The sequence below is a fragment of the Typopeltis vanoorti genome, chromosome 1, assembly GCF_054136105.1.
Source record: "Typopeltis vanoorti isolate ZY-2024b chromosome 1, IOZ_Tvanoo_1.0, whole genome shotgun sequence".
In the NCBI taxonomy this organism is placed as follows: domain Eukaryota; kingdom Metazoa; phylum Arthropoda; class Arachnida; order Uropygi; family Thelyphonidae; genus Typopeltis; species Typopeltis vanoorti.
Window position 1 is genome coordinate 157,768,528 of NC_143549.1, and position 1,132,027 is coordinate 158,900,554.

A 1,132,027-nucleotide genomic window follows, 5' to 3' on the forward strand; every position below is an offset into this window, starting at 1 on the left:
CCTATATCCCTCCCTCCCCCATCCCTGTACATATCACAAAATGATGATGAAATTTAATGATGACTTCTGATTTGAAAGAAATGAGGACGTGAGCAATTGATATGTTTTGATAAGCATTGAAGATTGGAAGTTATTTATATAATGCTTATTCTGACTGAGATCAGTCATATAAATTTCACACACATTTGTTTTTAATTTTTGCTGAAATGTAGAGTTTTCAACATTACATCAATGATCTTGGAGTTTATTCTTTTAGAATGATTTTAACATTATTTGGCCTACAAAATAAAAAGTATTATTACATTATTTGATATTTTTAACATGAAAGCATGGATTAAGTCTATCTGTTACCAACAGCTGGTCTTATTCCTTGTTTTGCATGTGGAAAGTTCACTCATTCTGGGGAAGGGGAGGTTATATTTTTATTCTTGTAACTCAAGGTGGTCTCTTGCCAGACAGTGGAAATCATCTGCTACTTATATTCACAAGCATTTGTGCCATAATGGGATTTGAACCCACAACCTATAGACTCGAAGTTCCGAGAGAGAGAGATGCTGTTCATTTGACTAACTAGGAAAGATAGGTTTTTAACAAAAATGTTGCTGTATTTTTGGTGAAATAACTGATTTTTAAATTTAGTAACCCACTATATTACATACGAAAACATGTAACATGCAATCATGTACATAATCCCAGAAGTATAATCAATGTGTTTTTTATAATTAAACTTATGTTTTTTATAATTAAACTTATAATTAAATTTTTATGTTTGAATTCTGTGTCAAAAACACAGAATTCAAATATAAAAACTAGTTAAGCAGAAATCAGAACTAGAATGCAAGCCCCAAAGACCAATAAACAGAAAAATCCTGTTGTGAAGGCATATTAAGTGATATCTGAAAGATGGGTTGTTGTTTTTTCTTTGAGAAGTCTTCGATAATTCAAAATATAATAGAATATTTTAATATTTATTGCCAGTGAGTATTTTAACTAAAATTGAATAGTAGCACTTTCTTTGTTATTGTTTGATTATATCTTGGTTGGATCATGGATAATAACATTTTTCTGTTATATGAGATTATAGAGATTTTCGTTCAGATTTAAATTACATTAGATATGATCTTCACTCAAGAAGGTATGGAAAAGGAACTTAATGTATTTATCACTGCTTGCTGTAATTATGGGTTTTCTACCATAACGATTAAATTTTTCTTGATCAAGGACATATGCATACTAATTTCTTTTAAAATACATCTGATCTTATGTAATTTGAATGAAAGGAAATTTAACTTGTTGACAGTGCGTGCTTTTCATTTCTCCATGTGAGACTACTATCCTGTTCATGGTATCTAGAAAGGTCACTGAAAACAATTTATCGTGAACAACAATTTACCAAAAGGCAGTTTATCTAAAAAACAATTACTGTATTTGCCGGCGTATAAGACGCACCCCCTTTTTTTGTACACATTTTTAGGAAAAAAAGATTTTTTGGATCCTCTTCCTGATTCTGCCAAGTTCTTAACATTTTCCCAGTTGGGGTGGCATGAAATGCCTCTCTGCAGCCCTGTTTCCATGTTCTTTGGCATGCAATCACGTGTAGCTTGTATGCAATATTGTAGCAACGCCAACGTTTTTCAGCCATAATTTGTTAAGAAATTTAGAGAAAATTTAACGGCAGAAATTTATCACCATTCACAACAACCACAACAACAATTGAAAAGTTTAAACAAACAGGAACACAGCTGTGATCATCGATGACAGCGCATGCACATCTACTGAACTCTGCATAACTGGAATGCTCTCACACATCACAAGGAAGCAAGAAAGAAATTGCGTAACTCAGAACAGAGAAAATTTCCAGAAATGAAAGTAATAAAAAAATTGAGTATCGGCGTATAAGACGCACCCTGTTTTTCAGACCTGTTTTCAAAGGAAAAAAGTGCATCTTATATGCTGGCAAATGGAAGCTTATCATGATTCCATTTCGTGCATTTTATGCATTTTGCACAATCTGGAAAAAATTACGTAAGAAATCTTTATATCGATATGGATACTTTATCGCATGCAATCCTTACATTCCTAATTAAAAGCACCTATTGCTACTCTTACTACTACTAATTATTATTATTAATAGTAGGTGCTTTATGATTATTGTTAGTAATAGTAATAATAATGGTTATTATTTTTCTCCCTTCATCATCCTCTCTCATCAACTTAATGGTTGGTGGGATAGCAGTGCTATATTACTAGGGAATAATTATAGAACGTGGTTTCCTATTTTCTTTCTCGTCTGATAAGCGTTTTCTGTCTATAAATATGTTAGTTAATAGGAGAAGTTTGGCTACATCCCGGAGAAAAAACAGCTATCTCTGTATGAGGTCTGCCAACTCACTTTCAGTTGGAGATGACTGATAATTATTTGTGTCATACGAAGGATTTGAACCCAAGCCTTTCAACTAAAGGGCTTCATTTGTACTGACTGAACTATGGAGGCTCTATTATTATTACTGTTATTATTAAGAGTATTAGTTTGTGACTTCTGCACACACCAGTTATATGGGATGAATTTTACTCAGACTTGGTATTTGAAATTTTTACAAAAAATTATCAAACCATTCTATTTTTCAGTTCAACTATGTTTTGAGGCTACAAAGGGACAACATGTCGAAATTATACATTACAATAACTCTCTGACAGTGGAATTCGAAGACATTATCTGTACATGAAGTTATCTGCGTGGTTCAGTATTATTATTATTACATGACACCTCTAGGAGTCCAAAGACTCATCGAGAGAGGGCACCTACTCTACAACTCTTTTTCTTCACTCATTTCACCAGCTACAATGAACCGCAACTACACCAACAGCATCTGCCACCCACCACCACTAGTATTTTCACAGACAGTCGCAAACATCCATGCTCACAGTGGAATTCGAACCCGCAGTCTTATGGCTGGAGAGCAGATGTGCTAACCATTCAGCCAACCAGGCCAGCAAAAAAAGGCTTAGGTTTAGGTTCCTGTAGTCGGCAACAAGAACTGAAGTTTGGTCATCACCATTGTTCTAGTAACCTAGCATTGTGAACATACATGCCATTTCCACTGAGCTACACAGAATCAGTGCCAGCTGGATCACTTTTATTATAACATTTTCATAAAGAAGTTTCGAAATAATATTAGTAATTCCGTTCTGACTGGATGAAATTTAATGAATTATAGTTAAGATCTTATTAAAATTTGTCAGTTTTGATTTCAATCTGATCATTGTTTTTGTGAAAAAATTAGGTAATATGAAATTTGTTGTCTACAGATAAATCACTATGAACACAATGAAGCAGTATGTATACTTACAGAAAATTTGTTCTGAAATACAAAAAAAATAATTATTACATGTCAGTGACTACTTTAACATGTCTGTATCTTGACTAACATTTGGTTAGTCACACTTTTAAACAATGGTTTGCAAAAAAATTACTTTTTGATGAATTCTTTCATAATTCATCAAAAATGCTTCATTCTCGCCAACTCTTCTCATATCTTGCAGCACTCTGCAAGGTCAGACTTGTTGGTGTTGCTTCTCATGCTATTAACACTAGACACAGAATTCTTTGGAAACTGGCAAAGATTCTTCATCTCGGCAAATTCAGACTTTATTGTCTTTTCCTTGAAATGCGAAGCAGTATGAAATTGAAAATTTATTTATCACTAGGTTAGACTATAATAGATTTAGTTTAATCCTTTATCCCAGTGAGAGCAAACAAAGTTTGCGCCTGAAAATATCTTCAGGACTAAATATAGTGTTGTACTATCTTATCCAGTAAGTAGTGCAACACCAAGGCAACTCGTGGCAAAGGTGGAGCAAGCTACCAGGCACTTCTAACCCAGTATCTCCCATAATGCAAAACACATTTCCTATGTGGATATGTATACTGTTATGCATTAAAGGGATTGGCCATCTACCCAGACTAGTTTCGACCTTTATTGAGGTCTCTTCAGTGGGAGCCAGGCCCAGAGCTGGAGATACCAGGCAGAAGCAGTAGCAAGTCATCTGTGCCTATGGGAGTTGCCAAAAGGTTTATCACCTTTTTTAAAAATTACTCTGGATTTAGAGAAAGATGTTGAAAATTTATTTATCACTAGGTTAGACTATAATAGATTTAGTTTAATCCTTTATCCCAGTGAGAGCAAACAAAGTTTGCGCCTGAAAATATCTTCAGGACTAAATATAGTGTTGTACTATCTTATCCAGTAAGTAGTGCAACACCAAGGCAACTCGTGGCAAAGGTGGAGCAAGCTACCAGGCACTTCTAACCCAGTATCTCCCATAATGCAAAACACATTTCCTATGTGGATATGTATACTGTTATGCATTAAAGGGATTGGCCATCTACCCAGACTAGTTTCGACCTTTATTGAGGTCTCTTCAGTGGGAGCCAGGCCCAGAGCTGGAGATACCAGGCAGAAGCAGTAGCAAGTCATCTGTGCCTATGGGAGTTGCCAAAAGGTTTATCACCTTTTTTAAAAATTACTCTGGATTTAGAGAAAGATGTTGAAAATTTATTTATCACTAGGTTAGACTATAATAGATTTAGTTTAAATCTATTATAGCCTGGTATCTCCAGGCTATCCTGGTATCTCTTCTGCCTGGTATCTCCAGCTCTGGGCCTGGCTCCCACTGAAGAGACCTCAATAAAGGTCGAAACTAGTCTGGGTAGATGGCCAATCCCTTTAATGCATAACAGTATACATATCCACATAGGAAATGTGTTTTGCATTATGGGAGATACTGGGTTAGAAGTGCCTGGTAGCTTGCTCCACCTTTGCCACGAGTTGCCTTGGTGTTGCACTACTTACTGGATAAGATAGTACAACACTATATTTAGTCCTGAAGATATTTTCAGGCGCAAACTTTGTTTGCTCTCACTGGGATAAAGGATTAAACTAAATCTATTATAGTCTAACCTAGTGATAAATAAATTTTCAACATCTTTCTCTAAATCCAGAGTAATTTTTAAAAAAGGTGATAAACCTTTTGGCAACTCCCATAGGCACAGATGACTTGCTACTGCTTCTGCCTGGTATCTCCAGCTCTGGGCCTGGCTCCCACTGAAGAGACCTCAATAAAGGTCGAAACTAGTCTGGGTAGATGGCCAATCCCTTTAATGCATAACAGTATACATATCCACATAGGAAATGTGTTTTGCATTATGGGAGATACTGGGTTAGAAGTGCCTGGTAGCTTGCTCCACCTTTGCCACGAGTTGCCTTGGTGTTGCACTACTTACTGGATAAGATAGTACAACACTATATTTAGTCCTGAAGATATTTTCAGGCGCAAACTTTGTTTGCTCTCACTGGGATAAAGGATTAAACTAAATCTATTATAGTCTAACCTAGTGATAAATAAATTTTCAACATCTTTCTCTAAATCCAGAGTAATTTTTAAAAAAGGTGATAAACCTTTTGGCAACTCCCATAGGCACAGATGACTTGCTACTGCTTCTGCCTGGTATCTCCAGCTCTGGGCCTGGCTCCCACTGAAGAGACCTCAATAAAGGTCGAAACTAGTCTGGGTAGATGGCCAATCCCTTTAATGCATAACAGTATACATATCCACATAGGAAATGTGTTTTGCATTATGGGAGATACTGGGTTAGAAGTGCCTGGTAGCTTGCTCCACCTTTGCCACGAGTTGCCTTGGTGTTGCACTACTTACTGGATAAGATAGTACAACACTATATTTAGTCCTGAAGATATATTTAGTCCTGAAGATATTTTCAGGCGCAAACTTTGTTTGCTCTCACTGGGATAAAGGATTAAACTAAATCTATTATAGTCTAACCTAGTGATAAATAAATTTTCAACATCTTTCTCTAAATCCAGAGTAATTTCTCTAAATCCAGAGTAATTTTTAAAAAAGGTGATAAACCTTTTGGCAACTCCCATAGGCACAGATGACTTGCTACTGCTTCTGCCTGGTATCTCCAGCTCTGGGCCTGGCTCCCACTGAAGAGACCTCAATAAAGGTCGAAACTAGTCTGGGTAGATGGCCAATCCCTTTAATGCATAACAGTATACATATCCACATAGGAAATGTGTTTTGCATTATGGGAGATACTGGGTTAGAAGTGCCTGGTAGCTTGCTCCACCTTTGCCACGAGTTGCCTTGGTGTTGCACTACTTACTGGATAAGATAGTACAACACTATATTTAGTCCTGAAGATATTTTCAGGCGCAAACTTTGTTTGCTCTCACTGGGATAAAGGATTAAACTAAATCTATTATAGTATGAAATTGTCTGAAGCTTAACCACTCAGACTCATGCCAATCTCTGAGTTTTGGGAAATGTTGCTATTAATTGTTCATAACAGGTTTATTATGTATGTATAATTATTTTTTATCTCTGCAACTTTTACAATTGTTCCTTTGAAATTTAATAATCATATACTTCAGCTGCAACTGAGACACAAGCTAGTATGCACATGCTTGCACTCATTCTTATGATTCATATTGTGAATGTGGTTACTAGTCTGTTAATATCCACTTAATGTTTGATGAAATATACTGGAGTGTTTGAATAAAATTCTGTGTGTATTTTTACACGTGTAATCCATGAAGGTTTTTTAAAACATCATTCTTACAACTGCCCTCTACCAAAAAAATCTTGCACAATTGACAGAATTTGAATCTGTGTGGGGAAATCTCAACTGATATTGAGTTCATCGCTCTATCAGATGGCCACAACTGCTTATTTGTGAGAATGAATTTGCCCTTCTGTTTTGAAGATCTGAGTTTGAATCTTATCTAGGTTATAAGAAAGAGCAAGCTTTTAATCTTTTCCATGTAGTAGAACAGCTGTGGTAGCAGCTGGTTTTTCACACTAAACAGGAAAATTTGATGGAGAGCCCATGCTAATTAATACAATAGACCTCACTCCTTACTTTCTTCTACCATGATAGGAACAAAAGTAAATATTATTACTTCCTGATTGAAAAACTAAAAGGCATGACTAAAAATTTTGCATTAAACAAAAAATCGGAGGCATAAAGCTTATTTTGATCACCTATATTTTGCGGTAATTACTGTTATTAGTAATGACCATGAAACACACATGATACACCTAATAAACAATGCAAAACTCAACCAATTAGAGCATAGCAGTCTCAACTATCATAAAATAAGATTCACTTAAATCTTCAGAATGGTGACACACATTAAACAAAAATTAAACTTAACTTAAATTGCTGTACTTATCATTATTCACTATTCTTATTTTTGTCACATTATTTAATGACCTTTTATAAATGTTAAGAACTGTACATTACAGATAATTATAAAAAAATCCATAATGACAGATTCCTTTATTGATGCAACTAGTACAAAGTTCAAACTTTGTACTAGTTGCACGAACTTTAATTACACATATACACAATTTCAGAGATTGTGTTCCATGGAACTTTAGAATTCTCTGATGTCTTATTATTATTTATTTTATTATTACATGACACCTCAAGGGAATCCAAGAACTCATTGTGGGAGGGCACACTACTCTTCGCTAACAATCTCATCCTCTCCACTACTAATTAATTCTCCAACTACTACCATCAACGCCAACAACAGTATTTTTTGTCTGTAAATTGCATGTATACTGAAGGCTGATTTGTCTGTACGTGGGATGAAAAACCAGAGTTTCTGGGAGAAAAAACCCTGTTACCCCTGTATGAGATCAGCTAACTCACCTTCAACTGAAAAAGCTCCTATAAGGATTCCTCTCATCACGACGAGAATCAAACCCAGGTCTTTTCCAATAGAAGGGTGCAATATACTGCTATTCTTCGAATTGCGTTACGGCAGCTTAATAATCAAAATAGTCAAAAAAAATTTCATCATCAGTTACCAATATAAATCTTCAATATGTGTACAGTTTACTACATAGTTAAGATTGTTATTAGTAACTTATCAGCAGTTCTCTTCCAAATTAATCTGTTATTTGTCATATCTTTAATATTGTTAAATCTTTAAAACAACAAACATTACACAGCTATAGTAATAGACTTTAATGAAAATACAAATATTTCACACTGAAAATAACAGTACATCATCAGTGTGTGAAAATGACAAGCAAATCAAAGAACAGAAATACAAGGTACATACAACAATAAGTTTACCACTTAAAAATGATTGCTGTGGGCTAGAAATTAATATTAAAAATAAATAATATTAAAACTATTTTTGATATTTACATAAGATGAGAATCTCCCAAACTTTTTTTTTTGGGGGGGGGGGATCACTTCGATTTAGGTTAGGCTGGTGTAAAAGAGCTTCGCATCTTTGAAAAGGCGTTCATATTGAAGGCTTCATCCCACAGGATACCGCGTTTAATGTCAATACTATGCTGTGCCAGACTAGACTTTGACATTTTACATATTCAATTTAGTACTGATGTTCATTAATTATTTTTTGCCACAGAATGGCCTATCTTTCCAAAGTGTATTAAATTACTTTCACAAGGGATCTGGTCAACACCAGCTAAAGATAGAGGCAACAGTATGTCTTTTTTAAATGGTAACAGATAAGAAATTTTGTTAATAGGAAAATTTTGAAGTTGAGGTTCAACTTTAAAATTCTACAAGTAGGTTCAAAGATACCAGAAATATAAGGGATTGGAATCCTGCAGTCTGTCAAAGAATCCTTAGGCATTGGAACATAGGATTCAATTGTCTGTTGGATTTGACGAGGATTGTAGTCATTTAATTCCATTGAAGTTTTGATAGTGAGAAGTTCTTGTTGTAAACTTGAATGCTGGTAGTTTACCATTCTTGGACATTCTTCTTACTCCAACAGCCTCTGCTACTTTGTCAACCAGTGCTTATTGGAAAGTCTACTCATCACACTGCCCAAAAAATTGGTATTGATGTTGTCAAGTCATTGATTAATAGAGCACATAATGTGTGCTCCTCTTCTTGATTCTTTCAAGAAAATCAGTGTAATTCTTGATTTTCTTTTTTCTTGACACATTTTCTCGAAAAACTCGATATTTAAATACACAAGTCAGATATGTTAGCCAGTTTTGACATGGTGTCTTTAACGACATTCCATTATCTAACACTAAGTTTACTGTATGATGATTTCTCCTCCTGATGTGAAGATTTTTGAATTTATTATACAATCAGAATATTTTAGCTGGAAAAACAAAATCTGTGAACAGGCTGAAGGCACAGCAATGGGTAGCCCTCTGTCTCCACCTTTGGCAAACTGATTTTTGTATTATCTGGAAAAAAAACTTGTTCTCATCCATTCATCCCAACTCTCTCTCTCTTTGGTTTTGTTGCATTTATGACAGTTTACTGTTTGGCATCATTCTGAAAATGAATATGCTACCTTCTGACATTGGATCAGTTGCCTTCACTCATGCATTCAATTTACCACTGAAAAAGAAACTGCTGGTATTTTACAATTCTTGAACATCCTCCTTATTCTTAAAACCCTAATAAACACTGTTTGACAGTATTTATCAGAAACCTACTCTTACTGGCAGATACATTCATCAGAAGTCAGCTCATCGTGCCTCCCAAAAAAATTGGTATTGTCAAGTTATTAATTAATAGAGTACATAATGTGTGCTGCTTTCTCTCTCAAACTTAACAAGAACGTCTCACTGTCAAAACTTTAATAGAATTAAATGGTTAAAACTATTAAATCCAACAAATAATTGACTCCTGGGGTTCAATCCATTATATTATTGATATAATTTTGAAGAAGTTTTACCTTAATCCTACATATTTTCCTCTCAAAAATTTTTTTCATCTGTTACCATTGTGTGTTACTACTTCAGACTTCAATTGTTACAGCAGTTTCTAGTATTCAGTCCATGATTGCTGATTGTAAAAGTAACAATTTAGATATGAGACTTTAACCTTCTGTAGTTTAAATTATTAACAGCATTACTGTAAACAGAAATATAATATTGGTATATTTCTGTTTTCATCAGTTATCTTTGCTTTCTTACCTTCCTTTAATCCTGCTGATCATAATAAGCAACACATGTAAACAGGTTGCAGCAATGTTATATTATTCAATGACATTCTTGAAGTTGCATTAGTGTGATGATTTTCTTAAAGTGTATAAATACAAATTATACTTTCATATTTTCTTTGTTTTTGTACATAATAGAACAAATTATTAAACACTCTAGTTGCTGCTGAATTTGTTGTTCATGTTCAAGGCAATGAGGCTTGTTTGTTTGCTTTGCAACTTGGTTCTGAAACTGATTGCATTGATCAACCTGAAACATCCTCTGCTAATGGTTGAAGTACTCTCTCTCTCTCTAATAAAGGATTAAACAAGAATATAATTTCTTGGCATGCTTAGTTTAAATTATAACTAAGTGAGAAAAAAACCGAAGGTTAACCACTAAGATTATACTGTGGTATATACTGCAGTTCTCATGAAACAGCTAAATCCTGGAAGAGAGAGAAGATTGACACTGTTTGATAATCTACAATCGTTGTGTTATTTTGATAATCAAAACACTGTGATCTTTTAGGTCAAACTTAGTAAGAGTTTTTGGAGAGATAACAGCTAAATCCTGGAAGAGAGAGAAGATTGACATTTGATAATCTACAATCATCGTGTTGTTTTGATAATCAAAACACTGTGATCTTTTAGGTCACTTAGTAAGAGTTTTTAGAGAGTTTTTGGACTCTTCTCATAATGCATACCATTATACACATACCTGAAAGGATTTTTTTTTTTATTATGGGATACAAAGGCAATTAACGTGAAGTCATTAGCTTCTATATACAATTAGCCTAATAAAAGATACTTCGTGTGCAAGCTTTGCTTGCTTTTACACTTGGATAAAAGATTGAATGATGTGTTGCTTAGCTACAGCTATAGGATGATGATTTATTCTGTGGCTCATTTATTATTCATAACACGTCTAGTTTTTCAAATACTGGTAAAAAAAAAAAAAAAGCTAGCTTTAGTAGCATAAGTTAGGAATCACACACACAGAAATGATAAAATGCCTTTGGCATGTAGTGAAAATAACTCTCCTTAGTATAAATTAAAGATACCAAGAAATTATATACTTGGATTAAGCCTTTATCCAAATGTAAGCAAACCAAGTTTGTGCCTGAAGTATTTTCAGGACTGGGGCAACTGGTGATAAAGGTGGTATGACTTCACATCACTTACCTTAGTATCCCATAATGCAAAGCACATCTCCTTCAGACATGTATAATGCTATGCATTAACCACCTTACCGGCCATTAAAGATCAAATACACATCCTCAAAAGCTTCGTATCCATCATAGATTTCAATGTAGTATCAATGGTATTATATTACAATTTTAATATGCACTTTGCATCCATGGAAATGTGGACGTATATATACGTCCTGGCCGGTAGCGTAGTTAAGGGAAGGGTCACAACCCAGACCAGTTCCAACTTTTATTGGGGTCTCATCAGTGGGAGCCAGACCCAGAGGTGATACCAAGGTTGAAGTAATGCAGAAGTCATATTTTCATATACGAGTTGCCAGAAGGTGTCATACCTTATTATTATAATACTCTGGATTAGAGATAGATCTCACTGATGAGACCCCAATAAAGATTGAAACCGGTCTGGGTAGTGACCCTTAATGCATAGCATTATACATCTCTGCAAGGAGATGTGCTTTGCATTATGGGATACTAAGACAAGTGATGTGAAGTCATACCACCAGTTGCCCCACTCCTGAAAATACTTCAGGTGCAAACTTTGTTTGCTTACACTTGGATAAAGGATTAAACCAAGTATATAATTTCTTGGTATCTTTAATTTATAGTATAACCAAGTGGAAAAACTTTCAACAATTCTCCTTAGTCTCTCAGTTTGAAGTATACCCATAGCTAATAATTATGCAGAATATTAAACCTGATGAATAATTATCTGGCTGGCCGAGTGCTTAGCACATCCAACCAGAAGGCTGCAGGTTCGAATCCTGCTGTGGACATGAATGTTTGTGATTGTCTGTGGAAAAACTAGTGGTGGTGGTCGGCGGATTGAGTGGTGGAGACAGAGCTGTAGAGCAGGTGCCCTCCCTCGACGAGTCTTTGGACTCCCTGGAGGTATCAAATAATAATAATAATATCACTGATAACCACACAATTATACTAAATATTATCATACAATATACTTAGACTAGCATTTTTTTCCCCCAGTGGAAGTTATATATGACTAGAAACAATGTTAATCTTATATTCAGTTTGTTATGCTATGTTAGTTTCTACTAAATTATATTTTGCACTGTCATAATTTACTTATTTCTTTCTGGTTTTTGATTAACGGGACATTTACCACTCACTCAGAGTGTAAACCCTGACTTGTAAAGTTAAAAAAAAAAAAAAAAAAAAAAAAATGTATATATGCAGTGCATATCAGCATCACTTGCTGCCAAACCTTGCTGACCAGGACAAAACATGGAACCCAAACTCCATTCAGACATCATTTTTCTGAGTAACAAAAGCTGTCAACAAAATAACTTATTAACTTATAGTTCGCCCACCATTTGTAGGTCTCTGCTTTGCGTCTTTCCAAGAATAGTCTATTTATGATGAAGGGGAGAAAGAAATGAAGGACGTCCGAATTGGTCGCCAACACGAAATCACGTGCTTTATAGGTAAAATTTTCCAACTGTTATACAAGCAACATAATTAACTACAACAATCATAAAAGAGAAGTTAATTTTCCGACCAGTAATAATAAACAACTCATCCCACAATATGGACAGATTACCCTATTATTGGAACGGATTCTCCTTTTTCTGAGATGCACAGAAGTGTCGAAGGATCTCTAATAGGTGGGCGAACTATACCAGCATTAAGTATATTCTAGTGCATGATGGCATGTACATTTGTTTTATATTTTCAGAAGTATTTTTGTTTTAATTAATAATAAAAATGGCATTAGCTGCAAGCTTACAAATTTCGTGACATTCTATCTTATATTTCACTAATTCTAAATGCTTATAGTTTCTTCAAGAAACTATAAGCATTCATTGGAATGCTTATAGTTTCTTGAAGTTTTCAAGAATCTTTAACTAAAAAGACACATTAATAAATGTCTTTTATTAATGAATTTTCAGTTAGAAACTCATTTGTCTGTAAGTAATAACAATTCTTTGGGATTATTCCTATACTAAATGGTCAGGCTTTGTTTGGTTTTGGTACTTAAGCCCAATTATGAGGGATTGGATTTAACCACTTCTACAAGTTCAGTATGATTTTTTTTTTTTTTTTTTTTTTTTTTTTTTTTGCCTATACAGAAACAGCTCTTATTCGAATTTTAAGTCCTCTCTCTCTCTCTCACTCAGATAACTTCCACCACCTTAGGATACTCAATTCTGATCAACTAAAACTTTTATCTGCTATGATGCATTATAAGAATGACACATCTCTTCTTGATCACTGTTGGAATACCGAATGTGTTTTTCATCCTGGAGTCTTCTGTGAATTTTTATGTTCCTCAAAATTTGATGATGTATTCTTTCTCCTAGATTTTGGAACTGCTGATAGTTAAGCTCAAGTAATTGTGACTGTGAACATATGAGCTGTATATTAATTAAGCAGAAATAAATGTTTTCCAGTTGAATCATTTGGCTTCAGTAACTATAGGTAAGAGAAATTACATGACACTCCATATTAATTGACAGAATGCAAACTTCCAGATAAGAGCTGCTTGTATCATGTAAAATATCTATTTCATAAAGATTTTTTCTTTGGTTATGTATATCACTACTGTTTTTTCCTTGTTTTTGGTTATCAGGGACATTATGATAGTGAAATAGAGAGGCAGTTGTCTCAGGGTGCTGTTCATGAAAGCTAAAAATGGTACATCCCTATATGCTATGCTTATCCATTACCCAGATAATTGAAATTCTTCTCTCCATATATAGCTGCAGAAAATTGTCTTGTTATATAATTGTTTTGTGGGATATGACATAAGAATGATGTTCGTCATTTATCAAGACAATGATTCATCGCATAACTAATTCTGAAGATGATTTATGTCAAAATTTATTCAGGGGGGAGAAAGAAAGAAAACTTGCGATATCTATGCTTTATTTTTTTATGTGCATTTCACATTAGAATCCTCTCTCTTTCCATGTAATAAATATTAATAAAAGACATTTATTAATGTCTTTTTTCAGTTAACACATTTGTCTGTAAGTAATAATGAATGATAAGAATAGTTTTTGTAAATATTTAAGCATAATTTACAGGGAAGCCAAAAGTTCATTTTGAGTGAAGTAACAAATATCACTAACAATTCATAAATGTTTTGATCAATAGATTAATTAAATAAATGTTTCATGCATCTTAATTTAAACTTTTGGTTATTTCAAAATAAATGGAGTTATTCACCCATTCAGGTGAATAACTTCAGTAATATGTAAAATTCACAGTACTGTAATTTCTTTCCCACTATAACACAATCATATGTATACATACTTTTAAAATATAATTGCCATACAGTAAATCAGTCCTTGCATATATATATACCGTTCTTAGTTAATGTTAAGAAAGATTAATATTTTAAAATGACTTTTGTGAAGATAGTTTGAGACAATTAAGAATCTTTAATGATCACATAAAAGAGTATTTATTATACAAGAATTTTATAAAATATATAAGAAAAATGTTCTTCTCTCTTCAATGTTATGGTTGGTGGGATAGCAATATGCTACTTTACTAGGGAATAATGATTACGGAATATGGTAGTTTCTCATTGCCTTCTTTGCCCTACATTACATGTTTATGTCTGTAGATGTGTGCTCATGAGACTTGTTTGCATGTTTTGAGGGATGAAAAACCAGAGTTTCCAGGATGGAAAAACCTTCCAGCTGCATATGAGACCAGCTAACTCACCTTTAATCAAAAAGACCTCGTTAAGGTTCCTCATGCCATGGATGGGAATCAAATACAGGTCTTTCCTGACCAAAAGGCTTCATCTATACAGACTCATGAGCTATGGGGGAAATATGTTAAGCTATATTATTATCTTATTAGTATGAACCCCACTCCTACAAATTGTTGTAAACCTACATTAGTACTGTGGCCTAAATGATGCATATTTCATGTTTTGTGAAAATTTTTATCAAGCTTCAGATGAGAAGTCAGTTAAAAGTTGGTTGCTATAAAAGAAAGAATTTCAGATCAGTTCCTTTGAATATTGCTAAACTTTCTTATTTAAGTTGAAGTTTCTTTAACTTCCAGAAGACTGTCGTTCTCTGAAGAGAATTTTCAAATTAATTTAGCTTGCATATGAAATATATCATTCTTTTGTTTTCAAAATTTAAATAGCTAGTCTTTTTTTTTTTTTTTTTGTATCATGTTTCTTAGCCAAAATGTCTTCACTGTTGAGGGAGTTTTTATTATTTCAGTGAGGGCCTCTGTAGTTCAGTCAGTATAGACAAAGCCCTTTGGTCGGAAAAAAAGGTGAGTTAGCTGGTGTCAAACAGAAGTAAATGGTTTATCACCCAGAAACCCAAGTTTTTCGTCTCTCAGAACAGGCAAACTGGCCTGTGAAACATAGAGATCTACACTCATAAAATTAAAACTAACATTAAATCATGAGTGCGGAACGAGCAAGTAGTTCAAAGAGATAAAATACAAGACACACACTCACAGTTGGTTATCCTATAACAGCAAGTGCTGTATACTAGAAGAATCATATCAAATAGATAATTCATTTCTGATATTTACATAGGATGAGAATCTCACAGATTTTTTGGGATACGAGGCAGTTCAGGTAAATTAGGATGGTTTAACAGGGCCTTTTGACTCTTTAAATAGTTGTTCATATTTCCAGTTGTAGAGAATGTGAGCATTCCAACAATAATGTGTTTGGTTTCAATACTGTGTTGTTCGAGACCTTGTTTTTGAGGTTTAAGGTGTTCAGTGTCATACTGATTGATGTTCACTAATTTTTTTTTTTCCTGCCTCACAGAATGGTCTGTTTCTAAGTTATATTTACAAGTGATCTGGTTAACACCAGCTGAAGAAAAAGTTTGGGAGATTCTCATCCTGTGTAAATATCAGGAATTAATTATTTGTTTAATATTTAATATGATCCTTCTAGCATACAGCACTTGCTGTTTTAGGTTGATTGTTATGTGCCTTGTTTTCTGTCTTCTCTTGGAATTGCTTATTTATTCTTCACTGATGTACAGTTTCAGTGCAAAATATTTATTTGCTAATTTTCAGTAAAATAATATACTGTCTAATGTGTTTCACTCTTTATTACTATGTTGTAGATTCTATTAAAGCTAAGATTGTTTAGCATCCATCTTATTGCCCTCCCTTCATTTTTCTCATCAATAGAGATCATCAACAGCCAACTAATCACTTTAATTGCCAGTATGGATTTCACTAATCTCTCTTCACTGTAAGTCACCTAGCCAATCTTACCCACCTTATGGACACATGCACTAGAAAAGTTTGAAAAAACCTGTATGGCTTCTATAGCTTTTCTAGGATATTGGATTCTTCCTCCTCCTCCCAATGGGGAGAATTCTTTCATTTTGTTGTGAATATAAACCCAAGTTTCTTTCCCCGGGTAATAGTCACGATAAACTTAAATCATAGGCAAAGATGCTTTGGTTTATTCTTAAACATCCACAAAAGAAATTTTGAATTATGTTTACCTTGTACGAAATGCCATTCATGTGTACTTCACAAAATAAATGCATCCTTTAATAAAATATCAATAGTATTGTTATCATTGTCATCATCAGACTTCCATGGAATCAAGACTCGTGGTGAGTCCCACTGTCACGCACATTGTGATTCACCATCTCTACACTCTCAGGCAACATGTTCCATTCATTTACTGCTCTCCATGAAAAAAACTGCCCCTTGCTCACATCCTCCTTTATACAGCTTCCAGGGATGGCCTATTGTTATCCCCTTGTCTTCTACTATTCTATGAAAAACCTCATACACATTAATCTCGTAATAACCCCTTACTCTAGACTGCAAATTGTGTTTCCTAAATCTGTCCTCAAACTCATATTCCTGGGACCAGAAACAATGCTAGTCAATTGTTCATCACTGAACCCTTTCCAGTATTCTGTTCATTTTTTTGAAAACCAGGTGACCAAATCTGTGCACAGTAATCCATATGTAATCTGATCAAAGCCTTGTACAATGGAACCATAAAATCCTTACTTTTGTTATTTGCCATAATCCAATTTTGCCATTGTGTCCCCTAAATGTTAGGTCTCCATCCACCATCATCCTCTGAGATATCCTCCACCAAATATATACTCCGCATTTCATTTTTAATTCCCAAATTTTAAATTCTTACACAGTGATATCACATTAAGAAACCTCCATAGAGAGAGAGATCTTAATAATAATGATACAAAGTTCAGTTTTTATATTATACACCATTTTAATATACAAAATCATGAAAACTTTGCAGTTATTCTGATGATGAGGTATGTGTAAGAGTGCTGCTGCATCGCAATCTGATTAATTCCAACTTTCGAATTGTAACAGATTGTAAGTTGGATATCAGTGGTTGGATTATGAAGTATGAACTTTCAAGGCATATCAGAGTCATGAAAGGCACTTTTAAAAAGAGTGCAGTGATTTATTTATTTTATTTATTTATAATTTCTGCATTTGTTTTTCTGAAACCTTACAATCATTAGAGAATACATTCATCCACCACAGATGAATTCATTGCCTGATGGGAGACCATCACCATATTATTTATTAGAAATCTGAAGTGGCTTGAAAAATATCATGTCTAGTTCACATTTCCTTGATTATTCAGTCTATACTTATTAAAAATTTTAAATGAAAAAAAAAAAAAAAACCTCCCCTCCCCCTCTAATTTCCTCTTGAACTGCAACCTGCAAGTTTGAAAACACTGTTCTCAAAAGAGATGTTTTTGCAATTTGCATCTTCGTTTTATTCATCTACTACAGTCATCTAAAGTGTTGATGTGTAAATCCACCTTGCTCATTGAAGGCCTGAGTTGTCTTGAAAAAAAAAAAAGTTCCATACTTAATCACTATAGCAGGGTTTTTGAATTATCTAGCCTTTGGCTTGTCTCCAGTACTGTAGATTTACAACCTATTGTGAATATTGTGTTGAATCTCACACATGCACATACAAAATGCGTTTTTAATTCACACTTTTTTTTTAATTGCTTGCATGCTCATAGTTTGATGAGAAGGTTTTTGTTGAATATCGCAAAAATATTTAGTGCATTGATTCTGGCAATGTATTGAATCGAAACAAAATTTTTAAATGAATGTTAGTTTATAAGTATAGATATTGTACAAGTTGACATTAAGTGGATTGATAAACCTATAAGCAGTTTTAAGGTCATGTTATAATAGATATTAATATATCTTACTTATTGTTTTCCATTTCAGTAATGCTTTTGGTGGGTATTTTGAGGCACTTTAGATGCTTTTCCCAAGTTGTCTTCATCTATTAAAGTACAGATATTTGAATTTTCATTAAAAGTTTATTTCTTTGAGGTCATTTACACATACACACACACACACAAAAAAAAATCTCTGATATTATGAATCTTGCCTATTAACACGGCTACACAGTCTATTAATATTTGCATCTGTATTCTTTATATTTCACACTGATTAGTAGTATACTAAGAAAAATAGAAGTATATGTTGTTTTGTAATGTTTAAGTTTGAAACCTGAGAATTGGAAGTGTTTTTTTTAAAAAAAATTTTTTTTTAAAAATCTTGCTTCAAAGGCCCATTGTTTACTCGTACTAAGCAGTAAACCTTTTAATAATTCCTGTATGAATATGAATATAATGTAATAGCATTTCCATCCATGATATGCCTATCCTAATCCTAAAACCTGTAAATATATGGAGATGTGTTTTGCACCAATTTTCCTGATTCATGTTGTATGATGTGGGAAACAAAGAATTTGTGTGTTATATTGTACAATAACTTTTTATACTATAATGTAAAAATGGGTGCAAAGACAATATTTGGGAATCTTCACTTGTTACATATTTATTTGGGGTCCAATTGGCAATCTAAATATATATATATTGCTGTTTCATTAAGGTTCCTTGTAACATACCAGACTGTTGTAATTGACTGCCTAAGATGTTCATGCCATATGTGAATAGTATGCACAATTGTACCTTAAAAATTATAGTAGCAAAAAAATTTTAAAAAATATGAAGCAAAATCTATTTTCCCACCTTCTGGCCACTGTCTAATACTATTTTCATGCAATTGTCTCTACAGATAGCTTAGAATATGTTTGTCCATTTGGCAACTTTGTAAAGGTGAGAAATAGTGTGTTACCTTGAGTATACATTCATGTGTGAATATATTCTAACTGCTATGAGTTTGAATATATTCTAACTGCTGGAGTTAGACCTTCAGATGGTTGAAATGAGATGTAAAAATTAACCTTGTAATTAATTGGTAGTTTGGTACATGTAACTTGCAGCTTGTGATTTGTTAGTAACTGTACTGTACAGAATGTGATGTATAGTCTAGACTTCAGATCAGGATATGTAAAGTATATTATGTGGTAAGTAGGTAGGATAATGGAGCAAAAATAAAAATTAGAAAAAAATCCGGCTTTGAAATACACCATTAATTTTTGCATAAAAAAGCTTCTGTGCTAGATGTAATTTCATAGAAGCCATCTAGAATTCTCATATTTGTTTTAATTCAAGTTAATAAAACCATACATTTAGAACCTTGAGATATTGTGACTTACTACTAAATAAATTTCAAAAAGCTTATAAGTGAATTTATGAACTTTTCCACATATTACTTTCATCACTATAGGATATATTTTCTGGCTTGATCTAAACAAACATCCCAGCCATTTTTTACTATATTAAATATATGATTTTGAAATTCCTATATATTATTGCTTGATTTCTTATTGCTTGATATCAGGATATGATAGAGACCTACAAGTTGGTAAGGAGTTGTTATAAGATCAATGGTGGAGAAGTTCTACAGAGAATAGTGGGAGATCAGGGGAGAACCAGAGGTCATCCCTGGAAACTGTATAAAGAGGGTGTGAGTAGGGGAGTGAGAGGCAGGTTTTTTTCGTGCAGAGTTGTGAATGATTGGAATGCCTTGCCTCAGAGTGTGGTGTCTGCAAGGAGTTTGAGTGTGTTTAAGATACGGTATGATGAGATGTGTGTGTGTGTGTGTGTGTGTGTGTGTGATAAAAGGACCTCCCAGATGAGTCTTTGACTCCATGAGGTCTTGGGGTAATAATAATATTTTTTTTTTTTCCCCAATTACACTATGTAAACTATTGGGAAGGTCAGAGAAATAAAAGTGAAGAGGAAAATTTTAGAAAAACTGTTATTTTTCGAAACATTTTTCGATGGGAAAGAACTATAGCTCCGACTAGACATTGCAAAGTCTCAGTGGAAAGCAATGTCTTTGCTTTACCAGATCTTATTGCTTGATTTCAGGAGTAGATTTGTCATCACAGTCAATTTTTGAACCAAGGAAAATGAAATCCTGAACTGATTCAGTTTCTTTGTCATTGATTTTAAACTTCACTTCTCCACTAGCTACTCTTATCATGATCGTTGTTTTCTTCATGTTAAGGCACAGACCATTTTTTTTCACTTTCTTGATTTTCAAAATTAGATTTAATAGGTCTTCTTCTCTTTCCACCAATAAAGTTGTTTTATCTACATACCCCAAGTTGTTTATAGTTCTTCCTCCTATCTTCACTCTGATATTGGATGAGTCCATGTGTAATTTCCTCATGATTACTTCACCACAGAGGTTGAAAAAAAAAAAATGGGGACAAAATACATCCCTCTTGCTGATCCTGAATCAATCTATCACCATAAAGTGTTCACACTTGCTTCCTGATCAATATACAGCGATCTAATAAGCATGATCAGGTGAGATGGGAAACCAAGGTCATGCAGAGGCACCCATAGCTTATCATGCTCTGCACCAGCGGTCGGCAACCTTTTCAGACTCTCGGGCCACATTCAACTTTTATTTTTAATAATCAGGCCGCAAGCATTTTATTAAGTGAAAATAGTAAGTGAAAAAAATATTTGAGTTATAAATTTTTATTATATCAGTCTTGAAAAACACAGAAATATTTAAAGTACGAGATATGAAACAAGCATGAAAATGAAACGCAATGAAAAATTATCATGCAAAAACAAAGTAATATAGATTATGGATCACAATATGTGTGTCTCCATGCTTTTTTGGGAACATCGATAAAATTTTGGGATATTTTCTAACAAAAATGCGTTCTTTAATGTGCGCCAAAATCTCGGTTGTCGTTGGATGAAGTCGCCTTTGTTATCCCCACTCATGATGACTCACAAGGTTGACTCGCACCAAATTGCACGGCAATATCAAGAAGTATAGGTATAAGATTATTTTTAATTTATTATTCATATAAAATGTATTATTTAAATAATTTAACATATGGGCTACATGCCATGTAAGTATGGTCAACCTTTTATGGTCCGCCAGTTGACGACCCCTGCTCTACGCAATTAAAAGCTTTGCTGTAATCAATGAAACACATGTACAGGTCTTTCTGGTGTTCATGGGTCTTTCCATAATCTATCTGATGTTGACAATGTGATCTCTAGTGCCTTTCCTGAACCCAACTTGGACATCAGGTAACTCCTGAATGATGACCTGCTGTAGCCACTGTTGAATAATCTTAGACTCTTCCTTGCAAAAAATCAGTGCTATTGTAACAGGATGAATATTGATCTTCCTTAGGCCATTTGCAAGGGGACCATATCTCTTGGCAGAAAGCTGTGATAATGTTGACTGGCACTGGTTTTAGGAGTTCGAGGTATCCTATCAATACCTGAGGCTTTCTTGGTGGGCATAAGGCCATTTTTATTGTCTTCTTGGTGTTCAGTCACATTGACATATAACTCTTCTGTGTATTGTTTCTACCTGTTCTTGATTTTTTGCTGGTCGCTCAGGTCATTTCCTTTGCAGTCTCTGACTGTTCCTTGTGCAGAGAAATCGGATTGCATCATCTTCACTTCAGCAAACATTGGAAAGCTGTGTTCAGCTTTTTGACGTCATACTTGTCTCCCCTGGCTTTCGCCACTCTTTGCTGATCAGCTATTTTGATAGTGTTGTCAGATAGCCATTTGTTTTCTTTGACTTTTCATATGGCACAATTTCGATGATAGTATATCTAATCTCATGCAATTGTTCCTCTGTATCTTTTCCTTCAAGGTTGAGTAAGTCAAACCTGTTCTTCACTACCACAACATACGTTGGTGATATGTTGTTGATGTTGAACTTTTTCTGGATGATGTCTTTCTTTATCTTGCACAGTTTGAGCTTCATTCTGGCCACTAATTGGTCCATGCTGCAATCAGCACCACGAGTGTCTTTGCAGAAGTGATGGAGCTTTTCCAATGCTGTTGGCATAAAATGAAGTCAATCAGGTTCTGATGTTGTCCATTTGGTGAGGTCCATATGCACAAATGTCGTTTAGGCTGGATAAACTGTGTTCACAATGCTGAAGTGATTTTCCTGGTGGAATTGCATGACATGATTACCTGCTTCATTCCTTTTGCCTAACTCAAACCAGCCTACTTTTTGTGTTGAAATTGCCCATAACATACAGTAGGTCTTTTTGTATTTGGTTTAAATTAGTTTGAAGTTCATCATAGAATTGTTCTATTTTAACTTCACTTGCATCTGAAGTTGGTGCATAAATTGTAGTATGGTGATGTTGAGTTGTTCGCCATGAATTCGAATGGATATTATATGATCGCTATGCTCTGTGATTTTTAGCCACCTACTTGTTTGCAATGAAGGCAACTCCCATTCTTCTAACACTCATTTCCAGAAAAGTAGCCTGTAAATTCATCAGACTGAAACTGACCATTTCCTGTCCAGTGTAATTCACTAATACCCAGGATATCTACGTTTGTTCTGATCATCTCACGTTTCACAATTTCTAGTTTTCCAAGGTACAAGCCCCTGATGTCCCATGTTGCAATTTAGTAAAATTTTGTGCAGTGCAGGCTGTTTCTTTCATCATGGGCACCATCAACTGTTGGGTTTCCTGTAGGATTTAACCCAACTGCATCATACACTCTCTGACACAAGGCATAAGTCCTTGCTCTTTCCCAGTTGCTTATATGCTACCATCCAGCCTGGAGGGTTCACTCTTGGTATCCTTATTTGAAACATGTTGATTTCTTGCCAAAGTATTCTGGTGAGGTTCTTTTTACAGGGTAGATCACCATTGCTTTTCCCAACCCTCCCCATTTATCCGGACTTGGGGCTGGCATATAACTGATGAATCAGGCATATGGCTGGGGTTAAAATAAATATGCAACAGGCTAAAACAAAAGTTAAAGCATTGCTTTTTCAAAGCAAAAACTAATATGGATAATACTCTATAGATGCACTTAGTGATGTCTGCTATCCTTGAAGAGTATATTGCTTGTGACATAAAGTATCCTAAAAGTTTTTGCCCACATTGAAACGGTTGTAATGTTGATAGTTGCAAAATAGGAATGATGTAACTTGGTGGAAAGAAAGAAAGCTCATTGACAACATGAGGCATTGAATGCTAGTGTCTGGTGGGCCAGGCACCAAGAAATAATGATATTTAATAGAAAGACTATACAATGTGCATATTGTCACATTGTATAGTCTTTCTAAATAAGGTGGATCTTGTTTAGTGGTAAAATTAGTATATTCACATTTATATGTGTGAACTCCTTGTCTTTTCCAATGGATGGAAGTTAAATAAGGACAGGATTTTCTAGATGCCCTATCAGGGTATGTTATATATAGATGTAGACTGAGATGTCTGTATCTAGATAATTACTGATACGAAGTGATCACCAGGGTTTTCACTTGTTTTTATTGCTGCTTGATATTCATCTCTACCAGTGGCGCACTCAGGATTTAATTTTGTTGGGGGATGAGTTAGGTAGACGATTTGAGAATGAACACTACGCATCGCATACGACCTATGACTGAGCATCTGCAATGAATGCTAATTCATAAGTAGTACAGAAATAGAAGACACGACACAACAAAAAAAAGATGAATTTTAATTAGAAAAAGATTTTTTGAAATTTTTCTAGTGATTTTTTTTTCTTTGGGAGTGCCAGCGTTGCACCCCCCCCCTGGGTGCACCACTGATCTCCACTGGTAGCCAGTCAGAAATAGCTAGCCAAAAGCTATCACTAATTTAATCAGCACTTGTTAGCCTCAAAAGCGGCTAACAAGTGCTGCCATATCGTGGTCCCTTACACAATATACACTTCATGTTGGAGGCTTAATGGAATGTATACAGCACTCAGAAAGGATTAACATAAGTTTAATACTTCCTATATTTCGTCCTAGTCACTAGGACATCTCCGGGGATTACAAAAGCAACTAATGTAATAATATGAACACAAATATACAATACTAAGCCCAACCACGTGGGTGACACTAAAGTCCTATCTAGGTGGAGCACCCTCTAAGGGCGGTTGTAGGTGGCCTGGAATGTAAGGTGGGACCTCTGGTGATGAGTGTTTCCCAAATCTTCGGAAGCTTAATGCAACTATTTATTGAGATTTGGTTGATTTCTGAGAGCTGCTGCTTCTAAGAATAGACTCTTTCTTGAATTTGCAGTGGTGGAGCATGGTGGTTTTCTTCCAAGAGACCCTGTGGGTGGTGTCCAAGACATGGTCAGCCAAGCCTGACTGACCATAGTTGTGTTTACAGATGTAAGACTTGTGTTCCTCCAGGCGGATGGATGCTGATCTGCCTGTCTGTCCAAAGTATGCCAGCTTACAGGAACAGGGTACTTTGTAAACTCCAGGCAGAGAGAGAGAGGAGGGAGCTGATCGTTAGTAGAACGGATAAAGGCAGCAAGTTTGCGATGGGGCTTATATGTACTTTTTTAGAATCTTGGCTATTTTTTCGGATGTGCCACGGATGTAGGGTATGGTGATGGCATTTTTAAACTCTTGTTGACAAGAAGGACGGGGAATGGGGGAGGAACTGATTATTTTTTTGATACTGTGATCGCTGTAGCCATTGGAGAGGAAAGTGCTATGTGGTTAAGCTCAGTAGTGAGGGCGGTTCCACTGGAACAAAGATTGTGGGCTCTCTTGGTAAGAGTTTTAATAATGCCATATTGTTGAGAGCGGTGGTGGTGGTGGTAGAGTTTGTGAATGTATCTACCTGTGTGTGTGTGGGTTTTCTGTATACAGTGAAGGCAAGTGTACCATTAGGCAGGCGTGTAACTAAGGTATCTAGGAAGGGTTAACAGTTGTTCTTTTCCTTTTCCATAGTAAACTGGATCCTTGGATGTAGGCTGTTGAGATGACTGAGGAAGGAGTAACGTGTCTGGGCCATGAGGCCAAATAGAGAACACATCATCTACGTATCTTAGCCAGATAGAAGGTTTGAGTGGTGCTGAGTCTATGGCTCGTTTTTCGAAATCTTCCATAAAAAAATTGGTGAGGGGGGGGGAATCCATGGCGGTTCCCCTCTATCTGCTTGTAGATTTTGTTCTTCCAAGAAAAATACCCAGAGTTAATGGCAAAGGAAAAGAGATCTAAGATGTCAGACGGAAAAACGTTTTCTAAGAGAGATAAGGTGTCAGTTAAGGGAATATTGGTAAACAAAGAAGATATCAAAGCTCACCAATATGTCTGCATTATTCAAGGTTAAATTTTCTATGAGGGCTTTAAAGTTGGTAGAGTTTTTTATATAGGATGTGGACCTTCCAGTGAGGGGGGTGGTCAGAGAGTTGGCCAGCTGTTTAGACAGTCTGTAGCAAGGTGTGTTGCTGGCATCTACTATAGGTCTACATGGGGAATTGGGTTTGTGGATTTTTGGTAAACCGTATATTCGGGGGGATGGGGACGCGAACGGAAAGATTTAAGTTTTTTTCGTGATGTTAGGGGTCCAGGAAGATACTTTTTTAAGTAAGATTTTTAATTTCTTAACTTGTGTTTTTGTGGGGTCGTGTTCTAGCGGGATGTAGGTAGCGCGATCTCGGAGGATAATATTCATTTTACGATTATATTCACTGGTATTAAGAACGACTGTGGCATTACCCTTATCCGCTCTGGCGATGACGATACTTTTTTCTTTCCGTAATTTCATGAGAGCCGTGCGTTGGGCGTACGATAAATTACTTTTTGGAGGCGAGGATGTTGGCTACGTCAAGTTTGATGTTGTTGGCTATCACAGTATCAAAAAAATAATCAGTTCCTCCCCCATTCCCCGTCCTTCTTGTCAACAAGAGTTTAAAAATGCCATCACCATACCCTACATCCATCGCACATCCGAAAAAATAGCCAAGATTCTAAAAAAGTACAACCTACACAGCATATAAGCCCCATCGCAAACTTGCTACCTGTATACGTTCTACTAAAGATCAGCTCCCTCCTCTCTCTCTCTCTGCCTGGACTTTACAAAGTACCCTGTTCCTGTAAGCTGGCGTACTTTGGACAGACAGGCAGATCAGCATCCATCCGCCTGGAGAAACACAAGTCTTACATCTGTAAACACAACCACAACTATGGTCAGTCAGGCTAGGCTGACCATGTCTTGGACACCACCCACAGGGTCTCTTGGAAGAAAACCACCATGCTCCACCACAGCAAATTCAAGAAAGAAAGACTGTTCTTAGAAGCAGCAACTCTCAGAAACCAAACAAATCTCAATAAATAATTGCATTAAGCTTCCGAAGATTTGAGAAACACTCATCACCAGAGGTCCCACCTTACATTCCAGGCCACCTACAACCGCCCTTAGAGGGTGCGCCACCTAGATAGGACTTTAGTGTCACCCACGTGGTTGGGCTTAGTATTGTATAATATATAATATTTGTGTTCATGTTACATTAGTTGCTTTTGTAATCCCCGAAGATGTCCTAGTGACTAGGACAAATATAGGAAGTATTAAACCTATGTTAATCCTTTCTGAGTGCTGTATACATTCCATTAAGCCTCCAACATGATGTTCTCACAGCACTTAAGCCTCTACACACGAACAGTATACACTCATGAGCAGTTGAATTCGAGATACCTGCTGTGGTGGCCCTGCGAATGGAATAGTGGTGCATGATGGGTATGTCATCAGACCTGATACTGACCGTCTGAGTAATCGTCGAGCACAAGAATGGGGAATACTCGAGATCTCGGCGAATTCGATCGCGGCCAGATAGTCGGAGTCAGACGTATGGGGTGCACTCCATCTCCGAAGTCGTGCAGGCACTGGGCTTTTCACGGGCCACTGTGTCAAGAGTGTACCGTGAGTACGTGGAATCGTGTAAAACCACATCTGCCAGATAAAACTGCCGTGGTGTACAACGTGTCGATGACAAGGGACGCCATCGGCTAGCTCGGATGGTAACAGCGGATAGACGGGCCGCAGATCACTCGCCAATTCAATGCTGGACAACGACGTGTGAGCAGCCACACCATCCAGAACCATCTCTTTGCTATGGGGTACAGAAGCCACTGCCCGACTAGGGTACCTCTGCTCACTGAACGTCACAAGGCACAACGATTAGCAGTGGCACAGGAACACCGCCATTGACCCTCGACGCATGGAAAACAGGTCGCCTGGACTGATGAGTCAAGGTGCACGTTGGTACACGCCGATGGCAGGGTACGAATGCATCGCCAAGCACATGAAGCAATGGATCCCTCGTGCCAGCAGGGTACAGTTCATGCCGGTGGTGGTTGTATCCTCGTATGGGGACTGTTTATGTGGGATGAAATAGGTCCCCTGGTACATCTACCATCGTCACTCACCGGTGAACGATACAGGGACCTGCTGTCTGATCATGTGCACCCATTTCTGCCCCTACAAAACCCTGCAGGAGACCTGTACCTACAGCTAGACAGTGCACCGGCCCGCATTCCCGAATTGTGGCCGAGTGGGTGGATGAACACTCTGGACATGATGTTTGGCTGGACCCGAGATCCCCTGACCTCAGTTCTATTGAACACATCTGGGATGCTGTCAAGAGAGATATACGCGCCCTGGACCCTGCTTCGACCAATCTCCGTGCATTGTGGGAGGCTGTGCAGCGGTCATGGATCAGTTTGGCTCCCCAATGCTTCCGGTGCCTTGTGGAGTCCATGCTGCCACACTGCTGTCATCAAGCCGAAAGAGGGTGCTATCCACTACTAGGCAGGTATCTGTAATTCAACTCCTCATGAGTGTGTGTATATATATATATATATATATATATAATTTTTTTAATTTTTTTTAAATTTCTGAAAAAAGGGTTCAACGGTCGATTTTTTTGAGTTTACGGGAGAAAAAACTGCTTGCTCGTTCCAGAGATCGACTGATTCGGGCACTGGCCGAAAAAATAGAAAATGTATATATTTGAATTCTGCCCTGAATGGATTAATGGACTTTAAGAAGAAATTGTGAAGCGTTCAATATCTGCTATGACTGATACCCATGCTTTTTCAACCCTACTTATAACGGTGCATCTACTTAAGCTATTTAGAAGGTGGAGTTAACTTCTCCTTCAATACCGCGCGGTTAGCCTAGTGGCTTTGCGCCTCGCAACCATATGCCTGGGGAAGGAGTGTCCCAGGTTCGATTCCCGTTGTAGACGAGGAATTTGAGGATCTTCCTCAGGCATAGCCAAGTTAGCCGGTCATGGGCGCGGTCAGTAGGGTTTTTTCCGCCAGTTTATCTGGCGTTTTTCATCCCGCAAACAGGCAAACCGGCCCCATGAACATACGCCTCTACAGTCAAAAATATATCCCCCCCCCCACCGGCAGACCAGGCGACGGGTCGGTTGGGAGCAGTACTAACAAGAAGTCGCATCTAAAGTAACACGCGGACCCTGCATAGGAAGCGGGAATAACGCGTAGTAGAAGAAGAAGAAGTTAACTTCTCCTTCAATCGTCTACGATTGAAATCGCACTCATAGGAACAGGAAAGAATACCGGCATTTAATGCTGCACTCGTGACATTATTTAAAAAAAAAATAAAAATCAGCTAACGCCTATTTATTCCCGTATACGGGGAGCAGGCGAGGCCATTTAGCCCTATCTAAACTGCCCACTCAGTCTCGTGACATTATTGTATTTCCTAAAAGGATATAATGTCTTTAAACTCCGTGTTTTCGGGTTAGTTTGCATGATAAATACTAGGAAAAACCCCTGCTGGCTCTCTATAAGAGTAACTAATTCACAATCACGTGAAACGCCACATAACGGTTCACTGCGTAATCACCAACGTACCGTTCTGGCAACTGAGTGAGCTACGAAAAATTTGTTTCTAAGGATAAAATATGAATTTCCAAGAGGGAAAACTGACACTTGCACCAAAATAAAAACATTCTGGAAGTGATGGCAATAGATATTCTATGCTAGATAGATTAATCAAGACAGCCTCAAATAGCTCTTATAGTTAACTACCCACTAAAAGTATTCTGAGTTTATTAGATTTACCTAGCAGAATATAACAGCGCTGATGTTCAGGCGATTAACTTCTCAGAAGAACCCGTTTTAAGGCACTTGTGACGTACGGAATAGAGATCCTAGATCCTAGAGATATTTTGAGGGCACATGAGCAGTTAAGCACCCAGTAATTTTTGTATAACTTTTGGACTGCAGCCATTTCAGAAAGTAATTTTCCAACCAGTTCTGCTAGATATTTATAGTTGAGATATTTTTACCCATAGAAGTGCTTCATAGTAGACTAAACAAAATCCTAATTTTTTAAATTATGTGAATGCTATTTACGAAAGGCTGCTAACCTACTTCTCCTCTCATTAAAACTATGGGTAGGTTTTGCGAATAGTCCAGAAAGTTTGCTCTAGAAAACAAACATAGAGCATTTTATACTCACTCCAGTTCATCCCACATATGTTTAATAGGATTGAGATCAGGTCTCTATGGAGGCCAGTCAAGTGTAGTAACGCTTATGTCCACTAATCACGCAGTTTCAGCATTATGACGATGCATTGTCTTGCTGAAAGAGAATTGTCCGTTCCGTAGAAAGCATTGCATTGTCTAGAATGTTCGGATATCTCTCGTATATCTGAATTCAATGTTCGTGGCACCACAAAAAATTCCGGGGCCAAACCAGGAAAAACAGGACCATACTATCACACCAATAACTCCGAATTTCATAGTTGGGGTTACACATTCTGGTAAGAGACGTTCACCAGCCATCTGCCCGTAGATGGTGTAGCGTGATTCGTCGCTCCATAGCAGCTTTCCAAGCATCCACGTCCCACTGTGCATGCTTCTTGCACTGAAAGACGAGGTATGTTGGTTCGGGTAATGTGAGGCTTGAATATTGCAGTCTTACCATGGAAACCCATGTTGTGAGTCTCAGTGCAGATTCGTGTTCCACTAGATACTCGGAACTCCGCATTCAACGTGACGGCCGGAGAATGGCGGGATTTACATATCATTTCCAGCACCCTACGGGCGCGTTCGGTGAGTGTGGTGGGTTGTCTACTACTGGTAGCATTTGTAATTGACTCTCTGCTCTTCCATCTCTGGTATGAGATGGAAGAGCAGAGTCTTGCTCTTCCATGTATGGTATCACTGACTTGAGCTGGGATGGCCTAATTTGTCTAGAATTTGCCAAATAAATAGGCCTGCAACATTGCATCCTGTCGCACCTCTTTCAAACTATGTTCCCTTCTCCAAGCCGTTTCACCCGGACACAGTTGCATATTGCAGTCTTACCACTTAGAAGCATGTTATTCTTCGAATTTATATCGGCTACAAACACATGACTCATTACATGGCACAATGCAACTTGTCCATGGGATGTGTTTGCCACATTCACACTGGGAACTGGACGAGTTGTATCATACTCGTAATTGCCCATGGCAGTACGCGACACATCATTCCCTACTTTTCAGAGAAACCAAAGCTATGTAGGAAAGAAACTGTATTTTGCAAAGGCCTTTGACAGGATACCGCATGGAATTCTAATCAGTAAATTGCAGCACATTGGGGTGGATATAGGGTTAGTGCGTATACATATATATAAGGTGGACAGGAGGGTGGTTGATGGAGAGATATCATAGAGTAGTTTATTCAGGAGTAGAAGTAGAGTCCAAAAGAAGGCCTGGGATTAGTGGTGTGCCACAGGGTTCTGTTCTTGGACCACTGCTATTTAATTTGTTCATTAATGATATATAGAAAAGGATCTGAGAGGAACTGTTCAGGTATTTGCCGATGATGCAAAGTTAGATAGAGCAATAGTGAATATGCATAATGTCAAAATTTTGCAGAATCATTTTGATAGATTGGTAGACTGGGCTAAGGAGAATGGATGTCAGTTTAATCTGTGAAAACATTTTGGGTGAAAAGATTATTATTGTTGGAACTGTGCTCCAGGAAATTGATGTAGCCAGAGACTTGAGAGTGTTAGTGGATAGGGAGTTGAAGTTTGGGGGCACATAGCAAAAGTGGCTAAATCAACTAATCAGATCACTTAGTTACTGAAGAATACTTTGACGAGCAGAGACAAGCAGGTTATTGTTCCTCTTTATCAAGCCTTGATAAGACCCCATCTTGATTACTGTGAACAGATTTGAGCATCGGGGTTTCTTGGTGATAGAAAGGCAGTGGAGAGGATCCAGAGGCGAGTGATCAAGATGGTAGCTGGTCTATGGAATGAATTTTACGGGAACAGGTTGAAGATTTATGAGTTATAGAAACTAGTTGATAGTCGGAAAAGGGGTGATATGATTGAGATATTCAAATTACTGGGGAGGGGAGGGGTTACAAGATTAATTCAGAGGAAATTTTTCAGAACAAGTGTGATGGTAGGAGAACAGAACTAGGTCCATCCATGGAAATTGAGCAAGGGTGTTAGAACTAGGTTTTTTACTTGGAAAGTGGTGAATGCGTGAAATAAGCTGCGAAAGTCTGTTGTGGGTGCCATGACTGTGAATGAGTTCAAAGCAAAGTATGATAGACACTGTGAGAATGCTGAATAGTTCTTGATATGATGTTTAGAGCTTCATTATGAGTGTAAGGACTCTTTGGAGTTGCCCATAATAATAATAATAATAATAATAATAATAATAATAATAATAATAATAATAACTGATAACTGTGGAATGTTCCCTATGATGATAGATTAAAGGTTTGTGGATTTTGTGGATTGCAGAAGTTGATTGATAGGAGAAAAAGATGGGATTATAATAGAAACTTTTAAGTTGCTGAAAAGGTTTTATAGGAAGGATACAGGGAATTGTTTTGGCACTTGGCTAGAGGGATCAAAACAAGAGGATAATCCCTGGAAGTTGAATAAAGGTGTAGTTAGTAGGGGGTGTGAAGACTAGATTTTTTGCTTGGAGAGTGGTGAATCAGTTGTCAAAGTCAGTTGTGAGTGCTTTGTCCATTAATGGGTTCAAGGAGTGGTGTGATAAATTGTGTGGATAGATTAGGTCTCTCAGATGAGCCTTCGGACTCCATGGAAGTGCCCGTATATTAATAATAATAATAATAATAATAAGTGGTCACAGATATGAAGTCCCACTGCTTCTACGTTGCTAGAGTTTTTTTTTGGGTTGCTATTACTGATTGTTATGATTACTTCTCGTTGTTTTTTGTACATAACGTGGGATGATATAATCACAAAATCGAAATATCACTAAACATAAACATAATTTCTGAACATAATGAAGTATTCACTTCATTATGTTCAGAAACTAATCACTTATGAATACATACTATTTTACTATTTTTAAAAATAAATAATTTTAATGACTTAAATAAGATCACATTACTTCTGAAATTTTCGACACCATTAAAACAGTTCACAAATGTACGAAATTGAAACTAAATTCCATATATATATATATAAATATATAACTGACCATTTTGTAAAAAATATGTCAGCCTTGATCATGGCCCCCACAAGGGTAGGGCTGACAGGGAGCTAGCCTGGGGGCCCGTAATTAGGGGAGGGCGTCTTGTTGGGTCGGCCAGTTAAGTGAGACTAACAGAAGACAAAAAGAAACTTTATAAAATAAGAATGAATATGTGCTGAGAGGGACTACTAGATTTTGCAATCGTTTCCAACCCATTATCCATCTTTTCAGACTTATGGTTACGCTTGTGAACTTCCCATTTGAAAGGATTTACTTTAGTTTTCGTTTTTCGTTCCACCCGTCTCGCTTTCTATACACGCCGTCGTTTCAATGCCGACGCTGCCCCGATGTTACCAGCACACTACCCTTCCGGTGCGTATGCTACGGATGCTGAGAAAATTTTATTTTATTCATAAAAGAGAAAGCTTTATTTGATAGTTTTAGTTAGCTAAGTTGATCTCAAGAAACTGAAAATTTTCTACAAATTCTTTATTTGAGAAAATTTTGTCTTATTTGAATTAAAATTTTGCTAGTTAGTAAGTAAAAGAAAATATAAAGCTTTTTTGGTATGATTTTTTTTTGTATGAAACAAACTTTTTTTTTTTCCCCAGATCATACAAATTTGAGATATTAAAAATATTTAAATAAATTGCTCTGAAGCAAGCAAAGACGTTCTAGTTAAAATAAATAAAATCCCAATGTCTGATTCAAAGTGCAAACATAAGTCCGGAGCTCAGAAGAGGAAACTTAAATCCGAGAGAGAGAATCGAAAGCATCACAAGGTCGTCAATTCATAACCAAATTTTTAAAATCTGAAAATGAAAAGGATATAGTTCCCAGTACTGATCATAGCGAAGGTGGTGATAATGTTTGTGACATTGAAATCCAAACAGAATATCCGTGTCAAATCGAAACTCATAAAGCAGTCGAAAATCAAGCGACTGTTACATGTGAACCTCTTGCAACGGAAGAAAAGGCCGCAAAAACCTGCATGAGGAGTGACTATGGAAGAATATGATACAGTTGATGCTTCAGTTGCAGACCCTGTTGAAAAATCTGATATAAAATATGATGCCCTAGTATTTGGTTTAGAGTAATCTCAAACAACATGCGGCAAGAGACAGTACGAACTAACAGCTTTCAAGAATTCCAAAAGATTTATAAGGAATTGCCAAGAGATCTTAATGGTATGAAATTTCAAGATTTTTTGCACTATACGAAAACGAAAGATGAAAGAACAAGGGAACATTTTCCAAGAGAATGGGCTAACATTGTGTGTATCGGAAGAAAATCTTTATTGTCTATCATGTCGTATTTTTTGCGACTCTAATAACAAAAACTTAAGCAGTTTAGCCCAAAAAGGATTTTCGCCTAGAAATAAGCATTGGAAAAAGTTGTATAGTATGTTGCCTCTTCACGAAAATAGTGCCAAACACAGAAAACGATATCTGGCTTGGAAATTCTTTTGGCAGTCATTGAAAGGACATGGAATCGATAAAGACTTATAACTACAAATTCAATATGAAACCAATAAGTGGAGAGCACTTCTGCAATGAATTGTAGATGTAACATTATTTTTATCATCCAGAGGTTTAACATTTTAAGGAGAGAACACGAAGATTGGAGATGTTCATAATGGGAATTTCTTAGGTATATTAGATATAGCCAAGAACGACTTAATCCCCTAGCAATTCTGTGCATCGAAAATGATTTGGCTAAGCTTTTGTGTTATCATTTAAACTAATTGATTCTAAACCCTGTAGAGCAATGTGTTGTCCTTAACCTGAGCGACAGGTAGGGGCCTGCCAAAAATCCTGGCCTGGGGCCCGCTTCAGGATGAGGGGGGGGGGCCCTGGCACTGATGCTCAACTAGCGTGCTATTTCGAACATAATAGATACCTGTTAGGATTATATAGCGTCACTTTTCTGCAGTAATTTCTACCGTAAAGCTTTGATTCATTGATAGATTCGAGCTTATTATCGGTACTGGATGAGGGATAAAGATGGCTGCCAACCGACCTAAAGAAAGTTACTTACTCGTAGGGTTAAAGGGGGGGGGGGGTTCTGCCCTGCTTCCTTTGGGAATATATAAAAAACATTAGAGGATAATTTTATCTTATCTCAAACGAGCTTGCAAAACACTTCGTAAATTATAATTTAAGAAGTCTATGGAATTAAATAATTAAAATTATTATTTTTCTGGGATCTACTTGACATGTCCTTTACAGCTGATCAAGATGATAGAGTTTTTCTCCTGATAACTGGAAATTTTGCACTCGAAAAGCAAACGAACTACTCTAGTATTTCATAACATTTGCATTTGACAGATATGATAAAAAGTACTCAGTGTTAAACCGAAAATAACTACACTTCCGATTTTCTCGGTGTTCAATAACGTGTATGTTCATGGAAGAGTGGCTACAGAAGCTGTGGAGACTGAAAACAAAAGCACGTAACGAACCTCTTAACATTTTGTTAAGAAAACAATATTCCGAAGTATATTTTGGAAGTATACTTGAGAAATATAACTTACAGAATATAAGATGCACGAAGAGCACAAGAGAAATGTTGTGGGAAAATCTGTAGCTTACAAAAATATATCTTATTCATACAGTTTTTGTAATTGCAAAATGTTCATAGGACTGAAAACTATGTGATGGCTTTATTTCCTTATCCCAAAATATTGTAGTTTAAGAGATCAATAAAGTGTACTTTTCTGAAAACACACACACACACACACACACACACATATATATATATATATATATATATATATATATATATATATATATATATATATATATATATATATATTTGACATTTTATATATATAAAATGTCACATGCTTTGCAGCACTGCGTTTTTAAGTGAAGCATGTACAAACACGTTGAAAATAACAGATTATTCACCTGGTTTGTGAACAGGTGGTGTGCTACATATTACATTTCGAAGATCAGAAATATTGCGTGCGAATCTTTTATTTATTTATTTTTACAATCGAATTTTGTGCAGTTATTCAGAAATGTAAGTGCCGCTTTTTCGTACCAATATCTACTACAGCAGATGGGTCCCCAGATATTTAACACCGTATACTTTAGAAATGTTTACTTCAGATTTTTCTTTTAACGGTCACAATTTTTCCTTAACAATAAACACGAGGGCTAAAATATGCTGTTGCAAAATAGCGTTCAATTAATGTGACAAGCGTTTAGAAAATTTTATTTTTAAAATTTAACTGTATAAAAATTTTATTTCAAATAAATTAATTAATCAATAAACAATATTAGAAATATATGTAGCGAAGTACAGAAGAGTAGCACCCTCCGGCGATGGGTCCTTAGACTCCTTGGAAGTGTCATGTTGCAATAATAATAATAATAATAATAATAATAATAAATTATTATATTCCAATCTCTTAAATTTTCTTTATTCATTTTCGATGCATTCTATCAATAAACGGAGCCATTTTCTGTTTCTTTCTTTATGTTTAAATATAATAATCAGTTGCAAGTATTGTATTTTCTTGTTGCAATCCCTCAATATAGCAATCCCTCAATTAATGCGCCTCCGATCAGAGCGTCATTTTTTTTTTCTATTCCCGAATTCGATTAGTGCGCCTATATACATCTTAAAAATAAATGTTGCAGATTTTAAAACTGTTCTATCTATACATTTTACAGGATGAAATAATTTAGTTACCGATTTAAAACATTTTGCAAAGTTATTTTTTAATGGCATACTGCACTATTTCCATGTAAACTATGTTCCAAATTTACCGCCAAAATTTATGTCGTCTGCTAATTACATAGTATTTTGTTGATCATATCTCGTGCCTCCTTTGCAATTGTTTTCCTTACTTTTTTCTATTTTAAAATATTTTCCCAACCTTTCGTCATAAGTAAAAGAAATAGTGAGCAAAAAAGTGGAAGTGTGAAAATGATTCGAAAAGTAATCTCATTGGAAGAAAAACTTGAAATAATAAAGAAAACGAACACGTCGAGTCATAGTATTTTGTTGATCATATCTCGTGCCTCCTTTGCAATTGTTTTCCTTATTTTTTTCTATTTTAAAATATTTTCCCAACCTTTCGTTATAAGTAAAAGAAATAGTGAGCAAAAAAGTGGAAGTGTGAAAATGATTCGAAAAGTAATCTCATTGGAAAAAAAACTTGAAATAATAAAGAAAATGAACAAGTCGAGTCCGGATCAAAGATAGGAGAAGAACACAAAAATGGGTGAATCAACTATAAGAGCAATTTTAAGCAAACTTGCTGAATACAAAGAGAAAAGTTAAGGCTGCTTCGAATTCATCATGCATGCACTCGAAATCAAAGTTTTATAATGATTGAATTAGAGAGACTTCTTTTTACATGGATCGAAGATTGTAACCAAAAATGGATCTCGCTAAGCACTGACCTTATTAAATTAGAAGCATTGAGTTTCTTTGCAAGCTTGAAAGAAAGGGCTATCAATGATGGAAAAGAAGAATTCCACCCTAGTGTTGGATGGTTTGAGCATTTCAAAAAGAGAAATAGCCTACATAATGTTCTAATCACATGCGAAGGTGTAAGTGCAGATAAGGAGGTGGCCGCAAATTATTCAGAGATTTTGAAGAGAATTGTGGAAGAAGGGGGCTATTTTGACCAACAAATATTTAATGTCGATGAAATCGGTCTTGTTTGGAAGCGAATGCGTTCCAAGAGTTTTCTGGCCAAATCACAGAAATCTCAGCCTCGTTATAAAGTCGCAAAGTCCAATGAAATTACTGCTAGCTACATGTGAGCCGTTTGGAAGCACATTTTTCCACATTGTGCAAATTATTTTAGAGGCTTTTCAAATGAATCTAAGTTAATTAAATCTCATTCGGAGAAATTCAGTGATTCCGACCTGCTAAATTTAGATACACAGCGGGAAGATCCTGAAGAATATGAAGAAAATTTAATCACTGACAAGCCCAAAGAGATTTCACAGAAACAGTTTGAAAATATTTTTTGTACAATCGAAGTTTTTAAGCAGCAATGCTGACACTGATGAAAAGAGAAGTATTAAAATTTGCAGAAATAGTAGAATAGGCAATAGGGCCATACCGTCAGTTGTATGAAAAAAAATGAAAAAAAAAGAAAGAAAGAAAGAAAGAAAAAAAAGAAAACGAATGCCTGCCAAACTATTTTAGCTCAATTCCTTGTTAAGGAGTAGAATAATAAATTAATATTCTGAATATATTTTATGGTCTTTCAGCTTCATGGTTTTCCTTTAACTATGCCTGAGTTATACCCTAATTCTTTTATAAAAATATTAAAGGTCAAAAAAGAAATTTGAGGAACGGATTATACTTTTTCACATAGGTTATTAAATTCGATTAGTGCGTTTTCGATTAATGCGCCTGTTTTAAAGTGCGCATTAATCGAGGGATTGCTGTATATATTATGCTCTCTCTCTCTCTCTCTCTAACAATGTGTTCATTAGTACAGCAGCACGAATTCTGTTTTTCAACTCTTCAAATCTTTTTACTTTCGTACTTTAATAGGTCTTTTAGAAAGTCCAACAAAAATAAACCCAGTCGAACAATATCTAGTAACCGTGAAAACTAAGAATTGATGGAAGGACTTAGTCCAATCGGTCTTTCAAGAAAATGCTGTTAAGATTGGCATCCCAACTCAGCGCAGGTGATCATCGTCATATTTAGTAATGATTGATAGTTCTGCATTTGTAATATTATGATCTATTATAACATATCCTGATAGATCAGAAATAACTGTTTTTACAGTGAAAAAGAATGGCTATTTATAGTTTTGTGTAGTAAACCACAGCGAACTAGAGCTATCTCTTTTTGCTCCATGGGATACATGTGGCTAGCTACTTTGAGTCTCAAATTCTCACACTCTTTTGACGGTTGACTTCCCCTGATATGTGGAACGTTGATTTGTCAACTTCATGAGTATCACGAGTGGCAGAATTTGTTGGTCATTGTCATGACTTTCAGTCATAGTCACTGCAGTTGCATTTATTTTGGTATATCTGCTGATTTTATGTAATGTTTGATTGAATTGAACAGATAAGTTTTGTAACTGTATATGTAAAGTGTGAATCGATCTTCCTGAACTGTGCTCAAAGGACTAACGTATGCGTTTAGTTTCGGCATTCGAGATCCGTGATATTTCTTGGGCAATACACTCCCAGTCTACATCAACTTGCTGTGCTATTAAATGATAGACGTTCTCGGTGATTTGCTCTTTTGAAACGTTCTCTGAAACTTCATTGTTCAACTTGGTTTCAGGGAACTACTTTTTCTTTGTTTTCTACGTTTATTTTATCTATCATATATAAATATTGGTACAGCAATGCATTGCCAGCAAAGGTGGGTCGATTGGTAGAGTATCCGCTATTAATGACTCACCCAAGTCTGAGAGCGGTTAGTAGTTGGAAGGGGACCAATCGTCCGATGCTGTTGGCACTCTGCTGATGACTGGCCCTTCTCACAGGGTTAACTTCGGCCTGAAATCTGACCTATGCCAGACCTTTGTAACCTCGAGGTTACGTGGGATATGACGACAGCAATGCATCGCAGAGAAATCTTTATAACACACACACACACACACACACACACACACACACACACACACACACACACACACACACACACACACACACACACACACACACACACACACACACACACACACACACACACAAATGATTTTTCCATGTTTCACCGAAAGAGTTTCCCAGTAGCACTTGAAATGGAAGCCATCATCCTATTGAAAGAGACATGGTCCATAAAACTGCCACGATATAGGAAGCATTGCATTATTCAAATTGGTTTCATATCCGTCAGTCCATTCTTCTAGGTTCTGCAACCAATGATTCGAATCCATACAAGGAGAAACATTTCTGGACTCTTACATCTCAATCACTAAACTTCAGTTGAGTGCTACACTTCAGAAGAAGTAATATTCCTTTTTTAGTGAGTATAATAATAGCAAGCAAATTATTATCATTTACATTAAAAAATCGACTGGATTATAAACATTGCCATGTTTTTCTGAAATATATTTCTAAAATTATTCCGGATAGAAACGTTTCTCTCCTGGTTGACAGCATCTATTATAGATACAGTTAAGTCGACGCTGATCGAGTTTATTTGCTTTCGAGTACACGGTTATTATGAAGCAGAAAAGGCAGTGAACCGAAAATGATTGATCACTAAGATAGATAGATTACTGTAAGGGTTAAGGGTGAGAAGTTAATTAGAGAGTCATTACTGATTAGTATTAATAGTGGAATATTCATGAAAAGGCTAAGCAAGCACCCCTTTTCTTAATAAGCTTACATTGTTAATACTGTATTTGTGAAATATGCGAAAATGCAATACAGCATGTGGAAAACTTTGTTTCACTGAACAGGCGGATCATACAGTAATAATAAATTTCTCTCTCTTACCAGCCTGAGGTGTAGAGAGTTCATTTCTTTCTTTGGAAGCTGTAGCTAATTTGTCTTCGCTCCTGTTTTCTTTCCCCCCCCCCTCCGTTAGTTGCTGATTGAGCAGAACTTTGCCACAGAATATAAAACCAGACCATAAGTGACTGAAAAAAAAATGCAATGAGTTCTCTAAGTTTTGCGATAAATATTGTAACGTGATTGAATATTCCAACTAATTAATCCTTTTAACAAATCGGAATATGTAAAATTTGAATATTCTTTACAAAGTGTGAAATTATTATTTTTATATTGTAATGTATATAATTCGTGTACAAAATGAACAGAATTATGATCAATATTAAACCGAATTCTCTTTAAATATTTTAAAAACATCATGTTGAGTCAAGATAATTATAACCAGTCATTTTACAATTATCGATAAATTATATATTGTTGCTATTCATGATTAATAGATGTGCCTAGAAGGTCTCTTCTCAAACGTAAAATATTCAGCTACAAGTAAAGCAGTCTATTAAGCAGATTGTTAATTCAGACTATTTCCTAGACGATTCTTAAATTTTTAAACTTTTTAAAAGCTATTGTTAAACAAAAAAGAGAATCCGCTATTAAATTTAAAAAAAAAATAGAACTAAGTAGTTCTTAAGAAGAACCGTATTTTTAATTTAAATTTTTTTAAGATATTTAATTTATTATTATTTTTTTTTAGTCTGCCCTTTTAATCGTTGAGCTCCTCTCTAACCGAGGACAACACGATATTTAGTCTTTTCCTTCGCCTCAGTTTTATAGCTCTTTGGACTACAGTTTTATGTGGGTTTCTTAAATGATTTTTATTTAGTTTCTTAAATAATTGTGAATAAGCATTGTGTTTTGCAAAATGCGTAATCACCAATTTAATTTATATTCAATTATTCATTTTGTTTGTCCATGCACGTGCACCGAAATAATTCCTGGACGCCAGTTGGATAGATTTTATGGAAATTTGGAATTTCGAATCCTTACAATCTTCATTATTTCCCTGAGCAAGACAATTTTGCATCCAGAGACATGCTGCCAACCTAGTGTCTCGATAACCCACCCTTATTGCTTTAGCCGGAAATAGTGCTGTGGCCTTCATGCCTAGGGTCCTTCTTGTAGTATACACTACCGACACTCTTCGCCCACAGTGCGCCTTAGTAAATGAATGGATAGCAAACAGGATAAAGGAATGGCAAAGGCATGTCAACAGAATGCAAAACGAAAGAATAATAATCAGTGAAATACAAAAAAAGGAAAGCAAATGTTAAAAAAACAGCAGGAAAACCATTAAAAGGGTGAAAAGGTGGATTACAGTAAGTATTGTCGAAATAGCTCCTGAGACCGAAGGTGAAAGATGAAGAAGAAAACTTTAAAAAATTGTCGCGTCATCTGGATAAAACGTGTCGAAATTCTACATTGTCACATCGCGCTCTGGCTAAATACAATTTAATAATATTCGAGACTTAGGATTTACACACACACACACACACACACACACACACACACACACACACACACACACACACACACACACACACACACACACACACACACACACACACACACACACAAAACAAGAATTGTCCATGTGTTTAGATCATATCATTTTTGTTAGAAAAATAAATTGAAGTCACATTAATAATTATAGCCATTGCCATTGTGTAATAGACGTGCCATTGTGTCCACACTGGCTAGATAGAATTTAAGAAAATTTGGTGTATATATATAATTTAAACATTTAATTGCTACTTAAATATAAAGAGCCAACAGACTTCATTTCGGTGATATAAACATTAATTAAATTAAGGGGATATTTAGATCCCATTGTTTTAAAACCGAATAAGAAACTCAAAGATTGGAATCAGAGAATTTCATGCCGAATATAGTATAAAAAACTATAAAGGTATCGGCGAATACTAGCGTGAGCTAAATGCAAGTAGTCCTAGAACGTAGTACAAACACGGGCAACTCGTTGCAAAGGTGGGGAAAGTTCTGATCGCTATTCTTGGTATTTTTCATAATGTAAAAACATGTTTCCTAGGAAATGTATGCTGTTATTACATCATTATGGTGGGAGGTCACTACCCAGACCGGTTTCAGCCTTATGAATAAGTAAAGCCGTCTCTAAAAATTCGGACGATCCCTAGGTCACTCAATTGTGGGCGAAAGACCGTCCATCTCAGCGTTACTTAGTGATGGCCTTCCACCCACCACCGAGCAGAACCGCTCATATTCCGAAGAAAAGCATTCACCAACAAAGCCCCTCACCGGGCCGTGCCGGAAAACACTTTCCCCGGAGACTCAAATTGTTCCCTTAAGGCAAAAACCTTAAGAGAGCGAACTCATAATAGCCCCCCCCCCCCACCAGTTTCAGCCTTTTTGGAATGTAAAAGTGAAACGGGCTCTAAAAATAAGACGATCCCGAAAGATCGCCCAACTCTGCGTTGTTCTACTCAATGACAGGCTCACCCCATCACCAAGAAGAACTTCTCAGTATTGGCTCATATTCCGAAGCCATAATCTCAATGGTGGACCCACTCAGAGACAGTCAAAAACCTATCCCCAAGCAGAGCCTCATGGAGCCCCACCAGTTTCAACCTTATGAATAAGTAAAGCCGTCTCTAAAAATTCGGACGATCCCTAGGCCACTCAATTGTGGGCGAAAGACCGTCCATCTCAGCATTGGCTCCACCTCCACTCAGTGATGGCCTTCTACCCACCACCACTGAGCAGAACCGCTCATATTCCAAAGAAAGCATTCACCGACAAAGCCCCTCACCGGGCAGTGCCGGAAAACACTTCCCCGGAGACTCAAATTGCTCCCTTAAGGCAAAAACCTTAAGAGAGCGAACTCATAATAGCCCCCCCCCCACCGGTTTCAGCCTTATGAGTAAGTAAAGCCGTCTCTAAAAATTCGGACGATCCCTAGGCCACTCAATCGTGGGCGAAAGACCGTCCATCTCAGCGTTGGCTCCACTCAGTGATGGCCTTCCACCCACACGCCACCACCGAGCAGAACCGCTCAAATTCCGAAGAAAATCATTCACCGACAAAGCCCCTCAGCGGGCCGTGCCGGAGAACACTTTCCCCGGAGACTCAAATTGCTCCCTTAAGGCAAAAACCCCAAGGGAGCGAACTCAAATTGCTCCCTTAAGGCAAAAACCCCAAGGGAGCGAACTCATAATAGCCCCCACCGGTTTCAGCCTTTTTTGAGGCTTCATCAGTGAGTAGCTAGACCTAATCAATACCAAAGGGTATAGCGAAAAGAACTTATATACTCTGCTATACGAGTTGTCCAAAAAGGTGCACCCATTAAGTTACTTAAATATAAAGAGCCAACAGGCTTCATTTCGGCGATATAAACTTAATTAAATTAATTAAATTAAGGGGATATTAGATCCCACATTGTTTTAAAACCGAATAAGAAACTCGAAGATTGGAATCAGAGAGTTTCATGCCGAATATAGTAAACTATAAAAATATCGGCGATTATTAGCGTGAGCTAATGCAAGCTAAGCAGTCCTAGTACGTAGTACAATACCGGGCAACTCGCAGCAAAGGTGGTAAAGTTCTGATCGCTAATCTTGGTATTTTCCTTAATGTAAAAACACGTTTCCTAGGAAATGTATGCTGTTATTACATTATGCTGTTATTACACTACCCAGACCAGTTTCAGCCTTTTTTGAGGCTTCATCAGTGAGTAGCTAGACCAAATTAATATCAACGGGTATAGCGAAAAGAACTTATATACTCTGCTATACGAGTTGTCAAACAGGTGCACCCATCAAGTTACTTAAATATAAAGAGCCAACAGGCTTCATGGGTGCATCTTTTGGACAACTTGTATAGCAGAGTATATAAGTTCTTTTCGCTATACCGTTTGGTATTAATTTGGTCTAGCTACTCACTGATGAAGCCTCAATAAAGGCTGAAACCGGTCTGAGTAGTGACCTCCCACCATAATGTAATAATAGCATACATTTCTAGGAAATGTGTTTTTACATTATGAAAAATACCAAGAATAGCGATCCGAACTTTCCCCAACTTTGCAACGAGTTGCCCGTGTTTGTACTACTACGTTCTAGGACTACTTGCACTTAGCTCACGCTAGTATTCGCCGATACTTTTATAGTTTTTTATACTATATTCGGCATGAAACTCTCTGATTCCAATCTTTGAGTTTCTTATTCGGTTTTAAAACAATGTGGGATCTAATATCCCCTTAATTTAATTAATTTAATTGCTAATTTAAATTTAATTGCTATTTTAAAAATTAGCAAGCCATTTTGAATTTCTTTCTATTAGACCATTTGTAATAGTGAACATTGGAAAAAATTATGTCTAAAATAGATTAAAAAACCCTCTAGATTTTTGCGATACCGAATGATGTTTTTAAACAAGGATGCTACTAAGAAATGCACTTCTTATTTTTGATTTTTAACCGTTTTCTTTGACAATGTTGTCTCAATTTTGTCATTTGTCTTGCTCAAGATGTAGTCTTTCAGCTATTAATCTGTAAGATTACAGGAAAGAGAATATGATCCTCACATTTGTTACATTACTTTCTCTGATGGGCTAAAAAAACTAAAAAACGTATTAACAAAGTTTGTTTGGATTAATCACAATAAAATATGCTTAGAATTTTTTGACAACCGAGAAACGCTGCTTGCATTCCAATGGCATACAGCATCCAACAGCATGCCTTTTGAACATCAGTTGTTTTAAATTGATTGCATTAAAATTTCATCCCATTTAAGTGATTTGCAATTTTTTCTGATTCTGAAGGAATTTTTAATGATATTTTAAAATATTGCATATTAAAAATGGAAAATTCCATTATCATGTCAGTATAACAACTTTCTATATATTAGCATACAGAAAACTGTCAAATGTTGCAAGTTGATGATTGAAAAGTTGATGATTGAAAGATATTACTTTTTTTCTAGTCTTTTTGTCAATCCCTATTCCTTTTTAAAGAGATGTTCACTTTTTTTTTTACAGTTTAGTCATATGTGAACAGTGCTTCATCTCGTCTACAAAAAGTAGCATTATATCTCGCCATCGATACTGCCAAGGAATCTTTTAATTAGCTGATGTCAATACCGTGTAACTGAAATAAGATTGCATCCTACCTTCGCTTCAACGAGAATTTTCTTTCTTTTAACGAACGCATCGAAATAATTCTTTGCGTGACATTTTGTTTACTTTTTTTCTCTTGTTTAGTTCATTGAAACATGGGATGAAACAGGAGTGCTTGGAATTAGATTTACGGCAGACCAATCCCTGCCTAAATCATATACCTTTATCGATATATTTCAATGCTTCTTTTATAACTGGTCTCTTCTCCCAATGTGTGCTTACCACTTAACCAAACAGTGAATGAACTAAACTTTTCTAACTTTTAACACGCATGTGTACTTAAATTTCATGTTACCATGGTAATTGCTTCTCAAACACGAAGGAATTAATTTTACTTAGAGCACTTTTCAAAGTAAATTGTTACTACAATAGATTTGCGATTAGTTTTCTTCACAAACGTAGAAGTTTGGAATTTCTGTTACTTTGAAACTCAACTGGGGAACAATCTCTGTTCTGGAAACCGAGATTGGGGATTGATTTCTAATTAAACTGAAGCAGTGTGGGAGTGACAGGTGATAACTACTACTGACAACTGGGAACATTCTTGAAAAGGTAATAAATTCCACAGCGGTTGCTAAATATTCGTTGATGGTAAGTAACTAGTAGTATCAGATATGGTACGGCATAGAACTATTGGAAATAAATTCACCAAGAAAAATAACTTTCTCCATATAATTACATTAACCGGAGACACTTGCTGATTTTATTAAATATTTCTTACTGAGTTTATATATTAGATATTATTTGGCAGTCGTTTGATTTATTACTGAAAAATAAACTGGTGATACCACTTGTCCATTTCAGCACCCATTTCTCCTGCTTGCTTTGGCGATCTAGTAGTGACGCTTTCGCTTTACACACTGTGAAGAAAAGGTTTGGAATTTGGAGCAGGTTTCCTGGATTATTTGATCCATACTCCACTAATGAACTATATATTTCCAAACTTTCGGCTAATGAGATTGTCCTCTCCCACCCCGCAAGGTTGCTATTGTTGTGGGATAGGGAGGGGCACTTTAATATAAATATGGAAATAATAACATAGATGTTATTGTTATCATTTGGCATCATGTCGAAGCAATTAAAAATAACTTCTCAAATTATCGTGTCTGATAAATACATGCGTTATGAGTTCGATTTATCTGTTTTACAGGAGGTAAAATCCTGCCATCTCTGTATGAGATCGACTAAATTAAGTTCAGCTGAAAAACATTTCTAAATGCTGTTGTTGTTTGGATTACAGCCAAAGCAACTGAGTCTGCGAGGGCCAATGCATTATATCTGTGAACTGCGTACATTCTTTCTAGACGGCTTGCTTGTTTTGAGAGATGAAAAAACACCAGTTTCCTAGGGGAAAAATCCCTGACTCCTCCATGATCGAAGCTCATAGTAGACAGGCAAGAGGTGTAAAGCAGCCTAAGAAGAGAAACTTTACCTATCTAAATATCTGAGTATTATCACAGGTAAGAAAAGATAAAGTATAAAGAGATCTTTATTATGAGGAAAAGACAAAACTGTGTTTCAGTCATCATCATCATCATCATCAGCCATTGTCGATCCACTGCTGGATGAAGGCCTTTCCAAGATTACTCCAAAACTCTCTGTCCATGGTTCTCCTTTTCCATGTCACTCCTGCAAATCTGATGATATCATCAATCCACCGTGATTTAGGTCGGTGTCGTGGTTGGCTTTCTTCTCGTGGAATCTAATACAGTACTTCTTTTGTCCATCGCTGATCTTGTCTTCGAGCAATATGCCCAGCCCATTGCCACTTCAGATATTTCACTCTTCCTATGATGTCAGAGACTTTGGTTTGATTTCTTATCCATATATTCATTTTGTGATCCAATCTTGTGACACCAAGCATACTTCTTTCCATACTAAATTGTTTGTTCTTAATTTTTGAATTTCCTTTGCATTCGGTGTCCATGTCTCTTAGCCATATGTCAGTATAGGAAGAATACACTGGTTAAAAACTTTTCTCTTCAGTCATAATGGTAGTTGGCTTTTGAATATTGAATGTAATTTTCCAAATACTTTCCACCCAAGAATCGTGCTCCTTTTAATTTTATCCATGAATATTTTGTTCCATTGATATCTGTTGTCCTAAGTATATGTAATGATCTACTTGTTTAATTTCATCATTATTGATTTTTATTATTTCTGGTTGGACATAGCTATTGAACATAACTTGGGTCTTCTTTAGGTTTATCTTTAGGCCTGCTGTTCTGCTAGAAATTGGAGCTCATGGATACGAGTCTGTAATTCATGTGCAGTTGAAGTAAATATAATTATGTCATCTGCAAAGCGTAAATGGCTTAAATATCTTCCATTTATCTTCAGACCTTTCCCTTCCCAATCAAGAAGTTTGAATATATCTTCTAGGCATGCTGTGAATAATTTTGGACATGTTGTGTCACCCTCTCTGTATTCCCACAGTAGAGAATACAGAGAGGGAATACAGAGAGGGTGACACAACATGTCACCCTCTCTGTATTCCCACAGTAGAGATATGTTTCAGTAGCACACATTATTTCCTTGTCGTGCAACACATGCGACTAAAAAACAATTTTGTATCTTTCTCGTAAGAAAAATCTCTCTTCATTTTAATCTCTTTTCTTTAATCTCCTCTTACCCGTGATAATATGAAGATATTTAAAAATCGGTGTTTAAAGTATTGCTTATGGAATTCTTGAAGTCAGGAATGCCTGAACATCACAAATTTGTTAAATGAAGAACAATAGTGCAATGCACACTATCATCAGTAATGGATAAGGTTTGAGGTTAGTGAGAAAAGCTCATTCATGTACTGAAGGAAGAGAATAATACAGAGTCCTAGGGTACGCAGGTTCTAGTAAGAAAAACCGAAAAGTGATTCACCATAATATTCGGTGAATGATCAGAGAGAAATCCAGCCACCAATTTATTAACGATGGAAGGTAAACCATAAAACGGTAGTTTGCTAAGTAGGCCTCTACGCCAGACCTACCTGATCAAATGTTCTGAAAATTTCAGGAGCGACCATTCAAGTTTTTTCAAACTCTTCATGGCCTGACATGAGCAATCACACCTTTTACGATTATTTTCTGGGAGGAGTGAGATAGATATTTTTTTTTTTTATTTTTTTTTTTTTTATTGTAAACATAACAATCTTATATACAGGATTAACCGGTTTTTGGTTTTCTCTGCAGTCAGACAGAGAGGTTACATGCTCATACTCTTGTTGAGGTATGTTACATCGAAGTCACTTATAAGGCTAATTACATTTTTTTTTTTTTTTTTTTAAATAAATTAAAGCCATTAAGAGTTATTTTAACATGATAACATAAGATCTTGTTTTAACATAAGAACATAAATGTGGAAGAACATAGAAGTTACTATTGCACAATATTATCCATTAACATGAGAGTGCCAGCTGATTAACTTTCGCACTGTTAAGCACAACAATCCTTCTTTCTTCCCCCTTTCTTTTTTTTGGGGGGGGTAAAGGTGTCACTTCTATGCTGGAAAGTGGATTATAATGCAGTCGCCCTGCTCAGCCAGGAGTTGATTCCGTGGATTCCATTCTTGGTGGAAAAGATCTAAGGTGTTGTTTTGCCTATGGTGGTGATGTTCGTGTAGGATCCGACATCTCACCTTTTGTTGGAAGGCTGCAGTGAGTTGGTCAGTTGCCTCTCTCTGTGAAGTCGCTGTGCTGTCTGGTCTTGTATGTTTGAGGTAGAAGTTATATATTACCGCTTTTGCGGTGATGAAAAGGTAATTGCAGAATGAATGGTTATTTGGCTCCACATGGACGAGATTGAAATATTCCTCTTCTGTATGAAGATTACCACAGGTAAGAGCTGCCGTTTCCCGAGTCAAACTGATTAATTTAGTGTTGACTGGGCATTCCAAGTAGACATGCCGGACCGTTCCTAACTGGTAGCAGAAGAGGCAGTTATCTGAGACGTTTGAGTTAAATTTTCGTAATATAGTAGGAGTAGGTAATATATTATGCCACATTCTCCACTGAATATCTGCGTCAGGTTTGATGGCTCTTGTGCGATATGGTAGATCCCATTGAAATAGTGTTTGATCAGATGATGCAGGATTTTCCATCAAATTGCTTTGGTTTGACTGTTGTGTTATGGTGCTGTAGATCTTGTTGGTGTTGCTGGGTGTAAGTTTCTCCCATGAGTTATTGGTTTTTATCAGAAAGATAGGCGCCAAAACTTCTGAGTTTGGAGGAATAAGCCCAACTTCTGTTATGCTATCAGGCATAGCGGCTTGAAACGCGGCCTTTACGGTGTCTATCTGCTCAGACTCATTCCCATATTCCAGGTTTTCGAGCGAATTTGGAAAGCGCCAGGTGAGGCTTGGAGAAAGAATGTCACCCAAGATCCTCACGTTTCGCCAGCTCCATGGAGGAAAGAAAAATTCTTTCTGAGTGATCGGGCTTCTTACCATCGTGTTGTGAAAGATGGGTTCCATGAGGATTTCAGGTAGGGATGCTGTCTTCACTGTGTGCTGGAGGTTTAGCTTCTTCCATCGTCGAAGGGCGTCTTTGTAGAAGTTTGTTAAATTTACAGGCACTTGAGCTGTTGTCATTCTTAAGGTGGTGGAGAGAGAGAGACCTCTAGTGGCAGAAGTGAAAATATACTCAGTGGTGCACTTTTGTGATATTTCCTGTTGTAGGGCATTTATGAGAAATCGAGCGCGGAACGTTGTTATCCTGTTGTCAATGGAGACCAACTTTTGTCCTCCATCTTTGAGAGAAGTACATAGCTGGGAGTAGGAAAGCCAGTTTGTTTTATTCCATATGAATCGATATATGGTTGACTTTATTTGTTTGATGAATTGAACTGGTGGCGTAAGGATCTTTAGTGTATGCCAAAGGACACTGGTGGCTATTTGATTAACGATTATTGTTCTCCCTCTTGTGGAGGCAGAGGCTCGTATTGCTGCCCACTTTCCTAGAACTTGCTTGAAACGCTTGTTTAGTGTTTCCCAGTTCTTATCCACATAAGAGGGTGTGTTTCCTAGGTAAATCCCCAGGTATTTGTTTCCCTCTGTGGACCAGGTACCAGACATTGGGGAATCGGTTCGGTTTTTCCATTTGCCACACCACAGTCCTATGGTTTTATGTGTGTTTAGTTTGGCTCCTGAGGCTGCCTGATATTGTTGGTATGCCATTTGTATGTTATGAAAGTCCTCTTCTTTGCGGGCTATGATTGTAACATCATCAGCATATGCTGTCAGGGTTATGGTTTGGTAGGGAAGTTTAGGGCGGCATGCTTTGAGCAGCATGCTGAGTCTACACAGAAAGGGTTCGATGGCAATTGTGTAAAGAGGACCGGAGAGTGGACAGCCTTGTTTAATACCTCTGCTGTATGGTGCAGTTATGGTAAGCCTGTTGTTTATTTTCATGCAAAACTGTGCCTTGGCATACAACATTTTAATAGAGTGAATGATGCCTGAGCCAAAGCCAAATGCTTTCAAGCAGTTGAAGAGGTAAAGGTGTTCAACGCGGTCGAAAGCTTTTTCTTGGTCTAGTGTTACAAGACCCATTGTTTCACTGTTGTTGTTCGCTATGCTTATGAGATCCCTTATGAGATGTAAGTTTTCGTGGATAGATCTTCCAGGGATGGAATAGCTCTGATGCCTATTTATTATTTCGCTCAGAGCGGGTTTAAGTTTGTTGGCAATGGCTTTGGATATAATTTTGCAGTCGGTGTTTGTGATAGAGATGGGTCTCCAGTTTCCTAGTTTCGTCGCGTCTCCTTTCTTTGGAATGAGTTTGATAACTGATGTTGTCATATTGAGTGGAAAGCCATTGGTATTCGCTTCGACAAATACTCTGTAGATGATAGGTCCAAGCTGTTCCCAGAAGGACTGATAAAATTCAGTGGTGAGCCCGTCTATGCCAGGAGATTTATCTTTAGGTAAGGAGGTGCAGGCAGTTTTCAGATCGTGTAACGTGATAGGGAGTTCTGTGTTACTCCTTGTTGTTGGTAAGAGTCTTTTCACATCGGAGAGAATTATATTCGAATTATATAAGAGGATTTCGTCATGATTTTCTATGATGTTTCCATTATCTGTTTTAATAGCAGATATAGTGGTGCACTCTTGTTGGCGTTTTTCTAGTGAAAAGAAATACTTTGTAGGGGCATCTGCGAAGTTAATATGTTTGCGTCGTGCTCTTATTAGTGCTCCTCTTGCAGAGTGCTCTAGGTGTGAGCGTATGGTGGCTTCTAGGGACTGGTATTCCTCAGATTCTGGATGATGCAATTGCTGTTGTTGTTGCAAATTTTTAAGGGCTGAATGCTTGTTCAAATTTCTTCGGTGACTATATTTTTGGGTGAATACCTTAACTTTGGATTTAAAAAGTGACCACCACTCGGAAATTGATTGTGAAGTAGGTATATCTCTGATGAGAGTTTCGATATAGATTTTAGAGGTTCTGAGATATTCTGTATCCTTTAGTAGGCTGTTGTTAAATATCCAGTATGCTCCTCCTTTGTATCTGGTGTGTCCAGGAAAACAAATGTTGAGAAGGATGGAATCATGGTCTGATGCATGAGATGGATGGTATGTGACTCTCCTGATGTAGGGTATTGTGTGCATCGATGTGTAGTATCTGTCGAGCCGTGCCTGGTATAAGACACTGGTAGGACCACCTTTGGCTCTCCAGGAGAACATTTTCTCATGTGGGTGCAAGTGTCTGAAGGTGTCAGTCAGCTCGAAGTCATTTATTACATCCTGGAGAAGCTGAACTAGTGAGTGTCGATGTTCTTGGCATTGCTGTCTGTCCATTGCAGGATCCAGAGTGCAGTTGAAATCCCCTGCCAGTATGATGTGGTCATTGACCTTGCTGAGGTGGTTTCGCACAAACTCCAGTACCTGCACTGCAAGCTGGTCATTTTGTGGGATGTATATGTTAATGATATATATTTTCTTTCCTGTCTGAGTTGTAATGAGTGCATATATTGCACACCCAGGAAAGGTATCGATTATTTCTACTTTTAGAGCGCTGTTTTGGTGAATTCCAATGCTGACTCCCGATCCATGAAGTTGTATGGCAGGACAGTGGTGCATGGTATAAGGCCAGTTCTTCCAGTGTTGATATGAAGCTTTGCTATTGCAATGGTAAGTTTGTTTCCTGCAGCATAACTATTTCTGGCCGGTGGGCAAGGATATGCTGCAGGACCAGCCTGTTTCGCAGTGGTGTGGCACATCCTCTAGCGTTTAGTGAGAGAAGGTTTATTGAGGTGCTCATTATTTTTATGGTTTAGTTTTATTTGGTGCGGTAATCCTCACTTCCTTTATGGATAGTTACGCTGCCGCTGGGATTCAAGCCCGTTTATCAGGTAGTATATCCTTTTCCTGAGATTGGTGGTTTTTCTCCCTCTTTTTCCTGCCAGAATAGTTCTTAACTCTTCCAGCTGGGTGATAAGACCACTGATGTCAGCGGTGTAGTCATAGGCTGTCAGCAGTTTTTGTGAAGAGCCTCGAACTTTTTTAAGAAAGCTCTGAAGCTGCTCACTTGTGAGTGGGCCTTCAATGTGAGGAAGACTTGCATTTCCAGTTTCCTCTTCATCATCTGAGGACTCAAGAAGCTCGATCTCTTCATCCCCCTCTACAGGCTGCTGGGAGGGTTCCAGAGTGCTTGGAGGCAAAGGTTCCCTGCTGCAGCTGCGCTGGTTTGTCTTTGGCTTTTTTTCCGTTTTTGTTTCTTGCTCCTCTTCGTTATTTGTATCTTTATCAGAGTTAGTTAGTTGTCTGTGTTCCGTTTCCTTTTCTCTAGGATTGCTTTTAATCGATGTTGGTGGAGGCTCTTTCGAAAGTTGGGTTTCTTTAGTGCTACCACTTGATTTTGTCTCCTCGGTACTGAGCTGAGAGCTGTTTCCTTGAGATCTTTGTTGTTTGTTAGGGATGCTCTGTTTTTTGGGGTTGGCTGTTTGCTGCTTCTGATTCTCTGATTCGCTAGGGTTAGTAGTGTTGTTAACCGGTTTCTCATTTCTGGGTATATACGGGCATAACTTCCTTACATGGCCTTCTTCGTGGCAGTAAAAGCACTGAGCAGCAACAGTAATATAAAAGGTGTAGGGTACTCCGTCTATTTCTGTGTTGATTATTTTGGGTATGGAGCCTATTGTATTGTCGCCAAAGTGCATTAGAGCCTGTCTTCTAAAGCTCTTGATGTGAGCGAATTCAGGCCTAGTTGTAGAGGCGCGTAGCGTTCGGATTTTACCTGTCACTGCGCCGTAGTTTGATAGTAATCCGCGAAGCATTTGATGGCTTATTTCCGGTGGAACATTTGACACTGTTACTTTTGTGGGAGCAATTGCGATTGGTGAGATATTCACGTGGCATGCTCCGATGTCTATTCCCTTTTCAATTAATGTCTCAGACCAAGATGCGTTGTTAAAGTACATTTGTACGGTTCCGGCAACTCTTGAAATGTGAGTTATATTTTTGGGGGGAACATGTTGAGCTACTGCATCTAGATACTTTTCCAGTGGGGTATTTTCGATTGCGAAAATTACAATTCCGTTATCTCGGGAAAAGCGGTTGGCTGGGTGAACGTTTGTATGCGTTGTGGCAGTGGTATTAATTCGCGCGGAAGTATTAGCTACAATGTTAGCATAGGAGACAGAGAGTACTGACCTTTGTCCGTTGTTGTCCGGGGGGCTGAGACTGATGTCTTTTTCTTCTCTGGCGATGTGGCTGGCGTCTTTTCCTTGATCGGAATTCTGCGACCTTTGACCGATTCCTGCTGAGCTCGGGCGTGGACCCGCTGCTGCTGGTGGTGATATGCTGTGGTTTATACTGGCCATTGCTTCGGGCGAATAAGGGGAAACGCAAGCTATCACAAATTCCCGGTACTCGAAGGCATACCGTTGTAACAATAAGCACACGAACAAAGAAGATTTTAAAATTTTAAAATTAATATAACTTTTCCTAGCTTCACAAATTTAGAAAACTAATTTTTTAACGCGATAGATTAGGTGCTTACGATTATGTAGGTATAAAACTTGAAGTTGATTGACGTATTCGACCGCACAAAACACAACTTTAGGCAAGAGCGACCTTGGACACGTAGATAGATAGATAGATAGATAGAGAGAGAGAGAGAGAGAGAGAGAGAGAGAGAGAGAGAGAGAGAGAGAGAGGCGATGAGTTTATTGGATGAGTTTTATCTTTCTCCTCATTTTTCTTTTTTCTTTTTTTTGGAATGAAACTGAATATAGGATGGTTAATATAGCAAAAACTATATTTACAGATAGCAAAAACTATTAACATATGTTTTTGCTATCTGGCTTGGTAGACTAAACAAGAACCGATCCGGACACATCCAAACGTATTCAATAATCCCATTCAATCTTCGCTTCATCCTTTCTATGATTTCTATTTGTATATTAAAATCTTCTCCTTTCCCATGGCAATGACAACTTTCAAGCAACTAACACTTCTTTCTGAATTCAGTTCTTGCAAATTGGAGAATAGAGGTTCTTCTTAAGGACTTTCTTTAATTAATCAGGTGAAAGTGTTCAAAGATGGATTTCGAACTCAAATGCAGTGATTATTATTTCAATCATTACTTGTTTCATTAGCGGAAGAGGACATTAGAAGTTCCAATTAGTAAGCAGAAGACATGCTGTCGTAAACATTATTAGTGTTGCCCTCACGTCACCGCTTGCAGTTGTGTCCAAAATGTCACTCTTGAGCATAGATAAAGCATTAAACTGCATGTGTGTTTGAGCCAATTATGCTTGAAACTCAAATTAAAGTACTAGCCAATAATTTATTGAAAGCCTGATCTCTTAGAATACAAAATGCTTTTTGATGGAAACAATGTATCGAATTCCGTGAAGGGCTCAAGGGATATTTTTTAACCGAGGAGTTATTCGGTGTCACAAAAGGATAGAGAGATATTTTCTCCTAAAAAAAATCGTTAATTCCGAACAACCAATTTAAAACTACAGTAAATGGGATATCTTTCAATCTTTTCCATGCGTGTAAAGTTATTCACACTTTACTATTTTGCAGGGGGGAAATGTTCATCTGATTGAACATTACAACACTCATATTAAAAAAAAAACTTAAAAAAAAACCCCACAATGATATAAATTTTGAAACCCATAAAATCCTTACTAGCTCATCATGGTGTTTAAATTCATATCAGCAAATTTAGGTTAAAACTTTTTTCCTTTTTTTCCCTTTTACTGGAGAACAATGCATTTACATGAAAAAATTTCAAACGAAAACTTCACTCTGAGAAAACGACAGAATGCTAAAGTGCCTCTTTCGCTACCTCTGCTTAAATAGTGGAAAGCGGGAATAATGGCTTTTCCCCTGCACATGACTAAATATCGAATGCTAATTTGAATATTCAAATCTTTCCCATAAGGCTAATACGCTATCCAGCAGGATTACACGCTGGATAGCGTATTGAGCGATCTAGACAAAATCAGTATTATTATTATTATTATTATTATTATTATCGCGAACAACTCCAAGGAGTCGACAGAACTCATCGAAGGAGGCCCTAACATCAGTGAAGAGCAACTATTCGACATTCACACAGTATCTATCATACCTCGCCTTGAACTCATTCACAGTCATAGCACCCACAACAGACTCTGGCAACTTATTCCACTCATTCACCACTCTCCAACTAAAAAACCTAGTTCTAATACCCTTGCTAACCACACTCTTGCCCAGCTTCCATGTATGGCCTCTAGTCCTCCCACCACCTATTCTCAAAAATATCTCCTGGATTAATCCTATAGAAACCCTTCAGTAATTTGAATGTCTCAATCATATCACCCCTTTTCCGCCTATCAACCAATTTTTGTAACCCACAAATCTTCAGCCTGTTCTCATAAGGTTCATTCCACAGACCTGCTATCATCTTGGTCACTCCCTCTGGATCCTCTCCACCTCCTCCCCATCAAGAAGAAACCCTGGTGCCCATATCTGGGCACAGCAGTCTAGATGGGGTGGTATCAAGGCTCGATATAGAGGAACAATAACTTTTTTGTCTCTACTTGTTAAAATATTTTTCAGCAACCAAGTGATTTGATGAGCTGTTTTGGCCACTTTTGCAATGTGCCCCCTAAACTTCAATTCCCTATCCACCAACACTCCCAAATCTCTGGTCTCATCAATCTCCTAGAGTATGGTTCCACCAATGTGATATACTGCTGCTAATCTTTTCGCTCCAAAATGCATAACCTTACACTTTGCCACATTAAATTGACATCCATTTTCCCTAGTCCAGTCCTCCAAACTATCCAAATCATCCTTCAAAATTTTGACATCCTGTGCACTCACAATTGCTCTACCCAGCTTTGCATCATCAGAAAACAAGTGAACACTTCCTCTCAGATCCTTTCCTATATCGTTAATGAACAACTTGAAAAGCAGTGGTCCAAGAACAGAACCCTGTGGCACACCAATAGTCACAAGCCGTCTTTTGGACTCCACTCCTGAATAAACCACTCTCTGGTATCTCTCCATCAACCACTCTCCTATCCATCTCACCAACCCTATATCCATCCCCATCTGCTCCAGTTTACTGATTAGAGTAACATGTGGTATCCTGTCAAAGGCCTTGTCAAGGTCCAGTAGAGTCACTGTAAACCTATTACTCTTATCCAGTTCAGCCATCACTGTGTTATAAAACGTGAGCAAGTTACTGAGGCATGATCTACCCTTCACAAAACCATGTTGTCCCCCATACAGTATTCTATCCAGTCCTGTATTCTTCTCTTGACTAATTTCTCCAAGACCTTGACAACGATGCCTGATATGCTAATCGGTCGGTAATTTACAACATCAGTCTTGGAACCACCTTTATGTAGTGGAACTATTTTCCCCTCTTTCCACCCCCTCGGGACTAACCCAGAACGGAGACTCAAATTAAATAAAATCGTCAAAGGTACTGACAATTCTTTAGCCGCTTCACGTACAACACGAGCTGGTATACCATCCAATCCCACAGATGTATTGACATTGAGGTTATGCAATAGACTACTCACCTCCACTTCATTCACCACAATTCCCGTATTATCTATTGGTTCACTTATTTCTGCAATGTCACCACCTGGAATATATATTCTTGCAAAATACTCACTCAGTAATTCAACTATATCAGCTGAGTTGGTTACCTCCCTACCATCGGCATTCTTTAAAATCATTCTACCACATACATTTTTTCTTTTACTTGCAACATATCGAAAAAACTGTTTAGGATTCTTCTTAGCGTGCATGGCCAATGTTCTTTCATAATTCTTTTTTGCTATTCTTACCACACTCGATACCCTTCTGGCCTGCGCTTTACACTGTTCATGTGCCTGCAGGTCACCTTTCTCCTTAAATTCCCTCCATAGTTGTTTCTTTTTTTTTGCAGCTCAAGCTTAATGGTGTTATTCATCCATTTAACTCCTACTTAATTTATTATTCGGACTCTAGGTATACAGTCAGCCATTGCTTCATGCAAACACTTCTTTACCACCTCCCATGCACTATCAATTTCTAGCCCTTGCAGTTTTACATGCCATGGCACTGAACCAATCAATCTCCTAAGCTTGTCATATTTACCAGCCCGATAATTCCACATGTACCCCGTATTAGTTGTAAAATCTACACCTTTAGCCACCTCCCAAGTCAAGACCCTATGATCACTTTCACCTATTGGTGGCAACGTGGTCATATTCGTTACAGTCAAATTCTCAGATGCAATTACCAGGTCAAGCACTCTCTGACCCCTAGTGTTTTCCATTACATGCTGTCGCAGATAGTTATCCCTTAATAACCTCATAAAATCCAAGTCCTTCCTCCCATGTGGCCTCTCCTCCTTCCAATCAATGTTACCATAGTTGAAATCTCCCATAATAATTACCCTCCTTCCACTCATTTTTTCTATTTGCTTATGCATGCTATCTCCACCATCTATTCCATCACCTGGTCTATAGCAGCACCCAACTGTATATTTAGTTCTGCTAATTTCAATCTCACACCAAATAGCCTCAAATGTGCTCTTTTCTCTATCCTGCAGTTCCACTTCTATTCTTCTTGGCTGTAGCTCATCAGCCATCATCAATAACACTCCGCCCCCCATTTTATTCTCCCTGTCACTCCTGAACACACTAAACCCATCACATTCAATCCCACTAGCTATATCATCTTCAGTCAGCCATGTTTCACTAATGCCAATAACTTGTGGTCTGGAAGTGCCAACCAAGGCCAAAAATTCTTCCCTTTTGTTCCTAATACTTCTGGCATTTGTAATACATGAATTGAAGATACCCATTTGTCCCATCCCTATTTTGATGCCTTATACTAACTCTCCCATTCTGATTCGTGGTCATTCCTACTCTCTTGGGCATATTCCACACATTCACACACTCAACTGTCTCCCTAAAATCTGCAAATCTACTTCCCCCCCTTAATAACTCTAGTTTCCCTGGTTCTGTAACTTCACTTCCACTACATTCGACAACACCTTTTCAAGTCTCCGCACACCAAATCCATTCAAATGTAATCCATCCATTTTGTACAAATCCTTTCGCCCATCAAACTCATTCCACACATCCACAAATTCCACACCACTCATCAAACATAATTCACGCATAAAGTCATTAGCAATTATGCATTTTTGGAAATTATGGAGGCAACTACCGTGTTTGAATAAAAACTTTAGTTTACTATTACTAAAATTTTACAATTCGACGTTTCGACCTTTATGTCAAGGTCATCTTCTGGAGCGTACAAATATACACAGGAAACAAGCTATACTACAATCATACTGGTTCGTTAAAGACACTGACTAACCGCTACCACAATTGTTGGCCTGACCTCTGGTGGAAAAAAAAAAAAAAAAAAAATTATACATCAACGCTAAAGTCCTATTATTTGTGTTGTCTACTATATACATATATTAACATTATATTAACATCATTCCAGCCAGTTGGAGTGGAATGGTTTCTAATAATAGCAGATTGGCTAGAGTCCTGACTTGTGTTGAATCTTTCAAATTAGGTTGGCTGAATGTGTGCCATCCAGATCCTTGGAATTTTCATACCACCTTTATTGTTGATATTTGGGTGGTTTATCAGGATTTCGCAGGATTCTTTAAATTTTCTTTCGTACCATGTTTTTGTGCGGTGTAAGGAGCAGGTGCTTTTCCAGTTGATTTGGTGTAAGGTGTTGAGTGCGTGGTCTGAGAGGCCTGCTTCACCATAATGGTTATATTTAATGTGTCTAATGTGTTCTTTTTTACGTATAGGGATTGTCCGTCCTGTTTCACCAATGTACGGTAAGTTACAGGTGCAGCGGATGCAATAGACTCCAGGATGTGCTAATGGGAGGAGAGGATCCTTTTAAGTTTAGTGGGTGGTTTAAAGGTGGCATTAAGGTTATAGTGTTGTAGGATTCTGTTGATTTTTTCTGATAACCCTTTAATGTATGGGATGGCTATGGTTTTACTGTAGTCTAGATTCGTTTTTGTTGTGGTTTTATAGAGTATTTTATTGACAGTATTTTTGTTATAGCCATTGTTTATGAATGTGTCACTAATGATTTTTAGTTCTTGTTTCAGGGCCTGCTGGTTAGAGCAAATAGTTGTGGCTCTGTTTTTAAGGGTGTTTATGACTCCATATTTTTGTGCTGGGTGGTGATATGAATTCGCATGTATGTATTGGCCTGTGTGTGTCGGTTTTCGGTAGACCGTGAAGGATAGATTGCCTGAAGGAAGACGTGTAACTAGTGTGTCTAGGAACGCGAGCGAATTTTGGTTTTCGATTTCGATGGTAAATTGTATGCGTTCGTGTTGTTTGTTTAGGTGGCTGAGGAATGTGTTTAGCGTTTGTCGACCGTGCGGCCAGATCGCGAACACGTCGTCAACGTATCTGAGCCAGATTGTCGGTCGAAGCGTGGCGGAATCAAGAGCCCTTTGCTCAAAGGTTTCCATGTAGAAGTTCGCGATTGGGGGGGATAATGGTGAGCCCATGGCCGTACCTTCCTTTTGTAGGTAGAATTTGTTTTGCCACACGAAGTAACCGGACTTTAGTACGTGGGCAAAGAGGGCCGTAATGTCGGGCGGAAATTTGTTCTGTAGTAGGAGAATTGTGTCATTGATGGGGACATTAGCGAAAAGGGCAGAAACGTCAAAACTGACTAATAAGTCGTCTTTGTCGAGTGTTATGTTTTTGATTATGTTTATAAAATGTTGTGTATTTTTTACGTAGGAGGGGGAATGACCTACCAACTCCTTGAGTGTTGCCGCTAATTTCTTGGCTAGCTGGTAATTGGGACTGTCTATTCCTTCCACTATTGGTCGAAGGGGCACATTTTGTTTGTGTATTTTCGGAACCCCATATATTCTGGGGGGGGCGGGCGTAGTGGGGTTTGAGTTTTTTAACCGTGTCTGGTGGCCAAGAAGTGACGGACTTTAATAGTTTTTCTGTTTTGTCCTTTATCCTCTTTGTTGGGTTATAGTTTACCATTTTATATGTGTTGTTATCGGCTACTAGTTGGTTCATTTGCAGTAGGTATGTTGACCTGTCAAGGACAACAGTGGCACTGCCTTTATCAGCTTTCGTTATTATTATGTTTTGTTTGGCTTTTAACGATTTAATTGCTGCTAATTCTGTTTTAGTCATTGGTGTCAACTTACCGTACATTGGTGAAACAGGACGGACAATCCCTATACGCAAAAAAGAACACATTAGACACATTAAATATAACCATTATGGTGAAGCAGGCCTCTCAGACCACGCACTCAACACCTTACACCAAATCAACTGGAAAAGCACCTGCTCCTTACACCGCACAAAAACATGGTACGAAAGAAAATTTAAAGAATCCTGCGAAATCCTGATAAACCACCCAAATATCAACAATAAAGATGGTATGAAAATTCCAAGGATCTGGATGGCACACATTCAGCCAACCTAATTTGAAAGATTCAACACAAGTCAGGACTCTAGCCAATCTGCTATTATTAGAAACCATTCCACTCCAACTGGCTGGAATGATGTTAATATAATGTTAATATATGTATATAGTAGACAACACAAATAATAGGACTTTAGCGTTGATGTATAATTTTTTTTTTTTTTTTTTTTCCACCAGAGGTCAGGCCAACAATTGTGGTAGCGGTTAGTCAGTGTCTTTAACGAACCAGTATGATTGTAGTATAGCTTGTTTCCTGTGTATATTTGTACGCTCCAGAAGATGACCTTGACATAAAGGTCGAAACGTCGAATTGTAAAATTTTAGTAATAGTAAACTAAAGTTTTTATTCAAACACGGTAGTTGCCTCCATAATTTCCAAAAATGCATTCGGATCACCGTGCAAGCCTAAAAGAAAGGATCATTAGCAATTATGGCCCTCCTTCTATACTCTTCACTGTCATGCCGTGGCAACAGACTCACCATCCGAACTCTCTCACTCTTTTCTTTTGCCACCTCAAGCAATTCCTTCACATTCTCACTCATAGCCTTTTTATTTCCTTTCAAATCATTTGTACCCACCACCACTATCAATTCCTTCACCCGCTGTTCTTGCATCCTAATCGACTCGCTTACATTCTTTACGGTCGCACCGGGTTGGTACGATTTTGTTAAACTCTCAACTAACACACCTCTTACTAGGGAATCTCCATACAATACACGTTCTTTCATTTTATTTACACTCACTATCATACCCTTATTTTTTCTATCATACTTTTGATTATTAGTCGGTACGCTTGTTAACGATTGTTGCCAACGTTCCAGTTGCTGGTTTACACTATATATCGCTCCGCGTAATAAAGCTATTTCACTCATTGCATCTGTGTCGTCATTTTTATTTTCCGATGATTCATTCAATCGTCCTGTATGCTTAACTTCATTCACTCTATCAACGCCACTCTCACAGCTATCAAGTAGTACCTCGCAAATATCCTCGTTCATACCTCGAATATCGCTGTTATCTAGTTCCTCACTTTCGACAATGATATCACTCACACGACCCGAAACATTCTTTAACTCATCACATTCTTTACATTTTTTGCACACATTTATCCACAATCGTTGTTTAACCAGACTCCAACCGCTCTCCTCGATGCATACATTTCGCAAACGGAACACTGAATCAAGTCTTTTAAATCGAGATTTCCAGACAAATAGGGCGACCTGGACGCCATCTTAGTATTCCTCTTTATGGGAGCCATGAGCACAGATAATTGATCTATCAGTTTACTGTTGAAATATTCAAAAAACACACAAAAATCACCCAGACACGTTAAACTACAAAAGTAAACAATACTATGTAATACTTAATATATACTTAATTATCATGAATTATAATCATTAGTATAATCATGAAATAAAAATGTCTTCGATTCTCTTTGTTTCAGACTTAAAACTTTAAGTTTATCGTATTTGTCTTATCTTAAATAGCATGTCTATATTTTCTTTAATCTTTTTAATGCAATGTTATAATACCAGAACAGAATATGAGAAATTACTCAGAATTCAATACGTAAATCGTTCTTAATCCAATAGCACTTGATGGTACAAAATAAGTGAAGCTCTCTGCCTTAAGCACCTATTATGTGCAAAACACAACATTAAATATTATAAAATCTGACATTTCGTGCGCTTCAGCATAGAGAAATGTCAGGTTTTACTCCTTTCCCATCATGCTCGTTCGGACACTAATGGATGATGTATTATTAAATTACACGGTTGCTTGTATTAAACATACAGTAGTTCAAGACAAACGTGTTCTCGAACCATCCGTTAGTACGATCTGTTGCGTTAATACTCATAGACTTGCGCTAATCGCCTGTTCGACGTTGACACAATCCATTTGAAATGAAACTAGCGAGATGCAGGGAGATTTCAATATCAGTTGGAATGTTTCGGCATCTCTTTATCGATATACATTGATGATCTAGCGCATTGAAAAATATTTTTGAAATAATAAATATCACATGATCCACTAATTTTTTTCCCCTTATGCATGTATATTATGTCAGTTTAGAGACCGTAGCGTGGAAAATCAAGGAGGGAGATGTCCAAACATGAGTAGCTCGGTACAGTGCTGAAGTTATAGTATATGTGTAAATTTGCAAGTCAAGAACATTAATAAACACTAAAAATTAATATATTCGTATATAGTATAAATTATAACTTATTTGACTTATAGCTACTATAATTATTAAGTTATTCGAAATACTCGACGAATTATAAAATACATTTAATGTTAGATAACATACTCATTAAAATACAGTTAAAATTAATTCATGAAAATAAAGAGGGCACAACAAAGCTTGAAAATCATCCTTCTATTGACCTATTGTTTGAAGATTAATTATGAGTGACACAAAAAAATAAGAAAACATAAAAGTTACATTTTTCTATGTATGTAGGTGAAATTAAATCATACTGTGGAGACTCATACAAAGTTTTGTTGCAAATAATCGCACTAAAAATCATTCCAAAAGACTAGATACGCAAACAAATCTTCGGAGCATTTACTCCGCACGACAAGTGAATAAGTAACTAACGCATCTCAAGTTTTCGCTAGAAACTTTCTTCTCCCTTTTGTTTCATACGAAGACGAATAAGCGGGTCGATTCATTGATGTCTCCAATCTTAAAGACAGTCCTCTTAAGGCAAATATTGACACACACTATGTTATCGGGAATTAAGTATTAAGTAACTTTTCTCTTTTAATAAGAGGCTTTGCTAGCGTGAATAAATCAATAAATGAGTTCCTGCGCGCATGAGAAAACAATAATTTGGACAAACAACGGCAGCATTTAAAAACAGAATTTCAAGTGCGCTGGAAAGACTAGTCAACGGTTACCGCCGGTAAGGCGCGACTGTGGGCGGTAGTTGCCTTTACCTTTTGTTACCTATTGCTTATACGAAGGATTTTATTTTATTTTATTATTTTTTTTGGAACACGCTCCAAATCTGAGTAAAAATTTATCAAGCATAGAGAGAATTTAAGGACTTGCATTGTCCAGCATTATGCCGATTAGTTCCTGAAGATTTATTATTATTATTATTATTATTATTATTATTATTATTATTATTATTATTATTATTATTATTATATTTTAATAGTCGTGGTGGTAATAGTATTGGTTGAAATTATGATCAAAGAAGCTAAGGCTGCGAGGCCAGTACTTTATGTCTATTAATTTCGTGTGTGTGTGTGTTCTTCGGCCAATTTGATTATCTTGCGAGAGTCAATCCTTTCCGCATCCACGTGGCGTTGACTTATTCGCTTGTAAGCCCTTATTAAGTTCTGGCAAATGCCACCTCCTCTTTACGAGTGAGCTACAACGGAGGCACTTTAAATCCACAAAAGTTTATGTGGGATATCGCTCATTCATGGAGTTCGCAGATGGCTATATGTTGACACACACACACACGCGCGACAGAGAGAGACCAGTGTTGAAAAAGTCAAAATCCAGCATACGAAATAATAAACGGAATTTTCAACGTTACATACTTTTAAGGTGTTGATATTTAAATTATCGAAAACTGCTTCGGAAATAAACCATTTTGCAAAACAATTGAAGAAGCAGTTTACTTCAGACTGATGTTTCTGCCATAACATCAGGCATTTTCATTTCATCTGAATTAATATTTTAAAGAATTATACGATACAACATTTCCATGTAGTGAAAATATTTTTAGAAGGAGAAAATCCTGATTTTTTTTCCCGTTCTTTGACGCGTTGCTTGAATTAAAATCTCTGATTCAGAACACACACACTGAGAACAATCTTTTTCTGAAGTATTGCACAAAATTATATAAACAACACTTCGCAAATATTGAATCTATCACCTGCAAAATCTAGAAAACATGACTGAATTAGAACAGGAACATATTAAAGCGTTTATAGACAACCTACAGTTTATTCTGGTAGTCTAATAAGTTCTCTTGAGTTCTAGAGAACGCCTGCTTGATTTACGTACTCAATTTATTAAAGGGTGGACGAGTTCCTGGTTTGCGTTGATAATTCTGACATAAAATCCATTCCATTATCATCTGAAAATTCTCGCTCATCTCATTTCAAGGGCTTTTCCCAAGGCAACTTGCAAAGAAACATATTAACATGCTCACCCTGGCTGAAATGACCGAAATGCTAGAGCAGCTTCCGGATTTAGGTTTAATGCATGTGATGTTCTCCTCGAGAATTGTTCGTACTTATCATCTTACTTCAGTCTTAAATACCGAATATAATACTGCCTCATAAAAGAACGAGACGAGTGCATGATATTTTAAAGAAGAGTTGGAATCTGATGAAAAAAGATCATTAAAAAATTTGAAGAGTGCCTAATTAGTAAAATTACCGCAGCAACAAAATTAGTTCATTCAGACAACCACGTGAAGTTAAGACTTTACTCAGATCAGAATGAAATACTAAAAATGTTCAACTACTTAACGATTCCTGTCCTAAATCTCAGGTATCTCACAGTAAATAGGAAGAAAGATGAATTTGTAGGCGTTTGATTTCACTCCACGAAATTAAAAGAATAACCGAAAAACAACAATCTCCATTACTATACGTTCGACAGATAATACGAAGGGTGAATGAGGCGGGGGAGGGGGGTTCTCTTTATTACAGGTTCGAGAGCATCCCGTTTCATTATAGACGCTACATCAAGACTGTTCAAGGAAATAATCAAGAGTAACATGATTATTACATATTTAAATAGATTAAAATATGTTTGATGATATTCGAAGTGGTTCAAAGAACCAATTTATAAAAATAAATCTTCTAACGCTTTTTTTTTTCACTACTCAAAGAGTAGTGCAAAAAATGAGTGGCAATATGTCAGCTCTAATTATTTGGAAATTGGCAGGTAGCCAGTATTCATATCTCACTGTTCCTACCGGATTAAAATAGCTAAAAATAATAAATAAATAAATAAATATGATGATTGGTTAGAGGATACATTGGTAGGTGAATTTAGCGCTGGTGTGTAAAATTGGTGATTTTCGTCTGTTTTATTTTGTTTTTATCTGAAAAAATGAGTGTTTTATAGTATATTAATGTATATTTTAGTGTATTTAGCAGTTTATAACATATTTTAGTAATATATTTCAATAATAAGTTTAAAATGGCGCCAAAAACGTATAAGAAACGCAGTGCTTAAGAAGAGCCCCGCAGGCGAGAAGAAGAAGCGAGGTTATTGGAGATGTGGAAGAGGTTAATGAAAATGAATTAACATCCAAAATAGCAAAATTAAAGCAGATGATCGTCTGATGACCTGCTTTAATGATGAAACGACGCGGGAATTACAAAAAAGTCGAGAGGCGTTTAAATGAGCATAGGGAGAAAAATAAAATTAAGCAGCAAAATAAGAAAACAAAGCAGGTAAACCGGTAAGTCAACGGAAATCAGGTAAATGATGTTATTTGTAAAAAGATAGATGTTATTTGGTATAGTGACTCTATAATAAAACATTTAACAATAAACATTAAGAAATTTCTTAATTCTTCTATATTATATATAATATAGAAGAATTTAAGTAAGTATTTCATATTCTCCTTTAGGTTAGAAAACTGATCGATAAATTTTGCAATTTTGTTGTTAATGAATGTATAAGGATCGAACAAGCAGTTGTTGTTATTATTTAGGTGATCATGCTGAGCAACTGAGTCCTCTAATGCATTCATTATTATTCCCGAACAGGCTCCCGAACTAGTTGATCTCTCGCAAGCGGTTTTTTCTCCAGAAAACTTGGGTTTTTCATCCATGTACATGGCTGCACTTGTTGGTCTCCTATCTTCAGCAGACCATATATAATTAGGGATAGTCTTGGGCCAGTTATCTGTGATTGGCTATCGGTAGAGACTGAATTTTCCCCCTCGGTCTCCAAAAGTTAGATAGGGCTAAAATGGCCTCGCCTACTCCCTGCAGAATAAAAAGCGTTAGCTGATTTTGTTTTGTGGATTGGGGGAGCGACGACGGAGGTGAAAATGTCACTTCATATGACACCAGCTAATTTATCTTCAGTTGAAAAGTCTTTTTAAATGTTCTTAGAAGCGAATAATTACGGAAGTGCTCTCAGGAAATAAAGAATTTTTATAAGCACCTCCAACTGAACTCCCACACTTTGGAGAGCTCCGCTTGGCTTTCTGCCAAGAATAGTCGATTCATACTGAAGGGGAGAAAGAAATGAAGGATGTACGAATTGGTCGCTAACTTGCGAAATCACGTGCTTTCTTGTCTGTCGCTGTACTAGTTTAAAAACTACAATGTTCGTAAAAGATAAGCAAATTTTCCTACCTGTAGTAATAAACAAACTCATCCCAGAAGACGGATTGATTACCCTATTATCGGAATGGATTATCCTTTTTGTGACATGCGCAGAAGTGTCGAAGGGTTTCGAATCTGTGGGCGTACTATACTTCTGTAAAGCAGACAAGTCCCTTCCAGAATATTATAAACAAACACAATGCATTCTCCTCATAGCCTTAGCTGTTTAGCCGTAATTCTAAACAAGAAGCATTGGTATTGGATGCGTATCACAAGCGAATTATGTATTTTGCAATCTCTATGTCTTTGGGATATTGGCAGTTTATAGTAAAACATATTGCAGCAGTTAAACGAAGCTGGGTGTTGAGGTGTATTTAATTTATAAAGTCACAATAATTTCAAATAAACTGTGATTTTTTCTTACAAACTGATAAACGAAATGGAGATTATGTTCCTAAGATATATAAAAGAAGAGGAGATTAATTTTGTTTTCTTTCGTTGTATTTAAATTCTTAACAAAACCTAGTTCTTAAACTGAAATAATAAAAACTTTTTAAACTGTAAGTATTATCATCTACTTTCATTGTATGTAACATGTTTAGAATTCATTAAAAAAATAATAGAATATTACTACGTACAAACTTTACTTTCATGCATTTAAAAAAAAAGGGAGTAAAAGAGGAAAGAAAACTGCAGTCACTATAACGGCACATCAATAATTATGCAACAAAATCAAGACATCGGCGGTTAAAGAGTATAGTGAACACTATTCTGAGTTCCACTATATATTAATTATTCATTAATTTTATTCGATATCAGAAACTGCAAACATTTTAAAAGAAACTGTACGAGACCTTTCCAACATACATCAAAGGTTTTTATAAAATCAGTATCCAGAAATAAAATAAAATTTAAAATATTTATTTATAAAATAGCTAATATTATGTCTGATTATATACATTTCTTATTTAGGAGGGGGAAAGAAATCATAATAAATTTCATAGTGTTATATCCCCACTCTGACTCCAATATGCGTGCCATTTTTTTGGATTATTATAATCATAGGATTTTGATTCAACTGCTGTTCAGTTTTTTTTTATTTCTAGAGTTCTTTTTTAAGAGGAACTTAGGAAATAACAATGGGAATTTTGATCAATAAACGTTTAGAGTTTACTTAAATACGATGTTCGACATTTCCGTTTAAGCCGTTTTAGCTTAAAGAACTCAGTGTTTGAGCACCTGAAATAGCAAAAATATTTCTTGTCATTGCTACACTGAAAAGGCTTAGTTCTGGAATGCCAGGTTAATATCTAAATACAGTTGTGAAAGACACCCTCAAGTTACAACACAAATAATAACGTTCGCCTATCAGCATTCTTAAAGTAAGTAGCATAGCGTTCTCGTCACCATGGTGATGTTCATACAACGGAAATGACGTTCAATACACAAGCGACTGTGTTCTATAACCCTCCCTGAAGCTGATACTGCATGTTTCCTGTTATCTTCGAACTCGAATAGCTGTTTATAGAGAAAGACGTCGCAACTCCTTGAAGGCGGAAGATTTAGGTACAGTAGAGACAGCGAGGTGCAGGAAATGAGACACAAGAGAAATGAAATGACTTGCACATTATGAAAATACGTATCGTAGATGGAAATACGATGCGGGGAAAAAAGAAAAGAAAAAAAAAACAGCGTAGTTTCAGAGAAAGAAAAATATTCCACCTACACAATTTCTGGATGAAAATAAAATAAAAACAATTAGTTCGAAGATTGCCTATGGAAAAACATCATATCTGCGCTTTGTTTTTTTCATTGGATTTTAAATAACTGTTGTACGCATTTAATCTATCACGTCTTGAAAACATATGCCGATGAGAGAGCTTAATAACCGTGTCATTAAAAAAAAAAAAAAAAAAAAAACGAAAAATCTGAACGTCAGGATCAATTGTAATGAACACGAAGAGTAACCGAGTTGTCCAAGCAGAATTAAAAAAGCATTTTAAGTTTCATTCACAATATTTGTCGTTTATCAAACTATTATGTTTCTGGCACACCTAATCATAGGGGAATACTGCATACAGCATTTTTTTTTCTAATATCTTAAAAAATATTATTGAAACATTGGAAAAATAAAATTATATTCTTTATTTTAGAAGCGAATATAACTAATTTCAACATAATTTACAAGCTGTAATATTTTCCCTTTAATATTTTAGCATGTAATAGACCACGTAAAGCATATTAAATATTTAAGTGAATATGATATGATGGTTACACAAGCAATTACAAATAGCTCTATCCACGTATACATTAAGATCTAGGCTTGTAAGCTTTGAAAAGTCACAAAGAGCCGCTAAATTCTAGATATGCTATTGTTGTTATAAACTTGTTCATCGCACTGAGAGGCAAATGTCTCTCAGTCTTTTCCATTCGTCCATCTTACTTCTTTCTAGGCATATTCCAAGGTTTTTTTTTTTTTTTTTTTGTCGACGATAGTGATCGCGTTTGGGCTCGGTATGTCGTTAATGTGAATATAATAGAATACATCAATAATATAGAATACATGAATTTAGCAATAATTTCCATCTGCTAATAAAAAAATACGGCTGTTAATAAAAAGCACTGACAGTGATATCGTTACAGATCAGGTATTTTAAGGGGAAGGCACGCTTTCCTTTCAGTAACCAACAGCTACGGACTAAATGCGACACTAAATGGTTTCAAATGAATAAATACAAGATAATAAAAAATAGTATAATATAATATAAAAAATAAAAATACGCGATAATAAAAAAAAAAAAAAACAACAACCGCACTACTAACGAAGACGACTTTTGCACGTATTTTCAACTTTCTTATTGAGTTATAGAAGATAATTTAAATTCTCTTAATATTCCGGTGATTATATCAGGTCAAATGCATAAACAATTAGAAGCAATTTATTAATCGCATGATATTCTAATATCAGTCACTCAGATATTTCGATCAGCATTTCTTACAAATTTGCATTTTGAAGTGCTTTATATCATTAATCATTATTATTTGTGTCATTTTTCCACCTCTCACAAGTAAGAGGCGCAAAAATTCAGCTTTTGACGTGGTTATTTTGACGTTCTCACAAAGAACTATAAATGTCTACAGAAGTAGACCTAAAGGGAAGTAAGAGATTTTTTTTTTATTTTTATTGTTGGAAATCGTGTCCAGAGCCAGAAATCTAAATCAAATTTGAAATCAATTTTAACGTTCAAACAAAATTTTCATAACAATACCCAAAGGTCTCAGCAGGATGATTCAAAAATCTTAAATTTCCATGGCTGGATTTTATTGGCGCCACTAAAAGTTATTGGTCTCTCAATGGAAGAATTTCGTGCAATACAAAATTTCTTATAAATCCGAATTTACTTAGAAGTGCCGGATTTTTCTATCGGATAAATAATGTAGTCGCATGAAAAAAATTGCGTTTGGGAAGACTATTTCTGGCCACTGTCACCAGTTATTCGAATCAGCGGAAGGAATCTGTTATGTAGCGAAGAAGCGACACTGAAGGCAGAGATTACTGGTTCTGGTTTATTTAATCTGACCCTTATGTATTTTATTTTTCATTTATTCTGATATCACTTAGATAAGGAATATAGTTATTTGAATCATGTACCAGGTATCATTAAAATAAACTTATTTCTCATGAGTGCTTTCAGAAAAAAAAAAATCTGACCTTTATGTATACGTGAAAATTGACATCTCATTGTTGATATTAATATATAACTATTTTAAAATTGCAATTCAGTTTATTTCTGCAATTAATAGTTTTATAGGCTCATTTGAATCAATAAAAGAAAGTCACAGATGTTGATAAAGTATAATCTATGTACAAGAATAAAATCTGCTATTTCTTTTTTCTATCTCTAACTCATATGTGACATTTAAGTATCCTAAAGTACGGGGGGAGAATGCATCTATACTTTTGATCCTCTGTTTAGATGCATTCTTCTCTTTCTTTTGCTTCTATAGTCTTTATTTCACTCGCTCAATTTCCAACTTTTTTTTATCTTTTCCCTTCCGGGAGAAGAATACAACTTACTCTTATTGAAGGACCTAGAAACTCTTTGGCAATGGATAAAACCCTTCCCTCATATACAAGGCTAAAAAAAAAAAATAAAAAGGTTTCACCTGGGAAACAAAAGTTTCAGAATTTCTTAGCTATTTGACTTTTGTTTTTTTAATGATGATCCTAAATCTCTGGCCTGATTAGCCGAGTGGATAGTGCCTTCTCTGCCGACCAACAGGCTGTGGATTCCAGTTCCACTGTGGCATGGTTGTGAATGTCTTTAGGTGAACAGATGAATTTCATTGCCTGGTGTGAGATTCCTATTTTGCTTATTGCTAGCTGAAATAGAATAGAAAATACCATATTTGAACTCCAGAGTATTCTCGCATTATCGAACCAACCCTTATCTCTCCCATGGTACTATAATGTTATAGGTTTACAGCCTTTTCTGGTGAGATCGTCATAAAAAATACGAACGCTGTTACACTCCAGTGTATACTGTGAAGGATGGACCACAAAGGCTTAACTTCGCTACGAGTTCATTTGTTTAACAATAAAATCCTCTCTTCTGAAATGAGATTCTTCCCCACCCTATTTGTTTATAATAATAAGCTATTCACTTCTGAAAAATATGATTTTTAACATTCAACATGGAATTTTTTACTGTTGTTCAGAACAAGAAGCATCCTATAAAAGCATATTTAAAATCCAATAAGCGTTTAGTTTTATATTTTTTTACTTCATATGGAATATTCAAAATAGTTTGAGAACAAATTATATCTTCTTGTTTATATTTATTAACATCTTACACTTGTTACCATGCCAACTGCAATAGTGTACGTTGGAAATCATATTTCTAAAGTGATGATAATCCCATTTTGGAAGATACAGAATCAGTTCCACTTTAATTAGCTTCAACATAAAACTGTCCTAACAGTGATTAAATGTCATGTTCTAATCATAAAAGATGAAGAATTTGGATTGTTACTTCCAAATAAAATGGAATATATTGAATAATCATTCTGTTTTTAAATGCATTATCCTAACTTTTGTTCGGATATTATTATTATTATTATTATTATTATTATTCCTGATACCTCCAAGGAGTCCGAAGACTCATCCCGGGAGGACACCTACAACTGTCAACTCTTGAAACAACACGAACGTTTACATTAGGTGGTATGTAAATATACATGGCCTGCTCACAGCATGAGAAAATTTGAAACACGTTGAATCGGGAAAGGAAAGACTTAATCACATTTACTAGAGTTTCTGTTTGTAAATGCAATGATGAAACAACCGAAATCAACATTGAAAAATTGTATGGCAATGAAAGACAAAAGGAATGACATAGTGGTATATGCAATGTTCATAGAAACTGCTAAATACTTACTAATGACAACCAACACAGCGAAATAATTGATATTGCGACACAGAAGTCAAACTCAAAACTATTTGGAGTACAGCTGGATCTAAGACCCACTGGAAGACTCAGCTGCAAAACTGCTCACAAGTCAGGGTGAATTTTATAATCTCATGTAGCAGCGAGTATTGAGGTATAAATATGAAGTATTGCTGCAAAGAACGTATGGTTATATTGGGAGAGAAGATACGTTATGGTGCGAGACTGTTTCAAGTGATATAATTTAGAATTTCACTGATGGAATATTACTTATAAAACAACACTACAGGTACTTCTATCGTGTCTCTTGTTCTACAGTAGTGATTTGAGGCAAAATGGGAGACGGACTTTTTTTTTGCCAAACCCCTATGTCTCATTTCATCAGATGCAATGAATAAGACAAAAATCTCAAATGAGATTTTTAAAGCTATGAATCAATGAATGACCAAGAGAACCATAATTTTTGAATGCTTTAAGCCTGTTGTTGTTATCTAGAATGGTCACACCATCTTAGACAATAGGCCTTAGACTTTACAAGGTACATGGCAGCATGCAGGTATCAGAAATTCTTAGTCCCAGGGATACAAAGCAATTTCATCTTACAAAAGACCGGTTGTATATCGTCTCTCAAAGAGAGATAAGTGATATAAGATTTTGTTTCTGTATATAGAAATATGAATCAGTGTACTCAAAATCATTGCTATATAAAGGAGAAACACACCATGTTTTATATTTGCTATTTTCTTCTAGTTTGTGAATTTGTTAATTATTATGACAAGGCGATGTGTTATGGCTGTTAACTAAAGTGTTTTCTGGAGCCAGGATGGAGGATTCATTCTGTTAAAAATTCTTATAAATGTTGCTCGTCAGGAACAGGATTCAAACCCAAGCGTTTTTTTTTCCCTTTTCCTAGCAGAGGTTCTGTTTTCGTTTAAAGTTAGGAGAGAGAGCATATACTTGCAATGTATCTCTGCACTAACACTAAAGCAGGTTGCTTCTTAATTCTTCTCCGTCTTATTTCTTCAAGAAAAATTTTTACCCGAAACCTTTGGTTTATTCATATATTTGTTTGAGTTGCTCATCTTCTACATTTATTTCCCTTTCGTCTACATTATCATTAGTTTATATCTTTATAAATTTATTCTGCATAAGATCAAGTAGTTTACTCATTTTACTATTTTTAGAATTTGTATTCGAATATTCTTGAAAAGCACAAATTATTTTGTATTTATTTTGCTGTTTCGTTTTCCTGGTAGATGTTTACGTCTGACTCTGTTTTCATTCACTTCACGTTATTTCCTAAGTGAATGAAGTAATTTGAAATGCAAACGAAACAACGATGACTACAAATTGGACATTGTAATTCGTAGTATGTCTGCGTTTTCTTTTGAATTTTCAATTAGCTAAGGGAGTGTACACCTTCGGCCCGGATACTACATCACATTTACTTCTTAATTTTCTTTTCCTTCAGCTAGCGGTTTTTACATAAAGGAGATTCAGTAATAATTTACATCTAGAAACAGTAACTGATTTCGTCCTTTTAGTATTTGCATTGTTATTAGATTTGCATGTCATTTTACATTCTATTCTTTTTTCACCCATGTTTTAAAGATTCACTTCTATTTGTCTACAGGAAATGGATTCGTATTGCATCAAAACCGGATCATTTTGATCTGGATTTTGATTATATTTAATGCTTAAAACTGCATTGAAAGATTTGTCCAGCAAATTAAATTTTTGCTAAAATATGACCATCATAATCACTACTTTACATGAAATCAATTTTTCACTGAGCTAGTGATGCGCGCAGTGAAGATATTCTTATGCGCCTCAGATTTTAATCACTCCCTTGGATATTAGCTCTATTTAGTGAATGTAATTTTACACTTTAGCTTATCGTATTAATCTTTTGCTTTTCTGTTTAAAATACCAGTCGTTAAGCAATATACCATAATATGAGCAATTGTCATAATTGCTCATATTATCAAAAAAATATGGTATATATATATATATATATATATATATATATACATACCATATTTTAATTTCTTCTCTATTCGATCTAAAACAGGTTTGCTATATGTTTCGTAATCATTTCATATGTTGATCACTTGTGAATGGGATAATGAAAGTACAAACTTTATGCAAATTTACTGCATTTTAATAGAATTTTATTTTTGCATCACTTTTGTTAAATATCTTGTAAATCTTCCTCCCCTCTGGTTCCAACTGGCAACTTCACAAAGTTGTAATTTCTGTACGAAATTTTCCAACACCATTATCGTTAAATCAACTGAGATTAATGTTTTGATCTTTTAATTGATGTTATCATTTAGGTCAATTAATCTTGCAGTTTATTAACAATGACTCATTCTTTCTCTTAAATATATCTACAAAAAATATAAATAAACTCGGGATCCGTTCAAGACATTGCCTTATTGAAACCACATATGAATTATCTGAGAATTTTCTGAAGCCCGAAATTGACAGCTCTGTTTGTTACAAAACCATTTAATTGAAAATGAGCTTAGCTTCCTCGCTCATAATCTACTTTTCAGTAAAATTTCTGTGTTAGTTTAAGCAAAGGAAGAGCTTCTAATCAACTTGATATTCCTGTTTCCTTGAGTCCAAATCCCAAATTTTTCTTGAGAAAAAATCTCCGATCTACTTATACTTATCAGGCTTTGTTGCCAACATTTCTGCAATAGTGGCCTAGACGTGTCCAATAATCTTCAGGTTTACACCTCTAATTTCATTTTCTGGTTCGTTTTCATTCGCCCAAGTCGCCTACATTTTGAAATCGGGACTGAGTGTAAATGAAAACGAATTTCTCTTGGAGCAAGTACAATCGAGCAGCTGTTTCTAAATTAATATTCCATGATGAATTATCGCTGTCAAAACAGCCAAACCTTCATGATAAATTACGAAAGGGTTGCTCATCTGAAAATAAAAGGGAAAATAAAAAGTATTTTAAGTCCTTCAAAAGTTATTATAATAGGAAATGGTCGCAAGACATAGTCCATCCAGTATACAACAGGCTGAGCCTATATAATCATAAGTTTAGGACTGAACTTCAAGTAAACGAAATATAGCATTGGCGTTTTCGTAATATCTTAAAGTGGCGGATGATTTGCGTAATTAAAAAATAACCTCAAGTGGCATCTAAAAAATTGTTTGCTCTCCGAATAAAGGATTATTGGCCCACTCCCAGTACTAATGGGATATAAATTTCAAAACTTTCTGAATGAGGTTGCCATTGAATTCATGAAGCGTTATAAACTATAAAGAGAACGTCACGAATATAATATTATGTATATAAACACTCGTGAGCTAAAACATTATGATCCCTACCAACTAGAAGCGCAATGGGCCTCCTTTGGCCGAGATAACCGATTGCACCTGTCTTGGCATTTACTCTACTAGACCACGGAAGGTGTCCTGAGGTATTCTGGATCACTAATAGAATAACGTCTCGGAGGTCATCGACCGAGTGAGATACTAGCGTTGACTGGGGATGCTGCGTTTCACGTGATCCCACAAATATTCCATAGTATATTCAGATCGGGTAAATTTGGCATCCAGGGAGCACACGGGATGTTGGATATACTGCTATATTAACAATGAGTAAATGAATATATATATATATATATATATATGTGTGTGTGTGTGTGTGTGTGTGTGTGTGTGTGTTAAAGATATATATATGTTATATATATATATATATATGGAAAAGCTTTAAGCTATATATATATAAAGTAAACAATATATATATATATATATATATATGTTAAAGATACCAAGCAATTTTATATGCTAGGTTTTTAATCCTTTTGCCCGAGTATAGGCGTTAGCTGATTTTTTTTTTTTTTTTTTTTTGATTGCCCGAGTAAGCAAACAGACAAGTAAGTCAAGTTTGCAGCTGCACATAGTGCAACACTAGGCAAGTCATTGTAAAGGTGAAGTAAGCTCTGATCGCTTTCCTTAGAATTTTTCCCTAATGCAAAGAACATTTCCTTGCAGACATAACATCATACATCTCCTTTGCATTAGGGGAAAATTCTAAGGAAAGTGATCAGATCTTACTCCACCTTTATAACGAGTTGCCTAGTGTTGCACTATGTACAGCAGCAAACTTGACTTACTTGTCTGTTTGCTTACTTGGGCAAAAGGATTAAAAACCTAGCTTATAAAATTGCTTGGACATAATATATACTCAAGGTAAAACACTTTCTACATATATATATATTAAGTAAATAAAAGAAATATTCAATGGGAAATTTTGGATATGGCATGAGAGATGACAGAGGAGCAAGGTTAATAGAATTTGCAGAAAAATAAAACCTGTATATCATGAATTCCTTTTTCAAGAAAAAAAGCATATAGAAAATGGACATGGAAAAGTCCAAATGGAAAACTAGTGAAATTGACTTTATCCTCAGCAATAAGAAAAACATCTTTCAAGACTGCTCTGTAATAAACACCTTCAATGTTAGAAGTGACCATTGTATGGTACGCAGTAAAATTCAAATAAACTGCCAAAAAGAAAGAAGAAAAATGTTTCGAAGATCAAAGCAAAACATAGATTACACAAACTCAATATTAAAAAAGATATATTCCAACACGGACTATACAATAGATTTAAACATCTTATTATAGATGACAATGCTGATCTATCAGAAAGTAATGACATTATTACCCAAAACCTTTTACAATGCTCACTTGAAATAGCTGGAACCACAGAACAGAAACAAGACAAACTCTCTGAAGAAACAAAACAGCTTATGAAGAAACGAAGAGAAATGAAACAATCAATTAACATACAGAATAAAACTGAATACACTGAATTGTGCAAAACGATCAGAATAGTCTTAGCTCATAGGCTTTGTGCTACTCTAGACCTAGCACAACCAAAAGAACAGGCAGGCTTTCGAAGGGGCTTTAATACAATGGACCATATTCAAGTTGTACAGTAGATTATTGAACAGTGTAATGAATATCAATTACCACTATGTCTTGGTTTTATTGACTATGAGAAAGCCTTTGATTCACTTAAAATCAGCATACATGCATATTAAACATATCAGCATCAGTGGTGTCGCGTACCCATTTCGGTTGGGGGTGCTGTCGTGGGTTATGCAACCAGTGCTACAAATTTCATGTCAATTTGACCGTACGTATGGGCGTTTCTCCGTCCCCCCCCCCATCTGCGGACGCACATGACCGTATGATTGCATTTTTATCGATGTATGAAAGTTTGAGAGTGCATAGTGCATCAGCGCTCATTTTAATTGGTCCAATGCAATTAATTGCGGGATAACTTTGAATACTTCTGCAGTGGGGATTTGTTTTAGGATTTATTAGAAAACAACAATGAAGGAGAATGCTATATTTGGTTGGTATATTTGAAATACTCAAAGATGAAAAATATGTGTACCATCATTTATAAGACATGTGAGAATAGGAAATGAAAGGAAAGAATAAGTGTGAGTAGAAATACTTTCATTAATGCTAAACGAATTATTAATAATTAACATTTGTGATAGGTGTGTCCTATAAGTTGCTGGGTAGAGCGAATAGCACGAGCTTATAAAGTCTAGACATGAATAAGTGAATTTCTGATAGCATAATTAAAAAAAAAACTTACGAGGAGACAGAGAGTATGGCAGGAAGAGATATGGTTTGATGGAGCAGCCAATTATTTCTTAAAATTTGTTGCCCATGTTATGTGTATTTCACTGATTTGTGTATTCTAGTAGTAAGACTTATGCGTTGGTTAGACATAACTGGTAATTAATTTACGGAATTGACAACGCATATAAAGTAAATTAATTAAAGATAACTTTAATGAATCACTTCTATATTTCGGCAATGTCACATTGCCATCTTCGGGAACATAAAGATATGGTATGTGCACTAAGGAACTAACAAAGCAAATGAGATATACAGCCCTACAAGAATTAAAAAACAACAAAAAAATATTAATCACCAAAGCTGATAAGGGAAGCGCCACTGTAGTACTCAATCAAAAAGACTACAAAGGTAAGCTAAATTCTTTAATACGAGACCGTACTACTTACCTCCCCATTGAATATAATCCGACCAACTCTCAGATCAGAACTATCCGCAGACTCCTTAAGAAAGTCACTTCTTGGCCTGTGGAAGTCACCAACAAACTTAAACCTTATAACTCTAGACCCCCCCGATTATATGGACTCCCAAAAATACATAAACAAAATGTGCCATTACGTCCCATAGTGGATGGCATTGATTCCCCCACATATAAATTAGCCAGACATTTAGCCAAAACGCTCACACACTACACTGGCAACACACCATCACACATAAAAAACTCGGCCCACTTTAAAGCCAGTATAGAAAACCTCACACTCCAACACACTGACATAATGGTCAGTTTTGACGTCTCCTCCCTATTCACTAATGTCCCACTCAAAGAAACCTTTGAGCTCATCCAAGCTAAGTTTCCTCCCGATATCTCAGCCCTATTTCAGTTCACAATGAACTCAGGCTATTTCGTTTGGCAAGGAAAGTTCTACAAACAGATAGAGGGGACAGCCATGGGTTCACCACTTTCCCCACCCTTGGCCAATTTCTTTATGGAGACATTTGAAGAGAAAGCCTTAAACTCCGCCCCACAAAAACCCACTATTTGGCTTCGTTATGTGGATGATGTGTTTGCTATTTGGCCACATGGCTCAGATACACTCCACTCCTTCCTAACACACTTAAACAACCAACATCCCAGAGTCCAGTTCACCTTAGAAAAAGAGGAAAACAACACCCTCCCCTTCCTAGACACTTTAATCACCCGCCAGCTTGATGGAACTTTAGTTTTCTCTGTTTACAGAAAACCCACCCACACTGGCAGATACATTCACCAGCAATCCCCCCCCCCCTCACAACAATATGGGGTGATAAAAACACTATATAACAGGGCAAAATTAATCTGCTCAGATGACAAGGCCCTGACTATGGAACTAAACCACATCCTCGACACTTTCTTAGCCAATGGCTACAATCCCAAAAAAATCCAAAAAATACTAAAACCTATAAACCACAACCTCCCCTCCCCCCCTCCATAATAAAGACTACACCAAGTCTATCACTATCCCCTACATCCAGGGCACCTCTGAAAAAATAACTAATATCCTCAAAAAATATGACCTTACTTCCTGTTACAGACCATATAAGAAGTTGGCATCCCTTATCCGCTCTACCAAAGACCAACCACTTCCCCTAGACCTACCTGGTGTATACCAGGTCCCTTGCAGCTGCAAATTGTCCTACTTTGGCCAAACAGGCAGAACAACAAATATCAGGATTTCAGAACACCAAGACTACATCCGGTTTCACCAGTACAGCCGCTCTGGGCTGGCAGACCATGCCTTAGATACCCACCATAAAATTCGTTGGAAGAAGACAAAAATAATCCATCGCAGCAAGTTTAAATACGAAAGACTATTCAAAGAATCTTCAGCAGCTCTAAAAAACGTTCCTAACCTCAACAAATTTGGGTGTATGAGACTGCCCCAAATTTGGGAGACTTTCATTTTGAGAACTTCAGCCCAACTGCCAAGACTACCAAATTAGCCCGCAAGAGGGCACCATTAGGACTTTAGGAACAAAATTAGTTCTTATTTTCTTCCTCATTTGCTTTGTTAGTTCCTTAGTGCACATACCATATCTTTATGTTCCCGAAGATGGCAATGTGACATTGCCGAAATATAGAAGTGATTCATTAAAGTTATCTTTAATTAATTTACTTTATATGCGTTGTCAATTCCGTAAATTAATTACCAGTTATGATTTGTGTATATTTTGCTTCGTTTTCCAAGAATTTTATTTTGTTTACTGAGACTCAGTGTACATAACGTTCGATAATTATCAGAATTATCCACGCTTTCAGGAATCCTACATTCATTCGTTTATTTTATTTTATTTATTTTTTTAGTATCAGCGGTTCGTAAGACTTATCAATCTCACATATGCTGATATTTTGTTGTAGATCAACGTCTTATAATACACAGGATGTTCATTTTTATTCAGGAATAGATATTTTTTTACTGTCTGTTGTTTCCGAAGACTAGAATAAAAATGTCTCAATATACCGTTAAAAAACTTTGCACCATCAACAGATGCCATACTGCATAGCAAAAAAAAAAAAAAATCAGCTAACGCCTATTTGTTCCCGTATAGGGAGATGGCGAGGCCGTTTACCCTATCTAACTTTTGGAGACTGAGTGGACAGTTCAATCTCCACTGGTAGCCAATCAGAGATATATCTGGCCCAAGGCTATCACTGATTCATCGGTATGCAGTGAAGAAGGCGGCAAGCTGGTGCCGCCAATTCTTGGTCCCTGACCCTAACACAATATTTTTAATGTCTGAAAATAGTGTGGGTTCGACGGTCGATTTTCTTGAGTTTACGGGACGAAAAACCCGAGTTTCCGGGAGAAAAAACCCGCTAGCCCGTGCCAGAGATCGACTAACTCGGGAACCGGTCGAAAAAAGGCTTAGAAAAATTTCCACTAGTTGGGGACTAGATTTGAACTACCAAATCCTTTGTTCGTGCGGTCAAGCGCCGTAGAGTGCAAACGCCACTTCTACTGAACTATACAGGCTCTTAGCAAGAGAAACATTTAGTTTTTTTTCTCCTAACATCCATTTTCAAATTTTCAGTTCCGGAAAACATGTGTAACAGCTGTTTGTAATACAGCCATCAGATACAGAAAGCGCTCAACTCATGACAAGTGACAACGTTCAATTGGATTGCTTGACACAATAACCAATCACAGCCGCTATGTGCTGGATGAGCTCTCAATGTGAGCTCACCCAGCTTCGCCTTCTCAGCTGTTTAAAAATATTAGAATGCTAAAAATTTGACCCACTGCTCCCTCTTTACATCTTTTCAAACGGTGCAAAGGGCGCATTTTGAAAGCACATTCGCGTTATTAGCCAGGGTGTGCTTTCAAAATGCGCCCTAGTGACGCAATGTTTATGCGTCGAAAAGTGCCTCTTCAGGAAGCACTAATGCTTCATTATCCTCGTGAATGAAGCATTAGTATATTGAAGTATATTGTGTTCAATTTTATTGAACTGGAATCAAGCAAAATCTGAAAACAATTATGGGAGTCTTTAACTGGAATAAATGCAAAAATATAATATTGGTGATACTGATATTTCGTGGATGAGCACCGCACACCTAGCACACCCAGAATATTCGCCCCTGATATATATATATATATATATATATATAAGTTATGCGAATGATATGATATTGATAATGAAGGTTAGCTATTTTACAGACCCAAAGGTATGAATTGTTTACATTCGTACAAGCACTGCGAGTATGCTAAAGGTTAAGTTTGGCAGGTATAAAACTAGGAACTGCTTTCATAGCTGTATGTACGTTGATAAACTGACTGGAAGTCATGTAGATAAGAAACGTTGGTAAAGGAGGGGCAATTGCACAATTAGCATTCTATGAATTGAGTGTTCAGTTTATAATTTGTCAGAATTTTGTTCTTTTTTTGTATTATTCTTCCTGCAGGATAGAGTAATTTAAATACAAGCAAATATAGGTAATATAAGTGCCCTCATCGATACTCGCTTAAAAAAGTTGCTCTGAGAGATAATTATCAGTGGTATTAATCTCTCATAGCAACTCAATCTTTCCTGTTTTATGATACTGTTAATATGTGGATTTTATTTTATAAAAAAAAAATGACTCTCCTAATGAAGCAAGCTCTTAGAGTCTTTCATATCTCTAGGTACATCCTCACTTTCCTCTTTTATAACTTTTGTTAAAAGAGCAAAATCGCATCAGCTGTTCAGATGTTAATCGCTATTTAATTTCTCAAAAACGTTCCAGTTATTATGGGATCAGATTCCTAAGAAACTGCAGTTATCTTCTAGTGTATTCGTAGGAAGAAAATGTGTACTGTTAAGTAATAAGCGGACCAGCCATTGTCGGAGAGTCTATTGTGACTTTAACTACTTACGTTTCTTGAAGAGACCTTTAAATAGTTTAGTCAATGCACAGAAATAGCATGGATAGAGAGCATATAATGCAAGAGAAATGAAAGACAGAGAAAGTTTTGAAGAAAACGAATGAAATAAGTCTAGCATGAATGCGCGAATTTAAAAAAAAATTATAAAACACGCGCGCGCGAGAGAGAGAGAGAGAGAGAGGTAAGATGAAAAATAAAATAAAATAGAAAATCTGCTGTTGCTACACACATAATGCACGTACAAAAATAAAAATAAATATATTTTCAGATTCTATTTCTAGTTTAGTATATTAGTCATAAATAAAAATAGGCAGTTGGCACACTTTTTTAAAGCATTCCTCAAAGAACACAAAGTAAATACGTCTTTGTCGATTTTCCATCTCTCGTTCTTCTGTGACTTGCCCGCAAAGCATTTAAACTAGCTGCAGTTTTCATGCAAACATATAAAAGAGATGCCATTACGGAAATATAAAAATTATAATTAATAATCAGTTGCATTCTATTCTTCTTCCCATTGGACAGTTGATATCAGGAAATTTTCCTCACAGAAATCGTCCAGTCAGTCCTTGATCGGCACTTAGCTTTCTACTCTGTAAATGAAGCATGTGTCCAATTTTTAATATAGTCTGTGAAGTTTATTCTGTCTTCCTCTTTTTGGAATAAGTTCTTCAAGGACTTATAATGGGAGGATGTTAAATCTGCTGATATGGTCAAAACAGATGAGTTGTTTCCTTCGAATTTTTGTTATAGTGTTATCTTTTGGTTTGGCAAAAGAAATGATTCTTTCTTCAAAATTTGTAATATGATCAGTGTATGGAATCTTTAAAAGACGTCTATTGCATCTTTTAAATGTTTTAAATGTCGGCAACTTCTTTTAGGAGGGTCCAAGTTTCACTTCCATATAGGAGTACTGAATTAACTTATTCAGTACTCCTATGAACTGCGTTTTTCAATTTTTGTTCTAATATCCTCTCTTGCTCTTCTATCTTTAAAAATATTACCTGATATTGTATATGGCAATATCAGTATATTGCCATATACTAATCAACTTCTCCTATAGATGTATAGGATAAGTCGATCAGTATAAGAGAGATATTCTCGAGTAGGATTTTTTTCAATTTCTGCCATAATATTCTCTTCTTCGTCAGAAACATAGATATCTGAGATATTTGTAGATATTTTTAATTTTTCAATACTTAATATTTTTAAGAATATGAGCTTTCTTTGTGATGATTTCCTGAAGCAAACTTTAGATAGTTTTTCTTCCTACTCCTATTGTTCCGCCAACATCACAATTCTCCAGAACTTTACGTTCCAGGACTCTACATTCTATTAGCTTTATACTGTTAAGAAAAAAAAATCCATATTTATTAATCTGAGTAAATCTTCAATTTCGTCAAAGGCTAACAATTCTATGAAGTAAATTTCGTAAAGCATCACTCATTGAATAAGAAATCAGGATTCGAATTCCTGTCTCTGTGGCAGAAGAAATTTTCTGGGAAATTGTTTACTCTTTTATAATAGGTCGAGTTGTTATCTAGATTAACAAATGTTGATCAAAATATGAACAATCTATATATTATCTCAAAATTATAATATCACTGCACTCATGAGAATTGAGCCTACAATTTTATTTCCGAGCTGTCAAAAGCACATTGGTTTTGCAAAAGAAATGATTCTTACTTAAAAATTTGTAATATGATCAGTGTATGGAATCTTTAAAAGACGTCTATTGCATCTCGTTTTAAATGTCAGCAACCTCTTTTTATCTTCTTTTAGGAGAGTCCAAGTTTCACTTTCATATAGGAGTACTGAATTTACTTGTATGTCAATAAGACGTAATCTACTTGCAATCTATGCTGCCAATCCATGAAGAAAAAAAGTTGCACAAATAAATTAAACTTTTTTCTAGTGCAGCTACTTAAAGAATTCAATCAACTAAATGCACTTTTCGAATGTGAAAGTAGTAATATAGTAATGATGAACCAAGTTTAGTTGAAGTTCGCAAGTTTTCAAGTTTTGTGACAAAATTTGCTATTCTAGATTTTGGGAAAACAATTTCACCTCTTTAGGGTAATGAGCATGATCGATTGTCTCGAAGGAAAGGTGGATAATACTTTTCGACCAACTAAAAAAAAAAAGCAAAACTAATTACGGCCTAGTCCTGTGCATATCGAGAAATCACTTGAGTTATTACTATGAAATTTCAAAGTAGTTATAAGGGTAGAATTTTAAAATATTTGACAAAGTTACATCCAAATTTTCACGATAGTCATTTCTTTAATTTTAAATTTCTTACTGAGAGAATAAGTGATTTATAAATATACAGAGAAATATATTTTAATACATCATAAAAGCTGTTTAATAAGTAGATGTAACACTTTGGGCCATTCTGTTGCATTCATTACGATGTAGCTCGCTAAGCACGAGTTTGACCTGGAAAAAGGCTGGCGTACTGCTGCTACTATCTCTCACAAAAAATGTTTTCGGAAGCTGAAGGAAATTTAATCAATTGTCATTAGGTGTTGCAGATAAAAATTATGGAGCGCAAGCATCACAGAATTTCAGAGCATGAATTGAACCTTACCTCTTCCAGGAGTATTTCAAAGGCAGAAACACACACACACACACACACACACACACACACACACACACACACACACACACACACACACACACACACACACACACACACACACACACACACACACACACACGCGCGTGAAAAGAAAACGATATTTGGACCATCATTTTAATTAGTCGTGAACTTAATAAGCCAATAATGATATTGCAGACGCTGCATCACTCAACCGGTCAATTTTTTTGCCGAGCCAGTATAAATATTAATCTAATAAACCTCAAAATAAAGAAAATGAGATTTTCTTTATTTGGATATTAGTGTTTGGCACTATTCTCTTACAATGAAAACTAATTCATTGCTGCTTTCTTTCCGAAAATGAACAAAATGCCCTTGTGTGTGTGTGTGTGTGTGTGTGTGTGTGTGTGTGTGTGTGTGTGTGTGTGTGTGTGTGTGTGTGTGTGTGTGTGTGTGTGTGTGTGTGTGTGTGTGTGTGTGTGTGTGTGTGTGTGTGTGTGTGTGTGTGTGTGTACGTTAAAGATTTCGTTATGATCGAAAAGAGTGAGACCTCCATTTATACTTTGGAAGCTCACCTGATTATTAATTTAATTGGGCTATTCGTATAAACTTAAACATTTTGTTTCTCTGGAAACGGTGTTTCTCCCATGCGAGTAAGACCCAGGCAATTACGCAGAGCCACTGTTTGATAATAGCTATTACTCTTCACGACAAAAGCAGTCAGGGACAGTCATGGAAATATTGATTGTTTGCTCCACCACTCCTCTTGAAATAGCCGGACGAAGAGTAGTATTAAAGCGAATTAATTGCGTATGAACTGTAGGCCTTGTTGTGGCATTCTTGAGAAACTTACCAGTTGTTTGTTGGGATGTAATAATTAATTATCATGGGAATGTGAAGACAGTGGTGAGCGCAACTAAGATATTATGTCTTTAACATAAATAGACCGTGTTTATGACAAACGAAAACGATCTTATCAAGATTTTGAGAGGTGCAATGGGTGGAGAATTTAACTTATATGGCAATACATAAAATGTCTCGCTCACATTACGTTATTTAAAATCTTCTTAAGAATTTAAAACTTATGAACATTTTCATAGTTTACAAGCGTAATTGCCAGAAAGTTTCGACTGAAAGAATTTGCATCGCATAACGATCAAAGAATAATTATTGTGCATCTCACAGATCCATATTATTATTCCAGATAAAAACTGGACAAAACAAAAACAGATTATACAGACTGCTGTCGAGAGATCAACAGTAATTTATTTTGAAAAACTTTAACGGAATAAAATGTTACCAGCCCAAGGAAAATTATCCAGAGGAAATTCCAATTTTCAATGTTAATAGAAGATTCAAGTATGAGGAATTAAATTATTTATGGGGGTGGGTTTAATCTACCGATATGTCACTTTTATGGATAAATCTAGTTTAATGGCGGGCATCACAATGTTCAAAAAGTAGAGAGTCCTGATTAGGCATAAAAAGGGACACTCGTTATATTAGAAGAGATTTAGACAGTACTCAGGTTATATCAGATCATAAAAAGATTGATCAGAGTTCTGCGTAAAGTGACAGCTATGCTAATATTTGCACTCGCAAATATGAATCGTATTTGATCACACACACACACACACACACACACCTGTACAGATTCATAAACTATCACACATTTTGCTTAAAAATCTGTTTCTTTAGAAAATTTAATTTCTCAGGGTATGCGTTTGATTTTGCGTGTCTCTGCTTTTAGGATACAGAGAAAATAGAAAAAAGAGGAAAATCAGATTATTAGGAGTTCGCAAGTCTTTTTTGATAGAACGTTCGTTCTTGTTTATTAACAAAAATGTTTACTGTACTTTTCTACAATAATTTCACAGATCAACACGATTTTGATAACGATTGAAAACTAACTTCTTACATTCGTTCTGACGTGCTCATAGCAGATTCATCATAAAAATTTAGCATCCTGTGACAGGTTCGAAGAAAACAGCAATGACAGTTTTGTCAGAAATTAGTTTAAAAGCATTCAGTGTTCACAGAACTAGTGGGTAGAACGTGAGTGTTAGCGACACTGCAGGTTAGAAAAGGAAAGTGATATCATAACAAGCATGCGCTTGTTAGGAGTAAGACTAAGTCGGGTTGGGCTAGCTGTGTATCACAATTACACTGGTTTTGCTGTGAATCTGTGTGACGGAGATGGAATACCGCTGTGGCTGTGGGAATTCGCTGGGCAGTTTTTTTTTATTATGCACGGACAATTTGTGACAATATTGCAACGGCGATCTATAATAAAGATGAGAAAAGAGACTATTATTTGTATTTCAGTTGTCATTTGAGAGATGGAGATAAAATTTATCTACCTGTATATTTGTCATTGCCCTCATCTGGCGTGAAAATCAACTGATATTTCTATTTTACAAAAGCTGAGGGAGAGTTTTCGGGTAAAAACAATTTTGTTTTTATACGAAACTTCCTATTCCACCACCACATCACTGAGAAAGTTAATATCCCGAATTATGAAAAACAAAAAAAAAAAAAAGAGAGAGAGAGAGAGAGAGAGAGAGAGAGAGAGAGAGACGCACTGTAGAATACCCATCATCATTTGTGATCTAAGTTACGTTCGATATACACCCTCTGTCCAAAAAGAAACCGAACGTTTTGAAAATAGACGAAACTAGTGGCGCCACCTGTTGTATCTTTTTGTTGTCGAAAGCGGCAACCTTCATTAGTGTTGTTTCAACTGTTTATGACATTTGTTTCATTAGAAGCGGAGTTATAGTGCCAAGAGTGACAGTGTGTTTTGACGAACGGTCGGTCGTCACGATATTCATGCCGTACGCGACGAATTTTGCTATCAATCGATTCAAAACTTCGAGATAAAACTCACCATTGACCATTTAGCCAGGCGGAACGAATTCTTTTGGATAATGCCCTTGGAATCGTAGAAACAAATCAACATTTTCTTTACTTTTGACTTCTCCAAGCGATTTTGTTTCGGATGCTCCCCCTCCTGGTGGTCGCCACTCAGCACTCTGGCGCTTTGTTTCCGGCTCATACTCAAAAACACTGCATTTCGTCGCCAGTAACGATTGTTTCTTTACTTGGGAAGTTTGAGTGCTTACGAGCGGTAAGGACTCAAAATTCGATACATTTTTTGGTCGTCGGTCAACTTGTGGGGAACAAATCGCGAATTCAATTCACGAAGGCCCAAACTTTCGGTCACAATGTTGTGCACAGTTGATTTTGGAATCCCCAATTCATCTTCAATCAATCCTACGGACGATTTCGGGTTTTATTTGATGAAATCACGCACGTTTTGGATGTTAACTTGGCTCAGTCCAATTTTTGGACGGTCCGGCTTTTCGTCGTCCTCAAGCGTCTCACGACCACTTTGAAATCGTTAAACCGCTAGTAAACTTGAGTATGGGATAATATGCATTCATCACCGTATGCTTTTTGAAGCATTTGATGCGTTTCGATAAAACTTTTACCAAGTTTAACACAAAAGCCAATCACAGCTCTCTGTTTGAAACTCATTTTCCGACCGTTCGTCATAACACACTGTCACTCTTGGCACTATAACTCGGCTTCTAATGAAACAAATGTCATAAACAGTTGACAAAACACTAATGAAGGCTGCCGCTTTCGACAACAAAAAGATACACCAGATGGCGCCACTAGTTTCTTCTATTTTCAAAAAGTTCGATTTCTTTTTGGACAGAGGGCCAAGTAACTGAACAAAGTGAGCTTAGTGACTTAATATATAATGCAAATTTGGCATCTGGCAAAGCTACAAGTAGAACGTTTGGATGCAGGCTGGAAAAATGGATTGTTTTTAAAGATATAAGGATGTTCGTCTTTAGCAAGAGAAGTAGAAATTTTAGTATACACGATGATCCCCCTTTGCATGCATTTCCACATATAAATGGAGTAATGGAAAAATTACGATTTGAACATAAACATCGAGAAATGGATTGGTTTATAGATTCTGTTCAACTCATTTGAAGGTCGTTTTGCTCACAACAGGAACCAAAAGTCTTCAGTTTGTAAAGTTCATTCTAATGGCACGAAGGACACTAAGAAAAGGATAGTCATACCGAGTGCAATCAAATAGGAAGAACCCTTTTGACTGGTATGTGGTGATCGTCATGCTTTTGCTTGCTAGCAAGGAGGTATCACGAAGTATTGTGATCTCCTTTGCGTATGGACCAACAAATATTATAAAGGACTCATAAAAGGCCTAGACTCTGGAGAAGGAATACAATATTCAATACACACTATTAGTAAACCATGAGTTGACACTTCTTTCCCCATAATAAGACCAAAAACTGATAATTCTTGTGCAGAAAAACTGAAAGACTATCATAATTAATCTGCAAATGATGCTCTTTGGCACAAAAATCGCTTTCAAATACAAATTAAATAGTATCTGCATTAACTGTAGAAATTGAGGTTCACCACCACATACATACTGAATAATCACCACTGTGATCAAACTGATATGTCTATTGCGAAATTCACAACCTTCGTATAGGATAGCTTGTGTATATTGACTCGATTTATCTTTGAACTTCTCATTCATTCTCTCACTTTTTAAATTTAAATGTTTATTTTATTTAGTTTTTCATAGATATTTATACACAGACATATAATAATACTGATATGTTCACTAATGCCAAATTTGATAATCATTAGACTTAAATATTAATTAACCTAAACTCCAAAAAAATAACAACCATCTAATTCTGTATGAAAGTTCAATGATATGATATGATATCACATGTAAATTTATATATTTTGAATACAAATTCAAATAAAAAATATTTCAATAATACAAATACACGCTGCTTTTGTGAAATGGTAGCCAATAACAGCTTTCCGCTATCGTTTTCATAAGCAGCGTATTATCCGATTTAATAGGAGCCTCCGTAGTTCAGTCGGTTTCGAAGATGCCCTTTGGTTGAAAAGATCTGTGTTCACCCCTCGTCTAGGACACGAAGCCCTTTATCAGAGTTTTTAAACTGAAGGTGAGTTAGTCGGCCTTATAGGAAGGTGGAAGGGATTTTCCTCCCGGAAGCTTGGGTTTTTCGTCCAGCAAACCGGCCAGGAAAACAAAGGGTTTACAGACAAAAAATAATCCAACCACTAGTTTGGTTGGATTATATACACATATTGGTTTTATAAGATAGTGCTATGTGGGCCTAATGCTATTGTATCATCATGATCTAGCTAATCAGATTCAGTAAAAGAAAAACTTCTTATTTCGTCCATTATATAAAAAAAGTTATCCAATAACTACAAAATAATTGAATTGGGAAGTCTTTTTATTATAATCGAGAATTTCGTTATTATAATCGTGCTCGTGCTTCAGTCCTCTACTGCGCATTGCCAGGCCATACTTTGTAAATGTGGACTATACTAAAGAAGGCATCTGAAATATATGATACTGGTAATTAAAAAGTTGCGAACAGCAGAGATTTTAATGTTTATTATAATGAGGATATGGATAGTGTTATTCTGATTTGATATTTTTGCAAAGCTTTTTTTTTGTATTGATTTATTATCTACATTCCTTCTACAGTGCTAATGACAAAATCAAAGCTCAGCAGCATAGGTCATATTTCGTTGCTGTTGTGGCCACATATTTCACTGAAAAACAGCTTATAATGATGCAGTGTAAGAGTCAGTACTAATGGTGTGCTAAATTTATGTTATCGTATAATAATGCATATACACAAATAATAGTATATATTTTTCCTGTTTGATTTGAATGACCAACTCCAGTCTCTTGCACGTAAAATCATTCGCGTTACAATGAAGTTTACTGACATTTAGAAAACCGTCAGTTCTGACTAAAATGCGTAATTTCTAAACAAGTTAGGCTGATAACTTAATCTGTGTTTGTAGTTTGATCCAAGATATTCTACAACAAGCAGTCCAAATGAAACTAAGTTGAACATTCTCGATACATATTTCTAAGAATTTCAGAATAGAAAAAGAATAAAAAAAATTAAATTAAAATTTTAATTTAAATTCCTATTCTTTTTTATTGTATTTTTTAAGTTTTTTTTTTTAAGTTGAATGGAAAATTCTAAGATTTTATTTAAATTACAAGAGAAATTTAGTTTTGAAATGTTAATAAAATAGAATTTTGAAATTTAAATGGAAATTAATTTTTGATTCAAATAGGTGTTTAATTTTTAAATGTATTCTTAACAGCTATCGCGAAGTTTTCATATGTATACTGATGAACCGAAAAAACAAAACAAAAAAAAAAACCCTAAAAGGTGTGCTTGCGTATTTTACGAAATGCACCTAATAAGGTTCAGCAGTAAAATTTAAAATTAAATTTAAATTTACTTGTTGATAGAGAGAGAGAGAGAGAGAGAGAGAGAGAATGCCAACAAACAGCTTTCCTTTTGACATTTATAAATTTATGCAAATTTCGATGCTTTGATTTGTGAACAATGAACTCAATGACTCGTATATAACTGTTCATCAGTATAATAGTAATTATTTATTTAGTATATTATTAACGAAGAGTACATACAAAAGCGCTAATTTGCATATTCGTCACTCAGGCAGTCTGTTATGCAACATATATCTATGTTGTAACAAGATGCTCACGGAAGAGGTGTTCACTCATGAATGAAATGGAATACATAATTTAGTTAAGCTTTTAAATTAGATGTGCCAGAAACGGAAGGTTATACCAACTGGATAAAGAAGTTTGTGATTATAGCATTTAAATGTGCTAATGGCATCTTATTTATAATTTAGTAATCTGATATTCCAGGGTAGAATTTTTATTATAAAGACATCACGTTTTGAGATTACAGTAGGCTAATAAGTTATATAATTTGTAAATGCTTTGATTTAATAATTTTTAAGTTGCTATTTATGAAGGAAATTTTCCCCAATTAATGCAATTAATTGGGGAAAGTTGTGTAGTCGAGGTGTAGGAATTAGCAATGTTAAATCCACGCGATAAATTCTTATTGCATTATTATTTCGATTTCTTAGGCTCTTACAAGCAGGCGATGTCATTTTTCTGTTTTGTCTTGTCACACTGGCATTACATACTTTTAACAAACAAACTTGACTGTTTGATTTAAGTTTCTGCTGAAGCATAAGGTCACAAGGCTCTCACGTAGCATGACTATACTTGGGCGTGCTTTCCATCTTTTAGTATTGAATGGAATTGCAGTCAAAATACCTAAGGTAATGAGATCCTATGTTTCGAAGGATGAAAATATCAAGTTTCAGCAAAAAAAAATCTGCTACTTGAGTTTTGAGATCGACTGATTTGCTAGAAAAGTCGTTATAAAGGTTACTCGCCTACTAGATGGAATTCGAACTTACGTCTATATAATCAAAGAGCAAACTAATGTCCTTCTTACGAGCTATGGAAGTGCTATTCTCCGTTAGTTGTTTCCTGTTTTACAGTAATAAAAAAGCCGAATATAAACAGAATTCGAAAAACACCAGGGCTTCCAAAGGACTTCATAAGTTTCTATAGAATGTTAATATAACAGAGAACAGTATACAAGATGAATCCAGGATAGTGTTTTATTCAAGTGAAAAGAGAGTGCATAATTTTTTTTTCAGACATAGCAAAAAATAATTTTTCTAGCTGCGAAGAATAAATCAACATCCCGTAAAAAATTACAAAAGAGTAGCTTTTTTATAGGATTGTAATTAAGATAATGTAAATTCAGCAGTTTGGTAGGTTTTTAGAGGTAAAAAAAATTAAAACTCCAGTTGTAATCGTATAAAGTTTACTTATTTTAAACTTCGGAATTTTGATAAAAGAATACCGAAAAAAAATCGTGGTCGCTCACCAATAGCGTAGTGCGTCTATGATCAAAATCTTAGTATGTTTCTATAACGAAGAGAAACAACAAATCCATTATGCCTTATCTGGATTTTCAAGGGAAAAAGTTTTCAGCTCTTTTCTAACTCCTCGGATACTGTTGTCTGAAAGTGATAAAAGCATAAGTGATCAATTTTTTTCATTTCTTCAGTAACCATTACTAACAACTACTTAAAACGTCGCATTTACTATATATCACCTTAAGCTGGATAAAAATGTAGTACTGTATTGTTTTGTTCACACTGATTTCAATCTTAATATCTTCATCACATGAAAATACATGGCCCACAATGGAACAGTAAGCAAATGCTCCAGATATTCAGCTGAATGTTCACAGGAATCTATAGAATATCTACATAACTTACTCTGCTGTTATAATACAACGAAATTGTGTGTTTCTATGGAAACAATGTTCCATTTCATTGCTAGAGTGTCATTCTAGATGCCATTGAAAACTCAATGGCATTATAAATTTCTGTGTGAAAGCCAGAATGCAATTACTTTCTGGCTTTCACTTTCACAGTAAATGACAAGTAGCTGTCCGACTTACCATTTGCACGAGAAGGCCCGTTTTTTACGATATCACAATAAACTCTAAATCTGTTACTGAAGTTACATTTAGTAAATGAGAATTTAGCATTCAGATTTAGTTTTCTTTCACAGGTTACTATAATAATTTATTTTTCTGTACTTTTTAAAGCCACATATTTCAAGAAACTTACATAAGAAAAAAAAAAGATTTTTATAAAATTTAACCATTTGAAAAATTTTCACCGTTTACACAATACAACCACATAATAGAAATCTTGATTACTACATGACATAAAATTCCGCAGTTTAATATTAAAATTCCATTAACCATAACATTAAAATTCCGCAGTTTTATGTATATTTTTCAGATATCTCGCTAAACGAAGAAAACAGAAACAACATACGAAATAACACGTTATCAACATGGACCCCGATATAGGGAAAAAACATTAACTTTCGAGGAGTTTAACAGAGATAACCTGTTGAATGAAGTGAATCGCACTAAATTACAATCTCAATTTTGGTGCATTTCGCAAGAGGTATCATCTATTAAATTCGTCCCTATACGTATACTATTCTTTGTTTCTCGATATACAAATTTCATTTGCTATTTAGAACATCAAGGAAACACTGAAGAAGCATTGCAATTTTTATCTCTGTGGAAATATTTGCAGAAGCAAAACGCTTAGAAATTATGAAAAAAGATATATGAAAATAAAATATGATAAATGTTCGCTGTTATTTTATAGCAAGTTTGTCTTTTGAAAACTAAAACTTGGGAAGCTTAGCGATGCTATAACCTTTGATGTGAGTTGCTTTCTTATTGTGCCATTTAAGATTCAAATTTTGTCCAGGAGATCGTATGTTAATTAGTGATGAATGGTATATTAGTAATTATCGGTTTCACTGCGCTGGTAGCTATTTTAAAAAAAAAAACCGGCTCTTACTCACACAAGGCAGAAACCCAGAATTGGTTTGTTTTAAAGCATCATCAGTGATATAATGCAATATTGTTCATTTGCCTATCAGAATATCATATAAAACTCTTTATATTTTCTTAACCAGTTCTCTTCCTAAATATACAGAAGAGATCACCTCTCCAGTTGAGATTAAACGATACGTTTTAATCTCTCTGCATTATGAACTTAGGCACTCCCCGGTACAACGTGGGATCATCTTCGATATAGTCTATCCTAATTTTTCCATGTCGGACCACTGTTTGTATTTCAGATCAGATTGAGTAATGGAAATTATTCTTGCTAGGCCGGGGGCATTTAATCTCCCACCGTCATTTAAAATTACCGTTCATTATCCAAGACTATTTTCTAAGGCATGTACAAAGACAGTCACATCACAAGTAGGTGAAATAAAAAATAAAAAAAAACTTTACTCTCACTATACACTAAAACACGCAACAACTATCAAACAACCATCACCAAATCAAAATTTGAATACAAATGATGACATCATCATAACAAAGAAAATGACGGTAGGAAACCAGACAAAGCTGGCTGCTTGGCATTATTTCTATGCAATACATCTGTCCTACAGCGTGGAAACAAGACTATATTCAGCCCATCCTAAATATGGAGATATGTCTGTGATCATTGTGACTATTGTCCTCAATTCATTTATCTCTAAAATAGAAGGTAATTAACAGTCAGCTTCTTTACCACTTGAATAGCCATTAGTTAATCAAAGACCACCATTACAGATTCTACAGCTTCAGATCCACGGACCTCACAGTCTACATCATCTACTCATAAACATAGGCTACTGAAACAAATTTAGAATTTGTGCAACCATTCTTCGCATTTCAAAGGCATTTGATCCAGTAAACGCGCTTAAGGGGGGGTCATTCATATGACGAAGTGTGAGCTTGTGCGAATGCAGAAACATCTAGTGAGTGGTACAGTTGAGAACAGAAAGAAAGAAGAGAGATGCAATTTAAAAAAAGAAGAAATCCTCGACTAATCGAGAAGGGAAAAGGAGGGAGAGAGAGAGAGAGAGAGAGAGAGAGAGAGAGAGAGTTTTGTATGGTGATCCCCATCATAAGAGGAGCGCTTGACAAGATCATGCTTCCAGGATCCAAAGAAACGATGTTAACGAGGCTATTAGGATGCAGAAGGACAAAGTGAAAGAGTTGATTGTTTTGAAAGGACCAAAGGGTGAAAGAGTTGCTCAAACCATAAAAAGAGAAGAGAGAGCGAGTTAAGTTAGCGACTCTATTACCACGGTGTGACAAAGGTGAGTCGATGAGAACAATGATTGCGAATGAGTCAATCAATGCGCAGGTTATGCACGAAGAATGAAGCGTTTGCTGATGTAAGAAGTGAGGAATGGACGAAAGGACTTTTACAAATTTGATGGTTTGAACTTGAATGGATTTTTTGTTCGGAGTCTGAAAAAAAAGTGCTATTGAATGAAATGAGGTTGGATATGCAAAATCAGGGAAATTAGAACTATTGGGGTTGGGTGACTGTATAGATCTGAACGAGGCAAGAAGATGTGAGAATGTATAAAATGCATAAGTTGGTACTGCTGGTAACAAACTAAAATGCGATAATTAATATAAAGCGTAAAGACATCTGTGGGCCTAAGGGCTGTTTCACTTTATGTACACTAATACCAGGAGCATTCGAGACAATGTGAAAGATTTTTGGTGCATTGTTACTATTTCTTGGCTGAAGAAGATGGTATAGTTAGTGGGATAGAATGTGAAGGGTATAGAATTTTCAGGGAGGACAGACCAAAAAGAATGGGTGATTGGTATTGTCGATGACAGTTGATGAACTGCAGTCATAAAGAGTAGGAGTTCAGCTGGAGGTCAGTGTAAATAGTGCATTCAAGATGCACTATTTACATAGTGTGAGATAGAAGCTAATACGACAAAATATACAGTCGGTTGCTGTTAAAGACCAGGGGATGTGAAGGATGAAGTGGGTGGTATGCTTTTGCAAATAAGCTCAATGATTGGAGGTCAACTAATTATTATGGGGAATGAACTATGGGAGCATAGATTGGAAGGAGGAAAGAACACATGGGAAGGAAGTAAATGGAATTTATGCACTGACTAGGGAATAATTACCTGAGGCAGCACGGGATGAAGGCTACTGGAGGTTCGAGGGTACTAGATCTAGTAATTGTATTAGAGGATTTGTTTTTAATCAAGATGACACATTGTCGCTAATTGGTGAACGTGATCCGATGGTCTGATCTGGGTGATAGCTAAATGTGCGCATTTTTCAGTAAAGAGGGTTATATTTGGAATTACAGAAGTAATAAGCATGAGAAACACAGGCGACAGCTTGGAGCAATGACTGAAGACTTGTGACCCGAAGCATTAATCTTCTCTATTTATCTCTGTCATTCTAAGTGCATCCTACAATGTTAGTCCAGTAAGAGCAAGAATATGATTTAGTCATCTCCCATGAGGCCCACTATTCTAGCTCCTAGAATCTTACCCTGCATGAAGAGTTTTTTCTGTGTTCTCTCCCTTTCTTCTTGAGATGTGTCCAAAAGATCTGAGTATTCTTCTCTCCACCATGTTGCAGATACTCGTTTCAAGATTTAATTGATCTCTGATGCTCAGGTTGGCTCTTTTCTCAGTCCAAGGGACTCAAAGCATCTTTTTTTCAGGCATAACGTTTGATCTTCTTTCAATTGCTATGTTCAGTGTTCAAGACTCTGAGCTATGAAGGACCACAGAGAAGACTAAGGATCTGTCCAGTCTGATCTTTGTGTTCGATATTTTCTATTTTTTCCGTAATCCCTGTTCTTACTTCCTGCATATGACTCCCACTGGCAGAGAGCAATGAGCCCAGACAGATAAACTGATAAACTTTATCTATGTTTGTAAGCAGGATATCCTGCAGTATTTCCATGATAATTCCTATCTAGGATCATCAGCTTTATTTTACTGACACTAATTTTGACTCCATATGTCAAACTATGGCATTCTATTCTTCCAAGGAGTTCATGAATGAACTCTTTGGAAGAATAGAATATTTTTCATTTGCTTTGCTATGTCTTCAGCATATCTCAAGTTACTGATTATCGATATGCCTCTATTACAGTTATCCAGAGATCTCTTGATGATTTTCTCGCCATAGATAGAGATTGAAGAGTCCAAACGATAGTATACAACCTTACTTTAATCCTTTTTCTAAACAGAACCAATCCGATAACGTGTTATCAACTCTTACTAGTTTTGTTGTAAAATTGACTTATTAACTAAATAAGATTTTTAGGAAAGTCAGACTTAGACATTAATTCCGACATCAATTTCCAATTTACGCAGTCGTAGGCTTTGGTGCAGTCAATAAAGCATAAGCAAACAGGATCATTGATTTCTCAATAAGGTGTCTGAGTTTGAATATATGGTCTCCGGTACCTCTTCCCTTCACAAATCCAGTCTGTTCTAAAGAGATATGAGCTACCAAGTGATTATTAATTCTTTTTTTGATAGTATAACGCAGATTTTACTTGCAGTTGAGATTAACGCTTTTATTCTATAGTTTAACATTTCTTGGTGCTTCCTTTTTTATGGATTGGCAACTGGCTACTTATAACATTTTTGGCTACTGGCATCTGGCCATTGGACAATGTCCAATGGCCAGATGCCAGTAGCCAAATTCGATTGCATAATCTCAGCATTACTTCGATCTCTGCCCTGCCCATTCTCTTTATATTGGTATAAATTTCATCATTACCTACTGCTTTTCAAGTTTTCATATTTTTTGATAGTTAGTTCAACCTCCTCATTCTTACTTAAATACGCTAGACTAAATTCATCATCATCATCATCAGTATTATTAATTATTGGCCTTCCTCCAGGAGACTTATTTATAGAGTTCATGCTATTACTATCTTAAATAGCAACAGCATGGTACTCTAAACTACCCAATACTTTTTACCTTTACAGTACAAGTTATGTCTGCTAAATGTGTTAAAGGTTGATTTAGTGTTTATTGGGGAGGGAGGGAGGGAGAACAGAGCCACAGCCAAGCAGTACGAGTCCGACTAACTCAAATGCTGGGAAAAGTATTTAAAAAAAGCGAGCCCAAGTAAACTGTATACCGAGTGATCATTGTTACAAAACCGATACACTTCGCACAAAATTCTCCATCCGATGTATAGGCTGGCTCAGTTATTTTTATTTATTTATTAACTTGTTTATTAACTCTTCTCTGCTTAAATTATATGCAATAAATGTGTTTATTCTTGAAACAATCTTATGTTAAAACGAGTTTGTTTACTAATTTTCTTAACTTTTAGTTCAGAAGAGGGAGGCTGAGTTATTTCAAAAGCTTTAACAAACATTTAAAAACATTTAAACTTAAATGTTTTTAAATTTCCTATTATTTCTTCATTTGAAACACACTTGTCTTATTTGTCTTCTTTTTGGGAATGCGGAGGTGTGAAACATTCAAATTGAGTAATTGAAACAATTAAAGAAAACGTTACATTTTTTCACGTAACTGGTTGACGAGTAATTAATAATATTATCATTACAACGTTTTGTTTTTTGGATCATTCTAAAAACGAGGTAAACAGAATAATAATACCATTTGATTTTAACAAACCGTTGTTTGAAAAAAGCTACTCATTTATTCAATTCATGATTTCCCAATAGCATAAAATGCTTAATTGAATTTAAGATTTCACAAGGGTTTTTACTGATGCGCAGCAAACCCGACATCAGGTCCTAATTAACGAGAAACATTTCATTATTTTCACAAGCGTAATTGTCATGCACAATTGTGTTTTTTATTTAATCAGATTGATTTCTTTTTTTTCTCCCCTTGATAAATGTAAGTCACGACAAGTTGTAAAATATTCATTAAGTTATGAATTTCTGCAATTTTAATTGCAGTAAAGCATTTATCTAAACTGTCATTTTTTCAATGTTCGCATTGTAGCAATTATTTCTCAGTGAAGTATTCAATGTGCAGGGAACTCGACACGAAACTATTGTGTCCTGGATAACCGCACGTTGTTAAACAAAAGCATTTCTTTACTTACTTCCCATGAGAATAACAAATGTATTAAAGAACTATCTCTAATATGAAGAGAGATGGGAGGAGTGGACTGCAATATCAGCTTTATACGTCAGTTTGAGGGTAAAAAAAGAAATAAGAAATGCGATTTAAATTGATTTCCTAATTGGATATGCATTTCCCTGAAAGTGACAATTAAACAAAGTTTCCAAATCTAACAACACAGCAATTAAGAATAAAGAAAGGGATACCATTGTTCAATAATGACAAAAAAAGAACACATCTAAATTGAAAATGCATTACCGAGAAACTTGAGTTGTCTGCTATTGAATGCACAAGATTGACGCATTCGTTCAGTCACGTTCAGCTTTCAAACAAAATTAAAATTGAACGCAAAGTCTTGAAGATCGTATACCTTAATGCTAATTACATAGCCAAATTTATAAATAGAAATAAAATTCTAAACGAACTATTGAAGTTCAAAGTATATTTTTGCTTCGTTTTTATCGGAAGTGAAAGAAGTGAAAGCGTTCATACTTTATCGTATCGTATTTCTAATAATAAACTTGTAAAAGTCAATAAACTGTGTTGAAAAAGACGCACAGAAATAGTTAAAAGGTTGTTTCATTTATTTTCCTTTATCTACAAAAATGGATAAATGAAAGTAAATGTGGGCTAAAGAATAAGCTAACAGAAAATCAGCTTTCGCTTAAAAATCTGAAAATAAGATAAAATATTAAATAGAACTGTATATTTTTTATTTACAGATAGTTCCTTTACCTTTCTTAGCAGCTATGTAAAATTTGCATTTTTACTGCTTACCCAGATGTACATCGACTGGATTTGCACTTTTTTTGTGAACGACACGGCAGTTGCCATCTGTGATACTGCAGAGCAATCTCCAAGGGATACGAAAAGCTAGCCCTATTGGTGAAAGAAACTATTAGTTTACCGCAAAGGCAGTGCTTCCGATCCCGACCTCCCTTTTTAAAAGTAGCATTTCATTAAGTATTTTGTTTACGCTAATTTATTCCCTTATCTATTAGCAAAAAAAAAAAAAATTCTTATTGCACGAATTAGATTTTTGGGAAGTATTCAACATTTACTTTCTTAGATGAGAAAATGGATCAATGTTTTTTAATACTTTTTATGTTAATTAAAATGTTATTTAATTGCAAATATGATGTGAATTCATTACAATAGATGTAAAAATGTCGGGAGTTTCTAAATATTCTTCTGCAATGATTTCTTTAAATTAATTTAAGGATTTTATTTATTAAAATGGTAAGATTTTTCTGGTAATCCATCCATGACAGGTTTTTGAACCTATAATACATTAGTACCATGAATCGAAAGAATGCTGAGGAGAAATAAGAAAGAAACTTGTTAACATTGAATCTGATGACTTACAGATTTTACTTTTAAAGAAATGCATTAGAAGGAATACTGTTTCCCCCCCCCCCACACACACACAAATAAAAAAAAAAGAAAACAGCAATATAAGAAATAAAGTGATAAAGAAAAATTTATTCTGTAAGTTCGGACCTGAACTACTAAAGGAGAGTTGAACAGCTGTTGCGCACGTTTTAATAGATTTAGAAGAGAGTGGTCGGAATTACAAAAGACAATTCTGAACAGACCCTCAAAATATGTGCTGGAAAATGCAATTAGCCGAAGTTGAACTTATCTGTGAAAGAGAATGGAGTGAATTGGTGACAGATGGTTCATTAAGTGCAAGTAAGATAAAACAACAAGAAAAGAGTTATTTTTTTGCAAGAAATAAAACGTTTGAAATTCAATTTTACTAGAATTGAAATAAAATATCTTATCAAGTTCCCACTAAGAAACAATTTGGAGATCAAATTTGAGATATTTGAGATTTTTAAACGTGATATTCTGGAATTTTTGTTGATTTGTGTAGTGCAAGGCTTGTCCCAAATAAGAAAGAAGCGTTCAGTCAAGCTGTCATCATAAGCAAAACTAAATGAACTTAACCGTTTTCCTCTGTACCAACTCAAGTATTTTAGGAAACTACTAGTATCGGCATCCAAATTGAACTCTGAGAACAGTATTCCACTGTTGGACGGATTTGCGAATTGGATAAAGTTAATAGTTCAGAGGTAAATAACGACTCCAGAAAAAAGAAGCAAACAAATTTTTTGGATACGATGAGCCGATATGTGTAATATCTTTATATCAAGAGAGATGTGAAGTCAGAGTATCCCCCCCCCTAAAAAGAGAAATCTTATCTTGTCTAGAGATTTGGTTATTGCCACAAGTAAGATAAAACAATAAGAAAATAGTTCTTTTTTGCAAGAAATAAAACATTTGAAATTCAATTTTACTAGAATGGAAATAAAATATATTATCAGGCTCCCACTGAGAAACAACTTGGAGATCAAATTTAAGATTTTCAAAGGTGATATTCTGGAATTTTTGACGATTTGTGTAGTGCAAGGCTTGTCACAAATAAGAAAGAAGCATTCAGTCAAGCTGTCATAAGCAAAACTGTGTGTATCATATATAATGTGCAATCAGGTGGAAATGGTCATTGATATATCGATATATATTGATATATCGGAATATCAATGACAAATAGTCCTGTGAAATTCAACATTAGTGGCAATGTTTGACGATAAATATCTACAAGCTAATCACAAGTAATGTGCATCTACAGAGAAAGCTGAAACTCAGTCCTCCCAGTCTCAGTTGAAGATTTCTGGATATAGACCATATGATGGAAGATTACTTAATAGGTTTTTATGCAAAATCTGATCAGATGTCTTAGAGATATTAAGAGTAAACACTTGAGATTCATCAAACTTTTCAGTAGCATTTGTCTTAGGGTGGGTGACATAAAAAAGATCCCTTGTTGATCTACAGTGGCGAAATTCATACTGTCCATCGTTTATTGGTTTAAAGGATTCAAGGTAGCTCAGAAGATGAGTGCGTAATGGTTTTCTCCGTTACTTTATAAAGAACTAAAGAAAGTGAAATTGGACAGAAAGGATTTGTTGCCCTTATTACAATGGAGTTTAATATGGGATAATTTCCATGCTGCTGGATATACAGTGGACAGAAGAAAATAAGAAGACGACATACAACAAGATTCAACTCTCAAGCGCAAACCTTAGGTAGAATTGCAGTACAATGGTATCAGACAAGATTTTTATCTTTCTTTATGCAAGAACTCTTTTACAAACAGTGCTTTCTGCAAAGTACCCAGTTTGTAGAAAAGTTAGGTAATATTCCCCATATGTACGGTATTTAGCAAGGAACCCATTACTATATATTCCATGTCCTTTCCACTTTCAAATAAACTTAAAAGAACAACTATAACAAGGTTAAGCGAAAAGATATAAATTTCATAAAGGCAAAACCAAACCGCGCAGTCTCCCTGAATCACATTACATATATGTGATCTCCTCGACAAGGTTTATTTCCACTTGAGTTCTGCAAAACCGCATATACGTTTCCTAACGGAAACTCAAATTTCAGCTTCTTCAACCGCTGCTCATCTCAATTTATCCAGTTGCATCCTATTTGAATCCTTTTATTTCCAAGCAACATAGTGTATACATTTGCTCTGATATAACATGTGAGAGAATTCCTATTCAATCTCTTCTTTATGAGCTTATTTGGCTTAAAGTCTCTCCGTGCCATATTCTTTCAGATTAATTTGTTGTCTCTATTGTTCCCATAAAAATAGTTTACTTCCTTTCTTTAAATTTTCTACAATTTAACTTTCCTAATAGTAAGGCCACCTTCCTTAGAAATTTTAATGTTCACAACTTCAACTGGCTTTCCTTTCAAAATTGTACGGATCAAGCAGGTGTAGATGCCGAGATATTCCCTATCGACAAATAATCTTGCATAAATTGTTTACATGCATATCAGAATAATAAATGTAGTATTCCTAACCACTGCGCAAACACTCAAGTTCTCTTTCTGACTAGTGACTCATAATGTGGATGTCGTTTTTCCTCTTAGCAAAACAGACCATAATCTAGTGTAATATCGATTTTATTCTTTTTCCTCTTCTTCTTCTTCTTCCATGAAGCAATACTCACACAATCACTCTACTCCACGTGTTACCTGGTATTATAAGGAATAAAGAAGCTAAGTGGAATAACCTTTGTGCGATTTCTGTGCATCAGTTTCTTAGTTGGCTAATTCTTTTCTGTTTTCTGATTCAAACGTTTGCCTGGAGATTCACTCCCATTCCACTTTAAATTTTTTATCCCGAAATGCTTTCATCGAAATCTTATTCTTCCTCTTCTGTTTATAATAAACCCTCTATTATTACATCTAAAACTGACTCTGAAAAGGACTGAAACCAGAAAATTTGCATCATATCCAAGTGGCAATCACGTTTGCCAAATCGTGCTTTCATGTTTTTGATGGTTCTTTCGCATCGTTATACACAGAAAGAGCTAATCCCCTGGTTCTTACTTTTCCTATAATTCATTCAAACAATATCTTAGCAGATCTCATCCTACCAAACACATAACATTCAATGCGCCTTAGATTTTTTTTCTCAGAAAAAAAAATAGACCAATAACTTCAACCCCCCCCCCCCTCCACACACACACATATACTACACAGTCTTATCATAAATACTGTTACAACTTCTGCATCCCCCTGTACTGCCCACAGAATTGCGCGAGCTCGGTTCCATTAGTGGCGCTGTGCGCAGCCAGCATTCGCGTGTTTCAGGAGAGAGAGTTGTCTAGCTGTGTCTAACATGAAGTGAGGAGATTATGAGAACCTCGTAGCTGTAATAATAATTCACAAGACTGGAATGCAGCCACTTGTTATTTTCAACATGCTAAAAAGACTCGGCATCAGTAGGATGTTTGTGTATCAGACTATTAACCGTTATACCATACAGAAGGCGTATCTGACCACCAAAGAACAGGTCGACCATGCTGCGTTAGGACACAATGGCTTGTGAGGGCTGTGAAGGCACGCCTCCGTAATCCAGTGAGAGTGCAGAAAGTGATGTTGCGAGAGATGAACGTTTTACAGAGAACGATGTTACCTGTATTAATTACTGACCTAGTGGTGATAGCCTAATTGTCTTTCTACTAGAAACTTTCTAACACCACAACTTGCGGCATAGTATGATAAAATCCAAGCACTTCTCCCGCGGTACACGAACAATAGACAGAGAGATATTATCTTCACAGATGAGAAGATCTTCACCATTGAAGAGTCGTTTAACTGCCAAAACGATTGGGTATATGCTCAGGATGGTCGCACAGCACGTGTCATAGCACCATATTTGCAGAGGGTCACCGCTCTGCGTTAGGGAGAGAATCCAAGATGCATTTCTGCGAGAAAGGGGTCAAACCTCCGCGAAAATGTATCAGGACACTGTGCTGATTCACTTTGGCGCAGCCCTGAACAACACCTTGTTTCACGGTAGGCAGTGGATCTTCCATCAGGACTCAGCCCCCTGAACACAAGGCAAGGACTACACAACAGTTTGAAGCGAATATGCCTGACTACATATCACTATCTGATTGGCCATCTGTATGTTATACCCGATCTGAATCCATTGGACTTAAAATTTTAGTCGTAACTTGAAAGAGAGAGAGCGCATCCTGCAAGAAAGACATCCCAGCATCGCCAGTCTGAAGGTGGGTTTGGAGCGAGCAGTGGGAGCGTTTCCGTCGGATGTTGTGAGTGCTGCCATCAATATGTGGCCTCACAGACTTCTAGAATACGTGAAGGCAAAATGGTACATTTCGAACGTTAAATGTTGTTATATGTACGTTATACATGTGGTTTGTATGTGCTGAAAGCTGTACTGATTAATAATGTACTGATATATTAAAGGTTTATGCACTGCTCAAGTTTTAATAGTACTTATGGCTAGACTAGGTACTACTTTTTGTACTCTCTTGAGGCACACCTCGCAGAAAAGTGAAAGCAAGATTATTTTTTGATAGCTTACCTGGAATCCTCGTAAATTGGTACATTAGGTTCGGTACGGTATATGCAGCGATCGGTCTGTAGAATAACCGTTTTAAAGCTGTATGCTCTGCATTATTAATCATTTAATTAGTTTTAATTTCACAAATATTGTGAAATTTGTGAAAGGAAATGCAAGGCTATTCTTCCGACAGTATGAATTTTTAAAATACACAATTAAAAAAATTAATACTATCGGAAGAATGGATAATCTTGCATTTCTATAATTTTCTCTTTCCTCTTCCTCCGAGCCTTTCCTCCTCAAAAGACAAGACATATCATATTTTACTGATTTCAGTATAAAATAGGTGTAGTTTATACCTGTGTGGCACTTTATGGTGTGAAATGGGCGTACATCTGCAAGTTGCATACAAAGCAGATGAGCGTGTTACATGCATCGAAGAAGTTGGATCGCGATCTTTCTAGATGAAAATTCTCCAAAAATAGCGGTGTCACGTAAACAAAGATATGTGTATCCCATCCACCCATCCATTTTGTGCTTCCCATTCTTCCGTTAGACTGCTGAATGCAGTCAGCGAGATCGCCTATACAAGTCATATTCATACAAAAAAGCGGTATATTTTTAAAATTTATTATATAATTCAAAACATGAAAAAAATTGAAATATTTAAATAAACGCAATGGGATTTGTTTTCTTTATTGTGATTCCAAACATGAAAGATCGTCGAACCTATAGTATATAAAATATGCCGTGTATGGGCAAAGAGTTGAGAAAAAAGAAAACTGTTCTTAGATTTGAGATTGCACCTTCTGGACGATGCATAAGGAAGTTTGCTTCAAAGGATAACAACAGAGGGAATAAAGGAAGATGAAGAAGAATGTGTTCGATGAATTTGGACGTAACTATAAAAAATAGTGAACAGCCACTGCATGTGTCTTAACCGATTTTAAATCAGAGGAGTTACCAGTACTAATTCTCATTTTCAGTGATCATGGAAATATCTGCTGAAAACGTCAAATATCATTAACAGAAATTAACTTCATGGAGTGAATGGGATCATTAATTAATTCCCTTCTCCTGTAATGAAAAAAAATGCAGGAATCTCTAGACCGTAACAGAATTTTGAAAGCGAAAGGCCCACAGAAAGCTTATGAGAGAGAGAGAGAGAGAGAGAGAGAGAGAGAGAAGATCCAAAAATCAGAGTTATGCTACTTTACAGAACGAAGATCACAAATGAAAGAACTTAATGTTCGATAATGGTCGATTGGTAGAGCCTGTGCTACTAATGGCTCACACAAAAACTTAAGCAAGTTTGAGCGCGGTTAGTAGTTGGAAGGGATTTTATGGTTCGATGTTGTTGGCACACTCTCCCTCGATGAGTCTTTGGACTCCCTGGAGGTGTTACATAATAATAATAATAATTTTATTTATTTTATTTTTTTTAATTTATTTCTAAACTGGTTATACATATAATTTTGACACATGATCTCTCAAATATTTACATATATACAATTGTCATCTTGAGTAACATTCAATATATTATTTTACAAGGTTTAGCACCGAGTGCTACATATAATGAAATTTCAATAATAGTGATGATAACAGTTTTTTTTTTTGCTATCTTTTAAAATAACAATCACGTAATAATTTAGAATTATATAGTTCAGAGTTACACAAATTATATAATATTATAATATTATATAATATAATACGCAAGTATATGTATAATACTATTAAATGTAGTTTACTATTTTTTTTTCAAAGTTTGAGAAAGAGTGATTATACTACAGTATTTACACATGTGCAATTAAAATATTATAAAATATAAAAATAATATTTTTTTTACAATGGCAAAATTTATTATTCTCATCACAAATTATTTACAAATATATAACTGAAGTATTACTATCACATTTTCTGTTTACTACAAGTATTCATTACAGAATGTTAAGTAAATAATGTTAGATAACTACTACTACTACTGGGATGTAATGTCTCAACTGCATCCTCTAAGCTTTGTAATTAGCTTATCTGAGGATGACACTGGTTATATATATATATTATTGATTTGGTTGCTGTGTTGGAAGTAGACAGGTGTTTGGGAGGTCAAATGAATGATCTGAAAAAGTATGATCAAAGTGAAATTGCCCATATATCCTGTGTTATTGCATCTGTCTTGATGGTTCATATTATTTTTTATTGTGGGCTTCTATTTGAGCTAATTAGGAGGGGTTTTTTCACTGTGGAAGCCTTTCTATGTCTTCTGAGCTTTTAATTTGTATCGGCTTTGAGGTTTGTGACTTCCTTATGAATATCTTGGCATCTCTGGTACACAAAAATTTGTAATTTTTTTCTATTTTTGCTTTCCTTGCTTGGTACAACAGATTCTGGTTGAATGGTGATAAATATTCGGATAGGAAGATTGGTGTATTGTCTTGCTGTGCGTTCAAGTCCTTGGCAACTGGTTTTTTCTGCCTGCCGGCTTTTATGAGATTGTCTCTTGTGGACTTGCTCGTAAGACGAATTATGACTGGTGCAGGTCGTAGCAAGCCTTGGTTTTTGCTCTTCCTAGGGATCCAATTTACGGTCTGAATGTCGTTAAGCTGCAGGGGGATATCAATTGCATGGCCTAATTTTAAAACCATGTCTCTGAGGTTTTCTGTAGGTGCTGTTTCAGGAAGACCGTTTATGACACGATCTTCGTTATGTTGTTGCTGATTTAAACCTTCGTATTGTAGTTTTAGAGAATGAAGTTCTTGACGGAGTTCGGATGTCTCTTTCATGAAATTGTGTTGCCTGTCATTTACTGCGTTAATGCTCATTTTAATGTCTTTTACCGTTTGCAACACTTCTATCACTGCTAAATTATTGTGTTTTGCCAAATCTTCATATTCGCTAGTTTTTTGTTATTTGTTCTTTCTGTTTATTAAAGAGTTCTTGCACAAGATCTACTAAGCTGGCTTTTATGGTCTCTAGACCGTTTTCTATTAGTATATTTAAAGAGTTAAAATTATAGGACTCACCTGCATTTTTTGTCTGTTTTTGCTTGCGGTATAATTGGCTGCGTCTTAGGTGGCTGCTTTAGGTGCGTTTCTTTGTTCTTCCTACAGAGTACGCACTTCCATTCCTCCCGTGTTACATCAGATTTATATTTATGTTGTCCGGTTATTTCTGAAAAGCCTGCACATTTTAAGTGTAAAATCCTACTGCATTTCGTACAAGTTATATTATTTCCGTCGGACGATAAATCCTCCAGGCATTTGATACACTTCATGACTCACCTTTCTTTCCTTGGGCAGCTATGGCGTGATTGTAAAGATGACGACGTCCTTTGTTCTTCGCTCGTTGTTGACCATGGTCCTCTCTGTTCACTTTTCAACACTTCAAAATTTGGTTTCTTCTTAGTCGATCTCGTTGAATTTTATATCACTGTCTTCGGCATGATAAGTAGGGCTACTTGGGAAAACTTTCAACTTAAAACAGGAGTTGAAACGACTATAATAATAATAATAATGTTATGATACCCTAAAATGAATTTCACTTTAAAGATAAAGACCCACTACCATAATGCCTAATATGCAAACCAAAGAAGAAGTTGGCAATCGTACAGAAGACAGATCACATTAGAAAGCATATTTAAGAAGGTTTTGTGCCAAATCAATCAAGTAATTCTTTACACTTTTTCTACAATATATTCAAAACCTTTTGTAGTTTTCTTACATTATGCTAACAAGGTTACTTGAAAAATTAGACACCGATCGCATGTCCCGATGTTTGGTATAGAAGGCAGATCATATAAGAAAGTTTATTTAAGTAGGCTTTACACCATAATCAGTCAAGTCAATATTATTAAATTAAATATTAAAATATTTGGTTCAAGAAAGTTAAGTTTATTTAATTACGTTAATTGAGAAAATTAACGTTTCTCGTTTTCTACTATGAATTTTAATCCGGGTGGCCAATAACAATAGAAATAGTGCGAAGAACATAGCGATGGAAGCACACTACTACAAGTGTAGTATTTTGAGACTTAAAAGATGGTTAATTCTAAACAAATCCTTATTTACTATCTCATTCTTTGTTATGGCCATAAAAACAAAAAAGAAGGACCTTATTCAATGAATCTCTTTCAGAAGTAATGTTCTAACTTGTATATTATAATTAATATTGTTGCTAAATGAGGCACTATTGACAGAAATTCTCTCTTTCGTTTAAATGACTAAGGATAGTATTACTTCAATTCTCGTATTTTATAACTTTTCCTTAACGAAACATTGGCTATCATTCTTTTTTTACTGGGATACCTGAAAGCTTGGCAAACCAGTTTAAAAACCCTTAAACTATGGGTAATATAACTTTTGATTCAAATAAGTTCAAATTTACATTATTTTCCCCTCTACATTTTCCACAAATCTCACTGTAGTCTTAGTTAAAATGGAATGGAAACAGCATGCCGATTAATATTTAAACTAAGTGATTTTTCCGTTACGAGTAAAGATGAATAGATTTCTTTTTTTTTGAGGGGGGGGGACGGGGAGGACTTAATGTTCTGAATATCTAAATATATAAATTTACACTTATCCTAAGTCTAACCGAAGTTTCCGATTTCTTTGAAGGAAAGCGGCAGTGCTATGCTAGGGAAAAGCAGCCGATTTAAGATTTCCAGATAGAGTTTTTGATAAACTACTGGCATTTTATTTCAGTTATGCCCTTTCTTTGCCAGTCCCTCGCGTTCATTACGCTATTCTCCAATCGATCTTGAATTAGTCGATTAGAATCAAGTGCTTTTCTTTGCACTTTTCACTGAATGCGACACTGAATTCTCGTGGTGATTTTTTTTTATTCTTTCAAATAAGTTTTTCCTTTACAAAAGAAAAAAATCCTTGAGTGCATCTTTTCTGACTTGAAGATGTGCTTTCACAAAAGAATAAATAATTGAAACGTTTGGCACATTCGTAATTAACTCAATATGTTAAGAGTTCTTCTTCTTATTATTATTACCTTTGAATTACAATACATGATGTAAATCACTGTGGCCCGCTTTGCGTCATGAAGATAATATTAATTATATTAAATATTTATTTGACTTCAAATAAATGAGTGAGAATTAATCTACTTCTGTCATAAAACCTCATCCCGACGATGGAATAGAAATTTAGGAATTAGGTGCCTACCAAAATTCATTACTTTTATTTATTGGAACTTAATGCACAGTAAAAGCAAGAAAAGCTGCACTATATGTGATTATGCAACCAACAACATCATTACTTGGTACGCATAATTCAGTTATGTCAGTAGATTGAGTGAAGAATTTTAATTAATAATTTAAACTTTCAAATGATTATTTTTACATAAAAGTTGCTGGCAAGCGCACAGGGAAAAAATTAAATAGAAATTAAAATATTCGTATTTAATTTTTTCCCCGAATTTTACAAGAACATATGTTGCACAAGTTGGATTCAGACATAGCGTTTTTCAAAGTATTTCGAAGCAGCAGCAGGCATTATTATTAACAGCGGAACTTATTGGCATGGAAACATCACAATACGTCCGTGTGTAGTCTCAAAATATTTTTTTTATTATAACGAAAGATTAAAACGCTGATTTTTTTTTTTTGAATTAGCTACTTAATTAAAGAGAGACAGGCAATAATGAATTAATTAATGAATTAGCAGCACTCGAATGTAGAATGCAAATAGGCTGATTTCACATATTATTATTAAAACTGATGTTAGCAGCAGAATGATAAAAATGCCTACAATTTGTAAATTTATTTCTAAGAGTATAACTACAAAATTATAGTATTATTACTAAAATTGATCTGTAATGAGTAAACTTGAGTTTATTAAAATTAATAAAAATGCTGAAATATTACAGCTGGACTAGGGTGGAAGTAAAAATGCTATGCACGGGCCAAAATAACATCGTGAGCTTTTATTTTAACTTTGCTTCTAATGTATCGCAGAAAATAATGGCTCTCATATATATATATACCTCTTATATTTTCCCATTTCTATAAATCTTTCTTCTTTTTGCTATTTAGCAATTGTCGTATGTGCAATAATGGCGCTATTAAATGTTGGTGAGCTACAATTTGGGTTATTAATGTTCTGCAGGAAAATAGATAGGAAAGTTTTTTATCCTATAAGTTACAGTAGACGATTTTTTTTGTCTTGAAAAGCAAACCGCGCAGAAAATTGCAAAAACCGAATCCCCTTCAATGAATATATTCCATTTCTTTTAAACCACAGTCCGGCTTTGACATGTTAATACATCATTATTTGACATTAATAAATATATGGATGCGAAGTGTCCATTGAAATGAAAATAACACTTGGATACTATTACGATAACATACTATGAAACATAAATAATTTGATATACTGTATTTCATCTACATGGCCGATTTGGGCGGAAATTAATGCAGTTATGCATCCTCCAAAATAATATTAAATTTAGTGAAATAAATAATGGAACTAGGAACTTTCTATAATATGCTTTTCAAATGAGCTCGTGGAAGCAAAAATTGCTGGGAAGTAACACGATAAAGTGCATGCTGGAAAGATTAGCTGTTTTATTTGGAAATGCGCAGATACTTCAGTGAACTGAAGTATTTGCATTTCTTTGACCAGAAGGACACAAATATGAAATGGTGTATAAATTAACAAAGTAAAATTTATTCGATTTGCATACCCTAGCCGTGTATTCCACGCGACTGTACTGGCTGACAGGGAAGTTATATTTTTTGCAGTTAGCGACACATAAGATTCATTTATACTCTAATAATAATAATAATAATAATAATAATAATAATAATAATAATAATAATAATAATAATAAATGATGCAGCTCGAGCGCGTGTGCGTCCACCCATCCTACACACACACAATACGTATTTTTTCTATAATTTGTTTTATTTATTCATTTATTTCTTTCCTATGTTCGCATCTAATTTTGTTTACAAAGCTATCTATGAGTATACTATTATCTTTTATTGTTATAAAAGTGATCTTGTTTTCTTCGGTAATTTAAATTAGTATTAGGGTTAGTTTATTGAATGCTTAGTTAAGTTTAAGATTTGAGATGGGTGAGTTTAGAGTAGGTTACATTTTATCAGCTCAGTCGATCTCGACATTGCATTTCGCCTGGGATGACCTTAGTTCGAGTGCCGTGTAGGACTAAGAACTAAAACTTTATAAGGTTTTTTTTTTTTTCTTCATTTGAAAGATGAGTTAGACAGTATCATATGGAGTTGGAAGGATCTTTTTACGTCCAGAAAAAGATTTTACTTTCATTTCGTAAAACACGCAAACTGGCCAGGAGGATACACCAAATTTTCAGACACAGTACATTTGCCTTATAGCCTTAGATACGTCAGCCGTAAATCAAAATAGCCACAGCAACTACAATCACATAGTATCACGATCTGGTATTTCTTGAACAGCAGAAATAAAAAAAAAATTAAAGAAATTATATTCATCGTTCTTTTTATCTTTATCAGCAGACAGTGACGTTCCCAAAATAAAAAGCAATGCGAGTTACAAATATTATGCTTCTGGAATTAAAGAAAAAAAAACACATGGTTTAGCGAACTTGATATGAGATCAACAAAGTTGAATCGAAGGAACAAACAGAGTGATTTTCATATCATTAAATATAGTGATAAGTATCACCTCATGGATTCATTTCCTATATGTTATAGCAATTCAACAGTAGTGAAATTATTATTTTTCCTGATTAAATATTTTCCTGATTAATATTTTAACTACCATCCCAGTCTCTTGAACAACCATAAACCAACCACATTACGTTCAGTGAAAAAAAAATCCGCAAGATTTTCTAACGGAAAAATTCTAGTGGGAACAATCAAAAAGCATGCCAACTGAAAATTCAGATATCCGATGAAAAATTAATAATAGTCCATAACTATTAATGATGATAATAATAAATTTTTAATTCTTGAGAATAGTGTTCTAATCATTGAATAACACTGTAGAAGATTACTGAAATACTGCACTTTCGTATCAAACAGGTTATAATTAAACAACAACAACCACGATAAAAAAACTCTCTGCTTTTAAATCTCATATGAAAAAAATGTATGATCTCATATTGCGATGAGAGTGTTGGTAAAAATATCATGCAATCGAACATAATTTGCTGAACTCTGGTATTATGAGATGCATATTCTTATTATTGTTATTTTAATTAATTATTTTTTTGAATTAAACTAACTTCAAATCCTAATCCATAACTTAACAATTTTCGTTATGTATTACTAGAAACATATGGTTTCGAATCTTTCACCAACTATTTTCTATAAGAGGTTAATTTATCTTGTTTGACGCTTCATAAATATTTCTAGAATTTATTGAATAGAAAATTAATAACATAACGCTGTTGTTGATCAGTATATCGTAACGAGAAAGTTTTATACCACACTAGATCTCATTAAATTTTCCAAGCCCTTTAAGCAGGCACTCGCATTACTTTGTGTACAAATAATGTGATTAATACTCAATAAGTGATACCGCAGGGAAGGTTGTTCTTGGCAGGTATAAATGCAGTATCAATCAATATTCACTTTTATCGGCATCAATTATCGGCATCAATTTTACTGCAGTTATTTATCCAAGTTAATTGTGGCGAATATTCCGCAAGTACTAAAAATCCTGTTTTTTATAATAAAATAATAACACCACTTCAAGTATATTTTTTAATAGAAAGTATTGCTTTTGTTTAGGGAATCAACATAACGGAAATAGGAAAAAAAGGAAAATAAAAAATCGTCAAATAAAACGACATATCGAAATATCGAATTTTATTCCAAAGACGAGTGTGTTTGACGTTACTTGACAAATCGAAAGAAAAAAAAGTTGACATTTAATGGATTTTTCAACTTCTTGTAACAGTCAACTATCTATAGATCCATACTAACACATGGTATTCTGTTGTTTCGCGCGTTTTTATATAGAATGCGTAAGGATTTAAACCACAGGAAACATTTGTTCGGATATTCGTGTTAGTATTAAGAGAGGGTCATTGGCGCAAGCTGTCACGTGGTATTCGCTCCATGAAACGTCTTCTCCGAGCCGAGCGGCTGCTATTGGAAGGTGAACACGCTCAACAGACGTGAACTGTTGGTCTTCTCACTGAAATCAAACTTTGCTGCACAACTGCACTGTTTGGCGACAGAGTAGCTTGGAAAAGAAGGTAGGGAACTTTTTTTGTGTGCGCGCGCTGTGATTATTACATTATTATGAGTAATAAGAGTCGTATTTAAGTACTGTTAGTTTACTGTTATTTAAAGTTGATAAAATCATAGATTTTTTAATATAATCATAAAAAGTATTTTTAAGCGATCAACACTTAAAAGTATCTTGTAAACTTAGGAGCTTCTACTTAGAAATGAAAATTTTATGTGTGGTTTCATAACAGAAGCAATATGCTCAAATGTATGAAACGTTTGACCGATAATTAACAATATGATTGTGATTTATAACACATTAAGATATTTAACTACATTTCCTAAAATTATCTAAAGGTTGTTTTGAATATTAACGTCATACATTTTCGTAATTATCGTAATGCATTTTAACCTAAATAGGGAAAAAATAATAATCTCCTAAACAACTGGCATATCATTAAAATGGAATATAGAATATAAGTTTACTGACAGCTATTTTTTACAGTTATTAAAAGGACGTAAACATGTAGTTTGAAACTATTCATTATATCTTGCTTTTCATGGAATACAATGAAGAAAAGTGTTCGGCATTATTATTATTATTTTGGTTTATTTTTAATTAAAGTTGTTCCCCCCCCCCCCCACTTTGAAAACTTAAATATTCCGGATTAATACTGATTCATCAATTCAGCATATTTTTCTGTTGCCTAATTTTGAATATTGAATGTTAAGTTAAAATATCTCCGTAACATCAATTCATTTACAGGAAAATAGACTTCTTTCTTGTTATTTTATCTTTAAAATGTTGGATATTTTTAAAGATAACATTTTAAACATCTTGTTTTACTTCTATTTTTAAAAGCAGCTGTCTCTTAAAAGGAAGGCAATTCACAAAGTTTGGAATGTTTTATTCTCAAAACCGTTTTGAGAAATAAAGAGCATATTATCGAAAAGTAATGCAGGCAGTTAGTTATGAAGTTAGTGGAAGAATTGGTTACTTTGCATTCATTCCATCCAAACTAAGTATTAATGGTATTGTATGCAATAAAATGTTATCTGTTTGACTCTTACAAGAACTATTCTTGCTATAACTGGATATTACACATTACTGTATCCCATCGCTCCCTAAATCTCTCTTTCTCTCTTTTTGTGTTCTCGTTGCTCTGTCTTAATGAATTATTTCATCCATATCGATGTATACGTTTCTTACGTTCAAGCTACGCTCTTTATGGAAACGGATCAACATTAAACAGGAAAATTATTTGAAACAATTAGTAATAATGTGGGGTTTTCTAATCTGAACTAATTTATTGACTTTCATATATCGTTTCATCAAGGGAAAAAGCGTTAATTGCGCTCAACAACTTACTGATTAGGCTTAGTACGACGAAGCAGTTTAATTAATTTCGCAGAACGTACAACAGCTTGGGTCATAGAATACAAGGATAGCAAGAAAACTTTCTGCTATAGAATGAACCTTTTTAATCCCAAAATACCAGGAATTACCGGAGAAGGATCAGTGTCTATTCCCATGCGAGTATAGTTTGAAGACAGAAGGCGAACCCTTCACGATAAATGTTTTTACTTCTATATTTGTACGTAGAACAGCAGAATTTAACACTAAAGAGTCGCTCTTGAATTTAACCCACTTGCTAATGCAGAACGGTGAATAGTACCAGAGCAGAACAAACTCGCCTTAATACTTAAATTTTAATTTAGCAGCATTATTATTCTACTAATGAGTTAATCCTGTTTTTAAATGAATGATTTTTTCAGATACGAAACAGAAATTCGTATCTCAAATGCAATTTGCAGTAAAACGAAAGTAAATACAATTGTTATCTTTCAAACTAGTTATAGGTATGAATAATCAGTGAAGTATTAACTAAGTTTTGATAGTAATTTTTTGTGCATTTACCATCCTCAAAAGTAGTCGCTTGGTATTTTAGTAAAAAATGATAATTCCTTGTTAACTGAAGAACTGAAAAAATCTGTGTTTTTTTCTGCCTATATCGAATTTCTTCTTAACGGCCAAGTAACATTTCTTCTTATAAACCTCAGTGTGATGTGCGTGTCAAATTGTTTGTGTGTGTGTGTGTGTGGTGGGTTTATTCACTTTTCAGGAAGAAACACCCGAATTTTCCTGAGAAAACTTTTCCACCTACCGTATACGAGCTATTTAACTCACATTCGTTTGAAAAATCCTTATAAAGGTTCTCACATGCCACACAAGACCGAAATATTTTCTCCATCGAGGGGCATTATTATCGGCTGAAATATGGAGGTTCTGTAAGATTATATGATTTTTTGAAGTCCACTATTCGACTCAAAAAATCAACTTATTTTTGTGGCTTTTTTCGTACAATTTTTATGCTTACAATTTATAAGATGCCACTAGGACTAATATTTTTGATAATACGTAACCTATAAAACAGGTTTCGGAAGTGTGTTTATTATCGATCGGACAGATTTTCCATCGAGTTAAGATTCTAAGTTTCAGTTATCAGGAAAGAAGTCTTATGCTACTTTGAAATTTCACTTTCGTCCTATTTTGTAGCGTGGAACATTAGTAGTAACCAACTCTCTGAATAAAGTAAACGGGGAAAAAACTGGAACATATATGGCATCTGCCGACACACCCATTTAGACTTCCTTTTCATTCGTTGTGACGTGCCATTTCATGAATGCAGTCATCATTTCGCATAAACTGGATCGCTTCACAAATTGGTCAGCATGCCTCAACGTTGTGTTGTTGACACTAGCCGGTTATGGTAGTTTTGCGTTTTCTAGTCATTTTCTTTAATCAATATAAATCGTTTCTTTTCTGCGACATGCTTTGGGTCTTTTTTTTATAATTCGAATAAAGCAATGTTAACCTTTTTTCCCTTTTCTATTCTTCTTCTTCTACCGAAAATTTATCTTTATTACTTTTTTGCAACTATTTTCGCTATTTAATTAAATGTTCAATTGAAATACAGATGTAATAGAATATACAGTTTGAGAATAAACTAAACAATCTCTTCTGAAATGGTTGTCTAGTTTATTTTCAAATCAGTGAGTAAGATCTAAATACAATTAATATGTTGACAACTTTAACGTATCCGTTTGTAGACATGATTTGTTGGCAGGTTGAATTATAGAATTAAACTATGAAATAAAATTTAATTCTGGATTATAATGGTATCTAGAAGTACTTTCAGAATAATAATAAGTGATCTCTGACAAAAATACGTGGATTTAAATCCTGCCTAGAATTCAAGAAATCCTTACAACACAGAAGGCGAGTGATGGAAGGTTTTTTCCCTTCCAAATTATTATTATTATTATTATTATTATTATTATTATTATTATTATTATTACGAGTGACTCCAGGGAGTCCTCAGACTCATCGAGGGAGGCCCTAAACATCATGTCCACACAACTATACGACATTCTCACAGTATCTATCATACCTTGCCTTGAACTCACTCATCATAGCACCCACAATAATCATAGCAGACTCTGGCAGCTTATTCCACTCATTTACCACTCTAAAAGTAAAGAACCCAGCTCTAACACCCCTGCTAAACACACTCTTGCCCAGCTCCCATAGGTGTCCCTTAGTTGATCTCAAAAATATCCTCTGAATTAATCCTATAGAAACTTTTTAGCAATTTGAATGTCTCAATTATATCTCCCCTTTTCCGCCTATCAACTAATTTCTGCAACCCACAAATCTTCAACCTTATACAAACAGTATATGTAAAAAATTATACAAACAGCTCGATGACTACTCCATGTTAACACTCTTCTCGTGGCCTTGCTGTCGGTGTGTAATCCTAATAATCAAAATAGAATATTTCATGCCGGGAGAGCTCCACTATAACTACTTAATGTAATCAAACCGACACACACACACACACACACACACACACACACACACACACACACACACACACACACACACACACACACACACACACACACACACACACACACACACACACACACACACACACACACACACACACACACACACACACACACACACACACACACACACACACACACACACACACACAAAAGCTTCATGGCTTTAGGTATCTGGCATTAATCCTAACACAATATTCAACAACTAACGTCGTACAACACCAGCATAAATATTGGGAGAGTTCATTTTAGCTCATAAAAAATTCAATAATTTCTTGAAGGCACTTGGATGTTTAGAATTCAGTTAATTTTTGCAGCAGAAGAAGAAAGAAATTTCTTCCTTTATAAGAACAAAATAATCGAGTTTTTTGCTTAGGTACTAGCTTCAAAGGTCTAACATTCAACAAAAACATAATCTTATGCTTATTTCGTTAGAATTTTTCTCATTAAAATATAAATCCAGTCGAAAGAATAAACAAGGCCCAACTAGCAGTATTTACAACCACTTTAAGCAATCGCAGGTTTCTATATCTTAATGTAATTACAAGATACGCTTTTCCGCTGATAGCTAAATGTAATATAATCCTTTCTTACATTTTCATCTTAAAAAGTTAATTTCAAGTGACTCAGATAAATTAAAATCAATAAATCAGGGTTTATCAGGATCCCATGTCAAGGTAAACTAATATGAAGGATTTATGAGACAATAGGAAATCAGTGTTTAAAAAAAAAAAACTCGTGACGTCATTTAATTCTATAATTAACGTGCTTTCAATTTTTGTTTTTCCGAAAAGGATTCACTTTGAGATTTTTAATTAACCAGACAGATTCTTCAAGTCAGTAATCCTGTACAGTTCTTCTAACTACATTTTTTTCTTCTCTCTCTCTCTCTCTCTCTCTCTCAGTAGTAAACGACAGGCATGCTCTGTATCGTAATTCCAGTGCTCTCGTTGGCAAGTACACAGGTTTATTTATTTTTCATTTGTTGTAAGTAGAAGAGGTTTACAAACAGTCATAACTAAACCGTCAGTCAATAATAAAAGCATACAAATTCTAATTTGGTATCCCTCATCGAGGATGGGTGCAATACTTTTTTTAGGAAGAGCTGACATTTATTCGGTATCTGACGGAAATGGTTGGAATCTTTCCAACAATAACTTTGTGAAAGTCTCTCTCTCTCTGTGTTTCTCTCTATTGCTATACTTCATCCATAGTCTATGCAGACGATTCTAGCATTATAAATGAGACAGTACTAACATACTCTCTTCAGGTGTTTTGGTCTTGGTATCTCCTTAACAAGGTGCAGAACGAAGAATTAGTCCATTTTCGAATAGTATTTATCCAGGCGTACTGTTTCTCTCTATTGCTATACTTCATCCATAGTCTATGCAGACGATTCTAGCATTATAAATGAGACAGTACTAACATACTCTCTTCAGGTGTTTTGGTCTTGGTATCTCCTTAACAAGGTGCAGAACGAAGAATTAGTCCATTTTCGAATAGTATTTATCCAGGTGATTTTGAGTCGCCCGGTGTTTTTATTTATTTATTTATTTATATTTTACCACTAGTCTAGTGCTAATTTTAGGTAAACTATCTGATCTAGCCACGTGGCCATGCACCGGAACTGTTTTCGACGAATTTTAACGGTGATAGTTTCCTGTGTCCTAACGGATTTTCCTTCTAACCTCGTCATTTGTTAGTGCACCGCATATGGCGTTACTTCATCTTCAAGACCAAGAGTCTTTACTCATCTTCTTTAACATGTTCATTGCCAATCACGCGATGCGAGTTCTCACCAAACGGCCGATCACGCGTTATCGCGTTGACGTCGCTAACTAAATAAAAAAATAAAAAAAATTTGGCCACCACACGAAATTCCAATTTTCAGCTTGGCAATGAAAGTGTTAAACAATGTCTAACTCTTACATCCGTACAGAGCTAACAAGGATATCGACGACACAATCTTGTAGTTAGCTGTATTTTATTTCCTTCCAAAGTAGCCGTAACCTCTGAAGGGAACCAGTTGCTTTAGCAATGCGTGCTTTGATATCAAGTTTAGACCCGCCATCTCTGTGTTGTACGCTTTCCAAGTAGGTGAATCTCTCTCTACTTCTTCAAATTTTGCATCATTAACTGAAATTTTTATAGGCTTATTGCTTGAAGACATCTTTTTTTGATTTGTGAATGCTGATCTTTAATCCATAATCACTAAGCTAAGTGACTTAGAAACTCTCTGTTAATTAAAGTACCTGATGTTCATTCTCTGTTATTAGGTCAATGTAATCGGCAAATCTGATATTACTGATTTTTGGGCCACCAACTCTAATTCCAATACCACTGTTTTCCAAGACTAAGTTCATTATATATTTCAAATATTGGTTAAAAAGCATCGACGAAAGTACGCAGCCTTGACGCACACCTCTATCCATTTTGAAAGGTTTGCTATAGTTGCCACTGATTTATATTAATATTTCTAGGAACGGTAAAGCGTTTTAATCAGGCGTACTGTTTTATTATCTATTCTATATTAGCTAAGTTTTGTCCAAAACATCTCATGCCATAGTGAATCAGAGACCTTCTGTATATCCATAAAATTGCGATATAGTATTTTATTACGATCAATATATTTTTCTCCAATAATATATATTTTAAATAAGTGATCTGTTGTATTGTATTTACGGAATCATGGTTGGTTCTCTGAAAGTATACTTTCTATTTTCCTCTCAATCTTAAAGAATAAGAGTTTTAAGAAAAAAATTGCTTGGATGACTTATTAAACTGATAGTTCTAAAATTGCTACATTTTGTACTATCCTTTTTTATGAATAGACTTGTTATGTACTACGTAGAAAACTCTTCTTGAATAAATAAAGATAGAAAACAGTAATAATTTTCTGCCATAATCTTGATCGTAAAATCCAATCTTTTTAAATACGGCACAATCAATTTTGAGTGGAAATAACATTTCCTTATGAAAAGTTTGTTGCTATAATTAAAACATGAAAGCACAGGACTTGCGTAAATAAGTTAAGAGCTTTCTCTGAATTCCTTATCTCCCAACTAGAGATGTGTAATAGAGCAATATCAGCAAAAAAAAAAAAAAAAAAAAAAAACTCGTTAAATCGCAAACTCCATTCTTGAGCTATAAAGTACGAACATTATCTATTTTCTAATATTTCCTAAAAATCGGTTACAACACTTTTCGGTATTATATTAGACTATCGTCCGCGCGGTTAGCCGATTGGCGTATGCGCTTCGCAATAATATGCCTGGGAAAGGAGTGTCCTGGGTTCGATTCCCGTCGCCGACGTGAGGAGCTTAAGGATCTTTCTCAGACATAGCCAAGTTAGCCGGTCTTGGGCATGGACTGCAGGGTTTTTCTCCCAGTTTATCTGGGATTTTTCGTCCCTCAAGCAGGCAAACCGGCCCCGTTAACACCCGTATCTACAGACATAGGACACACCGGGAGGCATATCCTCCCGGTGTGTCCTATGTCTTATCCTCTGGACGGGTACGGTTTAGAAGAGCTAAGGACCAAAGAGCTAATAACCCCCCCCCCCCCTAACAGGCCACTAGGCCTAATACGTGAAAAGAAGAAGAAGAAGTAGACATATTAGAATATCATCACATTAGGCAGCAGTCATTTTCACGTCCTGAAGCTTTTGATTTAGCTATTGCATCAGAAAGCTCATGAAAAGGTAAGGGTGAAACAATTATCGACAGTACGGTGGAATTTGATATATTGAAGCCGGAAGGTGAAGAAGTTATTTATTGAAGCAACATGAAAAGAGTATGAATCTCAAGTTGGGTTGCTATCACGAAAAATACATTTTAATATATCCATTATTATTTTTCAAAGGCGTTAGCTGATTTTTTTATTATTATTATTTTTTTAATGACTTTTTTGGTTCTAGGATACTTAGTGGTTGGTCGGCGAATTTAGTGCTCCTGTAAAGTTGGTGATTTTTATTTGTTTTTATTTTGTTTTCCCTTAGAAAATTAGTTTTATAGTATATATACTAATGTAGATTTTAGTGTTTTATAGTGTATTAGTATTTTAGCATATATTTTTATTAAGATAATTCAATATTTAGTATACGTTTTAATCTTTAAAAAAGCATTGGAAGAATGTCCAAAGGGAATCACAATAAATGGAAAGATTGTTAACAACCTACGATATGCAGATGACACCGTGCTAATTGCAGATAACATTATGGATCTCCAAAAACTCGTTGACAGAGTATACATAGAAAGCCAAAGAATGGGAATAAATATAAACATCAACAAGACAAAATACATGATCATCAGCAAACATCCAGCCTCATCAATGAAACTGACACTCAATGGGAAAAATATTGATCAAGTGTCAAGATATAAATATCTTGGTTGCTGGCTTAATGAACGGTGGGATCCAGAAATAGATATAAAGACAAGGATTGAAGTTGCACGGCAGTCCTTCATGAAAATGAGAACACTATTCTGCAATAAAGACCTAAACATGGAAGTCAGATGCCGAATGCTAAAATGCTACGTGTGGTCTATTCTGCTCTATGGAGTTGAAACATGGACATTGAAGGCGACAACCATCAAGAAAATCGAAGCCTTTGAGATGTGGCTATACAGAAGAATGCTAAAGATATCATGGACAGAAAAAATTACCAATGAAGATGTCTTAAAATCCATTGGCAAAGCTAAACATCTTGTACAAATAATCAAGAAACGAAAAACATCATATCTTGGACACATCATGAGAAACAGCAAATACCAACTTCTACAAACTATTTTGGTAGGAAGAATTGATGGCAAAGGAACTAGAGGAAGAAAAAGAATATCATGGTTTGACAACATCAAGACGTAGACAGGAAAGAGCAGTGCACAACTGCTCAGATTAACACAAGATCGCAGTTTGTTCGCCAAGATGGTCGCTGACCTTCGATAGAAGATAGCACAATAAGAAGAAGTATACGTTTAAAATGGCGCCAAAAAAGGTAATGAAAAAAAGCACCGCAGGCGAGAACAAGAAGATTAGTCTCCTGCCAACGAGGTTATTGCGCACATGGAGGAGGTTAACGAAAATGAATTAATCGCCAAAATAGCGAAGTTGAATCAGATCCTCAGAGAAACAACGCGGGAATTGCAAAAAGTTGAGAGACGTTTAAATGAGCATAGGAAGAAAAAGAAAAATGAACAGGAAAATAAGAAACAACAAAGCAAGGAAACAGGTAAGTCAGGAAATAACGAAAATCAGGTAAGTGACGTTGTTAGTAAAAAGAAAGAAGTTATTTGGTATGTTTGACTCTATAATAAAACATGCTATAGATGAAAGCGTTATAACATCGAATTTTCCTGGAGCGAAAATTAAAAATATAACTCAAGTAATTCAAAAACAGAAAAGAAAAGTAAATGAAATCGTAGTTGTAGTAGGTACGAACGATTTAACTGGCGATAAGGTCAGTATGAGAGAGGACATGAAAGGGTCTGGAAGAGGCGAGAGTGAAGAGTGAGAAAGTGAAAATCGTTGTATTTTACCTCGCTATGATCAAAATGAATTAAAAAGAAGGGTTATGATGGCAAACGATTCGATATGTAGGCTATGTAGAAGGGATGGATGTGAGTTTTTGGATGTGTGAAGTGAATTTGAGGAAAGATTGGATTTTTATAAGAGGGATGGCCTACACCTGAATGCATTTGGTATCAGGAGTCTGGAAAAACTAATAACTGGTATGAGACCTAACACAGAGAATCAGGGAAACTAAATTATAAAGAGAGGAATGGTGTGAGTGTAAGAGCGACAATGGTATATAACTGCGTTAATGACGGGAATGGGCTTTGTCATGAATAATTGCAATGCTGAAACGAACGTTCACATGTAAAGATAAGGATATTATTTTGCCTCTTTACAAGGCCTTAATAAGACCTCACTTGGACTATTGTGCGCAGGTCTGGTTTTCGTTGTGATTCTGATATATTGGAGAGAGTACAAAGGAGAGTGTTAAAAATGATATCAGGATTGTGAAATACTGATTATGAAGACAGCTTGAGAATTTGCAGACTTCAAACACTAGCAAACAGGAGAACAAGTGGTGATATGATTGAGACTTACAAACTTCTGAACGGGTCATACAAGATTTCAATTTATGGAGGGTGGGAAAAGGATGAAAAGGCATCCTTGGAAGCTGAGAATGAAGGGTGTTAGGGATATATTTTTCTTTTAGAGGGTGGTGCGTAATTGGAATGGATTGCTATTGGATGTTGTGAGTGCAAGCAGTGTGAATGAATTCAAGAATAAGTATGATAGCTGGTGCGTGTAGTATGTGGCCTCACTCGATGAGTCGCTGACTCCCCGGAGGTCTCTCTTAATAATAATAATAATCTAACGACTTTATATTAAAAAAAAACATAGGCTACTTGGATAAGAGTTTTGGATAAAAACGAAACTCAGATAAAGGCTTGGTTCAGTAAACAGGAAAAAAAATGCAACTCATACTTTCTCATGTAACGCAACTGGTCCGCTGAAGTTCCAGGGTATCTTCACTTTTCTTGTCAAATATTCCAATCTACATTCTAGAGAATTACAGACCTTACCTCGATAAACTACAAGAAAAGTGGAGAACAGCAGGCAATGAACCCTCACTTTGCTCATTGAAGAGTTGCGTTCGTCTACAAATGAGTGCCTCTGCTTTGACACATATTTCAAGTCCTTCACTCTCTCTCTCTATCCAACTATAACAACAACAAAAAAAAGACATTTAGCCTACATCTTTAAGCCAAGGTATACATACTATTTAATTGTATCCGTAATGTAGCCTCAAGTAGAAATGATATTCATTTAGATAATTTTTCTCTTCTTCCGATCTGAATCATCTTATCAGCAGTTTAGAATGACTGCACCGGTTCCTCCAATACCAGTGTTTAGATGGATTGACATAATTGTGAAACTGTCACTTGTAATAGAAAAGACGATATTCAAGAGAAGAAATTCACTTACACGTGTCTGTTCTTAAGGCCTGAATAATCTTCATATTTTCCATTGCGATTTTTAAAAGCAGGAACAGAGCGTTAACGAGTCTCCTAAAATGTACCACCAGATCACCACGCACCTTTAGGTATTATAAAAGCAAAAATATAAAACTGCTAAACATCTAAATATGCCACCCAAAATGATGGCAGTTTTCGTTGTCCACCAACAGAAAGATTTGGATTACTATTATGTGGCTAGTAATATAAAAATATACATTTAAAATTATTAGCCACTGATCTTTGTTTTAATTTGGCATACAAAGTAAACTAAATTGATGTTATAATGCATATTATACTTTTATATCTGAATTTTGGTTAAGTACCTGCACTGCTTATTCATATTAGTTATTCAATATTATTTTGTAAACTGATTAAATCCACTTTTATTGTTACATCGTAGTGATTCATCGTGCTAGGCTATCAACTTTATCCACAGGAAAGCTATCTATAACAAGTTTTCAGAAGTATGAAACAAGATTAGATACAAGGTTCACTAAAAAAAGGAATAAGAATATACCAAGGGTAGTTACCAGATAAACAAATTTCTAGCACAAATCCTTTCTATTGTTAATACAAATGCGTATTATCATTCTTACTTTCTTTTAGGTAGGCTATATGGAGAAAATTAAAAATGCGGAGATAAGACGTAGGAAATAAAATAAAATCCGTCCTCTTGTCAAATAATATCGCCACTAGAAAAATACGATGACAATTAATTTAATATGTGTCGTGTAACCATACATCTTGTGATCGTACATTTAAATTGAATTCCGAAATCAAAGACACTGAGACTTTCTGACTGAGAATTCTAAGAATATTCTAATTTTCTCGAGAAGCAAAAAAAGTATTTCCAGCTTAAGTGAAAGATCAAGTACAGAAATCAACTATCGAATATTGAAAGCGGCTTTTATTCCCCCACCTCCCTCTCTCTCTTTCTTGCCAAGATCTAACCTTATATTGAAGAGGTATGTTTCAAGAAAAAAGTCAGCTCTTTCATTGATTTTTTTACAGCGAAACGTTTGAGTGAAGTGCGTAAATAATACGGTAAGTGATATTATGACTGCTAACTTGTTGTTGCATAAAATAAAACATCTGATTTTCATTAAAACATTTTTGTTCCATCATATGTATTAGGTAATTCCACAATTTTATATGCTCAGAAGTTCTCTTATAAATTGCTCTTAAAATGATTTCTTCCTTCTTAGTCACTGATTCGAGTAATAAATGAACGTAAGTGTTAGAATAAAATTTGAAATCTCGACTTGGATGCACTACACGGATTGCTGGCAACATTTCTCCGTATTTCAGACAGACAGGTACATCAATTCATTTTCATTCTGAGCTGATTTACAACCTTTTATTCAGTTCTTTGTTTTCTCTCGGAAACTTTTACGTGTGACATGTTATACGTTATTGATTTTTATCTCTTCGTATTCTTATATCTATTTAATGTGTTGCCTTTTGATATATTCATCTTTTGTTCTTAAGAAATGTGAACGTATTTTCTTTTGCTGTGTATATATGTGTGCAAAAAAAAAAAAAAAAAAAAAAGAGAAAGCCAGCTGTTCCTTAATATCTCGACTCTTACTGATTTCTTTACACGGTGAGCTGTTGCTACGTTGTTACACTTGTTGCATTTCTCTCGCAGATGTGAGGCTCAGTTTACTGCAATATTGCAATATGCTTGCTCCATCCTGTCCGTTGCAACCGGATTCTTATTATTTTTCTGCCTGTGACAGTGGAGTTTCATAAAAGTGTCAAGAAAAGGTTTCTAAAAGAAGCTTTTTCGGTGCAGAGTCTAGAACACCGAGCTACATAAAGACTGCAGATAAGTGATACTCTGTAGTCACTTTCACCGACGATTGCTTCATCAACTGGAATTTTGAGTTTAGTCTTTAACTAATTATATAGTAATTACTTGCAATAACTATAGATAATTAAAATGATTGCAATGTATTTGGGAATTGAAAGTGACACTGCTAAATGACGATAGAAAAAAATGGAACAAGAGTATATTGTTTCACTGCATTTTTAGTACTAACTCTATAATAAATTCCTATTAAACATAATTTTAATACTAGAAAAAAATGAAAACAGTCATCGCATTAACGTTACAGAAAGTTATATCGTGTTTGAAGGAAGAACAGCTGTGTAAATACATGAATATAACACAAAGAACCACATAGAGATAATTATTTTAATAAAATAAATGCTAGAAAGAGTGTTACGAATTAAATATAGCAATAAAAAAAAACGAAAACTGTGCTTCAGTATACAGGATTTCTAGTCGAAACTATTTAAAATTAAAATGTAGATTGCCATTTGTTCACCTTTATTATTGCATTTGTACTATATTATATTAGTACAATTATATGAATGTTATATTATAAATGAAATAAATCTAAGTTTTTTAATTTTCTGAAGAGAGGAGTAGACTACACTGATTTAACCCTAACCCTTTGGTTAGGATTAGGGAAACTGGTCTGGCTGCCTAGCTCCAACTTTCATCCATGTGGCACTTTGAGTGCACTATCTGCTGGACATGTTTGGTGAAATGTAACTAGAATACGGCTACTACCCACTTCTTTGTGTTTCTAATCCTAATCACTATTATCATATGTGTGCAATTGTGTGCATGTTCAGTCGATTTTTGTGAGCAATGGGGTTAAAACTTGCTTTTTTCTGGAAGATAAAGAATAAAGATAAAAAATACTTTCTATCATAAAAATTGACTATATATATATTTTTTTCCCTTCTTAATCCTTCCTCTTCTACCTTTACGGTATCGAGGTTTTTTTTTATTCTTGCATCCTCAACCGTAATTCGAAGACAAGGTGGTTAGCCCTATGCCTCCCCGTGTGTACTATGTCCGTAGATGCAAGTTTCACGGAGCCAGTTTGCCTGTTCTGGGGGTAAACACCTCTACCTCCGTATGAGAACAGCTAACTCACCTTTCGTCGAAAGAGACCAGATAAAGGTTCCTCACGTCACTGACCGGAATCGAACCCAGGTCTTTTCGACCAAAGGCTTCGTCTATAACGACTGAGCTACGGAGGCTGATACACACACACACACACACACACACACACACACACACACACACACACACATATATATATATATATATATGTTTTATGTTACGGTTGCAAGAATAAAAAATTAATTCTTCCTCTTCTAACTTTACGCTGTCGAGGGACAGCATAAAGGTAGAAGAGGAAGAATTAATAATAATAATATATAGTAAATTTTATATACAGATTTATGTTTAGGAAACCTTTGTTAACACTCCAGATCGTGGCTTCTTAATGCCTTTTCATTAGATAATTCGCTATAATTAAAATTCAAGCTTTCAATGATAAATAGAATATTAAGGTATATATGCACAGTTAATTTTCAGTATAAAATTAAACATAAGAGAAGCCTAAACCTAAATTACTCTGGGGAATCTTGATAAAATTCCCTAGTTAAATATAAATTTAAATATAACTTACCTGAATTAACATGGATAAATATTATTATTAATAGTATTAGTATTATTATACAGGTATCTCCATGGAGTCAGTAGACCCACCGCGGAAGACCCAAACTATCCACACAATATCTATCATACCTCTTCTGGAACTCATTGACAGATGAAGCACTTACAACTAAGTCAGGCAACGCACTCCATTCATTCACCATTCTCTCCAAGCGAAAAATCTAATCCTCAGACTATTTTTAATTAATTGCACTCTTACTTAATTTCGACAGATGACTTCTTGTTCTTTCACCACTACCCCACTGCTGAAATATTTCTCCTGAATCAATCTTATAAAAACCTTTTAGTAACATAAAAGTTTCTATCATATCCCCTCTTCTCCGCCTATCAACGAACCAACTTCTGTAAACCACAAACTCAGTCTATCAATGTAGGGAGCATTCCTTACACAACTCACCAAAACTTGGCCACTTTCTCTATTTTTCTAATAGACAAAAACTGTAAATTATTTTTACAGATTAGTAAACTGTCCCACTATATAGAATTATGTAGGGTTCTAATCATTTTAAATTATGTCTAGATGTGCGTTTATTGTTGTGCCCGTATATGGTAGCTAAGAGGCATTTCGACAAATGAAAACTAAGATTTATATTTAAGTGTTTAGGATCCAGCGACATTTGTAAAGATTCTCAGATACTGTATTTCTGTTTGTGTTGTCATAACAACGGTATAAGAGTTCAAATTCATTCGATCAAACTTGATGTATCTGTCGAGACATTTTGTAGATCAGCTGAAGGTTGTAGAAGCATAATTAGATAATCAGTCGATATCTAATTATGCTTCTACAACCGATTTTTTAATCTGTGCATAGCATGGTGTCTTGCAGTCACACCACAGTCGTTAAATCCCTGGATATTTTAGGAGATTTTGTCGAAGTTTTATGGATGGAAGTGGTGACCTCATTCTGATGAAAAGAGTAACTACTTTTCTGATTTTATATTTTCTAAGTTAGTCTGAGCTTGGATGCAAGTGGTACTGCGTACTAGACTATATTATTCTGACTAGTATAGTAATACTGAGTAATGATCTTTCCATTTTTCTCTAAACAATCCCCAACTTGGTGGTTAATTTTTTAGTCAAAGTCCACGTTTTATTCCCATCATGACCGAAAGTGCGCGCACGCACACACACACTTTTATTATTATTACATAGCACTTCCAGGCAGTTTAAGGACTCATAGAGGGAGGGCACTGCTCTCCGTCTCCACCACTCCACTAACCGCAACTACTTTCATCATCTACACCAGCGCCATCTACTGCCGACCACCACCACTATTTACACAGACAATCAAAAACATCCATGCCCACGGCAGGATTCGAACCCTCAGCATATTTGGCTGGAGAGCAGATACGCTAACCACTCGGACAACCAGGCCGGCATTATTCATCGATATATTTCTATTGATCTACTAGACCAGGGGTCGGCAACCGGCAGCTCGCGAGCCGCATACGCCCCAAACGTGTATTTTTGGCGGCCCATAAAAGGTTGACCATACTTATATGACATATGGCCCTTATGTTGAATTATTTAAATAATACATTTTATAATATGAATAATAAATTAAAAATAATTTTATGCCTATACTTCGTGATATCACCTGTGCAACTTGGAAATACAAACAAAAGGAAACTTTTGTTGGTATTATTGAAGATTTACAAACGGAAGTTTCAACAGGATTTGTTGATTTTCATAAAAATAGCATCGAAAAGCGATTATGTTTGAACCCTTTTAATGTCGACATTGATGATGTACCAAACCAACTACAGATGGAAGTTTTGGAATTACAGCACAATGAAACATTAAAGAACGCATTTTCGTTAGAAAATATTCAAACATTTTATCGATGCTTACCAAAAAAAAATTTGAAGTATTAATCAGTTCCGCAAAGAAGATGATAGTCGCATTTGGAAGCACAAATATTTTTGAATAAACATTTTCTGCCATGAGTTTTAGAAAAACTAAATTTTCTTCTCGACTCGACTGATGAACTTTGCATGCTTCGATTCGAATTTGCACCTCAGGTTGTAAAGTGGATCTAGATAATTTAGCTAAGGGAAAACAATCACAAAAGTCACATTAAGCAAGGAGCACACATATTGTGATGCATAAACTATATTACTTCGTTTTTATGTGATAATAATTTTTCATTGAGTTATTTTCATGCTTGTTATGTAGCAGATAAAGTACCGTATCTGGTACTTTAAATATTTCTGTGTTTTTTTTTAATTGATATAATAAAAATTTATAACTTAATTATTTTTTACTCACTATTTTCTCTTAATTAAACGCTTGCTGCCCGATTATTAAAAATAAAAGTTGAATGTGGCCCGCGAGTCTGAAAAGGTTGCCGATTCCTGTACTAGACTGTCAACACGTTGAGAGCTATAACAAAAGGTAACTGGCTGTTCTTAAAATAGCATCGTTTGTTATCGTCCACTGTCACTAAATCATTATTATTATGATTATTCCATTAAATGTTTCTTTTCGGCATAAACACAACGAAATATTCCTGTAACGAGATTAAAGCAGACTTAACAATAGGGAAATATTCTGGCGCTTTTACGTATTCTTGAACAGGTTTTCTTTTATTATAATGGAGTATTATAATAAAAGTAAATATAGTATTCTAAGGATTCAAAACCGTAATTCCGACTTTCAACGAACACGTTAAACGAGTATGGCAAATAAACAGACAAAACTTTGTATTTTCTCTCTTTGTATGTGCATATACAGTATATACTTACAGAGAGAGAGAGAGAGTTTCTATAATCAAAAACAGGTTTTCAATGTAATCTATAAACTTTACTCTTCAGAAATATCAAATAGAAAGATAAAAACTCTTCGGAAATATCAAACATCCGCAGTAAGCTTGGAGATTTCTGGTACTTTGTGACTAAAGGTAAACTCGCTTGTTTAATTTCTAAAACACTATTAGGTTTGTTAGTCATCCAGAAACTTTCCGCTACCGTAACATAGTTTATTTTCAAAAAGGAAGAGAACCTTGGTAACAGTCTAAGCACTTATTCTGTTGCCTAGAGACATAGCACCAATTACTTTAGAGTGGGCAGATTACAGATCTGCAGACCCACTTCAGTTTTCTATACCAACGTTGATTCTCAACACACCCTCGAATGAAAAAGCGCTAGGCTGGAGAAGGAATCGGCGTTTTTATCATATAATATTTACCCATCTATAATGGATTGTTTTCCAAAGTATTTCATACTCTTATGTTTGCAACTCATGTCAAGTGGAGCAATGGATATTTTATTAAAACGTGAAATTCAAAACAATTAGGGTATATTTTAGTTTCTCCCGTATAATTATAAATGTCTGTAAATAATTATAACTGTTGGGTACTTTATACATGAATAAATATTTCTTACTTGTGGATAGGGTGTAATTGATGAGATACTGTTTAAATAATCGATATTTATTATAAATTGCGTTACATTTGTAAATTATTTTTATAACTTTATGATTTACAAGAAAACCAAAATATCCCCTAATTGTTTTGAGCAGTATATATAAAACGGTACATGCATACAGAGAGGAGGGGGATAAACACGAAAGAAAATAAATGAAGATATTCGTTTAGTTTCTGCAGTAAAACTTATGAATAAACAAAATGAAGATTGGGTCTATTGGTGTTTTGTTATTGTTAATAATTAATAACAATCCTGTTAAAAACTTTTTTTTTCTGTAAAAAGTCCTGTTCAAACATAGGAACATAGGTTTTCAGTTTGACTGGTTTGGTTTATCTACTAGGATGTCTAATCACTTAAGTGAAACATGTCTCCTTAGGAAATTTAAAACTGTTCAAATTAGAAAGACATAATCGTAACATATTTTGAAATATATTACGATTATGCCAAAATTACTGAATACACAGAGAATCTAGTTAAAAATGTACACTAATTATTACGAAATTAGAAATAAATTTATATGAATATTTCTTTTGAAATTTATGACATGGAATAAAGGAGACACGAAGATCTGTGACACTTTGTAATGGCAGATGACACGGCTACCACAAATCCCAAAAAACAACTGTGCAGAAGTCAAGGACTCATAAACAAGCCTCGAAATTTGGATTTATATTTTCTTGCTGAAATTTGATTTCGAAGGACGAGATTCGAACTCGCTTTAAGCAGTAGATGAATTTCGTCGCTAGCTGTAAAACCAAGGACTGCCCCCCCCTCCACATACACACACACACACACATATACCACCATGCTTACTGTGAGACGGAAATAGCTCGAAAAGTTTCGTCTCTAGAGCAGGGTTTCCAGATTGTCTAGATACTAATGTGCTATACGTTTATAACCTTTCTCGAGTGATATTCACGGAAAAAATATACACATACTTTTATTGTTATACACTGGAAAAGATATGAATACTTCACCGAGCAGGGGATAAAAATGTTTCACTAAAAATAAATCGTAATAAAAAGGAAGTCAATACTTTTTTTTCTCGAAATTGCTCCAAGTAAAAACTTTGTTAAATCCTTTATGCTCATGCACTATAACTTCATCCTGCTGTTCTGACAGTCCAAATATATGAGCTGCGATATAACACTGGAGAGAGAGAGAGAGAGAGAGAGAGAGAGAGAGAGAGAGAGAGAGAGAGAGAGAGAGAGAGAGGTGGTTAGACAAAGAAAAAAGAAAACGAATTATAGGTATCATAAAAAAGGTGACCGCATTAGCCGGTTAGTAATATTCACTAGACAAAGCGGAAATAAACGCACACTGCTGCTAATCATTATATGAAATTGAGCCTCTATCATAAGAAAAGTTGTTTTTAAGGAACGTAGTTTGTGTTAAGGTTTTAGTAATATTTTACACGTTATTACATTTTATAGGCAGTAAACTCATTTTATAGTTGTATCATATTACGATCTCATTTAGCAGAACAAGGCAGATTAAAAAAGAAAAAAAATTATAGTCATATACTCTACAGTGTGTAAATTCATAAACTTCAGACACTAATAAAATTGTAATTTGGACAGGAAACTTCCAGTGCGATGGGCAGGCCATAATCATTTTAAGAATCTTTTATATTTAGTTTAAATAAATAAAGAGTTAACAAGAATTAGGTGTACTTCCAGCGGTACAATTAGTGTCATGTTGGATCTGTAAAATGTACTTTTTTTTAATAAAAAAAATTAATGATAATAAAATAACTTCAGTTCTGTGGTTATCAGAATTACAGAATTACTGAAAAAACATATTCAGAATGAGTACTCTTGCCTTGTTGTTAATAACTCCACATCAAAACAACTTGATAAAACTCTTTTCCTCTTTACCTAATGAAACTGTTAAGGTGTTTATTTCACTGCTCTAATTTCATTTAACACCATTAATTAATCACACATCAGTATATGTGCTAGGCAGAGACAGAGTTCAGCGCCCCACTTGTCTAACCCTAACAAAAATTATGCTTACATCATTTGCAATCCGCTTTTAGTCACTCTAAAAGCGGTTTGAGAATTACAGCATTTAAAAAATTAACCTAATTTTGATGATATTCGATTTCGAACATCATTTAAATGTGATTTTAATTTCGATGTGATTATTTAAAAAGAAAGAGAATTAGGTGTCTTATCATGAATCAGCCTGTTCACGAGGCTGGATGATGAAGTGAGGGACAGGAAAAAATGTCAGTGATACGGTGACTGGAAAGAAATTTCAGAAGGGAGTTTGGAGACTTGGAGGGATGAATAAATAGAAAAAATGAAGGAAATTGGGAGGAAAGAGTATATGGTGAGAAATTTAGTTAAAATAATCACCCTTTCAAAAAAATTATTCTAATCTCCAAACTACTTTTTGAAATTTCTTTCCGATCAGCTTTACCGCATGCTTTTAACTGATCTGTCATTTCGCTTTATAAATCACTGTCCAAGATAAAACGTTTTCCTCTCTATTTTTAATACTTATTTCAGATTATTTAATTTATTCTTAATCTTGGTCTTGGAGATAATATCCACTGCTAATCTTTAAATAATTATTATTTATTATATTATATTATATTATATTATATTATATTATATTATATTATATTATATTATATATTAAGAGCATTTTGTTACAATTAAATGTTTCTTTTTTCATTCAGTTACTTTTATCATGTAGTTTATTTTATATATTCATTGTAATCTGTAATATTTTACAGCATTTTTATTTGTAAAGTTTCTTCATAGTCATTCCCTCTAAATATTCCATGGTGCATTTTATGTTTTCCAATAAACCCTTCCGTTCATTTGCTGCTGGCAAACTCCAGTGTTTCACTGTATGGTGTCTTAGCACAGTGCATTATGCAGTAAGAACGTTAGTGAACCTGCCAATGATTTTAAATTATCTATTCATTTGCCATGCAGAATCGCAAATGTGCAATTTATACTAACGTAAAACTGAATAAAAGTTTGGAAAATAGGGTACGTACACATTGGACATCAATAACGGATGCTATACACTGAGTAAATAAACAAGAATCACCACAGTTTTCATCCATTATGCGATTAAAACTCATCGCAGAAAAATTTAACTGTGTGAGAGCTTAGAAAAATAGTGAAGTTTATAGCATTCAGAAAAAAGTAAAAAGGAACAAGTCAAGATTTTATTTTAAATATTGACCTAGCATTCACCTGAGATCGGTATAAGTGCTTTTGTAATACGACGAAGATGTGCTTAGTTTCTTTTCACAAGAATTCACAAAGAACAACTTTTTGGCGATTACCATTGCAATGTTTCAGGCATATTTCAGTATGACGCTTTTAAAGCTAGTGGGAATTGCATACATGCTTGTATAATCAACTTTCGATCGCCAAAATTCTTATAAGCCTCCATGGCAAGAAAGAGAGTTTACTACTGAAATATAAAGAGTTTATTTCTCTCGTAATTTGATCAGCAGACTGTATCTCGGTAAGCAATTGGCAGTTAACCTTTCCATATATTCTGCAAAAAAGGCTTATATTTCTTTCCGTTGCAATTCTGTGTATTGCATTTCCTTAGATAAACCATTTCCAAAAATTTCGTTCTACTAAGGAAAAGACAGACAGTCAGACAGAGAGAGAGAGAGAGAGAGAGAGAGAGAGAGTGAGAGAGAGAGAGAGAGACCTCCCATGTTCCTAAACTGGAGTACAGAACACAACAAACTTTGCTAATTAGTTCACATTTTAATGGAGGAAAATCCTTTCTTCTTTATTCAGAAAACGTGCAGTTATACTAACGTTTCACGCTGTTTTGTAATAGGTATTCTCAGAGGATGCTATCTGTTCTGAACGTTGCTTAAACTAGATTATACACCTCATCTCGATAGGGATAGTAAACATAAGCTTTCACGAACTGAAATATTGAATATAAATGAGCTTTGTAGTAACAGTGTATGCATTGCGCTATTTTAAGTTCACTGTTTTGGTTTATCCTCCCACAAAATTTCTTACAGTGAACTATAAATCTTTCCTCAAAGCTTATATATATATATATATATACTCAATAGAGAATCACCTCTTCATCTCTTTATTTTAACTTTATATTAATTTATTTTATGGTTAATACAACGTTTCGGACAAAATAAGAACTAAAGGTTGAGAAAGCACTTTTTATTGTTTTTTTTTCTGAAAACAAAAGTTTGCAGAAAAAACAAGTATGTATAGATGAATCCGTGGTAAAGATTTTCTCCAAATCCACTTTGAGATAATTTCTTTCAGAATTTAGATGGGCAATGTTGCTTTGTCTGAAAACAGGTTTCGTTGAGATAATGAAATTTGAAGTTTGTATTTATTTGAAGATCATGTGAATTCTGGATCAGATTCACAGTACTTCTAGTTTATTTAACTTGATTACACTACCACTTGATAAGTTTGTCATCAGGTAGATGAGAGTGAAAAATTTGTCCCTCACTTCTTGTTCTGCAAGAATAACTCATAAGAAAAAGAACTCTCTCTACCCACTACTGATGCAAGCAACAGACGTCTACGGATAATAATGAACATTAGATTTTATTTAATTATCAAGCCAACATTTTGCATTGGAATCTTCATAGATTCACAAAGAAACACACAGGAGAAAGACAAACGATGGAATGAGTATTAAATGTAGTAGTAGTTCTATAGTCCAAATTTCAGCCCGCTAAATGCGCGGTAAGGCGATCTTTATTGTTTAGTTGTTAAGCCGGGATTCCTCAACATCCCCTCCAAAAATAAATAAAAAACAAAGATGAAATAAAATACAAATGAAAAATTAAAAAATAAAAAAAATAAATAAATAAAGGATCAAAAAATTCTATTTCCATACCATTTGGAACACCACCGCAAAAAAGGTGGTTCACGTTCTTAAAATATATAACATTCAAATCTCCTCTGAATTTTACTAAAAATTAGCTCCACTTATCAAAAAGATCCTACAAATTCAAGGACGTAGATTTGCATGTTTTCAATTTCCCTCAGCATGGGAAAAAAACGGTTGCCTGATTCCAAACAAATATAGATTTTGTGATAAATCGCATCAGTAGCGCAGTATATAAAAGAAATCTTTTATATGGGATGATTTAGAGTTGTAATTCCGTTCAGGATTCAAGAAAGAAAATTTCTTAGGACTTTTTTTTTTAATTGAAATTAGTCAGTCTCACATGGAGTCAGCAAGTTTTTTTCCCGACCCTGGCATTTGTTTTCCCCTCTAAGAAGCCGTCAAACCTACAGGAGAACAGATGTAATGAGTCATAGCAGATTAGAGAGATATTAATCAGAATATTAACTGCCTGGTTGGCTGAGTGGTTAGCGTATATCTGCCCTCTAGCAAAAAGGCTGCGAGTTCGAATCCCGCCGTGGGCATGAATGTTTATGATTGTCTGTGCAAATCTAGTGGTGGCAGTGGGTGGTAGATGGCGTTGGTGTAGATGATGATGATGGTAGTTGCGGTTGGTGGAAGCAGACAGCTGTAGAATAGTGCCCTCCCTCGATGAGTGTTAGGACTCCCTGGAGGTGTCTTGTAATAATAACTAAAGTTAATCTGCCGATGGTTGGACAAGCGATTTGTGTATCTGGTCTCCAGCTAACAAGTTATAGCTTCAAATCCTAACGTGAACATGTATTTTTTGTGAATGTCTTTAGGTAAGAGATAAATCCATCGCAAGGTGTGGGACTATCATCTTGTTTAATGGAAGCCTGAAGTGGCATGAAAAAATGTTTCTATATTTGGTTTCCAGAAAAGAGTTTCCGGATTATATATATATCTACATCTACTATATATATATAAAGATAAGCCGAAATTTGAACCTTTTTATTTCACGTTTTTTGTCTCCGGCTTACCAGCTCGAAACTCGGGTAGGTTGGGCGCCGTAGGCGCTAGGGGGGGGGGGAAGAGTCCCCCTAGTGTATATATATATATATGTTAAAGATGCCAAGCTATTTTAAACCTGGTTTTACTCCATTTCCCAAGTAAGCAAACAGACAAACAAGTCAAGTTTGCGCCTCCAAGTGTTGCAAGTCTAGCTGACCCTGCACGTAGTGCAAGACTAAGGCAACTCATGGTAAAAGTAGAATAAGCTCTGATCACTAATCTTAATATTTACCCGTAATGCAAAGCACACCTTTTAGTGATCAGAGCTTATTCTACTTTTACCATGAGTTGCCCTGGTCTTGCACTACGTGCCGAGTCAGCTAGACTTGCAACACTTGCAGGGCGCAAACTTGACTTGTTTGTCTGTTTGCTTACTTGGGAAATGGAGTAAAACCAGGTTCTATATATATATATATATATATATATATATATATATAGAGCACCAAAGAAGTGGCAGACAGGCATAATAATACCAGTCTTCAAGAAGGGAGACCAGAGAGAGAGATTGCAGCAACTATCGTGCCATCTCTCAGCTCAGCCTGACTGGGAAAGTATATGCTAGGTGCAGGAGCATAGTTTAGTCAAAATTCCAAGAAGAATAATCTGGCTTTCGTCCTGGTAGAAGCACAACTGACCAAATCTTCACTTTAAGGCAAGTCTTTGAGAAATCTTGGGAATATGCCAAGAATGTCTACACATGTTTTGTGGACTTGGAGAAGGCATATGACCGGGTTCCTCGGGATAAGCTTTGGCAAGTAGTACAGGAGTATGAAGTGGATGGCCAACTATTAGCTGCCATCAAGTCTCTGTATGAATGCCCTGAGTTTTGTGTCAGGGTAAACAGCATAAAGTCTGAACCTTTCACAGTCTCCGTTGGTCTCCGCCAAGGGTGTGTTCTGTCACCCCTCCTTTTCATAATATTTATGGACTGGATTGATAGGCACAGCCGAGGCAGGTGGAAAAGTTTAAATACCTTGGGTTCATATTAATGAGTGATGGAAAGTGGACGTAGAGATAGATACTCGAATTGGATCAGCAAGCGCAATATTGCGGGAGCTTGGCCGTTTGGTAGTACTGAAGCGGGAGTTAAGCCAGAAGGAAAAGCTGGCTGTCTTCAATACAGTCTATGTCCCCCATCCTCACCTATGGTCATGAGAGCTGGGTAATGACCGAAAGAATGCGGACACTAATCCAAGTGGCTGAAATGAGGTTCCTTCGAGGGGGTGCTGGACTGACAAGACTCGATAGGGTCAGATGCTCTGCAATTCGGGAAACCCTCAATATTCAACCGCTGCTTCTCCGTGTTGAGAGATCACAGTTACGATGGTACGGACACCTGGCCAGAAGAGCTGTTAATTTTCTATTAACAAGAGAGGCTCCCCAACAGGCCATCTTTACCAAGACAGAGGGTGGGAGGTCACACAGAAGGCCAAGGACTCGCTGGATAGACTATATCCAAAACCTGGAGTCCCACCAGAACACCTGAGCTTGGTGGAGGAGGATTGTGACTATTGGAAGTCCCTCTTGCAGCTGCTGCCCCCACAACCCAATCAGGAAAGGTGGGCTTTGAAGATGGATGGATGGATGATATTATATATGTATATATATGTAGAAAGTATTTTACCTTGGGTATAATAAATGTTAAAGATGCCAAGCTATTTCTCCATTTATATCTCATCCTGAGATTTTTATTTAATAAGGTTAAAACATCTTATGGTAACTTGTTCTGGTAAAATACTTATAAGCTCTGTATTACTAAAATCTTGGTATTTCTAGAATCCAAGAAAATCCTGGCTCCCACTGATGAGACCTCAATAAAGGTCGAAACCGGTCTGGGTAGTGGCCCCTTGCATTTAATACATAGCATCATACATCTCCTCAAGGAGATGGGCTTTGCATTAAGGGTAAATATTAAGAATAGTGATCAGAGCTTATTCTACCTTTACCATGAGTTGCCTTGTCTTGCACTACTTTGAGGGTCAGCTAGACTTGCAATACGTGCAGGCGCAAAATTGACTTATTTGTCTGTTTGCTTACTTGGAATATGGAGTAAAACCAGGTTTAAAATAGCTTGGCATCTTTAACACGTGTATATATATATATATATATATATATATATATATATATATATATATATATATATATATATATATATATATATATATATATATATATATATATAAACATGAACTTATTTGGGATTTGTATATACTGACGAGTTGGTTGGGTGTAAAATATGTGCTTGAACGAAAGAGCATGCTAAGATTCTTGGGTGCTCAGGAGGTTATTGATATGACAAGAAAGACTCGAGATAAATGTTAGTCCAAGCAAACTGATCTTGTCTGGTGATTTCCGTATTTCTGAGTGTAAGGATAGGCCAACTGGGATCTCTTTTGCGCGAGAAAAGGCAAGACTGTGTTTTGGTGGCATTGAACATAACAAAGCTATCCTCGCACCATTGGAGGATAGTATGTAAAATGTTTAAGGCACTAGTTGTAGATGATCTTGTGGCCTTGGATGTCAGAGTACTGCATGGTTTGTCAAACGAGTGGTGGAGACTGCAAAGCTGTGAATGGGATTAGTGGTTATTGTCAGTAGATAATTTAGGTACAGGAGAAAATGAGTAGGTAATAAGACAGAGCATTGAAGCATTCCAGCATTGCTGGTGAATCGCTAAGTGAGGGAGCCATCTACTGCACCATGACTCGCACAGAACGATCAGAGAGAAAGCTGGCTATCCAATTACAGAAGGTGGCAGGGAGACTGAAGGATGGCAATTTGTTTAGTAGGCCTCCATGCCAAACAAAATCGAAAGGTTTATATTAGGAACAATGTATAATCATTATATTAATATTTAATAATAATAATTATAAAATAATTAAATGACATAATTATTAATTGTTACTCGTCGCTTGTATGTAAACAGGATAGTGGGCTTAATACGTAAAGGAAGATGGCATATGATCAACATTTCCACATTCTTAGAATTCAACATTTTCATTTAGATAACAAAAATCAATTAAAATATACCCTTGACGACAACAACTGCTACGAATTTATCTATTTGTGAAAAACAGGTACCTAATCTGTGTTTTAAATAATTAATCTGTGGTATTTCATGCTGAACTTCAGATATCCCGGCATTTGATTAACCTGATATTTCAAATCCTACGAAGCAGATAAACAACAGCTCAGTGTAGTAATATGTCAGTGTTTGTTACGAAGATGTGCTTACTTTTAATAGCTTCGTGTTTTTGTGTTCTTCTTCTTATTATTATTATTCTTTTGTATAAAATGTAGAAAGTAGGAGAAAGAAATTTATTGTGTGGACTCGAAATCCATTACTCACTCTAACTTATTACATGCATAAACTTAAGACCATTGAATCATGTAAATGATTCACTGAATTTACTGAGATCGCTATGATTTAAACCAAACTACTTCATTTTCCCCATTGATATCCATATTTATATTCAATCATTCCAAAAACCTACTTTGTAGTTCGATCTAATTTCAGTATTATTAATAATAAGTTATTAATAATTTGATTTTGCAATGTTTGCTTTCGTTATTTCCACTTGAACTGTTAGGTAATTTGCGCTGGAAGGCAGTTGCAGTTTATCGTAATATGGCGAAGGCAGAGTTTACATTTCTCGGTATTTGAAGCGTTGTCCGAGATTGTTTGTTTTACTAATGAACTCGAGAATATTACAAGGTTCACTCAATGTTAGAACTTTTTTTGATTTCTTCAACTATTTTTTTTTTTCGCATCAAGGAATAAAATCATTTCGACGATTCATTAATTCTTGTTTAATATTAATATTTTCTTATTATTTTAATAATATAATATTAATGAAACACGCCTACAGTCAAAAATGCAGGATGTTGCTGTTTTTTTAAAGCAAATAATAATAAATAAATTAGTTTCCATTAAACATTGAATCGATCTGTTTACTTTTCTTCCTAACTTGTTTTTTATCTACTTTACACGAAGGGTTGTAATATATCTAACTAATGGCAATATTATCTCATGTTTCGCTTAATTTGTACAGGTCCCTCAAAGTAAATAACTTATCTTCTTATAAATCTATTTTTTAGTGTGTGTGTGTGTGTGGGGGGGAGAATGAAGAGGAGGCTGATTACTTTATCTTCAGATGAAAGGTCCTTAAATGCTAGCGGATAAGCGTCCAATCTTTACCACTAAAAAACCTCCGTAGCTTAGTTCTTCTACAATGAGTTACTTCTATGAAGGCGATGTTCAGCAATCACTGGTCATTTGTGCATTATTATATATAGTTTTCTATTTTTGATCAGTGTATATTACCCTACATTTTATGTAGTGCACTTAACGGAATTTCTTTAACTTTAAATCTGCACATTCTTTAACTTTAGATCTGCAATAACTAAGAGTAGGGAATTTTTTTTTTAATGAGGCCAGCCAAAACGTTTGAACGTAATCGCAAAACCTAAAATTAATTCATTACTTAGAACTTCATTCAGAATAAAATGAACTTTACCTGTATTCTCCACCAAACTGCATAGCTGTTTTCCTATTTTTCTCCCTAGAAAAATTAAATTACTATTTGTTTGTTTGCTTTTCTTCAGTAAATAAATATTAGGACAGCATTTTGCAAAGTTTTACAACTTATATGAAATATTTAGTTATATGGTGAATTCAAACGATTTAGCAAATAACTTAAACTATAAAATAAAGCTTTCTAACACAAAATCGTTTGGTGATCGACAAACAATAAAAAAGCGCCCTCTCACATCAAGAGCTGCAAAAAATGCGAGAAACACTAAAAATTATCCTGTGTCAGAATTTGCAATGCTTAAACACATGTCGTAGTTATAAGACTGAACAACGAAAACTCAGAGATCTGTATGTTAGGTCTGTAAATTCGGTGTGTTCTTTTGATAGGATTACCTGCTTTGAGGAAAAAAAAGATAAATTTCCGAGAGTAAATCTACATCCTTGTGAAATCGGTTGATTATTAAAGCTCTTATTAAAGTTCTTCGTTTCCTAAAGGGATTCTATTCCAGGTCTTTCCAACCAAGGGAATATCATCCACACTGACTCAGCTACGAAGGATTTCTTAAAACACGTATACAATTATTCTGGAAATCTACAATCAACAAGAATAGTTTAACTCTATCGATACTAATATACACAATATTGGCATGTGTAAGAATGTTAAGAATAAGTAAGAATGTGTAAGAATAAGTTATCGTTTGAGATGATATTCAAAATGGAATGCCTTCGTGACACAGTTCTTCGCAAGTAACTTGTTTTGAAACAACAGTTCAAACCCATTGTGAAGAATAGGAAAACATTTTCTAAGTAGTTAACTTAAATTAACTACTTAAGTTAAGTAGTTAACTTAAGTAAGTTTTTTCCCGTTCAGTGACTCTGATTTCTCTCATTAAAAATCGGCAGAATGATGTGAGAACATGTTCATTCGGCATTCCTAAATGTATGCGGAATGAACATGTTAGTGACCGACTCTCAAGCATGTTGGGCAGTTCCAAATATAGGTATATGGTCGAGAAGATAGATGATTGTTTATGTTATTATAAATTATGTTACTGTTTTTTTTATGTTACTATAAACTAATCCACTGAAGAAATTTTTAAAATTTATATTTATAAGATATCGGCTCATTATATTTATAAACGCATTTCCACATTATGTTAAAATAATATTCATCATACTTATAGTTAATTACCAAATAATTATACTTGAAGTGTAGTTATGAAAATTGTAAACATCTTTAAAAATCTTTCTGTAAAAATCCTTTCAGTTTATTAATTTACTTCACTAATATTCTTATCTCTGGATCTGGAATTGGGAAGTAACGCCGCTAGTGATTGGTTTATAGGATTATAGAAACTTAAAGTTCTAGAAAAAAAATAAACTTAAAAGAAGCGTAATTAGCTATTTGAAATATGAAATAGTATAGAAGAGACTTGTACGCTTTTCGTTCTTTCTTTCTGTTTTTTTTTCTAATATAATTTCGTTTTCTTTCGTAGAATGCACACACATTTCATATCTATTCATTACTTTTTTTTTCTTTTTTAAATAAATGTGTAATATTGTAAGACGAGTTTTTTTTTTTAAATATCTCAAATGAATAGAATTTATCATGAATTTCTAATAGACTTTCAGATCCTTATTCAGTTAATGAAGTTTATGTTGAGTTATTAGAGTTATTAGTAAGTTTATCTTCTTAATACAAAACATGTTAAGAAAATGGACTTAAAGCATATAACATATAAAATAAAACAATTTTCTTAAAATACAACTAACAAAAACCTCAAAATAATGCTCAAACATATCACTGCGAGAAGAATTAAAAGAATCACGATAATATTGTTCATGAGGAAAAAAATGAAGATATAAAATGATGAGCTTGAAATATAAAAGATAAAAGAAATAAATATAAAAGAATGAACTTGAAAGTTTGGGTATTGGATTCAGTGATATCCTTCCAACGTAGTTACTACATGAGCATTTATAGTCCTCGAGACCGATGATATAAAGTATCATAAACTGCAGATATCAGAATAAAGAAGTATTATAAATTATTATGAACATAATAAAATCAAACTATAAAATTCCGTTACTAGTTTTTTTTAAAATAAAAATCCTCTGGTTCCACAACAATATAATAATGGGATGTCACACACACACACATATATTGTGGAGATCCAGAGATCCACATATCTTTGATGGTACAGCAGGAAATCAGCTGGCAGGGTAGCCACCAACTGAATCGAACCTGTTAGTAACGCGTTTAGGTAGCTTCCCAATCAGCTGGTGCTTAATCCTGCAGCACTCTACAATGCCAGATCCTGTCTGAATGGTGACCGTGTAGTGGTATTCTAGGACACTGTGGAAGCCACATTAATGCATGGAGATTATATTCCCAGTCTGTCTCCTCCCACTGCATGTTCTCCTATTTTTCTCTTCACGTCTTAAACTCTAACATGACACTAAACTCAAATAGATATAGTATCGCTGCATTTAAAAATATATAAAAAAAAAACATCCAACAAAAATGTTTAAAAAAATAAAAGAAAACTTATAAAAATCTATTCCTCATTCACTTTACTAACATTTTTGGCATAAGCATCACTTAAATGATGATGCGTAACCATTATCTACAGAGATATCCAAACCAGATCTCCCATTTTTGTCTGAGTCCTAAGTTACTGTCACAACAACCACAGTCCATCTTAACTGTACCAATTATACTCTCTATGATAACTTCTGCCACAGAGTGGTACTTATACTTTTGTGCATTCTGATATTCCTTGCTAGATGATTCCTAATCTTGATTCTTGATTCTCCTCTTTTTGACTTTTATGGCTTCAGATTTCTTTACCTTATTATGTATTGTCATCGTTGCCTTACAGCTAGACCAGTTCTAAAAATCATCCTGATCCCTTTGAAGTTTTATCCTTGAAGCTTAATTTCATACAATCTAACCATCGTGACAGGTGAAGTCAGGATAGTTAGATTGTACCAAGGATAGCACATGTAATATCTAATTTTCAATAATTTAGTGCGATATTGTACTATTACTCGAATTTATGTCACCAAGGATGAACGTAATCATCCTTGGTGACATAAAATGGAGAGAGAGAGAGAGAGAGAGAGAGAGAGAACAGGGATCTGTTCTCTCTCTATCTCAGATGACAGTTTTCCACCGTCACCTAAAGACAGTGCTGACCTCCTCTATTAATTCTTAGCATTCAATTCCTGCATTTATGACAGAGGCAAATCAACTCCACCTTTATCTGGAACACTTCATCACATTCCTCCTGGGCCTTCCGCCAAGATATCAGAAGAATGGAACAATAGAAGATAAAAATTCCTTCGTGTCCTTTTATCACCTTCCATAAAATGAAATATTCCATCTACAGAAATTCTGTATGACCCTTTCTCATCGTAAGTGACTTGAAGAAGTTTGTACGTCTCAATCATATCACCTCTCTTTCTCCTGTTTTCTAATGTCTGCAGTCTACAAATTCTCAGTCTGTCTTCATAACAAGCATTACACAATGATGGTATTCCATGTTTATGGATTAATGGTTGTCATTTACCAAACCTACATTAAATTATACTCAGCTGGAATTCATTCCCCAGTATGGAAGCAGACTTCTGCTAAAGTCTGAAAAGTAATAATAATAATAATAATAATAATAATAATAATAATAATAATAATAATAATATTCACTGTCTCACAGAAAGACGGTCAGTATCCGCACTGTGTCCTTCTACATGCATTTTCATGGACGCTGCACAGCAGAACTGGCATTAGTCATACCCCGCCACTTCTGATAAACCTACAGTAATATGAGCAATAGCATCCCAGCATCCTTTGCAATTGAATCAACTTCAGGAACCTGCTATTCCCATCCATCTATCATTCCATCTACCTCGATTCTGTGGAACAACTTCTCCCACGAATTATCCCCCAACGACCAATCTACAGCTCTTCAAAAAAGAATATCAATTGATTGCTTGTTTCTTGAGCCCTGACTGCCCGTTCTTAGTTTATTTATTACAGCCTCCTGTGTGTAGGGGTGATAAAAATATAAAATAAAATAAGAAAATCTTGCGAATGGTTATGTAAGTTTTGAAAGGCACTGATAGTCTATAAAATCTGTAACCCTTATGCATAAATCTGTTACAGGTAATCTGTCATTGACAGGATAAAAATCGCGGAAATGGGAAAAAGGAAAAGCGAATTCAAAGCCAAGAGAAACTTTTTACTAGCTAATAAATTTTACATGTTATTACAAAATGCTTCTAAAAAGTGAAAAATAGCACGTGTTATATCTAATTTTCAATAATTTGCTGCGATATTGTAGTATTACTCGAATTTGTATTTAAATACTTACAGAAATTGTAATTTAATGGTTACAAATAGCGACCATTTAATAACAATGTTTGTACTATTTAAAGACATAAAATACAAAGTCAGCAAACATCCACTAGTAGCGATGTTGTCTGCCAAAAGTACTAGAGAAGTAAGTTAACTGTTGTTGAAATGTTGTGCCTTTTGACCTTTCAAGCGGTCATGAAACATCGTAATGTAATTTATATGCAATGCAAATGAGCACAAGAGAATGTTTCTAAACTCTTCAAGAGTTACACGTAGTTGATTGCTGCAAGTATTTGACTGCAGTCTGTTGCAAATTTATGTCATTACATCGTGAAAGTGTTTATACTTATCAGTAAGTAGTATTCTGAAATGTAAAGGAGGAATTCGAATGTAGACAAAACTGTAATTAACTTCACGGATGGGCTATAAAATTTCACTGCTCATAAATTATTTGCTGGGAAACACGTATGAACTATTTAGAGTTTACTATTTTGAGAATACATTATTCATGAATAATCACCGAAACATTTAAATTGTTTGCAATTTTGAATATTTTAACATTGCATATCTTCGAGGAACCTTGTCAAACAACGCAACTAATAAAATAAAATAAAATAAAATAAAAACTGACTAAGTGTAAGACACTAGCTTACTTATGATATTGAACGAAGTTGGGGCTATGGTACGGTGGAATTAGTGCGAAGTAAATGAAAAATCTGAATTTGCGGAGCAAAAAAAAAATCTACTACCTCTGTATGAGACTGACTAACTCGACGTTCATTTGAAAAGTCTTTATAAAGATTTCTCGTTTGCTACACCCTACGTACAAAAAGAAACCGAACTTTTCGAAAATAGAAGAAACGAGTGGTGCCACCTGTTGTACATTTTTGTTGTCAAAAGAGGCAACCTTCATTAGTGTTGTGTCAACTGTTTATAACATTTGTTTCATTAGAAGCCGAGGTATAGAGCCAAGAGTGACAGTGTGTTTTGACGAACGGTCGGGAAATGAGTTTCAAACAGAGAGTCGCGATTGACATTTGTGTTAAACTTGGTAAACGTTTTACCGAAACGCATCAAATGCTTCAAAAAGCATACGGTAATGAATGCTTATCAAACCGAGTGGTTTAAGCGACTTCAGAGTGGTCGTGAGACGCTTGAGGGCAACGAAAAGCTAGGTCGTCCAACTGGACAGAGCGATGTTAACATCCAAAAAGTGCGTGATTTCATCAAAGAAAACCCGAAATCGTCCTTGAAATTGATTAAAGATGAATCGGGGATTCCAAAATCAACTGTGCACAACATTTTGACCGAGAGTTTGGGCCTTTGTAAATTGAATTCGCGATTTGTTCCCCACAAGTTGACCGACAACCAAAAAATGTATCGAATTGAACACTGCAAGGACCTCATTAAAACTGCTCGAGAACTCAGTCTTCCTTGAAACGATCGTTACTGGTGAACGAAACGTGGTGTTTTGAGTATGAGCCCGAAACAGAGTGCTGAGTGGAGACCACCAGAAGAGGGGCATTCGAAAAAACGTCGCTTGGAGAAGTCAAAAGTAAAGGAAATGCTGATTTGTTTCTACGATTCCAAGGGCATTATCCACAAAGAATTCGTTCCGCCTGGCCAAATGGTCAATGGTGAGTTTTATCTCGAAGTTTTGAAGCGAATGATAGCGAGAATTCGTCGCGTACGGCATGAATATCGTGACGACCGATCGTTCGTCAAAACACATTGTCACTCTTGGCACTATAACTCGGCTTCTAATGAAACAAATGTCATAAACAGTTGACACAACACTAATGAAGGTTGCCACTTTCGACAACAAAAAGATACAAGTGGCGCCGCTACTTTCTTCTATTTTCGTAAAGTTCGGTTTCTTTTTGGACAGAGGGTGTAGACAGGATTCGAACACAAGTCATTAAGAGCAAATGTCGAGATGTCCTTGCTATTACGTGTGAAGCCGGAATTGACTTAAAATCATACCATATATATTTTTAAATTCTCTATAAGGGGATGCCTTAGCTCGCATAAGATATAAACTCTCGGGATTACATAAAATATCATATTGCTTTATTTCTCGAAACAAAAGTTTCTCTCAAGTGGTATAACTTCGTATGAGTTGGGAATACTTGCGCACAAGAATTGTTGTATTGTATCCTGAATTCTGAGCATCATGAGGACACACACACACACACACACACACACACACACACACACACACACACACACACACACACACACACACACACACACACACACACACACACACACACACACACACACACACACAAATTATAATTATAACTAAAATCATAATTATAATTTTAAATTATAACTCACCAGAGCTCAGTCGGTTTCTACAATGGCTTTTGGTTTTTCAAAGACCTGGGTCCTAATCTCCTTTAGAAAGCGAAGAACCTTTATCAGGGCTTTTCAAATGATGGTAAGTTAGCTTACTTAGTCGTATTCACGTAATATCGTATGTAAAGGAAACTATGTGAATAAGGATTAACTATCACATTCCGTTCAGTTTGGTAAGGTGTAAGATGGTTAATCCTTATTCACATAGTTTCCTTTTCTACGCGTAAGCTTAAATCAAAACAACCGATCTTCTTTCCATTATTGGTCCTCAACAGCATGTCTATTTTTCTCTCCTATTTATACTTGCATAAGTTACTAGTCGTTAACTGCTGTAATGCATTTCAAAAACAGCTGTAGTTCTCTTTATTAACTCTTTGTTTCTCTCTTTCTATACCCATTATTATTTCAAAAATAAATTACTAGTATCATAACTTAAAGAAAATAGCGTATTTATATATTGCCATTTACTTCCGTAAAAGGCTTCTGTAGTTATATTCTAGTTTATTTTATTTATAAAATAAATGATGCTTTCTTGTAAGCCATTAGCATCATCATTGTACTAGGCATGCATTGCCACTAATTCTACAACCTTTCATGGGTGGGGAAGGGGGAAGGATGCGACATTTGTTTATTCTCTAATTTGGTTACTTAGAAGCATTACCAACAAATAATGATGACAGAGTATTAAAATCATCTTTTTTTTTCTATTTTAATACTGATCATGACCTAGTTGTCACGTGCAAGTCGAAACTGCAGGGAATCAGAAATACTCCTCTAGTGCTGCCACTGCTCTCAGATATTGATGATAGCTATATTAGTCCAACTATCACTATTTGACGCAGAGTAAACTGAAAGCGTTTCGTAAGCGGGAGAAGAATGATACATCCATCCATCTCCCGCTTACGAAACGCTTGTTCAGTAAGCGGGAGATGGATGGATGGATGGATGTCCTTCCTAATTTAAAGTAATTAAGAATGACTTTAAATTAGGAAGGACAACACTAACTATGAATCTCATTTCATTTTCTTTTTACCCCCCTTTTACCTTGCGGTGGTGAGGGTTTATTAATCATCGGACCTCAAACCGTTCACAGGATAAGGTGGTCAGTCCTACGACCCGGTGTGTCCTAAGTCCTGTAGTGTTGAGTTCTCAAGGCCGGTTTGCCTGCTTTGCGGGATGAAGAAAAATCCCAGGATAAACTGGGGAAAAAACCCTACTGTCCACGCCCAAGACCAGCTAACTTGGCTATGGCTGAGGGAAATCCTTCAGCTCCTCATGTCACCGACGGAAATCGAACCTAGGACACTCCTTCCCCAGGCATATAGTTGCGAAGCGCACAGCCACTAGGCTAACTGCGCGGACAACTGTGAATTTATTCTTTGAGAAGGCACCATTCGGATGGATGGTGGACAATGAATGTTTTCTATTTTTTTTCGTTCTTCTTACATTTTCATGGTTAAAGGAAGTGAAAAGGAAAATGATTTTATTGCCTATATGATATTTTCGAAGTTTATATGCAGAATGTCTCGATTTTTCTAAATTTCTGTCAGTGCGCTTTGGATCATAATTTCATAAATACATTTGGCAAGAAACTAGAAACTTAGTGCGATATCCAGGAAGATAGTATTTTTTTCTCAAATTATTTATATAACAAATGGCTTAGAGTATTTGAATTTCCATTGCTTCGCTGAAGTGCGAAAGAATTTTTTATAACCCAGTTCGTTTACGAGAAGAAAAGCAAGCTTATATTTTAAGTCTCCTGAACAATGTTTTCCGGGAAAATAGTTTAAATAACAAACTGCTTTTCTAAAACATAAAACATAAATCTTTATTATAAAGCCGTTGGAGACACTAATTGTCCTCTCTTTTCTCTTATTTTAATTAAAAAGGGGGAAAAACAGAAAATATGTAGCAACAGCTCTAAATAAAGAAGGCCAAAGTGGAAAAAACTTTCACATTTTTTTAATAATACTTTTCACTGGATTCCTTTGCACAATAGAAAATGCGAATATATTCAGTTAGAGCTGATGTAATACCATTTTCCATTATCTTTATATAAAAAGTAAAGAATTCAAGAGCTGATATTATATTCTGCAATCTCGCAGATTTTCAGTAGATTTACCGTTCTTCCTTCCCATAGAAATGTCGAATTCTTGTCGTTAACTTTTTTCTATCATCTATGGGCGCTCACCGGTGGACGAAATCTGCCAATGTTTTTCGTAAAGTTTGCATTTCTGTCTAGAGGGAGGGTGGAAATAACAATAAAGTGCATATTAGAAATACAATGTGTAATCCATAGCTGTGTGGTTAAAACTGGGTTGTTCACAGAATATTAAAACAGAAGAATCGTACTGTAGTCTTATAGCTCCCCACCCCCGTAGCTTTCGTGTTCACTAGTAAACTGGAGATGTTATGTTGCGATCAGAGGAATTTGTTCATTACCGTAATAAGATATTTTCACATTGGTAATGACTGCCAAGCTGTAATTTCTGAAGCATTCTCTTATCGAATCAATGAAGGATTATTCTTGCCTGGATTGAAAGCGATTGTCACAAAGCAATACGGCCGCCCTACAGTCCTGGCTAATGCACTGTACTCAATCCTCTTTCCTGGAGTCTACAATGTATGTTATGATTATTCTACTTGAATTATTATCGACTTTCATCTTTTCCTTTCCACCTTTCAAATGTTAACTTACCTAGCCTGGGAAACATACCACATGGTAGCCCATGTTAACAACTAATCCTGTCTGAAACTGAACTTTATCTTTTCTCTTTCTCATCTTGAAGGTATGAAAAGTGCAGTCCATGAATTTTCCTTCACTAAGCACCATTCGAGATAATTCGCTGCTGTATAACAACATTTTGAACACAACAAACATATTATGCATACACACGTATTTGGTACTTGTCGCAGTTTTTAATGTTATTTAAAACTTGACCGTAATCACCTAATCACTAGTACAGTTTGTTTAATTAACTATCACCGAACATTTCAAGGAGTTATGTAGTTAGAATTATTTAAGCATAAGCTGTATAATGAACTAATTTACATAATCCACAAGTAAACAGTATTATAATAACATCACTTACTTACATATGCTTAACTTCCTTAGGAAATTGGCCTCGGGTAACTGAACTATTGAAAAATATATGGTGACGAATCCAATCAGAATTAGTTCACACCTCTTGTGTTAGACTGAACAGCTTTAATCATATTAAGATCAAGCTGTGTCAACCATGAATTGATGAGGTAAATCTCGTTGTGAGCTATGGAATACGTAATTATCAAGTTCCGCTGTGACGAGAAATAATAATAAATTCTTTGAAACGTCTTTTAGATATTTTCTTTCTCTTAGAAGAAAGTTTCTCGAAAGAGTTTGTTCAAATTAAGTTTTCGCTTTACATTTTATCATTTTTCCCCTCTTTGATCATCTTCTCTTTCCTGTAAGTTTCTATAATAAGTTTTCTTGAATTAGTGCATTTTCTACATTATTTTATTTATAATTTTATACGATTATTTTGTCTTGTTACTCAACACAGTTTCCTTTGTCATTCGCAGTGTCTGTAAAAAAACAAACTAGGAAGACTGTTTGTCTGTATTTATTTAGTTTTCAAACTTCAACTGAGTTTAAGTAAGTTAATGTAACACACAAGTTGTTTTCTTTTACTACTCCAGATAGTTACTAATCATCAATTTCGCTCTGTGTTTTAAGTAAATGCGAAATATTCTATATTTATATTAAAATGCGAAGAAATTTCTTATGGTGCAATGTTAATGCAATTCTTTCCCCTCACTGTTTACGTTAACGTAAATGTCTTACCGTCCATCCCTATATTTGCATTTATATAACTCTTCTTGATTTTATGTTGCTTTCTTACTAAAATCGTATTGATATCACTTTATCATTATTCCATTTTCAAATTTTGGATAAACATTTTCGATATAATTTTATCATCACACACACACACACACACACACACGCACGCACACACACACACACACACACACACACACACACACACACACACACACACACACACACACACACACACACACACACACACACACACACACACACACACACACACGTGTGCGAAGGATAAATCTGAAACAGTATTTCTAAAATTCTTTCATAATAACCGATAGAGTAGCAAACACTTTAAAGAAGTTATATTAATTTAAAAATACAACACTAGCCATTCCTTTATTCTAGATGATAACAGTATTTGTTTATTTCTATAGCCTAGGTGAACATCAATCGTATTGATCAAATAAACAGCTAAAAACATAAAATATAGCAAGGCGAGAAACTATGCAGCAAACAGACTGTTTCTTTCATCCTGCTGCTTGTAAACATTTCAGATTTCAAAGGATTTATTTCGTTTACATTCTAGAAAAAATAAACGGTTATGTAGCTTTCTATTTGATATATAAAAGTGAACTTTAGCAGAACTTTTTTTCCAGCCATTGTTTATTACATACATTCTTCTTGAAGCTACTTGGAATTGGTATCATTTGTTCAGTTCATTAGAAATTCTAAAAAAAAAAAAAAAATGCCGGATATGCGCATTTCTCTCTTTTAAGCTAATCACTATAATACTCCATAAAATGATAAGTTAATAACTAGATAAAAAAAAATCGCTTTGACGTAAGTTTTTATTACAATAAATATACTAAGTAAATGTAAAGCAAAGCACGAAACAAAAAGTTTGAAATCAAAAACAAGAAAAAGAGAATATTAATATTATCCAATACCAACGCCAACCGATAGAATCTTTCTAGAATCTGGGGTAATATTTAATTCAGCGTCTTTTAATTTTAATTTGTGGTTTTTAAATCAGTGTTTTTTTTTTAAATAACAGTTTGTAAATTAAAGAGTTTTAAAGTATAATTACTATTATTTTATTTTTATTTATGTATTTAATATATTCTTAAATCGTTTATTTTTAATTTCCCCGCGGACCATTTCTTTGCATATTTTGAAATTTAAGAACGTCAACGTGTCAAGGCTACATTTGCTGTTTCATTTTTAGGACGATTAGCTCTATATTAATTTCGCGGGGGGGGGGAATGTAAAAATTAGAATCTAGAGGTTGTTAGCCACAGTCAGATAAACTGTCTATTTTTTTTCTACACAATGTCCTTTATATAAGTCGATTAGCCTTATGGCTTGAACCTATGAGAAGTACTTCAGATGAACTGGTCAAGAAAGTGACCATCCACTAAGAATATGTGGGAATGTAATAGACAACCACCATCCTGTTGTAAAAACGAAGTCATCAGTTAGTTATTTGCTAGGGGAAAAACTTTCTGAATCCACTGTTTTTTTTTTTGTTTTTTATTTTCCTCCCAATAGTAACCCTACCAGGAGGTAATTTATTCCTACATGCTCCATTTGTGTGTGTGTGTGTGTGTGTCACTGAACTTAAATGCCATTGAACTTTGAGACTTTTCAGAATTTTCAACGACCGTTTCTGTCAAATTTTCAGCATAAGGTCGTTGAGCTGCAAAATTTATTTGGCAGTTCGTTAGTCCGTTGAGCCATCTGTGTGAAAATTTGCCTAGACAATGAAAAATAAATGTTGATGGGTAGCAGTTGTTTGCATCAATTTGTGTCAACAAAAAATTACAAAGTTTATTCTTTCTGGTTTCATTAAACCTGATGTTCTTCAGAAGTTGTAAATTATACATACAGATACGGTAGCGAACAAATTAATCTGAACACTGACATTTTAGAGAGATATTTTAATTGCGCAAGAAAATAATTACTAAAATTAAACTCCAACTTTACCTAATTTGTCTTTATATATATATATATATATAGACAAAATAATAATATATATGCACTCCTCTGTTCCTAATACATTCATTAATTCGCTTGAGCATGGGCTCTACCATGCTTAAGCCCCAGAACATCTTTTTAGCTGAGTGTTTAGAAGCTTGTTTAAGGTGAGTGGAAAAAAATCTTCTCAGTCACTGATTTGCGAATATAGGGTGCTCGCTCTCCTTAGACAAAGAAATGGCTCTCATATGAGAATATGGCATTCTTCCATTTCTCAACAGTCCAATGTTTGTACACTTTTTCCAACTGGATCCTCTTTTTCTGCATAGCCTTCGTCAACAGTTCGTTTCTTTTTTGGTCTGTGGGCAGTCCTCCCTGCTCCAACAATTTTCGACGGACTGTCATGTCAAAAACATTAATCCCACAGCTACCAAGTCTCTATCTAAGTCTACAGCAGACAATCTTGGATTAACTATGTTCTTTCCTAGCTAGTAAACAGTCTTGAGTAAGTGTAGTTTTCCTTTTCCGCTCACATTTTCCTTTTCTGTCAGGAGAAAAGGTACCTGTCTCAATAAAACTTTTTAAAATCGCATTAACAGTACCCAAACCAACAATACTCCCATTGGCAATTTGTTTTTAAGCCATGGATGTGTGTAGAGAAATAGTACATATTTCTGAACACCTTCTTGGAGATGTATTCATTTTATAGCTGCACAAAATGAATAAAACACTACGACGAATGTCAACTTGTTTAAACTATTAAAAACGCACAAGTTTATTAATGAACATTGCAGAGACAGTTAAAACAGTTGAAACCCGCAGTACTCGATCAAAACAGTGAACTAAAACCAAAACAGAAAATAGAAAACCGAAACTCAAACCAAAATTATTGTGAATTAAAACAAAAAATCAAACCAACCAAAACCAAAATTTATGATAATTCGACTTGTTCGGATTAATTTGTTCACTACTGTACTTAATGTCGGCCGTTCCTCTGTGTGAAATGCTATGGGTATTCAAAAAAGTGAAATGTTACGTTTTTTTTTTTTTTCCAACGAAAATGGTTCGACGCTCTCGATTCAGTAATAGCCTAACTAGATGTCATTACACGTAAGCTATTGACGCTGATAAAAGGAATGAGGCTAATCCCTTTCAGAACTTGACATTGGCTAGTCCATGCTTAAGTGCTATTCGGTGGTGAAACGAGCATAGAAACACATTCAAGATTTACTCAAGATCACGGCCCAAGATCAAAATTAGACTTTCCTTTTTATATATAGAGAGAAAGAGATATAAACATTTATACGTTTTCACGGTTATATTTCTAAAAATGCTGAGTTTATATTTATTATTATTATTATTTATTTATTCACATAATTGATATACAGTCAAAACAAGATTTAAAACAACATTATTTAAACAACAATTTGATTAGTGATACAGAACAATTCAGATTCTACCCAAGAATCTAAGAACAGTCCGTCAGGTAGCGTCGTAAAATATGGACTGTTCCAAGTAGTGCTTTTTCTGTAGGTCATACGGGGTTACTTCATTGATGTTTAAAGTTGCACCAAGTGCAACTTTAAACAATTTTAAACTTGGTGCAACTTCTTTGAAGTTGCACCAAGTGCACCGATAACTATTGGGATGACTTTGGTGTGGTTAAGCCACAGTCGGACAACTTCGATTACCAGATCTCGATATTTAGTAATTTTTTCCTAATGTTGTTAATGTTGTTATCACTGGGTGCTGCGATATCAATAATCCAAACTTGTCGATGTTCGATAATTGTGATATCAGGTCTATTGTGTTCCAAATGCCGATCAGTTTGTATTCTAAAGTCCCAAAGAATTTTGGCTGTTTCGTTTTCCAATACAGTCTCAATTTTATGCTGCCACCAGTTATCAGAAGTAGGTAAGCCATATTTTTTGCATACATGCCAATGAACTATTTTAGCCACTTGATCATGACGGTATTTATAGTCAGATTATTATTATTATTATTATTATTTAATATTTTTATTTATTTTATTTTATTTTTAATCATCATCATCATGCGTATCAAGGATTTAGGCCTAGCATGGCGTGTTCCGGCCTTAGAATTCATCGTTGAATCGTTTAAGAGGATGTCCTGGTTTTCTTTTTCCTAATGGCTTGTACTTTAAGGCTTGTTTTGGTAATCTTTCTGTTTTCATTCTTTGAACGTGTTCCATCCATTTATGTTTATATTTTTTAATTTTTTTAATGCTGGTTCTTGGTTTAATTCTTTCATAATTTCTTCATTTCTTTTGTGATCAAATAGGCTATACTTTGCAGTTTTTCATTAATAATAATAATAATAATAATAATAATAATAATAATAATAATAATAATAATAATAATAATTATTATTATTATTATTATTATTATTATTATTATTATTATTATTATTATTATTATTATTATTATTATTAAGAGAGACCTCCAGGGAGTCAGACTCATCGAGGGAGGCCCCATACTACATACACCAGCTATCATACTTATTTTTGAATTCATTCACACTGCTTGCACTCACAACATCCAAAGGCAATCCATTACAATCACGCACCACCCTCTGAGAAAAAAATCTACTCCTCACACCTTTCTTTCATTCTTCATTCTCAGCTTCCAAGGATGCCTTCTCGTCCTTTCCTCACCCTCCATAAATTGAAAAATTCCGTTAGTTGAAATCTTGTATGATCCTTTCAGAAGTTTGTAAGTCTCAATCATATCACCCCTCTTTCTCCTGTTTGCTAGTGTATGCAGTTTACAAATTCTCAATCTGTCTTCATAATCACAATCCAATGATATCATTTTAACACTCTCCTTTGTACTCTCTCCAATGAATCACAACGGAAACCAGGAGACCAGACCTGCGCTCAATAGTCCAAGTGAGGCTTTGTAAAGAGGTAAAATAACATCGCTATCTTTGCGAACGTTCGTTTCAAAATTGCAATTATCGTTTGAGTTATATTTGCAATCTTTGCCACATTGGCCCTAAAATTCAATTTCCTACCTATTAACACTCCAAGATACCTAGCCTCATCAGTTTCTTCTAGCCTAATCCCATCGATATAATACGACATTTGATATCTAATCATGCCGAAGTGAATGACTTTACATTTACTCACGTTGAAATGACACCCATTTTCCCATGCCCACAATTCCAGCCTATTCAATTCATTCTGCAAGTACTGCATATCAGCAGCATTCCTGATTTCCCTACCTATCTTTCAATCATCAGCAAATAGCTGTACGTCGCTTGCCAAATCCTTCCCAATATCATTAATGTACAGATTGAATAACAGTGGACCAAGGATTGGTCCTTGTGGTACACCACTTATTAACTTAACCTTGTTACTTATAACCTTGCAGACTCAGATCTCCCCCCCCGTATACCACTTTTTGATATCTGTCAGTCAGCCATCCTCTTATGCATGCTAATATTGTATAACCTAAACCCATTTTCTCCAATTTATGCAACGGTCTACCATGCTGTATTCTGTCAAAAGCCTTAGCAAAATCCAAAAGTATCATGGTGTATCCATTCCCCTTGTCTAGTTCAGAGGTAACATTGTTATAGAATGTTAGAAAGTTGCTAAAACATGACCTTCCCTTTGTAAACCCATGTTGTTCATTGCAAAGTAAAGATTCACTATCAACCTATTTCTGAATAGGAGCCCCACCAATTTTTCCAAAATTTTCATCACCACTCCTAAGATACTAATTGGTCGATAGTTGGATACATCAGTCTTTACACCTCCCTTTTGCAATGGAATTACCATACATTCCTTCCATTCCTGTGGAATCTTCCCTGTTCTGAGACTCATATTAAACAGCCTGGTCAAAGGAGTGGCCAGTTAATCTGAATACTCGTTTAGCACACGTGTTGATATTCTATCAGTCCCTATTGCTGAATTCCTATTCAATTTGTGCAACAGCTCTAAAACCTCGGCCTCACACACCTGCGTTTATTCATCTAGTGAAGAGGTAACCGTGAGCTCAATTGCGTTCACTAAGTTGATAGCTTTTAACAAAATGGGCACTCATTAACTGAAACCTTTTCTGCATCTGTAACCTACTCCATCTGGATTTATAAGAGTTATTCTTTCATATTCATTCTTTCGTTTACTTGCAACATATCGATAGAATTCTTGTGGATTGTCTTTATCACGCAGAGCCAGTTTCTTTTCATACTCATCATACCAACTTTGCTTTACGTACAACCCTTGTGACTATCCTAGCCTGCTGCTTATAACGTTCATACCGGATGTCATCCTTATGCAAACGGTATTCCTTCCACATCATCATTTTCTTACGAATCTCTTGCTTAATAAGATTACATATCCATTTGTCTCTTACTCTATTTATTCTTCGAACTCTTGGGACACATTCTGAAATCGTATCATTTTAGTATTGTTTAAATGCTCCCCATGCACTGCCGATATTCTTTCCATCCAGCAACCGATCCCATTCCACTGAGCTCAGTATACTCCTCAGTTGGTCATAATTTCCTGCTTTGTAGTTCATCATGTAACCTTTTCTGAATGGAACATTCATAAACTTAGTCACTTCCCAAGTGAGTACTGCATGATCACTGTCACCAACCGGAGGGCAGAATAGTTACGTCTTTAACTGAAACGCCATCTGAGGCTATAATCAAATCTAACACTCTTTGCCCTCGCGTTCCTTCTGTCACGTCATATTTTAGTAAGCATTCCATGCCAAAATCCATAATTCCATCAATTATAGGAAATCCACGACACTTTTTGTTCATAACAAACAATAAAAAAATTATAATGTGCTTTTAGTGTAAATATTTTTCTCTAAAAATATTGTTTTCTGCACGGTTTACACCTAAAAATGTTAAATATGTCTTTACAAGTTTTTTCTGTTTTCTTTAGTTTTCCTCTTTTTATTTTGACAGTAAAAATCAGCAACAACGTCCTCTTATTTCGAGCTTTATTCATTGAAAGAAACAACCAAAAAACGAAACATAAAATGAAACAGAACTTATATCATACGATAATAACTGAGGTCAATAACATATGTTTCCTTTCTGGTTTTCGAATAGACAAATAATGTGCGCTTTAGCCTTTCGTAACGAAATCCGACAGAATAGGGTGGATAATCCTTATTCGAGTAGTCTCCTATATCTGTATATTACGTGTGTTTTTCTGCCCAGTTTGCCTCTTTTGCGAAATGAAACACCCAACTTTCTGGAAGGAAAAGCTCCCAGAGCTATATTGTTTACTGAAAAAAGTACAAATTCTTCGAATATATTTCTAAAGAAATAATCAAGTGTAGAAGAAATGTATTATGTAGTTTCCTCCTTCACTATAAAAATAACCTTTCAACTTTGGAAATCCTTTTCTTCAGTCACTTGTTTTCCAATGATTCTTTAAACGTCTTTGATATCTGAATACTTCTTCATATTTCCTTATGAGATCGTTAACGCTATTGTATCGAAGTTGAGTGCTCTTTATTTTTATTTAACATTTTTTTAAATATTGACATCGCGTAGGGAGACGTTTTTTTTTTTTTTTTTTGTGTGTGTGTGTGTGTGTGTGTGTGTGTGTGTGTGTGTGTGTGTGTGTGTGTGTGTGTGTGTGTGTGTGTGTGTGTGTGCTTGCTGTTTTCGTGTTCGTCAAATGTGCAAAGATATTTTCTTAAACAAGTCTGTGGTTGCTGCTTCCTACACGTGTATAATTTTTTTTTAGAATCACCATTCATGAAGAATGTTTTTTTACACACGCTCTCTCTCTCTCTCTCTCTTTGTGTGTGTGTGTGTGTGTGTGTGAGAGAGAGAGAGAGAGAGAGAGAGAGAGCTTAATGCATAAAAAATGGTGTTATTATCCTAAGGATATATTGATATATATCCTAGGATAATGATAAAATTAAAGTTTTTCCCAATTCAAATTGGAACAGGCGTTGGCGGATTCGAATCCACTTTTTGCGCTGGGTGTTTGTAATCATCGGCTGGTGTGAGATCACCTTCCATTGATTGAAGACTGGAGTTCCATATTGGGTCTCTAGAACAGGTTTCGGGATTATGTAAAATAAATAATTAAAATGTAAATTAAAATTATGTAAAATAAATAAATAAATAGTTAAAAAATAAATTTAAAAATATTTACCACCACATTCGCAGTACTAATAAACGCCATAGTTGGTGAGAGACACAAAACAATTTATAATGTAGCTTGTTGTTTAGGCGAGTAGATGTGTCTATACTTTTCAAACTAAAGGATGCCAGGTAGAATCCAAATGTGGACTCTTTATGAACTTTTTCGTATTATTATTATTATTATTATTATTATTTTATTTTTTTATTATTTTATTTATTTTTTTGACTGAAGTATCTACGACAAACGAAGAGGCATCCACCTACCAAATGTCACACTTTCAACAACAAAAACACTGCAGACAAACAAAACGAGGCGGACGTATAATAATATTTACTAAACATAAACTAGAAGTAACAGAAATAAACTATAAATTAGAGAAAACATATGCATCGAAATTAAAAACATCAAACAAGAAAACTCCTTGATATTAAACGCAATATACAGACCACCCAACTTAAGCACCACAAAATTCCTTGAAGAACTAAACAGATGGCTTTCAGCCACGGAAGTAGGCGCCTCGGAATACTTGATAATAATAGGAGACATTAATATAAACATTAGGAACATAAATAACAACACAGAAGAATACCTAGACCTATTATCGGCATATAACATAACCCCATCCATACAGTCATATACAAGAGAAGAGATAGTTGGAAACATAACAACCTCATCCTGCATTGATCATATAAATATAAGGGGTCCCTCCAAACAGCCACACAGCAGCCGTCATAACATGCAAACTGGCAGACCATTATTTCACAGCATTACAGTTACACACTGAACCAGAACCCATAAAACTCACTGAGACTACTAAACAGTATTATAGCATTCCAAACGAAACAATAGTAAACGATGAAATCAGAAAAACAGACTGGATGCAGTTAGCATCTTTAGACTCTGCTGAAGCTGTATATAATAATCGTAAACTTGCATTTAACAAAATATATAACAAAGCATTAACAAAAATAAAAATACCCCCCCCCCAAACGAAACAAAATCCATGGGTAACAGACAGCATATTAACAGACATACAAAGAAAAGATGCCTTATGGAAACAACTTAAGAAGTCGCCGAACAATATCGCTTTAAAAGCTGAATACAAAAGAAAACGGAATCTCCTAACAACATAGATTAGAACGGCAAAAATGAACTATTACAGCAACAAATTAACAACAGCTCAGAATGACATAAAGGAAACCTGGCACCTGATTAATGAAATGCTAGACAATATATACAGAACCACTGCCTCAGAAACAATAAAACACAGTTTTACCTGCGACCCCAAATCCCTCAAACAGTTGGCAAACAACTTTAATCAGCACTTCGTGAACTCTGTCCAAAAACTACAAGAAACAACCTTTCCTCACACAAACGAACATTTTTCACTAGGTCCACGAGCAAACCAGTCGATGTGGTTCCCCACAGTAACAAAAGAAGAACTATCACTGGCAATTCAACAAATTAACCCTAACAGTGGATCGGAGATAGACGGAATCAGACCAAAAGACATCAAGAAACACTCAACCAACCTACTTCCAGTTATACAAAAACTGTTAAATAAAATCTTCGAAACGGGACACATACCTGAAACACTAAAGACTGCATTAATCACAACCATAACCATACACAAACATGGAAAAAGAAACATTATAAGTAATTACAGACCCATCGCCACGTTGTCTGTAATCAACCAAATCATGGAGCGCATCGTGCATCATAAACTCTCCACATACGTTGAAAAATTTCAAATCATACCCAAAACACAATATGGCTTTCAAAAAAATAAAGGAACAGCAACACTCCTGGAAGATTTCACAGACCTAATAAACGCTTCATTAGATAAAAACAGAATAAAATTAGTGGTATTTATTGACCTAACACACAAAACCTTGTGTGTTAGGTTTTGTGTGTTAACGAAACTAACGCATATCGGAATTGGAGGTCGTCTACTCCAGTGGTTTCAAGCATACATGAAAAACAGAAAGCACACCACACGTATAGGATCAGCGTACAGCAAAGAGGTACATGTAACCTGTGGAGTACCGCAAGGAGCTGTCCTATCTCCCATTCTATTTAACATATACACACACGACATAATCCACCTTCCCCTAAAAAGTAAAATCTTCCAGTACGCAGACGACATGGCCATAGTATCCATTCACAACAACGCAAATATCGCTTACACAAATATGCAACACGACATCAATCAAATCACTAACTGGTTAACCGAAAACGGCATATATATTAACCCTGGAAAAACAAAGCTAATGATATTCAAAAAACCCCAAACCGTGCCCATAGAAACTAAATATCTCACTATCCGACATTCATCCTCCTATACACAAAGCACAGAACCTAAAACCACAATCATCACACAGGTGAAAACAACAGGCTATCTCGGACTTCACTTCGATGCTGATCAAAAGTTGGAATAGCCATACAAACTACCTACATACCAAGCTTAGGATAATAGCAAGAAAACTAAACAGATTAAAAGACATTGTCCCAACCCACATAAAAATACTAATCTATAAAGCATTATGTGAAAACATTTTAAGATATGCAATCACATCATACGCATTCTGCGCAGACTACAGACTTAACAGGTTACAATGGTTGCAAGATAAAATGGTAAAACTGATATTCTGGGAACAACCCACATTTATGCAGGAAGCATGGACAAAACACAAAATATTTAAGGTGAAACACTTATGCCACTACACAGTCATGTTAAAACACTACTACAGCCCAGCCTATAGAGTAACCAGAACAACATATCAAATAACAAGACCACAGTTAACAAACTACATAATATATAAGTACAACAATCACTACGGCAAAGCCACCCGAGACTTCTATGTACCTGACATGATAAACAAACTGCCGTTTGACAACAGAAACCTAGGAACATACAGAGATCTGAAACAGGCGCTATATAAATATTATAGCGAGAATGAAAATTAGAGCAGTTCTTGTTTCTATCCCCCCCCCCACGCGCGCACCCCCCACACACACCATGTCTAAATCCAATCCTATTTGCAAAAAAAAAAAAAAAAAAGTTAAACTGTAATAGCAGTTGAAGTCTTCCAAGCACGTACCAACAAATAGTAAAACCAACACCTGGCTTGCGACCAGTGTAGAAACATAACCATGAATCCATCGCCATCTATCATCTATTATCTTCCTCAGATAAGCTCTGCTAAGCTTCCAGAAAGAAATCAGAAATGCTTCCCAAAGAAAGAATATAATACATTATACAGAGAAAAAAAAATTATTAACTTGCAAGTATCTGTTATTCACAATTGTAATGTATTATAAATATTATATATATATATATATATATATATATACACACACGTTTATATATAATTATTACTGTATCTATGTATGTAATGTATCTGAGACATAATAAAAAAAGAGAGAGAGAGACCTCTAGGAAGTTAGGGACTCATCTAGGGAGGCCACATTTTACTCGCACCAGTAATCATACTTGTTCTTGAATTCATTCACACTGCTTGCATATACAATATCCAACAGCAATCCATTCCAATCATGCACCACTCTACGAGAAAAAAATCTAGTCCTCACCTTCTTCTTGACGTCATTCTCAACTTCCGAGGATGTCTTCTTGTCCTTTTCCCACCCCCCATAAAATGAAAAATTTCATCAACTCAAATCCTGTGTTGATGTGACCATTTCACAAGTTTGTACGTCTCAATCATATCACCCCTCTTTCTTCTGTTTGCTAGTGTCTGCACTCTACAAATTCTCAATCAGTCTGCATAATCAGAATTCCACAATCCTGATATCATTTTTAACAGTCTACTTTTCACTCTCTCCACTGTAACAGAATCACAATGAAAACCAAGAGACAAAACCTATGCACAATAGCCGAAGTGAGGTCTTATCAAGGTCTTGTAAAGAGGCAGATGACATCCATATCTTTACATGTCAAAGTTCCTTTCAGCATTGCAATTATCTTTTGAGTGGTATTTGCAATCTTTGCTACATGACCCTGAACTTCAACTTGCTATCTACTAACACTCCAAGATCCCTAGCCTGATCAGTTTCTTCTAGCATAATCCCATCAATATAATACAACATTGGGTATCTAATTATGCCACAGAGCATGACTTTACATTTACTGACATTGAATTGACATCCATTTTCACATGTCCATAATTCCAGCCTATTCGAATCATTCTGCAAGCACTGCATATCAGTCTCAATCCGGATTACCGTACCTATCTTTGGCACATCAGCAAATAGCTGCATGTTGCCTTAGATCCTTCCATTGATTAACAATGGACTAAGGACTGATATCTATGGTACACCACTGGTTACCTTAGATTTTGCAAACTCACCTCTCCGTATACCACTTTTTGATATGTCAGTCAGTCATCCTCTTAACGACGCTAATATTTTATAATCTAATCCCATATTCTCCAATTTATGCAACAGTCTTCCATGCTGTATTCTGTCAAAAGCCTTCGCAAAATCCAAAAGTATAATGATGTATTCGTACCACTTATCTCGCTCAATGGTAACATTATAGAATGTGAGTAATTTGCTAAGACATGATCTTCTCTTACTAAACTTATTGCAAAGTAGAGATTCTCTATCAATCCATTTCTGAATGAGAACCCTAACCAACTTTTCCAAAATCTTCATCACCAATCCTGAGATATTGATTGGTCGATAGTTTGATACATCGGTCTTTGCAGCACTCCTATGCTATGCAATGAGATTAGCATACATTCTTTCCACTCCTGTGGAATCTTCCCTGTTCTGAGACTCAAATTATACAGCCTGGTCAAAGAATAGTCAGTTCAGCTGAACATCTTTTAGCATCCGTGCTGATATCTCATCAGTTCCTATTGCTGGCTGAATTCTTATTTAGTTTGTGCAACAGCTCTAATACCACCACCACCACCTCCTCCTCATCATCATCCACCTGAATTTCTTCACCCAGTGAAGTGATAGCAGCTATTGCTGCATAATATATCGGGTTGATAGCTTTTAGCAAAATGGACACTGAAGTCTGACATTACGTAACGAACACTAAATTTTCGTTACGTAATGTCAGACTTGCACATTGGAGACATTGAAGGCTTGAAATGTAACATATCTGTTTTCTTCAGCAGGGTTTCGCAATTTACTTCACTTTTTGTCTGCTAACCGTGAACTAATATACAACGGGTTTTGAACCTATCTTAGGAGGGATCACCATAAATAAAGGGTAAAGGCAATTTTCAAGTTCAAACTTACCAATACAAAAATGGTAACTTTTCAAACCTGCGCATCATCGCTCTCATTAGAGGTTGAAAAAGGAGACAAAAATAATACAAACCTAAGAATGTGATATTCTTGTACAAATTAATGAGAACATATTCTCATTTTATATTTTTAATTGTACAGCTTGATAGCAGTTTCGCCACTGATTGCGGCCAATATTTGTCTTCGCTTTGATGTTGATTGTAGTTTATTTATACAAAATATTCTAAAGTGAAAATATAAATATGTACTGTCTCGATAGGATAAATAATTCTTTTCCAAGAAGTGGAACAATTCCTGGAAAAAGTTATATTTTGTTTTGCGTGACTCCGTTATTTCTCTTGCTCATACTGAAAAAGCGGAATTACTTTTAAAATAAGCTTGGGCGCAAAGTAGCTTGAAAAAAGTTTCATGTTTGGTCACTAGAGCGGAGGAATCGGATTACTGAACCCTTAGTCCATCCATGGTGCTAATGTACAATAGGTTTGCGACCTTTCACACACACACACACACACACACACACACACACACACACACACACACACACACACACACACACACACACACACACACACACACACACACACACACACACATACTTTCTTTCACTAGAAAATATGCCTAAAACAAGAAGAAGAAGAACTCTCCCAGTTGAGGAAAGTCGATTCAAGCAAGGCTAAAAGTTATTTTCCAACAGCATTTGGCTTATGTCATCATTCAAAAATAAATTGCTTGGAGAATTTTATGAATTTTCCGTATCCAAATTAAATAGACAATCTTTAGTCTACTCTAAGTTTTATAGGATTTGGTCCAACAAATGATGCATTTTTTCAAAATAAATGAATAATAAATTGATAAATTTCTGATATTAATTAAAGTTTTTTTAATTAATGAATGTTGCTGAAATGCAGTAAAAAACGATGTAATCATACATGTGCATGCATTATAACGTAATGACGTACTGTATAATTAAATGGAATATATTATAGCAGATGACTTGAAAAGAAGAAGTGATATGGCTGCTAGTAGAACTTAAGATACACACTCGAGACCTCACTGAATGAAATATGAGCTGACGAAAAATGGATCTTCGAAAATGTCCATTAATGCATTAAAAAAATAAGGCGCAGTATGTATATAATCCAGTGACGCATTGAAAAAATATATCAAAAGAAATACATATAAAGTATGTACAAAATCTCAAGGAATGGAAAAGTTTAAAAGTTAAAAATAAACCAAACGTTTGACTAGCGGCGAAGAATATTCCATTTGTTGATAAAAAGAGACTGATTATAAATTCAGTCGTATAGTTGTTTCTAATTGCGCATGCCTACATTTTTAAAATATCCAACGTGTTGGTGCAGACTTTATCGTTTCACATAAAACTTTAACATATGAAATTTTCAGATTTCAAATAAACAGGTCATACACAATGAATAAAGAAATGAATTTATCAATGAATCAATGAATAAAGAAATTTATTTTACATATAAAAATACTGCAAAAGAATGTTAAATAACAATATCGCAAGTTGTTTCAGAGTGCTCTCAAACTGAATCCATCCTTAATAATACAAGTTTGTAAGATTACAAACTTGTATTATTAACTTGTATTACTTGAAAATACAAACTTGTATTATTGTATTTTCAAGTTTGTAATCTTGCGCTACACTAACTGCTGATAGAAGAAATTAAATCATTGCATTTAAAAAATGGTAGTAAAGTGAAATTTAGCTTTTGTGTGACAGAATTAAGATATGACAACTGGAAAACGGTTGTATTATAGAAACGTTTTATATATTATGAACTAAGATTCTTAAAACAGATTACCATACAACTGCAAAGAGTGACATAACCATAATTTTTCGTTTCTGTCCCCCCCCCCTCAAGCAGCTATAAGCTTTTGGTAAGTTTCGTGAGAGCTTTACATAAGTATTCCCTGTTCAGTTTTGTTATGGCCCTGAGGCTTTCATTGGGCGCTAAGCTCTTAGGCTTTCTCGCATTGCTGAACATTACGACAGTGTAGTTACGCCATTTAATTGCTGTTAATTACATTTTGAAGCGTGAAAGTGACTACACAGCCACAATACTCGGGAGAGAGTGTAAAATCAACCTACACCCAGTCAACAGGCTTCCCACATACATAAGAAACGGAAGCCACTAACGACTAAATCCTCTTTTCTCACTAATTTGAGAAAACTGTAATCGCAGTTATTTCTCGCACCATTATCGTGCATTAACTACTAGATAATATCGTAAATGGTTCTTCTGTAAAAACGGCACACATACTTTTTTTTTTGTCTATTCGTGCTCTATCTCTTAGCTCTCTTTCTCTTGCTAGCGTGTTTATTTCAGGAAGGTTTATTGAAACTTAAACAAACGGCTTCCACAGGTCAGTTAAGTTGAAGAAATTTAGATAAATAAAATAAGCATCTCGCAAAAACGTATACAGAAGATGATGTTGTTATATAGTTTCGTCTTGTTTGCGACTTGTGATTACTAGGCAATGGAATTTTAGGATCCCATTTTAAAATGTTAATATAAGAAACATAATACAACGATCTTAGTTGTTTCGTCTTCACTTTTCCTTCTTAACTCTTAATTTATCATTATAAAGAATAGATAAAATTGAAAGATTATTTTGTCTAATAGAGTTTCATTTTTGAGCAACTAGTTATATATGACATGTATTCTAAAGAGACGTTGTTAAACTTGTTGATATTGTATCTGTTGCAATTAACGTTATAATAATAATAAAATGCGCTATTCTTATTAGGTTCTTAAGTCCTACGACCTGTCCAGATTGGACTTTCGTAATCATACTTTTAGGTTAAAGGTAGCTATTCTTATGCTTAAATTTCAGAAAGAAACTCTTCCACCACCTTATGAGACCGGTAAATTCATTTTTAACTGAAAAGTCTTGATAAAGGTTCTTCATCCTACCGGAATTCGAATCCAGTTATTTCCACCTAAAGGTGGGAATAACTGGATAATAGGTAGGCTGAGCTGCCGGAACTCTTGAAACTAATTATAGTCTTTTATTTATTGTTTGTATTATTTATCGATTGAATTTTACGTATTCGTAAAATTCTGTGATAGTGCGAAAAAATATTTTAAAATATTTAGACGTATCTAACCATTTAGAATATCTAACCATTAGGCCAAAGCCCCACTGTTACGCTTAAACTTGCGTTTGATAATTATTTTATTCTGTTTATCGTATCCATTTTGATTGTCTAGTAATACAATCAAAATGGATAAGAACATATGCTGAAAAATTTTGGTATATGAATAATTAATTAAATACTAAGATTTTACATAAGATGGCTTAATTGTTTCCACTGTATTATTTTCATTACAACAAACATCTCAGAACTCAGAAGATTCACTCTTGGAGGTCTACATGCATCACTTTATTTTTCTTCACTACTACTATTCCTCGTAGACACACGCTCATTCCTACTGCCGCAATATTCACCCTATGGTGGCTTGAATTCATTCAGAGATTTCGCATTCGCTAAATCCTCAGGCAACGAATTCTACTAGACTACCAAATTCAGGCAAGAAATCTGCTTCTAACCTACATTATATATACTTCCTTTCCGATTAAAAATAATTCCATCTGCTTCTAACATAAGGCTATTGCTCTCCCCCGTGCATTATATACTTCCTTTCTAATTACAGATAATTTCATCAGATCAATTCTGTAATTATGTAAACACCTCTCAGCAGGTTATATGCTTAAGTCATATGACTTTATCTTCCCATCTAAAAACTGAAATTCATATTTTTGCAAATCTTACAACCAACAGTCCACTGGCCTAGTGTTGATTTAATTTAGTTATTAATCCAGTCGATGGATGAGGTGTGATCAAAGCTTAAACAACGGGATAAACTTTCTTGTACTACATCTTGGTCAATGCTGCAGTTCCTTACAGTCCATGCCACTTTCTTCCACATCTTGAAATGTATCTAATCTAAGAGAAATTAGCGTTCTATCTCTGTATTCCAAAGTCTAATGTCCTGCAGTAAGCAACTACTATCGAACTACTAGTATTACTAGAATCCTCATTTATCTACTCAGACTCTAAGTGGAAGGGACGATTGAAAAATCCACTTAAAAAACACCATTAATTTCACTCTTTGTCACTTTCGTCTACTTCGCAATATCCAGATAATAATACTAATAATAATATGGCATAGAAAGTCATTTATACAACTGCATTGCATTTTCAAAGCATAATCAAAATAATTTCAATTATCAATATTTTATTATTTCCAGTGCACACGTCTGTGGTTGAGACTATCTTTACCTCAATGTGGCAGTCACTCAAGCAATCATCATTGTTCCTGAAGGAGGGGATGGCGGTGTTCTTGGTGATAACAACTGCCCTACAATTCTGTCCTGCTTCTGCGAAATCAAATGATGTAAAAAGCAAGTGGCAGGTAAGATTATTTTTATGTTGCTCCCGCCCACTAAAGGTTATTTGCAAACTTATAACATATTTTGAACCTTGAGTGTACTAAGGATATTTTTTTCTATTTTTTATCAATTATATATTTTTTGTATTTTCATTTAGGGTTAATGCTCAGTTCATGATTTTAAAATGCATTGAATAAATACTGTCGAAATGTATACCGCAAATATTTTAATAGAGTAATTCACATTGTTCAATAAGACATTAGTACTCTTTGTCACTCACGTGAGTCACATATCTTCTGAGTAAATGAGGTTTTTTTCAACTGAAGATGGAATAGCTGACCTCATATATGGAGGTGACCGAATTTTCATTCCTTAAACGTACTAAATGAGTCTGTGACCATACGGTAAAATCGAATATGAATACCAGAGCTTATAATGAGCATACACCAGAGGTATGAATATAGGATATTGTTTAGAAGTAGCCTAAGGGGAAAAAAGGAGTGGATTAGAATTAGGGACTAAGAATGTCAGAAACTTGATTCAGTGGAGAGAAATCGAAAAGTGACCATAATTAGACTACAAAATATGCCTCGATAGCCGCTTAGAGAAACTAACCAGAAGATTACTTATTAACCAACACTTTCTCCTCCTCATACAACCAATTAACAACAACAACAACCAAAGTCAAAAGACAGAAAATCAAGGAATTAATCCTTTTCATGCTTGATTTGTTACAACTGCTAAAGTAGTATTATAGATATAAGTATATATCATTGACAGTTATGATTCATCCTGTATAAAAAGTTTCTGGAAGGATAGATATATATCAAGAAGCTTTACAAGCTCAAAATATTTTAAAGCATAATCTGAAATGAGAGCCTGTGTAGCTCAGTGGATGTGGCGTTTGCATACCACCGCGCTTGGCCGCACGAAGGAAGTCTTGGTTTCGAGTCTAGTCGGCGACTAGAGGAAATTTTTCTAAGCCTTTTTTCGACCGGTTCCCGAGTTAGTCGATCTCTGGCACGGGCAAGCAGGTTTTTCCTCCCGGAAACTCGGGTTTTTCGTCCTGTAAACTCAAGAAAATCGACCGTAGAACCCACATTATTTCAGACATTAAATATATTGTGTTAGGGTTAGGGACCACGAGATGGCGGCACATTTGAGCCGTCTCTCTTCACTGCGTACCGCTTAATTAGTGATAGCCTTGGGCCATCTGTCTCTGATTGGGTACCAGTGGAGATTGAACTGCCCACTCAGTCTCCAAAAGTTAGATAGGGCTAAATGGCCTCGCCTACTCCCGTATACGGGAATAAAAAGGCGTTAGCTGATTTTTTTTTTTTTTTTTAATCTGAAATGTTTTGCAACGACTAGCAGCAAACGAACTTGAAACTTCAAGTACAACGTTTCTAAAGTCCATCCGCTTATTAGGGATGATGTGGTTAAATGTCTACTAAAATTAGAAAGTTTTTATGTCTCTAGCACTTCTGGACGCTAAATATAAGGTCATCTTTACAAGCTGAGAATAAATTTTATTCTAATCTATGTTGCCATGCAAGCTTTGGTTGACACCTACTGTACTGTCAATATAACACTTCAGTGCAATAAATAATAGATACGAACAGGTTATATTTTCGATAAAAAAAGAAAATAAGTAAATAATTTTAATATGCAGTTTGAATTTAAAATTCGAAACGCATCGTTACTAAACTAGTAGTCAACGTCTCTTATAATCTGAACATTATTAAAATAAAGCCAGGTATAATTACCATTATATGTGTAATGGTATTTACACATATAATGGTAATTATATGTGTAAATACCATATTTACCTTGTTAGGATTAGCACCAAATGTTTGATGTGCGTTCATTAATCCTTTTTTTTTCTTTTCTTCGTGTAGGTAAATGACTTCAACTATTTACTCGAAATCAAAAAAAAGTATTTTCGAATTGCTTTCGAGAAGTAGTTATATTGGATGTAAAGAAACTCCAGTAACTGCTGTTTGTTTAGCAGCAGTCGTGCATTCATGAACACCAGCTGTGATTACTGCCGGTAGGTAATCATTCTGCTTAAGAAGATGTAACCGCAGATGGTAAGAGCATCTTGTATCTAAGTTCTGATGCTATTTCTAGACTCCCATGCATGATTGCTCAACGTGAAAAAAAGGTAAAAAAAAACAAAAACACGTGCACCACATGCAGAATAAACTTGATTCTTGACGGGTGGTTCGAAAACTTGAATTTATGTGGGCGTGATGAAAATATTCACTATGATAACTGCAGGAAAAAAAAAGGGGGGGTGGTGGATCGGTGCACAGATTCACTCATCTGATTTGATTATTGTCATGCTCTCATCAAACAAACAAAAATGTATTGAAATAGAAAGTTACTAATGCGCGATGTTTGTCCTAAAGCATCGTATTTGTTTGCTAAAAAAGCCCTCAAAAGATGGGTAAATAGTCAGAATTCCCTTTTTGATTATCGTTCTTATAGACTAGATGTGTTGCACTTGGTTGACACTAATATTTATGTAGGATGTTGCAATCACACGTTAGACACTGTTATTGAGAGTCCAAGTGTGTTCTAGACATTCTCCAGACTGACAGATCTTTTTCATATACGAGTATGTCTGCAGCCTTATTATTTACGAGTATGATTACGGACATATGAGAGTTTCTTTAATATGTGTTGTTAACTTCCTACAAATATGTATCGAGAATCCTACTTAAAATATACACTGGTGTACAAAAGCTAAGGATTAACTACATTTATACCTGTATATGAAAAAACGTTTCATATACAGGTATAATATATATAAATAAATTTCTTTAATATGTGTTGTTAACTTCCTACAAATATGTATCGAGAATCCTACTTAAAATATACACTGGTGTACAAAAGCTAAGGATTAACTACATTTATACCTGTATATGAAAAAACGTTTTCACGACTACATCCAAATGTGGACATAAGTTTATTGCCAGCATACTAATAAATTATATTGCACAAAAATGTGTTATAAATTTCGTACAAATTAAATTGCAATATGTTTTTGGCAAAAGTTAAAAATTTCCTAAGGATGTAGTTAAGGAAATGATGTACAGTGCTTAAAGAAACTATGCGGAGAGACATTTCAGTATGAAATATGTCCATCCAGAATTGCGATGCAGCTCGCACAACGTCGTACCATGCTTGTCACCAAATGATTCAGGAGTTCTTGAGGCAAACTGGCCCACTCCTCCTCCTCCTTCAGAGCTAAGACAATGCCTTGTTTGTTTTCTGGAGGAGAATTTCAAAAGCGATGCGTCTTCCTATTGCGTCCCAAACATGTTCTGTGGGATTGAGATCAGGGGAGCGTGCTGGCCATTCGATTGGATTAATACCCTCGGCTTCCAGAAGTATCTCCAATGCTAGTGTACGATGTGATGTGGCATTGTCATTCATAAATATGAATTCCGCCTACAGCAGTACGGAACAATCGAACATGACGTTGAAGAACTTCGTTGCAATACCGTTCACCATAGTCCCTTTTTCCTGCACTTGTAGCTTGGTGCGACCCCATGATGCATAATGTATCTCCACAAGATGACCCTAGCACCGTCGTATCCATCTCTTTCAAGAACATTTTCGCAATGGTAAGCAGTACCATTTTCACGCCAGATACAGTGTCGTCTAGAATCAGAGGAAAGACTAAAACGACTCTCATCTGTAAAAAGTACATTAGCCAATTAGTGTCTTGTCCAATTTTTTATGCATATAACATCACTGAAAGCGACGAACATCTTGCCGCAATTTTCGATATATCCGAGTACCTGTGCTTGATTGGAGCCGACTTTCAAGCTGGCCTTCCGTGGTGCGTCGATTATGTTATAACCAAAAAATCAGTCTTCATGCGCCGTGGTAGAGCCAGGGAGACGCCTTAGCAAACGTCCGGAACAAGTTCCACTGGTTTGAAATGCTGCCCAGAGCCTGGTACAATGCTATTCGAGAACTTCTCAAATCAGTAATTCTGCGGCCTTTAAAGCTTTCCAATAATTCTTCCCTGCGTGAAATCTTCTAGATGATGTCTTTGAGACATTACAAGACATCCAAGTTTGTAACTTTATTCCTTCATGAAAAGAGCTTCCTGTTAAACACTGACCCACCTGAATGAGGTAAGAAAAGGCGCACAAAACCTTAAAAAGTCTCTGTAGTGACCGCCTCTGTATCCCAAGTTTTAATCCTGTTCTGCGGTAAAACTTCGGAGACTGTAAAACACTTGCTCCAACACACGTCCATGATTCTCATTTATGATAACAATTCGTGGTCTCCTCGATTGCCCTTTACATTGCGGCAGAACAATCCCGGTACGTCGGAATCTCTCGATTAAGACAATGATGACACTATTGCTTGGGGAACGCTTACGAAACGACGAACAACCTGCTCACAAATATGTCGTAAGTTTGGATTATTTGCTCTGCCAACTCACTCCGTACGAACGAAAATAATGCTCAACGATAAACGTCTTTTCTTTCAACGTCAACACCATTGTTACAGTTAAATGTAATGGCATAGTTACGCTACGCATGCTCTTCTGTTAATGAACGTGCATTCGAACGGTATATCTCAGCACGTGTACTTTAAGGGCGTCGAAGTTCAATACGGTTTTTTTTTTTTTTTTTGCGCCATACCGTATATATATATATATATATATATATATATATAAGCGAATAAATCCTCCGGTTTAATTTTTTTTTTTTTTTTTTTGAGAACAATAAAAATGAAAACATTTTCGGATAATGTCGTTTCAGGACAGAACGGAATTTTTTAGTTAAGGAGTTAACAATATTAATCACGACTTTTGACAAGATGGATATACAGTATATTAAAAGTATTTGTGTGTGTGTGTGTGTGTGTGTGTGTGTGTGTGTGTGTGTGTGTGTGTGTGTGTGTGTGTGTGTGTGTGTGCCGCGAGCTCACATCCACATCACGAAAGCGGTTAATTCGCTAATCGCGATAAAGTATAACTTTTCCAGAGTAACAGCAATTTTGTATACGTTGACGGAAACGTTATCGTCAGAAACATCGCGGAACCACCTCTATTGTATAATTACTGACCACTGCTGATGTACCGGAGAAACTCACAACATGGTTTAAATTCTGCTGTATGATAAGTGCTGACGACAGAAGTGCCTTCTGTAGAGCTATACTTGTAACAGTCTGTTGGCTCAGAGGAGACTCCGATGGGATCTCCTGGGAATATAATTAATATTCAAGAGACTATGTTAACAAACGCACAAAGTTAACTGTCACAAGAGCACCTTGTCATTTTCGGATAATGTCGTTTTATAACCTGGTGACTGAGATCAATGCATATAACCCCACCATTACAGTGCAAGGTTTGGAGCTCGTATTCGATGTATAAAGGCTTCGAACATTTTTTTTTTTTTTTGGTAAGAGAAAACTTCAATACGAGTCCTTAAGCAAAAATTCTGTAATGCATAGGAGCTACGTGATATGCTGCGCTTTTGTTCATCGTTAAAGTACTGCTGTTCGCAGCAATCATTTTAACAAGATAAGGGAACAGGTTTGTATTTATATTACAGTACTGTACGCTAAAATGCATTACATTGAAAATGAGCTTGTGTCTGAAGTTTGCGCTTTCGTGAAAAGGGTTTCGAGGGTATTCACACACACGCGAGCAGTTTGTGTGTGTGTGTGTGTGTGTGTGTGTGTGTGTGTGTGTGTGTAATCGACGAAATAACGGCAGTTTGCTTTTTCTTCTTTTCCGCCTTGCAATAAAGCTAATCTATCTGTTGAGAAAAATAATGTCTTGAAAGACTTCATACCTAGAGAAGAATAAAGAACGCAGTACTATTTTTAACCAAGGGAAGCGAAACAGATATTTTTCTAGAAAGAGAACTTTTTTCTACCCTTCTGATGACCAATTCCCCACAAATTACTGTGGGGCATTTGTAACTATACAACAAACACGGTATAGCGTAACTGTCTTGTAGCCCAAACCTCAACTTCATTCGAATTCCGTTTAAGACTACAGGACATTCTATAAGTTTTCGTTTTTGTTTTCTTTTATCCGCAGTTCAGTTATTGGTCTCCGACGTAGGTTGGAAATTTTCTTAAGCTCTGTATCGCACTTCCGCAAAACAACAGACAAATATCCGGTGAGCATCTCTAACAGAATAATAACGCTGACTCTCCTCATAGCCTAAGGAAATTTTAGAATAAAGATGGCCTTGAGAAAACTTGTTTATGACAGACAATATATGTTTGTCAATTAACACGACCATCACATTAAAGGAATTGCATAGTACATGAACTTCATTATTATCAGGAAACTGCGTTGCTTCGTGTTAACTTCATCCAAAAAATGCATTGAAGACTGCAGAATTTGATAAGGATTCGGACTGAATTATTATAAACTGAAATCTATTATCAATAATAAGACTAAATCTGGATCTCTGGAGCAAGTAGATGGGGATTTTTTTTCCGTACTCAGATTTTTCTACTCTAAAAAACATACGCGATTCAAATTCTGAAATAATAAAATCAAATCGACTGTGAAACATACACGATAATACTTGCAAATAAAATTACTAAATTATAGAGCTGAAAGGTTTCAATTTGGGACAATTTGCCAAAAAGTTAAATTCATCATTCACTACAGGTCCTTCTTCTAGTAATTGGTTCAAATCCTACCGAGGGTTCAACCATGATCAATTTAACTTTCTGAACCAGGATTTAATACCACATTGGTGTGGTATATTAAACAGGGAGTTTTTTGCTCTCCTTAGTTTTCTGCTTGGTCTCTGATGAGAATGAATAGTTTGAAACAGCTGCCAGACTAGTGACACCTAATTTAAGCACTGATAAAAGGCGAGTTTACACTACTTACGTAGTGTAAAGTAAAGCAACTACTATGCTAATATTCTGATACGCTCTCTGGAAAAATTCGAGAATTTTTTAACTTTATATCTTTCTCTTTGTGATTATAAGATATGAATGGATCAATAATATCCTCCATAATCCGTTAGAATTAGGAATACAAAATGTAATCGTTATCTATTAAAATGAAGAAAACGTATTGTCAAAGTGTCTTCTGTGTCAACGTGGATTAGAAAAAGCTCTTCTACGGCGATATGATTATGATCGACAGATAATCGATTATTAAAATATTGGAATAAAATAGTACTGCCTATTCTTTTTTTTTCTTGCTGGGAATAAAACTGCTTTAGACTAATTACAGATTGTTCTGGTTGTTGTTGTTGTTGTATTAATGGTACTCAGCAATTTTATTATTATTATTATTATTCTGAACTTGTTTATAGCGCATTTATTTCATATGAATTAACACAGCTTCATTTTCACACTGGAATAATTAGTCTAGTGGACGTATCTGGAGGAACTGCAAAGATCAGTGTTTATGATGTCATTCACACAAGAAAAAAAATTAACATACCGAGCTTTTCTTTCCTATAAAATTATTCATGAAACCATGAATAATTTCTTTATCATTCTTTAATTATTTGTAGCCAATTTCATGTAGCTGAAGGAATTACCAGAATTATGCCGTTTTTTATGGGGCAATCTTATTGCGATATTATCAGGCTGACATTCAGAATAACACAGTTTAATGATGTTTCAAATTTTGTACCAGAAACATTTCTTATTCCTAATTTAAATGATCTGAATGATACAATACTGAAAAGAGAGGGAGACTTGGAATTACTGACTCAATATTTGATCTCTCTCTCTCTCTCTCTCTCTCTCTCTCTCTCTCTCTCTCTCTCTCTCTCTCTCTCTCCTCCATAAAATATTCTTTTCCACTTTTAAAACAGAACAGAAATATTCTATTTAATATTTCTAATCTGCTCCAATAACAGGAAAGTTGAAATTACCCTGTTACGGTGGCTGGTTGAAATTGGAAATAATAACGATAACACAGGAATTCGCCATCTATTTGAATATTATACAAATTGTTCATCACCATAATTTCATTTTAATATCTATAGATTGTAAATTTGAGATAATAGCACAATAAGAAAGTTTACAGATGGATTACGAATAAAAATAAAGGAAATAAAAGAAAAACTTAGTGAAATTATAGTCGAAGAGGTGGGTCAAAAATGGTTCTTTTCTGAATAGTCATTATTTGGTATGCCCTTAAAACACATTTTAATGACATTTTCGCCCACAATATGTTGAAGCCGTACTAGTGCGATCGCAATTATATGCAGCAGAAGAATAAGGAAGTAAAAGAAGCAGCAGCTAACAACAATATTTTAATTTCGAAGAGGGAAAAAAAGTAACTTCTTGCATAATAATAAGTAGAAAAGAGTATTTTTTTTCATCTTGAGAGAAGTAGGACATGAACAAAATTTGTAATCACTAAATTTAACTAGATTTTCTGCCATTTTCATTATAGAATAGAATTCAGCATTCAAAGAAGATTGTCAAATGAAAAATAGAGTAATATATTCGCATTTTACAAGTATGTGGTAAATGATCTTCAACTTTTTAATCTGTTAAGAAAAAAAAAAGAAATTACCAAAATCTCTATTAGATGTAAACAACAAGTGATATTGTGTCTTTTTTTTTTCTCTTTTCTATGCGCATAACTTTCATTTGATCAATATTTATAACGGAAATCACACACCTGAAATGTATCTGATATATTTATGATGACGTAAATTTTGAAAAAGTACAAAAAATGCAAATCGCAAATGGAAAGGAATAAAAAGACAGCAAATAATATTGAATCCATATTTCTTTAAACACGTAATTTGAACAGGGTTTGTGAAGTGTAATTCTTACGATTGTTTTACACGTTTCTCAAAGGCTAAAGAAAACTAGAAAATTAGTTTTGTTTTTCTTTGTCTTTTTTTCCCTCCTCCTTCGCGTTTTTCTTTCTTTTTTTTTTTTTTTGGTTTAACATCCACAAACTTTATTCTGTGTTCAGCAAAATGGAAGTGGGTTGGACTTTTAATTACCCAATGTTTTTCTAGGGCAAACAATTAATTGAGTCAATCGATCGACACAAAAAAGGCGACAATTTGGTACCCGTAGTTTAGACAACTTGATTATAGGTAACCTTTATCTACACTACGTAAAGGAGATGGGTTTTTATAGCTGTTTTTGTTTTGTTTCTACTCTTATTGACACCGAAAGAAAATAAAATCAACACAGTAACGAATTAATCAGATCAAAATAAATAGAACAACTCTTTTCTTCCGCTATATTCTGAGAGTAGTTTCTCTTTTTCCTTTAGGTTTAATATATTTCGAAGTGAACACATAGCAGATTACTTAGAACGTTTTATTTGAGTTGAATTTTTCTGGAAGTATTCATAACAATAAAATCATTTAGATCACAGTTATCATTGTTTTTAAAGGCTGAAAAGAAAGAAAAATAAGTTGTACTGAAAAAAAGCTTGAAAAAATGTGATGGAACAAAACCGATGAGGGGAAAAAGCAGTAGAAAAAACCTTAAGAATGAATAATTATCCCTCCTAACATAAATGATTTCAATAATTTCAGTATTTCTAAGGTTATGAAAGTTTCAATGGAATTCAATCTGTTTATTATTAAAACGTATTCAACAACAACAACAACAACACACACACACACACGCACGCACGCACGCACGCACGCAAAAGCTGCTTTTGTTATTGAGTTTAAACTAAATAAAACAAAAACGAAAAAAAATGAAAAATATTTGTTACGTATTTGATTTTTATATGCTATATTAAAGATAACAAGACATGATTTGCATCCATTATGACTATTCCAGTTTTGTATCTATTCTGGAAGTGTAGATCTCGCCCTATGTCAGTGTCTGGGCTTTACATGACAATAGCGATTGAGAAATTGACATATGTTGTAATATATTGTGTCATTGTGTCAAAACGAGCTGAAAATTGAGGATGAGAGACCTGTCTAGAAAAGAATAAGGACTCCTTGACCAATTCAACAGATGGAATAGCGACAATCGACAGACTAAAGAAAAGTAAGCATCTTTCTCTATTACACCGATTTACTATACAGGGTGTCCCAGAAGGAATCTACCAAACTTCAGGAATTGATTTCGTGACTGATTTTAAGCAAAATTAAAGTCAGGGGTCCCTTTCTAATGTATATAGAGATGTGGCAATTGTAAAAAAAACTGAAACATTTTGATAAACCTTTATTTTGGAATTAGAAGGTAGAAAGTGTCTTTTAATGTCATCCTAAAAGTTGGCCAAATTTATGAAACTGGAAAATCGATAGTGCTGTTATAATTGTCATAATGCCTGCTTTCTACTTGTATTCACATTTCCATGTTGCGATAATGGCTACGTTATTCTCTATGTCGTTGGTCATTTCTAACGCAGCCTGCAGCGTCCAATATCCCTATAGTTAACTTAACCTCTTGCGCGTACTAGCGCTTTCAACTGATCCCAGATGAAACAGGCTTCAGGTTAAGGTAGGTGAAACTGTCTGACCAAGAATAAGGACTCCTCGACCAATTCGACTGTTGGGATAAAGACAATTCACATAATCGGAAACTGTTGGTGGAAAGGGACGAAATGTAATGGGATTCCATTATTATGGAAACAGTGATGTAAATAAATATATTTATAAAAAATACCGCACCAATAAAATTTGGAGCAGTTCAAATTTTTTAAAATACTAGTCGAGAGAGGTGTTATTTACAGATGTCTACTCTCACCGTATTTGTTTATCCTGTGGCTTGAAGAACTGGTAAAATAGTCCATCCCAGTAAACATGGGAATAACTGTGAATGGACGAAATTTACACTGCAAAAAATATGCAAATGATATAATATTATTTACAGATAATAATTGAAAAACTTAAAGTATATGGTTGAAAACCTACATAAAACAGTAAAGAATATGAAATTCAGTAAAAAAACAATGATAATAGGTACAAACGGAATAATTTAACTGAGAGGTGAAAGGAAGGGGTACACTGTCAATGAGATGGATGGATGGTGTGTCTAGAGTGAGAGATCTTCAGGGAGATGAAGCTTCCACAAAAAACATACAACAGGACCACTGGCGAGGACTGGTGTGGCACATCCATCTGAGTGACCATACAGCATCCGTTGATTTCCAATGAATAGATGAATAGGTGAAAAGAAGTAAACTAAAAGGCTTAAATAATTTAATTACTTAAGCACGTCAATGAAAGACAGGTTATATTATGAAGAAACTATTAAACAAAGAATAAATCTAGGGGTTCTACTATACTTAAACTTAAAAATATTTTAAAAAAATACAAATTTCTCTCTAAAGGACTTAAAATAAAAGTATATAGCTCAGTGGTACTCCCCACGGTCCTTTATGGTTTAGATATTTGAATCATCAAACAAAAGGAAGAAACAAAGATTTTCGGGCTTTGAAAACAAGTGCTTGAGGAAAACAAATAAAACAGCATTGACTGAAACGAAATCCAGTCATTAATTAGATCAGAGAAGAATGGCAATATATATTTCATTCATAACAAGAATCAAAGGAAAACTGTTACAATGGTATGGGCATGTGTAAAGAATTCCTACCGAAAGATTTCCTAATATAATATTCTCCAAAATAGAAGAGTAGAAGACAAGAAAGATAGTGATAGAAAATATTAAGAGTATAACTGGTCTAAATTTGAATAACTTAGCTGCAGATAGATTGGACTGCAAGGTGTTGTTCATAGTAACCAGCCTTAGGTGGTTGAAGATGATGAAGATGAAAGACTTTTGCTTACTTCAGCTAGACTTAACTGAAATATACTTTTTTTACGGTGTAAGCGATACAACTTTTAAGTTCTAAAAATCGTTTTGTCACATCTTTTATACTTACATAAGTCGTACATGAAGGATATATTTTTTGCTACATTTGGTTATCTGCCTTTTTCGAATATTATATTATATGATCTATATTTATGATACATTAGTATCTAACAACTGCGCTATTTTGGAAAGCAAAACAAAATGTTTTATGACTTATGAATGTATTATTTTCTGTGGCCACAATGGGGAAAAACTTTAACACACGTTACTGTTAAATAATGCTAGTTCTGAAGTCTTACCAAAGCGGAAAGCACATACATATAAATATATCTGCATTTTCTATTTTCTTAGTCTTCAGGCATCACCTTACTCGAATGATCTTAGAAATAGACTCTACCATGAATTCATGCAACTTTATGTTTTCTTTTTTCCGATTCCATCAGGGATGTGCACTGATAAAAGATTTCCCGAGGAAGGCGAGATTCACTTTGATTCTAAGAAACAAGTTTAAACCATGGCAAAAGTTCTATAGATTTCTTTAAATCCCTTCTTTTATAGGAAATGTCTGCCTTGAAATGATAGATTGTCAGGTGACCTACTCGTTTTTGTTTCTTTTTTTTTCTTTCTTTCTTTCTTTTCAAGCAAAGATTGCTCTGTCCGTTGCATGCCTTTCTTCGTTCATTGACCCCTTTGATCAAAGAGGCTGTAAAACGGATTATAAAACTCTATCTTTATGAAGATAGAGTTTTATAATCTATATAAGCTATTCTGAAGTTCGGAGTTGATCTTTTGACTAGGCAGCCTATTTTTCTATCCTGGAAATGCATAAAAGTTTGAAATTGAAATGATAAACTGAAGAAACAAATGTTAAAAAAGAGGACAGTTAACGGAGATATTAAGATATATTAGCTTTGAAATATTAGCATTAAAATGTTAAGTAGAATGATTTAAATTTACAGGTTACCGCTAACTGCTTTTTTTATTTATTCTTTATTCCTCCTCCCAAAGCGAATACATAATAATGCAAGAAAGATGTATTGAAATAATAAATATATACAGTATAATTAAACTGCAGTGACTCTATAGCATAATCTCAAGGACAATGCGATATTTCTCTTAAGGTTTGAAAAAATAAATTCGAGTTTGAATGTCATTTAAGCAAATGAGCGTTATCCTGACTTGACAGCTGAAAATAATTATGCGTCTTCTACAGAGATGGAAGAATCCCCCCCCCCCCGGGTAAACTCGATTTCTTTTTCCCACAAAATGCAAACTGATTGGAGAATACACGCAATTAACTAAAATAACATAATGGCCATAGCCTCATTCCAACGAAATTTAATTTACATTTCAAAATTTGAATTTGAAAAACTAGCTGAAGTCAGAACAAAAGTTTTTTAAATTTCTTCAAATCTTTTTTTCTGGAAGAGATGTCTGCTATGAACTCATAGATTGTTAAGTGACATATTCTTATATATATATATAGATAGATAGATTCCGTGCTTCCAATATTTTATTCTTGAAACAAGAACATTGTCAAAGAGAGAGAATGAAAGGGGAACGATAAAACAGCATTCAAAACTGCCATATATCATATAGCATGCGTTTACAGCTAGAGTCAGTCTCAGTTTTAGGGTGATTAAGAGAACATAGTAATGGAATTCAAAGGAAACAAAGAGAAGTTATGTTAATCAGGTAAACTAAACAGACTGCATATCATTCAAAGAAGTTATGGACAATTATTAAGTACACCTCCAGGGAGGGCACCTACTCTACAACTCTCTGTCTCCACTACTTGATTCACCAACTACAACGAATCACAAACATCCATGCCCACGGCGGGATTCGAACCCACGGCATTTTGGGCGGAAAGTGGATACGCTGACCACTCTGCCAACCATGCCGGCAATTAATCGTGATTACTTTCCAGAAGCTGAATACAGTCAGAGCGATTGTAATGCGATGTCTGAGGATACTACTCATATAATTAGAGGATCATTCCTAGTATCCGAATTTGAGTCCAATAACTATGTGGTTGGTGTCAACAGCAGGGAAAGAGGATCAGGTTTACCAAATTCCAAGTATTTAATGGAATCCTGATCTTCTCTACTTCTAATCGTAGCTGAATGGCCATCTGTCGAAAATAACATAACATCTGTCGAAAATAATGACAAGACCAAAGTACTTCATATACAGCAGACAAGGACAGGAGAGGTAATTTATCCATGGATGAGATAGAAAAGAAGATAGTTTCCAAAATGATTTGAAGGTAGTGCGGAGATTAAACTTGTGAAGTCGTGCTTTTCGTTCTGATAGCTCTTTAGGTAGGGTCTGAGAACGACACATACTGGCCACTGAATTAGAAACCTTTATGCAAATATACGTAAACGTCATATCTCACTTACGGAGCTTATATGCAAAAGACTTGATCACATGTGTCTCCACCTGGTCTCGGAGGCAACTATTTAAGAATAATGCAGCTGCTCAGTAATCGTCAATAATGTCGATCACAATGGAAAAACAAATGATTTTTCGGAGTTCGATAAAGGGCTTATTGTTGGCGCTCATATGACCGGAGCCACGATTTTGAAAACAGCAAAGCTGACTGGTTTCCCAAAAGGTGAGATATCCCTGGTGTTTGATCAATGGAAAAATAACGCACATTGCTTGTCTAAGAGGTGTAACTGTGGTCCTAAGACTATCAGGAACGAGATTTGCTGTCGTCTAAGATATTGATAAATATTGATTTATATTAAATATTGATACACAAATATCTCAGCAGAGTTGGAAAAATACTAAACTCCGCGAGCAAATGAATACCAAAGAATTTACTTCTCTTGATTCCACTTAGATCTAACGTCACAACTTGTTTCTCATATACTGCTCTGTACTGCTCTGTTTCTCAAATACTTCCCTATACTAGGAGGGGATTTTAAAAAATCCCCTCCTAGTATAGGGAAGTATTTTTTTAATTATTTGTTATAATATTCTATTTTTTGACATCCGTTTCAGAAAAAATTCTGCCTTCTCTAAAACATAGATGAAATAGTGCTCTATCGAATCCAAGCGGAGATTCAATAGAGCACTATTTCTATTATATGCTATTATAAAGTGGATAATGATTAATACATGTAAAAAATATAGATTTATTGCCACAATAATCAACTGTAATTAATTATTGTTTGATTTTAATTAGCAGTAGTAAGTTCAATATTATGAAAAATGACACTTACTCCAGGAGTAGGGATTTCAGGATTTCATTTCATTCATTTTGTTCCTATTAAGTGTCACACTGAGCTTCTACTTAGGGTAGGATTGCATCAGGTATAAGTTAATCTTAAAAAGATAATCAGTCCATATTCCACTGCTGAATGGAACATAATTATTCCATTGCTAAAATACTCTTTGCACAATCCACACCCTTGTACTGTGCAAGAAACCATAATAAGAAAAAAAAAGCTGTGCATTTTCACATGATCTAATAATATGTGGATTACATCAAGCATCTACCATAAGCTTTTAACCTATTGTTTTCTTTAAGTTGAATCACCTCTTAGGAATTCTCAGTCACCGTAATAAAACTGTCGGATTTGCTCGTTTAAGTTTCTTTATAATCTCTCAAGATAGGTTAAAACCTTTTATCACTTGGCTGCTCACTGTGAAACGAGAGTAAAATTTTTCTCCCTTTTCCTACTCGGTGAAGCGAACCTTCTACTGCATTAAATGTTGATATTACTTCCCTTCTATTCTCTGAAGCTCTTTCAGTTGTCCATCACTGCTCTCTCTCTCTCTCTCTCTCTCTCTCTCTCTCTCTCTCGATCGTTTCTTTATTTAAAGCCATTTTATAGCTATCCGTGAAGTTTAGAAACTCTGTTATTGACAGGTTAATGGATATACATTCTAGCATTTGCCAAGCCAGGTTATAAAAATAGTTGTAACTTGAAAACAAAAGGAAGTGTTGGAAATAGGTCTTTGATAAAGATACACTTTACAACCTGTCTATTCTGTTATTTATTTATTTTATTATTTCGTTTTATTGTAAGTGACGCATCATATATTGGAATGTACTAATAGAATTTAAAAGAAAACAGGATGTTAGAGACTACAAGAGGGGTTCATTTCTTTCCTTTAGACGTTGATTTTCCATCATTCGAGTAGTAACACGAACCGTGATTTCAATAAGAAGGAAAATTTTTCCTATGAGAACTGAAATACGTAATCAACCGAAAAAAAAATCAGTTTAGACAAATGTTCGTGTGTTCGATTCATTCGCCTGCATGAATTTAGTATTAATTATTACTCTATTAAGACCAGTGGCGCGCCGGCCATATGTGCAATGTGTGCGACGCACACAGGCGCCAAAGAGGAGGAAATACTTAAAAAAAAAACGTTTTTTTAAAGTGATTTTTTTTATTGGAGGGGAGGGGATAGGGGCACTAACTAAAGTTTTGCACACAGGCGTCGGACACTACTGGCGCGCCCCTGTTTAAGACGGTATTTCACAAACTATCACAATTTCATTACTCCACTTCAAATGAAGACGAAATCCTCACGCATTAGTGATGCCTTTGAAATATTAGTTTTTGAAAATTTGCCATTTCGAACAGTTACTCTCCAAATTATCATGTTTGCGCTTACAACTGTTAGTAATTTATTATAGTAAATAGAACAGCTTCGTCTGTTGATATTAAAGATTAACTTATCTACTTAAACTTAAGCCATTGTCTTTTTGATTAAGGGTTTAAATTAAAGATAACACAATTTTAATTTTCAAAATTTATAAGCCTATTGTGTAGCATATCATGCCTAAGATAAAACTTACCAAATGAAAAACGATGGCACAATACTGAACACAATTCGTGTTCCTCTTAACGTTAAACTTAATGGGCTGCCAAGTAACAAGGTTTCATCTAACCCTAATTCTATGTTGGGATGAAGCGGTTAATCTTGTTTATAGAGTCAGTTGTGTCTGTCAAGGCGAGGAGAATATTCTCTGAACAGTTTGCTTGTATCGCTGCATGAAATATCCGTAAGTTGCCAGAAGGAAACACTCAGTCGTCTATGAGGCCGACTAGTTCACCTTTACTTGAAAAGCCTGTATAATTATAGATTCCTTTTCTCATGTCCTACAATGAATTCGAAACCAAGTCCTCTCCAACTCTAACTACCGTCGATACTGAGTGAACAACAAGTTCGTATACATGCACATACATACACACTTTGTATGGAAGTCTCATTTTTGTTATTGCACAGCACAGTTAGTGTTGGTGAAGGACTGTGTAGGAAGAGATTGAAAGAGGTGAGTGTTTTAAATGGGAGAGTAACAGGACTTTATTTACAATTATGGTCGAAGCATCAGAGATTATGAGGCCAGTATAATACGCCTGCTAAATGCATGTGTTCTCCAATCGGTTTGCCTATTTTGCAAATGAAAAATTTACAAACCCTTTTGTGAATTTCTCTTCTCGGAGACAGGGTCCACCTCAAGAAAACGTTTCTTTTTCCATAGGTAAGCAGGGTATGGAATCACATGTAGTATATAGTATAACACCAAATTATTAACACCGTATAACAAGGACACGAAATAACAACATCTGGCAAATTCCTGTCCAATCAGAAAAAGTGAATTCAATGCATTTTAAATAAATATTTTTCTCCAAAACGAAGTGCTGAATTTTTAAAATTGAGCACTTCGCAAATTTATTTCTTAAAGATATGTAAAATTTCATCCATCCTGAAAATTCTTACCACTCTCATTGTATGAGTGGTAAGAACTCCAGACCATTCCGACAACCCTTCAGTAATGATTTCGTTCGTGTAGCGCAGCTGCGAAGAAGGCGTGACATTTTCCCTTCGGTTGGAAATATCTGGGTTATAACTAAAATAAAAAGCCAAAAGGCTTCAGTTCGCGATGCAAAAATTATAAAAATCAACTGGATATTAAATCCATCATTATTTCAAAGCCAAATGTAGAAACTATAAAAATTTCGTATAAAATTTGACCAGAGAGCTTAGGTAAATACACAATACACTCGCCGGCATTTACGAATTGCCCTAGCCGGATCTTATAGAAGCGTCTTTGCCCAAGCGTCTATATATTCTCCTCCGATTTGTCCATTTTGATAAGGTTTCACTGGCCTGACAGCTGTTTCAAACTGATTACTTTTCGTCAGAGATCAGACGTTTCAAGTACCTTAGTATTGAAAGAGAGTTTTTCTCTCTTACAAACCCTTTTGTTAAGGTTTCTGTCTGGTTTCTGACTAAAACCAACGAATTTGAAACAGCTGTCAGACCGGTGAAAATAAGAGGCGAATATATAGACGTTTAGGCGTAGCGATCATGTCTCCTATAAGGTCTGGCTAGGGTAACTCGTAAATGCCGACGAGTATATTCCCGTAAGCTCTCTGGTCAAATTTCATAAGAAACTTTTATTTCTATATTCGGCTATGAAATAATGCTCTATTTAATATCTACTTGTTTTTTTTTATAATAATCTGGATTCTAATCTTATCTAAAATGGCAAGGAACCTCTCAGAAGAGCTTGTGGTCAGACGACTTAGATGTTCTCGTGCAATAGTGGAAAGGATTTTTCATCAGTCATAATTCATTGACATTATAACTTCAGTTGCTTCGAATGAAAATGATCAAAATAGTTTTGTATTGTGGGTAATGTATTTCTCACCTCCTTTATACATTTTATAATTGTGAACCACTTGCAAAAGTGACTTTCGTCGATCTCATTGAAATAGACATGCCACCCATTTAAAATAACAGTTATTGCGCTTATTTAAACAGAATTGTAAATATTTAATACAGTTCATTTACTAGATCTAGTGCAACAAATGTTTTTCATGCATTTATTAAATGTTGCTAAAGTTTTTCATGTAGCATTATTATATTATTACATTCTCACATCTCTCTCTCTCTCTCTCTTAACATTTTGTCGACTCATTGCTTTATTATTTTTTAATTATAACATGAAACATATGAATGATATGATTATAGCCAGAAATAATTGTTCTTTCTTTCTGGTTTATTCTACAGGATCTTCCTCCCTGTGAATCGAACAGTATCTGTGGCTATGTTCAGCTGAACCCAAGAGGTGTTAGCGTACAACCCTTGTGTAGTTGTGCTGAGGGGGTTGATTGCCCACTAGAATGGGATCCTCTAGATGGCAGAACAGTTACTCACGGTAACGACCAGTACAAGGTATTGGAAAAAATAAATGTTTATCTAGCTATCTAAATTCAATTGCGATAAATTGCAATAAAATTTATTGGTGCACATTAGTTCAGGAGAGTATGTTAGGAGAATATGGTAATCGAGGTATTTTGCAAAGGATTATGTACGCTTTTTGAACTGATGGACGTCTGTATGTTTTTTCATTTTTATTTAGATTTTTTCTTAAAAACAATGCATTAATATATTAACACACAAAATGCTAATTTTTTATATTTAAATATTCTGAAATATTCATGCAACTCGGAATATTAGATAAACAGAAAATGGCAAGCCTTTTACTCGTATACGGAATACAGGGGATTTGGAATACAAGGAAGCTTCCCCTGTATTCTAAGTTATAGGCTAAAAATTAAGAGTTACTAATTTAAAATTCATTATATTAAAAAGAGTATTAATTCGACAGTAAGGATGACATTGTTTAATACAGAACTTGATGATTGAACAGAAATAGCATCGAGATTTTGATTAAAAAAAAAATGTTGAAGGTGAAGAACCTATAAGTGAACATATAAATAAATATCCAATAACAGAAATAAAGCATGAATAAAATCAATAACCAAGATGATAAATAAAAATATGAGTTTTAGAAGGTTAATAATTACAATTATAGAACTAAAAAAAAAATTAAAGAACGAAAAATCTGAAATTAACACGGCAAGCTACCAATATAATGGACACTGGATTCGTCATCAGATTTTAGACAGAGAAAACTGAGCTTGCCGCGTGGTGCCATTTAGTATTTATAAGTCAGAAATATTTTATTATATTGTATACTGTATTTATGTATAAATCGTGCTCCACTAACTTTGTTATGTACCCACATGATCAAAGATCACCCTCCCCTATAAGATCGATAAATGAAGTGTGGATTGTAGGGATTCTCACCACTTTGTGAGAACCAAAGAATTTAAAAAAGCCAAACGGCTATTTTTTCTAGCGAAATTAATTAAATTAAGGGGATAGAAATCCCTTATTATTTTATAGCCAGTATGCGAAACTCTGAGATCGAAAACTACGATATAAGCGTTTCATGCCGAAGAACTATCGGCGAATCCAAGCATAAGTGAACTCCTGATAGTACAACAACAAGGCAACTCGAAGCAAAGGTGGAGCAAGATCCCTCACTATCCTTGATATTTTCTCATAATGTAAAACACAGCTCCTAGGAGATGTAATACTGCCTTACATTATGAGGAGAGGTCACTATCCAGGTCTACCTACTCACTGATGAGACCTCAAAAAAAGGTTGAAACCGGTCTGGGTAGTGACCTCTCCTCATAATGTAAGGCAGTATTACATCTTCTAGGAGCTGTGTTTTACATTATGAGAAAATATCAAGGATAGTGAGGGATCTTGCTCCACCTTTGCTTCGAGTTGCCTTGGTGTTGTACTACCAGGTGTTCACTTATTCTTGGATTCGCCGATAGTTCTTCGGCATGAAACTCTTATATCGTAGTTTTCGATCTCAGAGTTTCGCATACTGGCTGTAAACTAATAAGGGATTTTTATCCCCCTTAGTTTAACCAAAGAATTTATTCCACTTGATGAAATCAGAATTAACAGTGTTACTTGCATTTGCTAGTATTGATTAAGAGAGAGAACTTATATTAAGAGAGAGAACTTAACCAAGTATGTAAATGATGGATTAGTAGATAGACCTTCATTCCAATAACAAATTACACATCTTTCATTGCTTACCTTTTATGCCACTAATTAGAATGACTTTAATTAGTGAAAAATTTCCGCTTCCTGAAATGAACTCAAAATTAAAAAAAAAAAAAAAAATGTATTAGCTATTTTAGACAGGATTCTCAGTCCTGCTTTACAAAGATAATGATGGAAATAATTATAACGGAAAAGAATGCATAAGTTTCCGAATTTAATTGTTTAGTTCCATATTCAATATAATTTCAGCTCCCCCCCCTTTTTTTTTTTAATGTGGATATAATGTCAGGGCCGTACAGTGTTTAATATTTTATCTTGATGTTAGATTGTATAAGACCCTGTGCGTTTGACGTGTGATTTATAGTGTGTAATCGTTATCAGCCTGTGCATATGATGTTAGGACTACTTTCCAATCCTAGCTAACATTGCCGAATACAAAACTTTCAAGTACTCTCTTGGGATGAACCGGCTTAACTTTGGTAATTGACTAACACGAAGCACGCATCTCATACGAGTAGCTTATAGAGTGTGTTCATTGAAAAGCCAAGCACGTTTATTATTATTATAACAGTATTCGAAAATAGTGAACATGTAGCCATTCTGTCTCATGCTGTGTGCATGAGAGAGAATAGCTTTTTAGGTTATGAAAATTTTCGTTAGTTTCGAATGAGTATTCGTATTCCAATGCGTATACGAAATTCGAAAAGATCTGCTGTTCCATCTTGGTTATTATAACAAGATATTCAGATTACTTACGAAAGACGTTCAGTAAGATGTTCAAGCTATAATGATAAACTGTATTATACAGTTTATCAATTTATTTTAGTGCAGAAAGAAATTTTAATTTTGTCAGAATCATTTTGAGGCTACCGTTTAATCTTTATCGTCATTTCCACTTCTTTTGTTAGTAGAGATACACTTTTATTTCCTTTAGTGTTAAAGGAAATAACAGGTGCATGATGAATGATTCAATTCACATAATTCACTATCTCAATAAAAAAAAAACTTCAGATATTGGGGGTATTGCAATCGCTTGCATTAACATTATATTTCCTTTAATTCAGAAATAACAGGAAATATCATTGAATAAGAACAGTCCGCGTGGTTAGCCTAGTGACTTTGCGCTTCGCAAATATGTCTGAGGAAGGAGTGTCCCAGGTTCGATTCCCGTCGAAGACGTGAGGAACTTGACGATTTTCCTCAGGCATAGCCAAGTTATCCGGTCTTGGGCGCGGGCAGTATGTTTTTTCCGCTAGTTTTTCATCCCAAAAGCAGGCTAACCGGCCCCGTGAACATACGCCTCTACATCCAAAAATATATCCCCACTAGGCGACAGGTCGGTTGGGAGTGGTACTAACAAGTAGTCGCATCTAAGTAACAAGCGGACTCTGCATAGGTAGCGGGAATAACGCATAGTAGAAGAAATCATTGGGAAAAAAAAAAGAGAGGAAGAAAAATGACTCTGACCATTATGGCTTTATGGCGAGCAAGGTACAATATGGCCTGCTGCGGGGTACTGTATTTTTCGAGGATTAGTTTAGGTTAGTTGCGCATTCCATAGGATAGGGGATTTTCCTGTTGAGATGATTATTTTCTACAGGGAAGCTCAAGCAAGGGGTGTAGTAACTATAGTGGGATAACATTATTGCGTCACTGCTAAGATTTAAAAAATGATAACGACAACAAAAATAAGAGATAAAATAGAGGACGATGTAGAAGAAGAACAGTTTGGTTTTAGAAAAGGAGATCAACTACTGATTTGATTTGGAAAATAAAATTTATTGGAACAAAGGGAAAAAAGTCTGGGAAAGTTTGGTAAAGACAGGCATAGGAAAAGAAGAAAGAGTTATGATTAAGAATATATATATATATATATATTTTTTTTTTTTTTCAAAATTCATTTTTACTCGGTTGGAATATTATAAATATTCCAAATATTTATAATATTATAAATATTTGGATATTATAATATTATAAATAGAGTTTAATGACTATATATTAAGACAAAATTTAGCAATTCGAAGTGGTTTACATTTAATAATGAACTGTGACAAGGAAGTGAATCGACGAGTAAGGAGAAACGGCTGTATATGAAATGATTTGGTTATTTAGGCACATTCAGCGGAAGAACTACAGAGAAACCGGACAAACGGAACAGTGTGACATAAACTAAACTCACTGGACAAAACATTAGAGATACGAGGGTGGTCTGGAAAGTTCTGATAAACACCTAGAACAAAAATGATACTAAAGCAACTGATATAACCACAAGAAAGAACATATCTTAAAACCTTTAACTTCCGTGTTTCATCGAATTGTAATAATTTATCAGTTTTCTTTCTTCAACAAAAATGATATTTTAAAAAATATCATTTTTGTTCTTGGTGTTTATCAAAACTTTCCAGATTCCCTCTTACCTACCTAATAGCGTGTCTGTCGTCCTCTAGCGCGAATAACAGCCTGTACTATCCGAGGTATTGACTTCACTACCAAATGCCAGAGGTCATTCCAGCCAGCATTGTCCATAACTGCGCCTTAGACGTCGGTCCCAGATACGTGGATATGATGTCTCACTCTACAGCATCTTAGAGAGATTTGATCGGATTGAAAATGGATGGTCTCAAACTCAGATGAGTGTTCCTCGAGGTATGCCTGGGTACTTGTGGCCTGGTGGAGCGATACATTGTCCTGCTGAAACAGACCATCGGCTGCAGGATGCGCGAAGGCCAAAGTGCGTAGGTGATCAGCAAGCACATTCTGATAGCTCATAGCGTTTAAGGATCTCTCCTTCAGACACACTAAGGGACGTAATGTTCACATGATAAGACTTCCCTCCCATCGCAGAGCCACCATCTCCATGGCCCCATTGTTCCGATCTGGCACGAGGGGGCCATGTCCTGATGGTGTCGACGCCACACCCGCATCCTCCCGTCAGCTCGGTACAACTGATAATGGAATTGATCAGAACACACGACTCTGGTCCACTCTGCAGAGGTCCAGTTTTGATGGTCCTGACAGCAGGCGAGACGCAATGCCCGATGACGCACTATCTACGACTCCCTTAGCCCATGGTATACAGGGTACGCCCTACAGTTCACTTGCTGACGCTGCTTGAACCTCCGACATAAACTTGATATGATTTGTGCCACTATTGTCCTGCGGTTGATCTGTACGAGCCTGGACCATCTACATCGACTTCAGTCATCAATGACGTGTGGTCGGCCACCACTTGCTCGCTGGTACTTCCGTTGATGGCATACTCGCGGTAGACCCTTGATACGGTGGCCCTCGAGAACCCTAGGATTCTTACAACTTGGGCGATAGAATGACCCATCTGTCTTGCGTCAACAATACGTCCAGGATCAAAGTCGCTAAGATCGCTACATTTGCCCATGTTCGTCTGCGATACATTGTTCGGAAGCCCCGATGTCAACTATTAACCGTCTGCGTTCGGTTTGGGTAAGTTTCACCCTTCGAGGGGAATGCTAGTGTCAACTTCCCATCACCCTCCCATCTCTAATATTTTGTCCATAGAGTGTACAGCATATCAATAGCAAGAAGATACGTTTTAAATACTTTTTAAATCGTAAAGAAACTGCACAAGTTAACTGTGTTAGATACGAAGGTTATGTCTTGAAAAGTAGTGGAAACGTCATATATTTCGGATGTATAGTTCCTGGTGATGTAAGTTTAGATCAATGTATATCGAGTAGGATTTCGCTGGCCCAAAGCACCCCCCCCCCCCCAGAAGAGTATGTTTTTGATGAACAGCAGCATTTTGTCCATTTTGTCTTAAGCAGAATGGTAACTAAGAAAAATGAGACATAAATAGAAACACAAGCAAGGAAAACGCAAATTTTGAGGTCCGCCTGCGTGATGTGTATGCATTCATAAGTTAATATCTCCCATTCTCTGGGAGATATTATCGACTAGATGAGGTGACTAGTCTTCTTAAGGAGCATCATCTGCTCTTAATTGTTATTTTAGTCATAAATGGTCATTGGTCTCGGTATTGCGTATGCTTTCGTTTCTTCACCACATTTCTGTTGACTTCAGAATATATAATTGGGCTGTTCATGTTGGCAAAAACAAGGAAAGATAGAATAAGGAATATTCATTAATATGAACATTAGAAATGTTTTGGACTCATAAAGGGTTGAATAAATGCTTATAACTCCCAGTTTAAGGTAGAATAAATATCAAGAAGAATATATATGAAATGAAAAATGACGGGAAAAGGCCAAGAGGAAGACTACAGAAAAGATGGCGATACCAGCGAAGAGAAGATTGAGGAAAGAATATAGGAAGACAGAGAGAAATGGACAGCTTTGATCTACCTGACCTGACGGTTTCTCTTTCAGTAATTGTTGATGATAATTATCAAGTTGCACACGTTTTCTTTTTAATTTAATTTTATTTTATTTCTTAGCTGGACAGTGGTTTTGAAGGCACAAAGTCCCAGAGAATCGCCTTCTTCTAAAATTTGGCCTGGGTTTCTTGCATGTTAGCAGGTCTCACACAGTATTTAATTACTGAAATAAGTACTAACAAGTACATTTAGGAACAGAGCAGTCTTCTCCAATATATACTGAGAGTTACCGAAAAATTAATAATTGAAAAATAATTATTGAAAACCGTTATCTTTTATTTATTAACCTAATTCATTAGACTTATTTGTATATGATAAAACTATGAAAGAATATTTGTCCCTTTCTGTGAACATATGCATTTTAATCACTTCGTTTTTACGTTGTGTTTCAGTTTTGTAAACGAGCTCCACGTCTTGAACTGTGTTCAAAGCGCGACGTCGTCTACAGCTCTTACACGGAAATGGTCAGCGATACCATGCAAACGGTAGTGAACATCGCCAGACTACATTGCTTGTGTCCACCAACTTACCTGTATCATCGGAATACCACTAAATTTCACCAGTTCGTGGAAGGGATTACGGCCTTCAGTGTGACCCATATCTGTGCTCCGGTAAGTGCTAATTTTTACAAAATTGCCAATCATAAATGCTTTTTATAATACCCAATAATCTTGTTTTGTGCAAAACTTGAAGCCATATGTAGTACAGCTATCCCTTACTTAACGCGGTTTTGTTTAACGCGGGGTTTGATTAACGCGGCAGAATCAATTGCGGCAATCCCTTGATATACTTGGAAAGAGTTTTGATTAACGCTCCTTTGACCCTGCGGAGCAGGGTCAAAGGCGCGTTAATCAAAATGCAAAATGTTTAATATAAATATTCTTACACAATTCAGTGTATAGCTTGGAGGTCATGAGTAGCTGTGCATTCATATGTTACGAGTGATATTCCGCACTGTTTTTTGCTATCAGTTTGATTTAACACATGTTATGTAAAGGTTTGTGATATTTGACAGTAAATTGTATCTGAGAGATATACCGCGACCTCTCTGATGTCAGTATATATAGTTTAGTTTTTTTTTTTTAATTCTTTGTTCAATAATTTCTAGATTGTAACTGAAAATAAATAAGTAATCATTCAAATAGAGAGCCAAAGGCTTATTTCTCATACATGTCCTCTAGGAGATGTGCTTTACATTATGGAAAATACTAAGGAAAGTGAATTGGAGTTTTCCCCACCTTTGCTACGAGTTGCCCATAAGGTTGCTTATGCTTGCATCTGCCGAAATTTTTAGTTCCTATATATTCGGCACGAAACTCTTGTAGTTTTTATATTCGGCTATGAAATAATGTTAGATTCAATATCCACTTAATTTTTACCATCATGTATGATATTTGCAGTGTTTTTTTTTTATGTTGATTACATTTTAGCACATACTAGTAATGAATGTATCTCTCAGATATACCGCGACCTACGCTGCAATTTTTACTACCGCTAGCTCCGCCGGGCAATATTTACCACGCAAAAACATGTAAGCCTCGTGGCGTGAGTATGATGACATCATTACTCCTCTTCCTACGAATTATTAATACAGTAATCGATCATGGACGAATTGTAAATTTTACCATTAATTATTAGATTTGATTAACGCGATTTTGATATACGCGGTAACATCGAGGGATTAATTAACCGTGTTAATGGAAGGATACCTGAATATAGTAAAGTAGCTCTTAATATAATGCTCGTTGTTCCTTAAAACTGATTCAAAATGGAAAGCGATTCGTAAATGATTCAAAATGGAAAGCGATACATCAGATGTATCCTCGGATACATCTGATTGTCTGATAAGTAGTGGTATATAGAGTTTGCAATGATTGCAGTGAACAGCTTAAGCGGATTTGAGGCATGGCTATTGGATGATAGTTACTTGGGTCCTCACCCTTATCCCTTATAGTTCGTGAAGAAAAGCGTAAGCCCAGATACCATCCACTTTTCAACTGAACCTGAATGCAACAAATAATTAAATTATTCTGTTATTCCACCATGTAGACTGGTTAGATGCTTTAACCAAAATTCATGTATTCGTAATTTGTGTTTGCCAGGTATGCCCCAGCTTTTAATTTTCTATCTTGAGTGCTGAGCATTTCTTCAATAATAGTGAAATTTTATATTTCTTTCTGTTTCATTTCAAAGAAGTGTTGAAGAGTATGAGGGCGACTGAGAATCACCTTGGACAATTCCATGTCTAATATTAATATCTCAGAATCATTGCCCTATCTCCTTAATCCATGAGACATTTTTTATTATTGGTTACTTTTTTTTCTGTTCAAAAGATTGTTCTAGATTGATTTTCAAAATTCGAGCATTTCTTATTTTTCTGGCGAATGATTATTTACATTTGTAATTCCCTGTGGATTACTGAAAGAAGTGAAATTGGTTCAGTCTAAATTGAATATTTTGTATATATTGATTGATTCTTGCTTCATATTTTTAATTTTCTGTTCAGTCACAATAATTCTTTGCTTTAGCTCTTCAGTAACTTCAGCAATTGTTCTGTTGTGTCAAATTATACGTAATTTATAAGTTTGTTTTTGATGCTATTATTTTTCAACTGTCAACTGTCCTTTTAGACTCCTTAAGTTTCTAAGAAAACATGATCAGTTAGAGGTTTGTTGGCTATTCTTTCCAACCTGATTTACCATGGTGCAGATTGCATTTCTGTTCATACTGTATTTCTGTCAAAGTATTTTGAGGTATGTCGTCAGCTTGATGATCAATGAGTTGGATTTCGAAGTTAGATACAACTACGTCCTATTGATTTCTTGTTACTGGAGCTTGTGATTTATTGCGTTACTCTTGCACCTCATGTTCAGTAAATATTTTGTTACTGAAAATAACATTATTTTGGTCCATAAGGCTTTGTTCTGTTATCGTAGATTCTCGAAATTTTGCTTCCAAATCATGTGCATACGCTTTCTAAAAGCCCTTTTTTTTCTTGTGTTCATCTATAAAAACATTTTATAACTTCCTTGTTTTCTTCTACAGTCCATTTTTTACGTTTGGTTTCTTCCAGTCGCTTTTCTGCTTTCTGCCCTGGTTGTTTACCAAGGAGAGTTGGGTCCTGTAGCCCATTTATCGCCTAATTCGCAGAATCCCCAATCAGACGCAGTTCTTGATTACCCTGGCGTCGACTGATCCGGTGTCGATTTCTTCTTGCTTTTCACCATTAAGATGGGGGATGGAACACTATTATCTTGCTGGTAGCTGAACTACCGTCAGCATACTTATGGAACACTACTGCAAATATAAACCAAACAACATTATTAACTGAAACTGATAACGAGTTGTCTCGCCTGCATTATATTCGAGTTCATCGCATACGTTTTTTTAGATTTATGGCTAGCTGTATGCAGTTACGAGCATAGAGGCCAGGATCGTTTCGATTTAATTCTGTTTAAACCTAATTCGTATGCAGTGAAGCAACATCACATCTAGATTTCATCGATGAGGCAACACACTCCGAAAGCAAAAGTTTCTCCAGATATTTCAAACCCATAAGCCCATTTGACTGTAAAAACATGCATCATGATTCGTCGCTCCACAAGATCGAGCGTTTCCATGGTGGTTCACTTTCTAGCTTCCATTTGCCTTTCTCGTGCCAGTCAGTGATGTGTATTCATTCATAACAAACGTTTACAGTTCAGCTCCTCCTTAAACATATGAAAAATAGAGTTTACTATGTTGTGGAAATACTTATGGGGTTATTTTGGCTACTCCCATCTCCGAACACAGATTCTCTAGGAGATATTAACCACGAGATGAGGTAACTACCCTTCTTAAGGAGAATTCATCTCCTCTTAATTGTTATTTTAGTCATAAATGGTCGTATATATATTGGTCTCGATGTTGCGTATGCTTTCGTTTCTGTTGAGTTCAGAATACATAATTGGGCTGTTCATCTTTCCTTCTGCTCATCATTCGACAATCAAGATCAAAATTTGTGAGATTTTTGAAGGTCTTTGGCCAGCTTCGTCACTATATTACTAAGGTATTAAGAGTATGGTTATTTGTGTAGTTAGTTAAGAGTACCAAAAAAATTGCGTCAACTCTCATAATTGAGTTTTTGGTTATGAGTTTCTCTTCCACTACATTTATGCTGTAATATCTCTAGTTATCAAGTGAGCACAGTACTGCAATGAGGCATATTCCATTATATTCACGTAACATATCATTGCATTATTTGACAACAGCTATATAACAAAAGCAGCTTAATTCAGGCAGTACAGAAACAAAAGCCAAAATTTTAAACAATTCGTAAGGCATATTTTTATTTCCTTTTTTATGTTTTCCATCTTTATCGGATTTGGGTAGTTAAGAAATGGAACGGCAAACTCGGAGAAATTATTTCTTAAATAAACAACATCTCAGCTGAGGAACATTACTGCTCAAGAAATAATATCAACTTTTTTCCTAAGATTATTTCTAAAGAAATCATATACCCAGCATTGTGCGTCGAGAGAAAGACGATAATGCAAACAAATGCATTCTCTTACAAATAATTTATAACGTGCACTTTACAACAAGAATCTACATCGGTACATAAGAAACGGAATCTTAAGGTCAACCAAGTGTTAGATAAAAATAAATTATCACCACCTTTCATAAGTTATTTCCAATGGCTTGTCACTATAGTCTTGCGGTCGATTATAATTACGAATCAGAAAAACCAATGTTTCATCACATTTAGTTTTCTCCACCAGTTTGGCCACTTTGTCTATTGTGTATATGGAAAACAGTCATCACTTCTATGAGACAGGCTGATTAATCTCCATTAGATTATAAAGGTCTTTCGAGTCCTGGACGAGATGATAACTCAGATTTTTACAACAGAAAGGTAAACTGATGTTTAGTCTAGTTCTTGAGATTGTCAAGTAACTTAGCTTGAAAATTAGCCTAATTTATGTTGGTAAGATAGTTAATCTTATTATCGTAATCCTTTGCCTATCAATGTCTGTATTCTTTGGTTTGTATGTTCGTTTTGCACAAGAAAAAACTCGATTTTCTAGGAGGAAAAAATTCCTTTCACCTCTGTATGAATTGGATATCTCACCTTCAGTTGAAAACTCCTTACAAAAGTTCCTTGAATACAAGAGGGATTTTGAGTTTGGGTTTTCAATTGAAGGATGTCGTTGCGGATGACAGCGTTATACAGATACACACTTCGTTAGATGTGTGTATCTGAAAAAAATAATAATACAGCATGAAACATTCAATGCAGGTGGTTGTTTCCAGGGGGGGGGAGATAAGAGAGAACGAAAAATCTCACTAAATTACGTCTATTAGCAGGTATTCATTTATCGTACTTCAAAAGTTCTTTCATTTCTAAGGTCCGTTGCTTCAAATCTCAAGTGACCCCCATCACGCCAGACATTAAATGTAAGATTTTAAAGGAATTTCTCAGATACATAAACATATTTAGTTCTTTGTTTCTTTCCGTGTATCTGAACTTAATAAACTTAACAGAGCCGTTGTGAATGACAAAAATAAACATTTAAAAAAATAAAATAAATGAAATAAAATAAACAATTAATGGGATTTGACAGTGCAGTTAGAATCTTTAAGAGAGATTTATGATTTATGACCACTGTTTTTTTTTTCCTGCTCTTCCGATCACTTTCAAACTCGTTTTGAATTAAGAATAAATAATTACTAAAATAAAGAACCAAAAGGCTTCATTTCGGCGATGTAAAACTATATATAAATCAAGTGTATATTAAATCCAGCATTATTTGAAAGCCGAATGTTTTGACCAAAGAGATTACGAAAATACACTTGCTGACATTTACGAGTTGCCTTAGTGCGATCATGTTTTCTATAAGGTCCACGCTAGGGCAACTCGTAAATGCCGGCAAGTGTTTCATAAGTTCTCTGGTCAAATTTCATACGAAACTTTCATAGTTACTGCATTCTGCTTTGAAATAACGCTGGATTTAATATCAACTTGATTTATTATAAGATTAAATATAATAAATCTAATTCATCGTAAACAAAATCAGTTTCCCCCCCCCCCACACACACACACGTGTGTGTGTGTGTGTGTGTGTGTGTGTGTGTGTGTGTGTGTGTGTGTGTGTGTGTGTGTGTGTGTGTGTGTGTGTGTGTGTGTGTGTGTGTAGGGAGACTGATTTTGTTTAATAGCACAACTAGTTTCAGCTTGTATCAGCCTTCTTCAGGTGCACATTCAAAAAGAAATAACCAGTAAAAACATAGAGGAAATAAAGGAAATAACTGTAAATACCATGAAAGGTTAGTGTATATATTTCAACGTTGAAGAGCATTCAAAACTGTTCTCTCGTTGGCTTCATTGTTGGGCGTATGCATGCGTATAGCATCTCGTGAACGCCAGTATTGGATCGTAGCACACTGACAGTCTGAAAGGTTACAACTCAAGTTGTTGTTGAGATGTAGGGGGGTTGAGAATAATTTCTTTAGATTCTATTATCTTCTTTTCGAATTCATCGTAGCAAATGGAAAATGTTATTAGACTTGTCCAATAGAACTGTATGGCTAAGGTTTTCTTCATTAGAATTGGCGCCGAGAACAGAACATGACAAGACAGAGCACTGCCTCGCGTTCTTTCGTAACTGACGTCTCTCTTTTGTTCTTCAATGCGTAACTCGATTGATTTATCTGTTTGGCCAAAGTATGGTATATCGCAGTTGCACCAAATTTAGTAAACACCGGGATATTTAAGGTTGTGATGTCTAGTTTCGGACGGCTCGCTAAGAAGAGGTTTTTCGGAAGGGGTGTAAATAAAGTTCTTTTGTTGTATTTCCTAAGACCCTTTTGGGTGAGACAAAGCTTATGTATGGTATAGAAATGTTACCTTTCGCACTATTGGTCTCTTCATTTTGGCGAGCTGGTGGATTTAATAGGAATTTGTCAATTGTTTTTTGTGAAAAACCATTCAGTTGAAAAGTAGTCCTGAGAAAATTGAGTTCTTTATTAAGTTCTATCTCATCATCAAGAAGAGAGCGAACACGATGTCCTAGTGTAGAAATGATTCCAAACTTTTAAGGAGGATAATGATGGGATTGACCGTGAAGATATCTGTTAATGTGGGTAGGTTTTCTGTAAATCGAGATTTTTAAATTCTCCGATAAACGGGTCAGTTTGATGTCCAAAAAAGGAAGAGAACCATTAGCTTCAAACTCAAACGTAAATTTTTGTGTTCGGATGTTGATTATTTAGATGTTTTAGGAAGTTCAGAAGAGATTCACGGCCATGGCTCCAAATCAGGAAAATGTCATCAATATATCTTTTCCAAATTCTTGGTTTTAAAGGATAAGAGGAGATGGCTTTAACTTCCATATCTTCTAAATAGATGTTCGCAAGTACAGGTGACAACTGATTACCCATTGCAAGACCATAATTTCGTTTATAGATGGTGTATCCTGAGTGGATGCAATGAGTAAGTAAGGCCAAGATCTTTTTAGATAATTTATCTTTGAGTAGTAAAAGAATTAATTATCAAAGATAAATTATCTAAAAAGATCTTGGCCTTACTCTCTCTCTCTCTCTCTCTCTCTCTCTCTCTCTCTCTCTCTCTCTCTCTCTCTCCAGATATGGAGAAAGAGAGAGAGAGAGAGAGAGAGAGAGAGAGAGAGAGAGAGAGATTTAATTTTTAAAAATGAAATACTACTGAAATTTATCTACTCTACTTACTGTACCTTATGAAAAATTATGACTAATTTATATACCTGTTAATTCCATGCAAGGTTTACCTCAAGGTTTCGAATTATATTCTCCTTAATGTTAAGTTAAATTATAAATAACAGAATACTGATATGATTACATGTGATAATATTCTCAAAACTATCATATAAGGTATTTCTATAAACACTGAAGTCATTTTTTTTTTCTATTTTCAGCCTCCATATTGCTTACCGAAAGATTACTGCATGGCGATCACTGAATCGTTTGACGATACTACAAGTTTCATAACACGGAAGTGCGCATGTCCATTGGGTTCATTCTGTCCAAACAATATACGCTTGGCTTCCGAACGAATAGAAATGGATAAAGGAGCTTATTACATGATGCAATGTTTGTGACTCCCAGGACTCTCAGACTGACGTAATGCTCTACTTAACTATCATCTCCAAAGCAGTTGGATAATCCCTCTTTAATGAACAAAGTTCCACATGAGAACTAGCGGCGGGCTTTTAACGTTGTCTTCTTGAAAAGAATTTATTTTGAAAGACCGGAAATTCATCTTTAAAACCTCTAGACTATTTCTGCAGTTCTTCCAAAAAATAAAAAATAAAAATAAAAATAAAAAATAGAAAAGGAAAGAACCTAATTAACGATAATGGCTGTTTACGTATCAGGGATGAACGATATATAAAAATATGAAAGATGGATTATTTCTTTTTGATTTTATTTAATCATCTAACCACAATCTTAATTATAACCAGCTTTATATAAAAAAGTGTACTTGATAATTATTTTAGTTACTGTGTAATTATAATTAGAGAATTTTATAAACTAAATTTAAAAACCAAATTAAATATATATGCATATATATAAATGCGAAATATTGAAAATATGTGATGTCGTCAATTATGTGTTGTTGCTGATATTGTCTTACACCCGAATCATTGCTATTGTATGTACATTAAACACTTTACATTGAAATCATTTCCTTTTTTTTTACCTTCGAGAAAAATATTAAGTACGATCTAGTTAATTAATTTGAGAAGACTGATCGGAAAAGTAAGAAATACAAAGCCTGTAAATTTAAAATGAATTATTATCGATATTGAAAAAAAAAAAAACATAATTACAAAAGCTACTTGTTTTTTTATTAAGTATCCCTGAAAATTAAATATTATTTTAACCATAAAAGAACCTCACACTGGACATTCTTCATGTAACTGAATATACTGATCATCTAAGTGCTAACTGAAGGAGGCCATGATAAATGATAACCTCTAGACTGGACTATAAGGTGAACAATAAAAAACTTCCAGCCAAATTTTTTTCACACGGACACCCCCCCCCACCTTTCCTGTTGGGCTTGTGTGGAAATTTTAACTGGAACTTTTGAGTGTATGTATAATATTTCATTTTTTACCATCAAGAAATTCTATATTATTTTGCAAATTTTGACTATTCATCACAATCCACAAACCTCACTCAGTTAATTATGAATTTTTGTACTGTATGGCATGTAATTTAACCATAATAAATAAAATTATAAACGCACTAATATCTAAACTAGCTGTCATCTTACAACGCTATGTTTACTTGAGTAATAGACCTCATTACATATAATCCTTAAATAATAGAGACTCAGAGACTCAGTATTTTTACTTTCCGATCAACCCTGATACATAAAAGTTGAAATTATATTTGTTGAAATTATTAATTCTAAAAGGGACTAATGGGATTATATGAAGACATATGATGCTTATAAGGCGTAAGCTTATAAACGAAGCTATCACCAACTATGGAGAAAAAAATGGAATGTTCAATGTTTCAGAAAAAGATCATTTATACTTATTTTTTCTTTCTACATAGTTACAAGGGAATGTTCAAAAAATGAACAGACTCCTGATTATCTTTAAATAATGCCTTTTATTCAACCTTTTAACTATTTTAGAATAAAAAGCCCTCATTTTTTTCACCATCTTCATTATTCCAAATGTACATATTTTTGTCATCTCACACGAGAGAAGTCACAAAAATCGATAACACAATAGTGATGGTGTGTGTGTGTGTGTGTGAAGAAAGAAAGATTTTTTTATTAGTTTGAAGAATATAAAATTGTATTTATTGAGAAAAACGATACGGGAAATGATGTTCCTAAGAACAGAGGTAGATGGAATGAAAAAAAAAAAAAAAAGGATGAGAAAAAAATTGATGCGATGAGTTTGAAGCTACCGCCATCTCAAATTTAAGAACAGTTTTCTGAAATCATGAAGATCTGGTATTTATAGAGTTAGGAGTTGTGCAGTGTGAAGAGGTGTTTGTAGGCTGAGACCAGAATGGGCTAGATGCGAAAGTTAACTCAAGAAAAGAAAACTGATCATTGACTATAGTTAGAATATTTTAAAAGTAAGGAAGGCTAAATTAAGATCTTTCTTCTGGAAAAATTTGTTGTGTTAAAGGCATTGAAATTCACTAGATTTTCTTCACCTCATTTGAGTATGGTGAGGAGAGTAGTGAAGACATTGGTTATGGAAAATCAAGAAGCTTGAACTATTTGAGAACCACCGAGTAAGGAATGACGTGTACTTTCATCACCAAACCTATGGATAGGATCTTAGGTTAGTGCAAGAGGGTCATTAATATATTGGAGGACCAGCACAGATAGAGAAATACGATGAGAGAACGATACACAATACGTTGTAAAAATCTTAATTTAGTTATCCTTACTTTTAATGATATTCAAGTTACCAAAGACAGCAGATAGACAATATGATGTTAGATTAAGGCCTGAATGTCGGACTCCATCAAATGCATTGGAAATATCGAGAGCAACCGTACTCCAGCATTGTCAAATTATGATGAGAAGAAACTATCCACCATGACGCGAAATAATTATTTGGATATATATTATCATCGATCAACTCTACAGGCATATGTTCCTGAATCTCATTCTGATATTTTCGAATTATATTTGTTGAAAAGGATCTTGAATTATATTTCCTAAAATACAGATAATTCTATATATTTTAAGGAGTATAAATAAAAAAAATTTAACTTGCTTGTCTTTGCAATACATTTTTGCTTGTATGAGTTATGAAAAAATATAAGCTTGGCTAAACATTCTTCAGCGATAAAAATTAAAACAAAAAACAAAAACAAAAGTAAGTTCAAAAAAAAAAAAAGAAGTATTTTATAAAATGAATATAAACACTCAAAATTCGAGTATTTTTCTATATTTAAAACAAGTATGAAAATGTCTTAGAATGCTGAAAATACGTACAAATATAAGGTTATGACAGGTACTTCATTTCCTCTTGTATCTTTGCATGTCTCTCTGAACATATCAAGAGTAGTTTCCCCATCATATTAACATCTTGCCCTGTTATCGTTGAACAATTACTACCATGTCCTGGTGGAACTGTTTACTATGCTTGACAGTCATCTCATCAAAGTTTTCAGGAAACAAGATATTAGAACAATAGAAATTAACCTTCAGTGACATTCTGGACCCCATTGTGTTCTAGTGGAACTTTGTTATAAGATTATCGAGAGGTATTCCTTATAATTTTCAGCTTTATTGTTGCTGAAATTCTTTCAACTATTCTCATAGATATCTCTGATCTATGATTTCTATTAATTATAGTGAGCCTGTTTTCGAAATTTTCATCTATTAATATTGACTTAATTAGAGATCCACTAAATAAATCTTACTTTGGCTTCTCAAAATGCTTAGAAATCAACAGATAAGTTTTGAAATCCAGGTCCATGTTTGTCCAATGCTATGTCAAAGTTTTTCATAGGACCTATTTTAATATGCAATAGTCGGAAACAATTTTTTTTTTTTTTGATCAATAAGCACATGCTTTATGTTTTCTCTTCCTGGCGCAAAATCTTTTTCAGAAAAAAAAAAAATTTACTCACCTTTGCAACGAGTTGCCCGGTATTGTACTACGTACTAGGACTACTTGCATTAGCTCACGCTAGTATTCGCCGATATTTTAATAGTTTACTACATTCGGCATGAAACTCTCTGATTCCAATCTCTGAGTTTCTTATTCAGTTTTAAAACAATGTGGGATTTAATATACTTAATTGAAATAGTGTTTATATCGCCGAAATGAAGCCTGTTGGCTCTTTATATTTAAGCAAAAAAAATCATATTTTCTTGACATAATAATTGGCCAAAGCCCTGCTGCCCCATTAAGCACAAAACAGCAGCAACATTTTGTACGTAATGCAAATACTTTTCGATTGCTATAAATATTCCAGTGCTAGTCCTAGAACCTTATTATCTCCATCAACTTTGACATATTTTGAAGTCCTCAACCCTACTTATTTGCGACTGTGAGAGAGGTATCGAAGGCTTTTCATTACTATTATTCAAAAAAAAAAAAAAATCTCCTTATAAGCTGGTTTTAGGAGAATCCACAAACAAGGGTAATTCTTTTTCGCTTATTATCTTCATTTATTTTTCTAAAAATATCTACATCATGGCAGTAGTAAATTTCATTCTTTGTCTCAAAATGTGAAACTTGTTTCTGCTTATGAAAACAGGAATCTTCATTCTCTTGAAACTAATAATATCTGTCGTTGAAGATGAAATCGAAGACTGTTGTGGAATCCGACATTTCAGAAAGTTGTTTATTTTTATCATCGTCGTCGTTTCCTGGTATGTATTTTGAAGAGTGCACAAGATATTTCGATAATACTACACAATTATGTATACCAGGCATGTCAAACACGAGGCCCGCGGGGCGCATGAGGTCCCCCAAACTTTGTAACCAATATGGTTATTTAACTTATGACAACACCGATTTAAATAAACATATTTAAAAAATTAACATTTCTACTTAAGATTATTTTATACGCCAAACTACTCTGCAATTTCTAAAGGAAATACAGACAGCCCTCGGTTTACAACGGTTCAATTTACGTCGATTCATAATAACGCCGCATGCCTGCTCGTGCTTTCTTACTGTAGTGTGGTCTGACTGAGAAACGACTCTAGCAGGCACTCTAGTGGTTGAGTGTTTACCGAGCTACTACGACGTATAGGTATCAAACCTAGTTTTACTGTTGAATCTACCTAATTCTTCTTTTTAATTTTTTTTTTTTTTTTACATACATACGTATTTAAATTAATAAAGTACGTAATTACATGCCATGTCTGATAAAAGAAGTGCAGAAAAGTTAGCAGAACTTGGTGTTAAGAAGGCGCGGAAATCAATCACACTTGAAAAGAAGATGGAGGTGATTCGAAGAATGAAAGATGGGCAGACACGTACTAATGTCTGTAGAAGTATGAACTTAAATCCATCGACTGTTACTACAATTATGAAAAATGCAGATAGAATAAAACAGTGCGCAACAATCTACGGCAGTACTAAATGCAAAACATGTAAGTTATAGAAAATGGAAAAATTATTATCATTATGGGTGGATGACTTGAATCAGAAAAACATTCCTCTGACGCAGGCTGTTATAACTGAGAAAGCAAAAACAATTTTTGAGGATCTTAAAAAGACAGATGAGGCGAAGAAACATTTTTAGGAAGCGAAGGTTGGTTCATGAGATTTAAGTCTCGAAGTAAGTGCCATAGTATCAAATTATGTGGTGAGGCGGCAAGTGCAGATGTTGCAGCAGCGGCTGCTTTTCCTAAAGAATTTCAAGACTGTGTAGAACAAGGAAGTTATCCTCCTGATCTCATTTTTAATGTTGATGAGACTGGGCTCTACTGGAAAAAATTGCCATCACGCACCTTCATTTCCTGTGAAGAACGTTCCGCAGGTTTTAAAGTTGCAAAAGATAGACTTACGCTTTTGTTGGGTGCAAATGCCTCCGGAACTTTGAAGCTTAAACCAATGTTGCTGTACCATTCACAGTCACCACGCGGCTTCAAGGGTTTAAAAGCTGCCAGTCTATTAAATATGGAACAAGAAACAAGATTCACTGAAGGGGAATTTATTCGCGAATGTATTATTAAAGCAGTTGAAGTGCTGTGTCCTGATCAATTAAAGAAATTTAAAAATATAAGCTTGTCTCGAAATACCATTGCTACCAGAATCGATGATATAGCCGGGAACTTAAGGAATCAACTAAAACCAATACAGCAATCCTTCGATTAGTGCGCCTAATGCGTTCGAAAACGCACTAATCGAATACAATAACCTATGGGGAAAAGTATAATTCGGTCCTCAAATTTCTTTAACCTTAATTTTTTTTATGAAAGAATTAAGGTATGTCTCAGGGCCTAGTTAAAGGAAAACCATGAAGCTGAAAGACAATAAAACATATTCAGAATACAAATTTTATTATTCTACTTCTTAACAAAGAATTGAGCTAACGTAGTTTGGCGGCATTTTGTTTCTTTTTTTCATACAACCGACGGTATGGCCCTATTGCCTCTTCTACTCTTCTGCAAATTTTACTGCTTCTCTCTTCACCAGGGTCAGTCTCTAAGCATTGCTGCTTAAAACTTCGGTTGTACGAAAAATATTTTCAAATTGTTTCCGTGAAATCTCTTTTGGCTGACTATCAGTGGTTAAATTTTGTTCATATTCTTCGGAACTTCCCGCTGTGCATCTAAATTTAGCAGGTCGGAATCGCTCAGTTCTTCAGAATGAGATTTAATTAACTCTTGTACGTTATCATTGAAGAGAAGAAAGAAATGAAGGACGTACGAATTGGTCGCCAACACGCGAAATCGCGTGCTTTATAGATAAAATTTCCCAACTGTTATACATGCAAAATAGTTACCGATTTAAAAACTACAATGATCATAAAAGAGAAGTTAATTTTCCTACGTGTAATATTAAACAACTCACCCCAGAAGACGGATTGATTACCCTATTATCGGAATGGATTCTCTTTTTGGACATGCGCAGAAGTGTCGAAGGGTCTCGAATCTGTGGGCGTGCTATAGCAGACGACATCAATTTTGGTGGTAAAAATTTGGAATATAGTGTACATGGAAGTAGTGTAGTAAAGAGGGAAAAGGAAGAAGAGATGAGATGATATATATATATATATATATATATATATATATATAGAGAGAGAGAGAGAGAGAGAGAGAGATAGATGATATATATATATATATATATATATATATATATATATATATATGTATGTATGTATATATATGGGTTGTTTCACAAACAAGTTGATTCTTCAAACTTATTTATTCATATGGGATTCACCCTGTTCCTCAACCGTTCCTTAGGACTGGTTGAGCCCTCCCTCCCAGTGAGAGATTAAGTATGTATTTTATGACTGTAGATCTGTGTGTGTTCATGAGCCGGTTAGCCTGTCTGTTCTGAGGGACGAAAAACACTCGAGTTTTCGGGTGAAAAAATCCTTTTACCTCTGTATGAGACCAGCTAAGTAGTAGGGGTGACGCTAGTGACAAGATCAAGATCAAGATAAGATAAGGAATCGTGACGTGATTGGTTGATGACGTCATTGTGTACATGGCTTCATGGGTGTGGAATGTTTGGAATTTCCCTGTGGGCAAGTGCGTCACTGGCTTCAGTTCTTGTGTTTTGGTTCGCGTATGGGATTATGGGTGATGGTAGAGATAAGGATTCGTGTTGTGATTGGTGGTGCACTAGTGACAAGATGAAGATCAAGATAAGATAAGGAATCGTGTCGTGGGTGTGTGTTGTTTTCAGAAGTAGATAAGTGACGTCATTTGTTATTTGTAAATAAATGTCGTCATTTGTTATTTGTAAATAAGTGACGTTGTTGTTTTGAATGGAAAAGGGAGATATATTAGAGATAAGGATTCGTGTTGTGATTGGTGGTGCACTAGTGACAAGATGAAGATCAAGATAAGATAAGGAATCGTGACGTGGATGTTTGTTGTTATTGATTTTGGAATGTTTGGAATTTCGCTGGGGCCATCGTCTGTCAGGGACATCACGTGGTTTGTTTGTTAGTTGTTAATAAGTGACGTTATTGTTTTGAATGGAAAGTAAGATATATTAGTGGATAAGGAATCGTGTCGTGATTGGTGGGACACTACTGACCAGATCAAGATCAAGATAAGATAAGGAATCGTGACGTGAATGTTTGTTGTTATTGATTTTGGAATTTCGCTGCGACCCTCGTTTGTCGGGGACATCACGTGGTGTGTTTGGTGATATTTATAGATAAGAATCGTGACGTTATGTGTTTGGAAATTTCTGGGGAACATATTTCTCTCTCTGTGATATCACATGGTATTTTAGTTTGGCTATGGAATTGTGGGCTATGTTTTTGAGATAAGATATCTTGAAATTTTCCCCAGGGTGACACACATCCGTCATTGTCGTCATGTTTTGTTTGATTGTCTAAGGATGGGTGTACTAGTTTCCAATACATTTGGGATATTTCTTTCCTGTTAAAGAGTGGGAATACTAAGAATAGAGTTGACTCGAGATGGGGTCAGTCTTTCGAGGTTTTCTGAATAATTTAATTATATACTGGTGTTTCTTAAACACTTTTTTTTCCCATAGTTCATCTGTATTTTTTCTATATTCATATTCTAATCAAGTTCATACTTTATTCATAATTCATCCGAATATTTTGATTTGTCTAAATTAAGATCATAAAGTTCAATAAATAACTAAATAAATAAATAAACAAATCGTATGTGAATTCACAATGATTTCAAAAGTGTTCTTACTTAAACATACATAACACATCAAAGACACTGTTTGTTCTTTTAAGTTTACATATTTATTTCACAGATATTATTTACAATGCAATATGCAGAAATAGGAATTTACATATATCACCAATGCAAATGGTGTTTTTCTTGGCGTAACATTTCTTTGATGAGGCATGTTTGATTGCCTGATTTCGATACTGCTTCCCACATGATTATGGCAATTTCAGCTGTCACTAATATTACCAGTACTGCTATAAAAGCAAGTATCTGGCACTTTTGCGATAGTTCTTGATTTTCACCTGCAAAGAAAAAAAATCATTGATAGTAATGGAAAAGTTAGCAGATTACTATAATCCTAATACAGTAGTTAGTTTTGGAAGTATCAAAGCTTTACAGAAACATACAAATTTGCCACATGAAACCGTGAAAAGTTGGTTAGCAACACAACCTACTTATGTGAGACATAAACCCATTAGAAGAAAGTTTAAACGCAATCAAATCAAAGTCCCGACACTTTTACACACTTTTCAATGTGATTTGGCAGATATGTCATCCCTTGCAAAAGAGAATGGGGGTGTGTGTTTCCTTCTTGTATGCATTGATTGTTTTTCCCGATTTGGGTGGGTTCGAACACTGAAGAAGAAATCAGCAGACGATGTTGTTAATGCTTTCGAGTCTATTTTTAAAGAGGAAGTGCCATGTTACATAAACACTGATCAAGGAAAAGAGTTTTGCAATAAGAAAGTTCGTGCATTGTTTAAGAACCATAATATTCATTTCTACACGACCAGGAGCGAAATGAAAGCACCCATTGCAGAAAGATTTATCAGAACATTGAAAACAAAGATCTACAAGTGGATGACGTATACTCAAAGTAAAAGTTATACAAATGTATTGCCGACCCTTGTACATAGTTATAACCTCACACCACACCGCACTATCGGTATGGCTCCTTCCCAAGTTAACCTTCACAACGAGGATCGTGTTTGGAAATTTTTGTACGGAACCCAAGAGGAGACTACCAAACCAAAATTTCAAGTAGGTGATAGTGTGGTTTTAAGCGATGATACCCACAAATTTAGAAAAGGGTATTGGGGTAACTGGACACGAGAATTGTTCACTATTGCTCAGGTTATTAATAGAAACCCTGTAGTATATAGAGTTCGCAGTCGGGACGGCGAGATAGTGGAGGGAACTTTCTATGAACCTCAACTGCAAAAGGCTAATATACCCAATGAACTTCCGGAAGACGTGTATCTAATCGAACAAGTACTTAAGCAGCGCAAACAGAAAGGAAAGCTTCAGTATTTTGTTAAGTGGCTCGGTTATCCCTCATCGTATAATTCTTGGGTTCGTAGCGAAGATGTTTTACTTAACCCTCCCCAGTAATGCCAGTATGAAAATGTTTCCTACAAACACGCAAACGAAATTTCAAGTGGAATTACCACACGAGATCAGACTTAAAGGTAAATGGGAAGTTGCTCTTGCCGAAATTCATCTTCCGGGAGAATTTAATAACATCGATTCCGGTTACGATGAGTTTCATATGATACGTGCAATTGGGGGAGGTGTCAACAATATCGAGAACAACAACATCGCAGGAAATAAAGTTTTCGAAAAGTCTAAAGAAGGATTTTACAAAGTGTACAAGATTCCCCATGGCAGTTACAATTCACCCTCTGAACTTCTTCAAGCAGTGTTTGATGTGAGTTCTGTGATTACTGGAAAAAAGAACCCAAACAACACTATTTCTCTGACAGTTCCAAAAGATTACAACCTGTTGTTTCCCAAGGAGGCCTCGGGTTTGGGGCTTCTACTGGGTTTTAATCAGATTGGTGTTAAACTGAAAGGTACAATCACAGGGAAATATCCAATTGATATAAAGAGGGGTGTAGCCGCATATTTTGTTTATTCTGATTTAATCCAAGAACAGATAGTTGGTGATACATGTGCACCATTGTTACGAGTTGTTCAGTGCAGCACCAAGTGTTCCTTCGTTTTTGCTCAACCTGATTATTATCCGTTACGAAAACAAACATTTCAGTCAATAAGCATTGAAATTCGTTCTGACAGCGGCGAGTTGTTCCATTTTCGTGGTGGCAAGACAATAGTTAAATTACAGTTCCGACAAGTGAAGGATGACTGATTATCTCAGATATTACACATTGCAGGCAGGTGGGGCTCAAATGTTTACGGGCCCCCCAATACAGCGTGGGTACGGATTAGGTAGCATTTTCAGAAGTGCCTTCTCCTTTCTAAGTCCACTTTTAAAACCTGCAGCTCAATTTGTCGGTCGTCAAGCCTTAAAAGCCGGTCAGCATATGATAGGAGATGTCTTGGAAGGGGTACCTGTACGTCGAGCCTTTATAAACAGAGCATCAGAAGCTGGGAAAACCATTGCTGAAAAGGCTCAGAGTCGATTACTTCAGAGAGGTCAAGGAAGCAAGAAGAAAAAAACGAATACTAAAAAACGCAAGCGAGATGACATCTTTTGCTGAGGATATGATGTCAGAGTTAGATCTTTTTTCCCACCCTCGTGTCAACATGTGTGTGGAAAGAAGTTCTTATGTTACCTACCAACCAATATCCAGTACTGACAGTGGAGGTCCTGTGGAATTTTGCATACCAGGTACATCTGAAGAATACTTGGATTTGGGAAACTCATACCTACGTGTTCGTGTGCGCATCACCGACAATGATAATAAACCTATCGAAGATTCTTCAGTTGGTGTTGTGAATAATTTTTTCCATTCCCTGTTCAGTCAAATTGACGTTTTTCTCCAAGATAAACTAGTGAATGTGGCATCAGACACGTATCCTTATAGGGCTTATATTGAAAACCTACTAAATTATGACAGAGATGCTAAAAACAGTCAACTCACAAATGAACTATTTGTTAAAGATGATGTGGCTAATGTTAGTGATATGTTTACCAAAAGTGAATGTGGGATGCGTAGACGACAAGCTCGAATTAACCAATCAAAAAGTGTCGAGATGCTTGGGCGAATACACGCTGACATCATGCATCAAGACCGGTACTTGATCAATAACGTTACTGTTCGTGTTCGTATGGTTCGCAGTTCTCCCGAATTTTGTTTACTGACTGCAAATGCTGATTCTAAGGCTAAAGTGCAAATTGAAGAGGCTACACTTTTTGTCCGCAAAGTCAAAATAAATTCAAAGATTCAACTGGCTCACCTGTCTGTGTTAGACAAGTCAAACATGATATACCCCATCAATCGTGTGCAAGTGTCTTATTTTTCAATTCCCAAGGGTATGTCAGATGCCACACGAGACAATCTGTATCTAGGTGAAATACCATCTAGATTAATTATTGGACTGGTCGCTAGTGATGGATTTAATGGCACTTTCAACAGAAATCCATTTAATTTTCATCATTTCAATCTGAATTTTCTTGTAGTGACCGCTGACGGTATTCAGTATCCCTCACAACCTTTGACTCCGAACTTCAAAGAAAGGCATTACAGCAGATGTTACATGTCACTGTTCACATCACTAGGTAAATGGAACAGAGACTGTGGTAATGACATTTCTTATGAAGAATACGTAAAGGGAAACGTTCTCTATGGATTTGACTTATCGCCAGATCAAAATGCCGTTGCCCCCCATGTCAGCCTGTTAAGAAGAGGAAGTGTGCGACTCGAAGTTAAATTTGCTCAACCTCTTCCTGAAAACATCACAGTGGTTCTTTATGCAGAATTTGAGTGTACGTTATCCGTAACAAAGGATCGTTCTGTGTTACTGGACTATGAACACTGAACAATTAGTAAGCATACTAGAGTTAGAACCCAGTACGAGAAAAGTGGGTTTAGGAGTTTGTGCTCGTGATGAATTGCCACAATATCCGATCAGAAAACAACAGTCGATGTTCGTAGTGAACACAGATCCGACCTGGTTGCCAGGACAACATTGGCAAGCTATCTATATTAAAGACAAACACGGTGATTTTTTCGATAGCTTCGGTCGTCCACCCGAAAACGATATTGTTAACTTTCTGAATATTAATACTAATAAATGGTATTATAATTCTGTAGCTGTACAAGCTAAGGAATCTGTCGCTTGTGGTTTGCATTGTGTGTATTTTTTAATATTGAGATGTCGTGGTCTTTCTATGCAAAATATTATTAGCAAATGTTATTCTAAGGATTTGTGGTTAAATGATATTGTAGTAACTAATGCTGTTACAGATCATTTACTGAAAATAAAAAAATAATTTAAAAAAAAAATAATAATAATAATTGTTTTTTTTCACTTACCATTTTTTCCAAACCAGTTTCTTATTCCCACGCAGCTTTCGGGGAGATAGAGAGATGAATTTGGTACTCCTTCTTCGAGCTCTCTTGCGGGGAGGGATTGGAGTGGAAGCATTTTCTTCAGTGGGACTGGCTGACGTTGATGGTTGATGGGAATGGTTCTGGGTATTTGATTTGTTCAGTAAAGGTTCTGGACGTGGTATTCTATGTTCCTGTTGCTCTCCTTCTGTGAGAGCCAATTGGTTTTTCAACCCTAAATACTTTTGCAGAACATTTAAATATGCTTTTACTTTTTCATCTGCATGTTTATTTCTTATTTTTAAAATAGCACTCATTTCGTCATCAAGTGTATACAATTCACGCTCCTCTGGTGATTGGAGAAGCGTAAATTTTTTAAACATATTCATTTTCTAATAAGTGAAGTCAATAAAGGAACAATGATACTGCCTAATAATGGGAACAGTGCTCCACCGTGCTGTAAAACCAATTTTCTTCTGGTTATGAAGGGAAGCGATTTGTTACTTAGTGCTCTTATAATTTTTTTTTTCCTTCGTAGGCGTGACTTTTGCTTGTTTTTTAGTGGAATATTTCCACATAATACATTTTTGCAAATTTCACAGAGTGTGGTGATTTGGCTGGAGGTGCAATGTTTTAAAGCATCATTTGCTTGTTTGGGAGAGGAATGAGATAAGTACTTGATGAGATATTCATAGCGTTTGAGTCTATCAGCCATTCAGGGATAAATACTGTATTGGGTTCTTCTCCTGGCAAAATCCGTGACCTCAGGCGTAAATTATCAGGTGTTTCCTGTCTAAAGTCTAAAACTAAATATGAGTGGGGTTCCCGTGTTGCATCTTTATAAATCTGAACTAACACGTTCGTTTGTCCTGGAAATACTTGGGAAGCTAAATGAGAAAACTGCAAAGAGTCTCGGGGATTTTTAAAAGCAATAACATAATGACTATTGAGAGAAATTGTACGAAAATGTGTACCTTTACAGAATAAATTTTGTGTCAGTAGAATGACACTAAGGTTACGGTGATGTGAACCTTTTATGAATACATCAGCTATTTCCGTGCTGTCCTTAGCCTGGTGAACCAAATCATCGATTATGAGTAAATTTCTCACATTAGAATCAAATTCAGGTAACTTCAAACCATTCACGAACTCTATATTGGTAAATTTTTTAAATTTATCTTGATTTTCACTGTAACAGTAAACGATTCGTTCCGGTGGTGGTTTGATTAGTTGATTACAATGTTCTATGAGAGACAACACGAATGTTGTTTTTCCTGACTGAGTAGCTCCCGAAATTATACATGTAAATGGATGTATGAACATATTGAAAATGATAACATAATAAGTCTGTGATTGTTTTTATATAATTAGAGATCATGTAAAAACAAATAGATACTTGTTTTAATATAAAAAAAAATCTCCTTGTCAACATTTTTTTTTTTTTTTTTTTTTTTTTTTTTAATCACAGTCACCATGTAATCATGCCAAGACGACTTTCTTTTTTAATTCTAAGAAAAAAAAAAAGCTATTGTGGAATAATAGTAACAATAACATTGATGTAAAAAATGTACAAGAGAAGGGCGACACTGCAAATCATCGTGTTGGGAAACAACCATGGATTTTTACCTACCAGGTAGAATGTTGTTTAGTTTTCTGTCCCATAGATGGCATCTTTTGCTTATGGGGTATATGAGTGTAAGGAATTATCCTTTAAAATACCCATAGGGAAAAGTGCATGTGTCTGTTGACACTATGCGCTTCGCAAAAGTGTATCCAAATCTTTTTGTTACTGAGGTCGTTTTGAGTTGACAGCTCCATTTGTCTCTGTGGACAGAAAATGGTACAGGAATTTGGATATTTTGTGGCTCACCCCTTACTGCTGCAATCATAGATTCCAGATTAATCTCAGTGGCCGCGCGAGAATTTAAAGTAATGCCTTTGCATTTGGTCACAATCTTACCCCCCCGCGTTCTGTAGGAATAAGATTTGGGGCCTGTGGTAACAAACTCAACAATAAAGTCACCGTCGAGTTCGTCACCTAGCTCCCCAAGGTAGTGACCAATGGACGGTGAGTAATCGCCCGGTTTTTCAATGAAAATGACAGAATCAGTATCTGTGTATAAAAGCCGTCTTTGCAAAGGTTCCATGACCTCGTATAACTTTATCCTACCGTAGGCAGCTACAAATGAGGAGATGACAGCATTCCCTTTCCTATTTTCAGGCTCAGTGCCTTCAATAGGAGAGTAGGCAACCATCATCTGCTCTTCTGAAACTAACCTGGCATCTTGGATAACTTTACTGTTATCTAAAAAAAGTTCTACGAGGTCTTCATAAGAGGAAATCACCTGGGTCTGAGTTCTTAACATTCTCATGCCAAGCCTTCCCCATAGAGAATTCAAACAAAGCTTAGCAAGTGAACGTTTACCAGGGTTTTTACTAATGTGTTCACTATTTAACATAACACCTTCCCTTAGCAAAAACTCGTCCAGATAAGCCTGTCGGTTTTGACCTTCAGGCCATCCAGATGCTTCCTGTTTCAGCTTCAGAAAGGTATCAATATAGTGAGCAAAGAAGTTTTCTTCCCCTTCAAATTTTTGAGAAAAATGCCACACCTCGTAAAATTCAATAACTTTATAACCGCGAGAACGTGCTAAATCTAACTCTGGACTGCACCAATAACCTGTAAATGATCGGTCCGTATGAGAGCATAATGGGGCCATTTCGGAAGCACACTTTCCACACAGGGGGAAGATTAATTTTTCGTTAACTGTGATGGGCAAAACCGGTAAAAAGAGATCAGTAGGTGCTTCCACTTTTGCATGGCAAATACCAAAGTATACCCCAGGAGAATAGTCGAAATTATCGATAATAACTTCGGGATGCCCCATAGGAAATACCTGGTATTTCATTACCCATGGATAAAGGCTATTGAAGTCCAAATAGCGAATAACTTCCCCTTCTGACTGAATTTTGTGATACATTTTGTAGCAGTCGGTTCTGCCACCATGCAGAGCACTACGAGGTAATATGGGATCTGGAATATTAAGAGCAGCAATAAAGGTTTTCAAGGCTGTGTTTTCAGAAATTTCTGCATTAAACTGACATTCCCAAATTGAGATAACGTCGAATCCTTGGCTATGAAAGTAGTTTTCGCGATCCTTCGTTTGCTCAAAAAGGGAAATCATGTCAGTGTTTCTGTATGGTTGGAATGTACTTGGTCTATAACAAAATTGACAACCATGGAAGAAGCAGCCGTAATATTCAAAAATTAAGCTTCCACATTTCCCATCGACAAAATAAGGTCCGATGCGGACTTCTCCCCCCACAGAACGTGCATGTTGTATGGTTATGTTGTTCTGTTGTTCTTGCCATTTGAGCCAAGCCAAAGCCTTTCGACTTTGCACGTTTGCCCCTATGTAACCCCGAGCAGGAAGTATGGCCAATGTGTTAGGTTTCAAAAAGTTTTGGAGAAATACTCTCAAACATACTCCTGCAATTGTAATGTCATGGAGAAAGGGATCAATCTGGGTGAGCTGTATGAAGAGAGTGCGAAAAGTGTTGCAACTATCACGCAAAACACGCACGTCATCTTTCGTATAAGCTAAAAGTTCCGCTTTCAGACAGTATTCAGTGTCTAGCCGATTTTCGTACCAAGTCTCGAACTCTGTACGAGTTTCTTTATTCATAAATTCCGGCTGGAAATATGATTTTTCGGGGATGACTCCACGATAATCCAGAGAATCGGATGTGTGAAACTTATGAGGAAAGAAACCCTTACGAACTTCTGGGAGATCGAACATGGCTGGGAGTTTCCTAAGAGCGACACTAATGTAGGAAAAACTGTCAAGAAATATGATGTTTAAAGGGTCATAATAGATAGCAAGTATCTTCGATCCGTCAAACACTACACGGGGTTGGAAATTTTTTGAAAAAAGATATTCCAAAATAAAATACCCGTCAAAACCACGAAAATTGTGTGCAATTACACGAATATTTTCGTATTTTGGTTTGACAGTCCGAAGGATTTTACCATCTCGATCTCTTTTCATAATATTCTTGACAGAAAACAGCTCGTCTAGGAATTGACCCACACAGTTTTCACCCCAAAACTCGCGTTCGTGACTACCGAAATCAGCTATACATAATACTGGTACATGACGATGATTTTTAGCTATAGTTTCTGTGTCAAAAAAAACCATAGAAACGTGTTTATTTGAGACCTCAGATTTTTGCACAAAGCATTTCTGTTTTGGGTGAACTGATTTGCAGTAGTTGCAGAAATTTTCAGGTGGACAGACGTGACTTTTATCTGTAGAGAAAGTAGTCAAACACTGTCCGCAACGATGGATTTTTGAACAAATATTATTTTGTATGTGCAAATTCAGACATTCGTTGCCGTAGAAAAACCTGTTGCATAATTTACACAAAAGAAGGTCCCGCACACTATGACTGGCGTTTGTGCGACAGCGGATGCATATATTTTTGCATCTATGCATTTGCAATTTCATAGAAGTGCTGTATGTGTGAAAGCAACTGGGGCAATAATATTTATTCCCAAACAGAGCAGGCACACTACGCACTAAATCATAATGAGAGTTGTGGTATAAAAGGCAAATCTGTTTACTTGCATTTGGCCCCCGAAACACCACAGAAAAATCAGCATCTGCCGAAAAAATTACGATTTGGTATTCCGGAGTCAAATGCTTTTGAAAGAGATCTGCTTCTGGAATACCGCAAGAAATGAGCGGAACCCCTGCAATTTTGTGGAGAGTTAAAGCCCTCTTTGTTTGTAACTTTTTACAATCTAAACGCACTTGTCTGTATGTTTGCGCATCTTCAGTTTGTGCAGAAACACCCAGAACAAGTGCTCGGGCCATGCAAAGATTGTCTTTGTTGTTAATTTCCACAACAGCTCTTTTGATTTTCATAAATTCATCCAGGCTAAGCAGCGTTCTTCTTTTAACATTGATTTTTCTACCACCACCATTGTTACTGATATTGATAAGTACGACATCGATCACAAGATCATTTGCCAAAAGAAACTCACGTTTCGATTGGGCGACAGCATAAAAAGCATCAACTATCCTTTGGATAGTTAGTTCAGAAAGCAACATGAACGGTAAGTTTATGTTGCTTTCTAAACTGGATGCACTAACACCCAACCGAACGTGAGAAAAAGTTCCAGAACCCGATAAACGCTGAATGATTTCATTAAGCATATCTCGAAATATTTCAAAAAAACACTCTGGTGAAAAGAGTTCCAGATCACGAAATCGAACTTGATACTCCAATTGTCGAGTTTGATACTTGATGGATTTACGTGATCGGGCCACCGAAACAGTATAAAAGTCCCTGTAGAGTGAGGGTTCAATAGTTGTAGAAGTAGAGAGTTTAGTTTCACATCCAGTAACTGAATGTGAATCATATAAATTTTGGGGAGGGTCGCGACTTCCTCCAGCCACACCAGCGATTGTTATTTTAGAATTAATACCACGTCCTGTGGTTTGTGCATTTTCGCAAGCATTTTCTCCAGTCAAATCTACCTCTACAATAGTGGGTTGATGAATGAATATATTCCCATTACCATCAACGAACCGAATAACAGATGATCGCTATTAAAAAAAAAAAAAAAAAAAAATTACTTTCTAGATTTCAGAAATATCGTTTAGAAATAAAACTCAAGGTGATTTTAGCAATTTCAATACTACATAAGAGTTTCACTAACACACTTTTACTAAACATAGCCCCTCAAAATTTTCCCCAAAAAATCCTAATAACCAAAAAATAAATTAATGTTACTCATCATAATTTATTAGCAATTTCGACACTATGCGATAGTTTCACTAACACAATATTACTAAATAACCACACTCAATATCTTTTCCCAATCAAAAAAAAAAAATATATATATATATATATATATAATGACTTATGGGATTTCACTTAACACAAAACAGATTGAATATCATGAACATGATTTTTATTTTCCATTGCAAAAACCACCTTATAACTTTATAGACAAAATCGCTAATGTAGTCACTAAAATTCAAATGACATTGCTATAAAATGACAAAATTAACATACCTTTTCTCCAGGAAAACTCATTTTGAAACTATAATAATCTTCTGAATGCATACAACTGTTACAAATACTACTAGAAAGTTACTACTAGAAACTCAAATTGGAACCAAAGAGTGAGCCTTTAGTCTATTTATAAAAAAATTAGAACCAATGGAAAACCAAAAATCACATCATGTGACAATGAATAACTTAGTTCTCAACGATCACACAAGGTCAAATTACGAACCTTTGCTACCCATCAGAAAGTTGACTAATACACATCCCTGAGAAAAATTTTACCTTTGAAGTAACCGATATCTATACGGGTAAGAAAAGAATGATGACCACTGATCGGAAATGAGTCACTCAGATATCTCCAAACAAGGTTAATGAAAATATCATGTGACAATGCAACTTAGTTCTCAACGATCACAGGTCAAATTACGAACCTTTACTACCCATCAGAAAGTTGACTAATACAGATCCCTGAGAAAAATTTTACCTTTGAAGTAACCGATATCTATACGGGTAAGAAAAGAACGATGACCACTGATCGGAAATGAGTCACTCAGATATCTCCAAACAAGGTTAATGAAAATTAACAGTGTGGGAAAAAAATTCGCAAATAAATTCTACTTACAGAAATAGGTTAAGAGCGCAAGGAATCGAAGGTAAAATTAATAGTTATATTGGCAATTTCCCAACGGAAACCAAGAGTTCGAAACAAAACAAACGATTTCTCACTTACGTACATACAACAAAAGGCGACCGGATAAGATAGATACCTTAAAAGTGACTTAATGAGAAATATACAGTGTTGGAAAATAAATTCTCATATACTTTATATATTTATTAATTCTGCTCAGTTATTCTGTTAGAATATGAGCTGTAAAAGTAAAATACAGAAAATAACGAATCAATTGAAAAAAAAAAAAAAATTTCACTTGTCTGAATTCCATACTCTAACAACAATCGGAATTCGAAACCGGAAATAACACTTACCCTAAACAAAACGGCGCATAGACTTTCCCACCAAGGCAACAATGGGAAAGAATTAATACAGACAACCAATCGGATAGTACTCTAAATTAAAATTAAATGTAACCATTAATTAACAACACCAAACGAATTCCGACGGTAACGAAGAATGAATAATTTTAGGATATGTGTTATTCAAACATCTTGATACTAAGTCCTTAGTCATATGTAATTATTTGAGAAATATCCAAACTTAAGGAAATGCTACCTTTTGAACAATACCCCAATTTACGGATGTGTAGTATTTACAGAAATTTCATTCTTTGTAGTTTTTGTGTTTGTGTTGTGTTGTGGATATAAAATTGAACTATTTTGGAATATTCGTATTTAGAAGAGTCATCTGGAAAGCTGTAAGTACTTTTTTAACTTATACATAACAACTGCTCGTATGTTCTTTGGTAAGCGTAATTCTAATACTGAATAGTTTTTTTTTTTCCATAAGAATAATCATAGGGTATATATTAGAGTATCAACATGGATACATTAGCGATTTCATGTCTAATGTGTATGTGTGTGTGTGTGTGTGTGTGTGTGTTTAAGGACAGGTATTTTAAGTATATAATTAATTATTCAGAAAAGCTCGAATAGATTATTACACTGCCGCCATCGCGACTTACTCTAAGAATCACACCGTTTAACAGGAAAGAAATACCTCAAAATGTATTGGAAAATTAGTACAACCATCTATAGAAAAAAAAAAAAAACTGTATGTTTGAGTGACATAGCATATAATTAAATTATTCAGAAAACCTCGAAACTGTGAATTTCCAAACACATAACGTCACGATTCTTATCTCTAAATATCACCCACAATGCAATAAACGAACCAAAAACATCACGTGATATTTCTGACAGACAAGGGCCCCAGCGAAATTCCAAAATCAATAACAACAAACTTTCACGTCACGATTCCTTATCTTATCTTGATCTTGATCTTGTCAGAAGTGTCCCACCAATCACGACACGATTACTTATACACTAATATATCTCCCTTTCCATTCAAAACAATAACGTCACTTATTTACAACTAACAAATGACGTCACTTATCTACATCTCATAACAACAAACATTCACGTCACGATTCCTTATCTTATCTTGATCTTCATCTTGTCACTAGTGTCGCACCAATCACGACACGATTCCTTATCTACAAATATCATCCTTTCCATTCAAAACAACAACGTCACTTATTTACAAATAACAAATGACGACATTTATTTACAAATAACAAATGACGTCACTTATCTACTTCTGAAAACAACACACACCCACGACACGATTCCTTATCTTATCTTGATCTTCATCTTGTCACTAGTGCACCACCAATCACAACACGAATCCTTATCTCTACCATCACCCATAATCCCATACGCGAACCAAAACACAAGAACTGAAGCCAGTGACACACTTGCCCACAGGGAAATTCCAAACATTCCACACCCATGAAGCCATGCACACAATGACGTCATCAACCAATCACGTCACGATTCCTTATCTTATCTTGATCTTGATCTTGTCACTAGCGTCACCCCTACTACTCAGCTAACTCATATTTAGTCGAAAGAGACCAAATAGAGGTTCCTGACGTCCTAGACGGGAATTGAACTAAAAACTTGATTTCATTGAAATAAGAAATCTGTAGCTTCGTTCCTATTGATATTTGCAAGTGGAATGATTGCTATTATCAGGAAAATTATGCATACAAATTACACTATTCAAGACAATAATAAATTGTATTAGCGATTGAACAACGAGATGGCAGCAGTTCTTTGCCAAACTCTCTTCATCAGATGCTATTTAATATCATTGATAGTTTGGGCCAGGTATTTTTCATATGCTAAGAATGGAGTTTGATCCTCAGTCTCCATAGATAGGACTGTAATGGCTTTTATTTCCATCTGGGGAATAAAAATGTTAGCGCAGAGTAGATATTTTTATTATTAAATCATGGATAATCGTAAAGTATTATAACGTAATATAATGTGTTTTATTCTTTATTTATTCATTTAGGTTGCTTTTAATGAATATCACCAATGATAAATATTCTTAAAATCGAAATATGAAATTCTGTGTACTGCACTCCCATTTATTATACACTGCCTAGAAAATATCTAAGCACTCTTTTAAATAATTGTTTTGATGTTCTGTACATGTTAAACAAAAATCAACAAACGTCTTTTTGTTCCCGCATAGGGAGTAGGCGAGGCCGTTTTATTCCTATCTAACCTTTGGAGACTGGGTTGGCAGTTCAATCTCCACAGGTAGCCCATCAGAGATAGCTGGCCCAAGGCTATCACTAATTAATCGATATGCAGTGAAGAAGACAGCTAACAAGTGCCGCCATCTCGTGGTCCCTAACCCTAACACAATATTTTTAATGTCTGAAAATACTGTAGGTTCGACGGTCGATTTGCTTGAGTTTACGGGATGAAAAACCCGAGTTTCCGGGAGAAAAGGAAAAGGGGGAAAAACCCGTTTGTGGCTGCCAGAGATCTGCTAAAAAGGGAACAGAGGAAAGCTTAGAAAATGTTCCTCTAGTTGGGGACTAGATTTTATCCCAAGTCTTTCATGGTGCTATCAAGCGCTATAGAGTATAGAAACGCCACTTCTATTGAGCTACACAGGTGTACGTGTTCAGGAAGTAATGGTTCAACAGACAAACTCACCAGTGCTAAATTATTTAGATCTGAAGTTGACTTTGTTTTCATTCAAAAAAGGCAAGGACTGAACAGAGTCATTTTAAGTAAAAACAGTACTGTAATTAGAGTTCAATAATTTTTTATCTTGGTTTCAAGATTGAGTCAATTTCTCCTTTCGCGATATTTTGACCTCCGTTAGCTTTATTTCTCAATATGCATTATTGGATTTTCTATGTGCTCTCCAGGCGTACATTAATTTGGAAAGATTCTGCAGCTCAGTCGATATCAGCAATGTATTCTTTGCATCCTAGATTCGAATCCTATCCAGGATGCAAAGAATTTTTATAATGGCTTTTCAACTGATGATGATTTAGCCAGCCTTACATGATTTTATTCAAGAATACCATTTCTAGTTTGTGTTCTGAGGGTTTTTCATCCCTCAGAACAGTAAACCAATAAAAATAGCACACACAGATAATATGTATGACACATTTTCCTCAAAGTGTCAATTGTTTCAGCAATAGTTTCAAACAAACAACAAAAATTTTTAAAGAAATGTAAACTGTTGCAGTTAGTCTATTTGTAGTCGTGAAGCAAAATTATACAAGATTTCAACGCTTCTAACTGATCTCGATAATTTTATATTGCTTGAGTGTAATTTGATGAAATTTGAGATCTATATTAAAGTTTGTTGAGTCATTTCAATTATAATGTGAAGTAGCATAATTAAGGAAATTTTAATTATGTCTAGAGTACATAATCCAAATGGGTCAAAGTTACTAACATGTGTTTAAACTTTTAGAGAATTATCACTATCCCATTGAGTTTCTCAAGTAATATAACTTCGTCACAGACATCATGATAGTACTTGAGTAAACAACGAAAACATCGATAGTCGAAAATTCTATTCTCAGAGGTTTCAAGTAAACAGTTATGAAGGCATTGTCCAATGTAACAGAATACACAGTTTTTAAATTTGTAGTTATAATCCCATTTTTATAATTTCAAAGCGATTTATAATATCCATTACGATCATCAATATGAAATCAAAATCAAAAATCAGCTGGAGCCTTTTATCCCCTACACGGAGTATGCGATTCCTTTAAACACTATCTAGCTTTTGGAAACTGAATGAGCAGTTCAAACTCCACAGGTAGCCAATCAGAGATAGCTGGCCCATAACTATCACCATTTATAAGTGGCACCGATGAAGAGACGGGCAAACAAATGCTACCATCTCTTGGAATCTGACCCAAATAATGTGGGTTCTACGATCGATTTTCTTGAATTTACGTGACAAAAAACCCGAGTTTCTTGAAGAAAAAACCTAGAAGATAGGCTTAGAAACAGTTCGTCCAAGCTTACATCCTCTGTGTAAGGCCTCCCAAAAGTGGGAGGCCTTACACAGAGGATGTAAGCGTGACGTCCAACGAGTTACACTGGACTTTATCATCGTCAATATTCTCATTAAATATAATTTAAATTGAAATGCTATAAATAATTAAATCGTGCAATGCCACCTCTATTCAAAAGGAATAGGCAAACTTCTAACTAACACTAACTAACCCTGACATTAACGGGGTAGAAGAAAAAAAAAACATCGCCAAAGATGCCTAATTCTGGAAAATCCTTGAAGAAACCCTTGAAAGTAACTTTTTGAAGGATTAAATCCGTCGAAAATCGAAATAGAATCCTCACTATTTGATAATAATATATATTGTGTTAGGAGCAGGAACTGCTAGATGGTGGAAGCCAGTCTTTTAGTCAGTCTCCACTTTTCAACCATCGCTGATAATGACCTCAAACTATCAATAAATCAGAGCTTTCAGTAAAGAGAGAGAGAGAGAGAGAGAGAGAGAGAGAGAGAGAGAGAGAGAGAGAGAGAGAGAGAGAGAGCTACCTCACTAAACAGACACATGTAATAACCACAGTTAATAAGTTTTAATAAGTAAATATTTCATCTTAAGTATCTTAGGACATCGTCAGTACAGTTAATTCAAACAATACTAGGAATAACATATAGTTAGGCACATCATTATAATGGAATCCCAATATGCGTGCAGTAGCGTGTTATAGAATTAAATTAAAATATATCTGGAGTAAAAACAACAACAACAACAAAAATTTTTTTTTTATATGTTCCCCACGTCAACCTAGAAGAGAACAAAAATAGTTACTGCGGAACTGCAGCATCCCCAATTTTTCTCTCTATATAAATATATTTATTAATTTATTTATATTTGCTTGTAATATTTAATTTTATCATCAATTCTCTTATTTTGTATAAAAATAATAAAAATCCATCTTGTAGCACTTAGGAGGGCGAAGGACACTAGCAGCACTGTGTTTACCACAGTGTCATATTGCTACGCATGCAAGAATATGCATGTCATAGCGAGCTATTAGCGTAATGCGACACTGTCTGTCACGCAGTTCCACTATGGTTTATATGCAGTTTGCGGCAGTAGTAGAGTGTTCGCAGTGTTTATCTGGTTTACTCCGTCCCCTTAAATATTTGGACATTACAATTAAAGGATTTAATTGTAATGTCCAAAAATTGTAAATCCATTCCTTTAATTGTAATTAAAGGAATGGATTTTAATTTTAAGTAATTTTGAATTATACTAAACTGTATAATTTTATCGATAATAAACAATATTTTTTCATGAAACAAAACAAGAATACATTTCATTTTTAAGAAATTTTGAATTATACCAAACTGTATAATTTTATCGATCATAAACAATATTTTTTCATGTTTAAATTTTTTTAAATGATACCATAATTTTGATATTTTATCCAAATACATATACATTGTACTTGCAGTGTGTATGTATATTTCGAAAGTTGCAGCACCGCCACGATTTCAATACACGAGCCGCCACTGCTACTACCTACAAACCAATCAACCAGATCTATAACTTGTTTTCTTCTCCTAAAGACAAACTCTCACCTCTGGTGCTACCTGGCGTGTACGAGGTTCCATGCTCCTGTAAATTGTCTTACTATGGACGGACAGGCAGATCTCTTCATAAACGCATTTCGGAACATCAAGACCATCTCCGTCTTATGAAACTGCAGAAATCTGGCCTCGCACAACACGGAGTTCAAACCCCAAACTCTAGGATCCATTAGAAAAAGACCAAACTTCTACATAGATCTTTATATAAACATGAACGTTTATATAAAGAAAGTGCTGAAGCCCTACTTCAGAGACCAAATCTAAACCATAATGACGTTCTTGGTATTCCTAAAGTATGGGAAATTAGCATACAAAATCGTATAAAATAATATATATATATATATATATGTGTTATCTTATAATCTTTTCCCCCCTCCAGGTATATTTTAATTTAATTCTATAACACGCTACTTCACGCATATTGGAATTCCATTGTAATCATGCATGTATGTTATTCCTAGTATTGTTCGAATTAACTGTACTGACGATCTCCTAAGATACGTAGGATGAAATATTTACTTATTATTATTATTATTATTATTATTATTATTATTATTATTATTATTATTATTATTATTATTATTCCTGACACCTCCAAGGAGTCCGAAGACTCATTACGGGAGGACACCTACAACTGTCTCAACCACTACACCGAAACTCTACCACGAATCATCTCCATCAACACCATCTACCGCCCACCTCCACCATCACCAGTATTTTTTGTCTGTAAATTGCGTGTGTTCTGATGAAGGGCCGATTTGTCTGTATGCAGGATGAAAAACCCTGCTACCTCCATATGGGATCGGCTAACTCACCTTCGATTGAAATCGTCCAGATAAAGATTCCTCTCGTCGCGACGAGAGTCGAACTTAGAACGTATTATTAAAACGTATCTGTGGTTATTACGTGGTTATTACTATTATATATATATATATATATATATATATATATAATAGTTATAATATTGTTCTCTGAGTAGCGAGACTTCTATGGTCAACTTTTTAAGCTGGTTAATTTCAGTGAGCGAAACCAACCAGTCTGAACAAACGTTCAAGTAAAAGGGTTTAAACAGGTTTCCATATCCAGAAGCTACAAGCAATGTGATAATATTTCTTTGGGTAGATGAAACACATCGAAGAAAGTGTGATTTGCAAAGGACGATTTGTATGAAATGGTTTGTGTGATAAATGATTTAATTTAATTTAATAATATAGTACTATGCCTTTGCTTCCATAGTGGTAGGAAGCCCAAGGAAAGACCATTATAGATTCTCTATTCAACAACAGGGGAAATTTTTCTAACCATATGATGTGCTGATTCCTAAGTTGTTGACTCTTTGGAATAGGAAAGTATGGTTTACATTTTTTATTCCTTTTTCTCCAGGAAACTTAGAATTAACCCAGCAACTAAAAACAAATTACCAGAGAACTCACTCTCTTTTAGATATTAATAGTTATCTGTTAGGATTTAGAGCCATGAGGAGGCAGCAGCAGTTATATCCTGTATTCACTCATTAAAACACTTCATTCATTGAGAGTCGTTTACAGAGCTATCACTCATTTGGTGTCGAGTGAGGGTGGCTGCTCATTTGTCTTTAAAAAGTTGGCTAAACAGTCTACTTCAGTTGGGAATAAAAGATGTAAATGGATAAATAAAAAAAATAATAAAGTAAATCGGCTAGCGCATTTTATTCCCCCTCCCCCCAGAGGAAGTAGGCGAAGTTTTCAATATTATTTAATTTTTAGAGAGCCAGGGGAAGGCAATCTAACCGTAACCAATCTTAGATAGTTGGACCAAACTTTCAATAATCTGAAATGGCATCCGGTGATGGGAGTATGGCAAAACTTTCCACCATCTAGCGGTTCCTACCACTAACGCGAAATAATGTTATTATCAAATATTCGGGATTCTATTTCGATTTTCGAGTTGCGGATTTAATTCTGAGCTTCCAGAAGCAATAACGCTATTTACACTTGCCAGAAATCGACTACTTCGGAACTGATCGAAGAAAGATTTAAAAACAGTTCCCCCTAGTCACGGACTATAAAAGAACTTAGAACATTCTTTATTTGGGTGGCCTACTGATGCAAATGTATTTCCACAGAGCTACAAAGCCTTGGCTATCTTGTGTTATTTAATTTTTCATAGTTTAATTTTTAAAGCTGTTGTTCACCCATTTCTAGGCTCTAAACTGCTCAATGAAAAAAACATTTATTTTTTTTTGTTTCTCCATTGTTATCAGCAAAAGAGTTTGAAATGATAATACACCACTTAAACAAGATCTGATTTGAACGCCTACTCATACCAACTCTCATTTTAATATCGCATCTCATCTTCTTTGCGGTGTAGAGGGTTTATTAATCATCGGACCTCAAACCGATCACATGATGAAGTGGTCAGCCCTCCGCCTCGGCGTATCCTATATCCTGTAATGTTTAGTTCTCAAGGCAGGTTTGCCTGCTTTGCGGGATGAAACCCCCCAGAATAAACTGAGGAAGACACTCATTCTAATATAAAAGACATTAACATAGATTTGGTATCCCTTACTATTCTGGGAAGGCTAGTGAAGAGTTGGTGAGGTCGATCACTGATATCGTATGATTAAGCCTGGCTCGTACTTGTCATTTTAATTCATTTCACAGCTCTAAGTGGGTCATTAAAATTCTTCAACATCGATCTCATCAAACTTTCCCTACACAGGCCTCTCTTTGTGGATGAGACAGTGTCACGTGGACACAAAAAGGGACATTCACTGAACCATTGCCATAAAGATGGAACTATAGATTTGTCTATAAAATAAATCAGCTAACTCCTCTTTTCCGCTATAGTGGGTAGGCGAGGCTTTTATACCATATCTAGCTTTTGGAGACCGAGTGGGTAGTTCAATCTCCATCGGTTGCCAATCAGTAGTGCCGTCGACAGGGTGTAGCATAGAGGCAGCCTGCCTCATGGCACGGCTTAATAAGGGCGCTCGTTCAGCCATATTGCGGTAGGCGCAGTCGCTAAGCTAACAATTCCTATTAGTGTATCAAGTGCGGAAAAAAGATGATTTTCCAAGCTCAAACTGATTAAAAATTATTTGCGAACAGAATCGACTCAAGAAAGATTGGTTGGTCTAGCAACTATATCGATAGAGGCGGATATACGAGAGTTGTTTGCAAAGTTTAGTAAATTTCCAATAGACGGCGACACAATTCATTCATTGATACCAGTGTCGGCAGGTATAATCTTTTTCATGATCACTGGCAAAATTTTAGCCACGTACGACGTGTAGTTCTCGTTTGGCAAACATTTAAAATGACCCTGTTCGCATTTTTCATAATAATGGAAAAAAAACGAGTTTCGTGCAATGATAAAACACTTTTATTCGAAGAAGTGGACGGCCGCGTAGATGAAAGCTGAGTTAGATGCTGTTCATGGGAACTCTGCACCAGCATTAAAGACTATTTATTTTTATATAAATGAGTTTAAACGTGGTCGTAAGTCCATCGAAGATCAAGCACGCTCTGAAAGCGGGACTGAGGTCACTACGAACGAAATGATTGACAAAATTCATGGTACCTTTATGGAAGACCACCGAGTGAAAGTGATTGAGATTGCTGAGATTGTAGGCATCTCAACTGAACGGGTGTGTAATATCCTGCACTAAAAATTGCACATGAAAAAGCTGTGTGCGCGATGGGTGCCGCGATTGTTGACTGTCGATCAAAACGCATGCGAAAAGACATTTGAATGCAGTATTTGGCGATGTTTATTAGTCGCAATTCGCAGGATTTTTTGCGTCGATTTTTGACTATAGACGAAACTTGGATCTACTACTACACACTTCCGTCCAAGCAGCAGTCAAAACAGTGGAAAATGCCCCGTGAAAGAGCACCGAAAAAAAGCGAAGCCCGTTTTGTCAGCTGGGAAGGTGATGGCCATTCTTTTTTGGGATTCCCAAGGAATGATCATGATAGATTATTTGGAAAAGGGTTAAACAATAATAGGAGTCTATTATGCTTCATTATTGGACCGTTTAAAAGAAGACTTATAGAAAAAAACGGGCCAAGATTGGCTCACAAAAAGTGCTCTTACATCAAGGCAGTGCACCATTCCATGCATCAGCCGTCGCAATGCACGAATTGAGGTTCGAGTTCGACACCAAAATTGCACGAATTGATGTTCGAATTGGTTTCTCATTCACCAAAGTCACCGGACTTGGTCCTATGTAACTTCTTTTTGTTCCCAAACTTAAAAATTTAGCTCACTGGAAAAATTTTTTTTTCGAATGAGGATGTCATCAAGGCTATCAGTGACTATTTTGTAACATTTGATAAATCGTACGTTTTAGATGGGATGAAAAAATTTGAATGTAGCTGGACCAAATGCGTAAACCTCAACGGAGACTATGTTGAGAAATAAAAGTGATTATTTTCTAAAAAAAAAAAAGTGTTTAACTTATTTTTTTACCAAACTTTTCAAACAACCCTTCGTAACTTCTATTCTATTCTATTCCCTCAGCCATACGGCTGGTGGGGGTAGCTATATGCTACCATACTAGGGAGATGATTATGAGCAAGGTGATTTCCAATTGCCTTCCTTGCTGTACTATACTATGGCTGTATCCTGGGTGTTCAAGGGGCCAGTTTGATGCTTGTGGGATACAAAATCCCACATAAACTGGCAGAAAAAAAAACCCTGCTGTCCACGGACAAGACCGGCTAACTTGGCTAAAGCAGATCCTTAAGCTCCTCACGTCGTCTACGGGAATCGAACCTAGGACACTCTCTCCCCAGGCATATGGTTGCGAAGTGCATAGCCACTAGGCTAACCGCGCGGACCCTAGTAGCTTATAATTTAAATTTATAAGAGCTCATAAACAGTTTTAATGTGCGATATCCCCTTAGAACAAACATTTTATTAATATTATTATGTAATCGTTTTGTATTAATGTTTCTCTCAAATACCATCAGAGGTGGTATTTAATTAATTGCTTCAGAACGCGATCTAATCTGGCGACGGCCCTGCCAATCAGAGATAGCTAGCCCATGACTATTTATACACGGACACTGATAAAGAGACAGGAAAATAGGTGCTGTGCTGCCATCTCTTGATACCTAACCCTAACAGGATATGTTACTGTCTGAAATCATGTGGAGTTCTACGGTCAATTTTCTTCAGTTTAGGTGACGAAATACCAGAGTTTCTTGGAGGAAAAACACGCTTGCCCGTGCTGGAGATCGACTAACTCAGGAACATGTCGAAAATAGGCTTAGAAAAAGTTCCTCCAGTCGGCGACTAGACTTGAACCTAAGTCTAACTTCGAGTGACCAAGCACAGAGGACGCAAGCGCCACTTGCAATGAGCTACAGGCCACTAGATTTGGTTACAGAGTCATTATAATCTGCACCTTTAAGATTCCCCATCACTGTTAGTAGAGGGTTCGGCCTGAACGAGCCCCATACCATGATGTATGCTTCACCACACTTCACTATTGGCACACACATTCGGGAAAGGTAGCCTTTTCCTGGCATTCATTAAACCCAGACTCTTCCATTAGACTATCAGAGCAGAGTATTCATCGTTTCAGAGAATGCATTTCTAATGGTAGCTAGCTAGCTCTACACTATTCCACTTCATGCTTGGCTTTGCCTTGCTGATATGAGATTTGGGTCCAGCTGTGTGGTGATGTTCCGCAGCTCCCGACGAAGAACTATACTGCTAGAGTTGCTTGTAGAAGCATTTCGGAATTTATTAACAAGTGTTTCGATAAGGAAAATGCGATTTTTTGACTAGTCAGTACTTGGCAGTCTAGCTGTCTGATTTTATGTAGCCTACTAGTTCGTCCCTCTGTCGTTGTTGCCTTAAGTTTTTCAACTTCATAATAACATGACTTACAGTTGATCAGGTCAGCTGCAGGAGGCCAGTAGTTACCTGAAACGAGTTTCTTGCAAAGGTGGCATCGTATAATAGTTCATGTTGGTATTTGAAGATTTCAAGGCCGTGTGCTTTCTCTTATACCTGTATTGAGCTATGGTTGTGATGTACAGGGTATCGTCATATTAGATCACACTCTGAGGCAAACAATTAAATATGTCCTCTGATGAATTATACGATAAAAATATAAGAAAATCTCCAATTGCTATTTTGTTTTTATTACAAGAGAAACATTAATGCAAAACGATTACATAATAATATTAATTAAATGTTTTGCACTATGGGGATATCGCTCAATAAAACTGTTTTTAAGTTCTTCTAAATTTAAATTATAAGCTATGTCCGCATCTATCGATATATTTGCTAGACCGACCAATCTTTCTTGGGTCATTGCTGTTCGCAAATGATTTTTAATCAGTTTAAGCTTCGAAAAACTGCTCTCCATACTTGCTTCGCTAACAGGTTAGCATAGCGATGGTGCCTACCTCAATATGGCTGAACGAGCGCCTCCATGCCGCACCCTGTCGACGATACTAGTGATGTTCAAAGCCATTATCCACTACTGCAATGGACTTTACAAATTTTTTGATCAGATAGTGTATCGAATAATACAGTCATAACCCGGGAGAAGAGAAGAAGGAGATTAATTATTTCTATTCATAAGACATTGAGAAAGCCACAACTGCGAAATCTGGAGAGATTTGGTCTTTTTGGTTTCTTGGGAGGGAATTAGTGATCGTATAGTCAGAGGTCTATGGAATACTCCGTAAGAGGATGACTAATATTTTATCGGTTACAAAAAGTGAATGACGGATGGAAAAGAGGAAAAATGAGAAAAATATATGTTACTGCATAGTTTTTATAGAAGTGATGGAGTTGTTCATTATAAGAAGGGAGAGATCCCTGGTGATCTCTAGAAGTTTACATGATTTCGATTAACAAGAGCATGAAGAATGGATTTTTTATTTTTTATTTTTTTTTTGAGAAATGAAAAATTAATTATTTGGGATGCCACAGCCAATCTTGAGTGCTTTGTTAGTGTATGGGTGTATGTATTGAGAAGTGTGATAACTATTGTGCAAAAAATAGTTACTGCATTTTTGAAGAGTCTCTGAAGTATGTGAAATAAGTACATTGCCTCTCATGAAACATGTTGAAGGAATCCACAATGCTTGGCAATAGTGGGAAACAGACCAGCTGCACACACATAGACACAAATGATGATGATGTTTACATCAATAGATGGATGCAAACAAATAGTGTACACAAATGATGTCTGTATCCATAGTATACTACACCACCTGACTAGAAGAAAGACAATCATAATTCGATTCTTGTCGCTGGTTACTTTTTCAACCAGTTCCCGAATTAGGCGATCTCTGCCACTGGAAGCGGGTTTTCTTCTCATGGAAACTCGGGTTTTTTGCACAAGGAATTTCTTCAGTTTAACAACCGGCTCTCCATGTAAGAATTACAACTCTTCTGGTCGACTTATTGGGTAAAATGACCTTATTAGATTCACAACAATTCTAGAAACGCAACAACCTTTGAAAAACATCATTATTATTATTATGTGACCCCTCCAAGGTGAGAGGGCACTCTACTCTCCAACTCTCCATCATTTACTTCACCAATTACACAGAACTGCTACTACTATCATTATCTACCCACAACGAACCACCACTAGTATTTTTTGTCTGTAAATTGCCTGTGTTCTCAAGGCCGATTTGCCCGTACGCATGTCCCAAGAGTTTTCATAGAGAAAAAATCCTGCTACCTTCGTATGAAAGTGACTAATTCACCTTTAATTGAAGAGAGAGAGAGAGAGAGAGAGAGAGAGAGAGAGAAACACATATAAAGATTCCTCTCACCACGACGCGAATCGAACCATGGGCTTTTTCAACCGAAGGGCAAAATACCGTCATTCTTCCTATCGCGCTACTGAGGCGTTATAGAGACATTGATCATGGGAAAGTTATTACCTCAAGATGAAGCAGCCTAGGTAAAATTGAACATATGCTTGTTGAAAAATAATATGCCATAAATTTGCTAGCAGAGATAATCTGTACACTGGCTTTTGCATAGGGAAGTGGGATGGTGAAAGGAAGCACAAAGGGTTCCGATATAAGCAAGCCTGGGCAGGATTTTCCGTGTTACCATATACAAGCTTCTCACCGAAATGATGTTAGCCATTGTGGATTGAAGTGTGTGCCCCTCTAGTTTATAGCTGGCTCCCGAGTTAGTCGATCTCTGGCACGGGAGAGCGTGTTTTTTCTCCTGTAAACTAGGGTTTTTCGTCCCGTAAACTCAAGAAAATTGACCGTAAACCCACACACTATTTCTGACACTAAATATATTGTGTTAGGGACCACGAGATGGCGTCACTTGTTGAGCCGCCTCTTCACTGGTTACCGCTGATTAGTGACAGCCTTGGTACCAGTGGAGATTGAACTGCCCACTCAGTCTCCAAAAGTTAGACAGGCTAAAACGGCCTCTCCTACTCCTAGACGGGAATAAAAAAAAAACGTTAACTGATGTTATTTATTATTATATATATATAAATCGTACTCTGTGAAAATTCTCTTCACTAATTTATGCCTCAATCAGATACCCCCCCCCCTCCTTATCGATGTATCCACGTGCTCTACAAATTTCTTTCAGTCTGTCAACATACCCATTTGTCGAGAATATTATTACCGAAGAACTTGATTTTTAAGGAAATCATTTAAAAAATAGCAATAAAAAAAGCAATGTAACAAATAAAAAGTAAACGTCGGCAAAGTCTCTTGTGTGTATTGATGATATTTACGAGGGTTGTCATAGCAACAAAATGTAAGTCGCTTTGAAACAGGAAGCGAAATGTAAGTCAGTACACACAATGGTGAGCTATAATTTATACCCGGTTTAGGGAATTAATCCCATACGAGTCTTTGGACTCCTTGGAGGCGTCTAATAATAATAATAATAATAGTAAATATATGTGGTAAATTCTTTCACCCTCGTCTGCACATCTCCCATGACTCTTCTTTTCTGTTTCATTTTATATTGTTATATTTTTTTTTCAAAAACTAGATTGTTGACTAAGTGCATAATCTTATTTAAATGTAACATTTAAATAATAATTTCAAATTTAACACACACACACACGGTGTGTGTGTGTGTGTGAAGTGAGAGGGAGAGATAATGAAGATGAAGTGCAATCCTTAGGAGTAATAATTTTGCATTAATTATATATTATTGTGCAAGTTCTTATTATGAATTATGTTCAGTTGCTAAGATGTCACACACACATATATACACACACACACACACACATATATGCCCATAACTGAAAACTACCTAGGTATACTTTAAGATGTGAAATAAAATGAACCATGCCTACTGTTTTGCTTATATGTAATTGAATTTAGGCTACTTTTAACCTGAAAAACAACTCAATTTTGTTGGTTTTCCTATCAAATGTTTTTTACATGTATTTATAGGTAGTTATAATGTGTGAGGATGGCATATATTCATGTGTCAGGAAAGAGAGTTTTTATCACTATAATCCTCACTTGTTATTGCTGCTAAAATTGAAAATAGTAGTACTAGAGATCACAGACATGTAAAATAGGAGGAAAAGCTTTGTAAATGGAGCATATAGATAGAGCTTTGAAATGCATTCATTCCTTATGTGTTATATGGTATCATTATAGGATTTTGATGTAAAATGTTTATTCAGATTTGTGGCAGAAGCATTTACTAAAGGCCCTGGAAAAATTACATCAGCTAAAACAAAGTCTTACTAATATAAAAAAAAAATCACTCAGATGTACTGTTTCCTCATATAATTGGCACACTACAAATAGAATTCTTCATTTGGCTATTTGCCATGCACTGTTTCCCAAAGTGACTAGTAACTAACATCATGTATGCAGAGGTTCTGTGTATTCAAAATCCTATCTATATTACCCATTGAAATTATCATAATCTTCTGTAATATTATTTTCATACTCTTGATTAATTTCCATTACGTATTTTTTTTAGCCTCATGGGAGCCTTGTTACATCTAGCCTGCTTCAGATGCTTTTAGTGTCCACTGCTCTCTGCTTTGGTGTTAATTGCTTCATATCATCCATCTCTTTTCTGCATATCATTTTCTCTAATTTAAAGTGGATGTTGTTTTATATTTCTAATCATGTATAGTGGCATAACTTTAGTTTTAGGGTACATGGCAGGTGATTAAAACCAAGGTCCTCATAAGCATTTGGAACCTTTGTTCTTTGGGACTTTTTTATTTTATTTCTTTTTTAGCCCCAAATAAAGACCACTCTCTCCCCAACGGTAATCTATACCATGTTATCGTTATGTCGTTAATCAAGTCATCCTTTTGCTTTGCAGCAGCCTCTCCCTTCCTGAGTACAGTATGTTAATCGGTAACAATAAGTCAATTAAATTACTAAAATAGACTTATATTTAAAAATTAATATATCCATTTTAAAGTTATTAGCTGCTAGATTTGCTAGCAAGCTGTGTTCTGCATGAAATGCTTGGTGTTTTGTTGATGAAAGTTCTATATTTATCACAAAAGCTGATTGAAAGATTAAAATATATCTGTTATTACAAAATCCCATTATTAAATTTTTAATAAAATGCAACAACATCTCACTGTTAATGATGATGGTTAGTACAAATGACATCTTGACAGGAATATAGATGAAAGGGTATGATATTTTTTCTGGAGACAGAAATGGTAAAAAAAAGGGATGGAGTGCTATTCATGATAGAAAGGGAGTTATGCCATGCAACATACAGATGCAAGGGAGAAGTAAAGGCAGTGGTTTTGAGAAGTATGGTGTGAGATAAAAGTGAATAGAATGAAATACTTAGTCAGATCTTGCTATAGACCTGGTAATGTGGAAGGTCGTGACGATGAAATATATATATATGCAAATTTGCCAAGCAAAAAAGGAAAAGAGTGATCATTATTATGGGTATATTAATTATGGTAATATAGATTGGGATAATGAGATAGCATCTGGAAATAAAGAAAACAAGTTTTTGAGGGACATCTACTTCAGGTTGGGCAGTATATAACAGGATATGTGAAGATTCAGGGTCTTGTATTGAATTTGATTATCTCATCTGAGAATGTCATTATAAATGAGGTGGTGTTAAATCTATCTGTTGGTGATACTCAAGGTGATTATCTGAGTGGTTGCAGCCATGTGAGGACTTCTGTGAGGAAAGGGTATATGTAGAACTACAAGGCTGGTGATTATGAGAAGCTCAGGAGACAGCTCGCAGCTGTAGCATTGAAGGAATTGGGGGTGGGTGGAGGGGGAGGCAGGAGGTCAATGCTGTTTGGGTGATATTCAAGAATTATTTAGTAGAAGCAGTGACTAAATGTATTCCAGTGGTCAGAAGGTTAAATAAGGTAGGTGTGAAATGGTTGAATGAGGAGATTGAGTATGCAAAACAGAGAAGGAAGGCATTATGGAAGCAACATACGATGAGTAGTAATACTCATTTCCATGAGGAGTACAAAGAACAGGCAAGGAGGGTGACTCAGTTGGTAAGAGTAGTAAAAGTGTAGTATGAGCAGCAGTTAGCTAATGAAGCCAAAAACAATCCTAGAGAGTTCTTTTGATATGAAGCCAGCAAAGAAAAGAAAGATTATGGAAAGATGACATTGGTTGAAGAAAATGGTAAAAGGATAGCTGTTGTGGAGGATATACTTGAGGTATAAAATGAGCAGTTCATAAAGGTATTTCATCGTTATGAATGGGACATCATGCAAAGTTTGAGAGCAATGGAAGGGGAGGAGGATAGACCGACTGTCACTGTACAAGATTTATATGGGAAATTGAGCAAATTTGCTGTTAATAAGACTGTAGGACTTCATGATATATTACCATGTATTTTGAGGGAATATGCCAGGGAGTTGACATCTGCCTTTGCATACTTGTTTAATATGGGTTTTACATTGGGTCAAGTTCCAAAGTAGTGGAAGGATGGCAAGATTGCATTGCTTCATAAGCTGACAGAATTCAAGCTTCAAAATATATGCTAAACTGTGTGTCAGGTGTTGTGGTTAAAGTTGTTGGAATGGTTAGTGAGAACCAGGATCTAGAATTAGGTTGACAAAATGGTTATTCCCTTTAATGGACAGCTTGAATTTGCTAGAGGAAGGTTATGTTTTAGCGATCTGCTTACTTTGTATACTAAGGTGACAGGTGCATTGGATAAAGGAGATGGATATGCGGTACTATACTTAGATTTTGCAAATTTATTTTTATAGATTCCCACATGATAAGTTGTTAGTTAAGATAGAACAGATGGAGTCAGATATTAGATTGGAGATTGACTCTTTTATAGGTATCAACAAGTTGTGTATGGGGGCGAGCAATATCTCAGAAGAAAAAAGTCACTAGTGATGTGCCTTAAGAGTATGTTTAGCACCATTGCTTTTTAATATATGTAATGATATTGGAGAAGATTTGAATGGAGATATTCAGTTGTTTGCAGATGATGCATAGTTGAGAAGAACTATGAGAAATAGAGCAGATGTTGTTCTACAAGAGGACTTGAATAGACTGAGTGAATGGACACGTTGAGGTTGCCAGTTCAATGTTGTGAAGTGTAAGGTTTTAAATGGGATGTAAAGTATACACTTGGTGGGATATTTTTGAGGAGGTGGAGGAAATGAGATCTGGGCGTGATAGTAGATAGGGGATCTAAAATTTAGAGGACACATTTCTAAAATTGTGATGACAATGCAATGAATTCTGGCAGTGGTGTGGAGAAAGCTGAATTGTACACTCAATGGACAAAACATTAGTCATGCCTACCTAATAGCATGTTGGTTCTCCTCTAGCGCTAGTGTGAATAACAGCCTCTGCTCTCTGAGGCATTGACTCCAGCAGATGCCAGAGGGTTGCTGGAGGTAATTCCAGCCATTCCTGTTGCAGCATTGCCACAACTGTGTCTTAGATGTTGGTCCCTGGATGCATGGATCTGATGTCTTACTCGATGGCATCCCAGAAAGATTCGATTGGATTTAAACCTGGGGACCTTGGGGAACAGTGGATGGTCTTGAACACAGATGAGTGTTCCTCAAGCCAAGCCTGGGTGGTTACAACCCAGTGAGGTGGTACATTGTCCTGCTGAAAAAGACCAGGCTGGATTGTGAGGGCCTTGAATGCAGGATGTGTGTACTAGCAGGAAGGCCAGCTAGTACATTCTGGTAGCTTGCAACATTTAAGGATCTCTCTCTCTCTAGACACACTAAGGGACCTAATGTGTCACATGAGAAGACTCCCCAAACCATCATAGAGCCACCCCACCTCCTTGAATAGAGCCAACCTGGCATAACAGGATTATGGCCTCATACTGTCAGTGCCACAACTGCACCTTCCTGTCAGCTTGGTACAACTGATAATGGGATTTATCAGACCAGATGACTCTGGTCCACTCTGCAGTGGTCCAGTTTTGATGGTCCCAACACCAGGCAAGGCACAATGTTCAATGACGAGCGTCAACAGTGATACAAGATTAGGGTGTCGGCTACTGTAGCCCATAGTATGCTGTATTGTTAACTCACGGACGTTGCTTGGACCTTCAACATTGAAACCAGATGTGATTTATGCCACCATTGCTCTGTTATTGGTCTGTATGAGCCTGGACAGTCTTGTCCGTTGATGGTATACTCATGGTAGACTCTTCATATAGTTGGTCTCTAGAACCCTAGGGTTCTTACAATTTGGTCAATAGAATGACCAATCTGTTTTGTGCCCATAATACTTCCATAGTCAAAGTTGCTAAGATTGCCACATTTACTCATGTTTGTCAATTGCGAGACACTGTCGGGAAGCCCTGATGTCTGCCTATTTAATCTGCATTTGGTTTGGGTACATTTCCCTCTACATGGGGGGTTGCCACTTCAACTTCCCATTACTCCTATCTCTAATGTTTTGTCCATTGAGTGTAGAAGTAAGGAGATTCAGGTTCTGTTATACAATGCCTTGATTAGGTCCATATGGGCTATTGTGCTCAAATTTGGTCACCTGGTTTTCAAAAGGATGAAGAGGTATTGGGAAGGATCTTGAGGCAATTGACTAAGGTGGTTTCTGGTCAGTTCTAGAATGTTGACTATGCAGAAAGGTTAAGAAAATGCAATTTTCTGTCTCTAATGGATAGGAGGAGGAAGGTGGTATGAAAGAGGCTTATAAGTTGGTAGGAGGTTGATGTTCAATTAATGTTGAAGAAATTTTTCCTAGAATGGTGGGAGATGAGGGGAGGGGGAAAGAAGAGGTCATCCTCAAAGCTGTATAAGGAAGGTCTGAGCAAAGGAATGAGAAGCAAGTTTTTTTGCATGGAGAGAGAGTGATGAATGATTGGACTGCATTGCCTGGAACTGTGCTTTCTGCAGAAAATGTGAATGTATTTAAGACAAGGCATGATGAGTTGTTTGTATGACTGGGGGACCTCGTACAATAAGTCTTTGACTCCATAGCAGTCTGGGCATAATAATAATAATAATAATAATAATTATTATTATTATTTAAAATTTTAATTATGGTAGTATAAATTGAACAGAGGAAACATTATAAGGTAAGAATTTCTGGAATTCTTGAATTATAAATGAATGCCTTTGGAAGCATGCAGTAGAGGAAACATGAGGATCAGAAGTGTTGGATATGGTCATATCATATGAAGATCTTATTGTAACTGAGATGCCATTCTTGTCACCTCTTGAGAGTGATCATGTAGTTTTCATTGGGAGATAAACAGGCATGCTGAAATATCATATGGAAAGGAATTTATGTGGCATTATTATCATTCAGGACTTCTATGAATTCATAGGACTCGTTGTAGGGGGTATAGTTAGGCAGTATACCGTTCCTTAAAAACTTGGTAATGGACTTAGCTCTCACCATCCCATCAGGCAATAAATTCCATGGTCTTGCCACTGTTCATGCAAAAAATCACTGTCTTACTCATTACTTCCATTTGAAAGTTCCAGGGATGTCTTCTTGTCCTTGTTCCTTTTCCTTCCATTCCAATATCAATATCAATCCTGTAACTATGCCTAAACAATTATCTTGCAGCTCTTTGTTTTTATCCACCAAGCTCTGCAATTTAAAAGTTCTTATTTTATTTTCATAATCAATTTTGTGTATTTCCAATACCATTATATTATTATTATTACTATTACATCTCATCCAAGATTTAAAAAAAAAAAAAAAAATAAATAAAAAAATCAAAATTGTAAATATATATATAACTCATTGTTAAATGAATAAATGCTGTATTATTATTATTAATACATTATACAGGAAAAAAAATAAAAGAAGAAAAAAACAAATCTGTATGAATTTCATTGTTACAAAAAAAAAAAAAAAAAAAAAAAAAAACAGAATTAAACCTCAAAAGATATATTTTGGTGATTACACCACATTTTTTATTATTCAGTTATATAAAACACTGAAATAATTGTTCCCGACAAGTTTTGTAAATCGTAGGATTTACATCTTCGGGGGTAAATGGTATAACTTAAATCAAGTTTTAATTCTCCATCAAGTGTGGTCAGCTCTAATAAAAAATCTACCCTCAATCTGAGCTCGGACTGTATGAACGAGAACAAGAACACGTGACATTGTCCAGTATTGTTCAACGTCAATAACGTTATATGTCTGCATTTCTGTTATTTGAGTTTTATGAATAGCCAGACGGTTATGATTTGTATTTATTAATTCTCTTGTTTAAACTTTAAGTTATACTATTTATCCCCTGAAGATGTAAATCCTACATTTTACGAAACTTGTCGAGAACTATTATTTTAGTGTTTTATATAACTGAATAATAAAAAAATGTGGTGTAATCACCGAAATATATCTTTTGAACCAATTAGCCACAGAAGTCTACGCCTGCAAGAATTAAACCTGTTGTAAATAGGTAATCTTATGTTGTAAATATATAATCACAATATTAATCATAATTTTAATTTTAAAAAAAAAATTGTGTATATGTAAATAGGCTGTATAATAATAAGCTATGATATTGATATTGAAAAAAAATATATGTACATTTATATTTAAAAACAAAAATCACTGTACTCTACATTTTGTACTGAACAGAAAATGTAACAGTATGCTTTATTGTATATGTGTAAATACCCTGTATGATGATGAATAAAATGTTATTACAGTTTAAAAAAAAAAAATATATGTGACACCTCCAGGGAGTCCAAGGCCTCATTGAAGGAGATCACCTACTCTACAACTCTGTCTCCACCACTCAATCCACCAACGCCATCTACTGTTTATCACCACTAGTATTTCCACAGACAATCACAAACATTCATACTGATGGAGGGATTTGAACCTGCAGCCTTTTGACTGGAGAGCGAATACGCTAACCACTCGGCCAACCAGGCCGACTATTTTTGTTATCTGTCTCTGTTTCCTCTCTAGGGTTAATTTTTCCTATCAAATTCCAGTGATATATCTGAGTACAGCAAGCAGATGTGGTCTAATCAGTGCTTTAAACAATGGTATTACCATCCTTTTATCTCTACTGATCAGTATCCCTCTCACTATTGCAGCAGTTCTTTGGGCTATCTTCATCACCTTGTTGATATGTCACCTAAACTTCAAATTCTTGTTGAACATCACCTCAAGATCCATTGACTAATCCACTTCTTCTGGTATAGTTCCATCAGTAGTATGCAACTTTTAATCAATGGAACCCAAATTTCAAGGCTTTACATTTCATACATTAAACTGACATTCCATTCATTTGCCCAACTGTACAGCTTGTTCAAATCCTTATGAAGGGTTACCACATCGGCACTATCAGTAATAGCTCTTTCCAACTTTACATCATCTGCAAACAACTGAGTAACCCTTCTCCCCAAAATCATAGACAATGATATTGACATAAAAGTGAAACTTGAGTCCTGTGGAACATCACTTTTGATCTTCTTCCTTGATAATACTACCTTATACTACATAACTCACTGATATTTATCTCTCCAACGCTGTTCATTAACTTGACATCTAAACCCATGTTTCCTTTTAAATATCACTTATCATGTGGTAGCCTGTTAAATGCCTTTACAAAATAAAAAATTTAAAAAAATGGCAGTATGCCTTTCCCTCATTAACTGCTCTTGTTACATTATTATAAAATGCAATTAGATTACTGAAACAGAAACTCACATTAAGAAATCCATGTTGATCCTCACTGATAACTGAGTGTAATGTAATGAGTTAATGACAGGGTCAGCATGCTAAATTATAGGATCTCTTACTAATTTCTCCAAAATCTTAACAACTGCAGAAAGAAATAAAAACTGGTCTACAGCTTGATTCCTCCATTTTACCACCAGTCGTATGCAATGGCCCTGTAATTCTTCTCCTTCCACTCCTTTCTCATAGCTGGACTTTCATCAACTAGCTAGGGGAATGAAGTTGTCAGTTAGCACATTCTTTTAATACATGGTAAAATCCCATCCAATCCACTTCTTTATTGATTTTAAGAGTACTTTGTTTCAAAACATATTCTCCTCATGCAGTTCTAAACTCTGAATCCTCTTCATTCTTCTAGTAATAAAAACAGTTTTCCAAGATGAAATACTCCAGTTAAGTGATCATCGAACAACTCCACTATGTCATCTGCATTAATTACTTGACTACCAAATAGCCTCATTCTTCCAGCATGATTTCTCTTCCTACTGGCAACATAACAAAAGAAATCCCTAGGATTTTCCTGTGGATTGCAGGAATAGTATTTTCAGTATTTTCTTTGTATTCCAATATTGTCTTCCCTACTATACTAGTGACTTTTGTAGCTTGAGATTTAAATTCCTCATGCAGTTGTTTTCCACTTCCTTCTTTATACTTTTTCAATAATCCTCTTTATCATCTGTAGTTCCTGTTTGATTTTATTATTCATCTACCTTATGCCAAAATGTGTTATCTCTTTCGGATGAGTTGGATAAATTGGATTACTGCTGACAAGTATTTCTTCACTAGCAGTCATGCGGTGATGTCTCTCCTTCCAATTTTTCCATCCATGGAACTGACCTAAGCTGATTTCTAAAATTACAAATTATAATCATAATTTTATGATTATAATCACCTTATAATTCCAGAGTCAGTCACTTCAAGCCATAAAGTTTTAACATACTAGTATAAATGAAGGAACATTAGAATATGAGAGGAGTTCTTTCATTATGTACTGGTAGAATGGGAGAAATTATTGCTGACATATGACCTTGTTAGATGGAGATGGTGGTTTGGTGATCAGTATTGGTTATATTACAGATCACATATAGCATAGCTTTATAACGATCATCATATTTCACAGTAAAATGAAAGTCTTGCAATCAGAAGAGTTCTAAGGGTTGGAAGGAGGATAAGTATGCCATTGCACAAGATTAGTGGTAGAATGGAGGCATTACTTTATATTCCTGTTTATATTTCTTCTGTAACTGCTGAGATTTTAGAGAAATTAGAGCTCATATACAGACTTTACTTGACAAATGGAAATGTAACCATAACCAGATTAATAACAACTTACTATAGTTTTATATGTAATATTTTTTATTTAGCACACAATTTTTGCCATAGTGTCAAGGGCATCTTCAGTATGGTTTTCAAATTATTATCATTATTATTGTACAGGCAACTCCATGGAGTCTGAAGACTCATCATGGGAAACCCAAACTATCCACACAATCTATCATGCCTCTCCTTGAATCCGTTAACAGACAAAGCACCCACACCTGACTCTGGCAACCCACATGTGCATCAATCATATAAAACTCTCTAAGTAACTGTAATGTTTATATCTTATGCCCTCTAAACATCAACTCTCTGTCTACCACTACCCAGCTTCATGTATTTTCTGGAGTGCAATTCCATCAATGTGGTACACAGCTTGTAATCGATTTATTCCAAAATGCGTAAATTTTTCCATTAAACTGAAACCATTTTCTGTTGCAAATACATCCAGCCTACATGCTCTCCACATCAATTTCATTAACTATTACTCTACCTAATTTTGCATTATCAGCAAACAGCTGAGTAGTTCCTTTCAGATTATTTCCTAGTCACCTGCTTTCACCTGGATTCTGCTCTTTCATATATAGCACTTTTTGATATCTGTCCAACAGCCACTCTCTTATCCACATAACCAGTTTCATAGCCATCCCTATTTTTGTAACAATGTTCCATGTAGCATTCTGTCAAATGGCTTAGCAAAATCCAACAAATCATGTAACCATTTTGTTTATCCAATTCAGCTGTCACAAATTAAACAAGTAGAAGAGAAAACCAAAAGACTCAACAGTGAAAACACAATGAGCTACATATACACAGTATAGAATAGCTTGGCCTAAAATACATGGATATTGTAACTGTATAAATTTAAATTAGAGGAAAATTATTAATTAATTAATAAAAAATTATAACTGTGGAATGTGTGGAGAAGTGCTGTTTCTCATAATAGGGCTAATTTCAGGATATAATTTCTGTTCAGATTTGGACAGTGAAGCAAGTTTTCACACTTCTCTTTTTATAATTGTTCCACAAGATAATTATTTTTATAAAAGTCCCTAATTTTTTTCCCAAAGGATTCAATGTTTGGTGGAGATGGCATGTTTGCAGTAGGCGATGTTCATCTCCCACCTCAAGTCAATCACAAACATCCATGCCCACATCGGGATTCAAGTCTGCTGCCTGTTGGTTGGAGAGAAGATATACTCACCCCTCTGCCAACCACATTGGCTGATTGTCGAATGTTATATATGAGATATTTATTACTATTGTTATTATTGTATGGGTATCTCCATAGAATCAGAAGACACAATGAGTGTCTTTATACACTATCCTTTATACACACAATATCTGTCATACCTCTCCTTAAACTCATTCACTGTCAGCTTACTTACTAATTCTGGAAATCCGTTCGACTCATTCACCACTCTCCAAGCAGAAAACTTAGTCTGCACACCCTTACTAACTACACTCTTATACATCTTTCAGGGGTGATATTGAAAATTTTTCTTCTTGTCAGTCATATAGAACCCCTTTAATAACTTATAACTAAGTATCCTGTCCTCTCTTTCTTCCTATAATCTAAGCTCATATCCTCATAAGGGACATTCCACAGACTTTTCATCTTGGTCACCCATCTTGGAATCCTCTCCCCCACCAAGAAATTCAGATGACCAGATCTGTGCACAGGTCATGATGTGGCCAAAGCATATCCTTATAAAGAGGGATAATAATTTTCCTATATGTTCTTGTTAGGGTGTTTTTCAACATCCAAGTAATCATTTGAGCTTTTTTTACCAATTTTTGAAACATGCCCTCTGAACTTTAGCTCTGTCCACCGCTGCCTCCATGTCCCTAGCTTCATCAATTTCCTGCAAATCAGTACTATTAATGTGATACACAGTATGTAACATTTCACCCAAAGTGCATAACCTTACATTTTGCAACATTAAAGAAAAAAAAAAAAAAAGAAAGTATTGTGAAGGGAATATAAAGCAAAGCTTTCTTTCTTTCTTTCTTTATTATTTTATTTTTTTGCAGCTCTTGCTTTATATAGCTGCTTATCCATTTATCCCTACTCAGTTTTTATCCTTCTGACTGTGGTTATGCATTTCAGTACTGCCTCTCTTAAACAATCACTTAAACTGGCCAGGCCACTTCTCATGCACTAAGGCCAGCCTGGTTGGCTGAGTGTTAGCATATCCACTCTCCAGCCAAAAGGCAGCAGGTTTGAATCCTGCTGTGTTTGTGATTTCTGTGAAAACACTGGTGGAGGTGGACAGTAGATGGTGTTGGTGTAGTTATGGTTTGTTGTAGTTGGTGAAGACAGAGAGTTGTAGAGTAGGTGCCCACCCTCGATGAGTCTTTGGACTCCCTGGAGGTGTCATGTAATAATGATGACATTCTTTCTTTATAGTTTCTTATGCCATGGCACTTCTCCAAGCTGCCACCTATGTTTAATTCCATTTCCATTTCCATCCTAAATTCCATTTCCATCTTGCAATGCGATTATAATTTTGAACTCTGCATACTCCACCCACATTGTTCTGGAACAACTGTAGACTTAAAGGTGCTATGAAGAAGAAGAGTGTTGTTTTACTGGTTAGAAAAGTTCAAGGCTGCATCATCATCACCCTCAAAAGTCAACTTATTGAATTGCTTGGCAATTGTGTTACTTCAAGAGAAACTGTGTGATGTCATCTTTGAGATTGGCAAGATGAGTGGAAATTGTTTAAATATTCTGTCCAAATTGATAGCAGAATCCCATCTTATGATGTCAGTCTTCAGGATAGCAATCCTTACCATCAAACCAATTGTTACCCAGGATGAAAAAAATAAGGATCTAGTTTACCAGTATGAAAGTACAAATCATGATTAATGCAAGTTAAGCAGCACTTCTGGACCCTGATATGGGATCAGTTCAACAACAAGGTCATGTTGAACATCAAATAGAATTGAAGATATAGTCTACTTAAATTTTGTATTGGGGCAAGATGCTCCATTAGTGATGAGAACCTTTCTCAAGTGCTGGCAGTAGCTGTTGTAAATGAGCACTAACCAGTGCAGAATAGTTCAAATACTCCTCCAACCAGACAATACCAAGCAGCTCAGATACGAAAAATCAAGTGTCTGGATGTTGAGTCTTTCATCTCTGAAGCCCAGTCTGGATATTGTAGAGGGAATAAACTGCATGCAGACAGAGGGAATGACAGGGGGAGAGAGAGAGAGAGAGAGAGAGAGAGAGATAGGCACTAGATAAGATCATATAACATAATTGTTTATATTTTGATGAATAATGTTCTTTAGTTGTAATTTTATCAAGTATTAAAATACATGACTCTTCTGAAACCATCAACGAAATGAGCAGGTTGGAAGTCGTTGTTTTAAGTAGCTGGGGAGCTCAAACTATAGTTTCTTAAATGTTGTTGAATGAAAAACAAAACATCTACAAAAAAATTGAGGAATAGGATTAGCTTTGTAAATATGTTTTGAAGAGGAGTTTGAATACTATTTAAATAAGGCTCCATAGAGAGAGAGAAGATTACATGGCAAAGCTTATTGAATTCAAGTCCTAATTTTATTGTTAGGAAGGACTTCTGTACTGAGCAAAATCATTTCTCTGTTATTGTGGCTTAGCTTGTTTTGGGTTATGCATTTTTATTTATGTATTTTTATTGTATTAACACCTGTGGTGAATTCATCACTAAAAACACACGTAATAACCACAGTAATGACTATTTAATTTGTAAATCTTTCATCCCAAGTATCTTGGGACATCATCAGTACAGTAGTTTAAACAATACTAGGAATAACATACAGTTTGGGCGCATGATTACAATGGAATCTCAATATGCATGCAGTAACGTGTTCTAGAAGTAAATTAAATATAACTGAAAAAATAAATAATAAAATAAATAAAATTAAATTTAAAAAAAAAAAAAATATATATATATATATATATATATATATATAAAGATTATTTTACACAATTTTGTATGACAATTTCCCATACTTTAGGAATAGTAAGAACATCGTTGCAGTTTAAATTTGGTCTGTGTAGTAGGGCTTCAGCACTTTCTTTATATAAACGTTCATATTTATATAAAGATCTGTGTAAAAGTTTCGACTTCTCCCAATGGATCCTATGGTTTGGATTTTCAACTCTGTGGTGGGAGAGTCCAGATTTCTGCGGTTTGAAAAGACGAATGTAGTCTTGATGTTCTGAGATGCGTTTCTGAACAGACCTACCTGATGATGTCCCAAGATACTTGGGATGAAATATTTATAAATTAAATAGTCATTACTGTGGTTATTACCTGTGTTTTTAATGAAGAGTTTAGAAAGTTTGTATTTTTGTTCAAAAAACCTTTTATTTCCTGATTGTGTACATGCCTATTATGTAGACGTATATAATCAGTTTAAATGAGAAATATCACAAGATGATTTTTTTCAAAAATTTAATTGCTAGCCATATTTTCAATTGAAGGTCTGCACGATTAGCCTAGTGGCTTTGCGCTTCGCAACCATATGCCTGAAGGAGTGCCCCAGGTTCGATTCCCGTCGAAGAATTGAGGAACTTGAGAATCTTCCTTAGGCATAGCCAAGTTAGCCAGTCTTGGGCACAGGCAGTAGGGTTTTTCCCGCCAGTTTATCTGTCGTTTTTCATCCCACAAGCAGGCAAACTGGCCCCGTGAACATACGCTTCTACAGACAAAAATATCCCCCCCCCCCCCAGTGGCAGACTAGGCGACAGGTCGGTTGGGAGTGGTACTAACAAGTAGTCACATCTAAGTAACACGTGGACCCTGAATAGGAAGCGGGAATAACTCATACTGGAAGAAGAAGAAGAAGAAGAATTGTCAATTGAAGACATATGCATTTGAGCTTCTCTAGCTTTTTGGATTGACATACTTTTGTGAAAAAACATTTTTTAACATGAATTTTATTAAAATAAGTTGAGAAACCAGCTGAATAATCCCAGTCTTTCCTCATGTTTGAAAATGAAAATTATGACTTACTCATTGAATATTGACAAATTCATCCAAGAAGTTCAACCACATTAAAAACACTGTTGTAGTTATTTTTTTATTAATAAGAACAAAAAGTTTATTTTGTTGTTATATTCATGATATATAACTGTTTTACTTAATTTTTTTTTGTTTGAACTTTTTAATGAAAGAAAATCAATAGTTTCATTGTCTTGTTTCTACACACGCATACATCCTTTTTTAGGTGTGTGCGTGTGTGCCTCTTGAAATATTTGATTGAATGTATTTTTATGAGATGGCTCTTTGGCCAAAAAAAGGTTGCCAACTTCTAGACTAGTGTTTGTGTTTGCACCTGTTATGGTGGATGAAGCACTGATCACAATGCTCTCTCTCTCTCTCTTTATTATTATTTTTTTAAATGACTTCAATGAAATGGTTGCTAACCTATAGCACATTAGTACTGTTGGTTCAAAAAAAAAAATCAAGTATTTAGAGATATAGCTTCTCTTTTATTCAGTGTTCTCTAGTGGAGGACTTTGGCAGAGACCTTTGTCCAAAAGTAGACAAAAAAATTTGATGATTGAAAAAGTCAGCCTTTATTACTACTAAGAGTTGGTTAATGGGTAAATAATTCAGAAACCCTGCTTTAGAGCTGAGCAAACATGGAATTTTTCAGTTGACTTAAAAATGGGCCCATACTGGACAAGGAAAATCAGGTGACCTATTTAAAATAGTCTAAGATTTTTTTGCAGTCTTATTCCATTCTTCTCCAATTAGTACACTATTATTATACTGTACATAGTCCTTTTTTTTTAAAAGAATTTGTTAATTTTTTTCTGGCATTGAATTTTTTTTCTAAACTTTCAGAAAGTCACAATTTTTTTTTTTTTTAATTTACAGTTTATACAAATAGTGAAGATTTTTAGGTAATTCTACCGGAAATAATCTGAAGAGGAAATGAAGTTTTCCCCATTTTTTTGATGAGATGGCATTTAATGGAATGATAAAGTTTAGGTAAATATTTTTATGTCAATCTACATTTTGTTTTATTTGTCTCTTTTGTGCATATCATAGTGTGAATAACATAAGCAATACAAATGTAGCTAAAGTTGGGAAAAGTGGTGAATGATACAGGAAGGAGTAGTAAGCCAGAGGATGATGCAAGATGCTTAAGACAATGGAATGGTAGAAGAATGAAGGCAGAATGGTGAAGAAGCTAGTATGAAAAATATGAACACATGAGTGAGGATATTATAAAAAAAAATTGATAAGGTTCAGGAATGAATTGAGAAAGAAGTAGTGAATAAGAAAATATTGCAAAGTGAAAAGGACTTTAGAGAAAAGATTGGTATAGCTGGAAGCATATGAAAGAAGGATGAAAGATGTGAAAATGAAGCAGTTGTAAAAAATATGTTTGAGAGGAGCAACAGTAAGAAGAGTGACTAAGGTTATGCAGAGGAGAGGAAATGTAGAGGAGTTGACTGTACTGGTAGGAACAAATGATATGCACAGAGCTCTTAGTATAGTAATGCAAGATTTGTGAGTGTTGCTAGAGACAGTGAAGTGGAAGAGGAGAATTGTGAGGGTGTTGTCAAGGTATGAGAGCTGAGGCAAAGAGTAATGATTACGAATAGCTTAATCCGTAATCATTACTTAATTACAAATACCTAGAATGTATAGCAAGAGAGGACTTGAATGTGTGTGAATGTATAGGATAAATTTGAAGGTAGAAAAAAAAAGAGAGAGAGAGAGTTGTTTGTTGTAGATGGTCTGCATTCGAGTGCAAGCAGTAATGGGTAGCTAGTTAGACTGTCATTGAGAGGAAGAGAATGCATGTAGCAGCTCAGAAAAATGAAATCCAGATCCTTCCCACAGTTTTTATATACCAGTGCAGAGTTTGTGGCCTTGATACTAATCAGTCCACAAATCACTGGTGTCAGTGAGATGTGTTTAATGGAGGATGATGTATTCATTGAAATAGAATTGGATGTTATAATATTTTTCAAAATTACAGAAAAGTTAAAAGAGGAGGTGGGTATATTCAGAAGAGTTGTATCTTCTCCAAGTGATAATGGCTTTGAACCCATTTGGTGTTAAATTGAGGTAAGCATGAATGTTATATATTTAGTGGGATATTCTACAGGCCAGGAATATAGAGGGAGATAATTTTGAAATGCTCAGACAGATGAGACTGAGTAACAGGAGGGTGATAATGATGGGTTACTTTAACTATGGAAGCATCAACTGGAAGCAGTAAATAATGAGATTGAATTCTTTGAGCTACTTATGGACCACTACCTTATGTAGCATGTTGTTGAAACAATGGGATATATGTAGTTGAAGTTGTGAGATATGAGTGTTGGATTTAATAATATCATCTCATACATTGATAATAGAATATTTCACCATGATACCATCAGCAGGAAAGAGTGATCATGTAGTTTTGATGTTGGGAGTGGCTAGAAGATATGGCTTAATCAATTGAATGGGATAGAAATCAGTAGTGCCTACTTATGGTAATGTCAGATTGTATTCTTAACGTTAGGAGTGAAATAAATGAATCATACAGAAGCTCCTTAGAAAGAGGATGTTATGGAGGAGATATAAAGAATGGGAGATCCCTCAGCTGCATGAGGAATATAAGGTTCAAGCTAGGATGGTGACAAGTATAGTGAGAAAGGAGATTGGTTGAAGCATTAAAGCAAACTAGAGAATTCTTCAGGTTATGTTGCTTGGAGTAGAAAGGGTGAATACGAATAACTTTAGTTGCTGGAGATGGAATATGGGTCACATCTGCTAAAGCTATAGTTGGAAATGTTCTATAGTTTGAAGTGTGTATTTTTTGTTAATGTATTTTTTGTGTTTATGTGTGTGTGAAATGCTATGGTGGGAGAAGAGAGCAATGATAATGTTTCAAGAAGATTTGGTCTTGGATGTAGGAATGAAAGAGGAAAGCAATTAATAGAATTTTGTACACAAAAACAGTTAGTTATAGCAAATACACTATTTCAAGTTCCAAAAAGCAGAAGATACACCTGGAAAGCACCTGGGGATTCAAATAGATATCAAATAGATTATATATTGGTCAAGAAAAGATACAGAAACCAAATAAAAAATTGCAAAAGCTATCCAGGTGCCGACATTAGTAGTGACCATAACTTAATGAAAACAGAACTGAAACATAGGAAACAAATCCAAAGATACAAACCAATAAGATGGAATCTTGAAAAATTCAAGAGTAAAGAAAGGATACCAAGAGGCAACTGATCATAACATTCCAGAAAACATAAATAGTCAGAATAATATTGAAAACCAAAGGAATATGATTAAAGAGTTAATTACAAATTCATCAAATCAGTTATTGAAAAATGCAGAAAAAGAAAAAAGAAAACATTGGATAACAGATGAAATACTTGGCCTTATGGATGAAAGAAGAAAATATAAAAATGCTGTTAAAGAAGAAGATGTGGCCAAATACAAATATCTTAAAAATCAAAATACAAGAAAATGTAGACAAGCCAAAAAAGAATACCTAGAAGAACAGTGTAATAACATAGATGAATTGTTGTAATAGGTTTCACGGTATAAAAAGAACACAGATGGTTAAGAAAATAACTATTTATTAACTTAAAAGCTAATATTTTGCTGGTATTATATCCAGCATCTTCAGAGCACACAACGCAAAGTTTGTTACAATGGCAAGACAACCACAATCCGGTGTAACAGTGGGGACAGTATAAGTGATTGCAGCGTGCAACACAAGACTAAAGTCCTAATATGGCGCCATCTAGGTTAAAAAAAAAAAAAAAAAAATTTAAAGTTTTGAAATAGTAGTCCAAATGATAAAAAATAAAAGTAATAAATATTAATTTGGTCTTAGGATGACTGTCTCCCAAATCTTTGGTAGATTTATACAGCCATACTTGTTAAAGTTTGGAGTATGTTTCAAGGCTTCTGTTGATTCCAGGACAACCTCTCTGACTTGTAGAAGCTTCTGTGCATTACTTTTGTTTCTTTCCAATTGATCCTGTGTGCAGGGGTATCCAAAGCATGGTCTGCCAGACCCGACTTACCATAGCGAAAGTGTCGGATATATTTTTTGTGTTCACTGAGGTGGATGTCCACATTTCTTCCTGTCTGTCCGTAGTAGGCTTGATGGCAAGAACAGGGCACTTCATAGACACCTGGATGTGATAAAGGCGTGCATTTGTCCTTAGGTGAACGGATGAGAGTTGCTAATTTTATATAAGGTTTAAATACTGTGCGTAATTGGTGTTTGTTAAGCACCCTAGATATCTTTTCAGATGTGCCTTTAATGTATGGGATGGTGATGGTTTTGTTGTAGTCTTCTGTGGTAGATAGAGGGGATTTATGGGTAGCATTTAGTATGTTATCTATTTTACGGGGATTATAACCATTGTTTAAGAAGGTTTGACGTAGGTGAGAAAGTTAAGCAGTGAGAGCAATGTCATTGGAACAGATTGCTCTAGCTCTATGGGTTAGTGTTTTTAAGATACCATATTGTTGAGAAGGGTGATGGTGTGATTGTTTGTGTATCTCCCTGTATGTGTGGGTTTTCTGTAAACAGAAAATGATAAGGAACCTTCTGGAAGACGTGTGATCAGTGTGTCCAAGACAGGCAGGCAGTCATTGGCTTCTAGTTCCATTGTAAAGTAGATTTTAGGATGCTGGCTATTTAGATGCACTAAAAATGTATTCAATGTGTTTGGGCCATGTGGCCAAATGGCAAACACATCGTCAACATAGCGTAGCCAGAAACTAGGTTTTTTTTTTTTTTTTTGGTTTGTGGTTGTCTTGCCTTTGTAACAAACTTTGTGTTGTGTGCTCTGAAGATGCTGGATATAATACCAGCGAAATGTTAGCTTTTAAGTTAATAAATAGTTATTTTCTTAACCATCTGTGTTCTTTTTATACCGTGAAACCTATTACAACATGTCTGACGAACACATAAGCCTATCCATGCGTATAAATATAGATGAATTGTTTATACCGTGAAACCTATTACAACATGTCTGATGAACACATAAGCCTATCCATGCGTATAAACATAGATGAATTGTTTAAAAAAGAAAACATAGAGAAAGCCTATAAAGCAATTAACAAACTGACTTTAAAATTTAATAAGAACAGCAAAAACAATGCCATTAAAAATTAAAAAGGGAAAATTACTAATAGAATCTGAAGATATATTAAGGGAATGGAAGTGTTATCTTGAATATCTCTATAATGGCGACGAACTTGATGTTGATATCAGCATAGAAAATCAAAACGAAGATAATCTAGGACCCCAATAATTCAAGAAGAATTTGATAAAGCACTCTCCGAAATGAGTAAGGGAAAAAGTTCAGGTGTAGACAGTATTCCTATAGAACTGCTACAAAATCTAGGTGATGAGACAAAAACCTTACTCTATCAATTAATGCCCAAATCTATGATAGAGGAGAAATACCAAAGGAGTTTATGAAATCAATCATAATACCAATACCAAAAAAGAATAATGCAAACAAATGCAGCCAATTTAGAACAATAGCTTTAATCCCACATGTTAGCAAAATTCTGCTAAAAATTATTCAAAATAGAATTTATTCAAAAATAGATTGTCTATTGGATGAAGACCAATTTGGATTCAGTAAGAATAAAGGAACAAGAGAGGCAATACTCTGTTTAAGAATAATAATAGAGAGAAGATTAGATCTTAGTCAAAATACTTACATTTGCTTCCTTGATTTAGAAAAAAGTGTTTGATAAAGTAAACCTTGTAGCAGAAAACAGAAGAATGTTAAAAACAACGCTAGAATTATTAAATAATAACCTTGAAAAATATAAAATAAAAATCAACACAGATAAGACTAAAATCATTGTTACAGGCAAAATCCCTATCAATATAGAGCATATAGACATCAGTGGGAAACAAATAAAACAAGTGAAAGCTTTAAATATTTAGGAAGCCTAATAGCAGAAGATGGCAGAACAAGAGAAGACATAAGATCAAGAATAAACAATGTAAAAGCCCAATTCTCGAAGATGAAAAGCATTTTAACAGGAAACCTCAACCTACAATTGAAAAAAAAATTAGTAAAGACATTGATATGGAGCATTGCACTGTATGTATGTGAAACCTGGATTCTAGGCAGAGAAGATGTAAGAAGATTGGAAGCTTTTGAAATGTGGTGCTAGCGCCGCATGAACAAAATAAAATGGACAGAAAATTATCAAACGAACAACTCCTAAGAGAGATAAACAAAACAAGAACTCTAATTAAATCAATCAAAATTAGAAGGGATAGGTGGTTTGAACATATACTTCGACATGATGGACTTTTGAAAAGAATAACTGAAGGCAAAATAGAGGGGAAAAGAAGAAGAGGCAGACCAAGGAAAAGCTTTCTTGACCAAGTCAAAGACAGCACGGGTTTGAGGAGTTACCAGGAGGTTAAGAAGAAAGCCAATGACGGAGCGGAATGGAGGAAATTACTGCTGAGCTACCAGTCCCAAGACTGATGCAACTGATGAAGATGAAGAAGATGTGTGTGTGGGGGGGGAGGGGGTGATGGTGGTTTAGGAGAGGTATTGAATAACAACTGGAAGGAGAACAGAAGACTGACAATTCAAGAATGGGAATTGTTTAGAATTTTAAAGCAATCTGGATGTCAATAAGGCTGTGGGACTGGAAGGGATATCGTTACGTATATTACAGGAACATGTGAAAAAAACTGGCAGTGCTTGTGACTTGATTGTTCAACAGAAGTCTGGCAATGGGAACAGTCCCAGAAGATTGGAAAGAAGGAAAAATAATAATAATATTATTATTATTTGACACCTCCAGGGAGTCCAAAGACTCATCCAGGGAGGGTACCTGCTCTACAAACTCTGTCTCAACCACTCAATCCACCAACGCCATCTACCATCAACCAGCACCACTAGTTTTTCCACAGACAATCACAAACATCCATATCACTGCACAAGGGAGAATCCAAGTCAGTAGTGTCCAGTAGTATATCAGGTGTAATGGCAAAGGAGTTAGAGAGGCTGGTTAGAGACAAAATACAAATATGGATTGATGAGAATAGAAATCTTTTGAGAGCACATCATGAGTTTGTTAGAGGGAGGTCAATGCTTTTGTAACTTGGTTACATTTTATAATAGGGTGACTAGTGTATTGGACAGAAGATACGCTTATACAGTGATTTATCTGGATTTTGTTAAAGCCTTTGATAGAGTATCCCATGATAAGCTATCATTGAAATTAAGTAGAATGGGGAATAGTTGTCTGATAGGAGCTGCAAGTTGTGTATAAGGATGCAGTGTCCCCCAAAGCAGAAGGTGACAAGTAGGATACCTTAATACTTTAATTTGTGTATAAATGACATTGGGAAGGACTTGAATGGTGATGTGTTGTTGCAGATGCATAGGAGGACAGAACTATGAAGACTGGGAGAAAATAAAATAGATTTATTGAAGATAGCCACCATATAATTTCCATTGATACTTCTTTTCCATAGAAGTATCAATGGAAAAGAAATGAAATCACTTGAAGAAATAGAGAAGTTTTATGTCTTCATCTTGCCAATACCAGTTATGTTGACATGTAATTTCTCTGTTTTTTTCTGGTGATATTGGTGATAGTAGCTGTTGCATTAGTCACTAAACACAACACAAAAAAGATCTTAATAGCTTAAATGGAACACACGCACTAGACATATTAAAGTAAGTCTCACAGCTTACACATGTAACAAAAATTTTATAGAATTCATTATTATTATTATTTGTCACCTCCAGGGAGTCCAAAGACTCATCGAGGTCTTTGGATCCTCTCGATTTATTCAAAAACTCCAATATATTTCATCCAATATTACATGGACATCATACCGAAATGAGCTAATATATCATGATTTATGACTCATTATTTTGATTCATCTTTTGTATGTAGTTAGCTGTCTATCTCCCTGTAGTAATGTTGGATCACATATATTGGAGTTTTTGAATAAATTCTATATAATTTTTGTTACATGTGTGAGCCATGAAACCTTTACTTTACTATAAAAAAATTTGAATGCTAGGCAGTATTAAGTTATATGGGCAGATTTCCTAATGGTGAATTGGACCATGAGATTTATTTGCAATTAAGTCATGTTCTGCTAAGGAAGAAATAAAGGAATTTTTTGAGTCAGTAAAGAAGACAGCTGACATAAAGAAAAATGGTCTTTATGGACACCTAAATAGCAGTGTATGAAATGAATATCAGCTGGTTTGAAATATTTTATGAACATTTGGAGAAAAAAGCAAAATGAATCATAATGGAAAGTTCCCCGATAGATTTCTGTTTGGGACTTGGATTAGTTATTAGCCATTCCATATTCCAACATTCACTGTGTTATTTTTGGTGTATCTTTATGAATTCAGTATATATAGGAGTATACAGAGGATTTGAAATAGAAAGCAATCACCATTTAGAGGATAAAAATGGATATCATATTGAAATGGAAATATGTATAAAAGTTCTTAAAAAATAATTAAAATCAAATAGCTTTCAGAGAAGAACTATGTATTTAATTATTATTTAAGAAAAATGAAAGAATTTGAAAACAAGGACTAAACCATGGAAAATTAACAGCAAACTTTGAATGAAACATGAAGAAAACTTTAATTAGCCAGGAAGCATGCAGTGAAGTTGTTTACAAAGAGGTTAAGAATCTGAATTTCATGATGATGCACTCAAGAAGTTAAAAAAGGTGGTCCAGGAAAACAAGAATGCATTTAAAAGTTCCTGGAAAGTAAGTCAGCTAGTGTCTGAAAATATAGAGAAAAATATATGAAAAAAACTAAGCTGTGTGTGTGTGTGTGTGTGTGTGTGTGAGTGAGTGAGTGAGTGAGTAGCTAACACAAGTCTTTAGAAGACTGTGTTGAGAATATATAGGAGATAAATATCAAGAATATAGCAAAATATTCTGCAAACTATTGAATAAAGCTTAGAAATGGAAGAGAGAGAGAGAACTGTGAAGGAATCAGGGATGATAAAGGCGACATCAAAACTGAAGATAATAATATTCTGGATATCTAGAGTAATCACTTTGAGATTATTAAATAATTAGTCAAATGGCAGTGGTGATAGAAAATATTCCAGAGGAATTCAAGAAGTAGACAATCATAAGAAAAGTGAAATGTGGAAACACAGCTGGAGTAGATGATATTACCAGAAATGCACAAGTACGGAGAGGTAAAAGTAACATGTAACTTGTAACATGTTTGCCACCTTTACCATCTTCATTCAGTTTGTATGACTTTTAGGAGATTGTTGACATAAACGAGATCTCATGTACTGCATGAATGAATGAATGAATGATTTCCTTCCAGGTGTAGGTTAAATGAAGCTTTGATTCTTGTTTTGACTGCCATGCATATAGCCTTACTTTTCTTCTTGAAGAGACAGAAAAGAAGGTGGTGCTTTTTTTGTGATATGGCATCATAGCTAATTACCAATCCATTTCTTGATGTTCTGTATAGATATGAACAATATGATCTGACTTATTGCCTATGTAAACACCTGTTTCTGCTATAATGCTTACCTGTGTAAATAAAGCTGCAGAAACAGGCACTCTTTTCTATTAACACTGATTATTTTTTTGTGAAAAAAAAAACACTGTTCTTTGAAGATTGTGATAGACTTTGAAGTGTTGGTTCTAGTTGAAAGGAGATTCCAAGGCCAATACCATGAAATATTGCCAATGGTGTGTGTGTGTGTGTGTATAACAATTCATGATGGCTGTCTTTGGATAGCATTTTTTTGAATAGCATTCTTCTTTTTATCATCATCATCCTCTCTCCTAGGATATGAGTAAATAGCTGTTATTTAATGACATGTTGATGATGCTGAATGTTTGTTTGGGGGGGGGGGGAGCAAGCTGATACAAAGCTACTGATCAGTATGAATGAGCTTTCTGTCAATATCCGTATAATTCTGTCTTTACTTACTAACTTATCTAGAAAGCAAAGCTTATCCTTCTCTGTTTTTATTATTATTATAATAAATGGGCACTGCTATGGGGGGTCCTAAGACTTACCATGGGAGACCCAAACCATCTATACTGTATCTGTCATACCTCTCCTTGAAACCATTAACAGACAAAGCATTAAAAACTGACTCAGGCATTCCATTCATATGCCACTTTCCAAGCAAAAAATCTAGTCTCTTACCTAAATACACTAACTATACAATTACCTAAATTCCAGAGATGACCTCTTGTTCTTCCCACCTCTAGCCAAGTGCTGAAACATTTCCCGTGAATTAATCCTACGAAATTCTTTAAGTAACTCTAATATTTCTATCATATCCATCCCTTTTTTACCTATCGACTGACTTTTGCAATCTGCAGACCCTCAATGTATCCTCATAGGGAGCATTCCACAGACCACTCACCACCTTGGTCACTCGTCCTTGGATCCATTTCCTCATCCTGAAGAAACCCAGGTGACCAGACCTGAGCACACTAATTCTCTGCTTGTTAGTGTGTTCTTCAATAACCATGTAATCTTATGAGCTGTGTAATCATGTGTGACACCAAGGTAACAAAGGTTACTTTTATGGATTAGAGTTCTGTTGCAGAAATTTATTTATAGTTTTCTGTGAGCCCTATGGTTATTTAGGTGAAAAGCAGAAAGGGATAGTACAGAGCTTTCAAAGTAATTTTGTAGTGAGCTTAGATCTTTGCTCAGTGTTTCTTCAAGGCCTTGAAAGGTACTGTCTTGGGTGGTGATAGTTATGTCATCAGCATAGATATACTTTTGACTAGCTGTTGGTGGAATATCACTTGTGTACAGGCTGAATAAAGCTGGGGTGAGGACAGATCCTTGTGGCAATCCATCCTGCAGGTTCTGCTTTTTTTTTTTTTAATTCAGTGAACCTTTATTTTCCTATTAGAGTTTTTTGGCAGTTGATTATTATGTCTATGAAGGCAGTACCTGTTTTTAAACCCTTTTGGTATCCAGCTTCTATATGGGTTGTGAGAGCTAGGATCTGGTCACAGCAGCTTCTGCCAGGCCTAAACCAACCTGTTTACTGGGTAAGATAGCTTTTATTTTTGGAGAAATCCTAGAGAGGATTATCTTTTAAAAAGTTTGTAAGGAGTGCAGAATAATACTATAGGGCAGTAATCATGGTCATCAGTTGACTTATTGGGCTTTGGCAAGATTATTATCTTTGATTCATTCCAAAGTTTTGGGAGCCATTCATCATTTATTATTGAGGCAAAGAAATTAGATACCCAAGATTTTGCTCTTGGGCCAAGGTGAGTAAGAAGGTCTGAAAGGATGCCATCAAAAAACATCAACCAAAGAACTTTACCTGTTTAGTTAGTTTAAATGCTGCATCGATTTAATCTAGAGTTACTGGATTGGAGTTAACTGTGGATGTAGGACATGATAAGAAAAGTTTTTTGTAAAGATGATAGATCTTTTTTTTTTTTTTTTTTTGACATCTTTGGGAATTTTGGGTGTAGCTTTTTGGGCTAATATTTTTGCAGTACTGTTAGGATTTACTTTTCATTTAGTTCTGTTTGGAGTGCTGGTGCCTCCCAGTCAACAGAGCAGTGACCAAGCCTTGTGACTTGATTTGGTAAAGTTGAGCTTGTTCATTTCTTCATGCCAGTGAGAACTTAAAGAGAGCAGACGCAGTATCTGGATGGTTCTAATGTTTATACTTTGCCAGAAGAATACTACTTTCAGTTGTCTAGCATGGTGTGTAGATTTTACTGAATCCTCTTGGGATTTGTTTCTTTCCAGATGTTATGAGAAGTTTAGTGAATCTTTCACGGTTATTAACTGGAGGTGGAATTATGTTGATGTTGTTTTCAATGAATTCAGTAAATTTTAGCCAGTTTGCTTTCCTGAGATTAAATCAGGGTGATGGGAAGCTGTTTATTCTGGGGATTAGATTTTTTTTGTTTTTTTTTTGGGGGGGGGGGGCTTTGTGTGTGTGAGATAGTGTTTACCTCTCATGATGAGTCAATGACTCCATGGAAATCAGATGTTAATCATAATAATAATAATAATTAGGCAGGAACTGAGCTGGCTGTGGGAAAAAGGAGACATACTTGATAGGTTGAGGTGAGAAGGATTCCTTCCATATCAGTGGTAGTAAAACAGAGATTGGGGGGGGGGAGGTTGTATCCGATTTTCATCTGAGATTTCATCTTCCAGATTTAAAGGTACTGGGTTGCTTGTGGTCTTAGAGGAAGTGGAGGCTGTTTGTTAACATCCAGTCTGTCAGTTGTAGGGCAACATGATGAATAAGCAGTCTCAGACCAACAGAAGCCTTGCCATCAGAAGTAGTAAAGCAGGCCTTGGCAAAGCCTCTCAAACCAAAAATCCACAGAACCTTATGACAGTGTGATATGGCACCCTATGCTACTATTAAATAAATATGCCCCCCCCCCCAGAGAGGTACTCAAATATCAACCGGTGACTGTCCACCAGTAAGATGCAGCTGCACAGGTGTCTGCTCCATGTCAGGAATGGCCTCTGTGTTGGAGATTGATGGTAGCCTGCACTGGCCTCTGGCTAGGAGCAACTTCTGACTAATACCTCACCATGGGGGATCCAAATGCAGAATATGATATCCATTTATGGAATGAAGCATACACTTGATTAAGATGTTAAGAATGTTTGATTAAAAAAATACTATGTCTGTTAGTAATTTAACCAACTTAATATGTATGTATGAGTATAACAAGGAAATTATTATTATTTTTTGGGTTTCTCCATGCAGTCAGACTCATTGTGGGAGGTTTTCACTAACCAATATTCACACGATACCTGTCATACTTCTACTTGAGCTCATTCACTGATGAAGCACTCCTGCTAACCACACTCTTATGCAATTGTTTCCACAGTTGACCCTTTGTTCTCTCCTTTCCTGACATACATTAAAAACAATTCTGTGTCAATCCTATAAAATCCCATTAATAACTTATATGTCCTATCTCCTCTTTTCTGTCTTTCAATTGGTCTTTGTAACCTACAGACATAAATCCTCAAAGACAAAGTTTATCTTCAAAGTAATCATTCTGCACTCCTGTTCCTAATCTTGGTCATTTGCCTCTGGCTTTTTCTTCACCACTTCCTCATCCTCAAGGAATCCAGGTAACTAGATCTGTTCATAGTAGTCCATATGTGGCCTACTATAAAGTGGGATAATAACCTCACTATCACTACTTTTCAGTTTATTCTTCAATATTTAGGTAATCCGATGACCTGTTTTGGCCACCATTGTGATATTCCCTCTAAACTTCAACTGCCTGTCCCCAGTCATACCCAAATCCTTGGAATTATCAGTTTTCCGCAGTTTATTTCTTTCAGTGTAATATACAGTTTATAATCACTTCATCCCAAAATGCATGCCCTATGCTTTGCTGCCTTATAATGGCAGCCATTATTATCATTCTCTACATCATCATCATCATCATGAACTGTGCTCTACCCAGTTTTCCATCAACAGCATACAACTGGAAATTTCCCCTTAAATTATTTCCTATATCATTGGTGATATACAAATTAAATACCAGTATTCCAAGCCTAGAGCCCTGCCTTTTGGATTCGTATTCACCATATATTGTTCTTTGAAGTCTGGCTCTCAACTATCCTCTTATCCATCATTTGATCCAATTTATAGCAGATTTTCATGTAGTATCCTATTGTTATATATACAAGAGTGTGCTGAAAAGTTGTGACCCAATCAATTGACAAAAACTATCATACCGCTCCTTGAAAAAGAGCACTCACAACTGACCCTGGCAACCCATTCCACTCATTCACCACTCTCCAAGCAAAAAATCTAGTCCTCACACCCCTACTGACCACACCTTTCAACTTCCAGGAATGACCCCTTGTTTTGGTCCCTCTAGCCAAGTGCTGAATCATTTCCCCTTCATCTATCCTATAAAATTCTTTAAGCAACATAAATATTTCTGTCATATCACCTCTTTTTCTCCTATCAACCAACTTCTGCAATCCACACACATTCAGTCTATCCTCATAGGGAACATTCCACATGACACTCATCATAAAGAGGAATTACAACTTCCTTATCTCTACTTGTTAATGTGCTCTTCTATAGCCAAGTAATCTTATGGGCTACCTTAACAATCTTAGCAATATGTCCTCTAAACGTGAACTCTCTGTCTACCACCACCCCTAAATCTCTAGTTTCATCTATTTCCTGGAGTACAGTGCCATCAATGTGATACATGGCTTGTAATCTATTTATCCCAAAATGAATAACTTTACATTTCTCCACATTAAACTGATACCCATTAAATTTTGCCCATACTGACAGCCTATTTAAATTGTCCTGCAAGCTCTCCACATCACCTTGATTAACTATCACTCCACCTAATTTTGCATCATCAGCAAACAACTGAATATTTCTCTTCAGGTTATTTCCTATATCATTTATGTACAAATTAAACAGCAATGGTCCCAGCACTGAGCCTTCTGGCACACGCCACTACTTATCTGTTTTTGCCTTGATTCTGCCCCTCCATATACCACTTTTTTGATATCTGTCCAGGCAGCCACTCTCTTATCCACTTAACTAGTGTCATGCCCATTCCCATTTGCTCTAATTTTCATAACAGAGTTCTATGCAGTATTTTTCTGTTAAATGCCTTTGCAAAATCCAACAAAATCATTGTATAGCCATTTCCTTCCAACTCAGCTGTTACTCTATTATAAAAAGTTATTAAATTACTAAAGCATGACAGACTCTTCACGAAGCAATGTTGACCCTCATACAGTATCATATTTTATCTACCCATTCTTGAATTCTCTTTTTGACCAGTTTTTCTAGCACTTTTATCACCACACCTGAGATACTGATTGGTCTATAATTTGCTAATGTAGTTTCAGAACCAGCCTTATGTAAAGGAATAATTTTGCCATCTTTAAATTAAAATTAAACAGCTTAGTCAAAGGCATTGCCAGTTACACATTCTTGCAAAACCCTAGCTGATATCCCATCTAATCCCACAGCTGTATTTACATTGAGATTCTGCAATATCTTAAGAATCTCCAATTCATCCACCTATGTTCCCACATTAGTGTCTATCACATAGGTTGAAGCAGTAACCTCACTAGGAAGATATATGCCCAAAGTGGTCATTCCCTCGATGAGTCTTTGGACTTCCTGGAGGTGTCAAATAATAATAATAACTCAACTATTTTATCGGCTTCTGTCTCCTCATGACCATCATCATTCATTAAGGTTAATCTTCTAGTCATTCTTCCTCTTACTTGCCACATAATGAAAGAACTATTTGGGATTTGAGATTACTAATTCATTATGGGAATGGTCATTATGAGACTGATTTCAACCTTGACTGAGGGACTCCTCATTGGGAGCTAGGCCCACAAAGATACTGAGGTTACTGATGTGCAGGCTCCTACACACCTCATCAATGCAGATGAGGAGCCTGCACATCAGTGTACTGAGGAGACCACAATAAAGGTTGTAACCAGTCTGGGTAGTGGCCCTTCTCATAAGAGATAGCAATATAAATGTCTGAAAGGAAGTGGGCTTTGTATTATGGGATATTCAGGCAGTTGATGTGAAGTCAAACCTCTATATGCTTGGGTATAGGATTAAAATGAGAATACAAGAATATCAACAAGAATTTTTTATATATTATAATTTAATTGATAACCATAAAAAACTTTCTGTAATATACAGGTATTTTAATATTGTTATTATTATTATTATCCAGGCCTCCATGGAGTCAAAAGACTCATCATGGCAGGTCGTTTTTAGGAAATACAAAGTCTATCATACTACTCCTTGAACCCATTAACTGTCCCCACTCCAACCACTCCCTCAGGCAACGCATCCCAAGGTTCAACCACCCTCCACGCAAAGAAACCACTCCTCACCCTCTTGCACACAGCTTCCTTTCGTAACTTCCAGGGATGGCCCATTGTCATCGCTCCTTCCTTCCATTCCACCAAGTGAAAGAACTCTCCAATGTCTACCCTGTAACTGCCTCTCAACAGTTTAAAAGTCTCGATCATATCACCTCTCCTTCTTCTATCCACCAAACTCTGCAGTCCACATTCTCTCAGTCAATCCTCATAACTCATATTGTACAGTCCTGAAACCATCTTTGTTATCCGCCTCTGTACCCTTTCCACAGTCAATTTATCCTCTTCAAATCCTGGGGACCAAATCTGAGAACAATAGTCTAAGTGTGGTCTGATCAGGGTCTTATACAATGGAATGATAACTCTTTTCTCTCTGCAGGTCAGCGTCCTTCTCAGTATTGCAGCAATCCTCTGAGTTGCCCTCACCACCTTTGCAATATGCTCCCTGAATTTCAGTTTTCTATCAATCATCACTCCCAGATCTCTTGTCTCCTCTACCTCCTCCAGTACAGCTCCTCCAATCGAGTATTCATCCTCCCATCAATGGATCCCAAACCTCCAGACTTTACATTTTGCTGCATTGAACTGATAACCCCATTTATTTGCCCATCTGTCTAGTTTATTCAAATCCTCTTGCAGGGCTGCCACATCTGCACTATTCCTGATAACCCTTCCCAACTTCACGTAATCTGCAAGCAACTGAATGTCCCCTTGCAATTCATTGACAATATCATTGATATAAAGATTGAACAATACAGGTCCCAGTACTGAGCCCTGCAAAACCCCACTTGTAACCTTCTACTTCCTTGATATTGCCCCATCATACACAACTCTCTGATACCTATCAGTCATCCAATCCTGAATCCATTTGACTAACCCAACATTTAAATCCATGTGCTGCAACTTAAATATCAACTTATCATGTGGCACCCTGTCAAATGCCTTTGCAAAAAAAAATGGCAGTATATGCCTTTCTCTCATCAACTGCTCTTGTCACTTTATTATAAGAGACAATCACATTACTAAAGCAAGAGCGCCCCTTAACAAATCCATGTTGATTCTCACAGATAACATTACCCTCATCTACCCAATGCTGCATATAATCCCTCACTAATTTCTCCAAGACCTACTGATGAATATTACAACAACTACTGATGAATATTTAAAAAAGTTTGAGATAATTTACACAACTAACATAAAATATATAATGAAGAAAAGAGCACTTTGGTAATGTATAGTATATCTTTAAGATTTTTATTGTTGGATGTTGAATTAGTGAAATGATTATTACCTTACTTCTATATTAAATTCACAATAATAATCTGATAATGTGGCTCTTTTATGACTGTTATATGTTCCAATATTTAATTATTTTGAATAATTTATTCTAGATATATTAGCAGTTGTTTTTAAATAATAGCTTCAGGAATTTCATTTTTATCTGGATAATACAAACGCACTAATAGAAATGAAAATATTTTTTTCAGTTGGTTTACAAATTAAATTAAACTTGCCAAAAATTATTTTTGTGTTTAATTCTTACACTTGGATAATGGATTAAACAAGAATATAATTTTTGGCAAGTTTAGCAGTAATAGAAAAATAATAAGCAGCAGCTTTTCTCTGTTTGAGAATTTTATCTACTGATTCATTATTTATTGATGTATTTAGTTCTGCATTTTTTAATTTAGGATTGGTATATTGATAAATTAAATTTGCCAAGAAATTATATTCTTGTTTAATCTTTACAATTGGATAAAGGATTAAACAGGAATATAATTTTTGGCATTTAACAGTAATAGAAAAATAATAATCGGCAACCTTTCTCCATAAGAAAGGTTGCCAATTATTATTTTATATACTGATCCATTATTTATTTATATATATATTTACTTTTATAAATATATTTAGTTCTGCAGAATTAAATATATTTAATTCTGACAAAGACTTGATTGCTGTTGATGAATTATGTTTGAATCCTTCTATATATATGTTAGAAAATTTCCCAGTTTTGATGTTGTTTCCACTTTAAGAGGTAATTTTTTTTGAATTTCTTATATCATATATTTTATATACATAAAATACCAATATATAATACCAATTTTATATATATATATATATATATATATACCAATTTTGTTCAACATGTATTCCGTAGCAATGCTAAAAGAAGCACTGGAGAATTCAGAAGAAGGAATAAAGATTGGAGGTAGACAGATATTTGCAATAAGATATGCAGATGACAAGGCATTACTATCAAACACTGAAACAGGACTACAACATCTGTTGAACAGATTACTGGAATCCTGTATCAATTATGGAAAGAAAATTAACATCAGAAAAACAAAGGTGATGAAAATAGCAAGGAAAGAGGCAAATATGGATATCAGAATAAATGGGGAAAAATTGAATCAAGTAAAGACATTTAAATATTTAGGAAGTGTTATTAGCAGTGATGAAAGATGTAAAAGTGACATAAAAACAAGAATAGCGATGGGAATAGATGCCTTTAATAGAAAATGGAATTTATTCAGAAGTAAAATGGATAGAAGCCTAAAGAAAAGACTAATAAAATGTTCTGTGTGGCGTGTTGCCCTCTGTGCATCTGAAACTTGGACATTGAAGAAAGAAGAAATTAAGATTTTGGAAAGCTTTGAGATGTGGATTTGGAGAAGGATGGAAAAAATCAAATGGACAGATAAAATAACTGATGAAGAGGTCTTAAAAAGAGTAGAAGAAGAAAGAAGTCTGTTAAGGAGGATAAAAAGAAGCAAGGAAAACTGGATCAGACATATTCTGAGAGGGAATGGAATCATCAGAGATGCCATCAAAGGAAAAATAAATGGAAAAAGACCCTGAGGAAGAGTAAGGAAAACAATGCTAGATGACATGCTGAGACAGGTACACAACCTTGAAAGAGAAGGCTCAGAACAAGAGAGTGGAAGGAAAGTTTCTGCTGCTAAAAGAAGAACCTGCTCAATTACAGAATACTAAAGAAGAAGATATCATATATATATATATATATATATATATATGTGTGTGTGTGTGTGTGTGTGTGTGTGTGTGTGTAGAAAGTATTTTACCTTGGGTATAATAAATGTTAAAATAGCTTGGTATCTTTAACATATATATATATATAAAACAGCTCAACTGATACACATGGACTTTTTACAGAAGCATTTTATTTATTTATTTAATTTTTATAACAGATGGATTCAAGGAGGTTGTCAAGGCTGCCCTTCATACATTACTTCAGAAGAGTTATGCTTTCCTTGTGGTTATTTCATTAAAGTGTATTCTGTTCATGACAAAAGTGAAAAAAGTTTTCCTGCTCCAGGAGATGGTATTGGGTGTCTCACTTGTAATTCTGACAAAGGCTTGATTGCTGTTGATGAATTATGTTTGAATCCTTCTATATATGTGAGAAAATTTCCCAGTTTTGATGTTGTTTCCACTTTAAGAGGTAATGTTTTTTTGATATTTCATATATCACATATATTTAAGTGTTTACTTGTGATATAAGTGATAATCAGATAACCATAGAAAAGTTTGAGTACGGTGAATAAAGGATTTTCTTTCTTTCTTTTTTGTTTTTTCATACTGATCAAGTCAGGAATTCAGACATTCAGAATTTTAACTTATGACTACATTATGTAAACCCATTCAACCAAGTGAGTATTACATTTATACTTCACAAATAGTCTCAGTAAATTGGCTGAATTTAAATAATGTAGACACATATGATGTGCATTGCTAGTTTGAAGAATTTAAATTGAAGGTGAGTTAGCTGATCTCATACAGAGGTAGCAGGGTTTTTTCCTTCTGGAAACTTGGTTTTTCATCCCACATACAGACAAATCAGCCTTGAGAACACACACAATTTACAGACAAAAATAATGGTGGTGGTGGGAAGTAGATGGTTTTGGTGTACATGATGATGGTAGTGGTGGTTCACTATAGTTGGTGGATTAAGTGGTGGAGACAGAGAGTTGTGGAGTAGGTGTCCTCTCTTGATGAGTCTTTGGACTCCTTGCAGGTGTCATGTAATAATAATATCAAATTAATAAAAATAGAAAAAAAAAATGGATACAATTGGATTGCACAGCGTGCATTTATGTTTAAGTGCTGCTGGTCGAAGCTCATTTTATGTTTTAATGGAATGAAGACAGCACTGTTATACTGATATTGTGGTCAGTTTTTCATTTCTATTCAATATCTCTGTCTAACTCCTTATCATTAATTAAAATGTTTTCCTGACATTAGGGAACTTTTTAGTTTTACCATCCATGTTATTTACTTCACTTGAAAGAACAAAATATACAAATTGAGTTTTCCTCTCTCACCCCATCTGGCCAATTTTTATGTGGAACATTTTGAAAAATATATACTGGTTAAACTGCAATTCTTAAACCCTCTCTCTTTCTCTCTCTCTCTATCTTTCTGTCTGTCTGCCTGTCTTACTCTAGTCAAGATACATAAGGTTCTTAGACACAGGTTCTCCGAATGCAGTTTATTATATAAAAGAATAATACAATAGCTTGGCCTTTATAGAAATTTTGAATTGTACATCTTCTTAACAATACATACACTTTTTTTTAAGGTTTACAGAAAACCAATTCACACAGAAAATATTCACATACTTTCCCATCATTTCACTTCCTAGCAACATGGTATTATAAAAACTGTACTTAACAAAACCATCAGCTTCTGTTATAATCAGACTTCTCTCCCAGCTGAACTTAATGTTATTTGTCACACCTGCTTATCTAATGGCTATAATTTTAACAGAATTAACAGAATAACTGTTTTTCTTCCATCCCATATCCCTCTCAACATACAGATTGCGGTACAACTATTTCTGTTGTTTATTTTGAAGCACTGCAGAAAAATAGTCAAAACTTTAAAGAAATATAATCTCTGTATTGCTTTCAAAACCTATGTGAAGCTGCTTCTTTTCTGCTCTTTAATGACTATCTGCTCCCCTTTTCAAATTTGCAGTAAATACAACGTTTATTGTACTTGCAACTTGTCTTATTATGGATAGACTGGAAGATCTGAACTTCTGTCTTTGTTTTTATTTTTATCTTTTTTGCATATTGATCCCATCCAGGAGAAATAGATGGGTAGAGAATTGGGAAAAGAAACTTTGTTGTGTTTGATTTAAAGGACTTGTACATTGCATTCTTCAGGAAACATAAAAGAGGAGGGAGGCTGTTCCCAAAAACAGCAGTAGAAGGAATAAAAGAGGTGGAAGTGAAACCTGTTCTGTGAGTTTGTATTTGAACTGTGATGGGATGTTTGGTGCTTGTTTATATGAACAATTGCCATGGAACTATTTATAGAAGATGCCTGCTGCAGAAGCTTGTCTGAAAGTGTGTGGGGTGAACTGGTAAGAGACAGATCATTAATCAACCTAATTACCCTCTTCTATATTGAGTAAAGTACTTTTAGGGAGATCTTAGGGCACCACCCCAAATGTGAGAGCAATATTCGATAGTTTGGTGGATTTGCAATTTGCATAAGATTAATAGGTGTTCAGAGGTAAACTTGGTTTTTCAGATGCCAAGGAGGCAATGATTATGATATACTAATGACGAGATGATTGATGCGAGGATAATGCCAAGAAGAGAAATCTCATCTTGTCTGGGATTTGAGTGTTGTTGAAAGTAGTACTAAAAGAAAATTGCTATTTTTGTTATGGGAAATCAAGCAGAATTGTGTTTTGCTAGCAATGAAATTGTCAAGGTTATCTCAATCCCACTGAAGAATGTCTTGGAGATCAGAAATGGAGGATGATGCTCTCTAATTTGTGGTGATTTGTGTAGTGCAAGGGTTGTCAAATAAAAAGGAGAAGTGCAATGTGCTGTCATCATCAAAACTGTGTACTAGATTAGTGGTCAACTGAAATAAATCATTAATATACAAAAGAAAGAGGTTGCAGAAATGGAGATGCTTAAAGCATTGCAGAACCTCAATACAAAGACAGCCATGGATTAGATGGCATATTGGCCCATGTATTACAAGAATGTGCAAGAGAATTATCAGCTTCTCTGACAAGCTGATTAATTTAAGCCTCAGTACTGGGAAGGTGCCAATAGAGTGGAAAGAGAACAAAATGGCCCCATTGCATAAATGGGACAGATGTAGCAAATTAAATTCCAATCAGTATCTCAGCAGTGGTGGTTAAGGTATTGGAGAAACTGGCAAAAGACAGAATTGAACTGGGTGGATAGGAATATGATATTCTGTAAGGAATAAAACTTTTTTAAATAGCAAAACCTGTGGTGCAATCATAATTAAAAGAAACACATGTATTAACCACAGTGAAAATTATTTAATTGTAAATATTTCACAAACATTCCCCATAAAGAAACAATAGAATTACTAACTCAAAAATTTCCGTCTGATATAGTTGAATTGTTCAAGTTTGTTATTGCATCAGTTTACTTCACCTGGAAAGGTCAAATTTGCAAGCAAGAAGAAGGAACAGCAATGGGATCTCCTTCATCACCAAATCTAGCAAACTTGTTTCTAGAACACCTTGAGGAAAAAATATTCACTTTCGAACCAAACCAAAAATTTGGTTAAGATATGTCGATGATGTATTTGCAGTCTGGGATCATCTCGAACATGATTTCAACTGTTTCTAGATAAAATTAACCTTCTTCATCATCATCACATCAACTTTACGTTAGAAAAAGAATCTCCTTTTTGGATTTACACATCCAAAGAAAAGAAGATGGTTCCATCGCCACGTCTGTCTTTCGCAAGCCTACATTTTCAGGTTGCTACATTCACAATTCTTCCACTCATCATCCATCTCAGAAATCTGGCATTATTAAATCACTAGTTTTCAGAGCACACAAATTCTGCTCCTCTGAAGAATCTTAAAACCAGGAATTAGAAGTAATCAAAAATACAGCCATCTTAAATGGATATAATCCTAAAACAACTCAAAAAATCATCAGTCACTTCTCCACACATCAAACCAGACAGGAAGAAGTCCATAGGATTCCCATACCTTATGTCAAAGGCATCTCTGAACGTCTTTCTAAAATTATGAAGAAATACAATTTTGCCACTACTTACAAACCTATCAACCAAATTTACAACTTGTTACCTTCTCCTAAGGACAAACTCTCACCTTTGATGTTGCCTGCTGTTTATGAGATTCCATGCTCATGCAAATTGTCTTACTTTGGACAGACAGGTAGGTCTGCTCAGAAACGCATCTCGGAACATCAAGACCACATTTGTTAAACCCCAGAAACCTGGCCTCTCTCAACATGGAATTGAAAATCCAAGCCATAAGACCCATTGGGAAAAGTCTAAACTTTTACATAGATCTTCATATAAACATGAACATGTATGTAAAGAAAGTTCTGAAGCCTACTACACAGACCAAATTTAAACTGCAACGACGTTCTTACTATTCCTAAAGTATGGGAAATTGTCATACAAAATTGTGTTAAATAATTTTTTTTTTTTTTTTTTTTTTTTACTTCTGTAACACGTTACGCATGTTTAATGAGATTCTATTGTAATCATGCACCCTAACTGTATGTTATTCCTATTATTGTTTTAAACTACTGTACTGATGATGTCCTAAGATACTTAGGATGAAATATTTACAATTAAATAATTTTCACTGTAGTTAATACGTGTGTTTCTTTTAATTCTGTAAGGGGCAACATGGTTTTGCCATAGGTCTTGCCTTAATAATTTGCTTACTTTTTATAATCAAATGACGAAGGAGTTGGATAAGGGTGATGGCTACTCAGTGATATTGCTAGACTTTGCAAAAGCATTTGACAAAATTCCACATAGAACTCTTTTACATAAACTGGAGCAAATGGGAATGGATATAAATCTTCTGATTTCGATTAGTGGATGGCTGATGGATAGATATCAAAGAGGAGTGGTTTATGGAGGAGTTCAGTTGAGGAGAATGCAAGTGACTAGTGGTGTTCCACAGGGCTCAGTACTTGGTCCTCTTTTGTTTAATTTATATATCAGTGATATAGGAAATGATTTGACAGGAAGATTTAGTTGTTTGCAGATGATGCTAAACTGGGAAGAGTAATAGTAAATGAAGGTGATGCTGAAATCCTGCAGAAAGACATGAACAGACTAGTAGTATGGGCAGAAGTAAATGGTTACCAGTTTAATGTGTCCAAGTGTAATGTGATGCATTTTGGGAAGAGATCAGAAGTTATGTACTATATTGATGGAATTGAACTGCAGGAAACTGATTTGATCCATAATCACACCCAGATAGGACTTGGATGTGATTATGGACAGGGAGTTGAAGTTTAGAGGGCATGTTGATGAGGTAATCAAAATAAAACATTAGATTACATGGTTGTTGAAGAGCAATCAAACAAGCAGGCATAGAGAGGTTATTATTATCCTATATAAGGCTTTAATAAGGCCACATTTATACTACTGTGCTCAGATCTGCATTCCCAGATTCCATTGTGATGAAGTGGTGGAAGAGATCCAGAGGCAAGTGACAAAGATTGTGGCAGGTCTATGGAATGTTCCCTATGAGAATAGATTGATGATCTGCAGGCCTCAATTAGCTCATAAGCAAAAAAGAGGTGGCATAATAGAAGCTAAGTTATTAAATAGGTTTTATACGATTGACACTGCAGACTTTTTTCAATATGTGGAAAGAAGGGAGAGAACAAAGGGGTCACTCCTGGAAATTATATAGGAGTGTGGTTAACAAGGGCATTAGGACTAGATTTTTTGCTTGGAAGGTGGTGGTGAATAGGTGGTTGTGTGGGCTTCATCAGTGAATAAGTTTGAGGATAAGTATGGTAGGTATTGTGTGAATGATGGCTAGTGTGTGTGAATAAACGGATCTCCACAATGAGCCTTCTGACACCATATAGATACCTGTATAATAATAATAATAATAATAAGTTACCATACAACCTGAAATTTCTTGCTGTACTCACATTCTTTACTGATAATAGCATCAAGTTCTTCTAATATCTTCATTTTTAAAAGAATTCTACCATTGTGCCATCTTTTCACTTCATTAATTTTTTTCAAAACTGTGATATCTGTAGTCTGTGGTCTTTGACGAACTGTTTTATTTCTAATCCAACCCTGAGTTCCATAAGCTAACATTCTAGTTTTGAGGGAAACTTGTGCCACAGTATTATTAATTATCTGCAAGTAAACACAAGGAAAAGTATTATTTTTTAAATATACTGCCAAATATTTCAGTTTAAAATTAACAAACTGTCATCAGTGGCCTGAACAACATTTTTTTACAAGGTAGAATGCAAACAATTGATTTATTCAAAATAGTGTGAGCTTTGCAATAATGTACAAGTGGCAGTGACAGCTAAGAAGAAGGCAAAGCAGAAGTGGGATGAGTAAAGAGTGGAAGAGGACAGAGAGGTGTACAGAGAGAGAAAGCAAGAAGCCAAGAGAGTTGTGGCACAGGCGAAGGCCATGGCATATCAAGATCTGTATGATCAATTAGAAACAAAGGAAGGACAGGGAAAAATTTACATACTAGCGAAATATAGAAATAAAGCAGCAAAGGACATCTTACATGTGAGGCAGATCAAAGATGCTGAAGGAAGAGTATTATGAAGGGATGTGGACATAAGAAACAGATGGAGAATATACTTTAAGGGACTTTTGAATGAGGAAAATGCAAGGACTCACAGAGAAGATGGGCAGCCTTCTGAGGGGATGGTGCAGAACATCAGTAGAGTGGAAGTGACGGAGGCCATGAAGAAAATGAGGAATGGAAAATCGGTGGGGCCCCGACAGAACTCCAGTGGAGGCATGGAAGACACTAGGGGAAGAGGGAATTGACCTGCTGTGGGACCTGTTCATGAAAGTTTGCCAACAGGAAAATATACCTGAGGAATGGAGGGAGAGTACTCTTGTCCCAATCTACAAGGGTAAAGGGGATGCACAAGACCGTAAAAATTACAGAGGAATAAAGTTGATGTCCCACACAATGAATATTCTAGAAAGGGTTCTTGATGGAAAATTGAGGAAGGAGGTGGAGATTGCAAAGGAAAAATTTTGCTTCATGCCTAGTAGATCAACAACAGATGCTATCTTTGGGTTACGGCAGATGATGGAAAAGTTTCGAGAGAAACAAAGGGAGCTACATCTGGCATTTATTGATCAGGAGAAAGCATACGATAAGGTGCCAAGACAAGAAGTCTGGAGGTGTCTGAGGGAGAAGAAGGTTCCGGAGAAATATGTCAGGTTGGTGCGGGAGATGTACAGAAATGTGAAGACAAGTGTTCGGACCTATCTGGGACAGACAGAAAGTTTTCAAGTAATAGTTGGCTTGCATCGAGGGTCAGCATTAAGTTTGTTTCTGTTTACTATTGTAATGGAGGTGGTGACAGAGGAGGTGAGAGAAGATGCGCCTTGGACAATGTTGTATGCAGATGACATTTTGCTGTGTACAGATTCAAGAGAAGAAGCGAGAACTAAACTGGAAAGATGTAGAAAAGTACTGGAAGAGAGTGATATGAGACTGAGCAGAAGTAAGACAGAGTATATGTGTTGCACAGTGGGCAGTGGCCAGGAGACAGATCTGGAGCTGGAAGGAAATATCATCAGGAAGGTGAGGGACTTTAGATACTTAGGTTCAATAGTGGAAGAAGATGGAGTAGCTGAGAAGGAAGTGGGATGCAGGATACAAGCAGGTTGGAGGAACTGGAGGGAGATGGCTGGAGTGTTATGCGATAAGTGGGTGCCGATCAGTCTGAAAGGCAACATCTATAGGACAGTAGTGAGGCCAGCTATGACGTATGCTATAGAAACTGTGGCCCTGAGGAAAAATAACATCAGCAGGATGGAAGTAGCAGAGATGAGAATGCTTAGGTGGATGTGCGGTGTGACCACAAAGGATCGTCTGAGAAATGACTGTGAGGGGAACAGTGAAAGTTACAAACTTAGGAGCGAAGATACAGGAGGCAAGGTTGAGATGGTTTGGTCATGTGATGAGGAGGGAGGACGAATATGTGGAAAGAAGGGTCATGCAGATGGATGTGCAAAGAAGGAGGAAGCGTGGTGGGCCAAAGAAGAGATGGAGGGAGCTGGTAGAAGAGGACTTGAGGATGAAGAACTTGGATGTGGTGACAGCCCAAGACAGGAGGGTGTGGAGGAGACTCATCAGCAGCAGCGACCTCACTTAAGTGGGAGAAGCTGCAGAAGAAGAAGAAGAGTATGAGCTATGCAATGTTCAATCGCTAATAGCATTGTGCTTCACTGAAGAAAAGGTTAATCATAAAAGTGATTATAAGATAATTATATAATTTATATTATCATCCAAAAAAATTTAATTTATAATATCATACTAAACATATCCTTAGATAGATGTAGTATCCAGATGGTTTCTTAGGATCTCCTATCTTTGTAAATATCATTATTGGCCTTAATTTAAGAAAAAACAAATTAATGTGTTATTCAGATCAAACTTTCCCATATTTTTGACAAGGATAGGCAGTCATTCCAATTCAAGTTAGGGTGGTGAAGTAAGGCCTCAGCACTCTCTTTAAATAGGCATTAGAATTTATACTGACATCTGTGTAGAAGACGAATCAAGAGAATGTTCTGGTCTGCCTCTATTCCATGTTGCACCAATCCAGACTTCTCAGATTTATTGTGAAGAATATAAGATTGATGTTCTTGTATTCTTTTTTCTAGTGAATGTCCTGTTTGTCCAAAGTAGGAAAGCTGGCAATCACATGGAACTTGATATACACTAGGAAGAGACGCAGTTGAGAGTTTATCTTTAAATGATGGGAAATATGTGGATAGTTTATTAATGGGAATATAAATAGCTACTAAATCATATTTCCTCAGGATTCTTGAAATAGGTTCTGAAATGCTGGAGATGTATGGGATTGGAACTCCCCTGTTATGTTTACAAAGGAATACAATTTACAGTCCTTTAAATCAAATGTAAACAAATTCCTCCTTTCCCAACCTACCACCCATATACGGTACTAATGTACTATAGATTGATCAACCAACCTCTTATGTATGGGTTCAACATAAAAAATAAATACATATCATAATAAAAAAAAATCATTTCTCCTATTACTGACTATAGCTGAAGAATTCCTTAGGATTTTTTTTAGATCTCAGGGCTAATCTCTTCTCATATTTCAGTTTTGCCTTCCTTGCTATACTGGTCACTCTCCTGACCTGAGTATTATATTCTTCATGCACCTGCTCTCCACCCCCCTCTCCTTATATCTTTTCCATAGCTTCTTTTTTTACCAGCAATTCCTGTTTGATATTGTTTGTCACCCATTTTACACCAACTTGTGTTCCCTTCTTCACTGACATCTGCTAATAAATATTCCTTCCCAAGTTCCCAAGTACTAATGATATCTCACTATTCCTCCCTCCATGAAACTGCCCCAAGTTGATATTTAAGACTATTATAATCACTTGCCTAATAATTCCACATACATTCCTTTCTCTTTGATACGCCTGCATGTCTATTCATCTTTCAAGTCACAACTACATGGTAACTCTCTCCAACCTAGTTGGAGAGAGAGAGAGAGAGCATGAACCTGTTATACAACCAGTTATAATCAGCTCTTCTGATGCCATGACCAAATTTAAAACTCTCGAATCTCGTGTTCTTTCTACTACATGTTGCCTAAGACATTTGTTCCTCATTAATTCTAGAAATTACATTCCCTTGTTACTACATGCAGTTTCCTCTTCCCAGTTATACTGCTGTAGTCAAAAATCTCCAATAACAATATTTCTTCTTGCACTTGCCAAGCTCATTTTCCTAAACATCTCCTACTGCCTGGCTTGTAGCAACACATCACTAAATATCCTGTCCTGCCTATCTCTATCTCATACAATTATGCTTTCAAAACCAGTAATGCCAATGCCTTCCAAATCCTCTGCTCTGAGAGGATATAAGTCATCACTTATCATAAGAAGTACTCAACCACCATGTTTTCCTTTTCTGTCCTGTCGAAAAATGCTGTACCCTGCTACTTCTATTCCTGTTAGTATATCATCTTCCATCAACTACATCTCAAGAAGTTTCTATGGATGCGAATTCATTATATACAATATATTAGATGTTAAAAATGTGCAAAATTATTCATATCTGTTTTATAAATGTCTAACAGTTTATTTAACTCTGTAGATTTATCATTTGCGGATTCTTCACTAAACGTTTCAGAAGCCTGATTATAATAAGGATCTGTATTGAGTTTTGTAGATCTGGAAAAGGCATATGACAAGGTGTCAAAAGGAAAGCTGTTCAGAAAGCTCCAGTTATATAGTGTATATATGTAATGAATTTTTAATTCAGTATATATATATAACTGTACAAAATGAACATAATAAGTAAAATTATTGTGAGTTTTTTCAATGGCTTAGTATTTCTTTGAAACATTTTAATTTTAACAAAATTCACATTTCTTATGAATGTGATTTGTAGGACTCAAATTATATTGCCTTTGGCTATTTTCACTAGATTTATCAACTGTAATTTGTGAGTTATACTTCCTTGTGAGAAGCATCTAATAAATCCAAATCTCTATTATGAATATGTGCAAAATTTATTATACACAAAATATATTAAATCTTAAAAATGTGCAAAATTATTCATATCTATTTTATAACTGCCTAAGAGTTTATTTAATCTGTGGATTTATCATTTATTGGTGTGAATTCTTCACTAAAGTTTCATAAGCCTAGTTATCTTCATTATTACAAGTATTATAATGAGATCTGTTTGTATCTGGAAAAGGCATATGACAAGGTGCCAAGAGGAAAGCTGTAAAAAATGCTCCAGTTATATGCTGTAAATGGGACATTATATCAAGCAATATGTAGTGTCTGTTTGTGTTGTGAGCTAGTAGTTTTAGAATTGAAGTAGGTACAGGAAGATGGTTTGATATTAAGTCAGGAGTGCAACAAGGGGTGTACATTATCTGCACTGTTATTCATCATCTATATGGATCACATTATGTAGGAAAGTGGAATTAAACCTGATATCAAGACTGGAGATGTTGGTATCAGCTCTTTACTTTATGCAGATAATGTTATACTCCTAAATAAATCCAGGACAAGTCTGCAGGATTCCCTAACCAAACTGAATAACTGCTGTAATTAATGGGGTATGAAAATCAGTATTAAAAAGACAAAGACAATGAAAGTAGGCAGAAATATTGAAAACATGAATGGCATCCTGAATAGAGAACCTAAAGAATAAGTAAAATATTTCACACATTTATTATTATTATTATTATTATTATTATTCAGGACTCCAGGGAGTCAAAAGACTCTTCGTGGGAGGTCCTTTCTAAGAAACACAAGTTTAACAAGACTCATTGAGGGAGGTCCCTCCTGGGAAACACAAAGTCTATCATATCATGCCAGTCTGGTTGGCTGAGTGGTTAGCATATCTGCTCTCAAGCAAAGGGCTGCGGGTTCGAATCCCACTGTGGGCATGGATGTTTGGGATTGTCTGTGGAAATAGTAGTGGTGATGGTGGACAGTAGATGGTGTTGGTGTAGATGAGGCAGAGTGTGAGTTGAGTGGTGGAGAGTTGTAGAGCAGGTGCCATCCCTCGATGAGCCTTTTGACTCCCTGGAGGTGTCAAATAATAATAATAATAATAATAATAATATACCACTCCTTAAATGCATTGACCATTCTTGCTCTCATCACTCCATCAGGCAATGCATTCCATGGTTCAACCATCCTCAATGCAAAGAAACCACTCTTCACCCTCTTTCTCACAGTTTCCTATCGTAAATTCCAGGCATGGACCCTTGTCATGACTCCTTCCCGCTGTTCAACCAAGCGAAAGAATTCCCCAGTGTCAACCCTGTAACCATCTCTCAACAGTTTAAAAGTCTCAATCATATCACCCCTCCTTCTTCTATCCACCAAACTCTGCAGTCCACACTCCCTCAGCTGATCCTCATAACTAACATTGTACAGTCCTGACACCATCTGTTATCTGCCTTTGTACCCTTTCCACACTTAATTTATCCCCTTCAAATCCTGGGGACCAGATCTGAAAACAATAGTCTAATTATGGTCTGATCAGAGTCTTATACAACAGAATGATAACCATTTTATCTCTACAGGTCAGTGTCCTTCTCATTATTGCAGCAATCCTCTGTGTTACCTTCACTACCTTTGCAATATGTCCCTAAATTTCAGGTTTCTATCAATCATCAACCCCAGATCTCTTGTCTCCCCTACTTCCTCCAGTATAAATCCTCCCATAGAGTATGCAGCATCCCATTGATGTTTCCCAAACCTCAAGACCTTACATTTTGCCGCATTAAACCGACACCCACATTCATTTGCTCATCTATCTAACTTATTAAAATCCTCTTGCAGCGCTACCACATCTGCACTAGTACTAATAATCCTTCCCAGCTTTGCATCGTCCACAAACAACTGAATATCGCTTTGCAATCCACGGACAATGTCATTGATATAAAGGTTGAACAATATAGGTCCCAGTACTGAGTCCTGTGGAACCCCACTTGTAATCTTCTTCCTCTTTGATATTGCTCCACCATACACAACTGTCTGATACCTATCGGACAGCCAATCCTGAATCCAGTTGACCAATCTGACATCCAGACCCATGTGCTGCAACTTAAATATCAGCTTATCATGTGGCACCCTGTCAAATGCTTTCGCTATGTCTGAGAAAATGGCAGTATATGCCTTTCTCTCATCTAATGCTCTTGTAACTTTATTATAAAAGGCTAGCATATTGCTAAAACAAGAGCGCCCCTTCACAAAACCATGTTGACTCTCACTGATAACATTATCCTCATCTGCCCAATGCAATATATGGTCACTCACTACTTTCTCCAAGATCTTGCTAACTACTGATGACACACAAACTGGCCTATAATTAAACACTTCCAGTCTGCTCCCACCCTTATGCAATGGCACTATCTTACCCTCCTTCCATTCCATGGGCACCTTTCCCGCAGCTAGACTTTCATTGAAAAGCCAGGTCAAGGGCACTGTCAGTTCCTTAACACATTCTCTCAAAACTCATGGTGAAATACCGTCCAGACCCACAGCTGTACTAACATCCAAAGAACTCAGTATGTGGAACACACTCTCCTCCTGAACCTCTAAACCTCGAACCTACTCTATCCCTCTAGTATTAAAACCTACTCCTCCAGAATGAAATACTCCAATAAAGTGTACATTGAACAATTCCAGTATGTCCTCTGCATCAGTCACTATATTCCCATTTTTATCCCACAATATCATTCTTCCACAGTCATTTCTCCTCCTACTCCTATCTAAAAAATTCCCTAGAATTTTCTTTCGATCTTAGGGCCAATCTCCTCTCTTATTCGTCTTCCTTAACATACTAGTCACTCTTCTGGCCTGTGTCTTATATTCTTCATGCATCTTCTCTTCACCTGTCTCCTTATATCTCTTCCATATCCACTTTTTCCCATGTAGCTCCTGCTTAATATTGTTTGTCATCCACTTTACTCCAAATTGTGTTCTCTTCTTCACTCTTGGAATACAGCTTACCATTGCTGCTAACAAATATTCCTTCACATATTCCCAAGCACTAATGATATCTCGGCCTTCCAATTCTTCCCTCCACAAAACTTCCCCAAGTTGACGTCTAAGACTATTATAATAACCTGCTTTATAATTTCACATATGTAGCCGTCTCTTTGATACTCCTGCATATCTATTCATTTTCCAAGTCAAAACCATTTGGTCACTCTCTCCAACTAGTGGGGGTGATGTCATCTCAGTTATTATCAGCTCTTCGGATGCTATAACCAAACCCAAAACTCTTGGACCTCTTGTTCCCTCTGTTACATGTTGTCTAAGACATTTGTTCCTCAAGAATTCTAGAAAATCTATTCCCTTATTGCTGCATGCATACTCCTTTCCCCAATCTATAATGATGTAGTTAAAATCTGCCATAACAATTGTTCTTCTTGCACTTGCCATGCTCAACTGTCTCAACATCTCCTGGTCTCCACCCTCTGTGCTCCTTGGTCTGTAGGAACACCCCCACTAAATATCCTGTCTTTCCCACCTCAACCTCAACCATATGCTTTCAAAATCATTAGTGTCACAGCCTTCTAATGCCTCCACTCTTAGAGGACATAGGTCATCACTTATCATAAGCAGTACTCCACCACCACGCTTTCCCTTCCTATACTGCCAAAAAATGCTGTACCCAGCAACTTCTATTCCTGTTATTATATCCTCTTCTGTCAACCACGTCTCTCTGATCCCAATAATCTTTGGCCAGGCTGATGCTATCAGTGCCACCAATTCCCCTCCTGTATTCCGAATACTCCTGGCAATAGTATAAAGCATAAAAATGCCATTGTTTCCATACCCAGCATTATCCCCTCTAGACTCCACTGGGCTCAGTGTTACCTGATGTCATCCCTCTTCTCCTAAGTACCCTTTCCCACAAGAGGCCACCCCTGCTACCATCCACACTGGGACACACTGACTTGTTCAGAACAGCAATCTCTCCAGATGCCTACATCCTTTCTCATTCAAATGCAGGCGATCTCTTGCATACAATTCCTCTCTGCTGTCAAACGCACTCCAAGCATCCACATATTCGAATCCTCTCTTGTCACACATTCTCACTATTATGCAATTCAATATCACCGCTCTGCTGTTCAGCTCGTCATTATCATACCTAGGCAACATGCACACTATTTTTCCTCTCTCTGTCTTCTTCCGTACAGCCTCGAGCAAAAATGTCATATCTCTCGCTGCCCTATTTACACCACTACTCAAGTCATTTGTTCTCACCATCACAATCATCTCATTCATCCTTTCACCTTTCTTAATTGCCATAGCCACACTTTCTATCGTTCCTCCTGGCAAACACTCCTCACTCATCCTATCTTGAACACCATGGATCATTGAGTCCCCATACATTACACCTCTTATGACTGTATTCCTCGATTGCTCACATTCATCCCTCACTCTCTCTCTTGTAACAGTTTCTCTCTGTGCTCCTCTACTTACCTGCCTTTCTGACATCACTCTATCTCTAGTCCCTTTGCTCCCTTGCATTCCTTTCGTTCCCTCTCTCCTGCTGTTTCCATTCTTTCCTCTTCTATCATTCCTATATCTGACACTCATTCCCTCTCTTCCACTTATCCTATTCTCACCTCTTCTATCATTCATATAACTCTCTCTCATTCCCCTCTCTTCTACTGTTCCCATTCTCTTCTCATCTATCACTCCCATAACTCCCTCTCATTCCCTCTCTTATTCTGTTCCTATTCTCTCTTCTTCTACCATTCCTATAACTCTCTCTCAATCTCTCTCCTCTACTGTTGTTCCTATTCTCTCGTCTTCTCTCATTCCCATAACTATCTCTCACTCTTCCCCTGATTCGCCTTGCATTCGTCTCTTGCATTCACTTAATTTCATCTTTCTCACTTCTCATCTCATTCCCCAGACATTCCACCTGCACTTTCAGCTCATCTATCTCTCTCTGTAAGTCAGCCACTCTTGTTTGGCATTCATCTTCCCAATTGAGACTATCTCCTAAAACTTCAGAATCATTCAATCTTTCCATACTTCTCACTCTTATTATTTTATTCATAGTTCTCTCACTGTCTACATACCCGTCATCTCCCTATGTGGAGAATCTCCCATCTCTGACTCAACGAGGTCAGTTATAGTCTCAACGAGATCAGTTATGGTCATTTCTAAATCACCAAGTTCCTCCCATTGCCTGCATTTTGCGCATATATGTTTCCCCCCTTCTTTCTCCTGCCACATATACAATCGCTGGGACACATACATTCTGCAAGTCCTGCATGCTACAAAATCCTGTATGATATTGCGCAAAATGGAGTCCTTAAATGGGGGGAGGCAATACGTCATTTGTAATATTAACTGTTGCTGCTGCCATTATTTAAAATAGTGTCGCTAATTTCAGTGTCGAACAATAAACGCTAAATAAGTATCGGGGAGTATAACTATAAGAAAAAAGTACAAACAATTTAAAACATAACATTTAAGTATGCTAGATATAAATAAATAAAATGAAATAATTAAATAATGAAAACTTATCCTTTGTGTCGTCTTCCACCGTTATGCATTCGATTCCGACCCTGTCTTTTCGGTGACCAAAATACACAATGTTGCGACAACAACTAACTTCAAAAAACAACCATTGACGGACACTTGTATTCCAAAAAACAACTTAGCACTACAAAAACGTAGAAAAAACGGACTATTCACCAATTAATGAGCACTTTCTTCAGGCACAGGTTTAGTGAAGATGGCAGGTTAATCTGGAAATAGACAACAGAATAAGCAAAGCTGGTATGGTGGATAGCCAGCTGAATAAATTTATATGGAATAAAAGAGAAATTAGTCAAAACACTAAACTAGCTGTATACAAGACAATGTTCAAACCAATTTTAACTCATGAATCTGAGAGCTAGGTTTGAAATGAAACTGTTGATCAAAGACTGGAGATGATAGAGATGAGAGTCCTGAGAAAGATTACGGAAACTGAACAGATGGTAGTCATGACAATATCAAATTCAAAATGAGAATATTAGGAAGGAATTTCACATTGTTAGAATTCAGGAAGATGTGAGCAGAGCTAAACTCAAATGGTATGGTCACTTAAATAGATTGGAAGAGGAACATTAGCAAAACGAGTGCTTTTTTGACAGGATTGCAGGTAAAATACCAAGAGGAAGACCAAGATGTAGGTGATTGATTGAAAAAAGTGCTTTAGAACAGTGCTTCCCAAACTGTGGGCCGCAGCCTCCTTGGGGGCCGTAGGTTTTGTTGAGGGGGGGGCCATGAAATAATGAAAACAAATTTAAAATGTTTTAAGACTAAGTAGATTTTTTTTATTTTAAAAGAAACATATTTAACTTTTATTATTTCTTTTTTGTTATTTTTTATATTTTAATGGAAAAATTCACACATTGGTGTTGGTTCACAAACTTTGCTTCCTGTGTATTTTGGCGCTTAATGAATATTAGTAAATATTGCTTATTCATATGTTTCATTTCAAAGCAGTGGTTAATTGTATTTACTTCGAATGCTCTCCAGGGAAGTTCCAAATCTTCCTGTCCCTTTCATCACGTGTTCGTAATCAGGGACTGTTGATATTGACTTTATATACATATCAAAACTCGTTTTATATTATCACTGTCATTCGAGCTAGTTTTCTGTTACCAATAAAAGTTTCGCATATACTTCACACATGAAAAAAAGCTTAAACAAGTTCATGTGGGAAGATAGTAACTCGCTTGCAGTGGTAAACAACAGCCCTCCCTAACAGCCATATACTGCAGAAGCAATAAAAACAAGTACTTTTATTATGCCAGTGAATATGGTATGAGGAGTCTGTGTAATATATTTCTCAACAAATAGTGCAATTAGAGACAACTGGGATAAAAACACACTAATTAATGAATCACATGTCCCCTCATACAGAAACTATGCTGTATAGACTGAAACAAAACCATATGTTGCATGGGCAAACACAGTATCTAACTAAAAACTATTGTTATTAATTAGATGTGTGTGAGTTCGATTTCCCAAGGCAGCAATAAAATTCGCAAAAGTGCTAAAACTAAGTAATATATATATATATATATATATAATGAATGTTATGGCAGTTTCACATGTGGAATTTGGTTGAAGAGAGTTAGCATTTCAACTCAATTGTCAGCTATGCTTTTATCTTTCGGTTGCGCGATCTTTTGTTAATACCACACCAATCATATGCACGTTTTAATAACCTGCCTTTGTTGTCTGTTTCGCATTAGGCTTAATTACCGTAAAGGGAGAAAAGTCACAAAAGAGAAACTGGTCCTGGGATTCCCTTATTCAGGTAATATTCACTAATTTCATGTTATCAGTCTGTGGTGTGCCAGTATCGGTAAGTGGTGATATTATTTGATCTATTCTACGTTAAAAAATGTAACCCTGAGATGGATAAGTGGCTGATAAAAAATAAAAAAAAAATCCCGGGAACAATCAGAAGAAGAAGAAACATACTCAAAAAAAAGGACAGTATTTCATATTTTACCAGACAGCCCGCATCGTCTTCAGAACCAAATGGTAAGAGGCAAAAAATGTAATATATGCATTTGATTTTTGCAATATTCGCTGTGTATGTTTTGTATTGAATATAAATACAATAAAAATTATAAAGGGGGCCCCTGACATCCAGAAGTTTGGGAAGCACTGCTTTAGAAGACAGAAATATAAAATCTGATAATACTGGAATGTTAGCAGATAACAGGCTAATCTGGAGGAAAATTGTTGATAGCTTTTCTTTTAGTACTCTCATAAGATCTTGTGTACCCCATAAGGGTATGTCAGGAATTTGGTGATGATGATGATTATCTACATTAATGGTATCTAAGTTAGAAGATGCAGGTTTTTTAATATCTTTTGAATCTTCATGTATACATTTTTGATATTCTGCCATTAACTCATCTAAATTGCAATTTTTTTTTCAAGATTGAATTTTTATCAAGCTGTTGATTTGTATTTTGTATAAGGTTTTGTTGCCTTGAACTGCCTGACAAATTAAATTCATATTTTTTTTTATTGTTAGAAAATTTTACTTCCTTATTATTTAGGAAAACCTTTATCCTTTAATATTTTATTTAGATTATCTCCTGAACATCCTAAACTATCATTCCTTAATTGGTACACTCTTAACTTCTCAAGATGTAAATTTAGTATTTTAGTTTGATTCTTTATAGATGTATTTTAAAATTTATAGGAAATAATGTTTCTAATATATAATATTCCAGAGAAGATTCACAAAGGTGGTCAGTGTTCTTTGGAATGTAGAGTATGAGGACAGATTGAGGGAATGTAAATTGGAACGCCTCGTGAATAGGAGGGGGGGATATGATTGAGACATAGGATCAATGGTGGAGAAGTTCTACAGCGAATAGTGGGAGATCAGGGGAGAACCAGAGGTCATCCCTGGAAACTGTATAAAGAGGGTGTGAGTAGGGGAGTGAGAGGCAGGTTTTTTTCGTGCAGAGTTGTGAATGATTGGAATGCCTTGCCTGAGAGTGTGGTGTCTGCAAGGAGTTTGAATGTGTTTAAGACCCGGTATGATGAGATGTGTGTGAGATAAAAGGACCTCCTAGATGAGTCTTTGACTCCATGAGGTCTTGTTTAATAATAATAATAATAATAATAATAAGCTAGTCGGGGGTTGTTATCAGGTCGATCCATAGTGCAATTGGAAGAATGACAGTATATTGCACCCTTCAATTGAAAAAGGCTGGATTTCAGTTCTCATTGTGACAAGAAGAATCTTTATATGGTTTTTTTTCAATTGAACGTGAGTTAGCTGATCCCTTATGGTGGTAGTAGGGTTTTTTTCTCCTGGAAACTTGGGATTTTCATCCCACATTCAGAAAAATTGACCTTGAGAACACGCAATTTACACACAAAAAAACACTAGTAGTGGTAGTGGACAGTAGATGGCATTGGTGTAAGTGATGATGGTAGTGGCAGTTCACTGGAGGATTAAGTGGTAGAGATGATGAGTTGTAGAGTGGGTTCCCTCCCTTGATGAGTTTTTGGACTCCATGGAGGTGTCATATAGTAATAATGATAATAATATGGACCTGAAGTCTTTCTACCTAAAATACCACTCTTTCTATGACTAATCTTATTATCTCAAATACTAAATCACCAGGACTAAGATACTTCTTGTTATCATTAACATCCTACCTAAATGGAATCAGATAATCATCATGGGAGATACACACTATCGTGCACAATGCTTATCAAATTGTGCCTTAAACTGATTCATTGTGATTCAAAGTTTTCCACTCAACCACTCTCCATGCAACCTTTTTCCTCACTCCTCTGCTCACACCCTCCTTATACAATTTCCAGTGATGGCCTCTTGTTATACACCCCTTTCTCATTCTATGAAAAATCTCCTCTCTATCATCTTGATAACAATCCATGACTAGCTTATATGTCTTGATCATACTTCCCCTTCCCTTCTCCTCCTATTCACAAGTATTTGCAATTTACATTCTCTCAATCTGTCCTCATACTCTACATTCCAAAAATGACTGGCCATCTTTGTGAATTTTCTCTGGACCCTTTCTAACATATGAGGATATGTTAGAAAGGGTTCTGTGCACAATAATCCAATATGAGGCTTGATGACGACGTTATACAATGGCATCATAACTAACCTCTCTGTCTCTGCATGTCAGGGTCCTCTGCATCATTGCCATTATGACGTCTTCACAACTTGTGGACTGTGGCCTGTGAACTTCAGGTCCTTGTCCACTACCACTCCCAGATAGCTCATCTCCTCTACCTTCTTTTAAAGTTTCCCCACCAAGTGTATACTTTGCATTCCATTGCTGCTTACCAGATTTCAAAACTTTATACTTTGCAACATTGTACTGATAGTCCCACTTACCTGCCCATTCATGCAATCTATTCAAGTCTTCCTGAAAGGCCATAACATGTGCTTTACTCTGCATTGTTCTTCCTAATTTTGCATCATATGCAAACAGTTGCATATTACTAGTTGAATCCCCTTGTGGCACACCATTAATGATCTTCCTCTTTCGAAGGATACTGAATCCCCTTAAACAACTTTTTGATACCTATCTGACAGCCAAGTCACTGATCCAACTCAGAAGTCTGTTATCCAATCCCATCTGTTTCAGTTTATTTACTAGCTTGTCATGTGGTAGTCTATCAAAAGCTTTTGCAAAATCCAAGCATACCACTGTATATGCATCTCTCCTGCCCAAGGTATTTGTCACCTTGTTATAGAACATAAGTAAGTTAGTAAAACATGATCTACCTCTGACAAACCCATGTTGATAATCACAGAGCATACTGCAGTTAAAAATCCATTTCTTTATCCTATCTCTCACCAATGTCTCCAGTACCTTCACCAAAACTCCAGATATACAGACTGGCCTATGATGCCTATAATTTGAAGCTAGAGCCTTATCACCTAAAATTGTTCCACCTTTATGCAGTGGAACAATTTTTACCCTCCTTCCACTCTCTTGGAACCTGTGATATTGTAAGACTCTTTTTAAACAGGTATGTCATTGCTACTGCCAATTCCCTGGAACATTCCCTTAAGATGTGTGGTGATATGTCATCAAACTGGTTTGCCTTATTGACATCAAGGTTATTTATTTCCTCAAATACTTCCTGCTCACTCACAATTAAGCTATCTTCTCCTATGTCCTCTACACTTAAGTTGCTCATGATTCCACGCTGATGAGAATGAAACATCCTTATAAATTGATCTGAATACCTCAACAATATCTTCTGCAGCAGTTACCATTCTACCATTTTCATCCATTAACATCATCTTACCATAATCATTCTTCCTTCTACTTGCCACATATCTCAAAAACTCTGTAGAGTTTTTCTTTCCTGATTTGCCAATTCCTGCTCATACTCCACTTTTATTTTCCTTACTAATTGAGTCACTCTCTTGGATTGTTCTTTATACTCTTCATTTAACTGATTATTATCATTATTCTTCTTTTACTGCCTCCAAAATACCTTCTAGATTTCATGCTTTTTCTCTCATTCATTCATTTTACACCTACCTTATTCAGCCTTTTGGTCATCGGAATACATTCACACATTGACGCTGTTATGCATTTCTTTGTCAGTTCCGAAGCAACATCGGTTTCCTTCCCACTAAACTCCACATTCCATGTTGATTATGACAAACTCCTAAGCTTGCCACAATCACTAGCCTTGTACTTCCACATATATCCTTTCCTCACCAAAGTTTGCATATGGCTATCCATAACCTAGATGATCACTTCATGATCACCCTCATCAACACATGGAAAGTGCTAAATCCCCCTCACAATTACATCCTCTGATGGAATGATCAGATCTAAAACTCTCTATCCTTATGTGCCCTCCTTTACATGCTGCCTGAAATTGATCTTGAGAAATTCATTTCCTTATTCCCAAATGCTGTCTCACTTATATTATCTCTTGCCTTCCTGTCATAAGCTCTCATTAAAGTTTTCCTTCCATAGTCTATTTTCTTTTTACTCACCACATAACAAATGACCTCTTTGAGATTTACTTTGGCTTACTTGGCTAATTTCCTCTCTAAATCAGATTTTGCCTTCCTTACCATGCCTATCATTTTTTTTTTGTCTGTGTCTTGTGCTGCTGATCACCCTTCTCCTTATATACTCCCATAGCATTTTCTTTTTTTTGCATCACGCACTTAATGATATTACTCGGCTATCTACTTGTTACCTTATTTATTTCCTTGACCTCGGGTATATAGTCTGATATCACTTTGTTTATACACACTTTCTCTATCTCCCATGACTGAAAATCTTTCCCTTGCAGATTTTTGTGCCATGCCACTGCTTCAAGCTTCCTCCTAAACTTGTCACCTTTACTTGGACAACCTCCCAAGTCAAGATCACATGATCACTCTCCTCCAGTTGGAGGCAGTGTGATTGACTTGGTTATGGACAGATCCTCTCACTTAATCCTGCACTTTCAAGCCCTACCTCTGCTCCATTACATGGTTTTGCAAGTAATTATCTCTTATTAGGTGAATAAATTCCATTTTCTTCCTTCCAAACCATGTCTCCATGTTGAACTTTCCATGATAATTTCTCAGTCTGTATTCATCATGCATATTTGCCAGTACATGTCATCCACATCTTCCCTTGCATTTTCTTGACAAATTGCTTGAATCAAGTATATTCTTCCTGTTGGCTTCTGCCTCAAATGTACAGCTTTCCACATATCTATCTTCCTGCTGATATACGGTTTTCAGCTGCAATTCACCTACTGTCATTATCAGTGTCTTCCCCCCCACCTTGTGTGCTGTTGTAACCTTGCTGTAATTATATTTATATGTAGATACTGCATTGCTTAATGTAATTTTTGTTCATACATATTAATTTATCTTTGGCTATTTATGTGCTGCTGTAACCTTTTCTGTATGCCAGTGTGGTTGGACAAGTGGTTAGCATATCTGCTCTGCACCCAAAAGAATGCAGATTAAAATCCTGCTATGGGCAAGAATTTTGTGATTGTCTGTGAAAATACTAGTGGTGGTGGTGGTGGCAGGAAGTAGATGGCATTGGTGTAGTTATAGTTTGTTGTAGTTGGTAGAGACAGAGAGTTGTAGAGTAGGTGCTCTCCCTGAATGAGTCTTTAGACTTCCTGGAGGTGTCAAATAATAATAATAATAATAATTTTATCTATATGTAGATACTGCATTGCTTAACTATGTAGGTAAATATATAGATACTCCATTGTTGTAACTTTTGGCACAAAGTTGAAGGTTAGAGCAATATATAAATATCAAAGATAAATATGTACTGCTGTAATGTTTGACTTTATTTACTAATTTATCTTTGATTATTTGACTGTAACCTTTGCACCAATAAATCATAAACCAGAGAACTAACCAACAATCCCACCACCCAGCATATTCTCTCTCTCTCTGTTCTCTCCAAAATTTCTATGCCTTCACATTGTTTGCCTGTAATAACATCATATGCTGTCCACGAAGCGTAGTAATTATTATTATTATTATTATTATTCAGGCCACCATGGAGTGAAAAGACTCATCGTGGGAGGTCCTTCCTAAGAAACACAGTCTATCAAGACTCATCGAGGGGAGGTCCCCCCCCCCCCCCAAGAAATACAAAGTCTATCATACCACTCCTTAAACTCATTGACCATTCTTGCTCTCACCACTCCATCAGGCAGTGCATTCCATGGTTCAACTACCCTCCATGCAAAGAAACCACTCCTCACCCTCTTGCTCACAGATTCCTTTTGCAACTTCCAGGGATGGCCTCTTGTCATCACTCCTTCTCGCTGTTCAACCAAGCGAAAGAACTCCCCAGTGTCAACCCTGTAACTACCTCTCAACAGTTTAAAAGTCTCAATCATATCACCTCTCCTCCTTCTATCCACCAAACTCTGCAGTCCACATTCCCTCAGCCGATCCTCATAACTATCATTGTACTGTCCTGAAACCATCTTTGTTATCCACCTTTGTACCCTTTCCACAGTTAATTTATCCCCTTCAAATCCTGGGGACCAAATATGAGAACAATAGTCTAAGTGTGGTCTGATCAGGGTCTTATACAATGGAATGATAACTGTTTTTATCTCTGCAGGTCAGCATCCATCTCGTTATTGCAGCAATCCTCTGTGTTACCTTCACCTTTGCAATATGTCCCCTAAATTTCAGGTTTCTATCAATCATCAACCCCAGATCTCTTGTCTCCCCTACTTCCTCCAGTATAAATCCTCCCATAGAGTATGCATCATCCCATCGATGTTTCCCAAACCTCTAGACCTTACATTTTGCAGCATTAAACCGACACCCACATTCTTTGCCCATCTATCCAGCTTATTTAAATCCTCTTGCAGCGCTGCCACATCTGCACTATTACAAATAATCCTTCCCAGCTTTGCATCATCCACAAACAACTGAATATCCCCTTGCAATCCACTGACAATGTCACTGATATAAAGGTTAAAAAATATAGGTCCCAGTAATGAGCCTTGTGGGACCCCACTTGTAATCCTCTGCTTCCTTGAAACTGCCCCACCATACACAACTCTCTGATACCTATCGGACAGTCAATCCTGAATCCAGTTGACCAATCTGATATTCAGACCCATGTGCTGCAATTTGAATATCAGCTTATCATGTGGCACCCTGTAAGAGGATTTAAATGTTCAATGAGGGAAATGGCAGAATATGCCTTTCCCTCATCTGCATAATGCTGTATACGGTCCTTCACTACTTTCTCCAAGATCTTACTAACTACTGATGACACAAAAACTGGCCTATAATTAGACACTTCCAGTCTGCTACTGCCCTTATGCAATGGCACTATCTTACCTTTCTTCCATTCCATGGGCACCTTTCCTGCAGTCAGACTTTCACTGAAAAGCCAGGTCAAAGGCACTGTCAGTTCCCTAGCACATTCTCTCAAAACTCGTCGTGAAATACCATCCAGTTCCACAGCTTTACTGACATCCAGAGTACTCAGTATTTGAAACACACTCTCCTCCTGTACCTCTAAACTGCGAACCTGCCCTATCCCTCTAGCATTAAAACTTACTCCTCCAGGATGAAATACTCCAATAAAGTGTTCATTGAACAATTCCACTATGTCCTCTGCATCAGTCACTCTATTCCCATTTTTAACCCACAATATCATTCTTTCACAGTGATTTCTCCTCCTACTGGCCACATATCTAAAAAATTCCCTAGAATTTTATTTGGATCTTAGGGCCAATCTCCTCTCTTATTCATCTTCCTTACCATACTAGTCACTCTTCTGGCTTGTGTCTTATACTCTTCATGCATCTTCTCTTCACCTGTCTCTTTATATCTCTTCCATAGCCCTCTTTTTTGCATGCAATTCCTGCTTAATATTGTTTGTCATACACTTTACTCCAAATTTTGTCCTCTTGTTCACTCGTGGTATACAACTTACCATTGCTACTAACAAATAATCTTTCATAATTTCCCACACACTAATGGTATCCTGGCATTCCAATTTCTCCTTCCATGAAACTTACCCGAGTTGACGTCTTAGACTATTATAATTACCTGTCTTATAATTCCACATATGTTCCCTTCTCTTCGATACTCCTGCATGTCTATTCATTTTCCAAGTCAAAACCATATGGTCACTCTCTCCAACTAGTGGGAGAGATGTCATCTCAATTATTATCAACTCTTCTGATGCTATAACCAAATCCAAAACACTTGAACTTCTTGTTCCCTCTATTACATGTTGCCTAAGACATTTGTCCCTCAAGAATTCTAGAAGTTTCATTCCCTTATTGCTACATGCATCTTCCTCTCACCAGTTTATACTACTGTAGTTAGAATCTCCCATAACAATCATTCTTCTTGCACTTTCCAAACTCAACTGTCTAAACATCTCCTAGTTCCCACCTTCTGTGCTCCTGGATCTGTAGCAACACCCCACTAAATATCCTGTCTTGACCACCTCTACCTCACACCATATGCTTTCAAAATCATTAGTGCCACGGCCTTCCAAAGTCTCTACTCTCAGAGGACATAGGTCATCACTCATCATAAGCAGTACTCCATCACCATCACCATGCTTTCCCTTCCTATCCTGCCGAAAAATGCTGTACCCAGCGACTTCTATTACTGTCATTATATCCTCTTTTGTCAACCATGTCTCAGTGATCCAAATAATTTTTGGCCTGGCTGATGCTATCTGCCATTATATTTATATTGTCTGCCATTATCATTATATCCTCTTCTGTCAACCACGTCTCAGTGATCCCAATAATTTTTTGCCAGGCTGATGATATCTGCATCACCAATTCCTCTTCTTTATTCCAGATACTCCTGCATTAGTATAAAGCATATAAATGCCATTGTTTCTATGCCTAGCATTATCCCCTTGAGACTCCACTGGGCTCAGTGTTAGGTGATGTCGTCCCCCTTCTCCCAAATACCCATTCCCACAAGTGGCCACCCCTGCTACCATCCTCCCTGGGACACACTGACTTTATCATATAGAATCTTGAAGTCCTTAACACGTGAAGTCCTTGCATTAACAACACATTCTGATAATGCATTCCATTCGCTGACAATCTCCATGTAAAAAATCTACTCCTCACACCCCTCTTCACCACACTTTTACATAACATCCAGGAATGACCTCTGGTTCCTCCCCTCTCACCTTCTAATCTTTTTATAATCCCCTCTGGATTAATCTGATAAAATCCTCTCACTAACTTAATCATCTCTATGATATCACCTCACTTCCTCCTATCCACCGAACTCTGCAATCCCCATCTCTTCAACCTCTCTCTAGCCAGATTCCAAACTCCTGATATTGTCTTAGTCACTCATCTCTGGACCTTCTCCAATATCTCCACATCACATCGAAAACCAGGACCAGATCTGAGCACAATAGTCCAAGTGCCTTATACAGTGGCACAACCACTTCCTTATCTTTGCATGTTAGAGTACTACTTATCATAGCAGCACTACAATATGCAATCTTTGCAACACTAGCAATGTGCCTTCTAAACTTCAGTCAACTGTCAACCATCACTCCTAAATCTCTAATCTCATCCACTTCCTGCAGTATGGCACCATCGATATAGTACACAGCTTTATATTTCTGCACTCCAAAATGCAACACTTTGCACGTGTTGATATTAAAACTACATCCCCACTCTTTTGTCCAAGTAAAAAGTCGATTCAAATCTTCCTGAAGGGATTCAGCATCAGCAGTGCTACTTATAATTCTTCCCAACTTTGCCTCACTTTGTATTGACTACTTATTCAATTTCATTATCTGTGAAAAATGATTCCATGGAGTCAATTGTTTTTTTTTTTTTTTGTTGAACATTCTTGAGTGCCTGTACCCCCAGCTATCTTTCTTCCCTTTCCCAATTGTTTTATTTCCCTTGACTTTGCACTTCAATATTCACAGTGAACAATGCTTTCATGCTTTCCACAGCCATCTATTTACCTTATTTAATTCCTTTTGCCCATCATATTCAGTTCATATGTCTACAAACTACATACCATTCTTTCTGTACAACCTATGCATTGTTTCATTTGCCATTATGACCTTCCTCCTCAGTTTGCTAGTGTGATACTTTGGCAGTAGGCTTTTTTTTTTCAATGCGTCTTCCAATAACCTCTTTCATTTCTTCTCTCATACCATCAGTGGTGCACTCGGGATTTAATCTTGGAGGGGGCCCGAGCACTCGAGATTTAATCGGGGGGGGGGGGGGAAGTTGAGTAGACGATTTACGAATACACACTACGCATTGCATATGACCTATGACTGAGCATCTGCAGTGATTGCCAATACATAACAAGTAGTATAGAAATAGAAGATGCAACATAAATAAAATAATAAAAAAAGAATTTTAATTAGGAAAAGATTTTTGGAACATTTTCTAGTGTTTATTTCCTTTTTCTTTTTTTTTTTGGGGGGGGGGCTTGTCCCCCTCCCTGGGTGCAGCACTACAATGGTTAAATTCTAAACTAATAAGTTTCGGGGCCCTATATAAAATTAACCAATTGTATTTATCTTTTGAATACTATCCGGAAAGCTCCAAACCTCCCAGTCCCTTTCATCATGTGTTCATAATCAGGCTACTGTTGATATTGTCTTTATATACACATTCAAAACTGTAAACAATTGTTGAATAATAACACAATAATGTAGGCATAATTACTGTAAAGGGAGAAAAGTCACAAAACAGAAAAATGTTCCTACAAACTAACCAATTGTATTTACCTTTGAATGTGATCCACTGGTCGGGTGTCCAGCAAGTCAGCAAATCTTTCCTTTCGTTAAGCATATTAATATTATTGCATTGCAACTGATGGGAATTCTATGTTTCTGTGGATTCATTACAGACCTCTTTCTCTTCAGAAACTACACACAAACTGTCATTATAAACTTGTTTTACATTATCATTGTCATCCGAGATATTTTTCCGTTTAAAGAAGGTACCAATGTACTTATCCATAATTTAAATACCGTGCTTACTCGCATATAATAACTCTCGCCCCTGATTTTACTTTTCAAAAAAAGAAATTAAAGAGTTTCACATATACCTCGCAAATGAAAAAAAGCTGAAACACGTTCAGAGCAGGGCGATAGTAACTTGCTCCCATGGTAAACAACATGCCCTCCCCCAATAGCCACTATACTGCAGAGGCAAGAAAAACAAGTACTTTTATTATATTAGTGGATAAGGTATAAGCATGTGTAATATATTTCTCAACAAATAGTGCAATTAGAGACAACTGGAATAAAAATGACACTAATTAATAAATCACATGTCCCATACAGAAACTATGCTGAATGTGTAGGCTCAAGCAAAACCATATGTTGCACTGGCAAACACAGTATCTAACTAAAAAGTATTGTTATTAATTAGATTGTGTGAGTTTGCTCAGCAGCAATGAAATTCAACCGAAAGTGTTAAAATTCGTAAACGTGTTAAAACTAAGATATATATATATAGTGAATGCTGTTATGGCAGTTTCACATATTATTGGAATTCGCTTGAAGAGAGTTACCATTCAACTCAACTGTCAGCTTGCTTTTCGCGTGATTTCTGAAAAATATATAAATACTGGAGTTAACTCACAACATATTTTGTCTAAGTATTGCTTAGCACTTCTGAAGATATATTGAGCATTGGTTGAAGGAGGAAAACCTTCAACAATTAAAATCAATAAACAACAACCAATTGGTTGAAATGTGGTCATGTGGATAATACATGTTCACTTCAAATCTGACAAAACAGCAAGGGAAGGTGGAAGCAATAAAACCATATTGTTTTTCACTTCACCCCTCTTTTATTACTCTTCATTCTGCTGCTACAAATTAAAATAGTGGCAGAATGTTCATGGAATGAACATTCTGCCGCTATTTTTTTTTTAAGTATTCATTTTATTTTAATAATTTTTACTTACTTATTCAATTTTAATTTGTTTTCTTTGGATAATTAAAATATATAGATTTATTTGGTTTAATTTAAGCCTGTGGACCACCTGTCCCATTGTTGCAGACCACCTGTGGTCCTTGAACCATAGGTTGAGAAACACTGCTATAGGGGTCTCTCACCTTATGTGACCCCTAATTCATAAGTAGTATAGAAATAGAAGACACGACACAACATAAATGAAAAATGAATTTTAATTAGGAAAAATACTTTGGAAAATTTTCTAGTGTTTTTTAACTTTTTCTTTAGGGGGGGGCCAGGCCCCTTGGCCCCCTCCCTGGGTGCACCACTGGATACCATACTTTTCACCTTTCAAGTAATTTTTTTCATGCCAGACAATGAACTCTTCCATCTTAACAGCCTCACTAATACTATTATTTTTTACACCAGGGAAAACAAGATTTAGCCACACTCTTCTTAAGCACTTCTCTTATCATATAAAGATTATACTCCAATAAGTCTAATGAGTTATGTAATAAAGTTACTATTATAAATTATACTGGAAAGAATAAACTCAGCACAGCAAATGAAATAAATGATATCTAAAGTGGATTATGGAACAAGAAACAAGAGAGGGTATTTTTGATATAAGAATGATGTTAGAAAAAAATTGGAGATGCAGAAAGATGTTTATCTTATTTTAATAGATTATTATGATTATTAACACCAGACCTCCATGGAGTCAAAAAGACTCATCATGGGAGGTACATGCTGTTACACACAAAGCTCATTGAACCATGCTTTAAACTCATTTACTGTATCCACATTCGCCACAATGTCAAGTAATGTATTCCACTCACCAACTACTCTCTATGCAAAAAACCTGTCCCTTATGTTCCTGCTCACACCCTCCTCATACAGCTTCAAGGGATATCCCTTTGTTCTGTCCCATTCTCCTATGAAAAATTTCTTCCACATTAACCCAGTAACAACCCTTTACCAACTTAAATGTCTCAATCATATCCCATCTCTTCTTTCTATTTACAAGGATTTGCAAACTTCATTCCCTGAATCTCTCTTCATATTCTACATCACTTAGTCAGTCTTCTCTGGACTCTTCCAATATATCCCCATCACCATGAAAACTAGTCGACCAAATCTGTGCACAATAATCCATACAAGCCTGATCAAGGCCTTATGCAATGGAACCAGAACCTCTTAATTTCTGCACTTAAGAAATACTATAAGGTCTTATATGATCACCATAAGATATTCCATATGTATATATTGGAACTATATACAACACTGAAAATGTTGATATTCTTATGTTTATTAAACATAAAAATAGCAATAGTGAACTATCAGAAATTTTCCAAATATAAAAATATTACTTTTATTATTACTATTATTACGGGCAACTCCAGGGAGTCATTAGACTCATCGAGGGAGGCCCCAAATCATATTCATCACACTTATTCAACATTCATACAGTATCTATCATACCTCGCCTTAAACTCATTCACTGTCACAGCATCCACCACAGACTCAGGGAGCGCATTCCACTCATTCACTACTCTAAAAGTAAAGAACCCAGCTCTAACACCTTTACTAACCACACTTTTGCCCAGTTTCCATGGATGTCCCCTAGTCCTCCCACAACCAGCCCTGTTCTCAAAAATATCTTCTGAATTAATTCTATAGAAACCCTTCAGTAATTTGAATGTCTCAATCATATCTCCCCTCCTCCGCCTATCAAAATATGTGTTAGACAGGGCTGTGAGTTGTATGCTGTCTTCTCTTCAATCTCTAGAGTGAAGAAAAATTTGAAAGTATAGAAGAACTGAAGGGAATAAAACTAGGAGAAAGAAATATAAATCTTTGTTATACAAATGATACTGTATTGATTGCTGAGAGAGGACTTCAGAAATTAATAGAGTGATTAAATGACTAGAATGACTTCCACATCTCAAAAGCATTGATTTTGGAGATGTGGATGTACAGCAGTAAAACATTGAAGATTTGAAGGATCCAAAAAAGAAATAAAGTTGGAGAGGATGAGTACTAAAGTCATCCACGGGAGACTGTTAATATACATTAAATTAACAACAACGGCAACTAAAGTTATTGATAGTAAGTAAACAAAAATGAACCCAGTTAAAAATCAAAGTAGAAAACCAAATTACAGACAAGTCAAATGTTATACTTATTTAGAACAGTTAGTTACAGAGGTTTGAAAAAGCAAAAGAAGATTGGGAGAATAATAAAAATTGTAAAATCATCCTTTAGCAGAAAGAAAAATATACTACTATCAAGAGAAATAAGAAATAAAAAAAAATAACTACATTAAGAATGATTTAATGCTTTATTTGGTCTACTGTTCTCTGTGCAGTAGAAACATGGACAGTAAACAAGGAAAATAGCAGAAAAATCGATGCTTTTGAGATGTGGATATACAGCACTAAAGCATTGAAGATTTCAAGGATCCAAAAGAGAAATACATTTTGTAGAGGATGTGTACTAAAATGGAACTAATAAAAAACTTAGAGAAAAGAAAAATATTATATGCGGGTCATGTTGTGGGACATGAAAATCTTCAAAAACATTTATTAGAGAGAAGAATGGAGGAGAAAATGAAATGACACACACACATACACATACAAAAATTCAATTATTCAAGCTCATTCTTGGTCTGGGAAGAGTTTCTTGTGCTGTTTCTTTTGTCACTTAACAGATTGCCAATGAAATGACTTGCCAATGATTGGCAATGAAAGTTGGCAATCTTGCCAACACTTACATTTTTTTGCATTTTTTCAACATTCTCCTCTCTGTCACACATTTTACTCACCTCCACACAATTAGCACTCCCTTTTAAAATGCTTCCCTAATGGTCACTATGAGCATTATGGAAGCTTCAATATGATATGTATTGAAGTTTGAAATGGAATTTAAATATTTATTATATAAAATATGTCTATGCTGTATTAAATCTAATGTTAACAAAATATATGATTAAAGTTTATTTCTTTTAACAGATGGTACTGAAGTAGAGTATTTGAGTGTTATATTTGTAGAAGATGATTATTTACTTTCATTAGGAGGTGTACCAGATCATCTTATCACATTATGGTAATCTTGAAACCAGATCAGTTATGATTAAACTTAATTTATTTATTTAATTTAACCAGATTAATATTATATCAATAAAAGTATTATGCTAACATTTATGGAAGTCTAATTTCTTAATATGCATTATTCTAGTTAGATTTCAATCCCTTCTAGGATTTCAACTGCTCTTTGGAGGGCTTAACATCCTGTATTTGTTTTGAATTATAACACACACAGTGTGTGTGTATTTGCACCTCTATTGCAATTGGAAGAATGACGGTACGTTGCGCCCTTCAATTAGAAAAGGCCTAAGTTCGATTCTCGATGTGACAGGAGGAATCTTTATATTGACTTCTTCAATCGAAGGTGAGTTAATTGATCTCATATGGAGGTAGCAGGGTTTTTTCTCCTGGAAACTCAGGTTTTTCATCCCGCATATAGACAAATCGGCCCATCAGAACACGCAATTTACAGACAAAAATACTACTTGTGGTGGTGGTGGTAGGCAGTGGATGGTGTTGATCTAAATGATTGGTAGTAGAGGTTCAGTGTAATGTTGGAGACGGAGAGTTGTATAGGTGTCCTCCCGCGATGAGTCTTTGGACTCCTTGGAGGTGTAATGAATAATAATAATAATTACTGTTATTATTACATGGACATCTCCATGGAGAGATCTTCAGTAAACATTTCACCACGCACCAACTAACATTCTTTCTGTAGCTGTCAGATGTTGCTTTGAACTTATTTATTGACAAGGCATCCACCAAAAACTCTGGGAAAAATTCCACTTATTCACTGTACTTCAAGCAAAAAATCTAGTCCTTGTACCCTTGCTAGCACTCCTTCTCAATTTCCAGATATGATCCCTAGTTCCCCCCCCCACCCCACACGCACACACAGTCTTATACTGTAAAATTTCTTCTGTATCAATCCTATAAAATCTTTAAGTAATTTAATGCCTCTCTCTGTCATATTTCCCATTTCTTCATATCAACCAACACATTCTTTTTGTGTGTGTATAATGTACTGAATTATGGGAAGGGCCACTACCCACACTAACTACTTCTGTTTTGACCATTATTGAAGTACTATTAAGGTGCAGGTGTACCCCCCCCCCTCAAAAAAAACAAAAAAAAACTGTGAATGATCAACAAGATTATTCTAAATCTCACTGAGTGACCCAAAAGGATCACTCCTAAACCGATCAAAATCTCATCAGTGGCTCTAATCAGTGACAGGCAAAAACCTGCAAGACTCTGCTTCCTGGAATCAAGTCCAATGATGGACATTATTAAATTTGAGATAAAATTCAAGGGTTACCTCTTCAACAACAAAGTTGTTGAAGAGGTAACCCTACTAAACTGTTATTTCTGAGTCTGTCACCAGTGGGAGCCAGACTCAGAACTGATATCAGGATTGAAGTAATGCAGAAGTCATATATTTTCTATATACATGTAATGAAAAGGTGTAACACCTTATTATTAAAATATTCTAAGCCAGAGCTTTGTAGAAAGTTTTTTTTTTTCACTTGGAATTAAAATGCCAAACAATTATATTATTGTTTAATCATTTATCTGAGTTATCTGAGTGTAAGCAAAGTTTGCACATGAAGTATCTTCATGACTAAGCTAATGACTAATACAGTGAGTGAAGTTATTGGACTTCATGACTAAGCAATAGGCTAATGACTAATGCAATTAATGTGAAGTTATTGGACTCTATATACAAGCAACTTAGTCATGAAGATGTTTCACATGCAGACTTTGTTTTGCTTACGTTTGGATGAAGGATTAAACTAGAATATAATTTCTTGACTTCTTTAATTCAGTTTAATTTTATGTTTAATTTACTAAATTTTTCTTTTTAAATTGTCTTTTAACTTTTACATTCTTGTAATGAGCCCTGTGCTTCTGCCCACTGGCTGTTTAATACGAAAAGTGAACATGTAAAGTGGAAGACATAATGTGAAAATTAAATGAAATTGTGAATAACAGTTGAAAATTGAAGCATGTTTTGCAATGCTTGATATTAATTGAAGGAATAGAGCTTCGCAGTATAATTATTATTATTATGTGACACCTCCAGGCAGTCCAAAGACTCATTGAGGGAGAGTGTGCCAACAACATCGAACGATTGAATCCCTTCCACCTACTAACCACGCTCAAACTTGCTTAACTTTTTTCATGAGCTATTAGTAGCAGAGGTGCTACCAATCGACCAACCTTTCTTGGCAAAACAACACCAAAAGTGGAAAAAGTACATTTATTAAACTTACTAATATTTCACTGTTTTTTTTTAGAATCTGCAGAGCACAATTATAATTGTGACGAGTACATAACACTGAGCTAAATAAATATGGAAAACACTTTGAATATAACTGAAACTGAACAAATGTCCTTACATGCCCTTAGAGCTGTTTCTGGTATTTAGACTGTTGAGTATGAAGAAAAGCTGAGAAGATGCAATTTGCGGAGTTCAGTGGATAGGAGGAGGTGTGTGTGTGTGGGGGGGGAGGAGATAGAGACATATAAATTGTTAAGCAATTCTTATCAGATTAATGTTAACAATGTTTTTCATAGAATGATGGAAACTGTAGGAGCAAACAAGAGGTTATCCCCCAAATCTGTATAAGAAGGATGTCAGCAAAAGAGTGAGAAGTAAGTTTTTACACGGAGTGTAGTGATTGATCAATTTGGAATGCATTACCTGAGTGTGTGGTGTCTTTAGTGAATATGCATGTACTTATGCATTGCACGATGAACTGTTTGGCTAACTGTGCTATATGTATATGAGGCATAGATTTCATTGGAATAAAACTAATGCCTTACACAAAAGTTATTTCTTATTAGAAAGAAATCTATGGAGCCCATATGTTTTGGCCAAAGTTTAACAAAAATGACTTATGAGGCTATCCCAATTTTGGGAAGAATAACAACATTTCTTTCTTTTGTGCTAAGTGATTTATATATATTTATTTATTTATATACAGTAGTGATTTATATATACAGTAAAACCTCGATATACCCGACTAATTCGGGCGAGGGGATGTCCGTTAAATTCGAAAGTTCGTTATATAATAAAGTAGATTTTCTGAATGTAGGTCTATAAAATGTGTATGTACATAAATCATTCACCATGAGTAAACAAATGCACACTACTGGGCGTCGCTTAGTACACGTCGGAACATCGGCCGGCATATGTTAAAACTGCTGCAGAAAGTCACGCCACATGACAAAAGAACCAATTACAGCGCGATTGGTGTCATCATGTGCTAATCATTCAGCGAACATGTTTTATGAGCGGTAACTCATTTATGTCGGTTAAATTACTACAGTGTTTTTTTCCAACATATGATGGCCTATTTACCAAAATTAGTTAAAAAAACAGGAAATTAATAACAAAAAATAACCTGTTAATTTAATTATAAGCAAATCTTGGTTAAAAGAATTTTAAAATCAACAGGGTGTTAATTTTCACGACATATGGACTGGAAATTTTGTCCGTTAAATCCAAAATCTTTTAAATCGAGGTCCGTAAAATCAAGGGTGTACTGTATATTGAATGTCGAGCAAGAGTAGGTACCTTGCAGAATGATAGATGCGCTGAAAGAAGAAGTGGAATGTATCAAGAGTGAGTTGAGAAGCATCAAAAACAAGATTAGGCGATTGTAAACATGAATCAGAGTGAGAGAGAGAGACACACACACACACACACACACACACACACACACACACACACACACACACACACACACACACACACACACACACACACACACACAGAGTTATGGGAATGATAGAAGGGGAATGAATTGCAGAATCAGTAAAAGAGATGGAATGAGAGAAAAGTGAGACATTGATGGATCCAGGGATGGAGAGATGATAGGATAGACAGGTAAGCACATCATATGCACCAGTCATATGCGAGACCAAAAGTAGCGATAATGAATAGTAGATTCTTGGAATTATGATTCCAAAATGATAAAAGGACATGCAAAAATGAAACTGTGTGTTTTAATTTAATTATAGAAACCGTGATGCGAAAGATTCAAATATATCAAGCGATGAAGGTGAGCGCGTTATTTACACAGCCAGTTGCGTAAATAATGTTGATAATACGTGTGGATAGGCTTATGTGTTCGTCAGACATGTTGTAATAGATTTCACAGTATGATATCACCAAAATTAGTTAAAAAAACAGGAAATTAATAACAAAAAATAACCTGTTAATTTAATTATAAGCAAATCTTGGTTAAAAGAATTTTAAAATCAATATATTATCATCATACCATGAAATCTATTACAACAATGTTGATAATTAAATTTAAATGTATTCATTTTATAAATAATGTAAGCAGTTATAATTTATGAAGAATACTGAGAATTTAATTATAAATGTCAATTTAGTTTTTTCCTGATAAACTTTAGTTTCCAAAAATCCCCGCATATATCTCACACCACGATTTTTTAACTTTAATGTTGGGGAAAAAATTACCAGTTATATTCGAGTAATTACAGTAGTTACCATATTTGCTGGTCATGCCTTAGTAACTTTCTACTAACTTTTTATAATAGAGTAACAACTGAATTGGATAAAGGGAATAGCTAAAAAGTGATACTGCTGGATTTTGCAAAAGCATCTGACAGGATACCACATTGAACTCTGTTACACAAACTGATGATATGGATAAAAGAGTGGCTGATGGACAGATAACAAGAAGTAGCATATGGAAGGGGAATCCAGGAGAAGGCAGGTGACTAGCGGTGTACTGCAGAACTCTGTGCTTGGACCACTATTGTTTCATTTGTACATAAATGATATAGGAAATAATTTGAAGGGAGATATTCAGTTGTTTGCTGATGATGCGAAGTTGAGTAGAGTAATAGTTAATCAAGGTGATGTAGAGAGCTTGCAGGATAATTTAAATGGACTGACAGTATGAGCAAAGGAGTAGATGTCAATTTAATGTGGAATTTAATGCATTTTTGGGATACAAAGATTACAAGCCTTGTATCACATTGAGGGAACTGTATTCCAGGAAATTGATGAAGCCAGGGGTTGTAGGGTAATAGTGGATATTGCTAAAATGTACCAGGTTAGCTCACAGGATTACTTGGTTATTGAAGCTGATACTAACAATCAGAGATAAGGGATTTATCATTCCTCTTTATAAAGCTTTCATTACTGTGCTCAAGTCTGGTCACCTGGGTTTCTTGGGGGATGAGGAAGTAGTGGAGAGGATCCAGGGGACGACTGAGCAAGGTGAGGAGTGGTCTGTGGAATGCTCCCTGTGAGGATTCATTGAGGATTTGTGGATTGCAAAAGTTGGTCGATGCAAAAAATGGGGGGGGGGATGATAGAAACATTAGAGTTACTTAAAGGATTTTATAGGATTAATTGAGGGGAAATGTTTCAGCACTTGGCTAGAAGGTGGGAGAACAAGAGGTCATCTTTGGAAGTTGGGTAAGAGTGTAGTTGTGCTTGGAGAGTAGTGAATGAATGTAATGGGTTACCTGAGTGAAAAAGAAGGGATATAACAGAAACATAATTTACCAAAGGGATTTTATAGGATAGATTTTTTTTTTTTTCACACTTGATGTCCATAGGTGCTGTATAGTCACTGCTGTACCTCACATGGTTTTGGCAACGAGATGTCTTCTGCTAGAATAAGTGGTAGGGTCACAGATTCCCTTTCCACACAAAGTTTATAGGACAATCACAAACATCCATGCCCATGATGGGATTCAAACCCACGGCCTCTTGGCCGGAGAATGGACACACTAACCACTTGGCCAACCAGGCTGGCAATAGATGTAGAATGTAGAAGAAAATTTTAACACACGAGAGGAGCAAATGAGTTCATCCCTGGAAGTTGTATAAGAATATGGTTAGCAAGGATATGAGAAGAATTAGGTTTGTTTTGCTTGGAAAATTGAGTGGAATAGATTCTCGAAGATGGATGCGAGTATTTTGTCAGTGAATAAGTTAATGAGAGGTTATGATTGGCATTAAGTGAATACAATGATTAATGTAGCCTCTTGCAATGAGTCTTTAGATTCCATTTAGATGCCTCGATAATAATTATAATAATACTGAAGTTCCTAATAACTTTAAGCGATCATCATATTCAATTTCAAATCTTTACATTAAAAAAAAAATAGCAAAATGTCTAAATTGTAGTTGTGCTATTTAGTTGTTTTCTGAATCTGCTAGTTGTAACTTCAACTCAGCTTCTATTTCTACCTCATGTAAATCCTTATGATTTTATTGCCATTCTATTGCATTTTATTATTCCTCTTTAAATTAGAGAATTCTATAATTGGCTGCAGTCCTAGTGATTATATAGAATGCTGCTAAGGTAAGGTAATGTGATTTGCATGCAGTTCATATAATAAAACACCCTGAGTCTTTAACTAATATTAAGAACCAGAAGCTGAAACTTCCTCTTCCTAAAATCTTAAGAAGCACATCTTGATAATATTTTCATGGATAACTCATAACTGTTCTATTGATATTCCTGTGCCTGATCTGATAAAAGTTACTTAGGAGATAACAAGAGTGATGTGAAAGTTAATTTTATAGCTTGTATATTTAAATGATCTGATCATCGTTTTGAACTTTATAAGCTGCCATATCTCTGAGGTGTGCAGGTCAGTATGTTTTATTAATATATTACTGAGCATTTCGTTATTTTCAGTAGGTTTAATAGGATCCCTTTTTTTCATTTTTGCAATTTCTTGCATCTCCAATAATGGGAGAATTATCAGATGTTTATGGCAGGAAGGCAGTCTTAATAATTAACATAGTGAGTTATTAAATGATCAGTATAAACATGGTAATGTTCTTTTTACTAATAATATTATACTTCATTAAATTATATTTCTCAGAGAACTTTATGTTAGCTAATTTGATGAAGAGGTTATCATAACAGAAAATGCATTTATTTAAAATGTCCCCCCCCACCCCCCCCCCCCCCCACCCCCCCCCCCCCCCACCCCCCCCCCCCCCCACCCCCCCCCCCCCCCACCCCCCCCCCCCCCCACCCCCCCCCCCCCCCACCCCCCCCCCCCCCCACCCCCCCCCCCCCCCACCCCCCCCCCCCCCCACCCCCCCCCCCCCCCACCCCCCCCCCCCCCCACCCCCCCCCCCCCCCACCCCCCCCCCCCCCCACCCCCCCCCCCCCCCACCCCCCCCCCCCCCCACCCCCCCCCCCCCCCACCCCCCCCCCCCCCCACCCCCCCCCCCCCCCACCCCCCCCCCCCCCCACCCCCCCCCCCCCCCACCCCCCCCCCCCCCCACCCCCCCCCCCCCCCACCCCCCCCCCCCCCCACCCCCCCCCCCCCCCACCCCCCCCCCCCCCCACCCCCCCCCCCCCCCACCCCCCCCCCCCCCCACCCCCCCCCCCCCCCACCCCCCCCCCCCCCCACCCCCCCCCCCCCCCACCCCCCCCCCAGATGTTGATGTATTTGGCTGGTTGCTAACTTCATCTTCAAAAGTTTCTTCTTCATCGGAGTCACTGCTAGAGTCGACTGTAGGATCATCTTCGGAATCGGAACCAAATATTTCATGAAATTCATCATCGCTCATATTAGCATAAGCTTCTACTTCTATATCAGTAAGTTTTCTTTTACTGGCCATGGTGAAATTGAAGGTTCTTAGAGACTAGAAACTAAAACTGAACTAGACCCAATAAACACTGGCATCAGAACATGTAATATATAGATGGAAGTGATACGAGATTACTTGTAGTTGGCGTATGAAACAAAATTCTATCTGATAAGCCGGCTACGAGATTACTCGTAGTGACCTTGAAGATGGGAGTGATACGAGATTACTCGTAGTTGGCGTATGAAACAAAATTCTATCTGATAAGCCGGCTACGAGATTACTCGTAGTGACCTTGAAGACACGAAAGCGCTTGGCGTGCGGGAACAAACTATGACTGAGTAGCGTGGCAGCGAACGTGTTAAAGTACTGTATTAATGCTCTGTTATACTGCACATTATGCATTTCCAATAAGGTACCTGAGGTAAATAAGGCCCAGCATCTAATAAGGCCCATTTAAAAAAAATCACATTTACGGTAAGTTGCACCAGTTTGGTTTCTTACACACACACACACACACACACACACACACACACACACACACACACACACACACACACACACAGAGAGAGAGAGAGAGAGAGAGAGAGGATGCAATAAGCAATGGCAAATCAGTGGTGCCATATTGTGTAGCGACTGAATTGTTTCAGTTTGACCTAGACCTTTGTGGGAGGTGGTTGTGTCTTCCAGTTTAATAATATTACATCGCAATAATTCGTAAGTTTTAATTAAAAATATTGTTCTTTTTGCATTGTTTTTATATTTAAATTGTTCTTTCAACATTCGGTTTTATGATAAAAAATGTTTTAATTGATTTGAATTCATATTTTACATGAAAATAGATGTGATCTAATCAAGTTCGCGGCGGTTAATAAGGCCCAGTAAATTTGTTGATGGGCCTTATTAAACTACTATAATTTATGATTTTATTTTTTGGTGATCGCTCATAATAACTTAGTTACTTATTTTTTTGCTAAAGGCCTCTGAAATTGTCAGAAGTTAAGAAGAAATGGGGTCTTTCGACTGATGAAAGACTAGAAGCAACTATGAAAGCTGTGCAAAGAGGACAACTATCACAACGTGCAGCATCAGAATGCTATGGAGTACCTAGAAGAACATTGAGGAACCATTTAAAGACAGAGAAGATGATGAAAAGATTAGGAAAAAATACTGTGCTAACAAAAGAACAAGAGAAGATTACGGAAAACTATATTTTAATATAGTTCTCAGTAATCCTTAAAATTACTGTGAGTCAAAGTGTATGATTCACAGTAATATCATCAGTGGATTCAGAGCAACAGGTCTGTATCCATTTAACCCTGACGCCATTCCTGAAGAAGCATTTGCACCATCTGTGTTATCTGAAATTTCTGAACCGCAATCTAAGTGTGAGAACTGAAGAGGATCCTCAAGATATTTCACCAATTCTGACTACTTCTGGGTCGAATGTTAGCAGGCGTCCAATTATTTACGACTCTGATTCTTCTAACACCGAGCCCAAGTCTTATGTCTATCAGCCAAGACATCAACATTGTCTGTTTCGACTCTACTTCTCGACATCTTCAGATTCCGACAATGAAACTATCGAGCCAGTGCCAAGATGGGAACAAACAGCAGAAGAGGCCACGTCAATAACAGTACCTGTAAGAACATGTCCTAATCCTCCATCATGTGATTCAGATAACTCTGATGATATTCCATTGGCAAATCTAAAAAACAAAGAACTCTTCGAAGTCATTGTTTCAGGAGTTAATGCCAACACCAAATTAGGCAGTTGTAAAGGCAACACCACAAAGAAAAGCGTTAAATTATAAGGGCAAGAGAGTGACCAAAAATATTTTCAAAGAAAAGGATAGTAAGAAAGAGAAGGCTGCTGCTAAAAAAACAGGAAGAACCAAAAAAAAATAAATAAAGGAACAAACAGAGTGTGAAAAGGGGGGTGGTATTGTAATGGATGCAGAGAAGAAAAGGTTGCTGATATGAGGCAATGCACACGGTGTCTTAAATGGTACCATGAAGAGTGTGTTTGTCTCACTAAAGAAGAATGTGGCTATTTGTATTCCCTTATGACTATTCTTAAGCTAATAATTATGATTAAAATTAATAATAATTAAAAATAATTGTATATTCTTTTTTAAATACTAATTTTGTTCAAGGGCTTTATTAAATTACTATGGTTTAATAAATCCCACACAAGGTGTTTTTTAAAGACTTGGTTAAAATATAAATTACTGCAAGAATTGTTCTTATTTGTGTTTTTTTAATTAGTGATAATACAAACTTTAATATGAACACTGTTATTTCAATTAATCTAAACAATTATCTAACTCAGGGATTCTCAACCTATGGTACGCGTACCACTGGTGGTACATGAGCCACTGCTGGGTGGTACGAAAACAGATTTGCTTACTGGTACATCTAATATCTTGAATTAAATATAGTGGTATGCCACTGAAAAAGGTTGAGAACTTCCTGATCTAACTTACTTATTCAAATTTTAAATAAGGTGGGCCTTATTTGCCTCATGTACCTCATACAACTCATTGAAATTTCTTCCACAGATCCAACAAAGAAACTTGTTTCCACTTTTTTGTGATCATGTCTTTTTGAATGCAGTCCTTAACTGTATACAATAGTTCAAGAAGGCTGGATGAGTTTGAATCAATTGCAAACTGCATTACTTCACTGATGCAATGAAGGGCCTGTTCATGTGTACAAATTTTTGTTGAAATATCCTGTTCTCTGGCTTCTTCTTCTCCTCCTTCCTCTTCTGCCTCCTCCTCATCCTCCACATCGTCGTTTTGTGTATGTCTTACCGCTAGTATTAGCATATTCAAAGCTGTAATATGTGGAGATAGATGGTCATCACTCTGAACAAAGTTCTGTGTATCAGAGGAAAGATCTTTTCCTCGGCAGAGATTGGATATTGCAGCAATGTTTTCACTTGCCTCCTCCAAATTATCTGCGACATCATTTTCTTCAAACCCAGCTTTAGCAAAGCACTTTTTTACTGTTTCTGCTTTAATTTTCTTCACTGCCAACCGATCCAATTCACAGCATTTAGAACTGATACAGATCTTGCTAATGCGTAAGAGCTATTGGCCTCTTCTACATTCTAAATCAAAGATTGCATCAGAAATCATCTGTAGCGTGATTTGAATGTGTAAATAACACCGATATCCATGGGCTGTAATACACTTGTTGCATTTTCTGGTAACCAGGCGATTTTCACATTTGAAAGCGTTACTTTTGGGTGGCAGGTAGCATTGTCAAGAAAAAGAATGACATTTCTATTTTCCTTCTTCATTTTTGCATTAAACATGTTGAACCACTCTTCCATTGTAGGTTTGGTCATCCAAGCTTTTTTATTGTTTCTCCAAATCACTGGTAAATTGTTAATTTTCAGGTTCTTGAAACATCTTGGATTTGCTGCTTTTCCAATCACGAGAGGCTTTTCCATTTCTCCCACTATATTCCCACACAATAACACTAAGTCTTTCTTTGGACATTTTGCCCCAGTACACTTTTTTCCCTTAACCGCAAGTGATTTTGTTGTTAATGCCTGAAAAAAAATCCTATTTCGTCCACATTGCAAATGTTTCTAGGTTCATATGGTGAAATCAATTCTAGCAGTTTTGGTTTCCACTCGCTCACTACACTTTGATCCACATCTTTAGATTCCCAATAGACTTCGTTCCACACAATATTGTGCCTCTTCTTAAAACTATCCAACCATCCTGTAGATGCCTTAAACTGATCATTCCCAAGAGATTTGGCTACTGTTACAGCTTCACTTTGGACCATTGAACCAGATATGTGAATGTTTTTTGATCTTGCATTCGTGAATCACTCCCACACTACCTCTTCATTTGACCGTTTCCTTGCAACCACTTCTTCATTATTTTATCCTTTTGTTTAAGTGTGTTGTATACTTGCGTTTTGCCACACTTAAACCACATCATTATACCGAGAGTTTATCCTTTTCTTTAGCTTCAATGACTTTGACTTTTTCATTTAGCGACAACTCCACGTACGATTTAGCCATGATGCAAAAAATGAACTGATCGGTTTGTTGAAATTCGGGTTACTGAAATGTGTGGACTTACCGGAAACTGACCAGCATTAATTCTCAAATGAAACAGTAAAAGCAACACAAGTGCCAAAATCTAATAAATATAGGTGTATTTTTAAAACACTTTCCACTTTATACAAGTAATTTTTAATAAATTCTTCAAATATTGCTTTCCGTTTCTGCGTTGGGCAGATTCTGCATTATATTATACGAAATAAATAACACTGTAATGCCTATTCTTCTGGCCGGGACTATATAATTTGTTCACATTGAACATGTTTCTGCCTTATTCATGTTCTGCCTTGGACAAGTTTTACTGTATAAGGTCATCATGGCAGGAAGCATTGACAAACAAATTATACAACATTAAGCATGAAATTAAGCACTAATATTTTAGTCAATGTTGCTCTTACTAGGCTCTGCATAGGCACAGTCATCTTAGACATTCTTATTTACAGAAAGCTGATGAGCCCCCCCCCCCCCCTCCGTGTGAAAAATGCAACACATGTCTTACTATATGTCATATTCTGGTGGAATGCCAATCGTTTTACATGAGAGAGGAATGAAAATTTTACCTATCTAGCCAAGCCATATATATATGCTAAATCAGGTGTTATCAGACTTCGACCAATTGCATGATCTTTTTAATCTTTTACAAAGAATTAATTTGTACAAACACATTTTACTGTAATTTTATTTATATGTAGATACTTCATGTTTAACTTAATTTTTGTACATACATATTATTTACTAGTTTATTTTTGGCTGTTTATCTATTTCTGTAACCTTTGACCTTGTGTACTGCTATAACCTTTGCTATATGATCTCCTGTCAACAATTTTCCTCCAAATTAGCCTATCATTGTCAGTAACTTGTCAGCACTTAAATATTGTCATATCTAATATTTTGGTCGTCTAGGGCACTTCTGACTGAATCAATTGACATAAATTTTGGTCTTCCTCTGTGTGTGTTTTTCCAGCCATCAAAACTTCTTGCTAAAATTTTCTCTTCCATTCAGTTGAAGTGACCATACCACTTCAGATTAGCTCTTCTTACACATTCTTAATGCTAACGGTGTCTGGTTCCTTCTTCATATCTTCATTTTTGACATGCTTAGTTAATTTTTCTGAGAATTCTCATATCTGGGTTCTCCAGTGTTTTATCAAGTGTCTTTATTTCTGTCTCTAACTCAAGATCCATAACTTGAAACTGGTTGAACAGTGTGTTGTATGCTGCTAGTTTAGTATTTGGCTAATTTCTTTCTTATCTGATGTAAATTTATTTATATGTCATGAGAAAAATTGAGCCCCTGTATCTCAGTTGGTATAGACAAAGCTCTTTGGTCGAAAAGACCTGGCTTCAATTCCCATCCTTGGCACGAGGAACCTTTATCTGGTTTCTTTTGACTAAAGGTGAGTTAGCCAGTCTCATACAGAGGTAGAGGATTTTTTTCACCCGGAAACTTGGGTTTTTCATCTCTCAGGACAGGCAAACTGGCCCCATGAACACATACTTCTGCAGACATAAGACACTCCTGGAATAAGGAGTAACCAACCTATTCTATAGGGATTTCGGTTTCGAATGTCTTCACGGTGACGTGTGGGTCTGCATGTGAGCGTAAATCAGGATGGATGAGAGAAATTAGCCCCCTGCCATACCAATTTTGCTTATTCTGTTGTCTGTTTCCATATTTAATTTGCCATTGTTTTAATTTGCCTAAATAGCTGACATATTTTACTTGTTCTATAGGTTCTCCATTAATAATGTAGTTGAAGTTTTCTATGTTCCTGCTTAAATTATAGCTTAATGTTTTTATTACTGATTTTCATACTAAATTTGTTATAGCTATTATTCAGTTTAGGCAGAGTCTTAGACTCTTACACTAGATTTGTTTAGTACTCATCTGCATAAAGCAAAGTGTTAAATTTGATATCTCAAATTGTAATACTAGAGGGCTGGGAGTAGATATGCAGACCTTAGGGAGGCAGTTGAGTGTATGAATGAGTATAATATGCCCGAGCGAATAAGAAGGACAACAAATCAGAATGTGATAGTTAGTATAAGGCATCAAAATAGGGATGGGACAAATGGGATTCTGCAATTCATGTATACTAATACCAGAAGTATTAGGAACAAGAAGGAAGAATTTTTGGGCTTGGTTGGCACTTCCAGGACACAGGTTATTGGCATTAGTGAAACATGGCTGACAGAAGATGATATAGCTAGTGGGATTGAATGTGAGGGGTATGGTGTGTTCAGGAGTGACAGGAAGAATAAAATGGGGGAAGGAGTATTATTGATGATAGCTGATGAGCTGCAGCCAAGGAGAATAGAAGTGGAACTGCAGGATAGAGAAAAGAGCACGTTTGAGGCTATTTGGTGTGAGATTGAGACTAACGGAACAAAATATACAGTTGGGTGCTGCTATAGACTAGGTGATGGAATAGATGGTGGAGATAGTATGCATAAGCAAATAGATGAAATGAATGGAAGGAGGGTAATTATTATGGGAGATTTCAACTATTATAACATTGATTGGAAGGAGGAGAGGACACATGGGAGGAAGGAAGGATTTGGATTTTATGCAGTTATTAAGAGATAACTATCTGCGACAGCATGTAATGGAAAATACTAGATGTCAGAGAGTGCTTGACCTAGTAATTGCATCTGAGAATTTGGCTGTAACGAATATGACCACATTGCCACCAATTGGTGAGAGTGATCATAGGGTCTTGACTTGGGAGGTGGCTAAAGGTGTGGAATTTTCAATTAAGACAGGGTACATGTGGAATAATCAGGCTAGTAAGTATGAAAAGCTTAAGAGTTCGATTGGTTCAGTGCCATGGCATGTAAAACTGCAAGGGCTGGATGTTGATAGTGCATGGGAGGTGGTTAAGAAGTGTTTGCAGGAGGCAATGGCTGACTGTCTACCTAGAGTCCGAATAATAAATCAAGTAGTGGTTAAATGGATGAATAACACCATTAAGCTTGAGCTGCAGTGGAGGGAATTTAAGTTGGAAGGTGACCGGTAGGCACATGAACAGTATAAAGTGCAGACCAGAAAGGTAACGAGTGTGGTAAAAAAAGCAAAAGCAGATTATGAAAGAACATTAGCCATGCAGGCTACAGAGAATCCCAAACAGTTTTTACGATATGTTTCAAGTAAAAGAAAAAATGTATATGGCAGAATGATTTTAAAGAATGCCAATGGTAGGGAGGTAACCGAATCAATTGATATAGTGGAATTACTGAGAGAGCAGTTTGCAAGAGTATATCATCCAGGTGGTGACATTGCAGGAATGAATGAACCAATAGCTTATACAGGAATTGTGGTGAATGAAGTGGAGGTGAATAGTCAATTACAAAACCTCAATGTCAATACATCTGTGGGATTGGATGGTATACCAGCTCGTGTCGTACGTGAAGTGGCTAAAGAATTGTCAGTGCCCTTGACCATTTTGTTTAATTTGAGTCTCGGGTCTGGATTAGTCCCAAGGGGAGTGGAAAGATTGGAAAATAGTTCCACTGCATAAAGAAGGTTCCAAGACTGCTAATGTAAATTACTGGCCGATAAGCATATCAGGAATCGTTGTCAAGATTTTTGAGAAAATAGTCAAGAGGAAAATACAGGATTGGATAGATGAAAGTGTGATACTATATGGGGGACAGTATGGTTTTGTGAAGGGTAGATCATGCCTCAGTAACTTGCTCATGTTTTATAACACAGTGACGGCTGAACTAGATAAGGGTAATGGGTTTACAGTGATTCTACTGGACCTTGCTAAGGCCTTTGACAGAATATCGCATGGAATTCTAATCAGTAAACTGCATCATATGGGGATGGATATAGAGTTGGTGAGATGGATAGGGGGGTGTGGTTGATAGAGAGTGGTTTATACAGGGGTAGATTCCAAAAGATGGCCTGTAACTAGTGGTGTGCTACAGGGTTCTATTCCTGGACCACTACTGTTCAATTTGTTCATTACCAATATAGGAAATGATCTGAGAGGAAGTGTTCATTTGTTTGCTGATGATGCAAAGTTGGGTAGAGCAATTGTGAGTGCACAGGATGTCAAAATTTTACAGGATGATTTGGATAGTTTGGAGGACTGGGCTAGGAAAAATGGATGTCAGTTTAATGTGGCAAAGTGTAAGGTTATGCACTTTGGGGTGAAAAGAATAGCAGCAGTATATCGCATTGGTGGAACCGTACTCCAAGAGATTGATGAGGCCAGGGATTTGGGAGTGCTGGTGGATAGGGAGTTGAAGTTTAGGGGGCACATTGCAAAAGTGACTAAAACAGCTCACCAAATCACTTGGGTTCTGAAAAATACTTTAACATGCAGAGACAAACACGTTGTTGTTCCTCTCTATCGAGCCTTGATAAGACCCCATCTGGACTTCTGTGCCCAGTTATGGGCACCAGGGTTTCTTCGTGATGGGGAGGAAGTGGAGAGGGTCCAGAGACGAGTGACTAAGATGATAGCAGGTCTGTGGAATGAACCTTATGAGAATAGGTTGAAGATTTGTGGGTTGCAGAAATTGGACGATAGGCAAAGGAGGGGTGATATGATTGAGACATTCAAATTACTGAAGGGTTTTTATAAGATTGATCCAGAAGATATTTTTGAAAATATGACTGGTGGTGGGAGGACTAGGGGCCATGCATGGAAGCTGGGCAAGAGCGTGGTTGACAAGGGTGTTAGAGCTAGGTTTTTTACTTGGAGAGTGGTGAATGAGTGGAATAAGCTTCCAGAGTCTGTTGTGGGTGCTACGACCGTGAATGAGTTCAAGGCAAGATATGATAGATACTATGTGAATGTTGAATAGTTGTTCCAGACATGATGTTAGGGCCTCCCTCGATGAGTCTGTTGACTCCTTGGAGTTTCCCGAAACAATAATAATAATAATAATGATTTGGATAGTTTGAAGGACTGGGTTAAGGAGAATGGATGTCAATTTAATGTGGCAAAATGTAAGGTTATGCATTTTGGGGTGAAAAGGTTAGCAGCAGTATATCACATCGGTGTAACTGAAATCCAGGAGATTGATGAGGCCAGGGATTTGGGAGTGTTGGTGGATAGGAAGTTGAAGCTAAGGGGGCACATTGCAAAAGTGGCTAATATCAGCTCATCAAATCACTTGGTTGCTGAAAAATACATTAACAAGCAGAGACAAACAGGTTATTGTTCCTCTGTATTGAGCCTTGATAAGAACCCATCTAGACTACTGTACCCAGATATGGATGCCAGGGTTTCTTCTTGATGGGGAGGAGTAGAGAGGATCCAGACGAGTGACCAAGATGATAGCAGGTCTATGGCATGAACCTTATGAGAACAGGTTGAAGATTTGTGGGGTGCAGAAATTGGTTGATAGGCAGAAAAGGGGTGATATGATTGAGATATTCAAATTACTGAAAGGTTTCTATAAGATTAATTCCGAAGATATTTTTGAGAATAGGATTGGTGGTTGAAGGACTAGGGGCCATACATGGAAGCTGGGAAAGAGTGTGGTTAGCAAGGGTATTAGAGCTAGGTTTTTTACTTGGAGAGTGGTGAATGAGTGGAATAAGCTGCCAGAGTCTGTTGTGAGTGCCATGACTGTGAATGAGTTCAAGGCGAGGTATGATAGATACTGTGTGAATATCGAATAGTTATTCTTGACATGATGTTAGGGCCTCCCTCGATGAGTCTATGGACTCTTTGGAGTTGCCTGTAATAATAATAATAATAATAATAATAGACTAATAATAACATACCCAAGGTCAAGAGGATAGAGGAAATTGGAACTAAATGGATGAGTAGGGATATTGTGGAGGAAATATAAAAAAAAAAGTGATCAGCATACTCATGAGCAGTACAAAGTGCAGACAAGAAGGGTGACTAGTATGGTAAAGAAGACCAAATCAGACTATGAGAGAGAACTAAGCAAATAGGCCAAAGTAAATCCAAAAGAGTTTTTTCATTATGTAGCAATTAAGAGGAAAAATAACTATTGTAGGATGACTTTAAACAATATTCATGATAAGAAGATGACTGAACCAAAAGTATAGTTGAATTGCAGAGTGATCATTTTGCAAAGGTGTATCATCCAGGTAGTTCAGTATATTTTTTAATTTGCTGAATGCCTCCTGTTCATCTACCTCAATGTTGATATGCATCTCTGTAACATCAGGAACTGTAAAATCACTACCTAGGTGATACACCTTTGCAAAATGATCACTCAGATGCAACTGTTCTTTTGGTTCAGTCACCTTCCTACCATGAACATTGTTTAAAGTCATCTACAATAGTCGTTTTTCCTCTTACTTGGTACATAACGAAAAAATTCTTGATGTGATAACACAGCAGTGGAACTGTATGGCATATCAGTGCATGTACTATGTGAATGAGAATTAGCATTGCCTCTGATGAAGTTATTCAATCGAATTCTTAGCTCTGGCAGGTTTCCAAGGGATTGGAAAGAGGGTAAGATAGTACTATTGTATAAAGGTAGCTTGAAGACAGAGGTAGCAAACTCCAAATCATTTAGTATATCAGAAGTGGTTGTTTAATTATTGTGAAAGTTGGTGACAGGTAAACTTACAACAGTGGGTGGATAGAGATGTAATACTCTATAGTGGGCAGCATGGCTTTGTAAAGGGTAGGTCCTGTCTTAGCAACTTATTCACATTTTATAATAAAGTGACAGCAGAATTAGATAAAGGTAATGGTTACACCATGATACCGCTTGCCTTTGCTGAGACATTTGACAGAATACTACGTGGAAAACTATTACAAAAACTGGAGCAAATGGGAATGGATATGAGGTAAGTAGCATAGATATGGAGATGACAGAGAGTAGTATATGGTGATGTGGAATCTAGGAGAATAATGGTGACTAGTGGAGTATCTCAAGGTTCAGTACTAAGGACACTATTTAATTTGTATATGAATGAAAAAGTGAAGATTTAAGAGGGGATATTCATTTGTTTGCAGATGATACAAAACTGGGGAGAGCAATAGTTGATAAAGGTGATGTAGATATCCTGCGGGATGATTTAAATAAATTTATTTAAATCATCAAGATGATTAAAATAAATAAAGGATAATGATTACAGTTTAATGCTGCAAAACGTAAGGTTATGCACTTCTGGTTGAAAAGGTTGCATATGGTGTTTCATATTGATGGTATTGGGTTGCAGGAAATTGATGAAGCTAGGAACTTAGGGATAATGGTGGACAAATAGTTGAAATTCAGAGGGCATATTGCAAAAATTGATAAAATAGCTCCAAGTATTACTCGGGTATTTAAAGCCTAACCAACAAGTAAACATAAGTTATTGTCCTTCTTTATAAGGCTATGATTTGGTCACATCTTCACTACTGTGAACATATTTCATGAGGATAGGTTGTAGGTTTGTGGGTTACAAAGTTTAGTTGATAGACAGAAAAGATGGGACATGATGGAAACTTTTAAGATATTAAAGGGATTTTATAAAATTTATGAAGTGAAATTTTGCAATATATGACAAATAGAGAACTCAGGGCCATTCATGAAAGTTCTGTAAGAGTGGGGTTAGTAGGGGGGAGGGAATGCATATATGAATTTTTGCATGGAGTGAGCTGACCGGTGAGTGAGCGATGAGTGAGTTGAATGGATTGCCAGAATTGGTTGTGTTTTCCCTGATGGTGAATGGATTAAAGGAGAGGTAGGATAGGATTTGTGCGTATACAATTTGGGTCTCCCATGACAAGTCTGTGGTCTTCATGGAGATGCCGTGAAGTAATAATAATAAAATATGTGGTGATGTGTTATGAAGAGCAGGAACAGTCAATGAGTTCAAGCAGTGGTATGATAGACTTTGTGTTTCCTAGGAAGGCCCTCCTACAATGAGTCTCTTTGAATCCACGGAGGCCTGAATAATTATAATAATATTGTTTTTAGAGGCACTTGTGTCATATTAATAAAAAAATTTAACAAGAAAACACAGGAAACATTAAATAGTCCATTATTGGCATTCTACTTTGTATAACCATTCTTACAATGAAGATGGCTTGTTAGATTCAAGCCTGAATATCTGTAAATAAAGTATTATTTAGCATTTCTTGTTTGTATTTTTCATAGATATTTATCATGCTAAAAATATCTATATTAGATGTGTTTCACAAAAATGTGCATATTGTTAGATGATTCTTTCAAATTATGGAATGTAGTATTTGGAACTGATAGATATCATTTTCCATGGAGAAATACAGTTTGCAAAATCAGATATGAGTCGATAAACAGGTATCATTTGTTGGATAATGCTGTTGGTCAATAATTTCTGAGAGAGTTCATATTATTATTCTTATTATTCAGGCCTCCATGGAGTCAAAAGACTCATCGCAGGAGGTTCTTCCTAAGAAACACAAAGTCTATCAAGAATCATTGCAGGAGGTCCCTCCCAGGAAACACAAAGTCTATCATACCACTCCTTGAATTCATGACCGTTCTCACCACTCTATCAGGCAATGCACTCCACGGTTCAACCACCCTCCATGCAAAGAAACCACTCCTCACCCTCTTGCTCACAGCTTCCTTTTGTAACTTCCATGGATGGCCCCTTGTCATCACTCCTTCCTGCTGTTCAACCAAGCGAAAGAACTCCCCAGTGTCAACCCTGTAACCACCTCTCAACAGTTTAAAAGTCTCAATCATATCAATTCTCATTCTTCTATCTATCAAACTCTGCAGTCCACATTCCTTCAGCCAATCCTCATAACTACCATTGTACAGTCCTGAAACCATCTTTGTTATCTACTTCTGTGCCCTTTCCACAGTTAATTCATCCCCTTCAAATCCTGGGGACCAAATTTGAAAACAGTAGTCTAAGTGTGGTCTGATCAGGGTTTTATACAAGGGAATGATAACTCTTTTATCTCTGCAGGGCAGTGTCCTTCTCAGCATTGCAGCAATCCTCTCTGTTACCTTCACCGCCTTTGCAATATGTTCCCTGAATTTTAGGTTTCTATCAATCATCAACCTCAGATCTCTTGTCTCTACTTCCTCCAGTACAATTCCTCCAATAGAGTATGAAATGTCCCATCGATGTGTTTTGCTGCATTAAACCGACATTCCCATTCATTTGCACATCTGTCTAGTTTATTCAAATCCTCTTGCAGGGCTACCACATCTGCACTATCACTAATAACTTTTCCCAGCTTCACATAATCTGCAAACAACTGATTATCCCCTTGTAATTAATAAACAATATAGGTCCCAGTACTGAGTCCTGCGGGACACTACTTGTAACCTTCTGCCTCCTTGAAACTTCTCCTATCTGACAGCCAATCCTGAATCCAGTTGAACAACTTGACATCCAAACCCATGTACTGCAACTTAAATATCAGCTTATCATGTAGCACCCTGTCAAATGCCATCTCTAAATCCAAGAAAATGGCAGTATATGCCTTTCCCTCATCAACTGCTCTTGTAACTTTATTATAAAAGGCTAGCATATTACTAAAACAAGAGCACCCCTTGACAAATCCATGTTGACTCTCACAGATAATATTACTCTCATCTGCCCACTGCTGTATACGGTCCCACACTAATTTCTCCAAGACCTTAACAACTACTGATGACACACAAACTGGCCTATAATTAGACACTTTTAGTCTGCTACTACCCTTTTTCAATGGCACTATCTTACCTTCCTTTCATTCCCTGGGCACCCTTCCCATAGCCAGACTTTCATTGAAAAGCCAGGTGAAAGGAGCTGTCAATTCTTTAGCACATTCTTTCAAAACTCATGGTGAAATACAATCCAGTCCCACAGCTTTGCTGACATCCAGAGTACTCAGTAATTGGAACTTTTCTCCTGCACCTCTAAACTTCGAACCTGTCCTATCCCTCTAGTATTCAAATTGACTCTTCCAGGATGAAATACTCCAATAAAATGTTCATTGAACAATTTCACTATGTCCTCTGCATCAGTCACTCTATTCCAACTCTATCCCACAATGTCATTCTTCTACTATCATTTCTCCTTCTACTGGCCATGTGGCAAAAAAATTCTCTAGAATTTTCTTTGGATCTTAGTGCCAATTTCTTGTCATATTCCAGTTTCGCCTTCTTTACCCAAGTTAGCCTAGCAGTTAGCCTAGTTGGTATGCACTTCCATATGCCTGGGGAAGGAGCATCCTAGGTTCGATTCCCGTCGATGACATGAGGAGCTTAAGGATCTTCTTCAGCCATAGCCAAGTTAGCCGGTCTTGGGTGTGGACAACAGGGTTTTCCCCCCTGTTTATTTGGGGCTTTTCATTGTGCAAGCAGGCAAACCAGCCCCATGAACACACACGGATACATTCACGAATATCGCCCTTAGAGGATGCAGCAGAGGAGTGGCTTACCGACTGCATTAATATGCTAGTAACCTCTCATTAGGAGGGGACTCAACCTGTCATAGATGGATGAGAAGGATAGGAGGATAGGATAAGATACCATACTAGTCGCTCTCCTGGCCTGTGTCTTATATTCTTCATGCATCTGCTCTTTACCTGTCTCCTTATATCTCTTCCATCTTTTTCACATGCAGTTCCTGTTTAATATTGTTTGTCATCCACTTTACACCAATTTGTGTCCTCTTCTTCACTTGTGGAATACAGCTGACTAATAAGCAGACAAATTTATAACAAATATTCCTTCACAATTTCCCAAGCACTAATGATATCCTGGCCTTCCAATTCCTCCCTCCTTGAAACTTCCCCAAGTTGAAAAGAAGTAAGAAATGACAAACTGTTATATTAGTATAGTAAACTACCTACCTCAAAAAAGTCTTCCCTCTCATTACTTCTAATGGATATAATTGGTGCTCAGTATAAAATTTAGAATTAAACTTAAATAGTGTCTTTATTATTATTATTATTGCACCCTCCATGGAATTGGCAGACTCATTGTGGGAGGTTTATTCAAATGACAACATATTTATCATACCAAATCTTAAAATACTTAACACTCCCTGCATTAACAACCCACTCTGGTAATGCATTCCATACATTGACAATTCTCCGTCTAAAATTCTACTCCTTGCACCTCCCTCTTCATTACACTCTTACATAACTTCCAGGAATGATTCCTTTCACCTTCTACTCTTTTTATAATCATTTGGATTAATCTGATAAAATCCTCTCAATAATTTAAATGTCTGTATAATATCACCTCTTTTACTCCTATTCACCAAACTCTGCAATCCACATTTCATCAACCTCCCTCCATAGCCAGCATTCCAAAGTCCTGCAATTGTCTTAGTCACTCGTCTTTGAACCTTCTTCAATGTTTCCACATCACACTGACAGTGCTTTATACATAAAGCACTGGTCAGGCTTCTTATTACTTTTATGATAAAAAGTACATGTTGGAGTACTTCTTCATCTACAAACAAGTTAAACAGCAGAAGGATCCAAGAACAGAACCCTGGTTGCCTTCCTTTTTTGAAACACTGCTCCAGCATACACAACCTGCTGTTATTGTTCAGAGAGCCAATCTTCGATCCATCTAACCAATATACTATCCATTCTCATCCTCTGCAGCTTGTACTAACTTATTGTGTGGTAATCTATCAACTGCTTTTGCAAAGTCCAAGAATATCACTGTACATGATTCTCCCTTATCCAACACACTCATTACCTTATCACAGAATGCAAGTAAATTACTAAAACAAGACCTATCCTTTACAAATCCATGCTGACCATCATAAAGAATGTCCATCAGCCCAATCCTGTATTCTATTCCCAATCTCTCCAGCACCTTGATCACAACTGCAGTTATACAGACTGGTTTATAATTGGAAAATTCTCTCTTAGAATGATGCTTGTGGAGTGGTACTATTTTGCCTTCTTTTACTCCTTAGGAACCGTACTCACTGTAAGATTTTCATTAAATAACCAGGTCAAATGCATAGCCAACTGTGGTGCACATTCTTTAAAAATATGTGGTGATATGTCATCCATTTGCACAGCCTTATTAATATCTAACCCAATCAACACCTGATACACATCTGAATTTTTCACTTTCAATTCTCCAAATATTTGTCTCCCTTTTATATATTGCACTGCATCATTTATACCAGTAGGATATATGCTGATGAATTGCTTGTTCAGTAATTCCAATATTTCCCTTGCTGCTGTTATTTTGCTGCCATAATTATTTTTTTCTTGCTTGCCATATAGCGGAAAAATTCCCTTGAGTTGACCTTGGCTTGACCAGCCAATCTGTATCTTTTCTTTCCTCACCATGCTTGTCACCTTCCTAGCCTGCAATTTATACTGTTCATGGATCCGATTGCCACAAGCAGGTATACATTGCTTGTATCTGAACTGCCTTGTGGATGGCCATACACTGTCAACATCTTTTCTGCTCAGCTCATCTACCCAACATATACTGATGCTAACTGACTACAGAACGTCCTATAATCACCTGCTTTATACTTCCATATCTATCCATTGGCAGTGTGAACACCTCATTAACAACTACATCTTCTGAAGTTATCACCAAATCCAAAACATTAACACGTTCGCTGCCAACTATGAGTATACTCGTAGTTGGTAAGCCAGCTACGAGTATACTCGTATGATGCTTACCGCCAGCAACGAGATTACTGTACTGACCTTGAAGAAGTGAAAATGCTTGGCTTGTGGAGCTAACTTCAAAACTGTGTATTCTCATAGACAGTATATGCTCTGCACAAGTCAACTACGAGTATACTCGTATGACGCTTACTGTCGGCAATGAGATTACCATACTGACCTTGAAGAAGTGAAATTGCTTGGCGTACGGGAACAGACTATGCCAAAGTAGCGTGGCAGCGAACGTGTTAAAGACTCTAGTTACTTCAGTCACATGCTGCTTAAGATATTTATCTCTGAGAAATTCAACAAAGTCTTTCTCCTTGTTCCCATACACTATCTCCTCCTTCTATTCTATATTCCTGTAATTAAAGTCTCCCATCAGAATCACCTTCTTATTACATGCCCAACCAATTTGCCCGAACATTTCACAATCAGTATTCTATACATTCCCTGACCTATACAGCATCCTATCAGAACTAACCTGTTTATTTCAACTTCACCACACAGATTCAAAACCTGTGCATTGTTCTTTCAATTTCCACACTTTGTGGACACAATTCCTCTGCAATCATTAACATCACTCACCCTTCTCTTTTCACATTTCTATCCTAGAAAACTATATATCCTTCCATTTGTATTCCTGACATCGCATCCTCCTCAGACAACCAAGTTTCACTTATTCAAATTATCTTTGCTCATACTGACTCAATCAGTACAACAAACTTAGCTCTTTTGTTTCAAATACTCCTTACATTTGTTTACAAACATAGCATCTCTGTATCCTTGAGGCTATTCTGCCAGCACCAGTATTCTATATTCTAGATGCTATACCACACATCTCTCTCTTCGGTTTTTGACCACTCCCATTTTCTTGATATCATGACTAGTTTCCATTCCTACCTGTCTCTTCCTCACCTTTATGCATTCCATCACCTTGTGCTGCTGCAACCACATCTTCAACCTCATATCATACAATCCATTTAGTTGTACTATCCTGCTTCACAAGTAGACTGTGATCATTTACTACATTAATTTTTTTGACTCCTTCAAATTCACTCCATAAATTTACAAACTGAGCTCCCTTTGCTTCACACAACTTTTTCCAACAATATTTAGTAATATTTATTCTATTTTTACAAAACACATAGATTGATCTTTCGGATAGTTGAAAAAAATAATATACTTCTTTTTGTGTGTTTTTAAGTGCTATATGGTCTATACTTGTACTAGAAGATTTGGAAACCCAGTACTTGAACTTGCTCACGCACTTCTTAAATTACTCTTTATTGTCACATACATATTAGGAGTGGTGGCTACACCAAGTATTCAAAAACCATAGATAGCTGACAGTTGAGGCAGTTGAATGTTTTGAATGTTATTTGAAGACCACTTGTGATCATTTACTACATTAATTGATTCCCAGATGTGATGTCGGCAATCGCATTATATGGGGTTGCTGTTCTTTGATTTTAAGAATAATGACATGGTTTGTGATCATGTGCAGTTTTATTTCTAATGTGAATACTTTTAATCTCTATAGCTCTGTGGAACTGACATTTACTTTATGGAGTGCTAGGCTACCCAAAGAATATTGCAGGTTTCATTCTAGTAACCAACCTTTTTCTAGGCTTGTCTTCAGTTGGCTCCTGAGTTAGCCAGTCTTTGGCATGGGCAAATAGATTTTTTCTCCTAAAAACTTGGGTTTTTACTTCCAGAACTCAAAAAAAAAAAAAAAAAAAAAAAAAAAATAGCTATAGAATGTATTATTTCAGACATAATATATATTTATTAAGATTTAGAGCCACACAAAAAAAAAAAAGAATAGTCTATACAGATAAGGATAGTAAAAGTGCATTAGAGAAGAAATTAGTCAGGCTGATTTCTAGAAACTAAAATAAAATCTAGAAACTTGCTACACTTATACATTCTACTAAAGATCAGCTCCCTTCTCTCTCTCTCTCTGTGCCTGGATTATATGAGAATAAAGTGCCTTGTTCTTGCAAGTTGTCCATAGTAGGCCATCTTGCTGGAAGATCAGCCAACATCCACATGAAGATGGAAGCGCACAAAAAATACATCTGCGGTCATGACTATGGTCTTTTGAGCCTTGTGGATCATGCCTTAGATACAGTTTGCAGAATCAGTTGGAAAAAGACCACCATTCTCCATTGCAGTAAATTTAAAAGAGAAAGACTCTATTTGAAATTTGCAACTTCTCTTAGAAATCTTACTTACTTACTTACTGTCCTCTTCTGTCAGGGATGGGTTGAGTCTTCTCTGTTTCCACAACAACCTCCAGGAGTCTCTTTCTTGCATGGCTGGTGAGCTGTCTATATGTGTGTAATCCGGAGTTGACCTTTATTGATGTTATCCATTTAGTTCTTGGTCTTCCTTTTTTTCTTTTTTCTTTTAATCTTGCATACAGAGTAAGGTTGAGTATCCTTTTTGATGGCATTCTCTCGATATGTCAGTACCATTCAAGTTGTCTTCTTTTGATCTTTTCTATTAACGAGTCTATATATTTTAAGTCTTGTCTTACAGTTTCATTTGTTTTCTTTTCTGTCCATTTTGCTTTATTTATTTTTCTGTGACATTTCATCTCGAAAGCCTCCAGTTTCCGTATCTCTGTCATCTTGAGTGTCCAAGTTTCTGAAGCATATAGCACAGTGGGTATTATAATTGCATTATATAATTTTATTTTTAGTGGTTTGAAGATTTTATTATTTTTTCAGATTTTTCCTAGCTTATTAAATGATGACCATGCAGTCGATATCTATGTTTAATAGTGGTCATGGTATCTAAGTGTTCTGTTATTACTGTTCCTAAATAGTTGAATTGGTTTATCTGTTCAATTGTTAATCCATTCAAGTTGAAGTTTACTTTTTCTTTGTTTTTTCCAATTATCAAGATTTTTGTTTTGTCTGTATTTATGGTCATGTTGTATTCTTTAGCCATATTGTTTAGTTTTGTTATTAGGTTCACCATTTTTTCTTTTGTGTCCGCTATCATTATATTGTCATCTGCATATTTTATGTTATTAAGGTTATAACCATTTAGATTGACCCCTTTTTCTCCTTCCAAGGCTTGGTTAACCATATCCTCTAGGTGGATGTTAAAAAAAATGTATGGGGAGATGGCACATCCTTGGGCTACTCCTTTACTGACGTTTATTTTATCTGTTGTTATACTGTTGAATTTAATTATTGCTTTTGTGAGACTATAATATTTTCTAAGAAGTCTAGGGTATCTTCATTGATTTGTTTCTGTTTTAATATTCTTAATAAAATTGCTCTGTTTATTGAGTCTAATGCCTGTTTAAAATCTCTTCTCTGAAAGTTCTGATCTTAGCATTGAAATTTCTGATCATGAATAAGATGTCTCTGGAGTTAGTATTATGTGACTTGCATCCGGTGCATAAATCTGAATAATCTTTATGTGTAGTCCTTTTTCTTTGGATTTTAGTCTAATTCCAATTATTCTGGATGAGATAGGTTTAATATCTATTATACTTGCAGTAAGATTTTGCTTTATTAGAATTGTAACTCCTTCTCTATGTGCATATGTGCATTGTCTCTTCTTCCTGAATAGAATAATTTGCTCTCTGGTATGTTTAGGCATCCTTCTCCTGTCCAGTGAGTTTCTGAGATCCCTATAATATCCCACTTTATCCTTTTCAGATTCTCTTGTAGAATTTGGAGTTTTCCTGCTTTGTATAGAGATCTGATATTTACAGTAATGCTATATACTTATCACATTTTGCTGACCACATAGAAGATTTCTCACCAGCACTGTGTGAGGCTCATGTTGGTGCATTGGCTACCCTGTATGCAGTAGTGTGAGATGTATTCCTGGTAATCGTGTAATCCATGGAAGTTTTTGGCATTTTAGTGTAGGCAGCTTGCCATTCCTCTGCCACACCCTTTGGTCCATGGCTCCTTATTCTTTATTCAGAGCAACTTGTTAGGGCTTCTCTCATCCGCTACCCAAGGGTGGTGGATGAGAGAAGCCCTAACAAGTTGCTCTGAATAAAGTTGCTCTCCCCTAAGCCTGGTCCGGTTTCCCCTAAGCTTAGAAATTAGCCTAATTTAAATAAATATGGTTGCGTTAAACTTCCTGAAATATGGGGAACACTAATACTTCAAGATCCCTGTTTACATCCTAGGCTGCCAACAGGTTTCCACAGAGGGTGTCCCACTTAGTTAGGATTCTAGTCTTTCGTTCATGTGTTTCATTTAGTTTTGCATTGGCTTTGTTTGTGCATGTTACAAGTTTCATATTGTACTCCCTGATGATGTCTCAGTGACTAAGATGAAATATTGGAAGAATTAAATAATATTTTTAATCCTTTCTCATTGCTATTTCACTCCATTAAGCCTCTAACATGATGATCTGAAGACTGAGTGCATAAGTGAGTAGAACTTCTAGTTCATTGTTGCAAAGGATAGGGTCTTGAAGTTTTTTAGGCAAGGATGCGGTGAGAGTATACAATAATGGAGAAATTTTGAATGATGTGGAGGAGATGAGAGATAGGGGATGGATGGTTGACAAAGACCTAAAATTTAGGTGTTGTATTGCTAAAATTGTGAAGACATTACAGTGATTATTATTATGATGATGATGAAGAGGAGAATCTTACTGTGTTGAAGCAAAGAAGTTTTGGTTCCCTTGTATAAGGCCTTGATCAGGCCATACATGGAGTAGTGTGTGTGTGTGTGTGTGTGTGTGTGTGTGCGTGTGTTTGTGTGTGTGTGTGTGTGTGTGTTTTTGTGTGTGTGTGTGTGTGTACATGCACACAGATTTGGTCACCATGTTTTCAAGGGTATGAGATCATACAAAGAACTCAGAGAAGATTCACTAGTTTGTGTCAGTTTTCTGGAATGTGGGATGTGAAGACAGATTGAGGGAAGGCAATTCGAAAGGCTTTGTGAATAAAAGAAGGAGAGGGAATTTGATTGAGACATATAAGTTGATCGGTGAATATTACCAGATTAATGTGATGGAAGGTATTTTTTCCTGTAGTGTAAAATAAAAGATGTTATCCGTGGAAGCTTTTATAAGGAGGGTGTGAACAAGGGAGTGAGGAACAGGTTATTTGCATGGAGAATTGCTGTTGAGTGAGAGAGAGTGATGAGTGCAGAAATGGGGGAATGATTTTTAGGCATCAGTCAGTGAATTTTTGTATGCGTGTTCATCTTGCAGACATCTTGTGATTAGTCTTTTGACTCCTTTCAGGTCTGATGTTAATAATGATATAATGATAATAACAACATTATCATGTACTTCAGGGAATAACTTTCCACATTTCTGGTTTTTGATAACTTTTTCAAGAGGAATGCTGTGCTGCTGACTGCATTCCTTTTGAAATTTTCTGCCTCTTCATTGTCACTTCTTTCATTTAACACTCTTTTAAAGTAATTACTCCAGTCATCCTGAATATCTCCATCTTTAGTTTTATGTTATTATTATTATTATTTTCTCTGATTCCTTTTACACTACTTTCTTCCATTTCTAAACTTTGTAAGTCTTCAAAACATTTTGCCACCTTTATAGTGTATATCCTTCATCTTCTCAATTACTTGTTTTATATATATCTCGGTATCCTTGAATTTTGTTATCTTAACTTTTAAAGTTTTGTTAAATTTTACTAATTACTGAATTTTTATTTCATTAGGAACTGGGCAACTGGTCAAAAATTGTGTACTGTAATGCCAAATATGCAGGTTGATGATTCATTTAAAGTACATATATCAGTTAATCCTTCAAGGTGGCAGGAAATTTGTTTCTCACATTCAAATAGAGTGACATTTTTTGATATACATATATTTGATGAAACAGCAGAACTTCAACAAAGGTGAATTAAATATATCTTTAAACAGCATATACATTGGTTTCTTTTTAACTAAATTTTAGATTTTAAATGTATATTTAATCATGCGCAGCTGTTTATCAGGTGATTCTGTTTATGTGAATGGCTGGAGTTGCATAAAGGTATATAACAACAAAAAATGGAATGGGTTGTTTCCTGTTGAAAGAAATGTGAATACATGTTTTCTTGTGAAGACTGAAGACATAACATGTTGAAAGCATGCAGAAGAGGTGAGGGTAGAGAGAACTGTTGCTAAAGGGGACAAATATTTTGTCCTCATTATCCTACATCATCCCTCACTGGATATGGTGGCACTCCAGTGGTGGGTAATGTAGGCTAGGAGATCAGCTGTTGATCTAAAACTATGTTCTAGATCTACAACTGACTTGTAAATAACTGTTTGACTTCTACATATTGGAAAGGTTGACTGTGATGACTTTTTTTTATTATTATTTTGGAGAAGATTGAGGTAAGCGGTTTGTTAGCAGAATTTTATTTCCCTTTTTTTGGAATAGGCTAGATATATGCTTGCTTCCACTCATTGAGATGTGCACCAGCTCAATATAAAAGAAGATAATGGCAATATAAGATAGGTATTAGGTTTAGAGTCAACACCAGAAGATGTCTTGCAATCTAAGTTATTTAATATTCTTCTGATGTTCTTGCTGAAAAACAATAGGAAGCATATGGTGCTCAGTTTTGGAATGATAGGAGACATTATCATTCCAAAAGTATGCTGCAAAGTTGAAGTGGATAAAATGAAATATTTAATGATGAAATGAAAAATTTTGAAAGTCAAAATATAGGAATCAGTATCAATGGTATAAAATACAATAATCCCAGAAAACAGAAACAAATTAATCAAATTACTGCAGCTACTAATTGAAGAAGATAAAGAGTTTGGATTAGATGTGTGTGATGTTCTATAGAATCGTTTCCAACTCCTGGCGACTCCACGAACATACACTCTCCATTCCGATCTGTCCCTGATTATGTCTTTCAGAACCTCCAAGTGCACTCCAGTTGCTTCTTTAACTCCATCCACCCATCTAATTCTTGGTCTCCCTCTTCTCCTGCTTCCATCAACTTTAGCAACCATCATCATCTACTATCATTTGCTCGCATAATATGTCTGAAGTATGACAATTTTTGCTTGATGATCATAGCTTCGAGGGAGCCATCTGGCTTTATTCTGTCTATCACTTATTTATTACTTTGCTTTGCAGTCCATGGTATTCTTAGTAAGCTTCTCCAAACTCCAAAAATTCAAATGCATCTATCTTCCTTCTTTCACTCTTTCTCAGGGTCAACTTTCATATCCATACAGTACCACAGGGAATACCATTACTTTCATGATTCAGATTTTTGTTATGAAGCTAATATCTTTATCTTTAAAGATCTTGCTTAAATTTGTCATTGCTTTCTTTCTGAGTAATAATCTTCTTCTAACTTCTTCAATACAATAACCATCTTTATCAAATTGAGATATCCTAGGAGCACAAAATTGTTAACCTCTTCCATTTTCTCCCATCTACTTCAGAATCATTTAGTTCACAAGGAAATAATCATGTGAACATGATTATTCCCTTGCCATAACTTTTGTCTTTTTGAGATTAAGTTTAACTTTCTTCTTTAACTTTCATAATAAGTTCCTCCAAATCTTCTTTGCATTCTGCTAGCAAGGTGGTATCATCTGCATACCTCAAATTATTAACACGTTCGCTGCCACGCTACTTTGGCATGGTCTGTTCCCCTACGCCGAGCAGTTTTACTTCTTCAAGGTCAGTACGATAATCTCGTTACCGGAGGTAAACGTCCTACGAGTATACTCGTAGTTGGCTTGTACAGAGCATATACGGTCTATGAGATTACACAGTTTTGATGCTAGCCCCACAAGCCAAGGATTTTCTCTTCTTCAAGGTCACTACAATAATCTCGTTCCCGACGGTAAGCATCATACGAGTATACTCGTAGCTGGCTTGTGAAGCAGGTTTACCCACTACGAGTATACTCGTAGTTGGCAGCGAACGTGTTAATATTTTTTCCACCTATTTTAACTGAAAATTTCCACCTATTTTAAGACTGAAGAATCCTCCAGCCCTGCCATTCTTAAAACGCATTTGCTGTACAAGTCAAACAGGTATGGAGATAAAATACATCCTTGTCGCACCCCTTTACCTATTGTGAAATACTCAGTTTCTCCGAGATCTGTTCAGACAGCTTCTTGTTCATAATAAAGATTCCTCAGAAGGATAATGAAATACTCTGGGACTCCCATTGTTCTTAACACATTCCACAGTTTCACATGAGGCCTTGCTATAGTCAAGGAAACAAAGGTAGACATTCTTGTGATATTCCTGTGCTCTTTCAAAATAGACAAAATTTCTGAAAATCTCAAAAGAAAACAGATCCGAGCCAGAAATATTTATAAACAATATGAAAATTGAACAAAAGAATACAAATATTTAGGCACCTGCTTTACTGCAGATGGAAAGCAAGATAAAGAAATAAAAATAAGAACAGCCATAGTTAAAGATGCCTTCTGGAAAAATAAAGATCTGCTCAGAAGTTCTGTGGGTATCGAGACAAAGAAAAGAATGATAAGAATATTAGTGTGGCCAGTTTTGAATATTCAAGGTATTCAAGAAGAGAGTAAGACAACAGATAATGGCCTTGGAAATGTGGTGCTATAGGAGAGCACTGAAAATCTCATGGACAGAACATGTGACAAATACAGATGTCCTACAGAGAATGAGAATAAAGAGATCTTTATTACAGGAAATGATCCAGAGAAAGATGAGATTATAAGGACATGTACTGAGTGGTTCAGCAGGACAGAGGATACTAACTGTTTTAAAAGGAAAAATTATGGGAAAAGGATCAGGAGGTAAAAAACGAAGGACTTGGCTTGAGGATATAAGATCATGGACAGGTTCACATGATTATGCAGATACAAAAAGGAAAACCACCAACAGAGAGAACTGGAAAGACATGATGCTACACCCTCTCACTGAGGAAGCTACTTGAAGAGAGAGAAAGTAGAGGTGGTTAAAATGAAATATTTGGTCGAATATTTGTATAGACCTGGTAATGTGGAGTAAAATGGCAGTGAAATGTATATGCGAATTAGCCAAGCAAAGAAAAGGGTGAATTTTAATTAATTGAATATAAGTTGTTGATGATGAGATATCATCTGAAATAAGGAAAATTAATTTTTTGAGTTTTGGAGGGCAACTGCCTTAGGCAATATGTAACAGCAGCATATGATCACCAAAAATAATGTAAATTAATAAGTGATGATAGTAAATTATCACCAATAATATTATTAAAATAATATCATCAAATTCCTGACTGTACCTTCAAGGGGTGTACAGAATATGATAGTACTACATAAAAAATTTACATCATTACTAACTTCCTATCTACAATTTTCCTCCAAATCAGTCTGTTACTTGTCGAGACTCCAACATTATCAGATCTTATGTTTCTATCATCTAAGGCACTTTGTACCGTATCAATCCACCTATATCTTGGTCTTCCTCTGGGTCGTTTTCCTGCCAACCTGGCAGAGAACACTTGTTTTGCTAATCTTTCCTCGCTGATTCTGTTCAAGTGACCATACCACCTGAGATTAGCTCTGCTAACGCATTCCTGGATGCTGCAATGTCAAGTTCTTTCCTAATATCCTTGTTTTTAATATGATATTGCCATTGATGCCATCTGTTCACGCCTCTAATCTTTCTCAGGACTCTCATGTCTGCGGTCTCTAGTCTTTGGTCAAGTGTTTTACTTCTGACCCAGCTTTCAGATCCATAAGTTAAACCTGGTTTGAACACTGTCTTGTATACAGCTAATTTAGTGTTCTGACTAATTTCTCTCTTATTCCATATGAATTTATTCAATTGACTTCCTACCATAACAGCTTTGTTGATTCTGTTGTCTATTTCCATATTTAATTTACCATCTTCACTAAAAATCCTGGCTAAGTAGCTGAAATGTTTTACATGTTCCACAGGTTCCCCATTTTCACAGTTGACATTTTCAACTATTCTACCTATTTTTATTGTCTTTGTCTTTTTATTGCTGACCTTCGTACCATATCTATTACAGTAGCTATTCAATTTAGTCAGGGAATCTTGCAAACTTGTAGCAGATTTATTTAGAAGTATAACATCATCTGCATAAAGCAAAGAGCTGACATTAACATCTCCAATTCTAATATCATGTTTAATACCATTTTCCTTCATAATGTGATCCATATAGATAATGAATAACAGAGGGTATAATGTACATCCTTGCCTCACACCAGATTTAACATTAAACCATCTTCCTTTACTTCCTTCAATTTTAACTGCTGACTTGCAACTCAAATAAAGACTAAGTATTGCTTGATATAATGCCCCATTGACACCATATAACTGTAGCCTACTGAATAGCTTCTCTCTCTTGGCATCTATGCCTTTTCCAGATCGAAATCTTAAATACAGATCTTTGTTATATTCCCATGCTTTCTCAACTAATTGTCGTAAAGTGAAGATCTGATCTTGACAGCCTCTATTTGGCCTGAATCCAGCTTGTTCTTCACCAAGCTTTTCTTCCACAATTCTTCTCAGCCGTTTCTCAAGTATACTGGCATAAATCATGCCTGGAACACTCAGTAGGGAAATACCTCTGTAATTCTAATATCATTCAGTTTTATTTCCGTTTTTATATATGGGTACTATTAGAGCTCTACTCCAATCATCAGGAATTCGTCCCTCTGTCCAGACCTTCTGAACTATGCAGTGCAGCCACTGTAAGACTTTTATACCTCCATAATTCAGCATTTCTGGTCAAATATAATCTACTCCTGCTGCCTTTCCACATTTCAAGCCTTTGATGGCTTTTTCTACTTCTAGTATGGATATGTATTCCTGACTGTATGCCTGTTGAGTGTTTTTTACCACTGTGCTATCACTGATTGTTTCATTTAGCAATTTTTTGAAGTAATTACTCCATGCTTCAAGGATATCTTTTTCTCCCGTTTTCATGTCACCTTTATCATCTCTAACAAGTTTTACAGCACTCTTTCCTCCATTTCTAAGCTTCTTCAACAACCTCCAGAATATCTTACCACCTTCTTGATATTTATTTTCTATGTTCTTGCCAAAATCCTCCCATGAGTTTTGTTTAGCTAGTTTTACACAGTGTTTAGCTTTCTTACATTTGTCTCTGTATTGTCTAAGAGCACAAACTGACTTATTTGCCAGGAACTTTTGATATGCTTTCTTCTTTTCCTTCACTGTCCACCATGGAGTTCTGATTTTTCTATCCTTGCAGACAACCTCACCACATGCCTCTCTGGCTGAATCAATCAGGGTTTTCTTCAAGGTTTGCCACTGAATCTCCAAGGTTTGGTTCTTGTTCTCAAATTCTTTCATTTTTTTTCCCCATAATCTTTGTGTATTTTAGTCTACAGTTCACATCTGAGAGCTGCTCAACTTTTATTCACTTTAAAACTTTCTTTCATGTCATTCTTTTCAATATGAAATTCAATTTTATCCTGCTCAAGACTAAATAGTGATCGCTTCCAATTTCAAATCCTCTGTACACTCTGGTGCCCTGCACCAGGGAGAAAACATCACTATCAACAATAACATAGTCAATGAGACTTTTCTTATTCCTTGCCTTTTCTCTGCATGTGAATTTGTGCACATTTTTATGTTGGAACATGGTGTTAGTAATAACCAGTCCATATCCTGAGCAGAAATCCAACAGATATTTGCCATTATTATTAGCTTTGCTCTTTTATCCAAATTTTCCCAAAACATTTTTGTATGTGTGACAATCATTTCCTACTCTGCTATTTAGATCCCCAACAAGGACCAACTTTTCCTTTTTCATTGTGTCAGTAGCTTTCTCTAGAGCCTCAAAAAATTCCTCCACCTCTACCTTAGTAGATTCCTCTACCTCTACCTTAGCCTTCTGTGGGACCATAGGCACAAATAAGTCTAATTGTCCAGTTCCCCATTCTGATATTTGCCCACAACACTCTACTTGAGACTGCTTGCCATTCAGTAAGATTATCCTCATATTTAGTATTGAATACTCTCTACTCCTTCTTTTCCTTGATTGTCATTGCCTTAATATAACATTTTGTATTTATTGCTCAAAAAGATCTCACCAGTTTTTGTCTTTTTTGTTTCAGTCACCCCTATTATGTTGATCTGGTACTTATCTAATTCCTCAGCTAGCTCCATTTCTTTGCCATTCAGGCTTCTTATGTTGATAGTACCGATCTTTAACTCTGGTGATGTTGAGTTGGGGTTTGTTTTCAGATTTGTTCCAGTAGATGACTTTTCGCTGTTCGCCCTGATCCCCTGGCGAAAAAACAACGGGGGCCTTGTTTAACCAGGTGACGCCCCAGCCAGCATGAAATTTTGTCATGGTGTACCATCATTTTGTATATTGGTTTAAGCCAATAAGAATGCAATTTGGTCGGCTAAATCCCAAATTGTCGGCCCATCCTCGTTTGTTCAGTATCCAAGTAGATACCCAACATGGTGCACCACAAGACGGTGAGGATTGTACATTAGGTCAGAAGCTCTGGTTGGTTCTCTGCATTCCTTTGAAGGCTATGTGGAGGTCTCCTCTCAGTTATACAGCTTTGGCCCTTAAGCACCCCTATTAAAATAATATTATATTATTATTAAATGATATTATTAAAAACAATTTTTGATGGTTACATAAAAGAAGAATCTTCCAAACTTTTGGGAGAGAGAGAGAGAGAGACAATCATTCTGATTCAGATTTGGCCAGTGTAAAAGGGCTTCACACCTTTCTTTGAAAAGGTGTTCATATTTAAACCTGCTTCTATGGAGAAGATGAGCTTGATCCCACTAGATGCTGTTTAGTGTCAATACTGTGTTGTGCGACACCAGACTGTTGAGGTTTCATGTATTCGATATAATATTGATGTTTATTAATTCTTTTTTCCACAGATAATTGACTTGCTGGATTTGATGAGGGTCGATTCCAATGTTCCAACACCACAGGATTCCTCAACGGACTTCAGGGTTCCAATCCCTTATATTTCTGGCATCTCTGAACTGATTGGTAGAAGTTTGAAGTAGTATCATCTCATTCCCACATATTTTCTTATCAGCAAAATTTCTCATCTGTTGCTATCTACAAAAGACAAACTGTCATCTCTATCCTTAGCTGGCATTTGCCAGATCCCTTACAAATGTAATCTAACATACTTTGGGCAGACAGGCTGTTCTGTGGAAAAAAAGAATTAATGAACATCAATATTATATCGAATACATGAAACCTCAAAAGTCTGATCTGGCACAACATAGTATTGACACTAAACACAAGATCCAATGGGATTAAGCTCATCTTCTGCATAGAAGCAGGTTTAAATATGAACACCTTTTCAAAGAAAGTTGCGAAGCCATTTTACATCAGCCAAATCTGAATTGGGATGATTACCTCTCTCTCTCTCTCTCTCTCTCTCTCTCTCTCTCTCTCTCTCTCTCCCCCTATAGTTTCGGAGGTTCTTATTTTATGTAACCCATCAAAAATAGTTTTTAATAATATTATTTATTAATATTAAATTCTAGCATGCAGCAACAGTTTTTAATTGGTAAACCACCGACTACTGTATGCATCTTGTATTCCCGTTTCTTTGATTTACTTGTTTCTATGCACTGATGATGTACTTTATTTTCAGTATGAAATATCTGTACTTTCATTTCATTAAAGGTAATTACTGTGGTTATTGTGTAATTCATTGTTTATAGTCATGCCACAGGTACCTTTATCGATTGGAAGGAATATGATTTTCTGAAACATGCAGAATAATCTTAGCTGATATGAGTTTCCAATTATGCTCCTTTATAAATACTGTTTTCATTACTTTTTGTTGGCATGATTGGTGTAAGGATAAAATTGCCCCCAGGTAATAGATGATGTTCATTACTCAATACAACACCTTTCCTTACTGTAAGATTCAAGTGGCATTATTTAGTTTTTTTTTTTTTTTTTTTCTTATTTGTTGTATAAGACTTTCTATCTTTTTTTTATTTTGTTTTATATTTGGGGCACAAGTTATTAATAATATGTGTCTTTATGTAATATCCTCTTTCTAGAACTCTTTATCTGCCAATAGAAGGTGATGAAAAAGGTGGATCTGCACTATGGGAGGAGGAAGTTTCTTCACTTACCATTTTCACTCAATATACAGAGAAGTCATGGTCTCACTATACTAATACACTTCAAAATTTACCTCTTGCAGCAGCTACTGGACTTAATGAAAATGAGCTATTAGAATTTTATGATTATTATTTGAAACAAAGAAGACTTTTAGCTGTTTGTCAGTGTTGGCTTTCTCAAGGAGGTATCCTAGTGTGTTGCAAAGATGGCACTGTTTTAAAGGTTTGAATTGTACTATTAATACCGTAGTTCATTTTCCTTTAATGTGATGATTGGAGGAGACCAAAGTTTATGATAGCATCATGTAAAAGTTTAATAAACTCTGCTTTTAAATTAATTTTTTATCTTTTAAACAAATTTTATGTTTATTATTCAGATTACATGGGAATATCCATAGAGTCCAAAGATACATCTTGGGAGGACTACACTAAACCATGATTCACACAATACCTATTACATCCTTCTTAATCTCATTGAATGAGCACTTACAACCTTCTGTAGAAACCTATTCCACTTTTTCCCCACTCTCCAAACAAAAATTTAGGTTTTACATCCTTATTAACTGCACACTTTCAATACAAGGGGATGCTTTCAGTCCATGACAAGACAAGAGAGATTTCTTAATCTCTCTTGTCTTGTCATGGACTGAAAGATTTCTTCACCACTCTATAAAAACCTCTTGAGTAACTTTTATGTTTCTAACATGTTCCCTCATTTCCATATATCAACCAAACTTTGTAATCCAACAACCTTCAGCCTATTCTCATAGGGAGACTCTACAGACAAGTCGTTTTAGTCATGCTTCTCTTAATCTTCTTCAGCACTTTCACATCCTCAGGAAAAACAGATAATAAAATTTCTGCATGACCAGTAATCTAGATATGGCATATAAAATCCTTATAGAGAGGAATAATAGCCACCTTATCTCTGCTTGTCAATATGTTCCACCATTTCCAAGTAATCCTTTGAGCTGTTTTTGGAATTTGCCCTCTGAACTATAGTTCTCCTATCCACCATAATTCCAAAATCTCTACCTTTGTAAATTTCTTGCCATCCATTTCTTATCATAAGCTGTCATTACACAGCTTGTGATCCTTTCATTCCAAAGTGCATACATTTATTTTATGTCATATTAAATTGATAACCATTATTCTCTTGCCTATGCTGTCAGTCTGTTTAAAGCATAGATTTATTATTTAAATAAAAAATACTATGTGACTATAGTATAGTCATATTTAGTTAATTTATCCTAAATCATATACATTATATGATTTAGAGTAAATTTATCCTTTTCCTGTACTGTTGGTCTATATAAATCATCTTGCAAGATGTCAACAACTAGATAGAGGAGTACAGCATATGTAGTGGCCTTACAGGAAAATATCAGTAGACTGTAGGAGTGAGCAAGAGAGTGAAACTTTTAATGTGATGTTGCAGAGTTTAAGGCCTTGAAATTTGGTAGACAAGGATGGAATGCAGAGTATATAATTAATGGAAAAATGAAGAAGAAAGAAGAGATGAGAGAACTGGAAGTGATGGTGTACAGAGTTGAGAGGGTCACATTGCTAAATTTGTGAGGACATCACAACAGATTATGGCAATGATGAGGAGGACCTTGACATGCAGAAGCAATGAGGTTATGGTTTCTTTATAATCCTTGATCATACTGCCTACAGACTATTTGTAGTCTGTAGGCAGTTTTCAAGGGGATGAGGATATTTTAGAGAGTGTCCAGAGAAGATTTACTAAGTCAGCGTTGGGGATATGAAGAAAGATTGAAGGGATGCAATTTGCAGAGCCTTGTGAATGGAAGAAGAAGAAGAAGAAGAGGGCATATGATTGAGATGTATAAGGGATTGTACCAGATTAATGTGCACCAGATTAGGAGAATTTTCATAGGGAGACAAGGACATAACAGGAGGCAATTATGCCTTAAACCTATTCACATTTTCTGCACTCACTATGCTCTCAGACAATGCATTCCACTTGTTAACCACTCTTCATGCAAAAACCTGATCCTCACTCACTCACTCACTCACATTCTCCTTTATATGGCTTCCAGGAATGTCCCTTCTTCTACCCTTATCTCCCTCTACTCCATGAAAAATCTCCTCTATATTAATTTGGCAACAACTCCTTACCAACTTGTACATCCCAATCATATCTTCTCTTCTTCTTCCATTCACAAGGCTCTGCAAATCGCATCCCTCAATCTGTCTTCATATCCCCAACACTGACTTAGTAATTCTTCCTTGATCCTCTCTAAAATATCCTCATCCCCTTGAAAAATAGGAGACTAGCATTCCTTAATAATATTTAATAATGTTATCAGCTAGCTATCAGCTAACGCCTTTTTATTCCCGTATACGGGGAGTAGGCGAGGCCATTTAGCCCTATCTAACTTTTGGAGACTGAGTGGGCAGTTCAATCTCCACTGGTACCAATGAGAGATAGATGGCCCAAGGCTATCACTAATTAAGTGGTACGCAGTGAAGAGAGACAGCTCAAATGTGCCGCCATCTCGTGGTCCCTAACACAATATATTTAATGTCTGAAATAATATGGGTTCTACGGTCGATTTTCTTGAGTTTACGGGACGAAAAACCCGAGTTTCCAGGAGGAAAAACCCGTTTGCCCATGCCAGAGATCGACTAACTCGGGAACCAGTCGAAAAAAGGCTTAGAAAAATTTCCTCTAGTCGCCGACTATACTCAAAACCAAGTCTTCCTTCGTGCGGCCAAGCACAGTGGTATGCAAACGCCACATCCACTGAGCTACACAGGCTCCTTAATAATGTTATTTGTTATTTAATTTAATTATGTTATTTAATTTAATAATATTTAATAATAATAAAATTCCTCCTCCAATCATTCCCTATATCATTAATATAACAACCAAGTATAGAGCCCTGTCATGCACCACTAGTCACCCTATTCTCTTGGATTCAACCCTGTCAAATAATATTCTCTGATGTGTGTGTTCATCAGCCATCCTTAAATTCATGTCACCAGACTGATATGTATCTCTATTTGTTCAAGTTTATGTAAAAGAATTCCATGTAGTATCCTGTTAAATGCCTTTGCAATGTTTGTCAGTATCATAGTGTGGTAATTTAATTTTCCAACTTGACTGTCACTTTATAAGGGAGTAAATTACAAAGTCAGGATATTCCTTCACAAAGTTGTGCTGTTCCCCACAAAGAATATCATATTCCTGTCCACCCATTTCTGAATTTCATCCTCAACCTTTTTTTTTTTCACTTCTTTTACCTCTTTTGCTACTCTCTCTCAGAGCTGCTTTTATGTAATGGAATAATTCTGCCCTCTTTTCATTCTCTTGGGACTGTGCCAGAGATGAGAATTAAATTATCTGGTGAGAGGCTGCAATTCTCCACAGCTTCTCATATGTTATATGCATTATATATTATATTATTATATATATATATAATACTAGGGGGGGGGGGGCTCCACCCTCTGATGCCTACAGTGCCCAACCCCCCTGTGTTCCAGACCCCCCCCCCCCCGGTTGCCTATGGCACCCAACCCCACACTGGTAGGCCAGTTCTCCTTGAATTCCGAAGATTCAAATTTTGAAGACTCAACGGTCAGGGGTTACCCTGAGTTTCAAAACGTTTCAAATAACTTGACAAAACCGTTACATAAAAACGTTACATGAAATTTTATTTATCACTAGGTTAGACTATAATAGATTTAGTTTAATCCTTTATCCCAGTGAGAGCAAACAAAGTTTGCGCCTGAAAATATCTTCAGGACTAAATATAGTGTTGTACTATCTTATCCAGTAAGTAGTGCAACACCAAGGCAACTCGTGGCAAAGGTGGAGCAAGCTACCAGGCACTTCTAACCCAGTATCTCCCATAATGCAAAACACATTTCCTATGTGGATATGTATACTGTTATGCATTAAAGGGATTGGCCATCTACCCAGACTAGTTTCGACCTTTATTGAGGTCTCTTCAGTGGGAGCCAGGCCCAGAGCTGGAGATACCAGGCAGAAGCAGTAGCAAGTCATCTGTGCCTATGGGAGTTGCCAAAAGGTTTATCACCTTTTTTAAAAATTACTCTGGATTTAGAGAAAGATGTTGAAAATTTATTTATCACTAGGTTAGACTATAATAGATTTAGTTTAATCCTTTATCCCAGTGAGAGCAAACAAAGTTTGCACCTGAAAATATCTTCAGGACTAAATATAGTGTTGTACTATCTTATCCAGTAAGTAGTGCAACACCAAGGCAACTCGTGGCAAAGGTGGAGCAAGCTACCAGGCACTTCTAGTCTGGGTAGATGGCCAATCCCTTTAATGCATAACAGTATACATATCCACATAGGAAATGTGTTTTGCATTATGGGAGATACTGGGTTAGAAGTGCCTGGTAGCTTGCTCCACCTTTGCCACGAGTTGCCTTGGTGTTGCACTACTTACTGGATAAGATAGTACAACACTATATTTAGTCCTGAAGATATTTTCAGGCGCAAACTTTGTTTGCTCTCACTGGGATAAAGGATTAAACTAAATCTATTAAACGTTACATGAAAACGTTACAAAAAAGTTACCTAAAAACATTACACATAACCATTACAGCCTACATCCATTTCAATTTCAGCTTATCATTTTATAGTATAGAGTAGATATAATATGTATATATAATGTGTTATATATATATATATATATATATATATATATATATATATCAGTGCCATTGCATGATCATTTCGGTTGGGTGTGCTGCCATGTTTTCCAGGAGGGGGGAAAGCTTGGAGACAAATAATTACGTCAATAAATTTTTATAATTATTGATTTAATTAAATAATTACATCAATAAATGTTTTTAGCTTTTTTTTATGTAATTATTTGTCGATATAAACTATAAATACATTATTTTCATTTTGCATCAATTTTAAGGATCTTTAATTCTTGGGGGAAAAAAAAGTATTCAGAATTAATATTTTTTAGCACAATTTCATATATTAAAAAATTGACTGGCATATTTTATTAAAAATCAACTAATTAATTAATCCTAAATTAAATTATTTCAGGTTTTAAAGCAAAAAAATCATAAAACTTACAAGTAAAATAATATTAAATTACATACACTTACCTTTTAAAAATGTATTTTTTTGTTTAAATTTGCTTCACTATAAATTTACAATTCACACTTCACTCTGTAACTTACTAGACCGAGGGCAAACTAACCAGTCACTGTTCACAAATGAAAAAGATGAACCAAAAACAGGAACATGTGTTTTATTACTGCAATAAAACACGTGTTCTATGGTTACCCACAACAGGCCAATCCATAATAAAATTTTAAGACAGACAAAGCGTTCCTAGGGTGAAAGCGTAAGATTACATATCTCAATAAATTTTACGATTATAATTTATGGAATTTTTTAATCGATCCCAGGGGGAAGTGTGCCCCCCCCCCAGATGCCCATAACCGTGGGATTGCATTTTATCGATGTATGAAAGTTTTGAGAGAGCATAGTGCATCAGCACTCATCTTTATTGGTCCAATGCAATTAATTGCAGGATAACTTTGAATACTTCTGCGTAGAGTGGGGGAATAGTTTGTTTTATGATTGATTAGAAAACAACAATGCAGGAGAATGCTATATTTAGTTGGTATATTTGAAATACTCAAAGATGAAAATATGTGAACCATCATTTATAAGACATGTGAGAATAGGAAGGAATAAGTGTGAGTAGAAACACTTTCATTAATGGTAAAGAATAATTAATAATTATCATTTGTGACATGTGTGTCCTATAAGTTACTGGGTAGAGCGAATAGCACGATCCTATAAATTCTAAACATGAATAAGTGAATTTATGATGGCATAATTAAAAAAAAAAAAATTTATGAGAGAGTATTGCATGAATAAATATGGTTTGATGGAGCAGCAAATTATCTCATAAAATTTGTTGCACATGTTATGTGTAACAATTCTCTGGTTTGTGTATATTTCACTCCGTTTTCCAAGAATTTTATTTTGTTTACTGCGACTCAGTATACATAACATCCAATCATTATCGGAATTATCCGCACTTTCTGGAATCCTAAATTCACTAGTTTTTTTTTTTTTTGTATCAGCGATTCTTCTGTCTTATCAATTTCACATTTTTACTGGTATTTTGTTGTAGATCAACAATATCTTATAATATACAAAATATTCATTTTTATTCAGGAATAGATATTTTTTATTGTTTGTTGTTTCTGAAGACTAGAATAAAAATGTCTCTATACCATTAAAAAACTTTGCAACCTCAACAGATGCTATACTGCAAAGAAAAGAAAAAACAATTAGCATTTTTCTCCTAACATCCACTTTCAGATTTTCAATTACAGAAAACGTGTAACAGCAGTTTGTAATAAAGCTGTCGGATATAGTAATCGTTCAACTCATGACAGTGAAAACATTCAATTGGATTTAAATAGGTGGATAGGCTTATGTGTTCATCACACATGTTGAATTTGATTTAAATGTTATTGATGCGAGCACAGATTGATAAGAAAATAACTATTTATTAACTTAAAATCTAACATTTCACTATTATTATTTTATGATTTACGAGAAAATTGTGGTTTTTGTAACAAACTTTGTTTGTGTGATTTGAAGATGCTGGATATAATACCAGCGAAATATTAGCTTTTAAGTTAATAAATAGTTATTTTCTTATCAATCTGTGTTCACATCAATACCGTTTAAATCCAATTCAACATTCAATTGGATTGGTTGACACAATAACCAATCACAGCCGCTAGGTGCTGAGTGAGCTCAAAATTTAAGCTCACCTAGTCAAGCCTTCTCAGCGGTTTAAAAATAATTCAAAGCTAAGAATTTGACACGCTGCACATATCAATTTTTTTTGACATGCACAGCATATCAAAAAAATTTGACACACTGTTTATGAGACGTGACACAATGTGACGTTTACGAATGTGATGCAATTCGTAATTTTATGCTGCGAAAAGTGTCTTCTTCATGAAGCACTAATGCTTTATTATCCTCGTGAAGAGGACAATGAAGCATTAGTACAGTATATTGTGTTCAATTTTAGGAATCGCATGAAGTCTGCAAACAATTGGGTGAGTCTTTAACGGGAATAAATGCAAAAATATAATATCGGTGATACTGATATTTCGTGGATGAGCACCACACGCCTAGCACACCTGGAATATTTGCCCCAGATATATATATATTATAAAATATGTATATATAATATTATATGTTATATAGCATGGATTTGCTAAAGGGAGGTCATGTTTTAGTAATACGCTTACTTATTACAATAAGGTGACTGCTTCCATGGACAGAGGAGAAGGATAAACGGTAATATACTTAGATTTCGCAAAGCCTTTTGATAGATTACTGCATGATAAGTTGATAGTCAAACTAGAGCTGATGGAGTTGGATATTAGATTGGTGCATTGGATTGGAGACTGGCTATCTGATAGATATCAACAAGTTGTGTATGGGTGGAGCGATATCCAGGAAAGGGAAAGTTACTAGTGGTGTGCCTCAGGGGTCTGTTTTGCTGTTCAACTTGTATATTAATGATATTGGTGAAGATTTGGATGGAGATATTCAGTTGTTTGCAGATGATGGAAAGTTGGGACGAACCATGAAGAGTAGAGAAGATGTTTTGACTTTAAAAGAAGACTTAAATAAATTGAGTGATTGGGAAGATAGGATATGAGTTCAATATTGCAAAATGTAAGGTTTTAAAATTTGGAAAACAAAAATGGGATGCAGAATTTATGCTTGGTGAGGATGATCTGGTAGTGATAGCAGATAAGGATCTGAAATTTAGGGGACATGTAGCCAAAATTGTGAAGACAACACAAAGGCTTCTGGGAATGATGCAGAGGACACTGACTTGTAGAAGTAGGGAGATTCTTGTACCATTGTAAAAGGCTTTGATTAGGCCACACATGGACTGTTGTGCCCAGATTTGTTCGCCTGGTTTTCAGAAGGACGAAGAGATGTTGAAAAGGGTCCAGAGGCAACCGACTAATCTAATTTCTAACCTCTGGAATGTCGAGTATGAGGAAAAGATTGAGTAGATGCAACTTGCAGTCTGGTGGACAGGAGGAGGGGATTTATGATAGAGACCTATAAGTCAGTAAGTGGTTGCTGTAGGATCAATGCTGGAGAGGTTCTACAGAAAATAGAGGGAGATCAGGGGAGAACCAGAGGTCATCCCTGGAAACTGTATAAAGAGGGTATGAGTAGGGGAGTGAGAAGCAGGTGTTTTTCATGCAGAGTTGTGAATGATTGGAATGCCTTGCCTGAGAGTGTGTCTGCAGAGCATTTGAGTGTGTTTAAGGCACGGTATGGTGAACGGCGTGTATGATAAAAGGACCTCCCAGATGCGTCTTTGACTCCATGGGGTCTTGGGTAATTTTTAATTTTTTTTTTTTTATAATTTTAAGCACTTTATTATACCTTGCATATATATAATAATTACATTATAAAATTATAGAAATTATAAAATTTTAAAATTCTGAAAACTACATACATATAATTTTTTAAAATTTTTTTATTTTTTATTATTATTATTATTTCTCAGATAAATTACATACATTATATGAAGACAATTATGCATAACAAATACTTTCTCATACATATAGTTTTTTTTTAAATAATAATAATAACAATAACTGTTTACAACATATATTATTATAATATTCATAATGATGATTATTACAGATGTTTCTTTGCAATTTTACACTCTATATATACAATATCAATGGATATAATCACTCTATATTGCATACTTTTGTTACAGTTATTACATACATTACATACATTTCATCACATATGATACATTACTTACATTTGTTTACATATGATACATTACTTACATTTCTTTACATATGATACTTACATTACATACATTTGTTTACATATAATACATACATTACATACTTTGGTTTTCATGTGATACGTACATTACATGCACTTGGTTACATATGATACATCTTGGATGAGAACTAATTTCTCTGTTTTCATCCTTGAAGCTTATATGTAAGCTTCGAGGATCGACGAGGTAAGCATCGACTGCATACCTAATCTTCGGTGTGCAGTCGGAGCTATCACTTGACCACTTCCCTTATACTTTTTTCATCCTTCCTTTGCAGTTTCTTGCCATGGTACTGCTCACATTTGTCTCCTATGTTTCTTGTAATCATCAGACTTGTTATTTCTGTGCCCTTTAAATCAAAAACTCAATATTTAGCTGTCTTCCCAGTTCAAGATTCAAAGTCAAAGACAAGGTGGCTCGTTTGGATTTCATCAAATTCTCTAATATCATCACCAGATTCATCACTCTGAAACACTTAATTGTCTTCATCACATGCTGTTTCATGTAATTATTTCTTAGTAGTTGTATTAATTCCATTTCCTTCTCCTATGTTGTCTCCTTTCAGTCTGTGTCTCCATATTCAAAGTTTCCATAACGATTACTTTCCCTGCATCATTGAAGTTATTTACTCATGCTTGTCCTGTGCATCTTTCTTCACATCTCTTGACCATTAGCTGTAAGCAATTGTATATTTGCCTCTGGTATCTGTCCTATACCAGATTGCCTGAAATATTCTGCCTTCCATGTCTTTACCTTTCTGAAATTCTCTCATTGTTAATTCTGTTTCTTCTGTTACCATCAGCAATATATCTTCCTCCATTCTTTTCTGCTCTTTCTGTCCTCTCTTAAAATATAATATCCTTCACATTTTATCCCTATAATTACATCATCCTCTGATCAACTAGATCTCACTAATACCACTAAACTTTCTGTTAAGGGTTTTTGTGGATCCAATATCCCCTTGGATCCACAAATACCTGTATCCTATAATAACCAACCTATTCAAATTTGAGATCTGAGAAACTAACTTGGCATTTTTTCATCATTTCCATTCTCGTACCCATTTGCTTCGAGGAGTACCTGAACATATATTCCTTTGTTCTTTCACTGTAGCTCTGATTTCCTAATTTTGCACTTCCAAATATTCACTGATCAATTTTCTCCAGAAACAACTCCACGACCATTCAAATACAGTCTTCATATATAAATCCTTTCATCTCCATCAAATTCACTTCATACATCATCTACAGAATGCACACCGATTTACTAGCAATCATAATAGTTATTAATTCACTCTTGTCATACCTTGCCAGCAAACTTGCAGTCTTTATTCTTGGTCTTCTTTTGCTTCTTTCATATCTTCCTGTCAAAATCAACTCCTTTACTTTACCTCATTACATTCAAATAGCATCACTGACATTCTTTATCTTTGTAGATGGAAAACATGATTTTTTCACATTTTCAACTATACCTCCTTTCATGGAATCATCATACAGTTCTTTCTCCTCGCTATTCTGTCTCTCTCTCTCTCTCTCTTTCTCACACACATTTGCTTTTTCCCCTTTTGCCTCTCCTGTGTCACTTGCTATATGTTTCTCTAGATCTTCCATGCTATCATTTGTATTTTGGTTACATTTTTCCACTCAACTGATTCCTCTCTGTGCTTTCACAGACATATTTTTTATATCTGCTATATAACATCTATCAGTTCACTTTCACTTTGCTTTTGATACGAATCCCATTTCAGACATCTTGCTTTTTGAAATACTTCATGCACATTTTCTCTGACTGCACTTACTTTCAAATTACAAACCCCTTTTTCTTTTCCTTATCATTCTCATACTCATTTTCTCTGTATATATGTTCAGGGTCCCCATGGGGGCCCTGAACATATACTTTCCTTCATTCTTCTAATGTAGCTCTGAGTTTATTCTGTACACACACACATACCACCACACATCAGATCCCACCAAATCCTTCATGTTGAACTATTTCAACAATTAAATGTAGACATCATTGTTCTGGTACATTGGTTATATGCTGTGCTATAATTCAACTAATCTAAATCTGAATAAATATAAATATAAAATGTATCGAAATAAATATAAATCTAATTAAACAAAATCTAACACAAATTATGAAACAGTATCCCTAGTTTTTAACAAAATTATCTTTTCAAATTACCTTAGTAATGATTTTACACTCTCTCTCTCTCTCTCTTATATTTTAAAGATTTTTTTTTTCAGGGGAAGTTGATGGGGCTGGAAATGTGACATTTTTTGATGGAGGAAATATATGCAGAGTGATGTTATGCTGTAAGAAAGTCAAACTATTATTATTATTATCAGAGACCTCCAGGGAGTTGAGAACTCATTGAGGGAGGCTATACATCACCCTCACCAGCTATCATATGAAATTCACACTAGATGCATTCACCACTTCAATAAGTGTTGAGTGCATCTTTTTACTCACTTGCTGAGAGAAAAATCTAGATCTCACCCCATGAGGGCTAGATTTTTTCTTAGAATTTCTTAGTATGCTCTTAGAAAATTTTAATTTTTCAAATTAGATATAGTGTGTTAATATATTTATTTGCCCATCTCTATGTTGTATTTGGTCACTTATTAAATATTAAACTGGAACTTTATATTGGCTTTATTAGTTGACCAGAGATTTTGAAAAAATCTCTTGGAGACAATTGTATATATTTTTCAAAATCTCTGGTCAACTAATAAAGCCAATATAAAGTTCCATTTTAATATTTATTTGCTTTTTAAATTGAAAAAATATGTCGAATGCAAATACATTTGCATTCAACATATAAATGATGTATTCCATAGTTTCAAAATGTGGTAGTGTGGTTGTTATTATCTATAATAATTGAAGTTCTTAAAATAGGATTAAATTTATCAGGTAATTTTTAGGGCAAAACTTTTATTTGCATTAAATTTCCCTGTTTTTTTAATTCTAACATTTTTTGATATGAAGGGAAGTATGGTCTTGTGATAATGTTAACACTTCATGGCTGAGAATCTAAATACATCACAAGAAAATGTGTTATTTTTAAGGATATCAGAAACTAATTTTGGAAAAGCTAAAAATAGAAAACATGCATCTTTTACTTCTTTCAGATAGATTAACTTGACATTGTTGTATTTCTTTCCTTCTGTTGTGCTCATAGTATAAAGATAATCTAATCTTTCCACCTTTAGCTAAAGATTATAAAATCATTCCTGGAACTTTCATTAGGGTAGAAAACACTTCTTTATTTGTAACTTGCCATATTTCTCTGTTTTAAATGGTCTAAAATTCAAGAAGTCTCTTTATGAGTAAATTCAGCATATCAGAAACATCAAAAGTTCTGTAATTTAATCATTATTATTATTATTATTATTATTATTACTAAAATTATCATTATCATATTGTGAAAAGTAGGCTTCTTTAGGGTTCCTGTAAAATGGGCGATTTTTTATCATCTTAATTGGATTTTTTCTAAAAGTAATTAGTGTTTTATAATATATTACTGCTGTTATTACAGACAAAAATATACTGTTGTTGTTGTTGTTGGTGGTGGTGGTGGGTGGTAGATGGTATATTTCATAATGTATTTGTTGAGCTTCTTCTTATTTAGTATTCTGCAATTGAGCAGGTTCTTCTTTTAGTAGCAGAAACTTTCCTTCCACTCTCTTCTGTTCTGAGCCTTCTCTTTCAAGGTTGTGTACCTGTCTCAGCATGTCATCTAGCATTGTTTTCCTTACTCTTCCTCTGGGTCTTTTTCCATCTATTTTTCCTTTGATGGCATCTCTGATGATTCCATTCCCTCTAAGAATATGTCTGATCCAGTTTCCCTTGCTTCTTTTTATCCTCCTTAACAGACTTCTTTCTTCTTCTACTCTTTTTAAGACCTCTTCATTAGTAATTTTATCTGTCCATTTAATTTTTTCCATCATTCTCCAAATCCACATCTCAAAGCTTTCCAAAATCTTAATTTCTTCTTTCTTCAATGTCCAAGTTTCAGATGCATAGCGCGCAACACTCCATACATAATATTTTATTAGTCTTTTCTTTAGGTTTCTATCCATTTTACTTCTGAATAAATTTCATTTTCTATTAAAGGCATCTCTTCCCATTGCTATTCTTGATTTTATGTCACTTTTACATCTTCCATCACTGCTAATAACACTTCCTAGATATTTAAATGTCTTTACTTGATTCAATTTTTCCCCATTCGTTCTGATATCCATATTTGCCTCTTTCCTTGCTGTTTTCATTACCTTTGTTTTTCTGATGTTAATTTTCATTCCATAATTGATACATGATTCCAGTAATCTGTTCAACAGATGTTGTACTTCTGTTTCAGTGTTTGATAGTAATGCCTTGTCATCTGCGTATCTTATTGCTTCTTTTAGCATTGCTTTGGAATACATGTTGAACAAAATTGGTGACAGAGAACAGCCTTGTCTTACTCCTCATCCAATGATACCTGGTTCTGTTGTACATATATGCCTCTCACCATGGCAGTTTGTCCCATAATTAGCCTTCTGTCTTTCCAATCTATATCAATCCTTTCCATTACTTCCACCATCTTATCCCATTTTACATAGTCAAAAGCCTTCTCAAAATCTGTATAACAGATGTTAACTTCTTTATTCACTTCTAGACTTCTTTAACTTACTATTCTTAATAGTCCAGTTGCATCTCTTGTTCCCATACCCTTCCTGAAACCAAACTGATCTTCTCCCAGAAATTCTTCCACTTTAGATGCAATTCTTTGTGTTAAGATTCTCATAAGTATTTTTAATGTATGGGAAATGAGGCTTATTGTTCTAAAATCCTTGCAGTTCACTGCATTACTTTTCTTTGGTATAGGTATAAATATTAAGGTCATAAAATCTTTTGGTAGTTCTCCTTTGTTATAAATTAAATTTATTATTTTGGTTATTTCTTCAGTTCCTTTCTTCTGAAGTTGTTTCAGGAATTATTATTATTATTATTCAGGCCTCCATGGAGTCAAAAGACTCATCGTGGGAGGTCCTTCCAAAGAAACACAAAGTCTATCAAGATTCATCGAGGGGAGGTCCCCCCCCCCCTACGAAACACAAAGTCTATCATACCACTCCTTAAACTCATTGACTGTTCTCGCTCTCACCATTCCATCAGGCAATGCATTCCATGGTTCAACCACCCTCCAAACAAACAAATCACTCCTCACACGCTTGCTCACAGTTTCCTTTCATAACTTCCAGGGATCACCTCTTGTCATCACTCCTTCCCGCTTCAACCAAGCAAAAGAACTCCCCAGTGTCAACCCTGTAACCACCTCTCAACAGTTTAAAAGTCTCAATCACCTCTCCTTCTTCTATTCACCAAACTCTGCAGTCCACATTCCCTCAGCCAATCCTCATAACTATCATTGTACAGTGCAGAAACCATCTTTGTTATCTGCCTTTGTACCCTTTCCACATTTAATTTATCCCCTTTAAATCCTGGGGACCAGATCTGAGAACAATAGTCTAAGTGTGGTCTCTGATCAGAGTCTTATACAATGGAATGATAACCCTTTTATCTCTGCAGGTCAGTGTCCTTCTCATTATTGCAGCAATCCTCTGTGTTACCTTCACTACCTTTGCAATATGTCCCCTAAAATTCAGGTTTCTATCAATCATCAACCCCAGATCTCTTGTCTCCCCTACTTCCTCCAGTATAAATCCTCCCATAGAGTATGCAGCATCCCATTGATGTTTCCCAAACCTCAAGACCTTACATTTTGCTGCATTAAACTGAGACTCCCATTCATTTGCCCATCTATCTAGCTTATTCACATCCTCTTGCAGGGCTGCCACTTCTACACTATTACTAATAATCCTTCCCAGCTTCGCATCATCTGCAAACAACTGAATATCCCCTTGTAATCCACTGACAATGTCATTGATATAAAGGTTAAACAATATAGGTTCTAGTGTACTAAGCCCTGTGGGACCCCACTTGTAACCCTCTGCTTCCTTGAAACTGCCCCACCATACACAACTCTCTGATACCTATCGGACAGCCAATCCTGAATCCAGTTGACCAATCTGACATCCAGACCCATGTGCTGCAACTTAAATATCAGCTTATTATGTGGCACCCTGTCAAATGCCTTCGTTAAGTCTAAGAAAATGGCAGTATATGCCTTTCCCTCATCTAATGCTCTTGTAACTTTATCATAAAAGGCTTGCATATTGCTAATACAAGAGTTCCCCTTCACAAATCCATGTTGACTCTCACAGATAACATTAACGTCATCTGCCTAATGCTGTATATGGTCCTTCAATACTTTCTCCAAGATCTTATTAACTACTGATGACACTCAAATTGGCCTATAATCAGACAGTTCCAGTGTGCTACCGCCCTTATGAATAGCACTATCTTAATTTCCTTCCATTCCATGAGCACCTTTTCCACAGCCAGACTTTCATTGAAAAGGCGGGTCAAAAGCACTGTCAGTTCCCTACACATTCTCTCAGAACCCGTGGTGAATTACCATCCAGTCCTACAGCTTTATTGACATCCAGAGTACTCAATATTTGAAACACACTCTCCTCCTGTACCTCTAAACCTCAAACCTGCCCTATCCCTCTAGCATTAAAACTGATTCCTCCAGGATGAAAACTCCAATACAGTGTTCATTGAACAATTCCACTATGTCCTCTGCATCAGTCACTCTATTCCCATTTTTATCCCACAATATCATTCTTCTGCAGTCATTTCTCCTCCTACTAGCCACATATCTAAAAAAATTCCTTAGGATTTTATTTGGATCTTTGAATTCTGTGGGTATTTCATCTATTCCTTCTGCCTTTCCACATTTTAGTTCTTTAATGGTCATTTGTACTTCTGTCTTCAAAATCTCTGAGTCTAGATCATCTTCATTTACCGTCTTTATATCTTCTAATGGCAACTCATTCGGTCAATTTTCCTTGTCATGTAGATCTTCAATGGATTCGTTCCATCTCATTAGGATTTTATCTTCTTCAGTTATGATTTCTCCATTCTTATTTTCTATGCCTGTAGCTCAAATTCCATTTCTCTTATGATTCATGCTTCTTGCTTTTTCATATAAAAGATCATACCTTCCCACTCTCTCATAATTTTCCATTTCTTCACATTGTTTTTTCAGCCATTCTTCTCTACTTCTTTCTGCTTCCCTTCTCAATCTGTCATTCAGGGTTCTATATTGTATTTTCCCTTTTGGGGTGTCTTTATTTTTCCATTTTCTTCTTTCTTCCATTAGAGAAATCATCTCATTAGTTATCCAAGGTTTTTTTATTCTTTTTAGCTCTTACATATCCAATTTCTTCTTCTGCAATCTTCTTTATTTTCTCTTTAACTTGTTCCCATTTCTTTTCTGGATCTTCAGTTTTGACAAAACTTGTTTCCTCTAATTCTTTCTCCAATCTATTTCCAAATTCCTTGGTATTTTTTAATTTCTCTAAGTTCCATTTTTTCCTTTTCATAGCTTCTTTTATTTTCTTTAGTTTCACATTTATTTCTATGAATAGTAGGTTGTGGTCAGAGTTAATGTCAGCTCCAGGATGTGTGCATGCATGTTTTACACTATTCTTATATATTTGCTTTACTATAATGTAATCAATTTAATACCTTTCCGTATATCCTGGTTTTTTCCATGTGTATAGTCTTCTCTTAGATTTTTAAAACCAAGTATTTGTAATTAGCTTATTTTCTTTACAGAATTCCATTAACCTTTCCCCTCTCTCATTTCTATTACCTAGTCCGTATCTTCCTACTACACTCCCATCCTCTTCTTCTCCTACACCTCCATTCCAATCTCCCATTATAATCATAGTCTTTTCTTTTTTCTTCTTTAATTAGTTCTTGTAACTGTTCGTACATTTCCTCTGTTTCCTCATCTGAATGGTCACTTGTTGAGCTACTGCAGTATAAATGCAATGCCGTAAAATGGTGCCAAAAATGTACAAGAAGAATAATGCATCAGCAAAAAAGGAGCATTGAATAGTGAAATTGAGGACAAGAAGACTTTCCCTACTGAACAAAAACATGCTAGTATTGTAACAAATGAGGTATCTATATTGAAAATGAATTAACTTTCAAAATCTCAGGACTGAAAAATTATTGAACAAACATTGTCAGAAAAAGTCAAGAATCATTTAGAAAGGCATAGGAACAAGAAAGTTATTATTTCTCAGGTTGACTGTAGTGCAATTGGAAGAGCAGTGGAGCATTGTGTCCTTATTATTATTATTATTATTATTATTATTATTATTATTATTCAGGCCTCCAAGGAGTCAAAAGACTCATCGAGGGAGGTCCTTCCTAAGACATAAAGTCTGTCAAGACTCACTGAGGGGAGGTCCCCCCCTGAGAAACACAAAGTCTATCATACCACTCTTTAAACTCACTGACCGTTCTCGCTCCCACCACTCCATCAGGCAATGCATTCCACAGCTCAACCACCCTCCACACAAAGAAACCACTCCTTACCCTCTTGCTCACAGTTTCCTTTCGTAACTTCCAGGGATGGCCTCTTGTCATCACTCCTTCCCGCTGATCAACCAAGCGAAAGAACTCCCCAGTGTCAACCCTGTAACCACCTCTCAACAGTTTAAAAGTCTCAATCATATCACCTCTCCTTCTTCTATCCACCAAACTCTGCAGTCCACATTCTCTCAGCCGATCCTCATAACTATCCTTGTACAGTCCTGAAACCATCTTTGTCATCCGTCTTTGTATCCTTTCCACAGTTAATTTATCCCCTTCAAATCCTGGGGACCAGGATTTGAAGGGAATAAATTAACTGTGGAAAGATAAATTAACTGTGGAACTGTGAATTATCATCATCATCATCATCAAATTCCTGATATGTACCATCAGAAGATGTACAAGATATTATGATAATACTACATGAAACAGCTATACCACTACTAACTTCTGATCAACAGTTTTCCTCAAAATTAATCTGTTATCTGCCAACTTTCTGACATTATCAGATCTAATATTTCTGTCTTCTAAGGCACTTTTTGCAGTCTCAATCCACCTACATATTGGTCTTCCTGTGGGTCTTTTTCCTGCCAATCTGGCAAATAACACTTGTTTTACTAATCTTTTCTCTCCCATTTAAATAACCATACCATCTTAGATTATCCCTGCTAACACATTCCTGAAATTTAACAATGTGAAGTTCTTTTCTAATATCCTCATTTTTAATATGATACTGCCATTGATGCCATCTGTCCACTCCAGTAATCGTTCTCAGAACTCTTATATCTTATATAAAACACATGACCAGTCTTTGATCATGTGTTTTATATCTAACCCAGTCTCTCAGATCCATAAGTTAAAATTGATTTGAACACTGTGTTGTCTACAGCTGATTGTTTTGACTAATTTCTCTTTTATTCCATACAAATTTATTCTGTTCACCTCCTACCATACTAGCTCTGCTAATTCTGTAGTTCCTTTTCATATTTAATTTTCCATCTTCACTCAAATTGTACCTTGGTACCTGAAATGTTTCACTTGTTCTATAGATTTACCATACAGGATGCAGTTGATTTTCCATGTTTCTGCCCATTTTCATTGTCTTTGCATTTTTATTGCTGATTATCATACCAAATTTTTTACAACAGTAAGACAATTTAGTTAGGGAATCTTGCAGCCTTGTACCGGATTTATTCAGAAGTATAATATAATCTGCATAAGTAAAGAGCTAAGATTAATATCACTAATTTTGATGTAGGTTTAATACCACTCCCCTTCATAATGTGATCCATATAGATAATGAATAACAGTGGAGATATTGTGCGCCCTTGTCTCACACCTGATTGAACACCAAACCATCTTCCTGGACCTCCTTCAATTCTAACTGATGACTTTCAGCTTAAGAGACTATGTATTGTTTTTTTCCTTCATGGTTACATGGTGATCAGAAGTCATTCAAAAAATTATGGAAACAACTACCATGTCAGAGTAAAACTTCATTTAATATAAACCAAAATAATCACTTGACGTTTTCATTTTAATATTAAGGTTATGATCTGGAGTATAAATATATATAAAAAGAAACAAACTGTAGTTAAATCTGTCTGGAATGTTAAAGTTACATTGATTTGATCAACCATTAAAACTACTGGCCAGAACTATGGTGAAAAAAAAAAAAATACTACATCAGTGCTAGAGTCCTGTTATTATTATTATTATCTATCATTGTCATCATGATTTTCAATAGGCCTAGAGTGTCCTGTTCTGTCATTAGAAGTCATCTTTGAATCCCTTTTTTTTTTTCCTTTTTCCTAATGGTTTGTAATTTAAGGCTTGTTTCAACATGTTCCATCCATTTATCTTTTTTGTTATTTTTATTATTATTATTATCATCAACATCTGACTTCCTGGAGTTGGATTCTTATCATGGGAGGTACATACAATACTCATATAACTATGCTTTAAACTAACTCAATATGTCTACATTCACAACACAATTCCACTTACCAACCACTCTCCATGCAAAGAACCTTCTCCTCACTCCTCTGCTCACACCTTTCTTATACAGTTTTCAGTGATGGCCATTTATTCTATCCCCCCCCCTTCCCATTCTATGAAAAATCTCTTCCATTTTAACCTGATAACAACCCCTGAGTAACTTATATGTCGCAATCATATCCCCTCCTCCTCTCTTCCTCCTATTCACAAGGCTCTGCAACATACATTCTCTCAATCTGTCCTCAAACTCCATATTCCAAAAACCACTGACCACCTCTGTGATTCTACTGTGGACCCTTTCCAACATCCTGGTCACCATGAAAACCTGGTGACCAAATCTCTCCACAATAATCCATATCAGGCCTGATCAAAGCCTTATACAGTGGCATCATAACCTTTCCATTTCTGCATGTCAGGGTCCTTCACATCATTGCCATTATTTGATGCGATGTCTTCACAACTTGTGCAATGTAGCCATGAATTTCAGGTCCTTGACCACCATCATTCCTAGATCTCTCATCTCTACTTGCTTTAAAGTTTTCCCACCAAGTGTATACTTTGCATCCCATTATTGCTTACCAAATTTCAAAACCTTACACTTTGCAACATAGAACTGATAGTTTCACTTACCTGCCCATTCATGCAATCTATTGAAGTCCTCTTGTAAGGCCATAACATCTGCTTGACTCTACATTGCTTTTTCCAGTTTTGCATCATCTGCAAACAGCTTCATATCACTAGTTAAATCATCAGCTAGTTAAATTGCCAGTAATTAAATCACTAGTTAAATCGCTGGCCTGGTTGGCCAAGTGGTTAGCTTATCCACTCTCCAGTCAAAAGGCTGTGGGTTCAAATCTCGCTGTGGGCATGAATGTTTGTAATTGTCTATGAAAATACTAGTGTTGATGGTGAGTGGTAGATGGCATTGGTGTAGATGATGACAGTAGTTGTGGTTGATTGTAGTTGGTGGAGATAAAGATTGGAGTAGGTGCCCTCTCGATGAGTCTTTGAACTCCCTGGAGGTGTGACGTAATAATAATAATAATAATAATCACTAGTTAAACCCACCCCAATATCATTAACATACAAATTGAACAACAATGTCTCCAAAACTGCCTCATGTGGCACTTACATTTTTTTACAAACACCAGAAGTATCATGTACCAGAAGAGAAATAAAGTGGATGAAATGGTTTTGGTGATTGAGTTATTATTCATCAGAAATCATTGGAATAAGTCAAACATGGTTGACTGAATATGATATCATAATGGGAATAGAAATGGAAGAACACCATATTTTTTGCAAGGATAGAAAGGACAAGAAGGGAGGGGGAATGCTACTGATGACAGCAGGGAAATTAAATCCACATAAAGTGGGCATGAAAGGGGGAAATAGTGGTGGTATTTAAGAGACAGTGTGGTGTAATATGGAAATTGAGAGGAAGACGCATTTCATTGGATGTTGCTATAGGCCTGGGAATGTGGAGGGTGGTGATGAAGAAATGTATAAACATCTTAGATTAGTGAACAAAGGAAGGATAATTATGGGTGATTTTAATTATTGTGGTATAGATTGGAATTAAGAGATAGCATTTGGGAATAAGGAAAATGAATTTCTTGAGTTCTTGAGAGATAACTCTCAGGCAGCATGTAAAAAAGGGCATGCAAAGAGCGAGAGTTCTTGATCTGATCATTTCGTCACAGGATGTAATTGTGAGGGGGGGGGTTCACACTTTCCACCAGTTGGTGAAAGTGATCATGAAGTGATCACGTATGTTGTGGCTAGTCATATGCAGACTTTTGTAAGGAAATGATAAATGTTAAATTATAAGGCTGGTGATTATGACAAGTTTAGGAGACAGCTTGGAGCTATAACATGGAACAAAGAGTTGAGTGGTAAGGAAATAAATGCTACATAGGGACTGACATAGGAATACATAACAGCATCAATGTGTGAATGTATTTATTCTGAAGGACAAAAGTCTGAGGTAGGTGTAAAATGGATGAATGAGGAGCTTAAACATTAAATCTGGAAAATAAAGTTCTTTGGAGGAAGTACAAGATGAATAAGGGTAATGATCAGTTACATGAAGAGTGTAAAGAACAAGCCAGTAGAGTGACTCAGTTAATAAGGAAAACAAAAGTAGTTTTGTTTTCCTTATTAGCTGAATTGATGAAAGTGGTAGAATGGTAAATACTGCAGAAGATATTGTTGAGGTATTCAGTGATCAATTTATAAGGGCATTTCATCCTGATCAGGGTGGAATCATGAGGAACTTAAGTGTAGAGGACATAGGAGAGGATTTGAGGAAATAACTAAACTTGATGTCCATAAGAGGTTCAAGAGTTTTGGATTTGGTTATAGCATCAGAAGAGTTGATAATAATTGAGATGACATTTCTTCCACCAGTTGGAGAGAGTGACGTATGGTTTTGACTTGGAAAATGAATAGACATGCAGGAATATCAAAGCGACGGGAACGTATGCGGAATTATAAGGCAAGTGATTATAATAGTCTAAGACATCAACTTCAGGAAGTTTCATGGAGGGAAGAATCGGAAGGCCGGGATATCATGCAAGGCCGGAATATGAGAGGAGATTGGCCCTAAGATCCAAAGAAAATCCTAGGGAATTTTTTAGCTATGTGATCAGTAAGAGGAGAAATGATGGAAGAATGATATTGTGGGATAAAAATCGGAATAGAGTGACTGAAGCAGAGGTCATAGTGGAATTGTTTAATGAACACTTTATTGGAATATTTCATCCTGCAGGAGTCAGTTTTAATGCTAGAGGGATTGCGCAGGTTCGAGGTTTAGAGGTACAGGAGAAGAGTGTGTTTCAAATATGAGTACTCTGGAAGTCATTAAAGCTGTGGGACTGGATGGTATTTCACCACGAGTTTTGAGAGAATGTGCTAGGGAACTGACACTACCTTTGACCTGGCTTTTCAATGAAAGTCTGGCTGCAGGAAAGGTGTCCATGGAATGGATGGAAGGTAAGATAGTGCCATTGCATAAGGGTGGTAGCAGACTGGAAGTGTCTAATTATAGACCAGTTTTTGTGTCATCAGTAGTTAGTAAGATCTTGGAGAAAGTATTGAAGGACCATATACAGCATTGGACAGATGAGGGTCATGTTATCTGTGAGAGTCAACATGGATATGTGAAGGGGTGCTCTTGTTTTAGCAATATGCTAGTCTTTTATGATAAAGTTACAAGAGCATTAGATGAAGGAAAGGCATATACTGCCATTTTCTTAGACTTAGCGAAGGCATTTGACAGGGTGCCACATGATAAGCTGATATTTAAGTTGCAGCGCATGGGTCTGGATGTCAGATTGGTCAACTGGATTCAGGATTGACTGTCCGATAGGTATCAGAGAGTTGTGTATGGTGGGGCAGTTTCAAGGAAGCAGAGGATTACAAGTGGGGTCCCACAAGGCTCATTACTGGGACCTATATTTTTTAACCTTTATATCAGTGACATTGTCAGTGGATTGCAAGGGGATATTCAGTTGTTTGCGGATGATGCGAAGCTGGGAAGGATTATTAGTAATAGTACAGATGCGGCAGCCCTGCAAGAGGATTTGAATGAGCTAGATAGATGGGCAAATGAATGGGGAGTCTCAGTTTAATGCAGCAAAATGTAAGGTCTTGAGGTTTGGGAAACATCGATGGGACACTGCATACTCTATGGGAGGAGCTATACTGGAGGAAGTAGGGGGAGACAAGAGATCTGGGGTTGTTGATTGATAGAAACCTGAATTTTAGGGGACATATTGCAAAGGTGGTGAAAGTAGCTCAGAGGATTTCTGCAATAATGAGAAGGACGCTGACCTGCAGAGATAAAAACAGTTATCATTCCATTGTATAAGACCCTGATCAGACCACACTTAGACTATTGTTCTCAGATTTGGTCCCCAGGATTTGAAGGGGATAAATTAACTGTGGAAAGGGTACAAAGGCAGATAACAGAGATGTTTTCAGGACTGTACAATGATAGTTATGAGGATCTGCTGAGGGAATGTGGACTGCAGAGTTTGGTGGATAGAAGAAGGAGAAGTGATATGATTGAGACTTTTAAACTGTTGAGAGGTGGTTACAGGGTTGACACTGGGGAGTTCTTCCACTTGGTTGAAAAGTGAGAAGGAGTGATGACAAGAGGCCATCCCTGGAAGTTATGAAAGGAAACTGTGAGCAAGAGGGTGAGGAGTGGTTTCTTGCATAGGGAGTGGTTGAACCATGGAATGCATTGCCTGATGTAGTGGTGAGAGCGAGAACGGTCAATGAGTTCAAGGACTGGTATGATAGACTTTGTGTTTCTTAGGTTTGACCTCCCCTTGATGAGTCTTGATAGACTTTGTGTTTCTTAGGAAGGACCTCCCACAACGAGTCTTTTGACTCCATGGAGGCCTGAATAATAATAATAATAAGGTGATAGGATTTGATGATATGTCAACATGCATTGTAAGCAGTGGTGAGCTATGGAAATTTTAACAAAGGGCTTGCATCATCGAGCAAAAAATGAAATTAAAAAAAAGCTGTATTTCACACAAAAACTTTTATTAATACAGCTTGTGTACAAATTACAATCAAAAAGTATGAGAGGACAATCAACCTCTAAAGGCTATCATTTTTAAACAAATATTTCATCTAAACATGAAATATTTGCACACAATCGACTGTGTTAATTTATGTTACATAAGAAAAACATATTTTAACTATCAAAATATAATAAGAACCAAATCTTTTATAATCTTTTATAAAACATTTAATTGGCTACTGGTTTTACTGTAAAATCTCGATATAGCTTAAAAATACCAAAGCGCTTTACATTTATTTTTTACATAAGTCAAGTCCCATGAGAACTGTAAATTACCTTGTTTGTTTCTATGTATATTTTGCAAAATATTGATGTAGTTAACCCTGTGGGAAGTGAATGTGTTTATGTTTTAACGTTTTACTTTTTTTGTACAGTTTCAAAGGCAATGCTTTCCCAAGGGAACTTTGTATGTGTATATAGTTATATGTAAGAGTGCAGGAAAAGTTGTTTACTAGTTTTGTATATATATAAGAGTTGCTTACTGCAGTAACACCTTTACAGATAGTATCTAAGAGTACTGCTAGGTTTAGAGAAGTTTCCGCGGTGCGAAAGGACAAACAAAGTATCAAAGAGGTCCGCTAGTTTTAGAGACAGGTTTCTGCACCTGGCAAAATACGATCAAAAGATTGCATTTAGGAGAACAAAGAGTGGGTTAAACTAAAAAGAAGATGAAAGAGTCATGCCGAATTCTTCAGGGTTTACTATCCTTAATTCAACGTCGCGAGATCGCAAAATAAAAAGGGACTGAGCCAAGCATAAGTGGCTTCCCGGTTCCAGTTGGTGCCAGAGAGAGAGAAAGGGCTTCCAGACGTTGCTGAAAAAGGAAAGGCTTCCAGATGCCAGGGAGAGGAATCCCGGTTGAGAGTTGGCGGCAGTTTTAGTTTCTTGGAGGCGGCAGTTCGAGCTATTGGAGACAGCAGTTGTCCAGTCATTTTCGGCGAGCCAAAGCAGAGGAGAAAAGGCAATGTAAATTACCCGAGGCAGCTTTGCTTGGAAGTTTTTCTTTTCGCTGTGGGAGTACAACCTTTTGCCGGAGCTGAATGAGTACTGCAGTCCACAGCCCGCTATTTTCCTGATGAGATATTACTGATGCCAGACATTCCTGAGGAAGCTCAAGAACTGAGATGAAAGAATTCCTTAGAATTTTGTGCAAGACTTTTGACGTAATGTACGATACAGAGCCTTTGTAAGTTCCATACTTTTGCACAATTCTTCGTATAGTATGGCTTCAGTAATATCTCATCGGGTTCTAATTTATGCTAAAGATTTTATAAATGGTTAGAGAAAGCAATCTCCCTATTGTTTAATTCATGTATATTTCATATTAATGTAAATAAATGTGTTTTATTTATTTGTTAAAGGAGTGCTGTCTGATTCTTTATTTTACAACTGCACTGTTCCTAAATAAAAATCGGACTTGTGAGCGGGAAATAATTTAAGGCAATAAAAACGCAGTTCAGTTACTTACAAACCACAACTGTTAAAGTAATCATTGATAAAAGAAACTTCACTCGTGAGAAAGAGAGAGAGGGAAATCTACCAGAAGTTTTATTTGGTCTTATGCCAATTAAATGATATATTGGTGGCGCAGTCTAACAAATAAATTTCCAGTATTCATAGGCATTTGACTAGTAAATACGAAAGGTAGTATGCAGTAGAGTAAACATGAAAGGATATGAGACACAAAAACGCATTAGAGTAAAGCTATAAAGAATTAGGAATAGAATAAAGATAGAAGAGAGTAAAGATAAAGTTACAACATATAGGCAAAAAATAACATACGTTTACAATGTCGCAGACAGTAGAAGATATTACATTACCATACGATTGGCTATGAGAATTGTAAAGATAGCGGATGTGCTTATTTTATTTTCAAACTTGGGCGCATTCGTTATAGAGGAGTTGAAACAATAATTCCAAATAATCTATACACTGCTGAATAGACTAATTTTTATTAGTACCATATGAGTTTGTCGCTTAATATATTTCAAAAAAACTTTTTTTTTTTGAAAAAATAAAGAAATAAACAAGAAGAAAAAGGGGCTCGCAAATTTGAGAAAAATTTAACAAAGGGCTCGCGTGAGTCCCTTATAACTCACCACTGATTGTAAGGGAATGTTTCAGGGAATTGGCATGCCTGTTTAATAAAAGTCTTGCGACAGTACAGGTTCCAAGAGAGTGGAAGGAGTGTAAAATTGTTCTGCTGCATAAAGGTGGTGATAAGGGTCTAGCTTCAAATTGTTGGCTGGTCTATGTATCTGGAGTTGTGGTGAAGGTACTGGTGAGATTGGTGAGAGGTAGGATACAGAAATGGGTTGATAACAGCAGTATTCTCTGTGGTTATCAGCATGTGTTTGTTAAGGGGGAGATTATGTTTCACTAACTTACTGATGTATTATTACAGGTAACAAATACTTTGGACAGGGGGGGGAATATTCATATTCAGTGGCGTACTTGGATATTGCAAAGGCCTCTCACATGAAGTTTTAAATAAATTGAAACAGATGGGGTTGAATAACAGACTTCTGAGTTGGATCAGTGACTGGCTGCCTGATAGGTATCAGAAAGCTGTATATGGGGGGGGGGTATCTTGAAAGAGAAAGGTGACTAGTGGTGTGCTGCAGGAGTCAATTTTGGACCATTGTTCTTCAGTTTGTACGTTAATGATATTGGGATGGGTTTAACTAGTGATATGCAGCTGTTTGCAGATGATGCAAAGCTGGGGAGAGCAATGTAGAGTCAAGCAGATGTTATGGCCTTAGAAGAAGACTTGAATAGATTTCATGAATGGGCAGGTAAGTGGAACGCTCAGTTCAATGTTGCAAAAATGTAAGGTTTTGAGATTTGGTAAGCAACAATGGGATGCAAAGTATACACTTGGTGGGGAAACTTTAAAGGAAGCAGAGGAGATGAGAGATCCAGGAGTGATGGTGGACAAGGACCTGAAATTCAGGGGCCATATTGCACAACTTGTGAAGACATCACTTCAATAATGGTAAGGATGTGGAGGACATTGACATGTAGAAATAGAGAGGGTATGATGCTGTATAAAGCCTTGAGGCCTCATATGGGTTATTGTGTATGTGTTTTGTTGCCCGGTTTTCATGGTGATGAGAATATGTTGGAAAGGGCTCAGAGAAGATTCACAAAAGTGGAGTACGAGGACACATTGAGAGAATGTAAGTTGCGAATCCTGGTGAATAGTAGGAAGAGGGGGGGGGATAGAACAAGAGGCCATCTCTGGAAACTCTGAGGGTGTGAGCAGAGGGGGATAGGAGTAGGTTCTTTGCATGGAGTGGTTGGTGAGTGGAATGCATTGCCTGAGTGTGTTGTGAATGTAGATACATTGAATCAGTTTAAAGCATGGTTGGATGAGCATTGTGTGCAATAGTGTGTACCTCCCACAATGAATCTCTGACTCTGTGGAGGTCAGATGTTAATAATAATAATAACTGTATGAAACTGTATATAACATGGACACACCAAATTTGAGTCTTTTATCTGATCATATCAATTGTTTAAGGAAACATATGTATTAGACATATTTATGGATACTTATTCAGCTTGCACTTAATTACAAAGGATGGAAAATGAAAACAGTGATAAGAGAAGAACAGAAATTGCAAAATTAACCTTTAACAGAAATGAAGAATTTACTAACATCAAGAAAAATAAGCAAAAAACTAGATTAAGAATGATTAAATACTTTATGTGATCCTCTTTTCTCTATGGAGCAGAAACATGGATAATAAACAAAGAAGACATTAGAAGAATTGTTGCTTTTGAGATGTGGACATACCGAAGAGCATTGAAGATCTCATAGATTCAGAAGAGAAATGAAGAAGTCATGGAGATGATGGTACTAAATTGCAACTAAAAATGAAAATACAGAAATAAAAATATGATATATGTGTCATATTCTGAGGCATAAATTTCTTTGTAAACATCTGTTAGAAGGCAAGTGAAGGAAAGGAAGATGGCGATAGACATGGTTCAAAAATATAAATGATTATCCTAACATGTTAAGGAGGATGAGGTTACCGAACTTTGTAATATGTCTGTATAAACACTTCTGTTAACAAAGTATAAAGGATTCAATTTTAATAGTGTGTTATTTGTTTATCTTTTTTTGTTTTTGTTGTTAATAGATTGATAATGAACAGCAAGAAATTGCAGTTCTCCACCATGCAAATGAAGAGTGTGTGTCCAGACAAGAAGACATTGAATGGACAGATTGTGTAACTTGTCTGTCTGTTCATAGATCTGGAATCTTTGTTGGAAGAAAGGTAAGTAAATTGTTTTTTTCTTAATTTCAGTCTTGTCTGCAATCGACTCACTCGGTACTTAGAAAAACATGTTTTTTTTTTTTTTTTGAAAACTTTTAATTTTACAAAACAAGTTGAATGCCAATGTCCTTGGCTCCAGCTTGGTCAGCACTAAATTATTAGTGTTGACTAAGCTGGAGACTGGCTGTCCATTGATTTTCCAAAAGGTCATTTAAGGTTAAAAGAGTTCCTTCTCCTTCCTTTGGGAATAAAAGGCATTAGTGGATTTATATAAATATTTTTTTCAATTTTGAGAATTTTTTACAAACTGCATTACTTTGGAATAGGAAAAATAAAATATACTGCAGTGGTTAAATTCAGCCAGGGTCCTCTGGGTTTGACCTTGGAACTTTTTTTATTCACTGGGCACGGAACATTTTTCTGTTTTGTGACTTTTCTTCATTTACGGTAATTATTATTATTATTATTATTATTGTTCCGGGAAACTCCAAGGAGTCGACAGACTCATCGAGGGAGGCCCTAACATCATGTCAAGAACAACTATTCAACATTCACACAGTATCTATCATACCTTGCCTTGAACTCATTCACGGTCGTAGCACCCACAACAGACTCTGGAAGCTTATTCCACTCATTTACCACTCTCCAAGTAAAGAACCTAGCTCTAACACCCTTGTCAACCACGCTCTTGCCCAGCTTCCATGCATGGCCCCTAGTCCTCCCACCACCAGTCATATTTTCAAAAATATCTTCTGGATCAATCTTATAAAAACCCTTCAGTAATTTGAATGTCTCAATCATATCACCCCTCCTTCGCCTATTTTCCAATTTCTGCAACCCACAAATCTTCAACCTATTCTCATAAGGTTCATTCCACAGACCTGCTATCATCTTGGTCACTCGTCTCTGGACCCTCTCCACTTCCTCCCCATCACGAAGAAACCCTGGTGCCCATAGCTGGGCACAGAAGTCCAGATGGGGTCTTATCAAGGCTCGATACAGAGGAACAACAACTTGTTCGTCTCTGCATGTTAAAGTATTTTTCAGAAGCCAAGTGATTTGGTGAGCTGTTTTAGTTACTTTTGCGATGTGCCCCCTAAACTTCAACTCCCTATCCACCAACACTCCCAAATCCCTGGCCTCATCAATCTCCTGGAGTATGATTCCACCAATGCGATATACTGCTGCTGCTATTCTTTTCACCCCAAAGTGCATAACCTTACACTTTGCCACATTAAATTCACATCCATTTTTCCTAGCCCAGTCCTCCAAACTATCCAAATCATCCTGTAAAATTTTGACATCTTGTGCACTCACAATTGCTCTACCCAACTTTGCATCATCAGCAAACAAGTGAACACTTCCTCTCAGATTCTTTCCAATATCATTGATGAACAAATTGAAAAGCAGTGGTCCAAGAACAGAGCCCTGTGGCACTCCACTAGTCACAAGACGTCTTTTAGACTCCACTCCTGAATAAACCACTCTTTGATATCTCTCCTTCAACCACCCTCTTATCCATCTCACCAACCCTATATCTATCCCCATCTGCTCCAGTTTACTGATTAGGGTTCCATGTGGTATCCTATCAAAGGCTTTGCAAGGTCCAGTAGTATCACTGTAAACCCATTACCCCTATCCAGTTCAGCCGTCACTGTGTTATAAAACGTGAGCAAGTTACTGAGTCATGATCTACCCTTCACAAAACCATGTTGTCCCCCATACAATATCCCATTTTCATCTATCCAATCCTGTATTCTTTTCTTGATTAATTTCTCTAAGACCTTGACAATGATTCCTGATATGCTAATCGGTCAGTAATTTACAACAGCAGTCTTGGAACCACCTTTATGCAGTGGAACTATTTTCCCCTCTTTCCACCCGCTCGGGATTAACCCAGACCCGAGACTCAAATTAAACAAAATGGTCAAGGGTACTGACAATTCTTTAGCTGCTTCTCGTACAACACGAGCTGGTATACCATCCAATCCCACAGATGTATTGACATTGAGGTTATGCAATAGACTACTCACCTCCACTTCATTAACCACAATTTCCGTATAATCTACTGGTTTATTCGTTTCTGCAATGTCACCACCTGGATGATATACTTTTGCAAAGTGCTCACTCAGTAACTCAACTATCTCAACTGATTCAGTTACCTCCCTACCATCAGCACTCTTTAAAATCAATCTGCCATGTACATTTTTCCTTTTACTTGCTACATATCTAAAAAACTGTTTAGGATTCTCTTTAGCCTGCATGGCCAATGTTCTTTCGTAATCCTTTTTTGCTTTTCTTACCACACTCGTCACCCTTCTGGCCTGCGCTTTATACCGTTCATGTGCCTGCCGGTCACTCTTCTCCTTAAATTCCCTCCATAGTTGTTTCTTTTTTTGCAACTCAAGCTTAATGGTGTTATTCATCCATTTAACCCCTACTTGATTTATTATTCGGACTCTAGGTATACAGTCAGCCATTGCTTCATGCAAGCACTTCTTAACTACCTCCCATGCACTATCAACTTCTAGTCCTTGCAGTTGTACATGTCATGGCACTGAACCAATCAAACTCCTAAGCATGTCATACTTTCCAGCCCAATAATTCCACATGTACCCTGTCTTAATTGAAAATTCTACACCTTTAGCCACCTCCCAAGTTAAGACCCTATGATCACTCTCACCGATTGGTGGCAATGTGGTCATATTTGTTACAGCCAAATCCTCAGATGTAATTACTAGGTCAAGCACTCTCTGACCCCTAGTATTTTCCATTACATGCTGTCGCAGATAGTTATCCCTTAATAACCGCATAAAATCCAGTTCCTTCCTCCCGTGTGTCCTCTCTTCACTCCAATCAATGCGACCATAGTTGAAATCTCCCATAATAATCACCCTCCTTCCACCCATTTCTTCTATTTGCTTGTGCATACTGTCACCACCATCTTTTCCATCACCTGGTCTATAGCAGCACCCAATTGTATATTTAGTTCTGCTAGCCACAATCTCACACCAAATGGCCTCAAATGTGTTCTTTTCTCTATCCTGCAATTCAACTTCTATTCTCCTTGTGTTATTATTCAACAATTTTTTACAGTTTTGAATGTGCATATAAAGTCAATATCAACAGTCGCCTGATTATGAACAATTACTATTAATATGTTAGAAGTAATATATTAATTTGTAATTTTGCATTTGTATCTGTATTTGTATTTAATGTTTCTTATGGTGTGGAAGAGAAGGCCTGATGGCTTTAACTCCACCAGAGTAAATAAATAAATAAAATTTAAAAAAATGTTGCAGCCTCACATTTGTGATCCTTACTTTAAGGGCCCTGGAGCTTATTCATTTAGAATTTAACCACTGATATATTGGTATCTGAGGCAATCATCATTTGAGAAATTAATGTTATTTATAGTACAATATGTTTAACTTGAAATAATTAATCCAGCAATGGTACTAATATACTATATATATAGAATCTTTTGTTGTTGGAATTTGAAAAAATAAAAGAAGAAATTGTGGTATTAGGACATGTTCAGTATTTTTAGATGCTTTAGAATTTTTCTTTGTGAAAGTGTGATTTTTTTTAGTAAATTAATGAGTGAAAAATATATCAGCAAGTCAGTTATGTAGCATAAGCAAGTATTAATTATTTGTCATAATACAAATAAATAATAGTTATGAGCTAGGTTTGATGATAGAAAATTTTATTGCTTAGGATTAGACCACCACCACTTGCTACATCATCATCTTCCCCATCTGTCTAAGGCAGGTTGAGGCTGCCATGAACAATAACTTTCCAGTCCAGCCTATGCAGCCAAGTTATTTAAATTTCTGTAAGAATTCAGATCACTTATGCTGTTGATTTTCTGTTTATTTCATTCTTACTCTTCCCAGTGGTATCTTTTCTTTAATCCTTCCATTTTTGAGAATTTAAGGAAATTCTTCAGTAACCATTATTTTACACACATCCATACCCCTGTAACTGCTTTTCTTTGATTCTTGTTATTATTGAAATATGGTAGTATAATTCTTCTTTGATCTCTTGATTGGTTTCATTTCATTCCATGCTATTTTATTTGTTTTCCTCAAACACTTGTTTTAAAACCAGTCACTCTCTATTCTATCTTCTGTTTGATAACAGTCTCCGCACCATAAAGAACTGAGAGAAGTGAACTGTATATTTTGATTTTAAGTTATTTGAAGAGATGTGTATTTTTCCATATATTTGGAAGTATGGTCATAGTAGACCATTCTAGATTTATTTTATGTTTGATAGCGTCTTCATTTGCTGGCCTGGTTGGCCGAGTGGTTAGCGTATCTGCTCTCCAGCCAAAAGGCTGCGGGTTCGAATCACGCCATAGGCATGGAGGTTTGTGATTGTCTAGATACTGCCACCTGGGGAATGCCTCCCAGAAATGGGTGGAAGGAGGGAAATGAAATACCTCCTGTGGACCAACAGGTATGCAGCAGAGGAATGGCAAGCCATCTGTATTAATTTCCTAAAATCCTTAAAGATGAATCGGCCAGCAAATAGAAGCAGAATAATGCTACTGCATACTGGAGAGCCAATGCGGCTAACTCAAGCCTTACAAAGTTACAAAAGGAAGTGGTGAGTAAATGTGTAAGAAGTAAGCAGGGCCATCGCCAGATTAGATCACGCCCTGAGGCAGACAATTAAATATTCCCCTGATGGATTATAAAGACAAAAATATAAGAAAATCTCCAATTGCTATTTGGTTTTTATTACAAGAGAAACATTAATGCAAAATGATTACATAATAATATTAATTAAATGTTTGCTCTACGAGGATATCGCACAATAAAACTGTTTTTAAGCACTTCTAAATTTAAATTATAAGCTATGCCTGCCTCTATCGATATAGTTGCTAGACCAACCAATCTTTCTTGGGTCACTGCTGTTCACAAATAATTTTTAATCAGTTTAAGCTTGTAAAAACTTCTTCCCACACTTCCTACGCTAACAGGAATTATTAGAGGTAGGCGCCGTTGTTACGCTAATAATTCCTGTTATGGAATTATTAGCGTACTGGGTACTGGAAGTAAGTTTTTTGCATGGAGAATGGTAGGAATGTGGAATGTATTGCCTATAATGGTGATGAAAGTACAAACACTGGTATGATAGATGTTCACTTGTGTTGACATCCAACAATGAGTTTTGTGATTCATGGGAGGTCAGCACTAATCAATACAAATAATTCCATAGTTTCTCTTACCTTGATTGTGCCACATTCATTGAAATGTAAGTTATGTATCTCACATCATTGGCTAGAACTTCATCATCGTCAAATTCCTAATACGTACCCTTAGGGGATGTACAGGATAATTATGACAGTACTACATGAAAAAGTTACACCACTAATAACTTCTGCTCAATAATCTTCCTCCAAATTAATCTGTTATCTGTCAAGACTACAATATTATCAGATCTTATATTTCTGTCTTTTAAGGTGCTTTTTACTGTATCAATCTATCTGCATCTTGGTCTTCCTCTAAGTCTTTTTCCTGCCAACCTGGCAAAGAATACTTGTTTTGCTAATATTTCCTCTTCCATTCTATTTAAGTGACCATAGCTCTACTAACACATCCGTGAATGCTAACAGTGGTGAGTTCTTTCCTAATATCCTCATTTTTGATGTGATACTGCCATTGATGCCATTTGTACACTCCACTAATCTTTCTCAGAACTCTCATATCAGAAGTCTCTAGTCTTTGATCAACAGTTTTATTTCTAACCCAGCTCTCAGATCCATAAGTTAAAATTCGTTTGAACACTGTCTTGTGTACAGCTAATTTAGTGTTTTGACCAATTTCTTTCTTATTCCATATAAATTTATTCAGCTGCCTTCCTAAAATGCGAGCTTTACTAATTTTGTTGTCTATTTCCATATTTAATTTTCCACCTTCACTAAAAATTGTACTTGGGTAGCTTAAATGTTTCAGTTGTTCTATAAATTTACCATTTAGGATTTAGTTGACGTTTTCAATGTTTTTTGCCCATTTTCATTGTCCTTGTGTTTTATTGCTGATTTTCATATCAACAGTTATTTAATTTAGTCAAGGAATCTTGCAGACTTGTACTGGATTTATTTAGGAGTATAACATTATCTGCATAAAGTAAAGAGCTGAGATTAACATATCCAATTTTAATATCAGGTTTAATACCACTTCATAATGTGATTCATACAGATGATGAATAACATATGGGATAATGTACATGTCTCACATAAAACATCAAACCATCTTCCTACCTCTTTGAGGTCTAATTGCTGACTTACAACTCAAATAAAGACTAAGTATTGCTTGATATAATGTTCGATTGATACTATATAACTGTAGCATTTTGAAGAGCTTTCCTCTTGGCACCTCATGATATACCTTTTCCAGATCTGCAGAAACTTAAATACAAACCCTTGTTATATTCCCAAGATTTCTTAACTATCTGTCTTAAAGTGAAAATTTGATACTGACAACACCTCTGTTTGGCCTAAATCCAGCTTGGTCTCCACCAATCTTTCTTCCACAATTTTTCTTAGCTGTTTCTCAAGTATACTTGCATAAATCTTACCAAGAACACTTAGTAAGGAAATTCCTCGGTAATCGTCACATTCAGTTTTATTTCCCTTTTTATAAATGGGTACTTACTATGAGAGCTCTACTCTGATCATCCAGATTCGACCCTGTGACCAGTCCTGAATTATGCAGTGCAGCTACTGTATAATTCAGGACTGGTCACAGGGTTGAATCTGGATGATCGGAGTAGAGCTCTCATAGTAAGATATTTGAGCATTTCTGTTGAATTTCATTTACTCCAGCTGCCTATCCACATTTTTGATGTGATATTCAATTCTGTACCAATTCGCTCAATTTATTCAAGTACAGAACCTAGTCTGCACACTCTTAGACAAGTTCAAGGTGTGATCCCTTACTCATGTATTGAAAAATTTCTTTTCTATCAATCTTATAGAATTCCTTTAGTAACTTCTAAGTTTCTATCATATCCTCCCTCTCCTCTTCCTGTCAGCTAACCTCTGCAATTTATACACCATCAATCTGTCCTCATAGGGAGCATTCTACAAACCTGTCACAAGGTTGATCACTCATCTCTGAATATTCTTCACCACTTCTTGTAAGGCCTCAACGTCTTCTCTGTATCTTCTCTACTCTTCATAGTTCGGCCCAACTTTGCATCATCTGCAAACAACTGAATATCATGTATTTCTAACTGCTTTTCTCTTGGGAGTTTTCTACCACTGTACTGACACAACTTGTTTCAAAAGAAACAACTTGTTTCACAACTTGTTTCATTTAGCATCTTTCAAAGTAATTACTCCATACATCAAGGATATCAGTTTTCATGTCACGTTTATCATTTGTAATTCCTTTTATAGTACTCTTTCCTCCATTTCTAAGCCTCGAGAATATTTTGCTACTCTCCTGATAGAACTTTTAGATGCAAAAATGATAACAGATATCAGCAATCCAAAATTGAGTCATATCTTTCTATTGTTAGTGGCATAAGAAGGTTATGTATGCCTTAAATCTTTTGAACAAGGTTGGATTTTGTCATAGTAGAAGAATTAGTGGCGAGGGTGAGATGTATTTAGCAAAGTATAGTAGATTGCCCTCCCGCAATGAGGCCTTTGACTCCCTGGAGGTGTCACATAATAATAATAATAATAATAACCCAGAAAAGCTTCAGCTTAGGGCTTCACATTACAAGGGGCTTCTACCTCTGTAAAGATAAGCTAAAATTTACTCAGTAAAAAGGAGGGAGAGTCTTTTAAAACTTAAAGCTTAAGGCCACAGCACCTGAAATCTGGTCCTGATTTATGAATTATCCTTTTATTTCTTTCATTGCTAATGATACAGTTGTATTGTTTGTCTTTTTAATTTTTTGTATTGTTCCCAGGATGGATACTTACAGTTAATTGACATCACTCAAAATGCATGGAATGTGCTCCAAACTTTCAACGTTAGCCAGTCTGTGAATTATATTGTGTTCTCACCAAATTTTCATATGTTAACTGTCTATTCAAGTCAGGTAAGTGGAAAGTTATGTAATCAAACATGTTTATACATTTATATTTTTAGTGATGGAATTAATCACTTTGAAATAAAGGAGAATTATATTGATAATCTTAATTCCTTTGAAGGGATTTTTTTTTTGTTTTTTTTTTTTTTTGGTTTCAGATTCATAACTCACATTCAGAATAAATGGGACTAGCTTTTCGAAATTGCAGCTTTCTCATTGCCTTGGCAAAACAGTGATGTTGTGCAAAAGCCATGCCTTATTTAAGCTAACATTACAATTGCTAACCAGTTACCACAAATGCAAAATAGAAAATATGGCAGCAGATATTTTGGTTTTCTCTAGGCTGCTTACAAGATGTGTGATATTATCATCATCATCATCATTTATACAGGAATCTCCAGCAAGTCAAAAGACTCATCACAAGAGAACCACACTACCAATTATTCACACAATACCTACCATACCGCTCTTTAAACTTATTGGCAATTGGGACACTCACAACCACCTCTGGCAATCCATTCTACTCACATTCACCACTCTCTCCAAGTACAGAACCTAGTCTGCACACTCTTAGACAACTTCAAAGTGTGATCCCTTACTCATCTATTGAAAAATTTCTTTTGTATTAATTTTATAGAATCCCTTTAGTAACTTCTAAGTTTCTATCATATCCCCCCCCCTCTCCTCTTCCTGTCAGCTAACCTCTGCGACTCATACACCATCAATCTGTCCTTATAGGGAGCATTCTGCAAACCTGTCACAAGGTTGGTCACTCCTCTCTGAATATTCTTTACCACTTCCTGATTCCCATGAAACACAGGTGACCAAATCTTTGCACAGTAGTGAAAACGTGCCGAATCATAGACTTATAAAGAGGATAATAACCTCCCTATCTTTACCTATCAATGTGTTCTTCAGCATCCAAGCAATCCTCTGAGTTATTTTGCAATATATCTTCTGAATTTCAAATCTCTATCAACCATCACTCCCCAGATCCTTATCCTTATCAATTTCCTGTAATCCAATACCATCAATATAATACAAAGTATGTAATTTTTTCATCCTGAAGTGCATTTTGCAACATTAAATTGACATCCATTGTCCTCCAACCCTGCTGATTTATTTAAATCATCCTGAAAGATATCTACATCACCTTTACAACTATTTTTGTTTTTTGCTTACGATGCAAAAACCTTTCCCACTTTTGCATTATCAGTGAACATTTGATATCCCCCCCCCCACATTAAATCTTTCCCTGTATCATTGATATACAAATTATGTATATCAATGGGTGTATATGAATGGTGGTCCTAGTACTGAGGCCTGGGGGTCCTCCACTAGTCACTCTCATTTGCATTGATTGCTCTCTACCATACACCACTTTCTGATGTCTATCTATCAGCATGTTCCCTACCCTTGCCACCAGCCTCATACCATTCCCATTTGCTCCAACTTATACAATAGTTTTCCATGTGGTATTCTGTCAAATGCCTTTGTAAAGTCCAGCAGTATCTTGGTGTAACCATTTCCTTTATCCATTTCTGCCATCACCTTATTATGAAATGTGAATTAATTGCTAAGGGAGAACCTACCTTTTATAGAATCATATTCCCCCCCATAGAATATCATATTCCTATCTACCCATTCCCCAATTTACTTTTAACTTAACTTTGTCAATACTTCAACCACCACTCTAGAGATAGTAATTAGTCTGTAATTTGTTATTTCTGTCTTGGAGCCACCTTTATGTAATGGAACTATCTTATCTTCTTTCCACTTCCTTGAAAATTATAAATTTAAAAAATCTATTTAGAATACTTTCATCTAATTTGTTTATAGTTTAATATAAAATGCTATAATGTTATAGCAAATTATGCTTAACAAGAAATTATATTCTTGTTTTCATCCTTAAGTTCTTCATGTAGAGCAAACAAAAGTTTACATTGGAAATATCTTCTCAAAATCGATCTACTAGAGGCAGTTAATTTGTACATGAAATCTATATCATCCAGTAGTCCATAATGCACAGCACGCAATTCTTGGACATGCACATGTATGATGCAATGAATTATCCAAGTATCACTTCTCAAACTGGTTTTGACTTCTATTTGGTGATTCATCAGAAAAAAAAAATTCAGAGTCTTGCAATAACATGATGATGATTCACTATTTTGCTATTTATATATCAACATATGAATTTGAACATTGAGTTAGCTCCTAGCATCTTCATTAATCTTCCCACTGATAAGACATAAATAAAGGTTGAAATTGGTCTGAATAACAACTCTTTCCATAATGTATAGGTTTATATACATCCAAGATCGGAAGAGGATGTGTGTGTTATGGGATATTCAGTAAACTGCAGGCCTTGTTGGCTGAGTGGTTAGCATATGTGCCCTCTTCAACCAGACTTGTGGCTTGAAAAACTTTGTGTTTTGGTTTCTAGAACAGATTTTCTGATTTTAAAAAAAGTAAACAAACAAATAATAATATATAAAATTAATAAAAATAGAAAAAATTCCTTATTCTTTTACAACCTTTCATGGGTAGGAGATAAAAAGAAATTATGTGAAGCTAACTGCCTCCACTGTAAGTAGCCTAGTTTTGAAGATATTTCGTGTGCAGCCAACAACGGAAATGCTACTATGGTCATCAGTGTTAGTGATTGTAATTGGAAAATGAATGTTTTGCTCAGAGACTGCACTACTTTTAAACTGCTGGATTATGATCCCACCAGTTCTCAGAACACATTTAAAAAGCTTCTAAAAGTAACATCTTGGACTCCTGAAATAGTTAAAAAACACAAACCATTTAGTCCTCCCCCAAATCAGATATATGGATTACCTAAAATTCATAAAGTAATAACCTTCTCCATCCCATTGTGGATGCTACTTCCTTCCATCTTTTTAAGTTAGTCATACTCATCTAAATCTTTAAAAATACTTAATGGTCACATTTCATCTTATATTAAAAATTCCACTCATTTCAAATCTTTAATCCAGAATTCAGTTTCAAGTAATAATGATATATGGTGAGCTTTGATATCAGCTCATTATTTACCATTATCCCCCTTTCTGACACTTTACTGAAAAATGCTTTCCCTCTTCATATGATTGATCTTTTCAATGTTACTATGAATTCAGGACTATTTTTACTATTTTTACTACTATTTTACTTGGAGAATTTTCAATTCTACTCATGGAATTATGCAATAGTTGACAGCCATGGATTCTTTTCTTCTGGCCAGTTTCTATATGGAACATCCCCCCTCCCCTCTCTCTCTCTAAAAAGTTCTCAGCCTAACAATAAAAGTTTTTATTTTTCAACATAATCTCCCTTAAGACTAATATATTTATTCCAGTGATGCTCCACCACCATTATCCCATCCTGTAGTGGTTCTCAAAAGATCTGCAAAATATCCCTCTACAGCTGCAATCACCTCTTGATTCGAAGGAAAATGCCGACCAGTGAGGAAGATTTTTAGTTTTGTGAAGAGATAGAAGTCAGGGGGAGCCAATCTGAGAAATAGGGTGGATGTTCCAACAATACATAGTGCAGATATCTTAATTTTTCCCATTGCCAAAACACCTTTGTGGGAAGGTGCATTGTCCTGATGAAAGATGATTTTCTTCTTCTGCAAACCGGGTCTTGTCTCATGAATTTTTTTGTCTAGTGTCTGGTTAAAAGATCGGAATACTATTCCCCAGTTATTGTTATACCCTTTTCAAGATGATTAATAAACAAAATGCCTTTAGCATCCCAAAACACCAATGCCATGACCTTGTCTTCTTTGGCACTGAACAACCAGCTTCTGTCCACTGTTTTGATTGCTGTTTGGATTCTGGTGTATACTGGTGAATCCAAGTCTCATCCATAGTAATAAATCGATGCACAAAATAAGTTTTATTCTTGTTAAAATGCTCCAAGCCCTGTTCAGAGATTTTCATGTGAGTGTGTTTTTGAACTGCTATGAGCAACCATGGAACCCATCTTGCACAAAGCTTTTTCATTTTCAATTCTTCATGCAAAATGCATCCTACATGTTCTTTTGAAATGTCTATAGTCTCAGCAATTTCACACACTTTGACTTGCTGGTCATCAAATACCATATCGTACACTGATCAACGATTTTTGGTGTTGTTACACTTTTTGGATGTCCTTCAAGGCTGGTATGGCCGCATTTAAACTTGTCAGCCCATTTCTTAATTGTCGAAATCGAAGGAGAAGAATCCTCATAAACTTTTATGAACTTTGAATGAATTTCTTTTGGTGTTAAACCTTCTTTTACAAAGAATTTTATAACCGCATGATACTCAATTTTATCTATTTTTTCAAGGGAGACAGACAACACTTTGGTTCTGACAGCTGTATAAAAAAAAACTACTTGATAGAATGACTTGCAGTTTCACATCGATGCTTATTACAGATGTACCAACTTAAAAATATCTTGCTGATAGTGTTGCTATTTATGGTTGGGGCCAAGAACTTTTCAGACCACCCATATATATATATATGGGTGGTCTGAAAAGTTCGATATATATATATATATATATATATATATATATTGAACAATGATTACAGCAGTACACAAAGTGTCAATAAATAGTCGTAAAGGGATAAGTTAGTAAATAATATTGTACAAAATGTAGGATAATATGTATAATCAAATGTGTTTGTTTAAATTAATTCTTTGCAAAATACTAAAAACATCATGCAGTTTGTCTGTGTCTGATAACATCTGTTGGAATGTATGTAGCTTGGCCAAATAAGTAAAAATTTCATTCCTCTCTCATGTGAAGTGCTGACACTCCCAGAATATGACATAGGGTAAGATATGTGTTGCATCTTTCATACATAGGTGGATCATCATCCTTCAGTAAATTAGAATGTATAAGATACTTGCAGCCTATGCCGAGCCCAGCAAGAACAACTCCCCCCATTGACTAGACTGCCATCATGCAATTTATTTGTCAATGCTTCCTGCCATGATGACTTCCTCTGGACAATTAGTTTTGATCTTATTAACAGTCTGTAGTTAATAATTACCATTTTAAGAGTACCATATACAGACAAACAGTACATTGAAAAAGTATGAGCTGATCTAAACATCAAAATTAAAGCTCTTCATTTTGTACAACAGTTGTGACACCCCACAAAGCACTGGATGTAGATTATACATATAGGATAGTCTGTAAAGAACTCAAAGAGTCAGTATAAATTGTACACTATAAATTAAAGATGCCAAGAAATTATAATCTTGGTTTAATCCTTTATCCAAGTGTAAGCAAACAAAGTTTTTGCCAGAAGTATTTTCTGGACAGGGTAACTCAAATACAGAGGCTAATGAATTTACATCATTTGCCTTAGTATCCCATAATGCAGAGTACATATCCTTGCAGACCTGTGTAATGTTCTGCATTATGGGGAGGGTCACTACCCAGACTAGTTTCGATCTTCTGAAAAAGTAAAGGGTTGCTAATCATAGTCCTAGAGTAGTTTGTATAGGGGATGCAAGAGAGCCTGATTATTATTATTACACGACACCTCCAGGATGTCCAACGACTCATTGAGGGAGGGAAGGCACCTGCTCTACAGCTCTGTCTCCACTACTCATCGACAACTGACCACAACTATACCAATGCCCTCTACCACCACTAGTATTTCCACAGACAATCACTAACATCCATGCCCAATGCGAGATTTGAACCACAGTCTTTTGGCTGGAGGAACAGATGGGGGCATTCATATTAGGAGAAAAAAAGACAGATAGATAGCATAAGAGAGAGAGAGAGAGAGAGAAAAGGCCTCAGCTGTTTTATATCATCATATAGCCAAAGGCTATCAGTTTTCCTTTTTTACCAATCTCATATAGATGAACAATCAAAAGATCAATTGAAACTAAAGTGTAAAGATGACTGATACCCAGGTGGTTAGCCCCATCGGGGTTAACCACCTTGAATTGGTCTTCTCTGGCTGGGATTGCTCTCCAATCATCCCTGCAATTGACTATAAGACTACATTGAATTAAGAGGATGGAACTATTTAAAAAACTCTCATAGCAAGAATAGACAGAATTTTATCTGCCCCTGGTGAATATTGCATAATGTGGGTGGTCTACACCATCTAGTCATAAATTTGATATCTCCTAGAATGCTTCTTTCTAAATACAAAAAACATCTGATTGAACAATAAAATTTCCACAATACAATATTATGAAGCATTTGGATATCATATTGCTAGTTTTCAAATCCGTGTTTTTTTCTAACCTTCCATAAAAGGGATTTTAATTCATTAATTATAAAAATCAAAATTCTCTTCATGTTGCAACAGGTGGTGGGTATTGTAAAAAAATAACCTGTTTTGTTGTCTTAATGACATCAAGCATGGCTATTGTCCGATGTGCAATTGTTTGCTGATGATGCAAAAATAGGCAGGGCAATCAGGGATGCTACTGATATTCAGCAATTACAAAATGATTTGAATAGACTGGGAATCTGGGCAAATGAAAATGGCTGCCAGTTTAATGCTAATAAGTGTAAAGTTATGCACTTTGGCTTGATTAGAGTTCCTGCAGCATATTATATTAACGGGGTTATGCTATAAGAGGCAAGGGATCTTGGTGTATTGGTGGATAAAAATTTAAAGTTCAAAGGTCACATAACAAAAGTTGCAAATAAAACTCAGAGGATAATTGCTATGTTGAAACGAACCTTGACATGTAAGGATAAGGAAATAATTTTGCCTCTTTATAAGGCTTTGATAAGACCACACCTGGATTACTGTGTGCAGATTTGGTCTACCGGGTTCCAAGGGGATAAAGAAAATGTGGATAGGGTACAAAGAAGAGTTACAAAGATTATATCTGGATTATGGGATTTAGATTATGGAGTATGTGGATTGCAGACTGATTAACAGGAGAAAGAGGGGTGATATGATAGAGGTCTATAAACTTTTGAATGGGTGTTATGGCATTTCAAATAATGAAATTTTTCGTTATATGAAAGGCGGGGAGAGAACACTGGGGCATCCATGGAAGTTAAGGTTGTTCTCAGTCAAGAAAGGGGTAAGAGTTAGATTTTTCTCCCAGAGAGCAGTGAGTGAATGAGTGGAATAACTTGCCCTTAGGGGTAGTGAGTGCATCTAGTGTAAATGAATTTAAGGGAAGGTATGATAGCTGGGTTGGTAATTTACAGCCACCTCGATGAGTCCTTGACTCCCTGGAGGTCTCAGATAATAATAATAATAAACAGTGGAATGCCCAACACATTACATAATCTGTTCCAAATACTCAGAGCAAGGGGGAGGGCAGATGCATATTCTACTGTTTCCAATTGGTAACAGATGTCACAGATTGGATCTCCAATGTTAAAGTACCTCTATTTGATGGCATTGACTGGAAGGGGGCCATATGCAATTCTCCAAACAAGATCCTTCCTGTTAGGGTACCCTTGAACTTCATCAAGTTATGATACAAAATATTGTTGTCAGTACCCAACTGTGGAACTTTGCAGCAAAAAAGATTAAAGATTGCTTTATACCAAATTTTATTTATTTTTAATGGAAAGAATGTCAATTCAGGAGTGTTTTAGCAGTCTTAGAGTTCAGCACGTGTTGTAGTATTCAGGAACAATCTCAGCTTTTGAACTGTTATAATCATTAACTCCAAACAGGGGAAGATGAAAACCCAGGTAGTACAGGAGAAGGTCTGTACATATGTGATTGGTCTGCAATATTTTATGGATTTTTGAAGCTGTATTGCTTAAATAGCAGAATTTTAAGACTGGAAGCCCAAGTCCTCCATGCTTCTTTGATAGTTTAAGAAATTCCTTTTTAACTTCTTGGTATTGGCTGCACCAAAAAAATTGCACAGGCTTACTATATAATTGTTTTTCTTCAGCTTCTGCGATGTCTGTAATACAACTGAGCAGGAAAGATTATGGTTTTGAGTACTATCACTTTAGAAGAAAAGGAGAATGGCCCTATTTTTCAGTCTTCTAACATTTCCAAGTTTTTGTATATCAGTTCTTGGACTGGTAATATTGGGTAAGTGGAGAATTGAATTCCAAGTATAATGAAGGGTTCTTTATTTGAGGTTAGTCCAAAAGGAATGACTCCAAGATCCCACTTTCCATAAACTTTTAATTTAACCTTGTCTGCATTAATAATTAATCCACTGTTTTTGCTGAATTTTCCCAAAATACCAAAAAATATATATATGGTATCATTATCCTTCAAAGTTCCCACTACATCATCGGCAAATGCTAATACCTTATTTTCCTCTTTAGTTGAAGGAACTGTTATCCCTCGCACAGCATATGTATTGTTGACTTGTTGTAAGAAAGGTTCAAGAACCAATGCAAAGAGCAGTGGACTGAGAGGGCAACCTTGCTTGACTCCGTTTTGAATTTTTAATCGGTCTGAACAGGAACCCATTAACTGGGAGGAAGGTGGTTGAATTGGCATAGGCTCGTTTGATAACAGATAGCAGTTTTTTACCTACACCAATTTGCTAGAGGATGTAGAATAGAAAGAGATGCCGGACATTATTATTATTATTATAATTATGCCGGCCTCCATGGAGTCAAAAGAAACACAAGTCTATCAAGACTCATTCAGGGAGGTCCCTCCTAGGAAACACAAAGTCTATCATACCACTCCTTAAATGTATTGACCATTCTCGCTCTCACTGCTCCATCAGGCAATGCATTCCATGGTTCAACCACCCTCCATGCAAAGAAACCACTCCTCACCCTCTTTCTCACAGTTTCCTTTCGTAACTTCCAGGGATGGCCCCTTGTCATGACTCCTTCCCGTTGTTCAACCAAGCAAAAGAACTCCCCAGTGTCAACCCTGTAACTACCTCTCAACAGTTTAAAAGTCTCAATCATATCACCTCTCCTCCTCCTATCCACCAAACTCTGCAGTCCACACTCCCTCAGCCGATCCTCATAACTAATATTGTACAGTCCCGACACCATCTTTGTTATCCACCTTTGTACCCTTTCCACAGTTAATTTATCCCCTTCAAATCCTGGGGACCAGATCTGAGAACAATAGTCTAAGTGTGGTCTGATCAGAGTCTTATACAATGGAATGATAACCGTTTTATCTCTGCAGGTCAGTGTCCTTTCCATTATTATTGCAGCAATCCTCTGCTTTACCTTCACTACCTTTGCATCATCATGAAATTCCTGACATGTATCCTCAAGGGGTGTACAGGATATGATAGTACTACATGAAAAATTTACATCATTGCTAACTTCCTATCTACAATTTTCCTCCAAATCAGTCTGTTATTTGTCAAGACTCCAACATTATCAGATCCTATATTTCTACCATAAAAGGCACTTTGTACCATATCAATCCACCTATATCTTGGTCTTCCTCTGGGTCAGTTTCCTGCCAACCTGGCAGAGAACGCTTGTTTTGCTAATCTTTCCTTGCCCATTCTGTTTAAGTGACATTACCACCTGAGATTAGCTCTGCTAATGCATTCCTAGATGTTGACAATGTCAAGTTCTTTCCTAATATCCTAGTTTTTAATATGATATTGCCATTGATGTCATCTGTTCATGCCTCTAATCTTTCTCAGGACTCTCATATCTGCGGTCTCTAGTCTTTGGTCCAGTGTTTTACTTCTGACCCAGCTCTCAGATCCATAAGTTAAAACTGGTTTGAACACCGTCTTGTATACAGCTAATTTAGTGTTCCAACTAATTTCTCTCTTATTCCATCTGAATTTATTCAATTGACTTCCTATCATACCAGCTTTGTTGATTCTGTTGTCTATTTCCATATTTAATTTACCATCTTCACTAAAAATCATGCCTAAGTATCTGAAATGTTTTACTTGTTCCACAGGTTCTCCATTCACAATTCTACCTATTTTCATTGTCTTTGTCTTTTTAATGCTGACCTTCATACCATATCTATTTCAACAGTTATTCAATTTAGTCAGGGAATCTTGCAAATTGTAGCGGATTTATTTAGAAGTATAACATCATCTGCATAAAGCAAAGAGCTGACATTAACATCTCCAATTCTGATATCATGTTTAATACCACTTTCCTTCATAATGTGATCCATATAGATAATGAATAACAGAGGGGATAATGTACATCCTTGTCTCACACCAGATTTAACATTAAACCATTTTTCCTGTACTTCCTTCAATTCTAACTGCTGACTTACAACTAAAATAAAGACTAAGTATTGCTTGATATAATGTCCCATTGACACCATATAACTGTAGTGTATTGAATAGCTTCTCTTTTGGCACCTATGCCTTTGTCAGATCGACAAAGCTTAAATACAGATCTTTGTTATATTCCCATGCTTTATCAACTAATTGTTGTAAAGTGTAGATCTGATCCTGACAGCCTCTATTTGGCCTGAATCCCGCTTGTTCTTCACCAAGCTTTTCTTCTACAATTCTTCTCAACCATTTCTCAAGTATATCTTGCCAGGAACACTCAGTAGGGGAATACCTCTGTAATTCTCACATTCAGTTTTATTTTCCTTTTTATATATGGGTACTATTAGAGCTCTACTCCAATCATCGGGAATTCGTCCCTCTGTCCAGGCTTTCTGAACTATTCAGTGCAGCCACTGTAAGATTTTATACCACCATACTTCAGCATTTCTGGTCGAATATCACCTACTCCTGCTGCCTTTCCACATTTCAAGCCTTTAATGGCTTTTTCTACTTCAGGTATGGATATGTATTCCTGACTGCATGCATGGTCATTGTTTTTTACCACTGTGCTATCATCACTGCTTGTTTCTTTTAGCAGTTTTTCAAAGGAATTACTCCACACTTCAAGGATATCTTTTTTTCCTGTTTTCATGGCACCTTTATCATCTCTAACTCCTTTTACAGCACTCTTTCCTTCATTTCTAAGCTTCTTCAAGAACCTCCAGAATATCTTACCACCTTCTTGATATTTATTTTCTATGTTCTTACCAAAGTCCTCCCATGACTTTTGTTTAGCTAGTTTTACACAGTGTTTAGCTTTCTTACATTTGTCTCTGTATTCTCTAAGAGCAAAATCTGACTTATTTGCCAGGAACTTTTGATATACTTTCTTCTTTTCTTTCACTGCCTCTTTAACTTCCTGTGTCCATCATGCACTTCTGATGGTGGACACAGGAAGCTTCTGATTTTTCTATCCTTGCAGACAACCTCACTACATGCTTCTCTGGCTGAGTCAATCAGGGTTTTCTTCAAGGCTTGCCACTGAATCTTCAAGGTTTGGTTCCTGTTCTCAAACTTTTTAATTTTTTCTTCAATAATCTTTGTGTATTTTAGTCTACAGTTCCCATCTGAGAGCTGCTCAACTTTTATTCGCTTTAAAACTTCCTTACATGTTATTCTTTTCAATATGAAATTCAATTTCATCCTGCTCAAGACTAAATAGTGATCGCTTCCGATTTCAAATCCTCTCTACACTCTGGTGTCCTGCACCAGGAAGAAAACATCACTAGCAACAATAACATAGTCAATGACTCTTTTCTTATTCCTTGCCTCTTCTCTCCATGTGAATTTGTGCACATTTTTATGTTGGAAAATGGCGTTATTAATAACCAGTACATGTACTGAGCAGAAATCCAACAGGTATTTGCCATTATTATTAGCTTTGCTCTTTTGTCCAAATTTTCCCAAAATATTTTTGTATGTCTGACAGTCATTTTCTACTCTGCTATTTAGATCCCCCACAAGGACCAACTTTTCCTTTTTCATTGTATCAGTTTCTTTTTCTAAAGCATCAAAAAATTCCTCCATTGCTACCTCATGGGAGGAGTTAAACTGCAGGAAGTAGAAGAGACAAGAGATCTGGGTTTGATGATTGATAGAAACCTGAAATGTAGGGGACATATTGCAAAGGTACAATATTGAAACGTGACAAAACTTCATGCCGGCTGTCTTGTCGCTCGGTTAAACAGGTTAAACTTAGTAGAACCTTGTGTGGGACATAGGCACAAATAAGTCTCATTGTCCAGTTCCCCATTCTGATATTTGCACACAACACTCTACTTGAGACTGCCTCCCATTCAATAAGATTAGCCTCATATTTTGTGTTGAATACTATGGCTACTCCTTCTTTTTCTTGATTGTCATTTCCTGAATATAACATTTTGTATTTATTGCTCAAAAAGATCTCACCAGTTTTGTCTTTTTTTTTCAGGCACCCCTATTATGTCAATTTGGTACTTATCTAATTCCTCAGCTAGCTCCATTTCTTTGCCATTCAGGCTTCTTATGTTGATAGTACCAATCTTTAACTCTGGTGATGTTGAGTTGGGGTGTGGTTTCAAATTTGTTCCAGTAGATGACTTTTCGCTGTTCGCCATGGTCCCCAGGTGAAAACAACAGGGGCCCTGTTTAACCGAGCGACGACTCAGCCGGCATGAAGTTTTGTCACGTTTCATTATTGTACCTTTGCAATATGTCTCCTACATTTCAGGTTTCTATCAATCATCAAACCCAGATCTCTTGTCTCTTCTACTTCCTGCAGTTTAACTCCTCCCATAGAGTATGCAGCATCCCATTGATGTGTCCCAAACCTCAAGACCTTACATTTTGCTGCATTAAACTGACATTCCCATTCATTTGCCTATCTATCTAACTTATTCAAATCCTCTTGCAGGGCTACCACATCTGCACTATTACTAATAACCCTTCCGCTGTGCATCATCCGCAAACAACCAAATATCCCCTTGCAATCCACGGACAATGTCATTGATATAAAGGTTAAACAATATAGGTCCCAGTACTGAGCCCTGTGGAACCCCACTTGTAACCTTCTGCCTGTTTGATATTGCTCAATCGTAAACAACTCTCTGATACCTATCGGACAGTCAATCCTGAATCCAGTTGACCTATCTGACATTGGTCAACTGGATATAATACAAGATATAATAAAACAAGAGCTCCTCTTCACAAATATCTGTTGACTCTAACTGATATCATTATCCTCATCTGCCCAATGCTGTGTATGGTCCCTCACTATTTTCTCTAAGATCTTACTACTACTGATGACACACAAACTGACCTATAATTAGACACTTCCAATCTGCTACCATCCTTATGCAATGGCACTATCTTACCTTCCTTCCATTCCACGGGCACCCTTCCTACAGCCAGGCTATTGAAAAGCCAGTTCAAGGGCACTGTCAGTTCCTTAGCACATTCTCTCAAAATGTGTTGTGAAATATCATCCAGTCCCACAGCTTTACTAACTTCCAGAGTACTCATTATGTGGAACCCATTCCCCCCTCGAACCTACTCTATCCCTCTAGTATTCAAATTGACTCTTCCAGGATGAAATACTCCAATAAAGTATTCATTGAACAATTCCACTATGTCCTCTGCATCAGTCACTCTATTCCCATTTTTATACCACAATGTCATTCTTCCACATTCATTTCTCCTCCTACTGGCCACATAGCTAAAAAATTCCCTAGTATTTTCCTTGGATCTAAGAGCCAATCTTTTTTCATATTCCTGTTTCGCCTTCCTTACCATACTAGTCACTCTTCTGGCCTGTGTCTTATATTCTTCATGCATCTTCTCTTCACCTGTCTCCTTATATCTCTTCCATAGCCTCTTTTTTGCATGCAATTCCTGTTTAATATTGTTTGTCATCCATTTTACTCCAAATTGTGTCCTCTTCTTCACTCGTGGAATATAGCTTACCGTTGCTGCTAACAAATATTCCTTCACAATTTCCCAAGCACTAATGATATCCCGACCTACCAATTCCTCGCTCCATGAAACTTTCCCAAGTTGACATCTAAGACTATTATAATCAACATGCTTTATAATTCCACATACGTTCCCGTCTCTTTGATACTCCTGCCTGTCTGTTCATTTTCCAAGTCAAAACAATATGGTCACTCTCTCCAACTGGTGGGAGAGATGTCATCTCAGTTATTATCAGCTCTTCTGATGCTATAATCAAATCCTAAACTCTTGTTCCCTCTGTTATATGTTGGCTAAGACATTTTTCCCTCAAGAATTCTAGAAATTCTATTCACTTATTGCTACATGCATCTTCCTTTCCCCACTCTATGCTGCTGCTGTATTTAAAATCTCCCATAACAATTGTTCTTCTTGCAATTGTCACGCTCAGCTGTCTCAACATCTCCTGGTCTCCACCCTCTGTGCTCCTTGGTCTGTAGGAACACCCCATTAAATATCCTGTCTTTCCCACCTCCACCTCAACCATATGCTTTCAAAATCATTAGTGTCACAGCCTTCTAACGCCTCCACTCTTAGAGGACTTATCATAAGCAGTACTCCACCACCACGCTTTCCCTTCCTATTCTGCCGAAAAATGCTGTACCCAGCAACTTCTATTCCTGTTATTATATCCTCTTCTGTCAACCACATCTCTCTGATCATAATAATCTTTGGCCAGGCTGATGCTATCAATGCCACCAATTCCTCTCCCTTATTCCGAATACTCCTGGCATTGGTATAAAGCATAAAAATGTCATTGTTTTTATACCCAGCATTATCCCCTCTAGACTCTACTCTGTTCAGCGTTACCTGATGTCATTCCCCTTTCTCCCAAGTACCCATTCCCACAAGAGGCCTCCCCTGCTACCATCCACACTGGGACACACTGACTTATTCAGAATAGCAATCTCTCCAGATGCCTACGTCCTTCCTCATTCAAATGCAGGCGGTCTCTCGCATACAATTCCTCTCTGCTCTGAAATGCACTCCAAGCATCCACATATTCGAATCCTCTCTTCTGACACATTCTTACTATTATGCCATTAAAAAAAAAAACGGGTTCGTCCAGGATTTGAACTCAGGACCTCTCGCACCCTAAGCGAGAATCATACTCCTAGACCAACGAGCCACGACATTATCGAATGCTTGAGTAAGGTCTACTGATAGCACTGCCACTTCTTTTTCATGTTAACTAAGCTGATTAGATCACTTAGCAGAAATAGATTAAATTCTATTGCTTGACCTGGTACTCCATACACCTGGGTGCTTTTAATTATTTATTTCATTTCCACTTTGATCCTGTTATTGATAATGCGAAAAAATATCTTGTAGATAATATTAGATAGAGAAATAGGTCTCCAGCAGCTAATTAAGGTATGATCTCTATTAGGTTTAGGAATGAGGACAGTATGGCTTGCTACAAATTCACTTGGTATGTGTCCTGATAAGAGAAAATAATTAAATAGCGTAACTAGAATGGGAAGAATATAATCCCAGGCCTCGCAAGAAAGTTCTATCCCTAGATCATCAGGTTCTGGGAATTTTAAAGTTAAAGTCTGTCATCTTAATTGTTTGGCCTACACTCATTGTGCTGATTTGCTGATACCTGGCATCTACATCTTCCTGTGAACCTCCTTGTCTCTAGCAGCACCTAACAGTGGATTTTGTCCTATTTGCACTCTATCCCACACCAGACAGCTTCAAATGAACCATCTCCCTCAGACCTAATATCCTCTTTAACTTCTAATTTTTTTGGTTGTAATTCTGCAGCTATCATCAGCGATAACCCTACCTCCTGTCCTATTTTTTCTATCCTCCCTGAAAATACAATATTCTTTACATTCTATTCCTGTAGCGATTTTCAGTCAACCAGGTCTTAGTTTGCTGAGGATTATCTCCTTATCCCAGGAAAACAGTTGTTTCTACTTTCCACATAAATAAACTATGAGGCTCATAGAAAACTAAAAATAAACTTCTGCAACAGAACTGTTATCCATGAAAGTAACTTTTGTTATCTTGGTGTGACACTTGACCATAGTCTAACTTATGAAAAATTTGGAAAAAACTAAGTTAAAGATATCTGCCAGGAACAACATCATAAACAAGTTGACAACCACAACTTGGAGTTGTAATGCTTCAACTCTTAGAACAGCAGCCCTGGCTCTAGTCTTCCCTGTTGCAGAGCATTGTTAGTCAGTTTGGAGCCAAAGTCACCACAAAACTCTTATAGACTCATAGCTTAACATAACAATAAGAGCCATTTCTGGTACCTTACGATCTACTCCTCTTCCATGGTTTTCTGTTCTTTCCCAGAGCACTCCTCCATGCTTCAGAAGAGAGGAAGCTATCATCAATGAAATAAAGAAAATTAGAAATAACACATATGTTCCTATTCATCAAGATATCTCTTCATCTAGCATGCTGCCTTGCCTTTATATCTACCATATGGTTTCTGGAATTACCAGATTATGAACGGTGGAGAAGACTCTGCAATGGATTACAAACAAGTACCTGATCAGATTTCCAACCATCAACCTACCAGGATTCAATCTACCTCAACACCTTGGGAGTTGGCTAAACAGATTTAGGACTGGATAAAGCCACTGTGCCCACTTCAATAATTTCTCGTATTTCTCTCATATGCTAAATATGAGATATAATAAATTGAATTAATTACAATCATCATCACCATATTCCCAACACGTATTCCCCAGTAGTGTACAGGATACAGAGGTGGTACCATTTATCTTAATAGTAGTTTCCAGTTGACAGTTGTTTTTCAAATTAGTCTGTTATCATTCAGGACTCCAGTATTGCCAGAATTTATATTTTGGGTTTTCTAGGCACGTCTAACTGCATTCATTCACTCAGATTTTGGTCTTGCCATAGGTCTTATTCTTGGCATCAAATATGGAAACAAAGGGATACACACATGCAAACACACTCTCTCAGTCACTCACTTACTCATTCATTGGTTTTCATAAATTAAGGAACACTTTGTTAATGTTACCATCATTGTTAAGTGGGATTAGTTTGCTCAAACATTCCTGAATGCCAGCAATGTCAAGTTCTTTATTAATATCTTCATTTTTAATATGATTTAGCCATTAATGCCATCTGTTCATTATTATTGACACCAGACCTCCAGGAGTAAAAAGACTGTCACCTCCTCATGGTGCCCACTGGATAATTTAACAACAGCAGTATTTCTTTTTTCCCATCATGGAGACAAATTTCAGATTATAACTATGCTACCACGTATTGGGCAGCCGATGCGACTCTTGATTTGGAAATGATGTCAAAGTTGAGAAATGAGCAAATCATTCCACCCATTACAAGAAATATTAATATAATCCAATGTAATTTAAATGGTATCGTTACTCCAGCAAGCAAAGATAAACTCAATGAACTATTACTACTAGCTGACAAACATGATACTGATATTATTTGCACCCAGGAAACCAAACTGTGACAAACCAGCATACTAAACATCAAAAACTATGATATCATATGACAAGATAGGCCTGCTGACCAAAATGGAGGAAGGCTTCTGACACAAATCCGAAACTAGTCATAAAAAATTGTTGAACTAGACATAGTAGCAGAATGAACTGAAATACAAGGAATCCAAATACGGGAACCAAGTAAAAAGCCATTAAACATATTCAATTGTTATCATCCTCCTAACAAACTTGGACCAAATCTTTCCAGCCTATTGCATCTCACAGAAGAAACTCCATTATCTTAGGAGAAATGAGTAGCAAACACCGGTTATGGGGTTCTGAGGAAATATACAAATTCAAGAGGAGAAAATCTGAGTAAAATGGGAATAATAACTCTCACTAATGGAGAACCCACTTATCTGTTTCATTCTATGATACAAAAGATGCCCTAGATATATGGAGTGCCTCAGGGGTCTGTTTTAGGGCCACTACTGTTTAACTTGTATATTAATGATATTGGTGAAGATTTGGATGGGGATATTCAGTTGTTTGCAGATGATGCAAAGTTGGGATGAACCATGAAGAGTAGTGAAGATGTTGTCGCCTTACAAGAAGACTTGAATAAATTGAGTGATTGGGCACGGAAATGGGGATGTGAGTTCAATGTTGCAAAATATGAGGTTTTAAAATTTGGAAAACAAAGATAGGATGCAGAATTTATGCTTGGTGAGGATATATTGGTAGATGAAATAAGAGATCTGGGGGTGATAGTGGATAAGGATCTGAAATTTAGGGGACACATAGCCAGAATTATGAAGACAACACAAAGGCTTCTGGGAATGATGCGGAGGACACTGACGTGTAGAAGTAGGGATATACTTGTTCCATTGTATAAGGCTTTGATTGGGCCACACATGGACTATTGTGCCCAGATTTGGTCACCTGGTTTTCAGAAGGATGAAGAGATGTTGGATATGGTCCAAAGGTGACTGACTAAGGTAGTTTCTGACCTCTGGAATGTCAAGTATGTGGGAGGATTGAGAAGATATAATTTGCAGAGTCTGGTGGACAGGAGGAAGAGGGGAGATATGATAGAGACCTACAAGTTGGTAAGGGGTTGTTATAGAATCAGTGCTGGAGAAGTTCTATAGAAAATAGTGGGAGATCGGGGGAAAACCAGAGGTCATCCCTGGAAACTGTATAAAGAGGGTGTGAGTAGGGGAGTGAGAGGCAGGTTTTTCTTGTGCAGAGTTGTAAATGATTGGAATGCCTTGCCTGAAAGTGTGGTGTCTGCAAGGAGTATGAATGTGTTCAAGGCTGATGAGCTGTGTGTGTGTATAATAATAGGACCTCCCAGATGAGTCTTTGACTCCATGAGGTCTTGGGGTAGTAATAATAGTAATAATAATAATAATTACTGTGGTATATCCAAATCTTTATGACAAAGCTATTTGGTCTGTTTTGGAACCAGTAGGAAGTGACCATTCCCCAATATTAACTAACCTGCACCCAAAAATGACCAAACCCACCCAAAAAAGAAAATATCATTGGAACTTTCAAAAGGCAAATTGTGAAAAATTCAAGTATGTAGTAAACAAAATGCTGAAAGATCACACATACCATGATGACCTAGACAAAGACTACATAATTTGAAAGAATACTGTCCTAAATGCAGCAAAGAAAAGTATTCCAAAGGGCTACAAGAGAAAAGTTATTTCACACTACACAAAGGTTCATCAAGAACTTGCCTGTAAAATAACTGAAAGAAATGAGTTATTTAACATCTTAAAAATTGGAAGCTCTCCAGAAACCAGGATTGAGTACAACAAGATAAATGCTGAAATTAAACAAAAATATAATATATTACAAAGAACTAGGTGCAAGAATTTTGCCACACCTTAATTCCTACCACTTCAGATACCAAACTTTGGAAACTGATGCTAATTAAGAGACCTACAAAAGGCAAGTGAGATTAACACGTTAAAAGACCCAGATGGAAATATCAAAATTGGAGGCAGGGAGATCGCAAATACCTTGGCCTTTCATTTACAAAATATGAGCAAACTAGAGATGAATGCTAGCAAAGACCATCAAATGTCAAAACAGGCTCAACAGCAGAAAAATGCTGCAAATTCCCCAAAATATAAAAACAAATTATTCTGGGACCCATTTACAATCTCTGAATTGAGAGATGCCTTGGAGAAACTAGATATAAATAAATCATGTGGACCAGATAACATTCAAGGAATTATCCTCCCTGACATCTTCCTCCCTAACTCTAGACTGGCTAATTCAAATATATAACAATAGCCTAAAACAAGCAGCACCAAAAGACTGGAAAACAGCCACAATCATACCAATTTTGAAACCTTTCAAACCTCAAGACCAACCTGGAAGTTATCGACCAATTTCACTGACTTCAATTCTAGGCAAATTAATGGAACAAATGATACTCCAACGTTTGAATTACTATCAAGACAATAATATACTACCACATTTTCAGGCTGCCTTCAGAAGAAATCACTCAACAATGGATCAACTTTTCTACTTAACCCAGTCAATTCAAGATAACTTCCAGAATAAACCTACCAAATTCACCATTGCAGCTTTTATAGATTTTAGCAATGCCTTTGACAAGGTGTGGAGGCAAAAACTCTTTTCCAAACTTTATCATGTTGGAATAGAAGGGAAAGTTCTAAAGTGGATTTATGACTTTCTAAGAAACAGAACAATTTGAGTTAGAATAAATAAATAATACCTTTATCAAGAAAATGAAAATAAGCCAGGGACTCCCTCAAGGCAGCATTTTGAGACCACTCCTTTTTTCCATCTACTTAAAATGACTTAGACAAAAATATAAATAAAGAAACAATGATAGCTATGTTTGCTGATGATTTGGTCCTATTCTCAGCTCACAACAACTTAGAAACAGCAGAAGGTCATTTAAACAAAGCCATTGAAAGTTTATCTACATACTGTGAAAACCAAAAAAAAATCAAAATGAATCCTACTAAATCAGAAATTTGTGGATTTACCATTAATAACCATCTCAGAAAGTGAAGACCAAAGATTAAGCTAAATAATCAACTAATTACATTTAATGAAAACCCCAAATACCTTGGAGTTACTTAGGATCCATCACTGAGCTTTAATAAACATATCATCACTGTTGCATTCAGAGCAAAAAGAAGACTAAATATCATAAAAAGTATGTCTGGTAGAGAGTGGGAAGCCAATGTTAAAACTTTAAAAGTCACATACACCTCTATTATCTGACCCATAATGGAATATGCTTCACCCATCTGTATGCAAAGATCACAAACCAGCTTAGACAAGCTTATAAAAATTCAGAAAAATACAGCTTGAATCATATGTGGACTAAGGAATACAACTCCAGGAAAAATAGCAGAATTCAAATCCAAACTTGTTCCTTTAAAAATTAGGTGGCAAGAAGATCTTACTAAATTTGTAGAAAAAAGGGCCAACCTCGCACATTATAGAACAGGTGAACTTTTTAAAAAGTGGCAACCAACAAACAGAATAAAGAAAAAATCGACAATGCATACAATCATGGAAAATAAAATTCCCTTGGATTATCCAAATAAAATAGCCAACTACCCAGCATTTCCTCCAAATCAAGACAGGAAAAATATGGTTATTAATTTTGAAATAGGGAAGCACGAGGAAAAAAAGCCTAGAAAACCCTGAAATCTTGAGATCATTAGCTCTCTCAAAAATAATGAAATTTCGACCTGACTCAATAAAAATCTACATGGATGGCTCCAAAAATCCAAATGGAAATTCTGGGAGCGGCATACTCATTTACAGCTCACAAAATATAGAGCTAAAAACACCCAACAGTATAGGATGCAACTTATCATGCAGAATTAATAGCCATTAACACAGCACTGCAACATTTGGATAAACATAACCCAAAGGAATTTATATTTTTCACAGATTCTTTAGCAGCCTTTCATGCTATTAAGAACTGCTACACTAGCCTTCAAGAAATACTTAGAGACATAGCGAAAAACATAAACAAACTACATGTGTAGAGGCTTAAGTGCTGTGAGAACATCATGTTGGAGGCTTAATGGATTTTTTACAACACTCAAAAAGAATTAAAATAGAATTTAATACTTCCTATATTTCGTCCTAGTCACTAGGACATCTACGGGGATTACAAAAACAATTAATGTAACATGCACACAAATATCAAACACTACACTAAAGTTACTATCTACCTAGATAGGACTTTAATGTCACCCACGTGGTTGGGCTCAGTATTGTTCGATATTTGTGTGATATATGCACACAAATATCAAACAATACACTAAAGTTACTATCTACCTAGATAGGACTTTAGTGTCACCCACGTGGTTGGGCTCAGTATTGTTTGATATTTGTGTGCATGTTACATTAATTGTTTTTGTAATCCCCGTAGATGTCCTAGTGACTAGGACGAAACATAGGAAGTATTAAATTCTATTTTAATTCTTTTTGAGTGTTGTAAAAAATCCATTAAGCCTCCAACACGATAAACAAACTACATAAGGATTCCAAAATAATTTTCCAATGGATTCTATTTCATGTGGGTTTAAAGGGAAATGAAACCTCAGGTGAAGTAGCAAAAATGGCTGCAACATCAAGTGATACCTCAGATTTTAATCTTTTTAAAACTACTCAAAAAGAAAATGTAAAAAAGAATGATTATCCAGGACATGACTCACCACTGGTATTCAGCAGTTCCATATACCATCAACTCCAAGTTTAATTGCTGTGCCACTACCATGATCTCTCACCTCAAGACTGGCACACGAGACCAATCAAGATTAGCAATGGCAAAAAAGTCTTCCCCATCTGCTAAATTTGTAACATCGAAGAAGCATCACCACTGTATTTACTAACTTGTATGAATATTTCTAAATGTGAACTTTATAACAACTCAGAAAAGGGGCTGTATAAAATACACGAATTTGACCTCTATGATCTGGTGTAATAAAATTGTAAAAAAATTCTTGAGCTCATCCAACTTTGCTTCAAGCTCATTCAACTTGTCTACATTCATCACAGTCAGGCACTGCATTCCACTTGCCAGCCACTCTCCATGCAATGAACTTGCTCCACACTACCTTTCTCAAACTCTCCTTATACAATTTCCAGGGATACTTCTTGTTATATCCCCCTTCTTCCATTCTATGAAAAATTTCTTCCACTTTAACCTAGTGACAACCCCCTTACTAAGTTGTCTCAGTTATATCACATCTTTTCCTTCTATTCATGAGGCTTTGCAAATTGCATTCCTTCAATCTGTCTTCATACCCCCACACTGGGCCCTTTCTCATGTATCCTTACCACCATGAAAACAGATAATCTGATCAAGTTCTTATGCAATGGAACCATAACTTCTTTATTTCTGCATGTCAAGGCCCTACATATGTGAAGTATCTGTTAAGTTTCATTCAGATACACAACATTTTAATTTTTTTATTAGGCAACTCATGTATTACACATTCTTAATAAAAAGAATTATAAATAAATAAGGTTTACTATAACATATTATTTCTTCCACCACCCCCTACTGTAATGTAATACTCCATTGTGGAATTTAATTAAATATTGTAATTAAATTCATATGTGCATTGTGTAATCATTTCTTCACCCAACTTAACAGTTCTCTCTTATAAAAAGTGAGTAATTATTAAAGCATGATTGACCCTTCACAAAGCCATGTTGAATTCTCTTTTTTAGAAATTTTTCTAGTACTTTGATTGGTCTATAATTTGCTACTACATTCTTAGAACCTCCTTTATGCAAGGGAATTATTTTGCCCTCTTTCCACTTTCTTGGAACTCTACCAGAACTGAGACTTTAATTAAAGAGCCTAGTCAAAGGCATTACCAGTTCCCTTGCACATTCTTGCAAAAACCCTATCTGATATCCTATCTAATCCCACAGCTGCATTAACATTGAGATTCTGCAATATCCTAAGAACCTCCAATTCATCCACCTCTGTTCCCACATCAGTGGCTATCACAAAGGTTGAAGCTGTAACCTTACTAGGATGATATACCCTTGCAAACTGTTCACTCAGTAACTCAACTATTTCATCTGCTTCTTTCTCCTCATGACCATAATCACTCATTAAGGTTTCCATAGTCATTCTTCCTCTTGCCACATAATGAAAGAACTTTTGGGGATTTCTTTTTCCTGCTTGGCTAGATTCTTCTCATAATGTGAGATTTTGCTGTCCTTGCCGTGGTGGTCACCTTTCTTGCCTGAGCCTTGTACTGTTCCTGAGTCTGCTTGTCACCTTTCTCTTTTTATACCCTCCACATCATTTTCTTCTTTTGCAGCTTGTGCTTAATGATATTATTCATCCCTGATTAACTTTCCTTAGGTATAAAATTTAATATTGCTTCCTCTAGATGACCCTTAACTATATCCCATGCATTACTAATATCCTTATCCTGCAGTGTTTTATGTCAAGGCACAGATTTAAGCTTCTTCCTATGCTTGTCTTAATCACCTGCCTTGTAGTTCCACATATACCCCCTTCTTGACAGAATATTCCTCATATTTTACTATCTCCCATGTCCAGAGCGCATGGTCACTTTCACCTATCAGAGGCAATCTGGTCACCTTGGTTATGATTAGCTCTTCTGATCTTATGACCAGGTCTCCAATACTCTTCAACCCCTAGATCCCTCCATCATATGCAGCCTCAAGTAATTATCTCTTAGCATGTGTATAAATTGTATTTCCTTCCTCCCTTGAGATCTTTCTTCCTTCCACTCTATACTTGAAGTCCCCCATAATAATCATTTGACCTGTATTCATTGTACTAATTTGGTGATGCATGTCTTCCAGATCATCTGTGGAACTCCCTGGCTTATAGGATTAACCAACTGTATATTTTTACTTATATTTTGTTGCTGTATATCTTACTGGTCCTAATTTCATAACAGACTGCTTCAGATGGAGACAGCCACTCTCCTGCCTAACTCCTTTTTTGCTGTAATTCATCTACTATCACAGCAATACCCCTCCCCCTATGCCATATTTTCTATCTTCCCTGAAAATACTAAACCCTTCACATTCTGTCCCTGTAACTACATCATCTGCTGTTAGTCAAGTCTCACTAATGCCTATAACGTTTGGCTTGGTTGCATTAATCATTGCCAAAAACTCTTCCCTCTTATTCCTGATACTTCTGGCATTAGTATATAGAAACTGCAGCATCCCTTTAGGCCCCCCCACCCACCTTTACTTTCTGAAATGACTACCCTATTAAATATTTTTGCTTAAGAGACTAGATTCCACACTTGTTCATTCTTACACTGACTCACTTCATGGGTGTTTTAACATGAACTCACTTGCTTCCACCCTACTTAAGTTTCCCTAGATTTGTGCTTCAGCATGCTCGGTGAACAAAGATCTCTCTCTCTAGACACCTAACACCAAAACCATTTATTATTATTATTGTTATTACTCAAGATCCAATGGAGTCAAAGACACATCTAGGAGGTCCTTTTATCACACACACACACAGCTCATCATACTGTGCTTTAAACACACTCAAATTCTCTGCAGACACTACACTCTCAGGCAAGGCATTCCAATCATTCACAATTCAGCAAGAAAAAACCTGCTTCTCACTCCTCTACTCACACCCTCTTTATATAGTTTTCAGGGATGACCGCTGGTTCTCTCCTGATCTCCCATGGTTTTCTGTAGAACCTCTCCAACATTGATCCTATAACAACCCCTTACTAACTTGTAAGTCTCTATCATATCTCCTCTCTTCCTCCTGTTCACCAGACTCTGCAAATTACATCTGCTCAAACTTTCCTCATACTCGACATTCCAGAGGTTAGAAACTACCTAAGTCAGTCGCCTCTGGGCCCTTTCAAACATCTCTTCGTCCTTCTGAAAACCAGGTGACCAAATCTGGGCACAATAGCCCTAATCAAAGCCTTATACAATGGAACAAGAATCTCCCTACTTCTACAAGTCTGTGTCCTCTGCATCATTCCCAGAAGCCTTTGTGTTGTCTTCACAATTTTGGCTGTGTGTCCCCTAAATTTCAGATCCTTATCCACTATCACCACCAGAACTCTTATATCCTCAACCTCTGACAATATATCCTCACCAAGCATAAATTCTGCATTCTGTCTTTGTTTTCCAAATTTTAAAACCTCACATTTTGCAACATTGAACTCGCATCCCATTCCTGTGCCCAATCACTCAATTTATTCAATTCTTCTTGTAAGGCCACAACATCTTCTCTACTCTTCATGGTTCATCCCAATTTTGCATCATCTACAAACAACTGAATATCTCCATCCAAATCTTCACCAATATCATTAATATACAAGTTAAACAGCAATGGCCCTAAAACAGACTCCTGAGGCACACCACTAGTGACACACCACTAAATCCTTTTCCTGGATATCACTTACCCATACGCAACTTGTTGATACCTATCAGATAGCCAGTCTCCAATCCAATGCATTAATCTAATATCCAGCCCCATCCACTCTAGTTTGACTATCAACTTATCATGTGATAATCTATCAAAAGCCTTTATGAAATCTAAGTATATTACTGTATCTTTCTCCTCTATCCAATAAACAGTTACCTTATTGTAAAAAGTAAGTAGATTACTAAAACATGACTCCCTTTAGAAAATCCATGCTGTCCATCAAAGATAATACCATTGTTGTCAACCCAATTCTGGATCCTAGTTCTCACAAGCTTCTCCAACTACTTAACCACAACATCTGACACATAGATAGGCCTACAGTTTGATGCTTGAGTTCTATCACCTCCTTTATGAAGTGGCACACTCTTGACCTCCTTCCATTCCTTAGGAACTTGACTCAGTGCAAGACTCATATTAAAAAAAAATATGTCAAGGCCAGCATCAACTCCTTGGCACATTTATTCAGAATACATGGTGATAAATTATCAAGTCCCACAGCCTTAATAACATCTAGTTTTCTCAACTCCCCATATACCTTTGCTCACTTACAGTCAGTCTCTCCTCCCCATCATCAACTGCTCTCAATCTCACCATGAAGTCACATTCATAAGATGAAAAGACCTTTATGAACTGCTCATTAAGTATCTCCACCATACCTTCTGCAACAGCTGTCTTTATACCATTTTCTCCAATCAATGTCATCCTTCCATAATTATTCTTTCTTTTGCTGGCTACATATCGAAAGAACTACTTATGATTCTTTTTGGCTTCATTAGCGAACTGCTATTCACACCTCACTTTAGCTACCCTCACCAACCAAGTCACTTGCCTTGCCTAGTCTTTGTAGTCCTCCATAAATTAGTTATTTCCGCTTCTCTTATGCTGCCTCCATAATGCCCCTTTTCTCTGTATCTCATGCTTAATCTCTTTATTCATCCATTTCACACCTACCTTATTTAACCTTCTTATCCTTGTAATACATTTAGACATTGCATCTACTAGATATTTTTTGAAAATCACCCAAACTGCACTGATCTCTTTTCCAGCTAACTCCTCATTCCATGCTACACCTGCAAGCTGTCTCCTGAGATCTTCATAATCACCCCCTTGTAGTTCCACATATACCCTTTTCTCACAGAGGTCCTCACACCCTGCTGGCAACCACCCAAGCAATCACCTCATGGTCACTCACCAACTAGTGGGTGATTTGTAATTATAAATGACATCCTCTAATGAGATGACCAAATCCAAGACCCTTTTCCTGTCTACACATGCTCTCACATCCTCTTGGTGCATCCACCTTTCTCACGCTGTATATCCCTGTCCACCCTGAGCCTCCCCTTTTCCATGTTCCTCTTGCACACGTTCTCTCATTTTCCATACTCATGCTACTCACTTTTTCATTCATAACCACCTCTTCAATCTCTCCTGTCTTACTCTCCTGCCCTTCCACATCACTTCCCACTTGATCTAATTCATTCTCTGTACTCACTTCTCTATCTTCCAGCAGCAGTCTCTTCATGTGACTCACACCATAACCACTCAAATGCAGTCCATCTCTCTCTTATTATAGTTCACTTCATCCTTCAAACTCATTTCACACATTAACAAACTGTACTCCATTCTCCTCGCACATTTCAGCTAACATATCATTTATAATCCTTGCTCTCTGCCTCATCTCACCACTCTCATACCTAGACAACATGCTTACTACCCTTCACACTTCTCTCTTTTATCTGTCTACGCAGCCTCCTGATATCCATTCTGACATGCTCTTTGTTTCTGTCAAGTCATTTATACCTATTAAAACCATCAACTCCTTTGTTTGCTCCTTCCTTATATCCAATGCCTCAATCACTCTACTCATTTTACCACCTGGAAAACATACCTTGTGCATCCTCTTGTTCAGCACGCCTTTAATAAAGGAGTTCACTATACAATGCCCCTCGCACATCTTTCGTTAACTCTTTCATACCAGCATGATTTGTTTTAATTGTTTTCACCCAAATTTTCTTAATTTCATTCTGCATCCATTTCATTTCTTGCCTCATCCAACCCAACTCAACTTTAGAATCTTGCATCACATCTCCCTATCATTCAGTCTTTCTAATTTTCTAACCCTCAACTCCCGCTTCACACTTTCACTCTCATTCATCCTTTTGAGTTTCCATACTTTCGGTCCATACGTCCAACTTTCGCTATCATTTATTCTTTTTATTTTACCCACTTTCGAACTTTGCATCACACTAATTCTCGTTTCATTCATTCTTTTGATTTTTCCAACTTTCGAACCTTGCATCATGTTATTTCCCGTTTTATTCGTTCTCTCAATTTCATTGCCTTCAGCTACATTCACGTCACTTTCATCCTTTTTACCAGCCATTGTTGTTTTCAAATTGCTTGTTTTCTTTTTCAATGATTTTTTAATGATTTTTCGTCTTTCTTTCACACATCCTCCTCTTTTGAACAAGCACGCATTCTCCCCATGACATTCTCGTACTAACACTTTCTGTCATCACATTCATCTTAGCACTCATCAAATCCTTGTTTAGCTCACACTTTGCATGCACACACACACACACACCCTCCTTCCATCTGCCCTAAATATCCACAAATCATCTATGTAATCAGAGGAGTACATGTAGAACACCTTGCACTTCACGAAATGACTGAAATCTAAGTTAAAGTCAAGTCATGCAATGACAAAGCTGCTGCCATCTTTCCTCTGCCAGTTACTATTCTAAGTTCTAATAACAATGAATATGTAATTAATTATTATTATTATCCAGGCCTCCACGGAGTCAAAAGACTCATCGTGGGAGGTTGTTTTTAGGAAACTCAAAGTTTATCATACCACTCCTTGAACATATTGACCGTTCCCGCTCCACCCACTCTCTCAGGCAATGCATTCCAAGGTTAGTCAAAATATCCCACACACTAATAATACTAGTAGCACACAACTTTTATAGCAGCTCTTACTCAAACAAACACTCATATACAATTAGTTATTTCAAGAATAACTTATCTGAATCCAGAGCTCTTCTTACACACTGCTGCTAAGCTTGCCTCAAGAGTGCCCTCTCTCTTTTCATTTAGATGCAGTTTATCAGCATTGCACAAATCCTTCTTTCTGTCAAACACAAACCCCAGATCTACAAATACTACATCATTCTTTCTGCACAATCTACATATAGACTCATTGGCTATCAACGCCCTCCTCCTCAGTTCTCCTCTATCATATCCCTTACATCCTACTTCATAGAATACTTCTCTCCTCTCAAATAATTTGTACCAACCAAAACAGTCATTTCCTTTGATTTACCTTTTTGCATCTGCATGGCATGACTACTATCGTGGATTACTAAAGGAATGTGTTATGTGTTTCCTTCTTTTTTTGTTTGTGTGTATATGGCTGTAGTGAAAAGCTATAGTTGTAAAATCCTAGGAAGGATTCATAAAGGAATTTGTTTCCTTTGTTTTGTTTGTTATTGGATTTATTTTTAATTTCTGAACTTAAATTTAAATTGGATGAGTGTGACAGAGAATGTGTAATCTCTTACAGTTTTCTTTATTAGATAATTATGTTAGTACAGTTACTTAATTAGCCATTGTTTCTTTTATATTATAGTGTCTCTTGTCTGATTTAGAAATAAAGATAAGTGAAAGTAATAACTTTCAATAGTTTGGGAAACGCTAGTGTTATTTTCAAGATAGATAAATATATTGGAGGGAAGCCAGATATACTTAAATAATAATCGTGGTACAATAATAAATTTAGTGTAATCCTTTATCCAAGTGTAAGCAAACAGAGTTTGCACCTAAAAATATTTTCAGGACGGAGGTAAGGTGGTACATCCCTTGGCAACTTGTAGCAAAGGCAGACCAAGCTCACATCACTCCTTGTCTCAGTTTCTCCCATAATACAAAGCACATCTCCTTGCAGCAGAGAGAGATGTATACTGCTATGCATAAAGGGAAGGGCCACTACCCAAACCGGTTTTGACCTTTATTGAGGTCTCATTAGTGGGAGGCAGACTGAGAGTGGTGATACTACGGCAGAAGCAATGGAGAGGTCATATTTACCTATACGAGTTGCCAACCAGTGTACCACCTTATTATTAAATTACTCTGGATTTAGAGAAAGATGTTGGAAGTTTATTTTTCACTTGGTTAGACTATAATAAATTTAGTTTAATTCTTTACCCAAAGGTAAGCAAACAAAGTTTGCGCCTGAAAATACCTTTGCTACGAGTTGCCAAGGAATGTACCACTTTACCTCAGTCCTGAAGATATTTTCAAGCACAAACTTTGTTTGCTTACTTGGATAAAGGATTAAACTAAAATAAAGAGATGATGTGCATTGAATTATGTGAGAAACAGAGACAAGGAGTGTTGAGAACTTGGTCCACCTTTGCTAAGAGTTGCCAAGGGATGTAACACCTTACCTCAGTCCTGAAGATATTTTCAGGTGCAAACTTTGTTTGCTTACACTTGGATAAAGGATTAAACTAAATTTATTATAGTCTAACCAAGGGAAAAATAAACTTTCAATCTTGGTACAAACATAGCCTATAGTTGTATATAAGTTATAAATGGAATTAACGTATATACACCATGTTCGAACATAAAAATTTGTACGAATTCACATGGAGAGTACAGACAAGGAATAAGAAAAATCTCATTGACTATGTTATTGTTGATAGTGATGTTTTCTCCCTGGTGCAGGACACCAGAGTGTACAGAGGATTTGAAATTGAAAGTGTTCACTATTTAGTCTTGAGCAGGATAAAATTGAATTTCATATTGAAAAGAATGACATGAAAGAAAGTTTTAAAGTGAATAAAAGTTGAGCAGCTCTCAGAAATTCAGTGGCAAACCTTGAAGAAAACCCTGATTGATTCAGCCAGAGAGACATGTGGTGAGGTTGTCTGCAAAGATAGAAAAATCAGAACTGTATGGTGGACAGTGAAGGAAAAGAAGTAAGCATATCAAAAGTTCCTGGCAAATAAGTCAGCTTGTGCTCTTAGAGAATAAAGACAAATGTAAGAAAGCTAAACACTGTGTAAAACTAGCTAAACAAAAGTCATGGGAGGACTTTGGCAAGAACATAAAAAATAAATATCAAGAAGGTGGTAAGATATTCTGGAGGTTGTTGAAGAAGCTTAGAAATGGAGGAAAGAGTGCTGTAAAAGGAGTTAGAGATGATAAAGGTGACACGAAAACAGGAGAAAAAGATATCCTTGAAGTATGGAGTAATTACTTTGAAAAACTGCTAAAAGAAACAAGCAGTGATACTAGCACAGTGGTAAAAAACACTGACCAGGCATGCAGTCAGGAATACATATACATACTTGAAGTAGAAAAAGCCATCAAAGGCTTGAAATGTGGAAAGGCAGCAGGAGTAGATGATATTCGAACAGAAATGCTGAAGTATGGTGGTATAAAAGTCTTACAGTGGCTGCACTGCATAGTTCAGAAAGCCTGAACAGAGGGACGAATTCCCAATGATTGGAGTAGAGCTCTAATAGTACCCATATATAAAAAGGAAAATAAAACTGAATGTGAGAATTACAGAGGTATTTCCCTACTGAGTGTTCCTGGCAAGATATATGCAAGTATACTTGAGAAACGGTTGAGTAGAATTGTGGAAGAAAAGCTTGGTGAAGAACACACTGGATTCAGACCAAATAGAGGCTGTCAGGATCAGATCTTCACTTTACGAGAAATAGTTGAGAAAACATGCGAATATAACAAAGATCTGTATTTAAGTTTTCTCGATCTGGAAAAGGCATATGACAAGGTGCCAAGAGAGAAGCTATTCAAAATGCTACAGTTATATGGTGTCAATGGGACATTATATCAAGCAATACTTAGTCTTTATTTGAGTTGTAAGTCAGCAGTTAGAATTGAAGGAAGTACAGGAAAATGGTTTAATGTTCAATCTGGTGTGAGGCAAGGATGTACATTATCCCCTCTGTTATTCATTATTTATATGGATCACATTATGAAGGAAAGTGGTATTAAACATGATATCAGAATTGGAGATGTTAATGTCAGCTCTTTGCTTTATGCGGATGATGTTATACTTCTAAATAAATCCGCTACAAGTTTGCAAGATTCCCTGACTAAATTGAATAACTGTTGTAATAGATATGGTATGAAGGTCAGTATTAAAAAGACAAAGACAATGAAAATAGGTAGAATTGTTGAAAATGTCAACTGTGTTGTGAACAGAGAACCTGTGGAACATGTAAAACATTTCAGCTACTTAGCCATGATTTTTAGTGAAGATGGTAAATTAAATATGGAAATAGACAACAGAATCAACAAAGCTGGTATGATCGGAAGTGAATTGAATAAATTCATATGGAATAAGAGAGAAATTAGTCAGAACACTAAATTAGCTGTATACAAGACAGTGTTCAAACCAGTTTTAACATATGGATCTGAGAGCTGGGTCAGAAGTAAAACACTTGACCAAAGACTAGAGACCGCAGATATGAGAGTCCTGAGAAAGATTAGAGGCGTGAACAGATGGCATCAATGGCAATATCATATCAAGAACGAGATTATTAGGAAAGAACTTGACATTGTCAGTATCCAGTAATACTAGTTAGGTAATGTCACTTAAACAGAATGGGTGAGGAAAGATTAGCAAAACAAGTGTTCTCTGTCAGGTTGGCAGGAAAACGACCCAGAGGAAGACCAAGATATAGGTGGATTGATACAGTAAAAAGTGCCTTAGAAGACAGAAATATAAGATCTGATAATGTTGGAGTCTTGACAAGTAACAGACTGATTTGGAGGAAAATTGTAGATAGGAAGTTAGTAATGATGTAAATTTTTCATGTAGTACTATCATATCCTGTAAACCCCTTGAGGGTACATGTCAGGAATTTGATGATGATGATGATATCAGGTTTAAATAGGTGCAGGTAAATAAATAATCTAACCACACAGATTTGTAAACAAAGAGGTTTACTCAATTATTTATTCATCCATATCCATATAATTCATATGGATCATTTTATTGAAGAATACTTTGACAAGCAGAGACAAGCAAGTTATTGTTCCTCTGTATTGAGCCTTGATTAGACCCCACTGGCTGTTGTGCCCAGATTTGGGTGCCATAGTTTCTTCTTGATGGAGAGGAGGTGGAGAGGATCTAGAGACCAGTGACCAAGATGATAACAGGACTATGGAATGAACCTTATGAGAACAGGTTAAAGATTTGTGGGCTGCAGAAATTGGTTGATAGGCAGAAGAGGGGGGGGGAGATATGATTGAGATATTCAAATTACTGAAGGGTTTCTATAAGATTAATTCAGAAGATATTTTTGAGAATAGGTCTGGTGGTGGGAGGACTAGTGGCCATCCATGGAAACTGGGAAAGAGTGTGGTTAGCAAGGGTGTTATAGCTAGGTTTTTTACTTGGAGAGTGGGGAATGAGTGGAATAAGCTGCCAGAGTCTCTTGTGGGTGCCATGACTGTGAATGTTGAATAGTTGTTCTTGACATCCATGAGTCTAAGGACTCCTTGGAGTTGGCCATAATATAATAATAATCATAATCATAATCCGTATAATTCATCTAGATGTAATTCATCCTTATGACTTCGCAGATTGTGCTATGTGACCTCTGTTAGAGGTCACATTGCACAGGCTGTTGGTTAGAGAGTGTATATACATTAACCATTTGGCCAACAATGGGAAGCTTAATTGTTCTATACATGCGAAGACATTTGATGATATTTGACATTCCTCTCTGAAATGTTGCTTACTTTTTTTGTGTACTCATTATATAACATACAAGGTTGAAATTCTCAATTAAACTGCTAATTTTTTCTATAGATCATGAAATGCTCATATAGTTTATAATAATCCATTTTCCACAGTCATATCCCATCCATTTTTCTGCAATCAGTGCATAGTATTCGCTGTCTTTATTATTATTATTCGTGACACCTCCAAGGAGTCCGAAGACTCGCTGCAGGAGAACACCCATCGTACAACTCTCCATCTCCACCACTACACAGAACCTCTACTACCAATCACCTACATCAAGCCATCTACCTCCCACAACCACTATCACCACAGCAAGTATTTTTTTGACTGTAAATTGCATGTGTTCTCACACATTTATTCCTACGAAAATTAAGCCACTTGGGACATTATTGATTGGTTAATCAAAATAACTGAATATGACTGGTTTCAGATAATTTAAAGATACCAAGAAATTATATACTTGATTTAATCCTTTATCCAAGTGTAAGCAAACAAGTTTGCATCTGAACTATAAAATTCTGTCTATTCTTGCTATGAGAGGTTTTTTAAATAGTTCCATTCTCTTAATTCAATGTAGTCTTATAGTCAATTGCAAGGATGACTGGAGAGCAATCCCAGACAGAGAAGGCCAACTGAAGGCAGTTAACCCAGATGTTGCTAACCACCTGGGTATCAGTCATCTTTGCGCTTTAGTTTCAATTGGTTTCTTGGTTGTTCATCTATATGAGATTGGTGAAAAAGGAAAACTGATAGCCTTTGGCTATATGATGATATAAAACAGCTGAAGCCTTTTTTCTCTCTCTCATACTATCCATCTGTCTTTTTTTCTCCTAATACTACCAGGCTCTCTTGCACCCCTATACTAACTACTCTAGGCCTATGATGAGTAATCCTTTACTTTTTCACCTCAATATAGGTTGAAACCAGGGGCGATTGCTGGTCTTGAAATTCACGACTTGTTATCATTCAGGGTTAATGGGAGGTGTGATTGAAGTCTGATTAGCGGAATAATGAATTACTGACCATTTTAAACTATGTACAGGTAACCCTTGTATAACGTGGATGTTAGGTTCCACAGAAATGCCGCATTATATAAATCACGTTATGTGAGTCTCAGATCACATAGAAAAAGTAGGGTTATGTTCCGAAATTGTTTTTTTTTTTTTTTTTTTTTTAAATTATATAAACAACAATTGAATAAAAAAAATATTTTTATTTAATTCAGGTAATTCATGTAAGTTAAGAAAACATATAAACTATGAAACAAATACATAGTATAAAAGTATAAAAATTACAAATTGTATTTAAACTTCATTGCACATAATGCATAAATGTTTTAGGTAAAATAAAATAGTGCATATTTTAATCTTTCACAGCACGAGGATTTGAGGATTGGTTAATAAACACTAGTTATGTCATGTAATCACCTGATGCATTACTACAAAACAGTAGAGTAATTTTATCTTTGGAAACTTTGAATCTAGGAGCTGATCTTTCATTTTTCGAAATATAGGTCCATTTTTGCAACTTTTTCCAATATAACCCGGATTCATCTGCATTGAACACCTGGTCTGCACTATAAATGTTTATAAACTTTGAGAGTTTTTTGTTTAACTCTCCTACCGGCCAAGGTGGATGAAATAGCAAGACTACCCCAGACTTTTTTATGGATCATAACTTCATCAGCATTCTGTCTTTTATCAAGTATTTACCCTCCTCTGCTGTTAATCCCTTAACGGCGATTTGAGAGCCATTAGCGGATTAACTGTGGTCGAGCGACTTTTGTGTCACTTGTCTTTACATGTACTCTGTTATTTCGAATTTTCTTCACTGTACTAGGATATTTGATCGTTATTTTTTTTTTTTTTGCTGAACAATTTATTTCTTGTGTTTCTTTCCAAAAATAGAAGTTTCACACTGCCAAAATAAATAATCAATCCTGAAATGACCGTAGATCATCCTTTGCAATGAATATACTTTAGTCATAGTTAATTTCCTCCACTTTACTGACAGTATAGATTCTTTTTCGCGAATTTTCAAATGTTTGTTTACGTTTAAAATGTTCTGTCAAATATTTATATTTTTAAATAACATTTAGTGAAATAAATATGACATTTTGTTTTCTTTCTTTGCAAAATACCTTTATATGGATTGTCGCATTTCAATTTCAGGAACGATTGTTTTTTTTTTATTTTTTTTATGAACAACAAATGATTGTAAACTGCATTACTCGGTTTCTGATATTGTATCTTTTTTAGTATCAAAAATTTATACCTAATGGTATCTTATCAGAGACTCTTCGCCTTCTTCTTTTGCTGAAAATTGCAACAGAGGTTTTTTTTTTTTGTAGGATGCACATTACTATAATATCCAGTGCTTAACCACTGTAGATATGTTGAAAATATAATAGGAAGGATATCCTGTATGGAATGAGTAAAAATTTATGCTCATTTTTAGGATTTTTACTGCAACCCCCCCTCTCCTGTCCTGGAACTGAGTTGCATAACTACTTTAAATTTCTATAGCTTTGAAAGCTTTCAGACGGTATTCAAAATCTCTTATTTCATGTATATTATTTCTGTGAAAACTCCCATGTTACTCCTCTTAATAAACTATTATAATTACGGCTATTTTGCCTGCTTCAGTTTAGGAGTGCCCCTGTATAAATGGCATTGGCTATTTACTCATGGATTCTTAGGGCATTGTAGATGTAAATTTACCAAAAAGTATATGTAGCATAAGGAAGAGAAATTTACACATACCTTTTTCTGGGTGTTGCGGCTTTTCTTCTTTCTGTGATGTCCAAAAACTACTGAGTGTGTGGAGGTGGGGGGTGGGGGTGGGTAGGCAATTTGGGAGAATTAAATTAGAAGAACCCGGGGTTTTTTTCAGTAAGATATATATAAACGTATATATTATATTGCTATATTATATAGGGTGGGGGAAAAGGCGAAAGGGTTGATTTTTTATATAGGGAAGGGGAAAAAGGGGGTTGACGGGGTGCGGTTCCGTTTCGACTAATTCTTAGTCATCATCTAAACACATTGGGAAAGTGGATGCTATCTTCAGATATGCCGTGTTCAGATGACGACCAAGAATTAATCGAAACGGACCGCACCCCGTCAACTCCCTTTTTCCCCTTTCCTATATAAAAAATCAACCCTTTCACCTTTTCCCCCACCCTATATAATATAATAATATAATATATATGTTTATATATATATTACTGGAAAAAAACCCGGGTTTTTCTAATTTAATTCTCCCAAATTGCCTACCCCCCCCCCCACCTCCACACACTCAGTAGTTTTTGGACATCGCAGAAAGAAGAAAAGCCTCAACACCCAGAAAAAGGTATGTGTAAATTTCTCTTCCTTATGCTACATATACTTTTTGGTAAATTTACATCTACAGTGCCCTAAGAATCCATGAGTAAATAGCCAATGACATTTAAACAGGGGCACTCCTAAATTGAAGCAGGCAAAATAGCCGTAATTATAATAATCTCTTATTTCAGTTTACTGTTTTGACAAAAGAAATAAAGCAATAATATTGTTGTATATCGAAGCTTCTAATTCTGTACTCTTTCTTTGATTCTGAAATCAGTGGTCTGCTGAAATTATTCTAAGATTTAGAAATACTATGCTGTATTTTCAACATGTAGAACCCAGACAAAGAAATTTCAATTGTGTTATTTCTGTTTCTTTTTTTTTAAAAAAAAAAATCTAAATATTACTACTTCTATTTCTGCTGATTGCTATTTCTGAAATACGCTTTAGAAATGCTGGACAATAATCCTCTTACCTAGAGGAAAAGCTAAAAGTCTTAGATTACTCTTCTGAGAAACACAAGACAGAAAGTTTCCTAGAAGTTGCACTAAATTGCCTCAAGCAAGAATGTCTTGTTTCGTTTTCTGTTGTTCAGATATCCTAACACAGTAAAACTGACATTTCTTTTACAGGCTGATGAAGTATTTATGCCAAAAATGATTTCTTTATTTATAGTGATCAGTTTCACTTTTATTATTGAAAAATTCTAAATTATTTGATAATTATCTTGAAAAAAATTACTGCTATTGCTGCTGCTGCTCTTGCTTGCCATCTCACAAATGAATTGTATATTGGGTATACTTTCTAATATTCCTTTCTGCCCAGTAACAAGTTGTAGACTAATGGAAATGGAAATCACTAACTCCCCCCCCCCTCCCCTGCACACACACACACACACTAGGAACTAGATCAAAAGAACATGCCCAGAAGGCAGCACACTAAAGTACCTCGTGCAATAACTGAATATTTTACAGGCAGAAATTCCTTGTTCTGTTTTTCCATCTTTCTGATTGATTAGCAGACATTTGAAGCATATTCTGATATTGCATTTGTATGATGACAGTGTTTTTAAATATTAATTTCCCCTATTAGCCAACGTCACGTAACTTCCTGATTTATAATAATAGGGAAATAATATGTATATTTTCTTATTTATAATTTGCAAATTTATAATAATCAAAACTTAGTTTCTGTGTCAAAAATGTTATGTGGAACAATTATTATGGAAAAATCACGAATGAAATAAAAACTGTACCTATGTTTCATAAGAGCTTTCGAGTGTCTGGTAATGTTGCAACGGGAGGGGGGGGGTGATGCTATCAAAGTCGAAATAAAGTTCATTTGTATTGTGAAAGGAAATGAAATTTCACATTTGATGCATTTGATATACATATTTTGAATGATAAAAATAAGCAAATGTATCGCTTACTTTAAAAATTGGAAAATAAAATATCTGAATTATGCAGTAAATATCTATAACTGTTAATTTCATTTTGTAATGACCAATTATACAGGGAAACCAAGAAAGTGAAAGTAGAAAGAACAGTAGATTACTATATAATATAAAGAAAAAATTTAGTGATATGATTAAAGAATTTCATGTTATTGTCTATAAAGCAAAGTTGCTCCAGCATGTCCTAAAGGAAATCTGTGAAGTATTATTCGATTTCGATGGTTTTGTACAAAAATAAAAATAATATAATCTGGAACGTCGGCAGCTGGTTTTCTTTTCTTTTTTTAAAAGAATATTTCAAATAATCATCGTGAATTAATTTCTTCGAGAACAAAGAATAATGTTTTGTCTAGAAAGCGATTAGAAAAAAATTAGTGCAAAAAAATTAAAAATGAAATTGGTTCTCCAAGGTAAGGCAATATTTAAGTGAAGAAATTATGCAAGACCTTTATTTTGTCCAGAAATTAAAATTGTATTGTACAATAAAAAGAGAAAACAAAAATATAAATAATTTCTCTATTTTTAGTCTATCCTATATAACTAAAATCCAGTTGACCAGCATAGAACAAGGATGTGCATTTCTTGTTATAGGCAACTGAGAGGTAGCTACGAACGTGAGATAATCCTCTTCAGCATGAGGATTTATCACACCTTCTAATGGACAGGATGGTCAAATTGCACTTCTTATCCTGGTTCTTTAAACAGGTGGGCTGAATCATATCCAGATTTAGTTGGATGTTTATAGATGTCCTAGCCGTTTGGAAGGTTAATAAGATTTCCATCCATAGCAATTTTCTTTTGAGGTGCAATGTTCTATCGAAATCATTAGAGATTTCTTCATTTTTCCATTAGAATATCGCATACATGAGTAATGCACTTTGCACTTATCGTTGACCCAGCAATAAACACTTTCTTGGATTTTATGTTCATTTTGTTTGATTGTTCGAATTGTCGATTCATTTAAATTCCAAGTCCCTGCAAAAACTCCTGGTTTTTCTCCATTTTTCAACTGATCCAAGATTTTGAATATTTTTCTTCAAGAGAAATTAATTTTGTTTTCAATGTTGGTTTTTCCCTTTCGTTGCAGTTTGTGGTCATTACTATAAAAATAAGTTTTTACGCAAAAAAGCAAGTATTACATATTGTATGTAACTCACCAGAAAATAAAGTGCTCAGCTTGAGATGAACACACTTATGATTTTTAATGCACTTTCCTGGCAGAAACAAGGACAATTTTCAACAATAAACGTTTTATACAGTAAACAATTGAGGTACATGCATGCTAAAGGGTATTTCCCCTAATATAAATTCGCTACTTATAATTACATGCGGGATACAGGCAGACACAAATTTAATGAAGATAAAATTTGATTTTAAAATCGCATGGTGAAAAACATATGAAAAGATAAAGGGTTACTACAATTTGTAGACCGTGTTTTTATCGGAACCGTGTTGTATAAGTGCCGTGTTCAACAAGGGTTACTACAATTTTAGACTACGTTATATCGAAACAGTGTTGTATAAGTACCGCATTATACGAGAGTTACCTGTATTTAGAAATTTATGTACATTTAATCATACAAATATAACATTTATTTTACAAATGATATTCTGTCTTTTTCAATTTAGCTACTTGAATACAAATTCTACCCTACAGTTCTTCTTTATGAACTGGTCAATAACATCATCATAAAAAGTTGGTTGTAACTTAATTTTCCGAAGCAACACGCACACTTGTAAAGGCTGGCTGAAGCTCGCTGGCTAGAGCTACTTTGACTATGTATGGGCGTGTTTAGGCAACATGATGTGGATGTGATGAGATGATGTGGAGGGAGCAGAAATGGCTTAAAACGTCTTCTGTCTACAAAAATAAAAGCCTAAATGGAATGCTTATAAATGCATGCATTTATTAACAAATAAGTATTACTTATTTCTCAATTAATGAGCTTGTGCAGCAAGCATAGCAAGCATGGAGAATTCGCTACTGGTTGAAACCAGTCTGGGTAGTGACCCTTCCGATAATGCATAACATTATACATGTCTGCAAGGAGATGCACTTGTGGTTTCAGATAGTTGTTTCTTATCTAAAAAAAATACTTTAACAATGGTATTCGATCCTAAATATTCCAAATAAATAGAATAAGAATTATTAGAATAAGAGAAAGAGATGACTGCAGTAGAAGATATTATGAAGTGTTGTGAAGCAGCTACACTGCTTTGAAAGAAGTCAATGGACAACATTTAAAGGTGGCACCTGTGAATAAGTTATTAAACTTGTGCTCCAACATTTTATTATTTTTGTAAGTGTTTTTCATGCAAAATAATCAGCAAACAGGAACCTAACAGAGGGTACTAAGGAGTGATTACTTCTGCAAAACCTGAAAGTACCCATAGTCCATCACATCAGTTATCCTTACAATTAAAAAGCAGCCATGTGAAAGTGCCCACTATGCCTACCATACAAAGTAAAGACGGCAGCAATAAAGGCCAACGATGAAAGAGTTCCTCAAGTCTCGACAGCATGTAGCGACATCACCAAAAAACCCAATGATGATGATGATATGAAGTGCTCTAGCTGTAAAACAAGTTACTGAAAAAAAGGGTATATTGTGCGATTTCTGTTGCTACTGACTACATGCTTCCTGCACAAAAATAGATGAAGTGGCACACAAGTTAGTTATCGATCTCAACCCAACCTTTTTTCTGTCTGCTGTGCCTCCCTTTCGTAAAACAGCTTCTAAACTTGGGCAAATCAGTTGAGAATCTCAAACAACACCTTAATACTATGATCGAAATTCTCTCTTCCAAAATCCGAATGCTGTAAACTAAGCTCGAGCTACTTGACGATCAGTGCCCCATCGCAAGTGCACCCTTTCCCACTAAAACTAAACGACCTTATCGCATCAGCACTACACGAGTCAATCAAGGCCGAAAACAGGAAACTTTATGCCATTATTTTAAACTTTCCAACAAAAAATGATAAATCATTAAAAGAAGATGTCAGCAAATTAGCAGGAGAATACAACTTTGATCCCATAAATATTGTTAGATGCCATTGTTTCAGATCCATAAATAAAAGCAAGGATGGAATGAACTTTCCACATCTCATGAAAGTGACTCATGATACACTGACAAGCACATCCAAATTGATAATGGCAATAAATAACAAGTTACAGGACACTTGCCTCCAATAGCGCATATATACTCGACCTGTCTTTACTTTATATTTGCGCAGAGGGAACAAGGACACCAACTTAGAAAACAACTTGAAGAAAAATGCCAAATTGGAGACAGCAGTTGGATCATCGATTACAAACAAGTTAAACTAGTGCAAAAATTAAGTGACACCACTAGCAGCCACTGTGAGGACCAGTATGCAGGCACTACATAGGAGATGTGCAAGACCCTTGCGATCAAATATATGTCCCACAGAACCTTTCACATCTACTTCACCGACATCTGTGGCCTCCACTCCAACCTTAATAGTGTCCACTACCATCTTCAGTCCACCAAACTTCACCTATTCTTTTCAGCAGAAACTCAAATCCACCTCCCCCGAGCACTATCCATCTCAACCTTCCAAACTACACACTGTTTAACTCGACCAAGGGTGGCATCTGTGCATATATCCACTGTGACATATCTTGCCAGAGAGCACCTAACCTAGAATTGCGTAACTTTCACCTTCTTTGGTTGAAAATATATCTTTCCCCACTCAGTCAAATTCATTTGCTGTCTCTATTGTTCTCCTAATGCCACCAACCACTCTGAGTTCATTAATTTCCTCTCCTTAAAAATTGATTTTCTCCAGTCCCACTCTCCCAACAGTGAAATTAAATATAATTTCACTGTTGGGAGATTGCAGGCAGAGATGCTGAAACATTTGCCATCGTTAACGACCTTACACAAATTGTTCACATGCCAACCAGAATACCAGATAACCTGAACCACTCCCCAAGTAGTGATCCCCCCCCCCTGAGTAATTCTGACCACAATCTAGTACTCATCTCCTCCCTCATGCAACAATAGAAGTCACGGAGGCTATCCCACCTGACACTGTTATAATGCCATACAAGAGTAGTTTAGCATTATAACAGTGTCTGGGATAGTCTCCTTCTATGCTTCATTCCCATGGTTGGACTATTGTTTCAGTCATCCAGTCCAAACATATGCATGAAATGTATCACCAAAGTAATCCTCACTGGCTTGGAAACATGCATTCCACACTTCTCTGAACTGCCATCCCCTCACTAAACCCTGGTTCTCCAAACAATGTGCCAAGGCTGCAATCTTCCATCCTCCTTCAATGCTTATACTGAAGCCCGAAATAGTGCAAGGAAACTATCATTGACCTACTTCAGTTTACCTTCAACCCAATACACAGTTTTGAAGATGACAGCGCATTGCACTCCTCCCTTTCATTTGATAAACCTTATGCCACACAACTCACTTCAACCTATAGAACATCAACCACCACTGCCCTCAATTCTGATCTCTAAGCCGTCCTCCAGTGGGGGCTCAGGCAACCTCATCAATTTCAATGCTAGTAAAACTCAATTCTGTCTTATTTCTCACAAAAAAGAACCATTTTCCACCAGTACTATTTTTTTATAACACTCAAATTTCCAGACAAGATTAGATTTCTCTTTTTGGAATTACCCTGACATCAGTCCTCTTCTAGCATAAATACATCATAACCAATGCATCCTTATCTTCCAAAAAAACTAGGATGTCTCTTTCGCTCAAGATGTTACTTCATCTCTAAACAGCTGTTAACCTTATACAAATTACAAATCCACCCAGCTATCAAATACTGCTCTCACATTTGGAGTGAGGCTCCTAAAAGCTCTCTCAAAATGCTTGACTCAATACAGAGGAGAGCAATTAGATTAATAAATAACCCATATCTTAACAACCCACTTTCACACAGAGGTTTGGTCTCTGCAATTTGTGTATTCTATAAATATTTCCATGGCAAATGTTCATCTGAAATAGCATCAATAATTCCCTCACTCAGTACTAAGCCTATTGGAACATGTACAGCAGCTGCCCAACATCCTTTCACACTGCACCTTGAAATCCACAGAACAAGGTTCTTTTCCTCCTCCTTCATCCCTGCTACTGCTGTACTGTGGAACAGTCTTCTTCCTGATGCTTTTTCCAAGGAATATAATATACAGGATTTGTAGCCAGTATGAATTAGAGGTATATGATGCTCCCGAGTCAGTGCATCTCTGTCTGGGTGAAATGGCTGCGAGAAGGGAACTGGTGGAATTTGAAATGCATTGTGATAGGATGCCATGTTGCAGGTCTATCTGTTCTGTAAATTGTTGACAAATTGTTGGCCATCCCAGATCAACAATCCCAGGAAAACATTAGTGAGACATGGTTGACAGAAGATGATATATTGCAGGCGTAGACTTCTGTAACTAATTGGTTCAAAAGATATATTTCGGTGATTACACCACATTTTTTAATTATTTAGTTATATAAAATACTGAAATATTAGCTCCCGACAAGTTTCGTAAATCATAGGATTTACATCTTCAGGGGGTAAATAGTATAACTTAAAGTTTAAACAAAAGAATTAATAAATACAAATCATAACTGTCTGGCTATTCATAAAACTCAAATAACAGAATGCAGATATATAACGTTATTGACATTGAATAATACTGGACGATGTCACGTGTTCTTGTTCTCGTTCATACAGTCTGAGCTCATCAATCTGAGCTATCAATCAATCTAAGTTCATACAGTCCGACCTCAGATTGATGAGCTCGGACTGTATGAACGAGAACAAGAACACGTGACATCGTCCAGTATTGTTCAATGTCAATAATGTTATATATCTGCATTCTGTTATTTGAGTTTTATGAATAGCTAGATGGTTATGATTTGTATTTATTAATTCTCTTGTTTAAACTTTAAGTTATACTATTTACCCCCTGAAGATGTAAATCCTACGATTTATGAAACTTGTCAGGAACTATTATTTCAGTGTTTTATTATATAGTTAGTGGGACAGAATGCGAAGGGTATAGTGTGTTTGGGGAGGACAGAGAGAGAGAAATGAATGAGGGGAGGAGTATTAATGATGATAGCTGATGAAATGCAACCAAAGAGAGTAGGAGTTCAACTGCGGGCCAGTGAAAATAGCACATTTGAGGCCATCTGATGTGAGATAGTGGTCAGCAGAACAAAATATACAGGTTGCTTTTATAGATCAGGAGATGTAAAGGATGGTTGGATTAGTATGCATCAGCAAATAATCTCAGTGAGTGGAGGGAAGGAGGGAGAATAATTGTTATGGGGGACTTCAACTTGGGAACACAGATCAGAAGAATTATAAGAAGCATTACTAAGGAATAATTATAAAGAATTATTCCTTAGTAATTTATGCAATTACTAAGGAATAATTACCTGATGCAGCATGTGATGGAATATACCAGTGGTTGTGGGTGCCAGATCTAGTAATTGCATCAGAGAATGTGTCTGTAACCAATATGACCACATTGCCACCAGATGGTAAGAAAGATCATATCATCTTGACCTTTAATATGTGGAATTTTCACTTAAGAGGGGTATATGTCGAATCACAGAGCTTGTAAGTATGACAAACAGAAGATTTGCTTGAATTAGTGCCTTCTTCTTCTTTAGTATTCTGCAATTGAGTAGGTTCTTCTTTTAGTAGCAAAAACTTTCCTTCCACTCTCTTCTGTTCTGAGCCTTCTCTTTCAAGGTTGTGTACCTGTCTCCATTGAGCATATCATCTAGCATTGTTTTCCTTACTCTTCCTCTGGGTCTTTTTCCATCTATTTTTCCTTTGATGGCATCTCTGATGATTCCATTCCCTCTCAGAATATATCCGATCCAGTTTTCCTTGCTTCTTTTTATCCTCTTTAACAGACTTCTTTCTTCTTCTACCCTTTTTAAGACCTCTTCATCAGCTATTTTATCTGTCCATTTGATTTTTTCCATCCATCAATCCACATCTCAAAGCTTTCCAAAATCTTAATTTCTTCTTTCTTCAATGTCCAAGTTTCAGATGCATAATAGAGGGCAACACTCCACACATAACATTTTATTAGTCTTTTCTTTAGGTCTCTATCCATTTTACTTCTCTTGTCTCTTCCCATCGCTATTCTTGCTTTTATGTCACTTTTACATCTTCCATCACTGCTAATGACACTTCCTAGATATTTAAATGTCTTTACTTGATTCAATTTGTCCCCATTTATTCTGATAACCATATTTGCCTCTTTCTTTGCTATTTTCATCACCTTTGTTTATACTGATATTAATTTTCATTCCACAATTGATACAGGATTCCAGTAATCTGTTCAACAGATGTTGTAGTACTGTTTCAGTGTTTGATTGTAACGTCTATTCATCTGTGTATCTTATTGCAAATATCTGTCTACCTCCAATCTTTATACCTTCTTCCGAATTATCCAGTGCTTCTTTTAACATTGCTTCGGAATACATGTTGAACAAAATTGGTGAAGAACAGCCTTGTCTTACTCCTTGTCTAATGATACCTGGTTCTGTTGTACCATATATGTCTCTCACCATGGCAGTTTGTCCCATAATTAGCCTTCTGTCTTTCCAATTTATACCAATCTTTTCCATTACTTCCACCATCTTATCCCATTTTGCATAGTCAAAAGCTTTCTCAAAATCTATATAACAGATGTTAACTTCTTTTTTCACTTCTAGACTTCTTTCACTTACTATTCTTAACAGTCACAATCGCATCTCTTGTTCCTCTACCCTTCCTAAAACCAAACTGATTTTCTCCAAGAAATTCTTCCACTTTAGATGCAATTCTTCGTATTAAGATTCTCATAAGTATTCTCATAATTAGTGCCATGGCATGTGAAATTGCAAGGGCAGATAGTGAATGGGAAGTGATAAAGGATTGTTTGAGGGAAGTGATAGCAGACTGAATTCCTAGAGGCAGGAGAATAAATCAAGTGGGAGTTAAATAGATGAATACCAACATTAAACTGTATCTACAAAAAAAAAGAAAAAAAAAAGAAGAAAAGAAAAATTTTTGGTGGGAATTCAAGGAGAAAAGTGACTAGCAGACACATGAGCAGTACAAAGCTCAGGGCAGAAAGTAACCAATGTTGTAAGAAAAGCAAAAGTAGGGTATGAAAGGAAGTTAGCAGTATAGACCAAAGATAATGCCAAAGAGTTATTTTTGTATGTTGCAAGTAAAAGGAAGAATGTTTATTGCAGAATGATTTTAATGAATGCTGATGATTAGGGAAGTAACTGAATCAGTTGAAATAGTAGAATTACTAAGTTAGTAAATTCTAAGGGGGGGGGTACTTAAGGGTCAAAGCTGTATAACTGAGAGGAGACCTCCACATAGCCTTTAAAGGAATGCGGAAAACCAACCAGGGCTTCTGACCTAATGTACAATCCTCACCTTCTTGTGGTGCACCCGATACTGAACGAACGAACGAGGTTGGGGCTGACAATTTGGGATTTAGCCAACCAAATTGTATTCTTATTGGTTAAACCAATATAAAAAATGATGGTACAACATGACAAAATTTCATGCTGGCTGGAGGGCTTCGCCCGGTTAAACAAGACCCCTGCTGTTTTCACCAGGGAACCAGGGCAAACAACGAAAAGTCAGCTACTGGAACAAATCTGAAAACACACCCCAACTCAACATCACCAGATTTAAAGATCGGTACTATCAACATAAGCCTGAATGGCAAAGAAATGGAGCTAGCTGAGGAATTAGATAAGTACTAGATCGACATAATAGGAGTGACTGAAACAAAAAAGACAAAAAGTGGTGAGCTCTTTCTGAGCAATAAATACAAAATGTTATATTCAGGCAATAACAATCAAGGAAAAGGATTAACCATAGTATTCAACACAAAATACGAGGCTAATCTTCTTGAATGGCAGTCAGTCTCAAGTAGAGTGATTTGGGCAAATATGAGAATGGGGAACTGGACAATGAGACTTATTTGTGCCTATGGTCCCACAGAAGGTTCTACTAAGGTAGAAGTGGAGGAATTTTTTATGTATCCTCACAAAAACCTACCATATGGCTTCACTACATTGATGATGTGTTCGCTATTTGGCCACATGGCCTGGATACACTCCTCCCCTTCTTAACACACTTAAACAACCAACACCCTAGAATCAAGTTCATCCTGGAAAAAGAGAAAAACAATAGCCTCCCCTTCCTAGACACACTAGTCACCTGCCAACCTGATGGAACCTTGGTTTTCTCAGTTTATAGAAAACCCACCCATACAGACCAACAAGATTCATTCACCAACAATCCCACCACCACCCCCCCTCACAACAATATGGAGTTATTAAGACACTATTCAACAGGGCAAAACGTATCTGTTCCAATGATCAAGCCCTAACCACTGAACTAAATCACATCCTTAACACTTTCTCAGCCAATGGCTACCCCCCCCCCCAATAAAATCCAAAAAATACTTAAACCAGTTATCCACAACCCACCTCCCCCCTCCTTCACAAAAAAGATTACTCTAAATCCATCACCATCCCCTACATCCGAGGCACCTCAGAAAAAAATCAACAAAATCCTAAAAAAACATGACTCAACCACCTGTTACAGACCATATAGAAAATTGGCATCCCTTATCCACTCGACTAAAGACAAATCACTTCCCCTAGACCTACCAGGTCCCTTGCAGCTGTAAATTGTCCTACTTTGACCAAACAGGCAGGACAGCAAATATCAGAATCTCAGAACACAAGGACTACATCTGATTTCTCCAGTATAGCCACTCAGGGCTTGCAGACCATGCTCTGGATACCCGCCACAGAATAAGGTGGAAGAAAGCCACAGTAATACACTGCAGCAAGTTCAAATATGAAAGACTATTCATGGAATTAGCCTCAGCCCATAGGAACATGCCAACCCTCAACAAATTTGAGTGCATAAGACTGCCCCAAATTTTGGAAACATATATCAGAAGAACTTCAGCCCAAAGGGCAATAACTACCAATATAGCCCACCAGGGGGCACCATCAGGACTTTAGAAAAATGGTAGCTTCCTCGCTTCTTTTCTCATTTGCTGTTATGTAGTACTTGCGTGCACCTGTTCTTTATTTTAAGTTCCCATTGAAGATGGCAACGTGACGTTGCTGAAATATTGGAAAGTATTTATTAAAGTTGTTTTAATTTATATTTCTAGTGTACGCTGTCAATTCCTTAGTTATTAGTTATCATGTTTAACCAGCGTATAAGCCTTTCAACAAGAAACACACACACTATCTTTCCTCTCTGTGTTTTCTTTTATACAACCTCAAGCATGAATCTCAAATCTTTCACCACCTGATTTACACTGCCTGTCAAGTCATTTGTGCCCACCCACCATCACAATCATCTCATCCACCCTTTCACCCTGCTTAATTGCCAGAGTCACACTTTCTATTGTTTCTCCAGGGAAACATTCCTCTGGCATCCTATCTTGCACACCACGGATCATCGAGTCTCCATACATCACACCTCTTACCACTTTATTCCTTGATTGCTCCCTCACTCTCTCTCTCCTCTAACTCCCCTAACTCCCTCACTCTGTGTTCCCCTACTTCCTTGCTGTCCTGGCATCACTCTATCCCTGGTTCCAGCACTCCCTCACATTCTTCTCATTACCTTGCTCCTACTGTTTCCATTCTTTCTTCTTTTATCATTCCCACAATTCTCTCTCTCATTCCCTCACTTCTACTGTTTCTGTTCTCTTTTCTTCTATCATTCTCATGTCTCTCTCTCTGATTCCCTCTCTTCTACCATTCCTGTTCTCTTCTCTTCAATCATTCCCATAACTCTCTCTCTCACTCGTACTCTGGTTTGCTTTGCATTCATCTATTCCATTCACCTAATCTCATCTTTCATGCTTCTCATCTCATTCCCGAGACATTCCACTCCTCTTTTAGCTCATGTATCTCTCTCTCTCTCTCTGCAAGTTAGCCATTCTTGCTTGCCATTCATTCTCCCAATCAAGACAATCATTTCAAGACCATCATCTACAGTTATTTCCTAGATAAAGTGGTTTCAAGGAGAACTGTTTCTTTCAAGAGAGAACTAGAATGAAGTTTCTGATATAGTAAAAGACATTTTTAACTGATATTATAGGTTCCATTAGTGTAGTAATGATTTAATGGCTGTTTTGGAGGATACACCTAGTTGATTTTTAAGTGTTCGATCATTTTTCTTTGGGAAAATCCTTCATACAGGAAAAGGAAAAAGATTGTGAATCCTGAAGATGAAAGTAGAAAGAAGAAACGTGATATTATTCTAGAAGGCATTAAAAGAGGAACACTAGACAGTGTTTGAATTTGAAGCTTTTTTCATCAGGTCTGAACTTTTCATATCACTAACTAAGAATGGGAAATCTGCAATTATTTCCTAGATAAAGTGGTTTTAAGGAGAACTGTTTCTTTCAAATGAGATAATTCTTTTTTAGCTGGTATATTTTTGGGCCCATAAACCAGATCAGACATGATTTGTTTGTTTGTATTTTTAGATTTTAAGACAGCTTTCTGTTGTTGAAGTAAAGTTCAGAATATTGTATGTATTTTTTCAAATATATCCTAATATTAGTAAACTGTTTTTCATTTTATAATTAGAGGTGAGAAGACTCAGTTTACTTAATTGTTGTTTAAGTTAAGATTGAATTTTGAGAATAGATTGCAAACTATCATAGCAAATTACAAATTACTGTAGTCTTACTTGGATACTTAGATTTCAGTATAGAAATCTGATACCACTCACAAACTATTTTTACAATTTATTTATTTATTCTTATGGAGTTTCCTCCCTTTTTCTCCCCCGTCCCTATTGGGGCAAGTTGAGCCCCCTCATGGGTGATTAAGTATTTATGGCTGTAGATCCGTGTGTGTTCATGGGGCCAGTTTGCCTGCTTGCGTGATGAAAAATGCCCAATAAACTGGCAGAAAAAACTGTACTGCCCACGCCCAAGACTGGCTAACTTGGCTATGGCTGAGGAAGATCCTTAAATTCCTCATGTCTTTGACGGGAATCAAACCCGGGACACTCCTTCCCCATTATTTAAGTTTATAGTAAGCCAAGTTACTTGTTGACTATGACACGCAGGTATTGATTTTATTTCATTAAGTGAAGGCAACTGAGATGAAGTGAATTGAAATTAATTTCTCTACTTGTTATGGATTATCTTGAATAAATGTAAATGTATAAGATTATATTTAGATGATTCTGTTGATTTATTAATGTTTTTTGATCAGCAGGGCTCACTATTCACATATGCTCCATGTGAAGATAAAGATGTTTCGTGCATATTAAGTGGTGATATAACTCCCATTGTTGGAATAGGATTCTTGCATAATCCTTCACAATATTGCATTGTGAGTATATCTTTCTTAACTTATTTTACAATATTAAGCAGCAAGTATAAATTATTACATAATATAAACCATATAGTTCAGAAAAGATTGGTGGAAACATAATTCAAAAGTAATCCTGAGCTGTGCAATCGAGGTGCTTGGTGAGACATCTGGAAAGATTAGAGAGCAGAAGGAGGGTTGGCGGTGGAATAATAATGTACAAATGGCAGTGACAGCTAAGAGAAAGGCAAAGCAGAAGTGGGATGAGTCAAGAGTGGAAGAGGACAGAGAGGTGTACAGAGAGAGAAAGCAAGAAGCCAAGAGAGTTGTGGCACAGGCGAAGGCCATGGCATATCAAGATCTGTATAATCAATTAGAAACAAAGGAAGGACAGAGAAAAATTTACCAACTAGCGAAATGTAGAAATAAAGCAGCAAAGGACATCTTACATGTCAGGCAGATCAAAGACGCTGAAGGAAGAGTATTATGGAGAGATGTGGACATAAGAAACAGATGGAAAATATACTTTGAGGGACTTTTGAATGAGGAAAATGCAAGGACTCACAGAGAAGATGGGCAGCCTTCTGAGGGGATGGTGCAGAACATCAGTAGAGTGGAAGTGACAGAGACCATGAAGAGGATGAGGAATGTAAAATCGGTGGGCCCTGACAGAATTCCAGTGGAGGCATGGAAGGCACTGGGGGAAGGGGGAATTGACCTGCTGTGTGACCTGTTCATGAAAGTTTGCCAACAGGAAAATATACCCAAGGAATGGAGGGAGAGTACTTTTGTCCCCATCTACAAGGATAAAGGGGATGCACAAGACTGTAAAAATTACAGAGGAATAAAGTTGATGTCCCACACAATGAAAATCCTAGAAAGGGTTCTTGATGGTAGATTGAGGAAGGAGGTGGAGATTGCAAAGGAACAATTTGGTTTCATGCCTTGTAGATCCCCAACAGATGTTATCTTTGGGTTACTGCAGATGATGGAAAAGTATCAAGAGAAACAAAGGGAGCTACATCTGGCATTTATTGATCTTGAGAATGCATACGATAGAGTGCCAAAGCAAGAAGTCTAGAGGTGTCTGAGGGAGAAGAAGGTTCCGGAGAAATATGTCAGGTTGGTGCGGGAGATGTACAGAAATGTGAAGACAAGTGTTTGGACCTGTCTGGAACAGATAGAAAGTTTTCAAGTAACAGTTGGCTTGCATCAAGGGTCAGCATTAAGTCCGTTTCTGTTTAATATTGTGATGGAGGTGGTAACAGAGGAAGTGAGAGAAGATGCACCTTGGACAATGTTGTATGCAGATGACATCTTGCTATGTGCAGATTCAAGAGAAGAAGTGGGAACTAAACTGGAAAGATGAGAAAAGTACTGGAAGAGAGAGGTATGAGACCGAGCAGAACTAAGACGGAGTATATGTGTTGCACAGTGGGCGGCACACAGGAGACAGATCTGGAGCTGGAAGGAAATGTCATCAAGAAGGTGAGAGACTTTAGATACTTAGGTTCAACAGTGGAAGATGGAGGAGCTGAGAAAGAAGTGGGATGCAGGATACAAGCGGGTTGGAGGAACTGGAGGGAGATGGCTGGAGTGTTATGCGATAAGAGGGTGCCGATCAGTCTGAAAGGCAACATCTATAGGACAGTAGTGAGGCCAGCTATGACGTATGCTATAGAAACTGTGGCCCTGAGGAAAAATAACATCAGCAGGATGGAAGTAGCAGAGATGAGAATGCTTAGGTGGATGCGGTGTGGCCACAAAGGATCGTCTGAGAAATAACTATGTCAGGGGTACAGTGAAAGTTACGAACTTAGGAGCAAAAATACAAGAGGCAAGGTTGAGATGGTTTGGTCATGTGATGAGAAGGGAGGACGAATATGTGGGAAGAAGGGTCATGCAGATGGATGTGCAAGGAAGGCGGAAGTGTGGGTGGCCAAAGAAGAGATGGAGGGAGCTGGTAGAAAAGGACTTGACGATGAAGAACTTGGATGTGGTGACCAGTGGCGCACTCAGGATTTTATCTTGGAGGGGGCCGAGTGCTCAGGATTTAACCTTTGGGGGGGTGGGGGCCGAGTTGAGTAGACGTTTTGCAAATACACACTGCACATCGCATACGACCTATAACTGAGCATCTGCAGTGATCGCTAATTCATAAGTAGCACACAACATAAATAAAAAAAATGAATTTTAATTAGGAAAAGATTTTTGGAAATTTTTCTAGTGTTTTTTCCTTTTCTTTGGGGGGTGCCCAGGCCCCTTGCCCCCCCCCCCCCCTCTGGGTGTACCACTGGTGGTACACCCGGGGGGGGGGCAAGACAGGAGGGTGTGGAGGAGACTCATTATCAACAGTGACCCCACTTAAGTGGGAGAAGCTACAGAAGAAGAAGAAGATATGATTCTGAAAAAAATTCATATGCCATCAGAATTACAGCTGATTATTACCATAGTAAAATCTACAATACAAACTTCCTCACTATAATAAACTGCAAAAAACATCCAGTCTGGTATTGATACCTAGAATAGATTTAAATAATCACTCATGTTGTTTAGAGGAGAAAACACACATCATGGGATAATAATTAACTAATGGTTATTAAATTATTAGAACAATATTTCATATTGGTCACCAATGCATCTCCATGTGCAGAGAGATATTCACACTACCATGCACTTAGGCATACTGTAGGCTAGCAAATAAAATCTTGAGTGTAAAAGAAAGTCCTGACTGCTGCTCTTCTATAGGTGTACTGATGTATCTATTGTTCCTGGCCACAAGATAATCTTCTCCCAAACTTAAATATGATGAGTATTAATTCAACAGGAAGGTTTTTCTTACTATCCCAGAATAGTGGGAAAACATGATGTTCATTCATTTGGATGTTATTTGTGATATACAGTGGCAAACAGAAAGAATGGCTAATATCTGACAGATGCTGAAAAAAAAAAAAAAATGAATGGAGCGATTTAACCCAAGATATGAAAAGTGTTTTGTTTTAATTATTTTAATTCTAAGAGTTTTTATACTTCTTACTTGTCTGTCTGTCTTCCCTCCAGAGAATGGAAACGGTAGGAGAGATGGAATGAGAGAGACCTATGGGAATGAAAGAAGAGAAGAGAATGGAAACAATAGGAGAGAGGGAATGGTAAGAGGTATAATGTATGGCGACTCAATGATCTGTGGTATTCAAGATAGGATGCGTGAGGAGAGCTTGCCAGGAGGAACAATAGAAAGGGTGGCTATGGCAATTAAGAGGGGTGAAAGGTTGGATGAGATGATTATGATGGACTTGAGTGGTAATGTAAGTCGGGCAGCGAGAGATATGAGATTTTTGCTTGAGGCTGTACGGAAGAAGACAGAGAGAGGAAAAATAGTGCGCATGTTGCCTAGGCATGATAATGACGAGCTGAGCAGAAGAGTAGTAATATTGAATGACATAATAACTAGAATGTGTGACAAGAGAAGACTGGTATATGTGGATGCTTGGAGTGTGTTTGAGGAAAGAGAGGAATTGTATGCGAGAGACAGCTTACATTTGAATGAGGAAGGACGTAGACATCTGGAGAGATTGCTGTTCTGAACGAGTCAGTGTGTCCCAGGGAGGATGATAGCAGGGGTGGCCTCTTGTGGGAATAGATACTTGGGAGAAGGGAGACGACATTAGGTAACACTGAGCCCAGTGGAGTTTAGAGGGGATAATGCTGGGTATAGAAACAATGGCATTTATATGCTTTTTACTAATGCCAGGATTATCTGGAATAAGGGAGAGGAACTGGTGGTGCAAATAGCATCAGCTTGGCCAAAAATTATTGGGATCACAGAGGCGTGGTTGACAGAAGAGGATATAATAACAGGAATAGAAGTCGCAGGGTACAGCATTTTTCAGCAGGATTGGAGGGGAAAGCGTGGTGGTGGTGGGGTACTGCTTATGATAAGTGACGACCTATGTCCTCTAAGAGTGGAGGCTTTGGAAGGCAGTGAGACAAATGATTTTGAGAGCATATGGTGTGAGGTAGAGGTGGGCAAGACAGGATATTTAGTGGGGTGTTGCTATAGACCCAGGAGTACAGAGGATGGGGACCAGGAGATGTTTAGACAGTTAAGTTTGGCAAGTGCAAGAAGAAGAATGATTGTTATTTATACTACTGTAGTTAAAATCCATTATTCATTGGATTTTAACTACAGTAGTATAAATTGGAGAGAGGAAGATGCATGTAACAATAGGGGAATGGAATTTCTAGAATTCTTGAGGGACAAATGTATTAGGCAACATGTAACAGAGGGAACAAGAGGTTCAAGAGTTTTGGATTTGGTTATAGCATCAGAAGAGTTGATAATAACTGAGATGACATCTCTCCCATCAGTTGGAGAGAGTGACCATATGGTTTTAACTTGGAAAATGAATAGACATGCAGGAGTATCAAAGAGACGGGAACTTATGTGGAATTATAAAGCAGGTGATTATAATAGTCTTAGACGTCAACTTCAGGAAGTTTCATGGAGGGAGGAATTGGAAGACCGGGATATCATTAGTGCATGGGAAATTGTGAAAGAATATTTGTTAGCAGCAATGGTAAGTTGTATACCGCGAGTGAAGAAGAGGACACAATTTGGAGTAAAGTGGATGACAAACAATATTAAACAGGAATTGCATGTTAAAAAGAGGCTATGGAAGAGATATAAGGAGACAGGTGAAGAGAGGATGCGTGAAGAATATAAGGCACAGGCTAGAAGAGTGACTAGTGTGGTAAGGAACGCGAAACTGGAATATGAGAGGAGATTGACCCTAAGATCCATAGAAAATCCTAGGGAATTTTTTAGCTATGTGGCCAGTAGGAGGAGAAATGACTGTGGAAGAATAATATTGTGGGATAAAAATGGGAATAGAGTGACTGATGCAGAGGACATGGTGGAATTGTTTAATGAACACTTTATTGGAGTATTTCATCCCAGAAGAATCAGTTTAATGCTAGAGGGATAGGGCAGGTTCGAGGTTTAGAGGTACAGGAGGAGGGTGTGTTTCAGATACTGAGTACTCTGGATGTCAGTAAAGGTTTGGGACTGGATGGTATTTCACCACAAGTTTTGAGATAATGTGCTAGGGAACTGTCAGTGCCTTTAACCTGGCTTTTCAATGAAAGTGTGGCTGCGGAAAAGGTGCCCAGGGAATGGAAGGAAGGTACGATAGTGCCATTGCATAAGGGTGCTAACAGACTGGAAGTGTCTAATTATAGGCTAGTTTGTGTGTCATCAGTAGTTAAGATCTTGGAGAAAATAGTGAGATAAAATTACCCTTATCAGCATTGGGCAGATGAGGGTAATGTTATCTGTGAGAGTCAACATGGATTTGTGAAAGGGCACTCTTGTTTTAGCAATATACTAGCCTTTTATAATAAAGTTACAAGAACATTAGATGAGGGAAAGGCATATACTGCCATATTCTTAGACTTAGCGAAGGCATTTGACAGGGTGCCACATGATAAACTGATATTTAAGTTGCAGCACATGGATGTCAGATTGGGCAACTGGATTCAGGATTGGCTGTCTGATAGTTATCAGAGAGTTGTATATGGTGGAGCAGTTTCAAGGAGGCAGAGGGTTACAAGTGGGGTCCCACAGGGCTCAGTACTAGGACCTGTATTGTTTAACCTTTATATCAATGACATTGCCAGTAGACTGCAAGGGGATATTCTGTTGCTTGCAGATGATGCGAAGCTGGGAAGGATTATTAGTAATAGTGCAGATGTGGTATCCCTGCAAGAGGATTTGAATAAGCTAGATAGATGGGCAAATGAATGGGGGTCTCAGTTTAATGCAGCAAAATGTAAGGTCTTGAGGTTTGGGAAACATCGATGGGATGCTGCATTCTCTATGGGAGGAGTTATACTAGAGAAAGTAGGGGAGAGATCTGGGGTTGATGATTGATAGAAACCTGAAATTTAGGGGACATATTGCAAAGGTGGTGAAGGTAACACAGAGGATTGCTACAATTATGAGAAGGACACTGACCTGCAAAGATAAAAGGGTTATCATTCCATTGTATAAGTCTCTGATCAGACCAGACTTAGACTATTGTTCTCAGATTTGGTCCCTAGGATTTGAAGGGGATAAATTAACTGTGGAAAGGATACAAAGACGGATGACAAAGATGGTTTCAGGACTGTACAAGGATAGTTATGAGGATCGGCTGAGAGAATGTGGACTGCAGAGTTTGGTGGATAGAAGAAGGAGAGGTGATATCAATGAGACTTTTAAACTGTTGAGAGGTGGTTATAGGGTTAACACTGGGGAGTTCTTTCGCTTGGTTGAACAGCAGGAAGAAGTGATGACAGGAGGCCATCCCTGGAAGTTACAAAAGGAAACTGTGAGCAAGAGGGTGAGGAGTGGTTTCTTTGCATGGAGGGTGGTTGAGCCGTGGAATGCGTTGCCTGATGGAGTGGTGCGAGCGAGAACGGTCAATGAGTTTAAGGAATGGTATGATAGACTGTGTTTCTTAGGGGGGGGGGGGACCTTCCCTCGATGAGTCTTGACAGACTTTATGTTCTTAGGAAGGACCTCCCACGATGAGTCATTTGACTCCATGGAGGCCTGAATATTAATAATAATTCTTTAATGAAATTATAATGTCAGTATTAAACCAGATAGAACAACTTGATAATAAAAAAATGTTTATTCAGACACTCAACTAGTTTTGTGAAATAACTCTGTTTCACATTATTGATATTGTGAGTGGTCAGTGTAATTTAGTGCTCATATAAAATTGGTGATTTTTATGTTTTCTTCTGTTTTATCCTTAGAAATTAGTGTTTTATAGTATGTGTTAGAGTAGATTTTGGTGTTTTTAGAATATTTAGTATCTTTATAACATATCAATGGTGATATTGTAATATTAAATAAAGCTGTAAAATGGCACCAAAAACACAGAAGAAACTTGACAGGACAGTTTGATAATAAAATGCTAACAATAGCAAAGTAGCATACAAATAGGTTTTCTCCACTCAGGACAATATTGAAGAGTATATTGAAAATAATTTAACCTTCAAAATCGCTAGGTTAAAGCAAATTATTAGACAGATGACGAGGGAATTACAGAAAGTCAAGTGATATTTAGAAGGAACACAGGAAGAATAAAAAAAAGTTCAGCAGCAAAATGGAAAACAGCAAAGCACGGAATCAAGTAAGTTAGTATGTAATAACGTATATGTGATAAGTAAAGTTGATTGTATAAAGAAGGATGCTATTTGGTATGATGACTATCATAAAACATGCCATTGATGAGCAAGTTATAATGTCAAGTTTTCCTGAAGCGGAAATTAAAAATATAATGCAGTCAATTGAAAAACAAAAAAGAAAAACAAAAGAGGTCAAAATTCTGGTAGGTACCAATGACTTAGCTAGTGATAAATTCAGTATGAGAGAGAATATGAAAAGGTTGTTGGGAGGAGAGAGAGTGAATAGTGAGAAGATAAAAATTGTTAGTATATTACTTTGATTGATGGAATTGAATTACAAATACATGCTATAATGGCAATGATTCGATGTGTAGGCTGTTAAGAAGGAATGGGTGTGAGTTTTTGGACATGTGAAGTGAATTTGAGGGGAGATTGGATTTCTATAAGTGGGACAGCCTACACTTGAATGCATTTGGCATCAGGAGTCTTAAAAAATTATTAGTTGGTATGAGAACTTTACACAGGGAGTCAACCTCATATTAGTGAGACTTGATTATCAGAAGCAGTCATGCTAATCGGTAATGAGTGCAAAAGGTACAGTATTTTTAGGAAAGAGGAGGGGAGGGCATGTTGCTAATAATATCAAATGACTTGAATCCAGGTAGAGTTCAGGCCCATGACTGTGATACTAGTAACAGGTTTTTATGTGGCAGTGAGTTTGTAGCTATCTGGTGATTGGCGGAATCTAACATGATTAAATACACAGTGGGATGTGTTACAGACCTGGTGGATTTGTTGCTAGTGACAAAGAAATGCATCACCAAATAAATACAATGGATGCAAAAAAAGAGGAATCATAATAGGAGACTTTAATTATTTGAACATTAATTCAGTAGCTGTGAAATCACGAGAAGAATAAAACTGAATTTATTGAGCTGTTGTGAGACAACTTCCTCAACAAGCATGTTACAGAAGGAACTTGTGGTCAAAGAGTGCTAGATCTGATTGTAGCATCAGAGGGGGTTCAGTTAAAGATATAACTATTCTGCCTCCAGTTGGTGACCATGATCATGCTTTACTCACTTGGTAACTGGCTAAGTTTATGAATGTTCCATTCAGAAAAGATAACATGCTGAACTACCAAGCTGGAAATTATGACTGCCTGAGGAGTATGTTCAGTTCTGCAGCATGGTATCAGTTGTTGGATGGGAAGGATATTGATATTCTTGTTGAGAGGATTATACGCTGGTTAAACATGATAACTAATATTTAAGGAATTGAAAGCGTATACTAGAAATATAAATTAAATAAACTTTAATATATACTTTCCGATATTTCGGCAAATGTCACGTTGCCATCTTCTTGGGAACTTAATACAAAGACACGTGCACACAAGTACTTTTTTTGCTGTTATGTAGTACTTGTGTGCACGTGTCTTTGTATTAAGTTCCCAAGAAGATGGCAACGTGACGTTTGCCGAAATATCGGAAAGTATATATTAAAGTTTATTTAATTTATATTTCTAGTATACGCTGTCAATTCCTTAAATATTAGTTATCAAGCATATCGATAGTGTGTGTGTGGAGGTGTTTAAAAATACTTAAATGATGTGATATCAGAATGTGTCCCTAGAGTTTGAATAATAAATAGAGTAGGAGGTTAAATGGATGTGTAATCTAATTAAACAAAAGATTCCTAAGAAAAAAAAGATAATGGCAAAGGAATGTCATATGCATAATGATAATGTCAGTTATGATAATTATAAGCAGCAGGCCAGAATAGTCACAGGTGTTGTACAGAAAGCTAAGTGCAAGTATGAAAAGAAACCAGCTCTACAATTTAAAGACAACCCAAAAGACTACATTATCAAAAATTATGGAGACAACTGCCATGTTAGAGCAAAACTTTAGTTTAATATAAACTAAAATGAACACTCGACGTTTCGACCTTCATATCAAGGTCATCATCTGGAGTACACACACATATATACAAAGAAACAAGCTGCACTTCAATCTACATGGTTTGCTAAAGTTCCATTCAGAAAAGATTACATGCTGAACTACTAAGCTGGAAATTATGACCGCCTGAGGAGTATGCTCAGTTCTGCGGCATGATATCAGTTGTTGGATGGGAAGGATATCGATAGTGTGTGTGGAAAGTGTTTAAAAATACTTAAATGATGCAATATCAGAATGTATCCCTAGAGTTTGAAGAATAAATATATATATATAAGAATATATAATATATAATAATAATATATAATATATCATCATCATCATGCATATCAAGGATTTAGGCCTGGCATAGCCTGTTCCGGCCTTAGAAGTCATCGTTGAATCATTTAAGAGGACGTCTGGTTTTCTTTTTCCTAATGGCTAGAAAGATTACCAAAACAAGCTTTCTATTTTCATTCTTTGAACGTGTTCCATCCATTTATGTTTATATTTTTTAATTTTTTCTATTACTGATTCTTGGTTTAATTCTTTCATAATTTCTTCGTTTCTTTTGTGATCAATAAAGCAGAGTGCTTTATTTGGAATGTGCCAGGGAGTTGACACCTGCCTTGACATATTTTTTTAATATGAGTCTTGCACTTGGTCAAGTTCCTAAGGAGTGGAAGGAGGGCAAGATTGTGCCACTTCATAAAGAAGGTGATCGAACTCGAGCATTAAACTATAGGCCTATCTGTGTGTCAGGTGTTGTGGTTAAGTTGTTGGAGAAGCTTGTAAGAACTAGGATCCAGAGTTGGGTTGACAACAATGGTATTATCTTTTATGGACAGCATGGATTTGCTAAAGGGAGGTCATGTTTTATAAACTACTTACTTATTACAATAAAGTGACTGCTTCTTTGGACAGAGGAGAAGGATATACAGTAATATACTTGGATTTCACAAAGGATTTTGATAGAGTACCTCATGATATGTTGACAGTCAAACTGGAGCAGATGGGGTTGGATATTAGATTAGTGCATTGAATTGGAGACTGGCTGTCTAATAGGTATCAACAAGTTGTGTATTGGGATGTGATATCCAGGAAAAGGAAAGTCACTAGTGGAATGCCTCAGGGGTCTTTTTAAGACCATTACTGTTTAACTTGTATATTAATGATATTGGCGAAGATTTGGATGGAGATGTTCAGTTGTTTGCAGATGATGCAAAGTTGGGACAAACCATAAAGAGTGGTGAAGATGTTGTGGCCTTTCAAGAAGACTTGAATAAATTGAGTGATTGAGCACGGAAATGGGGGATGCGAGTTCAATGTTGCAAAATGTAAGGTTTTAAAATTTGGAAAACAAAGATGGGTTGCAGTAGTTATGCTTGGTGAGAATATATTGTTGGAGGTAGAGGAAATAAGAGATCTGGGGTGAGAGTGGATAAGGATCTAAAATTTAGGGGACACATTGCCAAAATTATGAAGACAACACAAAGGCGTCTGGGAATGATGCGGAGGACACTGACGTGTAGAATTAGGGAGATTCTTATTCCGTTGTATAAGGCTTTGATTAGGCCACACATGAACTATTGTGCCCAGATTTGGTCACCGAGTTTTCAGAAGGATGAAGAGATGTTGGAAGGGGTCCAAAGGCGATTGACTAAGGTAGTTTCTGACCTCTGGAATGTCGAGTATGAGGAAAGATTGAGAAGATGTAATTTGCAGAGTCTGGTGGACAGGAGAAATAGGGGAGATATGATTGAGATCTACAAGTTGGTAAGGGGTTGTTATAAGATCACTGGTGGAGAATTCTACAGAGAATAGTGAGAGATCAGGGGAGATCCAGAGGTAATCCCTGGAATCTGTATAAAGAGGGTGTGTGACTAGGGGAGTGAGAGGCAATTTTTTTTTATGCAGAGTTGTGAATGATTGGAATGCCTTGCCTGAGAGTGTGTTTAAGACTCGGTATGATGAGATGTGTGTGTGATAAAAGGACCTCCCAGATGAGTCTTTGACTCCATGAGGTCTTGGGGTAATAATAATAATAATAATAATTTATGGTCTCCCAAGATTGGACTACTGAGCAGAATAGTGGTCACTGGCCCAATGTCAGCTGTCCCAGTCTCATTGATTCTCATAGTGAGCAGGATACTCTGCATTGCACACTCATAAAAAAAAAAAAAAATATATATATATATATATATAAATAAATAAAAAATAACTGTGGAAGGACTGATCATGGAATTTAACCTTTAACCAGTGAGAAATGATGATATCTTCCAGACCACAATCCAAAATACTCTCCTCTGCATGGATGTTCTAAGTAGGTGCCAATGATGTACCGATGTGGACAATGTCATAATATTCTGACTGCGCACTCTCTCTCTCTCTTGCTTTAAATGAAGACTGAGGTGGTGGTCCACAGAAAATTATAAAAGTTCTTATATTTTTATATAGAGGTTATGCGAAGTTCTATTTTCATTGAGTTGTATTTTTCCTGTAAGAGTTAATTTTGGAAAGTAGACTGATCTAAGTCTGTCTGGTACAGAGGCAACATAACAGCTGATTCCCTTTAATTGGTGTCTATGCATTTGGTGAACATGAGTTAGAACATTTAGAATGCGAAGGATGTTTTTTTTTAATTTCTCACAAAGTTACAAAACCTATAGCATATTAGTTCCATATATGAGCAAAAGGTTACAGAGAAAGAAGTAGTCTGTTGATGCATTTCTTGAACAGTTAAAAGCTGTAGTCATTGGAGAGAGCGTGAATGGGAAAGGGTGTTCCAAAGAACAGAAATAGCTGGAACACAAGAGGATGAAGAGGAGGTTAATTATTAATACTTAGGCTATTTTGCCTATTTTCATAAGGAGTATCCCTTTATTATGGAACTGACTTTTTTTTTACTCCAATTAAATTAAAACATTGATGATATATATTTTAAAAACATAAATTAAAAGAAAAGTAATACAAAAGGAATTTTTGACATACCTTTATAGAATCCTCAAGATTAACTTTTTTATAGAACGGCATCAGAAATATATTGATAAAAATTATATATAAAACTGAACTGTAAACTTTTTATCTTAATATTTATCTTCTCCCTTTTTTTAAATTTTGTAGTTCATCCTTGATACAAATTTGGTTTTTAGTCTGCATATCTTTAATTTCTGCATTTTATTTTACATATATTTTGTTGAGTGTATGAAGTGAGTACAAAGGACAACAAATCAGAATGGGATAGTTAGTATAAGGCATCAAAGGAGAGATGGGACTAATGGGCTTCTGCAATTCATGTACACTAATGCCAGGAGTATTAGGAACAAGAAGGAAGAGCTTTTGGCCTTGGTTGGCACTTCCAGGCCACAGGTTGTTGGTATTAGTGAAACATGGCTGATGGAAGATGATAAAGCTAGTGGGATTGCATGCGACGGGTATAGCGTGTTCAGGAGTGACAGGGAGAATAAAAGGGGGGGGGAGTGTTATTGATGATAGCTGATGAGTTGCAGCCAAGGAGTATAGAAGTTGAACTGCAGGATAGAGAAAAGAGCACATTTAAGGCTGTTTGGTGTGAGATAGAATCTAGCAGAACAAAATATACAATTGGGTGCTGCTATAGACCAGGTGATGGAATAGATGGTGGGGATAGTATGCATAGGCAAATAGAAGAAATGAGTGGAAGGAGGGTAATTATTATGGGTGATTTCAATTATGGTAACATTGACTGGAAAGAGGAGAGTGCACATGGGAGGAAGGAATTGGATTTTATGCAGTTATTAAGGGACAACTATCTGTGACAGCATGTAGTGGAAAATACCAGGGGGCAGAGAGTGCTTGACCTAGTAATTGCAACTGAGAACGTGGCTGTAACGAACATGACCATGTTGCCACCAATTGGTGAGAGTGACCATAAGGTCATGACTTGGGAGGTGGCTAAAGGAGTGGAATTTACAATTAAGACAGGATACATGTGGAATTACCAGGCTGGTAGGTATGACAAGCTTAAGAGTGTGCTTGGCTCAGTGCCATGGCATGTAAAACTGCAAGGGCTGGATGTTGATAGTGCATGGGAGGTGGTTAAGAAGTGTTTGCAGGAGGCATTGGTTGACTGTATACCAAGAATCTGAATAATAAATCACGTAGGGGTTAAATGGATGAATAACACTATTAAGCTTGAGCTGCAAAAAAAGAAACAATTGTGGAAAGAATCCCAAACAGTTTTTTCAATATGTTGCAAGTAAAAGGAAAAATGTTCATGGCAGAATGATTTTAAAAAATGTTGAGGGGTAGGGAGGTAACCGAATCAGTCGATATAGTGGAATTACTGAGCAAGCACTTTGCAAGAGTATATCATCCAGGTGGTGACATTGCAGGAATGGAAGAACCAACAGCTTATACTGGAATTGTGATGAATGAAGTAGAGGTAACTAGTCTATTACAGAACCTCAAGGTCAATACATCTGTGGGATTGGATGGTATACCAGCTCGTGTCGTACGTGAAGCGGCTAAAGAATTGTCAGTGCCCTTGACCATTTTGTTTTAATTTGACCCTCAGGTCTGGTTCGGTAATACTTATGGTAACATTGACTGGAAAGAGGAGAGTGCACATGGGAGGAAGGAATTGGATTTTATGCAGTTATTAAGGGACAACTATCTGTGACAGCATGTAGTGGAAAATACCAGGGGGCAGAGAGTGCTTGACCTAGTAATTGCAACTGAGAACGTGGCTGTAACGAACATGACCATGTTGCCACCAATTGGTGAGAGTGACCATAAGGTCATGACTTGGGAGGTGGCTAAAGGAGTGGAATTTACAATTAAGACAGGATACATGTGGAATTACCAGGCTGGTAGGTATGACAAGCTTAAGAGTGTGCTTGGCTCAGTGCCATGGCATGTAAAACTGCAAGGGCTGGATGTTGATAGTGCATGGGAGGTGGTTAAGAAGTGTTTGCAGGAGGCATTGGTTGACTGTATACCAAGAATCTGAATAATAAATCACGTAGGGGTTAAATGGATGAATAACACTATTAAGCTTGAGCTGCAAAAAAAGAAACAATTGTGGAAAGAATCCCAAACAGTTTTTTCAATATGTTGCAAGTAAAAGGAAAAATGTTCATGGCAGAATGATTTTAAAAAATGTTGAGGGGTAGGGAGGTAACCGAATCAGTCGATATAGTGGAATTACTGAGCAAGCACTTTGCAAGAGTATATCATCCAGGTGGTGACATTGCAGGAATGGAAGAACCAACAGCTTATACTGGAATTGTGATGAATGAAGTAGAGGTAACTAGTCTATTACAGAACCTCAAGGTCAATACATCTGTGGGATTGGATGGTATACCAGCTCGTGTCGTACGTGAAGCGGCTAAAGAATTGTCAGTGCCCTTGACCATTTTGTTTTAATTTGACCCTCAGGTCTGGGTCAATCCCAAGGGGATGGAAAGAGGGGAAAATAGTTCCGCTGCATAAAGGTGGTTCAAAGGCTGCTGTTGAAAATTACCGGCCAATTAGCATAAAGGAATCATTATCAAGGTCTTGGAGAAAATAGTCAAGAGGAAAATACAAGATTGGATAGATGAAAATGGGATACTATGTCGGGGACAGCATGGTTTGTGAAGGGTAGGTCATGCATCAGTAACTTGCTCATGTATTATAACACAGTGATGGCTGAACTGGATAAGGGTAATGGGTTTACAGTGATTCTACTGGACCTTGCTAAGGCCTTTGACAGGATACCACATGGAATTCTAATCAGTAAATTGCAGCATATGGGGATGGATATAGGGTTGGTGAGATGGATAGGAGAGTGGTTGACGGAGAGATATCAGAGAGTGGTTTATTCATGAGTAGAGTCCACAAGACGGCCTGTGACTAGTGGTGTGCCATTAGGATCTGTTCTTGGACCACTGCTGTTTAATTTGTTCATTAATGATATAGGAAAGGATCTGAGAGGAACAGTTCATTTGTTTGCAGATGATACAAAGTTGGGTAAGGCAATAGTGAATGCAGATGATGTCAAAATTTTGCAAGATGATTTGGATAGATTGGAGGTCTGGGCTAAGGAGAATGGATGTCAGTTTAATGTGGCAAAATGTAAGTTATACATTTTGGGGTGAAAAGATTAGCAGCAGTTTACTACATTGGTGGAACTGTACTCCAGGAAATTGATGAGGCACGAGATTTAGGAGTGTTGGTGGATAAGGAGTTGAAGTTTAGGGGGGCACATTGCAAAAGTGGCCAAATCAGCTCATCAAATCACTTGGTTGTTTGATGAGCTGATTTAATGAACCTGTTCTCATAAGGTTCATTCCACAGACCTGCTATCATCTTGTTCCTCTGTATCGAGCCTTGATAAGACCCCATCTCGACTATTGTGCCCAGATTTGGTCACCTAGGTTTCTTCTTGATGGGGAGGAGATGAAGAGGATCCAGAGGCGAGTGACCAAGATGATAGCAGGTCTGTGGAATGAACCTTATGAGAACAGGTTGAGGATTTGTGGGGTGAAAAAATTGGTTGATAGGCAGAGGAGGAGTGATATGATTGAGACATTCAAATTACTGAAGGGTTTCTGTAAAATTAATTCAGAAGATATTTTTGAGAACAGGGCTGGTTGTGGGAGGACTAGGGGACATCCATGGAAACTGGGCAAAAGTGTGGTTAGTAAAGGTGTTAGAGCTGGGTTCTTTACTTCTAGAGTGGTGAATGAGTGGAATGGGCTTCCAGAGTCTGTGGTGGATGCTGTGACAGTGAATGAGTTTAAGGTGAGGTATGATAGATACTGTATGAATATTGAATAGTTGTGATGAATATGATTTGGGGCCTCCCTCGATGAGTCTAATGACTCCCTGGAGTTGCCCATAATAATAATAATAATATATTTTTATCTCTTTTTTTATCCCCCGTTTTGAATAAAGTTCTAATGTATTTAATGTATTTATTCAAATGATAGTCCTAAATGGTTTATAGTTCATTATTCTTAGTTCATTTTAATGGTATAAAGTCAGTTATATATATATATATATATATATATATATATATATATATATACATACTCATAACTGATATATGTATATATATCATAACTGATATATATACATATATCAGTTATATATATATATATATATATATATATATATATATATATACATACTTTTTATCAATATTTTTCTGATGCTGTTCCATAAAAAAGTTAATATTGAGGATTCTATAAAGGTAAGTCCAAAATTCCTTTAGTATTACTTTTCTTTTACTTTATATTTTTAAAATACATATCATGAATGTTTTAATTTAAGTGGAATAAAAAAATCAATCCTTATGAAAATAGGCAAAATTGCCATAAGTATTAATATCAGTTTAGAGGAGTAACATGGAAAATTTCCAGAAATAATATTTATTTGAGGAGGAGGTGATTTAATAGTAAAGAGATATTTGACTAGCAGTTGCTCATATTCTTATATCCTTGGAAGAAAGTGGAGGATTAGTGGTGGCCATTTCAGCAGAATATTGTCCACAAAATTATCTATAAAACAGATATAAAGTAGAAAACAATATATATGAGTGAATGATTGGAGTGAATCTGTGAGAGAGGAATCATTAGTTAATCAGATTGCCTTCTGCTTTTGGATATCAGTTCTTATTCTTCTTCATACTATTATTATTGTCATCATCTAATCTCCATTTCATTAAAAGGCTTATTGTGAGAAATCTCACTTTCACTAACATAGCCCATGATACTTCCTTAAATGCTATTTCCATATGCATCACACTCTCTCTCAGACAATGCATTTGAATCACCCACAAATCTCCATGCAAAAAACCCCTTCCCCTCCCATTAACACTTCTTTTGTACAGCTTCCAGGAATGGCCTCTTGTTCTTCCCCTATCTCCTGCATTCTTTGAAAAAAAAGTCACATCCCATTTGGCACTATTCTAATGATAAAGGACCCATGATTGAGAATGGCTGGATAAATAATGTTTCACACTAAAGAAAACGTGGGCAAAGTTAGGTCTGAGTGACCAACAGGAGCATCTGATATCTACCATGTATCTGGAAGAGGAACTAGTTAAGAAAACGTTAAGTGTGCTGGCAGGGTGTTGATAATTATCTGATATTGTGGTAAAGAGATTATTAGTAGAGATTATTAGGTTATTGCCATTGGCATATACATTGGCACCCTTCCAGCTTGATTTGTGGAATTAGAGAAGCAGAGCCAGTTTGAGTTGTGGACATTGAAGTCCCCACCAAAAGCGAACTTAATTTTTTGAGTATTTGGACTGCAGCAAATCAAGCTTTAGTGATATTTATTCAAAGAGGTTAATATATTATTAGAATTCTGAGAGTATTAGAGAGAAAAACAGAGTGAGTGAATGCTACTAAGTTTGGTAAGCATACTTTTAAGCCAGAGCAGATCACACAACTTGGATCCCCTCCCCAAGTAACTGGGGAGGGGATCCAAGGTTTTAGCATTTTCTGATATGGGATCACAAGGGGAGGGGATCCAAGGTTTTAGCATTTTCTGATATGGGATCACATCCAAGGTTTTAGCATTTTCTGATATGGGAGGTTGGTTCTAATTAATGCTAATGTGCTGCCCTAGTGACAGAAGGAATGTGCAAGGTGTAATTTTGGGCAATTAAGATGGATGATATTTTCTGCGGTCACCAGCTGAGTTTTTCAGGAATAATGTGTGGTGTGGATGATAAGTGGTTGTGCACAAATGCTGGTGAAATGGATAGAGAAACTCTTTTTGTAAATATTAATTTTGTTTGTTTTATGTATTGGGTATTGCTACTCTTTTTTTTGGATTGTGTTTTTGTGGAAGGTTTTTTTTGTGATCCATAGTACAACCATACTGGATTAGGTTCTTCATTGTTGGTGTAAAGGAAGAGATTAGAAGTATGCAACAGGAGGTTGGGGATTCATGAATGGTAAGCACCCCCCCCCCCTCACACACACCATAAGTAACTGGCAAAGAATTATTTGGTAGCTGGTTGAGATGCTCTTGATTTGTTACTATTGGGTTAAGACTTGTATATTGTCAGCTTGCAGTACCATTTTGCTGTATCCTTGAATGCAACAACAGGGTCTGGATTCTTTCAATGTATTTGACATGCCCTTAAGGGAGATCTGTTGCATTATATGTGAGAAGGAAATGAAACCAGAGCCCTTACTCTGGAGACCAAAGATGACAGCAGGCAACTGTAAGCTTCCAATAAGCAATGTGCTTAACTGGGTGATGAAAATTATATACTACCTAGATATGTACTTAGCATTTTCTCCAACTAGGAAAACTATATATACCTTCGCAGAACATTGATTTGCAGAAAAAGGCTACATGGGGAGACATTAGGGTTGGCTTATTTTGGCTGGAAAGGCTCTGTATTGAACATCACTATTGCTATTTTACAAAGCAGGTTTTGCAAAATTATAAAAATGTTTATAGCTTACAAAGTAGGTAAACATTATTAAATAAGTAGACATGTAAGCAGATAATCATATAGCTGGTTTATAAAATTGCTTATCAGTGTTTTCATAGAATATGTATTTTCTTTCAGAGTTTGAGAAAAAGTGGGTTAATTCAGGCATGGGACATTAATACTGGATGTATTATTTCTACATTATACATAGGTGAAATGGTAAGTATGGATCTAAAAATATAAGATAATTTTATTGTAGAATCTGTATATTGTATGATATCTAATCAAAAAGTATTAAGAAATCTGTGAAAACCAAAATATTTTTCTTAACAAGTCCAGGATTTAATCCTTTTTAAAAGAGGCTTCTTCTCCTTTTATGCTTTTTGCTTTACCATAGTCAAGAAGCACTTTATTTGTAAGTACATTACAGATTAATGTATCAGCATCATTTCCTGACCTATATGATTAAGGAATGAACAGAACACTTGGATAATATGACATAATTAAGATTTCATTACTGGTTTCCTATTAACTTACATTGAGAGAGAGAGAGAGAGACCTGTTACATTGTTGGAAGATGGAAGATTTTCCACTTGGTTATACTATAAATTAAAAATACCAAGAAATTATATACTTGGTTTAATCCTTTATCCAAGTGTAAGAAAACAAAATTTTCACCTGAAGTATTTTCAGGACTGGGTTATCTCGTATATAGAAGCTAATGACTTCACACAATGTTGGATCTCCAACATTGAAACTGGATGGGATTTGTGTTACCATTGCCTTGTGGTTGGTCTGTACGAGCCTGGACAGTCTATGTCAAACCTGGTCATCAACGGCATGTGATCATCCGCTACTTGCTCGCTGGGTGTTGGTACATCTTTTGATATACTCGTGGTAGATCCTTGATACGGTTGCCATCAAAAACCCCAGGATTCTTACCACTTGAGCTATAAAATGGTCCATCTGTCTTGCACCAATAATACATCCACAATCAAGGTTGCTAAGATTGCCACATTTACCCATGTTTGTTGATTGAGATGCACTGTTGGGTAGCCCTATCTACCTGTTTACTATCCGTGTTTGGTTTGGGTACATTTCATGCTGCATGAGGGGATGCCCGCCTCAACTTCCCTTCATCCATATCTCTAATGTTTTGTCCAATGGATGTATATTAGTCTATGATGTAATTTCTGTAAAAATACAGCTAGTTTTCTCTCTGTTTGTAATAACTTATATGTTTCTATCATGTTCCCTCTTTTCTGGCTATCTAAACTTTGCAGCAAACACATCTTCAACCGATCCTCATACGGAGCATTCCACAGACGTATCACTAGCTTGGTCACTCATCTTTGAATACCTATCCACTACTTCATGAAACCCAAGTGAGCAAATATGTGCACAGTAGTCAAGATCAAGCTAAAATCATAACATTATAAAGAAGGATTATAACCACCCTATCTTTACTTGTTAGTATGTTTTTCAGCATCCAAGTAATCCTTTGAGATAATTTACCAACTTTTGCAATATGTCCTCTCAGCTTCAACTCTTTGTCCGCCACTACTCCTAAGTCCTTGTCTTTGTCAATTTCCTGAAATCCAATACCATCAACGTGATACAAAGTATGCAACCTTTCAACTTGAAGTGCATAACCTTACATTTTACAACATTAAACTGATAATCATTTTCCTTGTCCACAATGCAATTTATTGAAATCATCCTGCAGGATATTTACATCATCTATAGCAACTATTGCCCTCTGCAGATTTGCATTATCAGAAAACAACTAAATATTCCTCCTTAAATCTTTTTTTTTACATCATTAATATACAACTTAAAGAGTAATGTCCCCGTTATAGTGCATTTGATTCTAAACTAATAATCTTAGATTCCACACTACCATATATTACCTACTGGTGTCTGTCAGTCAGATCACTTTCTATCTATGGAACCAGCTTCATATCCATTTCCATTTGCTCCAACTTTTGTTATAGTTTTTCATGCTGTATTCTGTCAACTGTCTTTGCAAATTCTAGCAGTATCATGATGTAGCCATTTCTCTCATCTAATTCTGCTGTCACACTATTATAAAATATAAAATATAAGTAAATTACTAAGGCAGGACTTGCCTTTTAGAAGGCCATTTAGAAACCCATAGAATATCCTATTAATATCTATCCACTGCTGGATTTTACCTTTAACCAATACTTTCAAACCCATTCCTGACATATTAAATGGTCTGTAATTTGCTATTTCTGTCTTGGAGCCAGCTTTATGTAAATTAAACTATCTTATCCTCTTTCCACTACCTTGGAAATTTGCTACAGCTGAGATTCAGACTTGAACAACTTCATCAGAGGCACTGCCAATCTCTTGCACATTCATGTAGCAAATGGGCCAACATGACATCCAGTTGTACTGCTGTATTCACATTGGTATTTTTCAATGCTGAGCACCTCCTGTTCATCCCCCTGTATTCTGATATCAGACTCTGTCACATGGGCAACTGCAAAATCCCAAGCTGAATGATACACCTTTGCAAAGTGATCATTCAAACAGCTCAACCATTACTTTTGCTTCTGTCATTTCCCACAGTCAGCATTGCTTAAAGTTATCCTTCCATAATAATTTTTCCTCTTACTTGCATGATGAAAAAAACTTTGTAGTTTCCTGAAATACATGTAAACATGTATTTCAGGAAACTACAACGTATACTAAAATATTAATTATAAAAACTTTAATTAAAACTTCCTATATTTGGCAATGTTGCATTACCACCAGGGATCACAAAAAAACCAACTATGATATGTGCCTGCTGGCACTAACGCTGGACAAATGAGGCTGAAGAAAGGCAACCACAGTCAGTCCTAGAGTCTAGTGGGCTAAATTAGGTAGTCTTGGCTATTGGGCTGAAGGTCTAAGGACGAGCGCTTCCCAAATTTGGGACAGTCTCATGCATCGAAATTTGTTGAGGTTTGGAAAGGTTTTCAGGGCTGACGAATATTCAAGGAATAGCCTTTCATATTCATATTTGCATCAATATAATAGAGTAGCCTTCTTCCAGTGTATCTTGTGTGTGTGTGGGGTGTAAACATGATCACTCTTTTCTACTCTATTACACCACAGCAAATACAATGGCAACCTTTGGACAATCCTTTCCAATGTCTTGAATGCTTCAGCAGACAAAGAATTTCAAACAATACAATGTTGACACATCAGCTTCTAAGCCTCAACTACCTCTTAACACAATAGCAAACTTATTATCCTTTGCTCTGAAGCCTGAAGAAATTTAGAGCACCCATACATGGCCATAACTACACAAGCACCTAAAAAAATTCCTGCAAAAGAAATAATGACCCAAGTAGAATGAGGTATCCTCAGCCTTCTCAGTCAGATTGCCAACAAATCAGACTGAATGTAGATAGTATACTCACCTGATGCTAAACCACCAAAAAAGCAGCCTCTCAAGAAAAGAATTTGAAGCTCTGCAAGAAATGAAAAACAATAGCAGAATAGTAATTACCAAAGCAGATAAGAGAAATACCATTGTGGTTTTACACCACAATGGCATTTTTATACCTAAATTTAACTTAAAGTTAGGATGTGGTCTATAAGCCAAATGCATCTTATAAACTGGTGCATCTTATAGTGCATCTTATACATCAATGTGTTTTTCATGTATGTGCAGTTACGGTCATTGCTGCTTGTTGGTAATGCATGATAGTTTGAATAGTTGCATGGTCATTAACAATCATGCATTTAAACAATGTCAATACATTATTACATTTCATTTTTTTAATAACCCATGGATTCTATGAAGTACAGACATAGCTATACAACTACGTTTAAGCATAGTGTGATTGAGTACGCAAAAAAGGAATGGCAACAGGACAGCATAGCGGCATTTTGGACCTCTACCTACAGAAAAAATGGTACAAACTTGAAAGAAACAAGAGCAGCAAGTAATAGAAGTCTACAAAACACAATCTCTGCAGAAAACTGACAAAATGTCCAGAAATTGAAAATGAATTAAAAACTTGGATAATGGAGTAAAGAAGATTGGATTGCTGCATATCTACAAAATTGTTGACAACAGAAAGAAATATCATAAGGGAATGGAATTTCTAGAATTCTTGAGGGACAGATGTCTTAGGCAACATGTAACAGAGGGAACAAGAGGTTCAAGAGTTTTGGATTTGATTATAGCATCAGAAGAGTTGATAATAACTGAGATGACATCTCTCCCACCAGTTAGAGAGAGTGACCATATGGTTTTGACTTGGAAAATGAATAGATGCAGGAGTATCAAAGAGACAGGAACATATGTGGAATTATAAAGCAGGTGATTATAATAGTCTTAGAAGTTAACTTGGAGAAGTTTTGTGGAGGGAGGAATTGGAAGGCTGGGATATCATTAGTGCTTCGGAAATTGTGAAGGAATATTTGTTAACAGCAATGGTAAGCTGTATTCCATGAGTGAAGAAGAGGACACAATTTGGAGTAAAGTGGATGACAAACAATATTAAACGGGAATTGCATGCGAAAAAGAGGCTGTGGAAGGATATAAGGAGACAGGAGAAGAGAAGATGCAGGAAGAGTATAAGACACAGGCCAGAAGAGTAACTAGTATGGTAAGGAAGGCAAAACTGGAATATGGGAGGAGATTAGCCCTAAGATCCAAAGAAAATCCTAGGGAATTTTTTAGCTATGTGGCCAGTAGGAAGAGAAATGACTGTGGAAGAATGATATTGAGGGATAAAAATGGGAATAGAGTGACTGATGCAGAGGACATAGTAGAATTGTTCAATGACCACTTTATTGGAGTATTTCATCCTGGAGGAGTCAGTTTTAATACTAGAGGGATAGGGTAGGTTCGAGGTTTAGAGGTACAGGAGGAGTGTGTTCCAAATATTGAGTACTCTGGATGTCAATAAAGCTGTGGGACTGGATGGTATTTCACCACAAGTTTTGAGAGAATCTGCTAAGGAACTGACAGTGCCTTTGACCTAGTTTTCAATGAAAGTCTGGCTGCAGGAAAGGTGCCCATGGAATGGAAGGAAGGTAAGAGCCATTGCATAAGGGTGGTAGCAGACTCGAACTATCTAATTATAGGCCAGTTTGTCTGTCATCAGTAGTTAGTAAGATCTTGGAGAAAATAGTGAGGGACCATATACAGCATTGGGCAAATCAGGGTAATGTTATCAGTGAGAGTCAACAGATATTTGTGAAGGGGAGCTCTTGTTTTAGCAATATGCTAACCTTTTATGATAAAGTTAAGAGTATTAGATGAGGGAAAGGCATATACTGCCATTTTCCTAGACTTAGCAAAGGCATTTGACAGGGTGCCACATGATAAGCTGATATTCAAGTTGCAGTAGGGTCTGGATGTCAGATTGGTCAACTGGATTCAGGATTGGCTGTCTGATACTTATCAGAGAGTTGTGTATGGTGGAGCAATATCAAACAGGCAGAAGGTTACAAGTGGGGTTCCACAGGGCTCAGTACTGGGACCTATATTGTTTAACCTTTATATCAATGACATTGTTCGTGGATTGCAAGGGGATATTCAGTTGTTTGCAGATGATGCGAAGCTGGGAAGGATTATTAGTAATAATGCAGATGTGGCATCCCTGCAAGAGGATTTGAATAAGCTAGATAGATGGGCAAATGAATGGGGATTTTGGTTTAATGCAGCAAAATGTAAGGTCTTGAGGTTTGGGAAATATCGATGGGATGCTGCATACTTTATGGGAGGAGTTAAACTTGAGGAATTAGGGGGAGACAAGAGATCTGGGGTGGATAATTGATAGAAACCTGAAATTTAGGGCACATATTGCAAAGGTAGGGAAGGTAACACAGAGGATGCTGCAATAATGAGAAGGACACTGGCCTGCAGAGATAAAAGGGTTATTATTCCATTGTATAAGACTCTGATCAGACCACACTTGGACTACTGTTCTCAGATCTGGTCCCCAGGATCTGAAGGGGATAAATTAACTGTGGAAAGGGTACAAAGGCGGATAACAAAGATGATGTCAGGACTGTACGGTGTTATTTTTGAGGATCGGCTGAGGGAGTGTGCACTGCAGAATTTGGTGGATAGAAGAGGGAGAGGTGTTATGATTGAGACTTTTAAACTGTTGAGAGGTAGGGGAGTTCTTTTGCTTGGTTGAACAGTGGGAAGGAGTCATGACAAGGGGCCATCCTTGGAAGTTACAAAAGGAAACTTTGAGCAAGAGGGTGAGGAGTGGTTTCTTAGCATGGAGGGTGGTTGAAGCATGAAATGCTTTGCCTGATGGAGTGGTGAGAGCGAGAATGGTTGAAATGGTTGAGAATGGTGAGAGCGAGAACATATAGAGAGGACAGCCATGGGTTTTACACTTTCTCCACCCCTGGCTAACTTCTTCATGGAGCCCTTTGAAGAAAAAGCTTTAAACTCTGCCCCACATAAACCCACTGCTTAGCTTCAAGATTTAGATAATGTGTTCTCCATTTGGCTACATGGCCTAGATATGCTCCATATTTTCTTACCACATCTAAATAATCAACACACCAGGATCCAGTTTAAACTTAGAAAAGGAAAACAACAAGAGTCTCACATTTCTAGAAACTCTGATTACACACCAGCCTGATGGATCCCTGGCATTCTCCATTTACAGAAAACCTACACATGCAGGTTGATACATTCACCGGCAGTCATCCCCCTCCCCTTACAACAATATGAGATTATAAAATCCCTAAATAACATGGCAAAATTAATCAGTTCTGATAATAGTGCCCTGACTATGAACTTTATCATATTCTCAACACTTTCTTAGCCAATGGCAACAATCCCCAAAAAATCCAAACAATATTAAAATCCTGTAACCACAATCCCCCCTCCACTCCCTCCCCCCCCCCTTCAGAGCAGAGATTACTCAAGCTCTGTCACCATTCCATATATCCAGGGCACATCCAAAAAACTGACAAAAATCCTAAGGAAATACAACCTTACAACCACTTACAGATCACATAAAAAATGGCATCTCTTATCTGCTCCACCAAAGACAAGCCACATTCCCTAGACCTACCAGGTGTCTACAAAGTCCATTGATGGCAATGTAATGGCAACATTATTGCCATCATCAGGGATATTTTAGTACACATTGATATTTCCTGAAAAATAACAGTTATGGGTAACCAACGTATGAGCCTATCTACTAGAATCACCTTTTTCTTTATATTCCATCCACAACTGATTTTTTTTTTTTTATTCAGCTCTTGCTGAATGTAATATCAGTATGCAGAGTGATATTGCATCTTTACTTTCTGATATTGATCTTTACTTTTTCACTTTTTTTTTACTTCTATCAGCAACTCTTTCATATCTTCTCTTATTGCATATTTCTTAACTTTCAAATCATTCATACCAGCCACAACAATCAATTCTTTCTGTTTTCCCCTCTGCAAACTAACATACTCAATCTTTGCATCTGAGAAGCATGCTTTCATGCTTTTATCTCATTAACTATACTTCTTATCATAAAATCTCCATATAATGCCTTCTCCTTATTTCCACTTTCATTCTCCCTCCTGATGTATCATACAACAATCATTTCTGCAGTTGTTCTAGCTCATATTTTTATCTTATGAAGGATGTTGCATAAATGCACAATTTCACTCCTTACCATAACCTCATCATTCACGTTATCCTCAGCAACTTCTTTCATGCTTTCATTCTATTTCACGCACTGTTGTTCACTTCTTCCACATTCACTACAACAATTTCACTATCTTGCCTTACTTCATTCTCCCACTTTACACACAACTCACATTTCTTTTACTTGCACCCAGAACATTTTTAATTCTCTTTCTTCACTGTTGCTCTTCTACCATAAACCATTCACTTTTGGCAATGAGTACATAGAACACATACACATATTGAACTATGCAGTTTGACTGAACACTTGAGCTAATTCCTTTAATTTTATTTCTAGATCTTCTGCATTTTTGTCAAGTGAACTGTATCATTAGCAAAACACAGATGAGTCAGAATCTTTCTATTAATTTATCTCCTCAATTCTTCCACTTCAATTCATGAAAAACTTCCTCTAACACAGATGTAAAGAGTTATGAGATATTATCTTCCTGTCACATTCCTATATTTACTGGAAAAATTTCACTTTTAGCTTAACGACAAAGGTGACATAAATATATACATATTTATACAGGGTCTCTGAAAAAAACTCCGGGGTTTTTAACAGAAGTATTTTCTATTTAGACCACAATACGATGGTGTTTTGAGCATATTCGTGAAGCGACAATATTTAAGTTGTAGTTCAAATGTTGTCCAACTGATATCAGCACTGACAAACCAGATAGCTGTACAGATGTGCTGTGCTGCAGTAATGGCATCACCACAAGAGAAAGCACAGTTATCGTTCGCAGAAACAAAGTCAGTGACAACTGTCCAAAGAAATTTCAGGTGGGAGTATGATAGGAATGCTCTGAGTGACAAAAGCATCCATAAGTGATATCAACAATTCTTGGAAACAGCAAGTGTTTTAAAAGGACACTCAACAGGTAAGCCTACAACAGGTGTGGAAAACATGGAATAAATTCAGTCTTTCTAGCTTAGCTCGAAACGTTTGGATCATAGTGTGAGTCATCAATTAAACATTCCTAAAAGCACACTACAGCATGTTGTTCACAAGAGATTGAAACTTCCTGCTTATAAACTGCAGCTTGTTCATCACATCTAGCCTACTGATAGGCAGCAAAGAACTCATTTTGTGACCACCATGTTAGACCTCATTGCTGAACATAACAACTATCTCCAGAGCATTTTATTTTCTGATGAAGCAACATCTCATGTGCATGGAGTTTTGAATGGCCATAAATTTTGGGTGTGGAAATCTGAAAATTCACAAGAACTGGTGGAGTTTGTCCATGAGAGTCCAAAAGTCAATGTCTGGTCATGATCGCAATGTTGAGCCATTTTTTCCATAAGGAAATAGTTACAAGTGTGGCATACCTGTATGTGCTAGAGAACTTTATGTTTCTCCAGATTGAGAATGTGGAAGGCCTCATTTTCCAACAGTATGGGGCCCCCGTCACATTATGCAGCGACTGTGTTCAACAACCTATTCCCAGGAAAATGGATAGGCAGACTTCCTCTGCCTATTGCTTGGCCACTGTGCAGTCCCAATATGATTCCAATGGTTTCTTCTTTTAGGGCTATATAAAAGACATTGTGCATCAAAAAAAAAAAAAAGTCTGCCCCTTGCCCACTTGCACCATAGAATAACATTAACCTTGGAAGCAATTCCTATGCATATGTTTACCTGAGTGTGGTCTGAGGTGGAATTCTTGTGATATCTGTAGGGCTGTAAATGGTGCACACGTTGAGTTACACTAACAGGTAATCAAACTTGTGACATTGTACATTGATAATATTTGCTATATACATTTCTGCTTCTTTGAAACTCCAGATCCTTTTTCAGATACTCTGTATTTCAAGGTTTCTATGCATGTTTCTTTTATTACATTTTATCAGTGATTTAAAGTAATAGAAATTTTGTAAGAGTCAACATTTCAATGAAATCAAAATCTATAAAGGCTAAACCAAGATGTTTATTATATTTGTTTGTCCTTTCTATAATTTTCCTAAGAGTATGGATATGATCAGTGGTGTTGTAATTACATCTTAAAACCTGCTCCTCTGATTGCATTACACAATTGCTGTAATGTACCTTTTTATCCTCTGTTACCTCCTATATAATGTTGAAGTAATGCAGAAGTCATATTTTCATATACATTTTAAAATACTCTGAATTAGAGATAGTTTGGAATTTTTTCCTCTTGGAAAAAATTGTACTATTTATATACTATATACTATTTTTATAACCAAGTTGGTTATATAAATAACTTGGATATATATAAATATATAACCAAGTTATATCTTTATATAAATATATAAATTAAATATCTAACTTGGTTATATATTTAATTTATATACTATAAATTAAAGATACCAAGGAATAATATACTTGGCTTAATCAAGTATTTAATGTTGGAACTCTGCATAGGTCCAGTTTTGATGGTCCCAACACCAAGCAAGGCCAATGACTGTCAACAGTGCTACAGACTAGGGAGTCGGATCCTATAGCCCATGGTATGAAAGGTATGCCATACCATTCACTGGTGGAGTCAATACCTCAGTGAGCACAGGCTGTACTCTCAGAGGTATTCTGCTGGATTCACACTAGAGGAGGACCAACTTAATACTTCCAGTATTTAATCAAAGTCAGACTGCCATCATCAAGAAACAAAATATAATATGATACATGTATGCATGCAGGCACTACAGTAATTAATGAAGATGAAACATGTCAACTGACAGTAGGCCTAAAGTCCTGAATAGTGTCCCCTAGTAGGCTAAATTGGGTGTCTTGTCTGTTGGGCTGTATGTGGAGGATGAGAGCTAGCCAAATTTGGGACAGTTTTGATGTAACCCAGTTTGTTGAAGCTAGAGTAGTTTCTTAAGGCAGAATCAGATTCAAGGAAAAAGTCTTTCATATTTATATTTGCTATGATGGAGTGGAGTGGCTTTCTTCCTGCATATTCTATAGCAGTTGTCCATAGCATGGTTTGCATAAAAGTCTTGAGTGGCTCTAGTGATGGAAACAGATATAGTCTTTATATTCAGCAATTCTGATGTTGGCTCTCCTGCCTGTTTGGCCATAGTGGATAGTTTGCAACTACAAGGGACCTGGTAAATACTTGGAAGGTCTAGGGGATTGGGGCTGATCTTTGGTAGAGCAGATAAGGAATGCTACTTTCTTATATGGTCTGTAAGTGGTTAAGAAATACCTTTCAAAAACTTACACTTTTCCTTGTATCTGTTTTTGCCTTAAGATAGTACTCTAACCTTTTTAACTTTTTAACTTCTCCAAGCTCTTTTTTCAGGTTGGCAAGCTCACCAACTGAAAATGATAAATATCCTCCAAAAATATATTGCAGCAGAATTTTGCAAAGAAATTGTCATGCAGTTATATTGCAAGACTCATTGGATCACCATGCTTAGAAGATTTTTTGAGTTACTATACCATGTGCAGAGAGCTTTAATTGATTTAGATTCATGTATTAATTTCTGGGAATGTGAATTTAATATATTTATGCTGATGCCTATGAAATTAATGGGTAGATGTGCTGTGCTGCAAAGAAGCAAATCTTTTAGCTTTTAATAGCATAATAAATTTATTATGCTGTCATAAAATAACTAGAGAATTGCATGTTTGGTGCAATTCTAGAGAATTACACCAAATGATAGTGAATTATTTACCACTCAATGAAGACACTATATTCAAAAGTATACTTTTCTTAATAAAATATCTTTCTCCCTCAGAAATTGATGAACAGAATTAATCTTAGAAGACCAACATGGAGCAGAACATCAGTGTTCCTCAAATTCTTTCTAAAATAAGAAATTACCTGATGATAGTACAAACATAAAAACAGATAGCACAAACATAAATTTGATAGCATAAAAATTACTGTTAGGCTGTAATATGTAATTTAAATTTCTTTTATATAGAATCAGGACTTCAGTAGATAAAAATAAAAATCCAGGCAGACCTCGAATTAAAGCGATGAATTTGTCTCATGAACACATCATGCAAAACAGGCACGTGTTAATTGAATATAATAATTAATAAGAAAAATTATAATTGGTCTGTTATCTTCAGGAATGTCCATAAAGAAAGGAATTCCTGAAGAATTTATGAAAAAGATAAATAAAATACACTATAATTATAAAAATAAATGTTTATTGCATGAAATTAATATTATTATTATTATTACCCAAGACACTATGGAGTCAAAGACTCATCTAGGAGGTCCTTTTATCAAACACACAGCTCATCATACTGTGCTTTCAACACACTCAAATTCTATGCAGACACCACACTCTTAGGCAAAGCATTCCAATCATTCACAATTCTGCATGGAAAAAACCTGCTTCTCGTGCCCCTACTCACACCCTCCTTATACAGCTTCCAGGGATTACTTCTGGTTCTCCTCTGGTCTCCCACTATTTTCTGTAGAACCTCTCCAGCATTGATCCTATAACAACCCCTTAATAACTTGTAGGTCTCTATCATATCTCCCCTCCTCCTCCTGTCCACCAGACTCTGCAAGTTGTATCTTCTCAGTCTTTCCTCATACTCGGCATTCCAGAGGTTAGAAACTACATTAGTCAGTCACCTCTGGATCCTCTCCAACATCTCTTCATCCTTCTGAAAACCAGGCGACCAAATACAGATGAAGAAACTATTTGTTAGGGAAATATTTGAAGACAGTCATTTGAATAGTGTTGGTTTCCCTTTTTTCCCCCATCATACAATATCTGATGGCTGGTGAAATAACGTACTTCTGTTGATGTTAAAATCAACATCCATTTCTAATCTTTAAAGGTACCTGTGTAACTATAAACAACAAATTACACAATAACCATGGTAATTAAATTGAATGAAAGTACATATATTTCATACTAAAAATAACAGTAATCATCAGCATGTAGAAACAAGCAAATCAAAGAACAGGAATACAAGGTACATACAACAATCGGTTTATCAATTAAAAATGGTTTCCAGAAGCTAGAGATTAATATGTTAATAACTGATATTATTAAAACTATTTTTGATATTTACATAAAATGAGAATCTATCAAACTTTTGAGAGATCCAATTCAAGTTAGGTTGATATAAAAGGGCTTCACAACTTTCTTTGCAAGACATTCATATTTAAAACTGCTTCTATGGAAGACGAGCCTCATCCCACTGGATACTGTGTTTAGTGTTGATATTATGCTATGCTAGACCAGACTTTTGAGGTTTCACACATTAAATTAATATTGATGTTCATTAATTCTACTACAGAACGGCCTGTCTGCCCAAAGTATGTCAAATTACATTCACAAGGTATCTGATGCTAATGATAGAGGTGATAGTTTGTCTTTAGCAGATGGTAACAGATGAGAAATTTTGTTGATAGGAAAATATGTGAGAAAAGTGATACTTCTTCAAAATTCTACCAATAAGTTCAGAGATACCAGAAATGTAAGAGATTGGAACTCTGCAGTCTGTTGAAGAATCCTTAGGTATTGGAACCTAGGAGTCAGTTATCTGCTGGATTTCATGAGTATTGTAACCATTGAATTCCATTAAATTTTTGATAGTGAGAAATCCTTATAAGCTTGAGGAAGAGGAGCATACATTATGTGCCATATTAATTAAAGACTTGATAACATCAATTGTTTGAGAGGTGTGATGAGCAGACTTGATGAATCTATCTGCCAGTAACAATAGGTTTTCGATAAACACTGGTTGACAAAGTACCAGGGGCATTGTGAGTTTAGTAAGAAGGATGTCCAAGAATGGTAAACTACCAGCATTTTTTCTTTTTCCATGGTGAATTGAATGCATGGGTGTTGTCTATTGACCCATTGTTGGAAAGTGGCAAGTTCATTTTCAGACAGAGGCCAAACAGCAAAAACATCATCTACGTAATGAAACTAAATAGAAGGTTTGGGATAAATGGATGAGAACAAGGTATCTTCCAGATGGTTCAAAACATAGTTTGCAAAGGTGTAGAGACAGAGAGCTATCCATGGCAGTGCCTTCAACCCATCTATAGATCTTGTTTTTCCAGCTGAAATATCTGGATTGTATAACAAACTCAAAAATCTTCACAACATCAGGAGGAAAATCATTATATAGTAAACTAATAGTGTCAGATAACAGAATGTTGGTAAAAAAAGGTAACCAGTGTCAAAACTGACTAACAAATCCGCCTCTGGTATTTGAACATTCTTGATTTTTTGAGGAATGTGTGGAATTCATGATCAATGAACTGGATTGTCCAATATGGGCAGTTAATAAATGTGAAAGTAAATTTAGCAATTCTATAGGTGGGAGAGTCAATATAATTCACAATGGGTCTTACTGGCCAACCTTCTTTATGAATTTCTGGGAGACTATATAAATGAGGAGTTCTTCCAAAATGGGTGCATAACTTATCCAAAGTATTAAAGTGTTATCCAAAGTATAACTTATCCTAGCTAACAACTTCATCAAGCTTTATGAAGTTGTTAGCTGGGATCAAAATACCTTGGGTAAGTTACTCAGCCATGGTAAATCAGTTGTTATATGTAGCTTGTATTCCTATTTTCTTTGATTTGTTTGTTTCTATACACTGATCATGTACTGTTATTTTCAGTATGAAATATCTTTACTTTCATTGAAGTTAATTACTGTGGTTATCATGTAATTTGTTGTTTAGCATCCATTTCCTTTTGTTTGAGGTTCTAAGTGATACAAATGATTTCGCTAGTTCATTTTTTATTGCAGTCACTTTATTTTGCACTCTTTCTTTATTTATAATTAGCAGGAACAGAAAAGAAATTTTTAAATGAAACTTTTAAAATTAAAAATTGTTTTCAACTTTATTAATGGGAGACAAACAAGTAAGGCATCTGCTTTCAATGGTTGATGGAACACATTGGGATGGCAATGGGCAAATGCTTGTTTATTGTCTTGTTAAATGCAATAAACAATCAGAGATCTGTAAGCTGAGTGAGAGATTCAGATCTTTTTCACCTATAACATAAAACAAATATCACACTAACTGAAAATTTGCATTGTGTAAAATAAAAAGTAATAAAAATTTTTCAAATTGTGGTAACTGAAAAATATATTAATCAGACTCACATTATGTGAGACATGGCTGTAACATCTCAAAATGTCTTGCATGTGGCATACAGAAAGAAGCACATTTAAACAAAAATATTACAAAAATGATTGCATATGATTCACATCTGATCTCCATGGAACCAGTACACTCATTGCAGGCAGTCCATATTCACATAGAAAAAGATCATAGAACTGTGCTTTAGCCCACTCACAGTTTCTGCACTTACCACACTTTCAGGCAATGTAGTCCACTTTTTTTCTCAATTTCTTTTTTTTTTTGTCAATTTATGAGCGATCTGAATTTTAATACTGATATCCTACAAATTACTTGTTTATTTCCTTACTTTATTGTACTTAATTGTTATCAAAATGATAGTTCTATTCTTGTGGTTTCTCAGCTGAGACTCAAGTTATACAAACATATCAAGTGTCTAGCCAGTTTAGCTGAACATATTTTTAGCATACATGCTGATATTCCATCTCTCCCCATTGCCCAATTCTCATCCATCATCTCATTCTACCCCCTCATCCATAATCTCATTCCATCCTCCCATCCATTCTCATCCAATAGCTCTTCATCCTCATTCTCATGCACTTCTAACTCTCCCAATGCAGTATTAGCAACATGCACCATGTTACTTACACCTGGTTTATATTATTATTATTACATGACACCTCCAAGGCGTCTAAAGACTCATCAAGGGAGGGCACCCACTCTACAACTCTCCATCTCCACCACTCAATCCAACAACTACAGCGAACCACAAGCAAATACCATCATCATCATCATCTACACCAACACCATCTACTGTCCACCACCACCACTAGTATTTCAGAGACAATCACAAACATCCATGCCCATAGCGGGATTTGAACCCGCAGCCGTTTTGGCTGGAGAGTGGATATGCTAACCACTTGGTCAACCAGGCCTAGCAAGGTGAGCACTCATTAAATGAAGTCTCATTAACTTCTGACACTAGAAGTTATTCTTTCACATTCATTCTTTCTTTTACTTGCAGCATAACGATAAAATATTTTTGGATTGCCTTTATCCAATGTACCCAATTTCTTTTCATTTGCTATTTAGCTTTCTGCACAATACTCATTAATTTTCTGGCTTGCACTTTATACATTTCTTGGAAAGAAGTCAAAAGACACCATAATGTGAGGAACAAATAGCCATGGCACCTGTGATGACTGCAGCAATCTTACAGGGCATACTTTCCACAAGGGTATAATAGTGATCCGTGAGAATTTTGGACCATTCTTCCTGTAATAAATTAGCATGTAATTTATTTATTTTGTGAATTACAGAAAATGCAAGAGCACACATATAAATGATTAAAAGCATACATTTAAAGAAATAGACATCAAAAGAATAGGAATTAAAAGCATACATTAAAAGACAAAAATGCCATAAAATATTATGCAAAAACATAAAATATCAAATTTCACTCATCCAGTGACTAATATACTTTAAAGCTGTTTCATTACACTGCATTAAATCTTCTTAGGTACATATATTATTAATATCTATTAGGCAGCATTGTGGAAGGTGTTCCATGGTTTGTGTTTCACCACATGAGCAGCTGTCATTGTCTGTGTAGCTCCATCGGCCATATTCTGCTTTGATCTGCCCATTCTGGAACGAAGGCTATTAAGTGTCTTCCATCTTTGCCAGTCTAGATGTAAGCCAGAAGGAAAAGATTCATTTAAGTTCAGAGCCTCTATGTATTGTTATTGTCACACTATTGACCTTGTAGCTTTTATGGAATCAACCAACGGTTCCTGATTGAATAAAACTTTTCCTTGATCTTAGCCTCCTATGTACTGCAAGATATTCATACAAAGGATGCCGTTCATCATTTTGTTGTTGTTTCCACCCATATCTACTCTGTGTAGTCCTGATGTGAGGAGGTGCAATACCAGACAGTGAGTATAGATGGTCAATTTTTGTGGGCTTAAGGCAGCTGGTAATGTGCTGATTTGTTTCATTAAGAACCTTGTCAATAATTTTGACATGTGAAGATCTTTCTTAAATAGGGCTAGCATATGGAAGTGCTAGAAGTGGAGAAAATGGAAACAGTAGGAGAGAGGGAATGAGAGAGATGTATGGGAGTGCTAGAAGAGGAGAGAATGGAAACAGTAGTAGGAGAGAGAGGTATGGGAATGCTAGAAGAGAGAATAGCAGTAGAGGAGAGGAAATGAGAGACACCTATGGGAATGAAAGAAGAGGGAATGGAAACAATAGGAGAGAGGGACTGGTAAGAGGTATAATGTATGGTGACTCAATGATCCATGGTGTTCAAGATAGGATGCATGAGGAGTGTTTGCCAGGAGGAACAATAGAAAGGGTCGCTATGGCAATTAAGAGAGGTGAAAGGGTGTATGAGATGATTGTGATGGTATGAACAAATGACTTGAGTGGTAATGTAAGTCGGGCAGCGAGAGATATGACATTTTTGCTTGAGGCTGTATGGAAGAAGACAGAGAGAGGAAAAATAGTGTGCGTGTTGTCTCAGTATGATAATGATGAACTGAGCAGAAGAGCAGTAATATTGAATGACATAATAGCTAGAATGTGTGACAAGAGAGGACTGGTATATGTGGATGCTTGGAGTGTGTTTGAGGAAAGAGAGGAATTGTATGCGAGAGACAGGAAGGATGTAGGCATCTGGAGAGATTGCTGTTCTGAACGAATCAGTGTGTCCCAGGGAGGATGATAACAGGGGGTGGCCTCTTGTGGGAATGGATACTTGGATACTTGGGAGAAGGGAGACGACATCAGGTAACACTAAGCCCAGTGGAGTCTAGAGGATTTAATGCTGGGTATAAAAACAATGGCATTTATATGCTTTATACTAATGCCAGGAGTATCCGGAATAAGGGAGAGGAATTGGTGGCACAGATAGCATCAGCCTGCCAAACATTAAACATTATTTTGGATCACTGAGATGTGGTTGACAGAAGAGGATATAATAACAGGAATAGAAGTCACTGGGTACAGCATTTTTCTGCAGGATAGGAGGGGAAAGCATGGTGGTGGGGTACTGCTTATGATAAGTGACGACCTATGTCCTCTAAGAGTGGAGGCTTTGGAAGGAAGTGAGACAAATGATTTTGAGAGCATATGGTGTGAGGTAGAGGTGGGCAAGACAGGATATTTATTTAGTGGGGTGTTGCTACAGACCCAGGAGCACAGAGGATGGGGACCAGGAGATGTTTAGACAGTTAAGTTTGGTAACTGCAAGAAGAATGATTGTTATGGGAGATTTTAACTACAGTAGTATAAATTGGAGAGAGGAAGATGCATGTAGCAATAGGGGAATGGAATTTCTAGAATTCTTGAGGGACAAATGTCTTAGGCAACATGTAACAGAGGGAACAAGAGGTTCAAGAGTTTTGGATTTGGTTATAGCATCAGAAGAGTTGATAATAACTGAGATGACATCTCTCTCACCAGTTGGAGAGAGTGACCATATGGTTTTGACTTGGAAAATGAATAGACATGCAGGAGTATCAAAGACACGGGAACTTATGTGGAATTATAAACCAGGTGATTATAATAGTCTTAGAGGTTAACTTGGAGAAGTTTCATGGAGGGAGGAATTGGAAGACCGGGATATTATTTGTGCATGGGAAATTGTGAAAGAATATTTGTTAGCAGCAATGGTAAGTTGTATACCACGAGTGAAAAAGAGGACACAATTTGGAGTAAAGTGGATGACAAACATTATTAAACAGGAATTGCATGCGAAAAAGAGGCTATGGAAGAGATATAAGGAGACAGGTGAAGAGAAGATGCATGAAGAATATAAGACACAGGCCAGAAGAGTGACTAGTGTGGTAAGGAAAGCAAAAGTGGAATATGAGAGGAGATTGGCCCTTAAGATCCAAAGAAAATCCTAGGGAATTTTTTAGCTATGTGGCCAGTAAGAGGAGAAATGACTGTGGAAGAATGATATTGTGGGATAAAAATGGGAATAGAGTGACTGATGCAGAGGACATAGTGGAATTGTTCAATGAACACTTTATTGGAGTATTTCATCCTAGAGGAGTCAGTTTTAATGCTAGAGGGGATATGGCAGGTTTGAGGTTTAGAGGTACAGGAGGAGGGTGTGTTTCAGATAGTGTGTACTCTGGATGTCAGTAAAAGTTTGTGACTGGATGGTATTTCACCACGAGTTTTGGGAAAATGTGCTAGGGAACTGATAGTGCCTTTAACCTGGCTTTTCAAGGAAAGTCTGGCCGTGGGAAAGGTGCCCAGGGAATGGAAGGAAGGTAAGATAGTGCCATTGCATTAGTGTGGTAATAGATTGGAAGTGTCTAATTATAGACCAGTTTGTGTGTCATCAGTAGTTGTTAAGATCTTGGAGAAAGTAGTGAGGGACTGTATACAGCATTGGGCAGATGAGGGTAATGTTATCTGTGAGAGTCAACATGGATTTGTGAAAAGGCACTCTTGTTTTAGCAATATGCGAGCCTTTTATAATAAAGTTACAAGAACATTAGATGAGGGAAAGGCATATACTGCAATTTTCTTAGACTTAGCAAAGGCATTTGACAGGGTGCCACATGATAAGCTGATATTTAAGTTGCAGCATGGGTCTGGATGTCAGATTGGTCAACTGGATTCAGGATTGGCTGTCCGATAGGTATCAGAGAAAGCATTGACAATTTCATGGAAGCAGAGGGTTGCAAGTGGGGTCCCACAGGGCTCAGTACTAGGACCTATATTGTTTAACCTTTATATCAATGACATTGCCAATGGATTGCAAGGGGATATTCAGTTGTTTGTGGATGATGAGAAGCTGGGAAGGATTATTAGTAATAGTGCATATGTGGTAGCCCTGCAAGAGGATTTGAATAAGCTAGATAGATGGGCAAACGAATGGGGGTGTTGGTTTAATGCAGCAAAATGTAAGGTCTTGAGGTTTGGGACATCGATAAGACACCGCATACTCTATGGGAGGAGTTATACTGGAGTAAGTAGGGGAGACAAGAGGTCTGGGGTTGATGATTGATAGAAACCTGAAATTTAGGGGACATATTGCAAAGGTAGTGAAGGTAACACAGAGGATTGCTGCAATTATGAGAAATACACTGACCTGCAGAGATAAAAGGGTCATCATTCCATTGTATAAGTCTCTGATCAGACCACACTTAGACTATTGTTCTCAGATTTGGTCCCACGATTTGATTTGGATAAATTAACTGTGGAAAGGGTACAAAGATGGATGACAAAGATGGTTTCAGGACTGTACAATTTTGGTTATGAGGATCGGCTAATTGAATGTGGACTGCAGAGTTTGGTGGATAGAAGAAGTAGGGGTGATATGATTGAGACTTTTAAACTGTTGAGAGATGGTTACAGGGTTGATACTGGGGAGTTCTTTCGCTTGGTTGAACAGCGGGAAGGAGTCATGGCAAGGGACCATCCCTGGAAGTTACAAAAGGAAACTGTGAGCAAGAGGGTGAGGAGTGGTTTCTTTGCATGGAGGGTGGTTGAACCGTGGAATGCATTGCCTGATGGAGTGGTGTGAGCGAGAACGGTCAATGAATTTAAGGAGTGGTATGATAGACTTTGTGTTTCTTAGGGGGATCTCCCCCGGATGAGTCTTGACAGACTTTATGTTCTTAGAAAGGACTTCCCACGATGAGTCTTCTGACTCCATGGAGGCTTGAATAATAATAATAATAATTATAATACTTGGCTGTCGAAAAGCAAAGCACCAGTCCAGAGGTGCACAGTACTTGTTGACTTGGGATGATCCAGTTTCTCAACAAGTTGCTGAACAGATAGACCTGTAACATGGTATCATATCACAATGCCTCTTTCAAACTAGTCTTCCAATTTATAACTGCTACGAACATGTGATTCATTATATGACACAATGCATTTTGTCCATGAGGGTGTCCATTGACATCTTTCAAAGCAGTGTATATGTCATAACTCCTCTCATTCTTAATCACATGATCTGCTTCTTATGGATCTCTTCCTTATTCCCACCCTATTTATTATTCAATTCTAGAGATACATTCAAATACTGCCTCATTTGAACACTTTTTCAAAGATTCTAAAACGATTGCTGATATCTTTCCACATTAAGTAAGGTGATACAATGGGAACAAAGATAGTATTCTCCTAAGTTGGTCAATCATAATCTCTAGCTTCATAGTTCAGCATGTAACCTATTCTAGTTGAAACATCTATATAATATCTACTTCCCATGAAAGTACAGCATGCTGATCACCAATTAATATTAAAATAATCATATTCTTAACTGAGACCCCTTCTAATGCTATGAACAAATCTAACATCTTTTGCTATAGTTCCTTCTTTCATATGCTGCATAAGAAAGTTGTCTCACAAAAAATCAATAAATTCTGCTTCATTCATACCATGAGATTTTTTTCTTCTGCCCAGTCAATATTTGGATAATTCAAGTCACCCTTAATGATCAATCATTTAGTACCCTATAAGGTAATTTGATCATCATCCTCTGCAACTGAACCACCAGTTTATAGCAACACCGACCATATATTTCATCCTGTTAGTCATCACTTCACACTAGATATCCCCAAACTCACTGCTACTTGGGACATTATTATCATTATTTCTTTCATACATTTCTACCCTAACTAGACTCGAGTCATTTGATATCATGTGAATAATATGGTAAGGAAGGCTAAACTGGAATATGAGAAGAGACTGGCACTAAGATAAAAAGAAAATCCTAGGGAATTTTTTAGCTATGTGGCCAGTAGGAGAAGAAATGATTGGTTGGATAAAAATGGGAATAGAATGACTGATGCAGAGGACATAGTAGAGTTGTTCAATAAACACTTTATTGGAATATTTCATCCTGGATATGTAAGTTTTTATACTAGAGGTATAGGGCAGGCTTAGAGATGCAAGAGGAAAGTGTGTTCCAAATACTGAGTACCCTGGATGTCAGTAAAGCTGTGGGACTGGATGGTATTTCACCATGGGCTTTGAGAGATGTGAACTGACAGCTCCGTTTACCTGGCTTTTCAATGAAAGTCTGGCCACGAGAAAGGTACCCAAGGAATGGAAGAAACGTAAGCTAGTGCCATTGAATAAGGGCAGCAGCAGACTAATGTGCCTGACTATAGGCCAGTTTGTGTTTCATCGGTAGTTGTAAAGATCTTGGTGAAATTTGTGAGGAACGATATAAGTGCTGGGCAGATGAAGGTGATGTTATCTGTGAGAGTTAACATGGATTTGTTAATGAGCACTCTTGCTTTAGTAATATGATTGCCTTTTATAATAAAGTGACAAGAGCAGTCGATGAGGGAAAAGCATATACTGCCATTTTTTTTTGGATTTTGCAAAGGCATTTGACAGGGTTCCACATGATAAGCTGATATTTAAGTTGCAGCACATGGGATAAATGTTGGTTTAGTCAACTGGATTCAGTATTCCAGTTATCTGATAGGTATCAGAGAGTTGTGTATCGTGGGGCAGTATCAAGGAAGCAGAAGGTTAAAATTGGGGTCCAACAGGGCTCAGTACTGGAACCTATATTGTTTAATCTTTATATCAATTACATTGTCAATGGATTGCAGGGGGATATTCAGTTGTTTGCAGATGATGTGAAGCTGAGAAGGGTTATTAGTAATAGTGCAGATGATTTATTAGTATTTATTAGATATTTATATAGTTATTTATTAGATGATTATCAGTAATAGCCCTGCAAGAGTATTTGAATAAACTAGACAGGTAGAATGAATGGGGGTTCGGTTTAATGCAGCAAACTGTAACGTCTTGAAGTTTGGGATACATCGATGGGAGGCTGCATACTCGATTAGTGGAGCTGTACTGGAGGAACTTGGGTGATAATTGATAGAAAACTGAAATTCAGGGAACATATTGCAAAGGTGGTGAAGGTAACCCAGAGGATTGCTGCAATACTAAGGAGGATGCTGACCTGCAGAGATAAAAGAGTTATCGTTTCAGTGTATAAGACCCTGAGCAGACCACACTTAGACTATTGTTCTCAAATTTGGTCCACAGGATTTGAAGGGGATAAATTAACTGTGGAAAGGGTAAAAAGGCAGATAACAAAGACAGTTTCAGGACTGTACAGTGTTAGTTATGAGAATTGGTTGATGGAATGTGGACTGCAGAGTTTGGTGGATAGGAGAATTAGAGGTGATATGATTGAGACTTTTAAACTGTTGAGGGGTAGTTATAGGGTTGACACTGGGGAGTTCTTTTGCTTGGTGAAACAGTGGGAAGGAGCAAAGCCAAGGGGGGTCATCCATGGAAGTTGTGAGCAAGAGGGTGAGGAGTGGTTTCTTTGCATGGAGGGTGGTTGAACCATGGAATGCATTGCCTGATAGAGTGGTGAAAACAAGAATGGCCAATGAGTTCAAGGAGTGGTATAATAGACTTTATGTTGCCTAGGAAGGACCTCTCACAATGAGTCTTTTGACTTCATGGAGGCCTGAATAATAATAATAATAATAATAATAATAATAATAATAATAATATCATTAGCAGTACTCTCCTTCCCTCTGCTATCTCTCTTCTGTCATTCCAAAAATTACTATACCCATTGCTCTTGATCCCAGTTACAACATCTGATTCTGATTGCCAGGTTTCATTATTGCCAACAATCTTAGGCTACAATGTATTCAATAAAGCAGCAAACTCAACTCCTTTGTTCCTGATGCTCCTGACATTTTTTATAGACATAACAAATTACCACCTTGCTTTTTCATATACTTAGATATGCAATCTGCTTGTCCTTATTGTAAAACTTTCTTTTCTCTCCCGAGACATACTCAAAAGGTCTGTACTCAAAGTGCACATTTCCATTCCTTCACCAGTTGCATAACATATTTAATGCCATTCATATCCTTATGAATGGCATTAAATATGCTATGCATCTGGTGAAGGAATTGAACTTTCATTCACATTCTTGTCATTCCTCCCATGATGATCTAGATACCTGTGACTTTCTGCATTCAGATTCATCCCGGTGAGCAGTTTTTTCGATGATCAAGTCTTTTCTGCCATTAAATGCACTCCATTTAATGGCAGAACACACACACACACACACACACACACACACACACACACACACACACACACACACACACACACACACACACACACACACACACACAAAATCACAATCACAATCTAAAAACTTACAAACTTACATCCATTTTTTCTTCAGTCTGCACATTGAATGTTGGAAGAAAAGAGAAAGAAAAGTGAGATGGTAAAAATTGTTGGTTTACTACCAAGATACAACAATACCGCATTAAGTTGAAGGACTCTGATAGCAAAGGCCTTCAACTTAATGCAGTACTGTTGTATTTCAGTAATAAACCAAGCATTTTTACCCTCTCACTTTTCTTTCTTGCTTCTTCCAATAATCCTTTCATATCCTCTCTGATATTATATTTGTCATTATATTTTAAAAAAAACTACCATCCCTTTTCTTTTTTTGTTTTCTTCTATTACATTTTGTCATATGTTTAATTTTCATCCCACAAAGCTAGAAATAGTGGCTATATTAGCAAGTGTGAATTTGATGATTGAATGACCATACCATATTACTTTGTTTTCTTGTATTTTACTTGACTTACCTTGTTGTTTACCAAGACTATTATGCTCAGATTTGGTCACCTGGTTTTCAGAAGGATGAAGAGATGTTGGAGAGGATCCAGAGGCACCTGACTAAGGTAGTTTCTAACATCTGTAATGTTGAGTATGCAGAAAGATTGAGAAGATACAACTTGCATAGTCTGGTGGACAGGAGGAGGAGGGGAGATATGATAGAGACCTACAAGTTATTAAGGGGTTGTTATAGGATCAATGCCAGAGAGGTTCTACAGAAAATAGTGGGAGATCAGAGGAGAACCAGAAGTCATCCCTGGAAGCTGTATAAGGAGGGTGTGAGTAGGGGAGTGAGAAGCAGGTTTTTTTCATGCAGAGTTGTGAATGATTGGAATGCTTTGCCTAAGAGTGTGGTGTCTGCATAGAATTTGAGTGTGTTGAAAGCACAGTATGATGAGCTGTGTGTTTGATAAAAGGACCTCCTAGATGAGTCTTTGACTCCATGAGGTCTTGGGTAATAATAATAATAATAATAAGTTCTCTGCTTTCCTGCTTCTTCTTATTCTGATTTATTTTGCATATCCTGTCTTAGTTTCATTAAACATTTTCCACTTTTTCCATTTTCTGGTTGATTTTCTAATAATTTCTTTTAATTGGGATATTTCTGATGTCAGATTATTTTCATCTCAGTGCAATGTTTCTGCTCATCAGCAGCATACTAAGCTTCTCATTAGTAACTGCTTTTTACTTGTGCTTTAGACTTGAAATATTTCTACAATTATGTTATTAAATGCATTAATACAATAAATACACTAAAAAAACACTACAATAATATACTAAAGATACACCAATTAATCTAAGAAAGCACTCAATAAATCAGCAAAAATCCAATTGATTATTATATTAAATTATTGTATTCAATGTTGATCAATATTGAATTTTTTAATTCAATATAATTATCAATTTCTTTGAATACAATAAAGGTCATCTGGCCTTAGTTCCAAAATAATGTGTCCAGATGGACAGATAAAAATAAATCTTTTTTAGAATTTTGTTGAGTTCGCCTAAAAGGAATAAATAATAAAAGTTGTAACCATTACTTTTGTTATCTCTGTTCAAGTTATTTTAAGAACATATGAAAAATTCTAATGTAATTGTCTATAATAAAGATAAAGAAAACATGGTTTGATTTCAAAATTCTAGCTTCAGTTAACTTTGAAAAGTTTGTTTTAACTCTAAATAAATATTTGTTAATTCTTGATACATTTTAACAGCTTCTCTAAGATTTTAGAGAACTTATAGGATGACTCATTTACATTATTGCTCATATTTTTATTTTCTTTCTTTTTTCAAGGCTGATAGTTTTGTTTCTAATCCACTTTGCTGCTATGTAGCTGTTGGTTCTTCTTTTGGCTATGTGTACTTTGTAGATGCATCTGATATCCAGCATTTATATGTCGCATATGTGGTACGACCATATAATGAATCGATACAGCATCTAAAGTAAGTCTACCTTTCATTTCTTATTTAATTTCTCTTTTAAATTTGATTATTATTATTAACATCAGACCTCATGAAGTTAGAGACTCATTGTAGGAGGTACAGCTATCATACACAAAGCTCATCAAAGTGTACCTTTAACTCATTCACTCTGCCCACATTCACAGCACATTCAGGCAATGCATCCCACTAACCAGCCATTCTCCATGCAAAGAACTTTTCCCTCGCTCCTTTGCTCGCAACCATCTTATACAGTTTCCAGGGATGGTCTCTTGTTTTTGTTCTGACCTCTTCCAACTCATATGTCTCCATCATATTCACCCTCTGTCTCCAATTTAAGAGCCTTTGCAAATTGCATTCTTTCAAGCTATCTTCATACTCCACATTCCAAAGACCAGTTATAACCTTTATGAATTTTCTCTGGACCCTTTCTAACATATCTTTGCCACCAAGTCACAAATCTGTGCACAATAATCCATGAGGCTTGATCAGCACCTTATGCAACAGAACCATAATCTCAGTATTACTACATGTTAAGGTCTCTTCATCATTGCCATAATCTGATGTGATGACTTCATAACTTGTGCAAGATTCTGATTCCTATCTTACAACCAGTCACCAATACTACTCACAAGTCTGTTATCCAATCCCATCTGTTTCAGTTTATGTAACAGCTTGTGTATCAGTCTATGCAATGTGTCCCTGAACTTCAACTCCTTGTCCACCTATACTTCCAGATCTTTCATCTACTTTACCTCCTTCAAAGTTTTCCCACCAAGTGTGGGCTTTGCATTCCAGCTTGCATTCCAATTTTCAGAGCTATTCACTTACCTGCCCATTTCATGCAATCTATTCAAGTCCTCATGTAAGGCAATAACACCTGCTTGACTCTGCATCATCTGCATACAGCTACATATCACCAGTTAAACCCATTCCAATATCATTAGTGTACAAGTTGAACAACATTGGCCCCCAATACAGACCCCCCCCCCTGTGACACACACACTCCACTATTGATGTTCCTCTTTCTGGAATATCAATAGTGGTGTACAACTTTTTAATATCCATCTGATAGCCAGCCATAGATCCAACTCACTAGTCTGTTACGCAATCTCATTTGTTTCAGTTTTATGTAACAGCTTGTTGTGTGTCAGTCTATCAAAAGGTTTTGAAAAATCTAAGTATACCACTGTTTATGCATCTTCCTTGTCCAAAACATTCATCACCTTGTTATAGTACATGAGCCAGTTGGTAAAATATGATCTCTCTTTAACAAACCCATGATGACAATCACAGAAAATACTGCTATCAACCCATTTCTGTATTTTAATTCTCACCAATCTCTCCAGTGCCTTAACCACAACTCCAAATATACAGATTGGCCTATAATTTGTAGCCACAGCCTTATCACCACCTTTATGCAGTGGAACAATTTTACCTTCTTTACACTCTCTTGGAACCTATGCTGTTGTAAGACTGTTATTAAACAGGAATGCCTACCTTTAAAGATACCTCTTGCATAATTATAAACAACAAATTACACAATAATCATTGTAATTAACTTTAATAAATGTACAGATATTTCTTACTCAAAATAACAGTACATCACAGTGATTAGAAACAACCAAATCAATGAACAGGAATACAAGGTACATACAACAGTCGGTTTACCAATTAAAAACAGTTGTCACGTGCTAGGGATTAATATTAATAAATAATATTATTAAAACTATTTTTGATGTTTACATAAAATGTGAATCTCCCAAACTTTTGGTAGAGAGAGAGACAATCATTCTGATTCAGGTTAGACCAGTGTAAAAGGGTTTCCCAACTTTCTTTGAAAACACATTCATATTTAAAACTTCTTGTATGAAGAAGACGAGCTTAGTGTTTATGGATTAAATATCAGCATTAACAAATCAAAAACAATGTCTTCAGGCAATAAGCCTATTAAAATTTCAGTTAACGATGAAAATTGGAAGAAATAGAAAGATTCACCTACTTAGTAAGTATACAACTCAGTGATTGCCAGTCTAAATATGACATTAAACCACATATTGCTAAAGCAACTATTGCCCATCAGAGGTTACAGCTACTTTGGGAGGACACTAAAATACAACTAACTGCTATACTCTATTGCATTGATACCCTTGTTAACTCTCTCTTACTATATGGATGTGAGAGTTAGACATCACTAAAGGAAGATGAGAAAAGACTATTGGCCTTCGAAGTGAAGTGCTGTAGAAAACTTTTGATGCTACCATTCATTGCACATGTAATGAATGAAAAGGTTAGAAGAAAATTTCACTCTAATTCTTAGAACACAAGAAAATATCTTCACTAAAATATGTCAGAAATAGCTCTGGTAGCTGTACCACATAGCTAGATCAAATAGCTTACCTACAATGACTTCTGGTGGAAAAAAAAAAAACATTGGGGCAACATAGAATTACCTGGATAGATAGTATTAGAAAATTGACTAATTGTTTGTTCTCCACTTTGTTAAGTAGATCCCAAGAGGGAAACATCTAGAGAGAGCATGTTAGGACTGTCACCTTTATGGTATCCCAGCAGTCTACATAGACTGCTGGGGTGAAGTGGAAGAAGTCATCAGCAAAGCTATATGGTACAATTAGACATCTGTGAGAGCACCTCATTTATATACAAGTGGAAGAGAGTGGGTGAAAAAAAAAAAAAAATAGTGAACCACCAGAGGAAAGTTGGCAATCCAGTGTGCAAGGCAGGCCATAGGATGGCAGTTTGCTAAGTTGCACCTGTGTCAAACCTGATCAAATGCCTTTGAAATGTCAGGGGAAACCATGTGAATTTCTGCAAATTTTCCAAGGCTTGAGTCCAGATGTGAGGGGAGGGGTGAAAGCAAAAAGATCAGCTGTAGATTTGTGATTGGCAGAATCTGTATTGCTGGTCACTGATTAGTTGGTAGGTCTCTAGGTGGTTCAAGAGTTGATTGTGTATAACAGATAACTGTCCTGTTGCTCACACTTCTGTTTTTTCTATAATTTTAAAGAGAACAGAATCACAAGTAATTGGCCAGTAGTTCTTTGGTTGACTTTTATCACCTTTCTTTGGGATGGACTGGATATAGGATAGTTATTAGTTCTTGGGTACAAATTTTTAACACAATAGGTGGGATGCTGTCAGCACTAGATGCCTTGTTTGTGTCCAGGTTATTAAGGATTCATCAGATTTCCTTCTAGGAGAAGACTATCAGTGATATGGAATGAGTCATTAGGGCAGGAGGCAAGTTTACAACATTTAGCCAAAGTTTAATTTGGATTTGGGAATGATTCTTTTACAGCTTTCGCAAGCTGCAGTATAGGCAGAATTACTGGAGTTTTGGTCTTCAACCATTTGTAGTATGCAGAGGTTTTTCTTATACTGCATTGGCAGACTCTTTTGAGAATCAAGACTTGGATGATGGCTGAGAATTTAGAGTGGAATGAGGGATGAAAGCCTCCTGCAAGGATGATTTCTATTATGTGGTCTGAGCAGATGTTTGGATCAGAAAAACTGAAGCAGTAGTCAGACCATGGGAAGGAGGAATAGAGTCACGGAGAGCCTCCCAATTGGCATGCCTGTAGTGTCAAAGGGCGTGAGACTATGACCTGGTGGGTGAAGGTTGGGTGAAAGCAGGGAAAAATTTCTTCCTATATCTATTCTGATATTTGCATTGCAATTCCCTTGTACTATTATAAAGTCTTTCTTGGGTATTTCATAGATCATGTTATTATTATTATTATTATTTATTATTATTATTATTATGTTGCTTTCGTCTGCAAAAAGTTTGCAAACCTATAATACATTTTGTACCATTGGTGTCTAAGGATTGTTTTTTTTCTGTTTTCATCAATTTTATGTGTGTGTGTGTGTGTATATATATATATATATATATATATATACATATAAAAATATTAAAAAATCCAATATATATATATATATATATATATATATATATTGAATTTTTTAATATTTTTTTACATAGTCTAGATACATAGTTCTTTGGTTTCTAGACCAAATATAGAACTCTTTCAATCCACTTCAGACCTCCTTTAACTGGAGTGGTCTCACACTGGTTGATGAAATTCATCTCTTACCTACAGACAGTCACAAACATCCATGCCCCATGGTGGGATTTGAACCTGCAGCCTGTTGGTTAGAGAGTGGGTATGCTAACCACTTGATCAACCAGGTCAGCATTTGGTCATAAAACAGATTCACTTCCTGAACATCATATGAGGTTTTTGGTGCATATATTTATATAATAGATATATTTAGTGGTTTACTCTTTAATCATGCTACTGCAAATCTGCTATTCACAAGTTTAAAGTCTATTACAAGTGCTTAATATTCTTTTGTATCAAGAAACCAACTCCTGTGGAGTACCTAAGTAAAGAAAGAAATTTATTTCTTCCTCTGTTATTAATTCACCAGATTCTCTGGCCATCTTGTCTCATATATACCAATGATGGACCATTCATAGCATGCTAATTCTGTGGATGCAGAATCTTAAGTTGACCACATAGATATAATGATCTAATATTCCATGTTCTGATCATAAATCTGTTCTCAGATGAAATTCATGTTTAAATATCTTTATATTCATAAAAAAACCATTGTCACTAGTAGCACATTTTTCATCATCTCTCCTGGTGTCTCCAAAAGTTTGTCTAGGCGACTACTGAGCTGGCATAATAGTACAACCACCATGCCTTCGGTGATCCTATCAGGAGCATATATATGTATATCCCCTGACGTGCTTAACTTATTCCATCCATTGTTACCCCTCCGCCCTGATGAGGCAGCTTACAGGACTTGCATGGGACATAGGAGCTACTGAAGCATTTATTGCTAACAATGGCAAGTTGCTTATCTCAAGTGAAAGAGATAACATGCTTTGGTGAAAAGTAGATAACTAATGATCTGCATATGGAAAGAGTATAAAGTGAAAGATGGAGAGTAGTCACATGAGGAATATAATACTTGGGACAGGAAAGTGACTAGTATAGCATGGAAGACAAAACTGAAAAAATAAAAGATTAAGGAATGTCAGTTTAATACAAAACTGGAAGTTGTGAATGGGATTGGTAAAAGAGTGATAGGCCGCTTTTTAGCATGGAGGGTGGTGATCACCCTATCTGTAATGCACTGTGCAGTGCATTACAGATAGGGTGATGAGAACATATATAACGAATTAGTTTAACGAATGGTATGATAAACTTTGTGTTTTCTGAGATGATCCTCTCATAATGATTCTTGTGACTCTATAGAGGTCCTGAATAATAATAATGTGCAAGATAGTAGGACAGCTCTTAAAAATCAGAAGAACTGAAGCAGTAGCCAGACCACGGGAAGGAGGATGGAAGTCATGGAGGGCATCCCAGTTGGTACCCTTGTAGTTTCAAAGGACATGAGATTGTGAACTGGTGGATGAAGGTTGTCCTGTGGTAAAAGAGATGTATGAGATTGTGGTTCAAGTTACCAAGAGGAAAACTGACACCACAGTATACGTAGAAGTGGAGCTTGTTAGTAAGAGGTCAAGTGTGTTAGCAAATTGGAGGGAGTGTCAGGTATTCTGATAGGAAGATTGATGTTTTGAGATAGGTCATTGCTGATGGCAAACACTTCAGCATCCCTACCTGCTTGGTTCGTGAAACTGGAGAAGGGGGAGCTAATGTGAGTTATGGACATTGAAGTCCTCAAGAAGGATGACCTATTGGGGTATTTCAACTGCACAAAGTTGATACTATGGCAAATGCAGAGACATTGAATGAATTTAAAGCACAGTTTGATTGGCTTTGGGTGTACCTCACATGATGAGGTACACCCAAATAATAATGATAGCGTGCTATGATTATTATTATTATAAAAATAATAAAACTAATAAAAATAAAAAATGATAATAATAATAATAATAATCTGCTAATAATAAATCTGTGTTATTTCATTCACATTTCCTCATAAATCATTCATTCCAAACCAACACAGTCATTTCTTCTGTGCGCTCTCTCCTCTCCATGCCCTCAGGCAGCTATTCATTTTCCCTTTACAAATGCACCTTCATCACCTACTCTGTTTAAAATATTCTTCACCATGGTGTTCCAATACTTCCCATATCACCTTTTCATTGCCATCATTCATCTCTAACTCCTGTTTCTTTAATTACACATTTCTTCTTACACTCTCAACAGCTAGTCTCTTTTCCAATATCCTATTTGACTCTGCATCTACCTTATATATTCCCTCCCTCTCAGCTTCTCCATTTTACATCTGATATCCTCATTCAGTTTCACATCTTTCATACTAACTTCATTACCACTCGTTATTTCTCCCTTTATCATTCCATCATCATCATCACCATCAAATTCCTGACATTACAAGATATTATAATAGTACTACATGAAAATCTTACATCATTACTAACTTCCTATCAACAATTTTGCTCCAAATCAACCTGTTATCTGTCAAGATAACAGGTTGATTTGGAGCAGATTTGTTGATAGGAAGTTACTGATTTGGATTTTCAGATCTTATATTTCTGTCTTGTAATGCACTTTTAACTGATCAATCCACCATCTTGGTCTTCTTCTGGGGTCTTTTTCCTGCCAACCGGGCAGAGAACACTTGTTTTGCAAATCTTTCCTCTTCCATTCTGTTTAAGTGATCATACCACCTGAGATTAGCTCTGCTAACACATTCCTATATGCTAACAATGTCAAGTTCTTTCCTAATATCCTTATTTTTAATATGATATTGCCATTGATGCCATCTGTTCATGCCCCTAATCTTTCTCAGGACTCTTATATCTGTGGTCTCTAGTCTGGGCAAGTGTTTTACTTCTGACCCAGCTCTCAGATCCATAAGTTGAAATTGGTTTGAACACTGTCTTATATACAGCTAATTTAGTGTTTTGACTAATTTTTCTCTCTCTCTCTCTCTATCTCTTATGCCATATTATTCAACTAACTTCCTACCATACCAGCTTTGTTGATTCTGTTGTCTATTTCCATATTTAATTTACCATCTTCACTAAAAATTGTGCCTAAGTAGCTGAAATGCTTTACTTGTTCTATAGATCTCCATTCACAATGCAGTTGATATTTTCGATGTTTCTGCCTACTTTCATTGTCTTGCTATTTGTCTTGCTCTTCCTGATTTTCATACCAAATTTATTACAACAGTTATTATTATTATTACCCCAAGGCCTCATGGAGTCAAAGACTCATCTGGGAGGTCCTTTTATCACACACACATCTCATCATACCGTGTCTTAAACACACTCAAACTCCTTGCAGACACCATACTCTTAGGCAAGGCATTCCAATCATTCACAACTCTGCACGAAAAAAACCTGCCTCTCACTCCCCTACTCACACCCTCTTTATATAGTTTCCAGGGATAACCTCTGGTTCTCCCCTGATCTCCCACTATTCTCTGTAGAACTTCTCCACCATTGATCTTATAACAACCCCTTACCAATTTGTAGGTCTCTATCATATCTCCCCTCTTCCTCCTCTCCACCAGACTCTGCAAATTACATCTTCTCAATCAACATTCCAGAGTCAGAAACTACTTTAGTCAGTCACCTTTGGACTGTTTCCAACATCTCTTCATCCTTCTGAAAACCTGGTGATCAAATCTGGGCACAATAGTCCATGTGTGGCCTAATCTCCGGAACAAGAATCTCCCTACTTCTACACGTCAGTGTCCTCTGCATCATTCCCAGAAGCCTTTGTGTTCTCTTCTAGTTAGGGAATCTTGCAGATTCGTACTGGATTTATTTAAAAGTATATCATCTGCATAAAGGAAGGATCAGAGATTAACATCTCCAATTTTGATATCAAGTTTAATACTGCTTTCCTTCATAGTGTGATCCATATAAATAATGAATAACGGGGGGGGGGATAATGTACATCCTTGTCTGACACCAGATTTAACATCAAACCATCTTCCTGTACTTCCCTCAATTCTAACTGCTGACTTAACAACTGAAATAAAGACTAAGTGTTGCTTGATATCATGTTTCATTGACACCATGCAACTGTAGCATTTTGAATAACTTTTCTCTTGGCACTTGCCTCTTCCAGGCCTACAAAACTTAAATCCAGATCTTTGTTATATTGCCACACTTTCTCAACCATTTGTCGTAAAGTGGAAATTTGATCCTGCCAGCCACTATTTGACCTGAACCAGCTTGTTCTTCACCAAGTTTCCCTTCCACAATCCATCTCAACCATTTCTCATGTATACTTGCATAAATCTTTCCAGGAACACTCATTAAGTTTGTAATTTTCACATTCAGTTTTATTTCTCTTTTTATATATGGTACTATGAGAGCTCTACTCCAATCATCTGAAATCCATCCCTCTGTCCAGGCCTTCTGAACCATGCAGTGCAGCCACTGCTGTACTTTTATACCTATACTTAAGCATTTTTGGTCGAATACCCAGTTCTTTTTTCTATCATCTATTCCTGCTAACTTTCCACACTTCAGACTTTAAATGGCTTTTTCTACTTCGAGTATGGATATGCATTTCTGATTGCATGCCTGTTGAGTAATTCGGTCCACTATGCTGTCACTGATTGTTTCATTTAGCAATTTTTCAAAGTAATTACTCCATACATCAAGGATATCTTTCTCTCCAGTTTTCATGTCACCATTTCATGTCACAGGACAGCATGGCTTTGTGAAGGGTAGATCCTGCCTCAGTAACTTGCTCAAGTTTTATAACAAGGTGATGGCTGAACTGGATAAGGGAAATGGGTTTACAGTGATACTGCTGGACCTGGCAAAGGCGTTTGACAGGATACCACATGGAATTCTAATCCGTAAACTACAACATATGGGAATGGATATAGGGTTGGTGAGATGGATAGCTGGGTGGTTGATGGAGAGATATCAAAGAGTAGTTTATTCAGGAGTAGAGTCCAAAAAACGGCCTGTGACTAGTGGTGTGCCACAGGGTTCTGTTCTTGGACCACTGCTGTTTAATCTGTTCATTAACGATATAGGGAAGGGTCTAAGTGGGACAGTTCATTTGTTTGCTGATGATGCAAAGTTGGGTAGGGCGATAGTGAATGCAGAAGATGTCAAAGTCTTGCAAGATGACTTAGATAGATTGGAGTTCTGGACTAAGGAGAATGGATGTCAATTTAATGTGACAAAATGTAAGGTTATGCATTTTGGAGTGAAAAGATTAGCAGCAGTATACCACATTGGTGGAACTGTACTCCAAGAGATTGATGAGGCCAGGGACTTGGGAGTGTTGGTGGATAGGGAGATGAAGTTTAGGGGGCACATTGCGAAAGTAGCTAAATCAGCTCATCAACTCACTTGGTTGTTGAAAAATACCTTGACGAGCAGAGAAAAACAAGTTATTGTACCTCTGTACCGAGCCCTGATAAGACCTCATCTCGACTACTGTGCCCAGATTTGGTCACCTCGGTTCCTTCTTGATGGGGAGGAGGTTGAGAGGATCCAGAGGCGAGTGACTAAGATGATAGCAGGTCTATGGAATGAACCATATGAGAACAGGTTGAAGATTTGTGGGTTGCAGAAACTAGTTGATAGGCGGAAAAGGGGAGACATGATTGAGACATTCAAATTGCTAAAAGGATTCTATAGGATTAATTCAGATGATATTTTTGAGATCAGGACTGGTGGTGGGAGAACTAGGGGACACCCATGGAAGCTGGGCAAGAGCGTGGTTAGCAGGGGTGTTAGAGCTGGGTTCTTTACTTTAAGAGTGGTAAATGAGTGGAATAAGCTGCCAGAGTCTGTTGTGGGTGCTATGACAGTGAGCGAGTTCAAGGCAAGGTATGATAGATACTGTGAGAATGTTGAACAGCTGCATGAACATGATGTTTACGGCCTCCCTCGATGAGTCTAAGGACTCCTGGAGTAGCCCGTGGTAATAATAATAATAATAATAATAATTTTCATCTCTAATTTTTTTATAGCACTCCATTTCCTCCATTTCTGAGCTTTCTCAACAGCCTCCAGAATATTTTGCCATCCTCCTGATATTTATTTTCTATATACTTACAAAAGTCTTCCCATGACTTTTGTTTAGCTACTTTTACACAGTGTTTAAGTTTCTTACATTTGTCTATGTATTGTTTTCTAAGAGCACAAGCTGACTTATTTGCTATCAACTTTCTTGCCTCTTCTCTCCATGTGAATTTTTGCACTTTTTTATGTTGGAACATTGTGTTAGTAATAACCAGTCCATGTCCTGAGCAGAAATCCAACAGGTATTTGCCATTATTATTAGCTTTGCTCTTTTCTTCAAAATTTCCCAAAATATTTTTGTATATCTAACAATCATTTTCTCCTCTACTATTTAGATCTCCAACAAGCACCAGCTTTTCATTTTGTTTTTCATTGTGTCAGTTGCTTTCTCTAAAAGCCTCAAAAAATTCCTCAGTAGAACCTTCTGTGGGACCATAGGCACAAATAAGTCTCATTGTCCAGTTCCCGACTGTGATATCTGCCCACATCAGTCTACATGATATTGCCTGACATTCAAGAAGATTCATTATTCTTGTATTTAGCATTATATACTATAGCACTTCCTTCTTTTCCCTGACTCTTATTGTCTGAATATAACATTTTGTATTTATTGCTTAGAAAGATTTCACCAATTTTTGTCTTTTTTGTTTCAGTCACCCCTATTATGTCGATCTGGTACGTATCCATTTCTTCTACTAGTTCCATTTCTTTGCCATTCATGCTTCTTATATTGATAGTACTGATCTTGAACCCTGGTGTTGTTGAGTTGGGATGTGTTTCAGGATTTGTTCCAGTAGCTGAGTTTTTGCTGTTTGCCCTGGTTCCATGGTGAAAGCAACAGGGGTCTCAGCTGGCATTAATTCTGTCATATTTTATCATCATTTTGTATTGTTGTTTAAGCCATTAAGAATACAATTTGATCAACTAAATTCCAAATTGCCAACACATTCTTGTTCGTGCAGTATTCAGGTAGATATCTAATATGGTGCACTACGAGAAGGTGAGGATTGGACATTAGGTCAGAAGCCCTGGTCAGTTCTCTGCATTCCTTTAAAGACTATGTGGAGGTCTCCTCTCTTTTTTATGCAGCTTTGACCCTTAAGCACCCCCCCCACCACCACCACCACCATTCCACTTTCTTTAATTCCTTTTCTTTCTTACCACTTCCCAGCTTGATTATGGACACTTATCATTCTTTATTTGTTCTGTCTCACTTTCCTCATGCCTATTTTACTCACATCATTCAGAGCATGATCATTTTATTGTCTTTTTGCAATTCATACTGCTTTCATGCTACTATTTCCTAAGAACTTTCTCACCAATGAGAAATTTACTCATTCTTTTCATTACATATTCATTACTTGCATGCTCATTACTTTTATCTTCAGTCACTCATACTAAAATTTAATGGAATGAATAGAGCACAAAGAGAAATAATTCAACTACAGGTTTAATCATTTCAGTGTTTCATCTTTGTCTCAGAGACATTTTCAGGAATATAATATTTAAAACTATAATAATACACACAAAAACACACATAACAATAAGTTGGAGAAAATAGACTACTTAAAGTTAAAGTCTTATGAGGAGCATCCCTTTATGGGTGCTGTTTAATAGCCTTCGGGCTGAGATCTAAGAATTAAAGTTTCCCAAATTTTGGGAAGTTTAACCTAACCATATTTACTAAGATTAGGATGATAACTAATAATTAAGGAATTGACAGCATACACTAGAAATATAAATTAAAAACAAATTTAATAAATACTTTTCAATATTTCGGCAACATCACGTTGCCACCTTCTTGGGAACTTAAAATAAAGAACAGGTGCACACAAGTGCTACATAATAGCAAATGAGAAATTAAGCGAGAAAGCTACCATTTTCCTAAAGTCCTGATGGTGCACCTGGTAAGCTATATTGGTAGTTATTGGCCTTTGGGCTGAAGTTGTTCTGATATATGTTTCACAAATTTGGGGAAGTCTTATGCACCCAAATTTGTTGACGTTTGGCATGTTCCTAAGGGCCGAGGCTGATTCCATGAATAGTCTTTCATATTTGAACTTGCTGCGGTGTATTACTGTGGCTTTCTTCCACCTTATTCTGTAGCGGGTATCCAGAGCATGGTCTGCAAGCCCAGAGTGGCTGTACTGGTGAAATCGGATGTAGTCCTTGTGTTCTGAGATTCTGATATTTGCTGTCCTGCTTGGCCAAAGTAGGTCAATTTACAGCTGCAAGGGACCTGGTTTACACCAGGTAGGTCTAGGGGAAGTGGTTGGTCTTTAGTGGAGCGGATAAGGGATGCCAATTTTCTATATGGTCTGTAACAGGTGGTTAAGTCATGTTTTTTTAGGATTTTGTTGATTTTTTCCGAGGTGCCTCGGATGTAGGGGATGGTGATGGATTTATAGTAATCTTTTTTGTGAAGTGGGGAGGTGGATTGTGGATAACTGGTTTAAGTATTTTTTGGATTTTTTTTTTTGGGGGGGGGGGGTTGTCATTGGCTGAGAAAGTAAGGATGTGATTTAGTTCAGTGGTTAGGGCTTGATCATTTGAACAGATACGTTTTGCCCTGTTGAATAGTGTCTTAATAACTCCATATTGTTGTGTGTGTGTGTGTGGGGGGGAATTGTTGGTGAATGAATCTGCCTGTATGGCTGGATTTTCTATAAACTGAGAAAACCAAGGTTCCATCAAGTTGGCAGGTGACTAGTGTATCTAGGAAGGGGAGGCTATTGTTTTTCTCTTTTTCCAGGGTGAACTTGATTCTAGGGTGCTGGTTATTTAAGTGTGTTAAGAAGGAGAGGAGTGTATCCAGGCCATGTAGCCAAATAGCGAACACATCATCAACGTAACAAAGCCATATGGTAGGTTTTTGTGGGGCTGAGTTTAAGGCTTTCTCTTCAAAAGTCTCCATAAAGAAGATGGCCAAGGGTGGGGAAAGTGGTGAACCCATGGCTGTCCCCTCTATCTGTTTGTAGAATTTTTTCTGCCAAATGAAATAGCCTGAGTTCATTGTGAACTGAAATAGGGCTGAGATATTGAGAGCTAATTTAGCTTGGATTAGCTCTAAAGTTTCTTTGAGGGAGACATTTGTGAATAAGGAGGAGACGTCAAAACTGACCATTATATCATTATGTTGGAGTGTAAGGTTTCTATACTGGCTTTGAAGTGGGCTGAGTTTTTTATGTGTGATGGTGTATTGCCAGTATAGTGTGAGAGTGCTTTGGCTAAATACTTAGCTAGTTTGTAAGTGGGGGAATCAATGCTATCCACTATGGGACATAATGGCACATTTTCTTTGTGTATTTTTGAGAGCCCATATATACAGGGGGGGGTCTAGAGTTATATGATTTTAGTCTGTTAGTAATCTCCACAGGCCAAAAAGTAACCTTCTTAAGGAGCCTATGGAGTTTTCTAATTTGTGAGTTGGTGGGATTATATTCAATGAGGAGGTAAGTAGCTCGATCTAATAGTAAAGCCTTAAGCTTACCTGTGTAGTCATTATGATTGAGTACCACAGTGGCGTTCCCCTTATCTGCTTTGGTGATAACTATTTCTTTGTTTTTTTTTCAATTCTTGTAGTGACTTATTCGTGAATGGATAAGTTGGATTTTGGTGGTTTTGCTTTTATGAGAACACAGGCTACATCCAATCTAATATCATTGGCGATGTGGTTTGGAAGGTGGCGAATCCCACGTTCAATGTTGATAATGAATTCCTAGTAATTTCCTAGGAGCAATGGCGAAGTTGTGACCACGTGACAGAGCATTGAGTGCTTCAGGTTTCAAGGTAACTGATGAAAGGTTAACTACAGTGTTAATTTGTAGTTTTTATTTGGACGTCAAGTTCTTTTTTAGTTTATCAAACTTTTGATATTTCAACTCCGTATTTGTTCGAATTCTTTATTTGCTGCAGTACACGAGACATCATGTAGAATTGACCAAAGTTCGTGATTAAGCATATTTGAAAGCTCATCTTCTAGCACTAAAATAGCTCTGTTTATGTCGGCTTTGGAACTGCGTGTAACGGTAATTTGCTCCCAAAGTAAAGCCTGGCTAGTCCGGTTGTAGATACGGAGAGCTTTCTGAGAAATGAAATGGTGCTTCAATTTTACACAATTTGGGATTACCTGGTTATCTCGGCAGCGTTTTAGGAATGTCAGACGATTCAGTTGTCTGGATAACTTCAGCTTCAGTTTGCCGTAATGGCAGGCCTTGCGTGCGAAAGAATCTCCATGGATGATCGTAATACATGTTGAAAGGCTTATACACTGGTTAAACATGATAACTAATAACTGAAAATTATTATTATTATTATTATCATTATTATTAATATAATAATAATGATATAATTATTATTATCGTTATTATTACCCAAGACCTCATGGAGTCAAAGATTCATCTGGGAGGTCCTTTTATCATACACACAGCTTATCATGCATTGCTTTAAACACTCAAATTCTCTGCAGACGCCACACTCTCAGGCAAGATATTCCAATCATTCACAACTCTGCATGAAAAAAATCTGCTTCTCACTCCCCTACTCATACCCTCTTTATACAGCTTCCGGGGATGACTTCTGGTTCTCCTCTGATCTCCCACTATTTTCTGTAGAACCTCTCCAGCATTGATCCTATAACAACCCCTTAATAACTTGTAGGTCTCTATCATATCTCCCCTCCTCCTCCTGTCCACCAGACTCTGCAAATTATATCTTCTCAATCTTTCTTCATACTCAACATTCCAGAGGTCAAAAACTACCTTAGTCAGTCGTCTTTTGGACTGTTTCCAACATCTCTTCATCCTTCTGAAAACCAGGTGACGAAATCTGGGCACGATAGTCCATGTGTGGCCTAATGAAAGCCTTATACAATGGAACAAGAATCTCCCTACTTCTACAAGTCAGTGTTCTCCGCATCATTCCCAGATGCCTTTGTGTTGTCTGCTCAATTTTGGCAATTTAATTTATTTAATTCAATTTATTCAAGCCTTCTTGTGGCCTTACAAGAACGCCACAAGAAGACTTGAATAAATTGAGTGTTTGGGTGGGAATGGGGATGTGAGTTCAATGTTGCAAAATATAAGGTTTTAAAATTTGGAAAACAAAGATGAGATGCAGAATTTATGCTTGGTGAGGATATATTTGAGAATGCAATTGAGAATGTCAGCAAATTGAAAATGTAAAGTTTACTTATCTAGGAAGCACGTTGAGTCAAGATGGTCGTTCAAAATCCGACATTAAATACCGAATTGCTAAGGCAACCGTGGCCCTACAGAAGTTAAAACCATTGTGGGGAGATAACAGAATAGCAATCACAACCAGATTAAGGCTAATTGACACCTTGGTGAATTCGAAAGACAGGAGTCTCCTCCTGTCTTTCGAGATGAAAACTTACAGAAGACTTTTTGAGAATTTCCTATACCGCTCACTCACGAAACCAATGAAAATGTCCGAAAACTGATTGACTCAATAGATGGGAGAAAAAGGGAAAATATTCTGACAATCATCAGAAGAAGACAGATGAAATGGTTCAGACATGTGGAGAGGGCTAATGGCATTCCAAAGCAAACCCTAGAAGGAGTTCCGGGATCAAGGGTTAGGGGCCGACCTCGATTAAAATGGACTGATAACATCAAAAAATGGACAAATTCCTCCTTTTCTCAACTGACATCAAGAACAAGGGACCGAGATGACTGGAGGAGGCCAGCAAAGAGTATCACCTACCAGCCATGAATGACCCGACGGTTCATTTAGGCCTATGGGAGAAGAAGAAGAAGAGGATATATTTTTGGAGATGGAGGAAATAAGAGATCTGAGAGTGATTGTGGATCTGAAATTTAGGGGAGACATTGCCAAAATTGAGCAGACAACATCTTCTCTACTCTTCATGGTACGTGCCAACTTTGCATCATCTACAAACAACTGAATATCTCCATCCAAATCTTCACCATTATCATTAATATACAAGTTAAACAGTAATGGCCCTAAAACTGACCCCTGTGGCACACCACTAGTGACTTTCCTTTTTCTGGATATTGCTCCCCCATACACAACTTATTGATACCTATCATATAACCAGTCTCCAATCCAATCTAATATACAATCCCATCCACTGTAGTTTGACTATCAACTTATCATGTGGTAATCTATCAAAAGCCTTTGCGAAATCTAAGTATATTACTGTGTATCCTTCTCCTCTATCCAAGAAAGCAGTCACCTTATTGTAAAAAGTAAGTAGATTACTAAAACATGACTCCCTTTAGAAAATCCATGCTGTCCATCAAAGATAATACCATTGTTGTTAACTCAATTCTGGATCCTTGTTCACACATGTTTCTGTAACAACTTAACTACAACACCTGACATGCAGATAGGCCTATAGTTTGATGCTTGATTTCTATAACCTCCTTTATGAAGTGGCACAATCTTGCCTTCTTACCACTCCTTAGGAACTTGACCCAGTGTAAGACTCATATTAAAAAAATATGTCAAGGCCAGCATCAACTCCCTGGCACATTCCTTCAGAATATGTAGTGATATATTATCAAGTCCCACAGCTTTATTTACATCTAGTTTGCTCAACTCCACATACACCTTTGCTCACTTACAGTCAGTCTCTCCTTCCCATCATCAACTGCTCTCCATGAAGTCACATTCACACGATTGATAGACTTTTATGAACTGCTCATTAAGTGTCTCCATCACACCTTCCACAACAGCTGTCTTTATACCATTTTCTCCAATCAATGCCATCCTTCCATAATCATTCTTTCTTTTGCTGTCTACATATTGAAAGAATTCCTTAGGATTCTTTTTGGCATCATTAGCTAACTGTTGTTCATACCTCACTTTAGCTATCCTCACCAACCAAGTAACCCACCTTGCCTAGTCTTTGTAGTCCTCATGGAATTGGTTATTTCCACTTCTCTTATGCTGCCTCCATAATGCCCTTTTTCTCTGTATCGCATGCTTAATCTCTTTATTCATCCATTTCACACCTACCTTATTTAACCTTCTCATCCTTGGAATACATTTAGACATTGCATCTACTAGATATTTTTTGAAAATCCCCCAAGCTGCACTGATCTCTTTTCCAGCTAACTCCCCCATTCCATGCTACACCCACAAGCCATGCCCTGAGGTCTTCATAATCACCCCCTTGTAGTTCAAGATTCTTATAGAGATGCTCACACTTGTGGCAACCACCCAGGCATTTCTTTAAATTTCTGGCTATTTTTTTTTCCTGAAATGACCCAAATATAGTGAATAGTAATGGCATTACTATAGTCTTATTTGGTGAGAAATATGATGAGTGAGAGAGACAGATGGTTTGTATTTTTTTTCATAATCACCCCCTTGTAGTTCCAGATATACCCTTTTCTTACAGAGATCCTCACACTTGTGGCAACTACTCAGGTATTTCTTTAAATTTCTGGCTATTTTTTTTTTTTTCTGAAATGACCCAAATATACAAATATAGCGAATAGTAATGGCATTACTATAGTCTTATTTGGTGAGAAATATGATGAGTCAGAGGGACAGATGGTTTGTAGATCTTTTTAGGCATTATAACTGTTGGACAACAATGTTTGGTGAATAAAGGTGAGTTTAGCTGTATGTCAAGCCAGGATAGAACCGAGGTTGAAGTCTCTGTTGACAAGGATTTTTATGACACCATTTTGTTGAAAAGGGGTATGATGGGAAAGTTTATATATGTAGAAAACCCACCTGTGTGAGTGGGTTTTCTGTAAACTGAGAAAGAAAGGATGCCAGTGCTCAGTTGTGATTAGAGTATCTAAAAAAAAAAAGCAGGCTGTTATTTTTGTTTTCTATGGTGAACTGGATTCTTTGAGTGCTGGTTGTTGAGGTGGGGAGGATAGAGTCTAATGTATCTGAGCCATTTGGCCAAATAGAAAACATATTATCAGTATATCTTAGCCAAATAGCAGGTTTAAGAATGATAGTATCAAGATCATGCTCCAAATGCTAAAATGCTCCAAATAGAATTCCAGTTCACTATAGAAAAAAATATAACAATAGCCTTTATTATTTATATGGGTACTCCATTGGAGTCCAAAGACTCATGATGGGAGACCCACTCTATCTATTAACACAATATCTATCATACATCTCCTTGAACCTATTCATCGTTGGGGGCACTGGCTTCACCTGTCTCCCTGCAAGGAGACAGGTGAAGAGATGCATGAAGAGTATAAGACACAGGCCAGAAGAGTGACTAGTATGGTAAGGAAGATGAAACTGGAATATGAGAGGATATTGGCCCTAAGATCCAAAGAAAATCCTAGGGAATTTTTTAGATGTGTGGCCATTAGGAGGAGAAATGACTGTGGAAGAATGACATTGTGGGATAAAAATGGGAATAGAGTGACTGATACAGAGGACATAGTGGAATAATCCTTATGTTCTGATATTAGCTGTCCTGCTTTTTGGCCATAGTAAGACAGTTTGCAACTACAAGGGGCCTGGTATACTCCAGGTAGGTCTAGGGGAGTGGCTGGTCCTCGGAGGAATGGATAAGAGATGCCAATTTTCTATATGGTTTGTAACAAGTTGTCAAGTCATATTATTTTAGGATTTTGTTAGGATTTTCAGAAGTACCCTGAATATAAGGAATGGTGATAGATTTAGAGTAGTCCCTGTTATGGAGGGGGGGGGGGTTTGAGGCTAATTAGTTTTAATATTTTTTGGATTTTATGGGGGTTGTAGCCATTGGCTAGAAAGGTGTTACTCTTGTAGATAAACTTATACGTTGGTGATACATAACTCTCAGATTTTTAGGAAAAGACAATGTATATTATAATATTAATTAAAAAACTTTAATTAATACTTCCTATATTTTGATAATGTTACATTACCAAAATATAGGAAGTATTAATTAAAATAAATAGGAAGTATTAAGGCTACAACCCCATAAAATCCAAAAAATATTAAAACCAATTAACCTCAAACCCCCCCCCCCCTCAATAACAGAGACTACTCCAAATCTATCATATTAATTAAACTCATATCATATTAATATTTGGGGTACTTCTGAAAAGCTAACAAAAATCCTAAAAAAATATGACCTGACAACTTGTTACAAACCATATAAAAAATTGGTATCTCTTATCTGCTCCTCCAAGGACCAGCCACTTTCCCTAGACCTACCTAGAGTATACCAGGTCCCTTGTGGTTGCAAACTGTCTTACTACAGCCAAACACGCAGAACAGCTAATATCTGAACATAAGGATTATATCTGTTTCCACCAATGCAGCCACTCAGGACTTGCTGACCATTCTTTGGACACCTGCCACAAAATATCCTGGAATCAGCCTCAGCTCTAAAAAACTCCCCAAACCTCAACAAATTTGGATGCATAAGACTACCCCAAATATGGGAAGCTTGCATTCTTAGAACATTAGCCCAGCAGCCAAGACTACTACCCAATTTAGCCCACTAGGTGACACCTTTTAGGACTGCCTTCAGTTGTTGTCTTCAGCCATATTTGTTTAGTGTTAACACCTGAATGCACATATCATTATTTTTATGTTCCCTGAAGATGGTAATATAACATTATTGAAATATAGGAAGTATTAATTAAAGTTTTTTAATTAATATTATAGTATACATTGTCTTTCCCTAAAAATCTGACAGTTACAAAGGTTAAGAATAAGTTAAGTTCAGTAGTAAGGGCATTGTTATCTGAACTGATTAATTTTGTCCTGTTATATAGGTTTTTTATAATCCCATATTGTTGGGAGGTGGGGGGGGGTTGATTGCTGGTGAATGTATCTACCTGTATGCGTAGGTTTTCTGTAAAAAGAGAAAGCCAGGAATCCATCGGGCTGGCATGTAATCAGAGTGTCTAGGAAAGGGAGATTGTTATTGTTTTCTTTTTTTCCAATGTAAACTGAGGTGTTGATTGTTTAAGTGTGATAAGAAGTTGTAGAGTGTGTCCAAGCTATGTGACCAAATAGCGAACACATCATCTAAATAGCATAGCCAAACAGTAGGTTTAAGTGGAGCCGAGTTTAACCCTCTTCCTATTATATAAATAAATGGCCTACTTTCATTGACCTGTTCCCTAATTTTCTAATGATAGCACTCTCTGTGCATTCTATTCTTGTGACATCTTGAAGTTTGAAATGCTAAACATCTCAATCTTTCAGATCATAAACAAGCCCTAAATATCTCTCTATCCCATCTTGAAAAGAGATAATAACCACCTAGTCACCATTAATGTATCCAAAACTCAGTTTTATCTCTTTTTTTTCACAAGAATGACCTTAGCTCTTCTACTTTTACAATCTTCAACTTAAAGGTCAATGTTGGATCTCCATTCTTGGATTGAGCCTTACTCCTAGTCTTGATTGCTATAATGACATCATGTCTATAGCATTTTCAGCTTCCAGAAAACTTGATACCCTCTTTTTATCAAGACTGTTTTTTATATGCCCACTTACTTACTCCATACGTCTCAAATATGATCAGCTATGGAATACTGAACTCACATTTGGAGTAGTGCACCTAAAACTTCTCAAAAAATTCCATTCCTGATGCTGTTCAGAAGATTAAGAACTCTCTCTTCAGGATCTCTCTCTCACTGAGTGACTGTATTTTGCTCCTGTCTCATAAACAGTTTCTGTATTGTGTCTCTTTTACAGAGGTGTGTTGTTCTGCTGAACAACACATTGTCCCTTATTTCTGCTAAACCTACAGCAACATGATCATGGGTTGCCCAACATCCTCTTATATTAAACTACTGACTCATTGAACCAGCTACTCCCAGTCATCTTTCATTTCATTCCACCTACATGCAGTCAAATAGTCTTCTGTATGAAGTATTTCCTCAAGCCTACAACCTGTAGCTCTTTAAGAGGAATGTTAACCCTTGACCTCAACCTGCACACTGCACATATTTGTTTATAGGCTTTGCAGCTTCTTGTCTGTGGGAGAGAGATTAAAAAAAAAATGTTGTCAAGCCCTTCTGCTTTATGAATAACAAGTTTACTTAAATTCTTTATATACTTGGTCATATAAATGATATGCCCAAGGATGCTGGACTGCTGCTGTTTTTGTTTTAACAGGCCAAACAGAAAGTGGAATAATGATGCTTGCCATTTCACTGAAGCAGTGACCACAGAATTATCTGTAGAAGAGACTTAGAGCAAATATAGTGCATCAATGAAATAGATGTTAATGTGAGGTCTGAGGGTTTGAGGAAAGATCATTTATGAGCCCAATTATTCCTCTCTGGATTGCATTAACCTCTTTTCTAAGGAGTGGAAAGAAGACAATAATACCATTCCACAAGCATGTTTCTAGGATAAAAGTATCAAAGTATAAACCAGTCTATATATCTGCAGTTGTGGTCATAGTATTTGAAAAATTGGTTAGGAATAGAACACAAGATTGGATTGATGAAGATAACATTCTGTAATAGTCAGCATATAAAGGGTAGGTCTTGTTTTATGAATCTGCTTACATTTTATGATAATGTGATGAATATGTTGGATAAGGGAGATTTGCTTAAACTTTGCAAAGGCATTTAATAGATTACCACATGACAGATTGATGTATAAGCTTCTGAGGATGGGATTAGATAACAGATTGGTTAGATAGATTGAAGACTGGCTCTCTGAAAGATACCAGCAAGTTGTTTATGATTGAGCATTGTCTCAGAAACATTATGTGACCAGCGGCATGCTTCAGGGTTCTGTTCTTGGGCCCCTACTGTTTAACTTATTTGTTAATGATATTTCATGCAGATTGCTTGCAAAGCACATTGCAAGTGTTGCAAAGACTGCACATCATATTGCTCTTATGCTAAAAAGTATATTGACATGTAGGATAAGGAAGTGGCACTAGTGTCTCTATATAAGACATTGGCCTGATCACACATAGAATATTGTGCTCCAATTTGGTTGCCTAGTTTTCATTGTAATGTGGAAACATTAGAGAGGGTTCACAGATGAATGACCAAAGTGATATCAGAACTCTGAAGTGGTGCTTATGCAGAGCATTTGAAGGAATGTGAATTAAAGAGTTTAATGGATAGGAGGAAAAGAGGAGATATGATAGTGACTTTCAGATTAGTTAAGGGATTCTACCAGATTAATACAGTAGAAATTATAAAAAGAGTGGATGTTAAGATGGGAAGAACGAGAGGTCATCCCTGGAAGTTGTATTAATAAGTGGTGAAGAAGAGTGTGAGGAGTAGATTTTTTGCATGGAGAGTTGTTGGTGAGTGGAATGCATTGCCACAGTGCATTGTGAATGCAGGGAGTCTAAATAACTTCAAAGTTTATTATGATATGAATGTTGCTGGTTGAGTGGTCCTCCCATGATAAGCCTGTTGAATCCATGGAGGCTACCAAAATAATAATAAATGCATAATAATAATAATAAAACAGATATGAGTTTATAAATGAAGTTGCTTTCATGGTAAGTCTTCCATCCTGATCGATGGTTTCATCTTGAGTCAATGAAGGTATTGGTTGTCTGTCTCTCTATCTCTCTCTAATGACATTCTGAGTATCATCTGTAGTTGAAAGGTATATTATTTTTATTATAGTAAGTTTTAACTGAGTTTTAATTGTGGTAAAAAAAATAAAATAAAAATTATGGATGGAAATAATTGTCTCCTGTAAGTTTTTACTGTGAGCCTCTGTAACTCAGTTGTTTTTAATGATACCATTTGGTTGGAATGACCTGGGTTCAAATTCCACCTAGTATGCAAAGAACCTTTATCAGGGCTTTTCACCTGAAGGTAAGTTATCTGGTCTCGTGGAGTTGGCAGAGTTTCCCCTTCCAGAAACTCAGTGTTTTTATTTCATAGTTTACATACAAATATACTAATAAGCATAGGGCTAACCATATTATTTTAGAATTATGGTTATATACAAAGTAGGTCATGGGTGCTTGAGTGATTTTAAGACCAATTGATGATGATGAAGTTGTTATTAGACCATGTGCAACAAAAACAATCTCTTTTATAGTTATGGTTGAGTTCTGTATGAGTATTATTTTAAGGATTCATATTTTTGCACTAACAAATAATTTTTTGAAGAAAAAAAAAGTTATAAATTTAAAGCCATGCACTGGAGTATTTATTCTCTTAAATAAAAAATATCAATTATGTATATTATTGTGTCATTTTTTTTCTAATTCTTATTATTTTTTGCAATTCATTTTTGGTGATTTTCAAACAAGTGCTCTTTTTATAATATTTTTAATAATAACTTCCGTGACCTGTCCAGTCACGGAGTTGACCACAGTCGGATTGGTCCACAGGTGGTGGATAGTTGATCACCGATCACCCCTTACATATGGTGGGCAGCTGCAAGATAAGCAAGATAACCTGATGAATAAGCAGTGCCAGCCCAACAGCAGCACTGCCATCAGGACTAGTACTTTTATAATCTTTTTAATAATCACCTTTTTAATATTTTTAATAATAATCTCTTCAACCCATCCCATCCAGTCACAGAGATGAGTGCAACTGGATGCATCCACAGGTGGTGAATACTGGATCATCCCTCAGATATGGAGAGCAGCTGTGAGATAAGCATGGTAACCTGACAAATAAGAATTTCCAAACCAACAGCAACATTACCATCAGGGCTGGAGTGGCCCTTGAAAAGGTGTCTCAAACCAAAATGTCACAGAACCCTAAGATAACAATGTGATATGGTGCCCTATGTTGTCATTAAATAAGCATGCCTTTCCATCCCTGGAAGTTGCTCCATCTCAAGAATAACCTCTATTTTGAAGATTGATGGTAGCAACTTCTGACTAATACCTTGCCTTTGGGTCAAATGCCACCTGCTGTGTCCTGGACACTACAAGAAATGAGCACACAGTATCAAAGTAGATATACCAGCTCGAATGTCACTGGGTCAACAAGGTTTGTGTCCATAGCTTAAGCATAGAGCTTTTCACAAGAAGTCCATGACAGTCTCCCAATCATTTCATTCATCTTAAAAATGAAGAATCACAACCAAACAAGACCATTGGGAATTGCCTAACTGCTCCAGTTGAATATTGAGGGATTCACTAGATCAAAATCAGAGGTACTAAATAATATCCTTACCAGGCACAAAGTAGCCATTGTTGCTAACAAGAAACTCACCACACCCCACAAGGAAATATTACTGTTCCTGGCTACGTTCTTCTCACTGATAAACTTAATGAAAGACATGGCTTGATGCTCCATGCAAATGTAAATTTGGAAAGAATTTGAATTTCTGGATCATTCACAAAGTGACTGATCAGCATCTTCTGCTTGACTGGCCAAGCCCAGCACTTCCTCAACCAGCCCATCCTGGCATCATAATTGAAGGTATCAACTCGGATAGTACATTATAGGGATATAATAATGAAAAAAAAAAAACCCCAGCCATGCAATTGACAGACTGGATGTTATCAAAAGCCGCCACCTCCTCTATTACAGCAAGCAACACAGAACCTTTAAATCTGTAAGATGGAGATCAGAAACAATCCCCTGACCTCTTTTTTACCACCACTGATATGAACCCTTTTCACCTCAACCTATCAAGTATTGCCTCCTTTTTTCCCACAGCCAGCACAGACCCTGCTTAATTGTTGTAGGACTTATAATTCCCAGAATAAACAGTTTCCCATTACCCTGATGGAATCTCAGGAAAGCAAACTGGCCAAAATTTACTGAATTAATTGAAAAAAACATCAACATAGTTCTGCCTACAGTTGAAAACTATAGAAGATTCACTAAACTTCTCATAACATCTGGAAAGAAACATATCCCAAGAGGATACAGAAAAATTTACACACCATGCTGGTCAACTGAAAGTAGTATTCTTCTGGCTGAGTATGAACAACAGAACCATCCAGACACTGCTTCTACTGTCTTAAGGTTGGATGATGGTAGAAGAGCTCATTGGCATGAATAAATTAGCAACCTGAACTTCACCAGATCAAGTCCCAACTTGATCACTGCTCTGTTGACTGAGAGTTGTCTGTTCACTCCAAACAGAACTAAAGGAAAAGAAATCCCTAATAGTATTGCAAAAATCTAAACCTAAAATTACCAGATACCAAAAAAAAAAAAAAAAAAAGAGATCCATCGTCTTTACAAAAAATGTTTTCTTACCATTTCCTTCATCTACAGCAAACTCCAATTAAGTAACTCTAGATGAAATTGATGCAGCACTCAAACTAATTAAAATAGGTAATGCTCCTAGCATCGATAGCATCCTTCTAGACTTTCTTACTCACCTTGGCCCAATAGCAAAACCTTGGCTATCAATAATAAAGGATGAACAGCTCTCAAAACTTTGGCATGAATCACAGATAATAGTTTTGTCAAAACCCAATAAGTCAACTCATGACCCTAATGATTACCACCCTATAGCATCACTCTGCACTCCATACAAAATTTTTGAAAGGATAATCCTCTTTAAGATTTCTCCAAAAATAGAAGCTATCTTACTTAGTGAACAGGTTGGGTTTAGACCTGGCAGAAGCTGCTGAATACCCAAAGCTGGATACCAGAAGGATTTAAAAACAGGTACTGCCTCTGTAGACCAAACATTAGCTTATGACACTGTATGGAAGAAAGGTTTAACGTATACTGGCCAAAATTATCTGCTACCAAAAAGCTCTAAAGTTGCTAGAACAAATGCTCTCCAAAAGTAAAATAAAGGTTCATCTGAATTCACAAAAAAAGTAGAACATTTATCCTGCAGGACGGATTGCCACAGGGACCTATCCTCTCTCCCTGGTTAAATTCAGCTGGGGCTCTCCAGGGTCAAGCCCCGAAACTTTTTATGCACCTGGCTCAGACCTGGAACATTTTTTTGTTTTGTGACTTTTTTCCCTTAATGATAATTATGCTTGCATTATTGTGTTATTATTCAACAGTTGTTTACAGTTTTGAATGTGTATATAAAGTCAATATCAACAGTCGCCTGATTACGAACGTGTGATGAAAGGGATGGGGAGGTTTGGAGCTTCCTGTAATGTGTTATCTTGCAGCGATTGACAAGCAAACATTATTGCAGCATAGTGTAGCAGAATTTTGATAGACCCATAGCAATATTTTGTCTTTTCTGGTTGGAAACACTCAACAACAGTCAGTAACCAACAATAGAACAGCAGATTAGCAGTTGATTAGCAGACAAGCATGAGGAAAATCGTGTAATATTTTTGTGTTTATGTAGGCCTCCATTTCAATTATGGATAAGTACATTGGTGCCTTCTTTAAACGGAAAAATAGCTCAATTGACAGTGATAATATAAAATGAGTTTGTAATGACAGTTTGTGTGTGGTTTCTGAAGAGAAAGGTCTGTAATGAATCTACAGAAACACAGGATTCCCATCAGTTGCAATGCAATAATATTAATACGTTGAATGAAAAGAAAGATTTGCTGACTTGCTGGACACTTGATCAGTGGATAGCATTCAAGGGTAAATAATACAACTGATTATTTTGTAAGGACAGAGGTTTGGGATGTATAACATGTGCAGAGGTATACAGATTCTATGGGCAAGTTCTTCACATCATGGTATTCACATAGCATCAGAGTGGAAAAATGGATTAATACATATTAAAGGTTAAGGGTCTAAACAATGCTAACAAAAGCAACTCAGAAAGAGAATTTGTGAACATAGAGATACCAAATCTCACAAAAGTGCAGAAGTAATTATTAGAAGTAAAAGTGAGAATTCATTGCAACACATTGCAGAAGAACAGAACTCTTTAGCTCACAAAATCACGTGCCATGCTTTGCACTGCCTTTTTTTTTTTCATTGCTCATATAACCTAACATTATCTTAAATTGAATTATCTTTTAATATGTTATAAGTATTATATTAATTTGTAATTTCGTATTTGTATCTGTCTTTGTATTTAATGTTTCTGGTGGTGTGGAAGAGATGGCCTGATGGCTTTAACTCCACCAGAATAAATAAATAAATTAAATTTAAAAAAAAATGTTGTGACAATCTAGCAATAGCCTTACATTTATGATCCTTACTTTAATGGCCCCAGAGCTTATTTGTTTAGAATTTAACCACTGCTCTCCCAGTTTTATTCAACCTGTACACAAGTAGCATCCCTCCAACAGCTAGTTGAAAGTTTATCTATGCTGATGGCATAGCTATTGCCACCCACGACAGTACCTTCCAAGCCTTGAGGAAACACTGAGCATGAACTGAGCTCATTACAAAATTACTTGGAAAGCTGGGGACTATCTCCTGATCCCAGCAAAACTGTTGTTTCTGCTTTCTACCTAAAGAACCACAAGGCTTATAGAAAACTAAAGACAAACTTCTGCAACAGGACTCTAATCCATGTGACACCAAGTACCTTTGGTGTCACACTTGACTGTAGTCTAACTTACCAAAAACATTTGGAAAATACGAAGTTAAAAGTATCTGCCAAGAACGTCATTATGAACAAGCTGACATAAACAAAGAAATAAAAAAAATCAGAAATAACATGTATTTTTCTATACATCAAGATATTTCTCCACCTTCATTGCATTGCATTGCCTTACCCCATATTTTCTATATGGCTAGCAGAAATACCAGATGACGGTCCCTAGGACTGGTGGAGAAGAATCTAGAATGAATTACAAGTACCTGATTACATATCCAACTATCAAGCCTCTAGGATTCAATCTATCTTGACAGCTCTGGAGCCAGCTAAACAGATTTAGGACCAAAGAAGGATGCTGTGCTTGCTTATTATATCTGTGGGAAATTTCACAGTCACCCTTTTGAATGTGTGCCGCTGTTCAGGCTATGCATCATATCACTGATGACTGCCTCACACACACACACCCTGGAGGCCTCAGGAACTTGCATTTACTCCCATGGACTGAAGAGCCATTGATTAGCTAGCTGAACTCTCGGTCTGTATATAGTTTTGCTCATTAATTTCTGTATTTTTGCATATGCTAAATAAATAAATAAATAATATTTTTCTAATTTTCCTGATTTACATGCAGTATTCTTTGTTTTTGTTATATAATACCGTATTTCTCTATGTTTAAATATATTTGCCAAATATAATTTATATCATGTTATACTTTTGTTTCTACTTTTTACATGGATGATTATAGGCTTGACTCTTATGGAAAGTATCTTATTGTGGGATGCATTGTTGAACCTATTTACATAGTTTCTGGTTTGCCATCAAGTGGGTTCTCAGTATTAGGGAATGTGGGTAAGTATGTATGGTATATTTTTATATTTACATTGTCATCTTCATTAAACACTGTTAATATTAAAAAAAAAAATATGAAAGCTTAATGAAGTACAAAGATATCAGTTACAAGACAATTTTACATTCTTCTTTTCAGACATTTTCTGTCCACTGCTGGATGAAGACCTCCTCCAGTTCTTTCCACCTTTCTCTGTTCTTGGCAATGGTTGACCAATTTTCACCAACAAAATTTCACAATTCATCAGTCCTCTTCTTTTAGGATGTCCTCGGTCTCATTTCCCTTCTTTTGGAATCCAGTTCATTAGTATGGTGATCCATTGCTCATCTTCTCTTCTAGATAGATGTCCAGCTCATTTCCATTTTAGTCTCTTCTGGTAAAGAATGATGTCAGTGATGTGAGTCTGGCTTCTTATCCAGGAGTTTTGTTTCTTATCTTTTAATGTGATGCCTAGCATCAACCTCTCCATTTTTCTTTGAGTTGTTAATTTATTTGCCAGTGCTTTTTTAGCGACCAAGTTTCACAACCATATGAGATGACTGGAAGTATACACTGGTTAAATATCTTCATTTTAAAACAGAGTGGGACATCATTGTTTTTGAAAAATACTTTTCAATTTTCTGAATGCACTCCAGGCAAGTTGAACTCTCCTATTTATTTCCTTTTGGAGTCCACAGTTTAGATCAATGAGATGACCTAAGTATGTATATGAAGAAATTCTTTCCAAGAAATTGTTTTCTATTATTATGTTTTTTGGTGTTACAAAATTATTATTATTATTATTATTCAGGCCTCCATTGAATCAAAAGACTCATCGTGGGAGGTCCTTTCTAAGAAACACAGGTCTATCAAGACTCATCGAGGGAGGTCCCTCCTAGGAAACACAAAGTCTATCATACCACTCCTTAAACGCATTGACTGTTCTCGATCTCACCACTCCATCAGGCAATGCATTCCATTGTTCAACCACCCTCCATGCAAAGAAACCACTTCTCACAGTTTCATTTCGTAACTTCCAGGGATGGCCCCTTGTCATGACTCCTTCACACTGTTCAACCAAGGAACTCCCCAGTGTCAATCCTGTAACCACCTCTCAACAGTTTAAAAGTCTCTATCATATCGCCTCTCCTCCTTCTATTCACCAAACTCTGCAGTCCACACTCTCTCAGCCGATCCTCAAAACTAGCATTGTACAGTTCTGAGATCATCTTTGTTATCTGCCTTTGTACTCTTTCCACAGTTAATTTATCCCCTTCAAATCCTGGGGACCAGATCTGAGAACAATAGTCTAAGTGTGGTCTGATCAGAGTCTTATACAACAGAATGATAACCCCTTTTCTCTCTTCAGGTTAGTGTCCTTCTCATTATTGCAGCAATCCTCTGTGTTACCTTCACTACCTTGGCAATATGTCCCCTAAATTGATTAAACATGATTTTAGTTTTTTCTCTGTTTATTTTTAGACGGACTTTTCTGCTTTCATGATATAGGTCATCTATTATTATATTAAAGTCTTCTGGAGTGTTTGCAAAAGTTATGATATCATTTGCATATCTTAGGTGTGTTAAGATTCTGTTATTAATTTTTATACCAAGGTTTGTACAGTTTATATTATTAAATAATTCTTGAAGGACTGCTGTAAAGATTTTGAGTGATACAGAGTCTCCTTGTCAGACACCTTTTTCAATTGATATTTTATTGCTACTTGTGTGAAGTTGGATTGTTGTTGCAGTGAGGTATATTGCCTGGAGGAGGTCCATATATTCTACTGGAACTCCCTGATTCTGGAGTGCTTTGATTATTGCATTAGTTTTGATGGAATCAAATGCTTTTTCATAATCAACTAAGGTTAAACAGGGATGCAATTGGTTTTCTTCTGCTTTTTCTATTATTTGTTTTGCTGCATGAATATGATCAATTGTGTTAAAGCCTTTATGGAATCCTGCTTGGTCTCCTGGTTGATTTGAGTCTAATAGAGGTGTTAACCTGTTTGTTATTACTTTTGAGAGAATTTTGTACAGATTAGAGAGAGAGAATACTAATTGGTCTATAGTTCTTTACTTCTTCTTTGTCTCCTTTTTTTAAATAACAGTATCAGAGTAGCATTTTTCCAATTTTCTGGTATTATCTTCCCCTCTTATAGGCATAGATTTAGTAAGTTTTTGACATAGTGAATTATATTGTTTCCTCCCCATTTAATTAATTCTATGTGAATTAGGTCTTCACCAGGACATTTTCCATTTTTCATTTGTTTTAATGCTTGTATTATTTCATCTGAAGTAAATGGGGGATGAATTTCATATGCGATGGAGAAGAGTTATTTATACTTGATTTATCTATTGAAGATCACTACAGAGTTTTTATAAAATTCTTTTAGCCTGCTTAGTATTTGTTCTTGGTTCCTTATTGTAGTTCCATTCTTATCTTTTATTGCAATTATTCGACTTTTGCCAACTGATAAATGTTTTCTTAGTATTTTCATATTTTTATTGTTTTCAATTGTTTCTTTAATTTTTAGTTTTATAAGATCTTATTTCAATTCTCATCTTTTTCCTTATTGCTTTGCATAGTTCTGCATATTATTATTATTATTCAGGCCTCCATGGAGTCAAAAGACTCATCGTGGGAGATCCTTTCTAAGAAACACAAGTCTATCAAGACTCATCGAGAAGGTCAACCTTGGAAACACAAATTCTATCATACCACTCCTTAAATGCATTGACCATTCTCGCTCTCACCACTCTATCAAGCAATGCATTCCATGGTTCAACCACCCTCCATGCAAAGAAACCACTCCTCACCCTCTTGCTCACAGTTTCCTTTCGTAACTTCCAGGGATGGCCTCTTGTCATCACTCCTTCTCGCTTTTCAACCAAGCGAAAGAGCTCTCCAGTGTTAACCCTGTAACCACCTCTCAACAGTTTAAAATTCTCAATCATATCACCTCTCCTTCTTTTATTTACCAAACTCTGCAGTCCACATTCCCTCAGCCGATCCTTATAACCAAAATTGTACAGTCCTGAAACCATCTTTGTTATCTGCCTTTCTACTTTTCCATAGTTAATTTATCCCCTTCAAATCCTGGGGACCAAATCTGAGAACAGTAGTCCAAGTGTGGTCTGATCAGGGTCTTATACGATGGAATGATAACTGTTTGATCTCTGCAGGTCAGCGTCCTTCTCATTATTGCAGAAATCCTCTGTGTTACTTTCACCACTTTTGCAATATGTCCCCTAAAATTCAGGTTTCTATCAATCATCAATCCCAGATCTCTTGTCTCCCCTACTTCCTCCAGTATAGTTCCTCCCATAGAGTATGCAGTGTCCCATCGATGTTTCCCAAACCTCAAGGCCTTACATTTTGCTGCTTTAAACTGAGACCCCCATTCATTTGCCCATTTATCTAGCTTATTCAAATCCTCTCGCAGGGCTACCACATCTGCACTATTACTAATAACCCCTCCCAGCTTCGCATCATCTGCATACAACTGAATATCCTCCATCTAGCAATCCACGGACAATGTCATTGATATAAAGGTTAAACAATATAGGTCCCAGTTCTGAGCCCTGTGGAACCCCACTTGTAACCTTCTGCCTGTTTGATATTGTTCCACCATACACAACTCTCTGATACTATCGGACAGCCAATCCTGAATCCAGTTGACCAATCTGACATTCAGACCCATGTGCTGCAACTTGAATATCAGCTTATCATGTGGAACCCCTGTCGAATGCCTTTGCTAAGTCTAGGAAAATGGCAGTATATGCCTTTCCCTCATCTAATGCTCTTGTAATTTTATTATAAAAGGCTAGCATTTTAGAAATTAAGTTTTTGTCTTGTTTCATATTTCGTCTCTTTTTTAGTAGTTGTAAGGTTTCCTCTGAAAGTTTATGGTCTTTTTGTTGTTTGTTGCTTTTGAATTCATTGGCTGCTGAGATTATTACTTCCATTAGGTATTTGCATATTTTATTTATGTTTTCTTCTTCAAATATATTTATTAAGTCTAGTTTTTGATTGAGTTTTTCTTCGTAATCCTTCTTCTTGTTTTCGATAGGCTTTAAGTCAGAACTTCTTGATTTTTTGTTGTTTAGCCATTTTATTCTTTCCAATTTGGGTCTTATTTTAATTTTGACTCTGACCAGTCTGTGGTCACTTCCTGTTTTTACTTGATTTAGTATTGAGTATCTTGAACTATTTCTTTATTATTACACAGTATATAATCTATTTCATTTTTTTATTTCTCCGTTTGGACTTCTCCATGTCCATTTTCTTTTGAGGGCTTTCTTAAAAAATCTATTCATTTTTTTACATTTTATTAATATATTATTATTATTATTATTTATTATTATAAAACTATCAGACCATTCCTTTCTATTATTACACTTCTCAGCACTCCAGCAAAACTCCAGCTGCTTACTCACATCAAACCGCTTCAAAAAATTTAGAGATGATATCATTGTTGATGAAGAAATGAGGAAAACCCCATGGCATCTTATAATGCAATCTGATGATCTGGAAGAATCATATTACTCTTTCATCAAATAATATGACATTAGTGTGTCATATATACAAGAAAGTTACCCAGAAAATAAAGATTAGAACAAGCAGGGAATCACCTCGATGGGTAAATGGCAATATGTTATTTAAAGTATACAAAACAGACCATTTATGGCCCCAGCTACAAAAAGAAATCCACATAGTTAAGCTTAGAAAGTGAATATGCAAAATTCAGAAACAAACTCCAAGCAGAAATATACCAAATTAAACTTAATTATTGCATCATTAAAATTAAATTAAATGAAGAAAAAATTAAAGCAACATGAACAACAGTGAATGAAGCACTCAATAAAATCCCACCTTGTCAGAAGTTTTTCCACTTGGTTATACTATAAATTAAAGATACCAAGAAATTATATACTTGGTTTAATGCTTTATCCAAGTGTAAGCAAGCAAAGTTTGAACCAGAAGTATTTTCAGGACTCGGTCAACTCGTATATATAGAAACTAATGACTTTACATCACTTATTTGGAGTAAAGTGGATGACAAACAATATTAAGTAGGAATTGCATGTGAAAAAGAGGCTATGGAAGAGATATAAGGAGACAGGTGAAGAGAAGATGCACGAAGAATATAAGACACAGGCCAGAAGAGTGACTAGTATGGTAAGGAAGGCGAAATTGGAATATGAGAGGAGATTGATCCTAAGATCCTAAGAAAATCCTAGGGAATGTGGCCAGTAGGAGGAGAAATGACTGTGGAAGAATGATATTGCGGGATAAAAATGGGAATAGAGTGACTGATGCAGAGGACATAGTGGAATTGTTCAATAAACACTTTATTGGAGTATTTCATCCTGGAGGATAGGGCAGGTTCTAGGTTAAGAAGTACAGGAGGAGAGTGTGTTTTAAATACTGAGTACTCTGGATGTCAGTAAAGCTGTGGGACTGGATGGTATTTCATCACAAGTTTTGAGAGAATGTGCTAGAGAACTGACAGTGCTTTTGACCTGGCTTTTCAGTGGAAGGTAAGATAGGTAAGAAGGAAGGTAAGATAATGCCATTGCATAAGGGTGGTAGCAGACTGGAAGTGTCTAATTATAGGCCAGTTTGTGTGCCATCAGTAGTTGTTAAGATCTTGGAGAAAGTAGTGAGGGACCGTATACAGCATTGGGCAGATGAGGGTCATGTTATCTCTGAGAGTCAACATGGATTTGTGAAGGGGCGCTCTTGTTTTAACAATATGCTAGCCTTTTATAATAAAGTTACAAGAGCATTAGATGAGGGAAAGGCACATGCTGCCATTTTCTTAGACTTAGCGAAAGCATTTGACAGGGTGCCACATGATAAGCTGATATTTAAGTTGCTGCACATGGGTCAGGATATCATATTGGTCAACTGGATTCAGGATTGGCTGTCTGATTGGTATCAGAGATAGGTGAATGGTGGAACAGTTTTAAGGAGGCAGAGGGTTACAAGTGGGTTTCACAGGGCTCAGTACTAGGACCTATATTGTTTGAACTTTATATCAATGACATTGTCAGTGGATTGCAAGGGGATATTCAGTTGTTTGCAGATGATGCGAAGCTGGGAAGGATTATTAGTACTAGTGCAGATGTGGTAGCTCTGCAAGAGGATTTGAATAAGCTAGATAGATGGGCAAATGAATGGGGGTCTCAGTTTAATGCAGCAAAATGTAAGGTCTTCAGGTTTGGGAAACATCGATGGGACGCTGCATACTCTATGGGAGGAGTTATACTGGAGGATGTAGGGGGAGACGAGATCCGGGATTGATGATTGATAGAAACCTGAAATTTAGGGGACATTTTGCAAAGGTTGTGAAGGTAACACAGAGGATTGCTGCAATAATGAGAAGGACACTAACCTGCAGAGATAAAAATTTGGTTATCATTCCATTGTATAACTCTCTGATCAGACCACACTTAGACTATTGTTCTCAGATTTGCTCCCCAGGATTTGAAGGGGATAAATTAACTGTGGAATGGGTACAAAGGCAGATAATAAAGATGGTTTCAGGACTGTACTATGTTAGTTATGAGGATTGGCTGAGTGAATGTGGACTGCAGAGTTTGGTGGATAGAATAAGGAGAGGTGATATGATTGAGACTTTTTAACTGTTGAGAGGTGGTTACAGGGTTTGCACTGGGGTGTTCTCTCGCTTGGTTGAACAGCAGGAAGGAGTGAGGACAAGAGGCCATCCCTGGAATTTATGAAAGGAAACTGTTTGCAAGAGGGTAAGGAGTGGTTTCTTTGCATTGAGGGTGGTTGAACCATGGAATGCATTGCCTGATGGAGTGGTGAGAGTGAGAACGGTCAATGAGATTAAGGAGTGGTATGATAGACTTTGTGTTTCTCATGTGGGAGGACCTCTCTTCGATGAATCTTGATAGACTTTGTGTTTCTTAGGAAAGACCTACCACGATGAGTCTTTTGACTCCATGGGGGCCTGAATAATAATAATAATAATAATAATAATCCCATAATGCAAAGCACATATCCTTGCGGACATGTATAATGCTATGCATTATGAGAAGGGTCACTAGCCAGACTGGTTTCAACCCTTATTGTGGTGAAAAAGTAAAGGGGTGTTCATCATAGGCCTAGAGTAGTTTGTATAAGGGGTGCATGAATGCCTGATAGTATTAGGAGAAAAAAAAGACAGATAGATAGCATGAGAGATACAGAAAAGGCCTCAGCTCTTTTATATCATCGTATAGCCAAAGGCTATCTGTTTTCCTTTTTCTCAAATCTCATATAGATGAACAACCAAAAGACCAATTGAAAGTGCAAAGATTACTGATACCCAGGTGGTTAGCCCCCATCTGGGTTAACTGCCTTGAGTTGGCCTTCTCTGCTTGGGATTGCTTTCCAGTCATCCCTGCAATGACTATAAGTTCATATTGAATTCAGAGGATGGAATTATTTAAAACCTCTCATAGCAAGAATAGACAGAATTTTATCTCCCCCCTGGTGAATATTGCATAATGTGGGTGGTCTACACCATCTAGTCATAAATTTGATATCTCCTAGAATGCTTCTTTCTAAATACAAAAAATGTCTGACTGAACAATAAAATTTACACAATACAATATTATAAAGCATTTGGATGTCATATTGCTAGTTTTCAAATCCATGTTTTTTTTCTAACCTTCCATAAATGGTATTTTAATTTATTAATTATAAAAATCAAAATTCTCTTTCCATTCATGACTTATTTTTCATGGTATTAACAACACCACAAACACTTTTAACAACAAAGATGTTTTATTAACGCTAATATTTCGCTGATTTTCAAATCAGCATCATCAGAGCACAACACACATGATGCTGATTTGAAAATCAGTGAAATATTAGCGTTAATAAAACATCTTTGTTTTTAAAAGTGTTTGTGGTGTTGTTAATACCGTGAAAAATAAGTCATGAATAACCATCAACGCCTAAGCTTATCTGTTAGATTCTCTTTCCATTACTGATAGGTGATGGGTTTTCCAAAACAATAACCTGTTCTGTTGTAAGTAATGGAATACCCAACACATTACATAATCTATTCCAAATATGCAGGGTAGGAGGGCAGCTGTAGAATGCATGTTCTACTGTTTCCAATCTGTAACAGATGTCACAGATTGGATTTCCGATGTTAAAGTACCATTTGATGGTATTGACTGGAAGGCGACCATTTGCAATTCTACAAGCAAGATCCCTCCTGTTAGGGTACACTTGGAACTTCATCAAGTTATGAAACAAAATATTGTTGTCAGTACCCAACTGTGGAACTTTGTGGCAAAAGAGATTAAAGATTTCTTTATACCAAATTTTACTTTTTTAATGGAAAGAATGTCAATTCTGGAGTGTTTTAGCAGTCTTAGAGTTAAGCACAGAGTGTTGTAGTATTCAAGAACAATCTCAGCTTTTGGACCTTTATAATCATCCAAATATAAACTCCAAACAGGAGAAGATGAAAACCCGAGTAGTACCAGAGAAGGGCTGCACATGTGTGATTAATTTGCAATATTTTATGAATTTTAGAAGCTGCATTGCTTAAATAGCAGAATTTTAAGCCTGGAAGCCCAAATCCTCCATGCTTCTTTGATAGTTGAAGAAATTCCTTTTTAACTTCTTGGTATCGGTTGGACCAAAAAAATTGCACAGGTTTACTATATAATTGCTTTTCTTCAGCTTCTATAATGTCTGTAATATTTATTATATACAACTGAGCAGGAAAGTTATGGTTTTGAGTACTGTGGCTTTAGAAGAAAATGAAAGCAGCCCAATTTTTCAGTCTTCTGAGGTTTTAATGTTCTTGTATATTTGGTAATATATATATATATATATCTGGTAATATGTATATCTGGTAATATCAGGCAAGTGGAGAAGGGAATTCCGAGTATAATGAGGGATTCTCTCTTAGGGGTTAGTCCAAAAGGATTACCTCCAAGATCCCACTTTCCATTAACTTTTAATTTTGTCTTGTCTACATTAATAATTAATCTGCTGCTTTCGCTGAAGTTTTCCAAAATACCAAAAAATATATATATGGAATCATTATTATTCAAAGTTCCAACTACGTCATCTGAATATGCTAATACCTTATTTTCCTTTTTAGTTGAAGGAACTGTTATTGCTCACACAGCATGTGTATTGTTGACTTCCTGTAAGAAAGATTCAAGAGCCAATGCAAGGAGCCGTGGACTGAGAGGGCCTTACTTGACTCCTTTTTGAATTTTTACCGGGACCCATTATCATCTGACAGGAACCCATTAACTAGGAGGCGGGTAGTTGAATTGGCATAGGCTCCTTTGATAACATATAGCAGCTTTTTACCTACACCAGTTTGCTGGAGGATGAATATAGGGAAATATGTCTCCAGCTGCTGATTAAGGTGTGATCTTTATTAGGTTTAGAAATGAGGACAGTGTGGCTTGCTACAAATTCACTTGATACATGTCCTGATGAGAGAAAGGATATAAATAAATAGTGTAACTAGAATGGGAAGGATAAAATCCTAGGCCTCATGATAAAGTTCTATCCCTTGATGTTTCATCAGTGGAAGAGAGATCCAGAGGTGATACTAAAGTAGAAGTAATGCAGAAGTCATATTTTCATATACAAGTAGCCAAAAGGTGCCATCACGCCTTATTATTAAAATACTCTGGATTAGAGATAGTTGTTGGTAGTTTTTCCACTTGGTTATACTATAAATTAAAGATACCAAGCAATTATATTTTCATTTGCAAAGAAAATCTTCTAACAACTATCTCTAATAATCCAGAGTATTTTAATAATAAGATGTGATGACACCTTTTGACCACTTGTATATGAAAATATGACTGCCCTAAAGAAAAACAATGCCTAATATTAAAGTAGCCACATGTCAAAAAAAAAAAGAAAAAGGGAATCTAATTATATACTTATTCATCTTCACATAAGCATTCATTGGCTCGAAAGATGTGAACAAAATAACAAATATACTGCTAATATATTTGTACTTACTTTTAGTGTTACTATCATTACGTATATAAAAAAATAAAATAAATAAATGCCCTCAGTATTGTGTAATAAATGTATCAGAAGGTAATATTTATAATACCTTAATTGTGCATATATCAGAACTATGTACATAACAATAATTAATAATAGTATTAACCACCTCACTGGCCATTATGGATCAAATATGCATCCTCATATGCTTCGTATCCATCATATATTTCAATGTAATATCAATGGTATTATAATTTTAACATGCGCTTCGCATCCATGATAAACTTGACGTCTATAGACATCTTGGCCAGTAGCGTGGTTAAACATATAAGGGGGGGGGGGGGAATCTGGAAAGTTCTGATAAATACCTAAAACAAAAATGATATTAAAGTAACTGATATAACCACAAGAAAAAATATACTAGTAGCAGAGTTATGAAGGTAACTTATGTTTCTTATATTCTTATATCTTCGTATGTTCTTTCTTGTGATTATATCAGTTGCTTTGTTATCATTTTTTGTTCTAGGTGTTTATCAGAACTTTCCATCTAATTATATACTCTAATGATGACTAAAACATCTTCATGAAAGCTAAACATTGGCTTTGAAAGATCTGAACAAAATGTTAAATGTACTACTTTAATTATTATTATTGTTATTATCATTATGGTACCTATAACATGCATCAGTGGTGCACTCAGGATTTAATCTTAGAGGGGGCTTAGCACTCAAGATTTAATCATGGAGGGGGCAAGTTGAGTAGACGATTTGAGAATGCACACTATGCATTGCATACGAGCTATGACTGAGCATCTGCAGCGATCGCCAATGTATGATACACATGATCTCCTCGGGCAAACGAAGTAGCACCCGTGCACTACTTCATTCGCTTTGCATTCACAGCAGCCAGGAGTCCTGAGTGCTATAGGGTATTCCCACCTTATGTGATCGCTAATTCATAAGTAGCACAGGAATAAAAGACACAACATAAATTTTAAAAAAATAATAATTTTAATTAGGAAAATATTTTTGGAAATTTTTCTAGTGTTTTTTTCTTTTTCTTTTTTTTGGGGGGGGGGGGGGGGCAGGAACCCTTGGCCCCCTCCCTGGGTGCACCAATGACATGCATTACATATACATTATATGTATATGTAATAAATATACATTACATATTTATAATGTATATTTACTTGGATATATGTGCAATATCATCATCATCTATTGTCAATCCACTGCTGGGTGAAGCCTTTCCAAGATTATTCCAAAACTGTCTGTCTGACTCTCCTTTACCATGTCACTCCAGCAAATCTGATGATATCATCAATCCACTGTGATTTAGATTGGCATCGGTTGTTTTTCCTCTTATGGAATCTAATCCAGTACTTCTTTTGTCCATCACTGATCTTGTATTCGAGCAATATGTGCAGCCCATTGCCACTTCCGATGTTTCACTCTTCCTGTCATGTCAGAGATTTTGGTTTGATTTCTTATCCACGTATTCCTGTTGTGATCCAGTCTTGTGATACCAAGCATACATCTTTCCATACTAAATTGTGTTGTTCTTAATTTTTGAATTTCCTTTGCATTTAGTGTCCATGTTTTGCAGCCATATGTCAATATAGGAAGAATACATTGGTTAGAAACGTTTCTCTTCAGGCATAATGGTAGTTGGCTTTTTTGAGTATTTCTGATTTGACATAGCCATTGAACATAACTTGGGTCTTCTTTAGGTTTAACCTTAGGCCAGCTGTTTTGCTAGCAATTTGGACCATGGATGCAGGTCTGTAATTCATGCACAGTTGAAGTAAAGATGACTATGGCATCTGCAAAAGGCTTAAATATCTTCCATTTATCTTCAGACCTTTCACTTCCCAGTCAAGATGTTTGAATATTTCTTCTAAGCATGTTGTGAATAATTTTGTCACCCTATCTTATACCTCTCTGTATTTGCACAGTAGAGATGTTTCTGTTGAAATTAATTGCTGCTGTTGCATTGGTGTAGGCTGATTTGATGGTCTTGACATATGTTTCTTCTACTTATTGGTTTCATAATGCTTTAAGTATTACACACATTTTTACTGAATCATAATGGTAACTGATATTTGTTACACCATTCGATAATCTGCTGTACAACTTGAATATGGTCCATTGTACTAAAGCCTGCCTGTTCTCTTGTTTCTGTTAGGTCTAGAGTTGTACAAAATCTATGAGCCAAGACTTTTGTAAACACTTTGTAAACCACCGGTAGTAGACTTTTATGTATCAGAATTAGGGTAGCCTTCTTCCATGTTCTTGCTACATCATTTTTCTTCAGACATAAGATAAATAGTTTTGCTAAGATCATTTTGTAGATCATTTCTCTGCCTGATTTTAGAAATTCAGCTTTAACTCCATTGTCACTTGCAGCTTTTCAATTTTACATGCTTTAGATGCTCCACATAACTTTTTCTGGTAGAATCTGTGGCACTTTAGTTATTTCATAGTTGTCTTCTTCTTTTTCATTTAATTTGTCATCCTGATATAATCTTCTTCTTCTTCTTCCTCCCCTCTTCTACCTATTATGGTGTTGAGGTATGTATTCTTGTAACCACAACCGTACTCAAGGATAAGGTTGTTAGCCCTATGCTTCCCAGTGTGTCCTATGTCTGTAGATGCATGTGTTCATGCGGATGAAAAACCCAAGTTTCCGGGTGAAAAAATCTCCTACCTTCATATGAGACCGGCTAACTCACCTTTCATCGAAATAGAGCCCAGATAATTCATCACGTCACTAACGGGAATGTTAAGTTCTATTATGTTCTTCTTCAATTTTTTGTTAATCATGAATCCGACTCAACTGATTATTTCCTTATCTTGGCCTCTATAATAGTATGTCTCTGTTTTTTTAATTGAAGAACTTTATACAGTCAAAGAATGTTCCATTGTGATCGCTTTAACTCTTCAGTTAGTTCAGTTAACTGTGCTTCACTGCTCAGAGTCCTGTAGTTTAAAGTTCCAAGTTATAGTTTTCAATGGTCCAGTTATCCAGGGATTCTTAGCACCCTCTGCCTTTATGTTTAACTGCTTGCTACCATAGGTAGTAACAATCTGGCCCCCCCTATGGAATGATGGCTCTCATTCCCTATGGAATGAGAGCCATTTTATTCCTGTTTAATTCATCTTAGAAGATTGGGCCATAATTCATTACGCTGGTCCACTGTGGGTTGGAGAATGCCAGTATTTTCAAATGGGATTGCCAGTCCCAAAATTGCTTGTCCATGGCTCTTTATTCAGTATATTCAGAACTGCCATGATATCCAGTGGATGGTAGTAAGAGTCCACCCCAAATCTGCCACCTAGGGGACACATAGCCAGTAGGAGCCCCGAGATACGTAATGTATATGTATATATATATAATGTAAATGTACATGAACATATGTGTAATATACAGTATATGTATATATAATGCAAATATATATGGATACATATGTACTTGTATGCAAAAAAAAAAAAAAAATAATAATAATAAATAAATAAAAAGCAAATAACTAAAGAACAATTAGAAATCAGCCTGAAAGAAACAAGAAACAGAAAATCACCTGGAGGAGATAAGCTAGGTTCAGAACTATATAAATATGCAGGAACAAAGTTCAAAGAAAGACGCCTATTATTTTTAAATAAAATCTGTTCAACTGGTAACCCTCCCAATAGAATGGGAAAAGGCAATTGTGATTCCTTTCTTTAAAAAAGGTAGTAGAGATGACCGTAAAAACTATAGAGGTATAAATATACTAAATTCCTGTTACAAAATATATAGCAAAATTTTAAATAACAAACTAATAAAATATTCTGAAAACTTTATTTTAGAAGTACAGAATGGATTTAGAAAAGGACGATCATGTATAGACTTTTGCCTAAAATTAATTATTATTATTATTATTATTACCCCAAGACCTCATGCAGTCAAAGGCTCATCTGGGAGGTCCTTTTATCACATGCACATCTCATCATACCGAGCCTTAAACACACCCAAACTCCTTGCAGACACCACACTCCCAGGCAAGGCATTCCAATCATTCACAACTCTGCACGAAAAAACCTGCCTCTCACTCCACTACTCACACCCTCTTTATACAGTTTCCAGGGATGATCTCTGGTTCTCCCCTGATCTCCCACTATTCTCTGTAGAACTTCTCCAGCATTGAACTTATAACAACCCCTTACCAACTTATAGGTCTCTATCAGTTCCTCCTCTCCATCAGACGCTGCAAATTACATCTTTTCAATCTTTCCTCATACTCAACATTCCAGAGGTCAGAAACTACCTTAGTCAGTCGCCTTTGAACCCTTTCCAACATCTCTTCATCCTTCTGAAAACCCGGTGACCAAATCAGAGCACAATAGTCCATGTGTGGCCTAATCAAAGTCTTATACAACGGAACAAGAATCTCCCTACTTCTACATGTCAGTGTCCTCCGCATCATTCCCAGAAGCCTTTGTGTTGTCTTCACAATTTTGGCAATGTGTCCCCTAAATTTTAGATCCTTATCCACTATCACCCCCAGATCTCTTATTTCTTCTACCTCTAACAATATATTCTCACCAAGCATAAATTCTGCATCCCATCTTTGTTTTCCAATTTTTAAAACCTTACATTTTGCAACATTATACTCACATCCCCATTTCCTTGCCCAATCACTGAATTTATTCAAGTCTTCTTCCAAAGCCACAACATCTTCACTACTCTTTATGGTTCGTCCCAACTTTGCATCATCTGCAAACAACTGAATATCTCCATCCAAATCTTCGCCAATATCATTAATATACAAGTTAAATAGTAATGGTCCTAAAACAAACCCATGAGGCACTCCACTAGTGACTTTCCTTTTCCTGGATATCGCACCCCCATACACAACTTGTTGATACCTATCAGATAGCCAGTCTCCGATGGAATGCACTAATCTAATATGCAACCCCATCTGCTCTAGTTTGACTGTCAACTTATCATGAGGTACTCTATCATAAGCTTTTGCGAAATCCAAGTATATTACTTTGTATCCTTCTCCTCTGTCCAAGGAAGCAGTCACTTTATTGTAATAAGTAAGTAGATTACTAAAACATGACCTCCCTTTAGCAAATCCATGCTATCCATCAAAGATTATACCATTGTTGTCTACCCAACTCTGGATCCTAGTTCTCACAAGCTTCTCCAACAACTTAACCCCAACACCTGACACACAGATAGGCCTATAGTTTGATGCCTGAGGTCGATCACCTCCTTTATGAAGTGGCACGATCTTGCCCTCCTTCCACTCCTTAAGAACTTGACCAAGTGCAAGACTCGTATTAAAAACATATGTCAAGGCAGGTGTCAACTCTCTGGCACTTTCCTTCAGAATACGCGGTGATATATTATGTAGTCCCACAGCCTTATTTACATCTAGTTTACTCAACTCCCCAAACACCTCTTGCTCACTTAAAGTTAGTCTCTCCTCCCCATCAACAACAGCTCTCAATCTCTCCATGAAGTCACATTAGCAAGATTGAAAGACCTTTATGAACTGCTCATTAAGTATTTCCACCACGCATTCTGCAACAGCTGTCTTTATACCATCTCTACCAACCAAGTCACCCTCCTTGCCTGGTCTTTGTAGACCTTATGAAATTGGTTATTTCCACTTCTCTTATGCTGCCTCCATAATGCCCCTTTTCTCTGTATCTCATGCTTAATCTCTTTATTCATCCATCTCACACCTACCTTATTTAACCTTCTCACCCTTGGAATACATTCAGACATTGCATCTGCTAGATAGTTTTTGAAAATTCCCTAAGCTGCATTGATCTCTTTTCCAGCTAACTCCTTATTCCATGCTATACCTGCAAGCTGTCTCCTGAGCTCTTCATAATCACCCTCCCCCTTGTAGTTCCACATATACCCTTTTCTCACAGGGGTCCTTGCACTGCTGGCAACCACCCAGGAAATCACCTCATGGTCACTCTCACCAGTTGGCAGATGATTTGACACCTCATTTATAATTACATCCTCTGATGAGACCAAATCCAAGACCCTTAATCCTTGTGTGCCCTCTGTTACATACTGTCTGAGGTAGTTATCCCTCAAAAACTCAAGAAACCCATTTTCTTTACTTCCGGTTGCTATCTCATCATTCCAGTCTATAATTGCCATAATTAAAATCACCCATAAGGATCACCCTTTTCTTATTTGCTTGGCTAATTTGACTATACATTTCACTATCACCATAGAGAAATTGATCATAGAGAAAAAAAAAGAATACAATTTAGAAACACATATTACATTTATTGACTTTGAAAAAGCATTTGACAAAGTTAGAAGCATTTTATTTAACATATTAAAAGAAAGACAAATACCAAATAATATCCTAAAAGCTACCGTAAGTATATATTATATTATGGTATTTGGTATAATATTTGGCTGGAGAGCGGATACACTAACCCCTCAGCCAGCCAGGATCGTCGAGGGCTTAGCGTATCCTCTGTCCAGCCAAAAGGCTGTGGATTCGAATCCCACTGTGGGCATAGATGTTTGTGATTGTGTGTAGAAATACTAGTGGCGGTGGTCTGCGATAAATGTCGTTGGTGTAGTTGCAGTCAGTTGGTGGAATGTGAGTGGTGGAGACAGAGTTGTAGAGTAGATGCCCTCCCTTGATGAGTCTTTGGACTCCCTGGAGGTGACAAATAATAATAATAATAATAATAATAATATCTGAAAATAATCAAATACAAATAAGATTAAATTATCAGCTATCATATAGGAGAGAGATAAACCAAGGAGTCTGACAGGAATGTCCCCTCTCAGCAACTATTTTTAATATTTACCTAAATGAGATAATAATAAAATTTAATACAAATTTCCATCCAGGTATTAAACTTTCTTCTGCTGTGAACTTAAACTCTCTCCTTTTTGTCAGTGACCAAATAATAATAATTACAAATTCTGAAGACATCTTACAGAAAGCTATTTTAATCTAAATGAGAGAGCCAAAGATTATGGTATGATAATATCATACCATAAGTATATATTAAGAAAAATCAAAAACTATGGCCTTAAAAACTTAACTGCCTAGAGTGTATGATTACATATGAAAATGAAAAAGATATAAACCTAAAATTTGCAAAATATTTAGAGATAACAGGTGTAATTAACTCTATATTTAAACCAAATCTAGTTCAAAAACAAACCAGACTAAAAGTATACAATACATTATACCTACCAGTCCTAATGTATGGAAGTGAAATCTGGACAATAAAACAAAAAGTCAAACAAAGATTAATAACAGTTGAAATGAAGTTTATGAGAAAAACTGCAAAGTATACTCTATTTGATCACAAAGAAATGAAGAAATTATAAAAGAATTAACCCAGGAATCAGTAATAGAAAAAAATTAAAAAATATAAACATAAATGGATGGAACACTTTCAAAGAATGAAAACAGAAAGATTACCAAAGCAAGCCTTAAAGTACAAGCTATTAGGAAAAAGAAAACCAAGACGTCCTCTTAAAAGGTTCACCGATGACTTCTGAGGCCGGAACAGGCCACTCTAAACCTAAATCTTGATAGGCATGATGATGTATTTTATGCATAACCTATGCCAGTGTATTGTACTTGTATGCACCACATGTGCACATATAGTTATGTAAATAGAATGTATGAATACAGGATAACCTCGCTTAACATGATTAATTAATATGTCAATTAATGCACGCTAAGCAAAATTGCATTCAGCAAGTACAGTAAACAATAGGAATATTTATAATTCATCCATTAGTTAGTGTAAATTTAGAAAAAAAAAATTAAGTATAAGCTATGTCAGAGGATAAAATCATCAAAGTTAACAAAAATCAAGTGCTTAAATTTTTATTTAAAGTCTAAACATTTCATTGAGCTACTTTTTTTACAAAAAAATTAAGTAAAGATTATTCAATATCCATTTAATTTGAATAATTTTCCATTACTGAAGTGAAGCCTTTTGGCTCTCTTTTTCAGTTAAATAAAGATGTTTGAATCGTGCTCAACTGTTTCATCTTGTGATGCAATTTGTGATAGCTGGTGATTGCTTTATCAAAATTTCGGCAGACTTCGAAGCTTCGTTCCATATCAGGATCAGCATCAAACAAAATTTAATTAGATTGCTCAATGTGATTGAAAACTAGCTCAAATTCTTTTGGAGTAAGCTTTTTATTGGTAACATTCTCTTCTTGTTCATGCTCCTTATCTTCATCTTTTTCATATGCACACTGTTCTTCTAGTTGAAGGAGATCATTCTCGTTTTAAATGTTCTGAATGGGAATTGAGCAAGTTTCACACATCTTCATTATCCATTTCATTAAATTGAAGTTTTTTTCCAGTTGTGCTGATTTCTTCAATAATCTTGCATCTTGGATTTTGCACATGATAAACTAACATAGGCTTGAGTTTAAAGTTGCCTTCTGCATTGCCTCCTAATAAAAGTGTAAGACGATCTTTAGATACTTTGTATCCTGGTTGAGATGCTTCAGTTTTAGCTAGGAAAGTTTTTGTTGGCATACACTTTCAAAAGAGATCAGTTTCGTCGACGTTGAATATTTGTTTGTTGTATACTAGGTTGAATATTTGCAATCACCCTCCTGAATTATTCTTTGCAATTCTTCAGCAAACTTGGCCACAGAATCTTTATTGGCAATAGCAGATTCTCCAGCTATTCTTACATTTTCCAGTCCAGCTCAATTTTTAAAATGGGCAGACTATCCTAAACTCCCAGTAAAGTTTCACATTCCTCTTGAAATTTGGTTTCTTTCAATGAGGTAAAAATATTGAGAGCTTTTGCCTGAATATTCCATGTACTAAGAAGTATCCTTGTTTAGTTATGATCCTCAATCCAGAGTGATAGAAGACGCTCCATCTCGATTATTAAATGGCTTCTATTTCGGGTGATCTGCATGCTTAAAGAAGCAGCAGCAGCAGCAGCAATTTTTCCTTGTTCTTTGTATTCTTTGCTCTTATTTAATATAGTCCAAACTGTAGACTCGCTGTATCCCAGATCTTGCACAATCATTTATTACTAGCACCACTTTCATGTCTCTTAATGATTTCCAGCTTTTACATTATGCAAAATTTTTTGCATAATGTAAAATTTCGCATAACGTAAAAAAACCGCATTAACTGATTAATCACCCACTTAAAGCGGGAAACAGTATCATTTTGCTCAATCAGGCAAACTGATTATCAAACTTATTGAATCGCATTAAGCGAGATTTACTTGCAATGAAGTTTGATTGAGAAATTGATTATTAATATATTATTTGAAAATATTCTCGATGAGAATAAACTTTTTCATTGTTCAAAAAAATTAGCATTATTAGTCGTGTGTAGCTCAGTGGAAGTACTGTTTACATTCCTCATGCTAGACTGCCAGAAGATAGACTTAAGTTCAAGTCTAGTCATTGACTGGATGAACGTTTTCTAAGCCTTTTGTCGATGGGCAAGTGGGGTTTTCTTCTGGAAACTCGAGTTTTTCACCGATAAACTCAAGAAAATCAACTGTAGAACTCGAACTATTTCAAAAACAGTGACATATCCTATTAGGGCTAGGTAACAAGAGATGGCAGCACTTGTTTGCCTCTTTTCATCAACTGCTGCTTAAAATACATGATAGTCTTGGGCCAGCTATCGGAGGATATGTTAAAAGTGTGTAATTAACATCTTCATGGTGAGTACTGGCACCTTTTTTTCCAGAAAAAAAGCACTGATAATAATAATAATAAAATTAGCTTGCAGTTTAATCCCCCATCAGTAGGCTCTCTGATTGCCTACTGATGGGGGATTAAACTGCAACTCAGTCTCCAAAAGCTAGATAGGGTTAAAAGGCCTCATCTACTCCCTATAAGGCAGTATTTCTCAACGTGGGGCATACACCCCACAGGGGGATAATTAGAAAATGTACATTTACATATTTATATTATACTTTTTCAGAATTTGGTTGGCTAACTATTATGCTGGGGGGGGGGGCATCAAAATCTTTGAGATGTTAAGGTGGGGCATGATCAAAAAAAGGTTGAGAAACACTTCTATAAGGGAATAGAAACCATTAGCTAATTTTATTATTATTATTATTATCAGTGCTTTTTTTCTGGAAAAAAAGGTGCCAGTACTCACCATGAAGATGTTATTACACACTTTTAACATATCCTCCGATATACCCTTGATGTCTCTAGATCGCTTCTTGCTTTGGTATCAACCTCAGAATGATGACATCAGGGCAGCCATGAGTCAACATATTGGCTAGGGATCGAACTGAGTGAGAGGAGGTCCTACTATCCTGATGAACATCAGTGCAGAAGTTGTCCGTACAAGCAGAGACGACCTAGATGAAGTTACTTTAAGATTCATCTGAGAGACACTCCTTTCACTTTCACTGGCAGATATTGCAATGTGCCCAAATTTTGTTTTAGAGGAAGTAGTATGTCCAGGACTTTATTTTCTTGAAGATATTTACGGAACAAACCATGAACTGCTGCTCTTTCATTTAAGCGAAATTTGCTTGCTAACTTTTTAATTTCAGCTTTACCAAATGTCAGATGCTTCCCAGTATTTTTTGGCCAATACTTGGAATCTAAAATCTTAGCACATTCAGGCAAATCAGCATCATCTCCTTTAAGCAGATGCTTTCCAACATTTTTATAGAAAGCAGATGAGCTTATTGCAGGAGTGTGTCTTTCATTTTTGTGGAGCTCAATTCCTTTGAACTTCATATTCTTCTGACTTTGAAGAGAAATACTGTGGTAAGGACCAAAATTTTCAATTCTTTCTTTAAAAATTGAACTGTATTCTTTATTTCCTGCCTGCTTTGTACAAGTCAATATTTCTCTCTTGTAAATCTAGACTTAGTTCACTAAGTTCTTGGAGAGCATTACACATAAGGCTCAAATCAAGAACAAATCCGCTTGACGTTATTTTTCTTCAAAGGCACTCATAAAGAGAGTGATCTGTTTTGCTTCTTCTGCTGTCTTCTTTTGCCTCCAGAAAGTGATTGACGAGGACTTCAAAGTCTTGCTGCATTGCTGATGCAGTACATAAGCTAGATGCAACTCAGCAAGTGCTTAAAATTCTGCCAATTTTAAGAAGTTGAAGTTCTGGAGTCGCTGCACATTCCTGTAGTTCACTAGCATTCTTAGGTGAAGCATGATGTCACATAAAGTTTGTCCATGAAACTGTTAAAGCGATTTACTCCTGCCACATTGTTCACTGTGCCACTAACAGACGATTCAAGACAATGGCTAGCACAATGCCACTATAACATTAGGAAACTTTTCTTGCATTAGCCTCCTTAGACCATTACACACACCAAACAACACGGCTGCACCATCACAAGTTACAGACAATAAATACTCCTTTAAGTAATCTTCAGATAATCCTAAACAGTCAAGATGACTAATTAAAGAGTTTAGACTTCCTCTACAGTTGCATCTGATTTGATCAAATCTAGGAAAAGACTCACAGGAGCCAAAAGTTCAGCAAGAACTACACGAACAATAACAATCAATGTTGTTGTGTTACTGACAGTTGTCGATTCATCAATAAGTAACAAGATTTTGTTCTTGGAGTTCACTATATTGTCTATTAATGTTTTTCTCATTTCATTTGCGATATGGCTCACAATGCTAATGCAAGCATTTGCAGAATGAAGAATATATCCCATGTCTAGGCCATTAAGTTCCTGTAAATTTATTTCGTCTTCAAAGTTGTTAAATGATTGATTTCTCCTCACAACTTTGTAAGCGGTTTGAAACACTTTTCCTGTTATGTCTTTATTATGAGACCAAGTATTTACGAAAACTTTCTCTAATGTTTCGTTTTTTGCTTTAGATTTTATTTTTTGGCACGCTTTGTGCGCTGCACTCTCCTTATGATTGTAAATCTTTTTTCTTAATGACATTAACTGTTGTTTGCGAGATTCTCCAAAATGACTGATTTTACCATTTCCCCACTCTGCTGAAATTTTTGTTCCCATTTGTTTATCTATGGCACGACTTCCGATTTCATGACACACTTTACAGCCCAACATTTTATTCTTGACATACAGCCACTCATTTCTATCGCAGAAGTCATTTTTCTGCAAAAGTGTCCAACATTTGAGCCAATCATTATCAGAATCTGCTTCCTTTTGACACGTGGATCTTCAGTCTTGGTTTTATGATCCTCTTCACCAAGTGTATTTTCGGGGCTAGTTTTCTGTTTTACAGGATCACAAGTAGATTCAACAATTTCTGCTTCTTCAGCCTTCCTTTTTTTACTCATTGGCATAAAGTAACTACTTATTTTACTCATTTTTAACAATGATTCCACTTATTTAACTTAGATTAATTCAAAATTCATGTGAACACCTGCCTGTTGCAGAGTGAATATAGAACTGATAAACTGATATTGGAAACAATCAGAAGTGAACACAACTTCCTATTTCCGGTTGCATACCAACCTATGAAACAGGAAAGCAGGGCACCAACTTATGAGTAACCTAAACTGAAAATTCAATTCGTGAACAGAGTACCATCTACCAGAATATTTATAATACATTTTGCTGTCAATAAATCGCAAATTTTTAAAAACTTAACAAAAAAGATGCTGGTACTGCGTACCGCGAAAAAAACCACTGATTATTATTATTATTAACATCCGAAGGAGTGATGACAAGAGGCCATCCCTGGAAGTTACGAAAGGAATCTGTGAGCAAGAGAGAGAGTGAGGAGTGGTTTCTTTCCATGGAGGGTGGTTGAACCATGAAATGCATTGCCTGATGGAGTGGTGAGAGCGAGAACGGTCAATGAGTTTAAGGAGTGGTATGATAGAGATATTTCTTACCTTGTTATAGTACATAAATAAGTTAGTGAAACACGATCACCCCTTAAGGAACCCATGCTGATAACTACAGAGACTACTGCTGTTATCAACCTATATCTCTATATCCTACCTCTCACCAATTTCTCCGGTACCTTCAACACAACTCCATATGTAGAGAGCTGCTTAGCTTATAATTTGAAGCTACAGCCTTATCATCACCTTTATGCAGTGGAACAATTTTATCCTCCATCCACTCCCTTGGAACCTGTGCTATTGCAAGACTTTTATTAACCCTTGGAACCTGTGCTATTGCAAGACTTTTATTAAACAGGCATGCCAATGCTACTGCCAATTCCCTGGAACATTCCCTTAAGATGGGTGGTGATATGTCATCAAATTCTATCTCCTTATTGACATCAAGGTTATGGATTTCCTCAAATACCTCCTGCTCACTCACAATTAAGCTGTCCTCTCTTATATCCTCCGCACTAAGTTCCTCATGGTTCCACCCGTATCGGGCACTCTTATAAATTGATTACTGAATATTCCAACATTGTCTTCTACAGCAGTTACCATTCTACCACTTAAATCCATTAACATCATCTTACAATGATCATTCTTCCTTCTACTTGTCACATATCTAAAAAAACTGTAGCATTTTTCTTCACCTGCTTTGCCAATTTCTGTTCATACTCTACTTTTGTTTTCCTTACTAACTGAGTCACTCTCCTGGTTTTTTATTTATACTCTTCAAGTAACTGATTATTACCATTATTCATCTTATAGTTTCTGACTTTCCTTTTCCAGATTTCATGCTTAAGCTCCACATTCATCCATTTTACACCTACCTTATTCAGCAACTTGGCCTTCGGAATACATTTAGACATTGATGCTGTTATGCATTTCATTGTCTGTACCCATGCAGCATTTATTTCCTTACCGCTCAACTCCTCATTCTATGTTATAGCTCCATGATATCTCCTAAACTTGTCAAAATCACCAGACATACCACATATATCCTTTCCTCACAAAAGTCTGCATATGACTAGTGACAAACCCAGACGATCACTTCATGATCACTTTCATCAACCTGAGGGAAGTGTGAAACTGTTCTCACAATTACATCCTCTGATGAAATGATCAGATCTAGAACTCTCGATCCTTGCGTAAAAATAAATACAAAATTAATAACGGGAAACTCACGTAAAAAGATTCTTTAATAGTATAATTTTCACCTGTGTGTCACAGCCATCTTCAGTAAAGCGCCACCTAAGTAGCTAATGTAAGATAACTAAAAAGGTCAATAAATTTCCTAACTAAAAAAAAAAAAAAAATTATATATACAATAAAAAGTTAGGAAAGATTAACTGATTTATAAAGTACTATTTCCCATAAAGGGGATAGACGTAAACCATCAGATCTGTTTAAGTTAGGAGAGTGAAGAAAAGTTTCACATGTTTCTTTATAAAGCCGTTTCATGAGGAATCGACTTTTGTGAAGGACTCTTGTCTTTTTACAATGAACTCTGTGTCTAGTGAAGATGGCATGTTCTGCAAGTCCAGACTGTTCAGGTTCAAGGTATTGAATATAAGACTGGTGTTCTTTTAGCTGAATAGAGGCAGATCTTCCTGTTTGTCTGAAATAAGATAATCCACAAGAGCAAGGAATCTGGTAGACACCTGGACACAGAGTTCATTGGAAAAAGACAAGAGTCCTTCACAAAAGTCGGTTACTTATGGAACAGCTTTATAAAGAAACATGTGAAACTTTACTTCACTCTCCTAACTTAAACAGATATGATGGCTTACGTCTATCCCCTTTTTGGAAGATAGTACTTTATAAATCAGTTAATCTTTCCTAACTTTTTATTGTATATATAATTTTTTTTTTTTAGTTAGGAAATTTATTGACGTTTTTAGTTATCTTACATTAGCTACTTATGTTGCGCTTTTTTGGAATTGTCAGTTATTGTTTAATTTTAGCTTAAAATGTGCTGAAGATGCCTGTGATACGCAGGTGAAAATTATACTATTAAATAATATTTTTACGTGAGTTTTTTTGTTATTAATTTTGTATTTATATGTCTGCTCATGGTATTCCCTCCTTATTAAAACCAATCCTTGCATGCTCTCCTATACATGCTGCCTGAGATAGTTATCTCTCAAGAACTTGAGAAATTCATTTTCCTTATTCCCATATGCTATGTTTTCATTCCAATCTATACTGCCATAATTAAAATCACCCATAATAATTACTCTTCCTTTGTTCACTAATCCGAGTTGTTTATACATTTCTTCATCACCACCCTCCACATTCCCAGGCTTCTAACTACATCCAACTAAATACAAGTATGGTCTGAAAAGTACTCAGCCTCGACCATAGATGGCAACACTATTGGCAAGTTTTTTTTTCTAAGTTGGTGCATCTCATAAGCATCCATGTGAAATTGCAAGTCAATCTATCAAGTAGTTTGTTTTATACAGCTGTCTGAAGCAAAAGTGTTGCCTACATCCCTTAAAATGGGTAAAAATTGAGTATCGTGCAGTTATAAAATTCTTTGTAAAAGAAGGTTTAACGACAAAAGAAATTCATTCGAAGTTCATAAAAGTTTATGGACACTTTTCTCCTTTATTTTGGACAATTAAGAAATGGGCTGCTGAGTTTAAACATGGCCGTACCAGCCCTTGAAGATGATCCACGTGAAGAACATTCAAAAAGTGTAACAACACCAGAAATCATCGATCAAGTGCATGATATGATATGGTATTGGATGAACGGCGAGTCAAAGTGCATGAAATTGCTGAGACTATAGGCATTTCAAAAGAATGTGTAGGATGTATTTTGCATGAAGTTGCATATAAAAAAGCTTTGCACAAGATTGGTGTCCACTTTCTCACAGGAGATCAAAAATGCACTTGCATGAAAATGTCTGAACAGTGCTTGGAGCATTTTAGCAAGAATAAAACTGATTTTGTGCATCGATTTATTACTATGGATGAGGCTTGGATTCACCATTACACACCAGAATCCAAACAGCAGTCAAAACAGTGGATAGAAGCCGGTTGTTCAGCACCAAAGAAGACAAAGTTGGTTCCATCAGCAGGAATGGTCATGGCCTTGGTGTTTTGGGATGCTAAAGGCATTTTGTTTATTAATCTTGAAAAGGGTAAAACAATAACCAGAGAATATTATTATGATCTTTTAACCAGACTAGATGAAAAAATTCATGAGAAAAGACCTTGTTTGCAGAAGAAAAAGTCATCTTTCATCAGGACAATGCACCTGCCCACAAAGGTGTTTTGGTAATGGGAAAATTAAGGGATCTTCACTATGAATTGTTGGAACATCTACCATATTCACCAGATTTGGCTCCCTCTGGTTCTATCTCTTCCTCGCTGGTCAGTGTTTTGTTTTGAATCAAGAGGTGATTGCAGCTGTGGAGGAGTATTTTCAGATCTTATTGAGAACCATTACAGGAAGGGGATAATGGTGCTGGAGCATTGCTGGAATAAGTGTATTAGTCTTAAGGGAGATTATGTTGAAAAAAAAAAAACATTGAAATTATAAATTCAAAATTTCATTGAATTTTCGCTATTTCATTGTTAGGCCAAGAACTTTTCAGACCACTCTCGTATGTCTCCCTCTCAACCTCCATGTTACACCACATGGCCTCACAACCATTGCCATTATTTTCCTCATTTATGTCTACCTTATGTGGACTTAATTCCCCTGCTGTCATCAGCAGCACTTTCCCCCCTTCTTACCCTATCTATCCCCCCGAAAAATACTGTATACTTCCATTTCTATTCCCGTTATGATATCATCTTTATTCAACCATGTTTCACTTATTCCAATGATTTTGAGGCAAATAAACTCAATCACTGAAACCATTTCATACTCTTTATTTTGATACTTCTGCCATTTGTAAACAAATGCAGCAATTCATTTTTAGGTCTATTACCAGTCCTATTCAAGCAATGTGTTGGTTGTTATTTCCCCGCCACACTTGCCCAATCACCTTTATCACCACTTAGCCACATATGTTTGATCAGTCTCAACTTCCCCACCCACATCACAATATACTGCATCTTCACAGACATATCCGCTCCCACTTTCAGCATCCACTCTCCTTATGCCATGTCTCGCTATCCACCCAAGCTCCTCCCTCTTGTCCTGTTCTTGCATTCCCATTCTCTCTTCGTCTCTCACACTACTACTGTTTCCACTGCCAAGCTCTTCTGATTTTTCCCTTCATCTCTTTCTTTTCATCTCTTGCATGCATAACACACTGTACTTACATTCAGCAGCACTTTCTCCAATTCACTCACTCTAAAGCCATTTAAATGCAACCCATCTTGCCTTTATAATTTCATTCTTCCCTCAAACATATACATCCACAACCTGCACTCCCTTCTCCTTGCAAGCTAGCATTCAATTCATGACTTTGGCTCTCTGTCGCAACTCATCATTATCATACCTTAGCAATAGACTGACAGCATTTCCCACTATACTATTATCTTTCACCCTTTATATAGCCTCCTGATATTTGTCCTCCCATCCTTCTTATGTCTATTTGAATTCATTCATCTCCATAATCACGACTAACTCTGTTGCTTGTTTCTTCTGCACATCCAATGTTTTAATTATCCTACTCATTCTCCCACCTGCATAGCACACCATTTGGACTCTCCTATCCTGGAATCGCTTGTCACCTCTGTTACTCTTTTTTTCTTTCATTCTGTTCTCTTGAGCAATTTCATTAATTTCCACTTGATGTCTAACATCACTCTGCATATTCCTCATTTCATTTTTCATTTTCAATAACTGTTTCATTAAATCTTGCATTCCAACAATTTTACTCTGCATCACTCCCTTTATCACTGATGACAATTACATATTATCATTAATCTATCACGAATTATGGGCCAGGCTGGCCAAGTGGTTAGCATATCTGCTCTCCAACCAAAAAGCTGCAGGTTCGAATCCTGCCTTGGGCATGGATGTTTGTGATTGTCTGTGGAAATACTAGTGGTGGTGGTGGTGGTTGGCAGTAGATTCCGTTGGTGTAGTTGTGGTCAGTCGGTGGATTGAGTGGTAGAGACAGAGTTGTAGAGCAGGTGGCCTCCCTCGATGAGTCTTTGGACTCCCTCGAGATGTCAAATAATAATAATAATAATAATTGTCATTAATGACAGTGTATATGAAAAATATTATATATCTCCATGAAGTCAGAAGACTCACTGTGGGAGATCCATTATTCACACACATGAATTATTATTCACATAATACCTATCATATCTCTCCTGAAACTTATTCACTGATGAAGCACTTACAGCCACCTCTGGCAATGCCCATGCTGGCCTGGTTGACCGAGTGGTTAGCTTATCTGCTTTCCAGCCAAAAGGCTGTGGATTTGAATCCTGCCATAGGTATGAATGTTTGTGATTGTCTGTGAAAATACCAGTGGTGTGGTGTGTGGTGGGTGGTAGATGGCTTTGGTGTAGTTGTTCGTTGTAGTTAGTGGAGACAGAGAGTTGTAGAGTAGGTGCTCTCTCTCAGTGAGTCTTTGGACTCCCTCAAGGTGTCAATAATAATAATATGATAATAATATTCCACCTGTTAACCACCTTTTAAGCAAAAAATATAGTCCTAACTCCCTTGCTAACCACATTCTTACACATCTACTGCTGAACCTTAACCTTTGTTCTCTCCCTTTAGACTTATGCACTGAAAAAGTCTTCAGTGTCAATCCTATAAAATCCCTTTAATAACTTAAATGCTTCTATCATGTCTCCTTGTTTTTTTGCCTGTCAGCTAATTTTTGAAGCCTATGGACCATCAATTAAAGCCTCACATAGGGGAATAATAACCTCTCTTTCCCTGCTTGTTAGTTAGTGTACCTCAACAGCCATGTAATCTGATGTGCTGTTTTGGTTACCTTTGCTATATGCCCTCTAAACTTCAACTCCCTCTCCATAATCACCCCATGTCCCTGTCCTCTTCATTTCCATCAATATAGTACACATCTTCTGATCTCTACCAAAAGTGAAGCCTTGTCCATACTGTCAGCCTAAGTTTTCGTTCATCACCAAATCTCAGCTTCACCTTAATTTACCATCGCTCTTCCCAGTTTAGCATCATTAGCAAACAACTGAATCTTTTCTATCAAATCATTTCCTGTATCACTGATATACAAATTAAACAACAGAGGACCAAGTACTGAGCTCTGTGGTAAACTACTGGTCATCTGGACCTAACCATTTCCATAAACCAAACTTTGATATCTCTTCATCAGCTACCCTCTAATCCAAATCACTAGATTCATATCTATCCCCATTTGTTTCAACTTATGTAACAGAGTTCTATGTGGTATCTTTTTAAATGCCTTTGCAAAGTCTAGCAGTATCACTGAGCAGTCATTCCCCTTATCCAACTCCAGCTTTATTATAAAGTGTAAGCAAATTACTAAGGCAAGACCTGCCCTTCACAAAACCATGCTGTCTGTTGTAGAGTATCATATTTCTATCCACCCAGTCCTGAATTCTGTCTTTCAGGAATTTCTCCAGTACATTAACCACCACTCCTGAGATGTTGGTTGCCCTATAATTTGCTACTTCTGTCTTGGAGCCGCCTTTATTCAACGGGACTATTTTGTCCTCTTTCCACTCTGTTTTCACTTCCCAGTACTGAGGCTTAAATTAAATTAAAAATAAAGCTTGGTCAGAGCAGCTGATAATTCCTAGCACATTCTCATAATGCCAACTAATCCCATGACTGTTTGTATTGGGGTTCTTCAATATTTTAAGCACCTCCATTTCTTCAGTCACCATTCTCCTATCGGTCAATGTCACATCTGCCATTGCGATGTCACAACTTAGATGGTCCACCCCTGCAAAATGCTCACTTCAACTATTTGGTTTGGTTCTGTTACTTTCATACCATCGTCACTTTTTAAACTCATCCTTCATAGTCATTCCTCCTTTTACTTGCCACATAGCAGAAGAGCTCCATATGGTTTCCTTGGGCATCATCATTACAAGATACAGGACATCAATGTATATTTTGCATACTTTCAATGAAAGTTAGGATTAAGATGAGTAGTGTCATCAGATCAAGTTTTCATATGCACTGAGGAAATAATATTGATTGAGGAAACAGACTCAAGATGGTAAGAAATATTTTCCTGTTCTGATTATGTATTGTTAACCAAAAAGCTAAGGAGAAGATTCATATTTTACCTTAACTCACATGCGTGGCTATAACACTAGTAACACTTAGGACATTTCTTACATGATTGTTTGCTTGTGTTGCAAAGCTGAAAATTCTTTAAAAGGATGCTTCTGATATAAAATGTCAGTAGGATGACTTGAACAGACTGGTGACATGGGCAAACAATGACTGCCAGATAAATGTAGTCAAATGCAAGATTTTATGTTTTGGGATGAAGACATATAATTGCAAGCTAAACAACATTTTGATGGAAATTTACCATATCTAGTTGAATCTAAAGAACCAGTAAATTACTTTAATTTTTACTCATTAGTTTAGGAATATGACAAATTATATATTAAAATTGTTATTATATTTTATTCATTACATCATCACCTATCACCTCCTATTGCCATTTATTATATAATATCGCCTCCATCACCTTTTATTATGTAATAAATGGTGATAGGAGGCATGGTAAAATGGAAGTGGAATGTATAAGTTGCTAATGGATAATTACCTGAAACAGAGTGTCATGGAGAAAACCAGAGGTTTGAGGTTTGAGGCTGGAACTGGTAATAGCATCAGAAAATGTATACAAACCAAGGTAAATAGACATTTTATGTCCAGTTGGGGAGAATGACCATGCAGTCATGTCCTAGGAGGCATTACTAATGATGTGGAATTCTCTGGGAGACAGCTTGAAGCAATACTATGGCCTCAGAAGCTACAAGAAAAGAATATCGATGCAGTATCAGACTGTATACTCATCATCAGGAGAATAAACTGAGTGGGAGTTAAGTGGATGAGTAGAGATATAAATCAGGAGCTGCAAAAAAAGAAAACATTGTGAAGGAGATATAAAGAAAAATGTGATCAGTATACTCATAAGCAGTACAGACTACAGGCAAGAAGGGCGAGTAGTGTGGTAAGAAAGGTCAAATAAGATTATGACAGAAAATTAGCAAAACAGACAAAAGTAAATCCAAAATTGGGTTTTTGTTATGCAGAAAGTAAGAGAAAGAATGCTTATGGAAGGATGATTTTAATCAATACTGATGGTAGGAAGAAATAATTGAGTTGTTGAGTGGTCACTTTGCAAAAAGGTATCATCCAGGTGGAGATTTTGCAGTTGTTGATGTGTAGAGATTGATGCGAGAATCGAGGTGGATGAACAGGAGGTGCTCAGCATATTTAAAAATATCAGAGTGAATATAGCAGTGGGACGGGATGGCCAGCCTATATACTACATGAAAGTGCATGAAATTATGCATTGCCTCTGATGAAATTGTTCAATCATGGTTCCAAGGTAGCGGAAAGAGGGTAAATAGACCCACTATATAAAGTTAGCTCCAAGATAGAAGTAGCAAATTGCAGACTAGTTAATATCTCAGGACTGGTGGTTAAAGTATTCTAAAAGTTGTAAAGAACTAGTATATGACAAACTAAAACAACTCTTATTTGTAAAGAGTACTTTAGCCCATTGATGTCTTGTCCAATTTTTATGGATACAATACCAATTTATGGAGAATTTATGGAGACGCAACATATGTGTTAGAATAATTATTTTACTTAACATTAAGAAAGTAATATTTGGCGTTTCGACCTCTGTATTGAGGTCATCATCAGGAAAACATACATATGTACAGGATACAAGCTACATGACATGGCACTGTACAAAAGTAAGATGAATCTAAATGTTAGTTAATCATTTACTCTAGCCTGACCTCTGGTGGAAAAAAATGGAACTACATTAAACAATTTCTAAAATCTGCTCATAGTGATATTTTCTTCTGTTTGGAGTTGTTTTGGTTGCTATATGGGTTGAAGATGGGTCATCCACATTCTTGGAATAGTTAAACATTTTTGTTCAGATTTGGATGATGTTTCAGCATTTCACAAGCTTCTTTGAATTTTCTTTCAAACCAGGTTTTGGTGTGGTGTAGAGATGGTGCATTCTGTCTCCAGCTATGTAAGGTAGGGTACAGGTAAGTGGAATTTTGTAAACCCCTGGGTGGGCCAGGTATGGAAGATGATCTTTGGAAGAACTAAATAAATTTCTTATTTAGTTCTTCCAAAACTTATTTTATCTATTTTTTTCTAAAATGCCTCTAATGTAGGATATGGCTATGGCATTCTTGTAATCTTTTTTGCTTTTAGTGGCATTTTTATGGAGGATCTTGTGAACTGTTTTTCTTATTTTAGCCATTTTTTACAAATGTTTGGTTAATAATTTAAAATTCTTGCTTCAGAGCTTGTTCGTTGGAGCAAATTGTTAGGGTTATGTGTTTGAAGGTGCTGATGACTCCTAGTTTTTGTTTTGGATGGTGGTATGAATTTTTATGTATGTGTTGGCATGTGTGTGTGTAGGTTGTGGTAGACTATGAAGGAAAGGCTGAGGGAAGATGTGTGATGAGTGTCTAGAAAAGGAAGAGAGTAGTTGTTTTCAATTTAATGGTGAATTGGATATGTTTGTTTTGTTTGTTCAGGTGGATTAGGAATGTATTTAATGTTTCGCAGCCGTGGAGCCAAATGGCAAAAATATCAACAACATATCTGAGCCAAACTTTGAGCTTTAAGTTGGCTGAATCTAGAGCTTGTTGCTCGAAGTCTTCCATGTGAAAGTTAGCTATTGGAGGGAAAAGTGGTGAGCCCATGGCTATGCCTTCTTTTTGTTGGTAATTTTGCCACACAAAATACCCAGAGTAGAGTATGTGGGAAAATAGGGTCGTGATGTCAGGAAGAAATATGTTCTGTAAGAGAAGAATAGTATCATTAATTGGGACATTGGTGAAAAGAGCAGTTATGTCAAAGCTAACTAATAAATCTTTATCGTTGAGTGTGATGTTTTTAATTTTGTTTATGAAGTGTTGTGTATTTTTTTATGTAGGATGGAGAATGACCTACCAACTCCTTGAGTGTGCTGCTAGTTTCTTGACTAAGTGATAATTAGGGCTGTCTATTCTTTCAACTATCAGTTGTAGTGGTGTGTTTGTTTTGTGTATTATTGTCAGGCCATAAATTCAGGGAGTGCAGGCATAATGTAGTAGTAGTTTTTTGGCTGTTTCCTCTGACCATGTGATCACCGATTTGATAATTCTGTTTTCTTTTTTTGATGCAGTTTGTAGGGTTGTAGTTCACCATTTGGTATGTGTTGTGATTGGATACTGATTGGTTCATTTTTTCCAAGTATGCTGTCTGATCGAGGAAAACAGTAGCATTACCTTTATTTGCTTTTGTAATCACGATGTCCCAGTTATTTTTTAAGGATTTAAGAGCCAATTTTTCTGTTCTGGTTAGGTTGCAACTTAGTTGTTCATTAGAGTTCAATATGTATGATGTTTCATTTCGTAGTTTGTCAGCTAAATTGGAGGAGAGGGATTTTAGACCTCTTTCAATGTGATAAATGAAATCTAATTTCTTAACTGACCTTGGTGCAATGGTGTAGTTCAGGCCTTTTTCCAGAAGTGAAAGTTCACCTACATTAAGGTTGTAGTTGTATTTGTTGATAACTTGGCCATGGTCTGTTGGTGGTTGGTTGCTCCTAACTTCGCTCATAGGGGATTGTAAACATGTTCTATAATGAGCTTGCAGCTAAAGAGATGCAGACTACAGTCCTTCAGGCATATAGGCCTACTTCTTGCAGATATCTTGCCACAGTTTGTCAAGATATGTGCATGCCTATGCTTGAATGGAGCCAACTTGCAAGCTGACCTGCTATCGTGTGCCAATTACGTTTTGCTGTTATAAGCAAAAATCCATCTTCATCCTCCATGGGGTGACTTCTTAGCAAACATCTTGAACACGTTGCATTGGTTTGAAATGCTGCCCAGAGCCTAGATTCCAAACTCTCTGGCAATATCAGTAATTCTGTGGCCTTTCCAATAGTTCTTAACCCGCATGAAATTATTTAGATGATGTCTTTGAGACATTACAAGACATTGAAGTTCGCAACTTTATTCTTTCATGGAAACAGCTTCCTCCAAGCACAATTTGCTTAGCACAGCCTTTTGCTTTTGCCTTTTTTCCTGGTGAGTGCTACCACATGATCCCTTTGTGCGCAGGTTGAAAATTTGAATGTGTATCAGCTTTCCAGTTGAAATTGCCAGTTATAAAAATTGCCACAAGTGTTCTTCCTTATATTTTAGACATCAGTGTAAAATCCAGCAGTAGATGGATAGGAATATGATTCCCTATGTATGAGAACAGCATGGCTTTGTAAAAGGTAGCTGTTGCCTTAGTAATTTACCCACATTTTATAATAGAGTAACAACAAAATTAGATAAGAGAAATAGCTACATCATGATACTGCTGATCTTTGTGAATGATAATGGATATGAAACTGGTAGCATGGATGGGGTATCTGACAAAGAGTAGTATATGTTGGAGTGGATTCTAGAAGGATGAGGGTGACTAATGGAGTCCCTAAATTTGTATATTAATGATATAAGGAATGATTTAAAAGGGAGGTATTCAGTTGGTTACTGATGATGCAAAACTTGGGATTTTAATAGTTGAATAAAGGTGCTGCAGGATTATTTAAATAAATTGGCATTGTCAAAAAATAATAATGGTTGTCAATTTAATGTTTCAAAATGTAAGGTTATGTACTTCAGGTTCAAAAAGATTACATACTGTGCATGTCATTAATGGTACAGGAATGCAGCAAATTGATGAGGCTAGGGACTTTGAGGTAATGACAGATAAAGAGTTGAAGTTCAGCTGACTTCTGTGGGATCAAGAAGGAAAACACCTGAAGGAAATTTTATCTTAGGTTTAGTTTTATGTTTGAAGATGATCATTGGTTTTAACTTGGTTCCATCAGCCAAACAGGACAACACAACCGTAAACCTTGTTTTTTCATGACCTGTACTTTGAACTAGCACACTCTTACTACCTTTAGACTCCACTATATTATTGCTTATCATATCAAAGCTCATAGGAGTTTCGTCCATATTTCCAATATTTAACAATAGAAATTTGTGTTCTTGTCTCAACTGAATAATAAATTTATGGAAACTGGTAAGTTTGTGGTCAAGATCTGCTGGTAGTTTTTGAGCAATTTTCATTTTTTGTCATATTACCAGATTTTGTCTGTTCATAAAATGATTACACCATCCTGAAGTAGCTTGAAATTCAATACTTTCATCCGGATTCAATCTTGACCATTTTAGTGCATATGCTCTAATCATATTTCTTGTAACAAGATAACCATTCTGCCTTTGTTCGAATACCCATTTTGCAACATGATTTTCCAGTTGCGACCATCGGGTGATCCCTGTTCTCATCGCACATTTTTTCTTTGGCAATTTTTTTTTAAATATCTTCTTTCTTCCTCCATTCTCTTACCATCTTTTCGGTTATGTCAAACTTTCTTGCAGCAGAACAGTTATTAGTTTGCTTTGTCATTTCAATTACCCTTATTTTAAATTGAGCTTCATACTTTCTTCGTTTGTTGCTGGTTCCATGATTTTAAATGATAACAATTTTAATAATCCTAAAATTTAAAAAAATGCAAAATTAATAATTAATTAAAATTGGAGCTAATCACTTTTGATTAGGGTAATTCGCGTAAATACTAAATCTATGCTATGCAAAAAAATAACGGATATGCATAGATATAAAAATAATGGATATAACAACAATACATAACGTTGCATTAATACAAGAAAGAAGAAATTAGGGGGTCGTCTTATACAACTGAAATAAGCTTAAAACCTAAAAATGGCCTAAAATATATGCCAGTCATCCTATATGCCGACATATACGGTAATTTTTTTTATAAATTTATAATATATATATTTATTTATATTTTATAAGTTTTAATTATTTATAATTTTATAAATAATATTTTATTTTATTTATAATATTTATTTATATATAAATTTATAATTGTAACTGTTAATATTTGGTCCCTTGACACTAAGTATGAAAAATTTTCTTTTTGGATTTATTAGTGGACAATAGTTCTTTATAAATATATACAATCGTCGACAAGTTTCGCCAATGAAAGTCTGGCTTCTTCAGGACAAGAAATGGGTACACTAATGATAAATGCTAAAAAAGAATGGAGTAACAACAGTTAAATTAATTAAAATTGAAATGATGCGTAACATCAATGGAGTCTTAGTCATTGTTTGTTGATCACGTTTTATAGTTTTTCGCAACATTGAGTTCTGCTAAGCATAGTGAATTTATTAAGCTTTTCCAAATACTTTTAGTATTATGCCTTGATTTCTGTTGAGATTGTCTCCTGTCCAGAGTACCACTGCAGCTTCTTTAAAGTTTCTACATCTGAAATCTTCTTCGATGTACAGCATGGAGCTGTTTTCCCAATCGATGGAGTGGTTCAAAATTGAGAAATGATGAGCTAATCCTGAGGTATCTGTTCTGTTGTTTTTGACATCCCCTATATGTTCTTTTTTTCGGATTTCTCAGATTCGTGATGTTTGGCCTATATAATTCAGTCCACAGGAACATGGGATGTTATATATACCTGCGTACTTGTAGAAGGTGATGCTGTCCTTAGGAGATCTTAACATGTGTTGTGCAGTTTGAATAGGTTTGAAGGCAACCCTGATGTTGAAAGACCTCATGATTTTTTCTATTTTTGTTGAAACTGAGCTGGCATAAGGTGTGACAATGGATGATGTATACTGTGTGACTGGAGGTTATCGGTGTGGGTTGTTTCTATTGAGAATCTTTTGGATTATATTTTTTGGGTAACCATTTCTGACTAGAGTTTGAGATATGAGTGAGAGTTCATCAAGCAGATCTTTTTCTTCTGTGATGATATTTGTTGCTCTATTTTTAATATATGTATAATGCTAAGTTTTTGTGCATGATGGTGAGTAGATTTGAAGTGAAGATAACGTCCAGTGTCTGTAGGTTTCCGGTAGATTGTGAACTTGATTTGTCCATTCTCTTGTTTTTTTATTAGTGTGTCCAAGAAAGGTAATTGATTGTTATTTTCCAACTCTAACATGAACTTGATTTTTGTTAAATTGTGAATGAAGAATTTTATGATTATTAATACTTCATTCATGATTTAACATGAATTGCATTTTCTGAGCTAAGTTTGCTCCTAAGTAAATTGTGATTTAAACACTTCCTGTTACTTGTTCATTGAAATAATAATTGTAATTTTTTAAAAATTATTTATCTTTTGTAAATTCTTTATATTAACTTGTAAATGTATCCTAAACGAACTGTAATATATGCATTTTATTTGTTGTTATGGAAAGTGAAAGTATTTCTAACAGACTCTGCTAATGTGATTTGATTGGCTGCTGTCAGAAAACTAAGTTATTTTTAGATAGCGTGTGCCTTGGTGTAAGGAACTGTACAATGATCACGTGAGAATTTCATTGTTGCGATGTTAGATATCAAGTTAGGTAGTGAGACGTGACCTAACTTGATATCTAACATCGCAACAAAGATTTGGAAGCTTGTTCCGATTTAATGAATCTTACTTCGAACTCATAATTATTTATAGTTTCCTGTCACTTTGTAAAGGAATTTACCTGAGTGAAAGGATAATAATATGATCGAGATTTATCATAAGACACGTTATTATGAGCAAGAAAATACCTTTTCCAGTCTTAACAAATAAGTTATTCAGCTTAGGGATACTATAAGTTTTGTATGGCCTATAGTGGAAGATTATCAAGTGCCTAGAAGTGTTGTAAGAATTTTCCATAATGTGCAAGCTAGGATGATCATACCGGTAAGAAAGAATATCTATTCTATAACTAACGTGTGATAGTGTTACTTGTGTCTGGAGAACTTGGTCAAATTTCGGGTTGCTGGAGCCAACTAGTCAAGCCTGAATGAGTGATATTACAAAACATTTCCTTGTGAAACTAATATGAGAAACTTCATTGAAGAATTAGTTCGTGTTTGAATGTGTTATCTCACAATGTATATGTAAATTCAAGACTGAGCCTTTTAAGAACTATTTTAATCCTCTGATAGATACTGATAATCCCAGCTAAGTGTTTGATAAAAATTGAAGTTTATGATTATTCTGTGAGACTAAAAAGAATTAATTTTTAAGTGTTTTGCTGAATATTGATATTGTTTAAAGTGAAACTAGGTTGAATTCCTAACGGATGAGAATTGTAAAAGCCTTATATATAAGTTCTAGCAGTAATTAATGCACTCAGCTGAGTAGAATCTTAATACTTTATAGAATGCATAAATTATATTTTAATTGTACTGATCTTAATAGAGTTCTTGTTTCTTATGTAAGAATAATTTTGTGAGAGAATTAAATATCTTGTTTGACTTGATTCTTGTGCTTGCCTAATTTCAGTTTCATTGCACTGCTCATTAAGATACGAATCTTGCGGGAAACCCTATGTATAAGGAAGAAAATTTCGGCCTATAGTAAGTTCACGTTGTTATTGTTGTGCTATTTGATGCTTGATTCCTTCACAATAATTGTGCGAATTCAAACACAGAGTGGCGCAGCATAATGATAATTTTCTTTATGTTTGAATGTGGGGTCAATCAACAGCTAGCAAATATAATATTGGATGAAAGATAGACACAGCACAGTGTCTGTAGGTTTCTGGTAGATTGTGAGCTTGATTTGTCCATTCTCTTGTTTTTTTATTAGTGTGTCCAGGAAAGGTAATTGATTGTTATTTTCCAACTGTAACGTGAACTTGATTTTTTGGTGGAAAGAATTTATTTTTTGAAGGAACTCATGTAAGGCATTTTCTGTGTCTTTCCAAATAATGAAGACATCGTCCACGTATCTCCACCAGACTAATGGTTTCAGATTTATTTTGGATAGGATGTCAGCTTCTAGTTTTTCCATGAACAGATCCATGCAAGGTGGTGACAAGGGACTGCCCATGGCTAAGCCATCAAGTTGTTCATACATTATATTATTTACTTTAAAGTAGTTTGATTTGAGACAATAGTGGAAAAGCTGAGCAATGTCATGTGGATAGAGATTTTCTATGATCTTAATCACTTCTTCAACTGGTATGTTCGTGAATAATGACACTACATTTAGGCTTGCAAGTATGTCTGTATTTGAGATATTGATACCTTTTAATCTTTGAATGAAATTCTTAGAATTCTTTATAAAAGAGTCCGAATTCTTATCTTCTCTTTCAACAGACCGGCTACGTGTTTGGCTAGTAGATATGTTGGAGAGTTTCTACTTCCACAATCGGGCAGAGTAGAACTCCAACTTTATGAACTTTTGGTGCACCATATAAGCATGGTGGTAATGGATGTAGAGATTTTAGATTTTGTTGTAATTCCGGAGGCCATCTAGTCATATTACATATTAAGAGATTGGTCTCTTTGTGGTTTTTCATTTTCTTTTTCTTTGTGGCGATCAACAAACAAATGACTAAGACTCCACGCTCTTGATGTTAACCGTCATTTCAATTTTAATTAATTTAACTGTTGTTACTCCATTCTTTTTTAGTATTTAACGTCAGTGTACCCATTTCTTGTCCTGAAGAAGCCAGACAGACTTTCACTGGCGAAACTTGTCGACAATTTTATATATTTATAAAGAACTATAGTCCACTAATAAATCCAAAAAAGAAAATTTTTCATACATAAAGTTATAATATTATTCAGTGTAAAATTGATCATTGTATTAATAAATTGATTTTAATGATGTTGGTGTGAAAAAAAAAATGATATCGAGAAAAATATTTATGCATTGTAATTCACCATTCATTCTCAGCTTCCAAGGATGCCCTCTTGTCCTTTTCCCACCTCCATAAAATGAAATATTCCATCAACTGAAATCCTGTATGACCCTTTCAGAAGTTTGTAAATTTCAGTCATATCACTCCTTTTTCTTCTGGTTGCTGGTGTCTGCAGTCTACAAATTCTCAATCTGTCTTTATAATCAGTATTCCACAATCCTGATATCATTTGTAACATTCTCCTTTTCATTTCTCCACTGTATCAGAATCACAATGGAAACCAGGAGACCAGACCTGCATGCAATAGTCCAAGTGAGGTCTTATCAAAGCTTTGTAAAGAGGTAAAATGACATCCTTATCTTTACATAAGAAAATCCTTTTCAGCATTGCAATTATCTTTTGAGTTGTATTTGCAATTTTTGCTACCTGGCTCCTGAACTTCAACTTGCTATCCACTAGCATTCCAAGATTCCTAACCTGATCAGTTTTTTCTAACATTATCTCACCAATATAATACGACATTGGATATCTAATCACGCCAAAGTGCATGATTTTGCAATTACTGACATCTATTTTCCCATCCCTACATTTCCAGCAGCCTATTCAAATTATTCTGCAAGTACTGCATATAAGAAGCATTCCTGATTACCTTACCTATCTTCACATCATCAGCAAATAGCCGTATGCTGCCTTTTAAATCCTTCATATGATGTACAGATTGAATCACAGTGGATCAAGGAATGATTCATGTGGTGTACTAGTTACCTTAAATCTTCCAGACTCACATCCCTCATATTGTGCTGTTTGATATTCCCCAATTTATGCAACCTTCCATAGCAGTCTTCCATGCTGAATCCTATCTAAAGTCTTAACAAAATCCAAAAGTATTATGGTGTCCATTCCTCTTGTCTAGTTCAATGGTAACTTTATTATAGTAGTGAGCAAGTTGCTAAAGCATGACCTTCCCTTAGTAAACCCATGCTGTTCATTGCAAAGTAGAGATTAACTGTCAACCCATTTTTGAATGCGAGTCCTAACCAATTTTTCCAAAATTTCACTACCACTCCTGAGATACTAATTAGTCGATAGTTGGATACATTGGACTTTGCACCACCCTTGTGCAATGAGATTGCCATATATTCTTTCCATTCCTGAGGAATCTTTCCTGTTCTGAGACACAAATTATATAGTCTGGTCAAAGGAATAGCCAGTTCTGCTAAACACTCTTTTAGCACTCATGTAGATATCCCAGCAGTTGCTAGTGCTGAATTTTTATACAGTTTGTGCAACAGCTCTAATGCCTCCTCTTTATACATTTGAGTTCATTCGGTGAAGAGGAACAGTAAACTCAATGTTGCATACACCAGGTTGATAACTTTTAGCAATATATGCACTCGTTAGTTGAACAACCCCTTCTGCATCTATCAGCCTCAACCATCTGCATTAAGAAGAGTTAGTCTTTCTTATTCATTCTTTCTTTTACTTGCAGCATATCGATATAATTCTTGTGGGTTGTCTTTAACTTGTAGAGCCAGTTTCTTTTGATATTCAGATTTTGCTTTCTGTACAACACTTGTGACTATTCTAGCTTGCTGCTTATAATTTTCATAATGGACATCACCCTTTTACACATGGCATCCCTTCCACATCATCCTTTCTTTCGAGTTTCTTGCTTAATAAGATTACACATCCATTTGACTCCTACAATATTTATTCTTAGAACTCTCAGGACACATTCTGATATTGCATCATTAAGTATTTTTTAAATGCTTCCCATGCAATTTCAATATTCTTCCCATCCAGCAACTGATACCATTCTGCTGAACTCAGTATACTCCTCAGTTGATTATTATTATTGTTATTACGTGACACCTCCAGGGAGTCCAAGGACTAATTGAGGGAGGGCATCTACTATACAACTTTCTGTCCACCTCTCAATCCACCCACTACAACAAACCATCATCTACACCCCCCCCCCCATGTGGGGCACCTGTTCATGGTGGAGGAGACCTCCCAGTGTGATGGTACTGGCCCTTTTCATTCTTCCTCTTTTTCTTTGCTTTTCTTCCTGTATTATTTGCTCTACTTCTTCTGAGTCTTTTTCATTATCCTTTTTCCAGACCACCATCACTGGGATCCAATGCCTTGCTGCTGTGTTTGGTGTGTGGTGCGACCTGTGGACATCCGGAAAGGGGGATCCTGGTAGTCTTGTGCTACTTTGGCCCTTGCTTGGGCAAGATGGGTGGTCCTGGATGGCCCAGCCAGGATCAATCAGCTAGTGGGCTTGCCTGCAAGGGGTCAACAGTGTTGCAGTAAGTCTCTCACTCCATGGTCTGGGGTCGGGATCCTAGACCTGCTGCAGTGATGGTATAGCATACAGAGTAGCCCTGGCGTTCCACTCCTGAGCGCAGTCTTTGCTTGCCGGGTAGTGGGCATCCATGTGTGGCTCCATGGAGGGTGGGGAGCTGTGGTGCCGAACTAAAAACTCCTTAAACATGAATCCTTCATCCTCAAATGTTTCAGGGACACTAACAAAGTCCCAACCAAGTACTGATACTGTAGATACAGCATATAGAAATAGAAGCAAGAAACAAAAGATATCGGATACTAACGTAAATGTACCAACCTTTTTAATCATTCATGCAACAGGTGAAAAACCAATTGGGAAAATGTCACACTTCTTTATCCAAAAAGGTTTAGAAGGACTGGCAGGACCTCCCAAAACTGTCAAGAAATTGCTTTCTGGTGATATCCTGGTGGAAACAATGTGTAAACAACATTCCGAGAAACTACTGAGAGCAATGACAATGGGTGCAATAAAAATCTTGCACCTCACAAAACACTCAATTCCAGTAGAGGAGTGATATCAGAATGGGATCTCCTTGATGTTCCTGAAGAGGAGATATGTTTAGAGCTTAAAGATCAAGGAGTGATGGATGTGAGGCGCATCCTGATACGTAGGGATGGTCACCTGGTCTCAACCAAGAACATCATCCTTACTTTTGATACACCTAGGTCTCCAGAATCTGTAAAAGCAGGGTATCTCAGCTGTCCTGTTAGAATGTACATCCCTAACCCACTGAGATGCTTTAAATGTCAAACATATGGACATACCCAAACTGCCTGTCGTGGTTCTACTACCTGTGCCCAATGTGATAGTAAGGAACATGATAACAAATCTTGCTGTGAAAAAAAAGCTAAATGTGTCAACTGTCAGGGAGATCATCCAGCTTACTCTCGTGCATGTCAGAAATGGAAATATGAAAAAGAGATACAAAAAATTAAAACAGAACAAAACATAACATATCAGGATGCAAAAAGAAAGCTGGCCACCATTACACTTGTTCTACGATCCTTATGCTGAAAAAGTAACAATTAAAAAAGTGCCAACAGCAACTCAAACATGTATGTCTATTCCACCATCTGATTATTTCACCATACCTGAACTTTATGATCGCAAGTGCTTCTCTGTTGAGCGCATTAATCACAAGACCTATGGCCTTACTCCAGAGACAACTTCAAACATGGTCCCATTCGATGAAAACTCACTTGTCAAAAAATTATAGCAGAGATATCACTCAAAGATAAACCCCCAGACACTCACACAGAAAAAATGGATACCTCGGTACCCACTGAAAGCAAACTAAACCTACCAACTGACCCTAACACATTTGATGTTTTGAACACTCTACTAGAGGAAGAGATGGATACTGGCCGTCCATACTTCCTTAAAACAATGGATAAATATAAATCTGATAAAGGTAAGTCCTCAACCTTCCAAAAACCAGACATGTTTGTTTTGAACACACTACTATAGGAAGAGATGGACACTGGCCTTCCATACTTCCCTAAAACAATGGATAAATATAAATCTGACAAAGGTAAGTCCTCAACCTCCCGAAAACCAGACAAGTCAATAAAATCAAAACAATAGGAAAATTTTTACAATGGAACTGTCGTGGGATTTGCCAGAATATTGATGATATCAAGATGTTGTTGCAGAAACACAAACATTTCTGTTTCTGTCTACAGGAAACATACTTAAGACCCAATGAGGACCATACCTTTAGGAATTTCACTGTTGTATGTAAGGACAAAATTGGAGGTGGTCCTGCTCATGGAGGAGTAGCTATCCTAGTGGGCAGTCATATTCGTTTCCATTAGGTCCAATTTAATACTTCTCTGGAAGCAGTAGCGATTCGCTTCCCTGTGGGATTTCTTATTACAGTATGTTCAATTTATTTACCACCAAATGCCGAGTTAAATGAAATTGATCTTGATAATCTTATCTCACAACAGCCTGAACCCATACTTTTGATGGATGACTTTAATGGTCACAATACTCTTTGGGGTAGTGCCAACACTAATAGACGAGGTCGAATCATTGAAAGAATTCTTGATAATAATAACCTCTCCCTTTTAAATAATAAACTCAATACTTTCTTCTGTATGCCTACCTGTTCATATTCTGCAATTGATCTTACATTCTGCTCCCCTTCCATGCTTCTACTACTCACGTGGGACGTTGAAGAGAACATATATGGAAGTGGTCACTTTCCTGTTCTCTGCATCACAGGAACCATGTTCACCCACACGGATACCTATATGAAAAATAAACCAGGCTGACTGGAACACTTTCTCTCATCTTGCAAAATTTAATGCTGATGCCACCAGTCAAACACTTATCAATGAAGCAATATAATATATAACAGAATGCATTGTCCAGGCAGCAACAGCCTCCATCCCAAAAACATCATCTCGGTTTCCACTCTATCCAAAGCCTTGGTGGAATCCAGAATGTCAGACAGCCAAAAAAGATCAACACAGAGCTTGGGGCATATTTCATAGATACCCCACCACATCAAACTTAATAGCTTTTACGTGTGCTCGAGCCAAAGCACGTTATGTAAGACGTTAGAGTCAAAAACAATCATGGATCCAATTTACTACATCAATTAATCAAATGTCCAGTCCAAAAATTGTATGGGATAAAATTCGGAAAATGAAAGGCAGATATAGAACACATTGTTTGTCTACCTTAGATCATAATGGAAGTGTTATTGCTGATCCCAAAGCTATTGCAGATACTTTGGGAGAAACTTTTGCTAGAATCTCAGCAACAGCTTCATATTCTCCTGAATTTTTAATACTGAACAGCAAGAGAAACAAAGGCTTAATTTTTCTACCAACATTCTTCAGCCATATAATCAGCCATTTGTTAAGCAAGAACTAAAAATAGCTCTCCTACAATCTCACCCAAGTGCAGTAGGGCCTGATGACATCCATTATGGAGTGATAAAACATCTACCATCATCCTCTATGGATCTTCTTCTCTTATTATACAATAGCATATTCGCAGAGGAAGAGTTTCCAAATTCTTGTCATAAGTCAATTATTGCTATCCCAAAACCAAGAAAAGATCCAACACAAGCAAATAATTATCGACCCATTGCTCTGACCAGCTGTCTTTGTAAGATACTAGAGAAAATGGTTAATGCCAGACTTCTCTGGTATTAGAAAGCAACAAACACCCTTCTCTCCAGTACACAATGTGGTTTCCATAGACATCGATCAACTTTAGATCATTTGGTTCGTTTAGAAACTTGTATAAGAGATGCATTTCTGAGAATATCTTGTCTTGGTTTTTTTGACATGGGAAAAACTTATGACACAGCCTGAAGATATCGCATATTAAAAGACCTCTATAACCTAGATCCCAAAGGACACCTCCTTATATTTATTAAAAACTTTCTGTCCAGGTGAACTTTCCAAGTCAGACTGGGAAGTATGCTATCTCGACCATATCATCAAGAACATGGTGTTCCCCAAGGCTTTGTCTTAAGTGTGACCCTTTTTGTTATTAATATTAACTCAATCATTGAACAGCTTCCTCCCACTGTAAACAGCGCTCTATATGTTGATGATTCATAATTTACTGTCACTTGTGTAACACGAGGGTAATTGAAAAACTTCAGCAAGCAATTGATCATGTCTCTCTGTGGGCTCTTAATAATGGATTTAGATTTTCAACAGAAAACAGTGTCTGTGTAGACTTCTGTTGAAAATGCACTCATCACCTAGATCCTGAAATAAGCATGGGACCTACTGTTATTCCAGTAGCTACAGAAACTAAGTTCTTGGGACTCATCTTTGACAGAAAACTTACATTTCTAGCACACATTTGTCAACTAAGAGAAAAGTACAAAGGAACTTTGAACCTCCTTCACACTCTATCCTTTACTGAGTGGGGTGCTGATCGAGCTTCATTGCTCCATCTTTATCGTGCATTTATACATTTAAAGCTGGATTATGGGTCCCAAATCTATGGTTCTGCAAGACAGAGTAACCTACGATGGTTGGATTCCATCCATCATCAGGGTATATGGATAGCTACTGGTGCCCTTTCGCACATCACTCACTCAAAGTCTCTATGTTGAAGCAAATGAACTGGCTCTATCACTTTGACGGAAACAGTTATCTCTTAATTATGCCCTAAAAATAAAATCTCTCCCAGATCACCCTACATGGAATAGTATCTTCTCTCTGCATTGGGAAGCTCAATATCACACACATCAAACTGTTATACATCCTTTTGGTATGCATGTTAAAGAAACTGTGCAATCTGTTGGTATAAATGTTGACAACATTTATACCAACTACACTAAACATAACAGCATTTCTCCATGACAGGTTTGCAGACCACCCTGCAACCTCTCACTTTGTCAGCTACAGAAATCTTATACTCCATCATCCATTTACCTGCAATTGTTTAATGCACACAGAGCAGCACATGCTGATTTCTTACTCATCTATACCGATGGTTCAAGAACTAATACCTCTGTTGGCTGTGCTGCTGTGTTTCCTGACATTATTATCTCAAATCAGATCACCAGACTGCAGTAATTATACACAGAGTTATACAGCAAACCATCATCTACACCACCCCCTCCATGTGGGGCACCTGTTCATGGTGGAGGGGACCTCCCAGTGATGGTACTGGCCGTTTTCATTCTTCCTCTTTTTCTTTGCTTTTCTTCCTGTATTCTTTGCTCTACTTCTTCTGAGTCTTTTTCACTATCCTTTTTCCAGACCACCATTACTGGGATCCAACGCCTTGCTGCCATGCACAAGTGCCATTCAGCTTGCACTTGTGCATATAAAAGAAAACTGCTACCAAAAGTATATAATTTATACAGACTCATTGAGCTCTTTATAGGCTATCTCCTCTCCTATGTATAATAAACATCCAGTACTTTATGAAGTGCTACACCCATTTCACAAAATGAAAATCCTTAATTTTGATGTTCAGTTCTGCTGGATTCCCAGCCACATTGGAATTAAGGGAAATGAGGCTGCAGATGCAGCTGCTAAATCAGCTCATACCTTCTCCACATACTATTTGACAGTTCCATATACAGACAGCTTATAAGATCAAAGCTAATTGCTCAGTGGGAGTCAACATGGCAAGAAGCATTAACAAACAATTATATGACATTAAACCTGAAATTAAACACTGGCATTCTAGTCAACGTACAAAGAGAAGTGAGGAGGTTGTTCTTGCTAGGCTCCGCATAGGTCACAGTCACCTTATGCATTCTCATTTACTGAGCTGATGACCCTCCCATATGTGAAAAATGCATCGCATCTCAATATTTATCATATTCTGGTAGATTGTCAACAATTTACATGAGAGAGGAATGAAATTTTCACCTATTAACCAAGCCATATACACTCAGAGAAATGCTAACAGACTCAGGCAAATTGCATGATGTTTTTAATTTTTTAGAAAGAATTAATTTGTACAAACACATTTGACTATAAATTTGTTTATATGTAAATACTGTTTTGCTTAACTTAACTTTTATATATACATATTATTCATTAGGTTAAATTTGACCAATTGTGTATTACCATAGGTCTTGATCATGTATATTTGTGTCACCCTGCTGTAATTTTGTTAATATGTAAATACCATAATGGTAAACTTAAATTTTATGCATATATGCTGTATAATAATTCCTTTCTGACTCTTTAAGTATTAGTATAATAATGTTTGTTGTAATCTTACTATATGTAGATACTGCTTTCCTTGACTTGTTTTGTATATACATATGTTAACCTGTACTGTTATCTATTTATGTACTGCTGAAACCTCTGCGGTAATTTTGTTTATATGTAGATACTGCATTGCTTAATATAAATTTCGTGTATACATTTTATTTACTAATTTCGACTAATTATGTAGTGCTGTAGGACACCTTGTCTAATTGTGTACCTTCTAGTAATTCTGTTTATATGTATTGATAAATTCTGTTTATACTACATTGCTAAATTTAATTTTCATCCATGCAATTGTATAATAATCCATTTTTGCCTATTTTTGTGCTGCTGTAAAAGCATCTATTATAATTTTACATATATGTAGATACTGCATTCGTTGGCTTAGTGTTTCGTATTTTGTGCATTAAATTATATTGTTAACTAATTTTGCACTACCGTAATAACCTCTGACCTTGTGTGTTGCTATGCTCTCTGCAGCAGTTCTGTTTGTCTGTAGATGCTGCTTTGTGGAACTAGATTCTTGTACAGACATATTGTTTACAATTTTCTGTAAATGCTAATGTATAGTTGTAACCTTTAGTATGGCACAGTATGACCTGTGTTGTCTTTGTCTCAAATAAACTATAAACCAACCAATCATCTACACCAATGCCATCTACCACCCATCACCACCACTAGTATTTTCACTGACACTCACAAACATCCATGCCCAAGGCAGGATTCAAACCCTCAGCCTTTTGTTTGGCTGGAGAATGGAGATACACTAGCCACTCGGCCAACCAGACTTGCTTTATAGTTCAGCATGTGACCTTTTCTGAGTGGAACATTCATAATCTTAGTTACTTCCCAAGTGAATATTGCATGATCACTATTATCAACCGGAGGCAGAATTGTCACGTCTTTAACTCAAACACCTCCTGACGTTATAATCAAATCTAACACTCTTTGACCTCGAGTTCCTTCTGTCATGTGTTGCTTGAGGAAGTTGTCTCACAGCAGCGCAATAAATTCAGTTTCATTCATCTCATGAGATTTTACTGCTATCCAATCAATATTTGGATAATTAAAGTCTGCCATTATGATTACTCTTTTCATACCTATCATCTTTATTTGGAGAGGCATTTCTTCATCACTAGCAACCAAGCAACCAGGTCAGTAACAAAACCTAACTATGTAATTGATCTTGTTAGATTCCACCTCAAACCAGATGGCTTCAAATTCAATGCCATATGAAATACTATACGATTGTAATACTAATCATAGGTCTCAACACTAACTGGATTCAAGTAATCCGACATCATTATCAGCACAACTCTTATCCTGTCTATCCTTCCTAAAAATACTGCACCCTTTGCATTCAGTACCAGTTAGGATGTGATTCTGATAGCCAGGTCTCACCAATGCCTAAATCTGAGGTCCTAGCATATTGACCAAGGCAACAAACTTTTCCCCTTTGTTTCTGATACTCCTAGCATTTGTGTACAGAAATAATTTACCTGAATATTCTTTAGTATAACCTTTTTTTGCAGTCTGCATGACACAGTTGGACAACTTGCAGATCTCTATTCTTTTCTAGTGCCTTATATATATATATATATATATATGTTACCGCTAAAGTGCAGAAATCAGTTATTCTGCAGATTATCTAGGTATTGTGCAGATTAACTACAGTGATCCGTTAATGTGCGGAAAATTGTTTCATTTCTCAAATTACCTAGGTAATCTGCACATTACCTACTAGGCACTCGTTAAAGTGAAAATAAGATCTTTGCTGGAACAACAGCAACGTTTCTGTACGCTTAAATTAACATAATGTTATTTATTTATTTTTCGTTATCTACAGAATCAAGTTAATACAATCAAACAATCAACAAATTAGTAGATAGAATCAATCATCAATCAATTAATATAATACAAGGAATCAAACGGTTTAAAATATTATTACAATTAAGAAAAAAACATATGATAAAATTATGTTTACTTATTAAAAAACCAAACTAAAAGTGGAGGGAGAGGGGGGAAGGAGTAGGGAAAGGAAATGAGAGAAATAAACTTTTGAATTTTAACGATACGGAAGCCGTTAATGTGCACAGTACCTAGGAAAATGCGGAAAACTCTTGATTCCGCACGTTAACGGAGCAAATCAGTTAATCTGCAGATTAGCTAGGTAATGTGCACATTAACGGTTTTCGCACTTTAGCGGTAACATATAGACATCTTTACACATGGGTCTGAACTGGACAAACACAAAGTCAAAATCGTTCTCTCCTCATAATCATTTCCATGATAATGCCCATTCCCTTCATTAGCACAACTATATAACATTGTCGCTCTTACACTCATATTCTCACCATTCCTCTAATTATAATTAGTTTCCCTGACTCACTGTATTAGGTCTCTTACCAGTTATTAGTTTTTCAAGACGTGTGAATACCAAATGTAATGTTCCCTCAAGCTCACTCCACACATCCAAAACCTCACATTCATTCCTACAGCCTATGCATCGAATTGTTTGCCATCATATCCCTCCTTCTTAATTCATTTTTATCATATCAAGGTAATATGCTTTCTATTTTCACTTCTCACAATTCACACTCGCCTCTTCTAACAATCCTTTCACGTCCTCTCTCTCATTCTGAACTTATTGTAAGTTAAGTCATTAGTACTTGCTGCAATTACTGTCTCATTTACTTTTCTTTTCTGTGTTTGAATTGCTTGCATTATATTTTTAATTTTTGCTTCTGGAAAACTCAAAGTTATAACCCATTCATCAGCAGCATATTTTATGATAGCGTCACCATACCAAATAACATCCTTCTTTTTACAAACAACATTAATTACCTGATTTTTGGTACTTACTGACTTACCTGATTCTGTGCTTTGTTGTTTCTTATTTTGCTGCTTAATTTTCTTTTTCTCCCTATGTTCATTCAAATGCTTCTCGACTCTGATAATCTGCTTTAATTTTGCTATTTTGGAAGTTAATTCATTTTCAGTAACCTCCTCAATATCTTCAATAACCTTCTTAGCAGTGCAAGCTTTCTTGTTCTCGACTTTGCTGCTCTTCTTATCGTTACATTTCTTGTGCATTTTTGGCACCATTTTAAACTATATAAATTATTTTAATATCTTAATAAAAATATGTTTTAAAAAGCTAAGTATACTAAAAACACGAACATCTATGCTAATATGCTATAAAACTAAGATACCAAGCTATTTTAAATCTGGTTTTACTCCATTTCCCAAGTAAGCAAACAGACAAATAAGTTAAGTTTGTGCCTGCACGTAGTGCGAGTCTAACTGACCCACAAAGTAGTGAAAGTCTAGGCAGCTCGTGGTAAAAGCAGAATAAGCTCTGATCACTACTCAGACCGGTTTTGACCTTTATTGAGGTCTCATCAGTTTGAGCCAGGCTTAGAAATACCAAGGTTAAGTAATACAGAGCTTATAAGTATTTTACCAAAACAAGTTACCAAAAAGTGCTTTGACCTTATTATATAAAAATCTCAGGATGAGAGATAGAGGTAGAAAGGTTTTTATCTTGGGTATAATATATGTTAAAGATACCAAGCTATTTTAAACCTGGTTTTACTCCATTTCCCAAGTAAGCAAACAGACAAATAAGTTAAGTTTGCACCTGCACGTAGTGTGAGTCTAACTGACCCACAAGGTAGTGCACGTCTAGGCAACTCGTGGTAAAAGTGGAATAAGCTCTGATCATGCTACATGCAGGTGCAAACTTGACTTATTTGTCTGTTTGCTTACTTGGGAAATGGAGTAAAACCAGGTTTAAAATAGCTTGGTATCTTTAACATATATTATACCCAAGGTAAAAAACTTTCTACATCTATCTCTCATCCTGAGATTTTTATTTAATAAGGTCAAACCATCTTTTGGTAACTTGTTTTGGTAAAATACTTATAAGCTCTGTATTACTTAACCTTGGTATTTCTATGCCTGGCTCCCACTGATGAGACCTTGATAAAGGTCGAAATTGGTCTGGGTAGTGGCCCCCTTGCCTTTAAGGCATTGCATCATACATTTCCTCAAGGAGATGGGCTTTGCATTAAGGGTAAATATTAAGAATAGTGATCAGAGCTTATTCCACTTTTGCCACGAGTTGCCTAGACTTGCACTACCTTGTGGTCAGTTAAACTCGCACTACTTGCAGGTGCAAACTTGACTTATTTGTCTGTTTGCTTACTTGGGAAATGGAGTAAAACCAGGTTTAAAATAGCTTGGTATCTTTAACATATATTATACCCAAAGTAAAAAACTTTCTATGCTATAAAACTCTAATTTCTAAACACAATAAAACAGATAAAAATCACCAATTTTACATTAACTCTAAATTCACCTGCCAATCACAATGTAGCCTCCAACCCAATTTTTGAACCCAAATATTCAAGAAGTAATGTGAAATAATTTTAAAATGTAATTTAATGAAGTTATAAGAGGTAAATTACTTCTAGACAAAGGCACTTTGATATCAGCAATATTGACAGGCATAGGAGTGAATAACCTGTGTAAAACCAGCGCAGTCCATATGATATCTGTTGATTAAAATAACAGCTAGAAGCAGACAGCATAGAGAGAGAATTGGAGGGAAATGCAAAGCTGTTGATTTATATGGATTAAAACTTATTCTAAAATTATTGAGGAATAAAATAGAAGCACTTCTGTAGCACAAATGTAAAAATGATGGGACATTATGCTCTTTGAATGGAAAAGATGTGAATTTGATTCTCATTGTGATGGGAGGAATCTTTATGAGATGTTTCAGTGAAGATGAATTAACTGATCTCACATAGGGGTAGCAGGATTTTTACATACTACATTCAGGGAAAATCAGCTGTCTGTAAATTGCACATTCACTTGAGCAAATCAGCCCTAGTGCACATGCAAAGGACAAAAGATACTATTAATGGTAGTAGATGGTGCTGTGGTTAGTTGTTGGATTGTGGCATTTATGCAGACAGAAGTTTAAGTAGTTTAGATGTTGTGTTGCTTTTGTGGAGTTTCCTCCTGTGATGAGACTTATTAGGCATCACGTGATAATAATAAAATACATTTTAGTGAAGTTAATTTATATCTAGACAAAGGCATATATTGACATCAGCGATATTAGCAAGCATGTTAATGAAGAACCTGTATAAGACCAGCACAATTTGTGCACAACTTGTATGACATTACACAGTCTGTATGATGTCTGTGAATTAAAATAAGAACTGGAAGCAGATAGAAGCAGAGAAGTGGTGGAAAATTTGAAGTTGTGGAATAATATATATTAAAACTTATCCTAAAATTAACAAATAAAATAGGATTTTATTAAATGTACAGACATGCTGTACTAACAACAATTAATATGCCAATACTTTTAAAATACTTCCTACAGGAATTTCTTTAACTGAGGAAGTGAGGAAGCAAAGTAATTATTGATAATTTGTCTCTTTATTGATTAGAAGAGAAGAATTAATTTTAATATATAAATATACCGGGGGGGGGGCTTCCCCCCTCCCGGCACATACAGTGCCCAACTCCCTGAGTTCCGGACTGGTAGGCCAGTTCTCCTTGAATTCTGATGACTCGAATTTTGAAGACTCGACACTCAGGATAGCCCCTGAGTTTCAAAATGTTTAAAAAAACATGACATACAAATGTGACATACAAACGTGACATAAAAAGGCTTATCATTTTATATATATACGCAGTGGCGGCTGGTGACAATGGAAACAAGTGGAGCCAGGGGCCAAAAACAACTTGATTTTTTTTATATTTATATAGTGGTTCTATTATTGATTTATAGTTATTATTTCTATTACAATAATGTTTAGTCAGACTCCACTGATGCATTGAGCTATTAATTTTTTTAAAGTTGAAAAAACGAGAAACGTTTTTCCAATGAACTATTGATTTTGTTCATAGTTAAAATATATTGTTTATGGACATAATAAAAATTTAAACTTTAAAATAAATTATAACAAAAAACGATAACAATAATTAAACACACTAAAAACAATACACCAGAACAACAATGAGAATAACAGACTAAACGGGCCTCAAGATAAGCGTTACGCCTAGTAAACAAACATGATCGCTACTGCTCATACCTAATACATACCCTGTGTTCTACATCTATAAAATAGGGCCAGCCATGGCTGGCCTCAGAGACCGTACTAAGTCGCATTATACAATATTGCCACAAAACTCTACAGTAATTTTTTTATTAAACAATAAAACAGATCAACAATGAGAATAAATAATAAAACAATGAAAGAATTGCATGCTATTTACATACAAACGCAGTGTTTGGGCCAGACTAAACGGGCCCCAAAATAAGTGTTGTGCCTGGTAAACAAACACGATTGCTAGTGCACGTGCTTCACGAGCAAAGAATCGCACATTATGTATGTACATGCAACACAGTGACTGGGCCAGACTAAACTGGCCCCAAGATAAGCGTTGCGTCTGGTAAACAAATACGATCGCTAGTATACATGCTCATACATGCCCTGTGTTCTACACGTATAAAATAGGGCCAGCCATGGCTGGCCCCAGAGACTGTTCTAAGTCTCATTATACAATATTGCCACAAAATACTACAGTATTTTTTTTTATTAATTAATAAAACATGTTGGAAATAGATCAAAAAATAATCATTTCAAGAAACATATTTTTTAAAACTACAATTATTGGGCTACTTATACAAATATAGGTGAGACCCAGCCCCTATAGACGAGCCGCTCCTGTATATAGGGTAGATATATAATTAAATTGAATAACTGTTGTAATAGATATGGTATGAAGGTCAGCATTTAAAAGACAAAGACAATGAAAATAGGCAGAAACATTGAAAATATCAACTGCATTGTGAATGGAGAACTTATAGAACAAGTAAAACATTTCAGCTACTTAGGCATGATTTTTAGTGAATATGGTAAGTTAAATATGGAAATAGACAACAGAATCAACAAAGCTGGTATGGGAGGAAGTCAACTTAATAAATGTATATGGAATAAGAGAGAAATTAGCCAAAACACTAAATTAGTTGTATACAAGACAGTGTTTAAACCAATTTTAATTTATGGATCTGAGAGCTGGGTCAGAAGTAAAACACTTGACCGAAGACTAGAGACCGCAGATATCAGACTCCTGAGAAAGATTGGGGCATGAACAGATGGCATCAATGGCAATATCATATTAAAACGAGAATAATTAGGAAAGAACTTGATATTGTCAGCATCCAGGAATGCATTAGCAGAGCTAATCTCATGTGGTATGGTCACTTAAGCATAATGGGAGAGGCAAGATTAGCAAAACAAGTGCTCTTTGCCAGATTGGCAGGAAAATGACCCAGAGGAAGACCAAGATATAGGTGGATTGATACAGTAAAAAGTGCCTTAGAAGACAGAAATATAAGACCTGATAATATTGGAGTCTTGACATTTAACAGACTGATTTGGAGGAACATTGCAGATAGGAAGTCGGTAATGATGTAAATTTTTCATGTAGTACTATCATATCCTGTACACCCCTTGATGGTATATTATTATTATTATTACACCTCCAGGAAGTCCAAGGACTCATTGAGGGAGGGTACCTGCTCTACAACTCTGTTCACCGCCACTCAATCCACCAACTGACCACAACTACACCAACACCATTTACTGCCAACCACCACCACTACTATTATTTCCAAAGACAATCACAAACATCCATGTCCATGGTGGGATTCGAACCCGCAACCTTTTGGCTGGAGAGCAGATATGCTAACCACTCAGTATACATCAGGAATTTGATGATGATGATGATATATAATTAAAGGATCAATGTAATTTACCTGCTCTACTTGGTCTCCTTAAAAAACTAGCAGTGTTGAAAATTTAGTTGAAGTTTTGCTTGGAATGCATTTTATATTGTGATGCTATTTCTTAGCCTATATGTTTCGCATTATGAATTTGTTTAACTCTGCTGAGCTAAATGTGTAGATTCAAATATTTTGCAAAGTTTATTTCTGTAAATTAAATTTATTTATTTTATTTTATTTTATTAAATTTTAAATTTTATTATTTCTGTAAATTAAATTGAGCTCTAATTATTATTAATTTACAATTTAATGTCCTGTGTATACATGTTTACTAAATGAGTTGGTATATAATCACTGTAAATAATATTTCATTAATTAAATTATTTATTTGGTTATACATGGAGTAATTTATGACTTCACCACAGTAATTGAGATAAGTTTTCTATGTATTTATTGAACACTCAAATCTGAAATCAGTAATCGTATTTCCTAAGGACAAATCTAGGTAGTATTTTTCATTTAAAATAAATGAAAAAAAAAAAAGAAGGAAAATCATCACCATCAATATAGCAGCATATTATTATTATCCTCAGACCTCCATAGAGTTAGAGACTCATTGGGAGTCCCCTCTGTCATACAGTTCCTTAAACACATTCCAATTCTTTGCAGACTGCACTCTCAGGCAATGCATAGCTTCCAGATATGGCCTCTAGGGATGATCTTGTGTAATCTCCTCTTCATTTTTCACCATTCTGTAAAAAAAACTCTTCAGCATTAAATCTTACAAGAAATGTACCAACTTGGACATATCTATCATATTACTCCTCCTCCTCTATGCCAGTGGTCTCCAAACTTTTTTGATCGCATACCACCAAGGCAGAAAAAATAAATAACGCCTACCCACAATTGATTGAGAGAGTTTCTTTGGAGAAAATTTTTTTTAACCATTTATCCATTTTGTGAGGGTTAATTTGTAAAATGTAAATATAATTCATTCACTATTGATAATATCAAACACTTTTAAAAAATGTAAGCAATTTTGATAATATAAATTCACCATTTCTAGTGTAAACGTAAAAGTAAGCAAAAAAGGCATTGGAATTGCGCAGAAACAATATATACTAAAAATCAGTAAACTTACTGCTAATAGTCAAATAATTAATACAACTGTGGTGTCATCTGTAGATAGCAGGATAACTGAATAATTTTTCTTCTCTAGTTGGGCTTGTCAACACTAGGCTGCTCTACAAACAATGGCAATGATAAGAAGTAAGAGATTTATTCCTAGTTTTAAAAAACATGACAGCTTTGCCACCGACGATTATGTGTGCAAAGTCACCCAATGTGTGCTACTCGCAAATTTAAGTTTACAGGATCTTTATAATGTCTTTGTCTATATTAGATATATGTTTAATTGATGAAAGAAAATGATATTCTTTATCTTTAATTAATTACTTAATTTTTTTCATATCAGTATAAAACTTTTTTTGACGTACCCCCACGTATCGACTCGCGTATCCCAGGGGTATGCGTACCACACTTTGGAGACCGCTGCTCTATGCTACACTGTAAATTTCATCTTTTCAACCTTTCTTTGTACTCAACACTCCAGAGACCACTTTTGCCAGTTTAGTGAACTACCTTAGTCAGTCGCTTCTGGACCCTTCCCTTTCCAGTATTGCCTCATTCTTTTGAAAACCAGGTGACAAATTGTGCACAGTAGACAATATGTGGCCTAATCAAGGCCTTATACTATCGAAGCAGGGCATGTGAAGATCGGGAGTTCTAGATCTGATCATTTCATCAGAGGATGTAATTGTGAGAGGGGTTTCACACTTTCCTCCAGTTGGAGGAAAGTGTGAAACCCCTTATAGCTAGCCACAACCCAGGTGAAACTGATCACCTGGGTTGTGGCTAGCTATATGCAGACTTTTGTGAGTAAAGGATATATGTGGAATTAGAAGGCTGGTGATTATGACAAGCTTAGGAGACAGATAGAAGCTATAACATGGAATGAGGAGTTGAGCGGTAAGGAAATAAATGCTGCATGGGAACTGACAAAGAAATACATAACAGCATCAATGTGTGAATGTTTTCCGAAGGTCAGAAGGCTGAATAAGGTAGTGTAAAATGAATGAATTGCATGAGCTTAAGCATGAAATCTGGAAAAAGAAGGTACTTTGGAGAAAGTACAAGATGAATAATTGTAATAATCAGTTACTTGAAGAGTATTATTATTATTATTATTTGACGCCTGCAGGGAGTTCATATATTCATCGGGGAAGGGCACCTGATCTACAACTCTGTCTCCACCAACTGACCACAACTACACCAATGGCATCTACCACTACCACCATATTTCCACAGACAATCACTCACCAACTTGGTCACTCTTCTCTGAACCCTCACCACAGCCTCCTCATCTCCAAGGAATCCAGGTGACCAGACCTGAGCACAGTAATCCAAATGTGGAAATATCAATGCTTTATAAAGGGGAATAATAACCTCTTTATCTCTGGATGTCAGTGTGTTCCTCAACAACCAAGTAATCCTATGTGCAATCTTGGACACCTTAGCAATGTGTCCTCTGAACTTCATCTCCCTATCTACCAACACCCCTAAGTCCCTAGCCTCATCAATCTTTTGGAGTACCTTTCCATCAATGTAGTACACAGCTGGTAATCTTTTAATCCCAAAATGCATGACTTTACACTTTTCCACATTGAACTGACATCCATTATCTTTTGCCCATTTTACCAACTTATTTAAATCATCCTGCAAACTTTCAACGTCAGCTTGATTTTTTATTGCGCTACCCAATTTTGCATCATCAGCAAACAACTGAATATCTCCCTGTAAGCTATTTCCTATATCATTTATATACAAATTAAACAACAATGGCCCAAGCACAGAACCCTGAGGCACACCACTGGTCACCTGCCTCATTCTGCTCGGCTCCTTCATACACCACCTTATGGTATCTCTCCCTGAGCCATTCTCCTATCCATATCACCAATTTAGTATCCATTCCCATCTGCTCCAATTTGCATACCAGTCTTCTATGGGGTACCCTGTCAAAAGCCTTAGCAAAATCCAGAAGTACCACTGTGTAGCCAGTTCCTTTGCCCAACTCAGATGTCATTCTATTATGAAAAGTTAATAGATTGCTAAGGCAGGATCTACCTTTAATAAAACCATGTTGGTCCCTGTATTGTATTATATTCTGATCCACCCATTCTTGAATTTTGTCTTTAACCAACTTTTCCAATACTTTTACCACTACTCCTGAGATGGTGATTGGTCTGTAATTAACTATCGCAGTTTTAGAGCCACCCTAATGCAAAGGAACCACTTTGCCTAACTTCCACTCCCTAGGGACCATACCAGAGTTCAAACTTAAATATCCAAGTAAGAGGGGTTGACAATTCATTTGCACATTCACGCAACACCGGAGCTGATATTCCATCTAAGTCTACAGCAGTGTTTGCATTTAAATCTTACAATATATTAAATACCTCTGATTCTTTAGCTTCAATTCTCACATTAGTTATTGCTACAGATTTGAAAAGTGATCACTCAGTAACTCGACTATTACATCTGATTTTGTCACCTCAATACCATCAGCACCCACTAAAGTTATCCTTCCGAAGTCATTCTTCCTCTTACTTGCTACATAGTGGAAGAACTCTTTGGGATTACCCTTGATCTCTTTGGCTAAGGTCTTCTCATAATCTGATTTAGCTTTTCTTAGCTATGCTGGTAACCTTCCTAGCTTGAGCCTTGTACTGCTCATGGGTGTACTGATCACCTTTCTCCTTGTAAATTCTCCATAACATTTTCTTTTTTTTGCAGATTAAGCTTGATACTACTGCTCATCCATCTAACGCCTGCCTTGTTTGACCTCCTGACCATGGGGACACAATCTGATATTGCTTTCCTCAGATACCTGCTGATTTTATCCCATGCACTGCTAACATCTTTCCCCTGCAATATGTTCTGCCATGGGATGGCTGCATGCAAGCTCACTCCGAAGCTTGTTATAATTGCCTAACCTGTAGTTCCGTATATACCCCTTCTTAACAGAAAAATCCACAGAATTTGCAACTTCCCAAGTGAATACCACATGATCACTTTCACCAATTGGAGGTAACAAGGACACCTTACTTATGCATATAACCTCTGAACCAATAACCAGGTCCAACACTCTCACACCATGTATCCCTTCAGTTATGTACTGTTTCAAGTAATTATCTCATAGAGGATGTATGAACTCCATTTCCTTTTTGCTACGTGATATTTCCTCCTTCCAATTGATATCACTGTAATTAAAATCCCCCATAATAATCACTAAGCCTGCACTCATTGCACTAATTTGCTGATGCATGAATTCAATATCTCCTCCTGTACTCCCAGGGGGAGATATTGAATATCATATAATAGCATCCAACTGTATGTTTGGCTGCATTGGTCGCTATTTCGCACCAGACCGCCTCAAATGAACTCTCATTCACATGTCTATCATCTTGATATACTACTTTCTTTGGCTGCATCACATCAGCTATCATCAACAGTACTCCTCCCCCTGTTCTATCTTCTCTATCCTCCCTGAAAATACTGGACCTATCACATTCAATTCCAGTAACCACATCTTCTGCTGACAGCCAAGTTTCACTAATGCCTACAACTTTTGGTGAGAATGCACTGACTAATGCCAAAAATTCTTCTCTCTTATTTTGAATGCTTCTTGCATTGGTATACAAAAATTGCAGATTCCCTCTAGATCTTGTACCGGCTTTATAACTGATATATAAGTCACTAACTTCCGTAGTCCCATGCCGATTTTTATCCCCTTTCTTCTGCAATTTATTCTGTGTATAAGGATCAATAAATATACAATCAGTGCTAAAGTTTCTCTCTCTTACACTCAACCTTTTCAATATTAGTTTCCCTGCCCAATAACTTCAACTTGTTCAGAAAACAGTAACTTCTTCAATCGCTTATGTCTTTCCATGTTAAGATGCAGTCCATCTCTAGCATACAACTGCCTTTTTCCTTCAAACACACTCCAAACATCAACATATTCCAGACCTCTTTTTTTGCACATTCTTGCAATCATATCATTCATTATCATCGCTTATCTACTTAACTAGTAATTGTCAAAATGAGGTAGCACACACACTATCCTCCCATTGACACTTTTCTTCTTCACAATATCTAACAATGTTCTTAAATCTTTTCCTATCCGATTTATACCACCTCTCAGGTCATTCATACCCACCATAACTATCATCTTGTCTGCTTCATGCCCTCTCTTTATTGCTAAAGCCACTCTTTCTATTGTCCCACCAGCCAAGCACTCCTCATGCATACCACTCTCCATACCCTTAATCATAGAATCACCATATATCCTACCACTCTTAACTTCATTCAAGAATAGAATGCATTACTTGATTGTGTGGTGAATGTAGACACACTGAATCAGTTTAAAGCACTGTTGGATGAACATTGTGTGTCATAGTGTGTACCTCCCACAATGAGTCTCCAACTCCATGTAAGTCAGATGATAATAACACTGCCTAAAAAGATTAACAAAACACTGCATTGGCTCCACAAACATCATTCTGCAATGCTGGATCTAAAAATTGTACAATACTGTTACACAATAAATCTGCTGCCCATACAATTACCATCATTATTAACTGGCCACTTGTTGCTTAATTAGAGAAAGAGAGAAAACAAAAGCAAAAAAAGAAAAAAAAAGTATATGAACCAAAAATTAGCAGGGGAAATCCCAAAGGAAATCCAGGTTCGTAGTTTTGTCTTGGATAAAATCATAAATATACTGCACTGTTTTGCTTGTCATGTACACTTCTTGAAGGTAGGCACATCTCATGAAATAATAATTGTTATTATCTGCCATTATTAGGAATGCTTCTTAAAAATATTTTTATCTAATCATACTTAGAATTCTAATATTTCAATTTTTGTATTAACTGCATAAAAGAAGCAGTTCTTTTTCTGGTTTATATAATAATTTCTTAATATTATGTTAAATACATATAAATATTTATTATTAAATAAAAATAAATATACAATATTTAATATAAATATGGAATTATAAATAAATAAATAAAAAACTCAGTAATTTAAATATTAAATTGAGTTGTCTCACATTTTATTTCTTTATTAATTAGGGGTAAAAGGCGATATAATTGATATTGCAGTAATAAGTAGTGATGATTCCAAATCTATTACTACTATTGCAATTTTGTCTCGATGTGCAGACTGTGATGTTCAGAGAGCTGGTAATTTGCTCACTAAGATTACATTACCTTCTGATCTTGCAAAAGGTAATATATATCATTTCAGATTTTTATGGACTCTAGCAGGAGATTAATTTTTCTTTTTCTCATTGAAGTGAGGCCATCTTTAATTTGCTGCTAAGAGAGTTTTTATTGTTGATAAGATCATATACAAGGCGTTGCTATTAAATAACAAGACAAGGTGTGCTGTGAATTGTGTACTCGTAGCAGTAGGATGCACTTGCACCGTGAATGACCTTTAAGGTTCTAGAAGCAGTTGAGGTAAGCATTGTTCGCTGTTACTTGTAGTTAATCCACATTCAGTTATAAAAGAAATGTGTGAAGTCACTTTGCCGGAATAATGTCTAGCGTTAAACTTGAGCAGCAAATTAATCTCAAATTCCTTGTGAAATTGAAGAAATCACTGGCTGAGTGTTTTAAACTGTTGTAGGAGGTGTGCGGTGATAATGTGATGTCACATGTGCAAATGTTTGAATGGCAGAAACACTTTACTGAAGGTCGAGAAAACGTTGAAGATGGCAACGACTGGGTCGCCCTGCGACAGCAGCAAACATTCATGAAATTGTCTGCAACGATCGCTGATTAAGCATTCAGATGATAGCAGACATGGTGCACATTGATAAGGAGACTGTATGACAAATTTTGCATGAGCAATTGAACATGAACAAAATCTTCACCAAAATGGGCCCCAAAAACTTGTGTCAGAAGAAGAAAGACGTCTGGAAACAAATTTGCACTAACGTCATGGAACAGCCGACAGCAGACCTGGACTTGCAAGAGAAGATCATCACACGTGATGAGGCATGGATTTTCCAGTATGATCCAGAAACAAAGAGACACTCGATGCACTGGAAATCTCCCATGTCACCAAGAATGAAGAAAGAAAAAATGAGCAAGTCAAAACTGAAGGCAATGCTGATCGTTTTTTTTTTTTTTATTTTTATTTATTTTTAATATCAATGCCATGGTAATGGTTGAATGGGAACCAGAGGGTCAGACAGTTAAAACATTATTACTTTGAGTTTCTGGCCAAGCTGAGAGAATGAGTGAGGAAGAAGAGACCCGATCTGTAGAAGAACAACACTTGAATTCTCCATCAGGACAATGCTCCAGCCCACAGTGCACTGTCTGTAAAGCAGGATCTGGCTGATAAGGAGATCCCAGTGTTGGACCATCCACCTTACTCGCCAGACTTAGCTCAATGCGACTTTTACCTTTTTCCAAAGTTGAAATTCATATTGAAGGGCACCCATTTTCAGTCAGTGGATGAGGTAAAGGAGAAAACAGCAGCACTACTACTGAAGCAAATAACACCTGATGACTTGCAGCACTGCTTCCAATAATGGAAATTTTGTATGGTGGATAGATAGAGGAGTATGTTGAAGAGGATAACAATTAAGTTTTACAATTGCAATAATAAACCATATTTTAGCAACCAGTCTCGTTATTTAATACCCACACCTTGTATTGAGATAATGTAGCATTCATTACAGCACTAAATGTTATTCACACAATACCTATCATGCATCACCTTAAGCTCATTCACTTGCAGACCACTCACAACTATCTCTGAAAATTTATTGCAGTCATTCATCACTTTCCAAGCAAACATCTAGTCTTTTCACAACTTTCAGGGATGATCTCTAGTTTTTTCCCTTATCTGCATTATTGAAAAAATGAGGGGAACATGATAGGCACATATGTTTCTATCATTTTCTACTTGATATAAGCTTTGTGGTCATTCAGGGGTTTTTATGAATTTATGAATTTATCATATAAGCCTTGAATAGAAATTATATCGAAGAAACTGAATTATAAGTGACCTTCCACTGTCATTTACATACAAGTTAAACAACAATGCTCCCCCCCCCTAAAAAAAACAGACCTCTGGGGCACATCACTAGTGACTTTTCTCTTCAATGATATCACTCCCCCATACACAACTTGCTGATACCCATCAGATTTTTCCAATCCCATTTTCAAGCCAGTTTCCTATCCAGTGCACTAATCTACTATCCAACCCCATCTGTTCCAATTTAACTACTAGTTTGTCATGTAGCAATCTATCAAAAGTCTTTGCAAAATCTAAATATAATACTTTTTTATGCATCCCTCCTTGTCCATTGTATTTGTCACCTTGTTATAATAAATAAACAGATTGCTAAAACATGATCGTCCTTTAGCAAGCCCATGCTGGCCATTAAAGAGAATTCTACTACTGTCAACCCAGTTCTGAATCCTTGTCATCACTAGCTTCTCTAACACCTTGACCAGAACTCCAGAGAAGCTGTATGATCTATAATTGACCTATAATAGAAGGATATACGTAGAAGAACTACAAGGCTAGTGATTATGAAAGAACTTATGAGAAAATCGGGAGCTCATGGAAAGGAGGCAGATGCTGCTTGGGCACTATTTAGCAGCAGCACTTTGAGTGTATTCTTAAAGTAAGAAGACTAAATAAGGTAGGAATGAAATTTATTAATGAAAATATTATGCATGCCATTTGGAAAAAGATCACTTTGTGGATGCAGTACAAGTGTAATAATTAGTTGCATGAGGAGCACAAAGAGAAGACCATGTTAATAACTCAGTTTGTAGGACAGCAGAAGTGCAGTATGGGCAGAAATTGGTCAATTGACTTAGAGAGTTGACTATTATTATTATGTAACACCTCCAGGGAGTGCAATGACTCATCGAGGGAGGGTACCAACTCTACAACTCTGCATCTCCACTACCTTCATCATCTACACCAACGCCATCTACTGCCGACTATCACTATTTTCACAATCATCCATGCGCATGGCGGGATTCGAACCCACAGCCTTTTGGCTGGAGAGCAGATATGCTAACCACTCGGCCAACCAGTTCTTTTGATATGGAAAATAGAGGGAAGAACAAATGTGGGAGGAGGATGTTAATGGAGGAAAATGATAGATTAGTAAGAGCTGCAGAGAGGCTTCAATATAGAGTGTATGGTGGAGGAGGGACTGATAGTGAGTAGGGAATATATGGGGAATTCAGTAAACTTGATACTAATAAAGTGGTAGGATTTGAAACACATCATTGTATTTTCTTGGAAAATATTCCAGGGAATCAATGGTACCCTTGACAGACCCTTTTAATGTGAATCTTGCAGTGGAACCAGTCCCAAAGTAGTGGAAAGAAAGCACAATTCTTTCACTTTACAAAAGGGGGTTATAAAACTCTGGGTACTATTATAGATTCATATATATAATTCATTTGACAAAGGAGCTCATATACAGTATACTTGGATTTTTCAAAGGCCTTTGATATACTGTCACATGAAGCTGGTAACTAAATTGGAATGCAGAGGTTGGATAATATTTTAGATTAATTGGATAAGTAATTGGTTGTAAAATAGACATCAGCATATTGTTTATATGGAGATGGTCTCTCAAATGAAGGTGATCAACAGTGGTGTGCTGCCACAGGTATATGTTTTGGGACCATTATTGTTTAACTTGTATGTTAACAATATTGGTAGAAATGCTACTTGAGATATGCAGCTGTTTGTTGATGCAGAATTGTGATGAATCGTGAGGAGTAGAGCAGATATTCTAGCTTTACAGAGGGATCTGTACAGAATGTGTCAGTGGGCAAGTGAATGGATCTACTTTGGCATTTGGTAAGTATGGATGGGATGCTGAGTATACAGTTCATTGTGAAATTCTTAAGGAGACAGAGTAGATGAGAGATCCAGAGTGTTGGTGGACAAAGATTTGAAATGTAGTGATCACAGCGTTCAAACTGTGAGAATTAATGAATGTGGAAGAGATTTTTCATAGAGTAGAGTAGAGGAAGATAGAGTAGAACCAGAAGCCATTCCTGGAATCTGTATAAAGAAGTTGTCAGCAAGGAGTGAGGAGTAGGTTCTTTACATGGAGAACAGGTGGTGATTGCTTAAACTCTGATTGGATTTAAGCATAGTTTGATGATCTTTTTGTGTAAGATTGCTCATCTCTTATGATGAATGTTTTGACTCCTTGGACGTTTGTTATTTAATGATAATAATAATAATAATTCTCCTTTGCTTTTCTGCATCTCAGGTTTCTGATCACTTCTCTCTTAGGTATTTATATTTACTTTTGATTGCATTCCTTCTGGATATTTTTTCCCCACTATTTTGTTACCTCATTTTATAATTTTTTTTCAAATTTAGTTTTCATTATATCCTTATCTGCATTTCTGTATCATGGATTTTTCAAGCTATTTTCATCTTCTAGTAAGTGTAAGGATGATCTCACATTGTGTCTCTAAATTCATTTCATACCTAAAGACATTTACAAACATCCATGCCCATAGCAAGATTCAACTTGCAGTAGTTGGAGAGGGAATACACTGTTTACTTAGTCAGCCAGGCCAGATTTGCTGGAATTTAATGAAATCTGGTATTTAATATCTCTATTAAAGTTAATATTCAAAAGTTTAAATGAACAGGAACACAACTGTGATCGTCGATGACAGCGCATGCGCATCCAATGAACTCTACATAACTGAAAGAAAAACCTTAGTGAATGTGGTAGGCAGGAGAGTGTCAGATGTTTTAGGACTTGCTGAGTTGTTAAGTACTTACTTTAATGAAGGGGTGTCCAAAACATGGAAAGATTATTTTTAGAGTCGGCCTTGGCTATAAAGAAATCCTCTAATGGGAGCATATATGATTGCATTAATTTGCCAAAAATTTGAAAGATTGTTATCTTAAGATCGACTCTTATTGTAATACTTCTTTTTTTTTTTACAACATTAGGGGACACCAAATTAGGACTTTAGATCTTTTATCGATTACAATTTTGAATTGTTTCACTTACTTTTTTGTCACATGTAAACTATAACATGCTGCTTTGTTCTCTGAAGATGCTAATTTGAAATTCAGCAAAATATAAGCCAGTTAATAAACATTTTTTAAAAAAATAGTTTGTTTAGTGTTGTTAATGCTATTAAAATATCTTATTTGCTGGTGTATAAGATGCACCGGCCTATAAGACCACCCCTTTTTTTATACACATTTTTTAGGAAAAAAACTTTATCACTGAATATTATAATGAATTTACAGTATTTCAAATATAAAGTAATAAGTAGGTGTACTTTCAGCAAATACCTAATCTAGCTAGGAAAGAATATCCACCTTTTAATCTTCTTCATCAAAACCCAGAAATTCTTTTCATGAATCTTGAACACCATGATGTTGATCCAGTAAAGTTGATGATCCCTCTGTTATTGGCTATCACTTTAGCTTATTGAATAATCATTTTTGTAGACACTGAAAGTCCTGCTTTTCTGTGGTCGAAAATCCAAGTATTCAGTTCTGCCTCAAGTTCTGGCCATTTTGCAGTTCCACTTTGTAGTTTATGTTTACTGTGAGTTGCTTTTTTGATCCTCTTCCTGATTCTGCCAAGTTCTTATCATCTTCTCAGTTGGGGTGGCCCAAAATGCCTCTCTGCAGCCCTATCTCCATGTTCTTTAGCATATGCAGTCACAGCTTCTATGCAATATTGTAGCAATGCTGATGTTTTTCAGCCATAATTTGCCAAGAAACTTAGAGAAAATTTAATGGCAGAAATTTATCACCATTCACAACAACCGTGACAACAATTGGAAAGTTTAAATGAACAGGAACACAGCTGTGATCATCGATGACAGCGCATGTACATTCAGTGAACTCTACATAACTGGAATGCTCTCACACACTACAAGGAAACAAGAAAGAAAGAAATTGCGTAACTCGGAACAGAGAAAATTTCCAGAAATGAAAGTAATAAAAAACTGAATACTGTCGTATAAGATGCATCCTGTTTTTCAGACCTATTTTCAAAAAAAAAAAAGTGTGTCGTATATGCCAGCAAATACAGTAAGTTATGAATAACATTCAATACTCAAGCTTGTCTGTTAGCTTAGCACATGGCAATATTATTATTATTATTAATATCTGACTTCTATGGAGTCAAATGAGGAGGTCTATACTTTTTCATGCCAAAAGATAATTGAACCAGGCCTTGAAGCCATTCATAGTTTCTGCACTCACCACACTTTCAGGCAATGCATTACTCTCACCAATCACTCTCCATACAAAGAACTTGCTTCTCACTCCCACTTCTTAAACCTCCTTATACAGCTTCCATGGATGTCCTCTAGTTCTGCCCTTACCTCCGTCTAATCTATGTAATATCTTCTCTAGGTTAATGTGGTAACAACCCCTCACCAACTTATGTGTCGACCATATCCCCTCTTCTTCTTCTATTCACAAGGCTCTGTAAATTGTATTCCCTCAATCTCTCCTTGTATCTGACATTCCATAGACCTGACACTAACTTAGTAAACCTTCTTTGGACCTTCTCCAATACATCTCATCCTCCCCCCCTGAAAAACAAAACCAGGCAACCAAAATTTCAAAATTTATGCATAGTTGTTCATGTATTGCCTGAGCAAAGCCTTATACAAAGCGACCATAACCTCCTTGCTTCTGTATGTCATTGTCCTCCTCCTCATTATTGCCATAATCTCTCACCTCCTTGATCTCCTCCAAAATTCCTCCATTAATTGTATACTATGCCTCATAGCCTTGCCTACCACATTTCAAGCTTTGCAACATTAAATCGACATGATATCTATGCTATACTCTGAGACGAAATAGAAAGATCAAAATAGCAGCAGGAATTGATAATTTTCCATAATGCTGAAAGAAATGGTGAAGGGGCTGAGCCTGTTGTTAGTGTTTTACTTCACAAAATTGGCCAGCAGGGGTAGAATACAGAATTTTGACTAATGAATTGGCATGCTGCTGTGCTCCAAAAAGAGCAGACAGCAAAAAGTGTAATAATTTTAAGTGTAATAATTTCAGTCATTTGTGCAATATATTTCAGGCATTTCACTTTCAGAAGAAAAAAATGTGATAAAATTTCTCAATATTTCAGGACTAAATTTATAAAGAATATGATCACAGTTGATCATACATTTACACTCCATTATTATTATTATTATTATTACAGGTATCTCCATGGAGTCAGTAAACCCATTGCAGGAGACCCAAACTATCAAAACAATATTTATCATATCTCTTCTTGAATTCATTTACAGAAGAAGAACTCACAACTGAGGTCAGGCAATGCATTCCACTCATTCACCACCCTCCAGACAAAAAACCTTATTCTCATACCCTTGTTAAACACTTTTCCTTAATTTCTAGGGATGACCTCTTCCATCACACAGCTGAAATATTTACCCTGCATCAATCTTATAAAAATCTTTTAGTAATTTAAATGTTTCTATCATATTCCCTCTTCTCTGCCTATCAACCAATCTCTGGAATCCACAAGCTCTCAATCTGTCAATGTAGGAAGCATTTTTTACATCACTCACCAACTTAGTCACTCTCCTCTGAACCCTCTCCACAACCTCCTTATCTCCAAGGAATCCAGGTGACTAGACTTGAGCACAGTAATCCAAATGTGGAAGTATCAACACCTTATAAAGGGGAATAATAACCTCTTTATCTCTGGATGTTAGTGTGTTCTTCAATAACCAAGTAATCCTATGTACAATCTTGGACACCTTAGCAAGGTGTCCTCTGAACTTCATATCCCTATCCACCAACACCCCCAAAGTTCATAGTCTCATCAATCTCTTGGAGTAAAGTTCCATCAATGTGGTACACAGCTGGTAATCTTTTAATCCCAAAATGCATAACTTGACACTTTTTCACATTGAACTGACATCCATTACCTCTTGCCCATTTTTCCAGCTTATTTAAATCATCCTGCAAACTCTCAACATCAGCTTGATTTTTAATTGCGCTACCCAACTTTGCGTCATTAGCAAACAACTGAATGTCTCCCTTCAAGCCATTTCTTATATCATTTATGTACAAATTAGACAATAATGGCCTAAGCACAGAGCCCTGAGGCACACCACTGGTCACCTGCCTCATGCTGGACTTTGCTCCTCCATACACTACTTTCTGGTATTTTTCCATGAGCCACTCTCTCTCTCTCTTATCCATATCACAAGTTTAGTATCCATCCCAATCTGCTCTAATTTGTGCAACAGTAATCCATGGGGTATCGTGTCAAAAGCCTTAGCAAAATCCAGAGGTATCACTGTGTAGCCATTCCCCTTGTCCAACTCAGATGTCATTCTATTTTAAAAAGTTAATAAATTGCTGAGACAGGATCAACCTTTAATAAAACCATGTTAGCCCCTGTAGAGTATTATATTCTGATCCACGCATTCTTGAATTCTGGCCTTAACCAACTTTTCCAATACTTTTACCACTTCCCGACATTGTGATTTGTCTGTAATTAACTACCACAGTCTTAGAGCCACCCTTATGCAAAGGAACTACTTTGCCTAACTTCCACTCCCTAGGGACCATACCAGAGTTCAAACTTAAGTTAAATAACCAAGTAAGAGGAACTGACAATTCCTTTACACATTCATGCATAACCCAAGCTGATATTCCATCTAAACCTACAGCAGTGTTTGCATTTAAATTCTGCAATATACTAAGTACCTCTGATTTATGAACTTCAATTCTCACATTAGTTATTGCTACAGGCAGTGGTGTAGCTAGAGCAGTTGCTGCCCGGTGCGGTCCCTGAGTTTGCTGCCTCTCTCAATACACACCAAAAATACTACAAAAGTCAAAACGACGTATAGGGAAATAAATTAAAACACTATGTTTATTTTTGAAGTAAAACTTTAATTTCAACATTCTAAAATGTTATTTTTCTTGCTTTTCTGTTAGCAAAATAGTCGATGACATTTGTGAAGTCTATTTCATAATAATGTAGGTAATTCTTAATCATATTTTATTTTTATAAAACTCCACTCACAACCAGCAACACTTACAGCAGTTGTGAGGAAAATTTGTAGTAGTATTACAATATTTGGAACTGAGTTCTTGAGACTGTATTTTTGAATTAACTGCAAAAGTTCAAAAAGGTTCCAAGTGCTGCCCAGGGTGGACCGCCCCCTTCGCACTCCCCTAGCTATGCCACTGGCTACAGGTACTGAGATATTCTCACTTGTGTGATAGACTTTTGAAAAGTGATCCCTCAGTAACTCTACTATTACATCTGAGTTGGTCACCTCAATACCATCAGCACCCACTAAGGTTATCCTTCCAAAGTCATTCTTCCTTTTACTTGCCACACAGCGGAAGAACTCTTTGTGATTTTCCTTGATCTCCTAGGCTTAGGTCTTCTCATAATCTGATTTATTTTTTCTTAGCTATGCTGGTAACCTTCCTAGCTTGAGCCTTGTACTGCTCATGGGTGTACTGATCGCCTTTCTCCTTGTAAATTCTCCATAACATTTTCTTTTTTTGCAGATCAAGCCTGATACTACTATTCATCCATCTAATGCCTACTCTGTTTGTCTTCCTGATCATGGAAGACAAACAAGGTAGGCTGATATTGCCCTCCTCAGACAAGTGTTGATTATATCCCATGCACTGCTAACATCTTTCCCCTGCAATATGTTCTGCCATGGGACAGCTGTAAGCTCACTCCAACGCTTGTTATAATTACCTAACCTGTAGTTCCATATATACCCCTTCTTAAGAGAGAAATCCACAAATTTTGAACCTCCCAAGTCAATACCACATGATTGCTGTCATCAATTGAAGGTAACGAGGGCACCTTACTTATGCATACGTCCTCCTCTGACAGCTATGACCAGATCCAACACTCTCACACCATGAGTTCCTGTTATGTGCTGTTTCAAGTAATTATCTCTTAGAAGGTGTATGAAGCCCATTTCGTTTTTGTCTCATCATATTTTCTCATTCCAATTGATATCACCATAATTAAAATTCCCATAGTAATCACTAACCCTGCACTCATTGCACTAATTTGCTGATGCATGAATTCAATATCACCCCCTGTACCCTCTGGTCTATAGCAGCAATCAACTGTATATTTGGTTTTGTTGGTCATAATTTCATACCAGACTGCCTCAAATGAGCTATCATTCACACATCTATCCTCTTGATATACTACTTTCTTTGGCTGCAACTCATCAGCTATCTTCAACAGTACCCCTCTCCCCTCCCCTGTTCTATCTTCTCTATCCTCCCTGAAAATACTGTGCCAATCACATTCAATTCCAGTAACCACATCTTCTGCTGACAGCCAAGTTTCACTAAATCCTACAACTTTTGGTAAGATTACACTGACTAATGTCCAAAATTCTTCCCTCTTATTTCAAATGCTTCTTGCATTAGTATACAAAAATTGCAGATTCTCTTTAGTTCTTGTACCGGCTTTAGAACTGATATACAGTCTACTAATTTCAGTAGTCCCATGCCGATTTTTATCCACTCTTTTCTTCAAATTATTCTGCAAAAAAGGATCAACAAATATACATTCACTGCATAAGTTTCTCCCTGTTACACTCAACCTTTTCAGTTTTAGTTTCCCTGCCCAATTTCTTCAACTTGTTCAGAAAACAGTAACTTCTTCAATCACTTATGACCTTCCATGTTCAGATGCAACCTATCTCTTGCATATAGCTGTCTTTTGCCTTCAAACACGCTCCAGACATCAACAAATCCAGACCTCGTTTTTTGCACATTTTTGCTATCATATCATTCATTATCATCACTCATCTACTAAACTCATAATTGTCAAAATGAGCCAGCACACACATACACACTATCCTCCCTTTGACACTTTTCTTCTTCACGATATCTAACAATGTTCTTAAATCTTTTGCTATCTGATTAATACTACCACTCAGATCATTTGTATCCACCATAACTATCATCTTTTCTGCATCATGGCCTGTCTTTATTGCTAAAGTCATTCTCTCTATTGTTCTACCAGACGGTTCCCTCAACAATCTTTTACTTACCCCCTCACTTTTTACAGCATCTCATTTCTTCTAGACCTCTTGTGCTTTCATTCTGTTGACTCCAAGTCACTTCCATACTATTCATTATTTCATCATTTACCAAAGTCTCTCCTTTACTTAAACCTGTTCAATTTATTTCAGCTAAAGTAATCTCCATAGTCCTAATTTCTCTATTCAACACATTTAACTCAGTCTTAATATCCTGAACCTGCTTACTGAGCACTTCCAATTTCTTTTGCAGGAGATGAAGGTTGCTTTTCATTTTGATGAACTCCTGTTGAAGCTCTTCTACTATGTTTGCTTCCATTCCTAATTGCTCTAATCTATCTAGACACTTTTTACATACATTAGCGTTTTCATTCTTCTCGTTTGCCCAAACGGTCCCCAGATCTTTCACATTTTTCGGAGCATACATATAGCAGTTTCTGCAACGCATCCACTGCAAAACATCCAAGGCAGAGCTAGACATTCATACAGAAGTCCTCCATGCTGCTGACGTATGTTTCTTTATGGATACCATTTATAGACGTTGAAGTAGTGAAACAAACAAGTATCAAAAACACAATATAAACAACAAAGTTTCAACAATGACGTCATTGAAGGACACTTGTAGTTGTGCTTCCAACTGAAGCACAACTACAGCATAATTTGAGACAAAAAGCCTCACTATACTTTAATTTAAAAACAATTTTTAAATTAAAGTAATTAAATTAAACAACTGCTACATTCACTTGCGACACTAGCACCACCCCTCCCAAGTAGAAAGAAATATATCATGTATTTGTTGTATACTTTTTACTAGAAGACCAGAATACAAACTATCCTTTAATTTCATTCTTGTGTGTTTTGTCCTACATATTCGTGAAATGTATAATTGAGTATCTTTATTATTATTATTTTCTTAGGTATCTCCATGCGGTCAAAGATTCATCATGGGAAGTCTTCTGCTAACCATTATTCACACAGTAATGTCATACTTTTCCTTGAACTCATTCATCAAGACAGCACTCTAACCCATTCAATATTTCTAGTAATTCCACCCATTTATTAACCTCCAATCAAAAAAATTAATCTTTGCTAATACACTGTTATACAATTTTCAGGGGTGACCCCATTCCCTTCCTTCTTACCAATGTATTCTAAAATGTTTTCTGTGTCAGTTCTATAAATTTCCTTTAAAATTGTTTATGTTTCTCTCTTACACCCTTCCCCTTATCTATCAACTACCTTGTTACCCATGGATATTCAATATTTCCTCATAGGCAGCATTCCACAGATCTTCATGATCAATGGAATGCTGCCTATGAGGAGAAAAGTACTGCAGAAGCAGATACCTATGGCAGAAAGGATCTGATTTCTAGATCCTTTCCATTACTTCCTCATCCCTAAGAAATCCATACTACTAGATCTTAACATATGAGAGGTAGTGAGATTGCTGGAGTGATAAAGAAAGAAATTGTCAGAATGCAAAATTTAATGAAACAGTTATTGGAAATGAAAAATGAAATGAGCAATATGTGGAGTGATGTTAGATGTCTAGTGGAAACTAATGAACATCTACAAGAGAACACGATGAAAGAAAAAAGAGTAAAAGAGGTGACGAGTGATTCCACGATAGCAGTATATGGAGATTTCATAATAAGAAGGCTAGTTACTGAGAGAGTCCATAAGATCTGCTATCCAGGTGAGAAAATGAGTAGGATAATTAATAGAAGGATACAATATTTTTCGTAAGAATAGATATGGCAAGAAGGGGGGGGGGGTTGCTGCATGATAATAGGGGGAATTAAGTTCACATAAGGTAGACATGAAAGGGAGAAATAGTGGCACTGGTTATGAGGCAGTGTGGTGTAATGTGGAGATTGAGAGGAAGATATGTTTAGTTGGATGTAGTTCACCACCTTCTGCATTCCCAGGCCTGGGAATGTGGAAGGTGGTGATGAAGAAATGTATAAAAAAGTTGGATTAATGAACAAAGGAAGGGTAATTATTATGGGTGATTTTAATTATTGTAGTATAGATTGGATTAGAGAGATAGAATTTGGGAATAAAGAAAATGCATTTCTCGAATTCTTGAGAGATAACTATTTCAGGAAGCATGTAAAGGAGGGCATGCTAGGATCTAGAGTTCTAGATCTAATAATTTCATCAGAGGATGTGATTGTGAGAGGGGGTTTCACACTTTGCTCCATTTGGTGAAAGTGATCATGAAGTAATCAACTGTTTTGTAGCTAGTCATATGTAGACTTTTGTGAGGAAAGGATATATGTGGAATTATAAGGCTGGTGATTATGACAAAGCTTATGAGGCATCTTGGAGCTATAACATGAAATAAGGAGTTGAGCACTAAGGAAATAAATGCTGCATGGGAAGTGACAAAGAAATACATAACACATCAATGTGTATTACGAAGGCCAAAAGGCTGAATAAGATAGGTGTAAAATGGATGAATGTGGTGCTTAAGCATGAAATCTGGAAAAAGAAAGTATTTTGGAGGAAGTACAAGATGAATAAAAGTAATAATCAGTCACATGAAGAGTATAAACCAGAAGAGTGACTCAGTTAGTAAGGAAAATAAAAGTAGAGTATAAGCAGAAATTGGTGCACATCAGGCAAAGAAAACTCTAGAGAAGTTTTTTTAGATGTGTGTGGCAATTAGAAGGAAGAATGATAATGTAAGATGAAGTTAATGGATGAAAATGGTAGAATGGCAAGCAACTGCTGTAGAAGACATTGTTGAGGTATTCAGTGATCAATTTATAAGGATCTTTCATCCTGATCAAGGTGGAATCATGAGGAACTTAAGTGTAGAGGACATAGGAGGGGATGGCTTAATTGTGAGTGAGCAGGAGGTATTTCAGGAAATAAATAAGATTGATATCAATTAGACGATGGAATTTGATGACATATCACCATGCATCTTAACTGAATGTTCCAGGGAATTAGGGCAGTAGCATTGGCATGCCTGTTTAGTAAGTCTTACAACAGCAAGGAGTGGAAGGAGGGTAAAATTGTTCCACTACATAAAGGTAGTGATAAGGCTCTAGCTTCAAATTATAGGCCAGTCTGTATATCTGAACTAGTGGTGAAGGTACTGGAGAGATTGGTGAGAAGTAGGATACAGAAATGGGTTGATACAGCAATATTCTCTGTGGTTAAGGGGAGATTATGTTTCACTAACTTACTTGTGTACTATAAAAAGGTGACAGATACCTTGGATAGGGGAGTGCATATACAATGGTGTATGTAGATTTTACAAAGGCTTTTGATAGATTGCCACACGACAAGCTCTTATATAAATTGAAACAGAGGGGATTGGATGACAGACTTCTCAGTTGGTTCACTGACTGGCTGTTGGATAGGTATCAGAGAGTTTTATATGGGGTGTGTGGTATCCTGAAGGAGAAAGGTCACTAGTGGTGTGCCCCAGCAGTCAGTTTTTGGGCCAGTGTTGTTCAATTTGTATGCTAATGATATTGGAATGGGTTTAACTAGTGATATGCAACTGTTTGCAGATGATGCAAAACTGGGGAGAGCAATGCATAGTCAAGTGGATGTTATTGCCTTACAAGAGGACTTGAATAGATTGCATGAATGGGAAGGTAAGTGGAACTGTCAGTTCAATGTCGCAAAGTGTAAGCTTTTGAGATTTTGTAAGCAACAATCAGATGCAAAGTATACACTTGGTGGGGAAACTTTGATGGAAGCAGAGGAGATGAGAGATCTAGGAGTAATGGTGAACAAGGACTTGAAATTCAGGGGCCACATTGCTCAAGTTGTGATAATATCACATCTGATAATCGCTGTGATGTGGAGGATTCTGACACGCAGAAATAGAGAGGTTATGATACCATTCTATAAATCTTGATCAAGCCTCATATGGATTTTTTATGCACAGATTTGGTCACCGGGTTCTCATGGTAACAAGGATATGTTAGAAAGGGTCCAGAGAAGATTCACGAAGTTGGTCAGTGATCTCTGGAACGTCAAGTAAGAGAACAGATTGACAGAATGTAAGTTGCAGAGAATAAAAGGAAAAGGGGAGATATGATTGAGACATAAGCTAGTCAGGGATTGTTATCGGGTCGATATGGAGGAGTTGTTTTATAGAATGGGATGGGGGGGGGAGGACAAGAGGTCTTTGTTGGCAACTGTGTAAGGATGGTGTGAGCAGAGGAGTGAGGAATATGTTCTTTGCTTGGAGAGTGGTTGATGAGTGGAATGCATTGCCTGAGTGTGTTATGTGTTTAGACACATTGAATCCATTTAAGGCATGGTTGGATGAGCATTGTGTGCAGTAGTGTGAACCTCCCACAATGAGTCTTTGAGTCCATGGAGATCAAATGTTAATAATAATAGTAATTATAATAAGTAGTAATAGTCCATAGTAGAATTTACCTTATTAAATCGATATGAAGATAACAACCAACCTCATTATTTCTACTTGTTAATATTTATTTTTCAACATCCATGTAATCAGATGAACTATTTTGACCATCTCCACAGTATGCCCTCTAAACTTCAAATCTCAAATCTTTGTTCAGTTTTATTTTATTTAATGTTTTTCGTGAAAGAGAACATAGTAATCTGATTGGTGTTTATTATTGTCCATACAGTGATATTATTATCCAAAAATCATCATCCTCTGCATGATAAATTGTTACAATATATCCTTCCTTCCACTCTCTCTTTCTCTCTCTCTCTCTCTAACATCATTTAGTTGTGAGGTGCATTTGGCTAGTCATCGGTATTGTATATCTTTTTTTTTTAAAGCATTAAGCATGGATCACATACTTTTCATGAAGAATCTCACGTTTCTTTATTATTATATACATTATATAATAGCTAATATTTATCCCATGGTAAAACTAACCATAGAAATATGCAAAACATTTAACTCTTTTCTAAACTGAGTTATTTTTCAGGTTTTGCCACATAGGATGTTATGCTTTACCATTTATTTCTTATTAGTATTTTTACCTTTTTCGTATTTTTTCTTCCTTTAGATTATGAGAAATATCAAGCAAATATATTAGGTGAATTACAAGATGAATCGTTACAGAGAAAAGAATGGAAGCTTGAGATGGCAGTTTCAAGAATAGTGATACACTCAACACTTGGAGTATTTGCATATTGCCCACAGACATATGAATTGCACCAGTTTCCTTTTTGGGTTAATTTCTTGTATTCATAATATTTCAGTATATAATATGTATATTTTTAATATATGCTATATTTCCAAAAACAAAGACTTCTGTAGAAGTAGTGAATGATACGAACAAAAAAAGGAATACATGTGATGAAAGATAAAGATCTAAGAGACATTACGATAATAATTGAAATGGAACACATAAATGTTTTATCAACAAAATTTTTGGAGTATTTGCATATTGCCCACAGACATATGAATTGCACCAGTTTCCTTTTTGGGTTAATTTCTTGTATTCATAATATTTCAGTATATAATATGTATATTTTTAATATATTCTATATTTCCAAAAACAAAGACTTCTGTAGAAGTAGTGAATGATACGAACAAAAAAAGGAATATATGTGATGAAAGATAAAGATCTAAGAGACATTACGATAATAATTGAAATGGAATACATAAATGTTTTATCAACAAAATTTTCCGTTATATCTCATGACCTAGCAGTGCAGTAGTAGTATTGTAAAAAAGAGAATATAATAACAATTAAACAAAAAAAAAATTTATATATAGCGCATTACAAATATGAGCTATCAGAAGTGTTAGAAGAGCTTGATTTGTATGCTGACAGAGTACATAGCAAAAAAAAAAGTAATTTGTAGCAGTGAAACACACATAAAATTTACATTAGTGTGGTGTAATTTGTATGAACTTATGAAAATTGGGAAAATTTTAAGCAGTTATTAAATTATGCTGCTGAATCAGAGCTTCATGACTCTCTTGTTGCACTCAGTAGTTCCATTAAAAAATGGCTTTTATGTAGCACTTGAATCTTTTTCCAATGAATCATGTATCAGGCAGATATAGCATTACCTGTAATACGTAATTTGTCTATCTCACAAAAAAAAATGTGATCCTGGTTCTCTTTTAAACATACCATTACAGAACTGCCCATTTTCTCATATATATATATATATATATATGAAAGATCACAAAAACAAGGATCCAGAATAGTTCTCAGAGGGATAGAAGAAAAATTTGACCAACATGTGTAAAAACAGCATTAACTTGCAAATCAACTGGATGGATAGACTCCTGGAGAGTTAGTATGCAGAACCTTGGATAACTTTTCCAATTAATCCTTGACAATAAGGAATAGAAACTCTACAGATGTCCTTGTGAGAAGAATAAGGATGGAAACCATAGGTGTGTTTGTTATATTAGAAATGTGGTTTGAGTTGTAACCATGAAAAGTAGGAGCAATATCCAGGAAAAGGAAAGTTACTAGTGGTGTGCCTCAGGAGTCTGTTTTAGGGCCATTGCTGTTTAACTTGTATATTAATGATATTGGCGAAGATTTGGATGGAGATATTCAGTTGTTTGCAGATGATGCAAAGTTGGGACAAACCATGAAGAGTAGAGAAGATGTTGTGGCCTTACAAGAAGATTTGAATAAATTGAGTGATTGGGCACGGGAATGGGAATGAGAGTGTAATGTTGCAAAATGTAAGGTTTTAAAATTTGGAAAACGAAAATGGGATGCAGAATTTATCCTCATATCAATTTATCAATATATCCTCACCATGCTTGGTGAGGATATATTGTCGGAGGTGGAGGAAATGAGAGATCTGGTGATGATAGTAGATAAGGATCTGAAATTTAAGGGACACATAGCCAAAATTGGGAAGATAACACAAAGTCTTCTGGGAATGATGCAAAGGACACTGACTTGTAGAAGTAGGGAGATTCTTGTTCCATTATATAAGGCTTTGATTAGGCCCCACATGGACTGTTGTGCCCAGATTTGGTCACCTGATTTTCATAAGGATTAAGAGATTTTGGAAAGGATCCAGAGGCGACTGACTAAGGTAGTTTCTAACCTCTGGAATGTCGAGTATGAGGAAAGATTGAATAGATGCAACTTGCAGAGTCTGGTGGACAGAAGGAAGAGGGGAGATATGATAGAGACCTACAAGTTATTAAGGGGTTGTTATAGGATAAATAGGATAAATTGAAACTGTATGAAGAGGGTGTGAGTAGGGGAATGAGAAGCAGGTTTATATCATGCAGAGTCGTGAATGATTGGAGTGCCTTGCCTGAGAGTGTGGTGTCTGCAGAGCATTTGAGTGTGCGTAAAGCATGGTGATGAGCTGTGTATGATAAAAGGACCTCCTAGACGAGTCCTAGATGTTAAAATGCTTTGGTGGCACATAAAGTGTGTGTGCATGATGAACTAAAGTTTTGGTAGTGTTAGACTATAGAAAAGAGTAAAAATTCAAAAGCCATCACTTTAAACTTCCATTTTGGTATCTCCCTATTATTTTCTGTAGACAGAAAACTGTAATTTTCTATCTGCTTTCTTAAATAAACTCATGTAAGAAAAGAAGGATGTTATTGACTTCTACTTCCAGCAGTAATACGGTTCTTTGAAAAAAAAAAAAAAAAAAAAATCCTGTTTCATAAAAACAATTTTTTTTTTCTTTTTTCAGAGGACTCTTGTAGTATATAAATATATACTACTCAAAACAGTTAGGGATATTTTGGTTTTCTTGTAAATTATAAAGTTGTTCTAAAAATAATTTACAAATGTAACACATTTATTTTAATATATTGTTAATATACAACAGTGTAGAACACTCAACTGCTTACAAAATCATATTAAAATATGACTTGTCGAAAATTATATTAGCCATATTAGCATGTTGGGGGGGGGGATATAAAAGTGTGGCTTGCTGCACTCACTTTCACAGTGCATAATTATCACTTCAGTTGTAAACTTGTGTCACCTACCACCCATTATTTTGTTAAAAATGGCAGGGCAACATGATATCCCAGAATCCATGGCTTGGAGAGCTATTGGTCGATTAGAAGCTGGATAAATGCAGCTAGTTGTTGCTCAAGTGTGTCGTGTATCTCAAAGCATAATTTCACGAATTTGGAATTGCTTTTTGGAGACGGGAAATGTTCGCAATCGTCTTCATGCCATAGGTTTATATGCTCGAAGGCCAATGGTTTGCATTCCTCTAAAAGCAAATCACAAAAGAGCCTGAAGAATTTGGGCACACCACAATTGGACAAATGAGGATTGTGCTTGTTAGCTTTTTAGTGATGAGTCCAGGTTCAGTCTGCAACCAGATAACTGACGTAGCTTAATATGCCGTGAAAGTGGAACAAGAAATAATCCACAGTTTGTTCGTGAAAGACCCGAACATCAAGGTGGGAGTTTGATGGTATGGGCTGGAATAAGTATAGGTGGCCATACTGATCTCTATTTTATCAGAAATTGTTTCTTAACAGCCCAAAGGTATCGCAATGAGGATTTTGGAACCGATAGTTTGTCCATGTGCTGCTGCAATTGGCCAAGAATTCATTTTTATGGATGACAATGCTTGTCCACACCATGCAAATTTGGTACAAGAATGGTTTGAGGAAGAAGATAATGAACAAATGGACTGGCCTTCCTGTTCACCAGATTGTAATCCAATCAAACATGCCTGGGATGCTTGATTGGATTACAATTAGGTAGGCATGTTTCTGCTCGACTGGTGGCACCACAGTTGCTTCAAGAACTCAAAATTGCTCTCACAAAAGAGTGGGGAAATATCCCAAAAGAACTTTGATCATCTTATCCGGTCCATTCAATCAAGATGTACCGCTGTTAATGGAGACTATTAAAAATTAACAAAAGCATTTTTGGCTATTCTTGTTGTTATTTTTGTTAAAATTATTTCACTCTAAAATGTATAATTTGTTAAATTTGTAATAAATATCGATTATTTAAACAATATCTCATCGATTACACCATATTCATAAGTAAAAATAAAATAAATAAGCTAACGCCTTTTTATTCCTGTATAGGGAATAGGCGAGGCCGTGGTAGCCCTGTCTAACCTTTGGATACTGAGTGAGCAGTTCACTCTCTATTGGTAGCCAATCAGAGATAGCTGGCCCAAGGCTATCAGTAATTAATCGGTGTGCAGTGAAGAAGGTGGCTAGTAAGTGCCGCCATCTCATTGTCCCTAACCCTAACACAATATTTTAATGTCTCTGAAATACTGTGGGTTCTACTGTCGATTTTCTTGAGTTTATGGGACAAAAAATCCCAATTTCCAGGAGAAAAGACCCACTTGCCCATGCCAGAGATCAACTAACTCGGGAACCAGTCAAAGAAAGGTTTAGTAAAAGTTCCTCTAGTCAGTGACTAGACTTGAACTCCAAGTCTACCTTCTGGCGGTTTAGTGCTGAGGAGTCCAAACACCACTTCCACTGAGTTACACGGGCATCCATAAGTAAGAAATATTTATTCATGTATAAAGTATCCAATAGTTATAATTATTTGCTGAAATTTATAATTATCTGACAGAAATTAAAATATCCCTTAATTGTTTTGAGCAGTGTATAAGTATATAAATATTTAAGTACTTACAGTATATAAATTGATTTCTCCTTATACTTTAAAATTTCATATTTGCAACAAGCAGTGCAGATGATGACTGCACAAAGTACTTAAATAAATATTTAAGTACTTATAGTATATAAATTGATTTCTCCTTATACTTTAAAATTTCATATTTGCAACAAGCAGTGCAGATGATGACTGCACACAACAAACTCATCATCAACTCCACAACAAAATTAATTAACTAGGGAGCCTGCTTCTTTAAAGAATACAGCAGTAAAATAGTGCCTGCAGTCTGACTACTGGATAGAACACAGGACTGGACCTGTTAGTAATATTTTGGCTGGGAGAAGTCCTGATCAGCTGGCAAATAATAATACTGCTCATCTTCCAGGTAGTGCATGAAGGAAGTTTGAGCATAGCTGCTTGCAGAGAGAGAGAGAGAGAGAGAGAGTACTCACTTTGTGCAAGTTCTGTCCATCCTTCAATTCAGATGCCTGCATCTGTTCTATAAATTTTCCTAATATTCCACTGCTATGATTAGTTTAACAGATTATAGGATGATTGCAGTTAAAGTAAAATAGCCAAAAGAAATATTGCAAAATACAACAAAAATACAGTGGTACCTCAACTTATGAACCGCTTGACATACGAACTTTTCGAGATATGAACTTTTTTCGTATCCAATTTTATCCTCTAGATACGAACTAGACTCAAGATATGAACCGTGATGCTTTTTCTTTTCAAATGAACTAAAGCCTATTTTACATTATACTTTTTTTAAACTTTTTTATGCACGTTTAGCTGAGCGGACGCTGAACCGTCTCTAGTGTAACGATTGTTGTTGCTACATCGTATTTATCTGAAATACGATGAATGCTGCACGTATTTACTTTTTTGGTATTTATCTATTTTGTTATTTGTGTAAACAAACAATACACTTTGTGAAGTTTTTTAGGTTTGTATTTATTATGTGTACTGTATGTATTTATTTTTATAAGTGATGTGTTCTATTGTAGCTTCACGTTTATTTTCTGAATAATCTACCAGATAAGTCATTTCACTGATCAGCTTATTATTTTGAACATGGGACCAAAGAAAACTAAGAAAGTAGAGAAGAAGAAAATCACAATAGAAATTAAGAAAGAAATTGTGAAAAAATGTGAGAAAGGAGTCAGGCAAAGTGATCTGTGCAAGCTGTATGACTTGTACAAATCCACCATAGCTACAATTTTCAAGAAAGCAGGTTTTTATAAGGAACTGGATGTGGCCAAAGGAGTATCTATCATGTCATCTTAAAGAAATAAAGTTATGGAAGAAATGGAAACTTTACTACTTATCTAGATTAATGACATGCAACTGAAAGGAGATAGTGTATTCAAAACATGATCTGTTTACAAGCTCAAACTATTTACAATGATCTTTCACAGAGCTTGCCATCCACTAGCAGTAGCAAAGACATCGGCAAAGAGTTTAAAGCTAGCAAAGGATGGTTTGAGAAATTCAAGAATAGAACCGGTATCTATAGTGTTGTTAGACATGGAGAAGGTGCTAGTGCTGACAAAGAAGCCACTGAAAGGTTCGTGAAGGAATTTCAGAAAGTGATGGAGTCAGAAGATTACAGACCAGAACAAGTTTTTAAATGCAATGAAACTGGGCTTTTCTGGAAGAAAATGCCTAAGAGAACGTTCATCACTAAGGAGGAAATGCCATTGCCAGGACACAAGCCAATGAAAGACAGACTTACTTTGCTTTTTTGCACCAATGCCAGTGGTGAAAGATAAAACCTCTGTTGGTTTATCACTCTGAAAATCCTCAAGTCTTTAAAAAGCAGAAAGTTACAGGCACAAACTCAGCATTATGTGGAGAGGTAACAGCAGAACCTGGTTAAACAGGCAATTCTTCTGTGAGTGGATGACAGAGGTCTTTGCTCCCGCAGTGAAATGGTATCTACAAGAAAAGGGTCTGCCTGAGAAAGTTCTTCTTATAATGGACAATGCTCCAGCACATCCACCACAGTTGGAAGAAGATTTGGATGAAGAGTTTAATTTCATCAAAATTAAGTTCTTGCCTCGTAATACCACACCACTCCTACAACCAATGGATCAATATGTTATTTCCAACTTCAAAAAGTTTTATACCAAAGCTCTTTTCCAAAGATGTTTCGAATTTATCACTGACACAGAATTAACCCTCAGGAATCTTCATTGTTTGCATCTTATTAGTCAGGCAATAAGATTAATCTTATTGCATTTCCCTCATTTAGTTGAGAATAGTTTTTTATTTTTTGAATTTTTTTTTAATTTTTGAAACTGGGAACAGATTAATTGATTTCCCATAGGAAGATATTTCTGTGAGAACTCTAAAATCAGCCTGGAAAAAGTTATGGCCTGACTGTGTCAGAGGAACTGCATTGGAAAGACCTGAAAGCGAAATTGGCATTGTAGATACAGTTGTCTCCCTGGGCAAGACCATGCATTTGAAAGTTGATGAAGCAGACATTGAGGAGTACAACGTTGAGCTGACCACAGAAGAGCTACAGGAGTTAAGACGAGAGCAGGAAAAAGAAGGGGATGAGGAGGAAAAGCAATTGTCTTCGGAGGACAAAGCAGACAGCAACAAAAAGGGAGCAATTCCAACAAGTGATGTAAAAAAAATCTTGCAGCACTGGGGCGAATTATAAGAATTGGTTAACAAATGGCATCCAAATCATGGTGTTGTTTCTAGAGCCACCAATATCTTCAATGACAATATCATTAATCACTTTAGAAGGGTGTTAAGGAAATGACAGATTCAGTCAACGTTGGATAGGTTTTTTAAACCTCTCTCACCTAAGAGACAAAAAGAAGCAACTGATGACAACAAATTGAAAACTCCTGAACCACAAAACCAGTCACAAGAAAATTGATTTTTTTTTAAAAATTTAATGGGAGATGATTTTCATACTAATCATGTAAAACCAAAGATTTCATAAATAAAAATTAATATGGTATACAAAATGCATATTTATAGTGTAAAAGTGCTCCTTCTCACTCCTCCGTTTCTTTGCATTTCCTTCGTTTAGTTGAGAATATTTTTTTTTTTATTTTTTTAAATTTTTTTTTAATTTTTGAAACTGGGAACAGATTAATTGATTTCCCATAAGATATAATGGAAAATTGGGTTTCGAGATACATACTTTTCGAGCTACGGACCACGGTCAGAAACGAATTAAGTTCGTAAGTCGAGGTATCACTGTATACCAAAAAATCTAACAACAACAACAAAAAAAAACACTCCTACACTTACTTTACCAACATTTGGTAAAACAGGTGTGGGAGTCTGGAAGCATGAATCTAGAAAATCTTGGACTCATGGTGGGAGGCCAAGCTATCTGCACTTCATGTCATGCGTCATGCTATCTGCACTTCACGACCGTCATGCTATCTGCACTTCACGACCTGAAAAGGCAAGATATTCAAATCATGCACCGTGCTATCAGAAAAAATCTAGTTCTCACCCCTTTCTTGACTTCATTCACTCTCAGCTTTCACAGATGCCCTCTCGTCCTCTCCATAAAATGAAAAATTTCATCTATTGGTATCCCATATGATCCTTTCAAAAATTTATAGGTCTATGTCTTATTACCCCCTCTTTTTTCTGTGTGCTTGTCTACAGTTTATGAAATCTCAGTCCTCCTCATAATTTACATTCCACAGTCTTAGTATCATCTTTAATACTCTCCTTTGTATCCTCTCCACTGTATGTTCATCACTCAGCAACCAGGTCACCAGATCTGTGCATATTAGTCCAGATGAAGTCATATCAAAGACTTGTAAAAGCAGCAAAATGACTACTCACCTTTATGTATTAGTATTCCTGTTAGCATTGCAATTATCCTCTGCTAATTCGTATATGCAATCTTTGCTGTGTGGCCCTTAAATTTCAATTTCCAATGTACTAAAACTTCAAGCCAGATCAGTTTCTTCTGTCATAATCCTGCCAATATATTATGCCATCAGATATCATCACACCAAAGTGCATGCCTTTACATTTATTAAGACTGTATTGATAACCATTTTCGCATACCTACAATTGCAGCCTTTTCAAATAATTTTTCAAGTGCTATATGTCAGTATCATTCCTGATTACTTGGTATCTTGGCATCATCAATCGACAAACAGCTATATGTCTCTTGTCAAATCCTTTCCACTGTCATTAATGTAAAGGTTGAATAATAGTGGATTCAGAACTGATTCATGGGTACATCACTGGTCACTTTAAATCTTCTGTGTTCTTACTTCCATACACCAGTTTTAATATTTTTCAGTCAGTCGGTCATCCTTTTATCTAAGCTAATAGCTTATAATCCAATCCCATATCCTCAAACTTATATAACAGTCTTCTGTTCTGTATTCTGTCGAAAGTTCTAGCCAAGTTCAAAAGTTAAATGGTATCCATTCCCCTTGTATAGCTGAATCATAACACTATTATAGCTTTAATGGAACATGCATACTTGACATATTAAAGTAAGCTTCACAGCTTACACATGAAATAAAAATTATATAGAAATTATTCTAAAACTCCATTATACTTCACCAACATTATATGTACATTTCCAGGAAGATAGATTTTAACTATATTCAAAAGATGAATCACAATGAGTCATAAATGTTATACTATTAGAGTCTTTTGAATTCTAATAGTGTTACTTTTTTTCCCCCCTACTCCAGCAAGTTCAAATTCAATCGTCTTTTCCTTATATCCAATATTCAAGTTTTGGAAAGTAATCACTATTAATTTTTCATAAGATTCCTTTTTTTTTTTTTAATCTACGTAATGTACTACATTGTTCCTTTGAACTCTAATAGCATAACATATATACTTCAGCTGCAACTGAGACACAAGCTAATATACACATGATTTATGACTCATTATTGCGATCCATCTTTTGAATATAGGTAACGGTCTGTTACCCTGATGGTATCCACATTAGAGGTGTGGTAAATGAGAAGATGTACAAGGTTTGTTTTCCTGGTGGCAAAACGAATAGAGTGATTGAGGAGTTGGATATGAGGAATAAGCGAGCAAAAGAGTTTGGGCAGTCTCATGCAACCAAATTTGTTGAGGTTTGGCATGTTTCTTAGGGTTGAGGCTGATTCCATGAAGTCTTTCAGAAAGACTTTTCTTTTCTTGAATAGTCTTTGAAAGACTATTCATGGAATCAGCCTCAGCTCCAAGAAACATGCCAAACCTCAACAAATTTGGTTGCATGAGACTTCCCCAAATTTGGGAGGCTTACATCAGGAGACCTTCAGCCCAACGGCCAAAAATACCTACATAGCCTGCTAGGGGCACCTTCAGGACTTTTAGGAAAACCATAGCTTCCTCTCTTAATTTCTCATTTACTGTATTTAGTGCCTGTGTCCAGATGTCTTTATTGTAATTCCTTTGAAGATGGCAACATGACGTTGCCAAAATATTGGAAGTATATTAAAGTTTAATTTAATGTATATTCTATTGTATGTTGTAATTTCCTTAAGTTATTTAGTAAGTACGTAGCCATAAGGATTGTAACATTGTCTTTTAGTTGAAAAGAAGAGACTGAGTTTGAATCTTATTCAGGATGCTTGTTTTCATCCAAAGTTATGTTAGCTAGTCTCATATAGAACCATCAGAGTTGTTCATCCCTCTGAAAAGAGACAAGCCAAGCAAAAGAACATGCACGTCTAAAAATATACTCAGTATATTTTGTTTGAATTATGGTCTTAATTGGCTAACCATAACTCAAGCAAGAAACAAGATTGGAGTCTTCTAATGATAGCAGTTCTTTCTGTTTAAATACTTTAGTGTCTGCAAATTCTTCTGTTTTGCAGAAAGCCTTTCATTCATTTAACTGAAAGAAATTGTGCAATTAGGATGCAGTTTGAACATTGTATTGGTTTTTCTCATAAAACAAGAGTCAGGGGATATTGTGCACAACGTCAGATCACATTAGGATGAATTATTATTCATTGTAATAAATCTAGTGAGGCTGTTTCCTCACTGAGAATTCTTAATAGCAATCAAAGCTTGATTTTTTCACAGTGTATGGAATTCACATGATTAGATTTATGTGATACTTCAGACCTTGTTTATGTCAGTATTCATCAGAAAGCAACAGGCAATGTAAGAGAAATGACAGCAGACAGTGTTTGCAATGAACATTGAACTTCCTATAGTTTTGTAATATGAATAGTAATAGAAAGGCTTAGACGTTGGTTGTACACGCTTACTAAATAACGTAAGGAAATTACAATGTACAATAGAATATACATTAAATTAAACTTTAATATACTTCCAATATTTTGGCAACGTCACATTGCCATCTAAAGGCACTAAACACAGTAAATGAGAAACGAAACGAGAAAGCTATGGTTTTCCTAGAAGTCCTGATGGTGCCCCGTTGCGGGTAATGTAGGTATTCTTGGACTGAAGGTCTCCTGATGTAAGCCTCCCAAATTTGGGGCAGTCTCATGCAACCAAATTTGTTGAGGTTTAGCATGTTTCTTAGGGCTGCAGCTGATTCCAAGAATAGTCTTTCAAAGACTATTCAAGAAAAGAAAAGTCTTTCTGAAAGACTATTCATGGAATCAGCCTCAGCCCTAAAAACATGCCAAACCTCAACAAATTTGGTTGCATGAGACTGCCCCAAATTTGGGAGGCTTACATCAGGAGACCTTCAGTCTAACAGCCAAGAATACCTACATAGCCTGCTAGGGGGCACCATCAGGACTTTTAGGAAAACCATAGCTGCCTCGCTTCATTTCTCATTTATATCAGTATGATATCAGTATAATTATGTTAATAATTATACTGATATTATCATATTAATAATGCTCATAGAAAGGCTTAGATGTTGGTTATGCATTTTTTTACTAAGTAATTTAAGGAAATTACAACGTCAACTAGGATATACATTAAAATAAATTTTAATATACTTCAATATTTTGGCAAAAATAGCTTGTGTTCTGACCAAAGCTAAACCACCAAACGCCAACATGCCCAGTAAGGAAATTAAATCTCTACCGGAATTAAAGAAAAACAAGAAAATAATAATCACCAAAGCTGATAAAGGGAACGCCACAGTATTGCTTAACCAAAAGGATTACACAGGTAAGCTGAAAGCTTTATTGTTAAATCGGGCTACTTACCTTCCTATTGAGTACAATCCCACCAACTCGCAAATTAGAAAACTCCACAGGCCTCTTATACAAACTAGCTAAACATTTGGCCAAAGCTCTCTCACACTATACTGGCAAAACACCTTCACACATAAAAAACTCAGCCCACTTCAAAGCCAGCATAGAAAACCTTACACTCAAACACACCGACATAATGGTCAGTTTTGATGTCTCCTCCTTATTCACAAATGTCCCACTCAAAGAATCCTTAGAGCTAATCCAAGCTAAATTTCCTCCCGATATCACAGCCCTTTTTCAGTTCACAATGAACTCAGGCTATTTTGTTTGGCAAGGAAAATTCTACAAACAAATAGAGGGGACAGCCATGGGTTCTCCACTCTCCCCACCCTTGGCCAACTTTTACATGGAGACTTTTGAAGAGAAAGCCTTAAACTGTGCCCCACAAAAACCAACCATTTGGCTTCACTATGTTGATGATGTGTTCGCTATTTGGCCATATGGCTCAGATGCACTCCTCTTCTTCCTAACACATGTAAACAACCAACACCCCAGAATCAAATTCACCCTGGAAGAGGAAAAAAACAACTGCCTTCCTTTCTTAGACACACTAGTCACCCGCCAGCCTAATGGAACCTTGGTTTTTCTCAGTCTATAGAAAGCCCACCCATACAGGCAGATACATTCACCAACAATCCCACCACCCCTCCTCGCAACAATATGGAGTCATTAAGACACTACACAACAGGGCTAAACTTATCTGTTCAAATGACAATGCCCTAACCACAGAACTAAACCACATTCTCAATACTTTCTTAGCCAATGGCAACCCCCCACAAAAAAAATCCAAAAAATATTGAAACCAATACCCCCCCCCCCTTCACAACAAGGATTACTCTAAATCCATCACCATACCCTATATCCGAGGCACCTCGGAAAAAATTACAAAAAACCCTAAAAAAACGACTTAACTTCTTGTTAGAGACCATATAAAAAATTGGCATCCCTTATCCGCTCTACTAAAGACCAACCTCCCCCCACCCCCTAGACCTACCTGGTGTATACCAGGTCCCTTGTAGCTGTAAGCTGTCCTACTTTGGCCAAACAGGCAGGACAGCCAATATCAGAATTTCAGAACACAAGGACTACATCCGGTTTCACCAATATAGCCACTCTGGTCTTGCTGACCATGCGTTGGATACCTGCCATAAAATACGGTGGAAGAAAGCCATGATAGTACACCATAGTAAATACAAATATGAAAGGCTTTTCATGGAATCAGCTTCAGCCCTAAGAAACAACAAATTTGGCTGCATGATACTGCCTCATATTTGGGAAACCTACATCAGAAGACCTTCAGCCCAATTGCTCAAGAATACCAACATTGCCCGCTAGGGGGCACCATCAGGATTTTAGGAGAAATAATAGCTTCCTGCTTCTTCCTCATTTACTGTTTGTTGTGCCGGCATACATGTGTCTTGTTCTTAAGTTTCTTGAAAATGGCGATGTGACGTTGTCAAAATATTGAAGTATTTTAAAATTTATTTTAATGTATATCCTAGTTGACATTGTAATTTCCTTAAATTACTTAGTAAAAAAACATTAATAATGGTACTGATATTGTAATATTAATTATAATATTCATATAATATAAATAATATGAATGTATTTCTTTGTGTGTGTGTGCATCTTTTTTTTCTTTGCACGAGTTCATTTGTGTCAATTATTTTACTTATTACAGTATACCGTTATATCCTTACTGTAACTTTGATGACACTACCTTATATTAGTGTAGCAAAATTTGTTAGTAGTATTTTGATCATATATTAACACTGGCCTGGTTGGCTGAATAGGTTTAACCAACCATTTCTCCAAACAACAGGCTTCAGGTTCAAATTCCACTTTGCAGTTTGTGATGTGTGGGAGGAGTGATAGGGAAGGTAGTCAGTATGTGAAGAGAAAGGAGCGCAGTATGTGATGTGTGGGAAGAGTTTGAAAAATGAATGGAATTGTATAAGAATAGTGGACTGTATTTCAGTGGTATTAGTGTCAGTCATTTGGAGAGGCTGCTTCTGGAAGGGAGAGCAATGAGTGCAGAGAATGGATCTGAGCAACTAAGAAGCAATGGAAGAAGAGAAGAGTAAGAAAGGAGGGATTGCAGTGGTGCTTGTGAATGGAGAAGTGAGTAGCATGAGTTTAGAGAATGAGAGAACAAGGAGCAAGACAAACAGGAAAATGGAAGGACTCTGGATAGACAGTGGAACAGTAAATACTAAATTATAATAAATAATAAATAATAAATTACAGTAAATTACAGTAATCAACTTTAATGAAATGAAAGTACAGATATTTCATACTGAAACTAAGAGTACATCATCAGTGTGTAGAAACAAGTAATCAAAGGAACCAGATTACAAAGTACATACAGCTGTCGGTGGCTTACCAATTAAAAACTGCTGCTGCATGGTAGAAATTAGTATCGATAAATAATATTACTAAAAATATTATTAAACAACTATTTTTGAGGTTTACATAAGATAAGAATCTCCCAAACTTTTGGGAGAGAGAGAGACAATCGTTCCGATTCAGATTTGGTCGATGTAAAAGGACTTCGCAACTTTCTTTGAAAGACATTCATATTTAAACCTGCATCTATGGAGGAGACAAGCTTTATCCCACTGGATATTGTGTTTAGTGTCAATACTATGTTGTGCCAGACCAAACTTTTGAGGTTTCATGTATTCGATATAATATTGATGTTCATTAATTCTTTTTTCTACAGAATGGCCAGTTTGTCCAAAGTATATATTTTGATGGATGTGTTTACCAGATACCCATGGTATCTGGTAAATGCAAGCGAATGATAGAGGTTCCAGTTTGTCTTTTGTAGATGGCAACAGGTGAGAAATTTTGTTGATCGGAAAATATGTGGGAATGAGATAATACTTCTTCAAAATTCTACCAATCGGTTCCGAGATACTAGAAATATAAGGGATTGGAATCTTGCGGTCTGTTGAAGAATCCTGAGGTGTTGGAACATAGGAGTCAATTATCTGCTAGATTTGATTAGGGTTGTAACCAGTGGTGAGCTATAAGGGGCTCACGCGAGCCCATTGTTAAATTTTTCTCTAATTTGGGAGCCTCTTGTTCTTCTTGTTTAATAATCTTGCAGAACTAGAAAATACCACTGTGGAATGTATACATGCTACTATAATTGCTACTTTAAATTCATATGGATTTTCTGATAACTATATAAAAAATCATTTCATTGCATTTTGATCTGATGGAGCTAGTGTAATGTTAGGAAACAAATTAGGTGTTGCAATCAAACTTCTACAAAAATTTTCCAACATTGTGATTTGACATTGCGCTCATGATTTACACTTAGCACTAGATGATTCGATAAAAAACATTAAAGAAATAAATCATTTTGAAATATTTATGGATAAATTATATGCTTTTTATCATCAATCACCAAAAAAACCAACGAGAATTAAATATGATTGCAAAAGACCTTGGTATCGAAATTTTAAAGATCGGCCATGTGTTTGGACCACGACGGGCAGCTTGCAGTTTATGAACGGCTCTTGCTTTGTGGAGAAATTACCCAGCTTTATGCAAGCATTTTGCATTGAACGATAAATACAAGGGCTTTTTAAACCGACTTGGAATTTTTAAAAGATCTAGCATTAATGATTGATATCTTATAGGAAGTATCATATCTGTCAGAAGCTCTACAAAGTCGCAATATAAGTATTATAAGGGCTAAGTTAGGCCTTTTTTTTTTTTTTTTCGCTCGACAATGTGAGCCCTTTGTTAAAATTTCCATAGCTCACCAATAATTGGTTGTAACCATTAACCCTTTAACTGCTGAGATATTAAATGATCAGTATAACCCTCCTTGCTGAGTTATTTTTACAATTATAAAATAATTTATAATTATGTAAGATCATGAAAAAATGTGTGCGAAATTTCTTTATCTACAGGGTGGCCATAAATTAACTTTCCCTCTTTGGAGGTATCCACATTTTATATTGAGACTTTTGAAGGCATAGGGAGATGAATTCTGTGAAAAAAAGATTTAGTACTAAAAGTCGCCGATAGGGGAAATATCGAGTTAACTCGATCGTAGCAAGGTTGCCATTTTTTCTGTGCTCAAGTTAACTCGACTGTAGCAGTTAAAGGGTTGAATTCCATTAACTTTTTGACAGTAAGAAGTTCTTGTTAAGAGGAGCACACCTTATGTGCTCTATTAATTAAAGACTTGATAACACCAATTTTTTTTTTTTTTTTTTTTTTGAGAGGTGTGATGAGCATACTTTTGATGGATGTATCTGCCAGTAAAGGTAGGTTTTTGATAAACACTGTTTGATAAATTACCGCAGGATGTGGGTGTAAAGTGTAAGGTGTAAAGTCAATGAAATTTAATGGTTACAACCCTAATCAAATCCAGCAGATAATTGACTCCTATGTTCCAACACCTCAGGATTCACAGACCGCAAGGTTCCAATCCCTTATATTTCTGGCATCTCGGAACCAATTGGTAGAATTTTGAAGAAGTATCATCTCATTCCCACATATTTTCTGATATCAGCAAAATTTCTCACCTTGCTATCTACAAAAGACAAGCTGTCACCTTTATCATTAGCTGGTGTTTACCAGATACCATATGAATGTAATCTAACATTCTTTTGGACAAACAGGCCTATCTGTTGAAAAAAGAATTAACGAACATCAGTATTATATCGAATACATGAAACCTCTAAAGTCTGGTCTGGTCTGGCACAACATAGTATTGACACTAAACACAATATCCAGTGGGATAAAACTCGTCTCCTCCATAGATTCAGGTTTAAATATGAACACCTTTTCAAAGAAAGTTGTGAAGTCTTTTTACATCGACCAAGTCTGAATCGGAACAATTGTCTCTCTCTCTCCCCCAACAGTTTGGGAAATTCTTATGTTATGTAACCATCAAAAATAGTTGTTTAATAATATTTTTAATAATATTATTTATTAATACTAATTTCTAGCATGTGCCAACAGTTTTTAATTGGTAAACCACCGACTACTGTATGTACTTTGTAATCCGGTTCCTATAGATGCAGGTTTCAGTACAAAATATCTGTACTTTTATTTCATTAAAGTCAATTACTGTGGTTATCATGTAATTTATTATTTATAATCATGCCACAGGTACCTTTAAAGAATAGCATGGGAAAGGTCAGTGCTCAAAGAGGACATGAAAGGTGGGAGTAGACACAAAACAAATGGGATGTCTTGGGATATAGGGAGAACAGTTGGGTTTGAAAAGGGTATTTGGATGGGTAAAGAGACAGGAATAATTCAAGGAAGTCATGAAGAAGCCACGTCTAATAAGTGATATCAGTGAAGCTTATTATTTGAGTGAAGGGGGGGGGGAAATCTGGAAAGATTTGGTAAATGCATAGAAAAATATAATGATATAACCACGAGAAAGAACACACAAGGATATAAGAACATAAGCTACCTTCATAACTCTGCTACTGGTATGTTTCTTCTTGTAGTTATATCAGTTGCTTTAATATCATTTTGTTCTAGGTGTTTATCAGAACTTTCCAAACCCCTCCCTGCTCCCTTGTACATCCAGAGATGAGCTATTATGTTTATATACAAAAGCTAGAGGTATCAGAAACAAGGGGAATAAAATTCTTGCATTGATTGAGTTCATTTCCCCCAAAATTATTGAAATAAGTGAGACATAGTTGGATGAAGAAGACCTCCTGAAAAGAATAGAGATAGAAGGATGTGATTTTTTTTTAAAATTAGAAATGGTAAAAAAAGAAGTGGTGTGTTGATAGAAAAGGAGTTATGCCATTTCAAGGTAAAGATGCAAGGGACAAATAATGGCACTGATGCTGAGGTAGTATGGTGTGAGCACAGGTGCTGTTGCTATATATAATTAATGAATAAGCACAGTTGTTGTTGCTATATATAATTAATGAATAAGCACAGTTGTTGTTGCTATATATAATTAATGAATAAGAGTTGTAATGGTGTCAGATGTTTGATAAGGATTATGGCATGAAAGAATGTGGATATAAAGTTCAGTGTTGCTTAGCTAATTTGCTTAAACATTGCAGGGCCACTACCCTCTAAATTACCATGTCTATAGATGTTGCAATAGACATGGTAATTTAGAGGGTAGTGGCCATGCAATGTATAAGCAAATTAGCTAAGCAACACTGAACTTTATATCCACATTCTTTCATGCCATAATCCTTATCAAAAATCTGACACATCCTCCTTATATCTTCCTTAATTTTTTTAAACATAACATAAGAATGTTTTTTATTGTTTCAGAGCAGAAAATGTTTGTTCCATGCTGTTCCACTTTATTCAGTTTGTGTTGTCTAAGATGGATCTCTCACAATGAGTATTATGACTCTATGGAGATCTGGAATAATAATAATAATAATAATAATAATAATAATAATAATAATAATTATTATTATTATTATTATTATAGTAATTGAATTCATACTGAATTCAAATAATATTTTAGTTTTTGATTTTATGCAAATAAAACTTCTAACATAAAGGTTCCATTGTATTACATTTTTTAGAAATATCTACTTATGTTTCAATCTGTCAAAATATCTCTGAGTATTATTTTTGAGATAGCACAATTTGAAAAACAATGGGACATTCTGCTGTTAGAAAAGTTGATTCTTCTTTTGATCTTTCTATGAACTTTTTCCATTGAAGTGGAGTTAGCTGGATCTGAAGAGATAGCAGTGTTTTTTCTGGAAACTGGAGTTTTTTCTACTTTAGCCATGCAAATTGGCCAGAGAACATAATTTACAGATAAAAAATAAAATACTTAGTGGGCATTAGATGGTTGTGTTTGTGTGTTAATGGTGGGTAGTGGAATTATGAGTAGATGAAGGATCAAATGGTAGAGATGGTGGTTTGTGTGCTGTGCAGTGCCCTCTCATGAGTCCTTATATCATCATAATAAAATAATAATTTTACAGAGAACCTATTTCAAAATTATGTGACATCTATGGCAAACTATTAGGGAAACAAGCCAAGTGTCATTAACAAAATTATATTCTTCAAAAGGTGTAGATTGGCCCAGGTAATTCCTTCCTTGTAATATTAAAGAACTTTTTCGGTCTCCCAAAGCTCATTGTATTTATTTACAAGGTAACTAGCAGGTCTTTAATTATATATCAACTTTATGAGCCCAAAAAATCCCTACGCTTTATAAATAATGAATTCATGATGAGGCATTCTTGGTATTATTTCCAGAGTTGTTTTATATTATTGAGTGTATATTCATGAAATCTTCTCAAAGAATTTTTATTGCTTTATGAAACAAACTTATATGGAATATGAATATCTTCTAGTTAAACTATTTTCCATGATTTTCTGCTGTTAGAAACACTTAGTAAGTGGATAAAATCATTATTATTTCTGGCTAATCTTCCACTCCAGAAGAGATTTCATTATTACTCCCAAAACAATTCCAGTTATGGACTTTTTTTTCTCTTCTCCTTTAATAATTTATAAAACTCTATTGTAAGTATAACTTCCATTGCATTTGAATCACTCACAGCTTCTCTATGCAAAAAACCTACTCTAACTCCCCCCCCCTTCCCAACATACTCACACCTTCCATTTTTTATATAGCTTTCATGATGGCCTCTTGTTCTTCCCCATCTTTCACATTCTCTGAAAAAGCTTATACACATTAATCTATTACTCCTTCTATCCATTAGACTCTATAAATTGCATTTCTTTGACCTTTCTTCATGCTCACCATTCCATAGACCAGACACACTTCAATAGTCTCTGGGCAGTTTCCCTTCATCCTTTTAGTACTCAGTCACAAAATCTCTGCACAGTGATCCACCTGTAGCCTTGTCGAGACCTTATACAGTTGAACTATAATCCCCATTCTTCTACATGTCTATGTTTCTCTTCATCATTGCTGTAATTTGTTATGCTGCCCTCACAGTTTTAGCAGTGAGTTACTTAAATATTAGGACCTTATCCATCCTCACCTCCAGATTCCTTATCTCCTCTACTATCTTTAGAATATATCCATGAAGTTTTTACTCTGTTTCTTCCTGTAGTTTAAAACCTTACACTTTTGCAACATTGACTTTGTAACCCCACTCAATTGAGCATTCACCGAATCTATTCAAGTCCTCTTGTAAAGTCATGCTGTCTGCTTTATCCACATAGTCAGTAGCACACTCAGGATTTAATCTTAGGGGAGGGGGGGGGCAAGTTGAGTAGACAATTTCAGAATACACACTATGCATCGCATATGACTTATGACTGAGCATCTGCATTGATCACTAATTCATAAGTAGTATAGAAATAGAAGGCACAACACAACATATATAAAAAAAAAAAATTTTTAATTAGGAAGAGATTTTTGGAAAATTTTCTAGTGTTTTTTCCTTTTTCTTTGGGGAGGGGGGGAGGGGGGGAGGGCCCCCTGTCCCCCCTCTGGGTGTGCCACTGCTCATAGTTCTTCCCAACTTTGCATCACCTGCAAACAAGTAATGTTGCCATTCAAACCTTTCTCAGTATCATTAATGCTATTAACATAACAAATGGTGTATGTTAATAGTCACTAGTGGTGTCACCAAAGCATACCATTCATGCACACTACTAGTGACTTTCCGCTTTCAGGATATCACTTCCCTATACATAACTTGCTGATACCTAACAGACAACCAGTTTTCAATCCAGCACACTAATTTATTATCCAGTTCTATTTGTTCCAATTTAGTTACTAGCTGCCATGTTGTATATAAATCTATCAAGTGTCTTTGCAAAATTATTATCACATCAACCTCCATGCAGTCAGCACACTCATAATGGGAGGTTCACTCAAACAACATATGTAGCACCTTATGCCCTCTTGAATTACTGAGTGAGCATTTTGCAGTGATGTACCATCTAGGTGGTGACCATGCAATGCCTAATGTGGCATTGACTGATGGGAGAATACAGGTTGAAGAAATGGAAGGGCTTAAAATATTTCAGAACCTCAATACAAATACAGTCATGGGATTAGATGGCATATTAGCCCATGTATTATGAAATTATCACCTCCTCTGCCCAAGCTGTTTAATTTAAGTCTCAATACTGGGAAGATGCCAACAGAGTGGAAAGAGGGAATATATGAGACTCCAAGACAGAAGTAGTGAATTATAGATTAGTCAGCATCTCAGGAGTGGTGGTTAAGGTATTGGAGAAATCGGTGAAAGACAATTCAGGACTGGGTAGATGGGAACATGATACTCTATAATGGAAAACATGCTTTTGCGAAAGGTAGGTCTTGCCTTAGTAATTTGCTTATTTTTTATAATAAAGTGACAATAGAGAATAAGGGAAATGGCTACTCAGTGATATTTCTAGAATTTGCAAGGGCTTTTGACAACATTCCACATGGAATTCTAATCAGTAAACTGCAGCACATGGGGATGAATATGAATCTGGCGATTTGGATTAGAGGGTAATTGATGGACAGATATCAAAGAGTGGTTTATGAAGGAGTTGTGTCCAGGAGAGGGCAAATGACCAGTAGAGTACCACAGGGGTCAGTGCTTGGTCCTCCGTTGTTTAATTTGTGTATCCATGGTATAGGAAATGATTTGATAAGAAATATTCAGTTGTTTTTTGATGATGCTAAATTGGGAAGAGAAATGATAAATGAAGGTAATGCAAGGAACTAAGCAAGGATACAGATATCCTGCAGGAAAACTTAGAGTAGCAGTCAGTGGTGACTGGTGACAATAGAAACAGATGGGGCCAGGGGCCAAAAACAACTTAATTTTTTTATATTTATATAGTGGGTTCTATTATTGATTTATAAATATTATTTTTATTACAATAATGTTTAGTCAGAATCCACTGATGCATTGAGCTATTAATTTTTTAAAATTGTTAGGACGTAAAATATACGGACTCACATATTAATAACATGAAAACTCAAAAGATTTGCAGTTGTGAGCATAGCTCAACGGACCAGAGCAATGAACCGGAAATCCAAAGACGCTGGTTCAACTCCCGCTGGCTGCCCTGCAAAATGTTTTCATTTTTTAATTGTTAAAACAAAAAAGTTATTATTTCTATTATTTATTTTATAAATCAATGTCTAAACGAGATTCCGAGAAAGAACGAGAAACGTTTTTCCAATAAACTATTGATTTTGTTCATAGTTAAAATGCATTGTTTATGGAAGTAATAAAAAATTAAACTTTAAAATAAATTATAACAAAAAACGACAACAATAATTAAACACACTAAAAACAATAAAACAGATCAACAACGAGAATAAATAATAAGACAATGAAAGAATCGCCAGCTATTTATGTACAAATGCAGTGACTGGGCGAGACTAAACTGGCCCCAAGATAAGCGTTGCGCCCGGTAAACAAACACGATCGCTAGTACACTTGCCTCATACATGCCCTGTGTTCTACATGTATAAAATAGGGCCAGCCGTGGCTGGTCCCAGAGACCATATTAAGTCGCATTATACAATATTGCCACAAAATACTACAGTAATTTTTTTATTAAACAATAAAACGTGATGGAAATAAAAAAATAATAATTACAAGAAACATAATTTTTAAAACTACAATTATTGGGCTAGTTATACAAATATAGGTGGGGCCCAGCCCCTATGGTCCCTGTAGACGAGCTGCCCCTGTATATAGGGTAGATATATAATTTAATCGAATAACTGTTGTAATAGATATGGTATGAAGGTCAGAATTTAAAAGACAAAGACAATGAAAATAGGCAGAAACATTGAAAATATCAACTGCATTGTGAATGGAGAATTTTAGAACAAGTAAAACATTTCAGCTACTTAGGCATGATTTTTAGTGAAGATGGTAAGTTAAATATGGAAATAGACAACAGAATCAACAAAGCTGGTATGGTAGGAAGTCAACTTAATAAATGGAATAAGAGAGAAATTAGCCAAAACATTAAATTAGCTGTATACAAGACAGTGTTTAAACCAATTTTAACTTATGGATCTGAGAGCTGGGTTAGAAGTAAAACACTTGACCGAAGACTAGAGACTGCAGATATCAGACTCCTGAGAAAGATTGGGGGGGCATGAACAGATGGCATCAATGGCAATATCATATTTAAAACGAGGATACTTAGGAAAGAACTTGATATTGTCAGCATCCAGGAATGCATTAGCAGAGCTAATCTCATGTGGTATAGTCATTTAAGCATAATGGGAGAGGCAAGATTAGCAAAACAATTGTTCTCTGCTGGGTTGTCAGGAAAAAGACCCAGAGGAAGACCAAGATATAGGTGGATTGATACAGTAAAAAGTGCCTTAGAAGACAGAAATATAAGACCTGATAATATTGGAGTCTTGACATTTATTATTATTATTATTATTATTATTATTCAGGCCTCCAAGGAGTCAAAAGACTCATCGAGGGAGGTCCTTCCTAAGACATAAAGTCTGTCAAGACTCACTGAGGGGAGGTCCCCCCCTGAGAAACACAAAATCTATCATACCACTCTTTAAACTCACTGACCGTTCTCGCTCCCACCACTCCATCAGGCAATGCATTCCACGGCTCAACCACCCTCCACACAAAGAAACCACTCCTTACCCTCTTGCTCACAGTTTCCTTTCGTAACTTCCAGGGATGGCCTCTTGTCATCACTCCTTCCCGCTGATCGACCAAGCGAAAGAACTCCCCAGTGTCAACCCTGTAACCACCTCTCAACAGTTTAAAAGTCTCAATCATATCACCTCTCCTTCTTCTATCCACCAAACTCTGCAGTCCACATTCTCTCAGCCGATCCTCATAACTATCCTTGTACAGTCCTGAAACCATCTTTGTCATCCGTCTTTGTATCCTTTCCACAGTTAATTTATCCCCTTCAAATCCTGGGGACCAAATCTGAGAACAATAGTCCAAGTGTGGTCTGATCAGAGACTTATACAATGGAATGATAACCCTCTTATCTCTGCAGGTCAGTGTCCTTCTCATAATAGCAGCAATCCTCTGTGTTACCTTCACCACCTTTGCAATATGTCCCCTAAACTTCAGGTTTCTATCAATCATCAACCCCAGATCTCTTGTCTCCCCTACTTCCTCCAGTATAACTCCTCCCATAGAGTATGCAGCATCCCATCGATGTTTACCAAACCTCAAGACCTTACATTTTGCTGCATTAAACAGACTGATTTTGAGGAAAATTGTAGATAGGAAGTCGGTAATGATGTAAATTTTTCATGTAGTGCTATCATATCCTGTACACTCCTTGATGGTATATTATTATTATTATTACACCTCCAGGGAGTCCAAGGACTAATTGAGGGAGGGTACCTGCTCTACAACTCTGTCACTGCCACTCAATCCACCAACTGACCACAACTACACCAATGCCATCTACTGCCGACCACCACCACCACTATTATTTACAAAGACAATCACAAACATCCATGCCCATGGCAGGCATGGATGTTTAGATCTATTGTTTTAGATGTTATTATTTTTAAATTATATGGTCATAAATATTTACTTGCAGTACACTAAAGTGTACTGCAAATAAATGTAGTTCACGCTAGTGCAGTATGCAATGGAATAAGTAAATAAATATTTTATTATGTAAAAACAAACAACAAATAATTGAATTGGCATTTCATCACACAGTATAATTAATATAATTTCAGTATTCTAAATTACACTTAACATAGTTTATAATGTAAGCATTTAAAATTTAGACTCACAGTTTTTAAATGACGATAATATCACCATTTGATCATTGTGAACAAAATTGCCACCATTTGAAATTACACTGGTTTCCATAAATTATGGAATTAAGAGACAGTTGTGGGAGGAGGAGAAAAAGTCAGGTACATTATGTAAAAAACGTCTTGTTATCGTATGTAAATGAGTGGTACTGTCAGCAGCATATGCAGTTATGCCACAGCATAAAAGCATCAAAAATATCCTGAAGATATCTGTGTATATCATCAAGAAGCGACTATTGTACTATGGGCTGGTCATCTAGGTCTTCTGACATTAATCCTAATAAGCATGTTCAGCTCTAGGTAGATGTGTTGCTGCTCTCAACCCCTTCTTTAAAAACCTTGATGGTCTTAGGAGAGCTTTGCAGGAGCAATGGTTGTTATTACAAACTGAACTTCTGGACACCATTATAATCACTATGAAACAATATTGTGAGTGCTGTATTACTGTGATGGGTAACCACATTTCTTATTGAGACACTCTGACAATCTCATTTTGACCCCTTGTTTTTGACAATTGTTTTCATATACCCATTTGTTACCGAGTTAAACTATTTATTTACAGTTTTTTGGGGGGATTTCTTTTACATCCTACATCACACTGCTTTTCACTGAATTGCATAAAATTCATCATATAGTTTCTGTGTTATTGTCATTTATAGAAACCAGTCTGTATGCACTCTAATCAGTCTTGTTTTCATTTTATTACAGAGTCAGAAAGAGTCGGATACTCTTTTGCTTTCTGAGAATACATATCCCAGTGGACATACAGTTTCAGATTGTTATTTATCCCTTTCTTCTAGTCATACATTGTTAGCTAGTACTGGTGCAGATGGAAAATTATGTGTGAGTTCTACAAGGCATCTGGTTAGTGTTTTGCTGATAATTATAATCTATGTATTAAGAACTTTGTTTTAATTTTTTTTGTCAGTTTCATATAATTTCTTGCTGTTGTTGTTCACTTGAAATAGCACATATACATTTGTCTATCTTTGGTTTAGTTGAATTAAAGACAAGAACAAAATAAATAAGATATTTAAGCCATTGTAGTTTGCTGTTATCCATGTGAAGCCCAGTGATTACGAACAGCATGACAGCTTGAAGCTATAGTATGGAATGAATAGTTTGCAGAAAGAAGATAAATGCTAAAATAAATTTAGTTTAATCCTTTATCCAAGTGCAAGCAAACAAAGTTTGCACCTGAAAATATCTTCAGGACTGAGGTAAGGTGGTACAACACTAGGAAACTCACAGCAAAGGTGGACCAAGCTCTCATCACTCCTTGTCTCAGTATCTCCCATAATGCAAAGCACATCTCCTTGCAGACATGTATACTGCTATGCATTAAGGGAAGCGCCACTACCCAGACTGGTTTCGACCTTTATTGAGGTAGTGGCCCTTCCGTTAATGCATAGCAGTATACATGTCCTTTGACATGTATACTTTGACATGTACGTAAGGAGATGTGCTTTGCATTATGGGAGATACTGAAACAAGGAGTGATGAGAGCTTGGCCCACCTTTGCTGTGAGTTTCCTAGTGTTGTACCACCTTACCTCAGTCCTGAAGATATTTTCAGATGCAAACTTTGTTTGCTTACACTTGGATAAAGGGTTAAACTAAATTTATTATAGTCTAACCTAGTGCAAAATAAACTTCCAAGATAAATGTTGTTTGGTAGAGCATTTAACAGCATGTATTATCAGAATGTGTTGCTAATGCATGTTGTGTTAAGGATTTTAAGAATCACTATGATAAATATGTTGTCAGTTAAATGACCTTCCCACGATGAGTTTACTGACTCCATGAAGGGTGAAATAATAATAATAGCTATTTAATAGTAGCAGTGTATTCCATGTGCCAAAAGGCTGAATAAAGTAGGTGTACAATGAATGAATGAAGAGATTAAGCATGCTGGAAGAATGCACTGTGAAGGCAGCAGAAGATGAATATTGGTCATAATCAGTGTCATGACAAGTATATAAAGAGCAGCAAGGAAGATTGACTTGGTTGATAAGTACAGCAAAAATTTTTGCTTTACTTATCAACCAAGTAGTAGCTAATCAAGGCATGAAAAGTCCTAGAGTATTCTTTTGATATGTGTCAAGTAGAAAGAAAGAATGATTATGGTACAATGACATTAATAGATGAATATGATAGATTAGTGACTACCACAGAGGATTTAATTGAGGCATTCAGTGAGTAATTTATCACAGTGTTTCATTCTAACAAGCATGGCATCTTGATATTACATTCTCATAATGGTGAGCAAGTAAGAGGTATATTTTGAATTAAGTAAACTTGATGTCAATAAGGCAGTAGAATTTGATGATTCCCTTAAGACATATCACTGTATGTCTTAAGGAAATGTTCTAGGGAGTTAATGACAACCATTCTGTTTCTGTTTAACAAGAGTTGCAGCAGAACAAGTCTCAAAGGCATGAAAGAATGAAAAATTTTCCACTTCAGAAAAATGGTGATAAACATTATAAGCTAACCCGTTTATCCTAAAGCAGTGGTTAAGAAGTTAGAGAAAGGAGAGCTAGTGTATAGAATTGGGTTCATCATAGCAGTGCTGTCCATTATGGACAGCATGGGTTTGTTAAAAGGAGGTTATGTTTTACTGTTTTATCTATACGCTACAGGATGGTGATTAATACATTAGAAAAGGTGAGATTTTTCAAAGGCCTTTGATGAGTTGGATACTAAATTGAAATATAAGAGGTTATTTACTATATTATTGAATTGCATAAGTGATTGAACATTTGACAGGCATCAGCAAATTGTGTTTGTAGTGTGGTATCCTGAAGAAGAAAGTTACCACTGGTATCAAGGGTCTGTTTGGAAGCCATTATTGTGTAACATGTCGTATTAATTATACTGGGATCAATTTAACTGAAGATATGACATTGTCTACAAATATAGACAGTCTTCAGCTATATAAGAGAAGGAAAACTTCAAAATTTACACAACTCAAATTTTACATAAGTGAGATCTAACCCCTCTCCCATTCTTCTTCTTTGAGTGCCATCTCCTATCAGAGGTCGGCGACCACCTTGGCAAATTTTGAGCGATTCTCAGCTACTCTGAGCAGTCTCTCAGAGTTCATACCAGTCCACTGTCTGATGTCTGCCAGCCAAGATTTTCTTCGTCTTCCTTGTTCTCTTCTTCCATTTATCTTCCCTTTTATAATCAGTTGAAGTATCTTATATTTTTCATTACGAAGTAGGTGACCAAGATATGCAGTTTTCCTTCTATTTATTGTATCTAAAAGTTCATGTGATTTCCCCATTTGTTCCAGTACTTCCTGATTGGACGTTTTTGCTGTCCATGGGATTTTTAACATTCGTCTGTATAACCACATCTCAAAGGCTTAAGTCTTTTTATTGATGTTGTTTTTAAGGTCCAAGTTTCTGCACTGTACAGCAGTACAGACCATACATAGCATTTAACCATGCATACTCTAAGCTCTAGGTTTAAACTGCGGTTACACAGTGTTGATTTCATCAAGAGAAAATTTTTTCTTGCCATTTCAATTCTAACTTTTATTTCCATTTCTGGATTGCATCTTCATTTAACCAGCATCTGAGATATTTAAACTTTGCCACTCTTTCTATTTATTTCCTATTTAAAGAAAGTGCTAAATTAAGAATTGTTTTCTTACTTATGACCATGAATTTAGTTTTGGTGATATTTATTTTTAATCCCATTTTTTCACTCTCTTCGTTTATTAGTTCCAAACGATTTTGAAGATCCTGAATATTGTCAGCCAGAAGAGCTGTATCATCGGCATATCGAATGTTACTGATGATTTCACCATTTACACTAATCCCTTCCTTTCTTCCTTCCCAGACTTTTTGAAATATGGCTTCTGAGTAGATGTTAAAAAGAAGAGGTGACAGCACACATCCTTGCCTTACTCTTCGTTTGATGTTAATGGAGTCTGTAATAATATCATCAACTTGAACAGATGCCTTTTGGTTCCAATATAAGTTTTCAATGATCCTGATGTCTTTACCATCTAATCCAATTCTTTTTAATAGTACAATCATTTTAGCATGTTGGACTTTGTCAAATGCTTTCTCGAAGTCGATGAAGCAAATGAATATTACCTTGTTTTGGTCAATACATTTTTGAAATAAGATCTGAGAACAGAAAAGGGCCTCTCTTGCTCCCAAGCCATTTCTAAAGCTGAATTGGGTATCACTGATGGTGTCTTCACATTTTCTGTATATTCTTTTTTGAATTATTTTCAGAAACATTTTGAGAACGTGACTCATTAGGCTGATCATTCTATAGTCATTACAAGTTTTCGCATTTACTTTTTTAGGTAGCATGATAAAGGTCGACTGTAACCAGTCTTGAGGGATTATGCCTGTATCATACATCTTATTAAATAGCTTTACTAATATGTTAATGTTGTCACCTTCTAATATTATTATTCTAATTATTATTATTCAGGCCTCCAAGGAGTCAAAAGACTCATCGAGGGAGGTCCTTCCTAAGACATAAAGTCTGTCAAGACTCACTGAGGGGAGGTCCCCCCCCTGAGAAACACAAAGTCTATCATACCACTCTTTAAACTCACTGACCGTTCTCGCTCCCACCACTCCATCAGGCAATGCATTCCACGGCTCAACCACCCTCCACACAAAGAAACCACTCCTTACCCTCTTGCTCACAGTTTCCTTTTGTAACTTCCAGGGATGGCCTCTTGTCATCATTCCTTCCCGCTGATCGACCAAGCGAAAGAACTCCCCAGTGTCAACACTGTAACCACCTCTCAACAGTTTAAAAGTCTCAATCATATCACCTCTCCTTCTTCTATCCACCAAACCATTGCAGTCCACATTCTCTCAGCCGATCCTCATAACTATCCTTGTACAGTCCTGAAACCATCTTTGTCATCCGTCTTTGTATCCTTTCCACAGTTAATTTATCCCCTTCAAATCCTGGGGACCAAATCTGAGAACAACAGTCCAAGTGTGGTCTGATCAGAGACTTATACAACGGAATGATAAACCTCTTATCTCTGCAGGTCAGTGTCCTTCTCATAATAGCAGCAATCCTCTGTGTTACCTTCACCACCTTTGCAATATGTCCCCTAAACTTCAGGTTTCTATCAATCATCAACCCCAGATCTCTTGTCTCCCCTACTTCCTCCAGTATAACTCCTCCCATAGAGTATGCAGCATCCCATCGATGTTTCCCAAACCTCAAGACCTTACATTTTGCTGCATTAAACTGACACCCCCATTAATTTGCCCATCTATCTAGCTTATTTAAATCCTCTTGCAGGGCTACCACATCTGCACTATTACTAATAATCCTTCCCAGCTTTGCATCATCCGCAAACAACTGAATATCCCCCTTCAATCCACTGGCTATGTCATTGATATAAAGGTTAAACAATATAGGTCCTAGTACTGAGCCCTGTGGGACCCCACTTGTAACCCTCTGCCTACTGGAAACTGCTCCACCATACACAACTCTCTGATACCTATCAGACAGCCAATCCTGAATCCAGTTGACCAATCTGACATCCAGACCCATGTGCTGCAACTTAAATATCAGCTTATCATGTGGCACCCTGTCAAATGCCTTCGCCAAGTCTAAGAAAATTGCAGTATATGCCTTTCCCCCATCTAATGTTCTTGTAACTTTATTATAAAAGGCTAGCATATTGCTAAAACAAGAGCATCCTTTCACAAATCCATGTTGATTCTCACAGATAACATTACCCTCATCTGCCCAATGCTGTATACGGTCCCTCACTACTTTCTCCAAGATCTTACTAACTACTGATGACACACAGACTGGCCTATAATTAGACACTTCCAGTCTGTTACCACCCTTATGCAATGGCACTATCTTACCTTCCTTCCATTCCCTGGGCACCTTTGCCAAAGCTAGACTTTCATTGAAAAGCTAGGTTAAAGGTACTGTCAATTCCCTAGCACATTCTCTCAAAAGTCGTGGCAAAATACCATCCAGTCCCACAGCTTTACTGACATCCAGAGTACTCAGTATCTGAAACACACTCTCCTCCTGTACCTCCAGACCTCATACCAGTCCTATCCCTCTAGCATTAAAATTGACTCCTCTAGGATGAAATACTCCAATAAAGTGTTCATTGAACAATTCCACTATGTCCTCTGCATCAGTCACTCTATTCCCATTTTTATCCCACGATATCATTCTTCCACAGTCATTTCTCCTCCTACTGGCCACATAGCTAAAAAATTCCCTAGGATTTTCTTTGGATCTTAGGGCCAATCTCCTCCCATATTCCAGTTTCGCTTTCCTTACCACACTAGTCACTCTTCTGGCCTGTGTCTTATATTCCTCATGCATCTCTTCACCTGTCTCCTTATATCTCTTCCATAGACTCTTTTTCGCATGCAATTCCTGTTTAATATTGTTTGTCATCCACTTTACTCCAAATTACCTCCTCTTCTTCACTCGTGGTATACAACTTACCATTGCTGATAACAAATATTCTTTCACAATTTCCCACACACTGGTGATATCCCGGCCTTCCAATTCCTCCCTCCATGAAACTTCCTGAAGTTGACGTCTAAGACTCTTATAATCACCTGCCTTATAATTCCACATAAGTTCCCGTCTCTTTGATACTCCTGCATGTCTATTCATTTTCCAAGTCAACACCATATGGTCGCTCTCTCCAACTGGTGGGAGAGACGTCAACTCAGTTATTATCAACTCTTCTGATGCTATAACCAAATCCAAAATTTTTGAATCTCTTGTTCCCTCTGTTACATGTTGCCTAAGACATTTGTCCCTCAAGAATTCTAGAAATTCCATTCCCCTGTTGCTACATGCATCTTCCTCTCTCCAATTTATACTACTGAAGTTAAAATCTCCCATAACAATCATTCTTCTTGCCAAACTAAGCTGTCTAAACATCTCCTGGTCCCTATCCTCTGTTCTCCTGGATCTGTAGCAACACCCCACTAAATATCCTGTCTTGCCTACCTCTACCTCACACCATATGCTCTCAAAATCATTTGTCTCACTTCCTTCCAAATTCTCCACTCTTAGAGGACGTAGGTCATCACTTATCATAAACAGCACCCCACCACCATGCTTTCCCCTCCTATCCTGACGAAAAATGCTATACCCAGCGACTTCTATTCCTGTTGTTATATCCTCTTGTGTCAACGATGTCTCAGTGATCACAATAATTTTTGGCCAGGCTGATGCTATCTGCGCCACCAATTCCTCTCCCTTATTCCGGATACTCCTGGCATTAGTATACAGCATATAAATGCCATTGTTTCTATACCCAACATTATCCCTTCTAGACTCCACTGGGCTCAGTGTTACCTGACATTGTCTCCCTTCTCCCAAGTATCCATTCCCACAAGAGGCCACCCCTGCTATCATCCTCCCTGGGACACACTGACTCGTTCAGAACAGCAATCTCTCCAGATGCCTACGTCCTTCCTCATTCAAATGTAAACGGTCTCTTGCATACAACTCCTCTCTTTCCTCAAACGCACTCCAAGTATCCACATATACCAGTCCTCTCTTGTCACACATTCTCACTATTATGCCATTCAATATCACCGCTCTTCTGCTCAGCTCATCATTATCATACCTAGGCAACACGCCCACTATTTTTCCTCTCTCTGTCTTCTTCCGTACAGTCTCAAGCAAAAATCTCATATCTCTCGCTGCCTGACTTACATTACCACTCAAGTCATTCGTTCCTACCATCACAATCATCTCATCCACCCTTTCACCTCTCTTAATTGCCATAGCCACTCTTTCTATTGTTCCTCCTGGCAAACACTCCTCACGCATCCTATCTTGAACACCACGGATCATTGAGTCGCCATACATTATACCTCTTACCATTCCCTCGCTCCTATTGTTTCCATTCTCTCCTCTTCTTTCATTCCCATACCTCTCTCTTCTACTGTTTCCATTCTCTCCTCTTCTAGCACTCCCATACATCTATCTCATTCCCTCTCTCCTACTGTTTCCATTTTCTCCACTTCTAGCACTTCCATATTCCCTCTCTCATTCTGTCTCTCCTACTACTGTTTCCATTTGCTCATCTTCTAGCATTCCCATACCTCTCTCTCATTCCATCTCTCCTACCGTTTCCATTCTCTCCTCTTCTAGCACTTCCATATCTCTCTCTCATTCCGTCTCTCCTACTGTTTCCATCCTCTCATCTGCTAGCATTCCCATACCTCTCTCTCATTCCCTCTCTTCTACTGTTTCCATTCTCTCCTCTTCTAGCATCCCCATACCTCTCACTCATACTCCCTAAATTCTCTCTCTCTCCTACTCTGATTCACCTTGCATTTATCTCTTCCATTCTCCTAATCTTATCTTTCATACTTCTGCTCTCATTCACAAGACATTCCACCTCCTCTTTCAACTCATCTATCTCCCTCTGCGGGTCAGTCACTCTTAATCTAAATTCACTCTCCCAAACAAAACCATCTCCTAAACTTCCACAGTCACTCACACCTTCCACACTATCAACTATTATTTTCTCATTCTCTCCTATAATACTACTTGTCTTCCTACATTCATTCCCCGTTCCTGGAGCAACAAAGTCGGATATCGATATATCTAATGTACTTATTTCCTCCAACTGCCTGCATTTTGCGCACATACGCTATCCACTCTCTTTAACAAGCCACATATGTAATTCCCGAGACGCATACATGCCGCAAGTACTGCATGCCACAAGGTCCCTTATGATATTGCTAATAATTGAGTTCTTAAATGGCGGAGGACTTGGCGTTACGCCACTTGCAACTGCTGCTGAATCCACCATCATTCCTTACTGCCGCGTAGCGTAATCTTTAATAATTATTCAATTAATAAATAAGAGGAAAAAAAAGTACAAACATCAGAACATTTAAGTACTAAATATAATTAAATAAAATGAAATATAACTAAATACAGTAGCTTAGCTTCATTTTGTCTTCCACCGTTACGCGTTGGATTCCGACGGTACCAAAATATATTATATCGCGACAGCAACTAACTTCCAAAAAACAACCACTGAAGTACACTCGTATTCAGAGAAACAATTTAGCACTCAAAAACGTAGAAAAACGGGTGTAAAAGCGGACTATTCACCGATTAATAAACACTTTCTTCTGCACAGCTCAAATTCACCGCCACATGCTCCAAAATTGAAAAGATGCGGGCTTGTCCGGGATTTGAACCTGGGACCTCTCGCACCCTAAGCGAGAATCATACCCCTATACCAATGAGCGATGTAAAATTAACGCCGGACCACGATCGTTCCAACTGCACCACACAAAATTACTAACTTTACTATTTCTGCTGGTATTCTAGCTGGTCCTAGGGCTTTACCATTTTTAGCTGAGTTTAGTGCACATTCTACCTCTGATTTTAGAATGCATGGACCTTCCATATGTTCATAAGTATTTTCTGGGTTCTGTCTGTTATCAGTAAAGAGTTCTATATCAACCATTCTTGTATTTTGTCACCCTTTTTTGGATATAATTTCTCCCTTTTTGTTTCGAAGGATACAGAATTGTTTTTTCTTACATATACCTGAGGTCTCTTTCATCTTTTTGTGTAGATTAAAATTGTCATGCTTTTCCTGTAAAATTTCTATTTCTTTACATTTTTCATTCATCCTGATTTCTTTTGCTTCTTTCATCTCGTATTTAATAATTTTCTGAACCTCTGTATATTTTGTTGGATTGCCTCTCCCATTAATAGCATATTATTTCATATGTGTTTACACAGCATATATGAAGTAGTGCACTAACATGTTTTAAAGGTTATTTCTTTTAGATTTATTCACAGGATGCACTTACAAAATGTATTACAGTATGTAATTCTTAATGAAATGTAATATAATAAAGTATAAATAGTACATGAAAATAGAGGAACAAAATGTTTAATTCATTCAACATTCCATACAAAATTATCAAAAAATGACTGAACAGTGGTTATTTTTTTCTCTTCATGATGCTCTCAATAAAGTGAATTTTAGGGTTAATAAAATCATCATCTATTTCTCTTTAAACTTTTAACATCGTGACGCATTTAGGATTCATTCGCCAATTGCTTTGTCTACCTTCATGTTGGCATTAAAACCATATTTACTAACATTATCCAGAAATAATAGTCTTAGATATCAACTTAGGACAGTTCCATGGAGGGGGGAATTGGAAGGGTGAGATATCATTAGTGCTTGGGAAATTGTGAAGGAATATTTGTTAGCAGCAATAGTAAGCTGTATTCCATGAGTGAAGAAGAAGAGAACACAATTTAATGTAAAGTGGATGACAAACAATATCAAACAGGACTGCAGGTGAAAAATAGATTATGGAAGAGATATAAGGAGAGGGATGGAGAACAGATGCATGAAGAATATGACTCAGGCCAGGAGAGTGACTAGTATGGTGAGGAAGGCAAAACTGGAATTTGAGAAGAGATTGGCCCCAAAGATAATCCTAGGGAAATTTTTAGCTCTGTGGCCAGTAGGAGGAGAAATTATTGTGGAAGAATGACATTGTGGGATAAAAATGAGAATAGAGTGACTGATGCAGAGGACATAGTGGAGTTGTTCAATGTACACTTTATTGGAGTATTTCATCCTGGAGAAATAGGTTTTAATACTAGAGGGATAGGGCAGGTTCAAGGTTTAGAGGTGCAAGAGGAGAGTGTGTTCCAAATACTGAGTACCCTGGATGTCAGTAAAGCTGTGGGACTGGATGATATTTCACCACAGGTTTTGAGAGAATGTGTGCTAAAGAACTAACAGCTCTGTTGACCTGGCTTTTCAATGAAAGTCTGGCTACAGGAAAGGTACCTAGGGAATAGAAAGAAGGTAAGATAGTGCCATTGCATAAGGGCGGTAGCAGACTGGAAGTGTCTAATTATTGGCCAGTTTGTGTGTCATCAGTAGTTGTTAAGGTCTTGGAGAAATTAGTGAAAGACCATGTACAGAATTGGGCAGATAAGGGTAAATGTTATCTGTGAGAATCAACATGGATTTGTTAAGGGGTACTCTTGCTTTAGTAATATGATTGCCTTTTACAATAAATTGACAAGAGCATTTGATGAGGGAAAGACATGTACTGCCATTTTTTTGGATTTTGCAAAGGCATTTGATGGGCTTCCACATGATAAGCTGATACTTAAGTTGCAGTACATGGGTTTAGATGTTGTGTTAGTCAACTGGATTCAGGATTCCAGTTGTCTGATAGGTATCAGAGAGTTGTGTATGGTGGGGCAGTATCATTGAGGCAGAAGGTTATAAATATGGTCCTATAGGGCTCAATACTGGGACCTATATTGTTTAATCTTTATATCAATGACATTGTCAATGGATTGCAGGGGAATATTCAGTTTTTTGCAGATGATGTGAAGCTGGGAAGGGTTATTAGTAATAGTGCAGATGCAGCAGCCCTGTAAGAAGATTTTAATAAACTAGACAGATGGGCAAATGAATGGGCATTCGGTTTAATGCAGCAAAATGTAAAGTCTTGAAGTTTGGGGTACATCGATGGGAGACTGCATACTTGATTGTAGGAGCTGTACTGGAGGAAGTAGGGGGAGACAAGAGATCTGGGGGTGATGATTGATAGAAAACTGAAATTCAGGGAGCATGTTGCAAAGGTGGTGAAGGTAACCCAGAGGATTGCTGCAATTATGAGAAATACACTGACCTGCAGAGATAAAAGGGTCATCATTCCATTGTATAAGTCTCTGATCAGACCACACTTAGACTATTGTTCTCAGATTTGGTTCCACGATTTGATTTGGATAAATTAACTGTGGAAAGGGTACAAAGACGGATGACAAAGATGGTTTGATGACTGTATAATGTGAATCAGACTGTACAATGTGAATATGAGAATCGGCTGAAGGAATGTGGACTGCAGCGTTTGGTTGATAGAAGGAGAGGCGATATAATCGAGACTTTAAACTGTTGAGAGGCAGTTACAGAGTTGACGCTGGGGAGTTCTTTCACTTGGTGGAACAAAGGGAATGAGCGATGACAATATACCATCCCTGGAAGTTACGAAAGAGAGCTATGAGCAAGAGGGTGAGGAGTGGTTTCTTTTCATGGAGGGTGATTATTTATTTATTTATTTATGCTGATGGCTACATGAAAACTGGTAAGTGAAAAGTGCAGTCACAATTTCCAATAACAAATGATGAAAATCTTAACATATAAAAGTTCATTACATAAAAGGCACAACCTGCTTTCTAAGTCTTTCCTTTTTTTTTAAAAATATAAAGCAAAAGTAACTTGTCATAATTAAGCCAGGGGCAATTATCGTCCTGCCGCACCAAGTATGACAAGGCTGCATGTTCTCACAACACTTCACAACATAAAAGTAGCTGTATCTGAGGTTTAAGTAGAGAGCAGTTGTGTCTTGTGTGAGAAATCTTGATCCATTAGAGGAGGCCCATTTCACACTGTATTATCATCTTCTATCATGAGGAGGAGTTCTGCTGATACTATGACGAGGACTGTGCGAGTAACTACAAGAATAACATCTTCATGGTGAGACAGGACCGTGATCTTTTGTTTCCTCCATAACCACCACCACCATCATACCAACTACAGGTCAAGGTCCAGGCTGGAAAGCTAATTCAAGGCCTCATCCGTCACCTTGTGGATGTTCTGTAGGCCACCACTGTTGAAATTGGCGCCTTGGGCAGTCGTACACAATATGAGTAATTGTCTGAGCCACGGGAATACAATCACAATAAGGGTGATCTGACAGCCCCCATTTATGTAGAAGATAGCCACATCTGTCCTGGCAAGTTCTGATCCTGTTTATGGATGACCAAATCTTCCTAGGAAGATCAAAACCAGGCTGCGGAGCACAGGGATCTTCTACCAGAAAGCCATTTGTTGGGAGATTGTTGGACCAGTATTCTCTCCATATGTCAGATATTGATGGCAGCGCAGCTGAAGAGAGTTCGTCTAGACCAGAGATGCTTTCTAGATTTGAGGCGAAGACTAGGTGGGTTTATGAGAGTCTGGTGTAGGGGTAGGAGTGGGTTGCTCATTGCTTTATTAAATTCCTTAATCGAGGCTTGTCTTCTCTGTATGTGTGGTGAAGCAATGTTAGATAGAACAATGTGCCAGAAGAGAGTGGTGCTTCTCACTGTCCCATTAATTGTGCACATGGTAGAGTTCAGCTGGGTGTCTATAATGTTAGTGTGTGTGTGTGTGTGTGTACTTCTACAGAGCATGCGAGGGCTAGTGCAGACGACCTTAGGACTTCTACACCACAACCCCAGGTTGTTCCAACAAGCCTTGAAATGATGTTATTTCTGGTTTTAATTTTATTGGAGAGGTTGATGGTGTGCTTTTTATAGGTTAGGCTTCTGTACAGGCTCACTCCAAGGTATTTTGGGTGAGGCTCATGTTTTACCATTTTTCCACAGAAGGAAAGATTGAGTTGTTGATTCGCCTCTGCACTGCACAGGTGAAATACTGAGTACACTGTTTTCTTTGGATTTGGCTTCAAGTACCACTGCTTGAAGTACTCTTCCAGGGTGTTCAGGTCTGTATTCAAGGTTGATTCTAGGTTGGTAAAGGAGGTGGATTGATGTAAGATCGCTAGGTCATCGGCATACATATACTTGCTTGATCTGGTATGAGGTAGATCATACACATAGATGTTAAAAAGTATAGGAGATAACACAGAGCCCTGAGGAAGACCATTGTGAAGGAATCTGGGCCTCCTCTTTTTTCCCCCTAATATGGACCTGGATCTTTCTGTTGGAGAGAATAGATTCAAAAAGTAGAGTTTTTTTACACTTTATAATATTTCCTAGTTTTAGGGGGTGGCCCCCTGATCCAGACAGTGTCATAAGCAGATGTTAGGTCAATGAAATGGCTCCAGATTTAAGTTTCTTCTGGAAGCCTGCTTCAATTTGAGTTGGCAGGGCCAGGACCTGGTCACAGCAACTTCTTCCTGGCCTGAAGCCAGCTTGTTCAGTCAGGAGTGCTCTTTCGATGAGTGGTGAAATTCTTTTAAGGATAATTCTTTCAGATCCTAAAGGTGGTGCAAAGCAAGGAAATAGATCATAGGTTTTTCACTTCATTTGGATCTTTCCTTGGTTTGGGCATGGCAATTATTTTGGCTTCCCGCCACAGCTTTAGTGATTTATCAGACATGATGATTTCTGAGAAAAGGACAGCCAGCCAGCCATGTATGGCCATGTCGACCAAGATGTTTTAGGAATTCAAGGAGTATACCATCCACTTCTGCAGCTTTGCCATTCTTGGTAAGTTTTAAGACTATTTGTACCTCTTCCCAAGATATTGGGTGTATGAGTCCAGGAAGCTCGGGTTCTGTCTTCAGGATTTGTGTGGAAACTTGTACAGCAATTTTCCTGGTAGAGCCGGGATGAATCTTGGAGGTTTTCAATAAATGGTTAGCCATTTGATCAGGAGTTATCTCTGTTATTTTGTGTGTCGTTGGCTCTGCTCCACCTTATTTTCTCAAAAGTGACCAGCTTCTCCGACTAGATGAGACGAAATCGAGGTCATTGATGGTTGAGATCCATCTTTCCTTTCTGTTTTTATCCAGGGTTGATATGAGCTCCTTAGCAATAACTGGATCTTCAGTTTCCTCATATTTGGCTAGGAGTTCCTCACTTTCTCTATTCCAACATGGGATATATTGTTTTCTGTAGCCTCTAGGGATAGAGGCTTTTGCTGCAGATTTGGGTAGTTTAACAAATCTAGGATAGCAATTAGGAGTGGGTTGAATTGCTCTAATGGTTTGCTCGATTTGTTTCTGAAATGCAGACTAGTTGGACCTGTGGTGATTCCATCTAACGATTGGTGTTCTGCTGATGACTGGATTGATGTTCCTATCTCTATTAATGTAGGACTGTTGACTATTAGGGAATCTATTTTGCATATGTTACAGGTTTGATTTTGGGACATTGGCAGGTATTTTTGTTGTTAATGCAGCGGTATGTTTGACAGTGTATCAATAATGGTGCAGGGCGCATGATTCTTGGGTTGTGTATTAGAATTGCATTTTGATTAGAATTGCATTTTGGTAGAAGTATGTTGTGATTTCATTTAGGTCTTGTTGTGCTTTGGAGGAAGCCATGTTATGTCTGTGTGGATTGCTAGTAGTGAGTATCTGCATACTGAAATATTTGACTTCTTATGGCCATGTTGTGAACATTGTTAATGTATATGTTGAATAGAGTGGGTGATAATATGGTGTCTTGAGGAATACCCGTGTTTTATTTGTATACCCTGGCTGTGATATGTACCCTATTTTTGTGACTTGTGTTCTGATTGAGTGGTAGTTCCTGAACCATGTATGCAGTTTTCCTCTTATACCTATTGAGTATAGTTTGGTGAGTAGTATGTCATGTTCAAGTGTATCAAGTGCTTTGGTTAAGTCAAGCAGTATAAGGACGGCATACTTGTTTTTGTCGAGAGCTTTGTTTATTGTGTCGCCGATGTCTTCTAATAAAGTGATGGTGCTTTTTGTTTTCTGAAAGCCGTATTGGTTTTGTGAGATGATGTTGTACTTTTGTAAATAGTTCTGTAGTCTGGTGTGTGTTATTTTTTCTAGTATTTCTGAAATGACTGGTAGGATAGCTATTGGTTTGTAGTTCTGAGTATCGTTTCTTTTACCATGTTTGTAAATTGGCATAATTATTGTAGTTTTTAGTTGTTGTGGAATAATGCCAGTGCTGAATATTATGTTCATGAGTCTCAAAAGTATTGTATTTATTTGTTCAAAGTGTGTTATAAGGTCTGTGAGTCTTATTTTGTCTATTACTGGAGTGGTCTTTGGTGTTAATTGTAATAGTGCTTCTTTCAGTTCCTGTTTTGTTATGGGTGGAAAATACATGGTTTGTTGTTGACTTTGTGTTGGTGGTTTTCTGTTGGTCATTGGTAGTTTGTCTTTTTTGAGTTGTGTGATATTGTTTGTGAACGCATGGTTGAATAAGTTTGCTAGTTCCTCTTGGTTTGTGTCCTGACCAAAGTTTTATTATTATTATTATTATTATTCAGGCCTCCATGGAGTCAAAAGACTCATCGTGGGAGGTCCTTCCTAAGAACATAAAGTCTGTCAAGACTCATCGAGGGGAGGTCCCCCCTAAGAAACACAAAGTCTATCATACCACTCCTTAAACTCATTGACCATTCTCGCTCTCACCACTCCATCAGGCAATGCATTCCATGGTTCAACCACCCTCCATGCAAAGAAACCACTCCTCACCCTCCTGCTCACAGTTTCCTTTTGTAACTTCCAGGGATGGCCTCTTGTCATCACTCCTTCCCGCTGTTCAACCAAGCAAAAGAACTCCCCAGTGTCAACCCTGTAACCACCTCTCAACAGTTTAAAAGTCTCAATCATATCACCTCTCCTTCTTCTATCCACCAAACTCTGCAGTTCACATTCCCTCAGCCGATCCTCATAACTATCCTTGTACAGGCCTGAAACCATCTTTGTCACCCGTCTTTGTATCCTTTCCACAGTTAATTTATCCCGTTCAAATCCTGGGGACCAAATCTGAGAACAATAGTCCAAGTATGGTCTGATCAGGGTCTTATACAACAGAATGATAACCCTCTTATCTCTGCAGGTCAGTGTCCTTCTCATAATTGCAGCAATCCTCTGTGTTACCTTCACCACCTTTGCAATATGTCCCCTAAACTTCAGGTTTCTATCAAGCATCAGCCCTAGATCTCTTGTCTCCCCTACTTCCTCTAGTATAACTCCTCCCATAAAGTATGCAATATCCCATCGATGTTTCCCAAACCTCAAGACCTTACATTTTGCTGCATTAAACTGAGACTCCCCATTCATTTGCCCATCTATCTAGCTTATTCAAATCCTCTTGCGGGGCTACCACATCTGCACTATTACTAATAATCCTTCCCAGCTTCACATCATCTGCAAATAACTGAATATCCCCTTGCAATCCATGGACAGTGTCATTGATATAAAGGTTAAACAATATAGGTCCCAGTTCTGAGTCCTGTGGAACCCCACTTGTAACATTCTACCTGTTTCATATTGTTCCACCATACATAACTCTCTGATACCTATCAGACAGCCAATCCTGAATCCAGTTGACCAATCTGACATCCAGATCCATGTGCTGCAACTTAAATATCAGCTTATCATGTGGCACCCTGTCAAATGCCTTCGCTAAGTCTAAGAAAATTGCAGTATATGCCTTTTCCTCATCTAATGTTCTTGTAACTTTATTATAAAAGGCTAGCATATTGCTAAAACAAGAGCGCCCTTTCACAAATCCATGTTGACTCTCACAGATAACATTACCCTCATCTCCCCAATGCTGTATACAGTCCCTCACTACTTTCTCCAAGATCTTAACAACTACTGATGACACACAAACTGGTCTACAATTAGACATTTCCAGTCTGCTACTGCCCTTATGCAATGGCACTATCTTACCTTCCTTCCATTCCCTGGGCACCTTTGCCAAAGCTAGACTTTCATTGAAAAGCCAGGTTAAAGGCAATGTCAGTTCCATAGCGCATTTTCTCAAAACTCGTGGTGAAATACCATTCAGTCCTAAATCTTTGCTGACATTCAGAGTACTCATTATCTGAAACACACTCTCCTCCTGTACCTCTAAACCTCGAACCAGCTCTATTCCCTCTGACATCTCTAGGATGAAATACTCCAATAAAGTGTTAATTGAACAATTCCACTATGTCCTCTGCATCAGTCACTCTATTCCCATTTTATCCCACAATATCATTCTTCCACAGTCATTTCTCCTCCTACTGGCCACATAGCTAAAAAATTCCCTAGGATTTTCTTTGGATCTTAGGGCCAATCTTCTCTCATATTACAGTTTTGCTTTCCTTACCACACTAGTCACTCTTCTGGCTTGTGCCTTATATTCTTCATGCATTTTCTCCTCACCTGTCTCCTTATATCTCTTCCATAGCCTCTTTTTCGCTTTTTGCAATAAAATCTTGTGCTGAAGTTTTCTTTTTTCGAGTTACTAATTCGTTGAGTATAGCCTATGTTTGCTTCATGTTGTCATTATATTCCATGAATTTTTGGAAGTAGTAGTGTCCTTTTGCCCTACGAATTTTTGTTGTTAATTGATTTCTTGTGTTTTTGTATAAGGTTTGTAAATATGTGTTACTGGGTGACTTTTTGAGTTTTTTCCATAAATTTTCTTTTACAGTAATACTGTTTAGTATGTCATCATTTATCCATGGATTGTTGTCTGTCACCTTGTTTGTGTAGGCTCTGTTGCTTTTTTGTATATTTTTGTGAACTTTAGCTGAAAATTCTCGTATAATGTTACAGGATCATTTATTTTAAGTAAGCTATTCCAGTCTGTATTTTTTAACATGGTTATCTGCATTACTCTTTAATATGATTGGGTTTTGTCAACTTTTGTGTTGGGGTGGGGGAAGATAACATAATATAAAGAAGTTGAGACAAAGTAGTGATCAGCAATTTTTATGTTAATTACTGATGATGTACTTGTATGGATGGGAGCCCGTATGTTGATATGATCAATGCATGATTGTGTTAGTGTGTTGTTGAGTATTTCTTCTCTTGTTGGGGAGTTAATGGTAGGATTTATGTTGTACTGACTTAGTATATCAAGGTATGTGTTAGTGGTTGAAGAAGCGTGATCAACCCCATACAACACATCGGACTCACGTCATACAACACGTCAACCCCATACAACACATAGGCTCATCCTAATAGGATGAGCCTATGTGTTGTATGGGGTTCGATGCTGCTTAGCTATGCTTCTAACTCATGAAGAAAGCTGAGTGGATTATTATGTGGGGGGGTCTGTATATTGTGTTTATTGTATATTTGATACTATGTTTGTGGTTATTTGTGATTTCCAAAATTAGTGTTTCCACATGTTCAGAATGAGTTCGTTTTTCAGTCACATTGTATTTTTCTTTGATAAATGCCACGATACCACCACCTCTTTTGTTTGGTCTAATAAGTTTTAGGTTTGGTAATTAGTAATGTTGTACGCATAAATTTCTGTGTCTTTTATTGCAACTTTGGTCATTATTAGCGCATCTATGTTTGTCATGATGTAGTTGAGCAGTGTTATCAATGTAAGCCAGTGTTTTTTTATGCTTCTTATGTTTATGTGTACAATAGTGAAGTTGGTATTGGTGGAAATGTTGTCTGACCATTTCTTCAAAGAGTCAAAGACCTTGAAGTTTATATTGTCTGACTGGATATGTTCGCCTATGTTTGAGATCTCCATTATATAGTTTTTAAGTGATTTCTAATCTTGTTCTTAAGAATGTGAAGAGTTAGTGTTTTTTATTGGTAGGCTGTGTAGGTCGAATTCTCATGTAATTATATAAACTAGAGTGTTTTCATTCTTTCTCATAAATATCTGTGAATCCTTAGTTCACAGGAACTTGTAGTTTTTCTCTGGTTTTGTCTTCCTTGCTTAGTATAAAAGATTTTTGAAGTATGGAGTCCAGTGTTCAGTTATATAAATTAGTGTTGAGAATTTCTTGTCAGTTAGGATCGCTGTTGTCGGCCTTGTTTTCTTGCTTGCTGCAAGAATGGAGTCTCTCAGACTTCTGCTGGTAAAATGAGTGATGATTGGTGGCCGTCTCTCTTTGTTTTTTTTTTTTTTTTTGTGAGCCTCAGTTTATAGAGGCGATGTCTGTGGTTGCGACTTGAAGGCCAATTTTGCTCCCGATCATTTGCATTATGTTGCTTAAGTCTTCTGTCTTTTGTTTTGTTATTCCGTCAATTCGAAGTTCTTCTTTCTTTCTTTTTGTAGCGTGTGCTCCATTTGACACTTGAGTGTATTTACCTCTTTCCGCAGTTCTTCATTTTCACGCTTGAGTGTTTCTTGTGTTTCTATCACTACCGTTAATTTTGTCTTTATTTCTCGCACGGTTCCTAACATTTTTTCAGAGGTCACGTTATTGTAACTGTATGTAACATTCATACTCCTCAAATTTTTTGTTGATTTGTTCCATGTGTGTGTTTAGCAAGTCTTTAACCATGAGTTTAAATGAATCAAAAGTTATCTGTAATTTTAGGATCAGGAAGCAGCTTACCTTGATGTACGTCATTGCTTTCCTTTTGGTGTCTTTTTTTTTTTTGTTCTTTGTTTTTCATTATCTCACGGCATTGTAGACAGTGCCATACAGTCTGTTTCTCGGCTCCTTTTGCTTTCCACGTGCTTTCTGAGATCCCTGAACATTGGAAGTGTTGTCTTTCGCCACATCCAGAACAATGCGGCCTGTTCCCTTCGGCACGTAATGGCTTATTGCACTTGTTACAGCTCATTGTGATTGATCTTCGCTGTCTCAGTGACCTTTAGACTTTCTTCCCGTTAGCGACTGTAGTGTGACTTTTAAAATGGCGATGTCCTTTGTTCTTTGTTGGTTGGTGACAGCAGTTCACTCTATGACTTTCAACACTTCAATAATAATAATAATAATAATAAGCAATGCATTATGGAAGCAGTGAGAGTTGTGGAGGGGAACTTTCAGTAAAAAAATGATTAATAGCTACGATGATAATTGTTATAAATCAACTTCAGAAACTTCTAAATATGCAACAAGATTCTATTTAAAATTTTTTTAATTTAATAATTTGGAATAATACTAAATACTAAATAATAAAAAATAAGAATAAATATATTTAAAATAATATATTAAATATTTTGAAATATAATTATTGGTTATATACCAGATAATTATCATTATTATTATTATTATTATTACATGACACTTCCGGGAGGTCAAGGACTCATCATTTTCTTTATATATAATTTTCATCTCTAGTTAAGTTCTAGTGCGTTTATGCATGGATTCAATTTTTCCACTTTTGTTCCTTTTTTCCAGTCTTGATTGCACTCCAATCCATACAAACTCTAAAAATTATGAAAATGTATGAATACAAATACACAGCAGGTCCATGTTCAGTAGTAAGAAAGATGCATACATACATGCATGCACCTCATAGGTTGTATGTCTTGTGGATGACTGTTGTTAGATGGCATGTGACACCTGCAGTAAGTAAAATTTCTGTTATTATTATTATTATTAACATGTGCCCTCCACGGAGTCAGAGACTCATCTTGTAAGGTACACACTATTGCACACAAATCTCAACCAACCATGCCTTAAACTGATTCAATGTATCTATATTCAGAACACATTCAATGTGTCTATATTCAGGCAATGCATTCCACTCACCAGCATCTCTCCATAAGAACCTTCTCCTTGCTCCTCTGCTCACACCAATTCTATGAAAAATCTCTTCCATGTCATTCTGATAACTTATATGTTGCAATCATATCCTTTCTCCCCTATTCATCTAGGATTTGCAGTTAACATTCTCTCAATCTATCCTCACACAAAGCATTACAGCTACTACATTACACATGACAACACATTACAACCACCTTTGTGAATCTTCTCTGGACCCTTTCCAACATACTCTAATCACCATGAAAATTTTGTGACCAAAAGTTTGCACAATAATCCATATGAGGCCTATCAATGCCTTATACAATGGCAACATAACCTCTTTATTTCTGCATGGGGTCCTCTGCATCATTGCTATTATCCGATGTGCTGTCTTCACACCTTGTGCAATGTGGCACCTGAATTTGAGGTCCTTGTCCATCATAACTGCTATATCTCTCATCTCCTCTACTTCATTTAAAGTTTCCTCATCAAGTGTATACTTTGCATTACACTTTTCAACATTGAACTGATCGTTTCACTTACCTACCTGTTCATGCAGTCTATTCTTGCTCTCCTTTAAGGCCATAACATCTACTTGACTCTGCATGGCTCTCCCCAGGTTTGCATCATCTGCAAACAGTTGCATGTCACTAGTTTCAAACTATCCCAATATTATTAATATACAAATTAAGCAACAATGGTCCCTAAAATAACCCCTGCGGCACACCACTAGTGACCTTCCTCTTTCAGGATACTGTACCACCATATACAACTTTCTGATACCTATTTAATAGCCAGTCACTGATCCAACTTAGAAGTTTACTATCCAATCCCATCTGTTTCAATTTACTTAACAGCTTGTTGTGGTACAGTCTGTCAAAAGCTTTTGCAAAATCTAAGTATGCTATGTAAATGCATCTCCCTTGTCCAAGGTATTTGTGAACTTGTTACAGTACATAAGTAATAGTAAAACATGATCTCCCTTTAACAAACCCATTCTAATAACCACAAAGAATGCTGCTGCCATCAACCCGTTTCTGTATCCTACATCTCACCAATCGCTCTCTTAGTACCTTCACCACATCACCAGATATACAGATTGGCCTATTATTTGTAGCCACAGCCTTATCACCACCTTCATTCAATGGAAAAATTTTATCTTCTCTGAACTCCTTTTGGAGCCTGTGGTGTTTTAAGACTTATTAATCATGCTACTCGCCAAGACGTCCATAGACGTCAAGGTTATCATGGATGCGATATTAAAATTGTAATGCCATTGATATTACATTGAAATATATGATGGATATGAAGCATATGAGGATGCATATTTGATCCATAATGGCCGTTAAGGTGTTTAAACAGGAATGCCAATGCCATTACCAATTCCCTGGAAGGGAATCCCAATGCCATTGTCAATTCCCTTAAGATGTGTGGTGATATTTCATCAAATCCCATTGCCTTATTGACATTAAGGTTATTTATTTCCTCACATACCTCCTACTCACTCACAATTAAGCAATCTTCTCCTATGCCCTCTACACTTAAGTTTCTCATGATTACCCTCTAATGAGGATGAAATACCCTTATAAATTGATCACTGAATACTTCTACAATGTTTCTGCAGCAGTTGTCATTCTGCCATTTTCATCCATTAACATCATCTTACCATGATCATTCTTCCTTCTACTTGACACATATCTAAAAAAAACTCTTTAGTTTTTCTACACCTGATTTTCCCATTTCTGTTCATACTGCAATTTTGTCCATTCTAACTGAGTCACTCTCTGACTTATTCTTTATGCTCCTCATGTAACTGATTATTGCCATTATTAATCTTGTACCACCTTCAAAGTGCCTTCTTCTTCTAATTTCATGTTTAAACCACTCATTCATCCATTCATCCATTTTATATTACCTTGTTTAACCTTTTGACCTCTGAATACATTCACACTCTGATGCTGTTATGTATTTTTTTGTCATTTCCCAAGCAGCATTTATTTCCTTACCACTCAACTCCTCACTCCATGCTATAACTCTAAGCTGTCTCCTAAGCTTTTCATAATCACCGGCTTTGTACTTCCACATATATACTTTCCTCACAGATGTCTGCATATGGCTAGCTACAATCCAGGTGATCTCTTCATGGTCACTCTTACTAACTGGAGGAAAGTGTAAACTCACAATTACATCCTGAGATAAAATGATCAGATCCAAAATTCTTGATCCTTGCATGCCCTCCTTTACATGCTGTCTGAGATAGTTATCTCTCAAGAACTTGAAAAATTCATTTTCCTTATTCCCAAATGCATGCCATCTCTTCATTCCAATCTTTACTGCCATAATTAAAATTACCCATAATAATTATCCTCATTTTTTTACACTTATCCAAGTTGTTTATTGTTTTCAGTCATCTCTTCATTACCGTCCTTCACTTTCCCTTGCCTATAGCAACATCCAACTCAATATGTCTTCATGACAACCTCCACTTTACACCACACTGTCTCATAACCATTACCACTATTTCCTTCCTTCATGTCTACCTTATGTGAATGTAATTCCCCTGCTATTATCAGTAGCACTCACCCTCCCTTTCTATCTCATGAAAAATACTGTATCCTTCTATTTCTATTCCTGTTAGGATATCATCTTCAATCAACCATGTTACACTTATTCCAACAATTTTGGAGTGAATAAATTCAATCGGTGAAACAGTTTCATCTCTCTCTTATTTCTGCTTTCCAAGCCACTTGTTAGTTGCGATTTACCCACCACACCTGCCCTTGCCCAATCACCTTTATCATCACTTATCACATATATCTGCTCACTCTCAACTTTTGCACCCAAATCTTAATCTGTTCTCTTTCTATGCTGATCATCCCCCCATACACACACATTCACTGCTACCTCCAACAAAAACTCTTCCTATCACATGTCTCTTTGTCCACCTAGGCTATCCCTGTTTCCCTGTTCCTCTTGCATTTCCTTTCTCTCTTTATCTCTCATACTACTACCATTTCCACTGCCAAGGATGTTTGTCTCTTCAATAGCACTCTCCTGATCTTTCACTTCATCTCTTACCTCTGATGTCTTGCTTGCATCACACACACTGCACTTCCATCTAACACCATTTTCTTCACTGCACTCACTCTAAAGCCATTCAAACACAGTCCAACATGCTTGAATAATTCCATTCTTCTCTGAAACACATGCACTACATCCTCAAACAGTACTCCTCTTCTCCCGACAGCACTCTGCTAGCATACCATTAATGATTCTGGCTCCCCATCTCAATTTATCATTATCAACACATTGATAACCTTTCCCATTATCTGTTATCTTTTACTCTTCTCAATAATCTCCTGATATTTGCCCTAAAATTCTCCTTATTCACTTAAATCATTTGTCCCCACAACCACCACTAAATATCTTACTCATTTCCTCCTCATGTATAAAGCATGAATTATCTTGCTCATTCACCCTCCTGGATAGCATACCTTATGGACTCTCTCATTAACTAATCCTCTTAGAATAGAATCTCCATGCATTGCTATGCTTGAATCACTTGACACCTCTTTTATTCTTTTTTCTCTCATTCTATTCTTTTGAACACTTTCATTAGTTTCCACTAAACATCTTATATCAGTCTATATATTCCTAATTTCATTTTTCCTTTTGAATTACTGTTTTATCAAATCTTGCATTCCAAAAATTTTCACTCTCTGTCACTTCTGCAGTCTCGCTACCTCTCGTTCTGCTGCACCCTACTTCTATTTCCTCATTTATACTTCCTTTTGCTTCCTTATTACATACTTTCACCTCTACATTCATATTTCCCCTTAATTTAAATATTATTATTATTATTATTCGTGACACCTCCAAGAAGAACGTAGACTCATCCCGGGAAAACACTCGCTGTACAGCTCTCCTTGGGTAAGAGATGTTTCTGAAATGTTCTCATGTTCCTTAATGTCACCTCATACCGTGATTCATGAATGTTTTCAATGGCATCTTTTATAGTGTAATTCTTCCAGAATTCTGGCAATGAAATCCTGTTTTCCATTTTAGTTTTAACTGCCTGCCAAAAGTTCTTTGCAGAGATCATGCCTTAAAAGTTGCAGTCATTCCCTGATCTATAGTACTAATATTTATTTGCTGGTGAAAAGACCACTTTCACAGTTTCACAACAGTCACTAAGTTCAGTGGGATGGGCAGGGGAATTATTCAAAATCAAAAAAGTTTAAAATTGAGATCGTGAGTATTCTTGCAGTGATTTTCAGCTGAGAGATAAAAATAGCATCTTTTCAGGCAATGTGTTAATTGAATTTTAATTCAATTAATTGAGATATTTTCAAGTTCTTATTGAAATATTGAATTGCTTGGTTTGCCATATCAGTTATTTAAATGAACTGTATTTGATTAGCCTTAAACAAATATTAATTAAGAACAATTTTGTATTATATATTCATTTGGACATGTAATGAATATTGCAACTGATTTTTCTCAATGTTGTGTTATTTTTCAGTTTAATGTACATATCACTTTATAAATTTCTGTTATTTTACTCAGGACCATATAAATTCAATTATGGCCCATGATTCCTGGCAGTCAGGTGGCTGTTGCGTAGAGTTTTCTTTTGCTGAAGACATAGTTATGACAGGAGGTGCTGATGGAGCAATTATTTGTCATAGTTGGAGGTATTTTATTCTAAAATTCTAATACTGAAGTTCTAAAACTTCAATGGAATAATATGTTCTAGTATATGTTTTAGTATCTAATATGTTTTAGTATATTTGTACAGAATGTTAGTACAACAGATATCAATATTTTATAAAATTAAAATGAATTGTAATATGAATATGAAATAAAACAAAATAGTGGACAGATGTTTCAGTTTATTTCAGTCAGTATGAAATTTCAGAGCATTTTTGAGCTGTGAAAAATGAAAAGTTCATATATTATTAATCCATTATTATTAATGCCGTATGGAGATTCGGTTATTAAAGATGTGGCAGAGTAGTTGAGTGGTGCATATGGATGAATAGGATGATAGATTATTTGGATATGAGAAGCAGTTGTGTGATAGTTGGAATGAATAATTGTTTGGAAATAGGGAAAATATGAGGATGGATATCAGGAGATAATTGAAAAGAGTGGAAGACAACAGAGTGGCAGAAAGAGTAGCTGGTGTGTTACCCAGATATGACAATGACAAATTGAGATGGTGAGAAAAATCATGGGTCACACATTGTTCAGCACCCCTTTCACCTCACATAGCTCTTCTATACTAGAAGAGCTGTGTGAGGTGAAAGGGAGGCTGCTTTTTGATGTGAAGAATGCATTTGAGCTACAGATGGAATTGTATAAAAAAAGATGAATTGCATTTAAATGGATTTGGTATGAATCAACTGGAGAGACTTTTGCTAGAAAGTAGGGTAATTAGGGATGTGAATAATGAGACTCAGAGAAAGTTGCAGATAATTTGAATAAGCACAAGAGTGGATCATGTTTTTTTTTATGTGTGGGGTTCCCACCTATGAAAGGTTATTAGTAAACCTATAGTACATTTGTACTATGGGTGGGCTTAGGATTTTTCTTTTTCACTTTTATAAATTTTATATATTTTTTATAATTTTTTATTTATTTTTAGATAGTCTGGAAATCCTGCTCTAGAGACCAGATGTGGAACTCTTTCAAGCCACTTCAGGCTTCCAATAAGTGGAATGGTGGTATCACACTGGGTAATGAAACCTCCCACGTAAAAACAATCACAAACATCCATGCCCATGACATGTTGGTTGGGGGGGGAGTGGATACACTAAGCACTCAGCCAACCAAACTGGCATAGCTCACTTCATGTGAGACTGAAGTATTTCTGAATAGAGATGAGAATGCAAGTTGGGCTGGTAAATGAGAGAAGCCACTGAGGTAATGGAGACACAGTATAGGAATGTTTGTGATTAGAACATGTGAATTATGTCTGCATAAAATTAGGGGAAGTAGTGGCAGTGGTTTTGAAGCAGTATGGTGGAGGTTGATAGAATGAGTTTTAGTTTGATATTGCTATAGGTTTAGAAATGCATGGAGGGCTAAGACAAAAATATGTGTAGACAAATTCATTGAGTGTGTAAGAGTAGGGTGATCATTATGTTTTAGTTATGGTAAGACTAATTGAAATGTCCAGATAGCAGTGAAGCATGAGGAGAATGAATTTCTTGAGATCTTGAGCAAAAACTATCTTAGGCAAATGTAACAGAGGGAACTCAAGGATTCAGTCTCAGATTTGATCACATCATTAGAGTATGTGATTATTAATGCCATGCCTAATCTTCCTCCAGTTGGCAAGATGATGAGGTGATCACTTGTAGCCAGTCATATGAGAATTTCTCTGAGGAAGCTCTGACAACTTTGACATCTTTGCCCTTTTCACAGATGTGCCAATCACTGACACAATTCTTCTTTTACAGGACAAATTCTTGCCATTATCATGGCACTGTTTGCCCATGTACTATGTTCTGGTTATTTTGTGTGGCAAATACTTTCTACCTGCAAGAAATCACAGCCATGGGATGAATTTCTTTATTATTCCCCCACCAATTGCTAACTTTTATATAGAAGCTTGTGAGCAATTTAAAGTAAGATTCTCTTACTTTAAAACCCAAAGTCTGTCTTAGGTACATTAACGATGTTTTCTTTACATTTCACCGTCTTTCCCTTTCCTTCACTATTTACTGTAACATGCTGGACAGTATAAACACATAAACTCTTACTACTACCCAACACAATAACTAGGTGTCATTAACACAATAAAAAAACAGGACTTTAAAGATTTGCTCCAATGAGCAAGCACTTAAGCATGAATTAAAAATTATAGCCAATAGCTTCCTAAAATATGACAAATAATAAAAATAAACTAGGTTACAATAAACTGTAGCCATTCCATACATTAAAGGGGATATCATATAAAATAAACAGAATACTACAGAAACACAACCTTAATGCCACCTTTAAACTTTCTGCAAAAATAAACAACTTATTCAACTCCTCCAAGGATCCACTTCCTCCATTGGCCAACCCTGGAGTATACTGTATGCAGTGCACCTATAATTTGCTTGATATAGGTGAAACAGGACGTACAATACCTATGCAAAAAAAGGAACATAAATGACATATGAAATTTAATAATTGGATTAAATCCATCCTTTCTGATCATGCTCTGAATATTCTACATAGAATTGACTGGAAAGCACCTGTTCATTACATCACTCCAAATGGTATGCACATAATTTTAAAGAGGCCTGTGAAATTCTTATCAACTTCCCTAATCTTAACAATAATGATGGTCCAAAAATACCAATATATGTAGAATATGTGGCATCCCATGTGGATGGCATATATTCTACACTCATAAGCACGTGGCGGTGAATTTGAGCTGTGCTGAAGAAAGTGATTTTTTAATCAGTGAATATTCCATTTTTCTACGTTTTTGAGTGCTAAATTGTTTCTCTAGAATACGAGTGTACTTCAGTGGTCGTTTTTTAAAGTTAATTATTGTCACGATATAGTGTATTTTGGTTACCGAGAAGACTGGGTCGTATGCATAACGGTGGAATACAAGATGAAGCTAAGTTTTCATTACTGTATTTAGTTTTATTTAGTGTACTTAATGTTTTGTTTTGCTTGTAATTGTTTGTACTTTTCTTATTTATTTATACTCCCTAATACTTATTTAGCGTTTATTTTTGACACTAATTAGCGACACTATTTTGATTAATTAATGATTATGCTAGTAGTCCCTCGGCAGTAATGAATGATGGTGGATTCAGCTGCAGTTGCAAATGGCGTGTCACCAAGTCCTCTGCCATTTAAGCACTCCATTATAAGCAATATAATAAAGGAGTTTGTGGCATGCAGTACTTGCGGCATGTATGCATCTCAGGAATTGGATATCTGGCTTCTGAGAGAAGGGGGGGGGATGCATGTGTGTGTGTGTGTAAAGTGCAGGAAGCGGGAGGAAATAAATGTAGTAGATATCTCAATAACCGACCTTGTTGCTCCAGGAACGGGAAATGAATACAGGAAGACGGGTAGAGAATGAAGAGAGAGAATAGGAGAGAATGAAGAAAAAAATATGAATGAGAAAATAATAGTTGATAGTGTAGAAGGCATGAGTGACTATGAAAGTTTAGGAGATTGGTTTGTTTGGGAGAGTGAATTTCGATTAAGAGTGACTGACCTGCAGAGGGAGATAGAGGAGCTAAAAGAGGAGGTGGAATGTCTTGGGAGAAGTATGAAAGATGAGATTAGGAGAATGGAAGAGATAAATGCAAGGCAAATTTGGGAATGATAAAAGAGGAGAGAATGAAATTGGATGCGGAAATGGAAATGGAGAGAATGGAAACAGTAGGAGAGAGGTATGGGAGTGCTAGAAGAGGAGAAAATGGAAACAGTAGAAGAGAGGGAATGAGAGACAGAGGTATGGGAATGCTAGAAGAGGAGAGAATGGAAACAGTACGAGAGATGGAATGAGAGAGGTATGGGAGTACTAGAAGAGGAGAGAATGGAAACAGTAGGAGAGATGGAATGAGAGAGAGAGAGAGGCATGGGAGTGCTAGAAGGGGAGAGAATGGAAAACGTGCCTAAAGCCCAAAATTTGGCTCAGATACGTCGACGATATTTTCGCCATTTGGCCCCATGGTCGTGAAGCAATAGATACTTTCCTTAGCCACCTGAACAAACAACACAAACGCATCCAATTCACTGTTGAAATAGAAAAAACAATTCTCTTCTGTTCCTAGACACACTTGTCACACGTCTTCCTTCAGACTGTCTCTCATTCTCAGTTTACTGCAAACCTACACACACAGGCCAGTACACACAAAACTTCTTATCATCACCCAACACAAAAACTAGGGGCCATAAGCACCATTAAACACAGAGCTCAAACTATTTGTTCAAATGAACAAGCTGTTAACCATGAATATGAGACCATCAAAACATACCTTTATAAAAAATGGACAGTATAAAAACCATTCACAAGATCCTCCACAAAGATACCACTAATAACAAAAAAGATTTCAAGAATGCAATTGCTATACCATATGTTAGAGGCATTTCAGAAAAAATAGACAGAACACCACACAAATACAACATCAAAACCACCTTTAAACCCCCGACAAAATTAAGACATCTACTCAGTTCTTCCAAGGATCCCTTGCCACACCTAGCCCACCCAGGGATTTACAAAATACATTGCACATGTAACATACCATACATAGGGGAAACAGGGCGAACCATCCCAATCAGGAAGAATGAACACAAATGACACATAAAATACCTCCATTTTGGAAAACCGGCCTTTCTGACCACGCACTCCAAACATACCACAGAATTGATTGGAAAGGTACCAAGTCCCTACACCGCACCAAAACCTGGTTTGAGCGGAAATTCAAGGAAGCATGTGAAATGCTCAAACATGATCTGAATCTGAATAAAAATGATGGTCTAACCATTCCAAGAATGTGGAGGTCACATCTGTGACCTTCATAGCAACCACAAAGAAAAATCTCAATACAAGAAGACGGTGAAGTGTTTTTTTTTTTTCCTGAACATTCAATAGCAACCTGTACTGTAAAAATCCAGAAGATAATAGTACGTGAGGACTTTAGCATAGTTTATTGTAGTTTTTATTGGTATTTTTTTTTATCACTAGAGGGCAGACTAAGAAAAAAGATTAGTTAACAACGTAGATGCAATTTACCTGTATAGAGTGCAACAGCATGTAGCTTGGGTCTTATACACATGTATCCTTCTGATGATAACCTCAATACAGGGATCAAAACGTCAAGTTATTATTAATCAGTAAAATAAAATAAAATAAAATCGAAGGTAAGTTAGCCGATCTCATACGGAGGTAGCAGGGTTTTTTCTCCCGTAAACTTGGGTTTTTCATCCCACATACAGACAAATCGGCCCATCAGAACACACGCAATTTACAGACAAAACATACTAGTTGTTGTGGTGGTGGAGGTGAGCGGTAGATGGCGTTGATGAAGATGATTCGTAGTAGAGGTTCGGTGTAGTGGTTGAGACAGTTGTAGGTGTCCTCCTGCGATGAGTCTTCGGACTCCTTGGAGGCATCAGGAATAATAATAATAATAATAATCTTTTCAACACGTGTGTTTTTTGTCCCTAAATTCATAAATATGAATTATATTTCTATTGTCTAAGGCACTTTGTACCGTATCAATCCACCTATATCTTGGTCTTCCTCTAGGTCATTTTCCTGCCAATCTGGCAAAGAGCACTTGTTTTGCTGATCTTTCTTTGCCCATTCTGTTTAAGTGACCATACTACCTGAGATTAGCTCTGCTAACACATTCCTGAATGCTGAAAATGTCAAATTCTTTCATAACATCCTTGTTTTTAATATGATATTGCCATTGATGCCATCTGTTCACGCCTCTAATCTTTCTCAGGACTCTCATATCTGTGGTCTCTAGTCTTTTGGTCAAGTGTTTTACTTCTGACCCAGCTCTCAGATAAAACTGGTTTGAACACTGTCTTGTACACAGCTAATTTAGTGTTCTGACTAATTTCTCTCTTATTCCATATACATTTACTAAGTTGACTTCCTACCATACCAGCTTTGTTGATTCTGTTGTCTATTTCCATATTTAACTTACCATCTTCACTAAAAATCGTGCCTAAGTAGATGAAATGTTTTACGTGTTCTAAAAGTTCTCCATTCACAATGCAGTTGATATTTTCAATGTTTCTGCCTATTTTCATTGTCTTTGTCTTTTTAATGCTGACCTTCATACCATATCTATTACAACAGCTATTCAATTTAGTCAGGGAATCTTGCAGACTTGTAGCGGATTTATTTAGACGTATAACATCGTCCGCATAAAGCAAAGAGCTGACATTAACATCTCCAATTTTGTTATCAGGTTTAATACCACTTTCCTTCATAATATGATCCATATAGATAATGAATAAAAGACGGGATAATGTACATCCTTGTTTCACACCAAATTTAACATTAAACCATCTTCATGTACTTCCTTCAATCCTTACTGCTGATTTACAACTGAAATAAAGACTAAGAATTGTTTGATATAATGCCCCATTGACACCATATAACTGGTGTCTATGGGGCATTATATAATAACTGTAGCTTATTAAACAGCTTCTCTCTTGGCACCTTGTCTTATGACTTTTCCAGATCGACAAAACTTAAATACCGATCTTTGTTATATTCCCATGATTTCTCAGCTATTTGTCGTAAAGTGAAGATCTGATCCTGACAGCCTCTATTTGGCCTGAATCCAGCTTGTTCTTCACCCAGCTCTTCTTCCACAATTCATCTTAACTGTTTCTCAAGTATACTTGCATAAATCTTACCAGGAACACTCAGTAGGAAAATACCTCTATAATTCTCACATTGAGTTTTATTTCCCTTTTTATATATGGGTACTATGAGAGCTCTACTCCAATCATTGGGAAATCGTCCCTCTGTCCATACCTTCTGAACTATGCAGTGTAGTTGCTGTAAGACTTTTATACCACCATACTCAGCATTTCTGGTCAAATATCATCTACTCCTGCTGCCTTTTAACATTTCGAGCCTTTGGTGACTTTTTCTACTCAAGTATGAATATGTATTCCTAATTGCATGTCTGTCGAGTGTTTTTACCACTGTCCTATCACTGCTTGTTTCATTTAGCAATTTTTCCAAATAATTTTCGAACGTATGTGGAATTATAAAGCAGGTGATTATAATAGTCTTAGACGTCAACTTGGGGAAGTTTCGTGGAGGGAGGAATTGGAAGGCCAGGATATCATTAGTGCTTGGGAAATTGTGAAGAAATATTTGTTAGCAGCAACAATAAGCTGTATTCCACGAGTGAATAAGAGGACACAATTTGGATTAAAGTGGATGACAAACATTATTAAACAGGAGTTACATGCGAAAAAGGGGCTATGGAAGAGATATAAGGAGACAGGTGAAGAGAAGATGCATGAAGAATATAAGACACAGGCCAGAAGAGTGACTAGTATGGTAAGGAAGGCAAAACTGGAATATGAGAAAAGATTGGCCTTTATATCCAAGGAAAATCCTAGGGAATTTTTTAGCTATGTAGCCAGTAGGAGGAGAAATGACTGTGGAAGAATGACATTGTGGGATAAAAATGGGAATAGAGTGACTGATGCAGAGGACATAGTGGAATTGTTCAATGAACACTTTATTGGAGTATTTCATCCTAGAGGAGTCAGTTTTAATGCTAGAGGGGATATGGCAGGTTTGAGGTTTAGAGGTACAGGAGGAGGGTGTGTTTCAGATAGTGAGTACTCTGGATGTCAGTAAAAGTTTGTGACTGGATGGTATTTCACCACAAGTTTTCAGAGAATGTGCTAAGGAACTGACAGTTCCCTTGACCTGGCTTTTCAATGAAAGTCTTGCTGTGGGAAATGTTCCCATGGAATGTAAGGAAGGTAAGATAGTGCCATTGCATAAGGGTGGTAGCAGACTGGAAGTGTCTAATTATAGCCCAGTTTGTGTGTCATCAGTAGTTAGTAAGATCTTGGAGAAAGTAGTGAGGGACCATATACAGAATTGGGCAGATGAGGGTAATGTTATCAGTGAGAGTCAGCATGGATTTGTGAAGAGGCACTCTTGTTTTAGCAATATGCTAGCCTTTTATGATAAAGTTACAAGAGCATTAGATGAGGGAAAGGCATATATACTGCCATTTTGGTAGACTTAGCAAAGGCATTTGACAGTTTAAAAGTCTCAATCATATCACCTCTCTTTCTTCTATCCACCAAACTCTCCAGTCCACCTTCCCTCAGCCGATCCTCATAGCTAACATTGTACAGTCCTGAAACCATCTTTGTTATCTGCCTTTGTACACTTTCCACAGTTAATTTATCCCCTTCATATCCAGGGGACCAAATCTGAGAACAATAGTGTAAGTGTAGTCTGATCAGTCTTATACAATGGAATGATAACTCTTTTATCTCTGCAGGTCAGTGTCCTTCTCATTATTGCAGCAATCGTCTGTGTTACCTTCACCATCTTTGCAATATGTCCCCTAAATTTCAGGTTTCTATCAATCATCAACCCCAGATATCATCTGCAAACAACTGAATATCCCCTGGCAATCCACTGACAATGTCATTGATATAAAGGTTAAACAATATAGGTCCTAGTACTGAGCCCTGTGGGACCCCACTTGTTACCCTCTGCCTCCTTGAAACTGCTCCACCATACACAAATCTCTGATACCTATCAGACAGCCAATCCTGAATCCAGGTGACCAATCTGACATCCAGACCCACGTGCTGCAACTTAAACATCTGCTTATTATGTGGCAACCTGTCAAATGCCTTTGCTAAGTCTAGGAAAATGGCAGTATATGCCTTTCCCTCATCTAATGTTCTTGTAACTATATTATTTTTAAGGCTAGCATATTGCTAAAACAAGAGCGCCCCTTCAAAAATCCATGCTAACCCTCACTGATAACATTACCCTCATCTGACAAATGTTGTATACAGACCCTCACTACTTTCTCCAAGATCTTAACAACTACTGATTACACACACACACTGGCCTGTAATTAGACACTTCCAGCCTGCGACTGCCCTTATGCAATGGCACTATCTTACCTTCCTTACATTCCTTAGGCACCTTTCCCCCAACCAGGCTTTCACTGAAAAGCCAGGTCAAAGGCACTGTCAGTTCCCTAGCACATTCTCTCAAAACTCGTGGTGAAATATCATACAGTCCCACAGCTTTACTGACATCCAGACTACTCGGTATTTGAAACACACTCTCCTCCTGTACCTCTGAACCTCGAACCTGCCCTATGCCTCTAGTATTAAAACTGACTTCTCCAGGATGAAATACTTCAATAAAGTGTTCATTGAACATTTCAACTATGTCCAGTGCATCAGTCACTCTATTCCCATTTTTATTCCACAATGTCATTCTTGCACAGTTATTTCTCCTCCTACTGGCCACATAGCTAAAAAATTCCCTAAGATTTTTTTTTGGATCTTAGAGCCAATCTCCTCTCATATTCCAGTTTCACCTTCCTTACCATACTAGTCATTCTTCTGGCCCTTGTCTTATATTCTTCATGCATCTTCCCTTCACCTGTCTCCTTATATTTCTTCCATAGCCTCTTTTTCACATGCAATTCCTGTTTAATATTGTTTGTCATCCACCTTACATCAAATTGTGTTCTCTTCTTCTTCACCCGTGGTATACAACTTACTATTGTTGCTAACAAATATTCTTTCATAATTTCCCACGCACTAATGATATCCCAGCCTTCCAATTCCTCCCTCCATGAAACTTCCCCAAGTTGACGTCTTAGACTATTATAATTACCTGCATTATAATTCCACATATGTTCCTGTCTCTTTGATACTCCTGTATCAAATGTATTCAAATGGAAAATGTATTCATTTTACAAGTCAATACCATATGGTCACTCTCTCCAACTTATGTGAGGGATGTCATCTCAGTTATTATCAACTCTTCTGATGCTATAACTAAATCCATAACTCTTGAACCTCTTGTTCCCTCTATTACATGTTGCCTAAGACATTTGTCCCTCAAGAATTCTAGAAATTCCATTCCCTTGTTGCTACATGCATCTTCCTCTCCCCAATTTATACTACTGTAGTTAAAATCTCACATAACAATCATTCTTCTTCTTGCACTTGCCAAACTCAACTGTCTAAACATCTCCTAGTTCCCACCTTCTGTGCTCTTGGATCTGTAGCAACACCCCACTAAATATCCTGTCTTGACCACCTCTACCTCACACCATATGCTTTCAAAATCATTAGTGTCACTGCTTTCCAACGCCTCCACTCTTATAGGACATAGGTCATCACTTATCATGAGCAGTACTCCACCACCACCACCACCACGCTTTCCCTTCCTATCCTGCTGAAAAATTCTGTACCCAGCGACTTCTATTCCTGTCATTATATCCTTTTCTGTCAACAACGTCTCAGTGATTCCATAATTTTTGGCCAGGTGATTCTATCTGTGCCACAAATTTCTCTCCTTTATTCCAGATACTTCTGGCATTAGTATAAAGCATATAAATGCCATTGTTTCTATACCCAGCATTATCCCCTCTAGACTCCACTGGGCTCATTGTTACCTGATGTCATCCCCCTTCTCCCAAGTAGCCATTCCCACAAGAGGATTAAATTATTCTTTGTATCACAATTTAATTTTCTAAGTCTCTTTTTCACTATGACCCACAAATTTTCTATTGGGTAGGTATGCTCTTCCTTAACGTAAGTGTCTGCTTGTTCTTTTTTTCTGGAGATCTACTATGCTGCCATTGCATTGATTGTTTCTTACTTTCTGTTGTCACATCAAGGTTTCATCTACTGACAGTGTGTCACAGAAAAACTGATCACCTCCATTGTGATATTATTCCAAACAAGTTTAGTGCTGCTGCTGCCATGTGTTTGGTTTTTGATTCTCAGTGAACATTTTTTGTGTACCTGTCTTGTACACAATTTACAATACTGTAAGTTTTCTGTGATTATCTCCTGGATAGTACCTGGCTCATGAGAGATTAGTTCTTCATTCAGCTGACCACCTCTAGCTTTTCTTGGCATAGATATATTACTTTTAAAGCTTTCTTCCTCCAGAAAAACATCAAGAAAACAAAGAAAGCCTCCAGGGTGGGGTGGGATGAGGTGGGGGAACTACTGATTCAAAGATTGCCTTTGTTTTTCCTTGGATGTTTGTAGATAACATATGATGGCATGTTCATAAAAATAGAAAATATAAATTTCTCTTAATATTCATATTTACTTCCAATTTCTGGAGAAAGCATACGATAGAGTGCCAAGGCAGGAAGTATGGAGGTGTCTGAGGGAGAAGAGGGTACTGGAAAAATATGTCAGGTTGGTGCAGGAGATGTACAGAAATGTGAAGACAAGAGTTCTAACCTGTCTGGGACAGACAGAAAGTTTTCAAGTAACAGTTGCATCAATGATCAGCATTAAATTCGTTTCTGTTTAATATTGTAATGGAGGTGGTTACGGAGGAGGTGAGAGAAGACGCACCTTGGACAATGTTGTATGCAGATGACATCTTGCTGTGTGCAGATTCAATAGAAGTGGCAGCTAAACTGGAATGATGGAGAAAAGTACAGGAAGAGAGAGAGAGAGAGAGAGAGGTATGAGACTGAGCAGAAGTAAGACAGAGTATATGTGTTGCAAAGTGGACAGCAGTCAGGAGACAGATCTGGAGCTGGAAGGAAATGTCATCAGGAAGGTGAGGGACTTTAGATACTTAGGTTCAACAGTGGAAGAAGATGGAGGGGCTGAGAAGGAAGTGGGATGCAGGATACAAGCGGGTTGGAGGAACTGGAGAGAGATGGCTGGAGTGCTATGCGATAAGAGGGTGCCGATCAATCTGAAAGGAGAGTAGTGAGCCAGCTATAGGAGAGTAGTAAGGCCAGCTATGACATATGCTATGGAAACTATGGCCCTGAGGAAAAACAACATCAGCAGGATGGAGATAGCAGAGATGAGAATGCTTAGGTGAATGTGCGGTGTGACCAGAAAGGATCTTCTGAGAAATGACTATGTGAGGGGAACAGTGAAAGTTGCAAACTTAGGAGCAAAGATATAGGAGGCAAGGTTGAGATGGCTTTTCCCAGCATTCGTCCTCCCTCCTCTAACCTGAGGAGGGAGGACGAATATGTGGGAAGAAAGGTCATGCAGATGGATGTGCAAGGAAGGAGGAAGCGTGGGTGGCCAAAGAAGAGATGAAGTGAGCTGGTAGAAGAGGACTTGAGAATGAAGAACTTGGATGTGGTGACAGCCCAAGACAGGATGAGGATGTGGAGGAGACTCATCATTAACAGCGACCCCACTTAAGTGGTACAAGCTGCAGAAGAAGAAGACTTCCAAGTGCAGAAGACAAAATATTTATGTAATGCATAATATTTTTAAAAACAAAATGTTTTTATATGTGCCGCTGAAGTGAAATTGGAAGAACAGCACTGCCTATGATTTTATTATTATTATTATCATCATCATCATCATCATCCTAAGACCCACATGGAGTCACAGAAGGTCTGTTTTTTCATACACACTGCTCATTATTCTGTGTTTTAAACACATAAATTCTCTGAATACACTATGCTCTCAGGCAATGCATTCTAATCATTCACAACTCTCAATGCAAAAATTCTGCTTCTCATTCTCTTGTTCACACCCTCCTTATACAACTTCCAGGAATGACTTCTTGTTCTCCCCATATCTCCCATCATTTTTTTATGAAAAACACCTCTTGAACTTTAATCCTATAACAGCCCTTTATCAACTTGTACGTCTGTGTCATATCACCCCTCTTTTCCATATTCACTAGACTCTGCAAATTGCATCATCTCGGTGTCTCTTTGTATCAACAATATCCTCTGCAGCTGTTGTCCTTTAACAATTTTTCTCCAATCAATGACATCCTACCATAATTGTTCTTATTCAAAAAACATCCCAGGGAAAGAATTCCCTGGGATGTTTTTTGGCTTCATTAGCTAACTGCTGCTCATACTGAACTTTTGCTACCCTTAACAAAAGAGTCACCTTCTCCTTGCCTGTTCTTTGTGTTTCTCATTGAATTGATTATTACCACTCTTCTTATGTTGACTTCATAATGCCTTTTTTCTCTGTATTGCATACTTAATCTCTCATTCATCCATTTCACACCTACTTTATTTAACCTTCTGATCTTTGGAATACATTTGGACTTGCTTCTACTAGATAGTTCTTGAATATCACCCAAGCAACATTTTTCTCCTTCCCACCCAACTCCTCATTCCATGCTACAGCTGCAAGGTATTAAAACGAGCTTCTCATATCAACAGACTTATAGTTCCACATATACCCTTTTCTCATGGAAGGTCTCATATGGTTGGAAACCACCCAGGTAAGCACTTCATTGTCACTCTCACCAACTGGAGGGTGATTGGACACCTCATTTACAAAAACATCCTCTGATGACATGATCCAATCCAAGACCCTCAATCCTCGTGTTTTCTCTTATATATACTGCCTGAGATAGTTATCCCTCAACAATTCTAGAAACTGAGTTTCTTTACTTTTGGTTGCTATCTTTATTATTATTATTATTATTATTACGGGTATCTCCATGGAGTCAGTAGACTTATCGGGGGAGACCCAAACTATCAAAACAATATCTATCATATCTCTTCTTGAATTCATTTACTGACTCACAACTGAGTCAGGCAATGCATTCCACTCATTCGCCACCCTTCAGGTGAAAAACCTCATTCTCACACCCTTGTTAACCATACTTTTCCTTAATTTCCAGGGATGACCTCTTGTTCTTCTATCACTATCACACAGCTGAAACATTTCTGCCTGCATCAATCTTATAAAAATCTTTTAGTAATTTAATTGTTTCTATCATCTCTTATCCGCCTATCAGTTATGTTTATGAAGTGTTGTGTGTTTCTGATATAGGAGGGGGAATGACCTACCAACTCCTTGAGTGTTGCCATCATAAACATAATCAAAGACATTACATTAGAAAAAGATGATTTATTAGTCAGTTTTGATGTCTCTGCCCTCTTTATGAATGTCCCAATCAATGACACAATCCTTCTTTTACAGAACAAATTCCCTCCAGATCACGTCGCTCTTTGCGCATGTATTACATTCTGGTTATTTTGTATTGCAAAACGCTTTCTACCTACAAAAAGAAGGCACAGCCAAGGGTTTGCCATTATCTCCCCCTATTGCTAACTTTTATATGGAACATTTTGAGCAACTTGCTTTAGGTTCCTCTCCTTTAACCGTGCTACTGACCAAGACGTCTATAGACATCAAGGTTATCATGGATGTGAAGTGAATATTAAAATTGTAATACCATTCATATTACATTGAAATGTAAGATGGATACGAAGCGTATGAGGATGCATATTTGATCCATAATGGCCGGTAAAGTCTGGCTTAGATATGCTGACGATGTTTTCGCGATCTGTCCCATGGCCGCCAGACACTAGACACATTCCTTAGCCACCTAAACAAACAACACAAATGCATAAAGTTCACAATTGAGATTGAAAAACAGAACACACTAGATACACTTGTCACACGTCTTCTTTTTGGCAATCTTTTCTTCATTGTTTACCAGAAATCGACACATACTGTCCAATATATAGAGATAAACTCCTACCACCACCCAACACAAAAACTAGGTGTCATTAATACTCTAAAAAACAAGGCTTTGAAGATCTGCTCCAATGAACAAGTGCTGAAAGATGAATTTAAAGTTATCAGCAATACTTTTCTAAAAAATGGTTACAGCCAAAACACTATTAACAAAATTCTGTACAAGAACTCAATAAAAAACAAATATAAACCAGACTACAATAAAACTATAACCATTCCTTACATTAAAGAGACATCAGATAAAATAAACAGAATACTACTAAAATACAACCTCAAAGCCACCTTTAAACCTCCTGCAAAATTAAAAAGCTTACTTAACTCATCCAAAGACCCACTCCCTCCGCTGGCCCACCCTGGAGTATACCGTATTTATTGCACCTGTAATATACCATATATAGGGGAAACAGGACACACAATTCCTATCAGACAATAAAGAACATAAACAACACATTAAATATAATAACTATGGTGAAGCTGGCCTTTCTGATCATGCCCTTGAACACCTTACATAGAATTGACTGGAAAAGCACCAGTTGTTTACATGAACGCAAATTTAATGAAGCATGTGAGATTATTATCAACCACCCCAATCTGAACAATAATAATGGTCTAAAAATCCTAAACATATGGAAGGCACATATTCGACCCCATGGAACCTTCCTCTCTAAGAGTAACTATAAACAGGACTGTAGATAATCCAGGATCCTAAATCAAAAATAATAATTGTAATGCTAAAAATAGGACATCATTGTTACTGAAAGAAAACTATCTATAAGAAAGAATGTTTGCTCATATTATCATAAATAGAATTTAGCTGGATAGTTTCTAAATAATTAATTAATGTGTATTTTTTTTTTTTTTCACTAGATATCATGCCAGTAGAATAACCTATGATCAAATCATTGTTTCTGTAGCTTACTATATGTATCCCAATTCACATTGCTGTAATTACAATAACCCATAATGATCACCCTTTTCACATTTCCTTTGCTAATTTGTTTATGCATATCCTGGTCACCATCCTCTACATTATCACATCTATAGAAGCATCTGATTAAGTAATTCATTCTATTCACTTCTATCTCACACCATACTGCCTCAAAACCACTACCATTTCCCCCTTGCATCTCTGCCTGCTATGGACATAACTCTTTTACTAACATCAATAGCACTCCACTTCCCTTTTTGCCCTTCCAGCTCTTTTCCTGTGAGAAAGTTATCCTCATCCTACTATGTCTCACTTATTCCAACAAGTTTTGGGTGAACAAACTCGATCAATGCAATCATTTCATTTCTGTTGTTCTGTTACTTCTAACATTTGCTGGATCAATTCATTGCTGGATCTTTAACAAGTTTTTCTGATGCTACTTATTAAATATTAGCCATTTCTTGTCTCCTTTCTTATCTTGGAACCTTCTAAAATTCCAAGTGATTTCCTTACATTCCAGGTCATTCCCTCCCTTTTGTGTCTACACAGGCATTCACAACCTCTTGGAGCATCTACTCTTCTCATGCAGTGTTCCCCTATCCACCTTGAGTTGACCCATTTTCCTGTTTTTCTTGCACATTTGTTTTCTCCTTTTCTACACTCATGTTACCCACTTCTTCATTCATCAGCACACCACTTCAGTCTCTCCTTCCTTACTCTTCTGCTCTTTCACATTGCTTCTTACTTGTTCAGATTCTTTCTCTGCACACCTTACTCTTTTTTCCAGCAGCAGCACTGTCTCCAAATGCCTCACACCAAAACCATTCAAATGTAGTCCATCATTCTTATACAATTAAATTTTTCCTTCAAACTTATTCCACACATTAACAAACTGCACTCCTTTCTCTTCACACATTTTTGCTAACAGGTATTCATAATTCCTGCTATTAACATGTTAGTATGAAGGCTATCTCTGTACTTGTGTAATGGTTTGGTGAAAATGGAAGTAAGGAGTAGATTTGATTTTGATAATGGAGGTCATGGATGATAAGTTTGAGGCTGATTGAGTGAAACCTCTTGCAATGAGTCTCCTGACTCCATGGAGGTATGTTAATGATGTACTTATAATAATAATAATATATAGTACACTTCTCAAAATAGCAGATGACCAACATCTTCATTAAAGTACGTATAAAGGCCTAATAGTAGGGAAAATGGTACGTATAACACTTATCAACTTTCAGTTATCCTGAACATATTATAATCAAATCTCACTAAATGAACTTATAGGAACTAAGAAACAGTTTGTTATAATGAAAGATTTGCTATAGTGAATTTTCTTTGTAAGAGGATTATTGCTAAGTGACTTTTTTTGGAGTAGTTTGTTATAATGAATGAATTCATTTATAGTGTGTACTTGACTGTAATTAGAACTATATATTAAAGAGACAGACAAAATACTTTTCACCATCATTGATTATACATTTTCACACACACACACACATGCAACCATACTTTCTCTCTGTTGAGCATCAGTTGACCCTTGCTTCTGTAATGATTTTGATTTTATCAAGGATTTTAGTAACACCACTAATACATATTGTTTTGTTATTGCAGTTCATATGCTTTAATAATTGTTAACATTTTTTTTTTTAACTTACAGTGGTCAGGCAGATTCTCCTGTATGGCATTGCAGTATAGAATATAAAAATATAAATCAAGAAGAAATTAAACACATACACAAATTAAAAGAAATCAGCAAAAAACCCGAGACCAGTGTAAGCTTTTATGAAGTTATTTTAAGACACTATTGTTTAAGTGAATTTTTATGGAATTTATTATTTTGCATTGGATGATAACATAATATTACTGTCATTACTCTGTTGTTTTAATATTTAATTTTTTTTCTTTAACCATTTCACTGCCATTTGATATATTCAAAATTTTTAGAAACCAAGTACAAAATTTTTTAAGTCTTAAGTTTTTTTATTATCTGCTTGTGCCATTTGCTGAGATTCAGGTGGCTTGTCAAATAGCAGAGAATTAATTGACTTGCTGAATTAAGCCATATGGTACCAAAGGACTGCAAAAGTATTAAACTTTTCCTTTAATGAAATTATGTCATGGTTCCTTTGTATAAGGCCTTAATCAGACCATATGTGCATTATTTCTGGACTCTGAAATGTGAAGTAACAAGAAAGAATGAGCAAATGCAATTTGCTGAGTCTATCATATAGGTGAAGGAAGAGAGGATATGATTGAGAGATATAAGTTGATACATTAATGTGGAAGAGGTTTTTCTTCATGGAATGGGAAGAGATGGGAGGGGAGAGAGAGAGAGAGAAAGAAAAAGAGGCCATCTCTGGAAGCTATATATGGATGGCATAAGCAGGGGAGTGAGGAGTAAATTGTGTGGAGATTGATAGATGATTTGAATACAATATGGTGGGTGCTGAGACAGTGAATGAGTTTAAGGCATGGTTTGTGGTCTGATGTGCTTTGGGTGTAACAGTGGGAATTCCCATAATAAATGTTTTGACTCCATGGGATTGTGAATAATAACCACATGTGGAATCAGAGAGAAATAGTTATTAAGGATGCAGTCATAAAGGAAAAGTTGTTGACTTATAGCATTATGCCTATGGCAAACAAGGTAAGAAGAATGGAGAAAGACCTTATCAGATCTGGATTTTCAGGTCTGCAGATTATATTCTTTAGGAAGTAAGAGATTTCCCATAAAGCAGCAGTAGAAGGAATGAATGAAGAAGAGGAAAATTTGATCTGTGAGTTGGGTGTCAGACTCTGAGGAGATATCGAATAGCCTTGGTATATCTTAGCTTTGGCCTTAACTACATGAGTTGTAGTTAAGGTATTCGAGGGGTTGGTGAGAGCTAGAATAAAAAAGTGGATTAATAACAGTGGTAGTCTCTGTGCTTATTATTTTCATGGTTTTGTTAAAGGGAGGTGATGTTTTATTACCTTACTTATGTACCATAATAATGTGATGAATATATTGGACATGGGAGATGCATTTGCACTGGTATACTTAGATTTTGCAAAGGTTTTCGATAGATTGCCACATCACTAGTTAGTAACTAAATTGAAGCAGATGGGATTGGATGATAGGTTGAATACACATCTGGCTCTCAGATAGGTATCAGTAAGTTGTGTATGGGAAGGGAGGAGACAGTATCCTGGAAAAAGTGACTAGTGGTGTCCTGCAGAGGTCTGTTTTGGGACCATTGTTATTTAACTTGTATATTGATTATTATTATTTATATGGACACAACATGGTGTCAAAAGACTCATTGCAGGAGACCACTCTCTCCATTAACACAATACCTATCATGACCTCCTTAAACCTATTCACTGTTGGGTGCTCACAACCACCTCTGGCGATCCATTCCACTCATTCACCACTTTCCAAGAAAAGAACCTAGTCCTCACATCGTTCCTAACCACACTCTTAGACAGCTCCTAAGTGCAATCTCCCTTGTTTTCCCCTTACCCCTCATGTTTTGAAAAATTTCTTTGTCAATCTTAGCCGAGTGGTTAGCACATCCACTCTCCAGCCAAAAGGCTGTGGGTTCGAATCCCGTTGTGGGCATGGATGTTTGTGATTGTCTGTGAAAATACTAGTGGTTGTAGTGGGTGGTAGATGGCATTGGTGTAGATGATGATGATGGTGGTTGTGGTTCGTCGAAGTTGGTGGATTGAGTGGTAAAGACAGAGAGTTGTAGAGTAAGTGCCCTCCCTCGATGAGTCTTTGGACTCCCTGGAGGTGTCACGTAATAATAATAATAATAATAATAATAATAATATTCCCTCTTCTCTGCATGTCAGCTAAACTCTGCAACCCACACATCCTCAATCAATCAATCCCCATAGAGAACATTCCACAGACTTGTCACTAGCTTGGTCACTCATCTCTAAATCTTCTCCACCACCTCCCGATCCCCAAGAAATGCAGGTAACCAAATCTGTGCAGAATAGTCAACATGTAACTGAATCGGTATTGTTAGGCCTTGATCATGCCTCATAATTATTATTGTGCACATATTTGGTCTTGTGATTTTCATGGTGACGAGGATATATTAGATGGGTCCAGAGAAGACTGACTAGGTTGGTTGAGAGAGTAAAGAGATGGTTAAGTTTGTAAAGGGTTGCTACATGTATTCTGATTCTTTAATGTGTGAGAAATTTTTCATATAAGTGGAGTAGAACAAAGGTAAATCCCTGGAAACTGTATAAGCAGTGAATGAACAATGGCTTAAGATGTAGGTTCACTGCATTCTAAGTGGAATGCAGTGCCTGCAGTGTGGTGAATGCAGATATGAATTAATTTAAAGTATGGTTTGATTCGCTTAGTGTGTAATGGTACTTACTTCCCACAATGAGTCTTTTGACTCTATGTAGGTCTGAGGTTCATAATAATAATAGTGATATATTTTAACAAGTTTAGAGGAGATTTCGAGTAAATACTAATTTCAGTACTGATGAACAGTGACAGTGGAAATACTGGTAGAAAAAGCAAAGAACATAAATTAAATGTCTGCATGAAAGAGAGTGGAGTGAATTGGTGAGAAATGAGTCATTAATTAAGATTGCTTGCTCTTTTCTGTATGGTATCAAGCATTCTTAGGGAACTATTGTTCCCTAAGAATGCTGTGAGAGAGATTATTCAATGATTGAGCACATTTGTGATTTGTACAGCATTCACATTTGGTCAGAGATAAAATGACACCTTGCACAAAGCTCAGTTCTAATTTCTTAGATTCCAAGGAAGCCATCAGTTGTACTCTCTATCTTTTGCCATCATTGTGTACCTTAACTTACCATCAGTCACACTCTCTTTTTCACCATCAATCTCTCATGTTTCTTTATCAGTCATATTTTCATTGGGAATTTTGCTTACTACTCCCTGTTCTGTATTCTGATTCAAAGAAGCATCATAGTCCATTAACATGTAACATTTTTCAATCTCTAAACAAAACATCCTCAACATTTCTCCATGCATTCATATTACACTTATGACCTTGATATATCTTAGCAAAGTGAGCACTCATTAATTGAACAATCCCATTAACTTCTGACACTAGAGTACTGTCTGCATTTAATAAAGTTATTCTTTCACATTCATTCTTTCTTTTGCTTTGGCATAACAATAAAATTCTTTTGGATTGCCTTTAGCTTGCATGGCCAATTTCTTTTCATACTCCAGTTTAGCTTTCCACACAATGCTTGTTACTTTTCTGGCCTAAGCTTTATATATTTCATAACTCCTCTCACTCTTATTCTCATGATATTCTTTCCACATCATCTTCTTGTTGTGGATCTCTTGCTTAATAAGGTTGCACATCCATTTCACTCCCAACCTATTTATTCTTTGAATACTAGGGATACATTCAGATACCGCCTCATTTAAGCATTATTTCAAAGATTTTCATGCATTGCTGGAAATCTTTGAAATAACCTCAGACCTACATAGAGTCAAAAGACTCATTGTGGGAAGTAAGTACCATTACACACTAAGCCAATCAAACCATACTTTAAATTCATTGTTTGTAGTTGCTAACATTTTTCCCCTTCAGTAACTGATATCAAAACTAGTATTCCCCTAAGTTGATCATAATTTCCACCTTGAACACCCTGTTCTAAATGGAGTATCAATACAATTATATATTCCCTAGAAATCCCACATGATCACAGTCACCTACTGGTGGTAAATTTGCCATATTCTTAACAGAGACCCCCTTCTGTTGCTATGAACAAATCTAACACTCTTTGACCTCGAGTTTCTTCTTTCACATGCTGCAATTTTTCTTGCAACAATTCAATAAATTCCTCTTCTTTCTTATCATTAGAATTCTATTCTTCCCAATCAATGTTTGGAAAATTAAAGTCACCCATAATGATCACTCTTTTGGTACCCATAAGGCTAAATAGTGATGTATTTCTTTGTTCTCCCTGCAACTGAGCTGCTAGGTCTGTTATAACATCCCACCATGTATTTCATTCTATTAGCCTCCACTTCACACCAGATAGATTCAAACTCATCATTACATGGGACATTGTTACCATCATTGTTTTCTTGTGTTTCTTCCCTAACTGGAATTAAGTCATCTAATATCATTACTAGTCTTTCTCCTCCTCTCCTATCTCTTCTGTCATTCCTAAAAATAATATACTGATTACACTCAATCCCAATTATCATATCTGATTCTGATAGCCAGGTTTCACTAATGTCAACAATCTTAGGCCACATCATATTGAATAAAGCAATGAACTCAATCCCTTTGTTTCTGATGCTCCTGGCATTTGTATATAGACATAATAAATTACCACCTGGCCTATTCTTATAATTAGATAAGTAATCTATTTGGTCTTGTTCTAGAACTTTTTCTTTTCTTTCCCCAGACATACTGAAAAGGCTCAAACCCAAATATATTACTACTACTACTACTACTAATAATAATAATAATTGATATTATTAATAATAATAACTCCATGACCTTTATGGAGTCAATGGGAGGAACCATCACGGGAAGTCTCTACTCTCTTATGCAAAAAGATGATCATATTGTTTCTTCAGGCAATGCATTTCACTCACCAATCACTCTCCATGCAAAGAACCTTCTTTCAGTTCTCTTCTCATATCCTCCTTTATATAGCTTCCAGGGAAACTTTTACCTCCTTCTACTCTAAGAAAAATCTCCTCCACATTAATCTAGTAACAACCCTTCACCAATTTATGTCTCAATCATATCACCCCTTCTTCTTCTTCTATCCACAATGTTCTGTAAGTTGTATTCATTCAATCTCTCTTTGTACCCAACATTCCATAGAACTGACTTAGTAAACTTAGACCTGCTCCAGTATATCCTCATCTCCCTGAAAAACCAGATTACAAAATCTCTCCCCAGTAGTCCATATGTGGACTGATCAAAGCCTAGCATTATACAGGGAACCATAACTTATTTGCTTCTGCATGTCAGTGTCCTCCTCATTATTGCTATAGTTCTTTGGGATGGCCTTACAATTTTTGCAGCGTGACCCATTAACTTCATGTCTCTGTCCGTCATCCTTCCCAGATCTCTCATCTCTTCAACCTCTTTCAAAATGTATCCATTAATTGTATGCTCTACATTCCAACCTTAAATTGATAGTTCCACTCATTTGTTCACTCATGTAGTCTTCTCAGATCTTCCTGCTAGGCCACAACATCTTCCTTACTTCTCATCGTTCTTCTCAACTTTTCATCATCAGCATCATCATCATCAGCAAACAGTCGCACATCTTCAGTTAAGCCAGTCCAATTTCATTGAAGCATAAGTTAACCGATAATATAAGAGTTTGTGTACCTTGATAATGTTAATGGAGTATTAATGAAATTAGATAATTAAATAAATACAATTTATTAAATTTTATATGAAGCTTTTTTAAAAAATAATTATTTAACATTCATTATGTTCAAACCAGTGTTTGCTAAACTTATTCAAGTAATTCTTCATTCAACAAAGATGAAATTGTTAAAGAGACAATTTATCCAGTCAGATAATTCTTCTGTTCATTTTAGGATTTGACATGGCAAGAGAGTGGCAAGAAAAAAGTAAGTATTCTTTACTCTTATAAAATTTGATCTCTTTGAAATATTAATGAAGCTGTGATCATTAGTATAGTTTTGATATTGCTCTAGCAACCATATGAATTTGTGATAGTACTTGAATTATATTTAAAGGATTCAACAAAGCATTCATATTTTGATATTTTGAAATCTTTAATGCCAGCCTGGCTGGCCGAGTGGTTAGCGTATCCGCTCTCCAGTCAAAAAGGCTGCTGGTTCGAATCCTGCCATGGGCATGGATGTTTGTGTTATCTGTGGCGAGCGGCGTAGATGGCATTGGTGTAGTTGCAGTGGATTGAGTGGTTGATACAGAGTTGTAGAGCAGGTGCTCTCCCTCGATGAGTCCTTGGACTCCCTGGAGGTGTCAAATAATAATAATAATAATGACAATATAAAAGCTCAAGACCTGATGTAGACTTGAAGTGAATGTAACCATATTTAGAATTCAATGGATCACAATTCACCAAACACTGGACCACAAAGAATAGGTTTCAAAATTTTCAGAGAACTACAAACAGACCAATTAAGAAATAATCTTAATTTTAAGGCAACTACAAAATGACCAATTAAGAAATAATCTAATTTCCAAAGCAGATTGAATTGAACACTATAAAGCATATTGGAATGAAAAACAAGAAATGCAAAACAATGACAAAACTCACAAAATTGAAGATATCGATACACAGGAAAGTACTGAAGAAATAGCAATGGAAGAATTAGAAAAAGAATTTAAAAACTCAAGAAATAGAAAAAGCTCAGGCTTATGGAATATGCGTTGGGCTCTTTAAATATGCAGACAATAGCTTAAAAGTATACCTACTTAAACTCTTCAATAACATCTGGAAATATCAAAAGATCCCAAAAGAATGGGAAACTGGACTAGTAATAAATATTCACAAAAAAGGTCCCAAGGACAAACGTGGAAATTACAGAGGCATTACTCTCTTAATAACATCATCTAAACCAGGGGTCGCCAAACTTCTTTGACCGTCGACCCTGTCAAGAGCTTTTTATCGACCCCCCCCTCTATTTTACTAATATGCAATTATAATAGGACAATCAAAAAAGACACTTATGTGAGTTTTTAGATTGTTTATTTTATAGCTACAGTGTTTATTGTATGTATAATATAGTATATATATTATTATATTGACTTAACGTCAAAGGGATACATTTTTGTTTTTGACGTCCTTCTTAACATTACATATTTGATAGGAGGGATAAATAATTTTAGAACATTAATGCTCACTTGTATGTCAATGCGCAAAATTGAGACTGGGATGGAATACGTGCAAGTATAAGTAAATAAGCAACTGCGCACGTATTGCAACCTCGCTCCTGCCCTGCCGGCCAGGCAGGAACCACCAACATCCGTTTATTGGTAAATACGTTATTTTAGCCTACTTGATTGGCCTCCATAACTATTTTCATGACCTTGCTCCATCTTACAGGTCCTATTCATGTCACTGTTCCCACGATTCACTCTTAATTGCATTGTCATTCAGGATGGAGGTAATCCAAGTTAACCGAATTAAATATTACCTGTCAACGATGTCTTATATTTTTCTATCGACCCTGAGCCCGAATCAACCCCTAACAATGTTATATCGACCCCTGGGGATCGATATCGACCACTTTGGTGACCACTGATCTAAACTATATGCAAACATTTTAAAGAATAGACTAATTAAATACACAGAAAATTATTTCGAAGAAGAACAGTGTGGTTTTAGAAGAGGGAGAGGATGCACAGATGCCGCCTTCACAATGCAACAGATCATAGAAAAAAGAAAAGAATTTACTCTGCCCACTTTTCTTCTATTTATTGACTATGAAAAGGCATATGATAACTTGAACAGAAATCTACTCTGGAAAATATTACAAGACAATAAAATACTCCCTCAATTAATTAATGCAATAAAAAGTCTATACAGGGGAAACAAAAATTTGCAGATGGAACATTATCAAAACCTATGATTATAAATAAAGGAGTAAGACAAGACTGTGGCTTATCCCCAATCCTATTCAACATTTATATAAACAGAATTCTAAAAGAATGGAAAACAACTGTCAAAGACGGAGTTAAACTAACAAATAATATATAGCTAAACACAATCCTTTATGCAGATGATCAAGTACTAATTTCAAATTCAGAAGATAAACCCCAAATTGCAACTAACCATCTCAATGAAATAGCAAAAAAATTTTAAATGAAAATCTCTGAAACAAAAACAAAAGCTATGGCAACGTGTGGAAACACCATTCAAAAAGTCAAAATTATGCTTAACAATAAAATAATAGAACAAGTTACAGAATTCAAATACTTGGGAAATATAATCTTGCAACACAATACTGATTCACAATTGGAAGCAAGACTACAAATTTACAATAAAATGAATGGCATAATTAAAAGAAATTTTGGAAAAGAGAGTGAGAACGGTCAGTGAGTTCAAGGAGTGGTATGATAGACTTTGTGTTTCTTAGGAAGGACCTCCCATGATGAGTCTTTTGACTCCATGGAGGCCTGAATAATAATAATAATAAAATGACTTAAAGAAACTCAATTAAGATTACATAATATGACCTCTAAACCATCTCTAAAATTTGGAAGTGAAGCTTGGATTCTAAAACAAAGAAACAAACAAAGACTGGAAGCAGCACAGATGAAGTTTCTAAAACTTCTCCTGGGACTCACTAGATTAGATAAAAAGAAAAACACAGAAGTAAGAGAATGATTAGATACAAAAAAACATCATACAAGAAATAGAAGAATATCAGCATAATTGGCTACACCATATAGAAAGGATGAATAACAATAGGATTCCCAAACTAGCATATAAATATAAACCTACAGGAAGAGACTGCAGACATCCAAGATTAAGGTGGAAAGATCAACTTCATCTGCAGAACAGGAACAGGACATAAAAAGCCTATACCTGAATTCCTCAGAAGACGATGACGATAGCTTTAGTGACATAATAGCCACCCAGGCTGGCCGAGTGGTTAGCGTATCCGCTCCTTAGCCAAAAGGCTGCGAGTTCGAATCCCGCTGTGGGCATGGATGTTTGTGATTGTCTGTGGAAATACTGGTGGGGGTCGGCAATAGATAGTGTTGGTGTAGTTCTGGTCAGCTGGTGGATTGTGAGTGGTGGAGACAGAGTTGTAGAGTCTTTAGACTCCCTGGGGGTGACAAATAATAATAAAATTTCACCATTTATTTATTTATTTTAGCGGTTGCAGTCAGGTTAAACAACGATAGTGGAGTGAATGTGTGCAGAAAGTGTAAAGAGTGTTTCAGGTCATGAGAGTGATATCGTTGTCGAAAGTGAGAATCTAAAAAATAGTGATATTTGCGAGGTAGTACCAGATAGCTGTGAGAGCAGTGTTGAAAATGAGAATGAAGGTAAACATACAGAGCGAATGAATGAATTATCGGAGAATAAAAATGATGGGACCGATGCAATGAGTGAGATCGCTCGATTACGCGAAGCGATACACAGGGCAAATCGGCAGCTGGTGTGTTGGCAAAAATGTTTACCGAGCGTAGCGACTGATAAATGGCAAAAGTATGATAGTGAGTGTAAAAAAAATGAAAGAGCGAGTGTTGCATGGAGATTCCTTAGTAAGAGGTGTGTTAGTTGAGAGTTTAACAAAATCGTACCAACCTGGTGGAAACATTAAGGATGTAAGCGAGTCAATTAGAATGCAAAAGCAGTGGGTGGAAGAATTGATAGTTGTAGCTGGTACAAATGATTTGAAAGGAGACAAAATGGCTATGAGTGAGGTTGTGAAGGAATTGCTTGAGATAGCAAAGGAGAAGAGTGAGAGAGTTAGAATGGTGAGTCTGTTGCCGTGGTATGACAGGGAAGAGTATAGAAGGAGGGCCATAATTGCAAATGACTTTATGTGTGAATTATGCAGGACGAGTGGTGTGAAATTTGTGGATGTGTGGAGTGTTTAGGGAGACAGTTGAGTGTATGAATGTGTGTAATATGCCCAAGCGAGTACGAAAGACTACGAATCAAAATTGAATAGTTAGTATAAGGCATCAAAATAGGGATGGGATAAATGGGCTTCTGCAATTCATGTCTACTAATGCCAGAAGTATTAGGAACAAGAAGGACGAATTTTTGGCCTTGGTTGGCACTTCCAGGCCACAGGTTATCGGCATTAGTGAAACATCGCTGACAGAAGATGATATAGCTAGTGGGATTGAATGTGAGGGGTATGGTGAGCTCAGGAGTGACAGGGAGAATAAAATGGGTGGAGGAGTGCTGTTGATGATAGATGATGAGCTACAGCCAAGGAGAATAGAAGTGGAACTGCAGAATAGAGAAAAGAGCACGTTTGAGGCTATTTGGTGTGAGATTGAGACTAGTGGAACAAAATATACAGTTGGGTGCAGATATAGACCAGGTGATGAAATAGATGGTGGGGATAGTATGCATAAGCAAATAGATGAATTGAGTGGAAGGAGGGTTATTATTATGGGTGATTTCAACTATGGTAATATTGATTGGAAGGAGGAGAGGACACATGGGAGGAAGCAATTGGATTTTATGCGATTATTAAGGGATAACTATCTGTGACAGCATGTAATGGAAAATACTAGGGGTCAGAGAGGGCTTGACCTAGTAATTGCATCTGAGAATTTGGCTGTAACGAATATGACCACGTTGCCACCAATTGGTGAGAGTGACCATAAGGTCATGACTTGGGAGGTGGCTAAAGGAGTGGAATTTACAATTAAGACAGGGTACATTTGGAATTACTGGGCTGGTAAGTATGACAAGATTAGGAGTGTGCTTAGTTCAGTGCTATGGCACGTAAAACTGCAAGGGCTAGATGTTGATAGTGCATGGGAGGTGATTAGGAAGTGTTTGCATGAGGCAATGGCTGACTGTATACCTACAATCCGAATAATAAACCAAGTAAGGGTTAAATGGATGAATAACACCATTAAGCTTGAGCTGCAAAAAAAGAAACAACTATGGAGTGAATTTAAGGAGAAAGGTGACCGGCAGGCACATGAACGGTATAAAGCGCAGGCCAGAAGGGTAACGAGTGTGGTAAGAAAAGCAAAAACGGATTGTGAAAGAAAATTAGCCATGCAGGCTAAAGAGAATCCCAAACAGTTTTGTCGATATGTGGCAAGTAAAAGAAAAAATGTATATGGCAGAATGATTTTAAAGAATGCCGATGGTAGGGAGGTAACCGAATCAGTTGATATAGTTGAATTACTGAGCGAGCACTTTGCAAGAATATATCATCCAGGTGGTGATATTGCAGGAATGAATGAACCAATAGATTATATGGGAATTGTGGTGAATAAAGTGGAGATGAGTACTCTATTACAAAACCTCAGTGTCAATACATGTGTGGATTGGATGGTATACCAGCTCGTGTCATAAGTGAAGCGGCTAAAGAATTGTCAGTTCCCTTGACCATTTTGTTTAATTTGAGTCTCGGGTCTGGGTTAGTCCCGAGGGGGTGGAAAGAGGGGAAAATTGTTCCACTGCATAAAGAGGTTCCAAGACTGCTGTTGTAAATTACCGACCAATTAGCATATCAGGAATCGTTGTCAAAGTCTTGGAGAAATTAGTCAAGAGAAAAATACAGGATTGGATAGATGAAAATGGGATACTGTATGGGGGACAACATGGTTTTGTGAAGGGTAGATCATGCCTCAGTAACTAGCTCACGTTTTATAACACAGTCACGGCTGAAATGGATAAGGGTAATGGGTTTACAGTGATTCTACTGGATCTTGCTAAGGCCTTTGACAGGATACCACATGGAATTCTAAGCAGTAAACTGCAGCATATGAGGATGGATATAGGGTTGGTGAGATGGATAGGAGGGTGGTTGATGGAGAGATATCAGAGAGTTGTTTATTCAGGAGTAGAGTCCAAAAGATGGCTTGTGACTATTGGTGTGCAGGGTTCTGTTCTTGAACCACTACTTTTCAATTTGTTCATTAACGATATAGGAAAGGATCTGATAAGAAGTGTTCACTTGTTTGCTGATGATGCAAAGTTGGGTAGAGCAATAGTGAGTGCACAGGATGGGAAAATTTTGCAAGATGATTTGGATAGATTGGAGGTCTGGGCTAAGGAGAATGGATGTCGATTTAATGTAGCAAAGTGTAAAGTTAAGCATTTTGGGGTGAAAAGATTAGCAGCAGTATATCACATTGGTGGAACTGTACTCCAGGAGATTGATGAGGACAGGGATCTGGGAATGTTGGTGGATAGGGAGAGTTGAAGTTTATGGGCCACATCGCAAAAGTGGCTAAATCAGCTCATCAAATTATTTGGCTGCTGAAAAATACATTAACAAGCAGAGACAAACAAGTTATTCCTCTGTATCGAGCCTTGATAAGACCCCATCTAGAGTACTGTGTCCAGATATGTGCACCAGTAATCTAGATGGGGTAGTCTTTCACCAGTAGTCTAAATCCTTTCCACCTCCTCCCCGTCAAGAAGATGGGAAGGAGGTGGAGAGGATCCAGAGACGAGTGACCAAGATGATAGCACGTCTATGGAATGAACCTTATTAGAACAGGTTGAAGATTTGTGGGTTGAAAAAATTGTTTGATTGGCAGAAAAGGGGTGATATGATTGAGACATTCAAATTACTGAAGGGTTTCTATAAGATTAATTCAGGAGATATTTTTGAGAATAGGACTGGTGGTGGGAGGACTAGGGGCCATACATGGAAGCTGGGCAAGAATGTGGTTAGCAAGGGTGTTAGAGCTAGGTTTTTTACTTGGAGAGTGGTGAACGAGTTGAATAAGCTGCCAGAGTCTGTTGTGGGTGCTATGACTATGAATGAGTTCAAGGCGAGGTATGATAGATACTGTGTGAATGTCGAATAGTTGTTCTTGACATGATGTTAGGGCCTCCCTCGATGAGTCTATGGACTCCTAGGAGTTGCCCAAAATAATAATAATAATAATATAAAAGCGCAAGACCTGATGTAGACTTGAAGTGAATGTAACCATATTTAGAATTCTTAGCTGGAATTTTTTTTCCCTCTGTTTCTTTCCTCTTTGTTTACCATTCCTCTTAAACGTTTTCTCTTATGAAGTGTAAACGATGCTCTTTAGCGGAGTCACAGATTACCTTACTCGGGATAGGAGAGAAAATGACCAAATACTTTTCTATTGAAGTAGACTGCAGTAATTGATTTCTAAGGCTGAACAACAGGTGATACACAACTAAACCTAACAGAAACTCATAAGAGGCATCTGAACATTGAGAAGCTTCTGATTTCTCCAGACAAATAATTGTTCAAAGCTAATGTGCCAAAGTATATTGGAAGCAATTTAAATAGAAATATGTTTTTGTTTTTGTTTGTTTTTAATATGATGCTTACATACATCAAAAGTCACAAGACCTAAAACACATCAGTAGCATGTGTGAAGTGTGTATGGAGAAAGAAGTACTGTATTTTTCGGACGATAAGATGCACCCTAAATTTATGAGACAATTTTTAGAAAAAAATATTTTATTATATAAAGATATTTGCAAATGCTTATTTAATTTTTATTTATTGTTACAATCATTTGTATTAGCAATATTCAGTTCATCTTCACTCTCGGTACTATCACTCGTCTCGTTAATGTCACCGTTCATATTACTTTCGTCTGAACTATTGTTGTCACTCCCTTCAAAAACTGCGTCATCTTCAGTACCATCCAGCACAATACTTATCCCGCATTTCTTAAATGACTTTATAATCGTCTCTTCTTTCACAGCTTGCCATGAACTTTTCACCCAGGTACATACTTCTGAAATTGTTGGCCGTTTCATAAGTCCTGTTGCTGTAACGTGATTTGGCTTTGCCATCCATTTGTTCCACTCTTCCCGCATAAAATTTTTGAATGGTTTATTAATAGATCCATCCAGGGGTTGTAATTGACTTTTATGGCCTCCAGAAATGACAGCTAATTCTGTATTCATTTCTTTTAGAAGCTTCTTTGTTGATTCTGTTTTATGCACTCTGAATTGATCCCACACTAACATCGCAGGCTTTTTAAACAACACACCTGGACGTTTTGCCCATATCTTTTGTATTCATAATTTTATTCCTGTTTCGGTCATCCAGCCTTTATCTTTGACGTGGATAATAATGCCACGAGGAATTTCATCTCTTGATAACATTTTTCTCTTAAAGATTAACATAGGGAGTAGTTTTGTTCCATCCGCACAACAAGCTAAAACTATAGTGTAGCGAGTTTTTTTCGTGACCTGTTGTTTTGATCACTATTGATTTGGTGCCTTTTGAAACTACTGTCTGATTTGAAGGAACATCAAAAGTTAGAGGCACTTTTTCCATGTTCACAATTTGATTAAGCTCAAAGTTAAATTTCCTTCTCACTGATATGACAAATCTATGGAATTCTGTAATTTTAGTTTCATAGTCAGCCGTCATTTTTCAGGCTAGAGTAGTTTTTGTATGCATGCATAACCCGTGTCTTTTCATAAATCTAAAGCACCAAGACGGTGATCCAATAAAATCTAAATTTCCATTAGCAGTTGCCCATCGTTTCGCTTCAAAAACTATCATTTTCGTAGAAACAGATATTCTCATGTTTCGATGATTTGTTACCCAGTTTTTCCTTTCTACTTCTAATTCTGGCCATTTTACTAGGTGCAAACAGAATGTTTTCATGTGTTTACATAGCAGTTTTAATTGTTCCTCTTGTTTTCTCCACTCACGAACCATTTTTTCTGTTGGTGGCGGACCAAAAAGTCTTTCTGCTGATCTGTTTCCATATTGTTTTACATAATTTATCCCATTTAATTTATAACTCACGTTATATGAAAGTCTTTTTTTGTTTTACACTCATTTTTTCTAATTTTAAGATAAAAATTTTAACATCTTATAAAAAATAATTCAAATTAACTGTACAAAAGCACATATGTTTACACACTAATGATTATTGAAGCTATAAATTGGTGATTCACCCGCATGCAGCGAGATAACTTGCGTACCTACCTTCAATGGCATACTTACTAATTTTATTAACATATTGCACCGGTAATTGAACTTTGCTAACAGCTTCGATACAGTGTAAAGATTTGTATTTTAATAATACCTTCGGACCATAAGACTCACCCCAATTTTCAGTTGATTTTTCTATGTAAAAAGGTGCGCCTTATGGTCAAAAAAATACAGTAATTATTATTATAAAAAGCCAAACGGCTATTTTTTTTGTGAATTTAATTAAATTAAGGGGATAAAAATTCCTTATTATTTTACAGCCAATATGCGAAACTCTGAGATCGAAAACTACGATCTAAGCATTTCATGCTGAAGAACTATCAGTGAATCCAAGCATAAGTGAACACCTGTCCTGTAACACCTTTACAGTAATTATTATTATTATTCTAAGATCCCTCCTTGAAGTCAAAGACTCAACATCAAGTTTGCCCAATTCAACATATACCTCATCCTCACTTATAGTCAGTCTCTTCTCCTTATCATTATTATCATCACCCCAAGACCTCATGGAGTCAAAGACTCATCTGGGAGGTCCTTTTATCACACACACATCTCATCATACCATGTCTTAAACACACTTAACCTCCCTGCAGACACCACACTCTCGGGCAAGGCATTCCAATCATACACAACTCTGCACAAAAAAACCTGCCTCTCACTCCCCTACTCACACTCTCTTTATACAGTTTCCAGGGATGACCTCTGGTTCTCCCATGATCTCCCACTATTCTATGTAGAACTTCTCCACCATTGATCCTATAACAACCCCTTACCAACTTGTAGGTCTCTCTATCATATCTTCCTCCTGTCCACCAGACTCTGCAAATTACATCTTCTTAATCTTTCTTCATACTCGACATTCCAGAGGTCAGAAACTACCTTAGTCAGTCGCCTTTGGACTCTTTCCAACATCTCTTCATCCTTCTGAAAACTGGGTGACCAAATCTGGGCACAATAGTCCATGTGTGGCCTAATCAAAGTTTTATACAGTGGAACAAGAATCTCCCTACTTCTACATGTCAGTGTCCTCCGCATCATTCCCAGAAGCCTTTATGTTGTCTTCACAATTTTGGCGATGTGTCCCCTAAATTTTAGATCCTTATCCACTATCACCCCCAGATCTCTTATTTCCTCTACCACCAACAATATATTCTCACCAAGCATAAATTCTGCATCCCATCTTTGTTTTCCAAATTTTAAAACCTTACATTTTGCAACATTGAACTCACATCCCCATTTGCTTGCCCAATAACTCAATTTATTCAAGTCTTCTTGCAAGGCCACAACATCTTCACTACTCTTTATGGTTCGTCCCAACTTTGCATCATCTGCAAACAACTGAATATCTCCATCCAAATCTTCGCCAATATCATTAATATACGAGTTAAACAGTAATGACCCTAAAACAGACCCCTGAGGCACTCCACAAGTGACATTCCTTTTCCTGGATATGACACCCCCTTAGACAACTTGTTGATACCTATCAGATAGCCAGTCTCCAATCCAATGCACAAATCTAATATCCAACCCCATCTGCTCTAGTTTGACTATCAACTTATCATGAGGTACTCTATCAAAAGTCTTTGCGAATTCCAAGTATGTTACTGTGTATCCTTCTTCTCTGTCCAAGGCAGCAGTCACTTTATTGTAATAAGTAAGTAGATTACTAAAACATGACTTCCCCTTTAGCAAATCCATGCTGTCTATCAAAGATAATACTATTGTTATCAACCCAACTCTAGATCCTAGTTTTCACAAGCTTCTCCAACAACTTAACTACAACACCTGACACACAGATAAGCCTATAGTTTGATGCTTGAGTTCAATCACCTACTTTATGAAGTGGCACAATCTTGCCTTCCTTCCTTCCACTCTTTAGGATCTTGACACAGTGCAAGACTCGTATTAAAAAAATATGTCAAGGCCATGTCAACTCCCTGGCAGATTCCTTCAGAATATATGGTGATGTATTATCAAGTCCCACAGCCTTATTAACATCTAGTTTGCTCAATTCCCCATACACCTCTTGCTCACTTACAGTCAGTCTCTCCTCCCCATCATCAACTGCTCTCAATCTCTCAATGAAGTCACATTCACAAGATTGAAAGACCTTTATGAACTGCTCATTAAGTATCTCCACCACACATTCTTCAACAGCTGTGTTTATACTATTTTCTCCAATCAATGCCATCCTTTCATAATCATTCTTTCTTTTGCTGGCTACATATTGAAAGAACTCCTTAGAATTCTTTTTGGTTTCATTAGCTAAGTGCTGTTCATACCTCTCTTTAGCTACTCTCACCAACCAAGTCACCCTCCTTGCCTGGTCTTTGTAGACCTCATGAAATTGGTTATTTCCATTTCTTTTATACTGCCTCCACAATGCCCTTTTTCTCTGTATTGCATGCTTAATCTCTTTATTCATCCATCTCACACCTACCTTATTCAACCTTTTCACCCTTGGAATATATTTAGACGTTGCATCTGCTAGATAGTTTTTGAAAATCCCCCAAGCTGCATTGATCTCTTTTCAAGCTAACTCTTCATTCCATGCTACACCTGCAAGCTGTCTCCTGAATAATTACCCCACTTGTAGTTCCACATATACCCTTTTCTCATAGAGGTCCTCACACTGCTGGCAACCACCCATGCAATCACATCATGGCCACTCTCACCAATTGGTGGATGATTTGACACCTCATTTATAATTACATCCTCTGATGAGATGACTAAATCCAAGACCCTTAATCCTCGTGTGCCCTCTGTTACATACTGTCTAATGTAGTTATCCCTCAAAAACTCAAGAAACACATTTTCTTTACTTCCAGTTGCTATCTCATCATTCCAGTCTATATTGCCATAATTAAAATCACCCATAATGATCACCCATTTCTTATTTGCTTGGTATTTGATATACATTTCACTATCACCACCATCCACATTTCCTGGTCTATAACAACATCTCACCAAGTATTTGATTCCATTCACCTTTATCTCACACCATACTGCCTCATAACCACTGGCACTATTTCCGTCTTGCATCTCTAATTTGTATGGTCACATCTCTTTCTCTATCATCAATAGCACCCCCTCTCCCTTTTTACCCCTTCTATCCTCACGAAATGTACCATATCCTTCCATCTCTATTCCTGTCAGGATGTCATCCTCTTCCAACCATATCTTACTCATTCCGACAATCTTTCTGTGAACAGATGCAATTAGTGCAACCATTTCATCTGCCTTGTTTCTTGTACTTGTATCATTTGTATAGAAACACAACAGCTCATTTCTGGATCTACAGCTAGTTCCACTGATACCACTCACTCGAAGTGATCTCTCCATGCTCGACTGGGGCCATTTCCCTTTCTGCTTCTTCCTTTTCAATTGCAACTGTTTCCTCTTGATCCTTGGTCATCCCATTCCTTTCCTGCCTACACACGCTCTCACATCCTCTTGGAGCATCCACCTTTCTCACGCTGTGTACCCCTGTCTACCCTGAGCCTCCCCATTTCCCTGCTCCTCTAGCACACCCATTCTCTCATTTTATATATTCATACCACTCACTTCCCCATTCATATCCTCCTCTTCAATCTCTCCTGTCTTACTCTCCTGCTCTTCCACATCACTGCCCTCTTGATCTGATTCATGCTCTCTATTCACTTCTCTATCTTCCAGCAGCAGTCTCTCAAAATGACTCACACCATAACCACTCAAATGCAGTTCATCGCTCCCATACAGCTCACTTCGTCCCTCAAACTCATTCCACACATTAACAAACTGTACTCCCATCTCCTCACACATTTCAGCCAGCATATCATTCATAATCCTTGCTCTCCACCTCATTTCACCACTGTCATGCCTAGGCATCACACTGACTACCCTTCCTGTCACACTATTCTCTTTTATCCTTCCAAGCGGCCTAACTATCCGCTATGGTCCAACTCTCTATGATGTCACATTCACATGAATGAAAGACTGAAATGTTCATTAATTATCTCAGCCATATCATCTGCAGCAGTTGTTTTTATACCATTTCTGCAAGCAGTGTAATCTTTCCATAATTTTTTTTTTGCTGGTTACATATTGAAAGAACTTCTGAGGATTTTTTGTGGCTTCATTAGCTGCCACTCATACTCCACTTTTGATACCCTTACTATCTTATCTGAGTCACCTTCCTTTCCTGTTCTTTGTTATCATCATGAAATTGATTATTACCACTCATCATATGTTGACGCCATAATGCCTTTTTCCTCTGTATCACGTTTAATCTCTTCATTCAAACATTTCACACCCACTTTATTTAAACTTCTGACACTTTAAATATATTTAGACATTATAATTACAGCTATTTTGCTTGCTTCAGTTTAGGAGTACCCCTGTTTAGATGTCATTGGCTATTTACTCATGGATTCTTAGGGCATTGTGAGTGTCGATGTACTAAAAAGTATATGTAGCCTAAGGAATAGAAAATTGCACATACCTTTTTCTGGGTGTTGTGGCAAGGTGGTTGACGGGGTGTGGACCGTTTCGACTATTCGTGGTCGTCATCTGAACACATGTGTTCAGATGACGACCACGAATCACATGGTCGTCATCTGAACACGTGTTCAGATGACGACCACAAATAGTCGAAACGGTCCACACCCCGTCAACCACCTTTCCCTTTCCCCTTCCCCCTCCCTATTTTAAAAAAATTAACCCTTTCACTTTTTCCCCACCCTATATAAAAAGTATATGTTTCTATATATTACGAAAAAAACCCGGGTTTTCTAACTTATTCTACCAAACTGCCTACCCCCCCCACACACACACACTCTGCAGTTTTCGACATCGCAGACTGAGGAAAAGCCACAACACCCAGAAAAAGGTATGTGCAATTTTCTATTCCTTAGGCTACATATACTTTTTAGTACATCTACACTCATAATGCCCTAAGAATCCATGAGTAAATAGCCAATGACATCTAAACAGGGGTACTCCTAAACTGAAGCAAGCAAAATAGCTGTAATTATAATAGTTTATAAAGAGGAGTAACATGGGAGTTTTCCCAGAAATAATATACATATTTAGACATTGTTTCTACTAGATAGTTCTTTAATATCACCCAAGCAGCATAGATATCCTTTTCATCCAACTCCTCATTCCATTGCTACACGGGCAAGCTATCCTGTTCTTCTCTTAATCTCCAGCCTTGTAATTCCATATATACCTTTTCCTCACAGAAGTCCTCACATTACTGGCAACATCCAAGCAAATACTTCATGGTCACTGTCACCAACTGTAGGGTGATTTGACACCTCATTTATAATAACATCCTCTGATGAGATGATCAAATCCCAGACCCTAAATCCTCATGTGCCCTCTGCTATATATTACTGTACTTGTCCCTTAAAAATTCAGGAAACTCATTTTCTCTCCTTCCAGTTGTTATCTCATCATTACAGTCTATATTGCCATAATTAAAATCACTTACAATGATTATCCATTTCTTATTTGCTTGGTTAATTTGATTATGCATTTCATTGTCACTACCTTCAACATTACCAGGTCTCAGGATGTCATCTTCATCCTCCTCTGTCTCACGTATTCCAACAATTTTTGTGTGAACAACACCACAATTTCATTTGCCTTGTTTCTTATACTTTTGGCATTTGTATACAAGCATATCAGCTCATTCCTGGATCTATAACAAGTTTCTTTGATACCACCTATTGGATGTGACTTCTCCATACTTTCTTTAAGCCATTTCTTTTTCTCCATACTCTTCCCAGAACAACTCTTTTCAAAAAACAACTGTTTTCCTCACCTCCCAGGCCATCTCATTTTTTTTTAGTTTTCACAAACACATTAAATTCCTCTTTAAGTCCCCCCATTCCCTTGTTTCTCTCATTCTCTACACTCATGCTACTAACTTCAATTCATAAGCACCACTTAAATCTCTCTGACTTACTCTTCCACTTTTTCACATCTGTTTCTGCTTTTTCATCAATTCTGCTTTTTCCATTTCTTACGTGATCAGATTCATACGCTGCACTCATTGCTCTCCCATCTAGTAGCAGTCTCTCCAAATGTCTCACATCAAAAACTATTGAAATATACTCTATCATTCTTATACAGTTTGATTCTTCCTACAAACTCATTCTACACATTAACAGACTGCACTCCTTTCTCCTCACACAATTCTGCTAACATGTTCTCATTCACAATCTTTGCTCCTTGCCTTATTTCATCAACCTGTCATGTCTGAGCAACACACTGACTATCTTTCCTATCACACTATTAGCTTTTATCTATGTCAACAATCTCCTGATATCTAATCTTACATTTTCCTTGTTCCAAGTCAAATCATTTCTCTTAGTTACCACTATGAACTTGTTTGCTACGACTTTCTCCTTATATCCAATGCATCAGTCACTCTATTCATTTTACCTTTAGGAAAACAAACCTTCTGCATCTTCTCATTTCCCACACCTCTAAGAATGGAGTCCCTATATGATGCCACTCACAGGTCTTTCATTACCTCTTTCATTATGACATAATTTGTTTTTATCTTCTTCATTCTTCCATACATATAATTCTCTTCATTTCACTCTGCATCCGTCTCATCTCTTGCTTCATCTTCACCAATTCAGCTTTCAAATCTTGCCTCATTTTTTTGTTATTATTCACTCTCTTTATTTTAACACCAGTCACACATGCTTGTTTGCCACTCACTACTGTACCGTTAACTGCACTCTGTTTTTAAACTTTCACTACATTCGTATTGCTTTCATCATTCTTACTATGATTGATTGTTTCATTGAACAGACCACTCATTTGCTTTTTCAAAACTTTTTTACTAATATTTCACTGCTCTTTTACAGTGTCTCTCTTTGCAAAACAAGCACTCATCCTACTTGCGGCATTCTTGCTAAGACATTCAGATACCAATATGATACTTCCAATTAAGTGTGCATTCAGATCACACTTTGCACACATTATCCATAATTTAAATTTTGCATAATGTGTGCATAATTATGGATAATGTGGGTAAATTAAATATCCATAATTTATTGACATAATCTAATGAATATATATAGCACACCTCACCTTTCATGAAATGACTAAAATCAAAATTTAACTCTAGGAAAGATAGACTTCTATTTGGGTTTGTAGGTCAGATTTATTTCAAACTAAGTTATACCAACTAGTTTCGCCAACTATAGCTGTTGGCTTCGTCAGGGTAAAAGACAGTTTTTTGTCTTTTACCCTGATGGTAAAAGACATTTTACTATCTTTTGTCTTTTACAAAAAACAGAAGAACGCATACATCACACACATAGAGCATGTATGATCTCACTTGTTGTTATGTAGGCACGTTCTATAATTTGTAGCAAAATTTAAATCTGGCAAGTTTAAAGATCTAATGAGGGAATTTCAGATCTCAGGCAGAATTAATCCTTGGTTTCTATTTAGGTTTTGTTTTGAACAAATAACTGTTGTGGCTTCTTTTATCATTTGGGAGCAGAAATCCTCCTCTAAGTAGGGCATGGAGCTTTTGTTCCATTCTATAGTATAGTTTGTCCTAGAGAAATGAAAGGCTAACCCCGATTTGTCTTTTCTATTATTGTTTACATCTCCTATGTGTTCCTTTTTCCTGATTTCAAAACTTCTAGAAGTCTAGCCAATGTAGTTCAAGCCACATGAGCAGGGGATATTGTAGACTCTGGCATATTTGTAAAAAAGATGACTGTCTTTTGGAGATCTAAAGAATTGGCAGATGGTCTTTGAAGGTTTAAAAGCCACTCGTATTCCATGTGGCTTGAAGAGTCTTGAAGAAGTGAAGTGCCAGAATCTTGCACTTCACTTCTTCACAACACATTTCTCCAAAACGTAGCATTGTACACATTCTAAAAAATAGAGCCTCTCTCATTACGACAGATGATAAAGACCTCAAAGATGAACTCTCCCTGACATCAAATATTCTTACAAAGAATGGTTATCCTAGAAAATTGATCCACAAGATACTTTTCTGTCACCCCCCACAAAGACAACCTGAAGATATTGTTAAATTGTGAATGAAGATATATTTTGTTGGGTCGTCCTATCGTGCTAATTGATCCATTTATGTTGGTTTGACTTATCCTTACTTCTTTAAATTCCGTTTTTATTTGTTAGATGCTGAATGATACTGATCCGAATATAAAGAAATTTATATTATCCTGTGCCACCCTATATTCAGCTTAGTCTATATAATATAGAGGAATCTATCATCAACTAATGTTTGCAATCCCACTTTTCCACAGGCCGAGGTTAATATTATCATTTAAGGCTTCAGCAAGGTCCGATAAACTTTATGAGCGGTGCAATGAAAGAAAATCAGACAAACACTGAATTGAATTCAATAAAATAAAATATTTAATGCAGGGTTATAACATGTACATCTAAGTATAACTTTCTGAACAAGATAATGCAATTAATCAAATCTAAAATATCTCTGAGATACAGGTAGCTATTCAGTTAAGTTTTAAGATTAAAGCTAAAATTCTTAGATCTTATTATTCAAGGTACAAGTATCTGTATCACAACTTGTCTCTATTCTATGAGACAGATCATATCATCTACACATCAATTTAGTTCTAGTACTCAGAAAAAATACGATACAGTAGGTATCAAACATTGATCCCTCAGTTCTCTATATTCTGCCAATTAATAGAAAATAGTTCTCACAATTCAAACTTCCAGAATTCACAATAAATATTCTTATAGTTAGCTTCTCTAATTCACTTCTAGTCTATAAACACTTTATTGAATTACTAGGCAGTTATTAATTCAAGAAGGAATTACTTTAGTGCTTCATTCTTTCGACCATTTATAGTTAAACATCGCAGCTATGGTTAAGATATATTAGGTGGAACTAACTTTTATTTGCTTCACACTGGATGTAAAAAGGATAAGTCTTACCGGGTTACAACTTCTGCACATTGAATTCACTTAGGCACATTTTAAAATTCCTGTTAACTAATTACTGTGAGGAAACACAATTCAAAGAAATCTTCACTATACTAACTGAAATATTAAACACAGAGCTACACAAGTTTTGATGCATTAGATTCATGACATCTGCTAATTCCTTAACTTGCACTATGTGTTGACTTTAGCTCTGCGGTATTCTTCTTCTCACTATTAGGAATCTATCACAATATCAGGGTTACAACTTCTGCACATTGAATTCACTTAGGCACATTTTAAAATTCCTGTTAACTAATTACTGTGAGGAAACACAATTCAAAGAAATCTTCACTATACTAACTGAAATATTAAACACAGAGCTACACAAGTCTTGACACATTAGATTCATGACATCTGCTAATTCCTTAACTTGCACTATGTATTGACTTCAGCTCTGCAGTATTCTTCCTCTCACTATTAGGAATCTATCACAATATCAGAATTCCATAGAGGTAGTTTTTAATGCCTATTTATTCCCCGTCCTTTCCTTGTCGATTTTTCCGCATTTATTTATTCGCCCTTAGTTGCACACAACCAGTCTATTTGCTCTCCTCAAGCTTTCTCTTCTACTTGCTTTCGTTTTCCAATCAACTGCATTCATTCTTCCCGCCAAAATCTGGTTCTAGCCAGTTCAGCTTACATCTACTGGCTTCTCTCCATATACATTGCCTTTTCACGTTCTAAGCACGCGCTAACTAAAAACAAACTCCGTTTCTCCTTCAGCAGCCAATTAAACTCAATCAGAAGAATTACATAAAATCATATCAGAAGAATTACATAAAATCATATCAGAAGAATTCCACATATTTACGTTCTCTTTCAGAAATAAAGAAATAATCCATAATTCACATAAAATACATTTAAATATGTTAAACACAAATTCCTAATATATGTACATGCACAGCTTCTTACAACATTAACATAGGAATAAATAAAATAAATTGAGTGACATTTTGATACAGAGTCCTTTCATTACCAATACAAATCCCAAAATTATATAATTGAAGAATAATAAACAGACTCAAAGTAATTATGTGAATAATAATTTACAATCAAGAGATTAACATTAAATAATATTTACAAGTGTTGCTTAAGTTATGGTAAACAAGTTGGTGAGTGATATAAAAAATGCTCCCTACATTGATAGATTGAGAGCTTGTGGATTGCAGAGATTGGTTGATAGGCGAAGAAGAGGGGATATGATAGAAACATTCAAATTACTAAAAGGTTTTTATAGGATTGATGCAGGGGAAATGTTTCAGCTGTGTGATAGTGATGGAAGAACAAGAGGTCATCTCTGGAAATTAAAGAAGAGTGTGGTAAACAAAGGTGTCAGAACAAGGTTTTTTGCCTGGAGGGTGGTGAATGAGTGGAATTCATTGCCTGACTTTGTTGTGAGCTCTTCATCTGTAAATGAATTCAAGAAGAGATATGACAGATATTGTTTTGCTAGTTTGGGTCTCCCGCGATGAGTCTACTGACTCCATGGAGATACCCGTAATAATAATAATAATAATAATAATAATTATGTTAAATATGAATGAAGTATTATTTCTCAAATATCTTCATTCACAATTTAACAATATACATTATAATTCCACTATCGTAAGTCCATATACTGGGACAGTTTCAAATAAGATTGCCAGACTCCTCATGGCTTTTAAACCTTCAAAGACCATCCTCCAATTCTTAAGATCTACAAAAGACAGTCATCCTTTTTACAAATATGCCAGAGTCTACAATATCCCCTGCTCGTGCGGCTTGAACTACATTGGCCAGACTTCTAGAAGTTTTGAAATCAGGAAAAAGGAACACATAGGAGACGTAAACAATAATAATTAAAAGAAACACACGTATTAACCACAGTGAAAATTATTTAATTGCAAATATTTTATCCTAAGTATCTTAGGACATCATCAGTACAGTAGTTTTAAACAATAATAGGAATAACATACAGTTAGGGCACACGATTACAATAGAATCTCATTTAACATGCTACAGTATTAAAAAAAAAAAAAAAATACTTAACACAATTTTGTATGACAGTTTCCCATACTTTAGGAATACTAAGAACGTCGTTGCGGTTTAAGTTTGATCTGTGTAGTAGGGCTCCAGAACTTTCTTTGTATAAACGTTCATGTTTATATAAAGATCTATGTAAAAGATTTAGACTTTTCCCATTGAATCCTATAGTTTGGATTTTCAATTCCGTGTTGAGAGAGGCCAGATTTCTGCGGTTTAAAAAGACGAATGTGGTCTTGATGTTCCGAGATGCGTTTCTGAACAGACCTACTTGTCTGTCCAAAGTAAGATCATTTGCATGAGCATGGAATCTCATAAACGCCAGGCAACATCAAAGGTGAGAGTTTGTCCTTAGGAGAAGGTAACAAGTTGTAAATTTGGTTGATAGGTTTGTAAGTAGTGGCAAAATTGTATTTCTCCATAATTTTAGAAAGACGTTCTGAGATGCCTTTAACGTAAGGTATGGGAATACTATGGACTTCTTCCTGTCTGGTTTGATGTGTAGAGAAGTGACTACTGATGATTTTTTGAGTTGTTTTAGGATTGTATCCATTTAGGATGGCTGTATTTTTGATTACTTCTAATTCCTGGTTTAAAGATTCTTCAGAGGAGCAGAATTTGTGTGCTCTGGAAACTAGTGATTTAATAATGCCAGATTTCTGAGATAGATGATGAGAAGAAGAATTGTGAATGTAGCAACCTGAGAATGTAGGCTTGCGAAAGACAGACGTGGCGATGGAACCGTCTTCTTTTCTTTGGATGTGTAAATCCAAAAAGGAGATACCCTGTGGAGATTCTTTTTCTAACGTAAAGTTGATGCAATGATGAAGAAGGTTAATTTTATCTAGAAACAGTTGTAATTCATGTTCGGGATGATACCAGACTGCAAATACGTCGTTGACAGGTTACTTCACCTGGAAAGGTCAAATTTACAAGCAAGAAGAAGGAACAGCAATGGGATCTCTTTTATCACCAAACTTAGCAAACTTGTTTCTAGAACACCTTGAGAAAAAAATATTCACTTTTGAACCCAAACCAAACATTTGGTTAAGATATGTCGACGACGTATTTGCAGTCTGGGATCATCCCAAACATGAATTATTACCACCCCAAGACCTCATGGAGTCAAAGACTCATCTGGGAGGTTCTTTTATCACACATACATCTCATCATACCATGTTTTAAACACATTCAAACTCTTTGCAGACACCACATTCTCAGGCAAGTCATTCCAATCATTCACAACTCTGCACGAAAAAAACCTGCCTCTCACTCCCCTACTCACACCCTCTTTATACAGTTTTCAGGGATGACCTCTGGTTCTCCCCTGATCTCCCACTATTCTCTGTAAAACTTCTCCAGCATTGATCCTATAACAACCCCTTACCAACTTGTAGGTCTCTATCAGATCTCCCCTCTTCCTCCTGTCCACCAGACTGCAAATTACATCGTCTCAATCTTTCCTCATACTTGACATTCCAGAGGTCAGAAACTACCTTAGTCAGTCACCTTTGAACCCTTTCCAACATCTCTTCATCCTGAAAACCCGGTGACCAAATCTGGGCACAATAGTCCATGTGTGCCTAATCAAAGCCTTATATATATGTCAGTGTCCTCCGCATCATTCCCAGAAGCCTTTGTGTTGTTTTCACAATTTTGGCAATGTGTCCCCCTAAATTTCAGATCCTTATCCACTATCACCCCCAGATCTCATTTCCTCTACCTCCGACAATACATTATCACCAAGCATAAATTCTTTATCCCATCTTTGCTTTCCAAATTTTAAAACCTTACATTTTGCAACATTGAACTCATGTCCCCATTTCCTTGCCCAATCACTCAATTTATTCAAGTCTTCTTGTAAGGTGACAACATCTTCACTACTCTTCATGGTTCATCCCAACTTTGCATCATCTGCAAATAACTGAATATCTCCATCCAAATCTTCACCTAAATCCTTAATATACAAGTTAAACAGTAATCGACCTAAAACAGTACCTAAATGGACCTATAATAATAATAATTATACTTTACTGGTATACTATATCACAGTTTCAGAAGTTTATAGGTCTGTTTCACCACTTATTCCCCTGTTTTTCTAGCAATTATGGTGTATTCTCATTCTCTCTCTTTTTCTATCACCCTCCTCATAATCTACGCTCACAGTCTGTCCTCTTTAATACACTTGTTTGCATTCTCTCTTCACTGTATCTGTGTCACCTTGGAAAACCATCACTTTTTGAAAATCAAGATGCCAGATCTGTGTACAGTAATCCAGATGAGGTCATATCAAAACCTTATAAAGATGCAAAATAACTTTCTTATCCTTGAGTCGGTTTATTTCCACATTATAATTATCCTTTGGATTGTATTTTGTAGTGTGTTCTATATTGCCTATGAACTTCAACTTTCTGTCTACTAAAACTGCAGTTTTCTAGTTTAGTTTCTTCTAGCCAATTGGATATCTTTTCACACCAAAGTTCACATTGCATTTACTAAAGTTGAACTGACAGCCATTTCACATGCTCACAGTTCCAGCCTATGAAAATCATTCTGCAAGTGAAGCTGCATTTCAGTTGCATTTCTGATCACCGTGCTTATCTTTGCATCATCAGCAAGTAGTTGTATGTCTCCTGTCAATTTTTTTCCCATTGGCATTAATGTAAAGATTTAAATAACACTTTAAATCTTGCATACTCACATTATCTATATACATTCAGCAAACAACTGAAGATCCACAGTCAGTCCTCATGATATATCATTTACAAGCAAGTTAAACAGCAGAGGCCCAAGAACAGAATGCTGGGACATGCACCAGTTACCCTCCTTTTTTGAGAAGTTGCCTGCAAGGATGGAAAAACCAGCACACTCTATGGTGGTACATCACTTTTTAATGAAGAAAGTTGTTTTGTTTGACTATAAAGTAAATTATACTTGACAAGAAATTATATTCTTGTCTAATCCTTTATCCAAGTGTACTGCCATAGAGTTCTGGTTTTTCTATCCTTGCAGACAACTTCTCAAAAAAAGGAGGCTAACTGGTGGCATGTCCCAGCATTCTGTTCTTGGGCCTCTGCTGTTTAACTTGTTTAACTGCTTAACATTTACAAACATGATATATCATGAGGACTGACTGTGGATCTTCAGTTGTTTGCTGATGATGCTAAGTTGGGAAGAATTATAAGTAGCACTGCTGATGCTAATTCCCTTTAGGAAGATTTGAATAGACTTTTTTTTTTACTTGGACAAGGGAGTGAGGTAGTGGTTTTAATATCAATAAGTGCAAGATGTTGCATTTTGGAGTGCAGAAATATAAGGTTGTGTACTATATTGACGGTACCATACTTCAGGAAGTGGATGAGATTTAAGATTTGGGAGTGATGGACAGAAGACTGAAGTATAGAGGGCATGTTACAAGTGTTGCAAAGACTGCACATCATAGTTCTATAATGATAAGGAGTACTCTAACATGTAGGGATAAGGAAGTAGTTATGCAACTGTATAAAGCACTGGTCAGACCACACTTGGACTGTTGTGCTAATATTTGGTCACCTGATTTTCAATGTGATGTGGAAACATTGGATTGGGTCCAAAGATGAGTGCAGAGATGAGTGACTAAGACAATATCAGGACTTGGGAACACTGGCAATGGAGAGAGAGAGAGAGAGAGAGGGGTTGAAGAGATGTGGATTGCAGAGTTTGGTGGATAGGAGGAAAAGAGGTGATATGATATAGAAGCATTTAAATTAATGAGAGGATTTTTTTGGATTAATCCAGATGGGATTATAAAAAGAGTAGAAAGCGAGAGGAGGGAAAAACCAGAGGCCATCCCTGCAAGCTATGTAAGAGTGTGGCGAAGAACAGTTTGAGGAGAAGATTTTATTATGTTGAAATTTGTCAGTGAATGAAGCACATTATCAGAATGTGTTGTTAATGCAAGGAGTGCTAAGGATTTTAAGATTTGGCATGATAAATATGTTGTCAGTTGAAAGAACCTCCCACGATGAGTCTGCTGACTCCATGGAGGGTGAAATAATAATAATGATAATAACATACTTATTCTTAACTGAAAATTCCACATGTTGGCAACCACCCAAGTCATGATTGCATGATCATTTTGAGGCAGTTTGGCTATCATGGATATCAGCATATCATCTGATGGCTTCTCTATATCCATTATTCAGAAACCTGGGTCCCTTCCTTCACATACTGTTTCAAGTATGTGAAGGAAGGGACCCAGTAGATGAATCAGTTTCATTTACTTCTGTCATATGATATTTTCTCCTTCCATTCTATGTCCCCATAATAATTACTTATCTTGCATTCACCATGCTACTGTGTTGATGGATATCATCCACTTCCTGCTCTTTTTGGCTGAAATTCATCTGCTTTCATCAGCAGCCTTCGTTCACCCCCCCTTCCATCCTGTTCTGTCTGTTATCTTTGTAAATACTGTACTCCTCAAATTTTATCATTGTAACAACATCATAAAATAAATTATAAATTTAAGTGGAAATTATTTCTGATTTTTGGAATAAGAAACCTTATATTTCTGATTTTTGAAATAAGAAATAATTAAAAAGAAATACTTCCTACCTTCATAAAATTTATATAATTCGTATCTCTCTGTTTCCTAACATTGTTTTAGTTTTAGCTTGTTACATATTTAAAGTGATGACAGTTGACAAGCATAATTATAATTAGTTACATTTGAATGTTCTATTATTCTCTTGTTTTTGTGTACTGATGATGTTTTGAAATACTCAAAACAGAATTTCTGTTAACTAGTTTGCGTAAATAAATATTCTGTCTTTTCATTGTGAATATTGTTATTATTATTATTATTATTATTATTAATCAGCTACCACTCAAAGGTAAGATATTCCAATATGCAGACAATACAGCAATAATATCCATCCATAATAACGCAAGCATAGCCCAAACAAATATGCAACATGACATAAATCTGATCATAGACTGGCTCACGAAAAACTCCATACACCTAAACTCAGAAAAGACAAAATGAATGATATTCAGAAATCCACTGATTCGACCAGTTGATAACAAATATATAACCATCCAACATCCACTTTCCAACGTACAAAACACACAGAACAGCAAAACCACTACAATCACTGTTGAAACAATACCATACCTTGGAGTTTACTTCGATGCAGATATGAACTGGAATAGCCACATAAACCATCTACACAACAAACTCTGAACAATAAGTGGCAAACTCTACAGGTTAAAAGACATAGTTCCCATACCCCCCAAAACACTAATATACAAAGCACTATGCCAAAATATACTAAGATACGCTATAACAACGTATGCTTTCTGCGCACCCTACAAATTAAATAGATTAATGTCGCTACAACAATACAAAATGACAAAACTGATCTTTTGGGAACAAAGAGAAAATCACGACCTTATAAACATTGCAATATCAGAACACAAAATATTGACAGCAAAACATTTATGTCACTATGCAGCTTTGCTAAAACATTATTTCGATGCCAACTACAAGACAGTCAGAAATACTTACTGTATAACAAGACCACAGACTACTAATTATATCACATATAAATACAATAATCACTACAGAAAGGCCATGCGAAACTTCTACATCCCAGACATGATAAACAAATTACCTTTTGAATACAGAAACCTTACAAATTACAATAGCCTGAAAAGAGCTCTAAGGACATACTATGAAAAAGAAACACGCACCCAAAATACCATACAAATTTAATGAAACACAATATATTCGTTCAGGCTTCAAGTTCAGCGATGCATCAATGCATTCCAAATTATTGTGCGTGTGTGTATGTGTGAGTGCACATGCCCACGCGAATTTCTCAATTACAGATTTCGCAGCTTCCCAACACAGCAAAAAAAAAAAAAAAAAACAATTCATAATAACCAACCGGTGTCATCCTCAGATAAGCTTACATATAAGCTTCGAGGATGAAAGCAAAGAAATTAGTTCTCATCCAAGATGTATCATATATTACCAAATGCATGTAACGTACGTATCACATGAAAACCAATGTATGTAACGTATGTATTATATGTAAACCAATGTACGTAATGTAAGTAACACATGTAAACAAATGTAAGTAATGTATCATATGTAATCAAATGTATGTAATGTATATAATAACTGTGACAAATGTATGCAATGTAATAAAAAAAAATAAAAAAATTAAAAAAAAATTACTACTGGCAACTCCAGGGAGTCATTAAACTCATCGAGGGAGGCCCCAAATCATATTCATCACAACTATTCGACATTCATACAGTATCTATCATACCTCGCCTTAAACTCATTCACTGTCACAGCATCCACCACAGACTCTGGAAGCCCATTCCACTCATTCACCACTCTAGAAGTAAAGAACCCAGCTCTAACACCTTTACTAACCACACTTTTGCCCAGTTTCCATGGATGTCCCCTAGTCCTCCCACAACCAGCCCTGTTCTCAAAAATATCTTCTGAATTAATTTTACAGAAACCCTTCAGTAATTTGAATGTCTCAATCATATCTCCCCTCCTCTGCCTATCAACCAATTTTTGCAACCCACAAATCCTCAACCTGTTCTCATAAGGTTCATTCCACAGACCTGCTATCATCTTGGTCACTCGCCTCTGGATCCTCTCCACCTCCTCCCCATCAAGAAGAAACCTAGATGACCAAATCGGGGCACAGTAGTCGAGATGGGGTCTTATTATTATTATTATTATTAAACAAGACCTCATGGAGTCAAAGACTCATCTAGGAGGTCCTTTTATCTTACACACACATCTCATCATACCGTGTCTTAAACACATTCAAACTACTTGCAGACACCACGCTCTCAGGCAAGGCATTCCAATCACTCACAACTCTGCACGAAAAAAACCTGCCTCTCACTCCCTTACTCACACCCTCCTTATACAATTTCCAAGGATGACCTCTGGTTCTCCCCTGATCTCCCACTATTCTCTGTAGAACTTCTCCACCATTGATCCTATAACAACCCCTTACCAACTTGTAGGTCTCTATCATATCTCCCCTCTTCCTTCTCTCCACGAGACTCTGCAAATTACATCTTTTCAATCTTTCCTCATACTCAACATTCCAGAGGTCAGAAACTACCTTAGTCAGTCGCCTTTGGACCCTTTCCAACATCTCTTCATCCTTCTGAAAACCCGGTGACCAAATCTGGGCACAATAGTCCAAGTGTGGCCTAATCAAAGCCTTATACATTGGAACAAGTATCTCCCTACTTCTACATGTCAGTGTCCTCCGCATCATTCCCAGAAGTCTTTGTGTTGTCTTCACAATTTTGGCGATGTGTCCCCTAAATTTTAGATCCTTATCCACTATCACCCCCAGATCTCTTATTTCCTCTACTTCCAACAATATATTCTCACCAAGCATAAATTCTGCATCCCATCTTTGTTTTCCAAATTTTAAAACTTTACATTTTGCAACATTGAACTCACATCCCCATTTGCTTGCCCAATCACTCAATTTATTCAAGTCTTCTTGCAAGGCCACAACATCTTCACTACTCTTTATGGTTCGTCCCAACTTTGCATCATCTGCAAACAACTGAATATCTCCATCCAAATCTTCACCAATATCATTAATATATAAGTTAAATAGTAATGGCCCTAAAACAGACCCCTGAGGCACTCCACTAGTGACTTTCCTTTTCCTGGATATTGCACCCCCATACACAACTTGTTGATACCTATCAGATAGCCAGTCTCCAATCCAATGCACTAATCTAATATCCAACCCCATCTGCTCTAGTTTGACTGTCAAACTCTGTACTCTGTATCAAGGCTTGATACAGAGTACAGAGGAACAATAACCTGCATGTCTCTGCTTGTCAACGTATTCTTCAGCAACCAAGTGATTTGATGAGTTGATTTGGCCACTTTTGCAATGTGCCTCCTAAACTTCAACTCCTTATCCACCAACACTCCTAAATCTCGTGCCTCATCAATTTCCTGGTGTACAGTTCCACCAATGTAGTAAACTGCTGCTAATCTTTTCACCCCAAAATGTATAACCTTACATTTTGCCACATTAAAATGACATCCATTCTCCTTAGCCCAGATCTCCAATCTATCCAAATCATCTTGCAAAATTTTAACATCATCTGCATTCACTATTGCCCTACCCAACTTTGCATCATCCGCAAAAAAATGAACTGTTCCTCTCAGATCCTTTCCTATATCATTAATGAACAAATTAAACAGCAGTGGTCCAAGAACAGATCCTCGTGGCACACCACTAGTCACAGGCCGTCTTGTGGACTCTACTCCTGAATAAACCACTCTCTGATATCTCTCTGTCAACCACCCTCCTATCCATCCCCATGTGCTGCAATTTGTGATTAGAAATCCATATGGTATCCTTTCAAAGGCCTTAGCAAGGTCCAGTAGAATCACTGTAAACCAATTACCCTTATCCAGTTCAGCCGTCACTGTGTTATAATACGTGCATGACCTACCCTTCACAAAACCATGCTGTCCCTGATACAGTATCCCATTTTCATCTATCCAATCTTGTATTTTCCTCTTGACTATTTTCTCCAAGACCTTGATAATGATTCCTGTTATGCTGATTGGCCGGTAATTTTCAACAGCAGCTTTGGAACCACCTTTATGCAGCGGAACTATTTTCCCCTCTTTCCACCCCCTTGGGACTGACCCAGACCCGAGGCTCAAATTAAACAAAATGTTCAAGGGCACTGACAATTCTTTAGCCGCTTCACTTATGACACGAGCTGGTATACCATCCAATCCCACAGATGTATTGACATTTGAGGTTCTGTAATAGACTAGTTACCTCTACTTCATTCATCACAATTCCAGTATAAGCTTTTGGTTCTTCCATTCCTGCAATGTCACCACCTGGATGATATACTCTTGCAAAGTGCTCGCTCAGTAATTCCACTAAATCGTCTGATTCGGTTACCTCCCTACCCTCAGCATTTTTTAAAATTATTCTGCCATGAACATTTTTCCTTTTACTTGCAACATATTGAAAAAACTGTTTGGGATTCTCTTTAGTCTGCATGGCCAATTTTCTTTCGTAATCCGTTTTTGCTTTCTTACCACCCTTGTTACCATCCTGGCCCGAGCTTTATACTGTTCCTGCACCTGCTGGTCACCCTTCTCCTGAAATTCCCTCCACAATTGTTTCTTTTTTTTGCAGCTCAAGTTTAATAGTGTTATTCATCAATTTAACCCCTATGTGATTTATTATTCTGACTCTTGGTATACAGTCAACCCTTGTCTCCTGCAAACACTTCTTAACCACCTCCCATGCACTATCAACATCCAGCCCTTGCAGTTTTACATGCAATGGCACTGAGCCAAGCACACTCCTAATCTTGTCATACTTACCAGCCCAGTAATTCCAAATGTACCCTGTCTTAATTGTAAATTCCACTCCTTTAGCCACCTCCCAAGTCATGACTTTATGGTCACTCTCACCAATTGGTGGCAACATGGTCATGTTCGTTACAGCCACATTCTCAGTTGCAATTACTAGGTCAAGCACTCTCTGCCCCTGGTATTTTCCACTACATGCTGTAGCAGATAGTTGTCCCTTAATAACCGCATAAAATCCAATTCCTTCCTCCCGTGTGCCCTCTCCTCTTTCCAGTCAATGTTACCATAATTGAAATCACCTATAATAATTACCCTCCTTCCACTCATTTCTTCTGTTTGCTTATGTATACTATCCCCACCGTCTATTCCATCACCTGGTCTACAGCAGCACCCAATTGTATATTTTGTTCTGCTAGATTCTATCTCACACCAAACAGCCTCAAATGTGCTCTTTTCTCTATCCTGCAGTTCAACTTCTATACTCCTTGGCTGCAACTCATCGGCTATCATCAATAACACTCCTCCCCCCCTTTTTATTCTTCCTGTCACTCCTGAACATGCTATACCCATCGCATTCAATCCCACTAGCTTTATCATCTTCTGTCAGCCATGTTTCACTAATACCAACAACCTGTGGTCTGGAAGTGCCAACCAAGGCCAAAAACTCTTCCTTCTTGTTCCTAATACTCCTGGCATTAGTGTACATGAATTGCAGAAGCCCATTAGTCCCATCCCTACTTTGATGCCCTATACTAACTATCCCATTCTGATTTGTTGTCCTTCGTACTCGCTCGGGCATATTATACTCATTTATACACTCAACTGCCTCCCTAAAGTCTGCATATCTACTCACCCTCCCTTAATAAATCTAGTTTCCCTGAGTCTGTACATCCACTTCCACATCGTTCATCAACACTTTTTCAAGCCTCCTTACACCAACTCATTTCAAATGTAACCCATCCATCTTATATAAATCCTTTCACCCATCAAACTCACTGCACACATCCACAAATTCCACATCACTCTCCATGCATAACCCACGCATAACGTCATTGGCAATTATGGACCTCCTTCTAAACACTTCACTGTCATACTGCGGTAAAATACTCACCATCCTAACTCTCTTACTCTTCTCTTTTGCTACCTCAAGTAATTCTCTCACATCCTCTATCATTTCCATTTTTTTCTTCTTTCAAATCATTTGTTCCTGCCACGATTATCATCTCTTTCACCCTCTGCTTTTGCACTCGAATAGATTTGCTGACGTCCTTTATGTTCGCACCCGGCTGGTACGACTTCGTCAAACTCTCAACTATCACACCTCTTAATAGCGAATCTCCATACAGCACTCGCTCCTTCATTTTATTGATGTTTACGAACATGTTATTTTTCGTAACAGACTTTCGCCGTTTATTAGTTGGTACGTTCAGCACACAGTTTTCCATACGCTCCAGTTGCCTTTTTGCTCTATGTATCGCTCTGCTCAAACGTTGTGATTTCACTACTTGCATTTATCTCACCATTTTCATTATCAATCAAATCATCCATTCGTTCTGTATTTCTACCTTCATTTACACTTTCAATGACGCTCTCACACCTATCTGGCACTACCTCGCAATTCTCTATCACACCGCCATTTTCTACATTCTGACTATCGTTAACGATAACACTCTCGCCACCCGAAAACACACTTCAGACCCTCATTCTCCTTACACTTTCTGCACCATCTAACCAGATGGTGCAGAAAGTATAATTCTGCAATCACCATCTAACCAGACTCCCACCGCTCTTCGCAAAGCATACATTTCACAGACATTGCATAAACTCGTTTACATCAAAACTCTTAAACAAACATGACGACCTGGCTGCCATTTTTTTTTTTTATCATTGCCATATGCACGTTATCTTATCTTAAAAATAATAATTAAAATAACACAAAACACACAAAAATCGCAGAGACACACCAAGAAACAAAAAGCAAACAATACTACGTAAAATTCTAGTAAAATTGCCAATGATAACACAAAATATTATTAATCTTTTCAGGAGCTCTCGACAAGCCGACGATCATATCACCTAGCAACCTTCCAATATATATATATATATTTTTTTTCATGTATGATAACTGTTGTTAAATAATGAGTAGTGTGAGCATTCTGCATTGAGTCTTATATCATCTTGAACATACCTAGGATATAATAATAATAATTATAAATAGTGTGAGCTGATCTCTCTTCTTTTTGACATTAGCTCCTGCTGCATGCTGTTCAATTATTGTCTGTGCAGCATTGTTTCATATATATATATATATATATATGAAAAAGCTTTAATGACTGATACCGAGAGATAAAAAGATGGCATGATATATTTGAAAAGATACTACTAGTACACTACTTTTTTGAATTGATCAACATCTTCAGGCATCACAATCAAAGAAATATATAAAGAATTACAGAGACTTAAAATTGTAATAACAGAACAAGTACAAAAAGACAGTAGCGTGTTTGAAAACAAAATGTGAGCTTGAGTTCCAAACAAACGTATACTACGTGCTGTTGTGAGTGCGCCAATACCGAACAAAGGCAATGTGTGTGTGTTAGAGAGATTGAAACTTAGGCTGTTGTTGATATGAGAGGAATCTAGAGAAATTTCTCTAGATTCGACAATCTTTCTCTCGAGTTTATCATAGCACACATGGATGTTAGAAGTTTGAATCCAGTTCACAATGTGTTGGCGGCCTTCATCTGAGTTAACTGAAAAGAGAACGTGGCTAAAGAGAGTGCTATCTCTAGTTCTGTTATAGGAGATATCTCTATGGTGTTCTTCCAAACGTAGGAGGATGGATTTAGCAGTCTGGCCATGGTATGGATTTCCACAATCACATAAAATCTTGTACATTCCTGGAAACTGAGTTGGAAGATGTTTCTCTTTAGGTTTACTAAGTATTGAACGAAGTTTTGGGAGCAAAATGAAGCAAGTTTTGAAGTTAAACTTTTTGAGAATTTTTGCCAGTTTTGTTGAAAGAGAGCTGATGTAAGGCAAAGAGATGAAGGCTCTGGGGGAAGAGGGATCTTCAGAAGTAGTTGAGTGACTGGGAAAGAAATTTGTCAATTTTCTTAGGAGAGAAACCATTATTAATAAAAAATTTTTTAAGAAAGAGGAGTTCATTTTTAATTTCTGTTTCTTCTGTAAGTAAAGATTTGGCTCAGTGAGCTAAGGTGGAAATAATACCAAATTTTTGTGGCTGATAGTGATGGGAGGAAGCATGAAGGTATCTATCAGTATGAGTAGGATTTCTAAAAATTGAGATTTTAATACTCTCAGCACATCTGGTAAGTTTCAGATCTAAAAAGGGAAGGCAGTCATCGGATTCCAGTTCTAAGGTAAAAGAGATTTTGTCATGACACTTGTTTAGGTGGTCTAAAAATAAATTGAGGTTATTGACATCATCTTCCCAGATGAGGGAAATATCCCCCTTTTTAGATCTGAAACTTACCAGATGTGCTGAGAGTATTAAAATCTCAATTTTTAGAGGGTATCTCATACTGATATAGGAGATACCTTAATTCAAGCTCGCATTTTGTTTTCAAACATGCTACTGTCTTTTTGTACTTGTTCTGTTATTACAATTTTAAGTCTCTGTAATTCTTTAAATATTTCTTTGATTGTGATGCCTGAAGATGTTGATCGATTCAATGAAACTAGTGTACTAGTAGTATCTTTTCAAATATATCATGCCATCTTTTTATCTCTCGGTATCAGTCATTAAAGCTTTTTCATAATATTCCAACTGAGTAAAAATGAATTCTCAAAAAAAAATATATATATATATATTTAGGGTGCCAGTTTGTTTTAAGGACATCCTTTTTTTTGATTTACAAACTAACCAGAAATTCATCACTTTATATTTTCGCTTGCTACAAGTAATCCTATGGAAATAAAACTAATATTCTTAATGAGTATAATCCTAATGAGTGTTTGTTTATCATAAATTGATTAATAATATATATTTAATATTTTATATAATTTCTCATTTGTATGTTTCATTACTGTATAATATGATTATCTTACCTTTATGCCAGTGGTGGCTGGTGCAATTTTAAGTGGGGGTGCTGCTTATACAAAATTAAAAAAAAAAATATTATTTTCTTAATCAGTAACCAGTTTATTAATAAACAAATCTACAGATACAGATTTATTTATTAATAAATTGGTTACTGATTAGGGAAAAAAAATTATTATTTTTTATTTTGTATAGGCAGCACCCCCACTTAAAATTTCACCAGCTGCCACTGCTTCATGCTATCCTCAGTATCCTCTGTGTTTGTGTATTGGCTATCCTAATATGACTTCATATATGAAATAGTATTTTATATGAAAATAAGTGTATATTTTGTTTTCAAGATTTTATCTATAACCAAGATTTTATTTCAAATAACGGCAAATCAGTACCTTTTGTAATTGTACCTTTCTTTTTCTACTCCCAATCTGGTGTTTTTTCATTTTATTTTATTTTATTTTATTTTATGATCTGTCTTATATCCCTACAAGATGTTTTCATCTGAATTTATGAAATAGTACCCAGAACACATTTGTGGTCCAAACTCTGTGAATAACATTTTATTTTTGTTTTTGTTAGATGGAAGAAGAGGAAGCACACAAGTTTAAAGAAAAACAAGAGGAATTGAGGGAAAAGTTTAAAGATATTGAAGAAAAGGTAAATTTAGTTTTGATTCATTATATAAAATTCAAAGCAAGTATTACTTATCTCTTCTTGGATATTGGATTTGAAGAGATTGAAGTAGATTTACTGTCATTCTTCTTTTTTTTCTTCTTTTGCTTCTTTTCCATCATCTATGTGGATGATGATGAGGCTGAATAAACTTTTTCCACTTCTGTCTGTCCTTGGAGAGGCTGAACAATTCTATCCAGTTTGGTATCACTTGTGATTTGGTTTTCAGGTCCTCTTTTATTTTGTCTATCCATCTAATTCTGGGCCGCCCTTAGGATCTTTTACCTTCCATCATTGTATACAGGGCTTTGGATGGTAATCTTTCTGTTCCCATTCTGCTCACATGGCCAAACCATCACAGTCTTCTTTCTTGGATTTTGTCTATTATTGTTGTTTCTTGTTTTAGTCGTTTCCTTATGACTTCGTTTCTTAGTCTATCCAGCTGAGTTACTCCAAGTAATCTTCTTAGCCTACCCATTTCAGTAGTTAATAATTTTTTCTCTTTAGCTTTTCTGAGATGCCAGCATTCACTTCCATAAATAAGTATTGGGAGAACCATTGTCTAATAGATTCTCCCAATACTTCCATATTTTATTTCATCATCCAAAAGTTTGGGATGCTTGACTGATTCGTCTGTTTATGTCTTTTGTAATTTCACTGTTGTATTCAATTACTCCTCCAAGATAGGTGAAGTTTTCTACCTGCTCTAGATTCTTACTATCAATTTCAATTTTCAGATTGGTGTTTCTTTTTTCTATTTGCATAATTTTTGTTTTGTCTATATTTAGGTTTAATAGAAATTTTATACATTCTTCCTTTATTTTATCAGAAATTCATTGTAGATCTTCTGTGTTTGCAATTAATGCAATGTCGTCTACAAATTTTAAGTTTGTTATATTTTTACCATATATTATGATTCCAGAGTCTTCTTTGTTTAAGGCCTTACTGGTTGTTTCTTCCAGTATAAGATTGAACAGGTCTAGTGACAGATTGCATCCCTGTCTTACTCCACTCTCTGTGTAGAACCAGTTGATTAAGGTGTCCTCCACTTGTACTGCACTTTCAGATTTCTCATATAGATTTTTGATTATTCTTACAGTTTTGTTTGGAATTCCAAATTCTTTCATAGTTTCCCATAGTTCTCTTCTATGGATTGAATCAAATGCCTGATGAAAGTCTATGAAATTTATATAGCTACTCTGGTTGTACTCTAGTGTCTTTTCTATTAGCTGTCTTAATGCAAATAATTGATCAATTGTACTTCATCCTGGTCTGAAACCTGCTTGTTCTTCTCCTAATGCTAGTTCTATATATGGCTTAATTTGTTTTTGGAGTAAGTACTTTCGTAAAAGCCTTATTTGGAATACTGAGGAGGATAATGCCTCTGTAATTGTTGCATTCTGTTTTATCTCCTTTTTTGTATATATGAGTTATAACTGATTTGTCCAATCAGTAAGTATTGCTTCATTTTTGTAGATCCTTTCAAGTAATGTTTTTAATGGTTCCAAAAGTTGTTCCTTTCCTGCTTTTAAGAATTCTGCATGTATTTGATCAATACCAGGTGCTTTCCTAGTTTTAAGTTTATCTATGCTGTGTGCTATTATTTCTTTGGTAAAGATATTTGTTTCCTCTTCCATTTCAGTGCCTGGAATAATAATATCCTGAGAGCTGTTTTTATTATATAAGTCTCTAAAGAATTCTTCCCTTCTGGCCATTCTTTCATCATCATCATCATCATCATCAAATTCCTGCCATGCACCCTCAAGGGGTGTACAGGATATGACAGTACTACATGAAAAAATTACATCATTACTAACTTCCTATCTACAATTTTCCTCCAAATCAGTCTGTTACTTGTCAAGACTCCAACATTATCAGATCTTATATTTCTATCGTCTAAGGCACTTTGTACCGTATCTATCCACCTATATCTTGGTCTTCCTCTGGGTCGTTTTCCTGCCAACCTGGCAGAGAACACTTGTTTTGCTAATCTTTCCTCTCTCATTCTATTTAAGTGACCATACCATCTGAGATTAGCTCTGCTAACGCATTCCTGGATGCTGACAATGTCAAGTTCTTTCCTAATATCCTCATTTTTAATATGATATTGCCATTGATGCCATCTGTTCATGCCTCTAATCTTTCTCAGGACTCTCATATCTGCGGTCTCTAGTCTTTGGTCAAGTGTTTTACTTCTGACCCAGCTCTCAGATCCATAAGTTAAAATTGGTTTGAACACAGTTTTGTATACAGCTAATTTAGTGTTCCGACTAATTTCTTTCTTATTCCATATGAATTTATTCAGTTGACTTCCCACGATACCAGCTTTGCTGATTCTGTTGTCTATTTCTATATTTAGTTTACCATCTTCAGTAAAAATTGTGCCCAAGTAGCTAAAATGTTTTACTTGTTCCACAGGTTCTCCATTCACAACACAGTTGACATTTTCAATGATTCTGCCTATTTTCATTGTCTTTGTCTTTTTATTGCTAACCTTCATACCATATCTATTACAACAGCTATTCAATTTAGTCAGAGAATCTTGCAGACTTGTAGCGGATTTATTTAGAAGTATAACATCATCCGCATAAAGCAAAGAGCTGACATTAACATCTCCAATTTTGATATCAGGTTTAATACCACATTCCTTCATAATGTGATCCATATAGATAATGAATAACAGAGGGGATAATGTACATCCTTGTCTCACACCAGATTTAACATTAAACCATCTTCCTGTACTTCCTTCAATTCTAACTGCTGACTCACAACTCAAATACAGACTAAGTATTGCTTGATATAATGCCCCATTGACACCATATAACTGCAGCGTATTGAATAGCTTCTCTCTTGGCACCTTGTCATATGCCTTTTCCAAATCAACAAAACTTAAATACAGATCTTTGTTATATTCCCATGCTTTCTCGACTATTTGTCGTAAAGTGAAGATCTGATCCTGACAGCCTCTATTTGGCCTGAATCCAGCTTGTTCTTCACCAAGCTTTTCTTCCACAATTCTTCTCAACCGTTTCTCAAGTATACTTGCATAGATCTTGCCAGGAACACTCAGTAGGGAAATACCTCTGTAATTCTCACATTCAGTTTTATTTCCCTTTTTGGGTACTATGAGAGCTCTACTCCAATCATCAGGAATTCGTCCCTCTGTCCAGGCTTTCTGAACTATGCAGTGCAGCCACTGTAAGACTCTTATACCACCATACTTCAGCATTTCTGGTCGAATATCATCTACTCCTGCTGCCTTTCCACATTTCAAGCCTTTGATGGCTTTTTCTACTTCAAGTATGGATATGTATTCCTGACTGCATGCCTGGTCAGTGTTTTTTATCACTGTGCTGTCATCACTGCTTGTTTCATTTAGCAGTTTTTCAAAGTAATTACTCCATACTTCAAGGATATCTTTTTCTCCTGTTTTCATTTCACCTTTATCATCTCTAATTCCTTTTACAGCACTCTTTCCTCCATTCCTAAGCTTCTTCAACAACCTCCAGAATATTTTGCCACCTTCTTGATATTTATTTTCTATATTCTTGCCAAAGTCCTCCCATGACTTTTGTTTAGCTAGTTTTACACACTGTTTAGCTTTCTTACATTTGTCTCTGTATTCTGTAAGAGTAAAAGCTGACTTATTTGCCAGGAACTTTTGATATGCTTTCTTCTTTTCCTTCACTGCCTCTTTAACTTCCTGTGTCCACCAGGGAGTTCTGATTTTTTTATCTTTGCACACAACCTCACCACATGCCTCTCTGGCAGAATCAATCAATGTTTCCTTCAGAGTTTGCCACTGAATCTCCAAGGTTTGATTCCTGTTCTCAAACTCTTTCATTTTCTTTTCAATAATATTTCTGTATTTTAGTCTACAGTTTACATCTGAGAGCTGCTCAACTTTTATTCGCTTTAAAACTTTCTTACATGTTATTCTTTTCAATATGAAATTCAATTTTATCCTGCTCAAGACTAAATAGTGATCACTTCCAATTTCAAATCCTCTGTACACTCTGGTGTCCTGCACCAGGGAGAAAACATCACTATCAACAATAACATAGTCAATGAGACTTTTCTTATTCCTAGCCTCTTCTCTCCATGTGAATTTGTGCAAATTTTTATGTTGGAACATGGTGTTAGTAATAACCAGTCCATGTCCTGAGCAGAAATCCAACAGATATTTGCCATTATTATTAGCTTTGCTCTTTTCTCCAAATTTTCCCAAAATATTTTTGTATGTCTCACAATCATTTCCTACTCTACTATTTAGATCCCCAACAAGGACCAACTTTTCCTTTTTCATTGTGTCAGTTGCTTTTTCTAAAGCCTCAAAAAATTCCTCCACTTCTACCTTAGTAGAGCCTTCTGTGGGACCATAGGCACAAATAAGTCTCATTGTCCAGTTCCCCATTCGGATATTTGCCCACATTACTCTACTTGAGACTGACTGCCATTCAAGAAGATTAGCCTCGTATTTTGTGTTGAATACTATGGCTACTCCTTCTTTTCCTTGATTGTTATTGCCTGAATATAACATTTTGTATTTATTGCTCAGAAAGATCTCACCAGTTTTGGTCTTTTTTGTTTCAGTCACCCCTATTATGTCGATCTGGTACTTATCTAATTCCTCAGCTAACTCCATTTCTTTGCCATTCAGGCTTCTTACGTTGATAGTACCGATCTTTAACTCTGGTGATGTTGAGTTGGGGTTTGTTTTCAGATTTGTTCCAGTAGCTGACTTTTCGCTTTTCGTCCTGGTTCCCTGGCAAAAACAACGGGCGCCTTGTTTAACCGGGCGACGCCCCAGCCGGCATGAAATTTTGTCATGTTGTACCATCATTTTTTATTTTGGTTTAACCAATAAGAATACAATTTGGTCGGCTAAATCCCAAATTGCCAGCCCATCCTCGTTCGTTCAGTATCAAAGTAGATACCCAACAGGGTGCACCACGAGAAGGTGAGGATTGGACATTAGGTCAGAAGCCCTGGTCGGTTCTCCGCATTCCTTTAAAGGCTATGTGGAGGTCTCCTCTCAGTTATACAGCTTTGACCCTTAAGCACCCCTTTTTGTTTTACTTTTAATTAACTGTCCCTCTTTGATTTTGATCATTATCATTTTTGTTGTCTGTGGTTTATTAATTTGATTTATTTGTTTATATAATCCATGGAAGTTATTTTCTTTTGATAATTTCTCTGCCATATTTCATTTTTCTTCTGACCAGTTATTCTTTTCTCTTTTAAATAGTTTTCTAATTTCTCTGGTTAATCTATTATACTCATTTCTGTTATAGTCCTGTTTTAATTTCGTGCTTTTCCTTTTGTCACTTAACCTTTTTACTTCATTTGAGATTCAATCCTTTTTACTTTCTTTTTCTGTGTAACCTGTTGTATTTTCTGCTGATTTTAATATTATTTCCTTTAATTTGCACCAATGTTCTTCAATGTTTACATTCTGTTTTGGTAGTTCCTTCAGGTTTTTATCTAGTTCTTGATATTTTCTAAGAATATTATTGTTTTGTAGTTTATTTACATTCAATCTCCTTTTGACTCTAAATGTGCTTTCAGATTTTAATTTTATTCTTAGAGTATAGCAATGTACTCTATTATTAATTACTCTAATAAGACTATACGTTAAAGATACCAAGCTATTTTAAACCTGGTTTTAATCCATTTCCCAAGTAAGCAAACAGACAAGTTAGTCAAGTTTGCGCCTGCAAGTAGTGCAAGTCTGGGTGACCTGTGGTAAAGGTGGAATAAGCACTGATCACTATTCTTAATATTTACCCTTAATGCAAAGCACATCTTCTTGAGGAGATGTATGATGCTATGCATTAAAGGCAAGGGGCCACTAACCCAGACCGGTTTCGACCTTTATTGAGGTCTCATTAGAGGGAGCCAGGCTTAGAAATAACAAGGTTTAAGTAATACAGAGCTTATAAGTATTTTACCAAAACAAGTTACCATAAGGTGCTTTGACCTTATTGAATAAAAATCTCAGGATGAGAGATAGATGTAAAAAGTTTTTTACCTTGGGTATAATATACGTTAAAGATACCAAGCTATTTTAAACCTGCTTTTAATCCATTTCCCAAGTAAGCAAACAGACAAGTAAGTCAAGTTTTTGCCTGCAAGTAGTGCAAGTCTGGGTAACCCGCACATAGTGGCCTCTTGCCTTTAATGCATAGCATCATACATCTCCTCAAGGAGATATGCTTTGCATTAAGGGTAAATATTAAGAATAGTGATCAGAGCTTATTCCACCTTTACCACGAGTTGCCTAAGGCTCGCACTATGTGCGGGTCATCCAGACTTGCACTACTTGCAGGTGCAAACTTTACTTACTTGGGAAATGGATTAAAACCAGGTTTAAAATACCTTGGTATCTTTAACGTATATTATACCCAAGGTAAAAACTTTCTACACTAATAAGACTATTGATACTCTCATTAGCAATAAAGTACATAATTTTATCATTCAACTTTCTTGAGTTCTTGAGGAACAGTTATCTTAGGCAATTGAGGGCATATAAGAATTTGAGTGTCTTAAATATGATCAGATCATCAAAGGATGTGATTGTGAATGGAGGGCCTAATCTTCTTCCTTTTGGAGACTTTCATCATGAAGATCATCGTGCCTATGGCCAGTCATATCAGAACCTCTGTGAAGAATGGATATATGTGAAACTACAGGGCTAGTTATTATTAAAAGCTGAGAAGACATCTGGAAGCTATTTCATGGGAATAGGAGTTGACTGAAAAGGAGACAGATGCTGCTTTGAATATAGATTAAAAAGTCAAATGTCAAGAACCACCTAACATCAGCAGTATTTCAGTGTATTCCAAAGGTGAAAAGGCTAAATAAATTAGGAGCAAAATGGATCAATGAAGCAATTAACATGAAATCTGGAAGGAGGAGAAGAAGAAGAAGAAAGCACTTTAGAGGCAACACAAGATGAATGTTGGTAATAATCAGCTGTATGAAGAGTGCAAAGAGCAAGCCAGGAAGATGAATTGGTTGGTTAAGACAGCAAAAGTAAAGCATCTGCAGAAATTAGCCAATCAAGCTGAGTAATCATAGTGAGTAATTGCATGACTATGGGAGGATGATGTGAGTTCCTGACACTGGTAGATTACTAACTGATATAGAGGATATAGTTGAATTTTCAAAGAGCAGTTTATCAGGGTATTTCATACTTGTGAAGATGACATCATGAGAAGCTGGAGTGTAGAGCATATGGTGGAGGAGGAAGAACTGATGGTGATTGAGCAGCAGCAGCTGTGTAAGGAATTAAGCAAACTTGATATTAATTAGCCAATATGACTTGACAATATATCACTGCATCTTTTGAAGGCATCCTTGAAACACCTATTTAACATGTGTCTTGCAACAGGGCAAGTCCCAAAGGAGTGGAAAGTAAAAAAAAAATACTTCCACTTCACGAAGATTAAATAGCAAACACATCATCCACATAGCTTAGCCAGATTGCTGCCATTTATACAGTAGTGCTGAGTACTTGATTTTGAAGATATTGTATATATAAACTGGTTATAGGGAATTCTGGTGGGAGGACCCATTGTAGTCTAGTTGTTTATATATTTTTGCTTTTCATGAAAAATAATCTGAATATATGGTGAATTCAGTAATTAATATGCATTGAGAAAACTAGATTACAGAGATGAAAAATTAAAATAGTTTGTGATCTCTGTAATCTTGAAGATGAAGAAAGGTTGAAATGATGCAGTTTACAGAGTCTAGTGGATTGGAGAAAGAAGAGTGATATGATAGAGACAAACAAGTTGGTGATGAGCTGTGTGTGTGTATGACAAATTGGATGATGGTGAAGATGATGATGATGATGATAATAATAATAATTTATTTCCCCTTCTCACGCTCCATGGTGGTGAGGCCACTCCATCAAGAATTTTTTTATTTTATTTCATTTAATTATGTTTTGGAGTCTTTCTAACTCAGTCAGTATAGACAAAGCTCTTTGGTCAGAAAGACCTGGGTTCAGTTCTCTTCAGTGATGTGAGGAACTTTTATCTGGTCTCTTTTGACTAAAGGTGAGTAAACCTTTAGTATGGAGGTGGAGGGTTTTTTCTCCCAGTAACTCAGGTTTTTAATCCTTTAAAACAGACAAACTGGTCCTGTGAACACACACGGCCACAGTCATTAAATATACTACCGCAAGGAAGGCAATGGGAAAACCACTTTGCTCATATTCATCTCCCTAGTATGGTAGCATATAGCTATTCCACCAGCCATATGGCTGATGGAATAGGATAGGATAGGATAGGATACGAATTATTTTTGATAATCTGATGCTCTCCTACAAAAGAGCTTATAGTAATTATTTTGTTGGGCAAGCTGGGGATTAAATGATCCAGAAACCCTATTCTGTAGAGACCATACATGGACTTATTCCATTCACCTCAGCCCTTCAGTAAGCAGACTGGTGTTCTATATGCCAAGCATTAAAATCTACTGCCTAAAGACATTCACAGACATCAATGACCACAGTAGGATTTGAACCACATCTGCTGGTTAGATAGTATGGGTATTCTATCTATTTGGCCAATCAGGTCAACATTTTTCTAACCAAAGTTTTCCAACTCGATCTGATGGCATGCTTTGATATAAGCATGAAATCTGAATGAAGAAGGAATTGTGGAGGCAATTCAAGATGATTGTTGGTAATGATCTGTTACATGAAGAGTACAAAGAGCAGGTCAGGAAGGTAATTTGGTGGTAAAGGCAGCAAAAGTATAGTATGAGAAGTTAGCCAATTAAGCTGAGAAAAATCCTAGATAGTTCTTTCAATATGTGGCAAGTAGCAGGAAAAATAATTATGGAAGGAGAATGATGCTGGTTAATGACATTTCCAGATTGGTAACCAATGCGGAGGATGTAGTTGAATTATTCAACGATCAATTTATCAGTGTATTTCATGTGATGACAACTTCAGGAGAAGATGGAGTATGGAAGGTAGTATGGTGGAGGAGGGACTGATAGAGAATAAGCATGAAGTATATAAAAAATGAAGTAAACTTGATATTAATAAGGTAATGGAATTTGACATTATATTGCCATGCATCTTAAGGGAATGCTGTGTGGAATTAATAGACACCTTTGGCACAACTATTTTTCATGAATCTTGCAACAGGGTGGGAAAAATTGTTCCATTTCACAAAGGGGGGATAATAAGATTAAGGCTACAAAATTTATGCCAATCTGTGTTTGTTTCTGGGGTTGTTAAGATATTAAAGAAGTTGATATAAGGATTAGGATTCAGAAGTGGGTTAATAATAGCAGTATAATATTCTTTATGATGGTCAGCATGGGTTTGTTAGGAGGAGGAGGTCGTGTTTCACAGTCTACTTATGTATTGCAAAATGACACATTAACTCAATAAAGGAGATGCATATACAGGGGGGTTATAGATTATGGTAATAAATAGGTGGATATTGATATGCAGAAGCAAAGAGGTCATGGTTCTCTTGTATATAAGGATTTTTCAAAGGCCTTTGATAGACCGCCACATGAAGCTAATAGCTAAACTAAAACAGATGGGATTAGATAACAGACTGGTAAGTTGGAAAGTTCATTGGTTGTTGTACAGGTATCAGCAGGTTGTATTATGGGGGGAGTGGTATACCAAAAGAGGAAGATCACCATTGGAGTGCCATAGGGATGTGTTTTGGAACCATTATTCTTTAACTTGCATGTTAATAACATTGGGACTGGCTTAACTGGAGATGTGCAGCTGTTCGCTGATGATGCAGAGTAGACAAGGTTGAGATGCAGAGTATAAAATTGATGGAGAAATTTTCGAGGAAGAGGAGGAGATTATAGATCTGGGAGCGATGGTGGACAGAGATTTGAAGTTTAGGGGTCACTTTGCTAAAATTATAAGAACATCCCAATGGATTATAGTAATAAAGAGGAGGAGGAGGATATTGATATGCAGAAGCAAAGAGGTCATGGTTCCCTGTATATAAGGCTTTGACCTGGCACATATGGACTACTATACACAGATTTGGTCACCTGGTTTTCAAAGGGATGAGGTTGTTTTGGAGAAGGTTTACTGGAATGTCAGATATGAGGAGAGATTGAGGGAATGCAATTGACAGAGCCTTGTGAATAGAAGAAGAGTGGATTATGATTGAGACTTACAAGTTGGGGAGGGGTTGTTACCAGGTTGAGGGAGGCAAAGGTAGAACTAGAGGCCATCCATGAGAGCTGTATAAGGAGGTTTAAGTGGGGAGTGAGAAGCAGGTTCTTTGCATGGAGAGTAATTGGCGAGTCTAATGTATTGCTCACAAAGTGTGTTGAGTGCAGAAACTGTGAATGGGTTCAAAGTATGGATCGCTGATCTTTTGGCATATGAGAGTATAGACCTCCCACAATGAGCTCATTGACTCCATGCAGGTCAAATGTGTAATAATAATAATAATAGTAATAATAATAATATAGATTAACATACTGCTTGCAAATACATTACATTTCGAAGATTCCAGATGTAATATCCTTGTTGCTTTCTTCCTGTTTCTCCTTACCCAACCCCAACCTTTTTATATGTATCACATAGTGAATGAATGCTATTTTAGTCCAGTAGCTAATGATTTAAGTTCTTTCAACAACTTAACTCATCAACTACTTTTGTTACTTTAATCATTATAAAATGTGACATATTATCAAACGAGACCATCCTTTAACAAAATCATACTTGTCCCTGTGAACAGTGTTCCTCTAATCTGCCTAGTTCTGCACATTCCTCTGTAAAAATTAAAATTGATAATTTTTACAGAGGAATAATAGCAATGGTACTATATTACCCTCTTTCAGTCCCTCCCCCACTAGAGAGAGTCAACCAATTATGACACTTTCATAATACAGCCGGGTCAATGGCATTATAAATTTTCAGCACATTCCTTTTAAAGACAAAGTGGAATCTCATCCAACTCTGCTTCCTTATTGATATTCCAAAATATCAATAAGGAAGAACCAAAACATCCATTTCATTTATTTCCGTAGTTCTCTCAGTCTGTCTGTAAATGTACTATATGAGAATGAAGCACCAAGTTCTTCATTGAAGTGCTTCATTCAATAAAGCACTAAGTGATCATTAAACAGCTTCATTTTGTTTTATTTGTTTCCTGACTACATTGTTCAACTAACAAAATTATTCCCTGCAATAAATTTTCATCATACCATTGTGTTCTTTATTTACCATTTATTCTTTCATTGTGTGGCTTACATGAGTTTTATTTCATTATATGAGATTATGGGATTACGGTAGCAGGGACTGCTGCTGTAATCTAATAATCAATTTCAATTTCATCCACAAATCAAGTTCTTTAATAATTAAAGGAGTAGTAATATAAATCTACTCCTACTTCAAACATTATGTTTAGCCATATCCAAAAGTAGTATATGGTCTAGGAATCTTCCACCCACTTCAAGAAAATCTAAAATTGTGTGATAACGTTATGCGGTATTATATTATATATAATTAATAGTTATTATATAACAATATAATATTCTGTTATAAGGATGTTCCTGTTTCAAATAGCAAATTTAATGCATCTTCGTCTTAGAATTTACAGATGTAGTTTTTTCTAGCCTTGTTTGTTGGGATCACATTTTTCAAAAGGGCACCGAACACTGTCAGGGTCCTTCCATTCAGTATGTGTTTGTTCACTTTTGTTAACTTTATAAGTATTGCATATGCTTCATTTGAAGCAGATAGAGGCACTGAAGTTTTTAAATGTTTAACTTTCTGCAAAAATCATACCATCCAACAAGCATGCATGTGCATACATTCAGTTTGTTGGCATATGTTTTTTATTGGTAATCTCCAAGAATGTTAATTACCATATTTTTCGATAGATAATGCACGCATTATCTATACAAAAAAGTCTAAATTCACTAAAAATGAACATGCGTGGTATACATTTGAAAGGTATGGGAGGTAAATCCAATATAATAAAAAAACTAAGGTAGAAGTATTACTTAATATTTATTGAACATTACACTATTCAAATCCAAAAAATTCCTCATCTGACTCAATATTGAAAAAATCAATTGTGTTAAAAATTTTGTTTGGTATTTCTTCATCTTCATAATCATTGTCACCGGACACCACTGCATTCCCTTGTGCTTTAATGAAACCATTTCTAACACAGTTTTCACTTACAGCAGCCCAACTTTCTACAATCCATGTAACTATATCTTTATATGACATTCTTTTCATCTGCCCTGTTTTGTTATATTCATGGATGCCATTCATCATCCAGTCTTCCCACTTATCTTGCAAATTGTCTTTGAATGGTTTATTTACTGCAAGATCAAGGGGTGGGAGTTGTTTTGTTAAACCACCTGGAATGATGGCCAATTTGGAATACTTACAATTGTTTTAACTTCTGCTGTCATGTGTGCCCACACGAATCCAACACTAACAAAGATTTTGGGTTGAAAAATGCCATGTTTCTCTTTTGCCACACATTCTCCAACCAAAATTTCATAACCTCGGAATTTATCCAACCTTTATCATTAGCAGTAACAATAATATCTTTGGAATCACAACCTTTTGGAAAACAGTCTTTCTTTTGAAAATCACCATTGACCTTGCCATTGCTTCTGCCTGGTATCTCCACTTATGGGCCTGGCTTCCACTGAAGAGACCTCAATAAAAGTCAAAACTACTCTGAGTAGTGGCCCTTCCCTTAATGCATGACATTATACATATCCACAAGGAGATGTGTTTTGCATTATGGGTGATACTGAGATAGGAGTGATGTTAGCTTGGTCCACCTTTGCTACGAGTTATCTGGTGTTGTACTACCTTACCCGAGTCCTGAAGATATTTTCAGGCACAAACTTTGTTTGCTCACACTTGGATAAAGGATTAAACTAAATTTATTATCATCTGCAGTTATGCAGAGAACCAGTAAAGTTAGACCTTTCGTACCCTGTTGTAGCAACTGAAACCTCTTTTGCTCCCTTCGGATTCACAGTCCTAGAACTAGGCATGTCAAAACTTATGGGAACCTCATCCATATTCCCAAAGTGACAAGCATCAACCCCACACAAGTTTTCTCTCAGAAACAAACGAAATTTAGCTACTTTTGCTTCCCAGTCGCACGGCAAATTTTGTCCAACACTAGTGGAGGAGCACACACTTAAATTGTTTCCTCTTCATAAATCCTAAAACCCAAGAGGGCCTTGAAATCCTTTATATTATCGTTTTGTGCAATTCTTTTGGATTCCTGCAACACATGGACAGTAGATATTCTCATTCTTTAGCTCTTTCACTAACAACCCAATCAAACAGTTTTTTTCCCCTATGGTTGGCCACAAGCACCTTCTAAACCCCACAGTACATTTCCTCATATGTAAACATTTCAAACTTCTGTCTTCCATGTCGACCACTGCTACTAGCAATGCACGTGTTTTTAAAGAATTCCTCCATTCTCTGTCTGTACTTCCTAACTCTACCGCTAGTTGGCTCATGCTCGTTATCTATACAACAAAAGGAGTGATAAAAATGTTGGGTGTGTGCTTTATCTATCGAAAAATACAGTATTCAATCATAAAACTTTGGGGATATTACAGTAATCTACCATTTATCTGACTCTTCCCTTATCAGATGGCAGGTTCTGATAATTGAAGGGTCAGGTAATTGAAGTACAGTTAGATTGTGCTCTTAAATTTGGTTGACATGCAAGAGTTTAATTGAAAGGTCGGATAAATGGTAGATTATCTATTAAAAAATGAAAATACTCTTTGTTTGATTCCTGTGTGTGTGTGTATGTGTATATATATATATATATATATATATATATATATATATATGTGTGTGTATATAAGTGCAATATATGATAGCAATTTGTATATATACAAATTGCTATCATATCCCTTCTGACGGGCATAATTTCAATCCTACGAAAGCTTATGACTTGCTTTCTATGTTCCCACGCCTGAAGAAGTCAGACAATCTGATGAAACATGTTGCGTTTTGAATAAATTTAATTGTTATTCTAGTCTCAGTTATAGTCAGTATATATAAATATGAATATATATATATACAGTATATATATATATATATATATATATATATATATATAGACACACACACACACACACACACACACACACACACACACACACACACACACACACACACACACACACTGCTTGGAAAGAAGTCAACAGACACAATAGTGTGAGAAACAAACAGCCATGGCACCTACCTTAATAAGATTTAGAACCTCCTTTCACTGCAGTGTCTGCAGGAATGCTATCAGGCATACCTTCCATAACTGTATGATAGTGATTAATGGGAATTTTGGACCTTTTTTTCTTTTAGGGTATGTAATGAGATCCTTCACTGTTGTGGGGTGCATGTCCCTTTACATCATTTGACACAATAGTTCATTCCACAGATGCTCAGTAAGGTCAAGATATGGCTCTGTGGAGGTCAATCAAGTGTGGTGACATTTGTTTCCAAAAACCATGCAAGTACAGCAATCTTATGACATGGTGCATTGTTTTGCTGAAAGACATAATGCTCTGTAACATAGAAATGCTATAAAGTAGAAAGCATTGCATTGTCCAGAATGTTCAGATACTTCTTGGAATTCAAAGTTTGTGGTATCGCAAACAGAGCTTCGAGGCCAAAACAGGATAAACGAGACCATACCACCACACTGCCATTTCTAAAATTCATAGTTGAGGGGTTATGTACTCTGATAAGAGATGTTCGCTGAGCATCCATCACACCCACTCCATCTGCTTTGTAAAGAGTATAGCATGATTCGTTACTCCATAACACAGTTTTCCAAGCTTCTGCTTCCACTGTTCATGCTATTTGCACTGCTGAAGACAATGCAGCATGTTGGTTCAGGTAACTTTTGGCTTGTATATTGCAGTCCAGTCATCGAAACCCATGTTGTAAGCCTTGGTTCTGAATGTTTTTGTGCAGATTCATGTTCCAGTCAATGCCTGGAACTCTGCATACAGTGTATCAGTTGACGAATGATAGTTTTTAAATGGTTATCTTTGTGGCACTGTATGATCACATTTGTTGAGTGCAGTGGGTCATAAACTGTGGGAAACACTTGCATTTAACTCTCTGTGTTTCCATCTCAGTATGGTATCACCGATTGTTGATCTGGAATGGCCCAATTTGTCACCAGTCTGCCGAACAGATAGGCCTAAACGTGGCATCCTATCAGAATGCCTCTTCCAAACTCCATCAGTTTTCTTCTTGCAATTTAAAAAATAAACTACAAATACGTAACTTGTTACATGGCATGATGCACCTTTCCCATGGGGGGGTGTCTGTTGACTTCTTTCCAAGCAATGTGTGTGTATATATATATATATATATTTTATAACTTCTATTCACTCGCTTGTAGACATTTTAAAAATATTATTTAAAATAAAGAGGCAATAGGCTTCATTTTGGCAATATAAACATTATTTAAATTAAGGGGATATTAAATCCCACATTGTTTTAAAACCAAATAAGAAACTCAAAGATCGGAATCAAAGAGTTTCATGCTGAATATAGTAACTATAAACGTATCGGTGACTTAGTGGCAGCTAAAGCAGTTCAAGTACGTAGTACAAACTAGGGCAACTCGTAGCAAAGGTGGAGAAAGTTCTGATCACTATTCTTAGTATTTTCCATAATGTAAAACCCATCTCCTATACTTTGGTCTAGCTACTTACTGATGAGATCTCAATAAAGATTGAAACCGGTCTGGGTAGTGACCTCCCACCATAATGTATAACATCATACATCTTCTAGGAGATGGATTTTACATTATGGAAAATACTACGAATAGTGATCAGAACTTCCTCCACCTTTGCTACGAGTTGCCCTAGTTTGTACTACATGCTTGAACTACATGCTCTAGCTGACACTAGTAGTTGCTGATACGTTTATAGTTACTATATTTGGCATGAAACTCTTTGATTCCGATCTTTGAGTTTCTTATTCGGTTTTAAAACAATGTGGGATTTAATATCCCCTTAATTTAAATAATTTTAAAAATAATTATATTGACTATGAACACCAAGAAAGGTATGATAAAAACTTTAATAAAACACGACTAGTTTTGTCGGAAACCTGACAAATTATTTTATTATTTTTAATTATTATAATTACTTTTAAAATGTCTACAAGCTGGGTGAACAGAAGTTATAATATCTACCTACCTTCCGACGAGGTTACTTTACAATGCATTAAGGAATATCAAAAGATTCTGGAAAAGATTGGACTTTTCATAAACAGGTTAGTCTTTTTGAAAAGATGCAAGTCCCACTCTATCATCCCAAAGTTCTTAGATTTTAAGGAATCTATTCGCACAAAACGTGCACATAATATTTACCGTAAAGCAAAACTGGATCTGTTAAATGAAATGATTGCAGACACTAAATATATTCTAGCTTCAGCTTTCTCTAAAAAAGATGCATTAGAAAATAGCCTGAGTTCTTCTTTAGACAACAGTTCTTGGAATGAGGTTAAAAACCTCAGCTCTCACCGTGCATCTAGATCCCAAGACATCAATAAATTAACTCTCATTAGGAAATTTAGTCGCCTCAAACAGGAACAAACTTGTCAATCTCCTATTGGTTTACAAGACCTAAAAAATGTTGTCATAAACAAATCCTCATATATCCTTTCTTCAGCAGAAATTAGCATACTGTCTAAAGGACTCAACTCCATCCCATCCCCCACCTCCATTCCTAAGGAACTCTTTCTAACCAAAGTAGAAAAGGCTGCCTCACATCTACCAAAACAAATAGCACACTCAGAATGGAAGCTATTTTTACAATAAACAACAGTCGTCGACCTGCAGATAATTTATCTTGTGCTGAAAGAAAAGCCATCCACCATCTTCGTAATAACAACAAAATCATTATTCTACCAGCTGACAAAGGTAATGCAACTGTAGTCCTAGACAGATCTGATTACCATACAAAGATCAATGATTTATTAATATCTGATACTTAGTGACCCTACAAGAGAACTTCATAACCGAACCAACAACCTTCTCAAATCTACTTCAGAACTCCATAGACTCACCAGGCTATCTCTCCACTCTCTTCATCCCCTAATTCCCCGTTTGTATGGCCTCCCGAAGATTCACAAATCAGACACTCCTTTAAGACCGATTGTTGAAGGCATTGACTCACACACTCACAACCTGTCCAAATACCTTGCCTCTTCCTTAAAACATCACATTGGTAATTCCTCCTCATATATCAAAAACTCTGAAGATTTCACATCTAAGATAAAAAAATTTAAAACTCAAAGAATCTAACAGAATGGTTAGTTTTGATATTGTCTCTCTCTTTTTACAAATGTGCCCACAGAAGAAGTCCTCAATCTACTAAAAAACAAAGTTCCCAAAAAAATTTTTGCATAAACTCTGGCTATTTCTCATTTGAAGGAAAAAAATATAAACAAACCAGTGGCCTAGCTATGGGCAGCCCGTTATCTCCAGTGTTTGCCAATATATTTCTAGAAGACTTTGAAGAAAGAGCTATTTCAAGCACAATATTAAAACCCAGACTGTGGCTGTGATACATGGATGATGTCTTCCTCATCTGGGAATATGGTCTAGAGGAGTTACAAACCTTCCTAGATCATTTGAATAATCGCCACCAGAACATCAAATTCACATCAGACCTCGAGATGTACTCGCCTTTTTGGATTTAAAGATCACTAGGTTGCCTGATTGTCTCAAACTTTCGATTTTTCGTAAAACTACTCACACAGATAGATATTTACATATCTCCTCTCATCACTTCCCTCTGCAGAAACTTGGTATTATTTTCACTCTGGCCCATCGGGCAAGATCTTATCTCAGAAGAAGCAGATCTTCAAATAGAACTTGACCACCTCAAAAGCGCATTCTTGAACAACTGCTGTTCATCTCGAAGCATCTCTAAACGTCTATATCCACGTCTCCAACCTTGGCAAGAAGACAACTCCAATCCTATTACACATTCAATTGCCATTTGTAAGCTCTCTATCACCAAAACTGGTGAAAATTATGAAGAAATTTAACATTAAAACTTACTTCACCACCCTACCAAAACTTTGTTTTTTGCTGAGTCAACCCAAACAAAAACACAACCAACTTCAGTTTCCAGGAGTTTACAAAAACATCGGCAGCTGCGGTAAACCTTATTATGGACAAACCGATAAGTCTCTCCCACTACATCTTAAAGAACATCAACGTAACATCTCTTACAAGAGAACCTGTGCAAGCGCCCGCTCCAGTCATGTTCTTTTCTTCGCTAACTCTAATCTAGAAGAGTGAAAACATCAGATAGACTGGAATCTTACAACCACTATCCATAAATGCAGTGACGAACTAGAGAAATGTATCTTAGAATCAAAAGAAATAGTTCTGTACCATCACACATGAACAATAATTTAAGCTACAGGTTACCTGACTCTCATAGTGCAGCAATTCAATTCTGGCACTCTCGAGTCAGTGGCTGGCCACTCACTTATTCCTCACGCTAGACCTACCACGCAGACACCAGTCAGATTTGACTGTTGCTATTCCCAATTTGTTTATATGAGTAGTCCATGTTTTTTGTTATTTTTTCCAGTATTTTTGTAATTATTAACACACCTGAAGAAGTTGGCATTCCGATGAAACTAGTCGTATTTTATTAAAGTTTTTATCATACCTTTCTCGGTGTTCTTAGTCAGTATAATTATTTTTAATACACACACACACAACACACACACACACACGCACGCACGCGTGCACACACACACACACACACACACACACACTGCTTGGAAAGAAGTCAATTTATACTTTTAGATTTCTTCAAAAGAAGAGATCTGAAAGTATAAATATGTCAAATATGAAACATTGCAAAATTCTTACAAATAAAATCTCAAAATTAAACTAATGATTGAGAGACTACATAATAACATTTTATGAATAATTCAAGGCTTATATTGTTACGCTTTCATCTTTACCTGTAGTGGATTGTAATATCTTTTTTTTTTGATTTCTTTATATTTTATTCAGCTTGAATGTCTGATGGCAGAAAATGATCAGCTTCCAGAAGATGCAAAAATACCAATCAGTGAGTTTGTTCTGGATCAAGAAACCTTAAAACAGATCACCAGGGAAAACAGAAATAAGCTGAAACAAGTAAAGTTTCACATATTTTAAATTAATAATTTAATATTTTATGGATTTGATCTTTATTTAGAAATATCCTTATAATCATGTTTGTATTCTGCTGGAAAGAGTAATCAAAAAGTAATCATCGATCAAATCTAAATAGAAACGACCTTAAATGTTCCCAGTTTTGAGAAGTGATTTTATTAAATACATCACATTATTATTAAATGTTTTCTTCATAATTATTTATGAATAACTATTTTTGCTTATTCCAATATAATGGACTTGTGTGCTACATTGAACTGAGTTTGTTCAACTTCACATATCGTTGTATAATTTCAGCTTAACTAAGAGCCTCCTTAGCTCAATTGGTATAGACGAAGCTCTTCACAGAAAAACCTGGGTTTGATTCCCATCTGTATCATGAGGAATCTTTATCTGTTCTCTTTCAATGAAAGGTGAGTCAGCCGATTTCATTTGGATGTAGGTTTTTTTGCCTAGAAACTTGGGTTTTTTGTCCCCCAGAACAGGCAAACTGGTCCTGCGAGCACACACGCATTACAGTCAGGAATACTTAATACCCAGACATAGGCCTGATCTATCAGCTATGCTAGTCCTGGGCCCAGATAAAATTAGGAGTAATTGAGATGGCGCCATACCTCCCCATAAAAGGGGTCACAACAGTTGTATCATCATGCAACGGCTGTGACTGTTGTATCATCATACAAATTAAATAAAAGCTTAACTATTCCATCAGAATGAGTTCAGGTGTAGCTTTGGGCATATATGTTAGTCTTTAATTTCAACCTCACTATTCATTTTCTTTGCTTGCCAATCTTACTTAGTTGTAGTCCTAAATGATCACTATAAACCTTGGTCAAAATTATGCTGCAAATTAAAAGCAATGTATTAATATTAATACATATAATACTGTTATTAATTATATTTTATCTTTTTATCTCTACTTCATGCCAAGATAATTTCAAGCCTGCCATGTCTTCACTACTACCCTCATTATGAATACTGCCATTGTACAGATACTTTCCTTTTTCTAATTTCAGCAGCACTTTACCATCCCATCCCATCTCTTCCTGAACCCCCTCTTTCTTTCCTAATAATGCAATGCATATTACATTCTATCCTGGTAAATCTATGTTATATTCATCCATCAGTTAACTGTAATTAATACCAATAATTTTTGTCTGTAGTTAATCAAGGCACCTTACCCTTGTCGCTAATACTCTTGGCATTCATAAGCAGGCATAACACTGAACTTTCTAGTTTGTATATATGTAGTTGGTTCACATGAACTGTTAAAAAATAATAAGGATTATTAGTAAGGAAGGATTTTATTATGTTTATTTTGTTTCCAGCACTGATTTAAGGGTGGTAGCAGACTGAAAGTGTCTAATTATAGGCCAGTTTGTGTGTCATCAGTAGTTGTTAAGAACTTGGAGAAATTAGTTAGGGATTGTATACAACATTGGGCAGATGAGGGTAATGTTATCTTTGAGAGCCAACATGCATTTGTGAGGGGGACACTCTTGTTTTAGTAATATGCTAGCCTTTTATAATAAAGTTACAAGAGCAGTAGATGAGGGAAAGGTATGTAATGCCATTTTCTTGGATTTAGCAAAGGCATTTGACATGGTGCCACATGATAAGCTGATATTTAAGTTGCAGCACATGGGTTTGGATCTCAGAATGGTCAACTGGATCAGGATTAGCTGTCTGATAGGTATCAGAGAGTTGTGTATGGTGGGGCAGTTTCAAGGAGACAAAGGGTTACAAGTGGGGTCCGACAGGACTCAGTACTGGGACCTATATTGTTTAACCTTTATATCAATGATATTGTCAGTAGATTGCAGGGGGATATTCAGTTGCTTGCAGATGATGTGAAGCTGGGAAGGGTTATTAGTAATAGTGCAGATGTGGTAGCCCTGCAAGAGGATTTGAATAAGCTAGATAGATGGGCAAATGAATGGGGGTATCGGTTTAATGCAGCAAAATGTCAAGGTCTTGAGGTTTGGGACACATCAATGGGACACCGCATCCTCTATTGGAGGAGATATACTGGAGGAGGTAGGGGAGAAGAGATCTGGGGTTGATGATTGATAGAAACCTAAAATTCAAGAGATACATTTCAACGGTGGTGAAGGTAATACAGAGGATTGCTTCAATAATTAGAAGGTATGCTGACCTGCAGAGATAAAAGAGTTATCATTCCATTCTATAAGACCCTGATCAGACCACACTTAGACTATTGTTCTCAGATTTGGTCCCCAGGATTTGAAGGGGATAAATTAACTGTGGAAAGGATAAAGAGGTGGATAACAAAGACCGTTTCAGGACTGTACAATGTTAGTTATGACAATTTACTGAGTGAATGTGGACTGCAGAGTTTGGTGGATAGAAGAAGGAGAGGTGATAAGATTGAGTCTTTTAAACTGTTGAGAGGTGGTTACAGGGTTGACACTGGGGAGTTCTTTCGCTTGGTTGAACAGCAGGAAGGAGTGATGACAAGGAGCCATCCCTGGAAGTTACGATAGGAAACTGTGAGCAAGAGGGTGAGGAGTGGTTTCTTTGTATGGAGGGTGGTTGAACCATTGAATGCATTGCCTGATAGAGTGATGAGAGTGAGAACGGTCAATGAGTTTAAGGAGTGGTATGATAGACTTTGTGTTTCCTAGGAGGGACCTCCCATGATGAGTCTTGATAGACTTGTGTTTCCTAGGAAGGACCTCCCACGATGAGCCTTTTGACTCCTCGGAGGCCTAAATAATAATAATAATAATTTTTAAGTTTGTGCTGTTGAAATTACCATTTTTTGTATGATTGCTGTGGTCTTTTGTTAGGATATTATTGTCTCTGTAGCGTTTCCAGTTGTATTGATCAACTTTATTATGCCAATTGCCAGTTCCAACACGTTACCAAGCCTGCCATCATTTAAAGACCATATTATTCATAGCATAGTTAAGGATTTCATAGCTTAGCTTCCTACAAACATGCCAGGTGAGAAACAGGAATGTGTCTGTGTATAGTCCGTGCAGTTAGCCTAGTGGCTATGAGCTTCGCAACCATATCAGCCATAGTCAAGTTAGCCAGTCTTGGGCATGGACAGAAGGATTCCCCCCCCAGTTTATCTGGGGGTTTTCATCCCACAAGCAGGCAAACCGGCCTTGTGAACTCACAAGGATTACAGTCATGAATATCGCCCTTAGGGGATGCAGAGGAGTGGCAAACCGACTGCATTAATACGCCAGTTACCCCTCATTAAGAGGGGACTCAACCCATCCTAGGACGGACGAGAAGGATAGGATAGGATAGGATAGGATAGGAGTCTGTGTGTAAAATGCAGGCAGTGGAAAGCACTGGAAGATATATGTATTTTGATCTCGGGATTCAGCAGCAGTGGAGTTACTACTTCAGAATCAGGTAAATACCAGTAACCTGTTAGAAGGTGAAGAGAATGTTAACACGTTTGCTGCCACGCTACTTCGGCATAGTCTGTTCCCATAGCCGAGCAATTTCACTTCATCAAGGTCAGTACGGTAATCTCATTGCCGGTGGTTAGCGTCATATGAGTATACTCGTAGTTGGCTTGTGCAGAGCATATACCATCTATGAGAATACGCAGTTTTGATGCTAACTCCACAAGCCAAGCATTTTCACTTCTTCAAGGTCAGTACAGTAATCTCGTTGCCACCGGTAAGCATCATACGAGTATACTCGTAGCTGGCTTGTGTAGCTGGTTTACCAACTACGAGTATACTCGTAGTTGGCAGTGAACATGTTAAAGACGTACATATGGATATTACCTGTGAGTGTGGATATTGTGGCAGAAGGAGATAGTTTATCTGATGGACACGATTGTGTGCGTGTGGGTGTGTGTGTTGTGTGGAAATAAAAGTACCGAGAAAGGAGATAGAAAATATGAAGACTGAGTTAAGAAGTATGAATCAACAGATTAACCATGCTACCAGCCAGGATACATATATATGTCCACATTTCCATGGATGCAAAGTGCATATTAAAATTGTAATACCATTGATATTACATTGAAATTTATGATAGATACGAAGCTTTTGAGGGTGCATATTTGATCTTTAATGGCCAGTGAGGTGGTTAAGAGGCTGGAAAGGTTGGCTAATGCGAGAAGAGTGAGAGTGGTTTTAACAGAATTGTGTGAGAGAGCAAGGAAATGAGACAGAGGATGAGAGGTAATTGGAGAAAGGAGGCAAAGTAGGTGTTTAAGCAGAAAGAGTCATGGATGCCAATGAGAGAAGAATAAATGAATCTGTTCAGAGTATCAACTATGAAGATTTGATGATTTTGGGTGTGCAGAGTAGAGTGCTAGAGGAGTGCTTGTTGGGTGGAACAATAAAGAGTGTGGTAATGGCAGTGAAGTGATGTGAAAATGTAGAGGAGATGATACTAATGGTTGGTAAGATACCCTGAGGAATAGCGTGAATTGCGTAGCGAGAGATCTGGGGATAGTGCAGAAATGTGTCAGATGAAAGATAGCGAGTTTGTGTGTTTGTGTTGCCGTAGTATGATAAAGCAGAATAAAGGATAAGAGCATTGATAATGATTGAGTTCATAGTGAGAATACATAGGAAAAGAGGTCTGGAATTGAGGATGTAGGAAATCTGTATGCAGGAGGTGGATTACATATGAATGCATAAGGATGCAGTCATTTGGAGAGACTTTTTTCTGAGCAAGTGAGAGTATGTTAGTGCAGAAAAACTAGAATTTCAGGGTGAAATGTAGCAGGGATGACCTCATGGGGATAGTGATTTGAGACTATAGATTGCCTCATTGTGCTGGAAGGCTTGTGTAAAAAAGGCTCCAATTCAGATAAGTTTTTTTGAATAATTAATTATAAATAAGTGTGTGTTTATGTGTAAGAGTTGGTAGAAGTTGTGTGTTTGCAGAAATTGTAGTGTGTGGGCTTGTTTAAGTTTATCTACAAAATTGTTACACTTAGAGTGGAGTATAGTATATTATGAGGGATAGCATGAATCATGTAGTGAGAGATTTGAGATTAATGTTACCAAGATTAATTACTACTGGCAAAGGAAAGATGGCGGCGGCTTTGTCTTTGATTGATTAGTCTCATCTGTCCCTTTAGGATAGGTAGAGTCCCTAATGAGATTCACAATGAATTGTAATGCGGCTGGTTCATCACTCCTTGCTGCATCCCCTAAAGGCAGTATTCATTACTGTAATCCGTGTGTGTTCACAGAGCCAGTTTGCCTATTCTGGGGGACAAAATACTCAGGTTTTTCATCCCCCTGCAGAACAAATGGGTTTAAAAAAATCCTACCTTTGTATGAGACCGGCTAACACTTTTGTCGAAAGAGACCAGATAAATGTTCCTAATGTCACTGACAGGAATTGAACCCAGGTCCTTACGAAGGGTGTCATCTATACAAACTGAGTTACATTGGCTCTTCTTTGTCTTTACAAGAATTTAATTTTGATTTTAGTTAATTCCTGAAATGTGAGGTGTGCTATATGTATTTGCTAGATTATGTTGATAAATTATGGATATTTATGGCAGCTGGAAGGAGGATGTGCTCAAAGTGATCTGAACGCAGACTTGATTGGTGGTAACATATTGGTAACTGAAGGTGGTAGTGAGAATGCCACAAGTAGGATGAGTACTTGTCTGATAGCAAACAGAGATACTGTAAAAGAGGTGAAATATTAGTAATTAGTAAAATAGTTTTGAAAAAGCGAATGAGTGGTCTGCTGAATGAAACAATCCATGGTAGTAAGAATGATGAAAGCGATATGAATGTGGTGAAAGTTGAAAAACAGAGTGCAATTAATGGTACAGTGGCAAGGGGAATTGATGGTGCAAGTGTATGTGTGACTGATATTAAAATAAAGAGAATGAATGATAGTGAAAAAAATTATGCAAGATTTGAATGCTAAGTCATTGAAGATGAGGCAAGAGATGAGACAGATGCAGAGTGAAATGAGGAGAATTGTAGATATTTGTGGAAAAGTGGAGAAGACCAAAATGAATGATGTCATTATTAAAGAGGTAATGAAAGATGTGCAAGCGGCATTATGTGAGGACTCAATTGTTAGAGGGGGGTGGGAAACGAGAAGATGCACAAATTTGTTTTCGTAAAGGTAAAATGAACAGAGTGATTGATGTGTTGCTTACTCCTCATAACCAGTGCATCAATCACTCCTTTGCTAGCGCAAACAAGTTCGTAGTGGGAACAGGGAGAAATGATTTGGCTGGGAACAAAGAAAATGTGAATTTGGAAAAAAAATTAGGAGAGTTAACAGATGTCATCACTTGCTCACTGATATTGAAAATGATGATATTAAGAAGGAACTTGACATTTAAGAATGGTGAGCAGAACTAATCTAAGGAGGAATGATTGATTAAAAAGAATAGCAGAGGAAAAGTTAACCAAACTGTGTTTGATGTAAAGATGGCAGGAAAAGAATGACAAGAAGACCATAATCTGAGTGAATTGATTCAGATAGAAATGCCTTAGAAGACAGAAATACTAGCTATGATAATATTGGTGTGCTGATAAGTAATATATTAATTTGGTGAAAAATGGTTGCTAGCAGATTAAATAATAATGTAAACTTATCATGTATCACTGTGATAGTAGCCTTTTCACTCCTTGTGGGCAAATATTAGGAACTTGATGATGATGATGTGCATAATGTCATCAAATAGATATGTTCATGATGTCATCAATTCTTAAGTGATAGATAAATTTCATTGCCCAGTGTGAAACCAATGTCCTGCTTATGGGAGGCCCGAAGTGCAATGATAAAAGGTCAGTGTTTAGTCACTAGAGCAGGGTATCTGCATAATGTAAAAATAAATAAATAAAAATACAAAAAGTACCCAAAATATCCAAAAAACATTGACTAGAGAAAAGGAGAGTATGGAGATTCCATTGTTAGAAGATTTGTTAATGAGAGTCCATAAGATCTGTTATCCAAGAGGGAGAATGAGCAAGATAATTATTCATGCTTTGGATATGAGGAAGAAATGAGCAAGAGAGTTAGTGATAGTTATGGGAACAAAAGATTTAGGTGGCCATAAGGAGAATGTAAAGGTGGATATCGGGAAGTTTTTTATTTATTTTGTATGATGATACAATGGCCGTGAGCCCCTTTTACGGGAAGGTACGGCACCATCTCAGTCCCCCCTAATTTTGTCTGGGCTCAGGATCGGCATAGCTGACAAATAAGGCGGCCTATGGCTGGGTCTAAAGTATTCCTGACTGTAATCCGTGTGTGTTCCCAGGGCCGGTTTGCCTGTTCTGGGGGATGAAAAACCTGAGTTTCTGGGTGAAAAAAACCCTACCTCTGTATGGGGTTTTTACACTCAGAAATTGTATGAGACCTGCTAACTCACCTTTCATCGAAAAGAGACCAGATAAAGGTTCCTCACGTCACAGACAGGAATCGAATCCAGGTCTTTCCAACCACTGGGCTTCGTCTATACTGACTAAGCTATAGAGGCTCTATCAGGAAGTTACTGAGGAGAGTGAAATATAACATTATAGTGGAAGAGGTCAAGAGATCAGAGGTAAGAGGTGAAGTGAAAAATCATGAGAGTTGAAAGGAAGAAACTGAAGTGGTAGGCAATTGAAATAGTAGTGTGAAAGATGAAGAGAGAATGGAAATGCAAGAGGAACAGGGATATTGAGGGGGGGGAAGGCTTGGGTGGATAGGGAAAGCATAGGAAGATGGATGTTGGAAGTAGTAGCGAATGTGTGTGTATGGGGATAATCAGCATAGGAATAGAATGAATCAGGATGCGAGTAGGGTAATTGAGACAGCAGATATATGGAGTAAGCAATGATAAAGGTGATTGGGGAAGGGTAGGTATGGTGGGGAAATCACAAAACAACAAGCGACTTGGGTAGGACTAGTTATAGACCTAAAATTGAGCTGCTGTCTTTATTTACAAATGCCAGGAGTATCAGAAATAAGGTAGATGAAATTTTTTCACTAATTCAGTTTATTTACCAAAAAAATCACTTGAATAAGAAAAACGTGGTTGAATGAAGATGCTATCCTGATGGAAACAGAAATGGAAGTGTGAAGTGCTTTTTGTGGAGATAGAAAGTACAAGAAGGCAGGGGATTTGCTGCCGAAAACAGCAGGGGAATTATGTCCACATAAGATAAACATGAAAGAAGGAGATAGTGGCAAATGGTTTTCAGACAGTGCAGTGAGAAGTGGAGGTTTACAAGAAGAGATATTTAGTTTGATGTTGCTGTAAGCCAGGGAATGTGAACACTGGTGATGAAGAAATCTATAAGCAACTTCAGTTAGTGAACAAGGAAAGGGTGATTATTATGAGTAATTTTAATTATGGTGGTATAGATTATAATGAACAGAGAGCATTTGGGCATTTAGAGCAGTTCATCTGGGTGTTTCATTGTTAGATCAAATCAGAAGATCAAATGTAGAGAAGTGAGAGAAGACTTAAGGATGAGTAAACAAGAGGTATGTGGGGAGTTAAGTAAGCTAGATGTCAATGAGGCAGTAGGACTTGATGACATATCATCAAGTCCTATAGACAGGTGAATGTTCCAAGGAGTTCACCTCCACCTTGGCCCACCTGTTTAACAAGAGTCTTGTCTTTCAACAGCACAAGTTCCAAAAGAGTGTAAGGCAAGTAATATTGTTCCCCTTCAGTAAGGTGATGATAAAGCTAAGGTTAACAATTATAGGCCTATGTGTATATCTTGGGATGTAGTTAAGCTATTGGAGAAATTAGTAAGAAATATGATACATATGATAAATTGGGTTGATAACAGTGTTATTCTTTGTGCTTGTCAAAGGTTTGTTAAAGGGAGATCATATTTTACCAACTTTCTTATGTACTATTAAAAGGTGATGAATGTGTTGGATAAGGGACATGCATATACACTGGTATACTTAGATTTTGTAAAAGCTTTTGATAGATTTCCACACCACAGTTTGATAACTAAACTGAAGTAGATAGGATTAGATGATAGATTAGTGAATTGGATAGCTATTTGGTTCTCAGATAGATATCAACAATTTGTGTATGGGGGTACAGTGTCCCAAAAGAGGATAGTCACTACTGGTGTGCCGCATGAGTGTTTTAGAACTATTGTTATTTAATTTATTATTATTATTATTGTTACCCACGACCCCATGGAGTCATCCCTGGAAAGGACCTCATCTAGGAGGTCCTTTTATCATACACACACACACACACAGCTCATCATACCATGCTTTAAACACGCTCAAATGCTCTGCAGACACCACACTCTCAGGCAAGGCATTCACAACTCTGCAGGAAAAAAACCTGCTTCTCACTTCCCTACTCACACCCTCTTTATACAGTTTACAGGGATGACCTCTGGTTCTCCCACTATTTTCTGTAGAACCTCTCCAGCATTGATCCTATAACAACCGCTTACTAACTTGGAGGTCTCTATCATATATCCACTCTTCCTCCTGTCCACCAGACTCTGCAAGTTGCATCTTCTCAATCTTTCCTCATACTCGACATTCCAGAAGTTAGAAGCTATCTTAGTCAGTCGCCTTTAGACCCTTTCCAACATCTCTTCATCTTTCTGAAAACCAGGTGACAATTCCGCAGACAGTAGTCCATGTGTGGCCTAATTAAAGCCTTATACAATGGAACAAGAATCTCCCTACTTCTACAAGTCAGTGTCCTCTGCATCAATCCCAGAAGCCTTTGTGTTGTCTTCACAATTTTGTCTATGTGTCCCATAAATTACAGATCCTTATCCACTATCACCCTGAGATCTCTTATTTACTCCACTTCTGACAATATATCCTCACCCAGCATAAATCCTATATCCCATTTTTGATTTCCAAATTTTAAAACCTTACATTTTGAAACATTGAACTCACATCCCCATTCCCAATCACTCAATTTATTCAAGTCTACTTGTGAGGCCACAACATCTTCTCTACTCTTCATGCTTCATCCCAACTTTGCATCATCTGCAAACAACTGAATATCTCCATCCAAATCTTTGCCAATATCATTAACATACAAGTTAAACAGTAATCACCCTAAAACAGACCACTGAGGTACACTACTAGTGACTTTCGTTTTCCTTTTCCACTACTAGATATCATTCCCCCCATACACAACTTGCTGATAATTATCAGATAGCCAGTCTTCAATCCAATGCACTAATCTAATATCCAACCCCATCTGCTCTAGTTCGACTATCAACTTATCATGCAGTGATCTATCAAAAGCCTTTGCGATATCTAAATATATTACTGTGTATCGTTCTCCTCTGTCCATGGAAGCAGTCACCATATTGTAATAAGTAAGTAGATTACTACAAATGACCTACCTTTAGCAAATTCATGATGTCCATCAAAGATAATACCATTGTTGTCAACCGAATTCTGGATCCTAGTTCTCACAAGCTTCTCCAACAACTTAACACCTGACACACAGATAGGCCTATAGTTTGATGCTTGAGTTCGATCACCTCCTTTATGAAGTGGCACAATCTTGCCCTCCTTCCACTCTTTAGGGACTTGACCAAGTGCAAGACTCGTATTAAAAAAATACGTCAAGGCAGGTGTCAACTCTCTGACACATTCCTTCAGAATACGCAGTGATATATTAGCAAGTCCCACAGCCTTATTTACATCTAGTTTACTGAACTCCCCAAACACCTCTTGCTCACTTACAGTCAGTCTCTCCTCCCCATCATCAACTGCTCTTAATCTCTCCATGAAGTCACATTCATAAGATTGAAAGATCTTTATGAACTGCTCATTAAGTATCTCCACCACACATTCTGCAACAGCTGTCTTTATACCATTTCCTCCAATCAATGTCATCCTTCCATAATCATTCTTTCTTTTGCTGGCTACATATCGAAAGAACTCCTTAGGATTCTTTTTAGCTTCATTAGCTAATTGCTGTTCATACCTCTGTTTAGCTACTCTCACCAACCAAGTCACCCTCCTTGCCTGGTCTTTGCAGACCTCATGAAATTGGTTACTTCCACTTCTCTTATGCTGCCTCCACAATGCCCTTTTTCTCTGTATTGCATGCTTAATCTCTTTATTCATCCATCTCACACCTACCTTATTTAACCTTCTCACCCGTGGTATACATTTAGACATTGCATCCACTAAATATATTTTGAAAATCCCCCAAGCTGCATTGATCTCTTTTCCAGCTAACTCCTCATTCCATGCTACACCTGCAAGCTGTCTCCTGAGCTCTTCATAATCACCCCCCTTGTAGTTCCACATATACCCTTTTTTTACCGGGGTCCTTGCACTGCTGGCAACCACCCAAGTAATCACCTCATGGTCACTTTCACCAATTGGTGGATGATTTGATACCTCATTGATAATTACATCCCTCGATGAGATGACCAAGACCCTTAATCCTCTTGTGCCCTCTGTTACATACTGTCTGAGGTAGTTATCCCTCAAAAACTCAAGAAACTTATTTTCTTTACTTCCAGTTGCTATCTCATCATTCCAGTCTATATTACCATAATTAAAATCGCCCATAATGGTCACTCTTTTCTTATTTGCTTGGCTAATTTGAACATAGATTTCATAGTCACTATCATCCACATTTCCTGGTATTTCATTCCATTCACCTCTATCTCACACCATACTGCATCAAAACCACTGGCACTATTTCCATCTTGCATCTCTACTTTGTATGGACATAACTCTTTCTCTATCATCAATAGCAATCCTCACTCCTTTTTTACCCTGTCTATCCCCATGAAACCCATCATACCCTTCCATCTCTATTCCTGTCAGGATGTTGTGCTCATCTAACCATGTCTCACTTATTCCAACAATTTTTCGTTGAACAGACTCAATTAGTGCAACCATTTCATCTGCCTTGTTTTTTATTTTTCTAGCATTTGTATACAAACACATAACACTCCTTCCTGGATCTACATCTAGTTTCACTGGTACCACTCATTCTATGCGATCTCTCCATGCTCGACTGGGGCCATTTCCATTTCTGCTTATTCATCTTAGAATCCTCTTCAATTCCAACTGTTTCCTCTTGATCCCAGGTCATCCCATTCTTTTCCTGTCCACACATGCTCTCAGATCCTCTTGGAGCATCCACCTTTCTCACGCTGTGTACCCCTGTCCTCCCCGTTTTTACTCTGGTAAACACAGTAATGTTGAACTGAATGAACTCATATCTATAACATGTTTAGAAGAAAGGAATGCATTAAAAAAAAAAAAAAGAAAGATAAGATTTTCCTCTAAAAATTCAAGGAAAAATTATAAAGAATTCTCAACTGAATGAATTAGTTGGTTTCATATAGCAATTAGGGTTTCTCTTTGCTTTTCAAACTATCATATTGGCTAGAGAAGAAGCAAAATATGTTTGTCTTATGGTCTTAGAAAACTAGTGTCAGAGAAATGAGTGCTATTTCAGAACAAAATGGTCTAGATAAATGATGAATAATGAACTATTTTTTACAATTGTTTTCAGTTGTAGTCCTTGACATATGAATGATTTCCCAACTATATGCCAGCCCAGACAATTGATCTCTAATTTTCCAGTTGGAATACTTATACTTTTCTTCATTATGATACTGTCATGCATTGGCAGAATCCAAAATGAATGCACAGTGACTAATTACTGTTGGGTACACTGTTGTGGTGACACTTAAAATGAAAGAAGAAAAGGATGTATAACAAGAAGGAAATGGTTTTATCATATCATCATCATACGTTCACTAGACATATGGTCACTTCAATGTTCAGTGATGTGCCACACCAGGCCTTGCCTTGTAGTCCTGTTGTGTGCTTTTCTGGAGGCTTCAACTCTCTGAAGATCAGTCAACACACACACATCAACCATCCATCTCATTAATGGTCTACCATTTCCTCTTTTTCCAGCAACTTTACCTTCTATTACTGTTCTGAGAAGTCTTCCTTCCATCCTTTCACTTTGCCCAGAATATTTTTACTTTCTTCTGTCAATAGCCTTAAGGAGCCTTAAAGTTCTACTGATCTTTTCTAACACCCATTCTTTATACACCTTTCAGTATATGATATCCTCAACCGCCTTCTGTAACACCATATCTCAAAAGCAGCTATTATTTCTTATCTGACTTCTTTAGGTACCAAGTCTCACAACCATAAGTCACTGTTGGAAAAATAACCGCATCCAAAATCCTCAACTTTGTTCCAATGGAGATAGATCCATCGAGATTTTAGACAAGTCTCTGACTTTGTTTTAGCCATTCCTAATCTTCTTCTGACATCTTCTGAACAACAATTGTTCACATTAATAATGGATCCCAGGTACTCAAACTTGCTGACTTTCTCAATTCTTTCTCCACTTGTTTCTGAAGAGCTTCCCTGATTCTGTTTCCTTTGAGAACCATAATCTTTGTCTTGCTAGCATTGAGTTTAAGTCATTACTGATCCTGATAATTTTATCAAGAATTTGTTCTAGTTCCTCCTTGTCATTATAGAGGAGTACGGTATCATCAGCTTATCCAATGTTTCACTCATGATGTCCTCCACATATATACTAAACAAGTGAGGAGAAAGTAAACATCCTTGCTTAACTCCTTAAAGCCAATCAGTCAATCCAACACCTGTTCTTACCATGACTTCTTGCTCCCTGTACAAGTTGTTATCAATTTGATAGTTTGTTGAGGAAAATCCATTCTTTTCATTACTTCCCACAGTTTCACATGCTGAACACAGTCAAAAGCTTTAGAGTAGTCTAAGAAATACCATAATCTCTGGTGCCCTTACCTTTCCTAAAACCTGCTTGTTCCTTGGGCATCTCTGCTTTAACTTTGGCCTTAATCCTATTTAGCATGATCTTCAATAAAATTTTGCTTGCATGAAATAATAAACTAATAGTTTTATAGTTCTTGCAAACCTTCATATCTCCCTTCTTATGTAATGGTATGAAACTGACTTCTTCCAGTCTCTAGGGCATTATCCCGTATCCTTATAATCAGTCTATGAAACACTCTTATACTCCCCATTCCCTGTGGCCTCAATTAAATCTGCTGGGATTCCATCTGCACCTGGGGCTTATTGCTGTTAATCTGTTTAACTGCTCTTTCATCTTCATGCCTAAGTGGAGGTGTTCCAATTTGGAATTTTCCTGGTGAGAGGGCTCCTCCAAATTTTCTTTATTCATTCTATTGTACAGTTCCTCACAGTATTCTTTCCATCTATTTTTGATTTCCAATTCTTCTGTTAGTAATGCTTCATTCCTGTCTTTGATGACATTCAATTTGGGCTTAAACTTGTGCTTTAGATTATGAACTAAATAAAACATCCTTTTATAACTGTGCCTTCTCATCTGGAACTCTGTCTCTTTGCATTTATTAGTATAGAACTTTTCCTTTTCCTGCTTGATGGCTCTTGGCATGAGTCTTAGGCTTACTTTGGCTCTTACTAGCTGATGGTCTGTACTCCAATCTGCTCCAGCACATAATCTTCATAATCATATTATGCAGCTACTAATAGACAGTTACCAAAGCAATATGTGAATGAAAGGAACCCAGGGTTTGAGAGCGCTTAATCTGGTTAGAAGATTCAGAAGAATCTTCTGAAACTGATTTAGAAGTAGTCTACATGTAATGAGCCAGAGATTATGTGCCATGAAATAAGAAACTGTAAGGGAAATGATCAAAAGGAATTTGAGGGAAGCAGTATTAAACTGCATTTTAGTGTAATGAAAATGAGGCAGACAAATCTCACATAATTTTTCCTCTTGATGTATCTCAGGAGGATAATGTGAGGGTTAAATGATGAGTAGTGTCACTAAGCTGAAATGTAAAGAAAAAAAAAATTAAAATTAAAAAAATAATAAATGTTTTGCAGTGAACATAAAGAGAAATGTGATCACCAAAGTCCTGGGTTGTAGGTAGCACAGAGCAAAGTCAGGAAGGGTGAACACCATGATTAGAAAGTCAAAATCAGATTATGACAGAAAACTAACTGAAAGGCCAAAGGAAATCTCAAAGAGTTCTGTTTTGCAAGTAAATAGAAGCATGATTATAGAAGAATAACTTTAATGAATGCTCATGGTAAGAAGTTGATATAAGAATGGATATAAATGAATTGGAGAAATATAAAGGATATTATAGAAACTTAATGTAAATAATCCACCTTTCTCACGCTGTGTATCCCTGTCCACCCTGAGCCTCCCCATTTCCCTGTTCCTCTTGCACATCCATTTTCTATACTCATGCCACTCACTTCCCCATTCATAACCACCTTTTCAATCTCTCCTGTCTTACTCTCCTGCTCTTCCACATCACTTCCCACTTAATCTGATTCATTCTCTCTACTCACTTCTCTGCCTTCCAGTGGCAGTCTCTCCAAGCGACTCACACCATAACCACTCAAATGCAGTCCATCACCTCCATACAGTTCACTTCATCATTCAAACTCATTCCACACATTAACAAACTGTACTTTCCTCTCCTCACACATTTCAGCCAACATATCATTCATAATCCTTGCTCTCCGCCTCATCTCACCACAGTCACACCTAGGCAACATTCTTATTACCCGTCCTGTCACACTATTCTCTTTTATCCTTCTATGCAGCCTCCTGATATCCATTCTGATGTGCTGTTTGTCCTCTGTCAAATTCATTCGTACCTATTAAAACCATCAACTCCTTTGCTCTCTCCCTCCTCATATTACCGTCTGGAAAACATCCCTTATGGGCGATTTCAATTATGGCAATATAGACTGGAATGATGAGATAGCAACTGGAAGTAAAGAAAATGAATTTCTTGTGTCAAATCATCCACCAATTGGTGAGAGTGACCATGATGTGATTACATGGGTGGTTGCCAGTAGTGTGAGGAACCTCTGTGAGAAAAGTGTATATGTGGAACTACAAGGGGGGGAGGATTATGAAGAGCTCAGGAGACAGCTTGCGAGTGTAGGATGGAATGAGGAGTTAGTTGGAAAAGAGATCAATGCGGCTTTGGGATTTTCAAAAACTATCTAGTAGATGCAATGTCTAAATGTATTCCAAGGGTGAGAAGGTTAAATAAGGTAGGTTTGAGATGAATGAATAAAGAGATTAAGCATGCGATACAGAGAAAAAGGCTATTATAGAGGCAGCATAAGAGAAGTAGAAATAACCAATTCCATGAGGTTTACAAAGACCAGGAAAGGCAGGTGACTTGGTTGGTGAGGGTAGCTAAAGAAAGGTATGAACAGCAGTTAGCTAATGAAGCCAAAAAGAATCCTAAGGAGTTCTTTCGATATGTAGCCAGCAAAAGAAAGAATGATTATGAAAGGATGGCATTGATTGGAGAAAATGGTATAAACACAGCTGTTGCAGAATGTGTGGTGGAGATACTTAATGAGCAGTTCATAAAGGTCCTTCAATCTTGTGAATGTGACTTCATTGAGAGATTGAGAGCAGTTGATGATGGGGAGGAGAGACGGACTGTAAGTGAGCAAGAGGTGTATTGGGAATTTAGTAAACTAGATGTAAATAAGGCTGTGGGACTTGATAATATATCACTACTTATTCTGAAGGAATATGCCAGGGAGTTGACACCTGCTTTGACATATTTTTTTAATAAGAGTATTGCACTTGGTCAAGTTCCTAAGGAGTGGAAGGAAGGCAAGTTTTGGGCCACTTCATAAAGCAGGTGAGAGAAATCAAGCCTATCTGTGTGTCAGGTGTCAGGTGTTAAGTTGTTGGAGAAGCTTGTGAGAACTAGGATCCAGAATTGGATTGACAACAATGGTATTATCCTTGATTAACAGCATGGATTTGCTAAAGAGAGGTCATGTTTTAATAATCTACTTACATATTACAACAAAGTGACTGCTTTCTTGGACAGAGGAGAAGGATACACAGTAATATACTTGGATTTCTCAATGGTTTTTGATAGATTACCTCATTATAAGGTGATAGTCAAACTAGAGCAGATGGGGTTGGATATTAGATTAGTGCATTGGATTGGAGACTGGCTATCTGTTAGGTATCAACAAGTTGTGTATGGGGGAGCACTATCCAGGAAAAGGAAAGTCACTAGTGGAGTGCCTCAGGGGTCTGTTTTAGGCCCATTACTGTTTAACTTCTTTATTAATGATATTGGTGAAGATTTGGATGGAGATATTCAATTGTTTGCAGATGATGCAAGGTTGGGACGAACCATGAAGAGTAGAGAAGATGTTGTGGCCTTACAAGAAGGCTTGAATAAATTGAGTGATTGGACACGGAAATAGGGATGTGAGTTCAATGTTGCAAAATGTAAGGTTTTAAAAATTGGAAAACAAAGATGGGATGCAGAATTTATGCTTGGTGAGGTTATATTGTTGGAGGAATTAGAGGAAATAAGAGATCTGGGGTGATAGTGGATAAGGATCTGAAATTTAGAGGACACATAGCCAAAATTGTGAAGGAGAACACTGACTTTTAGAAGTAGGAAGATTCTTGTTCCATTGTATTAGGCTTTGATTAGGCCACACATGGACGATTGTGCTCAGATTTGGTCACCTGGTTTTCTGAAGGACGAAGAGATGTTGGAAAGGGTCCAAAGGTGACTGACTAAGGTAGTTTCTAACCTGTGCAATGTTGAGTATGAATAAAGATTGAGAAGATGTAATTTGCAGAGTCTGGCAGACAGGAGGAAGAGAAGAGATATGATAGAGATGTACAAGTTAGTAAGTGATTGTTATAAAATCAATGCTGGAGAAGTTCTATAGAAAATGGAGGGAGATCGGGGGAGAACCAGAGGTCATCCCTGGAAACTGTATAAAAAGGGTGTGAGTAGGGGAGTGAGAAGTAGGTCTTTTTCGTGCATAGTTGTAAATGATTGGAATATCTTGCCTTTGAGTGTGGTGTCTGTTAGGAGTTTGAGTGTGTTTAAGACATGGTATGATGAGCTTTGTGTGTGATAAATGGACCTTCCAGTTGAATCTTACTCCATGAGGTTTTGGGGTAATAATAATAATAATAATCCACAGGATTGGATAAGATAGCCCATGCATTACAAGAAGGTGCAAGAGAATTGGCTGTGCCTCTGTCCAAACTGTTTAATTTAAATAAACAACTCTGGCCAGCTCTGAAGGGAGTGGAAATAAATGGAAAAAAAATGATTGAAGTTTCAAATTATAGACATCAGTATCTCATGACATGCCTTTGCTGAACTTTGCAGAGGCATGTGTCAGATACAACAAAGAAACTTAAGTATAAAGAGCTAATAAGCTTCATTTCGGCAATGAAAACATTACTAAAATTAAGGGGATATTAAATCCCACATAGTTTTAAAACCAAATAAGAAACTCAAAGATAGGAATCAGAGAGTTTCTTGCCGAATATAGTAAACTATAAAGTATCGGCGAACACTAGCGTTAGCAAATGCAAGTGATCCTAGTACGTAGTACAATCTCGGGCAACTCGTTGCAAAGGTGAGTAAAGTTCAGATCGCTATTCTTAGGTATTATCCATAATGTAAAAACACATTTCCTAGGAAAAGTATGCTGTTATTACATTATGGAGGGAGGTCACCACCCAGACCGGTTTCAGCCTTTTTTGAGGCCTCATCAGTGAGTGGCTAGACCTAATACCGAAGTGTATAGCGAAAAGAACTTATATACTCTGCGAACGAGTTTTCCAAGTAGGTGCAACCATTAAGTTACTTAAGTATAAAGAGCTAATAAGCTTCATTTCGGCAATGAAAACATTACTAAAATTAAGGGGATATTAAATCCCACATAGTTTTAAAACCGAATAAGAAACTCAAAGATAGGAATCAGAGAGTTTCTTGCCGGCAAGAAATTTCATACGGCAAGAAACTCTCTGATTCCTATCTTTGAGTTTCTTATTCGGTTTTAAAACTATGTGGGATTTAATATCCCCTTAATTTTAGTAACAACAAAGAAATCTTGCAAGTCAGTTAGAGCAAAAGGATGGATATAGAGCTGATCACATGACAAGCACGTGGCTGGTGAACAGATATCAAGAGAAGAAGGCAGATGACCAGTGGTGTTCAGCAGGACTCTGTAATTCCAGTGCTTTTAAATTTGTACATTACTGATACATGAAAATGATTCGAGGAAAAATATATGACTGTTTGTTGATAATGCAAAACTTCAAAGGACATAGTTTATAAAGGTGATGAGGAGATCTTGAAGGATAATTTAAAGAGACTAACACTATGAAAGGGTGAAAAAAGTTAGGAGAGATGAACAGCATGGTTAGAAAGTCAAAATCAGATTATGACAGAAACTAGCTGAAAGTCCAAAGAAAATCTCAAAAAAGTACTGTAATTGCTCTGAATCATTCTGTAAAAAAGGTTAACATTTATCAGTTTAATATGGCACAGTGTAAGATTAAACTTGCATACTCAGTCAGTCTCATGCAGCCTGGTTACATAGATTATTATTATTATTATTATTCAGGCCTCCATGGAGTCAAAAGATCATAGTGCGAGGTCCTTCCTAAGAAACACAAAGTCTATCAAGACTCATCGAGGAGAGGTCCCCCCCCCCCTAAGAAACACAAAGTCTATCATACCACTCCTTGAACTCATTGACCGTTCTCGCTCTCACCACTCCATCATGCAATGCATTCCATGGTTCAACCATCCTCCATGCAAAGAAACCACTCCTCACCCTCTTTCTCACAGTTTCCTTTTGTAACTTCCAGGGATTTCCCCTTGTCATCACTCCTTCCTGCTGTTCAACTAAGCAAAAGAACTCCACAGTGTCAACCCTGTAACCACCTCTCAACAGTTTAAAAGACTCAATCATATCACCTCTCCTTCTTCTATCCACCAAACTCTGCAGTCCACATTCCGTCAGCCGACTGTCATAACTAACATTGTACAGTCCTGAAACCATCTTTGTTATCCACCTCTTTACCCTTTCCACAGTTAATTTATCCCCTTCAAATCCTGGGGACCAAATCTGAGAACAATAGTCCAAGTGTTGTCTGATCAGGGTCTTAAACAACAGAATGATAACTGTTTTATCTCTGCAAGTCAGTGTCCTTCTCATTATTGCAGCAAATCTCTGTGTTACCTTCACCACCTTTGCAATATGTCCCCTAAATTTCAGGTTTCTATCAATCATCAACCCTAGATTTCTTGTCTACCCTACTTCCTCCAGTATAACTCCTCCCATAGAGTATGCAGAGTCCCATCAATGTTTCCCAAACCTCAAGACCTTACATTTTGCTGCATTAAACCAAAGACCCTCATTCATTTGCCCATCTATCTTGCTTATTCAAATCCTCTTGCAGGGCTACCACATCTGCACTATTACTAATAACTCTTCCCAGCTTTGCATCATCTGCAAATCCCATTGCAATCCACGGACAATGTCATTGATATAAAGGTTAAACAATAGTACTGAGTATCTCACAGTACTGAGCCCTGTGGGACCCCACTTGTAACTCTCTGCCTCCTTGAAACTGTCCCACCATACACAACTCTCTGATACCTATCGAACAGCCAATCCTGAATCCAGTTGACCAATCTGATACCCAGACCCATGTTTATGCAGCACATGGCTGCAACTTAAATATCAGCTTATCATGTGGCACCCTGTCAAATGCCTTGCTAAGTCTAAGAAAATGGCAGTATATTTCTTTCCCTCATCAATGCTCTTGTAACTTTATCATAAAAGGCTAGCATATTGCTAAAACAAGAGCACCCCTTCACAAATCCATGTTGACTCTCACGGATAACATTACCCTCATCTCTCAATGCTGTATATATGGTCCTTCACTACTTTCTCCAAGATCTTACTAACTACTGATGACACCTAAACTTGCCTATAATTAGACACTTCTAGTCTGCTCCCAATGTGTTACCTTATGCAATGGCATTATCTTACCTTCCTTCCATTCCATGGGCACCTTTCCAGCAGCCAGACTTTCATGGAAAAGCCAGGTCAAAGGCACTGTCAGTTCCCTAGCACATTCCCTCAAAACTCGTGGTGAAATACCATCCAGTCCCAAAGCTTTACTGATATCCAGAGTACTCAGTATCTGAAACACACTCTCCTCCTGTACCTCTAAACCTTGAACCTACCCTATCCCTGTAGCATTAAAACTGACTCCTCCAGGATGAAATACTTCAATAAAGTGTTTATTGAACAATTCTACTATGTCCTCTGCATCAGTCACTCTATTCCCATTTTTATCATACAATATCATTCTTCCACAGTCATTTCTCCTGCTACTGGCCACATATCTCAAAAATTCCCTAGGATTTTCTTTGGATCTTAGGGATAATCATCTCTCATATTCCAGTTTCATCTTCCTTACCATACTCTTCATGCATCTTCCTTACCATACTCTTCATGCATCTTCCTTACCATACTCTTCATGCATCTTCTCCTGTCTTCTTGTATCTCTTCCACAGCCTCTTTTTCACATGCAATTCCTGTTTAATATTGTTTGTTATCCACATTACTCCAAATTGTGTCCTCTTGTTCACCCATGGTATACAACTTACCATTGCTGCTAACAAATATTCTTTCAAAATTTCCCACGCACTAATGATATCCCGTCCTTCCAGTTCATAGTCTAAGTTGACGTCTTAGACTATGATAATCACTTGCCTTATAATTCCACATACGTTCCTGTCTCTTTGATTCTCCTGCATGTCTATTCATTTTCCAAGTCAAAACCATATGGTCACTCTTTCTCCAACTGGTGGGAGAGATGTCATCTCAGTTATTATCAACTCTTCTGATGCTATAACCAAATCCAAAACTTTTGAACCTCTTGTTCCCTGTATTACATGTTGCCTAAGACATTTGTCCCTCAAGAATTCTAGAAATTCCATTCCCTTATTGCTACATGCATCTTCCTCTTCCCCGTTTATACTACTGTAGTTAAAATCTCCCATAACAATCATTCTTCTTGCACTTGGCCAAACTTAACTGTCTAAACATCTCCTGGGTCTGTAGCAACACCCCCACTAAATATCCTGTCTTGCCTACCTCTACCTCATACCACATGCTCTCAAAATCATTTGTCTCACTTCCTTCCAAAGCCTCCACTCTTAGAGGACACAGGTCATCACTTATCATAAGCAGTACCCCACCAGTACACTTTCCCTTCCTATCCTGCCAAAAAATGCTGTACCCAGCGACTTCTATTCCTGTTATTATATCCTTTTCTGTCAACCACGTCTCAGTGATCCCAATAATTTTTGGCCAGGCTGATGCTATCTGCGCCACCAATTCCTCTCCCTTATTCCGGATACTCCTGCCATTAGTATATAGCATATGAATGCCGTTGTTTCTATACCCAGCATTCTCCCCTCTAGACTCCACTGGGCTCAGTGTTACCTGATGTCGTCTTCCTTCTCTCAAGTACCCATTTCCACAAGAGGCCACCCCTGCTACCATCCTCCCTGAGACACACTGACTTTTTCAGAACAGCAATCTCTCCAGATGCCTACGTCCTTCCTCATTCAAATGTAAGTGGTCTCTTGCATACAATTCCTCTCTGTCCTCAAATGCACTCCAAGCATCCACATATTCCAGTCCTCTCTTGTGTCAAATTCTCGCTATTATGTCATTCAGTATTACCGCTCTTCTGCTCAGTTGATCATTATCATACCTAGGCAACACACACACACACACACAATCTTTCCTCTCTGTGTCTTCTTTCGTACCACCTCAAGCATGAATCTCATATCTCTCGCTGCCCTATTTGCAACACCACTCAAGTCATTTGTTCCCACCATCACAATCATCTCATCCACCCTTTCACCTCTCTTAACTGCCAAAGTCAACCTTTCTGTCGTTCCTCCTGGCAAACACTCCTCACACATAGATGAAACTGAACTGCAGGAAATTGTTCAGGATATGAATTTGATAGTGATACAATAAGGACTTGAAGTTCATAGAGCATATTGGAAAAGTAGACAAAATAGATCATAGGATCATTTGGATATTAAAGAACACTTTGGCAAGTATAAATATGAAGGTTGTTATTCCTCTTTATAAGGATTCTGAGTACCAGGTTTTGTTACCTGGATTTCTTGTGGTGAGGAAGTGGTGTAGAGTATCAAGAGGCAAGTATGCCTTATTGCACCTTAAGAGAGTATATGGAAGGCATAAGTCACAAAGTTTAGTTGATGTACATAGCAAGAGGAATATGATAATAACATGCAATTCATGGATTTGAAGGATTAATGAAGAAGAAAATTTTGAATACATGTTGAGAAAGACAGAAACAAAGGGTCACTCCTGGAAATTGTGTAAGAGTGTGGTTAGCAAGGGAATGAGGACTTGAATAAGTGAAATACATTGCCAAAAAAGTTTTGATTCGTTTTATTAATGAATGAGTTTATAGAGAGGTACGATGGATGTTGTGTAGCCTCCCTTGTTCAATGTTCGTAGTTCATATTATTATTATTATTATTATTATTATTATTATCATCTGACCTCCGTGAAGTTAAAGGGCTCATTACAGGAGGACTCGTTTGCATGGAGAGGAATTAGTGAGTGGTTTCACCAATCACCTATTCCTCTCCACTCTATGAAAAACCTGTTCCTCTCCCTCTATTCTATGAAAAATTTCATACACATTAATCTGGTAACAACCTTTCACCAACTTATATGTTTTAGTCATACACCCCTCTTGTTGTTGTATTCACAAGGCTCTGTAAATTGCATTCACTCAATCTCTCCTAGTATCTGACATTCCATAGACCTGACGCTAACTTAGTAATCCTTTTCTGGACCCTCTCCATTAGTGGTGAGCTAACCAAATTTGCACCAGCATGTCAGTATCCTCCTCATGATTGCCATAATCCATTGGGATGTTCTTACAATTTTAGCAACTTTACCCCTAAACTTCATGTCTTTGTCCACCCCCACTCCTATATCTCATGTCCTCCACATCCTTCAGCATTTCTCCATTATTTGTGTACTTTGCAACCCAACCTTGCCTACCAAATTTCAAGACCCTGCAGTTTGCAACATTAAACTCATCTCCATTCATTTGCCTACTCTACTTTATGTTTAGTTCTTGCCAGCTTTGCAGCATTAGTAAACAGCTGCACATCTCCAGTTAAGTGTCCAAAATTCATTAATGCACAAGTTTAACAATAATGGTCCCAGGATAGATCTCTGGGGCAATCCATTAGTTACCTTCCTCTTATGGGGCACTGTTCTTCCATACACAACCTGCTGATACCTGTCTCACAGCTAATCAGCTAACTGACTAGTCTGTTATTTAATTCCATCTGTTTCAAAGTAAACCATAATATATGCATCTCTTTTATCGAATATATTTTTCACCTTGTTAAGCAGATTATTGAAACATGTGCTATCCCCTAATAAAGCGATGTTAACCATCATAAAGAATGCTGCTGTTATCAACCATTTCTAAATCCTATTCCTCAACAACTTCTCTTAACAACAACTGCAGACACATTGTTAGGCCTATAATTTGTAGCCTTAGTCTTATTCCCCTTTGTGAAGCAGAAAAATTTTTGCAGCTTTTATTCTTTCGAGACTTTCAGGGAAAGTCTCAAAAGAATAAAAGAAAAGATGCATGTTAAACAGGTGTTCAAAATGTGCAATTGTACAGAGCATTTACTCAAGATGTGGTAATATACTGTCTCAATCCTATTGCCTTATTAACATCAAGCTTACTTAATTACAACATCACTTCCTCTGGATGGCTTCTAGTTCTACCTTGTCTCCCTCTGAAAAATCTCATACACATTAATCTGGTAACAACTTATCACAAACTTATATGTCTTAATCATACTTATATGTTTTTATCCTCTTCACTACAGATTTTTCTGATGTTATCTTCACAGCCCAATATGCCATTTAATCCCATTTCCATGAGGATTCTGGACTATCCCATGTACTTCTGTTATCATAATGAATGAAACTGGACTGCAGTTACTGATGGAGTTAGGAATGTGAGTGGTGGTGATGAATAGAAGTTGGTGTTTTCTGAAATTGGGGAATATAGATTATCTGGATGTTGAAGAACACAACAACCAGGATCCTTTCTTTTAGTGTTACATGGTGATCAGCATTCATTTTACCAAATTATGGACTCTACAACCGTGTTATAAATTACTATTTTAATTTCCCGACATCTCCCCCTTCATATTATTATTATTATTATTAAGGTCATCATCTGGAGTATATGCACATATATACAGAGACAAGCTAAATTACATTTCGCATAGTATGCTGAAGAGACAATGATTTGATCAACGGTTATTCTACTGGCCTGACCTCTAGTGAAAATAAAATAAAATTGCAATAAATAAATGACATAAAATAAATTAACTACATCAAAGCTATATTCTGTTTAAGACACCATCAGAGAAACATTCTTTCATATTTTCATATTGTCAGCTTGGCTGGCCGAGTGGTTAGCGTATCCGCTCTCCAGCCAAAATGCTGTGGGTTCGAATCCCACCATGGGGATGGATGTTTGTGATTGTCTGTGGAAATACTAATGGTGGCGGTCAGCAGTAGATGGTGTTGATGTAGTTGTAGTCAGTTGGAGGATTGAGTGGTGGAGACAGAGCTGTAGAGCAGGTGCCCTCTCTCAATGAGTCTTTGGACCCCCTGGAGGTGTCAAATAATAATATTATAGATAGTTTTGTTACAGTGAAAATTATGTCCTAATTTAATATGACAATTGTTATATTGGATTTAGGATCCTGGATTACCTATGGTTCTATTTAAAATTAACTCTTAGGGAGAAAGGTTAAGTGGGTAGAATATGTGCCTTCCATATGCTTGGGATTTTTAGACCATCATTATTGTTAAGATTAGGCTGATTGATAAGAATCTCACAGGCCTCCTTAAATTTATATTCATCCCATGTTTTGGTGTGATGTAAGCAACAGGTGCTTTTCCAGTTAGTTCTATGTAAAGTGTTCAGGGCATGATCAGAAAGACCAGCTTGACCATAGTTATTATATTTAACGTGTCGTTTATGTTCCTTTTTTGTGATAGGAATTGTGTGTCCTGTTTCCTCTATATAGGGCAAATTACAGGTGCAATGAATACGGTATACTCCATGGTTGGCCAATGGAAGGAGTGGATCCTTGGATGAGTTCAGTAAGTTCTTTAATTTTGCAGGAGGTTTAAAGGTAGCTTTAATGTTGTATTTTTGTAGTATTCTGTTTATTTTGTCTGATATCCCTTTAATGCATGGAATGTTTATAGTTTTATTGTGGTCTTGTTTATTTTTGTTTTTAAGTGAGGTCTTGTACATAATTTTGTTGATAGTATTTTGGCTGTAACCATTTTTTAGGAAAGTATTGTTGATAACTTTTGATTCATCTTTAAAGATGAATTAAGTTCACTGGAAAACATCTTCAAAGTCCTGTTTTTAAGTGTATTAATGACCTCTAGTTTTTGTGTTGTTGGTGGTAGGAGTTTATGTGTATATATTGGCCAGTATCTGTTGTTTTTCAGTAAACAGTGAAGAAAGACTGCCAGAAGGAAGTTGTGACAAGTGCATCTAGAAACGGAAGTGTGTTATGCTTTTCAAATCTCGATTGTGAATTGTATGCATTTGCATTATTTGTTTAGGTGCTGAGGAAAGTGTCTAGTGTCTGGCGGCCGAAGAACTAGATAGCGAAAACATTGTCAACATATCTAAGCCAGACATCGGGTTTTAAAGGAGAGAAATCTAGAGTACATTGATCAAAATGTTCCTTGTAAAAGTTAGCAATGTGAGGGGGATAATAGCAAGCCCATGGCTGTGCTTTCGTTTTTGTAGGTAGAAAGGGTTTTGCCACACAAAATAGCCAGAATGTAGTATATGCGTAAAGAGCGCTGTGATATTGGGAGGGAATTTAGACTGAGGGTTTGTGGGTTGTAAAATTGCTTGAGAGGTCCATAAGAGGGGATATAATAGAAAAATAGAAATAGTGAAGATGTTTTGTGTGATTTATGCAGGGGAACTTTTCATTACACATGTTAGGAGGGGAGGAAAGAGAGAGAGAGAGAGAGAGAGAGAGAGAGAGAGAGAGAGAGAGAGAGAGATGATGGAGGATTGCTCTTGGAAGTTAGGTGGAAGTGTAGTTGGCCATTGTGTAAGAACTGCTTGCATTATTTGCTTTGAGAGAAATATATGAGTGGAGTGGAATGGGTTGTTAGAGATCGTGAGTGCTTTGCAGAGTGAATGAATATAAGATAAAGTACACAATCGTGCCATAAATACTATTACAACTTCCACACCACCTGCGCTGCCTACAGAATTATGCAACCCCATTCCATTACTGGCAATGCTATGTGCAGCCAACATTTGCATGTTTTATTATTATTATTATTATTTTTATTCAGGCCTCCATGGAGTCAAAAGACTCATTGTGGGAGGTCCCTTCCAAGAAACACAAGTCTGTCACGACATCGAGGGAGGTCCCTCCTAGGAAACACAAAGTCTATCATACCACTACTTAAATGTATTGACCGTTCTCGCTCCCACCACTCCATCAGGCAGTGCATTCCATGGTTCAACCACCCGCTATGCAAAGAAACCACTCCTCACCCTCTTTCTCACAGTTTCCTTTCGTAACTTCCAGGGAAGGCCTCTTGTCATGACTTCTTCCCACTGTTCAACCAAGTGAAAGAACTCCCCAGTGTCAACCCGGTAACCACCTCTCAACAGTTTAAAATTCTCAATCATATCACCTCTCCTTCTTCTATCCACCAAACTCTGCAGTCCACATTCCCTCAGCCGATCGTCATAAAAAAAATTGTACAGTTCCTGAAACCATCTTTGTCATCCGTCTTTGTACCCTTTCCACAGTTAATTTATTCGATTCAAATCCTGGGACCAGATCTGAGAACAATAGTCTAAGTGTGGTCTGATCAGAGTATTATACAATGGAATGATAACCGTTTTATCTCTGCAGGTTAGTGTCCTTCTCATTATTGCAGCAATCCTCTGTGCTACCTTCACCACCTTTGCAACATATCCCTTGAATTTCAGGTTTCTGTCATTCATCAACCCCAAATCTCTTGTCTCCCCTACTTTCTCCAGTATAACTCCTCCCATAGAGTATGCAGTGTCCCATTTATGTGTTCCTAAACCTCAAGACCTTACATTTTACTGCATTAAACCAACACCCCCATTCATTTGTCCATCTATCTAGCTTATTCAAATCCTCTTGCAGGGCCACCACATCTGCACTATTACTAATAACTCTTCCCAGCTTTGCATCATCTGCAAACAACTGAATATCCCATTGCAATCCACGGACAATGTCATTGATATAAAGGTTAAACAATATAGTTCACAGTACTGAGCCCCATGGGACCCCACTTGTAACTCTCTGCCTCCTTGAAACTGTCCCACCATACACAACTCTCTGATACCTATCGAACAGCCAATCCTGAATCCAGTTGACCAATCTGACATCCAGACCCATGTGCTGCAACTTAAATATCAGCTGATCATGTGGCACCCTGTCAAATGCTTTTGCTAAGTCTAAGAAAATAGCAGTGTATGGCTTTTCGTCATCTAATGCTCTTGAAATTTTATTATAAAAGGCTAGCATATTGCTAAAACAAGAGTGCCCCTTCACAAATCCATGTTGACTCTCACGTATAACACTACTCTCATCTGCCCAGTGCTGTATATGGTCCCTCACTACGTTCTCGAGGATCTTTCTAACTACTGATGACACACAAACTGGCCTATAATTAGACACTTCCAGTCTGCTACTGCCCTTATGCAATGGCACTATCTTACCTTCCTTCCATTCCATGGGCACCTTTCCCACAGCCAGACTTTTGTTGAAAAGCTAGGTCAAACTCACTGTCAGTTCCCTAGCAAATTCTCTCAAAATTTTGTTGACATCCCAGAGCTTTATTGACATCCAGAGTACTCAATATTTGGAACACACTCTACTCCTGCAACCTCGAACCTGCCCTATTCCTCTAGTATTCAAATTGACTCCTCCAGGATGAAATACTCTAATAAAGTGTACATTGAACAATTCCACCATGTCCTCTGCATCAGTCACTCTATTGCTATTTTTATCTCACCACAGTCATTTTTCCTCCTACTGGCCACATATCTAAAAAATTCTCTAGGATTTTCTTTGGATCTTAGGGCTAATCTCCTCTCATATTCCAGTTTCGTCTTCCTTACCATACTAGTCACTCTTCTGGTCTGTGTCTTATACTCTTCATGCATCTTCTCTTCTCCTGTCTCCTTATATCTCTTCCACAGCCTCTTTTTCACATGCAATTCCTGTTTAATATTGTTTGTCATCCACTTTACTCCAAATTGAGTCCTCTTCTTCACTCGTGCAATACAGCTTATCATTGTTGCTAACAAATGTTTCTGAACAATTTCCCAAGCACTAATGATATCCTGGCCTTCCAATTCCTCCCTCCACGAAACTTCACCAAGTTGACATCTAAGACTATTATAATCACCTGCTTTATTATTCCACATAAGTTCCCGTCTCTTTGATACTCCTGCATATCTAATCATTTTCCAAGTCAAAACCATATGGTCACTCTCTCTGACTGGTAGGAGAAATGTCATCTCAGTTATTATCAACTCTTCTGATGCTATAACCAAATCCCAAACTCTCGAACCTCTTGTTCCCTCTGTTACATGTTGCCTAAGACTTTCGTCCTTCAAGAATTCTAGAAATTCCATTCCCTTATTGCTACATGCATCTTCCTCTCTCCAATTTATACTGCTGTAGTTAAAATCTCCCATAACAATCATACTTCTTACACTTGCCATGCTCAACTGTCAACATCTCCTAGTCCCCACCCTCTGTGCTCCTTGGTCTGTAGCATCACCCCACTGAATATCCTTTCTTGCCTACCTCCACCTCACACCATATGCTTTCAAAATCGTTAGTGTCACAGCCTTTCAAAGCCTCCAATCTTAGAGGACATAGGTCATCACTTATCATAAGCAGTACTTCACCATTACACTTTCCCTTCCTATCCTGCCGAAAAATGCTGTACCCAGCAACTTCTATTCCTGTTATTATATTCTCTTCTGTCAACCACATCTCAGTGATCCCAATAATCTTTGGCGAGGCTGATGCTATCAGTGCTACTAGTTCCTCTCCCTTATTCCGAATACTCCTGGCATTAGTATAAAGTCAGTAGAGAGAGAGAGAAAGAGAGAGAGAGAGTTGTCTGGCTTTATGGGTTAACATGCAGTGTGGGGACATTACGAGAGCAATGTAGGTTTAATTGCACTTTTTGGAAGCAGCCACCTGTTATTTTCAACATGCTAAAAACACTCGGGTTCAGTAGGATATTTGTGTATTGGACTGTTAACTTTTGAAGCAGTGTGGTCTGCAATCAAGGCCAGTTAGACAAAATATACAGTTGATTGTTGCTATAGGCCAGGGGATTCCACTATGGGGAACTTCAGCTATGGAGGTGTAGACTGGGAGGAAGAAAGATCACATGGTAGGGACGAAATGAAATTTATACACCTAGTGAGGGATAATTACTTGAGGCAGCATGTGATGGAGGGGACTAGGGGTGTGAGAGTATTGGATCTGGTCATGGTATCAGAAGAGCCATAACCAAAGTTGCCACATTGCAGCATGAGATTATCTCCCATGCTGCAAGGGAAGAATGTTAGTGGCATAAAATTCTGGAAGGGAAGTAGTGCATGAGAGATAATTAATGGGTATACAGAGGAATCAATATTAAATTGTATACCTAAGTTAAGGAGGGTTAATCAGGTAGGAGTTAGAAGGATGAGTAATATCATTAATAATGAGCTATATATAAGGAGAAGGTAACCGGCAATACTAACAGGACATGGTGGGTTAGTGGCCAACTCCAGTAACTCTATAAAATGTCACAGAAGTCCAACAATGTACTACGTCAAGGTGAGCTTAGGCCACCCTAAGCCTAAATCTATGTGCTCCTTCTGATTCTCTCCCAACTGTCAGCACATCGACACTTATCTGACAAACCCTTAGTCTTCATGGAAGACTAAGGGTTTGTCAGATAAGTGTCGATGTGCTGACAGTAAAAAGAAAACACGATTGAAATCTGATGCCAAAGTACAAGAAAATAGACTCATGCTGGCTTGAACACCCCCCCCCCCCTTTCAAACAAGGTCCACATCCCCAATCGAGTAATCACGGTTGGATCGAAAAATCAGTTACTGAAAATGAAGACAAAAAAATCAAACTGGAAAGTCCATACACTCTGGGCAACCTGGAAAATTTCAGTTGCTTCAAGAAAAAATGAAGAAATACAGATGTGATATATTGGGTATTTCAGAAATGAGATGGACATTCTCAGGAGAATCAAATGATGGAAGAGCTCTCTGGTCAGGAAATGAAAGTAAGCATGAAGCAGGCGTAGGTTTCCTGCTAAGTAACAAGGCCTGTCAGGCCTTTCACAAACCAGTTAGTGAAAGAATAATGGTTGCAAGATTCAATGCCCAACCATTTACTATCGCAACCATTCAAATATATGCGCCCACTGCAGAGAGTGCAGATGAAAACATTGAGAGATTTTACAGGGATCTACAACTAGTAATTGATGAGGTACCGAAGCAGGATATACTCATCATTGGAGGAGACTGGAATGCGAAGATTGGCAAAAATAACACAGGATGTGAAAAGGTTATGGGAAAATTTAGATATGGAGAAAGAAACGAACGTGGAGAGATGCTTCTGGAATTTGCCATGGATAACAACCTGATGATTTGCAATACCAAATTCCAACAAAAAGATTGTCGTAAATGGACGTGGCGCTCCTTTGATGGCAAACACAGGAATATGATCGACCTGATATTAATAGACCAGAAATGGAGAACCTCAGTTCAACAGTGCAGATCATTCCAAGGAGCTGATATTGATTCGGACCACAGCTTATTGATTTAGAATATAAGTCTAAAACCGAAACAGAAGTACAAAGGAAAGTTCCAAAAAGCTAGAGACATCTCAAAACTAAATGAAGACAGGCTAAGAACAGCATATCAGAACATATTGGAAACTAAGCTTAAGACCCTAAGTGAAAAACAAAATATAAATACAAGAGCAGAACAACTGACTACAGTGCTAAAAAAAGCAGTAGAGGAAGTAATACCTGAAAGAGAAAAGATCAACAAGAAATGGATAACTCAGGAAACCCTAAAATTGGTACAAGAGAAAAGCGAACTCTGAAACTTAAAAGTGATAATTCAGAGGCAGCAGATGAGTTATATTGTCAAAAATGCAATGAAGTATGGAAAGCAGCAAGATCTGATAAAGCCAAATGGTTGGAAGACCAGTGCAAAGACATTGAACAGTACCATGGAGAACTCAAAACTAGAGAGGTCTGCAAACTTATAAGAAATGTCAATAGGAAGTGGCAAACAAGATCAGTAGCAGTCAAAGATGAAAATGGCAAAGTATTGTTGGACAAGACAGAAATCATACACAGATGGACAAGATATTGCAGCAAACTATATAAAAATCAACTAAATGATACTGCAACAGAAGTAATCAAAGAACTAAAAGCAATCTCTTCACCAGCAGAGATCTTTGAAATGTCAAAGATTTCTGCTGGTGAAGAAAAAAACATCTCAAAATGACAACATAATAGGTGAGATGCTAAAATATGGGAGAGAATCGGTTGCAAAAGAAATACATAAGCTATGTAATGAAATATGGAGATCAGGATATGCCCCCGAAGAGTGGAAAAAATCGGTCCTGGTTGTTCTTCATAAGAAAGGCAGTGCTTTAGAATACCCCAATTACAGAACTATTGCATTAATGAGTCATCTTGGCAAAGTGCTGATGGAAATACTAACAGAGAGCCTGAAGGGGCATATGGAGGCACATCTTCCAGATGAGCAAGCCATATTTCGACAAGATCGAAGTACAGTGCAACAAATACTCGCACTAAGACTAATAGCAGAGAAAGCTTGAAGAAAGAACAAAAAGATATATTGCTGTTTCGTGGACTTCCAAAAAGCATTTGATAATATTGACCAAAATATAACATGGGCTGTCTTGGAATCCTATGGTGTGGACAATAAATTGATCCGCCTGCTGAAAGATATAAACAGCCAAGCACAAGCAAAAATCAGAATAGCAGGTGAGACTGGAGATTGGTTTGCACTAGTCAAGGCACAAGACAAGTGGACCCAATATCACCAGTTATCTTCATCACACATCTGGGAAGAACACTAGATAAGATTAAAGAAGAAGGTGGAAGCATTTCAATAAATGGCATGAGAATAAACTACCTCTGCTTTGCAGATGATATCATCGTGATTGAAGAAGACACAGCGAGGCTGAAACAGACATTGCAAACACTATACACAGAAGGAAAGAGATATGGACTAAATGTCAACTTTGAAAAAACTAAAACAATGATATTCGGACAACAGGAGTTACTGAACAGAGTTACGATAGACAGATTTTAACTGGAAAATGTGGAACACTTCACATATCTTGGATGCCACATGACGCATGACTTGGACCCCAAAAAAGGAGATAAAAATTAGAATAGCCAGAGCAACAACTATTTTAAATGACATGGACAAAATATGGAAGAGCCGAGCTATAAAGATGCAAACTTAACTGCGCATTGTAGAAACCTGTATCTTCAGCAGCATGCTCTATGGATGCGAGGTCTGGGTACTCCTGAGAGAATTTGAAAGGAGGATATTAGCATTTGAGAGGAAGTGCTATAGAAAGATCTTGAGAATAAACTGGATACAGAAAGTGAACAATGTGGAAATCTACAGATGAATACAACCAAAAGAAACCTGATCCAGAAAATAATCAAAAGGAAACTACATCTATGGAAAGAACAAAAGAGGAAGACCAAACAGAGAATGGGGCGATGACATCGTCAAATGGTGCGGAAACTCTATACACAAATTGAGTCATCTTGCACAAAACAGAATGCAATGGAAGAATCATATCAAGATGGCAGCAGACACCTACGGGCATTGGACCCAAGGTTGTTGATGATGATGATGAACCAGCAAACTCAAGAACAGTAAAAAGCTCAGGCATGAGAGGTGTTCAACATGGTAAGGAAGGTAAAATCAGATTACGAGAAGAATCTATATGAGCTGACCATGGGAAATCCCAAAAATTTCTTTTGTTACCCAGCAAATAAGAGGAAGAATGACCATGGAAGATTAACCTTAATGAGAGCTGATGGTCACGAGGTAACAGAAGCAGATAAAATAGTTGAGTTACTGAGTGACCACTTTGCAAGGGTATATCATCCAAGTGAGGTTACTACTTTAACATATGTGACAGACAGTAATGTGGGAACAGAGGTGGATGAATTGGAGGTTCTTAGGATATTGAAGAATCTCAATGTTAATACAGCTGTGGGATTAGATGGGATATCAGTTCAGGTTTTGCGAGAATGTGCAAGGGACCTGGAAATGTCTCTGACTAGGCTCTTTAATTTAAGTCTCCCCTCTGGTAGAGTTTTAAGTAAGTGGAAAGAGGGCAAAATAATTCCTTTGCATAAAGGAGGTTCTAAGACTGCAGTAGCAAATTATAGGTAAAAGTACTGAAAAAATTGCTCAAGAAGAGAAATCATGTAATGGATGGATAAGAATATGGTACTTTGTGAGTGGCAACACAGCTTTGTGAAGGTTGGACATGCCTCAGTAATCTACTAACTTTTTATAATAGAGTGATAGCTGAGTTGGATAAAGGAAATGGCTACATCACTAAAAAACAAATGTACTACCACAATGATAAGTTTTAATTAGCAAATATTTCATCCCAAGTATCTTGTGACATCCTCAGTACAGTAATTCAAACAATACTAGGATAACATACAGTTAGGGCGCATGATTACAATGGAATCTCAATATACGTGCAATAACATGTTATAGAAGTAAATTAAAACATAACTGAAAAAAAAAACATATATAAAGAGATTATTTTACACAATTTTGCATGACAATTTCCCATACTTTAGGAATAGTAAGAACGTCATTGTGGTTTAAATTTGGTCTGTGTAGTAGAGCTTTAGCACTTTCTTTATATAAACGTTCATGTTTATATAAAGATCTATGTAAAAGTTTTGACTTTTCCCAATGGATCCTATGGTTTGGGTTTTCAACTCCATGTTGAGAGAGACCAGATTTCTGCGGTTTGAAAAGACGAATGTGGTCTTTTATTACATCCGGTTACTTCACTTGGAAAGGTAAAATTTACAAGCAAGAAGAAGAAACAGCAATGGGGTCTCCTTTATCACCAAACTTAGCAAACCTGTTTCTAGAATACCTGGAAGAAAAAATTTTCACTTTTGAACCCAAACCAAAAATTTGGCTACGATATGTCGATGGCGTCTTTGCAGTTTGGGATCATCCCGAACATGAATTACACCTGTTTCTAGATAAAATAAACCTTCTTCACCCTTGCATCAACTATATGCTAGAAAAAGAATCTCCACAGGGTATCTCCTTTCTGAATTTACACATTAAAAGAAAAGAAGCTGGTTCCATCGCCATGTCTATCTATCTCAGAAATTTGGCATCATTAAATCACTAGTTACCAGAGCACGCAAATTCTGCTCCTCTGAAGAATTTCTAAACCAAGAACTGGAAATAATCAAAAATACAGCCATACTAAATGGATATAATCTTAAAACAACTCAAAAAATCATCAGTCACTTCCCCACACATCAACCTAGACATGAAGAAGCCCATAGGATTCCCATACCTTATGTCAAATGCATCTTCGAACGTCTTTTAAAAATTATGAAGAAATACAATTTTGCTGCTACTTACAAACACATCAACCATATCTATAACTTGTTACCTTCTCCTAAGGACACACTCTCACCTCTGATGTTACCTGGCGTGTATGAGATCCCATGCTCCTGCAAGTTGTCATACTTAGGACAGACAGGTAGATCTGTTCAGAAACGCATCTTGGAAATCAGAAAAATTACATCAAGACCACATTCATCTTTTCAAACCACAGAAATATGGTCTCTCTCAACACGGAGTCGAAAACCCAAACCATAGGATCCATTGGGAAAAGTCAAAACTTTTACATAGATCTTTATATAAACATGAACGTTTATATAAAGAAAGTGCTGAAGCCCTACTACACAGACCAAATTTAAACTGCAACGATGTTCTTACTATTCCTAAAGTAATGGAAATTGCATACAAAATTGTGTAAAATAATCTCTTTATATATGTTTTTTTTTTTTCCAGTTATATTTTAATTTACTTCTATAACACATTACTGCACGCATATTGAGATTCCATTATAATTATGCGCCCTAACTGTATGTTATTCCTAGTATTGTTTGAATTACTGTACTAAGGATGTCCCAAGATACTTGGGATGAAATAAACGGGTGAATAGGCTTGAAATATTGGGATGAAATATTTACGTATTAAAACTTATCACTGTGGTTAGTATGTGTGTTTTTTAGTGATGAATTCACCACAGATTTCATTGTATAAAAAGAAATGGCTACACGATGATTCTGCTGGATTTTGCAAAGGCATTTGACAGAATAGGACATGGAACTCTGTAATGCAAATTAAAACAGATGGGGATGGATATGACACTGGTTATGTGGATAAGAGGGTGGCTGCTGAACAGATATCAAAAAAGTGGTACACGAAGGGACAGAATCAACGTGAAAACATCTGACTAGTGGTGTGCTGCATTTCAGTGCTGGGACTACTAATCTACTTAATTTGTACATAAGTGATATAGAAAATAACTTGAAAGGAAATATTGAATATTTCCTTTGAGGCTAGAGATTTAGGGGGTAGACAGAGAGTGAAAGTTTAGAGGATATGTTGCTAAGCTGCTAAAGTAGCTCATAAGATTACTTGGCTATTAAAGAACACACTAACAAGTAGAGATGAGGAAGTTGTTATTCCACTTTATAAGCCCTTGATGCATCCATATCTGGATTACTGTACTCAAGTCTGGTCTCCTGGATTTTTTGGGAATGAGGCAGCGATGGAGAAGATTCAAAGTCAAGTGACCAAGATAGTGAGTGGTCTGTTGAATACTCCCTGTGAGGATAGACTGAGGGTGTGTGGATTGCAGAATATGGTTGATAGGAGAAAAAGAGGGGATATGATAGAAACATTTAAGTTGCTTAAAGAGTTTTATAGAATTGATGCAGGGGAAATATTTCAGCACCTGGCTAGAGGGGCCAGAACAAGAGATCATCTCTGGAAGTTGAATAAAGGTATGGTTAGTAGTGTGTGTGAGGACTAGATTTTATGCTTGGAGAGTTTTGAACGAATGGAATGGGTTGCCAAGAGTCAATTGTGAGTGCTTTGTCTGTGAATGAGTTCATGAAAAGTAATGATAGATTGTGTGGATAGTTTGGATCTCCTGCAATTAGTCTTTGGACTCCATGGATGTGCCCATATAATAATAATAATGATACAGAAGTCATATCTGACAGCCAAAGAACAGGTCGACCATGCTGTGTTAGGACCCAACAGGTTGTGAAGGCTGTAAAATCATGCACTGCCATAATCCTGTTAGAATGCAGAAAGTGATGTCACGAGAGATGAATTTTGCAGAGAATGATGTCTCATGTACTATCTGATAACCTTTGGGTGAGAGCCTATCATCATTTTACTGGACACCTCTTAACACCAAAACGTATGTGACAGAGGGAGATAAAATCAAAGGCACTTCTCTGGCAATATGTGAACAACAGACACAGAGATATCTTCTTCACAAATGAGATGATTTTCACCATTGAAGAGTTGTTTAACTGCCAAAATGATCAGATTATACCTCAGATGGTCACAGCATGTGCCGTAGCATCCAGAATTCAGAGAGTTCACCATCTCATGTGAGTGATGGATTGGTGGAGTGGGGTCAAGAAAGCGGTCAAAACCTCTGCCAAAGTGTATCAAGACACTCTGCTGGAAACTGTGGTACAGCCCCCAAACAACATGACTCAACTCCTGCACACAAGACAAAGACCAACACAAGAGTGCTTGGAGGTGAATGTGCCTGACCACATATCATCATTTGGTTGTCCATCTGGAATTCCCAATCTGAATCTGTTGTACTTGAGATTGTGGTTGGAACTTTAGATAGTAGCCTGCAAGAAACGAACTGCAGCATTGCCAGTCTGAATACGATGAAGGGGGGGGGGCATTATGAACAATGAGTTCTGCTATATGCTTATAGACGTGGTTTGTATGGGCTGAAAGCTGCAAATGATTTACTGATAGATTAAAGATTTATGCTGTTCAAGATGTAACAGTATTTATGGCTAGACTAGGTATAATGGTTACTGTGGTCTTCCTAGAGTGAGACTTTGTACTGAGTGGAGATACCCGAGTAATAATAATAATAATATTACTTCAAAATTTTCATATCAATCCTGAATTGTTAATGATAAAATATTCCAAAGACCTGTGAAAAACATAACATATCTTTATTATTATTAAAATGAATAAAAAAAGACACATGGTATTGTTTTTAAATTTCAGATTTGTATTCAGCGCTTCTCATGATACAATTAGAATTACCAATCAATTATTATTATTATTATTATTATTCAGGCCTCCATGGGGTCAAAAGACTCATCGTAGGAGGTCGTTTTTAGGAAACACAAAGTTTATCCTACCACTCCTTGAACCCATTGACCGTTCCTGCTCCAACCACTCTCTCAGGCAATGCATTCCAAGGTTCAACCACCCTCCACACAAAGAAACCACTCCTCACCCTCTTGTACACAGCTTCCTTTTGTAACTTCCAGGGATGGCCCCTTGTCATCGCTCCTTCACACTGTTCCACCAAGTGAAAGAACTCCCCAGTGTCAACCCTGTAACTGCCTCTCAACAGTTTAAAGTCTCAATCATATCACCTCTCCTTCTTCTATCCACCAAATTCTGCATTCCATATTCCCTCAGTCGAACCTCAAAACTCATATTGTACAGTCCTGAAACCATCTTTGTTATCTGCCTCTGTACCCTTTCCAAAGTCAATTTATCCCCTTCAAATCATGGGGACCAAATCTAAGAACAATAGTCTAAGTGTGGTCTGATCAGGATCTTATACAACAGAAATATAACTCTTTTTCCTCTGCAGGTCAGCATCCTTCTCAGTATTGCAGCAATCCTCTCAGTTACCCTCACCACCTTTGAATATACTACCTGAATTTCAGTTTTCTATCAATCATCACTCCCAGATCTCTTGTCTCCCTACCTCCTCCAGTACAGCTCCTCCAATCGAGTATGCATTCTCCCATCAATGGATCCCAAACCTCAAGACTTTACATTATGCTACATTGACCCGATACTCCCATTCATTTGCTCATCTGTCTAGTTTATTCAAATCCTCTTGCAGGGCTGCCACATCTGCACTATTACTTATAACCCTTTCCAGCTTCATATCATCCACAAACAACTGAATGTCCTCTTGCAATCCATTGACAATATCATTGATATGAAGGTTGAACAATACAGGTCCCAGTACTGAGCCCTGTGGAACTCCACTTGTAACCCTATTGTAACCTTCTGCTTCCTTGATATTCATCCACCATACACAACTCTCTGATACCTATCAGTCAGCCAATCCTGAATTGATTTGACTAACCTGAAATTTAAACCCATGTGCTGCAACTGAAATATCAGCTTATCATGTGGCACCCTGTGAAACGCCTTTGCAAAATCCAAAAAAATGGCAGTATATACCTTTCCCTCATCAACTGCTCATGTTACTTTATTATAAACGGCAACCATATTACTAAAACAAGAGCACCCCTTAACAAATTGATGTTGATTCTCACAGATAACATTACCCTCATCTGCCCAATGCTGTATATAGTCCCTCGCTACTTTCTCCAAGATCTTGCTAACTACTGATGACACACAAACTGGCCTATAATTAGACACTTCCAGTTCTGCTCCCACCCTTATGCAATGGCACTATCTTACCTTCCTTCCATTCCATGGGCACCTTTCCTGCAGCTAGACTTTCATTGAAAAACCAGGTCAAGGGCACTGTCAGTTCCCTAGCACATTCTCTCAAAACTCATGGTGAAATACCATCCAGTCCCAAAGCTTTACTGACATCCAGACTACTCGGTATTTGAAACACGCTCTCCTCATGTACCTCTGAACCTCGAACCTGCCCTATGCCTCTAGTATTAAAACTGACTTCTCCAGGATGAAATACTCCAATAAAGTGTTCATTGAACAATTTCACTATCTCCTTTGCATCAGTCACTCTATTCCCATTTTTATCCCACAATGTCATTCTTCCACAATCATTTCACCACCTACTGGCCACATAGCTAAAAAATTCCCTAGGATTTTCTTTGGATCTTAGTGCCAATCTCTTCTCATATTCCAGTTTTGCCTTCCTCACCATTCTGGTCACTCTCCTGGCCTGCATCTTATATTTTTCTTGTATCCATCCTCCACCCATCTCCTCATATCTCTTCCATAATCTCTTTTTCAACTGGTTCCTGTTTGATATCGTTTGTCACCCACTTTACACCAAATTGTGTCTGCTTCTTCACCTGTGGAATACAGCTTACTGTTGCTGCTAACAAATAACTTTTCACAATTTCCCAATCACTAATGATATCCTGGCCTTCCAATTCTGCCCTCCATGGAACTGCCCCTAGTTGATACCTAAGACTATTATAATCACCCACCTTATAATTCCACATACTTCCCTTTTCTTTGATACACCTGCATGTCTGTTCATCTTCCAAGTCAAAACCACATGGTCACTCTCTTCAACTGGTGGGAGAGATGTCATCTCACTTATTATCAGCTCTTCTGATGCTATGACCAAATCCAAAACTTTTGAACCTCTTGTTCCTTCTATTGCATGCAGCCAAAGACATTTGTCCCTCAAGAATTCCAGAAATTCTATCCCCTTCTTACTACTTGCATTTTCCTCTTCCCAACTTATACTGCTGTAGTTAAAATCTCCCATAATAATCATTCTTCTTGCACTTGCCAAGCTCAACTACCTAAACATCTCCTGCTCCCCACCCTCTGTGCTCCCTGGTTTGTAGCAACACCCCACTAAATATCCTGTCTTGGCCACTTCTACCTCTCACCATATGATTTCAAAACCATTAGTGTCACTGTCTTCCAAAGCCTCCACTCTTAGAGGACATAAGTCATCACTTATCATAAGCAATACTCCACCACCACATTTTCCTTTCCTATCCTGCTGAAAAATGCTTACCCTGCCACTTAAATTCTGGTTATTATATCATCCTCCGGCAACCACGTCTCAGAGATCCCAATAATCTTTGGCCAGGTTGATGCTATCAGTGCCACCAATTCATCTCCTTTATTTCAGATACTCCTGGCATTAGTATAGAGCATAAAAATGTCACTGCTTCTATACCTATCATTGACCCCTCTCTACCCCCCCCCCTGGGCTCAATGTTACCTGATGTCTTTTCCCTTCCCCCAAGCACCCATTCCCACAAGAGGCCACCCCTTCTATCATCCACCCTGGGAATTCTAGTTTCCCTGCATTGACACACTGATTCGTTCAGAAAACAGCAATCTTTCCAGATGCCTTCGTCCTTTCTCATTCAAATTCAAGCAGTCTCTAGCATACAGTTACCTTCTGTCCTCAAACGCCTTGAAGGGTGTTTGAGGATTTTGAGTTTGAGCAGCAATACTGAATTGCAAATTATGCGATTCATTATTGCTGCTCTTCTGCTCAGTTCGTCACTATCATACCTGGGCAACACACATGCAATCTTCCCTCTCTGCATTTTCTTTTGCACAACTTCAATCAAGAATCTCAGATCTCTCGCCACCCAATTTACACTGACTCTCAACTCATTTGTGCCCATCATCACAATCATTTCATCCATCCTTTCACCCTTTTTAATTGCCATAGCCAGATTTTCTATCATCCCTCCAGGCAAACCACCTCTGGCATCCTATCTTGCACACCAGAGATCATCACGTTTCCATACATTCAACCTCAAACCACTCTGTTCCTTAATTGCTCACCTGCATCCCTTACTCTCTCTCTCTCTCCTCTAACCTTTTCTCTCTGTGTTCTCCTACTTACCTGCTGTCCTCGCATCACTCTGTCCCAGGTTCCAGCACTCCCTCGCATTGTTCTCATTTCCTCTCTCTGACTGTTTCCATTCTCCCCTCCTCTATCCTTCCTGTAACTCTCTCTCTTACTCCTTCTCTTCTACTGTTTCCATTTTCTCCTCTTCTATCATTCCCATACATCTCTCTGATTCCCTCTCCTCTACTGCTCCTATTCTCTCCTCTTCTAGCATTCCCATGCCTCTCTCTCCTTCTCTCTCTCCTACTGTTTCCATTCTCCCCTAGCATTCCCATACCTCTCTCTCCTACTATTTCCATTCTCTCCTCTTCTATCATTCCCAAAACTCACTCTCTCTCTCTCTCCCCCGCCCTACTCTGATTTGCCTTGCATTTATCTCTTCCATTCTTCTAATCTTACCTTTCATACTTCTCATCTTATTCACAAGACATTTCACCTCCTCTTTCAGCTCATCTATGTCTCTCTGCAAGTTAGTCACTCTTAATCATAATTCATTCTCCCAAACAAAACCATCTCCGAAACTTTCGCAGTCACTCCTGCCTTCCACACTATCGACTATTATTTTCTCATTCATGTTTTTTCTTCATTCTCTCCTATCACACTACTCGTCTTCTGATATTCATTTCCTGTTCCTGGAGCAACTAGGTCAGTTATTGATATATCTAATTCATTTATTTCCTCCAACTGCCTACATTTTGCGCACATACGCACTCCTCCCCCCCCCCCTCACCAGCCACATATCCAACTCCCGAGATGCATACATGCCGCAAGCACTGCATGCCACAAAGTCCCTTATTATATTATTTATAATAGAGTTCTTAAATGGAAGAGAGCTTGGTGACATGCCACTTGTGATTGCAGCTGAATCCGCCATCATTCCTTACTGCCGAGGAACTACTAAAATAATCGTTAATTATATATAAATGCTATTATAAACACTGCATTATATATATATATATATATTATATATAAACGTAAAATGTATATATATTTATATATAAACGCTATATTCATCTATACTACCAATTAGCGAATAACTTATCTTTTCTTCCACCGCCAATACTCCTGACTGTGACCTCGTGTTCTCGGTAACTCAAAAATAACATGATATGTAACAATGAAACTCTAAAGCAGAACCATTAAACAACACTTGTGTTACTGAGAAAAAAGTGGAGCACAATTCACTAAAGAATTCAACACTTTTTTTAACAACAGCTCAAATCCGCGCCTCGTGCTTCAGCAACCCTAGTGCCCTCCATTAAATTTTTGTCAAAAAATTTGCTGACTTTAGTGGATTTATTGCTTAAGAAGCTGGTGACCCTCTCCATTGAATGGCAGAGATATTAACCAGTCTTCTATGGACAGTGAGTGAGTGAGAGAGACATTAGTTGAAATGCAAGCTTTTATCATTCTCTTTTGAAAAGTACTGAATATTAGCTTCTTTTTTTTTTTTCATGGAATTATAATATTTTCTAACATATGTATATATTTAAATATATCATTTTATTTTTTGTTCAATTAGGTTAATGAGGAAATACAGAATTCTATATCCAGTATGAAAAAAGATGCTGAACAGATTAAGAAATACTGTTGGGATCAAATGGAAGTTAAAGGTTTATCACTTAAGGTAAGGCACCTTTAGTAAATTTGAACATGCATAACTGTTAGGTAAAAATCACAGAATTATATGATTATGAAATTGTAATCTTTTTTTATTATTATTAATGTCTATTATTAATGTTTAGAACAAAACTACAATGAAAAGCACATTAGTTTTTCAAAATAATGGTTTGCTGTTATATGGTTCATTTATTTTAAAACAAAATCTGACTGTCTACATACCAGCTACACAAATCCCCTCATCATCACTGTCACCTTATACCTATGGAATCTAAATGACCATATCTATGTTTGGTAGTTCAGCTGATGTCAATTTTTCAAGCCTTTTAAAGGGAAGAATAATGGTATTCTTATCTCTATAAGTTAGTTTCTTGTCTACATCATAGTTATTCATTCTAATGATTTTACTACTTTAATACGATTTCTGTACTTCAACTCATTGTCCACTATTATTCCTAGGTCTCTGGCATCATTAGTTCTTTGCAGCAAATTTACATCAGTATAATACTCTGTTTGCAGTCTCTCTCTCTCTCTCTCTCTCTTTCTCCTCAGTTCAAAAATGGCAATTTGAACTTAGTGACATTGAGCTAATTCTTTGCATTATTAGCAAACTGCTGGATATTACCTTCCAGATCATCTCTGTTATCATTAATGCACAAGTTGGTCCTGGTCCAAGGTATGTAACTAGATATTTTCATTCTCTACCACTCAGTCACTCTTTCTCATTTCTTGTATTATTTTCTGATACTGTCAGTCAGCCATTTTTCTATCTGCTATGTGTTTGCTTCCTTCTCTGCTTTAATAGCATAAAAATCTTCCACATGATATTCCGTGAAATGCCTTTGCAAAGTACAGTAATATTGTGGTGTATCACCATGATATTATTGTCACTTTTAGAACTCAGGTCCATTCTTCAACAAACAGGCTGCAATTTTGAATAATCATACTGCGAGCATGGATGTCTGTATAAGTCTTTAGGTGGTAGACGATTTTTCTCACTTCATGTGAAACTACCACCCGCCGTGCTTCAATAATGAAATAATGTGAGTAAGCATATTTTAAATAATTATAATGCTTAAGGAAAACTCGCATAAAAAAAACAAAAAAACTCATTTTATGTGAGTTTTCTTATAGCATTATAATTATTTTAAAAAATACCATCCTCCTTATTCAAGATCAAATTGGCTTGGAAAAGTTCTATGTTTAGTCTTTAAAGCAGGAATGGTCTTGGATTAGATTGTTAATCAATAGCTATCCTATGGTGGTAAATATATGATAAGTTCACCACCTTTTGAGAGTGGGACATTCTTTGAAAAAAATGTTAAACAATTAAATTTGCTAATTCTCTTGCACATTCATTTAGTACCATACCAAGAGCCTATTTAATCACTTACTTTGCCTGCCTCAAGCACTGCAATATCTTTAACATTTCTTTTGTCTACCTCTCTCCTTGCATCTAGTGCTATGGCCATATCCTGCACTCAGTTTCTTCTTCAACTTAGAATATATACTCTGACAAAGCGATTGCATAAAACAATATCCTATAATAAAGTGACTGTGTTGTCAGAGCTATGTAAGGAAAGGCGACTGCGGTTTGTAGATGTGTGGCATATATCTGAGGGAAGAATGGAATTATACAGAAGTGACAGAATTCATTTAAATAGCTTTATAGTGAGTAAACTGGAAAAACTGTTGCTAGATGAAAGTGCAGTGTATATGCAAGCCTGAGATCAGAAGAAAGAGGTGAAGTGAAAAATCAGGAGAGTAGTAAGTAGTATTGAAGAGATAGAAGTGCTTGGCAATGAAAACACTAGTAATGGGAAAGAAGAAGAGAGAATGGGAATCCAAGAAGAACTGAGAAATGGGGGGGGGGGGGCAGGCAGTCCGGCTAGACATGGAAACATGGCACAGGAGTTGGCAGATGTTGGAAGTAGTAGTGAATGTACAGGAGATAACCAGCATAGGGATGGAATGGATCAGGATGTAAGTGAGTGGGGTGTTGAAACTGAGAAGTTATATGGGGTAAGCAGTATCAGACAAATGATTGGACAAGGGCAAGTATGGTGTAGAAATCAAAAACCAACAAGTGGCTTGTGTATGACTGGTTTAGACCTAAAAGTGAATTGCTGTGTTTATTTACAAATGCCAGAAGTATCTGAAATAAGGGTGGTGAAATGGTTTCACTGATTGCATTTATTCACTCCAAAATTGTTAGAATAAGTGCAACATGATTGAATGAAGATGATATGATAATGAAGATGATGAGCTGAGCAGAAGAGCGGTGATATTGAATGGCATAATAGCGAGAATGTGTGACAAGAGAGGACTGGTATATGTGAATGCTTGGAGTGCATTTGAGGAAAGAGAGGAATTGTATGCGAGAGACCGTTTACATTTGAATGAGGAAGGACATAGGCATCTGGAGAGATTGCTGTTCTGAACGAGTCAGTGTGTCCCAGGGAGGATGATAGCCGGGGTGGCCTCTTGTGGGAATGGATACTTGGGAGAAGAGAGACAATGTCAGGTAACACTGAGCCCAGTGGAGTCTAGAAGGGATAATGCTGGGTATAGAAACAATGGCATTTATATGCTTTATACTAATGGCAGGAGTATCCGGAATAAGGGAGAGGAATTGGTGGCGCAGATAGCATCAGCCTGGCCAAAAATTATTGGGATCACTGAGACGTGGTTGACAGAAGGGGATATAACAACAGGAATAGAAGTCGCTGGGTATAGCATTTTTCGTCAGGATAGGAGGGGAAAGCGTGGTGGTGGGGTAGTGCTTATGATAAGTGACAACCTATGTCCTCTAAGAGTGGAGGCTTTGGAAGGCAGTGAGACAAATGAATTTGAGAGCATATTGTGTGAGGTAGAGGTGGGCAAGACAGGATATTTAGTGGGGTGTTGCTACAGACCCAGGAGCACAGAGGATGGGGACCAGGAGATGTTTAAACAGCTAAGTTTGTCAAGTGCAAGAAGAATGATTGTTATGGGAGATTTTAACTTCAGTAGTATAAATTGGAGAGAGGAAGATGCATGTAGCAATAGGGGAATGGAATTTCTAGAATTCTTGAGGGACAAATGTCTTAGGCAACATGTAACAGAGGGAAGAAGAGGTTCAAAAGTTTTGGATTTGGTTATAGCATCAGAAGAGTTGATAATAACTGAGTTGATGTCTCTCCCACCAGTTGGAGAGAGTGACCATATGGTGTTGACTTGGAAAATAAATAGACATGCAGGAGTATCAAAGAGACGGGAACTTATGTGGAATTATAAGGCAGGTGATTATAATAGTCTAAGACGTCAACTTCGGGAAGTTTCATGGAGGGAGGAATTGGAAGGCCGGGATATCACTAGTGCGTGGGAAATTGTGAAAGATTATTTGTTATCAGCAATGGTAAGTTGTATACCACGAGTGAAGAAGAGGATGCAATTTGGACTAAAGTGGATGACAAACAATATTAAACAGGAATTGCATGCGAAAAAGAGGCTATGGAAGTGATATAAGGAGACAGGTGAAGAGATGCATGAGGAATATAAGATACAGGCCAGAAGAATGACTAGTGTGGTAAGGAAAGCGAAACTGGAATATGAGAGGAGATTGGCCCTAAGATCCAAAGAAAATCCTAGGGAATTTTTTAGCTAAGTGGCCAGTAGGAGGAGAAATGACTGTGGAAGAATGATATTGTGGGATAAAAATGGGAATAGAGTGACTGATGCAGAGGACATAGCGGAATTGTTCAATGAACACTTTATTAGAGTATTTCATCCTAGAGGAGTCAGTTTTAATGCTAGAGGGATAGGACTGGTTCGAGGTCTGGAGGTACAGGAGGAGAGTGTGTTTCAGATACTGAGTACTCTGGATGTCAGTAAAGCTGTGGGACTGGATGGTATTTCACTACGAGTTTTGAGAGAATGTGCTAGGGAATTGACAGTGCCTTTAACGTGGCTTTTCAATGAAAGTCTGGCTTTGGCAAAGGTGCCCAGGGAATGGAAGGAAGGTAAGATAGTGCCATTGCATAAGGGTTGTAACAGACTGGAAGTGTCTAATTATAGGCCAGTCTGTGTGTCATCAGTAGTTGTTAAGATCTTGGAGAAAGTAGTGAGGGACCGTATACAGCATTGGGCAGATGAGGGTAATGTTATCTGTGAGAATCAACATGGATTTGTGAAAGGATGCTCTTGTTTTAGCAATATGCTAGCCTTTTATAATAAAGTTTCAAGAACATTAGATGAGGGAAAGGCATATACTGCAATTTTCTTAGACTTGGCGAAGGCATTTGACAGGGTGCCACATGATATGCTGATATTTAAGTTGCAGCACATGGGTCTGGATGTCGGATTGGTCAACTGGATTCAGGATTGGCTGTCTGATAGGTATCAGAGAGTTGTGTATGGTGGAGCGGTTTCCAGGAGGCAGAGGGTTACAAGTGGGGTCCCACAGGGCTCAGTACTAGGACCTATATTGTTCAACCTTTATATCAATGACATAGCCAGTGGATTGCAGGGGGATATTCAGTTGTTTGCGGATGATGCGAAGCTGGGACGGATTATTAGTAATAGTGCAGATGTGGTAGCCCTGCAAGAGGATTTAATTAAGCTAGATAGATGGGCAAATGAATGGGGGTGTCAGTTTAATGCAGCAAAATGTAAGGTCTTGAGGTTTGGGAAACATCGATGGGATGCTGCATACTCTATGGGAGGAGTTATACTGGAGGAAGTAGGGGAGACAAGAGATCTGGGGTTGATGATTGATAGAAACCTGAAGTTTAGGGGACATATTGCAAAGGTGGTGAAGGTAACACAGAAGATTGCTGCTATTATGAGAAGGACACTGACCTGCAGAGATAAGAGGGTTATCATTCCATTGTATAAGTCTCTGATTGGACCACACTTGGACTATTGTTCTCAGATTTGTTCCCCAGGATTTGAAGGGGATAAATTAACTGTGGAAAGGATACAAAGACGGATGACAAAGATGGTTTCAGGACTGTACAAGGATAGTTATGACGATCGGCTGAGAGAATGTGGACTGCAGAGTTTGGTGGATAGAAGAAGGAGAGGTGATATGATTGAGACATTTAAACTGTTGAGAGGTGGTTACAGGGTTGACAATGGGGAGTTCTTTCGCTTCGTTGATCAGCAGGAAGGAGTGATGACAAGAGGCCATCCCTGGAAGTTATGAAAGGAAACTGTGAGCAAGAGGGTAAGGAGTGGTTTCTTTGTGTGGAGGGTGGTTGAGCCGTGGAATGCATTGCCTGATGGAGTGGTGGGAGCGAGAACGGTCAGTGAGTTTAAAGAGTGGTATGATAGACTTTGTGTTTCTCAGGGGGGTACTCCCCTCGATGAGTCTTGACAGACTTTATGTCTTAGGAAGGACCTCCCTCGAAGAGTCTTTTGACTCCTTGGAGGCCTGAATAATAATAATATTAATAATATCCTAAGGGGAAATAGAAATGGAAGAATACAGTGTTTTATTTGTGAGGATAGAAAGTACAAGAAGGTAGGGAGGGGACGGATGCTGCTGATGATAGCAGGGGAATTAGGATGTGAGTGAGTGGATGTTCACATAAGGCAGGTATGAAAGAAGGGGAAATAGTGTCGCTGGTTTTGAGGCAGTGATGTGAGGTACAGGTTACCAGAAGACTTATTTAGTTGAATGTTGCTATATGCCAGAGAATGTGGAGGAAGATGATGAAGAAATGTATAAGCAACTTGAGTTAGAGAACAAGGGAAGGGTGATTACTATATGTGATTTTGAGTATGGTAGTATAGATTGGAATGATGAGACACACTCAAAATCAGTGTACTCTCACTCTTCTTTTTTGCTTCTTCCAGTAACTCTTTCATATCTTCTCTGTCATGCAATATGTAAGAAAATATTATAGACCAGACTGTATTAACTGCAGTTGTAGTCAAAGTATTGGAGAGATCAGTTAAGAATAGAATACAAGATTGGGTTGATGGACATGGTATTCTTTATAATAGTCAGCATGAATTTGTAAAGGGTAGATCTTATTTTAGCAATTTACCTGCATTTTATGATAAGTTAATAAATATGTTAGATAAGGAAGAATCATATACAATGATATTCTTGTACTTTGCAAAAGCATTTGATAGATTACCAAAGATGCCTCCGTAGTGTAATTGGATTAAATCCTTCAAGGTAGTAATAGTAGCAATTTTTTTAGGGAAGGTAAGAAAGATTCTCTATGGCAGTACCTTAAATCTGCTTTTAAATTTTGTTTTTTCAGATGAATCAGCCTGAATGCATGATGAAATCAAACAGTTTGGCTATATCTGAAGGAATTGTGACAAGTTGAAAAGTTTCAGCCAGTTTAACATTAGTAAATGAATACTAGACGTCAAAACATATTTTTTCATTTTTATTTTTGCCAAGAAATCTGATGACTTTTTTACAAAATAGGGTGGCCATTAAGAGCATCTGAGATCCTTGATGGAAACTGGCCAAGCAGGGAATTAGGATAATCAGTACAGTCTATAGTTGCCCTAAGGGGAACACCTTTATAAATTTTTGGTAGATAACTATTCTTGGTAGTATTCTAGTGTCCAAGCTAAAAACTTGACCAAATAAAGAATTCATGGAAATGTTTTCAGAAATAATACCTATAAAGAATTCATTTTCTGGATTTGGCTCTTTGTGGAATGGGTTGTGCTCATCCTCTTGGTAAGTGATTCTGTTGCATAAGAAAAGAGTTACTATATAGGCTGCTGATCATACCTCCCATTTTCAATGGGAAGCACTAATTCTTTGCTGCATCCTGGCTATCCCATTGTTTTAGTGTTATAATGTAATAATAATGAAATTTCAAAAACAGGACAAAATATTATTATTGTCCTGTTTTTGAAATTTACATTATTATTATTTATTTATTTTATTTTATTTTTTACATGGCTACTAGAACATGTCACTCAGGTTTGAGAAAATGAGCATAGTGCAGTAAATGATGGAGACTCACCACTAGTCAGCCATATATTCTGTATATCTGTGATCACTTGTGTTTAGGCATTTGTTTTGTGTGCTTGTTGGTCATTGCATATGCATACCTAAAAATTTTTTATTACAGGTATCCCTCGATTAACGCAGTTAATTAATCCCTCGATATTACTGCATATATCAAAATCATGTTAATCAAATCTAATAATCAATGGTAAAAATTACAATTCATCCATGATCAATTACTGTATTAATAATTCGTTTTATATGGTACTATTTTAGGAAAGTTAAACATTAATGCAAAGTAAATGTTTAATAAATACTTGTACCTACATTATTTACTGCAATTTTTTTTATCAAAAGAAGTTATCAAGAGTCGTTTGAACAGTTTTAGTTTTTTCTTATCGGCATAAATTCTGCGATAAGCAAAATGACCAGTGGCGACCCGTGAAGTTTTAAGTGGGGGTGCTGCCTATGCTGTTTAAGTGGGGGTTGCTGATGCAAGCATATCAGCAATCCATAAGCAACCTTATGGATTGCTGATGTGTCAGCAACCTTATGGGTTGCTGACACATTTATACAATGATAAAACAAAAGTAGTTTATTAACATTAAATTGATAATTTTTTTCATTGCACATGGAAGTAAGAGTGGCATTAATCAATATCTGCATAAGATACATCATGATGCTGAGAAAACTTTGAGTCTGGTTTCAAGTATCTGCTTGTGTTGCTGCTTGTCAAGACTGATAAAAAAAGATTTATTAACCAAAGTTGGTTAATAAATTACTAATGTTATAAATTACTAATAAATTTCTTAACAAAGTTGGGGCAATAATTACTAGTTTTATCACCATATACACTGGATGAGGTAATAATGGATTTGAATAAAACTAAAGCATTACAATAAGTTTAGAACATAGTAAACACACACACACAGAAAAATACATCAAGCTGGTTTCAAACATTGTATTGTACTTTTTGTCAAACTGTACTCAGTTCAAATTGTAAATTTTTCTTCTTCACTTCGTGAAACATACAAACTATGAAGTAATGTGTTAAAAAAATTAGACAAATACTCTTGACAAAAGAGAATCATTGCTCTGTGTGTTTCCTAGGCAAATGATGGTTGATTTGGATCTCCTGCGATGAGTCTCCAGACTCAAGGGAGATGCTGTAAATAATAATACTACTAATAATACCAACACATATTTCAGAGTTAGTAAAAATAGTGCATGCTGAAAATCTGTAAATAAGATGCTGCAGTAGATTATGAGTTGTAGTGCATGGTGGGACAGTTTCAAGGAGGTAGAGGGTTACAAGTGGGGTCCCACAGGGCTCAGTACTGGGAACTATATTGTTTAACCTCAGTTCTGGGAACTATATTGTTTAACCTTTATATCAATGACATTGTCAGCAGATTGCAAGGGGATATTCAGTTGTTTTCAGATGATGCGAAGCTGGGAAGGATTATTAGTAATAGTGCAGATGTTGTAGTCCTGCAGGAGGATTTCAATAAGCTAGACAGATGGGTGAATGAATGGAGTAGGTCGGTTTAATTCAGCAAAATGTCAGGTCTTGAGGTTTTGGACACATCGATGGGACGCTGCATACTCTATTGGAGGAGCTATACCGGAGGAAGTAGGGGGCACAAGAGATCTGGGGTTGATGATTGATAGAAACCTGAAATTCAGGGGACATATTGCAAAGGTGGTGAAGGTAATACAGAGGATTGCTGCAATAATGAGAAGGATGCTGACCTGCAGAGATAAAACAGTTATCATTCCATTGTATAAGACCCTGATCAGACCACACTTAGAATATTGTTCTCAGATTTGGTCTGCAGGATTTATTATTATTATTATTATTATTATTATTATTATTATTAAACAAGACCTCATGGAGTCAAAGACTCATCTAGGAGGTCCTTTTATCTCACACACATCTCATCATACCGGGTCTTAAACACATTCAAACTCCTTGCAGACACCACACTCTCAGGCAAGGCATTCCAATCATTCACAACTCTGCACGAAAAAAACCTGCCTCTCACTCCCCTACTCACACCCTCTTTATACAGTTTCCAGGGATGACCTCTGGTTCTCCCCTGATCTCCCACTATTCGCTGTAGAACTTCTCCACCATTGATCCTATAGCAACCCCTTACCAACTTGTAGGTCTCTATCATATCTCCCCTCTTCCTTCTCTCCACTAGTCTCTGCAAATTACATCTTTTCAATCTTTCCTCATACTCGACATTCCAGAGGTCAGAAACTACCTTAGTCAGTCGCCTTTGGACCCTTTCCAACATCTCCTCATCCTTCTGAAAACCAGGTGACCAAATCTGGGCACAATAGTCCATGTGTGGCCTAATCAAAGCCTTATACAATGGAACAAGAATCTCCCTACTTCTACACGTCAGTGTCCTCCTCATCATTCCCAGAAGTCTTTGTGTTGTCTTCACAATTTTGGCGATGTGACCCCTAAATTTTAGATCCTTATCCACTATCACTCCCAGATCTCTTATTTCCTCTACTTCCAACAATATATTCTTACCAAGCATAAATTCTGCATCCCATCTTTGTTTTCCAAATTTTAAAACCTTACATTTTGCAACATTGAACTCACACCCCCATTTGCTTGCCCAATCACTCAATTTATTCAAGTCTTCTTGCAAGGCCACAACATCTTCACTACTCTTTATGGTTCTTCCCAACTTTGCATCATCTGCAAACAACTGAATATCTCCATCCAAATCTTCGCCAATATCATTAATATACAAGTTAAATAGTAATGGCCCTAAAACAGATCCCTGAGGCACTCCACTAGTGACTTTCCTTTTCCTGGATATTGCACCCCCATACACAACTTGTTGATACCTATCAGATAGCCAGTCTCCAATCCAATGCACTAATCTAATATCCAACCCCATCTGCTCTAATTTGACTGTCAACTTATCATTTGATTTGAAGGGGATAAATTAACTGTGGAAAGATACAAAGGCAGATAACAAAGACAGTTTCAGGACTGTACAGTGTTAGTTATGAGGATCAGTTGAGGGAATGTGGATAGAAGAAGGAGAGGTGATATGAATGAGCCTTTTAAACTGTTGAGAGGTAGTTACAGGGTTGACACTGGGGAGTTCTTTCACTTGGTTGAACAGTGTGAAGGAGTGATGACAAGGGGCCATTCCTTTAAGTTACAAAAGGAAACTGTGAGCAAGAGGGTGAGCAGTGGTTTCTTTGCATGGAGGGTGGATGAACCAGTAATGCATTGCCTGATAGAGTGGTGAGAGCAAGAATGGTCAATGAGTTTAAGGAGTGGTATGATAGACTTTGTGTTTCCTAGGAGGGACCTCCTTCGATGAGTCTTGATAGACTTGTGCTTCTTAGAAGGGACCTCCTGCGATGAGTCTTTTGACTCCTCTGAGGGCTAAATAATAATAATAATAATAATAATATTCATAATTGTCTCCATTGTGCTTTTGACTATCTACCAATCAATATTGAATGCTTTGCAGCTGCAATACTGAGAAGGACGCTGACCTGCAGAGATAAAAGAGTTATCATTCCATTGTATAAGGCCCTGATCAGACCACACTTAGACTATTGTTCTCAGATTTGGTCCCCAGGATTTGAATGAGATACATTGACTGTGGAAAGGGTACAGGGGCAGATAACAAAGATGGTTTCAGGACTGTACAATATGAGTTATGAGGTTCGACTGCGGGAATGTGGACTGCAGAGTTTGGTGGATAGAAGAAGGAGAGCTGATATGATCAAGACTTTAAACTGTTACAGGGTTGATGCTGGAGAGTTCTTTCACTTGATGGAACGGCAGGAAGGAGCGATGACAAGGGACCATCCCTGGAAGTTACAAAACGAGGCTGTGCGCAAGAGGGTGAGGAGTGGTTTCTTTGCGTGGAGGGTGGTTGAACCTTGGAATGCATTGCCTGAGAGAGTGGTTGGAGTGGGGGGACGGTTAATGGGTTGAAGGAGTGGTATGATAGACTTTGTATTTCCTAAAATGACCTCCCACGATGAGTCTTTTGACTCCATGGAGGCCTGGATAATAATAATAATAATATATATATATATATATACACAGTCAGACTTTAGTAAGAATATAGAAGATAACAATCAGGATAAGAAAGAAAGAACCTCGTATGAACTTCCTCCTAAGACCAGGGAATGCCTATCATCAAGAACAATAGAATATTGAAGAAAAGAAGAATACTGAAAGATACAGGAAAAGACTGTCTAGAATATAAAATTATTTGTAAACAACTGAGGCAGATATCAAAGATGACTATAACATGTATAGAACAACAAAATTGGCAGAAACAGCTAGGCGCTGCAGTTGCCTAAAAAGTGGAAAAAGAAATAAATCTAAAGCAATCACTACTGTCAGCCTTCATAGACAATCAAGGAAACAGACACACAAATAGAGGTGAAATCGAAAAAATAGTAAAATCGTTTTATGAGAACCTTTACTCATCTAAACAAGTAATCACAGCTCCAGTACCACACGAAAATTTGGAAATACCATCTGTCCTACCTGAAGAAGTAAAAACGGCTATCCACCATATGAAAAATAATCGATCACCAGGAATTGATGGTGTAAAATCTGATGAATTAAAAATGGGTGGACGAATACTCTTTAAAGCTTTAGCAGAAAGGTTTACTTGATATGCATTTTTGGAAATTTTCACCAATGTACGGTAAGTTACAGGTGCAGCGGATCCGCTGCACCTGTAACTTACCGTACATTGGTGAAACAGGACGGACAATCCCTATACGCAAGAAAGAACACATTAGACACATTAAATATAACCATTATGGTGAAGCAGGCCTCTCACACCATGCACTTAACACCTTACACCAAATCAACTGGAAAAGCACCTGCTCCTTACACTGCACAAAAACATGGTACGAAAGAAAATTTAAAGAATCCTGCGAAATCCTGATAAACCACCCAAATATCAACAATAAAGATGGTATGAAAATTCCAAGGACCTGGATGGCACACATTCAGCCAACCTAATATGAAAGATTCAACATAAGTCAGGACTCTAGCCAATCCACTAGTATTAGAAACCATTCCACTCCAACTGGCTGGAATGATGTTAATATATGTATATAGTAGACAACACAAATAATAGGACTCTAGCGTTGATGTATATTTTATTTTATTTATTTTTTTTTTTTCACCAGAGGTCAGGCCAACAATTGTGGTAGCGGTTAGTCAGTGTCTTTAACGAACCAGTATGATTGTAGTATAGCTTGTTTCTTGTGTATATTTGTACGCTCCAGAAGATGACCTTGACATAAAGGTCGAAACGTCGAATTGTAAAATTTTAGTAATAGTAAACTAAAGTTTTTATTCAAACACGGTAGTTGTCTCCATAATTTCCAAAAATGCATTCGGATCACCGTGCAAGCCTAAAAGAAAGGATTTACTTGATATATACAATTAATGAAAGTACCTACTGAATGGAAAACATCAAAGACCATAATTCTACATAAAAAAGGTAATTAAGAAGACATCAGTAACTACAGACTCAATTAGCACACACATATAAAATATGTGCCAGAGTCATCTTAAACCGAATACAAACCTCCATCAACGAAAATAGCTGCAAAGAACACGCTGGTTTTTCAAAAAAGGCTTTTCAACAATAGATCACACTCAAACTATTACTCAGCTAACAGAAAGATGCAGAGAATACCAGATCCTACTTTGTCTTCTTTTTATAAATTTTAAAAAGGCATTTGATACTGTTGAGCATAACGCAGTATTCCAAGCTTTAATAGAACAAGGCGTAGAAAAAGCATACATCCAACTCATAAAAGATATCTACAAAGAAGGCACAACAAATATCACCCTTTTCAATCACCCGATTAAAATTAACTTAAGTAGAGGATTACGTCAGGGTGTGTTTTCATTTTTTGGTGGTAAAGGTGGCATAAGCTCTGATCACTAATCTTAATATTTACCTTTAATGCCAAAACACATCTCCTAGAGGAGATGTATGATGTTTTGTATTAAAGGCAAGGGGGACCACTGCCCAGACTGGTTTCGACCTTTATTGAGGTCTCATCAGTGGGAGCCAGGCTAGAAATACCAAGATTTTAGTAATACAGAGCTTATAAGTATTTTACCAGAACAAGTTACCATAAGGTGTTTTAACCTTATTAAATAAAAATCTCAGGAGGAGATATAAATGTAGAAAGTATTTTACCTTGGGTATAATAATGTTAAAGATACCAAGAAATTTTAAACCTGGTTTTACTTTCTACATTTATATCTCCTCCTGAGATTTTTATTTAATAAGGTTAAAACACCTTATGGTAACTTGTTCTGGTAAAATACTTATAAGCTCTGTATTACTAAAATCTTGGTATTTCTAGCCTGGCTCCCACTGATGAGACCTCAATAAAGGTCGAACCCGGTCTGGGTAGTGACCCCCCCCTTGCCTTTAATACAAAACATCATACATTTCCTCTAGGAGATGTGTTTTGGCATTAACGGTAAATATTAAAATTAGTGATCAGATCTTATGCCACCTTTACCACGAGTTGCCTTGGTCTTGCACTACCTGTAGGGTCAGCTAGACTTGCAACACTTGCAGGCGCAAACTTGACTTGTTTGTCTGTTTGCTTACTTGGGAAATGGAGTAAAACCAGGTTTAAAATTGCTTGGTATCTTTAACATTATTATACCCAAGGTAAAATACTTTCTACATATATATATATATTAAAAATACTTTCTACATTTATATCTCCTCCAGAGATTTTTATTTAATAAGGTTAAAACACCTTATGGTAACTTGTTTTGGCGAAATACTTACAAGCTCTGTATTACTAAATCTTGGTATTTCTAGCCTAGCTCCCACTGACGAGACCTCAATAAAGGTCGAAACCGGTCTGGGTAGTGGCCCCTTGCCTTTAATACAAAACATCATACATCCCCTGCTTGGAGATGTGTTTTGGCATTAAGGGTAAATATTAAGATTAGTGATCGGAGCTTGTTCCACCTTTGCCACGAGTTGCCCTGATCTGCACTACCTGTGGGATCAGTTAGACTTGCATCAATTGCAGGCGCAAACTTGACTTTTAGTCTGTTTGCTTACTTGGGAAATGGAGTAAAACCAGGTTTAAAATTGCTTGGTATTTTTAACATATATATATATATATATATATAAGAAGAAATCTGTTAAGGTGTTTCTTGAAGAACTGAGGGTTGTACTCCTTGTGTTAATAAATTTAGTTTAATCCTTTCAACTCCCACTGATGAGACCTCAATAAAGGTCGAACCCGGTCTGGGTAGTGGCCCCCCTTGCCTTTAATACAAAACATCATACATCTCCTCTAGGAGATGTGTTTTGGCACTCAGGGTAAATATTAAGATTAATGATCAGAGCTTATGCCACCTTTACCATGAGTTCCCTTGGTCTTGCACTACCTGTAGGATCATCCTTGTGTTAAATATGTGGGGTTTCCAAAAAAGTAAGGTAACACATTTTTGTTCTTAATAATGGTGAAAGGGAATGAAATGAAGCATGGCAGACAGATAGAAGCATTAATAATATTCAAAAAAGACTGCCATTGCAGTGTGACACTACTGTCACCTCACAACTAATTCTAGTTGTAAGATGGAAGCTACTGTGTGAGTGTGGTCCTAAACAGGTGTCTTTGAAATTGTTCATTTTTTTGCAAGCAAAAGGCACTTTACCAACTGACATCACCATGAACTGGTAGCTGTGTATGGCAAAAAGATGATGTCAAAGAAGCATATTTGGTGCAATGAATATAAAGTGTGGCATGGTGACATTGAAGATTGACATCAGGTGGGTTGACCTTCATCAAGCAAGGCAAAAGACAACATTTTGCACATTAAGGGCATCATTCTTGAAGGCCATTGAGTGAAACTTCACGAAATTGCACAAGTGGTGAACTTGAGTAAGTTCACTATTTATGAAATTGTTCATGATGTCCTTGGCTTTTGAAAGTGTGCTTCCACTGGGTGCCTCAACAATTGTCAAAGGAAGCAAGTGTGCACAAGGCAACATGCCTGGGGAAATCTATTGGGATGCAGTGACAAAGGTGAGGATTTTCCTTGCCTAGTCACAGGAGACGAAATGTGGTTTCATCACTTTACCCTGGCAAGCAGACGAGACTCCATGACCTGGAAATATCCACAGTCTCCTGTGTACAAAACATTCAAAACTGTTCCCACTGTCTGAAAAGTCATGGCCACAGTGTTCTGTTAGTGGATTTCTTGCCAAAGGGAGGAACAATCTATGCAGAGCTTTACTGTGCAGTGTCAGACAAACTAAGTCAACATTCGGCACAAATGAACAGGATTCCTGACATGTGGCATGATTTTGGTGCATGACAACACTAGTCTACACACTGTGTACACCACTTGTGAGTAGTTGTGCTATTATCATTGGGAAACTCTGGCACCCCCCCACCCCCCAACAGCCTAGACTTAGCACCTTCAGATTTCCAGTTGTTCAGTCCCTCAAAAAAATCTTTCTGGAAGGCATTTCACTACAAATGAGGAAGTTCATCAGGTGGTGTGATGTTGGTTACTGGGTGTGGGCATGGATTTCTTCAGTATTGGTATTGATAAACTGATCCATCATTGGGACAAGTGCATCAGTGAATTTGGAGAGTGTGGAGAAGTAGTTCATGTTCACTTTTTTCTTGGTGTATAATTTCAACTTCCTATGATCCTTGAGAAAAAAAACGTGTTACCTTACTTTTTGGAAACTCCCTTGTAGTATGGAGAAGACTTCTAAAGGACAGACATCAGATGGAATGAAGAAAGAAAATGACAATTTGGTACACTAATTATTGAACAGCATTGTACATTTATTTTAACTAGCAGTTTTGGTCAGTTTCACGAAGCAGTGCTCATGAAGGTACTTGTAAAAAAAAAAGACAATGGAAATTGAAGCAGAACATCTGCAAGAAAACAGTTGGAGAGAATTGGTGAGAAAGTGTCACCTATTAAGCAGGCAGCCTTTTTCTGGATACATTCAAGCATTTGAAAAGAAGTTTGGTCTGCACCAACTCAAATTTCAAAACATTAATCTAAGATTGGATTGGACAGAACAAATGCACCCAGTTCAAATACATAGGTCCAGCATTAGCTCCAATGGCAATACAACAAAAGATGCTGAAGCCCGAGCCAAAACTTCCTGGATGACATGGCGACAAGTCACTGGAGTTCTTTATGATAAGAAGATCCCACTCTACCTAAAATCAAAGATTTGTGGTACAGTCATTAGACCAGTAGTCATGTACAGAGCAGAATTCTGGCCAACAACAAAGAAACACGAGCATTTCCTCCATACCATGGAAATGAGAATGCTGAGATGGACACTTGGCGTCATCAGGCTGTACAGAATAACAAACACTGACATACATAAGATCCTCAACATCACACCAGTAATAGAGAAGATGCAAGAGGAATGCCTAAGATGGTATGGCCATGTGCTACACAGCATTAAAAACTCTGTGGCAAAATCCACCATGAAACTTAATGTCAATGGCCAACAACAAAGACGCCAACCAAAGACACGCTGACTTGATTGCCTAACTAAAGACGTGTACAGCAAATGTCAACAGTATAATTGCCTAAGACTGTGCAAGATGGACAAAGCAGTGCACACAAGTGGACCCTGCCTTTAAGCAGAACAAATGTTAGGAAGAAGAAGAAGAAGATTCTAAGATTGGATGGATTTGGGATTTATGAAGTGTTAGGAGTTGTACAGAAGAGAAGTAATGTTTAGAACAAAAAACTACTAAATTTTTTGCAGGCTGAAGAATCTATCGATATGATGTGATGTGTTGGTAAAGGACAGGCTATATATATGAAGGTCAACCTAAGAAGAGAAAATAAACAGCTCTTGGTTATTAATTGGAATATTATCAGAAGAAAGGGAAAGTGAAGCAAGAACTTACTTCTTGTGAGTAAGACAGGGATGCATTTACATATCATTTTAATTGACTAGACTAGCAGATCTTTTCATTATTTCATTAAATGTCAGACTAAATATAGGAATAGATAATAGAGTAAAAATCTGATTGGTATAATGAAAATGGAAGGGGAGGGGAGATATATATATATATATATATTCTTCTTTTTTTTTTGGTAAAACATTTTTAAATATATACTTTTTTTTTGGTAAAAGATTTTTAAATGATGATTAATAATTTCTCTTAGCCTGATGGCATTTAATCAAATTTTGTATTTATGATTATATTTGTCATTATAATTTATCATTTCCTTTTCTTCTTCTTCTTTCTCCCTACTACATATTAGGCCTACTAGTTTACTACAGACCTAAATAAGCTCTTACAAGTTGTACCCACCCCAAGGATAAGGTGACTAGCCCTATGCCTCCCAGTATATCCTGTGGCTGTAACTCGTTTGTTCACAAGGCCGGTTTGCCTGCTTGCGGGAGGAAAAACCCCTCCTGCAAGCAGGGGAGAAAAACCATGGTGTCCACACCAAAGAGTGGCTAACTTGGCTATGTCTGAGAAAGGTCCTTAAGTTCCTCATGTCGATGACGGGAATCGAATCCAGGACACTCCTTTCCCAGGCATATGGTTGTGAAATGCATAGCCACTAGGCTAATTGCATGGACTAATTTGTCATTTCAATCGTGTCAATTTAATAACCTGAATTAGTTGAAACAAAATTATATTTACAATACTGTATATCCCAAAAGTGACTCAAAGTTCAGTTGTTGTGATAATGAATGATCACTATACTTTTAAGTAACTTTGTTTGTTTAGCAAAAAACAAAAAAGAAGGATACCTCCTTGACTAAGTATTTTTGAGTACGTTCTTTACATTCCAAAGAAAAAAGGATTTGGTGTCAGATCCTGTCTCTTATGAGCAGAGCTCTGACAGACTATTTGACATTTTGATATTTCAGGATTAAGTTAATCCTTTAGACCTAGAGATGGAAGGATTTCATTTTTTATCACCCACTTTTTCTTATCATTTTAGACTCAGTGGCTTGTCATGGACTAATGACTAGACTTAATTGATGGTAACTTATTAGGATTTTATAAATAGGATGATTAATTCTATCTTTAAAATCCTATCTATCAATTACATATATTCTCAGACTAGTTTGTCTGTTTTGCAGAATTATAAAGCCAAAATTTCAAGATGGGAAAGCCTTGCTGCTGCCATATGTGACTGGCTAACTCACCTCCAGTTAAAAAGACTATTAAAGGTTCTTCATGCTTTATATTGGATTTGAAACCATATCATTCTAACCATAGGGCATCGTCATTGCTGATTAAGTTATTAAGACATTTATCATCATCAAGTCACCATGGAGCCAAAAGTCTCATTGTGAGAGATCCCATATTCAAAATAGCTCATCAAACCTTTACTTGAACTGATTAATCATTTTTGCACTTACTACACTTTCAGTAATAACTCAAAAAATGTGTATACAGAACTGATTTGCGATGAGTAATGCTTGCACAGGCTGAAATTTGGACTTCTGTCAGGAAAATGCTAGTGGAATTTTGCGGGGCTGGATAAAAAGTGGACACTGTTGAGATTGGATCCGAAACCATATCCATTTGTGAAATAACTATGGTTCTGTGGGATTTGTTGTTGGCTGAATGGGTCATAAGTTTCCTATGCAGACATTGGTTTCCAAAATTGCTATTAGTAACTGTTGATTTCTGCATATTCCTCTTTTGTTTTTGGTGTTCCAGTCCGCGCGGTTAGCCTAGTGGCTTTGCGCTTTGCAACCATATGCCTGGGGAAGGAGTGTCCTAGGTTCGATTCCCGTCGGAGACGTGAGGAGCTGAAGGATCTTCCTCAGCCATAGCCAAGTTAGCCGGTCTTGGGCGCGGGCAGTAGGGTTTTTTCCGCCAGTTTATCTGGTGTTTTTCATCCCGCAAGCAGGCAAACCGGCCCCTTGAACACACAGGGATACAGCCAAGAATACCTTGAGGCATAGGAGTGACCATTCTATCCTCGTATTTCGGTTACGAAATCCAAGCATACTTGGAAGGCTGTGGGCCTTAAAGGCCTGTTAAAGCCATTGGGATAGATAGATTTTGGTGTTCCACATTTTTTCACCACTTCGTCATTTTTCTTCCAGTTGTTGATGACTTTGTTTGCGCTGACTAAAGATAAGATCATGCTAGACTTGTATATGTAGTTGGAGAGATGGGAGAGACATACCGTTGAGTTAATGACAGCTGTTTGTTTACTCTTATAGCCTTAGTTATTTTAATTGGAAATCCAAAACTACAAGCCAAAACCAAACCTTGGTTCTTGTTTTCAAATGCTTTTATTTTTGATTGAATAATATTTGTATAGTATACATCTAACACCTCACTTTAATTATTTTTAAAACTTACTTTTTTTTTTTTTTTTCAGTATAGTTATTTTATCCTGCTTAAAACTAGTTGATCACTCCCTATTTCACATCCCCTGTGTACCCTTGTATCCTGAACCAGCATGAGGAGATCACTATCAGTGATCTGTTCATAAGACGATAAGACTCCTTTTTTATGTCCTCTCTCTCTTTCCCTCTCTCTCTGTATAGGAATTTGTATATGTGTTGAAACTTGTTACTGATTATTATTTTATGTCCTAAACTGAAATTAACAGGCAGTTTCATTTTTATTAGCTTTGTCTTTTTCTTCAAATTTCTCAAAACATATCTGTTTGCTTGATATTCATTTTATACTGTGTTTCCAACAAGAACCTAGTATTCTTTTTTTCTTGATATCATTTGCCTTCTCTAGTGATTTGAAAATCCCATCATTTCTTCTTTAGCATAAATTAAAAATGCCAAGTAATTATATTCTTAGTTTCATCCTTTCAAATTGTTCCTTAGTAGAACCTTCTGTAAGATCATATTCACAAATACATCTCATTGTCCAATTCTCCACTTCGATGTTTACCCATATTGCTTTCCTTAAAATTGACTATTGTTCAAGATTATGCTTGTGTTTAGTTCTGAATACTGTAGCTACTCATTCCTTTCCCTGATCTGTATTACTTGAATATAACACTTTGTAGTTGTCTAGAATAATTTCACCTGTTTTTCTCTTCTTTGTTTAAGTAACATCAGTTGTGTGAACATGGCACTTCTTTGCTTCTTCTGCCTGTACCACCTTCTATTCATCAATACTTCTTATATTGTTTGTGCCAGTGTGATGTTTTATTGTGTGTCATCCAAATACCAGCTCATTTTTTTCAGTATAGTTATTTTATCCTGCTTAAAACTAGCTGATGATCACTCCCTATTTCACATCCCCTGTGTACCCTTGTATCCTGAACCAGAATGAGGAGATCACTATCAGTGATCTGTTCATAAGACGATAAGACTCCTTTTTTATGTCCTCTCTCTCTTTCCCTCTCTCTCTGTATAGGAATTTGTATATGTGTTGAAACTTGTTACTGATTATTATTTTATGTCCTAAACTGATGCCACTTTGCTTCTTCTGCCTGTACCACCTTCTATTCATCAATACTTCTTATATTGTTTGTGCCAGTGTGATGTTTTATTGCATGTCATCCAAATACCAGCTCATCATCAATTAACCCAGCATCCAAGTAGAGCCTACTAATACAGATCACCACAAGGAGATGAGGACTGGACATTAGATCAGAAGTCCCCGTGGGTTCTCTGCATTCCTTAAAAGGCAATGTGGAGGTTTCTCCCCAGTTTTCCAGCTTTAATGCCACAGTCCCAGACTTTAATGTGAATAGATCAATAAATAAATAATTTGTACTATTATTATGACTTTAAAATCCATTACATCAGATAGTTATCTGCTTTCTAAAGATCCGACATATTTTTGTTTTTTCCTATAATTCAGTATTTCTCAAAGTGTGGCACGTAAAAGGTCTTCAGGGGGTACGTGGCAATTTTTGGCTGTGCATCATTAATGCATGGAATCATTATTAAGAAAAAAAGAATTATTTTAAACGTATATATTTCTCTATAAATTATATATTATGTATGAATTCTCCTACTCATATTGCAAATTACTATCGCCATGACGTTCACATCCTGGTGATAGCAACTTGCTCCCTGCAGTAAACAACACGCCCTCCCAAACAGCATCACTATACTGAAGACACAAGAAAAACAAGTAGTTTTATTGTATCACTGAATAAGGTACAGATATATTTGCAGTCTGTGTAATATATTTCTCAACAAATAGTGCAATTAGAGACATCTGGGATAAAAGCGGTACTAACTAATGAATCACATCTCCTCTCCAACAGAAACTGCTGTATAGACTCAAGCAAAACCATATGTTGCCAGTGCAACATATGGTTTTGTTGCACTGACAACATATGTTATGTTGAAAAGCATTTTCTTCAACTGAATTCCACAGATATTATGGAATTCGGTTGAAGAGAATTAGCATTTCAACTCAACTGTTGGCTTGCCTTTGTCTTTGGTTCGTGCAATCTTTTGTTAATACTGCACCAATCATATGCACTTCTTCATAGGTGCCCTATCTCTACTGGCCTACCATTGCTGTCTTTTTCGTGCTCTGCTTTTACTTCTCATTAGTCATTTGTGAAGGATTGTTCATTATGTATCTCAAGTCTTGTAAATTACTGGTAATTTTTGCTTTTGGGTAGATAACTGACGATGCACACAAGGATGCAGTTTTTTTTTAGTTTCTGAAAATCCCCACATATATCCACACATATACGATGCACACAAGGATGCAGTTTTTTTTTAGTTTCTGAAAATCCCCACATATATCTTCCACCACAATTTTTTAGCTTTAATTTTGGGAAAAAAGTGCGAGTTGTATTCGAGTAAATATGGTAATTTTTTTAGCTTTCAAATTCTTAAGTATGGATCATTGGTTAAAGACTGGATTTATAAAACACACAAAAGAAAGCAATATAGCAAATACAAGTAGCTGTAAGCAACAAGAAAACGTTGATATTGTATCTGGATCAAATGAAATTGATAAGGGTGTGTCGTCTGACATCTCTAGAGAACCAACTACTAAGAAGATGAAAAATCTTCGTAAGTATGATATGAATTACTTGAAATGTGGATTTTCATGGACGGGAAATGAAGAGAACCTATTCCAAATTTTGTTCTATTAAAAATAAATCATATTTTTTGTTTACATGAACATATAAATTCAAATAAAATAGACATTTACAATGAAATATACTTTATTTATTTATTTATTATTATTATTTTGATAAGGGGGGGTACTTTGTAATAATGAAAATTTAAGAAGGAGTATGCAGATATCTGAAGTTTGAGAAACACTGTTCTAATTCTTTTTTTTTTATTTATAGGCATTAGCTTCTGGATTGATAATTCACAATTACCCATTACTTAAAAGAAACAAAAAAGATATTGAAGAATTTAAATATGTATGTAATCAAAGAGAAATTGAGCTTCAAGAAAAAAAGGTAAGAATTCACGTTACATTTTGCATATGACCTCATCAAGAAAAATCCATTCTACAGTGTTCTGATTGCTGAATACATGTAGTCAATTGTATGAGGCTTTAATAAAGATCAAAATTATCAACACTTATAATTTATAGCATCACACATATTCTGCAAAAGGGACATATTATTATTAATATCATAATCAGAGGCCTTCACAGAGTCAAGTGCTCATTCAGAGAGACTATGCATCATTCACACTAGATGCACTTGACACTTCAACAGATAAACTGCTCCACTCACTCACTCACTGCACTCATACCTTTCTTAACTGCACACAAACTTAACTTCCTATCTTTACCTAACATATAAAGAAAAATTTCATCATTGGATACCCTGTAACATCCTTTTAGAAGTATACCTCTGTCATATCACCTCTCTTTCTCCTGTTTATCACTGTCTACAATCAAAGTGACTTTCTTATGTATGTGTGCATGTTCATTTTAGCATCACCATTATTCTCTGAGATGTATGTGCAGTTTTTACTTTTTGACTTCAGTTTTTTCACCAAGAATAATCCTGCTAATATAATGTCATTTGAAATCCCATCACACCAAAGGGCATAATTTTACACTTACTAACATTGAATGGATAGCCATTATCATTTCCCCACACCTCTAGATTATGAAAATCGTTTTGTATGTGCTGAATATCAGTAGCATTCCTGATTGCCCTGCCCATCATAGCATCATCAGTAAAAAACTACAGTCGGTCTTTCCCAGTATCATTAATGTATAGATTGAACAATAAGGATCCAAGGAACTGATCCCTGGAGTACATCATTGGTCACATCAAATCTGGAAGATTCACACTCATCATATACCATATACTGCTTTCTACTACTTTTCCATTAGCCACCCACTTATCCAAGTCAACAGTTTATATTCCACTTCCATATTCTCCAGTTTATGCAGCAGCTTTTCATATGGTATCCTGTTAAATGTCTTGGTAAAGTCCAACAGTATCACAGTGTATCCATTTGCTTTACCAACTCAGCTGTAGCATTATTATAAAATATGCAAATTGTTCAGACATGACTTCCTTTTGTAAGTCCATGCTGTTCCTTACAAAAGTATAGCTTGTTTGTGAGTCTATTTCTGTATGCAATTTGACAACCACTACAGAGATATTGATGAGTCAATAGTTAGACACCAGCTCTTGTTGGACTATCCTACATTTTTTCCATTTCTGTGGGCTCTTTCCTGAGCTAAGACTCATTATAGTATCATCATAATTATATAATATAACCAGTTCTTATCCAGATTATGAACAGCTTTTAAACTTCCTTTTCATGTGCAACTATCTCTTCATCCAACATAGCAGTAGCACTGTGCACCATGTTATGTTCATCAGGGTAACAGCTCTGAGCAAAGTGAACATTAATTATTTGAATAATCACATCTCTTCTGACACGAGGTTCTATTTGTATTCAGTAAAGTTATTCTTCCACATTCATTTGTTCTTCATTCTTTCTTTTACTTACAGCATAAAGATAAAATTCTTTTAGATTGCCTTTATCCTACATAGCCATGCCGAATCATGCCTTTCTTTTCATACTCCGATTTAGCTTTCTTATCAATAATTATAACTTCTCTGGACTATGGTTTATATATTTCATAACTCCTCTATCCTTATTCTCATGATATTCCTTCCACAATATCTTCTTTGTATGAATCGCTTGCTTAATAAGGTTACACATCCATTTCACTCCCACCTTATTTGTTCTTTGAACTTTAGGGACACATTTTTATACTACATCATTAAGCATCATTTCAATACTTCCCATGCACTGTTGAAATCCTTCTCATTCAATAATTGATAGAAATGGTTCGAACATAATATTATTCTCCTGAGTTTGTCATAACTTCTGGCTTTGTAGTTCAGCGTGTAGCCTGTCCTAATTGGAACATCCATATACATAGCTACACCTCAAGTCAGCACAGCACGAGCATTATTAATAGTCACATATATAACTCTGATGCTGTGATCAAATTTACCATGTTTTGACCTTTACAAATGCTTCTTAAGAAGAAAGTTGTCTTGCAACATTATTATTATTATTATTATCATAACAAGGTTATTAAAACAAGGTTACTAAATATACAGATTGGAAATGTATATCATAGTGCAAACATCAAAACAGGAAACCATTAAAATAATGTAAATACATGCACCACCCAGCAGTTATGAAGATAAAGTAGAAGAATCCTCTGACAGAGTGCCCACTATAATAGAGCAGGATCCTACAGTCCACTTGGGAAACTTTAATTCATGCCTGGTAAAAAATGAAAATGAACTTGAAAAGTGTATAGGAAAAAAATACTCTTCTTATCATTCTAATTAACATCATACCTTGATGGAGTCTAAAGACTCATTGCAGGAGACAAACATTGTTATACACAAAGTCCATCAAACTGTACCCTAAATACATTCAGTGTATCTGCATTCACCACAATGTCAGGCAAATCATTCCACTAACCAGCCACTCTCCTTGCAAAGAACCTCTTTATGCCCCCTACAAACATTGTTATACACAAAGTCCATCAAACTGTACCCTAAATACATTCAGTGTATCTGCATTCACCACAATGTCAGGCAAATCATTCCACTAACCAGCCACTCTCCTTGCAAAGAACCTCTTTATGCCCCCTACTCATCTTATACAACTTCCAGGTATATCTCCTAGTTCTCCCCGCTTCAACATTGTACAAAAATTTTCTTCCTCATTAACTTGGTAAATGTCTCAATCATATCTCCTCTTTTCCTCCTATTCACAAGACTTTGCAAACTGTATTTCCTTAATCTGCCTCATATCCCAAAACCCACTCACAACCATAGTCAGTCTTCTTTGAACCTCTCCAATATATCTTCATTACCATAAATACCCAGGAACCAAATCTGTGCACAATAATCCATATGAGGCCTGATCAAGGCCTTCATATGGAAATCTATCAAAAGCCTTTGCAAAATCTAAAAATGTCATTGTATATGCATTGTCCTTGTCCAATACATTCATCACCTCGTTATAGTATATAAGCAACTTGGTAAAACACGACCTCCATTGAACAAACCCATGCTGACAAGCATGAAGAATAACACTGTTATCAACCCACTTTTATATCCTATCTCTCATCAACCTATCCAATACCTTAACCACAACCCAAGATATACAGATTGGCTTATAATTTATAGCCTTATCATCACCTTATTGAAGTAGAATAATATTACCTTTCTTGCAATTCTTGTAGAAAGGCTTATACGTTGGCAACACACGACTATTAAATTATTTAAGGAATTCACAACGTATACTGGAATATTAATTAAAAGAAACTTTAATAAATATTTCCTATATTTCGGCAACGTCACATTACTATCTTCATGGGAACACACAAATATGACATGTGCATGCAGGAACTGCAAAAAGCAAATGAGGCAGAAGATAAGAAACTATTGTTGTTCCTAAAGTCCTAATAGTGTCCCCCCCCCCCCCAGCAGACTATATTGGGTTGTCTTGGCCGTTGGGCTGATGTTTTCATGATGTAAGTCTCCCAAATTTGGGACAGTCTCATGCACCCAAATTTGTTGAAGTTTGGAACGTTTTTTAGAGCTGAGGCAGATTCTGTGAATAATCTTTCATACTTAAACTTTCTGCAGTGTATTACTTTGGCTTTCTTCCAACATATTCTGTGGCAGGTATCCAGAGCATGGTCTGCAAGACCAGAGTGGTTGTACTGGTGAAACCGGATGTAGTCTTTGTGTTACGAAATCCAGATATTCACTGTCCTGCCTGTTTGGCCAAAGCAGGACAGTTTACAGCTGCAAAGGACCTGGTATACCCCAGGTAGGTCTTGGGAAAGTGGTTCTTTGGTAGAGCGGATAAGGGATGCCAATTTTTTATATGGGTTGTAACAAGAAGTCAAGTCATATTTTTTAAGAATTTTGGTTATTTTTTCAGAGGTGTCCTGGACATAGGGAATGGTGATAGATTTAGTGTAATCTTTATTGTGAAGAGGGGAGAGGGTTGTGGTTTACTGGTTTTAATATTTTTTGGATTTTTTGGGGGTTGTAGCCATTGGCTACAACCCCCAAAAAATCCAAATTTGGGACGTGGGATGATTAAAGATGTGGTTTAGTTCCGTGGTTAGGGCATTGTCATCTGAACAGATTAATTTTGCCCTGTTATATAGTGTTTTAATAACCCTATATTGATGTGAGATGGGGGGGGGGAATTGCTGGTGAATGTATCTGCCTGTATGGGTGGGTTTTCTATAAACAGAGAAAACCAAGGCCTCTTTTTCCAAGGTGAACAGGATTCTGGGGTGTTGGTTGTTTAAGTGTGTTAGGAAGGAGTGGAGTGTATCTGAGCCATGTGGCCAAATAGCGAATACATCATCCACATAGTGAAGCCAAACTGTGGGTTTTTGTGGGGAAGAGTTTAAGGCTTTCTCTTCAAAAGTCTCCATAAAGAAGTTGGCCAAGGTTTCCTTGAGTGGGACATTTGAAGTGGACTGAATTTTTTATGTGTGATGGTGTGTTGCCAGTATAGTGTGTGAGCGCTTTGGCTAAATGTTTGACTAATTTATATGTGGAGGAATCAATGCCATCCACTGTGGGACATAATGGCACAGATTGTTTATGAATTTTTGGAAGTCCATATATTCAGGGGGGGGGGGGAATCTAGAGTTAAAAGGTTTTAGTTTGTTGGTAACTTCCACAGGCCAAGTGACCTTCTTAAGGAGCCTATGGAGTGTTCTAATTTGAAAGCTGGTGGGAGTTACTGACATAATGGTCAGTTTTGACATCTCCTCTCTATTCACAAATGTCTCACTCAAGGAAACCTTACAGCTCATCCAAGCCAAATTTCCTCCCAATGTCTCAGCCCTATTTCAGTTCACAATGAACTCAGGCTATTTTGTTTGGAAGGAAAATTATACAAACAGATAGAAGGGACAGCCATTGGTTCACCACTCTTCCCACCCTTGGACAACTCCTTTACGGAGATTTTGAAGACAAAGCCTTAAACTCTGCCCCACAAAAACCCACAGTTTGGCTTCGCTATTTGGCAGCATGGCTCAGATACACTCCACTCCTTCCTAACATACTAAAACAACCAACACCCCAGAATCCTGTTCACCTTGAAAAAAGAGGAAAACAACCGCCTCCTTTTCATAGACACTCTAATCACGCACCAGCCTGATAGATCTTTGGTTTTCTCTGTTTATAGAAAACCCACCCATACAGGCAGATACATTCACCAGCAATCCTCCCCCCCACACAACAATATGGGGTTATTAAAACACCATATAACAGTGCAAAATTAATCTGTTCAGATGACAATGCCATAACCATGGAACTAAACCACATCCTTAAAACTTTCTTAGCCAATGGCTACAACCCCCAAAAAATCCAAAAAATATTAAAACCAAGTAAACCACAATACCCCTCCCTCCTTCACAATAAAGATTACACTAAATCTCTCACCATTCCCTACATCTGAGGCACCTCTGAAAAAATAATAACCGAAATCCTTAAAAAATATGACTTGACTTCTTGTTACAAGCCATATAAAAAATTGGCATCCCTTATCCGCTCTACCAGAGACCAACCACTTCCCTAGACCTACCAAGGGTATACCAGGTCCCTTGCAGCTGTAAACTGTCCTACTTTGGCCAAACAGGTAGGACAGCGGATATCGGGATTTTGAAACGCAAAGATTACATCTGGTTTCATCAGTACAGCCACTCTGGTCTTGCAGACCATGCTCTGAATACCCACCACAGAATACGTTGGAAGAAAGCCAAAGTAATACACCACAGCAAGTTTAACACGTTCGCTGCCACGCTACTTTGGCATAGTCTGTTCCCATACGCCAAGCAATTTCACTTCTTCAAGGTCAGTACGGTAATCTCGTTGCTGGCGGTAAGCGTCATACGAGTATACTCGTAGCTGGCTTGTGTAGCTGGTTGGCAGCGAACGTGTTAAGTATGAAAGATTAATCATAGAATCTGCCTCAGCTCTAAAAAACGTTCCAAACTTCAGCAAATTTGGGTGCATGAGACTGTCCCAAATTTGGGAGACTTACATCATGAGAACATCAGCCCAATGGCCAAGACAACCCAATATAGCCTGCTAGGGGGCACCATTAGCACTTTAGGAACAACAGTAGTTTCTTATCTTCTACCTCATTTGCTTTTTGTAGTTCCAGCATGCATGTGTCATATTTGTGTGTTCCCATGAAGATGGCTATTATGTATTCTTCTGTTATGTATTTCTTTGTCACTTCACAAGCAGAATTTATTTTCTTACCACTCAACTCCTCATCATCATATCATGCTGTAGCTCTAAGCTGTCTCCTATGGTTATGCTTCCACATATATTTTCCTCACAGACGTCTTCATATGGCTAGCCACAAACCATGTTATTTCTTCCTGATCACTCTCACTATATGAAGGGAAGTATGAAACCCCACCTCACAATTACATCCTCTTATGAAAAGATCATGTCCAAAACAATCGATCCTCCTATGCCCTTCTTTACATACTGCCTGAGATAGTTGCTTCTTAAGAACTCTAGAAATTCATTTTCCTTATTCCCAAATGCTACTTTTTAATTCAGTGTATATTGCCATAATTAAAGTCACCTATAATAATTACCCTTCTTTTATTCACTAATCCAAGTCGTTTATACATTTCTTCATCACCACCCTCCACATTTCTTGGTATATAGCAACATCCAACTAAATATGTCTTCCTGTCTACCTCTACCTCACACCACACTGCCTCAGAGCTATTGCCATGATTTCCCTCTTACATGTGTAACTTATGTGGACATGATTGTGATGCTAGAGTGGCTGAATAACGTGGTGGTGGTGGATTTGAGCTGTGGTAAAAAAAAAATTGTTTTTAAGGGTGTATAGTGTGACTTTTGTTGCAAATTGTGTTACATTTCTCTCAGTAATATTCTTTAGTGGTTCTGCTTTTGAAATTTAGTTGTTGTTTGTATTATGTTATTTTTTGATTGCTGAGGTCAGAGTCGGACATCTGTGGTGGAAAAAATATGTTTTCATTATTTACTATTTAGTATAGTTAAATATAGTTTATACTTATAGTATCGAGTAAGTAAATTAGCTTACAGTAGAGCTTATAACATAGTATTTAGTGTTTAGGTTTAGTTATAGTAGTATTTAGCGTTTAGTTGTAGTAATTAATATTATTATTATTATTATTATCCAGGCCTCAGTGGAGTCAAAAGACTCATTGTGGGAGGTACGTTTTTAGGAAACACAAAGTTCATCATACCACTCCTTGAACCCATTGACCGTTCCAGCTACAGCCACTCTCTCAGGCAATGCATTCCAAGGTTCAACCGTGCTCCATGCAAAGAAACCACTCCACACCCTCTTGCACATAGCCTCATTTTGTAACTTCCAGGGATGGCCCCTTGTCATCGCTCCTTCCTGCTGTTCCACCAAGTGAAAGAACTCTCCAGCATCAACCCTGTAACTGCCTCTCAACAGTTTAAAGTCTCGATCATATCACCTCTCTTTCTTCTATCCACCAAACTCTGCAGTCCACATTCCCTCAGTCGATCCTCATAACTCATATTGTATAGTCCTGAAACCATCTTTATTATCTGCCTCTGTACCCTTTCCACAGTCAATTTATCCCCTTCAAATCCTGGGGGCCAAATCTGAGAATAATAGTTTAAGTGTGGTCTGATCAGCGTCTTATACAACGGAATGATAACTCTTTTATCTCTGCAAGTCAGTGTCCTTCTCAGTATTGCAGCAGTCCTCTGAGTTACCCTCACCACCTTTGCAACATGCTCGCTGAATTTCAGTTTTCTATCAATTATCACCCCCAGATCTCTTGTTTCTCCTACCTCCTCCAGTACAGCTCCTCCAATCGAGTATTCATCCCCCCCATCGATGGATCCCAAACCTCAAGACTTTACATTTTGCTGCATTGAACCGATACCACCACCATTCATTTGCCCATCTGTCTAGTTTATTCAAATCCTCTTGCAGGGCTGCCACATCTGCACTGTTACTGATAACCCTTCCCAGCTTCACATCATCCACAAACAACTGAATTTCCCTTTGCAATCCACTGACAATATCATTGATGTAAAGATTGAACAGTACAGGTCCCAGTACTGATCCCTGTGGAACTCCACTTGTAACCTTTTGCTTCCTTGATATTGTCCCACCATACACAACTCTCTGATACCTATCAGTCAGCCAATCATGAATCCATTTAACTAACCCGACATTTAAACCCATGTGCTGCAACTTAAATATCAGCTTATTGTGTGGCATCCTGTCAAACACCTTTGCAAAATCCAAAAAAATGGCAGTATATGTCTTTCCTTCATCAACTGCTCTTGTCACTTTATTATAAAAGTTCCTTGGCACAATTTGAATGATGGTGGCTGCTGCTGCTTCAATTATAAATGGCATGTCACCAAATCCTCCCCCATTCAAGGACTCTATTTTGCATAACATAATAATGGATTTTGTGGCATATATGTGTCCCAGCAGTTGGATATGTAGCAGGTGAGAGAGGTGTGGGGATTGGATATGTAGCAGATGAGAGAGGTGTATGTGCTTAAGATGTCGGCAATGGGAGGAATTCAGTGCATTCAGTGATTGTAAAGTTTTCGGAGATGGTGATGATTGGGAGGATGAATGGCAAGTAAGAGTGGCTAACTTACAGAACAAGATAGATGTGCTGAAAGAGATGGTGGAATGTCTCCGGAATGAGATGAGAAATATGAAAGATGAGATTAAGCGAATGGAAGAGATGAATACAATGCGAATCAGAGTTGGAGTGAGAGAGAGTTATGGGAATGATAGAAGAGGAAAGAATAGAAAGAGTAGAATAGATGGAATGAGAGAGAGGTATGGGAATGATAGAAGATGAAAGAATGGAAACATTCAGAGAGAGAAAATGAGAAAAATGCGAGAGAGTGCTGGAACCAGGAATAGAGTGATGCTAGGACAGCACGTAAGTAGGGGAACACAGAGTGAAAGAGTTAGAGGAGAGAGAGAGAGAGAGAGAGAGAGATGCAGGTGAGCGATCAAGGATCAGAGTAGTAAGAACTGTGATGTATGGAGACTCAATAATCCGTGGTATGCAAGTTAGGATAGCAGAGGAGTGTTTGCCTAGAGGAACGATGGAGGGTGTGGCTATGGCAATTAAGTGGGGTGAATAGTTGGATGAGATGATTGTGATGGTGGGCACGAATGATTTGAAAGGTAATGTAAATCGGGTGGCGAATGATCTAAGATTCTTGCTTGAGGTTGCACGAAAGAAAATACAGAGAGGAAAGATTGTGTGTGTGTTGCTCAGGTATGATAGTGAAGAGCTGAACAGAACAGCACTAATAATAATGAATAGCATAATAGCCAGAATGTGTCAGAAGAGAGGATTGGAATATGTGGATGCTTGGAGGGCATTTGAGGACAGAAAGGAACTGTATGGGAGAAACTACTTGCATTTCCCAAGGTGGATACTAACAGGGGTGGCCTCTTATGGGAATGGATGCTTGGGGGAAGGGGGACGACAACACTGATTCCAGTGGGGTCTGGAGAGGATAATGATAGGTGTAGAAGCAGTGACATTTTTATGCTTTATACTAATGCCAAGAGTATCTGGAATAAAGGAGATTAATTGGTGACACTGATAGCATCAGCCTGGCCAAAGATTTTTGGGATCTCTGAGATGTGGCTGACAGAAAATGATATAATAACAGGAATAGAAGTTCCTGGGTACAGCATTTATTAGCAGGATAGGAAGGGAAAGGTGAAGTGCTGCTTATGACAAGGGATGACTTATGTCCTCTAAGAATGGAGGCTTTGGAAGGCAGCGACACAAATGGTATTGAGAGCATATAGAAGTTGCCAAGACAGGATATTTAGTGGGGTGTTGCTATAAACCAGGGAGCACAGAGGGTGGGGGACCAGGAGATGTTTGGGCAGTTGAGCTTGGCAAGTGCAAGAAGAATGATTGTTATGGGAGATTTTATCTACAGCAGTATAAGCTGGGAAGAGGAAAATGCATGTAGTAATAACGGAATGGAATTTCTAGAATTCTTGAGGGATAAATGTCTTAGGCAACATGTAATACATGGAACAAGCGGTTCAAGAGTTTTGGAATTGGTCATCGCATCAGAAGAGCTGATAATAACTGAGATGACATCTCTCCCCTCAGTTTGAGAGAGTGACCATGTGGTTTTGACTTGGAAGATGAATAGACATGCTGAAATATCAAAGAAAAGGGAATGTATGTGGTATTATAATCACCTGCCTTATAATTCCATTGAGGGGCAGTTCCACAGAGGGAGGAATTGGGAGGGCAAGATATCATTAGTGCTTGGGAAATTGTGAAAGAATATTTGTGCAGCAATAGTAAGCGGTATCCCATGAGTGAAGAAGAGAACACAATTTGGTGTAAAGTGGATGACAATTTGGATGAGATTATTGAAGAGATGTAAAGAGAGGGATGCAGAGCAGATGCATGAAGAATATAAGACTCAGGCCAGGAGAGTGACTAGTATGGTGAGGAAGGCAAAACTGGAATATGAGAAGAGATTGTCATTAAGATCCAAAGAAAATTCTAGGGATTTTTTTAGCTATGTGGCCAGTAGGAGGAGAAATGATTGTGGAAGAATGACATTGTGGGATCAAAATGGGAATAGAGTGACCGATGCAGAGTACATAGTGAGTTGATCACTGAACACTTTATTGGGGTATTTCATCCCAGAAAAGTAGGTTTTAATACTTTTAAAAGAGGGATAGGGCAGGTTCTAGGTTTAGAGGTGCAAGAGGAGAGTGTGTTTCAGATACTGAGTACTCTGGATGTTAGTAAAGCTTTGGGACTGGATGGGTCCACGAGGTTTGAGAGAATGTGCTAGGGAACTGACAGTGCCTTTAACCTGGCTTTTCAATGAAAGTGTGGCTTTGGGAAAGGTGCCCTTGAAATGGAAGGAAGGTAAGATAGTGCCATTGCATAAGGGTGGTAACAGACTAGGAGTGTCTAATTATAGGCCAGTTTGTGTGTCATCAGTAGTTGTTAAGATATTGTGGAAATTAGTGAGTAACCATATTAGGCAGATGAGACTAATGTTATCTGTGAGAGTCAACATGGATTTGTTTAGGGATGCTCTTGTTTGAGTAATATGATTGCATTTTATAATAACATGACAAGAGTGGTTGAAGTGGTAAAGGCATATACTGCCATTTCTTTTGGATTTTGCAAAGACATTTGACAGTGTACCACATGATAAGCTGATATTTAAGCTGCAGCACATGGTCATGTTAATCACCTTGATTCAGGATTAGCTATCTGATAGATATCAGGTAGTTGTGTATGTGGGGCAATATCAAGGAAGCAGAAAGTTACAAGTGGGATCCCACAGGACTCAGTTCTAGGACCTGTATTGTTTAACCTTTATATCACTGACATTCTCAATGGATTGCAAGGGGATATTCAGAAGTTTGCAGATGATGTGAAGCTAGGTAGGGTTATTAGTAATAGTACAGATGTGGCAGCCCTGCAAGAGGATTTGAATAAACTGGGCAATGAGCAAATGAACGAGGATTTCAGTTTAATGCCTCAAATTGTATGGTCTTGAGGTTTGGGACATATCGATTGGATATAGTATACTCTATTGGAAGATCTGTACTGGAGTAAGTAGGAAAGACAAGAAATCTAGTGGTGATGATTGATAGAAACTTGAAATTCAGGGAACATATTACAAAGGTGGTGAAGTTAACCCAGAGGATTGCTGAAATAGTGAGAAGGACACTGACCTGCAGAGATAAAACAGTTGTCATTCCATTGTATAAAGCCCTGATCAGACCACACTTGGACTATTGTTTTCAAATTTGGTCCCCAGGATTTGAAGGGGATAAATTAACTGTGGAAAGGTTACATAGGGGGATAACAAAGATGGTTTCAGCTATACAATGTTGGTTATGAGGATCGGCTGAGGGAATGTGGACTGCAGAGTTTGGTAGATAGAAGAAGGAGAGATGATTTGATTGAGACTTTTAAGCTGTTGAGAGGCAGTTACAGGGTTGACACTGGGGAGTTTTTCACTTGGTTCAACAGCATGAAGGAGCGATGACAACGGGCCATCCCTGGAAGTTATGAAAGGCAGCTGTGAGCAAGAGGATGAGGAGTGGTTTTTTTGCATGAGGGTGGTTGAATGTATTGCCTGATAGAGTGGTGAGAGCAGGAAGTTAATGAGTTTAAGGAGTGGAATGATAGACTTTGTGTTTCATAGGAGGGACCTCCCACGATGAGTCTTGATAGACTTGTGTTTCCTAGGAAGGACCTCCCACGATGAGTCTTTTGACTCCTTGGAGGCCTAAATAATAATAATAGTAATAATAATAATAATAAAGGAAATAAGAAGATAAAAGAATACAAGAAATAATAGATAACCTCAAAAATATGAAAGTACTGTGAAACAATCTTACACTAGAAAAAAAAAAGAAATATTAATATTAGAAGATGAAAATAGAGAAGAAATCAAAGATAAAAAAGTATAGTAAAATTAAAACCACAGGCCGAAGCACTGTTGAAAACGCAATTACATGGAAGTCATAGAATATGAAGAAAAAAGTATTCCAGAAATACAAAATTTTGAAATGGAACAAGCAATGAAAATATTAAAAATAATAAAATGCCATGAGAAGATGGAATTGCAATAGAAATGATTACAGCAACAGGCGATGTATTAACAGAAGAACTAAAAATCTGTTTAATAAATGTCTAAAACAGAAAGATATACCAAACAGCTTGAACCATGCTATCATGATACTCTTATTCAAAAAGGTAATAAGTAAAAGACAGACCTATAAACTTAATGTCACAAGTATATAAACTATTTATAAAAATAATAACAAATAATGAATAAGATGGATTCAGAAAGAGGTTAAGCACATTATTCTGTTATTATTCAACAATTGTTTATAGTTTTGAATGATATAAAGTCAATATCAACAGTCGCTGATTACGAACATGTGATGAAAGGGAGATGGGGAGGTTTGCAGCTTGTTGGACTACATTCTTGTTGGACTCCCTGATTAGTATTATCTATTTCTCCTGTTATGTATTCATTGGTATTTATAATTACAGTTCTATTGTTATATATGTTCTCAATTGCATTTAATAACTGTTTTGGTTAGCCTTGGTCATCTATTCTGCTTGAGGAAAGTAATGGCAGACTGTATACCTAAAGTCAGGAGAGTAAATAAAGTGGGAGTTAAATGGATAAATATCATCAAGCTGGTGCTGCAAAAAAAAAGAAAAAAATTGTAGAGGGAATTCAAGGAGAAAGGTGCCCACCAGGTACATGAACAGTACAAAGGTAAGCCAGAAGGGGTAACCAGTGTGGTAAGAAAGCCAAAAGCAGAGATCGAAATGAAATTACGAGTGCAGGCCAAAGATAATCCCGAGCAGTTCTTTCGATATGTTCGATATGTTTCAATAAAAGGAAGAATATTTACTGCAGAATGATTTTAATGATAGGGAGGTAACTGAATCTTTCAAAATAGTAGAATTACTAAGTGAACACTTTGTGAGAGTATATAATCCAGGTGGAGACATTGCAGTAATAAGCGAGGCATAGACTTCTATAGGAACTGATGTAAATGAAACAGAGGTGAATAGCTTATTACAGAACTTTGATGTAAATACAGCTATGGGATTAGATGGTATGTACTTGAATTTACGTAAAGGTGCTAGGGAATTGTTGGTGTCTTTGACCACATTGTTTAATGTAAGTCTTTGTGGGTTAGTCCCAAGGGGATGGAAAGAGGGGAAAATGGTTCCGTTGCATAAAGGAGGGCCCAAGATTTATGTTGCAAATTACCAACTGATTAGCATATTAAGAAAGTTGGTCAAGAGCAAAATACAGGAATGGATAGATGGAATGGGAATACTGTATTTTGTGGGCAACATGATTTTGTGAAGGGTAATTCATACATCAGTAACTTGCTCATTTTGACAGGATTCCACATGGAATTCTAATCAGTAAACTGCAGCACATGGGGATGGATACAGGGTTGGTGAGATGGACAGGAAGGTGGTTGATGGAGATATATCAAATTGTAGGTTATTTAGGAGTAGAGTCCAGAAGAGGGCCTATGGCTAGTGGCATGCCACAGGGTCTGGAAGGAATTGTTCAGTTGCTTGCCGATGATGCAAAGTTGGGTAAGGCAATAGTTAATACAGGTGATGTTATAATTTTGCAGGATGATTTGGTAGAATGGTAGTTTGGGCAAAGGAGAATGGATGTCAGTTAAATGTGGTGAAGTGTAAGGTTATGCATCTTGGGATGAAAAGACTACCAGCTGTATACCTCACTGATGGAACTGTACTCCAGGAAATTGACAAAGCCAGAGATTTGCTAGCGTTAGTTGATAGGGTGTTAAAGTTTAGAGGACACAGCAAAAGTGGCTAAAGCAGCTCATGAAATTACTTGGTTACTGAAGAATATTTTCATGAACAGAGACAAGCTGGTTACTATTCCTCTTTATTGAGCCTTGATAAGACCCCATTTTGACTACTGCTACCTGCAGATCTGTACACCAGGTTTCTTGGTGATGAGATAGCTGTGGAGAGGATCCAGAGGCAAATGACCAAGATGGTAGCAGGTTTATGGAATGAACCTTATGACTACAGTTGAAGATTTGTGCAGGCAGAAAAGGGGTGATATGATTGAGACATACAAATTATTGAAAGGTTTTTACAAGATTAATTCAGAGGAAATTTTTTAGAACAGGTTTGTGGTGGGAGAACTAGGGGTCAGCCATGGAAACTGAGTAAGAGTGTAGTTAGCCAGGGTTTTAGAACTAAGTTTTTAATTGGAGAGTGGTGAATGAGTGGAAGAGGTTGCCAGAGTGTGTTGTGGATGTCATGAATGTGAATGAGTTCAAAGCAAAGTACGATAAATACTGCACAGGTATTGAATAGTCTTGACGTGATGTTTAGTGCCTCCCTCGATACGTTTAAGGACTTCATGGAGTAGCTTGTAATAATAATAATAATAGTAATAATTGTTTTTCTTAACTTGGTCAAAGGCTTTTTCATAATCTATGAATGTTAGGTCATCATCATCATCATGCATATCAAGGATTTAGGCCTAGCATGGCCTGTTCCAGCCTTAGAAGTCATCGTTGAATCGTTTAAGAGGACGTCCTGGTTTTCTTTTTCCTAATGGCTTGTATTTTAAGGCTTGTTTTGGTAATCTTTCTGTTTTCATTCTTTGAACGTGTTCCATCCATTTATGTTTATATTTTTTAATTTTTTCTATTACTGGTTCTTGGTTTAATTCTTTCATAATTTCTTCATTTCTTTTGTGATCAAATAGGGTATACTTTGCAGTTTTTCTCATAAATTTCATTTCTGCTGTTGTTAATCTTTGTTTGTCTTTTTCTTTTATTGTCCAGATTTCGCTTCCATACATTAAGACTGGTAGTTTAAAAGTATACAATACATTAGCCTGGTTTGTTTTTGAACTAGGTTTGGTTTAAATATAGAGTTAATTACACCTGTTATTTTTAAATATTTTGCAATTTTTAAGTTTATATCTTTTTCATTTTCATATGTGATTGTACATCCTAGGTAGTTAAATTAATTCACCTGTTCTAAGATCTTGTTATCTATTACTATTTTAGTTCTTGCTGGATCTTGTCCTTTAAAGGCCATAGTTTTTGATTTTTCTGTTGATATTATCATACCATAATCTTTGGATATTTCATTTAGATCTAAAATAGCTTTCTGTAGTTTATCTTCAGAATTTGTAATTATTATTTGATCGTTGGCAAAAAGGAGAGTGTTTAAGTTCACTGTAGGAGAAAGTTTAATTCCTTGATGTAACTTTTTATTCCATTTTATTATTATTTCATTTAAGTAGATATTAAAAAGAGTTGCTGAGAGGGGACATCCCTGTCGGACCCCTTGGTTTATCTCTCTCGTATATGATAGCTCGTGATTTAATCTTATTTGTATTTGATTATTTTCATATATACTTGTGATAGTTTTTAGGATATTATTTGGTATTTGTCTTTCTTTTAATATGTTAAATAATATGTTTCTTTTAACTTTGTCAAATGCTTTTTCAAAATCAATAAATGCAATATTTGTTTCTAAATTGTATTCTCTTCTTTTCTCTATTATTAATTTTAGGCAAAAGGCCGGGTCTATACATGATCGTCCTTTTCTAAATTCATTCTATACTTCTAAAATAAAGTTTTTGGAATATTTCATTAGTTTGCTATTTAAGATTCTGCTATATATTTTATAACAGGAATTTAGTATACTGTTACCTCTATAGTTTTTAGGATCATCTCTATTACCTTTTTTAAAGATAGGAATCACAATTGCTTTTTTCCATTCTATTGGGGGGATACCAGTTGAATAAATTTTATTTAAAAATAATAAGAGTCTTTCTTTGAATCTAGTTCCTGCATATTTATATAGTTCTGAACCTAGTTTATCTTCTCCAGGTGATTTTCCATTTCTTGTTTCTTTCAGGCTGATTTCTAATTCTTCTTTAGTTATTTCCTTTTCATTTTCATTAATTGTTTGTCAGTTGTCTTTTTTAAAATATTTGTCTGTCCACAATTCTGTGTAATAATTTAGAAATTCTTCTAATTTCAATTCAGTGTTTAATTTTATGTATTCTTTGGTATCTGCATTTAAGTGTTTAAAAATTTTATATACATTGGGTCTTATTTTATATAAATCATGTTCTAAATTAGAAACAAATTTGTTTCATGATTCTCTATGTCTTTTTCTGACTTCTCATTTAGCTATCGCTCTTATTCTTTTATATTCTATTTCATCTTCTAATCTTTTACTGCTTAACCATTTGTGATAGGCTTCTTTTTTCTTTTTGATTATTTCTTTCATTGTATCATCCCACATCTTCAGTTTTTTCCTTTTATATTTTTTGATCTTTCCTAAGCTTTCATTTGCTGATGCATTTAGTATCGTTTTTATATTAAGCCATTCTATTTCTATTTCTTCATTTTGTTTTATTTTGTCTAGATATTGGTTAATTCTTTGTTCATATAGCCATTGTACATTTGTGTCATTCAATAGTCTAGTTTTATAAACAAATGTTTCAATTTTTCTTTCTGTTTCTTGTTACTTGTAGCCATTTAGGTGGTAATCTTAATTTTATTTTAACAAGGAAGTGGTCACTGCTTATTTCATATCCTCTGTGAACTCTAACATCTAGTGAAAATTTTGATGTCTTTTCATTTAGTATAAAGTAATCTAATATTGATTTCCATCCTCTTGCTGCCCAAGTATATTTATGTATGTCTTTATGTTTATAGAAGGAATTCATTATTTTTAGGTTATTATAAACTACAGATTCGACAAATTTTTTACCATTCCTGTTTAGAGTGTGTTCTCCATGTATTCCTATATTATTATTAATTTTTGTGTTTCCAATTCTTGCATTTAAGTCTCCTGCTAAAATTATGTAATCGTTTTTATTTATTTTATTATATATGTTTTGTAGCTGATTATAAAAATCAATATTATTTTGTTCTCTTCCCTCTTCTGGGGCATATAAACCAATTATTGTTAAATAGCCTCTATCTATTTTTATTCTAGCTTCTATTATTCTTTCATTCCATAATTTATAATGTTTTAACTGTTTTGAAAGGGAGTTATGAATCCAAATCATGACTCCTGCTTGTGCTCTTTGGTCTCTGTCAACTCCACTGTATATCACATTAAAATTTTCAGTTCTCATGGTTCCTTTTAATTTCTTTTTTGTTTCATTATTACTGCTATTTTAAAATTTCTTTCATTTAATAATTGGTCTAATTCTATCTCTTTATATGCTATTCCTCTTACATTCCAGTTTGCTATGTGTATTATATTTTGTCGTTTCCATTTTTGTTTTACCTTTTCCATTCCAGGGTCGTTTCCTATAGATTCAATCCAATTATCTTTTTCTGTCAGCTTACTAGTAGAATTATGTTCTCCATGTCAGGGGACTAGCCTGACGATGGAATAGTTCAGTAGTAGGGCTGCTACCTTAAGGCTTCTGAACTAGCCTTCTTCTGAATTTAAACCCACAGGAGGAATAGGGTATATTGAAGGAGGAAAGAGTAGATTATAGAAGAATTACAGTATGGTTTATAGAGAGAGCATAGTTGTAAGGCCAGAAATGAAAAGACCCCGTGGTCCTCGAGTACTCTAATAGCAAATGGGTCATAAAATAAGAAGAGTTGGCTAATAAGATCTTATAGGAAAGATTAAAGTAAGTGGATCTTCCTCAAAGTAGTAGAAGGAGAGGAGATAGATCCAGCTAGGGGTCCATGGGAGTGCCGCTTCCCTTACAATCAAGATGATTGCCCCTTATGGCCCTGTTGGTCCATGAGTCCTTATTCAGTATATTCGGACCATCCCAAAATATACACACGCACGCATGTGCACACACACACATGGTGGGCTCCCCTATCCGCCACCCAGGGGACGTGCTCTCTGGGGGTTACAGGGTCCCCCGTGAGTCTGTGAATTAAATTCTCATCTTCATCAATGCAACTTCTACCCTTTCTAAATCAAGCCTGTTCCTCTAATATCAAAGTACTAGCAATAGTAGCAAATCTTTTATTTAAATTTTTAATATATAATTTATATGCCTGTATTTAATAATCTAATACCTATGAAATTTTTGCATAAACTTCTATTTCCCTTTGAAAAATTGAATATTTTTAGTCTTTTTCCATTCTTGGGATATATTGCAGATTATCCAAGAACTATTTAACAGATTAAGGAATCTTATTTTAAAAGAAATATCACTATTCTTAATTAACTCTGTGGTAATTCCATCTGTTCTTGCTGCTTTTCTATTTTTTTATTGTTGATAAAGCTTCTTCCAATTCCATCATCTCTAATAAGTCTATTTTCCTGAATTACATTTTTATTTTCTATTTCTTCATTACTAAGGGATGGATTGTGCAATAGTTGTTTGCAATGTAAATTTACTATTTGGGAAATGTTGATCAAGTATCTGAGAAAAAGCTATTTTAATACCAACTAGTTTCACCAACTTAAGCTGTTGACATTTTCAGGGTACAGGACTGATGATAGGAACTAAAGCTAACAAAACATGTTATAGACTAGACATTAACAGAATTCTAATTATAATTATAAATTACAAAACAACACTGAACGTGTGCAATACACGTGTGGCACGTACATGATTTCACTTGTTGTTGTTTAGGAACGTTTTATAGTTGGTACTAAAGTTCATTTCTTGTGTGTTTAGAGATCTAATTAGGGTCTTCCAGATCTCGGATAAGATTAAACCTTGGTTCCTATTAAGATTTTCTACAGAACGGGCAACTGTTGTGGCTTCTTTAAAAATACGAGGGCAGTAATCCTCTTCTATGTAAGGAATACAGCTTTTATTCCACTCACTGACATGGTTGGTTCTGGAGAAATGGGAAGATAAGCCCGATATATCTTGTCAGTTGTTTTTGACATATCCGATGTGTTCTCTCTGTCTTTTCTCAAGGCTTCTTGAAGTTTGGCCGATGTAACCTTAAACCACATGAGCATGGGATATTGTAAACTCCAGCATATTTAAAGAAAAGATGGAAGTCTTTTGGAGATCTTAAGAGTTTTCGAATTGTATCTTTAGGTTTAAAGGTCACTCTTATTTTATGTGGTTTGAGGAGTTTAGCAACCTTGTTAGAGGCTGTCCCCACGTATGGGATGACGATTGTGGTAACACATTGAGTGTCTTCTTGTTGTCAAGATATATCAGGCTCAGGACCTGCGCATAGTATTTTTCTTGTGTGTGCAATTAATGTTCAGTGCCTTTCCAAAAAAGTTTTTTTTTTTAATAAAGTGTGAATAAAACGAATAGGAAATGAAAAACAAATAAAAACCGCTTTACAGTATAATGTTACCTATGGATTAGTCCTGCTTATACAAATTTTTTCAAGTTATATAAATTTTCAAAATAATATAAAATAGTAATATAAAGTTAAGAGATTTATTCAAATATTCTTTACATTAATTTTGCTAAAAGGGACTTGTCTGGCTTTCATTTTAGCAAAATCCTGTTGCAGTACATCAATGTTGATAGACTGAGCAATATTATTTTCTATTGAAATTAGTGCCAAACCATTTAGTTTTTCTTGACTCATGCTTGATCGCAGGTAGTTCTTTATTAATTGTAATTTAGAAAATGTTCTCTCTCTCTCTCCCTTAGCAACTGAAACAGGCAAAGTCAGTAGTCTTCTCAATGCAATCAGTGAATTTGCAAAGAGTTCTTCAAGGTTGTTGTTATAAATCCGATTCGCCAATTATTTTGTGTCACTGATGCCGCCCTAACAGCCCGCTAATATAACAGGCTCGAATGTTGAGAAGAATGAGTTATCAGTAGTAAGCCGACTTTTAGGGCCGGACCACATGCATCCGATCCAATTAAAATTAGGATACGGCCCTTACATGGAACTCAACAATTAATCATAAGTTGATTTATGATACATCAAAAAATAAAGAAGAACTATTTTAGATATATTTTCGTAAATTTTAATCAAAAATTACAATGATATAAACGGGTCCAGGATACAATTTCAGAATTTATTAGTTCATTCCAGGAAGATCTGAAGGGGCCCGAACAGAAGACGACATACATTCATAATTATATGTACCATTCCATACCATTCGTTGTTCGTTTAAACTCTTATCTCATATTTTTTGACATCTTTTAGGTGCCTTTTCTTCTGCGGCGCCTGTGTATATTGCACACTTCGCACACGCCACCAGCCAGGCCTGATTGGGCTTATCTTCCCATTTCTCCAGAACCAACCATGTCATTGAGTGGGATAAAAGCTTATTCCTTACATAGAAGAGGATTACTGCTCTCGTATTTTTAAAGAAGCCACAACAGTCGCCCTTCTGTAGAAAATCTTAATAGGAACCAAGGTTTAATTTTATCCGAATCTGGAAGACCCTAATTAGATCTCTAAACACACAAGAAATGAACTTTATTACCAACTATAAAACGTTCCTAAACAACAACAAGTGAAATCATGTATGTGCCACACGTGTATTGCACACTTCTGTTAATGTCTAGTCTGTAACATGTTTTGTTAGCTTTAGTTTCTATCATCAGTCCTGTACCCTAAAGATGCCAACAGCTTAAGTTGGTGAAACTAGTTGGTATTAAAATAGTTTTTTCTCAGATACTTGATCAACATTTCCCAAATAGTCAATTTACATAGCTTCTGAGGTCAAGAAAAAATATTGTTTAATAAGTTGTTTGCAATGTTGTATCCATTAGTCTTTTGACATTCCTGAAATATCTGCTACTGCTTTTTCTGATTTATTCAAATGTTTCATTAATTTAAAAGCAATGTTTTGGTGGCCATATTGATCATTTTCAGTATTACTAATAAATCTATCCCAAGAATCTTGATGAGCTTTTTTTACAAATTTTTTGGCAATATTTCTTCTATTTCTATCAGCATCTAGTAATTCTGGGTGTTTGTTTTCACAAGTATAGCATGTAAACGAATTTTTAGTCCTTTTATCTTTTGGTCTTTGTTTTTGTTCCAAGAACCTCTTCTGCTGTTTGTTTTATTAATTTTCTTATATTTATCCATGCTTCATTTATGTCAGAAGAAACAGGAATTTGAGATGAGTCACCAAGTCAATCAGTTTTGATATAGATTCGGAATACTATCTTCCTCTAGTAGGTAAGTTTTGTAGTTTCATTTTACATTTATCTCTTCTTTAGATTCTTGTGGATTTTGTAATTTCCATTTTGCTTGTATTGCTATGTTTGAGACTATCAGATAACAATCTTAACATATATCATTGCCTCTACAAACTGTAGTGTCTCTTACTTGTGAAGATACTTTTTGTTAATGATTGTAGTCCTCTGGTGCTCCAAGTATATTTATATTAGTCTCCAAGTATATCTTTTTTCCTGCAAAATGTGTTTGTGATTTTTAATGCATAAAAGGATGTAATGCATGATAAAATTATGAAACGTATGAAATAAAATTATTGAGAACAGTGACTTGCCCATACAAGAAGTCATATCCCACATAGGTACTTAGAAATGAAATCTAGATAACCTGCCTGGAGAACTGCTATGCAAATGTTGCATGAAACCTTTGATATCAGAGCTTGGAAACTATATACTCGCGGAAGTATTCCTCTAACTTATATGCCACTATTCCTTATCCATCTGCCAGACTAAAGGGTCCAAGGCATCTGTAGTCCACTTAACCAGATATGGATAGGACATGGGAGATGCAAACAGATGCTCCATATATGGAAATGGACTGAACTCTCCATACTGTTATTGTTATTAACAGCCCTGTGTTTCTTCATCCGGGAACTTATATGGCCTTCTTTTATGTTAAACCTGATGCTTTATTGCAGATTTAGAATTTAGTTGTTAAAGTATGATACCAGTCTGCCCAGTTAGCCTAGTGGCTATGCGTTTTGTAACCATATGCCTGGGGAAGGAGTATCCTAGGTTCGATTTCCGTCGGTGACGTGAGGAGCTGAAGGATCTTTCTCAGCCATAGCCAAGTTAGCCGGTTTTGGGCATGAACACTAAGGTTTTTTCCCCCAGTTTATCCTGAGGTTTTTCATCCCACAAAGCAGGCAAACCAGTCTTGAGACTACTGACTCAAGTAGTCTCAAGACTGGTTTGCCTGCTTTGTGATTTGATGAAAATCTGATGATGATTTGATGAAAATTTGATGAATCTCAAGACTCAACACCACTGACAAAAGATATACTAGGGCATAGGGCTGACCCTTATCCTGTGAACGGTTTGAGGTCCGATGATTTATAAACCTGGACACCACAAGGTAAAAGAGGGGAAAGGAAGATGAGATGAGATGAGAAGTATGACACCTTTTATGTTTTACGTAATGGTTCCTTCTGGTTATTCTTTTATCATTTTCTATATGTATATAATTTGCTAAATAATAATCAGTGGATATTGTGGATATTATGGAAATATATATTAAAAAATAAAATATCAACTTAATTATAGAAAAACAGAACATTACAAATGTATTATGTAAAAATGACCTTATGTTTGATTATTTATTTATTTAATGCCCAGTTTTCCCAATATATTGATAAAATATTTTCTTTTATCAATATAGTGATTTTAAATATTTTATTTACAGTTAAGGAGACAATATGCTGAAGAAATAAGAGAGGTGAGGTTTTTTCATTATATATTTTAATCCATATGCATTTTGTATTTCCAAATGCAATTTTTTAAATAATGCAATTATTTAAAAAAATCCATTGAATTTTGTGACTCACGCTCGCTAATCTGTTATTTAATCCTATTGATTGCAGTTTTATGTCACAGTCTATCAAAGGCATTTGCAAAATCTAGATATTCTACTGTATATTCATGTCTTTCACTAAGGCACTTGTTGCTGTATTGTAATATGTAGGTTAACTACTCTGTTAAACATCATCTCCCTTAAACACTCCCATGAGAACAATACAGAGAATCTTGCTGCTTCTGGTTCTTGTATATGCCAGCCACCTCAAGACATTACCACAACTCCAAATATATAGTGCACTGTAATTTGAAGCCTGTATAATTGCATATAATTCTATAATTGGAATAGTTTTACACCTCAGCCTACTCCTTTGAGATTTGCCCATTACAATTCTATAGCTGCTTGTTAAACAGTTTGCTGAGACCACTACCATTTTCAGTGAGTTATATGCCATTTAACTTTCTTCCAGTGAATTAAATTGTACTTTGATATTTAGCACAATATAAAATCAAACTGGAAACAGTAAGTCGAAAAATAATATTGTAATGTCAAAATGAACTTGAAAAAGGTTTACAATAAATTTTATATTTTGTTTAAAATGAATTGTAATAAAAAGAAAATTTTAAAGAAAAAGAAGCACCTTTTTTTGTTGACAGATTATGAAAAGTGAATAAATGAAAGCATAAAAGATATGGTTGAAGATGTCAAAATTTTGCAGGGTGATTTGGATAGTTTGGAGGACTGGGCTAAGGTGAATGGATGTCAATTTAATGTGGCAAAATGTAAGATTATGCATTTTGGGGTGAAAAGATTAGCAGCAGTATACCACATTGGTGGAACTGTGCTCTAGGAGATTGATGAGGCCAGGGATTTCAGAGTGTTGGTGGATAGGGAGTTGAAGTTTAGGGGGCACATTGCAAAAGTGGCTAAATCAGCTCATCAAATCACTTGGTTACTGAAGAATACTTTGATGAGCAGAGACAAGCAAGTTATTGTTCCTCTGCCTTGATAAGACCCCATCTAGACTATTGTGTCCAGATTTGGGCACCTAGGGTTTCTACTTGATGGGGAGGAGGTGGAGAGGATCCAGAGACGAGTGACCAAGATGATAGCAGTTCTATGGAATGAACCTTGTGAGAACAGGTTGAAGATTTGTGAGTTGCAGAAATTGGTTGATAAGTGTAAGAGGGGGTGATATGATTGAGACATTAAAATTACTGAAGGGTTTTTATAAGATTAATTCAGAAGATATTTTTGAGAATAGGATTGGTGGTGGGAGGACTAGGGCCATCCATGGAAACTGGGAAAGAGTGTGGTTAGCAAGGGTGTTAGAGCTAGGTTTTTTACTTGGAGAGTTGTGAATGAGTGGAATAAGCTGCATAGTCTGTTGTGGGTGACATGACTGTGAATGAGTTCAAGGCGCGTTATAATAGATACCATGTGAATGTTGAATAGTTGTTCTTGACATGATGTTAGGGCCTCCCTCAATGAGTCTAAGGACTCCTTGGAGTTGCCCGTAATAATAATAATAATAATAATAATAATAACGTGGATGATGAGGTGGCAATATTATTATTATTATTCTGAGTCCTCTCATGCAGTCAAAGACTCATTTAGGAGGTTGCTTTGTCATACACACAGCTCATCATACATTGCCTTAAACACATTAAATTATCTGCAGACACTATACTCTCAGGCAAGGCATTCCAATCATTCACAACTCTGCATCCAAAAAAAAAAATTGCTTCTTGTTCACTCCCTGGTTCACATGCTCCGTATACAGCTTCCAGGGATGACCTCTTGTTCTACCTTAATCCTCCACTATTTTATGAAAAACCTCCTCAACATTGATCCCATAAAAACCCCCTTACTAACTTGTATGTCTCTAGCATATCACCCCCTCTTCCTCCTATCCACTGAACTCTGTAAATTACATCTTCTCAAACTTTCCTCATATTCAACATTTAAGAGATCAGGAAATGGCTTAGTCAAATGCCTCTAGACATTTTCCAGCATCTCTTCATCTTTTTCAAAACCAGGTGACCAGATCTGTGCGCAGTAGTCCATATGTGGCCAAATCAGAACCAGAATAGAACCAGAATCTCCTTACTTCTACAAGTCAATGTCCTCCGCACTATTCCTAGACATTGTGTGTCCTCACAATTTTGGCAGTATGTTCTCTATATTTTATATCCTAATACACCATCACCCCAAGATCTGTTTCCCCAACCTTGAACAATATATCCCCACCAAGGGAAAATTCTTCATTCCATCTTTGTTTCCCAAATTTTAAAATCTTACATTTTGTAACATTGAACTGTCATTCCCACTTCCATACCTATTCACTCAGTCTATTCAAGTTTTCTTGTAAGATCCCTACATCTGCTCTACATAGGTTGTCACAACTTTGCATCATCTTCAAACAACTAAATATCCCCATTCAAATCTTCACCAATATCATTAACATACTGGTTAACCAGCGATGACCCTAAAACAGACCCCTGAGGCACACCACTAGCGACTTTCATATTCCGAGGTATTGCTCCCTCCATACAACATGCTGATAACTATCAGATAATCAGCCTTCAGTCCCACACTAGTTTAATATCCAACCCCATGCACTCTAATTTGACTATCAACTTATCATATGGTAATCTATCAAAAGTCTTTGCAAAATCTAAGTATACTACTACTGTGTATCAATCTCCTTAGTCCCTCCCTTTGATGGACAGCAAATCCATGCCATCCTGGTTCTCACCAACCTCTCCAACACTTTAACCAAAACAAGTGATACACAGATAGGCCTATAATTTGATGCATGAGTTCTGTCACTTTCCTTATGAAGCAGCACAATCTTGCCTTCCTTCCACTCCTTTTGAAGTTGAACCATTGCAAGACTCATATTAAACAAATTTGTTAAGGTAGATGCCAGCTCCCTTGCACATTCCTTCAAAATACGGATGATATATTATCAAGTCCCACATCCTTATCATTTCTCCATATACCACCAGCTCGCTTACAGTCAATCTCTCCTCCTCATCATCAACAATTGCTCTCAAACTCTCTATGATGTCACATTCCTAAGAATGAAAGACCTTTATGAACTGCTCATTAAAAATCCCAACTATATCCTCTGCAGCAGTTGGTCTTATACCATTTTCTCCAATCATTGTCATCCTTCCATAATCATTCTTTTTTTTTTTGTTGTCTACATATCGAAAAAACTCCATAGGATTCTTTTTGACTTCATTAGCTAACTGCTGCTCATACTTCACTTTTGCTTCCTTTACCAACCAAGTCATCCTCCTTGCCTGTTCTTTGTAATCCTCATGGAACTGAAGATTATGTTGTCTCCATATTACCTGATTCTTCAGTATTGCATGCATAATCTCTTTATATTCATCCATTTCACACCTACCTTATTTAACCTTCTGACACTTTGAATATCTTTAGACATTGCTTCTGCTAGATCGTTCTTGAATATCCCCCAAGCTACATTGATCATTCTTTCCAGCGCCATCTACTCATTCCATGCTACACTTGCAAGCTGTCTTCTGAGCTCTTCATAATCACCACCCTTGTAGTTCCACATATACCCTTTCCTCACGTAGGTCCTCACACTGCTAGCAATTACCTGGGTAATCATTCCATGGTCGCTCTCGCCAACTGGAGTATGATTTGACACCTCATTTATAATAACATCCTCTGATGAGGTGATCAAGACTCTCCTTGCATGTGCACTGTTATATACTGCCTGAGGTAGTTGTCTTCCAGTTGCAATCTCATCATCCTAGTCAATATTGCCATAAGTATAATCACCCAAAACGATCAACCTTTTCTTATTTGCTTGGCTAATTTGATTATACATTTCATGGTCACTTCCATCCACATTACCAGGTCTAGAACAACATCCAAGTAAGTATTTTATTCTGTTCACTTCTATCTCACAATATATTGCTTAAAACCACCGTCACTATTTCCCTCCTGCATCTCTACAATGTATGGACATAACTCTTTTTCTATCATGAATAACACTTTCCCCCCTTCCCTTTTTACCATTTCTATTGTCACAAAACATATCTTACTCTTCTTTCTTGCAATCTTTCTATTCTTTGTCTGAATCAGAAGATTCAACACCTGATTTCAGATTTGAAACAGATAACATCTTTCTTGTATTACATACTCAGACATCTTTACACTATAAGAAAATTGGATCTTTTAAGAGTTTGGCTTTTATTTCTCATTTTTCATTAAAATGGTAATGTTTTATTATCATTATTATTATATTATTATTGTTAATAATAATTTCAGACAATTGTACACCACGGTGCTTGACTGCACGAAGGAAGATTTTGATTCGAATCTAGTTGTCGACTAGAGGAAATTTATCTAAGCCTTTTTTCGACCAGTTCCCGAGTTTGTCAATCTCTGGCATGAGAAAGCGGGTTTTTTCTCCCAGAAACTTGGGGTTTTCATCCCGTAAACTCAAGAAAATCGACCGTAGAACCCACATTATTTTCAGACATGAAATATATTGTGTTAATTAATAACGGAAAAAACTCATGTACAAAGATTATTTAATAGTATAATTTTCGCCTGTGTGTCACAGGCATCTTCAGTACATATTAGCTCAAATTAAACAATAACTGACAATTCCAAAAAGTGCCACCTAAGTAGCTGGTGTAAGATAACTACAAAGGTCAATAAATTTCCTAAAAAAAAAAAAGTTTAGTTATCTTACACCAGCTACTTAGGTGGTGCTTTTTGGAATTGTCAGTTATTGTTTAATTTGAGCTTAATATGTACTGAGGATGCCTGTGATACACAGGCAAAAATTATACTATTAAATAATCTTTGTACATGAGTTTTTTCCGAGACCACGAGATGGCGGCACTTGTTGAGCCGTCTCTCTTTACTGCGTGCCGCTAAATTAGTGATAGCCTTGGGCCAGCTGTCTCTGTTTGGCTGCCAGTGGAGATTGAACTGCCTACTCAGTCTCCAAAAGTTAGATAGGGCTAAACGGCCTCGCCTACTCCCTACTTGGGCATAAAAAGGCATCAGCTGATTTTTTTTTTTTTTTTTTAGACTTCCATCTAATGAGAGGTACACACTGTCACACATACACATCTCATCAAACCATACCTTAAACTCATTTTTCATGTTCACATTCACTGTACTCTCAGGCTTTCCAATGACAAACTACCCTCTATACCCCACACCCCATTTCCACACAATCCCCTTATACCGTTCATTATTATTATTATTATCCCAAACCCTATGGAGTCACAGATTCATCTAGTAGGTCCCTTTTGCCATACAAAGGGTGGGTGGGGGGGGGGGGAGTCTGAAAAGTTCTGATAGACACTTAGAACAAAAATGATATTAAAGCAACTGTGTGACTAAAAGAAAGAAATAATAGCAGCAAAGTTATGAAGGTAACTTATGTTATTTTCTTTTATCCTTGTATGTTCTTTTTTGAGGTTATATCAGTTCCTTTTTTATTTTATTTCATGTGAGAACTAGAGATAATGTAAGAGCATACATTTAAAGAAATAGAACAGGAATAAGGATTAAAAGCAAAAAGACAAAAATGCCACTTGCATAAAATATTATGCAAAAACATAAAATATCAAATTTCACTCATCCAGTGACTAATATACTTTAAAGCTTCATTACACTACATTAGATCTTCTTGGGTCCATATATTATTATTATCTATTAAGCAGCATTGCAAAAGATGATCCATGGTTTGTGTTTCACCATATGAGCAACTGTCACTGTCTGTGTAGCCACATCTGGCCATATTCTGCTTTGATCTGCTCATTCCGGAACAAAGTCTATTCAGTGTCTTCCATCTTTGCCAGTCTAGATGTAAGCCACAAGGAAGAGATTCATTTAAGTTCAGAGCCTCTGGAGATTGTTCTTGCCACATTGACCTTGTAGCTTTTATGGAATCAACCAATGGTTCCATTGAGTGAATAAAACTTTATCTTGATCTTAGCCTCCTAAGTACCACAACATGTCCATACAAATGATGCCATTGATCATTTAGTTGTTTCTGCTCTACTCTGAGTATAGGTGTTAGGTTTTTGTAGGCTTAAGGCACCCGATAATGTGCCAATATGTTTCATTATGAACCTTGCCAATAATTTTGACATGTGACGATCTTTCCCCAACAGGGCTAGCATACTCTGCTGTCGAAAAGCAAAGTGCCAGTGCAGAGGCGTGCAGTACTTGTGGACTTGCATCCCACCGAGATGATTTTAATCAGTGCAGAATATTATTATGTGTTTGAGTTTTAGCTGCTATCTTCTCTGTCTGTCACTTATAATTTAAGGTTTTATCTAGTGTAACACCCAGGTAAGTTGGATTTGGATAATTCACCAATTTCACACCATTCCATTTTATATTCAACTTTCTCCTTGCCTCGCTATCATTGAGATGGAAAAGACACATTTGGGTTTTACTGAGATTTGGTTTCAGTTGGTTTTCTTTATAGTAAACTGTAAGCGTTTCTAGTTCTTGTGAGCTGCTTCTCAATGTCATCAAAGAATTTGGCTTGATAAGCTATTGCCCTGTCATCTGCATATAAGAAGGTTCTTGACCATGGGCTTATAGGTTAGTCATTATTATATATATATATATATTGAAGAGGAGGGGAGGAGAGATAGCACACTTTGAGGTAGACCATTTTTCTGGATGTGCCATCGGCTCTTTTTTCCTAGAAAATCAACAAAGAATCTCCTGCTGAACAGCAGTGACCTAAATAACCGATAGCTGTTTGTCAAGCTGTAAATTTTGACTATAAGGTTTCTAAGATTTAGTGTGTCATATGCTGCTGCTTCTGTCAAATCGATAAATACAGCTCCTAGTGCTAACCCCCTTTCAAAGCCATCCAGAGTAAACTATGTTAAGTTTAATACATGTCCAGTGAATGAGCTTCCTAGTCTAAATCCTACCTATTCTTTTATCAGTACTTTCCCTATTTCTGGACTTAGTCTGTTCTCATACGGCTTCAGCATTGTGTATAAAACAGCTATAGACCTGTAGCTCTTTGGATCCTCAGCAGGTTTACCCAGTTTCAGGATAGGTATTCCTTTTGTTTGCCTCCATATGCTGGGTATTTTAGCAAATTTTAACAAAAGTTGAAAAATTCTAACAGCCACTCTGTTGCCTTTTCTCCCAGATTCCTTAGTGTCTCATTTCTGATATCATCTATACCAGCAATGTTTCCTGGTTTTTAAGGCTTTTAGGGCATTCTCTATTAGTAAATGGTGCTTCAAAGAAATTATTTTCTGAATCCCGATCTCTTTTAATGTAATCTTTAGGTATTTTTCCTTCAGTACTTGGTTTACCATTCAGAGATAGCTGAGTTGCAATTTGATTTTCATTTATATTAACTTTGGTTTCTGCTGTTGCGGGATCACCAGAGAGCCAGGAATTCCTGCTGCTACATTTCATATCTAAGCTTTTAATTTTCTGTGCCCATTGTCGACTTCTTTTTTCAGACAGTGCTGTTATAAGTTCCTCTCCTGTGTCAATTGTTTCTGATGAAAATGGACCTTTATTGTATAGGTTACAATATCTTTCATATATTTCCCTGTTCTGTTCTGTAAAACCTGGAATATATTATGGACTTTACAAGCTGGAGCATATACAAATATACTGGACAAGCTGAGTTACATTACATACAAGTTACAGAAACAATGATTTGATCATGGGTTATTCTACGGGCATGACCTCTAGTGAAAAAAAAAAAAGTTAAATTATTTAGAAACTACATCAAGCTAAATTCTATTTATGGTAACATGAATAAACATTGTTTCTTATAGATAGTTTTCTTTCAGTAACAATGATGTCCTATTTTTAGCATTGCAATTGTCATTTTTGATTTAGGATCCTCGATTAACTACAGTCCTGTTTATAGTTACTCTTGGAGAGGAAGGTTCCATGGTATTGAATATGTGCTTTCCATATGTTTGGGATTTTTAGACCATCGTTATTGTTTAGATTTGGGTGGTTGATAATAATCTCATAGGCTGCCTTAAATTTGCGTTCATACCATGTTTTGGTGTGATGTAGACAACTAGTGCTTTTCCAGGCAGTTCTATGTAAGGTGTTCAGGGCATGATCAGAAAGGCCAGCTTCACCATAATTATTATATTTAATGTGTCGTTTATGTTCTTTTTGTCTGAGAGGAATTGGGCGTCCTGTTTCCTCTATATATACAATAAATACGGTATATTCCAGGGTGGGCCAGCGGAAGAAGTGGGTCTTTGGATGAGTTTAGTAAGCTTTTTAATTTTGCAGGAGGTTAAAAGGTGGCTTTGAGGTTGTATTTTTGTAGTATTCTGTTTATTTTATCTGATGTCCCTTTAATGTAAGGAATGGTTATAGTTTTATTGTAGTCTGGTTTATCTTTGTTTTTTATTGAGGTCTTGTAGAGAATTTTACAAGACCTCAAAAAATTTTACAATACTTTTGAAAAGTATTGCTGATAACTTTAAATTCGTCTTTCAGTGCATGTTCGCTGAAGTAGATCTTCAGAGCCCTGTTTTATAGACTATTAATGACACCTGGCTTTTGTGTTTGGTGGTGGTAGGAGTTTATGTGTATATATTGTCCAGTATGCGTTGGTCTCTGGTAAACAGTGAAGGAAAGATTTCCAGAAGGAAGACGTGTGACAAGTGTGTCTAGAAACAGAAGTATGTTCTGATTTTCAATCTCAGTTGTGAACTGTATGCATTTGTGTTGTTTGTTTAGATGACTAAGGAATGTGTCTAGTGTCTGGCGGCCATGGGACCAGATTGCAAAAACATTGTCAACATATCTAAGCCAGACTGGGTTTTAAAGGAGAGGAATCCAGAGCATGTTTCTCATAATGTTCCGTATAAAAGTTATCAATGAGGGGGGGGGGGATAATGGCGAGCCCATGGCTGTGCCTGCTTTTTGTAGGTAGAAAGCATTTTGCCATACAAAATAGCCAGAACGTAATACATGTGCAAAGAGCACTGTGACATCTGGAGGGAATTTGTTTTGTAAACGAAGGATTGTGTCATTGATTGGGACATTCATAAAGAGGGCAGAGATGTCAAAACTGACTAATAAATCATCGTTTTCTAATGTAATGTCTTTGATAATGTTTATGAAGTGTTGTGTGTGTGTTTCTGAAATAGGAGGGGGAATGACCTACCAACTTCTTGAGTGTTGATTCTTGAGGAACAAGCGTAGTGCGGAAATAGTTTTTTGACCGTATCTTTGACCAAGTGGTAATTGACTTAAGTAGTTTCTCTCTTTTCTTTTTATTCTATGGGTTGGGTTGTAGTTAACGAGTTGGTATGTATTATTGTCCGAGAAGAGCAAATTCAATTTTTTCTAAATAAGTGGGTCTGTTTAAAATAATGGTGGCACTTCCTTTATTGGTTCTAATTATTACGATGTTTGGATTTGATTTTAATGATTTTACTACAGTGTTAACTTGCTTGTTATTGTTTTGTTATGATTTAAAATGTTGGCGGATTCTAAACATATTTTGTCTGCTATGTTATTTGGGATGAATAAGCCTTTTTCGATATTCCAAATAAATTCCATTTTGTTTATCGATCTGGATGCTATGGCAAAATTTAGACCTTTGTTAAGTACCGAGAGTTCATCTTTGTTTAAAGCATGGGATAGGTTCACTACGTTACCTGCAGGCGATTGGTGGCTCCTGCTGTTTCTTGCATCTGGTTGGTTGTTATTGTTCATAGTGGAGAAATTTGAATATGGCCATTGGTTTTGTTGATCTTTTAGTCTATGAAATTTTCTGAAAAACTCCAGAGAGGAGTTTAGAAGGAGGGCCATAATCGCAAATGACATTATTTACAGGTTATGTAGACGGTGTGGTGTGGAATTCGTGGACGTGTGGAATGAGTTTGATGGGCGAAAGGATTTATACAAGATGGATGGCCTGCATTTGAATGGATTAGGTGTGCGGAGACTGGAAAAAGTGTTGCTGAATGAAGTGAAAATGGATGTGCAGAACCAGGGAAAATAGAACTATCAAGAAGGGGGGGGGGTGTGGATATGCAGATGTCAGTGAGACAGTTGAGTGTAAGAATGTATATAGTGTACCCGAGCCAGTACTAAGGACAAAAATTGGGAATGGGATATTTAGAATAACGCATCAAGATAGGGGTGGGACAAAGGGATCACTGCATTTCATGTATACTAATGCCAGGAGTATTAGGAACAAGAAGGAAGAATTTTTAGCCTTGATTGGCTCTTCCTGGCCACAGGTTATTGGCATTAGTGAAACATGGCTGACGGAAGATGATATAGTTAGTGGGATAGAATGTGTAGGTTATAGTGTGTTTAGGAGGGACAGAGAGAATAAAATGAGGGGAGGGGTGTTATTGATGATAGCCGATGAACTGCAGCCAAGAAGAATTGAAATTGTATTGCAAGACAGTGAAAAGAGCTCATTTGAGGCTATTTGGTGTGAGATTGAGACTGGCGGAATAAAATATACAGTTGGGTGCTGCTATAGACCAGGTGATGGAATAGATGGTGGAGATAGTATGCATAAACAAATTGATGAAATGAGTGGAAGGAGGGTAATTATTATGGGGGATTTCAACTATGGTAACATTGATTGACAGGAGGAGAGGACACATGTGAGGAAGGAAATGGATTTTATTCAATTATTAAGGGATAACTATCTGAGACAGCATGTAATTGAAAATACTAGGGGTGTGAGAGTGCTTGACCTGGTAATAGCATCTGAGAATTTGACTGTAATGAATATGACCATGTTGCCACCTATTGGTGAGAGTGATCATGAGGTCTTGACCTGGGAGGTGGCTAAAGGTGTGAAATTTTCGATTAAGACAGGGTATATGTGGAATTACCGTGCTGGCAAGTATGACAAGCATAGGAGATTGCTTGGTTCAGTGCCATGGTATGTACAACTGCAAGGGCTGGATGTCGATAGAGCGGAAGTGGTCAAGGAGCATTTACAGGAGGTTATGGCTGATTGTATACCTAGGATCCGAATAATAAAACAAGTAGGGGTTAAATGGATGAATAACACCATTAAGCTTGAGCTGCAAAAAAAGAAACAACTGTGGAGGGAATTTAAAGAAAGAAGTGACCTGCAGGCACACGAACGGTATAAAGTGCAGGCCAGAAGGGTAACGAGTGTAGTAAAAAAAGCAAAAGCGGATTATGAAAGGAAACTAGCTGTGAAGGATAAAGAGAATCCCAAACAGTTCTTTTAATATGCTGCAAGCAAGAAAAAAACTGTACATGGCAAAATGATTTTAAGGAATAATGATGGTAAGGAGGTCACTGAATCAGTCAATATAGTGGAGTTACTGAGCGAGCACTTTGCAAAAGTATATCATCCAGGTGGTGACATTGAAAAAATGAAGGAACCATTAGTTTATACAGGAATTGTGATGAATGAAGTGGAGATGAATAGTCTATTACAGAACCTTAATGTGAATACATCTGTGGGATTGGATGGTATACCTGCACGGGTCTTGTGTGAGGTGGCTAAAGAATTATCAGTACCCTTGACCATGTTGTTTAATCTGAGTCTCGGGTCTGGTTTAGTCTCGAAGGCATGGAAAGAGGGGAAAATAGTTCCACTGCATAAAGGAGGATCCAAGACTACGGTTGCAAATTACCGACTGATCAGCATATCAGGAATTGTTGTCAAGGTCTTGGAGAAAGTAGTCAAGGGAAAAATACTGGAATGGATTGATGAAAATTAGATACTGTACGGGGGACAGCATGGCTTTGTGAAGGGTAGGTCATTCCTCAGTAACTTGCTCAACTTTTATAACAAGGTGATGGCTGAACTGGATAAGGTTAATGGGTTTACAGTGATTACTGCTGGACCTAGCAAAGGCGTTTGACAGGATACCACATGAAATTCTAATCTGTAAACTATAACATATGGGAATGGATATAGAGTTAGTGAGATGGATAGGAGGGTGTTGATGGAGAGATATCAAAGAGTAGTTTGTTCAGGAGTAGAGTCCAAAAGACGGCCTGTGACTATTGCTGTGCCGCAGAGTTCTGTTCTTGGACCACTGCTGTTTAATTTGTTCATTAACAATATAGGGAAGGATCTAAGAGGAACAGTTCATTTGTTCACTGATAATGCAAAGTTGGGTAGGGCGACAGTGAATGCAGAAGATGTCAAAATATTGCAGGACAACTTGGATAGATTGGAGTTCTGGGCTAAGGAGAATGGATGTCAATTTGATGTGACAAAATGTAAGGTTATGCATTTTGGGGTGAAAAGATTAGTAGCAGTGTACCACATTGGCGGAACTGTACTCCAGGAGATTGATGAGGCCAGGGACTTGGGAGTGTTGGTGGTGTTATGCCTTTTATTTTTTTCTTTTATTAATTTTTCTAAGTTTTTACTTTTCTTTATTTATATTTTATCCTTTACTTCTGTCTAGCTAGTTATCTCTTACTTGTACCAGGAGTTAGTTCCGGCAAGTTTATTTAATTTTAAATGACTGCACCAGCCGCCAACTAATTCCTGATTCTTAGGTCTACTCTAATGACTATCTCTACAATAACACTTAGTAATGGGAACACATGGTATATAGTCGTGCCCCCCCCTTTTTTTTTACACAAATGTTTCCCCTTCACTAACACAGGTTTGAAATTTTAATAAGTGATAAGTCAGTCTCGTTTAACAGAACATGCAAACTTTGATCTAAAACAATGCATTTTAATACTACTAATTATAATATACATGAAATCAAGCAATGGTATTAATATACAAGAAATACATTTCTGCACACATGCAATGAGCTCATTCAATCTCTCTTATGTACCTCTTAAAATACAGGGTTATGCAATCATAACTCAGAAGCATTATTTAATGAACGTTACTTCAGTGGTGTGCTCTAAGATTGAATGATACTTCTGTTATATGTTAGTTCTGCCAATATTCAACATGTTAGTTCTGCCTAAGTTATTCAAATTTATACATGATATTTTCACTCAATCTTATTAATTACAAATCTTATGAGAGTTGATCTCCTTGCTATAAGATTTATGCAATTCACAGGCTCAATGTACAAAGTAGTACCTTCAATCAATGCATTTCATATAACACTTCGTTTCTTGAACTGTTCCATTAAAAGTTCACACATACACACTTTCATAAGTCACAGCAGGAAGGTCCCAACAAGATGTTCTGTCCTAAACAGATCTCCTAGTCGGGTCAAGCAAGGCTATGCTTAAAGTTTTCCCCTTTCTCTTTGTTCACACTGGTTTATACAGCACTTCTTATGCATATAGGGTAAGAAATATTTGCCTTACCGGTTAATCTCCTCAGCGAAGTTGTCCCTTGGTTTTATGGCTGATTTTTCCTCGGATATGACAAGACTTCCTTGTCGTTTCTGCTGTCTTTCTTTCTTCAGTCCTTTCAAAGTGTTGAATCCTTCGAAGTAGTCACATTGGCGGTAACTCACCAATGGCCCTGTCTTCTGGTTCCTTGTTGTACAGTTGGATGACTCGTACATAACGGAAACCACTGCAATGTGGAAGGTTGCTGGAAACCGGCGACAAGCATCCTCAGCCTTCATGGCCTTCTCACTGGCACACAGGAAAAATGCAGCAAACAAGAGGGTGTTTGAAGAGCGCGCCACCCTTATATCATGGCAGCGAGTGCCCTCTCTCTCTGTCTACATCACTCACTCGGCCGTCTTTGATTCATCTCATATGGTCACGTTCTTTACTCGGTGGCCTTCTTGATGGAACTCTTACTGCAGGGGTTACCGGATGACGTCTCGGATTTTTCTGCTGTGTCATGGACTGATACGTAATGATGAGACCCTCCGCTGATTGGTTATCAACTCTGAGGTCACTTAACATAACTTTTGAATTACCTTACAATAATATTATTGATTAAATTGCTATACTCTCAAATTACACTTTATTCATTGCTTCTATGCCTTTTCTTTTGAGAGCTCAAGCATGTCTTTATCTTAAGTGAGTAATTTCTCATGTTGTGGCTGAAACAAATGGCGGACACAGAGTGGTCCAGTTATTTCCGACACAACAGTGGATAGGGAGATGAAGTTTAGGGGGGCACATTGCAAAAGTAGCTAAATCAGCTCATCAACTCACTTGGTTCTTGAAAAATACCTTGACAAGCAGAGACAAGCAAGTTATTGTACCTCTGTACTGAGCCTTGATAAGACCTCATCTCGACTACTGTGCCCAGATTTGGTCACTAGGTTCCTTCTTGAGGGGAAGGAGGTGGAGAGGATCCAGAGGTGAGTGACTAAGATGATAGCGGACCTATGGAATAAACCATATGAGAATAGGTTAAAGATTTGTGGGTTGCAGAAATTAGTTGATAGGCGGAAAAAGGGAGATATGATTGAGACATTCAAATTGCTAAAGGGTTTCTATAGGATTAATTCAGAGGATATTTTTGAGATCAGGACTGGTGGTGGGTGAACTAGGGGATACCTATAGAAGCTGGGCAAGAATGTGGTTAGCAGGGGTGTTAGAGCTGGGTTCTTTACTTTTAGAGTGGTAAATGAGTGGAATAAGCTGCTAGAGTCTGTTGTGGGTGCTATGACGGTGAGTGAGTTCAAGGCAAGGTATGATAGATACTGTAAGAATGTCGTATAGTTGTGTGGACATGATGTTTAGGGCCTTCCTTGATGAATCTAAGAACTCCCTGGAGTCACCCGTAATAATAATAATAATAATAATAAATTTGGAAATTAGGTTTTCTTTCTTCGTTTGAAGGATATTGTTCGCCGTGTTGTCCGTAATCTTTTCCAGGATAATCCAGATATCTGCATTTAAGTAACTTGAAAGTTCCGATTTTACATTTTGTAGCTGGTTTTGAGTAATGGCTAAGTTCTTTCTAGTAACCTGGATCTGTTCTCTGAGTAGCTCTTTCTTCATGCGGTGGTATATTCGTTGTGCCTTTGTTGAGGTGAATTTTTTCTTTAGTTTGTGCAATTTGGAATGATATTGCTGTCCCTATCAGCATTCCATACCCCAATCTGAACTATAATGATGGTCTAAAAATCCCAAACATATGGAAGGCACATATTCGACACCACGGAACCTTCCTCTCTAAGAGTAACTATAAACAGGACTGTAGTTAATCCAGGAACCTAAATCAAAAATTACAATTGTAATGCTAAAAATATGACCTCATTGTTACTGAAAGAAAACTATCTATAAGAAAGAATGTTTATTCATGTTATCATAAATAGAATTTAGCTTGATGTAGTTTCTAAATAATTTAACTTTTTTTTTTTTTCGCTAGGGTCATGCCCGTAGAATAACCCATAACTTACTGTATGTAATGTAACTCAGCTTGTCCTGTATATTTGTATATGCTCCAGATGATGATCTTAATATGAAGATCGAAATGTCAGGAAATTAAAAGAGTTATTTATAACACGGTTGTAAAGTCCATAATTTCTAATATGAATGCTGATCATCGTGCAACACTAAAGGAATGGACTGGAATATATTAAAAAATGAAACCTGAAATTATGAAAAGATGAACCTTCTATAAATTTGTCGTCTGAGTGAAATGTTGGACAAGTTTATGTCCACTTTTGAGAACTGTTTCCAGTTAACTTTTTTAAAATTAAAGTGTCTTCTAAGTAGGATCTTCTTAAATCAGACTGGTGGGAAAACTTGATGCAAGTGTCTGTTTACTGCACAGATTAGCTATTCTATTACTAATAAATCCAAGGTCTGGTTATATCTCTAGGCATTTATCAGTAGCTTCTAGATTTCATTCCCCCCCCCACACACACACACAGCTGATCGTACTATGCCTTTAATACATTCACATTCTCTGCAGTCACCAACCACATTCTCAGACAATGCATTTCAGTCATTCACAACTCTCCATGCAAAAAAAAAAAAAAGAACTTCTCACTCTCCTGCTCACAACTTTCTTATATAGCTTCCAGGCCCTTTCCCCCCAATCTTCCAACATTTTGTAAAATCTCTTCAGCATTAATCCTGTAACAATCCCTTACTAACTTGTATGTCTCTATCATATCATTCTTCTTCCTCCAATCCATTAGACACTGCAAATTGCAATTTCTTAAGCTCTCTTCATATTCAACATTCCAGAGATCAGAAACTACTTTCATCAGTCACCTCTGAATTCTCTCCAACATCTCTTCCCTTTTGAAAATCTGTGCACAGTAGTCCATATATGGCCTAATCAGAGCCAGAATAGAACCAGAATATCCTTACTTCTACAAGTCATTGTCCTCTGCACCATTCCCAGAATTTGGCAGTGTTTCTCTAAATTTTAGATCCTTATTTATCATTACCTGAAGATATCTTATTTCCTCCAAGAATGCATCTCCACCAAGCATAAATTCTACATCCCATCTTTGTTTCCCAAATTTTAAAACCTTACATTTTGCAACATTGAACTGTCATACCCACTTCCATGCCCATGCACTCAGTCTTTTCAAGTCTTCTTGTAAGGCTCCAACATCTACTCTACTCTACTCCTTATAGTTTGTTACAGCTTTGCATCATCTGCAAACAACTAAATATCCCCATTAAAATCTTCACCAATATCATTAACATATTTTAATGGCAATGGCCCTAAAATAGACTCCTGAGAAAAAACTCTTCTTTACTTCCAGTTGCTGTCTCATCATCCCAATCTATATTGCCATAATTAAAATCACCCATCTTTCCATTTGCTTGGCTAATTTGTTATACATTTCCTGGTTATTACCTTCCATGTTATGAAGTTTATAGCAACATCCAACAATGTATTTCATTTTGAAAGTTTATTTTTCACTTGGTTAGAGTATAATAAATTTAGTTTAATCCTTTATCCAAGTGTGAGCAAACAAAGTTTGCGCCTGAAAGTATCTTCAGGACTGAGGTAAGGTGGTACACACCAGGGTAACTCGTTGCAAAGGTGGAGCAAGCTACCAATACTCCTGTCTCAGTATCTCCTATAATGCAAAACACATCTCCTTGCGGATATGTCTAATGTTCTGCATTAAGGGAAGGGCCACTACCCAGACTAGTTTCGACCTTTATTGAGGTTTCTTCAGTGGGAGCCAGGCCCAAGCTGAGATACCAGGCAGAAGCATTCGCAGGTCATCTCTACCTATAGGAGTTGCCAAATGGTGTGCCACCCATTTTTAATAAATTACTCTGGATTTAGAGAAAGATGTTGAAAGTTTATTTTTCACTTGGTTAGAGTATAATAAATTTAGTTTAATCCTTTATCCAAGTGTGAGCAAACAAAGTTTGCGCCTGAAAGTATCTTCAGGACTGAGGTAAGGTGGTACACACCAGGGCAACTCGTTGCAAAGGTGGAGCAAGCTACCAATACTCCTGTCTCAGTATCTCCTATAATGCAAAACACATCTCCTTGCAGATATGTCTAATGTTCTGCATTAAGGGAAGGGCCACTACCCAGACTAGTTTCGACCTTTATTGAGGTAGAATGGGAGTTCATGTCTCTCATCATTGGCCTTTGGAGAATAAAGCATGCTGAGGATCAGCAGACAGTAAAAGAGGAGTATGATATAAGATAGAGTAGGATAGTAGGAGGTAAAAAGAGGCCTCAGTCAACCTGTTTAGCCTTATTGGCTAATTGGTCTGTAACATATAATCTCAATTTACCTGTTCAGAAAAGGTTAAACATAGACTTTTGTCTATAGTTCTCATATTATTTTATCTAAAGTAATGATTTACTCCAGTATTAATGGAGGTTCTTTTTATGTTATATCCTTATTTTTATTCCAGGTAAATATATATATATATATATATATATATATATATATATATATATATTTTTTTTTTTTTTTTTTTTTTTTTTTTTAAACAGGATGTAAATAATAGGACCTGTTTAAATATTTATTTTAAATCTAAAATAACGGGACTTAAGGTCCGGTAAGTAGGAATGAATAGGAACTTACTGAGGAACTTGTATACCTGGTACCACTGGGACTTAGAATGGGGAAGAGACTGGCCCGGGAGATGCCGCTCACGAGGAGCGGCACCGCCTCGCAGTAAGCCTTCGCCGCCCGGGTTCTCAGCTCTCCCCCCCTTGTTTGGAGTAAAGAAACCGTGCCAGCGAAAGCTTTGTGGCTAGGGGAAACAGAGTGGTTATTCTTTTTCCTGGGGTGGGGGGGGATGGTGGGTTTTTTTTGGGTTCTAAAGAGATATACAGTGCTTGATGCGTCCCTGTATAAGAAAGCATATTATCGGTGGTTTGCAGTATTGATTCACAAATTTAAAGTCTCCTAGTAAGTGCCTTTCTTGTGCAAGAAATTTGTGTAAGTAGAAAAAGAAACCTTTTCTTATTCTTGCATACATTAAATTTGCGTCTCGTACCTGGGATTTTTTCCGTACTTTCCAGATGTGATATTTTAGTACATTGATTAGGAAGATAGTGAACTTTTGGGTTTTTTGGACTGGTGGCGGGAATTGTAGTCGTACTACCTCTTCTACTGTCAGCATGGGGATTCCCAATGCTGTGCTGAGTCTCCGCCAGATGCGTTGGGCTGGTGGGCAAAAATAAAAGAAGTGGTCCACCGTTTCCACGTCCCGGCAGACATCGCAGAATGGGTCGCACGGGTTAGGTACATACCGGGATTTCACCTGTTTCACCGGGAGCCGCCCGTAGGCTATTCTCCAGGCTAGATCCCGATGAAAAGGCTGTCCCCAGCTATTTTTGATGTTTCTGAAGAGAATTTCATTATTTGTACTAAGATTGGGTGTATCACGCCTGGAAAGTTGGAAGAAATCCCAGTATACTGCTTTGGGTTTGTGTGTGAGGATTGCTATTCCTCTGTCTCTGAGTGTTGTGATCGATTTCACTACTGTACGGTACCACTTGGGCACCCCCCTTGCGCGGGGTCCAGCATAGTCCGTGATCCCAAAGAGGGGGAGGAAAAGTCCTATAAAATATCTAATTAGTAGGCCAGAAATGTGGTTGGAGTTTAAGGCCTTCCGTACGGTTTTGAACGTGTTTGCTTGTAGCAAGCTTCTGTGATCGGGCAGAGCATAACCCCCTTCTTCCTGTTTGAGTTGTAGATATTCTTTCTTTACTTCGCGTTTTCTCCCATTCCAGAAGAAATCCAGGAGTTCTTTTGATAATTTATTTTCTTGTGCCAGTGTGATGCCTGTGATATTGACAGTGTGCATCAGCATTGGGGTGACGATTGTTTTTATTACTGTCGCTCTGCCATAAAAGGAGAAGAAGGTTGGTTTGAACAGCCTTATCCTTTCCCTGCTTGTCTCCTGCGATTTTTGGATTGGTAGTGCTAGGGTGTCTGAAAAGGGCACGCCTAGTATAGTTAGAGGCTGTGCCTGTAGCGTTAAACAGTAGGGAAGTCCAGTGCTATGGAAATTTCCGAAACTTTTGATTTGGGTTTTTTGTGCGTTAACACGAAGACCACTGACTATGCTGAATTTTTGCAGCGTGTGCAGATAGATATAGATGGACTCAGAGTCTCTGAGTGTAGCCACTACATCGTCTGCATATGCCACTATTTTGCATTGTCTGGAGCCTTGGGGCAGTGGAATACCGTTAATTGCGGGGGTGTTATCAATTCTTTTGATTAGGGGTTCTAATACTAGGGAGAAGAGGAGGGGGCTTAGCGGGCAGCCTTGCCTAACCCCTCTCTTTATGCGGATTGGTTCTGTTAGAAACCCATTAATAGATAGTTGGGTCGTGGCTTCCGCATACATGTTTTTAATTGTACGCCGAAGTCTCGGGCCCACGCCTGTTTTTAGTAGGATGTTCTGCAAGTACCTGTGGTTGACGCTGTCAAACGCTTTCTCCAGGTCGGTGGAGAGAAGTGCCAGGGGGTATTTTTTCTCTTTGGCCAGTTTGATCAAGTCTCTTAACAAAAAGAGATTGAATTCCATAGATCTACCAGGGATCCCATAGACCTGTGAGCTTGTTATTATTTTTTCGATACCACCCTTAAGGCGCATGCAGATAATTTTTGCAAAAATCTTGTAGTCTACGTTGGTTAGGGAGATTGGACGCCAGTTATTCGACAAAGTCCGATCTCGGTCTTTCTTGGGGATAAAGATGGTGTGGCTCTTAACGAATTCCTCGGGGATGTTTCCCGAAGTGAGGAATTCGTTAAAGATGTTTATTAACGCTGCCAATGCAAATTCCCAGATAGATCTATAGAATTCTATCCCCAGTCCGTCTGGCCCTGGGGTCTTCTTTGTTTTCATCATTCTGTACGTGGCCTTTAATTCGGCTGCAGTTATCGGCCTGTCCTGCAGGGCACTAAGATGATCGGGAAAACGTGTTGCGTCCCACTCACTGAAGTCATCCGTGCCCTGCCGGTCAGAGAAGATACCGATATACTGCTGATGAAAGTGACCGAGTATTTCGTGGGTTGAGCGTAAAATCTGGCCCTTCTCCTCGATCTGGTGAATCGTTTTCTCATCATTAGCCGCCACCCGTTGTTGGTTGTAGAATGCGGCGGAAGGTGTTTCCAAATGTCTGAGATAGAGTCTCGTTCGAAAGTCGAGGTCCTCGACTCTACTCTGCCGCTCTTGCTGCAGTTCTATTTCTACTTGTCTGATGAGATCTCCGCAGGGAACTCCGCTCCGTTCGTTTGTCCGGTACCAGCCGAGTTCCCTGTAGAGATCCCTCAGCCGTTTGCGTTTTTGGTAGGCCCTTTCGCGTCCACATTTTTGGAACAGTTCCCTAGCCTGCCTCTTGAAGGTCAGCCAGTTTTCCCAGTCCCAGTTGGTGTTTGTCCATCCGTCACAGAGGTTCTGTAGCTGGTCGCTGAAAAGACTGGGGAAGGTAGGAGGGAGCCTCCAAGGACCTCTGGCTGTTTCCATCACCTCTGGGAGCGTGATTTTTAGTATGACCATCTTGTGGTCGGTTGTCAAGTTATGCACTGCGGTGTGACGTATCCTCTGAACATATTGTTCCAGGTTTTGGGACACGTACACCCTGTCTAGTCTTGTCGATATCTGGCCGCGGCCCCACGTAGTTTCTACTTTGGCGGGGTTATTCCGCCTCCAGATATCGACAAGGTCAAAATTTATACAGCATCGATTTAAAGCGGCAATGCCGCCAGTTCTGTTGTTTGCGTTCCCGCCTATTTTGTCTAGACGTGTGTCTTCCACACAGTTCCAGTCTCCTGCAACTATTAGGTGTTCTGCTCCCAGGAGATAGTTTTCAAGGGCAGAGAAGAAACCACTTCTGTGGTATGGATTGTTCGGGGCGTAAACTGCAGCAAGTCGGATGGTACGGCCACCATACTTCCAGTCCACCGTTACTAGGCGTCCTGTGGCGTCTTTTTGGACGTTGAAGAACCCCCCCGCGATTGGGGGGCGAATTAGTATCCCCACCCCTCGCGAGTGAGCGTCCCCGAAGCACCAGTAGCTGGTGACCGGATAGCTTCTTGAGAAGTTCTCCACGTCCCAATGCTTATAGAAATGGGTTTCTTGTATCAGGAGGATATTAATTTTGTGTGTTAACATTAGCCTCCAGACAGCGCTTTGCGCAAAGGGGTTGCGTAGTCCGTTAGTGTTTAAAGTTGCGATTTTAACTTCCATGTTGGTGTTAGAATGAGGAGGGGGCGTTATCTGGTGTTTGTTTTATGAAACCCGGTTCTGGTTCCTCGTCGGAGCTGGTAGCACTTTGAGCATCCGAGACAATGACAAGCCTGTCTGTAGAGTCCCTGTCTTCGTCAGAGTCCATTTCGTGGACTTGGGGTTGTGCCAATTGATCCATTACTGGGGGTAGGCTCTCTAACATTGTAACGTCATTGTCGAGGGGCTTTGCGCCTATTGTTCGACGTTGACCTGTGGTCTCTGTTTCGTCCTCCGATGACATCATGCTGCTTTGTTTCGCTTTTTTCTTTTCCTGTGATTCCGTTTCTCTTGCGCGCTTTGTTGGGGCGCTGGGTGTGACCTCTTCCTCTTTCCTGCAAGCTTCATGGTTTGCCACATTGATGCTGGTGATGTTCTGTGTGTGGCGGCTTGCCTTGGGTATCTTTGGGGTTTTCGTTTCCGTTGCTGCTTCCTTTTCAGCCTGCTGGCCGAGCTCCGGAAAATCGCTCCTTGATATTTTCTCAGGGTTCCCGATGGGCGTTGCCCTAATCGGTGTTATGGTCCCTCCTGTTGCTTCTGAGTGTGTCTTGTACGGACATGTGTCCAATTTGTGGGTCAGAGCCCCACACTTAATACAGGGTTCTGTACAGCTTTCCATTTTATGCTTTGACGATTTGCAATTTCTGCATTGTATTCGAGGGCAATCTGCCCCAAGGTGTTCCTCCGAATTACATCTAAAGCACCTTTTTTTCACACCTGGGTAGTTCACCATTACCCTCGTTCCCCCCAAAAAAACAAAATTGGGGACTTCTTTTTTCATGTCAATCTGGATTTCAACGTCTCCTGTTTTCCATCCTTTATAGTCTGCATATTCCATTGCTTTAATCTCGTGAATTTCCCCCCATTGGCTAAAGAATTTCTTGACTTCAGGTTCGTTCTCTAGGTATTCTAGTGGAAACCTGGTTATTTTTAGCGTTTTTCGCAGGCTCCCTACTAGAAACGGTCTGATTGTTTGTCCACAACAAATGAAACCCTCTAATAATTTCTTTTTTGTTTGTTCGCTTTTGACCACTATTTGAAATCTATTGTTCCCATAAGGTATAAAACCGTATATATTTTCAGCCCCTACTGTTTCGATTAGAGCTCTCGCTAACGCCCGCTGATCTACGGGCTTCGTGAGCTCGATACCGAGCGTCCTAGTTCTAGGCAAAAAATGCGACATGGTTACAGAAATTCCTGACTACTGGGTGTAGAAAGGGAATGTAAGGAGGGGGGGGGGGGCAAAATCGAGGAACGTTGGGCGTTCCTCGCCGCAAACAAAGCGATACCAGAATAGACGGATAAAACAGGCAATAAAAAGAAAAAAGGTCTTACCAAAGCTGGGGTACTACTGCGGAATCTGAGCATGGAGCTCTCTTTTCGGGCCGTTGAAACTGGATCTTCTTGAGAGGTAGACGTCTGCCTTCGGCCGGAGCTTTCTCGGGGGTCCTCGGGAACTGTCTCTGGAATCCGCTGCGTTCTGTCGATGTCGATATTGAGGTCTCTTCAGTGGGAGCCAGGCCCAAGCTGAGATACCAGGCAGAAGCATTCGCAGGTCATCTCTACCTATAGGAGTTGCCAAATGGTGTGCCACCCATTTTTAATAAATTACTCTGGATTTAGAGAAAGATGTTGAAAGTTTATTTTTCACTTGGTTAGAGTATAATAAATTTAGTTTAATCCTTTATCCAAGTGTGAGCAAACAAAGTTTGCGCCTGAAAGTATCTTCAGGACTGAGGTAAGGTGGTACACACCAGGGCAACTCGTTGCAAAGGTGGAGCAAGCTACCAATACTCCTGTCTCAGTATCTCCTATAATGCAAAACACATCTCCTTGCGGATATGTCTAATGTTCTGCATTAAGGGAAGGGCCACTACCCAGACTAGTTTCGACCTTTATTGAGGTCTCTTCAGTTGGAGCCAGGCCCAAGTGGAGATCCCAATAACCACATCTTTCTCTAAATCCAGAGTAATTTATTAAAAATGGGTGGCACACCATTTGGCAACTCCTATAGGAGATGTGTTTTGCATTATAGGAGATACTGAGACAGGAGTATTGGTAGCTTGCTCCACCTTTGCAACGAGTTGCCCTGGTGTGTACCACCTTACCTCAGTCCTGAAGATACTTTCAGGCGCAAACTTTGTTTGCTCACACTTGGATAAAGGATTAAACTAAATTTATTATACTCTAACCAAGTGAAAAATAAACTTTCAACATCTTTCTCTAAATCCAGAGTAATTTATTAAAAATGGGTGGCACACCATTTGGCAACTCCTATAGGTAGAGATGACCTGCGAATGCTTCTGCCTAGTATCTCAGCTTGGGCCTGGCTCCCACTGAAGAGACCTCAATAAAGGTCGAAACTAGTCTGGGTAGTGGCCCTTTCCTTAATGCAGAACATTAGACATATCCGCAAGGAGATGTGTTTTGCATTATAGGAGATACTGAGACAGGAGTATTGGTAGCTTGCTCCACCTTTGCAACGAGTTGCCCTGGTGTGTACCACGTTACCTCAGTCCTGAAGATACTTTCAGGCGCAAACTTTGTTTGCTCACACTTGGATAAAGGATTAAACTAAATTTATTATAAAAAATGTATTTCATTATATTCACCTTTTTCTCTGACCATACTGCCTCAAAACTATTACTGCTATTTTTCCCTTTCATCTCTACCTTGTATGGACATGACTTTCTTTCTATCATCAATAGCACTCCACATTCTTTTTTTTTACCCTTTCTATCTTCACGAAATACATAATAACCTTCCATCTCTTACTTCTTACACTTCTAGCATTTGTATACAAACATAACAGCTCATTCCTGGATTTATAGCAAGTTTCACTGATACCACTTATTAGATGTGATTTCCCCATACTTAACTTGAGCCATTTCTTTTTCTCCTTACTCATTCCAGAACCTTTTTTCAAATCCAACTGTTTTTTCCCTACATCCCAGGTCATCCCCATTCCTTTTTTGTTTACACGCACATTCACAACCTCTTGGAATGTCACCCTTTTTCATGCGCTGTTCCTCTGTCCACCCAGAGTCTCTATATTTCTCTGTTTTTCTTGTACACTTGATCTCTCATTCTCTACATTTATGCTATCCAGTTTATTCAAGCACCACTTCAATTTCCCCTTCCTTACTCTACTGTTCATCTTGTGCTGTCCCCTCAGTCACATCTTCAATATTTCTTGCTTAATCCTGTCATTCATCCATTTTGTACCCACCTTGATATCACATATCACCATCCCACTTAATTTCTCATTCCATTCAAGTGCTCCAACCTGTCTCCTAAGTTCTCATAATTACTATTCTTCTAGTTCCACATACATCCTTTCCTCACAGAAGTCTTATGGCTAGCCACTACCCAAACGATTATCTTATGATTGCTTTCACTAACTGGGCAGAAATGTGATACCTCACTCACAATCCCATATCCTCTTATGAAATGATGAGATCTAAGGTACTTGATTTTTTCTTGTCCTCCCTTACATACTGTTTAGGATAGTTTGTACCTCAAAAACTTGAGAAAATTGTTTTCCTTATTTCCAAATGCTGTCTCTTCATTCTAATCTGTATTACTATAATTATAATCACCCATAATGATCACTGGTCCTTTCTTCACTAATCCAAGTCACTTATACATTTCTTTTTTTTTGCCACCTTCCACATTCTCTTGCCTATAGCAATATCTGACCAAATATGTCTTCCTGTCACATCTCCACCACACACCATATTGACTCCAAACCAGTGTCACTATTTACATCTCAGATCTCCACTTTGTGCAGACATGATTTGCCTACTATTATCAACAGGACCTGCTCCTTTCTTGTCTTTTCTATCCTCATTAAAAATAACACTCTTCCATTTCTATTCCCATCAGGATATCATCCTTATTGTCATCTTTATCATCCACATCATCCATGCTTTTTCACCTATTCCAAAAATTTTTGAACAAATAAACTCACTGAGCAAAACCATTCCATCTCCTTTATTTCTGATCCTGGCATTTGTAAATAAACACAGTAGTTAACTTTTAGGTCTATAACCAGTTCTACCCATTTTGCTTGTTAGTTGTGATTTCCACACACCTCACCAGTTCCAGTTGTATTCTTCACCACTCACTCTGTCTTGAGACACAACTTCCCCCTTATATCATAGTCTATCCCATTCCTATCATGACTATCCTCATACACACATTCACTATAATGATGATTTCCAACATTCCCCCTCATTATTCCATGTCTATCTATTCATCCCAGTTCCTCTTATTTCCCGGTTCATCTATGATTTTTGTTGTCTCATCGTTATCTCTTGCACTACTACTACTACTATTCTCATTTACAACCACTGCAATCTCACCATTTCCTTTCCTGGGAAGAGATGAAGTGAAAGATCTCTCTCTCATGATCCTTCACTTCACCTCTTACTTTTTCTGATGTCTTGTTCACATTATCCATTGTACTTTCTTCTAGTAACAATCTCTACAACAGATTGTCACCAATCTATTTAAATGAAACCCATGACTTTTGTACAAATCTATTTTTCCCTGAAATACCTTGCACACATTTACAGTACTCCACTCACTTCTTCTCACAGAGCTCCACAAACATGCTATTCATGATTCTTACTCTTCATTCAAACTTAACATATCATACCTTGGAAACACACTGACTACCTTTACCATCACACTATTATCATTTACTCTCATCAATAACCTCAAGATATCCATCCTTACATTCTCCTTATGTCCAACCAAATCATTTGTTCCAACAGTGACCAATAACTCTCCTTTTTGTCTACTTCTCATATCCAACACATCAATCATGCTGCTAATTTTCTCTCCTGGAAAATGGACCTTATGTACTCTCTCATTTATCACGTGGCTGGTAATGGAATTTCCATACATTGCTGCTCTCGAGTTATTCATCAAGTTATTTCCTTTATGCTATACTTTTGTGCTTTTTCATTCCTATTCACACTAAATTTTGATCTCACTGTGCATATTTTTCATCTCATATCTCATTTTGATCAACGTACTTTTCAACTCTTTCATCCTGTCAACCATACAGTCTGTCAGTTTGTTATCCGTTTCTTTCATTTCCTCATTCATACTTTGTTTTGCTTCTACAATGTAACCAATTTCATCGGTACTTTCTTTCCTTTTGATAGCTTGCCTGCTTCCATTCTATGATTTTTTTGTTCTATCAATCAGTTTCATATTTACTGATAACTCATAAACCCACAGAATATCACAGTTTCAACATATTTCAACTGTGGAGTGATTGAACAGGAGACCTTCTGGTCTCCTGTTCAGTCACTCCACAGACATTGTTTTCATATTCTGCTATGTAGAGATGCTGCATTTACAACAAAACATTCTTGAAAAATCCCTATCATTAATTATATTTGATTTTTGCACTGTTCAACATGCAGATATTGATCCAGGAGTTTATTGTGATTTAGAACTGAATGCTTAATCAGTTTTTAATTATTGCCCCTATCTTTAGATTTGTTTTCCATACTTTTACAGTTGTTTCAGAGAGAGAGAGAGAGAGAGAGAGAGAGAGAGAAAAAAAAAGTACAAGAAAAAGACAAGAAAAAAAATTAAGGGAATAAAGGATTACCATTTTGAGTAGCAGTAGAGGTTAAATTATTATTATTATTATTAACATTTGACCTCAGCGGAGTCAGAGACTCATCATGGGAGGTATACACTATTGCACACAATGCTCATCCAGCCATGCCTTCTTCACTAATGCTTTATTACCCCCCCCCCCGTGAAGAGAACAATGAAGCATTAGTACAGTATATTGTGTTCAATTTTAGGAATTGCACGAAGTCTGCAAACAATTGCATGAGTATTTAATTGGAATAAATGCAAAAATATAATATCGGTGATACTGATATTTCACCGCACACCAGGAATATTCGTCCCTGATATATATATATATATGTAGAACACTGCATCCTGTATATTTGCTGCAGTCAGTTGGAATCCTTCTTTAGTGAATTAAATTAAATCAGTAAATTTAATCAGTAAAGTTGAAGGAATTAAGAGCAGTTGGTAAGGAAGAACTAACAGATATTATGATCAGTACAAAATAGTAAGATGCCATTTTATCATGACTGGGCAACCTCAAGGGTGAAATGGCGTAGTTGAGATGAGAGAACTGCAAAATACATCACTGTTGCACAAGCTAGGACAACCCATAATCATCCAAAGTAATGCACACACTAAAGTCAATACTGACCTGACAAAGAGATCGTTCAGAACTAGACAGCGAGATCTGTCATATAAGCTAGAAGACCACTGTTCCAATATCAGAACCAAAGAAAACCTTAAAGAAAGTTCAGTGGGTGCTAGATCTGTGGACACATTGAAGCCAACTCAAAGGATGAAAGTCATATTTCCATATTATCATTGTTATGATGATGATTCAGGACCTCCATGGAATTACAAGACTCATATCACCCTAAAAAGCACAAAATCTGTCATACTACAGGGTGTTCGGGATAAATTTGACAGTTTTGTAAGGAAAAAGAAAATCTTCTTTGTATCTATTAAATTTAATGAATTGACAAAAAAACATTACAGGCAGAGTTAATTACAATACTATCAACAAGATTTACTCAAAATAACCACCATTAGCATCGATCACAGCTTCAATTCTGCTTCGGAACCTCGAACAAGCTGATGCTACAGTCTCCCTGGGAAGGGCCGCAAAAACTGTTTTAATTTTATCCATTAACTGGGCTTTTGTATTACTGGAAGTGCGATTGGTGTCTTTTTCAACTGCGCCCCATACAAAATAATCCATGGGGTTAAGGTCTGGGGAGTTTGGAGGCCAAACATTTGGACTGGTGAAGTCGTAGAAATTTTCAGACAACCATTTTTGACTTTTCCCAGAGGTGTGGCAAGGGGCCGAATCCTGCTGCCATACATACGGCCTACCATTGGCTACCCTTGTTATCCAGGGCTTGACTACAGTTAGCAACTCCATGAACAAAGCCCGAATTCCAATGCCAGGGTTCTTCAACACCTGTTCCTGCAGATTTGCGAGGAATTCTGCTGTACGGACACAATCAGATCGTCTGCTAGGGATCTTTCTTCTTGCTACATCCTCGTAGTCACCATTGCAAGTCTCTAGTTCATGCCTGATTGTTTTTACTGTATTCAGGGAGCATTGGGCAGCAGTCGTAATATCCTTATTTTGATGGCGGGCACGAATCATCATGATACAAGTTATTCTCTTCCATGATTCAGGTGGGTTCCAGCTATCCATCCTTTCTGACATCTTGTATATGAATGAAGAAGGGTCCAAACTTTTAAATGAAGAGAAGTGTGTGTTAATACATGTAACTTACGGAAAAATATAATTAATTATAAATATGTCAAATTTATCCCGAACACCCTGTACTTCTTGAACTTATTCACTGTTCAGGTTCTCACCATGCTATCAGGCAAAACATTCCACAGTTCAACCAACCTCCTTGCAAATAAATCACTCCTTACCCTCTGGATCACAATTTTCTTTTGCAATTTACAGGGATGGCTCCTTGTACTTGCTCCTCTCCATTGTTCCACCAGATGTGGAACAATGGCAACTTCCCTGTGCCAACCCAGCAACTTTTTCTCAGCAGTTTAAATGTCTCAATCACATCACCTCTCATTTCTCTATCTACCAAATTTTGAAGTCTATATTCCTTCACTCTTTCCTCATAACTAACATTGTACACTCCTGATATCATCTTTGTTATCTGCCTCCACACTCTTTCTAAGGTTAATTTATCCTCTTCCAATCCTGGGGAACAAATATGAGCACAGTAGTCCAGATATGGTCTGATCAGGTTTTTATACAATGGAATAACAACTCTGTTACCTCTGCTGGTCAGCATCTTTCTTATTATTTAAGAGCTACTTGTGTTATAAATATATATGTTTCCTTATATAAATATTATTACTTATTCCTTTTGTTTTTCATGTTAATTTAAAGAAAGCATCCTTCTTAGTATTGCAACAATCATCTGGGTTGTTATCACCTTTGCAATATGTTCCTGAATTTCAGATTTATATTAATCATCACCTCAAGATCCCTAACCTCTCTCACTTCCTCCAGTACAGTTCCTCCAAAAGAGTAAGCTGCCTTCCATCGATGTATCCAAAACTACAAAACTTTACATTCAGTTGAATTAAAGTGATGCCCTATTCATTTGCCCAACTGTCCAGCTTATCGAAATCCTCCTGATAGGCTGCCATATGTGCACTATTACTGATAATCCTTCCCAACTTCACATCATTTGCAAACAGCTGATATCTCCTTGCACTCTTGGTGTCATTGATATAAAGATTAAAAACAATACAGGTCCAAGTACTGAGCCCTGTAGGATTCCAGTTGTAACCTTCTGCTTTCTTGATACTGCTCCCGCATACACAATTCTCTGGCACCTATCAGACAGCCAATCCCAAATCCAGTTCACCAACTTGACACCTGAAACCCATGTGTTATACTTAAATATCAGATTACTGTGTTGCACCCTGTCAAATGCCATAGTAAAAAAAAAAAAAAAAAAAGGCAGAATATGCTTTTCCTCCACATCAATGACCCTTGTCATTTTTTTATAAAATGTAATCAGATTACTAAAACAAGAGCTCCACCTCAACAAATCCATACTTACTCTCACAGATAACATTACCCTCATGTCCCCAGTGCTGTAAATGATTCCTCACTGATTTCTCCAAAATCTTAACTACTGATGAAATATGAACTGTTCTATAGTTTGACACTTCCATTCTATTACCACCCTTATACCACCCAATGACACTATCTGACCCTTTGTCCACTCAATGGGCAGCTTTCCCATTACCAGACTCTCATTGAAAAGCCAGGTTAACAGAGCTGTCAGTTCTTTGGTGAATGCACTCAAACCTGTAGCGGTAGATATACAGTAGGTATTCAGAGCCCCGTAGCAAAAAATATATTGGATAAAATTCAACCAAACTTAGTTCATGCAGGAAGGGGAGGGATTTATAGAAGATAAAAAAATAGTAAAATTCCTGCCACCAGGGAATGTTTGGTGCATGTGGGTTTGAATTAATTAAACAGTAATGACTAGAAGAGACACAACAAAGCTATTTTCATTGTTCGTATAACTTACAGATGTTGTTCAATATGACTTCCTTTCTCCTTGGTGAATGTGGCAGTCGTGTTTAGTTAGTCTAGAAAACATGTTTTTAAATTTAAATATAGTGTGGCTTTTTTGTCTCAAATTGTGCTGCAGTTGTGCATCGGTTAGATACAAGTGTCCTTCAGTGGTGTTATTGTTTGGAACTGTGTTGTATATATTATGTTTTCGCTGCTTTTTGTTTCACTACTTCAATGTGTATAGATGGCGTCCAACAAGAAATGTACGTCAGGGTCACGCCAGGACTTCTACTTCTACATGAAAGGCTGGCTCAGCGTTAGATTTTTCACAATGGATGCATTGCAGAAACTGCTACATGTATGCACCGAAGAATGTGAAGGATCTGTGGTCGGTCTGGCTAAATGAGAAGAATGAAAATGTTGACGTATGTGAGATGTGTTGGGATAGGCTGGAGCATTTAGGAATGGAAGCTGACATTGGGATTGTAGCGGAAAAACTTCGGCGGGAGTTCATGAAAATGAAAAATGACCTTCATCTTCTGCATAAGGGATTGGAAGTGCTCGGTAAGGAGATACTGGAAGTTAAAACTGAGTTTAATGTGTTAAACAGAGAAATTAGGACTATAGAGGTTACTTTAGCTGAAGTAACTAGAATAGGATTATGTATGGGTGAGTCTTTGGTGAATAATGCAGTAATAAATAGTATGGGAGTGATTGGGAGTCAACTAAATAAAACCACAAGTGGCCTAGAAGAAACGAGATTAAGTTTCTGTAACATTCACTGTACTGGCAATCCAATGTGAGGTAGTGTTCCATCTTGCATGCATATGGTAGAGCCAAGGCATCTTCAATGCTGCAGTTGCAGAACTACGAAGTTGTGCAGCATCTCTCAATACCTAACAGAAGAGATGGTACAAGTCGCTGGTCCTGTCAGGCAAAGTTATTTGAAAAAGTATGAACCAATAATAAACGCACTGAAACCACACCAAACTGTGACTTTCAGTGAGTATGAAGGAATCAGATGGAACACGTGAAGGTTATTTGCAGCCCAAATTCCACAATTGTGTGAGTTAACACTACCGTTCAGATAAAAATGTGCCTCATCACTCCACAAGATCTTCCATGGGAATGCATTATCCACCTCCATTCAAGCTAAGATCGTCAGGATAAACTGCAGACCTGCATCACAACGATGCAAAGCTTGAGTATGAGAGATCTTGTAGGGGAAAAATCTCAACATTCGACGCATGATTTTCCACACAATTGAGTATCGTATGTCCACTTGCTTTGATATTGCCTGAGCACTGCTTTACCCTTGTGTGTTATTCATTCCATTTTCAATGAATTATTTTGTGGCAGAATTTTGTACCATTTTTATCTTCTGTAAATAAAAACCCCATGTTCCATAGTGTACTTACACCAAGTTTGGTTGAATTTCGTATGATACATTTTTTATTACAGGGCTCTGAATATCTCCTCTTTAATGATGATCACCCTGTATATATATTTATATATACTATAATCATATCTCAATGTTGTTACAACATATGTACATGTGATTAATATAATTTTAAATGACCATTGTTAGTATTCTATCTTATATAACTCTTCCTACACTGAAGATGGATTGTTAATTTCAGGTTAAAATATTTGAAAATAAAGTTATTTAATCACGATACCGGCAAAGACATCTATAGACGTCAAGTTTATCATGGATGCGAAGTGCATGTTAAAATTGTGATACCATTGATATTACATTGAAATATATGATGGATACGAAGTGTATGAGGATGCGTGTTTGATCCATAATGGCTGGTGAGGTGGTTAATGCTTCTTGTGTTTACATATTATAAATATTTATATTTTTAACATGTAAATTTTTATAGTATACCTGAATTTTATTTATCCCTTTAGAATACACTAGATGCTTCTAAAGAAGAACTCGAAAGCTATGATAGTTATCGTACTGGATTTGCAGGTAGTCTCAGAAAGGAAATTGATATTGATTCTTCATTTCTATATAATCAGTTTGAAATAATGACTCCTGAGCAGAAAAGAAACCAGATTGTTATTCTCAAGGTACTTAAAACTTCTTTTAAATATTAATTTCTGGATTTGTTGTATTAATATCTTGTACTTCAAAACCAGCATGAACACAGTTGGTGTAGTGCAATGAATAAGGTCTTACTTATTTACTAAAGTGCTTGTTATTTTGATAATATTGCACAAGGTACGTTTTCTAGGATGTAAAATGAATAGTCTGATCAAGATATTGGATTTGACAAGTAAGCGAGCAAGAGAGTTGGTAGTAGTCGTAGTAGTAGTGACAAATAACTTGACAGGGTACAAGTAGAATGTAAGATTGGATATCAGGAGGTTGTTGAGAAGGATAAAAGGTAATAGTGTGGTAGGAAATATAGTCAGCACATTGCCTAGGTATGAGAGTGATAGGATGAAACCAAGAGCAAAAATTATGAAAGATATGTTAGTGGAAATGTGTGAACAGAAAGGAGTGCACTTTTTTAATGTGTGCAATGAATTTGAAGGAAGAATTGAACTGGTTAAATGATAGGCTGCATTTCATTGCTTTGTTGTGAATAATTTGGAGAGGCTGCTGCTGGAAGAGAGAGAGTAATGAGTGCAGAGAATGAGAGAACAAGTATGCAAGGAAACAGGGAAATGGGGAGACTCATGGTGGACTGGGGAATGCAATGTGAGAAAGGTTAAGCTCTGAGAGGATATGAATGGGTGTGCAGACAAAAAGGGAAGGGGATTACATGGGATGTAGGGAAAATAGTAGGATTTGAAGGAAGTTCTGGAGAAGGATATGGAGAAGTTTAATCTAATAAGTGGTATCACTGAAACTTCTTATAGATTGAAGAATGAGCTGTTATGCTTTTATATAAATGCTACAAAGTATAAGAAACAAGGGAAATTAAATGGTTGCATTGATTGGGTTTGTTCACCCAAAAATTGTTGGAATAAATGAGACATAGTTGAATGAGGATGACATCCTGACAGGAATAGAGATGGAAGGGTATGGTGTATTTCAAGAAGACAGAAAGGTCAAAAAGGGAAGTAGAGTGCTGTTGATTAGAAAAAGAATTATGTCCATAAAGGTAGAGTTGCAAGAGGGGAAATGGTAGCAGTGGTTTTGAGGCAGTATGGTGTGAGATAGAGTTGAATAGAATCTAATACTTTGTTACTTTGTTAGATGTTGATGTAGACCTGGTAATGTGGAGGGTAGTAACCAGACAATGTATATGCAAATTGGCTAAACAAATAGGAAAAGAGTGATTTCCTTTATGGAAACATTGATTGAGATGATGAGATAGCAATCATAGTAAAGTAACTAAAGTTTCTTGAGTTTTTGAAGGACAACTACCTCAGACACTACATAAGAGAGAGCACACAAGGATTGAGGGCTTTAGATGTGATCATCTCATCGGGGGATGTTAATATAAATGAGATGTCCAATTTTCCTCATTGATGAGAGTGACCATGAAGTAATTATTTGAATGGTTGCCACCTATGTGAGAACTTCTCTGAGGAAATGGTATATGCAGAACTACAAGGCTGGTGATTACGAGATGCTCAAATGTTAGCTTGCATCTGTAGCATAGAATGAGGACTCGGGTGATATTCAAGAGCTATCTAGTAGAAGAAATGTCTAAATATATTCCAATAGTCAGAAGGTTAAAAAAGTAGATGTAAAATAGATGAATGAAGAGATTAACATACAATAATGGAGAAAAAGGTCATTATGGTGGCAACATAAGAAGTCGTAATAATCAATTCCATGAGGAATACAAAGAGAAGGCAAGAGGGGTGACTCAGTTGGTGCGGATAGAGAGTTCAGTTTGAGCAGCAGTTAGTTAATGAAGCCAAGAAAAAAAATCCTAGGAAGTTCTTTCAATATGTAGTCAGCAAAACAAGAAATATTATGGTAGAAGGGCATTGATTGGGGAAAATGGTCTAAGGACAAAGGACAACTGCTGTGAAGTTAGAGCATTTCATAAAGGCCTTTCATTCTTATGAATGTGATATCATAGAGAGTTTGAGAGCAGTAGATAATGAGGAAGAGAGACTGTGAGTGAGGATGATATATATGAGGAATTGTGCTAACTTGATGTCAATAAGGCTTTGGGACTTGATGATATATCTCCATGTATTTTGATGGGATGTGCCTGGAAGTTGACATCTGCCTTAAAATATTTGTTTAATATGAGTCTTACATTGGATGAAGTTTCAAAGGAATGGAAGGAAGGCAACATTTTGCCACTTCATTAGGAAAGTTACAGAATTCAAGCATCAAATTATAAGCCTATCTGTGTGTGTTAATTGTTGTACTTAAAGTGTTTGAGAGGCTGGTGAGAACCAGTATCTAGAATTGGGTTGAGAACAGTGGCATTATCTTTGATGTACAGGATAGATTTGCTAAAGGGAGTTCGTGTTTTAGTAATCTACTTACGTATTACAATAAAGTGAGGGCAGCATTGTATGTGGGAGATGGATGCACAGTAGTATATGTAGACTTTGAAAAGGCTTTCAATAGATTACTGCATGATAAGTTGATAATGAATCTAGAGTTGATGGGGTTGAATGTTGACTAGTTCATTGGATTACAGATTTTGTTGCCTGATAAGTATCAACAATTTGTGGAAAACAACATCCCAGAAGAGTAAGTCATTAGTGATGTCCATCAGGGGGTTTGTTTTAGGGCCATTGCTGCATGTTAATGATATTGAGTAAGAGTTTAATGAGGATATTCAGTTGTTTGCAGATGATGCAAAGTTGAACTATGAGGAGTAGAGCAGATGTTGTGAGCTTACAAGAAAACTTGAATAGACTGAGTGAATGGGCACAAGAGTGGGAATACCAGTTCAATGTTGCAAAATGTAAGGTTTTTAAAAGTGGACAACAAAGATGGGATGTAGAATTTACTCTTGGTGGGGATATATTGTTAGATATTAGAATTTACTCTTGGTGGGGATATATTGTTGGATATGAGGAAAAATAAGAGATCTTGGGGTGATGGTGGATAAGGATCTAAAATTTAGAGTACACGTTGCCAAACTTGTGAGGACAACACAGCAATAATAATAATAATAATAATAATAACCCACAAATTCTGGCAATGATGTGTTGGACACTGACTTGTGGAAGTAAGGAGATTCTGGATCCATTGTATAAGGCTCTTATGAGGCCATGGATAATTGTGCATAGATTTGCTCATCTGGTTTTCAAAAGGATAACGAGAGGGTCCTAAGACGATTCACTTAAATATAGTATGTGCAAAAAAAAGTCCTGAAAAACTACCACGATATTTGTTATGGAGTAAATGGATTTATTATTAAAGAAATATACGTTTCCACATGATGATATGTACTACTGTAGAATCTTGGTCAAATAAAGCATTAACAATGGTAGAGTATGTGCTCATGATGGGATCCCTGTCTTTCAAGACATGTTTTGTAGTGCATGTGAAGGTTCTCTGTCATCTTGGACAACAAGGGTTGGGACATCTGCTGGACATATGATGTAATTTTATTCCTTAGTTCATCAAGGTTTGAAGGCAGGTCATAGTGGAATATCCATTCCTTCAACATACCCCAAATGAAGGCATCAAGTGATGTGAGATCAGGAGAGCATCAAGGTTACAAGAATTCTGTGAACCTCGAAATGAACCTCCCAAGGAAGTGTTCTGAGAAATAGGCTCTAGAACCGTGTGATATGTGACAAGTTTCTTTGTCCTGTTGGAATACCTATCCATGAAATGGATGTTTTATGTATGACATCCTATGCAATCCTGGGTGAATGCAAGCAACACATTCTTCATGTAGCATTTGCTATTCGAGTTTACTGTTACACTACCCTCTTCAGTGAAGTAGGGCCCAATTATGACATTTCCAGAAACTGCACACCATGCAGCGACCTTCTCACTTTGAAGAGGTTTCTCTTAGAAAAATTCAGGTCTCATGAAACCAAAAACACGTAGTCTCATCTGTTTACATGTCCACTTGGATGGAAATATACTTCTTCCAAGAACTAGACATTATGGAGGAAGGACAGTTCTTCATAAATATTTGTCATTGCACCTACAGAAACAACAAACTGCTCACAAACATGTCGTAGGCTTAAAGCATATTCTCTACCAACTCTGTATCAAAGAAATAATGCTCAACAATAAACATGTTTTCTTCCAGTGTCAACACCATTGCTACAGCTAAATGTAATGGTATAGACTCTACATGTGCCCTTCTATTACTGTGCATGCAATTGAATGGCATATCTCATAGCACATGTACTGAAAGGGGGATCGAAGTTCAGTATTTTTTATTTTTTATTTCTTTCACCAAACCATAATTTCTTGATCTCAATGTTGATTATGAAGGAAGTTTGAGTTGATGCAATTGCAGGGTCTAGTAGTGGATTGGAGGAAGAGGACTGATATGATAAAGATCTACAAGTATAATCCTATAACAAGGGTTGTTATAGGATTAACATTGAAGAGTTTTTTGTATAATGTTTGGGAGATTGAGGGGGAACACAAAGTAAGGAGGGTGAGGGAGAACCTGGAAGCTCTGTAAGCTTCTCGAGAAGCTGATTTTTTGCATAAAGTTGTGAATGATTGGAATGATGAGGTGAGGTGTGTGTGTATGACAAAAGGGACCTCCTAGATAAATCTTTGACTCCATGAGTTCTTGGGATGATAATAAAAAAAAAAAAAATCAGCTGATGCCTTTTATTCCCTTATAGGGAGTAAGCGATGCCTTTATACCCTATCTAGCTTTTTGGAGACTGAGCAGGCAGTTCAATCTTCACCGGTAGCCAATCAGAGATAGATGACCCATGTCTATGACTAATTATAGCAGCCACTGATGAAGAGGCTGGCAAACACGTGCTGCCATCTCTTGGTAGTACCTAACCCTAACAAGATATGTTACTGTCTGAAATAATGTGGGTACTACAGTCGATTTTCTTGAGTTTACGAGATAAAAAAAACCCGAGTTTCCAGGAGGAAAAACCTGCTTGCAGATGCCAGAGATCGACTAACTAGGGAATCGGTCGAAGAAAGGCTTAGAAAAAGTTCCTCCAGTCGGCGACTAGACTTGAACTTAAGTCTGACTTCAAGCAACCAAGTGCAGAGGATGCAAGCATCACTTCCACTGAGCTACACAGGCCTCTGGAATAATAATAATAATAATAATAATAATAATCCTCCTCCCTAGTAAAGGATTATGCTTCCTCCATCATCATTTGAACATTATAATTCCTTGCTTTCATCCTCCTCTTTCTCTGATCTCTCATATATTATTAAAGGAAGGATTGGGGAAGCGGAGGGGGGGATATAAACAGGAAAATTATAACTTTAAATTAATGAAACAAGCCAAGATGAGTAAGATGTAAAGAATATATACACGAATATAAATAAAATAGGATAAATATAGGTGTATGAAATATAGCTATCAGTAAACACACAGGATAAAAGCAACCTGATTTATTATTTGATTTAAACTTACATATAAAGTAAACTTACATATTTAAACTTACATATAAAAGTTGATGATGAATATTTTCATATCAAACTATAATTACTGGACACAGATTAACAGCTGTCTTACAATATTACAACTAACAGTTGACAAGTGAGAGGAATAATAGGAATGAGGGTATATTGAGAGAACCATATGCAGAGCCATTTGTAGTATATCAGTTAGTGTGGGATCACCAAATTAATGGCAGAAAGTTTTTTTGTGCTATGTTGATATACACATACCAGCCACTGAATTAGAAACTTTATGTTGATGTACATAAACGTCACTTATTCAGCATATATGCAAAATACTTGGTCACCACATGTTCTAGGCAACTATTTAAGAATACTGGTGTTAGTAATCATCAGTAGTGTTGATCACAATGGGAAAAACAAAGGAACTTTTGGAGTTTGATAAAGGACTTATTGTGGGTACCTGTTTGCCTGGAACCTCAGTTTTGAAAACAGCAGAACTGACTGGTTTCCTCAAAAAGTGTGATAACTTGGGTGTTTAATCAGTGGAAAAATAAATCACATTGCTTGTCTAAGTGGAATAACTGTGGTCCAAGGAGTGTCTGTTAGGAATGAGATCACTGTCATCTGAGAGGCTTGTACAGACAAACAGAACTTCCTGTGTGCAGCAATTAATTGATGCATTTAATCTGTTCCTGACTATAAGGATTTAATCTGTTCCTGACTATCTCATCAAACTATAAGGAGTAGCAAGGAATTGAAGAGGTCAGTATTGGCAGTCAACTGCCTATATAGAAACTGCTAATTTCTGTGAAGAACCAGAAAGTTTATCTACAGTACTGTTAGGAACACCATGACAGACACTGGAAGACTGGAAAAATGTCATATAGGTCCTACAAATCATGGTATGCAGAGAATTTGGCAGGCATCCCTAAACACAATTGGAGGTGGTGTCATGTTGCATATTCTACTGGTACAGAACACGTACCCTGATATTGCCAGAAGATCAGGTTTTCTCCAAGGAATATTTGAACATTGTTGCCAATTTAATCCATCCTGCAGTGTTGACTTTTTAGCCAGAGAGTGGCAGTAGCATGGAATGCTACTGCTACTCTCCATGTTGTCTTTGCAAAACTGTCTCTGCTGGTCATTCTTCTCCTCATTACTTCAGCGGTTCTCTGGTTTGTCTTCACAATCTTTACAGTATATTCTGAACATCAAATTTCCATCTGCCATGATTTTAAGATCCCTTACTTCCTCCACTTCTTCCAATATAGCTCTATTAAGAGAGTATACAATCTCTCATCTGTGGATTCCAAATTACAAACCTTACATGTAGCTGTATTAAACTGATATCTTTATTCATTTACCCACCTTTCCAGCTTATTCAAATCTTCCTGAAGAGCAACATCATCAGCAATGTCACAATTTTCATATCATCTGCAAGTATCTGAATATCTCCAGTAATCCAGTGACATTATCATTGATATAAGGGTCAAAGTGAAGCAATGGTTTCAACGTGTATTGGTACCAACACATTCTGCTTGCAGTCTTCTTTCTCACTGATACCCCATACACGATTCTTTGTCTAAAAGAAGCCAATTTCCACTCCAAGACAATAACCCTATATCAAAGTGTAAGCAAACAAAGTTTGCACATGAAAGGTTTTGTCTGGATAGTGGCCTTTCCCATAATGAATAACATTATGCATGTCCATAAGGATATGTGCTCTGCATTACGGAATACTAAGGCAATTGATGTGAAGTCATTAGCATCTCTATATGAGTTGCTCTGTCATGAAGTTATTACTTCATGCACAAACTTTGTTTGCCTACACTTGGATAATGGATTAAACCAAGAATATAATTTCTTGGCATCTTTAATTTATGTAATCCTGTATGTGCTTTTGCAAAATGCAGAAAATGGCAGAATTTTCCTTTATTCTTATTCAGGTGCTCTTGATACTTTATTATAAATGGTAACCAGATTACTCAAGCAAGAGTGACACTTAATAAATCAATGCTGGCTATGCATTTTTCTTGAAGAGTTGAAAGTTATCATTGTTGAGAAACACATTATGAGATAGGCTGTTACAGAGGAAGTTGGAATAAATGAGGAAGAGGAAAAGCCAGGTTGATGTGTTTGCAGTTGTACTGAAAAGGGAATATTGGACAGATGCTGCTCGTTTTAGCAAGTCCAACAAAAAGTGGAGGAATGATGATTCCAAGTTTGCTGGAGGCAATAGAAGTATGAGGATGGTCCGAAAGGTTCTTGGCCTAACAACGAAAAAACGAATATGTAATTTCAAAATTATTTTTATTTTTCAACATAATCTCCCTTAAGACTAGTACATTTAATAAATTTAGTTTAATCCTTTATCCATGTGTAAGCAAAGAGAGTTTGCATCTGCGGTATCTTCAGGACTGAGGCAACTCGTGTAAAGGTGGACCAAGCTCTCATCACTACTTGTCTTAGTATCTCCCATAATGCAAAGCACATCTCCTTGCAGACATGCATAATGCTATGTATTAAGGGAAGGGCCACTACCCAGACTGGTTTCGACCTTTATTGAGGTCTAGTCAGTGGGAGCCAGACCCAAAGGTGGTGATACTAAGGTGGAAGCAATGGAGAAGTCATATTTATTATACGAGTCACTAAAAGGTGTCTCTCCTTATTATTAAATTATTCTGGATTTAGAGAACCTTTTGGCAACTCATATAGGTAAATATGACTTCTCTATTTCTTCCACTTAGTATCGCCACCTCTGGGTCTGGCTCCCACTGACGAGACCTCAATAAAGGTCGAAACCGGTCTGGGTACTGGTCGGTCCCTTAATGCATAGCATTATACTTGTCTGCAAGGAGATATGCTTTGTATTTTAGGAGATACTAAGACAAGTATTGATGAGAGCTTGGTCCACCTTTGCCACGAGTTGCCTCAGTCCTGAAGATACTTCGGGTGCAAACTTTGTTTGCTTACACTTGGATAAAGGATTAAACTAAATTTATTATAGTCTAACCAAGTGGGAAAAAACTTCCAACACTAATACATTTATTCCAATGGTGATCCAGTGCCATTATCCTGCCTCAAGATACTGCAAAATACCCCTCTACAGCTGCAATCACCTCTTGATTCGAAGAAAAACGCTGACCAGCGAGGAAGAGTTTTAGTTTTGGGAAGAGATAGAAGTCAGAGGGAGCCAAATCTGGGGAATAGGGTGGATGTTCCAACAATTCATAGTGCGGATCCCTTAATTTTCCCATTGCTAAACACCTTTCTGGGCAGGTGCATTGTCCTGAGGAAAGATGATTTTTTTCTTTTGCAAACTGGGTCTTTTCTCACAATTTTTTCGTGTAGTCTGGTTAAAAGATCGGAATAATATCCCTGGTTATTATTTCATCCTTTTCAAGATAATTAATAAACAAAATGCCTTTAGCATCCTAAAACACCAATGCCATGACCTTTCATGCTGATGAAACTGACTTTGTCTTCTTTGGCACTGAACAACCAGCTCCTGTCCACTGTTTTGACTGCTGTTTGTATTCGGGTGTGTAATGGTAAATCCAAGTATCATCTATAGTAATAAATTGATGCACAAAATCAGTTTTTTTCTTGTTAAAATGCTCAAAACACTGTTCATAGATTTTCATGCAAGTGCGTGTTTGATCTGCTGTGTGCAAGCACAGCATCCATCTAGCGCAAAGCTTTTTCATTTGCAATTCTTCATGCAAAATAGATTCTACATGCTCTTTTAAATGTGCAGGATCACCAATACCATATTATGCACTTGATCAATGATTTCTAGTGTTGTTACACTTTTTGGACATCCTTCATGTGGATCATCTTCAAAGCTGGTATAGCCATGTTTATACTCAGCAGCCCATTTCTTAATTGTCGAAAATGAAGGAGAAGAGTGCCCATAAACTTTATCAACTTTGGATGAATTTCTTTTGGTGTTAAACCTTCTTTTTCAAAGAATTTTATAACTGCGTGGATACTCAATTTTATCCATTTCAAGGGATATAGACAGCACTTTTGCTTCAGACAGCTGTATAAAATAAACTACTTGATAAAATGATTTGCAATTTCACATGGATGCTCATGACAAATGTACCAACTTAGAAAAAAAAAATTTGCCGATAGTGTTGCCATCTATGGTCAAGGCTGAGAACTTTTCAGACTACCCTCGTATTTGTGGAAGAGACACATAGCTAAAGCAGTGCATCTTTGAGATAAAGTCTGAGTCAGTGAAGAAAGAATCATCTATGAACTGAATTGCTCTCTTGGATAGCATTAAGAATATTTAGTGAGGATTTAGGTGCACCATCCCAAATGTGTGAACAGTATTCTAAGGATGGGTGAATTTGGGATTTGTATAGAGGTAGTAGGAAGGTAGCTTATTCAGTGGAAAATAATGCTTAGTATATTAGTGGCTGAGGAAGCTAATAATTTGATGTGTTTATGCCACGAGAGGCTGGAGGTAAATGTTAGTCCAAGAAGAGAGAGATTTGATTATGCTAGGTGATTTGTGCATTACTAGGGGAGATGAGCTGACGTCTCTTTTACAAGAGAAAAGGAAGGACTGTGTTGTGATATTGAAGATGTACAGGTTATCCTTGCCCTACTGAAAGATGATATAAGGCACTGATGGTTGCTGGGAGGCTTGGTATGTCTGAGAACTACATGAATCGTTTGAAGGAGTAGGATGAATGTAGTGTGCTATTGTTGGCAAAGCTGTAGATAGGATTGGTGGTGATTGATAGTAGGTCATTTATATATAAGAAAAAGAGGGTAGATGACAGAACAAAGCCTTGAGGTATAATTCATCAGTGGAAAAGCTCCAAGAAAAGCTCTGAGTAGGTTTCAATGCCAAAACAATCAAAATCACTTTAAAACACCAAGGAAAGAAGCACCTGTTTCTCTGAACCCGCCTATAGCGTGTGTCTACTAGCGAATGATGTAGACTAAGAGGATCAGCTGTGAATCTAGATTGGCAGAATCATACTGGTGGCCACTGATTAACTGGTGGGCCTCTAGTTATTGGAAGGACTGACTAGATAACTTCCTTCATTATTTTGGAGAGGATTGAGGAGAAGGCAGATCGGTAATTAGATTATTACTGTTATTAACATCTGACCTCCATAGGGATAGCGACTCATTGTGGGAGATACACACTGTCACAAACAGTGTTTATCCAACTGTGCCTTAAACTGATTCAAAGTGTCTACACTCACAACACAATCAGGCATATGCATTACACTCACCAATCACTTTCCATTCAAAGAACCTACTCCTCACTCCTCTGTTCACACCCTCCTTATACAGTTTCCAGCAGTAACCTTCCTCTTTCAGGATATTGCACCATCATATCTTTGGGTTACGGCAGATGATGGAAAAGTTTCGAGAGAAACAACTTGAGCTACTTCTGGCATTTATTGATCTGGAGAAAGCATATGATAGAGTGTCAAGGCAAGAAGTCTGGAGGTGTCTGAGGGAGAAGAAGGTTCTGGAGAAATATGTCAGGTTGGTGTGGGAGATGTACAGAAATGTGAAGATGAGTGTTCACACCTGTCTGGGACAGACAGAAAGTTTTCAAGTAACAGTTGGCTTGCATCAAGGGTCAGCATTAAGTCCATTTCTGTTTAACATTGTGACGGAGGAGGTGAGAGAAGATGTGCCTTGGACAATGTATGCAGATGACATCTTGCTGTGTGCAGATTCAAGAGAAGAAGCGGGAACTAAACTGGAAAGATGGAGAAAAGTACTGGAAGAGAGAGGTATGAGACACTGAGCAGAAGTAAGACAGAGTATATGTGTTGCACAGTGGGCGGCGGCCAAGAGACAGACCTGGAGCTGGAAGGAAATGTCATCAGGAAGGTGAGGGACTTTAGATACTTAGGTTCAGCAGTGGAAGAAGATGGAGGAGCTGAGAAGGAAGCGGGATGCAGTATACAAGCAGGTTGGAGGAACTGGAGGGAGATGGCTGGAGTGTTATGCGATAAGAGGGTACCAATCAATCTGAAAAGCAAAATCTATAGGACAGTGGTGAGGCCAGCTATGATGTATGCTATAGAAACTGTAGCCCTGAGGAAAAATAACATCAGCAGGATGGAAGTAGCAGAGATGAGAATGCTTAGGTGGATGTGCAGTGTGACCAGAAAGGATCGTCTGAGAAATGACTATGTCAGGGGTACAGTGAAAGTTACGAACTTAGGAGCGAAGATACAGGAGCCAAGGTTGAGATGGTTTGGTCATGTGATGAGGAGGGAGGATGAATATGTGGGAAGAAGGGTCATGCAGATGGATTTGCAAGGAAAGAGGAAGCGTGAGTGGCCAAAGAAGAGATGGAGGGAGCTGGTAGAAGAGGACTTGAGGATGAAGAACTTGGATGTGGTGACAGCCCAAGACAGGAGGATGTGGAGGAGACTCATTATCAACAGTGACCACACTTAAGTGGGAGAAGCTGCAGAAGAAGAAGAAGAATACACAATTTTCTGACAGCCATCTGAAGCCACTCACTGATTCAACTTAGATGTCTCTTATCCAATCCCATCCGTTTCAATTTATTTAACAGCTTGTCATGTGGCAGTCTCTCAAATGCTTTTAAAAAATCCAAATACACCACTGTATATGCATTTTCTCTGTCCAAGGTATTTGACCCCTTTCTATGGTACATAACTAAGTTAGTAAAACATGTTCTATTGTTAACAAACATATGCTGATAACCACACAGAATACTGCTGTTATCAACCGATTTCCATATTCCTCTTCTCACCAGTATCTCTAGTACCTTCACAACTCTTGGCATACAGATTGGACTATAATTTGTAGCCACAGCACTATCACCACTTTTATGCAGAACAATTTTACCTTCTTTCCACTCTCTTGGAACCCGTGCTGTTGTAAGGCTTGTTAAACAAGCATGCCAGTGCTACTGTCAGTTTCCTGCAACATTCCCTTAACACTTGTGGTGATATACCATCAAATCCTATTGCCTTATTGACATCAAGGTTATTTATTTCCTAAAATACCTCCTGCTCACTCACAATTGAGCCATCCTCTCCTATGTCCTCTACACTTAAGTTGCTCATGATTCCATCCTGATGAGGATGAAACATCCTTATAAATTGATCACAGAATACCTCAATGTCTTCTTCAGCATTTACCATTCTGCCATTTTCATCGCGTAACATCATCTTACCATAATCATCCTTTCTTCTCTTTCCCACATACCGGGAAAACTCTCTAGGGTTTTTCTTGGCCAGATTTGCTAATTTCTGCTCATACTGCACTTTTGTTATCCTTGCTAACTGAGTTACTCTACTGACTTGTTCTGTATACTTTCCTATAACTGATTATTACTGTTATTCTTCTTGTTCTGCCTCCAAAGTACTTTCTTCTTCTTCTTTTGGATTTTATTCTTAAAATCATTCATCCATTTTACATCTACCTTATTCAGTCTTTTGGCCTTTGGAATATATTCACACACTGATGCCCTTATGCATTTCTTTGCCAGTTTTCAAGCAGCATTTATTTCTGTACTGCTCAACTCATCATTCTGTGCTATAGCTCCAAGCTGTCTGCTAAGCTTTTCATAATCACCAGCTTCATAATTCCACGTGTATCCTTTCCTCACTGAAGTCTACATATGGCTATCCATTACCCAGGTTATCAATTAATGATTATTCTTATCAACTGGAGGAAAGTGCAAAACCCAGCTCACAATTACATCCTCTCATGAAATTATCAGATCTAAAGCTCTCGATGCTCTCCTCTACATGTTGTCTGAGAGCAATTATCTCTCAAGAACTTGAGAAATTCATTTTCTTTATTCCTAAATGCTATCTCTTCATTACATTCTATACTGCCATAATTAAAGTTGCCCATAATAATTAACCTTCCTTTGTTCACTAATCCAAGTTGTTTATACATTTCTTCATCACCACCCTCCACATTCCCTGGCCTATAGCAACATCCAACTAAATATGTCTTCCTGTCAACTCCACTTTACACCACACTGCCTTATTACCATTGCTACTATTTCCCTATTTCATATCTGTCCTACGTGGACATAATTCCTCTGCAATCATCAGCAGCACTCCTCTTCCTTTCTTGTCTTTTCTCTTCTTGCAGAAAATACTGTGTCCTTCCATTTCTATTCCTGTTAGAATATCATCTTCATTCAACCATGTTTCACTTATTCCAATGATTTTGGAGTGAATATACTCAATCAGTGAAACCCTTTTATCTCCCTTATTTCTGATACTTCTCACATTTGTGTACAAACACAACAGTCCATTTTTAGATCTATAACCAGTCCTATTCAAGCCACTTGTTGGTTGTGATTTCCTCACCACACCTGCCCAATCACATTTATCACTGCTACCATATATATCTATTCACTTTCAACTTCCCCACCCATATCACAATATACCCATCTCTTACACACATTCACTGCTACTTTCAACATCCTCTCTCTATATATATCTCTCTATCCACCCAGGCTCTACTCATTTCCCTGTTCCTCTTGCATTTCCATTCTTTCTTCCTCTCTCATGCTACTACCATTTCCACTGACAAGCACTTCTGCCTCTTCAATACTACTCTCCTGATCCTTCACTTCATCTCTTACTTCTGATTTCTTGCTTGCATGCACACGTTGGATTGTAAGCTTTTATCTTTCTTTCTTTCTTTTTGGAATTGGTTGATTGTAAGCTTGCTTGTTTGCTTCCATGTGTTGAGATAGGCACTAGCTGAATATGGAAGATTGAAGAGATGATAGAAGACAGGTGTTAGCTCTGAAGCAGAATGTTTTGAATTCAATAGGAGAGATGCCATTGGGATTAAGAAGACTTTTTAGTGTTCGGATTATTTACCGAGTACCATATGTTTATTTTTTTGGCAAAAGTTCACAAGAGGCATATGGTACTCAGTTAGCATGCTAGCAGGCACTTACTCTTCATCATTCATTCATGCAAAAATTGGAGGAAAAAGTGATTTCTGGTGGTCAGCATTATCTTTTGGTGTTTGCAATAATTGTATTATGTGGAAGTGAAAGAGAGTTGAAAGCACATTTGAGCAGAAGTTGCATCCAATTGCCTTTTCACAAAACCTGAAGCTTAAACTTAAATCTTCCTTCTGACCATTTAGATAGAAGGCAAGTTTAAGGTTGATTTGGATTTACTGATTGTTGTTCATTTTTTGTATCCTTCAGCATGGGCTAAGAATGAAGCTGGGGTTCTTATTACAAGTCACTTGCAGTAAGCTGAATTCTCAGTTTTTATTCATTCATTTCTAATTCTTTGACTCGCTCTATCCCTCTAGGAATCAAACTTGCTTTTCAATAATGAAGCATCCTAATAATGTGATTATTAAAAAGCTATACTATATCATCTGCATTTTTTCACTTGTTACTGTGTCCATCCAGCAAGTTTCCACAAAGATCATCTCCAAAATCATTTGTTGTGGCCAGCAGGCCACAGCAAAAGATCACCTTATGATTCTCCTTACATTTCAGTGCTAGTTTCTTCTCATATTCTGATTTTCTCTCCTTCCTATACTACTCCCTCCAGCTTGAATCTTATATTCTTCACAAAACCTCTTTTTGTCATCAAATCCTGTTCGATTTCCATGGTCATCCATTTTATTCCAAATCACTTTATCTTTCTCACTAGAGGCATGTTGCTGACTAATGTCCATGCCGCTTCACTGTTGGTAACTCCCATACTACTGACTTCTCTTCCTTTAAATTCTTCTATCCATTGGTTTATAAGTCTATTATAATCAGCCACTATTAAATCATCCTCTGAAGTTGGACCAAATCCAAAACATTTGTTACTTGTTTTTCCTACACTACATGAAGACATTTTGGCCTTCAAAAATTTCAGAAATTCAGTTCCATTATTACTATCATGCTGTTTCTCCTTCCCCAAATGTATATTTCTATAATTAAAATTCTGTGTAATGATAATTTATTTTGCACTTTACAAAGTAATTTGAGTAAACATTTCCTGCTTATCACTCTTTGTATTTCTATCCTATAGCAAATATCTTAAATCTCACTAAATATCCTTTCCTACCATACGTTTTCAAAGACTTCAGTGCCATTTCTCCTCAGTTCTTTACTCTGAGCACAGATTCAGTTACCATTCAATTTCTATCTTTTTTCAGTATATTCCTCGTCTGTCAAACAAGTTTTGATGATAAGTGATCTTCAGAGCAGTTGAGATAATCAAGGCGACAAAAATTCCCTTTTTCTATAATTCCTGGCATTCATATATAAAGAAAAACCAATGCATCATTAGTATTTCCATAACTGTTATTACTCATCACTCACTCATTTCATTTCTGTAATGTACTATATCTTCCCATCTTTCACCCCTGTTGTGTGTCCAGTGGGTTCCTACTGGGTGTCCAGTGGGAGCCCACTTGTAACTCTCTGCCTCCTTGAAACTGCCCCACCATACACAACTCTCTGATACCATTTCTTCATGAAGCCATGCTAGTTTCAATTCTGGTGGCTCTAACTTTTCTTCTCTAACATGCTCATAGAAAACAACTACTTCAAAATGCCTACATCTTTTTTATGCTTAAATGTAAACTGTCTTTGGTATGCCACCACTTCTATTATCAAATATACTTTAAGCATCCACATATTCCTGACCACTTTTCCTATATTCTGCCCTTTTGCATTCTTTACACACGTTACTATGTTTCTTTTTGTTTTTTATAATACTTTAATGCTGATTGTGGTAACACAACTGAGTGATTTCTTATTCCTTTAGTGCAAATGTACACAGTTATTATTATTATTATTATTATTATTATTATTATTATCATCATTATCATCCAGGTCTCCATGGAGTCAAAAGACTCATTGCAGGAGGTCCTTCCTAGGAAACACAAAGTCTATCAAGACTCATTTGGGGGTGGTCCCTCTAAAGGAAACACAAAATCTATCATACCACTCCTTAAACTCATTGACCGTTCTCGCTCTCACCACTCTATCAGGCAATGCATTCCATAATTCAACCACCCTCCATGCAAAGAAACCACTCCTCACCCTCTTGCAAACAGTTTTTCATAATTTCCAGGAATGGCCCCTTGTCATCACTCCTTCATGCTGTTCAACTAAGCGTAAGAACTCCCCAGTCAACCCCGTAACCATTTCTCAACAGCTTAAAAGTCTCAATCATATCGCCTCTCCTTCTTCTATCCACCAAACTCTGCAGTCCACATTCCCTCAACCGATCCTCATAACTAACATTGTACACTCCTGAAATGGTCTTTGTTATCAACTTTTGTACCCTTTCCACAGATAATTTATCCCCCTTCAAATCCTGGGGACCAAATCTGTGAACAATAGTTTAAGTGTGGTCTGATCAGAGTCATATACAACGGAATGATAACCCTCTTATCTCTGCAGGTCAGTGTCCTTCTCATAATAGCAGCAATCTTCTGTGTTACCTTCACCACCTTTGCATATGTCCCCTAAACTTCAGGTTTCTATCAATCATCAACCCCAGATCTCTTGTCTCCCCTACTTCCTCCAGTATAGCTCCTCCAATAGAATATACAGCATCCCATCGATGTGTCCCAAACCTCAAGACTTGACATTTTGCTGCATTAAACTGACACTCCCCCATTCATTTGCCCATCTGTCTAGCTTCAGGTCAGTGTCCTCCTGCAGGGTTACCTCATCTGCACTATTACTAATAACCCTCCCCAGCTTCACATCATCTACAAACAACTGACTATCCCCTTGCAATCCACTGACAATGTCATTGATATAAAGGTTAAACAGTATAGGTCCCAGTACTGTGTGTCCAGTGGGACCCCACTTGTAACTCTCTGCCTCTTGAAACTGCCCCACCATACACAACTCTCTGATACCTATCGCTAAATCCAAGAAAATGGCAATATATGCCTTTCCCTCATTTACTGCTCTTGTAACTTTATTATAAAAGGATAGCATATTACTACAACAAGAGCGTCCCTTAACAAATCCATGTTGACTCTCACAGATAACATTACCCTCATCTGCCCAATGCTGTATACGGTCCCTCACTAATTTCTCCAAAATCTTAACAATTACTGATGACACACAAACTGGCCTATAATTAGACATGTTCAGTCTGCTACCACCCTTATGCAGTGGCACTATCTTACCTTCCTTCCATTCCCTGGGCACCTTTCCCGCAGCCAGACTTTCATTGAAAAGCCAGGTCAAAGGAGCTGTTAGTTCTTTAGCACATTCTCTCAAAACTCGTGGTGAAATACCATCCACTCCCACAGCTTTACTGACATCCAGAGTACTTAGTATCTGGAACACACTCTCCTCCTGCACTTCTAAACCTCGAACCTGCCCTATCCCTCTAGTTTTAAAATTTACTCCTCCAGGATGAAAGTTATATTACTAAAAGAAACCAATCCTTGAATTTTCCTATGTTTTTAGGATACTCTGATTCTTAAGCTATTTGAAGGTAAGAACATTAATTATGAATTCAAAATAGCATTGATTGAAACGCATCAATATAAATATTTTTATGAATCTATGAATTTGAGGAATTAAATAAAGGGCTAACTGAAAGAATTCTGCAATGTATATATCAAAAATTTGCCATAATTTTGCTGATTCCTATTGCAGCAATAGCATTGAAATTTTTATAAATTTAATATCCTTTCATGCTATTATACTGAAGTATTTTGTTTCCTTAAAATTATTTTATTAGACATAATCATTCTGAAGAATGAAGTCACATGATTTTTGTTTGCATTTTTTTGTAAAGGATATCATATACCGAGCAAAAGTTAATTTCAACAAAAAATTTCATAGTCATTATGAAATGAAAGCTAGAGAGATTGAAAGAATTAAGGAAAAGAATTGTCGCATACAGGAGATTTTATGTTTTTTGGAGATTGAAGAAGAACTTTGGGAACCTACTTGGAATCTTGATGAAAAACCTGGACATATTTTAGTTGTAGAAGAGCATGAGGCAAGTAACATGTTCTTGAGAGTTTGAAGAAATCACTGTTTGTAACCTAGAATTTAATAAGTAATGGAAGAAAACTAATTAGCAATATAAGTAATTATTCTAATAATTATTAATAAATATTAGTAATAAGTATTAATGAGTACTATACTCTTTTTTATTTTATTTTTTTATATTGTTCTTGCCCATGAAAGGTTATTTTGAAACCTATAGTACACAACGTACCATGGGTAGGGATATATATATATATATATATATAATAAATTTTTTAACTTGGGGATATTGTATATTAGGATAACCAAGTAATTTTATAAACTTTGTTATTTTAACTCCTAATCCCAAGTATGCAAACAATTAAGTTTGCACCTGAAACAAAGTTCTTTAGACTTGAACTTTGTTTCAGGCGCAAACTCAATTGTTTGCATACTTGGGATTAGGAGTTAAAATAACCAAGTTTATAAAATTACTTGGTTATCCTAATATATATATATATTAGGATAACCAAGTTATTTTAACTCCTAATCCCAAGAATGCAAACAATTGTTTGCGCCTGAAACAAAGTTCAAGTCTAAAGATGTTACAACACCATGGCAACTCATTGTAAAGGTGGGTAAAGCTCTGATCACTATTCTTAGTATTTTCCCATAATGTAAAGCACATCTCACTAGAAGATGTATACTGCAATGCATTATGGGTGGGGTCACTAATCAGACTGGTTTCAACCTTTTTTGAGGTCTCCTCAGTGAGTAGCTAGATCCTAAATACCAAGGATATAGTAATACGGAGCCTTATCAACTTTACCTATAGAAGTTGCAACAAGGTGTTTTTATTTTTAATAAAAATCTCTGGAGGAGATATAGATGTAATAAGTTTTTTAACTTGGGGATATTGTATATTAGGATAGCCAAGTTATTTTAACTCCTAATCCCAAGTATGCAAACAATTAAGTTTGTGCCTGAAACAAAGTTCAAGTCTAAAGATGTTACAACACCATGGCAACTCATTGTAAAGGTGGGTAAAGCTCTGATCACTATTCTTAGTATTTTCCCATAATGTAAAGCACATCTCACTAGAAGATGTATACTGCAATGCATTATGGGTGGGATCACTACCCAGACCGGTTTCAACCTTTTTTGAAATTGTTTGCATACTTGGGATTAGGAGTTAAAATAACTTGGTTATCCTAATATACAATATCCCCAAGTTAAAAAAATTATTACATCTATATCTCCTCCAGAGATTTTTATTAAAAATAAAAACACCTTGTTGCAACTTCTATAGGTAAAGTTGATAAGGCTCCATATTACTATATCCTTGGTATTTAGGGTCTAGCTACTCACTGAGGTGACCTCAAAAAAGGTTGAAACCAGTCTGGGTAGTGACCCCACCCATAATACATTGCAGTATACATCTTCTAGTGAGATGTGCTTTACATTATGGGAAAATACTAAGAATAGTGATCAGAGCTTTACCCACCTTTACAATGAGTTGCCATGGTGTTGTAACATCTTTAGACTTGAACTTTGTTTCAGGCGCAAACTTAATTGTTTGCATACTTGGTATTAGGAGTTAAAATAACTTGGTTATCCTAATATATAATATCCCCAAGTTAAAAAACTTATTACATATATATATATAATTTTTTTCTTTTTTATCAATTTAATATATATACAGGGTGTTCGGGATAAATTTGACAGTTTCGTAAGGAAAAAGAAAATCTTCTTTGTATCTATTAAATTTAATGAATTGACAAAAAAACATTACAGGCAGAGTTAATTACAATACTATCAACAAGATTTACTCAAAATAACCACCATTAGCATCGATCACAGCTTCAATTCTGCTTCGGAACCTCGAACAAGCTGATGCTACAGTCTCCCTGGGAAGGGCCGCAAAAACTGTTTTAATTTTATCCATTAACTGGGCTTTTGTATTACTGGAAGTGCGATTGGTGTCTTTTTCAACTGCGCCCCATACAAAATAATCCATGGGGTTAAGGTCTGGGGAGTTTGGAGGCCAAACATTTGGACTGGTGAAGTCGTAGAAATTTTCAGACAACCATTTTTGACTTTTCCCAGAGGTGTGGCAAGGGGCCGAATCCTGCTGCCATACATACGGCCTACCATTGGCTACCCTTGTTATCCAGGGCTTGACTACAGTTAGCAACTCCACGAACAAAGCCCGAATTCCAATGCCAGGGTTCTTCAACACCTGTTCCTGCAGATTTGCGAGGAATTCTGCTGTACGAACGCAATCAGATCGTCTGCTAGGGATCTTTCTTCTTGCTACATCCTCGTAGTCACCATTGCAAGTCTCTAGTTCATGCCTGATTGTTTTTACTGTATTCAGGGAGCATTGGGCAGCAGTCGTAATATCCTTATTTTGATGGCGGGCACGAATCATCATGATACAAGTTATTCTCTTCCATGATTCAGGTGGGTTCCAGCTATCCATCCTTTCTGACATCTTGTATATGAATGAAGAAGGGTCCAAACTTTTAAATGAAGAGAAGTGTGTGTTAATACATGTAACTTACGGAAAAATATAATTAATTATAAATATGTCAAATTTATCCCGAACACCCTGTATATATGTGTGTGATCATAAGCTTTATATATATATAAATATAAAGAGCCAAAATCTAGTGGATATTAAATCCAGCATTATTTCAAATGGACCAATAGGAGGGAAATATATGGATGCTTGGGCATAGTGATCATCTCTCCTATAAGGTTCCGACTAGGTCAACTCGTAAAGGCTGCAAATGTATTCCCATAAGCTCTCTGGTCAAATTTTATATGCAACTTTTTTATAGTTTTTCTATTTGGCTTTGAAATAGTGCTGGATTTAATATCCACTTGATTTTTATAATATACAGTATATATATTTTTTGTTTTTCATTTATTTTTTACATTCTGGAAATCCTGCTCTAGAGACTAAACATAGAACTTTTTCAAGCCATTTCAGTCCTCCAGTAAGCAGGGTGGTGGTTTCACATTGAGCGATGGCATTCTTCTCCCACTTAAAGACAATCACAAACATCCATGCCCATGGTGGAATTCAAACTCAAGCCCTGTTGATGTGAGAGTCGGTATGCTAATCACTTGACCAACCAGGCTGGCATGGTACTAACATGATATATGTTTGCCACTTTTTGTGGGTGGAAATGACACAAAAAAATCAACTTGGTATTTTTTAAATCAATTTTTTGCATATTTACATTTTGTAGACTCTAGAAAAGTAACTATGTACATTTGAAGAATGATGGCATAATGTGACCTTCATTTAGAAAAGACCTGATTTCATTTCACATTATGATGACGATCTTTATATGAATAAATATAGGAGATATTAAAGATCCATCCTTGTCTCATAGCCAAAGAGAAAATAGACAGTTTGAAATTTTCTGAAAATTGACCAGAAAGCTTACTGAATTTCCCACCAGTTGGTGAGAGTGACCATGAGTTGATCAGCTTGGCGGTAGACAGCTATATAAAGACTTTATATACTACAAATCATGTGAACTTTTAGATACCATAAAAAGAAGGAAAACTGCATATCTTGGTCACCTACTTCGTAATGAAAAATATAAGATACTTCAATTGATTATAAAAGAAAGAGAAGATAAATGGAAGAAGAGGACAAGAAAGATGAAGAAATTCTTAGCTGGCAGTCATCAGACAATGGACTGGCATGAGCTCTGAGGGACTGTTCAGAGTGGCTGAGGATCACTTCAAATTTGCCAATTGTTATCTCTTGCACAAAGAAGAAGAAGATGTACTACAAGGCTGTGGATTATAAGGAGATTAGGAGATGTGAGCTGTGAGCAATCAGGAAGTATATGAGGAAATAAATAAGTTTGATGTCAGTAAGGCAATATTGACAATAGGATTTGATAACATATGACCATGTGTCTTAAGATAATGTTGCAGGGAGTTGGCAGTGGCACTGGCATGCCTACATAAGAGTCTTAAAAACATCCCAGGTCCCAAGAGAGCAGAAAGAAGGTAATGTTGTTCCACTGCATAAAGGTAATTATAAGGCTGTAGCTACAAATTATAAGCTAATCTGTATATGGTTGGATAAAATGATTTGGAGAGATAAGTGAGAATTTGGATACAGAAATGGGTTGATAACAACAGTATTCTCTGTGATATAGGGAATACTGTTCTCAGCATGGGATTGTTAAAGGTAGATCATGCTTTACCAATTTACTTATATACTATAACAAGGTGATGAATGTATTGGAACTGAGAGATGTGTATACAGTGGTATACATAGATTTTGCAAAATCTTTTGCTAAATTGCAACACGACAAGCTTTTAATTAAATTGAAATGTTTGGGATTGGATAACAGACTAGTGAGTTAAAATGGTGACTGTCTGTCAGATGGGTATCAAATTGTATAAGGTCTTGATCAAGTCCTATCTTCATCTATAACCATATAGATGATTATAGATAAAGTCCTACTTGTTGCACTTGTCGGGTAAAATTTTCCCACACCTAACAATTCTGAACAGCCTTTATCATCACTTATCTATCTTCCCATATACACATTCACTTCGACTTCCAACATCCCCTCTTCTTATTCCATGCTTTCTTGTCTCCACTCCAACTTCTGTCTTTTCCCTATCCATCTGTAATTTTTGTTGACTCATTGTTATCTCTCGCACTACTGCTATTCTCATTTCAGCCACTGTAGTACCACCAGTTCTTCTCTCATGATCTTTCATTTCATTTCTTACTTCTTCTTCTGATCTCTTGCTCATATTACTCGCTGCACTTCTTTCTAGCAACAGTCTCTCCAGCTGTTTAAATAGAAATCTGTTTAAATAGAATCCACCAATTTGTACAAATCCATCCATTCCTGAAATACATCATGCACATTTAGCATACTCCCACTCCCTTCTCCTCACACAGTCCCATGAGTTTTGCTGTTTGTCTCACTCATGATTATTATACCTTGGAAACACACTGACTACCTTTTTCACCACACTCTTATCTTTTACTCTACTCAGTAATCTTCTGGTATCCATCCTTATATTCTCCTTTTATCCAACCAAATCACTTTTTCCAACAACCACCATTAACTTTTTTTTTGTCTACTTCTCATATTCAACATTTCAATTATCCTGCAAATTCTCTCTCTCTCTCTCTCTCTCTCTCCTGAAAAATGGACCTTGTACATCTGCTCATTTACCACATTTAGCTAATAATGAAATCTCCATACATTGCTACTCTTGAGTCATTCATCACCTGATATCTTTTATGCTATACTTTTGCACTCTTTCATTCCTATCCACACTAAACTTTTGATCTCACTCTGCATATTTTTCATCTTATATCTCATTTTGAAAAACTCATTTTCAAGTCTTTCATCCTGTCAATCACACTATGTGTTGGTCTGTCATTCATTTCTTCCATTTCTTCATTTCTATTTTCTTTTGCTTCGCCAATGACACTCACTTTTGTTTCATCAGTATTTTCTTTCACTTCCATGGCTTGTTGATTTCATACCAGGTCCTGGCCCTGACAACACAGATTGAAGCAGGCTTCCAGAAGCAACTTAAATCTGGACTCACTTTCATTGACCTAACATCAGCTTATGACATAGTCTGGATCAGGGGCTTCCTCCTAAAGCTAGGCAATATTATAAGGTGCAAAAAAACTTTTCATTCTTTCCAACAGAAAGAACTGAGTCCATTGTTGGATGCATGTTGGAACGAAAGTACTGAACCAAAGAAAGATGAATGACAGTAAAAGTGAGAAGAATGATAGCGAAAGTTGGACGCATGTTAGTCCGAAAGTACGGAAACAAAGAAAGATATGTGAGAGTGAAAGTGAGAAGAATGATAGTGAAAGTTGGACGTATGTTGGACCGAAAGTACAGAAACAAAGAAGGATCAATGAGAGGGAAAGTGAGAAGAGGGGATCAAGAGTTAGAAAGTTAGAAAGATTTAATGATAGAGTGAATGTGTCGCGAGGTTTGGAAGGTGAATTGGATTGGATGAAGCAAGAAATGAAATGGATGCGGAATGAAATGAAGAGAATTCAGGTCAAAACTATTAAAATAAATCATGATGGCATGAAAGAGTTAACAAAAGATGAGCGAGTGGTGTTGTATAGCGACTCCATTATTAAAGGTGTGCTAGAGGATAAAATGCACAAGGTATGTTTTCCAGGCGGTAAAATGAGTAGAGTGATTGAGGCATTGAATATGAGGCGGGAACGAGCAAAAGAGTTAATTGTATTAATTGGTACAAATGATTTGAGAGAGAACAAAGAGCATGTCAAAATGAATGTCAGGAGACTGCTTGGAAAGATAAAGGAGAATAGTGTGACAGGAAGGGTGGTCAGTGTGTTGCCTAGGTATGATTGTGGTGAAATGAGGCGGAGAGCAAGAATTATGAATGATGTTCTGGCTGAAATGTGTGAGGAGATGGGAGTACAGTTTGTTAATGTGTGGAATGAGTTTGAGGGACGAAGTGAGCTGTATGGGAGCGATGGACTGCATTTGAGTGGTTATGGTGTGAGTCGCTTGGAAAGACTGCTGCTGGAAAGTGGAGAAGTGAATAGAGAGAATGAATCAGATCGAGAGGTGAGTGATGTGGAAGAGCAGGAGAGTAAGACAGGAGAGATTGAAGGAGTGGAAATGAATGGGGAAGTGAGTGGTATGAGTATAGAAAATGAGAGAATGGGTGTGCAAGAGGAGCAGGGAAACGGGGAGGCTCAGGGTGGACAGGGATACACAGCGTGAGAAAGGTGGATGCTCCAAGAGGAGGTGAGAGCATGTGTAGGCAGGAAAGTAATGGGATTATCAGGAATCAAAAGGAAACAGATGGAATTGCAAAGGGTTCTAAAATGAAGAAGCAGAAAGGGAAATGGCCCCAGTCCAGCATGGAGAGATCACATCGAGTGAGTGGTATCACTGGAACTAGCTGTAGATCCAGAAATGAGTTGTTGTGTTTGTATACCAATGATAGAAGTATAAGAAACAAGGTGGATGAAATGGTTGCACTAATTGCGTCTGTGCACCCAGAGATTGTCGGAATAAGTGAGACATGGTTAGATGAGGATGACATCCTGACAGGAGTAGAGATGGAAAGGTATGATGTGTTTCGTGAGGATAGAAGTGTTAAAAAGGGAGGGGGAGTGCTATTGATGATAGAAAAAGAGATATATCCATACAAGGTAGAGATGCAAGAGGGAAATGGGGCCAGTGGTTTTGAGGCAGTATGGTGTGAGATAGAGGTGAATAGAATCAAATACTTGGTGGGATGTTGTTATAGACCTGGTAATATAGACCTGGTGGTGATAGTGAAATGTATAGTCAAATAAGCCAAGCAAATAAGAAAAGGGTGATCATTATGGGTGATTTTAATTATGGCAGTATAGACTGGAATGATGAGATAGCAACTGGAAGTAAAGAAAATTAGTTTCTTGAGTTTTTGAGGGATAACTACCTCAGACAGTATGTAACAGAGGGCACAAGAGGATTAAGGGTCTTGGTCATCTCATCGAGGGATGTAATTATCAATGAGGTATCAAATCATCCACCAATTGGTGAAAGTGACCATGAGGTGATTACTTGGGTGGTTGCCAGCAGTGCAAGGACCCCGGTAAAAAAAGGGTATATGTGGAACTACAAGGGGGGTGATTATGAAGAGCTCAGGAGACAGCTTGCAGGTGTAGCATGGAATGAGGAGTTAGCTGGAAAAGAGATCAATGCAGCTTGGGGGATTTTCAAAATATATTTAGTGGATGCAATGTCTAAATGTATACCACGGGTGAGAAGGTTAAATAAGGTAGGTGTGAGATGGATGAATAAAGAGATTAAGCATGCAATACAGAGAAAAAGGGCATTGTGGAGGCAGCATAAGAGAAGTGGAAGTAACCAATTTCATGAGGTCTGCAAAGACCAGGCAAGGAGGGTGACTTGGTTGGTGAGAGTAGCTAAACAGAGGTATGAACAGCAATTAGCTAATGAAGCTAAAAAGAATCCTAAGGAGTTCTTTCGATATGTAGCCAGCAAAAGAAAGAATGATTATGGAAGGATGACATTGATTGGAGGAAATGGTATAAAGACAGCTGTTGCAGAATGTGTGGTGGAGATACTTAATGAGCAGTTCATAAAGATCTTTCAATCTTATGAATGTGACTTCATGGAGAGATTAAGAGCAGTTGATGATGGGGAGGAGAGACTGACTGTAAGTGAGCAAGAGGTGTTTGGGGAGTTCAGTAAACTAGATGTAAATAAGGCTGTGGGACTTGCTAATATATCACTGCGTATTCTGAAGGAATGTGTCAGAGAGTTGACACCTGCCTTGACGTATTTTTTTAATACGAGTCTTGCACTTGGTCAAGTCCCTAAAGAGTGGAAGGAGGGCAAGATTGTGCCACTTCATAAAGGAGGTGATCGAACTCAAGCATCAAACTATAGGCCTATCTGTGTGTCAGGTGTTGTGGTTAAGTTGTTGGAGAAGCTTGTGAGAACTAGGATCCAGAGTTGGGTTGACAACAATGGTATAATCTTTGATGGACAGCATGGATTTGCTAAAGGGAGGTCGTGTTTTAGTAATCTACTTACTTATTACAATAAAGTGACTGCTTCCTTGGACAAAGGAGAAGGATACACAGTAATATACTTGGATTTCACAAAAGCTTTTGATAGAGTACCTCATGATAAGTTGACAGTCAAACTAGAGCAGATGGGGTTGGATATTAGATTAGTGCATTGGATTGGAGACTGGCTATCTGATAGGTATCAACAAGTTGTGTATGAGGGTGCAATATCCAGGAAAAGGAAAGTCACTAGTGGAGTGCCTCAGGGATCTGTTTTAGGGCCATTACTATTTAACTTGTATATTAATGATATTGGCAAAGATTTGGATGGAGATATTCAGTTGTTTACAGATGATGCAAAGTTGGGACGAACCATAAAGAGTAGTGAAGATGTTGTGGCCTTGCAAGAAGACTTGAATAAATTGAGTGATTGGGCAAGCAAATGGGGATGTGAGTTCAATGTTGCAAAATGTAAGGTTTTAAAATTTGGAAAACAAAGATGGGATGCAGAATTTATGCTTGGTGAGAATATATTGTTGGAAGTAGAGGAAATAAGAGATCTGGGAGTGATAATGATAAGGATCTAAAATTTAGGGGACACATCGCCAAAATTGTGAATACAACACAAAGATTTCTGGGAATGATGAGGAGGACACTGACGTGTAGAATTAGGGAGATTCTTGTTCCATTGTATAAGGCTTTGATTAGGCCACACATGGACTATTGTGCCCAGATTTGGTCACCTGGTTTTCAGAAGGATGTTGGAAAGGGTCCAAAGGCGACTAACTAAGGTAGTTTCTGACCTCTGGAATGTCGAGTATGAGGAAAGATTGAAAAGATGTAATTTGCAGAGTCTAGTGGAGAGAAGGAAGAGGGGAGATATGATAGAGACCTACAAGTTGGTAAGGGGTTGTTATAGGATCAATGGTGGAGAAGTTCTACGGAGAATAGTGGGAGATCAGGGGAGAACCAGAGGTCATCCCTGGAAACTGTATAAAGAGGGTGTGAGTAGGGGAGTGAGAGGCAGGTTTTTTTCGTGCAGAGTTGTGAATGATTGGAATGCCTTGCCTGAGAGTGTGGTGTCTGCAAGGAGTTTGAATGTGTTTAAGATCCGGTATGATGAGATGTGTGTGAGATAAAAGGACCTCCTAGATGAGTCTTTGACTCCATGAGGTCTTGTTTAATAATAATAATAATAATATTGGTGGAAAAAAGAGCAGGCCCAGATTCCTCCACAACAGTCTCCCATAGGGCTGTGTTAGCTCCTTTATTCTTTAACATCTACATATCTGACTTACCACATACTAGCTCAATCAAATATATGTATGCTGATGACTTAGCGATCCTACACCAATCTACCTCCTTTGCCAACCTGGAAACAACCTTGAGCATCCTGGAAGAGGTCTTCAAGCAGTGATACGTGATGCCAAATCTTATGACAGTTAGTGTCCAACAAAAACTGTGTACACAGCATTCCACCTGAACAATGCAGAGGCAAATCAACACCTCACCCTCTCTTTTTGTGACAAAATGCTAGAACATGAGCCTCACCCAAAATACCTTGGAGTGAGCTCGGACAGAAGCCTAACCTATAAAAGGCACATCACCAACCTGTCTGACAAAATTAAAACAAGAAATAATATCATTTCAAGGCTTGCTGGCACAACCTGGGGTTGTGGTGCAGAAGTCCTAAGGTCATCCACACTGGCTCTCACATTCTCTGCAGCAGAATACTGTATTCCCATCTGAGAAAGAAGTGCACACACTAACATTATAGACACCCAGCTAAACTCTACTATGCGCACAATTAGTGGGACAGTGAGAAGCACTCTTCTCCCCTGGCTGCCTGTCCTATTTAACATTGCTCCAACAAATATACAGAGAAGACAATCCTCGATTAAGGAATTTAATAAAGTATTGAGCAACCAGCCCCTGCCCCTACACCTGACTTTCATAAATCCACCTAGTCTTTGCCTAAAATCAAGAAACCTTTTCTGGTCCATTTATGAACTCTCTCTTTAGCTGCTTTACCATCAACACTTGACATGCGGAGAGAACACTGGTCCAACAATCTTCCAACAAATGGCTTCCTGATTGAAGATCCTTGTGCTCTGCTGCCTGGTTTGCTCTTCCTAGGAAGATTTGGTCATCTAACAATAGGATAAGAACTAACCAGGGCAGATGTGGCTACCTACTACATAAATAGAGACTGTCAGACCACCCCATGGTCCATATGATCACTCATATTGTGAATGACTACCGAAGGTGCCAATGGTAGTGGCCTCCAGGACATCCACATTTTTCATCTTATATCTCATTTTGATAAAATTATTTTTTTGTCTTTCATCCTGTCAATCACACTGTGTATGGGTCTGTCATTCATTTCTTTCATTTCTTCATTTCTACTTTATTTTGCTTCTACAGTGTCACTCACTTTCTTTCACTTCCATAGCTTGTTGATTTCATTCCATCATTTTCTTTGTTCCATCAAAGAAATGATGCTATTACAAACACATTTTCAAAATTTCCATTCCTTCTCTTGCTTCCTATTTAGTCTTTCCTCAAACAGATTTTCCACATTTTGCTGTGTATATATGTTGCATCCATGACAATGAACCATTCTCGAAATGTCCTCATACTCCACATTCCAGAGACCCAAAACTGTCTTATTCAGTTGTCAGAATCCTCTCGAACATTTCATCATCCTTTTGAAAATCAGGTGACCAAATCTGTGTAGTCTTATCAAAGCCTTGTAGAATAGAAAGGAGGATCCAAGAATACTGTTGCAAATTACTGCCCGATCAGCATATCAGTAGTCGTTGTCAAGGTCTTAAAGAAAATAGTCAAGGGAAAAATACAGGAATGGATTGATGAAAATGAGATACTGTATGGGGGGACAGCAAGGTTTTGTGAAGGGTAGGTCATGCCTCAGTGACTTGCTCAGGTTTTATAACACAGTGATGGCTGAACTGGATAAGGGTAATGTGTTTATAGTGATACTGCTGGACCTGGCTAAGGCCTTTGATAGGATACATGGAATTCTAATCCATAAACTGCAACATATGGGAATGGATATAGGGTTAGTGAGATGGATAGGAGGGTGTTGATTGAGAGATATCAGAGAGTAGTTTATTCAGCAGTAGAGTCCAAAAGACGGCCTGTGACTAGTGGTGTGCTGCAGGGTTCTTTTCTTGGACCACTGCTGTTTAATTTTTTCATTAACAATATAGGGAAAGATCTGGAGGAACAGTTCATTTGTTCGCTGATGATGCAAAGTTGGGTAGGGCAATAGTGAATGCAGAAGATGTCAAAATTTTGCAGGATGATTTGGATAGATTGAAGGTTTAGGCTAAGGAGAATGGATGTCAATTTAATGTGGCAAAATGTAAGGTTATGCATTTTTGGGTTAAAAGATTAGTAGCAGTATATCACATTGGTGGAACTGTACTCTGGGAGATTGATGAGACCAGGGACTTGGGAGTGTTGGTGGATAGGGAGTTGAAGTTTAGGGGGCACATTGCAAAAGTGGCTAAATCAGCTCATCAAATCACTTGGATGATGAAAAATACTACGAGCAGAGAAAAGCAAGTTATTGTTCCTCTGTATCGAGCCTTGATAAGACCCCATCTCAACTACTGGTCCCAGATTTGGTCACCTAGGTTTCTTCTTGATGGGGAGGAGGTTGAGAGGATCCAGAGGCAAGTGACCAAGATGATAGCAGGTCTGTGGAATGAACCTTATGAGAACAAGTTGAAGATTTGTGGGTTGCAAAAATTGGTTGATAGGCAGAAAGGGGGAGATATGATTGAGACATTCAAATTGCTGAACGGTTTCTATAGGATTAATTCAGAGGATATTTTTGAGAATAGGACTGGTGATGGACTTGGGGACATCCATGGAAGCTGGGGAAGAGTGTGGTTAGTAAGAGTGTTAGAGCTAGGTTTTTTACTTGGAGAGTGAATGAGTGGAATAAGCTGCCAGAGTCTGTTGTGGGTGCTATGTCAGTGAATGAGTTCAAGGTAAAGTATAATAGATACTGTGTGAATGTCGAATAGTTGTGATGGACATGATGTTTAGGGCCTCCCTTGATGAGTCTAAGCACTCCTTGGAGTTGCCTGTAGTTATAATAATAATATTAATAATAATAATAGAAACATAACATCCTTACTTCTACAAGTCAGTGTTATCTGCATTATTGTAATAATCTGCTGCACTGTCCTCACAATTTTAGCAAAATGTCCCCCAAATTTCAGGTTAGCATCCACCATCACTTCCAGATATTTCATCTCCTTCCCCTCCTGTAAGATATCCCCACTAATCTTATATTCTGCATCTCATCTTTGATTTCCAAATCTAAAACCTTACACTTTGCTGCATTGAACGTTATCTCCACACACACCATCCCATTCACCCAATCTATTCAAGCCCTTTTTGCAAGGAACACATACTCTTTCATCAAAGATACTTTCATATCATCAACCAGTAATTATTTCATGGTTGCCAACTGGGAGACTTTACTTGTTCATATTATGCACTCTGTTTAAATTTGAAAATCATAAAGAAGAAATGATAACATCATATCATAATCTATATATGTATATAGATTATGATATATACATAATCTATACTATATATATAATATATATATATATATATGACTTATACTATTAATACTACTACTACTACTATATATATATATATATATATATATATATATATATATATATAAAAAGAGAGAAAGAGTTAATGTTTTATTTATAATTCTGCTAGATTAAATCCGAAAAAGTGTACACAGCAGAAGAATTAAAACTGATTCAAGAACAGAAGGAAATGGAGGAAAAACGACGGCTAGAACAGGTGAATGTTTTATATATATATATATATATGTGTGTGTGTGTGTGTGTGTGTGTGTGTGTGTGTGTGTGTGTGTGTATGTGTGTGTGTGTTTCTTTGTTGTTTGTTCATCAGCATTCAATTTGAACTGCATAGTGGGCTAATTAGAAAGTATGTAGCTGAATTTATTATCTTTTTTTTTGTTGTTTGTTTGTTTGTTTGTTTTGAATGAATTCTGGATGCAGTCTCTCAGACACCATTGCATTATGTTCATTCCATTCTCCTTTCATTTGAAAGAAATACAAAGAAAATAGGGGAAAAAAAGGAGTAATTAAAGTAAAAATGCTTAGCTCAAAATTTTATCCAATAAACTATCATGTGTACTATAATAAATTTAGTTTAATCCTTTATCTAAGTGTGAGCAAACAAAGTTTGCACCTGAAAATATCTTCAGGACTGGGGTAAGGTAGTACAACACCGGGCAACTCGCAGCAAAGGTGGAGCAAGCTAACATCACTCCTATCTCAGTATCTCCCATAATGCAAAAGACATCTCCTTGCAGATATGTATAATGTTATGCATTAAGAAAAGGGCCACTACCCAGACTAGTTTTGGCCCTTTATTGAGGTCTCTTCAGTGGGAGCCAGGCCCAGAGGTGGAGATAGCAGGCAGAAAAAATAATGGCAGGTCATCTTTAGGTGCAAACTTTGTTTGCTCACACTTGGATAAAGGATTAAACTAAATTTATTATAGTCTAACCAAGTGAAAAATAAACTTTCAATATCATGTGTACTTTTTATGTTTATGTAATATATTAAATAATTGGGAAAATAATGGATTTAATTCACTCTTATCACTATTAGCTAGAGTTTTTTCACCTGAACCATTGGTTTTGTGCAGATGTGTTTGTTGTATGGAACTCCTCCTTTTCTGATCGTCATGAATTTCTTGAAAAAATTAAATCAATAAACCCATACTGTGGGAAATGCATGACTAATAACTTTATGTTCTGTGAAGTATTTTCGTATCAAGGCATATTTCTCAGGGCATATTTCACAGCATCTCTTAATACTTAACAGTAGAGACGATACGAGTCACTGGTCCTGTCAGGCGAAGTTATTTGAAAATAATAATAATAAATGCAGTAAAACCACACCACACTGTGACTTTCAGAGTTTCAAGGTCTGATGTTCCATCAGATCTTGAAACTCGGAAAGAGGGTTATTCGCAGCCCAAATGCGGCAGTTGTGTGAGTTTTCCACTCAGATAAAAATATGCCTCATCACTCTACAAGATCTTCCATGGTCATGCATCATTCACCTCCATTTGAGCTAAGAACTTCAGGACAAACTACAGTCAAGTTTCTGCATCACCATGAAGCATAACTTGAATATGGGAGATCTTGTAGGGGAAAAACCTCTGATGCAGGATTTACCACACATTTGAGTATGGGATGTCCACTTGCCTTATATTACCTGAGCACTGCTTTACCCTTGTGCATTATTCATTCTGTTTTCTTTCTGTGATGGCAGTTGCAACTTTGTGAACTTGTTGAGGAATAATCCGTTTGCACCTCATTATGACTTCACTGATAAAGATCTGCTATTTTCAAATCACAAAATAATTTTTTTACAATTTGTTATTGTCATTGAACCTTTTTCCTATCCTTCAAATTCAGGAATTCTCTACGCAAGGCATTAGCATTACCTCATTGTTGATAATAAAGCTTGGCTAGCAGTGCATATTCCAGTAAGGTGAGATCCATAGCACTTCAGTCATATTATAATGATGCAAATCCATTTTGGCTGTCCATATATCCACCAGCTCGTCAATAGAAACATTTAGATTATGCAAATATCATATGATTCTAGCACCAAATTTCTCCCTGGTGGCAGAGTTTTGTACTATTTTTATCTTCTGTAAATTATTATTATTATTATATGACACCCCAGAAGCCCAAAGACTCATCAAGGGAGGGCACCTACTCTACAACTCTGTGTCCACCACTCAATCCACCAACTACAACTAACCGCAGCTACACCAACGCCATCTACTGCTCACCACCATCACAAGTACTTCCACAGACAATCACAAACATCCATGGCAGGATTCGAACCTACAGCCTTTTGGCTGGAGAGCAGATATGCTAACCGGTTGGCCAACCAAGCCAGCTCATTAGTTTTTAAGACACCTTTAGAAGTTAGTAAATGCAATATTATTCTTTTAGATGACTGGCTGAAAATAATATACTGATCCAGATGTCTCATATTACTATTATTATTATTACTATCATTATCAGATAGTAGCATTAGTTTAGAAAATATATCCGTTCTAAAACATAACGAGGAGCGAAAATACATTAGCAACATACAAAAATAAAATATGGTATCCATAGTAGCATTATATCAACAATCAATTGTAAAATACTGCAGATAAGTTAAAATGCAAATTTAAAAGTTCGAGGATAATGATAATCATTCAGAAAATAACAACTGTAAGAAACAGATAGCTCCGAATTCTTTACACTTACCCATGCTGATTTTGAAAAACGCTTACTAGCATGATACATGTTGTAATTGACTGCTCCCATATATACGACTTCAGACAACTAAATCAGATATAACTTAGCAGTCTTTTTATTAGTCTAATTACATGACACTTCCAAGGAAGGCATTCTACACGAGCTACTACTTAATCCTCCATCACACACAACACCATCTACCAGTACTGTAGGATTTTTGGTTCTTATGAATTCTGTGTGTGTTCTCTTGGCGATTAGCCTGAATGTGAAATGAAAATCCTCCAACCTATGTACAAGATTGGCTAATTCATCTTCAGTTGAAAAAAAAAAAAAAAAACATATAAAGGTTTCTTCTGTCATGGCAAGAATTGAACTTAGGTCTTTTCCAATTGAAAATTGTAATACCTGATCATTCCTACATCCTCCAGAGCCCTCCTTCAATGATCTGCATATAATAATAATAATAATAATAATTATTATTATTATTATAAAAAAAAAAAAACATCACTAACGCCTTTTTATTCCCGTAGGCGAGACCGTTTAGCCCTATCTAACTTTTGGAGTTCAGTTCAGTTTTCACTGACAGCCAATCAGAGATAGCTGGCCCAAGGCTATCACTAATTAAGCCACACACAGAGAAGAGAGAGAGACGGCTCAACAAGTGCCGCCATCTCGTGGTCCTTACCCTAACACAATATATTTAATGTCTGAAATAATGTGGGTTCTATGGTCAATTTTTTTGAGTTTACAGGATGAAAAACCCGAGTTTCCGGGAGAAAAAAACCCTCTTGCCCTTGCCAGAGATCAACTAACTTGGGAATCAGGCGAAAAAAGGCTTAGAAAAATTTCCTCTAGTCGATGACTAGATTCAAAACAAAGTCTTCCTTTGTGCAGTCAAGCGCCGTGGTGTGCAAATGCCACATCTACTGAGCTACACAGGCTCTAATATTATTAATAATAATAATAATAATTATTATTATTATTATTAATAATAAAAATAATGTGATACCTCCAAGAAGTCTAAAGACTCATTATGGAAGGGCACACCACTCTGCTTCCTATCCTTCAAATGCAGGAATTCTCTAAGCGAGGCATTAGCATTACCATATTGCTGATAATAAAGCTATAAATTGTTAAAAAAAAAATGAAAACTCCATGTTCCAGACTGCACTTATACCAAGTTTTGTTGAATATCATCCAATAAATTATACATTACAGGACTCTGAAATGAAGTATGCTTGCATAAATGTTATTTCGAATGCTTAGTGGAGAAATTCCTCCATAATTCTCACTTTTTCCACTATCCAGAATTATGAATTATTCAGTGTGGCTACTGTAAAACTTTTCTATCCCAAATTTAAGCATTTTTGGTTGAATGTCATATAAATCAGTTTTATATAATTTCAGTAATACTTTAATAAGCAGTTAGTTATAACTATAGTCTTCTGTATTTGTTAATTGTGTTTATTCTCTAACTAGTTAGTCTCCACTGAGCAATGAAAAACTTCAATTCTAGAGAGAAAAAAATTCTACTGCCTGTCTAGTGGGGCTTTTCTAACTGAAGGAGAGACAGGCCTAAATACTAGATTACTGTTTTTGCTACTATTTGCAATTAATTAAGATATATTTTTGCATAAAAATAATTTTTAATCAATGCATACTTAATCATAATTAATCATGCATGATTGGAAGGAGGAAAGGACAGATGGAAGGAAGGAAATCAAATTAATGCACTTACTAAGGAATAATTACCTGATGTAACAAGTGATGGAATTATTATTATTATTATTATTATTATTATTCAGGCCTCTATGGAGTCAAAAGACTCATCGCGAGAGGTCCTTCTTAGGAAACACAAAGTCTACAAAAGACTCATCATGGGAGGTCCCTTCTAGGAAACACAAAGTCTATCATACCACTCCTTAAACTCATTGACCGTTTTCGCTCTCACCACTCTATCAGGCAATGCATTCAATGGTTCAACCACCCTCCATGCAAAGAAACCACTCCTCACCCTCTTGCTCACAGTTTCCTTTCACAACTTCCAGGGATGACTCCTTCCCGCTGTTCAGCCAAGCAAAAAAAACTCCCCAGTGTCAACCCTGTAACCACCTCTCAATCAGATAAAGGAAATGGCTACACAATGATTTGCAAAGACATTTGACAGAATACCATATGAAACTCTGTTATGCAAATTAAAACAAATGGGGATGGATATGACACTGGTTAAGTGGATAAGAGGGTGGCTGCTGGACAGAAACTAGAAATTTTTTGAGTGCTATATGTAGTTATTGCATCAGCAAATTTTTTTATCGGCCTGGGAGTGGCAAAATGTGTGAAATTTTCAATTAAGACGGGTAATATATGTGGAATTATTGGACTGGTAAGCATGACAAATTTCGCAGATTGAATGGAGAAATGCCTTGGCACGAGAAACTGCAATGGCTGACTGGTGATAGTGTATGAGAGATGGTAAAGGAGTGTTTGAGGATAATAATAGCAGACCACATAACTACTCTTGGGCAGTTGAAAGTTTTGGGCAGTGTTCATTTCTTTTAATTTGATCATGCCAAGGCAACTCCTATGCCAAAAGTTATATTCTCATACAACCTCTGGTAAAAATTTAAAACTTTTCAAATCTCATCCTCTTTGATTTTCAAAATGATAATTGATCTTTATATGTGCCTCCGTAGCACAACTGGAAAAACAGCAGAACATTATACCCTTCGATTCTCATAGCAATGAGAGAAATCATTATATGGACTTTTCAATTCAAGTTGAGTTAGCTGATCTCATACAGGGGTAACAGGTTTTTTTTGCTGGCCTGCTTGGCTGGAGTGGTTAGCGTATCCAATGCGAGTTAAAATCCCTCTGTGGGTATGGATGTTTTTGATTGTCTGTGAAAATACTAGTCGTGATGATAGTGGGTGGTAGATGATGTTGATGTAGATGATGACTGTAATTGGTGAATTGAGTGGTGGAGACAGAGTTGTAGAGTAGGTGCCCTCTCTTGATGAGTCTTTGGACTCCCTGGAGGTGTCATGTAATAATAATAATATCCTCCTTATGCTTTAATTAATTTGCCAGGCTGAATCCTTTTTGGCTCTGTACTTGGTATAATACCATATTATAAACTTCTTAACATGAATTTCAGTTCATTTTTTTAATTTTATTTTGTGAGATATCTGAATTTTAATACAAATATCCTACACTATCTTATATCACATCTCTGAAGTTTTATGGAAAAAAGAATTTAATAAATTAAAAGCAGGCAGTTGAAAAAATTTGAAATTCTCCAAACAATGCACTACTCTCTGATCCTTTTATTGAGATCTTTCAGTTGAGATGGTATTATTATTATATTACTATTATTATTATTACCCCAAGACCCCATGGAGCCAAAGGCTCATTTAGGAGGTTCTTTTATCATACACACACACTGCTAATCATATCGTGCCTTAAACACAGTCCAATTCTCAGCAGACATCGCAATCTTAGGCAAGGCATTCCAATCATTTACAACTCTGCATACATAAAAACATTGCTTCTCATTCCCCCCCTGCTAACCTTCTTTATACAGTTTCCAGGAATTACCTCTGGTTCTTCCCTGATCTCCCACTATTTTCTGTAGAACCGCTCCAACATTGAACCTATAACAACTCCTTACTAACTTGTAGGTCTCTATCATATCCCCCCCCCCCAATAATACCATTGTTGTCAATCCAATTCTGGATCCTAATTCTCACAAGCTTCTCCAACAACTTATCCATAATACCTGACACATAAATAGGCCTAGAATTTGATAGGTGAGTTCTATCACCTCCCTTATGAAGCGGCACAATCTTGCCCTCCTTCTACTCCTTAGGAACCTGACCCATTGCAAGACTCATATTAAAAAAATATGTCAATGCAGATGTCACCTCCTTGGCACATTCCTTCAGAATATGTGGTGATATATTATCAAGCCCAACAGCCTTATCAACATAAATTGTGCTCACTTACAGTCAGTCTCTCCTCCCCATCAGCAATGGCTCTCAATCTCTCCACGAAGTCACATTCACAAGAATGAAAGACCTTTAAGTACTGCTCATTAAGTATCTCCACTATATCTTCTGGTAATTGTCATATCACAACAGCTATCCTTATACCATTTTCTCCAATCAGTGTCATCCTTCCATAATCATTGTTTTTTTTTTTTGTTTTTTTGCTGGCTACTTATCTAAAGAACTCGCTAGGATTCTTTTTGGCTTCATTAGCTAACTGTTGCTCATACCTCACTTTTGCTACCCTTAGCAACCAAGTCACCTTCCTTGCTTAGTCTATGTAATCCTCGTGGAACTGGTTATTACCACTTCTCTTATGCTGCCTCCATAATGCCCTTTTTCTCTGTATCACATGCTTAATCTCGTCATTCATCCATTTCATACCTATCTTATTTAACCATCTGACCCTTGGAATACATTTAGGCATTGCTCCTACCAAATAGTTCTTGAATATCCCTCAAGCTGCATTGATCTCTTTATCCAGCTAACTCTTCATTCCATGCTGTGTCTGCAAGCTGTCTCCTGAGCTCTTCATAATCACCACCCTTGTAGTTCCACATATACCCTTTTCTCTCACAGAGGTCCTCACATTGCTGGAAACCACCCAGGTAATCACTTCATGGTCACTCTCACCAACTGGGGGGGGGGGGGGAATTGGACACTCATTATTAATTACATCCTTTGATTAGATGATCAAATCATAGACACTCAATCCTCATGTGCTCTCTGTATTACATACTCTCTGAGGTAGTTGTTACTTCCAGTTGCTATCTCATCATCCCAGTCTATATTGCTATAATTAAAATCACCCATAATGATCACGCTTTTCTTATTTGCTTGACTAATTTGATTATACATTCCATAGTCACTACAATCCACATTATCAGGTCTATAACAGCATTCCAAGTTGTTATAGATAACTATTTGTCTATATATATATATATATCATTATACAGTATTTCATTCTATTCACCTCTATCTCACTATACGTAATATCTCACTATTCACTATTCAAAACTAGAACTAATGATGAATATAGAATTCAGGATCTACAATCTGATTCTTACAATAGCTAATCGCTAGTGTCGCCTTAGCATGTGTCAGTGAATTTGAGCTGTGCTGAAGAAAGTGATTTTTAATCGGTGAATAGTTCGTTTTTCTACGTTTTTGTGTGCTAAATTGTTTCTCTGGAATACGAGTGTACTTCAGTGATTGTTTTTTGAAGTTAGTTGTTGTCGTGATATTGTGTATTTTGGTTGCCGAGAAGACAGGGTGGCAATCGAATGCATAATGGTGGAAGACAAGACGAAGCTAAGTTTTCATTACTGTATTTAGTTTTATTTCTTAAGTGTAATTAAATGTTTTGTTTTGTTTGTAATTGTTTATACTTTTTCTTATTTATTTATACTCTCTAAAACTTATCTAGCATTTATTTTTGACACTAAATAGCGACATTATTTTGAATAATTAATGATTACGCTAGTAGTTCCTCGGCAGTAAGGAATGATGGCGGATTCAGATGCAATCACAAATGGCGTGTTGCCAAGTCCTCCGCCATTTAAGAACTCTATTATAAGTAATTTAATAAGGGACTTTGTGGTGGCATGCAGTATGTGCGGCATGTATGCATCTCAGGAGCTGGATGTGTGGCTTGTGAGAGATGGGCAGGTGTGCGTATGGTGCAGCCAGCGAGATGAAATAAATGCATTAGATATATCAATATCTGACCTTGTTGCTCTAGGAACGGGAAATGAATATAGAAAGAAGAGTAGTGTGATAGGAGAGAATGAAGAAAGAAATATGAAGGAGAAAATAATAGTTGATAGTGTGGAAGGCATGAGTGACTGTGAAAGTTTAGGAGATGGTTTTGTTTGGGAGAGTGAATTTTGATTAAGAGGGACTGACCAAGGAAGGCAAAACTGTAATATGAGAAAAGATTGGCCTTTAGATCCAAAGAAAATCCTAGGGAATGTTTTAGTTATGTAGCCAGTAGCAGGAGAAATGACTGTGGAAGTGATATTGCGGGATAAAAATGGGAATAGAGTGACTGATGCAGAGGACATAGTGGAATTGTTCAATGAACACTTTATTGGAGTATTTCATCCTGGAGGAGTCAGTTTTAATACTAGAGGGATAGGGCAGGTTCGAGGTTTAGAGGTACACGAGGAGAGTGTGTTTCAAATACTGAGTAGTCTGGATGTCAGTAAAGCTGTGGGACTGGATGGTATTTCACCATGAGTTTTGAGAGAATGTGCTAGGGAACTGACAGTGCCTTTAACCTGGCTTTTCAATGAAAGTCTGGCTGCAGGAAAGGTGCCCAGGGAATGGAAAGAAGGTAAGATAGTGCCATTGCATAAGGGTGGTAACAGACTGGAAGTGTCTAATTATAGGCCAATTTGTGTGTCATCAGTAGTTGTTAAGATCTTGGAGAAAGTAGTGAGGGACCATATACAGCATTGGGCAGATGAGGGTAATGTTATCTGTGAGAGTCAACATGGATTTGTGAAAGGGCGCTCTTGTTTTACCAATATGCTAGCCTTTTATAATAAAGTTACAAGAACGTTAGATGAGGGAAAGGCATATACTGCCATTTTCTTAGACTTAGCGAAAGCATTTGACAGGGTGCTACATGATAAGCTGATGTTTAAGTTGCAGCACATGGGTCTGGATTCAGGATTGGCTGTCCAATAGGTATCAGAGAGTTGTGTATGGTGGGACAGTTTCAAGGAGGCAGAGGGTTACAAGTGGGGTCCCACAGGGCTCTGTACTGGGACCTATATTGTTTAACCTTTGTATCAATGACATTGTCAGTGAATTGCAAGGGGATATTCAGTTGTTTGCAGATGATGCGAAGCTGGGAAGGATTATTAGTAATAATGCAGATGTGGTATCCCTGCAAGAGGATTTGAATAAACTAGATAGATGGGCAAATGAATGGGGGGCTTCAGTTTAATGCAGCAAAATGTAAGGTCTTGAGGTTTGGGAAACATCGATGGGATGCTGCCTACTCTATGGGAGGATTTATACTGGAGGAAGTATGGGAGACAAGGGATCTGGGGTTGATGATTGATAAAAACCTGAAATTTAGGAGACATATTGCAAAGGTGGTGAAGGTAACACAGATGATTGGTGCAATAATGAGAGAGACACTGACCTGCAGAGATAAAACAGTTATCATTCCATTGTATAAGTCTCTGATCAGACCACACTTAGACTATTGTTTTCAGATTTGGTCCCCAGGATTTGAAGGGAATAAATTAACTGTGGAAAGGGTACAAAGGTGGATAACAAAGATAATTTCAGCACTGTACCATGTTAGTTATGAGGATCGGGTGAGGGAATGTGGACTGCAGAGTTTGGTGGATAGAATAAGGAGAGGTGATATGATTGAGACTATATAACTGTTGAGAGGTGGTTACAGGGTTGACACTGGGGAGTTCTTTTGCTTAGTTGAACTGCAGGAAGGAGTGAATACAAGAGGCCATCTGTGGAAGTTACGAAAGAAAACCATGGAATGCATTGCCTGATGGAGTGGTGAGAGCGAGAGCTGTCAATAAGTTCAAGGAGTGGTATTGATAGACTTTGTGTTTCTTCGGGAGGGGAGATCTCCCCCCTCGATGAGTCTTGATAGACTTTGTGTTTCTTAGGAAGAATCTTCCACGATAAGTCTTTTGACTCCATGGAGGTCTGAATAATAATAATAATAATAATAGCCCTCATCTTTACCAAATCTAAAAACTACCAAAAACAACATACCACATGAAGAAATGGCTACGTATAAAAGTTATAAAACAATAAAAAAAATTGTAATGACAAAAACTGATAAGTATAATTATGTTTCTATGAATAAAATAAAAAAGAAAGCTGAAATTTCAAGATGGTAATTTTGTTTGCAGAATTATAGATTGAGACCTCAATATATCTCAAAAGAAAAAAGACATAAATTACTGAAATTAACAGATTAAAACCTGTTCACGTTAAACAACCTCATAAAAGTTATAAATCCTATGCTGTACAGTTGATAGTGTAGATGTTCCCACTTATGAAGTTGTACAATAGTTAGCTAAGCCATTTTCTCCTCTTACAAGCAACTCCTCTGCTTTTATGAAAAAAAAAAAAAAATGCATTTCAGATCTCTAACAACACAGCCTCAAAAATTCAGATGTAGTGGTTAGTTACAGGGCTGCCGAGAGGGGGGGTGACATATGAGGACTTTTGTCACGGGCCCAGCATCGAAAAGCACTTGACCGTTGCGCACTTTTCGATGCCGAAATCTATCACATAGAAAATTTATAACGGCACGTTTAAAGATGTTATACCAGGACTAGATTTATTAACTACCATTTATAAATTTCAACTTCACATTGTTTTTCTGGAAATATGCACTTCAATCAGAATTTTTTGCACAATACCAGTAACAGTTGCCGAAGGTGAAAGTGCGTTTAATAAACTTTCAGCAATAATAGCTTCTATAGATCATCAATGCTCCAGGAAAGATTAAACAGCTTAGCTTTCCTATCAATAGAATATGACCTGGCAATGAAAATTGATTATGACGAGGTGATTAAAGATTTCGCTAACCATAAAGTGAGGAATTGGATGAGGCAATAAAAATTTTAAAATTTTCTTTTTATTTAATGTTTGTATTTTGTATTTTGTATGGTATGTAATGTGTCAAATTTTGAATTTATTTTACACTTTTTTAAATAAATGTTTAATGTTTTATATGACTTTTTTTACTAAACAAAAGTGATGCACATTTTTAAGTGGGGCCCGAACCACAGACTTGTCATGGGCCCGAAAATTTCTCTTGGCGGCTCTGGTTAGTTATATTACATCCTTATTTACTAATGTACTACTAACAGCCACTTCTCCTCCTGCTCTCTCCTTCCTCATCATCATCAAATTCCTGACATATACCCTCATGGGGTGGAGTGTACAGTATCTTATGATAGTACTACAAGAAAAGTTACATCATTACTGACTTTCTATTATCAATTTTCCAACTTTCCAGATTAGCCTGTTATCTGCCAAACATTCCAATATTATCAGATCTTATATTTCTGTCTTCTAAGTGACTTTTTTATTGTATCATTTCATGTACATCTTGTTCTTCCTGCTGTCCTGTCAAAGAACACTTATTTAGCTAATCTTTCCTCTCCCATTCTGTTTAAGTGACCATACCACCTGAGATTAGCTGTGTTAACACATTCCTGGATGCTGACAATGTCAAGTTCTTTCCTAATATCATCGTTTTTAATATGATACTGCCATTGATGCCATCTGTTTAGTACCCCTAATCTTTCCCAGGACTCTCATATCTCTTGCCAGCCTGGTTGGGCGAGTGGTTATTGTATCCACTCTCGAGCGGATTCGATTTCGGTCATTTGGCTGTGGGTTCGAATCCCACTGTGGGCATTGATGTTTGTGATTGTCTGTGAAAATACTAGTGAGGGAGGTGGGTAGTAGATGGCATTGGTGTAGATGACGCTATTCTCTGTACGGAACTACTCTACCTAGTTGTAGAGTAGGTGCCCTCCCTCAATGAGTCTTTGAACTCCTTGGAGTGTCACATAATAATAATAATAATAATAATAATAATAATAATAATCTGTGGTCTCCAGTGTTGGATCAAGAGTTATATTTCTAACCTTGCTCTCAAATCCATAAATTAAAATTGGTTTGAACACAGTGTTGTATAGAGCTAGTTTAGTGGTTTGACTAATCACTCTCTTATTCCATATACATTTATTTGGTTGGCTTCCTATTATACCAGTTTTGCTAATTCTGCTGTTTATTTCCAAATTTAATTTGCCATCTTCACTAAAAATTGTGTCTAAATAGCTCGAATGTTGAGGATGCAGTTGATATTTTTAGTGTTTTTGCCTATTTTTATTGTCTTTTTATTTTAAATGCTGATTTTCATATCAAATTTGTTATAGCAGTTATTCCATTTGGTCAGAGAATCCTGCAGACTTGTCCTGGATTTATTTGGGATATCATCATCATAAAGTAAAGAGCTGAGATTAAAATCTCCAATTTTGATATCAATTTTAATACCACTTTCTTTTATAATGTGATCCATGTAGATGATGAATAACAGTGGTGATAATGTACATCTTTGTTGCACCTGTCTTAACATCAAACCATCTTCCTGTACTTCCTTCAATTCTAACTGCTGGTTTACAATTCAGATAGAGATTTGAATAGAGATTCAAATATTTATTGCTTGATATAATATCCCATTTACATCATATAACTGGAGCATTTTGAACAGCTTTGCTCTTGGCTGTCATATGCCTTTTCCAGGTCTCGATTACCTTGATGGACGTGTGATTTCAATCAGGGTTTCTCAATGACTGCAGGTCATAAAGAGTCCAGCTATTCCTACTGAACCTTTTTTCTTCCATTTTGTTTCCAAGCCTCTTGATCATTGCACCGTACCACCTTAAGGCCAGTCTTCCAGGTTTCCTTTTGGTTTCTCTTGGATATCAATTTGTTACTCTGACTGTTCGTCTGTTGTCTCTCAGTCTGGCAAGAGACAACAGCCCTGTCCATCTACTCTTGCTGTTGTAGATTGTTTTTATTACATCTTTAAGTCCTGACTTCTTCCTGATTTCTGAGTGTCTTATGTGGTCTATTTTATTTATATTGCATATTCTTCTTTCTGTTGTATGTCAAATTGTTATTAGCTTTGTTCTTCTTTTAAAGTTGTGTTCCATGTTTCCCTGCCATAAGTTAATGCTGGTAGGATGTGACTATTGAAAAATGGGCTCTTATTTCTATATCTATGTTTTGATTGGTAATTGTTGATGGCCATCCAAGCAGCTTTTTTCCCCTTGCTATTTCATTTGGTATGTCATTATTCATTTTTATAGACTGTCCAAGGTAAATGTAATCTTCAACATTTTTAATGGTGTGGGATTCTAGAATGATTGTATGATCTTTACAGTATTCATTTTTCATCCATCTTGTTTTGTCTGGATGTATTTGCAATCCAATTTTTTGGCAGTTTTGGCTTATGTCATTCAGCATTGATTCTAAGAGTTCAGTGGAATGAGATATTAATTCCACATCATCAGCAAATAATAGAATATTTAACATTTTACCATCAATGTTTATTCCTTCTTTCATGATAGTTTTTCTAATGATGCTGTCCAGAGTAAATGAGGAAAATATTAGGTGATAAAACATCATCCATCTTTTACTTAAATTAATTTTAATCAGCTAATTGAAAAGAGTGATATTTGTTGTATCTTCTTTGTAAATATCTTTTATGAGCTGGATATATGCTATTTCTACTCCTTGTTCTGCTAAAGTTTGGAATACTGCATTATATTGAATTCTATAAAAAAAGAAAACAAAGTAACATCTGGTATTCTCTGCATCTTTCTGTTAGTTGAGTAATAGTTTGAATGTGATCTATTGTCGAAAAACCTCTTTTGAATCCGGCCTGTTGTTTTGCAGCTATTTTTGTTAATTAAGGTTTGTATTCTGGTTAGAATGATTGGCAAAATTGTATATATATGTGCTAATAGATAGATGGATCTGTAATTACTGATGTCTTCTTTATTACCATTTTTATGCATAATTACAGCATAATCACAGACAGAGGTGTAATGGAGAAAATGTTTTTATTATTTTTTTGATTTGTCTATCTGTCTATGTGCCTGTTTCCTTGATTATCTATGAAGGTTGATGGTAGTGATTGCTTTAGACTTATTTCTTTTTATACTTTTTTTTAGGCTACTGCAGAGTCTAGCTGCTTCTAATTTTGTCATTCTATATATACGATAGTCATCTTTGATATTCTGCCTCAGATGTTTACAGATAATTTTATATTCTAAATGGTCTTTTACTGTATCATTCAATTTTCTTCTTTTCTTCAATAGTTCTATTGTTATCACTGATAAGCGTTCCCTGGTCTTAGGAGGAAGTTCATAGGAAGCTCTTTCTTTGCAATTCAATAACTGATTATTAAAATTGGCTAAAAATGTGTGAATATAATTTTTTTAATTTTCAGCCAGTTTCTTTACCTATTTTCTGAATTACTCTGAATTTATTTGTTTTGAGCATTTTTTATGGTTGGAATGTGCTCATATATATTCTTCATTTTTTCTATGTATTTTGAGGGTGGCTCTTATTGGACGATGGTCTGAATGAATATGACAGTATGTTTTTCCAATGACTTTAACATTTTTTACTATTCTTTTGCAATCTATTAGATGAAATCAGTTTCATTTCTTGTCTCTCCATTTTGGAGAGACAAGAAATTGGAGATTGTTAAGTCCATCTTTTTCTAGTTCTTTTTTTTCTTCCCTACAAAACTTAAATACATATCTACATATAAATCTACAAAACTTAAATACAGATTCTGGTTATATTCCCATGATTTCTCACCTGTATACTTAAAGTGAAAATCTTCTCCTGGCAACCTCTGTTTGGCCTGAACCCAGCTTATTCTTCTTCAAATTGCTCCTCAACAATTTTTCTTAACCATTTCTCAAGAATACATGCAGAAATCTTAACAGGAGCACTCAGTGGAGAAATTCCTTTGTAATTCTCACATTCAGTTTTATTCCCTTTTTTTATGCATGGGTGTTATGAGAGCTCTACTCCAATCATCTAGAATTCAACCCTCTCAACATGCCTTCTGAATTATGCAGACATAGCCATTGTAAAACTTTTATACCTCTATATTTTAGCATTTTAATTAGTCAAATATCATCTACTCCAGCTGCCTTTCCACATTTCAGGTTTGTGATAGCTTTTTCTACTTCAAGTACAGATATATATTCGAGGTGGCATTTTGTCGAGTGTTTTCTACCACCAAGATATCACTACTTGTTTCATTTAGCAATCTTTCAAAGTAATTACTCCATACATCAAGAATATCTTTATATTTAGTTTTCATGTCCCCTTTTATCATCTCTACAAGATTAACAGTACTCTTTCCTCCATTTCTGAGCTTTTTCAATAGCTTCCAGAATATTTTACCACCTTCCTGATACATACCAGGTCAAGCACTCCAGTAAGAGTGCTTGACCTGGTAATAGCATCTCACAATTTGACTGTAATGAATATGACCATGTTGCCACCTATTGGTGAGAGTGATCATAAGATCTTGACCTGGGAGGTGGCTAAAGGTGTGGAATTTTTGATTAAGACAGGGTATTTCTAAATAACTAAGGGAATTGAAACAACGTAGATCCGAATATAAATTAAATTATATTTTAATAGATATTTCCGATATTTCGGCAATGTCACATTGCCATTTTCTAAAGGAACTTACAAAAAGGCAGGTGTACACAAGGCAATAACAATACAGTAACTGAGAATGAAGATTTGAAGCTATCGTTCTCCAATATGGTAAAATGAAGTTGAAGCTGTCTAGACAATTAAATCGTCTGACTTTCCTGAAATGCTGCCGGGATAACAAGGTAATCCCAAACTGTGTAAAATTGAAGCACCATTTTGTGTCGTAAAAAGCGCTCCGTATATACAACTGCGCTAGCTATGCGTCACTTCGCGAACAAATCACCGCCACGCGGTTAGGCTTAGCCAAAATTAACGAAGCTATTCGTACCCTCGAAGATGAACTTTCAGGCACTTTGAATCAAGAACTGTGGTCAATTTTACATGACATCTCGTGTACCGCTGCAGACAAAGAGTTTGAAAAGATACGAGGCCGACAGATGAAGAAATTCGATAAATTAAAAAAAAAAGAAAAAAAAAAGAATTCTACCGTCAATCCAAAACTTGCTACCAACACCGTAATCAACCTTTCTTCAGTCACCCTGAAGCTCTCAACGTGCTTTCACGTGGCCACAACTTCGGCATTGCTCCCAGAAAAATACCAAGTGAGGATATTATGATCCAGATTGAAAGAGGAATCCGCCACCTTCCACATCAGATTGCCAACAGTGTAAGACTGGATGTAGCTTGTGTCCTTTCCATAGCAAAACCACCCAAAACCAATATATCCAACAATGAATTTAAAGCCCTACAGGAATTGAGAAATAATAAAGAATTAGTTATCACCAAAGCGGATAAAGGAAATGCAACTGTAGTACTTAACCAAAAGGACTACAAAGGTAAGCTGAATGCTCTTCTATTAGATCGGGCTACTTACCTCCCTATCAATTACAATCCCACCAACTCACAAATTAGAAAACTTCACAGGCTCCTTAAGAAAGTCGCTTCTTGGCCTGTAGAAGTTACCAACAGATTAAAACCGTTTAACTCTATACCCCCCCGTATTTACGGACTCCCAAAAATACATAAAGAAAATGTGCCATTACGTCCCATAGTGGATGGCATTGATTCCCCCACATACAAATTAGCTAAACATTTGGCCAAAGAGCTCACACACTATACTGGCAACACACCATCACACATAAAAAACTCAGCCCACTTCAAAGCCAGCATAGAAAACCTTACACTCCAACATACTGACATAATGGTCAGCTTCGACGTCTCCTCCTTATTCACAAATGTCCCACTCAAAGAAACTTTAGAGCTAATCCAAGCTAAATTCTCCCCCGATATCTCAGCCCTATTACAGTTCACAATGAACTCAGGCTATTTCGTTTGGCAGGGAAAATTTTACAAACAAATAGAGGGGACAGCCATGGGCTCACCACCCTTAGCCAATTTCTTTATGGAGACCTTTGAGGAAAAAGCCTTAGCCTCTTCCCCACAAAAACCAACCATATGGCTTCACTACGTTGATGATGTGTTCGCTATTTGGCCACATGGCTCTGAAACACTCCTCTCCTTCCTTACACACTTAAACAACCAACACGCCAGAATCAAGTTCACCCTGGAAAAAGAGGAAAACAACTGCCTCCCTTTCCTAGACACACTAGTCACCCGCCAGCCTGATGGAACTTTGGTTTTCTCAGTTTACAGAAAACCCACCCATACAGGCAGATACATCCACCAACAATCCCCCCCCCCCCTCACAACAATATGGAGTGGTAAAAACACTATACAACAGGGCTAAACTAATCTGTTCTAACGACATAGCCTAACGACTGAACTAAATCACATCCTCAACACTTTCTCAGCCAATGGCTACCCCCCCCAAAAAAATCCAAAAAATATTAAAACCTACAAACCACAACCCCCCTCCTCCCCCCCCTCCACAATAAAGATTACTCTAAATCCATCACCATTCCCTACATCCGAGGCACCTCAGAAAAAATTACCAAAATTCTAAAAAAACATGACCTCACCTCCTGTTACAGGCCTTACAGAAAATTGGCATCCCTTATCCGCTCTACCAAAGACCAACCACTTCCCCTAGACCTACCTGGTGTATACCAGGTCCCTTGCAGTTGTAAACTGTCGTACTTTGGCCAAACAGGCAGGACAGCGAATATCAGAATTTCTGAACACAAGGACTACATCCGGTTTTGCAAGTATAGCCATTCTGGTCTTGCAGACCATGCTCTGGATACTCGCCACAGAATACGGTGGAAGAAAGCAACAATAATAAACCGGAGCAAATATAAATTCGAAAGATTATTTATGGAATCAGCCTCTGCCCTAAGAAACTCCCCAAACCTCAACAAATTTGGTTGTATGCGACTGCACCAAATTTGGGAGGCATACATCAGCAGACCTTCAGCCCAATGGCCAAGAACGCCTACTTAGCCCTCCAGAGGTCACCATCAGGACTTCTAGGAGAACGATAGCTTCAAATCTTCATTCTCAGTTACTGTATTGTTATTGCCTTGTGTGCACCTGCCTTTTTGTAAGTTCCTTTAGAAAATGGCAATGTGACATTGCTGAAATATCGGAAATATCTAATAAAATATAATTTAATTTATATTCGGATCTACGTTGTTTCAATTCCCTAAGTTATTTAGAAATGCATAACCAACGTATAAGCCTGTCTACGAGAATAAGACAGGGTATATGTGGAATTACCGTGCTGGCAAGTATGACAAGCTTAGGAGATTGCTTGGATCAGCGCCATGGCATGTACAACTGCAAGGGCTGGACGTCGATAGAGCATGGGAAGTGGTCAAGTAGCATTTACAGGAGGTTATGGCTGATTGTATACCTAGGGTCCGAATAGTAAAACAAGTAGGGGTTAAATGGATGAATAACACCATTAAGCTTGAGCTGCAAAAAAAGAAAAAACTGTGGAGGGAATTTAAAGAAAGGGGTGACCTGCAGGCACATGAATGGTATAAAGTGCAGGCCAGAAGGGTAACGAGTGTGGTAAAAACAGCAAAAGCCGATTATGAAAGGAAACTAGCTATGCAAGCAAAAGAGAATCCCAAACAGTTCTTTCAATATGCTGCAAGCAAGAAAAAAACTGTACATGGCAAAATGATTTTAAGGAATGACGATGGTAAGGAGGTCACTGAACCAGTCAATATAGTGGAGTTACTGAGCACGTGGAGACATTGAAAAAATGAAGGATCCATTAGTTTATACGTGAATTGTGATAAATGAAGTGGGGGTGAATAGTCTATTACAGAACCTTAATGTGAATACATCTGTGGGATTGGATGGTATACCGGCACGGGTCTTGCGTGAAGCGGCTAAGGAATTATCAGTGCCCTTGACCATGTTGTTTAATCTGAGTCTCGGGTCTGGTTTAGTCTTGAAGGCGTGGAAAGAGGGGAAAATAGTTTCACTGCATAAAGGAGGATCCAAGACTATGGTTGCAAATTACCGACCGATCAGCATATCAGGAGTTGTTGTCAAGGTCTTGGAGAAAGTAGTCAAGAGAAAAATACTGGAATGGATTGATGAAAATGAGATACTGTACAGGGGACAGCATGGCTTTGTAAAGGGTAGATCATGCCTAACAAGTTGACGGCTGAACTTGATAAGGGAAATGGGTTTACAGTGATACTGCTGGACCTGGCAAAGGCGTTTGACAGGATACCACATGGAATTCTAATCCGTAAACTACAACACATGGGAATGGATATAGGGTTGGTGAGATGGATAGGTGGGTGGTTGATGGAGAGGTATCAAAGAGTAGTTTATTCAGGAGTGGAGTCCAAAAGACGGCCTGTGACTAGTGGGGTGCCGCAGGGTTCTGTTCTTGGACCACTGCTGTTTAATCTGTTCATTAGCGATATAGGGAAGGATCTAAGTGGAATAGTTCATTTGTTCGCTGATGATGCAAAGTTGGGGAGGGCGACAGTGAATGCAGAAGATGTCAAAGTCTTGCAGGATGACTTAGATAGATTGGAGTTCTGGGCTAAGGAGAATGGGTGTCAATTTAATGTGACAAAATATAAGGTTATGCATTTTGGGGTGAAAAGATTAGCAGCAGTATACCACATGGGTGGAACTGTACTCCAAGAGATTGATGAGGCCAGGGACTTGGGAGTGTTGGTGGATAGGGAGATGAATTTTAGGGGGCACATTGCGAAAGTAGCTAAATCAGCTCATCAACTCACTTGGTTGTTGAAAAATACCTTAACGAGCAGAGACAAGCAAGTTATTGTACCTCTGTACCAAGCCTTGATAAGACCTCATCTTGACTACTGTGCCCAGATTTGGTCACCTCGGTTCCTTCTTGATGGGGAGGAGGTGGAGAGGATCCAGAGGCGAGTGACTAAGATGATAGCAGGTCTATGGAATGAACCATATGAGAACAGGTTGAAGATTTGTGGGTTGCAGAAACTGGTTGATAGGCAGAAAAGGGGAGATATGATTGAGACATTCAAATTGCTAAAAGAATTCTATAAGATTAATTCAGAGGATATTTTTGAAATCAGGACTGGTGGTGGGAGAGCTAGGGGACACCTATGGAAGCTGGGCAAGAGTGTGGTTAGCAGTGGTGTTAGAGCTGGGTTCTTTACTTTTAGAGTGGTAAATGAGTGGAATAAGCTGCCAGAATCTGTTGTGGGTGCTATGACAGTGAGCGAGTTCAAGGCAAGGTATGATAGATACTGTGAGAATGTCGTATAGTTGTGTGGACATGATGTTTAGGGACTCCCTGGAGTAGCCTGAAAATAATAATAATAATAATATTTTCTATGTTCTTACCAGTCTTCCCATGACTTTTATGTAGTTAATTTTTCACAATGTTTTGCTTTCTTACATTTTCCCCTGTATTTGCTAACAGCACAAGCTGACTTATTTGCCAGGAGCTTTCAATATGCTTTCTTCTTTTCCTTGACTGCCTCTTTAACTTTCTGAGTCTACCATGGAGTTTTGATTTTTCTATTCATGCATCTGCAAGGATAGAAAAACCATATGCCTCTTTCCGGCTTAATCAATCCAATTTTTCTTTAGGGTTTGTCACTGCATCTGTAAGGTTTGGTCTTGTTTTCAAACTATTTTTGTTTTTCTCGAATAATTTTTGTTTATTTGAGTCTACAGTTCACATCCAATAGCTGTTCAACTTTAATTCATTTCAAAAACTTTTCAAGTACTAGAGAAATATTACCTTCACCATACATTCAAACCACAGTTCAAGTTAGCAATTCTGATCCACTCATCTGAGGAGAAACTCCATTCTCTATCACATCATGAAATGCCCTTTGGTTTTATGGATAGACATGAAGATCTGTTAACATTTGTCTTGGAGAATACAAGAAATACATTTGCTACCATCATTAATAGCAAGTCAGGACCAGCAGGTGCTTTGGATACATCTTCACACAGAATTAGATGTAAGAAAATGTGTGCTGTATAGAATTCTTTACAACTTTGAGAAACTATTATTAGAGTTGGCAGCTTCCATGAAACCCTCTCCTAACCTCAGCAAGTATGGCTCAAAGATATACCAAAATTTTGTGAGAGAGTCATTTTAAGATCAACTTCAAACAAGAACTGCAAAAAAACTAAGACTTTAGGTCTTTTGTTGTTAATTGTATCCTGAATTGTTTCTGGTACTTATTGTGGTGTATGTGTGTGTGTGTGCATGTATGCATGCACATACATACACGTATATATTGTGTTAACATGTAGTGGGGCTTTGAAGATGCTGGTTTGAAACCAAACAAAATATAATCCAGTTAATAAATAACTTTGTATGATTATGAGTTAAGGTTTTTTTGTATTGTTGGTATTACAATTGCATTGTAATGTAATTGTCTTTCACTGGTTACAGTGAAAGACAAATTTTGTCTCTCACTGTAACCAAAATTATACATTCCTGATATCATTTTTTTTATCAGTCTCTGCATCTTCTCCAATGTTACTTCATACCTTTCAAATTCAGTTGACCAGATTTGAGCATAATAATTAATAGTTAGTCTGATAACAATGAAACTTTATACAGTGAAACTATTTGCTTTTTATCTCTGCTGGTCAGTGTCCTTCTGAGCATTAATGCGATCCCCCTAGGTTGCTTTCACTACCTTAATGTGTGTCTCCCAAACTTCAGAATGCTTCAACATCATCCTAAGATCCCTTTCCTCCTCAACACCCTCCCCATGGGGCACCTATTCTTAGTGGAGGGAACTTTCCAGTGATGGCACTGGTCATTTTCATTCTTACTCTTTTTCTTTCAACTGACCATTCATACTACCAAAAATTATCTGATTGAAGAGTACGTTTTTGGCAGAAAATGCACTCTTCGCTGAGATTCTGAGTTAAGAATGTGGCAGACTGTTATTCTGGTAGCAACAGAAGCCAAGTTCTTGGGACTCTTATTTGACAGCAAACTTACATTCTTTGCACAGATCATATTCTTCAACTAAGGGAAAAATGCACTCTATCTTCTACTTTACACTCTATCCTCTACTGTGTGAAAAATGCAACATGCATCCCAAATCCACCCATCATTAGAATACCATTCACCCATTTGGAGGTGGTGCACCTAATCCTCCCTCCCCCCCCTACAATTCTTGATGCTGTCCAAAAGAGAGCACTTTGGCTCATAGATGATACTTCCCTCACAGACTCACTTCAATCTCTATCTCACCTACCCTATTTTGAGATGTTTCAGCTCTGTGTCTCTTCTGCAAGTACTTTCATTGTCACTGCTCCAATGAACTCACAACATCAATCATTCCTTTACTTACTGTTGTGCCTTTTAAAAATAGCAACTGCCCTGCATTGGTTTTGTTTTGTTTATTTTTCATAGCTTAACATAGCTGAGTGATTGTGGAGATTTGTGTGTTTGAAACAGACTTTTAGTTTTACTATTTTTGAAGCTTATGGAGAACAATGACAAAATGGCAGTACAAACAAGATCAGTGCCTCGCACAGCTTGAAAATGAAATTTATATTAATGAAAATGAAATATATTAATGGCATTGAATTATCAAGAACGGTTTGTTATCATGAATGGAACATGTATACATGGTAGAATATGAAAGTGAGTTTCTGAAGAGTCCGAACAAAAGAAGAAAGAGGGTATGGATATGTCGAAGGTATGATATTCTGTTGGACTACAGGCTATCGGCAAGTGCAAAATTGGCTGATGGAATGAATGAGTGCATAATTGCAGAAGCAAATGACTATGAATTATGGAAGCAAATGATTGTATAACTCATGGAACAGAAGCAAGTGGAAATATGAAAGCAAAAGAAATTATAGCTGAAGAAACAAAAGCGAGTGACACTGTAGAAGCAAAGAAAAGAATTCAGAATGAGGAAACGAAAACAACGAATGATAGACTGACAGAGAGCATAATTGCCAGGATGCAAGACTTGAAAAAAGGAGTTGATCAGAATAAGAAGTGAAATGAAAAATATGCATTGTGAGATGAGAAGTTTGGTGGGTAAGAAGTGTGGTGCACAACGTTTAGATGAAGGAAAGCAGAGAAAAAGAGGTGATAAATGAATTGAGAATTATTAGGGGTGTGTATTCCAGGAATTAGCAGAATAATTGATGCGTTAGATAAGAGAAGTAGATGAGCAAGTGAGTTGGAAGTTGGTGGCTGTTGATGGAATAAATGGCTTGTTTTGGACATGAAAATCATGAGGATGGATATCAGGAGGTTATTGAGAAGAGTGAAAGATAACAGTATTGTTGGAAAGACAGTTAGTGTATTATCTAGGTATGATAATGATGACTTGAGAAGGAGAGCTGGGATCATGAATGGTATGTTGGTAGAGCTGTGTGAGGAGACAGAGTAGAGTTTGTAGATGTGTGGGATGCATTTGCAGGAAGCATGAAAATGTACCAAGGTGATGGGTTGCATTTAAACTGATTTGCTCTGAGAGATTGTTACTACAAGGAGGAACAATTAGTGATGTGAGAAAGAGAGCAGAAGTACGAGGTGATGCAAAAGATCAAGAGAGAGAGAGAGAGAGAGAGAGAAATAGGGGAGCTGGTGAGACTATTGTAATTATAAATGAGAATAGTAGTAATGTGAGCGATAATGATAGAATGAGAATGCAAGATGGACAGGGAAATGGGGAGGGTTAGAGTGGACAGGGAGACATAGTATATAATGTAGTAGTAGGAAGTGGTAGTGAGTGTGTGTGTATGAGGATGGCCAGTATGAGAGTGGGATGGCCTGAGATGAATAGGATATAGTTGAGTCTGAAGAGATACAGATAGAGTGGTGATAAAGGCAATTGGGAATGGTTAGGTGTGTGTGAAAATTACAACCTACAAGTGGCATGGGCATGACTAGTTATAGACCTAAAAGTGAATTGCTGTGTTTATTTAGAAATGCCAGAATCATCAGAAATAAAGGAGATGAAATAGTTTTGTTTATTGCCCAAAAATTCTTGGAATAAGTGAAAGATGATTCCATAAGGATATTATCCTGATGGGAATAGAAATGGAAGGGTATGACATTTTTCATGAGGAGAGAAAAGTCAAGAAGAGAAGGAGTTCCTATTAGTGATAGCAGACAAATTATGTCTGCACAAAGTGGAGATGTGAGTGTAAATAGTGGCAGTAGTTTTGAGTGTTAAGTTAAATAAACTGAAATGGATGGAATTGGATAACAGACTAGCGAGTTGGATCAGTGACTGGCTGTCAACGGGTTTAACTGTTGATATACAGTAGTTTGCAGATGGTGCAAAACTGAGGAGAGCAATGCTGATTCAGTCAGATGTTATGGCCTTACAGGAGGACTTGAAAATATTGTATGAATGGGCAGGTATGTGAAACTGTCAGTTCAATGTTGTAAAGTGTAAGGTTTTGAAGTTTGGTAACCAATGATGGGATGAAAAGTATATACTTGTTGGTGAAACTTTGAAGGACATAGAGGAAATGAAAGACCTGGGAGTGATGAAGGACAAAAATCTGAAATTCAGGGTCCACATTGCATAAGTTGTGAAGTCATCATATTGGATAATGTAATGGTGTAGAGGACCTTGACATGCAGAAATAAAGAGATTATGTTTCCTTGATCAGGCCTCACATGGATTATTGTTCATGAATTTACTGTAGTAGTAGGAAGTGGTAACAAATGTGTGTATGAGGGTAGTCAGTTTGAGAGTGGGATGGCCTGAGATGAATAGGATATAGTTGAGTCTGAAGAGATACAGATAGGGTGGTGATAAAGGCAATTGGGAATGGTTAGGTGTGTGAAAATTACAACCTACAACAGAGGTATGGGAATGCTAGAAGAGAGAATAGCAGTAGAGGAGAGGGAATGAGAGAGACCTATGGTAATGAAAGAAGAGAAGAGAATGGAAACAATAGGAGAGAGGGAATGGTAAGAGGTATAAGGTATGGGGGACTCAATGATCCGTGGTGATCAAGATAGGATGCGTGAGGAGTGTTTGCCAGGAGGAACAATAGAAAGGGTGGCTATGGCAATTAAGAGAGGTGAAAAAGTGGATGAGATGATTGTGATGGTAGGAACAAATGACTTGAGTGGTAATGTAAGCTGGGCAGCGAGAGATATGAGATTTTTGCTTGAGGCTGTATGGAAGAAGACAGAGAGAGGAAAAATAGTGTGCATGTTGCCTAGGTATGATAATGACGAGCTGAGCAGAAGAGCAGTAATACTGAATGACATAATAGATAGAATGTGTGACAAGAGAGGACTGGTATATCTGGGTGCTTGGAGTGTGTTTTAAGCAAAAATCTCATATCTTTACCATTTACATTTGAATGAGGAAGGACATAGGCATCTGGAGAGAGAGATTGCTGTTCTGAAAAAGTCAGTGTGTCTCAGGGAGGATGGTAGCAGGGGTGGCCTCTTGTGGGAATGGATACTTGGGAGAAGGGAGACTACATCAGGTAACAGTGTTACCTGAGCTCAATGGAGTCTAGAGGAGATAATGTTGGGTATAGAAACAATGGCATTTATATGCTTTATACTAATGCCAGGAGTATCCGGAATAAGGAAGAGGAATTGGTGGCACAGATAGCATCAGCCAGGCCAAAAATTATTGGGATCACTGAGACATGATTGACAGAAGATGATATAATAACAGGAATAGAAGTTGCTGGGTACAGCATTTTTCGGCAGGATAGGAGGGGAAAGCGTGGTGGTGGTGGGGTACTGCTTATGATAAGTGATGACCTATGTCCTCTAAGAGTGGAGGCTTTGGAAGGAAGTGAGACAAATGATTTTGAGAGCGTATGGTGTGAGGTAGAGGTAGGCAAGACAGGATATTTAGTGGGGTGCTGCTACAGACTCAGGAGCACAGAGGATAGGGACCAGGAGATGTTTAGACAGCTTAGTTTGGCAAGAAGAATGATTGTTATGGGAGATTTTAACTACAGTAGTATAAATTGGAGAGAGGAAGATGCATGTAGCAATAGGGGAATGGAATTTCTCGAATTCTTGCGGGACAAATGTCTTAGGCAACACGTAACAGAGGGAACAAGAGGTTCAAGAGTTTTGGATTTGGTTATAGCATCAGAAGAGTTGATAGTAACTGAGTTGACATCTCTCCCACCAGTTGGAGAGAGAGTGACCATATGGCTTTGACTTGGAAAATGAATAGACATGCAGGAGTATCAAAGAGACGGGAACTTATGTGGAATTATAAAGCACGTGATTATAATAGTCTTAGACGTCAACTTCGGGAAGTTTCATGGAGGGAGGAATTGGAAGGCCGGAATATCATTAGTGTGTGGGAAATTGTGAAAGAATATTTGTTAGCAGAAATGGTAAGTTGTATACCACGAGTGAGGAAGAAGACACAATTTGGAGTAAAGTGGACGGCAAACAATATTAAACAGGAATTGCATGCGAAAAAGAGGCTATGGAAGAGATATAAGGAGACAGGTGAAGAGAAGATGCATGAAGAATATAAGACACAGGCCAGAAGAGTGACTAGTGTGGTAAGGAAGGCGAAACTGGAATATGAGAAGAGATTGACCCTAAGATCCAAAGAAAATCCTAGGGAATTTTTTAGCTATGTGGTCAGTAGGAGGAGAAATGACTGTGGAAGAATGATATTGTGGGATAAAAATAGGAATAGAGTGACTGATGCAGAGGACATAGCGGAATTGTTCAATGAACACTTTATAGGAGTATTCATCCTATGTCCAGAGGAGTCAGTTTTAATGCTAGAGGGATAGGGCAAGCTCGAGGTTTAGAGGTACAGGAGGAGAGTGTGTTTCAGATACTGAGTATTCTGGATGTCAGTAAAGCTTTGGGACTGGATGGTATTTCACCATGAGTTTTGAGAGAATGTGCTAGGGAACTGACAGTGCCTTTAACCTGGCTTTTCAATGAAAGTCTGGCTGCAGGAAAGGTGCCCAGGGAATGGAAGGAAGGTAAGATAGTGCCATTGCATAAGGGTGGTAACAGACTGGAAGTGTCTAATTATAGGCCAATTTGTGTGTCATCAGTAGTTGTTAAGATCTTGGAGAAAGTAGTGAGGGACCATATACAGCATTGAGCAGATGAGGGTAATGTTATCTGTGAGAGTCAACATGGATTTGTGAAAGGGCGCTCTTGTTTTACCAATATGCTAGCCTTTTATAATAAAGTTCCAAGAACATTAGATGAGGGAAAGGCACATACTGCAATTTTCTTAGACTTAGCGAAGGCATTTGACAGGGTGCCACATGATAAGCTGATATTTAAGTTGCAGCCCATGGGTCTGGATGTCAGATTGGTCAACTGGATTCAGGATTGGTTGTCTGATAGGTATCAGAGAGTTGTGTATGGTGGAGCAGTTTCAAGGAGGCAGAGGGTTACAAGTGGGGTCATACAGGGCTCAGTACTAGTACCTTTTTTTTTTGTTTGTTTAACCTTTATATCAATGACATTGCCAGTGATTGCAAGGGGATATTCAGTTGTTTGCAGATGATGCGAAGCTGGGAAGGATTATTAGTAATTGTGCAGATGTGGTAGCCCTGCAAGAGGATTTGAATAAGCTAGATAGATGGGCAAATGAATGGGGGTGTCAGTTTAATGCTGCAAAATGTAAGGTCTTGTGGTTTGGGAAACATTGATGGGATGCTGCATACTCTATGGGAGGAGTTATACTGGAGGAAGTAGGGGAGACAAGAGATCCGGGGTTGATGATTGATAGAAAACTGAAATTTAGGGAACATATTGCAAAGGTGGTGAAGGTAACACAGAGGATTGCTGCAATTTTGAGAAGGACACTGACCTGCAGAGATAAAAGGGTTATCATTCCGTTGTATAAGACTCTGATCAGACCACACTTAGACTATTGTTCTCGGATTTGGTTCCCAGGATTTGAAGGTGATAAATTAACTGTGGAAAGGGTACATATGGGGATAATAAAGATTGTTTCAGGACTATACAATGTTGGTTATGAGGATCGGCTGAGGGAATGTGGACTGCAGAGTTTGGTGGATAGAAGAAGGAGAGGTGATATGATTGAGACTTTTAAACTGTTGAGAGATGGTAACAGGGTTTACACTGGGAAGTTCTTTCGCTTGGTTGAACAGTGGGAAGGAGTGATGACAAGAGGCCATCTCTGGAAGTTATGAAAGGAAACTGTGAGCAAGAAGGTGAGGAGTGGTTTCTTTGCATGGAGGGTGGTTTCAACCGTGGAATGCATTGCCTGATGGAGTGGAGAGCGAGAACGGTCAATGAGTTTAAGGAGTGGTATGATAGACTTTGTGTTTCTTAGGGGGAACCTCCCGTCGTTTCGTCTTGACAGACTTTATGTTCTTAGGAAGGACCTCCCACGAGAGCCTTTTGACTCCATGGAGGCCTGAATAATAATAATAATAATAATAATTTGGACACTGGGTTTTCACGGTGATGAGGATCTGTTAGAAAGGATCCAGAGAAGATTAACAAGGTTGTAAGTGGTCTAGAATGCACAGTATGAAGAATTTGAAAGAATGTAATTTGCAAAGCCTCATGAGCAACAGGAGCAGGGGGGGGGGTAGGATGATTGAGGCATATAAGTTAGTGAGAGATTGTTATTAAGCTAATGTTAAAGAAATTTTTCATACAATGGGAGAGGGGGGATTGATCGAGAGGTCATCCCTGAAAACTGTATAAGGAGATATGAGCAGAGGAATGAGGAGGAGGTTCTTTGTATGGAAAGCTTTGTGAATAGAATGCATTGTCTAAGTGTATTGTGAATGTAGACACATTGAATCATTTTAAGGCATGGTTGGATATGAGCTTTGCATGCTATAGTGTGTATTTCCCATAATGAGTCTCTGATTCTCTGAAGGTAAGATGTTAATAATAATAATATTTATATATAAATACAACAATACCAGCAGATTTAACATTGCAAAATTGCATAATCATTATACTTTTTTCACTTAACCTATCCTTCAGCAGTACAGCTATTAAATTACTTTTACATAGTTACATAAATTCCCTCCTTCTACAATCCATTGCTTTTGGCCTTTCCACTTATTTTCTGCCTTTAGAGTAAAAAAAAAATTAAACACTTCAGGTACTGTATTTTTTCTTACTCTCTCTCTGCTATCTTTTTATTTATCCCATTCATGAGAAGAAGTAGAAGAAGCTATAACACATTTGTGCCATGTGTGTGGGGGGACGGCGTTGCTGATGAGGACTAAGAAAGAAGAAATCTATTTAAATTTATCTGAAGTGTTACAGGTTTATCTGAAGTGTTGTTGGGCAGTGCTTCATGAGGAATGCTGTTCCAGAGGACAGAGATAGATTGAATTAAAAAGGAAGAGAAGAAACAGGTCTGATGTATTTATAGTTGTACTGAAAAGGGATGTTGGGAATGTGCTGCTTTTGTTTTAACAGACCCAACAGAAGGTGGAGGAATGATGACTGTCAGTTTCACTGGAGCAATGACCACAGAACTAGCTGTGGAAGAGACACAGAGTAGAGACAGTGCATCTGCAAGATACAAGTTGAAGTCAGTCTGTGATACAGGAGAATCATCTGTGCCAAGAATTTTTAGGGAGGTTTTTAGGTGCACCACCCAAATGCGTAAACAATATTCTAAGGATGGTAAAATTTGGGATTTGTATAGAGTAAGTACATGAGTCAGTGTAAAATAGTATCTTGAGTGGAAGAGAATTTCTAGTTTTTTAGAGACAGAGGAAGCTACTGATGTGATGTGTTTATGGCATGGAGAGAGATCTGATCCTCTCTGGTGATTTTGATATTACTTGAAATAAGGGAATGTAACCTGAGTTTTTCTTTTTCTTTTTCTTTTTTTTTTTTGTAAGAGAAAAGTCAAGACTGTTTTGGTAGCCCCGAAGGCGACCAGGTTATCATTACCTTCATTGAAGGACGGTATAGCATTATCCACAGCTCACACTGTCCATTTATTTAAATTGGCATGTTGTTCAGTGAATATAGTCATTAATTTAATATAGCAAAGTGTAAGATTTTGCAGTTTGGGATGAAAATATTATTATTGTTATTATTACCCAAGATCCCATTGAGTCAAAGACTCATCTGGGATGTCCTTTTATTATGCACACAGCTCATCATACCGTGCTTTAAACACACTCAAATTCTCTGCAGACACCACACTCTCAGTCATTCAAGGCATTCCAGTCATTCACAACTCTGCATGAAAAAAAACCCTGCTTCTCACTACCCTACTCACACCTTCTTTATACAGTTTCCAGGGATAACCTCTGGTTCTCCCCCCCCTGATCTCCCACTATTTTCTGTAGTACCTCTCCAACAGTGATCCTATAACAATCCCTTACCAACTTTTAGGTCTCAATTGTATCTCCCCTCTTCCTCCTGTCCACCAGACTCTGCAAGTTGCATCTTCTCAATCTTTCCTCATACTCAACATTCCAGAGGTTAGAAACTACCTTAGTCAGTCACCTCTGGAGCCTTTCCAACATTTATTCATCCTTGTGAAAAACTAGGAGACCAAATCTGGGCACAATAGTCCATGTGTGGCCTCATCAAAGTCATATACAGTGAAACAAGAATCTCCCTGCTTCTACAAGTCAATGTCCCCTGCATCATTCCCAGAAGACTTTGTGTTGTCTTCACAATTTTGTGTCTCCTAAATTTCAGATCCTTATCCACCATCACCCCCCAGATCTCTTATTTCCTTCACCTCTGACAATATATCCTCACCAAGCACAAATTCTGCATCCCATCTTTATTTTCCAAATTTTAAAAACTTACATTTTGCAACATTGAACTCGCATCCCCAATCACTCAATTTATTCAAGTCTACTTGTGAAGCCACAACATCTTCTCTACACTTCATACTTCATCCCAACTTTGCATCATCTGCAAACAACTGAATATCTCCATCCAAATCTTTGCCAATATCATTAACATACAAGTTAAACAGTAATGACCCTAAAAGAGACCACTGAGGTACACTACTAGTGACTTTCCTTTTCCAGGATATTGCTCTTCCATACACAACTTGCTGATACTTATCATATAGCCAGTCTCCAAACCAATGCACTAATCTAATATCCACCCCAATCCACTCTAGTTTGACTATCAACTTATGATGCGGTAATCTATCAAAAGCCTTTGCAAAATCTAAGTATATTACTCTGTATCCCTCTCCTCTGTGTAAGGAAGCTGTCACCTTATTGTAATAAGTAAGTAGATTACTAAAACATGACCTCCCTTTAGTACTTCCATGTTGTCTATCAAAGATAATATCATTATTGTCCACCCAATTCTGGATCCTAGTTCTCACAAGCTTCTCCAACAACTTAACTACAATATCTGACACACAGATAGGCTTATAGTTTGATGCTTGAGTTCTATCACCTCTTTTATGAAGTGGCACCATCTTGCCTTCCTTTCACTCTTTAGGAACTTGACCCAGTGCAAGACTTGTATTAAAAAAAATATATCAAAGCCGCATCAACTCCCTGGCACATTCCTTCAGAATACGTGGTGATATATTATAAAGTCCCACAGTCTTATTTACATCTAGTTTTGCTCAACTCCCTATACATTCTTGCTCACTTTCAGTCAGTCTCTCTTCTCCATCATCAACTGCTCTCAATCTTTCCATGAAGTTACATTCACAAGATTGAATGACCTTTATGAACTGCTCATTAAGTATCTCCACCACACCTTCGGCAATAGCTGTCTTTATACCAATTTCTCCAATCAACTTACAGTCAGTCTCTATTCTCCATCATCAACTGCTCTCAATCTCTCCATGAAGTTACATTCACAAGATTGAAAGACCTTTATGAACTGCTCATTAAGTATCTCCACCACACCTTCGGCAACAGCTGTCTTTATACCATTTTCTCTGATCAATGGCATCTTTCCATAATCATTCTTTCTTTTGCTAGCTACATATCGAAAGAACTCCATAAGATTATTTTTGGCTTCATTAGCTAACTGCTGTTCGTACCTCACTTTAGCTACCCTTACCAATCAAGTTACCTGCCTTACCTGGTCTTTGTAGTCCTCAGGAATTGGTTATTTCCACTTCTCTTATTCTTTCTCCATAATGCCCTTTTTCTCTGCTCCTTTTCTCACATGCTTAATCTCTTTATTCATCCATTTCACACATACCTTATTTAACCTTCTCACCCTCGGAATACATTTAGACATTGCATCTACTAGATAGTTTTTGAAAATCCCCCATTTAATTTTGCCCTTGCGAAATATAAGTATATTACTGTGTATCCTCTCCTCTGTCCAAGGAAGAATTTACCTTATTGTAGTAAGTGGATTACTAAAACATGACTCCCTAGTCGGCCTGGTTTTCCGAGTGGATAGTGTATCCTCTCTCCAGCCAAAAGGTTGCAGGTTCAGATCCCGCCATGGTCATGGATGTTTGTGATTGTTTGTGAAAATATCTGTGGTGGTCGGCGGTAGATGCCGTTGGTGTAATTGATTGAATGGTTGATACGTAGTTGTAGAGCAGGTGCCCTCCTTCAATGAGTCCTCGGACTCTCTGGAGATGCCAAATAATAATAATGATAAAAAAAAAAAAATAATAATTTAGCAAATCCCTACTGTCTATCAAAGATAATACCATTGTTGTCAACCCAATTCTGGATCCTAGTTCTCACAAGCTTCTCCAACAACTTAACCATAACACCTGACACACACACACAGATAGGCCTAGAATTTGATACTTGAGTTCTCTTACCTCCGTTATGAAGCGGCACATTCTTGCCCTCCTTCCACTCCTAGGAACCTGACTCAGTGCAAGACTCATATTAAAAAAATATATCAAGGCAGATGTCACCTCCTTAGCACATTCCTTCAGAATACATGGTGATATATTATGAAGCCCCACAGCCTTATCAACATCAAGTGTGCTCACTTACAGTCAGTCTCTCCTCCCCATCAGCAATTTCTCTCAATCTCTCCATGAAGTCACATTCACAAGAATGAAAGACCTTTATGTACTGTTCATTAAGTATCTCCACCATATCTTCCAGTAATTGTCGTACCACGGCAGCTATCCATATACCATTTTCTCCAATCAGTGTCATCCTTCCATAATCATTGTTTTGTTTTGTTTTGTTTTTTATTTTTTTTGCTAGCTACTTATCCAAAGAACTCCCTAAGATTATTTTTGGCTTCATTAACTAATTGCTGCTCATACCTCACTTTTGCTACCCTTAACAACCAGGTCATCTTCCTTGCTTAGTCTATGTAATCCTCGTGGAACTGGTTATTATCACTTCTCTTATGCTGCCTTCATAATGCCCTTTTTCTCTGTATCACATGCTTAATCTCTTCATTCATCTATTTCATACCTACCTTATTTAACCATCTGACCCTTGGAATACATTTAGACATTGCTCCTGCTAGATAGTTCTTGAATATCCCTCAAGGCTGCATTGATCTCTTTTCCAGCTGACTCCTCATTCCATGCTACACCTGCAAGCTGTCTCCTGAGCTCTTCATAATCACCACCCTTGCAGTTCCACACATACCCTTTAGCTCACAGAGGTCCTCACACTGCTGGCAACCAACCAGATAATCACTTCATATTCACTCTCACCAATTGATGGGTGATTTGACACCCTATTTATAATTACATCCTCTGATGAGATGACCAAATCCAAAACCCTCAGTCCTCGTGTTCCCTCTGTTACATACTATCTGAGGTAGTTATCCCTCAGAAACTCAAGAAACTAATTTTCTTTACTTCCAGTTGCTATCTCATCATTCCAGTCTATATTGCCATAATTAAAATCGCCCATAATGATCACTCTTTTCTTATTTGCTAAGGCTAAATTGATTATACATTTCATAGTCATACCATTCACATTACCTGGTCTATAACAACATCATACCGTGTATTATACTGCTTGTACTGGATTGCAGGGAAATGATGAGATTTGGGAGTAATGGTGGGCAGAGAGTTTAGCTTCAGAGAGTATACTGCAAAAGTTGGGAAAATAGCTCATAGTATTATTTGGTTGTTGAAGAATACATTGAAAAGTAGAGATTCCAGTTTATAAAACTATGACATTATTATTATTATACGATATCTCCACAGAGTCTGGAGACTCATCGTGGCAGAACCAAACTGATATTATATGCACAAAACTTATCATACCTCTCCTTATACTCATTCACTGTCAAGGAGCTCACAACTAATTTTGACAATTCATTCCACTTATTCACCTCTCTCTCTCTCTCCATGCAAAAAATCTAATCTGCACAACCTTACTAACCACACACTTTCACAACTTCTATAGATGACTCCTGGTTCTGCATTTGTCATATATTAAAAAATTTCCTTTCTGTCAATTCTGTAAAACCCCTTTAATATCTTCTTCTTTGAGTGCCATCTTCTATTGGAGGTCGGCGACCACCTTGGCAAATTTTGAGCAATCCTTAGCCACTCTAAATAGTCCCTCAGAGCTCATGCCAGTCCACTGTCTGATAGCCAAGATTTTCTTTGTCTTCCTTGTCCTCTTCTTCCATTTATCTTCCCCTTTATAAGCAATTGAAGTATTTTATATTTTTCATTACGAAGTAGGTGACCAAGATATGCAGTTTTCCTTCTTTTTATGGTATATAAAAGTTCATGTGATTTTCCCATTTGTTCCAGTACTTTCTGATTGGATGTTTTTTGCTGTCCATGGGATTTTTAACATTCATCTGTATAACCACATCTCAAAGGCTTCGAGTTTTTTTATTGATGTTGTCTTCAAGTTTCTGCAACATACAGCAGTATAGACCATACATAGCATTTAGCCATGCATACTCTAAGTTTAAGTTGCGGTTACACAGTGTTGATTTCATCAGGAGAAAATTTTTTCTTGCCATTTCAATTCTAACTTTTATTTCCATTTCTGGATTGTATTCTTCATTTAACCAGCACCCGAGATATTAAAACTTTGTCAGTCTTTCTATTCGTTTCCCATTTAAAGAAATTGATGAATTAAGAATTGGTTTCTTGCTTATGACCATGAATTTAGTTTTGGTGATATTTATTTTTAATCCTATTTATTCACTCTCTTCATTCCCTAGTTCCAGATGATTTTGAAGAACCTGAATATTGTCAGCCAGGAGAGCTGTGTCATCAGCATATCGAATGATACATACTGATGATTTCACCATTTACAGTAATCCCTTCCTTTCTTCCTTCTAAGACTTTTTGAAATATGGCTTCTGAGCAGATGTTAAAAACAAGAGGTGACAGCACACATCCTTGCCTTACTCCTTGTTTGATGTTAATGGGGTCTGTAATAATGTCATCAACTTGAACAGATGCCTTTTGGTTCCAGTATACATTTTGAATGATCCTGATGTCTTTATCATCTAATCCAATTCTCTTTAATAGTGCAATCATTTTAGTATGTTGGACTTTATCAAATGCTTTCTCAAAGTCAATGAAGCAAATGATCAATACATTTTTGGAATAAGATTTGAGAGCAGAAAATAGCCTCTCTTGTTCCCAAACCGTTTCTAAAGCCAAACTGGGCATCACGGATGGTGTCTTCACATTTTCTGTATATTGTTTTTGAATTATTTTCAGAAACATTTTGAGAACATGACTCATTAGGCTGATCATTCTATAGTCATTACAAGTTTTCACATTTGCTTTTTAGGTAGCATGATGACTGTTGACTGTAACCAGTCTTGTGGAAATATGCCTGTATCGTAGACCTTATTAAATAGCTTTACTAATATAGCAATTCCAGCAGAAATATTAATAACTTTACTATTTCTGCTGGAATTCTATCAGGGCCTAAGGCTTTACCATTTTTAGCTGAGTGTTCAGCGCACATTCTACCTCTGATCTTAGAATGCATGGACCATCCATCTGTTCATAAGTATTTTCTGGGTTCTGTCTGTTATCAGAAAAGAGTTCTTCTACATATTTCACCCATTCTTGTATTTTGTCATCTTTTTCTGATATTGTTTTTCCCTTTTTGTTTCCAAGGACACATAGTTGTTTTTTCTTAAATATATCTGAGGTCTCTTTCAGCTTTTTGTGTAGATTAAAACTGTCATGCTTTTCTTGTAGAATTTCAATTTCTTGACATTTTTCATTCATCCAGATTTCTTTTGCTTCTTTGATCTTACAAATAATTTTTTGAACCTCTTTATATTTTGTTGGACTGTGATTTTTATATGATCTGCATTGATCCATGAGAGAAAGAATTTCGTCAGTTATCCAATCTTTCTTTTTTACTGCTCTATCAGGACACAAGGTATTGGTACATTTCTCTATGAAGACAGATTTTAATTTGTCCAATGATTCATCAATCCTCATGACGTCATCATTCTTGATAAGTGCTATCTCTTGATTCAGATCTTGACTCAATTTGTTTCTTATCTCTGGTTTTTTTTAACTTTCCTAAGTTAAACCTTTTTTGTTGATGTTTCTGAAGTATAGCTTTCAGTCTAATTTTTAACACTGTCACCAGTAGATTATGATCAGAAGCAATATCCGCACTAGGATAGGTTTTTGTGCTCTTTATGGAACTTCGAAATCGTTGATTAATTAGCAAGTAATCAATTTGGTTTCTGACTATATTTGTATTATTATCTTGTGGTGATTGCCAAGTATATAGCCTTCGGGATGGTAGCTTAAACCATGTGTTTGAGACTATTAGCTCTTCTTCTTGGCAGAATTGAATAAGACGGTCTTCTCTCTCATTTCTTGTTCCCAGTCCATTTTCGCCAACTATATCTCCACTTCTATCGTTCCCAACTTTAGCATTGAAATCACCCATGACAATGTTAATATCATGTTTTTTTGTTTTTCATTAGTTCTTTTAATTGGTCATAAAATTCTTCGATCTCGGTATCACTCTTCAGCAGTAGGGGCATAGACCTGTATAAGATTAATATCTAGTGGTTGACCTTTTAGTTTTAATAACATCATCCTATCTGAGTATAAATATAAATTTATACTCAGATATTTATACTTTTAATATAAAATTCTTATAATGACTCCTCTTTTCTGCCCATCGACTAAACTTTGTAGTTGATTGGCGGAAAAGAAGCCTTCATGTTCAGCCTATCCACATAGGGAGCATTTCACAGACTCGTCACCAGCTTTGTCCCTCGTCTCTGAATCCTTTCTGCAACCTACTGATACCCAAGAAACTTAGCTGTCCAAATTTGTGCATAGTAGTGCTGAATCATAGCTTTATAAAGAGAGATTATAACTTCCCTATCTTGTTAGTGTGTTTTTCAAGATCCAAGTAATCACTAAAATGTTTTACCAACTTTTGCAATATGGTTTCTGAACATCAACTTTTTGTCCACCATTATCTCCAAATCTCTAGCTTCATCAGTTTCTTGCAGTGCAGTGCCATCAATGTGATACACAGTATGCAACCTTTTCAACCAAAGTGGATAACCTTTTGTGACATTAAAAATTGAAAATTATCCTTTTCCCACAAAGCCAATTTATTTAAATCATCCTTCAGGATATCTGCATCACTTTTATCAATTATTTCCTTTCCTAGTTTTGCATCATCAGCAAACAACTGAATAATTTCCCAACTTAAATCTTTCCCTATATCACTGATATACAAATTAAGTAGTGGTGGTGGTCCTAGGATGGAATCCTTAGGTACTGCAATTGTCACTGCCATTCTCCTAGACTCCACTCTACAATATACTACTCTTTCTTGTCTCTCTCTCTGTCATCCATTCCCTCCCTGCACATGGTTTCATCTTGACTACTGTGCATAGATTTGGTCACCTGGATTTTTTGGGAGATAAGGAGAGTGGTGTAGAGGATCTGTAGAGGGATGATCATACTGGTCACAGGCCTGAGGAATGTTCCTTGTGAGAATAAATTGAAGATGTGTGGATTGCAAAGTTTACTTGACAGGCCTAACAGAAGGAACATGAGAGATACTTTTTAATTACTATAGGAGTTATATAAGATCGACATGAAAGAAATTTTTCAATACATAATAGTTAGTAATCTCACAAGGAATTGCCCATGAATACTGTGTAAGAGTGTAGTTATTAAAGGTGTGAGGACTAGATTTTTTGTATTGAAAGTGGTGAATGACTGGAATGGATTACTAGAGATACTTGTGAGCAACCTAACAGTGAATGAGTTTAAGGAGAGATATGATAGGTATGTGTGAATAATGGTTAGCATAGCTATCCAGTGATAAATCTTCTGACTCCTTGATGAATGAAAATGAAGAGAATTCTCATTACAGTTAGCAATAAAGTGTAATTGTAAGATTATCATCATCAGAATTTTGCTAATTCTGTGCTACACATTTTTAATCTTTATGGGTGGAATTCATATAAAAATGTATACATAAAAACTAATTTTGTAAAGTATATTTATATTCTTCACATTTTTTCAATTTCTTTTAATTTAGGAAGGCGGTGTACGGGAAAGAGCACTTCAAAGAATGATGGGAGGAATGCTTGAAACAAAAAAAGAAGATGAAATGAAAAAGGTTGTTTTCAATTTTAATTAACTTATTAATACCCTTTATAATTTGTGATGTATTGATTTCTAACATGGGGACAATGTTAATTCCTATTTTTACTCTTGAGAGACACTTGTGACATTATGATTAGGAATTATAGATCCCTTAACACAGGAATATTTTAATATTTGGCAAATATTAAAATATTCTTGTGTTAACATGTCTATAATTCCTAGTTAATTCCTATTTGTTTTAATTATTATTATTTTGATGATGATTCAGGCCTCCATGGAGTCAAAACACACATCATGGGAGGTCCTTCCTAGAAAACACAGTCTATCATACAACTCCTTGAACTCATTGACCATTCGTGCTCTCACCACTCTATCAGCTAATGCATTCCATGGTTCAGTTACCCTCCATGCAAAGAAAACACTTCTCATCCTCTTGCTCACAGCTTCCTTTCATAACTTCCAGGGATGGCCACTTGTTTTCACTCCTTCCTCCCCTTTTCTACCAAGTGAAAGAACTCTCCAGTGTCAGCCATGTAACTACCTCTCAACAGTTTAAAAGTCTCAATCATATCACCTCTCCTTTTATTTACCAAACTCTGCAGTCCACATTCCCTCAGCCAATCCTCATAACCAACATTGTATAGTCCTGAAACCATCTTTATTATCCCCATATGTACCCTTTCCACAGTTAATTTATCCCCTTTAAATCTTGGGAACCAAATTTGAAAACAATAGTCCAAGTGTGGTCTGATCAGGGCTTTATACAATGGAATGACAACTCTTTTATCTCTGCAGGTCATTGTCCTTCTCAGTATTGCAGCAATCCTCTGGATTACCTTCACCACCTTTGTAATATGTTCCCTGAATTTCAGGTTTCTATTAATCATCATCCCCAGATTTCTTGTCTCCCCTACTTACTCCAGTACAGTTCTTCCAATAGAGTATACTGCCTCCCATCAATGTATCCCAAACTTCGAGACTTTACATTTTGCTGCATTAAACTGAAATCCCCTTTCATTTGCCCATGTCTAGCTTATTCAAATCCTCTTGGAGGGCTGCCACATCTGCACTATTACTAATAACTCTTCCCAGCTTCACATCATCCGCAAACAACTGAATGTCCTCCTGCAGTCCACTGATAATGTGATTGATATAAAGATTAAACAATATAGGTCACAGTACTGAGCCCTGTGGGACCTTGATGTTACAATATAGTTTGTTATTACTAATAAACCAGGGACTGTTCAGTGCCATCCTTAGTCATTTATTTTGGATTATTTGTAGCTTCTTGATGTTGCTTTCAGTGGTGTGTCTCCCCAGACTGGTGAGGCATAAGTTAGGAGTTGTCTGATCACTGATTTGTAAAGAAGAAGCTTGTTGTTCATATTTAGTTAACTTTTTTTTTGTTCAAGAAGGGATAGAGTGAACAATAGTCTGATTAGCGTTTAGTGGTAATATAATATGAGCGTATCCTAAAGTGCAGATCTTTATCTAGTTGAACTCCTAGGTATTTAGTGGAGGTGTGTGCCACGTTATAGGTTGAACATATGTATAGTTTCTAGCTGATTTGCACATCTTCTGGTGAAGAGTACTACAGAGCTTTTTTCAGGTTGATGAAGATTCACCATCTGGCAAATCATTTTTCAAGTATATTGGTTGTGATTTGGAGTTTCTTTGTGATTAGTCCAAGGTGAAGTGATAGTAAATTCAGTTGTGGTAAATAAAGTTGTAGAAGTCATATTTCTATATATAAATAGCATAATGATGTATCACCATATTATTGCAATAACTGATAACAGATATAGCTAGAGAAAGTCCCAATAGTCCCTTTAATTTCCTTCCACTGAGAGGGGAAGGTAAATTATATTTAACAAGAAATTATATTCTTGTTTTGTAACTGTTTTTTCCAGACATGAGCTATCGAAAGTTCAAAGATTAACAACAGACCTCTTTAAATTCCTTATACCCAAATTCATCACCCACAACCAGTCACTCATATAGTTCCATTCAGTGTGTGTGTGTGTGGGGGGGGGAGAACAAAGAAAGAAAGAAAGAAATTACTGTTTAATAGAATATGATTGTTATCTATTACCAACTTAAAATATGTTTTTTAATTTATTTTTTAATCTAGCCTCCTCTTCAACCGACTTTCATGACAGAGAAACCAATAGCAGACTGGACTAAAGAAGAACATCAAGATTCTAGGGACTATGAAAAAAAATTTAAAGAATTTTATGAAGAATTAGAAAAATTTAACCGTAATCTTAAAACTGAACTAGAAAATCTCAAGATTGCTGTAAAGGAAAATTCAGCTGCTTTTGACAAAGCCTTGGAATCATTATTTGAAAAAAAAATTCTTACAGATGCTGTGATTTATCAAGTATATTTAAATTTATTTATTTTTTCCTTTGTTAATATTTTTGCATTAAACTGTCACATGCTATTTCTGATAGTGATATAACTTGTTCTTTTTTTTTTATAGTATCATTGTTTTTTGTTATCAATATTCTGCATTATTTAATTTCTAAAATTATTTAAAAATTCAAAACAGATAAAAAGATTTGTATAATGGTAATTGGTAATAATACCAGCTGCGGTTAATGTATCTGCTTTCCAACAGCAAGGCTATGGATTTGAATCCTGTTGTAGGCATCCAACATATTGTAAGCCTGAAATCACTAGAAAAAAGTTCAATGTTTGGCCTCTAAATCTGAGCTTCTGGGTTATTGAAAAATAAATAAATAAATAATTAAAAAAAAACCTAGCTTGTCTATTGTACTAACATACTATAGGTTTGCAACCTATTATGGATGGGAGTCAGTTATCTTTCAGTAATTGTAGTGAGCTTTTTAACTTGCTTAGCAAGTAAAGTTATACTTGAAAAGAAATTATATTCTTGTTTTTGCACATAAACAACTAAGCTACTTGTATGTAAAATGAAATATTACATTGACTCAGTATTTTCTAAAGCACAGCATATTCTCTTTTCAGTTATGAATAGTCTCGAAATGGCTTCATGTTCAAACTTTTATTTTATTATTATTATTCTTATTATTCAGGCCTCCATGGAGTCAAAAGACTCATCGTGGGAGGTCCCTCCTAGGAAACACAAAGTCTATCATACCACTCCTTAAATACATTGACCGTTCTCACTCTCACCACTCCATCAGGCAATGTATTCCATGGTTCAACCACCCTCCGTGCAAAGAAACCACTTCTCACCCTCTTTCTCACAGTTTCCTTTTGTAACCTCCAGGGATGGCCCCATGTCATGACTCATCATGTTATGGCTCATTCTGGGATAAATAATACAGGATAAAAACAAAGATATAAATTCTTTTCATCTACAGTTTACTTCCTGACCAAGTCCAAAAAAAAAAAAAAAAGCTTCTTGCAACTATCTCTCATCCAGAGATAGTTATATGGTGAAATACCATTTAGGCTACATAATATGGTTAAATACTATTTTGCAACTACTGTAAGTGGAAAATATATCTTTCACATTGATTTAGCTGAGTATTTCTGTGTGGATGTCACTGCTGAGACCTCAGTAGAGAAGGTATATGCAAAGTAATGCTGCCATAATATCAGGTGTTGCTGTTTCTCCAAGTGTTATCTTCTTCTTATTGTGCTATCTTCTATCGAAGGTCAGCGACCATCTTGGTGAACAAACTGCGCTCTTGTGCTAATCTGAGCAGTTGTGCACTGCTCTTTCCTGTCCATGTCTTGATGTTGTCAAACCATGATATTCTTTTACTTCCTCTAGTTCCTTTGCCACCAATTCTTCCTATCAAAATAGTTTGTAGAAGTTGGTATTTGCCGTTTCTCATGATGTGGCCAAGATATGATGTTTTTCGTTTCTTGATTATTTGTACAAGATGTTTAGCTTTGCCAATGGATTTTAAGACATCTTCATTGGTAATTTTTTCTGTCCATGATATCTTTAGCATTCTTCTGTAAAGCCACATCTCAAAGGCTTCGATATTCTTGATGGTTGTCACCTTCAATGTCCATGTTTCAACTCCATAGAGCAGAATAGACCACATGTAGCATTTCAGCATTCGGCATCTGACTTCCATATTTAGGTCTTTATTGCAGAATAGTGTTCTCATTTTCATGAAGGACTGCCGTGCAACTTCAATCCTTGTCTTTATATCTATTTCTGGATCCCACCGTTTATTAAGCCAGCAACCAAGATATTTATATCTTGACACTTGATCAATATTTTTCCCATTGAGTGTCAGTTTCATTGATGAGGCTGGATGTTTGCTGATGATCATGTATTTTGTCTTGTTGATGTTTATATTTATTCCCATTCTTTGGCTTTCTATGTATACTCTGTCAATGAGTTTTTGGAGATCCATAATATTATCTGCAATTAGCACGGTGTCATCTGCATATCGAAGGTTGTTAACAATCTTTCCATTTATTGTGATTCCCTCTGAACATTCTTCCAATGCTTTTTTAAAGATTACCTCTGCATATATGTTGAACAGGAGTGGTGAGAGCACACATCCTTATCTCACTCCTCTTTTGATGTTAATATCACTGGTGGTAATGTTGTCTAATTGAATGGTAGCTGACTGATTCCAATACAGATTTGTTATTAGTCTTATGTCTTGTTCATCTAGCCTTATTTGTTGAAGGACTTCTATTAAGTTAGTGTGTCTGACTTTGTCAAATGCTTTTTCAAAATCTATGAAACACATAAAGACAGATTTCTGTTTTTTCTATGCTTTTTTGTATCAATATTTGGGTACAGAAAAGGGCCTCTCTAGTACCAAAACCATTCTGAAAGCCGAATTGTGTTTCACTTAGAGTTTCTTCACTTTTTCTATAAATACGATTCTGAATTACTTTCAAAAATATTTTTAATGTTTGGCTCATTAGACTAATAAGTCAGAAGTCACCACAGGAATTCACTTTGGGTTTCTTTGGGAAATCAAATCTACAGTGATAAATGTAGATTTGAGCCAATCTGATGGAAATTCATCACTTTCACATATTTTATTAAATAGTTTTTCAAGAAGTTTGATGTTATCTGGTTCTATTAATTTTAAAAATTCTGTTTGCACACCATCTGGTCCACTGGCCTTTCCTGTTTTACTTGTTCGTATAGCATTCTCTATTTCGCTTTTCATGATTGCTGGTCCTTGAATGTTATCTTTTATATTTATAGGCTTCTGTCTAGTATCATTGAAAAGTTCTGTTACATATTTTATCCAAATCTGTGCTTTATTCTCTTCTTCTAGAACTATTATTCCATTTTCGTCTCTTAGAGACACTATTTGCTTTTTCCTCAGTTTTCCAGAAATTTCGTTGATTTTCTTATACAGATTAAAATTATCATGTTTCTTCTGAAGCAGTTCAATTTCGGTACATAAATTTTTCATCCAATTTTCCTTGGCTTCTTTTATTTTTTTCTTGATGATGTTATGTGTTTCTGTATACCTGGCAAGGTCTTTGTTTTTGTACATTCTTCTTGTATCAATAAGAGAAAGAATCTCATCTGTCATCCATTCCTGTTGTTTTATATTATTCACATAACCTACTTCTTCAATACTTGTTGTTACGATGGCATTCTTTAAGCTATTCCAAAGAGATTCCACACTTTTATTTTCTTCTATGTTAATCTGTTGTAATCGCAGGTTAAGCTGTGTCTTGGCACTTTTATTTATGTTCGGGTCTTTCAGTTTTTCTACATCAATTTTCTTTTTCTTCTTTTGTGATTTTTTAGCTGTTTTTAATCTAAGACGTACTTCTGCAACTATGGGATTGTGGTCTGATGAGATATCTGCTCCAGGATAAGTCTTTGCACTCTTTATACTACTGTGGAATCTTTTATTTATCAGTATATAATCAATTTGATTTCTGACAATGTTATGTTGGTTATCTTATTATTATTACTATTATTACGGGCAACTCCAGGGAGTCATTGGACTCATCGAGGGAGGCCCCAAATCATATTCATCACAACTATTTGACATTCATACAGTATCTATCATACCTCGCCTTAAACTCATTCACTGTCACAGCATCCACCACAGACTCAGGGAGCGCATTCCACTCATTCACTACTCTAAAAGTAAAGAACCCAGCTCTAACACCTTTACTAACCACACTTTTGCCCAGTTTCCATGGATGTCCCCTAGTCCTCCCACAACCAGCCCTGTACTCAAAAATATCTTCTGAATTAATTTTATAGAAACCCTTCAGTAATTTGAATGTCTCAATCATATCTCCCCTCCTCCGCCTATCAACCAATTTTTGCAACCCACAAATCCTCAACCTGTTCTCATAAGGTTCATTCCACAGACCTGCTATCATCTTGGTCACTCGCCTCTGGATCCTCTCCACCTCCTCCCCATCAAGAAGAAACCTAGGTGACCAAATCTGAGCACAGTAGTCTAGATGGGGTCTTATCAAGGCTCGATACAGAGGAACAATAACCTGCTTGTCTCTGCTTGTCATCGTATTCTTCAGCAACCAAGTGATTTGATGAGCTGTTTTGGTCACTTTTGCAATGTGTCCCCTAAATTTCAATTCCTTATCTACCAACACTCCTAAATCTCGTGCCTCATCAATTTCCTGGAGCACGGTTCCACCAATGCAGTAAATTGCCGCCAATCCTTTCACCCCAAATCTTGAGGCGCTTTCCAAGTGTACAGTCTTCTGGGTGGAAGTTTAAACCAGGTATTTGCTATTGTTAGATCTTCTTCCTGATAAAACTGGACTAGGCGATCTCTCCTCTGTCGTTTCTGGTGCCTAAGCCATGTTCGCCAACAATTTCTCCATCACCCCCTCTTCCCACTTTTGCAATGAAGTCATCCATCACTATGTTTATATCATGTTTCTTTGTTAGGTTTTTAATCTCTTTTAGGTGTTCATAAAACTCTTCAACATCTTCTTCACTTTTGTCAGCTGTGGGTGCATAAGCTTGGATGATATTTATGTTAATGGGGTTTCCCTTAAGTTGTAACAGCATTATCCTTTCAGAAAATGGAATCCAATTTATTACTGATTTATTGATTTCTTCATCTACTATTACAGCTACACCGTGTCGATGTTTGTTCTCATCATTCCCAGAGTAATACATTGTCGTATTATCTTGTTGACACTTTCCAGATCCTGGCCATCTTGTCTCGCAAATTCCCAAAATCCGGATGCCCAGCCTCTTCATTTCTCTTGTGGCATTTCTTAATTTGCCAGCTTCATACAGAGTTCTGACATTCCAAGTTGCAATTTTAAAAGTGGACACCATTTTGAGCCCGGAGATTCTTCGCACCCCTGTCCCATTTAAGGGACGCCGGGAACTTGGGGCCAATTGTAAGGGTTTGCTCACCATGGTGGTTGTTCTGGAGATAAGGTAGAGCAGTAGTTTCTCCGTTTGCTTTCTGCTCTGCAGTATTACAGACGTACACAATATAATCATATTGCCATCTGCAAATCTCTGATCACAAGCTTTTCCGTCATCATTTGGCTTCAACCTTGTGTCAGTACTGACAGTGCTGCTTCCCAATGTCAGGGGCAGTGACCCCAGCAGGTGCTTATTTAATGGCGGCACTACTCGCCATGTCACCGAGTTGTCATTGGGCTTTATGAGGTTTTAAGTGAAACAGAGTTGCCACTTCTGCTCCCCCATACCCTGATAGCTCAGTTGCTATTGGTCCACTGCTGTTTATTCGCCAGATTGCTCTGCTTATATCGCAGCTAGCCTCCATATCTGAAGGCTGTTCTCTGATCCGCCACCTGGGGACACACCCAGTAGTAGTCAGCTCTGCCCCGGGCAAGTGTTTTACTTTTGCAAATATAAAGATAAAAAATCCTAGAGAGAGATAGATACCCACTTGTGTCTTACTGGAACTTTGGAAAGCCTAATAGGGTTTTGGTAAGAGCTATTTTTCCCCTTTCCTTAGATTTTTTTTTAAATATCCAAAGAAACACTGAAGGGTGAATAATCTTGATGGGAAATATCAAGGATGTGAGATAAAGTTGATACATTAGATGTTTTATGGAAACATATTTGGTAACATCATTAAACTCCTGATTTGTACCCTCAGCGGGTGTACAGGATAATTATAATCATAGCTAGCACTACATGAAAAAGTTACACCATTACTAACCTCCTTTAATTTATTTTCACGGTATTGATTACAACACAGAATAATGAGAAAATAATTACCCTAATATTTATTAACTTATTAACTGATATTTCACTGGTATTATATCCATTATCTTCAGAGCACAAGAACAGTTTATCACAGTACACACAACAACAACAACAACAATTTGGTATAACAGTAGGACTAGTTTAAAAGAATTATAACAGACAACACAAGGAAATAAATTCTAATGAGGTGCCATCTGTGTTGGAAAAAGAGAAAACAAGTATTAATTAGATCTTAAAATGACAGTCTCCCAGATTTTTGGTAAACTTGTACAGCCATATTTAGTGAGGTTTGGAGTATGTTTTAAAGCTGCTGTTGATTCCAAAAACAATCTCTCTCACTTATAATGACTTCTTTATAGCACTTTTGTTTTCTTCCATTTGATCCTGTGTAAAGGGATTTTTTCTGTCCTATGGGGATTATAGCCATGGCTAAGAAAGTGTGACACAAGTGAGTGAGTTCAGCGGTAAGATCATTGTCATTAGAACAGATAGCTCTAGCTCTGGAATTAGTGATTTTAGATACCAAACTGTTGAAGTGGATGATGCTGTGACTGTTTGTGCAAATATCTCACTGTATGCATGGGTTTTCTCGAAAGAGAAAAAGATAAGGAACCATCTGGTAGCTGTGTGATTAGTGTATCCAGGAAGGGAAGACAGCCATTAGCTTCCTGTTTCATTGTGAAATGGATTTTAGGGTGTTGGCTATCTAAATGCACTAAAATTTATCCAATGTGTCTGGACCATGTGGCCAAATAGCAAACACATCATCAACATAATGTAGCCAAACCACTGGAGTGACTGTATTCATAGCTAGTTTTTCCAAGCATTCCATGTAGAAATTGGCTAAAAGGGAGAAAGGAGGAAGCCCATTGCTATCCCCCATAATCCCCATAAGATAGAAGAAATACCAAATGCTTCCCAGAAATCCCACCATTGCCTATCACACAAGAATATAGCAAAACTGTTACCATCTCATTCATTCTGTAATTCAAGGCACATCTGGAAAGATATCTAGAGTGCTTAATAAATATTGCATTGTATATTCTTAATAAATATGCTTATACTTAATTATATACATATATACGAAAGAATGATCATTAACTCAGTTAACATACATATTTTTATAAAGAATTGAATGACTAGAACTGAGATTTAAGTAAAAAGGTTTTAATATAAAAATATGACTAGTTTCGGCTTGTAACAGCCTTCATCAGGTGACATTATAAAAGAAAGAAAAAAGAAAAAACACTAAAACACTGAAGCTTAAATAAACTATGAACATCATAGAGAGTCTCTATACATAATTGACATTAAATCGTTGTGGTTGTATTTAAAGCTGTTCTTTCGTTAGTTGTATTGTTGGGAAAGAGCATGCTAGTAGCATCTCGTGAACGCCAGTACATGATTACAGCTGAATGACAATCTGGGAGGTTGTAGCTTAAGTTATTATTTAGATGAACAGGGTTGAAGATGATTTCTCTAGATTCCATGATTTTTCGTTCTAGTTCATCATTGCACTGGAAGATGTTAGTAGATTTATCCCAGCAGTCTTTGTGACTTTGGTTTTCATCATTAGGATTAGCCGAGAAAAGGATATGACTTGATAATGCACTGGCTCGCTGTCTCTTGTAAGTAATGTTCCTCATGTGTTCTTCCATACGCAATTCGATAGATTTGTCTGTCTGCCCAAAATAAGGAATATCACAATCACACAATATTTTATATACACCAGGGTATTTGAGATGATGATGATGATGACAAGGTTTTGGGTGGCTTATTAAGAAACGGATCTTTGGAAGTGGAGTGAACAAGGTTCTGATATTGTATTTTCTTAGAACTTTTGCTAATTTATGTGAAACTGTACTTATGTAAGGAATAGATATATTTCCTTTGAATCTATTTGTTTCTTCTGAGTGATGTCTAGAAGGATTAAGAAGGAATCTTTCAATGATTCTCTTGGAATATCCATTAACTTTGAAAGAAGTTTTGAGATGGTTTATTTCTGTAAGAAGTTCATTTGGGTCATCCAGAAGAGAACGGGCTCTATGTCCCAAGGTGGAAATTATTCCAAGCTTATGAGGAGGGAAGTGATGGGACTGACTATGCAGATATCTGTTGGTATGTGTGGGCTTTCTATATATCGATATTTTGAGTTTACCAGAAGAGCGAGTCGGTTTTATATCAAGAAAAGGCAAGGAATTATCCGTTTCAAGCTTGGCAGTAAACTTAATACTGTGATGAATGATATAATCACATAATCACAAGAAAGATATTTATTTAACCAAATATTTTGGTCTGGAAATAGCAGACTATCGTCAGTGGTATTACAAGAACAGTTTAAAAAATACAAGCTAGAATACTAACAATAGATCGTTAAAATTAGAACACGCCGCATGATGTTATATCACTAAGTATGAAACGGAATATTTTGAAGTAGAAACATGATTGAATTTGCTATTAAAAAAATAAATTAATGAGTAATCTTGATTAGACTTTCCCATATTTTTGATATAGATATACAGTCATTACGATTCAGGTTGGGGCGATGGAGCAAGGCCTCCACGCTTTCCTTGAACAAACGTTGAACCTATAACAGGATCTATGTAAGAGGCAAGTCCGGGACCAAAGGATGCTGTGGTCAGTTTCAATCCCGTGTTGAGCCAATCCAGACTTTTCAGGTTTGTTGTGAAGAATGGATGATTGATGTTCTTGGATTCTTTTTTCAAGAGAACGTCCAGTTTGTCCAAAATAAGAGAGATCACAGTTGCACGGAATTTGATAAACTCCAGGAAGAGATAAAGTTGAGCGTTTGTCTTTAGGAGAAGGAAAATGAGAAGACAATTTGTTAATAGGTGAATACGTAGTTGTTAAATCATATTTCTTTAAAATTTTTGCAATAGGTTCTGAAATATCGGAGATATAAGGAATAGGCACTCGACGTATTGAAACTTTGTTGTTTTGTGGAGGATTATAAGAATTGAGAAGACGTTGAGTACTTTTTTCAGAAAAGCCATTGAGTTTCATGTGTTGTTGGATAGTAGAAAGTTCTTTCTGTAGATAATCAAAAGTAGAACAATTAGTTTTGGCTCTTCTGATGAGGCATTTTATAATTCCTGTTTTTTTTCATGGATGATGGGCTGATTCTTTAAGAATATAACGACCTGTGAATGTTGGTTTCCTGTATACTGTAGTTGTAAGAATATTTGAAGGTGATCGGATGAGGAGAACGTCTAAAAAAGATAACTGGTTGTTTTCTTCTAATTCCATAGTAAACTTTATGCGATGATGCAAGGAATTAATACTGTTTAAAAAGGAAGGTAAAGCATTTTTGTTGTGAGGCCAAATAGTAAATATGTCATCTATATATCTTACCCAAAAAGATGGTTGAGGGAAAATAGATGCGAAGAGGACTTTTTCTAAATGTTCTAAATAAAAGTTGGCTAAAGCCGGAGAAAGAGGACTTCCCATGGCTGTTCCTTCTACTTGGCTATAAAATTTGTTTTGACATACGAAATATCCAGAATGTGTTACGACATTGAATAGTTTTATAATATCTTGAGGAAAGATGTCAGCAAGTAATTTTAAAGTTTCCTTGAGAGGTACATTGGTATATAAAGATTTTATATCAAAACTAACCATAAGATCTGTAGGTTGTAATGAGACATTTTTTAATTTTTCTAAGAAATCTGAGGTGTTTTTTAAAAAAGAATTAGAGTTGCCAATGTAAGATTTCAATAATTTAGCTAGCTATTTGGCTATACGGTAAGTAGGAGAATCAGTATAATCTACTATTGGACGAAGAGGGTAGTCAATCTTATGGATTTTTGGAAGGCCATAAAATCTAGGAGGTCTTGCAAAATGAGTTTTAAGTCTTTCAATTGTGTCTTTATCCAAACTGATGACTTCATCAAGGAGAGAATTTAATTTCTTTAGTTGTCTCTTGGTTGGATTATAATCAATTTCTTGATATGTGATGTCAGCTATTGAGATGTTCGAGGAAAACTATAAGGGAGTCATCAAATAATGAAGACATCATCTACATAGCGTTTCTAAACTTTAGGTGTTAAAATAAAGGAAGAGATAGCCTTGGTTTCAAAATTGTCTCAGAAAATATTCGCGAGTACAGGGGATAAAGGATTACCCATAGCCAGTCCATGATTTTGCTTGTATATATTATCTTGAAATTTGAAGTAACCGTACCTGATGCAATGTGTAAGCAAGGCTAAAATTTTTTTGGATAACTTGTCCTTGAGTAATGTTAGGACTTCATCTGTTGGGACATTAGTGAACATAGAAGTTATGTCCAAGCTAGCCATGATGTCATCTTCATTAACTGTAATATCCTTGATGTATGTAACAAATTCTGTAGTGTTCTTGATAAAGGATGGTGAGTTGCCTGAAAAACTTTTTAGGTATTTGGCAAGATATTTTGAAAGGTTGTACGTCGGAGAATTGATACCTTCTACAATTGGGCGTAATGGGGTGATCTCTTTATGGATTTTAGGAACACCATATATGCGAGGAATTAATGGATGGAGAGAGCGTAGAGATAAGTGAACGTTTCAGGATAATTCAGTTGTTGGTTTTTAATAAGTTGTTTGTACGATTTTGAAGTTCACGAGTTGGATCTCTCTCTCAAGTATTGAGTAGGTATCATTATATAGTAATTCAAGCATTTTATTCTGGTAATCTTCAGAGTTGAGTATGACTGTTGCATTGCCTTTATCCGCAGGAAGGATAATTATATCTCTGTTGTTTTTTAAACTTTTAATAGCTTTGCGTTCTGTTGACATAATGTTATCTGCAGGTGGTTTTGCATTATTAATTATAAAGATTGATTCAGTACGTAGAAGTTTTGCATCTTGTGGAGGGAGAAAAGAAGTAGCTTTTTCTATTTTTGTAAGTAGCGTCTCCTTTGGTATTAATTTTGGGGAAGGAATAAAGTTTAGACCTTTACTAAGGATGCTTTTCATCACTTCCCTCCTCATAAGCTTGAAATAATTTCCACCTTGGGACATAGAGCCCGTTCTCTTCTGGATAACCCAAATGAACTTCTTACAGAAATAAACCATCTCAAAACTTCTTTCGAAGTTAATGGATATTCCAAGAGAATCATTGAAAGATTCCTTCTTAATCCTTCTAGACATCACTCAGAAGAAACAAATAGATTCAAAGGAAATATATCTATTCCTTACATAAGTACAGTTTCACATAAATTAGCAAAAGTTCTAAGAAAATACAATATCAGAACCTTGTTCACTCCACTTCCAAAGATCCGTTTCTTAATAAGCCACCCAAAACCTTGTCATCATCATCATCTCAAATACCCTGGTGTATATAAAATATTGTGTGATTGTGATATTCCTTATTTTGGCAGACAGACAAATCTGTCGAATTGCGTATGGAAGAACACATGAGGGACATTACTTACAAGAGCCAGCAAGCCAGTGCATTATCAAGTCATATCCTTTTCTCGGCTAATCCTAATGATGAAAACCAAAGTCACAAAGTCTGCTGGGAAAAATCTACTAACATCTTCCAGTGCAATGATGAACTAGAACAAAAAATCATGGAATCTAGAGAAATCATCTTCAACCCTGTTCTTCTAAATATTAACTTAAGCTACAACCTCCCAGATTGTCATTCAGCTGTAATCATGTACTGGTGTTCACGAGATGCTACTAGCATGCTCTTTCCCAACAATACAACTAACGAAAGAACAGCTTTAAATACAGCCACAATGATTTAATGTCAATTATGTATAGAGACTCTCTATAATGTTCATAGTTTATTTAAGCTTCAGTGTTTTAGTGTTTTTTCATTTTTCTTTCTTTTATAATGTCATCTGATATAGGCTGTTACAAGCTGAAACTATTTGTGTTTTTATATTAAAACCTTTTTATTTAAATCTCAGTTCTAGTCATTCAATTCTTTATAAAAAAAAAAATATATATATTTATATATATATATATACTAGACGGGGGGGGGGGGGGGGAGGTTCTTTTCCCCCTGGTGCCTACGGCACCCAACCCCCGAGTTCCTGACTGGTAGGCCAGTTCTTTATGAACCTCACTTTAATTATTCCAAATCATGAAATGAAAATTAAACATTTACTTTATAATCAGTTATGACATTCGTGTTATGCTAATTTCAGTAATGAATACTAACACGTACTGTTCTAATGATCGACAGTGAGATTGATTGTTGTAATCCTGAAATGATAAAATTGTTGTCTCATGAAAGCAAACACACTGTTGGACATTTCAAAACAATGAGGACGTGACAAATTTCATTTCAAATTTTGGCTTATCTTTAAGCCTTCAACTTATCGGCTTAACAAATTGTTGTCTCATGAAGGCAAACCCATTGTTAGACATTTCAAAACATGACATAAAAACATTTCACATTTTGGCTTATCTTTTTATATATATAGAATGGATAGAAGCCTGATAAAAGAAATTAAAAAGAGAAAAGTCAGCTATTTTTGATATATTCTGAGACATAACTTCCTACAAAGAAATTGTAGGAAGTTATGTCTCAGAACTGTTGATGGAAAGAGAAGGAAAGAAAGACAAAGACTGGAGTGGATGAAAAATATAGAAGACTGGACCTTATTGGATTTCTCATATGAGGAATGCAGCAGAGGCACTGAATAGGACATGGTGGAGACATGTGGTAATCAATCTCCTGGAGGGAGAAGACACCTGACAGAACAGGATATATTAAGTATATATAAATAAACAGGCGATCCCTGGGTTATGAACTACCCAACTTACGCTGTTCTGTATTTACAAATGGTCCCCATAAGAATAATTAATAATTAATTAATTAAATTAATAATTCGGGAACTAGTTTCTTCTGCACATGTAAACAAAACTGCATGGCATAAGACATCTATGGAAGATGATGTGATGACCTTGAGAGAGTTCTGGAAGAATTATAACTTCTGTGATGCCATCAACTGATGACTTTAACAGGAAGTTAAAGAGGCAGTGAAGGAAAAGAAGAAAGCATATCAAAAGTTCCTGGCAAATAAGTCAGCTTGTGCTCTTAGAGAATACAGAGACAAATGTAAGAAAGCTAAACAGTGTGTAAAACTAGCTAAACAAAAGTCATCGGAGGACTTTGGCAAGAACATAGAAAATAAATATCAAGAAGGTGGCAAAATATTCTGGAGGTTGTTGAAGAAACTTAGAAATGGAGGAAAGAGTGCTGTAAAAGGAGTTAGAGATGATAAAGGTGAAATGAAAATGGAAGAAAAAGATATCCTTGAAGTATGGAGTAATTACTTTGAAAATTTGCTAAATGAAACAAGCAGTGATGACAGCACAGTGATAAAAAAACACATGTAGTCAGTGATACATATCCATACTTGAAGTAGAAAAAGCCATCAAAGGCTTTAAATGTGGAAAGGTAATAGGAGTAGATGATATTCGACCCGAAATGCTGAAGTATGGTGGTATTAAAGTCTTACAGTGGCTGTACTGCATAGTTCAGAATGCCTGGACAGAGGGACGAATTCCCAGTGATTGGAGTAGAGCTCTCGCTCTCATAGTACCTATATATAAAAAGGGAAATAAAACTGAATGTGAGAATTACAGAGGTATATTGAGTGTTCCTGGTAAGATATATGAGTATACTTCAGAAACGGCTGAGAAGAATTGTGGTAGAAAAGCTTGGTGAAGAACAAGCTGGATTCAGGTCAAATAGAAGCTGTCAGGATCAGATCTTCACTTTACAACAAATAGTGGAGAAATCATGGGAATATAACAAAGATCTGTATTTAAGTTTTGTCGATTTGGAAAAGGCATATGACAAGGTGCCAAGAGAGAAGCTGTTCAATACACTGCAGTTATATGGTGTCAATGGGGCATTATATCAACAATACTTAGTCTTTATTTGAGTTGTAATTCAGCAGTTAGAATTGAAGGAAGTACAGGAAGATGGTATAAAGTTAAATCTGGTGTGAGACAAGGATGTACATTATCCCCTCTGTTATTCATTATCTATATGGATCACATTATGAAGGAAAGTGGTATTAAACATGATATCAAAATTGGAGATGTTAATGTCACTCTTTGCTTTATGCGAATGATGTTATACTTCTAAATAAATCCGCTACAAGTCTGCAAGATTCTCTGACTAAATTGAATAGCTGTTGTAATAGATATGGTATGAAGGTCAGCAATAAAAGACAAAGACAATGAAAATAGGCAGAATCATTGAAAATGTCAACTGTGTTGTGAATGGAGAACCTGTGGAACAAGTAAAACATTTCAGCTACTTAGGCACGATTTTTACTGAAGATGGTAAATTAAATATGGAAATAGACAACAGAATCAACAAAGCTGGTATGGTAGGAAGTCAATTGAATAAATTTATATGGAATAAGAGAGAAATTAGTCGGAACACTAAATTAGCTGTATACAAGACAGTGTTCAAACCAGTTTTAACTTATGGATCTGAGAGCTGGGTCAGAAGTAAAACACCTGACCAAAGACTCAAGACTGCAGATATGAGAGTCCTGAGAAAGATTATAGGCATGAACAGATGGCATCAGTGGCAATATCATATTAAAAATGAGGTTATTAGGAAAGAACTTGACATTGTCAGCATCCAGGAATGCATTAGCAGAGCTAATCTCAGGTGGTATGGTCACTTGAACAGAATGGGCGAGGAAAGATTAGCAAAACAAGTGTTCTCTGCCAGGCCGGCAGGAAAACGACCCAGAAGAAGACCAAGATATAGGTGGATTGATACGGTACAGAGTGCCTTAGACGATAGAAATATAAGATCTGATAATGTTAGAGTCTTGACAAGTAACAGACTGATTTGGAGGAAAATTGTAGATAGGAAATTAGTAATGATGTAATTTTTTTCATGTAGTACTATCATATCCTGTACACCCCTTGAGGGTACATGGGAGGAATTTGATGATGTGATGGCATCAAAAACATTGCTGATTCTTGAGAGGAAGTGAAGCAATCAACAATGAAAGGGGTGTGGAACAAACTTTGCCCTTAATTCTGCGGTAATTTTTGTGATTTCACAGAAGAAATCGCCGAAGCCAGAAAAGCTGTGGTGGATAGTGGCAATGCACTGCAATTGGACATCTATGAAAATGATGTCATTGACATACTAGAGTCACATTCGCAAGAATTAATCAACAGAGACCTTATGGAGATAGAGAAGCAGCTGATAGAAACATAAGAACATGAAGAATCAAAGATCAGGAACCAAGAAAGTTTACAACAAAAGAATTAGCTGAAGCCTTTTGTCTCATTGAAGCAGGATTTGCTGAGGGCTTGAAGACCAAGATCCTAACAATGACCGGTTTACAAAGGTTTACTGTGCAGTTAGCGAGAACATCAGCTGCTACAAGGCCATTTATGATGAAAAAAAGAAAAAGACTGTGCAAACAACCCTAGATACCTTTTTCAAAAAACCAGCTTCAGTGGTAAGATCCTCTCCTCCAGAATCAAATCCTGATTCTCCAGCACTCGCTCCATCCTCTCCAGCACATCTCCATCATCATCTTCTGATTAATGCTAGCCTACTTTCTTGCCTCAAAAATGCCCCTTCTAGTAAGCAAGTCATTGATGTAACATTAGGTGAGTGTTAAATATTTTTTTTTTGAAATTTCTGCTATCTCTTATCTAAACTTTTTGCATGACTTTGTTTTTATGTTCTGTTCGTTTGAATTAAAAGAAAAAGCACAATGGTTTCTGTAGCTTATTGTTACAGTACAGGGGTATTATTACAGTATTACACTGTATTATTATTGCCATATTTGAACCATTATAGTATTGTTATTATTATTATTATTATTATTATTATTACATTTTATGCACTGTTCATCAGGCATCTGAGTTACATACAAATCCAACCTAAAGATGTTCTGAGGAACTTATCTCGTCCATAACCCGTGGGCTGCCTGAACTTATATAAATAAATATATAAATTTAATTTTTAATTTTAATTTAATTTATTTATATAAATATATAAATAAATAAATATAAATATAAATTAAGTATGTATAAATATACTTAATAAACATTCCATTGTATAAGGCTCTGAATTAGGTCACACATGGACTACTGTGTTTTCACAAGGTCAGTATGAGTTATCTTGTAGCAAGCTTATCAGACAGACATTTGTTTCATAGGCCAACTATGAGTAATCTCGTATCCCCCCCCCCACCACCACCTATGTCTTACATGTGCTGATGACTGTGTAACTTGAATTCAGAGTCAGTGATGTTCAGCATTCAGTGCCGTAAGGTTTATTGCATGTAGTCTTACAATTATTTAAAATTATCTAAATAAAAACCTTAGATTACGCCATGGCCAGTAAAAGAAAGCTTACTGATGAAGAATTACAAGCTTATGCTAATTTGAGCGATGATGAACGGAATGAATTATTTGGTTCATTCCGAAGATGATTATAATCCTACAGCCGACTCTATCGATGACTCAGATGATGATATATCGTATATAAATATATGTATATGTTGAAAAAACTTCAAAAAATTGTTTTATTTGCATTAATAAATACAGTTTACACAACAATACCTCTTATAATATACTTTTTCTAACTAACTTAGGGAATTGAAACAACGTAGATCCGAATATAAATTAAATAATACTTTAATAGATATCTCCGATATTTCGGCAATGTCTCATTGCCATTTTCTATAGGAACTTACAAAAGGCAGGAGCACAACAAGCTCTAACAATATAGTAACTGGAAATGAAGATATGAAGCTTTCTCCTAGAAGTCCTGATGGTGCCCTCTGGTGGGCTAAGTAGGCATTCTTGGCCGTTGGGCTGAAGGTCTGCTGATGTATGCCTCCCAAATCTGGGGCAGTCGCATACAACCAAATTTGTTGAGGTTTGGAGAGTTTCTTAGGGCAGAGGCTGATTCCACAAATAATCTTTCGAATTTATATTTGCTCCGGTGTATTATTTTTGCTTTCTTCCACCGTATTCTGTGGCGAGTATCCAGAGCATGGTCTGCAAGACCAGAATGGCTATATTTGTAAAACCGGATGTAGTCCTTGTGTTCAGAAATTCTGATATTCGCTGTCCTGCCTGTTTGGCCAAAGTACGAGAGTTTACAACTGCAAGAGACCTGGTATACACCAGGTAGGTCTAGGGGAAGTGGTTGGTCTTTGGTAGAGCGGATAAGGGATGCCAATTTTCTGTAAGGCCTGTAACAGGAGGTGAGGTCATGTTTTCTTAGAATTTTGGTAATTTTTTCCGAGGTGCCTCGGATGTAGGGAATGATGATGGATTTAGAGTAATCTTTTTTGTGGAGGGGGGGGAGGAGGGGGGCTGTGGTTTGTAGGTTTTAATATTTTTTGGATTTTTTGGTGGGGGTAGCCATTGGCTGAGAAAGTGTTTAAGATGTGATTTAGTTCAGTGTTAAGGGCTATGTCGTTAGAACAGATTAGTTTAGCCCTGTTGTATAGTGTTTTTACCACTCCATATTGTTGTGAGGGGGGGGGGGTGATTGTTGGTGGATGTATCTGCCTGTATGGGTGGGTTTTCTGTAAACTGAGAAAACCAAAGTTCCATCAGGCTGGCGGGTGACTAGTGTGTCTAGGAAGGGGAGGCAGTTGTTTTCCTCTTTTTCCAGGGTGAACTTGATTCTGGCGTGTTGGTTGTTTAAGTGTGTGAGGAAGGAGAGGAGTGTTTCAGAGCCATGTGGCCAAATAGCGAACACATCATCAACGTAGCGAAGCCATATGGTTGGTTTTTGTGGGGCAGAGGCTAAGGCTTTTTCCTCAAAGGTCTCCATAAAGAAGTTGGCTAAGGGTGGGGAGAGTGGTGAGCCCATGGCTGTCCCCTCTATTTGTTTGTAGAATTTTCCCTGCCAAACGAAATAGCCTGAGTTCATTGTGAACTGAAATAGGGCTGAGATATCGGGAGAAAATTTAGCTTGGATTAGCTCTAAAGTTTCCTTGAGTGGGACATTGGTGAATAAGGAGGAGACGTCGAAGCTGACCATTATGTCAGTATGTTGGAGTGTAAGGTTTTCTATGCTGGCTTTGAAGTGGGCTGAGTTTTTTATGTGTGATGGTGTGTTGCCAGTATAGTGTGTGAGCTCTTTGGCCAAATGTTTAGCTAATTTGTATGTGGGGGAATCAATGCCATCCACTATGGGACGTAATGGCACATTTTCTTTATGTATTTTTGGGAGTCCGTAAATACGGGGGGGTATAGAGTTAAACGGTTTTAATCTGTTGGTAACTTCTACAGGCCAATAAGTGACTTTCTTAAGGAGCCTGTGAAGTTTTCTAATTTGTGAGTTGGTGGGATTGTAATTGATAGGGAGGTAAGTAGCCCGGTCTAATAGGAGAGCATTCAGCTTACCTTTGTAGTCCTTTTGGTTAAGTACTACAGTTGCATTTCCTTTATCCGCTTTGGTGATAACTATTTCTTTATTATTTCTCAATTCCTGTAGGGCTTCAAATTCCTTGTTGGATATATTGGTTTTGGGTGGTTTTGCTATGGAAAGGACACAAGCCACTGTTGGCGATTTGATGTGGAAGGTGGCGGATTCCTCTTTCAATCTGGATCATTATATCCTCATTTGGTATTTTTTTGGGAGCAATGGCGAAGTGTGGCCACGTGAAAGCACGTTGAGAGCTTCAGGGTGACTGAAGAAAGGTTGATTACGGTGTTGGTAGCAAGTTCTGGATTGACGGTGGAATTCTTTTTTATTATTAATTTATCGAATTTCTTCATCTGTCGGCTTCGTATTTTTTCAAACTCTTTGTCTGCGGAGGTACACGAGACGTCATGTAAAATTGTCCACAATTCTTGATTCAAAGTGCACGACAGTTCCTCTTCGAGGGTACGAATAGCTTCGTTAATTTTGGCTAAGCCTAACCGCGTGGCGGTGATTAGTATACTATATACAGGGTGTTCGGGATAAATTTGACAGTTTCGTAAGGAAAAAGAAAATCTTCTTTGTATCTATTAAATTTAATGAATTGACAAAAAAACATTACAGGCAGAGTTAATTACAATACTATCAACAAGATTTACTCAAAATAACCACCATTAGCATCGATCACAGCTTCAATTCTGCTTCGGAACCTCGAACAAGCTGATGCTACAGTCTCCCTGGGAAGGGCCGCAAAAACTGTTTTAATTTTATCCATTAACTGGGCTTTTGTATTACTGGAAGTGTGATTGGTGTCTTTTTCAACTGTGCCCCATACAAAATAATCCATGGGGTTAAGGTCTGGGGAGTTTGGAGGCCAAACATTTGGACTGGTGAAGTCGTAGAAATTTTCAGACAACCATTTTTGACTTTTCCCAGAGGTGTGGCAAGGGGCCGAATCCTGCTGCCATACATACGGCCTACCATTGGCTACCCTTGTTATCCAGGGCTTGACTACAGTTAGCAACTCCACGAACAAAGCCCGAATTCCAATGCCAGGGTTCTTCAACACCTGTTCCTGCAGATTTGCGAGGAATTCTGCTGTACGAACGCAATCAGATCGTCTGCTAGGGATCTTTCTTCTTGCTACATCCTCGTAGTGACCACTGCAAGTCTCTAGTTCATGCCTGATTGTTTTTACTGTATTCAGGGAGCATTGGGCAGCAGTCGTAATATCCTTATTTTGATGGCGGGCACGAATCATCATGATACAAGTTATTCTCTTCCATGATTCAGGTGGGTTCCAGCTATCCATCCTTTCTGACATCTTGTATATGAATGAAGAAGGGTCCAAACTTTTAAATGAAGAGAAGTGTGTGTTAATACATGTAACTTACGGAAAAATATAATTAATTATAAATATGTCAAATTTATCCCGAACACCCTGTATATAATATATAATATACTATATATAATATACTATACTTTTGCTGAAATTATTTTCCTTCTACCAAGCCCCCAGACTTGCTCTCCACTTTATTCACAAGCCAAGGGTCCAAATTAATGTGCTTATACTACGAGTTAACTCTTGCTTAGCATTGGAGGTCGGTAATCGGCATACGAGTATATTCGTAGTTGGCTTGTGAGGCTCATATACCAACTACGTGTATACTCATAGTTGGCAGCGAATGTGTTAAAGCATACTCCAAACCTCAACAAATATAACTGTATAAATTTACCAAAAATCTGGGAGACAGTCATTTTAAATAAATTAAAGATACCAAGAAATTATACACTTGGTTTAATCCATTATCCAAGTGTAAGCAAACAAGTTTGAGCCTGAACTATTTTCAGGACTTGGACAACTCTTATATAAAAGCTTATGACTTCACATCACTTGCCTTAGTATCCCATAATGCAAAGCACATCTCCTTATAGGTCTGTATTCCCGTAATTATTATTATTATTAATAGACACCTCCAGGGAGTCTAAGGGCTCTTCGAGGGAGGGCACCTGCTCTACAGCTCTCCGTTTCCACTGCCCAACTCATCCGACAACCGTATCGTCTACACCAACGCCATCTGCTCTCCACCACCACCACCACCACTAGTATTTTCACAGACAATCACAAACATCCATGCCTACGGCGGGATTCAAGCCCATAGCCTTTTGGCTGAAGAGCGGATATGCTGACCACTCGGCCAACCAGGCCGGTAAAAAAATTCCATATAAATTTTTCTCTTGTTATCACGAGAATCGAACATAGTTCCCTTCTACAAAATCGGAATGTTTTGTTATTGTTCCACTTGCACCAAGCACACACTACAAATAATGTTAGCAAACAAGTTTGCACCTGAACTATTTTAAGGACTGGGGCAACTTGTATATAGAAGCTGACCCTCCCCATAATGCTATGCATTATGGGAAGGGTCAGCTTCTATATACAAGTTGCCCAATCCTTAAAATAGCAATGCATTATGGGAAGGGTCAGCTTCTATATACAAGTTGCCCCAGTCCTTAAAATAGTTCAGGTGCAAACTTGTTTGCTAACACTTGGATAAAGGATTAAACCATGTATATATTTTCTTGGTATATTTAATTTATAGCATACCCAAGTGGAAAAACTTCTAAGTCATTTTAAGTACTGATTAATACTTGTTTTTCTCTCCTTTCTTTTAAGCTTACACGGTGATCCGAATGCATTTTTGAAAATTATGGAGACAACTACCGTGTTTGAATTAAAACTTTAGTTTAATATAACTAAAATCTACATTCGACGTTTCTACCTTTATGTCAAGGTCATCTTCTGGAGCATACAACTATACACAGAAAACAAGCTACACTACAATCAAACTGGTTTGTTAAAGACACTGACCAACCGCTACAACAATTGTTGGCCTGACCTCTGGTGAAAATAAAAATAAAAATAAATAAATAATTTAAAAAAAAAACAAGATGTCCTGGAGTCTGTTGCATCCGCTGCACCTGTAACTTACTGTACATTGGTGAAACAGGACGGACAATCCCTATACGCAAGAAAGAACACATTAAATATAACCATTATGGTGAAGCAGGCCTCTCAGACCACACACTCACACCTTACACCAAATCAACTGGAAAAGCACCTGCTCTTTACACCGCACAAAAACCTGGTATGAAAGGAAATTTAAGGAAGCCTGCGAAATCCTGATAAACCACCCAAATATCAACAACAAAGATGGCATGAAAATTCCAAGGCTCTGGATGGCACACATTCAGCCTACCTAATATATAAGATCCAGCATAAGTCAGGACTCTAGCCAATCTTCAGCTAGTATTAGAAACCATTCCATACCAACTGGCTGGAATGTACATGATGTTAATATATGTATATAGATAGATACTTGTTGTTGTGCCCAATGTATTTCTACAGCCAACAGATAACACTAATAATAGGACTCTAGCGTTGATGTATAATTTTTTTTTTTAATTAATTAATTAATTTTTATTTTTATTTTTATTTTCACCAGAGGTCAGGCCAACAATTGTTGTAGCGGTTGGTCAGTGTTTTTAACAAACCAATTTGATTGTAGTGTAGCTTGTTTTCTGTGTATAGTTGTATGCTCCAGAACTTGACATAAAGGCGAAACGTCGAATGTAGATTTTAGTTATATTAAACTAAAGTTTTTATTCAAACACAGTAGTTGTCTCCATAATTTTCAAAAATGCACTTGTTTTCTCTCTTTTTCCAGCATAGATGGCACCTCATTAGAATTGATATCCTTGTGTTGTGTGTTACAATTTTTTTAAACTAGTCCCACTGTTATGCAAATTATTGTTATTTCATGTACTGTGACAAACTGTTCTTGTGCTCTGAAGATGCTGGATATAATACCAGCAAAATATCAGTTAATAAGTTAATAAATATTAATTATTTTATCAATCTTTGTTGTAATCAATAATGTGAAAATATATTAACATGTACTGCCAACACATAAGCCTTTGCACACATTTGAGATTAACTAATTCTGATCAGTAATTTTCCTCCAAATTAATCTGTTATCTGTCAAGACTCCACTATTATCAGATGTCATATTTTTGTCTTTTAAAGCATTTTTTACTGTATCAATCCATCTGCATCTTAGTCATCCTCTGTGCCTTTTTCTTGCCAACCTGGTGAGGAAGACTTGTTTTGCTAATCTTTCCTCTCCCATTCTGTTAATTGCCCATACCACCTAAGATTAGCTCTACTAACATATTCTTGAATGCTAACAATGACAAGTTCTTTCCTAATATCCTCATTTTTGAAGTGATTCTGCCATCTGTTCAGTCCACTAATCTTTCTGAGTACATAAGCCTTTCCACACATTTGATCAAGTGTTTTATTTCTAACCCAGCTGTCAGATCCAGAATTTAAAATTGGTTTGAACACTGACTTGTATACAGCTAATTTAGTGTTTTGGCTAATTCTTTCTTATTCCACATAAATTTATTCAGCTGACTTCCTACCATACCTGCTTTACTAAATCTGTTGTGTATTTCCATATTTATTTTATTATCTTCACTAAAGATTATGCCTAAATAACTGAAATGTTTTACTTGTTCTATAGGTTCGCCATTCAAGACACAGTTGATGTTTTCAATGTTTCTGCCTATTTTCATTTAATTGTCTTTTTATTGCTGATTTTCTTACCAAATTTATTATAACTGTTATTCAATTTAGTCAGGGAATCTTGCAGACTTGTTCTGGATTTATTCAGAAGTACAACATCATTTGCATAAAGTAAAGAGCTAAGATTAACATGACCAATTTTAATATCACTTTAATACCACTTTCCTTCATAATGTGATCTATTATAGATAATGAATAACAGTGGAAATAATGTGCATCCTTTGTCACACACCTGATTTTACTTCAAATCATCTTTCTCTTCCTTCTTCAATTCTAACTACTGACTTACAGCTTAAATAGAGAACTATGTATTGTTTGATATTATATACCATTTACACCATATAATTGTAGCATTTTGAAGAGCTTTGCTCTTAGCACCTCTCATCATATGTATTTTCCACATCAACAAAACTTAAATATGGATCCTTATTATATTCCCAAGATTTCTCAACTATTTATCTTAAAGTGAAAATCTGTTCCTGACAATCTCTGTTTAGCCTGAATCCTACTTGTTCTTCACCCAGCTTCACTTCTACAATTGTTCTTAGCTGTTTCTCCAGTATACTTGCATAAATCTTACCAGGAATACTCAGTAGGGAAATACCTCTGTAATTCTCACTTTTAGTTTTATATCCCATTTTTTTTTTTTATATATATGGTATATGGGTACTATGAGAGCTTTGCTAAAATCCTCTGGAATTCAATCATCTGACCAAGCCATCTGATTTATGCAGTGCAGCCACTATAAAACTTTTATACCTCCATATTTGAGCATTTCTGGCCTAATTTTATCTTCTCCATCTGTCTTTACACATTTCAGATTTTTGATGACTTTTTCTACTTCAAGTATAGATATGTATTCCTGACTGCATTCCTGTTGAGAGTTTTCTATCATTGTGTTGACACTGCTTGTTTCATTTAGAAGTCTTTCAAAGTAATCACTCCAGACATCTAGAATATATTTATTTTCAGTTTTCATGTCACATTTATCATCTCTGATTCCTTTTAAAGTATTTTTTACCCTATTTCTAAGCTTTTGAATAGCCATTTTTCCACATTCCTGATATTTATTTTTTATGTTCTTTTCAAAGATGATGACAACGATGAGTTGCAACGGAGAACTAAAATCATGAACATGCTAGCAGAGCTGTTTCAGGAGAAGGGAGTGCAGTTTGTGTCTGTATTACATGTGTTTGAGGGAAGAATACAATTATAGAGGTGTGATCAGTTGCATTTTAATGGCTTTGGAGTGAGTGATCTGGAGAAAGTGTTGCTGGATGGAAGTACAGTGTGTGATCCGTGCAAGAGATTAAAAGTGAGAGATGAAGTTATTTTATTTAGCTTATGATGTACAGGTCTCAGAATAAAACATACAAATTACATAAAACAGCATAAAAACAATTGTAAAAATCATATTAAAAGGGGTACACTAGGTTGAAATGATTAAACATCAAAATTAAGAATCAGGAGCCAGAACTTAATCCTTAAATCCCGGATCCACTCCAGGGATTCTGGGGTCAGTTTAAAAAAGTCCTCTTTAGAACGAGAATGAGTAGATAGGGCACTCAAGCACAATGTGATTGATAGTCTGGATCCCTCTTCTGCATTCACAGTTTGGAGTATCAGACCAGTTCCATTTATGCAAGAGATGCTTACATCTCCCATGTCCTATTCTGATCCGATTTAAAGTGGTCCATACATGTCTAGGGAGATTGAAGCCCTCCAGACGAGATGTCGGATTTGAGATGGGTATTTGAAGATTAGAGGTATGTTGAAACCAATACTCTCCCCATGACTCACATAGGTCGAAGTTCTGGTCGTTTATTTGTATTGCACTCCTCCAGGCAAGGTGCCTGGATTTAAGTCTTTGTGAAGTATGGAAGGAAATGTCTTGGTGGATAGGCAAGAAACTGTTTCCAATTATTTTTGTCCATAGTTTGCTTAAGGTTTGGGTACCGTGAAGTGAGAGAGGGGCTATATTACTGAGAGGTGGGAGCCAGTAGCCAGGAGTAGATCTTAAAGCTCCAGAGATTATCCTCATAGTTGATTCAGCTGGACATCGACCAAAGAAGCGTGTGTGCTGTTCAGCCACACAGGAGCACAATACTCTGCTGTGGAATAGACCAAAGACAGTGTGGTAGTATGCAGTGTGTTGGCATCAGCACCCCAAGAATTACCGGCAAGTTTATGCATTATGAGTTTTTAATTTCCCAGCAATATTTTCTAGATGATATTTAAATATCAAACTTCTGTCTAGGGTAACTCCTAGGTATTTTGGATGATTGTTAAATTTCACATGTTTATTTCTGAAGTAAACTTTTGGGATATAGTTGGCCTGGATATTACTTAAATGAAAGGATGCTACTTCAGTTTTGTTCAGGTTAGGTTGTAATCACCATCGTCTAAAGTATTTATCAAGTACAGCCAGATTTTCAGTTAAGGTGTTCTCAGCTTTGTTCTCATTCTCAGTTTTGGAATGTTGAATGTTGAGTTGCAATGGCAATATCGTCAGCATACATGAATCTCCGTGATTCTGTCTCTGGGATATCACTAATATATAAGTTAAAGAGCAATGGGGCAAGAACTGACCCCTGAGGTAGGCCATTTTTAATCTTAAAGAATTTACTTTGGGATTTGTTGAGAGATGCTTGTATCCATCTATCTGCTAGTATTTGATTAATTAGATTGGCTAGTTTTGGTGATGGGATAGTTTCTAGGAATTTTGAGATAAGACCCTCTCTCCACACTGTGTCATAGGCAGCAGAGATGAAGAGATGAAGTGAAAAATCAGGTAAGTGATATTGAAGAGACAGAATTGCTTGGCAGTGGAAACAGTAGTGTGAGAGATGAAGAACAAATGGGAATGTAACAGAAATGGAGAAATGGGAGGCGGAGCCTAGGTGGGCATTGAGACATGGCATAGGGAGGTGGCTGTTGAAGGTGGTAGTGAACGTGTGTATGAAGATGGAGTATATTGCACTGTGGGTGGGGAAGTTGATACGGAGCAGATATGTGGTAAGTGGTGATAGAGGTGGTTGGGCAGGTGAGGTGGGGAAATCACAACTGACAAATGACTTGAATAGGACTGGGTATAGACTTAAAAATGAATTACTGTTTGTTTGCAAATGCCAGATGTATCAGAAATAAGGGAGATGAAATGGTTTCACAGATTCAGTTTATTTGTCCTGAAATCATTGGAATAAGTGAACCATGGTTGAATAAAGATGATATTCTAACATGAATAGAAATGGAAGATACGGTATTTTTGGTTTCATGTTAAAATTACATGGGACAAATTTACATGGGATAAAATTACATTGCCAAAATTACACAAGGATGAAATTACATATAGATAAAAATACACTAAGAAAAAATTACACAAATTTGAATATTCACACCAAAGTTTTTTACTTTAGAGTTTTTAGATTTTTATGATGAATTTTATATTTATTTTCAGATTAGAGTTCGGTTAATTTTGTAATACTTTATAAGATTTACCTGTTGACTTTAATTCGATTAAAATATTGTTTTTAGTTTGTTGTCAAATTAAACACACAAACTTTCTTAGTATTGCAAAAATTACTTTTATTTTAAAGAATAATAAAAAACAAACACTAAGTCATATAAGCTATACAATGCAAAAAATCCAATCATCTATTAGAGTCATAATTTTGTACAATATTTGAAATGCGTTGTTTTAAAGAAATGTACCTACGACATCGTGGGTTTCATTGACCAGTTAAATGCTGCAAATAGTTTGTATGTTGTAAAGATAATTCTTCTTCTTATTATTATTATTATTATTATGAGTGATGCCAAGGAGTCCTTAGACTCATCGAGGGAGGCCCTAAACATCATGTCCATCAGAACTATTTGACATTCACACAGTATCTGTCATACTTTGCCTTGAATCATTCACTGTCATAGTACCCACAACAGACTCTGGCAGCTTATTCCACTCATTCACCACTCTAAAAGTAAAAAACCTAGCTCTAACAAACCTTACTAACCATGCTCTTGCCCAGCTTCCATGGATGTCCCCTAGTCTTCCCATCACCAGTCCTGTTCTCAAAAATATCCTCTGAATTAATCCTATAGAAACCCTTCAACAATTTGAATGTCTCAATCATATCTTCCCTTTTCCACCTATCAACCAATTTTTGCAACTCACAATCTTCAACCTGTTCTCATAAAGTTCATTCCATAGACCTGCTATCATCTTGGTCACTCGCCTCTGGATCCTCTCAACCTCCTCCCCATCAAGAAGAAACCTAGATGACCAAATCTGGGCACAGTAGCCGAGATGGCTCAAAGTTCAATACAGAGGAACAATAACCTGTTTGTCTCTGCTTGTCAAAGTATTCTTCAGCATCCAAGTGATTTGATGAGCCGATATAGCCACTTTTGCAATGTGCCCCCTAAACTTCAACTCCCTATCCACCAACACTCCCAAGTCCCTGGCCTCATCAATCTCCTGGAGTACAGTTCCACCAATGTGATATACTGCTGCTAATCTTTTCACCCCAAAATGCATAACCTTACATTTTGCCACATTAATTCATCCATTCTCCTTAGCCCAGAGGATATTTTGGATGGGATCCAGAGAAGATTCACAAAGGTGGTCAGTGTTCTTTGGAATGTGGAGGAGTAGGACAGATTGAGAGAATGTAAGATGCAAAGCCTTGTGAATAGGAGGAGGTGGGTAGGGGATATGATTGAGATATAAGCTAGTCAGGGTTGTTATCAGGTTTACATGGAAGAAAATTTTCATAGAATGGGAGGGTGGGGTGCGATGGTAGAACGAAAGGCCATCACTTGAAAATATAAGAAGGGTAGAGAAGTAAGGATCAAGTTCTTTGCATGGAGAGTGGTTTGTGAGTGAAATACATTGCCTGAGTGTGTTGTGAATGTAGACACATTGAATCAGTTTAAGGCATGAATGGATTAGCATTGTGTGCAATATTGTGTACCTCCCAGGATGTGTCTCTGGCTCCATGGAGGTCAGATGTTAATAAAAATAATAAAAATTAGAAGAAGAAAAATCATCTGTTTTATTGATTATAAGAAAGCTTTTGAGTGTGGATCACAACAGACCATGGATTGTAATGAACTCAATGTTTTGTATTCATCATAATTGTGAATAGTCCAGGAGGCTAGGGAACCTTTGGATGCTTTGTTTGAGACAATTAGCTTCATGTTACCTGTGATTTATCTCTGGGGCTTCTTTTGCCTGAAGCACCAACAATGTACCACAAGGCAACACTACTGGCAGGGGGGGGGGGGGGCAGGGATGGCTGTCTCAGTCCCCGCCACCCAAATATCAATATCAATATCTGACATATGGAGAGAATACTGGTCCAACAATCTACCAACAAACGGCTTCCCGGTAGAAGATCCCTGTGCTCCGCAGCCTGATTTTGATCATCCTAGGAAGATTTGGTGATCAATAATCAGAACTAGTCAGGGCAGATGTGGCTACCTTCTACATAAATGGGGGCTGTCAGATCACCCTTATTGTGATTGTTCTCCCGTGGCTCAGGCGATTACTCATATTGTGTATGACTGCCCAAGGCGCCAATTTTATGGTGGTGGCCTACAGAACATCCACAAAGTGACGGATGAGGTCTTGAATTGGCTTTCCAGCCTGGGCCTTGACCTGTAGTTGGTATGGTGGTGGCGGTGGTTATGGAGGAAACAGAAGATCAAGGTCCCATCACACCATGAAGATGTTATTCTCGTAGTCACTCTCATAGTCCTTGTCATGGTATCAACAGAACTCCTTCTCATGTTAGAAGATGATGATGTAATGTGAAATGGGCTTCCTTTAATGGATCAAGTTTTCTCAGAGAAGACACAACTGCTCTCTAATTAAATCTAGGATACAGCTACATTTATGTTGTGAAGTGTTGTGAGAACATGCAGCCTTGCCATACTTGTTACAGCAGGACGATAATTGTCCCTGGCTTGATTATGACAAGTTACGTTTACTTTATTTATAAAAAAAAAAAGGGGAAAGACTTAGAAAGCTGGTTCTTTTATTTAATGAACATTTATATGTTAAGATTTTCATCATTTGTTGCTAGAAATTGTGATTGTACTTTTCACTTACCAGTTTCATGTAGCCATAAGCATAAATAAATGAACTCACTGGGAATACCTGAACACCTAATTCTCTTGAGAGCTGTATGACAACTAAGAAGCTTCAGTAAAAACAGCTTTTGGATTATTAGACATTATTTGAGTGGAAAAAGGGGATGTGGTAGGTTTGTATGCTGTCACCCTATCTTTTTAATATTTATAGTGATTATATCATGAGAATGGCTGATTTAGATAAATATTCCACTGGAATTAAGATTGATGGAAGAAAAATAAATAATTTAAAATATGCAGATGATGCAACCCTCATAACAGAAATTAAGGAAGATCTGGATCCTATTAGTAAAGATGGAAAGTAACAAAGCTGGACTTAATTTAAACATCAGTAAAACAAAAGTGTTGGATTTTGGCAATTTAATTGAATTTATAATAGAGGGAGATAAAATAGAAATCATTCAGAGTGATGATATGCTGTGGTCTAGAATCAGAAATGGTGATAAATGTGAAGATGAAATTAAAGAAGGAGAGTCATGGGTTAAAAAAGCTATATTAAACCTGACAAAAATTTTGAAAGATAGAGGTGTGTGTAAGGCCATGAGAGTTAGAATTGTCAAAGCAATGATATTTCCAGTAGTGATGTACAGATGTGAAAGCTGGATTATTAAGAATAAAAACAGAAAACGAATTGATTCCCTTGAATTATGGCTGTGGAGGAGACTCTTAAGAATTCCATGGTCTTGAAGAATAATTAATAAGAAGGTTTTAGAGAATATAAAGACAGAATGCTCCTTGGAGATGATCGCTAAATCAGTAGAGGTTTGGTTGATGTATAGTTTGGACATATTTGTATAACTTGAGTCTCAGCTCAGGAATGATACCACAGGAATGGAAGGAATGTATGATAGTTCCATTGCACAAGGGTGGTGCAAAAACCGATGCGTCTAACTACCGACCTATTAGTATCTCTGGTGTGGTAGTGAAGATTTTAGAGAAGTTGGTAAGAACTCACATACAGAAATGGGTAGACAAGCATTCTATACTCTGCAGGGAACAGCATGGGTTTACTAAAGGATGCTCATGTTATAGCAATTTGCTCATATTGTATAACAATATTATGGCCAAGTTGGATAAAGGGAATGGATAACTATGATAATGTTGGATTTTTCTAAGGCATTTGATAGGATACCACATGATAGGCTGTTGTGTAAACTAGAGAATATGGGATTGGAATGTAATCTATTGACTTGGATCAGGGGTTGGTTGACAGACAGATATCAAAAAGTGCTATACAGAGGGTGTGAATCTGCCAGATTTAAGGTAACCAGTGATGTACCTCAGAGTTCAATCCTTGGACCATTATTGTTCAATCTATACATTAATGATATCAAGCAGGGTCTATCATCAGATTTGCAATTGTTTGCTAATGATGTGAAGAACAAGGCAATCAAGGATTCTATTGATATTCAGCAATTACAAAATGATTTGAATAGACTGGAAATCTGGGCAAACGAAAATGGCTGTCAGTTTAATGTTAGTAAGTGTAAAGTTATGCACTTTGGCATGATTAGAATTCCAGGTGTATTGGTGGATAAGAAACATAGCAAAAGTTGCAAATACACCTCCGAAGATAATTGCTATGTTGAAGCGAACCTTGACATGTAAGGATAAGGAAGTAATTTTGCCTCTTTATAAGGCTTTGATAAGACCACACCTGGATTACTGTGTGCAGATTTGGTCTCCTGGGTTCCAAGAGGATAAAGAAGCCGTGGAAAATGTGCAAAGAAGAGTCACAAAGATTATATCCACATTATGGTATTTAGATTATGAGGACAGATTGCGAGTATGTGGATTGCAGACTCTGGGTAATAGGAGAAAGAGGGTGATATGATAGAGGTCTATAAACTTTTGAATGGGTGTTATAGCATTTCAAATGATGAAATTTTTTGTTATATAGAAGGCAGGGAGAGAACACGGGGACATCCATGGAAGTTAAGGTCGTTCTCAGTCAAGAAAGGGGTAAGAGCTAGGTTTTCCTCCCAGAGAGCAGTGAGTGAGTGAAATAATTTGCCCTTAGGGGTAGTGAGTGCATCTAGTGTAAATGAATTTAAGGGAAGGTATGATAGCTGGGTTGGGTAATTTACAGCCTCCCTCGATGAGTCCTTGACTCCCTGGAGGTCTCAGATAATAATAATAATAATAATATTGTCCAAAGTACATCAACCAAGTGAATGTACTTTGGACAATAGAAGAAGTTGATGTACTTTGGACATATTGTGCAAGCTCATTGGAAAAGGCAGTTATGTTGAGGATGGCCAAGGGAATGAGAAGAAGACCACAAGAGAATTGGATGGACAACATGAAAGAACTTACCAACTTGAACTTACATTTACTGAAAGAAATTACAAGAGGCTGAGTTGGGTGGAGAGCCTGGTGATCCTGTGAACAAAGCTTCTCAGTAATTTCTGTTGTGCTGATCTATTACTTATTCAAATACGACTGGATGACACATAACAACAACAACAAAAACCTTTTTTGGGACCATAAGCACAAATAAGTCTCATTGTTCAGTTTGCCATTCTGATATTTGCCTGCATCATTCTACTTGATATTGCCTGCCATTCAAGAAGCTTATCCTTATATTTAGTGTTGAATAGTATAGCTACTCCCTCTTTTCGCTGATTGTCATTGCCTGAATATAACATTTTGCATTTGTTGCTTAGAAAGATCTCACCTGTTTTTGTCTTCTTTGTTTCAGTAATTTCTATTGTGTCGATCTGTTACTTATCCAATTCTTCTGCTGATTCCATTTTCTTTCCATTGAAGTTTTTTAAGTTGATAGTACCAATCTTAAACTCTGTTAATATTGAGTTGGAATGTATTCTGGAATTTGTTCCAGTAGCTAACTTTTTGCTGTTCACCCTGGTTTCCCTGATGAAAACAATGGAGGCCTTGGTTAACCAGGCGATGCCCCAGCCGGCATGAAATTCTGTCATATTGTACCATCATTTTAGTCTACTGGTCTGCTATTATGTCTACCAAACATGTTGGCACAACATGTTTGGTTGACAATAATAAGCCTTGAAAAAATGTTTTAATACATGTAAGGGAAATTAGAATTTATTAAAATCTCCTATATATTTTGCTCACTGTAACATTCATTCATGGAGAGAGAGAGAGAGCAAATGAATTGGTTACATTCAAAATATTAACACAAGAATGAGTCCAACAGCATGAGTATAATTCCATGTGTCTCAGATACAACTGAGTGAACAGGAGAAAACACTATTAATGTTCCAGGGAGCCAGGTAGGGTTGTACAATTCAGAATTAATAAAAAATGTTAATATAATAAATAAATAAATAAATTTTAAAAAAGTAAATTTTTAAAAAAAATTCATGAACAGTTTATGGTAATTACTTCCCAAAACAAGGAGACAGGAGTGCAGTCTGTTCAATTAAAATTAGGGGCAATGATGTAGTGTTTTGCACTTTTCAAGGAATAGACAAGCAAATTTAAATCTACTATAGTATAACATCTTAATCTGATCCCTATGCTCTATGTATAGCATTGATAGTACCAGAAGCAAGGCCTGAACCTTCTTATTTTAGAAATCTTATGTAACCTTGTTGTTCTTCAATTCTGATTATTATTATTATTATTATATCACACCTCCAGGGAGTCCAAAGACTCATCGAGGGAGTGCATCAACTCTTCGTCTCACTACTCCACCAACCTTCATCATCTGACACCAACGTCATCTACCACCGACTACCACCACTAATGCTTTCACAGACAATCACAAACATCCATGCCCACGGCAGGGTTCAAACCCGCAGCCTTTTGGCTGGAGAGCGGATAGTTGGTCAGTCTGCCTAAAATTGCAAAGCCAACATGAACAGGGTAGTGGAGGCAATTTATCTTTAGTAGATGGTAGGAAATAAGATAGATTCCTTGCTGGTTTGAAAGTAGTGCAAGTTTCATTTGCAGAGAATCCTTGCTGTTTGTTCTGAAGTTATTTAATGAAAGGTATGAAAATCCTCCTAACATCAAGTTGAAGATTGGCTGAAGGATGATAATTATCAATTATTTCCCACACAGTAGTTTCTTTATATTCATTAGATGATAATATGATTATTATTTTATTTAATTATTCTAATAGAAGGGAGTCCAACAACAAAAAAAAAAAAAGTATGCTCTGTGTACAAGACTTTTGATAATACCTATCATTTTTAAAGGATGATGACATAAAGCTGTTGTCAGTATTCAAAATTCAGTATTGCCTGCAGAATCATGAATTGTTACGGTATCTGTCCAGGAAGGAAAGACTTGTTAGATTCATGTTCAGTAACGAACTTGATGCAGGTGTATAAATAGTTTCTTCTGTCCAATTAATTCTGTTTCAGAGTGAGACCAGACTGCAAATATATCATCAACGAAACATAGCCAGATACAAGGCTGACACAAAATGGTGTTAAAACATTGGCTTTTGAAATGATTCATAAAGTAATCAGCCAAAGCAGGTGAGATAGGACTGCCCATGGATGTTCCTTCTGTTTGCTTATAGAATTTACTCTGCCAGAGCCTCCGTAGCTAAGTTGGTATAGACAAAGTCCTTTGGTCTGATAGACCTGGTTTCAATTCCCATCTATGATATGAGGAACCTTTATCTGATATCTTTCAACTAAAGGTGAGTTAGCTGGTCTCATACAGAGGGAGAGGAAGGTTTTTCCTCCCAGAAACTTGGGTTTTTCATCCCTCAGAACAGGCAAACCGGCTCATGAACACACACACACACACGGATCTACAGTCAGAAATACATACTTAGAAGTCCCTCATTGGAGGGCACAACCTCAACCAGTCCTAAGGGGGTTGGATGAGGAAAATTGGGGGGGGAACTCCACATGATAACAACAATAAGTTTACTCTCTGCTATGTGAAGTATCCTGCATTGATGGTAAATTTAACAAAATCCTGAAGGAAATCATTCTGTAAATAATGTTTACAGAATGAATATGTTTATAAATAGAAAAACCATATAAAAAGAAACAATAATTTGAGAGTCCAGTGAATGAATAGAGCCTCCATAGCTCAGTCAGTATAGACAAAGCCCTTTGGTCGGAAAGTGACATGAGGAATCTTTATCTGGTCTCTTTCGAGAAAGGTGACTTAGCTGGATACTGAGGTAGGGGGTTTTTTCACCCAGAAACTTAGGTTTTTCGTCCCCCAGAACAGGCAAACTGGTCCCGTGAACACACACACATGGATGCGTCCCGGCCATATGCCAGTCCTGAGCCCAGATAAAATTGGGAGGTTGGGGAAAGCAATAGTGAACTACCCTGTAAAAAAGTATCTCACCAGGAATACTTTTAATCTAGAAAAACTAGTAAATGAATACTTTGATTTTTTTTTCTTGAAGTCAAAACTGTTTTTTAAGTAAAAGTTGCTTTGGCTAGTAATGTTTCAAAGAAGATTTGAAAACTACATAACAAAATAATAGGTGAGATAACTGATCCAATCAACTATTGGGCATAGTGGATCACCAGATTTATGTACATTCCATCAAAGAACTGCAGTCATACCTTCATGATGTCCACTATGTCACAGCAGTCACAGACTGGAACTTCATTAAAAATCCCACATTATACAAAACAGTAGGTGACATTAGAAGTAGAAAGGCAGTATATGTAGAATTATTAATATTATTTCTCCCTCCATGGAGTCAGTATACACATATACTCATTCAACTGGCAGTATATTTACTGACTCTTAAAATCCTTAACATTTCTTGCATTAACAACACAGTCTGTAACATGTTCCATTCACTGACAATTCTCCTCTACTTCCTTTAAAGTTTCCCTACCAAGTGTATGCTTTGCATCCCATCGTTGCTTACCAAATCTCAAAACCTTATAGTTTGCAACATTGGACTGATAGCTCTATTTACCTGCCTATTCATGCAATCTGTTGAAGTCCCCTTGTAAGTCCATAACATCTACTTGACTCTGCATTGCTCTCCCCAGTTTTGCACCATCTTCAAACAGCTACATATCACTAGTTAAACCTATCCCATTATCATTAACATAAAATGAACAAGAATAGCCCCAAAACTGACCCTTGCAGTACTCCCCTAGTGGCCTTTCTCTTTTGTGATAACACATCCCCATATACAACTTTCTGATACCTATCCAACAGCCAGTCACTGATCCAACTCAGAAATATCCAATCAAATCTGTTTCAATTTATTTAACAGATTTTGTGTGGCAGTCTATCAAAAGCCTATGCAACATCCAAGTACATCACTATATATGCATCTTCTCTGTCCAATATATTTGTCCCCTTGCTATAGTACATAACTAAGTTAGTAAAACATGATCTATTGTTAACAAACACATGCTGATAACCACAGCAAATACTGCTATTATCAGTTTCATTTCTGTATCTCTCCAGTACCTTCACCACAACTTCAGATATGCAGACTGGTCTATAATTTGAAGCTAGAGCCTTATCACCACCTTTATGCAGTGGAACAATTTTACCCTCCTTCCTCTCTCTTGGAACCCGTGCTGTTGCAAAACTTTTATTAAACAGGCATGCCATTGCTGCTGCCAATTCCCTGAAATATTCCGTTAAGATGCTTGGAGATATGTCATCAGATCCTATTGCCTTATTGACACCAAGTTTATTTATTTACTCAGATGTCGCTTGGATTAGGTGTTAATAAGTCTGCAGAAATGGATAACATATCACCACATATTTTTAGAGAATGTGCAAGAGAAGGCCCTTGATCTGGTTATTTAATGAAATTCTTGCAGTGGCAAAGTTCCTAAGTAGTGGAAAGAAGTCAAAATAGCCTCTCCACAAGCATGGTTCTAGGACAGAAGTTCCAATTATATTAAGAGTCTGTATATCTACAGATCTACAGTTATGGTCAGAATTTTGCAGAAATTAGTTAGTAAGAGAATACAGAATTGGGTTGATAGACATTAGATTTTCTGTGATGGTCAGGATGAATATGTGATGGGCAGGTTTTGCTTTAGCAGTCTGCATCTGCTTACATCTTATGATAAGGTGATGAATGTGTTGGATAAGGGAGACAACATGACAGATAGGTGTATGAGCTGCAGATGATAGGATTGGATAACAGATTGGTTAGTTGGATTGAAGATTGACTTTCTGAAAGATACCAGCAATTTGTGTATGATGAAGCAATGTCTCAGAAAAGGAAGGGGACCAGTGGCTCTACTGTTTAACTTATTTGTTAATGATATTTTGTGTGGATGGATCGAGGATCTTCAGATGTTTGCTGATGATGTAAAGTTAGGTAGAATTATGAGGAGTATTGCTAATGTTAATTCTCTACAGGAAGATTTCAATAGACTTTTCTTGGAAAGATGAGTGTGGATTTAGTTTTAATATTAATAAATGCAAGGTGTTACACTTTGGAGTGCAGAGATATAAGGCTAACATACTGTATTGGTGGGCTGTACTTCAGGGAGTGGATAAAATTCAGAATCTTGGGGTGATGGTAGATAGTGGACTAAAGTTCCAAGGACACATTGCAAGTGTTGTGAAGACTGCACATCATATTGCTGCTATCATAAAAAGTACATTCAGATGTAGGGATAAGGAGGTGGTGGTGCTTCTGTATAAATCATTGGTCTGACCACTTGTGAATTGTTGTACTCAAAATTGGTTGCTTACTGTTCAATTTGATGGGGAACACTAGAGAGGATTCAAAGATGAATGATCAAATTGATATCAGGACTTTGGTGTGTTGGTCATGCAGAGCAGCTGAGGAATGAGGATTACAGAGTTTGGTGGATAGGAGGAAAAGAGAGACCTTCAAGTTATTTAAGGGATTCTACCAGATTAAAACAGAATGAATTATAAAAAGAGTGGACATTAAGATGCAAAGAACAAGAGGACATCCCTGGAAGTTGTATAAAAATGCGGTCAAGAAAGGTGTTAAGAGTAGATTTTTTTACATGGGGAGTTGTTGGTGAGTGGAATGCATTGCTGAAGTACATTATAAATGCAGGGAGTATAAATAACTTCAAAAGTTTATTATGATAGAGATGCTGCTGGTGGAGTAGATATCCCATGATAAATCTATTGATTTAATGGAGGCTAATGTAATAATCATCATCATAATAATAATATATAGTACTTTGGCTTTCTTCTATCTAATCCTGTGTGATGGGGTCTAAAGTGTAATCTGCCAATCCTAACTTCCCATAATGATGGTACTGAATGTGTTCTCTGAAGTCAATGTTAATGAATCTTCCTGTTTGCTCATAGAAGATCAAGTTACAATCACAGAACATTTCCTATATTCCAAGATGTGCTCGAGTATGGAGTTCGTTCTTAAGAGAGTGCATCAAAGTTGCTAATTTCATGATTGGTTTGAATACAATGAGAAGATTATATTTCATTAGTATTATCTATCTTTCTATCTATATAAAAAATAAAAAATAGAACATAAAAAATACATTCACTACCATTATTGTGGCAAGTCAGGATTTCACACAGTATTAGATGGAAGAAAACCAATGTACTATTTTGAATTCATTATAGGTCAGAAAGATTATTTTTAGAGTCAGCCATGGCTACGAAGAATTCTCCTAACCTCAACAAGTATGGCTGCATTGATTTGCCAAAAAATTTGGAGACTGTCATCTTAAGATCAACTCCTCAATAGCTGTAATACTTTTTTTTTTACAACATTAGAGGTGCCAAATTAGGAATTTAGTTCTTTTATCAATTACAATTTTGAATTGTTTCACTTTGAATTGTTTTTGAATTGTTATAGTTTACACTCTTTGTAGAATATAAACTATAACATGTTGCTTTGTGCTCTGAAGATGCTGGTTTGAAATCCAAGCGAAACATAAGACTGTTAATAAATATCTTTGTTTATAAAATAGTTCATTTGGTGGTGTTAATACCGTTAAAAATAATTATGAATCATTAGTACTGCTATTGCTGTTTTTTTTAGATATACCCCGTACATATTATTATTATTATTATTAGTAGTAGTAGTAGTAGTAGTAGTACTGGCAACTCCAATGAGTACTTAGACTCTATAGGAGAGAATAAATGACTACTATTTGGGTTTTTTTTTGATCAAAAAAAACCCCAAATAGTAGTAATTTAACAGTATTACAATCACAAGTCCTTAGACTCATCGAGGGAGGCCCTAACATCATGCCAAGAACAACTACTCAACATTCACACAATACTTCGCCTTGAACTCATTTATAGTCATGGCACCCACAACAGACTCTAGCAGCTTATTCCACTCATTCACCACTCTCCAAGTAAAAAACCTAGCTCTAACACCCTTGTTAACACACTCTTGCCCAGTTTCCATGGATGGCCCTAGTCCTCCCACTGCCAGTCCTATTCTCAAAAATATCTTCTGAATTAATCTTATAGAAACCCTTCAGTAATTTGAACCTTTTCCACCTATCAACCAACTTCTGCAAACACACAAATATTCAAAAATCCTGTTCTCATAAGGTTCATTCCATAGACCTGCTGTCATCTTGGTCACTCATCTCTGGATCCTCTCCACCTCCTCCCCTATCAAGAAGAAACCTAGGTGACCAAATCTGGGCACAGTAGTCGAGATAGGGTCTTATCAAGATTCGATACAGAGGAACAATAACCTGCTTGTCAAATATTCTTCAGCATCCAAGTGATTTGATGAGCAGATTTAGCCACTTTTGCAATGTGCCCCCTAAACTTCAACTCCCTATCCACCAACACTACCAAGTCCCTGCCCTCATCAATCTCCTGGAGTACAGTTCCACCAATGTGATATACTGCTGCTAATCTTTTCACCCCAAAATGCATAACCTTACATTTTGCTACATTAAACTGACATCCATTCTCCTTAGCCCAGCCCTCCAAACTATTCAAATCATCCTTCAAAATTTCAACATCCTCTGCATTCTATTGCCCTACGCAACTTTGCATCATCAGCAAACAAATGAACAGTTCCTCTCAGATCCTTTCCTATATCGTTAATGAACAAATTAAACAGCATTGTCCAAGAACAGAACCCTGTGCCACGCCACTAGTCACATGCTGTCTTTTGAACTCTACTCCTGAATAAACTACTCTCTGATATCTCTCCATCAACCACCCTCCTATCCATCTCACCAACCCTATGTCCATCCCCATCTGCTCCAGTTTACTGATTAGAGTAACATGTGGTATCCTGTCAAAGGCCTTGGCAAGGTCCAGTAAAATCACTGTAAACCCATTACCCTTACTCTACTCCTGAATAAACTACTCTCTGATATCTCTCCATCAGCCACCCTCCTATCCATCTCACCAACCCTATGTCCATCCCCATCTGCACCAGTTTACTGATTAGAGTAACATGTGGTATCCTGTCAAAGGCCTTGGCAAGGTCCAGTAAAATCACTGTAAACCCATTACCCTTATCCAGTTTATCCATCACTGTGTTACTGAGGCATGCTCTACCTTTCACAAAACCATGCTATTCTTCCATACAGTATCCCATTTTCACCTATCCATTCCTGTATTCTCCTCTTGACTATTTTCTCCAAGACTTTGACAATGATTCCTGATATGCTGATTGGTCGGTAATTTACAACAGCAGTCTTGGAACCTTCTTTATGCAGTGAAACTATTTATCCCCTCTTTCCACCCCTTCGGGACTAACCCAGATCCGAGACTCAAATTAAACAAAATGGTCAAGGGCACTGACGGTTCTTTAGCCACTTCACGTACGACATGAGCTGGTATACACCATCCAATCCCACAAATGTTTTCATATTGAGGTTTTGTAATAGACTATTCAACTTCACTTCATTCATCACCATTCCCATATAAGCTGTTGGTTCTTTCATTCCTGCAATGTCACCACCTGATGATATATTCTTGCAAAGTGCTCGCTCAGTAATTCCACTATATCAACTGATTCGGTTACCTCCCTACCATCGGCATTCTTTAAAATCATTCTGCCGTATACATTTTTTCTTTTACTTGCAACATATCGAAAAAACTGTTTGGGATTCTCTTTAGCCTGCATGGCTAATTTTCTTTAATAATCCGGTTTTGCTTTTCTTACCACACTTGTTACCCTTCTGGCCTGCGCTTTATACCGTTTATGTGCCTGCAGGTCACTTTTCTCCTTAAATTCCCTCCACAGTTGTTTCTTTTTTTGCAGCTCAAGCTTAATGTTGTTGTTATTTATCCATTTAACCCCTATTTGATTTACTATTCGGACTTTAGGTATGCAGTCAGCCATTGCCTCCTGCAAACACTCCTTAGCCACCTCCCATGCACTATCAACATCCAGCCCTTCCAGTTTTACATGTCATGGCACTGAACCAAGCAAACTCCTATGCTTGTCATACTTACCAGCCCAGTAATTCCCCATGTACCCTGTCTTAATTGAAAATTCCACACATTTAGTCACCTCCCAACTCAAGATCCAATGATCACTCTCACCAATTGGTGGCAACGTGGTCATATTCGTTACAGCCAAATTCTCAGATGCAGTTACTAGGTCCAGCACTCTCTGATCCCTAGTATTTTCCATTACATGCTGTCGCAGATAGTTATCCCATAATAACTGCATAAAATCCAATTCCTTCCTCCCATGTGTCCTCTCCTCCTTCTAATCAATGTTACCATAGTTGAAATCCCCCATAATAATTACTCTCCTTCCACTCATTGCTTCTATTTGCTTCTGCATACTATCTCCACCATCTATTTCATCACCTGGTCTATAGCAGCACCCTATTGTATATTTTGTTCTGCTAGCCTCAATCTTACACCAAATAGCCTCAAATGTGCTCTTTTCTCTATCCTACAGTTCAACTTCTATTCTCCTTGGCAGCAGTTCATCAGCTATCATCAATAACACTCCTCCCCCCTTTTTATTCTACCTGTCCCTCCTGAACACACTATAACCCTCACATTCAATCCCACTAGCTATATCATCTTCTGTCAGCCATGTTTCACTAATGCCAATAACTTGTGGCCTGGAAGAGCCAACCAAGACCAAAAATTCTTCCTTCTTGTTCCTAATACTCCTGGCATTAGTATACATGAAATGCAGGAATATGGAATATGAATGAAATAGAATTTAATATGCATGAAGGTTACTTTATTTAGCAAAGAAAATGCTGCAAAAAATTAATGGTACTGCAATGGGTTCCCCTCTCTGCTCCCTTGGCTAATTTTTACATGGAGCATTTGGAGAACAAACACTTACCACAGGTGTTCTCAAAACCTTTAGTCTGGCTAAATTATATAGTGATATATATTTGCCATTAGGCAAATATATATGTATTTCTGATCTGATCCTGTGGCTTTCTCTCTTTGAGAGGGTAGCAGCTGATTACTAGGGAGATAATGATGCAAGGTGGTTTCCTGTTGCCTTCCTTGCCAATATATGTATTTATGATGTATATATTTACCTCATGGGGCCAAGCTTTGGATTCCCTCATAACTGATCTTAAGAGATGACACCCTAAAATTCACTTCACATTAGAAAAATATTCAAATAAATCTTTGCCTCTTCTAGTCACTTGCCTTTTGGGTGGTTCATTATGCTTTCTTTATTTATAGAAAGCCAATACACACACTGGAACGTATCTATATAATAACATCATCATCATCATCCAGTCCAACAGCATGGAATTCTAAAAACACTGACTCATAGAGCCAGGGCTATTTGTTTTAGTGCCACAGCCACAGAACTCATCTGTCTTTATCGCATTTTTTTTTTTTTTTAGCCAATAGTTACAGCTCCTTAACCACCTTACCGGCCATTATGGATCAAATACGCATTCTCATAAGCTTCGTATCCATCATATATTTAAAGGTAATATCAATGGTATTACAATTTTTATATGCACTTCACATCCATGATAACTTTGCCATCTATAGACATCTTGGCCAGTAGCGTGGTTAAAAAAAAATAAAAAAATGCTGCATGCAATCCTCCCCCAAACAAACACACACAAGCTTCTCTCTCTCTCTCCAAACAAATGAGCAAAGCATCACCATTATTATACTATATATCTTGGGAACATATGAAAAGATCATCAAGCTAACGAAACAACATAAATTCACACCACACAACCTTCACAGCCAGTCTAGTTGGCCAAGTAGTGATCATACCCATTTTCCAACCAACAGGTTGCTGGTTTGAATCCTGCCATGGCATGAATGTTTATGATTATCTTTAGATAGCAGATGAATTTTATTGCCAAGTTTAAGACCACCACTCCACTTATTGGAGGCCTGAAATGGCTTGAAAAAGTTTCATGTTTGGTCTCTAGAGCAGGGTTTATGGACTATGTAAAAAATCTTGCTAAAAATGCAAAAAATAGATAAAATTGAATAACATAGAAAAAAATCCTTAGCCAATGCACAATACGAAATATACTATACATTTGCAAATGAAGTTTTGTGGATGGGAACAATATTAAAAAAAAAAAAAAAACACCATCAAATTAGTAACTCTGATCTGCACTCCTAATGAAAAATTCCATTATTTACCTCGTCCTGGAGTGTATGTAATTTCCTGTGATTGTAACTCAGCCTACTATGAGCAGACAGGAAGATCCATTAATATCTGACTCACAGAACACAAGAAATGCATTCACTATCATCATTATAGCAAGGTAGGACTGGAAGACCACACTTTAGACAGCCATTACACAGGATTAAACAGAAGAAAGCCAGTGCATCATTTTTAAGTTCTTAGAGGTCAAGAAATATATGTTGTTACACAAGACTAGACAGGATGGTCTAGAGACATGCATGTCTGAACATGTAAAAAACATTGAGGGAAAAAAAGTGACAAGAACAGTTGATGTGGGAAAGGCATATCCTGCCATTTTTATGTATTTTGCAAAGCATTTGACAGGGTGTCACATGATAAGCTGATATTTAAGATGCAGCATATGGATTTAGATCTTGGGTTAATCAACTGGATTCAGGATTGGTTATCTGATAGGTATCAGAGAGTTGTGTATGGTGGGGCAATATCAAGCAGGCAGATGGTTACAAGTAGGATCCCACAGAACTCAGTACTGGACCTGTATTGCTTAACCTTTATATCAATGACATTATCAATTGATTGTGTGTGTGTGTTGGGGGGGGGGGATATTCAATTGTTTGCAGATGATGATGTGAAGCTGGAAAGGGCTATTAGTAATAGTGCAGATGTGGCAGCCCTGCAAGAGGATTTTTGAATAAATGAGAAAGATGGGCAAATGAATGTGAATTTCAGTTTAATGCAGCAAAATGTAAAGTCTTGAAGTTTGGGGATATATTTGATGGGAGGCTGCATTCTCATGGAAAAGCTGTACAGGAGTAGGGGAGACAAGAGATCTGGTGGTGATGATTGATAGAAACCTGAAATTCAGGGAATATATTGCAAAGGTAGTGAAGGTAACCCAAAGGATTGCTGCAGTAATCAGAAGAAAATTGACTTGCAGAGATGAAAGAGTTATCGTTCCACTGTATAAGACCCTGATCAGACTACACTTAGATTATTGTTCTCAAATTTGGTCCCCAGGATTGGAAGGGGATAAATTAACTGTGGAAAGTGTACAGAGGTGGATAACAAAGATGGTTTCAGGACTGTACAATGTTAGTTATGAGGATTGGCTGAGGGAATGTGGACTGTGGAGTTTTGTAGATAGAAGAAGGAGAGGTGACATGATTGACACTTTTAAACTGTTGAGAAGTAGTTACAGGGTGGTTGACACTGGGGAATTCTTTGTGTAACAGCAAGGAGGATTGATGACAAGGGGCCATTCCTGGAAGTTACGAAAGGAAGCTGTGAGCAAGAGGGTGAGGAGTGGTTTCTTTGCGTAAAGGGTGGTTGAGCAATGGAATGCATTGCCTGATAGAGTAGTGAGAGCAAGAATGGTCAATGAGTTCAAGGAGTGATATGGTAGATTTTGTGTTTCCTAGGAAGGACCTCCAAGGATGAATCTCTTGACTCCATGGAGGCTCGAATAATAATAATAAAAGAAAGCATAAATCATAATTGCTTACCACACAACAAATACAAACTGCTAAGTAGTTTTGCAAGATATAGAATTTCTATATATTGATCATAATTGTTTTATAGGAAAATTTAAAAAACTCTTAGAAATACTCTGTATCCCTATAAAATGTAGAATCCTACACCAAATCTGAGTTGCATTCCGTAGTGTAATTGGAAGAATGATGGCACATTGCACCCTATGATTGAAAAAGGCCTATGTTCGATTCTTGTTTTGATGAGAGGAATCATTATATGTGTTTTTTTATTTGAAGATGGGTTAGTTGATGTCACATGGAGATAGCATGGTTTTTCTCCCAAAAAACTCGGGTTTTTCATTTTGCATATGGACAAATTGGCCTTGAGAAAACATGCAATTTACAGACAAAAAAAATACATGCCGTCATTTGTGTAGATGATGATGATGTAAGTTGCAATTTTTATTATTTTGTGGATTAAGTGGTGGAGATGCAGAGTTGTAGATTAGGTGCCCGTTCTTTATGCGTCTTTGGACTCTTTGTAGATGTAATGTAATAATAATAATAATAATTCCTCAAAAATCTAACAACTTTGGAACTGGAATATGACACACATTATGCCACAGAACTTGACAGCAACGATTAGTATTGTTCCAATACTTACAGTTTAGTTAATACAACAGTTTTTCTGGCCATTTTTTTATATGTACTAGTTTTGTAGTTCTGATAACATCTGTTTTGTGTAAACTTTTTTTTTCTAGTATTTTAATGCAAATCTTGTACCTCTGATAATGAAAGTACAGTGACTTACAAAACTTGTTATGTTGTATTGTTTATTTTAATAAATCTGTTTTATGTTTAGAAACTTGTGGTCTCTATATTAGAAATTAAATGAAGGTTTTGATGAATACCAAATATTTCTGTGATTTAGCAATTCTTCGGTATTGAGACCGAAAAAGTTTCCAACAAGTTTCATAAGTCATTGGACATACAGCATCAGAGGTACCAAAACTTACATACGAAAAAGCTAGAAAAAATTAATTACACATAGCAGATGTTATCAGAACTTCACAACTAGCACATAGAAACAAAGTGACCAGATTAAGCCACTGTTGTTACATTATAGAACGTGATGGCGACAACGACCATTGCTCCATGGTGTACATAGTAATTAATACAACCAATTTTTTTCTGGTCACTTTGTTTGTATATACTAGCTGTGAAGTTCTGATTAATATCTGCTATGTATAATTAATTTTTTCTAGTAATTTTTTATAAGTTTTGGTACCCCTGATGATGTAAGTCCAACAAATTATTAATCTTGTTGGGTTATTGTTTATTTTAATAAATCTCTTATATGTTTAGAAACATGTGGTCTCAGTCTCAGTAACATAAACTAAATGAAGATTTACAAAACCACACAAATATTCGTGTTCATTTTGTTATGATTAATGTTTAACAGTAAAGCCAGTCTACAAAGTTTTATGTCTCTTGTGTTTTATACATAAAGTTCGAGTTGTTTTTCCTCCCTCATAGTTACATGGATAGTTTCCCATTCTCTATTCAGCTGCCCATCAGTGAAATCTTCTTAAGCATACAAGCCTGTGAGTGTTTATAGCTGGTTCATAATTTTAATTATCTGGTGTGAGATCACAACATTGTTTACTCTAGGTCAGGGTTTCCAGAGTATTCCAGCCCTTAGTCCACTCACAATATTAATTGATAGTGGGTTACAACTTTTATGTGGGTGTGATTATCATTAAAAATCAAAATCTTTCTTAGAGTTTTAGAATTGTTTTGAAAAATTTAGCTAGAATTACAGCATATTAATAGATTTGTATTTATAACATACATTTTTACAAATTTTAAAATTATATGGTTGACATTTAGGAGGAGTTGAAGATATTCACCTTAACTTTATCTATGGTAATCGAAGAAGAACTAAAGAAGTGGGAAATTTATGTTCAACAGACTATTATGGCTACTGAAGAACAGATGGTATTTAGACAGTATAGATGCTTTGATTTTAGTACTTCAGTTTTAAATTGAATTCATGGATTCTAATTTTTAAGTGTGTCGCTTCATTGTGTCCTGAAAATGAGTGTTTTTTTTTTCTTCACATATTGCAAGGTGAACAGATCAACCAGAATAATAATAATTATTATTGTTAATTAAAATTATATTTAACTATAATTATTATTAATAATAATAGTTATTATTATTTTCCAGACCTCAACAGGGTCACAAGCCACATTGTGGGAGGTCAACATGAAGTCTGTCCTACCACTCCTTAAACTCATCTGTTGTCTGCATGATCACCACCCTCTCAGGCAATGCATTCCATTTGCCTGCTACTCTCCATGCAAAAAAACTCATGTCTTACCCTTTTACTCACTATTCCCTTTTGCAACTTCCAGGGATAGCCCTTGTCTATCCTCGGTGTTAACATGATAATAACCCTTCAATAGCTTAAATATTTCCATAATATGTTATGAACGAGTCAGTGTGTCCCAGGGAGGATGATAGCAGGTGTGGCCTCTTGTGGGAATGGATACTTGGGAGAAGGGAGACGATGTAAGGTAACACTGAGCCTAGTGGGGTCTAGAAGGGATAATGCTGGGTATAGAAAGAGTGGCATTTATATGCTTTATACTAATGCCAGGAGTATCCAGAATAAGGGAGAGGTATTGGTGGCGCAGATAGAATCACCTGGCCAAAAATTATTGGGATCACTGAGACGTGGTTGACAGAAGGGGATATAATAACAGGAATAGAAGTCGCTGGGCATAGCATTTTTCGTCAGGATAGGAGGGGAAAGCGTGGTGGTGGGGTACTGCTTTTGATAAGTGATGACCTATGTCCTCTAAGAGTGGAGGCTTTGGAAGGAAGTGAGACAAATGATTTTGAGAGCATATGGTGTGAGGTAGTGGTAGTCAAGACAGGATATTTAGTGGGGTGTTGCTACAGACCCAGGAGCACGGAGAATGGGGACCAGAAGATGTTTAGACAGCTCAGTTTGGCAAGTGCAAGAAGAATGATTGTTATGGTAGATTTTAACTACAGTAGTATAAATTGGAGAGAGGAAGATGCATGTAGCAATAGTGGAATGGAATTTCTAGAATTCTTGAGGGACAAATGTCTTAGGCAACATGTAACAGAGGGAACAAGAGGTTCAACAGTTTTAGATTTGGTTATAGCATCAGAAGAGTTAATAATAACTGAAATGACATCTCTCCCACCAGTTGGAGAGAGTGACTATATGGTTTTGACTTGGAAAATGAATAGACATGCAGGAGTATCAAAGTGACGGGAACGTATGTGGAATTATAATGCAGGTGATTATAATAGTCTTAGACGTCAACTTTGGGGAGTTTCATGGAGGGAGGAATTGGAAGGCTGGGATATCGTTAGTGCGTGGGAAATTGTGAAAGAATATTTGTTAGCAGAAATGGTAAGTTGTATACCACGAGTGAAGAAGAGGACACAATTTGGAGTAAAGTTGATGACAAACAATATTAAACAGGAATTGCATGTTAAAAAGAGGCTATGGAAGAGATATAAGGAGACAGGTGAAGAGAGGATGCGTGAAGAATATAAGGCACAGGCTAGAAGAGTGACTAGTGTGGTAAGGAAAGCGAAACTGGAATATGAGAGGAGATTGGCCCTAAGATCCAAAGAAAATCCTAGGGAATTTTTTAGCTATATGGCCAGTAGGAGGAGAAATGGCTGTGGGAAAATGATATTGAGGGATAAAAATCGAAATAGAGACTGATGCAGAGGATATAGTGTAATTGTTCAATGACCACTTTAATGGAGTATTTCATCCTGGAGGAGTCAGTTTTAATGCTAGAGGGATAGGGCAGGTTCAAGGTTTAGAGGTATAGGAGGAGAGTGTGTTTCAGATACTGAGAACTCTTGATGTCAATAAAGCTTTGGGACTGGATGGTATTTCACCATGAGTTTTGAGAGAATGTGCTAGGGAACTGACAGTGCCTTTAACCTGGATTTTCAATGAAAGTCTGGCTTCGGCAAAGGTGCCCAGGGAATGGAAGGAAGGTAAGATAGTGCCAGTGCATAAGGGTGGCAACAGACTGGAAGTGTCTAATTATAGACCAGTCTGTGTGTCATCAGTAGTTGTTAAGATCTTGGAGAAAGTAGTGAGGGACCGTATACATCACTGTGCACATGAGGGTAATGTTATCTTTGAGAGTCAACATGGATTTGTGAAAGGACGCTCTTGTTTTAGCAGTATGCTAGCCTTTTATAATAAAGTTACAAGAACATTAGATGGGGGAAAGGCATATACTGCAATTTTCTTAGACTTAGCAAAGGGATTTGACAGGGTGTCACATGATAAGCTGATATTTAAGTTGCAACACATGAGTCTGGATGTCAGATTGGTCAACTGGATTCAGGATTGGCTGTCTGATAGGTATCAGAGGGTTGTGTATTGTGGAGCAGTTTCAAGGAGACAGAAGGTTACAAGTGGGGACCCACAGGGCTCAGTACTAGGACCTATATTGTTTAACCTTTACATCAATGACATTGCCAGTGATTGCAAGGGGATATTCAGTTGTTTGCAGATGATGCGAAGCTGGGAAGGATTATTAGTGATGGTGCAGATGTGGTGGCCCTGCAAGAGGATTTGAATAAGCTAGATAGTTGGGCAAATGAATGAGGGTTTAAGTTTAATGCAGCAAAATGTAAGGTCTTGAGGTTTGGGAAACATCGATGTGACACTGCATACTCTTTGGAAGGAGTTATACTGGAGGAAGTTGGGGAGACAAGAGATCTGGGGTTGATGATTGATAGAAACCTGAAGTTTAGGGGACATATTGCAGAGGTGGTGAAGGTAACACAGAGGATTGCTGCAATTATGAGAAGGACACTGACCTGCAGAGATAAGAGGGTTATCATTCCGTTGTATAAGTCTCTGATCAGACCACACTTGGATTATTGTTTTCAGATTTGGTCCCCAGGATTTGAAGGGGATAAATTAACTGTGGAAAAGATATAAAGACGGATGACAAAGATGGTCTCAGGACTGTACAAGGAGTTATGAGAATCGGCTGAAGGAATATGGACTGCAGAGTTTTGCAGATAGAAGAAGGAGAGGTGATATGATTGAGACTTTTAAACTATTGAGAGGTGGTTACAGGGTTGACACTGGGGAGTTCTTTCACTTTGTTGAATAGCGGGAAGGAGTGATGACAAGAGGCCATCCCTGGAAGTTGCAAAAGGAAACTGTGTGCAAGAGGGTGAGGAGTGGTTTCTTTGCATGGAAGGTGGTTGAGCAGTGGAATGCATTGCCTGATAGAGTGGTGAGGGCGAGAACGGTCAATGAGTTTAATGAGTGGTATGATAGAGTTTGTGTTTCTTAGGGGGAACCTCCCCTCGATGAGTCTTGACAGACTATGTTCTTAGGAAGGACCTCCCACGATGAGTCTTTTGACTCCATGGAGGCCTGAATAATAATAATAATAATAATAATATACCACCTCCCCTTTGTGTTCATTTTGAAACCAGATCTGAGCAGACTCAACGGTCTTTACCAGATCTGTGCTCAGATCTGGTAAAACATTATACAATGGGACCACCACACTTATCTCTTGTGATCAATATCCTCTTCAACATTACAGCATTTTACAGTATTCCCTTAGAACTTCAAATCTCTATCTACAATCATTACACAATCTCTTGCTTCCTCCACTTCTTCCAGTATAATCCCAGCAAGTGAGTATGAAATAACCCATCTGTGGATTCCAAATTTTAAAATCTTACATTTAATTGAATTAAGTTGACATCTTCATTTGTTTATTGACCTTTCATGCCTATTCAAATCCTCTTGAAGAGCCAAAACATCAGCAATAAAGATACCAAGAAATTATATACTTGGTTTTTAATCCTTTACCCATAGAAGAAAAACAATGTTTTATACATGAAATACAGGGCGATTCTAAATTATTGTTGAACTGGAAACCACAAAATAAGAATGCTTAAAGAATATGAAAGTGTAACTCAAAAAGTTTTATTACCTATAGCGGGCATGGCCAACTTCATTCTATACGAGGACCAATATATGATCAGTGGTAGCGTCACCGGCCGCACACTTTTAGACAGAACTGAAATAAACTCTGCATTTTTTCAAGGCAATAGTTATATGTATTGAATTACTATATTTGTTAAATCATTTTACAACTGGGAGAATAATATCAAATACTTGATATTATTTCAGACACTGAGTCTCTGAAACTGATCACTGTAACCAGAGTAGAGCAAGTGACTTTCAGTGATGTGTTACTCTGGGGCGCATAGAGATCTACCACTCCCACTACTACAACTCGCACAGAGAAGCAGTAGATTTTATAAATGCAGCAAAATGTAAGGTCTTGAGGTTTGGGAAACATCGATGGGATGTTGCATACTCAATGGGAGGAGTTATATTGGAGGAAGTAGGGGAGACGAGATCTGGGGTTGATGATTGATAGAAACCTGAAATTTAGGGGACATATTGCAAAGGTGGTGAAGGTAACACAGAGGATTGCTGCAATTATGAGAAGGACACTGACCTGCAGAGATAAAAGGGTTATCATTCCATTGTATAAGTCTCTGATCAGACCACACTTGGACTATTGTTCTCAGATTTGGTCCCCATGATTTGAAGGGGATAAATTAACTCTGGAAAGGATACAAAGATGGATGACAAAGATGGTTTCAGGACTGTACAATTTTGGTTATGAGGATCGGCTGAGGGAATGTGGACTGCAGAGTTTGGTGGATAGAAGAAGGAGAGGTGATATGATTGAGACTTTTAAACTGTTGAGAGGTTGTTACAGGGTTGACACTGGGGAGTTCTTTCACTTGGTTGAATAGCGGGAAGGAGTGATAAGAGGCCATCTCTGGAAGTTATGAAAGGAAACTGTGAGCAAGTGGGTGAGGAGTGGTTTCTTTGCATGGAGGGTGGTTGAACCATGGAATGCATTGCCTGATGGAGTGGTGAGAGTGAGAACGGTCAATGAGTTTAAGGAGTGGTATGATAGACTTAGTGTTTTTTGGGGGGGACTCCTCTCGATGAGTCTTGACAGACTTTATGTTCTTAGGAAGGACCTTCCACGATGAGTCTTTTGACTCCATGGAGGCCTGAATAATAATAAATAATAATAAAATAAATAATAAATTGAGTAATCTTTTTAAAGCAATTTTGATTCTGTGTTGAGAATGTAAATTGTTTCCCTAATCAGAAATAATGATTATAACTAGTATATCAATCAGAAAATCAGAAAATCAGAAAACTAATAGCTAAATTGATAATACATATAATTTAATCTAGTTTTTCACTAAAAAACACACGTAATAACCACAGTAATGACTATTTAATCCATAAATATGTTATTCCTAGTACAGTAGTTTAAACAATACTAAGAATAACATACAGTTAGGGTGCATGATTACAATGGAATCTCAATATGCATGCAGTAACGTGTTATAGAAGTAAATTAAATATAAATGAAAAAAAAAATAATTAAAAAAAAAATATATATATATATAAAGATTATTTTACACAATTTTGTATGACAATTTCCCATACTTTACGAATAGTAAGAACATCATATTTATATAAAGATCTGTGTAAAAGTTTCGACTTCTCCCAATGGATCCTATGGTTTGAATTTTCAACTCCGTGTTGAGAGAGACCAGATTTCTGTGGTTTGAGAAGACAAATGTGGTCTTAATGTTCCGAGATGCATTTCTGAACAGACCTACCTGTCTGACCAAAGTAAGACAATTTGCAGGTGCGTGGGATCTCATAAACGCCAGATAACATCAGAGGTGAGAGTTTGTCCTTAGGAGAAGGTTTGGTTGATAGTCGAAACTTTTACACAGATCTTAATATAAATATGAACGTTTATATAAAGAAAGTGCTGAAGCCCTACTACACAGACCAAATTTTAACCACAACGATGTTCTTACTATTCCTAAAGTATGGGAAATTGTCATACAAAATTGTGTAAAATGATCTTTATATATATATATATATATATTTTATTTTTTTATTTTTTTATTTTTATTATTTTTTTTTTTATTTATTTATTTATTTATTTTTTTTTCAGTTATATTTAATTTACTTCTATAACACGTTACTGCACGCATATTGAAATTCCATTGTAATCATGCACCCTAACTGTATGCTATTCCTAGTATTGTTTAAACTACTGTACTGATGATGTCCCAAGATACTTGGGATGAAATATTTACCAATTAAGTAGTCCTTACTGTGGTTATTACGTGCATTTTTAGTGATGAATTCACCACAGGTTTCATTATATAAAAATAATATAGTTTTTATCCTACCGCGGGCCACACAAAATCACGTTACAGGCCGTATGCAGCCCACAGGCCTGCTGTTGCCCACCTATAACTATTAGAATCAATGCTGCAGAATGCTAAAGAACTTCAAAATGCACACCTTTCGTGACATGCAAGATGTCCAAGTGATAATCAAATTCCCTCCAAGTGTTCTCCATCATTTGTGGTGTAAATGTTTCTATCTCAGCAACAATTCTGGTCTTCAGTTCATCAAGGGAGGTCACAGGGATCTGGTAAACAATGTCCTTCACATATCCCCTACACGAAGAAATTAAGTGGCATAATATTGGGTGAGCATGGAGGCTACAGAATTGATCCCCCATGCCCAATCCAGTGCCCAGAATAATGCATGTCAAGAAATTATTATTATTATTATTATTAAGAGGTATGTGGCCTCCCTCGATGGGAGGCCACATACTACACACACCAGCTGTCATACTTATTCTTGAATTCATTCACACTGCTTGCACTCACAACATCCAATGCCAATCCATTCCAGTCATGCACTAACCCTATTATAGAAAAATCTAGTTCCCCCCCTTTCATAGTGGCCTTCATTCTCAGCTTCCAAGGCCCTCCCATCCTTTCCTCCATAAATTGAAAAATTTTATCAATTAAAATCCTGTATTAACCTTTCAGAAGTTTGTAAGTCTCAATCATATCTCCCCTCTTTTTCCTGTCTGCTAGTGTTTGCAGTGTACAAATTTTGTCTGTCTTCATACTCAATATTCCACAATCCTGATATCATTTTTAACACTCTCGTTTGTACTCTCTCTCCAATATATCAGAATCACAATGGAAACCAGGAGACCAGACCTGCACACAATAGTCCAAGTGAGGTCTTATCAAGGCCTTGTAAAGAGGCAAAATAACATCCTTATCTTTACATGTGAATGTTCGTTTCAGCATTGCAATTATCATTTCAGTTGTATTTGCAATCTTTGCCACATGACCCCTGAATTTCAACTTCCTATCTGTTAACACCTCAAGATCCCTAGCTTCATCAGTTTCTTCTAGCCTAATCCCACCAATATAATATGACATTGGATATCTAATCATGCTGAAGTGAATCTTTATATTTACTGACATCACTGACTTGACACCCATTTTCCCATGCCTACAATTGCAGCCTATTCAAATCATTCTGCAAGTACTGCATATCAGCAGCATTCCTGATTACCCTACCTATCTTTGCATCATCATCAGCAAATAGCTGAATGCCACTTGCCAAATTCTTCCCAATATCATTAATGTACAGATTGAATAACAGTGGGCCAAGCACTGATCCTTGTGGTATCATTGCTTGGTACTGATAGCACTGTTACTATCACCACTAGTTACCTTAAATCTTGCAGACTCATTTCCCCTGTATACCACTTTTTGATATCTGTTAGTCAGTCATCTTCTTATCCATGCTAATATTCTATAACCTAGACCCATTTTCTTTAATTTATGCAGCAGTGTGCCATGCTGTATTCTGTCAAAAGCCTTAGCAAAATCCAAAAGTATCATGGTGCATCTATTCCCCTTGTCTAGTTCAATGATAACATTGTTATAGAATGTGAGCAAGTTGCTACAACATGACCTTCCCTTAGTAAACCCATATTATTGATTGCAAAGTAGAGATTCACTGTCAACCCATTTCTGAATTCAATCCTGAACGAATTTTTCCAAAATCTTCACCATCACTCCTGAGATACTAATCAGTCGATAGTTGGATATATCGGTCATTGCACCACCCTTGTGCAATGGAATTACCATACATTCCTTCCATTCCTGCAGAATCTTCTGCAGGAATGAAATCCAGAGAGAATAAAAATTCTTGGCCAATATAATGGCGCTCCATCTTGCTGGAACACCTCATTTGGCCAATGATCTAATTGGGGCAACAGATACAGCTGTAGCATGTCCAGATAGTTTTCCGGTGTTACTGTTCTTTCCACAAAGAAAAGGCTCCCCCAAAACTTCTGAACATGACGAAGCACACCAGACATTCACCTTTGGAATATCTCTTTCGAATACTTGAATGCCATGAGGGTTTTGATAATCCTCATATTCTGCAGTTATGATGGTTTATCCTTCCTAATACACAAAACATTGCTTCATCACTAAATATCCATCTCAGAAGGTAATTTTTATCAGCTTCGACTTTTGACAAAATCAAGCTATCAAGCCTGCACAATCTGCAGTTTGTAGGTACAAAGTTGAAGGTGATTAGAAACAACCCTCCAAACAGTCGTTTGCGGTATACCTTACCGCAACAAAGTTTGTCTAGTTAATTTTTACAGGCTTCGAAACATTGAATCATCACTAAATATCCATCTCAGAAGGTAATTTTCATCAGCTTCGATTTTTGACAAAATGTCTTCGGCAAATTGGAAATGGCGGGATTTATGGTCCAGCTATCAAGCCTGCACAATCTGCAGTTTGTAGGTACAGAGTTGAAGGTGGTTAGAAACAATCCTCCAAACAGTCATTTGTAGTATACCTTACTGCAACGAAGCTTGTCTAGTTGATTTTTTGCATGCTTCGATGAAATGATTCCTGGATTTGATCAACATACTCCTGTGAAGTGCTTAGTCTTCCCACTCCTTTTTGGTGCTGAACACTATCAATCTCTAGAAATTGCTTTAGTCTGTGTTAGATAGCATTGTCTGAAGGTGGATGTTTTTCATACTGAGTTCTATAATGACATTGCATTGTGATAATGGACTTTGTTTCAGAAAATCAAAGTACGCACATTGCTTTCTATTGAACAGTTGCGATTTTCAAGTATGACATCATATTATCTCCATGACATCAATGAGGTGAGTACAGCATTGCCAAATAAAACTTTTTGAGTTGCATTCATTTTAAAAATTTTATGGAATTTACAACCGTGTTAAAAAACTTTTTTATTATCCTGACATTTCGATCTTCACATCAAGATCATCATCTGGAGCATACATAAATATACAGTACAAGCTGAGTTACATCATTAACTGTAAGCTAGAGAAACAATGATTTGATCACATGTTATCTACTGGCGTGACCTCTGGTGAAAAAAAAATACATCAAGCTAAATTCTATTTTACGATGACAGGAATAAACATTCTTTCAGATGATTTTCTTTCAGAAACAATTGGTGTCTTATTTTTAGTATTAAATTCTTATTTTTGATTTACAATACTGGATTTTCTACAGTCCTGTTTATAGTTGTTCTTAGTGAGTAAGGTTCTGTCGGTTGAATATATACTTTCCATATAATAAATTTCATTTAATCCTTTATCCAAGTGTGAGCAAACAAAGTTTGCACCTGAAAGTATCTTCAGAACTGGGGTAAGGTGGTACAACACCGGGAAACTCATTGCAAAGGGGGAGGAAGTTAACATCACTTCTATCTCAGTATCTTCCATAATGCAAAACACATCTCCTTGTGGATATGTGTAATGTTATGCATTAATGGATTGCCACTACCCAGACTAGTTTGGACCTTTATTGAGGTCTCTTCAGTGGGAGCCAGGCCTGAGTGGCGATACCAGGCAGAAGCATTAGCAAGGTCATCTCAACCTATAGGAGTTGCCAAACGGTGTGCCACCTTTTTATTAAATTACTCTGGATTTAGAAAAAGATGTTGAAAGTTTATTTTTCACTTGGTTAGACTATAATAAATTTAGTTTAATCCTTTATGCAAGTGTGAGCAAACAAAGTTTGCGCCTGAAAGTATCTTCACGACTGGGATAAGGTGGTACAACACCGGGCAACTCGTTGCAAAGGTGGAGCAAGCTAACATTACTCCTATCTCAGTATCTCCCGTAATACAAAACACATCTCCTTGCAGATATGTCTAATGTTATGCATTAAGGGAAGGGCCACAACCCAGACTAGTTTCGACCTTTATTGAGGTCTCTTCAGTGGGAGCCAGGCCCAAGTGGAGATACCAGGTAGAAGCATTAGCAGGTCATCTCTACCTATAGGAGTTGCCAAATGGTGTGCCACCCTTTTTTAATAAATTACTCTGGATTTAGAGAAAGATGTTGAAAGTTTATTTTTCACTTGGTTAGAGTATAATAAATTTAGTTTAATCCTTTATCCAAGTGTGAGCAAACAAAGTTTGCGCCTGAAAGTATCTTCAGGACTGGGGTAAGGTGGTTACAACACCTTCTTACCCCAGTCCTGAAGATACTTTCAGGCGCAAACTTTGTTTGCTCACACTTGGATAAAGGATTAAACTAAATTTATTATACTCTAACCAAGTGAAAAATAAACTTTCAATAAATTTATTATAGTCTAACCAAGTGAAAAATAAACTTTCAACATCTTTTTCTAAATCCAGAGTAATTTAATAAAAAGGTGGCACACCGTTTGGCAACTCCTGTAGGTAGAGATGATTTCTAATGCTTCTGCCTGGTATCTCCACTCAGGCTGGCTCCCACTGAAGAGACATCAATAAAGGTCGAAAGTTGTGTGGGTAGTGGTCCTTCCCTTAATGCATAACATTATATATATCTGCAAGGAGATGTGTTTTGCATTATGGGAGATACTGAGATAGGAGTAATGTTAGCTTGCTCCACCTTTGCAACGAGTTGCCCGGTGTTGTACCATCCTACCCCAGTCTTGAAGATACTTTCAGGCGCAAACTTTGTTTGCTCACACTTGGATAAAAGATTAAACTAAATCTATTATAGTCTAACCAAGTGAAAAATTAACAACCTTCCCTATGTTTGGGATTACTGCACATGATTGCACTGTCAGTGTTACACTATCTACTACCCTCTTCTTCTCTTCTCAACCTATTGATTGGTGGGTGGCATGTGCCATCAATAGTGGTCTTCTGGTTTTTGCTGTTAGTTTGCTGTTTGGTAACTTAATCCATTTTTGATGTCACTCATGTATTGGGTTCTTTATCTCCCTCTTCTTGCTATGTGAAGAATCAAGTTTTGATCTTCTCCTAATTAACATATCCTGCATGATAAGCAGGACATGTTATTTAGAAAACAACTGGAGGCACTTTCCCCAGCATATCTAACTCATTTTGGCACATAACTGTTAAACATGACAGGTAAATGATCATTGTAAAAATTCATATTGCTTGAATTTTGCAATCGTGCAATGACACATGATACTAGCTGGCCTGGTTGGCCAAGTGGTTAGCATATCCGCTCTCCAACCAAAAGGCAGCAAGTTTGAATCCCACCATGGGCATGGATATTTGTGATTGTCTGTGAAAATACCAGTGATGGTGGTGGGCAGTAGATTGCATTGGTGTAGATGATGCGGTGGTGGATTGAGTGGTGGAGATGGAGAGTTGTAGTGTAAGTGCCCTCTCTCGATGAATCTTTGGACTCCATGGAAGTGTCACATAATAATAATAATAATAATAATAATAATAATAATAAAATAATAATAAGAAGAATAATATTCTTACAGACTAGTTGGCTGAGTGGATGGCATTTCTGTTATCCAGCCAATTGGCCATGGCTTCAGATTCATTATGTCATGGTTGGTTCAGTGAGTGGTAAATAATTTCATCACCATGTGAGACCATCACCCTGCTTACTGTAGCACTGAAGTGGCTTTGTAAGATTTCTAATAAAATTTCTAGATCAGGATTTTCAGATAATCTTACCCTTAATCCAATGACTGTACACATTTATAGGCTTAGGCAGATGATATTCACATTAAAAAAAATGCAACCTTGATGACTTGCTGGAGTATCAGGCTATTTTGTTATATCAATATCTCTTTATTATAATAGATGACTTTTAGAAAGGTAATTTCCTTTCTGGTTGTTTTGGCATTTATTTTATCTGTGTGAAAAGGAATCAGTAACAGACAGTACTGTCAGATATTATTATTATTATTTTTTTTTTCTTGCTGACACCATCTGCACTCTCTATCAATTCCATAAGGTTTGAGGGAACATGCATGAAGCACAGATGATAAGCTTGATAAGTTTGTGCTCTGAAATTATCATATTAATGTTTTGTAAATTTATACAAATAATATTTTGCAAAAATGCAGTAATACCACTGCTGGCCAGAGACTACATTACTCATCACATCCTGTATGGAAACTTGACTTTATGAATAATGTAGTCCCTTGCCTAATTACTCCATTTTTTGTCTCTCTCTCTCTCTCTCTCATTTAAGTTGTGTTCCTCAACTTAAAGGAATTCAAAGAGAATGTTGATAATGTGGGAAAGCAAAAATAATATGTCTTTATCATCATCATCATTGAGATTGAATTCCTGATAAGTACCCTTGGGGTGCATGCAGCATATTATGATAGTACTACATGATAAGTTTCAGGGGCGAATGCTGGTCTTGAAATTCACGCTTGCTCTTGTTATCATTCAGTGAGTGAGAGGTGTGATTGAAGTCTAATTAGCAGAATAATGAATTACTGACATTTAAAACTATATGTATATATATATATATAGAAATTTATGTACATTTAATCATATAAATACAACATTTATTTTACAAATGATATTCTATCTTTTTCAATTTAGCTACTTGAATACAAATTCTACCCTATGGTTCTTCTTTATGCACTGGTCAGTAACATCATCATAAAAAAGTTGGTTCTAACTTAAGTTTTAATATAGGAATACCATGAGCAAACATATAAATACAATATTAATGATGGAAAAACTCACGTAAAAAGATTATTTGATAGTATAATTTTCGCTTGTGTGTCACAGGCATCTTCAGTACAAATTAAGCAATAACTGTCAATTCCAAAAAGCACCATCTAAGTAGCTAGTGTAAGATAACTAAGAAGGTCATAAAATTTCCTAACAAAAAAAAAAAAAAAAAAAAAAAAAATTATATATACAATAAAAAGTTAGGAAAGATTAGCTGATTTATAAAGTACTATCTCCCATAAAGGGGATAGACGTAAACCGTCGGATCTGTTTAAGTTAGAAGAGTGAAGTAAAGTTTCACATGTTGCTTTATAAAGCCATTCCACGAGGAACCGACTTTTGTGAAGGACTCTTGTCTTTTTCCAATGAATTCTATGTCTAGTGGTGATGGCATGTTCTGCAAGTCCAGACTGTTCAGGTTCAAGATATTTAATATAAGATTGGTGTTCTTCTAGCCGAATAAAGGCAGATCTTCCGGTTTGTCCAAAATAAGACAATCCACAAGAGCAAGGAATCTGGTAGACACCTGGATAATTAAGATGTGAAAGCTTGTACTTAGAAGAAGTGAGAAAGGTGGAGATTTTTCTGAATGGTCAAAAGGCAACAAAAATATTCAGTAGTTTTAAAACTTTTGCTATACGTTCACTAATGCCTTGTACATAAGGGATAGGAATGTGTGTTATTTCTTCTATATTTGAAGAGGAAGACATATTAAAACTACTCAAAGCTCTTTTGATGAAGGAATTCTTATATCCATTAGATAGAAAGGAAGAAGTAATATATTGCAGTTCTTCCTGTAATAGATTGTCTGAAGAACAAAAGGAGTGGACCCGATGAACCAGTGTTTTAATAGTTCCTGCCTTTTGACTGGGATGGTGATGAGATTCAGCATGGGTATAGTGGCCTGTATGAGTAGATAGAAAGGAAAAAGTAATATAAATCATCTGAAGAACAAAAGGAGTGGGTCCAATGAACCAGTGTTTTCTTTGACAATATTTCTCCCAGACCTACTCATTGGTTCAGAGATGAACTTCAACAGTTTCTCACTAAGTTAAATGCACTTCATCCAAGAATCCAGTTTATCCTAGAAGTAGAATGAAATAAGCAGTTAGCCTTTTTAGATCTTTTAATTCTTCGCCAATCAGATGGTAACCTACATTTCTCAGTCTATAGAAAGAAGATTCATACAGACCATTATATCCATGCTGAATCTCATCACCATCCCAGTCAAAAGGCAGGAACTATTAAAACACTGGTTCATTGGGCCCACTCCTTTTGTTCTTCAGACGATCTATTACAGGAAGAACTGCAATATATTACTTCTTCCTTTCTATCTAATGGATATAAAAATTTCTTCATCAAAAGAGCTTCGGGTAGTTTTAATATGTCTTCCTCTTCAAATACAGAAGAAATAACACACATTCCTATCCCTTATGTACAAGGCATTAGTGAGCGTATAGCAAAAGTTTTAAAACTACTGAATATTTTTGTTGCCTTTTGACCGTTCAGAAAAATCTCCACCTTTCTCACTTCTTCTAAGTACAAGCTTCTACATCTTAATTATCCAGGTGTCTACCAGATTCCTTGCTCTTGTGGATTGTCTTATTTTGGACAAACTGGAAGATCTGCCTCTATTCGGCTAGAAGAACACCAGTCTTATATTAAATACCTTGAACCTGAACAGTCTGGACTTGCAGAACATGCCATCACCACTAGACATAGAATTCATTCGAAAAAGACAAGAGTCCTTCACAAAAGTCGGTTCCTCGTGGAATGGCTTTATAAAGAAACATGTGAAACTTTCCTTCACTCTTGTAACTTAAACAGATCCGACGGTTTACGTCTATCCCCTTTATGGGAGATAGTACTTTATAAATCAGCTAATCTTTCCTAACTTTTTATGGTATATATAATTTTTTTTTTTTTTTTTTTTTTTTTTTTTAGGTAATTTTATGACCTTTTTAATTATCTTACACTAGCTACTTAGGTGGAGCTTTTTGGAATTGACAGTTATTGTTTATTGAAAGTTTATTTTTCACTTGGTTAGACTATAATAAATTTAGTTTAATCCTTTATCCAAGTGTGAGCTAACAAAGTTTGTGCCTGAAAGTATCTTCAGGACTGGGGTAAGGTGGTACAACACCAGGCAACTCATTGCAAAGGTGGAGCAAGCTAACATTACTCCTATCTCGGTATCTCCCATAATACAAAACACATCTCCTTGCGGATATGTATAATGTTATGCATTAAGGGAATGGCCACTACCCAGACTAGTTTCGACCTTTATTGAGGTCTCTTCAGTGGGAGCCAGGCCCAAGTGGAGATACCAGGCAGAAGCATTAGCAAGATCATCTCTAACTAAAGTAGTTGCCAAACGGTGTGCCACCTATTTATTAAATTACTCTGGATTTAGAGAAAGATGTTGAAAGTTTATTTTTCGCTTGGTTAGAGTATAATAAATTTAGTTTAATCCTTTATCCAAGTGTGAACAAACGAAGTTTGCGCCTGAAAGTATCTTCAGGACTGGGGTAAGGTGGTACAACACTGGGAAATTCGTTGCAAAGGTGGAGCAAGATAACATCACCCTAAAAATAAACTTTCAACATCTTTCTCTAAATCTAGAGTAATTTAATAAAAAGGTGGCATACCTTTTGGCAACTCCTATAGGTAAATGTTGTTGGAAAGGGTCCAAAGGCGACTGACTAAGGTAGTTTCTGACCTCTGGAATGTCGAGTATGAGGAAAGATTGAAAAGATGTAATTTGCAGAGTCTAGTGGAGAGAAGGAAGAGGGGAGATATGATAGAGACCTACAAGTTGGTAAGGGGTTGTTATAGGATCAATGGTGGAGTAGTTCTACAGAGAATAGTGGGAGATCAGGAGAGAACCAGAGGTCATCCCTGGAAACTGTATAAAGAGGGTGTGAGTAGGGGAGTGAGAGGCAGGTTTTTTTCGTGCAGAGTTGTGAATGATTGGAATGCCTTGCCTGAGAGTGTGGTGTCTGCAAGGAGTTTGAATGTGTTTAAGACCCGGTATGATGAGATGTGTGTGAGATAAAAGGACCTCCTAGATGAGTCTTTGACTCCATGAGGTGTTGTTTAATAATAATAATAATAATAATAAAGATGACCTCGCCATTGCTTCTGCCTGGGATCTCCACTTGGGCATGGCTTCCACTGAAGAGACCTCAATAAAGGTTGAAACTAGTCTGGGTAGTGGCTTTTCCCTTAATGCATAACATTATACATATCTGCAAGGAGATGTGTTTTGCATTATGGGGGATACTGAGATAGGAGTGATGTTAACTTGCTCCACCTTTGCAACGAGTTGCCCAGTGTTGTACCACCTTACCCCAGTCCTGAAGATAATTTCAGGTGCAAACTTTGTTTGCTCACACTTGAATAAAGGATTAAACTAAATTTATTATAGTTATGGTTTAATTTGTACTGAAGATGCCTGTGACACACAGGCGAAAATTATACTATTAAATAATCTTTTTACGTGAGTTTTTCCATCATTAATATTGTATTTGGTTGTAACTTAATTTTCCTAAGCAACACGCACACTTGTAAAAGCTGGCTGAAGCTCATTGGCTTGAGCTACGTTGACTGCGTGTGGCGTGTGTTTAAGCAACAGTGAGATGACGTGAAGGGAGCGGAAATGGCTATGCTCACACATGAAATCACTGTGCTGCTGCGTGGACCTGGAAGCTCCCACAACCAAGCAAGTCTAGCTTTGACTAGACGAGTGAGTGTCGGCCTTCGATACACAATGCAAAGCTCAATTATTGCTGTGCAAGCTTAACACGTCTTCTGTCTACAAAAATAAAAACTTGAATGGAATGCTTATAATTGCATGCATTTATTAACAAATAAATATTGCTTCTTTCTCAAGTAACGAGCTTGCACAGCAAGTATAGCAAGCATGGAGAATTTTCCCCTGATAAGTTTACATAATTACCAACTTCTTATTAACAGTCTTCCTCTAGATTAATCTGTTATCTGTAGTTGTGGAAAATTGTAAAATGTCCTCTGTTTTAAAGTAGCTTAGTAATGAAGATGCTTCACATGCAAACTTTGTTTGCTTACACTTCGTTAAAGGATTAAACAAGAATATAATTTCTTGTCTAGTGTAATGTATTTAGTGTGTTATCTGTCATAATTCCAGTATCATCAAATCTTATATTTTGATCTAAAGCAGTTCTGTATCAATCTACCTAAATCTTGGTCTCCTTCTTGTTCCTTTTCTCACCATCCTGTAAAAAAAAAACAACCAATTATTTTGCTAGCCATTACACATTCCATTATGTGAATAGCCTTTATCAGTTCTTTTCAACTGAAGGTGAATTAATCAGTCTCATATGGCCGTGGTGATATTCCCCTTCCCAGAAACTCGGGTTCTTCAACCTACATAATAGGCAAACCAGCCAGAGGAACATACAAAATTTACTGACCTAATATACTAGCCTCATAGTGTTAGCTTTAGGCACATTAGGGCACATTACTGTATAAGATGAGGAAAATATACTCACGTAGACTTAAAGAAGAAAAGAAACAAGTAAGTGCTATACGAGATGCAAAGATGACCTTCTGAAGAGGATAAGATTGTTAGAAGATGGATTGAATGCTTTGATGAGATTTTAAATGCAGAGAACAATATAACTGACATATTTAGAAGTTCAGTATTGAAGAACTTCCTATCAACATACCACCACGCCCATATGAGACTGACTAATTCACCTTCAGTTGAAGAAAATAACTGATAAAGGCTATTCACAGAATGGAAGTGTAATGGCTAGCAAAATAATTTTTTTTTTTTTTTTTTACAGGATGGTGAGAAAAAGAACAAGAAGAAGACCAAGATTTAGGTTGGATTGATAAAGAATTGTTTTAGAAGATCAAAATATAAGATTTGATAATACTGGAATTATGATAGATAACAAACTAAATACATTAAAGAAAATTATAAGTGAAAAGGCTTTGGGCAATGATAATATAGCAATAGAAATGCTTAGGACAACTAAAGAAACTGCTGCTGATAAACTACAACGGATCTTTGATAATGTGCTAGAGACGGAAAAGATACCTAAACAATGGAAAGAAGTGATGAATATTATAATCCCTTAAAAAGGAGATCACACTAGATGTGAGAATTTGATGGAAATTAACTCTCAGTACAAGCAAAAATTTGTTTCTGTAAAATATTGATAAACATGATTAAAGATGAAATTAAGAGGATATTGAAGCATGAAAAAGCTGGTTTTGGGAGTACTGTGCATCACATTTTTACTTTAAGTAACATCACTGAACAAAACATAGAAAGTAGAAGCTCTTTACAAAAAAATTTGATAGATTTTACTAAAACATTTAACAGTATTGATAGAGAAACATTTCAGGATAGAGAAATATATGTGATTAATCAAAGAAATGTATAAAGGAAGTAAAAGTTGTGTTATTATACAGCAAACAACATCTGAAGTTTGAGATAAGATCTAGTGTAAGACAAGATTGTGTAGAGTGATTTATTGTTTAACATAGTCATCGAAGAAGAGGAATTAAATAGAATCCTATGTCACAGTTAGAAGATCTAGATTATGCTAATGACATAGTTTTGATATCATCAAAATGCAATGATGAACATTTAAAATCAGGAGACTTGTATAAGACAGCTGAAATGGTTAATCTTAAAATAAATATGACTTAAACAAAACTTCTTAAACTAAACAGCAAATGCCACAAAGAAATTAAAATCAATCAGCATGTATAGAAGAAGTTGAGAATTTTGCATACTTAGGAACAAATGTAGATACTGAAGGTGGAACTGACAGGGATGATTATTATTATTATCATCATCCTAAGACCTCATGGAGTCACAGACTCATCTAAGAGGTCCCTTTTGTCATACATACAGCTCATCATACCGTGCCTTAACACGTTCGCTGCCAACTACGAGTATACTTGTAGTGGGTAAACCTGCTTCACAAGCCAGCTACGAGTATACTCGTATGACGCTTATCGCCGGGAACGAGATTATTGTAGTGACCTTGAAGAAGTGAAAATGCTTGGCTTGTGGGGCTAGCATCAAAACTGTGTATTCTCATAGACCATATATGCTCTGTACAAGCCAACTACGAGTATACTCGTGGGACGCTTACCTCCGGTAACGAGATTATCGTACTGACCTTGAAGAAGTGAAATTGCTCGGCATAGGGGAACAGACCATGCCGAAGTAGCGTGGCAGCGAACGTGTTAAACACATTCAAATTCTCTACAAACACCATGCTCTCAGCATTTCATGCCAAAAAATTTTCTTCTCACTCCTTTGCTCACACCCTCCTTATACAGCTTCCAGGGATGACCTGTTGTTCTCCCCCAATCTCCCACCATTTTATGAAACCTCTACAATGTTAATCCTATAATAACCCCTTACCCACTTGTACATCTCTATTATATCATCTCTCTCTCTCTTCCTCCTATCCACTAGACTCTGCAAATTGCATAGTATCAACCTTTTTTTTCAAATTCAGCATTCCAGAAATCAGAAGCTATTTTAATTAATTGCCTCTGGACCCTCTCCAGCATCTCTTCATCCTTTTGAAAACCATGTGACCAAATCTGTGCACAATAGTCCATATGTGATCTAATCAGTCTTATACAATGTAACAAGAATCTCCTTACTTCTACAAGTCAGTGTCCTTCGCACATCATTGCTGGAATTTGTTGTGTTTTCCTCACAATTTTGGCAAATGCAAAGATTGAAAAAAAAAAAAAAACAACTAATACTGCTGTCAGAAAATTAAGTCATACATGGAAATCATCAAAATCTCATAATAAAACCAAAGAAAGTTCTTCAATAGCAGTGTTAAAGCCATATTATATGGATTAGTGCTGATGAAGCTGACCAAACACAAGAAGCTAAATTATATAGTTTTCGAACAAAATGTCTGCATAAAATATTAAAAATATTTATGTTCCAATGTATAATAAACGATGATTTATATAAGCTGACTGATCAAAAAAGCATCATTGATGAAATAAAAATTACAGATGGAACTGGATTAGACATATACTGAGAATGGGCAGCAGAGAGATTCCTAGAGTGGCTTTGAACGTGGATCCCAGAAGGATAATGGAAAAGGGCCTAAATTAACTTGGCAGAGAATGACAGAAAAGGAAAGAAGAATAACTGGCTGGCAGAGCTGAAGAGAAACTGAACTGGTGGCTCAGGACAGAAGCATATGGAGGATACAGATCTCAGCCTTATATGCCATGAGGCATGAAGGCCATACTTACTTACTATTTATGCTCTTCATGCCTCATGGCATATAAGGCTGAGATCTGTATCCTCCATATGCTTCTGTCCTGAGCCACCAGTTCAGTTTCTCTTTAGCTCTGCCAGCCAGTTATTCTTCTTTCCTTTTCTGTCATTCTCTGCCAAGTTAATTTAGGCCCTTTTCCATTATCCTTCTGGGATCCATGTTCAAAGCCATAAAATCCAAACCAATCAACAACCAACCCATTATCTGACCATACCTTTTAGATTAGCTCTGCTCGCCCACATTGTTGAATGCTAACAATGAGAAGTTCCTTCCTAATTATCATCATTTTTAATTTGGATTTACTACTGATGCATTCTGCTTATCCACATAATTTCTCTCAGAACTCTCATATTCTGTGGTCTCTTGTCTTTGATCAAGTGTTTTCTTTCTACTCCAGTTCTCAGATTTCAGTTAAATTTTTTTTATTTTTAAAGGAAGAGAGCTAGATTGTTTGCTTGGAAAGTGGCAAATAGATGTAACAGGTTGACACTAATGTTTTTCAGTAAATTATTTCAAGGAGAAGTGTCATAGGTATTCTGTTGATAATAGTTAGTGTTGGCTACTCATGATGAGTTTTTGACCCCATGTTAGTGACATAGAATTTAGCTTGAAATTCTTCATATTTCAATTTTTAGTTGTTGATATTTCGGTACACTCTTAATGATGACTGCAATTAAGTTACATTATTGAAATAACTGTATTGAGTAATGATATATAATGTTTTATATACTAGTTGCAATTTGCAAAATGGAATACGACCTGATATGTCATGTGCTGCCCACTGTAAATGCTGATCTTGACTGGGAAGCATTTGTCTTGATATGAACTGTTTAACTGACCACTTGCATAATTAAAAAAAAAAAAAAAAAAAAAAAAAAAAAAAAAAAAAAAAAAAACCTTCAATTATATATTTATGGTTGAACTAGGGGGGGGGGGCTCTTCCCCCTGATGCCTACGGTGCCCCCCCCCCACCGTGTTCCGAACTGGTAGGCTGGTTCTCCTTGAATTCCGATGACTCAAATTTTGAAGACTCGATGCTCAGGGTAGCCCCTGAGTTTCAAAACATTTCAAATAATTTGACAAAAACGTTGCACAAAAATGTTACAGAAAACTTTACAAAAAAAGTTACAAAAAGCGTTACATAAAAATGTTACAAAAAAAGTTACACAAAAACGTTACAGCCTACAATTGTTTCAAGCCGACGTCACATCCGTTTCCAATTTCAGCTTATCATTTTATAGTATAGAGTAGATATAAATATTTATATTTATAAATTGAAATACGAAGAATTTCAAATTAAATTCTGTGTCACTAACATGGGGTCAAAAACTCCTCGCAAGTAGCCAACACAGAATACCTATTATTATCCACAGAATACCTATCACACTTCTCCTTGAGTATAGAAAACAGTTATCAACCTAAGGTAAGTTGGTTGATTTCATAAGTGTTTTTGATTCTGGAAACTTGGGTTTTTCATCCAGTGAAATAGGCAAATTGCTCAGAGAATGCACACAATTAACAGACAAAAGCATTATGTTGTGTGTTTAGTAAATAGTGTAGTGTTGACAGCTCATTATATGGTTTAATGGAATAAATACAGCACATATAAATAAATAAACAGCACTTTTAATCACTCCTGTATTTCATCTCGGTCACTGAGACATCATCAGGGAAACAATATTAGAATTGTAAAAACACACAGATTTGCCAAACAATAACAAATGATTAGACTGAGCCTAAAGTTTTATGAGGGGAACCCCCTGTGGGTACTGTTGCTAGCCTTAACTGTGTTGGGCTGGGGCCATAAGAATTAAGGTTTCCCAAATCTTGGAAAATTTAATACAAAGATATTTATTAACATTAGGTCAATTTTTTAATTCTGCTGCTAATTCTAAAGAAAGTCTTTCAATTTTGTATTTTTTTGTGGTGTAGCATAGTAATTTTTTTTTCCCCATTTAATTCTGTTCAAGGTATCCAAGGCAAGGTCAGCGCGCCATGACTGACTATACTTATGATGATGACAGATGTATTTTTTTATGTTCTTCTAGACAGATATCAGCATATCTCCCAGTTAAACCATAATAAAATAAATTGCAGGAACAAGGAAGTTTGTAAACACCTGAAACTGATAGAGGAGGTAGAGGTCCTTGGAGAGTGGATGAGGGTAGCCAGCTTTAGATAAGGTTTGCATGCTGTGCAGGGATTGTACTTTTTTTAGAGTTCTGGCTGTTTTTTTTCTGAGGTGCCAAGGATGTAAGAAACATAATAACAGTGATGACAACATGTGAGGTGTGTGTGTGTGTGTGTGTGTGTGTGTGTTTGTGTATCTCTGAGGTTTAGAGTGGCCTTCTGTGATAAGTCCTCAGACTCCAGGGAAATGTCATGTAGTAACACTAAACAGTGCTTTTTGACTCATGTGGTAAATTTAAAATTTACAATGGAAATGAAGCACAGTACAGAGGAATGAAAAACATTCGATTAATATTTACAGTATTTTTGACTCCTTCACAGTAACATTACTGGAGGTAAACTGCAAAACTTCTGTTTTACATTTTATTATCAGGTAATACTAGGGTACTAGTGAGCCAAGTGCTGTGGATGTACCTAAGAAGAGCTCCTGATTCAGATAAGTTATTCTAGGAATAATTAATTAAAAAAGCGTAATTGTTTGAGTAAGAGCGGCTGTAAATTTTTGCGCTACCGGTATTATTAGTGTGGGGGATTTTTCTTGCCTAAACTTAATTCCGAAATCGTTATTATTAGACCTAGTAACCTGCAGGGAAAAAAAAAAAATGGCAGCGGCATTGTCATTCCATGATTTTAATTTGGATTTCAGTCGTTTCGTTAAGTGTGAGGTCTGTTATATGTATTCCATCGACTACATAAATGATTTGTGGATGTTTAGCACGGATGGAAGAAGGGTGTGTGCGAAGTGTGACCTGAATGAGGAGCTGATGAATGCAAATATGAAATTGATGACAGAAAGTGTTAGCAACGATTGTGTCATGAGTGCACGTTTGAAAGAGAAGGATGGTGAGGAAGTGAGGCGAAAAAAATGTTAAAAAATCAGGAAAAAAGAAAAAGAGCGATTTGAAAACTATAGTGGATGTTAAAAAGGGATGAAAGTGAGGCGAGAGTGGCAGAAAGAAACGAAATTGAGAGAAAGAATGAAATTAGAAATGGCGTGACGCAGAAATCGCAAGTGAAAAAAATCGAAAGAATAAATGATAGCGAAAAAAGAATGAATGATGGCAAAAGTTGGACTGAAAGTACTGAAACAAAGAAAGATGAATGAGAGTAAAAGTGAGAAGAATGATAGCGAAAGTTGGATGCATGTTAGTCCAAAAGTACGGAAACAAAGAAAGATAAATGAGAGTGAAAGTGAGAAGAATGATAGTGAAAGTTGGACATATGTTGAACCGAAAATACAGAAACAAAGAAGGATGAGTGAGAGGACAAGTGAGGAGAGGGGGTCGAGAGTTAGAAAGTTAGAAAGATTTAATGATAGAGAGAATGTGTTGCGAGATTTGGAAAGTGAATTGGAGTGGATGAGGCAAGAAATGAAATGGATGCGGAATGAAATTAAGAGAATTCAGGTCAAAACTATTAAAATAAATCATGATGGCATGAAAGAGTTAACGAAAGATGAGCAAGTGGCATTGTATGGCGACTCCATTATTAAAGGTGTGCTAGAGGATAAAATGCACAAGGTATGTTTTATAGGCAGTAAAATGAGTAGAGTGATTGAAGCATTGGATATGAGGCGGAAGCGAGCAAAAGAGTTAATTGTATTAATTGGTACAAATGATTTGAGAGAGAACCAAGAGCATGTCAGAATGAATGTCAGGAGGCTGCTTGGAAAGATAAAAGGGAATAGTGTGACAGGAAGGGTAGTCAGTGTGTTGCCTAGGTATGATTGTGGTGAAATGAGGTGGAGAGCAAGGATTATGAATGATATTCTGGCTGAAATGTGTGAAGAGATGGGAGTACAGTTTGTTAATGTGTGGAATGAGTTTGAGGGACGAAGTGAGCTGTATGGGAGCGATGGACTGCATTTGAGTGGTTATGGTGTGAGTCGATTGGAGAGAATGCTGCTGGAAGGCAGAGAAGTGAATAGAGAGAATGAATCAGATCGAGAGGGGAGTGAGGTGGAAGAGCAGGAGAGTAAGACAGGAGAGATTGAAGAAGTGGAAATGAATGGGGAAGTGAGTGGTATGAGTATAGAAAATGAGAGAATGGGTGTGCAAGAGGAGCAGGGAAACGGGGAGGCTCAGGGTGGACAGGGGTACACAGTGCGAGAAAGGTGGATACTCCAAGAGGAGGTGAGCGCATGTGTACGCAGGAAAGATATGGGATAACCAGGGATCAAGAGGAAACAGATGAAATTGAAAAGGGTTCTAAAATGAAGAAGCAGAAAGGGAAGTGTCCCCAGTCCAGCATGGAGAGATCACATCGAGTGAGTGGTATCAGTGGAACTAGCTGTAGATCCAGAAATGAGCTGTCATGTTTGTATACCAATGCTAGAAGTATAAGAAACAAGGTGGATGAAATGGTTGCACTAATTGCATCTGTTCACGCAAAAATTGTCGGAATAAGTGAGACGTGGTTGGAAGAGGACGACATCCTTAAAGGAATAGAGATGGAAGGGTATGATATGTTTCGTGAGGATAGAAGGGGTAAAAAGGGAGGGGGAGTGCTATTGATGATAGAGAAAGAGTTATGTCCATACAAGGTAGAGATGCAAAAGGGAAATAGGGCCAGTGGTTTTGAGGAAGTATGGTATGAGATAGAGGTGAATAGAATCAAATACTTGGTGGGATGTTGTTATAGACCTGGTAATGTGGATGGTGGTGATAGTGAAATGTATAGTCAAATAAGAAAAGGGTGATCATTATGGGTGATTTTAATTATGGCAATATAGACTGGAATGAAGAGATAGCAACTGGAAGTAAAGAAAATGAGTTTCTTGAGTTTTTGAGGGATAACTACCTCAGACAGTATGTAACAGAGGGCACATGAGGATTAAGGGTCTTTGATTTGGTCATGTCATCAGAGGATGTAATTATAAATGAGGTGTCAAATCATCCACAATTGGTGAGAGTGGCCATGAGGTGATTACCTGGGTGGTTGCCAGCAGTGCAAGGACCCCTATGAAAAAAGGGTATATGTGTAACTAAAAGAGGGGTGATTATGAAGATCTCAGGAGACAGCTTGCGGGTGTAGCATGGAATGAGGAGTTAGCTGGAAAAGAGATCAATGCAGCTTGGGGGATTTTCAAAAACTATTTAGTAGATGCAGTGTCTAAATGTATTCCAAGGATGAGAAGGTTAAATAAGGTAGGTGTGAGATGGATGAATAAAGAGATTAAGCATGCGATACAGAGAAAAAGGGGCCTTGTGGAGGCAGCATAAGAGAATTGGAAGTAACCAATTTCATGAGGTCTACAAAGACTAGGCGAGGAGGGTGACTTGGTTGGTGAGAGTAGCTAAAGAGAAGTATGAACAGCAGTTAGCTAATGAAGCCAAAAAAGAATCCGAGGGAGTTCTTTCAATAGGTAGCCAGCAAAAGAAAGAATGATTATGGAAGGATGACATTGATTGGAGAAAATGGTATAAAGACAACTGTTGCGGAATGTGTGGTGGAGATACTTATTCAGCAGTTCATAAAGGTCTTTCTTGTGAATGTGACTTCATGGAGAGATTGACAGCAGTTGATGATGGGGAGGAGAGACTGGCTGTAAGTGAACTAGAGGTGTTTGGGGAGTTGAGTAAACTAGATGTTAATAAAGCTGTGGGACTTCATAATATATCACCACGTATTCTGAAGGAATGTGCCAGAGAGATGACACCTACCTTGACATATTTTTTTAATACGAGTCTTGCACTTGGTCAAGTTCCTAAAGAGTGGAAGGAGATCAAGATTGTGCCACTTCATAAAGGAGGTGATCGAACTCAAGCATCAAACTATAGGCCTATCTCTGTGTCAGGTGTTGTGGTTAAGTTGTTGGAGAAGCTTGTGAGAACTAGGATCTAGAGTTGGGTTGACAACAATGGTATAATCTTTGATGGACAGCATGGATTTGCTAAAGGGAGGTCATGTTTTAGTAATCTACTTACTTATTACAATAAAGTGACTGCTTCCTTGGACAGAGGAGAAGGATACACAGTAATATACTTGGATTTCGCAAAAGCTTTTGATAGAATACCTCATGATAAGTTGACAGTCAAACTAGAGCAGATGGGGTTGGATATTAGATTAGTGCATTGGATTGGAGACTGGCTGTCTGATAGGTATCAACAAGTTGTGTATGGGGATGCGATATCCAGGAAAAGGAAAGTCACTAGTGGAATGCCTGAGGGGTCTGTTTTAGGGCCATTACTATTTAACTTGTATATTAATGATATTGGCAAAGATTTTGATGGAGATATTCAGTTGTTTGCAGATGATGCAAAGTTGGGACGAACCATAAAGAGTAGTGAAGATGTTGTGGCCTTGCAAGAAGACTTGAATAAATTGAGTTATTGGGCAAGCAAATGGGGATGTGAGTTCAATGTTGCAAAATGTAAGGTTTTAAAATTTGGAAAACAAAGATGGGATGCAGAATTTATGCTTGGTGAGAATATGTTGTTGGTAGAGGAAATAAGAGATATGCGGGTGATAGTGGATAAAGATCTAAAATTGAGGGGATACATCGCCAAAATTGTGACAACAACACAAAGACTTCTGGGAATGATGCGGAGGACACTGACTTGTAGAAGCAGGGAATTCTTGTTCCATTGCATAAGGCTTTGATTAGGCCACACATGGACTGTTGTGCCCAGATTTGGTTACTGGGTTTCCAAAAGGATGAAGAGATGTTGGAAAGGGTCCAAAGGTGGCTGACTAAGGTAGTTTCTGGCCTCTGGAATGTTGAATATGAGGAATGATTGAAAAGATGTAATTTGCAGAGTCTGGTGGAGAGAAGGAGGAGGGGAGATATGATATATATCTTCCCTCTTCTATGACTTCTTATATATGACTTCTCCACCACTGATCTTATAACAGCCTCTTACCTACAAGTTGGTAAGAGGTTGTTATAAGATCAGTGGTGGAGAAGTTCCACAGAGAATAATGAGAGATCAGGGGAGAACCAGAGGTCATCCCTGGAAACTGTATAAAGAGGGTGTGAGTAGGGGAGTGAGAGGCACGTTTTTTTCGTGGAGAGTTGTGAATGATTGGAATGCCTTGCCTGAGAGTGTGGTGTCTGCAAGGAATTTGAGTGTGTTTAAGACATGGTATGATGAGATGTGTGTGTGTGATAAAAGGACCTCTCAGATGAATCTTTGACTCCATGAGGTCTTGGGAAATGATAATAATAATAAGGAAGCAGAAATGATTTACACTTAGGAGCTAATTTCCTAGGCTCAGAGGCTGCTAATCAGTACCCTTGATTGTATACAGGAGGACTTAAAATTCACTTTCCTGTACCTTTGGGAATTTCACACATCCATATGCTCTCTCTCTCTCTCTCTTTTCCACACATTTCTCCACTACCTCAACACTCATATCCTTGAATCCAGTTTAATAAAGAATATAATCCCATCATCACCTTATAACAGTATGGTATTATTAAACACTAATAGATCCTTTATAACCAGATATCTCTCAGCTGAACTCAACCATATCCTTTGCATTTTTTTGGTTATTGATGATAATTACAATATAATTAACAAAATATAGAATATCACAACAAACTCACAGCATACAGATTATAATAATGCTATTAATGTATTTACTATATCTGGGGCACTTCAGAAAAGATAGCCATGGCTTGAACGAATTACAATATCTGTTTACCTTTGAAACTCCACATCAAGCCGACACCCTTTTTACCTTCCCTGAAGGATAGAATTCTTCACTCTGTTTTAGGAGATCTTTGTATCTCTGAGCTGACCAATTAAACAAAAGTGGAATACAACCAGAATTCATTTAGAAGAACAAAAAAATACATCTGCTTCTACAGTGTTGGTAGTTCATGCCCTGAAAACTGTCCTCAGAATCAAATGGGGTTGGAGATTGAGAGAAAGAAACACAGTACTTTATTGCATCAAATTTAAATATGAGATTGTGTGTGTGTGTGTGTGTGTGTGTGTGTGTGTGTGTGTGTGTGTGTGTGTGTGTCTTCACAGTTAGCCTAGTGGCTATGCACTTCACAACCATATGCCTGGGAAAGGAGTGTCCTAGGTTTGATTCCCATTGACGACATGAAGAGCTCAAGGATCTTCCTCCGCCATAGCGAAGTTAGCAGTCTTGAGCATGGACAGCTGGGTTTTTTCTGCCAGTTTATCAGGGGTTTTCATCCTGTGAATACATAGGCTATAGTCATAGAATACAGTACAACAAGGAAGGCAACAGGAAAGCACCTTGCTCATAGTCTCTTACAGACAAAACATCCGAATTACTCTGGCTAACTCACACCTTCAGTTGAAAAAAAAATCATTCCTTCCTTTGTAAAAAAAGTTTTTGTAAAAGAAGGATGATCTTGCAAGGATGTATGAATGACACAGAGGATAAATATTGAAAGTATTGAAAGAATTACCAGCCTGGTTGGCCAAGTGGATAGCGTATCTGCTCTCCAGCCAAAAGGCTGCGGGATGGAATCCCTCCATGGGCATATATGTTTGTGATTTTCTGTGGAAATACCAGTGGTGGTCGGCAGTAGATGACATTGGTGTAGTTGTAGTCATTTGGTGATTGAATGGTGGAGACAGAGTTGTAGAGCAGGTGCCCCTCTCTCAATGAGTCCTTGGACTCCCTGGAGGTGTCAAATAATAATAATAATAATAATAATAGTCATTTCCCTAGATGGTGGCATATATATAGCTACCCTTAAATAGCCAACAGGCTATAACTACAACAACATGTATATATATATATATTTTTATTTTTTATTTTTCTTTCAGGACTGCATTTCAAAAACAATCTTATCTCAATGAACATGAATGAATGAAACTCATCAAGATGCTGGAAACTGATTTTAAGGTTTCCCATGTAGCAACCAAAACCTCTCCTCTTACTTACATTCATAGAAAGTATCCTTCCTATAGGACTGTATAGGGTTCTAATTATTTATTTTTCTTCTTATTATTATTATTATGTGACCTTCATGCAGTCCAAGGGCTTGTTTAGAGAGGGCACTCTACTCTACAGTTCTCCATCTCCACCACTTAATTCACCAACTACACTTAACTGCCACTACTATTGTCATCTACACACAACACCATGTACTGCCCACCTCCACCAACAGTAGTATTTTTTCCTGTAAATTGCATGTGTTCTCAAGGCCAATTTATCTCTATGTGAGATGACAAAACCTAGTTTCCAGGAGAAAAAATCTTCCCACTTCTGTATGAGAGTGGCTAACTCACACCTTCAATTGAAAAAAAAAAAACATTCCTTCCTTTGTAAAAGAAGGATGATCTCGCAAGGATGTATGAATGACACAGAGGATAAATATTGAAAGTATTGAACATTCATTTCAATCTTTACTCAGCTAATTTCCATTAAATCAGGGAATAATTATCTTAATTATTTTTTGTTCTAATTCTTATACAGGAGTTGCTAAAACCAGCTTTAATTCAGGCACTTGAAAAAGAAAACTCTTATAAAAATTCATTTGAAGAGATTCAAATGCAGGATAAAACTTTTGATAATCAAGCCCAAAAGGAATACAAAAATTTCCCACAAGGAGAAGTTTTATACAGATTATTTCGGAAAAAGCCAAGGTACTTTTATTTGAGCACATAAGATATATAAGTGTATCAAAGAAATATAAAATGAAAATGTTATGACTTTTCTGCCCATTTTATATTTCTTTCTTACAGATACTAAAAAAAGAAAAAAAAATCGAACTATATATTGTTAAATTTATAGTAAAAAATATCTATCAAACAAACATGGTGTTTATAATAAAGTAACAAGAGTTGTTGATGAAGGAAAAGGATATTATTATTACTAACACCAGACCTCCATGGAGTCAAAAGACTCACCATGGTAGGTACACACACCCGTACACAAAGCTCCTCAAACTGTGTTTTAAACTCATTCAATGTGTCTGCATTCACCACAGTGCAGGCAATGCATTCCACTCATCAACTACTCTTTGTGAAAAGAACATCTCCTTACACCTTTGCTAATGCTTTCCTTATACAATTTTCAGAGATGTCCTCTCTTTCTTTTCCTTCTCCCATTCTATGAAATATCATCATCATCAATTTCCTGATATATATATAGCCTCAAGAGGTGTTCAGGATAGATACTATGATAGTACTATATGATTAAATTTACATTGTTATTAATCTCCTATCCACAATTTTCCTCCAAACTTGTCTATTACTTATCAGCACTCCAATATTGTCATAGCTAATATTTTGTGCTTCTAACATACTTCTGATTGAATCAATGCACCTTGACCTTGAGTCTCTTTCCTGCTTCTCTTCACCATTCTATTTAAGTGGCCATACCACCTTAGGTTAGCTCTGCTTACACATTTTTGAATGCTAACAATGTCAAGCTCCTTTCGAATATCTTCATTTTAATATGATCTGCCATTAATGTCTTCTGTTTACTCGCCTAATTTTTCTCAAAGCCTTCATATCTGCAGTCTCTTTTTTAAATAAAGCACTTGATCAAGTGCTTTATTTTTAACACAACTCTCAGATCCATAATTTAAAACTAGTTTGAATACTGCCTCATATACTGCTAGTTTGGTGTTTTGGCTAATTTCTGTCTTCTACTATATAAATTTATTCAGCTGACCACCCACCATATTTCTTCTTCTTCTGCAGCTTTTCCCACTTAAGTAGGGTCGCCGAGTCTCCTCCACAACCTCCTGTCTTGGGCTGTAGCCACATCCAAGTTCTTCATCCTCGAGTTCTCCTCCACTATCTCCCTCCATCTCCTCTTTGGCCGTTCGCACTTCCTCTTCCCCTGCACATCCATCTGCATGACCTTTCTTCTCACATACTCTTCCTCCCTCCTCATCACATGACCAAACCATCTCAACCTTGCCTCCTGTATCTTTGCTCCTAAGTTCGTAACTTTCACCGTTCACCTTACATAATCATTTCTCAGACGATTTTTTTTCTGGTCACACTGCACATCCACCTAAGCATTCTCACCTCCGCTACCTCCTGATGACATTTCCTTCCAGCTCTAGATCTGTCTCCTGGCTGCCATCCACTTTGCAACACATATACTCTGTCTTACCTCTGCTCAGTCTCATACCTCTCTCTTCCAGTACTTTCCTCCAACTTTCCAGTTTAGCTGCCACTTCTTCTCTTGATTCTGTACACAGCACGATGTCATCTGCATACAGCATTGTCCAAGTCACGTCTTCTCTCACCTCCTCCGTCACCAACCACCTCCATCACAATATTAAACAGGAACGGACTTAATGCTGACCCTTGATCCAAGCCAACTGTCACTGGAAAACTTTCCGTCTCTCCCAGGCAGGTTCGAACTCTTGTCTTCACATTTCTGTACATCTCCTGCAACAACCTGACATATTTCTCCGGTACCTTCTTTTTCCTCAAACACCTTCCATACTAGCTTTGCTTATTTATCTTCCTCAATTATAAATTCATTTAAATTGCCAGAGCAATCACTTTTCTTTTGCTGATGTTTAAATGAAGCCCAGCTTTGTTACTTTCCATCTTTACTAATAGAATCAACTGCTCCAGATCTTCCTTAATTTCAGCTTTGAGGATTGTATCATCTGAATATCTTAAATTATTTATTTTTCTGCCACCAGTCTTAATTCCAGCTGGATCTTTGTCTAAATCAGCCATTCTCATAATATAAATATATAAATATTTATATTATGCATTATAAATATTAAAAAGGTAGGGCAACAATGTACTGCCATACCACACCCCTTTTGCCTCTTGAACAATGTCTATTTCTCCAAAAGCTGTTTTTACTGAAGCTTCTTGGTTGTCATACAGAGCTCTCTTATCAAGAGAATTAGATGTTCAGGTATTCCCATTGATTTCATTACAATCCACAGTCTGTCAATCTACACTCAAAAGCTTTCTTATAATCAATAAAACAGATGACTACTCCTTCTGAAATTCTTTTGTTCTTTCCATAATCCATCTCATGTTTGCTATTTGGTCTCAAGTTCCTCTACCTCTCCTAAAGCTTGTCTCTGTTCTTGTGGCATTTCTCTATTTACGTATGACTCCAACCTTTGTTGGATCACTTTCAGCATAACTTTATTTGCATGTGAAATTAAAGCAATGATTCTGTAATTCTTACAATTTCTGGGATTCTTTTTTTTTTTATTTTTATTTTTTTTGAATTGGGATGAATACTGTTTTCCAATCTCTAGGCCAGTATATTTTCTTCCAAACCTGTTGACAAATCTTAGTCAATATATTCACTACTTCCTCTCATCTGTTCTCAATAATTCTACTAACTCTCCATTAGCTTTAGGAGCTTTTCCTTTTGGCAGCAGTTCCATTACTGATATCACTTTGCTTTTCATTATCATGGGTTCCTCAACAAATTCTCTCCTTTCAAATTCTACTTCCAGTATTATTATCTTTCTTGTACAAATCCTCTACATACTCTTTCCATCTTTTTTTCACTGCTTCTTCCATCAGACATTTTCCCAAATTACTTTTAACGATTTGTAATCTAGTGATAAACTTCTTGTAACATCATTTATTTTTCTAAACAGATCTCTTGTTCTACCCATACCCATAATATTGCTTTTTTCAATTCCCTTGCACCTTTTGTTTAGAGGGTTTCCTTTTATCTTTCCTAGCCTGTCTCTTGAAATCTGCACTCAGTTGTCTAGCTTTTTCTACTTGCCACATATTGAAGAAACTGCTAGGATTTTTCTTATCCTGATTGTTTTGTTTTCTGCTGATTTTGAACTTTTCTATACTCAACCACTGAGTCACTTTCCTAGTCTGCTCCTTATACTCTTTACCTTATAATTTTCCTGTTATCATCAGCATCAGTTCCTTTCCCTTAAAATTATTGAGGTTTATTTCTGTTCTTTCACTCATAATTTTTTTTAGAGTACTAAAACACAAAAGCACTAAATTATAAAAAGATGTTTAGTGACTGCCTTATATTTCACTGGATTTCTAACCAGCAGCTTCAGACAACTTATTATAGTCTGCAGGTGACAATGAGTAAAAGAAACAGTTAATGATGGACAAAAGATCTAAAGTCTTAATGTGGCACTTTCTAAAGATGTATAGCAGAAGGAATTACAGTTGTTGCTGTTGAAGTTGATCTTAAGATTACTTACTTTTAGATTTTTGGCAGATGCTGCCATGCTTGTTAAGGGTAGGAAAATGCTTACTCTAAAATAAGCAAAACTATTGCGGCTGTACTTGAAAAAAATGTTGTAAATCTTGAACTGTTGCTTGCCACATCGCAGACAACAGTTCAAGATTTACAACATTTTTTTCTCAGAAATGTCAGAGAAAAAGAGTAATAGAAAAGTTCAGTAGTTGTTAAGATCTTGGAGAAAGTAGTGAGGGACCATATACAGCATTGGGCAGATGAGGGTAATGTTATCTGTGAGAGTCAACATGGATTTGTGAAAGGGTGCTCTTGTTTTAGCAATATGCTAGCCTTTTATAATAAAGTTACAAGAACGTTAGATGAGGGAAAGGCATATACTGCAATTTTCTTAGACTTGGCGAAGGCATTTGACAGGGTGCCACATGATAAGCTGATGTTTAAGTTGCAACACATGGGTTTGGATGTCAGATTGGTCAACTGGATTCAGGATTGGCTGTCTGATAGGTATCAGAGAGTTGTGTATGGTGGAGCAGTTTCAAGGAGACAGAGGGTTACAAGTGGGGTCCCATGGGGCTCAGTGCTAGGACCTATATTGTTTAACCTTCATATCAATGACATTGCCAGCGGATTGCAAGGGGATATTCAGTTGTTTGCGGATGATGCGAAGCTGGGAAGGATTATTAGTAATAGTGCAGATTTGGTAGCCCTGCAAGAGGATTTAAATAAGCAAGATAGATGGGCAAATGAAGGGATCTCGGTTTAATGCAGCAAAATGTAAGGTCTTGAGGTTTGGGAAACATCGATGTGACACTGCATACTCTATGGGAGGAGTTATATTGGAGGAAGTAGGGGAGACAAGAGATCTGGGGTTGATGAATGATAGAAACCTGAAGTTTAGGGGACATATTGCAAAGGTGGTGAAGGTAACACAGAGGATTACTGCAATTATGAGAAGGACACTGACCTGCAGAGATAAGAGGGTTATCATTCCGTTGTATAAGTCTCTGATCAGACCACACTTGGACTATTGTTCTCAGATTTGTCCCCAGGATTTGAAGGGGATAAATTAACTGTGGAAAGGATACGAAGACGGATGACAAAGATGGTTTCAGGACTTCACAAGCATAGTTATGAGGAGCTGAGGGAATGTGGACTGCAGAGTTTTGTGGATTGAAGAAGAAGGAGAGGTGATATGATTGAGACTTTTAAACTGTTGAGAGGTGGTTACAGGGTTGACACTGGGGAGTTCTTTCGCTTGGTTGAACAGCGGGAAGGAGTGATGACAAGAGGCCATCCCTGGAAGTTACGAAAGGAAACTGTGAGCAAGAGGGTAAGGAGTGGTTTCTTTGCATGGAGGGTGGTTGAACCGTGGAATGCATTGCCTGATGGGAGCAAGAACGGTCAATGAGTTTAAAGAGTGGTATGATAGACTTTGTGTTTCTTAGGGGGGAACCTCCCCTCGATGAGTCTTGACAGACTTTATGTTCTTAGGAAGGACCTCCCACGATGAGTCTTTTGACTCCATGGAGGCCTGAATAATAATAATTATAAAAAAAGAAGTCAGGAAAGTAAAAAGTAGGCACCTGAAGAAATTTGAAATCCTCCAATAATGCCAACATATCATGCTCTACCCACAACTTTGTCATGATTGTGTAGTTATAAATTATTCATCACAGGCACACACAGAAGAATCTGCTAACCCTGTTAGTCAAGATCATAACTGGTTTAGGTTCACTATTGAACCTAAACAAGTTCCAAAACTAGAAATTAGGATGAACTTAGAATGTAGTATCTACAGTCTGTCACTACAGTAACTAATAATGTTCATTTAGATTTTAAAAAATGCAAGAATCTTAGTGATGATTCTACTTACTAAATCATCGTTTGAGATCCCACTATATCTCAGAAGGAAAAAAAAAATTTAAATTATTGAAAAAAAATATACTTCTTTGCTCAGAGAAATTATTTTTGGTTTTGATATTATTATTGCAAGAGACCTCTAGGGAATCAAGAACTCGTTGAGGGAGACCACATATCACCCACATCACCTCACTTGTCATACCTTCTTGAATTCTTCATGCTATTTGCACTTACAACCTCCAAGGCCAAGGCAATCCAGTTATGCATAGCTCTATTCTAGCTCTCACTCTTTTCTTGACTACATTCATTCTCAACTTCCATTGATATGCCCTCATCCTTTCACCACCTTCAATAAATGAAAACTATCAATTACTAGTATTCTGTATGATACTTTCAAAATTTTATAGGTATCTATCATATCACCCATATTTCTCTCATAATAATAATAATTATTATTATTATTATTAAACAAGACCTCATGGAGTTAAAGACTCATCTAGGAGGTCCTTTTATCTCACACACATCTCATCATATCGTGTCTTAAACACATTCAAACTCCTTGCAGACACCACATTCTCAGGCAAGGCATTCCAATCACTCACAACTCTGCATGAAAAAAACCTGCCTCTCATCCCCTACTCACACCCTCTTTATACAGTTTCCAGGGATGACCTCTGGTTCTCCCCTGATCTCCCACTATTCTCTGTAGAACTTCTCCACCATTGATCCTATAGCAACCCCTTACCAACTTGTAGGTCTCTATCATATCTCCCTTCTTCCTTCTCTCCACTAGACTCTGCAAATTACATCTTTTCAATCTTTCCTCACTCGACATTCCAGAGGTCAGAAACTACCTTAGTCAGTCACCTTTGGACCCTTTCCAACATCTCTTCATCCTTCTGAAAACCAGGTGAACAAATCTGGGCACAATAATAGTCCATGTGTGGCCTAATTAAAGCCTTATACAACGGAACAAGAATCTCCCTACTTCTACAAGTCAGTGTCCTCCACATCATTCCCAGAAGTCTTTGTGTTGTCTTCACAATTTTGGTGATGTGTCCCATAAATTTTAGATCTTTATCCACTATCACCCCCAGATCTCTTATTTCCTCTACTTCCAACAATATATTCTCACCAAGCATAAATTCTGCATCCCATCTTTGTTTTCCAAATTTTAAAACCTTACATTTTGTAACATTGAACTCACATCCCCATTTGCTTGCCCAATCACTCAATTTATTCAAGTCTTCTTGCAAGGCCACAACATCTTCACTACTCTTTATGGTTCGTCTCAACTTTGCATCATCTGCAAACAACTGAATATCTCCATCCAAATCTTCATCAATATCATTAATATACAAGTTAAATAGTAATGGCCCTAAAACAGACCCCTGAGGCACTCCACTAGTGACTTTCCTTTTCCTGGATATTGCACCCCCATACACAACTTGTTGATACCTATCAGATAGCCAGTCTCCAATCCAATGCACTAATCTAATATCCAACCCCATCTGCTCTAGTTTGAATGTCAACTTATCATGAGGTACTCTATCAAAAGCTTTTGCGAAATCCAAGTATATTACTGTGTATCCTTCTCCTCTGTCCAAGGAAGCAGTCACTTTATTGTAATAAGTAAGTAGATTACTAAAACATGACCTTCCTTTAGCAAATCCATGCTGTCCATCAAAGATTATACCATTGTTGTCAAACCAACTCTGGATCCTAGTTCTCACAAGCTTCTCCAACAAATTAACCACAACACCTGACACAGAGATAGGCCTATAGTTTTATGCTTGAGTTCGATCACCTCCTTTATGAAGTGGCACAATCTTGCCCTCCTTCCACTCTTTAGGAACTTGACCAAGTGCAAGACTCGTATTAAAAAAATATGTCAAGGCAGGTGTCAACTCTCTGGCACATTCCTTCAGAATACGTGGTGATATATTATGAAGTCCCACTGCCTTATTTACATCTAGTTTACTCAACTCCCCAAAACCTCTTGCTCACTTACAGTCAGTCTCTCCTCCCCATCATCAACTGCTTTTAATCTCTCCATGAAGTCACATTCACAAGATTGAAAGATCTTTATGAACTGCTCATTAAGTATCTCCACCACACATTCTGCAACAGCTGTCTTTATACCATTTCCTCCAATCAATATCATCCTTCCATAATCATTCTTTCTTTTGCTGGCTGCCTATCGAAAGAACTCCCTAGGATTCTTTTTGGCTTCATTAGCTAACTGCTGTTCATACCTCTCTTTAGCTACTCTCACCAACCAAGTCACCTCCTTGCCTGGTCTTTGGTGCACAAATTCTCAATCTCACCTTGTAGTTTACATACTGCAGTCTTGACATCATTTTTAACACTCTCCTTTGCACCCTCTTTACTGTATCTGCATTGCCATGGAAAGTAGGAGACTAGACCTGCACATATTGGTCCAGATGAGGTCATATCAAAGCCTTATAAAGAGACAAAAAGGCTTCTTATATTTACATGTCAGTATTAATTTCAGCATTGTAATTATTCTCTGAGTTGTATTTTCAATCTTTGTTACATGGCATTTGAGCTTCACCTTCCTATTTACTAAATCCCAAGATTCCTAGCCTGTTCAGTTTTTTCTAGCATAACCCTGCCAATATAATTTGCTATCAGATATTTCAACACCAAAGTGCATAATTTTACATTTAGTAACATATTAAACTAATAAAATATGCTATCAGATATTTCAACACCAAAGTGCATAATTTTACATTTAGTAACATATTAAATTAATAGCTATTGTCATATTCCCACATTTCCAGCTTATTCATGTCATTCTACAAGTATTTCATGTTAGTTGCATTCCTGATTATCCTTTGTTCATCAGCAGATAGTTGAATGTAACCTGTTAAATCCTTGTCAATGTCATTATTGTAAAGATTGAATAACAACAGACTAAGGACTGGTCACCTTGAATATTGTAGATCCACATCAATTATACACAACTTTTTGATCTGTTGTATAACCATTTTCTTAATCAAACTAGTAATTTATAATTCAGCCCCATTATCCTCCAACTTATGCAACAGCCTTCCATGCAGAATCCTGTCAAAAGCTTTAACAAAGTCCAAAAATATCATAATGTATCCATTATCCTTGTCTAACTCAACTATGACATGATTACAAAATATGCAAGTTACTCAAAACATGACTTTCCCTCATAAACCCTCATTGAAAATTATAGATTCTTTGTCAATCCATTTCTGTATGTGATCTCTTACCATCTTTTCCAAAATCATCACTACCACTCCAGAGATATTGATACATCAATAGTTAGATACATCAGTCTTTGCAATACAAAATTTCATCCTTCTTTTATAAATGTACCATTAACAGACACTATTGATTTAATAAAGTCTAACCTCCTACCTTATATCTTTGATTTATTCAGATTTACTGTGTACAGGTTACTTTACTTCGTAAGGAAAAATATACAAATTAATGGTACTACAATGGGTTTCCACATCCCCTCTGGCCAATTTTTAAACGAATCATTTTGAGAACAAGACACATTGTAGATGCTTTAACATCTTTATTAGGTACACTATTTATTTACCATTTGGCCCCCATGGGCAAGGTACTTTTAAAGAAAAGTGCCTGAAATTCACTTTATATCAGAAAATAATCAAATAACTGTCTTCCTTTTCTTGAAATATTAGCCACATGCTTTTCAGATGTTTCACCATCTTAGTTCATTCATAGAAAGCTAATGCACTCTGGAAGATATCTACATAAACAGTCATATCATTATCCAGCCCAACAGTATGGTATTCTCAAAATACTCGTAGAGCCAGAGCTGTTTCTAGTGATGCAGCCATTTCCACAGAATGCCACACTTTTGACTAATGGCTATAGCTCCTCCAACAAAATAGAAAAACTTGGAAGGAGAGCAAGATTGTGTTGCTTCATAAGTGAGCTGATAGAATGCAAGCATCAAATTATAGGCCTATCTGTGTGTCAGGTGTTGTGGTTAAGTCGTTGGAGAAGCTTGTGAGAACTAGGATCCAGATATGGGTTGACAACAATGGTATTATCTTTGATGGACAGCACGGATTTTCTAAAGGAAGGTCATGTTTTAGTAATCTACTTATTTATTACAATAAGGTGACGACTTCCTTGACAGAGGAGAGGGATACACAGTAATATACTTAGATTTTGCAAAGGCTTTTGATAGATTACCACACAACTAGTTGATAGTCAAACTAAAGTGGATAGAGTTGGATATTAGATTAACATTAGATTAGAGACTGGCTATCTGATGAGACTGGCAAGTTGTATATGGGAGAGCAATATCCCAGAAAAGGAAAGTCACCAGTGGTGTACCTCAGGCAGGGGTGTGGCAGTAGTGTCCGGCACCTGTGTGCAACTGAAGGCGCCAGACTCTACTAAAGACTCCTCCCCCACTCCAATAAAAAAATCACTTTAAAAAAAAGTGATTTTTTTAAAGTATTCCCTCCTCTTTGGCGCCTTTACTATCCTGGTGCCTGTGTGCATCGCACACATTGCACATATGGTCAGCACACCCTTGATCTCATGGGTCTGTTTTAGGGCCATTACTGTTTAGCTTGTATGTTAATGATATTGGTGAAGATTTGGATGGAGATATTCAGTTGTTTACAGATGATGCAAAGTTGGGATGAACTATGAAGAGTAGAGAAGATGTTGTGACTTTACAAGAAGACTTGAATAAATTGAGTGATTGGGCACGGGAATGGGGATGTGAATTCAATATTGCAAAATGTAAGATTTTAAATCTTTTCTTTTAAGCTTACACGATGATCTGATTGCATTTTTGGAAAATTATGGAGACAACTACCGTGTTTGAATAAAAACTTTAGTTTAATATAACTAAAATCTACATTCAACGTTTCGACCTTTATGTCAAGGTCATCATCTGGAGCATATAACTATACACAGAAAACAAGCTACATTACAATCAAACTGGTTTGTTAAAGATACCGACCAACCGCTACAACAATTGTTGGCCTGACCTCTGGTGAAAAAAAAAATAAAATAAATAAATAAATATACATCAACGCTAGTCCTATTATTAGTGTTATCTGTTATTGTTATGTCCAATGTATTTCTACAACCAACAGATAACACTAATAATAGGACTCTAGCGTTGATGTATAATTTTTTTATTTTATTTTATTTTATTTTTTCACCAGAGGTCAGGCCAACAGTTGTTGTAGCGGTTGGTCAGTATCTTTAATAAGCCAGTTTGATTGTAATGTAGCTTGTTTTCTGTGTATAGTTATATGCTCCAGATGATGACCTTGACATAAAGGTCGAAACGTCGAATGTAGATTTTAGTTATATTAAACTAAAGTTTTTATTCAAACACGGTAGTTGTCTCTATATAAAAGGACCTTTTATATGAGTCTTTGACTCCATGGGGTCATGGGGTAACAATAATAATAATAATAATAATTAAATGCATGCCTACTTTCTCCTTCCCATCATACAATGACAAAGCACCACTATTTCTATTCCATATATCTGAGGCATGTCTGAAAAGATCCAAATGCTAATATATGACCTTCTCATCACATTCAAACTACATGTAAAATTAGTAGCTCGGATGTGCTCTCTTAAGGATTCCATCTTCTAGCACATACTGGAGTGTATATAGTGTTCTGTAACTTGGCAGACTCTGGATGGACAGATAGACAGACGGAAAGATCTGTTAGCATCTGCCTCAGAGAACAGAAGAAATACATTCATTACTATCATTATGGAAAATAATGACTGGCAGACCACACTTTGAACATCCATTAACACAGAATTAGATGGACTAAAAAACTTTGTGCTTTATAGAAGTTATCACAGATCAAAGAGACTATTTTTAGAATCAGCAGTGGCTCTGGAGCATTCAATGCATAATCAATGCAAGCATGCTGCAGTAATCTGCCAAATATTTGGATGACAGTCATCTTAAGATCAACTTCAACACAACAGTTGTATTAACTTCTTTATATACAATGTCAGAGGACACCACATTATCACTTTAGATCATTTTACATTACAATTTGAATTGTTTCACTTATTCATTGTTGTCCGCGCGGTTAGCCTAGTGGCTATGCGCTTCGCAACCATATGCCTGGGGAAGGAATGTCCTAGGTTCGATTCCCGTCGGTGACGTGAGGAGCTGAAGGATCTTCCTCAGCCATAGCCAAGTTAGCCAGTCTTGGGCGTGGACAGCAGGGTTTTTTCTCCAGTTTATTCTGGGGTTTTTCATCCCACAAAGCAGGCTAATGACCTTGAGAACTCAACACTACAGGCCATAGGATACACCGGGGCATAAGGCTGACCACCTTTTCCTGTAAATGGAGTGAGGTCCGATGATCAATGGACCCTCGACACCGCAAGGTAAAAGAGGGTATAAGGAAGATGAGATGAGATGAGATACTCATTGTTGTATGTATACTATAATGAGTAGTTGTGCTCTGAAGGTACTGGTTTCAAATCCATTGAAATATAAGCCACTCAATGAATATCTTTTTAAAATTTAGTGTTTTTTTTGTTGTAATATTGTAAAAGTTACGAATAATCTCAGACTTCGAAACCTGTCTACCAGATCTCTGTTCTTTATCTAAAATCAAAATCTAGGAAAATAGCCAGAAACATTGAAAACATTAACTGCATCCTGAAAGTAAAATCTATAGAACAAGTAAAACATTTCAGCTATTTGTGCAGAGTACTGTGCACAGGCTTTTAAGTTGTGCACAGTACAAAGGCACCACCTATAAGGGGGTGCGGGTGGGGGGGGGGCACCATTCATATCATAGACATCTTCATTATTTTGAAAATTTATCTTTTTTATTGTAACTTTTTTTGGCTCCAAGATGAGATTTGCATATTTATTATTACAGGGATATATTATACTGTTCTGCTCTGACTTAAGAAGTAGAAATGAATTTGATAATTATACTTTAATTTTCCAACTGATGTACTGATATATGATAAATTTTCTTTCATTGAGGTAAATTTCCTTCCTTCCTTTCTTTCCTTTCCTTTCTATAAAGAACACACAACACTTTATAAACAAAATTAAAAACATAACACTCGACAAAGATGATCTATTAGTCAGTTTCAACATTTCTGCTCTTTTCACAAATGTCCCAATCAATGACACAATTCTTCTCCTATGGAACAAATTTCTGCCTGACATTATGGCTTCTTTGTCCACGTACTATGTTCCGGTTACTTCATGTGGCAAAATAAATTTTACCTACAATAAGAAGGTACGGCCATGGGCTCACCACTATCTCCCCTCCCCCCCAATTGCTAACTTCTATATGGAGGCTTTTGACAAAGTCATGTTGATTCCTTCACTCTAAAACCTACAGTGTGGCTTAGATAGTTGACGATGTGTTCGTTATCTGGCCACATGGGTGATAAACATTAAACACATTCCTTAGCCACCTGAACAAACAACACAAACGCATACAATTTACTATCAAAATTGAAAATCAGAACTCGCTCCCGTTCCTGGATACACTGGTCACACATCTTCCTTCTGGCAGTCTATCCTTCATGGTCTACCGCAAACTGACACACACTGGCCAATACATACCACCACCCATCACAAAAATATGGAGATATTAACACTCTTAAAAGCAGAGCTATAACAATTTGCTCTAACCAGCAAGCTCTTCAGCAAGAACTAAAAATCATCAGCGAACATTTATAAATAATGGCTATAACAAAAATACTATTAATAAAGTCCTTCATAAAACATCATCAAAAAAGAATCTAGATTACAGTAACCATAGCCATCCCATACATTATAGGGTTATCAGAAATCCTGGAGTCTATTGCATCCACTGCACCTGTAACTTACCATACATTGGTGAAACTGGATGTACAATCCCTATACGTACGAAAGAACACATAAGACACATTAAATATAACAATTTCAGTGAAGCAGGCCTCTCAGATCACGCTCTCAACAGCTTACACCCAAATTGACTGGAAAAGTATCCACTCTTTACACCATACAAAAACTTGGTATGAAAGAAAATTTAAGGAAGCCTGCGAAATTCTGATAAACCACCCAAATATCAACAATTATGGTGGCATGAAAATTCCAAGAATCTGGATGCCACATATTCAGCCTACTTAATTTTTAGTATCTAACATATTTCAGGACTCTAGGCAACCTTCAGCTAGTATTGAAAACCATTCTACACTGACTGGTTGGAATTTATATATATCATCATGTTGTTGATATATATATATATATATATAGACTTGTTGCTCCTCAGCCCAATGTAATGTTACAACCAATAGATAATAATAATAATAATAGGACTCTAGTGTTGATGTAGTAAGGTTGTTTTTTTTTCACCAGAGGTCAGGCCAATAATTGTTGTAACGGTTGGTCAGTAACTTTAGCAAACATGTAGTTTGTAGTGCAGCTTGTTTCTCTGTATATAGTATATATGCTCCAGAAGATGACCTTAATATAAAGATCGAAATGTCAAGTGTGGATTTTGGTTTATATTAAACTAAAGTTTTACTCAAACACGGTAGTTGTCTCCATAATTTTTCAAAATGGATATATGGTAAATGATCAGTATGTTACATAAAAAATAAATAAAAATAGCTATTGGTATTACCAATATATAATATAACTGGCTAAATTTGATATTTCACACAGTTTATATTACTGTACTGGAATGGTACCATGGAGAGTTATCAGTACCTTCATCATTATCATCATCATCAAATTCCTGACATGTACCTTCAAGGGGGTGTACAGGATGTGATAGTACTACATTAAAAACTTACATCATTAATAACTTCCTATCTACAATTTCCTCCAAATAAATCTGTAACCTGTCAACACTTCATCGTTATCAAATCTTATATTTCTGTCTTCTAAGGTTTTCCTCTAGGTCTCTTTCCTGCCATCCTGGCTAAGACTTGTTTTGCTAATATTTTACTTCCCATTCTGTTTAAGTAACTTTCCACCTGAGATTAGCTCTGCTAACACATTCCTGGATGTTAACAATGTTAAGTTTTTTCCTAATATCCTTATTTTTAATAAGATAGTGCCATTGATGCCATCTGTTCACAACCCTAATCTTTCTCAGGACTCTCATATCCATGGGCTCTTGTCTTTGATCAAGTGTTTTATTTCTAACTCATCTCTCAAATCCATAAGTTAAAGGTTTGAAAACGGTCTTGTATACAGTTAATTTAGTCTTTTGCTGATTTCTTTCTTATTCCATATATGTTTATTCAGTTCACTTCCTACCATACAGGCTTTGTTGATTCTGTTGTCTATTTCCATATTTAATTTTCACTAAAAGTCGTGCCTAAGTAGCTGAAATGTTTTACTTGTTCTATAGGTTCTCCATTCACAATGCAGTGTTGATATTTTCAATCTTTCTGCCTATTTCATTGTCTTTGTTTTTATTCTATGATTTTCATACCAAATTTATTACAATAGTTATTCAATTTAGTCAGGGAATCTTGCAGACATGTACTAGATTTATTTAAATATATAAATTAATCTGAGATTAACATCTCCAATTTTGATATCAGGTTTATTATTACCACTTTCCCTCATAATGTGATCCATATAGATAATGAATAACAGAGGGGATGTACATTCTTATCTGACACCAGATTTAATATCAAACCATCTTCATGTACTTCCTTCAATTCTAACTGCTGACTTTCAACTCAAATAAACACTAAGTATGGCTGAGTATAATGTTCAATTTGCACCATATAACTGTAACGTTTTGAATAGCTTTACTCTTGGCACCTTTTCATATGCCTTTTCCAGATCTACAAAACTTAAATACGGATCTTTGTTATATAGCCGTGATTTCTCAACTATTTGTTATTAAGTGAAAATCTGATCCAGACAGCCTCTATTTGGCTTAAATCCAGCTTGTTCTTCACCAAGCTTCCCTTCCACAATCCTTCTCAACCGTTTCTCAAGTATACTTGCATAAATCTTACCAGGAACACTCAGTAGGGAAATACCTCTGTAATTCCTTTTTATATAATGACCATGAGAGCTCTACTCCAATCATCTAGAATCCATCGCTCTGTCCAGGCCTTCTGAACTATTCAGTGCAACCACTGTAAGACTTTTATACTCTATACTTGAGCATTTCTGGTCAAATATTGTCTACTTCAACTGCCTTTCCATATTTCAGCCTTTTGATGGCTTTTTCTACTTCAAGTATGGTTATGTATTCCTGATTGCATGCTTGTTGAGTGTTTTTTACCACTGTGCTTCACTGCATGTGTGAAGACAACACAAAGGCTTCTGGGAATGATGCGGAGAACACTGACTTGTAGAAGTAGGGAGATTCTTGTTTCCATTGTATAAGGCTTTGATTAGGCCACACATGGACTATTGTGCTCAGATTTGGTCACCTGGTTTTCAGAAGGATGAAGAGATGTTGGAGAGGGTCCAGAGGTGACTGACTAAGGTAGTTTCTGACCTCTGGAATGTCGAGTACGAGCTAAGATTGAGAAGATGCAACTTGCAGAGTCTGGTGGACAGGAGGAGGAGGAGAGGAGATATGATAGAGACCTACAAGTTATTAAGGGGTTGTTATAGGATAAATGCTGGTGAGGTTCTACAGAAAATAGTGGGAGATCAGGGGAGAACCAGAGGTCATCCCTGGAAGCTGTATAAGGAGAGCGAGTAGGAGAGTGAGAAGCATGTTTTTTTTCATGCAGAGTTGTGAATGATTGGAATGCCTTGCCTGAGAGCATGGTGTCTAAAGAATTTGAGTGTGTTTAAGATGCTGTGTGATGAGCTGTGTGTTTGATAGAAGGACCTCCTAGATGAGTCTTTGACTGCATGGTCTTGGGTAATAATAATAAAATATTACTCACTACATTGAGGATATCTTTTTCTCCAGTTTTTATGCCACTTTTGTCATCTCTAATTCCTTGTACAGCACTCTTTCCTTCATTTCTGAGCTTTCTTCAACAACCTCCAGAATATTTTGCCACCTTCCTGATATTTATTTTCTACATTCTCCAAAGTCTTCTCATGACTTTTTGTTTAGCTAGTTTTACACAGTGTTTAGCTTTCTTACATTTGTGTCTGTATTCTCTAAGAGCACAAGCTAACTTATTCATCAATAGCTTTAGTTATGCTTTCTTCTTTTTTTTCACTGCCTCTTTAATTGCCTGTGTTCACCATGGAGTTCTGTTTTTTTATACTTGCAGACAACCTCACAACACGTCTCTCTGGCTGAATCAATCAATGTTTTCTTCAGTGTTTGCCACTGAATCTCCAATGTTTGGTTCCTGTTATCAAACTCTTTAATTTTGTCTTCAATAATGTTTGTGTATTTTAGTCTACAGTTCACATCTGAGAGCTGCTCAACTTTTATTCACTTTAAAAGTTCCTTACATGTTCTTCTCAATATAAAATTAAATTTTATCCTGCTAAAATCTAAACACTGATCACTTCCAGTTTCAAATCCTCTGTACACTCTAGAGTCCTGCAACAGTAAGAAACCATCATTATCGGCAATGACATAGTCAAAGAGACTGTTCTTATTCCTTGCCTCTTCTCTCCATATGAATTTGTGGACATATTTATGTTGGAACATTGTGCTAGTAATAAACAATCCATATCCTGAGCAGAAATACAGCATATTTTCCATTTTTATTAGCTTTCTACTTTTCTTCAAATTTTCCCAAAATATTTTTGTATGTCTGACAATCAATTCCTCCTCTGCTATTTAGATTTCTAATAAGGACCAACTTTTCCTCTTTCATTGTGTCAGTTGCTTTCTCTACAGACTCAAAAAATTCCTCCATTTCTACCTTAGTACAATCTTCTGTGGGATGATTGTGGGCAATGAAGCACAAATAAGTCTCATTGCCCAGTTCCCCATTCTGATATTTGCCCACATCACTCTACTTAATATTGCCTGCCATTCAAGAAGATTAGCTTTGTATTTATCATATTTAGTGTTGAATAGCATAGCTACTCTTTCTTTTCCCTAGTTGTTATTACCAGAATATAACATTTTGTATTTATTGCTCAGAAAGATCTCACCAGTTTTTGTCTTTTTTGTTTCATTGACCCATATTATGTTAATCTGGTGCTTATCCAATTTCTCTCAACTCTCAACATCTTTCTCTGAATCCGGAGTAATTTAATAATAATATTGCACACCCTTTGGCAACTCCTATAAGTTAGGATGACCTCTCATTGCTTCTGCCTTTGTATCTCCACTACTGGGCCTGGCTCCCACTGACGAGACCTCAATAAAGGTTGAAACCGGTATGGGTAGTGGCCCTTGCCTTAATGCATAGCAGTACATATATCCGCAAGGAGATGTGCTTTGCATTATGGGAGATACTGAGATAGGAGTGATGAGAGCTTTCTCCATTCTCCACCTTTGCAACGAGTTGCCTGGTGTTGCACTACCTTACCCCAGTCCTGAAGATACTTTCAAGCACAAACTTTGTTTGCTCACACTTGGATAAAGGATTAAACTAAACTTATTATATCCAATTTCTCGGCCAGCTCCATTTCTTTGCCATTCAGGCCTCTTATGTTGATAGTACCAATCTTGAACTCTGGTGATGTTGAATTTGAATTAGGATGTGTTTCAGGATTTGTTCCAGTAGCTGACTTTTCGCTTTTTCTCCTAGTTCTCTGGCAAAAACAATGGGGCCTTGTTTATCCAGGCAATGCCTAGTCGGCTTGAAATTCTGTCATGCTATACTATCATTTTTCTTGTGGTTTAAGCCAATAAGAACACAATTTAGTCAGCTAAATCCAAAATTGCCAGCCCATCATGATTTGTTCAGTATCCAAGTAGATGAACAAGAGGTGTTAAGCATATTAAAAAATATGAATGTGAATACAGCAGTGGGACTGATGGCATATCAGCCCATGTACTATGTGAATGTGCAAGAGACAAAGTTGTTCAATCTAAGTCTCATCTTTGGCAGGATTCCAAGGGAGCAAAAAGAGGGTGAGATAGTACATATAGTTGGCTCCAAGACAGAGGTAATAAACTATAGACCAATTAATATATCGGTAGTGGTTGTTAAAGTATTCGAAAAGTTGGTGAAAGGTAAAATACAACAGTGGGTGGATAAGAGATGTGATACACTATAGTAGGGATGCACAGACCGTGGCCCTCCGTTGATTTGCTGGCAGCCAGCCTCATTGTGTATTATTTTAACTTTCACAAGTTACACAATAGGTAATTTTTAAAAATGGTACATGTGCAAAGCAAAGTAGCTGTGACGTCATGATTGCCTGTCTACTTACGATAATCGGTTAGTAATAATGTTAACAAATTTTATAATTCACCTATTTGTCATATGAGTATTTTGTTTTCGTAGGTGCGGTTGCTATAATTAATTATCACCCCTAGGAAATTGTAAAAAATAAATTCTACAATGGATAAAGCAGGGCCAAGTAGAAACACAAACTACAGGATGAAAAACGGCAGTTTCAGGATAGCTGGACTGAAAAATATGGTTTTGTGCAGTCGTTTAATAATATTGTGTGCTTGATTTGCAAAAGTGCTGTAGCCATACCAAAAGAATACAATATAAAGAGACACTATGAAAGGCTATTTTTCATTTTCAAATCTACCCAAAGAACTACGTAAACAAAAGATTTCATTTTTGAAACGAGAATTGACAGGTCAGCAAGTGATGTTTACAAAACCTATTCAAGATTCGGAAATCGCAACAGAAATAAGTTTTGAAATATCTTGCCTTATAGCAAAAAGGTACTGACCATTTACAGATGGAGATTTCGTTAAAGATTGCCTTGAGATACCTGCTAAAAAAATTTGTCCAGAATCAACCAAAAATGTTGAGAAAATTCAGTTAAACAGGATGACTGTGCAAAGAAGAATTACTGTAATGTCGGAAAATGTAAATGACCAATTAACATCTTATTCAAAGAAATTTGCCTATTTTTCATTAGCTATTGATGAATCAACTGACATTACTTCCACAGCCTAGTTGTTAATATTTGCACATGGAATAACGCAAGAGTTTGAGGTAAGTGAGGAGCTGATTGGAATGAATTCATTGTCAGATCAAACGAAAGGTAATGACATGTTCACTGGGCTTTTGGAACAGTGTTCCAAAATTGATTTAGATCTGACAAAATTATCAGGTATCACGACTGATGGAGCTCCTTCCATGATAGGAGCTAATTCTGGAATGGTAACATTATTGAAACAGCATTTGGGACGGCACGATGATGAGTTGATACAATTCTACTGTATACTCCACCAGGAGAGCTTGTGCCCTAGGATTTGAACATGTCATGAAAGTTGTGGTTTGAACGATTAATTTTATAAAATCCTGTGACCTTAATCACCGACAATTTAAAAAGTTTCTTGAAGACATTGAAAGTGAATATGGTGACTTAATTTTTTACACAGACGTGAGGTGGCTAAGTCGTGGACAAACATTGGAGCGTTTCCTAAATTTAATTGATGAATTTGAAATCTTCATGACTGAAAAAAACAAAAACGTCCCTGACATAAAAAATCCGGATTGGTTATGTGACTTAGCCTTTCTGGTTGACATTACTAATCATTTAAATACGTTAAATACATGACTTCAGGGCAAAGATCAATTGGTTACTCAACTTTACGGCCACATTTTGTCTTTTCAGTACAAGTTAAATCTATTTCAAATCCAACTGAAGTCAGGGAATTACATCCATTTTCCTAATTATAAGAAAGTTTCTGAAAAGTTCAATGTCAACTTCAAAACTGTGTATGTTGAAAAGATTGATAACTTGATATCAGCCTTCAAGGATCGGTTTTCTGATTTTAAAAAAGTGAAACTGTTGCTAGATTTATTTAGCAATCCTTTTGCCATTTTGCCCGAAAATGCATCCAAATCAGCACAGCTTGAACTCATCGACATTCAGAACAATGAGAGCCTGCGAAATAAATTTAACAAAGGCAATTTATTAAACTTCTCTCATTGTGTCGATAAAAACAATTATAAATGGTTGCTAGATAATGCATTAAAATGTGCAAGCCTCTTTGGTTCAACATATATTTGTGAACAAACTTTTCAGTCATGAATATTAACAAATCGAAAAATAGGAACCTCTTGACTGATGAAAATTTAGAATCAATTTTGCCGTTGGCTACTACAGAACTCGAACCAAATATCAAAACAATTGTCAAATCAATGCAATGTCAATATGCTGCTAGAAAAAGAAAAACCGTACACGGCAGAATGATTTTAAGGAACACCGATGGTAGGAAGGTCACTGAATCAGATGATATAGTGGAATTACTGAGTGAGCACTTTGCAAGCATCCAGGTAGTGACATTGAAGGAATGAAGGAACCATTAGTTATATGGGAATTGCGGTGAATGAAGTGGAGGTGAATAGTCTATTACAGAACCTTAATGTGAATACATCTGTGGGATTGGATAGTATATCAGCACGGGTCTTACGTGAAGCGGCTAAAGAATTGTCAGTGCCCTTGACCTTATTGTTTAATCTGAGTCTCGGGCCTGGTTTAGTCCCGAAGGGGTGGAAAGAGGGAAAAATAGTTCCACTGCATAAAGGAGGATCCAAGACTACTGTTGCAAATTACTGACTGATCAGCATATCAGGAATCATTGTCAAGGTCTTGGAGAAAGTAGCCAAGGGAAAAATACAGGAATGGATTGATGAAAATGAGATACTGTATGGGGGACAGGATGGTTTTGTGAAGGGTAGATCATGACTCAGTAACTTGCTCATGTTTTATAACACAGTGACAGCTGAACTGGATAAGGGTAATGGTAATGGGTTTACAGTGATACTGCTGGACCTGGCTAAAGCCTTTGACAGGATACCACATGGAACTCTAATCCATAAACGACAACATATGGGAATGGATATAGGGTTGGTGAGATGGATAGGAGGGTGGTTGATGGAGAGATACCAGAGAGTAGTTTACTCAGGAGTAGAGTCCAGAAGATGGCCTGTGACTAGTGCTGTGCCACAGCACTTTTTTCTGTTCTTGGACTCTTGGTTCTGTTTAATTTGTTCATTAACGATATAGGGAAGGATCTGAGAGGAACGGTTCATTTGTTTGCTAATGATGCAAAGTTGGGTAGAGCAATAGTGAATACACAGGATGTTGAAATTTTACAGGATGATTTGGATAGTTTGATGGGCTGGGCTAAGGAGAATGGATGTCAATTTAATGTGGCAAAATGTAAGGTTATGCATTTTGGGGTGAAAAGATTAGCAGCAGTATATCACATTGGTGGAATTGTACTCCAGGAGATTGATGAGGCCAGGGATTTGGGAGTGTTGGTGGATAGGGAGTTGAAGTTTTAGGGCACACATTTCAAAAGTGGCTAAATCAGCTCATCAAATCACTTGGATGCTGAAGAATACTTTGACGAGCAGAGACAAACAAGTTATTCTTCCTCTGTATCGAGCCTTGATAATACCCCATCTTGATTACTGTGCCCAGATCTGGTCACCTAGATTTTTTCTTGATGGGGAGGAGGTTGAGAGGATCCAGAGGCGAGTGACCAAGATGATAGCAGGTCTATGGAATGAACCTTAAGAAAACATAAGGTTCATTCCATAGACCTGCATTCCATAGGTTGAAGATTTGTGGGTTGCAGAAATTGGTTGATAGGCGGAAAAGGGGAGATATGATTCAGACATTCCAATTATTATTATTATTATTATAATTATTTGACACCTCCAGGGAGTCCAAGGACTCATCGAGGGAGGGCACCTATTCTACAACTCTCCATCTCCACCACTCAACCTCATCCACAAACTGCCTCATCTACACCAACGCCATCTGCTCCATCATCACCACTACTATTTCCAGAGACAATCACAAACATCCATACCCACAGCAGGATTCAAACCAGCAGCCCTTTGGCTGGAGAGCAGAAACGCTAACCACTCGGCCAACCAGACTGGCTCAGTTGCTGAAGGGTTTCTATAGGATCAATTCAGAGGATATTTTTGAGAACAGAATTGGTGGTGGGAGGACATCCATGGAAGCTGGGCAAGAGTGTGGTTAATAAGGGTGTTAGAACTGGGTTTTTTACTTTTAGAGCCCGAATTTGCTGTGGATGCTATGACAGTGAATGAGTTCAAGACAAAGTATGATAGATTTATGTGTGAATGTCAAAAAGTTGCGATGGACATGATGTTTAGGACGCCTCCCTTGATGAGTCTAAGGATTTCTTGGAGTCGCCCATAATAATAATAATAACAATAATATTAATGGTGTTGGTTTGCAAGAAATTGATATATTGGGATATATGAGGCTAGAAACTTGGGGATAATGGTGGACAAAGAGTTAAAGTTCAGCAGGCAAAAGTTCATAAAATAGCTCAACAAATTTCTTGCATGTTGAAAAACATACTAACAAGTAAAAATGAAGAAGTTGAAAGTTTATTTTTCGCTTGGTTAGACTATAATAAATTCAGTTTAATCCTTTATCCAAGTGTGAGCAAACTAAGTTTACACCTGAAAATATCTTCAGGACTGAATATGGTGTTATACTACCTTACCCCAGTAAGGTAGTACAACACCAGGCAACTCGTAGCAAAGGTGGACCAAGCTAACATCATTCCTATATCTCCCATAATGCAAAACACTTCTCCTTGCAGATATGTATAATGTTATGCATTAATGGATTGGCCACTACCCAGACTAGTTTCGACCTTTATCGAGGTCTCTTCAGTGGGAGCCAAGCCCAGTGGTGGAGATACCAGGCAGAAGCACTAGTGAGGTCATCTCTAACTATAGGAGTTGCCAAAAGGTGTGCCACCTTTTTTTTTTTATTAAATTACTCTGGATTTAGAGAAAGATGTTGAAAGTTTATTTTTCACTTGGTTAGACTATAATAAATTTAGTTTATTCCTTTATCCAAGTGTGAGCAAACTAAGTTTGCGCTTTAAAATATCTTCAGGACTGAATATGGTGTTGTACTACCTTACTGGGGTAAGGTAGTACAACACCATATTCAGTGGTGTTGTACTACCTTACTGTTGTACTGGGTTTCTTGGGAACCAGGAGGTGGTCAAAAAGATTCAGAGGTGAGTGGCCAAGATGGTGACAGGTCTGTGGAATACTTCCTATGGCATAGATTATATACAAAGTTTAGTAGATAGGCAGGAAAAGGGGAACATGATAGATACTTTTAAGATATTAAAGGGGTTTTATAAAATTGACGAAATCAAACATTTACAATATATGACAAATAGTCAGAGAACTAGAGGCCATCCATGGAAGTTGTGTAAGAGTGTTGTAAGTAGGAGTATGTGGACCTGATTTTGCATGGAGAGTGGTGAGTGAGTAGAGTGGATTGCTAGAATTGATTGCGAGTTCCCTGACAGTGAATGGATTCAACGAGAGGTATGATAGGATTTGTGAGTGTGATGGTTAATTTGGGCTTCCCACGATGGGTCTCCGAACTCCATAGAGATGCTGTAAAATAATAATAATAATATAGCAAGTGTTTATTTGTTGTGATGGAAATTCTTTCAGAATAAAAATTAACTGCTATTAAACTTTAGCAGATTGTTACATGTTACTTAAAAATGTAGAAATTCCAAGATAAAATGTTAAGCTATTGGAAAGCTGTTAAGGAAGAAAATGAAAGACAGTGTTCAGATTAAGTTCGGTAAAAATACATGGAATGGCAGAGAAAGAGAGTAAAAGAGGACTTCACAGCTACTTGTTTCAGCAGAATGTAGCACAGATATGTTACTGATAGAGCAAGATGTGAATTTATCTTCTACCACCATGTCAACTGCAACAGATATAAGGAAAAACTGAATGATAAAAATTCCAAAGAATTCATCAAACCAATTGTACTCCTATTCAAGTATATGGCTAGTTAATCTGAATATTACATAGCAGAACACTCATTGAAAATTATTATTATTATCCTAAGACCTCATGGAGTCAGACTCATCTAGGAGATCCCTTTGTCATATACACAACTCATCATACCACACCTTAAACACATTCAAATTCTCTGCAGACGCTCTCAGGTAATGCATTCCAGTCATTCACAGCTCTCTGAATGCAAAATACCTCTTCTCACTCCCTTCTTCACACTCTCCTTATCCAGGGATGACATATTGTTCTTCCTTGATCCAACCATTTTATGAAAAACCTTTTCAACCTGAATCCCATAACAACTCCTTACCAAATTGTATTTCTCTATCATATCACCCTTCTTCCTCCTATCCACTAGACTCTGTAAATTGCATCTTCTCAAACTTTCCTCATATTCAACATTCCAGAGATCAGAAACTACTGTAGTCAGTTCCCTCTAGAAAAACCCTTTTGAAAACCTTTTGAAAACCAGATGACCAAATCTGTGCACAGTAGTCTGCATGACATAATCACAGCCTAATACAATGGAAAAAGTATCTCCTTACTTCTACAAGTCAGTGCCCTTCACATCAATAGTAGAATTCATTCTGTTGTCCTCAAAATTTTGGCAGTGTGTCCTCTAAATTTAAATCCTTATCCGCTATGACCCCAAGATCGTTTATATCCTCCACCTCCAACAATATATTCCCACCAAGCGTAAATTCTACATCCTATCTTTGTTTCCCAAATTTTAAAACCTTACATTTTTCAACATTGAACTGGCATCCCCACTCACAGACTCATTCACTCAATATATTCAAGTCTTCTTATAAGGCCACATCTGCTTAACTCCTCATAGTTCATCTCTTTTTTTGCATCATCTGGAAACAACTGAATATTCCTATTCAAACATTCTCTGATATCGACATGTAAGTCAAAACAGCAATGGTCCTAAAACAGTCTCCTGTTACACACCACTGGTAAAATTCCTTTTCTTGGATATTGCTCCCCCAATACATAACATGCTGATAACTATCAGATAGCCAGTCTCTGAACCAATGCACTAGGCTAATATCCAACCCTATCTGCTCTAGTTTGACCATTAACTTATCATGCTGTAATCTATCAAAAGCTTTTGCAAAATCTAAGTATACTACTGTGTATCCATCTCCTTTGTCAAATGAAGCTGTCACCTTATTGTATTAAGTAAGTAGATTACTAAAACATGACCTTCTTTTAGAAAATCCATGCTGTTCATCAAAGATAATACCATTATTTTCAACCCAATTATGGATGAAATGGAACAATCTTGCCTTCCTTCCACTCCTTTGGAACTTGACTCGTTGCAAGACTCATATTAAACAGATATGTCAAGGCAAATGCCAACTCCTTGGCATATTCCATCAAAATATGTGGTGATATATTAGCAAGCTCCAAAGGCTTATGAATATCAAGTTTGCTCAATTCCCCATATACCCCTTGCTCACTTACATTCAGTTTCACCTCCTCCTCATTATCAACTTCTCTCAAATTCTCCATGATGTCACATTCTCAGGAATGAGTGACTTTAATAAACTGCTAATTAAATATCTCAACTATATCTTCTTCAGCAGTTGTTCTTATACCATTTTCTCAAATCATTTCATCCTTCCTAATTTATTTATATATTTTTTGCTAGCTACATATTGAAAGAACTTCCTAGGATTCTTTATGGCTTCATTAGATAACTGCTGCTTATAATTTACTTTTGCTACCCTTACCAACCAAGTCACTTCCTTGCCTGTTCTTCGTAATCCTCGTGGAATTCATTATTGCCACTCCTCTTATGCTGCCTCCATAATGCCTTTTTCCTCTGAATTGCATGCTTAATCTCTTCATTCATTCATTCATTTCACACCTACCTTTAACCTTCTGATCTTTGGAATACATTTGGACTTGCTTCTGCTGAATATTTCTTAAATATCAAACAAACAGTATTGTTCTCCTTCCCACCCAACTCCTGAGCTTTTCATAATCACCAGCCTTGTAGTTCTGCATACTCTTGTCTTACAGAATATCCTCACATTGCTGGCAACCATCCAGGCAATCACTTCATGGTCACTGTCATCAACTGGAGAGTGATTCGACACCTGATTTATAATAGCATCCTAATGAGAATATCAATGAGAATTGAGAATACTGCCTTGTTAGTTGTCCCTCAAAATTCAAGAAACTTTTCTGTACTTCTAGTTGCTATCTCATCATAATGATTGCCCTTTTCTTATTTACTTGGCTAATTTTATTATACATTTCATAGTTACTACCATCCACATTACCAGGTCTATAACAACATCCGACTAAGTATTTCATTCTATTCATTTCTATCTCACACCATAATGCCTGAAAACCACTGGCTCTATTTCCCTCTTGCATCTCTACCATATACGGACATAACTCTTTTTTATAATCAGTAGCACTCCACCTCCCTTTTTACCCTTTCTGTCTTCACTAAACACATCAACCCTTCCATCTCTATTCCTGGTAGGATTGCATTCTCATGCAACTATGTTACACTTATTCCAATAATTCGTGGGTTAACAGACTTAATTAATGCAACCATTTCAACACTACTTGGTGATGCTCCATCATTTATTATTATTATTATTATATTATTATTATTATTATCACTATCATTATCACACCTCCTTGGAATCAAACAATCATCATGGGAGGACCCATTGTCACATGCATAGCTCATCAAACCACGCCTGAAATATCCTCACCATCTCTTTACTCACCACTGTCAAGCATTGCATTTGAGTCACCCACCACATTTCATGCAAAACTTTCTTGTTCTTTAACAGTCTCTCTCTCTCTCCTATTTTATATGTCCTGATATGTTTCTATCACCCCCCCCCAGACTCTGCAAATTGATTTCTAAATCATTCTTTATGCTCAGTATTTCAGAGACAGAAACCACATTAGTCAATCATCTTTGCATTCTTTTCAGTATACCTTAATCCTTTTGAAAAAAACCAGGTAATCAAATCTCTTCATTTTAAGGCTATATGCACCATTGTGATTTTCTATTGCACAATTATTTAGTTGTAAAAATAAAACTCTCAGTTTTTAATACAAATCCTTACATATATAACTAAATAATCACAGAGATTAAAATAATGTAACCAGCCCTATTTTTCTAGTGACACAGTTGTCACAAATTAAAATGAGTCATGTGAACAGACATGAACAGGTTCATACCTGTTGATATGACTCATTTTAATTGAATAGTCGCTTGCACTTGCGACTATTCAGTTGCAGTTCTTAGCATAGTACTGAACTGTCATCATCATCATCATCATCAAATTCCTGCTATGTACCCTCAAGGGGTGTACAGGATATGATAGTACTACATGAAAAATTTACATCATTATTAATTTCCTATCTACAATTTTCCTCCAAATCAGTCTGTTACTTGTCAAGACTCCAACATTATCAGATCTTATATTTCTATCGTCTAAGGCACTTTGTACCGTATCAATCCACCTATATCTTGGTCTTCCTCTGGGTCGTTTTGCTGCCAACCTGGCAGAGAACACTTGTTTTGCTAATCTTTCCTCGCCCATTCTGTTTAAGTGACCATACCACTTGAGATTAGCTCTGCTAACGCATTCCTGGATGCTGACAATGTCAAATTCTTTCCTAATATCCTCGTTTTTAATATGATATTGCCATTGATGCCATCTGTTCATGCCTATAATCTTTCTCAGGACTCTCATATCTGTGGTCTCTAGTCTTTGGTCAAGTGTTTTACTTCTGACCCAGCTCTCAGATCCATAAGTTAAAACTGGTTTCAACACTATCTTGTATACAGCTAATTTAGTGTTCCGACTAATTTCTCTCTTATTCCATATGAATTTATTCAATTGACTTCCCACCAAACCAGCTTTACTTATTCTGTTGTCTATTTCTATATTTAATTTACCATCTTCAGTAAAAATCGTGCCTAAATAGCTGAAATGTTTTACTTGTTCCACAGGTTCTCCATTCACAACACAGTTGACGTTTTCAATGATTCTGCCTATTTTCATTGTCTTTGGCTTTTTATTGCTGACCTTCATACCATATCTATTACAACAGGTATTCAATTTAGTCAGAGAATCTTGCAGACTTGTAGTGGATTTATTTAGAAGTATAACATCATCCGCATGAAGCAAAGAGCTGACATTAACATCTCCAATTTTGATATCATGTTTAATACCACTTTCCTTCATAATGTGATCCATATAGATAATGAATAACAGAGGGGATAATGTACACCCTTGTCTCACACCAGATTTAACATTAAACCATCTCCCTGTACTTCCTTCAATTCTAACTGCTGACTTACAACTCAAATAAAGACTAAGTATTGCTTGATATAATGCCCCATTGACACCATATAACTGCAGCGTATTGAATAGCTTCTCTCTTGGCACCCTGTCATATGCCTTTTCCAAATCGACAAAACTTAAATACAGATCTTTGTTATATTCCCATGCTTTCTCGACTATTTGTCGTAAAGTGAAGATCTGATCCTGCTAGCCTCTATTTGGCCTGAATCCAGCTTGTTCTTCACCAAGCTTTTCTTCTACAATTCTTCTCAACCGTTTCTCAAGTATACTTGCATAGATCTTGCCAGGAGAACACTCAGTAGGGAAATACCTCTGTAATTCTCACATGCAGTTTTATTTCCCATTTTATATATGGGTACTATGAGAGCTCTACTCCAATCATCAGGAATTCGTCCCTCTGTCCAGGCCTTCTGAACTATGCAGTGGAGCCACTGTAAGACTCTTATACCACCATACTTCAGCATTTCTGGTCGAATATCATCTACTCCTGCTGCCTTTCCACATTTCAAGCCTTTGATGGCTTTTTCTACTTCAAGTATGGATATGTATTCCTGACTGCATGCCTGGTCAGTGTGTTTTAGCACTGTGCTGTCATCACTGCTTGTTTCATTTAGAAGTTTTTCAAAGTAATTACTCCATACTTCAAGGATATCTTTTTCTCCCATTTTCATGTCACTTTTATCATCTCTAACTCCTTTTACAGCACACTTTCCTCCATTCCTAAGCTTCTTCAACAACCTCCAGAATATTTTGCCACCTTCTTGATATGTATTTTCTATATTCTTGCCAAAGTCCTCCCATGACTTTTGTTTAGCTAGTTTTACACAGTGTTTAGCATTCTTGCATTTGTCTCTATATTCTCTAAGAGCACAAGCTGACTTATTTGCCAGGAACTTTTGATATGCTTTCTTCTTTTTCTTCACTGCCTCTTTAACTTCCTGTGTCCACCAGGGAGTTCTGATTTTTTTATCCTTACAGACAACCTCACCACATGCCTCTCTGGCAGAATCAATCAATGTTTTCTTCAGAGTTTGCCACTGAATCTCCAAGGTTTGATTCCTGTTCTCAAACTCTTTCATTTTTTCTTCAATAATCTTTGTGTATTTTAGTCTACAGTTCACATCTGAGAGCTGCTCAACTTTTATTTGCTTTAAAACTTTCTTACATGTTATTCTTTTCAATATGAAATTCAATTTTATCTTGCTCAAGACTAGATAGTGATCACTTCCAATTTCAAATCCTCTGTACACTCTGGTGTCCTGCACCAGGGAGAAAACATCACTATCAACAATAACATAGTCAATGAGACTTTTCTTATTCCTAGCCTCTTCTCTCCATGTGAATTTGTGCACATTTTTATGTTGGAACATGGTGTTAGTAATAATCAGTCCATGTGCTGAGCAGAAATCCAACAGATATTTGCCATTATTATTAGCTTTGCTCTTTTCTCCAAATTTTCCCCAAATATTTTTGTATGTCTCACAATCATTTCCTACTCTGCTATTTAGATCCCCAACAAGGACCAACTTTTCGTTTTTCATTGTGTCAGTGGTTTTTTCTAAAGCCTCAAAAAATTCCTTCACTTCTACCTTAGTAGAACCTTCTGTGGGATCATAGGCACAAATAAGTCTCATTGTCCAGTTCCTCATTCTCATATTTGCTCACATTACTCTACTTGAGACTGACTGCCATTCAAGAAGATTAGCTTTGTCTTTTGTGTTGAATACTATGGCTACTCCTTCTTTTCCTTGATTGTCATTGCCTGAATATAACATTTTGTATTTATTGCTCAGAAAGATCTCACCAGTTTTGGTCTTTTTTGTTTCAGTCACCCCCGATTATGTCGATCTGGTACTTATCTAATTCCTCAGCTAGCTCCATTTCTTTGCCATTCAGGCTTCTTACGTTGATAGTACCGATCTTTAATTCTGGTGATGTTGAGTTGGGGTTTGTTTTCAGATTTGTTCCAGTAGCTGACTTTTCGCAGTTCACCCTGGTTCCCTGGCGAAAACAACGGGGGCCTTGTTTAACTGGGTGACACCCCAGCCGGCATGAAATTTTGTCTTGCTGTACCATCATTTTTAATTTTGGTTTAACCAATAAGAATACAATTTGGTCGGCTAAATCCCAAATTGCCAGCCCATCCTCGTTTGTTCAGTATCCAAGTAGATACCCAACAGGGTGCACCACGAGAAGGTGAGGATTGGACATTAGGTGAGAAGCCCTGGTCAGTTCTCCGCAATCCTTTAAAGGCTATGTGGAGGTCTCCTCTCAGTTATACAGCTTTGACCCTTAAGCACCCCAGTACTGAACTGTTGATTTCTTTAAACTTGTTTGACAGTGACTCTGGAAATGACACATCATGAAACAGTGTTTTAGATACAGAAAAATTAATTTTAGAATTACAAAAATGTCCTGATCTTTATGATAAAAAATTGAAAGATTACAGTAATCACACTCTTACAGAAAAATTGTGGGGAAAAGTTTGTACAAATGTTATAGGCAATTGGATAGAATTATTAGCAAAGAAAAAACAAATTAGAGGTATGAATGTGTATTTTTTTTTTTATTTATTTCTTGTAGTAAATACATCATCGTATGCCAAAAATATAATGCATTTAAGCCTTCTTAAATATAATTACTTTATCATATTGCCATGGTATTGAACCTTGTGGCATTACAAAGTAATTTAAAAAATAATGCCTTATGTTAAGTCCACATATGTTAGCCTGCGTTCAGCTTGAATTAGTGTTCTTCACACTTTTTTTTGTTTTTGTTTTTTTGGTTTTAAGTGCAGCAACACAGCCACAATACAACAAATTTCTGTCAAATCCATTTTGAAGCTGATTGATTGAAAAAAGTTGTGAATGATTAGTTACAAGTGAGCATAATCGTCATATTTTGTTGTGATTATGATTTTTCAATCAGTTACAGAACATTGCAAGGGTGCTTAGATTAGTTGCAAGTGAGCATATCCTCGTATTTGGTTGTGATTACGATTTTTCATTCAGTTACAGAACATTGCAAGGGTGTTTAGCCTAAACCATATGTAGTTTGATCAATGCCTTATATAATGGAACTATAATCTTACTTTTAAGCCAGATTATTGCCATAATCTATTGTGCTTTCCTCATAATTTTATGAGTGTTGCCCCTAAATTTTAGGTCCTTATCCATCCTCATCCCCAGATCCCTTCTCTTTTCCACCTCATCTAAGATATCTCCATCTGTTTTATACATTGCTTCAATATTTGTTTGATGAAGTGTAAAAACTTTGCAACTTTCAGCTCTGACCACTGAACTCCAGTACCTGCGCCATACGTTCTTAGCCAACGGCTACAATCCCTACAAAATAGAAAAAATACTACATAGGCCCATTACTCTGCCCCCCCCCTAATACACAAGAATACAACATGACCATTTCTATTCCCTATATCAGAGGTACATCGGAAAAGATAGCCAAAGTATTGTTGAAACATGGCCTTCGCACCACCTTCAAGCCTCATGTCAAGCAGGCAACTCTGATCCGCTCGCCAAAGGATAAACTTCACCCTTTAGCACACCGAGGAGTGTATGAAGTTCCATGTGACTGTGACTTGGCCTATTATGGGCAAACAGGAAGATCAGTGAACATCTGCCTGGAAGAACATGAAAGATACATTCGCTACTATTACTATGGCAAGTCGGGACTGGCAGACCACGCTTTGGACACTTCTTCACACAGGATTAGATGGAGGAAAACGAATATGCTATTTAGGAGTCGTTATAGATCTGAAAGATTATTTTTTGAGTCAGCAATGGCTCTGAAGAATTCTCCCAACCTTAACAAATATGGTTGCATTAATTTGCCAAAAATTTGGGAGACGGTTATCCTAAGAAAAACTCCTGGATAACTGCTGCTTTTTTTTTTTTTTTTTTTTTTTTTTTTTTTTCCCGTTAGAGGGTGCCAAAAATAGGACTTTAGATCTTTTGTCTTTTGCAATTATATTGTTTCACTCACTCACTGTCGCGTTTACATGTGTGTTGTGCTCTGATGATGCTGAGTTGAAAATCAGCGAAATATTAGCATTAATAAAACATCCTTGTTGATAAAAGTGTTTGTGGTGTTGTTAATACCGGGAAAAATAAGTCATGAACATGGCAAGAAGGGAGAGAACAAGAGGTTATCAGTTATGTTACTATAATTAAAATGACCCATAATGTTTTTGTTGTGTGTGTCACCGCCATCCATGAAACATTGTAAACTTATATTATGTTAATACCATAGGTGAGCTAACATTATGTTTTCTATTTTAATTAATTTTTATAATTTTTTTTTAACCTGGTACGGAAACCTTGCTCTAGGGATCAAATATGGATCTTTTTCAAGCCACTTCAGGGTTCCAGTAAGTGGGTCAGTGGTTTCAACACCAGGCATTGAAATTTCTATTACATGACACTCGCATACCACCACTTTTGGTCAGTCAGATTGGCAAATGATTACCCCCCTCTTTATTTTCTAGGCTAGTTTGCTTCTCAGTGATCTCCACATTACCAAGTCTTTAGCAACGACTACCTAAAAGGCTTTGGCCTGTTCACTTCAAATGAACATCATAGTGTCTTGAAATCACTTTAAGTATTTCTCCCTTACATCTTGGATGAGCATAACTCCTCTAACTATGATCAGCAGCAGCACTTCCCCTCCATTTCTACCCTGTTTATCTTCACAAAAAAAAGTGCTTTATCCTACCTAGGCAAACCACTTAACTACCCTTCCAACTGCACTGCTATCTTTTACTCTCAACTACCTCCATGCTCTATTCTCACATTCTTCTTGTTCCTTTTACCATCATGAACTCTTTGGCCACTTATTCCTAATATTCAATGCCTCAATCACTCTGCCATTCTATCTACATGAAATCAAACCCTTGCACCTTTTCATTCACCAATCTCTAGTAACTAAACCTGTATACAGAGCCACTTTCCAATTATTTGCTACATCCTTGTCATGGCAGTCTTTTATTCCATTCTTCTTCACACTTGCATGCATATCTAATCGAATTGTTGCCCATTTTTTATTTTTTATTAACCATAGTGTAATATTTAATTCATTGTAAATTATATTTGTTTCTTTTTTTCATTGTACAAAAAAAGTGTCTCATGTAAGTCTTTTGCCACAGTATGAAAGTGAGGTGTTTAAAAGGAGGGCCATAATTGCAAGTGACTTTATGCATGGGTTAGGTATGACGAGTGGTGTGGAATTTGTGGACGTGTAGAGTGAATTTGATGGGCAAAAGGAATCTATATAAGATGGATGGCTTGCATTTGAATGGATATGGTGTAAGGAGACTTGAAAAAGTGTTGCTGAATGTAGTGGATGTGTAAAATCAGGGAAACTAGATTTATTAAGGGGGGGGGGAGTAGATATACAGACCTTAGGGAGGCAGTTGAATGTATGAATGTGTATAATATGCCTGAGTGAATAAGGACAACAAATCAGAATGGGATAGTTAATATAAGGCATCAAGGTAGGGATGTGGCTAATGGGGATCTTAAATTCATGTACATTAATGCTAGGAGTATTAGGAACAAGAAGGAAGAGCTTTTGGCCATGGTTGGCACTTCCAGACCACAGGTTATTGGCATTAGCAAATCATGGCTGACTGTAGATGATATAGCTAGTGGGATTGAATGTGATGGGTATAGTGTGTGTTCAGGAATGACAGGGAGAATAAAATGGTTGGAGGAGTATTGGTGATAATAGCTGATGAGCTGCAGCCAAGGAGAATAGAAGTTGAATTGCAGGATAGAGAAAAGAGCACATTTGAGGCCATTTGGTGTGAGATTGTGGCTATCAGAACAAAATATACAATTGGGTGCTGCTATAGACCAGGTAATGGAAAAGATGGTGGAGACAGTATGCACAAGCAAATAGAAGAAATGAGTGGAAGGAGGGTAATTATTATGGGAGATTTCAACTATGGTCACATTGATTGGAGTGAGGACAGGACACATGGGAGGAAGGAATTGGATTTTATGCAGTTATTAAGGGATAACTATCTGCGACAGCATGTAATGGAAAATACTATGGATCAGGGAGTGCTGGACCTAGTAACTGCATCTGAGAATTTGGCTGTAACGAATATGACCACGTTGCCACCAATTGGTGAGAGTGATCATTGGATCTTGAGTTGGGAGGTGGCTAAATGTGTGGAATTTTCAATTAAGACATGGTACGTGGGGAATTACTGGGCTGGTAAGTATGACCAGCATAGGAGTTTGCTTGGTTCAGTGCCATGGCATGTAAAACTGGAAGGGCTGGATGTTGATAGTGCGTGGGAGGTGGCTAAGGAGTGTTTGCAGGAGTCAGTGGCTGACTGCATACCTAAAGTCCGAATAGTAAATCAAGTAGGGGTTAAATGGATGAATAACAACACCATTAAGCTTGAGCTGCAAAAAAAGAAACAACTGTGGAGGGAATTTAAGGAGAAAAGTGACCTGCAGGCACATGAACGGTATAAAGCGCAGGCCGGAAGGGTAACAAGTGTGGTAAGAAAAGCAAAAGCGGATTATGAAAGAAAATTAGCCATGCAGCTAAAGAGAATCCCAAACAGTTTTTTCGATATGTTGCAAGTAAAAAAAAAAATGTATGCGGCAGAATGATTTTAAAGAATGCCGATGGTAGGGAGATAACCGAATCAGTTGATATAGTGGAATTACTGAGCGAGCACTTTGCAAGAATATATCATCAGGTGGTGACATTGCAGGGATGAAAGAACCAACAGCTTATATGGGAATGGTGATGAATGAAGTGAAGTTGAATAGTCTATTACAAAACCTCAATGTGAAAACATCTGTGGGATTGGATGGTGTATACCAGCTCATGTCGTACGTGAAGCGGCTAAAGAACCGTCAGTACCCTTGACCATTTTGTTTAATTTGAGTCTCGGATCTGGGTTAGTCCCAAGGGGGTGGAAAGAGGGGATAAATAGTTTCACTGCAGAAAGAAAGTTCCAAGACTGCTGTTGTAAATTACCGACCAATCAGCATATCAGGAATCATTGTCAAAGTCTTGGAGAAAATAGTCAAGAGGAGAATACAGGAATGGATAGGTGAAAATGGGATACTGTATGGAAGAACAGCATGGTTTTGTGAAAGGTAGATCATGCCTCAGTAACTTGCTCACATTTTATAACACAGTGATGGCTAAACTGGATAAGGGTAATGGGTTTACAGTGATTTTACTGGACCTTGCCAAGGCCTTTGACAGGATACCACATGTTACTCTAATCAGTAAACTGGAGCAGATGGGGATGGACATAGGGTTGGTGAGATGGATAGGAGGGTGGTCGATGGAGAGATATCAGAGCTCATCAAATCACTTGACTTCTGAAAAATTCTTTAACATGCAGAGACAAACAAGTTATTCTTCCTCTGTATCGAGCCTTGATAAGACCCCATCTGGACTACTGTGTCCAGTTATGGGCACCAGGGTTTCTTCGTGATGGGGAGGAAGTGGAGAGGATACAGAGACGAGTGACCAAGATGATAGCAGGTCTGTGGAATGAACATTATGAGAATAGGTTGAAAATTTGTGGGTTGCAAAAATTGGTCAATAGGCAGAAAAGGGGTGATATGATTGAGATATTCAAATTACTGAAGGGTTTCTATAAGATGAATCCAGAAGATATTTTTGAAAATAGGACTGGTGGTGGGAGGACTAGGGGTCATGAATGGAAGCTGGGCAAGAATGTGGTTAACAAGGGTGTTAGAGCTAGGTTTTTTACTTGGAGAGTGGTGAATGAGTGGAATAAGCTGCCAGAGTCTGTTGTGGGTGCTACGACCGTGAATGAGTTCAAGGCGAGGTATGATAGATACTGTGTGGATGTCGAATAGTTGTTCTTGCCATGATATTAGGGCCTCCCTCGATGAGTCTGTCGACTCCTTAGAGTTGCCTGAAATAATAATAATAATAATGTAAGCTTTAATTTAGCTGTGATTTGTAAATGAATTTCTGATGAAAGAACTAATTCATATTTTCAGAATTGTTGGAAAACAAACAAACAAAAAGTTGTTTTTGTTTGTTTGTTTTAATTATGCATATTTTTTGTAATTTTGTTTTATATTTATTTCATTCTAGAACTTTTATGCACACTGTTCATGGATTTCACAATAGTTACAGCACTGATGACCTGAATACTGCTTTTTCTGAGCTTGATGGTATTACAAATTGTCCTGAAGGTGTAGAAAGAGATATTTGGGAGAAATTGTGTCAAATGAGAAGAAAGAAATTTATTTTGGAAAACCAGGTCTGTACTTTTAGAGTAATAATTAATGTATGTACGTATGTACTATATTGTGCATGAATGAGCATATTATAGTGACCGTAGATATTCATCATCATCATCATCATATGTATCAAGGATTTAGGCCTAGCATGGCCTGTTCTGGCCTTAGAAGTCATCGTTGAATCGTTTAAGAGGACGTCCTGGTTTTCTTTTTCCTAATGGCTTGTACTTTAAGATAATTATTATTATTATTACTATCCCTATTATTATTACTATCATAGAGTCAAAGATTCATCTGGGAGGTCCTTTTATCATACACACACACACCTCATCATACTGTGTCTTAAACACACTCAAAATCCTTGCAGACACCACACTCTCAGGTAAGGCATTCCAATCATTTACAGCTACACGAAAAAACCTGCCTCTCACTCCCCTACTCACACCCCTCTTCATACAGTTTCCAGGGATGACCTCAGGTTCTCCCCTGATCTTTCACTATTTTCTACAGAACCTCTCCAGCATTGATCCTTTAACAACCCCTTACCAACTTGGAAATATGATAGGTCTCTATCATATTTCCCCTCTTCCTCCTCTCCACCAGACTCTGCAAATTACATCTTCTCAATCTTTCCTCATACTCGACATTCCAGAGGTCAGAAACTACCTTAGTCAGTCGCCTTTGGACCCTCTCCAACATCTCTTCATCCTTCTGAAAACCAGGTGACCAAATCTGGGCACAATATGTGTGGCCTAATCAAAACCTTATACAATGGAACAAGAATCTCCCTACTTCTACACATCAGTGTCCTCCGTATCATTCCCAGAAGCCTTTGTGTTGTCCTCACAATTTTGGCTATGTGTCCTCAAAATTTCAGATACTTATCCACTATCACCCCCAGATCTCTTATTTCTTCCACCTCCAACAATATATCCTCACCAAGCATAAATTCTGCATCCCATCTGTGTTTTCCAAATTATAAAACCTTACTTTTATTTAAATTAAGGGGATATTAAATCCCACATTGTTTTAAAACAGAATAAGAAACTAAAAGATTGGAATCAAAGAGTTTCTTGCCGAATATTATTATTATTCGTGACACCTCCCAGGAGTCTGAAGACTCATCGCGGAAGGACACCTACAACTCTGTCAACCACTACACCGAACCTCTACTATGAATCATCTCCATCAATGCCATCTACCTCCACAACTACCACAACTAGTATTTTTTGTCTGTAAATTGCGTGTGTTCTGAAGGGTATAGTAACTATAAAGTAACTATAATATAGTAAATATAAAAAAATAAATATAAAACTAAATAAGTAAATATAAAACTATAAAGTAACAATATAGTAACTATAAACGTATCAGTGACTACTAGCATCAGCTAAAGCACAGTTCAAGTATAGTAGAAACTAGGGCAACGCGTAGCAAAGGTAGAGAAAGTTCTGATCACTATTCTTAGTATTTTCCATAATGTAAACCCCATCTCCTAGGAGACGTATGATGTTATACATTATGGTGGGAGGTCACTACCCAGACTGGTTTCGATCTTTATTGTGATCTCATCAGTGAGTAGCTAGACCAAAGTATAATACTAAGGGTATAGCGAAAAGAACTTATATACTCTGCTATACAAGTTGTCCAAAACATGCACTCACAAATTACTCTTAGTGTTATACTTTCTAGTTACTCACTGATGAGATCTCAATAAAGATCGAAACCGGTCTAGGTAGCGACCTCCCACCATAATATATAACATCGTACGTCTCCTAGGAGATGGGTTTTACTTTATTGAAAATACTAAGAATAGCGATCAGAACTTTCTCCACCTTCTATGAGTTGCCCTAGTTTGTACTACGTACTTGAACTACATGCTTTAGTTGACGCTAGTAGTCGCTGATACGTTTATTGTTACTGTATTCAGCATGAAACTCTTTGATTCTGATCTTTGAGTTTCTTATTCGGTTTTAAAACAATGTGGGATTTAATATTCCCTTAATTTAAGTAATGTTTATATTATCGAAATGAAGCCTATTGGCTCTTTATTTTAAATAATAAAACCTTACGTTTTGCAAAATTGAACTCACATCCCCATTTCCGTTCCCAATCACTCAGTTTATTCAAGTCTTCTTGTAAGGCCACAACATCTTCACTACTCTTCATTAGTCCCAACTTTGCATCATCTGCAAACAACTGAATATCTCCATCCAAATCTTCACCAATATCATTAATATACAAGTTCATCAGTAATAGCCCTAAAACAGACCCCTGAGGCACTCCACTAGTGACTTTTCTTTTCCTGGATATTGTGTATGCTCCCCATACACAATTTGTTGATACCTATCAGATACCCAGTCTCCAATCCAATGCACTAATCTGGTATCCAATCCCATCTGCTCTAGTTTGACTGTCAACTTATCATGAGGTACTCTATCAAAAGCCTTTGCGAAATACAAGTATATTACTGTGTATCCTTCTCCTCTGTCCAAGGAAGCAGTCACTTTATTGTAATAAGTAAGTAGATTACTAAAACATGACCTTCCTTTAGCAAATCCATGCTGTCCCTCAAAGATTATACCATTGTTGTCAAACCAACTCTGGATCCTAGTTCTCACAAGCTTCTCCAACAACTTAACCACAACACCTGACACACAGATAGGAATATAGTTTGATGCATGAGTTCAATCACCTCCTTTATGAAGTGGCACAATCTTGCCCTCTTTCCACTCCTTAGGAACCTGACTGAGTGCAAGACTCGTATTAAAAAAATATATATCAAGGCAGGTGTCAACTCCCTGGCACATTCCTTCAGAATACGTGGTGATATATTATCTAGTTTACTCAACTCCCCATACACCTCTTGCTCACTCTTTCCACCCCATCATCAATAAAGCTCTCAATTATGGAAGGATGACATTAATTGGAGAAAATGGTATAAAGACAGCTGTTGCAGAATGTGTGGTGGAGATAATTAATCAGCAGTTCATAATGGTCTTTCAATCTTGTGAATGTGACTCTGGATCCTAGTTCTCACAAGCTTCTCCAACAACTTAACCACAACACCTGACACACAGATAGGACTATAGTTTGATGCTTGAGTTCGATCACCTCCTTTATGAAGTGGCACAATCTTTCCTTCTTTCCACTCCTTAGGGACTTGACCCAGTGCAAGATTCGTATTAAAAAAATATGTCGAAGCAGGTGTCAACTCCCTGGCACATTCCTTCGGAATATGTGGTGATATATTATCTAGTTTACTCAACTCCCCATACACCTCTTGTTCACTTACAGCCAGTCTCTCCTCCTCATCATCAACTGCTCTCAATCTCTCCATGAAGTCACATTCACAAGATTGGAAGACCGTTATGAACTGCTGATTAATTATCTCCACCACACATTCTGCAACAGCTGTCTTTATACCATTTTCTCCAATCAATGTCATCCTTCCATAATCATTCTTTCTTATGCTGGCTACATATCAAAAGAACTCCTTAGGATTATTTTTGGCTTCATTAGCTAACTGCTGTTCATATCTCTCTTTAGCTACCCTCACCAACCAAGTCAGCCTCCTTGCCTGGTCTTTGTAGTCCTCATGGAATTGGTTATTTCCACTTCTCTTCTGCTGCCTCCACAATGCCCTTTTGACCTGTATCGTATGCTCAATCTCTTTATTCATTCATCTCAAACCTACCTTATTTAACCTTCTCACCTTTGGAATACATTTACACATTGCATCTACTAGATAGTTTTTGAAAATCCCCCAAGCTGCATCGATCTCTTTTCCAGCTAACTCCTCATTCCATGCTACACCTGCAAGCTGTCTCCTGAACTCTTCATAATCACCCCCCCCTTGTAGCTCCACATATACCCTTTTCTCACAGAGGTCCTCACACTGCTGGCAACCACCCAGGCAATCACCTCATGGTCAGTCTTACCAATTGGTGGATGATTTGACACCTTATCTAAGACCCTCAATCCTCGTGTGCCCCTCTGTTACATACTGTCTGAGGTAGTTATATCTCAAAAACTCAAGAAACTCAATTCTTTACCTCCAGTTGCTATCTCATCATTCCAGTCTATATTGCCATAATTAAAATCATAATGTATCATAAGATATTATATCATAATAACAGTATCTATGTAAGTATTGAATGAATGAATGAATGATTGGAAGTCAAGAATTTTAAAAATTCATCATCATCATCAATGTATGATTGTTTTTCACTTTATTCAATGACATTCTGCTACCTTAAAGGAAGGGTGAAAAACTTTCATTTAATTTCAGTAATATGTCTGTGCATAAATCAGGAATATAAAGGGAATTCATGTTACATCAACAGCAGAACCTTTATCTTGTTTTACACTTACAGCTGAGTTAGCAAACAATCAAGTATATATCTGCACTACTGAAACTGACACACAGGAATTGAGAAGGGATTGGAGATTGCAGCTAACAACTTCCATGTTGTGACCAAGCTTCAGTTATAATTATTAATAATATTATTATTATTAACCTAAGATCCCATGGAGTCAAAGACTCATCTAAGAAGACCCTTTGTCATACACACATATCATCTTACCACACCTTAAACACATTCAAATTCTCTGCAGACACCACACTCTCAGACAAGCCATTCCAATCATTCACAACTCTCCATGCAAAAAACCTGCTTCTCACTCCCTTCTTCATGCCCTCTTATACAACTTCCAGGGATGACCTCTGGTTTCATAAAATGGTGGGACATCAGGGAAGAAATGTCCTGCCATTTTATGAAAACCTCTTAAGCATTGATCCTAAAAAAACCCCTTACTAACTTGTACATCTCTCTCATATCACCCTTCTTCCTTCTATCCACTAGACTCTGTAAATTGCATCTTCTCAATCTTTCCTCATATTCAACATTCCAGCTATCAGAAGCTACCTTAGTCAATTGCCTTTGATCCTGATCCTTTCCAACATCTCTTCATCCTTTTGAAAACCAGGTTACCAAATCTGTGCATAGTAGTCCATGTGTGGCCTAATGAAGGCCTTATACAATGGAACAAGAATCGTCTTACTTCTACAAGTCGGTGTTCTCCACATCTTTCCCAGAATTCATTATGTTGTCCTCTAAATTTTAGATCCTTATCCTCCATCATCCCAAGATCCCTTATTTTCTCCACTTCCAACAATATATCAGCACTAAGGGTAAATTCTATATTACATTTTTGTTTTCCAAATTTTAAAACCTTACATTTCACACAATTGAACTGGTGTTCCCACTCCTGTACCCATTCACATAGTCTATTCAGGTCTTTTTGCAATGTAATAACATCTGCCCTACTTCTCATAGTTTATCCCAACTTTGCATCACCTGCAAATAACTGATTATTCCCATCCAAATCTTCCCCAATATCATTAACATATGGGTCAAACAGCAATGGCCCTAAAGCAGATGCCTGAGGCACACCATTAGTGAATTTCCTCTGCCAGGATATTGCTTGCTATTTCACAACTTGCTGATACCTATCAGATAGCCTATCTCTGATCAAATATAATATCCAACCCCATCCACTCTAATTTGACTATCAACTTATCATGCTTAATCTATCAAAAGCCTTTGCAAAATCTAAGTATACTACTGTATATCCATCTGCTTTGTCTAATGAAGCCATCACCTTATTATAATAAGTAGAATGCTAAAATATGACCTCCCTTTAGCAAATCCATGCTATCCATCAAATATAATACCATTTTTGTCAACCCAATTCTGGATCTTGGTTCTCACCAGTCTTTCCAACACTAACTGCAATAACTTTATATATATATATACTGGGGGATCTCCCCCCCCGAGTTCTGGACTGGTAGGCCGGTTCTTGAATTCCGATGACTCGAATTTTGAAGACTCGAAAGGGGGAGCCGCCTCCCTGGTGCCTATGGCGCCCAACCCCTCAAGTTCCAGACTGGTAGGCCGGCTCTCCATGAATTCTGATGACTCAAATTTTGAAGACTCGACACTCAGGGTAGCCCCTGAGTTTCAAAATGTTTAAAAAAAAATGACATACAAACGTGACATAAAATGGCTTATCATTTTATATATATAGGGTAGATATATTTGATCCACACACGAAAGGTCACTAGACCTAGGGTACATTAATGCCATGTGTTGGCAAGAGGAATAGAAGAAAGGGGGGGGGGTCTATTCACATTTTGCTTGAATAAGTTGAGGGCTGTAATCTTTGGAGAAGGAAAAGTGGGGGAAACTGTTCCAAAGGACAGAAGTAGATGGGACGAAGGAGGAGGCAGTGAAGTTGGTTCAGTGAGTTTCAGGATGGACTGTAAAATGGTGTTGATTAACAATGGATCTTGTTTTAATGATTTTGAAGGAAAGTGGAGGAATAATAGTGATCGATTCAGCAGAGCACTCTCCATGGAAGTATCTGTAGAAGAGGTACAAAACAGAAACTGAATGTCTCTGAAAGAGAAAGGGACTGAAGTGGGTATGTGAGTGAGGTATTTTTAAAGAGGATTTTGTTGCACTACCCCAAATATGGAAGCAATATTCCATGGCTGGGTGGATTTGGGCTTTGTATAGAGTCAGCAGCTGTAAAGGTGTGAAGTGTTGTCTTGTGTGAAAAAGTACAACAAAGTTTTTTGGTGACTGCAGAAGTTGTAGTTGAAATGTGGTTGATTCAGGAAATATTGGAGGTGCAGGTCAGTTTGAGTAGAGAAATCTGATTGTGTTTGGATATCTCAGTATTACTGAAGTTGAGGGGTAAGGATGTGAGCTCTTTCTTGTGAGAGATTAGACAGGCCTGAGTTTTGGTGGCATTGAAGATTACAAGGTTGTCCTTTCCCCACTGAGATATAGCTAGGAGATCTGAGTTTAGGTCACTGATCATGGTAAATCTTGACGATTCTAATACTTGAGCACTACAAGGTTTGTTAAATAAAAAGGAGAAATAGAGTGTACTATCATCGGCAAAGCTATGGATAGGATTGGAAGTTAGAGAGAGAGAGAATAGGTCATTTATATACAAGAGGAAGAGAGTGGGTGAAAGAACAGAACCCTGGGGTACTCTTGCATTGGTATGGAAATCTGAGGAGAGTAAACCATTCACGATGACACATAGTGAATGACCAGCGAGAAAGTTGGTGATCCAGTTGCAGAGTGAGGAAGGCAGACCATAGGATGATAGTTTGTTAAGCCCCTATGCCAATCCCGATCAAATGTCTTTGAAACATTGAGGGAAACTGTGTGAATTTTGCAATTTCTCCATGGCTTGAGTCCAGCAGTGGGTGGTGAAGGCAAGACGATCAGCTATAGATCGCAAGTGGTGGAATCCATACTGCTAGTCACTGATTAGTTGGTATAACTCTAGGTGATTCAACAGTTGATTGTTGATTATCTGCTCCATGATTTTGAAATGAGAGCAATTGGATAATGTTTGTAGGTTGACTTTTATCTCCTTTCTTTGGATGGGCTGGATGTGGATTTGCTTCCATGTTGTAGGAGAGATGCCACTTGAATAGGATAGGATAGGTTAAAGAGGTGATACAGAATAGGTGTTAGTTCTGGTGCCCAGTTTTTTTGACACAGTTGTTGGAAACCATCATGACCAGATACCTTGTTTGTGTTCAGGTTATAGAGGATTCTTTAGATTTCATTTTATTGGAAGACTATGGGCAACATGAATGGAGCCAATCTTGGTATGTGGAGGGAACTTTGCCCAAGTCATTAATGCAGGAATTGGAAGAGAAGAGTGATTCTAGAAGCAAGAAGGAGACTGACACACAGATAGGCTTATAATTTGAAGCCTGAAATCTGTCACCGTCCTTATGAAGGAGCACAATCTTGCCTTCATTCCACTCCTTTGGAACTTCACCCAGTGTAAGATGCATATTAAACAAATATGTCAAGGCAGATGTCAGCATCCTGGCACATTCCTTCAAGATACATGGTGATATATTAACAAGTCCCACAACCTGATTAACATTGTTTGCTCAATTCCCCATATACCACTTGCTCACGTACAGTCAGTCTCCCCTCCTCAATATCAGCTGCTCTCTCAAACTCTCCATGATATCACATTCAGAAGAATGAAAGACCTTTATGAACTGCTGGTTAAATATCTCAACCATATCCTCTGCAGCAGTTGTTCTTATACCATTTTCTCCAATCAATTCCATAATCATTCTTTTTTATGCTGGACATATTGAAAGAGCACCAAAGGATTCTTTTTGGCTTCATTAGCTAACTGCTTATACTTCGCTTTTGCTACCCCTTACCAACTAAGTCACTCTCCCTGCCTGTTCTTTGTAATCCTCATGGAATTGATTATTACCACTCCTCTTATGCTGCCTCCATAATGCCTGTTTCCTCTGTATCGCATGCTTAATATCTCCATTCATCTATCTCATACCTACCTTATTTAATCTCCTGACCCTTGGAATATATTTAGGCATTGCTTGGGTGATATTCAAGAATAGACAGTTGAATATCTCGAGAATATCTCACCCAAGCAGCATTGTTCGTCTTTCCACCCAATTCCTTATTCCATGTTACACCCACAAGCTGTCTCCTGAGCTTCTCATAATCACTAGCCTTGTAGTTCCACATATACCATTTCCTCACAGAGGTCCTCACACTGCTAGCAACCATCCAGGTATTCACTTCATGGTGACTCTCACCATCTGAAGGGTAATTTGACACCTCATTTATAATAACATCCTCTGATGAGATGATCAAATCCAAGAACCTCAATCCTTGTCTGCTCTCTGCTAAATGCCACCTGAGGTAGTTGTCCTTCAAAAATACAAGAACTATTTTCTTTACTTCCAGTTGATATCTCATCATGCCAGTCTATATTGCCATAATTAACATTGCCCATAATGATCACTCATTTCTTATATGCTTGGTTAATTTTATTGTACATTTCATGGTCACTGTCAACCATATTACCAGGTCTATAAGAACATCTGACTAAGTATTTCATTTTATTCACCTCTATCTCACACCATACTGCCTCAAAACCACTGGCACCATTTCCCTCTTGAATCTCTACCTTGTATGGACATAACTCTTTTTTATCATCAATCGCACTCCATCTTCCTTTTTACCCTTTCTGTTCTTACTGAACACATCATACCTTTCCATCTCTATTCCTGTCAGGATGTAATTCTCAGAATTGCTGGAATAAGTGATACAACCATGTATCACTTATTCCAGCAATTCTTGGGTGAACTGACTTAATTAATGCAACCATTTCATTTGCCTTTCTTCTTATACTTCTAGCATTTTTATACAAACATAACAGCTCATTCCTGGAATTATAGCAAGTTTCGCCGATACCACTTATTAGATGTGACTGCTCCATACTTAACTCGAGCCCTTTCTTTTTCTTCTTATTTATATTAGCACTTTCTCATAATTCAACTATTTTCCTTTGATCCCAGGTCTTCCATTTCCCTTTTTGTCAGTACATACATTCACATCCACTTGGAGAGTGTCCCCTGTCATCCTGAGCCTCCCTGTTTGTCTTGCACACTTGTTCTCTCATTCTTTATACTTGTGCTACCCATTTCTTCATTCATAACAACCACTTCAATCTCTCCTTTCTAACTTGTCCTGCTCTTTCACTTGTTACTTGATCAGATTCATTCTTTGCAGTCCTTTCTCTACCTTCTCACAGCAGTCTCTCCAAATGACTCATACCAAAACCATTCAAATGCAGTCCATCACTCTTATACAGTTCAGTTTGTTCTTCAAACTCATTCCACACATTACCAAACTGCACTCTTTTATCCTCACACATTTCCTGTAACCTATCATTCACATTCTTCACTCTCCACCTCATTTCATCACTGTCATACCTGGACAACACGTGAACTACCTTTCCTATCAAGCTATTATCTTTTATCCTTCTCAGCAACCTCGTGATATCCAATCTTACATGTTGATTGTTTCCAGTCATGTCATTTTTCCCTGTTACCACTACCAACTCTTTTGCTCGCGTGCTCCTCATGTCCAATGCTTCAGTCACTCTATTCATTTTACCTCCAGTAAAACAAATCTTGTGCATCTTCTCATTTACCACACCTCTAATAATCAAATCCCCATAGAGTGCTACTCACTCGTCTTTCATTACCTCTTTGATACTGATATCACTCTTCCATACATATCTCAAATTCTCTTAATTTCAATCTGTTTCATCTCTTAAGCATGTATGGCTGCAATAAAAATTCAGAGTAAATGAGAGCAAAAATGTGATACAAGATTTGAAAGCTGAGTTGGATCAACAAAAGAACGATTTTATGTAAAATTATTACAAGGCAGATGATTATAATAGAGTTTATCCTTTTACTGATTCCTTTGCCTGATTTTTCACCCCACAGGTCACTCCCATCAGCTGGGTCAAGGATAGCATCTCACATGCAGATCCTGTGATATTATGAACTAATTTCAAATTCATGATTCTGGTGTTTTCCCTCAATCACATGCTGCTAAGGACAATATTACCTCAATAATTCCATTAATTTGCTGTTTTTTCTATGCAGTTCATATTATTGTAGTTAAAATTCCCCCATAGTGATCACTTGTTTTGCTGGGCAAATTCACCTAAACCTTTCCTGATTATCATTCTCTAAATTCCTTTACTATTCTTTAAAGGTGGTATAACTATAAACAACAAATTATAAGATACCCACAGTAACTGACTTTAATGAAAGTATAGATATTGCTTACAAAATAACAGTGCATCATCAGTGTGTAGAAACAAGCAAATCAAAGAACAGGAACACAAGGGACATACAATAATACAGCAATTGGTTTACCAATTAAAAATGATTGCCAATAGCTAGAAATTACTATGTTAATAAATAACATTAAAACAATTTTTGGATGTTTACATAAAATGAGAGTCTCCCAAACTTTTGGAAGAGAGAGACAATCCTTCTGATTCAGGTTAGCCTGGTTTGTAAAGTCGTCACAACTTTCTTTGAAAAGGCATTCATATTTAAAACTGCTTCTATGAAGATGAGCTTCATCCCACTGGATACATTTACTGTCAGTACTATGCTGTGCCAAACCAGACTTTTAACATGTAGTCAATGTAATATTGATTTTCATTAGTCTTTTATCCACAGAATGCCTGTCTGCCCAAAGTATCTCAAATTATGTTTACAAGGAATCTGGTAAACACCAGTTAATTATAGAGGTTACAGTTTCTCTTTTATAGTTGGTAGCAGATGATAAATTTTGTTGATAAGAAAATATCTGAGAATAAGGTGATACTTCTTCAAAATTCTACCAATACATTCAGAGATACCAGAAATATAAGGGATTGGAACTCTATGGTTTGTTGAAGAATTCTTAGGTGTTGAACATATTTAATTCCATTAAAGTTTTAATAGTATTCTTTGTTCTTGTTGTAAGCTTCAGGGAGAGGAGCACACATTATTGCTGTATTAATTAACATGTTCGCTGCCAACTATGAGTATACTCGTAGTTGGTATATGAGCCTCAGAAGCTAACTACGAATATAATCATGTGTCGATTACCAATCTCCTATGCCAAGCACGAGTTAATCCGTAGTATAAGTATGTTAATTTGGACCCTTGGCTTGTGGATAAAGTGCAGAGCACATCTGGGGGCTTAGTAGAAGGAAAATAATTTGAGCAAAAGTATAGTATATTATAAGAGGTATTATTGCATAAACTGTATTTATTAATGCAAATAAAACAAATTTTTTGAATTTTTTTCATCATATATTTATGTACGATATATCATCATCTGAGTCATCATTAGAGTCATCTGTAAGATTATAATCATCTTCAGAATCGGAACCAAATAATTCATTCTGTTTATCATCACTCATATTAGCGTAAGCTTCTAATTCTTCATCAGTAAGCTTTCTTTTACTGGCCATGGCGTAATTGAAGGTTTTTATTTAGATAATTTTAAATAATTGTAAGACTAGATGCAATAAACCTTACGGCACTGAATGCTGAACATCACTGATTCTGAACTCAAGTTACACAGTCGTCAATGCATGTAAGACATAGGTGTGTGTGTGTGTGGGGGGGGGGGTGATATGAGATTACTCATAGTTGGCGTATGAAACAAAATTCTGTCTGATAAGCCAGCTACAAGATAACTCGTACTGACCTTGTAGAAGTGAAAGTGCTTGGCATGCAGTAACAAACTATACCCGAGGAGCGTGGCAGCAAACATGTTAAAGACTTGATAAGACCAATTTTTTGAGAGGTGTAATGAGCACACTTTTGATGAATGTATCTGCCAATAAAGGTAGGTTTTCACTAAACGCTGGTAGACAAAGTACCAGAGGCTGTGCGAGTGAGAAGGATGCTCATGAATGGTAAACTACGAGCATTTTCTTTTTCCATGGTGAATTGAATGTCTGGATGTTTATCATATTCCTTGTGAATGTAATTTGACATACCTTGGGTAGACAGGCTCTTTGTGAAAAAAAAAATTAATGAAAAATCAGTATTACGTTGAATACATGAAACCTGAAAAGTGTGGTATGGCACAGCATAGTATTGACACTAATCACAGTATCTGGTGGAATGAAGCTCGTCTTCTCCATAGAAGTAGTTTAAATATGAACCCCTTTGCAAAGAAGGTTGTGAAGCCCTTTTACATTGACCTGACCTGAATTAGAATGATTGTCTCTCCCTCTCTCTCTCTCTCTCATTTTATGTAAACATCAAAAATAGTTTTAATATTATTTATTAACATATTAATTTCTAGCTTGTGACAACCATTTTTTTAATTGGTAAACCGATTGTTGTATGTTTGTATGTACCTTGTATACCTGTTCTTTAATTTGCTCGTTTCTACAGACTGATGATGCACTGTTATTTTCAGGAAAAAATATCTATACTTTCATTAAAGTTAACTACTGTGGTTATTGCACAATTTCTTATTTATTCCTTTACTAGTGCAGATATCTCTACAATCTTTCCCTGTTCTTTCCACCTCTACATTGCACCATATGCTGTCTACATCATTCATGGTATTTTTCTCCTACTTCTCTTTTTTGAGAGAACAGAGCTTTCCACTACACCACCCTCGCTACCTTCTTAAAAAATGCTGTACCCTTCTATTTGTATCAGCAATTTCTCTGAAACCAATAATTTTCAGACAGACTGAGTCTAACAACTTCTCAAACTCATTTTCTTTATTCCTACTGATCTTGGCCTTTTGTATATAGCAAAAACACTCATTTTCAGTATTCCCATTAATCTCATACTTATTATTGTTCTTCCCCCTCCTCTCAGCTTTCTGTACAACCTCCTATCTTCGTCACCACTATCTCCACATGAAGTTATCTCTACTACTTATTACTTGTGCAACTTCTGTTTCTATCTCCCACCATTCTTGCACTAATACCTCCAAATGGCTGCACCCATCGTTGTTCAGTTGAAAGTCATCTCTTGCACACACACACACACACACACACGCGCGCGCACACACACACACACACACACACACACACACACACACACACACACACACACACACACACACACACACACACACAAATACAGCTATCTTCATCAAATGCTCTCCAAGCATCAATCTGTTCCAGACCTTTCTTACTATAAATTCTCATTATCATTTCATTCATTATTACTGCTTTTCTCCATAACGCCATATTATTATATCAAAGCAGTATGTTCACATTCTTCCTTCTCACAATTTTTTGCTCTATAATGTTTACTTTAGATCTCATATCTCTCACTACCTAATTTATACTGCCTCTCAGGTCACTGGTGTGAACAGCCACTGTTCTCTTATTCATCTTTTATTCTCACTTCACATAAAGTCATGCCATGATCTGTTGTTTTGGCACTCCTGATCATCAACTGGGATCTCTCACTGGATGGAATGATGATATCATATTTAGAAACAAGGGAAATAAAATTCACTTTAGGCAGTATTTAATAGAGGGCACATAAGGATCAAGAGGAATGGAGTTTATCGTTACTTATATTATGAGGTAGGTGTTGGATCTGCCTCCATTTGGAGAAAGTGACCATGAAGTAAACACCTAGGTGTAGCCATATGGAGATTTCTCTGAGGAAATAATTATGAGGAATGGTGCGGTTTGCAGTTATACAATGCTCAAGAAACTTTATTATTATGGATACTTTCATATGAAAGCTTCCTTATACAGTTTCCATCCCTGGAAGTTGTATAAGGATGGTGTGAGCATGGGCATAAGGAGCAGGTTCTTTGCATGGAGAGTAGTTAGATGAGCAGAATGCATTGCCTGGCATTGTGGTCAATGCAGATACTTTCAATCAGGGCCACGGCGTGTGGTTGTGCAGACTGTGCGCCGCACAAGGGCGCTTGAAGATAGGGGTGCCATTTCACCACAGGAAATAATAAAAATATATATAAATTTTCTTATTCTTGAATTATATCGTACTATATAAATGACACAATTACAAATTATAGTTAATGCAATAAAAATTAAATTTTAAATCAGTCAAATTATTATGAATTCTTAATAATCTAACAATATTTTTAACTTGATACATCACCAGTTTTATTATAATTTGTTTGAAGTGAAACGCTATCAATATTACCACAGATTTTATTTCACAGAGTAAGCATCGACTCAGCGAAAATTTTATAAATATTCTCGATTGTTTATTATATTTTTAGTGAAAATTGTTAGTTTAAGACATACCGTGAATTCATTCTTACGCTGTGCTTTGCCCAGTACCATCAACAGGATGTAGCATAGAGGCAGCCTGCCTCATGGCGCTGCTTAATAAGGGCGCTCATTCAGCCTTATTACAGCAACAAGATATTTTACAAAAATACACCGTTTAGTTTACCAAATAAAAAAGGCGCCATTTCCCATTGACAGTTAAATATGTGCTTATTATATTTTATTAATAAAAAAATTATAGTCATACATACTAAAACTAAACATTTCAGAACCCACTTATTAGATACTTAAGGAAACAACCCATAAAGTATCGTACGCTGTGAATTGCATAAACTTTTATAATCTATATATATACAATATATATATATATTAAATTATATTATGCATGAATTCTCCTACTCAAATTGCGAGTCTCTATCGTCCCGAATTTCACATTGGAGCGATAACTCGCTCCCTGCAGTAAACAATACGCCATCCCCAACAGTCATTACACTGCAGGAACACAAAAACCTATTAGTTTTATCATGACACTGGATAAGGTTCATAGACATTTGCAGACTGTGTAATATATTTCTCAACAAATAGTGCAATTACAGACAACTGGGAATATAAACACTAACTAATGAATCACATCTTCCCTCCAACAGAAACTGCTATATACACTCAAGCAAACCACATGTTGCAGGTGCAACATATGATTTTGCTTGACACTACCCCATGACGAACGTGTTAAAACTAAGAAATATGTAGTGAATGCATTTCAGATATTATGGAAATTGGTTTAAGAGAATTAGCATTTCAATTTAATTGTCAGCTTGTTTTGTTTGGGTAGTGCGATCTTTTGTTAATACCGTACCAATCATATGCACTTCTTAATAGTTGCTTTTTTTTTTCCTACTGGCCTACAATCATGCACATCTTTCACTTCTCATTAGTAATTTGTCAAGGATTGTTCATTACGTATCTCAAGTCTTAAATTACTGGTAATTTTTGCTTGATATAATGGGAAAGAAGATGACTCTATTTGGGTAGATAACTTTGATTGCACACAAGGAAACCACTCTTGAGGACAGAAGAAGTGATGGAGAATAGAAGCTTCTTGGTAAGTCATACCCTTTTTCAGTTTTTTTTTCTGAAAATTTTAATTTTCGAAAATCCCCGCACATATCTCGCAGCACAATTTTTTAGCTTTAATTTTGGGAAAAAAGTGCGAGTTATAGCCGAGTAAATGTGGTAATTTTTTTAGCTTTCAAATTGTTAAGTATGGATCATTGGTTAAAGACTGGATTTATAAAACGCTAAATTATTTATATTCATTAAAAATGTATAGTATCCTTATAAATTTTGTTCTATTAAAAATAAATCTTTTTTTTTTTTTGTTTAAATGTACTTCTAAATTCAAATAAAACAGACATTTACAATGAAATATATTTTTATTTATTATTATTATTATTATTATTATTATTATTTTGATAAGGGTATTTTGAAAAGTTACTTGGTAATAATGAAAATTAAAGAAGGGATACACGGTTATCTGAAGTTTCCGAAACACTGATCTATCCAAAAATATTTAGTCTGAAACATAAGTGTATATTATGATGTTCATTTTCTTAAATTATGCTTCGAATTTGGATAGACAAAATAACATCTATCCAAATATGCACTAACATTTTTTTTAGTGTCATTTCAATTTTGAATGTGAAACATATTGAGTATATTCTGTGTTTTAAGACTGGACAATTTTTGACTTTGATTTTAATTGTGAACTTATTTTTGGATTTTTGATAGACAAATAAAATTTTAAAGATAATAGTTTATAAATTATAAACACATTAATCAGCTGAGGGACCATAGCTAAAAATCCTGTATATATGCGGGGTAGACTATCGGTGCGTGAGGCTGACGCGGCTCGAATTAAATTAATAAACATAGGTTATTTATGAGCTATAAAACTCTTTAGATGATCTAAGTTTGTTTACACATACTGCAATTGGCCCTTTCTTGATACTTTTTTGGTGTATTTTTGCATCGTTTCATTTTGTGCGTTACAGTAACAGTGTTACTGTGTAGTTGCCTTTTGTTTTATAAGATATATTTATTGTTGTTTAGTAAATTTTTGTGAATTTGGATTATTATTCACATAAAGTAAGCACATCTAATATATATTAAAGATACCAATCAATTTTCTAAGCTAGGTTTTAATCCTTTTTCCCAAGTAAGCAAACAGACAAGTATGTCAAGTTTGCCCTGCACGTAGTGCAAGACTGAGGCAACTCTTGCAAGTACTTTCTACATCTATTATATTTTCGCTAAGTTTGAAAATCAGTTAAATTGTTTCATTTTAGTTAATTATCTTATTTTGAAAACAAAAGATTTTTATGTTATGTTGGGTAGACATCTAGAAAATAAATAATTTTCAATAAGAGATTTATTTATATATTTGTTCTTGTTTTTTGGAAGACATTGTGATTGGGGTCCTTTTACTAAATTCTTTAATAAATAATTTTAATATTCTAGAAATTTCTTAATTATTAAACAATTACCAGAATGTAAAAAATATTAAATAAATATCACTGAGAAATCAATCAGTGGCTAATATCTCTACATGTTAATTTTCAAAAAATACCTAAAATGTAAGCATATTTATTATTCAAAACATCTGAAAAATCAAATTCTGTAATAAAAAAAAAATAGTCAGTCTTGGGCCATTCACCTTAAAAATAATAGTTAAGGGGTTAAAAAATAAGTTTAAGGGAAAATTTCAGAAATTATTTATTTTGGTGGACAACTTTTAACGCTCTTCTTATTTTAAAGTCTAACCAAGTGTGTTAACCCCTAGATGTCAGAAAAAAAGCCAACGTTATCTGGTGCACAAAACAGGAAAAGACAATTGCAATGAGTACAACTGGAACATAAATTGGCTGGATCACTGAATAAATTTTTAAATTCAGGACCACATAAAAACGAAGAACAGAAAGTTCTGATGAAGCAAGTACTCCGTGTAGCTCTACTACAGAAAAAGAGGACACAAGATAACTATGAAGAAACAAATGTTACATATGAAAATGAAACTGGCCTCACTGGACTGTCTACAGAAGTTGCAGCAGAAGAAATATTGGATTCTGATTCAGCAAAACACAAAACTTCAAATATTACTTTAAATTTTAATGTTAATGATCTAGGTACTTGGCCGAATCACATAACTATCAAAGCTAGAGATTGTTTAGTTGAGCATTGCCCATGTCAAGTAGTTAATAAAAATTTCCCAAAGATGAATCTGGCCACATATTTTCCGATTCATACTATTTATCGAACTTTTGCAAATGGAGAAAAACTTACGAAGTTATTTAGTTTATTCAGAATCGCAAAATTCGGTTTTCTGTTATTATTGCAAAATATTCGGTGTCAAAATTCTGAACTTACTAACGAATACGGTTGTAACGATTGGCAACATTTGAGTCATATACTAAAACTACATGAGACAAGTTCCATGCACATTAAAAACTGTTCAAAATACAGCAAACTTAGTGTCGCTGATTAAGAAATGCATTGTTGATTCACACAACAAAGATTATATGAAACTGAGAAAAAATATTGGCAATCTGTTATAGAACAGTTAATCTACATAATACAATATTTATCAAGACATTGTATAGCTTTTAGAGGTTCTTCACAAAAAGTTTTTTAAATGATAATGGCAATTTTTTAAAGTTAGTAGAAACTGTCGCTAAATTTGATTCGATAATGGCAGAACACTTGCATCGCATCCAAACATCACAAAAAAGGAACATTGCTCATTATTTAGGTGATAAAATACAAAATGAAATCATCCATATAATTTCTGAAGCTATGAAACAAAAAATTTTAGAAATGGTTAAAGAGGCGAAATATTATTATTTTATTATTATTATTATTATTACGGGTATCTCCATGGAGTCAGTAGACTCATCGTGGGAGACCCAAGCTAGCAAAACAATATCTGTCATATCTCTTCTTGAATTCATTTACAGACGAAGAGCTCACAACCAAGTCAGGCAATGAATTCCACTCATTCACCACCCTCCAGGCAAAAAACCTTGTTCTGACACCTTTGTTAACCACACTCTTCTTTAATTTCCAGAGATGACCTCTTGTTCTTCCATCACTATCACACAGCTGAAACATTTCCCCTGCATCAATCCTATAAAAACCTTTTAGTAATTTGAATGTTTCTATCATATCCCCTCTTCTTCGCCTATCAACCAATCTCTGCAATCCACAAGCTCTCAATCTATCAATGTAGGGAGCATTTTTTATATCACTCACCAACTTGGTCACTCTTCTCTGAACCCTCTCCACAGCCTCCTCATCTCCAAGGAATCCAGGTGACCAGACCTGAGCACAGTAATCCAAATGTGGAAGTATCAATGCTTTATAAAGGGGAATAATAACCTCTTTATCTCTGGATGTCAGTGTGTTCCTCAACAACCAAGTAATCCTATGTGCAATCTTGGACACCTTAGCAATGTGTCCTCTGAACTTCATCTCCTTATCTACCAATACCCCTAAGTCCCTAGCCTCATCAATCTCTTGGAGTACCTTTCCTTGATTTATTTAGTTTGTTTATTTATTAGTAGTGTCAAGAATTATTCATTAATTCTTGACACTACTCCAGATATAAGCTGCACAGAACAATTATCTATTGTTATTAGATTTGTTAATCAAAATAAAGATACAAAATATAGCAGAAATTCATGAACATTTTTTGGATTTTCAATCTGTAGAAGATACCACTGGGCAAGGACTGTTTCAATTTATAAAAAAATTATTTAAAATTATTGAATATTAACATTTCGGATTTACTCGGCCAAGCTTATGATAATGGTTCAAATATGCGAGGCAAACATAATGGACTGCAGAAAAAAATCCTTGAAATAAATTCAAGAGCTTTTTTATTTCGTGTGCTGCTCATTCATTAAATTTGGTAGTTAATGATGCAGCTAAGATATCCTGAAACTGTAAATTTTTTGGGGGCAATACAGGAATTATATAATTATTTTTCAATATCTGTGAAGCATTGGGCTATATTAAAAAAACATATTCGTGTTTTAAATTTGAAACCACTTTCTGCTACTAGGTGGGAAAGTAGAGTAGAAGTAATAAAGCCACTTAAAAGTAATATCAAGGAAATTTACCAGGCCCTTTTTGATATTACGGAAGATGAAACTAAAGACATCCATTCTAGAGTTCAGGCAGACAATTTAATTTCAAAGATTTATTCGTTTAAATTTATTTCATCTGTTCATGTTTGGCATGAAATCTTAAGTCTCGTAAATGTTGCAAGCAAAATAATGCAGAATCCAACATTTGATATAGGAAAAATTACAGAAAATCTTGATTATGTTATACAAGAATTAATTACTCGAAAAACAGACCGATATTTTGAAAATATTATTAGAACTGCAAAAGAAGTAGCAAACGATCTTAATAGTGATCCTATTTTTTCAGACATTCGCAAAAGAACAAAAACAAAAATGTTTGGTTACGAAGCATCAGATGAGACAACGCATGAACCTAAACAAAATTTTTAAATAAATTTTTTCTTCGCGATTTTAGATACGACAATAACTTCAGTCACTGAAAGATTCATACTCTTAAATCAACATAGCGAGGACTTTAAAGTTATAAGAGACATTAGCAAATTAAAAGATTGGAGCGATGAAGATTTAATAAAACATTGTAAACATTTTCACTTAAAACTGAGCGACAATCAAGATTCTGACAATTGCGATATTGATGGTATGACTTTATTTGAGGAATTAAAAACTTTGCAATGTTTTATTAAAAAAAAGTCGGCTCCTCAGGATGTTTTAAATTAACCGACGCATTTCCGAATACTGCGAATGTGATGCGTATTTATTTAACATTATGAATATCTGTAGCATCAGGGGAAAGAAGTTTTTCAAAACTTAAACTAATAAAACATTATTTGCATTCAACAATGTCTGGAGAGCGTCTAACGGATTTATCAATTATATCAATTGAAAATAATATTATGGATTCATTAGACATTAAAGATATTATTAAAAATTTTGTGGCAGCTAAAGCAAGACAGATTAATATGTAAAATAAATCTACATTTATACTAATTGTTATATAGTTAAAAGCATATCTCCAAATTATCTTTGTTATGTAATATTTCTTTTTATATTAAAATAAAAGTAATTTTTGTTTCTATATATATATATATATATATATATATATATATACAGGGTGTTCGGGATAAATTTGACATATTTATAATTAATTATATTTTTCCGTAAGTTACATGTATTAACACACACTTCTCTTCATTTAAAAGTTTGGACCTTTCTTCATTCATATACAAGATGTCAGAAAGGATGGATAGCTGGAACCCACCTGAATCATGGAAGAGAATAACTTGTATCATGATGATTCGTGCCCGCCATCAAAATAAGGATATTACGACTGCTGCCCAATGCTCCCTGAATACAGTAAAAACAATCAGGCATGAACTAGAGACTTGCAATGGTGACTACGAGGATGTAGCAAGAAGAAAGATCCCTAGCAGACGATCTGATTGCGTTCGTACAGCAGAATTCCTCGCAAATCTGCAGGAACAGGTGTTGAAGAACCCTGGCATTGGAATTCGGGCTTTGTTCGTGGAGTTGCTAACTGTAGTCAAGCCCTGGATAACAAGGGTAGCCAATGGTAGGCCGTATGTATGGCAGCAGGATTCGGCCCCTTGCCACACCTCTGGGAAAAGTCAAAAATGGTTGTCTGAAAATTTCTACGACTTCACCAGTCCAAATGTTTGGCCTCCAAACTCCCCAGACCTTAACCCCATGGATTATTTTGTATGGGGCGCAGTTGAAAAAGACACCAATCGCACTTCCAGTAATACAAAAGCCCAGTTAATGGATAAAATTAAAACAGTTTTTGCGGCCCTTCCCAGGGAGACTGTAGCATCAGCTTGTTCAAGGTTTGAAGCAGAATTGAAGCTGTGATCGATGCTAATGGTGGTTATTTTGAGTAAATCTTGTTGATAGTATTGTAATTAACTCTGCCTGTAATGTTTTTTTGTCAATTCATTAAATTTAATAGATACAAAGAAGATTTTCTTTTTCCTTACGAAACTGTCAAATTTATCCCGAACACCCTGTATATATATATATATTCTGTTGTATTTATATATTAAAGAATAAACATTTTTGAAAATTTTTATTATTAAAAATTCCTTATTAATGAATTTCAGTGATTACAATGTTCTACTACTGTTAAATAAAATTTATTTTTATGTATGCGTATAAACTGTTTTGTACTTTTAACAAAGTAAAATTTTTCAAAAAAATTTTTCATGGAGACTTATTTTATGGGGGTGCTGAAAAAGGTTTTGCATGAGGGCGCCTCCTACCCATGGCGTGGCACTGCTTTCAATAAGTTTAAAAGCATGGTTTGATGGGCTTTATGTGCTAGTGTTTACCTCCCATGATGTGTCTTTTGACCTCATGGAAATCCAGTATTAATAATGATAATAATAATAATTATCATTATTATTATTATTATATGGGTATCTCAATGTGGTCAAAAATCTCATTGCAGGACACCTAACTAACAAACTAACAAACCTCTCATTAAACTCATTCAATCAGAGAACTCACAAATATGTCTGTCAGTTCATTCCACTCATTTACCACTCTCCAACCAAAAAATCTAGTCTGCACACCCCTACTAACCACAATGTTATCCAAATTCCAGGAGATGACTCCCAGTTCTACATCTATTTGTCTTGTATTGAAAAATTCCTTTTGTGTCAGTTTGACTCTTATCAGCATATCTAGTAAACATTGCAACTCATATACCTTCAGTCTATTCTGGTAGGCCTCATTTCAAAGATCTGTAAACAGCATGGTTGCTTTTCTCTGGATCCTCTCCACCAATTCCTCATCCCCAAGAAATTCAGGTGACAAACCTGTGTATGGTAGTCAAAATGCAGCAGAATCAGAGTCTTATAAAGAGGGATATTAGCATTCAAGGAATCCTTTGAACTGATTTGTCAACTTTTGTAATATGCCCTCTGAACTTCAACTCTCTGTCCAGGATTACCATAAATCCCTAGTCTCATCAATTTCTTGCAGTCTAGTACCATCAATACAATACATAATATCTTCATTCAGAAGTCATACCCTTAATTTTCTAATTTCTTTATTTTATAGAAGTTCTATAAAGAAGGGATACATGTGGAACTACAAGGCTGGTGATGAAGGAAGGGATTAAGTGATTAATCTGAAAGAAGAGGGCATTATGGAGGCAACATAAGGTGAATGTTGGTAATGCTCAAAGAGCAGGTCAGGAAGGCAACTCAGTTGCTAAAGGCAGCAGAAGTGCAATATGAGAGGAAATTAGCCAATCAAGCTAAGAAAAATACTAGTGAGCTCTTTAGACATGTCACAAGTAGAAGGAAAAATGACTATGGGAGGATGATGCTAGTTGATGACTCAGTTAGATTAGTAACTAATGCAGAGAATATAGTTGAAGTATTCAGTGATCAGTTTATCAGTGTATTTCATCCTCATGAAGACAATATTAGGAGAAGCTGGTGTCTAGATAGTTTGATGGAGGAGGGACTGATGGTGAATGAGCAAGTAAACTTCATGTTAATAAAGCAATAGAACTTGACAATATATCACCATGTGTCTTGAGAGAATGCTTTGTGGAATTAATGGTACCTTTGGCAAACTTAATTAACATGTGCCTTTCAACAGGGTGACTCCCAAAGGAATAGAAAGTGGGAAAGATTGCTCCACTTCACAGAGGGAAGGATAAGACTGAGGTTCCAATTATAGGCTAACCTGTGTGTGTGTGTCTTAGGTTCTTGTTAAAACTTTAAAGAAGTTAGTGAGGACCATAATTTAGATATGGGTTGAAAATAGTAGCACTTATGATAGTCAGCATGAATTTCTTAGGGGGGGGGGTTCATGTTCCAGCAGTGTGCTTACATAATACAAGAAGATGACAAATTCTCTTGATAAAGGTGATGCATATGCAACAGTGTACTTGGATTTTTCAAATCCCTTTGATAGACTGGCATATGACAAGCTAGTAACTAAATTAGATGGGATTAGATAACAGACTAGTGAGCTGGATGGCTGATTGGCTGTCAGACTAGCATCAGCATGTTGTGTATTGAGGAGTGTTATCCCCAAAGAAGGTCATTAGTGGAGTACTGCAGGATCTGTTTTTGGGTCCATTATTTGTGCATTAATGACATTGGGAGACTGGCTTAACTAGAGATCTGCTGCTGTTTGCTAATGATGCAAACTTGAGAAAAGCTATGAGAAGTGGACCAGATGTTTTGGCTTTGCAGGGGAATCTGAGTAGGCTATGTGAATGAGGAAATAAGCAGAGCTGTCAATTTAATGTTGCAAAGTGCAAGGTCCTAAAATTTGGTAGGCAAGGTTAGGATGGAGAGTATACAATTAATGGAGAAATTTTGAAGGAGTTGGAGGTGATGAGAGATCTGGGAGTGATGGTGGACAGAGACTTGAAGTTTAGGGGTCACATTTCTAAAATTGTAAGAACATCTAAATGGATTATGGCAATAATGAGAAAGATATTGTCATGCAGAGGTAAAGAGGTTATGGTTTCCTTGTATAAGGCTTTGATCGTGCCACATATGAACTATTGTATGCAGATTTGGTTGCCTGGTTTTCGGGCAGGGGGGCAGATGTATTGGAGAGTGTCCCAAGAAAGGTTTACTAAGTTAGCATCAGGTTTGTGGAATGTTTGATGTAAAGCAGATGAATAATGAAATCAAACAGGAGTGTAAAGTGGATGACTAAAGTGATCAATACTAAGTTGTATATCTCAAGTGAAAATGATAATATGTTTTGGCTAATGAAGATGACTAATGAAATCAAACAGAAACTGCAGAGATTATGCAAAACTTATGAAAAGGATCGTGGAGAGCAGTTCCATGAGGATTATAAGAATCAGGCCAGGAAAGTGACTAACATAGGGATTAGCTCTGCAATCCAAGAAAAACTGTAAGGAATTCTTTTGTTATGTGGACAGATGGAGGTGAAATGATTTGTTTTAGTTTTGTTAGATGAAAATGCAGATGATATAGTGGAGTTGTTGAATGGTCACTTGATTGGAATATTTCATCCTGAAAAAAAGTATATTTTATTACTAGAGGGTAGAGTAGGGATCAAGCTTTATAAATTGCGTGAGGAGAATGTGTTTTTGAATACTGAGTCTTTTGACTCCATGGAGGTCTGAATAATATAATAATAATACTCTGGATACCAATAAGATAATGTGACTGGGTATGCTTTCACCATCCTTTAAGAGAATGTGTTAAGGAACTGACATCTCCATTGACCTGGTTTTTCAGTGAGAGTCTGGAAACAGGAAAGGTCTCCAAGGAGTAGAAGAAGGGTAAAATAGTGCTATTGCATAAGGGCGGTGGTAGAACACAAGTTGCACTTCTTCTGTAGTTAATGAAAAAAATTATAAAAACAGAGGAAAACTCACATAAAAAAACTTCTTTAATATAGAATTTTCACCAAAAATATTATTATTATTATTATTATTATATCTTCAGGGGGTCCAAAGACTCATCGAGGGAAGGCACCTACACCACAACTCTCTCTCTCTCTCCACCAACTACTTTCATCATCTATACCAACGCCATCTACCACCGACCACTGCCACTAATATTTTCACAGACAATCACAAACATCCATTCCCATGGTGGGATTTGAACCACAGCCTTTTGACTGGAGAGTGGTTACGCTAACCACTCAGTCAGCCAGGCCAGCGTATCCTAAGTATCATTGGCATCATCAGAACAAGATCACAGAATGGCAATTAAACAAATAACAGACAATTCTGAAAAGTGTCGCCTGAGTAGCTAATGTAAGAAACTAAAAATGGTCAATAATTTCCTAACTCATTAAAAAAAAATAATTACTGATGGTGCCCATGATATTTAGGCAAAAATTCTACATTAATAAAGTTTTTTACATGAGTTTTCCTCCATTTTTATAATTCTTTTCATTATGCCAACTCATGTTATTTCATTATTGAAACAAATTCATCATTCATCTGTAGTTGTTAAGAAATACAGTGGTCTCTGATTTGACATCTCGTTCTACTAACCACCCTTATGCAATGACACCATCTTGTCCTTCTTCCACCTTTCCTGTAACCAGTCTTTCATTGAAAAGCCAGGATAATATTATCTGAGGATTAACATGGATTTGTTAAGGGATTCTCTTGTTTTAGTAATCTAATTTGTCTTTTATAATAAATTAATATGAACATTTGATGAGAGAAAGGCATATAGTCATTTTATTGGATTTTACAAAGTCATTTGAAAGGATGCAACATGATAATCTGATATTTAAATTGTGACACATGTTAGTCAGGTTAGTGAACTGGATTGGATATTAAGCTGTTTAATAGAAACCAGAGTGTTGTATATGATGGAGCAGTGTCAAGAAAGCAGATCACAAGTGGAGTTCCACAAGGCTCAGTGCTGAGTACTTGATACTGTTTAACATTTATCTGAATGACGTTATCAGTGGATTGTAATGGAATATCAAGTTTTACGAAACTGTGAAGGGTTATTATTAGTAGAGCCAATGTGGTGGCCCTTCAGGAGGATCTGAATAAGCTGGATAAATGAACAAGGATGTCAGTCATTTTAATGCTATATGTTCTTCAAATTTGAAATCCACTGATGGGAGGCTGCGTACTCTGTTGGTTGGACTATATTAGATCTTGACATGAAAGTCAGTGAAAATTGAAGTTTAAGGAACATATCTCAAAAGTGCTTAAGATAACCCAGAAGACTGTTGTGATATTGAGAAGAGCGTTGACCAGCAAACATAGAAGAGCGACGATTCTGTTGTATAAAGTTATGATCCAAACCCAACTAGATTTTGTGTTCAGCACTGCTTACTAGAATTTGAAGAGGATAAATTAATCTTGGAAAGGTTAATTTATGAGTTAATTTATCAGTTGTGAGGATATGCTGAGGGCACAAGGACTGGGACTGCAGTGTTTGGTGGATAAATGACAAAGAGGTGATATTGAGACATGTAAAACTATTGAGAGATAGTTACAGGATTGATCTTTCATACTGTAGAACAAATGAAAGGTGAGGACAAGTGACTATTTCTGGAGGTTATGAATGAAATGGTGAGCAAGAGGGAGAAAAATTACTTTTGCATGAGGGAAGTTGGACCACAAAATGCATTGCCTGATAGGGTGATGAGAGCATATGTGGTGAACAAGTTTAAGGAGTGGTACGAAAAACTTTGTGTTGTCTAAGATAGGCCTTCTGCAGTGAATCTTGGGATTCAAGATTCTATGCAGGGCCTAAATAATAATAATAATATTTATTTTATCATCATCATCATCATCATTATTATTATTATTAACATCCGACCTTCATGGAGTCAGAGACTCATTGTGGGAAGTACACACTATTACACACAATAGTCATCCAACTGTGCCTTAAAATTATTCACTGAGTCTACACACAACACACTCAGGCAATGCATTCCACTCACCAACCACTCTCCATGCAAAGAACTGGATCCTCATTCCTATGTTCACACTCTCTTTATACAGTTTCCAGTGATGGCCTCTTGTTCTACCCCTCCCGCTCTCATTCTATGAAAAATCTCCTCTATGTCAACCTGATAACAACCCCTGACTAGCTTATATGTCACAATCATATCCCCCCTCCCTTCTCCTATTCAGGATACTCTGAAACTTACATTCTCTCAATCTGTCCTCATACAACACATTCCAAAGATCACTGACCACCTTTGTGAATCTTCTCCTCTGAACCCTTTCTTACATATCATCATCACTATGAAATCCTGGTGACCAAATTTGTGCATAATAATCTATATGCGGTTTGATCGAGGCCTTATACAATGACATCACATCCTCTCTATTTCTGCATGTCAAAGTCCTCTGCTTCATTGCCATTATATAATGTGATGTCTTCATAACTTGTGCAACATGGCCCCTAAATTTCAGATACTTGTCTACCACCACTTCCAGATCTCTCATTTCCTCCACCTTCTTTAAAGTTTCCCCACCAAGTGTATAATTTGCATACCAAATTTCTAAACCTTGCACTTTGCAACATTCAGCTGACAGTTCCACATTCATACAGTCTGTTTAAGTCCTCCTGTAAGGCCATAACATCTGCTTGACTCTGCATTGCTGTCCCCTATTTTGCATTTTCTGCAAACAGCTGCATATCACTAGTTAAACCCATCCCAGTATCATTAATTACCCAAATTACCCAAATGATCCCAAAACCGATCCCCTGTAGTACACCACTAATGACCTTCCTCTTATGGGATACTGCACCCCCATATACAATTTTCTGATACCTATCTGACAACCAGTGACTGATCCAACCGAGAAGTCTGTTATCCAATTCCATCTGTTTCAGTTTATTTAATAGTTTGTTGTGTCAGAGCCTATCCATGGCTTTTCCAAAATTCAAGTACACCACTGTATATTCATCTCCCCTGTCCAAGGTATTTGTCACCTTTTATAGTACATAAGTAAGTTAGTGAAACATGATCTCCATTGAACAGACCCATGCTGATAACCACAAAAAATGCTGCTGTTTTCAACACAATTCTTTATCCTACTTCTCACCAATATCTCTAATACCTTCACAGATCGGAATATAATTCAAAACCACAGCCTTATTACCACCATTATGTAGTGGAACAATTTCACTTTTACTTTCTTTCCATTTCTTTTAATAAGAGTACAACTCTTATTAAACAAACATGCCAATGCTACTGTTATTTCCCTTATGTCTTGTGGTGATTTGCCATGAAACTGCCTTATTGACATCAAGGATATTTATTTATTTATTTATTGAAATACCTCCTGCTTACAGTTACGCCATCCTCTCCTATGTTCTCAACAGTTAAGTTCTTCATGATTCCACCCTGATCAGGATGAAACGCCCATATAAATTGATCACTGAATACTTTAACAATGTCTTCTACAGCAGTTACCATTCTACCATTTTCATCCATTACTATCATCTTATCGTAATCATTCTTCCTTCTACTTGTCACATATCTAAACAACTCTCTAGGTTTTTTCTTCACCTGATTTGCCAATTTCTCCTCATACTTCACTTTTCTTTTTCTTACTAACTGAGTCACTCTCCTGGCTTGTTCTGTATACTCTTCATAAAACTGATTATTACCATCATTCATCTTGTGCTGCCTCCAAAGTACCTTCTTCTTCTTCCAGATTTCATGCTTAAGCCCCTCATTCATCCATTTTGCACCTACCTTATTCAACCTTTTGGCCTTCAGAATACATTCATACATTGATGCTGTATGTATTCTTTGTCAGTTCCCAAGCATTCATTTCCTTACTGCTCAACTCCTCATTCCATGCTATAGCTCCAAGCCATCTCCCAAGCTTGTCATCATCACCAGCCTTATATTTCCATATATATATATATATATATATATATATATATATATCCTTTCTTCATAGAAGTTCACATATGGCTAGCTACAAGCCAGGTGAAGAATCACTCTTACCAACTGAAGAAGAGTGTGAAACCCAACTCACAATTACATCCTCTGATGATATGATCAGATCTAAACTTTCGATCCTCTCATGCCCTCCTTTACATGCTGCCTGAGACAGTTATCTATCAATAACTCAAGAAATTCATTTTCCTTATTCCCAAATACCATTTCTTCATTCCAAACTTTACTGCCATAATTAAAATTGCCCGTAATAATTACTCTTCCTTTGTTTACTAATCCAAGTTGTTTATACATTTATTCATCATCACCCTCTGCATTATTTTATTAAGGATGTCTTTTTTTTTTTTAGGTTAAACAGAATGCACTTGTCATGGCAGATATTTCTGCAGTTGTTCATAGAAAGCAAAAAGAAAATGAAATTTTAAATGAAAAATTAGAGAACATGAAAATGCAGCTCAATAGGTATGCAGCCAATTTCTTTTTTTTTATGTATATTCTACTCACAAATGGTGGTAAATTTGTTTGTTTTAGCTCCACAGTTGTTCTCACTCAAAACAACAGAAATTGTTTAAGGGCATCCTTAAATAATAGAAATTGTCAACAAAGGATTTTCACAAACAACCATGCCTGCTTGCTCACCATAATTCAAGAGCCATTTTTGAAGTGGGTCACTGTCTGATTATCAAACCATTCTGCCTGTCATACACTCTGAATGAATATTACTCTTACGCTTGTAAAATCAGATATTATTAATGACAAATATTCTGATTTATTAAAAGAAATTGAATCATTGTCTTTTATTCATCTTCATCACATCTTTTTCACCTTGATTAGAAAGTATATATTATATTTGGCAATAATTTATATTATTGTTTTTGTGTCTTTTACCTAGCATAAGCAAATAAAGTTTTACAAATGAAATGCCTTCATGAATAGTTACATGTGTAATGAGAGCAGTTAACTTCCCTATAAAGAGCCACTAATTAATAGCACTTTTCACAGAAAGTGTTTATTGTCATTTATTATGGTTTTTAACTTTTTTTTTTATTTTTTGAGGTCTGGTCAGTGTGAAAATAATTTCATAATAATATTAGAGCTAACTGAATTTCAGAAATCCATATGCCAGTGGCATGTATAATAAAAACAGTTAACTTCCCTAAAAATAGCTACTAATTCAGAGCACTTCTCATGGAAAGTGTATTCAGTAATACCCTGCCTTATGATGCTCTACTTTATGACAATCCACTCATACAATGCTCTTCATTTATGACTAATGCCAATTTATATTATTATTATTATTATTATTATTATTATCCAGGCCTCCATGGAGTCAAAAGACTCATCGTGGGAGGTCGTTTTTAGGAAACACTAAGTTTATCATACCACTCCTTGAACTCATTGACCATTCCTGCTCTAACTGTGGAATGCATTACCTGCATTCCACGGTTCAACCACCCTCCATGCAAAGAAACTACTCCTCACCCTCTTGCTCACAGCCTCCTTTTGTAACTTCCAGGGATGGCCCCTTGTCATCACTCCTTCCCACTGTTCGACCAAGCAAAAGAACTCCTCAATGTCTACCCTGTAACTGCCTCTCAGCAGTTTAAAAGTCTCGATCATATCACCTCTCCTTCTTCCATTCACCAAACTCTGCAGTCCACATTCCCTCAATCGGTCCTTGTAACTGACATTGTACAGTCCTGAAACCATCTTTGTTATCCACCTCTGTACCCTTTCCACAGTTAATTTATCCCCTTCAAATCCTGGGGACCAAACCTGAGAACAATAGTCTAAGTGTGGTCTGATCAGGGTCTTATACATGTTGGAGGATTAATGGAATATTATCAACACTGAGAAAGGATTAAAACTAATTTTAATACTCTAATATTTTGTCTCCATCACAGAGACATCTTCAAGGATTACAAAAAACTTTTTGTAACAACACACACACAAATACAATACAATAGTGAGTGAAACTAAAGTTCTTTCTAGGTGGTGCGCCCTCTATGGGCATTTGCAGGTGGCCTAGGATGTAAAGAGGGATCTCTGATAATTAATGTTTCCCAAATTTTGGGAATTTTAATGCAACTGTATTTGTTTAAATTAGATTGATTCCTGAGTGCAGATGAAGATTCAAAGAACAGTCTTTCTTATTTGAATTTACTAGGAGCATGGTGTTTTTTTTTCCAGTAGATCCTGTGGATTGTATCCAAAACATGGTCTGCAAGGTCAGATTGACCATAATCGTGATTGCAGATGTATGACTTGTGTTCTTCTAACCGGACGGTTGCTGATCTGCCTGTCTGTTTGAAGTAAGCCAGTTTACAGGCGCAAGGAACTCTATATATACTCCAGGCACTGAGAGAGGAGGGAGCTGATCTTTGGTGGAACGGATAAGGTAGCAAGTTTACAGTGGGACTTAAAAGCTGTATGGAGGTTGTACTTTTTTAATGATCTGGCCATTTTTTCTAAAGTACCATGGATGTAAGGAATGGTGATGGCATTTCTGAAGTCCTTCTGTGAAGAGATGGTCGGGGAATCGGGAAAGACTTGATTTTTTTTTTAATTCTGTAGTCACTGTAGCCATTGGAAAGGAAGGTGCTGTGTATGTGTTTGAGTTCAGTTGAAAGGGCAGTTTCGCTGGAACAAAGATTGTGGGCTCTATTGGTTAGAGATTTAATAATGCCATATTGCTGAGATGGGTGGTGGTGGGAGAATTTGTGAATGTATCTGTCTGCATGAGTAGGTTTTCTATATACAGAGAAAGAAAGGTTACCATTAGGAAGGCATGTTACTAATGTATCTAGGAAGGGTAAACTATTGTTATTTTCCTTTCCATCATCTACACATCATCTACATATCTTAGCCAGATAGAAGGCTTTAGAGGGGAAGAGTCTATGGCTCGTTTTTTTCAAAATTCTCTATGTAAAAATTGGCAAGAGGGGGTGAGAGGGGGGAACTCATGACAGTTGAATCTATCTGTTTGTAGATTGTGTTCTTCCAAGAAAAATAACCAGAGTTGATGGTAAAGGAAAAGAGCACTAAGATATCAAAAGGAAAACGTTTTTTAAGAGTGTTAAAGTGTCAATTAGGGGAATATTGGTAAACAATGAGATGATGTCAAAGTTGACCAATATTGTCTGTATCATTTAAAGTAAGATTTTCAATTAATTTTTTAAAGTGGGTAGAGTTTTTTACATAAGATGTGGTAAGACCAGTGAGGGGGGGGGGGGGTCAAAGAGTTAGCAAGCTGCTTTGACAATTTGTAGCAAGGTGCATTGGTGGCATCTACTATAGGTCTTAGGGGAGAATTAGGTTTGTGGATTTTAGGTACATCATATACTGTATATATGGGTGGGGGACGAGAACCGAATGGTTTGAGTTTTTTTGTAATGTTGGGAGGCCAGGAGGACACTTTTTTTTTAAATAGGTTTTTCAATTTTTTAACTTGAGTTTCTGTGAGATCGTGTTCAAGTAGTATGTAGGTAGCGCATCTTATACAATGGAATGATAACACTTTTATCTCTGCAGGTCAGCATCCTTCTCAGTATTGCAGCAATCCTCTGGGTTACCTTCACAACCTTTGCAATATGCTTCCTTAATTTCAGTTTTCTATCAATCATCACTCCCAGATCTCTTGTCTCCCCTACTTCCTCCAGTACAGCTCCTCCAATTGAGTATTCATCCTCCCATTGATGGTTCCCAAACTTCAAGACTTTGCATTTTGCTGCATTAAACTGACAACTCCATTCATTTGCCCATCAATCTAGTTTAATCAAATCCTCTTGCAGGGCTACCACATCTGCACTATTACTGATAACAATTCTCAGCTTCACATCATCCGCAAATAACTGAATATCCCCTTGCAATCCATTGACAATGTCATTGATATAAAGGTTGAACAATACAGGTTCCAGTACTGAGCCCTGTGGAACACCACTTGTAACCTTCTGCCTCCTTGATATTATCCCACCATACACAACTCTTTGATACCTATTAGACAGCCAATCCTGAATCCAGTTGACTAACCCGAGATCTAAATCCATGTGCTGCAACTTAAATATCAGCTTATCATGTGGCATCCTGTCAAACGCCTTTGCAAAATCTGAAAAAATGGCAGTATATGCCCTTCCCTCATCAACTGCTCTTGTCACTTTATTATAAAAGGCAATCATATTACTAAAGCAAGAGCACCCCCTCAACAAATCCATGTTGATTCTCAAATAACATTACCCTCATCTGCACAATATAGTCACTCACTAATTTCTCCAAGACCTTAAAATTACTGATGATACACAAAACTGGCCTATAATTCGACACTTCCAATCTGTTACCAACCTTCTGCAGTGGCACTATCTTACCTTCCTTCCATTCCTTGGGTGCCTTTCCCACAGCCAGACATTTATTGAAGAGCCAGGTCAATGGAGCTGTCAGTTCTTTAGCACATTCTTTCAAAACCTGTGGTGAAATACCATTCAGTTTTACTGGTATTAAATTCCCACAGCTTTACTGGTATCCAGAGTACTCAATATTTGGAACACACTCTCCTCTTGCACCTGAAATCCTGAACCTGCCTTATTCCTCTAGTATTAAAACCTTCTCCAGGATGAAATACTCCAGTAAAGTGTTCATTGAACAACTCCACTATGTCCTCTGCATCAGTCACTCTATTCCCATTTTTATCCAACAATGTCATTCTTCCACAATCGTTTCTCCTCCTACTGGCCACATAGCTAAAAATTTCCTTTGGATTTTCTTTGAATCTTAGTGCCAATCTCTTCTCATATTCCAGTTTTGCCTTTCTCACCATACTGGTCACGCTCCTGCCCTGCATCTTATATTCTTCGTGTATCTGCCCTCCACCTCTCTCTCTCTCCTTATATCTCTTCCCCAATCTCTTTTTCGACTGCAGTTCCTGTTTGATATTGTTTGTCATCTACTTTACACCAAATTGTGTCCGCTTCACTCGTGGAATACAGCTTACTATTGCTGCTTACAAATATTCTTTCACAATTTCCCAAGCACTAATGATATCCTGGCATGCCAATTCTTCCCTCCGTGGAACTGCCTCTAGTTGATACCTAAGACTGTTATAATCACCTGCCTTTTAATTCCACATACTTTCCCTTTTCTTTGATACACCTGCATGTCTATTCATCTTCCAAGTCAAAACTACATGGTCACTCTCTCCAACTGGTGGGAGCAATGTCATCTCGCTTATTATCAGTTCTTCTGACACTATGACCAAATTCAAAACTCTTGAACCTCTTGTTCTAAGACATCTGTCCCTCAAGAATTCTAGAAATTCCATCCCCTTATTACTACTGTAGTTCAAATCTCCCATAACAATCATTCTTCTTGCACTTGCCAAGCTCAACTGCCTAAACATCTACTACTCCCCATACTCTGTGCTCCCAGGTTTATAGCAACACCCCACTAAATATCCTATCTCGGCCACCTCTTCCTCACACCATACGCTTTCAAAACTATTAGTGTCATTGCCTTCCAAAGCCTCCATTCTTAGAGGACATAAGTCATCACTTGTCATAAGCAGTATTCCACCTTTCCCTTCCTATCCTGCCAAAAAATGCTGTACCCTGGAACTTCTGTTCCTGTTATTATATCATCCTCAGTCAACCACATCTCAGAGATCCCAATAATCTTTGGCCAGGCTAACGCTATCAGTGCCACCAATTCATCTCCTCTATTTCAGATACTCCTGGCATTAGTACAGAGAATAAAAATGTCACTGCTTCTATACCTATCATTGTCCCCCCTGTAGACCCCCCTGTAGACTCAGTGTTACCTGATGTCGTACCCCCCCCCCCCCCAAGCACTCATTCCCACATGAGGCCACCCCCTGCTACCATCCACCTTGGGAATTCTAGTTTCTCCTGCATTGACACCCTGACTCATTCAGAAATCAGCAATCTCTCCAGATGCCTTCATCCTTTCTCATTCAAATGCAAGCTGTCTCTCACATACAGTTTCCCTCTATCCTCAAATGCCCTCCAATCATGCACATATTCCAATCCTCTCTTCTGACACATCTAGCTATTATACTATTCAGTATTACTGCTCTTCTGCTCAGCTCGTCACTATCATACCTGGGCAACACGCACAATCTTTCCTCTCTGTGTTTTCTTTTACACAACCTGAAGCAAGAATCTCAGTCATTCGTGTCCACCATCACAATCATTTCATCCATCCTTTCACCCCTGCTTAATAGCCACATTTTCTATTATCCCTCCAGGCAAACACACCTCTGTCATCCTATCTTGCACACCTGAGATCATCGAGTCTCCATAAATCACACCTCCAACCATTCTGTTCCTTGATTGCTCACCTACATTCCTCACTCTCTCTTTACTCTAACCCTTTCTCTCTATGTTCCCCTACTTACCTGCTGTCCTGGCATCACTCTATCCCGGTCTCCAGCACTCCTTCACATTTCCTCTCTCTGACTATTTCCATTCTCCCCTCCTCTGTCATTCTCATAACTCTCTCTCTTTCATGCCTCTCTTCTACTCTTTCTATTCTCTCCTCTTCTAGTATTATCATACCTCTCTCCCACTGTTACTATACTCTCCTCTTCTTTCATTCCCAAACCTCTCTCTCTCTCTCCCTCCCTCTCATTCCTTCTCTCCGTCTGCTTCTTTTCTCTCTTCTTTATCATTCCCAAAACTTTCTCTCACTCCTACTCTGATTCGCCTTGCACTCATCTCTTCCATTCTCCTAATCTCATCTTTCATACTTCTCATCTTGTTGGTCAAAAGTTAGTCACTCTTACTTGTCATTCATTTACCCAATCAAAACCATCTCTTTAAACTTCACAGTCATTCAAGCCTTCTCCTGACTCTTATTTTCTCTTTCATATTTCGCTCTTCATTCTCTCCTATCACATCACTCGTCTCCCGACATTCATTTCCTCTCCCTGAAGCAACTAGGTCAGTTACCGAAATATCTAATTCATTGATTTCCTCCCAATGCCAGCATTTTGCACATATACGCACTCTCCCTTCTCTCACCTGCCATATATCCAACTCCCAGTTGGATATATGGCAGGTGAGAGAAGGCATACATGCTGCAAACACTGCATGTTACAAAGTCCTTTATTATGTTACTTATGCTCATAAAACTGTTTTAGTAACATGAAGCTCCAGTGCACAATTTTTGTAAAATGTTTTATGACATTGTTGCTAACTGCCTCTCTGTATGTTTTGGTGTTTTGCTGTGAATTTATTGTTATTAGCAGTGTCAGAAAAATTCAATGTAAGGATTCTATTGGTTCCAATGCAAAGAAGAAATTTCATAAACCTATTGCATTAAATACTAAAATTATGAAATGTAGTGACAATGGTGTATTGCACATTGAGATAGGAGAGGATGCAATATAAGTTAATGTTATTAAAAACAAACATAACATTCTTAGTGAAGTGAAAAGTGTTACACTAGTTAATACTACAGTTATCCATAAATGTGATGATCTTATTGTTGAAATGAAAAAACTTTAAATGGTGTAGAATGATGACCAAACTGGTTAGTGTGTTTCCTTAAGCCAGGCTATTTAGAAAAACTTGTATTCTTGTGTAAATAATTCTATATTCTTTGTCTGTGTAACTGATGTAAATTAATGCTTTATTTACAAAGATTCAAAGTAAGGGTTCTGTTGCTTCCAATGAAAAGACATTGCAGAAATGTTTCATAATAATATGTTTTTTTTCCCCCAGGTCTCATCATTCTGAAAATAATTCCACAGGAATACTAGAGCTAATTCAATTGCAGAAATCCATATGTAATCAGCAAAATAAGATATAACCATATTTTCATTATATGCTGCATCAAGATACACATATTGACCACTGAATTAGAAACTTCACAGAAATTAGTAGTTTCTGTATAGGTATGTGATTGCCAATACTGATCCTCTTCAAGTCCATGCACTTAGTTTCGTGAGATACGGATTGGAAACAGCCTGCATTAAATGCTTTGGACAATTACTGCACACCGGAATTTCTGCTTGTTTATTTGTGCAAGCCTTCTCAGATGATGGCAATCTCATTCCTGACAGACTGTCTTACAACAACAATTACACCTCTTAGATAAGCACTGTGGTTTCTCACCTTTTGAGAAACCAGGCAGCCCTATTGTTTTGAAAATCGTCACTCCAGTCAGACTGCACCCACAATAAGCTCTTTATCAAACACTAAACAATCCTTTGTTTTGACAATTATTGACCAGCAACATTCTTAAATAGTTGCCTAGAACACATGGTGATGCACATGACCAAATATTTTGTATATGTGCTACGAAGTGACATTTACATACATCTGCATAAAGTATGTAATTGACATTTATATACATCTGCAGAAACACTGCACATACCGACCACTGTTCTAATACAGTGGTCGGTATGTGTAGTGTTTTAGTGAGTGTAGGGTGGTGTGGTATAGTGAGCATGGGTAGTGAGTGTTTCTTTACATACAGATGGCATATTATACTTAGAAATTATATTTTGGTTATCATTTTATACTGGCTAAAGAAACAAATAACTCTGCCATAGGTGGAGCATATGCTCACCCCTATGCTGGCCCTAAGCCCAGTTAAAAGAGGAAGGTTGAGTGACGGGCTAATCAGCCATCTTCATATAAAAAAAAAAACCATGATTACAGAAACCACGAGTGAAGCAAGAAATCCCTTGGGGCAGAGTGCTACGACCTGTGGTCTCCCAACAGATGAATATTTGCAGGACTTTAGAGGGGAGCCAATACCTATGATGCAGGTGGGGCAAAGCCTCATGGAACCTCACTTGCGGATGAAGTCAATCACTCACCCTAAAATTGAACTTAAAATTGGAACATGGAACATTCGCACAATGTACCGAATTGGAAAAACTAGGCAGATAATCAATGAGATTAGTAAATACGGTCTTGATATCTTAGGAATTGCTGAAACAAGATGTCAGGTTTTGGTGAGATAAGAACAACCGACAAATATTGCATATTGTATTCAGGAGATGATGAAAGACATGAGAAAGGAGTTGCAGCAATTGTAAATGAGAAAGCAAGGAAAAGTCTGATGGAATGGAACCCAGTAAATAACTGAATAATTAAAGCTAGATTTTTCTCAAGGTTCATGAAATTGACCATCGTACAAGTATATGCACCCACAAATGATGCCAAAGAAATGAAAAAGCACAATTCTATGAACAACTTCAAAAAGTGATTGATAAAGTCCCTAAACATGACTTGTTAATTTTAATGGAAGACATGAATACTAAAGTAGGGAAAAGAAAGAAGGAGGATGAACATGCTATAGGAAATGAAGTGAGTGGTGAACAAAATGAAAATGGAGAACTTTTTACATCTTTCTGTGAATTAAATAACCTCATTATAGGAGGTAGTATCTTTAAACCTAAGAAAATTCACAAAATAACATGGATCTCCCCCGATGGAAAAACAAAAAACCAGATCGATCACATTGCTATATGCAATACTTTCAAGAGGACACTACAAGATGTAAGGGTTAAAAGAGGAGCTGATGCAGCTTCAGACCATTTTCTGCTAACCACAATAGTTAAATTAAAGCTAGCAAGAAATTCAAAACTAAAAAAGAATAAGAAAATTAAATATAACATTGATAAACTGAAGGAAAATAAAATAAAAGAGAAATTTACCAATGAACTGAAGAATAGATTCTCAATTTTGGAAGAATCAAATGAAAATTATGAGGAAAATAAGATTGAAGCCAACTGGGAAAAGTGTAAAGAATCTTTCAGTAAAACTGCAGAAGATATTTTAGGGGTGACAAGTGGGAAGTCACACAAAGAATGGATTACAGGAAAGACATTAAAACTAATTGTAAAAGGAAGAAGTTAAAAGAGAAAATAAACAACTGCAAATTAGAAAGATTACTTGGAGAATATTAAAGCAGTACCAAGAAGTACATAAGATGATAAAGCGCTTCACAAGAAATGACAAAAGAAACTACTATCAGCTGTTGGTTGAGGATGCTCAGAGAGCAAATGATACTGGAAATCTTGGAGTTTATAAAATTATAAGACAACTTGGAGGAACCTATCAGATGAATGAATATGGAGTTAAAGATAAAAATGGTCAACTAATAACTCAAGAGCAAGAAGTGCAACAAAGATGGGAAGAGTACTTCGAAGAATTATTAAATGTTAAACATGACTCTATAAATCCAAATATCGAATCCCCTTTCGAAGAAATGCCAAATCAATTTGAATTTCATGTAAACATGGGAGAGATCACAATGCAAGAAATCATGGAAGCAATCAAGATCCAAAAGAATAGAAAAGCAAGTAGAAATGATAACATTAGTGCTGAACTGCTCAAAGCTGACCTAAAAACATCAGCAACTATGCTGTATACTGAACCTTCTCAGATGCCTATATGATATTAAACTATGTTTAAAATCATATAGGCATCTGAGAAGGTTCCGAGTACCTGGAAAGAATCACAAATAGTCAAAATTCCAAAAAAAGGTGATCTTACAGAATGCACCAATTGGAGAGGAATCGCTGATGGTACTGCCTATTGTCAGTACCATCAGAGATCTTCACTAGAATCATAATAAGCAGAATAAAAAACAGCATTGAGAAAATTCTGTGGATAGAACAAGCAGGCTTTAGAAATAGAAGAAGCACAATGAATCAAAGTTTTATTCTTAGAAACATAATTGCACAGAGTGTTGAACTAAATTCAACACTCTGTTCAATATGTATCTCAGTTTTATTGATTTTGCCAAAGCTTTCAACAGCATAGACAGAGAATGTCTATGGAAAATCCTGAAAATTTATGAATTTCGCGACAAAATAATAAATATTATAAATCAACAGTAAAAAGAATGACCCAATCTTTATAAATGGAAATCAAGTAGAAGTGACAAACATATTTAATTACCTCGGAGCAACTTTCAACACGGAAGTGGTACCAACGAAGACATTGCAATAAGAATAAAAAAATCTTCCTACGCATTTAAAACTCTACAGAAAATTTGGAAATCATCCAATATAAAACAAACTTAAAGGTGCAAATTTTTAACTCAACTGTTAAATCTGTATTACTTTATGGAAGTGAATCATGGAAATTAACCAAACAACAAGAAAATAAAATAGATGCCTTGCAAATAAAATATCTTCACAGAATTCTCAAAATTTACTGGCCAAATAAAATCTCAAATATTGAAATTTACAACAAAACCAAAACCAAACCCATTACAATAGAGTTAAAGAAACACAGATGGACATGGATAGACTATGTATTGAGAATACCAACATTGACATGGACACCTGATGGTAAAAGGAAGAGGGGAAGACCCAAAATGACATGGTGCTGGATGGTAATCCAAGAATGAAACAAACTAGGATAGTCGAGCTGGGGAAGCAGGAGAAGCAGCACTGGATTGAAGAGGATGGCATGCTAAACTCGTGGCCTCATGCACCTTATAGGTGTAAAGAGCAATAAGTCAAGTCAAGTAAGTCAAAGAAACAAATACTTTTTTGTCTGTGAAGTACATTTGCTCCATTTATTATTATTATTACATGACACTTCCAGGGTGTCCAAAGACTCATCGAGGGAGGGCATCTACTCTACAACACTCTGTCTCCACCACTCACTCAATCCACCAACTACAATGAACTGCAACTACACCAATGCCATCTACCACCCACCATCACCACAATCACCAACATCCATGCTCATGGCAGGATTCAAACCTGCAGCCTTTTTGCTGTAGAGTGGATATGCAAACCACTCGACCAATCAGGCTGGCTTGCTACTTATATATGAGCAATATTACTTTTGCCATTACATTAGCTACAGTATCACCACAGGTTTGGCTAACCAGCATTGAGACTACAGTAAGACCTTAATCAGGTCACACATGTAATAATGTGTGAACGTTTAATGGGAGAGGGAAAGAAAACATGTTAGAAAGGATTGAAATAAGTATAAGCAAGGTCCGGTTGTATCCTTGCAACATTGAGAATAAACTCACATTGAGGAAATACCATGTAAAAATTAAGAGAATAGGAAATGGAAGGAAGGGTGACATAATGATACAATGTAAAAGAGATTTTTCATAGAGAAGTGAGAGAACAAGAACTTTCCCTAAAAGTTGTAGATGCATGGTATGAGGAGGGAGGTAATGAGCAATAGTTTTTCCATAAAGATTGGTTGAAATAAAATAAATTTATTGAAAGTATTGTGGATGCAGGAGTAACAAAGTAGTTCAAGTGATGGTTTAATACCCATTAAATTATTTAGAGAAAATCTTTTACACATAAAAAACGCTTAGTAACAACAAGAAAATTTATTTTTCTGGAGCATGTGGAGTTGGATACTAGACTAGTATATTGGATTGGAGATTGGCTGCTTGATAGGTATCAGCAAGTTGGGTATGAGGGAGCAATATCCCAGAAAAACCAGAGTTCTGGGTGAAACCCTCTACCTCGATATGATACCGGCTAGTCAAATGAGATCAGATAAAGGTTCCTCACATCACAGAAAGGAATCGAACCCAGATCTTTCCTACCAAAGAGCTTCGTGTATACCAACTGAGCCACAGAGGCTCAATATCCCAGAAGAGGAAAGTCACTAGTGATGTGCCTTGGGTCTGTTTTAGGGCCATTGCTGTTTAACCTGTATGTTAATGATATTGGAGAAGATTTGAATAGGGATATTCAGTTGTTTCCAGATGATGCCAAGTTGGGACAAAATATGAGGAACAGAATAGGTGTGTGGCCTTATAAGAAGACTTGATAGGCTGAATGAATGGGCACAGGAGCAGGGATACCAGTTCAATGTTGCAAAATGTAAGGTTTTAAAATTTGGAAAGCAAATATGAAATGTAGAATGGGCAGTCTATTCTTCACTGTTTACTACAAGCCTACATATACTGGCCAATGTGTACATGCTAACTCATATCACCACCCTTTGCAAAACTTGGCATCATTAACAACCTCAAAAACAGAGCTCTAACAATTTGCACTAATGAACAAGCGCTTAAACAAGAATTACAAATTATTATAATTTATAATACAGTTATAAATAATGGCTATAGCAAAAATACTGTCAATAAAGTTCTTCATAAAACTTCATCAAAAAATGCATATATTATAGACTAGAGTAAAACCATCCCATAAATTAAAGGGTTATCAGAAAAAAATAAATAGAATTCTACACTATTATAATCTTAATGCCACTTTTAAACCAACTATAAAATTTAAAAAAAAATATTCAACTCTTCTAAAGATTCACCCCCTACTGGCTCACCCTGGAGTTTATCATATCTATTGCACCTGTAACTTACCTTATATTGGAGAAATTGGACATACAAAGGTGTCTAGAGAGCTTTGTTCACTAAGCATTCTGAACCACAAATTCAAGAAAACATAAGCAATTAGGGTGGAAACAGGTGAGTTTGTGTGAAGGCATCCATGAGGCGAGTGAGTATGAGAATGACCAGGTGCAGAATCTAGTTTCTCAAGCAAAAATATTGAATAGGGTAGTCAATTCAGAAAGTAAGGTGGGTGGGGGCCTAAAAGGATGTCGTAGTTTCCATATACTAATACTAGAAGTATCAGGAACAAGAGAGAGGAGTTTTTGGCATCGGTTAGTGCAACCCCACCAAAATAGGCATTGGTGAAACTTGGCTAACAGCAGATGATGTAGTTACATGGTTAGAATGTGAATGGTTTAGTATTTCTTTTCAGGAAAGATAGAGAAGATAAGATGGGAGGAGGCTGATGATGATACCACATGAATTGCAGCCAAAGAACCAAAAAAAAAAAAAAATAGGAGATAGGCAGGAGGGTGGCTGTTCATTTGAAGCAGTCTAGTGTGAGATCAAGGCCAGTAAGACAAAATATACATTTGGTTGTTGCTATAGGCCAGGGAATTCCATGGATGATCTGGAAGACATATGCATCAGCAAATTAGTACAATGAGTTCAGGTCAAGTGATTATTATGGAGGATTTCAACTATGGAGACATAGACTGGAAGAAAGAAAGATCACATGGCAGGAAGGAAATGGAATTTATACACCTACTGAGAGATAATTACTCAAGGCAGCATGCGATAAAGAAGAAGAAAATGCTGTGGAGATTATATAAAGAAAAAAGTGGCCAGCAAACTCATGAACACTATAAGGCTCAGTCAAGAAAGGTGATCAGCATGACAAGGAAGGCAAAATCAGATTACTAGAATAATCTAGCCAAGCAGGGTAAGGAAACCCAAGAGTTATTTCGTTATGTGTCAAGTAAAAGGAAGAATGACGATGGAAGATTAACCTTAATCAGTGACGATGTTCATGACATGAAAGAAGCAGATAAAATAGTTGAGTTAGTGAGCGAGAATACTCCTTTAACATGTGTAGCAAACACTAATATGGGAACAGAGGTGGATGAATTGGAGTTTCTTAGGATATAGCAGAATCTCAATGTAAATAGAGCTGTGGAATTAGATGGGATATCAGCTTAGGTTTTGCAAGAATGTGCAAGGGAATTGATAATGCCTTTGACGAGGCTCTTTAATTTAAGTCTCATGGTAAAAATTAGTCAAAAAAGAGAATTCAACTTTTTATAATGGAGTGAGGCAAGTTCACATCCACGTCGTGCTCCCTGGGACCTTCCGTAGGGTACACTCCCTACAAGGATGCTAACGGACCTCTGTGAAGAACAACGGACAAATCAGTGGAAGAGGATTTGTATCCCAACAGTGAAATGTGCGGAAGAATCTTCAGAGGAGCAGACCTCTATAAACAACCCGGGCTCAGCTGGCTCCGGCTGTCAGTACCTGGTTAGGGCCCCTACCTAGGGTTACAAGGAAAAATAAAGGATTCAATCCTCTGGCAAAGGGAAGCAGCTTTGTCAGTACTGACACAAGGTTGAAGTCTCATGATGATGGTAAAGCTTGTGATTAGAAAATTGCAGATGGCAATACAGTTTATTGTGTACATCTGTAATACTGGAGAGCAGAAAGCAAATGGAGAAACTACTGCTCTATTCTCTCTCCAGACTAACCACCATGGCGAGCAAATCTACACAAATGGCCCCGGGTTACCGGCGTCCCTTAAATGGGACAGGGGTGTGAAGAATCCCTGGGCTCAACATGGTGCGCTCAGTAAAACTAGGAACCTGGAATGTCAGAACCTTGCATGAAGCAGGTAAGCTAAGAAATGCTATCCAAGAAATGAAAAGACTTGAAATTGGAATTTTAGGAATGAGTGAAGTTAGGTAGCCAGGATCAGGCAAAACTCAAGTCAGTGACATGACAATGTATCACTCTGGAAGTTGTGAAAACAACCATCAAAACGGAGTTGGAATAATAATAAACAAAGATATCAATAAGTCACTGTTGAGCTTCATCCCTTACTCAGATAGGATGATGTTATTAAAACTGAAAGGACAGCCACTAGATGTTAATCTTATACAAGTCTATGCCCCTACTGCTGACAAGAGTGATACCGAGATTGAAGAATTTTATGATCAATTAAAAGAACTAATGAAAAACACAAAAAAGCATGATATTAACATAGTCTTGGGTGATTTCAATGGTAAAGTTGGGAAAGGTAGAAGTGGAGATGTAGTTGGTGAACATGGACTGGGCACAAGAAATGAGAGAGGTGACCATCTTTTTCAATTCTGCCAGGAAGAAGAGCTAATAATCACAAACACATGGTTTAAGCTACCACCTCGAAGATTGTATACTTGGCGATCACCACAGGATAATAATGGGAATATAGTCGGAAACCAAATTGATTACTTACTAATTAATCAACGATTTCGAAGTTCTATAAAGAGTACAAAAACCTATCCTAGTGCAGATATTGCTTCTGATCATAACCTACTGGTGGCAGAGTTACAACTTAGACTGAAAGCTATGCTTTAGAAACATCAACAAAAAAGGTTTGATTTGGAAAAATTAAAAAATACAGAGATAAGAAGCAAATTGAGTCAAGATCTGAATCAAGAGCTAGCACTTATCAAGAATGATGACATCATGAGTGTTGATGAATCGTGGGACAAATTGAAATCTGTCTTCATAGAGAAATGTACCAATACCTTATGTCCTAATAGAGCGGTAAAAAAGAAAGATTGGATGACTGATGAAATTCTTTCTCTCATGGATCAACGAAGATCATATAAAAATCATAATCCAACAAAATATACAGAGTTTCAGAAAATTATTAAACACAAGATCAAAGAAGCAAAAGAAATCTGGATGAATGAAAAAGAAATTCTACAGGAAAAGCATGACAATTTTAATCTACACAAAAAGATGAAAGAGACCTCAGGTATATGTAAGAAAAAACAATTCTGTATCCTTCTAATCAAAAAGGGAGAAATTATATCCAAAAAGGATGACAAAATACAAGAATGGGTGAAATATATAGAAGAACTCTTTACTGATAACAGACAGAACCTTCTCGGATGCTGGTTAAATGAAGATTGCAGTCCAGAAATGTAAATAAAAGTTAGAATTGAAATGGCAAGAAAAAATTTTCTCTTGATGAAATCAACACTGTGTAACCGCAGTTTAAACTTAGAGCTTAGAGTACGCATGGTTAAATGCTATGTATGGTCTGTACTGCTGTACGGTGCAGAAACTTGGACCTTGAAGACAACATCAATAAAAAGACTTGAAGCCTTTGAGATGTGGTTATACAGACGAATGTTAAAAATCCCATGGACAGCAAAAACGTCCAATCAGGAAGTACTGGAACAAATGGGGAAATCACGTGAACTTTTAGATACCATAAAAAGAAGGAAAACTGCATATCTTGGTCACCTACTTTGTAATGAAAAATATAAGATACTTCAGTTGATTATAAAAGGGAAGATAAATGGAAGAAGAGGACAAGGAAGACAAAGAAAATTTTGGCTGGCAGATATCAGACAGTGGACTGGTATGAACTCTGAGAGACTGCTCAGAATAGCTGAGAATCGCTCAAAATTTGCCAAGGTGGTCGCCGACCTCCAATAGGAGATGGCACTCAAAGAAGAAGAAGATAATGAAGTAACAGCTGAGTTGGATAAAGGAATGGCTACACAATGATTCTGCTGGATTTTGCAAAGGCATTTGAGAGAAAACCGTATGGAATTAAAAAAAAAAAAAATCAGCTAACGCCTTTATATTCCCGTATACGGGGAGTAGGTGAGGCCATTTAGTCCTATCTAACTTTTGGAGACTGAGTGGGCAGTTCAATCTCCACTGGTACCAATCAGAGATAGATGGCCCAAGGCTATCACTAATTAAACGGTACACAGTGAAGAGAGACGGCTCAAATGTGCCGCCATCTTGTGGTCCCTAATCCTAACACAATATATTTAATGTCTGAAATAATGTGGGTTCTACGGTCGATTTTCTTGAGTTTACGGGATGAAAAACCCCGAGTTTCTGGGGGGAAAAATCCGCTTGCCCGTGGCAGAGATCGACTAACTCGGGAACTGGTCGAAAAAAGGCTTAGAAAAATTTCCTCTAGTCGCCGACTAGACTTGAAACCAAGTCTTCCTTCGTGCAGCCAAGCACCGTCGTGTGCAAACGCCACATCCACTGAGCTGTACAGGCCGTATGGAATTCTGTTACATAAATTAGAACAAATGGGGATGGATATGACACTAGTTATGTTGATAATATGGTGGCTGCTGGATGGATATCAAAAAGTGGTGGTATATTGAGGGACAGAATCCAAGTGAAAACAGGTGACTAGTTGTGTGCCACAGAGTTCATTGCTGGGACCACTGCTTTTTAATTTGTACATAAATGATATAGGAAATAACCTGAAAGGAAATATTCACTGGTTTGCTGATGATGAAAAATTGGAGACAATGATCACTTGAAGGGTTATTATCATATTAACCATCATATTAATATATCATATTTTTCATATGGTAGAATGAGGGAAAGGAAGAAGGACAAGAAAGCATCCCTGGAACTTGCAAAAGGAGATGGTGAATAAAAGGGGTAAGGAGTAAATTTTTTGCATGGAGAGTGGAAGAATGGAATGCATTGCCTGAGGGGGTGGTGAACAATCAGACTGTGGATGATTTTAAGAAGTTATTACTGTGGTCTATACGTGTTCTATTATTAATTTACTATGCCACAGTACCTCTTAAGATTAAATTTATAACAAAGTTAAAATACATTCAGCAACTAGCTCTAATCCAGTTATTGTAATAATAAAATGCTATACCTTTTCACTACTCGTATATTGGCAAATATACAAATCTATCATCTAGATGATTTAATGCAGCGAAGAATTATTGGTAAGCTTGAAGAAGGCTGCAGAATTACTGATATTGCCATAGAGTTTGCAATCTCACATAGTGTTCTGGGCAGTGTTTCAAACCTGTGGAATGTGTCCATATGTTTGCTAAGTGGTCACCCTCTCTCTACCATGGGCCTAAAACAGATTTTTGGTTATAACAGCAAAACCTAATCAACGCACTACAGCAAGTCAGCTCTATTTAAGCACAGGTACATGGATATCTTGAACTGTGGGCAAGAAGCCTGTGACAAGTAGGCCTATACATCTGAAGACCTGTCTATAGTGTGTCTGTCCCTTTATTCACAGTGCATTGTAAGGTATGTTTTCAGTGGTGCTGTGTTCATAAACTTTGGACAAGACACCAATGGGCTAATGTACTCTTTACAAATGAGAGTTGTTTTAGTCTTTCCTTCAATTCTAGATGACACTTGATCTTGCGTGAAAGTGGTACTGCTTACCATCACAAGAATGTTCTTGAAAGGGATACATACAATAGTGCTGGGATCATGGTTTTGGGATGCATTATGCTTAATGGATGCACTCAGTTACAAATTGAACGCCTCTGTAGTGCAATTGGAAGAACAACAATACGTTATGTCTTTTGATTGGAAAAGGCCTAAGTTTGATTCTCATCATGATGGAAGGAATCTTTATAGACCTTTTCAACTGAAGTTGAGTTAGCTGATCTCGGGTTTTTCATCCCACATACAGACAAATCGACCCTTCAGAACACATGCAATTTACAGACAAACAATACTAGTTGTGGTGGCGGCGGCAGGCAGTAGATGGTGTTGATGTAGATGATTGTAGTAGAGGTTCAGTGTAGTGGTGGAGACGGAGAGTTGTACAGTAGGTGTCCTCCCGCAATGCGTCTTCGGACTCCTTGGAGGTGTCACGAAGAATAACGATAATAATAAAAATGCTGGAGAAAGGGACTATGACTGGTGAATGATATTGCAACAAAGTTCTTCAGCATTATCTTCATTTGTTCCATGGTGTTATAGGAGAAGAATTAATTTTTATGAATGACAATGCTACACCACATTTTACGTGAGCAGTGGAGATACTTCTGGAGGCCAAGGATATTAATTGAATCAAGTGGCCAGCATGCTTCCCAGATCTTAGTCCCATAGAACATGTTTGGGATGCAATAGGGAGACACATTACTATTCAAAATTCCCCTCCAACAAACAAACAGTGACATCCTTGCTCTGAAGGAGGAGTGAGCCAGTTTGCTTTGAGATTTCTCTCAAAGCAAACTGGCTCATCACTTGGTGCTAAGCATGGTACAACATTGTGAGAGCATCATCGCAGTTCGGAATTGACATATTCCATACTAAAATGTCTTTCCACATAGTTTTCTGTAAACACTGTGCATTAATTCTTTAACTATGTCCTTAGGAAAGGTGTAACTTTTGCCAAAAACATGTTGCAATTTCATTTGTAGAAAATTTATAACACATTGTTTTGCGTAATATAATTTATTAGTATGTTGGCAATAAATTTATGTTCACATTTGGCTGTAATCATGGAAATATTTTCATATACAGGTAAAAATATAGTTCATCTGTAGCTTTTGAATAATAATGTAGGTCCCTCTGATTACATTTCAATAATATTCATCTTTATGCTTTATTCTAAGTAGTAGAGCAGATCTGCTTGGTGGTAGTTTTACCTGTCACTGAGTAGAGCCATGAGAGTTTGATGAGTATGGGTATGATCCTTTTGGGTCTCTCAGTGAGATTTAGATTGATCTTGTAGATTATTAAGAGTTTTTGGCAAGAGTTATCCCCTGCACCTTAACAGTACCTCAATAATGTTGAAACCAGTCAGGGCAGTGGTACTTCTTTATTGATGTGAAGTCATTAGCCTCTATATAGAAGTACCTCAATCATGAATACACTTCATTTGCAAACTTTGAATAAAGGATTAAACTAAGAATATAATTTCTTAGCATCCTTAACACGTTCGCTGCCACGCTACTTTGGCATGGACTGTTCCCCTACGCCGAGCAGTTTTACTTCTTCAAGGTCAGTACGATAATCTCGTTACCGGAGGTAAACGTCCTACGAGTATACTAGTAGTTGGCTTGTACAGAGCATATACTGTCTATGAGAATACACAGTTTTGATGCTAGCCCCACAAGCCAAGCATTTTCACTTCTTCAAGGTCACTACAATAATCTCGTTCCCGGCGGTAAGCGTCATACGAGTATACTTGTAGCTGGCTTGTGAAGCAGGTTTACCCACTACGAGTATACTCGTAGTTGGCAGCGAACGTGTTAATTTATTACAAATATTAGGAAATATATCAAATATAAATACATGAAAATCATCATCATATTACTAAAAAAATCTAATTATTCTAAGAAAATGACTCAGCAAAATAGACAAAAATCACTAATTTCACAACAGCATTAAATGGACTGACATTTTTTTTTTAGGAAAATTGTCAATTGAACTTACTTATGATATAATTTTTCATGTATTGCTATCATAATATCTTGCAGGAATTTGATGATGACAACAGATAGTTGATAAATCATGAGAATATAGGAGACTACAGGTATACCTTGATTAACAAAGAGGATGCGTTCCACGAAATTACTTTGTTAAGCAAAACTGTGTTCTCAGAGGTAAAAATGCTATGGCCATAATAGGGATACATTCATACGTAAAGAAAATGAAATACTTGTTTTAAAAAAAAAAGAAAAGCTTTATTAAATAAAAAGTCAATATTACATACCAAAAAAAGATAAAATCACGACATTTTAAAATATGAATCTAAAGTTGATTGTTTATGCTTTTTTTCTCTTTCATTTAACAATTGCCTATATGGATTTATTGCATTTAACACTGATCGCTTAACAATAACACTTCTTCCTAAATCAGGATCATTTTCACTGAAAAAATGTAAAACGTTTTTGCACCTTTTTAAATCTTTGGTTGCTAACACTTTTTCTGTAGGAAATTCTTTAATTTTGTCTTCATTTTCTTTGGCTTCATTGCTAACAAGTTTTTCTAAATCTTCCACTGAAAAAGCATCATCTTCTGCATTTAATAAATTTCTTATTGGATGTCCTGAAGCATTGTCCAACAACAAAAGAGCTTTTTCTTCAAAATTATTTCTTTGGCAATACCATTTCACTTCTGGACAAAAATGGTTAACAAACTAATCAATAAATAAGTCCTTGGTAATCCACGCTTTCCATATTACAGGTAAATTCGTTTTTATGTTACCTTTTAACGCCCTCAGATTTTCCAAATGGTAAACTGATAACAATTTTAATTTAAAATCGTCAGAGGAATTTGATCCAAAGAGTAACGTTAAATGGTCTTTGGCTGATTTGAAGCTGCTGATTTTTCTTCAGTAGAAATTAAGCTTTTTTTGATGGTAGTCGTTTCCAGAACAAACTGCTTTTGTCAATATTGAACACCAAATTTGGTGAAAATTTTTCACGTTCAATTATTTCATTTAGTTTTTCTGGAAACTTATTCACAGCTTCAATATCTGTACTTGCAGCTTCTCCTGATAATTTTATACTATGAATTCTGGCCCATTTTTTAAATTTCTCAAACCAACCATGAGAAGCCACAAAATTTTCTGCAATTTCTTCAGTTTGTTTAGATTTCAGGTGATTAAACAAAAATAATGCTTTTTTTTTTGTTTATGAATACACTTCATTTTATGAATACACTTCAAGGGTGGATGAGATGAGAATCATCTCATCCACCCTTACACCTCTCTTAATTGCCATAGCCACCCTTTCTATTGTTCCTCCTGGCAAACACTCCTCACGCATCCTATCTTGAACACCGCGGATCATTGAGTCGCCATACATTATACCTCTTACCATTCCCTCGCTCCTATTGTTTCCATTCTCTCCTCTTCTTTCATTCCCATACCTCTCTCTTCTACTGTTTCCATTCTCTCCTCTTCTAGCACTCCCATACATCTCTCTCATTCCCTCTCTCCTACTGTTTCCATTTTCTCCACTTCTAGCACTTCCATATCCTTCTCTCATTCTGTCTCCTCTACTACTGTTTCCATCCTCTCGTCTTCTAGCATTCCCATACCTCTCTCTCATTCCATCTCTCCTACCGTTTCCATTCTCTCCTCTTCTAGCACTTCCATATCTCTCTCTCTCATTCCATCTCTCCTACTGTTTCCATCCTCTCGTCTGCTAACATTCCCATACCTCTCTCTCATTCCCTTTCTTCTACTGTTTCCATTCTCTCCTCTTCTAGCACCCCCATACCTCTCACTCATACTCCCTAAATTCTCTATCTCTCCTACTCTGATTTGCCTTGCATTTATCTCTTCCATTCTCCTAATCTTATCTTTCATACTTCTGCTCTCATTCACAAGACATTCCACCTCCTCTTTCAACTCATCTGTTTTGGTTTCTAGAATTGGCTTTCCAAACATGGCAGATGAGGAGAGAGCTGGGGGTTGTCTCTAGAGGCTGTGTGTGTGGGTGTGATTGGCAGGAGTGTGCACACTAGACTTTTTACTTGGAGAGTGGTGAGTAATTGGAATGGACTGCTAATATTAATTATGAGTGCCCTGACAGTGAATGAGTTTAAGGAGAGGTATGATAGGCATTGTGTGTACAAAGATTAATGCGGGTCTCCCATGATGAGTCTTCTGACTCCATGGAGACACTTGTAATAATAATAATTAGCTAATCATGATACTAGTACAGCACTATAATATAAGTTTACAACACTTTGTGGATTGAATTGCTATTAAAAAAATGACTGTGGTGTATGTTATGCTATTTCACTTAGCCTTAACACATTTTAACAGATACATTTTGTGAACCTTTTTTTTATTATAATTACGTGTATATTGTGAAGTATTTAAATTTACTTTATATTTTCACATTTTCCTAAGTAATTAACTTATGTACAATATTTCCTCTTTCGTTGCAGCATATATTCCAATCATATGAAATGTCAGTATAATTTACCAGTTCAGATCATTTTGAAACAAGGAAATATTGAAGTTGACATTCCAGATATTATACCAGATTTTTCCTTTGCAAAATTGGTACCTGTAAGTGCTATTGAAGAGCCTAATTCAGAAATCAAGGTAATCATTGTATGATTTCACTAATTTAACTTTGATGTATTTCTTCTTACTTAATTTTTATCTTGTCAGTTTTTTTTTTTTCTCCCTATAAAATTTCAAAGCAAGAAACTGTTATTCTTGATATTAACAGTGGATGTTTACAGTGATGAAGACATCAGAATAATCTTAAATAGCTAGAATAGCAACAAATATTCTTCTGGTCTTGATGCTATCTTCTCCCCTAGTCATGCTTAAAACCTGTTTCAAAATAAATTCTGTTCTGTACTGTCTTTATATTCTTTCATATACATCTATTCTACAGCTTGGTAATAATCCTATATTCAACTTATTATTATTATTATTATTATTATTATTATTATTATTTAGGCCTCCATGGAGTCAAAAGACTTATCGTGGGAGGTCCTTCCTAAGAACTTAAAGTCTGTCAAGATTCATCGAGGGGAGGTCCCCCCCCCCCAAAAAAAAACACAAAGTCTATCATACCACTCCTTAAACTCATTGACCGTTCTCGCTCTCACTACTCCATCAGGCAATGCATTCCACGGTTCAACCACCCTCCACGCAAAGAAACCACTCCTCGCTCTCTTGCTCACAGTTTCCTTTCGTAACTTCCAGGGATGGCCTCTTGTCATCACTCCTTCCCGCTGTTCAACCAAGTGAAAGAACTCCCCAGTGTCAACCCTGTAACCACCTCTCAACAGTTTAAAAGTCTCAATCATATCACCTCTCCTTCTATCCACCAAACTCTGCAGTCCACATTCCCTCAGCCAATCCTCATAACTATCCTTGTACAGTCCTGAAACAATCTTTGTCATCCGTCTTTGTATCCTTTCCACAGTTAATTTATCCCCTTCAAATCCTGGGGACCAAATCTGAGAATAATAGTCTAAGTGTGGTCTGATCAGAGACTTATACAACAGAATCCCACAGAAAGGAAATAATAGCCAGCAAAACTCATCCCATTATACTCACTTTAGTTTTATCAAAAATAATGAGGAAGTTGAAAATTGAACTCTAAAATCATTAACACTCTTTGTATTCACAACGTATTCTGGTAACATGTTCCATTCACCCACAATTCTCCATTCAAAAATCTATTCCTCACACCCTTCTTCATCATACTCCTACACTACTTTCAGTCATTACTTCTTGTTCTTTCCCCTCTCACCTTCTACTCTTTTGATAATACCCTCTGTATTCATCTGATAAAATCCCCTCGCTAACATAAACTTCCCTATTATATCACCTCTTTTCCTCCTATCCACTAAAACTCTGTAATTTACATTCCTTTAACCTCTTTTCACAGCTAACATTCCAGAAATATTGCCTTGGACACTTATCTCTGGAATTTCTCCAGTGTTTCCACATCACATTGAAAACATAGTGGTGAAATCTTGAACACAGTAGTCCAAATATTGTCTGACCAGTGCTTTTTTATAATGACACAATCATCTCATTATTATTATTGTACAGTCTTTACAACACTAGCAATATGCCCTCTAAACTTCAGTCTACCATTAATCATCACTCCAGGACCTTGAATCTCATTCACTTCCTGAATCACAGTTCTATCAATACAATAGACAGCCTTATAATTCTGCCTGTAAAATGCAAAACCTTGCATTTAGTAATGCAAGGTTAATGCAGCCTCACCCATTTGTCCAAGCTAAAATTATATTTAAATCTTCTTGAAGGGAATTAACATCAGAAGTGCTCCTTATAATTCCACCCAACTTTGCATCAATAAACAGCAGACGATCCCCAGTCACTCAACATGAAATATCATTTGGAAGTGTTTTTCACTTGGTTAGACTATAATAAATTTAGTTTAATCCTTTATCCAAGTGTGAGCAAACAAAGTTTGCGCATAAAAGTATCTTCAGGTCTGGGGTAAGGTGGTACAACACCGGGCAGCTTGTTGCAAAGGTGGAGCAAGATAACATCACTCCTATCTCAGTATCTCCCATAATGCAAAACACATCTCCTTGCAGATATGTATAATGTTATGCATTAAGGGAAGAGCCACTACCAAGACTAGTTTCGACTTTTATTGAGGTCTCTTCAGTGGGAGTCAGGCCTGATGCTTCTGCCTGGTATCTCCCACTGACGAGACCACATTAAAGGTCGAAACTGGTCTGGGTAGTGGCCCTTCTCTTAATGCATAGTATTATACATGTCTGCAAGGAAATGTGCTTTGCATTATGGGAGATACTAAGATAAGGAGTGATGAGAGCTTAGTCCTTCTTTACCACGAGTTGCCTCAGTCCTGAAGATACTTCAGGCACAAACTTTGTTTGCTTGCACTTTGATAAAGGATGAAACTAAATTTATTATATTCGAACCAAGTGAACAAAACTTCCAACATCTTTCTCTAAATCCAGAGTAATTTAATAATAAGGTGAAACACCTTTTGGCATCTCGTATAGGTAAATATGCCTTCTCCATTGTTTCCACCTTAATATCACCACCACATGTCTGTAAGGAGATGTGCTTTGCATTATGGGGGATACTAAGACAACGAGTGATGAGAACGTGTTCCACTTTTATCACGAGTTGCCTCAGTCCTGAAGATACTTCAGGTGCAAACTTTGTTTGCTTACACTTGGATAAAGGATTAAACTAAATATATTATGAAATATCATTAACAAATAAGTTAAACAGCAGCAGCAGAACTTAAGAACAAAATAATGGGACACACACATCACTTGTGGTTCCCTTTTTTGAGATACTGCTCCATAACACACCACTTACTGGTATTTTTCAGAGAGGGAGCCCCATCTTCTATCCCTCTAACCACTGTATACTATCCATTCCCATCCTCTGCATTTTGAGCACCAAACTGTCATGGGTTAACATATCAATACTTTTGCAAAGTCCAAGAATATCGATGTATATGAATTTCCTATATCTGATAATTATATCAGATAAGGTAAACAAATGAACCAAGTAGTGACAGAACTGTACCAGAAAATTTTCAAGAGGAATGAAAAAAAGATAACATGTAAATACTTTAGGAAAATTTTAGAAAAATCAGTCAAAAACTTGAAATGTGGAAATTCATCTGGAATTCAATATTCAAGTAGAAATACTTAAGTATGGAGGTAGAAAATTTTCCAGTGTCTACACTGCATAGTTCAGAGGGCCTAATCAGAAGGTTGATTTCTTGATGATTGGAGTAGAGCTGTCATAATACCTATCTATAAAAAAAAGGGAATAAAGCTGAAATCGAGAATTATAGAGGAATTTCTCTAACTGTTCCAGGTAAGATTTCAAGCATACTTGAAAAGAGGAAGATTGCAGAAGAGAAACTTGGAGAAGAATAAGCTGAATTGAAGCAAATCAAGATTGTCAAGACCAGATTTTCACTTTAAGACAAATAGTTAAAAAATTCATGGGAATATGACAAGGATCTGTACTTCAGTTTTGCAGATCTAGAAAAGGCATACAACAACAACAACAACATGCCTGGAGAAAAGCTTTTCATAACACTCTAACTGTATAGGGTGAATGGAACATTATACAGAGCAATACATAGTCTATATTTAAGTTGTCATTCACCAGTTAGAATTGAAGGAAATACAGAAGATGATTTCATGTAAAATCAGGGATAAGATAAGGATCCACATTATCTCCACTCTTATTCATCATCTATTGTTGGAAGTAGACAAAATAAGAGAGCTGGGGGTGATAGTGGATAAGGATCTAAAATTTAGGGGACACATCGCCAAAATTGTGAAGACAACACAAAGACTTCTGGGAATGATGCGGAGGACACTGACGTGTAGAAGTAGGGAGATTCTGTTCCATTGTATAAGGCTTTGATTAGGCCAAAAATGGACTATTGTGCCCAGATTTGGTCACCGGGTTTTCAGAAGGATGAAGAGATGTTGGAAAGGGTCCAAAGGCGACTGACTAAGGTAGTTTCTGACCTCTGGAATGTTGAGTATGAGGAAAGATTGAGAAGATGTAATTTGCAGAGTCTAGTGGAGAGAAGGAAGAGGGGAGATATGATAGAGACCTACAAGTTGGTAAGGGGTTGTTATAAGATCAATGGTGGAGAAGTTCCACAGAGAATAGTGGGAGATCAGGGGAGAACCAGAGGTCATCTCTGGAAACTGTATAAAGAGGGTGTGAGTAGGGGAGTGAGAGGCAGGTTTTTTTTGTGCAGAGTTGTGAATGATTGGAATGCCTTGCCTGAGAGTGTGGTGTCTGCAAGGAGATTGAGTGTGTTTAAGACACAGTATGATGAGATGTGTGTGTGAATAAAAGGACCTCTCAGATGAGTCTTTGACTCCATGAGGTCTTGTTTAATAATAATAATAATAATAATCTCTATGGATCACATTATGAAAGAAAGTGGCATTAGGCCTGATATTAGAATTGAAGATGTCAAACTTAGGCCTTTGCTTTATGCAGATGATGTTATATGCCTAAACACATCTAGTGCAAGTTTCCAGTATTCTCTAACTAAATTGAATAACAGCTGTAACAAATTTGAAATAAAAATCAGCAATAAAATGACCAAAACTAAGAAAATAAGCAGAAACATTTAACACACCAACTGCATTCTGAATGGAGTCTATAGATGAAGTAAAATTTTTCAACTATTTAGGCACAGTTTTTAGTGAGGATGGCAAGTTAAATCTGAAAATAGACTGCAGAATAAGCAAAGCTGGTAGGGTGAATAGCCATTTGAATAAATTTATATGGAATAAGAGAGAAATTAGACAAAAAAAAAAATAGCAGTATACAGGACAGTGTTCAAACCAGTTGTAAGTTATGGATCTGAGAGGTAGTTTAGAAATAAAGTACTTGATCAAAGACTTGAGACTGTAGATATGAAGGTTCTGAGAAAAATTAGTGGAGTAAACAGATGGCATTAATGGCAGAATCATATTAAAAATGAAGATATTAGAAAGAAACTTGACCTTATTAGCATTCAAGAATATGTCAGCAGAGCTAATCTAAGGTGGTATGGCCACCTAAATAGAATGGATGAGGAAAGGTTAGCAAAACAGATGTTTGATGTGAAGATGGCAGGAAAGATACCCAGAGGTAGATCAAGGTCTAGGTGGATTGAATCAATCAGAAGTGGCTTAGAAGCAAAATATTAGATATAACAATATTGGAGTGCTTACAAGTAATAGACTGATTTTGAGGAAAATTGTGGATAGCAAATTAATAATAATGTAAACTTAATCATGTAGTTCAGTTGCACATCCAGAAAAAGACAGATGCATTTATTGTGGTAGAAAAAAAAACCATGCATCTAAATATTATTGTAAGAGATGTTACAAATTTATGTGTCTTGAACATGCTACAATCATGTGCAATGAATGTATAGAACTTAAGTAAAAGAATGTTAATCCAGTTCAACAGATTTATTGCACATGTAGGGTGGTTGAACCATAGAATGCATTGCCTGATGGGGTGGTGAGAGCGAGAATGGTCAATGCATTTAAGGAATGGTATGATAGACTTTGTGTTTCCTAGGAAGGACCTCCCTCGATGAGTCTTGATAGACTTGTGTTTCTTAGAAAGGACCTCCCACGATGCTCTTTCGACTCCATGGAGGCCTGAATAATAATAATAATGTAGCATATGCAGTTCTATTTCTAAGACATTTAATTATTTTTTTTTATTTTGTTTTCTCTTACAAATATGTTGTAATTTGAATAAATAATCTTTTTCTACAAATATGCTTATTTATTATTATTCAAAACACCTTCAATTTTGTTAAAAATGAGTGCACCTCATGAGGGTACTTATCAGGAAATTGATGATGATGAGGATGAGATGATATAATTATTATGATCTACTTGCATCATAAAATGCAAGTAGATCGTTAAAACAAGATCTAACCTTTACCCATGCTGGCTGTCATAAAGTATCCTATGTCTGTCATTTGGGTCCTGTATCCTACTCCTAACCAACCTCTCTGGTACCTTGACTACAAATGCAGATATACAGACTGGTCTATTATTGGAAATTTCCATCCTAGAACCATCCTTGTTGTGTGGAGTTAGTTTGCCTTCTTTCCACTTTTTAGAAACCTTTTTCCACTGTAGGACTCTCAATAAATAATCAGGTCAAGGGCATAGCCAACAAACACATGCCTTAAAAATATGTTTTGGTATGCGTTTCATTCCCACAACCTTATTAACATCTAATCCATGCAATGCTTGATATACCTCTGATTCTTTCATCTCTAATCTGCCTTCATGCTACATGTTGCAAAGCATCATTTACACCAGCATGATAAATACTGAAAACGCATATATGGTCATTTTGTTACCATAACTGTCCACCAGTGTTACCCCTCCATGATTATTCTTCCTCTTTTTGCTTGCCATATAGCATAAGAATTCCCTTGAATTAATCCTTGCACTTTTTCTTTCTTTTCCATGATTGTCAATTTCCTAGCCTGCACTTTAGGCTCCTCATTTTAGCACTGCTTGCTTGATTTCTCTGTCCATCCATTTCACTCTTACACTATTCAAGAGCTTAACTTTTGGTATGCAGTTATGTATTGTTTATGTCACTCTTATTAATTCCCATGCACTGTCAACCTGTTTTCTCCTCAGCTCATATCTACCCAACATGCTGATGCTAGTTGATCACAGAGCTACCCATAATACCCATCTTATAATACTACATATATATCTTTTTTTTTTCTTTTTTTTTTCTTTTTCTTTTGATTTTTTTTCTGCAATAACTTTTTCTGGTTACCACTTCCCAAACAAGTATTTCATGATAACGTCATTAACAACCAAATCCAGTATGCTGAAACTTAAGTTACTTCCATTGCATTCTGCTTAAGATAGTTCTTCCTAAGAAATTCAATAAATTTATGTTCATTGTTCCCATACACTATTTCCTCCTTCCCAGTCACATTACTAATTAAAATCTTTCATTAATCTTCCTTTACATGCCTAACAAGTTTACCTAACACATTTCACAATCAGTACTCTCTACATTCCCTGGACTATAGCAACATCCTATTAGATATATTATTCTGTTAATTTTTACATCACACCACCCAGATTCAGAATCTTCACATGTACTACCATTTCCAACTTTCACTCTTTGTGTGACATAATTCCTCTGCTATCATTAAATACTCCATCTCCTCTTTTCACCTTATCTTTCTGGAAAATCTGTTTCCAACAGTTCATCATCCTCAGACAATCAACTTTTCATAGTCCAGTTATCTTCAGGCACACTGAATCAATCACTGCAACAAACTCAGCTTCCTTATTTCTAATACTCTTTTTCTGGAAGCAATATGAAGTTTTAGAATGTGAGTAACGCATGAGATGCAGTTGTGAAGGAGGTATCATTCCAATTAATGAGAGTGATCATGAGGAACTAATTTAGGAAGGTGATTATGCTCAAGATGTTACCAGTCTGAAAGAAATACACAGCAATCCCTTGATTATTACATCTCTGATTAGTGCATTTTCAATTAGTGTGTAATTTTTTTTTTCTATATCCACATGCAATTAATGCATCTCTAAAATTCAATTAGTTTGCTTATATAAATCTTAAAAATAGATGTTACATATTTAAAAAATTTTCTATTTATGCATTTTTTATGGTTAACTATTTTAAAAACTCACTCACTAGGATGAAATAATTTAGTTACCAATTTAAAACATTTTACAAAGTTATTTTTAATGTCAAACTACACTACTGTATTTCCATGTACACTATGTTCCAAATTTACTGCCAAAATTTGCCAATCGAAGGTGAGTTAGCCGATCTCATACGGAGGTAGCAGGGTTTTTTTTCTCCCGGAAACTCGGGTTTTTCATCCCGCATACAGACAATTTGGCCCTTCAGAACTCATGCAATTTACAGACAAGAAATACTAGTTGTGGTGGTGGTACTGGGCAGTAGATGGCATTGATGGAGATGATTGGTAGCAGGTTCGGTGTAGTGGTGGAGATAGTTGTATAGTGGTTGTCCTCCCACGATGAGTCTTCAGACTCCTTGGAGGTGTCACAAATAATAATAATAATAATAATAAAATTGATGTCATCTGCTAATTACATAGCATTTTGCTGATCATATCTCATGCCTACTTTGCAATTGTTTTCCTTATTTTTTTATTTTAAAGTGTTTTCCCAACCTTTAATCATGAGTAAAAGAATTAGTGAGCAAAAAAAGTGGAAGTGAGAAAAAGATTCAAAAAGTAATCTCATTGGAAGAAAAACTTGAAATAATAATGAAAAATGAACAAGGGGAGTCTAGAGCAAAGATGACAAGGCTGATGTCTTGGCTTCATTCTTCTCTTCCTGTTCCTGCATAGATGACCATGGCAAATTACTTCCTTGACTCATGCCTCCTATGACCTTCTGCCAGAAAGATATCAGAAGAATCTTGAATAATTTAGATATTACATAGGCAGCTGGTCCTGATGAAATTCCAAATATCTGCTCAAAAGATGTGCTTCTAAACTAACACCTGTTCTCCATCATCTATTTACTAAACTTGATTCAGCTGGCATCCACCCTTCATTATGGAAGAAAGCTCATATACAACCATTTGGCAAAAAAAAAAGGAGATAAATAATTACCATCAAGATATTGACCTATAGCTCTCACATCAATTTTGTCTAAGGTAATGGAGAAGATTATCATCATTTGACTTCTTCAAAAACTTGAGAATTGCTATCTAATTAGTGACCACCAGAATGAATTTTGCCAGTCTAGATCCACAGGTATCTCCTGTTCTATGTCACTCACATTTGGACCCATTCCATGGAAAGGTTTGGCCTTTGGTTCAAATGGGTTCAAATATGAATGAAACCTATGTGCTGTTGACATATCCAAGGCTTTTGATAGGGTCTGGCATTGAGGGCTTCTCAACAAGTTACCATCGTTTGAACTGCCTTCATCCTTGTGTAAATGGATGTCCCTCAGATCGATCCTTACGTGTAATGGTGGATGGTGTTCTCTCCTCAGACTTTTCTGTCAATGCCAGTGTCCCCCAGGATTCTGTCAGTTCACCCACACTCTTCCTGATTTATATAAATGACCTGATCTCATTGACTACAAACCCTATTTATAGTTTTGTGGATGATAGCACACTCCACTTGTCCTACTCTTATGACAAGGCTTGCACTGCTCAAACATTTCAAGCTTCATGATCATCTATAATAAGTGCCCTGAACACTGATCTGCACTGTATCCTTTATTGGGATGAAAGCAACCTAGTCAACTTCAATGTTTCCAAGATGCAGTTTTGTTTGTTTTTCATAAAAAAACTTCATAAAAAATCATATCTTCCCCCACTTACTTTTTGATAGTGCTCAGCTCAACAGCCGATGCCAAATCTCCCTTCTCAGACTAACTCTCACTCCAGATCTATCCTGGCACAAACTTATCACTTCTATAGCATCATCACTTTCTACAAAACTTGATATCCTTTTTCTGGTCAAGAAGGTACTTCTCTTGCCATATGTAACTGCCAAATAGTTACTTACTCTTTATATAAACCTCAAATCCGACCAGCATGGAATACTACTCTTATGTATGGGGTGGTGCCTAAGACCTCCGGAAAAATTCTTGATGCTGTCCAGAAAAGGGTAATCCAATTGATAATTAATATTAAATATACTAGTCATAAAAAAAATTTACTTGCCCAAAGTATGAATTCTGGTAAAAGGTATATATATTTTATCACATATTATATATTGCACATAATTATTTCAATCAAATTGCTTACAAATTATTGCATATAATTAGATATGTGAAGAGCCAAAGGCTTCAATTCGGCGACATATAACTTGTTTAAGTTAAGGGATATTACATCCCATATAGTTTCTTAGCCGAATAAGAAACTCAAAGAGTTTCATGCCGAATATAGTAGAAACTATATAAAGTTCGGCGATTCCAAGTGTAAGCAAATACCTGGAATCGCCGAACTTTATATAGTTTCTACTATATTCGGCATGAAACTCTTTGGCTCTTCTTGCACTATCCAGTTGCCCCAGCTTGCACTATCCCAAAGGGTAGTGCAAGCTGGGGCAACTCGTGGTAGAAGTGGAGCAAGCTCCGATCACTATTCTTGATATTTGCCCATAATGTGAACTTAGTTCCTAGGAACTGTATTTTTGTTCACATTATAAGAGAAGGTCACTACCCAGACCATTTTCGACCTTTATTGAGGTCTCATCAGTGAGTAGCCAGACCTAGTTAATATCAAGTTTGTAGCGAACAGAACTTGTACCCCTTCTACGAGTATTGCCGTGAGGTGCTCTAATAAATTATTAGATATGTGAAGAGCCAAAAGCTTCAATTCAACCCTTAACTTAAACAAGTTATATGTCGCCGAATTGAAGCCTTTGGCTCTTCACATATCTAATAATTTATTAGAGCACCTCACAGCAATACTCGTAGAAGGGGTACAAGTTCTGTTCACTACAAACTTGATATTAACTAGGTCTGGCTACTCACTGATGAGACCTCAATAAAGGTCGAAACCGGTCTGGGTAGTGACCTTCTCTCATAATCTGAACAAAAATACAGTTCCTAGGAACTAAGTTCACATTATGGGCAAATATCAAGAATAGTGATCGGAGCTTGCTCCACTTCTACCACGAGTTGCCCCAGCTTGCACTACCCTTTGGGATCAGTGCTGCAGTATCCAGGTATTTGCTTACGCTTGGAATCGCCGAACTTTATATAGTTTCTACTATATTCGGCATGAAACTCTTTGAGTTTCTTATTTGGCTAAGAAACTATATGGGATGTAATATCCCTTAACTTAAACAAATTGCATATAATTTTTTTTATTTTATTGTATTTAAGAGTTTTATTTTATATCATTTAAACAAGTAGAAAGACTGTTGGCAGTACATGCTAGTTTATTTCTTATCATTCTGTGTTATGAATCAATACTGTTAAATAGCATTTATATTTTTTAATTTTATTATTAATTAATTTCATTTTATTTAATAGAATTTTTGCATATTAAGAGAGTGTGAGGAGTAGATTTTTTACATGGGGATTTAAAAGTTAATGGAATGCATTACCAAAATATGCTGTTAATGCAAGTAGTGTTAAGAATTTTAACATCCTGTGTTGTGAATCAATACTATTAAATAGCATTTATCTTTTTTAATTTTATTATTAATTAATTTCATTTTATTTCATAGCTAAATACAAAATAATTTGTATTTGGCTGTTTTTAATTATGTTAAAGATGTTCTGTATACATTACCATGATTATTCTTGAATGGTTATTTTTCTGCCACATTCAGAACATTTTTAACAGAATTTAAAACTGCCAAATTCAAATTATATACAGTAATTTGTAAAATCTGGCATGTCTCTTTAATTTTGTCACTACTTTATTTTATTTTATTTTTTTATTATTATTATGTTTATTATTACTAGTGTTAAAAAGTAAAAGTAACACCAGACCTCCATAGAGTCAAACAACTCATCACAAGAGGTAACAAACCTTTATCAACTTAAATGGCTCAATTATATCTCCTCTCTTCTGCATCTTATTCACAAAGCTTTGCATATCTCATTCTCTCAGTTTGTCTTTATATACCATATCTCAAAGAGTAGTTACAACCTTAGTCAGTTTTTCTCTAGATCCTTTCAAAATATATCCTCATCACCATAAAACCCAGAAGACCAAATATGTGAACAGTAATCCATACAAGACCTCATCAAGACTATAACAATGAAACCAAAAATTATTTCTGTGCGTTAAGGTCCTTCGCATCATTGCAATTATCCAATATAACAATTTTGTAACTTGTGCCATGATTTCTGAACTTCATATCCTTCATGTCCACCACCACTCCAAGATTTCTTTTCTCTCCTCCCTTCAAAATATCCCCACCATGTGTATGGTTTGCATCCCATTGTTGAATACAAAATGTCAGAAACGTTGCAGCTTTCAACTGACAGCTGCATACTGTTATCCATTCATACAATCTATTCAAGTCTTCCTGTAAGGCCACAACATCCGCTTGATTCTTCATCAACCTCCCCAGTTTTGCATTATCTGCAAACAGTTGTATATCATGAGTTAAACCCATCCGAATATCATTAATATACAAATTAAATAACAATTGCCCCAAGACGAATCCCTGTAGCACACCAATACTGACTTTCTTTTTCTGGGAAACTGCATCCCCATACGCAACTTCTCGATGCCTATCTGAGAGCCAGTTGCCTATCCAACTCACTAATATATCATCAAATTCCATTTCCTTAAGTTTAGTTATCAGTTTGTGATTTGGCAATCTATTCAAAGGTTTTCCAAAATCTGAGTATACTGTTGTGTGTGCATCTCCCTTGTTCCAAGACATTCACCTTGTTATAGTACAACAAGAAGTTGGTGAAACAACCTCCATTTAACAAATCCATGCTAACAAGCACAAAGAATACCACTGTTATCAACCCATTTTTTTTTTCTTATCACTCAACCAATACCTTAACTATAACCACAGATGTCTATATATATCGGCCTATAATTTGTAGGCCATAACTTTATCACCACCTTTGTGAAGTGGAACAATTTTACCTTCCTTTCCCTCCTTTGGAACTTGTACTATTGAAAGATTCAGGTAGGCCGATGCTGATGCTAACTCCTTAGAACATTCTCTTCAGACACATTGTGAATGTCATCAAGTCATATTCCAGCTTACTTAACTCCTCATATATCTCTTGCTTACTCATCATTAAGTCTTTATCTCATTTCATTCTCTACTTAAATTTCTTGAGAGTTTGAGAGTTTATTTTTCACTTGGTTAGACTATAATAAGCTTAGTTTAATCCTTTATCCAAGGTAGTACAACACTGGGCAACTCGTTGCAAAGGTGGAGAAAGCTCTCATCACTCCTATATCAGTATCTCCCATAATGCAAAGCACATCTCCTTGCGGATATGTGTAATGCTATGCATTAAGGCAAAGGCCATACCAGTTTCGAGGTCTTGTCAGTGGGAGCCAGGCCCAGTAGTGGAGACATCAAGGCAGAAGCAATGAAAGGTCATCCCAACCTATAGGAGTTGCCAAAGGGTGTACAACCTTATTATTAAATTACTCCGGATTCAGAGAAAGATGTTGAGAGTTTATTTTTCACTTGGTTAGACTATAATAAGTTTAGTTTAATCCTTTATCCAAGTGTGAGCAAACAAAGTTTGCACCTGAAAGTATCTTCAGGACTGGGGTAAGGTAGTACAACACCGGGAAACTCGTTGCAAAGGTGGAGAGCTCACACTTGGATAAAGTATTAAACTAAACTTATTATAGTCTAACCAAGTGAAAAATAAACTCTCAAAATCTTTCTCTAAATCTGGAGTAATTTAATAATAAGGTTGTACACCCTTTGGCAACTCCTATAGGTTGGGATGACCTCTCATTGCTTCTGCCTTTGCTGACCTTTCAGATGGTTGGGATGACCTCTCATTGCTACTGAGCCTGGCTCCCACTGATGAGACCTCAATAAAGGTCGAAACTGGTATGGGTAGTGGCCCTTGCCTTAATGCATAGCGTTACACATATCTGCAAGGAGATGTGCTTTGCATTATGGAAGATGCTGAGATAGGAGTGATGAGAGCTTTCTCCACCTTTGCAATGAGTTTCCTGGTGTTGTACTACCTTACCCCAGTCCTGAAAATACTTTCAGGTGCAAACTTTGTTTGCTAACACTTGGATAAAGGATTAAACTAAACTTATTATACTTAAGTTTCTGATTATACACTTAGGATGAAACACCCTGATGACCTGCTCACTGAATACCTAAACTATTTCCTTGGCAGCAGTTGCTAATCTCCCACTTTCATACATTATCATCATGTTGTCATAGTCATTCTTCTTTATCATATATCAAAAAAAAACTCATAAGGGTGTCTCTTGTCCTGCTTTGATAATTTCTATCATACTGCACTTTTGTTCTCCTTACCAAATGAGTCTTTCTCTTGGCTTGTTCTTTATACTCTGTATGCAACTGATTATTGCCATTATTAATCTTGTGCTGTTTCCAAAGTACTTTCGGGATACATTCACACATTGATGCTGTTTAAGTATTCATTTGTCAGTTCCCAAGCAGCGTTTATTTCCTTTTCACTAAACTCCTCATTCTTTATGCTATAGCTCCAGTTTGTCTCTTAAGCTTGTCATAATAGCCAGCCTTGTGCTTCCCATATATACTTTCCTCACAGAAACCTTCATATGACTAGCCACAGCCCAAGAGATCACTTAACAATAACTCTCACCAACTGGTGAGATGTGCAAAACCCAACTCACAATTACTTCCTCTGATGAAATGATCAAATCTAAAATTCTCAGCTCTTGTATGCCCTCCTTTACATACTGCATAAGATAGTTATCTCTGAAGAACTGGAGAAATTCATTTTCTTCATTCCCAATGGTTATCTCCCATTCCATTCCATTCCATTCCATTCTGTAATTGAATAATTAAAATCACTCCCAAAAAAACATCCTCCCTTTCTTCACTAACCCAAGTTGCTTATATATTTCTTCATACTCTCCCTTCACATTCCCTGGCCTATAACAACATCCAACTAAATATCTCTTTTTTTGAAAACATCACCCTTACTCCACACTCCCTCAAAACCGTTATGCTATTTCCCCTCTTTCATGTCTACCTTATGCAGATATAATTCCCTTGCCATCATCAGCATCGCACTACCTCCTCCTACCTTCTTGTGCATCTATCCTTGCAAAACACAGTGTTCTTCCATTCCTGTTCTTGTCAGGATATCATCTTCATTCAATAAATGAACAGCATCAGTGTCTGAATGTATTATTCCGATAGGTCAGTGAATAAGGTAGGAGTACAATGGATGAATGAGGGGATTAAGCATGAAATCTGGAAGAAGAAGAAGGAGAAGAAGGCACTTTGGAGGCAGTACAAGATGGATAATGATAATAATAATTCCAGTAACAGGAAGAGTATAATCAGCAAGGCAGGAGAGCGATTCAGATAGTACGGACAATAAAAATGCAGTATGAGCAGAAAATAGCAAACCAGGAAAAGAAAAATCCTAGAGAGTTTATTAGATGTATGGCAAGCAAAAGGAAAAATGATTATGGTAAGATGATGTTGAAGGATGAAAATGGTAGAATGGTAACTGCTGCAGAAGACATTAAGTATTCGGTGATCAATTTATAAGGATGTTTTATTCGCATCAGGGTGAAATTATGAGAAACTGAAGTGAAGAGAACATAGGAGAGGATGACTTAATTGTGAGTGAACAGGAGGTGTGTGAGGAAATAATTAAAATTGGTATCGATAATGCAATAGGATTTGATGATATATCACAATGCGTCTTTAGGGAATGTTCCAGGGAATTGGCAATAGCATTGGTATGCCTGTTTATTAAGCGTCTTACAACAACACAGGTTCCAAGACATAGCAGAAAGAAGGTAAAATGTTCCACTGCATAAAGGTGGTGATAAAGCTGTAGCTAAAAAGTATAGGCAAGTCAGTATATCTGCAGTTTTGGTAAATGTGCTGGAGAAATTGATGAGAACTAGGATACAGAATAGGGTTGATGGCAGTAGTATTCTCTGTGGTTGTCAGCAAGGGCTTGTTAACACGTTCGCTGCCAACTACGAATATACTCGTATGTCGATTACCGACCTGCTATGCACAGCACGAGTTAACCCATAGTATAAGCATGTTAATTTGGACCCTTGGTTTGTGAATAAAGTGGAGAGCACATCTAGGGGCTTGGTAGAAGGAAAATAATTTCAGCAAAAGTATAGTATATTATAAGAGATATTGTTGCATAAACTGTGTATTTATTAATGGAAATAAAACAATTTTTTAAAGTTTTTTCAACATTTTAATATACATATATTTATATACGATATATCATCATCTGCATCATCACTAGAGTTATCTGTAGGATTGTAATCATCTTCGGAATCAGAACCAAATAATTCATTCCATTCATCATCGCTCATGTGGCTCATGCCAGCCTGGTTGGCCTAGTGGGTAGCGTATCCGCTCTCCAGCTAAAAGGCTGCGGGATTGAATCCCGTCATGGGCATAGATGTTTGTGATTGTCTGTGAAAGTACTGGTGGTGGACAGTAGATGGCGCTGATGTAGAGGATGCGATTAGTGGATGATGGGCGGATGAAGTTGAGTCGGAGTCGAAGAGTTATAGAGTAGTGCCCTCCCTTGATGAGTCTTGGACTCCCTGGAGGTGTCAAATAATAATATTAGCATAAGCTTCTAATTCTTCATCAGTAAGCTTTCTTTTACTGGCCATGGCATAATTGAAGGTTTTTATTTAGATAATTTTAAATAATTGTAAAACTAGATGCAATAAACCTTGCTGCACTGAATGCTGAACATCACTGACTCTGAACCCAAGTTACACAGTCATCAGCTCATGTAAGACATAGGTTGGGAGTGATACAAGATTACTTGTAGTTGGTGTATGAAACAAAACTCTGTCTGATAAGCCAGCTACGAGATAACTTGTACTGACCTTGTAGAAGTGAAAATGCTTGGCATGCAGTAACAAACTATTCCCGAGGAGTGTGGCAGCGAACGTGTTCAACTCCAATCATATTTTACTAACTTCTTTACGTTTTATTATTATCATTATAATAATAATTATTATTATAATGATAGGGTCAGCATTAAGTTTGTTTCTGTTTAATATTGTGATGGAGGTGGTGACAGAGGAGGTGAGAGAAGATGCGCCTTGGACAATGTTGTATGCAGATGACATCTTGCTGTGTGCAGATTCAAGAGAAGAAGTGGGAACTAAACTGGAAAGATGAGAAAAGTACTGGAAGAGAGAGGTATGAGACTGAGCAGAAGTAAGACAGAGTATATGTGTTGCACAGTGGGCAGTGGCCAGGAGACAGATCTGAAGCTGGAAGGAAATGTCATCAGGAAGGTGAGGGACTTTAGATACTTAGGTTCAACAGTGGAAGAAGATGGAGGAGCTGAGAAGGAAGTGGGATGCAGGATACAAGCGGGTTGGAGGAACTGGAGGGAGATGGCTGGAATGTTATGCGATAAGAGGGTGCCGATCAATCTGAAAGGCAAAATCTATAGGACAGTAGTGAGGCCAGCTATGACGTATACTATAGAAATTGTGGCCCTGAGGAAAAACATCAGCAGGATGGAAGTAGCAGAGATGAGAATGCTTAGGTGGATGTGCGGTGTGACCAGAAAGGATCGTCTGAGAAATGACTACGTGAGGAGAACAGTGAAAGTTACGAACTTAGGAGCAAAGATACAGGAGGCAAGGTTGAGATGATTTGGTCATGTGATCAGGAGGGAGGATGAATATGTGGGAAGAAGGGTCATGCAGATGGATGTGCAAGGAAGGAGGAAGTGTGAGCAGCCAAAGAAGAGATGGAGGGAGCTGGTAGAAGAGGACTTGAGGATGAAGAACTTGGATGTGGTGACAGCCCAAGACAGGAGGGTGTGGAGGAGACTCATCATCAACAGTGACCCTACTTAAGTGGGAGAAGCTGCAGAAGAAGAAGAAGAATTATTATTATACCAAGACCCCATGGAGTCAAAAACTCATCTAGGAGGTCATAATAAATTTAGTTTAATCTTTTATCCAAGTGTGAGCAAACACAAAGCTTGCACCTGAAAGTATCTTCAAGACTGGGGTAAGGTAGTACAACACTGGGAAACTCATTGCAAAGGTGGAGAAAGCTAACATCACTCCTATCTCACTATCTCCCATAATGCAAAACACATCTCCTTGCGGATAGGAGTGATGTTACCTTGCTCCACCTTTGCAACGAGTTGCCCGGTGTTGTACTACCTTACCCCATTCCTGAAGATACTTTCAGGTGCAAACTTTGTGGTTGCTCACACTTGGATTAAGGATTAAACTAAATTTATTATAGTCTAATCAAGTGAAAAATAAACTTTCATCATCTAGGAGGTCCGTTTGTCATACATACAGGTCATCAAACTTTGCTTAAACACACTTGTAGGTCTCAATGCCACCTCCTCTTCCTCCTATCCATTAGGCTCTGTAAATTGCATCTTGTCTACCTTTCCTCATATTCAACATTACAAAGATCAGAAACCACCTTAGTCAGTCGCCTCTGGACCCTTTCCAATATCTCTTTGTCCTTTTTGAAAACCAGGTGACCACTAGTCCATATCTGGCCTAAGCAAAGTCTTATACAATGAAACAAGAATCACCTTACTTCTACAAGTCAGTGACCTCTGCATCATTCCCAGAATTCTTTGTGTTGTCTAAATGTGTTCCCTACATTTCAGATCCTTGTCTCCTATCACCTCAAGATCTCTTACTCCCTTCACCTCCAACAATATATCCCCATCAAGTGTAAATTCTGCATCCCATCTTTGTTTCTCAAATTTTAAACCTTACATTTTGCAACATTGAACTCTCATCCCCATTCCCGTGCCCTATCACTCAATTTATTTAAGTCCTTGTAAGGCCACAACATCTTCTCTACTCTTCATAGTTTGTCCCTGCTTTGAATCATTTGCAAACAACTGAATATCGCCATCCAAATCTTCACCAATATCATTGACATACTGGTTGAACAGCACTGGCCCTAAACAGACCCCCTGAGACACACCACTACTGACATTCCTCTTCCAAGGTGTTGCTACCCCATCCACAACTTGTGATACCTATCAGATAGCCAGTCTCCGATCTAATGCACTAATATCCAACCCCATCTGCTCTAGTTTGAATATCAACTTATCCTTCAGTAATCCATCAAAAGCTTTTGCAAAATTTCACTATTCTACTATGTGTCTCCTCTGTCCAAGGAAGACCTTATTGCAATAAATAAGTAGATTACTAAAACGACTGCCTTTTATCAAATACATGCTGTCCTTAAATGATAATACCATTGTTTTCAATCCATTTCTGGATCCTAGTTCTCACCAGCTTCTCCAACAACTTAACCACAACACCTGACACACAGATGGACTCATAATTTGATGCTTGAGTTCTATCACCTCCTTTATGAAGCAGAACCATCTTGCCCTCCTTCCACTCCTTTGGAACTCAACCCAGTGCAAGACTCATATTAAAAAATATGTCAAGGCAGTGTCAATTCCCTGATACATTCCTTCAGAATACATGGAGATATGAGGTGTGGCTATTAAATAGCGAGACTGGTTGCAAAAATGTGGTTTATTATTACAATTGTTCAACTTAATTGTTATTCACTTCAACACACTCCCCTCCTCTGTCTATACACCATTGTCGAGAGTAGTGCTACAAGTCATCAGGTGTTATCTGCTTCAGTAGTGCTACCGTTTTCTCCTTTACCTCATCCACTGACTGAAAATGGATGCCCTTCAATGTGGATTTCAACTTTGGAAAAAAGGTAAATGTCGCATGGAGCTAAGTCCACCGAGTAAGGTGGATGGTCCAACACTGAGATCTTCTTATCAGCCAGAGAGTAGTTTACAGACAGTACACTGTGGGCTGGAGTATTGTCCTGGTGGAGAATCCAAGCATTGTTCTTGCATAGATCAGGTCTCTTCTTCCTCACTTGTTCTCTCAGATTGACCTGAACCTCAAGGTAATAATGTTGGTTAACTGTCTGACGCTCTGGTACCCATTTAACCATTACCACGCTACTAATATAAAAAAAAAGAACTATCAGCATTGCCTTCAGTTTTGTCTTGCTCATTCTTGCTTTTTTTTTTTCATTCTTGGTGAGGTGGGAGTTTTCCATTGCATCAATTGTCTCTTTGTTTCTGGATCGTACTGCAAAATCCACATCTCATCACATGTGATGATTTTCTCCTGCAAGTCCGGCTTTGCTGTCATCTGGACTTGCAGCGGGTGAGGTAAAGGAGAAACAGCAGAGCTACTGAAGCAGATAACACCTGATGACTTGCAGCACTGCTTCCAACAATGGAAAATTCATATGCATTGGTGTTTAGATAGAGTAGGGGAGTATATTGAAGGGGATAACAATTAAGTTGTACAATTGTAATAATAAACCACATTTTTGCAACTAGTCTCATTATTTAATAGTCACACTTCGTATATTATCAAGTCCAACATCCTTATTAACATCAAGTTTGCTGAATTCCCCATACACCTCTTGCTCACTTAGAGTGAATCTGTACTCCTCATCCTCAACTGCTCTCAATCTCTTCATGATGTCACATTCACAAGAATGAAAGACCTTTATGAACTGATCATTAAGTATCTCCATTATGTCTTCTGCAGCAGTTGTCGTTATACCATTTTTCTCCAGTTATAAAAAACAACTTCCTAGGATTCTTTTTGGCTTCATTATCTAACTGCTGCTCATACTTTACTTTTGCTACCCTTACCAATCAAGTCACCCTGCTTGCCTGGTCTTTGTAATTCTCATGGATTTGGTTATTACCTCTTCTCTTATGCTGCCTCCATAATACCTTTTTTTTCTGTATCACATACTTAATCTTTTCATTCATCCATTTCACACCTATCTTATTTAACCTTTTGACCCATGGAATACATTTAGACATTGCTTCTTCTAAATAGTACTTGAATATTACCCAAGCTGCATTGATCTCTTTTCCAGCTAACTCCTCATTCCACACTATACCTGCAATATGTCTCCTGAGCTCCTCATAATCATAAGCCTTGTAGTTCCACATGAACCCTTTTCTTACAGAGGTCCTCACATTGCTGACAACCACCCAGGTAATCACTTCATGATCACTCCCACCAACTGGAGGGTGATTTGATGCCTCGTTTATAATTACATCCTCTGATGAGATGACCAAATCCACGAACCTCACTTCCCTTGTGTCTTCTGTTATACACTGTCTGAGGTAGTTGGCCCTCAAAAACTCAAGAAACTTTTCTCTACTTCCAGTTGTTATCTCATCATCCCTGTCGATATTGCCATAATTAAAATCCCCCATAATGATTGCCCTTTTCTCGTTTGATTGGCTAATTTGATTATACATTTCATAGTCACTACCATCCACGTTACCAGGTCTATAACAATATCCGACAAAGTTAGAATGAAATACTTTTATTTATGCTTATACTTCTATCTCACATCATACTGCCTCAAAACCACTGCCAATTTCCCTCTTGTATCTCTACTTTGTATGGATATAACTCTTTCTCTATCATCAATAGCATCCCCCCCCCCTTCCTTTCTATCCTCACAAAACACATCATACCCTTCCATCTTTATTCCTGTCAGGATGTCATCCTCATACAACCATGTGTCACTTATTCCAACAATTTTTGGGTGAACAGACTCAATTAATGCAACCATTTCATTTGTCTTGTTTCTTACACTTCTAGCATTTGTATACAAACATAGCAGCTTATTCATGGATCTACAGCTAGTTCCACTGATACCACTTATTTGATGTAACTTCTCCATGCTTAACTTTAGCCATATATTTTACTCCTTATTCATCTCAGAACCTTCTTGAAATCAATTGTTTTTTCCCATGTAACTTCTCCATGCTTAACTTTAGCCATATCTTTTACTCCTTATTCATCTCAGAACCTTCTTGAAATCAATTGTTTTTCCCTTGATTCCAAGTAATCCCCTTCCCTTTTTGCATCTGCACAAGCATTCGCATGCTCTTGGAACATCAACTTTCTCCCATTGTGTACCCCTGTCCACCCTGAGCCTCCCTGTTGCCCTGTCTGTCTTGCACACCTGTTCTCTCCCATTCTCTATACTCATGTCGCTCATTTTTCATTCATAACCACCTCTTCAATCTCTCCTGTCTTACTCTTCCATTCTTCCACATTGCTTCCCACTTGGTCAAATTCATTCTCTGCACAGCAGCAGTCTCTCCAAGTGACTCACACCAAAACCACTCAAATGCAGTCCATTTCTCCTATACAGTTCACTTCATCCTTCAACCTTATTCCACACATTAACAAACTGCACACATTCCTGCTAACATATCATTTATAATCCCTGCTATCCATCTTATCTCACCATTGTCATACCTGGGCAACACACTTACTACCTTTCCTGTCACATTATTCTCTTTTATCCATCTCAACAACTTCCTGATATCCAATCTGATGTGTTCTTGTTCACAGTCAAGTCATTTGTATCTATCACAACTACCATCTCTTTTGCTCTCTTACTTCTCATATCTAATGCCCTCAATGACTCTACTCATTCTACCTCCAGTAAAACATACTTTTGCATCCTCTCATCCAGCACGCCTTTAATAATTGAATGACTATACAATGCCATTCACAGGTCTTTTGGTACCTCTTTTATACCAACATTATTTGTTTTCATCATTTCACTCTTCCATACATATCTCAAATTTTCTTAACTTCATTCCACATCCATTTCATCTCTTGCCTCCTCTTAACCAACTCAACTTTCAAATCTTGCATCACATTTCTGCTGTCATTCATTCTTTTGAATTTTTGAACTTTCAAACCTTATGTCACACTTTTACTCTCATTCATTCTTTCAATTTTGTTGCCAGAAAAAATGTTTGGTCGCGTCAGTGCCACTCTCCAACTTCTCTTTAACTGCACTTTGTTGTTTAACTTCTGCCACATTTGCATCACTTTCATCTTTCTTACCATTTATTGTTAAGTTTTTCAGATTTACTCATTCTCTTTTTCACAAATTTTTTAACATTTTTTCGCTGCTCTTTTACACCATCCTTTTCTATCAGATGAGCTTTCATCTTCTTGCAGCATTCTCACTACTAATACTTTCAGTTATCAACATACTGGCACTCATCAAGTTCTCATTCAGCTCATACTTTGCACACACTCTCCTTCCATCTGCCTTAAATATCCATTGTTTATCTATATAATCAAACAAGTACATATAGCACACCTCATATTTCATGGAATGACTAAAATTGAAGTTCAATTCCTGCATGAACAAAGCACAGCCATCTTTCCTTCATCAGTTACTGTATGAATCTGTAATTTCAATGAATTTGTAAATAAACTTAAGCAAAAAAAATCCCACACAAAATAACAATGCACAACCTTCACAGCAACTCTTACTCATGAACACATGCTTATATAATATTAATTATTTCAAATAACTTATCTGAAACAGGCACTCTCTTTGCACACTGCTTCTTCTCCTACAACACTGGCAACCTTCTATCCTCCTATTATAACAAGGTGATAATGTTTTTGACAAAGAAGATGCATATACATTGCTATAATTCGATTTTGCAAAAGCATTTGATAGACTGCTACACAACAAGCTGTGAAATAAATTGAAAGGGATGGAATTTAATAACAGACTTCTGAGTTGGATCACTGCCTGGCTGTCAAATAGGTATATTTGACAGAAAGTTCTATGTGGGGAGTTTTCAATGATGAAGGCCACTAGTGGTTGCAGGGATCAGTTTTGGGGCCATTGTCATTTAATTTGTATATTAATGATATTGGGATGGGTTATGTTAGGTTAGGTTATGATGCAAAATTGGGGAAAGTGATGCAGAGTCAAACAGATGTTATGGCCTTACAGAAGGACTTGAATAGATTGCATGGAATGGTAAGTAAGTAAGTGGAACTATCCAGTTCAAAGTTGCAAAGTGCAAGGGTTTGAAATTTGGTAAGCAGCAATGGGATGCAAAGTATGCACTTGGTACAGAAACTTTAAATGAGTTAGAGGAGATGAGGGATCTGGGAATGATGGTGGACAAGGACTTGGAATTTAGGGACCACATTGCACAAGTTGTGAAGACGTCACATAGGATAATGGCAGTGATGCAGAGGACTCTGGCATGCAGAAATAAAGAGGTTATACTATTGTATAAGGTCTTGATCAGGCAACATGTGGATTATTGTGCACGATTTGATCACTGAGTTTTCATGGGGATGAGGTTATGTTAGAAAAGATCCAGAGAAGATTCACAAAAGTGGTCAATGGTCTTTGGAATGTGGAGTAAGAGGACAGATTGAGAGAATGTAAATTGGAAAGCTTCATGAGTAGGAGGAGGGATGGATATGACTGAGACTTATAAGCTAGTTAGGGGTCATTGTCAGGTGGACATCGAAGAGATTTTTCATAGAATGGGTGGGGGTTAGAACAAGAGGCTATTCCTGCAAGCTGTATAAGGAGAGTGCGAGCAGAGGAGTGATGAGGAGGTTCTTTATTTGGAGAGTGGAATGCATTGCCTGAGTGTGTTGTGAATGTAGACATATTGAATCATTTTAAGGCATGGTTGGATGAGCTTTGTGTGTGTTATAGTCTGTACCACCTGTGATGAGTCTCAGAATCTATGAAGATCAGATGTTAATAATACTAATTCAAACATGTTTCACTTATTGCAATGATTTTTGGATATGCTATCCCCTCAGCTATCCAGGTCTGCTAATTTTACAAATATTCTGTCTTTTCAATTTAAACATTCAACAGTTGAATGTTCTGCTGATAAATGTCATCTTTCTTCATTCAGAGATTTAGAATGGTTGGTAAAATCAAAATTAGTTATAAAGCTCCATTCAAGAGCAAGAGATATCCTTATCAAAACAGCATCAAAGAAACATTCTGCGCAATTATTTTGCACAAAGGATTTGCTTTAAACCTTTAATGTCTGTTTAATTTAAACAAAATTCATGAATAAATGTCAGAGTGAAAGAAGCTTGATAACAACTGTGTGATAACAACTTGGTCTCCTTTAATGCTTCTGCTTCTGAAATACAGTTTTATCTTTTTTTCCCCCTCAAAGGAGAGACCTTAGTTCTTTTCTCCTTGCCTTTGATTGATTCTCAAGACCTGGTCTCTTCTCAGACTGTCTTTTACTTCTTGCCTTTCTTGGCATAACCACATTCACTTCTACTGCATCTTCAGCTTCCAGAAAACTTGGCATCTTTTTAACTCATGATGTTATACTCATGATTTTTCACTCATGATTCATCTGTCCAGCTATTTATTCTGTACAGATCTCACAACTTCCCAATTTTGGGATACATGCTCAAATGTGAGATCGTTCATCTAAAACCTATTTAAAAATTCTGGATGCTGTTTGGACAAGCATGGTTGCATTGATCACCTTGAATGTTCTGCCTGATAAATGCCACCTTTTTATTTATTTAGAATGGCTGGAAGAATTCTCAAAATTAGTAAAAAAAATGGCATTTAAGAGATATTTGGTCAAAACAGCTGCAGAGAAACATTCAGAGCAACTGCTTTGTACAGAGGATTTGCTTTAAACTTGCAACATCAATAACCAGTTAATGCCAGCTACAGTAATGTAACTGGCATTAACCAAAAAAAAGCATTAATCCTTTGTAGGAAGTAATACTACAGTGGGATTTCCTGCTCAGTGTTTCTGGGAAATATGCTCTCAGTTGAAAGATCAAGAATGATATCTATGAGATAAATCCTTAGGTACAGGAATAATGATCTTGTACCAACTAGGATGATCATCCTTATGTTGACCCCCCCCCCCAATAATCCAACATTTGTCAGAGCTGGTTATCTCAATTTTTTGTCAGGCTGCACATCCTGAATCTCTTGAGATAATTCACATACAAGACACATATGGTCATGGCTGGCCTTTCACAGACTCTTCCATCTTTGCTTCATTTAGCAGTAAAGTTTGTAAAACTAAAGAATGCACCCACAAAGCACTTAAATACATTTACTCTGTGTGAGGGAACACCCAATTTATTCTTGAATAAGAAAGGGGAAAGGATGAGAATGGGTATCCAGATGATCAAACAGAGCAGAACATTCCACTTGATTAAAACAGGAAGGTAATAGTAAAAAAAAAAATATGTTTTGTTAACATATTAAGTGTTCTAATGAATATGTCCTCCCTCCAAAGAACATCAAAAATTATTCATTTCCATGAAAACCCTTTAATTAAAAAAATAATGGCATAAGCACCACACAAAGAAATAGCCTTAGACATTCTATCAGATAAAATGGATACATTTGTATCTACAAAGAAATCTAAAATGATTAGCATTCTTACTATTCAGGTTAGAGCACAGTCAGTCATGCCTCAGATATTTTTTGCCAAAGACGAAGACATGGATGCTACAATCAACAAAACCCCTGGAAGGAAAATTCCAAGTCGTCACAAAATCACTGGAAGCCTGAGAGATCTAATAAAGAACACTTCTATTGAAATTTTGTGAACTCTACCAAAATATCATTAACATCTAGGTTCTCTTGCAGAAGCAGAAGCAGAAGCTAGTGTACTTTTGCCTGCATCAGATATATTTGCAACTTAGCGAGGACCAACGCTTAAGTATTTCACTATCATTCATAGGGACATCATTGAGTGGACTTGTCCATAGAGGAGTTATTGTCTTTGTTAGTACCATACTCCATTCTCACAGTCCTGTTTGCAGGGTTGTAAATGTGCAGGATCACATCACCAGACATTTACAAGCCTAACCCTAAGAAACCTGAACCTGTACAGCGAGTTCAAATCCACATATAATGGGCATTTCGTAAAGAATTTGCTAAAATCACAAAGAGATACAATTTAGTCCTTACATTCTTCCCTATCAACAAAATCTCCCTTGATTACCATACACAAAAGATAAGAAAGCACTTCTTTTTATTATTTTTTTACCAAATGTTTTGTCAGTCTAATTAAATTATTTTATAAAAAAAAAAAAATCAGCTAACACCTTTTTGATTCCCATATAGGGAGTAGGCGAGGCCATTTTTGTTATGTTAAGGAATTTCAAAATTAATTTAATTTTCGTTTTAATTGTAATGTTATCTTATTTTAACCACTCATATGGTGGCACTCCAGTACATGGCTCAACTCTGTAAAAAGGGAAAATACATTCCTTTGGTCTAGTTTCACCTTGCAATCATGCTGATGATGGCTTGTTAATTTCAGGTCAAAATATTTGCAATAATAAAATTATATATTATTCTTTATTCTTGTGAATATGTGTTTCCAATGATCATTGCTATGTCACAAGTGCCATTAAAAATTCATACTTTCTTTTTTCTGTTTCCACACAATTGAACCTTAACATGAGTTTCATGTCACTATTGGATTTAAAATCAATCCATTGGTTGGACAGTGAATATTGCATTCACTCAGGAAACTAGTCATAAATAATTAAAGAAATGTGTTATTATGTTTAGTCGAACTTTACAATGGAAAAAGGAACATTTGGGATCAATATTAAAAAAAGGAATAATAAATAAATAAATAACTTTATTGTAATGGAATTTTATTTTATTCTAGTAGCTCTCTCTCTCTCTCTCTCTCTCTCTCTATATATATATATATATGGCATACTGCAAATATTTAGACAATTTTGTCACAATATATCAATATTCTGTATGTATGACGTTATTTAACATCAGAAATAGCCACGGAAGAACATGACAGTAGATTTGAGTGTACTAAAGAAAAAGTGTTTTAAATCAGTATATTGTGTGACTTTTGCCACAAATTGTGCTGCATTTTCACCACTGATGGACACTTGTGATACAAGTGTCCTTCGGTGGTGTTGCTTTTGGAGTTTAGTTGTTGTGTATATTGTGTTTATTATTGATTTATTCTTATCAAGAGGGTGAGGTGGTCGATTCAGATGCATTCTGCAGTAGAAGAGAAGAAAAAGATAAGTTTTTCGTTATTTAATATAGTATAGTTTATAGTTAAGTATAGTTTATACATATAGTATTGCATACATATAGCTAATAGTAGAGTGTTAATATAGATATAGAAATTCCTAGTACTCAGCGTTATTTGAGTAATGGTGGCAGCCAGAGCCAAAATTACGAATGGCACGTAACCAAGTCCTTCCCCATTTAAGACTACATTTTGCGTAGCATACTACATATGTATACGGTGCTTGTGGTATGTATTGGGTATGTGGCAGGGGAGAGATGGGAGAGTACATATATCAGAAAATGTAAGAAATGGGAAGAACTTTGTGAGTCAGAGATTACCATAACCAACCTTGAGAGCATTGCATCAGAGGTGGGAGAATATCGACCAAGAGAGACGAGTAGTGTGATGGGGGGGGGGGAATGATAAGCAAAATATAAATGAAAAAGTAAGAGTTGGAGAGTGTGGAAAGTTTTAATAATTGTAAAGTTTTCGGAGATGGTCTTAATTGGGAGAATGAATAGCAAGAGTGGGTAGCTTGCAGAGAGAGAGAGAGAGAGAGAGATGAACTGAAAGAGGAGGTGGAATGTCTCAGGAATGAGTTGAGAGGTGTGAAAGATGACAATAAGCGAATGGAAGAGATGAATGCAAGGCAAATCAGAATAGGGATGAGAGAGAGAGAGTTATGGGAATGATAGAAGAGGAGAGAATAGAAACAGTAGGAGAGAGAGAATGAGAAGAATGCAAGGGAGTGATAGAATCAGGGATAGAGAGATGCCAACATAGTAGGGAAACAGGGAGAGAAAGTGTTAGAGAAGAGAGAGAGAGAGAGTGTGTGTGGGTGTGTGTGTGTGTGAGGGATGCAGGTGAGCAATCAATAGAACAGAGTGGGAAGAGGTGTGATGTATGGAAACTTCATGATCTGTGGCTTGCAAGATAGGATGCCAAAGGAGTGTTTGCTTGGAAGAACAATAGAAAGAGAGGCTATGGCAATTAAGCATGGTAAAATGGTGGATCAGATGATTGTGATGATGGGCACAAATGACTTGAGAGGCAGCATAAATTGGGTGGTGAGAGGTATCTGAGATTTATGGTTGTGGTTGTACAGAAGAAAACTCAGAGAGGGAAGATTGTGTATGTGTATTGCCAAGGTATGATAATGATGACCTGAGAAGAAGAGCATTAATAGTGAATAGCATGGTAGCTGGAATGTGTCAAAAGAAAGGCTTGAAATATGTTTATGCTTGGAGGGCATTTGAGGACAGAAAGGAACTATATGCATGGGACCATTTGCATTTAAATGAGTAAGATGTAGGCATCTGGAGAGATTGCTGTTCTCTGAATGAGTCAGTGTATCAATTCAGGGAAACTAGAAGTACCAGGGTGGATGGTAGCAGGGGGGTGGCCTCTTATGGGAATAGGTGCTTGGGTGAAGGGGTACAACATCAGATAACACTCAGTCCAGTGGAGTCAGGAAAGGGTAAGGATAGGCATGCAGTGGTATTTTTATGCTTTATACTAATGCCAGGAGTATCCGGAATAAAGGAGATGAATTGGTTGTGCTGATAGCATCAGCCTGTCCAAAGATCATTGGGATCTCTGAGATGTAGTAGACGGAAGATGCTATAATAACAGAAATAGAAGTAGCAGGTACGTAATTTTTTGAAAGGATATCAAGGGAAAATGCAGTGGTGGAGTACTGCTTATGATAAGCAATGACTTATGTCCTCTGAAAGCAGAGGCTTTGGAGGGAATTGACACTGATGGTTTTGAAAGCATATGGTGTGAGGCAGAGGAGGGCAAGACAGGATATTTAGTGCGGTGTAAATACAGGTCAAGGAGCACAGAGGGTGAGGAATGGGGGGATGTTTAGTCAGTTGAGCTTGGCAAGTGCAAGAAGAACAATTGTTATGGGAGATTTTAACTAGAGCAGTATAAATTGAGAAGAGGAAAATACATGTGATAATAAGGGAATGGAATTTCTAGAAATCTTGAGGGATAAATGTCTTAGGCAACATGCAATAGAAGGAACAAGAGGTTCAAGAGTTTTGGATTTGGTCATAGCATTAGAAGAGCAGATTATAACTGAGATGACACCTCTTCCCCAAGTTGGAGAGAGTGACCATGTGGTTTGACTTGGAAGATGAATAGCATGCAGAAAATCAAAAAGAAGGGAATATATGTGGAATTATAAGATGGATGATTATAGTTTTCTTAGAAACCAACTTGGGACAGTTCCATGGAGAGATGAATTGGAAGGATGAGATATCATTAGTGCTTGGAAAATTGTGAAGGAATATTTGTTAACAGCAATAGTAAGCTGTATTTCATGAGTGAAGAAGAGGACACAATTTGGTGTAAAGTGGATAACAAACAATATAAAACAGGAACTGCAGGCTAAAAACAGGTTAGTTATGGAAGAGATATAAGAAGAGTGATGGAGAGCAGATGAATGAAGAATATAAGATCAGGCCAGGAGAGTGACTAGTATGGTAAGAAAGGCAAAACTGGAATATGAGAAGAGATTGACCCAAAGATCCAAAGAAAATCCTATGGGGTTTTTTGTAGCTATGTAGCCAATAGGAGGAGAAATGATTGTGGAAGAATGAAAGGAATGGTAGGAACGTAAGATAGTGCATTGCATAAGAGCAGCAGCAGACTGGAAGTGTCATTATAGACCGGTTTGTGTGTCATCAGTAGTTGGTAAGATCTTGAAAAAATTAGTGAGGTACCATATACAGCATTCGGCAGATGAGGATAATGTTATATGGGAGAGTCAACATGGATTTGTTAAGGGGCACTCTTCCTTTAGTATTATGATTGCCTTTTGTAATAACGTGATAGGCAGGAGTGGTTGATGATAAAAAGGTATAGTCTGCTATTTAAACTAGTACTGGGACCTGTATTGTTTAACCTTTATATCAGTTACATTGTCAGTGGATTGCATATAATGTGAAGCTCTGATGGATTATTAGTAATAATGCAGATGTGGCAGCCCTGCAAGAGGATTTGAATAAACTGGACAGATGGGCAAATGAATGGGGATTTCAGTTTAATGCAGCTAAATGTAAAGTCTTGAAGTTTGAGATGCATGGATGGGATGCAACATACTCTGTTGGAGGCAGTAGAGAAGAAGAGTTTGGGGGGGGGGGGGTGATTGATAGAAACCTGAAATTTAGGGAACATATTTCAAAGGTGTTGAAGGTAACCCAGAGAATTACTGCAATACTGAGGATGCTGACCTGCAGAGTTGTCATTCCATTGTATAATGCCCTGATCAGACCACACTTGGACTACTGTATTCTTCTCAAATTTGGTCCCTAGGATTTGAAGGGGATAAGTTAATTGTTGAAAGGTTACAGAGGTGGATAACAAAGATGGTTTCAGGATTATATATTGTTTGTTATGATGATCGGCCTGATGGAATGTGGACTGTAGGGTTTGGTAGAGAAGAAGAAGGAGGGGTGATATGATTGAGACATTTAAACTGTTGAGAGATAGTTACAGGGTTGATATTGGGGAGTTCTTTCGCTTGGTGGAATAGGGGGAAGGAGTGATGACAAGGGGCATCCCTGGAAGTTAGCTGTGAAAAAGAGGGTGAGGAGTGGTTTCTTTGCATGGAGAGTGGGTGAACTTTGGAATGCATTGCCTGACAGAGTGTTAAGAGCAAGAATGGTCAAGGAGTGGTATCATAGACTTTGTGTTTTCTAGTACGGACCTCCCACAGTGAGTCTTTTGACTCCATGTAGGACTGGATCTTAATGATAATAATTTTTGTAACATAAGTTGGATTAGAACATAAAATTTTGGTAGTAGTAGTAGTGCACATTTTATTATGAACTATGAGACCTGAAGATAGTCTATGTAGCTCAGCCAGTATTGAGAATGACTTTTGTTTGTGGAAAGACCTGAGTTTGAATTCTGTCCAGGACACAAAGAATCTTGATAATCATTTTTTCATACAAAGGTGAAGTTAGCTGATCTCATATCGAGGTGGCAGAGGTTTTTCTCTCAGAAACTCATGTAAAAAAAGCCAGACTGTCCAGAAAAAACACACATTTCCTAGATTTAGTACATTGGCCTCATACCCATAGCAGATTCTGTTGTGATTCCCAGCAATCCAACCACTATACCTGTTTTATTCTTGATGAAATAAATAGAACCTAATTTTGTCATGGAAAGATTATTACATTTGTCTTTGATGTGAAACAAATTAATCTATAATCAGCTCTCTAACAAACTCCTAGAGACCACAGGAGTAGTACTTTGTTATAGTGGATAGTTTACTATAGTGAATTTTCTTTATAATAATATTGGGACTGTTGTACTTTGGTCAGGACTTTTCAATAATTTGTTATAGTCAGTTTTTTGTAACAGTGTTTTGCAACATTAACTATACTGTATCAAAGTTGAAATATGCCATCTTTTTTTACTTATATCTGTTTCCAGAATAAATTTATAAAATAATTTTTTTTTCAGTTTATTCCATAATAATTTTATATCTCATTCTCATTCATATTCCATCAGCGACTGGGCAACCGAAAATTGGCAGCAATGATTGAAAGTCAACATGTTCATTTTGGAATTCGTCAGCTGCAATGGAACCTAGATAGACTTCAAATGGAAAAAGAGGATCTACAGCAGCTATTACGTGATATACAAAACTTTAAATTAACCAGAGATATGAGGCGTTTTCTGGGTGGAGACAAAAATTTTGATCATAATGCTAAAATTGAAATGTTAGAAAGAGCACTACAAATACAAGAAAAGGTACCAAAAAAAAAAAGTAAACATGATAATTTCCTTACATCAAGAGGTTTTTTTTTTAATATTTATTATATTTTATTCTCACTTAGTTCTTTATTTTCTGTGGTGTTAATATAATGTTAAAAAAATTCTAATTTATCCTGCCAAAAAAGGTGGGAAGAGGATGTTTATATGAGTATGAAGGCAAAATACTGGTCTGTACATATCACAGGTAGAGATAGATTGAGAGGACCAAGACCATTGGTTAGATTAGTACGAACTGATTTCTCAACTTTGGATTAATCTGCTTTTCTTTAGTAAAAGAACTGTTACCAGCGAGATAGTGAAGTGATTGTGAATACCGTACAGCCTATGTTTCTACCAGTACCTGCCCAGGTAAAGGTAAGCTTTTGGCTTTTTCATGCAAGTTCCACAGGCCCTCTCCTGTTCCCTGCCCTGTGCCCGTCAGTTGTCTTCCGCCTCTCGAAGGAGATTTCAACTGTCGGTCTACACTTGGTGGAAGAAAGGGACAAGGCAGGGCCTGAACCACTCTCCCTCCCCCCATCAACACCTACTAGACTTAAAAATGAACAAAATAGACATGGACTCCCTGATAGAAACACTAGACAAAGGACTGGCGCTAAGCCTCCTCAAAAAATTTGAAGTGGAATGGCCAGGCTCCTTGAACCTGTACTCTACAACAAGGGACGAAGGAAAGCTAGGACACCTCTAACACAGAGAAAAAACTGGATTTGATGGTCTCCAATCCCTACCAAGACCAAGGAGAAACCCATACGCAGAAAAAACGCAAAACACAGACGACAGAACCACCCACAGATGAAAGTATGAAGGAAGACGGACACAACTCTGGATCCCCTGTCTCCACTAAAGAGAAAGTACCCCCAGTTATCTTAAGAGAAAAGAACAGGTGTACAGAACTAAGGGCCACCATGACCAGTCTACAGATAGCATACACAGCAGCAAATAATTTAGACGATGGCATCAAAATCCAGCCTGCCACTATAATGGACTACTGCAGACTCACAAAGGAGCTAGACAATAAAGGTGTACAATACCACACCTTCGCCCTCGACTCGGAGAGAAGCCTGAAGGTGATTCCTCGTGGAGTACCAGAACACATATATATACAGAAGACCTAGCACCCATCAAGGTCAGCAGAATAACCAGAGCAGACAAAAGTCCGATACCGCTTGTCTTAGTAGAGATCCACCACGCATATAAAAACATATACGACCTAACATCAATTTGCAGGCTAAAAATCAGCCCAGAACCACTAAGAAAAAGGGCCTCATCAGGACAGTGTCACAGGTGCCAAAAATGTGGTCACATCCAGAGATTATGCAAAGCTGAATATAAGTGCTTGAAATGTGGTGAGAGCCACCCCACAAACACCTGCACCAAGCCAAAATCCACCCTGGCTAAATTTGCAGGGGGCCCTCATCCAGCAAACTACAAAGGATGTATGCAAGACCCAAAAAACAGATGACCTGCCTCCTCTACTAGTCTACAAAAACCAGTAGCCCCAGCTCCTCAACCCACCAGAGGTCGACAAAACACAATAGAGAACCAACTGCCGAAACCAGAAGCTCCAATTGTAGCAAATCACAAACTGCAGACGAATACCTTATCAGATGTAGTCCGCTCAACAAAGCCACTCAGGAACAATACCACCCAAATTTAGCAGCCGTCACTGCAAACCACCTCGCGAATATGCTGCAGGACTTTAGCAGATCAAATCCCATGTCGGATTCCAAAAAAAAAAGATTTCTATAAGATACTCAATCCATCCTAGCAGCACTCATAAATGCATAAAAACAAAAGCACCCCAGATTCCCTACAGATCATTGTGTGGAACGCGAATGGACTTAAAAACAAGGTTCTAGAATTACAAGAATTTGCACTGAGATACAACCTAGACATCATCCTCATAAATGAATCTCACTTAAGACCAGCAGACAACCCCAAACTTAAAGGATACCTCCTCAACAGAAATGACAGATTAAACTACAGAGGCGGTGGCACCGCCATTTTCATAAAAAACTACATCGATCGCCACTCTGTAAACAACCCCTCAACCAGAAATCTAGAGCTCACAGGAATAGTAGTACCCACAACCTCAGCTGGGAAACTAACACTTTATGCAGCTTACAACCCTCCATCGAAGAATCTGTTACATTCAGATCTGGATGCCGTCCTGGGCAAATAAAGAACAAGTCATCATTGCTGGTGACCTAAATGCGAAACACCCTGCATGGAACAGCAGAACCACCAACAGAAATGGCCACACCCTCTTCAGCTACTCCAGTTCAAACTACGCAGCTGTGGCAGGCCCCACCGAACCAACACATCATAGTATGTACGGCACAGCTGACATACTTGACATTGCTATCCTGCAAAATATTAAGCTACAGTATAGCCTAGATTCTTTAAATGAGCTGACATCCAATCACAACCCGATCCTGTTCCAGCTGGGAAAGCAAGAACAACTGTCACTCCCCCCCCATTCCTTCATCTCATGGAAAAAACTATCGGAAGCTCTATACCGGAACACATTGGACCAGTCCCTCACATCAGCTCCATAAAAGAAATTGAAAATGCTGTCAAAACTCTGACCCAGCAAATCAACACAGCCATAAAAGTTGTCACTTCTACTAAAACCACCTTTAAGCCTAATTGGCTTCCCGAAGACATAATGGATTTAATTAGGGACAAAAACAAAGCAAGAAAAAGGTACCATAATACCTGGTGCACCTCAAGACAAAAGAATTCTCACCAAACTAAACAATGAAGTTAGAGAAGCACTTAAAGCTCACAGGAATGAGCTTTAAGTGCTTCTCTTGCCATGGGAAGCCAAATTAGCCTCTATATCACCCGGCAAACACTCCATCTGGAAGTTATTAAGAAGCCTCAGAAACAAAAACAAATCTCTTCCCCCCCCCTCTAGTCAGACAGGGGGGCCTAGTACACACGGATGCAGAAAAAGCTGAAGAAATAGCAAATAACCTAGATAAACAGTGTAGCCCTGCATACAACAACTTGGACGTCAAGCATGTCTACAAAATCCACTGCTAGGTCAGATATGCACTAAAACTCCCCGAAACCTGCAACAATAAACCCGCAACCACCTCACCAGCAGAAATCTATGAAGTCATAAAGAAGCTAAAGAATAAAAAAGCCCCTGGTCCTGATGGCATTACAAATAGAATGATTAAACTGCTGCCCCGAAGAGCAGTCATACATCTTACCACAATAATTAACGGCATGTTCAGATTCAACTATTTCCCCTCCTATTGGAAAGTCGCAGATGTAGTCCCAGTGCATAAACCAGGTAAAGATCCACACCTGCCTGAAAGTTATCGGCCTATCAGCCTGATCTCAAATTTAGGCAAAATTGCCAAAAAAATCATCCTCTCCAAACTCCAAGCCTCAATAAATGACTTAAATATATGCTTCCAAAGAAACAATTTGGCTTTCGACAACATCACAGTACTACTCAACAAATTCACAGGCTAATTGAGTACATCACAACTGGCTACATTTGGCACCAGCACACTGGAGCAGTCTTCCTCGACATAGCAAAAGCTTCTGATAAGATATGGCACTTTGGATTACTACACAAACTCATCTCAGCAGATATACCATCAAGAATAGTCCACCTAATTAAATCTTACCTCCAGGACAGACACATACAAGTCAAAATAAACGGAACAGTCTCAAGTCAGCGATGGATCTCAGTGGGAGTTCCCCAAGGTTCCCTACTGGCACCGATCTTATTTTCAATATATATGGCAGACATCCCACACAACCCAATGACATCCATCTTAGCACTCTATGCGGATGACACAGCAGTACTAGCTACATCTCGTCACTAAAAAAACTACAAGAAAATCTACTAAAACTAGAACAGTGGTTCTCCAAAGGGAGATTACAAGTGAATCCCCAAAACAATATAGCAATACTTTTCACCAGAAGATTTGCAACTCCCAAAGGGGAACTTTATCTATTCAACACCAAAATCCCCTGGCAAATAGAAATAAAATATCTTGGGATAACACTGGACAAAAGATTAACTTTCAACCCACACATCAAATCCTTATGCACGAAAGCATCTAAAACCATTGCACAACTTTACCCTCTAATAAACAGAAAAAGCAAGCTAAATACTAGAATCAAAGTACTCCTCTATCTACACATACCATGGTGCCCAATAGTGACATACGCATCGCCAGCCTGGAGCCACACATCCAACACCAACATCCTCAAACTACAGAGAGTGCAAAACAGTTTGTGCATGATCCTACAAGCACCATGGTTTGTAAGAACCATCCATCTGCATAGAGATACAAACATCCCTTACATCTACGCCTTCCTACAAACTACAGTGGCAAAATTCTTCTCAAAAATCTCTATATACCCCAACGATCTAGTGAAACATGCAGCAAGCTATGATGAAACTGACCTCTTCAAACACAAGAGGCCAAAAGCCATCCTAAATAATAGCAACGCCGAGTAATCTCCATGCCCCCCCCCCCAGGGTGAGCTTACAGCTCATAAATCTTTCCTCTTCAATTCATCTCTATCAGACAATGAGAAATAAAAAACCATCTTGCTTCACTCTTCTGGCCAGTGATGTTATGTTATGTTATGTTATGTTATCTTATGTTATGCATATCACAGTAAGTGCAGAGTGATTAGCAAGTGATTGAGAAAAATCAAGCTTTTATGTCAAAGGAGGTTGAGTTGCTTTCTATGGGAATTCAGTTTTCAGCGGTACGGCAGATAAAATATTGCATATGACATTTTCCTGATGATATAATGGGATGGGCAGCTGAAATTTTTAATGGAAGAAATGAACAATCATCAGATTAATGTAGGTATTATTTCTGGAAAGATTTCTATGTTACTCCTTTAAGCAAATATTATTTTTATGGCTATTTAGCCTATTTTTGTTTAGGAGTACCCTTTTTTTTATGTCATTGGCTTTTTACTCAAATTTTAGGGCATTACTGATGTTTTAAAGACAAATATATGAAGAATATATAGGAATAGTAATTCAGACATACCTTTTTAGGATATTGCTGGTTGTCTTCTTATTCAGTAGCATCCAGTGTATGGTGATATATATTTATCTGCTGTTAAAGTATGTCTGAAAGGAAGCAGGGTTGGAAATGTGGGAATAAAGAAATGTTGGAAAATTATCGGTGAGGCAAGGGTTGTGAATTTTAAACCCATTTTATTATTATTATTATTATTATTTATCAAGGTGGGCAGAGAATTCTTCGGTAGAGAGGTGAAAGATAGAAATTTTGGGGGAAGGGGAATGATATGATGGTGTTAAACTGTGAATGAAATTGTTTTGTATATTTTTTTTTTTCATTCACATTTAACATAATATACCATATACCAAGCAAGACTTGTGTAAATATTATTTAATGTAAACAATTTATTTTACAATTTAATATTCATATAACTACCTTAATTTTGTCTAATATTTAATTATTTAATCAAGGATATATGTATTAATAATGAAAAGACTGTATTAAATATTATTAAGCTATTTTATTTATTACTATGTTAATATTATAAGAATTTGTATTTGATAATTTAACTGCGCATTAATTGAAATGTAAATATTCTTATTTTGTTCCTGTTTGTAGAAGTTTAGCATTATGCAATACCTCAATTTTATTATATTTTGTTTGGTTGTCATGGAAACCTTTGTAAGTGAGCGAGCACATTTTTGGAACACCACGTGAGAAGGTTTTTTGAAAATAGTTTTAGAAAGAAATCACGCGAACAATTTAGGTGGGAAGAACGGATATAAAAAGCGAGGAACGCTGAAAAAGGGGAGCATTAGAGATTTATAAGAGAGAGATTGGCATTAGGTTGGAATCGGAGCATTCTGGAATCACAGTGCAATAATAGCGAGTCGTCAAGTCACTCAAGCAGCTAAATAAAGTCTACTAGTCGAGAGGCAGTTAACTAATAAGTTGTAGAATAACAATTATAGCTACGGAAAACAGCTGAGTGACTACTAAATAGACTAGCAATACTTGAGTTGAGATTTAATTTCAGGGCCGACCTTTCAAGGACACATGGAAACTTGAAGCATAGCACGAAGTAACTAGAGAATAATTAGAGGCAACAAAGTTGAGTTTAATGATAGCGGAAGAATTATGGTACCTAAAGGATTAAATTGATGTTGAAGGAGTAGGCAACTGTGCATATTAAACTTCAAGTTAAGGAATTATTGTGTGTTACCTTAGTACAAGAGTTGTTAGTAGAACACTGAATTAGTTAAGTGATGTCAAATGTAGTGCAAGCGGTTTGATCTGTGCAAGAACGTTTGATTGTGTGTATTGTGACCGTTAATTAATCCAGTTATTTCTAAGAAGATTTTTTTTTAAATGAGTTCTGTTAATTGATTAAAGTGTATACAGTTACAAAAAGTGTTCGCAGAATATTCCTATGCAGAGATATGAGTGTGTTTCTTCCTAGAATATCCCTATACTAACAGTAACTATTTCGGAAATTAGCTGAAGTGTAAATTTAAAAGTGTTTGTTTGTGAAGAAGTGTTAATGCAATTTTTGTCGTATTTGGAACTTAAAGAACTGTGAGAAGACTGTATTAGAGATAACAGATTTACCATTGTCTGAGTTTGTATGACAGTATTATCAGAAAGGCTGAAGTGTTTATAATAACTTATTTAGTATTTTGATCTTAAGTGTATAATTTGTGATTATAAAATTAAATATTTGTTTTTGTTAATCTAAAGTTGTGTTTTGCCTGAATCTCTTTTACTGCACCATTCATAAAATATTCGAACCAAAGCGGGAGAGATAAATAAGTTAAATATACTCGGCCAGTATATACAATATCAACACCTAAAAGGAGAGATAGTTGGGAGTTGATTTTTCTTCAGTTCTTGAACTAATTCAGATATAAAATGGCGCAGTCTTTAAATATAAATTTTCTTTATATTTGAATTAGAAATCAACTTATAATTTATCAATTAGTTAAGAACATTGTAATAGTAATCATGTCGGATCCAAGGTACAGATTAAGAACAAGTAGGATCCAACAATGGGAAAAGATCAGAGGTGGGAATAACGGGGTGTAATACGTTTCGACAGTCTTTGAGCTTAAGGGGGAAGTGGAGGCTATGTCATGCCAGCTTGGTATTTTTGTCTTTTGAGAATCCATGTTGTATTCTATTGGTCGGAGTTGTGATCCAATTTTTATGTTTTGGAGTTTCCAACTCCCAGAGATTAATGGTTTTGCAAAAGATACTCAACCAGTGTGCTTTTCATCTGAGTGCACCAACTTTTCATGATGCAGTCTGTCCAAAAAAATTGAAAAATGTTGATTGAACATTTTGAAGTGTTCATTGAACAATTCCACTATGCCCTCTGCATCAGTCATTCTATTCTCATTTTTATCCAACAATGTCATTCTTCCACATCATTTCTCCTCCTACTGGCCACATAGCTAAAAAAATTCCCTAGGATTTTCTTTGGATCTTAGGGCCAATCTCTTCTCATATTCCAGTTTCGCCTTCCTTTTCATACTAGTCACTCTCCTGGCTTGTGTCTTATTTTCTTCATGCAACTTCTCTTCACCTGTCTCCTTGTATCTCTTCCACAGCCTCTTTTTCACATGCAATTCCTGTTTAATATTGTTTGTCATCCACTTTACTCCAAATTGTGTCCTCTTCTTCACTCGTGGTATACAACTTACCATTGCTGCTAACAAATATTCTTTCATAATTTCCCATGCACTAATGATATCCCGGCCTTCCAATTCCTCCTTCCATGAAACTTCCCCAAGTTGATATCTAAGACTAATATAATCACCTGCCTTATAATTCCACATATGTTCCCCTTTCTTTGATACTCCTGAATGTCTATTCATTTTCCAAGTCAAAACCACATGGTCACTCTCTCTCCAACTGGTGGGAGAGATATCATCTCAGTTATTATCAACTCCTCTGATGCTATGACTAAATCCAAAACTCTTGACCTCTTGTTCCCTCTATTACATGTTGCCCTAAGATATTTGTCCCTCACGAATTCTAGAAATTCCATTCCCTTATTGCTACATGCATCTTCCACTCCCCAATTTATACTGCTGTAGTTAAAATCTCCCATAACAATCATTCTTCTTGCACTTGCCTAGCTGAATTGTCTAAACTTCTCCAGGCCCCCACCCTCTGTGCTCCTTGGTTTGTAGCAACACCCCACTAAATATCCCATCTTGCCTATCTCTACCTCACACCATTATGCTTTCAAAAGCATTAGTGTCACTGCCTTCCAAAGCCTCCACTCTTAGAGGACATAAATTGTCACTTATCATAAGCAGTACTCCACCACCATGCTTTCCCTTTCTATCCTGCCAAAAAATGCTGTACCCTGCTACTTCTATTCTTGTTGTTATATCCTCTTGTGTCAAGCATGTCTCAGTGATCCCAATAATCTTTTTCCAGGCTGGTGCTATCAGTGCCACCAATTCCTCTCCTTTATTCTGGATACTCCTGGCATTAGTATAATGCATAAAAATTACACTATTTCTATACCCATCATTATCCTCTCTAGACTCCACAGCGACCCTGAATGTATCAGAATGTATCCTGAAAGTCTAAGGCTGAATAAGCTAGGTGTCAAATGAATGAATGGGGTATTGCAGATCACATCATTCATCCCAGTGTAAAATACACTGGCACAGTCCTTTTAAAAATCATTCCACTAAATTCTGCAGTGGTCACATTTCTGCCATCATTGATTATGTCACCCTCTTGTAATTATTCTTTATTTGCTTGTGGCACATGAAGAAAGAACTCTCTTTGATTTCCCCTGACTAACTACTGTTCTTATATATATACTGAATACTTTTTACTATCAATCCCACATGTATCATATACTATAACACAACCATTCCATGTGAAGTCAAGTGATTAGAGAGAAAAACGGTTCTGTTAATGAGTTCATTTTCTTGAATGTTTGGAGGTTCTATTTGTCAGAGAAGACTGTTCCAGAGAACAGAGATATGTACATTAGTTTGAAGGGTGAATTGAACTGTATAAGATTGATGGACTGCATTTGAATAGTTTTGGTGTGAGGTGTTTTAAGTGTCTGCTGCTGGAAGGTAGAGAAATGAGTGCAGAGAATGAATTTGATCAAGAAGAAGTGAAGTGAAACAGTGGGAGAGTAAGGAAGAAGAGATTGAAGTGGTGCTTATGAATGAAGAAGTGGGTAGCATGAATATAAAGAATGAGAGAACAAGTATACAAGAAAAACACAGAAATGGCTAGACTAAGGGTGGATAGGGGTACACAATGTGAGAAAGTTTCATGCTCCAAGAGGATTTGAGAAAAGTTCATGCTCCATTTATCCACAAAAAGGTAAGGGGGATGACCTTGGATCAAGAGAAAACATTTGGATTTGAAGAAGGTTCTAAGATGAATAAGGAGAAAATGAAATGGCTCAAGGAACGTATGATGAAGTCACATCTAATAAGTGGTATCAGTGAAACATGTTAGAAATCCAGGAATGAACTGTTATTATGTTTGTATACAAATGCTAGAAGTAAAAGAAACAAGGCAATTGAAATGGTTGCATTGTTCCAAAATTGTTGGAATAAGTCAGACATGGTTGGATAAGGATGACATCCTGATAGGAATAGAAATGGAAAGGTAAGATGTATTTTGTGAAGATAAAAAGGGTAAAAAGAGAGGTGGAGTGCTATTGATAATAGAAAGAGAGTTCTGTCCATAAAAGGTGGAGATGCAAAAGGGAAATAGCGATAGTGCTTTTGAGGCAGTATGCTGTGAGATTAGAGGTGAATACAATGAATACAGTGGAGAGTCAGATGTTGTTATAGACTTGGCAGTGTGGATGGTAGTGATCATTAAATGTATAATCAGATTAGCCAAGCAAATAAAGAAAAGATGATCATTATGGGAAATTTTAATTATGGCAATATAGACTACTTCAATTAGTATGTAACAGAGGGCACATGAAGATTGAGGGTGTTGGATTTCATCATCTCATCAGAGGATGTTATTATACATGAGGTGTCAAATGAAGTGATTACCTAAATGATTGCTAGCAGTGTGAGGACTTCTGTGATGAAAGGGTATATGTGGAACTACAACACTGGTGATTATGAGAAGCTCAAGAGACAGTTTGCAGGTGTAGCATGGAATGAGGAGTTGTTGGGGGAGAAGGAGATCAGTGCTGTTTGGGTGATATTCAAGAACTGTCTAGTAGAAGCAATGTCTAAATGTATAACAACAGGCAGAAGGTTAAATAAGGTAGGTGTGAAATGGATGAATGAAGAGATTTAGCATAGGAGAAGAATTAAGGATTAAAAGGAAGAGGATTAAGTGGAGATAATCAATTCCACAAAGATTACAAAGAACAGACAAGGAAGGTGACTCGATTAGTAAGGTAGCAAATGTGAAATATGAGTGGAAGTGGGCAAATGAATTTTTAAAAAAATCCTGATGAATGAAGAGATTTTGCATAGGAGAAGAATTAAGGATTAAAAGGAAGAGGATTAAGTGGAGATAATCAATTCCACAAAGATTACAAAGAACAGACAAGGAAGGTGACTCGATTAGTAAGGTAGCAAATGTGAAATATGAGTGGATGTGGGCAAATGAATTTTTAAAAAAATCCTTGGGAGTTCTTTTGATATGTAGTCAGCAAAAAAAAAGAATGATAATTGAAGAATGGCATTGACTGGAGACAACTGTACAAGAACAACTGCTGCAGAGGATATACTTGAGATGTTTAAAGAACAGTTCATAAAGGTCTTTCATCCTTGTGAATGTGACATCATGGAGAGTTTGAGAGCAGTAGATGAGAAGCAGAGTCTAACTATGAGTGTGGAAGAGGTATATTGGGAATCAAGCAAACTTGCTGTTAATAAGGCTGTGGAACTTGATAATATATCACCAGTTATTTTGAAGGAATGTGCCAGGGAGTTGGCATCTGCCTTGACATATTTGTTTAATGCGACTCTTACATTGGGTCAAGTTCCAGAGGAGTGGAAGGAAGGCAAGATTGTGCAGCTTTATAAGGAAAATGATAGAACTCAAGCATTGAATTACAAACCTATCTGTCTGTCATTTGTTGTGGTCAAAGTGTTAGAGGGGCTGGTGAAAACCAGAATCCAGAATTGTGTTGACAACAGTGGTGTTATCTTTTATGGATGGTATGCATTTCCTAAAGGGAGGTCTTGTTTTAGTAATCTACTTACTTATAATAATAAGGAGACAGCTTTTTTGGACAGGGGAAATGGATATAGCAGTCTACTGAGATTATTTCATGATAAGTTGATAGTAACAATAGAGCGGATTCGGTTGGATATTAGACTAGTCCATTGGATGGGAGATCGGCTATCTGATAAGGGTCAGCAAGTTGTGTACAGCAGAGCATTATCCCAGAAGAGGAACTCACTAGTAGTGTGTGCCTCAGGAGTCTGTTTTAGGGCCATTGCTGTTTAATTTGTATGTTAATAATGATACTGGGGAAAATTTGGAGAATATACAGTTGTTTGTAGAGGATGCAGACAAACTATGAGGGGGGTAGTGCAGATGTTCTGGCCTTATAAGAAGACTTCAATAGATTGAATGAATGGCTTGAAAGTTGGGATGTCAGTTTAACTTTGGAAAATATAAAGTTTTAAGATTTGGGAAACAAAGATGGGATTTATAATTTATGCTTTCTGGGGATATATATTGTTGGAGGTGGTGGAAATAGGAGCTCTTAGGGTGATGGTGGATAAGGATCTGAAATTTAGAGGACACATTGCCAAAATTGTGAGGACAACACAACAAATTCTCAGAATGATGTGGAGGATTCTGACTTGTAGAATTAAGGAGATTTTGGTTCAATTATATAAGACCTTAATTAGGTCACATATGGACTACTGTGCACAGATTTGGTCACCTGATTTTCAAAAGGAAGAAGAGATGTTGGATAGGGTCCAGAGGCAATTGACTAAGGTAGTTTCTGATCTCTGGAATGTTGAATATGAAGAGAGGTTGAGATGATGTAATTTACAGAATCTAGTGGATAACTGGAAGAGTGGTGATATGATAGAGAAGTACAAGTTGGTAAGAGGTTGTTATAGGATCAAGATTGAAGAGGTTTTTCATAAAATGGTGGAAGATTGTGAGTAAACAAGAGGTCATTCCTGGAAGCTATATAAGGAAGGTGTGAGCAAGGGAATGAGAAGCAGGTTTTTTGCATGAAGAGTTGTGAATGATTGGAATGCCTTGCCTGAGAGTGTGCTTCTGCAGAGAATTTGAATGTGTTCAAGTTGTGGTATGACGAGTTGTGTATATGACAGAGGGACCTCTGAATGGGTCTTTGACTCCATGGGGGTCTTGAGATAATAATAATAATAATAATAAAATAGAGGAAGTGGATGTGAAGTTGGTTCAAAGAGTTTGGAGCTGAACTATATATTAAGTTTGACTAGTAGGTGCCCATGTTCATACATTATTACTGGAAAATCAGAGAATAATCGTGGCCAGTTCAGTGAAGCCATACTGAGAGAAATATTTACAGAAAATGTTGATTAATTTTGATGGTATATATTAGAACACAGAATCATAAGTAAATAATTATTTATTGACTTATTGCTGATATTTCACAATGTGCTCTGAAGATGCTGGTGTTATAACCAGCATCTTCAGAGCACAAAACACAGTTTTTCACAGTATGCGAGGCTACAACAACATGGTGTAAAAATGGGACTAGTTTGAACAATTGTAGCAACAACACAAAGACTAAAGTCCTAATTAGGTGCCCTCTATGTTTAAAAAAAAAAAGAAAAGCATAGAGGGCACCTAATTAGGATTTTAGTCTTTGTAATAATAAATGTGAAGATGAAATTAAAAAGGATAGTAATGGAAAAAAAAAAAACTATGTTAAACCTGACAAAAATTATGAAAGAAAGAGGTGTGAGTAAGGCCATGAAAGTTAGAATTGTCAAAACAATGGTATTTCCAGTAGTGATGGATTGATGAGAAAGCTGTATTATTAAGGAAAAAAGACAGAAAGTGAATTGATTCATTTGAATTATGACATGGAGAAGACCATTAATAATTCCATGATCTTCAAGAATATCTTATAAGAAAGTTATAGAGTGTATAAAGACAGAATGCTCCTTGGAGGCAATAATCACTAAACAGAAGTTAATGTGCACTGGTGCTCAAAAGCTTAGGACAGACTACATTTTTACCTATATGAAAAAATTTTCATGACTACAGCTAAATATGGAAATAAATTTATTGCTAGCATACTAATAAATTATATTACACAAGAAATGTGTTATAATTTCATACAAATTAAATTGCAATATGTTTTTGGAAAAAGTTACAAATTTACCATGTACATAGTTAAGCAATTAATGCACACTGCTTACTGAAAACTATGCAGAGAGATGTTTCAGTATGAAATATGTTCACCATGAACTGCAGTGCAGCTCTCACAACATTGTACCATGCTTAGCACCAAGTGATTCAAGAATTCTTGAGGCAAACTGGCACACTCCTATTTCAGCGAGGCAGGCCTGTTTAGTGGTTAGCATATGAGCTCTCCTGCCAAGAAGCTGTAGGTTCAAATCTCACCAATAGCATGGATGGTTGTGATTATCCTACTAAGAGTTGAAAATGGCTGAATAGTACATAGCAGCAACAACAAATTACCCAGATTTGGGTGTGGACAGCAGGGTTCCCCCCCCTCCCCAGTTCATCTGGGTTTTTTTTATTCTGCAAGCAGGCAAACCGGCCCCGTGAACACACAGGCTACAGTCATAGGATATGGTACGGCAACATATAACAAGGAAGGCAACAAGAAACCACCTTGCTCATAGTCATTTCTCCTAGATGGTGGTGTATATGGCTGCCTCTAAACAGCCGAAAGGCTATAACCTCAAAAAATTATATATATATATATATATATTTACCCACCTTTTTCTGCCTGTATATAAATGATCTCATACTGACTTCAAATTCTGTTCATAGTTTTGTTGATGACAGTACACATCAATCTTCATTCTTATTGGATAAATCTTATAGAACTCAGTTTCAAGCTATAAGATCCTCCATAACCAATACCTTGAGCACTGTTATTGTTTTTACCTCACTGGACTGACTTCCACGTTTAGCATTTTCTGACATGTTACTAGCCTCCTCAGCCCCCCCCCCCCCCCCCAAGAAAAACCTTGGTGTCCTTTTCTGTTGAAGACACTACATTGCACCTCTGCAAATGCTAAAATACTATATATATCAACAAATTTCAGTGAAATTTGGAATATAATTTTTTCTGAAGTTGTGGAAGGTCCCCTGCTAAATTAATCTTGATTTGACTAAAATAAAAGGGATTAAGTTACAAAGGAATCACTTTCTCTGTTGATACATGTATGTTGCCTTGTTTAACCAGTTGCAATGAAATTTATTTGAAGCTGTGTAAGGGGGGGGTTAATACCTCTATAAATCACATTACTTAATTTCAATAATATTTAGAATATGAATGTGTCTGTTATTATTTAAGATCAGCTAAATAAATTCAATCTTCATTTGAGCTAAAATGTAGGGCGATTGTAAAGGTGAAACTACATATTTCAGGATATCTTCAGGTTATATTATTCAGTTAATTTTGATGTTTAAATGTTTCAGTGTTGCATAAGATCATCTGAAGAATTCAGTCTAATTAGACTAATTAAATGGGAGATTGAGGATGTGGCCTCCTCCACAAAAATGTATAAATTAAACTTGAAACTATATTCAAACAAATTGTGAAATCAGTTGTTTCTTACATAACTGCTAAAGTCCCTGACAATTTTCACATGGCTGGATCAAAGTAGAAGGTTGAATTCTCAAGGAGCAACAAGAAAGGAAGTTAATAACTCTGTTGATTAGACAACTTATTAATTGTCTTAATTGTTTATTATTGTCTGATATTTAATAGTTTAGTACTGTCTTAACTGTTTTTATCAAATAAAATGTTTTTCTCAAACTTCGTTGAAATAAAATCTCATATCTTTAAAAAAAAAGCAGCTATAAAGACAGCAGGTAAGTAGGGGAACACAGAGAGAAAGGGTTAGAGGAGAGAGAGTGAGGGATGCAGGTGAGCAATCAAGGAACAGAGTGGTTAGAGGTGTGATGTATGGAGACTCGATGATTGGTATGTTTGCCTGGAGGGATGATAGAAAATGTGGCTATGGCAATTAATAGGGGTGAAAGGATGGAAGAAATGATTGTGATGGTGGGCACGAATGATTTGAGAGGCACTGTAAATCGGGCAGCGAGAGATCTGAAATTCTTGCTTGAAGTTGTGCAAAAGAAAACGCAGAGAGGGAAGATTGTGTATGTGTTGCCTAGGTATGATAGTGATGAGCTGAGCAGAAGAGCAGCAATACTGAATTGCATAATAGCCAGAATGTGTGAGAAGAGAGGATTGGAATACATAGATGCTTGGAGGGCATTTTAGGACAGAAGGGAACTGTATGCTAGAGACTGCTTGCATTGGAATGAGGATGGACGAAGGCATCTGGAAAGATTGCTGTTTTCTGAACGAGTCAATGTGTCAATGCAGGGAAACTAGAATTCCCAGGGTGGATGATAGCAGGGGTAGCCTCTTGTGGGAATGGGTGCTTGGGGGAAGGGGGACAACATCAGGTAACATTGAACCCAAGGGGGGTCGAGGGGGACAATGATAGGTATAGAAGCATTGACATTTTTATGCTCTATCCTAATGCCAGGAGTATCCGAAATAAAGGAGATGAATTGGTGGTGCTGATAGCATCAACCTGGCCAAAGATTATTGGGATCTCTCAGACATGGTTGATGGAGGATAATATAATAACCAGAATTGAAGTGGCAGGGTTCAGCATTTTTCAGCAGGATAGGAAAGGAAAATGTGGTGGTGGAGTACTGCTTATGATAAGTGATCACTTATGTCCTCTTAGAGTAGAGGCTTTGGAAGGCAGTGACACAAATGGTTTTGAAAGCATATGGTGTGAGGTAGAAGTGGCCAAGACAGGATATTTAGTGGGGTGTTGCTATAAACCAGGGAGTTACAGAGGGTGGGGACCAGGAGATGTTTAGGCAGTTGAGCTTGGAAAGTGCAAGAAGAATGATTGTTATGGGAGATTTTAACTACAGTATAAGCTGGGAAGAGGAAAATGCAAGTAGTAAGAAAGGGATAGAATTTGTGGAATTCTTGAGGGACAAATGTCTTCAGCAGCATGTAATCGAGGGAACAAGAGGTTCAAGAGTTTTGAATTTGGCCATAGCATCAGAAGAGCTGATAATAAGTGAGATGACATCTCTCCCACCAGTTGGAGAGAGTGACCATGTGGTTTTGACCTGGAAGATGAATAGATATATCAAGGAAAAGGGAATATATGTGGAATTATAAGGCGGGTGATTATAATAGTCTTAGGTATCAACTAGAGGCAGTTCCAAGGAAGGCAGAATTTGGAGGGAAGGATATCATTAGTGCTTGGGAAATTGTGAAAGAATATTTGTTAGCAACAATAGTAAGCTGTATTCCATGGATGAAGAAGCGGAAACAATTTTGTGTAAAGTGGATGACAAACAATATCAAACAGGAACTGCAGTTGAAAAAGAGATTATGGAAGAGATATAAGGAGAGGAGTGGAGGACAGATATGCAAAGAATATAAGACGCAGGCCAGGAGAGTGACCAGAATGGTTAGCAAGACAAAACTGGAATATGAGAAGAGATTGGCATTAAGATTCAAAGAAAATCCTAGAGAACGTTTAGCTATGTGGCCAGTAAGCGGTGAAACGATTGTGGAAGAATGACATTGTTGGATAAAAATGGGAATAGAGTGACTGATGCAGAGAACGTAGTGGAGTTGTTGAAAGCACTTTATTGGAGTATTTCATCCTGGAGGAGGTTTTAATACAAGAGGGATAGGGCAGGTTCAGGGTTTAGAGGTGCAAGAGGAGTGTGTGTTCCAAATAAACCAGTAAAGCTCTTGGACTGGATGGTATTTACCATGGGTTTTGAGAGAATGTGCTAAAGAAATGACAGCTCCATTGACCTGGCTTTTCAATAAAAGTCTAGCTGTGGGAAAGGTACCCAGGGAATGGAAGGAAGGTAAGAAAGTGCCACTGCATAAGGGCAGTAGCAGACTAGAAGTGTTTAATTATAGTCCTGTTTGTGTGTCATCAGTGGTTCTTAAGGTCTTGGAAAAATTAGTGATAGACTATATACAGCATTGGGCAGATGAGGGTAATGTTATCTGTGAGAATCAACATGGATTTGTTAAGGGGGTGCTCTTGCTTTAGTAATATGATTGCCTTAAATAATAAAGTGACAAGAGCAGTTGATGAGGGAAAGGCATGTACTGCCATTTTTTTGGATTTTGCAAAGGCATTTGACAGGGTGCCACATGATAATCTGATATTTAAGTTGCAGCACATGGGTTTAAATGTCGGTTTAGTCAAATAGATTCAGGACTGGCTGACTGATAGGTATCAGAGAGTTGTGTATGGTGGGGCAATATCAAGGAAGCAGAAGGTTACAAGTGGGGGTTCCACAAGGCTCAGTATGGGGACCTGTATTGTTCAACCTTTACATCAATGATGTTGTTAATGGATTGCAAGGGGACATTCAGTTGTTTGCAGATGATGTGAATCTGGAAAGGGTTATCAGTAATAGTGCAGAGGATTTGAATGAACTAAGAGGATTTGAATAAACTAGACAGATGGGTAAATGAATGGGGGGTATTGGTTCAATGCAGCAAAATGTAAAGTCTTGAGATTTGGGATCCATCGATGGGAGGATACATACTTGATTGGAGGAGGTAGGGGAGACAACAGATCTGGGGGGTGATGATTGATAGAAAACTGAAATTCAGGGAGCAAAATGCAAAGTCGGTGAGGGTAACTCGATGGATTGCTGCAATACTGGAAGGACACTGACCTGCAGAGATAAAAGAGTTATCATTCTGCTGTGTAAGACCCTGATCAGACCACACTTAGACTATTGTTCTCAGATTTGGTACCCAGGATTTGAAGGGGATAATAGAAATATTATCCCCTTCAAATAGGATTTGAAGATAAAAATAGAAAATAAAAATATTAATACTGTGGAAAGGGTACAGAGGCAGATCACAAAGATGGTTTCAGGACTGTACAATATGAGTTATGAGGATTGACTGAAGGAATGTGGACTGCAGAGTTTGGTGGATAGAAGAAGGAGAGGTGATATGATCAAGACTTTTAAACTGTTGAGAGATAGTTACAGGGTAGACATTGGAGAGTTCTTTCACTTGGTAGAACGGCGGAAGGAGCGATGACAAGGGGGTGATCTCTGGACGTTATGAAAGGAGGCTGTGCGCAAGAGGGTGAGGAGGGGTTTCTTTGCGTGGAGGGTGTTTGAACCTTGGAATGCACTGCTTGATTTAGTGGTTGGAGTGGGAACGGTCAATGGGTTCAAGGAGTGGTCTGATAAACTTTGTGTTTCCTAAAAATGACCTCCCACAGTGAGTCTTTTGACTCCATGGAGTCCTGGATAATAATAATAATAATAACAATACATGAATTATTAAAAAATAAGATCACTAAAGTAAGTCATTAATGGTAACTAACCTCATGCTTTCTTAGTACTTGATTCAACTTTGTATGCATTTTGTTTTTTATTAGATTTAAGTATTAAATTATTTGATACCTCGAATTATTAGCATTTAAAATATTTGCAAATGTTTGAAATAAAAAAAGAAAAAAAGTCTGGAATATGTAGCATATAAACATATGCTATATATATTCTCATTTATTATTATTATTATTATTATTGCAAATATATACTCGTATATAATTATTATCAAAAATAACATAGTACTTATTCTATTTTTGATGTTTCAGTATTTTTTGAAAAAGAAATTGTTTTATGAAGAGCAGTATGAAAATCTGGAACAACAGGTTCAGAGTATGCACAAAAAGAATGAACAGTTGCAATGTGATATTGATGCAGTTTATGTGGAAGTTAGCGAGAAGCGACTATTGCAGAAATTAGATGGCAAGTATTTTATTAATTTAATTTTTAAAAATAATTGCAATAATAATATATTTATGCTCATTTAAAAATTATTTTATAAAGTGCTCTCACTGTGTCAAACTGTTACAAAGAACTTCCTCACTGTGTTGTTGATAGATAACAATCTATCTTTTTTATGGCAGTTATCCATCTTATGTTTAACAGTATTAAACAACACCAAAATAGAAAATAAAAATATTAGTAAATAACTAAGACATTTATTAACTCATTGATATTTTATTGGATTTTAAACCAGCATCTTCCAAGAACAATGTGCTTGTCACTACACACAGACAAGGACACTCATTGTCCTTGGAAACAGTACAGATTAATACATAAATGAGATAAATTCCTAACTTGGCTAACATTGAATAAATAACAGTGATCAATTTAATTTTGGGCAAATTAAATTGATCACTGCAATGATTTTATTCATCTAAAAATTGTTGGAATAAGTGAGATGAAGATTTGACAAGGATGGCATTCCTGACAGGAACATACATGGAGAGGTGTGATGTTTTTCATGAAGATAGAAAACGCAAAAAAAGGGAGGTAGAATGCTGTTGCTGAGAGAAAAGGAATTGTGCCCATGAAAGGTGGAGATCCAAGGGGGAAATTAGTGAAAGTGGTTGTGAAGCAGTATGAAGTATAGGAATATAGAATGAAATATTTAATTACTGAAATAAGAGCCAACAGGTTTCACTTCAGCAAAGTAAAATATTCAAAAATTAAATGGATATTGAATACCATATTATTTCTTAGCTGAATAAGGAACTCAAAGGTAGGAAATCTAATCTAAGAGTTTCATGCTGAATATAGAAAACTATATAAAGTTCGGCGAGACTGAGGGTAAGCCAACACCTGGTAGTGCAATGCTGGGAAACTCATAGTAAAGGTGGAGTAAGCTCCAATCACTGTCTTTAGTATTTACCCATAATGTAAAACACAGCTCCTAGGAGATGTATTATTGTTCTACATTATGAGAGAAGGTCACTACCCAGACTGGTTTCGACCTTTTTTGAGGTCTCGTCACTGGGTAGGTAGACCTAGTATTTTAGTATTACATCTAGTTCTACCTACTCACTGATGAGGCACCCATCTTGCACAAAGCTTTTTCATTTGCAATTCTTCATGCAAAATATATCCTACACATTCTTTTGAAATGCCTATAGTCTCAGCAATTTCACGCACTTTGACTCGCCAGTCATCGAATACCATATCGTGCACTTGATCAATGATGATTTCTGGTGTTGTTACACCTTTTGGACGTCCTTCACGTGGATCATCTTCAAGGCTGGTAGGCTACATTTAAACTCGGCAGCCCATTTCTTAATTGTCAAAAACAAAGGAGTGGAGTGTCCATAAACTTTTATGAACTTCGAATGAATTTCTTTTGTCGTTAAACCTTCTTTTACAAAGAATTTTGCACGATACTCAATTTTATCCATTTCAAGGGATACAGACAACACTTTTGCTTCAGACAGCTGTATAAAAAAAACTACTTGATAGAATGACTTCCAGTTTCACATGGATGCTTATGACAGATGTACCAACTTAGATTAAAAAAATCTTGCCAATAGTGTTTCCATCTGTGGTTGAGACTGAGAATTTTTCAGACCACCCTTGTAGTTATGGTATCTATCCATAATATTACAAACGCAGCCTATGTAAACATGGATCATAACATAAATATGATCATTAACCAGCTCGTAATAAACCTGAACTTTGATAAGATAAAAATAATGATAATCAGAAATCCACTAAATCCATAATAAATATATACCCATCCATCATTCATTCTCCAAAGTAGAAAACAGTAAAACAATGACTATCACTCTGGTTGAAACAATATGATACCTTGAAATTTACCTTGATTCAAATATGAACTGGAATAGCCACATAAATCATCTACAAAAGAAACTCCAGTCCATAGCAAGAAACTCAGAAGGTTAAAAGACTTTGCTTCTATATACTTAAAAACATTAATACAAAGTACTGTGTAAATATTATTAAGGTAAGCTATAACGAGGTATGCATTTTGTGCAGATTACAAACTAAATAAATCAATATTATTATATTATTATTATCCTAAGATCTCATTGAGTCACAGACTCATCTTGGAAATCCCTTTTGTAATACACATAGCTCATTATATCATGCCTTAAACACATTCAAATTCTCTGCAGATACCATGCTCTGAGGTAATTCATTCCATTCATTCACAACTCTCCATGCTAAAAACCTGCTTCTCACTCCCTTGCTCAAACCCTCCTTATACAGCTTCCAGGGATGACCTTTTGTTCTCCCCCAGTCTCCTACCATTTTATAAAAAACCTCTTCAGCATTAATCCTATAACAACCCTTTACCAACTTGTACATCTCTGTCATATTACCTTTCTACCTTCTATCCACTAGATTTTGCAAATTGCATCATCTAAATCTTCCCTCATATTCAACGTTCTGATTAGAAATTATTTTAGTCAGTCACCTCTGGACCCTTTCCAACATCTCTTCATCCTTTTGAAAACAGGGTGATCAAATCTGTGCATTTGGCCTTGTCAGAGGCTTATATAATGAAAATAGAATCTCCTTAGTTCTATAAGAGTCAGTTTCATTTGTGTTATTGCTAGAATTTGTTGTGTTGTCCTTACAATTTTGGCAAGGTGTCCTCTAAATTTGAGATCCTTTTCCACCATGACCCCAAGATCTCTTATTTTCTCCACTTCTAACAATATATCTGCACCCAAATTTTAAAAGCTTATATTTCACACAATTGAACTGGTGTCCCCACTCCTGTGCCCATTCACATAGTCTATTCAAGTATTTTTGCAAGGCAATATCACCTGCCCTACTTCTCATAGTTTGTCCCAACTTTGCATCATTGCAAATAAGACAATACTCCCCCCCCCCCATTCAAATCTTCACCAATATCATTAACATATAGATAAACAGCAATGGTTCTAAAACAGACCCCTAAGGCACACCACTAGTGAATTTCCACTTCTGAGATATTGTTCTATCTATCTATATGTTCACTAGGCATCTACAGATGCCGTATGGTCACTCCGATGCCCACTGATGTGCCACACTAGTCCTGGCCATGTAGTCCTGTTGTTTGCTTTTCTGGCAGCCTCGACGCTCTGAAGATCAGTCACTCCACACACCATCCATCGATTTCATTGATGGTCTACTTTACAGGAACTTTACCTTCTGTTACTGTTCTGAGAAGTCCACCCTTCCATCCTTTCTATGTGTCCAAAATATTTTAATTTTCTTCTGTCAATATCCTTAAGGAGCCTTAAAGTTCTATTGATCTTTTCTAACATCCATTCATTTGTACGCCTTTCAGTATATGATATCCTCAACAGCCTTCTGTAACACCACATCTCAAAAGCAGATATCCATTTCTTAAATGATTTCTTTAGGTTCCAAGTCCCACATCCATAAGTTGCTGTTGGTAAAACAATTGCATCCAAAATCCTCAACTTTGTTCCCATGGAGATAGCTCCATCCTTCCAGATTTTAAACAGGTCTCTGACTGTTGTTTTAGCCATTCCTAACCTTCTTCTGACATCTTCTGAACAGCAATTCTTCACATTAATAATGGATCCCAGGTACTCAACTTGCTAACTTCCTCAATTCTTTCTCCATTAAGGTACACTTGTTTCTCAAGAGCTTCCCTGTTGGTATTTCCTTTGAGAACCATAATCTTTGTCTTGCTAGGATTGAGTTGAAGTCCTCTGTTATTACTGATCTTGTTAACTTTGTCAAGAATTAGTCCTAGTTCTTCCATGTAATTACAAAGGAGTACTGTATTATCAGCATACCTCAGATTACTGATCAATCTACCTCCTCTCCTAATTCCTGTCCTGAGCTCATCCAGTGCTTCATACATGATGTCCTCTGCATATACAGGGTGTTCGGGATAAATTTGACATATTTATAATTAATTATATTTTTCCGTAAGTTACATGTATTAACACACACTTCTCTTCATTTAAAAGTTTGGAACCTTCTTCATTCATATACAAGATGTCAGAAAGGATGGATAGCTGGAACCCACCTGAATCATGGAAGAGAATAACTTGTATCATGATGATTCGTGCCCGCCATCAAAATAAGGATATTACGACTGCTGCCCAATGCTCCCTGAATACAGTAAAAACAATCAGGCATGAACTAGAGACTTGCAATGGTGACTACGAGGATGTAGCAAGAAGAAAGATCCCTAGCAGACGATCTGATTGCGTTCGTACAGCAGAATTCCTCGCAAATCTGCAGGAACAGGTGTTGAAGAACCCTGGCATTGGAATTCGAGCTTTGTTCGTGGAGTTGCTAACTGTAGTCAAGCCCTGGATAACAAGGGTAGCCAATGGTAGGCCGTATGTATGGCAGCAGGATTCGGCCCCTTGCCACACCTCTGGGAAAAGTCAAAAATGGTTGTCTGAAAATTTCTACGACTTCACCAGTCCAAATGTTTGGCCTCCAAACTCCCCAGACCTTAACCCCATGGATTATTTTGTATGGGGCGCAGTTGAAAAAGACACCAATCGCACTTCCAGTAATACAAAAGCCCAGTTAATGGATAAAATTAAAACAGTTTTTGCGGCCCTTCCCAGGGAGACTGTAGCATCAGCTTGTTCGAGGTTTGAAGCAGAATTGAAGCTGTGATCGATGCTAATGGTGGTTATTTTGAGTAAATCTTGTTGATAGTATTGTAATTAACTCTGCCTGTAATGTTTTTTTGTCAATTCATTAAATTTAATAGATACAAAGAAGATTTTCTTTTTCCTTACGAAACTGTCAAATTTATCCCGAACACCCTGTATACTAAACAAGTGAGGAGAAAGTAAACATCCTTGCCTAACGCCTTTTCCAACTTGAAGCCAGTCAGTCAAATCCAACACCTGTTCTTACCATTGCTTCTTACTCCATGTACAAGTTGGCTATCAACCTGATAGTATGTTGAAGAAAACCCATTGTTTTCATTACTTCCCACAATTTCACATGCTCGACACAGTCAAAAGCTTTAGAGTAGTCTAAGAAACACATTACCAGAGGGAGTCTGAATTCTTTATATTTTTCTATGATCTGTCTAAGGCAAAGGATCTGATCTCTGGTGCCCTTACCTTTCCTAAATCCTGATTGTTCCTTGGGCATCTCTGCCTCAACTTTGGCCTCAATCCTATTTAACATGATCTTCAATAAAATTTTGCTTGCATGAGATATTAAACTAATAGTTCTGTAATTCTTGCATGCCTTCATATCACCTTTCTTATGTAGTGGTATGAAAACTGACTTGTTCCAGTCTCTAGGACATGATCCTCTTTCTCATATCCTTGTAATCAATCTATGAAACACTCTTATCCTTCCATCCCCTGTGACCTTAATTAACTCTTCTGGGATTTCATCTGCATCTGGGGCCTTATTGCTGTTAAGCTGCTTAACTGCTCTTTCAACTTCCTGCCTAAGTGGAGGAGGTTCCAAATCAAAATTTTCCTGGTGAGACAGCTCCAAATTTTCTTTATCCACTCTGCTGTACAGTTTCTCACAGTATTCTTTAAATCTGTTTTTGATTTCCAGCTCTTTTGTTAGTAATGTTCCATTCATGTCTTTGATGACATTCAATTTAGGCTTAAACTTGTGCTTTAAGTCACGAACTAAATAAAACATCCTTTTATAATTGTTCCTCATCTGGAACTCTGTCTCTTCACATTTATTAGTATAGAACTTTTCCTTGTCCTGCTTGGTGGCTCTTCTGACTTCTCTGTGTAATCTCTTGTATTCTTCAGTCCCTGTGTCTCTTTGTTTTTCCAACCACCTTCTTTTGATTAGTTACCATGTTGAATCTCTTATCCAACATTCTTTGCTGTATCTTGTGTTATCACCTTGACTCCTCCTTAAAGCATTTCTGGTAAGTTCTCTTCATTGTTCCCCCATATTGTTCCCCAATACATAACTTGTTGTTTTTTATTAGATAGACAGCCTCCAATTAATGTATCAGGAGTAATTTATCAAAAGCTTTTGCATAGTCTAAAGTACAGGGTGTTTCAAAAAGAATGTCCCGATTTGAAAATTGTATATCTCTGCAACCATGAACCACAAATGAATGCAACTTGTGCCATGTGAAAGGCATTGTCAGAGTTTGATATGACGACTGCTAGATGCCACTACTGGCACCCAAATAGTCGCTATACTTAGTTAATGAGAAGATGGTGTAATAGTAATTATTTGAAATCGGGTCATTCTTTTTGAAACACCCTGTATATTACTGAGTATCCATCTTCCACATCCAATGCATCTTTCACCTTACTGTAATATTTAAGTAGATTACTAAAACATGACCTCCCTTCAACAAATGTATGTTGTCCATCAAAGATAATACTGTTGTTGTCAACCCAATTCTGGATCCTGATTCTCACCACCACCTCCAACACTAACAATACCTGACACACAGATTGGCCTATAATTTGATGCTTGAATGAATCCTGTCAGCTCCTTTATGAAGGTACAATTTGCCTTCCTACCAGTCCTTTGTAACTTGACTCAAAACAAAAGTTGACTTAAACAAAAAGACTAATGTCAAGGCAGGTGTCAACTCCCTGATACATTCCTTCAAAATATGTGGTGAAATATCATCAGAAACCACAGCCTTATTAACATCAAATTTGCTTAATTCTCTATATTATTATTATTATTATTATCTGGGTATCTCCATGGAGTTGAAAGCTCATCGTGGAAGACCCAAACTATTCACACAATCTATCATACCTCTCCATGAACCTATTAACAGACTAAGCACTCACAGCTAACTCTGACAACCCATTCCACTCACTCACACCCAACTCTCCAAGCAAAAAATTTAGTCCTCACAACCCTACTAACCAGATCTTTATTCAACTTTCAGGAATGACCTCTTGTTCTCGGCTCTCTAGCCAAGTTATGAAATCTTTTCTCTGCATCAATCTTATGAAACCCTTTAAGTAACTTAAATGTTTCTAACATATCTACTATCATAAATTTAGTTTAATCCTTTATCCAAGTGTGAGCAAACAAAGTTTGCACCTGAAAATATCTTCAGGACTGGGGTCAGGTAGTACAACACCAGGCAACTCATAGCAAAGGTGGACCAAGCTAACATCACTGCTATCTCAGTATCTCCCATAATGCAAAACACATCTCCTTGTGGATATGTAGTAGTCAGGACAACTACCCAGACTAGTTTCGACCTTTATTGAGGTCTCTTTAGTGGGAGCAAGGTCCAGAAGTGGAGATACCAGGCAGAAGCAATGGCGAGGTCATCTTTACCTATAGGAGTTGCCAAAAGGTGTGCCACCTTTTTATTAAATTACTCTGGATTTAGAGAAAGATGTTGAAAGTTTATTTTTCACTTGGTTAGATTATAATAAGTTTAGTTTAATCCTTTATCCAAGTGTGAGCAAACAAAGTTTGCGCCTGAAAATATCATCAGGACTGGGGTCAGGTAGTACTTTGTTTGCACAAACTGTTTGCTCACACTTGGATAAAGGATTTATCCAGGATGTTTGCACACAAGTGTGAGCAAACAAAGTTTGTGCCTGAAAATATCTTCAAGACTGGGGTCAGGTAGTACAACTTTGTTTGCACAAATTTTGTTTGCTCACACTTGGATAAAGGATTAAACTAAATTTATTATAGTCTAACCAAGTGAAAAATAAACTTTCGACATCTTTCTCTTTCAATCCAGAGTAATTTAATAAAAAGGTGGCACACCTTTTGGCAACTCCTATAGGTAAAGATGACCTCACCATTGCTTCTGCCTGGTTTCTCCACTTCTGGGCCTGGCTTCTACTGAAGAGACCTCAATAAAGGTCGAACCTAGTCTGGGTAGTGACCCTTCCCTTAATGCATAACATTATACATATCTGCAAGGAGATGTGTTTTGCATTGGAGATACTGAGATAGCAGTGATGTTAGCTTGGTCCACCTTTGCTACGAGTTGCCCGGTGTTGTACTACCTGACCCAGTCCTGAAGATATTTTCAGGTGCAAACTTTGTTTGCTCACACTTGGATAAAGGATTAAACTAAATTTATTATAGTCTAACCAAGTGAAAAATAAACTTTCAATATCTACTATCTTTCTTCTATTAACCAACTTTTGCAGTCCACACACCCCCTATTTAGTGTCATAGAGAACATTCCACAGATAATTCACCATGTTGCCTTTGAATCTTTTCTGCTGCTTCCAAATTCACAAGAAACCCAGGACAGATTTGGGCACAGTAGTCCAGATGTAGGCATATCATGTCCTTATAGGGAATAACATATTTTTTTATCTATACGTGTTAATATGTTATTCAGTAGTCAAGTAATGTTATGGACAACCTTAGCAATATATCCTCTAAACTTTAACTCTCTTGTCTACCACAATCCCTATATCTCTAGCTTCATCTCTTTCCTGTAGTACAGAGCCATAAATGTGATACACAGCTTGTAATCTATTTATCCCAAAATTCATAACTTTACATTTTTCAGTATTAAACTGATACTCATGATATTTTGCCCGTACTGATCGTCCTGAAGATCTCCTCATCACCTTGATTAACTATTACTAATTTTGCATAATCAGGAAAAAACAACCAAATATTTTCTTTCAGTTTATTTCCTATTTTATTTATATACAAATTAAACAGCTATGGTCTCAAAAGTGAACCGTGAGGTGAGTGGTGTAGTATACTTTATACTACACCACTAGTCGCTTATTTTTGTTTTGATTCTGTCCTTTCATATACCACTTTTTGATACCTGTCCAGCAGCCACCCTCCTATCCACATAACTAATATCATATTCATCCTCCAGTTGTTCTAATTTGCATAACAGAGACCCATGTGGTATTTTGTCAAATTCCATTGAAAAACCAGCAGAATCATTGTGTAGACATTTCATTTATCTATCTCAGCTGTTACTCTATTATAAAAAGTTAGTAAATTGATTAAGCATGACGGACCCTTTACAAAGCCATGCTGTCCCTCCTACAGTATGTTATTTTTATCTACGCCTTCTTGAATTCATTTTCTGACCCACTTTTCCAATACTTCTACCACCATGCCTAAGATATAGATTGGTCTATAATTCACTACTGCAGTCTTAGAACATCCCTTATTCAAGTAAATTATTTTGCCCTCTTTCCATTCCCTTGAAAGTCTTCCAGAGCTGAGACCTAAATTAAAGAGTCTAGTCAGAATGTTTGCCAGTTCCCTTGCACATTCTCACAAAATCCATCCCATCTAATCCCACAATTGCAATTACATTGAGATTCTGTAATATCCCAAGAACCTCCAATTCATCCACCTATGTTACCACATAAGTGTCTGTCATGTATTTTTAGTGGCATTTTTATGCTTTATACTAATGCCAGGAGTATCCAGAATAAAGGAGAGAAAGTGGTGGCACTGTAGCATCAGCCTGGCTAAAGATTATTTGGGATCACTGAGACGTGCTTGATAGAAGAGGATATGGATATAATAACAGGAATAGAAGTAGCAGGTTACAGCATTTTTTGGCACGATAGGAAGGGAAAGCGTGGTGGGAAAAGGAAAAACAATTTATGTTCTCTAAGAGTGGAAGCTTTGGAAGGCAGTGACATGATTTTGAAAGCATAATGGTGTGAGGTAGAGATAGGCAAGACGGGATATTTAGTAGGATGTTGCTACAAACCAAGGAGCACAGAGAGTGGGGACCTGGATGGAGAAGTATAGACAGTTCAGCCAGGCAAGTGCAAGAAGAATGATTGTTATGGGAGATTTTAAATACAGCAGTATAAATTGGGGAGTGGAAGATGCATGTAGCAATAAGGGAATGGAATTTCTAGAATTCTTGAGGGACAAATATCTTAGGCAACATGTAATAGAGGAAACAAGAGGTTCAAGAGTTTTGGATTTAGTTATTATCAGAAGAGTTGATAATAACTGAGATGATATCACTCCCGCCAGTTGGAGAGAGAGTGACCATGTGGTTTTGACGTGGAAGATGAATAGACATTCAGGAGTATCAAAGAAAGGGAACATATGTGGAATTATAAGGCAGGTGATTATAATAGTCTTAGATATCAACTTGGGGAAGTTTCATGGAGGGAGGAATTGGAAGGCTGGGATATCATTAGTACTTGGGAAATTGTGAAGGAATATTTGTTACCAGCAATAGTAAACTGTATTAAACAAGTGAAGAAGAGGACACAATTTGGTGTAAAGTGGATGACAAACAATATTAAACAGGAATTGCATGCAAAAAAGAGGATATGGAAGAGATATAAGGAGACAGGTGAAGAGAAGATGCATGAAGAATATAAGACACAGGCCAGAAGAGTGACTAGTGTGGTAAGGAAGGCGAAACTGGAATATGAGAGGAGTTTAGCCCTAAGATCCAAAGAAAATCCTACGGAATTTTTTAGCTATGTGGCCAGTAAGAGGAGAAATGATGTGGAAGAATGATATTGTGGGATAAAAATGGGAATAGAGTGACTGATGCAGAGGACATAGTAGAATTGTTCAATGACCACTTTATTGGAGTATTTCATCCTGGAGGAGTCAGTTTTAATGCTAGAGGGATAGGGCAGGTTCAAGGTTTAGAGGTACAGGAGGAGAATGTGTTTCAAATACTGAGTACTCTGGATGTCAGTAAAGCTGTGGGACTGGATGGTATTTCACTATGAGTTTTGAGAGAATGTGCTAATGAACTGACAGTGCCTTTGACTTGGCTTTTCAATGAAAGTCCGGCTACTGGAAAGGTGCCCATGGAATGGAAGGAAGGTAAGATAGTGCCATTGCATAACAGTGGTAGCAGACTGAAAGTGTCTAATTATAGACCAGTTTGTGTGTCATCACCTTTGGCCTGCTTGGCTAGATTCTCAGATTCTGATTTTGCCTTCCTTGCCATGCTAGTCACCTTTCTTGCCCCAGCCCTGTACTGTTCATGGGTTTGCTGGTCACATTTCTCTTTATATACCCTCCACAGCTTTTTCTTCTGCAGCTCAAATGTAATGATATTACTCATCCATCTAGCTCCTACCTGATTAACCCTCCTTACCTTAGTATACAATTTTATATGCTTTCTCTAGATAACTCTTAACTATCTCCCATGGACTAATAACATCCTTATCCTGCAGTGTTTTATGTCATATCACAGATTTAAGCTTCATTCTTAGCTCTTCATAATAACCTGTGTTGGGTATATGTAGTTCTACATATACCCCTTCTTGATATTCCTCATGTTTTACAATCTCCCAACTCAAGACTGCATAGTCACTTTCACCAATCAGAAGCAATGAGGTCATCTTGGTTATGAATAGCTCTTCTGATCCCATTGACCAGGTCCAATACTCTCCCGCTCTTAGTTGTCACATGCTGTCTCAAGTCATTATCTCTTATTTGCTGTATAAATTCTATTTCCTTCCTGCCATATGATCTTTCTACCTCCCAGCCTATATCTCCATATTTGAAGTCCACCATAATAATCACTCGACCTGTATTCATTGTACTAATTTGGTCATTCATGTCTTCCAGATCATCCATGGAACTCCTTGGAATATAGCAACAACCAACTGTATATTTTGTTGTACTGGCCTTAATCTCACACCAGACAGCTTCAAATGAACATCCACCCTCCTGCCTATCTCCTATTCTTTTTTTTGGTGGCAATTCATCTGCTATTATCAGTAGTACCTCTCCCCTATTCTATCTTCTCTATCTTCCCTGAAAATACTAAACCCTTCACATTGTATCTCTGTAACTACATCATCTGCTGTTAGCCAAGTCTCACTAATGCTTATAACTTTTGGCAAGGTTGCACTAACCAATGCCAAAAACTACTCCCTCTCTTATTTCTGATACTTCTAGCATTAGTATATAGCAGGGGATGTTCAACCTGTAGATCGTGGAGCAATTTTTGGTCGATCTCTTGTGTATTCCTCCTTACAAATTTAATTAAAACTGAATATATTATTATAATTATTATTATAAAAATACT

At 36.7% G+C, this 1,132,027-nt stretch overlaps 3 protein-coding genes across 3 annotated transcripts; all 3 read left to right on the top strand.

Annotated features, from left to right (window-relative positions):
- Nucleotides 1–121,305: 121,305 nt before the first annotated feature.
- On the top strand, nt 121,306–205,752 carry LOC150110578 (U-scoloptoxin(11)-Ssd3a-like). The gene is made up of 5 exons (XM_090394967.1): nt 121,306–121,327; nt 171,870–172,033; nt 190,824–190,988; nt 197,448–197,666; nt 204,987–205,752. Coding segments are annotated over exons 1-5 (732 nt in total). The 5' UTR covers nt 121,306–121,326; the 3' UTR covers nt 205,170–205,752.
- A 33,415-nt stretch (nt 205,753–239,167) lies between these two features.
- LOC150110579 (cilia- and flagella-associated protein 43-like) lies at nt 239,168–848,601 on the top strand. Its single transcript, XM_090401881.1, has 25 exons — nt 239,168–239,207; nt 254,757–254,870; nt 272,992–273,245; nt 305,329–305,422; nt 335,340–335,519; nt 343,667–343,952; nt 371,862–371,999; nt 379,935–380,066; nt 430,568–430,684; nt 449,333–449,413; nt 474,873–475,021; nt 503,155–503,258; nt 565,037–565,192; nt 581,044–581,210; nt 606,256–606,411; nt 631,336–631,463; nt 648,603–648,717; nt 654,516–654,548; nt 688,622–688,699; nt 707,788–707,913; nt 751,438–751,542; nt 773,834–773,950; nt 797,196–797,228; nt 829,984–830,148; nt 848,368–848,601. Exons 2-25 carry the CDS (start codon nt 254,842–254,844, stop codon nt 848,599–848,601), a joined length of 3,177 nt encoding a protein of 1,058 aa, XP_090258007.1. The 5' UTR covers nt 239,168–239,207; nt 254,757–254,841.
- A 12,767-nt stretch (nt 848,602–861,368) lies between these two features.
- LOC150110580 (cilia- and flagella-associated protein 43) lies at nt 861,369–1,120,070 on the top strand. Its single transcript, XM_090401995.1, has 11 exons — nt 861,369–861,386; nt 861,904–861,990; nt 900,598–900,678; nt 902,797–903,045; nt 948,884–948,991; nt 978,899–979,068; nt 1,015,852–1,016,020; nt 1,045,599–1,045,711; nt 1,068,479–1,068,638; nt 1,100,702–1,100,944; nt 1,119,852–1,120,070. The coding sequence occupies exons 1-11, from the start codon at nt 861,369–861,371 to the stop codon at nt 1,120,068–1,120,070; spliced, it is 1,617 nt and encodes a 538-aa protein (XP_090258121.1).
- The last annotated feature ends 11,957 nt before the right edge of the window (nt 1,120,071–1,132,027 follow it).

Bases quoted from the DNA above. Each gene is read 5' to 3' on its own strand.
- LOC150110578 (XM_090394967.1), top strand. The intron at 172,034-190,823 runs GTAAGATTATTT...TTTATTCTACAG, and splicing joins ATGTAAAAAGCAAGTGGCAG to GATCTTCCTCCCTGTGAATC. The intron at 197,667-204,986 runs GTAAGTGCTAAT...TTCTATTTTCAG, and splicing joins TGACCCATATCTGTGCTCCG to CCTCCATATTGCTTACCGAA.
- LOC150110579 (XM_090401881.1), top strand. From the start codon at position 254,842: ATGGCATTTAATGGAATGATAAAGTTTAG. The intron at 305,423-335,339 runs GTAATCTTGAAA...TTATTTCATTAG, and splicing joins GATCATCTTATCACATTATG to GAACTGGGCAACTGGTCAAA. The intron at 688,700-707,787 runs GTAAATTTAGTT...TATTTTATTCAG, and splicing joins TTAAAGATATTGAAGAAAAG to CTTGAATGTCTGATGGCAGA.
- LOC150110580 (XM_090401995.1), top strand. The intron at 900,679-902,796 runs GTTGTTTTCAAT...TTTTTAATCTAG, and splicing joins AAGAAGATGAAATGAAAAAG to CCTCCTCTTCAACCGACTTT. The intron at 1,016,021-1,045,598 runs GTCTGTACTTTT...TTTTTTTTTTAG, and splicing joins AATTTATTTTGGAAAACCAG to GTTAAACAGAATGCACTTGT.